The sequence below is a fragment of the Heteronotia binoei genome, chromosome 4 (genome assembly GCF_032191835.1).
Source record: "Heteronotia binoei isolate CCM8104 ecotype False Entrance Well chromosome 4, APGP_CSIRO_Hbin_v1, whole genome shotgun sequence".
Classification (NCBI taxonomy): Eukaryota; Metazoa; Chordata; class Lepidosauria; order Squamata; family Gekkonidae; genus Heteronotia; species Heteronotia binoei.
Window position 1 is genome coordinate 122,699,898 of NC_083226.1, and position 1,153,433 is coordinate 123,853,330.

Sequence of the window (1,153,433 nt, forward strand, 5' to 3'; positions counted from 1 at the left end):
TCAAGCTCTGAACAACTACCAAGCTCAAGCACAGTACCCCGCTGCAACTGATCCGTCTTAGAGTGATGGACAGTAATGACTGCCTTACCCCCAAACAGCCGCAAATCCCTCAACTGCAGAGCCCTACCAGAAACATCGTTCCTAGACTGAGCAACAAGCTCGCTCACCCTAAAGGCCCCAAAGAAGGCTAACAAGGACGCAGCGTGAAATACACATGCTTCAAATGACGAAGCACACCCCACACCCCCTTCAAACCCCACAGAATCGACGGAGAAACAGGTTTCCACGTATCCACCCTGGGACCAGCCTCTCTAGACCACCCCTTCAGCATCTTTCGAAGACGAAAGTCCGCTGTATCCTCCCTATAGCCCAGCGCCTTACTTGCAAAAGCCAATGCAGACAGGCGCCCCCTAATGGATCACACTGCCAACCCCTTACCTCGTAGCGAAACACAGTAATGGAGCAATTCCTCCACCGGGAGGGGCCAAACCCTGCGATACCCTACCTCAGCCCTAAAGTCTTCAAACTGCCACACAGCCCGTTCGTAAGACTTCCGAGTGCTAGGTGCAATGGCTAGGCCTATGGCTCTGCAGGCCTCGGCTCTCCAATCAGCCATAGCTCCTGGGGCATGGGCACCGGCTCTCTGTCTGCTTCCGGGGCCAGCTGACGAAACCTCTCCATCTGTTTACGAGATAGAGCGTCAGCCACCCCATTACTTACCCCAGGAACATGCTTGGCTAAAAACAAAATATTAAGCCGCAAACAGTGCAGAGTGAAGGCCCTCACCAATCTCATAACCCGCCCCAATTTGGATGAAAGGGAATTAATGACATGGACCACCGTCATATTATCACACCAAAAATGAACTGTGAGATTGGCCATATCCTTCCCCCACAGCCAAACCGCGACTAAAATGGGAAAGAACTCAAGAAACGTAAGATCTCGGTTCACTCCTACCTGTACCCAGGAGTCAGGCCAACTCTCCGCGCACCAATGTCCGCGGAAATGGACTCCAAAACCCAAAGATCCCGCAGCAAAAGACATGACCTGGAGCTCGGCCTCAAGCCTCAAGTCTTCCCTCCAAAAGGAGACTCCATTAAAAGACTCCAAAAATTCCTGCCAAATCCTCACATCATCTCTCTTGCTGCAGGTAACCCAAGTTCTATGCTGAGGCAAGCGCAACCCTGCCATAGCATCACACAACCTCCTAAGAAAAGCCCTTCCAGGGGCAACCACTTTGCAAGCAAAGTTGAGGTGCCCCATAAGCTGCTGCAACTCCAGCAAAGTAACCTTCTTCTTAAGAAGAAAGGTACAAATCCTAGCCCTCAAATCCATTATTTTCTGAAGGGGCACTCTAGACAACTGTGCAATAGTGTTGATCTCAATCCCCAAAAAGGTCAACCTTTGGGTCGGACCCTCCGTTTTTTCAGGCGCTAAAGGGACCCCAAGCTCAGCCGCCAGCTCGGCAAAACCAGCCAGCAGCTGCCCACAATGCCCCGTGCCCTCAGGACCCACAAACAGGTAGTCATCCAAATAATGAACGACATCCCGCAAACCCACTTTCTCACGCACAGCCCACTCTAAAAATGTGCTGAAACGCTCGAAAGCGGAACATGACACAGAGCAGCCCATTGGCAATGCTCTATCCATGTAAAACTGGCCCTCAAAAGAATATCCTAAGAGCTCAAAATCATCAGGGTGAACAGGCAAGAGGCGAAACGCAGACTTAATATCGCATTTTGCCAATTCTGCCCCCACCCCACAACGCCTCACCACGGCAATAGCCTGGTCGAAGCTGGTATACCTGACCGAGCATAAATGCTCCGGGATCCCATCGTTCACAGACCTGCCCTTAGGAAAAGACAAATGGTGAATAAAACGAAATTCACCAGGCGTCTTTTTACGCACCACACCCAAAGGTGAGACTCTAAGAGTACTCACTGGCGGATGTGAAAAAGGACCCAATATCCTTCCCTCAGCCAGCTCCTTGGCAATCTTATCCCTAACAACCTGTTCCAAACCCTGAACAGACTTAAGGTTACCTGACATAAACGGAACCCGAGGCCCCTGAAAAGGGATCCTAAAACCAAACCTAAAACCTTCTAACAAGTACACCCTATCAACCCTACTAGGATACCTTGCCAGCCACTGCTCAAGAGGTCTCACCCTTATTGGGCTGAGCCCCTTTCTTAGCTGGAAAAGCTCCTCCACTCCCCCTAGGCTTCTTCGGAGCCTTCCGCCCCCGAGCTCTGGGACAGTTGTCGAATGAGTGGGAACCCCCACACATGGGGCATTCATGCTTAAAGTGGCACCCCTTTCTATTGCACACCCCAAGGGATCCAAACTCCCAGCAGAGCAAGCGGGGTTGAACCGCCTGCCCTGCGGCGCCACAGGGAGAGCCTAAAGAAGAAGAAGCTGATGAGGAAGACCTATTAACCAAATGACTGCTATCGGAGCGATCGCCCAAATTAGGCCTAGCAGGGGACATAACCTGCAGCCAAAGCTGCTGATGGATCCTGTCCCACTGAAGAGACGGATACAGGGCAGCCCTCATCCGAAACTCTTCATCATACTGTAGCCATGCAGGGCCACTAAAAGCTGTGTAACCCTTATAGATGATGTCCAGATACTGAAAAAGGACCGCAGCCCGCCAAGGCTGCACCCGAGCAATCACTTCTGCATAAATGCAGAAACCTGGAAGCCAATTGGCCCAGGTTCTATCAACTCTCCGCATCTTTAACTTTTCCTTTTCCTTATCATCTAACTCGTCCTTATCTTTCTTTTCCAACTCCCTAAAGAGTAAGGAAAAAATATCAACATACTCCCCTTTTAATATTTTTTCCCAAGTTGCTGGGAGCAGATGATCACCTAATGGCAAGGCGACATCCCCAAAGGGCAATGATGTAAAAGGCACCATCCCATAAGGGGAAGGTGCGCCCATAAAGGGACCCGCCATACCCAGGTGCCCAGCACCCACACTAGCCCCACAAGGATCACCTTGCCCACTAGGCCAATGCCAAATAAACGGGGACCCAGACCCAAAAGATGTAGGCGCACCCGAGCTGGATGAGGGATAACCCTGTCCAGCCATCAAGGCATGACCACAAGGACCCCATGGCCACGCCTGCCCACCTCCAGATTGCAAATTGCTTCCCAGCTTACCTGACAATTCAGAGGGAACAACCGCCGTCCCCAATCCAAAGGCTCCAGCAGCCGAATTTGGCCCCACCTTCGCTCCGCTGGAACCAGAATCCCTGTCAACAGGCACACCACCAGACCTGCCCTCAAGGATAGAGAGTCTGATCAGAATGTTAGCATGGCTACCCCTTCTAGACCCTCCAACACCATCCGAACCTCCCAGGCAAGGCACACCCGCCGCCTGCTCAAGCGCTCTTAACCTAGTTAAAATATTTGCTTCCACCAACCTGTCCCCCTCCTCATCCGATGAAGATAGAGGAGGTGGAGGTCTCTTAGCCGGCGCCCTTGGTGCCTTGGGTGCAGGCTTCTTTCCCTTGGACTTCCCCGTCCCTTTGCCTCCTGCCATGAGGATATTAAACGCTCCTCAATAGAAACCTCCTAACTAGGTGAACTAAAATGGTCGTTCCTCTTCCCTACCAAAGGAGGCACAAGACGGCCGACAGCCTAGTTAACCAACTAGGCAGGACCTAAAATGGCCGCCCACCCAGTCCCAGACTAACTGCCCAGGCAAAGCCCCAAAGACCTTCTAACGTGCTGCACAAGTTTCTGCAATCAAAAGAAGGAGAGCAGACCTTAAGGCCAAGCCCAGGGACAGACTTGAAGGCAGCCCACCAGCCTCATACAAACCGCAGCGAAAGCAGCAAACCCTCAAAACCACAAGAGAAAAGGACCCCACAAGCAGTCCCCTGGCAAACTACCTCCAGGGAACACCAAGGCCACTCACCCCACTCCAAGGAGCCCGCGCTGCCAACGGCAACACAGCCAAAAACCCACCCGCAGCTCGAGGGGCACCCCAGTTAACCACCACCACCCAGCCCCGGGTGAACACAACCCCAAACTCAGCCATCAAAGCCTGGATCCCACGACATGTCTCAAGCCGCCGCCGAAACTGCCGCCACGCCACTGCCTGCTCCAACGCTCTGCTAAAGCAGCCCAGCCAATTGCTCACGAAGAAAGGCCTCCCAATCATCCTCCGGATGAGGAAAAAAACAGCTGATCATCTGACTGCTGCCACCGACTGAGGAGAGCGTGGCTCTGGCGGTTAGACGGTCAGACCACGCCTCCCAATCTGCGCGCCCAAACGGGCGCCCCCTGACTCTTCCCATCTAGGGAAGCAAACTCGTGCCTCTGCAGCCTAGCAGCAATGCTGCAGGCTGCAAGCACATGATTCTAAATGTTCCAGGACTGACTGATGATTTGTTCCAGGGCTTTTTTTGAGCAGGAATGCACAAGAAAACAGTTCCGACTGGCTTGCTGCCAGGGGGCATGGCCCAATATGCAAATGAGTTCTTGCTGGGCTTTCTCTATGAAAAGCCCTATGTGAAACAATGATGATGTCAGGGGGTGTGGTCTAATATGCAAATGAGTTCCTGCTGGGCTTTTCCTACAAATAAAGCCCTGATTTGTTCTAAAACTTTTCCAAGTATAGATGTCAAGCTGATGGGTCAGTAGTTACCCGAATCCTCTTTTTTCCCCTTCCTGAAGATGGGGACAACATTCACTCGCCTCCAATCTTCCGGCACCTCTCCCATTCTCCAAGAATTCTCAAAAATAATAACCAGAGGCTCAGAAATTATATCTGCAAGCTCTTTTAGAACTCTTTTACATCTGCAAGCTCTTTTACATCTGCAAACTCTTTTAGATTTGTGGGGGTATGACAAATTTCACTTTCATTTAGTGGAAGTGCAGCTTCCAGAGTAGACAAAAATAGAGGATGAGGAAATGAAGACTGTATTCAGGGGAACTGCACTGCTGTATTTTTATTTATTTAGAAATTGGGAAATTTTCCCCCAAAGTCCCCAGATGTTTCCTGAGTCAGACCAGGCAACCATATAAATATAACTGTGATACAGTTATGGGAGTCACCTGGATGGGCATGCAGACAATTATGAACAATGTGTTCTCCAAAGTTGCACCTAATCAATTCCAAACTGAGCTTGGGGGAGTTTACTCATCATCATTCCAAAGGGATCATATTTAATTGCTTGTATATGCTACTTTTCAGGTACTTCTATCGGCTGCAGAAACCTCAGTATGGCTGCAAATTTCATAGCACTTATTCCAGAGTACCTAGAGCACAGCTGAGCCTTCACAGATCTTGTTGAAACAGCACATACCTAAAATCCTGCACTGGCCTTTTCTTGGTATTTTCTCTAAACAGTCCAAAGATACAATTCTGTTTGTGTTGACAGCTAGTTTCATAATTAACACTGGAAGGGAGTATCATGGCCCACTCTACAAAAAGGGTTGGAAAATACGAGTCATGGAAAAAACTCACTGAACAGCTTAAACTGGTTGGAGAGCAATTTAAACCAGAGAAGTTCACTGAAACTTGTCACCCTTTCTTGAACTGCAGAGACAAATTCTATCAGTCCTCCAAGGCAACACTGGACTTTGATAAACCACTGATAATGTATACAAATTGTATATTAACCATGTATTGCTATTTATTTGACCATTTGAAGTTTTATTTCATTTTATTGATTTTTTTTCTTTTTGTATGTGCACATGATGCTAATGAAACTCATTTCAATTAACAGTTAGAAAATAAAGATGAAACACACCAGAAAGCCCAAATTATAGCAAGAGGCATTGCCTGACTTCTGGAAGCACCCCAATAACTAATGGGGTTCTCTTCCGCTGACCTGAACCAGAGATCTTGTAGAAACAGACCAAGTGAGAACACTCTGTGCTTGGGCCAAAGGCTAGTCAAGGTTTATGTCTAAGATTGCAAAACAGCATCCTCAAGGCTAATTCTAGTCTCTTGCCTCCCCCCACGCACCCACCCATCCTGCAATGGAATGTCTGAAGCAATGAGTTCTACCAGATAAGTATCTCCATTTCTAAAGGTGTCTGGTAAAATCTGCCTAATTCTTTTTTGCTTTCAATACTCCACCCTGGTACCTATAGTGTTATCATATGCTAATGTGCAAATTCATCTCAAAAGACCTCCTTTCTTCCTGACTCCAAGGAAAATTAATCTCAAACACTAAAACCATTATGGCTCTTCCTGACACACATCAGGAACCATTCTCAGCTTTTATCTCAAATTGGGATCCCATTCATGATACCCAGGAAAGCCCATCAATGAGGGAACACCTCTCCAAACAGTATAAAACATGGGAGCAAACCTGACTCCATTGTGCAATCTGTGGGCACATAGACAGGTTGTACCCCTGTTACTCTAAGTAATGGGACTCTTAGACATGGCACAATGGCTGTACACATCCCTATCTTTAATTTCTACTTGGACTTCTGCACATCCAGACAGGTAAAATCACCTCTGTAATTTTACCTCAAAATCTCTATTTTCCCCTCCTTGTTTTCCTAGTCTCTTGAGTGCATATTGATTGCTTTATGTGTGCTTGTATTCCTATATATATATTTAAAGTAAACATTTTAAATTATTTTAACTCTGGAGTCTTCTTTCTGATACTGGACCTCTGCATTATTGGTGAGAGAACTCCCTCTCCAAAGATTACCTCTTGCTAATTCCTCCATCCAAAAGAGGCGACCATAGCATTTCCAGTAACAAAAGCAAATATGATGGTCTGCTCTGGAACACACTGATACCACCATAGATTCTCATCAGAGAGATAACGATATAAAGACAAAGCCAGTGTTGTGTAGTAGTTAAGAGTGTTGGATTAGGATCTGAGAAATCCAGGACTGAAACCTCATTATGCTATGGAGGACCTTAGTCCACACTCACAGCCTAACTGATCTCACAAGATTGTTGTGAGGATAAAATGGAGGAGAGGAGAATGCTGTAAGTTGCTTTAGCTCCCCACACAGGAGAAAGGCAGGGTAGAAATGAATTAAATAATTTTTGTTCACAAATGACTAAATATGATGACAGAAAGAAGAAAGGTGAATTTATCTACAGTTTAAATGAATAGTCTTTTTCTTCTCTTTACATTATATACCTTGGCCTAATTACATTTTTCCTCACCTGCTTAAGGCCAGTGTAACCCCATCAGTTTCAATAGAAGAACATCATTTTATAATCACTAAGGATCTGGCCAAGTTATTGAAGGTCACATTATTCCTTGAAGAAAATATGAAAATGTCTACCAGTGATATGCCTGAGGGCTTTCTGAAAGACCCTTGTTAAAAATTCTGCCACCAAATTAAAGGGATGTTTGAGGTTATTCCTCCTTTTTATGCACTTCATCTCCCTCATGGATATTACCATTTCTCCTTAGTCAAAGATTATATATCACTGAAGCTCACAATTATATTTCTGAAGAAGTATGCTTCTTCTTATGTTCAGAATTTACCTACTTGCAGGCATTTTTTTCAGTAGTTAACCAAGAAAGATAACCTAAGATGATTTTTAAAAAGAAGAACAAGGACAAGGGACAAGGGACAAATTTCTACAGTTTGAAGTTCATATCAAGCTCTGAATTCCCAGAATTGGGCCTGAGGAAGTACCCTCATTGCTCATTTGTATGAGTAAGATCTAACAAAACATAGACTGAACCTCAGCCCAATGGAAAAATGACAGTCTTCCATCTTCCTCATCACCCATTATTCTGAGGGATTCTGTAATTTTGTCTCAATTGATTCTCCTCACTACTTTCTCATGTATGGCAGGGATTAATCCTCCTCTTTCTCCCATACTTATTCTTCTTACTCTAGATTTTCTTTCTAGATTCCCTCAGTTAGTCCTGTCCATGTTCACATAAATTCTCTGCTGCTGATGTTTCAACTTCTGTCCAAACGTTTATCACTATCCATCATCATTTCCTTTTGAATATGCATAACTTTTCCGTTTTCTCCAGAGATCCACATATAATCAGAGGTAAAGAAAATTAATAGTAGAGAAAGGGAGGGTTAGGGAGAAGCTGGCAGGAGGTCAGGCAAAATTGAAAGAAAGTGGAGTAAGTATAAAGAGATAAGAAGTATTGGAAGATAAGTAAAATCAAACACATAGCAAAGATTCTTGTTTTCCTTTTAATCAAGAGGACATGTTTTAAAACTTTGATGAAAAGCAGGATCCTCAACAAACATACCATGATGCAATCTGTTAGTTTTGTATATCAAACTTGGGCATAAACTTGAATATATGAACATATGAAGCTGCCTTATACTGAATCAGACCCTCAGTCCATCAGTCAGTATTGTCTACTCAGACTGGCAGAGGCTCTCCAGGGTTTCAAGCTGAGGTTTTTCATGCCTATTTGCCTGGACTCTTTTTAGTTGGAGATGCCGGGGATTGAGCCTGGGACCTGGCAGATGCTCTACCACTGAGCCACCGTCCCTCCCCAACTTTTTGTCACTAACAATTGTTAGGGCATACCTACACTACCTTATTAAGTTGTGTTGATAGTCTTCCCAATCACAGAACCAGGCAATTTAATTTATTTTGTTTTTAATTCAGGAGGAAGGTTCCAGACAGATAATTCGCATCATCTTATTATAGATGCCAGGATTCTTTTGGGGGAAGCTGTAACAGTTAAAATGGTGTTATAACAGTATAATTTTGTCATGTAGAAAGGGACTTGAAAAGTATCCATCAAGCAACAGCTTTGCCCTAGCATTCTTCATCCTTAAATTCCAAGCACTCATTAAATTGCCATTACTGTGAATAAAGGCAAGCCAGTAGCTTTTAAAAATACAGTATGTGAACAGCATGCCCTTCTGACTCATTTTATGAAAGGCCTTATCTAACACTTACTGTGGCTGTACTTGGTTGAATTCCTGGACAGGTTTCCTTTAACCACTCAGTGGGAGTGCAGCTGCATGTCTTACAGCTCCAGTCTGTATATCCAAGGAGTGCTGGCATGTTTCCAGCATCTCCAACATTTGTATAATACTTAACAGCAGACCTCTCTCTTTCATGTGCAGCTAAAGCACTTTCTTTCTGCTACCCTGCAAGATTATCTTCTGCTAGTGGTGACAGACCTTGAATCTGTCTTCCTTAGAGTAAAGTCTGTGAGAGGATTTGTTTTGAAATGTTATTGTTGATTCCGGTCTCTCTTCTGAAAGCAGAAAGGGTTTCTGAGCTAATCTAGGTAGCTCATTGATAACAGTACTTCTAAATGCCATAAAATAAAATAAAAAGGGGAGGGGGGAGCCCAAATTCAGGGGACTCATCTTCATTCAGAATGAAAATTAAAAATCCAGCAGGTTCTAGCCTATTTTTTCATAGAAAGTTCAACTGTTCTTGGATCCTTTCAAAGAAAGTTTAGCCTTCCAAGAATTCATTTTTAAATGGAAAATGTCTACTTTAAAAAAAGAGAGAGGAGGGACCTTTGTCCTTTAAAATGGTACAACAAAGTAGAAAGAGTCAGATTTTAAGGAGGGGTTGAAATTGTGTGGCTGGATAGAAACCAGTGCCTCCTTGATTGTCCCAGGAAAGTTGGGTTTGCCTCTGAATCCTGACCAAGTCCAAAGGAAGCATGACGACCTCTCCATCCTAACAAGCAAGTTTGAAATTACTACTGACATTGTAGGTTGCACAGAGTCTACTTTTAAAAAATGGAATGAGAGTGCCAGACTTAGAGCCAAAAGGGATTGTGAAGCTTCAATCTTCTACTTCTTTATGGATCACAAGGTGGTTCAGAGGACCAAACTGCAACTTCATAGGATATCTTGTATAATCCAGGTTTTGCAGAAGTATTTGTGGCTTTTGATTCCGTTCCCAATTTTTTCAGTAGAAACACGTCTGAGGCAATTATGTTGCTATTATAAAAGCGAATGGTGTGTACAAAAGGGGGGGACTCCTTCAGTTCCAGAGAACTGAAATAGCATAGAAAAATATTTTCAAATGACCTGTAAAAAAAAACCCTTGTTAAATATGGTAAGTGTTACATACACACACACCCCTTCTTTGAAACCATTATGCAGAAATCATTATGAAAATGTTGTGTAGGAATGTATTAATGCTACTTGGATCTAAACAGTCCATGCTGTTAAAACCTTTCAGGACAGTTAATTAAAATTCACCATTTTCAAAACTCAAAGGAATTTCAGTATTTTTCTGTCTCATGGGAAATATTAAGGGGTGGGAGTAACTGGAGAAAAATCATAGAATGCCACAATACTTAACATTCAGAAAATGAGTCATTTTGAAATAGTTTGCATGGGCAATGGGATAAATATTCCAAGGTACTTGAAACCCTTTGGGGGGAAATGTAACAGGGCTTAGACATGTGTGAAATTGCTATTGGAGTGGTGAATACCAATTATTTGTGATTTACTGTAATTTACTTGCAAACCCCAGGGCTTATCCTAAAGCAGTAGATATATGTATTAAATAAAGCATCAAGGGGTGGAGATGTGAAACATGCTGGAAGACAGCAAAACTGGAAAGAGAATCAAACGATATTCTCATTTATCCAGCTGTTACACAGAACCTAGCACTAACCATTTATTACAAAATGGCTAGAATGAAAAATAAGTTTGGAGAAAATGTCTATAGCATTTCTCTTTTATCTGGAGACTTTACTTTGGCAACAGTGCTTGCAAATGTAAATGATTTCAAAGAATTATAATGGCTGAAGCTGGAAAGGAAAAATTTGCCCAACTACACATGTTGAAGGCTATGATTCTTCTATGTACATTTAGGATAAGCCGCACTAAACCTACTTTCAAGGAAACGTGCACAGGATTGGGCTGCACTACTGACAACTGATGAGGATGACAATCCAAAAGTTAAGTACACTTAAATCATTTCTATCAATTGACTAAAAAACACACATATGTGAACTGTGTCTAAGACTCTGATGGTGTACACACCCTACCCACTAAATATGTGGTCAAGCATAGCCAGAGCTGACAGTAGTTTGTGATGTAATTCAGAGTTCCTCTCTTTTGAAAAGATTATCAAAACTTTTCCAAGTGCTGTTGCAAGCATGTTAAGACTTTTAAATCAGCTTAATATTTTATCTGCTGTTTGTAATCTAGGAGCTTAACTTGAACTGGAATGTAATATTCTCACATCTTCATTCCATGGTTTTCCAATGTGAAACCTGGACTAAGAATGAGGTCTGGTGACTACTACTCCAGTAGAGCAAAGCAAGTATTTAGGACAGGAGATATGTTGGTTTAAGAGATTTGTAAATTTCACCATTAAACATGTTGAAAGAGAAGTTGTGATTCCTTATGAGAATCAAACAGGGACTCTTTTCTGTGATGTTCCAGCACTTGTTGTCCTCTCATTTCTGCATGGACAGATTTGAAAATACAATACTGAGAACTCCTAATATAATTCTCTGCACCAAACAATTTCTCCATCACTGAGCTGAGAAAAAGATGTTAATACTTTGAAAATACGTCTAATAAACATAAGCATGCCAATTTTAGCAAAACTAAGCTGCCTCAAAGAAATACAAGCTATGGCGTGCCTGTAGCAATATGTTTATAATAATCAGGAACATAGGTCCTAGGCACCATAAGGCTAGTTACATATCAACAACAAAACACAGGGGTTGGATCCAGACTAAAATTTTCAGTGGCAGAACAGATCTTTCCTGTAAACCACCTCCCCCACATTGACTGATCTCCACAATATGCTGCTCCTGAGGGTTATGAGGACCAAGGGGGGTGCACCTGCAATGGGAAGGGAAAATTAATAGGAACTGCCAATTTAGTGTTCGTCTATCACATGCCCTTTGTTTTTTTCTGCTCATAAATTCTTTGTGGTCATGGGAAACTGTCATGACAAGACAAATGCATATTGCTCCAACTACAGGCAAATGTGCAGGACTTAAATTCTGCCTTGAAAAAAGAAGCCACATGAATACTTACAGATGGAACTTACAGATGGTGAAAAGTTTTTTTTTTCCCCCAGTAAGCCATTCTTCCTTACTTCTTTGAGAAATCATTTATTATCCTTCTTTAAAGACTGGTTCGTTGGCTAGCTACAAGTGCCAGTTTAGGGCATGTTCTTTCTAGTGCTTTTTTCCACAATGAGGTTGTGCAGTGGCTCCATGACAACAGCCGTCAATGCAGATCTTTAAGCAACAATGTTACATACTGCTTGTAGTCCATACCAGCAAGTCTCATTGAAGTTTCTGAAACATCTTTAAGGGCAATCCCATTAGAGAGAATTATTTATTTGCTTCATTTAAACCCTGCCTTTTTCTCCACCGGGGAACCAAAGAAGCTTATATCACTGTCCTTGCTTCCATTTTATCATCACAACTTACACTGTGAGGGAGGTTAAGTGGGTGAGATTGGCCCAAGTTCACAAAACAAGCCTCCATGGTAAAGCAGGGATTCAAACCTGGGTCTCCCAAATCCCTTTCCAACACTCTTAACCTTCTACATCATGCTGGTTATCCCACCTGGAGGTAACCAGATAAATATCATTATTGCCAGATCCTGCTTTTCAAAGAAAGGTTGCAGCTGGGGAATCAGCTAAAGTTTGTAGAAGGTGCTACAAGCTACATATTGAAGTTGTACTTCCAAATGGAGACATACAGTAGATCCAGTATCAACCCCTAGCTGCAAACCTGATCCTTCAAGGGAAATGCAACCACATCCAGAGTAGGCTGCCTCCCATTTCCATTATCAGCATCGGCAATAGCATATAGTTGAAGAAGGCTGCACCAAAGATGGAATAAATAACAACAAAACAACAGTGCAGTGAAGAAAATAATTGTTTTTTTCTGTTATCCTCCCCTTATGTTTCACCTATGCTTTTTCAAGAAGACCTGTATCAAGCAAGGTCCACATCAGCAGAAGCCATACCAGTTCAGAACATCAACAACCTCACCTGAGATTAGTGGAAAGGAGAAACAGTTGTGCATCATCTGCATATTGATGGTGTTTAACTCCAAATATATGGATTGCCGGGTAGTTCCATATAGATATTAAATAGTTTTGGGAAGAGATTTATTCCTTCATGACATAATTGCCACTGTAGTGAACAATATTCCCTCAGCTCCACTGAACCTGACAGTCAGATAAAAATGGACCTACCAAAACTCCCAGTTCCCACCCTAGCCAGATGATCCAGAAAGATACTATGGCCAAAGTGACTGAAATCCACCAAAAGAACCAGTAGAACTAGAGAAGACACATACCCAGTTATATTCTTGACAACAGGGTGACCAAAGCTGTTTCTACTATGAGATCAGGCCTGTTAGGGTTGCCAATCCATAACTAGGGCTAGGGGATCCACTGGTTTGGGGGCCCGCACCCTGCTTCAGGGTTATCAGAAACTGGTGGGGGGGATATCTGCTGAGCAATCCATAATACCCTATGGAGTCCAGTCCCCATAGGATATAACGGAGAATTGATCTTTGACTATCTGGGGCTCATGGGGGCTGTGTTTTGAGGCAGGGGCACCAAATCTTCAGCATAACATCTGGTGCATTTCCTCAAAAAACTCCCTAGGTTTCAAAAAGATTGGACCAGGGAGTCCAATTCTATGAGCCCCCCAAAAAATATGTCCCCATCCTCCATTATTTCTAATGGAAAGGAGTGTGAGCAAAAAGCCCCCTGCTTTTCATACACATGGACATCGTGATCACCAGTATGGTTGCCAGTCCGCCTGGAGATACAACTCACACACATCAGCCAAGAAATGTGGGTTTTTGTCTACCTGAATATAAGGGACTTATGTGAGCATTAATAACGTTGCAGCAAGCACTCAGCATCTCTGGAAGAGTGCTGACCAGGAAGCAAAGCAGGATGCTCACGTACACAATAGATGTCACCTGTGCATAAGACAATCAAACTCACCCCAGGAGGGGAATTTGCCAGACTGCCTCAGCCTTTGTTCATCGGAACCAAGACAAAAGATGGCACCAGCAGAGGAATAAAGAAGAGGAAGAACAGCATCATGCAGAGCCAAGCGTCTTTGTATAGATTGGGTGCCACCTTAGGTAGCAATTTGGCCATCTATTGACACCTTTTTGGTATGTTTAATAGCTTTCAGTTACCCCCACCCCAGGAATGTCACACATTCTTTCCTTTGATGGTCACCTTGGAGCCTCCCACCTTGGCCCTTTGTTGCCTGGAAGTCCAATCAGATAGCTAAGGCCAAGTCTGCTCATTGGTTAGCTATGAGCATCCAACCAGGGGTTGCCAAATAACTGGCTATTGGCTATTGCATAAGTCCAGCCCTTATGGTCACTGCAGAGCCGCCCCTTTTTTGAGGTCATGCACCAGCTGACCACCTGTCATCCGCCTCTGGACCTCCCACTCCCTTGGGGCTCAAGGGAAGCCTTATAACCTCTGACCCAACATTTTTACCTGTGTGCATCTAGCAGTACCCCAGTTCCGCTGTCTAGATCCATCCCCAATTCTGGCCACAGTTTTGGGTCCATTTCCTCTGTCCTCTTTTGTCGCCATTGGAGCCTTCCTTGAAGACTACGATAGGTAAATATTACCTTGTGTGTCTACTCTTATGTTCCCCTATCTATCTATCTATATTTCCTAGGACTGTATGTGTGAATTTATGAGTATTTTATCTGTATGGAAGTCTATACTTTTCCTAATAAATTGTAATTGGTTTTACTAAATTAGAGTCCCAAATATTTAAGCATTACTTTTCTGGACGTGTATTCTTGTATACATTGGTAAAAGATCCCTAATGAGCCAGGTGCCCACCTGATAATTCCCCAACCTCATTTTTAGGGCATTTCAGCTTACAGAAGGCTTTTAAAAGGAATGCAGTCCTTTTAAATATGATGGCCAGAACCCTTTTCTGAGTTCAGTCGTGCTTCTCAAAACCTTGCTCTTGGCTCCATCCCCATAGTCCCCAGATATTTCTTGCGTCGGACCTGGCAACCTGAGACCTAAATTCCAGTTGAAATTAGGCTTGGTACAGTGATCTTATCCACGATTGCCTGGAGCTGGTAACTACCTGTATGGGCAACCTGTCCCAAAAGGAGACTTAGCAAGTAATCTATAATCATTAAGACATTCCAGGTCTAAATGTTTCTTCATCAAAAGGTCAAACTACTGCCTCCTATAATGCAGATAGTATTCCTCCAAGGAGGCACTAACTCCCTCCTGGATCTTCCTCAACATGGTGTTGGCAGTCATGAAAAGCAAGAGTCAAGTGATGAGGTAGTATACTGTAACACTCCAAGTAGGATTACCAGCTCCAGGTTGGGAAAATTTTGGAGATTTCGGGGTGAAGCCTAGGAAGCTCCATAGTGATGTGATTCCATGGAGTTCACTCTCCAAAGCAGCTATTTTCTTCAAGCAAACTGATCTCTGTAGTCTGGAGACAGTTGTAATTCTGGGTAATCTTCAACCTCACCTGAACATAAGAACATAAGAGAAGCCATGTTAGATCAGGCCAATGGCCCATCCAGTCGAACATTCTGTGTCACACAGCGGCCAAAATATATATATATATATACACACACACTGTGGCTAATAGCCACTGATGGACCTCTGCTCCATATTTTTATCTAACCCCCTCTTGAAGGTGGCCATGCTTGTGGCCGCCACCACCTCCTGTGGCAGTGAATTCCACATGTTAATCACCCTTTGGGTGAAGAAGTACTTCCTTTTATCCGTTTTAACCTGTCTGCTCAGCAATTTCATCGAATGCCCACGAGTTTTTGTATTGTGACAAAGGGAGAAAAGTACTTCTTTCTCTACTTTCTCCATCCCATGCATTATCTTGTAAACCTCTATCATGTCACCCCTCAGTCGACGTTTCTCCAAGCTAAAGAGCCCTAAGCGTTTCAACCTTTCTTCATAGGGAAGGTGTTCCAGCCCTTTAATCATTCTAGTTGCCCTGGAGTTGACAACCCTTTTTTTCCAACAAGCCATAACCACATTGTGCTCTAAGAATTGTTTGCTGTTATGAAGGTGGGGCCAAGGATGGCATCTCACTTCCCATGCCTGCTAACCGCAACCATGATATCCCCCACTGGCAAGGAAAAAAGGGAAGGAGGAATGGGCCTGTTTCTGTGGTATAAATTGGGTGTAAATCTGTCTGCATATTTCATCTTCCATCTCTAGATTTAGAAGGCCTACAGCAGCCACATACACACACAGGGCTGCAGCCAGCACGGGGCACAGGGGGGGTGCCCCTATAGAATCTGTAGCACTCCCACCCAATCTTCCTCAATCTTTCCATTCCCTTTGCCCCTGTGCCCCTTCTGCTGGCTACAGACCTGCACACACATGGCACTGAGGGTCACCATGCTACCCAACAACACTGTTCCTGGCACTCACCAATTTTTTTTTTAGTAGGCAGAGTCAGGTGGAGTCTTCTCCCAGCAAGACTTCTGATTGGCTATGGAGATGTTTCAAAAGTTGTTCTTAACAGAATTTGAAAAGTTGCTGGTCAACAAAATTAGTTTAGTTCAGAGTCAGTAGTAAATAGCCCCCCATGCATTTTTAATGAAGGGGGCGTGGCCAGTGACATCACCGGAAGCTGTGTCAACCCTTGCATAATTAATGAAGGGGGCATGGCCAGTAACGTCACTTCCGCTAATGGCACCGGAAACTGCGTCATCAGGGTCATGACCCCAATAACGTCACCCAGGTCATGCCCCCACCCCCACGTGACCTAACCCCCGCCAATCACCATCTATGCCCCACCATGACGTAGCTACCCCGCATATTTAATTAATTAAGCACCGCCTCCAAAAAATGACCTTACTGATGCACACCATGTGGCGTAGCCAGGCCAATCAGCGTCTACATCCACCCCGCTGTGACCTAGCAATCCTGCATATTAATTAAGCACCTCCTCCAGGAAATGACCTTACTGACTCACACCACGTGCGGTAGCCAGGCCAATCAGTGTCTACGTCCACCCCGCTGTGACCTAGCAACCCCGCATATTTAATTAATTAAGCACCTCCTCCAGGAAATGACCTTACTGACGCACACCACGTGGCGTAGCCAGGCCAATCAGCGTCTACGTCCATCCAACTGTGACCTAGCAACCCTGCATATTAATTGAGCAGGCCGGAAATCACATGTGTAGCCCCCTCCCCTGCCCCCTTCTCCAGCGCCACCCATGGCAGCATCATTGAACTTCCGCCTGTGGCACCCCACCCCGGAAATTGGGGGCCGCCACTGAGAAGACCTGAGTAGGTCCATGTGACCCCTCTAACAACACGCCCAGTCACCCCTGGCCAATAACAATTGGGGCTGCAGCCCACCCCCACCCAACCCACCCTCACCAGGTTATTTTAGGAAAGAAGCCATTTATTCTTGAACACACGTGCGCAGGCTCTTGCTGAGAACATGGAAACTCCGTCCGGGTCCAAGGTATTCACCACACCACCGCCATTGGGGAGGTCTAGCTTCAACAACATTGGCGCTCCTGGCAGGCAGCTGGTAATTGACATCCCTTCTGCATCTACTATGTACTTTGGCGGCGTTGTCCCTATGCACTGTACTTACTGGGTCTCCAATGAGGCTGCGGAGATGCCAGAGCATTCCGCAACTCCAGAGGTAAATGGCAGAACAGAAAACACGATGATGCCTGCATGGGGAAGCCGGCATGATGTGTGGACAGCGCTTTCCAACTGCCCTGAAGATGAGATGGACTTGGGAATGCCCAACCCTCTGTGGTGTATTTACCGGGACCCTGCTGAGCAGTTTGAAGATGATGATGAAACTCCAGAGGAAGGGTGAAAATGAAGAGGTTTTAGACGAATCCACGGAACAAGAGAATGCGGTGTCAAATTCACAGGTAATCAGATAAAGCAGTGTTTGTGAATGGGTGTATAATGAAGGTGGGTGATGGGCTTTTTCACTGAGCTGTTCTTTTTATTTTATTTTGACAGCTTGATGAGAATTTTATCCAGGCTTTCAGTAATCTTCACATTGGTAACCCTGTTGACGTGCATGTCGAATTTTATCCAGGCTTTCAGTAATCTTCACATCGGCAACCCTATCTATCGTGCGTGTCGTGTTTCTGTACCAAAGTTACCCAGTCGACAAGAAAAAGAAGAAGAAGAAAATGAATGGAAGAGGAAGAGGTAGTTCTGATACAATAAAGGCATTTGTTTTATAACCTTGTGTGATCATTTCTGAGTTTTGCGGGGCGATGATGGGGGCAGTTGATGAAGAGGAGACCTTAAGACATGTATATTATACACCTGGAGAAGCAGGGAGCTTTGGCGGGGTGAGGCCTCTCTTCCAGGCAGCCAAAAAGCAGTGTAAAGTGCTCACTCAAAACCATGTTACTAACTGGCTTTCAGAGCAAGATGCTTACACATTGCATAAGCAAGCTCACGTCTGCTTTAAGAGACACAAGATCATGGTTTCTGGTCTTGATGCCCAGTGGCAGGCGGATTTAGTTGATATGCAGAAATTTTCCAAAAATAATGATGGCTACAAGTACGTTTTAACAGTTGTTGACATATTGTCTAAATATGCCTGGGCTTTGGCCTTAGAAGACAAGACGGGGGGAGGGTGTCAAAAGCCCTTAAGGAAATTTTCAAACAAGGTAGAGAATACCTGCCAAGCTTCAGACTGATGCAGGTAAAGAGTTTCTAAACCAGTCTGTAAGCAGCGTGGAGTCTACCACTTTTACACCCATAATGAAGTCAAAGCAGCTATTGTGGAGCGCTTCAATCGAACATTAAAAACAAAAATGTGGAGGTATTTTACTGCCAACAATACCTTCAGATACGTTGACGTGCTGCCGCTGCTTATTAAAAGTTACAACCACAGCTTTCACAGAACAATCGGAGTTCGTCCTACAGATGTAAACTACACCAGTGCTCTGACCGTGTGGAAAACGCTTTACGAAGACTGTGTTGGGGCAAATGTAAAGGAGAGGCCTTTCATTAGAAAAGGAGATCATGTGCGTGTGTCTAAAAGCAAAGGAGTTTTTGTAAAAGGATATGAACGGAGCTTCACAGATGAACTATTTATAGTAGAACAGGTCATCTGTAGAGGCAAGAGGCCTGTGTACTTGCTCAAAGATTGTGTTGGAGACCCCGTCTTGGCTCATTCTATCCTGAAGAGCTACAAAAAGTTAAGAGTAAAGCAGACAGAGTGTATCGAATTGAGAAAATCTTAGCCTCCAAAGGCAGGGGGAAGAGAAAACAGCATCTAATGAAGTGGCTAGGGTGGCCTGATAAATTTAACAGCTGGGTTCCTGCTTCTCAACTCTGTGATCCTAAATAGAAAGAAAAAAAAATGGCTGGCAGCAGCTTTTTTATCGTGCTCCCTAGCAACTCTTGCCCAAGTGTTTTTCCACAGAACACTACAGCGGCCCTTACCACACATCTAGCACGGTCACTGGACCTTCCAACGGCCTGGGAGGTTGGGCTTGTGGAAATACAGTATCCTCACAGCTGGAAGACACTCACCGAAGATTCCACCGTTGTAATCGCTACCAAGGAGAAACAGTGGAAATACAGATTCAGTAACGGCTATTATAAAAGTAGTAGTAGTTCTTTATTCACGGTCATCCGACCAGCTTAATACAAACAAAAACAAAATCATAAAAACAAACCCATCACCTCTTACACAAAATTCCTGACTCCTACTATTACACATATTGTTAAAACTCATAACCAAGATTAACATTCTCAATTTCCCTCCTTTCCAACTGAGCAGCATAACAGAAACGGGCAATCTTAGATGAAACATCAGAATGAGCGTCAGACAGGAGGAAGGCAATTTGCTCATCCTCCTGCCTGCCCACCAAGGACCCAAGAATCGGAGAGATTAATCTTGCCCTCAAGTCATTGTAATTTGGGCAGTGCAAAACGATGTGGAGAGTTGTTTCAACCTCATTGCAATTGCAGGGGCACAATCTTTCCAGATATGGGTACCCAGCGTAACGTCCCAAAAGCACCGAAGAGAAAAGTGCATTGAGTCGTGCTTTTGAGAAAGCTATCCGATATTTTGGGATAGTGATGTTGAAAAGATACCTGGCTGGGGACAGTACTTCGGCTTGCTTCCCTAAGAAAATGTGTGCAGAAAGACTAGCTGTAGCAGATCTCAGTTCAAGCTCCACCAACCTCAGGCGCAGAAGTTCTTTCGCATCCCTCAGTTCCATCATTACTAGGGACTCAGGGGAGAGATCACAGAGTCTAAAATGATCTAAACACCTTTTCTCCCAGGTTCCCACAAAAGAGTCGAAAAAAATCAGATGGGGAAGGCCAGCTGGCTTTGAGAGAACCTTCAAGAAGTAACAAAGGGTGTTTAACCACATAGACGTCTCGATGCTTGGGACGCCAGATTCCAACCTGATGGCAGTGTTTGGCACACAACTGGGAACAAACAGAAGCTTGCGCAGGAGTTTAGTTTGTACAATCTCCAACGGCTTGGTGGTTAAATAAGGGGCAATTTCAGTGCCATAGAGCAACTGGACCCTGGTCTTTGCAGTATGCAACCTTAATGCTGCAGGCAAGAATTTGGCCCCTTTGGAGGTATAAAAATGGTAGATGGCATCAGCTGTTCTTTGCGCAGATTGTGCAACATAGTTCTTATGTGCCAAACGCTTACCCTGATAATGAAAAATCACCCCCAGATATTTAATAATTTTTACTTGCTCAATGGGTTTACCATTTAGAAACCAGCAATGAGCCTTGAAACGTTTGGCGAAAACTAAAACCTTGGTTTTATCTAGATTAATTTCCAACTTTTCCTGCAGACTGGTCTGGGTTAGATGGCGAAGGGCCCTTCGCATACCAATCTGCGTCCTAGATAGTATAAGCACGTCGTCAGCATACGCCAGAACTGGAATATGCCGATCGGCGAGCTTGGGAGGATGTAAAGCCAAATCATTAAAGGAGGTTAGAAGTGAATTTATGTACAAATTGAAAAGCAAGGGGGTGAGCACACAACCCTGTCTGACACCCTTGTTCACTAAAATTGGTTGGGTTAAATGGCCTTGAGATGAGCATCTTATCCTGATGCCTGAGTTACTATAAAGGCTAACCATTAGCAACAACAGCCGTCTGTCAATAGACGAAGCTGCAAGCTTTTCCCATAACCTGGATCTGGGTATCAGATCAAAGGCAGCCTTAAAGTCGACAAAGGCTGCAAATAGTCTGGAGCCCTTTGTGGCCAAATATTTATCAACCAGAAATTGCAGCACCAAAGTCTGATCAAGGTGGGATCTTCCAGGGCAGAAGGCAGCCTGAACATCGGCAATAATGCCTTGAGAATCCATCCAGGCCATAAGTTTGTCCCTCAGATGTAAGGCATACAGTTTGCTAATAGCACTTAGCAAACTAATTGGCCTATAGTTTGAGGGGAGATCATGACCCCCTCTTTTGTAAATGGGCACAATAATCGCCCAGCCCCAATCGGCTGGCATGTTTGCTGTCTCATCGATATATGAGAAAAGGGAAGCCAACGTTGGAGCCCACCAATCCCGATGCTCTTTGAGTAGGTCAGACCTAATGTAATCCCCCCCAGGGGCTTTCCCGCTTTTCACCCTCCCTAAAAGGGAGTTCACTTCCTCGCAGGTAACAGGATCCCAGGATGGAATGTCCTCTGTTAGCAACTTCGCTCATAGGGTGGGGCAAGAGGGCTCTTCAGAGGCATATATCCTCTGAAAGTGTTCCACCCACTCTGCAGCAGTAATATGATTTGAAGCTCCTGAGGGGAAAACTTTCAATAGTGGGTTAATTGTATGCCAAAAAAGTGATGAATTGTTTGATTTTGCTGCATTAATCAGGGCCTCCCAGTTTCTCTTAATAAAAGTTTCTTTCTTATGTTGGGTAAGTTCCTTGAATTGTTTTTTTAGGACTTTTAACTGCGTATAGTGAGCCGTCAATTGAGATTCCCTTGCCAGAATCAAGCATTCATGACCTGGTGGTGAAACTGAACAACACCATACAGTCACATTTTTCCCCCCTGAACTGAGCATGGACTATGACCCGCAATGTAGGAAGATCGGTCTAAGAGCACTGTCTACTTATACCTTTTCAGCTTCTAAAGAATTGGCTCACCTTTTAGGGACACCCCCAGATAAGGCAATCCAAAATATAAACTTTACAGCAGACATCACAGGGGGGTTCAGCACTTTGTACATTTACACAGACATTGTGGATCACCAAATTGTGGGTGATGCATATGTTCCATTACTGCGTTGTATCACTGTGCAAGGGGAGACTGGCGACTGTATCAATAATATCTATGACAAGCCACACTATATTCCTGTGAATAAGCACCACATAGACACCATCACTATTGAAATAAAGACGGACCAGAACAAGAACGTGCCATTCCAGTTTGGTAAGGTGATCGTGAAGCTTCACTTTCGTCCGCGGAAAAGCCTGGTCTGTTAAGCACACAAAGATGGTCATCTTAAAAAGCTATGGGGATCCTGACCTCTATAGGAATTACTACAAGAACCAGGCTGGCGATGCTCTTCTTGGGTACCATGGTGCCCCAGTGATGTATGGGGCGGTGGTAGGTGGAATTTTTCGGAGCCTTTTCAGAAAAGTTGTCCCTCTTTTGAGAAGGGGGTTTGAACTCATGAAGCCCCATGTGAGAACCGCCGCCAGAAATATAGCCAAAGATGTAGTAGGTCACGTTTCTGGCGCTGTTCTAAATAAAGTGAGTCCCCCTATGCACAAGAGGGCTCAGGCCTCATGTACCTTAAAAGACAGCGCGGAGTTGGCTTCCGGTCTGAGATTCCAGCTGAGCTGACGTCTCCTGAATAAGGGGAAAACTTAATTCTTTGTTCAGGGTAGTAAGAAGCCTTTTTGGGGCTTTCTGCCTACATTTCTCAGATAGAGATTTGTCCAGGATTATGTACAGAAAACTTTGAGTTGGTTAACCTCGGCTGATGATAGATCTCGAAGGGGATCTTTCTGAGGCTTTGAGGATCGGTGGAAAAAAGTGGCATCGTTCAAGATCTACTAAGGATTAAAGAGCCATTTAATTGGCATAAGCCTGGCTGGATCTCATTCTCTTTTGGGACTGATAAACATCTGAGAAGTGACAAGACCAAAGTTTAAGAGGCATAGCCGTTAAAGGTACTTTGATTACAATCTCTCGCTCCGGGACTTTTCTAAGAACATAAGAACATAAGAGAAGCCATGTTAGATCAGGCCAATGGCCCATCCAGTCCAACACTCTGTGTCACACAGTGGCAAAAAAAAATTATATATACACACACACTGTGGCTAATAGCCACTGATGGACCTCTGCTCCATATTTTTATCTAAACCCCTCTCGAAGCTGGCTATGCTTGTGGCCGCCACCACCTCCTGTGGCAGTGAATTCCACATGTTAATCACCCTTTGGGTGAAGAAGTACTTCCTTTTATCCGTTTTAACCTGTCTGCTCAGCAATTTCATCGAATATCCACGAGTTCTTGTATTGTGAGAAAGGGAGAAAAGTACTTCTTTCTCTACTTTCTCCATACCATGCATTATCTTGTAAACCTCTATCATGTCACCCCGCAGTCGACGTTTCTCCAAGCTAAAGAGTCCCAAGCGTTTCAACCTTTCTTCATAGGTTCTTCTAAGCTAATCTAAATAACATTAAAAGGTGGGAAAAATCAAATAACAAAGAAAGAGAGGGGAGGAAGAGGAAACATGAAATTTGGACTCTGTTAAACTAAAGACTTTGATAGAATCTGCGAAAGAAGAGAGTTGTTTTGAATACCTGAGGTCACTGACGTATGCTTCGGTGTTATGGCTCTGCACTTGCAATCAACACAACAAGCATTCTAAAGACCGCTATATTTGTAGAACGTGAGCTGGGCTTAGTGAACCAGGAAGTAAAAGCTGAAGGTGAGAGGAGTAAGAAGAAGGCCTTTGCTAGGAATTTTAACCACAGAGAAATTACGATCACCATTTTGAAGAAGGGAAAATTGCCAAAAACTGTTAAAAATCAATATTTCAGCCCAGGAAGGTCAGAGAGGGGCGGAATTAGTCATATTTTAAAGAGCAAGTTCTAAGCTACTAGACTTGGTGTTGGATTTAGAATTGGAGTCTTTGGATTTTTGAAGGGGGTTTTTTTATGTCAGAAGAAAGACAAACTCATGCAAGAACCCACTCTTTGGATAAAATGCAAAGTCAGTTTGATACCATGGAAGCCAGGATCATGAAGGGAGTGGAGAAGATGTTAACAGCTTGTAAAAAAGAGCTTAAGAAGGATACTGGAGACCTTAAAGAAGAAGTTGAAGATTTTAAAAATGAATTGGGTATAATTACAAACAGAATCAAGGATGTTGAAGAGAAAGTTGATGTACATGCTTCCATCTTATTAAAGCTTCAAGAGAAGGTAACAGTACATGACTGCAGATTAATGGAAACTCAAGTGTGTCTGAGAGGAATACCTGAAGGGGAGGGAACTGATTTAATGGACTATATGGTGAAAATAATTGCTGACTATTTAGAGGAAGATCCTGAAAGGTCCAGAAACATATTTGACAGTATCTATAGAGTTAATTCATCATATGCAAAAGATAAAGGCTTACCAAGAGATATAGTTATAAAACTAAGGACAAAAGACATGGAAGGGAAAATTCTGAATAAAAATTTTCAAAAGGCTCTGATAGTGGAAGGGAGCAGAGTCAAAATAATGAAAGAGCTGCCAAGACAAGTGATAAACAACAGGAAGAAATACAAGAGGATAACAGAGAAGCTACGTGCAGAGGGAACGAGATATAGATGGATAATAGAAGAAGATATTGGATTTATATCCCGCCCTCCACTCCGAAGAGTCTCAGAGCGGCTCACAATCTCCTTTACCTTCCTCCCCCACAACAGACACCCTGTGAGGTGGGTGGGGCTGGAGAGGGCTCTCACAGCAGCTGCCCTTTCAAGGACAACCTCTGCCAGAGCTATGGCTGACCCAAGGCCATGCTAGCAGGTGCAAGTGGAGGAGTGGGGAATCAAACCCAGTTCTCCCAGATAAGAGTCCGCACACTTAACCACTACACCAAACCACTACACCAAACCAAAGGTTTGGGCTTTGAGCAACATGGAAGAAGGATTACAATAAGGAATGAGCAAGAGATGCATAGTTTTTTTTTGAAGAGAATAAAGACTTTGCATCATAATGGATTACAAGTTATTATCTTGGAATATAAATGGACTAAATTCACCACAAAAACAAAAAGCAACATTTCATTGGATTAAAAAACAAAAATGTAATATAATTTGTTTACAGGAAGTTCATATACAACAAAAGGTTTACAAATTTTTGTGGAACAAACAATTGGGGTTGAAATTTTTTTCATTAGCGGATCAAAAGAAAAGGGGTGTGGTCTTTTACATTAAAGAACAATTAGCACCAAAATTGATATTTAAAGATAAAGATGGACTATATGCATCAAATGGAGCAAAATATGTTTTTTTTTAAGACATTAATCGACAGTTGGATGAAGTGTCCTATGACCAGATCTTGATGATGGGTGATTTCAATGGAACAATACAAAACAATATAGATAGATCTGGCCAAAAGTGCAATAATAAAGAAGGGAGACTGCCAAAATCATTTTTTGAGTTGGTTAAACAAGAAAGTTTGGAGGATATTTGGAGAAAATTTAACCCTGAAATAAGAGACTATACTTTCTCTTCAGCAAGACATAATACTTTTTCTAGAATTGATATGCTATGGGGCTCTAAAAGTTTAGGCCTCATAACTAGAAAAGTAGAGATTCTACCAAAGATATGTGCAGATCATAATCCAATATTTTGGGCTACAACATTGCAAAAGAAAACAAGAAGATGGAGAATAAAAGAGGATTTGTTACAAGATAAAGATATTGTGACATTTCTAGAAAAAGAAACTATAGCTTTTTTTCCACATAAATGATACTGATGATATAGAATTCCAGACGGTTTGAGATACTTACAAAGCAGTAATGAGAGGACTATTGATTACATTGAATAATAAAGATAAAAGGGCAAAAGAAAAGCAGATGTTGGACATTCAAAATGAAATAAAGAAAAAAGAAGGAGAACTAAGAAAAAGACCAGGGAAAAAGAAATTAATAAGGGAAATTACTATATTACAAGCTCAAGTAAGACATTTGTTGAATAAAGAATTAGAATGGAATTTAAAAAGTTTGTAACAAAAATTGTTTGAAGGTGCGAATAAACCTGGGAAGTATTTAGCTTGGCAACTGAAGAAAAAGAAAAAAAATAAAATTATTAATAAAATCGTGGCTAGCGAAAAAGAGATAGTAGACCAAGAAGGAATTAAAAGAATTTTTAAAATATTATGCAAATTTATTCAAAGGTGTGAAAATAAAAAAAGAAAAAATGGAAGAGTATTTACGAAATATTAAAATAGCACCCTTGACTGAGTATATGAAAAAGATTTTGAATGATCCAATAGAAAAAATTGAAATTGAAGCAGCAATAAATATAATGAAAGTAGATAAGGCTCCTGGGCCGGATGGATATACAACTAAATTTTATAAAACTCTTAAAGATGAGATGGTACCAAAATTGCAAAAATTGATGAACACGATAAGAATAAAAGGGAAAATTCCAAATACTTGGAAAGAAGCTGTAATCTCGTTGATTCGCAAGGAAGATAGAGATGTCACAAATGTAAAGAACTAGAGACCCATTTCATTATTAAACAATGACTATAAGATATATACAAGAATCTTGGCAGAACGACTCAAGCAATATTTGATTAATTTTATAAAGGAAAATCAAGCGGGATTTCTCCCTAAAAGGCAAATAAGAGACAATGTAAGAACTGTTGTAAATATTGTAGAATATTACGAGAAACATCCAGAAAAAGAGGCGGTGTTATTTTTTGTAGATGCAGAAAAAGCCTTTGATAATCTGAATTGGGACTTTATGTTTGCAGTAATGGAAAAAATAAATCTGGGAGATCATTTTATAAGAATGACTAAAGCAATATATATGAATCAACACGCAAAATTGTGTATAAATGCAGACCTTACAAATGAAATGAAGGTGAGCAAAGGTACAAGACAAGGATGTCCGCTTTCACCATTGTTGTATATAATGACTCTTGAAATTCTGCTAATGCAAATACAAGACGACAAAGAGATAGAAGGATTGAAAATTAGAGGATTTTCTTATAAATATAGAGCATTTGTAGACGATATTGTGTTTGTAATTGAAAATCCGATACAAGTGGTACCTTTGTTGCTAAGATAAAAGAATATGGAGAAATGGCAGGACTCTATATAAATAAAGAGAAATCGAAATTTTTATATAAAAATATGCAACTAAATAAACATAAGGAATTGCAGAGTTTGACGGGATGTGAAGTCACTTCTAAAGTTAAATATTTAGCTCTAGAAATTACAATGAAGAATATTGATTTGTACAAAAACAACTATGAAAAGTTATGGCGTAAAATGGATGAAGATATAATGAAATGGAATAGACTTAATCTGTCTTTGTTGGGTAGGATTGCTGCAATTAAGATGAACATTTTGCCAAGAATAATGTATTTGTTCCAAACTATTCCGATTGTGAAAGATAGTAAACAATTTAATAAATGGCAAAGGAAGATCTCAGAATTTGTATGGGCTGGGGAAAAAACAAGGATTAAGATGAAAATTTTAACGGATGCTAAAGAGAGGGGAGGATTTCAGCTTCCAGATTTAAGATTATATCATGATGCAGTTTGTTTGACGTGGATAAAAGATTGGATGATGCTGTTAAATAAAAAGCTTTTATTGTTAGAAGCTCATGGAAATAAATTCGGCTGGCATGCTTATATGTACTATGGGAAAAATAAGATGGATGGTCTTTTTTCTCACCATTATATTAGAAACAACTTGTTAAATACATGGATAAAATACAAGAAATATGGTGATGAAAGAAAGCCGTTATGGATAGTGCCAGCAGAAGTAATAAAAATAACAGTTGAATCTGATGAAGAGAGAGGGTTGTCATATAATCAACTGCTAAAGATCCAAGGTGATAAAGTTGAATTAAAATCTGCTGAAGAGCTAAACAACAAGTATGATTGGTTTCAAATGCAACAAATAAAAAGTTTGATGGAGAATGATATTAAATCTGATGGAATTAGACGCGAGCAAACGGAATTGGAAAAGGTTCTGTTTGGAGATAATGAAAAATTAATATCGAAAATATATAAATTACTGTTGAAATGGTATATAGAAGAAGAAGTAGTAAAATCTCAAATGATTAAATGGGCAATTAATGTAAATAAGGAAATACAGATGGATACATGGGAGTATTTTTGGAAGAACTCTATGAGAATATCAACATGTCAGAGCATTAAAGAGAACTGTTTCAAGATGATGTAGAGGTGGTATATGACTCCGAAAAAAACTGGCAAAGATGAGTAAAAAGATGTCGGATAGATGTTGGAAATGTAAAAAACATGAAGGTTCTTTTTATCATATGTGGTGGACTTGTGGAAAAGTGAAAAAGTTTTGGCAGATGATACGACAAGAAATATCTAAAATTTTGGGATATGACTTTAAGAAAGTTGCAGAGACTTTTCTGTTGGGATTACAAATGGAAAATTTTCCAAAAGAAGATAGAACTCTAATTTGGTACTTGCTCTCAGCTGCTAGGACACTGTATGCGCAGTTGTAGAAGCAAGAAAAAATACCAGAGAAATGAGACTGGATCATAAAAGTTTTATCGTGGAGTGAGATGGACAAACTAACAAGAACTTTAAGAGACTATGATTTGGAAGTGTTTAAAAGGGAGTGGAAGAAATTTAGAGGATATATAGAGAAAGAGTGGAATGCAAAAAGACATTGGACAATTTTTTAATAATGAGTATGAGAAAAGGGAGAAATTGAACTTTGGTTAAGGGTACTTTTATAAGTGAACTCAAGTATATAACTTTGACGGGAGTCTAGTAACGGACAGAGGGGGGATTAGAAATTATCATATGGGTTAGGGATAGTAATGATATAAACAGACATTGTTACCATATGTTATTAATAAAATTGTTTAAACAAAAGAAGGAGTTAAAAGAAAGGCATTGCGAGCGCAACTAATTGGCCCCCCACGCCCCTTTAAAAGAAAAGCTGTGAAGCGCAAGGCCCCTCAGAAGCAGAAGGCCAAGAGAAGGGCAGGAAGACATCTCCCGAGCCCCCGAGATATATTTTAAGCAGCAATGGCTTTTATTCACAGCGGGTCAGAAGAATGCGCCAAATCTGAACTGGACCTATTCCAAATAGCCCCTATGCAAACCAGCATTGAGAGATGTCTTTATATTGAAGTTCCTCCCCTGGCTGCTTTGTCAGAATCAGCACCACTTGACTTTTTCATCGCTGCAAATGGAGCTGATTATATGGATTTAAATAATACCCTGCTTTACCTGTGCTGCAAAATCGTGAAAGAAGATGGGACAGACCTTGACAGAAATGCAAGGGTTAGTCTGGTGAATTACCCTATTGCGTCCATCTTTAGCCAGCTGGATGTGACTCTGGGAGACAGGCTCATCTTGCAGTCGCATAACGCATATCCGTACAGAAGGTTTATAGAAGCTGTGCTGAATTACAGCAATGATACTCTGTCCAAGCTCCCTGTCAGCTGTAACCATCTCCCTCCACTCAAGTTCCCATATGGACCTAACAGCATATCCCTGGCTTTTCAAGTAACTTTCTTTCCTCAGGGTTCTATAGTGTAAGTCGGCAAAGGATGAATCTGTCAGTGGGTTTCTATCACTGGGACTGTAGCATGTGGGACAACCATGCAAAAAGCACCCGTTAAATTCAAAGGCTGTTGGCCGCCCCCCAACCATCGCAACACCATCAAGAAAATAATTTCTACTTTTAGTTCACCACCTTTCAGGGCATGCTGTATCTGGAGGCCTTCCTTGTGCTCAATATACATTAGCCACTGTATGGCTGGGGTTGAAAAACGCTTTTCTTGCCTGTGGTAATGGTCATGTGGCAGGACGGCAATTGTACCAGGTTTCAAAAACATGTGCCTATACATTGCCATGCAAACCCCAGCGAGAGTTACGTGATTAAAGGGGTCAATTCCTGACATGGATATAATTTCCTCCCTATACAAGAGATAAGCTTTTCTCAGGATTTTAACATCCTGTTGACAATAGGCCAGATCTTTTTGTAGGTTAAATTCATTGCTTTTGTTCTCTGTGTACCAGGAAAGAAACTCTGCTTTCTCATCCTTCATCATGTTATCAATCCCGTAATCCACCATCTTAGGCATTGGCCCAACATACCCCCAATTAGCAGCTGTGTTAAAGTAATGGGGGAAGAACCCCTTACATCCCAAGAACCCCAAGGCCTGTGGCAATTTGGCTAGCTTCATTGGCAAGAAGTTTAAGCTATCCAGAAATCTGATGTTTAGCTTCTTAACCGTGACGCACATGAGCTTCCCCCCTTGCGTAATCAGGTCGACTTCCATCTTTTCTGCTAATAATTGCCTAATGATAAAGTAATCATACCCCTTCGCATTATGAGCTAGGAATCTATAATTCTTGAATTTCTTGTTGATAATAATAATAATAATAATAATAATAATAATAATAATAATAATAATAATAATAATAATAATAATAAGTTTTATTTGTATCCCGCCCTCCCCGCCTAGGCGGCTCAAGGCGGCTAACAACCTTTTATACATGTACAATAATAGATAAAAACTTTAAATTCAACAATAAAAGCATTTAAACATTATAAAAACCAGTTAATAATTAAAAATACATAATTTAAGTTAATTTAAATTGATTTAAATTAATTTAGGTTAATCTGGCAGCAGTGGTGGCATTCTGACGCTGGTCTTCCAGTTTAATAATCCCATGATACTGTAGGTCCTTGAAACAGGACCATGCTGGCAGGTCCTTAATTCACAATAATAATTCAGCAGCCGGTGTATGCTCGTTTAAAGAGGACAGTTTTGCAGGCCCTGCGGAACTGATCAAGCTTGAATTTTCTAATAAAGCTTGTCACACAGCCCTCTCCTTTGAATTCCCAGATATCACTTTCCTTTAGCCCCATTGCATAGATATAATTTGGAATATGTATGCCGGTCTCTTGCATACATTCGAAATCATAAAAAATATAATTGTTGCCAATTTCAACCTTTTTAAGTGGAGGCATGAAACAGCGGTGGCTATTTATATCCCCAACAGGCTCTTTGCATTGCTTACACCAGCGAACACGGTGCTTCTTTGGAGCATCTCTCTCTCTCTCTCTCTCTCTCTCTCTCTCGGCTTGACTTCGCAAACGAAGATTTAAGAAGGGTGCAGTAGTCCACGTCTGCTGAAGGCTTGCTGGTGGCTGAAAAGACCAATGCGAGACAGGCAGATCCGGCCACAGTGGCTGCAGGGAAAACTCTGATTTGGGGTTGGTGCTGTAGCAGTGCGATTCTTCCTCAATCTCCTTTTGTCCTCAAGACCAGCTATGTGTGCGTTCTCAAAGGAAGAGACAGCCTGGTGGATGGTGTGCCTCCATGCTTTGCGATCTGAGGCTAGGTCAGACAACTGGTGATGGTTGATGCGACAGGTGCCAAGGGATTTCTTCAAGGAGTCCTTGTACCTCTTCTTTGGTGCCCCTCTATTTCGATGGCCGGTGGAAAGTTCGCCATACAGAGCAATCTTGGGAAGGCGGTGGTTTTCCATCCTAGAAATATGCCCTGCCCAGCACAGCTGCGTCTTCAACAGCAGTGCCTCGATGCTTGTAACCTCCGCCCTCTTGAGGACTTCATGGTTGGTCACAAAGTCACTCCAGTGGATGCTGAGGATGGTGCGAAGGCAGCGCTGAAGAAAGTGCTCAAGGAGTCACAGGTGATGACGGTATAAAACCCACGATTCGGAGCCGTTGATGAGGGTTGTCATCACAACCGCTTTGTAAACATTGATCTTTGTGCCTTTTTTCAGATGCTTATTGCTCCACACTCTTTTGTGCAGTCGGCCAAATGCACGGTTTGCCTTTGCCAGCCTGTTGTCAATCTCCTTGTCGATCTTGGCATCTGAGGAGATGATGCACCCCAGGTAGCTGAACTGCTGGACTGTCTTCAGAACTGATTCACCCACAGTGATGCAGGGAGGGTGATAATCTTCCTGGGGTGCAGGCTGGTGGAGAACTTCTGTCTTCTTCAGACTAACTTCTAGGCCGAATAGCTTGGCAGCCTCTGCAAAGCAGGACGTCATATGCTGCAGAGCTGATACCGAGTGGGAGACGAGTGCAGCATCATCAGCAAATAGTAGCTCTCGGATAAGTTTTTCCATTGTCTTGGAGTGAGCCTTTAGTCGCCTCAGGTTGAACAGGCTGCCATCGGTGCGATAGCGTATGTAGACACCATCATCATCATCTAGATCTACTGCGGCTCTTTGAAGCATCATGCTAAAGAAGATCGTAAAGAGAGTCGGCGCGAGAACGCAGCCTTGCTTTACACCTGTGCCTATTGGGAAGGGCTCCGAGAGGTCGTTGCAGTGTCTGACTTGGCCTCGCTGGTCTTCATGTAGCTGGATGATCATGCTGAGGAACCTTGGGGGACATCCTAAACATTCCAAGATTTGCCACAGGCCTTTCCTGCTAATGGTATCGAAAGCTTTGGTAAGGTCGACAAAAGTCACATATAGACCCTTGTTCTGTTCCCTGCATTTCTCTTGGAGCTGCCTGAGAACAAATACCATGTCGGTGGTGCTCTTGTTAGCTCTGAAGCTGCACTGGCTCTCTGGGAGGAGTTCTTCTGCAATGGTGGGCATCAGTCTGTTCAGAAGTATTCTGGCAAGGATTTTGCCTGCGATGGAGAGCAGGGTTATCCCCCGGTAGTTGGAGCAGTCTGACTTTTCCCCTTTGTTCTTGTGTAGAGTGATGATGATTGCATCGCGAAAGTCCTGTGGTAGTTTGCCTTGCTCCCAGCAGGTGACAAATACTTTGTGAAGTGTGCTATGTAGTACTGTGCCCCCATGCTTCCAGATCTCTGGTGGGATTCCATCAACTCCTGCTGCCTTGCCACTTTTCAATTGCTTGATGGCTTTAACAGTCTCTTCTAGGGTGGGGATCTCATCCAACTCTGTTTTCACTGGTTGAAGTGGGGTGAGGTGGATTGCTGAAACTTGAACTATGCGGTTGGCACTGAAGAGAACCTGAAAATACTCCGACCACCGGTTCAGTATGGATGCCTTGTCTGTGAGGAGCACTTGGCCGTCTGCGCTACGCAAGGGACTCTGAGCCTGATATGATGGGCCATATACTGCCTTCAGGGCTTCGTAGAACCCTCTTAAATCACCAGTGTCTGCACACAGCTGGGTTCTCTCTGCAAGCTTGGTCCACCACTCGTTCTGAATGTCTCGAAGCTTGCGCTGGAGGTTGCTACGTGCAGCGCGAAAGATTGCTTTTTTCCCGGGACAGGAGGGCTGAGCAAGATGTGCTTGGTAGGCAGATCTCTTTTTCGCTAGTAATTCTTGGATCTCTTGATTGTTCTCGTCAAACCAGTCCTTGTTCTTCCTTGTGGAGAACCCGAGGACTTCTTCAGAGATCAACAGGATGGTAGTTTTTAGGTGTTCCCAGAGTGCTTCTGGAGAAGGGTCTGTGGGGCAACTGGGGTCCTCAATTCTTGACTGGAGTTTTGCCTGGAAGGCAGCTTTAACTTCGGCTGACTGAAGGCTGTCAACCTGAAGCTTCCTCCGAGGGATACCTCCTCTCCTGGGTGTGGGTTTAAAGTGAAGACGGAGATTGCAGCGTACAAGACGGTGATCCGTATGACATTCCGCACTGGGCATTACTCGGGTGTGTAAGACATCTCGAAGGTCTCTCTGGCGCACCAGAATGTAGTCGATAAGGTGCCAGTGCTTGGACCGTGGGTGCATCCAGGTTGTCTTCAGGCTGTTCTTCTGCTGAAAGATAGTGTTGGTGATGGTGAGCTAGTGCTCCCTGCAGAATTCTAGCAGGAGGCGCCCATTATCATTGCAGTTGCCAATGCCGTGTTTGCCAAGTACTCCTTTCTAGGCTTCCGAGTCTTTACCTACTCTGGCATTGAAGTCGCCAAGGATGATCACCTTGTCCTCTGTAGGGGTCTTCCGTACGAGGTTGCGTAGATCAGCATAGAACTTGTTCTTTTCTGCAGGATCTGCTTGAAGGCTTGGGGCATACACACTGAAGAGTGTTGCATGCTGCTTGTTTTGAAGTGGGAGGCACATGGACATGATGCGATCTGAGTGACCTGTTGGCAGGTTTTCGAGTTTGGAGGCAATGGAGTTCCTGATCATGAAGCCAACGTCAGAAAGGCGGCTCTCAGCCTTTGACTTACCCGACCAGTAGAGGGTATAGCCAGCACCGTGTTCTTGAAGACTACCTTCCTCAGGGAAACGGACCTCACTGAGAGCTGCTATGTCAATATTCAACCTGAGAAGTTCGTGGGCAACTAGAGCAGAGCGTCGTTCAGGGCAACCACTGTCTACTGTGTCAAGCATGGTTCTGATGTTCCAACATGCAAGCTTTAGTCTTTGCACACTTTGTGAGGCAGGTGCATACCTTTTCTTTGTTGTTATTTTTTGACCGCAAGTAAGGATGCCCGTTGACCGCGGCTAGCCAACTGGGGGGGGGGGGGAGACGAGCTTTGTTTAGGCCACCTTTTCTAGGCCCCTCTCCGTGTGGAGCAAGCAGTGCTGTCCCTAGATAAGGCTGCTTGGTCGTTCAGGGTGCTGCCGAAAAATGCTTTTGTCTCCGGGTCAGCATCAGGCGACCAATACCCTGAACCGCCTACATGCAGGATCGGGACTGCGGCTTCCAGTGGCATCTTCCACCTGCCGTTTCGCCCCTTGCCCATTGCTGCAGGACTTGGTGTGTTGTGGGTTGTTGATGTGCCCTTCAGGCCTGTGCAGAGGAATTTTTAGGTGAAGCACAGTGTGCGCGGTACTGGCTCCACCCTTTCACCTTGGGGTCATCTGCCATGGCCCAGTAAGCTGGGACACCGGCAGCGAGTCCTCCAGGTGGTAGGTGTTACATTAACGAGCTCTATCTACCTGGGTTTGATGTTAGAGTTTTCCTTCTCTTGGCTGACGAGGTTGGTGAGCCCAGCCTGCCCATCCGGTTATACTGCCGGACATTCGGTCGCACCATGGCGTGGCAAACTCTGTGAGAAACGGGGGGGACCAGCGGGAAGGTATTGCCAAGGATGCAGTAATGCTGGAGAGGGCATTGCAGTGACCATCTGCCAGGCATAGCCGGACAGTGACCACGCGGCGTTCACTACACCGGGAAAGGAGAGGCTATGTATTGCGCATACACTTTCCCTGGGGGGGCAGGATGCCCAAGAGGGAGCCCACTCCCCCTCCCCCGCTTTGCAGCATAGGATTGGCATGATTTACAATATATCTTTGTTTTACAGATATCTGGCAGATCCCTGTGTTTTTCAAGACAGAGCCGGGATGTACAATAAACTTTGCAGTTATTGCATTATATCTCCTGCTGAGGCCTACATTTGGGGTCCAAGCGCATGCGACAGCTGTATTTACACATATGTGAATGGCTATAAACATTACCACACACCTGACAATAATTTTTCTGCCCATAAAACCCTTTCAGATTAATTATTCCGTAATAATGATTCTCATGATTCAAAACAAAATGGGTTCTCTGGTATACAGGGGGCCCTGTTCTAAAAATTTCCCAACCTTTACCACCATTCAATACCACTCCTATATTTACCTTTAAATGTTTTTCAAAGGTGGCAACATCTGATAATAATATCTCCTGCTCATCTGAAAACCTAAGCTCTCTGTACAACAGCCACACTCTTTCTGTTAATTCGGAGATGGTTACCAACTTCTCTGACATGACACCAATGAGACTTATCCCAAAGCAAAGAATACGATTCCCATGATCAGGATTTAATAAATTCTGCTGCTTCTTTTTGATAACTTCGCTATAGAGGACGATACTGATGACCTTCTTACCCCTTCCTCCCCTGTCCTTATCACCATCATCATAATTAAGCACAGGGTTCCATGAAGATGAATTTCGGCATTACTCTGCATGAGGTTTGACATCTGATTTATAAATTCATCAGCAGGAAAGCCACCTGCTGGCCTCCTTACAGAATGCAGGGGATCGCTTAGTCCTGCCCCATCGATATGGAGCTGCACTAAATCACCATCCTGGACTCTGGCTCTCATATCGTTAAGAAGCCCCTGAATAGCTTCATGTATTGCCTCTTGTATGAGGACAGGGTGGCTTAACTGCTCTAAATTTACAAACCTGAAAGCCTCTGAATACTGATCCATTGGCAAGTTTGCAAGATGTCGTTCCCACTCTCCAACTTTTTCTAGGTAAACCTTTGGTGTGTCGGGGTTAGAGGACTGGTTTTGTAGGGGTGACGAGGGACCTTGTTCAGCAGCAGCATTGTTATTTGGCAAAATGGAGGTGGTAGCAGTCCCGGCGTATGGGCTGAGAGGGGCACCATGAACTGAATCACCATTTGTACACTCAGAGTCCGGGACTGCATTGTTATTTGGCAAAATGGAGGTGGCAGCAGGCTTTATGCTGAGAGGGGCACCGTGAACTGGATTATCATTTGTACACTCAGAGGCCCTGACTCTGCTAAATTAAGAGAGTCACTTCTTTTTTGTCTAGATTTAAACTTTTTTGCATTCTTGAGGCGCTTTTGAAGGATTCTTTGCCAGACCTTTCTCAGTTTCAAATGTTTGCTTTTCCTTTTGTGTGTGTGACGATGCCCCCTGACCTGCCCCGCGCCTATCTGCAGGGCTTCCCCATTTGGACATACAGTAGAACTTTGTAAAATTCGTTCACAGTCTTTCCAGAAACCAACAAAGCAGTCTTTTAAAGCAGTATTTAAGGGCTTGTAACAGCCAACTAGCCCCAAAGAATGAAAGCTTGTGGCTTGGTTGTTAAGTATTTGCACAGCAACTGTTGAAATGCCAAGCAATTTCAACACACGCCCACATATCTCGTTAAAAGGGGCATCTGTAGTGATATTAATGCAGGGCTGACAGCCTCTAGCCCTGCTTGCGCTCCTTTCCCTGCTTTTACATGCCGAATCAGTTTGTAAAATAATTTCAGAACCTTTCCAGAAAGTCATAAGGCTGCCTTTAAAAGCAGCAATGACGGTATCTACACCCAATGATTGCAAACTGCTTGCAAGGTCAGCAAATGCTTGCAAGTCAGTTGTAGTCGCCATCAGTTTTAGCATGCGCCCCCACATGTCCCTAAAAGATGCATCAATATTAGAATTGTCTATTTTCTGTTTCTTAGAAGTTGGCTCAAAAGCACAGTCTGTTTGGGGTGCATGTTTTCTTTTCACTTTACCACGTCCTTTTGGCTGGGGCAGGATGGATGATCCTTTCATGGAAGTCTGCACCTTGGCTTGCTGTGATAAGGCTTTGTGGCCGCGTCCAGACCTCAACGGGGTGGAGCTCCTTGTGCTCTGAGGAAATCTCTGGTTTGTGACATCTTTAGGAGAAAAAGATTGAATGAAGATAAAATGAAGATAAAATGCCAAATCTGCGTTTGCTGGTCTGGTCGGTTTTGCTTAGAGCCCACATGTGCTTCATCAGATTTGTTCCTTTTCTCATCTACAGGCACAAAGTTATGATTACATAGGCACAAAGTTAAAAGTCATTTCCCAACCATATAAAAATTAAACATTAAGCTTGCTTTTTAAAATTTACCAGACAGTGATTTCAGGCATCTCTTGGTTTCCAACAGGGATAAGGGAGGACAGAAATTTTCCTTAGAAGGCCCAACATCATCTTTGTCAGGGGCATGTTGGCCTAATGAAAAAAACATTAGCTTTTTCAAACTGGCTTTTTAAAAAGGAATAAAGCCCTTGAATTCATTCACCCTCCTCCACACACACAAAGGCAAATCAAACATTTACCACCTGGTATTTTTGAACGTATCATTTTCCACCACTCTTCACAGCCATGTGGTCTCTTCTGGCCTGCATATTAAAATGCCAAAAATATGAAATATAATGCAGCCAGCCCATTTTTAAATTATCACCCACCACACACCCCTCTTAAAAACAACAAACTTATTTTAAAACTAAGAGGAATGCAAAATATACCTTTGTTTTTTGAAGATTTATCTTCTGCCATTTTTTGTTCTTTTTAAAACCTAAGATTTACAAAGAATATTGAAAAGGACTGATCACAAATAAGACTTTTACAGCATTACATTATTATCCCCATTTTATGAAGCTTAAGACAAATACCTCAAGGTAAAAAAAAAGTCTCCCTTTAGTGCCTCTCTGAGCTAGAAAAGGATCTTCCTGGCCCCTTTTAAATACAGCAACCAGGAAAAACTGAAACAGGCCATACTATTCCCCCCCCCCCTTCTCATTAAGCATGCTTGGGGCAAACAAGCCATAAACTTTTGCTTTTATGGCAGTAAAAGGGGTTGAAACAGACAAAATTTAAAAGCAGTATTAATTTCTAATCACATAGAGAAATTGGAGCAATGTCTTACCTGCAGCCTTGAGGTAAAAGATGTCTTCTCCTCTGGCCAAAAAGGAAGTGACTCACCCCTAATCTAATCAAGACCACTATTTTGTGTGAAGGAGCGCTGTGATTGGTTCTCCTAGCCGTGTGACTTGCTGATCCAATAGAGATTGTCCATGACTTGCTTAGACCAGATTCCAGCCATGCGGCTGCAAAATCCCCCCCTCCTCCTTTCCCCTCCCACACATTCTCTGAGAAGCAGCAGCCATGGCTTTAGGAACCACATGGAAAAGAGGGTGAGCAGTTTTTTCAGAATACACTGCAATATATATAATAGTATATATATAAATAGTCTTTCCCTCCCCAGAATTCCTTTAAAAACAGTAGCCAGTAAAGGGGGGGAGTTAAAATGCTGCTAGATTTAATCAGAGTACAGCCCCCTTTCTCTCCCTTACAAACCCCCCCAACTTTTTTTTAAAAACAGTAGGCAATAAAGGGGGGGGGGTTAAAAAGCTGCTAGATTTAATCAGAGTACAGCCCTCTTTCTCTCCCTTGCAACCCCCCCCAACCTTTTTTTAAAAACAGCTGTCAGTAAATACGGAGGGGGGGTAACCATCCTAGGAATTTTAAAATGCTGCCAGATTAAATCAGTGTGCAGCACCCTCCCTCCCACCAAGCCTTCATTTCATGGGGGCATGACCTGTACATCTGATAACAATATGGGACAAGTCCAGACATGTAATGATAGCACTGATTTCTTTAAAAAGGTTCCTTTTTATTTTACAGACAGTGACAAATGGAGTCGCAGTCTATTTACCGGGTTTATTTCAAAAACAGACATTAAAAAGCAGCTGCAATATCTTTTATTTACATCACAGAAAAGCCATTTTATATTTTCTGGCACAGAAAAAATGAACGAAAATGCAAATCTTTGATATAACCTTCAACATATTTAACCATTGCACTGTCAGAGTTTTTCAAAATTGTTTCAAGCGTTTTACGTGAATTTGAAGAGTCTCTGACTCTATTCAATAAATCAAATACTTGGTCCATATTCTCTTGCGTGAAGATCAGACATTTCAATGAATACGCAACTGAGGTCACAACTTGCATTATCAAATGTATTGACATTTCATCTATAACAAATTTAACCTTGCAGTCTACCATTTGTTCAGACCACGAAAGACATGCGTGAGATGTCTGCCCGGGCGATTGAAGCTGGCATCGTTCACAAGAATCATATAAAAATTCATTGATACAATGCATTGTTATCGAATAGACAGCAGCACAAACTAATGCTGACATTGCTGATTTCTGTTTTCGGGGTGGCATACAGTCAGAATCTTCAAAAACTTCCATGTTTAAAAACTTTCTCATGGCAATAACTTGTTCCCTGGGCGTCATGCCAAATGGAATTTTTGGCTGTTCCTGTTAAAAAGACAGCATTTATTTTAGTTTTACAATCCTTGACAAGCCCCCACACCCACCACACAACACTAAACAACTGGGGATCCATACCTGCGTGGAGATTTTTGCCTCTGAAAGAATATTCTCCTCTGGGGCTTCAGCCAATTTTAAATCTGGAATTTGTGGCTCAATGCAGGCAGAATACTAGAAAATTAAAAGCAGATTTTTTCAGTTAAAAGCACTATGCAAAGCCTGTTTTTCCAATAACCTTTTCTATTCCCCACCCCACCCCCACCCCTTTCCTCCTTTCCCAAATTACCTGTGCCATAGAGTTCTCGCTTGGAATCAGCTCTTGGGAATCAGGAATATCTTGGAAAACTTGGGTGCTGTAGAGAATAAGTTCCTGAGTGTCTGGGAAATCTTCCAGGAGGCCTTGCAAAATTTGGGAAACGTCATTTTTAGCTAGCATGTCAGCTGTTGTCTCCCCACTGTCCATACTAACACGTGTCTGTTCGTCAAAAACAGGCCCCGGGAAATGCAGCTTTGTGGGAACAAATTCTTCATGCTCAGAACTGCTCACATATCTCCTTTTAAAACTTTGTCTCCCCAATGGCGGTGGTGTGGTGAATACCTTGGACCCGGCCGGAGTTTCTATGTTCTCAGCAAGAGCCTGCACACGTGTGTTCAAGCACAAATGGCTTCTTTCCTAAAATAACCTGGTGAGGGTGGGCTGGGTGGGGGTGGGCCGCAGCCCCTTTTGCTATTGGCCAGGGGTGACTGGGTGTGTTGTTAGAGGGGTCACACAGACCTACTCAGGCCTTCTCAGTGGCGACCCCCAATTTCCAGGGTGCGGTGCCACAGGCGGAAGTTCAATGATGCTGCAGTGGATGGCGCTGGAGAAGGGGGCAGGGGAGGGGGCTACACGTGATTTCCGGCCTGCTCAATTAATATGCAGGGTTGCTAGGTCACAGTGGGGTGGACGTAGACGCTGATTGGCCTGGCTACGCCACGTGGTGTGCGTCAGTAAGGTCATTTCCTGGAGGAGGTGCTTAATTAATTAAATATGCGGGGTTGCTAGGTCACAGCGGGGTGGACGTAGACGCTGATTGGCCTGACTACGCCACGTGGTGTGAGTCAGTAGGGTCATTTCCTGGAGGAGGTGCTTAATTAATTAAATATGCAAGGTTGCTAGGTCACAGCGGGGTGGACGTAGACGCTGGTTGGCCTGGCTATGCCACGTGATGTGCGTCAGTAAGGTCATTTCCTGGAGGAGGTGCTTAATTAATTAAATATGCGGGGTAGCTACATCATGGTGGGGCATAAATGGTGATTGGAGGGGGTTAGGTCACGTAGGGGTGGGGGCATGACCTAGGTGACATCATTGGGGTCATGACCCTGATGACGCCGTTTCCAGTGATGTCAGCGGAAGTGACATTACTGGCCATGCCCCCTTCATTAATTATGCAAGGGTTGACACAGCTTCTGGTGATGTCACCGGAAGTGATGTCACTGGCCACACCCCCTTCATTAAAAATGCAAGGGTTGACACAGCTTCCGGTGACGTCACCGGAAGTTACGTCACTGGCCACACACCCCATTAAAATGCATGGGGGGCTATTTACTACTAGAGTCTGGTCTCTACAATTTACAAAGTCTCTACAATTACAACCAGCTTCCCCATGGCTGTTAAAATATCAATTGCCCTGGCATGCAGACTTAAATAAAGAGCTCACAGCAAACCAGTGGAACCAAATCTGGGAAAACCCCAGAGCTCTGAACATCTGACTACAACGTTTCAAGGTCATTTTATGCTGGTACCTAACCCCTGCACAATTAGCATACTCAAATCCTATGATGCCTTCAACCTGCTGGAGACAATGTGAGGAACTGCGAACTTTTCCCCATGGCTAGTGGTCTTGTAAACTTTGGTAAATTTTGGACTCAAACCCAACACCAAATTCATATAACAGCTGGTCAATAGCTAGGTTTGGAATTAATTCTTCTCAACCTGTGGGAAACTTGCAATATTTCCAAAGCAAAACAAGAACTAATTATGATAATCTCTGCTAGAAGTCTTATTGCATCACATTGGAGGTCCACTTCAATTCCATCACTCCAAAAATGGCACAAAGTTATGGGACTTATTTATCCTAGATAAGATTATATGCAATTTGAATAAGTTTAATGACATCTCCAGCCAATCAAGTCTCCTAGAGAAAAGGCAACCTGTGATGTTCAAGTGTTGGTCTGAGCTCTCAGATGACTGCTATGTATTAAATAAAACCCAACTCTCTGCTCTGCTCACACTGACTGGATGATATTGATTCCTTAATCTAACACACTGATACACTGCTGGCATAAATCTCTCTTGTCCAAGTTACTTCTCAGATCTGCATTTGTATTTCTAGTTTACTGTGTGTAGATGTTCAGACTCAATTTTACTGATGGTTTGTAACCTTATGCTGTTCAGTGTTTCAGTTCTGTATACTTTGATAACTGTACTCATTTCTATTGAAAGATTGTACTATTATTTAATTAAATAAAATAAGCAGGGTTTGTGTTTGGAAGCATGCAAGTCTTACACACTTTGTGGATGTTTCATTAAAAGGCCTTTTAAGGCTTAAAGTTACTCTTGAAAAGGAAAAGAACATTGAAATTCCTTGGCATGAATATTTACAGCTCCAAAATTTAATGTGTGTTCAGAAGCAGTCATCCTATACGTACTAAACAGAATTTGAACATCTTTTATTTCTTGAGTCTAATTCAGTCAAGGGAATAATTTTGAAAATTTATTCCATTCTGCTTCAAAATATTAGTGTAAAGCTGATGCTGTACCAATAGCCTGGCATACCGATCTTAATGTGACCTTTGATAATATCACCTGGCAGTCTGTTTGGGACTCACTGCTTTTTACCACAAAATCTCTGAATATTTTTCTACAAAATTACAAAGTCTTGTTGCATTGGTATCTAACACCACTTCATCTTTCACACATGTTCTCTATCATCTCCCCCTTAGTGTTGGAAGGGCTGTGGTGAAAGGGGGTCCTTTTTCCATAATTTGTAGTCCTGCCCAGTTGTTCAAGTTTTGGGCCTCTATATTGTCTGAAATCAAAACTATAACTGGTATTGCATTACCCCTGGAGCCACATATTCTCCTTTTGAATATGTAGAAAGATTTTAAAATTCATAATTCATTAAAATAATTATGTTGATGTTGACAGCAGCAAAATGTACTATGACTATAGGGTGGCAGTTGAGCCACAAAGTGTGACAACTTGGCATACTAAACTTTGAGAGTACTTTGTTTTAGATAAATTGGCTGATACTATTGTAACTTTAAAAATCTGGACCGCATTCATTTTTAGATAAATGGTTGCCCTTTATGAATTATGCATTGGGCAAGGCGTTTGTGTCTGGGTGTGATGTACATTTAGATAGTACTATATTATCATTATTGATGTTTCATTGTCAATACTTGGTCGCTTATTTTTTCTGTACACTGTTCCATGTGTGTTAATTCTGTAACCATTTATTTGTTTTCAATAAAACTGTTGAACTGGAAAAAATAGTATTAAAAATAAAAAGTTGTTTCAGCTACAACAAATTCCTCAGCATAAGAATTTTCACTGTGTTACATGGGTATGCTCATTTTTAAAGATATCCTGTTGAACAGATAACGCCTGAAATGTTGAAGAGTTATTAACAGAGCTTCCCTCCCTGACATTTTGTGGCATCCACCTCCACTATAGCAGTTATTCTATAGTTGTCTCCACCTCCTGTGGCAGCCATTTTGTGATTGTGCCCACCACCCTTTGTCAGAATTTCAAAGGTGCCTGCAGGTTTGAAAGGGTTGTGGACCCCTAGCCTAGAGATTTGCCTTTTAGAAAATGAAAGCTGTTCATGGCCAAATTGGAGGTAATCAATGACCTTCTTTTTTCTGGTAGGCAGTGCTGTTTTGCTGTTCTACTGATAGGCATAGTACCATCAGGTTCATTGTTAAATGAATTTATTCTTATATCCCACAAATATTCAAGAGTAATGCAAGGCATTTTGGATATGGTATAATTTATACCCTTCTAAATCTGTCATTGATTTAATTATGTGTTGGGCAAATTTCATGTAATAAACTGTCCTTTAAAAAAAAAAACAGATCAATACAGATGGACAAAATGCAAATCAGCATATTTTTCCCTTTGAATTTGGTGCTTTTCTATCAATTTGTTAGTGATCAGTTCATGTGTATACTTGTTACTTTTTTGCACATGGCGCCAAACTAATTTTTATAAGTTTTTAGCTCCACTTTTACTTCTTCAGACCTTACTAAAAACTAAAACACTGCATGTAGACCCAAAATTTGCAGGGGCAGATTCTTACTGTATTTCCAAAACATAAACTCATTTTTGTGACACCGATTTGCTAATTTTGTTTTACAATAGAATTAGGCAAACACATTATGAAAGGGATAGCTAACAATGGTCTTATCTGAATTCAACCACTGGGTGGCACTCTATGCCAATTAATACAAAGAAATTATTTCCAAGGAATAGTAACTTTTCTTATCCGTTATTGTTTTTCTTAGATGACGCACAGGGAGAGGAAAACATTCCAGGTACACTTCATTTCACCTGTTGCCAAACTGATGTTGAAAAAAAGCACTACAGTTTTTAAAAACCTTTAATGACACTTCTGGCAAAGAAGACATTTGACAAGCCCTGGCTGCAAAGATTACATCATTGAATTGCCAGCAGCCATAAGCCACACAGAATGACTACCACAGGACAAGCCTCAGCTCAGTGGTGGTCTGTAACTATTTCAATCAAACAATAAAGCTGTGCAAAGAACTATATTAGCTTGCCCTTTTCTGATTGCATGGCTTCACTTTTCACTACACTTGCACATTTTTGTCAGCAAGATTAGTCTTTTGAGCAAAGGCCTGGGGGTCAGGGAAAGACAGTGGAAATGGGGAAATGATCTAAGAAATCTAGAGGCTGTAGAAAGCTTTCTAGTGATCTCACACACAGAAACAACAACAACGTAGCCAGGACCACTGGGCTCATGCACCAAACTACAGTGGCTCGTATTAAGGATACCAGCATTACTTCCTTTTTTTTTGTTTGTAAGGGGAAGGAAAAAAACAAAGCAGAGAAAGTTACAAATTCATTTATTGATTTTTAAAAATCAGAGTAGGTCTCATACTCTTGGCTGCATCTGAAAAGGATTAAGGTTACTGTGTTCCTCAATACTGTAACATGTTTTCAAGTTTTGGTTTGGAGTCAGGATAGCTGGACAAGACAACTTGACTCTTAAGCAGGACCAGGGAACATTCTTGTCCTATCCGCTAAAAATGATCAAAACACTCAGATTCCTTCAAAAGAAGAACTGCCTCCAGGATCCTCATTGTTTCAGTCCCAGGTGCTGAGGTCTGATGGTTTGATCTGGATTTTATTTCTGCCTATTGCAAATTAAGGTTAAAGAAAGAGACCACTGCTAAAGCTGACAGCTGGTAAAACTGCATGGCCCAAATATGTCATAAAGCACTGAAAAGGTAAGCACAGATGTTTGCTCCCATGGTATATCTTTCTACTCCTCATATTAAGGTCTCTCTGTACTGCTTTCATTTGCTAAACAAACAGCAAGGGCTGTGTTGTAATGCTTGGGCAGTCTCCTCTTTCAGTAATGCAGTTGATTTGTTCATATAGGAAGTTACACGATACTGTTCAGCAGTCTGCAGTAGCAGCAAAGGAATATTAGATGCATTGCATCACCACACTTCATATACACCACCACCAAGCAGTGCTGCAATATGTGGACAGAATTTGTATTAGTTGGTCCAATAAGCATTGCACTAAAATCATCAGCATTGCTCACTTGTGGTGCAGGTACTGTTGCCAATCTCTGGATGGGTAAAGGGAGAGAGGTCACTTGTAGGACAAAGGCAGCACAACCAAAGTTATAGTGACCGAATAACTAAGAATGTATTGAAACAAAATCATACAAATATGGTCAACAGAAGACTAAACAGCAATAACAATTCCCCAAAAGTTTCACAATTCTATCAAAGGAGTCCCAATGAACAGGAGGTCGACTTGATTATTCCTTCTTCGAATCCTCTTCTAGCATAGGGTGCTCCAACCACATGTCTCAACCAAAGGAAAAAGCTCAGAAAAAATATCAAAGTGTTTCTGATGCTTCAATAAATTTCAAAAAGCTGCAAAACCCACAAGATTCTTTTTCAGTGCATCCGAAGACTGCACTTAGAATTCCCAATGGACAAATGGGACAGAAAGTCTCCAGTAAGATTTCAAAATGGCTTAGTTTTCAGCTAAACATTAGGAAGAACTTCCTAACAAAGTGGTTCCTCAGTGGAACAGGATTCCTCAGGAGGTGGTGAGCTCCTTTTTTGGAGGGTTTTTTTTAACAGAAGCTGGATGGACATCTGACAGCAATGTTGATTCTGTGAACTTCGTATTTGTGAAGTTCCTGCATTGTACAGGGGGTTGTACTAGATGACTCTAGAGGTACCTTCCAACTCTGTCTTGTGGAATTCAGCAGACATAGTGATGGCCACGATATTTTAAAGGGTGATAAGAAAGATTCATAGAGGATAGGTCCACCAGTGGTTGCTAGCCACATTGACTAAAGAGAACTCCCACATTCAGTGGCAGTGAAACTTGGAATGCCAGTGTTAGGGGACAATAGGAGATTCTTGACATAATTTCACACAAGGGTTAGCTGATTATTAGCAGGCCTGCCCTGGCTCGCAGGTGTCCATGTTTTGGGCCTTCCTAGAGGCTGGATTAAAGATTGTGGTAATTAAGAACATAAGAGAAGCCATGTTGGATCAGGCCAATGGCCCATCCAACACTGTCACACAGTGGCCCAAAAAAAAAAAAAGGAAAATTGGTTAATTGTGAGAATCTGTGCTCAGTTATATAATTTTTTAAAAAATGAATAAGCTTTTATATATTTTACAAAGATCTGCCTTATTTGTGTGCATTTAACCTTGAGGCCCCACAGGGCTGGGTGCTGTTCAAGCTGTAAGGAATGATGACCCAAGGGAGGACCCAGGCTTGGGACTCTTGTAGAGAGGCTAAAGAACAATGAAGGAGCAAACTCATGGAATAGTTAATCACAGTAATAATCGAAGGTGAGGCAACTCTGAACTTGAGTGGTGTCCAGGACCTGCTGTGAGATATATGTTGCAGAACCAATCAGGAATGCTGTGACCCTGTTGCTATCAAATTCAACACATATGTAAATAAAAGTTGCCAAGCAAGTTCAACCTCATCCCAATTTATTTCAAAAGAGAAAACCTCTCTCTCTCTCTCAGAATCTATCTATCATCTATCTAGCTACAGTTAAAAGAAATGAAAAGGAGAAATATGATACTTGGAGATTTTTTTAAAACCATGGTGATAGATAAATTGGTAAAAATGTATACAGCAGCCAAATATGAAAGGTGTAAAGTCCATGAGGATGGCAGTATGGTTAAGGAGCAAACTCAAGGAAGCTACAGAAAAACAAAATGGCATCATTAGAAAGTAGAAGTCTTGCCCAAATGGGGAAAACAAAGATGAAAAACCCTGATTAAACTCAGACTGATTTTCCAACTCGCCGTGTCCCGGTCTCATTGCTTCTTTTCCCACGGTGCTTCTGCTAGATTTTGCTAAACTGCCCCTGGGTGGCAAGTTGCCCCGCCTCTTTTCAAGTTCCCTCCACGGCAGTGGAGAATTGGTCACAAGTCAAGTGAAGAAAGAACTTGAAGAACATACAGGAAAATAATTGTTTAAATATCACAGAAGTAGGAAATCAGTCATAAAGGCAATTACAACACAATTCTAAGGGCAGTCTGTAATCTGCTGAAGATACTATATCCTAGTAAGATATTAGGAGAGGGACGAGAAGGTTATCTATCTGTATAGTTATGCTTTAGTAAAAGGATGTGGTAGGCTCCTCAGAGCTCACAAACCTCCACTTTTTCAACCTAACTCTGACCCCACTGTATTTTGAACCTAACTCTGCCACTACTGTATTTGGAAGCAATATCCTGCCAGCACTATCATGACATAGACATAGCAATGGTGCAGCTCCACCAATATAGGGTCCAGAAATACTTAATAAAGAAAAGCAAGAGCTGAGAGCCAGCCTGGTATAGTGTTCAGAGTGTCAGATGAGGATCTGAGAGACCTAAGTCTGAATTTCCATTCTGTCATGGAATCTTGCTGGGTGACCTTACATGCCCTCAGCCTAACCTACTCTCACAGGGATGTTGTGAGGATAAAATGGAGAGGAGAGGGGAACAGCCTAAACAGCTTTGGGTCCCATTGGAGAGAAAGGCAGAGTATAACGAAGTAAATAAAATTAGTAGAAGTTTAAGACCAAAATACTACACACATTTACCTGGGAGCATGTTCTTTTGATCTCAGAGTAAGCCTTACTTCTGAGTAAGCCTCAGGACTGCATTGTAAGACATACAATTGTAACTTTGAAGGCACTTCCTAAGAGAAGCAAATGGCAGATTACTCATTTCCTCCTCTCCAGCCTGATATCACCAACCATCACACCTCACATGTGAGCAGATTAACATGGGGAATTATCTTGTGTGTTGGCTCGTGGAGCAGAAAACAAGATCTTTTATTCAGAGGCAACTATGAATAGTGTGTTGAACAGAAAAAGGACCACAAAGACCAGATTTGCAGGTTCAAAAAGAAATACAGACTTTATATAGTAGTTGGGTTTTAGTAGTCGGGGTTCTCAGACTTTGTCAAACAAAGGCTAGCTGCATAAGACTAGAATATTAATTTTAACACTGTTGTCACTTTCCTCCTGGTAACAAAAGATCCACCCCAATTTAGAGAGCACCTTAACCATGCTGAAAAACACTGAGCGTTTTCGCACTGACCTTACTCGGGAGCAACGTCCCTCTTCACCGCACAGCGTCTGCGCGGATTTCGCACTAATTGCTCCGCAGAACCCGGAAAAGCCGCAAAGTCCCGCGGCTTTTGCGTCGCAAATGTAAACTGGCCAAAAACCAGTTTGCATTTGCGACGCAAAAGCTGCGGGACTTTGCGGCTCTTCCGGGTTCTGCGGAGCAATTAGTGCAAAATCCGCGCAGACGCTGTGCGGTGAAGAGGGACATCGCTCCCGAGTAAGGTCAGTGCGAAGACGCCCACTGTGCCTTGAACAGCTGCACAGCAAGCAGAAATCCAAACTGGTGCAGTTTTGCCCTGCACTGGGATGCAATGCTGGTAAAAAGATGGTCATGGGAATGTGTTCTCATCATTCAGCTGCTAAAGAGTCCCTTTCAGAGGGAATTTGGTACAATTTATCCTAAGCAAATGCCAAATCAAAAGAATAGACAAATAGTACATCCCAATCCAAACAGAACAATATCACATTAACTAGAAATCAAGCAGAGCTACTCCAGTTTGGAGCAAGAGTTACTTTTAAATTAGAGGTATAAATGTGGGTAAATGGGAAATAGGAGTGGGTCTGTTGAAGCAGAGGTGCCCACTCTTCCAGGTATGAGGCCCTAACTAGCAGGAAAAAGCAAAATTCCAGCTCTCTGTAAAGTATAGTATGGGTTAGAAAATAGGGGGAGATAGATTAAGATGGGAGCTAAAACATACCATTCCTAGTCTGTGCAGGATGGAAGGAGGGGGATCCAGTGTGTAAGAATCCAAGTTGTGGCCAAGGTCAGATGCAGGTGTCTGGCACTGAAGCCAGACTCGTTATACAGCTTTTGGGGCCGGGGCCAGATCTACATATTTTTGAGGGGGGGTGGACAAAAGTAAAAAATGGCACCCATATATATATATATCTGTGTGTGTGTGTGCGTGCGTGCATATTACACCATTCCCAAAGATTCCGCCCCTCCTCCCCCGGCTATATTTAGAACAAAGCTTGAGTTCAATGACACCCTTAAGATCAACAAAATTCATTCAAAGTATGAGCATTCATTTGCATGTACACTTCCTGCAAACTGCATCCCAGCCACCTTCTGTGCCCTTCCCTGGCTAAGAAGCAAGGGCTACCAGGTCTTCCCTGGCTTCTGGTGAGGGATGGAGGGTAGGGGTGCCAGATAAACATTGGGAAAGTCCTGGATATTTTGGGGTGGAACCTGGGGAGAACAGGGACTTCAGTAGGCTACAATGCCATAAAGTATCCATTTCTCCAGGGGAACTGATATCTGTAGTATGATGAGCTGTAATTCTGGGGAATCCCCAGGTTCCACCTGGAGGTTTACATCCCTAGTTTCCAATAAACAATGCATTAGGACTACAATTACAGAACTGGAGAACAATGTAAACAAATGACTTGATAAGATACCTTGGCATAACAGAATCCTGCCAAAAGTGAAGCCCTTTTCTTTGATTTCAGCAGGAAAGATAAGCACTCACTGAAGTGATCCATTGAAATCAGTAGGATTCAATGTACTTATTTTGACTGAATAAGACCCTATGCATTATGGTGCTTGGGGTGCAGCAGAACATTAAAGGTTAAAAACCACTGCAAATTATTCACTCTCCTGATATTCAATTACAAAAAGCCAATCTGAATACAAAAATCGAAGGAAGATTCCAGGTCATGTTTGAGCTGAATAATAAAGTATCCTCAATTCCTAGACAATCCTAGGCAACTGCTACTTATTTTATTGTTGTTAGTCCCTGTTAAACTTACATTGAATATATTAATTCTACACAAGCCTATTTCCTGTTCCCAGGTGTTAGTGTGCTGTCATTTGCTGCTCACCTGCAGCTTTTTGTTGTTGTTCAGCCACACAATCGAGTCCGACTCTTTGCGACTCCATGGACAAAGTCACACCGGGACCTCCTGCCTTCCACCATCCTCCAAAGTCTGCTCAAATTCGTGTTTGTTACATCAGTAATGCTGTCCAGCCATCTCATCTTTTGCCATCCCCTTCTTCTTTTGCCTTCTCTCTTTCCCAGCATCAAGATCTTTTCCAGTGAGTGCTCCCTTCTCATTTGGTGGCCAAAGTATTTGAGCTTCAGTTTCAGCATCTGACCTTCCAGGGAACAGTCACAGTTGATTTCCCTTAGGACTGACTGATTTGATCTTCTTGCAGTCCAGAGGACTGCTGCTACCTTTATGCATTTGGACCCCAGTGGCAGCTTGACCAAAGGAGCTTGGAGGAGGGTTCCTCTGCCAAACAGGCGGCAGGGGTGCGGGAAGAAGAGGTGACATAAATGAGACCTTCTCTGGCTGGGCCATGTATGTCAAAAATGTAATGCCAGGCAGTGGAAATGTAAACTTGATAAAGGTCACAGACAAACACAATTAAATATATTATAGAATCATAGAGTTGGAAGGAACCTCCAGAGTCATCTACTGGGCATCAATACTCCCTCTAAGATGTGGAATCTTGTGAGCCAAAATTCCACTTCGTGAGCTACTGCAGAATTTAGCTTGCTCTGGGGTTCATTTTTCCTGAGCTAAAACAAAAATATGTGAGCTGGAGACTAAAAAACTGAGCTAGCTCACACTAACAGCTTAGAGGGAACACTGCTGCTAATAGGTGCTCTGCTATCATCAGCACAGTATCACGTTCTGAAAAGTGAGCTTTAGAAAGCAAAGGGGAGAAAAGAGAATGACTTTTTTGTGTGGGGGGGACTTATCAATATCTGAAGACTCAGCCATCAGACACAGCTGCATCGCCTAGTGTCAATCCCAAGTCCAAAGGAAGGGAGTTGAGCCAGGCAGCCCAAGGAGGAGGAAGGCGTTCTTAGGGTTGCCCTGTTATTATATAGATAAGTGGGACTTGAGAAATGTTGCAGATACACTTTATATTTTGTCATATGCAGTGCAATCCGGGGGGGGGGGGGAGGGTGCTGAAAGTGCTTTGGGAGCAAACTAACCACTTCACTGGCAGAAATGCGAGTTGCGCCACTCTAATTCCCTCCCCGTCGGCGCAATGGGACTTCCGCCTCAGCGCATGCCCATCCATGGCTGCTGGCAGAGCGGCACCATGCCTAGCTAGCAGCAGAACTGGGCACACACCGCTACTCCGGCATATGAGGGGGCGGCCCCAGGGGCGTGCCCACTGTTAGTCAGCTTCCTAACACCTTCCAGCCTGGGAACACCCCCATGAGAGTCACAAAGTTACATCAAGGCAAATCCTGGCATATCCCATAGAGACCCATGGATCCTGGAAACAAGGTTTGCTGCTACTCATGGCACAGCCTCGAAACCCCTTTGGGAGCCAACTAAACTGCACCAGGTGGGAATTCAACATAGAGGCTTCCGTATGTGACGCTCCCCCCCCCCAACTTGGTTAGCTGTTCCTGCTTGCTGCTCTGAGTGGAGCCCCGCCCACTGCAAGACTGTCCAAGTTGTACCTGGGATACCATCGCACTTGGTTCCAGCACAATAAAGTCTATAGAGCTGTGCCCTACTTTGTCTTGTGATGGGCTGGTCAAGACAAAATACCGCAGGGCAAAACTACCACCAGTCCCCTTACTACCCCAACAGCCAGAGATCAAGGAACTAAGCTCCTAGTCCTTCCAAGTCTAAGAACAAGAAGTCAAGTCTGCAAGGCAGGACACTCACAAGGTAAGTTCCAGAAACCAGTTATTTTGGTAACTGTAGCCAATAAGACTGGATTTAGATTGAAACACCCAAACCGAAGAACACTGCAGAGTATATTTAAAGTAATTGTGCAGGAATATACAATAACAGAGCAGTGAACAGTGAGGATAAAATAACACAGCTAAATAGTTAACCCAGGCAAATACAAGCATTGGTTTTAAATCCAGATGTTACCTGGCAAGACTGAGTCCAATAGAGTTTCAGTCTAAGTCCAAACAAATGCTCCAGCCAACCTGGCCTACTCAGAATCAAGAATCCCAAAGTTAGATGTAATCTGGACAAAAACTAAATAGAAACCTCTTTATGACCAACAACCCACATTGGCATGTTCTAGTTCATTAATCAAATGTATATCAATGTAACTTGATAAATCATTTATGTTCCTAACCAGGTAATTCAACCAATCAGGTGATTTGCCCTAATGAGACCATATATTCTGCTGCTGTATGGAGACCAATTAAGCAAGCATTCCCTTGCACCCCAGTCTATAAGTCTCTGCACTAACAAGCTGAAATGCCTCCTCCCAGATTCTTTGGCCTTGAAACTGGTAGGCAAAATGGTCTGCCTGGCACCTGTGACAACCTCCCTTCTTCTTATCTCATTCTTTGAAGCTACAGTCAACTTGACTGCAGTTCTCAGAGAAAAAGAAGCTTTCATGGTTTTTTGTTAGGCCTCAGCCTGAACCATTATTTGAATTGACAAGAGACGGCTAAAAAGGACTTGTCTCTTGACAGTAGGTATCTTTTCACATTTCCATCAAGCTGATATCAACAATAATTACCTCAGCTGCTTTCACTGGTGAGATCTGGGGCTGATGATATAACAACACTATATATGGACCTAGAAGGGTTAGGTAATTAGTGGGTTTTAAAATTTATAATATAAGTATGTCTCTAAATTTCTGTAACTTTGCAAAAGGTCATAAATCAGGGGATCCCAATTTCAATGAGAGGTGATATGGTATAGCCTGATTTCATCAGATCTCAGAAGCTCAATAGAGTTGACACTTGGAAGGGAGACTACCAAGGAAGGCTCTGCAGAAGAAGGCGATGACAAACCACCTCTCCTCACTTACCTTGAAAGCTCCTTGCTGTGGTCATCATAAATCAACTGCAATTTGGCAGGATTTTACACAGACACAATTGCCTTCATCCTTCTTTACACAGGTTCAGAGCTGTGATGGAGTTGGGTGGGCATCAGATACCACCTGGATTTTTAAAAAAATATAATTATTTGACATCAGTTGGTTGACGTCAGAAGATTATCAATTAGCTGCTTCCAAGTAATTTCATGCAAGCTATATCATGTTCATTGATATTGCTTGTAATTCCATTGATTCCCTCAACACAACAGGGAACTTGCGTTTGTAACATTTTACCAAAAAGAAAGATTAAACCTGAACAATGAAAAAACGCTAAGCAACTGTTCCCTAAGATAGATCCAGGTGGGCATCCGTGTTGGTCTGAAGCAGTAGAACAAAGTAGAAGTCAAGTAGCACCTTTAAGACCAACGAAGTTTTATTCAGAACGTAAGCTTTCATATGCATGCATATAAAAGCTTACATTCTGAATAAAACTTTGTTGATCTTAAATTTGCTACTTGACTCCTACTTTGTTCAACTGTTCCCTAAGTTTGCTTTCTTTTAGAAAATCTCAAAGTCTACTGTGATGGCAAAGCAATATCCCTAGACAATACCTGGACACGGCTTTTGGAAGTATTCCCTCCTTCTAAAAGAGTTCTAAAGTTATTTTTCTACCAAAGTGGGCTGAAGCTGCCCTTTCACTGTGTTTCATTGATTCTGGCCCTACCCCTAGAACTTTCTTTCTTCATTCATACTACTAAAATAAAAATAATACCTTTTAAACAGATCGACTTAAAGCATAGGAAGGCTGGGTTCTAATAGTTCTCCTATTATGAATTCACTGTATTTGGCAAATACCTGCAATGCAGCTTCAGTTTTCCATGGGAAAAAAAAATGAAATTGCACCACTTTATCCCACCTCCATTTACCAGGTAGCAATATCTATTGAGATCAATTGAGTTTGTTTCTAAGTATTTTTAGGATTGGAACTATAGTGATATACCTTATGAAGTTATGCAGGAAATTGGAAAGTATTGAGGAAACTTACACAGCATAGGTCAGACTATAAATTTAACATCTAATGCAGGGGCCCCCAACCACCGGGCCGTGGACCGGTACTGATCTGTGGCCTGCTAGCAACTGGGCTGCGGAGGGAGGCAGAGGTGCCACATTGCCTCTGCCTGCCCAGGACCCAGGCAGAAGAAAGAGGCAACGTAGTCTTGCTCTGAGGTAGGGAGGCAGCCTCAGAGCGAGGTAGAGCAGCCCCTCTGCCCCTTCTTCCCATCCAAGACCCCATCAGCTGATTAATGGGGGTCTTTAAATGGGAGGGGGAGGCAGATTGGCCTTCTGCTGCCTGGGCACTTAACAGGGAGATGGCAGAAAGAGCCCCAGTCTCCCTCTCCTCATTTAAAGACCCCCAGGTGAGGCAGGGATGGGGTGCAAGGGGAGCAACCTGGGGCGGCAAAAACACCACCACCACCACCACCCCACCGTTCTGTGGAAAAATTGTCTGCCGCAAAACCGGTCCCTGGTGCCAAAAAGGTTGGGAGTCACTGGTCTAATGCATATTTAAATATATCTATAATACTATATCTATATTTAAATATATCTATAATACTATTATTTCTCCCAATATAACACTAAATGGCAACATAAGCTAGAATTAACAGAATGTTTTAAAAGCAATATAAAGTCCTTTAAATCTTACTTAGAGGTCAACAGATTATCTTTTAATACAGAAGACACTGTCCTATTAATGTTTCCATGTATGTGTGCAATTTTATTAAAAATCTACAGCAATGATTCTTCCAATACAGACTAGAATGAAATTCTACGAACATTGAATTGAAGGAAAATATCATCCATTTACCACAAGGTGGCAGAGAAACATTAGAACAGAGTAGGCATAAGCATTCCAGATACATAGAGGGGTCAGTTATGAATGATGGCACTAAAAGAAGGCTATTATTGAAAAGAAATGAAGAAATAAATGTTTTAAAATAATGACACCTCTCATAGAAATTACATGTCAGATGGCTTGTTCCTGGGATCTTCTGAATTTTTATTTCTATCATACATTATCTGGAGAAAATGTTTAAAATTTCGCCAATATTTATTTAATTAACAAAAGTCATATCTCTCCTTTCTGCCTTTTAAAGAGCCACCAAGGCAGCTAACAAATTATAACATACATAATAAAAACACATTTTAAAACCACTTAAATCAACGAAAAGAACAACACAGCATTAAAACCAAAACTGAAATACATACAAAGACATAACAAAAAAATAACAAAACAACAGGCAGGAAGAGAACACCAATCAAAACAAAGAGTCTTCACCTGTAGGAGTAAGAGAGCAACAGAAGAGGACAGATGAATCTCTCTGAGGGGAGTTCCAGAGTTTTGGTGCCATGACCAAAAAGGCCCCCTCCTGGAATGCCAGCCAATGACTCTTAAAAGGCAAGGACACCCACAGCAGGACCTCTGATGATGACGGTAGTGATTGGGTAGGCTCATAAGAGAGTAGGTGAGTCCTTCAGGTATACTGGTCCCAAACCATAGAGGACCTTAAAGGTCAAAACCAGCACTTTGAATTGTGCCTGGAAACAAATTGGGAGACAGATTAGACGGGCCAAGGCTGGAGTGATATGATCCCTTCAACCCACATCAGTCAACATCATGACAGTAGCATTCTGCACCAATTGAGATATGATCCATCAACAGTTGAAATATGCTTACCAAACCTATGAAATTGAATGTTTAGCTCTGAACTCATGAAAGCTTACTCTGAAATAAATTTTGTTATTTAAAGTGCCTCTAGACACCTATTTCAGTTCACCCTCACTTCAGATTACAACGATGAGCTCTCGCTGAAGACAACAGAGATGCTCCTGCTATAAAGAAGGCAATTAACCTCGGAGCATTTGCTGTTGCACTGCCCAAGCTTTGAATGTTCTATGTACTGTAAAAAGCTTCAGTGTGTACTAGCTAACTGCTCCCTCCCTGCCAAATTTACAGGAAGGGAGACAAAAGACCACCATCCATCCATGAGTAAACACTTCTGCCACCTTGCAATTCTGTTCAGTAAAGGACAGACTTTAGGCTGCTTATGTGGAGGACACTGCTAAGAACACTAACTCTCAAAAAATCACACCCTGAAACTCTTGTGGATCATTAAAGGTGCTACTGGACTCAAATCTAACTGTTCTACTGCAGACCAACACAGCTACCCTCTGAAACATGCTGCCTTGACATTTGGCAGAGAAATGTTCCTGGAATCAGCATTTCTCAAAATCATTATTAGCCAATCATTCCCTTCCTTTACCTCGTACTATGGAAAGCAACAGAAAATGAAACAAGCACATGGGGGGGGAGCAGAGGGAGGGAACTTCTTACACCTGTTTCTGTCACTGCTTCTGGACTCTGCTAATATACTTTGCTTTGTTTTTCAAACGTTTGGTTTCTACCGTTTTGTTTAACCAACTGGTATTATCAAGGCCATAACACAAATACACACACGCAACACACACTGTAAAAGAGAACAGGTCAGGCATACGGAATCTGAGGACCCTGCTAAGCCTCCGTTTCTTTCTGCATTTATGCAGCTTGTGGTATGGTCTTCTTCTTTCATTTCCAACTTCTGGAGATGCCCACCCCCCCAGAGCATACTTAAAAAAAAAAAAAAGACAAAGCAAAAAGCATTGAAACATAAAATCAAGACATTCATAGCTTGTTCTTAGATGAAGTTCTTTTGGTTCTCAAAGGATTCAGGCATAAGCTAGGAGTAAGTGCATAGTCTGAGATCTGATCCATTAGGATCATCAATTTCTTAGATTAAAGAAATGGAGTTTATACTAGGATTCTCCTGCACAGTCTGCAAGTGTACCTGATCTTTTGCACAGAACTCTCCCATTTTAATGGCTATTATATGATTACACAAAATAAGGAACAGGGAGAAAGACAGTTTACTGCTGTTTACTCCATCTATATTAACCTTTACTAGATTCTAATCTGATGTTTTCCTGAACTGAAAAGAGGGTATTTGGTTAATTTAAAAAAAAACAGTCCATCATTGAGAGTAACCCTTTCTGCTGTTCACCACTTTCTAAAAAAAAAAAAACCCAACAAAATTAAAATATATGTTAAAAATAAAGCAAGGATTTTAAAAAGAGTTCTCAAAATGATGGGGAAAGATGAAGAGCTGTATCACTCATGTAGATGCTTAAGAGGTTTTGAAGATGGACTAAGCCATATTCTAAACACCAACCACAATAATAATGATGCTATTGGGAGAAACATATTACATTTTCTCAGGGTATAGAAATTGTACTAATTGCTCAGAAAATTAACAAGACTAATCCTGAACAGAGTTTCACCCCTCTAAATTCATTTACTTCAATGGACTCAAAAGGGTGTGCTTCTTTTTAGGACAACACTGAAATGTTTTCTGTGAAGAGACAAATATGTTTCCATATTGGGAACATATAAGGATCACGCTCAAAAAAGGGGGGGGGAAGCCAGCCAATCACACATACTCAGCATACAGCACAGGTTTTTTGTAGGGATAAGATAGAGAAAAAAACAATGGAAGTTGCTTTGGCTTCATAGACACTTTGCTGAACAGACAAACCGTGAATGAATTAAGCTTCTACTTTTCATGCTTGTGGTTTTCCATTTGAAGAGGAAAAGTGCTTATCCTCCTTGAGAAGAGTTGTTGGGGTGCTAGATATAGAAATGGCTTATGTATCTCTGCATGTGTCTTCCACACCTTTCTCTTTCAGACATTACATCAGAAGTACGACAAATGGATACTCATGAGTGAATCAAACATTCCCAACCAGCAAAGACACCAGAAACTACTTTCTTTAGGAAGAAAGGAAATACTTTGGAAATCATTATCTTACTTGATTTCCTTTTCAGATAATCCACAGAATATCAAACTCAGTGAATCAAAAGCCTTTGCGAGAATAACTCTTATACTTAATATTACGGGGTGTTCACCAGTAGTTAAGAACAAACTAAAATAACAACTGAAATAATATTTAACTTTGTATAAATTATTTGAAAATGTCTGAAATCCTCACCATGGAAAAATATAGCTGGGATCCTTTTTAGGATCTTAATACCACACCTGGGTGTGTGTGTGTAATGGTTAAAATATACTTCCCACACACACCACTCTTAAAAATTGGTGCCATCTGGCCTGGTAAAGAGTTTTGGGGAACTCACAAGCTTGTTTGGTGTTATGTGTCATTAGGTTGGTGTGTTTACACAGAAGTTCCACAACACTCCAAGTACAGCTGCCACCTTTGTATGGCAAAGTGATGCTTAACCTATTTATTTGAAACCGTAAAGTAGACCTTCTGGACACTTGTATACTTCTAAACACATGACAAAAACACTGGTACTTTTATTATGTGTGGAAATTCTACAAACTCCAGTGACACCAAGCTGTGTTTTTAACATAGTGGCCTATCCTCCACTCTTACCACAAGGTGGCATAGAAATACAAAAATTATCACATAAGAGTACTGGAATTTCCACCAGGTGTCAACCAAGAGAAAACAAGAATGACTTCATTGATCAAATAACTTGGAGATAGCTGTGAAAAAATTATGTGCACCCAAACTCTATTTCACAGCCCAACCCTAAACATGTTTACTCAGAAATAAGTCCCAAGGGATTCAATCCTTCCTGGTATATTTGCTTAGGATTGCAACTCTGCAGTATATTTACTCAGCTTCCTATGCTTGGGAATAAGTACCTCTGGGACTTTTTTCTAAGTATGTAGTGTGCAGTAGCTCTCAATGCAAATCCTCAGAGCTTAGAATAAAATGTTGGAAATGTACAGAATGGATGGTTTCATCCAGTCCCGATGAAGAGAAGGGGAAACCATTCGAGGACAAAACATGTCAGAGCTTAGTTAATGAGCAGCAAAGCATGCAAATTAAATACCGCTGTTTATACATATAGATCATTGGTTTGCATAGTACTTTTTAGGGGCGGTGACAGGCAAACAGTTGTGTGTTAATGAAAGAAATGGTCAATTGATCCTTTAACAGATTTTTAAAATGAAAGAGTAACCAAACCTACCAGTACAATTTCCCCCCCATTAAGATCGTAACAAATGTTTAACCAATCTAAACTGTCTCCAGTATATCAAGATCTGAGAAGGCTGCTGGGACACAGAAAACATGAGAGGAATGCAAATACTGGATGACCAGTATTCTTTCTGTAGGATAGGCATTTCCAGTGCAGCACTTACTTAGTATATTTGGAAATTCCGGATACCAGCAAAATCATCCTGTACCCTAGAAAAATGATTTCCAAATAAATAATACTAAAAACCAACAAAAGTTTGAACTAACCAGAAAGCAACACAGGAGTTCCAGCCTCCATCAGGTCACTACGTCTGCCTTTGAAGCGAAGTTCATTCCCCGCCCCGCTTCCCAAATAATGTTGTTTTTAATCCATGCAACTATTCGGGGTGGGAAAAAATATGCCTCATATTGTAATGCAACCCACTGTCCTAAATTACGCAGCATAACCGTGGGAAGACAGCTGCCCTTGCCTTCTCCAGACCCTTCTACTCTGCTCCAGCCCTACACAGGCGGCAATGCTTTGGGGCGTCTGTGATCAGCTGTTCCGAGCTCTGGCGGGCAGCCCGCTCTCAGTCACTTCTTATTTCCACACTTAGAGGAATGATTCTCTTTTTCAGAGCAGCTAGCTGTTGATTCTCGGCTTGTGAAACACCTTCCTCGAGGTTAAGGCAATTTTTATTCCATGCCAAGAGGCAGAAGAGAGGGGCCTAGAAGTCCCTCGCAAGCAATCACATCAGGAAAGAGCGCCGCTCTGTTACACCTACTGTGCAGAAAGGAAAGAGCCACGCATGCGCGTTGGGGTTGTTTTTCACAAAGCTCTTCTTAAAGTGAGCTGGCAGCGAGCAAGCGCTCGTCTTTGTACCGAGACCGTAGAGCTGGAGAGCAGCATCTAGCGTTGTTACTTTTTAAGCAATCCCAATGAAGCGCTTGTAGAGAACACACTGATCCTGCCTGCAATCTTTTTCGCAGGGCAGAGAAATTGATCAGTGTCAAGGAAAGATCACATTTTTATATGAGATCTTGACTTTTCTTCCCCCTTTTTTTCTTACAGTATATTTTTATAGACTTTGTTATTAAAAAAAAATACAACATGGTGCTGGGGAAGGTGAAGAGTTTGACAATAAGCTTTGACTGTCTTAATGACAGCAATGTCCCCGTCTATTCAAGCGGGGACACAGTCTCAGGAAGGGTGAATTTAGAAGTTACTGGGGAAATTAGAGTCAAATCGCTTAAAATCCATGCAAGAGGACATGCAAAAGTACGCTGGACTGAATCGAGAAATGCTGGATCCAATACTGCCTACACACAGAATTACACCGAAGAAGTAGAATATTTCAACCACAAGGATGTCTTGATTGGGCACGAAAGAGGTAAGGCTGAATCTGAATCAATTGCTCTAACATGATATTTGAACCGTTTTCGCTGTCAAATGGCATGTCTCTCACTTGATTACTGCAGTCTGGAAAATTATGCATCGCGATCCCAAGCACATTTCCTTAAAAGCAAGTCCTACAGGATGCAATGGGACTTAACTCCCTAGTAAGGGTGTTTAGGATCGCAGCCATAGATGTATAACTATGCATAATATGGAAGAGACTGGAACCGCTTGTGCACTTTAGCTGTGAAAATATGGGGCATCTGCAAAGTGTTTCCAGAGTAGACTTTCTCCCACTCTGAGACCTTTTCATGGACACATCGAGTTTACAAGGATTTAAAAATGAATTGGTTTTAGTGAAAGGCGTGCTTTTGCAACCTGCCTACAAAAAAAACCCCAACAACCTCAAGACAACAGCTAAGAAAAAATAGTTCGGAGGTTTATTTATGCCAGGCTGGACTCTCGAGCTAGTAAGTGATGGCTAGAGAATTGTTAGTAGATAAAGGGCTCCCTGCGGTTTATTTTGACACTTGCTTTCAGCACCCCACGTGCAGATCCGCATAGCCTTTTTCTCTTGAAAGCTCAGAAAAGTTGCTACGTTCACTATATTCTTTTCTAATCCTTCTGGTTAGTAAGAGCGATGCAGAGTTACTATGGGAGAGAGAGAAAACCCCAATTAGACGAATCTATTATTGAATCAAAGCATTTTTAAGTTGCGGAGTTCTGAAATCTCTGTGGTCTGCTGTGTCAGTATGGGAAATCTGCAAATGGAGAGTAAATTTTAGGTAGCAATTTCAGTTGCCGAGGGTCAAAACGATCTTTAGATTCTTAATCTGTTGTTTAAATGGTGCCAATGTGGAAGTATATGAGACTCTAAGGTTGTTTTTCTGAAGTTTCCACCCTTTGTTAGAAGCGGTTCAATCCTGTTTGGGACCGGTACTGACGAGAGGGAGGGGGTGCTCCTTCTCCTCACAGCAGATTGGTTACACGCGTCAGGTGGTGGCGATGACTTAATTCCTAGCACAAGAAAATGTTAAAACTGGTTATGTAATTTTAGCTTGCTTTTTCGCTTATATATTCTTGAAGATGCTGTAGATACTGCAGATATGGGAAGAATTAGCCATGAACGTCAAGGCTTCGGGGTTGTTATATTTCTAAATCAGCCAGAAAGTTACACAGTATGTTATCCTGCTTCCAACTCACTGGCTGCATTTTATGCTAGCATGCAGTGCAAGGATGGTATTAGAAAGGTGGAAAAATGCTTGCATACGTTCATCATAGCAATAAGTTATTTTAGTTCCTAGGGTTACCTAAATTTGCGTTCTAAATCTCTCGCCTCCGGAACGAATGTGCAAAGTCCATTCATTTTGTTTGATTCATTATTTGAGGAATGCAGGTGAAAGACTAAAATAAGCCAATATAATAAGCATTATTTGAGGAATGCAGGTGAAAGACTAAAATAAGCCAATATAATAAGCAGCCACCCTTTGGGGCAAACAGAATTGAGCTTGCACCTGAACTGTGGCTGCAGTCTTTTTTTTTTTTTTTGGGGGGGGGGGGAGGCGACTAAGCTCCGCAAGACTCGACTGCTTGAGATAAGACCATGCCGAACGATTTTTAGCACTAAAAAGATCTGGCCGAGTCTTTGCCTTCTCTGAGCGGGCTGAGCCTATTCACCTATACTGTAACCCGCAAGTCAAATAGGCAAAGGAGTTTCAATGATTTCGCTGGGAAGGCAGGCAGGCACTTCTCAGCCTAGCATGCTCACAAAAGCCACGCCCATCGCTCAGCAGTCATTGGCCTGGTGCCGTTTGTTAGCCTGTTGCTAAGGGCAATGCCAGCCCTTGATTGGAAGGAGGCGGGCGGTGGGTGAGCTCATAGGGTAAGGGGGAGATTAAGCAGCCAGTTCTAGTTCCTGAATCCCTCCAGTGCTCAGCGGGCAGCGTGCGTCTCTGTAGGGAGCGCATTTCATAATGCCGCCTTTTGGGGTCTTGACTTTCTCCGCCTTGTTCCTGCCTCATCTAGCGCCGGGTGGCAGCGCTTGCAGAGTAGTCTATTTCTAGACCGAATAAGCGTGACCTTCTTTGAGGTTCTGGCCACAATGTGCAAAAGACTCGTTTCCTGCAGCACCAGCTGTTGCATCCTCAACTAGACGTCAGTGTTTTACGCAGCCAGCGTCTACCAGCGCGAACTGGGTTGCAGCAGATCGCTCCCGCTTGGCATCAGAGAGATAACGAGGCTTGTGGGGGGCGGCGCCTTGGGGGTGTCGAACGCCCGCCGCAAGCACATCTACTTGCTTGCGGGTTTCCCATGCAGTTCAGTGGGTCGTGCTCTCGAACATGTAGAGGATTGCCGCATATTCCCGAGACCCGGGATAGAACATTACCCAGGGAGAGGGGCGAGTTGGTAACCACTATTAGCAGAGCCCAATTTTACCCAACTAGGAAGCAGTTATTGAGTGGGACTTGCTCCCAAGTAAGTGCAAAGGATTGTAGTCTACATCCGGTACCGCAGGTTTAGGGGGAATGATTCACATGTAGGTTCCACCGGCTTGATGGAAATCTAGATGTGCGCACCGTTACGTACAACGGAAAAGTCAGGTTGCGGCGGAGGGGGCGCTTTCCTCCCGAGCAGTTGTTGGGAAGTCCAGTGTAACCGCAGCGTGGCTAAAGGGAAGCTTGGCGCTTCCATATATGGAAAAAGTGGGACGTAATTGAAATAAGGAAAACGTAGCACTGTGCTGGAATTGCACTTTAAAAGCCTGACATACGGAGGCTGTGGAACTGGTTAGCCCTATGCCTGCAAACCGGCAAGACCGGCGCGCACCCTAAAAGATGCAGATGCTTTCAAACGCCTCGGTTTAGTTCCGTGTCCTTTGCAAGAGGGGTGGGGGGCAGACAATATTGGCAGCGTCTTTATAGTAGATCTTCGCATCAGCTGCCCAAAATAAAAGTTGATGTAAATCCTCTGGTGTGGGCTTGACTTCTCACCTCTTAACTGCTTTCTCCGGGTCCAGCAGTGGCTGGACCTTAGTGACTCTCGGAAGCACGGGGGTGGTTTGCAGGAGAGGTGCTTCCTCCATTCCTACCAAATATTTCTACTCCCTTTCCCCACCGCCGTGTTTTGGTGAAGTGTAGCAAATGGCCAGTGCCTTTTGTTGCATTTCGACTGGCCAGCCAAAAAAGCGATGGCCAAAGGATGCCTGCCACTCGGGAGACCGGAAGCCGAAGGCAAAGGAGCGGCTTTTCTGTTTTCCCCTCCCCTACTCCGCCCACGACCAGCATGTTCAGTTGAGCCGCTGAGCAAATACGCTGGCTGGGGCGAGAGATGTATACTGTATGCATATGAGCGGCTGGCTGGGGATCTGCTCGCGCCGGTTTAGGCCGGTCCTCTCCTGCTCGAGTCTAGTCTGTGATTGACAGCTCAGCACTTGTTTACCACAGCTTCGCTGCTGCTCCTATTGCTGGGGCTGAGGGGAAACTGCTGAGCTGGCAGAAAGAAAGGGAAGGGGAACGAGGCGCGGAGAAAAATTAAAAAAAGATTTAAAAAATAAAACAGAATAAAATCCCACTCTTCCTTTCTCCTTCCTTGCCAACTCCCCATACACATGATCGTGTTCCATTTCTTTTTAAAAAGACTATAAAAAGACTTGGCAGTGATGCAGTGGTTGCACACCTACTGGCACTCAGAAATCTACCTCGCAGATCAGGGTAGATAAGTGGGGAGAGGATTGCCAACAATGGGATTTTTTATGGGGGTGAAGTGAGCATACAAGCATCAAGCCCTCTTGTAATACAGTTATTGGGGTTTCACTTCTCAGATTTGACCCCTTCTGCCTGTTTAAATGCAAGGGCACACCATATCTATGGGGATAGCTAATCTGTATGTTCAAAATTCATTGTATTCATTATTACACTCTTTAGAATACATTGTTTAGCTCTGGAATTGTCTCCTTTGAGGATGTTGCTAATTGTATAGAATCAAGTAACTTGCCCCATCTTAATTGATAATTTTGAAATGCCCTTCACAGCACAAGGAAGTTTTATACTGAAGTAAAAAATCTTCATCCTAAGTAAACTGCATTGGTTTCAGTAGTATACATATTAAATAAAGTGCTGCAACTAAATAAAGAATATAATGAGATTGTTTAAAAATAAATCTAGTATGAAAACATATTGGGAATAGCAGTTAAAAGACATCCCCAAATAATAAACCCTTGTCCTTGACCATATAACCTAAATTGGGGGGGCGGGGAGACAACAAAGAAAAGGATGAAGGACAGAGACAAGGTTGACTGGGATGAATACTAGACACTGAATTTAGAAATCTAGAAAGAACTGTTACAGATTTGGATAAAATGATTAACCACAGTCCAGCATTAAGGTCACTGGAACAACACAAATGAGGATGTGGCATGCAGTTTGACCACCCCTTTATTAACCCTGTGTTGGTCCCATTTGCTGTGTAAAAATATGATGATATGTGTATAATATTTGCAGGTGGAATAGCATATTGGGTTTTTCCCTCCTAGATGATGACAATTCTGAAGAAGGTCTCCACATCATTCATTCAGGACGGCATGAATATGCATTCAGCTTTGAGCTTCCACAGACGTGAGTATATTCTTGGTGCTGTGTGACAGCATATTGACAGCAAATCCATAGATGGAAAGTTAATACATTAAGAAATGGAGGCAAGGAGAGAAAAAACCCTTTTCAATGGTCACAGAGATTGCACTAGAACATGCTACAGGGGGGCATCTTCCCATTAAACTGTTAAAAAGAGGTTTGCTTTTATTCAACTTATGGGACATTACAGTCAACTATTGCCCTCCTGTTAATCATGCCCTTTGAAAATCTGTTGCCCTGGTAGAATATTTCATTTGATCAGTTCTGTGACCTATTTTGCTCCTTACAAATGGAATGAATTGATCATTAGTCCTTTGAGTTGCTGGCATAGCTCGCTCTACTGAATGGAGGTTGCACAGAGCTATGTAGCTGATGCTTAAAGTTGAACATGTTGAAACATATCTGCCAGGAAGGAATAAATCAGAACAAAAATGGGATGGAACGAGTACTGAAGATAAAGCAAATGGCAATGGCTCAACATTTGTAAAACAGTGATTATATACAAAATCTGACAAAGAAGGAGATTGAATTAGGCAGATAGATGGGAGGAGACGAGCTGTATTAGGTCAGTGGAAAGTGAAGACAACCTTCACACTTATAAAAGCCATAATACAGATACATTCCAAAAACAGGACATAAAATGTGGAGCAGATTTGAAAGTATGATGAGGATTATTAACTCAAATAAAAAAAAGAGTCAGAAAACTGAAACTGATTAAATATACACAATGCTTTTAAGTATTATTATTATATATATGAGAGTAAATCAGGAGAAGCAGAATGTGAATAAAGGAGACTAAGGAAAACAGAATTTGGAAAGAGGGCAATTTTAAATAAAGTCACAATGGCTGAAGTACCTTGCTTGACTCCAGTGTGTCATCGCATATTTAAAGCACAGACACAGCCTTATTCTGAGTGTCTGTGGTTTTGGTGAACTTCACAAGTGCTCAGCTTCCTGTTTGATTGCTTCCCAAAGAGGCAATATGATTGATTTGCAGTTTATTTTGAAAGCTCTGTTTGTGGACTTTTATGTGTAACAGAATGAACCTAAATACTCCACAGACTAGCCTTTTAGAGGTTACTCACGGGAAGCAGAAAACTGTTAACTGATGAGCCTTGTGGGGGGGGGGGGAATCTAGAGGGTCTGCCTGAAACTAAAGTGGAATTTACAGATCAGTTTATAGAAATGTGACAGTCAAACCAAGAGAAGAAAAATTGGTAATCTTCATTGTCCTATGTTCTAGTAAGGGGATGGGATTAATGATAAAGTATCAATACCATCCACTGAAATTTTGATAGTTTTTTTTTAAATGAGTGTGTTTCTTAGAGACACAATTATGACAGCTGAATAACGTATGAAACCAGTAAGTCTGTATCATTTAAATTCTAGTCTACTAGGTGCATTCATAATGCCAAGGATCATAAAAGACATTTTTCTGGCTTAAACAGAGTTGTTTGCTTTCACTGAAAGTCCATGGTACAGAAAAGCTGCCTTTTTTGTCTAAAGATACTGAAGGGCAGCTTTATTTTCAAAAGCCCATGAGAATAAAAGGGTTAGATAAAAGAATTTTGTATGCCTAAACTCTTGTTCATGTCTATAACCTATTACTGTGAAGAAGTCAGATATCATAGGAACTGAAGGAGATCTCTCACAGGTGTTGGCTCTGACCTTCCAAAGCCCTCTAAAAAGGAATAGTCTTGCTGACATCAATATGTCCATATATAGAAACTGGGCCCTTCTGCAGGTCAACTATTTTAAAGCACTTGGTTGGCCTCATCTTGTTTTATACTTTGCTTGTTGGCTGTTTCCAGATTTTAAAAGTGACCTCTTCTAAGATGAATGGATCTCTTAGCCTTATTCTTGTCCTAATCAAGCTGGATCATTTGGATTTTAGCCTGTTTAGTTTCTCTCAGTGGGACTAAATGGTGTAAATCAAGCAGTTCAGCTTGACTGGGCTATGAGTTGGGTTAATGTATCCTTGTAGCATATCACAGTGCAAATCCAGAACAAATATGGTCATCTTCTGTAGATCTGCTGAGTGAATCATTTTTAACTACAGAGATATTTCTCCCAAACTAATTGAACATAAAAATCCTGCAAACAAATTATGCTTGATTATATATTATGATGCATTAACAGTACAGTACAATATTATTACTCAGACTGAGTGTATATTTACATTAAACGAAAAGGAGATAAAAGACTTATTCAGTTTTGACATTTGTGTCCTGCACAGACCACTTGCTACCTCATTTGAAGGCAGACATGGCAGTGTGCGTTATTGGGTGAAAGCAGAATTGCACAGGCCTTGGCTTCTACCAGTAAAATTAAAGAAGGAATTTACAGTCTTTGAACATATAGATATCAACACTCCTTCATTACTGGTAAGAATTGTCAGAATTACTCATTATTTGTTTTTGAAATAAAACAATAGCAAAACATGGTCCCTGAAATATCAAAACATGTGATAATAATTGTTAAGTACAATGAAATATTTAAAGTATAACAATATAATGACCTAGCAACCAGAAAGTGGTAGCATATTGTATAATTACTTAATCAAGTATTTTTGCGATGCTTGTTCTAACAAATAATGTATTATAACTGTTCTAGAAACATAACTTACTTCTATATAGAACAGTTCTATTTCTCTTGAAAAAAATTAAATTGAGAATTTCACAGCTTTACAAAGCAAAATGTAAGCAAATTGTACTGCAGTGCATTATTTATTATTATGATAATTTGTCTATCAAGTGGGGAGAAATGATCATAGTTCTGTATGCTATAATAAAATTTTATTTTGATAATTAAGCATTCAAGTTTTCATACAATTCTTTCAATCTGACCTAAAACTATTTTTTCACTCTTGGTTATTTATTTAAAAAACAGAACATGTTACAAAAAGTCCATTGAAACAGGGTTCTTCTATAAACACCTAGAAAGTCATGTTATTTGGGTAGTAGCATCTAAAATCTACCCAAATCCAATATAATATTTCTATATATTTTTTTGTGATAATGGCCCTAACTTTCATTTCATGTAGGACAAAAAGGATATCATTGGGAATGATTTTAACCCCCATTGATGTCAGCAGGGTGATCCCATTGATTTTGATGTGTGTAAAATTGCACATGTTAGTAGGGTCAGGAGCAGTCCTAAAAGAAGGAAGTATCAGTACACAAGCAAAAATGCCATATGAGAGGTCATTTTAGAAAACACATAAGTACTCAGTGGGACCTTACTAAGTGTTTTGGTGGTAATACACGGAAACTGTCCCATTGAAGTGAATAATATTTGTGTTTGGAATTGAGGTGTAAGGCTTCAATCCAGCTGTCTGATTTAACAGTTCAAAATAAATTCAGTAGGTATAAAGCTGCAATCCTAAACTTCACTCTTTGGAAGATAAATAGAAAAGATTTATTTCCACCTAACACTCTCATATTCTAAGAAGATAGATCAGGATTGATAGCCATATTAGTCTGTCTGTAGCAATTTGAAAGGACTAAGAACCCAGTAGCATCTTAAAGACTAACAAAAGTTGTGGTTGGTTATGAGCTTTTGTGAGTTTCTGCTCACTTCTTCATATATCAAAGTGAGCAGTGACTCACAAAAGCTTGTACACTATCACAAATTTTGTTAGTCTTTAAGGACTTTTGCTTTTCTCATATTTCACTAATTGCAGTGAAATTTATTCCCAAGTAACATTGGTCGCAATTCTACAAACACTGTCCTGGAACTGAGCCTTAATGAATAAAATGGGACTTTCTTCTGTACAGATGTGTTTAAGATTGCTCCCTACAGATAGGATTGCAACCATGGAGCCTGAAATCTCCCTGTATATAGCATCCCTGTATCCCTGTATACATAGGATTGCTGGTCCTGGAAGCAGGTCCGTTGGAGCTCTGTGGGATTTAATTCATACAAATGTGCATTGACTTGGACTATACATTTGTTTACAGTTTCCTAAATTTGTGTAAAACCAGGAACATCTATGTAATTAAGCTGTCAGATAATCCATTGCCATTCTTTCCTGTTCAGACAAATATTCTTGTTCTCATTGGAAGCAAATAAACATGGTTAGGATCAGTCTGTCTGTAGGACTCAGTTGTTAGTCCTATTAATTCAGTGGGATTAAGCCTAAATTAAAGTAATACTGATTTTATAAAAGTAATGCACAGATTATAGGGAAAGCTGTTAAATTGCCCTAGAAGATTGTTTCCTTCTTTTAGATTGATTTTGAAGAAGGATTAATGGAGAACTCATGCATTTCATTTGAACAAATTATTTGATCTCTGTAAAAGAAAGACAGTCTTGAATCTAGAGGTATCACTGTTCTGTGATATAAGGTCCGTTTCAGATATTGGCTGTCTTCTGTATTGTAGTTGTAAAGCAATTGCCAATTCTTGTTTCATTGTCGATTACTGATAGCCCAGCAACACAATCCTAAACAGAGTTACACCCTACTAAATCAATGGGCTTAGAAGGGTGTTGCTGCTTATGATTGCACTTTTCAAGTATACTAGTAGGATCAGCTGTGGGGGGCAACTAGTGGGGGGGGGACTTCAGCAACTATAGTTCCAACCTTTCATGACAACAGATATCTCTTTTACAAGATGCTTTCTGTTTTCATGCCTATGATGACCTTTGCTAAAGATGCTACAGTTGGAATGTATCTGTTGAAAAACTGTAGAGCAGTGTAATTTTGTACTGAACTAAAAATGTAATTGTAAGTATATCTGTCTTGTTTTTCTTTCAGTCACCCCAAGCAGGCACAAAAGAAAAGACTCTGTGTTGCTGGTTTTGTACCTCAGGCCCAATATCCTTAAGTGCCAAAATCGAAAGGAAGGGCTACACCCCAGGTATGTAATATAAGTTCTCATGGAAGAGTTTCTTGTTTAACAACGAAGCAGCATTGTGGGAGTTCTGAATTAAGCAAAACAGAAAGCCTGTGACTGCTAGTTAATCGCCACGTTACCATTACGTCTGAATAAGCTACATTTAGTTTATATATTAAGCCTCAGATATGGGATCATTCCTCTTCTTTGCAATTAGTGTGAGTTTTGCCACTGTGTAGCCTGCAATACAGTTACAACAAACCACCATAGTCTCGTTGATGCTGGTACTTTTACCATTGGGCCTACTAGATGTTCTTACCATTATCCAGTTTAGTAAGGGTAATGTAACTAAACAGTGGGGTGCCGCAGGGCTCGGTACTGGGTCCCATGCTCTTTAACTTGTTCATAAATGATTTAGAGTTGGGAGTGAGCAGTGAAGTGGCCAAGTTTGCGGATGACACTAAATTGTTCAGGGTGGTGAGAACCAGAGAGGATTGTGAGGAACTCCAAAGGGATCTGTTGAGGCTGGGTGAGTGGGCAGTCAACGTGGCAGATGCTGTTCAGTGTGGCCAAGTGCAAAGTAATGCACATTGGGGCCAAGAATCCCAGCTACAAATACAAGTTGATGGGGTGAGAACTGGCAGAGACTGACCAAGAGAAAGATCTTGGGGTCGTGGTAGATAACTCACTGAAAATGTCAAGCGTGAAAAAGTGAGCGTTTGCAATAAAAAAGGCCAGCGCCATGCTGGGAATTATTAGGAAGGGAATTGAAAACAAATCAGCCAGTATCATAATGCCTCTGTATAAATCGATGGTGCGGTCTCATTTGGAGTACTGTGTGCAGTTCTGGTCGCCGCACCTCAAAAAGGGTATTATAGCATTGGAGAAAGTTCAGAAAAGGGCAACTAGAATGATTAAAGGGCTAGAACACTTTCCCTATGAAGAAAGGTTGAAACGCTTGGGACTCTTTAGCTTGGAGAAACGTCGACTGCGGGGTGACATGATAGAGGTTTACAAGATAATGCATGGGATGGAGAAAGTAGAGAAAGAAGTACTTTTCTCCCTTTCTCACAATACAAGAACTTGTGGGCATTCGATGAAATTGCTGAGCAGCCAGGTTAAAACGGATAAAAGGAAGTACTTCTTCACCCAAAGGGTGATTAACATGTGGAATTCACTGCCACAGGAGGTGGTGGAGGCCACAAGCATGGGCACCTTCAAGAGGGGTTTAGATAAAAATATGGAGCAGAGGTCCATCAGTGGCTGTTAGCCACAGTGTGTGTGTGTGTGTGTGTGTGTGTGTGTGTGTGTGTATATATAAATTTTTTGGCCACTGTGTGACACAGAGTGTTGGACTGGATAGGCCATTGGCCTGATCCAACATGGCTTCTCTTATGTTCTTATAATATCTGAATTGTGGGATGTGTTCTCCTGTTTCCATCTAACATGTCTATTCTACTGCTTTATTCAAGGTGAATCAATTCAGATCTTTGCAGAAATTGAAAACTGCTCTTCCCGGATGGTGGTGCCAAAGGCTGCCATTTATCAAACACAGGCATTCTATGCCAAAGGAAAAATGAAGGAAGTAAAGCAACTTGTTGCCAACCTGCGAGGGGAGTCCCTGTCATCAGGGAAGACAGAAACCTGGAATGGCAAACAGCTGAAAATTCCACCTGTTTCCCCATCAATCCTTGATTGTAGTATAATCCGTGTGGAATATTCTCTAATGGTAAGAACTGTGTTTGTCTTTTTGATGTTGCATTCACAAGTACTAATTTTCTTAATGGGCTTAACAGCCTTTTTGATTTATATTTTAATCATTTGTTTTTAACTCCTAGGTATATGTGGATATTCCAGGTGCAATGGATTTGTTCCTTAACTTACCACTTGTCATTGGTACCATACCATTACACCCATTTGGCAGCAGAACATCAAGTGTGAGCAGCCAATGTAGCATGAATATGAATTGGCTTGGTCTGACCCTGCCTGAAAGACCTGAAGGTACTTTGACAATACGGTGTTATTTAGCGCCAGTGTGTTTCTGCAGGCTAGTTATTCTATTAGTATTTTATTCAAACCTAAATAATCCACTGGCAGTACTAGAGGAATTATCCACTGGGGCTTTCCATAGTGTCATTTATTCTGATAGGAAGAGCACTGGCTTGTTTTCTCTTGAAAAAAGAGTAAAATAAGCACCCCAAAATTTATCTGGTTATATAGATTTCTATTTGCGAACAACCCACTGATATTTGCACAGATTTTTCCTTGTACTATCATCTTGTAGTCCCAAAGGGTTGTTGGGGAGGGAGGGAGGGGGGAAATCATTTCTTGAATTATTTTGTTGCTTGTCATCAAAAGAAGGATGTGACATTCAGATGGATCCAGCCATCCTCCAAGTAGCTTTTCTCCAACTTAAGTAGCTCTTTGGCCAATGGAAGAGCTATGCAAGTCAAAAGAAGGCTCATTGGATTGCAGAAGGCCTTCATACTTTTCAAAAGCGAAAGTGGGGTATAAATATTTGAACAAAAAAAATTTTACTCAGTGGAGTGATAGGATAGAGGCACAAACAGACTCTTTCTTTGAAAACTGTAATCTTACCCCCAGAATAAAGTAGAGGAAGGAGGAAATGGAGCTCCTGGATGTAGGCAAACAGTTACCCTTGAAATGCTCCACTGAATGCTTCTAATTTCCTACCTAGAGAGCTGATAGAAAGTATGTGTGCAGGTAGATGTATCATGTCCAGGCATGGTGGTAAACTTTACATTCCAGTCATAAATGGTGCAAACTGTCCATTATATTTAAAAATTCTAGCTGGTTATCTTTTCTTATATTTGTAATGTTATGTATCTTACATTTGTCCTGTTATGTATCTTGACATGCATTGTTCAAACTGCATGTTATTTTGTCTTCAGCACCTCCTAGCTATGCAGAAGTGGTCACTGAGGAGCAAAGACAGTCCAGCCTAGCACCTGTAGCTGCTTGTGATGACTTTGAAAGAGCACTTCAAGGGCCACTGTTCGCCTACATCCAGGAGTTCCGTTTCCTGCCTCCTCCACTTTATTCTGAGGTAAGATTACATTTTTCAAAGAAAGAGCCTGTTTGGGATGACTTTTCTCCCATGATATATTCTAGAAAAGATTATGAACAGCTGATGGAAATGTGACAACATCCACGGGAGTATGGCAAATAAGGACACTCCTCTTCCACTTTCCCCCCTAGGATTGTGCGTTCAGTTTTTGCTGGTTTCAAGCTCTAATTTGTATTTAGTATTAGTATTGAGTGTGGTGCACATGTAACGCTAAACTTGGTTAGCTCTGAAAATAGGAGGTGGGGATGATGGGGGGAATAATATGCAAGCCATCCCGATTTGCGAAGAAAAATAGATGAGGCTGCATTATGTTTTGACTAGATTAAAGCTGTTTTGATTCCTTAGTTGCTTTTTTGCAAATGAGAGACAGTGGAGCAAGAGTCTAGATTTCTTTTTTTAGAAAGCCAGTTTGGTATAGTGGTTAAGTGTGCAGACTCTTATCTGGGAGAACCGGGGTTTGATTCCTTGCTCCTCCACTTGCAGCTGCTGGAAATGGCCTCGGGTCAGCCATAGCTCTTGCAGAGCTGTCCTTGAAAGGGCAACTTCTGGGAGGTCTCTCTCAGCCCCACCTACCTCATAGGGTGTCTCTGTTGTGGTGGGGGGGTAGGAAGGTAAAGGAGATTGTAAGCCACTCTGAAACTCTGAGATTCAGAGTGGAGGGCGGGATATAAATCCAATAACAACTTCTTACTTCCACTGCTTCCCCTTCCCTGTTTGTCTTTGATTTCTTCCTTTGGTCAGGTGCTTTTTTCTGTACCCATGACAAAACTGTATAGCGCATGACATTGGCTGCCTTTACTGCAGCAGTGTTCTTTAGACATTTTCCTTTTGAGTACCACTTCCACCAGTTTGAACTTCTGAAACTTTGCTTTCTGGAAAGCAATTTTGCTTTCAGGAATGGTTTAGCAGGAGCCCCCTTCCCGGTGACCATGTGTGATCATGAAGCCACTGTAGTGTCCTTCAAATAGTTTGGCCCTATCCTGTAAAAAAAATTAGTCTTCCATATATTAACTAATATTATTAAAGTTGCTCAGATTGTTTCATAACAGTTAACTAACTATATCTGGTACCTGTACTTATGGGAGAGGAAATCTTATTGAAATCAGTAAGACTTCAAAATAAACATAGTCAAGATGAGAGAATTTTGTTTTGTTTTTTACTTAGCAGAAGTCTGTTATGGTACTAGTAAATAATGCTTTAAATGCCTGTCAGCAATTTTTTCTAACTAGCTCAGTGTCTAGCCATACATTCGCCATTATATCATCTAAGACCTCATCACTATAGCATGCAGTTGCATTGCAATCCAAATGCTGTTAAAACCATTAAATGGAGCTCAGCTGTTTTAATTCAGTTGAAGTCAATGCAATGATGTCTTCTGATAAATTTTCACAATCAGCAGTCTTGCATACCTTAGTTCAGGGGTGGCCAGTGGTAGCTCTCCAGATGTTTTTTGCCTACAACTCCCATCAGCCCCAGCCAGCATGGCCAATGGCTGGGGCTGATGGGAGTTGTAGGCAAAAAACATCTGGAGAGCTACCATTGGCCACACCTGCCTTAGTTGGAGAATGACTTGTTTTTAAGAACATTATTTAGCGGGCAGCTCACCCTTAGATTAGATACATGTGGCTATAATAGTACACACATGTATCTGCTTATGTGGTTCTCTGGATTGTCACATACAAAGGATGCCAGCAAAACACCTTGTAAATAGACAGACATGTAAAATACTTAAATCGACCACTTGCATTTTAGATGTTTTCAGGCTCTTTTAATTTGAAACACATTGTAAATGAGCAAGTCCTCATTAACTAGGAATGCCATAAAATTTTTCTAAAAATGAGTTCTACCCAGACAAATGCAAGCATTAATGCAAACAGTTTTTCTCATTCATCTTCCATTTCCAGTGCTTGTTTCTTGCTCTTTATTTTTCAGAACAGTAGTAGTAAAAAATGTCTTGCTTTCTCTCATACAGATTGACCCAAACCCAGACCAGCCCTCAGATGACAGGCCATCCTGCCCTTCTCGTTGAAGGAATGCCTAATAAGAAGAACTGACTGGGGTCTGAATTGCATTTTGCCGTGTTGAGGATAAAGGCATCCTGTTGGAGACACATGTTGAAAGGAAGTTCTTGCCTAAAAGAAAAGGCGAAATAACAAAACAACCTGTGATTATGCTTTCAAAGCCTACGGCAACATCATAGGACTGCTCTTCATGCTTGAAGACCTGAGCTTTCCCTCCCTGTCCTATCTTGGCACATACTAAGAGCAGCCTTAATAGCCTACACTCATGTGTCAAAACACTCACCGTGTTGCAAGAGGGATGACTTCCTCTTTTGTTTTGAAAATTTGCACATGCTCGATGCTTATGTTGTGCGGTTCAGTGTCACTACAGCTTTTTCTCATTTACGTTGGGACTGTTGTTACCCCCTTCTAACTTGTTTGTGGTCCGCACAACAAGGAGCAAAAGAAAGCTTTGAAAACTTTATGTTGACAAATGCACTGACTTTTTTTATTTAGAAAACAAACAAACAATATAGCCTGGACTTTTCTTGCATATGCACATGCTCCAAACTGTCCCAGTAAGACTGATCCGCGTATCACCTCTTCAGCTTGGATACTATTGTGGATTGATTACAAACATCAAATGCCTTCAAGCCAATCCTTGCTGTATGTTTTGCAGCCTACTGTAGTAGATAAGCAACAGATATGGAGGGGGGAGGGAAATAACAGAAGGAAACTAATAGGAGTCTTCTTCAAGATTGTATACCTTCTTGATTCCTTTTAAGAATTTGTTGCCTTTCTACTATTACCACAAACAAGAATTTTGTTACAGACTGCCTAAAATCACTTAATCTCAGGTGAACTCATCACTTGCCAAAATGTTGAAATGCTATTTGTGTTTATTGTTTATGTTGCACTGTTAAGTATTTTTCCTTCTGTTTTGGTTTGGTTGGAAAGGGGGCTTGGAAAAGGGACATGCACAAAAGAATCCATCCTCATTTCTTATTATCTTTTTGGAACATGAGACACAATTAAGAAAAGTTTTGTTGTTACAATGTTCAAAAAAGCCACAGGATGTAGCAACCAACATAACAGTCAAGAATTACTGGAGAAAAGCTGTGCATGATTCATGTAGTGATTATCAGAAGGTTTCCCAGATAGGTGGGTGGAGAAATAAATTTATTTTTATACATAGTTATTCCACAACCACAGATTTTGTACTAAACAATTTGTAGTGAAATTTGAAGATATGTAAAGTTGGAATCTTCACTAAGAAGGACAGTATATTTTCAAAGAAAATAAGAAGGTTGTTTTTAGGAAAGGTCTCCTGGTGTTTCCTGCTCAGATTACTTTCTCTCCAAGACTGAAGAACTGTAGGGGGAAAATTAGTAAAGAAAACACCTACAAAGTAAAAAGGCTGCCCTGGATATAATAAAATCAGTTGCCAGAGATAGTAGGCAAAGGGCTGCTTTCCTTATGTAATTCAGATATATGAAAGCAAATTCACAAGATTTTCAGCTGATTGTTGACTGGGCATTGACTAACTTGCCTTAAGTACAAAGGATCAGCTGTGGAGTGATAGGTATGGAGGCACCTTTTGACACACTAATATGTCACCATCCATTTTTGCACAAGTATATTCTCAAGAAAGAAATGTGCAGCTGATTTTTTACCAGAAGCAGCCATCTTGATGGCTAAGTGCAGAATTACATTATAACTACTGGGTTGTTTAATTTCAAGCATTATAACCAATCTGGTTTATAGGTTGCTTTGCTGAGGTGGAAACTCAACAGATTTAAGTTCCATCTTGCAACTGAGGCTTCATAACAAATAGGATAGGCTTTTCCATAAGTGGCCTTCAAGAAAACATGGGCAACAAGTCATGTTTGAACAATAACAGGGTGAAAAATACAGTATAAAAAGAGTCACGTTTTAAGTGATTCAGTTAGAGAGTTTGGCCTTCAGCAAGCAAATTTAGTATACTGGATAATAAGGAAACTGAGTGATGACCTTTTTAAAAATCATACTAAATGTTTTTGTGGATGTCCCTCTTCTGTAGAGGATAAAAATATGCTGAAGGGATAGTGGCATAAAAGGGCATTTGGTGGTTTTATTCTTTTTTTTTCTTTGCTGTTTTTGTTTTAACCATTTAGGGAACAATTGCTGTTAAGCATAGCATTACATTCATCATGATACAATGGAAGTTTCCATATGAAGCAGGATTGACCAATATTGTCGTAATTGGCACTGAATCACATCGACTTGTGATCAGTTTTAAAGTTGTAGACACTATTAATTAAATTGTTCTTACAACCCCCCCCCCCTTCTTTTGTGGCATTACTGTTTATCTTGGATTTCATAAAATATTGGTCAATTTCTGAACGCTGTAAAATATGAGGTTCAGAGCTGTAGTCCAGTATTCAAAATAATCTCCTACTCTTATTTTGAATTTGGGAAAAATAAGTAAAATCCAAAATGTTAGAGAAACAAGTGCAATATTTAATGTTTGCTTTATAGATTATATTCAATGGCTGTTTGTATTATATTTTTCTTTTTTATTTCCTTTTTTTTAGTTTGGTGCTGAATTTGTCCTTGTAGACTCTGTTTCAAGAAAACGACACGTGGAAAACAATTTAATTTTTTCTATTGCTCTTCCTTGTTGATAATAAAATCTTTTTTTTTACAAAAAACGCAACCTATTATTTGAGGAATAGAGAAGTAAAAGGTAACAGACAGACTTCTAAGCAGTTTTCTAATGGATTTAGACTGGTATACCTCTTCTTAGGATAGTACTGTAGCTGTCTTAAAGTTGTATGGGCATTAGCTCTTCCCTCTGGATGAATTGCATGCATGTAGAGAGATTTCTATAAGGCAAATGTTTTCCCCAACCCTATGCTTGCGTTGATAGCATGCTAGGCTATTATGAGATGTGGGAGGTTTCTGTGTATGCAGTCATGTTGTTCCCCCCTGCCCCAGCCTTTCCCCTCTGTATGATTTAAGAAATATAGAATATTGCAGAGGAATTGGGGAGGGTGACTGTTATGTCCTGTAGCAGGCCTTCCACTGTGCATCTTCTACACTACATTAAAGTCCTAGTAGGAATGAGATGAGTTGAGTGACTTGTTTAATAGTGAAGTTTAATCAGAAATGCATCATTATTACATGTTTTGCAAGCTAGAGCAGGAAGCAGTTTTAGGACACTCAGAAATTTAATTCCAAATTTGTAAACTTTTTTTTTCAAATCTGTTGGAAGTTGTCACAAAATTTGAAATATTTGACAGGCTTCTAACAAATCAACACAGTTTCTATGATGTTTCTACTAAATGTACAAGGTGCTGAGCTAAAATACACCCATGAATTCTTGCTCAGGATCTGAAAATGTCACTCCCAAGGATTTTAATATAGTGAGATCTTTTCTACAACATCAGCCATGAGGGATAAATCTGTAATTTTCAGACTGAATGCTGAGATTATCAACTTTTTGTCAATTCCCAAGGGATTCAAAGAAGGATGTGAAACTGCCTCTAGGTTCCAGAACCTCTGTGCTCTTTGTCCAAAAACATTATTATTATTATTATTATTATTATTATTATTATTATTATTAATTAATTTATATCCCGCCCTTCCCAACAAGTGGCTCAGGGCGGCTCACAGCATAAATTTCCACATAATAACATTTAAACATAAAACAGTTAAAATTAATTAATACATTTAAAATTATAAAATTTTAAAATTATAAGACATTTAAAACATTTAAAACATTAGGGACAGCAACCTCTAATATAACTACACCTGGATTTCTTGTACCAGCTAGTCATAGGCCAGCCGGAAGAGGGTTGTCTTACAGGCTCTGCGGAACTGGGCAAGGTCCTGCAGGGCCCTCACCTCCTCCGGCAACTGGTTCCACCAGGAGGGGGCCGCCACAGAAAAGGCCCGGTCCCTGGTGGATTTTAAGTGGGCTTCTTTTGGCCCGGGGATAACTAGGAGATTTCGAGTTCCCGATCTCAGTACTCTCTGGGGCACATGTGGGGAGAGACGGTCGTTCAGGTAGGCAGGTCCTAGGCCATATAGGGCTTTAAAGGTAATAACCAGCACCTTGTACCGGATTCGGTAAGCTATTGGCAGCCAGTGCAGATCCCAGAGCCCTGGCCGGATGTGCTCCTTTCTTGGGAGTCCTAACAACAGCCGGGCCGCGGCATTCTGTACTAGCTGTAGCTTTCGGGTTCAGCACAAAGGCAGCCCCATGTAGAGAGCATTGCAGTAGTCCAACCTCGAGGTGACCGTAGCATGGATCACTGTTGCTAGATCGTCACGCTCCAGGAAGGGGGCCAACTGCCTTGCCCGCCTAAGATGAAAAAAAGCGGACTTGGCAGTGGCTGCTATCTGAGCCTCCATCGTTAAGGAGGACTCCAATAGTACCACCAGGCTTTTGAGCCTGTCCGCCGCCGTCAGCGGCGCACCCTCAAAAGCTGGAAGGGGGATTTCCCTCCCCGGACCCCAACGACCCAAGCAAAGGACCTCTGTCTTCGCTGGATTTAGCTTCAGCCCGCTCAGTCTGAGCCATCCAGCCACTTCCTGTAGTGCCCGGTCTAGATTTTCTGGAGTGGAGACCGGTCGGCCGTCCATAAGTAGATAGAGCTGGGTGTCATCAGCGTACTGGTGACAACCCAGCCCATACCTTCGGGCAATCTGGGCAAGGGGACGCATATAGATGTTAAATAACATCGGGGAGAGAACCACCCCCTGAGGCACTCCGCAATCAAGCGTGCGCCTCCGGGATAGTTCACCCCCAATCGCGACCCTTTGTCCCCGACCTTCGAGGAAAGAGGAAAGCCACTGTAAAGCTAACCCCTGAGTCCCCACGTCGGCGAGGCGGCGGGTCAGTAACTGATGGTCGACTGTGTCAAACGCAGCCGACGGATCCAACAACATCAGCACCGCCGAGCCGCCCCGATCCAGATGCCGTTGCAGGTCATCCACCAGGGGGACCAACACCGTCTCCGTCCCATGACCCGGGTGAAAGCCGGACTGGAGTGGGTCAAGGACAGAAGCATCCTCCAGGAAAGTCTGTAACTGCATCGCCACTGCCCTCTCGATAAGCTTGCCCAAAAAGGGCAAGTTTGAGACCGGCCGATAATGCGCCAATTGGGCCGGGTCTAAGGTTGATTTTTTCAAGAGGGGGCGGACCACTGCCTCTTTGAGCGGCGTTGGAAAATGCCTTTCCATCAGGGATCTATTTATGATATCCCGTACAGGATATCTAAGCTCCCTCTGGCAAGATTTAATAAGCCAGGAGGGGCAAGGGTCCAAATTGCAGGTTGTTGGGCGTGCAGATAAGAGAATCCTGTCAACTTCCTCCAGGCTGAGAGGACCAAAGCCATCCAGAACACAATCTGAAGACAGGCCCGGAGCCTCGGTTTCACTAACTGCCTCAAATATGGCGGGGGGGTCGGGGCAGAGTGACGCGATCTTATCCGCAAAAAATTTCGCTAGCTTTGGTAGCATATTCATGTATGTTATCTATCCATTGCACAACAGTTTCATTGCTCCCTCTAGCCACGATGCATTTCTTGTGGTTTAAATGCCAGAGAGCTCTTACTGTCATCCAACATTTAGTAACTGAAGGAGCAGAAGGTTATATCCATAATCACAATATTGGATGTCTGTCAGAAACTTGCTGATTACATGGGGGTAGAAATATTAATATACAAATAAACTTTAGTGAGATACCAGGAGCATGCTAGTTTTGTAAAACAGTGACTTTAAGATATCCATGTATTCTAAAAATATCACAAGCATTATATAAAGTTCAGTATACATCTGTCTTATAGCCAATTACAGGTCAAAGAAACAACAGGTTCTACTTCTACCAATGGCAGAAGGAGCTGCCTCCTCTTCATCTTGTAGGTAACTAGATACATGGCACAATGTATTTAAACCAACAGTCTCATAATGCATATTGTATCAGTTTCATTGCTGCTGCCTTTTGATGGGGGCTGCTTGATCTAACAATTTGCAGGGCAAACAAACTGGGTAAGGCAGGAGGAAAGAGGCATCACAGCAACAGAATGTCATGTGCCATAGCGTTGCATTTGGTGCAGCAAACATCCAGGAGTTCTGCACTGGGGGAGCATGATTCATTGTACCACAGAGGACTTTGCTCCAATGGAACACCTAAGGATGCTGCAGTGACATCATTTTGGGTGCACCTCTTATGCATGCATCCCTTTCCCCTTTGCACCACAAAGAGGTCACTTAAAACAACTACTAGGTGCTAAGTTCTATGGCTCTGTGAGAGCAACTGGCAAACAAAATGAAACTATGCTACACAGCAACCATATAGCAGCCTAACCTGATCTGACATTGCACTGGTCCTGTCTCATGCCCTGTACACTAGGAATTTAACATTTCTTTATGTGGGAGGATATTCTGGGAAGGTCTTATCAGATTAGAAGCTTTTTTTTTTAACCAACAGCATTGAATTGCATTGCTGTCTTAAAAAATAGCCCTTTGAAAGTGCGCAGCTTTGAATTAATTTCTATTTTTTTGTAACCACAACCTCAGTCATTGCCAATGTGGTGGGTGGTAGCAAGGAACAACCTGAAGCATGTTCCATTATAATAAGAGATGTGTGGATTATTTTTCCCATTTATTGTGCTGGCTCCTTGTTTTGTGTTTTACCCAAGTACAGAACTATATGCTGACGTTTTCATGGAAACCTACTTAGCTAGCAGAATTTTAGCAGCAGACTAGACCTGAATTTGACCTTGGACAATGAACACAGTTTATCATGGGAATGCGGAAAAATACCCCTAACCTAAGCTATTTGTTGCCAAAATACTACCTTGAGAACTTCAGTGTGTTATTTTTAGAGACAGACTCATATCTTCTGAGCCAGGGAGCAATGCAGACCATAGCTCACTACAAGCCAAATGCTACATAAGATTGTGTCTAGCTGTGTATTTCTGATGGGACATATTTCATAACACAAATAAGTGGGGCTGGTGTCAGGTGTCAAAAGCACTTTTGCACTGTGAAGACTGATGGAAACATTATGGGGTCTCCTGGGTTCTGGATGAAGAGGCAGCCAAGGTCAGAGCTCCAGCCATTAAATGCCTGTCCCTTTGTGCGCCCCCCCCCCACAGTCATCATCCCTTTTAATTACAATAGTCTGGTTTCTGCTGTAAACTGCCTTCTGCTATCTCACTGTCTGCACTCCTCTGCAATGGCCAGCAGCTCTAGGAATTGGGAGTTGGTCCCACCCTTTTCATTAATTATCACAAAATGCTGACTTCATATACACAAGTGAAAATCCAATGGGGAGGGTGGACAGGGAAGAGCACACCTCAAACAGAGAAGCTGCAAAGACAGCTTTTGTTTGGTGGTTTGGGGGCCAAATGGACTTGCATTTGGCTCAGAGGATGAACATAAAGTCATCTCAGTTTAAGGCTATCAGACTCCCACCTGTCAAACGGATGATGGAACTTGTTCCCCTGCAACTCCCCTTAAGCAACCAGCCAGTCCATGTGGTTGGCATCTGTGTCAGAGAATGCAACATTCACATGGCCTCAAAGATCTGGGTTCCTAGAAAACTCACATTCAGGGCTTTTTTTTAGCAGGAACGCATAGGAAAGCAGTTCTGGCTAGCTTGGCATCAGGGAGTGTGGCCCAATATGAAAATAAGTTCCTGATGGGCTTTTTCTCCAAAAAAAGCCCTGCTCACATTCAGATTGTTACAGCACAGTCATCACATGAAGATGCAGCAGTATAAATATTCCTTAGCAAACTACTGATATCTTGCCTTTTTTGAGAAATAGGCAAATAGGAGACTTTAATGTGCATTTATTTATCTCCCATTTTTCTACTGAATGGGGACCCAACATGGCAAACTATACCGGGGGTGGGGGGATGTAAACAGAAAAGGTGGGGAAGACTTCTGAGTGCCAAGCGAGCCTTCTCTCTTTGTTAGCCAATCTTCTGCCCAGCTCTAGACTAACTGACAAAGGACAAGAGCCTTGGATATGGAAGGAGCTACATTAATGTTTGTGGCAGAATTCAGTATCCTTTTTGTGTGTGGTTACTTTCCCCATCTTGGTAAAGATGCCATACATATTTCTACGCTATTCAATTTCACACTAGACCTTTAATCCTGGTTTAGCCCCATCCCCAAGTTGACATTCTGCACTAAAATCATAGAGTTACAGAGTTGGTTTCTCTGATTCTCTGGTTCTAGTGTAGAATGTCAGTTTAGGGACAGGGTTAAATCAGGATTAAAGGTCTAGTGCAAAACTGGTCACTTTTTTAAAAGGTAAAAACAAATCAATAAAGAGAAGCTCAGATTGCAGTGAGAACAAGGTGGGACCTCAAACTCAGCTCCCAGACTGCTCAGAGACTTACACAAGTCTGTGCAAAGATTCAGCATATCCCTCCTTTAATTTACTTTTCTGCAGTGGAGGGAAGATTTATTTCACACAGAAAGGAGCAAAGGTAACTTCATAATACCATTGCTTGTTATTTATTTTGTGTATTTTGATCCTGTTTTCCTCCAAGGAGCTAAGGGTGGCATACTTAGTTATTTTTATCCTTACATCAGCCCTGTGATGGAGGATAGGCTAAGAGAGAATGATTGACCCAAGGTTACACCACAAGGTTGACAGTAAGCAGGAATCAAAACCTGTGTCTTCTCATTCCAGCACTTTCACGATGACACCACATTGGCTGGCTGCCTGGGAATCTACAACAAGCTGCAAATTGTGAAAAACTAGGGTTTCCAATCTCCAGTTGAGGGCAGAGGATCCCCAGGTTTGGAGGCCCTCCCCCTGCTTCAGGGTTATCAGAAAGTGGGGAGGGAGGTTAAATGTCTGCTGGACACTCCATTATACCCTATGGAGACTGGTCTCCAAAGGCTATAATGGAGAATTTATCTGGGTATCTGGGGATTGGAGGGGTGTCTCTTTTTGAGGTAGAGGCACCAAATTTTCAGCATAGCATCTGGTGCCTCTCCTTAAAAAAAACCCCAAAATTCAAAAAGATTGGACCAGGGAGTCCAATTCTATAAGCCCCAAAAGAAGCCCCCCCTCCTCCATTATTTCAAATGAAGGGAAGGTATTTAAAAGGAGCATGGTCCCTTTAAATGTGATGGCCAGAACTCCCTTGGGAGTTCAATTGTGCTTGTCACAACCTTGCTCCATCCCCAAAGTCCCCAGATATTACTGGAGTTGTACCTGGCAACCTTATGAAAAATAGACCTTTTCCAACACACCTCTCTTTCAAAAAAGGGTTCTCTGGAACCTGATGAACCAACCCTCAGACTGTAATAATAATAATAATAATAATAATAATAATAATAATAATAATAATAATAATAATAATAATAATAAGAAGAAGAAGAAGAAGAAGAAGTTTATTTTTGTATCCCGCCCTCCCCCGCCAAAGGCAGGCTCAGAGCGGCTCACAGAGCATGGTGTATACCATGTTTACAGTAGAATACAATCATATAAAAACAGTTAAAATATAATTGACTTTCATATATAAATTAAGTTAAAAGTTAAATAACAGTTGTGCCAAATAAATTAATAATTAAGGTGCTACAATTCAGAAAACATACAAAATGGCTAGATGTCATTTAGCCGGGTTCCGTCTCAAAAGCAAGCTGAAAGAGGGCGGTTTTGCAAGCCCTGCGAAACTGATTCAGGTCTCGCAGGGCTCGCACCTCTTCTGGTAGTTGATTCCACCATCGGGGAGCCATTACTGAGAAGGCTTGCTCCCTCGTTGTTTTCAATCTAGCCTCTCTTGGTCCAGGGATTTTTAAAAGATTTTGGGAACTAGATCTCAGTGCTCTCTGAGGAACATATGGCGAGAGGCGGTCCCTAAGGTAGGCAGGTCCTCGGCCATATAGGGCTTTAAAGGTGATAACCAGCACCTTATAACGAACTCGATATACAATTGGCAGCCAGTGCAGCTCCCGCAGCCTAGGCCATACATGTTCCTACCGAGGTAGTCCCACCAACAGCCTGGCCGCCGCGTTCGGCACTAACTGCAGTTTTCGGGTTCGGTATAAGGGCAGCCCCATGTAGAGGGCATTACAGTAGTCCAGCCTCGAGGTGACGGTTGCGTGGATCACAGTTGCTAGGTCGCTGCGTTCCAAGAAGGGGGCCAGCTGCCTCGCCCTCCTAAGGTGGAAAAAGGCGGATTTAGCAGTGGCAGCTATCTGGGCTTCCATTGACAAAGAAGACTCCAGTAGTACTCCCAAACTCTTGACCCTGCGCACTGGTGTCAGCGGCGCACCGTCAAAGGTTGGTAGAGAGATCTCCCCTCCTGGCCCGCCGTGACCCACACAAAGGACCTCAGTCTTCGCTGGATTCAGCTTCAGTCCAGTCAGCCTGAGCCAGCCCGCCACAGCTTGCAACACCCGGTCCAGATTCATAGGGACATCACCAGTCCGGCTGTTCATCAATAGATAGAGCTGGGTATCCTCAGCGTACTGGTGGCAACCCAGCCCATAGTCCCAGGCAATCTGGGCAAGGGGGCGCATATGGATGTTAAACAACATCAGAGAGAGAACTGCCCCCTGAGGCACCCCACAGTTAAGTAGGTGTCTCTGGAACAGCTCCCCTCCAATTCCCACCCTTTGTCCCCGACCTTCAAGGAAGGAGGAGAGCCATTGTAAGGCAAGCCCCCTAATTCCTGTGTCAGCGAGGCGGTGGGTCAGCAGCCGATGATCGACCATATCGAATGCGGCCGATAGGTCTAGCAGCAGCAACACCGCCAAGCCGCCTCGATCCAGATGTCGCTGGAGGTCATCCATGAGGGCCGGACTGGCACGGATCTAAGGTGGAAGCATCATCCAGAAAATCCTGCAACTGCAACGCCACTGCCCTCTCTATAATTTTGCCCAAAAAGGGCAAATTTGAGACTGGCCGGTAGTGAGCCAATTCGGCCGGGTCTGATGTGGCCTTTTTCAGGAGAGGGCGGACCACTGCCTCTTTCAGGGGCATTGGAAAAGAGCCCTCTGAAAGGGATCTATTTATGATGTCCCGTATAGGACATCTTAGCTCCTCCTGGCAGGCCTTAATTAGCCAGGAGGGGCATGGGTCCAGATCGCAAGTTGTTGGGCGTGCAGTAACCAGGACTCTGTCGACCTCCTCCAAGCTGAGTGGGCTGAAGTAGTCCAGGGTCAAACCAGAAGACACACATTGGGCCTCGAGTTCACTTACTGTATCTAAATTGGCAGGGCAGTCGTGGCGGAGCGACTGGATCTTGTCTGCAAAAAATTTCACAAAAGCCTCGCAGCCTATCTCCAATTCCTTAACATTTGGATTGCCCTGTGGCAATGTGGTAAAATTCCAAATTATCCTAAACAATTGTGCCGGGCGCGAATTTGCAGACGCAATCTTAGCCGCAAAGTATGTTTTCTTTGCGGTCTTGACTGCCATCTCATAGGACTTCATAAGCTTCCTATAAGATGTTCTAGTCGCTTCGTCACGGGTACGCTGCCATTGCCTCTCTAGCCATCTGAGACCTTGTTTCAGCTGGCGTAACTCCGGGGTATACCACGGAGCCAGCCTAGTCCAAGGTCGTAGAGGGCGTCGGGGTGCGATCTCTTCAATGGCCCTAGAGAGCCGGCTATTCCAGGTCTCAACCAGGCCATTGAGAGAGTCGCCAGAGGGCCAGGGGCCCCGCAGAGCCATTTGGAACCATTCCGGGTCCATCTGGCTCCGCGGGCGAGCCATAATATGCTCGTCGCCTAAACAGGTTTGGGGTGGCATATCTACACGAGCCCTGAGGGCGAGGTAGTCCAACCATGGCACCGCTTCGGCGGTTATATCGTCCACCGTAACCCCAGCCGCAAAGATCAGGTCTAACATATGCCCGGCCTGGTGAGTGGGTGTTGTAACAAATTGAGAGAGTCCTAGCGTCGCCATGGAGGACACTAGGTCCGTCGCCTGACTGGAGGTCGGGTCATCAGCATGGACGTTGAAGTCGCCCAGGATTATCAACCTTGGGTGCTCCAGCGCCCAGCCTGTCGCCGCCTCGAGCAGGGATGGTAAGGCGCTAGCTGGTGCGTTAGGCGTACGGTACCCCAGCCAGATCGCCAACCCCTCTCCAGCCTCCCACACCAGATCGGCACATTCAATACCCTCAATCCTTGGGGCTGGGAGCGCCCTGAAGGAGTAAGCCTCCCATATAAATAATGCCACTCCTCCCCCCTGCCCGCTAGTCCGCTATTGATGGAAGACTGAATAGCCCGGGGGAGCTATTTGCGAGAGGGCTACTGTGTCTCCCTCTCGAATCCAGGTTTCAGTCACGCAAGCCAGGTCCATGTCCTGTTCGAGTAGGAACTCTCGAAGGACTGAGGTCTTATTATTAATGGACCTGGCATTGCATAACACCAATGACGAAGGCGAGTTATTCAGCCTGACCCTACTACCTGTCACCCTTGGGATGGGACACAGATTGGAGGAGGATCGAGCACTATCTTGTCTCAGTCTTCCTCCCTTATAACGTCTGTTCCCACCGCCATACCTCCCCCTCCCCAGGAGCACTGGAATCCCTGGGCCAGCTATTCCTCGTTGGTAGCAGCCGCTGTTTTAACCACTATCAAGCACTACTATCAGAGACACTCTCCAACCCGCTCCGCCCTACTAGGTCCCAGTATTCAAATTAACCCAATAAAACCCCAACCCTTGGTTTCCCTTGTATATTAATTGGTAAAAAATTTATGTCAGATAGCAAATTACTTATAATCCCACCGCGTTAACTGTCCTTAAATTAATCAGCTAAAAATATTTTAAACAATCCAAATCCAATACATACAATAAGTTAATCAAAATGAGTTAATTAGTAAAAAAAATATAAGCTAGTAGTGCACAAGTAAGTGGAGGTAGTGTATTGTTAGAGTGCGATATAAGTTCTTCTAATAAGGCAGGTAGAATCAAAGATTTCTTTAAAGTGGAAACACATAGCAGAAATCCCTCCATTTAAATTCCACCTGTAAGTACAAGCTACCTCTGGCTCCTGCAAATGCAATGAAAAACCCAGCACTGGATGAGCAATAGTTTCACTATATGATTCCAGTCTGTTAATGACACAAGACATAGCCCTTGCGAGTTCAGATGAGGATATTCCAGGCTCAGACACTATGCTGTGGTTTTTAACCTTATAAGCAGATATTTTGTTTCCCTGGCTCTTAGATCTTTCTAAATATGGTGGCATTTCTAATAAGGGGTATCAAAATATTATTATGGGATTGTTTGCAAATGCTGGAATTTTACTAAAACAAAGGAGAGCTTGGTTTTGTTTCCCAGCACTGATATAAAAGTGTTGACAATAGCAATGGCAAACATTCCTGGTCAGAGTGTTATATTTAAAGTTTAGAAGCTAAAGAAATAAAATCCTCTCAGCAGTCAATAGACAAGTGAAGATGTGAGAAGAGGGAAGAACAATTAATGGAGCAATCAGTTGGAAAGAAAAATAAAATGCAGGCAGATGCTTTAAGAGAAGTCTGGTTGTGCCCTGTAAGGAAATGACCCCGCAGAGAGAAGACCTGTTTACCATGCTGGCATTTCATATGCTGAAAAGCAACAGATGCTAGCTGTCTAGTTTCAATGACACTTAAGAAGGCCAAAGCATTTGCAAGGACAAGCCTTGGCTTCTAGGGCAACATATTCATAATAGTTGACTGAACTGATTCAGCTATGATCTTCAGTACAACACTGGAAGCATCCAAGTGTTTCCACGAGAGGTGCAATGTACATTTTTCTACAACAACACAGTCCAGAGCCAAGAGTTATCAGGATGATAGTTTGCTGTGATTTTCAGAATAGGCTAGTGACTGCCACATATCTGGAACAGAAAGAGGATGAATGTTTATCTTTGGACAAGACTGGCTTTCTTTTTGGAGTTGTTCTAAGAAAATCACATGCCTGCTTGTATATGATATATGTGGAAGGCGTTGATGATGGCAGTTTACAAGCTGTTGGAGGGGAAAACCTCATAGAGTCTCCATAGCCAGGATCATATATCTGCATGCTTACAGTGACTTTCGTACACTTGGACAGCCCAATTATATTCACAGCTGATGTTTCCCTATTCTAGGATCCTGTTCAAATGGCAAGAGTAACCGTGGAGAGAGGACTGAATGATTTCGGCACTCAGATAAATATCTTAGAAGCAAACAGCTATGGTAAAAAAACTGAAGAGTGGAACCTTCAAGGATCTTGTTTTTCTTTCTTACTCTCAGAATCCTGTGTTAAAAAGTTGTAGACTGCCATTTGTGTTCTTTTTGGTTTCTACAAAACCTTGAGCCAAGGAGAAAGTCAGGATACAAATATTTTAATCTATACATACATACATTCTAGGCTTGCCATTCTCCAAACGGCATCTGGAGATCTCCTGCTATTATGATCAAATCTCCAGGTGACTAAGATTAGTACCCCTGGAGAAAAAGGCTGCTTTGGAGGGTGGACAGTATGGGATTGTACCCTACTGAGGTCCTTCCCCTCCCCAAACCCCAGCCTCCCCAGGTTCCACTCCCAAAGTCTCCAGATATTTCACAACCCTGAGCTGGCAATCCTGATACATACATGCATACATGCTACATTAAGTCTCAAGTGCTGTAACATTATATGTGGCACCTTGTTCCCATAAATATAATTCAGAAATGACAGGCATTCTCAGAGGTACATTCATGGTAAAATGTTCTTCATTTGTTGCTGATAGTAGCACTATTTATATATTTAATGGTCTGACAGCAATTACCACACCTGATTGACACTGTGCTATTTTGCTAATCTCTCAAGGAAGAAAGATGTTCAGTCTCTCTAACTTCCGTGTTTCTGTTGGATGAATCCCAGAAAAAAGAGTAGACTGAAAAGGAGTGGAAGTAACTTGAAATAGGAACATGTTACAATATAAGTGGAAAAGGTGTGGGGGAGGGAAGCTATACATACATACCATTGGATTCAGCAGGTGTATTTGATTAATGGCAATGCTGTTTCCTAGCACAAAGAGACTTCCCTTGGTATAGGAGGCTCTTTCTCCAGAATCAGCAGAAGGTTCACTGGACTGGAATGAAGTATGACCATTGGTGGAAAGGGTATGCAAAATGCAAACCACAGACAACCCAAAATCATTAGTATACAGTCGAAGCAGAAAAGGCATGGGTTCAATGTAACACAGATTAGCACTATTACTAGCTGAACAAAGCAAGACCTTTGGCATGATCATTGGACATCCTGTTAGCTTGTACCATGCTCAGGGGTCGTTTTGTAGAGATTAATAGGTGGTGGAGCAGAGCTCATCTGATATCCAGAAGAACACCCCTGTACTGATTCCCAAGCCATGCACCCCTGGAATGTAATATCGCAATGTAACCCTAGAATATTAATATGACACAGCAATGCCCATTTGAATGGTCCTTCTTGCACATAAGGGAGACAAATCCAGTTCCTTCTAGGCCCTAAGCACCCTGGCATGATGCCAAGTCTGGTTCACAGACTGGGCAAACTTGGTGGCTGTGCTGAAAGGCTAAAGAGCATCATTCTTTCTGCTCCTAGAAAGGAACAATTCCAGGCCCAGAAAGGGACACGTAGTGGGCAGAGCTGTAAAAGTTCCTTCACTCCTTTCGGCAACCTTTTAAGTCCTGTTCTCAAAACATAAAAACAATATAAGAGTCACCAGAGCCCTGCAACACAAACAAATGGTTTGTATATATGTTCTGTTATTCTTCAGGAAAAGACAGCAGAAAAACACAAAGGCCAAGGGCCATCTTGTGTGAATGTGTGGTATACTACCTGCAGATTGATTGGGTCAATATGTGTTCAGGTTGAGAGAAAGAGATTGAGTTTCTAGATGCTCTCAATGACTGTGCTATGGAGCAGATGGTCACAGAACCTACCAGGGGTGGGGCGATCCTGGATTTGGTCCTAAGTAATGCCCAAGACTTGGTGAGAGATGTAAAAGTGATCGCACCACTTGGGAGCAGTGACCATAATGTTATTGATTTCACCATTTGTATAAATAGAGAGTTGCCCCAAAAGACCAGCACAACCACGTTTAACTTTAAAAGGGGTAAATTCTCTGAGATGAGGAGGCATGTGAAGAGGAAACTGAAAGGAAAGGTAAATACAGTCAAAACCCTTGGGGAAGCTTGGAGGCTATTTAAAACTACAATCCTAGAAGCTCAGATAAAATATATACCACAAGTTAGGAAAGGCACAAACAGGTATAAGAGAAGGCCTGCATGGTTAACAAACAAAGTAATGGAAGCTGTAAAAGGTAAGAAGGACTCCTTTAAGCGGTGGAAAGCTAGTCCAAGTGAGATTAATAAAAGGGAACACAGGCTGTGGCAAATCAAATGCAAGACTGTGATCAGGCAGGCAAAAAGGGACTATGAGGAGCATATTGCAAAAAACATAAAGACCAACAATAAAAATTTCTTCAAATATATTAGAAGCAGGAAACCAGCCAGGGAGGCAGTGGGGCCCTTGGATGACCAAGGGGTCAAATGATTACTGAAGAAGGATAGGGAAATGGCTGAGAAGCTGAATGCATTTTTTGCCTCCGTCTTCACTGTGGAAGATGAGAAGTGTTTGCCTGCTCCAGAAGCACTAATTTTGGAAGGGGTGTTGAAAGACCTGAGTCAGATTAAGGTGACAAGAGAGGAGGTCCTACAACTGATTGACGAATTAAAAACTAATAAGTCACCAGGTCCGGATGGCATACATCCAAGAGTTCTAAAAGAACTCAAAGTTGAACTTGTGGATCTCCTGACAAAAATATGTAATCTTTCATTGAAATCTGCCTCCATTCCTGAGGACTGGAAGGTAGCAAATGTCACCCCCATCTTTAAAAAGGGTTTCAGAGGCGATCCGGGAAATTACAGGTCAGTCAGTCTGACTTCAATACCAGGAAAGTTGGTAGAAACCATTATCAAGGACAGAATGAGTAGGCACATTGATGAGCACAAGTTATTGAGGAAGACTCAGCATGGGTTCTGTAAGGGAAGATCTTGCCTCTGTTACAGTTCTTTGAGGGGGTGAACAAGCATGTGGACAAAGCTGACCCAATAGATGTTGTTTACCTTGACTTTCAGAAAGCTTTTGATAAAGTTCCTCATCAAAGGCTCCTTAGTAAGCTCAAGAGTCATGGAGTAAAAGGACAGGTCCTCTTGTGGATCAAAAACTGGCTAATTAACAGGAAGCAGAGAGTGAGTATAAATGGGCAGTCTTCGCAGTGGAAGACGGTAAGCAGTGGGGTGCTGCAGGGCTCAGTACTGGGTCCCATGCTCTTTAACTTGTTCATTAATGAGCTGGAGTTGGGAGTAAACAGTGAAGTGTCCAAGTTTGCAGATGACACTAAATTGTTCATTTGAACTGAAATTTAATTAGTTCACAAGGAGCAGAAATTATGTCCTTAAATCTCCTTTTGAGGGGGAAACTGCTTGACAAATTCTTGTTAAAATTCCATTGCAGTTATAAACCAAGGTACTGTGTAGGGAGAGTTGTTAAAGTCTGGGCCTTGAGTGTGTTGTGATCTGTAGTCTCTGAACCTTGGGAAACAAAATAAGTGTTGCATACTCTAAAAGTATTTAGGCATCACATTTAGGGCACAAAGTTTTTAAAGTGTGTCTATGTAATCATCTGCCCTTTGAAATTTTATAGCAGGGCTTTTGAAGACTGATTATCTATCTTTAAAATAATTTTTTCATAATTTTCTCAGTAGACCACTTCAATTTTTTTTTAAGTTAGGAACTTTAAATAGCAATGTGTGAGACATAGTTTCCATCCACCATATTCTATGGTATATATATTATTAAGTGAAACCTCTGATAGTTTTGGAACTGAATTACACTTTATGGGAATGAATCATAAAACATACAAGCTGCAAAAGAAATGCATCATTTGCCAAGGAAAGCTACCTAAATGATTTCTCCATTGCAGCTTCTCAGTTCCTCTTAAGTAAAGAGAAACTGAGTGGTTAGTATAATCAGCGTCACGAGCATATGAATGTATCACTGACTTAGCAAAAATATGTCTGAAGAACATATTTTGATTGGTTCCTTTCAGTTTCAAAATGATTTATCACCCTAATCAAAGATTTTGTGGACACAAGATATCACCATTAGCTTCTTTACAGGAAAAAAGTGGACTTGTGGGAGGACATCTGCAAGGACTTGTGGGAGGCATCTCATTTCCCCTCCCCCACTTTTTCCTTTTTTCCTTTCATGAAAGCCTCCTTAGCCTGTGTCCTTTATCTGCTTCTTTAACTCCTTCTATGGATGCCAATCTGCAGGTGAGTCCTGGAATCAGAACAGATTTCCCAGCTACTGACAGCTGTGCCTCCCTTAGGGTTGCCAGCTACAGGTTGGGGGATTTCTGGAGATTGGGGGGGGGGGGGTAAAGCTTTGGTAGGGCTGGAATATCAACCAGTGAAATTAGAAGACAAGCCAGATTTTAAAAGATTGTTTGGAAGCCAAATCCTGGTTTCACAAATTAACAGTAAAATGAATTATGATTTTGTTATCATGTTTGAACCAAGCCATGACTACAGGCAACCAAGAGGGTGCCCCTGTTACACACAACTTCTCTGGTCTTCCATCCTTACATGAGAAGGTTCAGAGGTGCCTGAACTATAGAAAGAAAGTTCAGCAGTTCAATATGGTAGGTCAATTCTGCAACAAAAAAGTGTTACAGATAGTTCATTGTCATAGATGCTATGAAAGTAAGAATAAGATAAAAAGTAAAACTATACATTCCACTGATATATTACACAATGTGAAGAATACATAAATATTTACAAATGAGAGAAGCTATGGCTTTGTAAAGCATCATTAGCATATGCTGCCCCACCCACAGCCAAAAGCATCCCAATGCCAGAAAGGAGAGCCCCGGGGGAGTGAGGGCTGCTTGGGCTGGCTAGAGATCCAGCCAGCCCAAGCAGGCCTGGCTCACCTGGCGCTCTCCTGGACCGCCGCCCCCAGTCAAAAGACTAGCAAGCCACCCACCACCAAAAATTATGTAAGAAGTGGAAAAAGAGTGAGGCGGGCTTCTCCAGATGTTAATGAGGGCTGCTAGGGGTGTGGCAAAGTCCCTGGTGGCTGGCTGGCTGCCTGCTTTCCTAATTCAGGGATTGTTATGCAGCTGCACCTCTATTCAATGGACAAGGTATATGGGGAGGAAGAGGGGGAACCCTCAGAAACATTCAGGAACTGCGCTCCTGTGAGCTCCTGCTGAACCTGAGGCCTGTGCTTACCATGCAGGAGGTTCTGAGTTCAATCTCCAGCATCTCCTGTTATAAGAACCAGGAAGTAGGTGATGTTTAAGACCTCTGCCAAAGACCCTGGAAAGTTGCTGCCAGTCAGAGTAGGAAATAATGACCTTGATGTATCAGTGGTCAGATTCAGTATAAGGCAGTTTAATGTAATCAAGTTCAGCAATAGGAATTTATACCAACCCCAAAGGCTAGTTCACACATTCTAAGTATATAAATGTTGCATACATGCCTTGCACATGTCCTGCACATGAATCTACCAAAAACATATATATTATGGGCATAAAAAAGGAGGGGATGCAAGGACCACAGCAATCAAGCATATTGCACATGTAAATGCATGTGGATACTTTGGATGTGCATGTTATATTATTTGTACAGTCATAGAATCATAGAGTTGGAAGGGACCTCCAGGGTCATCTAGTCCAACCCCCTGCACAATGCAGGAAACCCACAAATACCTACCCCAATTCACAGGATCTTCATCCCTGTCAGATGGCCATCTAGCCTCTGTTTAAAAACCTCCAAGGAAGGAGAGCCAACCACCTCCCGAGGAAGTCTGTTCCACTGAGGAATCGCTCTAACGGTCAGGAAGTTCTTATTAATGTTGAGCCAGAAACTCTTTTGATTTAATTTCAACCCATTGGTTCTGGTCCTACCTTCTGGGGCCACAGAAAACAATTCCACACCATCCTCTATATGACAGCCCTTCAAGCCGCCTCCTCTCCAGGCTAAACATCCCCAGCTCCTTCAATCTTTCCTCATAGGACTTGGTCTCCAGACCCCTCACCATCTTCATCATTCTCCTCTGGACCCGTTCCAGCTTGTCTATATCCTTCTTAAAATGTCATGCCCAAAACTGAACACAATACTCCAGGTGAGGTCTTACCAGAGCAGAGTAAAGTGATACTATCACATCACGTGATCTAGACACTATACTTCTGTTGAAACAGCCCAAAATTGCATCTGCCTTTTTAGCCACTGCATCACACTGTTGACTCATGTTCAGCGTATGATCCACTAAGACCCCTAGATCCTTTTCGCACATACTACTGCTAAGACAAGTCTCCCCCATCCTATAACTATGCATGGGATTTTTCCTACCGAAATGCAGAACTTTACATTTATCCCTGTTAAAATTCATTTCATTGGTTTTAGCCCAGTTTTCCAGCCTGTCAAGGTCATCCTGTATCCTGTTTCTGTCTTCTACTGCATTTGCAACCCCTCCGAATCGGCAAATTTAATAAGCATTCCCTCAATTCCTTCATCCAAATCATTGATAAAGATGTTGAACAAAACAGGTCCCAGGACAGATCCTTGAGGCACTCCACTTGTCACTCCTCTCCAAGAGGATGAGGAACCATTCACAAGCACTCTTTGGATGCGATTTGCCAACCAGTTACAGATCCACCTAATGGTAACAGGATCCAAACCACATTTTACCAACTTGTCAACAAGGATAGTATGTGGAACCTTATCAATAGCCTTACTGAAATCAAGATAAACGATGTCTACAGCATTCCCCTGATCCAGCAAGGTAGTAACTTTCTCAAAAAAAGAGATCAGGTTAGTCTGACCCGGATCCTCTTTTTTCCCTTTCTTGAATATGGGGATAACATTCACCCTCCTCCAATCTTTCCAGCACCTTTCCTGTTCTCCAAGAATTCTCCAAAATAATAGCCAGAGGCTCAGGAATTATATCAGCAAGCTCTTTTAGAACCCTTGGATGCAGTTCATCTGGCCCTGAAGATTTAGTTTTATTTAAACAAACTAGGTGTTTATGTACTACCCCTATGCTGATCCTAGGTTGGAACTTCATACCCTCCTTATATGTTCTGTTTTTGCCATGTTGAGCACTGTTTCCCTCAGAAGAGAAGACTGAGGAAAAGTAGGAATTGAGCAGTTCTGCCCTCTCTTAATTACCCGTTGATGGACATACACTTAGTTCAAAGCCCAGCATGACAAGCCGTATTCCAGAGATGTGGCCTGGCCCCAAGTGCTCAAATTGGCTATTATTGAAGCCACTTCTGATGTTTTATTATTGAGTTATTCTAGACAGCCAGCCAGAACTGCAGCCGTATCAAAGGGGCTAAATTGGCTTTAATTCAGTTGTTTTGGCATCACTGAGTGCAAGCTTAAGCTGAACAAAGGATGCATAATAATGTGGCCATTGACAAAAGAAAAAAAAAAGATCCTTGCTGTCCCAGTCCTGCACATTACTTATTAAAGCTCCATACTGGCATTCAGGATACATTTTTCATCCTTGCCCTTTTCTGAAGACTACACCACCCTTTGGAAAACAAAGTACTGGACTCTATCTCTGAGGTTCTCTTCATAAATAAATAGGCAGTTGAAGTGTATAGATTGGAGACAGAAGGGGCAGAACCAGGTCTAGAGTCCTGGAGCACACTTCTCCCAAGCAGCTGCATGCACCTTCAAGATTTCCAATATAAAGCTATCCAGGCCCACATACCTGTAGTCTCTCCAAGGCCCTGTTTGTTCCTTGCAGCTAGCATGCCAAATAGGCTTGAAAAATTCCTTCGTTTATGAGTAGCAGCTACTTAATCATCTTGTTTGATTCCCATTAATCAGGAGGTTTCACCCTAGGGTTGCCAATCCCCAGGTAGGGGCAAGGAATCTCCTGGTTTGGAGGCCCTCCCCCCACTTCACGGTCATCAGAAAGTTGGGGGGGGGGGCTGGAAAATGTCTGCTGGGCATTCCATTATTTCCTATGGAGACTGATTCCCATAGGGTTTAATGGAAAATTGAGCCATGGGTATCTGGGGCTCTGTTTTTTATGGTAGATGCTCCAATTTTCAAATAGCATCTGGTGCCTTTCAAAAAGATTGGAGGGGGGGGTCCAATTCTATGAGCCACAAAAGAAGGTGCCCCTATCCATTTTTTTCAAATCGAGGGAAGGCATTTCAAAGGAGCATGGTCCCTTTAAATGTGATGGCCAGAACTCCCTTTGGAGTTCAATTGTGCTTGTCACACCATTGGTCCAGGCTCCACCCCCAAAGTCTCCTGGCTCCACCTCCAAAGTCCCCAAATATTTCTTGAGTTGGACCTTGCAACCCTAACCCTGATTGGCTAGAATTCCAGAGAAAGGTGGATCCTCCAATATTATTCATGAGTAGGAATAAGGCCCATCGCAAAAGAAAATGCAACAGGCTCTAGAAAGAAGCTCTGGGCAAGTGCCCCCCCCCCCCCAGCCTTGCTGTTTTCTCACCTACCCAATTGAAGGCATTCACTCCCTGCCTCAAGGGGAGCGGATCTCTGCCATTTGGAGAGCAGTTGTAATTCTGAGTGATCTCTAGCCCTCACCTGGAGATTGGCAACAGTGGTTCCCCAGGAGGAAATGGCTGGTTTGCCATGTGGAGTCTATGGCATTGCTCCAAGAAGAAGAAGAATGCAGATTTATACCATGTCCTTCTCTCTGAATCAGAGACTCAAAGCGACTTACAATCTCCTTTATCTTCTCCCCCCACAACAGACACCCTGTGGGTGAGGCTGAGAGGGCTCTCATAGCAGCTGCCCTTTCAAGGACAACTATGTAAGATGTTTTAAATTCAAAAATTATGTTAGATTTTTATGTGTTGTGAGCCGCCCTGAGCCACTTCAGTGGGAAGGGCGGGATATAAATTTAAATAAACTTGAAACTCCTGCGATAGCCATGCCTAACTCAAGGTCATTCCAGCAGCTGTAAGTGGAGGAGTGGGGAATCAAACCTGGTTCTCCCAGATAAGAGTCCGCACACTTAAATGTGCACATTTAAATCCACACACTTAACCACTACACCAAACTGAGGTCCAACCCACCCCTTAAAACCCCCCTCTATGTTCCACCCCTCAAATCTCCATAGAGGTGCGGGGAGGGGAGTGAATGCCTTCACAATGGGCCTTACTCCCTAGTTATATATATAAAGATGGTTCTAAGAGGTAATTACAGAATATATGGAATTCTGTTGATCTAGGATGAAATAGAGGGAATCCAAACAGACAAAAGTGGAGCAAAAGAAAAGCTTTAAGATTTGCCACATGAGAACAGGCTTGTGTGGTTTCTCCATTACCGCTGTGAACGTCAATACAGTGCACTGGCATTGTCGACAGAGTTTCCAAATGGTAGGTTTCCCCATAGTTCTCCTGTTCTAGCCCCCAGCAACAGCCATTATCCCTCCACCACCACCCTGCCGCCAGGGCCTTTTTCAGTTTTTTTTTAATCAGCCATTGAATATCAATATATCAATACAACATTAAAACAATATATACAACAGGTTCTCTGAATTCTCAGCTTTCATTTTTTTAAAAGTTAAACCTTGCTTTGCAAAAATATGCTTTTCCCTTTATATCTTTGCAAAGAAAGTTGCTAGATGTTTACTTATTTTTAAATGAAAGTTGGGGGTTCAGAGGACCTGTTACACGTATTGTTAAAATGTTACTGTGACAATGGTATTCACTTGCTGATTTAAAAAACCAAAAAGCACCCCCCCCCCCTCCAGGTGATCGGGGAAGAAATAACCAAAGTAGGAAAAATGGTTGCCATGTGGGCTGAACTGGAAAAATCCTAAACTTTACTATTCACACAGCAACTATCCAGGCTTTACTGCAGCCTTTCCCAAAACTTCCGAGCAAAGAAAATTTGGGAAAGAGCAGAGAAAAGCCATGGAAACCCCAGGGAAAATACAGAATCACATATAGATGGAGGTAGAGTGCTTGACTTTGTGGGTGAAAAGCCTTTCAGAGTCCCCTCACTTTTCCTGGTTTCTAATTCCTAATTTTAACTACTTCTCTTAGTCCCACAGAAACCAACAGAATAATAACATTGACCCAGGGCTTTTTTTGAGCAGAAATGCACAGGAATGCAGTTCCGGCTGGCTTGGTGTCAGGGTGTGTGACCTAATATGCAAATGAGTTCCTGCTGGGCTTTTTCTACAAAAAAGACCTGCATTGACCAAATAATCTCAGGTCCCTTTTGGCCCAGTCAGTCCGATTTGCACTCAACCTACGCCACTCTCATGTTCATCTTCTCAGTGCGGCATCCTTCCAATTTCCCAGCAAGGATCAGCATTTTTGCACAGCAAACAGAAACCGCTAAAAACCAGTTTCTGTTTGCTGCACGAAAATGCCGATCCTTGCTGCAGCCCCGAGGCAGATAGTGGGAAATCAGAAGGACACCGTGCTGAGAAGACGAACGTGAGAACGGCATTGGGTGAGTGCAAAATCGGTCTTAGTTTCATTGGGCCAGACAAGATACTTGAAATGATAGAAGACTGCTGTAGTGAAGCTGTTTCTTCTTAATGGGCTACTTGTGTGGATAAGCAGATCTGTTAATGTTCTTTATCATACTTTTAAAAATCCTTATGAAAAAACATTTAGACTACTCCAAGAATGGGTGGAGGAACAGCACGTACTTCTCATCAGAAGTGTCATGGGCCCTGCCTAGTAAGTGCCCACAAACAACTATGTGGTTGTCTATTGTGACAGAACTGGTTGTACTACTGAGGGCTAAGTCCAGTTTCTTCAGGTACATCTTGAGGTGGTACAGAAACCTGTAAAATTGATTTGCAGAGAAACATGAAAAGAACAGAAGGATGAACATATCTATTATGGGCAATGATAGCCCTAAGTATTTTTTCCAAGCTTCTGAAATATTTTAATTTGTACAAAACAAAGCCAAAGAGAATTTAAATGCTCTATTAACACGCTATGTAATGGTGTTTCACAACAGGTTACTGACAGGAGCCACGTCATGTTTACTTGAACCAGTTTCTGAGCCTCTCATGTTTTTTTCTGAGTCATCTTACTCCAAACATATCTGTCTACTGCAAGGGTAGCAGAAAACAGCTGGTTGGTGCAATCATCCAGATACCACTCAGGACAGGACTTCTCGCAGCTCCTTAGTAACACTGACAGGAAACAGAAGCAAAACACCAGCTTCCAAAGTGGGTGAAGTTTTTTGGATAATATGTTCCTCTTTAAGCATACCCTTAATATAGCTTGTGCATCCATCTTTTTCAGGAGTATATCAAGCCCCCTCAAAAACTGTGTTGTTATTCTGCCCACCACAACATGAAGTGTGCTGTTAAGGAAACCAAGCCTTTTAAAGCTGTCTTCCAGCAAATGGTTAGCAACATACCAGGCAAAGCTGGAATAACGCCATCTAAAAAAATCAAAAGAAGTATCCCCAGCTTCCGACTGAATTGTACTCCTCCTAAACACTGTGAATACAAACAAAGCAAGCTCAGAGTTAACATAAGCCCACATTTTGTCACTTCAGATAAAAACCTGGAACTGCCAAGTTGTTTAGTTTTATTTAAATCACTTGTGACCCAGCCTTCTGTCTCCACAAGGCAGCAAAAGAGGTTAACAGTGTTAAAATAAAGGCCTTACAAATATAACACAAAAGGTAAACATCACTACCCATGAAACAATAAAATTCAAAAGCCTTTTTCAGGCAAGCACTTGACAGATTGTTTGTGCTAAGGAATTTCCGGCAGCCTGCATCGCGGCTTGGCTGCTGGGAAATTTATTTGCCTCCCTGGAGGGAAGGGAGGACTTGTCGGCCTGTTGAGGCGCACTTTTGAGGGGGCGGGGCTTGGATGCTGTAATGGCCAGGCCTCCGCCCCCATCTTTCAGTCCCTCGTGGATAGCTTGGCCCTCCCGCCTGCTCTGTTTGTTATGTAGGCAAGTGCTGGTCGCCTCATAGTTGAGGGGCTGGGTAGGAATTTTTTACTCCCCAGCTGATTGGCTGTTGACTGGGGTGTATTTTTCGCCTACCCTGCATAGCATATCAGTGGATTGTGGATTTGGCCAGGGGGAGGTGCCTTTAAATAGGTCGGTCACTTTTGTTGGCAGGTTTTACTGGATTTATGGTGCTATGCGGCTAGGGGAGGACCAGAAAGCCTCCCCCTTTTGGGGAGTTAGGGGTCTTGCAGGATCTACCTTTGGGTGTTCATAACCCAGGGTGGGTGAATGCAGACCATCCTGGAGGCTCGACCAGAGGGTGCCTTCCACTGAGATGTGCGTCTGGTGGTTGGGCCCTCTGGGGCGTGCCTCCCTGCTGGGCTGCCCTGGCTGGGGGGCCGGGTCTCTCACCCGCTAATGGCAGGGGAGCGGTCTGTTGAGTCACACCTGGCCCTGACCAGGCCACAGTTTTAGTTGCCCTTGCCATTTTTGTTTATTCATATAATAAAATGGCCCTTAGTTTTACCAATACCTTGTGTCCGACTCTTCATTAAGAACATAAGAGGAGCCATGTTGGATCAGGCCAATGGCCCATCCAGTCCGACACTCTGTCACACAGTGACCAATTTTTTTTATATATATATACACACACACACACACACACACACACACATATATATATATATATATATATATATATATAAACACTGTGGCTAATAGCCACTGATGGACCTCTGCTCCATATTTTTATCTAACCCCCCCTTGAAGCTGTCTATGCTTGTAGCCGCCGCCACCTTCTGTGTCATTCCGACTTGGGGGGCAAATACTATTCTAAGGGCATGTTGTACATTATTATTGTCTGTTTGGGGCTTGAACTGCTTTCACACTACCATGAACCACCATGTTTGGCAAGAAAATTGGCATATAAGTATTTAAATAAACTAAAAGAGAAAGCCAATAACCAATAGGCTACAGCAGCCAGAACAGACAATGAGTGAAGAACAGAAAGCCACATCAAATTGTAACTTCTCTCTCCCTCAAAGTTCTTGCAAGTTGAATGGTCTATTTAAGCATCTATTTTCTGAAGAAGAGGCCAGGCAGACTTGCTCACGGATATCTTGGATATACTGTTTTTAGTGGCCACTTGCTAATCCTTCAATGAGAGCACCACATTTTTTATAACAGCTTTCCCACTGATGAAGGTCTTCAACTGAGGGCCTGTTCTGTGTGCTATCTCTTATCAAGGGTGAGATAGGTAAGCAGGGCACCAGAAACTGGGCCGCCTCTGTTGTGGCACTTAAAACATTGGAAATCTTTCTCCCCATAAACTTTCCTCATATCTGTTATTGTTTAGGTTCCAGGGACAACATTTTTTGTTATGTCAGGCTTGTAGATGACTCATTCCCCTTCTCCAATGTTTGATTTTACTCCTCTGACTTTTGGTGTGGTTTATCAAAATCCAGTATGTCATCTCCTATACCTCACTGTTCATCTTCTATCATATTTTTGTTAGGGATTTTGTTTCTTTATCTCAAGCAGTGCAATGGATCACTGGATCAAATAATCACTGAGAGGCATTTAACATGAAAAAGCAAAAACATATGTATTACTACAGGGAAAGGGTACTGGGAGGTGAAAATAACAAACACTATAGAACTACATCCTCACACTAGAAGATAATGTGCTTAATGGAGGCTACTTCCTCCTTTTTCTTGACCTCTCTGCCTGAACAAAGAAAGTCACCTGACTAACTGACCAAACAGACAAAACTTCTAGACCTTAATTGACAGTAGGGTTGCCAAGTCCAACTCAGCAAATATCTGGGGACTTTGGGGGTGGAGCCAGGAGACTTTGGGGGTGGAGCCAGGAGCAGGATGTGACATCACCTTTGTGATTTCATATCCTGTGATGTCACTTCCAGGTCAAAGATCAAGTGATGTCACTTCCACGCTCCACTTCTTTCGATGGTGTCACTTTCAGCACACTGCACTCAAATGCCTTCCCTTCTTGTGATGTCACTTCCTCCTTACAAATTTAAATTTATCTCTTTACATTGCTTTCTGCTACTCAAACATTTGTTGAGTAGCAGATCTCCAGCCACCACCTGGAGGTTGGCAATCTTAATTTATATCCTACCTTCCATGGGAACCCAAAGCTGCTTCCATCAGAGGTTGAGAGTATTCCATTGTTACCCAGCAAGTTTCCTTGGCAGAGTGGGGATTCAAATCCAGGTCTCCCAGACCCTAGTCTAGCACTCTAGGTTAGACTTTACCCTTTTAAGCTTAGGATCCCCAGGTAGTTCCCTTCTTTGGTTTCCTAATAGTTAGCAAAACTGATTTACTGTGTGTCTCCCCACTCACCCCTCTCCAAATGTGATGCTGAGGAGGACAGACCCAGCCTCCCTTCCCTACCTGCAACAAACTCTCAGTCTCTTTCTCTCACACAAACACACAAACAGGAAGGGGGGGACGTTTGTTGATGGTAAAGTGATGCTGGGTCAAACATGATACTGAGGAAAGGGGGCGGGGAAGCAGGCACAGTCTTCACCCCCAACACACAGAAAAACTCAAGGAGGGGGGGAAGCCTTCTTGATCTTAAAGGTGCAGTGCTGCTGGGGAAAACAATCACGAGGAGAGTGAGAAAGGATGGCATTTATAGCTCCCCTTCACCTCCAGCACGCACTCGCTTGCTCACTCATAGATGAAGAGAGGAAAAAAACTTTGTTGATCTTAAAAGTGCTCCTGCTGGGTCAAATGCGATGGTGAGGAGGACAGACCCAGCCTCCCTTCCCCCACTTGCAACGTCGTTGAGCGGACAGCTGCTCGCGCTCGTCCCGTTCTGTGGCTCACTTTTCCCCCTGCCTCCACCCTCCCCTTCTCTCATTTTACCTCAGAGGCAGAGCGGATGACGCTCCTGCGCTCCTGCCTCTTGTCCACTTCACACCGTAGCTGCTGCACCGAGATGGGCTTGGAGAAGGACTCGGACTCGCTGTTTCCCCCCTCTCCTCCCCCGCTTCCAGATTTTTGGAGAGCGGGGGAGGAGGCTGGGGGGGGGTTGGGAAGCCTAATTGACAGCAGTCAGTATCTTTTTCCTAGGTCATGCAGACAATAGGGAATCAGGCACAGTGTTAACCCTATAATGACTGGAACTTTAGAACATTGCAAAGGACATAGAGAACAGATATATTTTCAACAATTTTATCTTGCACTTCCCTCAAGGAGATCATGAATTCCCTTGCACTTCCCTCAAGGAGATAATGAATTTTGTTTCCACAACAACCATTTGAGGTAGGTTAGGCTGAGAGAGATTGGCCCATACTACAAACTTCATGGCAGAATGGTTCTTCAAAAATAATAATAATAATCTTGATCTCCCATATTCTAATCTGACACACTAACCACTGCACATGACCCTTTATTGGTTAGAAAAATTAGATTCTCGTTTAACAGAATCCGTCTTTTTGCACATTGATGTATTCTTAGAAGCTTCCTCCTGAGCTTTAAAAGCAGATTTCTTTAATAGCCAGTAAATCTTGTTAGGAAGCAAGCACCATAAGCTTCTCAGTTAGACATGATAAATGCTTTCTTGTAAAATAGTAATAAAGCTAACAAAAGCTTTCAGTGCTAATCGATACACATCATGTGCTAATCTCATTCAGAGGGAGGACTGCTAAGGTGCCTTTAGTTATACATAGGTTACGGTCCAGTCCCATAGATATGAAAATTTGTAACAGTGCACCCTGTGGTTTGTGGTTGATGGCCAATGATACCACCTTATGGCCAATGATACCATATTATGGCCAATGATACCACCTTACATTATGATAGCTATGAGTTGCAACCTTGTCATAATATGCCAGGCACGTCGATTTGTACCAATGTAGCTGGCTCTGATAAGCTTGTTCTCATCCTGAAGATGGTTCATAAGCCTCTCCCTCATCCATTTGGGAGGGCCATGTGCTACCACTGTGGTTGATCATGGCTGCTTCTGGCACTGCCAAGTTGATGGGTTTATTTGAAATATTTCTACCCTGCTTTTCTGTTGTACAGTTATAGCCCGTTAACTGTAGTGAAATATCCTGGGCTCATTCATAGCAATGCCATGAACGTTAAGACTTTATGGCACACCTTGTGCCTCTTCCTATATTTCAATAGCACCAGCATATAGGATTGAGCTATTTAAAATGCTAATGTTATGTGTCTAGTGTGGGATTAACAATTTGGAACTGAATTTCCAGACAAGATTAAAACAAATTCAAGCATATGTTGGATTTCCTTCCCAAGCTTCTCGTCTCCCCTCTTCAAGAAAGGATATTTAATCCTTCCTTGAAGAGGGGAGACAAGAAGCTTGGGAAGGAAATCCAACATATGCTTGAATTTGTTTTAATCTTGTCTTGTCTAACTTTACTACTCCCCCAGTTCTGTTAACAGCTCATTATGGTGCCTTGGCAGTAAAATACAAAACTGATGGTCCTGATCTTATTGCATCTTCTTTGTCTACTTAAATCCTTTAGTCATAAACTCCAGGTCCAGCTTTGAACCATTCCTTAGCCTCCTTAAGATGCAGAGTTGGCAGAAATCAATATTTTGATGTTTCCTTCAGCTGAGATCATCTTTAAAGGCCCTGCTCAATCTATCTCCACTCTGTGAGATTAGATCAGTATTCAAGAGAGACAGAGCCTTCTTGATTGTAGCACTAAGCTGTGGGGTGCTTTCTTCAAAACTATCTGCCTAGTGCTGAGTTTTACGAGCTTTTTCCCTGCCAGATTGGCTAGCCCAAACACTTTGTTGATTTGTAGTTGGTTTTAGTGTGTGATGTTTTTCACTGTTGTTTTATTAAAGCAACAGATTTGATGCTGTCCACTTTTATTATTGGTGATAGTGTTACAGTGCAATCCTCAAGACATTCTCCTGGGAGTAAGCCCCATTGAATAGACCACAGTAGAATTCTGAGTAGATTTGCTTAGGATTGCTTTCCGAATGCACCTATTTTAACACATCAATATTTTAAATATACCTACAACTATTTCTAAAAATAAATATTTTGTGATGCTCATTTTTATTGTTTATCTGTTTCTGTTCTTAATGCTTAGACTGTGCTAGGTTTTAGGATTTAGGATTCTGATGGGGCTTTAAAGTCACATAATTACATTTTATTGGTTTTAAAGTATTTGGATTTAGATCTCTCATAAGCAGTCATGAAAATGAATTTGACTGAAAGCTGTGGGAGAAAACTATTTCAAATAAATGAAATAAGCGTATTCACTTCCAGCTTTTCTTCACGTCTTCAAGCATCACCAATCCTTTTAAGCATAGTCTTACCAAAAGATCATCTTCCTTCTGGGTAGCTAGTGAATGTCAAACTTATTGTGTATAGGAGACACATTCCATTAACGGTGATGCTTTTTGTGGTTAATAATACTATTTGAAGGGATGGTCTGTGGATTATCAGAAATCATTCTGTCCTTTCATCATAAAACCACTTGTTCTTTATTGGAAAAAAAATTATCAGCCATCTTTTCAGAGAAAAGTCTGTCCCATCTGATGTGCAATAAAACCGTGGAAATGTTTGTTTGTAACAGAAAGAAAGGGGGGGGGGAGTATTCTGTTCCATTCTATCCTGCTGCTTAGAACAGAGTTGTCTAATTGGAAGACTGAATCCAGTCCTCAAAGCAATTCTATTTGGCTCTTGAGAACTCTATCAAATTTATCTAAGATATGGCAAAATGCAAATTACGGTAATTTATATTGAAAGAGATTCTTTTCAAAATATTATGAAAGATATTTCACATTTCAGTTGTACACTACTATTTGGAGTCATTATTTGATGCTCTTTATGTAAGCCAGTTTAGTGTAGTGCCAGGGTGGGCAAACTGTGGCTTAGGAGCCACATGTAGCTCATTCATGCATATTGTGTGGCTCTTGAAGCCCTCACTGCCCCATCAGCCAGCTTGGAGAAGGCATTTGTCTCCTTAAATCACTTCAAGTCAAGCCAGCAGGTGACTTGGAGAATGCATTTAAAGTTAAAGTTGCTTTCTTTTACCTCTCCCTCCCCGCACACCCCATCTATTTTCCTGCCTGCCTGCCTGTCTACTTTCAGACATCTGATATTCATTTCTTGTGACTCTCAAACATCTGACATTTACTCTATGACATTTACGTTAAGAAAGTTTGGCCACCCCTGGTGTAGTGGTTAAGTGTGCAGACTCTTATCTGGGAGAACTAGGTCTGATTCCCCACTCCTTCACATGCACCTGCTAATGTGACCTTGAGTCAGTCACATTTTCTCAGGGCTGTTCCTCTCAAGAGCAGTTTTTGTCAGAGCTCTCTCAGCTCCACCTACCTCACAGGGTGTCTGGTGTGAAGAGGGGAAGGTAAATGAGATTGTAAGCCACTCTGAGATTCCTTCGGGTAGTGAAGGGTGGGATATAAATCCAATCTCCTCCTCTTCCTCCACCTCTTCTTCTTCTTCTTTCCTCCACTACTGTAAAAACCATCACCACTTGGGGATTCTGATATTATTACAAAACCTGGATGCCTCGGAAGGAGTTGATTTGGGAGGCAAGATACAGTATCAGGCAACTTTCAGGAGAATTCAGAGGTTGACCATTCTTGACTTAGATTAACTCCACATTCTACAGTGCAAGGGTCATAATTACTTACTCAGAATATTACTGAATATTGTCAGGGCATGCTATTTTTCATCTATCCTGGAAGCATGTGAAAATCAATACAATCTCTGCCGGGACTGTCAGACCTCCAGATGTACATGCCCCCTCATTTTATGTTTCCGACAACTTTGTGATTAAAACTTAGCATTTATGAATTTATTCATTCTGATCTTGAAGATGAATGTTTTCCTTTCTTTCCTCCCTGGCAGCATATTAACCTAGTGAGCAGCATTAGTGTTCCCAAGTAAATACCACACTGCACATTTTATAAACTTTTATGAGATGATTTCCTTCAAGAAAAAAAGCTATATGGAAGCATTCTTTATAAAACTTGACATGAAATAATATAGCAAAAGTTCAGCAAATTAGCTTGTATCTGACATCTGATTTTCCCATGCTGTCGTAGAAAGCACCTAGAAAGACTGTTTATCAAATAGCAATCACAATCCATTGCCAAGTATAGTATGCTTAAAGCCGCATGATTTCCATCCACATTTGGCACATCAGCTGAGTTTGCTTATGGTCACACTAGTGTTTTCTACTATAAGTAGGTAGAGTGGGAAGGTGGAAAATATTAAGGGAGTGCTACTATTGAAGCCAGGGATCCCAGCAGCCAGACTCCAACACCTCACCTCCAATGTTCCCTCTAAGCTGCAGAGTCTTGTGAGCAAAGATTCTACTTTGTGAGCTACTGGCATTAAAATTGTGAGCTACTGCGTAAATTATTGTGCTCTGGGGTCATCCTTCCTGAGCTAAGACAAAAATGTGTGAGCTGGAGGCTAAAAATCTATGAGCTAGCTCCTGCTAACTCAGCTTAAAGGGAACACTGCTCACCTCCTACATAGTTGCTAGGTCCTTAGCAGGGCTTTTTTTTTCTGGTGGAATGTGGCAGGATGGAATTCCAGAACCTCTTTGTGGGAACAAAATTCTCAAAAAAAATGTTTTAAAGTTCATGATGGGCACCCGTGTGTTTCTCCTTCATTCTCTCTTGAGAGATCCGGCACCCCTTTTTTCCTGGAAAAAAGCCCTGGTCGTTAGGATTCCAAACCTTAGAGACTTATGGGGGAGGAGCTAGTGATGTTGTGGAGTGGGATCTAGTAATGTCAAATAGCACTGCTAATGGTAGCAGTGTTGCTTCATATAGAATTTCTGAATTCCAGACTCACAGGCCTTGAAGTGTTGTTTCTCAAAGATGCAGCATTTACTACAACATAAGCTACAAATAAGCTGTACATCAGCCAACCTCAAGGATGAAGCTCTATAAAGGCCAAAATCTGCAAAGGTTTTCAGTCTGAACTACCTGTCCTACAGTGAAATGATCTTACCGGGTTAATCTCCTCTCCTTTCCCCCCACGTTGCTGCCTTCATAATTGCCTCTTATGGAATATGCTACCCACCTTTGGTTTTGGTTGCCATTTTTAGAACTTGAACTTTGCCTCTCTGGGCAATGCCAGTCATGCCTAAACTCCTTCAAACTCAAAACAGGCACCTCTGCACACAGAAACAAAACAGCGTGGATCAGGCAGACAGAGTCAGTAGACAGTAACTAGGGAAATGAAGTCAAAGAGATCTTCTCGGAGAGTGCCTTGAAGTATGTGAGATGCACAGCTGCTCTTCTTACATCACTGAGCTAGAATGGGAAGTATGATTTCTGCTTAATGTGAAGCTGCTTTTAATATTCTAGGAAGAGCCTAAAGACCACTAAGAAGTATCTTGGGGGCAGTGTGCATTTTCATTCTGCAAACTATATGTCGCCCACTCAAATACTGGATTTCTCCCTTACACATATGCTTAGTGCCATATGTATCTGATGCAAAGGGTGGGAATTATAATCTAGTCATTTATTGCTTAGTCTCCCAGTTCCTTTAAGAGTACTGAAGAATCCACATGTGTGTGTGTGTGTTTTAAATCAGGATTTATTCTTAAGATTTTGTACCAGTAATTAGACTAAGTAAGTCATTGGCAATCAGATTGCTGGTAAACACTATTCCCAATGATGTAATTATATCATTAATTATCCTTATGTACAAACAACGAAGTAAACTAATCAGAGGTCTGTTCATTCAAATCCATTCCAAAAAAACAGGACAAGATTTGCCAAATAAAAGAAAATATTGGAGTAGGACTGCAACCAACAATTGTGTGTGTTGGGGAGGGGAACAAGAGTGAAATGTTTACCTGTATTTTTTGTTGGAGTGACTGACTCAGCATGCCTGAACATTGGAGAGGGAGTGCTACATAACTCTACATGTGTAGATGTGTTATCTCTTTGAATGGGATGCATCTCTTTCCTCCCCCACCAGCACAATCATCAGACTTGGCAACCCTACCTCTGACCCCTCTTCTCTCTCTGGCATTGTCCTCTCACTCTCTACCCACATGGTCTTTGATGGAGACACATATCTCTGCAGGTCCCTCCTGTAGATACAATGCCCTCATATTCCCACACACATGATGCTGGACAAGCTGGCAGTTTGTGAGAGGGGAAGTACTTTTTAGATTAGGCTTCTTTCTGTCTTTTTGACTGCAACCTGAATGTGAACTGGATCTACTTGAATAAAAGTCTGACTGATCTCTCACCGGCATTTGCTCTGCCCCTGCGCTTCTTCCTGTGCTGGCTCAAGCAATGGATTCCCCACTAGTTGCTCCGCAGGCACCTCTTCCATTGCAACTCCTTCCCATTTACAGTCGCAGCAACAGGATGCTGGTTCTGTGGAGTTCCGGTTGCTACTATGGGAATGGGAAAGAGCTTCAAAGCAAGAGGCTCCACAGAGTGACTGGTGGGGAATTGATGGCTTGAGCAAGCAGAAGCGTGGGGACGGAGCAAATGCTGGTGAGGAATCAGTCCCTACTTTTTATTTAATATACTTCTTGGGGAGATTTAGTTACTGCTCTCAGTATCACACTTCAGGCACGGGGGTGGGGATTGTAGAAAAACCCAGCAGGAACTCATTTGCATATTAGGCCACACTCTCTGCCACCAAGCAAGCCAGAACTGCGTTGCTGTTCAAAAAAAGTCCTGCACACTTCTATGACTGGACAAATTCTGCTGTATTAATCAGATATACCAATATTTTCATGCTGTATTTGTGAAATGGTTTGTTGTTCAGTCACACAGTCGAGTCCAACTCTTTGCAACCCCATGGACCAAGTCACACCAGGCCCTCCTGTCTTCCACCATCCTCCGAAGTCTGCTCAAATTTGTGTTTGTTACCTCAGTAACGCTGTCCAGCCATCTCGTCTTTTGCCGTCCCCTTCTTCTTTTGCCTTCTGTCTCTCCCAGCATCAGGATCTTCTCCAGTGAGTGCTCCCTTCTCATTTGGTGGCCAAAGTATTTGAGCTTCAGATTCAGCATCTGATTTTCCAGTCTGGGTTGATTTCCCTTAGGACTGATTTGATCTTCTTGCAGTCCAAGTGACTCTCACTTCTCCAGCACCACAGCTCAAAAGCATCTATTCTTCTGCGCTCGCCTTCCTTATGGTCCAGTTCTCACAGCCATACATTACTACTGGAAATACCATTGCTTTGACTATATGGACATTTGTTGGCAGGCTGATGTCTCTTACTTTTTGTTATATTGCCCAGATTCGCCATAGCTGTCCTCCCAAGGAGCAAACGTCTTTTAATTTCATGGCTACAGTCACCATCTGCAGTGATCTTGGATCCCAGAAATGTGAAGTCTGTCACTACTTCCATATCTCCCCCTTCTATTTGCCAAGGTGTGATGGAGCCAGATGCCATGATCTTAGTTTTTTTGATGTTGAATTTCAAGCCTACTTTTGTGCTCTCCTCTTTCACTCTCAACAAGAGATCCTTTAGGTTCTCCTCACTTTCTGCCATTAGAGTCATGTCATCTGCATATCTGAGGTTGTTGATGTTTTCCCCGGCAATCTTAATTCCGGCTTCTGCTTCATCTAGGCCAGCATTCCGCATGATGTACTCTGCATATAGATTAAATAAGCAGGGTGACAATATACATCCTTGTCGAACTCTTTTTCCTATTCTAAACCAATCAGTTGTTCCATATCCCATTCTGACAGTTGCTTCTTGACCCTTATACAGGTTTCTCAGGAGACATGTGAGGTGATGTGGTACTCCCATCTCTTTAAGGACTTGACACAGCTTGTTGTGATCCACACAATCAAAGGCTTTAGCGTAGTCAATGAAACAGAAACAGATATTTTTCTGATACTCCCGTGCTTTCTGCATAATCCAGCAAATGTTGGCAATTTGATCTCTAGTTTCTCTACCCCTCCGAAACCCAGCTTGAACTTTTGGTAGTTCCCGATCGACATACTGCTGAAGCCTAGCTTGTAGGATCTTTAACATGACCTTGCTGGCACATGAAATGAGTGCAATGGTATGATAGTTTGAACATTCCTTGGCATTATCCTTCTTTAGGACTGGAATATAAACTGATATTTTCCAATCCTGTGGCCACTGTTGCATTGTCCAGATCTGTTGACATAATGTGTGCATACCTTTAACAGCATCATCTTTTAGGACTTTGAAAAGCTCAATTGGGATACTGTCATCTCCGCTCGCTTTGCTGTTAGTAATGCTTTCTAAGGCCCATTTGACTTCACACTCCAGAATGTCTGGTTCAAGGTCAGCGATTTCACTGTCATGGTTGTCAAGTGCATTGAGATCCTTCTTGTATAATTCTTCTGTGTATTCTTGCCACCTCTTCCTGATCTCTTCTGCTTCTGTTAGGTCCCTACTGTTTTTGTCCTTTCTCATGGCCATCTTTGCACAAAACGTTCCCTTGATTTCTCCAATTTTCTTGAAGAGATCTCTTGTCCTTCCCATTCTATTATTTTCCTCTATTGCTTTGCATTGTTCCTTCAAGAAGGTCTCCTTATCTCTCCTTGCTGTTCTCTGGAAATCTGCATTCAGTTGGGTGAATCTTTCCTTTTCACCTTTGCCTTTCGCTTTCCTTCTTTCCTCAGCTATTTGTAAAGCCTCATCAGACAGCCACTTTGCAATCTTGTATTTCTTTTTCTTTGGGATGGTGCTGGTTGGTGCCTTCTGTACAATGTCATGAACCTCTGTCCATAGTTCTTCAGGCACTCTGTCTATCAACTCTAGTCCTTTAAATCTATTCTTCACCTCCACTGTATATGCATAAGGGATGTGATTAAGGTCCAACCTGAATGGCCTAATGGCTTCCCCAGTTTTCTTCAGTTTAAGCCTAAATTTTGCAATGAGTAGCTCATGAGTAGCTCGTCCCACCGTTGGAGGGACGGTGGCTCAGTGGTAGAGCATCTGCTTGGTAAGCAGAAGGTCCCAGGTTCAATCCCTGGCATCTCCCAAAAAGAGTCCAGGCAAATAGGTGTGAAAAACCTCAGCCTGAGACCCTGGAGAGCCGCTGCCAGTCTGAGTAGACAATACTGACTTTGATGGACCGAGGGTCTGATTCAGTATAAGGCAGCTTCATATGTTCATATGTTCATATGATCTGCGCCGCAGTCAACTCCAGGTGTCGTTTTTGCTGACTATAAGGAACTTCTCCATCTTTGACTGCAGAGTATATAATCAATCTGATTTCTGTGTTGCCCAACAGGTGATGTCCATGTGTAGAGTTGCCTTTTAGATTGTTGAAAGAGGGTGTTCACTATGACCAGCTTATTCTCTTGACAAAACTCTATTAGCCTTTGCCTGGCTTCATTTTGTTTTCCAAAGCCAAACTTGTCAGTTGTTCCGGTTACCTTTTGACTTCCTACTTTGGCATTCCAGTCCCCTTTGATGAGGAGGACATCTTTTTTGGATGTTAATTCTAGAAGGTGTTGTAGATCTTCATAGAACTGGTCCACTTTAGCCTCTTCTGCATCAGTGGTTGGGGCATAGACTTGGATTACTGTGATATTGAATGGTTTGCCTTGGATACGGACCAAGATCATTCTGTCATTTTTGAGATTGTATCCCATCACTGCCTTCCTTACTCTCTTGTTAACTATAAAGGCCACACCATTTCTTCTACGGGACTCTTGGCCACAATAATAGATGTAGTGATCCTCTGAGTTAAATTCCCCCATTCCCATCCACTTTAGTTCAGATTCCCAAGATGTCGATGTTCAGTCTTGCCATCTCTTGTTTGACCACATCTAGCTTACCTTGATTCATAGATCTTACATTCCACATTCCGATGCAGTATTATGCTCTTCAGCATTGGACTATTCTTTCACCATCAGACACATCCACAGCTGAGTGTCCTTTCGGCTTTAGCCCAGCCACTTCACTCTTTCTGTGGTTACTTGAACACTCTTCCCCAGTAGCATATTGGGCACCTTCTGACCTGAGAGGCTTATCTTCCAGCACCATATCTTTTAGCCTTTTGTTACTGTTCATGGGGTTTTCTTGGCAAGGATACTGGAGTGGTTTGCCATTTCCTTCTCCAGTGGATCACATTTAGTCTGAGTTCTCAGCTGTGACCTGTCCATCTTGGGTGGCCCTGCATGGCATAGCCCACAGCCTCATTGAACTGCACAAGCCCTCTCCCCACGATAAGTGGCTTAAAACCATAAGGGCTCTTCTAAAGCAGTTCAAGCAATGCTGGGTTAAAAGGAAGAAAAGTTATACTTTTCTTCCACCATCACTCATTCTTGGTTTAGGAGTTTTGAACAGCACTGGGGTCTCAGCTAGCTCTTGGTTAACATGGCAAGGATGAAATTTCCCTTTGGGATTGGTCTAGAAGATCCTAGATCTTTCACCAACCCTCTGGCAAACAGGAAATTGTTTTAGATAGAACTCCAGATGCTTAACTGTTCTGTCTTGTCAGCAGACACAAGCATATGTGAAGAAAGCAGAACGGGCACTTGTGACCCCTGCAAGAACCATGATGAAATTCTCTAAAGATTTCATACAAAAGCAGGATGAGAATTCAAGTCCATTAGCACCTTAAAGCCCAACAACATTTTCTGGGGCATAAGTTTTTGTGATACAAAGCTCAATGCATCAGATATGAATCTACTTAAGATAAATCTACAAATCGATTTAAGGTAAGGTACTGCCAAAGTGACATGACATGAAAGCTTATACCCCTAGAAAATTTTGCTGGTCTTTAAGATGCTTTTAAAAAAAAGGTAAAGGTAGTCCCCTGCGCAAGCACCAGTCGTTTCCAAATCTGGGGTGATGTTGCTTTCACAACGTTTTCACAGCAGACTTTTTACAGTGGAGTGGTTTGCCATTGCCTTCCCCAGTCATCTACACTTTCCCCCCAGCAAGCTGGGTACTCATTTTACCAACCTTGGGAGGATGGAAGCCTGAGCCAACCTTGAGCCAGCTACCTGAACCAAGCTTCTGCTGGGATCGATCAGGTCATGAGCTTCGACTGCATTACTGCAGCTTTACTACTCTGTGCCACAGGGCTACCCTCTTTAAGATGCTACTGCACTCAAAACTTGTCAGAGGAAAAATAATACAGCCAGCTGGCAGAGTTCTCTAGTGGATGTAATGCTCCTCCCAATAGATTCCCAATCAGAACAGCTACATGTTTGATACAGCAGCACTAGTGTCCCTGCCCTTATTTACTTTGGCATATATTTAGGTCAACCTAACAACCATAATAGAAACTCCAACCTGTTTAACCACAACCCTTTGGGTTTGTCACTTCCTCCTCTTTGTCCTGATCTCTACTGCAAGCACCAGCAAGTTTTCACGCATAATAGCTAAAATGTGTAATAACTAAAATGTCCTTTGAATATGAACAGATATGGGTATCAGTAATATATCTAGCTGCTATAATCCTGAAAGGGTTAGTCGGAAGGAAGGAAGGAAGGAAGGAAGGAAGGAAGGAAGGAAGGAAGGAAGGAAGGAAGGAAGGAAGGAAGGAAGGAAGGAAGGAAGATCTTAAAGACTAACAACATTATATTCCAATATAAACTTTCCTATTCTAGAGCCCATTTATTCAGATACTATGAGAGAGCTAGTGTCAAATAGTAGTTAAAGTGCCAGACTAGTCTCAGGGAGACCCAAGTTTAAGTCCCCACTCTGTCATGGAAGTTTGCTTGGTGACCCTGAGCCAGTCACACACTCTTATCCTAACTCACATCACAGGGCTGCTGAGAGATTAAAATGAAGGCATGAAGAATGATGTAAGCTGCTTTGGGGCTTCATTGGGGAGAAAGAAGGGGTATAAATGAAGTTAATTTTTAAAATGAGAATCAATCCTTGCTTGCACCCATTTATTGTAGTAGGGGGGGGGGTTGGAGGGGGGCAAATACCAGTATCAAGTGGTAATGAGGTGAAGTGCAGTTGTATAAAATTCAGATATGATCAGATAGAAATACAAAATTCATTCACTAAAATAGTTACAGTGACATAAAAGCATCCTAACTTCTAATTTACCCCAGAAGGGGAAGTTGTATGAAACCTATAGATAAATCCCAGTTCAGCGGCTTCATATTGGAGTTTCCTTTTCAAATTCTTTTGTTTAAGAATTCTGACTTTCACGTTATAGAGCATCCCAGTAGATTAAAATGCTCTTCCACTGGTTTCTAAATATTGTATTTTAATATCAGATTTGCGTCCATTCTTTTATATATGGACTGACTTCTTTGATCTATGTAGATAATAGAGGGGAATTGTTGACTAGAGTTGCCAGTCCTGGCAGCAGGCTCAAAAGGTGCAGACAGGTTGGAATGGTGTTGTGTGATGACAATGCCATTTCCATTTATAAAGCCAGAAGCCACATCACTGTGTCCTGCAACAGTTAGGACCCCGCCCCTCCTGAAGGCAAACTGTCAGTTCTTTTGTTGGCACATGATGGCATGTATCACACTTAAAAATGAAAATGAAGTAGATATACCCAGGGCTTGCATATTATGCCATACACCTCTGATGCAGCCAATCCTCCAAGAGCTTACAATAAGAGCCCTGTAAGATCTTGGAGAACTGGCTACATCAAGGGTGTGTGGCCTAATATGCAAATTAGTTCCTGCTACAAAAAAGCCCTGGATATACGCAAGATGGTATATTGAAGTTATTCGGTTGGTGATGTTTTGATTTCTTGCATGGCCAAGTTCCTGGTCTTGTGTCTTTGCTAAGAATCTGCAGTTGTCAGTAAGAAGCTATTTTAGGCTAGTGGGTATCTGAAAGCAAGGAAAGACCACCCACCCAAAATCTATGAGGAAGACTGGGCAGTTGATCACTGATGATGCACAAATAGGGTTGCCGGACTCCAGCCCCCGCCCCCCGGTGGAGGCTGGAGTCTCCAGCTGCTAGGCTCCACCTCCTTGCCACCAATCAACTGGCCAGTGGAAGGGAACTTACCCCCTCAAAGAGGTAGATGCAGTGACATGTCTACATCACTGCCCACATGACCCAGAAATGATGGCATTACATTCAAATCATCAGGGTGATGCTCTGGTATTTGGGCAAAAACTCTATGGTAGAAGCCAAATTTACCATAGTTTTTGCCCAAATGCCAGAGCATTGCTCTGACATTCAGAAGTGATGACATCACTTCTGGATCATGTGGGCAGTGATGTAGACATGTCACTGCATCTCCCTTTTGGGGAGGTAAATTCCCTTCCACTGGCCAGTTGATTGGTGGTGGGGAGGTGGGGCCTGCCTCCACCAGAGAGTCTGACAACCCAATTCATGCATCATCAATTGCTGCACATAAGATAAGGCTTCCCTGCTGTTCCCAGTAAGCCGCCGCCCCCTTGCTGGTTGTTATGCATGAAGAAGTAGACTCTAGTCCATGAAAGCTTAAGCAAAAATACACTTTTCTTAGTTTTCTAGATATCACAAGACTCCTGTTTACTCTAGCTGCCATACAGCCCTTACAAATTATTCATTATTTCCAAACAGTTTAGAAGTCTGGCAGCCATGATAAGGACATGGTTAGAATAGCAACACTATGATCCAGAGCACTTTACTGGACAAGCTCCATTCATGCTATTGGTTTGGAGCAAAAAGAGTAGTTGGATGGCCACACCTCTACTTTCTTAAAAAGCCTTTATATTGTTTTCAATTATCTAATACCCTGATATTTCACAAAAGAGGGAATCCTTTAAGCCTCAATAAAAGAGTAGAGCTGTCAAGCATCTAAAAGAAAACCCAAGTAGCTCTTCTTTAACTATGGAATAGCTGCTTCTGTCTGAACTACACAGTACTGGATGTGCACACTAATATAGTGATATGGTTATGTCAACAGCCTTTTAGGAATGGGGAGATTAATTCCTACAGAATGAAGATTTTAGGAGAAATGTACAATATACAGACATTTGGCTGGGAATGAAGTGAAGCCTTTTAAGAGTGTGAAAGAGGTTTTACTGAGTAATTTGTTTCAAGCTGCAACTGAGTCAACAATTCTTACTCACAGAAAAGGAAGAAAGTTTCAGCAAATCATGAATCACCAGCACTAGTTCCTGCTACATGATGCTTTTCTTCAGTATCTCCGTTGTGAAGCATGCCATAGTAATTTCAGTCAGTGCTAATCCAGATGCTGAAATCATTTAGTTAAGCTCACCCTGCGAAACTCCCACATGTGTGACTTCTTTGCCTATAATCAGGCTGAATTCAGAGGGCTGCTTTACACTTGAAATTGTATGTATTCACAACACTTTATACTATTTTATCCTGATGTCACAGCAGTTTACAGTTAAGTAAACATACAATTACAACCATAAAGGAACAGTTAAAACATAGAATTTCACAGTAAACTTTATTCTGTAACATTAAAACTCCTCAACCAAGGCCATTCGAAAGAGGAAAGCCTTACAATCTCTACAAAAATTTACAATCAATATAGCATTCTTTATCCCATCTGGCAAAGATTTCCAGAGGACTTGGACCAGAACTAAAATAAATTCTATCAGTGATACTCAGTGGCACAGGAGCCGCATGTGGTTTTTTAGGTTGCCAGCTGTGGCTCTTCTAAGCATTGTTCTCTAATGTGGCTCCTACCTAGAACTGCCAGTTCTCCTGCTTCAGTGGGAGACCTCCTGCTAGCAGCCATATGCATGTAGCCACCACTCACTGTGGGAGGAGGGAATAGGAAAATAGAGGGGCAATCATTATCATACCAGCACTCTGTCATCACTTCTGGTATGACTTGAAAATGGCATAATCACATTGGGTGACACTTTACCATCTGCCCCAAACTAGATAGATGATAGATAGATAGATAGATAGATAGATAGATAGATAGATAGATAGATAGATAGATAGATAGATAGATAGATAGATAGATAGATAGATAGATATCACATATTTCCGCAAACCTGGGCCTTTCTCAGGTTTGTAAAAAAAATCTGTACTAGATAACTAGAACTTTTTGTTTCCTGAATTTTTAAAGAATTCTCTAGCTCCCTCAATTGGAAACAAATAAGAGGGTGGGGTAGATGGTTAGAAAGAATTGCAGAGGTGGGGAGAAGGGAGGGGAGAGAGAGATAGACTAGCTTGCCTTGGAGAAGGGTTTAGAGAGACAAATGCCTTCTCCAAGCTGGCTGATGGGGCAGTGGGGGCTTCAAGAGCCACACAATATGTATGAAAGAGCCGCATGTGGCTCCTGAGCCACAGTTTGTCCGCCCCTGCCTTAGACAGTTTTTGTTTTCATTGTTTCCTAATTTTGTAATCCTAGCCCCATTACATTGTTTATTGGATGTTTTATGCTGTCTGATTGCATTGCTTTTTTTTTTTTTTTAAATTGAAATCTGCCTTGAATCTCAGCCTGAAAGGTGGGCTATAAATAAAATAAAATATGACTCTGTAACAATGTGAAGCATTTCAACTGGGATACTGATGGTGGCTCAGTGGTAGAGCATCTGCTTGGTAAGCAGAAGGTCCCAGGTTCAATCCCTGGCATCTCCAAAAAAGGGTCCAGGCAAATAGGTGTGAAAAACCTCAGCTTGAGACCCTGGAGAGCTGCTGCCAGTCTGAGTAGACAATGCTGACTTTGATGGACCGGAGGTCTGATTCTGTATAAGGCAGCTTCATATGTTCATATGTTTGGTACTGTATCATTTCCCATTGTTTCTTCTTCATCCTAGTGAAACATACTGTATACCCTTTGGCATGGTCTGTGGCCATTTGGTGGAACTGAGAATCTAATAATTGTTTCTGCAAACTAAGGCCATAATCCTATGCACATTTACTTGGGGCAAATCCTGTTGACACAAACGGGACATCTTTGAGTAAATATTCACAGGGTCACACTGTGCATAATCCACATGACTGTGGAAAGAACTGATAAGAAAACATATAAACTCTATATGGCAGGTGTGGCCAATGGTAGCTCTCCAGATGTTTTTTGCCTACAACTCCCATCAGCCCCAGCCATTGACCATGCTGGCTGGGGCTGATGGGAGTTGTAGGCAAAAAACATCTGGAGAACTACCGTTGGCCACCCCTGCTATATGGTAATACAAAGGCAGCTGGAAGAGCATTAGAAGTATTTTGTCACATAAGAGTTAACTTCTTTCCATTTCTCCCTTCTCTTTCTTAAATGTCAACTTTCTCACAGTTGTGACGTCTTCAGTTATTAGGAAATCTCTGAAGGCTGAGGGGACAGCCAGCAGTGAAGTAGTGCTTCAAATTTCATAATTTGTTTTTCACTGCTTTCTTTGAATTCAGAGGGGGGGAATCCAACATATTTCAACAGGCATATTAAATGAAGCTTAAGGTTCTGGGAACTGAATCATAATGTCTAAGAAAATATTCTCTGATGGGATAGGGTGGAGACTGTTGTTGATAAGCTTCTCATTGTTCTCAGTTTTCTTTTGTTAATATTTATTGGCATGGGCAGTCTGTTTTTCTTTTAACACACATCCAGCCATGCTGAGAACTCTCTGCCCTTAAGACTGGTTCTCATTAGGCAGCAGCCCTAATGTAAACGCCTGAAGAGGATGCAGGGACATTGTCGAACTTTCAATTAGAGGCCATGGTCACACAGAGATCCCATTTCTATGAACAGACTTCTCCACATAGAAGCTAGACATACATGGTTGCTATGACTTGCTTAAATAGGATAACCTTTAAAAAAGGCTGGCTATGATTAAATAAACAATGTGTATTTATTTAGGACTTTTAAAAAATTCCACTGTCTTCATGGACTTTAGGCAGTGTATACAGTTCTCCCCACTTCCATTTTATCTTCACAGCACCCCTGTGAGAAAAGTTAGAGTAAGAAAAAATGGCCTAAGGTTACTCAGTTTCATGTAGGGCTGCCAACTCTGGTGCAGGAAATTCCTGGATTTTGGGGGGGGGGGGGGGGTGGAGCCAGGGGGAAGCTGGGGATTAGTGAGGGGTGGGAGCTCAACTGGGTTTAATGCCAGAGAGTCCATCCTCCAAAGCAGCTATTTTCTCCAAGGGTAAACAATACAAAGAACCACGGTATTTGGGAGACTAGAATAGAGTGCTTGCAGCCTGCAGCGTAGCTGCTAGGCTGCAGAGGCACAGTTTGCCGCCCTGCAAGGGAAGAGGAGGACAGCCTGTTTGGGCGCACTTTTCTGGGGGCGGGGCTAGGCGTTGTAACGGCCAGCCCTCGCTCCCCGTTGCAGTGCTTCGTCAGATCGGAGCCTGGGCAGGAGCGTGCTTCTGCGCTCTGTGCTGTAGACCCTTTGCTGTGCGTCAAAAGGCATCGGGGGAGGCTGGGAGCATCGGCTCCTCGCTTTTTAGTTGAGCGGCTTCGGTGGAGCGTCCTGGGGCTCGGAGTTGTCGGCTCCTTGGGTGCACGGAGCTGGCGTATGGCCTTTGGAGAGCGTCCTAGTGCAGGCCTGTGGGCCGTGAGCTGCAGGCTCCTCGCGGGAGCAGCGTGGTCCGGTGGTACCTCGTGTGGGCGGCATTTTCAGCGGTGCAGAGGATTGGAGGCTGCTGCTTTTTCATTGAGGCTTGAGTATCTGGGGGGGGGGAGGTTTGCTTGCTTTGTTGTGGGGAGGGAATCTCCTGGTGTGAAGGAGTGGTCCCATCACTTGCTTCTGGGGGGAGGGGTCCTTTTGGCTCCCTGTAGATCTGGATTACTGAGCCTCCCCCCACCCTTTTTGGTTACCTTGCTTCTTGGCCTGTGGTGTGGGTGGCCATTTTATGATTCCCTTGGTTCTTCATTAGTGGGCAGCCATTTTATGACTCCCTTGGTTCTTTATTAGTGGGTGGCCATTTTGTATCTTTTTGTTGGTCATTTGGCTGGTGGTTAGTGTGGGTTGGCTGAGGTAGGTTCCCAGCGGGTGCGGCAACATATCGGGCAGGAAAGGGGCTGGAAAATCTAAGGGGAAGCAGCCGGCTCCAAAAGCCCCAAAAGCCCCTGCTAAGAGGCCTCCAGCCCAGATTCCCTCGTCAGAGGATGAATCGGATGAGCTGGTCAATCCTAGCATTGTTCAGAGGCTCAGGGCGTTAGAGGAAGCGTCGGGTATGCCTCCTGCTGAGGGGGTAGGCACGGGAAGGGCTACCAAACGGGAGGTCCAGACGAACCTTTTAACCAGGCTGTCTATTCTTGATGGCAGGTCTGGTGCACTCTTTACTGGCAGTACCCTGGGTCTTGGCGGTGCAGATGGTGGATCTGGGTCATCGGCTGGAGCGGCTGGAGCAAGGTCATCGATGGTGCTGGCTGGAGTGGTTGGTAAGGCTGGTGACATCTCTCAGGGGTGCACTGGGGCTCTGTGGCCTTGGGGATCTTGGAGCCAGGTTTCTCATACCGGGCAGGGCATCACAGCGGGGGGTTCAGGTCTTGGTCCACCCACAGTGTTGGTGCTTCGTCTAACTGGGCTTGGCCAAGTGGGCAGGTTGGCCTGTGCGGATTGTGGCCAGGCGCTGTGCAGCAGGGTATGGCAGGCCCCTTTTTGGGAGGATGGGGTGTCTATTCTCCTTATGGGGTGGTTCCGTTCACCACCTTCCCTTTCAGGGACGTGGCCTTGCCCCTGGGTGATCATTTGCTGCTGGCAACTAGGGAGAAAATTTTGAAGGGCGAATATGTTGACATCTTTTCCCTCCTTTTTCGGGAGTTAGAAAAGAAGGACAAGGAAGAATTGGATGAGAAGGAAAAGGAAAAGTTGAAAAAGCATAAAGTAGAACAGACCTGGGCCAATTGGCTCCCTGGGTTTCTCATTTAAGCTGGGGTGATTGCGCGGGCGCAGCCTTGGATATAATCTACAAGGGGTATACGACTTTTAGTGGCCCTGCATGGATACAGTACAATGAGGAATTTCAGATGAGGGCCGTCTTGTATCCTTCTTTGCAGTGGGACCGTATTCATCAGCAGCTCTGGCTGCAGGTTATGTCCCCAGCGTGGCCTAACTTGGGTGACCGCTCTGATAGTGGTCACTTGGTAAGTCATCTGCTAACTCCTCAGCGTCCTTAGGCTCTCCCCGCGGTTCAGCGGGGCAGGCGGTTCAATCCCGCTTGCTCTGTTGGGAATTCAGGTCTCAGGGAGTGTGCAGCAGGAAGGCTTGCCAGTTCAAGTACGAATGCCCCATGTGAAGTGGGTCCCACTCCTTTAATAACTGCCCTAGAGTGCGGGGACGTAAGAATTTGAAGAAGCCCGGCAGGGGTGGAGGATCACATCAAGCTGGAAAAGGGGCCCAGCCCGATAAGGGTGGGGCCTCTTGAGCATTGGCTGTCGAGGTACCCTCGAAGGGCAGACAGTTTTTATTTGTTGGAAGGTTTCAAAGTTGGTTTTAGGATCCCTTTTCAGGGGCCTCGAGTTCCATTTATGTCTGAGAACCTTAAGTCAGTTAAGGGCTTAGAGCAGGTTGTTAGAGTCAAGATTGCCAAGGAGTTGGCGGAGGGTAGGATCTTGGGTCCTTTTTTACAACCTCCAGTGGGTAATCTTAGGGTTTCGCCGTTGGGTGTGGTGCTGAAAGAGGCACCTGGTGAATTTCATTTAATTCACCATCTCTCCTTCCCCAGGGGGAAGTCTGTGAATGATGGGATTCCCGAGCACTTATGCTCAGTTAGGTATACCAGCTTTGACCAGGCGGTAGCTGTGGTGAGGCGCTGCGGGGTGGGCGCTGAGTTGGCAAAATGCAATATTAAATCTGCATTTCGCCTTCTACCAGTGCATCCCAATGATTTTGAGCTTTTGGGGTTTTCTCTTGAGGGCCAATTTTACATGGATAGAGCATTGCCAATGGGCTGCTCTGTATCATGTTCTGCTTTCGAGTGCTTCAGCACATTCTTGGAATGGGCTGTGCGGGAGAAAGTGGGTTTACAGGACGTTGTTCATTATTTGGATGATTATCTTTTTGTGGGTCCCAAGGGGACTGGGCGTTGTAGGCAGCTGCTGTCTGGCTTTATAGAGCTGGCGGCTGAGCTTGGGGTCCCTTTGGCTCCAGAGAAAATGGAAGGTCCGACCCAAAAGCTGACCTTTTTGGGGATTGAGATTGACACTGTGGTGCAGCTGTCCAGGGTACCTCTTCAAAAAATAGTTGAATTGAGGACTAGGATTTTTGCCTTTCTTCTTAAAAAGAAGGTTACCTTGCTGGAGCTGCAACAGCTAGTAGGGCACCTCAACTTTGCATGCAAAGTGGTTGCTCCGGGGAGGGCTTTTCTTAGAAGGTTTTGTGATGCTATGGCAGGGTTACGCTTGCCTCAGCATAGAACTCGGGTTACTTGCAGCATGAGGGATGATTTGAGGGTTTGGCAGGAATTTTTGGAGTCCTTCAATGGAGTCTCCTTCTGGAGAGAGGACATGAGGCTTGAAGCTGAGCTCCAGGTCATGTCTGATGCTGTTGGGTCTTTGGGTTTTGGAGTCTATTTCCGCAGACATTGGTGCGCTGAGAGTTGGCCGGACTTCTGGATACAGGTAGGTGTGAACCGAGATCTTATATTTCTCGAGTTCTTTCCCATTTTAGTCGCGGTTTGGCTGTGGGGGAAGGATATGGCCAATCACACTGTTCATTTTTGGTGTGATAATATGGCGGTAGTCCATGTCATTAATTCCCTTTCAACCAAATCACGGCGGATTATGAGGTTGGTGAGGGCCTTCACTCTGCGTTGTTTGCGGCTTAATATTTTGTTTTTAGCCAAGCATATTCCTGGGGTGAGTAACGGGGTGGCTGATGCTCTCTCTCATAAACAGACGGAGAGGTTTCATCAACAGATGCCGACAGAGAGGCGGTGCCAATGCTGCAGGAGCTATGGCTGATTGGAGAGCCGAGGTCTGCAGAGCGATAGGCCTAGCCATTGCGCCTAGCACTAGGAAGTCTTACGAACGGGCTGTGCGGCAGTTTGAAGACTTTTGGGCTGAGGTAGATTATTGCATTGTTTGGCCCCTCCTAGTGAAGCAGTTGCTCCATTACTGTGTTTTGCTTCGAGGTAAGGGATTGGCTGTGCAATCCATTGGGGGTGCCTGTCTACATTGGCTTTTGTCAGTAAGGTGCTGGGTTATAGGGAAGAAACAGCTGATTTTTGTATTCGGAAAATGCTGGAGGGGTGGGCCAGAGAGGCCAGATCCTATGTCTCTGTCAATTCTACGGGGTTTGAAGGGGATTTGGGACGTGGTGTGTGCTTCTTCTTTTGAAGCATGTTTGTTTCATTCTGCATCTTTAGTAGCCTTTTGGGGGGCCCTTAGAGTCAGCAAGCTGGTGGCACAGTCCAGAAACGATGTTTCAGGTATAGCTCTGCTGTTAAGGGACCTGAAGCTATCTGAGGGTAAGGCAGTGATTACTGTCCGTCGCTCTAAGACGGATCAGTTGCAAAAAGGTATCGTATTTGATTTGGGTAGTTGTTCAGAGCTTGAGCTGTGTCCAGTTACCGCGTTAGCTGCTTATTTGGCAGTCCGTGGGCCCAAGGATGGGTTTTTGTTTTGCCATTATGATGGTAGCCTGTTGACGAAGCATCAGTTTTGGGCGGTGATATCATGGGCTTTAGGTGATCTGGGGTTGACTGGGGTGTGGTTTGGGACTCACTCCATTAGAATTGGGGCAGCCTCAACAGCTGCCGCCATGGGGTATCCTTCCTCCTCCATTCAGCGCTTGGGCCGTTGGCGTTCATTGGCCTACAAGTCTTACGTTCGACCTTTCCTCAGGCCTTAAGTAATTTGTTTGTTGGACTGTTACTGGTTCTGTTCTCGTTTAACTGTTTTTTCTCTTTAGATGCTGTTGTTCCTGGCCAGAGGAGCCTTCTTGTCTGTGGCCATAGCAACGTGTTTTGGGCTGCTCATCAGGCGCGGAAAACTTTGGTCGGCTCTCAGCTGGACTCAGCCACCATATTTGTAATGAATGGCGGGTGCACCGGGGCCTTCAGTGGCCGGGCCTGCTGCCTTTGTTATTTCAAGATAGTGTGGGTCCTCCTCCTCAAGTTTTAATCGTTCACCTGGGAGGTAATGATCTGGGGCTTTTAAAGGGCAAGGCCTTAGTTTGGCAGGCCCGCGATGCTGCCCCGCCATGTTTGGCGCTGTGCTTGGGACCTTGTAGCTATTGAGAGGGCCCGGTATAAGGCTAATAAGGAGATTAGGAAGGTGTTGGAAAGGGGGTTGGGCCACTATCTGCCCAATCTGGATATTTCTACGAAATTTCCAGACCTCTACAGAGGGGATGGGGTTCATCTCTCAAAAAAGGGTAATATGCTTTTCTTGAGAGATCTCCAGCAAGGGCTGCGGGTGGCCTTGGGGCTCCCGGTGGAAACTAGGGCATAAGTAGAGACTTGGCCATAGTAGTGGCAGGTTTTCCCTGGGTTATGGAACTATGCGGCTAGGGGAGGACCATGAAGCATCCCCCTTTTGGGGAATTAGAAGTCTGGCATGATTAACCGTGGGGTGTGATGACCCAGGGTGAGGAGATTGCAGACCGTCCTGGAGGCTCGACAAGATGGTGCCTTTCACTGAGACGTGCGTCTGGGGTTTGGACCCTCTGGGGAGGGCCTCCCTGCTGGGCTGGCCTAGCAGGAGCTGTGTCACACAGCTTCAGCTGGGGGCTGGGACTCTCACCTGTGAATGGCAGAGGAGAGGTCTGTTGAGACCCCTAGCCCTGACCAGGCCGCAGTTGGGTGCCCTTGCCAGGTTGTTATGATTTATAATAAAGTGGCCCATAATTTATACCAATGTATTTGTGTCCGACTTTTTATTCCGTCTTGGGGGGCAAACACAAAGCATACTGTGCATACAAAATATACAAACTGTAATAAAGATTTTAATAAAATATACCCCTTGTGATTCATTATCTATAAAATTCTATGAAACACTCAATTTCCATTCCTATTTGAAACCATACTGTTTGATAACTACTGATAATATTTCAAACAGAAAAGCCACCTGTGCTTTCCAGTTGTGTGTATAGCACATCCTAATGCCTTCCTAACGCATGTGCTATGCACATGATTGGAAAGAACAGGAGCAGTTTAAGAGTTTTTCTTCATAAGGTAGAGAAGTCATTCATGAGAACCGGATTGCGAAGAACACAGGCTTTCCTGTTTGGAATAATATCAATTTATACAGCTTCTGAGGAAGCTTGGTTGGAAACGGAGCTACTGGATTATCTGTTAAGCCAAAAATAAAAGCCAGAAGTGAAACTAATAAGACAAAAGTGAAACGACCCTTGGCACTTTCCGTGAGGGGTCCTTCTCCTAAGAGGACAGGAGGACATCTTGGGTGTTTCCCACTGTCCAATCAGGGAGGCAGGAATCTTAAAAACTTCCTCTTCCTGTGGCTGTGGGAAGCACCCTTCCTTCAGTTCGGGTGACTCCGAGAAGCAGTAAGGAAAAAAAAAACGATCATACCTAACGCTCCTAATGTAACAAGAAAACTAACAGTCGGTCAGAAAAAACTATTCTGACCGATTAGAACAAACTCTTACAGAAGCTAACAGGAAAAAACAGACATCAGCCAGAAAAAGGGCCGCAGACGAAGGATACAAAAATTCAGATACAGAGAAATGCTGCCCAAGGTAGGGCGAAAGAAAGGGAGGGCAAGATGTCCTCCTGTCCTCTTAGGAGAAGGACCCCTCACGGTAAGTGCCAAGGGTCATTCTCCCTAAGAGGCGGAGGACATCTTGGGTGCTCCCATAGCAGTATGTTAGTCAGGGGGGGATCGCCCTACTCAGGCAGTACATGTTGCAGGATTCGTCTGCCAAAGGCTGCATCCGCCGACGCGTATGTGTTCAGTTTATAGTGGCGTATAAAGGTGGAAATAGACGACCATGTAGCTGCTTTACATACCTCCTCGATGGAGGCATTCTTATTGAAGGCTGCATTGGTGGCCGCACTCCTCGTAGAGTGTGCAGTGATCCCTGAGGGTATCTGAAGATGTAGTGCCTTATACGCCTTCACTATACACTGCTTGATGGCGTAGCTAATCGCCGACTTGAACATTTTCTGACCCAATCTGGGCGCTGCTATGTTAATGAACATTGAGTCTGACTTATGAATAGATTCAGTTCTAATACTACTCGGGACCGGGCCTTGACTACTCGGGACCAGGCCTTCTCCATTGCAGCTCCACTACTGAAGAATCAACTCCCGGAGGAGGTGCGGGTCCTGCGATGTCTAGACCAACTCCGCAGGGCCTGCAAGACCTACCTCTTTAAAATAGCCTTCACTTAATACCGAGCCAAGAAAGTTTCGCTGGATATGTTTTAGTCACTGAATTTTATAGAAGATCTGAGTCATAGCACCATAATGTTAATTTTAATTCAAGTTGACTTAATGATTTAATGATGGTTTTATATAATTGTAATTATCGTGTATGGTTTTATTGTACATTGTATTTATGTGTTGTGAGCCGCCCTGAGACTGCCTCGGCGGAGAGGGCGGGATATAAATAAAAAGTATTATTATTATTATAAGGTAGACTTTGACTGATCTACGCATGTCTAGAGTATGCCATGTGCGCTCCTTGGGATGCTTTGGATCCAGACAAAAAGGATGGTAAATTGATTTCTTGGCTCTGGTGAAACCTAGAAGAGATCTTCGGTTTAAAAGTAGGGTCTGGATAGAGAACTTCTTTGTCCTTGTGGAACATGCATAATTCTCTTTTAACCGACAAGGCTCCTACCTCTGATACTCTTCTGGCCGATGTTATTGCCACCAGGAAGATGGTCTTCATGCGCATCATCTTTAAAGGCACAGATATTAAGGGTTCAAATGGTGGACCTGTTAAGGCAGAAAGGACTAGATTCAATCTCCAGGTAGGAAAGCGATGCACTTGTGGTGGAGAACTCATAGCAGCCCCTCTAAGGAAACGACACATATGAGGGTGTGATGCGAGATTTATGCCGTCCACCTGCTGGAGTACCGAAGACAAGGCCGCAACCTGACGTTTGAGGGTAGCCGACTTCAGGCCAGAACGAAGACCATCCTGAAGGAACTGAAGAATCTTAGGGACAGAAGGATGTAGTGGGTCCACAGATTTTCTCTGACACCACCTGTGAAAGGCTTTCCATGACATATCGTAAATTCGCGTCGTGGAATCTTTTCTGGAAGCTAGGATGGTATTTGTCACGTCGCTTGTATAACCCAAGTCTAACAGGGATCTCCTCTCAACCTCCAAACGGTCAATCTCAGCCAGTCTGGATGAGGATGCCACACTGGTCCCTGCAACAGCATGTCCGGCCAAGTTGGTAGATGAAGTGGCTCCGCAATTGACATCTGTTGGATTGAAGACGTCGAGGCCACCAGGGAGCAACCAGGATGACCTCGGCCCTCAGTAGCTTGATCCTTCTGAGTAACTTCGGGATGACCGGGATCAGAGGGAAAGCATATAGAAGGTCCTGTGGCCATGGAGATGTTAATGCGTCTGTGGACTCCGCTTGACTGTGGTAGTATCGTGTGTAAAATTGAGGAAGCTGGTGGTTCTGAAGGGACGCAAATAGATCCAACACCGGTGGACCAAAGTGCTCCACTATCCTTAGGAAAAGCTTTTTGTTGAGAGACCACTCTCCTGATTGAATGCTCTCCCGACTGAGCCAGTCTGCCTTGACATTGCAAGTCCCTTTGATATGTTCTGCTCTTATTGATTTCAAATTAATCTCCGCCCATTCGAACAGCTTCCCGGACTCCTTGTGTAGAGAACTGGACCCCCCTTGATTGTTTAGATAAGCTTTGGCTGCTATATTGTCCGTTCGAACTAGGACATGCTTCCCGGCCACCTGGTCCTGAAAATGTAGTAGAGCCAAACGAATGGCACACAGCTCCAAAAGGTTGATGGGGAGACTCAACTCCTTGGTCGTCCACTGACCCTGTGTGGGGATCTTGTTGAGAGTCGCCCCCCATCCTGAGAGGCTGGAGTCCGAGAACAGCTGTATCTCCCTCTCTATGAAGTATGTTCTCCCCCGACACATGTTGGAGTCCTTAGTCCACCACAGGAGACTTTCTTTGACTGTCCTGGGAATGGTCAGTAACATGGGATGCCTCTCTAGATTTGAAATCAAAAGACCCATGAGCCTTGCCAAAGTCTGGAGAGATGACGATGGCTCTTGCACTACCTGACATATTAACATCTTGGTCTTCAGTATCTTGTCTTCTGGGAGAAAAATAGAGTTCAGGTTCGTGTCGATGACCATACCCAGGTGTTGCAGTCTCTGGGATGGGCATAAATGACTCTTGGATAAGTTGATTATGAACCCGTGTTGTTGGAAACAACTGATAGTGTGTTGAATGTCTTGCTCCGCATTCTGTCCCGACGAAGATCTTATCAACAGGTCGTCGAGATAAGGATGCACTTGTATCCCCCTCTGCCTGAGGAGTGCTATCAGGTTCACCAATACCTTGGTGAATACCCGCGGTGCCGTTGCAAGGCCAAATGGCAGAGCTCTGAACTGGTAGTGGGACCCGTTCACACAGAAGCGAAGGAATTTGCGGTGTGCAGGGAGGATTGGAATATGAAGATAGGCCTCTGTTAGGTCCAGAGATGACAGGTAGTCTTGATGGTGCATGGCTTCCGTTATTGACTTTATGGACTCCATTCTGAAGTGACGAAGCTTGATGTGTCTGTTCAGAAATTTTAAGTCCAGAATTGCCCTCCAGTTCCCGTTTTTTTGGGGTACTGTGAAAAAAATAGAATAAACACCTTGACATCTCTGCCATGGAGGAACTTGTTCTATTGCCGCGATTTCCAGCAGATGTTGAATTGCTTTGAAGGTGATGTCCCTTCGCCCCAGGTTTGAGCGAAGAGGAGATACAATGAAACGATCCTGATGTGTCCTTTTGAATTCTATCGGGTAGCCCCACGAAACAATTTCCAGAGTCCAAGAATCAACTTTCGAAGCTGCCCATGTTTGATGGAAATATAGTAGGCGGCCCCCTACTGGTATGGAGTCCCAGTCATGCTTTATTGGGCTTGGAGCCCTTCTTGAACTTGTCGGACCTATCGGGCTGATTTCTCTGGAATTGTGTATTGGAAAAGATTTTACAGAAGTTCTGTTTGGGCTGACCCCAGGCTGATCTCCTATATTCCTGTTTAGGCTTGGAGAGGCTGGCAGAGGCACAAAAGGAATTAGATCCAAAACCTCTTCTGTCGGTACGTCTCAGATACTTGGGCATGGCCTTCTTTTTATCCCGTGTTTCCACCAGGATCTTATCCAGGGTGTCTCCAAACAGCTTTTCTCCTTGAAAGGGATAGGCTGAAATGATCGACTTCGAGTGAATGTCTGCCGGCCAGGCCCAAAGCCATAGGCCCTTTCTTGTTACGGTGTTTGATGCCATTGCTCTAGCAGAGAACGTAAGAGCATCCAGAGAGGCGTCCGCTGAGAATTCGGATGCCCTAAGGAGTCTGTTGGTGCCTTCCAGGATCCTTTTATCTGTGTCTGGCAAAAGTTGAGTTAGTCGCCTTATCCAGACGATTGCTGCTCTAGGGACTATGGAGTTGGTCACAGCCGCCATAATGGCCAGGTCCGTAGCTTCATGGCTCCTCTTCAAGGCCAGGTCTATCTTTCTGTCCCAGTTGTCTCGAACCGAGCCATGGCCATCCTCAGCTAACAGGCCATGGGACTGCAGGGCTGCGATTGGTGCATCCACCAAAGGTACCTGTAGCATGTCATTAGCAAAGGAAGGTAACTCATAAAGCTTCTTGACGAAATTGGGCACTTGCCTGTTAGCACTGGGCTTGGCCCACTCAGACTTTAACTGGCGTTCAAAAAACTCCAGAAAAGAAAAAACCTTATCAGAAGGTCGGTATCTAGGAAAAAACTCTTGTGTTCCCCTTGGGTTGATTTTTGGGATTAGCCAGTGGGCTGGAAGACTCCTGTTCCTCAGGGGACACCTGGAGGTCTAGGGCAGACAGCACTTTGGCCAAGAGGGGTTGGAACTCTTCTGCCTTGAAGAAACGTGAAGATGGTTCTGGAACTGTAATGTTCTCAATCTCATCGGATAAGAATTCGCCCTCCTCCCAATCTCCCCCATAAGAATCCTCAGAGCGACCCTCACAAAAGGATCTTTCGCTCTCCATCGGATCACTGACCAAGGACTTTTTATGAGCCCTAGAGTGGGTGGTGCCATCCCTGGTTCTCTTGGGAGAAGGTGACCTGGAGGAACTGGGTCTGGAGGACCCCGGTCTCTTATGGGCAGTTGCCCTGACTGCCACCTCCACAGTCTGCCTTATAGACTATAAAAATTCACAAAGAAATGAAGGTCCCATTAAGGGTACGTTACCCAAGCCCCTCTGGGGCTGGTAGGTCTGCGCGGCTTCCAGAGCAGGCTGGGTATCTTCTGTATTGAAGTCTCCCGCCTGGAGGTTGGCACCGGAAAGCTCTTGTGGCTGGAGCCTGCAAGGCTGCTGGTCCTTCTCATTTCGCGCTTTTTTGCGCTCCCCGAAATGCCCGCTGGTGCTGGGAAAAAACCTTGAGGAGAAGCCTCCTCCACAGAGGAGAGGAGAAGACCAGCCAGAGAAGACCAGCACCGCTTGTGTCTGCTCTTCTCCGCCTTGCCCCTACAGGGCATGTTGCCGGTAGCCAAGGCAAGCCCAGCGGTCATGCCGGCTCCGGAGGGCGGGCTCTCGGCTCCGCGCCACACATCAGGAGCTGGGCCGTCGTCCATAAACGCGTCTCTCGCCCGACGCGCCATTCGCCTCCTCTTCTTGCCGCGGCTTGAGTTTTGTGCCGGGGCCGCTTTCGCGCCGCTCCTTGATAGAGTGGAGGAAAAAGCGGGGCGGGGTCAGGAGAAAGGAATGCAGAGGAGGCTGAAGAAATAGAATGGGAAAAGGAGACAGAAAAGCTGGAGAAGTTAGTTGTTAGAAGAAAATAGCCAAGGTAAGGAGGAAGAAGAAAATAATATTTTTTTATACAAATAACAATGAAAAATAAAGGGATAGGGACCTATCCTAAATGCTTGCTCTCCCTGTCAAGGCAGGAAATAAACTGAAGGAAGGGTGGTTCCCACAGCCACAGGAAGAGGAATTTTTTAAGATTCCTGCCTCCCTGATTGGACGATGGGAAACACCCAAGATGTCCTCCGCCTCTTAGGGAGACCTATTATAATTCAACAGAGAGAAGCCAAAGGATGAAGAGGACATTGTATTACCAGTATATAACCAATTAAGGAATACAGCAGGTTCCGAAGTGAAACATTCTGAAATCTCCATGTCAACTTATTGTTTAAGACTGGTACTTTTTAGTAGAATCAGAGTTAACCTACTTGATGCACTGCATTGGATTCTCCTGTTGAATTTTCACTTGTAAAACTGGAGTCAACTGACCTAATGTACAGCATTTGAGTCTCCTTTTGAACCTACCTTTTGAATTGTATGTGCTGTGACTTCAGTCATTCCTGTTGCTGTAGAAATTACTGAGGCCTAGTATACATAAGCATAAACTAGAGACTTTTTATGTGAGATGGAATATATTTTGAAGGGGAACCATATTATTTGATAATAGAAATTGAAATTAAGTGTTTCATAGAATAGAATTTTATAAACATTGAATCACGTGAAGATATAGTTTATTAAAAATTTTATTACGGTTTGTATATTTTGTATGCATGGTGCGCTTTGTATTTCTGTTTTCTCCAGGGAAACTGATCTCTGTCACCTGGAGGTCAGTTGGAATTCTAGGCCTGGAGGTTGGCAAGCCTAATTTCTTTATGAGTGAGTCTAGATCTCATCAATGCTGGCTGTCAACTCTCAGGAACAGATTCATAGAAATGATGCTTCCACGCATGTCTAGCACAGTCCAGGCCACCAGCCTGACAACATTACCACTCTAACCTTTCTCTGACTTTTTTCCTTGGTATCTTCTACAGTAAGATCTTAGCTTGTATCCTACCACTATGCTGAGTCTTCCTGCAGCCTAATGAGCCTTCCTCCAACAAAGGAAGAACCACTTCATTTGGACAAAGAATCCATGGGTTTAAAAAATGGGTTTCACACTTTGCTAAGTAGATACAAGCATAATTCAAAACATTTACATAGCAATTCAACCAATCTGCGGAAGAAGTACTCAGGTTTCCTTCTAATTTCAGTATTGTGTGTTTCAGTTAGGGCTAGGCTTCCCAAATCCCCCGCCTACCCAGGGGACCCCCAATTTGGAGCCTTCTCCCCCTGCTCGCCAAAAATCTGGAAAGTGGGGGGAGGAATGGTGGCCCTTCCCACCCAGCCCTGATCCCAGCAGCTTCTCCTTGCCCTTCCCTTCCCACCCAGCCCCGATCGCAGCAGCATTTCTTCAGTTTTCCCAGGCTGCTTCCCGCCCCCAATCAGCTGGCTGGCGGGGGGGGGAGAGGGAGCCCCGCCCACAAAGGACCATGTGCCTTTGCACCTCTGGAGGCTTGACTTGAAAGGCTTCAATTTAGGATGGTGTGTCTGTGTTTCTGTGAAGAAGCTGGCAGCAACTGGTGAGTAGAGAGGCCGATCTGCTGCTTCAGACTCGCCAGAAAGGGGGGGGGGGGAGGGAAACATCTTCATTATTCCCTATGTGATCGATTCTCATAGGGTATATGTAATGGGGAATTGTTCTGGAGGTTTCGGGGGCTCTGGGGGAGCTGTTTTTTGAGGTAGAGGCACCAAATTTTCAATATGGTATCTAGTGCCTCTCTCCAAAGTACCCCCCAAGTTTCAAAACGATTGGACCAGGGGGTCCAATTCTATGAGCCCCAAAAGAAGGTGCCCCTATCCTTCATTATTTCCTATGGAAGGAAGACTTTTTAAAAGGTGTTCTGTCCCTTTAAATGTGATGGCCAGAACTCTCTTGGAGTTCAATTATGCTTGTCACACCCTTGTTCCTGGCTCCTCCCCCAGTGTCTCCTGGCTCCACCCCCAAAGTCCCCAGATATTTCTTGAATTGGATTTGGCAACCCTAGTTAGGGCCATTCCACTAGCTTTTGCTGTTTCCTTCATGGTTTAATACAGGGGTGGCCAAACTGCAGCTCAGGAGCCACATGTGGCTCTTTCATACATATTGTATGGCTCTCGAAGCACCCAGTATTTCTCTCTTTAAATCACTTATCCAAGCCAGCCAGTGGCTTGGTGAATGCATTTAGAGTAAAGTTGCTTTCTTTTCCCTCCTCCCTCCCCCAATCTATCTTCCTTCCTTCCTTCCTTCCTTCCTTCCTTCCTTCCTTCCTTCCTTCCTTCCTTCCTTCCTTCCTTCCTTCCTTCCTTCCTTCCTACCTACCTACCTACCTACATCTGATGTTCATGTCTTGTAGCTCTCAAACATCTGACATTTATTCTGTGTTGCTCTTATGTTAAGCAAGTTTGGCCACCCCTGGTTTAATATATCTTAATTTGTAAGCAGTAATTTGTCATTTAACATGCACTGCTGTATCTCAGTACAACCAACTCTAGAGACCTATGGGCAGGTTAATACAAAAAGAGATGCTCCACACAAGGGCTTCAGCATGACAAAACTGACACCTCTTGTTTCTTTCATGTACATGTAGCTGGAGACTTTGATAAGGCAGACTCTGGACATTAATACATGTAGAAAATAGACACATGAACACTCACCACAGACGATGGTGCATGCTCATAGTGCAATTTCTTCTGTTAGTAATATACCTTTAGGAAATACAACTAAGTTGAAGCAATCTTAAATTCATCAGTAGATACAGGGGGTCTCCATGGTTTTGTAATCAAATCCCATTTTTCTCCCTCAAGGCAGCATAGCTTTTGATATACATATACAGGAATATCTCCTTATCTAGTGGCAGTTAATTTTCTGAGAGGACTACTGAGGTTTGGTCAAATGCTAATAAACTAGATGTCTGTAGACTATGGGATAAGCAAAACTTCAAAGACTTGAGTGGAGACTAGGCATTATGTTAATTTTCTAGTGTGTTGCATCAGAAAAGCAACTTTCCACACTAGATAAAAAACAGAAAAAAACGCAGTCTCTTCCACGAAACATGTACTGCTTAAATGTTTTTTTCTATTTTTTTTTAAATTAAACATAAATATACAGTAAATCTTATGAGCAGAAATACTGCAAGAAGATAATGTAGGAGGGGAATCAAAGAATGAGAATAGATTGTTGTCTGTATGGTCAGAGCCCCATCAACAAGATCTGACAAGTCAGAAGATAGAGATTGAGGAAGCCATTAAGCTGTAATTCTGTGATTATTTTTCCTAACAAAATCTAGCTTGGGTGCTGCAATGTAAAGGAGAAAGATGAAAACTGGCACAAGAGGAAGAGGGGCTATTAGATTATTTCCCTTTGCCCTTTCCTGCTGAAATCTGCTCTCATCAAGTACTCATGTGTGGGGGGGGGAGAATTTCCTTCGAAGAGATAAAAATCAAATGGAAAATGGAAAATTTGAGGAAGCAGACTGTGTGAGGGGAAAGGGTTAAATAGCCCCTCTCCTGCAATGTTGTTCACCCACTGTTAAAGCCCAAATGACTAAATTTTCTTAACAAAAATTATTGGGGGAAATTGAACTGCACATGACATGAGGTTCCACTTTAACAAGGCTCATTTGAACTCAAGGATGATAATGTTTTCAAGGACCTTCCCGTCAGAAAGGTAAAAGAGAAGAGAGGTCACAGAGGTCAATTGGGCATCATACTGGAGAGGTAAACTCAAGCACAGCGGTCAAGGTTCTAATTTTATATGATTCCAAGAGAGGTGCATAAGTAATTTTAGTTAAAGTTTGCTTAGTATTGGGTGTTGCCTCCAGTTGCTGGGCTGGTGCTTTGGTAATTCAGATTTTTAGTGCCATCCTAAACAGTTCCATTCAGAATCCTACTCAGGTCTATGGAGCTTACTCCCAGGAAAGTGTTATTGGGGTTGTACTGGTCCAAGTGGGTTCTTGGGGTTGTTCTGTTTCTCTCATCTTTTCCCTTCTCATCAAAATCAATCTATTTAAAGTTCAGTTTAAGAGCTATTAAAAAAAAACACTTCTCAATACTGAAATTTGATTGACTGGCCATCCTGGAACTTCCAAGGTGGCCTTTCTTTATCTGAAGAGGTTCACATTTGCTACAATGGAAATAAAATGCAGAACTATTTTCCTCAGCATGCTGGCTGTGCTCATTTCTATTTATCAACCAGTCTGCAAATTACCACATAATACTTTGGATCCAGACTAAATTTTCCGGTGGCAGAATAAAACTTTACTGCCTTCCCCCTTCTACTATAATCACTGATCTTCACAAAATGCAGCTCCTGGGGCACAGGGGTACCCTGCAGAATGTTATAAGGGGGAGGAGTCTGCAGAATGTTATAAGGGGGAGGAGTCTGCAGTGGGAAGGGGAAATACATGGAAATTGCCAGTTTAGTGTGGATTCAATACAATATTTAGGTTCCGTCTCTTCCCATATGTCCCCCAGAGAGTACTGCGATCTGGCTCTCAAAATCTGCTCGTAATCCCCGGGCCAAAGGAGGCCCGCTTGAAATCAACCAGGGACAGGGCCTTCTCAATCACAGCCCCTTGCTGGTGGAACCAGTTACTGGAAGAGGTCAGGGCCCTGCAGGATATTGGACAGTTCCGCAGGGCCTGTAAGACAGTCCTCTTCCGGTTGGCTTATAACTGACTGGCACCAAAATACTGAAGGAAGTCTATACATAGCACACTGTTGGATTTATGTATTGATATTGTTTTAATTATGTAAATTGCTATTGTATTTTTTTGTATTTTAATGCCATTGTATTTTAATTTTGAATTTTATTGTTAGAACTTTTATGCTGTGAGCCGCCCTGAGCCCGCTTCGGTGGGGTAGGGCGGGATATAAATCAAATTAAATAAATAAATATTTGAAGCCGAAGTGCAGTTTTATGAAAAGCTTCACACTTCAAAAAATTAATCCCCAAAATCGGGTAGGGATAAAAAAATGGAAAATGGAAGGAAATTCTCTCAAACGTTTTCACATCTCCTACAGAATGTCCACAAATATTGCAGTTAGTGTTCCAGCCTTATTAGGCAAAAAACATGATGTTAAACAATCTCCCTTTTCTACCTCAGTATAACATGATTCTATAAAACATTAAAAGTCCTTAATTCAACACTTCACACTTTTTGAGATCATGCCACTGATCAAAGAACCAAAGCGCCAAAGTTTTTAAGAGCTATGAAATGGTAATCCTACACTTCATGTACCCAATAAACTGCTTTTTACCAACCCTACACTGACCTCTGCCAACAACCATTTTCACTCTCTTTATTCCATGTTCCCTTCATATCAGCCATTTACACTACCATGGAAAGCTACTATTAAAAGAATCCAGTCCATCTGGGCCTCAAATTATCTCCCCCTCAGAAATGGCTCCTCTAATACAGAAATCATCCCTTCCTGGCACTGAAAATGTAAACTTCTATTGTTCATGCCAACATTTTACTCTCATGCTAACAACAAACTATCATTGACACACTTGCTGTTCAGTAGTTGAAGTCATTGCCAACATTCACTATCAGTGGTTTTTATTAGTAGTATTCATTCATATGAATCATTCAGTGTAATCCCTTTATAATATAAAAGCACAAATGTACTTGTCACTACTCATTGCATCAGTTATTGGCCCATCAACCACCACTCAAGTTCTGTTGTGTTCCATTGGTTGAGTCCACTCTTCTATCCTATCCACTGTCATCTACCTGCTCTCTCTGTGGTAATCAGAAGAGAAAGTAGGCGGCAGCAGCAGAGAGACAGCAAAGACACAGGGAACAAAGCTGGTAATGCGAGTAGGTGGCAAGGCCTGGCCCTGCCGGGAGCATTTCCTCAAAGACCACGGCAGCCACCTCTTTCGTGTCACTCCCCCCTCCTCCCCTCAGCCATGACCCAGGTCAGACAAGGATTGGGCCACTGGGAAAGCTGCTAGGCAGCAACTGTTGCTAGGCAAACAAGCTTAGTTTTGTCAGTAAAGGAAGAGGCCTCAGCTGAATATAATGCCATAAACTCTACCTCCAAAGCAGTTATTTTTTTTCTAGGGGGAGAGAGATCTGCTGTCTGGAGTTCAGTTGTGATACCAGGAAATCTTCAGGTTCCACCTGGAGGTTGGCTACAGTAGGCCTGGTTGCTTGCTACTGTTCAGCAGCAGCCCTGTGGCACAGGTTCTTGCTGTGGAAGTTGACTGAGTGATTTCAGACCAGACTTTCAGCCTAACCTACTGCACAGGTTGTTGTGCAGATCAAAAGGGGGAGAGGAGAATGATATAAGCTGCTTTGGGTCCTCACTGTGGAGAAAGACGTACTTTTTCTAGGTAGAGGCTGCAGGGAGAGGGCAGAAGATGGAAAGCTGAAGTCAGAGGTACAGATAAAGGTAGCTTGATGGTTTGCTGGGAAGGAGATAGGGTTACCAACTCCAGGTTGGGAAATTCTTGGCGATTTGAGGGGTGGAGCCTGGAGATGCTGGGGTTTGAGGAGGGGTCAGACCTCAAACAGGTACAATGTCATAGACTCCACCCTCCAAACCAGCCATTTCCTCTTGGGGAACCACTTTTGCCAATCTCCAGGTGAGGGCTGGAGATCGCACATAATTACAACTGCTCTCCAAATGGCAGAAGTCAGCTCCCCTGGAGACAATGGCTGCTTTGCAGGATGGACTGTGTTTCATTATACCCTGCCAAGGTTGCTTCCCTCCTGCTTTGGTCCCCACTGTGAAGAAAGACTGTACTTTTCCTAAGTAGAGGCTACAGGGAGGGGAGAAAAAAATGGAAAGCAGAAATCTGTCAATTCCCCTACAGAAAACAGCTGCCTTGAGGTGCATGCTCTGTGGTATACCATAATACAACCATGCCAGGCCAAAAAACCCAGATCATACAAGTTCATGCTGATGCTAAACAACGCAAAGCTGAATATAATAAGAAAAGGCAGCAACAATGCACTGCAAGCAAAAGGAATGCTGAGCTCCAGCATCTGTGTGACCGTCATCATGCCCCTCACACCTCCATAATTATTCTTTGTTATCTCCATTCTGGGCCTGTTTCAGAGCTTTGAGCCACCACAGACATGGGGACACACACACATGCAGGGGGGGAAGGTGGCATCTATTTCAACTGCAGGGTGGGTGGCAAGACAGCAAGGGTGGGGAGTGAGTGAATGTCACAGGTCTGGGAAGTAGTGGAGTGCCAAGGGTTCAGAGGTAGTTGAGACGAACAGGTGGTTGAGGGTGGGAGTTGGAGGATGGGGGTAGGGGAAGTTGGGAGTGCGTGGGAAGATAACAAGAGTGGGGGGGGGGACACTCGCCTAGAGACTCTTTCTAGAGCTCATTGTATTTTTCTTAACAGGCCTTATTCCTAGTATTATGTAAAGACATTAAGACAACCCAGACAAAAATAAAGCACTTTTATGTCTTCCTTGTCCAATGGGAGAGCACAATCTTCAAATGAAACAGATGGATATTTAAAGCGTTCCAGCATAGCTGGATCATAACTAGGGTTGCAACTTTGAAACTGTTCCCTCTTAGCTGAGCTGACCCTTTAACATCTGGTGCAAAATTATCTGGTGATGATGAACACATGAAGCTGCCTTATACCAAATAAATCCCTTGGTCTATCAAGATTAGTATTGTCTACTCAGCAGTGGTGTAGGGAGGGGGGGCGGGTCACCCCAGGTCTGGGGGGTCTGGGAGGCCCCTTGGCAATGCCAAGGGGCCCCTCAGAAGCCGGCTGCCTGGTGTCCCCGCCGCCGCCACTCACGTTGCTACCGAGATCCTGGAGCGCCACGTTCATGCTGGCGATCATAGGCGAGGAGAGGAGCTGGGCGCCGCCGCCTAGCGCCGGAGGCAGCCGGGGCCGAGGCGGACGGCTGCCGGGGCCATGCTGCGCCGCTCCAACAGGGGAGCTCTCTCCACCCGCCTGCGAGCCCAAGGGCCTCCCTGCCCTGCGCGCCACGAGGAGGCGCCGCCAGTTGCTAGGGCGAGCTGGTCCTTGCCTCCGGCGAGGCAGCCCGGGGAGCGCGCTGCTGCGCTCCACGCGGCGCCCAAGGGGCCTGCGCTGCTGCCGGCCGCCGAGGTCATAGAGCGGGAGCCGGGGCGGGGATGGCCGTGGCGCCGGTGCCTCCCGACCGCGGAGCTGGTCTCTCTGGCCCCACCGGCACAGCCAGCCGGTAGATCTGCCATTGCGCAAGTCTGCCGGGATTTTGGTCTGGAACCTTCATCGTTGCAGGTGTTTAAAACATATAAATGATATGTTGGCTCTTTCGCACACATTGCGTGGCTCTTAAAGCCCCCCCCCATCGGCCAGCTCGGAGAACACATTTAAAGTTGAAGTTGCTTTCTTTCCACCTCCACCTCACTTCCTGTTTCCAGCAGGGCTCCCTCGCAAGTGGTGGCCATCCTGCGGAAATGACATCACCAGAAGTGACATCATATCCTGTTTCTGGCGGCGTGCACACACATAGGGGGGCCCACATAAACCTTGGGCCCCAGGCCCCCAAAGCCCTAGCTACGCCCCTGCTACTCAGACTGGCAGCAGCTCTCCTGAGCCTCAGGCAGAGGTCCTTCACATCACCTACTGCCTGATCCTTGAAGCTGGAGATGCTGAGGTATTCTGCATGCCAAGCAAATACACTACCATTGAGCCACAGCCCTTCCCCTAACATACACTCACTTCTTAAAGGGACAGGGCATTTTTCTTGACCAGCTGGTAACTTTAATCATAATAATGGAGAGTAGGTTTTTATACCCTGCTTTTTTCTATCATAAGGAGACTCAAAGCAGCTTAGATCACTGTTCCCTTCTTCTCCCCATAACAGACACCTTGTGAAGTAGGGCTGTGTTTGGTATGTGAAGCTGAGACAGTTCTGAAAGAACTGTGAAGGATTTCTTTTATCCATTCCATCGCCTGACATCCTGGGATGGATGTTCTTTTTTGGGGGTGGGGGGGAGGTGGGTTGCAGATTATAATTTTATTTTCCCCTATTTTTAACTCTGCTGATTTGCTGTGTGTACTTGGTGTTATGATTTTGCTGCTCAACGCTTTTATTATGAGCTGTATTTACACTTTAGAAATGTTTTAGTGTTCATACTATTTATACTTTAGGGGGGGACTTGGGGGGGGGGTTCTCCATTGCTGGCTTTGCTGCTCTGGAAACTAGCTCCTGTTTGATGGGTCGGGTAGAAATGTTTAAAATACATAATTTTTTAACAGCTGGGTCACAAATGATATTACTTTGATATGATATTTCCAGATAGGGAAGAACTTATCTGGCTCTAATTTCATGAAAATCTCTTGCTGTGTTTACAGTTTTAGAAAAACAGCTCTGCTGTGTCTTTCAAAACGGACTTATCCTTTACCTTTCTTACATATAAGAAAATATTCATGCCTTGAGAATCCTAAGGACATACATTTTCACACGAATTTATTTCCAGGGGCTATGATTCAATTAAAAATAGCTGTTTCCTGTTTTGTACCATGATTTTTCAGAGGATGTGTGGTTTTGGAAGATATTCATGTTATGTAAGGGAGTCCACAGAAATCATTTCTGGGGGATGGGCAAGGTCACTTAGAGATCATGGACATATTTTAAAAAAACACTACCCTCACAACCCCATTCAGGTCTCTATCTACCTTCAAGTAAGTCCTATAAATTTCTCTTGAAATTATTTCCAGATGGTCTTAGAATCACAGCCAGAAAACTTTGCCAGTGCAGTCTTATTCAGTTACTTACTCCTTTCTAAGGCAACTGAAATCAATGTGCTTAGACTGGAGCAATTCTGCATGGGGTTGCACTGTAAGTGGCTCCCAAAGGAGAAGAACGTCACATAATTAAAAGTGCTGTCGAAAGGAGTCATAACCAAATGAGGGAAAACAAATAGCACTTTGACTATATCGCTGAGCTTTGCACTTTCAGGAAGTAGTTTAAGCAGGCCTACTCAGAAGTAAGTCCCATGGTATTCATGTGGCTTACTTTCAGGAAAATACTGTAGCGTCATTATTTGATAAGCGGCCAGACCTTCAGCTATGCTCCCAAGGTCTTCTACACCGTGTGCCTGTCTGTCTGCGATTCCGTTTTAGCTTATTAAGCCATTCTTCCTACTACTTGGTTTGGAAATGAGAAGGGTGTAGACATCAGAGCCTCCCTCCAGCAACCAAAAACACCAAAACAAAAAGATTCTTGTTGAAAAGATTATTATAGCATGCTCTGAACATCTGGCTATGGGGGACTCTGTTGATTTTCAGGCTTTGTGTCGCCATTTGTTCCATCGGCAAGTCCGCCTTCCAACCCGGAGAGTTTTGTGCGAGCTGGCAAATTCGAAGCCTTCTTTCAATGCTGCACGCAAACCAATTAACTGCTACCGTGTGCTTTCTCGCTGTCACGTAGGGGAAGGTGACTCAACGCTGACTCACTGGATTCTCTGCCAATGGAATTCCCAGCCGCTCAGCTGTTCTCAGTCAGCCTATCTTTGCAACCGAAAGGACACTCCTTGAAGCTGCAAACCACCTCTCTGAATCCACTTCAATCCAGTTTGCTCGGCAGCACGTCAGCAAGCCTTTCGCAGTGGCTAGTCGATATTTCACTCCAAAGAGCACGTGGATTAGCCTTCAAACACCAAAGTGAAAAGCCCGCCTTTATTTCCTCAACATTAAGATCTCTTTCCGCCTTTTTTCAATCAAGACCCTGTTCTGTTATCTTGAGAAATAGCTGAAATAATCTCTTTACCTATCGCCCCGTGCCAAGCAAAACCTCCTCCCTCTCTAGTCTATCTTGATTATCAGCCTGTTTTAAAATGTTATCTTTACTATACATCTGATAATTAACTCCGAGGACTAATCTACCTCCAGCAGTGACGCAAATCAAGTGTGATGTGACCTTACCTGTTCAAAACTGAAGAACTTTGGATAGGGGTGTTTGGTAAGTCTCCTTGGATTTTCATCAGGATTTGTGTATGCAATTAGCTTGTAGGGAGGTGTCTGTGCCACTCTATGATTCAAAGGAATGCAGCCATCTCTATATTGCTATTATGAGGCAACCCTTACTAGCAGCCAAACCATCAGGCCCGTAGCTATGAGGGGGCCTGTGGTGGCACAGCCCCCTGACTTCCTGGCGAGGCCCCCTGACTGGAGGCCCCAACCAGCCCCTGGGGCCTCTGCCATGGTTCTGGGGGCTGCCGCTGGCCCCGTGAGTGATTTGGCAGGCTGGGGGCAGAAGCAGTCCCAATCTTCCACTGGAATTAAAGGGCTCGCTGATCAGCTGTTTTGCAGGCCTTTTAACTCAAGGGGGAGATGGGAAGCTGCTTTTGCTGTTGGCTCCGCCAGCTGTTTTAGTGGCAGGGAAGGAAGGGAGGGTGGCGAGGAGAGGTTTGCTCTCGCCAGTGCCCTCCCTTCCCCACCATTAAAACAGCATGTGCCACGGGCTGGTAGAAGCAGTGCCGAGCTCCCCAGGCGACTTAAAGTGCCCGATGATCAGCTGTTTAGCGGGTGCTTTAACTTGTACAGGGGTTGCGGCTGTTTCTGCCTCTGGCCCCACGTGCTATTTTAATGGCGGGGAAGGGAGGGCAGCAGCAAAAGGGGCAGGCAGGGAAGCGCTTCCCTTCTCTCCTCTCCCTGCAGCTTTCCCCGCCAGCAGCCTGCCTTCCTTCCATGCCATTAAAATAGTGTGCAGGCAGAAGCAGCCCCAGCCCCTGTGCAAGTTAAAGGGCCTGCGAAACAGCTGATTGTCCAGCCCTTTAATTCTGACCATGTTTGAATGCATCTGTAAGCTCAGTTTTATTTTGATTTTATCTCCAATGTTTAAATTTTATATTCTGTGTATTTTTATCTGAATCTATTATGCCATTAAAGGTTTGGTATGGTATGGTCCAGCCCTTTAAGTCACCTGAGGAGCTGGGGGCTGCTTCTTCTGGGGCATGCAGCACACACTATTTTAATGGCGGGGAAGGAAGGGAGGGTGGTGGCGGGGAAAGCAGCAGGGAGAGGAGGGAAGGGAAGCACTTCCCTGCCTACCCCTCTTGCCGCTGCCCTCCCTTCCCCGCCATTAAAATAGCGTATACGGCGGGCCCTGGCAGAAGCAGCTCCCAGGGCAAGTTAAAGGGCCCGTTGATCAGCTATTTCGTGGGCGCTTTAACTCACTCTGGGCTGGGGTTACTTCTGCCGCTGGCCCACATGCTTTTTTAATGGTGAGGGAGGGAGAGTAGCGACGGGAAAGCAGCAGGGAGAGGAGAGGAGGGAAGGGAAGCTCTTCCCTGCCTGCCCCTCTCACCACCACCCTGCCTTCCGTGCCATTAAAACAGCACACGGGGCCCCCGCAGCAGAAGCAGTCCCAGCCCGATGTGAGTTAAAATGCCTGCGGAACAGCTGATCATTGGACTCTTTATGTCACCTGGGGGCTGCTTCTGCTAGGGCCCGCAGCATATGCTATTTTAATGGCAGGGAAGGGAGGGCAGCAGTGAGAGCGGCAGGGAGGGAAGAGAAGACTCTTATCTTCCCTCCCTATCATTCTTGTGGCTACCCTCGCTTTCTTCCCCGCTACTAAAACAGCCGGCGAAGCCGGCAGCAAAAGCAGCCCCCAGCTCCCCAGCTAGTTAAAGGGCATGTGAAACAGCTAATCCGCGGGCCCTTACCCGGACTGCTTCTGCCCCTGGCCTGAAGCAATCTGGGCGAAGAGGGCGTCAGAGAGGGAGAGCAAGTAGAGGCAAGGTCGTGAGGGCAAATGGGGGGGGGCATCAGCGCCCACCGAAAAGCGTAAATGCCCCCCCCCCTCCCCAGCCTTCCAAATCCTGGTTACTGCCCTGCAAACCACCAGCAATGGAACTTGGCAAAATACAATTTCCTTTAATGTACTACAGGTGCTGTTGATACAATAGGACAGCGTTTGGTCCAGGTGGGTAGCTGCATTCGTCTGGAGCAGCAGAACAAAGTTCAAGTCCAGTGGTTTTTTTTCAAATTGAGCTTTTGTGTACAAGCACACTTCTTCAGATACAATGAAATGGAAGATAACTGTTCAAACATAGAGGCTGAACAGAAAATTAGCATACAACAGGATGAAGATATTTTAAGATATGTGGAGACAACGCTGGAATAACAAGTTTATAGGGTCAACAATTGTTGGATTTAATTAAGGGGAAACAACAGTGAACCAAGACAATAAATATGTCAAAACAGGAGATCAATGTGTAAGAGAATCCTTTCTAATTGTGGGAAGTTAACTGAGACTCCATTGTGACACTCCATCTCCTTGTGTCTCTAGCTTGCATCTCCAACTGTGTTAAAAAGGGAATAAACTGACATTTTCTGGGGAGAAGGTGGGTTCCAGTTGCATATATGTTGCCATAGAATAATCACTATTGTTACATGGAGATTTACATGAGAGTAACTTTACATGAGAGGACTGTCTCTACTTGTATGTGCTTACTTAATATTTCATGTCAGAACAGCAAGGCTTGTTGATTATTCCATTAAATGTTGGTGACAAGGATTTGGGCTTTTTCTGTGGTAGCTCTTGTTTTATGAAACAAACTTCCTGAAAAGATTCCTGAAGAGGTTAGGAAAGCCACATCTTTTCAGAGGGGGAGTGAGTCTGGCCATTTTCTAATATTTCTATGGTATTTTCACTGGTTTGTAGAGATAATTATGATTGAATCTATTTTGATATTCCAATTAAAAGCTACCAATGCATATGTTTATTAAATAAATCATAACTCGTGTATATTTTAGGGTTTCTTTGTTTCAGTCACAAATGATCCCTTTTCTGTTTTAATTTTCCCTATATCTGCTACCCTTCCATTTTATATTATTTTAAGCATCAATATAAATATAAAATACAATTATGGGTCTATGAATTTGACTGCTGAAAGCTATTTAGAATAATAATATGAATCTTCAAAGGTTTGTTCTATTTCTTATTCTATTGTTTCATCCTGGCAGAATTAGGAATATGTTGTTCAATATTTTTTCTGCTCTGTATCTAGGATTTAAAGCATAAGAGACCCCTGGTCTCAGTTAATCATATTGAATACCATTTTCTCTCCTGTGAAATGGTATTTTTTAAAAAATTGCATGGAGAATACTCATGTGAAAGTAGACTATCGTAGTATAGCAAAGGGAGCATGCATGTCCCAGATTCAAATGTTCAGCCACACAATCTTCTAGGAAATTCCCATGCAAATCTTGGGGAAACAAGTTTCACAGTGTTTTTGTGAGAACTGAGGCCTCCACGACTACACATCAATGAAGTCTAAAGCCTGATTCACATTTTCTGGTTGGAGCATAGGAGCAAACAAGTCCCCATTCTACTTAATTTATCTGCATAGGAGAAACCAGACTGGGGCGTCACTTGCATGATCCAGCCATGTGGCTCTTCCATGCCATAAGTGGTATGGGAACAATCTACAGAGAATCAGGTTCCATGCTGTTACCAGTAATTACAATGTGGAATTCACAGAGGATGTAGTGATGGCCACAGGCATGGATGGATTAGACAAACTCATGGCAGACAGCTCTAGCATTAGCTATATCCATGGTGCCTGAAAAGAACCTCCATATTCAGAAGCAGCATACTTCTGGATACCACTGCCAAGAGACAACATCAGGAAAAGGCCTAAGCCTCTGTGCCTTGTTGTCAACCCTCCAGAGTAACTGGTTGGCCTCTGTATGAGACAGGACGGTGGACTAGATGGACCACTGGTGTAATCCAACAGGTCTCTTATGTTCTTAATCAAGAGATGTTGGATCTTAATAAGATCATCCTGCATGTGGATATAACTTCAAGAACCCTGCAAAGATGGCCTCCTAGAGAAGAAGAATATGGTAAAGTGAGTTAAGTGACGGAGAAGAACACTGAAAGGAAAGAAGTTGGATCTATTTATGCAAGTTAATAAGTGTGCTTATTTCTGCATGAAGGAGTGTGGATTTGTGAATAGGTTCTCAACAGGATATATTATTCTGTGAGCAAATTTGTTTAAATTTCCAATGTGGAATATATATCTGCAATTTTAATCCCTAGGAATACTACAAAGTACTGATTTACCATTTAAAAAAAATTCTATAAAATACTGATTGCAATCCGCATTATTTAGGTATGTGAGAAAATAATACATTGCAAAAAAACTCAACACTGATGAGTTTAAAAGGCATATTCCTCTTTGGCTATCAGCACTTCCACCAAGAAAAATGTTTTTGCTCATAGTTTCCTCTGATGAATTACAGACTTCCCAAACAAAAGTACACCATCTGATATCAAGGAGGTTCATTCTGGACTTTGAAATGATAAGAGAGAAAGTTAGGAACATAGAAAATGCAAAGACAAATGCAGCAGTTTTGATCTGGATATACAGATGTTTCATAGAATATGTGTTTCATTCTGACCCTTGCGTAGGTCTGCACAGATATTCTGTAGACTGCTTACAATCCCAAAAGCCACCTATATACACATACTTTAAAACTGCACAGCATCTCTGTACAAATATAAAGAATTGTGTGGGTGTTTTAATGAATAAAGGCATGTACAGTGTTCTCTTGCCATTGTATGCACTGCCTAATTTACAAACTGCATAGTTCCAGTTCTAGCAAGTTTGTTGCTCAAGCGTTCTGTATAGAACACCCTCAATGAAATCATTGTACAGGCTCTGAAATCCAGAAAAGACCAGTTGGATATTGTTTACCCACTCCCTGGGCACTCTGTACTAGACTGTGAGTCACCCTGTTTGCTCACATTATCTGTTTCAGGTTAGGCATTTAAAACTCAAATTGCCAGAAGGCATCAAATCTGGGAAACTGTGCTCTTGTTATATCTTGTACTTAATGCCCTTTACAGCACAATGGCACCTACATTTTGTTTTGAAAAAAGTTCATACCAGAGTGTGCAGCTGAAATCTTAAGGTTTGTTTACACCTTGGGATAAACAGCACTGTACTCCATTCATCCAATAGGATGAGGGAATCTGAATTTTCTCTCCACCTGACACAGAGTTGGCTGAGATAAAGCTGTTTTGTTGAAGTGCTGTAGGCAAACCAGTCTTAATGGCTAGAATCTGCTTCCGCCAATAAAACCTACAGAGCTTTTGCCTCTTTGGATCCCATCAATATTTATCCTATATCTTTTTCTGTAGTTTGCAGTGGCTGCTTGCACCCAGCCACTAGATTTTAGCATTGTCTATAACAAAACAAAGCAACTGGAAATGGGGGTTAGCAGCCACACCGAAGGGTGGTATATTACCTCAGAGCTTAACTGATTTTTTTAATAAGACTCAGACTACACAAACATGCATTGATTTGAACTGAGCAATAGTTGGGATAAATTGAACAATCCACAGAATGGCTTTCAGCTTTTGCCTCAGCAATAACACCTGCACCTCCCTGTCCTTATCCTTTTATACCATCTCTGCTTCCATGTAGCATATTGCTTTGAGATACTCCTTGGCAAAGCTTCGAAAACTGAGTTTATGACAGCACAGGACATATGGATAAGGCTGTGAGCTTGGCACACTGTGAAACATTCAACACAACACAAAGTCATGTCTAGGGTTACCATATTTTGAAAAACAAAAAACAGGACATATTTCCTGACTGACTAATCCAAACAAGTGATCACTATAACAAATCTCATTTTAAATACCCCTACTATTTAAAATGAGATAATTGCTACTAACTAGGAATATTCCTAACCTTCCAACCCAAAAAGAGGACATTGTCATCTTTTTTTTAAATAACCCAAAAAGGGGGACATGGCCTCCAAAAAGAGGACATCTGGTAACTCTTGTCATGTCAGATGCAAGTATGCCCCCACATACATATATGCACATATGCATACATGCATGCAATTCAAAAGCTAGTGGTTGTACAAATCACCCAGTCTGGAAAACAGAAAAGATCTGTTGGGAAAGATCCACAAGAGAACATTAGCCAAGCTATACTTACGAAATCTGAGATTTCTGGGAAAGGTGTTCATTTTTTTTTGCTTAAAACAATTTATTATAATGTAATATATTATAATAGCATATTATCACTTGTTGTTAAAAGCTGATACACATACATTACATTTTCTTCACCCCTCCCCCCTTTTGGTGACCCCCGACAGTGCCAACCCCCTTAACAAACCATTCCCTATTACTATGTTATTTATTGTTAAAAGGTAATAAACTATCTATTAAAGAATCTTTCTTCATAAAATAAAAATTTCAAAAAGGGGAAAGGTGTTCATGAGGTAGGGGCAGGGCTTTTTTTGAGCAGGAACGCACAGGAACACAGTTCTGGCTGGCTTGACATCAGGGGGTGTGGCCTAATATGTAAATGAGTTTCAGCTGGGGGTTTTCCACAAAAAAGTTGCATGAAACAATGGTGATGTCAGGGGTGTGGCCTAATATGCAAATGAGTTCCTGCTGGGCTTTTTCTGCAAATAAAACCCTGGGTAGGGGAGTTATGATATGGGAAAGATAAAATTTTCCATGCAGGGTATTTCTACTACCCCAACTATAGTATGCAAATTCAGATTTTAAAGGTGCAAGTACCCCCAAGCTGACCAACATTAATAGTTCTCATAGGTTTCTATGTGCATCAATCACAGTGTAAACACTGAAGGAAGTTATCTCCATGCTATGCTGCCTACCCTTGCTGTAGCATATGCTTACAGGGCTACTATTAATCTAAATTATTCTACAATGGGAAACACAATCCTTGTTTTCCAGTCATGAAACAACATAGTCCTTTTTTAGAATTCAAATCATTTTTAAGGAGTTCAGAATGAAGCACAGGATGAACTCTTCAGTACTGAGAAACAGCTAGGTAGGCTAAATTTATAGCCTCATGCATTTTGACTTACTATTGTGTAGTTTACTTAACATAATAATTAATCTGGATCTGGCAGTGAGAAGGAAATTAACAAAGTGCACCAAGCTAAAGAAGATGGGAAGAGTCTATAGAGTTGACAAGTGACTGCTAAAACAGCAAGATAATCCCTTTTTTCAAACAGTATATACTTTTGATCCACCAGTCTGGCACAATAAAGACAGTCACTTTGACCATTTGATCAAGTTTGGTTTGTGTGTATTTGAATAACAACATACAAAGAAAAGTTTGTATTTCTGAGTTACTACTACATTACCTCAGAGCCTGCCATTAGAATACTCTGTGTGAATGCTGAGGGATTTTAACCCTTTGCTGTTAACCTCTGTCTCTCAAAAGGGCAATCCAAAAGAATGCTTCCCTGGAAGGGAGCGCCATTTAATAAAAGGGCCAAGTAGGCTTGTCCCAGAGCCTTTGATTGCGGTTGGTTTACAGGTTTTTATGCTATAAAAGGATTAGCCACTTGACTTGGAACAGGATAGACAGAATTTTAAAATCTAATAATTTGGATTCCGAAGTCCATGAGCAAGCTATGTGAAATTGACACTTTTCTCCCACCTATGTTAGTAGACAGTAGCTCTTTCTAGAATTCCTTGCTGCTGCACTATAGTTCTCCATTCTCAGATCTTTTCACTAAAATCAGAGAGAGGGAAACACCACATGGCTATGAATGTGATACTAGTCTTATTTCATGGCCGAACATGTTATCTGGAACAAGTGAGCTGACAAATTGTTTGGCACAAGTAAGCTGTACCATTTTTGCACTTGTGGTGGCGAATCCTCTAGTAAGGATTGGCTGGATTTGGAAAGTTCCATTGCTGAGGCAACTAAACAGTTTCTAATCCAGCTTCTGCAAAACAAATGAATGTTGTCAACAAGCCTAGGGTTGAAATGTCACCCAAAGGACAAAATGAGGACCAAGAAGAGGCTCCACTATAGGAATGCTAAGGGACAGGGAAGATCAGAAGCAAGGAGACTGAAGGAAGAGTGCAGAGTACTCTGAGAAAAGTCCCTGAGAAGGCCTGCAACACATGTCATTAAGGTTGAATGGGGTGAAACATGTACTACAAGAAGTGGGACAAAGTTGGTAGTCATCTGAAAAGCAGAAACCACAGCAAACAATAGGTGGTGGTTGAAGAAAGGAGGAGCCAAGGAGTCATCAAGACTACAATAACATTGGAAAGGAAGCCTGGGTCTGTATGTGCCTGGCAGAAATGAGGAGGGGGGAATTGGCTGTTTTGAACAGGATTGACGGGTGCAGGTACCTCATGGCCACAGGTGGGGGATGGGGGATAGGGTTCCCAGATCTTGGCTAGGAAACTCCTGGTGATTTGGGGTTGGAGCCTGGGGAGGACAGAGACCACAGTGGGGTACAATGTAATAGAGTCCACCCTCCAAAGCATCTGTTTTCTCCAGGAGAATTGATCTCTGTAGTCCAGTGAACTGTAATTCCATGGGATCCCCAGCTCCCACCTGGAGGCTGGCTTCCGAGTTTTGAAGAGCTGAAGTCCAAGGGTCCCAGTGCTGCACCTATGGGCCCCAAGGCACCCACCAAATGTTTGTGGGTTTTTTTAGAAAGGTGGCAGGGCCAGGTGGAGATCTGATTGACTGGGCAGATTTTTTTTTTAAAGTTGCTACCTCAGCACAAGGATCTTCATTGCATAATTGTAGGTAAGCTCTGTGTACGCATGAAAATATTTTAAAACAATGTGTTTATTTTAAAAGGCCTCCTGTTAAGCTGAGCTGCTGCCTGAAATATTGAACAATTACCATTAGAGTTCTACATAATCTCATTCCCTGCCATTTTGTAGTTGACTCTGCCTCCTGCAGGAGCCATTTTGTAATTGTGCTCACCACTCTATGTCATAGGGTTGCCAATCCCCACGTGGGACTGGAGAACAAGTAGGAAGCACTGTGTGCACCAGGCTTCTGATGCAAATGTAGTATTTAAAGATGTACCATTCAGTAAAAAATTCGAATTCTCAAATGTCTCATGCCAAAATTCATTTAATACATATGACTTGTGGTGTAGAAATTCAGTCCATAAGTTGTATCTCAAATTCATCAAGGATAATTTCATATGGAAACACTCCAACACTCAACAGCACCATAGCAAATTGATTCTTGGAAGAGAAAGAGTGAAGTGTTGTATGAGAGTGTAGGAATTTAGTATTGAATGAACAAGCTATGGCTTAGACAAAGCTTACAGCGAAACAGGAAAGTAGACTGGTTTTGCCTGTTGCTTTGCTACAGTGTCGGTGCTGTTGATGCAAGTCACACGTATTAAATGAATTTAGGCATTTGAGAACTGGAATTTTTTATTGAATGGTACATCTTTAAATGCTACATTTGCTACATTTGCATCAGAAGCCTGGTGTACATGGTGGGGGGAGGGGATCCTCCAGTTTGGAGGCCCTCTACACCCTTCAGGATCATCAGAAAGAGGGGGGGAGGGAAATGTCTGCTTGGCACTCCATTATTTCCTATGAAGACCGATTCCCATAGGATATGTGGCCAAGTGCAAAGTAATGCACTTGCAGCCAAGTGCAAAGTAATGCACATTGGGGCCAAGAATCCCAGCTACAAATACAAGTTGATGGGGTGTGAACTGGCAGAGACTGACCAAGAGAGAGATCTTGGGGTCGTGGTAGATAACTCACTGAAAATGTCAAGACAGTGTGCGTTTGCAATAAAAAAGGCCAACGCCATGCTGGGAATTATTAGGAAGGGAATTGAAAACAAATCAGCCAGTATCATAATGCCCCTGTATAAATCGATGGTGCGGTCTCATTTGGAGTACTGTGTGCAGTTCTGGTCGCCGCACCTCAAAAAGGATATTATAGCATTGGAGAAAGTCCAGAAAAGGACAACTAGAATGATTAAAGGGCTGGAGCACTTTCCCTATGAAGAAAGGTCGAAACGCTTGGGACTCTTTAGCTTGGAGAAACGTCGACTGCGGGGTGACATGATAGAGGTTTACAAAATAATGCATGGGATGGAGAAAGTAGAGAAAGAAGTACTTTTCTCCCTTTCTCACAATACAAGAACTCGTGGGCATTCGATGAAATTGCTGAGTAGACAGGTTAAAACGGATAAAAGGAAGTACTTCTTCACCCAAAGGGTGATTAACATGTGGAATTCACTGCCACAGGAAGTGGTGGCGGCCACAAGTATAGCCACCTTCAAGAGGGGTTTAGATAAAAATATGGAGCACAGGTCCATCAGTGGCTATTAGCCACAGTGTGTGTGTATATATAAAATTTGTTGCCATTGTGTGACGCAGAGTGTTGGACTGGATGGGCCATTGGCCTGATCCAACATGGCTTCTCTTATGTTCTTATGATATAATGGAGAATTTATTTGGGGATATATGGGGCTCGGGGGGGGGGGCTATTTTTTGAGATGGAAGCACCAAATATTCAGCATAGCATCCGGTGCTTCTCCTCAAAACACCGTCCAATTTTCAAAAGAATTGGACTAGGGGGTCCAATTCTATGGGCCCCAAAAGAAGGTGCCCCTATCCTTCATTATTTCCAAAGGAAGGCATTTAAAAGGTGTGCTGTCCCTTTAAATGCAATGGCCAGAACTCCCGTTGAAGTTCAATTATGGTTGTCACAACCTTGCTCCTAGCTCCACCCCAATGTCTCCTGGCTCCACCCCCAAAATCCCCAGATATTTCTTGAATTGGACTTGGCATCCCTACTATGTCAGAATTTCAAAGGTGCTCTCGGGTCAAAAAAGACTGGGAACCCCTGATTTAGACCATGGAGATTTGGGATTGTTTGATGTGCAGTCTCAAAAGTGACAAGCGGGAACTCACAAGGACTTGTGGAAGGCAGCTCACTTTCCCCCTCTCCCAGTATTTCCTCTTTCCCTTTCATGAAAATCCCCATAGGCTCTCCCCTTTCCTGCTCCCTTCTCTCTTTCTAGGGTTGCCAACCTCTGGATGGAGGCTTTAGAACTCCTGGAATCACACAGCAGATCTCTCAGATGCAGAGATCAGTTCCCCTTTGGGTTGCCAGATCAAAGATAGGAAATCCCTGGAGATTTAGGGGTGGAGCCTTGGGAGGCCGAGGTTTAGGGAGGGAAGCAACCTCAGCAGAGTAAAATGCCATAAGAGTCCAGCCTCCAAAGCAGCCATTTTCTCCGGGGAATTGATCTATGTCATCTGGAAAGCAACTGTAATAGGGTTGCCAAGTCCAATCCCAGAAATATCTGGGGATGGAGCCAGGAGACTTTGGGGGTGGAGCCAGGAGACACTGGGGTGGAGCTAGGGGGAATGTGGCGAGCCGCCCCGTCTCGGAGCGAGCGACGCCGCTGAGCGGCTGCCGCCTCTTCTCCGCTCGCGGGTGGCTGCTCCTCCGAGATGGGCTCAGGCTGAGCCCATCTCGGAGGAGCAGCTGTGGGGGGGGGGGGGGCGGCAGTGGCGCGGCAGCCTCGCCCACTCCGCTCCGCCTCTGGGGTGGAATCGGAGGGGGGGGTGTAGGCAAGCCGGGGGCGTGGCGAGCCGCGAGTCCGGGTCCTAGAAGGGCCCAGATTCGCGGCTCGCCATGCTCCTGGCCTGCCTCCGCCCTCTTCTTCTCTGGTTTTGCCTTGCTGGTTTTGCCTGCACTGCTGCCGCCTCTTGGCTGCTCCTCCGAGATGGGCTCAGCCTGGGCCCATCTCGGAGGAGCAGCTGCAGTGGGAGGGGAGGGGGCGGCAGCGGCGCGGCGGCCTCGCCCGTTCCAGGATCGGGCGGCTCGCCATGCTCCCCGGCGCCGTTCCCCCCCCACACTTCCGTTTTTTTGGGGAGCGGGGGAAGAGGGTGGAAATCCTGGGGTCCCCAGGGGCCAGGGCGGGAGGGTTAGGAAGCCTAAGCTGTAATTCCAGGTGATCTCCAGTCTCCACCTGGAGGTTGGCAACCCTAGTTCTCTGGAGGAAATGGATGCTTTGGAGAGTGGAGTCTATGACATCAAACTCCTCTGTGGTACCTTCCCTCCTCAAATCCCACCTGCCCCCAGCTGCTTCCCCCACAAAATTATAGGAATTATGGTTTCTCCCTGCTTAATTCTCTTCTTTTCAGCTATCACCAACCAAACTTTTATCTGCCTCCCATCTTCAGCTATATTTATTCTTTATTTACTTCATTTATATTCCGTCTTTCTCCATAGTGGGGACCAAAGCAGTTTACATTATTTTCTTTTTTATCCACACATCAAACTTGTTAGGTAAGTTAGTCTGAAAGTATGTGACTTATCCAAAATCACCCAGTCAGTTTCCACAGTAAGATGGAGATGTGAACCTTTTAGACCCTAATCTGAAGTGCTAGCTGCTACCTCACACTAGCTTTCACATGGTGGCCATTTTGAACAGTAGCAAGCAGCTAGGCCTACTTGAGTAATGCAAGTCAGGTGGAATCAAGTTACCTAGAGGTTGCTGCCAGGCCTAGGGTTGCCAACCTCCAGGTGGAACCCAGAGATCACCCAGAATTACAACTGAACTCCAGACATCTGTCTCCCTGGACAAAGTGGCTGATTTGGAGGGTGGACTCTGTGACATTATACCATGCTGAGGCACTATTCAGAATACACAAAATTTCCAGAAATTCTCAACCTGGAGCTGGCAACACCGCTCAGACTTGGACCTGCCAGGTTTCTCCCTCAAATGCCAAAATAGGGGTAGAAAGGGCTTTGCCCCCTCTCCCTGCCTCCTACTGACAGAGCTGAGCTTGGAATGCTACAGTTGCCTAGCAACAGCAACTGAGAGACACTGAGAGACTCCATAACATAAAGCTAAAAGTGCTCCTGTTATCATTTTTGGATTTTTTAAAGATGCCGTGTTTGTTTGTTTTTTTGAGATTTTGCATTTTTCTGCAAACCTAGGACTCTTTTTGTGTCTTTAGAAAGAACTGTCTTGACCATTCACAGCTCCGGTCACTAGATTTAAGTATGCAAATATATCCTGCCTGACTTTGCTATTAGAATATAAGATTGGGGGGGGGGGGGGTTAATCCATCGTCTCTGCTCTCATGATTGCATTGTGGAAGCTCTAAGGAAGCAATGGTGACCAAGAAGCAGCGGGTGATGAATTTCACATATTGATTTGAAGTAATCAGCCAATTATTTGGAAAATATCAACAGGTTCCAATGTGAGTGAATAATAAAGTAAAAAAAACACCGGAATAACAATAACACTTTTACACAATATAGCGTATATGGAAGCTACATTTATCAAAATACATGCATAGCAATAGTCATCATCAGTAACTTATAAACCACTCCTGATACTAAATTCACAAACTCTCATAATACAAACGCAGCTGGAAAAAGAGTTCTTTTCACTCCCCCACACTGTCTGCTGTATGAAGATAATAAGGTACAGTTCCTCAGAGGCAATTGCCTACCTGCTGTTCTCCCTTATGTTCAGCAACTTGGGTGAAGTCCACAAATCTCCATTACAGCTTGTCTCCGAGAGAGTAAGGGACCACAGCCCGGGATTCTTCACGGTTTCAGACCTTCGTCAGCCTTCTTCTCTCAGTATTTTATCCTGGAGCCTCAGTACAACATTTAACAACTTGAATCAACGCATGTTAATTGCTCTTTCTGTTTCCGGTTCTCATTATAGATGCTCCAGCTGTGAGCCATGAGAAATGGCTCTGTCCAAGTATTCAGCAGGGCTAGGAAGAGGTGCCAATCCCCTGCCTAGGTGTGCCTAGGAAGAATGATGTTGGTTTTAGAAAACGAGGAAGAAACAGAAAAATGCTGCTGTGAGTTGGCTGAAGAACCTCTAGCTTGTAGGAGGTCTCTCCCTTTGGGGATCTGTTGTTGGCTAATGGATATCCTGCCCAGTAAGGAATACCTCTGTGCCTCCAGATATGCTCTATTTGTATAGTTGCAAATAAAACAAAAGCCACTAAAAAGCAAAAAGTTACTACCCTGTTGTCCAAAGAAGGCCAATCTGGCTAAATGCTTCCCCATATAATGACTCACTGCTTGGAGAAGTGGCAGTATGACACTACATTACTTACTCTGCACATAAAATGATAAGATACCCATGATCTTTTCCCATTATTTTATTCTTTGTAAAAATATAATTAATTATTTTAAAATATATTAAAGTATTCTATTTTACCCCCATTGCCTACCTCCTAAAAGATGTCATATTCCCACTTGCCCATTTATCTTTTCTGGGCGTTGGCTTCATGGATTTCCTGATATCTTTAAACACTGCTGAATCCTGAAACAAGATCTTCTCAGGAGCAAGTGGTTCCAGGGATGCAGTACATGTTGCATTATACAACTATTTGTTTGACATATAATTGGCAAGCTGTGACTTTTCTCCATGGAGGGGAATGCATAGTAAGCAGCCTCCTATCAGAGCCACAAGTAGGAATGTTTGATCGGTTCCACTGATAGCTGCAAAACAGATGTCTAATAATAACGTGACAGAATCCTTCTCTTTTGGGAACACTGGTTTCCCAGTCATTGGCTCTTGTTTACAGAAAGGTTGTTACACTGATCACGATAGGATGAGGACTGAACGGTTTGCTTGAAGGTGGAAGGGATATTTTAGCCTGTTATGTATAATGTGCAAGAGATATTTTAGCCTGTTATATTCATCCCACTGACCTCTGATAATATCACTTAGAACCCAATTTCAGTTTCAAAATAAACTTGGAAATGGCATGAGGCAAGAAGCTTCATTTAGTTGCCTTTAATTCTCTTAAGTCATGAAGCCAGTAGTTATTCTTAAAATTCTGGGAGGTGAAGCATTTTTTCTTCTCCTTATGGCCCTCTGCCAATGGAAAAAACTGACCTCTTCATCATCAGTATATCTTATTGGCCATGCAATGATGAAAATCTAATGCAGGTACATTTATTTTTCCTAGGAACTGTCACCACCATTTGATTTCATAGGTTTAAATTAATCTATAACCTATCTAGAGCACTAAGGGGAACAGATAATGCCTCTTTCTTTGCATAAGAATTGAGATGAAACTAGCAGGAATACCTGTTGTTCTGCTTTTGATAGGAGGGGTGGTTTTCTGCTTGCACACTAGTCTTTTCCATTAGACTGCTAGGGACATTTTTAGGTCAGTCACAGAAAAATTGAGAAGGGATGGGTATGAACGAGCTCAAGTCCACGACAAATTTTGGATGGTTCGTGCTTTGTGAAGTTAAGTTCGTGACCAATCACCTCAAACAAACTTTCCATGAACCCACTCCATCTTTACAAAGAATGAGCTAAAACCTTGTGAGGCAATGACAGGATTTTTGGGTTCCACTTAAAAGCCATCAGTCTTGATACAGGTAACGAAATTTTTGACACAGGCTAACAAGGACTGGCTTTATGTGGATGAACTTATTCTTTATCCTAACACGTCATTGAAGCAATAGTGGTCTGAGTGTGCATGACTGTGAAGTGGAATATTTGTTTGATAAGGTGTCTGTGTGCACTCTTGATGAAAGAATTCATTACAGACTGTTTTGGTTTATGAGTCACATGCAGACTTTTAACCTTTAAAAAGTACCTGTGCACACTCTAAAAGTGCCTGTGTGCACTCTGATTTATTCTATTGCTAGGGTGGCCAGACCGTCCCGGTCTCCCGGGACATTCCCGGATCTGGCCACCCAATCCCGGATCCCGGGCTGCCTATACCGGGACCATTAAAGGTCCCGGTTTAGGCAGCCCAGGAGCCGGTGGGCCGCTGGGCGCGGGCGGGGAAGGCGGGGAGTGAGGGAGGGAGCGCCCCTGCGCACGCGCAGGGACGCTCCCTCCCTCACTCCCCGCCTTCCCCGCCCGCGCGCGGGGCCGGCAGCGGTGGGGGAGGCCTCTCCGCGGCCTCCGCTGGTCGCTGGGGGCCTTCCAGAGTGTCTGGAAGGCCCCCAGCGACCAGCGGAGGCCGCGGGGAGGCCGCGGAGCACCCGGCGCTGGTCCGGGAAGGCCTTCCAGAGCCTCTGGAAGGCCTTCCCGGGCCAGCGCCGGCCAGCGAAGGCCTCCCCGCGGCCTCCGCTGGTCGCTGGGGGCCTTCCAGAGTGTCTGGAAGGCCCCCAGCGACCAGCGGAGGCCGCGGGGAGGCCGCGGAGCACCCGGCGCTGGTCCGGGAAGGCCTTCCAGAGCCTCTGGAAGGCCTTCCCGGGCCAGCGCCGGCCAGCGAAGGCCTCCCCGCGGCCTCCGCTGGTCGCTGGGGGCCTTCCAGAGTGTCTGGAAGGCCCCCAGCGACCAGCGGAGGCCGCGGGGAGGCCGCGGAGCACCCGGCGCTGGTCCGGGAAGGCCTTCCAGAGCCTCTGGAAGGCCTTCCCGGGCCAGCGCCGGCCAGCGAAGGCCTCCCCGCGGCCTCCGCTGGTCGCTGGGGGCCTTCCAGAGTGTCTGGAAGGCCCCCAGCGACCAGCGGAGGCCGCGGGGAGGCCGCGGAGCACCCGGCGCTGGTCCGGGAAGGCCTTCCAGAGCCTCTGGAAGGCCTTCCCGGGCCAGCGCCGGCCAGCGAAGGCCTCCCCGCGGCCTCCGCTGGTCGCTGGGGGCCTTCCAGAGTGTCTGGAAGGCCCCCAGCGACCAGCGGAGGCCGCGGGGAGGCCGCGGAGCACCCGGCGCTGGTCCGGGAAGGCCTTCCAGAGCCTCTGGAAGGCCTTCCCGGGCCAGCGCCGGCCAGCGAAGGCCTCCCCGCGGCCTCCGCTGGTCGCTGGGGGCCTTCCAGAGTGTCTGGAAGGCCCCCAGCGACCAGCGGAGGCCGCGGGGAGGCCGCGGAGCACCCGGCGCTGGTCCGGGAAGGCCTTCCAGAGCCTCTGGAAGGCCTTCCCGGGCCAGCGCCGGCCAGCGAAGGCCTCCCCCGCGGCCTCCGCTGGTCGCTGGGGGCCTTCCAGAGTGTCTGGAAGGCCCCCAGCGACCAGCGGAGGCCGCGGGGAGGCCGCGGAGCACCCGGCGCTGGTCCGGGAAGGCCTTCCAGAGCCTCTGGAAGGCCTTCCCGGGCCAGCGCCGGCCAGCGAAGGCCTCCCCGCGGCCTCCGCTGGTCGCTGGGGGCCTTCCAGAGTGTCTGGAAGGCCCCCAGCGACCAGCGGAGGCCGCGGGGAGGCCGCGGAGCACCCGGCGCTGGTCCGGGAAGGCCTTCCAGAGCCTCTGGAAGGCCTTCCCGGGCCAGCGCCGGCCAGCGAAGGCCTCCCCGCGGCCTCCGCTGGTCGCTGGGGGCCTTCCAGAGTGTCTGGAAGGCCCCCAGCGACCAGCGGAGGCCGCGGGGAGGCCGCGGAGCACCCGGCGCTGGTCCGGGAAGGCCTTCCAGAGCCTCTGGAAGGCCTTCCCGGGCCAGCGCCCGCCAGCGAAGGCCTCCCCGCGGCCTCCGCTGGTCGCTGGGGGCCTTCCAGAGTGTCTGGAAGGCCCCCAGCGACCAGCGGAGGCCGCGGGGAGGCCGCGGAGCACCCGGCGCTGGTCCGGGAAGGCCTTCCAGAGCCTCTGGAAGGCCTTCCCGGACCAGCGGAGGCCGCGGGGAGGCCGCGGAGCACCCGGCGCTGGTCCGGGAAGGCCTTCCAGAGCCTCTGGAAGGCCTTCCCGGGCCAGCACCGGCCAAGGAAGGCCTCTCCGACGCCTCCCTGGCCTCGCCGCCGCCCCCGCCGCTGGACTCGCCGCCGCCGCCCGACCCGCCGCCGCCGCCCGACCCGCCGCCGCCGCCCGACTCGCCGCCGACCGCCACCGCAGGTAAGGGGGCCGAAAGCGGGGGGGGGGGCGGCCTTCCTTTCTTCCCTCCCTCTTCCCTTCTTTCCTTTCTTCCTCCCTTCCTTCCCTCCCTTCCTTCCCTCCCTCCCTTCCCTTCCTTCCTTCCCTCCCTCCCTCCCCCCTTCCTTCCTTCCCTCCCTCCCTCCCCCCTTCCTTCCTTTCTTTCTTCCTTCCCTCCCTCCCTTCCTTCCTTCCTTCCTTCCTTCCTTCCTTCCTTCCTTCCTTCCTTCCTTCCTTCCTTCCTTCCTTCCTTCCTCCCTTCCCTTCCCTCCTCCCTTCCCTCCTCCCTTCCCTTCCCTTCCCTCCTCCCTTCCCTCCTCCCTTCCTTCCCTCCCTCCTCCCCTCCCTCCTCCCTCCCTTCCTTTCTTTCTTCCTTCCTTCCCTTCCTTCCTTCCTTCCTTCCTTCCTTCCTTCCTTCCTTCCTTCCTTCCTTCCTTCCTTCCTTCCTTCCTTCCTTCCTTCCTTCCTCCCTTCCTCCCTTCCCTTCCCTTCCCTTCCCTTCCCTTCCCTTCCCTTCCCTTCCATTCCCTCCTCCCTTCCCTCCTCCCTTCCTTCCCTCCTTATGTTCTTATGTGGCGCAGAGTGTTGGACTGGAGGGGCCACTGGCCTGATGCAACAGGGCTTCTCTTATGTGACACAGAGTGTTGGACTGGATGGGCCACTGGCCTGATCCAACAGGGCTTCTGTTATGTTCTTATGTGACGCAGAGTGTTGGACTGGATGGGCCACTGGCCTGATCCAACAGGGCTTCTGTTATGTTCTTATGTGACGCAGAGTGTTGGACTGGATGGGCCACTGGCCTGATCCAACAGGGCTTCTCTTATGTGACACAGAGTGTTGGACTGGATGGGCCACTGGCCTGATCCAACAGGGCTTCTGTTATGTTCTTATGTGACGCAGAGTGTTGGACTGGATGGGCCACTGGCCTGATCCAACAGGGCTTCTGTTATGTTCTTATGTGACGCAGAGTGTTGGACTGGATGGGCCACTGGCCTGATCCAACAGGGCTTCTCTTATGTTCTTATGTGACGCAGAGTGTTGGACTGGATGGGCCACTGGCCTGATCCAACAGGGCTTCTGTTATGTTCTTATGTGACAATACTGACTTTGGTGGACCCAAGCACTGATTCAGTGTAAGGGAGCTTTGTGTTTGTGACTGGAGTGGACAATACTGACTTTGGTGGACCCAAGCACTGATTCAGTGTAAGGGAGCTTTGTGTTTGTGTCTTCTGGTGCAATTTTGTTCTCAGATCCTGTATTTACTTCATCAGTATATGGGATAAGGCACTTTCTCAACTGTGCTGCATAATGCAGCCTATTTATTTTGTCCTGTTGGCTCTGTTGGCTCTATCTGCGCCACCTTCATCACTTTCGGGGTGTGGATCCCCCAGTGGGGTGGGCTCCCGACTCCCTCTGCCGGCTGTTTCTGATAGCCCTGCGCCCCCTCTTTCATTTGATATGTGTCCCGTGCGGGTGCCACCCTCCTGCCGGGAGATGCCGCAAAATGAGCCCCCTTGAGGCTTATGGCGGCAGGGCTCGGGGGAAGCAAGCTAGACTGCTGTTCTTTTGAGGGGTTATAGAGTGTTTCGAGCCCCTCCCTGTGGCATCGGTCCCATCGTTGTGGGACCCAGGGGGCCGGCGCAGCGGCCCGCTGAAGCAGCCTGTCAGTCACTTCCGCATCTCGACCTGTGTTATTAGTGACAGGCTGCTTCGGCAGGCTGCTGCGCCGGCCCCCTGGGTCCCACGACGATGGGACCAATGCCACAGGGAGGGGCTCGAAACACTCTATAACCCCTCAAAAGAACAGCAGTCTAGCTTGCTTCCCCCGAGCCCTGCCGCCATAAGCCTCAAGGGGGCTCATTTTGCGGCATCTCCCGGCAGGAGGGTGGCACCCGCACGGGACACATATCAAATGAAAGAGGGGGCGCAGGGCTATCAGAAACAGCCGGCGGAGGGAGTCGGGAGCCCACCCCACTGGGGGATCCACACCCCGAAAGTGATGAAGGTGGCGCAGATAGAGCCAACAGAGCCAACAGGACAAAATAAATAGGCTGCATTATGCAGCACAGTTGAGAAAGTGCCTTATCCCATATACTGATGAAGTATATACAGGATTTGAGAACAAAATTGTTTCCGGCGGTGATATTTGGGGGATTTTTGGGGACGTCACAGGAAGTGCTGTGAAGTCACTTCCTGTTTCCGGCAGTGGCATTTGGGGGAAATGATGCCATTTGGGGGAAATGATGTCACAGGAAGTGATGTCACTTCCTGCTTCCGGCAGGTGGCGCGGGGGAAATGATGTCACAGGAAGTGATGTCACTTCCCGTTTCCGGCAGGTGGCGCGGGGGAAATGATGTCACAGGAAGTGATGTCACTTCCTGTTCCCGGCGGTGGTATGACGTCGCCGGAAGTGACGTCGCCGGAAGTGACGTCACTTCCTGTTTCCGGCGGCGCACGCGCTTCGCGCGCGCGCACTCCTGCCTTCCCCCCCCCCAAGGTGTCCCTGGCTGGCCTTCAGACATTATGGCCACCCTATCTATTGCAGACTGTTTGGATTCATTTAAGTGCAGACTGTTTGGAAAAAGAGATTATGTTAAAGTGCCTGTGTGCACACTTGTGTATTTTATTGCAAGGTAGAGGCACACTTACATTTCTCATTATTGACTGTTTAGAAGTAGAGGCTACTTAGAAGTAGAGGCCACAGGATTTTCATATCACCCCATTATTTTCTTGTAACAAATGCTTATATTTTCACCCTGACATTTCTTCTATTATAGCTTTGCTTAAACTCAGGGAGCCCTTTTTTTTTCTACAGTGCTTGACTAGTTTGTGGCCTGATTTGCCAAGTAGGTGATTTTCAAAGGGGGAAATAGTAAAAAATATACTGGCAATAAAAAAAAAATTATAAACAAATAGTTCACAAGACAAGCACCCATCACAGTGGGTTAAGAGTCTAGCAACATTTTCCAACATGACATTTTGAGCCTCTGCTGTGCTTTCTGTGTGCATCTGTGACTCCCATGTGGAAGTGACTTCCTGCAGCATTTGAAGCTTTTGCTTTTGACCCCCCTCATTGGGATGGAAAGCAGAAGACATTTTCAGTGTTATCTTCATTAGAACATGTGCATTACAGATGTAGGAGGAAGTAATTTTTAAGTAATTTTTCATGAAGAATCCCTGGTTTGACAAACATTTTTTCCTATACCATCTTCCATGGCAACAGAGAACCATTAGAAGTACAGTTGATGGCTGTTTCTCCATTGGTATTAAGACTGTTTTGGGTTTTAGTTTTAATGAAATGTAGTTTTATTAAACAGGGTTGAATGTCTGAGTGTTCAGCTCATGATGAGATAGTCATTCATTCACAGTCATGGAACTCATCACTTGACAGGCCCAGCTCAGGTCATGTGCAAATCCAAGCCGGTCTGCCAGGTTGCTTTCCACTTCTTGGCATGTAGAGTCAGCAGCATCCTGTTTGGGGACTACCCATTCTTGTGCACTTTCACCTATTGTTTGGAGAAAATGTTACAATCATGTAGACACAAATACTGCCATTAAAGGCTTGTGTTACTATTCGGCATTCATCTGTCTGATATAGCTACATCCATGGCTCCAAACTGGTTGTATCTACAACAGTCCACCCATGCACACAGCCTTGGGGGTGGGGTAGGAATTTATTCGACTTATGTCATTTAAAACCCTTAATTTTTCTTCCATTGTAAATACATAGGATGCCTTGAGCTCAGAACACAAGCAGACAAGCAATACTGTAAAATCCCGCACATGTTCTGAATGGGGATATAATCCTGCTGCACAATCACAGCCTCATGGGAGTTCTCTGGGGAAGTGCTGACACTTCCTAGCAACCAGTTGCATCATGAGCAAGTGCTGCTGTCATTGGTTATATTCATGTGCTAAGTGTTCTGTTTGAAAAAAAAGCTGCCCATGATAATATTCAAGTGAACAACAAACATGGATCCTTATTTTGGTTACTGTGTGCCTGTCATACAGCTCATAGCGGTGGCTCGCTCCTCAGACAATTTATTTCTGATTATTGGTGGCTCTGATAGGGTAAAGTTTTCAAACATCCAGCTGATCAAAAATATTATTCTGCATGTTCTTAAAAAGCAAAGTTATTTTCTAAGCAATTTCCCATTCTTCCTGGATGAGAGAAAAATCCGGCATTTTTTTTATCCCTGCTTTTCCATGTTTTAATAATCTTCCTCTCAGCCTTCCTCTTGTGATTTTCATGTGCCAGCATTTTGCATCAGCACAATCCCAGAAAATACAACTTTTGTTATCAGCGGCTACCCAAAATTTTGAAATCAGTCAAATAGAGGCTTCTTCTCCTTTTAAGAGAAATCTTTTTACTTTACATTCCTGCTGCCTGACTGAATTGCTAGGCTAAGGCCAGATCATAATAGATAGCTCTCATGTGAGTGGATTGTTTTTCTTAGTCCTTGGGAACATGTCCCAAGGCCAGGTTCTTAGGTCTGGCTTCTATCTGACTTTATTCCTGTCATTTAAGATGCATTTTCTTGCCTTGGCCCAGCACTCAGCTTGCAGCACAGGAACTTTTCTTCCCATCAACCTCTGAAAGAGGTATTCAAAGAGACAAAGGGAAAAACATGAACTATCATCATAATTTCTATCTCTTGATGCCACACCAAATTCCTTTGATTAAGACCCTCATCTGCATATCAGGCTATTGAAGGACTAAATTCTAAGTTTCTACAAATATTTTCCTTTTAGTGGTATCTTTGTGCTCTGCAAATTGGAAGGAGGAGATAAACCGAGATGGACACAATATTATGTGGATTCTGTTAAGAGTCGGGGGCTTTTCTGGACCTGGCCTTGTGAGATGAAGAAGCAGGTCATTGTTATTGATAGTTATATCTAGTTTGAAAATTGCATCCTGTTGTATATGAGGACCAAAGTGAAGACTATGATGGGCATTCCTGCCTGGCTTATTGGAGCCACAAGGACTGAGCTTGGGGACTCAGGAACAATGGGCAGTAGGATCCAAATCCCTGCTGTCCTGCTCCAATCATGGGCCCCCTGCCCGCTTGAATGATCCAATAACATGCTTGGGTGGAAACCCTGAGTTCTATATAGTTGGCCCCGTTGGCCCAGTTCTTCAGTCTTTTAGTGCAACCCTATGCTATGCTCTTAATAAAGGGCTATGATCACTTCCATCCGCATTCTGGAATTAGGGTGGCCAGACCGTCCCGGTCTCCCGGGACTTTCCCGAATCTGGCCCCCAATTCCCGGCTCCCGGGCTGGGTATACCGGGACCATTAGAGGTCCCGGTTTAGCCAGCCAGAGAGCCGGGGGCCGCGCGCGCGGGCGGGGAAGGCAGGGAGTGAGGGAGGGAGCGACCCTGCGCGTGTGCAGATCGCCCTGCGCACGCGCAGGGACGCTCCCTCCCTCCCTCGCTGCCTTCCCCGCCCGCGCACGGGGCCCGGCGGTGGCGGCGGAGGCCCGGGAGGGCGTCGGAAAGGCCCGCGGGGGTCGCTGGAGGCCCTCCAGCGACCCCCGCGGGCCTTTCCGGCGCTCCCCGGGCTTCTACACCCCCACCCCCCCGCTGTCCTTCGCCCGGGAGGGCGTCGGAAAGGCCCGCGGGGGTCGCTGGAGGCCCTCCAGCGACCCCCGCGGGCCTTTCCGGCGCTCCCCGGGCTTCTACAGCCCCACCCCCCACTGTCCTTCGCCCGGGAGGGCGTCGGAAAGGCCCGCGGGGGTCGCTGGAGGCCCTCCAGCGACCCCCGCGGGCCTTTCCGGCGCTCCCCGGGCTTCTACACCCCCACCCCCCGCTGTCCTTCGCCCGGGAGGGCGTCGGAAAGGCCCGCGGGGGTCGCTGGAGGGCCTCCAGCGACCCCCGCGGGCCTTTCCGGCGCTCCCCGGGCTTCTACACCCCCACCCCCCGCTGTCCTCCGCCCGGGAGGGCGTCGGAAAGGCCCGCGGGGGTCGCTGGAGGCCCTCCAGCGACCCCCGCGGGCCTTTCCGGCGCTCCCCGGGCTTCTACACCCCCACCCCCCGCTGTCCTCCGCCCGGGAGGGCGTCGGAAAGGCCCGCGGGGGTCGCTGGAGGCCCTCCAGCGACCCCCGCGGGCCTTTCCGGCGCTCCCCGGGCTTCTACACCCCCACCCCCCGCTGTCCTCCGCCCGGGAGGGCGTCGGAAAGGCCCGCGGGGGTCGCTGGAGGCCCTCCAGCGACCCCCGCGGGCCTTTCCGGCGCTCCCCGGGCTTCTACACCCCCACCCCCCGCTGTCCTTCGCCCGGGAGGGCGTCGGAAAGGCCCGCGGGGGTCGCTGGAGGCCCTCCAGCGACCCCCGCGGGCCTTTCCGGCGCTCCCCGGGCTTCTACACCCCCACCCCCCGCTGTCCTTCGCCCGGGAGGGCGTCGGAAAGGCCCGCGGGGGTCGCTGGAGGCCCTCCAGCGACCCCCACGGGCCTTTCCGACCCTCCCCGGGCCTCTACAACCCCACCCCCCCGCTGTCCTTCGCCTGGGAGGGCGTCGGGAAGGCCTCTCCGCCGCCGCCGCCGGACTCGTCGCCGCCGGACTCGCCGCAGGTAAGGGGGCCGAAAGTGGGGGGGGGGCTGGCGGGAGGGGGTGGCCTTCCTTCCTTCCCTCCCTCCTTTCTTCCTTCCTTCCCTCCCTCCTTTCTTCCTTCCTTCCCTCCTTCCTTCCTCCCTTCCTTCCTTCCTTCCTCCCTTCCCTTCCTTCCCTTCCTTCCCTTCCTTCCCTTCCTTCCTTCCTTCCCTCCCTCCCTCCTTATGTTCTTATGTGACGCAGAGTGTTGGACTGGATGGGCCACTGGCCTGATCCAACAGGGCTTCTCTTATGTTCTTATGTGACCCAGAGTGTTGGACTGGATGGGCCACTGGCCTGATCCAACAGGGCTTCTCTTATGTTGTTATGTGACGCAGAGTGTTGGACTGGAGGGGCCACTGGCCTGATCCAACAGGGCTTCTCTTATGTTCTTATGTGACCCAGAGTGTTGGACTGGATGGGCCACTGGCCTGATCCAACAGGGCTTCTCTTATGTTGTTATGTGACGCAGAGTGTTGGACTGGATGGGCCACTGGCCTGATCCAACAGGGCTTCTCTTATGTTGTTATGTGACGCAGAGTGTTGGACTGGATGGGCCACTGGCCTGATCCAACAGGGCTTCTCTTATGTTGTTATGTGACGCAGAGTGTTGGACTGGATGGGCCACTGGCCTGATCCAACAGGGCTTCTCTTATGTTGTTATGTGACGCAGAGTGTTGGACTGGATGGGCCACTGGCCTGATCCAACAGGGCTTCTCTTATGTTGTTATGTGACGCAGAGTGTTGGACTGGATGGGCCACTGGCCTGATCCAACAGGGCTTCTCTTATGTTGTTATGTGACGCAGAGTGTTGGACTGGATGGGCCACTGGCCTGATCCAACAGGGCTTCTCTTATGTTGTTATGTGACGCAGAGTGTTGGACTGGATGGGCCACTGGCCTGATCCAACAGGGCTTCTCTTATGTTCTTATGTGACGCAGAGTGTTGGACTGGATGGGCCACTGGCCTGATCCAACAGGGCTTCTCTTATGTGACAATACTGACTTTGGTGGACCCAAGCACTGATTCAGTGTAAGGGAGCTTTGTGTTTGTGTCTTCTAGTGCAATTTTGTTCTCAGATCCTGTATTTACTTCATCAGTATATGGGATAAGGCACTTTCTCAACTGTGCTGCATAATGCAGCCTATTTATTTTGTCCTGTTGGCTCTGTTGGCTCTATCTGCGCCACCTTCATCACTTTCGGGGTGTGGATCCCCTAGTGGAGTGGTCTCCCGACTCCCTCCGCCGGCTGTTTCTGATAGCCCTGCGCCCCCTCTTTCATTTGATATGTGTCCCGTGCGGGTGCCACCCTCCCGCCGGGAGATGCCGCAAAATGAGCCCCCTTGAGGCTTATGGCGGCAGGGCTCGGGGGAAGCGACCTAGACTGCTGTTCTTTTGAGGGGTTATAGAGTGTTTCGAGCCCGTCCCTGTGGCATCGGTCCCATCATTGTGGGGCCCAGGGGGCCGGCGCAGCGGCACGCTGAAGCAGCCTGTCGGTCACTTCCAGGTTCCTGTCCTGCATCTCGACCGGTGTTATTAGTGACAGGCTGCTTCGGCGTGCCGCTGCGCCGGCCCCCTGGGTCCCACAACGATGGGACCGATGCCACAGGGACGGGCTCGAAACACTCTATAACCCCTCAAAAGAACAGCAGTCTAGCTCGCTTCCCCTGAGCCCTGCCGCCATAAGCCTCAAGGGGGCTCATTTTGCGGCATCTCCCGGCGGGAGGGTGGCACCCGCACGGGACACATATCAAATGAAAGAGGGGGCGCAGGGCTATCAGAAACAGTCAGCGGAGGGAGTCGGGAGACCACCCCACTGGGGGATCCACACCCCGAAAGTGATAAAGGTGGCGCAGATAGAGCCAACAGAACAAAATAAATAGGCTGCATTATGCAGCACAGTTGAGAAAGTGCCTTATCCCATATACTGATGAAGTATATACAGGATTTGAGAACAAAATTGTTTCCGGCGGTGATATTTGGGGGATTTTTGGGGACGTCACAGGAAGTGCTGTGAAGTCACTTCCTGTTTCCGGCAGTGGCATTTGGGGGAAATGATGTCATTTGGGGGAAATGATGTCACAGGAAGTGATGCCACTTCCTGTTTCCGGTGGTGGCATGACGTCACCGGAAGTGACGTCACCGGAAGTGACATCATTTCCTGTTTCCGGCGGGGCGCGCGCTTCGCGCGCGCACACCACCCCCCCCCCCCCCCCCAGTGTCCCTGGCTGGCCTTCAGACATTATGGTCACCCTATCTGGAATGGAATGGCAAACCATTTCTGCTTGTCTCTTGCCTGGAATGCCCTGTGTATGGGGTGGCCATCAGCTGCAACTTGATGGCATCTTCTTTTTCTTCTTCTAGGTGTGACCAATCTAACTAGGCTTATCCATGCTACTATAACCTCAAAGCTAGATTACTGTAATGTGTTGTACATGAACTACCTTTAAAGACAACTCAGAAACTTCAGTTAGTACAGAATACACAGTTCAGACTCCACAACTATATAATATATAAACTTTTAAACTATTTAACACGAGATAGCAGTAAGCAATATAAGCAATAGTAACAAACAAAAACCCCCACCTCTGTGATACTCCCCTTTCCTAAGCATGTACTTACTTTGCTTAATGGTTAATCCGGGACTGAGAATGCACATGTGTGTTGTCGCTGACATGGGCTAGGAAATTCAACCATACTACTGAGATGGTGAAATATTTGCATTAGCTGCTGGTGCGTTTCCAAATTAAATTCCAAGTGCTGGCTTGAATATTTAAAGCTGTGAACAGCCTTGGCCTGACATACTTGCTGGATTGCCTCTCTTGGTATGAGCCCTCAAGAGTGCTGTGATCATCACAATGGTGGCTGTTGACAGTTCCAAGACTGAGAAATGTCAGGGTGATTTCAGCTCATACTCAGGCCTTTTTAGTGGCAGCCACAGTCCTTTGGGACAGGCTCCCTCTAGAATTGCAAGAAGTGTTATCTTTGGCAGTCTTGGGGAGGGATAACATAAAGCTGAATTATTTAAAAACTGACGTTGATTGTTGAATCTATTGCCGATTTTAATGTTTGTAGTATTATCCATATAGCTGGAAAAGGGCTTGAATTAGGGTTGCCAAGTCCAATTTAAGAAATATCTGGGGACTTTGGGGGTAGAGCCAGGAGACATTGGGGTGGAGCCAAGATCAAGGCTGTGACAAGCATAATTGAACTCCAAAGGGAGTTCTGGCCATCACTTTTAAAGGGACAGCACACCTTCCATAGGAAGTAATGAAGGATAAGGGCACCTTTTTGGGGGGCTCATAGAATTGGACCCCCTTGTCCAATCGTTTTGAAACTTGGGGAATATTTTGGGGGGAGGCACTAGATGCTGTACTGAGGTGCATCTACCTCAAAAAACAGCCCCCCCAGAGCCCCAGATACCCGCGGATCAATTCTCCATTATTTTCTATGGGAATAAATCTCCCTAGGGAATAACAGAGTTCCCAGCAGACATTTCCCTCCCCTCCCCCCGCTTTCTGACAACCCTGAAGCGGGGGGAGGGCCTCCAAACCGGGGGATCCCCTGCCCCCACCTGGGGATTGGCAACCCTAGTTTGAATGCATGTTGGAAAAGCAACATATAAATATTTTAAATAAAGAAATACATTATGAGAAAACTTTACTTTAGAAAGAGACCATGAGGCAAAGTGGCAATAGCATTTACCTGATGTGCCCTAGGGGCCACCAAGACTGTCTAACAACCCAGTCATGTGACCAGGAATGTTGTCAATGAGGAATGATGTCAGGGTGTGTACAGCCTGGGAAGACTAGAAGAGATTAATGAGTCTTATTGTGCTAGCAAGGACAAGATAAGAGGAGAGGGCAACATTCAAAAGATGCTCAAGAAGGACAACATAGCTCAGCATTTTACAGGGAAGCAGAAGAAAAGGTCTCTAATCCCTACTAGGACTAGTTGGACAGACCCTTCCATAAAGGACACCATTCTTTTGGCTATTTCACCCATGCTAAATAATGCAGTTTAAATCTACTTCAGCAACCATTTGCAGCCATTCACATAGTAAAATTCAGTTGCAAAATACATTATTTAAGGTGTGTGAAAGTTCCCTTTGCTGAGGACAACAGAGGAATCTGAAGTAGGTGTCCTCCCAGTCCATTGGACTTGTGCATGAAGTTCCCTAAAACTAAGGTATATTCATCCAACCCTGAGCAGGGAGTTTGGGTACCCTTTTTGGTCATTTCTGAAGCTTGGTCGAGATATGAGGGATGCTTCAACCCACATTGGTCCCACTACATCTCTATGTAGCACAGGACAGGCAAAGGCTGTATAGCAAAAAGGAAACCTGTTTTTGTGAGATATCTCCCATACTTCAAGTTGAGCACTACAAAGCTTAGTCGGGAAAGCAGGAAGCTACTATCTGGATAAGCCACTAGTGTTACTTCAAGATTTTCCTTTTGGAAAGCCCTTCTGTATAGGAAAATGGGTGAAGGTTGTGTGTCAGATCATCATGTACAATAACCTTGCATAGGTGTTTTTTGTTGTGCACATTCATGCTGGGAATTCATAATAGGGGCACATTATATCGGAAGTGGCCTGATCATTTTCAGTGTTTAGCAAACTCAGAGCAAGCATTTATGATAAGAATCCTGAATCAAAAGGTTTGTGTGAGATTTACTGATGTAAGTACATTATCTGTAACAAATGCATTATTTTCCCTAAAAGTGTCAGCTAGAGGCGGGAAAGTCAGAGGGAGAAAGGCTGCAGAGGCTGTGGACTGTAGGAGATTTGAAACTTGTGAATAACTGAATCCCCTTGTTCTTTACCCCTTAAGTTAGAATAGATGGCAATTCCTCGTTAGGGGATGGGGATTTGGGGGTTGAGCCTGGGGAGGGCAGGGTATGGGAAGGAAAGAGAACTCAGCAGTTATGTGATGCCATGTCTAAAGCAGCTATTTTTGCCAGGGTAACTGATCTCTATAATGCAGAGATCTATTGTAATTCCAGGAGATCTCCAGGCTCCACCTTGAAGTTGGCAATCCTATGACCTGCTCATGGAGACAGTAGAGTGAGGGTGGGAGAACTTCAAATTACTCCTTCAAGAAGATCTATAGAACTGAGATTGTGGAGCAAATAAGACCCAGCATCTCCAACTAAAAAGGGTTCAGGTAAATAGGTGTGGAAAACCTCAGCTTGAGACCCTGGAGAGCCGCTGCCAGTCTGAGTAGACAATACTGACTTTGATGGACCGAGGGTCTGATTCAGTATAAGGCAGCTTCATATGTTCAAGACATAACACAGAAATGCATGTTACTAAGCTCTGACTGTTTTCAGTGGAAGGCATTCTGGGAAATGGTCATGAAGAAACAATTATGCAGCCCTCCCCTCCCTCTTCTTTTCCTCTGCTCAGAATTGCAGCCTCCTGACCTGCTTTTCACTGGGCAGGGGTGGGGGAGAACTGCATGCATTTGAATCTGAAATACAGATTTCCCCTTTGTGTCAACAGAAACGTTTTCCACCCGCATCCTTACACTGCAAAATATTATTATAAGGCCAGGACCTTTTGTAGAAAAAGCACAGCAGGAACTCATTTGCATATTAGGCCACACCCCTGACATCAAGCCAGGCAGAACTGCATTCCTGCTCAAAAAAAGCTCCAAGCAAGGTACAAATCAGCACTATAATAAATAAGAAAGGGAAACCCCAACCAGAGTTCCTTAGTTTGTAAAAGTAACAATTACTTATATAGAACTGCTGTGAATCATATTAAAATGACAAATTCCTTTGTGGATGTCTTACTAGGGGAATCTTATCCAGTCTAAACCCACTGAAATCAGTGCTTACACTGAAGTTGCTTTACGTAGGATTGCACTATTACACCAGAGTATGTGGTTTGCTTGTTCGACCTAATCCAATCAGGAAAGGGGAAGGGGGGGATGAAGAGAGGCTTTATGTCAGGGTGAAGTCAGGGCTCTGGCAGCCAGTCCCAAATCTGGATTTGGAGGGTGTGTTCTCTAGCTTCTGAGAAGCTTGAAACTGGAGAAGCTCAAGTCTGAAGTGAGCAAGCAGAAGGCATGTTTGTGCTGACAAGTGAAAGGCTGAAGGCCAGATGAGTATTTATACCAGGCCTGGCTAAATCCAGAGGTTTGTTACTGCCTGCCCTCTGCAAGGGCTGATAGTGCACATTCCTATCTCCTTCTTCACCTGAAGGCTTGATCTTATCCACAGAAACCCACTAGGCTAGGTTGATAAAAACCCTCACACCTTCAAGGGTCTGGTTTGAGCTGAAAAACACAATATTGCATTCATTTAGCAATGTCTTCCCCCATGACCATATTGAAAGGCAATACAATGTCTTACTTATGCATCATATGCAACCACTAAGGAATGTTTCTGGTGTTTTCTCTCCCTGTACATATTCTGAACACAACTGAAGATGTATATCTTCATACTGATGGTTCTATCTGACATAAATAAAGATGTGTTATCCTGCTGACTCTATTATTTGCTCTGATTTAACATAGCGACCACAGTCCTTACCTAGGCATTATAAATATATAAAATGTGTAATTTCTTCCTAGTAGCATTTTTTTATTTTATTATTTTTATTTTAGTATATTTCTATTCCACCCATTCCCTGTACGGCTCAAGGCGGAGTACAACATATGATAAAACAATAAAATACAATTAAGACATTTTAAAAACAGGCAACTCAACAGCACTCAGAGAAGTTTACCATATCATCACTTATTGCCCACCCTGGCCATCTCAATATTATATTATAAATGATATATTATTATATTATAAAAGATATTATAAATACCTTTACAAGCCTAAAATGACTTACCTCCAGGCCATTCACTTTCTTGCACACTGTCTTGTGTGGTCCCCCTTCTCCTTTTAAGACAAAATAACAGTGTGTGTGAAGAGGTTTTCAATCTTCATGGACAGGAACAGTTAAATATTCTGCTCTGCACCTTAGCCTGAGTCCAAATCATAGGCCTGGCAAAACTGCGAAGTTGCCAAAAGTAGTTTGGGAAATTCCTGGGATTTTGGAGGTGGAACCTAGAGAAGGTTTGGGGAGGGTATAATACCATAGAATCCACTCTGTACAGGAGCCATTTTCTCCAGGGAGCTTCTCTTTATCATCTGGAGATCAGTTGTAATTCTGGAAGATCTCCAGAACCTGCTTGCAGGGAGGGCAGGATATAAATCTAATAATAAACAAATAACTATTATTTCCCATTTAAAAAAAAATCACTGTGAAGTTTTGTTCACTGATCTCCCAAGACCACATTTAATTTAGACCTTAAAACAATCCTGGTTTATCCAAGAGACCTCCTGGTGAGAGTCTTCAGCAGAATCAGCTTCCTTGCTTGACCAAATCTTGCAAGCTTTCATATTAACAGGGTTGCCAGTCCCCTGGTTGAAGCAGGAGATCCCCCTGTTTATGGTGCTTCTCTCCACCATGGACCAGCTGGCCAGTGGAATCCCCACCCCCTAAACAGGGGCATCACGATATGATGATGTCACCTGGAAGTGGCACCATCATGTCAGGGGCATTGCATAGGGGGTCGCTCTGTTTTTTGGACAAAACTCTGGTTTGAGGGCAAATTTACCAGAGTTTCACCCAAAAACCAAGCACTGATGATGTGATTACATCACTTCCATGCAATGCCAGTGCCCCACCCATCCTCCAAATCTCCCTGCTGGAGCAATAAAAAGAATGGGCAACCAGAACTCAGTTTCACATCTGGAATAAGTCTTCCATGTTTGTATTACTTGCCTTAGATTTATAGGCAAATCACATTGTGTTAATTTTGCTGGTGAAGTTTTATTTTTAAAAATCAGCCAGTTCTTACTGCAATATATTAAGTAGCCTGTGTATGTATTCTTAAGGAGTTCACATGAACACATGAAGCTGCCTTATACTGAATCAGACTCTTGGTCCATCAGAGTCAGAATTGTCTACTGAGACCGATTCCCCACTAGCATTATGCCGCTCTCATGCTCCTCTTTTCCGTGGGGCTTCCATCGGATTTCACACTAGCTGCCCAGGGGCTGCAACTCACTTTGCCTCTTTTGCACAGCAAACAGAAACCAGTTTTTAGAGGATCTTGTTTGCTGTGTGAAAGAGGCAGAGCGAGTTGTGGCCCTGGAGCAGCTAGTGTGAAATCTGACAGAAGTCCCTGAAGGGGGACCCCTGAATAATTAATGAATACCCCTATAATAATGAATGAAAGCATGCTTCTGCCTTCAAAAAGAGTGATGCAATGTTTGTTAGAAGCACAGACAGCCTTCAGTGGGTGTGTGTTCACAGATGTGTATTAGGAAAAGACAAAGGGGCCTCATTGAGAAGCTTCTTGCTGGAGCTGATAAAGGAAGGCGACAAGAGGTGTAGAAAAATACTAGAAAGAGTTGCAAGGGAGTGGGAATATTGAATCAGATAAACTTGCTTTGTGCTTAAAAAGACGGTCTGAAGATCGGGGGGGAGGTTCAGTATTTTGGAGCTATGTTGCTCAACTGGAACCTGCTTTTGGTAAAAAAACCTCGCTTCATACCAGTAATGTGTGCTGCGCCGTTATTTTCCTGCTACATTCCCCAGAGAAGAGGAGGGTGAGAGCGGCATAAGGCTAATGAGGAATCGGTCTCAGACTGGCATTGGCTCTCCAGAGTCTTTTACATCACCTACCGTCTGATTCTTTTTAAACTGGAGGTGCCAGGGATTGAACCTGGGACCTCCTACATGCCAAATAGATGCTCTACCACTGAGCTATGCCCCCTCAGCTGCTATTAACTTTTACAGTCATCTTTGAAAAGGCTTAACTACAAAAAAAAATATCAGAGTTGCACATGGAATGTTGCAGAGTGTAACAGCAGAGCCACCAATTTTTCCTTGTAAAAGAGATGGGTAGCCTATTATTCCTACAATTTCATACTGTACTCCTTCACATCCCAAATCTGATCAGTGAGCTCAAGCACACTTTACTCTGCATAGCATCAAGCTGTCAAGCACTAAGATATAATAAGTATTTTACAGATAATTTCAAGTTAGAACTGGTAATAACTGGATTGTGAATTCCTTCTATTGGATTGTTCCTGGACATGATTACAGTGGGGCAGTCCCTTTTTGCCAATGAACAAAAATAAATTTCTTTTTATATCACATCTATTTCATTCTTTAAAGTAAAGGCTAGAGAAAATGGGTACTATTAAAGAAAATTATCTCAGCAGATTCTCCTGATGGGGGAGGGGTGTTCTTATGCCATTTTATAACCCATATCTTCCATTTTTGCCCCCCCCCCTTGCTAGTTACAGCAGCAAGACAGTAGTATCTAGCTGGTTAGGAATATGGAAACAAGTGTAAAAAGGGGAGTTTAAGAACAAATTTTAAAGTCTGGTAAGGTAATATTACCATTCCAGTACCCTAAAGATGATGGGAGACATCACTGCACTTTGGCTGTCTGGCTGGAGTTTTTCCATAGTTGGGATGTAACTGACATATTGGCTGCAAGAGAAGGGTTATGCTGCAGTCTTCCCAGCTGAAACGAGCCCATAGGGATACAGGCAAGCACCCAGCTGAATGTTAGACAAACATCTTGGTTCAAATAATCCCCTTCACCGCTGATTGAAAAACCTAAAGCTATGGAGACCCAAGAGACAGAGGCTACCTGCCTCTCAAATGAAGTCTTTGGACAAGCAGACAACAGCACCGCTGGCAACTGTAAAACATCCCAGGAATTTGTGTGAGGCAATAGGAAGCATCTTCCCCTTGAGCCTCTCCAATTCCTTCTTTCCAGTCCTGAAAACCATTTATAAGTGTCAGATGAGATCAATCGTAGAACATAAAGATGCCAAGCCGGTTGGATCTCTTTGCATGCTAGTGATGAGGGAAGTCTTTTATTGAATCCCGAAGAGGTTTAGGAAGCTTAGCAAGCAAGCATTTTGTCTATGACTGGGTAATATCCCACTGAGGATCCTGAAGCCACTCAATATATTCTTTCATGCAAGATCAACAGAATGCTGGAATTGTTACCTCCTCAACCAGCTTATTATTGGGGAATATTAATATTTCTTAGCTCACAATGGCAAGTCTAAGAGAGGTGAGATGGAGCGGGATCTCTGTCAATGTTTACCGAGATAGACCACTGAATATTCTTTGGTTAAATAATGGATTTTATTATAGGAAATGATTTTCAAATAGGTACATCCCAATCAAACAATGTTCAAGCATACAAGAGGGAATTACAGAAGTTAGCTGAATAGGTGTGGAGGGGGGGGGGCTATACAATACCTAGATCTTGCAGAGTAGGTCATGCATTCTACAAACCCTGTGACAGAAAATGTAGTGACTACAGACCTTTAGGAAGTGTGAACTCCTTTGGGTAGTAGATGCAGAGGGAAAGGTTAAGGCTTTAGTAGCAGCTACATTATGCCTAAGGGAAGAGAGACCCAATTTGATATAAAGCGTAGTAGAAAAAACCCCAAAATTAATACAATAATGTTCAGTCTTGAAGACCAGATCAAACTGATGTCATGTTTGAAGACCCCAAGAAAGAGTTTGCAACAAAGCTGAGAGAAAGTCTCTCTGCAGTCCTACAATTAACATCTTTGAGAAATGAAATGTTTATGATGGGCTTCAGCAAGATGAATTACTGTTGAGCATCTGCAAGATGAAACTGGAAGCTTTGCCCTCCTGCATCTTTAAAGAGTAAAAAGCAGATAAGCCACATTGCTCTAAGGCACAATGCAGCAGGCCATGTTCTTCTACATTGGCTAACAGCCTTGATTCAAGTGTGTTTATGACAGAGTCGTAAAGCTAAGAGCACACTTTCACCTGCATTTTCAAAAGGATAAATTTGTACACAGATTAACTTCACCAGTAAAGTACTTCACTCCTGTAGCATTCACAGTTCTACATCAGGTTAGATTAAACTATATGCTTTTCTTGTCTGCATTATTCTCCCAACTGACAAGAAAAGTTGTGTCTTTCCGCACATTCCCTTGCATTGAGTAGGGGTGATACTGCTTTTAAAAAAGAAACACTCTGCACAGGATAAGAAGCATTTGTATAGCACTCTCAAACCAGCAGAACCTGTTTCTTTTAAGCAGCAAAGGAGAAACAGCAGCAAGCTGTAAGATCTTCCAGCACTATTTTAACATCAGTACTGTAGACAGGGTTGTCACCTCCAGGTAGGCTTGTCAGTCCCCAGGTCCCAGTTGGGGATTCTCCAGTTTTGTAGGCTCCTTCTGGCCACCAGCCAGCTGGCCAACAGGGGAAAAGCAAGCCCCATCCTAACAGCTACCATGTGCCTTTAAATCTTCACAGGTTTAGAAGATGCTTGCAACTGTTTGTATTTCTGACTGTGTGTGTGCTTTTAAATCTCAGCAGAACTGGCTGCAAGGGTGGGACAAGCAGGCAGAGCCATGTGCGTGAAATCTGTGAGAAAGGCAAAGAAGTGAACACAGTCCCTCTCTTTGTTTTAGGCTTGCCAATCCTCAAGTCCTAGCTGAGGATCCCCTGGTTTTGCAGGCTCCTTCCTGTATTTTTATTTATTTAAATAGGGAATGTGAAAGTTGCCTGGCTCCATCCCCAAGGTCCCCAGATATTTCCTGAGTCAGAACTGGCAATCCTACCTCCAGGTTGAGAAAACTGTGGAGATTTGGGGGGTGAAGCCTGGGAAAGATGAGTTTGAGGAGCATGGGACCTCAGTGGGGTATAATGCCATAAAGTCCACTTGCCAAAACAGCCATTTTCTCCAGGCGAGCTGTTCTCTGTTGCCTAGAGATCAGTTCTAATTCTGGAAGATCTCCAGGCCCCACCTGGAGGCTGGCAACTCTAACTGCAGGTACAGTGTGGAGTATGTGGTGGTAGAAATCCAGCTATGGTTCCAGGAGTGAAACAAAGGTCAAATGACAGTGTGAAAGCTAATGATTCTACAGTTACATCCTGGTAGGAATTTATTTGTGGTAGCTTTGAAATAAGTAGATAAGCACAGAAATGCTAAATCATGGGATTCTGGCATTCCAGGCACAGCTGTGCCTTGCACTGACTGGTAGTTGGAACGCACAATATATTTACAGGGACACTCGCAACCCAGTACTATTTCCTATCTTAAGCCGACAATAGGACTTAATGTGGGGCAGGGGAGAAACATTACTTGCAACAGAGGAATGGCTACCAAAGGCGAACCAAGCCATTTTGATTAATATAACAGGCTTCTTATAAATACATATGAGAGGGAATCAATTGTGCTGGAGTTATACAGCTTGTTGAGTAGCTGCACTTTATTCTGTTCTGGCAAACCACTAGATGAAAAGAGCTAGTGTTTCGTCACAAGATTTGCCTTTTCTATTGTTTAATTCAGCAGCAGGTGAATTTGTATCAGCTTACTTTCTGGTAAACATTGTCAAATCTTCCTGTTTGCAAGTTAAATAGGGCACGTTTCATTCACTGTGTAAGTTCATTTTAATCTTTTCAGCACATATATATTCACTGTAAAATGAAGCCTCTAATGAATTTCAGATATCCTAAAATACACTAGAGGCTGACCAGCCTACATGTGTCTGGGATTAATGCCAGGGAGTTTCAGATCCAAGGCATGACTTCCAAGACAAGTTACACATTCAGCAGACTCATGTTATATATTTTGTTGCTGGACTATACCATCAAAGACTGTGACGGGTAGGGTTGTTGAGTGCACTGCACACTGTAACTAGGATATCAGGGAGACATCTAGCTTAAAATCCTTTTATAATCAAGAGAAAGTACAGCATGGTTTCATATGAAAATTTGGAGCTGCTCTAAAATCAGTTTGTTAGTACACATAATGCAGTTCTGTTCATTCTCAGGATCAGCTATCAAAAACTGACCAGTAGTTCTGTGGGAAACAGCACTGTCATTGGAAATAAGAGATCAAAGAATCATAAGATCATAGAGTTGGAAGAGACTCCAGGGTCATCTAGTCCAACCCCCTACACAATGCAGGAAACTCACAAATACTTCTCCCTAAAATCACAGGATCTTCATTGCAGTCAGATGGCCATCTAGCCTTTGTTTAAAAACCTCCAATGAAGGAGAGCCCATCACCCCCTGTGGAAGCATGTTCCACTGAGGAACCGCTCTAACAGTCAGGAAGTTCTTCCTAATGTTGAGCCAGAAACAATTTTGATTTAATTTCAACCCATTGGTTCTAACCCCACCTTCTGGGGCCACAGAAAACAATTCCACACCATCCTCTATATGACAGCCCTTCAAGTACTTGATGATGGTAATCATATCACCTCTCAGCTACCTCCTCTCCAGGTTAAACATGCCCAGCTCCTTCAACCTTTTTCATAGGATTTGATTTCCAGACCCCTCACCATCTTTGTTGCCCTCCTCTGGACTCGTTTCAGCTTGTCTATATCCTTCTTAAAATGTGGTGCCCAAAACTGAACACGATACTCCAAGAGAGGTCTTACCAGAGCAGACATGTGGGTTTGTCTTGCCAAGTGGAGATGTTTGAGAGACTTCTACAAGGTGGTGCAATCCTAAGTAGAGTTAGTACTTATTCAAGCCCACAGACTTCAGTGGATTTAGAAGGATGCAACTTTTCTTAGGACTGCATTGTAATGCCACTTTCTGGTATCTGTCAGCAATTATGACTTTACTAGTAATAAGGTCAGTTGTGGAGAAAAATAAAATGGGTGCTAGGAATTTGCTGTGGGTGAGTGTTGTGGCCTGCCAAGGGCTGGGGAGGGGAGGGAAAGATAGAAGGAGGCAAGGTATGTCAAGAAGGCAGCCATTGGGAAGGGAAATAGAAACAATGGGGAAGTATGGAGTAGATTATCAGAGAAGGGGTGTAGGTTGAGTAAGAAGGGATGGGGAGGGGCAAAAGAGATGGGGTAGATTGCTTTCCATCTCCTGCCCCCCTCCCTTCAGCCTTTATATAGGACAGTCTTTCTCCGCAGAGGAAACCAAAGCAGCTTACATCATTTTCCTCTCCCCCTTTTGATCCACACATCAACCCTGTGAGGTAGGTTAGGCTGAAATTATGTGAGTGGTCGAAAATCACCCAGTCAGCTTCCACAGAAGGAATGTGGGTCTGACAGACTCTGCTCTGAAGCACTGACTGCCATGTCACAGTGGCTGTCGTAAGAGGGCTGCTGCTGAACAGAAGCAAGCAGCCAGACCTAGTTAAGTCATGCCAGTCAAGTCACCCAGAGAGTGCTGCCAGGCCTAGGGTAGAAAACCTCCAGGTGGAGGCTGAAGATCTCCTGGTATCGTAACTGAAATCCAGACAATAGATCTCTTAACCCCCAGGAGAAAATAAGTGCTTTGGTGGGTGGACTCTTATCACATTATATTCACCTGGGGCCTTTCCCCTCTCCAAAGTCTGGCTTCTATAGACTTCACTATAAAATCTCCAGGAATTTCCCAATCTGCAGCTGACAACCTTAGTCAGGACTGGCCCCAATGGGCTCTCCCTCAAAGGCCAAAATAGGCTCCGAAAGAGCGTCTTCCCCCCACCTTTTGCTGACAGAACCAAGCTTGGTTGTAGGGTTGCCAGGTCCAACCCAGAAAATACCTGGGGACTTTGGGGTGGAGCTGGGAGGCTTTGGGGGCAGAGCCAGAAGACTTTCCTATTTTCCCCCAAATATATTTATATAAAAATAAAAATACAGCAGTGCAGTTCCCCTGAATAGTCTTCATTTCCCTGTACCCCAGAAGATGGCTACACTTCCACTTCAAACTGAACACACATGTGCACACACACACACTCACAAAGCAACCAAATGAAACACAGCACACACACACACTTTTGTGATATCACTGAGGCAACTAACTCACTGGAGCTGCTAAATGTAACCATTTGTAGTATTTCAACCAACTTCTTCAGACTAACAGGAAAACAAAAGCAGAGCAGTCTAGAAGAAGAAGAGATATTGGATTTTCATTCTGCCCTTCACTTTGAATCTCAGAGTCTTCACCTAAGTTTTCCTCCAAACAGAGAGACTACACACTCACCAAGAAAATCCAGGTGGCTCTGCTTACCTCTCCCACCCATTCATCTTTCCTCTTGGTTTCCCATCCAAGCTGGCTGCACTTCCACAAAATAAAACTGAACACACACACATGCACACACACACAAAGCAGCCAGATTAAACACAGCACACATATACTCTTGTGACTTCACTGAAGTGACATACTCAAATAAGGGATATCGGCTGTTTATCTCATTACATATACTAAACCCATCTTCCACTATATTTTAATGTATTCTTTTTTTCTAATGGCAAATTAGAATGATGTTTATATAGTGCATGTTACATGTTAAAAAGTAAATTAGGTGGACAGGAACATCTCTGGGAAAGACATGTTCTCAGTTTAACCCAGACATGCATGCAATAGAGCAATTAACAGACTGCATTTATTGTCTTATGATACTCTCACCATCATTCTCCCATTTTAACATGTTACTGTTTTATTGATTTCCCACACAAATGCTACCCAGACCAAATATTATTTCAATTTGTTAATTTCACTATTTTGCCATTGGATTCTAACGTTGTACTACTTTGCATTCTTAATCACTGCTCACCAGCTATATGCTGCTCTACTCACTGTACCCCATTCCATTGTCTGATGAAGTATACATGTATATGAAGGCTTACATTCTGAATAAAACAGCATTGGTCTTAAAGGTACTACTGGACTCCTACTTTGTTCTCTTGCTTCAGACCAACACGGATGCCCACCTGGATCTAGCTTTAAGTCCCTGTTTTCCAAAGGCTTATTCTGACACAGCACAGCCAAGGTGTTCCTTGCTCCTGGTTTGGAACAAGTTTGGCCTATTAGCAATGAATAAGTGCTGTTTCACTTATAGTTCCATTAATCTTTGAGGGGGCCTTTCTTTGGATTTTGGTATCCAATTATTCCCAAATAATGTCTCCCCTTTAAATTCACCCTTCAACAATGAATCATAATCTCTGCTTTCTTTTTTCGTTTCCTCTTATTTATCTTATTGATTAAACAGTTTATGCAAATAAATCTCATTCAGCAGGCTACACGTAAACTTGTTACATTTTATGGGCAACTCAATGGGATTTTTTTCCTGCACCCTGATTGGTTGGTTGAAATTGCCCAAACAATATTTTTAGGCTAGCTAAATAACTCAATAGGTTTTCAGCTCCCTGACTGAAACCAGCAAAACTGGAGAAGAATAATTATTAACCAGGAACAATACACTATGTTAAACGAAATTAATCAAACTTCTGAATTTTGCACACATTATATGGGAACAGCAGTTAATATAATACCACATTCAGCAACATTTTCAGTGAATTCTGTAACAGTAATGCCCTGTTGTGTTACCTGGCCAAATCTGTTGTGTTTTCCAGAGTTCTTTATTAACCACATGAAAAGAAGAGTCCAAAGAACAATTTGACTTCTAGGGCTACCTGCAAACATACATCAAAACAGCGGTCATTGAGAGTTTTCTTCTCCCAGTGAATAAGCCTAGCATCCTCCTGGGTTTAATATGCAAATAATAGCTGTAAATACCAGCAATTCCTCCAGTGATTAAAACATGCCCTTTCCCCCATGAATCAGATCGATGCCTCTGTTTTCAAAGCACAACAAGCCTGTTTAGTCAATTAAATGATTATTTGTGACCTTTGTTTTTTTAAAAAACCAAGAAGACAGCCTGCCTCTGGCTTTCAGCACTAAAGTTGTTCATATGACCAGCACATGGTAAATGCATTTCCAGCTGCTTTTAATACTCGGGAGGGGGTTTCCAAAGCCATGTGCAATGTGAAACAGAAGGGGTGGATTGCGGCCAGTCTTTGTATTTGTGTTGATGAAGTAAAATGAAAACATATCTTCTGTCTTTTGTCAAAGATGATACTGCTTTTTGTGTTCAATATATTCCGAGTCCTATTGCCTCAAGAATATCTTTCTTAATATACAGGAATAAACTGGGAGTCCATGAAATATCACTGAAGAGGAAAATAGTTTTGAAATATTCCCACTCCCCAAATCCCCTTTTCCATTATTTATATATTCTCAGGGGTTAGAACAAGACAATTTCTACTCCTCTCCATTTCCCCCCCTTTCTATCCGAGGCCTAGTCTACACATGCAGCAGAATGAGGTGGTAGGATCCTGTGGTAGTCAAAGTGCATCCATGAGGTAATGAATCCTTCAGAACAAAAGCAACTGCTCATGAATAACTAATAGTCTGGAACCATGCTGAGTGTTTGCCTCCACCACAGCAGTCTGTGCTAATCAGCAGAAACACTCTCCCTGCTATGGCAGCCAGCTGGGTCCAAGGAGGACAAGAAAGCCTTTTGCAGGACCTGGGAATGAGGAGGGGGATTTCATGGCTGCCAGGAGTAGGGTTGCCAGGCACAGGAGACCAGAATGTAGGTATGTAGGGTGGCCAACCAGCAACAGCATGATATCAGTTCCAGGAAAACCTGGGAGTGAGGTCAATACTCTCCAGGAAACACAAGAAACTCTGTTTTTTCCATAGGGTTTCACCCAATTCTTAGAGAAGTGTGATGTTGCAACTGACTTTTCCTTAGGGTTGCCAAGTCCAATTCAAGAAATATCTGGGAACTTTGGGGGTGGAGCTAGGAGACTTTAGGGGTGGGGCCAGGAGACAGGGGTGGAGCCAAGATCAAGGCCACGTGCCCCGTCCCGAACCGGTGTTAGAGCCCCCTTCCTCCCGCCTTCCCCACTTGAGGTTGTCGAGGGAGCGGACGTTGCGGGCAGCGCTGCCGTGCCCGCTGCCCCAGCTATGCGACTGCCTGAACATGCCGGTGGCTGCCTCGCCTCCACTCTCCAGCTACGGCCTGGCTCCCCTCATCAGCATCGCCTCTGCCGGCCCTGCACTGCCATTCGGCCGCCACACACAGCTGCCCAGCCGCGGAAGGAGCTGCGCGGGACACGCCGGGAAACGTAGTCCCCAAGGAGACGCTGCCCAGCAGCTGGAGAGGACGCAAGGACTACGAGACCCAGTGTGCACCTTGTGAAGGGAGGCCGGACTGGAGTGAATAGCAGGCCGGCGGTGGGCGGGTCTTTGTGACCCAGAGGACGGAGGAGCCTGAAGCCTGCGAGGGAGGCAGGCAGGGAAAGAGTGTCTCTGTTTGAGAGCGTGGCACCAAAATTGGTGCCGTTTCCCCCCCCCCCGCTTCTGGATTTTTGGAGAGCGGGGGAGGAGGCTCCTAATTCGGGGGGCCCTGCCAGGGCGGGGGGTTTGGGAAGCCTACTTTTCCTAGATGTGGTGCTGTGCTATCAAGTGTTATTTATTTTATTTCTTCTTGGTAGGAAACACTAGCTGGGGGTGGAGAATTCCCCATCAGGGGAGGTTGTTATCATCCCTAAGAGTTATATAAGCTTGCACAGGTGGAGGACAATTTTGGGCTGGCTCCTCTCTCTGAGGGAGGGAACAGAAAGATTACAGGAGAAGAAAGGAACAGCCCAAAGTGTGGGTGGGAGGGAGGCCTGGAGATACAAAACTTCCCTGATGTGGTGGCTGAAGCAAGCTACATCCCAGGCCCTTCCACACCATTACATACATTGCTGCTGCTGTTTAATTTTGCCCAGGCCTTTTTTTTTAGCAGGAATGAACAGGAACGCACCTTCGGCTGGCTTGGCATCAGGGGGTGTGGCCTACTATGCAAATGAGTTCCTGCTGGGCTTTTTCTACAGAAAAGCCCTTTGTGAAACAATGATGACATCAGGGGATGTGGCCTAATATGCAAATAAGTTCCTGCTGGGCTTTTTCTACCCAAAAAGCCCTGATTTTACCAAACACTAAAAAATATAGTCAGCAGGCACAGATTAACTGTTTAGGTGAGAACAGCCAATCAAAGGTTTTACGCTCTTATGTTGTATGATTATTTGCTGTCCTTTGTGGTATTTCTCAGAATGAATTGAAACAAAACTGGTTTAGAACCCTGAAGTTTCAGGTACCTTTGCAGGTTCAAATGGGAGAGGGGGCAAAGGCTGCGGGAACAAATGTCACTGGCTTGATTTTATGGCCTTGTGTTTGCATCCTAGATAGAATGCCGAAAGAGATCTGAATAAATAAAATGGTGCTGTGTGAAGCTGGTGTCAGGTTGCAATTTTAGTTTTCTAGGAAGAAAGAATGCCCTGCCTGGTATTTTCTACAGCATGGGTTTTTTTCAGCCAAGGGCTATATGGATATTTATAACATCATTCGCGGGCCATAAAACATTATCAACTTAAAAAACAGTGCTCCACCGAAGGAGAATGATTCAGGCCAGCAAAATTAATGCAAATAATTGTTTTTCTATTTGAAGTCATGTGGGGAGAGCATAATCTGGCATACACACCCACACACACCTGGCCCGCCGCCGTAGGCAAATGCATAGGTCCAGGGCTTTTTTGTAGAAAAAGCCCAGCAGGAACTCAATAGCACATCCCCTAATATTAGCATATTAGGCCATACCATCTGGGATAATCAAGTGTAAACTGAACTGTGACAGTAACTTTTCCAGGCCTTGCAGCAATTCTGGCTGGCCAGCCAAGCCCCAGGGAGGCTGCCGCACAGTACATTTGGGCCCTGTGATCTCTGCCTAGTCCTGGGGAGGCTGCTGCACAGCACAGCTGGGCCCCATGATCCTTGCTGGCCAGCCAGCCCCAGGGAGGCTGCCACATGGCTCGGTTCGGTGCCATCCAGCAATCCCCGAGGGCCACACCAAGTGACCTCGAGGGCCACACCAAGTGACCTCGAAAACCCTGTTCTACAGAATACTGACAAAGAGGCATTAAGATCAGAGTCTGAAACATCTTCACCAGCCTCCTTATTAGTCTTTTAGTATCCAGCCTGATGAAGAGTTCTGCAGAACTTGAAAGCTTAGACACTGTTTTGTGGTATTATGATTGTTCTTACTAAAACATATTACATGGCGTTTCTTTTCCAGAACTGCAGAAGACATGGCAAGAAGTCTTATTTTTCCTGGTCCTAGGGTTGCCAGCCTCCAGGTGGGGCCCAGAGATCTCCTGCTTTTACAATTGATCTCCAGCTGGCAGAGATCAGCTCCCTTGAAGAAAATGACTCCTTTGAAGGGTAGACTCTATGATGTTCCATGCTGAGGACCCTCCCCAAACCTGACCCTCTCCTGGATCCACCCCCAAAGTCTCCAGGTATTTTCCAACACAGACCTGGCAACCCTATTTCCCAACAAAATAGTACCAGCTACATATTCTCCTAATGTCACTGGATCAAGTTAGCAGCCATTGATATACACTGACTACCTGATGAAAAGTAAAATACAAAATACTTGGAAAGAATTCCCACTTGGAAAAAAAAAGATCAGAACTCAGCGGTTGCAGCTGGTGCAGAACGCAGCGGCTAGGCTGCTATTGGGGCCCCCAAGATGGGAGCACATGCAGCCGGGGCTGCGCGGACTGCACTGGCTGCCAGTGGTGTACCGAGTCCGTTACAAGGTGCTGGTCATTACCTTTAAAGCCCTATATGGCCAAGGACCTGCCTACCTGAGGGACCGTCTCTCCCCATATGAGCCCCAGAGAGCGCTGAGGTCAGCTGGAAAGAACCAGCTGAATATCCCTGGGCCAAGGGAGGCCAGATTGAAGACCACCCAGGATTGGGCCTTCTCCATTGCGGCTCCAGTGCTGTGGAATCAACTCCCGGAGGAGGTACGGGCCCTGCGATGTATAGACCAATTCCGCAGGGCCTGTAAGACCTACCTCTTCAAAATAGCCTTCGTCTAATACAGAGCTAAGAAAGTGCCGCTGGATATGTTTTTTCTGCCATTGAACTTATGAAAGACCTATTATAGCACCATAATGTTAATGTTAATTTTAATATAATCTGTAAATTGATTTATGATGATTTTATTGCTATGTATGGTTTTATTATATTACATTTGTATGTTGTGAGCCGCCCTGAGCCTGCTTGTGCGGGGAGGGCGGGATATAAATATAAATTATTATTATTATTATTATTATTATTATTATTATTATTATTATTATTATTATTATTATTATTATAGAGGAATAACATCTTTCCACTGCAGGGCTCTAAAAGGTCTCATGTTATTGCATGATGTAATGTTTAAATGTGCATTTTCCAAACAAATTAAATATAAACCCTTATTTCATGCCTAATCTTGCAAAGGTATTTGTCTCGCAGTAGCTAGTAAGAAGTATAGGCTGCCAAGAAATTGGTCCAAGTGAGAAAGGGGGTGAGAGAATGTTATAGAGTCAGAGAGCCTTACTCAGCTACAAATCTCTTCAGTATCACTTCAGTTCTAGAGGTGTAACATAACATCATTCCATAAGGCTTCTTGAAAAAATTGCTACCTGCTTACATCAATAGCCTACCTGGCTCAGTCTGGTAGCTCTACCTGGCTCAGTCTCCTGTTTCTAATGATGGCCAAACATAGCAACTAAAGAGCAGAAGAACTTCCAGTCTGGAAAGAAGCATAGCTGGAACTAAGTGAATGGACTCCAAGTGTTTTACTGGCCTTGCCTCCCAACAGCCCTCACAAAAATGAACAGGAAGTGATTGTTGGCAAGGCTAGACATCAGTTTTTCCCAAAGCAATATGAATGTGGCTCACAGGGATCTTCCTTGCTTACACTTGGACTTTATTTGTTGAGAAAGAAGACTCAGCTTCTCTTTTAAGCTTGCTTTATTTATTCGATTGATTTGTATCTTGTCCCCTCACAAGCAGGCAAGCATAATAAAATCCACATCATAGAAAACAAATTTACAATTAAAATCTGGCAAAAAATATAGCTAAAACCAACAATCATTTTAAAAGAATGGTGCCTCAACATATGTCAGCAGAATCAGTTGGCTCCCAGGTAGATAGATAGATAGATAAATTTATTGTCATTGTTCTCCACAAAAAGAGAGCAACGAAATGAGGTGCTCTTCCACAAACATACCAACACATCAAACACACATATTCATATTCATACATCTAAAACCATTTAAATACATCTAAAACAGATAAACATTCATAAAACCATTAAAACCATTTAAACCATTTAAATACATCTAAAACAGATAATCCTTCATAACCCTGCATTTAACCTAACCACAGCACTTGGATAGAAACTGTCCTTAAATCTGTTTGTCCTAGCCTTCAACACTCTATATCGTCTACCTGACGGTAAGATCTCAAATAGCAAATGGCCCAGATGTGAAGGGTCCCTTAGGATCATTTGTATCTTCCTTTTACATCTCATATTATACAGATCCACCAATGAGGGGAGAGAACATCCGCAAATCTTTTGTGCTCTTCTCGTCACTCTTTGGAGCACCCTTCTCTCTGCTTCCGTGCAGCTCCCAAACCACGCGCAGAGGCAATAAGATAAAATGCTCTCAATGGAACTACGATAAAAGGCAACCAGCAGACTCCCTGACAGTTGTAGTGATCTTAAGAGTCTTAAGTAGTATAGTCGTTGCTGGGCCTTTTTCTCTAGAGCTAAAGTATTTGCCCCCCATGTTAGATCTTGTTTCATGGTAATTCCCAGAAACTTCCATTCAGTTGGCTCCCAGTTGGCCATTCAGATCTGAATCAGTTGGCTCCCAGGTGGCCATTCAGATCTGAGGTCACCGGAGGAGAGACAGATTAACCAGTGGACGCCCACTGCCTCAACAAAATGCCAAGTGGAAGAGCTCCATCTTGCAGGCCCTGTGAAACTATAGTAAGTCCCATAGGGCCCTGATCTCCAATGGAAGCTCATTCCGTAGACTTCCCAATCCCCAGGTCCCAGTGGGAGATCCTCCGGTTTTACGGAAGCCCCTCTCCCACCGTCACCATGTACCTAAAGATCTCCGGCAGGTTTAGAAACCTGCAAACAGATCCGGTGTTAAAATGTATGTGTGTGCATTTAAAGTTAAGCAGGAAATACTTAATGGGGAAGGGTTAGCAGCAGACCTTGTCAGAGTGCAGCCCCTCCATTTATTTTGCTTTCTTTTCAGAGCAAGTAAGTGTCTGTGTAAAAGAGAGCAGCTAGCCTCTGTAGTTTTCAGACCTGGTTGTGAAGGCACGAGAGACAGTTAAGTAAATGTGTGTATGAGAGAGAGAGAGAGAGAGAGAGAGAGAAAGAAAGAAAGAAAGAAAGAAAGAAAGAAAGAAAGAAAGAAAGAAAGAAAGAAAGAAAGAAAGAAAGAAAGAAAGAAAGAAAGAAAGAAAGAGAGAGAGAAAGAAAGAGAGAGAGAGAGAAAGAAAGAAAGAAAGAAAGAAAGAAAGAAAGAAAGAAAGAAAGAAAGAAAGAAAGAAAGAAAGAAAGAAAGAAAGAAAGAAAGAAAGAAAGAAATCTTTGTAGATCCAGTAAGAGGGTGTGTGTCTCTGTGCTTGTTTTGCATTGTTTTCAGAGTCTTTATATAGGAACTGGTTTATGTAGGGTTGCCAATCCCCAGATGGGAACAAAATAAATCCAAACCACTCTGTGAAAAATATATTTACAACATGTGATTCATACAAGGAAAAAAGTGCCATTCAGCAACCTCATCATTTTACATACCGAATAGCTCTTTTTTTCTTGTATGAATCACATGTTGTAAATATATTTTTCACAGAGTGGTTTGGATTTATTTGGTTGCAACTTCATTTCTCTGTGTAGCCAGGTGGGGGCAGGGGATCCTCCGGTTTGGAGGCCCTCCACCCACTTCAGAATAATCAGAAAGCTGGGGGAGGAGAGGGAAATGGCTACTGGGAACTCTATTATTCCCTATGAAGACTTACTCCCATAGGAAATAATGGAAAATTGATTTGCAGGTATCTGGGGCTCTGGGGGGACTGTTTTTGAGATAGAGACACCAAATTTGCAAAATAGCATCCAGTGCTTCTCCTCAAAATACTCCCCAAGATTCAAAACGATTGGACCAGGGGGTCCAATTCTATGAGCCTCAAAAGAAGGTGCCCCTGTAGATGCCCCTCTGGGAGGGCTGTTTTTGAGCTAGAGGCACCAAATTTGCAGAATAGCATCCAGTGCCTCTCCTCAAAATACCCCCCAAGTTTCAAAACGATTGGACCAAGGGGTCCAATTCTATGAGCCCCAAACGAAGGTGCCCCTATTCTTCATTATTTCCTATGGAAGGAAGGCATTTAAAAAGGTGTGCAACCCCTTTAAATGTGATGGCAAGAACTCTGTTGGAGTTCAGTTATGCTTCACACCCTTGTTCCTGGCTCTGCCCCAGTGTCTCCTGGCTCCACCCCCAAAGTCTCCGGATATTTATTGAATTGGACTTGGCAACCCTATCATTCCACCAGGTAGGGGCCAGGGCCAAAAAACCCCTGGCTCTCGTTGAGACAAGTCAGACATCCCTGGGGACTACCTGGAGATGTTGACTGATAGATTGTAAGTTCCTGTGGGGCTCATATGGGGAGAGGTGGTCCCAATGATGTGCATGCCTCTGGCCTTGGAGGGCTTTGAAAGTAAGTACTAGCACTTTATACCTGACCGTCTAAATGTTGCCTATTAGGCTGGGTTGCCAACCTCCAGGTGGTAAAGACAAAACCAGCAGGCTGCCATAATATCCAGCCTCACACACCAATAATGCTCAATTAAATAATTAGAAATAATAAATGCCAATTTTAGAAATGCTAACAAAATAAATTCAAAATTGAAAGCATCAGAACATTTAAACCACCCAGAGAATCCCACAGTCTTTGTTATTATCACACAAGCTATTGCAGCATTTCTTAAAAGTAGAATATTTCTTCCACTGATGGTCACAAATTTGGAGAAATTTGAATTTGTTAGCGTTCTAGACTTATGATGTAAAATGTATTGGTGAAGCTCACAGAAGCCTTCAGTGAAACACGGATATCAAGTATGACCCTGTCACGCTAATTATTGTGCCAGCTGCACATTTGGAATAGCAGTCGAAGTGTTGGACTTCGTAGGATTGCCTTCTTATCATCACCTGGACTATTCTGCTTTTAAGAAATGCTGCGATTACTTGTGTGTTAATTAGGGGTCATTTTGTAGAATAATAGGTGGTGGAGCTCATCCAGGGATTGTTATGCAGCTGCACCTACTATTCAATGGACAAGGTAGGTAGTTGGGGAGGAGGAGTGGTTCAGAATGATTCAGGACCTGCGCTCCTGCAAGCTCCTACTGAATTCAAGGCCTGGTGTTAATAACAGACTGTGGGATTCTCTGGGTAGTTTAAACATTCTGATGCTTTTAATTTTGAATATACTCTGTTAACATTTATTTGCTGTTCTGTGCCGTAATTCTCTTTTTGGGTTGCTTAACCTCCAGGTGGTGGCTGGAGATGTCCAGCTATTACAATTGATCTCCAGGTGACAGAGATCAGTTTCTCTCGAGAAAATGGCTGCTTTGGAAGGTGGGCTTTGTGGCATTATGTCCTGTTGAGGTTCCTCCCCTTCCCACCCTCCTCAGAGCCAATGTTCCCTTTAAGCTGCAGAGTCCTGTGAGCAAAAATTATACTTTGTGAGCTACTGGCATTAAAGTTGTGAGCTATTGCATAAATTAGTGTGCTCTGAGGACATTTTTCCTGAGCTAGGACTGTGCGGGGGGCAAAGGAGGAGGAAACTGAGAGAGAAAAACGGGAGGATGAGACAGCGAGGCGGAGGCTGCGAGGCAGCACGAGGAGCAAAGGAGGGAGGAGGAAACGCCTTGGGGGGGCGGGGGGGCCCAAATTGGGTGCCCCCACCCTGCCGGCCCTGGGGGCAAAAAGGTTGGGGACCACTGCCTTAAAGGGTGGACTTTATGGCATATATCCCTGCTGAGCACCCTTTCCGCCCCAGATTTTACCCTCCCTAGGCTCTGCTCCCAAATCTCTAGGAATTTCCCAACCCAAACTTACCAACCTTGTGGCCCTTTCTGCATGCACAGTTTACAGCAGTCTACTGTAGAGAATCTGAAAAATACGGTAGTTTACCATAGAGAATCGAGCCGTTAAGCTTGACCGAAGTTCTTTGCCTGCCATCTGCATATCCCTCTACACACTGCCCCCCCCCCAGGGATTCATTCAGCAGTTACAACAGAAAAGTGCAATTTTTCTTAATGGTGTGAGAATGTCATTTGTGTTGTGACATCTAGGAGGGTGTCTCTGGGGAACGTGGGAATGGTAGTTTCCCTTCAAAAGAACAAGCCTGGGCTTGACTGAAGTTTGCTTTTCCCCTCCCTTCTAACAGCAGCCACCCTGCTGGCAACACAGGCAGTGCATCAAGTTTATAATCTGAAGGTTGTAAATTTGAGGGCAGAATTTTTTCCTCTCTCTGTAAAAACAGCCAAAAAAATCCCCATCCTCTGTGATGTTTGGAAAGATGGAACAAAACCTACATTTTCCAGGGCTTTTACATATCTCGGTATGTTGCAGCACACATCAATTCTCCCCCCCCCCTTTGATTTTGTTTGCATGTAGCACTGATATCCCTTTGGTTTTGCACTGGGGACACTGAGGCAGGAGAGTTTGCTGCTTTGCACTTCAAAGGGGGCTGAGCAGAGAGCACAAATGGAGCCATTTACGTCTTAGAAAGTGGAGAAAAAGCTGGCTTGTGGATCATTGGGAAAGCATGTGTGGAGGAAAAGTGGAATAAACCTCTGCAGCTCATTTTAAAGTTTAAAAGACCATACTGTAATTTTTTTAACCTCAGGAATGAGTTTAACAATGGGAGTTTATTGGTAAACTCAGATGGCCAAGGACACACACACCTCTCAGTATCGTATTGTTAAATTCATCTCACTTGTTTGTTTGTTTTTAAAAAATATTCCCCTGCTCAAGGAGGGGTGAACACAAACCTTGCTGTGCTGAAGAAAGAGAGGTGAAAGTGAGAAGGAAGGAGGAGGATGGGAGAAAAAACCCTCAGACCTGGGGAAGGTGTGACAAAAACAAGAAAGGGCAGAAACTGCAGCAGGAAATGGGTGGTGTTGCAAAGTCTAAGGAAATATGTCCGCTTCAGCATTACCTTTGACTTGGAAGTGGAACAAGTATAAAGTCCTTGGCAAAACCATTCTTGAAAAAGATGCTGTGATGGTGAACCGAAAGTGGTCTGAATGCCCAAAAATAGGTGCAGAAGACAAAAGAAAACCCGACTGACAGCTGAGGTCAAAGTGCAAGGAAATGCAGAAGGACATTTAAGAAGATGATGAAGAAGAAGATATTGGATTTATATCCTGCCCTCCACTCCGAAGAGTCTCAGAGCGGCTCACAATCTCCTTTTCCTTCCTCCCCCACAACAGACACCCTGTGAGGTGGGTGGGGCTGGAGAGGGCTCTCACAGCAGCTGCCCTTTCAAGGACAACCTCTGCCAGAGTTATGGCTGACCCAAGGCCATGCCAGCAGGCGCAAGTGGAGGAATGGGGAATCAAACCCAGTTCTCCCAGATAAGAGTCCGCACACTTAACCACTACACCAAACTGGCTGTATCTGTAAAAGATACAGAATGAGGGAAAAAGCAGGTGAAGAAAGGGTGATGTTAAAGACACAGGTGAATAGCAGGGGTGGAGGTGGGAGTTAATAATCTTAGAGTTGCACAAGTCCCAAATTACAATTTGGCCCAATTTTTGTTGCTTTCTCATATTGTGCAGAAATATTGGCCTCTTTAATTATTTCTCTGATGGTGCCAAATGACACAGTGACAGCATTTTACATTCATTTTGATCAACTGAAAATGAATATGCAAGGCCCAGCGGAAAATCAAATCAAATTGGAGATTTAAATAGCTATTGTTTTCACAGCTGAATGGCTCATTAATGATTTGCTAGATAAGGTAGAATGGGCATTTACTATGGACATTTCCATGCTATTTTTTTTTATTTTGGTTCTTTTTTAATAGCATTCTCTGCAAATTAGTTGCAATAAAAAGTGCTACAAAAGAAACAGTGTCTGCTCATGTTAAGAAATTTTTAAAGGCAGAATTATAATGAACAAAATTAAAAGGGGGATTGGTCAATATCATATATTTATAAAATCCTCTGAGACCACAAGTCACCTAAACAGGAAAACATCAAAGGAAATGAAGTGCAAAATAAGATCTGAAGAATGAAATACCAATCATAATAGGGCAATAGGGTTTAAACATATGTTAATTTCACTCATCCCTAAGTCCTTCAAGAATGCCCCCTCCTGTGAATGAATAGATTTATATAAATACATTTAAGAAAACATCACAGTGATCAAGATGAAAAGATTAAAAAAACTAAATAAAAAGCCATTGTTATGTTGATTTAAAAAAACAAAAAACAAAACTATGTTTGGTAACCTTCAGATCTGTCTGCATTTATGCCATATTAAAAGTGAGGCAGTTAGCAGATTTGTAACTGACAGCAAGCCTTACCCATTACTAGAGTTACCCAGATTGAAGAGAGTTATACTGAATGGTCTGTTTCCAAAGTGTGACTACTTTCACACACACTAAGTAATGCAGTTCTTCAGCGACCATTCGCAAGTGGCTGTTGCCATTTCACACAGTAAAATCCAGTTGCAAAGTGCATTGAAAATTGATTGAAAGTGTGTTATTTAGTATGTGTGAAAGTGCCCACTGTTTGTCTCAGTAGTGATGTGGGCTTGGTGAAATTCTGATTTTATATAAGTCTTGGCTCCTGTGTTCTCAACTGTTTTTTCTCCCCTGATGTTGCACCTGATAGGCACAGATGCAAATAATTGTAGGAGATGATTTCACACAGAGATCACTTGCTCTTGGGAAGTCTCTTCAACATGTGCATAACATGACCTTCAATAGCAAGATTCTGCACACCATTTTAGGGCAACAGATTGTTTAGCTGGAGGTGCTGCAAGAGATGATATTGGATTTGGATTTATATCCCACTCTATACTCTGAATCTCAGCATCTCAGAGCGATCACAATCTCCTTTATCTTCCCCGCACACACAACAGACACCCTGTGAGGTAGGTGGGGCTGAGAGGGCTCTCACAGAAGCTGCCCTTTCAAGGACAACTCTGAGATAACTATGGCTGACCCAAGGCCATTCCAGCAGGTGCAAGTGGAGGAGTGGGAATCAAACCTGGTTCTCCCAGATAAGAATCCGTGCACAACCACTACACCAAACTGGCTACACTAAGAATCCATGCACTTAACCACTACACCAAACTTGGCTACACCAAGAGACAGGCTAGGGATTAAAGAGCAGGCAAAGCCAAAGTCATGCTATGTTGACATTTGCCAATAGCTAGGATTACAATGATATACCATACCTGCAATCCAGATCAATTTGGGTTTTGTCATTGTATTGAGTAATAAATGAATTGCAACCTCCTGGGATTTCACATTGATCACCTCATTCATATTGTGAAGAAACAAAATCTCACTCTCTGATCCAAGAAGAGAGTCAATTAACTCAGGAGGCAGCCACAAAAGACACTGGATGTGTGATTGGTGTGGGAACAGACATGTGCAAAGCAAATATCTTCTAATAAAAGGAAATCAAATTTGTGATATATAAATGAAATCATTATTAAGAGAAGAATGCATTAAAGGTAAAGAGAAAGAGATAATTGCAGTCATAAACTCTAATGAACTTGGACAACAAAGATTCTGCTGTCTCCTAACTGCATTGGAAGTGAGTGGGGATATGAATGATGGATGCTATGATTTTTGGATGAAAGTGAAAGGGCTAGCAATTGTTAATTGTCTCCTGGTGAAACAAAAAGGCAAACCAATTCACAGCATTGACCTTCACAAGGCAAATGAAATGTGTTGATCTTATCATGGGATGCCACAAGGATCATTATGTAATGGGGGGAGAAGTCACATGAATGCAGTTGCTGTTATATAAAATATCAGCATCCATCAACACCTATAAATAATGTATGCAGACTTAGAGCCAAACAACATGTTAGGAGAGAACAATTGGTACCACAAACGTGCAACTTCCTCCATCTTTCTGATAATGTGTAATTTAGAAAAATGACAGCTGTGACGACCTTGCATTAGAATTTCCCCCTACACAAGTAATTGTCAGTGATTTGCAGTGAGTGCTGGGGAAACTACTGATGCTTAGATATCACATATTTTTTCCAACTGCCAATTTATTTATTTCATTTATTATCCATCTTTATCTCCAACTGTGACTCAAAGTGGCTAACATCATTCTCCTCTCTGCCATTTTCCCCTCACAACCACTCTGGGAGGTAAGTGAAGCTGAGAGTGTATGAATGGCACAAGGTCACCCAGTAGGCTTCCATGGCAGGGTGGGAATTTGAACCTGGGTTACCAGAGCCTAGTCTGAAACTGTAACAACTATACCACACTATCTCTGCATTAGTAAGAAGATGCCTGGAGGCTGATGCTCATCCATCCCCAAATGTCATGTTGTTGAGGCTTAGATTTTGTCCACAGACCACAAACAGTAAAACTCACTGAAATGAATAGGATCTCCACATGAATACAGAGAGCCAAGTATGGTGTTCTCGGATACAAGCATGCCTACAATCAGCAGGGCAAGGAGTCCAGCTTGTACTGCTGAGAATTCTAATTTAATGGGAAAAGGATATAGAAAAGATGGAAGGTGTCCAGAGAAAGGCAACAAAGATAGTGAGGGGTCCAAAGGCCCCTATGACGAAGGGCTGAAGTAGCTGGCTATGGTTAGCCTGGAGAGGAGATGACTGCGAGGTGATATGATAACCATCTTCAAGTACTTGAAGGGCTGCCATATAGAGAGTGGTGCAGAGTTGTTTTCTGTTGCCCCAAAAGGTTGAACCAGAACTAACAAGTTGAAATTAAATCAAAAGAGTTTTCAACTAAATATTAGGAAGAACTTTTTGACAGCTAGAGTGGTTCCTCAGTGGAACAGGCTTCCTCGGGAGGTGGTGGGCTCTCCTTCCTTGGAGGTTTTCTAACAGAGGCTAGATGGCCATCTGAAAGCAATGCTGATTCTGTGAATTAAGCAGATCATGAGAAGGAGAGCAGGAGGGCTGCACCAGTGCTTAGTTCTTGTGGCCCTTTCATATGCGTTTAGGGAAATGCTGTTACTACTTGAGGTCAGGCAGCAATTTCCCACTAGAGCAATTTTGCCAGGGATCCTGGAGGTCCCCCCCCCCAATCTTCTGGGTGAGGAGCAGGTGTTACTGGTGTGTGGAGGGGAGGTATTTGTGACTTTTCTGCATTGTGCAGGGGGTTGGACTAGATGACCCTGGGGGGTCTCCTCTAATTCTATGATTCTGAAACTCAGCAGCTTTTTAAAAACCTACTTATGGTGGCTGCACCATATAAATGCAATGTGAAAATTATCAGGTAAAGAGATTGGATTTATACCCCAGTCTCAGAGCAGTTTTCAATCTCCTTTCCTTTCCCTTCCCTACAACAGACACCCTGTGGAGCTGAGAGAGCTCTCCTAGAACTGCTCTTGAGCAGAAAAGCTATGTGAGAACTTGTGATTGACTCAAGGTCACATCAGCAGATGCATGTAGAGAAGTGGGGAATCAAACCCAGTTCTCCCAGATAAGAGTCTGCGCACTTAACTTCTACACCAAACTGGTTCAGTTACTGGAAGTAACTGAATGCCCTGTGTGTTATACTTTTATACTTAATTTGTATATAATCTAGTGATAGCATAATCCTAAACATGTTTACTTAGAAGAAGGACTTCATTACTGTTCAATAAGAGTTACTGTCAGTGTACAACATTGGATATTGGATGGCCTTTTATCTCATATACCTGTTATCAGCTAGAGAAAGTAGAGTCCTGAGGCTGCATACAGTAAAGCTGTCAAAAAGGGAAGATTGACATGCATAATTGAAGCCAGATCTTGCCATCATCACCACAAGCTGGGACAGATTGTCTCATTAACCAACTGTCCACAGGTTCAAATCATTGGCCTACCAGGTATTTACACAAATCCAGGTGTCTGGATCTCTTTGTATCATTTACTTTTGTTCTCTTATGTGTACTTTAAAAGCTTAACTGCACTGGGAAAGTGTTCAAAGGTCAAAACTTACTGATGAATGTACAATTGCACAACCCCAGCTCATTGTCATCATAAAGATTACTGTGAATTTGAGTACTATTCTGAAAGAAAAGTCCAAAGCTTAAATGAAGCACTCAAATAACCTCTGCTTATATTAAGATACGGTTTCAGAATTGTGTAGGTGTTTGATGCATTTTTTCCCCTGGGACGTCAGGCAGGATATTGGATAACTTCTGTATCAGACTGCTCAGCTGTTTGGTTAACAAAGGAAACGAAATATTTTCTCCCTTCGTTTCCCCTCTAGAATAAAGCTAGAAGAGAAGGTTTACATACCCTACTTTTGTCTACCTTAGCAGGCTTTTTGTTATTTAGGCTGTTTTCGCACTGACCTTAATCAGCAGCGACGCCCCTCTTCACCGCACAGGATCAGCGCAGATTTCGCACTAATTGCCGCGGAGCACCCGGAAGAGCCGGAAAGTCCCGCGGCTTTTGCGGCGCAAACGGAAACCGCCAAAAACCAGTTTCCATTTGCGCCGCAAAAGCTGCGGGACTTTCCGGCTCTTCCGGGTGCTCTGTGGCAATTAGTGCAAAATCCGCGCCGATCCTGCGCGGTGAAGAGGGGCGTCGCTGCTGATTAAGGTCAGTGCGAAAACAGCCAGGGTGATTTGCCACTGACTTCCTCAGTCAGTAACGACTCGGTACTTGCATAGGGGACTACCCTCCTCCCCCACCTTAAGGAGTCTCAAAGCAGCTTGCAATCACATTTACTTCCTCTCCCCACAACAGGCACCTTCTGAAGTAGGTGGGTCTGAGAGAGTTCTAAGAGAACTGTGGCTGGCCTAAGGCCACCCTCTGTCATGTGAAGAAGTCAGGAACCAAACCCAGTTCTCCAGAGTGAAGTCCACTGCTTTTAACCATTACACCATGCTGGCTGGTTTTATGTCAGGGATAGACAGCAAGGTCACTTAGGAGTGACTAGTCACTTTCCAAACAGAAGTAGCTCTCTGTCCACATGAACACATAAAACTGCCTTATACTGAATCAGATCATCAAAGTCAGTCTAAATGATTTGGATGAAGGAATAGGGGGAATGCTTATTAAATTTGCCAAAGATACTAAATTGTGAGGGGTCACAAACACCGTAGAAAACAGAGACAGGATACAGGATGATCTTGACAGGCTGGAAAGCTGGTCTAAAACAAATAATATAAATTTTAATGGGCATAAATGTAAAGTTCCGCATTTAGGTAGGAAAAATCAAATGCAGAATCATAGAATGAGAGAGACTTATCTTGGCAATAATATATGTGAAAAAGATCTAGGGGTCTTAGTGGGCCATAAACTGAACATGAGTAAGCAGTGTGATGTGGTGGCTTAAAAGGCAAAGGCAATTTTGGGCTGTATCAACAGAAGTATAGTGTCCAGATCATATGGAGAGATAGTATTGCTTTACTCTGCTCTGGTTAGACCTCACCTAGAGTATTATGTTCAGTTTTGGACACCACAGTTTAAGAAGGATATAGACAAGCTGGAAGGTGTCCAGAGGAGGGTAACAAAGATGGTGAGGGGTTATTCTCCCAGTGTATGTTGGATTCTATGAATTAAGCAGATCATGAGAAGGCAGGCAGGAAGGGTTGCATCAGTACTTAGTTCTTGTGGCCCTTTCTTACACAGAGAAATGCTGATTGCTACTTGAGGTCAGGCAGCAATTTTCCACTAGCCCAGTTTAGCAAGGGATTCTGGAGGTTTTTGCCATCTTCTGGGCATACAGCAGGGGTCACTGAGGATATGTGTGTGTGTGGGGGGGGATGTTTGGATATTTCCTGCATTGTGCAAGGGTTTGCTAAAAGGGGTTGTGCTTGCTAAAAGCAAATGCACTGAGCCACAGCCCTTCCCCTAAAGCTGTGCTTCATACATGAAACTTCCTTATTCTGAATCAAACTATCAGTCCCACAAAGTTCCTTTTAATTGGAGATAGCAGGGATTGAATCTGGGGCTGTCTGCATGCAGAGCAGATGCTCTTCCACTGAGCCATGCCCCCTTCCTTTTCTAGTGCTACTGTAATCACTTTCTTGTCCTTTTCTTTAAAGGTACCGTAGCAGCATCTCTCCTCTTACCTTTTTGTCTAAAGGAGGAGGCACACACATGCATGTATCTTTGCTCTAGATGGAAAACAACTGCATCAACACCCTTCTTTGCCCACTTATGGTGGGAGATCTCCTGCCACCATCTCCATGGCCCACAGCTGTGCTACTGGGTGGTGGAAGGAAACTGGCCATACAAACAGGGGGCGACATGATCATCATCCCCACAGAATGATGCTCCTTTCAGTGGGACCCAGAAATATATAATCATATTGGGGTACCACTCTAGCACTTGGTCCAAAGCTGTATGGTTTCCAACATGATGATATCACTTCCAGGTTGTGCTGAAAGTTGCATCATCACATGGGGATGACTCTCACTCCACCCCAGTAGGTTCTGCCTCCCCTCATCTCTTGCCAGTTGCCAGGCCATGCCTGGCAATCCTAACCTTTTTCCATCTCCATCTGCTCCTCCTTCAAGTGCGCGCACCCCCCCCCTTTTCTAGAAAGGAGTGTGCTATTGATGATTTCTCCCTGCATCAAAGCAACAGTTTGCATTTTCTAGGGAAAACACAGAAGTAACTGTATGTTTTCCTTCTGCAGGGCTAGTTATGACTTGGGATACTGAGGGTTCCTTGCTTTGGAAAAACAGCAGAGGAAAGGATTCCCCACCGAAGCAATGCCAACCTTCTTTGAAAAGCTATAATTTTTGTACAAAACTGCCATTTTGTGCCTGGCTTCACTCACTGAGCTGCCATTTTGTGACTGGTAGTCCACCAGGCTCTTGAAAAATAATAAATAGATCCCAGAAGCATACACTCTGCCCTCTTACATTTGGAAAATGTTGGGGAAAGGGTTTTGACACACACCTCGTATTGTTGAATAGTTACGGGTCATATTAATCTGCGCTCAGTGACTTTCAAGGAGGAAGCTGTAGAGATTCATGGCTGGAGTCTTTTTTTAATAGTCTGTCTTCCCTACTTTTCCTCTATGGTTTTCAGATTTAACAATGACAGATATTAATTATATACTTGGACAGAAGTAAATATTGTAGCTTTTTTGAAGTATCATGATACCTCTGAATATATGTATAATTGTGTGCAGGGCCGGATCTAGGGGGGGCAGAGGGGGGTGCTTGCCCCGGGCACCAATGGAAGGGACAAATTGGTATGGAGTCCATTGTATTCTATGGAACATAAAGATAGAATGGCCCATAAGAGGGCGCCATTTTTTAACTTTGCCCCACCTCAAAAAACATGTAGATCCGGTCCTGATTGTGTGTCATATTAGAGGAAAATTGGCTGAGGTACAGGTACATAAATCCTTGATGTTGATTTTAATGTGTAAAGTGTACCTTTTTTGGGGGGGGGGTTGTGTAAGAAAAATAGCTATTGGCTACTGCAGTAGTCCAGCCCTTATGGTCACTGCAGAGCCTCCCCTTTTCTGAGGTCATGTACCAGCTGACCACCTGTCATCCACCCCTGCGCCTCCCATCCCCTAAGGGCTCAAGGTAGTCTATATAACCTGTAACACAGCTCCCCACGTGTGAATCTAGCAGTACCCTATCTCCGCTGTCTAGATCCATCCCCGATTCTTGGCCAGTTGAGGGTCCCATTTTCCCCGTCCTCTATCGTCGCCATTGGAGCCTTCTTGAAGACTACGACCGGTAATTATCACCCTGTATGTCTACCCATGTGTTGTCTCTATATCTTTCTCTATTTTTCTTAGGACTGTATGAATGATTTTATGAGTATTTTATCTTGTATGTAAGCCTATATTTTTCTGGAATAAATTTAAATTGTTATACTTAATTAGAGTCCCTAATATTTTCAAGCATTAATTTCTGGACGTGGAATCCTGTATACACAGGTAAAAGATCCTGATTAAGCCAGGTGCCCACCTGACAATTCCCCAACCTCGTTTTGAGGGCATTTTGGGTTACAGTTGTTTGATGGAAATGGCATGCACATGTGTGCATGAGCAATACAGGTAACATTGTAAAATAAAGTAAGTTTATATGTGAAATGTTTATTAATAATTAACACGCAACAGTTTTTTAACCTGATATCCAGATGTTTACTTCTTTAAACAAAGAACCAGGAAATAGTAACAAAATGCTGCAGCAACACATGAAGGGACAGACTGAATGGATGTTTTCATTAGTCATTGGGGGTGGAGGAACAGCAACACAGAATGTGACAAAAATAGTCCCCCTCATCTGTATTATATCATTTTAGAACACTTTTAAGAAGTGGCAGATTTCCCCATATTTCCTGAATGGTGTATTGCTTGTCTGCATACTTTTTCCCCTTAAGAAAACATTATAACAAAAATAAAAGTGGAATTTTTTTCCTTTGTAAGACTAGAGGCATCACATAGACTGCATTACCTCCAGAAAAAAATAACAGTAATTAACAGTGGTTCCTATATCTAGCCTGGTACAGACAAAGTTCCCTAAGACTTTGCCAAATTTAAAAACTTGGGATGGCCTGCTTTGAAAATCAGGAAAAGGAAAGGAAAGGTTCCCTGTGCAAGCACCAGTCGTTTCCGACTCTGAGGTGACATTGCTTTCACAATGTTTTCACGGCAGACTTTTTACAGGGTGGTTTGCCATTGCCTTCCCCAGTCATCTACACTTTTCCCCCAGCAAGCTGGGTATTTATTTTACTAACCTCGAAATGATGGAAGGCTGAGTCAATCTGGAGCCGGCTACCTGAAAACCCAGCTTCCACCGGGGATCGAACTCAGGTCGTGAGCAGAGTTTAGGACTACAGTACTGCAGCTTTAACACTGCACCAAGGGGCAACATGTTTACAAAAAAAAAGGTTTCCTTCAGAAGTTTTAAAAGGACATGTACAACTTGTAACACATCAAGCTGAAGGCAGTCTAGTAGTTTGATACATCTTCTGTTTTGCATACTACCTAGGACTGCAAAACCGGGGTGGGTGGGGGAGGGAAAGTTAAGTCTCTGACAGGCCACAATATGTAACTGCTGGCAGTCTGCATCTGGTCACATATTCTGGATGCCTACTCTAGCACTTCTAGGAGTTGGGAGAGATCAGATTTGACAACACATCTGTCTTTTGCTTGAAAAATCACCAAGCACTCAATAGTGTCAGGCAGTTCTTCTCACCACTAGCAATGAACTACTTGAGTCCTGAAAAAAAAAATGGCACCTGTTAACCATGAGATACTAATTGCATAGAAAGTAGGGTTGCCAAGTTTGATTCAATAAATATCTGGGGACTTTGGGGGTGGAGCCAGGAGCAAGGGTGTGACAAACATGATTAAACTCTGAAGGGAGTTCTGGCAATCACATTTAAAGGGATTGGATGCCTTTTAAATGCCTTCCCTCCAGTTGGAAATAATGGATAGAGGCACCTTCTCTGGGGAACTCATAGAATTGGACCCCCTGGTACAATCTTTTTGAAACTTGGGGGGTGTTTTGAGGGGAGCCACCAGATGGTATGCTGAAAATTTTGTGCCTCTCTCTCGGCTTGGCTTCGTGAACGAAGATTTAAGAAGGGTGCAATAGTCCACGTTTGCTGCAGGCTCGCTGGTGGCTGACAAGACCAATGTGGGACAGGCAGGTCCGGCCACAGCGGCTGCAGGGAAAAGTCTGATTTAGGGTTGGTCCGGTAGCAGTGCGATTCTTCCTCAATCTCCTTTTGTCCTCAAGACCAGCTATGCGTGCGTTCTCAAAGGAAGAGACAGCCTGGTGGATGGTGTGCCTCCATGCTTTGCGATCTGAGGCTAGGTCAGACCACTGGTGATGGTTGATATGACAGGTGCTAAGGGATTTCTTCAAGGAGTCCTTGTACCTCTTCTTTGGTGCCCCTCTATTTCGATGACCGGTGGAGAGTTCGCCATACAGGGCAATCTTGGGAAGGCGGTGGATTTCCATCCTAGAAATATGCCCTGCCCAGCGCAGCTGCGTCTTCAACAGCAGTGCCTCAATGCTGGTAACCTCCGCCCGCTTGAGGACTTCAGTGTTGGTCACAAAGTCACTCCAGTGGATGTTGAGGATGGTGCGAAGGCAGCGCTGATGAAAGCGCTCAAGGAGTCGCAGGTGATGACGGTATAAAACCCACGATTCGGAGCCGTAGATGAGGGTTGTCATCACAACCGCTTTGTAAACATTGATCTTTGTGCCTTTTTTCAGATGCTTGTTGCTCCACACTCTTTTGTGCAGTCGGCCAAATGCACGGTTTGCCTTTGCCAGCCTGTTGTCAATCTCCTTGTCGATCTTGGCATCTGAGGAGATGATGCACCCCAGGTAGCTGAACTGCTGGACTGTCTTCAGAACTGATTCACCCACAGTGATGCAGGGGGGGTGATAATCTTCCTGGGGTGCAGGCTGGTGGAGAACTTCTGTCTTCTTCAGACTAACTTCTAGGCCGAATAGCTTGGCAGCCTCTGCAAAGCAGGACGTCATATGCTGCAGAGCTGATACCGAGTGGGAGACGAGTGCAGCATCATCAGCAAACAGTAGCTCTCGGATGAGTTTTTCCATTGTCTTGGAGTGTGCCTTTAGTTGCCTCAGGTTGAACAGGCTGCCATCGGTACGATAGCGGATGTATACACCATTGTCATCATTTAGATTCCCTCCAGAACCCCAGAAACCCACAGATCAGTTATCAGCTATCCATTATATCCAGGGCGGTGGAGCTCATTGTTTACTGTCTATTTTATGCTGTTAGCCGCCTTGAGTCTGTATGGAATGGGCGGGATATAAATATAATGTAAATCAATCAATCAATCCAGGGATTGTTATGCAGCTGCTCCTACTATTCAATGGACAAGGTGGGAAAGAGGAGGTGGAACTGTCAGAAAGGTTCATGAGCTGTGCTCCTATGAGCTCCTGCTGAATTGGTCTCTAGCAGACATTCCCCCCACACACACTTTCTGATGACCCTGAAGTGGGGGGAGGGCCTCCAAACCGGGGGATCCTTTTTCCCCAACTGGGGATTGGCAACCCTAATAGAAAGTGCAAACAGATCTCATTGCAAGCAAAAAATACCTTCACCTCCTCCCTTCTTGACACAAATTGCAGACACTTTGCTATCTTCTGCCTTCCTCTTTCCATAATTTTCTGAATAGCCCCAGAGGGCTTGCTTTCATCTGAGCTGGGATAAATAACCCGCAGGGGGTAATTTTTGTGCACCCGAATCCCATTGAAATCAAATAGAAAATAAATGCTTAATGGTATTCTTAAATCACATTGCTTTCAGTGGGATTTAGCAACTCTCAGCTGTCTGTGGATCATGCTCCTTAGACCCCAGAAGGGAGCTTTCACTGGCAGCATGCTACTTTTCAGCAACATGATGCTGATTTCCTGTTGTGCAGTCACTGCCACCATGAACACAGAATCAATGGAATTAGACCACTATACTATATTTGTAGATCATCATTAGACCATCACAGTCCCAAGAAAAAAGTGATTGGGCTCCATAGCAAGACTGGAAAGAAACTACAAGGGAGGAATTTAGCAGATGAATTACAGAAAGATCATTGAGAAGAACAGAAGTCCAAGCAAGCAGTCCAAATAATGTTCAGGTGTGTTTGCAGAACAATATACAGAGAAGCCCACAAATACCTGTACCCGGTCCCAATATCCTCACAATATTCACCCACTCTGAGCATGTTGAGTAAGGGATAAAGGTAGTGAAAGGACGTGCCTTTTAAATGCCTTTCCTCTATTTGGAAATAATGGATAGAAGCACCTTCTTTGGGGACTCAAAGAATTGGATCCCCTAGTCCAAATTTTTGGAAACTAAAGGGTGTTTTATGGAGAGGCACTTGATGCTATGCTGAAACTTTGGTGCCTCTACCTCAAAAAACAGCCCTCCCCAGAGTCCCAGATACCTACAGATCGATTTTCCATTATATCAGCAGACATTTTCCTCCCTTCACTTTCTGATAACTCTGAAGCAGAGGGAGGGCCCCCAAACTGGGAGATCCCCTGCTCCCAACTGGGGACTGATAAAGCCTAGAGTTCCACAATGAAGAATGAAATAACAGCAAAAAATGTGAAAAAATAACGAAAGAATCCTGAAAATACTTAACAATTCGACAATATATATCCAATGAAAATTCAGCACTGTTACAATACAATTCATTACACTTCTACAAAATTACATTCTCTTCTACAAAAATTCATATAACACTAATGCAATGTGCAAAGACAGAATTAAAGTTCATAAAAAGACTCTCCGCTTGTGTGTGTCACTTTCTTGACTTTAAAGCTCTCATAAACATTCACCCGACTCCGCGGGAAGTGCTAGTGTGGTCCGAATTTCGAACACAGACGATTTAAGTTCTAAAAATTCTTCCTTCAATCTTGCAGATGTTAAATTGAAACTTTCATCAATTGTGAAATTGTTGAAAATAGTGGGTCAAAATATGGAGGCAAGGCGCTCTAGTGACCTGAGGGTCTGCCTGACAATTTTCTGAAACCCTGGAGGGTGCCTGATCAATCCTAGGAAGAAGTTCTTGAAAGACTCTGACTGTAGGACTTTTGCCTGCAACTCAAAGGTTGAGAGACCAGCTTGGTGGTGGTATCTGGACTACATCTATTCAGTCACCACACAGGAATGTGGGAAGAGTCTCTAAGATAAAGGAATCTGAAACAGTATTACAGGTAGCTTTACTGTTGAGGCTTATTGTATTGTAACAGTGCTGAATTTTCATTGAATATATATTGTTGAATTGTTAAGTATTTTCAGGATTCTTTTGTTATTTTTCCACATTTTTTGCTGTTATTTCACCCAACTGGGGACTGGCAAGTCTAGGAGCAAGACAAGGCTGCAGGTGAGAGAGAAACCAAGTGTACAGAGTTCAAAGCCAAGCACAATGTTGATAAATCACAGAATCATAGAGTTGGAAGGGTCATCTAGTCTAGGGTCATCTAGTCCAACCCCTGCACAATGCAGAAAACTCACATACACCTCCCCCCTAAATTCACAGGATCTTCATTGCTGTCATATGGCCATCTAGCCTCTGTTTACAATGTAAAGACATTTGTAATAACTTTGGGTTTCCAAAAGATAAAAATATGAAACTAAAAATAATAACAGACAAGTTTGAAAAACAGTGCATAGTTAAGAAGAATGGAACAAGTTTTTTATAATGCTTGCAAAAAAGTAGATCAGACTGTGGATCAGGACATTGCAGAATGAAGAAGACTTGGTAAAAATCATTCGAAAGAGTTTATGATTAGGGGCAATATTTTCTGTGGTATCAGAGGTAATGTGCTCAAAGAATGTCTGTTAAGCAAAGGATATTTATTGCTAGACAGCTCTTCAGTGTTGCAGGAAATGTGAAGAACAATCATGCTTTTTAAAGTTTTCAGTGAACAGGTCATAGTTCTTGTACTTATGCTGTAATGCCACACCTAATGCAATCTTGTTGGCCTCTCTAGCTCAATGCCCACCATAGCTAATGTGCTTGCCAACACAGCTCTTACTTGTAGGATGTGCTAAAAATTAATCCTAATAGGGGTTGCTGGTTCACACATTACTAAAAGGTATCACATTGTGTGCCCTGTGGAGGGTCAGGTGGGCACCAATTAGTGTGGAAACCCAAAAAGTTTAAATTAAGCCCTCCATGGATAGAGTTGTAGTTTCCTGTTGGGGAAAAAGTGTGTTGCTGGGATCACAGAAATCACCACTAGAAAGCTGAAGGGAGGCTTATTTCATGTTTGCTGCTAACTCATGAGAATTTTCTTGGTTTGGTTTGCAAACTAACACTCTTGGTTTTGTCTTATGAAGAAGAAGAAGATATTGGGTTTATATCCCACCCTCCCCTTCGAATCTCAGAGTCTCAGAGCGGCTTACAATCTCCTTTATCTTCCTCCCCCACAACAGACATCCTGTGAGTGGGTGGGGCTGAGAGGACTCTCACAGCAGCTGCCCTTTCAAGGACAACCTCTGCCAGAGCTATGGCTAACCCAAGGCCATTCCAGCAGGTGCAAGTGGAGGAGTGAGGAATCAAACAATTTAACAAATTCAGATTCCCTCCCCACAAAAAAATTAATAATTTCTCCAGGAATATTATAAAATATAATCTAAATGTAAAATGAATGTTTAAAGTCTGGTATTGAAAGCTGCCATTTTTTGTTGCCACTAAGCAAGAACTATAAAATAACTTACTTCCAGGTGATGAGAAATCAAGTCTAACATATGTCCGTGTCCTACTTTTCTTCTCAGTGGGGACTCAAAGCAGCTGACAGAACCATCCTTCCCTCTCCTTCTCCATTTGTCCCTCACAACAACAATCCTATGAAGCAAATGAGACTGAGAGTGGGTAACTGACCCAAAGTCATTCAGAAAGCTTCTGTGGCAGAGGTAGGGCTGCCAAGCCCCCAGTCCGGGCAGGGAATCCCCCTCCCAGGAGGTTCCCAACCCACTGGCCTACACTGGGGCAGCAGGGGGAACCTCCCCCTACATTGCCAGTGCGGTGCCGCTCTAGGCGTTTTCAGGAAAACTCTTTGGTTTTCCGGGACGCTCTAGCCAGTTGGGGGGGGGAACTCTATGGTACAATAGGTACCATATTGTTTTTACCTCCCAAATGGCTACAGCATCTGGGAAAACCATAACGTTTTCCCAGAAGTGCCTAGAGCGGTCCCGCATGGGCGCCACCATTTTGATGACATCACTTCCGGGTGACATCATCGCACTGGTGGACGTGCTTTGCGCGTGCAAAAATCCCCTGCTCTGGGAAGCTGGGGACTTGGCAACTCTAGGCAGAGGGAATTTCAACCTGGGCTTCCCAGACCCTCAGCCAGCATTCTAGTCACTGTAGCACACAGTAATTCCATTAGTTAGTGCCATATATATTGGCCATTTAAGGCACCTGTAGGTACCCTTTTTGGACTACTGTCCAAGCTACAAAAAAATGCAGTCATAATCTTCACCTTCAGTGGGCCTTAGAAGGTAATTCTCAGTGCAACCCTATATAGAGTTACTATATATAAGTCCACTGAAGAGACTTGAACTCTGCATAGGATTGTACTGTTAGTTCACTAAAATGCGGTAGAATCTTTGCAGAGATTCATAAAGAGGCTGGGCTGGCGAACTGCTTCTTCTGTGGTGCAGTGTACGGGACAAAGAATTCTCATTCAAGTTATGACCTGCCAGTTCTGACAAAAAGGAAAAATAGAATGTTCCATAATAAACGAAGAAAGGATAAACAAAAAAAGTAATGATACAACAATAGATAATGTATTATGGCTTCAGACATATCCCATTTTCATTTCAAGAACTTCAGAGTGATTGGAACACATTATAATTTGCTTTTTGCTCTAATTGCCTTTCACAGTTCTAAACGCTTTAAACATCTGGTTACCTTTGTGGATGAGAATTACCTGGAAATTGCTTGGAGTTGGTGCATGCTTTCTCTATTCTTAAGCTATGAGCTCCTTGGGACTGTCTTGCATCCTCAGGATTCTGCTGCTTCAGGAATATATTGAACTTCTGTTCTATAGTTGGGAAGAATGTCTACTAACAGTATAGTCTTATGCAAAGTTACTAATTTCAGTAACTGTTCAAGATTGCAATGCAAGTCTATTGCTGCAGCTATTCTAATTCATGCAAAAGGAAAAACTGGAGGTCGCTTCCTGACCCTGGAGGTGCCTTCCAAATCTATGGTTCTATGAAAAGGAAACCAGGTAATCAGTGTTAGGTACTGTACATACTAGCGTAGGCATTGCTGATACACCCTGAGTTTTTACTATATGAAATGACAGATATGGACATTGACATCCACTAGTCCTTTTGGAATTTCTGGTACAGGGAATAAGGCAAAAAAAAAAAAAGCCATAGGGAATAATGGCAGGGCTGGGATCAAGTTAAAGGAGAAGTCACTGCATGAGCAGGTCAGGCAGGGATCATGACTATCTCTTGAAGTCTGTGAGACTAATCTCTGAGGGTTTGCCTAATTTTACAAACCTATATAAACAGTAAGAGTAATAAAAGGTTTCCTGTTCCTTTTTGGAAGTTATTTATAAGCAACATTCATATAATTCATTCGTAAGCATGTGATGACACATGGCAAGTTGTCATTACAGTTTTCTTCGAAGCAGGCAGAGTGTGAGCAATCCTCCCACATTCCAAAACTCTGAACGTGCCAAATATCTATATGAGTCCCCATAACTTAAGAGAAAGGAATCTATGTGTACAAGGGGGCATTTGTGTTTATCAGTGGAGACTGGGAGGAGCATGGAACTATGATCACCAACAATTAAAATCTGAAGCTAAGTGGCTCTGAACATGCATAAAGTTCTTATTTGATCAGACCTGGAGGCACAACTTTTTCTTTTTAAAGGATTTAGTAGCAGTCTGCCCCAGACCATGGGCAAAATGAATTTCCTGAGTCAAGGTGATGGCTTCAGTATTTTTCTGGGGCTCATATGTTGTCATGATTGCATAGTTTCTAGCATGTCTCTCCAAGCTTGGCTGCTTAGGCTGTGGCTTCAACATCACCCCTCACTTGTTGAGAGACAGCAGGCCAACTAAAGTCACTTCCAGATGTGCTTTGAATGCATGTGCTGTCCTCATGCCTGACCTCCATACATTCAATTGAAGACTAGAAGAGAGCCTATGTAGATACAGCTGAGCATCTGTGTGATCAGGAGCCCTGCACTTTTTAGGTTTCCTGTCACGTGCAGATAGTTCTATATATGTAAACTCTATTTCAACTTGCAAAGGCATGCAAGGGGCCTGCATTTATTGTATCCTGCTCATATCTAAACAGGGTTTCAAAGGGGGAGAGAGACAACTGGATTATCTCAATGGCAGCTGGAAGATCATAATACATGTGTCTAATACAGGTGTGGTTAGGGATGCCAGCTTCCAAATGGAATCTTGTGACCCCCTGGAATTACAGCTCATTTTCAGACTACAGAGATGGAGGAAATGGAGGGGGACTCTATGACATTGTACCCCAATGAGGACCCTGTTCTCTTCAGGCTCCATCCCCAAATTTCCAGGAGCTTTCCAACCTGGATCTGGCAACCCTGGCTGATTGAAGTGGAAATTGGGAGATCAGCATTTGAATCCCCACTTAGCCAAGGAAACTTCTCGGTGACCTTAGTTGTTGTTGTAAGCTGTTTTGGTCCCCATTGGGGAGTAAAGCAAGTATAAATAAATAAAGTAGTAAAATGTGTGCATTCTCAGCCAGAGCATCTGGCAACAGCCACCTCTATATTAAGTGGCAGGTTTCCATGTGACAGCATAATTCATGTGCATTTTTATGTACTACACTCCTAGTGCGAGCATGCAAACTACATCACAAATGAGTGATGTGAAGAAATGGTTATAGCAAGCAGCCTTTCCAGTCCATGTGGGAGAGAGTTACTGCGCCATCCTGGATCTCATGTTCAGCCTGTCTCCCCTTTCTCTCCTCTCCAATTTCTGCTTTTTCTGGGTCAATGCCACCCCAGACCATAAAAGTAACCAAGGCAATTCTGTTTTTGAGTGAGCTGGACTCATCCCTTGTTCCTGCCATGCAACTTTTCTGTAAGTAATGAGATAGAATACATTGGAGAAATATCCCAAGATGCAATTCCTGTCCTCTAGTTGTATTTGAAAGTGAAGCAATCCCAGAAAACTGTGCCCACATCATATTTTTGAATGTTTGGCTTGTCTCTAAATTTTTGTCTTTGTTTTTCATAACAGTATATATCCCTACTTAACAAAGCTCCTGTCAGTTGTTCATGAAGTGCTGTGTTTGACAGCTGTCAAGTGTAGTTTATTCTTAGCTGAGGTACAACACCACAGATTTATCAAAGGATTATGGATAGAGATGCTGTACTAAAAAAAATATGTCTTGCATTTCTTCTTCTTTTTGATGCTTATTCTATGGAAAATGTTCTGTCAGCTCTTCAAAACGCTTTTCCTAACTCATATCTGAATGGTCTCTTGTATTTGGTTTAAATAGCAAAATGGCTACACCCTATTACATTTTTTTCCAGCTTCATATGTTCAGTTTCTGTCTATCACTGTTTAATTTTGACCCATCTCCAGGGCTTGCTTTGTAGGAAGAGCCCAGCAAGAACTCATTTGCAAATTAGGCCACACCCCCTGACATCACCATTGTTTTAACCACAACTTTTTGTAGAAAAAGCCCAACACGGACTCATTTGCATTTTAGGCCACACACCCCTGATGCCAAGCCAACTGGAACTGCATTCCTGTGTGTTCCTGCCCTTCTCCAAGAAGCTCAAGACAACATAAAACAACATATAATTGTGTGTGGTTGGAAGGATTGTATACATTAGATACTTTGCAGTTTGGCTCAAATCCAAACTAAAATAGTATGATCATAAGAAGTTACCTGTTATGTATTGCACTTGTTAACTGTGCTTGAGACAGGCACTCAGTGCAAACCAGGATCCTGATGCCTACATTCTGATCGGCTGTTCTCTTGGAACCAGCCAACCAGGATGTGAGGCATTTCACAAGGAAATGTAAATAAAGGATTCTAGAGAGCAGAACAGGACTGGTGAGTGTCTGCCTGCAGGGCGTGGTTTCCCTTGCCCCAACTCTATATAGTTCATCGTTGTTGCCTATTTGTTGAGACTGTTTCTTCTGAATAAAGTGTTCTTGTTTGATAAACAGCTGACTGAACTCACTTCATGATACTACCTGAAGAGCAACCATACTCTTAGAAATGTGCTCCCAGAATCCACTGCTCCCTCCCCTCTTCTGATTGAGAATTATCCCAATATTTATTAAAAACTAGACTGGAAGGTCCTTCATAGACAACACGTGGCTTTCTTTCCCTAACAGGACAAGGTTCTTTCCTCAGTATTGCTCTTCTTCTAGTCAAAATGTATTTATTTGTTAATAGTATATTTACTTTTTTAAAGGATTAATTTAAATTTAAAAGAATAAAAATATTTTATTAAAATAAAACTTTAAAAGTATATTTTTAAAGTATGAAAATAATTTTAAAGTATATAAAAGTGTATGTGTGTGTGTAAAAGAATATCCTGCCTTTTTTCCCAAAACAGAATTTGAAGTGGTTTGCTCAAATCTTAAAAATAATGATATACTGATGGCGAAATAAAACAATGTATTAAAACAGCAGGAACAAATGACTTAAACCAGTTCAAAATTGAAATAAATTATTATGGACATTCAGGCTAAATATTACCCTGCCTTTAAATGTCTTTTACTTGTTGGATTTTATAAGAGGATATTGGAAACTGTGACTAAAAGAAATTATATAGTTGCTTCCCCTGATCCAGAGAAACCAAGATGGTTTTTTGTGTATAAAAAGACAGATATTTCTCTATAATGAATGCCTTTGTGTACACAGGAAAACTTTTAATAAGGAAGTGAAGTAGTTTCAGACTAAATTGCAAAATGACTCCATCACCTTCAGGCAAAAATTAGTCTCTTTTAATTCCCTAATATTTGAAATGATGAATGATGGTGGTCAGAGAGCTTCAATAGAGATAATTTCTTAAATGTATTTAGTACATGCATGATAAATGAACCATGAAATAACAAATATACACTCTCCAAATTCCCTGCTGTGAAACTAAATAAGCAGGGAAATGCACTAAGATTTGACTGTTGTCATGTGGGCAGTATGTATAAGCAATGCACAGGGTTAGATCCTGCTGTCAAAGTTAATATCATCTGACTTTCACAGAGTATTCCAGCACATATAATACTCTCTTGTTCATCAACAACAGCTGACAGAATGAATGTGGATTGTAGAATACAATCTTCAAGGGCATATGAAGCACAAACAGGCATTATTTACCAAAAGTAAGAGATATGAAATGTTTTGTTGGATCTGCCTGAGGCTCAGCTAGTCCAGCTTTACAATAAAAATGATGCAGGCCCTACACACAATTCAAGCATCTGGACTAGGGGGAGTCATGGCAGGAACCCTGCTCCCTTGATTTAGAAACATGAATTCCTTGTAGGGTATAAATGTCCTACATGGTTTGTCAAGATTCCAGGTCACAAGGAACACCATGAGACTGATAAACCTAGAAGGGATTAAGGTACTTTTAGGGCGTTTTCACACTGACCTTAATCGGCAGCAATGTCCCTCTTCACCTGTCTCTGCAAAGAAGATGCCAGGTAACAACCATATAAAGGGCACTTCTACAATTGAACCTCACACACTAAGGGCGTTTTCGCACTGACCTTAATCGGCAGCGACGTCCCACTTCACCGCGCAGGATCTGCGCGGATTTCGCACCAATTGCTGCGGAGCACCCGGAAGAGCCGGAAAGTCCCGCGGCTTTTGCGGCGCAAATGGAAACTGGGTTTTGGCGGTTTCCATTTGCGCCGCAAAAGCCACAGGACTTTGCAGCTCTTCCGGGTGCTCCGCAGCAATTGGTGCGAAATCCGCGCAGATCCTGCGCGGTGAAGTGGGACGTCGCTGCCGATTAAGGTCAGTGCGAAAACGCCCTTAGTGTGTGAGGTTCAATTGTAGAAGTGCCCTTTATATGGTTGTTACCTGGCATGTTCTTTGCAGAGACAGGACTGACATAGGCAAATAGCTACTTGGATTGGGTTGGAAATGATCACTGCCTCCTTTTTTGATAAATCTTGAAAAGGCTGGGTGAAGGAAGGGGGGCATTACATGACAATTAGCAGGATGTGATTCCCAAGGCACCTTTGTGGTAGGTGTGGGCATGCTGGAGTCACCAGAATACAAACAACATTTAAGTGCTCTTGAGCCTAAAAAATGGTAATTGCTGCAATGGCCATGAGTTGTGAACCTCAGGTGAATCAGAGCCCCCCATGCTGAATCATGAGCAGTATAGTGTTGCCATACTTTGCTGCCTTTTGGAAGGACCCACTCTATGGGAGAGCATGTCTCTTCTTGCCTTTCCTGCATGTAGGTTGTGAGGAAGAGCAGGTTGGAGAAGTGAGGTCACTTAGGAGGTCCATGGCTATGTCTCTTGGTTAACTCTTAACTCTGATATACTTCATGGTGCTTGGCTTGCTATTCCTGTTCACAACTTTTTTGGTCTGATGCCCAAGGTCTTGGCCTGGATGCTAGTGAGGACTTATCTCTGATCCACCTCTTCCTGTTACAAGAAACAGGAAGTCTTTTGAAGAATTAATCCAAAAATCTAATATATAAATTCACCTGAAATAAATGTACAGAAAGAATAAGAAAAAATATGCCACAGCCATGGTATAACTATTCATGAAAGAAATATAAAAAGGTTATGCTGCACTGCAAATTATGAAAATGTGCAACTATCATGGCTATTGACCATAACCTCCTTAGCAGGGTGGGGGCCTGGTTCAGTGCTGAAGCCTCCACTTTGCATGCGGAAGGTTGCAGGTTCAGTCTGCAGTTAGAAGGGCCAGGTTAGTAGGTGATGGAGACAGCATGACCTACATGGATTAGAGGTCTGACTACAGAAGGCAGCTGTGTATAAATCCAGCTATCAGTGATGAATAAGTTGTTTTTCCTAGCCTGGTAAAAATGGCAGCCCCATACAATCACTTAATGCACAAGGTGGGATTGAGAGCAGATGTGCCTCTGCATGATCACCTGGTTATCTGCAGTGTGTGATCATGCAGAGGAAGTGACTGTGCAAATGCCTACTCCCTGTGATCAGCAACATGGTTTTCCAAATGTCACTTATCATGGGGAGGGAGGCTTTGTTTGGCAATTTTCTCCACAAGGATGCAGCAGTCACACAGAGGTGGGGAGTGTGCTGTCCCTTTTCAAGTAGTCAGTGAATGCACGGTGGCTGACTTCTGTATCAGACTCCTGTTATTGGCATTCATATCCAGACCATTAATATATAGTGAAGTTGGATTTGTATTTTAAAGATATATCTGTCACTTTTCTAAAATGTATTCAAAGCAGTTCAGAACAATAGAGAGGGCGGAAAATAAAACTACAGTAATAAAAATCAACCCAAAACATTCAAGTTAAAACAAAATAATTATGTATCCACCAGTCAAAAAACATCAATATAAGAGGAAAACAGAGGGGAGACAAAAAAAAATGAGGGTTTCACAATCCTATTGGGAGGCAAGCTAAGAAATGCAAGGCATCAGTTTCAAAGGGAGACAGTCCCATAGTCATCTCAGGGCCATGGTTTAGTGTTGCCAATTCCTAGTTGGGGGCAGGGCGGGGGGGGGGAGGGAAATGTCTGCTGGGCACCCCATTATTCCCTATGGAGACAGATTCCTGTAGAGTACAATGGGGAATTGATCGGTGGGTATCGGGGGCTCTCAAGTGGCTGGGGTTTTTTTTAGGTAGAGGCACCAAATTTTCAGCATAGCATCCAGTGCCTCTCCTCAAAACACCCTTCTAGTTTTAAAAAGATTGGACTGGGGAGTCCAGTTCTAGGAGCCCCCAAAGAAGGTGATCCTATCCTTCATTATTTCCAATTGAGAAAAGGCATTTAAAAGTTGTGCAGTCCCTTTAAATGTGATGGTCAGAACTCTTCTTGGAGTTCAATCATGCTTGTCACAACCTTGCTCCTGGCTCCACCCCCCAAGTCTCCTGGCTACGCCCCCAAAGTCCCCAGATATTTCTTGAATTGGACCTGGCAACCCCACCATGGTTGTAAAGGTCCCACTTCTAGTGGCTAATATGCATATTGCATAGATAAATGGCAAGTGAAACAGGGCTTGGTACCGGTACTTCAGGGAGAGAGTTCCTAAGGAGTGTGGGTCCCTACCATGCAAGATTTCGTAAGTCAAAATAGTACTTTGATTTTGACATTGAGGCACACCACTCAGTATAAATTATTTTATCGTCTGAAATAATTTTAATGGATTCACTTGCTTTTCCACTATCTTATAGGAAAACAAATTTGGTGGTCCAACATTAAGGATTGCCCTATTCTGTGTTGCCTAAGCATTACTTAAAAGCTTCCTCTGGATGGTTTTAGAGGTTATAAACAGACAAGTTTCCTTTATATTTGGGTTAATTCCAATACCTTTTTCTTAAAATTACTTTATCATTGTAGATTTATGTCAGTAACTCTGGAGTCCGAATCTTGCTCAGTAACACTCTTAAAATGAGTTTTCAAAAAAGAATTCTGCTGGTGTTTTTGTAAATGTCAAACCATTATACTTGTTTGTGCTGCATTGCTACTATTTACGTCAGAATATTGGGCAGCACTGCAGGTTCATCAGTATATCAATAGTTTCTTCTGTTGAAAAGAATTCACAGAATTCAGGGTGGTGAGAACCAGAGAGGATTGTGAGGAACTCCAAAGGGATCTGTTGAGGCTGGGTGAGTGGGCGTCAACGTGGCAGATGCGGTTCAATGTGGCCAAGTGCAAAGTAATGCACATTGGGGCCAAGAATCCCAGCTACAAATACAAGTTGATGGGGTGTGAACTGGCAGAGACTGACCAAGAGAGAGATCTTGGGGTCGTGGTAGATAACTCACTGAAAATGTCAAGACAGTGTGCGTTTGCAATAAAAAAGGCCAACGCAATGCTGGGAATTATTAGGAAGGGAATTGAAAACAAATCAGCCAGTATCATAATGCCCCTGTATAAATCGATGGTGCGGTCTCATTTGGAGTACTGTGTGCAGTTCTGGTCGCCGCACCTCAAAAAGGATATTATAGCATTGGAGAAAGTCCAGAAAAGGGCAACTAGAATGATTAAAGGGCTGGAACACTTTCCCTATGAAGAAAGGTTGAAACGCTTGGGACTCTTTAGCTTGGAGAAACGTCGACTGCAGGGTGACATGATAGAGCTTTACAAGATAATGCATGGGATGGAGAAAGTAGAGAAAGAGGTACTTTTCTCCCTTTCTCACAATACAAGAACTCGTGGGCATTCTTGCGTCTTCCTTAGATCTCCCAGCCAACAGCTGGGATAGAAAGTCCAGCTCTGCTGTTTCCAGAATTTTTCCCACCAAATCCATTTTCATGGGAATTTCCTGAGATTTCCATCTCTGCGTCAAGAGAATTCTGGCTTCTGTGTTGAAATGTGCCAACAAATGTCTAATTTCTTTGGAATAGTCCACAGGAAATATATTCAGTATGGACCGATATCGAAGCCACCGATCCGGTGGTCGGGATCGGTTGGTCGGCTCGAGCATGACTCGTCGACGCTGACATTTTTCATGGGGAGAGTGCCTATTCTACGAGGGCTGTGGCAAGGTGGGCTGCTCTATTTTTCCTAGTTTGCTTGGAGAACTTTGCACAGTGAGTGCACGAGTTGGTCCTGTGTAGTTCTCTGAGACAAAGTAGGCAGAGTGCCTGACTGTCGGGTGGGGCGATTTTACTCCCACACTTGGTACACCGTCTAAAAAATCCCTAGTCTCTTTCCATACAAAATGGTAAGAGGGTGAGAGAAGGAGTCCCCCCCCCCTTCCCCCGGGAAGGGCTGGAGACGTTCCCAGGTAGATAGTGAAATTGGTTTACCATTCCTACAGGAAAAGAGGTCCAAAAAGGAGGAAGGCTAACAGAAGTCTAATAGAAGTTCACGGACCAGAGTGAAGAAGATCGACTGATCTGAGCGGCGGTCAGAAGAGAACTGGTGGGATGTCCACTGCCGCCTCGGTGAGCATGCGCAGTGGGGCTTCTGGGCATGGGCACTGAGGTGTGGGCGCGGAAATCTGCAGCTTTGAAGTTTACCGATTGAGATCGGCGCTGGCACCAAATCCCAACGGTGTGATGCACAGAGACTACAAAGAAGATTATGGTTAATCAGAACAGCCTCACAAAGGGAAAAGCTTGCAGCAGATCACGAAATTATAGTTCCTTTACATTTGGATGAAGTTTGCTCAGGTGAAAGATGAGAAGAGGATATACTGGTCGTTTTCGCACTCACCTTCCGCCGGCGTGACCCCCCTCTTCACCGCGCAGGATCTGCGCGGATTTCGCACTAAACGCTGCGGAGCAGCCAGAAAAGCTGGAAGTTCCCGGCGCAAAAGCCGCTCAAACTGAAACCGCCAAAAAGCAGTTTGGCGTTTGCGCGGCTTTTGCGACGGGCACTTCCGGCTTTTCTTGCTGCTCCGCAGCGTTTAGTGCGAAATCCGCGCAGATCCTGCGCGGTGAAGAGGGGGGTCGCGCCGGCGGAAGGTGAGTGCGAAAATGACCACTGAAAACAACGGAAGAAGTAAACAGGATTTTTTTGCCTGGGCTACCTGATAGAAGAGCTGCTATGTGCTCTTGTGTTAAGTAATTTTTTGTATGTAGCAGTTCTACTGAATATACAACACAAACAGTACCATCTAGACAGTCAATCTGGTGTAGTGATTAGAATGTCACACTAAGATCTGGGAGGCCCAGGTTCTAATTGCCACTTTGCCCTGAAGTTTGCTGGGTGACGTTAGTCCACACACATTCTTCAGTTTAACCTACCTCAAAGGTTGTTGTGAGGATAAAATGGTGAAGGGGAGAATGATGTACACAGCTTTGAGTGCCCACTAGGAAGAAACGTGGAATATTAGTAGAGTTGCCAACTCTAGGTTGGAAAATTCCTGGAGATTGAGGGTGGAGTTTGGGGACAGCAGGATTTGGGGAGGGGAGAGACCTCAGTAGAGTCCACCCTTCGGAGCAGCCATTTCCATCAGAGGAACTGATCTCTATAGTCTGGAGACAAACTATAATTCTGGGGGATCTCCAGGCCTCATGTGGAGGTTGGCAACCCAAGGTCTAAACAAATAAATAAGTAAACAAGATCCTCAGCACAGTTATATACTTCTGAGTCCACTGACTAGTAGGGTGCAACTCTTCTGAGGATGGCACTGGGAAAGCCTTACATTTCATGCTTACATTTGTGTAAAAGATCAGAAATGTTATCCTTTACTTATTCTGCTTTTTCAACTTTTACTCATTGGCTGATTTCGCACTGACCTTTTACTGGCGCGACCACCCTCCTGACGCCGGCGGATCTGCAGGGATTTCGCACCAGAAGCGCTGGCGCAGCCAAAAGAGCCGGCAACTTCCATCGCGAAACCCGCTCAAACGGAAACCGCCAAGAAGCAGGAAAACGTTTGAGCGGGTTTCGCGACGGAAGTAGCCGGCTCTTTTGGCTGCGCCGGCGCTTCTGGTGCGAAATCCCTGCAGATCCGCCGGCATCAGGAGGGTGGTCGCACCAGTCAGTGCGAAAACGGCCATTGCGTTGACAACTTGGCATGTGCTGCAAGATACAAGACAAAGTCATATTTTAACTTTTGGCAAATGGAGTATTGGGGCAGAAAATATTGAAAAGGACTTGAGGTGTTTAAATAACTAGTAGCTCTACAAACAGCATATCTTCAATTAAGAATGGGATTGGAAGTGAAAATGGCTCTGGACCAGCCACACTCACCAGTCTCTGCAGGAGCCACAGCTCACCAGTGCCAGCAATGGGCATTAGCTCATCCACTTACAGCTGACGCACAGCAGCACAGGAGATCGTTGGTGAGCCGATACCAGTTACGGTTGCCAGTGGTCTGCCCCTGAGGCACTGGCAGAGGTTGCTGGAGCTTGACTGTTCTTGCTCCTGGCTACCAACAGCCCACCAAGAAATTTCCCTGTAATCCTGGGGTACTAATTTCACAGTTCATGGAAAGCCACTACTATCATTTACTTCCACCCCTAGCGTGGGGCCTGGCCCCTGAGGAGGCTTGCAGTTTACCTGTTCCTCTGACAGCACGTGTTTCAAGGTGGGAACCACTTGCCAACTACAAGCCCCACTGGGCAAGGGCCTTGCTCATTGTCCTGGGACATGAGGCAAGTGCCACACTGAGTGAAAGTGTTCAGAAGAGCCACAAGTGGCATTTTAAAAGAGCCACATGCAGCTTCTGAGCCCCTGAGTATCACTGCTCTGGCCAGTTTGTCTTGTCTTCATTTCTCTGATCAGCTACAATAAATAAATAAACAAACAAACACTGAGACATCTCTGTCTATTAAATTGACTCTACCGTGTTTTATTAAACCAGCCTTATGCATACAGGTTAATTTTTTAAAAATTAGTATACAGCTGATGGAATATGTGCATCTAAGTTAGTGGGTTCAAATCTGAGTCAGCACCTCAGCCACTATAAGAAGTTGCATTTACAAAAAACAAACAAACAAAAAAAACCCCTTTCTTGTTAATTGTCCAGTTAGAATACACAGCATTCTACTATACAACTGTATATAGTGTTTTACTGCAAAAGAAAATACAAATATAAAAACAGGGTGGCTGAATTTTTTAAAAGTTGGAATTACTACAGATGAGTGTCTGCTATGGGTATTCTTCTAAGCTCTACGATCTGGGAGGTAACCATGCTGCTTCCATCCTGGCTGCCATGGCAGGAGTCCATATCGCTGACAGTGATTCCTGCACCTGAAAGACAGAAAGTAAGACGTCATTTGGGAAGGCTGCAACCAGAAAAAGCAGCAGATCCTCTGCAGAGCAAACCTATCCTCTTTGTTTGAGTTCAATATTCATTCTCTTGTTTCCATTACAAATGCAGCTTCCCACTCCTGACCCAGATTTCTGTATCGATAAACTGCTCTTAAAAATCAAAGATCTGTGGGCTTGCCTCTTTAATTCTGCAGTACTTCCTTTATGATGTTTAAAGCCTGAGCTGATTTTGCGATCATTCATGTTATATATAGTATGATGAGGAAAGAAGTGAAGTTACATTTAGAATTTCCAGGTTCTCTATTCCCAAATTTAAACCATTTTAAAATTGAATTAACTAGGCTGGCTTGCCCTAGACTACCCTGCAGGCTTCTTTATTAAGAGTCTAGCCCTTCACAGGGTTCATTGAATGAGGGGTTCAGCAATTAAGGAGACATGAAAATGATTTTTAAAATTGTTGTGTAAAATGCCCTAGTTCTTCCTTATTCCAGAATGTTAGTGCTCTAAAAATTCCACAGCTGAAACAGCACTTCTTCATTGACTGCATAAGAGTTTGCCTTTGATGAGGAAAATGTTCTTTTCCTGTTTAGCTCTTTGTGCAACATCTCACCCTCTTTCATGCAGAGTCTCCCCTGTTGTATCTTCTTGGGACCCTGAAGCCTTTAATGAGCAGTGCACAGAACAGCAATGCACACAAAACCTCCAGGATGTGAAAAGGAGATTATTACAGTTACTCCTTCTGATTCTTCCCAGACTTCTTTCTCTCTTTACCCTCTAGGAGATGTATGCCTGTAAGGAAAACTCCTGTGCAAAATACAAGACCTCAGTGTTTATACAATGCTAGTGGAAATGCCCTGATGGTAGTAAGGTTGACTTGAGGGAACTTGGTCAAAGTCTGCACCTTACACCAAGAAGAGGATTGGCTTGTAAAGGTAATGGCTCCCGGCATTTTCTCCACAGAGATGGTATGAGTAGAGCACCCTATGAGGATGATGGAATAAGCAGCTTTAATTTTTTATGAACAAAAAAGTAAGTACAACTGTGCCCTGCTCCTCTTCCCACTTCCAATTACTTCTGCAAGTGGCACAGCCATACAACTCTTGCTGGAGGTTTCTGTGTTCCGGTCTCAGGAAAAGTGATTCAAGCATAAAAATGCCAGCATTTCAAGACTTGTAGTTCCTATTTATTTAGAAGAGCAGGAAAGTGTAATTAAACATGCTAATGTCAAAGAGATTAATGCCAGATATTACTTTCCAGTAAAGCCAGTTACAAATGACCAAAGGCTAAAGTTGTTTGATGGACTTGGCAAAGCTATTCCTGTTGCCAATTCGTCAGCTTCAGGTCAGTTGTACCATCAATAAATCTGGCTCTCCAAGTTCTGAATATGTTGTGCTTGCAGGAGATTAATTGTTACCAATGTCTCACTTAGCAAATAATTTATGAAATGTTAATCAGTTGGAAATCTGGCACATTCAGTTTCATTCTACACACACCCATGGATGGCCTGACATCAATGGAGTTGTAACCATCTTTCCCCCCCTTTAAGTTTTAGGGCATGAGAGTCTTCTGTGGATCTCTAAAATATTTTGAGAGATGAGAAAGGAAATGCATGGCATACAGAAACAAAATGGCTCTGTGACAGTGAATGGTTGGTTTCCCAGAACAGAGATGCCTGGGAGTGATCCATTACCTAGAGACAGGCATGGGAAAGAGGCAGTCCTTCAAGCAAGCTAAATGACAACAAAGAATAATGGCAGCAGGATGGATTAACGATGTGGAGGAAGATATGCACCTAATTAAGTATGTTTCATAACCAGATGCCTATCTTTAAACAGTAGATCTAGAGAAAGGGGGGTTATGTCTCCTAAGGAGTAAATAGGAGAATCTGCTCACATGTCTTTCAGAAGACACAAGTGGCATGGAGCCCTAGATGTTACCTGTGTTAATGGTAAAGGGGCTAATTTGTAGTAAAGAGCAATCTACCTGACTTTAACAACTCCTGGATCTCCCCTGAAGAAGGTCAGCTATACTTCTGAGTTTATTTTTATCCAGCTGTACTTCCAGAAAGAAAGTTCTTGATATTGGTCAGGAACACCCTAGGACCCAGATACTGAAGCCACAGCACCTGGAAGGTTAGGCTAAGAATGAAAGACAAACATCTGAGATGTTCTCCAACCATCACCTCTCCGAACTGTAGTGTTTTGAAAGGTCCCAATAGATGATGTATTGTTGGTTAAATTGCATCTATTGTTTAACCTCCCTTCCACCCCACAACCCCCTTCCAAACTGTGCATGTCAGCAGTTTCTTTCATTTGACAATGTGATATGTTTTAATTTAAACCACTTTGACAGCCAATCTATCTGAAAAGCACTGTATATGTATACCAAATAAATAATTTGGTAAGGCATTTTGCTGAGTTTGAATGATTCACAGCTGAATCTGAGCAGTCTTTTAAGAAAGAATTTATATTTTTACATGGAGGCATGCAAATGAATTCCTGATTGAAGATGATTGCACAGTAACTTCCCTTAAGCAGGTTACTTCAGAATTGGTCACTGAATTAGATGGCATCAGCCAGCCTCAAGAAGCACAACAAATTACAGGAGCTCCTGTTGCAATTTTTTATACCTGATTGCACAGTAAGGTTATGGTGTGTTTAAATAACAAATTAAAGTAGATGGCTTTAGAAGGGTCAGAACCTTAAAACAGTCTCTGTTTATAGTAATCTCAGTTCAATTTCTGATGTCAGCAATGAAAGCAACTGTGTTTTTTTAAAATGTTGGAATACAAATTGGATATCAGATTCCATACAAAGCAGCCATGTAAAGCAGTCAGTGCACCAGACTGCTAAGGCTAAAAGTGTTTGCCACTATAGTTTGTTCTTGAACAAAGGTAATTTCCTTATAAGAAAAGACTACCATATATGAGAGTTTTCAGTTTAGAGAAAAGACAAATACAGGGGCCTTTTAGAATGTTTTGTCTCCTTGCATAATACCAGAACTCAGGGGCACCCAATTAATATGATGGACAGTAGATTCAGGACAGACAAAGGAAAGTCTGTGCCACAGGGTGCGTTTTAAGTTCTTCTTCCCTCATTTTCCCAACCTGAAATGAGGGCATTCTTTAATCCTTTGGACTAAATGTACAGATCTAAATCAGTGTCCCTGAATATTAAATGTTAGAATATGACTGTGAATGACAAATCACAGAACATAAGAGAAGCCATGTTGGATCAGGCCAATGGTCCATCAAGTCCAACATTCTGTGTCACACAATGGTCAAAAACCAGATGCTATCAGGGAGTCCACCAGTGGCACCAGATCTCCTGAAGCCCTCCCATTGTTCCCCCACAAGCACCAAGAATAGAGACCATCATTTGTCCCAGACAGAGACTGATTTTGCATTAGGGCTTATTCTGGGTGGAGAGCCCCTTTGCCCCCGGGGCTTCTTTCAGTTTTCGCACAAGCTGCCCGCAGCAAGCAGAAACCACTTGTAAGAGGATCTCACTTGCTGTGGAAAAGCGGTGCACCAACTCGCAGCTCCAGGGCAGCTTGTCCGAAAACCAAGAGAAGCACTGGGAGCAAAAGGGCTCTCCATCTGGAACAAGCCTAGCGCGAAATCAGTCAGAGAGTTCTATCTATACCTTGTGGCTAATAGCCACTGATGGACCTCTGCTCTATATGTTTTTCTAATCCTCTCTTGAAACTGTCTATGCTTGTAGCCACCACCACTTCCTGTGGCAGTTAATTCCACATGTTAATTACTCTTTGAGTGAAGAAGCACTTCCTTTTATCTCTTCTAAACCTACTGCTTATTAATTTAATTGAGTGCACTTGAGTTCTTGTATGGTGAGAAAGGAAAAAAAGTACTTTTTTCTCTACCTTCTCTGTCTCATGAATAATTTTGTAAACCTCTATTATGTCACCCCTCAGTTGTCATTTCTCCAAGCTAAAGAGCCCTAACCTCTTTAATCTTTCTTCATAGAACAAGTGTTCCACCCATTAATCATTTTAGTTGCCCTTTTCCCATGCTATAGTATCTTTTTAAAGGTGCAGTATTATGATACTTATTTGAGGTGAAGTATCAGCCTTCCATCCTTCCGAGATTGGTAAAATGAGTACCCAGCTTGCTGGGAGGAAAGTGTAGATGACTGGGGAAGGCAATGGCAAACCACCGTATAAAAAGTCTGCTGTGAAAATGTTGTGAAAGCAACGTCACCCCAGAGTCGAAAATGACTGGTGCTTGCACAAGGGACTACCTTTACCTTTTTATTATGACATTGGCTGATTTGTTTTCAGTTCCCTTCCTAATAACCTCTAGCACAGCATTTGCCTTTTTTATTGCTTTTGCACAGAGTCAACATTTTCAGTGAGTTATCTACCACAACTCCAAGATCTCTCTCCTGGTCAGTCTCCACCAGTTTGGACCCCATCAATGTTTATTTATTGTTAGGATTTTTGGTTCAAATGTGCATTACTTTGCACTTGCCCATGTTGTGTTGGAAGAGAAGGATCAGATGTTGTCTCTTAGCCTCCACCTTCTGAGGAAGGGTACAAGACAGTCAGACAGATAGGCAAACTGTGAGTTTCCTTTCTGTTTACTCTTCTGCCTCTGTCCCTTTGATACTCTCAAAGAATTGCTTCCATCCTTCTGTTCACTCTGAGTTTCTTGTACAAAAAAAGAAGCAGAATGTTTTGCTTTCCATTTTTGGCATCATGGATGTAATCTCCATCTGCATCAATCCAGGTAGTTAGAATAGATTCTGTTCCTCTCATCTATCCTATCTAGAATGGAGTTTGCTAAATAAAAAACTCTATTAGTTTGAAACTGGTAAGTGGATCTGTGTGAGTTTGCTAGCACATACAGAGCAAAGAAGCTGTGCCACCTGTGAAATAACTTAAAAATTTTTTCTCTGAAGTTAATCGGCTTAATAGCTTTGTAGTTCATTTTCCAGAAACGTGACCATGTTTCTAGATCTATATTTTTTGTTAAGTTTTTGGACCATTTCAGCATTACTTCCTTGACAGCTTCATCCTCTAATTTCATCTGCATCATATAATTATAAGTTTTTTAATTACTTTATCCACCTTATTTAATAAAATTTTATCAAAATCAAACTTGGAATTGGTGAACCCAATCAGTTTATCTTTATTAAATTTAGCCAGTACCAGGGTCATGGTCCACCAGTCTAATTTTATGCCTTTCGTCTCCAATTCCTCTTTCCTGCTCATTCTATCATTTCTATCTAAGATGTCTTGGTATCTAACTGTCTTTGAATAGTCCCTTAATTGTGGCTGGATTGAAGCCTCACTAGGCGATATCCATCTCGGGACTTTATTGTATATTTTCTTTTTAAGTTTCAGCCAAACATTATATATCTTATATAAATCTTTATACATATCTTATATAAATCTTATATAAATAAGATCAATCCGTCCACTCCCCCAAAATGTTGGAAATGCGGGATAATGATAGGTTCATTCTTCCACCTTTGGTGGACGTGCAAACTGGCAAAGAAATTTTGGGTCAAAATTTATGAGATGTTGAAGGTGATGTTAAATATAAATTGGCAGTTTAAACCCGAAGTCATGTTACTCTCTTTAGTGAGAAAGGAAGTCCCTCAGGAGGATGAACATCTGACAATATATGTCCTAACAGTGGCAAGAATTGTATACGCCAGCCACTGGAGACAAAAAGAGTGTCCAGAACTAGAGGAGGTTGTAGACAAAACACTACAAGCCGCGGAGATGGACATTTTGTTAAATATGTTAAAAGGGATACCCAAAGCTGAAGCAACAAAAAAATGGGAAAAGTTTTATAAATGGTTAAAAAAGGAATAAGGTAGATATGTTTATAGGTAAAAGGTACAAGGTAATGTTAGTGTTACTATAAATGTGGATAAAATGTTGATAAGATGAAGTGTTTGATAATGGTTTGATACTGCATTCAACCCCATTTGGAAGACCAGGGATAGGTCACAGCTCCGATGCTAGTTTTCCTTACTCTTTGTAAACCTATCTGTATGCGAATTGCTGTGGATATATTGTTTTGGAAATTACTATTGGTGTTGAAATAAACGTTTGTAAAACTAAAAAAAAAAAAATACAGAGCAAAAAAGCTACCGCTGTGTGTAGCCAGTAGTGCACTCTGCTAAATAAGACAGAGACTACTGATTTGCTATACCAGTGAATTTAACATGTTGAACCTAACCTGTCATGCTGACATCTACTTGCCCAGCCTCGATAGATCCTCTGGAGCACCCTGGTTCCTGGTTCTCACCACTTCCTGGTTCTCACCACTCTCAACAACTGAGTATTATCTGCAAACTTAGCCTCTTTACTGCTTACTCGCAACTCAAGATCACTAAATCAAAGAACTACCAACATAGTCTGCCAGACCCTCATTGGCCTGGATACAGTGATGGCCACTAGCTAGGGTTCCCAGGCCCCCCTGGAGATGGGGATCCCCTGCCACCAGGCCCTGCCCCCCAGCTGCTGTTCAGCTGGCCACAAAGTTTAGCAGTAGAAACAGGAAGGCCCAGGCCATGTTGTTGGCATCACATAGGAAGTGACATCATACACCAGCAGCTTCTGGGTGACACTTTGCTATTCAGGCAAAAACTCTAGGCAGAAGCCAGTTTTGCTATAGAGTTTTTGCCCAAAACACCCAAATGTCACCCAGAAGCTGCTGGTGTGATGGTGTCACTTCCTGTGTAATGCTGGTGACATGATCTGGGCCTTTCTCTTTCTCTTAGTAAGTTTCCCCCATCCCCCACCAGTGGGACCTGGCAACTCTACCACTAGCTAAAATAAATGCTTAGAAGGATCAGACAAACGCATTAAGTCTATTAGCTATGATGCCTAAATACATGCCCCCATGTTCAGAGGAAGAATTCATCTGAACACTAGTTGCTACAGGGCAAGAACAGGAAAGGTTTCCATGTCCCGTACATAGGCCTCCTATGGCAAGAGGGATATCTGATTGACCACTGAGGAAAACAGGATGATGTATTAGATTAAACAATGATGTGACTTTGTTGGCCTACAATTCCTGAGAGATTTCTGCATGAATATTTCTAAAAACAACTTATTTAAAAAAATCAATAATGTTATCCCATTTTATAACCTGTATTCCTCTCACAGTCATAAACAGGACACCTTAGGATCTAAAGCAGACATTAGTTGCACTGCTTTGAACTTGAGTTCTAACTAAATGTGCTTCGATGACTGTTTATTTTACAAAATGAGCAAGGTCCCTGAACTGAGATCTGTTGTCTGAATGGTTTAATAATATACTTAAGGTTATTTGTTATTAGATCTCACCTTGCTCTTCCCATACTTCTCTTGAAATTTTGTGCACATACATGTTAAGCAGCCTATGTAATGTTATTAGCACTGGTTTCTCTTGCAATCTACAGTGTATACTATACTACGTAAGTACAGATATATTCATTGGGAATCTCCAACAGTAATCATATTTACTTTTGGTTTCATTTCTGAAGGCCTAACAGACAGGACAAATGTGTATTTTCTATAGTACTCATTTCTGGAAAGGGAGGAGGGGGGAGGGGGTCGGAGACCCTGAGATAGGTATGAACCAGGAAGACTATTACTCATATGTGATAACTGAATTTTTAGCCATGAAGTCATCTCCCATTGAAATCAAACATGCATGCATTCTAGCATAGGCTCATTGCAGTTAAAAGCACTCTGGAAGAGCTAGTTTGCTGAGAAAATTTGCTATACCTGTAAAGTGAGCTTGAGATATCTTTTAGTCCAGGTTATACAGAGGATGAAAAGGGAGCATTTCTTAAGGGCACTCATAATTCATCCCTTAAATAGGATGGTTTTCCAAAGGAGACATTATACACTTAGGAACATGTGCCTTTCCCATGGTCAAAGTAGAAAATTATTTTGTTGCTACTTTATACCTTATTCAATGATATTTCTCTTATGCTGTCATATCTATCTAAACTCTTTTAAACAGAAGCAGTTGGTGGAAGGGAGCTGACAATACATAGCAGTGCTGCTGAGTTACCTGCATGTGAAGATTTACTTGGCCATGTTCAAGAGGAGGAACTAGTATGTGAGCCAGGGATATTTGCTAAAGGGATTACAATGATCATATGTAATGGATACTGTCTCTAATAGCAAACAACCTAAAGTTGGCTTTTCTAGACATGTTGCAAGATGCTTGCTCCCTTGACCACTGTACAACTTTCTGCTTGTGCACTGCTTAGGAATCTTTCTAGCAGTTACTGATAATAGTGTTCCCCCTGCTTCTTCCTCAGTTGTAACTCCACCTGCTCCCACCTCATTTCTGATCCCAGCCTCATTGCCTGGCTCTCCTGCTCCTGTAGTTGAACCTGTGGCTTAAACTGATTCCTCAGAAGTGATTTGTTTCTTGGCCCATTCCCCCATGGGGGCTCAGAGTGGAGTACATCAAATATATAATAATAAAACAAAACAGCAAAAATCATAATAAAATCAGTTACAGCATTACACTCAGAAACTAATCAGCACTTTACATAACATGTATTATGATGCCAGTAACAACAGTCCGAATAATGATGAAATAGCAATGTTATATTAATAGCATAATTTTTTCAGCACTGATGATGGTAGGACATGATGGTACAGCAGGGGAGGCCAACCGACCTAACAAATGGACACCCGCTGCCTCATTCAAAAGCCTGGCGGAACAGCTCCGTTTTACAGGCCCTATGAAAGGCTAACAAGCCAAGTAGGAACCGGATCTCCTTGGGGGCTGTTTCTACCAGGTCAGGGCCAGGACTGAAAAAGCCCTGGTAGAGGCAAGATGGGCATCTCTTGGGCCAGGGACAGTCAAAAGGTGACCTCCGGGGCATACATGGTGAGAGACGGTCCTGCAGGTATGTTGGTCCCAGGCTGTGCAAGGCTTTAAAAGTCAAAACTAAGACCTTGAAACAGAGCCGGTACCCTATAAGCAGCCAGTGCAGACCTTGCTATTGTCTTCCTTTGCAGAGTTTTCCTTAGTGGTCTCCTGTCCAAGAACCAACCCTGCACTGTTTCTGAGATTGGATGAGACTGGGCAATACCATACTGTCCTCTCTCCTGCATATTAACATTAGTACAGGGAATAAACACTTGTCCCTAATCAACACTTGTGCTTTAATTTGAACTGGAAGCCCAAATGCAATAACAAAAAAGTACACCTGGGCTGGTAACAGACGGGCATTTTGCGGTGGATGGGAGGCATCCCAAATCGGGACAGCTCAAAAAGAATTATCCTGAAGCCTCCACACACTCCCCCGCAAGCCGTCCCCATCCTGTCCATGGGGCGACATGGGCATGTTCAGACGGCTGTTGCACACCATTCCCGTCACTCAGCTTGGGTTTCTTAACTGTGTGTATGAACTACTGTACTAGCACCAATTGATATTCATGTTTTAATAATTGTTTTTATGTTTTATCACTGTTTTATCTTGTTCGGTCATTGTTTGACCCCAACCTGTGAGCCACCCTGAGCCTGCCTTCGGTGGGGAGGGCGGGATATAAATAAAATAAATTAAATAAATAAATAAATACATTTTCAATAGTCATGTGCACACTTGTGTTCTGAACAGTTTTGTTTTTAAAAAGCCAATGCGACTTGGTGGTTTCACACCGCCAAGGCGCCTTGCTTGCACCCTTCCACTTCCAGACACCAAGGAGGCGACTGGCGTGCAGCTCAGATATTTGCTACCACTTTGGAAATGGTAACTTTTTGTGTTGCATTGCAAGGGCTGGAGGATGGGGTGAGGATGGGATGAGGATGGGTGGTAGATGTTGCCGTCTGGAGAGGTTTTTTGGGTTGATTTCAGAGCCATCTCTGAGTCGGTCCAAAGTGCTGGTCTGTAATCACCCCTGATCTTTGTAAAAACCTGTTGAATTTCAAAGTATGGCATGTATGCTTCATATAGAAATCACACTGACCAGTTTTTAAAGCAAATATTAGATCATCAAATTCTTGTGATTCTTCATCAGCCACCAAGGAGCTGTTGCTGAACCCTCCAGGAGCTGTGAAAGCACTGCCATTCTGTGGGCTCTGCTTGAAGACAGCACTGGCCTGACTGGGTGGCCTCAGCGATGCTCTCTCCCAGTCAGCTGGTAACTGTAGGAAAAAAAATTAAGTAGATGACACTTATTTCCAAAGGTGTAAATTGCAACCATCTGCAAGGATTCCTTATGACCCCAGCTCCTAAGCATTTCTGTGATGGTACTGATTCCCTCATGTCTCCCTCAGCCAGGAATCCATCCTGATATTCTTCTTTTAATGAGCCACTTAATAGAAATACTTTGTCCTTGTTCACTTTACTGAGATGTCAAAGTCTGTTCCCCTCACAATACCCAGATCTCATGCAAACATCATATAAAAGCAAACCACATGATTTACCCAGCTTTGTGGGCTCCAAGAGTGATCAGCCCCATCCCAAATAATTTTTTGCTGCCTTGACTCCCCCTCTTGCAGTCCTGGACTATAAGAATAAATAAATCCCCAAACACGTATCCCTAGTTTCTCCAAATAATTTTCCTAAATACAAAAATGATCAAATCAACCGTAGCCTCAAAAAAAAAAATCTGTAGATGGGAGCATTTTCTTCTCTGATACCTCAAAAAGACCATAAATAAATATATTTATTTTTCAGCTACTAATCTTTGAATAGGTTATTTCCCCAATACCCTTCACTACTCCATTAGGGCTTATAGCTAGGCATGGACCAAGGCTAAGAACCATTCATTCAAAGGTGCCTTTCTATAAACCATTCAGTATACAACAAAGCAACTTGTCATGTCTCTAATGGCTATATCTACAAGAACCTGAAAAGGTAAAGTGAATAACTAATGTCAAACTGTGACCTGCTTTCCATGGACTCTATAATGAGTTAACGCCCAAAGAACTTGCAGCATGGCAACAGTGCACAAAGAATGGTAATTTTACAAAAATAAGCTTTTAAACAAGCTTGAATCATTGCACAAAATAATTTTGCTTGCCTGTGATTTGCAGGCACAAATTGTGAATTGAACTACTGCTGCTAAATAGCTAGCATGTTATGGTAGTTGGGTCTGGATATGGTTGAAATCCCTGCTCAGCTATGAAACTCACTAAGTAGTTTGAGCAGATCTCCATTTCTTAAGCCTGTGCAGATAATTAACTGGTGGGGACAATCTCCCCACAAAGAGGGAAGTGAGAGTGCTTCCTTGACCTTCACCCAACACTGACCAGCTCTTCCGCAGTATATGTGTAGGCTCTGTGCAGATGAGCCAGTCAGTGCATGGAGGCTGGGGCTGTGGGTGCAATCATGCTCCTCTTTTCACACATTTAATGATCCCCCATTCATAACTGTCAGGATAGGGCTTCAGTCTAACAGTCATCTGAAGGCTGGTTATGAGGATAAAAAATCTCTCAGAGGAAAGACCCAAATGCAATGAAGAACATTTACCATTTACATGACTCTTTGAGAGTGTTCTTGTATCTTGTATTGCCTATAGATGCCTTTGTGATGGCCACAGCCAGGACAGCACACTTCCAGTTTTGGCTGATTTGCCTGCGCACTTCTTTCAAGAAGCTAAGGATTGGCCACCATTTCGTATCCATTCATAATTTCATAATGTTTGCGATGTCTGAGGGTGTGTCTTTTCCCATGTGTCCCTCTTCCCACTTCGTAAGATCAAGCAAAGAGCCAAATGTACCAGTTGCCTTCAAGTCCAGCCTTCTGAGGGCTGTTGCTTGAGCAGCATTGACACTGGCATCGTGAAGTTCCCTTTCGTGAGCAACTCCATTGGAGGCTTTAAGTTACAGATGGAAAACTTTCTCGTTTTCCTAGGCTTTAATTAGTGTTTTGCTTGTTTTGTATGTTTTTGTTTTATTGAAAGCTGATTTGAGACTCTATTGATTCGTGCAAAGGTAGCCCACAAATCCAAACATTTGCAAATAAATAAGTGCTTTGCAGTCTTCACTACATTTACTCTCACTTTATATACAACCTTGTGATGTTTCAGTCATACCAATGGGGAGCTAAGAGCAAGGGTCAAATGACAAATTACATGGAACATCCCGTTTCCCACTGCCACTCCTTAAACAGAATCCCATCTCAAGTTGCTGTTAACTCCCATAGAGGAAAATAACAGATTCCTGTACTGTTAACCTGTTGCTCCATAGTCCTGATCCAAACCCCCCCCCCCAAAAAAAAAACAATGTTAAAATAAACTTCAGGAGATGTGACAGTGGTCTTCTGTTCAATCTGTAGTTTGACCCTGAGAAATTCTAAGTGGCTTGATGAGCCTGTAGCAGAGATAAGATTTTAAGCCATATGTGTTTGACTATTCATCGGATAACACTGGTTCTCATATCTGTATTTCAGAGTTCTTAATAAATGTATAAATACATCTGTTCTCTAAATGCTGAGGTGATGTCAGTACCTCTTCCATAGCACTGATAAGGTTCTGAGTAGATTTGCTGATCTCTCCTCCTGCTGGGGGCATGCCACTGCCATGGGTGAAAAATGCAGAGCCTGGACTTGTATGCCCATTCATTTCAACTGTGTAACTTGCTTTTACAGGGCAGCAAAGCTGGTTGTGTAGAATAAAATAGACCACAAAAACATAAAGACCCTGGAAAGAAGGAAGCGGGAGATGAAAAAGCATCAATCTATGGAACAAAGTGTCTTAGAAAATCTTTAAGAAACCTGAGTCATGCAGAGCAGCAGAACTTCTCCCACAATCTCAACCAAACAGCCATACTGATGACTGTAACGTACATTAAAAAAAAAGAACAACCAAGAGAAGATGTCAGAGTAAATTACTGCCTCGGAAGGTAACAGCAAGGTAATGCCCCAAGGCTTCTATTAAGATAAATGGATAATTTAAAATTGCAGTTTTAACCAACCCAGCTATGAAGCACAGAGAAAACCAGAGCACGACAAAGATTCGCCTTCATCACAACAGCAAGAAAATAGGCTGAAGAATGCCACACATTGGGTGCAGGCCAGCAGGGAGTTTATTCTCTCAAGCACTATCTTTTAAAATTGATTTCCCCCTTCTTCCCTATTTAATGTCATGCAAATATTGGCTGATGCCAAATTTCAGTTCAAAATTAAATTCTTCAAGCTGACCATATCTGAATCCTGGCTCGTCTTTACAAATACAGTGTGTCACAGAAGTGAGTACACCCCCTCACATTTTGTAAGTATTTAAGTATATCTTTTCATGTGACAACACTGAAGAAATGACACTTGGCTACAATGTAAAGTAATGAGTCTACAGCTTGTATAACAGTGTAAATGTGCTGTCCCCTCAAAATTACGCAACACACAGCCATTAAAGTCTAAATTGCTGGCAACAAAAGCGAGTACACCCCTAAGTGATAATGCCCAAATGGAGCCCAAAGTGTCAATATTTTGTGTGGCCACCATTATTTTCCAGCACTGCCTTAACAAGCAGCCGTAGCAAAGTCCGACGTGCCAAACACCGCGGCCCAAAAAGTCGCGGTGACTGGCAACAGGCCTCGTGCAGGAAAAGAGCACACAAGCTGCGCTCTGCCTTCCCTGAGCACGAGGCGAAGAATGAGAGGAGGGAGTGGAGCCCGCCTATAGGGTGTGCCTGCTCCGCCCCCACCTCTGATGATGTCCTGCCCACTCCTTCTCCTTGCGAGGAGGCAAACTGGCCCCCAGACGCAAGGCTGTGCAGCCTGCCTCTGGATGGGAGCCGCAAGGAGGTAAGTTGCAAAACTGCTTAAATAAGTGTGAACCAAATCAACAGCATGTTGGATGTTAATGAAGAAAGAACTTTAGAAGATCCATTGGAATTGTTTGCAGGAGTCATTATGACTAATCATGGGTCAGAGGTTGCATGGAATAAGCAAGTTCCTGGACTTGCTTATAGCCTTGTCAAGCTAAAAATGCTTTGGGAACCTGAAAGTGACAAATTGCACTCCAGTTTTAACTCTTATTAATTTAGTAAACTCTCAGGACAGTTATGCACAGCCTCTTCCTGCTTCATCTGCAGGCAAGTGTCTTTTCACTTTGGACCAACTTTTTATGTACTCTGGCTGGTAAAGCAACACACTTTAGCATGATGAGATTTAATGGCAAGCTGACTGATCAGCAGGGGACAAAGAGCCCACAAAGTCAGGATGGGAGATCTCTGGGCCCCAACCTTGTTCATGTTGCATTTGACAGATCCTTTATAAAGTCTCCTTCTCTTTTATATCTTTTAACACACTAAATAGTTCTGAGAGGATTCTAGAAAACTGCACAAAACCACCCAATGCAACACCTCACCAATGATGGTGGAAATTCACACCACAACATTGATATTTGAACATCAATCAAAACATATTTTACATACTCAATTCCATATTGACATTGATAAGGCTTATCTGCAGGTCATAATGAGGCCGAGGACCTGCCTACCTAAGGGACCGCCTCTCCCCATATATCCCCCAGAGAGCACTAAGATCCAGTTCTCAAAATCTGCTAACAATCCCTGGGCCAAGAGAGGCTAGACTGAAGACTACCAGGGAGCAAGCCTTCTCCGTAATGGCCCCTCGATGGTGGAACCATCTTCCAGAGATGATACGAGCCCTGCGGGACCTGAACCAATTCCGCAGGGCTTGCAAAACATTTCTTTTCCAGCTTGCCTTTGAAATAGAACCCGGCTAAACTGACGTGTAGTTACCTAGCCATCTTGTGGACATCATAACTTATAGTATTTATAGCACCTATTTTATCTATTTTATTTAATTATTTATGTAACTGATTATATTTAAATTGTTGTGTATATTGTTTTATTTGAATCATGGAATGCTATGTCTGTAAGCCGCCCTGAGCCCGCCTTTGGCGGGGGAGGGCGGGATATAAAAATAAATTTATTATTATTATTATTATTATTATTATAATGATCGAAGAAACAATGTAATGCCTCAGATGTAATGATAAAATATGATTTGCCATTATGTGAATAAGAGTCAAGGTCTCTTGGCCCATGTGTTCCTTCCCCATCCCCCTTTCTTCCTCCCCTTGCATTGTTTATTGGATGTCCCATCCTGTTGATTGTATTGACTGATACTGTATAATCTGCCTTGAGTCTCAGTGAGAAAGGTGGACTATAAATGATGTGAATGAATGAATGAATGAACCAAACAGGGGAGAAGGCTTGATCTCCAGGTATTCTTAATTCTATCATCTCTTACTTCAGAAATCAAGCACACTTTGAGCCATCAGGATTAATATGAACTGCTTTTAAACCTTACGTGTTTCCAGCAAGCAAGAGTTATAGTATCCTTATCAGTGAGCGTGTCAGAGATACCCAAGTGTCTTGAGAGAGATGCCACATTATACTTTAGCATTCAGGACATTATGCTTTAGCACAGAAAGAGCACAGGGAGGGGTAAAAATCAAGGTGGCTTTTAAGCTTGCCTTTTATGCATCTGTCACTAAAATTTTCCATGTCACTGTGGCAACAGCAAAGCAATAATTGTGAAGATTTAAACCAGTAATAAACTAATGGTACAAGCTGACTTGGAGCTCCCCCTTCACCTTTTAAATCCAGCTGACTTTTGTCAAGGCAAACAAGGAACACTTGACATTTTGTTCAAAAATAAATAAAACACAATGATCTTTCAATTGTGGTAAGCTCCAGCCTCATAGTTGCACAACTTTTTAAAAACACTTTTGTTGTTGTTGTTGTTGCAAACCCACATTTGGTGGGGGAACTGTTTCCCAACAACCTCTTGTTAAGTTGACCACTACAGAGTCTATATTTTGCTACAAGCAATTTCTTTTGTGTGTGTGTGTTATGGGGTCAAGCTATTCTTTAAAAGGCTCAGTAGCAACTACAGACATGCTCCACATCTTTAGTGCAACCATCTTCTCTGGTGAAACAAGTTAGTAGGGTTGGCAACAGTATGGATGGAAAAAATGTCCTGCCCCCTTATTAGACACTTAATGGAATGTTATTTACCTTGTGATGGTATTACCTCCACGCAGGGTTATTGCGAAGATATATTGGAGGAGAGGAGAATGATGTAAGCTGCTTTGGGTCACCATTGGGGAGGAAAATGGGTTATAAATGATGTCAGTAAATAATAAAGGAAACGGATGATGGTGGGCAGATACAAGGTAGGCTGATGCTTGTCTGAGAAGAGAAGGAGGAAGCAGAAAAGGACAAAGCTTTGGGGGTTGACAGGAGGAAGGAAAAAGGAAACAGTTTGGAGGTGATTGTCACACAGCAGGGCACCAGGTGCCACCACTCTGGTGCAGGTCTGTCTGGGAGGGCCAAGAGCACTCACCAAACCCCTGCATCTACCCTATTAGCAAGTACCTTCTAACTGTGACCAAAGAGATGTGAGGACCCAGCGAGTTTAACAGCAAGAAGTTTAATATAAGTGCTCTAGAATAATAAATGGTAAAGTGCTCTAGAACAATAAATAGTAAAACATATTGTGCAGCAGTGAAATAAGAAACAGTAAAGGTTGGTGTAAACAAATAAAAGCCCTGACACATCTAACTAGGTGTTCCTTTCCTAATACCAGACTCACCTCCTTGGGTGAGGGAACTCTCCAACTGCCTTCTCTCCAGAGAGAACCTGTCTCCATGCCGCCTTTCCAGAGAGTACATGTCCTGCCTGTGGCTTGGCCTTTTATGCTTTCCTCCCAGGTCCCACACCTCCTTAGCCAGTTTGCTCTCCAAAATTTCTGCCATCCAGTCACAGGGTCAAAAGGGATCCTGGGAGATGTAAGCCCACCAGCAACTCCAATGTAGGCTTCTCCACGCCTGTAGGCCACACTAGGCCTAGGATTAGGCTTACCAAGTTCCTGCTGGAGGTGGGGTTTCCCCAAATTCTGGGGCCTCCAACCTGCCACCCTATAATGGGCTGATGAAGAGAGTTCCATCCCCAAAGAGCTCCAGTGTGCTGCGACGTGCCTGGCATGATGTCACCCAGAACTGACATTATCACACCAGACACATTGCACGTGCAACACTTTAGCAGTCAGGTAAAAAACTCTATGGTGCGACAGAATTTTTACCTGACTGCTAGAGCATCACATATGTGACATGCCCAGCATGATAACATCACTTCTGGGTGATGTTATCGCACTTCACACACGTGAAGAAAATCCCCTGCCTGTTGCCTAGTAAGACTTGGCAACCCTACCTAAGATCATGACAGTGATACAGGGGAAAATGAGGTTCCCCTCACAAGTCCTTGCAGGTTCTCTCCTGTGCAACTGGCCCTGGTCTGGAGACTGGCATAATACAACTGGGCAATAGTTCTCCTAGGTGAACGCTGTCAGGGGGAGGGAAGGAATGAAAGCTGAAGAGGCAGGCCAGACAAAGGTAGGTTGGCTGGAAGGTGTAAAGGGGTCAAGGATGCATGAAAAGGCTAGAAGTTATGGGGCTTTCAGAGAAGGAAAAGATGAAATAGTTGTAGAGGAAAATGAGAAGGTTTCTGCTGACGCTTTCTGCAGCCCCGGGGCAGATAGTGTGAAATTGGAAGGAAGCCCTGCTGAGAAGATGAACTTGAGAGTGGTGTAAGGTGAGTGGGAAATCGGTCTAAGAGTTTTGGGTCACCTGTGTGGGACATCATTAGAACAAAGGATAGAGAGTGTTTGCAGAATGAAAGAAAATTATGTTTCCCTTTGTACCCTCCTTTCTAGAAGTCTACTGTAGTAGCCAATTTGTAGAGGTCTATACACCTTGACAAGTTATGTACACATGCATACATATAAATTTTAGTGAGTGTTGTTTAACACCACATTTCAGATCTTTTAATTGTATGAAGGTTATTGTATCCAATTGATCAAACTTATTTCATAACCTGATATTTACCTCCTGTTTTCTTTTTAAAATAAGACAGTAACAGCGCTGATGGATTAGACCAAGGGTTCATGTAATCAAGCATCCTACATTCAACTTCACCCTGCAAAATGCCTCTGGGAAGGTTATAAAACAGAGCGTAAAGGCAACAGTCTTACCCAGCATATGGCATACTACCTCTGAATATGGAGGTCTCATTTACTTTGTTGAATGGGTGAAAGTTCTTTTGTTGTGTTTCCACCAAAAACACCTTTGCTAAATAAAGTCTCCAAACTGTGTTTTAAACAATTTTATTGATAACATATTGTAACAATTTCCGTTAATAACTTTTTTTCATCTATCCCATATGCTTCTTTCTAATCACCCCTCCCCCCATTACTTGACCCCCACCAGCGTTATTTACTCAAAATACTAACATTAAAAGGTACCCTTAATTACTAAGAACTAAAATTAATATTCTTCTTTCTTCTAAAGTTTAATCATTATCAAAAATTGTCCAAAGTCCTTTTACTTTCCACTCGTCTTCTACATCTAAATTGTTTTCACTCCCTTTTAAAATCTTCTAAATCATAGTCTCTTAAAGTTCTTGTTAATTTGTCCATCTCACTCTATGTCATAACGTTTACAATCCAATCCCATTTTTCTGGTATTTTTTCTTGCTTCCATAACAGCGCATATAGTGTCCCAGCAGCTGAAAGCAAGTACCAATTTATAGTTCTATCTTCTTTTGGAAATTTTTCCATTTGTAATCCCAACAGAAAAATCTCTGCAGCTTTCTTGAATTCATATCCCAAGATCCTAGAAATTTCTTGTTGGATCATATGCCAATACTTTTTCGCTCTTTCACAAGTCCACCACATATGGTAGAAAGAACCTTCATGTTTTTTGCATTTCCAATATCTGTCTGGCATCTTGTTATTCATCTTTAGATGGTATATACCATCTATACATCATTTTTTTTTGTTAAAACAATTTTTATTGGTAACACATGGTAATAAATCTATATCTATATCTTACAACTTTAAAAAAATTATCTACCCCATATATTACTTTCCACCCACCCCTCCCCTGTTACTTGACCCCCACCAGTGTTATTTACTTAAAAAACCCCAAATATTAAAGGTACCCTTAACTATTAAAACAAAAATTTATATTCTTCTTTTTAAAACTTGGGGAACCAAAGATTTAGGTCTTATAACAAGGAAGATAGAGATTTTACCTAAAATTGGGGCTGATCATAACCCAATAATGTGGATTACAAAATTGTCCAAGAAATTGAGAAGATGGAGATTGAATGAAAATTTGCTACAGAATAAAGAAACAGTGACATACCTAGAAAATGAAACTAAAGCTTTTTTCCAAGTGAATGATAAAGAGGATATTGATTTTCAGACGGTCTGGGATGCTTATAAAGCAGTAATGAGAGGAGTGTTGAAGTCCTTGTTATACCATCTTGTTATACCATCTTTAGATGGTATATGACTCCTAAAAAATTGGCAAAGATGAATAACAAGTTGCAGCTAGTGCAGAATGCCGCCGCCTGGTTGCTATTAGGGCTCCCTAGATGGGAGCACATTCAGCCGGGGCTTCGGGGACTGCACTGGCTGCCAATAATATACCGAGTTCGGTACAAGGTGCTGGTTATTACCTTTAAAGCCCTATATGGCCTAGGACCTGCTTACCTTAGGGACCGTCTCTCTCCATATGTTCCCTGGAGAGTACTGAGATCGGGTTCTCAGAATCTCTGTACAATCCCCGGGCCAAAGGAGGCCCGTTTGAAGTCAACTAGGGACAGGGCTTTTTCAATCACAGCCCCCTGTTGGTGGAACCAGCTGCCGGAAGAGGTGAGGGCCCTGCGGAACCTTGGGCAGTTCCGCAGGGCCTGTAAGACAGTCCTCTTCCAGTTGGCATACAACTGACCGGCATCTGAATCTGAATTTTAAGGAAGACTGTAGGATAGTACACTGACGAATTGTGTTTATTTTTACTGTGTAAATTATTAATGTATTCTAATTCTTGATTTTATTGTAGAATTCTGTGTTGTGAGCCACCTTGAGCCCACTTCGGTGGGGTAGAGCAGGATATAAATCAAATCAAATAAATAAATAAATAAATATTTTTTTGAAGTTTTGGTACTAATTCTTCTTTAAAAATTTTTGCTATATATCCATCTGGCCCAGGTGCTTTCCCAATTTTTATTGCATTAATCTCTGCTTCAATTTCTGTTCTTTCAATTGGATTATTCAAATTGTTTTTCATATATTCAGTTAAGGGTGCTATTTTAATCTTTTGCAAATACGCTTCCATCCTTTCCTTCTTTACATTAAATAATTTAGCATAGTACTTGAAAAATTCTCTCTTTATTCCTTCTTGATCTACCATCTCTCTTCCATCAACCACAATTTTATTAATAATTTTACTTCCTCTCTTTTTCTTCAGTTGCCTGGCCAAATACTTTCCAGGTTTATTCGCTCCCTCAAAGGACTTCTGTTGTAATTTTTTTCAAATTCCATTCCAATTCCTTATTTAACAAATGTCTCATTTGTGCTTGTAGTATTGTAATCTCCCTTATAATTTTCTTTTTTCCTGGCCTTTTCCTCAGTTCCCCTTCTTTTTTCTTTATTTCATTTTGAATGTCCAACATCTTTTTCTTTTGCCCTTTTGTCCTTATTGTTTAATGTAATCAATATTCCTCTCATTACGGCTTTATAAGCATCCCACACCATCTGAAATTCTATATCATCTTTATCATTTATTTGGAAGAAAGCTTCAGTTTCATTTTCTAGAGATGTCACTAATTCTTTATTTTGTATGCAGCTCCTGTGTATTTGTAGTTGTAATCCTTCTTCCTTGTAGCTCAAAGCTCAAACCTTCAGGTATTATCCATCTATATCTCATTCCATTGTCACGTAGTTCTTCTGTTAATTTCTTATATGTTCTCCTGTCATTTGTCTTGGCAATTCTTTCATTATTCTTACTCTGCTTCCTCCCACTATCAATGTCTTCTCAAATTTTTTATTCAAGTTTTTCCCCACAACCACATCTCTTGGTAAGTTATTTTTCTTGGCATATGATGAATTCACTCTGTACATATAATCATACATATTTCTAATCCCTTCAGGATCTTCCTCCAAGAAATCAGCAATTATTTTTATTACATGTTCTTTTAAGTCTGTCCCTTCTTCTTCAGTTACTCCTCTCAGACATATTTGTGTCTTCATCAATTTACAGTCATGGATTGTTATTTTTTCTTGCATTTTTAATAAGGTGGGATCCTGGAGTTTAACTTTCCCTTCTACCTTCTGCACTTTTTTTTTGACACCACCACTGTTTCATTTCTAAGCTCTTCCATTTCTTTTTTAAAGTCCTCAATATCCTTTTTAAGTTCTTTTTTGCAAGCATTTATCATCTTTTCCACCCCTTTCATCATCTAGCTTCCATTGCTTCCAACTGATCTTGCATCTTCTCCAATGAGGCAGCCCTTGCACGGGTTATCTTTGACTCTGACATTAAAAAAACAGCGAAAAATTTGATATCACCAAATTAAATTTCAACTATCAGATTTGATAGATTAGAACTTGCCCTTTCAAATGAGCCTAATTTCGCCGTCCTCCGACCTTCCCAGGCTCAGATATTAATTTTTAAAAATTTAGTAATGGCTGCTGATGTTTTTCTATGGTAATACAATCCTAGAGTAGGTCCACTTCTTCAGTAGCTACTTCCCGCTTTGCTTGCCCCAAGTCACATTCTCATTGGTAACAAAGTCTCATGATACTTGACGTATTTCCTGTGTTGACTGTAGAAACTGCAGATCTCTGACGATGGTGCTTTCACTCCACGACCGCAGGTAGACAAAACAATAAATTCCTTTCCAATTTTTAACACTGTCCTTAATTTAGCAAAGTCCAGAATTCACCCCTTCGCCTCTTCTTTTTCCAAGCTTTCAAGCTTTCTCTTTCCCACCTTCTAATATTATTTTGTTTGCTTTGAAAGAGTCCCGGAATGGTACATAACAATCAGAACCTTTTTCTAAGGTTATCCAGATCAACACTGGTTTCATACAGCATCAGATGTTTAGCAGTCTCAAAGAAGATTAGGATCTTGTCAAGCTTATGTCAAATAAATGACTCTGTAAGCTTCTGCAGACGATGAATATGCAACTCTTCTCCGGGGATCCCTCAAAGCCTCAAGGACCCCCCCCCCCCCCGGGACTCCCTTTTAGCCAAGGTAAATCACCTCAAAGTTTCCTGTGCATATCTTGGACTAATCTCTCACTGAGAAAAGTAGGCAGAAGGCAAACATTTGCCCTTTACTACCACGAACAGAAGCTCAAGTCTGCCCCCCTTAGAGAGACAGGTCAGCTTAGCATTCTCCAAATCCTGGAAGTCCAATAAAGTCTGCAAACTGTGATACACCCAGGACAATCAGTTTTTGTGAAAATAAAACCTGTAACAAAACCTGTGCTTCCTAAACCTGGAAACCTTTTTTCTCTCTTAAGATGTACAGCTGGAAATTTGGGGTGGGGAAGATATTCCTCCTCCCAGACAAAGATGGATTTATAGTGTATTTAATGAAAGTTTTCTGAGTCAAAACATGGTAGAGTATTCTTTGGTCAACTGCATTCTTAAGGTACTAGTTTAAACTTGATGGAAAGTGAATGTTGGGAAAGTTTTGAGAATAAATACTTATTCATTCATTACACATGTTCAGCTCTTCCTTTGGGAATCTCAGAATGGCTTACATGACATTCTCATTAAGTTCCCCACCCAAGTAATGATAAGGTTAACATCTATTTAGTTTTAACAACAAAAACGTGAGACTTGCTAGATCAAATAATTTGGTCCAACATTGTTTGTAACAGTAGCCAACTAGATGCCTCCACAAAGCTTATAAACAAACAATGATGAATGCTCCCGCATTGTATGTTCTCAGCATGTGGAAATCAGGGCTACATGACTTTTGAGCATGAAGCTGCATTTAGATTTAGATCACAGATAACAATTACTGATATCTCTTCCATCACCTACCAATTGCCATCAATGAAGCCATGACTGGGTGGGCAGAAAGCAGCCATATATATTCTGTACCATGACCAAACTCAGCCAGTTGAGAATCTCCCTCTCTGAGGAACATTTTGTATTGAACTTTGTCATTTTGTATTAAATATTTATTGAAGTCTGGCAAGAAGCCGAGGATAGTAGGAATGATCAGTAAAGCAGAGGAAATGTGATCTGAAGTTGAACATACAGTGGGGGGCTTCAATTGCAAAGAGGCATATAGCACCAGTACAGGGAAATCACAAAACAGTATTAGTTCCCCTTATGTTCTGAACATTATTCTTACTTGTTGCTATTGCAGATTACAAAATGCTGCTATATTTGTTCAATTCCTTCTGCAGAAACAGTTATTGATAAGGTGAAATGCTGAAAGGAGACACTGGAGATTGGATGTTTGTGTCATCCCTAAATATTGCAATGTATAGTCTGCAGTTTGGGAAAAAAAGCTTTCCTGTGCCAAGCATAGTCCTCATGGTTCATTCTATCAGCTACTAATTATCAAGATGATGTATTTTCAGTACTGGGGTGGGGGGGAGATAGTCCCCTTTAAAAAATCAGTTCCCTTTTTGCAACAGAGTTTCTTCTTCACCAGCTGTGGCCAGAATCCCCTTTCCTGTCACACACTGGTGTTCCACTCCTTTGTTTCTAACCTGTTTCTCCTATGCTGCTCTGACCTATTTCTCCCTGAGGCATCAGTTTAGAGAATGAAGGGGTAACTCTCAGATCAGAAGCCTGAGTCTGTCATGCCTTCATTGACCTGGGACAGGAACCCCTGGGGGGTGCCACTATTGTTGACCCATAGACATCGCAGCTAAGAGGACTAGATGGGGTACACCTTCCCCAATAGCTAAAGAAAGCTTGTCAGGGAGGAGCATGAACTATACCCACATGATGGCCCAGGGCGCTGAACCCACAAGATCAGGGATCCACAAAACATGCTCTTCTGCATCCCACTGATCCCTGCTCTGCACTTACAGTATGTCACAGAAGTGAGTATATTCCCTCACATTTTGTAAATATTTAAGTATATCTTTTCATGTGACAACACTGAAGAAATGACACTTGGCTACAATGTAAAGTAGTGAGTCTACAGCTTGTATAACAGTGTAAATGTGCTGTCCCCTCAAAATTATGCAACACACAGCCATTAATGTCTAAACTGCTGGCAACAAAAGTGAGTACACCCCTAAGTGATAATGTCCAAATGGGGCCCAAGTAGCCATTTTCCCTCCCTGGTGTCATGTGACTCGTTAGTGGTACAAGGTATCAGGTGTGAAGGGGGAGCAGGTTATCGCTCTCACTCCCTCATACTGGTCACTGGAAGTTCCACATGGCACCTCTTGGCAATGAACTCTCTAAGGATCTGAAAAAATGAACTGTTGCTCTAGATAAAGATAGCCTAGGCTATAAGAAGATTGCCAAGACTCTGAAACTGAGCTGCAGCACGTTGGCCAAGACCATACGGTGGCTTAACAGGACAGGTTCCACTCAGAACAGGCCTCGCCATGGTCAACCAAAGAAGTTGAATGCCCGTGCTCAGCGTCATATCCAGAGGTTGGCTTTGGGAAATAGATGTATGAGTGCTGCCAGCATTGCTACATAGGTTGAAGGGGCGGGGGGTCAGCCTGTCAGTGCTTAGACCATACGCTGCAACAAACTGGTCTGCAGGGCTGTCATCCCAGAAGGAAGCCTCTTCTAAAGATGATGCACAAGAAAGCCGGCAAACAGTTTGCTGCAGACAAGCAGACTAAGGACATGGATTTCTGGAATCATGTCATGTGGTCTGATGAGACCAAGATAAACTTATTTGGTTCAGATGGTGTCAAGTGTGTGTGGCAGCAACCAGGTGAGGAGTACAAAGACAAGTGTGTCTTGCCTACAGTCAAGCATGGTGGTGGGAATGTCATGGTCTGGGGCTGCATGAGTGCTGCCGGCACTGGGGAGTTACAGTTCATTGAGGGAACTATGAATGCCAACATGTACTGTGACATACTGAAGCAGAGCATGATCCCCTCCCTTCGGAGACTGGGCCGCAGAGAGAGATGCGGAGGGGGAGAGGAAGGAAGGAAAAGAGAGATGAACATCCTCCCCTACCCCCTGAGGGACTGTGCCTGGCTGGACTGCTCAGGCTGCACAGCTTAGAAATAGAGCAAAGACCACTCCCACCAGAGCCACCTGGCTGTGGAGCCTGGTTGGCACCGAAGGAAGCCTCCCTTGGTCAGCCAAGCAAGTGGTGCCAAGGATCAGGCACTCTCTAGACACCTCCTCTCTCCCCCCCCCCCCCCAAAAAAAACCCTTCCAAGTCTGGCAAAGCCGCCAGGCCGTGCATCCTGCACTTGTTTAATGAGGGAAAGATCCCTCAATCACCCGGGCAAACAGCACAAGGCTTGGGAACTCCCTGGACGCCTCCTCCCTGCCATGAAAAACTCCAAGCCAGCAGAGCTCCTGGGTCACGCGGCCTGCCCTTGATAAACGACAGACAAACAAAGCAGGGCAAGGCTCGGGCTCTTTCCAGGCATCTCTTCTCACCCCCCCTCCAAACCTGCAGAGCTGCTGGCTAAAGGAGCGCCGGAGGCGGCGCAAGGCTTGGGCAACCTCCCGACGCCTCCTCTCACCCCCCACCCCAGAAAAACTCCAAGGCAGCCATCAGAGCTGACGGTCCACTTGGCCTACCCTTGCTGATTGAGGGAAAATTCCCTTGGTCAGTCAGCCAAGAGGCGCAAGGCTCGGGCTCTCTCCAGACACCTCCTCTCACACACACACACACACCGAAAAACTCCAGCAGAGCTGCCTGCTCCCGCAACCTGCCCTTGCGGAATGAGGAAAAATTCTCCCAGTCAGCTGTGCAAGCAGCGGAAGGCTCAGTTGGTCTCCAGGCGCTTCCCTACCCCCTTCCCCCCAAGACTTCCACCCACCCAGTAGCTCAGGAGCGACTGAGTTGCCACCGGATTCCACATTGCCCACGGAGCTGGAAGCCCATCTCCAGGACTCCACCGCTGCAACAAACTGGTCTGCAGGGCTGTCATCCCAAAAGGAAGCCTCTTCTAAAGATGATACACATGTGGACTCTGCCGCTGGCTCAGCCACTCTTAGCTGCACCCTCTGCCCACCAAGAAGACTCCACACACTCACCCAGTAGCCCGGGAGGCGCACAATTTACTGATCTGCTCTTTGTGGCAGTGGCAGTGGCGGTGGCATCAGCTCTACTCCCCTCAGCTGGTCTTGGCCCGAATGAGGGCTGCTGGGAGCTAGGGTCAGGGCTTAGCTGCCTTGAACTCTTTATGACCCGCCCACTTCTTTATAGAACTCAGTCCATAGAACTCCATCTCAACTTTCAAAGCAGGGACTTGAGGTGGCGTATGAGTGTAGGGGAGGGGGAAAACCCTCAAGAGCCACACGGGAAGAGGCAAAGAGTCACATGCAGCTCCCAAGCTGCAATTTGGCCACTGTTGGTCTACAGCAGATCAGTGCAGCAAGATCAGTAATGGCGGCGCTGCACTGACCTTGCTCACGGCCTGGTAATCAAAGGCCCGCAGACTAGTGGAGGGTCCCAACCCTGGTAATGGGAAACACCACACTAAAGGTTAAGATACATAGGATATGGATTTGTTTTTCTTATTGTTATGCTGTTCACAGGAACTGTCATTGCCAACAATCATACACTAGGGTCACCAACCTTCAGATGAGCCTAAACATCTTTCAGAGTTACGACCGAGTGCCAGAATACAAAGATCAATTCCCCTGGAGAATATGGCTGCTTTGAAGAGTGAAATTTATGGCACCATACTTCACTGAGGTTGTTCTCCTTCCAAACCGCACCCTCCCCAGAGTCCACCCTCAAATCTTCAGTAATTTCCCAAACTGGAGTTGGCAACCTTACATAACACATCATAACAGATGTGCTGTTTTTTTCTCATAAACCTAATCCGCATTAATTAACATCACAATACAATTAACCGACAATTAACTGAGCGTTGCTCTTTTATATTTGTAGATATCAAAAACTGATTGTCTCATACTTTTTGTTCTAAGTTAGCAGCATTAGGCATGCTGTAAACAGTTCAAGCACTTTGATTTTCAGTAAAGAGAAGAGACAAGGTACATACCTGCAGGCAGTTGAAAATGACAAAGAAGACCAACATCCACAGATGCCTGTAAGCCATGTGCAGTCCTCCCCAGAACCATGTAATGGAAATGAGGGCAAAGAGGTATAAAATCAGGGGGATCTCTAAAAACCATAATGACAATGATATTTGTGAGTAGATACAGTTGTAAAAACAGCGGCAAACTTTGTTCATTTATAAAATGTTTCACATTCACATACTGGATTATCTTATGCATAAATTTGAAGTCAGTGATAACTAAGTACATTCCTGAATCTGACTGGTCTGACACTTTTAAGAGAGGGAAACAGGGGATGGGGGGCAGGAGAGCTAGAGCACCACCTGCTGACCAATTCATCCAAAATGCTTGAGAGCAGATATGAAGACACATTTCGGCTAGCAAGTAATGGGAAGCAAAGAGATCCACTGATGACACTGTGCATTTGTTGGTATGTGTGTGTGTGTGAGAGTGCTTTAGCCTTTGCAAAAATAGTAAAGGGACCAAATATAAGACATGCTGAACCAGCAAATTCCAAAGAAGCTTTCCAGAGTAGCCAAGCGCTGATGACGGCATGGCAGGATTTCATCCAGAAAACAGAAATCCAAATAAAAGAAGTCACATTCAGATGAGCAACCTGAATTTCTTAAATAGAATTTTTTTTAAAATGAAGTGAAGTGATACCAGGCTGATCTTTGATATTGACACTGCTCACAATGAATTTCAAAGTCTGTATTTGCTCAGGTTTGTACATTACAAATGGTACAAGTGGTCTGCAAAACACTGACCTTTTGCCACCTTGAATTAACACTAGTTCAGCAAAATTGACAAACAGGCAAGGAAAACTGCAGTACAATTGTTAACAGGATTACATACTTCTATGGCCATTGACTTCTTGGGTGTAACTCTGTTCAGGATTGCACTGTAAGCATGAGGAAGTCAGAAGCTGATCCAGCCTTCCAAGCTTCTGTAACCATTCTTGACGCAAAAGATAAATCATGTGCATTGAGCTAATAGCATGGAGTGCTTCTAACAAGGCCAGCAATAGTTGCTTCAAGGGTTTCAGTATAATTACTTTCATCATCATCATGGCAATGATATTTGGAAAAAAAAATCAATGTTATTCTGTTCACAAATCAAGAACTGCTTGAAACAACAAATATAGACAAGCAGTACGTTCTACAGGTTCCTCCACCTGGGCTCTTATTGAGCACCATAAGGATTTCAAGACTGATTTTAATAAGTGTAAGATTAAATGGATGGTGTTGCATTGTGCCTCTCAAAAGAAGCCACAAGACAGCTATTCAGCTGTTCTTAACCAGGCTTATACTGCGGATTTAACAGCCTTATTGTGTAAACACGCATTATTTAGTGTAATATGAACACACTCTCAGTGGCAACCAAGATTCTTGAAAGCAATCCTAGTTAACATAATGTATGTCATGTGTTATGACCCTGTCTGTAAGTGGACTGTTATAGCAGAGCATGGCCGTAGCCAGGATATGGAAGGTTGGTGGGCATTTAAATTTGTTGGGGGCCACTCACACCTCCCGGCACCCCACACAACCTTTTCTCTCCTCCCTCCCCCCTCCTTGCTGCTCTCTGCCCTCCCTTCCACTAAAATAGTGCGAGGGGCTGGGGACAGAAGCAGCCCCCAGCCTCCCACACAGTTAAAGAGACTGCCGATCAGCTGATTAAAGCGACGGCTCTCTCCACCTGCATTTCTTCTCTGGCCAACACTAAAATAGCACGTGCTGGGTCGGGGGCAGAAGCCCCAGCGGGCCCTTTAACTGGTGCCAGCGGCTGGGGGCTGCTTCTGCCCTCGGCCCCGTGCGCTATTTTGGTGGTGGGAACGGAGGGCAGTGGTGAAAGCGATTCTCCCTGCCGTTCTTGCCACCATTGCCCTCCCTTCCCGCCACTAAAATAGTGTGTCAGGTGGGAGCAGAAGCAGCCTCCAGCTGATCTGACCCTTTAACTGGTGGGAGGGGCTGGGAGCTGCTTCTGCCCCCGGCCCAACTCACTGTTTTAGTGGCCAGAAGGAAGGACGGCGGCAGGGAGAGCTGCTCTCGTTACCAGCCTTCCTTCCCCACCACTAAAATAGCGCGCCGGCAGGGGCAGAAGCAGCTGACAAGTGGCGACCCCCTGCTCCAGTTAAAGGGGAGCCCCAACTGCTTCTGCTGTTGACCCCGCAAGCAACGTCTCTACCACACAAATCGCTCGTGGGGCTGGAGACAGCCCCCGTGGACATGGCAGAGGATCCAGGGGCTGCTTGGGGTCCCAGAATCAGGGGGCATTGGGCAGAAGTTGGGGGGGCTGTTCCCCCACAGGCCCCCTCGTAGCTATGGGCCTGTAGCAGAGTATAATGTACAGTTGCAATTTAAGAATACTGACAGAGAGCACAATACCCAAGTAGCAACACTCCATATCATGAATTCTCTGCTTCATTGCTGTAGGAGACATCCTTTCTGTCTGGCTACTCATCACCACAATTCATAGCAGGAGGCATGGAAACTGCCAGATGACACCAAGTGTCCTCCTGTGAACTTCAACCTTTGAAGGCTGTGATTCATGTGTGATTCGCACTTTTATGCTGACTCAAACCTTTGATCCATCTAGCCTGCTATGGTCTGCACTGACTGATAGCATATCTCCAAGGTTTTAGGCAGATGTTTGGTTCAGTTGCTGACAGAGATCTTCAATTGGACTTGGTCAGGTTTAAGTATGAAACTTAATTTAAACTATATTTTACTACCATCTGTGCTGAAAATGGCCTATACTTACAAGATTTCTAAAATCTCAGAATCTTAACCTGGCCAGGATGTTGGACTAGACCAACATCCAGCAGGGCTCTTCTTTTTATGACCCAAATCCCTATTTGTTAGCAACCTGTTTGCCAGTCTTCTCTATTTCCTTCATCTGAAGTCCATCACACAAGGGGAGCAAGTTGAGAATTTCAGATGGGCATTCCCACTTTGAAATGTTAATTCATGTCACTTCATAATGTATAATGCCTTCTTGGGAGGTGAATGGAGAATTTTTGCCAATAAGAGAGTATTTTTTGTAACAAGGCATCAAACAGAACCATCCTAAACTGGCCAATCATACTTAGAATTTTTCCACAATTAAGGATGCATCTGCTCATCAATCACTATGTTTTCCCTATAATTACCTCAAACAAATGGTAACCATATTAACTAAACTTATTACATCTGTATGATCCTTCATTATGTTGTATGCTAATTTGCTGCTCATCCTCTACTTATATGTATGGACTGGAAACTTCCATTTCGATGTATCTGAAGAAATGTGCTTGCACGCAAAAGCTTATATCTTGAATAAAACTTTGTTGATCTTTAAGGTGTCACTGAATTCAAACTTTGTTCTGCTGCTTCAAACCAATACAGCTAACCACTGGACTCTGTCTTTAGGTTTGCTCTGTTATTCTGGCAAGTTCATTTATCTTTCTGCCTATTGAGTCGCTCTTCCTGATGCCCAGGTAAATTATATGTTTACCTGGAGCAGCTGGAACACAGATAATATATGACTGACACAATTTTGAAATTTTTTAAAATAGCCTATATAGAAGAAACTCTTGCCATCCTGAAAATTTTGAGGACCCTATCTTATAACCAATTTGCTTATGGCATTTGCCCTAAGGTATTTTGTATTTTTCTTATTACTTTTATTATTTTTTAAAAAACTATGTTTATATATACTGTGAATTTTACTTTCCTTTAAAATGAAGCAAATTTATTTTTCAGTTACAATACCAACTGTGTACTGACCTTACCACTTTGTTGTGTTATGTTTTTGATATACAATACTGATTAACAGATAATGGGACAAATATTGTAAGGAGAATTCCTGGCAATCTTGTAACAACCAGAGTGATACCAGAACTATCCAGTTTATGAAGTTTTGCACTTTGGAGGGGGAAATGGTTAACATTCAAGTAAGAAGATTACAAGAAGAGAAGAACAGCTTCTATGATAACTGCCACTCCTATCTAATGCGCTAACGTAATCTTCAGTACAGGTGAAATATTAAGTTTTTTGAAATTTCCATCTTTGCTTGCCTTCCATTGCTTTATGGAAAATCTTTTTAGTGTATGAGTATTATTGTTAACAGTAGAATACTATTCATTTATTATAACCCACATACTCATCATACAAGTTCCCAAAGAGGCTACCACTCAGAGGGATTCTGTACTTGTGGTGGCAGCTTTCTTAACTTTTCCCTTCCAAGGCAATCTGCACTGAGTCCTGAAAACCTGATTCTGGGACTTCAGGGGATTTTCATGGGCAACATGGAGGGTGGCATTGAGGAGGGCTGGGTAAAGAAAAAGGTGAAAACCATCTGCCTTCACAAAGACAATTTGTACAATATCTGTGCCACAATGAAACCACATGTATGAGTGGCAACCTAATTGGAAAGAGGTTCTTGCAAGTGCAGGAGCATCATGGCTAGGCTCTTCCTTTGTGGCATAACCCACTGGGTCAGTCCTGCCCCACTGAAATGAATGGGTGTAATGCAAAATAAAGAGTATTTATATTTGCCTTGCTCCCTTTCACTTCAATGAGAACAAAGCCAGAGATATTTCCAAAGAATGTGTACTTTCCATCAAAGAACAGCTATTAGTGAATTATTTCATACTTTTAGTTAGCATGCAAACATTTTTCTTGCATTTTTGTCTTTAAATGTGACTGTTTTATCGTAACAATTATGCCTTTAATGAACTTAAGCTATTGTCCTGTGAAATAAGAAATTAATGCAACACATTGAAAGCAATTATGATGCACTAGTGTGTAAAAGCTTCTTTTTAAAATAATTGAACTTACAGAGCAAAACAATATTGAAAAATGTGATCTGTCTTTTCATAAAAGCTTTTTTGGGGGGTGGGGTATATAGAAATTATTAAACCTAGGCACAACGGGGAAAAAAGAAATAAGAAACTAAAATCTGACACAATTTTGAATTAAGGCATACTAGTTCAGTGGCTTACACAAGTCCTAGCATCACCAGTTAAACTCCTGGGGAGCAAAGTGGAGAAAGATCTGCGTATTTCAAGGCTTTGGTAATCTGATCATGAGCCGGATAGACTGATGGGTCAATTCAGTGTAAAGAATTCCTTATATGCTATGTGCTATAGATGTAACTGCTCTCAAGGCATTTTTCAATGAGACATTTTAGGGAAGCTGGATGCTCTCTTGGATAGGCATATTGGCAAACATGTTTGGCATGCAAACATTGTTTTGGATAGCACTGACCCTGATCTTGCCCTTCCTGTTCATTGTCTGACTTTAGCACCAAACAGAAGAAAATACCTCTAGGAGACCATGGTCATGTGGCAGAATTTATATTTGATTAGGGCACTTACTTTTTAAAATATCTTGTCTTTGTGTGTGCTCCACTTGCAAATAGTATTTATATTTTTAAAATATCCTTTATGAGGGGGAGTTTTTATGATGAAGGGTGGCAGTGGTGGAAAATTATGACTCCCATAGAAATGTGCAAAAATGTGCAAAAAGATATACCAAGTGGTGCAGATCTAGGCATATTGGCAGTCTTTAATACTGATCAGAAAGACACAAGTGAGCACTCAATGGGAGAAAAATATGCAATGTTCATTTTTAAATAATCTCCAAGTTTTGTTCATTTTTCATTAAACCATTAGTGACAGAGCAAGGTCAGGTGGTATTGAGCAGTGAAGGGCTGAATGTACACTATGCACAGAAGGTAACTTGGCAAACAGGCTTGAGCTGCTGCAAGCAACCAGAACTGCCCACTGCATGATAGACAACCATAAGCAACTAAATACATCTATCAGGATCTAATGCAGACAGGTGTGTAATAGTGTTCACATATTCCTTAAATTACTGGCAAATAGTTTATTTTTTAAAAATAAATTGTTGCATTGTACTAAAATGTTACATTTAGGTCTTGAGTGGTGAATGGTATAATTAAAAGATGCTGGAGGTGTGCAGAGCTTCCTGTGTTGGTCCATTCATTTGAAAGTATGGTCCCTGCTTTATTGTACTGCAGCTTTGTTATTAACAATAGCTTCAGTATAGAGTGCCTAACCTATGAATACCGTGCAGAAACTCAGCCAATTTTCATTGTTCAATAGTTGGCTGAGTACACCTCACTGACATTTGGTCCTGGCAATCCAGCATATTTTGAACAAACAAGAGCCTGAAAAAAAGAGCAAATAAAAATTTCCTGGGCAGTTGTGAGGTGTCTCGTGTGTGTGTAATGGCAGGTCAGATTATAATTTTATATTCTCAGTCTTGTACACTAAATAGGAATTATAGGATGATGTTAGATCAACTCATGTTTAACGGAAATATGTAACTTAAACCAGCCCAGTTTAAGTATAATTGTGTCAAATTGGTTGCAGTGGGAGAATTCAGCATATGAGCAAAATCCTATTTAAGCTAATGGTACTTCACAATGATTAACTTTGGCTGGATCATACAATGGATATTATAATTTAATATTAACTATCTGTATTAGCAGCCTGTGGCGCAGAGTGGTAAAGCTGCAATACTGCAGTCCTAAGCTCTGCTCACGACCTGAGTTCGATCCCAACAGAAGCTGGGTTCAGGTAGTCAGCTCAAGGTTGACTCAGCCTTCCATCCTTCTGGAGAAAGTGTAGATGACTTGGGGAAGGCAATGGCAGACCACCCTATAAAAAGTCTACTGTGAAGACGTCATGATGCGATGTCACACCAGAGTCAGAAATGACTGGTGCTTGCACAGGAGACTACCTTTACCCTTTTTTTTTTACTATCTATATTAGAAATATCATTTTTACACTGTTGCCTAAACCAATGTGGCTCTACAGGGGTCATTCTGTAAAAAAATAGTTGGTGCAGCTCATTAGCATAACTCATTAGCATATGCTGCCCCCGATACAAAAAGCAACCCGATGCAAGAAAGGAGAGCCCTGGGCAAGTGAGGCCTGCTTGGGCTGGCTAGAGATCCATCCCAGTCCAAGCAGGCCTTGCTCACCTGGGGCTTTCCTGGACTTCTCTAGGGATTAATGAGGGCTGTTTGGGCGTGTGGCGAAGCCCCTGGTGGGTGGCTGGCTGCCCACTCTCCTAATCCAGGGATTGTTATGCAGCTGCACCTACTATTCAAGGTAGGTGGGGAGGAAGAGGGGGAACCATCAAAAAGGTTCAGGACCTGCGCTCCCATAAGCTCCTGCTGAATCTGCAGCCTGTGGTTTTATTTTATTGGCACCACCACTCTCTAACATTCTGGTTGGCAGTTTGGTTTGACCACATTTGCCAGACGTTGAATACTCTTCAAGGTTTTATAGAAATCTTTAGGCAAGAATGAAGTTGGGATGAGGCATCTGAGGCAGGGTGTGTCACAACAATGGCTGGCTTATCAAGGAAGGAGCTACAGTAGTCAAACCTTTAAAATTGTTCTATAAATAAAATCCTACCCAGAACAGCCAGTTAGGGTTGCCAAGTCTCAGGCTCTTGCCAGGTGGGCATGGGAGGGAGCTTTCCAGGAGTGGGGAGACATCCCCAATGTGATGATGTCATGTGGAAGTGATGCCATCACACTGGGCACATTGCATGGCAATACCAGTGTATTGTTGTGCTATGTCCCCAGAATGATGAGGTCATTTCCACCTGATGTCATCACACTGGGGGTGTCACACTGGGTTGTGGCTTTTGGGGATGGGGCAGGAGCTCATAAAATTGGGGGATCCCCCACTCCCACCTGAGGTCTGGCAACCCTATAGCCAATGTATTATTATGGCTCTTACACTGTACAATCAGGGAGTCTACAAAGGCTTGTGGGGTCTTCTCATTTCCCCCTCTCCTACTATGTCTTCTTTCCCTGAATCCCTGAGTGCCCCATAGCTTCCCTCCCCTTTCCTGCTTCCTTCTCTCCTTCCCACCCATCAGCCATGCTACCTTTATCTGCCCCCATCTTCAGTTCTCTTGATTTCCTCCCCATATCAGCCTGGTGCCAGTCACTGGGTTGCGGGCTGCTGCATAATGCTGTGGAGTGCTAGCCATGCCATGCCCTGCCCAGTTTCACAGTGGTAAACTTGCAAGGCCCTTCAGGGGGCACACTGTTTCCTTTTTCTCTCCTCCTGGCAGCCTCATCAACTTTCCTTGCTTCCTTCTCTCCTATCCACCCACTGATCAACCTACCTTTTACCTGCCCCTCATCTTCAGCTATATTTCTGATTATTTACTTCATTTTCAGTTCTGTCCTTTTTTGCCTCTGTTTTGTCTTTACAACAACCTCATGAAGTAAGTTTGGCTGAGTATGTGTGATTGGCCTAAAGGCATCCAGTGATCTTTCATGGAAAAATGGGGATATGAACCTTAGTCTCCCAGATCATAATCTGAATCTCTAACCACTACACGAACTGGCTTTCATGGGGTAGCTAGTGCTGAATAGTAGCAAGCAGCTGGGCCTCGGCAAGTAATGCAAGTTGGATTGTTGCAAGCCACCTGATGGTTGCTGGTGGGCCTAGCTCTGATGATACCAAGGCAGCCCTGGAATGGGCCCTGGCCCTGACTTTTACTGATTTAAACTAAATCTCGAATTCTGGTGATACATTGTAAAACTAATCATTTCTTAAAGCTACAGCTGTTGTTTCTGTAATTTTTTTTTAAGATTTCAGATTTTTTCCCCTCCAAACCTGTAAAGATATCTTTTGTCTGTCCATAGTTCCAGTCTCTGGATTTAAGTAGCCACAGATGGGGCCATGTTGAGAATTAGATATACTGATATTCTGATACATTCAAGTGCTTAGAGCTATAATCTAGGCAAAGGACTGCCTTCACCACCTTCAAACAGGCCAATCAAATTATTTTATACTAACTGCCATTCAAACAAACCAATCAAGTCTGTTTCTCATCTTTAGTTCCTTCAATTCATCTGCTAATTCTGACTTCCTAGTAAGCCCACAAGTCAACTTCTTGTTTTCTATTGTGCACATTTCCTATAGCCAAGATCCCTTCTCCATGCCAGACATGCCTGCACTGTTGCTTGCTGCGTGCCCTGGTTTCTGAAAACAGATCACATGCTGATCACACCCATCCTCACCCTTTTGTATTTATTGCCTGGAATTACAATGGAACTTCTGCTTGGCATCCCCATCCCCTTCTGTATGAAGTGCTCTTCCTTGAACTTCAAGTATTTTAATGAAACTATTAAAGCAACAGAACATACCTGTGGGACCGTCTCTCCCCATACGAGCCCCAGAGGCCACTACAATTGGCCAACCAACATCTGGAGCTGTTCCACCAGGCTTTTGGCTGAGCCAGGCAGGCGTCCTCACACCATTTAATTGGCCTCCCTGCACTGACTACCATCCTGATAACCAGGGACCAGGCCAACACTGTTGATAATTGACATCCAAGACGCCTATGATTCCTGTCTCTCAATCTGTGAGTGATGTTTATACCACTGATGCTGCCTTATTTCATTTTTATTTAATGGCTTCAACTGTTTAATTTTAAGAATAAGAAGATGAAGATATTGGATTTATATCCCGCCCCCCACTCCGAATCTCAGAGCAGCTCGCAATCTCCTTTACCTTCCTCCCCCACAACAGACACCCTGTGAGGTGGGTGGGGCTGAGAGAACTCTCACAGCAGCTGCCCTTTCAAGGACAACCTCTGCCAGAGCTATGGCTGACCCAAGGCCATTCCAGCAGGTGCAAGTGGAGGAGTGGGGAATCAAACCCGGTTCTCCCAGATAAGAGTCCGCACACTTAATCACTACACCAAACTGTTTTATTGTGAGATTTTAACTGTTTTATTATATTGTAATCCGCCCTGAGCCCATCTTGGGAAAGGGTGGACTATAAATTCACAAAATAAATAAATAAAGTTTCTAAGAACCTGGCAGCCCTTATGAAACACACAGAAACATATATATATATTTAGTAATTATTTTTTAAATTAAAGTTTCCAGTAAGAATCAAACTGTATAAAACATACATGTATATACTGATAGCCAAAGGCTACCCTAAAATAAGAAAAGATAATTACAGTGAGAGAAGGATAAGGAAGTGGTGATGCATGCACTACCATCCTGATAACCAGGGACCAGGCCAACAACGGTTGCCAACTCTGGATTGGGAAGTATCTGGAGATTTGGGGGGGAGGTGCAGCCTGGGGAGGGGAGAGACCATGGTGGGGTCTAATGCCATCATGCCGACCCTCCAAAGCAGCCAGGTGAACTGATCTTGATTATCTGGAGATCAACTATAATATTGAGGAATCTCCAGGTGCCACCTGGAGGGTGGCAACCCTATGTGGGTGGGATGTGGCAGAGGATTCAGCCACTGAAACATTCCTGATTACCCCCACTGAAAGCAACTTTTTCTTCTTTTCCACAACATTTCTTGGACAACATTTACACACATTCTCAGTTAAAGATCAAGAGACACAGTGAATCAGCTGTGATCTGGAAGGACACCAGTTCAAATTTCACTTAAGTCATAAACCTATTAGGTGGCTGTAGGCAAGCCAGTCTCTCTCAGGACCCCCAGTGTGGGGATGATAATGTCCTAACCTTACACAGGCTATTGTAAGGATTAGGTTGCCAGGTCCGATTCAGGACATATCTGGGGACTTTGGGGGTGGAACCAGTAGACTTGGGAGTGGAGCTAGGTTGTGACAAGCATGACTGAACTCTGAAGGGAGTTCTGGCCATCACATTTACCTTGCACCTTTTAAATGCCTTCTCTCCATTGGAAATAAGGTCCAGGCTTTTTGAAACGTGGGGATTTTTTGGAGGGGAGGCACCAGATGCTGTGCTGAAAATTTGATGCCTCTACCTTAATAAAAACAGCTCCCCCAGAGCCCCAGATACCAAGAGATCAATTCTCCAAAATATGTTATGGGGACAAGTCTTCACAGGGTATAATTGAGTGCCCAGTAGATTTTCAACCCACCCACCCCCAGGGAAGGAAGGGCCTCCAAACAAGGGGATCCCCTGCTCCCAACTGAAATTGGATTACCCTGAAAAGAAAAACAAATCAAGAACCTAATGTACAGCCCCAGACATTTCCAATGTCAAATTTCTTCTTTCATACTGTGCCCACTTTCCTACTGCCTGTGGTATTTACATTTCACCCCCTTAAAAAGTCAATAGAGAGTAATTAAAAATTTGTTTTAATTTCTCTGTAATATTGTAAATATTGGCTTTGCTTCTTCCCTGATAGATTACATGACTCCCCCTCCCTTCTTCTGCATAGGATTAAAGATCTGTTGTAAAATATGGATAAAAGTTTTTGAAATACGCTATTTATAGCTAGGCTGGCAGGACAGAAATGGAACTGTACTGTGATTTTTATGAGACTACTTCTGATTTCAGTGGGAGAATTAATGGACCCTAAAAATGTTCAGCTCTGACTGGATCTTCTCCTACAAATATACATACTGATAAAACACACTGTTATCAAATGACTAGTGTAAAGGAGTTTGCTTTTTAAAAACAGTGCAAAGTAATGTTTCATTTAGCACTGCAGACTTCATCAAAATTCAGATTAGTAGCATTTAGCTGAGGTACCCAATGTGAAGACAACAAAGACTTAAGTGAAATGAGGGTTGCCAGGCTAGCAACTGGCAGGACCCAGGGGACTGTCATATGGGAGGGCACATGGCGCCGTAACAACACTTGTTGGAAAAACAGCCGTAAATGAAGGCAAGTAGTTCTAGAAACCACAGGAAATTATTTGGTTCTACCATATCATTTCTGGCAATTCGTAGAGCCACCCACTGTCCCTTCTGGGTTTCCCCTCAAAGTGACATTATGACACATGTACCACTGATGGGTTTCTTTTCTAACTGCCCCCTGAAGTGGTAGGGGGCCACATGCATTACCAGTGGGAGATAACCTTAAGTAAAACTCATTTTCTGTTAAAATAAATCTGACTTAAATGTCCAAACAAAATGGCTACATTCAGATGTTTCAACAAGCCTCTATTTGTCCATGACAGGCACAAATAACAGCTTGCCTAGCATGCATATGTGCACCCCCCTCATGTGCAGAGCACAATAGCTTCCTGTATTGAGAAAGCCTTCCTTCAAGCTCCAGTTTCCCATGATAACCTAATATGGTTGCCTGGATTGTTTCCTTTTCCCACATCAGGATTTTAAACTGAGATGGTTTAGAATCCTGGTTTATGGGGTGAAAACACAATCAAATTTCCCAATGTGCTTGCACTGGGACTTGACAGGAAACAAAAGGTTCCCAAGTACGGGAAGTTTTCAATCAAATGTTGCACAAAGGAATGGAAGACAGGGAAGCAAGAAGCTGCATGAAAGCAAACAATGTTTGTGCACTCTGAACGCAACCAATGGTTGAACAAACTCTGAAGAATGACACATTTTGATTGGCTGGCCAGGTATCCATGTTCTCAGACTATGTTTAGTTACCTAACAGATAATGAATCAAAACAAGAGACAAAAACAAATAATTATGTTCCCTAAGGGGGTTGACAATGCTTCAATCGCTTTAAAATGTGACTAGTATTATTATTTCCATAACAGTTCATGGGGAATTTTTTTGCCAACCTATGCTGTATCATGGGGTGGCCAACAGTAGCTCTCCAGATATTTTTTGCCTACAACTCCCATCAGCCCCAGCTGGCTGGGGTTGATGGGAGTTGTAGGCAAAAAACATCTGGAGAGCTACCATTGGCCACGCCTGCTGTATCACTTGACTGCCTGAACATGTTTAACATCTGTAGTACAGACCTCTGCTCTTTCTCTCATTCTTACTAATCACCCAAGAAGAGGTAAAGTGTGAGGTCCTAAGAGTACATTATGTTTGTTATAATTTCAGCTGAGATTTATTGCATGCATTATACAAAATAAGTTAGTCCGGCAGTCTGTACACTGCAAACAGCAGGCAGTGGCTGCCTTAATTTGAATTCTGCCCCATCTACAGATCTCCCCACATGTAGCAAACTATACTAAGCCTTTCTTCTTGAAAGATAACATTTGCTACATACAGGAAGAATACATTCCTAAAGAGGTATGGAACACAATTCTATTATAGTACTCTGTTTCTTTCACAGAATGTTTGTGTTATGAGATTTTTTTATTAAAAAAAAACAAACTTGTGCACCAACCAGTTAAAGTGGGACATTTTAATATCCAAGTGGGACAGACTTACATAATCATCATCCCATGGAAACTATTTAAGGTCTAATTTCAGCTGTTTCTTTTATGCATGTTTTGTTGACTTCCTAGTTAGAAGCTTGAATCTTCACAGCTGGCTAAGTTAAGAGGGGAAGATGCCTTGGAAGTCTGGTAAATCAATCTGGGAAGAAACAGCAAGACAATGAGATCCTTTGTGAAATTTTGACTTTTCTCACATGATGATGCAGTAGGGGCATAAAGGAAGGAAGCAGGATGTCAGACACAGGAAGAATGTTAGTCCAAAACCGCAGATACTTTCAGTATAGAGAGGCCAGCTAAGGACAATGGTCAAGTTGGTATTATAGAGATCCATGCATATGCAAAATTAGGCACCTCCAAAGAATTTCCATGCATGTTCTCTATCCTCAGCTGCCTCTGAGGCAGGAAGAGGCTGGTGTGCTCCTTGGGATGAATAAAGCTCCCAAGGAGAGTGACATGCAAGATTCTTCTCTGAGTTGACTACATGGATTTCCATTGCAGTTTCATTGTCAAATCAAGGAGTTCTCAGTACTTTGAGGCAGCTGAACATTTACATTTCCAGATTAACATGCTCACAACAATCACTGAGGTGCTGCCTCTGAATGTTTCAGTACATTTTCCATAATATAAAGCTTTGTTCTTGTGGGAAGTGTAGGATAGGATATTTAAATTTCTTCCCTTTAAAAAAAAAATCCAAATTTCTACAACAGCAAATGAAATTTGCAATGCAATATGAAACATGCATCTTGAAGATTGTGAAGCAGTCTGTTTTACTTTTTAAATGAAAAGAGGACAGCAAAGAATTGCTGCCTGCAGTACGCACATTCATCTCATTTTCTCAAGTAAACAGGTTTAGCTGTTTTTGCATTGTTTCAAAAACCTGTGGAACTTGTTTGACCTGAGGCAACAGTGGAATGAAAGACATATTTGTATACATGATGCAGAATTAACCCTCTCATACCCCTTTCACCTCACTGAAAAACTATTGTTTGTTCCCAGCCTAAGTCCATGGGTACAAGTTACAAGGGCACACATTCGACATGACATTTTTTCAGGTTTCCACAAATGATGGGCAAGGGGCTCTACAAGTAAAACCCACAGAGATCAGGGAAATTCCTGGAACATCTGGAAGTGATGTTGCTGTGTTGTACTATACCAGTCCCTCCCCAGGGAACCAAAAATGACTTGTGGGGGGGCATCTCCTTTCCCCCTCCCCCACTGTTTCCTCTTTCCCTTCCTAGAAAGCCCCCACAGCTTCTCTTCATTTTCTGCTTCTTTCTCTCCTTCCCATCCATCAGCCAACTTACTTTTATTTTTTCTCATGTCTTTGGCTTTCCTTCCTTCCGTCTCCATGGCAGCCTCTAACTGGAAAACTATGGACCAGGTGTGTGGTAGGCAACCCAAGACCTTGAGGGTGTCATCTCATTTTCCCATGGATCCACCTTCTCCATACTATTTCATTCCCCCCCTCCTCCTGACAGCCCCTTTCTCCGCTTCCTTCTTTCCTTTCCACCAACTAATCAAAGTATTTTATCTGCCCCCACCTTCCGTGATATTTATTATTTACTTTGCTTTTACCCCACCTTTTTCCACAATGGGGACTTGAAGCATCTTTTTTCTTATTCCCCACTCATCCATTTTTTCCTCACAATAACCCACTCAGTATGTTAGGCTAAGAATGCCCAAGGTCATCCAGTGAGATTCCACAACAGAATGAGGATTCCTTTCCTTTTCTCCAACAAAAGCTCTATGATACATTGATCTTGAACAATGAATAGCTGTTGTTAATCACTTATCACCCAATAGACAAAAGGAGATTTTTTCTGCAACTGTTAGAGTTCTTTTTGAATCCCTGTCAGAAAATAAAAAGGTAACTAGGTCATTGGAATATATGTCAGAATGAGCTTGCAGACACAGTGAAATATAACACCTCCTGAGATTAGCTTACAAAGGACACTCCAAAAGAACATGTACTTTCATCTCAATCTTAACTAAGGTACGGGGCAGATGCATAAGAAATGCAGGAACCTACCCCTCATACCTGCCAAGGAATGAGCATTTAGTTTATCCAGAATGAATGCCCTTAGCAGGCTTTGGGAATACAACAGATAGGTGTAGGAGGGAATAGATTTTTGAGGCAGAATACACACAAAAAAAAAAGGAATGAACAGGTGTGGCATGCTCTAAAAGCAGAGCTTTGGTGATCAATTGATTTTACACAATTTCTCACCAAAGTGCATTTGCTTTGGTGCCCTGGATAGTGTCCAGGTTAACGATAAGGGCCATCAGTTTCTCAAAAACAGTCTTAAACCACATTGACCTATAAGAGTCTTATTTCAATAGTGCCAGGTAGACTTTGATGCTCAAGTATGACTTGATGGACAGTATAAATGCTTGTAACTAAGCCTTTGTCTCAAGGGAAAGTTGGCCCAGTTCTGAATGGAGAGCTACACCAGCCACACAGTGAGGAATGTTTAATAATTTTCACAGAAAATACAGGAGATGCTTAATGTTTTCATTTACTGAGACAATCCTCATGGCTACTCCGTAAAGGATAACAGGAATGACTTTTAGGTTAAAAACTTGAACAGAACCACCTAGAACATAGTTTTCACCTACATTTCAGAAAAAAGTTTAATATGCACAAGCTTTTGATTTTCTCCTTATCATAACTAATGTGGTCTCCATTTCAGATTAGATGCAAAAACGATACCCAAATATGAAAACTTCTTCACTTGTTAGATTTCTTCCCCATTCAGGATCCGTCTGAACACTAAATGACCCCCTTTTTTGTAGAAAACTACTACTTTAATTTTCTGGTAATCTTTTTTCAGACCCGTAATACAATATTCAGATACATTTTTAATGATCTCTGCAAACCAGCTCTTCAGAATGAGGATTCAAATCTGGGTCTCCTAGATCCTAGTGCACTGGCTTTTGTGAAATGGTGTTGTTAAACAGTAGCAAGCAGCTAGGCCTGGGTGAATCATGCAAATCACATGGTATCAGGTCACCCAGGGTTGCTACTAGGCCTCGCCCTAATGAATCTTCCCTGGAAAGGGTCTTGCTCCCTCCCACAACAGGAACCAAGCCTAGCAGTCTGGCACTACTTTTGTGGTAGCTTAGCAACAGCTACTCTGGGCATTTGCTTCTTAAAGCTACAGACATAGTTTGTATTACGGGGGACAGTTTCCAGATTTTTCTGCAAACCTGAGTCTTTTTCAGGCTTATAAGAAAATCTCCCTTGTCTGTTCATGACTCTGGTCCCCACATTTAAATGTCCTTGAGTTCTATCAAATTCCCCCCCCCCCCCCATGTTTTCCTGCAAACCTGGGGCTTTTTTCAGGTTTGAAATCTGTCTTGTCTGTTACGACTTCCAATCTCTGGATTTAAGAATCTGCTGATTTGGCCATGGTGTGAATTAGATATATTGATGATTATGTGGTCATGTTTTGAGTACTATGTACTGAGTTGGTTAAGAAATCTGGATAACCAAAATGAATGAAGGGTTGGAGCATCTTCCATATGGACTTTGGGCTTTTTTTTGTTAAAAAGAAAGATAAGAGAATGATGAACATTTATAAAGTTATGTGGTAGGAAAAGAAGATACAGAATATTTTCTCTCTTTCTCATAGAGCTCATAGCCATCCAATAATGCTGAAAGGCAGGAACTCCTTTGCATTTTAGGCCACACCCCCAAAGTAGCCAATCCTCCAAGAGCCCTATAATAACAGCCCTATAAACTCTTGGAGGATTGGCTACATCAGGAATGTGTGGCCTAATATGCAAAGGAGTTCCTGCTACAAAAACAAGTCCTGGATTCAGGATATCACAAAGGAACAGTACGGCTGCAATCCTAACAACACTTTTCAGGAAATAAGCCCATTAAATAAAACTGAATTGAGCAGGTCTTTCTCCGATTGCTCTGTACTTTGTACACTAGTGAACGCCGCGTGGTCACTGTCCGGCTATGCCTGGCAGATGGTCACTGCAATGGCCTCTCCTGCATTACTGCAACCGTGGCAACACCTTCCCGCTGGTCCCCCCCGTTTCTCACAGAGTTTGCCATGTCATGGTGCGACCGAATGTCCAACGGTATAACCAGATGGGCAGGCTAGCCTCACCAACCTCGCCAGCCAAGAGAAGGAAAACTGTAACATCAAACCCGGGCAGATAGAGCTCATTAATGTAACACCTACCACCTGGAGGACTCGCTGCCGGCGTCCCGGCTTACTGGGCCATGGCAGATGACCCCAAGGTGAAAGGGTGGAGCCAGTACTGCGCACACTGTGCTTCACCTAAAAATTCCTCTGCGCAGGCCTGAAGGGCATATCCACATCCGCAAACCACAACACACCAAGTCCTGCAGTGATGGGCAAGGGGTGAAACGGCAGGTGGAAGATGCCACTGGAAGCCACAGTCCCGATCCTGCATGTAGGTGGTTCAGGGTATTGGTCGCCTGATGCTGACCCGGAGACGAAAGCATTTTTCGGCAGCACCCTGAACGACCAAGCAGCCTTATCTAGGGACAGCACTGCTTGCTCCACACGGAGAGGGGCCTAGAAAAGGTGGCCTAAACAAAGCTCGTCTCCTCCACCCCAGTTGGCTAGCCGCGGTCAACGGGCATCCTTACTTGCGGTCAAAAAATAACAACAAAGAAAAGGCATGCACCTGCCTCACAAAGTGTGCAAAGACTAAAGCTTGCGTGTTGGAACATCAGAACCATGCTTGACACAGTAGACAGTGGTCGCCCTGAACGACGCTCTGCTCTAGTTGCCCACGAACTTCTCAGGTTGAATATCGACATAGCAGCTCTCAGTGAGGTCCATTCCCCTGAGGAAGGTAGTCTTCAAGAACATGGTGCTGGCTATACCCTCTACTGGTTGGGTAAGTCAAAGGCTGAGAGCCGCCTTTCTGGCGTTGGCTTCATGGTCAGGAACTCCATTGCCTCCAAATTCGAAAACCTGCCAACAGGTCACTCAGATCGCATCATGTCCATGCGCCTCCCACTTCAAAACAAGCAGCATGCAACACTCTTCAGTGTGTATGCCCCAACCCTTCAAGCAGATCCTGCAGAAAAGAACAAGTTCTATGCTGATCTACGCAACTTCGTACGGAAGACCCCTACAGAGGACAAGATGATCATCCTTGGCGACTTCAATGCCAGGGTAGGTAAAGACTCAGAAACCTGGAAAGGAGTACTTGGCAAACACGGCATTGGCAACTGCAATGATAACGGGTGCCTCCTGCTAGAATTCTGCACGGAGCACCAGCTCACCATCACCAACACTATCTTTCAGCACAAGAACAGCCTGAAGACAACCTGGATGCACCCACGGTCCAAACACTGGCACGTTATCAACTACATTCTGGTGCGCCAGAGAGACCTTCGAGATGTCTTACACACCCGAGTAATGCCCAGTGCGGAATGTCATACGGATCATCGTCTTGTACGCTGCAATCTCCGTCTTCACTTTAAACCCACACCCAGGAGAGGAGGTATCCCTCGGAGGAAGCTTCAGGTTGGCAGCCTTCAGTCAGCCGAAGTTAAAGCTGCCTTCCAGGCAAAACTCCAGTCAAGAATTGAGGACCCCAGTTGCCCCACAGACCCTTCTCCAGAAGCACTCTGCGAACACCTAAAAACTACCATCCTGTTGATCTCTGAAGAAGTCCTTGGGTTCTCCACAAGGAAGAACAAGGACTGGTTTGACGAGAACAATCAAGAGACCCAAGAATTACTTTCGAAAAAGAGATCTGCCTACCAAGCACATCTTGCTCAGCCCCCCTATCCCGGGAAAAAAGCAACCTTTCGCGCTGCATGTAGCAACCTCCAGAGCAAGCTTCGAGACATTCAGAACGAGTGGTGGACCAAACTTGCAGAGAGGACCCAGCTGTGTGCAGACACTGGTGATTTAAGAGGGTTCTACGAAGCCCTGAAGGCAGTATATGGCCCATCATATCAGGCTCAGAGTCCCTTGCGTAGTGCAGATGGCCAAGTGCTCCTCACAGACAAGGTATCCATACTGAACCGGTGGTCAGAGTATTTTCAGGTTCTCTTCAGTGCCAACCGCGTAGTTCAAGATTCAGCAATCCACCTCACCCCACTTCAACCAGTGAAAACAGAGTTGGATGAGATCCCCACCTTAGAAGAGACTGTTAAAGCCATCAAGCAACTGAAAAGTGGCAAGGCAGCGGGAGTTGATGGAATCCCACCAGAGATCTGGAAGCATGGGGGCACAGTACTACATAGCACACTTCACAAAGTACTTGACACCTGCTGGGAACAAGGCAAACTACCACAGGACTTTCGTGATGCAATCATCACCACTCTACACAAAAACAAAGGGGAAAAGTCAGACTGCTCCAACTACCGGGGGATAACCCTGCTCTCCATCGCAGGCAAAATCCTTGCCAGAATACTCCTGAACAGACTGGTGCCCACCATTGCAGAAGAACTCCTCCCAGAGAGCCAGTGCGGCTTCAGAGCTAACAGGAGCACCACCGACATGGTATTTGTTCTCAGGCAGCTCCAAGAGAAATGCAGGGAACAGAACAAGGGTCTATATGTGACTTTTGTCGACCTTACCAAAGCTTTCGATACCGTTAGCAGGAAAGGCCTGTGGCAAATCTTGGAACGTTTAGGATATCCCCCAAGGTTCCTCAGCATGATCATCCAGCTACATGAAGACCAGCGAGGCCAAGTCAGACACTGCAACGACCTCTCGGAGCCCTTCCCAATAGGCACAGGTGTAAAGCAAGGCTGCGTTCTCGCGCCAACTCTCTTTACGATCTTCTTTAGCATGATGCTTCAAAGAGCCGCAGTAGATCTAGATGATGATGATGGTGTCTACATCCGCTATCGCACTGATGGCAGCCTGTTCAACCTGAGGCGACTAAAGGCTCACTCCAAGACAATGGAAAAACTTATCCGAGAGCTACTGTTTGCTGATGATGCTGCACTCGTCTCCCACTCGGTATCAGCTCTGCAGCATATGATGTCCTGCTCTGCAGAGGCTGCCAAGCTATTCGGCCTAGAACTTAGTCTGAAGAAGACAGAAGTTCTCCACCAGCCTGCACCCCAGGAAGATTATCACCCTCCCTGCATCACTGTGGGTGAATCAGTTCTGAAGACAGTCCAGCAGTTCAGCTACCTGGGGTGCATCATCTCCTCAGATGCCAAGATCGACAAGGAGATTGACAACAGGCTGGCAAAGGCAAACCGTGCATTTGGCCGACTGCACAAAAGAGTGTGGAGCAACAAGCATCTGAAAAAAGGCACAAAGATCAATGTTTACAAACAGCAACAACAACAAAATTTTATTTGTATCCCGCCCTCCCCGCCGGGGCAGGCTCAGGGCAGCTAACAGCAATTCAAACATTAATTATACAGAAATAAATAAAATTACATTTAAACAGTTTAGTTAAAATTCAAATTAAGTTTTAAAAATTAGTTAATAAAAATGCTAGTGCTATATTTGCTTTTATGATGGCAGTTTTTCTTAACAGTTTCGTTCTTCTTCAGCGAAAGCCAATCGGAAGAGGATGGTCTTGCAGGCCCTGCGGAACTGTTCAAGGTCCCGCAGAGCCCACATTTCCTCTGGAAGTTGATTCCATAGGCTCGGAGCTATAGAGGAGAAGGCCCGGTTATGGGTGCTTTGCAACTTCACCTCTCTCGGTCCGGGAATAGTCAACAAGTTTTTCCCGGCTGACCTCAGTGCTCTCTGGGGTTCATATGGGGAGAGATGGTCCCTAAGGTAGACAGGTCCTCGACCATATAGGGCTTTAAAGGTAATAACCAGCACTTTGTAACCAACCCGGTATACAACTGGCAGCCAGTGCAGCTCACGCAGCCCAGGCTGTATGTGCTCCCACTTGGGAAGCCCCAACAGCAATCTAGCCGCCGCATTCTGCACCAGCTGCAGCTTCTGGGTTCAGTACAAAGGGAGCCCCATGTAGAGAGCATTACAGTAATCCAGTCTCGAGGTGACCGTTGCATGAATCACCGTTGCCAGATCTTGGCGCTCTAGGAAGGGAGCCAACTGCTTTGCCCGTCTTAGATGGAAAGCGGTTGTGATGACAACCCTCATCTACGGCTCCGAATCGTGGGTTTTATACCGTCATCACCTGAGACTCCTTGAGCGCTTTCATCAGCGCTGCCTTTGCACCATCCTCAACATCCACTGGAGTGACTGTGACCAACACTGAAGTCCTCAAGAGGGCGGAGGTTACAAGCATCGAGGCACTGCTGTTGAAGACGCAGCTGCGCTGGGCAGGGCATATTTCTAGGATGGAAAACCACCGCCTTCCCAAGATTGCTCTGTATGGCGAACTTTCCACCGGCCATCGAAATAGAGGGGCACCAAAGAAGAGGTACAAGGACTCCTTGAAGAAATCCCTTGGCACCTGTCGCATCAACCATCACCAGTGGTCTGACCTAGCCTCAGATCGCAAAGCATGGAGGCACACCATCCACCAGGCTGTCTCTTCCTTTGAGAACGCACGCATAGCTGGTCTTGAGGACAAAAGGAGATTGAAGAAGAATCGCACTGCTACAGCACCAACCCCAAATCAGACTTTTCCCTGCAGCCACTGTGGCCGGATCTGCCTGTCCCACATTGGTCTTGTCAGCCACCAGCGAGCCTGCAGCAGACGTGGACTACTGCACCCTTCTTAAATATTCATTTGCGAAGTCAAGCCGAGAGAGAGTACTTTGTAACAGTAATTAATTGCCAGGTTAACTGCCAATGGACATAGCCATTAGTTTAGCTGACATTAGACAAAGTCAAACTGATGGAGTATAATATCCACCAATGGTTATCTGCCACGATGACTACATGGAACCCCCATGTTTAGAGGTCATTTCTCACTGACTGTTGGCATGGAACAGGGAGAGGTTTACATAAGAACATAAAAGAAGCCATGTTGGTTCAGGCCAATGGCCCATCCAGTCCAACACTCTGTGTCACAGAGTGGCCTATATACACACAAACACACACACACACACACACAGTGGCTAATAGCCACTGATGAACCTCTGCTCCATATTTTTATCCAATCCCCTCTTGAAGCTGGCTATGCTTGTAGCCGCCACCACCTCCTGTGGCAGTGAATTCCACATGTTAATCACCCTTTGGGTGAAGAAGTACTTCTTTTTATCCATTCTAACCTGACTGCTCAGCAATTTCACTGAATGCCCATGAGTTCTTGTATTGTGAGAAAGAGAGAAAAGGACTTCTTTCTCTATTTTCTCCATCCCATGCATAATCTTGTAAACCTCTATCATGTCACCCCACAGTCGAAGTTTCTCCAAGCTAAAGAGCCCCAAGCGTTTTAACCTTTCTTCATAGGGAAAGTATTCCAAACCTTTAATCATTCTAGTTGCCCTTTTCTGCACTTTTTCTAATGCTATAATATCCTTTTTGAGGTGCGGTGATCAGAATTGCACACAGTACTCCAAATGAGACTGCACCATCGATTTATACAGGGGCATTATGATACTGGCTGATTTGTTTTCAGTTCCCTTCCTAATAATTCCCAGCATGGCGTTGGCCTTTTTTATTGCAATCGCACACTGTCTTGACATTTTCGGTGAGTTATCTACCACGACCCCAAGATCTCTCTCTTGGTCACTCTCTGCCAGTTCATAACCCATCAACTTGCATTTGTAGCTGGGATTCTTGGCCCCATTGTGCATTACTTTGCACTTGGCCACACTGAACCTCATTTGCCACATTGACGCCCACTCACCCAGCCTCAACAGATCCCTTTGGAGTTTCTCACAATCCTCTCTAGTTCTCACCACCCTGAACAATTTAGTGTCATCTGCAAACTTGGCCACTTCACTGCTTACTCCCAACTCCAGATCATTAATGAATAAGTCAAAGACCATGGGACCCAGTAATGAGCCCTGCGGCACCTCACTGCTTACCGTCTTCCACTGTGAAGACTGCCCATTTATACTCACTCTCTGCTTCCTATTGGCTTCCATGCACTGTTTTTGGCTTCCATGCACTGCTTGTAACCTCCTGGGGGGCATCTAACCATATGGTGTGTGAAATAGGATGCTAGATGATATGAACTGCTCCATCACTGCTGGTCTTAGATTCTTATGTAGGGGAAGACAGCGATTGGGACTCATGTGAATTCTATCAAAACTAAATGTTTGCATCATTTCTTTAAATGGGCTAAAAACTTTTTATCAAGAAGTAGATTGCTAACAAGTGACACATCCCAGAAATTAGTGTGGAACTTCTCACACAAGCAGATCTTGCAAAAAACTGCTGGTCTGAACACACTCTTACTGCTAAATGGTTAGAATTTATAGCCTAGAATAGAATGTCTCTTTCACAAGACTGAGACTGAGAGAAATGGTAAGCTTATGAAGGCAAAACAAATTTACTGCAGGATGTTATTGCAAAATACAGGATACAATCCAATGGAAACTAGCAAACTTAAATGACATTAAGCTCAGCAGGACTGAAACGCTTGCAGTCCCACTGATTTAATGGGGGTACATGTCCATGCATCTCAGGCATGTCTTTTTTGGCCAAGACCCAAAGAAGGGATGCGCTCATACAGAATAATATTGTACAAGCCACTTAAAACAGGATTTCTGATTCTATTGCAGCAGTTCATACTCCTGAAATTACAAGTCAATGTGCACTTCCCAAAGTAGCTTAATGGCTTGACAGTGTGAACTGCTGCAGTACAATTTGAGAATGAAGTCCCAGCTGTGGCTGTTTGTGTGGTTTGAGGGAGAGGACATAATGCAAAGAAAAGATTGTCAGCAAACCAAATTTTGCATATAATTCCACATTAAACTGCATAAAATGATGTACACTTGTGATGACTTTTTAAATATCTCATAATTAATAGACCAAAATTAATGACATAGATTCAACAGTCAATCTTATTTTCCTTGCCTTTGGCAAAGGGTTTTTGACTTTGGCATGTACCCCAGTCCACAGGGCCATTTAATTGTTTGTAATGATAGTCATTTAGTATACAGAGCCAGTACTGTTCAGAAAACTACATGCTACTGAGGAACAGTCATACAGCTGCTATTCCGAAATGGATTCTTGATGCAATTTTCTCCCATGCTGATATATCCTTTAAAAAAAATCTGATCCCATTGGTCTATACTAGAGCTTATTGCTCCAGGCAGGAAGTCTTCTTGTCAACTAATCAATCGAAGGGGAGAGCAGTTGAGAGAGAGCAGGAAGACAAAAGATGTGGTTAAACCCTTCCACTCTCCGGCCTGAGGCCTGTTGAAGCCCCCATAAAGAGGCTCTGGAGGGTGTTTAACCCTCATTTCTTGACAGTGCAAGTGATGCTCACAACAGAGTTGAAATTTTATTTATTTATTTATTATGTCCTAAATGGATAGTATCAAACTTCTCAGTGAACCTTGGTTCAGCAGTTTCATGCTAGAGTTTCCATTTGAGTTCTTAATAATAGATAAACATTAAATAAATAAACAATGAGACATCTATGCTATCAAATTCATAGACTCTGATTTCTGCCCTCAAATTATTTTGTCTAGAATCTAATTCTTTAGTTACACATTCTTTCATATCTATTTGTGGCTCAACACATATTAACTTGAAGAGGCCTTTAATGAGATCCAGTGTGTTAAAAACAGAGGGCATTTTCCCACAGAGCTTACCTCGGAGCGACGTCCCTCTTCACCGCGCAGCGTCTGCGCGGATTTCCCACCAACTGCTCCGCATAACGCTTTTGCGTCGCTAATGTAAACTGGTTTTTAGCTGTTTACATCTGCGACACAAAAGGTCCGGCACTTCCTGATTATGCAGAGCAGTTGGTGGGAAATCCGTGGGGAGGGGAGGGACCTCTGTGGGATATAATGATACAGAGCAGAGGTGTCAAACTCATTTGTTATGAGGGCTGGATGTGTACCATGATTACAATTAATACAATAAAATACAGTTAAAACACAGTTAAATAAATTAAATTTAAACCACTATGAAGGTCTCAAGCTTGCTGTTGACATTCACCTGCTATTGCCATTTGACATCTGAAATCACCTTTATAAAGTTTGTATTTCCAATATCTCATGTTACATTTTATGGCATGCATGGTCCAGACCAACAGTGACACTTATGTCAGATTCATCCAGCCCTCATAACAAATGAGTTTGACACCTCTGCTCTGTATCATTATATCCCACAGAGGTCCCTCCCCTCCCCAAACCGTGCCCTCCCCCAGGCTTCACTCCTAAAATATCCAGGAATTTCCCAAGTCAGAGTTGGCAACCTGAGGGAGGGAGAAAGACAAGAGGACCACATTTTTGGCCCAGTTAAATTATTTTAAAGTCGTGTCATATCTAGTTTGGCCCTCTGTGTGATCAAAGGGGATCACTCCTATGTACATAGGACTGTAGTTTTAAAAAATTAAACAAAAAGAAAACAAGCAGAGTTACTTGTGAAGTTTACCATCAGCGATTACATATTTCTACTAAATAACTAAATATTTTTGCAAGTGCCACACAGTAATTTTGGTTTTTTAAAGAAAATGATTAGGATTTGGGGTTTTTTGTTTCTTTACAAGTAATCAGACAGCAGGGGGCAAATCTTTGCTCAAGCACTAAAGAAAGCTAGACTCAGGTGGAGGAATAAAAGGATGGGGACTGAGAGGAACTAGTACACTGCAGCAATAGATGATTATGAAGTTATTATAACAAAATAGCAATTACTGATTTTTTTAAAAAGCACTCCGGTGGTATGTGAGTGGGGGTGGTGGTAGCAACTGTAAGGAATGGAAAATGGCACCAATGTGGGTGGGACTTTCCGAAATACACACTTTCTTGTCCAGATGGCTTGGATGGAAAGATAATACCAAATCACATTTGAGACATAAGTAAAAAAGGGGAAAGGAGATTAGAAAGTGGACAATTGATTATCATGTTTGATTGTGGTTCTCCTCAATAAAAGGGTTGCAATCTGGCTGCGAAGTTAGAGGAAAAAACTATGTTTGGATGCAGCCAGTGTTTTGTAGACTGATTCTATATGGGGGAAGGAGAAGCTGCCCCCGCGGTGAAAGCAGCAGTAAGCAAAAGGCACATGGGTACTGCACCCACATGCCCTGTCTTTGTGATGCTCAGTGCTGGCACTGTGCCTCCTCATCCCCTTCTTCCTCACTGTGGTGGCATAAACACACTGAGCTAACACAAAAAGTGTGGCCCTCTCACAGCCTGGCAACTCACCTCTCTCCAACAACTGCCAGACCTGAGTGTCACCATTTAATAATAATATAATAATAAATTTTTATTTATACCCTGCCCTCCCCGCCTAGGCAGGCTCAGGGCGGCTTACAGAGCATGGCATAAGCCATGTTATAACATAAAAACAGGATAATATAGTTAAATACAATTCACAATTAAACATTAAATAATCTAAAAACAGTCTAAAACAGTATAATTTAGTGGTGCTTCTATCTCAATTGTGCTAAAGATGGCATGATGTTTATGCCAGGTTGCATCTTAGAAGGCTAGTTGGAAGAGGGCAGTTTTGCACACCCTACGGAATTGATTAAAATCCCGTAGGGCCTGCACCTCTTCCGGCAGTTGGTTCCACCATTGGGGTGCCTTTATAGAGAAGGCCTGTTCTCTAGTTGTTTTTAATTTGGCCTCCTTTGGCCCAGGTACTTCCAGAAGATTTTGTGAACTTTGTGAACTAGATTTAAAAAATTGTACTAAACTCTGCCTCTTCCAGACTAGCTTTCATTTGGAGACTCTGCCTGAAGCCGGTGTGCTACTTCCCCTTCTGGTTAAAGCAAAGGAGGTTTTTGTTTTTTGCTCCTGCCTAAAACAGAAAGCCTCAATCACGCTTGGAAAGAACATGGGCATTGTGTGAAAGCTCCTCAATAAAGCAGGAGAATGCTATGGTCCATCCAGGCAAAAAAAAAAAAATTATCTGTGCAGAAGCAGACAGGCAGACAGGATTTTATTACACTGATTTGTCTGTTCTTTTAAGCTACCCCCTAACAGAGCTCCTGGTTTAGATGCTAATTTGTTCATGCTGCCCCCATTATAGGGTTGCCAGGTCCTTCTGAGTCCCTGGCTGGAGACTTTGGAATTGGCAAGAACTGAGGGCCATGCACTGCCTCCCCACTTCTTGCAAAAAGCATTTAAAGGGCCCCTTTAAATGCTTTTGACAAGAAGTGGGGGAGGGTGCCAAAATGCCAAGTGGTGAATTTGCCGCTTGGAGTTCAGGTATGCAGCCAGCTGCTGCCCATCTTCTTCCCCTACTGAAAGATTTAAAGGGGTTCTTCAACTGATCAGCTGGAAGGCCCTTTATATCTCGCGGGGGGGGGGGTGGAGAGAGGGGTGGCTACTGTTGGGTGTGGGGTTCTCCCCACTGGCCAAGATCCACTGCCCCACCTAGTGACTCTGATCCCTACCCCACTATGCATATCACATGCATCCAAAATTTGTGGACTACTCTGAAGAGCGAAAAGCAAGGAGTGTCAGGGACCCTCCAAAGGAAGGGGTGTGTTTTCTGGGAAATGTTGCAAAATATGCTAGCTCTGTCTGCAGATGTAAGATCACTCCTAAGCTCACAATGTGCAGTTTTGCGATTTCAGCTGGCCCATGGGCTAAAGCTGCTAGCTGATTTGTTTTATTTTAGTTCCTATTCTATTTGGCTCCTTTAAAAATATTTTTAAAACTCTTGGCAAACAAAAAAAACCACAGCAACACTACACAATCTGGAAAACATATCTGAACCAGCTCAAACCTTCCAAATAATTAAGGCAATATGTTGTGTAAGCTTTGTTTATTATCACTGTTATACAAAACACTCTCTTTTTAGATTTTTTTAAAAATATAATCAGATAATGATTATGGCTGGGCTATGGTATGTCCATGACAGCAAACTCTTGGATTTTATATCTAGTTTGTAATTTCATGCTCCATATAGAATTTTGAGGAGTTCAACTTTAATTTCTGGAGGCAAATGTGTAGCTTCTCCAGAACTAAAGAAAAACATCAGAAATATTCCAGAGGGTCTTCAAGTGCCAAATGAGTTTCATGTGCTCCAGGTAACCTGTATAGTCCACAGATTTCACTCTGGGTAAGATGCATGAGCCCCATTTTAAAAATGTTTATGATGGCAGCACAGAAGCATGAGGAGTTCTTGTTTTTGCTGGCCATGTAATTAAAGGAACTAATGACCCTTTTGACTGTTTGATAAAACATACAAAGTTCTAGCCTTCCCTTTATAATTAGAACAATTTTATTGGTAACATATGGTAATAAATCTATTTCTTACATCTTTAAAAACTTCTTTTATCTACCCCATATATTACTTTCTACTCACCCCTCCCCCCGTTACTCGACCCCCGCCGGTGTTATTTACTTAAAGTGCAAATATTTAAAGGTACCCTTAACTATTAAAACAAAAATTTATATTCTTCTTCTTTTTAAAATTTAATCATTATCAAAAATTGTCCAATGTCCTTTTATTTTCCACTCTTTTTCTACGTATCTTCTAAACTTTTTCCACTCCGTCTTAAAAACTTCTAAATCATCGTCTCTTAATATTCTTGTTAATTTGTCCATTTCACTCCATGTCATAACTTTTATAATCCAATCCCATTTCTCTGGTATTTTTTCTTGCTTCCACAACTGCGCATATAATGTCCTAGCAGCTGAAAGCAAGTACCAAATTACAGTTCTATCTTCTTTTGGTAATTTTTCCATTTGTAATCCCAATAGAAAACTCTCTGCAACTTTCTTAAATTCATATCCCAAGATCCTAGAAATTTCTTACTGAATCATCTGTCAATACTTTTTCACTCTTTCACAAGTCCACCACATATGGTAGAAAGAACCTTCATGTTTTTTACATTTCCAACATCTGTCTGGCATCTTATTGTTCATCATTGCCAATTTTTTAGGAGTCATATACCATCTATGCACCATTTTAAAACAGTTCTCTTTAATACTATGACATGTCGAGAGCTTCATAGAAATCTTCCACAAGTATTCCCAAGTTTCCATCTGTATTTCTTTATTTACATTAATTGCCCATTTTAGATTTCATTACTTCATCCTCCGTAGACCATTTCAAAAGTAATTTATATATTTTTGAAATTTATTTTTCATTATCTCCAAGCAGAACTTTTTCTATTTCTGTTTGTTCTTTTCTTATTCCTTCAGTTTTGATATCATTATCCACCAAGCTCTTTATTTGTTGCATTTGGAACCAATCATATTTATTATTCAACTCTTCACCAGTTTTCAATTCTATTTTTTCACTTTGTATTTTTAATAATTGATTATATGACCACTTTTCTTCACCTATCTCAGCCATTATTTTTATTACTTCAGCTGGCACTATCCATAACGATCTTCTCTCATCTCCATATTTCTTATATTTCATCCATGTATTTAACAAATTATTTCTTATATAATGGTGAGAGAAAAAACTGCTTCCTGATATAATTTTAAATTCGGTAGTTGAAATCCACCTCTCTTGCATCTGTCAAAATTTTTATTTTAATCCTTGGTTTCTTCCCAGCCCACACAAATTCTGAAATTTTCCTTCGCCATTTATCAAATTGTTTACTATCTTTCACAATGGGAATAGTTTGAAACAAATGCATTATTCTTGGTAGAATATTCATTTTTATTGCAGCTATTCTACCCAGCAGTGACAAATTAAGTTTATTCCATTTTAACATATCTTCATCCATTTTACGCCATAGCTTCTCATAATTATTTTTAAACAACTCAATATAGCCTTCCCTTTATAGAGCACTCTTTGATTAGGTGCAATGTTCCCTCTAAGCTGTGGCGTCTTGTGAGCAAAAATTCTACTTTGTGAGCTGCGGGCATTAAAGTTGTGAGCTATTGCATAAATTAGTTTGCTCAAGGGCCATTTTTCCTGAGCTGATACAAAAATGTGTGAGCTGGAGGCTAAAAAATTGTGAGCTAGCTCATATTAACTCAGCCTAGAGGGAACACTGGTTCACGGTTGCCAATTCAAGAAATATCTGGGGACTTTGGGGGTGGAGCCAGGAGACTTTGGGGGTGGAGCCAAGATCAAGGCTGTGACAAGCATAATTGAACTCCAAAGGGAGTTCTGGCCCTCACATTTAAAGGGACGGCACACCTTTTCAATTCCTTCCTTCCATAGGAAATAATGAAGGATAGGGACACCTTCTTTTGAGGCTCATAGAATTGGACCCCCTGGTCCAATCTTTTTGAAACTTGGGGGGTATTTTGGGGAGCAGCACTAGATGCTATACTGAAAATTTGGTGCCTCTACCTCAAAAAACAGCCCCCCCCCCAGAGCCTCAGATACCCACAGATCAATTCCCCATGATTTTCTATGGGAATAAATCTCCATAGGGAATAACAGAGTTCCCAGCAGACATTTCCCTCCCCTCCCCCTGCTTTTTGATGACCCTGAAGCTGGGGGAGGGCCTCCAAACCGGGGGATCCCCTGCCCCCACCTGGGGATTGGCAACCCTACACTGGTTAGGTGGTAACTTCAAAGCTAAATTTTTACATTTCTTCTGAAACCACACTTTCTGTTTGATATGCTCTGCCTTGTTTATGTTGTTACTGAGTAACTATGGGATGAAAAATTATGTTTTAGGTGAGAAGTCCATATGATTCTGCAGCTCAAAAGGGCTCCAGGTTTCATTGTGTTATTGATTCCTCATCAGTTTGGGAATTTTTTTCTTCTAACTTATCAGGTTTGTCTTCAAATGTTCTAATTTTCCCTGAAACTTCTTGCATTCAATGGTCTGGTAATGCCTCCAATTCCCCCTTGTAAAGGATTCCAGTTTGCTAAAAGCTGTTAACTTTTACCAGCTACCTTTGATGATGTGCATCATATCACAGTTCTGCTTCAGTGGTAGCCATTTTAGGAGCTTGGCCATTTGTATTTCTTCTTGTGACTCTAAAAACAGTGTCATAATGGCGTGCTCCCGGTTCCACCCAGGATTAACAATCAGCAGGTTTGAGAACTTCAAGACTGCCTGGGCAAAGAGATCTTCTGAAATCACAAACTCTCTCACCTCAATCATGTTTAGGTGGGCAGGGGTGCTTTTTAAAAATTCTCTCTGTGTTGCCTGTGAACACCTGCCCAGAGAAGGCGTAAAATGGCAGTGATAAAAATGATATAATCAAGGCAGGGACCATCTCAGGAACTGCTCTACTATCAATTTCCTTCTGTGCTGTCTGCAAATACTGATAGGCTCCCTTCAGCCCAAATCAGAATTGGCTAGGTATTTGCAAATTTTCTCCGAAAAGGCTAACCTTTCTTTCATGAGTTTTCTTGAAAGAATGACTCATAATGTTGGCTGCAAGCCTTTTCAATATTGCTTTTTCAATCACCTCTCAAAAATTTCAGCTCTTTTTGTACAGGCCAGGACATTAAAGCTGCATGCTATTCATCAGACACATTCGTGTGTCTCAGATGCTGGCTGATGCTGTGCACATAGTCTGCTGGCACTCTAAAATCAACCTTTGGGGCTTTTAAACAGCTCTACCTAAAATGTGGTTAGGGCTGAAAGCCAGACCAAAAGTGCACTAAAACCAGAGGAACACTTTTGATTTTTGTACCACTTGTTTAGCTATTCAAAGAAAGATTATTAAACATACGTTGGATATGCATTCTACTTTTAAGCACACTGGCAGAATCTCAGTTTACATTCCAAACTGGAGAAGAACTTCTTGAAGTAACGACACTTGAGTCATTATACTTCCAAATTTTATGAACACTACAAAGTTTCATTCTAAAACACACACACACACACACACACGCACGCACACATAAGGAGATTGCAAATTTTGGAGACATCACTATCTACAACCAGAGATTTCCAGTACACAAGGGCATGAAGGAGCAGAGGATAGTGAGCCTGGCTGGGTAGAATAGATGCATTCTATTAATGGTGGCATCTTCCACTGGTGCAAGAAGTTCTTCAGTGGAAGAGCTTTTGTCCAGGGAAAGTTCCTTGTGCTGTGGGGAAAAGACACTTTTAGAAGAACAGATCTCTAGAATTTTTTTATTTAACAGTAGTTGTTTTCTCTGTGCTCTGCTGTGCTAACAGGGCAATCCAAAGCAGTTACATCCTTCTAAGTCTGTTGGTCAATTGGCTTAGAAGGGTGTAGCTCTTCTTAGGATTGCACTGTAAAGCAACAAATCATACCCATGATGAACCCCTAATACCTACCATGAAGCAGAATAAAATGAAAGACACTAACCCTCTAGAATCCAAGAATATATCCTGCCTTAAAATGTGGCTCCTACTTTTTCTTTTTATAAACATAGCAATTAGAATCCAAAATAATTGTGCTTTAGTACATTCATTTAAATAAATTATATTGAAATAAATGTGCTTGAGTCAACTTGTTCTCACTTTCTGCTGGACTGTGCCCAGCATGTGTCTTTCTCTGCAAATAATACTTCCCAAGGAGACAGCCAAGATATTTATACCATTCAGTATCAAAAGATTTGTCTTTTTTCTATCAGAAGACAAATATCTACTTAACACATCCATAGCAATACCATAGCTTCCTGGCTTCTTAGAATTCCTCTCCCACTAAAAAGTACTGGTCATGTTTCCAGTCACTGTAGGACTTTATCCACAGGCCTCAGCTCAACCTATTTAAAACCTTGGCATAGCATGTAAAAATATGGGAAGCAGGTGCACTTCAGGAAGTGCCTGCAGAGAAAACAGTCCCAACCTGCTCAGTTGTGTAGCATGCTACCATAATAAACAATATACATACATATAGGGGATCTATTTAATGCTGCTTGTATGTCCACATAAATCAGCGTAACTTTAGCACTGTACCATACCTTCATTGCACAGGAGAGACATGATTAATGACTAGGCCTGATCCAAAGTATTATGTAGTAGAACATTTAGGAAGAAATTGGGATGTTGTGAGGTTCAAGATGCCCCCTCAACCCAGAAATCTATTTTAATTTCAAGGTAGCCCTAGAAAGTTCATCCATTGCACAGATAGTGCTTTGCAGTCCCCCAGCACTCTGCTGCAGTTCAAGCATTAGTCGATAGAAGTGTCCAGTTGCCTGGAGTCAGGCAACTTTCCCATCGTCTAGTACTCAGCTGCAGGCCCGTAGCCAGAATTTCAAAGGTCAGGGGCATAAATAATAGTTGAGGGGCACTTAGTGGCTCCTCTCCCTGCTACTGCCATCCCCCCACCCCCCGCTGCCACCGGCAGAACTCAGGGTGTGCAACTCTGAGTACCTGTTACTTCTCTTCCCTCCTACTCCTTCCTTCCTTTAAATCATGTGGGGGGCTGGCAGCTACTCCTACTGCCTCTCCTGTGTGATTTAAACAGCCCTTCCTCTCCTCCACTGCCACCTCCTGAGGGGCCATGTGGGTGAAAGCTGAGAAGGTGGGAGCCATGGGGGAAAGAGGAAAGGCCGGGGGTCCTGAGTAGGGGCACCTCTACAGGAAGATGGGAACAGAGCCCCCACAGGTCCCCCAGAGCCTACATGCCTGCTCAGCTGCTGAACAGCAATGGGAGAAAGGGATCTGTTGCCCATGCAATGGGTGAATGGTTCAGTCCTCATAAAGCACCATCAAAAAGGGAGGGCAGTCCATCTGAGCAGCCTGTGAATAAGATTGTGAAGTTAACAGGTCATTTTCAGCTTAGCACTATCAGAGGCTCAACTATATTAGCAAAAGCATTAATATGTGTTCCTTTTAAATGACAGCCCAACTTTGATAACCTTAGCTCTCTCCCATGTTGACTGGACAATTAACTGCTGGACAATTAACTGTGATATTTTAAATACCCGTTCTCCAAGTGCAGTAGGACTCCCTCCTACGTAATCGTGGATTTGACTGTAGCCCTAGCAATATAGTTCTCTGTCCTAAAATTCACTGATACTTTTTGTCCACTTCAGTTCAGCACAAATTGAAGGAAACAAATGGCAAACTAAACTTTCCTTTCCGCTATGATTGTCTCAGAGATTTGAAAGTAAACAAGCTAGGCAGACTGGGGAAGTGAGCACTTCTTGTGATCATGTTGTGCGTCTTTTTCCGATGAGACAAAGGACAGGTCTCTAGGGTTTATGCCCAGCAGGAAATTCACCAACATGACATCTTTCTGCACACAGATATGAACTGCCAAGGGATCAAAATAAAACAGATAAAAATAATGCTAACACCATCAACTATAGTTTAGTCTAAGGGAAGTAATCCTAACCTTAAGATTTTGCATTAAAATGCAAATAAATGAACTGAAAATAAAAAGTATTCTACTGGTTTTGTCCTTATAAAATCCCCACCATTTAGACTTTGACAAACATCTCCATTTCATTACAAAGTTGGACATTTTTAACTCAAGGTCCATTGAGTTATCCATAGACGGGGCTGTGAGAAAGTGTCATAGCCATGGTGGGGCTAATGGCTGGACCACCACACCAGCTCATCATATGGAACTACAAGATATCTCCTGCATTTAAAAGAGAAAACTCAGAATTTCCAAAAAATAATAGGAAAAATGTCTGGACGCATAATACAAGAGGTAGAAGGGAAGAGGATTTGGAAGAAATTTCTTGTAAATCTGATATGAGTTGTATTGAGAGAACATTTTTATATAATGCAGTAACAGTGATATTTGACACTACTCAAATTAATACCAGGAGTACAAAAAAAAGGAGGGAGGCTACACCAATGAAGAGTCAAAGGCAAGATTTTTAAAAAATGACCACATGAATTAAGATATATATCTATTTGTCATCCTGCAACAGATATTAATTGGCAATGTCAGAATGCAATGCAGACCTTCTATTATACATCAGCAGGGCTTTGTTTGTAGAAAAAGCCCAGGAGGAACTCATTAAATACTAGGCCACACCCCCTGACACCCAGCCAGCCGGAACTGCGTTCCTGTTCAAAAAAAGCCCTGTATATCAGAACTGTCCCAAGATGAAGGTACTTGTTTGTTTTTTGCAGATGGTACAGGATCTAATTAAAGATATTATGAGAAATCTCTTTCCCTGGATACTAAGATTGTCTTACTTGGCTATTTAAGGGACAGGGTAGAGGAAACACACAAGGAATATAGTTTAAATTCAATTACTGCTGCCTACATGTGTACTACCTCCCACTGGAAGGAGGCCAACTGTTCCATCTTTAGCAGGGTGGTTTAATAGAATCAGGATATTCCTTAAATTCAAAATGAAACTATGGGGAATGAGTATTAATTCAGTCTAACAAACATTCTGAGAAACAGACTGTTTTGTTATGCATCTGAACACAAATTTCAAAACATTGCACAACGTAAAAGTATTTTTCCTATGTTATAATTGGTGGATTAGGCTAGAAGCATCTACATCTTAGTTTGGGTGCAATTTTAGCTCGATATACTATGCAAAAAGAAAAAAAAGTAAAGCTTCTGGGAAATTTTCTGCAGCTGGAGAAAGAAGATATGAAGGGGGAAACTGCTAGATTCCCAAGGTAGGACAACTTCTAGTACAGGTTACAGAATCCAGTCATGATTCCCAGGTGGTACATTCTCACTGACTTCCCCTTTCTCCCTAACATACGATATCGTTATAGTTAGATTTCTTCAACACCAGCAATACCACAGCAAACCAGAAATTCTACGCATTACATTTTTGTCCACCGACTTGTCCATCCAGTAACTGAACTTGCCTCTGAGAAGCTTGGAGTTAAAGAATGCAACCCACCGATGGCCATCCTCAGTTGCTAACAAAATCAAGGAGCAACCTAAGTCAAGTTTTTTAAGGTATTGTAGACAGAGAACTTATACAACAGCCCAAATTAAATCTTAGTTATGAAACTCATTGGGAAACCACATGCAAGTAAATATCCTTACCTACCCTCCTCACAGTCTTCTTACTAAAAGGGAGAAAAAAAAATACTGGGGCCTATCTTGTAGTGGGGAAGGGGAAAATCTCATCTAGATAAATAAGCCTAAAGTAACAGAGTACATTGCGCCTTCCTGTCCAACTCCATAAGTAGCATGAAAGTGCATGAATCACAATGCCAATTATAGACTGAGGAGCAGTGCCAATAAAAAAAGCTGACAACCTTAAAAAAGGAGTGACTTTGGACTTCAAATGGAAAAGCCATAGCTGACACATTTTCTAGCATATCAGCTATGTGCATATTAAGTGATATGAAGTGGTTACTGACTTATGTCAACCCAATGAATTAATGCCCTCCAAAACATCCTATCATTACAAGCCTTGCTCGGGTTTTGCAATTGAATTCATGTTGGTTCTTCCTCTTTTCCTGCTGTCTTCAACTTTTCCTCTCATTTTTTCCCCCAGTGACTTTTGTCTTCTCATAACATGACCAAAGTATGATAGTCTCAGTTTGGTCACTTTAGCTTATAGGGAGAATTCAAACATGATTTGATCTAGAACCCTTATTGGTCTTCTTGGCAGTTCATGGTATCCATAAAACTCTCCTCCAGCACTACATTTCAAATGAACCAACTTTCTTCCTGTCAGCTTTTTTCACTGTCCAGCTTTCACATCCATACATAATAATGGGGAATATTATAGTATGAATGATCTCTATCTTGGTCTACAGCAACCTTACACCTAAGGCTCTTGAAGGCACCTAAGCCTTCTGACTTCTTGGTTGCAGTCTCCCTTTCAGCTGATGATTGAGCCAAGACTCGGACATTTCAATTTCTTCATCATCAACTTTAATGTTGTGTACTTCCTTATTTGTCATTACTTTTGTCTTCTCAATGTTCAGCTGTAATTTTGCTTTGGGGCTTTCTGTTTTATCCATCATCAGTAGTCATTTCAAATCTTCACTATTTTCTGCCTGTAATGTAGTGTCATCTACACATCAGCCTTATTCATCCCCAATGGATGCCCCTAACCAAACTATGCCAAACCAAACCAAACCAAAAAATGGATGCAAATTGGGGATCCTGCCCATCAGCTGTTTTAAAAGAAGAAAAATTTGGAGGTGATCACATAGCTTTTTAATAATATCTGGTGATTTGACTTTTCCATCTGGGCCAGGATTCGTGACCAGAAAGCAAGCAGAAAACTTTTCAGATTTAGTTTTGGTCATGTGTTTCAAATAGTCTATTAACACTTTTGCTTTTTGGTTATGGGCCCAAGTACAGTTTCCAGCATGTCTAAATGAAGAATCATAGACAGCAGGGCTAGAAAAGACCATTGTTTGAGTAGCTACTGAGAGAGCCAGTTTGGAGTAGTGGTTAAGTGCGCAGACTCTTATCTGGGAGAACCGGGTTTGATTCCCCCTCGTCCACTTGCACCTGCTGGAATGGTCTTGGGTCATCCATAGCTCTTGTAGGAGTTATCCTTAAAAGGGCAGCTTCTGGGAGAACTCTCCCAGCCCCACCCACCTCATAGGTGTCTGTTGTGGGGAGGGGAAGGTAAAGGGCATTGTAGGCCACTCTGAGACTTTGTCCTTGAAAGGGCAGCTTCTGGGAGAGCTCTCTCAGCCCCACCTATCTCATAGGGTGTCTGTTGTGGGGGAGGAAGGTAAAGGAGATTTTAAGCCACTCGGAGATTCAGAGTGAAGGGCAGGATATAAATCCAATATTTTTAGTGGAAGGACAGTGGCTCAGTGGTAGAGCATCTGCTTGGTAAGCAGAGGGTCCCAGGTTCAATCCCTGGCATCTCCAACTAAAAAGGGTCCAGGCAAATAGGCATGAAAAACCTCAGCTTGAGACCCTGGAGAGTTGCTGCCAGTCTGAGTAGACAATACTGACTTTGATGGGCTGAGGTCTGATTCAGTATAAGGCAGCTTCATATGTTCATATGAGAGAAGACAAAGGTCAGATGGATCACTGGTCTGGCTCAAGGCCAAACCGCACACCATGTAAGACCATGAGTAGAATTATCATTTCCCCAACTCAGCTGGCTTTTCCTGAAGCTGTGCAGCAGCTTTGGGAACACACCCATATACTGCAGGGCCTGACATGAACTAAAAGTTGGGGAAAGAGGGGCTCCAGACTCCCCCCTCCCTTTTTTCCAAAGCCAAAATGGCTCTCAGGTGCATTATTTCCACTTAATACAGCATGTGCAACCCTGAAATGGGGCAAAAATATCCTGTAGCACATTTTAAGATTGGGAAAATGGTGTGTGTGTGTGTGTGTGTGTGTGTGTGTGTGTAGAAGACTGGAGGTCCTCCTTCCCAGCACCAGGGTCTTGATCTGAACTGGACCCAGTGGGGCTCAGGTAAGTTCCCCACAGCTCCTGTGCAGTTGTGGGGAGAGAGAGTTGGGTGCTTCTTGACACAAGGATGTTAAAGCACAAGAAGACATTCAGAAAAGCAGCAACCTATTTGGAAGGCAGTTTACTGAGGAAACATTGCTTGTTGGCTTGATTAGGATTGTTTTAGGTTTCATACCTGCTGCATTAGCTCTTCCTCTGAATACGTCATCATAAGCTTTCCACTGGGATGTCACCTGGTATGCATGGATGAACACCACAAATACCACTACCAAGCACATTAGTGGTACCAGTACAGCAGTGAAAAGAGCTGCATAAATATTTGGAATAAAGCACCTGGGGAGGAAAAGAGAAAAAAATGGTGTCATTTCTAAAGATAGGCATGTTGGATGGATATTAGGAACAAATTCCAGCATATCTGGCAAGCCACAAATTGGCTTAATTGTTTAAACAAATAAACTCACTTGAGAGCTTTTATTTATGTGACATTTAATTATCTGGTACAGCATACAATAAAAAGGAGAACATCTGATTTTTAGGATGTGGTTCTTTTTCTCATTCCAAATGAATACTACAAGGGATTAGGTCTACAGAATATAGTGAATTTTAAAAATGCTGTTAAGTGTATTATTTATTTAGTGTGGGTACTTGTAGTTACACTATTTAAAAAAACCTATTACGCTATTGTTCACATTTAGCAATGATAGTCACAGTGTTTCTTAGAAACACACACATATGTCTATATATAAACAAGGCTGGTCTACAGTGCAAAGGCAACCATTTCCATTTTAGACAGTGGAAACAGAATCCATTTGCAGATTGAAGCCATTTTTTCTTCCTTCCCTCCTCCCCCTGTCCTCCCCCACTTCCTGTGGCTTAGGTCACCATCTTTTACATGGTATTTTTACACTGTGGTAGGAAAACGGATGGAGCCATATCTGTGCTTTAAAGTTTAGACAGCAAAAGGTGAAGAAATTAGTTAATTCCTTCTAAAAGCCTCCTGGCTGGCTTAGCAGGGAAAGAGGGATGAGAATCACACACGTCAGGGATGGAAGGGGCTACTGGATATGGCATCAGATGACAGAATAGTGATAGAGTTGCCAATCCCCTGTTGGGTATGTCAAGATAGAGAATTCACAGGTATGAATAGGCAAATAAATACAGACCACTCTGTGAGGGTTTTTACTAATGCATGTAAAACCAAAACAATTTTTATACTAAACAATATTCAATAGTATTCCAAAAATTCTCTTTTACAAAAAATTGTACAATGTTCTCTCTTTGTTTGCAGAGCTACACAAAGTCCAATAAATTCAAAAATGGATATGACTGCTTCCCAAACAGGTGTGGCTGCAAATGGACTGCACTTCTGTCGTCTCTTTGTAGTTTCCTTCTTCAGGCAGCTCACCAAAAAGGTAAATTATTTCAATTGGCTGTGCTCTTGTCTCCAGTGGATCTGGCTCAATGCTCCTATTTGCCCTGGGCTTCTTTTGAAAGGGCCAGACCACTTCAGAATGATCAGAAAGCGGGGGAATGTCTGCTGTGTGCTCCATTATACCCTTGATTATGATTAATTCTCATAGGGTATAATGGAGAATTGATCTGAGGGTATTTGGGGCTCTGGGGAGGTTGCTTTTTTGAGGAAGAGGCACAAAATTTTCAGCAAAGCATCTGGTGCCTCTCATCAACAACTCCGGCCACAAGGTTTCAAAAAGATTGGACCAGGGGATCCAATTCTATGAGCCCCAAAAGAAGGTCCTCCCATCCTCCATTATTTCCAATAGAGAGAAAGCTTTTAAAAGGAGCACAGTCCCTCTAAATGTGATGGTCAGAATCCCCTTCAGAGTTCAGTTGTGCTTGTGACAGCCTTGTTGCTGCCTCTAACCCCAAAGTCCCCAGATATGTCCTGAGTCAGGCCTGGCAACTCTAGCTAGATAGCATGAAAAAATGTGTCATGCACCCCCTCTGATAAGGTTACCAATCTGCAGGTTGTACATGGAAATCTCCTGTTATTACAATTGATCTCCTGTTATTACGATTGATCAAGATCAGTTCCCTTGGGAAAAAAATGGCTACTTTGGAGGGTGCACTCTATGACATTATACCCATATGAAGTCCCTCCTTACTCCAAACCCTGCCCTCTCCAGGGTCCACCCCCCCCCCCCCCGCAAATCTCCAGGTATTTGGAGAGCCAGCAATTCTACCCTTTGAACACTTCATCAGACTACTTTGTGCAATCGGTTTTTATCCCAGACTGCCAGCACCATTACAACCTTCTATGTCCACTGAAACCGATGGGTTGAAGTACCGCTCTGCTTAAAATGAAACTATATGCTTGTGAAAAGGACATCAATTCTTGCTGATTCTCTTGCCAAGTCTTTGTACGTATTTGCATTTGTATTGGAAACTGCGCCCCTAATATGTCTCAACATCAATACTACTACCATTCTCTACTTTAGTATCAGACTGTTGTAATTGTTTTCAGTTTAGCCAGGAGGGATTAACACCAATGGAAGGAGTGGGATTATGGAGTGAGTATGTACACTGCTGGAGTTTGCCTCCATAATCCTGTTCCCTTATCCACAGACATTCATTCCATGTCCTTATAATGCATAGGCAACTTCCACACAAGGATTTTTCCCTGCATGGAAAGCAGACAGCCCCTACATTAAAGGGAAATAGCCACATGATGTTATGTCCATTGCCATTTGTGGCATTCCCGATGTCTTCCCTTGTACTCTGGGTTTTAAAATAAGCCTGCTTTTATCTGGTTCAAAAAGGAATCAACATAGACCTTTCCATCATTGCCACTGTGGAGGAGGAGGGTGGATATAAGCTCTGCTTTCAAAATGTAGTGGTGCTGCTCATTGCCACGTGCTATCCCCCTCCCCCAGCCCTTTAAAGGGTTTTTTTTCCCTATCCTGCCAAGACATGCTGTACCACCATAGCCCTGCTTGGTATGTAAAGTGAGGACAAGGAGGGCATTTCAGAGTCTGGTGTATGTGTGATTTTGTACAATCATTGTGCCTCCACCTCTGCAGAGGTATACTGAGGGGAGGACTGGAAGGCAACAGCAACAAGTGGTGCAGTAAAAGTCGATACCGCCTGTTGCTTCTGCCTTGGCAAAGGTGTGTTTTTACATGCCTGTACAGATTCAGCCTTGAAAAGTGCTTTTGTCAATGAAGCAAGTAAGACTGGCTTCCTAATACACATAGCAACAGTGAAAACTATATTATCTTTACCTGGAAAATTAGCACTCTGTAGGTATAAACATTTTCAAAAATTCCTGTCAACAGGATGTTCCTAATATTAACAACATCTTTATGGAAACACATAATTATCTGCTTTTAGAACCTTCATGAAGGCACAGAATAAAGACATATATATATATATTTTAAATCATCCTCACTATTTCTAATGAATATGAATGCAACCTGATTCTTTTTTTCTGTGGCACACAGTTCTATGTAGACTTTGCTCCTTTGTGCTTTCATTTCTGAATTGAGCTATTTCACAGAGAGCTTTATAACATAACATGAGGAAGCTTTCTTTGCCATTACCGTAAAAATAAATTTGCATGCTTTTCTCAAGGTGTAGCACAAAATTGACCTTTTTTTTAAAAAAAAAGATAGTAAGAATAGACTGAGAAAGTAAAAGCAAAACTAGAACTCTCTATTTCTGCTCCTAAATATAAATATATAATATTTATCAGTGAACTTATTCTGATTAATAAACTAAGGTCACATGTCATCCTTGTGCAGACACAGCCATTCATGCACAGATGGATTTGTACATGGTTCAAGAGAACCCTGCTCCTCCTGCACTGCTGGCACATATGCATAAATACATGTGCACCGGTTCATTAACTGGACATGGGATATGTGCATGGCCCTCCCATGCCCTGTAATACATAAGTCCTGATGGTATGTGTGTTCAGATGATATCTAAGGGAAGCTCATATTGATCCCTTCATGTGCAGCTAGGGATGGCTTTATGTCCTAAGCATATGGTTCGTTTTTTATCTGAAAATGAAAAGCAACCCTCCCCACACCCCCAGCAAAGCTCAAAAATTTCATTATAACCATGGTTCAGCTGTATATATGCAAAAAAGTTTCTCCATCAAGTTTGACAGAACATAAAATAGCTATTAACAGTGAGAAAAATGCTTAGCACATCCTAAATGAATAATGTCCTCTATTTTTTCCTGCATGCTATGCTTTATGTTAGATTCTGCACAACCCATCGTTGTTCTATGTATGAGTAGAATTGTTCACAAGTTCTGATTTTCTGCATGTCAAGGATACAGTGGTTTATTCCCAAGGTTGCAATCCTATCCATACTTTACCTGGGAGCAGTGTTCCCTCTAAGCTGCAGAGTGTTGTGAGCAAAAATTCTACTTTCTGAGCTACTGGAATTAAAGTTTTGAGCTACTGCTTTGGGGTCATCCTTCCTGAGCTAAGAGAAAAATGTGTGGGCTAAAGGCTAAAAATCTGTGAGCTAGCTCACGCTAACTTAGAGGGAACACTGCCTGGTAGTAAATATGTTCATGAAACAGTCAACATGTAAGTCATGGCCAAGATGATGAAAGCAGAATCAAAGAAAACATTTAATCCAGAATTGCTACTTCATTTTTGCCTCTACTCAGATGGCAATCAAAGCCGCAAAGAAAACATACTTTGCGACTAAGATTGCGTCCGCAACTTCGCGCCCGGCATAATTGTTTGATATAATTCGGAATCTTACGACGCTGCCACAAGGCAGACCACATTCTATTGAATTGGAGATTGGCTGTGAGGCTTTTGTGAAATTTTTTGCGGACAAGATCGCATCACTCCGCCTCGACCCCCCGGCCATATTTGAGGCAGCTAGTGAAACCGAGGCTCCGGGCCTGTCTTCGGATCGTGTTCTGGACGGCTTCGGTCCTCTCACCCTGGAGGAAGTTGACAGGATTCTTATCTGCACGCCCAACAACCTGTAATTTGGACCCTTGCCCCTCCTGGCTTATTAAATCTTGCCAGAGGGAGCTTAGATATCCTGTACGGGATATCATAAATAGATCCCTGATGGAAGGGCATTTTCCAACGCCGCTCAAAGAGGCAGTGGTCCACCCCTTCTTGAAAAAAACAACCCTAGACCCGGCCCAATTGGCACATTACCGGCCGGTCTCAAACTTGCCCTTTCCCCCCATTTTTGTCTGTACTCTCTCATTGAAAGCCTGAAGCATAGGGCCATTTTGTTTGCTGTTCTTGCTGCGAATGTTGTCTGTAGGAAGGAACATTAACATGTTGTTCTTTCAGTGCTTCACTTTTAAAATCTAAAACAACATCTTGATTAATGCTACGTGTTATACGCTCTCTCTTCTCCAGTTTCTAACATGAAGCATGTAAGAACTTATCAGAGCAATTAATTTAAACTTTTTGAAATATGCTATTGGCAGGAATTGCTGACTCAGTAAAACTGGTTTACTTCTTTACTTCCTTTCCCTAACCACCTGATTCCTTTGATATATACATTTATTTGAATATGTATTTACTGAGTTGTAATTAAAGGCACATGGCTTAATGTATGTCCTACTTTACACCAAAGTAGAAAGTCACCACCATATATCCTAAACAATCATAGCCCTAGCTTTAATGAATATATATTACAAAATCTCTAAATGGTATGCCAAACTTGCTTGGAAGATCATAAATGCCTAGTTCTATGCTGCACCAGACAGAAAACACTCACAGCAGTAAATTAAGTTTTATTCAAAGGTGTTTCTTGTTCAAATGCTGTCACATCTTTCTCTACTAAACTAAAAAACACAAGAGATATTTTGAACCGATGTCAAATGAAAGCATTTTGACTTGCTAATGTCTCTTAACCCGTGTACATGTGAAAAGATTGAGAAATGGAGAAGGCAAAATTCCTGCCTGCCACAGAAGGCCATGCATTAGCTTGCAGAAATACTTACACTAGACTTTGATTTAGGCATGCACATGGGCATATGGGGATGCTGAAATGGCCCAAGAGCAAGCAGAAATGAGCACCTTCTGCAACACTGCCTGTCCCACAGGGGTTGCTCAGCTTGTAGAGAGCCACTAGTGGCATGGAAGGAAGTGACCAACAAGGCTATGCCCACAGTTGTCAATGATTGTCAGGACTGAGACAAGTGGGCCTGACATGATCACAAGAACATATGAAACTGCCTTATACTGAATCAGACCCTTAGTCCATCAAAGTCAATGTTGGCTATTCAGACTGGCAGGGTCTCTGGCTGGGTCTCATGGTGCTTCTGGCACTCACTCCTGGCCTCCACTGCCCTCCAGGCCACTGGCCTACAAGGAACTTGCTTAGTAAATTTAAAGATCCCTTGGTCATGGAAAGAGATGTGGCCCCTCCCATGTGCAGTCTTCCACTAAGGGAGAATGTTGGTGATGCTGGTTGTGGAAGTCTGAAAGGTAGAAATTCACTATTAGAAATACAATTGGGATTCTTTGTTTCTATAGCTACAAAAAATCAGTATGGATATCCACTTGAATACTGGGAGAAGAATGACACCTCCTACTTACCTAACACACTTACTTTCTTCCTGGAATACTGACCCCTTGCTTTTTTAGTGTTAAATAGTGCTTTTTTAGTGTTAAATAGTCACATAGTGGATAGCCCAATCTAGCCCAGTCTCATCAGCTCTTGGAAGATAAGAACGGTTAGCATTTGGATGGGAGACCGCCAAGGAGTTCCAAGGTCTCTAAGCAAAGGAAAGCAATGGCAAAGCACCTCTATTAGTCTCTTGCCTTGAAAACGCAGGGGTGTTGAACTCATTTGTAATGAGGGCTGGATCTGACATAAATGAGGCCTTGTTGGGCCAATCAGACTATGTCTGTTATAAAATGCAATGCCAGGTAGCAGAGATATAAACTTTATAAAGGACACACACAAACACAAAGTTTAAAAAAATAAAATATGCTTAAAATATTAGCACTCTTGCAATATTGTGTTTATTTAACAGTTTCTGATAATTGACACCTCTTGCTCTGAATTATTGCATTAAAATCTGGAGCCAGTCTGTGCTTTAGCAACCTTGAGTATCCTCTTTAGATGTTGTTCAGTTGTGTGTAAGCTGTAACCCTACTTTTGATTTATTGACATTCTTTACAGAAATCTCATGGTCAATGCTTTAAGCCTAAGACCCTGAGGAAAACATGAATGGCTGGGCATTGTGAGCTTTTGTACATAAGTTGCTTCATGTGCTGGTCAGCCAATGGATAAAATAAAGATTGCTCTGTAGCTCCTGTGTGATTGAACAAGCTTGGCAAAGCAAGTTGTGATGCAGAAGAAAGCAAGAGAGAGAGAGAGAGAGAGAGAGAGAGAGAGAATGACAGTGAATTGCTCATGGGCCTGATAGGAGCCCTCCAGGGGCTTGATCCGACCTTCGGTCCACACGTTTGACACCCCTGCCCTACAGAGGTAAGTCGGCTGTGACTTCATGGCACTTTACCCACGCAAAGTTATACACAGTGACAGAGGGAACCAGGTGCCCTGGCAGCAGTGACTTCTTATGTTGTTGTGGCAGTCCCTTTTGGCTTTGTCATATGCCAACTCTCCTGTACAGAGATTCTGTCCTACTCACTCACTCTCCTCTCTCTGTATGCTAGTTCTTTGCCAGACCAGTGTAGTCATATCCCCACCAGTTCCTGTGTGGGTCCCTTCTTTCCGGTTTGCTGGGGTTGAGTGAATGACTCATCTCTCACATGGCATGTCAGCCCCGTGACCTTATTTTTCTGCCAATTTATAAGTCCTATCTGTTTTGTGTGAATGCAAATTTGCATGTGCACAAATTCTCTCCTTATGGCATCCAAAGTGTGACACAGGAAAGTATAACATCAATGAACTTGTCAGATTTCTGGTTCAGTCTTTAGCAGAGATACTACAAAATGTGTGTGTGTGTGTGTGGTTGTTTTTTTTAATGTTGACAAGTATTTATACACAGTGCCTTGGAGGATAAAAACAGCACTGCAGAGTGCATTACAATAGACACAGTACTTTTCTGTTCAAGTGAAAATAGTCTGAAATCTACATTTGAAAGACTGGAGCAGAGAACATGAACCCAAGTGGCTCTTATCAAAAGGGCTGCATCTGGCATTCCCAGATCATGAACAGGAAATTACTCTGAACTACATGTAAAGCAGCAGAACAAACCCTTCCTATTGGCTGTGTGTGCTGCACACTGTTGCTGAGCAAACATCCACACAAATGCCATTGGCTCTGATGTTAGCTTGTTTGTTCTCAGGAAGGAATGGGGAGGGGGAGGGTAAGAGACAGTTGCGGCTGCCTTACTCTAAAGCAGTCTCATCTACTTTCTGCCATACAAAGAAAACATGAATAAGGCTGGTATAAACATCTGCTGCCACACAATTCCCACAGAATAAAATAGAGAGCTGTCTTTGAATAGACCAACTTTGATAGGTGTTAAAGGTCATGTAATGCAGATTCATTACCCCCTTAAACAGTCTTGTTGCACTCACAATCAAGAGGCATTCTGGACACTTTTCGGGAGAACTGAGAAGACATCCTGCATCTGTGCAGATGATATTGTCCTGGCAAGATCTCCTCCCCCCCCCCCCCCCACTTTTCTGAATAAAAAGATTTCCCAGGAACAGAGGAGAGGTCTAATAATGGCTACTAGCCATGGTAACTAAAAGGAACCTTCACACCCAAAAGCAGTAAACCTCTGAATACCAGTTCTAGCAGGTAACATTACAGTCCTAATACAGTCATCACAGTTATTTAGGTAAAAAAACTGAACTGATTTTTATTCTTATTTTCCAGTGCAAAGGATTTCACCAAATAGAAAGACCAAACTTTGCCCATAGACAATAATAGCCTGCCTTGGCGAGAAGAGTGGGATATAAATCTCTCCAATAAAATAAATTAATAAATAAATAATAACCAACGCTAGTTTTCAACAGAATACAGAAATGTAACCTTTGTGTGCCATGGTTTGTTCATTCTTTTTATTAAAAAAAGAGAAAAGCATATTTTTATGAGCTTCTTCTGAAAGTTTTTCCAGGGTCCTTCCAACCCCTGTTCAATGGGCTGGTTAGAAGTGACTGTCTAACAAAGGACAAGACTGAGGCAGACCTGACATTGTAGGCCATATACAAACATTTAACCTAGCTTTTAAAGTGTAGTTGATGAGGTTCTCTCTGTATTATTTTGGATACCAGAGGACAGAGGCTTCTATGGGAATAATCAGCTGGTCATACATACTTGCCATGGGTCTTTCCACAGACATAATGGGTGCCTATGAGGAAGGATGGGTTGGCTTGGTTGGGCGGGGGCGGGCTCCACAAAATATGAAAATCAGAATGCTAAAACTTGACAACTTCTGTATCAGAATAATGGGAAAAATGGAACTCAGAACATAACACCTGCTGGTACTGACACTAGTATTATTAAAATAGTCAAATTTTCATCCTATGCAAGCATAAGCTGGTCTCAAAATGTCAGAACTTAAGAACTTCAAACGGATCCCATACTTGGTTACAAAGCTAGGATTTTATTAGAAAGAACTAAGCACTGGAAGAGGCAAGATAACAGTGATGGCGAGAGCCAGCACCAACTCAATTTTATACACGTAAAGCAAACATCTCACAAAGCCACAATTCACACCGTTACAGGCACATCTGTCTTCTCACCATCACTATCAGTAGAGAGGATGCCTCCCTACTCCGAAGGCCATGCTGTTCGGCTTCAAAGGGTCCCAGTGTGAGAATGTGCAGAGACATAACATAACTCATTCTACAGCCCCAAATATTTTGGATACCAGTGGGGCAAGGTTAATTACTATTCAAGCACCATGGGTTAAACAAGGGTTACAACATGGAGTCGGTTTGGTTCAGTAACAAAACCGTTCTGAATCACAGTGAGAGTACAATACAGCATTGGTTGCATTATAAGAAAGCAGCAGTAAAGATACAAGTTCTGACATACTGCCCCCCCTAAGCGCCCCCTCCCGCGGGGCCCGCCTTGGGCTTGTGCGGGTACAGTAGGTGAAATTTTTTCAGCAGTTGCGGAGCAGCTACGTTCTGAGATTCGACCCACTCGTCACAGCTCGGGGGGAAGTGTTTCCACCTGATCAAATAATGCAGTTTCCCCCGTTTGACTTTGGAGTCCAGGATCTCCTGGACTTCATGGTGACTCTGACCCCTCACTGTCGTCGGAGGGGGCGGTGGGGCCCTGGGATGGAAGGACGTAGCACCAGGGTCTTTCCGAAGCAAGCTGCAATGAAAAACAGGATGGATCTTACTTAGAGCTTTGGGCAGATCGAGCTCCACCGTTACTTTGTTTATGACCCTTTTGATTTTAAAAGGCCCCAAGAACTTCAGTGCAAGTTTACGGCAGGATTGGGGAAGGGGAAGGTTTTTTGTTGACAAGAAGACTGTATCCCCCACCCTTAGATCCCACTCTGGGGAGTGTTTTTTGTCAAACTGCTTTTTGTAGGCTTTTTTCGCTTCCTCCAGGTTTTCCTGAATACCCTTCCAGCCTTCACGAAGGCCCTCCCACCATTGCTGACACGATGTTGGTTCGGACGGGCTGGCAGGGAGAGAAAGTGTGGGAAACGGCTTGCCTTCGTAACCATTGATGATCTGAAAAGGAGAGGCTTTGGTCGAGCTATGGAGGCTATTGTTGTAACCATATTCCGCAAAAGGGAGGAGGTCCACCCAGTTGGACTGTTGGAAATTAATGAAACAGCGGAGGTATTGTTCTAAAAGACTATTAACCCTCTCCGTCTGTCCGTCCGACTGGGGGTGGTAGGCAGAGCTCAGTCCTTGCTCAATGCCGGCTAGTTTGCAGAACTCCCGCCAGAAGTTGGCAACGAACTGCGTTCCGCGGTCACTAATGACCTTGTCTGGGAATGAGTGTAGGCGTACAATATGGGTGAAAAAGAGCTGGGCGAGTTTTTTGGCCGTGGGTAGTTGTTTGCATGGGATGAAGTGGGCTTGCTTTGAAAATGTGTCCACTACGACCAAGATGACTGTCTTGCCCTGTGAAGGCGGGAGTTCGACAATGAAGTCCATGGAGACTACCGACCAGGGCCGGGCGGCTGTAGGGAGGGGGACCAGGTGGCCTGGGGGTTTACCGCCCCTCCGCTTTGCCATGAGGCAGGTGGGACATGAGAGAACAAATTCCGACACATCTTTTTTAAGTTTTGGCCACCAAAACTGGCGGGTGAGCAAGTTGAGAGTTTTGACATAGCCAAAGTGGCCGGCCAGGCGACTCGAATGGCAGCGTTCCAAGACTTCCTTTCTGAGGGGAGTGGGCACATAGATCTTTTCATTGTGCAGCCAGAGACCGTTTTCGGCTTTGACTAAATTGGGTGGGCGGTCAGTTTCCTGGCCATACGCTGAGAGGAATTTAGGCAGCAGGTCTGAATCTGGAGAGCCGGTCTGCTTGCCGGAGCGGGTAGTGACTCCCCCCGAAATGGCTGAGGGGGAAATTAGTGAATCCACCACCTCCTCCCGGAGACTGTCGTGTTGTGGCATGCGAGAGAGGGCATCCGCCAAAAAGTTCTTAGAGCCAGGGATGTGTTTCAGCACAAAGTCGAATTTAGCAAAGAAGCCTGCCCACCGGATTTGCTTTGCAGTCATTTTGCGGCGCCCAGTGAGGGCTTCGAGGTTTTTATGATCGGTCCAGATCTCGAAAGGGACTCTTGCTCCCTCTAGCCAGGAACGCCAGGTTTTAAGGGCAAACATGACTGCAAATGCCTCCTTGTCCCAGACTGACCAATTTCTTTGTTCATTGGAAAATTTCCTTGAGATATAGGCACACGGCCGGAGCACCCCATTCTCCCCTCTTTGCATTAATATGGCTCCCACTGCGGCGTCGGAAGCGTCGCATTGGACCACGAAGGGTTTTAGTTCGTCGGGATGAGCCAACACGGGTTCGGAGGTGAAGAGGCGCTTCAGTTCAGTGAAAGCTTTTTGGCACTCAGGCGTCCACGTTAGGCGCGTGCCTGGCTTTTTCGCCTCGTCACCCTTCCCCTTGGTTTTGAGGAGTTCTGTGAGGGGGAGCATGACTGTAGCGAACCCCTTAATGAAGTCGCGGTAAAAGTTGGCGAATCCGATAAAACTTTGTAATTGTTTGCGGGTTCGAGGGGGTTCCCAGTCCAGCACCGCTTGGACCTTCGCGGGGTCCATTGACAATCCCTCCCCCGACACTCGGAAACCCAAGTAGTCTAGTTCCGTTTTATGAAACTCGCATTTCGACAATTTGGCATACAATTTGTGTTTACAAAGGGTGCTTAACACTTTTCTAACCAGTGGCACATGAGATTTTAGATCTTGTGAATAGATAATGATGTCATCAAGGTACACCCCCCCCCCTTAAAGAGGAAGTCCCGTAACACTTCATTGATAAAGTTCATGAATACACCAGGGGCCCCTTGCAGCCCAAAGGGCATAACTAAGTATTCAAACTGTCCCAGAGGGGTGTTGAAGGCTGTCTTCCACTCGTCTCCCTCCTTGATGCGGACGCGGAAGTACGCGTCTCGGAGGTCAAGCTTGGTAAATACTTTTCCCTTTGCTACGGTGTTCAACAAGTCCTTTATCAACGGGATCGGGTAGGCGTTGGACATGGAAATCCCGTTTATAGCACGAAAATCTGTGCAAAGTCTAAGAGACCCGTCCTTTTTCTTTCGGAATAGGACGGGGGCGGCATGGGGGGCTGTGGCCGGTCGTATAAAGCCACGTTTGAGATTTTTGTCCAAGAACTTTCGGAGTTCTGCTTTCTCCGCCCAACCCATGGAGTATAGTTTTGCTTTGGGGAGCTGTTGCCCTGGGATCAGCTCAATGGCACAGTCCGTAGGGCGGTGGGGCGGTAGCTCGTCCGCTTCCTTCTCGCTAAATGCTAATCTTAGGTCCCGATACTCCTTGGGGATTGTGGCGACTTCCTCGAGTGTGAGGCAAGCCCGCATGTTTGGGGGGGGAGCGTGCGGCCCCCATTCGGGGCGCCAGTGGTGGTGCTCGCACCTCCAATCGGGGAACCGGACGATTTGTTCCTCCCACCTTATGTCTGGTTGGTGGCGGGCGAGCCAAGCCGAGCCTACCACCACGTCGAAAGAGCAAGAGGGGGCAATTACGAAAGTCTCAATCCCCCAATGTTCCTCGGTTCCTACCGGGACCGCCTGAGTCTCAAGCGTACAGGGCTCCCCCCTCATGGGTCCCCCGTCCATCTGCTGGAATTGCATCGGCTGTGGCAGGGGCGAGGTGGCTAACCCCAACGCCTCGACTAGGCGGGGGGTGATCAGGTCTCTGTTACACCCTGAGTCGATTAGCGCTCGGGCGTGCATGAATCTCTTTAGGTTGGGGTTAAGGAGGGTAACGGCCATAAATAGCAAACCCCCCGAGGCTCTCACCGTTAGGAGTGCCGGCTGTTGTTGGACCTGCTTTGCGGCACCCATTAAAGCAGGTCGCTGTCGTTTCCCGCCGACTCGGTGTCGTCCGACTCCTCGGTCAATTCTTCCACGGTCGCCAGATCGGTGGTAAAATCCTCGTCAGTCGCCAAGGAAGTGGCGACGGAGCCCTGACTGGGCTCCTTCGAGCGGCTACTCTTCTTCTTTTTCGGGCCCGGGGTGGTCGGCTTCGCCGTGGGTGGGGTGGTCCCCGCTTTCACTGGGCAGTTGGCGGCGAGATGATCCGGGTCTCCGCATTTGAAGCATTTGCGGGCAGGGGACGGAGTCGAGGTCGCCGGGGTCTTTCGCCCTTCGGTTTTAGTCAGGGTGTGTTTGGCCCCCTTCTTTGCCAGCTGCTGTCGCCGCATCCCTACGTGTTGGAGGTTGGTCTCCACTTCTCCAGCCAGTTGGATCCATCCGACCAGCGTGTCGGGTCTCCCTTGGCTGAAGCAGCGGTCGAGGATGTTCGGGTTCAAGCCATTGATGAACGCAGTGTATTTCATGACCTCGTTCCATCCCCTCGCTGCTGCGCAGTAACCCAGGAACTCGGTGGCGTACTCGCGAGTGGAGCGGTTGCCCTGTTCTATGCGCTGAAGGGCAGCGACAGCCTTCTCCTCCCGCAGAGGGTCGCCATACTGGCGGAGCATCGCGTGCAGGAACCCCGCCACGGTAGCTAGTTCGGGCTTTCTTCCCATGAAGAGCCCCACGTACCACTTGCGGGCCGGGCCTCTCAGTCGGGACGCGATGTGGTACACTCGGCTGGCCTCGGTCGGGTAATCGGCACCCCAGTGGGTGAAGAACGTGTCGCACTGTATTGTAAAGTACTCCACGTCCTCGGGATTCCCGTCGAAAGTAATCTTCAACTCTCTTCCTCGACCTTCGCCCCCCCCCCCGGGGCCCGAGGTGCCGCCGGCTGTGGCGCTGGGCCCGGTGGGGCCGGCAGGACCGGGGCGGGTGGCGCCGGCGGCGCCGGAGCGGCCGGAGCCGGGGCCGGCGGAGCTGGCGGGGCTGGGGCAGGCGGTGCCGGTGGCGCCGGGGCGGCCGGAGCCGGCGGAGCCGGGGCGGCCGGAGCCGGCGGGGCTGGGGCCGGTGGAGCCGGCGGGGCCGCGAGCGGTTGCCCCAGCGGCAGCCCTCCAACCGGGACCCCCAGGACCGCAGTTTGCAAGGTGCGGAGCTGGTCGTAAATTGCGCCCAGGTTCTGCTGCATCTCTTCGGCCATCGACACGCGGGACCGATGCACGTCGTCGTGGATCTCCCGCACCCAGTCGAATAAGTCGTTGCGGAGGGTCCGGAGCTGGTCGTCTCCCCCTCGGGGCTCCGGGCCCTCTGCCTGGTCGTCGTCGCCGCCTTCGGCTCCCCCTTCGCCCAACATGCTTCTGTACCGTTGCTCCGCGGCGTCGATCGCTGCCGTAGACTTCCGCGGGCTCCAGGTTCGCGGGGCGGGGAACGCGTCGACCGAGAAAGGTGCTGGGACCTTAATTTTGCGCCGAACCCCCGTCACTTTTGGGTCGAGCGGCGGGTCCTCCGTTGGGGTGGTGGGCTCTCCGTCGTCTGGCACTTTTGCCGCCATCGGGCCAAGCCTCCAGTACAGATAAGCCACGAAACAATGGGATCACTGTTATAATGTCAGAACTTAAGAACTTCAAACGGATCCCATACTTGGTTACAAAGCTAGGATTTTATTAGAAAGAACTAAGCACTGGAAGAGGCAAGATAACAGTGATGGCGAGAGCCAGCACCAACTCAATTTTATACACGTAAAGCAAACATCTCACAAAGCCACAATTCACACCGTTACAGGCACATCTGTCTTCTCACCATCACTATCAGTAGAGAGGATGCCTCCCTACTCCGAAGGCCATGCTGTTCGGCTTCAAAGGGTCCCAGTGTGAGAATGTGCAGAGACATAACATAACTCATTCTACAGCCCCAAATATTTTGGATACCAGTGGGGCAAGGTTAATTACTATTCAAGCACCATGGGTTAAACAAGGGTTACAACATGGAGTCGGTTTGGTTCAGTAACAAAACCGTTCTGAATCACAGTGAGAGTACAATACAGCATTGGTTGCATTATAAGAAAGCAGCAGTAAAGATACAAGTTCTGACACAAAATTATTTATTTGTTTATTTGTTTATTTGTATTTTAGTATATTTCTATTCCGCCCATTCCCCATAGGGCTCAGGCTTGAAATTTTTTTTCAAGAACAGTCAACAAATCAGTTGGAGGTGGGCACGGTTCAGATGTAAAAGATACATTTCCATTCAGAAGGTCCCAGATACAGTCCCTAAGCTGGATCAAGGTTGGGTTTGGCTGATATGAAAGACCTCTGCTGCCTGACTCCCTGGAAAGCTGCTGCCAGCCAGAATACTGATGGATCAATGCTTTGACTCAGTTGAAGGCAGCTTCATGTGAGTTGGGCAACTAACCTTCTGGATTCAAACTCTGCCCATTTTATAACACATACTTTCCCTGACCTCTAATTTGAGATCATGAACAAAATTCTTCCCACTGATTAGCAATACATACAATTTATTTACTTATTTAAAACATTTATTAGTCACCTTTCTGCCTTACAGAACCCAAGGCCACTTACAATGTAAATAAACAACAATTATAAAAACATTTAAATGATCACAATTTAAAAGCAGACCATTTAAATAACTAGAGCCAAGAATGGAATTCTACTTGCAGCACAGTTCAGGGACATGGCTGCCTGATCTCAGAAAACATTATTGCTAGTCCCATCTTGGACAAGTGTGGTCATGCTTTATGGATGGGGCAGAAAAAATGCCATGGCAGTGTCATTTGTATCAGCTGCTGACAATGCAGTACATTATGCTACAAGGATAAGAAAACAAAGATGACTGGCATGGGAAAGTAGACAGGCGGATCCTTAAGGGGGGGGGGAATCAAACACGCAGGTCTGGTTCAGACATCTTGTTTCTCAATCACCAAAGGAGTATTTTATGGCCTTGATTGTGAATTTCCTCCCCACAATGATCCACCTGCTTGCTGCTATCAAGCTTGTTGCATTTTAGATACCGGTCAAAATATTATTTTAATGTTAAGTCCAAAAAAATGTAGCAGGGATTTTTAATTATGTTGAAGTGTTTAAATTACACTGGCTTCTGCCACTAGGCAAACTAGGTGACTGCCTAGAGCTCTGGCTTTCTGGGGGCTACGAATTGGATGCCTTCCATGTGACTCAATGACATTATCAGTTTGGGGGAGGGGGGATAAATTAGCATTGCCTATGGTGTTAGACAGTCTAGGGTCAGCCCTGACTGCTCTAGCTTTATTTTTGATCTCTTATGCTAAATAAGCACGTTTAATTGCTTTTATGCCTGTTTCTTGGAAGCTGCCTCAGAGCAAAAGTTTAGAGAATGGGGTATAATTATTTGAAATAGCAGATGGTGCTCTTCTCTTTTTCCTTCTCATGAATGAATTCCTGCCTTTCTTTTTGCTCTAGGCACAGTTTTGCTTTGACATCTGAGTCCACTGAAGTACAGTTGGTACCTTTATGATCCATAATGGGTTTTTAAACAACACTCTGGAAGCAACTGCTAACTATAGTTTGTCTAGTTCAGTCATCATAGCAAACTATAGTTAGAGAAAAGAAGAAATCCACATGTGTGAGGAGAAAATAAGGGAACATCAGCCTTTTAGCCATTCCTCAACACAAAACCATGATCTATCAGGCAGCACAATAACTGGGTTTTGCTCATCTTAACACCAAACTACATATACACCTGCATGACACAAACATAACATTTGCTATTTCTTTAAATGCACAGTGCATCACAAATACAACTGTATGTGTGTATGTGTAAAATGCTGTCAAGTTGCAGCTGACTTATGGTGATTCCAGCAAAGGGCTTTCAAGATAACTTGGGAGAGATGGTTTGCCATTGCTTTCCTCTGCAGAGTTTTCCTTGGTGGCAGGGGCCGTTTTGTTGAAAAATAGGTGGTGGAGCTCATCAAGGGATTGTTAAGCAGCTGAACATACTACTCAATGGACAAGGAGGTGGAGCTCTCAAAAGGAGGAGGAGGAATTCTCAGAAAGTTTCAGGAGCTGTGCTCCTGTGAGCTCCCACTGAATCTGACGCCTGTTTGATGGTCTCCTTTCCAAGTACTGACCCTGCTTAGCTGCCAAGATCTGACAACAGAGGTCTCCAGCAAGCTGCTTTGCCTCCACTACAACAATCAGAGAAGTAACATTTGTGGAAATGTTGACACCATGGGTAAAAAATGACCCCCAAGGGGAAAAAATAGAAATTGGGAGGAAAGTTGAAGCATATGCAATTTTTATTCTATTTCATTTTATTCTATTCCATTTTAGCACTTTAAACAACATAAAATGCATACTTTATATTTCGACATATGATGGGGATGCACTATATCATGTACAGATGTGACAGACACATAATTGTTTGGTTCATAAGTAGTTAGTGATATGGAAACTTCACTTGTTGCATTTTTGCCAAGCAATTGATTACACTTGATGCTGTTGAAGAAGAGCAATATAGTTCTTATGAATGTGTCAGTCTGCAATTCTTTAGTTGAAAATCAAGTGACTGGAGAATCTGAAGTAGTTGACTTTCTGCCTGAATTCTGACTGAACTGGATAGCTCTTTGGGAAAACCCCTGACCTGTAAATATGTGCCAGGGAGAAACCCAACAGGTAAGTAAGTGTTTGGGGAAGCCACACTTGTAGATTTTCTGCCTAGATATTGATTATAGTTGGTTATAGAACAGGGGTGTCGAACTCATTTGTTATGAGGGCCGGATTTGACATAAATGAGACCTTGTCGGGCCAGGCCATGTGTATCATAAAATGTAATGCCAGGTAGCAGACATATAAACTTTATAAGGGGCACAGACACACAATTAAAGATTTTTTTAACTTAAAATAAAACATGCTTAAAATATTAGCATGCTTGTAATATTTTGTTTTACAGTCTCTGATAAATGTCACCTCTTGCTATGAATTATTGCATCAAAAACTGCAGAAAATGTCTGTGCTGTACTAATCTTGAATATGTACTGTTCAGGTGTACACATCTGTAACTTGCAAACCTACTTTTGATTCATTGACATTCATTACAGATTTCTCATGGTCAATGCTTTGAGGCTAAGATCCAGAGGAACATGGAGCAGCTGGACACTGTGAGCTTTTGTACAGAAGTTGCTTCACTTACTAGTCAAGAACATGAGAAGGCACCATGGCACAGACTGAGGGCTATGTGCTTGTCTACAAAACTATAATTTTCCCCAGAAAAATGATTACAACTAAAAAACCCCAACAACTTCGCCCAAAAAAACTACTACAAGAACAGAGAGACAGCCATGTACAGTGGTCAGTGTCAGCCTACTATCTGGGAAGTCTAAATTCAAGACCCCCAATCAAAGGAAAATGTGAAAGAAAAATTAAGGAAAATTTGCTGGGTAAACCTGGGGTGGAACACACTCTCAGCCTAATGCTGATATTTCTCTTCTAAATAGTTCACATGCTTTCCTATTGAGAAAGACTGGAGGGCATGAGTACAGTGAAAAAGAGGAGGGGAACCCAGTTACACCAATAACAAGCCCAACAAAGCTCTCTCTCTCTCTATAGCAAGGCAAAAAGCTCATACCTTCACTAAAACGTTGCTAGTCTTAAAAGAAAAACAGGTTGCTTACCTGTAACTGATGATCTTCAAGTGGTCATCTGTGCAGTCACACACATGGGTTTTCCGCCTGGAAACAAGCCCAACCTCGGAGAATTCAAAGCTAGCCTAGGCGTTTATTTTGGCGCGCATTCCCTCTTGGTCTGGGGAGCAGGCATCCACTGTGCATGCCTGGAGAGAGGGGAAGGCGCTCCACCCATCCAGTTTCTTCTAGCTGCTGCATATAGAAAAATGTTAATGGAGTAGAGCATAATCCAGCAGCAGGGAAGGCTGGGCGGGCATGTGTGACTGCACAGATGACCACTCGAAGATCATCAGTTACAGGTAAGCAACCTGTTTATCTTCATCGTGGTATCTGTGCAGTCCCACACATGGGTGACTGGTAAGCTGGAGTGCACAGAGGTGAGTGCTGGTTCTGTAATAGAAGAACACATGTTAATCATGCATATAGGAAATAAGAAGTATTGTACTTACAGGGCAAGAGACTGGAGGCGTCAGTCAAAAATGGAACGAAGTACAGCCTGCCTGAAGGATACGTCACACCGAGCACCAATGTCTAAGGCGTAGTGCGTGGCAAATGTAGATGGGGAAGACCAGACCGCAGCAGCACAGATGTCTTCCATTGGTACGCCTCTACAAAAGGCTGATGACGTGGAGATGGCTCGAGTAGAATGAGCTCGCAAGTGTTCAGGTACGGGCTGTTTAGCCAATTGGTAGCATAAGGTAATGGCAGCCACAATCCACTTTGAGAACCTCTGGGTTGAGATTTTGTGTCCCTGCTTATGAGTTTCATATGCCACAAACAGTCTAGGGTCCTTACGGAAGGGACGTGTCCTTTCAATGTAGAAGGCAAGGGCGCTATGTACGTCAAGATTGTGTAGGGTCTGTTGACTGGTGTCACTAGGTTTTTGAAAGAAGGAAGGCCGAGTGGTTGACTTCCCCAGGTGATACAGTGAGATGACTTTTGGCAGAAAAGCAGGGTCAGGGCATAAAATCACTCTATCATGGTGGAAGACAATGTATGGAAGATCTGTCCGAAAAGCACAAATGTCACTGAATCACCTGTCAGATGTGAGTGCCACCAGCAACGCCATCTTCCATGATAAGAGATGCAGTGGAATGGACACCATTGGCTCGAAGGGAGGTTTCATTATTTGGCTCAGCACAAGAGATAAGCTCCATGTGGGATGCAGCTGGCGAATTGGAGGTTGAAGATGTAAAATGCCCTTAGGAAGGCTTTTGTTGCGGAGTGGGAGAAGACAGTGCGCCCTTCAAAGTGTGGATGAAAGGCTGAGATAGCAGCCAAGCGAACCTTTAGAGAAGAGTAGGTCAGACCTGAGTTAGATAGAGACAAGATGTAGGTCAGAATCTGAGCTAGAGAAGAGAATTCAGGAAGAAAGTTGTGTAGAGCAGCGTATGCTGAGAAGTGCTTCCATTTTTGAGAGTAGGATTTTCTAGTGGAAGAGAAGAACATGTCTAACCTCTGAGGGAAATTTCAGAAACTGATTCTCCAGGCAGTCAGTCACAGAAGTCCCGGGTCGTGATGCAGGACTTTGCCGTCCTGTTGAGAGATCAGATCTTGAACTTGGGGAAAGCAATGAAACACACTGTTTGAGAGAAGGAGGAGGGTGGTGAACCATGGTTGACGGGGTCACCAAGGAGTGATAAGGATACAGTTGGTCCAATCCAGTCGGATTTTCTGCAGTGTTCTCGTTATCAGTGGGATAGGAGGGAACAGGTAGTGTAGTGGTCCTGACCACGAGTGGAGGAAGGCATCTCCCACGGATTGCGTGGATGGAGGGCCCGAGTGTAGAAACGTGGGCATTGAGCGTTGTCTGGAGAGGCAAAGACGTCTATGGCCAGAACCCCGAACGTCCTGAAGACTGCCCGAAGATAATGACTGTTGAGGGTCCATTCATGGTCGTTCACAAGGTGACGACTTAGTGTGTCTGCCTGAACATTTTGGATTCCCAGCAAATGTACGGCTGTTAGGAATATGTTGTGAGCAATGCTCCAATGCCATAGGGATAGGGCTCGCCTGCAGAGGCGGACAGAAGCAATGCTCCCCTGCGGGTTGATATAAAATACAGTTGCCATGTTGTCCAAGGTGACCTGGATGTGCTGACTATGAAGGGATGGTAGGAATGACTTGAGTGCTCTGTGGACTGCCAAGAGTTCCAGACAGTTGATATGCAGAGATTTCTCGTAGGCTGTCCACTGTCCTTGTACTGTTAGTGTCCTGAAGTGAGCTCCCCAACCCCATCTCAAGGCATCGGTCGTGACAACAGCTGAGGGGGGTGACCGTATGAACGGCATTCCAGTCAGAAGATGACGTTCCATCTTCCACCATTCCAGAGTTGGAAGAATGTGGTGTGGAACGGTGAGTAGGGTCATTTGATGTTGTCGATGCTGATGGAACGTCCGGACGAACCATAATTGGAGAGGATGCATGCGGAGTCTTGCAAAGCACATGACAGAGGTTGTGTCTGCCATAAGACCCAGCATACATTGGAAAATGAAGGCTGTTTGGTTAGGGTGCAGTATGATGGCAGTAGCCAGAGATTGAATGTGGTGGACCCTGTCTGCAGGGAGGTAGGCCTTGTGAGATAGAGTTCATAGGTGTGCACCTAAGAACTGAATGTCCTGTGTAGGGATCAGATTGGACTTTGTCAGATTGACCTGAAGACCCAGTGAAGACAGGAGAGATAGAGTGGTAGAGATGTCTTTTTGGAGTTGTTCTTTGGATTGGGCCACAACGAGCCAGTCATCTATGTAAGGGTATATGGAAATTTTTTGTTGATGGAGCGTCGCTGCCACCACTGCCATGCATTTTGTGAAGACTCTTGGTGCAATTGACAGATCGAAGGGAGGGAACAGAACTGGTAGTGTTGTCCCCGACGGCGAACCTCAAGAATCTTCTGTGGTTATGGTTGATGATAAGGTGGAAGTAGGCATCTTGAAGGCCTATCGAAGCCATCCAAGCATCTTTTGGGATCAGTGGTAGGATAGACTGCAGAATTATCATGTGGAATTTCTTGTACAGGATATGGCGATTGAGCTTGCGAAGATCCAGTATTGGGCATTGTCCCCCATCTCTCTTTGGAACCAGGAAGTATCGAGAATAGAACCCTGTGTGATGGAACTGCGGTGAAACTGGTTCTATGGCTGCCTTGTCCAGCAAGGTGGAGATCTCTTCCTGAAGAGGGAGGGAGGGGGGAGTACGTATAAATCGATGGAGCCTCAGGGGCGAATCGAACTCTATGATGTAGCCCCTGTGGATGATCGCCAGGACCCAAGAATCCGATGTTATGGATTCCCACATGGGGTAAAATGGACGCACTCTTGTGCTGTTGGTGGGGTGTTGTGGTTGAAGAGGAGATGGTATTAGGGAGTCAAAGAGGCTGTTTTGAAGCCGTAGCTGCCTTCTTTGTGGTCTGTGCACGAGGCCTTTGATGGAAAGGTTGTTTTACTGGTGGGGCTTTACGCTTCCAGAAGTCAGCCTGTCTAGGTGAGCGAGGGCTTTTATAATAGAATGGCTTCCAGACTCTCTGTCTATTAGGTTGAGATTGTTGTTGATTGACTCCCAATCTCCTAGCCCTTTTCCTACTGTCATCAACAGTGGTCAGGATGTCATCAGTTGTAGCATTGAAAAGGCCCTGACCGTCGAAGGGTAAGTCTTCAATTTGAAATTTGATGTCTGGTTGCAGTGAGGAGGAACGGAGCCAGGCATGATGGCGCAAGACGATGGATGTGGCCATGGTTCTGGATGAACAAGCAACAGCGTGACAAACCAAATTGATTTGCTGTTTGCTGACTCAGGAAAGCTCTTGAAGGATTTGTGATGCTTGTTTTTGTGCAGAGTCAGGCAGAGATGGGACCATTGTAATAAGTTGGGACATCAAATTAAAGGTGTAGGCCGAAAAGTATGCCAAATAATTATGAATTTTGGAAGTTGTAGTAGAAAGGGAGTAAATTTTTCTCCCTAAGGTGTCTAGTTTCTTTCCTTCCTTTTCAGGTGGGTCTGGATGACGTGTTTGCTTGGACTTAGACGAGGAATGTACGGTCATGGAGTTGGGTGCAGGGTGATTAAATAGAAATTTAGAATCTGGAGCATGGATCTTATATAAGGATTCGATCCTTTTTGATGTAGATGGAACTGATGTGGGCTTATCCCAAGCCTCCTTTAAGCCTTCTAGGGAACAGGGAGCACTGGGAGGAAGGAGCCTGCAGGCAGGTCCGCATGGACTAAATCATGGACTACATCTGATACTTTTGGCAGGTTAGTGGTGAGCTTTATGTTAAGAGTATTAGCCATGTTGGTAAGCAGGTGTAAGTAAGCCTTGGATCCTTCAGATGGTGAGAGATCGGCCGGTTTGGTAATGTCAGAAGCAGGTGATGATGGAGCGGACGCCATAGACTGAGAAGAGTCCGAGTGTTCGGCTTCAGAATCCTCCAGAACATCCATGGGAGTCGTGTATGTGGGCTTGGTCGGTAACAATATAGTCTTACTCGGAAGCATAGGTTGGTCAGGTTGAGTTATCTGCTGAGTAGGAAAACTCCTCATGGTACCGGGGTCGATAGGTGTCCTCATGGTATCGAGGCTCATGGTATCTGGGTTGGTAAACTGCATCACGATACCAAGGCAGGTAGGTTCTTCACGGTACCGGGGTTGATCGATTTCACAAGATGGTGATCTATAGTATTGTCGACATCTACATGGAGACGGAGACCTGGAGTGTGATGGGCTGTAGTAATAATAATGATCCCTACGTCTGCCTGGGGACCGTTCAGCATAGATTTGAGTGGCCAGATCCTTGGGCGCTGAAGGCTCTCGATGTAGTGGAGAGGTAGCTGGGTCCTTGAAGGTGCGAGGCATCGAGACTTCCCGGAACGAGTGTGCCCCAAGGAGATTAGCTCGCTGACCTCGAAGTCGTGAGGATTCCAAGGATTCGGTGTCAAGGATGTTTTCCGGTAGGGATTCGTGAACCGATGGAGATCTAGATTGGATGTGGACGACTTCGTCAGTTATGACATCGATGGGAGTCGAGAGCTCTGCCAGAACAGTCGGTGCCATCAACATCGAAGTCGAGGTGGATGCCACTGGATGCGAGGTCGAGGTCATGGTCTGGTCGGAGGGCCTCGAGTCCGAGGACTGACAATCAATCATCAGCTTCGATTTCGAGAGTGTTGAATCTGAGTGGTGTTTGCAGGACGATTCCAATCGATGTTTTTTTCTTGGAATTGTCGGACTTCTTGGAGTGCTTTCCGGACTTATGCTTACTGGGAGCCGAGGCCATGGAAGCTGCCTGTCGAGCCACGTCCCTTTGCAGAGTTAGGGAAGGTGGCAAAGTCTGGGATCCAGCAGCGTGGGACGTTACAGGCCGCAATGATGCTCTAAAAGATGGCTTTTAAGTCTGGCCGCACGATTTTTTCTGGCCTGTTTCCCAAACTGGCGACAATGAACTCAGGTATCAGTTCTGTGAGTTTCCCCCAGACACAATAGGCACAAAGAGTGTCCGTCGGTTGAGGGAATTTTGGTCCCACACTGGATACACTTTTTGAAAGTTGTTTTGGAGTCCTTCCCTTCCATACGCTCGGGGGGGGGGGGGGAGGAAATAGTAAAGAGGATAGTCTTTTTTTTTTTTAACGATACCAGTCGGCAAAGTAGTGGAAGAAGAAGAACAGTCGAAAAATGAAGATCGCAATGAAGTTGAGGAGATGCAACGAAATAGGTGTATCCCGAGCTGCAGTTAAGAAGAAACTGGGTGGGTGGAGCGCCTTCCCCTCGCTCCAGGCATGTCCAGTGGATGCCTGCTCTCCAGATCGAGAGGGAATGCGTGCCAAAATAAACGCCTAGGCTAGCTTTGAATTCTCCGAGGTCGGATTCGTTTCCAGGTGGAAAACCCATGTATGGGACTGCACAGAGACTACGATGAAGATCTCTTTGCAGCACTCCTGATGGTGGGGACAGGCAAAAGAAGCTCTGGCTCTTTCTTTCTTTCCCTGGGGCACAAGGAGGGAGAGGAGCCTCAGCCATTCATTAGAACGAAGAGAGACTTGTCTCAGTAGCTCTGCAGGGTGATTGAGCCTGGCAAACTTAATCATCCAGCAGAGCTATAGAGCCAAGCTCCCTCACTGGCTGCTCCTCCCTCTTCCTCCCTTTGGGGAAAGGGAGGGGGGAGAGGGAAAGGTTGCTTTGCTGCTCTGGCCTGTCCGGGGAGAAACACAAAATGGCAACCGAAAAAAGCAGGCAAGGGAAAATGAAGCAGACAACAGCCAGTTGATGGAGGGCCTGATTGGAGCCTTCTGAGAGCCTGATCCGGCCTGCAGGCCGTATGTTTGACACCCCTGGTCTAGACAGTGTACAGATCTTGTCTATTTTCTAAATAAGTGGTCATGCATTCTTGCTTCTGTTCTCCCCCTCCCGCAACCACATACAGATGATCATCCTCTACATATATCAGCTCCCCAGATATTCACTTCTTTGTCTCTCAGTCCTAGGAAAATGGATCCACACGCTCCTACATAGTCATACATTCACATCAGTCCCCTCTGAAATTCTCTTACTTTAAATTCTCATCTACCTGCAAACATGGAGATGCTTCCTTTACAGCATTCCCTCTCCCCTCATACAGCTTCTCTTTGTATCCCCAAGCATTTTCCCCGTTTGCCTGCTCTACAGACATACATGCATTCTCAATACACCTCTCATGCCAATACAGCAGGGCAACAGGCTCAAGGGCAGATGGGTTGGAATTCTCTGCCACTTTCCCCACTGAGTGGGCTGCCAGGATACCACAATGAAAGGCAGGATGCTAGAGACCACTCAGGCATGTTGGCAGCAGCTCTTGCTACCACAACCCGCCTTGCTCTTTGCTGCCCTGCAAGTCAGCCAAGAGGCCTGAAAGGTAGATCAGTCTTTGTGCCCACATCACTTACCGGGACTTGAGTACAAAATTATGATGGAAATGTTGCCATTTTGCAACTTATATTAATATAAATTCATATAGTGAGTTGTGGTATTATCACCACCCCTACAATAAAGGGATGATTGAGGAGCAGCATCAGCCCATATGAAAGATGACAGGATAACACAACCAGTTAAGGCTAGGGTTGCCAATCCCCAGGTGGGGGCAGGGGATCCACCGGTTTGGAGGCCCTCCCCCCACTTCAGGGTCGTCAGAAAGCGGGGGGAGGGGAGCGGAATGTCTGCTGGGGACTTTGTTATTCCCTATGGAGATTTAGTCCCATAGAAAATAATGGAGAATTGATCCACGGGTATCTGGGGCTCTGGGGGGGGGCTGTTTTTTGAGGTAGAGGCACCAAATTTTCAGTTCAGCATCTAGTGCCTCTCTCCAAAATATCCCCCAAGTTTCAAAAAGATTGGACCAGGGGGTCCAATTCTATGAGCCTCAAAAGAAGGTGCCCCTATCCTTCATTATTTCCTATGGAAAGAAGGCATTGAAAAGGTGTGCCGTCCCTTTAAATGTGATGGCCAGAACTTCCTTCGGAGTTCAATTATGCTTGTCACAGCCTTGATCTTGGCTCCACCCCTACTGTCTCCTGGCTCCACCCCAAAGTCTCCCATCTCCACCCCCAAAGTCCCCAGATATTTCGTAAATTGGACTTGGCAACCCTAGTTAAGGCAGTGAGACAAAGGCAGTAAAGCAGGGGCAGAAAGGTGCAAGTCTAGAGAGCAAAGTTGTAAAGGGCAGCATGGAAGCCAAGAAGAAAGGCAGTAAAAGAGAAAGAGGGAGGCAAAGCTGGAGAGAAGAGAGAAATTCAATGAAGCATGTTAGGAAGAGGATGAAAACCTTACAGTGGAGGTTGGGATACAGAACTCAAGTTCTAGTCAGCAGGAACAACCTGGGGATGGGGAGCAGGAAGTTTAGACGTAGAAGAAGCCAAGGCTGAAGAAGGAAGTTAGCTGTGACTAGCCGTGATAGGTCTGACTCAAGAAATATCTGGGGACTTTGAGGGTAGAGCCAGGAGACTTTGGGGGTGGAGGCAGGAGTAAGGGTGTTATAAGCACAACAGAACTCCAAAGGGAGTTCTGGCCATCACATTTAAAGGAACCAAGAACCTTTAAATGTCGGAGTCCAGCCTCCGATCCAGACTGAGTATTTGCGCTCTGGGGGGGCAATGATCTTGATTTTCATTGTACTGGGTGCCAGGGCTGTGATTTCCTTCTGCATTCTGTCAGCAATACCAGGGTACATTGTGGTACCACCGGATAGGACAGTGTTGGCATACAGGTCCTTGTAGAAGGTGTGGTGCCAGATCTTCTCCATGTCATCCCAGTTGGTGACAATGCCGTGTTCAATCGGGTACTTCAGAGTCAGGATACCTCTTTTGCTCTGTGCCTCATCACCGACATAGCTGTCCTTCTGGCCCATTCCGACCATCACACCCTGGTGCCTGGGGCGACCCACAATGGAGGGGAACACAGCACGGGGAGCGTCATCCCCAGCAAAACCAGCTTTGCACATTCCAGAGCCATTGTCAATGACAAGTGCGGCAATATCATCATCCATGGCGATAGTAATGTCCCCTTCTTCCAGGACTGTGGTGGAAACAGCTGCCGCAAAGGCGGCCGAGCGGTCCGGCTGTATGACGGGGGCTAAGGGAAACCCAGGGTCCTCAGTGTCCGTATCATGATCATTAGGTTGTTTGCGAGACGCAAAATGCCGCTCATCCGTTTTTAAAGATGGGGCATAAGGTGGCGCGGAGGCGGGCGGCAAAAGTCGCGGCAGTGAAGCCATAGGTGACGGGTGTGCCTCCATTTGCTGATTAAACAAAATATTGTTCGGTGTAAGCCCTTTCAAACATGCTCGGACCTTGGACCATGTAAACAGAACTCTGGCCGTCACCCGAGGGTGATCTTGGAAATGGCCGCCAATTTTCACCCAGTCCTTCAACTTAAGGGTTCCTCTTTCAGGGACCCATGGACATACATCATCAATAGCTTTTACTAAATCTTCAACCTCCTTCTTTGTAACAGAGTGTCCTTCTTTAGTGAGTAAAAAGAGGAGGTCTTGAGAAAAGGCTTGTTGTTCAACGGACAGTGAGGAACCCATAGTTGCTGATGTGTTCTATCTTGACCAGTCACACTCACCCGGGATCCGAAGATGTGTGGCGCGCCTGAAACCCTTGCCGGGCGTGGGTGGTGGACGAACAGAGTCTAAAAGATTGCTCTCTTGGAAGCCTCACACGAAGCACCACTTGTCGGAGTCCAGCCCCAACAATATAACGGTGTGAAGAAGAAAGGTAGACAGGAGACAGATTTAAAGATTGCAAAGCATGCTCGAGTACAGCTGCACAGGGAATGAATGATCCCTCAGCCTCTCCAGCACCTCCTTTTATTTCCTCATACACGTCATACCCCTTAACCAATAAGGCATCAAGTACAATCTGCTCAACAACAAGGAGCACATGCATTCTGTACTTCTAGTTACATAGTATCCAATTATACCAACTGTCAAACCTTACACATAACTTCCCACATTTAAATGCTCTGCCTCCATTTGAATATAATGGATAGGGGCACCTTCTTTTGGGGTTCATAGAATTGGATCCCCTGATCCAATCATTTTGAAACTTGGGGGGTGTTTTGAGGAGAGATACCGGATGCTATGCTGAAAATCTGGTGCCTCTACCTCAAAAAACAGCCCCTTGAGAGCCCCAGATATCAGCAGATCAATTCTCCAGTGTGGAGTGTGCAGTGGACATCCCCCCCTTGCTTTCTGATGACCCTGAAACAGGGAGATGGCCTCCAAACCGGGGGATCCCCTGCCCCCAACTGGGGATTCAGGCAAAGCCTCCGTGTGTAAAGTGAAAAAGGAAAAATTATAATTATTTGCCTGGATCCCCTCCCCTTCTTCTGTGTCCCTCACCCATGTTGCCATACCCAACTGGGGATTGGCAACCCTAAGCTGTGAACATTGAACTAAATAAGCATTTCACAATCAAGTGATGTGCAAGAGTCTGGCATAGAGAATGGCTTCAGTGTATGTCAAAACTGGAGATAACAAATTTCCATATAGCAACTTGTCAAAACCTAAATCACATTTATGGTCAGAAACTTCAAGAAAAATCCGTTTATTTAAAACCTGTCCAAGGGGAGAGGTGTGCAAAAAAACAACAAAAGATCACAGGGCCCTCTTCACCTTTTTTTCCCAGTACTGATTTTAGCACCTCCAAGTCTGTTGTGTTTGCATGTTCCAGCTCATTCTTTAAGATCTCTGTAGGTTGTATTACAAATTCAGATGGCAGAGATTGCCCTCCAGCTATTGCTATATAACTTTTCCTTAAAGAGGACCTTGTCTACTATTCCAAAGCAGTCTACAGAATGGCATTTAAAAAGAATTGATACAAGTTGCTTCATTTCTAAGCTGTTATCTTTTGGAGCCTGTTATATAAAAGCGTGTATGTGTACAGGGCTTTTTTTTGTAGCAGGAACTCCTTTGCATATTAGGCTGCACACTCCTGATGTAGCCAATCCTCCAAGACTCACAGTAGGCCTTGTACTAAGAGCCTTGTAAGCTCTTGGAGGACTGGCTACATCAGGGATGTGTGGCCAAATATGCAAAGAAGCTCCTGCTACACATATGGTAGAGCATCTGCTTGGTAAGCAGAAGGTCCCAGGTTCAACCCCCAGCATCTCCAACTAAAAAGGGTCCAGGCAAATAGGTGTGAAAAACCTCAGCCTGAGACCCTGGAGAGCCGCTGCCAGTCTGAGTAGATAATACTGACTTTGATGGACTGAGGGTCTGATTCATTATAAGGCAGCTTCGTATATCCATATGTTCATCCAGCACTATCAAAGTCCTGATTATATATATACACTAATCAGGACTTTGATAGTGCTGGGAGTTTAGCATCCAAACAGTCAACATGGAACTTAGAACTAGGTAGACAGGACGTTTGTTATTTTACTTCCAAATGTAAGCAGACAGATGGAATCAGAAAAGCAGTCCTAACAGCAGGGGTGGACTGGCCATTATAGGCACCAGGGAATTTTCCAGTAGACCAGAGGCCTGCCCCACCCCCTTGAGCCAGTCCAATCTAGGTTGGAAGAAACAAGCCTGGCCTTGAAAAGGCAGCTCCTGGCCTGCGGAAAACAGCTCATGGAAGCCATGGCCAATTTGGGGAAGGTGGCTCCTGACAGTATGAGCCTTGTCCAGCCTGGGAAAGTCTCCTTTTGGTCAGTGTGAGCCAGGGGCAGCCTGTAGATGTCTGTGCCTGAGGCCAGTAGTGCGTTCAGGGCTGCCTGGCTCCTTTCCCCTCTTCTTCTTCCCTCCCTCCTTTGTGACAAGGCTTGGGTGGGCCAGGTATAGGTGTACTCTTTTTGGAAAAAAAAAGGGGGGATGTTGTCTCATGCACACAAATGCAAAGATTCACATGCACAAGAGAAGTATCTTTGAACATCTGGCACATCTAACCTCCACTTACAAAACAAAACAAAAACAGGTCTGCAGCCTCCTGGAAAGGATACTGAAAATCATGTCTCATGACAATGTTGCTCTAACAAACCCAAGGCTGCATCACAAACTTTTCAGCAGTGCTTCAGTATTTAAAGGTTTTACAGTAATCTCCCCAAATTTCATATGAAACCTTTTAAAGTAAAGAGATCAAGTACTTTATTACTTAATGTTCCAAAGTTACAAATGTAGGATTGAAATGGTACTTTCTCCAATAAACTTTACAAAGCATTAAATGCATGCCTTCCACTTTCACATCTGACCTTCACCTGATGCTTTCTTATAGGCAGAGCCCCACTGTAGTCAGCTTAGCAACAGATGGGTGCAGGTGTTTGCCCACACAAACAACTATCCTGGGACTACTCATAGGAAGCTGATGTCATACTTGGAATAGCTGCATCATGCATGGGTAGTTCCAATCATCCAAAAATATCTCACGTTGTGAACGTTCTAAATTTACTCAATTGTCCTTATTTACAAAAATGACAGTTGCATCAACCAGTAAAAATACACTTCATTCCCCAAGTAGACTTCACCAACGTCTTGCCACAACAAACCAACAACTCTATTTTTAAACGCTCTCAAAGCAAATCCCATGGATTCATGCCTGTTATTTTGGTAAGGGGAGAGTCTTAATATTTGCCTCGCCTGCATTTTCAATATTTGCAAAGATATAAATAGTGTTTGAGTGGAACAGGACAGTTCTTTTTTCATCAAAGCCATACACCAAATAGTGACACCCCATTGTCCTAAAAGACCATGCTGAAGTTCCAAATTACCTTCTTGGTATATATGTTTTCCAGTCTATAACATCTGACTATGTTAAAAACCAAATATCACTTTCCTCCAAAAATCCTTCTCTTTCTCTTGAAAGTTTAAAACAAGTAATCTATGTATACATGATCAACATTCAGCAGATCAGGCATCAAACATCAGAAGCTCTGTAGACTCACACACGGAAGTTCTTTAATGTTAAGCCCCTTACTCTAAATGAAACTATTGTGCATTACTGTGTGTTATGTGAGCAGGCCACATGTCAAAGTAGTCATTTGTATGCAAGTATTGTGTGTGTTTATTGCCCCTCATAAGGATCTAAGATATTCTCTTATTTCCAAGTGCTATTTTGAAGAAGGTTTGGTTTCCCAGCACCTCTACTCCTAGCACCTGCAAGTGCAGGGCAGGTTAAACCAAACAACACTTCACAAAAAACAATAGATCAGTGCATACACACCATTTTTACACACTGGAAGAAACATTTCAGACAATTCACAAGATTTTCCTTCTAAATTCTTGCCAAGAGAGCTCATGATTGCCAAGACTTTACAAACACAGCTCCACTCAATTAGGATCACTAGGACCCCAGTTGCTAATGGCAGGAGAGTAGGGTTCCCAGCTCCAGTTTAGGAAACTCCTGGAGATTTGGAGGTGGAGACTGGGGAAAACAGGCTGAGTGGGATACAATGCCATAAAGTCCACCCTCCAAAGCATCTATTTTCTCCAGATATTGATCTTGTATTCTGTGTGAAATCCCCAGGTCCCACCAGGAGGCTGACATCTCTACACTCAACTCAGTTTGAAACCAGCCTAGAAACTTCCTCAGCGAGGATACAGAAAAAAGTTCATACAGGCTGATTCCGCATTTGGCGTTTGCCCTTCTTTCGCTCCGGGGTTGTTCCATGCGGGAGAGATTTCCCGATGCCGCAATAGAGGATTTCCCCTGGATTCAATTCCCAATCTGTTCCATGTTTTCTGATTCCGCATTACTGCTGCTCCTGGAGTTTCCCCCTCCCTCATACGTTTCCCTTTTTTTTTTACATGCATGCGTGTTTGCGTTACAACGCAACGTCTTTGTTTGTATTACAACGTAATGCCAGAGGCATAATACTGGCAAAGTCACGTGTTTTCCTTTCGCTCTGCTGTTGGCAGGTTAAGCCCCATGAAATCTGAGTCAACGAATGTTAAGCACAGGATTGATTTTTTTCGGAGGGGGAAGAAAGTAATCACAATGCAATAGCAATCCACATTATCAAATTCACGTGGAATATAGTAAAGAGCCTCCAAATGCTTTCGAAGGAGCGGGGAGAGAGACCCCTCGTGTCCTTCTCAAATAGTTTCTTTGCATGCGAACAAAGAAAAATTCCAGTCATAAAAGAGAGGTGGAAACGTGATGTTTGCAGGGGGGGGGCGCAGAAAAGGACCCAGCCGCCAGTTCGAAGTGCTCACCAACCCCCCCCACAAACCACTGAAAAAGAAGCGAAGGGGAGTTTAATTCCCCCCCCAACAACCCCCTACAATCGATGCTTCGAAAACTTATGTGCCGTTCTCTCGGCGACCTGGATTTCCACACACACACACGCCAGTCCCTCTTTGCAAGCAACTCCGAACTTCCCCAGCAGCCTGCGCCACGCGGAGACCCCCCCAGCCCCTCCATAAGTGATGCACGGAAAAACAAAATAGCGTTACATCGTTATATTGTTTTCGCGTTGTAACGTGAAATGAGTTGTTTTTTTAAAAAATTAATCCATTTCAGGAGTAATTTGCGGAAGTATGACGAAATAACTGGGCGGAATCATGGGCGTGGAGTTATGTGGGTGTGTTCTACTGATGCTAGAAGTTTGACAGCGCATTGGTGCAAGTTCTGCACATAAAATTCCGAGCCTCGGAACTGCAGCAAAAAAAAGATCTGGTATTTTGCCGATCTCCTTAATCCGGGGTGGCACCGCTTCGGAGGCGGGTCAAACTGCTGCCCTGGGTCAAAATGTGTGGAAACCAACATCTGCCCCGGGGGAAACACAGCGTCGGAGCCGGAGCAAAGGCTAATGTGGAATCACCCCTGTCTTGCACCTCAACCAATGTGCCTATTTCTTGAACCTGCATGACAATTAAGCAATCATGGTTTTTCACAATAAGTTTTATACAAGCAAATATTTAGCATTATAGAATATACTACAGCATGAAGCTGCATGAAGGCACAGAGTCTGCCCTGGGGCCAAATAATAGAGAATAGGTATCAACAATAGGATACAGATCACATCAATGATTCATAACAAATAATACCTATGCGGTATTTCTGGCACAGGAAATGGATAATAATTCAGTGTCTGATGTCATACTGGTGATTACAAGAAATCTGTTAATGAAAACTACTGGTTTCTTTCTAATATATTTGCAGCATTGGCATCACACTGACTTCAGCTGCAGACACTTGGGTATCATTTCATCCCCAGCTTTAACATTTGGTAACCTCTTCAGCAGGGTAAGTACCAGCTGCTCCATCAGCATTAGAGGAAAAAGAGAGAGTAAAGGAAACCAAGCAAGTCACTTGGGGCTTGGGCTTGAGCTTAAGCCTGTTCCTTAAAACTAAGACCCAGTGAAATTAGAGATAATTATCCCAATGGAAAACAAATAAAACATAAGCTTGAAAATAATGTTTCAAGCTGGAAATGCAATATTTAAGTATGTTCATTATTTGCACGACCCAATAAAGCTTCTGAAAAACTATGACAAGCCTATAGTAAGGTCTTCCCATTGCATTGCCTTGATATTGTCAGGTAAAATTTGCAGAAAGAGAAGAGGTAGTGAGGTGGGGGAAGGGCTCATAAGGATGTTGATATTTCACTTCTGGGTAAAACCCAGAAATGATTACAGGAATTGCCAGAAACTTTATTATACAACCATAGCATTTCCAGCAATTCCTAGAACTACCTTATGTCACTTCTGGGTTTTACCCGGAAATGACATAGCAACATTGATAGAATTGCTTTAAAAACACAAAACAAAACAAAACTTCCTATCACAGTTTGGAGCAGCAGCAAGCAATGAGGCTTGCCACTGAGACTTGTTACTTCAGACTAGGGATGGGCACAGACTGGAAAATCCTGAGGTTCATGAGCCACGTGGCTGCGGACCAAACCCCTCAGCCAAAACCTCACCTGAGCAGAAGCAGTTTAGGTCGCATCAGACCCTGCCCCCTGGTGTGTCCACATTACCTGGAAGCAATGCACACCCGCCACTTTTGTGTGGCATTAGGCCCTTGTCAAGAATGGTAAAATTCCAATGGTAATTAATTGTTTAATGGCCCTCCATAAAGCTGGTCTGTGAAATATCATGGAGGACCGAAGTAGTTTGGCTCTGTTATTCTTATCCCTCCCCCTTCTTGCTTTATTGCTGTGAAGTAGAGTAGAAAGAAATGAAACTAACAAGAGAAAGAGTAATCAACACCTTCCCATACATTCCTACTTGGGAGTGTGAGACATCTGGGGAAAGCAAGGACAAGACACTGATAACATTGTGAGAATGTAGACATTTATGATAGTTTATGTGTTAGAGAGCATTCCTAACCCCCACCTTTGGGAACCCTTTGAAGTATGCCTTAAAAGAATTGTATCAATGTATTTTCAGTATCACTCTCAAGAACCTGTACCAGGAGAGCATATCAGTATATCAATAAACGTAGTTTTGTATCCACTTGACTCATCATTGAAAACTGCATGCTTGACAGTGATGCAAGCATGTGATGTATTTGTACTTTCAGAAAATGCAGGCATGCCAGGAGCAGGGGCCCAACACCTCCTGGAAGTCCCAGGTGTATATCATGCTGGATGTGATCCCAAGCCCACCCGAAAAGCTCAGGATGAGTGTCCAGGGTAGTCACCTTTCCAGACCTCAGCTTGTAAACCCTGATTTGGGCAAAGTCTGGGTGGGACTTTGGCTTAATGTCTGACCCTGCCATGCTTCACTGAGAGCATAACTGAGCCAAAGTTCAGAGTGAGATTAAGTTTGAACAAGCTTCATTTGGCTGTAAGACAAATTAGCTCATTTGAGCTGAACCAATTCTGAGCCAAACCTGAGAGAGCTTGCCCACCTGCATTATTTATAATGCTCTGTTTAGTTTGCACAGGTGGCTATCAGGAAATCCTGCATCTCAGTGCCCTTACAATCAGAGTCTCGAGTATGGAGATGGGATTCAGATCCCTGGTAAATGCAGGATGTCATTTTACTGTTAGTGTTACATTTGTAAATCTCTACACAAATTGTTAAGAGGAAACGAAACATAGGACTTGAAAACAACAATAAGATCTATTCTATTTATCTTCTGTTGAGCTTGAAGATCATGAGATTGCAGATGCTTTCTTCAGTCATCCTGACTGTAAAGAAAATGGGCAGGTATAAAGAGACTGCTGAGTGGTAAAGCTGCAGTACTGCAGTCAAACTCTCTGCTCATGACCTGAGTTCAATCCCGGCAGAAGCTGGGTTCAGGTAGCCAGCTCAAGGTTGACTCAGCCTTCCACCCTTCCAAGGTTGGTAAATTGAGTACCCAGCTTTCTGGGGGGAAAGTGTAGACGACTGGGGAAGGCAATGGCAAACCACTCTGCCAGTTCAATCCCGGCAGAAGCTGGGTTCAGGTAGCCAGCTCAAGGTTGACTCAGCCTTCCACCCTTCCAAGGTTGGTAAATTGAGTACCCAGCTTTCTGGGGGGAAAGTGTAGACGACTGGGGAAGGCAATGGCAAACCACTCTGTAAAAAGTCTGCCACGACAATGTCATGATGTGGTCATCCCAGAGTTAGAAACGACGGGTCCTTGCACAGGGGACTACCTTTAACAATGTGGACATTTACAGACTTAGCTCACACAAATTTACCATCCTTTTGAAATGAAAACACTTCCTTTGTGGGTGGGAGAGCTCTTTATACATAGGAAAATAATGAGAGTCAAAGAGCAAACTATTTATGTGCATCACTTTCCTGTTGTATCCGCAAACTTGTAATTGAAAGTCTAAGATCTCTTCAATCAGAATAATATTGAAATTACTGTTGGTAAGGAATTTGCCTGATCAGGATGGTGGTGTTCAGTTGTATTTAGTGGGGTTACACTCCTAGCTTGGGGTGCTTTTAGTTCTAACTTTGCCTGCAGATATTCAAATGGCATCTGTGGCCAAAAGTGACTTTGACACCAGCTTTTGGTACCAGTATGCCCTCTTCTTGGATGTCAAGGAAGGACTATAACAATGCCTTACACACAGTGCAGCCCAAAAAGTATTGGGAACTTTCACAACTGATCCAGGATATAAAATCATAAAGTTGGAAGGAACCTCCAGGGTCATCTAATCCAACCCTCTGCACAATGCAGGGGGTCGGACAAGTAATGTTACCAAAAGGGACTACTGTACAAATAATATTTTGTTATTTTTAAAATATATGCTGGTTACCAGTATGTATCCAAGCAACAATTTAAATGAATAAAAAAAGTCATTTTTATTATATTATCATTGTTATTTTATCTAATAGCCTAGGGTGGTATCTCATGCAGATCAAAATAACTGCACAAGAAGCCAGTTACTCTTTCTACATTTTTTAAAAGTTAACAATGTTATCATAAAACTAAGATTTTGACTAAGATTTCAAGAGAAAGTTGTGTGATATCTTTGTCATCATTCTGAGTTACCAAGGTGCAAACACCTGCAAATGCCCCAGCCCACTCTATGCAAAGGAGTCCAGCAGCAGGGAGCAGAAGGGAAATGGCAGCGAGAGAAGGTATTGCTTTACTCTGCTCTGGTAAGACCTCACCTTGAGTATTGTGTTCAGTTTTGGGCATCACATTAGACAAGCTAGAACGAGTCCAGAGGAGGGCGACAAAGATGGTGAGGGGTCTGGAGACCAAGTCCTATAAGGAAAGGTTGAAGGAGCTGGGGATGTTTAGCCTGGAGAGAAGACGGCTGAGAGGTGATATGATCACCATCTTCAAGTACTTGAAGGGCTGTCATATGGAGGATGGTGTGGAATTATTTTCTGTGGCCGCGGAAGGTAGGACCAGAACCAATGGGTTGAAATTAAATCAAAAGAGTTTCCGGCTCAACATTAGGAAGAACTTCCTGACTGTTAGAGCGATTCCTCAGTGGAACAGGCTTCCTCGGGGCTCACCTTCCTTGGAGGTTTTTAAACAGAGGCTAGATGGCCATGTGACAGCAATGAAGATCCTGTGAATTTAGGGGGGAGGTGTTTGTGAGTTTCCTGCCCTGTGCAGGGGATTGGACTAGATGACCCTAGAGGTCCCTTCCAACTCTATGATTCTAAGGTGGGAGGAAGAAACCGAGTCAATAGGGGGAGTAAGATTTCTGAACCATTGTGTGTTCAAATGGGCCGGTAGAAAGAGTGAGCAGGAAGGGAGGGAAGCCCAGGCAGGTAAATAGACCAGGTTGGGTTAAATTAAAATACAGAAAGAGTAAAGACAGGCTCATGAAATCTCCCATTTGTTGAATCATTGTCAGAGATGCTGCTGTATGGATCCTGCCCAGGGCTTTTTTTGTAGCAGGAACTCCTTTGCATATTAGGCCACACACCCCTGCTATAGCCAATCCTGCTGGAGCTTACAGTAGGCCCTGTACTAAGAGCCCTGTAAGCTCTTGGAAGAGTGGCTACAGCAGGGGTGTGTGGCCTAATATGCAAATGAGTTCCTACTACACAAAACCCTGATCCTGCCTTTTGAGGTTAGATAGGTAGCAACTGGAGACAGGGACATTTCAGTGGAGGTCCCTGGTCTCTGGAATGCCCTCTCCAGAGAAGTTTGTCATAAGTTTTAATCTTTCAGGCATCTAGTAATTATTTTACTGCTGCTGTTGATTTATTATACTGTTCTGAGACTGTTCAATCTGTTATTGGTTTTTAATTTGTTCTATTAGACTTTTAAAAATTATGCAAGCTGCTTTCAACAATTAAGTGGAAAACCAGGCTATATATGCTGTAAAGAAATAAATGTTTCTCTTTTACTTTTGAAGTTAAGTTTGTATTCATAATCACCTTTTGGATCATGCAATGCAAGTATATAGGTTCTGCTGGCATAAACTGAACACACACAAAAATCTTAATGTAGCTTTGTAGGCATTATTTCAATTTATACATGTCCTTTATTTCTATCTTGGGGATGTGGAATTTGCAAAGAAATATATCTTGGAGGATACATTCTGGAGTTCTTTAGAATTTTAGATTTAAAACAGTTCCAAAACTCCTCATTTGGAAACCTTACAAAAATGGCAAATGGCTGGAGAATGTTTACCAACATCCTTTCCATGCCCTCAAGAAAGAAACTTGGAAAGCTGCTTTGCTCATCTGATATTCAGTCAGACTTACATTAAAGGAAGCTGGAGCTCTCTCAGACATGTAGGCTCCAAGGGAGCTGCAAATATCTTATCTTGTATTTCCCAAGGTGAAAAAAAAAACTATACTTCTGTCTAGAGGCACTTTGTAATGAGATCTTCTACATATTTTATGTTTTATTTGAGGTGTTATTTTTAATTGTAACTATTTTTTAAGTTGTGTTTGTGCCCAGCATGTAGACATATATGATGCATTTCTTTCCTGCCCCCTTTCCTTTTTCCTTTTTCCCCTATTTGCTTATACTGTAATTGGAGTAGCCAAAAGCTTAAAAAGATGTAATATGAAAGGTCATGGTGGCGAACTGTACCCATAACTTTTTCATGCATTCAATTCTTGATGCTTGCCTTTTTATATAGATAATTTCTTGTTTCAAGCCTCAGCTCATCAGGCTTCTTGTGCTTTTAAAACTCTACCTCTACCTCTTTTTTAACTCTACCTCTTGTGGTTTTGAAAATAAGAACTGTGGCTACTGGCAAAACAGGGCTGTAGCCAGGATTTGGAAGGTTGGGGGGCATTTATATTTTTCAAGGAGCACTGATGCCCCCCAGCACCCCACACGACCTTCCCTCTAGTGACAGGCAGGGCTGACCCTAGCCCTTCTGGCTAGGCAGCACAGCTCTGCCCTGCCTCAGTCACCGGATCTGCTGCCTACTCATGAGTAGCCCTCTGAGTAGGCGGCAGGCATGGGGCTACTCATGAGAACAGGCGGGGGAGAGGCAGGCAGCAGAGGCAAGGAAAAGCAGAGGCGATCAGGGCTGGGAGGGAGGGGAAAGGGCAGGAGAAGTGGTTGCGATCGAGGCTGGGAGGGGAAAGGGCGGGAGAAGTGGCTGCAATTGGGGCTGGGAGGGAGGGGAAGAAGTGAGAAGGGGCAGTGGTTAGAGCTGGGAGGGCGGGAACGGAGGTGGGGAGAAACGGTGGTGATCAGGGCTGGGTGGGAGGGGAAAGGGCAGGAGAAGTGGCTGCGATCAGGGCTGGGAGGGAAGGAAAGCATCAGGAGAAGTGGCTGCAATCAGGGCTGGGAGCCACAGCAAAAGCAACCCCCAGCTCCCCCCCTGGAGTTAAAGGGCCCGTGAAACAGCTGATCTGTTGGCCCTTTAACTCTAGGGGGAGGCTGAGACTGCTCTGCCCCTGGCCGGCCAAATTGCTGGTGGGGCCAGTGGCAGCCCCTAGAGCTATGGCAGAGGCCCCGGGGACTGGTTGGGGCATCCAGTCAGGGGGCCTCACCCAGAAGTCGGGGGGCTGTTCCCCCACAGCCCCCCTCGTAGCTATGGGCCTGTGGCAGAATAATCTGTCTAAAAATAAATGTGGACTAATCTATCTAAAAATAGGTAAACTATCTAAAAATAAATGTGGACTAATCATATTTTTACTCTTTTCAAAGTATAATTATATGTCTACCATGAAGGGTTCAGAGGTACCATAAAACCATTTCCCTTTGCTGCATAAAATTTCTACTACTGTGTTTTGCTACTGAATTTCTACTATTGTGCTCTGCTACTGAAATACAGAAAGCCTCAAGAAACTAGTGCCTGAAGCACTTGGAATCTCCATATTATAGCCGCCCTGAGCCCACCTCGGTGGGGTAGGGCGGGATATAAATCGAATAAAATAAATAAATAAATAAATAAAATATAGTTCCTATGTGCAGGGCACAGCCCAATAGCAGGGTCTGCAGTTTTGCAAATAACTGTGGTCAAAGACGCACCCAACACATTTGAAATAGTATATTCTTCAAGGATGAGATTATTCTAATTAATACCTTCACTAGTAGTCCTATTGCTATATGAGACTTCCCTGAAAAGCAAACATGTAAATATTTATTATGTTCAGGGAAACGTGTTAATGTAAGTGGGGTCTAAAGAACAATGTCCTGTACCCACACGAGGGTTTTTCAGATTCCGCTTTCTAAGGGTAGTCCCCACAAGTTAAAATGACCTTTGGAGCAGCACCACATGAGACAGAAGAGGTTGCTAGCAAAAGGAAGTATCATCTCCCATAGCTTTTGTACTTGAAGATTTATTATTTTACATTTCTATCCTGCCCTTCCCAAAACGGGCTCCAATAGTATTGAGAATGGTGAATCCAGCCATAGAATCCATCCTCTGTATAATTTAGACCTCTGTCATCTTAATTTTTTTTAAGGCAGATGTGCACACGGCCTAGATCACAAAAATGAAGGTTTTACTCACCATCATAATAAAGACACTGCTGCAACTAGCTGAGACAGCCCTAGTCCCTTAAAAAATGTCCAGAGCTTCTATGGCATGAAGGAGTGAGAGGAAAAGGAATTCCTTTTCTTATATCCCTCAAGCTATTTTTCTGCATTAATTTATTCCTTCATTATTTTTTTACCATTGCTAGGGAAAAGGTATGCCTAGGCCAAAACAGTGTAGATCGCAGAATGTCTTATTAAGTTGGATTCCCAGGAAGATTTTTTTTAAATATAGTTTGACCTTGAAATCATAACTTTTCTGTTTTAAATTGTTTGGTATTAAAAAGTAAAGCATTTGATTTCCAAACAGAAATGTAATTTGAACTGAACTAGATTGAAGGTAGTCCCCTATGCAAGCACCAGTCGTTTCTGACTCTGGGGTGACGTCACATCACAATGTTTTCACAGCAGACTTTTTAATGGAGTGGTTTGCCATTGCCTTCCCCAGTCATCCCCAGCAAGCTGGGTACTCATTTTACCGACCTTGGAAGAATGGAAGGCTGAATCAACCTTGAGCTGCCTACCTGAACCCAGCTTCTGCTGGGATCGAACTCAGGTCGTGAGCAGAGAACTTTGTTCTGCAGGACTGCAGCTTTACCACTCTGCACCATGGGGTTCCTAGATTACTAAGGTTAAATATCATTGTAATGCAATCCACATTTATTTTGTATCACAAGGAGATTTAATATGCAAAATCCTTTTAAAAGTACAATATCTGACACTTTTTAGTGTAACAAGCAGGAGTGTTAAAAGTAGTTGTGGAAAAAGTAGAATGCAGGCAAGAATCACTCCCTGCTCTACCTGACCCCCACTACAGTCCATCACAGAGTGTGTTAAGTGAAAAAGAAGAAAAAAATAGATGAATGATATGCTCAAAGGATTCATAAGTTATGCTATTGTCTAAACCAGTCTATTCAGCATCCTGCTCATGCCTGTTCAATGGGGCTTGCTCCCAGGAAGATATTCTTAGGATTGCACTATTAGAGATTTTAAGTTTTAACCAGTACACTCTGATAAACTTGCAGACAGTTTAAATATTCAAGGAAGACAGCTTAAGGACCATCTCTCCCAACATGAACCTGGGCAACAATGGCATTCATCTCAACACAGGTCATCTAGCAGTCTTCCTTGCTCTTCAGGACACTATCTGCTACAGCCTGCGTCCAGGGACTTTTCTGTCCTGGAAAGCGTCAATCTCCCCCTGGGATCTTCTGGCAAGGTAAAACAGTTATTTAAATAAGCTTATGAAGCATCTTGGAGGCTACTGAGATAGGCTCTGATATATCTCTTTTTTATTGTATTGTTTTTGTACTGCATTTATTGTTATTAAGGGCTTTTTTTGTAGCAGGAACTCCTTTGCATATTAGGCCACACATCTGCTATAGCCAATCCTCCTGGAGCTTACAGTAGGCCCTGTATTAAGAGCCCTGTGAGCTCTTGGAGGATTAGCTACATCAGGGGTGTATGGCCTAATATGCAAAGGAGTTCCTGCTACAAAAAAAGCCCTGCTTGGGTTACATTATGCCAAGAAAAAGGTATGACATTTACTGTATATCATATATATATATATATATATATATATATATATATATATATATATATATATATATATATATATATATATATATATATATATATATATATATAATTATTATTAATTTCATTTATATCCCGCCCTCCCCCACCTTGGCAGGCTCAGGGCTATATATATGCCCTACGGAATTGTCTCAATCTGGTTCTCTCATTGGCTATGGTTTGTGCTGTATCAGTGATTGGCCTGTCAAACATTACTCAAGTGCACTTGTGTGGCATTAGCTGACCCTACTCTCCCCCGCCCACTGCCTGCCCTAGGACAGATGAGGATTGGGCCACTGGGGAAGCTGCTAGGCAGTAGCTGTTGCCAGGCAACTAACCTAGGTTCTCTCAGTAAAAAGTAACCAAGATTGGTTTGTCCGTAGAAGGTGGGGGGGAGGCCCTTTCCAGGCCTTTTTGGCCTTTGAGGGAGAAGTCATTGGGCCCAGTCTTGATCAGGGCTGCCAATTCCAGGTTGGTGCGAAACTCCAGGAGATTTTGTGGTGGAATTTGTTTGAGGGGGGTAGGGTTTGGGGAGGGGAGAAGCCTCAGCTGAATATAATGCCATAGAGTCCACCCTCCAAAACCTTTATTTTCTCCAGGGGGAGAGAGATGTCTGGAGTTCAGATGTGATATCAGGAGATCTTCAGACTCCATCTGGTTGGCTACCCTAGGCCTGGCTACTTGCTACTGTTCAGCAACAGCCAACCAGCCATTTTCTCCTGAGGAACCATTGTTGCCAATCTCCAGGTGAGTGCTGGAGATCACTTAGAATTATAACTGTTCTCCAGATGGTAGAGATGGTATAACTGTTCTCCAGATGGAGAAAATGACTGCTTTGCAGGGTGGACTCTGTGTCATTATACCCTGTTGAGGTTACTTCGCTCCTGCTTTGATCCACAATGTGATTTCAGACCAATCACAGACTTTCAGCCTAGCCTACCTCACAAGATTGTTGTGCAGATCAAAAGGGGGAGAGGAGAATGATGTAAGCTGCTTGGTCCCCATTGTGGAGAAAGAATGTACTTTTCCTATGTAGAGGCTACAGGGAGAGGGGAGGAGATGGAAAGCTGAAGTCAGATCAATTCCCCTACAGAAAATGGCCACCTTGGATGGGTGGGAAGATAGCAAGGGTGGGCAGGGGGACTTGCCCAGAGTCTTTCTAGAACACGTTGCATTTTTCTTCACAATGGGCCTAATTCTTAGTAAATACATGAAAAAATAAAACAACCGAGTACAGCTTAACTACTCTATTTATGTATTACAAGGAAGAAGTTCAGAATTTCAAATACTCTATTTCCAAGGAGTTTGCAACCTACTATTGAAGGAGAGGACCAAGAAGCATTAGTGTTCTCAGTATCCATAATTAAAATACTAGTTTTGTAGAAGAAATGAAAAACACCAGCATTTGTTTTGTTTTAGACTGAAGAAATTCAGTAAAAATGAACAGCTATGACATAAAAATTGTTTACTAGAATGCTAATGGCTTGAAATCATATGATTAAAAGAAGAAAAATTGTTGCTGAGCTTAAAAAAAAAAGCAGAGGTAGTATTTTTGAAAGAAAAATCTGCAAAGATCATAGATGTGTGGTGTGTGTAGGCTGGAAATACGAACACAAATGAGCTGCTGTTTTAGCTGATGTATTAGGACTCCAAAGGTGAACTAGCAGATGATGGTAGGTATATGCTGGCTAAAACTGCTACCCAGCATCCCCTTCATTCTCATTAGCATTTATAGACGTAACTGTAGTTAGATTTTAACAGGTTTGACTTTTCAATGATAAAAAGGTATTTTGTCATTCAGAAAACTGGATTTTGCCTGATGATTTAAATGTTTATCCTTGCTTAAATACATCAATAAATTATAATGCAAAAATGGTATTCCTAGGATCTTTCAAAAATGTAAAAGAGAGGATATTTGGAGATTCACAAATCCTAGCGTATAAGACTATGTCTTAGATTAGCAGGTTTATCTGCTATCAATGTTCTTCCAAAATGAGAAGATCTATCAAAGAAATAAGCTCCAAAGGACATGAGGCATGAATGAAACAGTCTTGTTGTAAGGATCAAACAGTCTTGTAAGAAAAGAGGATTCAACACAGACCAAGCACAAATGTTGAAGGTAATGGGATAGGATACTACAATTTCTAGAGTTCTATTTTCATGAACTTTGATGACAATGCATAATATTACTACACTTTTTCTTAAACCTATATGAAAACTTAGGTTGGTGCATTCATTTTTAGCAAGGAGGAGAAGAGACAAATTCCCCACCCTGAGCTCTCAGTGACTGTTGCCTCTCCAAGTGATAGCTTGTGGGGGGGATCCCCCCACCAAAAAAAACCCAGCAGGTTTTTTTCCCCTTTAGACTAAAACAACAGCATGACAATGTCACTTCCAGAAGAAGCCAAGTTTCTTCTGGAAGTGATATCATACATCTCTGGGAATCCCTGGAAGCTGTATAGTAAAACCAGGGGTGGAATTCTAGCAGGAGCTCCTTTGCATATTAGGCCACACAATCCTGATGTAGCCAATCCTCCAAGATCTTACAGGGCTCTTTTTTATAAGCTCTTGGAGGTTTGGCTACATTGGGGTGTATGGCCTAATATGCAAAGGAGCTCCTGCTAAAATTCCATCCCTGAGTAAAATGATAAGAGTCTCTGGAGACTCCTAGAGCTACTTGCCATTGATGTAGTGGTTAAGTGTGCAGACTCTAATCTGGGAGAACTGGGTTTGATTCCCCACTCCTCCACTTGCAGCTGCTGCAATGGCCTTGAGTCAGCCATAGCTCTCATAGGAGTTGTCCTTGAAAAGGCAGCTGCTGTAAGAGCTCTCTCAGCCCCAACTACCTTACAGGGTGTCTCTTGTGGGCAGGGGGCGGGGAGGTAAAGGAGATTGTGGCCACTTTGAGACTCTGAGATTCAGAGTATAGGGTGGGATATAAATCCAATATCTTCTTCTTCTACCCCTTCACTATATTCCCCCCAACTCTTCCCCCGGTTGCCACTCTGAGCCGATTGCTAATGGGCTTTTAAAAGTTCCCTTTCAATTTTGCAAGAGAGATTCTGTAATACTGTATCTTTGTCTAGATTTCTGAAATGTATTTAAGTAAATGCTGAAATTCTCATGCCTGTGTCTGAGCTGAAGATAAATTTATAAATTTTGTAAGACTTGCTCTCTCATTCACATCTGTTGGCATTTATTGCTTCTCTCCAATTAAGGTATTTTGATAACTATTCTTTCAAATCAAATGTGTTCTGGCAATCCAGATTTCTGAGCAGAAGGAGGTCATACAACAGTCCTTAATTGAGCCATGAGCCATAGAAAGGATGAAAGACTGATGCATGGCTTTTAGCAACAGTGTGATATCACTTCCAGGTAAAACCCAGAAACAGATTCCTTTCTAGGAATCACTGGAACTCTATGGTAAAACCATAGGCTCGATAGCTGTTTAAAAAAAAAATTCCCAAATCCACACTGGGCAGTGTCAGAAAACAGGAGTTGGGGACTGGCAACCCTAGCCACAATACTTTATATAAAGTGAAACAATATAAAGTGAAACTTGATTAATATTTCTGCAATTTTGCTTTCTTTTAAAAGTTGAAACTATGGTTAAACTATGTTAGTATGTGGCCCTTTCCATTTATGGTTAGTATGGTCATCCAAATGTGGATCATTCCACTTACTATGGATAGTTAGTTCTGGAAAACCAGAATCCGAAGCCATTGTTTGAAGGTGGTTTTTTAACCACAATTAGTCTTCACAGTATGGTTTTGCATGCAGTATGAAAACACACACCCTGGCTTGATTTCCACAGCTAACCTTGTGCACTTCCCAGCTACAATACAGACACTTGGCCAGAATAAAAATAGTGAAATCAGCATGTGTTGAGGAAAACCAGGATTTGAGTGATTGCTTGAAATTCTGTTTTCAGAAACTGACCTTAATACAAATTTATAAAAACCAAACTATAGTTTGGTGTTAGGCCTTAAGTGATCTTCAAACAACATCTTAAATGCAAAGTTATCCATTATCACCATCACCCTAAACTTTCCCTCTTCCAGGTCTGAAGTATGAAATAAACTCACTGGTATTTACAGAGTAACTTTACACTTTGATAGCCCAAGGAGAATGAAAGGAAAGGGAAATGGATGCATTGCAGATATTAGTTCATATACAGCTTGCATATCAAGGACTATGAAAAATACATTTAATACATCAGGATACTGCCTTGGCATGGACTGTTAAAAATAAATAATCCCTTAGTTTTGCACAGATAAAGCAAGAAGAATATTGCATAAATATTCATTCCATCTATGTTATGGTTATTTTCATATATAGAGACTTACAGATCATTGTGGATGAGGCCATAAATCTGAGACATATTCTGATGATAGATTCCTCGAAGGATAATTAAAAGGAGAATCACAACCACAGCTGGAAGACCCCAACCCAGAAGGAAAAACATTAAATAGCGCCGTTCTGTGTGTTCATCATTCATCACCAGGACATACCAGAAATTAACAGCCTAGGAAATAATAAAAAATATGATCAATAAAGGTATATAGAACTCACTAACTATCCTGAAAAATAAAAATTTCAGAAAGCTATCTTTGTAAACATTCAGTAAAAAAAAACTTTGTAAAAAGTCTTAAATTCTGATAATAGTACTTAAGCAGATTTTTTGTTTGGGTTAAGTTTGCAATCACTTCTTGTTTTTTGAATCACTTACAGTTTTACTGGAAGTGGTTCAAAACATCAGTTGGGGTTAGATGTCCCTGCCCCCCCCCCCGAACACTCCCAAAGGCCCCCACCAGTAAGGTAGGGGGGGCGGTCTGGCAACCCTATCAATAATCACACACATCTCTCATTGAAAAGTAGAACTCATCAGCTTCCAAATAACAGAAATCACTTCATCGTTCATTAGCTCTAGACCTACAACCCAAACGTGTACATATCACTGCCAAAATGAAGAGGGGTCATCTACCATGAACAAAGGATTATGTGAATAGGTATGTATTCACACTAAAAAATTACACATGGTGGGAGAGGGAACATGAACTATGGGTTTGCTCCACTACCCTATGGTCTACACACTCTGTATGCCTGGACTGTGTTTAAACAGGTCCTAAGTAAAATAAAACAAATATATCAAGCAAACATAACCACCAGCCACCAACCTCAATCAATAACACATTCAAGATGTTTAGTCTACTCACATTTATTTATTTATTTATTTGATTTATATCCCGCCATCCCCGCCGAAGCAGGCTCAGGGCGGCTCACAACATAAAATCCCACAAACAATTAAATTAATGAGTATTAAAACTACACATTCAGTAATAAAATAGATATACAATGATTGAGTGTTTTAGAGCGCTATCCGGGGGGGGGGGAAGTCTTTTGGAAGCAGACGAGCTGGTACGTGGGCGCAGGAAGGGTTTGTGCCGACGTACGACTGGCGGTGCCACAGCAGAGGGGAGGTACGTGGGCGGGGGGCTACCCGAGAAACGCTCCGCCCAAGGGCAGCGCCCGAGCGTGGGCAGAAGTGAGGTGGAGCGCGGCGTTCAGGCGGAGGAGGGGGTTATGATTATTTTGATAACAGCTCCAGTTAAAACAGCATTGAGAGAAGACTGACGAAGGGTGAAATCAATGAAAACTTAGGAAATGCAGGAAATACGGTCTTTTGAACTCTTTGTGAAAGTTGTTAAGGATGATGCCCTTGTCTCCACCCAGATTCTGAACTGCAAGAAGCAGCTGAAGGCAGTGCCTCTGAGACGTGACTTTAAAAAACAGTCTGGGGGAGCATCGTGTGGGTGTTCGTTCTATTATTTCGCTGTATGGATTTATTATAAACTGTGCACTAAATGTTGGTTTACACACTTTTTGTGTGAGAGTGATAATTCAACCAGTGAGGTTTTGAAGGATATATTGTCCCCTGGAGAAAATGGCTGCTTTAAAGGGTGAGCTCTAGGGCATTGTACCATGCTGAGGCCCCTCCGCTCCCCAAATTCCACCGTCTCCTAGCTGCACCCTCGAATTCTCCAGGTATTTTCCAACACAGACCTGGCAGCCCTAAAGTAACTTCAGATCAAACACACCACAGGCAGAACTTTCATATTTACAATGCTTTTCAATGTATGTACACAGGGCTTTTTTTGAGCAGGATCGCACAGGAACACAGTTCCAGCTAGGTTGGTGTCAGGGGGTGTGGCCTAATAGTCAAATTATTTCCTGCTGGACTTTTTGTAGAAAAAGTCCCTTGTGAAACAACGGTGATGTCAGGGGTGTGTGGCCTAATATGCAAATGAGTTCCTGCTAGGCTTTTTCTACAAAAAAGCCCTGGATGTACATATGTAAAGAAGAGTGGGGCAAGCTTGTAGCAGAAACCCTTTGTAGAAGAGCCACTACAGGGAAAATTTTTCCATCATGGTTTCTCTGCTTTCAATCACTCCCTCTCAGAGTGGCCTTTCTAAAAATAAATATGATGTTAATGAGTTTAAGTTAGTCACTTATTGAGTGATACTTCATCGAACAGTGAGATACAAGTGAGATATGAACGTGTACATACAATCCTCAATATCAATGAGGGTTGTAGGAAGTTTTATAACCACATTATGCTGCTTAGAAGGCTCTTCAAATAGTGAGTAACCTCAAAGCAGATAACTATAGTTTCTGGGAGGGGCTTGAGCTCCTCCCAAGCACAAATAATGTGGAAGGAGAGATGGGCACATGTTTTATAAGTATATGGTACTGAATCTTATTTTACTGACCCATGTTCTACACTGGTATAATGGAATGCAAACTAACTTAGGTTGGAGGACATTCCTGAAGCCTACACAGACGTCCTCCAGTCTTCCACTGTAGGAAGCTGAAAGGGTTCTTAGGCTAGAGGAAAGCTTCAAACTTTGGTCAGTGAAGTGGTGAGATATATGGGTACAAAACTTTCCTTCCTCTAGTGGTGAAGTCTCCCTCCAGAACAAAGAACTTTTAATCTGTTTAAAATATATCTTCCACTAGAGGAATTAGGTTTCCCAATCCCCAGGTCCCAGCGAGGGATCCCCCGGTTTTACAGGTTTCCCCCCCGCCCCCAGCCAGCTGGCCGGCGGGGGAAGCCCCACCCCCACAGCCCCCATGCAGCTCTAGATCTTGGGCAGGCTTAGAAACCTGCAAACAGATCAGTTTCAAAATGTGTGTGTGTCTGTGCCTTTAAAGTTGAGCAGGAAGTACTTCATGAGAAGGGTCAGCAATACAGTCCCTCGGTTAGTTTTGCTTTCCTTTCAGAGCAACTAAGTGTGTGTGTGTGTATGTGTGTGTGAGGGAGGGAGGGAGGGAGCAGTGTAGCCCCTGTTCTTTTCAGATGTTGTTGTGGAGGAACCAGACCCGGTGTGTGTGTGTGTGTGAGAGAGAGAGGGTTGCCAATCCCCAGGTTTGGAGGCCCTCCCCCCACCCCACACTTTAGGGTCATCAGAAAGCAGCACGGGGGGGAGGGAAATATCTACTGGGCAATTATTCACTGCGGAGAACGATTCCTATAGGGAATGGGGAATTGATCGGCGAGTATCAAGGGCTCTGGGGGGCCCCTGTTTTTTGAGGTAGAGGCACCAAAATTTCAGTATAGCATCTAGTGCCTCTCCCCAAAATACCCACCAAGTTTCAAAATGATTGGACCAGGGGGTCCAATTCTTTGAGCCCCAAAGGTGCCCCTATCCTTCATTATTTCCTATGGAAGGAAGGCATTTTAAAAGGTGTGCTGTCCCTTTAAATGTGATGGCCAGAACTCCCTTGGAGTTCAATTATCTTGTCACACCCTTGCTCCTGGCTCCGCCCCAAAGTCTCCTGGCCCACCCCCAAAGTCTCCTGGTTCCACCCCCAAAATCCCCAGATATTTCTTGAATTGGACTTGGCAACCCTAAGAGGAATGCTCCTTGAAGCAATGGAAGAGCCCATTGTAAGTGGAACAAATATTATGGATCCAAACTTGTATGTTTTGGTTCAAGTAAGATAGAATTCGAGAACTTGTATAGTCCAAGAATGCTGCTTCTCAGTGAGAAACACCTGGTTATTTTGTTGTACCTTGGCAGGCTCTGCAAAAAAATCAGACTAGTAAATGGAACAGTAAGAAAATGATTTACTTGAGAATGATTTAATTTACTTGAGAAAGAAATGTGGTATAGTTAAAGAAAATTTCTTTGCATTCAAACATACAAATTTATAGATTTTCTTCATATTATTTGTTGAGTCATTTTAATACCCCCCCGTTCTGTTTTCTGCTACCATTTTATAATATGTGGGGCTATTTCCTTCTTGTGACATTAAAAGAACAAACAAGCTGTCTGGCAGAAAACAACCAGTTTCATGGCCTTGTAGACAAAACTAGGCCATGGTCCAGCTCTAGACAGATGCACCCTGGAATTTATTTATGCCATTCTGTTTAGTCAAGAAACTGTGATCCTATTAATTCTCCCTGTTAGAACATGTCTACTTATTCATGTGATTCATATTGTTTCTAAGAATGGGTACTATATGTCCTCAACCTTGTTTTCTCTATCAGTTTAACTATATTTACCTATCTACTTATCTCTTACCACATGAATGATGACTCAGACATTACTTGGGCCTGTTAAGTTTTATGTGAGTTTAGCCTGTTTGTAATTTCCAGTCCAGTGTTATTTTTATTTCATTTCATTTCATTCGATTTATATACCTCCCTCCCCATCGAGGCGGCTCAGGGCGGGATATAAATCTTGGTAACTATAGTCTTTTGATATTCCAAAATTAAATAGGTGAAATACAAACAGTGGATCTAAATTTAGCAAAACCTTTCCTGGGTGAGTGAGTGTCAATGTGACAGATGAGGTTCAATGTGGACAAGTGCAAAGTAATGCACATTGGGGCCAAAAATCCTAGCTATAAATACAAGTTGATGGGGTGTGAACTGGCAGAGACTGACCAAGACCTTGGGGTCGTGGTAGATAACTCACTCAAAATGTTGAGACAGTGTGTAACTGCAATAAAAAAGGCCAACGCTATGCTGGGAATTATTAGGAAGCGAACTGAAAACAAATCAGCCAGTATCATAATGCCCCTGTATAAATTGATGGTGCAGCCTCATTTGGAGTACTGTGTACAATTCTGGTCACTGCACCTCAAAAAAGATATTATAGAATTGGAAAAAGTACAGAAAAGGGCAACTAGAATGATTAAAGGGTTGGAACACTTTCTCTACTTGGGGCTTTTTAGCTTGGAGAAATGTCGACCGCAGGGTGACATGATAGAGGTTTACAAGATTATGCATGGGATAGAGAAGACGGAGAAAGAAGTACATACTTTTCTCCTTTTCTCACAATACAAGAACTCGTGAGCATTCAATGAAATCGCTGAGCAGTCAGGTTAGAACGGATAAAAGGAAGTACTTCTTCACCCAAAGGGTGATTAACATGTGGAATTCACTGCCACAGGAGGTGGTGGCGGCTACAAGCATAGCCAGCTTCAAGAGGGGAATGGATAAGCATATGGAGCAGAGATCCATCAGTGGCTATTAGCCACAGCTTATTGTTGGAACTCTCTGTCTGGGGCAGTGATGCTCTGTATTCTTGTGCTGGGGCAGGGGGAGCACAGTGGAAGGGCTTCTAGCCCCACTGGTGGACCTCTTGATGTCACTTGGGGGGTTTGGCCACTGTGTGACACAGTGTGATGGACTGGATGGGCCATTGGCCTGATCCAACATGGCTTCTCTTATGTTCTTATAGTTACAGCAGACAATATTGTACTTATTAAGAGACTGCCCCCCCTCCAAGTTTCATAGTTTCCTTTTTCGCTGCTTCCTCTGTCTCACTGTAACCCACTGATCTGCATGAAATCCTACTCTTGGGGGATATAAGACCCTGAGGAATGATATCACGGGATCTGTAGCAAGGAGGAGGAATCGATGGAAATTGCCAATTTAGTCTGGATCCAACCAAATATATTTTAAGAACAACTATTTCTTGCTTCTGGAGCCCAAGATGTGGACAAGACCACTTGGCCTTCCTGGCTAATAAAAGAGGCAGGCTGGCCAACTATCTAAGGGGTGTGATAAATGCCTCCTTGAGGGTAGAGGTTGTACCATCCATGCTCAAGGAAGCAGTGATTATACCTGTTTTGAAATGAGCCTCCTCAAGCCATATTATCCTGGAGAACTTCTGGTCATCTCCAGTCTTCCATTCTTAGGCAAAGTGCTTGAGCAGGTTGTTGCTTCTCAGCTCCAGGCCACACAAAGTGCTTGCGACTGATTTTCTGGAGCCACTTAAATCAGGCTTCAGGCCAGGGTTTGGAATTTACACTGTTCTGGTCACTTTGGTCGGTGGTTTCTTCCAAGTACTAGACAGGGAGAATGTGACCCTGCTAGTTCTGCTTGATCTCTCAGCAGCCTTCAGTACTACAGCCATAGTATCCTACTAAGCCACCTCTTGGAAGTGCGACTGGGGGGCTCTGTGTAAAGGTGGTTTGAGTCCTATCTGGGGACTGCTCTCAGAAGGTGGTGCTGGTGGATTCCCGTTCTGCCCCATGGTCATTGGCCTGTGGGATTCTACAGGGTACAGTCTTATCCCTCATGCTATTTAATATCTATGTGAAGCTATTTTTCACCTAATTCTGAGGATACTGTTGATTTTCTGAACTGATGCTTAGAATCAGTAATGGGCTGGATGAGGGTGAACAAGCTCTGAAACTTAATCCTGACAATAAAGAGATTCTTTGGGTTAGCAGAGAAGCTAGGGTTGCCATGCCTCCAGTGGGAGTGGGGGAATCTCAGCTTTCTCAGGTTTTAGTGAAACCCTATCCCCCAACTGATCTTTTCAGGTCCACTTCCAGTTTGGGGCCTAATGACATAAGAGAAGCCATGTTGGATCAGGCCAATGGCCCCTCCAGTCCAACACTCTGTGTCACACAGTGGCCAAAAAAACCAGTCACCATCAGGAGGTCCATCAGTGGGGCCAGGACACTAGAAGCCCTCCCACTGTGCCCTCCCAAGCACCAAGAATACAGAGCATCACTGCCTCAGACAGAGAGTTCCAACAATATGCTGTGGCTAATAGCCACTGATGGACCTCTGCTCCATACAAAGTAGCAGGCCTACTTCAGGCCTGCTTCCGGTTTCAGGCCTACTTCTGGTTTGGAGGGAGCACTCTGGGTTTTGGGCAAAATTCTACGATTTGAAGTACCCCCAAACTACAGTGTCACCTCCACTGGAAGTAGGTCCCAAAATGTCCAACATCACTTCTCGTTTCCCAGAAGAATACCGGGAGACCCCTTCTGGCCAGGTAAGAGAGACCAACCAGGGACTTCAGATCTCACTTATCTTGGATGGAATTATAACCACCTTGGAAAGGCTGGTTTGTAGTCTGAAAGTGCTACTTGACACAGCCATTTTAGAAAACCAGGTCACTATGGTAGTTTGGAGTGCTTCTGCCAAGATTTGGCTGGTATGTCAACTGTGTCCATTCCAGGTTTAGTTAGATCTAGCCACAATGATCCATGCCTTAATTCAGGGCTTTTTTTGAGCAGGAACACAGTTCTGGCTGGCATCAGGGGGTGTGGCCTAATATGCAAATGAGTTCGTGCTGGGCTTTTTCTACCAAAAAAAGCTCTGCCTTAATTACATCTAGACTGGCCTACTGCAATGCATTCTAGTTGAGGTTACTCTTGAAGAGTGTTCAGAGGCTGCAGCTAGTGCAGAACACTGCTGGTCAAGGCCAGATATTGGAAGCATGTGATCCTGATATTACAGCAATTGTACCGATCACTGATCATCTTCAAAGTGCAATTGGTTTTGACTTTTAAAGTCCTTGCGACCTGGGTATCAGAAGGATGGTCTTCTCCCATGTGGTCCTGTCAAGGAATTATGACCACAGGGAGAATCTCTCCTGTCTGTCCCATCAATCAAAGAAGTTTGTTTGGTGGGTACAAGAGAGAGATGACCTTTTCAGTGCTAGCCTCACAATTATGAAACAGTCTCCCCAGGGAGATGTGCCTGACCCCCTCAATTTCAATCTTCAGGAAGCAACTGAAGACAGCATTACTGGAACTGCACTAGGTAAAGTTTACTAAATTAAGTTTACTGAATTGTGATTTAAAATTTTGGTTTTTATGTCTTTATGTATTTTATCTATGTTGTTTAGGGTTGCCAAGTCTAATTCAAGAAATATCTGGGGACTTTGAGGGTGGAGCCAGGAGACTTTGGGGGTGGAGCCAGGAAACATTGGGGGTGGAGCCATACGCAAAGTTGTGACAAGCACAACTGAACTCCAAAGGGACTCCTGGCCATCACATTTAAAGGAACCGCACATCTTTTAAATGCCTTCCCTACATTAGAAATAAGGATAGGGGCACCTTCTTTTGGGGCTCATAGGACCCCCTGGTCCAATCTATTTGAAACTTGGAGAGCATTTTGAGGAGAGTCATTAGATGCTATGCTGAAAATTTGGTGCCTCTACATCAACAGCCCCTCCAGAGCCCCAGATACACCCAGATCAATTCTCCATTATTCCCTAAGGGAATCGATCTCCATAGGGAATAATGAAGTGCCCAGCAGACATTTCCCTCCCCGCCACCCCCGTTTCTGAAAACTCTGAAGCGGGGGAGGGCCTGCTCCCACCTGGGATTTGGCATCTCTACTCACAAGTTGCTGAACTTTCAACTTTTTCAAAGTTACACAGAGCAACTGACCTCTGAAAAGATTATGCGACCAATGAAGAGTCTGGGCTGCAAACAACCTCTGAAAAGATTGTGCAACCAAAGGAGGGTTTGGGCTGCTTTCACAGCCATGTTATTCTGCCTGCTCCCCCGCCCCCCTTCAGCCTTAAAGATGCAGGCGCACCATCCCAACTCCACTTTCCAGTGGAGTTTGAAGCCCCCGGAGGTGGAAAGGTACATGGGACTGTGAGGGCTTTGCCCCGCCGGCCAGCTGACTGGGAGCAGGAAGGAGCCTGGGAAAGCAGGAGAACCCGCACTGGGACCTGGGGATTGGCAAGCCTAATGTTGTTTGGTGCCTTGAGCTCTGTAAGGAAGGAAGACACTAATAAATGCTTAAAATAAATAAATAAATAAATACTTTGATTATAGAAAAGAGGTGTTTTCTGTATTGTGATAGTCTTATATAGTTTTCTCATCGGTATTATAGCTACTAACACGGCATAGAAGTAATATAGCTTCCATCTGCATTTCTTCAGCTCCCTGTATGTTATTTATTGGTCCTGTATGTTTCTCCATCATCCTTCTTGTATCTTATTGTACTTGTTCTTGCCTTGACTCTTCCTTAAACCCCTTCAGTACTATTTATTAAACAACAACATGCTTGCCATTTGGGTAGGAAAGATGGCTCTGTGGATTGCTGGAACTTGTCTCTGGGTTTGCATGTGCATGTCCAAGGCATCTTTGTGCATTCTACATACACAGTCACTTGAGAATATCAATATATACTTTAAGCACCAATATAAATCTTCCAAGAAACTACCCCAACACAGGGCAGAATCTTGTTTGTTCTCTCCTCAACAGCACCCCTGAAAGTAAAGCAATTATGCAGCTCAATCCCTTACAACCGGCCAATAAATTATACCGTCCTCATGAAATATAGCACCACAGGACTCCAAGCTTGTGTTAGGAGCATCCATCTCAGCAGTGTCCTCGAATGCAGTATTTAAAATAAATGTGGTACTATGTACCGCATGCCAGTAGAAAACAGTCCCCCCCACCAGAAGCATACTATGCATCTACAATACACATGTATATCAGGATTTGACATAGCTGATCTTAGAAGCATCCTGAGACATGTAGCTCTGTGGAGCATGTTGCAACATAAAGCAATATCAAAAAGACATATGACAAACAGTTGCTAATGAATTTCACTCTGAAAGAACAAAAACTCTGCTTGTTAGGCAACTCATCTAAACTTGTTGCTACATGGAAAACCAGTGGCAAGAGCAGGGCATCAGAGAGACTCCATGAGGTTCACTCCTGTAGACCACTATTAAATACTATTTGTAGGGGTAGAAACAAAGCCAGGCACAGAAAGCTGAAGGCCATTAAAAACAAACAAAAAACTAAGCATCAAGGTCACATAATAAGAAAGCTGGCTAAAAAGTCAGTTGTTAACACTCTAAATTGTATAGCTGCTTTATTTTGATTTATTGTTTCATGATATATTATATGAACTAATCAATTTAGCTATATAAACATAATTATTTTATGGCAATAGTTAATTTCCTCCTTTTTGGATTTCTGCAGTAATTCTATGACTCACTGGAACTGTGTAGTTATAATGAATAACAGAGTGTACGGCATTTTATTTCCATTCATTATGGATGACCATGCACCAGTTAGCAAAGACTTCACTTTTTTCTTTGTGAGCTAAGCAGCTAATCTGAAAATGAAATTAATACACATAATCTAACCATGATGATTGTATGTGTGTTAAATAACAGTATTTCCCAGACCTGAATTGTGACAATAATATGCATAGCTAGGACAACAGACACTTTAGTTGGGCAATAGGCTGTTCTTTGACATGTATTTCTCCCAGAATAGCATTATGCATCCATAGGCAGAAATATGAACCACAGACATGGGATTTAAGCACTCTGCATATCATCTGGGAACACAGAGAAATTTGTTGATGATTATTCTTTTCCTTTGGAACTATGTCATAAAGCAGACTTGGGCATTTATGGAACTGATGTAAAGATCTTTGATTTGAACTGATGTTTTGTAGCCAGGATTACATTTATTGGCACCTAAAAGTCATACCTCTTTAACAAGAGGATGTAATTTACCCACTTGTATAACCCACCCACTTTACTAGCCTCCCAAAGTTGTTCCATAGTTTGTGGACCCTTCGAACATCTATGTAACCCACGCAGCTTCCAAGCATGGTCAGATGCCAATGCTAATCATCTCAGTCACTAGGGCTATTTGGTCAAAATATTAGCTAATGCTAATCCAGTTGTCCATTCTGAAACTACAGTTTAATGTGAGTTTTAGATTCAGCATTAAGGAGCCCCCGGGTAAGTATTAAACAAGGTTAAAGTGGTGACAAACTTTTTATTAAGAGTGAGATAATTTCCTTTGAGAGCAGAAGAGAGTCCCTTGACCCTGAGCCTCGATGCTTGATTGGTTAACTGTTATGTACTGAACTTTGGGAGACTAGTAAAGTGGGTGAGTTATACAAGCGGGTAATTGACATCCTCTGGTTGGGAGTGAAACAAATATTCTATTAAAGAGGTATGACTTTTAGGTGCCAATAAATGTAATCCTGGCTACAAAACATCAGTTCAAATCAAAGATCTTTACATCGAACTCACTATTTAACATTAACCATTCAGCATTACATTTGCATCAGTCCAATATGAGTTAAGTTCTCTAAAATGAAAAATTCTGGATGTGTGCAAAATGAACAGGAGTAAAAGCACTATTTGTTAAAGCTGAGTATGAGAAACAAATGTAATTACTAACCTGAATAAGCATCCAGCTGAACTGGCAAAGATAAAGGTAGTGCGTGACTGCCCCCAAAGCTGAGCAGCTTTCCTCTGAGATTTGCTGGCTTGTGTAAGCTGAGGCCAGAAATGAGATCTGGAAACAAAAATTATATTGGCACAAATTAACAATGATATCCACAAGAATGTCAGGCCTTTTAGAGTTGCCAAATAAAATACAGAGTTATTGTTTTATCTGATATGGTTTTGAAATGGTTTATTATCAGTATGATTATTATGTTATGAACATCTTTGCCGTGAAGTGGACAGCCAAAACTAGCTTGATCTTGTCAGATCTCAGAAGTTAAGCAGGGTTAGTACTTGGATGGGAGATGAGACAACCAAAGAAGTCCAAAATTCCTATGCAGAGAAGATATTGGATTTATATACATCCAATATCTTCTCTGCATAGGAATTTTGAAGAAGATATTGGATTTATATCCCGCCCTCCACTCCGAAGAGTCTCAGAGCGGCTCACAATCTCCTTTACCTTCCTCCCCCACAACAGACACCCTGTGAGGTGGGTGGGGCTGGAGAGGGCTCTCACAGCAGCTGCCCTTTCAAGGACAACCTCTGCCAGAGCTATGGCTGACCCAAAGCCATTCCAGCAGCTGCAAGTGGAGGAGTGGGGAATCAAACCTGGCTCTCCTAGAAAAGAGTCCACACACTTAACCACTACACCAAACTGGCTCTATGCAGAGGCAGGCAATGACAAGCTACCTCTATCTGTTTCTTACGTGGAAAACCTTAGAGCTTTGCCAGAAGTTGGCTGTGATTTGTGGGAACTTTCCAAGAAATATCTGTTAAAAAGCAGTCCAAATGCCAGGCTTATCTTGCATCCTTTAGGCTCCTAATGCCTACAACCAAGAACTACAGGTATTCCACATTTCTAAATACTATTAGCTATTGCTGTGGTACCAGACTTGTTTTAAAATGAGCCATGGATGCTGAACTACTGCCAGCTAATGGGCTCAATTGATTAACTCCATTGATTAACACATGTGTTCTTCACTCAGGTCAAACATTGCTTGAGGAGCTTTCATATCACATATCACTTAATCTTAGCTCAAACAATTATTTTCAAATGAGGCATTGTTCATGCTTTCATCTGTGAGGCACCTATAGTGCCATCCTGAGCAGAGTTACACCCCTCTAAGCACACTGAGGGAGTCAGAAGGGTGTAACTCTACTTAGGATGGCATCTGAGAGTAACAGACATTAATACGTGAATCAGCTTTTTCTTCTTGTTCCTAAATTTCGCATTTGCATTGAAGTACGTACTTCTCAAAGGCTAAAAAAACATTTTATTTAGGATCAGGAACAGAATGCATATAATATGTGCATGTCTTGTCTGATAAAATGCCACAGGGCAGAGTTTGATTTAAAACGGATTTTTTTAACGGATCCTGGACTGCTTCGACCCACTCAGCTTGGAGGAAGTTGACAGAATCCTTGTCACTGCACGCCCAACTACGTGTGATCTGGATCCATTCCCCTCCTGGTTAATTAAGGCCTGCCGGGAGGAGCTAAGATGTCCTATACGGGACATCATAAATAATCTCTTTTGGAGGGCTTCTTTCCAACGCCCCTGAAAGAGGCAGTGGTCTGCCCCCTCCTGAAAAAGGTTACATCAGATCCGGCCGAATTGGCTCATTATCGGCTGGTCTCAAACTTGCCCTTTTTGGGCAAAATTATTGAGAGGGCTGTGGCGTTGCAGTTACAGGGCTTCTTGGATGACACTTCCACCTTGGATCCATACCAGTCCGGCTTCCGCCCGGGCCACGGGGTGGAGACGGTGTTGGTCGCCCTCACGGCGACATCTGGATTGAGGCAACTTGGCGGTACTGCTTTTGTTAGACCTATCGGCCACGTTCGATATGGTCGATCATCGGCTGCTGACCCGCCGCCTCGCCGACGCAGGAATTCGGGGGCTAGCCTTACAGTGGCTTTCTTCCTTCCTTGAAGGCTGGGAACAAAGGGTGGCAGTTGGAGGAGAGATGTCCCAGAGACACCTACTTAATTGTGGGGTGCCTCAAGGGGCAGTTCTCTCCCCGATGCTGTTTAATATCTTTATGCGCCCCCTTGCCCAGATCGCCCGGAGACATGGGCTGGGTTGCCATCAGTACACTGATGACACTCAGCTCTATCTATTGATGGGTGGCCGGACCGCCAACACCCCTATAAATTTGGACCGGGCGTTGCAAGCCGTGGCGGGCTGGATTAAGCTGAGTGGGCTGAAGCTGAACCCAGCGAAGACAGAGGTCCTTTGCGTGGGTCGTGGAGAGCTGGGAGGAGAGATCTCCCTACCGGTCTTTGACGGTGCGTCACTGATACCAGTGCACAGGGTCAAGAGCCTGAGAGTGCTACTGGAGCTCTCCTTGACAATGGAGGCACAGATAGCAGCCACTGCTAAATCCGCCTTCTTCCATCTTAGAAGGGCAAGGCATCTGGCCCCCCTCTTGGAACGTAGCGACCTAGCAACAGTGATCCATGCAACGGTCACCTCGAGATTAGACTACTGTAATGCCCTCTACCTGGGGCTGCCCCTGTGCCGAACTCGGAAACTGCAGCTAGTGCAGAATGCGGCAGCCAGGCTGCTAGTGGGACTACCTAGGTGGGAACACGTGCAGCCTGGACTGAGGGTATTTGTATTCCAAGTTCGCTACAAGGTGCTGGTTATTACCTTTATAGCCCTATATGGCCGAGGACCTGCCTACCTTAGGGACCGCCTCTCTCCATATGTTCCCCAGAGAGCACTGAGATCCAGCTCCCAAAGTCTCCTAAAAATCCCTGGACCAAAGGAGGCCAAACTGAAAGTAACAAGGGAGCAGGCCTTCTCAATAATGGCTCCCCACCTGTGGAATCAGCTACCGGAGGAAGTGCGAGCCCTGCGGGACTTTAACCAGTTCCGCAGGGCTTACAAAACTACCCTCTTTCAACAAGCCTATAAGGCTGAACCCTGAAAGTGACATCTAGCCATCTGGATATATATCTCACTGAAATGTAGCACCCCTAATTTATTGTAGTTTTTAAAAATTTTATGTAACTTTTAACTGTATTTATTAATTGCATTTTATCATATCAATTGTATTATAATCTTGGTACACACCATGTCTTGTCAGCCGCCCTGAGCCTGCTTCGGTGGGGAGGGTGGGATATAAATAAAACTTATTATTATTATTTAGGGGAGGGGGTTGTATCTGTGTAAACCAGGAAAAAAAATACAGGATTACAGTTTTATATGTCTTTCTAAATTCTCAAAGAACACTGCCATTTGATAATGAAACAGAACTAACAGCATGGAAGGCAGATGCTAGTTCAGATGTGTATTGCAGGAAGCAATATGTCAGTCAACAAAATAAATTTTAAAAGTAATTCAGCATCTTCTATCTTTTGTAGGGGGGCAAGGGAGAACTTCTGAAGCACAGCAAATACACCACCTATTGACAACACATAGAACAAAGAACACTTTGATGCTTAATTTCAGGGCAATTCTATCAATTTTAGAACATGCAATCATGTCTGCCATATGAAAAGACATGCCCACTTATTGTTTCCCACCTAGGGCATTGAGCCCTGATCTGAAACAGGTATAGCTAAATTCAACAAGAACTTCAAAGTTCAAACTGCCCACTGTGTCATTAATTTATGTAAGACATTCTGCATTCTCAGAGAGTTCTGAGAGAGAGCAGATAAGAAGTGCTATAAGGGTGAGGTTTGGCTTTCTAAACAGCTGGGGGAGTTGCTGAGAATTTATGAGTTTGTGTGACTGTGTGATTGCTGAAAATTCTGAGTTTGTGGCTGCTGGGGAACTGCTGTTTGTTTGGTTTGAGTGGGCTGAAGGTGATTGTTACTGATTGATTAGGAGTGGCTGTGTTCCTGGGGCAGACTGAGGCCCCACCCTCTTTCCATTATTAAACTGTGCCTTGCCAGAGGCGTGAGCCAAAGGGTGAGAGCTAAAGGGTTCTTGGCCTGGGGCTCTTGGCCTGGGGGCTGTGTAAAGACCAGGAATCCAGATCCATATTTTCCTTGTGTTCCCAATAAAGTAAGTAGACTCTCCAGAAGGAGAGCCACATAAACAAACAGGATTTAAAAGAAGACTGTATAGTTTAAAAAAGCTATCATGAAGGTAAAATGCGAGCAGGCGGGTGGGGGCTTTCCAGTGTTTTGCACTGAGTGTCACATGTATGACTATTTGCCCACAGGACAAAGTCTTGGGTGTGTGCTCGATGCAAGGAGCTCCTGGTACTCAGGGAACGAGTTCATACCCTTGAGGCCGAGGTGACTGACCTGGAGAAGCAGAGACAGTCTGTTAGGCACTCGGAGAGGACTCTCAGGGACGTATTAGATGAGCCCCACTCTAAACGTGGCAGCCCGGTTGCTGGCAGGGAGCATGAGGGTCGAGAGGGAACAGGGCACCGTGCTGAGAATAAGGGGAATGCGCCCTCAGTAGGGACCCCTTCTTCAGTTGGTGAGCAAGTATCCTTTCGCGCCAAGGAACCATCCCTGGGCAGGGAGAGAGGGGGGGGGGTCTTGGTAGTTGGTGATTCAATCCTTAGGCAAGTAGACAGCTGGGTGGCAAAACTGCGTACTGACCGTATGGTGACGTGCCTGCCTGGTGCGAAGGTAGCGGACATTATGTGTGTTGTAGATAGGCTGATAGACAGTGTTGGGGAGGAGCCAGTGGTCGTGGTGCATGTTGGCACCAATGATGTGGGGAAATGCAGTCGTGAGGTCCTGGAGGAAAAATTTAGGCTGCTAGGCAGGAGACTTAAGGCCAGGACCTCCAAGGTAGCCTTCTCAGAAGTGCTACCTGTTCCACGTGCAGGGCTGGAGAGACAGACACAAATTAGAAATCTCAATGTGTGGATGAGATGATGGTGTAGGGAGCAAGGGTTTAAGTTTGTTAGGCACTGGGATGCTTTCTGGAACAAGCGGGAGCTGTACAAAAGAGACGGTCTCCACTTGTCCCCAGATGGAACCAAGCTGCTGGAACTTAAAATCAAAAAGGTGACAGAGCAGTTTTTAAACTAAATCTTAGGGGAAAGCTGACAGGAGATGAAATGTCTCTGGTTCGGAAGGACTCATCTCAAAGAGATGAAGGGTTAGCTGTTACTTTTCTACCAGGTAATGGATCAGAGTTGTCCTCTGAGATGGTGACAAACAGTATGGAGTGTCTGCCAAAGTCTCGAGTCAGCAGGAGGAAGGCTGTGGACCTAACTTGCCTGGGAAATTACAGATGTTTGTATACAAATGCTAGAAGTGTTCAAAGTAAAATTGGTAAGTTGGAATATTTAGTGTTGGGGGTAAACATAGACATTCTGGGAATTTCAGAAACTTGGTGGAATGAAGAGAATCAGTGGGACACAGTGATTCCTGGATATAAGTTATATCGAAAGGATAGGAAGGGAAAGGTTGGAGGTGGGGTGGCTCTGTATGTCAGAGAGGGCATACAGTCCAGTAAGACTAAGGTCAAAGAATTGGATTCCCTTCTAGAAATGCTTTGGGTTGAAATAGAGGGCCCAAAAGGAAATTTAACTATGGGAGTTTGTTATCACCCAACAAATCAAAAGATAAGAGGATGATTATAATATGATGGAAGGATTAAAGATAGAAGGTAAACATAAAAACTGTGTCGTAAAAGGTGATTTTAACTACCCGCAGATTGACTGGATCAATTTGTGCTCAGATCGAGAGAAAGAGATTGAGTTTCTAGATGCTCTCAATGACTGCTATGGAGCAGATGGTCACAGAACCTCAAAGGGGTGGGGCGATCTTGGATTTGGTCCTAAGTAATGCCCAAGACTTGGTGAGAGATGTAAAAGTGATCGCACCGCTTGGGAGCAGTGACCATAACGTTATTGATTTCACCATTTGTATAAATATGGAGTTGCCCCAAAAGACCAGCACAACCACGTTTAACTTTAAAAGGGGTAAATTCTCTGAGATGAGGAGGCATGTGAAGAGGAAACTGAAAGGAAAGGTAAATACAGTCAAAACCCTTGGGGAAGCTTGGAGGCTATTTAAAACTATAATCCTAGAAGCTCAGATAAAATATATACCACGAGTTAGGAAAGGCACAAACAGGTATAAGAAAAGGCCTGCATGGTTAACAAACAAAATAATGGAAGCTGTAAAAGGTAAGAAGGACTCTTTTAAGAGGTGGAAAGCTAGTCCAAATGAGATTAATAAAAGGGAACACAGGCTGTGGCAAATCAAATGCAAGACTGTGATCAGGCAGGCAAAAAGGGACTATGAGGAGCATATTGCAAAAAACATAAAGACCAACAATAAAAATTTCTTCAAATATATTAGAATCAGGAAACCAGCCAGGGAGGCAGTGGACCCTTGGATGACCAAGGGGTAAAAGGATTACTGAAGGAGAATAGGGAAATGGCTGAGAAGCTGAATGCATTTTTTGCCTCCATCTTCACTGTGGAAGATGAGAAGTGTTTGCCTGCTCCAGAACCACTAATTTTGGAAGGGGTATTGAAAGTCCTGAGTCAAATTGAGGTGACAAGAGAGGAGGTCCTACAACTGATAGACGAATTAAAAACTAATAAGTCACCAGGTCCGGATGGCATACATCCAAGAGTTCTGAAAGAACTCAAAGTTGAACTTGTGGATCTCCTGACAAAAATATGTAATGAGCCTGCTTCGGCGGGGAGGGCGGGATACAAATAATAAAAAAAAGATGATCTTTCATTGAAATCTGCCTCCGTTCCTGAGACTGGAAGGTAGCAAATGTCACCCCCATCTTTAAAAAGGGTTCCAGAGAAGATCCGAGAAATTACAGGCCAGTCAGTCTGACTTCAATACCGGGAAAGTTGGTAGAAACCATTATCAAGGACAGAATGAGTAGGCACACTGATGAACAGGAGTCAGCATGGGTTCTGTAATGGAAGATCTTGCCTCACTAACCTGTTACAGTTCTTTGAGGGAGTGAACAAGCATGTGGACAAAGCAGACCCAATAGATGTTGTTTACCTTGACTTCCAGAAAGCTTTTGATAAAGTTCCTCATCAAAGGCTCCTTAGTAAGCTCGAGAGTCATCGAGTTAAAGGACAGGTCCTCTTGTGGATCAAAAACTGGCTACTTAACAGGAAGCAGAGAGTGAGTATAAATGGGCAGTCTTCACAGTGGAAGATGGTAAGCAGTGAGGTGCCGCAGGGCTCAGTACTGGGTCCCATGCTCTTTAACTTGTTCATTAATGATCTGGAGTTGGGAGTAAGCAGTGAAGTGGCCAAGTTTGCAGATGACACTAAATTGTTCAGGGTGGTGAGAACCAGAGAGGATTGTGAGGCACTCCAAAGGGATCTGTTGAGGCTGGGTGAGTGGGCGTCAACGTGGCAGATGAGGTTCAATGTGGCCAAGCAGAAACTAATGCAGATTGGGGTCAAGAATCCCAGCTACAAATACAAGTTGATGGTTTGCGAACTGGTAGAGACTGACCAAGAGAGAGATCTTGGGGTCGTGGTAGATAATTCACTGAAAATGTCAGTGTGCGATTGCAATAAAAAAGGCCAACGCCATGCTAGTAATTATTAGGAAGGGAACTGAAAACAAATCAGCCAGTATCATAATGCCCCTGTATAAATCGATGGTGCGGTCTCATTTGGAATACTGTCTCCAATTCTGATCACTGCACCTCAAAAAGGATATTATAGCATTGGGAAAAGTGCAGAAAAGGGCAACTAGAATGATTAAAGGTTTGGAACACTTTCCCTATGAAGAAAGGTTAAAACGCTTGGGGCTCTTTAGCTTGCAGAAACGTCGACTGCGGAGTGACATGATAGAGGTTTACAAGATTATGCATGGGATGGAGAAAGTAGAGAAAGAAGTCCTTTTCTCCCTTTCTCACAATACAAGAACTCATGGGCATTCAATGAAATCGCTGAGCAGTCAGGTTAAAACGGATAAAAGGAAGTACTTCTTCACCCAAATGATGATTTAACATGTGGAATTCACTGCCACGGGAGGTGGTGGTGTTTACAAGCATAGCCAGCTTTAAGAGGGGATTGGATAAAAATATGGAGCAGGGGTCCATCAGTGGCTATTAGCCTCAGTGTGTGTGTGTGTGTGTATATGTGTATGTGTGTATGTATGTATATGTGTGTGTGCGTGTGTATACACACACATATATTGGCCACTGTGTGACACAGAGTGTTGGACTGGATGGGCCATTGGCCTGATCCAACATGGCTTCTCTTACATTCTTAAGGTTCTCATGCACTATATTTTTAAAGTGGCTTCCCAATAAAAATGGAGAACAATATAAAACCATCAAAAATGCAATTCAATCAACCAGAAAACCAAGAATATCACAATCAGCAGCAATTAACCTCATAGTATTAAAACAACTAGCATAACATAATGAGTGCAGTATTTAGAGAAAAATATAACCAAGTATCTGAGGAGAGAGAGAAAAAGGAGGGAAGTTATGTAACCTCAAAAGAAAAGAAAGCCCTTTAAAAAAAATCAACAGAAAACATAGGAAAATAAGAATGCCTGGCACCTGAAGCTTAATAACCTCGGTGGCAGGTGAGTCCCAGTGGGAAGGAAATTTGATAATCCAGGTGAAGGCCCATTCCTCTGTGCTCATCCATCTATCTTCTATACAAGGGGCACAAAGAGCAGAGCCTCTGAAGCAGATTTTAATTGACAGGCGGGTTTATGGGTAGAATGAACATCTTGTGGGTAATACCATTATGCTACAAAAGGAGGGCTATCTGCAGTCCACTCTCAACACAGTAGTGCAATGGCTGACCATTGTGGAAGCAAATGTTGATCAACTGAAAATGAGACCTGTTGGCATTTTGAAGGGAAACAGAATTCTGTTTTAAACCCTCTCTGCATTTGAGGTAAAACCATCAATCACATCATAAACTGTATACAGTAGATTTATAAATATACATAATTTAAAACCTATAAAGCACAAATCACCCTTAAGTACACCCCACAGATTCAGTATTCTAGCCCCACTACTGTCAAGGTGGTTGGCTAACCTAAGTAGCAGCATAGTGTAGTAGACTGTGTGTCAGTCTTGATTTGGGGAGATGTGGTTAAGCCATGCTGGGCCATTGAGATAAGAGGGTGGCCTTGGGTTTGTTATGATCCCCCAGCCTTGTGTACAGCGCAGGATTCTTATGAGGATGTGGGAGAAGCAGGGATGCTGTGAATCTCACTGTGAACATGTTCAAAAGTTTAACTTACCATATTCAAAAGCGGCTATCAGATTAGAGCTGATCATGTTCAGTTCATGCTGAGCAGCTGGCTGCAAGCACCTGCTGAGCCAGTCTGCAACTGATCTTCCTAAAACTGTGCAGGTGCAAAGCCACTGCTGACTCAAGTTGATCGGTGACCATTAACATCACTAAAGACTGCTCAGGCAAATATCAAAGGGTAGAATTTTACTGAAACATAGCATTTATTGATAAATTGTTTATATGATTTGTGAATGATCTAATTCTTTATTTAAACAACTGCCTGCTGAGTGAAACAATTACATCACAAGGTGGGGAGGGGGAAATAGTAGAACTCATTAAAGTATTGTGAGAACAAGCAGGCACAAAAACCACCTGCACAGTTATAAAGAATATAGTGAAACAACCTGCCAAACACCCACAAACAGATCAACAAACCATTGAACTGATCATCAAAAAATCAGGTTTCTTTGCACAATTAGCAAACAGGATGTGTGCTGAGCCACTGGGTGTTAAAGCATCCCTAGGGAAAACTCCCATAAAAGTGACCTGGACTCTTTGCAGGGGTGGTCAACAGTAGCTCTCCAGATGTTTTTTGCCTACAACTCCCATCATCCCCAGCCATTGGCCATGCTGGCTGGGGCTGATGGGAGTTGTAGGCAAAAACATCTGGAGAGCTACTGATGGCCACCCCTGTTTTAGAGGAAGGGCAGGATATAAAATGAGGGAAACTATTCCATTATAGATATTCTTACTGATGCTGTCAGGGAGTAAAACACAGCAGCTTGTTCCGTTTCTATCATCCTGACTGATGAAACTAAGTCTTGAATGTAGTCTTGCATCCTTCTGCCCTTTTGACTTACAAAATCCTAGCAGCTGCAGACTCGGAGTGTTTTTGTAATAGTATGGAAAAGATCTACAAATTACTTCTTATATTATTGTTTTGCTCCTGCAGAACAAAAAGAAATTTGTACTAGAGTTAAGTTGTAATGCCATACCACCATGATAGTTGCATGAATGCAGTAAAGCCAGAGTTGCTCTAATGCTTTTTTGGATCCTGCACAAAGGGCCATTAAAGGATCTGTTTCTCTGCCTGCCCCAGCAGCACACAGTGACTGGCAGGAGATCTAATGGATATTCTGTTATGCCTGGTTCCTGTGTCAGTTCTCTGTTTTAGTATAAGAAAATGAGAAGTCCCTTCACATCAGCACTGAACCACTCAGTCCTATGAACACTTGCACCAGGGTCATGTGATTTGAATAATCATAAATAATTATGTATTAGATTATCAAACATGATAAAATATTACTGGAAAATAAATATTACACATCAATAGCAGTGTTATACTGCAGTCTTGATCCTATCAGGCAGGTTCAAAAGGTGGAGCTGGTGGTCTATTCTGCTCTATGGGAGTTTCCTAAAGGGTGCCAGATGGTTCTTTTCTGCCCTTTACACTTTTTAACATCTACAGAAACTATAAGTGGAATACATTAGGGAGTATGGAATACAGTGTCAGTATGTCTATGACATTCAATTATGTCTCTTCTCTTGAAATCCCACAAGGCAGTGGAACCCTTGAATTGTTGAATGGAGTATGTAACAACCTGAATGACTGCCAACAAACTGAAATGCAATCCAGATAAGACAGTCGGTTTGTCTGTGTACAAGATCAATATTGCTTTCTCTTATATAACTTCCTAAATAATTTTCGATTAAAAAAATGAAACAAAATTATAGAAAAAAAATAAATTAAAAAACAACAAATCCAAAAAACAGCCATAACATCCAAGAAAACAGCATAGTGGGGAAACAACACTTTAACACTTAGTGGTTGAAAGTCCAATGAGAAGAAATACTTTTCTTGCCTCTAAATAGATGACAGAGAAAGTGCTAAATGAGTATTTGATTAGGGAGATATTCCAAACTTCCAGGGTTATTAGTAGAAACTGTCCTTTTTGTGGAAGTAAACTGAGCTTCTATGCAAGATAGCACTTTCAACTAGGGAATCAGATGCAAGAAAGTGTTCTTGAGGTTATCTGAACCCAGGCAATTATAACCTTAGACTGAAAAGCTGGTGAAACACCTACTAGGCTAAACAGATTTACAGCCTTAGGATAAGGAGAGGGATCCAGATTTGCTTTGCTCTTTAGTCTCAGGTAGGGGCAGTAGCCAGAAGTATAAATTTTTAGCTTCACCTAGAGATTTTCCACTTAATGATCAGGACTTTGCCTCCATAATCCATGCTAAAAGTAGTCTGCATGGGGTTCATTTCAAAGAAATTCCATCTCATAAAAAACGTAGTGCCTACAATGTTAAATGGTGCAAGCTGTTGCAACTATAAAATGCTAGTCCTAAAAGATCTACAGTGATCATCACTTTATTTTTGCATTCTAGTCAAAGTGATAATTTTGGTATTAATAACTCTAAATAGTCTAGGTCAGGGATATCAAACATACATCCTGGGGGCCAGAACCGGCCTGCAGGCAGCTGGTGCAAGGGAGGGAAGGCAGGTGGCTGTTTGGGGTAGGGGGGAGTAGGCAAGGGAGCACATGTGGTGAGGTGTGTGTTTTGAAGCTATTATGAGGTTGAAGTAAAATAGTGTGGAGAGAATGGGAGTGAAGGCAGAGGGGGTGGAACCTAGGAGGAAAGCATAAATAGGCTTGGCTGGAAAGGGAAGTTTTTCTCTCTGGAGAAGCTGCAGACAGAGGAATGCTCTCTTGAAGAGCTGCAGCAAGAGGGTTCCCTCACCCTAAGGTGGTGAGCTTTTGGCCATAGATGAAGGGAACGTATAAACAGTCATGTTAGGGCTGTTTATTTTTGCCAATCTTTACTGTTTCTTATTTCACTGCTGCACTAGTGTTTTACTTCTCACTTGTTCTAGAGCACTTGCATTAAACTTCTTGTTGTTAAACTGCCTGGCTTCTCACCTCTCTTTGGTCACAGTTAAAAGGTATCTGTTAATAAGGAAGGCACAGGGGTTGGGTGGGTGCTCTGGGCCCTCCCAGACAGACCCTTATCAGAGTGGTGGCAGCCAGCAGAAGGCCCTTCCTGGTTCCCTGCCGTAGGACACCTGGCATTACATTTTATGGCACATACAGCCTGGCCTGACAAAGTAATATTTATCTCAGATCTGGCCCTCATAACAAATGAGTTTGACATCTTTGGTCTAGGTCATGCCTATTTGAAGGAATGTCTTCTCTCATATACCTGATATAATCCACCCTGAAATAACCCAAGAAGGCTCTTCTGTAAACAGATGAAGTATGACAGAATGAGGAGTGGGATTCAGATTAAATTTTCCAATGGCAGAATGGAACTTTTGTGCCTCTCCTCTCCAACGGCAGCCCATGGATCTTATCAAAATACTGCTTCTGTGGGATAAGGGACCTTGAGAAATGACATGAGGAGGAACTGCAGGGGGCGTGATTGGTGGAAATTGCCACTTTAGTCTACATAGATTCAGTTTTCTTGGTTGTGGTGACCCAGTTATGCAACTCCCTATGCATGGAAGTTCAATGTGCATTTTACCTCATGACTTTCAGATGACAAATGCCTTAATTATTATTTCAGGGTTTTTAACTGAGCAAAAATTTAAGCTTGAGCATTTACCTTTTACTTATTATGTACTTTTATACCATGCATGGTGAATTGTTGATGAACATATAAAGTTGCCTTGTATTGTCAGACCATCAGTCCATCCAGCATGGTGTTATCTGCTCTCACTCAGGCAGTCCCCAGATCTGCTGGCTAAGATCATCTAACTAGAAAGGACAGGCTTTGCTTCTTTTGTTTTTTACTATAAACTGCTAAAACAACTTTTATATGAAATGGTACAGAAACATAATAAATAAACCAAATGCCATCACTGGTCAGTTTGATGATAAAATATACAGATCTTTCTTCAGTTTCCTCCCACTGTGATTATTTCAAGTTAAAATGAATTCTTACTAGGCAAAGAAAAATAGCAGCATGTGCCTACTATGAATAATGTTGGTTTTGGAACTTTCTCCTCAAGATCACATTGTTTCCAAATGAGCTTCATGAACTTGCATTAAAGAAAATGTCTCCTTTTAATGCTTCTGTTTCAGTTAACTACAAATATAGCTGCAAGGTCATTAATGCGTTGTATTAACTCTAATAATAGAAAATATAGTCTTTCAAAACAGTTGGTATTAATCTTTTGCTATTTATTGAAGAAAGGCTTAAAACAAACCACTGAGATAATTTAAGAACCCTGATGAAGCCTCTTTTGTTACAGCACAGCATGACAACTGGTCTGTGCTATTTAAGAACACAAAACAACTGAAAGAAAAGAACAAAAACGCAGATCTAATTTATTTTCTTTCTTGATTTATAAGACTGGGTTCCAGCTGCAGTGCATGGATACTTAGTGGCCCTGTTCACACAGTGTGTTGAGTCCGTGTTAAATTGACCCGGTTCTGTTCTGAATATCTTTGTTCCGGATATTATCGATCAGACTGCCATACTGCAATTCGAATCACTCCGCGGTGAAACCATCTTTTGCTGTCCACACAACAGCACCATGCAGTTCATTTTTCCTCCACTTTTATGCCCATGCGTGCATGTGCATATGCGCGCATGCGCATAGGTTAAACATTATGTGGTTATGAAGTTATGCGCATATCGCTAAATAGTAAAAAAAAATGGCAACTGTAAACTGGATGTCTGAGGCTCTTTTTGCTCTGGGTCAGCTTTCAGACATCCGGAAGTTAGTCAAGAACTATCCAGACGGGGAAACTACGAGGTGAAACTGGAGAACTCAAAAAACACTGCAAAGGAGCAGGTAACAAAATACTCCGGTTCCGAGAAGGATTGGGGCGGGGGGCTACTATGAGTTAATACCGGGAGGCAGATGTTGCTGTCTGATCAGTCACTTTTAATCTGGTATAAAACAGCAGTGACAACTGATTATACTGTGCGTCTGAACAGCCCCTATATGTTGCTTTTAAGTTTTTCCCTTGCAGTGGCCTTCCCCCCACCAGCCTCCATTAGGGTTGCCAGGTTTGTGTTGGAAAATACCTGGAGACATTAGGGGTGGATCTGGGAGAGGGCGGGGTTTGAGGAGGGGAGGAGCCTCAGCATGGTACGATGCCATAGAGTCCACCCTTCAAAGGAGCCATTTTCTCCAGGGGAGCTGATCTCTGCCAGCTAGAGATCAGCTGTAAAAGCAGGAGATCTCCAGGCCCCACCTGGAGGCTGGCAACCCTAGCTTCCATACAAGGTCAGAGACACCCCTGGAAGTCTACTCTATGAACATGATGAAGAGTCAGAACAAAGAAACAGTATCCTTATCCTGTGTGTCAGCAGAACATTGCACTTGCATTCTGGAGAGGTTGGATCCCATCTCGTCTACATACATCAGACATTTATATAACAAGCGTGTTTGCTGCATGTACACCCGTGTTTGAAGTGCTAAAACAGTAAACTGTGCTGGGGAGATGCACTACTTGTAACTGTCAGGGAGATGTGAGTGACAGGTTCCAAGGTGGCATGGACCCATCTCAATGTGGTGTGTTTTTAGCATATGCAGGCCTGCGTCTGTACTAACTGCAAATGCCATAAATTGGAAAAGTGCACTTGCTATGCAAAGTAAAAAGCTTTTAAAGAAGATACAAAAATAGCTTGGGCTGTGGCTGTGGACTCTTGGGCCATGAGGAGGAAGAGGAGACTGGCAGGAGCTCCAAAGCCTTCAGAATACTATTTCTCCTAAGCAGTGCTGAAGGGGGGGGGGGCAGGGAAAGGTACTTGGGGGCTTGTAATATGGGTAGGCTATTTCTTTCTTTAGTATTAAAATAACTCAAGACACTACCAAGTGACAGTCTCTGAATCATGCTTTCTCTAGCTGTGCAAGGAGACAATGAAGGGTTTCTTGAGAGCCAGTTTGGTGTAGAGGTTAAGTGTGCAGACTCTTATCTGGGAGAACTGGGTTTGATTCCCCACTCCTCCATTTGCAGCTGCTGGAATGGCCTTGGGTCAGCTGTAGCTCTCACAGAAGTTGTCCTTAAAAGGGCAGCTGCTGTGAGAGCTCTCTCAGCCTCACCCACCTCACAGGGTGTCTGTTGTGGGGGAAGAAGATAAAGGAGATTGTAAACCACTCTGAGACTCTGATTCATAGAGAAGGGTGGAGTATAAATCTACGGCCTTCTTGTTGTTGTTTCTGTTCCTATACAAAAATCTAGGCCAAAAGTATGAACAGAATAAGATACATTGCACTAGGACGTGGCAGAATAATGTTCGTTATTCTGGAAATCTGGGCTGTTTCGCATTGTCTACTTTGAACTCATGATAAACTGTTGATAATCATGGCAAATACATAGATACAAGAAAAGGGAAATGGTTCATTACAAAAACTGATATAATAATATATATTCTTTCTCTTTGGTGGGATGGCGTTGGGGTGGATAGCCAGGGGATAATTTTTAACTCACCTAAAAACTTGAAGTGGTATAAAATTCTCTATTCAATAAAAATATATTTGGCAATTGACACAATTATCAAGGCCGAAGTCTGAATGACTTTTCACAAAGAAAGTGATTTGATCCAAATGCTTCATAGGTACAACAAAGTACTTCCAGTCACAAAAAGACATAAAGGATTCTTCCTTTCAAGTAAACCTCACCCAACAGGAAGAAGTAGTTATTGGATTTATATCCTGCCCTCCACTCCACTCTGAATCTCAGAGTCTCAGAGCGGCTCACAATCTCCTTTACTTTCCTCCCCCACAACAGACACCCTGTGAGGTGGGTGGGGCTGAGAGGATTCTCACAGCAGCTGCCCTTTCAAGGACAACCTCTGTCAGAGCTATGGCTGACCCAAGGCCATTCCAGCAGGTGCGAGTGGAGGAGTGAGGAATCAAACCCAGTTCTCCCAGATAAGAGTCCACGCACTTAACCACTATACCAAACTGGCTCTTGCATGCCTTCACACAGATTAGCTACGGTAACTCAGCCTGTCTGATTTACTTTAGTGGATTTTCTGTACTGCTAAATATATGTTTAGGATGACAACTGTGCCAGAATTAACTTCATAAGTCAAGACTCCACTACTGTAGATGTGCATGTCAGTTGCAGTGCAAAATCTGAATCTGATCTCCTCCAGTTTTATTCACAGTAAACCATAATCAACTACAGTAAAATTATGGACTCTTTTTCCTGACAGAGTCTTCTCTGCATTCCAGATTTCCTGTAAACTAATGCACAAATAAGTTAGTGAAACTATGAATTAGTAGGTTTCCTCCTTACTTAAGAAAGCAGTTGTTTACACAGTGCGTTTGCAGGGTGTGTCTCACCCTGTTCTCCTTTGGCAATGAATACGTTTTTACAATCAGGTGTGAAGAATGTTAAGGGCATTGTTTACCTAATCATACAATCCAGCAACTATGCTGTAAACAACAATTAAGACAAATAACCTGAAGCAAAGCCAGCAGTGGAAATCTGCTTTTCTTGTTAAAAACTGCTGACAAATATTAACTACTTAGTCAAGCATCTATGCAATATGTACTTTCTCACTTGAAGGTGTTTGAATCAAAGTACATTATTTCAGTACAAAGTTACAAATATCTATTGCCAAGGCCACTGTACCTAACCCTGTATTTAAAAGACACACACACACAAACACAGAGATGCTTGCACAAATTGTAACTCACCAAACCGAACACAGCTTACCACCTCTGTATGGAGGCCTACCAATTTCCTTTTTAGCTAGTATTGCATAAGTACTTGGCAGAATACCAGACACTGGCAGACAGTATTTCATTTAGGGAGTAACAAGTTGTACCTTCCTGGCAGAAAAAATGGGCTAAGTGACTAACCAAGCAATCCTAAATAGTTATACCCTTCTAATTTCACTGAAGTCAATGGCCTTAAAGGTATGGTTGCCTAGTCCCCTTGTGACGACAGTGGGGGTATCTGGGGGGTGTTCCGGGAGTCAGCGGGGACATCCCTGATGCGATGACATCTTGCAGAAGTGACATCATTGCATCAGTGACACTCTGTGGTAAAATTGGGCCCAACCAAACCATGTTTGATGTGGTATTTCCCCCACTGACTACCAGCAGGGAGAAGCCCCAAAAACTGGGGGATCCCCTGCCTGGACCTGGGGACTAGCAAGAGAAGCTACAGCCTCCATGTAAATAAGTCTCAACACCAAACTAAATATGACAGTAACAAAGTATTGTAATTTTTTTTTTCAAAATGCAACCATACATAGTAAATGTCGATCCAATAATCTTCTGGAATACATGGAACATGTGCAGTGTGGAAAAGGTAATCCAAACCTCCAAAGTCCAACAAGGAAGTCTTTATAATGTGAACCTTTTTCTTTGTGCATACAGGATATCTTCTGTTCCAAACACTGCAGATTAATACTCCACCTTGAGCAATAGTCCATGATTCCAAGAAACAGCTAACGAGAGTCCCTGGAATACTAATAACTCATTTCATTGTATGTTTTGTCTAAGCTTCACACTCAAGTGAAGAAATCTCACCAATCAGAAACATTCAACTCTGTATTCTTCCCAAAGGTTACAAGCTTCTCAGCTTGTTACCTTTGGGAAGAGTACAGAGATGAATGTACAGAGTTGAACGTACATTATTAGTTTGGTGTTGAACCTTATTTACAAGAAGGCTGTAGCTTCTCTTGTTGTCATCTCATCTGTGTTTCTCACTCCTGTTGTTGGACCTGGGGACTGGCACCCCTACTTAAAGGGTGTAATTCTGCACTCTGGGGCCTCTTCTGCCTGACCAAGTAGGGGCAGGAGCTTCCTTTTCCCACTGACGAGTTCTGGTGAATCTGATTTCTATCACACACCAGCTTATTTATCCTACCTCACCGCAAAGATTTACAGAGCTTACAGAGGACTAAAATGTTATATCATAAAGAGAGCAGATTTTAAAAACTGCATATACTATACATGCACAGAATGGAAGAGAATATTATCTTTTGGCCCCCTCTCAGTGCCTGCACTGTCTGCTGGTTCGCTGTGAGGCATATGTATGTAGAATCTTCCACATTATCTTGAAAGTTGCTGTGTTCTCAATAATGCAGAGTATCTATAATGCCTGCATAGGGCTATGATGCATTCAGTACAAGAACTGGTTATCATAAAAAATTAAGACCTCCATTAACAAAACACTGTGGGTGTCCAGAAGCTCTCAGAGGACCTGCTTAAAAGGGAAAGCTTTATAATATTTCCTAAAGGATTCCAGATTCAGGCTGATCTTGTCTTTTTTCCTATAGTGTGCTGGAGAAAGAACCACAAAGGGGAATGTTCTGATCTGTCAATTTGTTAAATAAGGTCATGAACTGATAAGAGTTTCAAGCTGGGCATTTCTGGCTGATCTTCATAAATATAAGATGCTGTACAAAGAGTGGCATGCCCTAAGATGCATTAACCTGGCACAACACAGCTGCCACAGTTGCTGGGGGACCACCTACTTCAGGGGTGTCAAATATGCGGCCCAGAGACCAAATCAGACCCCCAGAGTGCTCCTATTAGGCCCCTGAGCAACTGGCTGTCATTTGCTTCCTTCTCCCTCTCACTTCCATCTCCATCACAGCTTGCTTTGCCAGGTTTGCTCAGTCACACAGGAGCTACAAAGAAAGGGGGGGCAGAGGTTGCTTTGCCAGGATCTCTCAATCACACAGCAGACCTACTGAGCCAAGCCTCCCTTCCTTCTATTGGCTGAGGCTCCTCTCCCTCCTTGTCCCCTGGGGAATGAAGGAAAGAGCCAGAGCTTCCTTTGCCCAGTTCCCTGGATCCCATGGGAGAAATACAGAGAAAGTGCCTATAAGACCAATGTGTGCTAATGTTTTAAGCATGCCTTATTTTAAGGGCTTTAAAAAAATTAATTGTGTTTGTATCCTTTATAACGTTTATATCTCTGCTACCTAATCTTAAATAGGTACACACATGGCCCGGCCCAACAAGGTCTCATTTATGTCAGGGTCTGGCCCTCATAAGAAATGAGTTTGACACCCCTCATCCAGATCAGAAGGTGGAGTGTCTCATTCAGCCATATTTGCAAACTGTTTTCAGGGATAGCTGAAGGCAGAACACACTGCAGTGATAGATCTAAGATAGATCTTAGATAGGAAGCAAATGATAGCCAGATAGATCTTATAAAACCATGGGTGGCAATTGCCAGATTCCTATGCTCTGGGAAAGGATTAAGTTCCACAACACTGTGGGGGCCTCTATGGGATCCTTCTGTGTAATAACTATAGAATGATTCACAAGACTTTTATCCCATTGTCAGTTGACTTTTTGACACTCAGTTTGCGGTAGACATCCACAAAGATCTTTTTGTTGCACTTGAGTGTCAGACAACACTGTCTGATGCTGTGTGATGTTTGAACATGCTATTATAAAATAGCTGTTCATCATGACACAGAACTTCAGGTTCACTAAGAAATTAACATTTCTAACATTTCCTGTGTCTGCGATGCACTGAGCACTTACCTCAAAGTAATCACAAAGACTTTAATCAGACTTCTCTGGAGTAAGTGGGTTGTAGCTAAATTCTAAGTGCATTTAATTGTAAGTGCATTCAGCTAAAATCAGCAAGAAATCATTCTAAAATGTTGATAATTTTTGCTGGGTATACATTAAAAGCCATTTGATTTTTTTGTCTCCTCAGCTAAATACAAAACACATGTTAACAGTTGATATGATTCAAGCATAGTTTCTTATCTGTGTTAGCTAACTTACAAGACTACCCCACATTGAGAGCCAAGTTTGGTGTGGTGGTTAAGTGCGCAGACTCTTCTCTGGGAGAACCGGGTTTGATTCCCCACTCCTCCACTTGCAGCTGCTGGAATGGCCTTGGGTCAGCCATAGCTCTCACAGGAGTTGTCCTTGAAAGGGCAGCTGCTGTAAGAGCTCCCTCAGCCCCACCTACCTCACAGGGTGTTTGTTGTGGGGGAGAAAAATAAAGGAGATTGTGAGCCGCTCTGAGACTCTGAGATTCAGAGTATAGGGCGGGATATAAACCCAATATCATCATCATCATCATCATCATCATCATCATCATCATCATCATCATCACCATTGCAAAGATTCCTAAGCGAAGTGAAAATAGGTGCCTTAATCAAGGTAACACAAGGTACACTTACTTTATGTGATTTTATCAGCAGATCAGGATAGCTTATCAATTAGGGACATGCCTGCATTCAAGAAATGTTAACTACCTTTATCATTCAGGGAGCCAATGTGCACTGTGTTAAACATTATGTATTACTATGAAATTGTTTGCTTTAATAGACAAACTGGAGGGGGGAGTACAGTTATTCCTATTAAAAGTGTAATAGGAAGAGATCCCCTCCCCCAAATTTCCTATTGATTCCTGTTTGGACTTGTTCCATCTGAAGGCAAAAAGGAGACTCGGTGTGGTATAGTGTCTTATGCACTGCATTAATATGTAGGAGACACAAATTTGAATCCCCCACTGTTGTGAAAGCTTGGTGGATGACCTTCAGCCAGTCACACACTCTTACCCTAACCTTCTTCATAAGATTTTTGTGAGGGTAAGCTGAAAGAGAAGAGAATAATGGAAGCCACTTTGGATCCCCAGTGGGAGAAAGGCAGGGTATAAATGAAGTTAAATAAATAAATGAGATTTTTAAAAGGCAGAGCTGACAATTATAGATGGACATGTGCTGAACACAACCATTTGTAAACAAAGCCTTGGAACGCCTTCACTACCCCACTGAAGCACTGTACCAAGTAACTTTGTAGCTGCACAGTATAGAGTGGTGGGATTTCATTTCATTCTGTTTTGCTTTTGCACCTGCATGTTTCCCCCAGAGACAGGGCTGGGTTAACTAATTGAATTACATTTGTATGTAAAAACTGGGTGGGATCAGACAGGCAGGTTACAGTGGCAGCATCTCATGACTGGAAAAGCCATTTGTGTTTGTGCTGCTCTGCTATGATTAGACAAAGGGCACTCAGCTGGCATCAAAGCGGCACAGGCCCATGGTCGGCCATTCACACTACTAATGTGCCACAACCATGGACCCAAGGGAATGGGTTAAAAAAAACAACCCTGCTGTGCAAGCACACAAGTGGATGAGAGCATGAGTGCTCCTCAGAGTGAGATTGGAGGAAAAAAGAGGGTGCACCAGAAATGGAGTGATCACTCCATTCATACATTCCCATAGTGCACTGAGGAGAAAACTGCCATGGATGTGCTTCCCCTGTTTAATCCATCTGGGAATCGTGGTAGCACAAGGCAAAGAGGAGTGGGGCATGGGGGCCAGATGTGCACATGTGATTGCACCCATTTAATCCAGGGGGGAAGGGTGGCTGTGGCAGACCAAATTGCTCATATGATCACACCCTATGACTCCTCTGGGCCTGTGTGAAAATGTGCATGCACAATCTGCTTGGGATTCAAACAGACTGGCAGCCATTAATACTGATGGCAGCCGCTAATCATCTTTTCACCATCCCTTGCTCAAAGGACATCTGGCTTGCCTCGACCAGGGCTTTCTTGGCCCTGGACCCAACCTGCTGGAATCAGCTCCCCATGGAGATTCGGGCCCTACCAGACTTACTACCATTGCATAGGGCCTGCAAGAGGGAGCTATTCCACCAGGCTTTTGGTTGAGGCAAGCAGGCGTCCTTACTCCACTGCTTATACCACCTTTTTGCCCTCCCCAAGAATGACCTATAAATTTACCATCTTTGTGGTATTATTATAATTTGGGCTGATATATATGTTTTAATCTGCTAAATGTGCCCATACCACCTACGTTGTATTTTATCTTGCTGGGGGGGAGGGGGGGTTGTTTGTTTGTTTTGCTGGGTTTTAACTGTTATTTATTATGTCTGTAATCCGCCCTGAGCCTGCTATGGGAAAGGGCAGAATATAAATCTACTAAAACAAACAACAAATGAACAAACGAACAAATGAATGAATGTGAATCAAACAGCCCTAGATGAACACCAAATAGTATTTTTTGAAAGTACACAGTGTTTATATATGACTGTTTTTCTCCTTTCTTCTTTTAAACAACAGGTGAAAGAATGCAACAGCAAGCTCAAACTGTTTCTGAGTAACCAAAACGGCCCACTGACAATTGACTTCCTTCTTTTGGTGGGCATGCAGGGTAAGAGCTGAACCAGCGGGTGCTCAAACGTATCTGATTATAGAGTCTGCTTAAATGAAGAATGAAATCTAGAAGCCCTTTCAGCACTTCACATTCATATTTTGCAGTTTATCTTTCTCATTCAGCAAGATTTATTGTGCAGTTTGAAACAAAATGCTTTATTGAAAATGTCCTGCTGAGTTCAAGCAGTCTAGTAAATGTAGGGTGGCCATAATGTCTGAAGGCCAGCCAGGGACACCTTTGGGGGGGTAAGGTAGGGGTGCGCACGCGCGGAGCGCGTGTGCGCCGCCGGAAACAGGAAGTGATGTCACTTCCGGTGACGTCACTTCCTGTGATGTCGTGCCACCGCCGGAAACAGGAAGTGACGTCACTTCCGGTGACGTCACTTCCTGTGATGTCGTGCCACCGCCGGAAACAGGAAGTGATGTCACTTCCGGTGACGTCACTTCCTGTGATGTCGTGCCACCGCCGGAAACAGGAAGTGACGTCACTTCCGGTGACATCATTTCCCCACGCCACCTGTCGGGGGCAGGAAGTGACATCACTTCCTGTGACATCATTTCCCCCGCGCCACTAAAAATCCCCCCGGAAGCAGGAAGTGACGTCACTTCCTGTGACATCATTTCCCCCGCGCCACCTGCCGGAGACAGGAAGTGACTTCACAGCACTTCCTGTGACGTCCCCAAAAATCCCCCAAATGTCACCGCTGGAAACACCAAGATTATTTATAGAGAGGGAAAGGGGGAAATAAAGTTAAATAAAACTCTTTTTTTACTTTTTTCAAAGTGAGAAGACTAGAGAGAACGGGTTCCACGCTGAGAAGCCAGTCAGATTCCAGTGAGATTCCAGGGGAAGTTCTCCAAGAGAGTTATGCCTACACTATTAGTACAGTGTAGTGAAGCAGAATTACAGAAATCCTGACTGTCATTTGGAATAAAAAGAGAGCTGTTCCTCAAGGACAGAGTCAACCATGCTTTGCTGTTATGTATGAATGCAGCTAAGGGACCATTTGCAAAGGTGGTATTGATGTAAAAATTCCCCCATCTACTGACTATTCCATAAGATGTCCCTTAATCTTTAAACCTATATTAGAAGCATCTCTGCTTTAGATGGTGGGAAAGTGGTACACTGTAGGGAGGCACTAGAGCAGAGACACTGTACACATCTATTTTTTGACCTCTAAAATACCAATGAAGGCTAGATACTTGCCCATTTATAATGTGGGACCCAAAGTCTCCAGTCTCCTGCAAATGCTACTGTTATTTTAGAAACTAATGTATTAGGTTTCTTCTTGCTCACCATGAACTGGATCCAAAGATACCTTTCTATCAAGGGAGGAAATTTCCACTAGAGAAAAAACTCCTTCCACCAACAGAAGAGTCTTCTACATTAAACTACTTCATCAACAGCAAAAAGGAGATAAAAATTATTAGCAAACACCAATTGTCCTGCAGCATCTCTTCCAATCTAGTATGTCTATCTTCATGGCAAAGGGAGAGATAGTTAGATAAGAACATTACAGCACATCATAAAGACTTCATTCAGGCACCAAACACATTTCTCTTAGCTGGGTGTTATGTGCACCTGTCAATTTATTTATTTAGAGGACTTTTATACCATCTCTCCAGGGAACCTGCCTGAGTCAACTCCCTTTCTCATGCCCAGTTTGTGCGCCAGTCCCACTCCCACCTGCCCTACAGCTCTCCCTCTGGGCTTATGTACAACACTCATCACTCATTATTGAGAATTGTGTATTGAGAACACTCATTATTGAGAATTATGTTCTGTGGATTCCTCCTCATTGTAATAGAGGAGTGATTTTGGCTTCACTTGTGATCTACACATGTTCTATGTAATTACTGATCTTGTAACAAAGAGACACAACTGACATTTCTCGTGCATCTGCCAAAAACTTTTGACCTGCAACCTTTTGGAAGGAACCCTGAATAAGAAGAACTCTCTCTCTCTCACCAGCATGCCATTTTACTACAGTTGGGTGAGAACGTTTTTTTTCAAAAGGACTTCTTTCCCTCTCCTGTCTGGGGCACGCACTGTTTACAGTACATAAAAAGGCCAAGAAAATAGCCTGTTATGACTTTCTGCCTTGTTTCAAATAGATACAAACACAGTGAAAATAAAGTCAGGGGTACAGAGTCCTAAAGTAGACTATTCAAAACATTCTTAATGCAGAGTGTTCCATTATTTATTTACTTCATTTATCCCTCAACTTTTTCTCCTAGTGGGGACTAGTGGGCAGCTTCCATAAATTTCCTCTTCTCCATTGTGTCTTCACAATAGGAACAACCCTGTAAGGTAGGCTAGGCCATGATTATCATGCACAAAAGCATAAGATGGTAAAATGTCATCACACTACACCTTCACTTTGTGCAGCTGTCAGTGGCCATATAAGTAAAAAACGAAACCAGTCTAGAGTCATTTCTGGTGACTTCAAGGGAAGTGTAAATGGTGCTGACTCAAGTAGCACTGAGGTTGCAATAAACTATAAGCACAAGTTGTCCAAGTCCAATTTTCTTGGTGGAAAACGCAAGATAAAACTTTTTTTAAGAAACCTTCCATAAACCTCATGTTCCACAAACTGCAGAAACAGCCACTGCCTGTAAAGCAGTTTCAAACAGTCCAGATTTTCAGGGACCAAAGTCAGGCCTCTTAATTTGTCAGGACAGCTATTTGGTTTGGTGGTGGAAATACTACAGGAACGCATACTAGAGCATGGGGGGGGAGGGTTGTGGAGATAAGAAAATATCCACACTCTGCACTGTGAGAAACCTCAGCTACAACTTGGTTCCATCTCCCACCAGGCGGCATATCACATCCCCTTTGCACTTGATTTTATGTACTTTGTTCACATTGCAAATCACCTTGAGGTCAATAAGGAAGAGAGGACACTAATAAATGTTTTCTGTAAAATAAATAAATCACATATGATGCCATTTAAATGTAATAGAAATCCATGTGCCCTGATTCTGATGCTACCTGGGACTTCCAAGAGGAGCGTGTACACACCTTTCACAATACCTTGCAGGGGGGCAAAGTAAAATTTGCTGTTGATAAACATACAGGGCTTAATATTTCTCAGATCTTCCATCCCTCTCTCAAAACTAAGAATCCCTTTCTCATAAGAAAAGAGCTCTTATAAGGACAGGGAATAACCAGTGGCCTTCTACTTTACAGGCCTTTCCAGGACTCTGACTGCAGTCTGCTCACTCACACACACACACACACAAACACACCCCATCTCTTAGAACGGGATGGTGGCGCAAATGTAAAAAGGAGCTCCTTTGATGTATCACTACTGTATTTCTACATGCAAAACTGGTATGAACCTCTCTCAGGGTGCACACTACTTACATACAACTCTCTATCACAGATCTGTAGGAAAAACAGTATGCTAAGACACTGGGGTCAGGTTCCCTGCATAAGAACATAAGAGAAGCCACGTTGGATCAGGCCAGTGGCCCCTCCATTCCAACACTCTGTGTCACATAAAAACATAAGAGAAGCCACGTTGGATCAGGCCAGTGACCCATCCAGTCCAACACTCTGTGTCTCATAAGAACATAAGAGAAGCCATGTCGGATCAGGCCAGTGGCCCATCCAGTTCAACACTCTGTGTCACACAGTGGCCAAAAAAACCCAGGTGCCATCAGGAGGTCCATCAGTGGGGCCAGACACTAGAAGCTCTCCCACTGTGCCCCCCACACCAAGAATACAGAGCATCACTTGCCCCAGACAGAGTTCCAACAATACGCTGTGGCTAATAGCATCTAAGAAACTCACAAATTAAATATACACATATATTCACGTGCACTAGTAAAGCCATCCATTTTAAATCCACACTATAATTTAAACAACCTAAGTGTTACAAGTTAGTGCAGTGAATGACGTTAAAATAACAAGGAAAATGTTCATATTATTTCCACAAGCATATTTTAACTTAAATGGGTGAGGATTTTATTCTCTATATGATAAAGTATATGTAAAACAACAGAATGAACTTTGTTACAGAATTAATAAAAAGAAATAGAAAATAAAGGGAGGGAGTAGTAAACTTTCATAATTCATTAAAATATATATCCAAATCCCAAATTATCTAAAGACGCTGAATTACAGAAGACTGCTAAACTATATAAAATCTGCCTCAGAATACAAGCAATCATGTTGTTTAACACAGTGGATATAATAATGGGAGATTTCATAATAACTCTACATTTTAAAGGCTCATAAAATCTACGTTTTACTTGTAAATTGCTGGAGGACAAGAGAAACGACTGAGTGAAGCACCTTCCTCTCTGTGGAGAACAATTGGAATATCGTGCTTTATTTTTACAATGAGCTCTTTTGAAAAGTTTGATCTTCCTTGCAAAGCAGAACTTGCAGAATAAAAATCCACTTAAGCAGTTGCTGTGCACACAAATGCACTCCCAGAGGAGAGCAGATCCACAGACAACAACGCTGCAAATCTAATATTCTCAGTTGGATAGACCTGGTCAGATGAATATTAGATTTCTAATCAACTGCAAAACTAGCCACATTCCTTAATAAATAAATCAATCTAGCCCAATTACAGAGTCTGCGCCTTTATGTCCTCTTTCTTAAAAGCAAAAAAGTAGTGAGAATGAAAAAGCCATCATTGAGAAGAATGTTTCAAAAGGACTAAAGTGCTACAACGGGGAAAAAAGGATCAAGTCATGAACCATCCTGGACTCAAACATTTCTATCTTTGAGCTGAAATCATACCTTAAAGACGTCTTGGCCTTAAGCAGCAGAACAAAGCAGCAGGAGTCAAGGGGCCCTCTTAAGCCCACTTCCCCAGCCGAGGAATGCAGCCCAGTGAGGCCAGCTGCTTGCAAGAGGAGCAGCAGGCGCGGTCAGGGACGGAAGTCCTTTGTTGCAGTAGCAGGAGGCGGCGGCCGCGGCCGCACCGAGCAGAGCGCCCAGGGGCCCCTCCGCAGCCCTGGCACGGTAAATTGGGGACTCGCGGCTCGGAGGCGGCCTTGGCGAGGCCTCGGAGGGCAGCCTCCGTGGCCCAGCGGGGCAGAGGCCGGGGAGGGAGCGGGGGAGGGCGCCGGTGATGCCGCTGGCCTTGGCGAGGCCTTGGAGGCCTGCCTCCGGGGCGCAGCGGGGCAGAGGCCGGGGAGGGAGCGGGGGAGGGCGCCGGTGATGCCGCTGGCCTTGGCGAGGCCTTGGAGGCCTGCCTCCGGGGCGCAGCGGGGCAGAGGCCGGGGAGGGAGCGGGGGAGGGCGCCGGTGATGCCGCTGGCCTTGGCGAGGCCTTGGAGGCCTGCCTCCGGGGCGCAGCGGGGCAGAGGCCGGGGAGGGAGCGGGGGAGGGCGCCGGTGATGCCGCTGGCCTTGGCGAGGCCTTGGAGGCCTGCCTCCGGGGCGCAGCGGGGCAGAGGCCGGGGAGGGAGCGGGGGAGGGCGCCGGCGAGGCCGCTGGCCTTGGCGAGGCCTTGGAGGCCTGCCTCCGGGGCGCAGCGGGGCAGAGGCCGGGGAGGGAGCGGGCGGGGAGGGCGCCGGTGATGCCGCTGGCCTCGGAGGCCTGCCTCCGGGGCGCAGCGGGGCAGAGGCCGGGGAGGGAGCGGGGAGGGCGCCGGTGATGCCGCTGGCCTCGGAAGCCTGCCTCCGGGGCGCAGCGGGGCAGAGGCCGGGGAGGGAGCGGGCGGGGAGGGCGCCGGTGATGCCGCTGGCCTCGGAGGCCTGCCTCCGGGGCGCAGCGGGGCAGAGGCCGGGGAGGGAGCGGGCGGGGAGGGCGCCGGTGATGCCGCTGGCCTCGGAGGCCTGCCTCCGGGGCGCAGCGGGGCAGAGGCCGGGGAGGGAGCGGGCGGGGAGAGCGCCGGTGATGCCGCTGGCCTCGGAGGCCTGCCTCCGGGGCGCAGCGGGACAGAGGCCGGGGAGGGAGCGGGGAGGGCGCCGGTGATGCCGCTGGCCTCGGAGGCCTGCCTCCGGGGCGCAGCGGGGCAGAGGCCGGGGAGGGAGCGGGGAGGGCGCCGGTGATGCCGCTGGCCTCGGAAGCCTGCCTCCGGGGCGCAGCGGGGCAGAGGCCGGGGAGGGAGCGGGCGGGGAGGGCGCCGGTGATGCCGCTGGCCTCGGAGGCCTGCCTCCGGGGCGCAGCGGGACAGAGGCCGGGGAGGGAGCGGGGAGGGCGCCGGTGATGCCGCTGGCCTCGGAGGCCTGCCTCCGGGGCGCAGCGGGGCAGAGGCCGGGGAGGGAGCGGGGAGGGCGCCGGTGATGCCGCTGGCCTCGGAAGCCTGCCTCCGGGGCGCAGCGGGGCAGAGGCCGGGGAGGGAGCGGGCGGGGAGGGCGCCGGTGATGCCGCTGGCCTCGGAGGCCTGCCTCCGGGGCGCAGTGGGACAGAGGCCGGGGAGGGAGCGGGGAGGGCGCCGGTGATGCCGCTGGCCTCGGAGGCCTGCCTCCGGGGCGCAGCGGGGCAGAGGCCGGGGAGGGAGCGGGGAGGGCGCCGGCGAGGCCGCTGGCCTCGGAGGCCTGCCTCCGGGGCGCAGCGGGACAGAGGCCGGGGAGGGAGCGAAGAGGGCGCCAGCGAGGCCGCTGGCCTTGGCGAGGCCTGCCTCCGTGGCGCAGCAGGACACAGGCCGGGGAGGGAGCGGGGAGGGCGCCGGTGATGCCGCTGGCCTCGGAGGCCTGCCTCCGGGGCGGAGCGGGGCAGAGGCCGGGGAGGGAGCGGGGAGGGCGCCGGCGAGGCCGCTGGCCTCGGAGGCCTGCCTCCGGGGCGCAGCGGGGCAGAGGCCGGGGAGGGAGCGGGGAGGGCGCCGGCGAGGCCGCTGGCCTTGGCGAGGCCTGCCTCCGTGGCGCAGCAGGACACAGGCCGGGGAGGGAGCGGGGGAGGGCTCTCCGCATGCGCAGACCACCGCGCGCACGTGTAGGGACGAAGATCCTCTCAACAGGCGCTCGCTCGCTCTACTCGCCGGTCGCTGCCTTCCCCGCCTTCCTCTCGCTGGCTAAACCGGGACTTTCAATGGTCCCGGTATAGCCAGCCCGGGACCCGGGAATTTGAGTCCATATTCGGGACTTTCCCGGGCAACCGGGACGATCTGGCCACCCTAAGTAAATGTGTAATTATTGTGGCCTTTAGTTATTAGACTGGACACTTTATAAAGCAAGAATGGGAATGTGATGAAATAAGCACTTTTATGGTGGTCGGTGGTGATGATGGTGAAGCCACTGAAAAAAACAATGCCTGAGCTATTCTAATATCAAGAAAAATAGGGCAGGTACAAATATGAACTACTCAAATACTAGGGAAAGGCAAGCAAGCAATAGGATGAGTAAAGGAAAGAATACAATTTAGGGGCAGAAGCCAGAGACAAGAGAAGGCAGCAAGCCCAGAGAAAGAACCATGGAAACTTTGGAAATGAATGATGGAGCAGAAGGAATGGTTCAAAGGAAAGAGCCAAAGGAAGGAAAGAGAAGCAGGCTAGAGGCAAAAGTCTAGGAGGAGGAAGAATACTGGAACAGAAGATAATTGCATGCAGTTTGAGCTACGGAAGTAAAGAATAATTGACTTGTGGTGATGTCATCACATCAGGGACATTGCTTCCAGTTTTATCAGAAGTCACCTGAAAACACTGGTCAGGGGCGGGATTTCTCCCACTGGCCAGGTGGCTGGTGGTGGGCAAGAGCCCACCAAAGTGTGGGGGATCCCCTGGTCACCAAAGAGAGTGCAGCATGGTAATCTCTTTAACGTGGTGTAAGCAGCTCCAATATGATTACATGAAACAAGGTCCACTTTAATGGCAACTCTTCTATTTGGGTTAGATGTACTGTATTTGATCTTTTCAGATGTGCACCTTTATGGACATTATTTGAATACTGCATCTCAGCATCAATGTATATAATTAGAAGAAATGGTTCAAGCCTGCAGGTCTGCTATCAGAAGCAGGAGTCCTGATGATTTTTTAATGTTTCCTTTGTTCTGAAGCATTTTTGCTGTTTTGTAGTCCTCAAAAGAAAAATCCCATCTTTAGCATCAGTGAATACAAATTTAATGTCATGACCCAGAAAATCTTGTTGAAGGCCAGAATAATATCAGTGTGCCACACTTACTCAATGTCAAAATCTTTCTTTAAGTTAATTCTTTGTAAAACAGATTTAATCTATTTTGCAAACTATATATCTATACCTTTTGTTTAACATTACCCTCGTGATTTTTCAATTTGTTGTGATCTTTTTGTTGTTTGTATAGAACTACTATCCCTATGATGAGTGCGGTTAGTTTTTGTACCACTCTCTTGCAACGAGCACAATTTCTCACAATTTCTGACATCCTTCAACCATATCTGAAGATTTTTAGGTGTTACAGAATGCTAATATTTTCTCAATTCAGATTCCTCACCAATGGGACCCAAAGTAGCTTATACATCATTCTCCTCTCCTCCACTGTATCCTCACAACAACAACCCTGTAAGGTAGGTTAGGCTGAGAGTATGTGACTGGCACAAGGTCACCTAGCATGCTTCCATGGCAGAGCAGGGATTCAAACCTAGTTCTCCCAGACCCTAATATGACAGTTTTACCTACTGCACAATGCTGGCTAATATGACTATAGTTACCATATTAATATATGGGACATTACTGGTTCAGGTACTGAATACAGGAGTGCACACAACTTGTAGAGAACACAAGGGTTTTAATCTGAAAAGGAATACTATTTTTTATGTTTGCTATTTCTCAGTCATTAGGGAAACTGAAGTACCAGCATGGTGAAGTAATGATGTTTGACTAGGATTTGGGAAATCCAGGTTCAAATCTGCACTCTGCCACAGAAGCTTTCTTGGTGACCTTGGCCCATTCACTCACTCCCTGCCTAACCTACAGGGTTAGGCAGAGAGTGAGTGACATAGGGTTGTTGTGAGGATAACCTGGAGGAGTGGAGAAGGTTGTAAGCACTTTGGGGAGAAAGACAGGATATAAATTAAACAAATAAACAGGTGATAGTTCAATATATTATGAAAACACAGATTTAACTGATGTTTGACTGATTTTCACCTCTGTTCTTGGTTCTTTATGCTAAAAAGACTAAGCACATAAAATCACAGACCTCAAAGTTATTCCATCATCATCACAGAGCTAAAAATTGATATACCAAGCCAGAAACCAACAGAATTGTAAATGTTCAAGCTCTGCATTGCTTATAGGTACCTTCACTCTTCCACAGAAAATGATACCTAGCACATAATGCAAGCAGAAAATCTATTCTAAAATGCCTTTACTAGGGAAACATTCAGAAGCTAGTTGCTTCGGAACACAGATGCCTTTTTTCTTCCTGTGAGTGCCCTCCCTTCCCCCATCCCACCTCAACTCCGTCACCACTAAATGGTGCCGGCTCAAACTGGCTAGATCCAGCCTCAGCAGCATCTTCTCTTTCTCTCTTTCTTAGCTTTTGTTCTTCCTTTTTTTAGAATGCAGCACTACCAACGGATTCTAAGCTGCTCAAAGTAAGGAATCTGCTAAATGGCAAATACTGAAAAGTGTCATTAAAGAACAGGAGACAATGCTGGTAGATGAGAATAAAAATGCATCTTTTTAAGGCAGATACATTTCAACAACATATCCTTTTAACTGCAGCATTAGCTATGTTTGTGAAAGTATGCATCAGCTGTGAAACAGATTTAACCCATCAACCATTTATAGTTACTAAGTTACTATTCTTGTGATTATTGTGTGATCCACTTAAGTCTCATTTGAACAAAAGAAAAGCTTATTTCCAGTAATGAAAGCTGTCTAAGAGATATTTTCCCCTTAGCTTAGTGCAGAAGAGTTGAGGCATATTTTGAAATGCATTTTCTAGGAGAATACTTATATGGAATAATGTCTGAACCTGATTAAGACCAATTGTTCCATGAATTACACAAAACTTATGGAGACTGAAGAATAACCCTGTCATGACTTCAGGAAAATAGCTTGAGAGATGCAGCATCCTCTGATGCAAATAACAGTGACATTTATTTATCTCACCATCTATCAATGGGACAGGGCCAGCCACAGATATTCTGGCAGCACCATGCTAAGTAATGCAGCTGAGGAGACTGGGTCTCAGCCTTTGGAATGCACACAGAAGCATCACACTGTCCAACTACTGAGTCCCAGAACCCTTTGCATCGCTGAGAAGCATCTTGGAGGCACACCTCTCAGGTCATAATCGGATAGTTTTTTTTGTTTTGTTTTTAAAAGTCACTTCAAGCAACCACTGGGTTACTTGTGCAACCAGAATGGCCCTCGTGGCACTACCAATGTAAATACTGCAGCATATTTTGCTGAGGTATTTTGTATGGTATATGCCAACAGACACTTGGCCCAAATAAACCTAGGACTGCTGAGATGTCCAGAAAGTGATACAATGTCTGTGCAGTATTAGTACCCTCCTGCCCTCTTAATGCTTTCAATACCAGACAAATTTATGTCATTCACAGATAGGAGGTTCCTCAAAAGATAATATGTCACGTGCTTTGCATTTCTTATTGTCTGGAACCAGCACAACAACCAAAATCCATACATGCCACTCACAGTACTGTTACACAAACCATAGCTCTACAGATTGAGATGAAGAAAATGTCAAGTGCAGCTTGTTCAAAACAGCTTCTTATGCAGTGAAGGATGCTGAACTCTATTTACATTCCTTCCCTGAGGTGATTGCAGTTTCTCTGCAGTTCTGCACTCCAAAACTCTGGGAGCTATAAGGCCCTAGAAGATAACTATTTCTGCTGGGTTTGGAGCAAACAAGCAAGCAAATCTAAATATACATAAAAGCAGACCTAGTAATCAAAATCAACAAAACACTTGTTACAAATGCAAGACGGAATTGTGCACCTATGCGGTTGCAACAGTGTAAGCCAGGGAAGTTCCACCAAACTTATATCCCTAAAGGCAACAGAGCGGGAGACTGTACTGCAAGCAGCAGGGGCAGGGGGAATCCTTTTATAAAAAAACAAAAAACCTCTTTCTGGTTTCTTCATTGTTCCTAAACAGGTGTTACTTTAGTTCAGCTCAATGAATTCTTATGAAACAAATAACATAGTTTTATATTTTTGTAAAGCATTTAAATTATTAAAATGAAAAAAATCAATAATTGAAACTGAAACAATTTGGTTGAAAATTGGTTTGAATTAAACAAAGCAGTCTAAGGATACCCTAACCATTTTGTGCAGAATGTAACAGATGAAACACCCCCCCCTCCCCGATTCAGTTACCACAGTTTCTATGATTGCATACTAGCTGGGAGTGGGGAAGACGTCATATCTCAGTTGTAGAAATCATTGCATCCATAGACAGATTGGTACATATGTTACATTTTCAATGTGAACAATGGCATATGACTTCAGATGCACACATAGTGCCACTTCTGGCATGAATTTCCATAATATATTGTAAAAACAGAATCCATAGCCCCAAAACACTTAGGCCGTTTTCGCACTGACCTTACTCCGGAGCGACATCCCTCTTCACCGCGCAGCGTCTGCGCGGATTTCGCACCAATTGCTCCGCAGAACCCGGAAGAGCCGCAAAGTCCCGCGGCTTTTGCGTCGCAAATGTAAACCGCCAAAACCAGTTTACATTTGCGACGCAAAAGCCACGGGACTTTGTGGCTCTTCCGGGTTCTGCGGAGCAATTGGTGCGAAATCCGCGCAGATGCTGCGCGGTGAAGAGGGACATCGCTCGGGAGTAAGGTCAGTGCAAAAACGCCCATAAAAATTACATCAGCTCTGTTTTTAACGTATACCTGACTTATGCTGGTGATGAGCTTTGTATAGCAGTGGAGGCTAATCCCCTTGTCCTTCCTCCTGAAGAAGAAGAAGAGCCTCAGAGTGGCTTACAATCACCTTCCCTTCTTCTCCCCACAACAGACACCTTTGCAAAGTAGGTGGAGCTGAGAGAACTGTGGCTGACCCAAGGTCACCCAGCTGGCTTTATGTGGAGCAGTGGGAAATCTAACCTGGTTCTCCAGATTACAGTCTGTCGCTCTTAACTACACCAAACTGGCTCTCCTGGCACTGTGAGGATTGGCTTGAAGCCTGCTGGCTCAGTCCCAGGTGCCACCTCCCATCCCTGTCTTCTGTGCCTGCCCTGCCCTCAGCAGTTCTGGCCTGGCTGCAGGGAGCATTGGATGAGCTCCTTCCAGCTTCCATCTGTTTTATGCTTCTGGGATCTCCTCCTTTGCTGCTGCCATTGTCTTGTTCCTAGAGCTGGGCTCTACCTCGGCTTGCCATGGTGCTGCAGTCTACTGCCCACTCATTCTGTCTCCCAGATGTTACCACTGTGCAATGACACTCAGGCCCCACTGCTGCCCTGGGTGAATGCCTCCAGTGTTTCTGCTCCTAACCCAGCAGAGTTGGGCTCCTGGGAACTCTGGGGGCTGGGGCTGTCTGCAGCTCCACCTGTCTTCCTGGTCCCTTTCCCATCCTGGGGTTTGTCAGCATGGGTGAGTCCAGGCATGGGCCTGCCCTTTCTGGCTGTGGTGGCACCACTGCTCACACTGACACCGGAGAAGTATAATTACCCAAGTGTACTAATATTTATACAATTAAAATGAGTTGTGGTGATAGCCTTTTCAGGGTCAGGGGCACTAAGGAATTCCAGTTGGACAACACTGAGAAGTCCATTAGTCTACATACAATAGATATTGTTTTGGGTATATATGAAGGTACTGTGAGTTTACTGGGTCTAGGAGTTTTTGGTGGGTTTCCTGGCTGATACTGGAGAAACTTATATCTTCTATTCTCCTCCTCCTCCTGTCTTTTCTGATTTATCTCATACTTCATTTAATTACTCATCCCTGAGAATCCCTTTTCAAGTAAGAAAGTAGGCAAGCAAACAGGAATTAGGAAAATCACTGGTAGGTGCCCTGGTTCTTGGTGGGGCCACACCGTGAGTGTAGAATTAGCCTTTCAATTACAAGGTGGCAGAGCCTGACATTATGCCACTGTTATGTGATGTATTTGATGAGATGCCAGAAGCAGTCCTTTTGGACTCTGTGCCAAATTAACACCCACATCTTCTCAAATGTATCAGAGACATCAAAGAGTCAATGGACACTTATTAATGTAATTAAAAATGAATTCTAGTAACAACAACAACAACAAATTTTATTTGTATCCCGCCCTCCCCGCTAGAGCAAGCTCAGGGTGGCTCAGTACCAACTATTCCAACACATAATTGGTTTTGCAATCACAAGAGTTAAAGCAGCTACAAAAAAATCCACAGCTCTTTCCTGAATTAATATAACTTTATGCTTTGCTTGACAACATAGCAGAACATCTTCAGAGTACAACTTCATTAAATGTCTGTTCACTTTTTGTGCTCTTTAATTTGTACAAGACTGAATGCCTATGTAAGATGAGATTGAAATAGAAATAGGAACAATCCTGCCAAAATTAAACACTTTTAAATCCCATTGATTTCTATGAAAAATATGTGTTTATTAACTGTTCTGCCAAAATCAATGAGCTTTTTCAAGGTGGAAATGATCTTCGCCTTCCACTGAATTAACAACTCCAGTTGTAGTGTTAAGGTAGGGTGCATAATTCAGTAGCCAACTTTACCATTAGCTCTTGGTCAATATATGCATACTGCGTTGCAATACCTTTAAAGCAAGCCTCAAAGGTTTGGAGCCATCCAGTTATTCCACTGGTGAAAAGGGGAGGAGGGGACCCCAAAGACCATTTGGAATAGCTATGGGACCGACATGGACAAAAGACATAAGGGACAAGAGTTATAGCAGGTGGAGAATTGGGAAAGACTGAGTGAAAATGCTGGCTGGATCCAACCCAACATATGTTACTACGGAGGCCCATCAAAGGAATTTTATTTTTGAGATCAAGAAGTGCATGCTTGCAACTATTAGCAGCTCCCTGCTTTATCCACAAAGTTTCCATCATGTATTTCTACATCCTGTCCTAACATGATATTTGTTAAATGCTGGCTTAGAATTTCTTCAGTTCATCTCATGTTACCATAGGCATGTAATCACTTAAACCTCTCATGGTAAATTCTTCATGTCACAAGAACAGATTCATAACACTGAGGTTACAAAAGAGCAAATTCTCAGCCCTACTACAATGATTTACTGTTTTAAAATAATGGGTCATTTGAGACATATTCATGTAATTTTTTGTTCTGTCACAAGTAGTGTGTTTCACTGCATTTCTATGACATCAAGTAAAGAATGGCCCATTCAGGAACTTTGCAAAGAGTGCTCCAGAGCATCTTGTTCTGCACATACATTCAGTGTAAAGAATGGCCTTTGCAAAGCCACTAAGACAAAAAATATGAATGAAAGAGTAGAATATTCCCCTCTTTCCCATTTCTATTATGAGCATGGATAAAGAGTGCCTCTTAGTGGACAACTGGGTTCAGTGTAAAAACGAAAGTGACCATGTTAAATCTGACTTTTCAGAAAGTGAGAGTAGGGTTTCCAGCTCTGGGTTGAAAAATAACAATATTTGGGTGGTGGGGATTGGAGGAACCTCAGCATGGTACAATGCCACAGAATCTAGCTTCCAAAACAGTCATTTTCTTCAGGAGAAATGATCTTTATAGTCTGAAGAGCCACTGAAAAGCAGATCTCCAGGCCACATCTCCAAGTGAAAGTGATACTGGATAAGCTCTTATATGGGCTGGGTAAAACAACAGTAAAACATAGCCCCATGGCGTAAAGTGGTAATGCTGCAGTACTTCAGTCGGAACCCTCTGACTGCGGAAGACAATGGCAAACAACCTGTAAGAAGTGTGACGTGAAAACGTGAAAGCAACGTCACCCAAAGCAACGTCACCTCCTTAATTTTATCTTTGCTACCTAATTGACTATTGATCACCTATTAGAATTATTAATAATGAATTGATCTAAATTGGTTAGAAATTGGATTAGGAATTTTATATTCATTAGAAATTGGATTATCATTGCGTATTTTATGTATTTAAATGTATTTAAATGCATATAGGATTAATTAATTTAATTGATTATTTATTCATGTTAGCACTTTAAATTTTAAGAATTAGGTTTTAGTATTGTGCTAAGTAAGAATTATTTTTACTAATCAATTAGGAAAGATTTTGGTGATCTGGATAATTGGGATCCGAGGACGGGGGTGGGCTGGGGACTTGTGCTGTGCATGTAAACTAGTCAGTTGAACTAATATAACCATCAAGGAATAGGCTTGGGATGATTGGTCAGGGGATTCCAGTGCTCCTGGGGAGGGGAAGATATGACGGTGGGAATGGACGGAGATATGAGAGAAGGAGACAGAGACAAAACAGTGCTCGGCCCCCTTCTAGTCTACTTCCCATCCCAACGGTGACAAGTAGGGGGACCGAGAGAAATTGCCCGCGTCCGATACTGGTGTTATGCAACGCCAGGTCTATAAATAATAAGATCGAGACCATTAGGGACTTCCTGCTTCGGCAGGATGCAGACCTGGCTTGCGTGACCGAGACCTGGGTTCAAGAGGGAGAGACAACGGCACTCTCCCAGATGACTCCCCCAGGCTACTCGGTCTTCCACCAGTCGCGGATTAGCGGGCGGGGGGGCGGGGGGGGCGGTATTCATACGGGAGGCTTACTCCTTCCGGGCCCTCCCGGCCCCAAAGATCGACGGTGTTGAATGTGTCGGCCTTGTGTTGGATGTCGGGGAGAGGTTGGTGATCTGGCTGGTGTACCGTCCGCCTAACGCACCGGCCAGCGCCTTACCATCCCTGATGGAGGCGGTGTCCGGCTGGGCGTTGGAGTACCCAGGGCTTCTGGTCCTGGGTGACTTCAATGTCCATGCCGATGACGCGGCTTCCATGCAGGCGATGGACCTAGTGTCTTCCATGGCGACACTGGGACTCTCCCAATTTGTTACGACTCCCACGCATCAGGCTGGGCACACATTAGATCTGATCTTTGCGGCCGGGATTAAAGTGAACGAAATCGCAACGGAGGCGATACCATGGTCGGATCACTTAGCCCTCAAGGCTCGTATGGAGACGCTACCACAACCCTGTAAGGGCGGAGAGCCTATTTTGGCTCGCCCGTGGAGCCTGATGGACCCGGAACGGTTCCAAACGGCTCTTCGGGATCCTTGGCCCCCTTGCGATTCCCTTGATGCCCTGGTTGATACCTGGCAAGACCGGCTATCTGGGGCAATCAACGAGATCGCACCCCGACGTCCTCTGCGCCCTCGTTCAAGGCTGGCTCCCTGGTATACCCCGGAGCTACGCCGGCTGAAACAAGGACTCCGACGACTAGAGAGGCAGTGGCGGCGCACTCGTGGCGAAGTGGCGAGAACATCCTACAGAACGTTTATGAGGTCGTATGAGATGGCAGTCAAGGCCGCGAAGAAGAAGTACTTCGCGGCCAAGATTGCGTCTGCAAATTCGCGCCCGGCACAATTGTTTAAAATAATTGGACACTTAACTACACTGCCCCAGGGCAGACCAAACGTCAGAGAATTAGAAATAGGCTGTGAGGCTTTTGCGAAATTTTTTGCAGACAAAATCACGTCGCTCCGCCAGGACCTGCCCATCACCTTAGATACAGTACATGAGCCCGAGGCCCCATGCCTGTCTTCTGATTTAACTCTGGATCATTTCGACCCGCTCAACCTGGAGGAAGTCGACGGAATTCTCTCCTCTGCGCGCCCTACAACTTGCGATCTGGACCCATGCCCCTCCTGGCTAATTAAATCCTGCCAGAGGGAGCTTGAATGTCCTTTACGGGACATCATAAATAGATCCCTCTCGGAGGGGCGCTTTCCATCATCCCTGAAAGAGGCTTTGGTCCGACCCCTCTTGAAAAAAAGTACAGCAGACCCGGCCGAATTGGCAAACTACCGACCGGTCTCTAATTTACCGTTTTTAGGTAAAATAATAGAGAGGGCAGTGGCGTCGCAGTTGCAGAGCTTTCTGGATGAAGCTTCCATCCTAGACCCTTGCCAGTCCGGCTTTCGCCCGGGTTATGGGACGGAGACAGTACTGGTCGCCCTGGTAGATGATCTCCAACGGCATCTGGATCGGGGCGGTGTGGCGGTGCTGATGTTGTTAGATCTGTCGGCCGCGTTCGACACGGTCGACCATCGGCTACTGACCCGCCGCCTCGCCGATATAGGGGTGAGGGGGTCTGCCTTACAATGGCTCTCCTCCTTCCTCGAGGATCGGGGACAAAGGGTGGCAATTGGTGGTGAGCGGTCCCGGAGGCGCACACTGGATTGTGGAGTGCCTCAGGGGGCAGTTCTCTCACCAATGTTATTCAATATCTATATGCGCCCTCTTGCCCAGATTGCCAGGAGATATGGACTTGGGTGCCATCAATATGCAGATGACACCCAACTCTATCTGCTGATGGACGGCCGGCCTGACTGCGTCCCTGAGAATTTAGACCGGGCCCTGCAGGATATGGCAACATGGTTGAGGGAGAGTGGGCTGAAACTGAATCCAGCGAAGACAGAAGTCCTTTGTCTGGGTCGGGGCGCCCGGGAAGGGGAAATACCTCTTCCGGTCTTCGACGGGGCGCCGCTGAAAGCGGCGCACCGGGTTAGGAGTCTGGGAGTCTTACTGGAGCCTTCATTATCAATGGAGGCCCAGATTGTAGCCACTGCCAAGTCAGCCTTTTTCCACTTGAGGCGGGCAAGGCAGTTGGCTCCCTTCCTAGAGCGCCAAGATCTGGCAACGGTACTTCACGCAACGGTCACCTCGAGACTGGATTACTGTAATGCCCTCTACATGGGGCTGCCTCTGTACCGAACCCGGAAGCTGCAGCTGGTGCAGAACGCAGCGGCCAGACTGTTACTGGGGCTCCCTAAATGGGAGCATATACAGCCTGGGCTGCACGAGCTGCACTGGCTGCCAGTTACATACCGGGTTCGTTACAAAGTGCTGGTCATCACCTTTAAAGCCCTATATGGTCGAGGACCTGTCTACCTTAGGGACCGTCTTTCCCCATACGAACCCCAGAGAGCACTGAGGTCAGCTGGAAAAAACTTGCTGACCACCCCCGGACCAAGAGAGGTGAAGCTGCAATGCACCCGTAATCGGGCCTTCTCCTCTGTAGCCCCGAACCTATGGAACCAACTTCCAGAGGAAATGCGGGCCCTGCGGAACCTTGAACAATTCCGCAGGGCCTGCAAAACTTTCCTCTTTCGACTGGCTTTCGCTGATGAAGGAAGTGATTGCTGATGAAGGAAGTGACTGCTAAGGATTACCGCCATCATATAAAGAACAAACAGCACTAGCACTTTTATTACTAATTAATTAATCAATTTTAAACTTATTAGAATTTTAACGTTAAATGTAACTTTGTTGTTTTGTTGTTTTTGTATAATTGAATGATGTTGTCAGCCGCCCTGAGCCTGCTTCGGCGGGGAGGGCGGGATATAAATAAAATTACCTACCTACCTACCTACCTACCAAGAGTCGAAAATGATTGGTGCTTGCACAGGGGACTACCTTTACCTTTTTAAAACAAGTCCTATGTACTTTTTTCTAGCTTTCCCCCTCAAATAGTTCACAAACTGAAACTATTTAAAATGGGTAGAAGAAGAACCAGTTTAGTGTAGTGGTGAAGTGCACAGACTCTTATCTGGGAGAACCAGGTTTGATTTCCCAACTGTAAAAACGGGAGATCTCCAGGCCCCATCTGGAGGCTGGCAATCCTAACCAGGGTCTGTTGTGGGGAGGGGAAGGGAAAGGCAATTGTAAGTCACTCTGAGACTACTTTGGGTAGTAAATAGCAGGGCTTTTTTGCAGCAGGAACTCCTTTGCATATTAGGCCACACACCCCTAATGTAGCCAATCCTCCAAGAGTTTACAGAGCTCTTAGTACAGGGCCTAGGGGGGGGTGGGCTCCCTCTGGGTATCCTACCCCCCCAGGGAAAGTGTATGCGCAATACATAGCCTCTCCTCTCCCGGTGTAGTGAATGCCGCGTGGTCACTGTCTGGCTATGCCTGGCAGATGGTCACTGCAATGGCCTCTCCTGCATTACTGCATACGTAGCAACACCTTCTCGCTGGTCCCCCCCCCCCCCGTTTTTCACAGAGTTTGCTACGTCATGGTGCGACCGAATTGTCCGGCGGTATAACCGGATGGGCAGGCTGGGCCCACCAACCTTGCCAGCCTAAGAGAAGGAAAACTCTAACATCAAACCCGGGCAGATAGAGCTCGTTAATGTAACACCTACCACCTGGAGGACTCGCTGCCGGCGTCCCGGCTTACTGGGCCATGGCAGATGACCCCCAGGTGAAAGGGTGGAGCCAGTACCACGCACACTGGGCTTCACCTAAAAAATTCCTCTGCGCAGGCCTGAAGGGCATATCCACATACACAACCCACAACGCATCAAGTCCTGCTGCGATGGGCAAGGGGCGAAACGGCAGGTGGAAGGTGCCACTGGAAGCCGCAGTCCCGATCCTGCATGCAGGCGGTTCAGGGTATTGGTCGCCTGATGCTAACCCGGAGACGAAAGCATTTTTCGGCAGCACCCTGAACGACCAAGCAGCCTTATCTAGGGACAGCACTGCTTGCTCCACACGGAGAGGGGCCTAGAAAAGGTGGCCTAAACAAAGCTCGTCTCCTCCACCCCAGTTGGCTAGCCGCGGTCAACGGGCATCCTTACTTGCAGTCAAAAAATAACAACAAAGAAAAGGCATGCACCTGCCTCACAAAGTGTGCAAAGACTAAAGCTTGCGTGTTGGAACATCAGAACCATGCTTGACACAGTAGACAGTGGTCGCCCTGAACGACGCTCTGCTCTAGTTGCCCACGAACTTCTCAGGTTGAATATCGACATAGCAGTTCTCAGTGAGGTCCGTTTCCCTGAGGAAGGTAGTCTTCAAGAACGGAAGATTGGTATCACTTACCGTGAAGCTTCCTTCTCGGTGGACTGGCAGTGGGTCGGTCCGACTATTGGGTATAGGCTCCTCCTCCATGTCACAGGGTCGGGTGCTCCAAACGATCCGGAGGGGGAGTGGCCTATACCACCCTGAGCGCGCCAGTTGTATCCACGCTGCCTCCCCCTAATAAGAAAATTTACCACCTCCCCATTCACGTACAGAGACGAATAAATGAGAAGATTAGTTTATTACAGCTCAACAAACCACACAGAATGGCAGATTGAAAAAACAGTCATTGTCCAGAAAGCAAAGGCACTATCGTCCCCACAGGGAAGCACAAGTGCACCAGAATCCACATCCAAAACCCAGGAAGCCGCTCAACCTCAACGGGCGGGCCGGACCGACCCACTGCCAGTCCACCGAGAAGGAAGCTTCACGGTAAGTGATACCAATCTTCCGTTCTCCGGTGGTCTGGACAGTGGGTCGGTCCGACTACTGGGACGTAACCAAGCTGAACATCCCAGGGCGGGACCGGCTTCCCTATTTAGAGTGCATGCTGCAACACACGCCTCCCAAAGGCTGCTTCCGCCGAAGCCCACTTGTCTACCTTATAATGCCTGGTAAAGGTGTGAACCGACTTCCAAGTCGCTGCCTTACAAACAGCCTCTAAGGATGGAAAAGACCAATACACGGCTGAAGTTGCAGCACCCCTCAGAGAATGAGCCGTAATCCCATCTGGAGGGGTTTGACCTTGTGCCTTGTAGGCCAAAATAATACATTCCCGTAACCATCTGCTCAAAGAGGAAGTGGATACCTGCCGTCCCTGAGACTTTTTACTAAAGGAGACAAATAAGGCATCCGATCTCCTCCAGTCTTTTGTGCGCTCAATATAAAAACTGAGTGCCCTTCGAACATCTAGACAGTGCAACTCCCGTTCCTTGGGGGGACTGGGGGTTGGGACAAAAATTTGGCAGAACCAACTCCTGGGACCTATGAAAAACAGAATTAACTTTGGGAATAAAAGATGGGTCTGGCCGTAGAACCACCTTTTCATTATGAAAAACACAAAGCTCCTTGTCCACTGATAGGGCCCTCAATTCGGACACTCTCCGTGCCGTAGTGATACCCACCAGAAAAATTGTTTTAAGAGTCAGCTCCTTAAGCCCACAAGAAGCCATAGGCTCAAAGGGTCGCCCGCACAGAGCATTCAGAACCACATTCAACTTCCAGGAAGGGAACCTATGCACCTGTGGAGGCTTAAGAAGAGCGGTACCCTTCAAGAACCGCCTAATGTGTAGGTGTGCTGACAGGGATTTACGCCCTCGCACCCCCTGAATAGACGAAATGGCCGCTACCTGACGTCTAAGCGTGCTAGTGGAAAGCCCCTTGTCCGCCCCTTCCTGTAGGAAACCAAGGATCCCCTTAATTTTAACCTTCATAGGATCCCACCCTCTCTGGATAGACCATGCCGAAAAAACCTTCCAGGTGGTATTATAGATCCTATTGGTAGAACCTTTGCGGGACGCCAGCATAGTATCCACCACTCTAGTACCATATCCTAACTCCCTGAGGTGCAACCGCTCAACCTCCAAACTGTCAGCTGTAACATATCTGGTTGAGGATGAAAAATGTTGCCCTGGGATAGAAGGTCTTCCCTCCTCGGCAGCCGCCAAGGAGGTTGAATCGATAACCTCAGCAGCTCCTGGAACCATGACCGCCTTGGCCAAAATGGAGCCACCAACACCATTTCTGCCCTTAGAAGTATCACCCTCTGAATCACCCTGGGTAACAGAGGAAGGGGGGGAAATGCATACAATAGACCCGCTGGCCATGCGGCACTGAGGGCATCGGTGTCTTCTGCTCTTATGTCTCTGCTTTTGGCAAAAAACCTGTCCACTTGACAATTTTCCACTGTGGCAAACAAGTCCACGGCCACTGGGCCGTACCTGTCCACTATAAGACGGAATATGTCCCTGTGCAACATCCATTCCGTTTGGTCCAGCCAGTGTCTGCTGAGCCAATCCGCTAATAGATTGTCCTTCCCTGGAACATGCACCGCTTTGATCGACAGAAGATTGACTTCGGCCCACTCGAAGAGTACCTTTGCTTCGGCATGAAGGGATTTCACCCTGGTTCCCCCCTGCCGATTCACGTAGGCCTTGGCAGTTGAATTGTCCGTTTTCACCAACACATGGCAGCCCTTCAGAACCGTCTGCAACCGTTGCAATCCCAGCCGAATCGCTCTGAGTTCCAGAAAGTTGATACTGCGCTTCATCTCGTGGGGCTCCCATTGACCCTGGACCATCTGGTCCTGTGAATGAGCCCCCCAGCCCCATAGACTGGCATCCGTGGTCATGCAAACCCTCTGTGGCTCGCGGAGTGGATGACCTGGAATGAATAGGCCCGGGCTCACCCACCACTGTAATTGTAGAATCAACTCCTTCAATAATGTCACCAGTTTGGAAATCTTGTTCCCTATCATCTCCTGAAATGGACGGAGAAAAAACTGTAGGGGACGGGTATGAAATCTGGCCCAAGGCAGAAACTCCTGAAAGGATACCATCATCCCCAACAACTGAGCTAGGACCATAACCGACACCCTGCGTTGCTGCAGAACCCGTTGCAACAAAAGGTAAAATTTTTCCCGTCTCTCTGTAGTCAGGAAGAATCTGTCCAAGGTTGTATCTATCTCCACTCCCAGATGTATTAATCTCTGGGAGGGAAGAAGATTGCTTTTCGCTAGGTTTACCATAAACCCGTGAAAGCATAGCATGGCCACTGTCTGTTGCATGCCCTCCAGGCACTGCTGGTAGGACCCTGCCTTCACCAAAATGTCGTCCAGATAAGGAAAGATAGCCACGCCCTGAAGCCTTAGCTCCGCCACCAGGGTCACCAGAACCTTGGTGAATACTCTCGGTGAAGACTTCAGGCCGAACGGCAAGGCTCGGTATTGGAAATGTTTCTCTCCGTAAGAGAAACGAAGAAACCTTCTGTGCGATTCCCGAATGGGAACATGCAAGTAGGCCTCTGATAGATCCAAGGAAGCCAGGAAGTCCTGAGGCTGAATGGCTAGTAGTATTGAGCAAAGTGTTTCCATTTTGAAATGCTTTGTCAAAATGAACTTGTTGAGCCATTTCAGATCCAGGATGGTTCTGAATTCCCCGTTCTTTTTCGGGACCAAGAATATTACAGAATAAACCCCCACCCCCTGTTGGGTTACCGGGACAGTCTCTACCGCCCCTATATTCACCAGGTGGTGAATGGCTGACAACATAGCTCTGTGAGCAGATAACTCTTTTTTTCGGGGAACCCAACGAAAATGGTTGGGGGGCAGAGAGTGGAATTCCAAGGCGTAACCCTGTTCCACAACTTCTAGAACCCACTTGTCCTGAATCGACTGGTGCCAGACATCTGAGAAAAGGGATAAACGACCCCCTATTTTGCTTGTCAGTTGGGGCGGGGCATAGTCACTGGGATCCTCCTTTCTTGGAGGGGTTTTTGGGGCCCTGATTTGACTTCCCAGAATAGTAGGGCTTAGAATCACGCCCCTTCTGTTGCCACTTTCCTCGGAATGGGCGAAAGGAACCTGGCCTGGCTGGTTTCTTTGAACCTCGAAAGGAAAGGGCTTTCTCTGTTTCGTCTCCTTGCCTTTGGAAGGTAAAACCTTCTTTTTATCCTTGTTCTCTACTAGATATTTGTCTAAGCCCTCTCCGAACAACAATGTTCCTTTAAAAGGCACCGCTGCAACCCTGGCCTGGGCTGCAGTATCTACCTCCCAATTACGCAACCAAATATTGCGTCTGCCTGCTACCCCGCATGCCATGGCTCTGGCCGCCAATTGCATGGTGTCTAATGAGCTGTCTGCCACAAAGGCAGCTGACAAGGCAATCTTTTTGAGTTCATCTTTGAACTCCTTAGGGGCTCCGCTATCTGCTGCTGCTAAATTGTTAGACCACGTGCACATTGCTCTAGCAAACAATGAAGACGTGGTAGCTGCTTTGATGGCCCAAGAAGTCGCCTCAAACTCTTTGCGTAAAGCCTGCTCAATCCTCCTATCGCATGGATCCCTGGGTAAACCATCTGAATCCATGGGAAGGACCGAATTGGAAATCAGGCTGGTAACAGGGTCATCCACTGCTGGTAACTTTAATCTCTTAGTAGCCTGTGGAATAAGAGAGTAAAGTTTGGAGAGAATCTGTTGGTTGGCTTTAGGTTTGGACGGGCGTTCCCATTCCGCCTTGACCAAGGCAAAAAAGGCCGCAGGCAAAGGAACCCCTGTCTGAGCACTGCTCAACTTTGGCATCATCTCCCCTGAACCCGTGGGGAGGTCAGGATCCAACTCCTCATTTTCTTTAGGGGTAGCTACAAAGTTGAGGGTCCGCAATACTTTGGGGAGCAATTTTGAATAGTACTCAGAAGGGAATAGCCGAGATTGAACAGTGTCGTTCTGCTCCTCTTCATCTGACAGCTCGCCTTCTTCTTTGTCTGATTGAGGTTCAGATCCCTCTGATTCCTCAGCAGAACTCATGAGTGGGGATTCCAAACCCAAAGGAGGCTTGGACTTAGCACTCCCTTCCATAGGGTCACTGGGACTAGGATCTCTGTCTCTTTTCCTGCCATCCTTCCTTTTTGGTTGAAGGGGAGCAGGGAGGTCCAGCTGCCGGCGCAAGTCCTGTCCCAACTCCTTTAATAATTCCTTCTTAAGCCAATGGATTAAATTGGTCTTGGCATCCTCTCCAGTGAGGTCAAGATTCTGGGCCTCTTGCTGTGGAGATAGAGCCCCTGACAAAGGGGGTAGGTCGAACTCGCTGGGTGAGCTGTGGGAGCTAGCCGCCATTTTGTTGCCTCTAGTGTCCCTATAAGGGAAGGAATGCAATTGTACTAAATAAAGGGCGGGAAGACTCAAAATGGAGGGCAATATGCCTCCGTGGTGCCCTCTAACGGGCCTTGAGCTCCTTACACTATTAAGGGAATAACCCCTGCAAGGTCCCCTCTCCCCCTCCTTAGCCAAGCCTACACGGCAAGGCAAACCGAAGGGGAACATAAAAGCAGGCTGGGGACGATACCCTGCAGCCTCGCGCACAGCCCTAACGTCGCAGGGCGACTTACCGCGCTGCTGCTCCAATGGCCGCTTCTTTACTTCCCGCTTTGTTCCGAGCGCGTCTGCGCGGGAACGAAGCGCTGCGGGGCTCTGCCGTCCGCTCCGGGGACCCCTACGAAGCAAGGCAGCTTGCCCGCCGCCAGTCTGAAGGCCGCCTCTTTGCTTCCCGCTTCGTTCCGAGCGCGTCTGCGCGGGAACGAAGTGCTGCGGGGCTCTGCTGCTCGCTCCGTGACACAGAGGAGGCAAGGCAGCCTGCCCACCGCCGGCGTTGTGGGGAACGATCCCAACGCTTCCGGCTCTTTCTGCAAGCTCCCTCTTCTGCTTGCTGTGGAGTTAGATTTTCAAAAACCGGATCTTCTGCGCTTTAAAGAAGCGCTTGGAGAAAATACCGTCCTGCCTGTGCAGGGCTGGGAGAAAAACTGGCGCGCTCAGGGTGGTATAGGCCACTCCCCCTCCAGATCGTTTGGAGCACCCGACCCTGTGACATGGAGGAGGAGCCTATACACAGTAGTCGGACCGACCCACTGTCCAGACCACCGGAGAACACGGTGCTGGCTATACCCTCTACTGGTCAGGTAAGTCAAAGGCTGAAAGCCACCTTTCTGGCGTTGGCTTCATGGTCAGGAACTCCATTGCCTCCAAACTCGAAAACCTGCCAACAGGTCACTCAGATCGCATCATGTCCATGCGCCTCTCACTTCAAAACAAGCAGCATGCCACACTCTTCAGTGTGTATGCCCCAACCCTTCAAGCAGATCCTGCAGAAAAGAACAAGTTCTATGCTGATCTACACAACCTTGTACGGAAGACCCCTACAGAGGACAAGGTGATCATCCTTGGCAACTTCAATGCCAGAGTAGGTAAAGACTTGGAAGCCTGGATGTAAAGGTGTAAAGCAAGGCTGCGTTCTCGCGCCAACTCTCTTTACGATCTTCTTTAGCATGATGCTTCAAAGAGCCGCAGTAGATCTAGATGATGACGATAGTGTCTACATCCGCTATCGCACCGATGGCAGCCTGTTCAACCTGAGGCGACTAAAGGCCCACTCCAAGACAATGGAAAAACTCATCCGAGAGCTACTGTTTGCTGATGATGCTGCACTCGTCTCCCACTCGGTATCAGCTCTGCAGCACATGACGTCTTGCTTTGCAGAGGCTGCCAACCTATTCGGCCTAGAAGTTAGTCTGAAGAAGACAGAAGTTCTCCACCAGCCTGCACCCCAGGAAGATTATCACCCTCCCTGCATCACTGTGGGTGAATCAGTTCTGAAGACAGTCCAGCAGTTCAGCTACCTGGGGTGCATCATCTCCTCAGATGCTAAGATCGACAAGGAGATCGACAACAGGCTGGCAAAGGCAAACCGTGCCTTTGGCCGACTGCACAAAAGAGTGTGGAGCAACAAGCATCTGAAAAAAGGCACAAAGATCAGTGTTTACAAAGCGGTTGTGATGACAACCCTCATCTACGGCTCCGAATCGTGGGTTTTATACCGTCATCACCTGCGACTCCTTGAGCGCTTTCATCAGCACTGCCTTCACACCATCCTCAACATCCACTGGAGTGACTTTGTGACCAACACTGAAGTTCTCAAGCGGGCGGAGGTTACCAGCATCGAGGCACTGCTGTTGAAGACGCAGCTGCGCTGGGCACGGCATATTTCTAGGATGGAAAACCACCGCCTTCCCAAGATTGCCCTGTATGGCGAACTCTCCACCGGCCATCGAAATAGAGGGGCACCAAAGAAGAGGTACAAGGACTCCTTGAAGAAATCCCTTGGCACCTGTCACATCAACCATCACCAGTGGTCTGACCTAGCCTCAGATTGCAAAGCATGGAGGCACACCATCCACCAGGCTGTCTCTTCTTTTGAGAACGCACGCATAGCTGGTCTTGAGGACAAAAGGAGATTGAGGAAGAATCGCACTGCTACAGCACCAACCCTAAATCAGACTTTTCCCTGCAGCCACTGTGGCCGGACCTGCCCGTCCCGCATTGGTCTTGTCAGCCACCAGCGAGCCTGCAGTAGACGTGGACTATTGCACCCTTCTTAAATCTTCGTTCGCGAAGCCAAGCCGAGAGAGAGAGTACAGGGCCTACTGTAAACTCTTGGAAGATTGGCCACATCAGGGGTGTATGGTCTAATACGCAAAGGAGTTCCTGCTACAAAAGAAAAAGCCCTGAATATAAATCCAATCTTTTCCTCCTCCTCCTCTTCTTCCTGGCATGTGTCATGACTTACTTCCTCGAGCCATCTAGGTTTATTAGTTTTTCAACAACCATTTGCAGGGTGAGACACATTAGTCGTCTCTGCCTCCTAATTCTGACACTGTAGTAATGAATATAACCCCTGTGCTATATAGATTAGGGTTGCCAGTCTCAAGGTGGTGAAACCAGAGAGCTCATGGGTGTGAGTAAGGTATATGACTTAGAATCCATGAGAGCTTTAACTAATACATGTATTGAAAAACAAAGTTTTAAACCACAGTATTTTTCACATGTTAATTTAGAAATATTTTACAGTCCATCTTACAATGCACTATGTTCTTTCTTAGTTTGTAGGACTTCCTGAAGTCCAATGCAGGTGTGACTGCAATTCCCACACCTGCATTGGACTTTAGGAAGTCCTAAAACGAAGAAAGAACATTGTACATTGTAAGATGCACTGTAAAATATTTTGAAATTAACATGTTAAAAATACTGTGGTTTAAAACTTTGTTTTTCAATATATGTATTAGTTAAAGCTCTCACTGAGTGTTCTAAGTCATATACCAACCTCAAGGTGGTGGCTGGAGATCTTCTGTTATTATAACTTGATCTCCAGGCAACATAGAAGAGTTCATCTGGAGAAAATGGACACTTTATAAGGTGGGCTGCATGACATTATACTGCAATGAAGCCCCTTCCCAACCCTGCCCTTCTCAGCCTCCAACACCAAAATCTCCAGGTATTTCCCAACCCGGAGCTGGCAACATTAATATGGAATAACAGCCTGTGAGTCCCTAGAGAGATGCCATTTTTCACTGCTTTGTGCATAGAAAGAGAGCAAAATGGTGAGGTAAGATTATTCAATGATGGAGAAGATTCCTCCATGGCTCTAACCTTTGTGTCCTTCCTCACTGTGGTCCACTTCCTGTTTCTCTGCTTGTCTCTCAAATGCTTGGACTGCTGCTCACAGTCCTGGCCTTGACCCCATTGAGTGGATAAATCTGATTTCCCTCCAAAACACTGATATCAAAAGGCTTTTCCTATCACATGCTTTAGGTTCAACAGGTCATATGTTCAACAGGACCTGGATATAGAAATTCTGAATACCAATAAGTTAACAAAATGGGATATTTGACTTCGAAACATCAAATCTTTGTGAATTGATCTGGATTCTCTGCAAGCCATTCTGACAACACTGCAATTTTTATATGAAAACAATACAAACACAACTATATAAAGCCCAGCAATAAAAGTGGCAAATGAAACGAAAGAGCAGAAGCAGAAAAGGAGGCTGGATAGGCCCTGACACTTAACAACTTGTATAACTGAAGACGATTTTCTTACAAGACTTCGGCTGCCATGAAAATTCAATTAAAATGCACTTTGCTAATCCTGCCAAACAGCTCCCATAAACAATCGTTTCTTTTGGATTTTCAAATGATTGAAGGCAAAATTGAAAACTAGCATGTAAGTTACTGTCATTTGCCTTTACCACCACAATTTCACTCTCTAACACTACTTATGCCCTTAGCCAAATAAGAAAAAACAAAACCCAGTGAAACAAATGCAGCAGTGAGTGTGTTGTCAGGGCAATGGGTGTGTTCATTCACACACTAAATAATGTGTTCTGCAACTGGATTTTTACTGTGTAAGATAGCAAAATCCACTTGCAAACATGTTAAAGCACCCAATGCTTGACTCTCTAAAGATCATACCCAGTGCTGGATTAAACCCTGTAGAAGCCCCTAGGCAGTCAACATCTCAGGGGCCCCCTCACAAATTACCTCAGTTGGAGTGCCCACCCCACCTCCCATGGCCCCCGCTGCAGCCTGCAGGCACCTTCTCAAAAGCCCCTTTGACAAAGCTGTGGGGGAGAGGCAAACTTGGCGATGATGCCAGCAGCAGCTGCACCAGGCAAGCTGGGCAAAGAGTGACTCAGTTGCTGACTACTTGTGCGGGCTGAGAGGAGGAAATGGGGGGAGCCAGCCCAGGGCCCCTCAAGGCTTGGGGGTCCATAGGCCAGTGCCTACTTGGCCTAATTGTTAATCTGGTCCTGCTCATACCCTGAAGATCTTGTTGATCTCTAAGGTGCTATTGGACTCAAATCTAGCATATGGTACATTGCATACCACAGCTTCATGGTGCAGTCACATCTCCACAATGTAAGGAGCTAGAGAATTTTAAAAAATGAAAAAGTCCTAGTGGCATTGGGAGGGGAGAATGATCACTGCTAGGGGACTCTGGCAAGCAAAATGCATGGAATACCTGATAGCATACATCTGGCATGCAATGGATTCTAGAGGTGATTTGTTAATGATCCAAGATTCCTTTTCAGATGTGCTCTGTTAATAAATCAATTTATCTTTACAGCTATCACATGACAGAAGCTCTGGTCACATGATCTCCACCTTGGTGAGGTCTGCCTTCTGCTTTCATTATTCTTATTAAACTAATTGCTTAATATAGATTAGGATTTAAAATGGCCATTTCCCATATTACATGATCCTGTGGAAAACAAGATTTTGACAAGTTTAGAGACATGAAGCCAAGTTATATTCTTAATGTGTCTGAAAATGAATCCATACCTTTGTGGACCACATGAATCACACTGAATCAGGGTCCCTTTAACACAGACACTTACAGTATAATCCTTTTTACAGTTATACTCTTTTATGGACCTAGAAGGTGTAACATTGTAGGATTGCATGGTTACTCTTCGTACTGTTCATCCAACCCAATGGATTATGTCTTGATGCAAAAGTTTAGATTACTCTGTTTGTACAATTTGTCTGACCTATAATTCCATGTACCTTAAAGTAGAAACAACAACTAGCAGAAAACAGGGGAAAAGTCTAAACAGGTGTATTGAATATCATGCTGGCACAGCAGTAAACAAGGATGTTATATAAATGTTTAGGTGAAGGTCAAAATCTGATTGTCAACACATGTTGGGAAGAAAAATCATTAACTGAATACCACTTTTAGCCAAAAAAGAGGTTTCAGTAAGGACATGGTCTTCTTCCTTTGCTGTAGAAATGCTTATTCTGGCATTCCGTAAAGCAACAAAGATAAACTATGTGGGCTCCCAATAGAGCCATGTGGCTTTTTCTCAGACACGTCCTGACCAAAGGCCATGTAAGATTAACAAATAATGCCATTTACAGAGAGGGTTAATCAGGAGTCCAAGCTTCACAGCCAAAACATACAGTATTTTTCCTAGTATCTAAGATTACTCTAGATTAAATATTACTGCCTTCTAAACATTACTGCTGCAAAACTAGAAATGACCTCGTTACCTTGAAAATCACATCATTTGAAAATGTTTCTCTTGACATGTTAATGCAACATTGGGCTATGTCTACTCTATTTGTTATTAAGCATCAGTTCATTAACATTATGCAGAAAAAGAATATCTGCTTGGAATTCCTTGTATGCCACTAAGTCCTTCACAGTTATTTGGGAGCCCAATCAACAACCAGGCAGGCACCAGTGATATTACATAACTGTTTTGTTAAAATGTTGTTTTTATTCTGTTTTGTTTTGATCCCTACTACAGATGACAATGCATTTTGATTCCTACTACAGATGACATATTGGCTGCATTTAATTATTCCCTTTCAGCAAAGCTAGCTTCATGTTATTAGTTGGCTCAACAGATGGTCCAAGGCAGCTGATATATATTACTCATAACACTACAAATTTGGAAATTCTTTCCAATAGTGACTTTTATTATTATTATTCAGTTCCATATTCGGGAGTCCAGTAACGGGAAAGTTATCTGTGGACATAACAAACATTTCACAATATGGTAGCAGACATAACTACATAAATAGGCTGGCACAAAAATATGTCATCTTTGAAAATTGTATAAGAGACTAAAAATTCTTTGAAACACAACCTCCTAGGCTGTGTATAGAACTAGAAGAACAGCTCCAAAGGTTCTAAATCTGGGAAGAGTGTCTGAAATGCTACCACAACCATGTCAGGGACTGAGCTTTGTTCTATTCATCCTACTCTGCAGCATCTTATCAGATGAATTCTGTTGACAATAGGTACTTTTGCTGGACCAAACTCTGAAGTCATCATTGATACTACATCTGGGATCAAACTTTGTATTGTATGAAATTACTATACATTAGATTGTCGACCATTTGGAGACAGGATGTATTTGGAGAAACTGCTGAAAACCACGCTGAGACCCTGAAATGGTGAAGAAGCTAAATCAAATACACAGTGCAATCCTAATGTAATATACTGAGTGATGAGATGTGTTGAAGGCAACATACTTTATTGGCAAGTACATCACAAGGGGAGCACCCGCGGGCCGGGTCCCGATTACATACATACCCCAGAACAACCCTCCGTCTGGCCAGGTCCAATCCTGGCCAGTTAAACTTCCCACCACAGATCTTGATTGGCGGAGCGTATTAGCGAGCTACATCCAGGGACCAGTGGACTTCCATTGGTTGCCTCTGTAGTGTTCGCTGTGTTGTAACATCATGACTGAAATGCAAGACATAACACTCCTCCCCCCCCTAGTTCAGGACACAAAGTCTTTCAAGTAGGCTGGAGCCCTGCATTCCCTGGTCGACCTCCTCGAGGTTATCTGGGGAGTTGGAGCGGCCGCCGTGGCTGGAGGGGCGGCTGCTTCCTCGTGTTGGGGTGACGCCGAAAGAGGACTGTCTGCCGCTTGTTGCTCTTCCGGAATCCCCTCTCTGGGGGGGGTCACTCCCACCGCTGTAGTGCTCTTCTGCCCGTATAGTCGGTGCGGCCGGCATGGGCTGCGTAGCTTCCGGGGGTGTTGCTGTCAGTTCTCCCCCGCTCCCCCGATTGCTGCCGGTTCCTCTGGCAAAGTGCGGCGGCACAGCTGGTTGATATGCCTCCGTAGGATCTGGCCCCCCTCTGACGAGACCTCATAGGAGTGGGACCTAGTCACCTGCAGCACCCGGACGGCTAACCACTCCGGGCCGCTTGCAAAGTTCTTAGCGTACACCAGATCCTCTGGGAAGAACCCCCTAGCGGGTTCCCTGGTTTCGGGGGAACTGCGAAGGTCCGTGGCCCGGTCAGGATGCAAACTGTCTAGCCTCGTGATCAACTTCCTCCCCATTAGTAACTCGGCAGGGCTGAACCCGGTGACGGGGTTGGGGGCGATTCTGTTATCAAATAAGAAGGCTGCCAGGCAGTGGTCCCAATCTCCCTGTACAATGCACCCCAGGGCCTCTGCTTGGCTGTTGGTGGCTGGTCCCAATCTCCCTGTACAATGCACCATGCGCTCTGCTTGGCTGTTGGTGGCTGGATGGAAGGGGGCGGACCGAATGTGCTGTATGAGATATCTATTCAAGAACTCCCGGAATTCCCGGGAGGTGAAAGCGGTCCCATTGTCTGTGACGAGGGTATCGGGAATCCCATGCGTGCAAAAGGCCCTATGCAAGGCTCTGACCGCCGCCGCGGTGGAGGTTGAAGCTACGGGAATCACTTCCAACCACTTGGTGTATGCATCTACCAGAATAAAGAATAAAGGGGAGGGATGGTGGCTCAGTAGTAGAGCATCTGCTTGGGAAGCAGAAGGTCCCAGGTTCAATCCCTGGCATCTCCAAAAAAGGGTCCAGGCAAATAGGTGTGAAAAACCTCAGCTTGAGACCCTGGAGAGCCATTGCCAGTCTGAGAAGTCAATACTGACTTTGATGGACCAAAGGTTTGATTCAGCATAAGGCAGCTTCATATGTTCATATGTTCAGTATTTGGCCCTTGTATGGCCCTGCAAAATCTAGGTGTAACCGGGACCACAGCCTCCTACTGGACTCCCAGCGAGGGACAGGGACACTGGGTGAATCAGGCCAGGACTCTTGGCAGGGTTGGCACCTTCGAACCCACCTTCAATCTCTTCGTCCATTTTCGGCCACCATACATAGCTGCGTGCCAGGGCCTTCATCCGTGCTATTCCCGGATAAGTTTCGTGTAGGGCTTCCAGCACTTGTTTCCGCAATGCGGGGGGGGGGGGACCACCACCCTGCTTCCCCAGAGAAGGCACCCCTTGTGCATGGACACTTCTTCTCTGCGTGATGCGAATGCCCTGAATTCTGCGTCCTGTTCGCCCGCGGGCCATCCCCTCCCCACCCAGTCTAAAACACGGGTGAGGATGCGGTCTCTACCCATGGCCCTAGCTACCTCGGCGGCATGGAGGGGCCTCTCCAGTAGAGTCTCTATAAGGATCACATGGTGAGCCAAGTCCAGGTACATAGAGGGCAGCAGCAGGCGGCTGAGGGCATCAGCGTGTCCCATAGCTTTGCCCGGGCAGTGAACCAGGGCATATGTTTATGAATTGAGGAACTGATTCCACCGCAAGGTGCGCTGTGACAGAATTTGCAGCGTCTGGCAGTCTGGGGCGAGGAGGCCCAGCAGCGGCTTATGGTCCGTGGCGATTGTGAAACGCCTACCGTACAGGTAGTCGTTGAATTTATGCACACCCGCCACTATTGCCAGGGCCTTCTTGTCTATCTGGGCATAGTTGCACTCAGCGGGGGTCAGGGTCTTCGAATAATAGGCCACGGGAGCCTCCCTCCCGTCCGGGAGTTGGTGCCCCAGGACGGCGGCCACCCCGTACGGGGAAGCATCGCAAGCCAGAATCACTGGTAAGGATTCGTCAAAATGGTGGAGCACCTCATTGGAGACTAGTAGGTCCTTGACTGCCTGAAAAGCGGCGGCCTGCTTCTTTCCCCAGACCCACAGGGTGTTTTTTATCTAGGAGCCTATGAAGGGGTTCTGCGATGGCCGCTTTGTGGGGCAAAAACGAATGATAGAAATTTAATAATCCCAAGAAACATTGTAACTCCGTCTTGCATGTGGGGGCCGGGGCGTGGACAGTAGCCCTGGTCTTGTCGGCCATCAGGTGGATGCCCACGGCATCTACTCCAAACCCCAAGAACTCTACCCTCGACATCCCAAGAAAACACTTCTCCTGCTTTACTTTAAGTCCCACCGCCTGGAAACGGCAGAGTACCTCACGCAGACGGTTGCTGAACTCCTCAGTGTCCAGGGCGTCAAAAAACGGTTGCACCCCGGGGATCCCCTTGAGAAGAGAATCCATTATGCTCTGAAAAATCCCCGGAGCCACACTAACCCCAAATTGCAACCGCCGCACCCGTAAAGCTCCCCTGTGGGTCACAATGGTCTGGGCTTCTGCTGTCTCGGTGTCCACCAGGAGTTGCTGGTACGCCTGGGCCAAGTCTAGTTTCCCAAAAACCTTTGAGCCCACTAGTGCTGCCAGCACGTGGCTGACCACCAGGACGGGGTATGGATTGTCCTGAAGTGCCTTATTTATTGTGCACTTATAGTCTGTGCAGATGCACACATCTCCATTAGGCTTCACTGGAGTGACTATGGGTGTTTCCCATGCAGCATAGGAAACCAGTTCTAGCACTCCCTGGGCCGTGAGGCGGTCTAGCTCCGCTTCTATTTTTGGCTTAAGAGCGAACGGAACTCGCCTGGCCTTCAGCCTTATTGGTCTCACGTGGGGATCAAGGGGTAAGGTGATGGGAGGCCCTTTGTAGCACCCCAGGGACCCATCAAACACTTCCGGAAATTCCCGGCACACGTGCTCGAAATTTTGTGTTCACAGCTGCTGCACCCCCACTATCTGAATACCAAGCGGTCAAAACCAGGCCAGCCCCAGTAATGTGGTGAGCTGGCGTTTGACCAGGAGTATGTCCAGTTTGCCCCTAAAGTTCTTAAACTCCACCCTAACATTGGCCCAACCCAAAATCTGTACAGGGTTTTTTTGGAAGTCCCGCAGTATGAAATCAGCCGGTCACAGCCTGGGCCAGCCACGGGGGCAAAGTTTTCTTAGAGACTCCTCCAAAATTATGGAGATGGAGGAGCCCGAGTCCAGCTCCATTAGGCATGGAGCGCCCTCGATTCGGACCAACACCCGGACCTTATCGGGGGTGTTGAAGGGCAAGTTCATCACCTGCAGGCTAGTCGATGCGGTCGAGTAGTCATTGGTCGAGTCGTGGTTGGTGGACTGGCGTCTGCGGGTGGCCTTGGCCCGGCAAGCCCGCGCTATGTAGCCCACTCTTCCAGAGTTCCTGCAGTCTACGTTGCGATAGGGGCAGTCCTGTCGCTCGTGTGGATCCGCACAGCTGGCGCACTTAGTGTTGGCTGGTCTCTCGGTCGCTCGTGGCCGATTGGTCGCTCTTGGCCCCATTCCTGGTTGGCAACGGAGCTGGTGTGCCTCCTCTGAGTTGGCCGGCGCCATCTCCTCTTGGTGGACGGCTTCTGGTCGCGGGTTGTGGAAAGCTTTGGTGGCTCTCTCGAACGTGGTGGCTTCGTTGAAGGCCAGTTGGAGGGTGAGCTCCTCCTTTGCGAAGAGCTTTTGCTTCAGTCTTTCGTCTCGGAGGCCCCAGACAAATCGATCCCTCAGGGCTTCATCCAGCTTGTCGAAGCTGCAGTTCCCCACAAGTTGGCGTAGAGCGGCCAGGTAGACTGCGGCCTGCTCTCCCGCCCCTTGATCCCTCTTGTGGAAGAGAAATCGGCGGGCGATGATGGATGGCTGGGGCAAGAAGTGCCTGGTCAGGAGTCTGACGATCTCCTCGTACATTTTCTCCGTGATCTTTGCGGGGGCCGAGAGACCCTTTGCAATCTTGAAGGTGGCCTCCCCGCAGACACTCAGGAGCACATCTCTCTTACGGCTGTCGTCCGTGATCATGTTTGCTCGTAGGTAGCAGTCGACCCACTCCATGTAGGTCTCCCACCTATCGGGGTTGGCGGGGTCGAACTCTGCAAGGTGGCCCGTCGTCACACTCGGGTTAGCCATGGCGGCGGTGATGGCGGGTGCTTCAGTCCCCCTAGACTGCATGCCCTCCTTGTCTCCAGCCAGGTCAGCTAAGTCCCGCTTGGGGAGTTACCTAGCTAGGATCCCACCTTTGTCGCCACTGTAATGTACTGAGTGACGAGACGTGTTGAAGGCAACATACTTTATTGCAATAAAGTAAGTACATCACAAGGGGAGCACATGCGGGCCGGGTCCCAATTATATACATATCCTGGAACAACCCTCTGTCTGGCCAGGTCTAATCCTGGCCAGTTAAACTTCCCGCCACAGATCTTGATTGGCGGAGTGTATTAGCGAGCTACATCTGGGGACCAGTGGACTTCCATTGGTCACGTCTGTAGCGTTCGCTGTGTTGTAACATCACGACTGAAATGCAAGACATAACACCTAAGTAGGTCTGCTCAAACACCCAACAATTCTGCTCACATCATGTTCACCAGTTGCAAGCAGAGACCTGATTTTTCAGTTATCAGTTTGATGGTTTGTCAGTCGGTTCATCAGTGTTTGACAAGTTGCTTCACTATATTCTTGCTTAATCATGCAGTACAGAGCAAATGGCATATGTGCATTTTCATACAACCTGACCAAATTCTACTACACTCCCATCATTGCTATTTAATTGCTCCGTGCAACAGGCAAGTGTTTGCATGGACAATTAGATCACTCACAAATCACATAAGTCAGTCATAAATAAATATGGTATTTCAGTAAAATCCTGTCCTTTGGTGTTCATCCAAGTAGTCCTTAGTGACACTAATGGCCACCAATTAGTTTGAATCGGTGACGTCTTTGAACATGAACAGTTTTGGGAAAATCCGATGCAATCAAGTTTGGTAGCACAATCTGAAGTAGAGTGATCAGCTTGCACAAACAGTTTGACTGTCAAATAAGTTCATAGCAAATTTACAGTATTCCTAAACAGTGTCATTCTCTTCTAGAATCCATTCTAAACACATAGATATCAGCTGATTCAAAAGGATATACCCAGGCGTCATTTTGTAGAAAAATAGGTTGTGGAGCTCATCCAGGGATTGTTATGCAGCTGCACCTACTATTCAATGGAGAAGGTGGGAAGGAGGTGGAACTGCCAGAAAGGTTCAGGAGCTGTGCTCCTTTGAGCGCCAACTGAATCCAAGGCCTGGTTATACCTCTGTTTAGGATTACCCTACAAATAAGTCAACAACCTGTGCAATTCTATGTAGTTCTTAGACCCGTCATTTGAAATGGCAGGCATTAGTTAACTAATCTGTCTATCTCCTTACAGAATTAAGAACATAATCTACATTCTTGTCTCTTAAAAAGTAATTGGAAAAAACTGCCAGTCCTATGTACCAGACAAAATTGGAAAAAACTGCTGGTCCTTTGTGCTAGACAAAAGTACAGTTTCCCACAAACAGAGCAGCATTTAAATTAGGTATCTCTAAAATAACTGTCATACCCATTTCCCATATGCATCTATTCCAAAGTAAAACTGCAATTGATGAAAGGATAACCGGATTACAAAAGTTGGGGAGGGGGGAGCTCAATTGACCTGAACTACTTTGATATTCCTGGCTGCTAAGTAAATCACTGATTTAGAGTTCTTGGAAACACAACAGGAATGAATCATTCAAGTGAGAGCTTTGTGTGAACTTTAAAAAGGTACAAAGGTATGTGGCCATGTGCTCAGCAAATGGGTGAATGTCAATATTTGGATCTGTAAATTTTGGCACCCCCTGTGCCAAAATTTCACAGTACTTCTTTGGAGATGACCACAAAGCTTTCCAGGCATATTTCTACCATCTGTATTTAAATGATCTCTGTTTGGGACCCTGCAGATATATTAACAATTCCAACCCAGGAAAAGGCACGTTCCTATGTGTACACACTTCAGTCCTGAACATGTTTTTTGGTGGCTAGTTTCATTAACTGCAGTGCCACCAGCTTCAAATCAAATATACTTACAGGTTAAATTAGGAATGAATGAAACTGAGGTTTTCCAACTATGCATTTCCCTTGTAATGATAATCTGAAGACTGGAGGAATATTTGTAGAGAAAAATCAGAAGGTAAATGGAGTGTTTCTACCACATGGGAATTCTCCCTGCAACCCCGCACCCCCATTTATTTACTTATTTTCGAGCTGCTTGGTTCCAAAACTGGAATTAAGACTGGCTAGGGACAAACAGCCTTGAGGAATAGACTAGTTGCTGGAGATTATCTACTTCCGGGGTGACCAACGGTAGCTCTCCAGATGTTTTTGCCTACAACTTCCATCAGCCCCAGCCATTGGCCATGCTGGCTGGGGCTGATGGGAGTTGCAGGCAAAAAACATCTGGAGAGCTACCCTTGGCCACCCCTGATCTACTTTATCCTCCTCCCACCTTGTAAATGCAGTCCCTCTAATTTGGGCAAAGTGTGGTTGGGAACATGTATTTGTTCCCTGAGATAATCTACTGTGTCCCTTAAACCGCAACTAAGACATTTCAGGGGGCTATTTGTCTATTTGGAGAGGTATAACGAACAGGAGAACGGTACACTGAACGATTGTCACTAAACTGTACGCACTTCAGTCGTGAACGTATTTACTGGTGGCAAGTTTCATTAACTGATGGATACCTTGATGAGTAATATACATTTTGCTACTGGATTGTTATTGATGAATCTGATTGATAATCTGATGAAGATTATCAAAATGTTGGCAACACCTAGGAACCACATCTGACTCTTCTTTAGACTTGCCTCATCTTTAGATGTCTCTTAAAAGATTGTTCTCCTCCCAAGTGATTTTCTATAGTTATGGACTTTTGGCTGGACTCTTGACCCTTGGAGTGATATTTTACTACTGGGATTTATGACATTCACAACCACTATTTGAGAGTCACTTAGGTGACCTATGGAAATAGTTTTATTATCTTAATTAAACCTGTGCTATCAATATTGTACCTTTAACAACCTTGTGCATTTGATGGATTTGTATTTATATGTTGTTACATGTTTTCACTTTGTCTATAGAATTATAGACATACTTACAGGTTAAATTAGGAATGAATGAAACTGAGGTTATGTCTATAGAATCATAAATTATATTGTTGAGCTAGCATCTATAAAATAGATATTATCTTTTTTACCCTAGCACTAAGGCAGGACATTATTATCTGCAGATGTAGTCCATTAGAAATTATTTAAAAATTGCTTTTGTGTTTGCTTGTCTAATATGTTTTAATGAGATATTTTAATGATTTTATAGTGATTTTATTGCAATGATTTCATTTTATGAGCCATCAGGGGAGAGTGGGATATAAATATAATAAAATAAATAAATAAATAAAATAAAGTGCCTGAGGTGCTTCACAGAATAAGTTACAGTCTGACCAACAATGCATCTTATTTGCAATCTGGAACTGCAAGGGGGGGGGGGCTATAGATATTTGAAAGTGGTGGTGTTGTTGTTTTTAAAGGTAGGCAAATATGCAGTGGCTGGTGCTCATAAGATGTCCTCCAGAATCTGTTGCATAACTGTGAATCTGCTGAGAATATAAGCAACATAAAATTAACAAGAGCATGATACACAGAACTGTTTGGCTGCTCTCAGCACATTCTTTCATCCAGGTTTTATAATCCTTGGTTAACTAAATTCAACAAACAGGAGTTCACTGTACGGTTATGCTTTGTAAAATAACAATTTAGTGTTGATAGCATGGGTTAATTTTAGAAAGATACTTTTGTTTCATGAAGGCAGACAGAAAGAAACCATAAACATTTATAAAACTAGGAGTCAGCATAGCATTCAGCTAGAATATGAGAAACCTGGATTCAAATCCCCACTCTGCCATGAAGCTTACTTGGTGATACTGGGCCAGTCACTCTCTCCCCCTCAGCCTAACTTACCTCAAACAGATATTGTGAGGGTAAAATGGGGACAGGAGAACCATGCCTGATGTCCTAGTTCCTTGGAAGAACCAAAGGCAAACATGGGGATGAGGGGATAGGGAGGAATCAGCTTTTTTCCCCAGACGTGTTAGGAATTAACATTACTGGAAAGCTATGTACAGAGATATTGTGAAAACCTTCCATAGTTGTTTACTACCCAACATATCCACCTCACCTAACTCATACTAACCCATTAAGCCCTTGGGGAAGCTTGGAGGCTATTTAAAACTACAGTCCTAAAAGCTCAGATAAAATATATACCACGAGTTAGGAAAGGCACAAAAAGGTATAAGAAAAGGCCTGCATGGTTAACAAACAAAGTAATGGAAGCTGTAAAGGGTAAGAAGGACTCCTTTAAGCGGTGGAAAGCTAGTCCAAATGAGATTAATAAAAGGGAACACAGGATGTGGCAACTCAAATGCAGGACTGTGATCAGGAAGGCAAAAAGGGACTATGAGGAGCATATTGCAAAAAACATAAAGACCATCAATAAAAATTTCTTCAAATATATTAGAAGCAGGAAACTAGCCAGGGAGGCAGTAGGGCCCTTGGATGACCAAGGGGTCAAAGGATTACTGAAGGAGCATAGGTAAATGGCTGAGAAGCTCAATGCATTTTTTTGCCTCCATCTTCACTGTGGAAGATGAGAAATGTTTGCCTGATCCAGAACCACTTATATTGGAAGGGGTGTTGAAAGACCTGAGTAAGATTGAGGTGACAAGAGAGGAGGTACTACAACTGATAGATGAATTAAAAACTAATAAGTCACCAGATCTGGATGGCATACATCCCAGAGTTCTGAAAGAACTCAAAGTTGAACTTGTGGATCTTCTGACAAAAATATATAATCTTTCATTGAAATCTGCCCCCGTTCCTGAGGACTGGAAGGTAGCAAATGTCACCCCCATCTTTAAAAAGGGTTCCAGAGGAGATCCGGGAAATTACAGGTCAGTCAGTCTGACTTCAATACCGGGAAAGTTGGTAGAAACCATTATCAAGGTCAGAATGAGTAGGCACACTGATGAACACGAGTTATTGAGGAAGACTCAGCATGGGTTCTGTAAGGGAAGATCTTGCCTCACTAACCTGTTACATTTTTTTGAGGGGGTGAACAAACATGTGGACAAAGGAGACCCGATAGATATTGTTTACCTTGACTTCCAGAAAGCTTTTGATAAAGTTCCTCATCAAAGGCTCCTTAGTAAGCTCCAAAGTCATGGAGTAAAAGGACAGGTCCTCTTGTGGATCAAAAACTGGCTACTTAACAGGAAGCAGAGAGTTAGTATAAATGGGCAGTCTTCACAGTGGAGGATGGTAAGCAGTGGAGTTCCGCAGGGCTCAGTACTGGGTCCCATGCTCTTTAACTTGTTCATAAATGATTTGGAGTTGAGAGTAAGCAGTGAAGTGTCCAAGTTTGCAGATGACACTAAATTGTTCAGGGTGGTGAGAACCAGAGAGGATTGTGAGGAACTCCAAAGGGTCTGTTGAGGCTGGGTGAGTGGGCGTCAACGTGGCAGATGAGGTTCAATGTGGCCAAGTGCAAAGTAATGCACATTGGGGCCAAGAATCCCAGCTACAAATACAAGTTGATGGGGTGTGAACTGGCAGAGACTGACCAAGAGAGAGATCTTGGAGTCGTGGTAGATAACTCACTGAAAATGTCAAGACAGTGTGCGATTGCAATAAAAAAGGCCAACGCCATGTTGGGAATTATTAGGAAGGGAACTGAAAACAAATCAGCCAGTATCATAATGCCCCTGTATAATCGATGGTGCAGTCTCATTTGGAATACTGTGTGCAATTCTGGTCACCGCACCTCAAAAAGGATATTATAGCATTGGAATAAGTGCAGAAAAGGGCAACTAGAATGATTAAAGGTTTGGAACACTTTCCCTATGAAGAAAGGTTAAAATGCTTGGGGCTCTTTAGCCTGGAGAAACGTCGACTGCGGGGTGACATGATAGAGGTTTACAAGATTATGCATGAGATGGAGAAGGTAGAGAAAGAAGTACTTTTCTCCCTTTCTCACAATACAAGAAATCGTGGGCATTCGATGAAATTGCTGAGCAAGTCGGGTTAGAACGGATAAAAGGAAGTACTTCTTCACCCAAAGGGTGATTAACATGCGGAATTCACTGCCACAGGATGGGCCATTGGGCTGATCCAACATGGCTTCTCTTATGTTCCTTCTATAGGAAATAATCAAAGTTAGGGGCACCTTCTTTGGGGGGTCATAGAACTGGACTTCCTGGTACAAACTTTTTTAAACTTTGGGGGTATTTTGTGGAGAGGCATTGGATGCCATATGGAAAATTTGGTGACTCTACCTCAAAAAACAGCCTCCTCAGAGCCCCAGATACCCGCGGATCAATTCTCCATTATTTCCTATGGGAATAAGTCTCCATCGGGAATAATGGAGTTTCCAGAAGACATTTCCCTCCCCTCCCCCCGCTTTCTGATGACCCTGAAGTGGGGGAAGGGCTTCCAAACTGGGGGATCTCCTGCCTCCACCTGGGGATTGGCAGCCCTAGCCCCACCTGGAGGCTGCAACCTTACTGGGAGAAAGCTCAGTTGAGGAAAATTGAACTTCTTACGATTGCTTCCTCTGTGATCTATTCTTATAAACAATTCAATGGGTTTATGAAGGTTTATGTACCAAGGTTATAAATTCTTTGCTTTCCCCACATCCACAAAAAGGACTTATGATGATAACAGTGTTATAATTCATTTAAATTACACAAAATACTGCAAATGCTCTTAAAATATTGCTTTTGTTTAACCTTGACTTTCAAAACAGACATCTGGACCTTGCCTTATATAAAAATTCCTTTGTATAATACAACACAGATTTAAGCTGTGCTTCCCAGATGCATCTGGTTATTTATAGGAGAAGGCCTAGAAAATGAGTTAAAGGTGCCTGTTTTTCTTGCCTCTAAGATGTCGATGTTGGGGTGCAGGGGGCTGGCTGTTAGGGAGGACACGGGGGAGGTCTCACTCCCCCCCACCCGGGTCGCCTGAGCTGTTGAGGTCCATCAGGCCTCAGACAACAACAAAGCTGCATCTATATAAACTGTGACCGCACTTTATGAACATCTATGAGCACTGGCACTTTCAGAAGAGCACTTAATATCTAACTCCCTACTGGTAACTCTGACTTCTACTCCACTCTCCACTGAGATAAATGTTTTATATTGCTGGCCACTAAATGGATTAGAATTGTTATTAGTTATTTAATTAGATATATTGAACATATGAACATATGAAGCTGCCTTATACTGAATCAGACCCTTGGTCCATCAAAGTCAGTATTGTCTTCTCAGACTGGCAGCGGTTCTCCAGGGTCTCAAGCTGAGGTTTCTCACACCTATTTGCCTAGACCCTTTTTTGGAGATGCCGGGGATTGAACCAGGGGCCTTCTGCTTCCCAAGCAGATGCTCTACCACTGAGCCACATATTATTTAATTGCTCAGCATTGCAGATCTATATATATATTTAGCATATTAATTGTTGGGGATAGAAATTCGGGGGATATATTTACTAATATGTTATTGATAAAATTAAATATTTTTGGCTAATTAATTAGAGGGGAGTTTTAAGGTGGGTCTTTTAATTAAATTAACTATTGATTAAATTGGGGAGGGGGAGGGGTGGGCTCCCTCTTGGGTATCCTACCCCCCCAGGGAAAGTGTATGCGCAATTACATAGCCTCTCCTTTCCCGGTGTAGTGAACGCCGCGTGGTCACTGTCCGGATATGCCTGGCAGATGGTCACTGCAATGGTCTCTCCTGCATTACTGCATCCGTGGCAACACCTTCCCGCGGGTCCCCCCCCCATTTCTCACAGAGTTTGCCACGTCATGGTGCGACCGAATGTCCGGCGGTATAACCGGATGGGCAGGCTGGGCTCACCAACCGTGCCAGCCAAGAGAAGGAAAACTCTAACATCAAACCTGGGCAGATAGAGCTCGTTAATGTAACACCTACCACCTGGAGGACTCGCTGCCGGCGTCCCGGCTTACTGGGCCATGGCAGATGACCCCAAGGTGAAAGGGTGGAGCACAAACTGTGCTTCACCTAAAAATTCCTCTGCGCAGGCCTAAGGGGGATATCCACAACCCACAACACACCAAGTCCTGCAGCGATGGGCAAGGGGCGAAACGGCAGGTGGAAGATGCCACTGGAAGCCGCAGTCCCGATCCTGCATGTAGGCGGTTCAGGGTATTGGTTGCCTGATGCTGACCCGGAGACAAAAGCATTTTTCGGCAGCACCCTGAACGACCAAGCAGCCTTATCTAGGGACAGCACTGCTTGCTCCACACGGAGAGGGGCCTAGAAAAGATAGCCTAAACAAAGCTCGTCTCCCCCACCCCAGTTGGCTAGCCACGGTCAACGGGCATCCTTACTTGCGGTCAAAAAATAACAACAAAGAAAAGACTTGCACCTGCCTCACAAACTGTGCAAAGACTAAAGCTTGTGTGTTGGAACATCAGAACCATGCTTGACACAGTAGACAGTGGTCGCCCTGAACGACGCTCTGCTCTAGTTGCCCACGAACTTCTCAGGTTGAATATTGACAGAGCAGCTCTCAGTGAGGTCCGTTTCCCTGAGGAAGATAGTCTTCAAGAACATGGTGCTGGCTATACCCTCTACTGGTCGGGTAAGTCAAAGGCTGAGAGCCACCTTTCTGGCGTTGGCTTCATGGTCAGGAACTCCATTGCCTCCAAACTCGAAAACCTGCCAACAGGTCACTCAGATCGCATCATGTCCATGCGCCTCCCACTTCAAAACAAGCAGCACGCAACACTCTTCAGTGTGTATACCCCAACCCTTCAAGCAGATCCTGCAGAAAAGAACAAGTTCTATTCTGATCTACGCAACCTCGTACGGAAGATCCCTACAGAGGACAAGGTGATCATCCTTGGCGACTTCAATGCCAGAGTAGGTAAAGACTCGGAAGCCTGGAAAAGAGTACTTGGCAAACACGGCATTGGCAACTGCAATGATAACGGGCGCCTCCTGCTAGAATTCTGCATGGAGCACCAGCTCACCATCACCAACACTATCTTTCAGCAGAAGAACAGCCTGAAGACAACCTGGATGCACCCACGGTCCAAGCACTGGAACCTTATCGACTACATTCTGGTGCGCCAGAGAGATCTTCGAGATGTCTTACCCGAGTAATGCCCAGTGCGGAATGTCATACGGATCATCATCTTGTACGCTGCAATCTCCGTCTTCACTTTAAACCCACACCCAGGAGAGGAGGTATCCCTCGGAGGAAGCTTCAGGTTGGCAGCCTTCAGTCAGCTGAAGTTAAAGCTGCCTTCCAGGCAAAACTCCAGTCAAGAATTGAGGACCCCAGTTGCCCCACAGACCCTTCTCCAAAAGCACTCTGGGAACACCTAAAAAATACCATCCTGTTGATCTCTGAAGAAGTCCTCGGGTTCTCCACAAGGAATAACAAGGACTGGTTTGACGAGAACAATCTAGAGATCCAAGAATTACTAGCAAAAAAGAGATCTGCCTACCAAGCACATCTTGCTCAGCCCTCCTATCCCGGGAAAAAGCAACCTCCAGAGCAAGCTTTGAGACATTCAGAACGAGTGGTGGACCAAGCTTGCAGAGAGAACCCAGCTGTGTGCAGACACTGGTGATTTAAGAGGGTTCTACGAAGCCCTGAAGGCAGTATATGGCCCATCATATCAGGCTCAGAGTCCCTTGCGTAGTGCAGACGGCCAAGTGCTCCTCACAGACAAGGCATCCATACTGAACCGGTGGTCGGAGTATTTTCAGGTTCTCTTCAGTGCCAACCGCGTAGTTCAAGATTCAGCAATCCACCTCACCCCACTTCAACCAGTGAAAACAGAGTTGGATGCGATCCCCACCCTAGAAGAGACTGTTAAAGCCATCAAGCAACTGAAAAGTGGCAAGGCAGTGGGAGTTGATGGAATCCCACCAGAGATCTGGAAGCATGGGGGCACAGTACTACATAGCACACTTCACAAAGTACTTGTCACCTGCTGGGAACAAGGCAAACTACCACAGGACTTTCGCGATGCAATCATCATCACTCTACACAAGAACAAAGGGGAAAAGTCAGACTGCTCCAATTACCGGGGGATAAACCTGCTCTCCATCGCAGGCAAAATCCTTGCCAGAATACTCCTGAACAGACTGGTGCCCGCCATTGCAGAAGAACTCCTCCCAGAGAGCCAGTGTGGCTTCAGAGCTAACAGGAGCACCACCGACATGGTATTTGTTCTCAGGCAGCTCCAAGAGAAATGCAGGGAACAGAACAAGGGTCTATATGTGACTTTTGTTGACCTTACCAAAGCTTTCGATACCGTTAGCAGGAAAGGCCTGTGGCAAATCTTGGAACGTTTAGGATGTCCCCCAAGGTTCCTCAGCATGATCATCCAGCTACATGAAGACCAGCGATGCCAAGTCAGACACTGCAACGACCTCTCGGAGCCCTTCCCAATAGGCACAGGTGTAAAGCAAGGCTGCGTTCTCGCGCCAACTCTCTTTACGATCTTCTTTAGCATGATGCTTCAAAGAGCCGCAGTAGATCTAGATGATGACGATGGTGTCTACATCCGCTATCGCACCAATGGCAGCCTGTTCAACCTGAGGCGACTAAAGGCTCACTCCAAGACAATGGAAAAACTTATCCGAGAGCTACTGTCTCCCACTCGCTATCAGCTCTGCAGCATATGATGTCCTGCTTTGCAGAGGCTGCCAAGCTATTCGGCCTAGAAGTTAGTCTGAAGAAGACAGAAGTTCTCCACCAGCCTGCACCCCAGGAAGATTATCACCATCCCTGCATCACTGTGGGTGAATCAGTTCTGAAGACAGTCCAGCAGTTCAGCTACTTGGGGTGCATCATCTCCTCAGATGCCAAGATCGACAAGGAGATTGACAACAGGCTGGCAAAGGCAAACCGTGCATTTGGCCGACTGTACAAAAGAGTGTGGAGCAATAAGCATCTGAAAAAAGGCACAAAGATCAATGTTTACAAAGCGGTTGTGATGACAACCCTCATCTACGGCTCCGAATCGTGGGTTTTATACCGTCATCACCTGCGACTCCTTGAGCGCTTTCATCAGCGCTGCCTTCGCACCATCCTCAACATCCACTGGAGTGACTTTGTGACCAACGCTGAAGTCCTCAAGAGGGCGGAGGTTACCAGCATTGAGGCACTGCTGTTGAAGACGCAGCTGCGCTGGGCAGGGCATATTTCTAGGATGGAAAACCACCGCCTTCCCAAGATTGCTTTGTATGGCGAACTTTCCACCGGCCATCGAAATAGAGGGGCACCAAAGAAGAGGTACAAGGACTCCTTGAAGAAATCCCTTGGCACCTGTCGCATCAACCATCACCAGTGGTCTGACCTAGCCTCAGATCGCAAAGCATGGAGGCACACCATCCACCAGGCTGTCTCTTCCTTTGAGAACGCATGCATAGCTGGTCTTGAGGACAAAAGGAGATTGAGGAAGAATCGCACTGCTACAGCACCAACCCCAAATCAGACTTTTCCCTGCAGCCACTGTGGCCGGATCTGCCTGTCCCGCATTGGTCTTGTCAGCCACCAGCGAGCCTGCAGCAGACGTGGACTACTGCACCCTTCTTAAATCTTCGTTCGCGAAGTCAAGCCAAGAGAGGGCGAGAGATTGATTAAATTAGGAGTGTGCCGGATAATTTGGGTTTTGAAGTGGGGGGTGGGGTGGGGGTTAAGTTTTAAGATAATACAGGTGGGGGGTGAGGTCATCTTGGTATTAGCGAAGGCCACACCGGACTCAGGTGTGGATGCCCGACCTGGAGATTCCAGTGCTCCTGGGGAGGAGAAGGTACGATGGTGGGAGCAGACAGAATTATAAGGGAAGGAGACGGAGACAAAACCGTGCTCGGCCTCCTCCAGTCTGCGTCTCATCCCAACAGTGACAGGTAGTGGGGCCAAGAGGAATAGCCCGCCTCCATCGTTGGTGTTATGTAATGCCAGGTCCATAAATAATAAGACCACTAACCTTAGGGAGTTCCTGCTCAAGCAGGGCATGGAACTGGCTTGCGTGACTGAGACCTGGGTGCAAGATGGAGAGACAGTGGCTCTCTCCCAGATGACTCCCCCAGGTTTCTCGGTCTTTCACCAATCACGGACTAGCGGGTGAGGGGAGGGGTGGCGCTATTCATACGGGAGGATTACTCCTTCCGGGCTCTCCCGGCCCCAACGATCAATGGTATTGGATGTGCCGGACTGGCGTGGGACGTTGGGGAGGGGTTGGCGATCTGGCTGGTGTACCGTCCGCCTAAAGCACCGGCCAGCGCCTTACCATCCCTGATGGAGGCTGTGGCAGGCTGGGCGTTGGAATACCCACTGCTGATGGTCCTGGGTGATTTCAATGTCCATGCCGATAACACCGCCTCCAATCTGGCAATGGGCCTACTGTCCTCCATGGCGATACTGGGACTCTCCCAATTTGTTACAACTTCCACACACCAGGCTGGTCACATGTTAGATTGATCTTTGCGTCCAGGATTTTGGTGGATAATATTGCTGCAGAAGCGGTGCCATGGTCGGATCACTTTGCCCTCAAGGCCCGTATGAAGGTGCTGCCCCAACCCTGTATGGGCGGAGAGCCTATTTTGGCTTGCCCGCGGAGTCTGATAAACCCTGAGTGGTTCCAAATGGCCCTGCGGGATCCCTGGCGCCCTGGCGATTCCCTTGATGACCTGGTTGAGGCTTGGCATGGCCGGCAATCCAGGACCATCAATGAGATCGCACCCAGATGTCCTCTGCGCCCTCGTGTGAGGCTGGCTCCATGGTACACCTCGGAGCTATGACAGCTGAAGCAAGGGCTCAGACGACTAGAGAGGCAGTGGCGGCATACTTGTGACAAAGCGACGAGAACATCCTACAGAACATTTATGAGGTCTTATGAGATGGCAGTCAAGGCCGCAAAGAAGGACTACTTTGCGGCTAGGATTGCGTCTGCAAATTCGCGCCCGGCACAATTATTTAGTATAATTAGGAACCTTACAACACTGTCTCAAGGCAGACCAAATGTGAGAGAATTAGAGATAGGCTGTGAGGCTTTTGCAAAAATTTTTGCAGATAAAATCACGTCGCTCCGCCAGGACTTTCCCACCACATTGGATACAGTACAAGATCTTGAGGCTCCGTGCCTGTCTTCTGGTTCAGCTCTGGATCACTTTGACACACTTAGCCTGGGGGAAGTTGACGGAATTCTCTCTACTGTACGTCCAACAACTTGTGATTTGGATCCATGCCCCTCTTGGCTGATTAAATCTTGCCAGAGGGAGCTTACACGTCCTTTACGGGACATTGTAAATAGATCCCTCTCAGAGGGGCGATTTCCAACACCTCTGAAAGAGGCTATGGTCTGCCCTCTCTTGAAAAAGAGTACAGCAGACCCGGCCGAATTGGCAAATTACCGACTGGTCTCAAATTTACCATTTTTAGGTAAAATTATCGAGAGGACAGTAGTGCTACAGTTGCAGGGTTTTCTAGATGACGCTTCCATCTTAGATCCTTACCAGTCCGGCTTCCGCCCAGGTCATGGGATGGAGACAGTGCTGGTCACCTTGGTGGATGATCTCCAACGGCATCTGGATCGAGGCAGCATGGTGGTGCTGATGTTGTTAGACCTGTCGGCTGCGTTCGACACCGTCGACCATCGGTTACTGATCAGTCGGCTCGCCGACACAGGGATTAGGGGGTTGGCCTTACAGTGGCTTTCCTCCTTTCTTGATGGACGGGGACAAAGGGTGGCAATTGGGGGAGAGCTGTCCCAGAGGCACTCACTAGATTGTGGGGTGCCGCAGGGAGCAGTTCTCTCTCTGATGTTATTTAACATCTACATACGCCCCCTTGCCCAGATTGCCCGGAGGTATGGGCTGGGGTGCCATCAATATGTGAATGACACCAAGTTCTACGTACTAATGGACAGCCAGCCTGACTGTGTCCCAAAAAACCTGGACCTGGCGCTGCAAGCCATGGCAGGTTGGCTCAGGCTGAGTGGGTTGAAGCTGAATCCAATGAAGACAGAGGTCCTTTGCTTGGGTCGTGGCGCTCTGGGAAGAGAAATTCCTCTCCCAGTTTTTGACGGTGTGTCACTGAAAGCGCCAGGACCTAGCAACAGTGATCCATACAATGGTCACCTCAAGACTGGATTACTGTAATGCCCTCTACATGGGGCTGCCTTTGCGCCGAACTCGGAAGCTGCAGCTGGTGTAGAACGCGGCTAGGCTGTTGATAGGGCTCCTGAAGTGGGAGCACATACAGCCGGGGCTGCGCTGGCTGCCTGTTGCATACCGGGTTCAGTACAAAGTGCTGGTTATCACCTTTAAAGCCCTATATGGTCGAGGGCCTGCCTACCTGAGGGACCGTCTCTCCCCATATGAACCCCAGAGAGCACTGAGGTCAAAGGGAAAGAACCAGCTGAATATCCCTGGGCCGAGGGAGGCCAAATTGAAGAACACAAGGGAACAGGCCTTCTCTATCACAGCTCCACACCTGTGGAATCAACTTCTGAATGAAGTGTGGGCCCTGCGGAGTCTTGAGTGATTCTGCAGGGCCTGCAAGACTACTCTTTTTAAGATGGCCTTCGCTGAATGCTGAGCTAATAATAGATTCGCTGCTGTTGTATTCCGCCATCAATTTATTAAAAACCCGTAATTTAGCACCATAACTGTTAATTTTAATTGGAATGTTGATTTAAATGATGGTTTTATAATGTAGTATTTATTGAATTATATAATTTTATTGTATTGTATTGAACTAATATGTTGTGAGCCGCCCTGAGCCTGCTTCGGCAGGGAGGGTGGGATATAAATAAAAAGTATTATTACTATTATTATTATTATTATTATTATTAAGAAGCCAAGCAGGTCAGGGTCTGGCCTGAGTCTGGACAGAAGAAAGTGCAAGAACTCTGTGCGCACTGCTGAGATTCTTAGAGGAAGGGCAGCATAGCAATGGAATCTATAGTAATAATTCTCTTATTGCCATGGTCTAACCGTGGAAGGCCATTCGCTAATATTTTGAGAACAAACAATTGGCCCATTACATGTCAGTAGGGTTGCCAAGTCCAATTCAAGAAATACCTCGGGACTTTGGGGGCGGAGCCGGGAGACTTTGGGGGTGGAGCCAGGAACAAGGGTGTGACAAGCATAATTGAACTCCAAGGGAGTTCTGGCCATCATATTTAAAGGGACAGCACACCTTTTTAAATACCTTTCTTCCATAGGAAATAATTAAGGATAGGGGCAGCATCTTTTGGGGCTCATAGAATTGGACCCCCTAGTCCAATTGTTTTGAAACTTGGGGAGTATTTTGGGGAGAGGCACTAGATGCTATACTAAAAATTTGGTGCCTCTACCTCAAAACATAGCCCTCCCAGAGCCCCCAATACCTGCGGATAAATTCCCCATTATTCCCTATGGGAATCGTTCTCCATAGGGAATAACAGAGTGCCCAGTAGACATTCCCCTCCCCCTGCCATGCTTTCTAAAGCAGGGGGAGGGCCTCCAAACCAGGGAATCCCCGTCCCCTCCCTCTCTCACACACACAAATACTTACTGGGTCTTGTTCCTGCAGAACTTTACTTGATCTGAAAACGAAAGCAAAACAAAGGGAGGGGCCATTCTTCGAAGTCCTTCCTGTTTCCTGCTTCCTGCTCAGCCTTAAAGGCACATATTTTAAAAACGGACCTGCAGGAGCTCTAAACTACATGGTGATTGTGGGGGGGAGGGCTTCCTCCGCTTACCAGTTGGCTGGGGGAGGGGAGAAGCCTGTAAAACGGGGGATCCCCCACTGGGACCTGGGGATAGGGAAGCCTACATGTCAGGTAGTGTCTCTGGCATCCCATTTGGTTGTCTTCTCTGCCTCACCTACTCAGGCCCAGAAATGTTGAACAAACTGCCAGAAGCAGTCTTACCTCAGAGACAGCCACATCTCTTAGCTCTTCTCTGTCAACTGGCTTCAGAAAGGGCTGTAGAGCTCCTGTGGCCCTATCAACAACCCACACAGATGGCCTCCCAGCACACACAACCTTAGAAGGCCACTGCAATAGCCAGGGAGCCTGTCCGCCTCAGAGGGCATGGCTGTCCCACCTTTACTGTCTTTCACTCCCTCTCTCCCTCCTCCCCTCAGCCTCGCCCCAAAATGGTTGCCTGAGGAGATAGGGAAGCCTTCATAGGGTTGTTCAGATCAAAGGGGGGGAGAGAAATGAGGAGAATGATGTCAGCTGCTTTGTTCCCCCCCCACACACACATTGTGAAGAAAGACTGTCCTTTTCCTTAGATCTATGGGACCGCCTTTCTCCTCATGTTCCCCAGAGAGCACTGTGTTCAGGGACACAAAATCTACTGTCCATCCCTGGACCAAAGGAGGCCAGGCTATGCTCCACACAGGCTAGGGCCTTCTCGGTGGCAGCACCAGAAATGTGGAATGCTCTCCTGGAGGCCATAAGGATCTCTCTACTTTCCACTAGGCTTCCCAAACCTCCCGCCCTGGCGGGGGACCCCAGGATTTCCACCCTCTTCCCCCGCTCCACCAAAAAATGGAAGCAGGGGGAGAGGGGGGAAACGGCGCCGAGCCGCCTGATCCTGGAGCCGGCGAGGCCGCCGCGTCGCTGCCGCCCCCTTCCCGCCCACCGCAGTTTCTCCTCCGAGATGAGCCCAGGCTGAGCCCATCTCGGAGGAGCAGCCAAGAGATGGCAGCAGTGCAGGGGAGGGCGAGGCAGGACAGGAGCATGGCGAGCTGCGAATCCGGGCCCTTCTAGGACCCGGACTTGTGGCTCGCCACGCTTCCGGCCCGCCTCCAACCCCCCTCCGCTTCCACCCCAGAGGTGGCAGCGGCGGCCTCTTCTCTGCTCGCCGTGGCTGCTCTTCCAAGATGGGCTCAGGCTGAGCCCATCTCGGAGGAGCAGCACGGTGAGCGGAGAAGAGGCCGCTGCGCCGCTGCCGCCTCTGCTCCGCTCCATGGCTGCTCTTCCGAGATGGGCTCAGGCTGAGCCCATCTCGGAGGAGCAGCACGGCGAGCGGAGAAGAGGCCGCCGCGCCGCTGCCGCCTCTGTTCCACTCGCCGTGGCTGCTTTTCCAAGATGGGCTCAGCCTGAGCCCATCTCGGAGGAGCAGCATGGCGAGCGGAGAAGAGGCTGCGGGGCGCATTTCCGCCCCTCCCCCTAGCTCCACCCCAGTGTCTCCTGGCTCCACCCCCAAAGTCCCCAGATATTTCTGGGGTTCGATTTGGCAACCCTACTTTCCGCACAGCCTGCAAAACTGAACTGTTCCAGCAGGCTTTTAATATCTAACCAGGAGAGGACTGCCACCCTACAACATTATAGAGCTACGATACCATATGATCACCATCAGGAAAGAAGAACCCGCCTATATTAAAGTGGCACAGCACTTGTAACTGTATTTTATTGATTTTAAATTGTAAATATAAATGCCTGTTAGCCGCCCTGAGTCCACTTGCAGAGAGGGCGGGATAGAAATTTAAGGAAATAAAATAAATAAATTAGAGGCTGCAGGGTTGCCAACTCTATGTCAGGAAATTCTAGATAGCAGAGATCAGCTCCACTTGAGTTGCGGGGGGGAGTGAATGCCTTCACTTGGGTGGGTGGGTGGGAAGACAGCCAGGCTGGGGTGGGGGAGCACTCGCCCAGAGGCCTTTAGTGGTATCTTTCCCAGCTGGTGGGAAATTCCTAAGGGATCACTACCAGTGTTCCCTCTAAGCCGAGTTGGCTTGAGCCAGCTCAGAGATTTTTAGCCTCCAGCTCACAGTTTTGTCTTAGCTCAGGAAGGATGACCCCAGAGCACACTAACTGATGCAGTAGCTCACAACTTTAATGCCAGTAGCTCACACAGTAAAAGTTTTGCTCACAGGAGTCTGCAGCTTAGAAGGAACATTGATCACTACAGGCCTCTGAGGGAAAGGCCTTTCCTCCTGGGGGACCACAGTTGCCAATCTCCAGGAGAGGGCTGGAGATCACTCAGAATTACAACTGCTATCCAAATAGATGGCGGAGATCAGTTCCCCTTGAGGTTGGGGGGGGGGGTGAATGCCTTCACTTGGGTGGGTGGGAAGACAGTAAGGCTGGGAGGGGGCACTCGCCCAGAGGCCTTTAGTGGTTCCTTTCCAGGCTGGTGGGAAATTCCTGGAAATCCTGTGGTGGAATTGAGGATGACATATGAGTTAGGACTTCAGAGTGGGATCTGCCAGACCCAGGTTCTTGCTGTGGAAACTGACTGAGTGATTTTGAACCAGGCATAGACTTCCAGCCTAACCTGCCTCACAGGGTTGCTGTTCAGATCACATGGGAGGAGAGGAGAATGGTGTAAACTACTTAGTCCCACCCCCCAAGAAAGACCATCATTTTCCTATGTAGAAGCTTCAGGGAGGGGGAAGGCAATGGAAAGCTGAAGTTAGAGGACAGATAAAGGAAAGGAGATAGGGTTGCCAACTCTAGGTTAGGGATGGGGCCTGGAGAGAGTGGGGTTTGAGAAGGGATAGAACTTCAGACAGGTACAATGCCATTTCCTTCTGGGGAGGCACTGGAGATCATTCAGATTTACAGCTGTTCTCTAGATGGCAGACATTAGCTCCCCTTGAGGTGGGGGGGGGCATTGCCTTCACTTGGGTGAGTGAGAAGACAGCAAGGGTGGCAGGCACTCGCTCAGAGCCTTCTTCTAGAGCCTGTTGTATGTTTCTTCACAACGGGCCTTACTCCTAGTAAAGAATAATATGTTATCCCTGTCAGTTTGATTCAGGTTGAGCTGGATCCTTTTTGGCTTTGTGAAAGCAGAACTGAAATAATTAAAAAAGGAACCCCTTGGTAGATTTTAAAAAGAAAGACTGATTTCAACATGAGTGTACATTGCCTGCTGCTATGACAAGATCATACATAAAGTTCTTATGCACGTATTATTTATTTAGGAGGCAGCCACTCAATGGTTAATACTCTTAGTTGTTTGCTGGTGTGAAAAGCCCACAACAAAATTTTAACAAAAAATAAAACTCACGTGAGGTCTCCTAGAGCCTTTTTCATACTCCAAAAATTTTGGCTATGATGTGTTTTATTTCACATTCCCTAATATGCATCCATGCATATAATAACATGCATGGAAAACCAGTCTATTTATTACTATTTTTTCTTCTTTTGCCAGTGTACAACTCAAAGCTAGGGTTGCCAATCCCCAGTTGGGTGGCAAAAGAAAAACCCAAAAGGATTCCACAATGACCAGCCTCACAAAGAAAAAACGCTCTTCAAACTAACTTAGAAAACTTCAACATTCTATTATCACTCTCATACAAAATATTTGACAAGTCATACCCTGACAAACACCAATGTTAAGTGCAAAAGAAGGACGTAAATGAATATATAAACAATCCAATCCAAAGTTATTATTATTGTGGTTTTAATTAACTTATTTTAATGTCTTTTATTGTATTTTATTGTATAATGTATTTATTGTAATCATGGCACTTTCCATGTGAGCCGCCCTGAGCCTGCCTCGGCGGGGAGGGCGGGATATAAATAAAAGTTATTATTATTATTATCCTGGAAATATACAAGAAAAGTTCTTCCACTTAAAAGGAATCCCCAGTCCCAGTTGGGGGCAGGGGATCCCCTGGTTTGGAGGCCCTCCCCCACTTCAGGGTCATCAGAAAGTGGAGGGAGGGAATGTCTGCTGGGCACTCCATTATACCCTGTGGAAACCAATTCCCATGGGGAGTAAAGAAGAATCATTTTGCAGGTATCTGGGACTTTACGGGGGCTGTTCTTTGAGGTAGAGGCACAAAATTTTCAGCATAGTATCTGGTGGCTCTCCTCAAAGCACCCCCAAGTTTCAAAAAGACTAGACCAGAGCAGGGCTTTTTTTCAGAAAAAAGCACAGCAGGAACCCATCTGCATATTAAGCTACACATCCTGATGCCAAGCCAACCGGAATTGCATTCCTGTGCGTTCCTGCTCTAAAAAAGCCCTGGACCAGGGGGTCCAATTCTATGAGCCCCCCAAAAGGTGCCCCTATTCTTCATTATTTCCAAATGGAGGAAAGGCATTTAAAAGTTGTGTTGTCCCTTTAAATGTGATTGCCAAAACTCCCTTTGGAGTTCAATCATGATTGTCACACCTTGCTCCTGGCTCCACCCCAAAGTCTCCTGGCTCCACCCCCAAAACCCCCAGATATTTCTTAAGTTGGCAACCCTATTCAAAGCATTTCTAAAAGTAGCTAAAGTTTGGACATAGCTAAGTGGTATCCATTGCATACTAAATTCAGTTCAGGAAGCATGACCGACAAAGATTGCTGTAATCAATTTATTTATTTACTTCATTTATATCCTGTTTTTCTACTTAATAGGGGCTCAAAGCAGCTTACATTGTCTATTCTTCTCCCTTTTATTCTCAATACAGCCCTAAGAGGTAGGTTGGGCTGGGAGTGTGTGACTAAGTCAAGGTCAGTCAGCCAGCTTCCATGGCAGACTGGTACTCTCAGATACTAGTGTTATACTCCTGCCATTACACCATGCTGGGATTGCTGGGATTGTGCAGGATGAACCATGGTACAGATAGGACAGACAATCCAGTCTTTCACCTTTGTAAGTCTTGTGGTCCTCTTAAAAGCCTTTGAAATGTTTTGCCCATGTAAGTGTGTGTATGTGTGATACTGTGTTGATACCATAACAAAATTAACCCTGCTATTTATACACAACAGCTATCACTAAAAAATTGCCTGTGTCAAATACTTCAATTCAAGTCTATACAGAATACGTTGCTGTCTAAAAATGGATTCACTGCATTTCTATCATAGATCAAATTTCAGGGTGATGCACAGATCCATTCTGCTAGTGGTGGTGCTGGAGGGTGAAGCTGCAGGAGCGAACAATGTGGCAATGGGGTGTGAGGATGCTGTTCCTCCTCATACCTATGCCACTCGCTGCTGCTCTGTGAAAGTAACTTTTTAATGGGATCAAATTAGATGGTATTTTCTGTGTAAGTAACCAAAACATCTGTACACACACTAAGCTGCACGGCTAAAACATACTATACACACAGTGGGCTGTTCAAATGCTACTTTTAAATTGCAAACCTCCATGAGTGGGGAAGTGACTAGAAGTTGCTGTCGTATCTGGCAATTTCTTAAATATGTACCAGAAGTTTCCTATGTGAATAAAGATATTTTTAGCTTCTATAAATTAATGAGATTCCAGAAAATACTTTCCTGACTACACAACTGTAAATGATTAAACTAGTAATTTCTTTAAACCAAACATCTGCAGTTGAAATAATTTACAAGCTCCACTACGTGTATACCTACAAAATAGCGCCTGCAAGTTCAGTTAAGGACACCTGAAATGAAGACATATGCCCAATGCCTTTCAGAAGAAGCCTTTAACATTTCTAGTGCAGTGCCAATAAAGAACATAAAGCCAGTGTTAAAGGATTGGCATCAATGTTTGTTAGACACACACACACACACACACACTTTCTTAAAATGTATTAACTAGGAATTAAAATGTTTAAATTACTAAGTATCTGAATTGCTCCCTTAAAATTAATTACAGCAACATCAGACTTAGATATAAAACAATACAAAACTGCACACTTTAACACAAAATACAATATATTCTAATCCAAGTGGTGAAAATCATATGTAAAATCAATTATGTTGCCTCTTTATATTAGATTGCACAGATAGCCCCAAAGGCATTTACATCTCAAAACGGGGCAGTAGAGATAGAGGAGACAGAGATCAAGGTTTTGGCACTGGGAGAGGTGGCTTTAACACATTCTCCCATGCTGTTTTCCCTCCCCCCCTGCTGCTTGAGTGACCCTTTGCTCCATGCAGGGGTGTGTGTGTGTGAATCAGGTATCTTTATAGTACCTGTATGCTTTCCCCTGTAGGGGTAAATAGCTTAATATGTGTTGCTGTGTGATTTCTGTTGGGAAACCACATGGGGGAAAGCATTCACCCAAAGCTGCTTATAAGCCTAACAAAACCCTGTGGGAGACCTGTTCAGAAAATTCCTGGTTCCACATCTAGTCTGGCCCTTATTCTTTGATAGGTATGACTATGGTTTTATGCAAATCTGATAAGACTTGCTGCTGCCTCTCATTATAAAATGTGTAACACCTGAGTTCAGTATTTGCCCATTATACCAGAAGCATGAATTTAAAAGTGGATGCACACGACACTTGCACATCCTCTCAAAAGCAAACCATATTCAGCACTAAGCAGAACTGGTTGCTACAAGCCAAGCAATGATGATTGTTCCCACCCCGCCCCCTCGCCCCTTGCCAGCAATGGTCCTAAGAAGGACAAAACAAGAAAGACTTTACTGAGGAATTTCTACATTGTGGGAAGCAGCTTACTCAGAACTTTCAGGCTGTGCTTGGCAGGAGACTAACCAGTCAAGGCAGGCTTGCCAGCAATATTCCCTCTAAACAGTGGAGTCTTGTGAGCAAAAAATCAAGTTTGTGAGCTACTGAATCATAGAATCATACAGTTAAGAGAACATAAGAGAAACCATGTTGTATCAGGCCAATGGCCCATCCAGTCCAACACTCTGTGTCACACAGTGGTCAAAAAAACCAAGTGCCATCAGGAGGTCCACCATTGGGCCCAGGACACTAGAAGCCCCCCCACTGCCCCTCCCAAAGCACCAAGAATACAGAGCACCACTGCCTCGGACAGAGAGTTCCAACAATACACTGTGGATAATAACCACTGATGGATCTCTGCGCCATATGCTTATCTAATCCCCTCTTGAAGCTGTCTATGCTTGTAGCTGCTGCCACCTCCTGTGGCAATGAATTCATGTATTAGTCACCCTTTGGGTGAAGAAGTACTTCCTTTTATCAGGTCTAACCCAACTGCTCAGCAATTTCAGTTGGAAGGGACCTCCAGGGTCATCTAGCCCAACCACCTGCACAATGCAGGAAACTCACAAGTACTTGAAGATGGTGATTATATCACCTCTCAGCCACCTCCTCTCCGGGCTAAACATACCCAGCTCCTTCAACCTTTCTTCATAGGACTTGGTCTCCAGACTCCTTACCATCTTTGTCACCCTCCTCTGGACCTGTTCCAGCTTGTCTATATCCTTTTTAAAATGTGGTGCCCAAAACTGAACGCAAGACTCCAGGTGTGGTCTTACCAGAGCAGAGTAACGAGATACCATCACTTCACGTGATCTGCACACTATATTTCTGTTGTTACAGCCCAAATTGCCTTTTTAGCCACCACATCACACTGCTGACTCATGTTCAGCGTATGGTCCACTAAGACCCCTAGATCCTTTTTGCACATACTACTGCTAAGACAAGTCTCCCCCTTCCTATAACCATGCATTGGAATTTTCCTTCCTAAATGCAGAACTTTACATTTATCTCTGTTAAAATTCATTTTATTGGTTTTAGCCCAGTTTTCCAGCCTGTCAAGATCATCCTGGATCCTGTTTCTGTCTTCTACTATATTTTCAACCCCTCCCAATTTAGTATCATCGGTAAATTTAATAAATTTAATAAGCATTCCCTCTATTCCTTCATCTAAATCATTGATAAGGATGTTGAGCAAAACAGGTCCCAGGACAGATTCTTGAGGCATTCCACTTGTCACTCTTCTCCAAGAGGATGAGGAACCATTCACAAGCACTCATCGGGCATGATCTGTCAACCAGTTACAGATCCACCTAATGGTAACAAGATCCAAACCACATTTTACCAACTTGTCAACAAGGACAGTATGTGGAACCTTATCAAAAGCCTTATTGAAATCAAGATAAACTACAGTATGTCACAGAAGTGAATACACCCTCACACTAGTAAATATTTAAGTATATCTTTTCATGTGAACACTGAAGAAACGACACTTGGCTACAATGTAAAGTAGTGAGTCTACAGCTTGTATAACAGTGTAAATGTGCTGTCCCCTCAAAATTATGCAACACACAGCCATTAATGTCTAAACTGCTGGCAACAAAAGTGAGTACACCCCTAAGTGATAATGTCTAAATGGGGCCCAAAGGGTCAATACTTTGTGTGGCCACCATTATTTTCCAACACTGCCTTAACCCTCTTGGGCGTAGAGTTCACCAGAGCTTCACAGGTTGCCACTGAAGTCCTCTTCCACTCCTCCATGACAACGTTACGTAGCTGGTGGATGTTAGAGACCTTGTGCACCTCCACCTTCCGTTTCAGGATCCCCCACAGATGCTCAATAGGGTTTAGGTCTGGAGACATGCTTGGCCAGTCCATCACCTTTACCCTCAGCTTTAGCAAGGCAGCGGTCATTTTGGAGGTGTGTTTGGGGTCGTTATCATATTGGAATACTGCCCTGTGGCCCAGTCTGGAAGGGAGGGGATTATGCTCTGCTTCAGTATGTCACAGTACATGTTGGCATTCATGGTTCCCTCAATGAACTGTAGCTCCCCAGTGCCAGCAGCACTCATGCAGCCCCAGACCATGACATTGCTACAGAGGTTGAAGGGGTGAGGGGTCAGTCTGTCACTGCTCAGATCATACACCGCATCAAATTGGTCTGCAGGGTTGTCATCCCAGAAAGAAGCCTCTTCTAAAGATGATGAACAAGAAAGCCTGCAAATGGTTTGCTGCAGACAAGCAGACTAAGGACATGGATTTCTGGATTTTATGTCCTGTGGTCTGATGATACCAAGATAAACTTATTTGGTTCAGATGGTGTCAAGTGTGTATGGCGGCAACCAGGTGAGGAGTACAAAGACAAGTGTGTCTTGCCTACAGTCAAGCATGGTCGTCATGGAGGAATGGAAGAGGACTCCAGTGGCAAACTGTGAAGCTCTGGTGAACTCTACGCCCAAGAGGGTTAAGGCAGTGCTGGAAAATAATGGTGGCCACACAAAATATTGACCCTTTGGGCCCCATTTGGACCTTAACACTTAGGGGTGTATTCACTTTTGTTGCCAGCAGTTTAGACATTTATGGCTGTGTGTTGCGTAATTTTGAGGGGACAGCACATTTACACTGTTATATAAACTGTAGACTCACTACTTTACATTGTAGCCAAGTGTCATTTCTTCAGTGTGGTCACATGAAAAGATATACTTAAATATTTACAAAATGTGAGGGGGTGTACTCACTTCTGTGACATACTGTATGTCTACAGCATTCCCCTGATCCAGCAAGGTAGTCACTTTCTCAAAAAAATAAATCAAGTTAATCTAACATGACTTGTTCCTGAGAAACCCATGTTGGCTCTTAGCCGCCCTGAGCCTGCCTTGGCGGGGAGGGCGGGGTATAAATAAAAACTTATTAGTAGTAGTAGTAGTAATCACAGCCATCCTTTCTAAATGTTTCAGGACTGACTGATGATTTGTTCTAAAACTTTTCCAGGAATAGACGTCAAGCTGACAGGTCGGTAGTTATCCGGATCCTCCTTTCTCCACTTATTGAAGTTGGGGACAACAGTTGCCCGCCTCCAATCTTCTGGCACCTCACCTGTTCTCCAAGAATTGTGAGCTACTGCATGAATTGAATTCTTGTTGTTAGCCACCCTGAGCCTGCTTCAGCGGGGAGGGCGGGATGCAAATAAAAGGTGATTGATTGAATTAGCTTGCTTTGGGGGCATTTCCCCTGAGCTGAGAAAAAAATGTGTGAGCCAGAGGCTAAAAAACTGTGAGCTAGCTCACACTAACTCAGTTTAAAGGGAACGCTGCTTGCCAGTAACCCTGTTCCAGGCGGGGGATCCCCTGGTTTTGCAGGTTCCTTCCCACAGCCAGTCAGCTGGCTGCTGGGGAAGCCTGCCTCAACAGCTATGATGTGCCTTAAAATCTGGTCAGGTTTAGAAGAAGCTTGCAAACTGAGTTTGGGAATGTGTGCATGCCTTTAAATCTCAGCAGGAGGAAAGCTGCATGAGGGCAAGGGCAAGCAGGCACAGCCACATGGCTCTTCCCAGTGAGTGTGTGAAGCATGTGAGAAAGGAAAAGAGCAGAGTCCCTCTGTTTGTTTTGCATTAGTTTCAGAAGTTGTTTGAATACTAAAATGGATAATAAAGAGTTAACTAGAACCTGATCATGGGATGGAGGAAAACTCCACCCCCTAGACTGTTCTGTTCCTTACTTTGGTTTTCCTGTGTTAGTCTGAAGAAGCTAGTTAAAATACAGCACATTGTTACAGTCAGCAACCTCCATGAGTAAACTGCCCGAGTGAGATCAGAAAAATGGGCTTGCAAACTGTTTCTTTTGCTGCTTTGTGTGTGTGTGCCCCTTAATAAAGCCATGCTTGGAAATGCTATCAAAGCCTGGTAAGGAACTTGTGGGGGGTATGACTAATTTCACTTACATTTAGTGGAAATGCAGCTGCTGGGGAACTCCTTGAAGGCAAAAAAGAGGTCAAGGAAATGAAGACTGTATTCAGGAAAACTCCACTATAGTATTTTTATTTACAGTATTTGCTGGCGTATAAGACTACTTTTTTGCCCTAAAAAACATGCCTCCAAGTGGGGGGGTCGTCTTATACGCCGGGTGCACTTCAATTGGGATAGACATAGCTGCCCATAGTGGCCTTCCGATGCTCTCCCGGTGCCCATAGTGGCCTCCCGATCCCTGCGCACCTCATTCTACATATCGTCCACTATTGTGCGGTATCCAGCGCGGCTGCAGCGGGTCATCAGCATGGCTGCGGCGAGCATCAGCAGCGAGACAGGGTGCCAGCCTTTTCGGCATGACCGGCCTGTTCTGCTCGGTGGGAAGCAGCGGCGCTCCGGCCCGCCCCTTGTCTACGCAGAGCTCGCACATGCACACTTGCGCACTAGTGCCAGTCACAGGGAGATGCAGGGGCGGGCCGGATGTTCTTTTACCTTTTATTTGGTGTGTGGAAGGTGTGCGGAAGAGGGGGTAGTCTTATACGGCGAGTATATAACAAACTCTATATTTTGAGTGGAAATGTTGGGGGGGTCGTCTTATACGCCCAGTCGTCTTATACGCCGGCAAATACGGTATTTAGGTAATGGGAAAGTCTCCAGGCTACATTCCCAAATTCCCCAGGTATTTGCTGAGTTGAACCTGGGAACCCTAAGTCAAGGGATGGTGGGGGCTTACTTGTGACATAGTAATGCCACTGGTAACACAATGACATCATGTTGCACTAGATGCTGTTCCCCTCTTTTCTCCCACCCTTACACTCTTGTCCTAATAACTAAATAAAAGACTACTGGAACTTTACAGAACCTTAGTGTTTGAGAACAGAAACAGACAAATTATTTTGAAGTTTCCTCTTACTAGATCTATCTCCCTAATGAATGCTGAAAGCACTAACTTAAGGAACTAGAAGAAAACATGCTTGCTTAAAGGCCTACAGCCTTTAACAAAGATTCCACTTGTCTAGCAAGAAGGAAAACAAATGATATACTCAACATAGGCCCATACCACCTATGCTGTATTTTATCCTAATATATTTGCTTGATTGTTTTATTGCTGGGTTTTTAACTGTTTTGTTGTGTTTGTAATCCGCCCTGAGCCAATCATGGAAAAGGGCAGAATATAAATCTACTAAAATAAATAAAAATAAATAAATATTCTGGAGAATTTACCCTGCCAATTTAAGAGAACAACATGATTAACATTACTATTTAAACTGACAAACAGAACTAGAGAAACAGGTGAACCTGTCACCAAATTTGCAGAATTTAGTCTGCTCAAAGTTGCTGAGAGATTGAAATTAAAACATCTATGACATTTGTGTCAGACATTCTAAATTCTTAGGACAAAAGGAAAAGCACTGAATGGAAAAATACAAGATTTCAAACCTCCCATAGTAATTCTATAATGAAGGTTTCAAACTAACATGAACCTATTAAATAATGTCACATTTAATGAGTGCTTAAGTAATATCATTAATAATGAAGTAATTGGACCTATTTACAACAAGAACACGTATTGAACACGGTTTCATTTCCGGCAATACAGATTACTCAATGCTGTTTTTTCCTACTTATTATTTTTTTTTCAAAACTTAAATAAGCCAGATATAATGAGCAAATTTGACTCTTCCGGGAACTGCAGTCGAATCATTTAATCTCTTTTCTGCTAAAATATTGGTATCCATTTTTAATTATACCTGGTAGGGATACACAATTACAGAACATCAGTGTGTGTGTGTGTAGCATCTTGGAACCTTTTGAAGCTTCTCGGCACAACTGCTTAGGCAGGATCCAAACGGCAAGCAATTTCACAGCAATTAGCACCCAAGAACACAACCCGTAACAACCTTTAGCCTTATATGCATTCACTATCACAGATGCCTTCCATAGATAGGGAAAGAGGGTAGGAATAAGGTGGGGAATATTGTTAATCTAGTTTAGCAAATTTATTTCAGTGACTCCAAGAAAATGTTAAAAAAGTATAACTTGTGCAATATGAATTCATTATTCTTAAAGCATGGGCTTGCTTTGTAACACGAGATTTTTGACAATGGACCTTTGATCCATCTTACATCAGCAAGGAAAGCACACAAAAAAATAACCCATAAATCATTTCACTGATGTTCTATAATAATAAAAAAAGGACAGATTGGACACCAAATGATGGCAGACTACGGAATGAACATGATAATAGAGAAACTATTAATCTGAGTTTGCTTTCTGTGCTTTTCTAATCACTAATGAAGTCACCCTTGCCTCTGACATCATCTTTTCAGGCATAAACCTACATTTTGGGACATCGAATTCCATGCTGCACTGAAATAACCCTTCACAATAAAGGTAGATTAATTCTTAATTTTTTATGGGGTTGCCAATCCACAGTTGGGGACAGGGGAGCCCTTGGTTTGATGCCCTCCCTGTACTTGAGGGTTACCAGAAAGTGAGAGGGGATGTCCACTGAACACTCGATTATATAATTAAAACTCAATCCGTAAATATAATCTAAGATGGATATTTTTTTAGGTAGAGACACTTTAGGAAAGAAGTCTTTCACTATAAATGAATTCCATTCTAGATAGTAGGAAGGGTAGAATAAGTTTCTATCTATCTAAAACAGGACACAGAGAGATTACAGAGAGCACATCTTGTTCTCATGGCAGTTAAAAAAGAGAAGCAGGAAGGAGCTAGCTGGAAGGAAGGAACCATTATGAGTGGCATTCTGGGTAAACAGAGGGACAGCAGCAGAACACAGGAAGTGAACTATCTAGCTTTGCCAGCTCTAGTGCCCCCTCCGAAGCAAAGAAACATTGCACAGTCCTCCACTTCCAACAGTTTGGCTTTCATATGAATCTGAAGATTTGTCTGGTAGTCCACCCTGATTACTACTGTCATTCTTAATTAAAGGAAAAGGACACATGTAGGGTGACTTTCCTTGCTTGGAAAAAATGGCGCTATTAGCTATGGAAGAGTTGGTAGAATTTGAGAAGTGTCATAGAAATTTCTTTGCTATTTCAAGAACAAGTGTCCTTCTCTGTTGAACACTCTCTCCTTTGTTTTGTTTTTAATAGCAACTATATATTTCTTTGCCTTTTTTGACTTTTTGAGACTGCTCATACAGCATTTCTTCTTCTGCAGTTGTCTTTTCTTGGTGATAGTCAAACACTGGAAATCACAAATGACCACGCACAGGGCTTTTTTTCTAGAAAAAGAGGTGCCAGAACTCTCAAGAGGGAAATAAAAGAAAAAACACATGGGTGCCCCTCGTGAACTTTCAGGCTTTTTTAAAAAAGAATTTTGTTTCCTCAAAGAGGCTTCGGGACTCCATTCTACCACATTCCCTCAGGGAAAAAAGCCCTGACTATACAATTCTTTTCAAAGGTGAAAACCAGTTAAAACAGCAATGGTGCAGCCTATGTTGCTCCATGTGTCCTCAGAAAAAGTTCTCCACAATTAGTAACCAATCAAACTGATTCAAAGGTGAAAACCAGTTAATTCCTCAATGATGCAGCCTATGCTGCCCTTGTGTCCTTAGAAAAAGTTCTCCACAATTAGTAACCCATTAAACCGATTCCAACTCAACAGCCATGTTTTGTGGCCTGAAAGATGTTGGGCAATCTGCTATTTGTAAAGTACAGGCAGGCAGCCAAAGCAGCAAAAATAATGAAATCCAAAGCAGGCTGCCATATATGGCTGGAGGGCAGCATTCAGCTCAGTGAATCAAAGGACTTCCCGAGGTACTATTTATACTGGATATAACCTGTGTCTCTCTGGACCACTGAATTTGTAATATTCCCTCAATTTGTTGTTTGGATATCTGTGACTAGCCATCACAATGGGAGACAATTGCAACGTGGTGGATTTCAATGTAAGATTAGAACACAATTCTTATAAACATGGATTGGTAACAGTTGGCTTGATACAGATATTATTTGAGGAAGGGAGTTCTGATTCTTGAATCTTACACCTTGAACCTCCTGTTAGTCTCTAAAGGTGCTATCGGACTAAAATCTAACTGTTCCACCGCAGATCGACACAACTACCCTCTGAAACTATGTTTATGGAAAGGTTTCACAGCTTGAACGAAGGTAAACGAGATTTCAGATGTTCCTTAAAGCCTACTGTGTTACTGCTACTAATAGTTCCTGTTTCAGTAAACTTTTCCATTCATAAGTAGTCAAAGCTATTATTGGCATTGAATTATTGGTTAAAACTTGGCAGCCACCTGTAAACTGAACTGCAGCATAAATCAAACAGATCTCACTGATACCCAAGCTGGACAGCTTCCTTTCCCTCCTAGCTCCTCACAAAAGTGTTTAGATTCTGCTTCCTCTCTAACTCAGAATAGCAGCCTTTTCTGTCAGCAGACCCATTCCCTTTGTAATAGTAGTTACCAATCGCTATTACTGAAAGTCCTATTAATAACTCAGATTTAACGTGTAATGAACATGCTGAAGTTTAAACAAAAGGAGCATTTTCCCCAGAAGTAGTGTTCAGACCAGGAGTCCCCAACCTGCTTGTCTCAAAGTCTTTCTGTGCTGCCCTCCAACCTGCTTGTTTGCTGTTACCACCCTCAATGTATTTTCCCTCAGACTCACAGAGCCGGTTTGATGTAGTGGTTAAGTGTGTGGACTCTTATCTGGGAGAACCGGATTTGATTCCCCACTCCTCCACTTGCAGCTGCTGGGTTGGCCTTGGGTCAGCCTTACCTCTTGTAGGAGTTGTTCTTGAAAGGGCAGATGCTGTGAGAGCTCTCTCAGCCCCACCTACCTCACAGGGTGTCTTTTGTGGTGGGGGAAGGTAAAGGAGAGCGTGACCTCTCTGAGACCCTGAGATGCAGAGTATAGGGTGAGATATAAATCCAATATCATTATCATCATCATCTTCTTCTTCTTCCTCCTCCTCCTCCTTCTCTCTCAAGAGACACCATCAACTGCTGTTCTTTCTGTCTCTTTCTTGCATAAAACATAATAGCAACACTGTTTTTTCTGGTCTCCATGGCTCCTTCTGTCAACCCTCTCTTACTCTTATTCTCCATGCTAGCATTTTGGCCATTCTGGGTGCTTTGCTAGTAAGCAAAGCTCAGGTACCCATACCACTCAGCTTCTTCATTCCCACTTTCCATGCATTACCATGTTGAAGGCTATATATGGGCGTAAGGAAGATAAAGCTGCTGTGTGAATGGGCACAGATGTTTGGCCTGCTTTTGCAAAAAAAAGTGTGGGGAAAGGACAGTAAAAGGGCTGGTATTTTTGCAAAAAATGGATACAAACTCTTTTGCATATTTGATAAAGGACCCACACATCAAGGCTTCTCTAAATGGTTTCCAAGGTTACTGGTGAGGTAAGCTGCTGCAGGTAAAAGTGTTCTTCCTTCCTCAGCAAGAGTTGGTGCTCTGACATCTTGCAAAATAAATACAAAATGCTGTGCAAACTCAAAAAATTATGCTATATTGCCATATAAAAGTCTGTGATAGCAGGAGATGGTGAATGGCCCCTTGGGTTGAGAATAAATAAGTTTTTACTTAGCAGGGAAGCTTATGGGATTCCTCTTCCCACACCTTCCCCCATCCAAGTTCCCCTCCTGATGGCTGCCATTTTACTTCTCATGATTGAGGCTTGGCTGGCTGGCAGTGATGTGTATGTACATCCTGCAAAGGGTTGCCAGGTCCCTACCTTGTTCTGGCGAGGGGTGGGAGGTGAGTGGGAGGTGAAGTGATGTCTTGATGTAATTTCTGTGTGATGCCATCACAGATAAGATAATTGAGAGGGCAGTAGTGCTACAGTTACAGAACTTTCTGGAGGACCCCTCCATCCTAGATCCCCATCAGTATGGCTTCCGTCCAAGCCATGGGATGGTGTTACTGAGAGGCGCTGCCTGATAAAAATGGAGTACCCCAGTGCAAATAAAGAGAGAGGGTCTCCTATTTTTGTTAAACAAAATAGGAGTCTGACCAAAGACAGGCAAGAAAACACTCCATCTAAACAGGTGGAGTGGACCCAGTAGAGAGCTTGTTTTGATTGGCACCTGAAGTCTGTCTCTCAGCATAGTTTCACCCATTCCCCCCTCCAGCGCCTCCGCCCAAACGGGGTGCATAATAACATGGGAACTTCAGGTAAGTATTACTCTCACTCTGATCTTCTGCTACTTGCCAATTGTCTCTTCCTCCAGCCTATCACCTCTACCTTGCTAATTCCAATCTAATGCATAATTTGATTGATCTTACCCTTAAATGTCTTTGATCCCTTTCCGAATGTCAGCCAAAAACCCAGTAACAAATTATTCAATTGCTCCGAGCTTATCACCCTAGCAAAATGTGTGAAGTTTCCCAACATAGTGATTCAAGATAGCTATCAATGGAACATCAAAGCCCCTGGGTAACTAACAACCCCCATCCATCGAACCCCTATAGTGTGGGTCAAAAACCCACCTCGGTGTGCATTCTGTAGGGTGCCATTTGCAGTCTGTACCAGGGCGCGTTGCGCTGGTCGTTCGCGTTCCTCTCCGTGTACTTTCCCTTGAATGGACGTCTCCTCTTCTGGATCAGGTGAATATTACCCACTTCAACAAACCCTTGAATTCCTTTATTGATAACTTCTATTTTCTTAGTCTCTTGATTGCTTGTACAAAGATCTCTGTGTGTGTATGTAAATCCTCTTGCTACGTATCCTAAGTAAACACTATAAAAATACAATTGCTTGGACTATTCTTGGCTGAAACCCAAACTCCGTATTATTGAAAGCAAAGATCTTCGCTCCTAAATTCGCTCTACCTAGTCTCTTAGCTAATTTCCCCATCAAAATTAAGAGACTTAAAGCATTGTCTGTAACAATGGAGACAGTTCTGGTCGCCCTTGTGCATGATCTCCAGCAGCACCTGGATTGGGGCGGTTCAGCAGTGCTGATGTTGTTAGATCTGTCAGCTGCATTTGACACGGTCAACCATCAGCTACTGACTCACCACCTCACAGATGCAGGGATTCAGGGGTTGGTCTTACAATGGCTTTCCTATTTCCTCCAAGGTCATGGACAAAGGATGATGATTGGGGAACAGTCGTCCCAGAGACACCTCTTAACTGCGGTGTGCGGTGTGCAGTGTGCTTTCCCCGATGTTAACATCTACATGCACCCCCTTGCCCAGATTGCCTGGAGTTATGGGTTAGGGTGCCATCAGTATGCGGATGATACCCAGCTCTATCTATGGATGGACAGCCAGTATGACTGTGTCCCAGAAAACCTAGACCTGGTGTTGCAAGCCATTGTGAGATAGCTCAGGCTGAGCCAACAGAAGCTGAATTCAATGAAGACAGAGGTCCTTTGCTTGAGTAGCAGCAGTCCTGGGAGGAAAATCCTCCTACCGGCTTTTGATGGTGCACCATTTACAAAGGCACCCAGGGTCAGAAGCCTGGGGTGCTACTGGAGCCTTCGCTAACAATGGAGACCCAGATAGCAGCCACTGCCAAATCTGCCTTTTACCATCTTAGGCGAGTAAGGCAATTGGTTCCCTTCCTTGAGCTCAGCAACTTGGCAACTATGATCCATGCTACAGTCACTTCAAGATTAGACTACTGTAATGCCCTCAACATGGGGCTGCCCTTGTCCCGAATCCGGAAACTGCAGCTGGTGCAGAATGCGGCAGCCAGGCTGCTATTGGAGTTCTCCATGCAGAAGCATATACAACCTGGGCTGCAGACGCTGCACTGGCTGCCGGTGATATATGGGATTCATTACAAGATGCTGGTTAGTACCTTTAAAGCCCTATACGGCTGAGGACCTGCTTACGTTAGGGACCATCTCTCCCCATACGTTCCCCAGAGGGCACTTAGGTCAGGAACGCAAAACTTACTATCGCTCTCCGGACCAAGGGAGGCAAGACTGAAAACAACCTGAGAAAGAGCCTTCTCAATTGCCTCCCCTCATTGGTGGAACCAACTCCCTGGGGAGGTTAGAGCCTTGCGGGACCTTGCCCAGTTCTGCAAGGCCTGCAAGACAATGCTGTTTCAGCTAGCATTTAACTAAATAACAACTACTGCCAAGGTACTAGATCTTAATGGATGTTTAAGACTACTGAATGCCATCTGTAAATCGTATTGATATTAGAACCAAACTGTTTTAATTTAATGTTTTAATTCAAATGTTTTTATTGTTGTTCTACTATAAATTGTGAGCCGCCCTGAGCCTGCTTCGGTGGGGAGGGCGGGATATAAATCAGATAAACATAGACATCACATCAGGGGCATTGCCTGGAGTCTTGGCTGTTGGAGGTGGCGCTTCTCTCATTGGCCAGGTGGCCAGCAGTAGCAAGGATCCCAGAAAATTGAGGGAACGACCATTGGTACTTACCATGAGGGGTCATTCTCCTCTGAGTACAGGAGGACATCTTGGGTGCTTTCCACCATCTTGTCAGGGAGGCAGAAAACAGAATAATTCTTCCTCTCCTTTGACCCTGGAGCACCCAGATCTCCTCAGTTGGGATACTCCGAGAAGCAGTTTCTAAACTATCAACCTTACTCAAAAGAATTAAACAGTAATAACAGTAATGACAGTAATAACAGTCAGATAATATGCAACAAGCATAACAGAACTCTGAAGCAGCAAGAAAAAATGAAATAAATATAGATATGGCAAAACAGACCCTAGTATGAGAGATACAGTGTGGTGGGCAAGATGTCCTCCTGTACTCAGAGGAGAATGACCCCTCAAGGTAAGTACCAATGGTCGTTCTCCCTCTGAGTCGGAGGCCATCTTGGGTTCTCCTATAGCAGTAGATTAATGATTGGGTGGGATATCGCTCTCCTCTAGGAAAACATGTTGTAGTACTTTTCTGCCAAATGCTGCTTCTGCTGAACTGTAAGCATTTAATTTGTAGTGACGAACAAAAGTTGAAATAGAAGACCATGTTGCAGCCCTGCACACCTCGTCTACCGAAGCGTATTTGTTAAAGGCCACATTAGTTGCCGTGCTTCTGGCTGAATGTGCTGTAATCCCTCTGAGTACTTCTAATTTCATTGCCCTATATGCTTCAGTGATGCATTGCTTAATAGCATAGCTGATGGCTGGTGTTGACATCTTCTGTCCCAACCTAGGCTGTGTAATGTTGATAAACATGGCATCTGTCTTCCTAATTGGTTCAGTTCTGACTAGATACGCCTTCAGACAACGTCTAACATTTAAATTGTGCCACATTCGCTCCCTTGGATGTTTTGGATCTGGGCAGAATGATGGTAAATGCAGTTCCTGCGAATTGTGAAACTTAGATACAATCTTGGGCTGAAAGATAGGATCTGTACGGAGAACCACCTTGTCCTTGTGAAAAATACAGAGTTCTTTCTTTACCGATAAGGCATTAATTTCTGAGACCCTTCTTGCCGATGTGATCGCTATCAGAAATATGGTCTTCAAACGCAGCCATTTTAGAGAAATGTCCTGTAACGGTTCAAAAGGTGATTTTGTGAGCGCGCACAGGACAGTGTGTAACCGCCGTGTTGGAAATCTGTGAGTCTGTGGGAGGCATTTGAGTGTGGCTCCCTTCAAGAACCTCTGTACATGTGTGTATCTGGAAACATCAGTCCCAATACCGATGACAAAGGTGCTACTTGTCTACGTAATGTGGCTGGTTTCAATCCAGAATGAAGTCCCTCTTGTAAGAATTCCAAAATGTATTGAATTGATGGATTTAGTGGATCCCTTGTCTTTTTGCGGCATCACCTATGAAAGGTCTTCCAGGTAGTATCATAAATTCTGGTGGTGGACTCCTTCCTCGAGGCCAGTAGTGTGTTAGTAACCTCTGATGAGTATCCTAATTTTCAGAATGCAGACCATTCAATTTCCACATGGTCAATTGCAGCCATTCTGGGTGTGGATGCCAAATTGGACCCTGTGTCAGCATGTCTGGAGATATCTCCAACTGTAATGGCTGGGCGGTTGACAGTTTTTGAATAGATGAGAACCATGGGCGTCGTGGCCACCACGGAGCTACTAGGAAAACCCATGCCTTCTGGTGTTCTACCTGAAGAAGAAATCTTGATAACACCGGAATTGGAGGGAAGGCATATAATAGACCCTGGGGCCAAGTCACTGTCAGAGCATCCACTGCTGCTGCGGCGGGGTGAAAGAACCTGGTGTAAAATCTTGGTACTTGATAATTGTTGTGAGAAGCAAACAAGTCCACGACTGGTCGCCCAAACTGTTGAACTGCTGGAATACCGACAACTTCAGTCTCCATTCTCCTGGTTGTATGGTCGTTCGGCTGAGCCAATCTGCTTGGATGTTGACAATGCCCTTGATGTGTTCTGCTCTGATGGACAGGAGATGATGTTCTGCCCAGATGAATTACATCTTTGCTTCTCTGGCCAGAGCTGCAGATCTCGAACCCCCCTGATGATTCAAGTAAGATTTTGCCACCACATTGTCTGTTCGTACTAAAACGTGTTGCTTCTGTACTAGATTGGCAAAGAATAACAGAGCTAGACAGATCACCCGTAATTCTAACACATTGATCGGAAGTTGAGTCTCTGACGGTGACCAGCAACCCTGCGTTGGAATGTTGTCAAGTGTTGCTCCCCATCCTGACAGGCTGGCATCTGTGAACAGCTGTATCTCCTTGGGGAGGTAGTAGATTCTTCCTTATCGGAGGTTGACATCCCTGGACCACCATTTCAGAGAGTGTTTGACCGCTAAGGAGATCTTGATCTGCGGATTCTGTTTTTCCATGATCTGGTATTGGTGGGGACGGAGGAAACTTTGTAAGGTTCTAGTATGTAGTCTGCCTCACTGAACCGCATCCATATTCAAGATGAATAGCCCCATCAATTTGGCTAAAGTCAATAGTGGAGTGTGGATACTCCAGATAACAAGGTTCATAAGTTGTTTGGTTTTCAGGATCTTGTCGTTCGGCAGAAAAAGTGATTTTTTTCGTGTATCTATGATCATCCCCAGGTGCTCCAACCGTTGTGTTGGTTCTAGGACACTCTTGGGTAGGTTTATGAGAAATCCATGTTCCTGTAGACACCGGATAGTCGTGTGGACATCTGACAGGGCTTTCTGATGGGACGATGATCTGATCAAGAGGTCGTCTAGATATTGATGAATATGGACACCCTGCTGTCTGAGTAGAGCCACAACGTTCACCATCACCTTCGTGAAGACTCTGGGGGCTGTGGCTAAGCCGAAGGAAAGTGCCCTGAATTGGAAGTGTATGTGCCCCACACAGAACCGAAGGAAGCGCCGATGGGATAAAAGAATAGGAATGTGTAGGTAGGCTTCCGTGAGATCCAATGACATGAGGAACTCCCCTGCAGAGCCTCTGTGATTGACTTTAGGGTCTCCATGCAAAAATGTCAGAGATGGATAAACTTGTTGAGAAACTTTAGGTCAAGTATTGCTCTCCAGTCTCCGTTCTTCTTGGGTACAGTGAAGAATACTGAGTACACGCCTCAACCCCTCTGCTCTATGGGCACTTGTTCTATGGCACTGATTTTGAGAAGATGTGATATGGCTTTGTTCGTTATTAATCTCCTCGTAGAATCCTTTCGAATTGGGGATATCAGAAAGCTCTCCAGCGGGGTGCTTTTGAATTCTATTGCATAACCGCACAATACGATTTCTAATGTCCAACAGTCCATCTGAGAAGCCTCCCAGGCGTCTCGAAAATGATGTAGTCTTCCCCCTACCAGAATTGAAGTCCAGTCACGCCTTGTTGAACTTCGGTTCCCGATCCTGCTTGTCTCTGCGGTCTGCGTTCTGTTTGGAGAATCTAGGATTATTGAATCCTTTTCTGAAGGTCTGTCTTGGCTGATTCCAGGACGATCTTTTATTATCTGCGTAGGGTCTAGATCTGGCCAATGATTGTGAAGAACGAAAGGGCTGGGTGTAAAAACCTCTTTTATCAGTTCTCCTAATGTTCTTTAGCATTGCCTTCTTTTTTGTCTTTAGTTTCCACTAAAATTTTGTCTAAAGCACTGCCGAAGAGCTTTTCTCCTTGAAATGGGTAAGAGATCACAATTTGTTTGGAGTGATTGTCAGCCGGCCATGCTCTCAGCCATATACCTCTTCTGGCTACTGCCCCTGAAGCTAAACCTCTGGAGCAAAAGGTGAGCACTTCTAAAGATGCATCAGCCGTGAACTCTGCGGCTTTAAGAAGCCTAGTGGTTCCCTCAATTAATTTCTTGTTGTTTTCCAGCAGTAGTTGTGCGAGTCTCCTTGCCCAGACTATAGCTGCTCTAGAAACAATAGAGAATGCTGTACTTGCCTTTATTGCCATTGTCACCACTTCGTGTGACCTCTTTAATGCCAGATCTATTTTCTTGTCCCAGTTGTCCCTGATGGCACCATGACCGTCCTCTGAAACTAACCCTGAGTTTTGAAGTGCCGTCACTGGAGCATCCACTATTGGAACCTGTAACATTTCATTTGCAAAAACAGGTAAATCATATAACTTTTTCACCAACCCAGGAAATTGGCGATTGGAATTAGGTTTTTCCCATTCAGCTTTGAGTTGCCTCTCAAAGAATTGTGGAAATGGGAAAACCTTAGCAGTTGTGTGAGAGCCTGGGAAAAACTCCCTATTCCCAGTAGTTTTGTTCCTAGGATTAGTGTCAGTGCTGGTATTCTCCTCAGAGGATGGATCCTGGAGTGCCAGGGCTGCCATAACTCTGGTTAACAAATACTGATAATCATCCGCTTTAAAACAACAAACCGACTGAGGTGGAACACAGATATCCTCCGCCTCCTCATCTGAAATAAAATTTTCTTGATCTTTGGATTGAGACTCCGCCTCTGACTGTGTCTCCTCTGAATCGTCCTCTAGTAATCTAGAGTCAGACATCTGCTTTCTGGCCGCCTTAGTTGGCCAAATGTCCTGTCTGGGCAAACTCTGACCTGTGCGATGCGAACGAGGAGGACAAGGGGAAGGAGATCTGGATCCCCTGACCCCATGCTAATAGCCCCTGATTGACAGGCATTGAATAATTTGGCCCTAATAGTCTGCTGAATCATGGTCATGAAATCATTAGAAAAAAGCCCCTTGGGGTTGGGTACATTACCACCCTGGCACATCAGGTCTGGATCCATCACGGAGGCTTGATCCGATAGGGGCTGGCCTTCTGGGTAGTCTCCCGGCTGGAGATTGGCAACCATGCCCTGTAGTGCAGTAGATGGCTTATGGCACCGATCAGGCGAAATGCGCGCCAAAACAGCATCTTCAAAATGGCTGCCGTCAGTCGCTCGCTTCTGAGAAGCAGGAGCCTCAAGTGCACCTGATGATGAGCCTGCACACTTCTGCCCGCGGTGACCGGAGTCACTAGAGCGGGACACATTGCAAGAAATCGCAGCAAGCTGCAAAGACATGCCGGTCCCGGAGTCCCTTCCTGAGGCGTCAGAATGAGGGCCAAGGGAAGGTGCATCCTCCAAGAATTTGTCCCTGAAGCTTTCCATTGTTGCGGCTTGTGCTGCTCAGCGGAGAAGAAAGAAAAAAAAATCAGCCGCTTTGAAAATTATCTGCGGTATTGCTGCCTCCTCACAGATTGTGAGTGAAAGAGTTGGAATATAAGGTGAGAAGGAGGACAGGGCTAGAGAACTAAAGTTCAGAAAATAGTTAAAAGAAGTAAGGTTAAAGGAAGAAGAGTTAGGTAATAGAAAAAAAGGTAAGTTACTTCCTATCTTTTTGGAGCTAAACTAGCTAGTTGCTCTCCCTTTAGAGGCAGGAAAGAAACTGAGGAGATCTGGGTGCTCCAGGGTCAAAGGAGAGGAAGAAGAATTATTCTATTTCCTGCCTCCCTGACAAGATGGTGGAAAGCACCCAACTCAGAGGGAGGCTGTTGGAGGTGGGGCTTCTCTCATTGGCCAGGTGGCCAGCAGTAGCCAGGAGCCCAGAAAATTGAGGGAATCCCCTGCTCTCACCTGGGGACTGGCAACTTTAGTCCTGCATATAATCTGAAGCCAACTTAATGCGCTATCCTCTGCTCCAGGTGGAAGAGTCCCCTTTCATTTGCTCCTTCTCTCTACCTGCCCGTTTTTGAAGGTCCCTAATTTTTAAAGTATTAACATGTATAGATTTAAACCTCAAGGCAGTGTGTTTATTATGAAATATATCTCATAGTATTCAATATATTAGGACTGCAACTCTGCCATGTCATATGTCAGATTCATGATCCTTTTAAAAAAAAATTCTTCCTAGAAAAATCACACTGACTACGTAGGCATGTGTAGCTAAATAAAAGAATTCCATAGTAAAATATTGTTCCAAAATGGATTGCATTTATCAAAGATTTCAGGTTTTCACGGCTGGTAACATCATTAGGGTTTGTAGAATCTTTCGGGATCAAGTGCCGCATTCTATTGGAGAAAGTTTTCCTTCCAGATGTTTTGTTCTCAGCTGCGGAGAACATCCTCAGTGGCGTTGCAGCCGGAGCAGGCGCTCAGACCTTCTTGGCTGCTGTGCATTGCATTTAAGTTAACATTTCTTCATTGACCTCTGAATATTTACTTTTTGATCTAAATGTGTAGGTTAATAATTTTGTTATGTTTTGATTTAAGATGTGGCCCTCTTTAGGCATTGGGCACTCTAATACAGCCCCCACCTGCCAGAAGGTTGTGAACCTCTGGTTTAGACAAGGTAGTTCACCGCCTTCTGTGTTTCATACCACATGTGATCAAGTTGCAGGAGTTCCAATATCTGACTTGCAAACTAATTCCATATGCTGTGGCTGAATACTGGCCAGCACCCATTCAAATGAAGCCCCTGATGTTTACAATGCCAATAGGGCATTAGTTTTGCTTCTGCTGTTCTATATTCAACTGGAAAGATCGCTAAGACCCTAAAGGACCATGGTTTATCAGTCAATGAAATATCTTTCCATGTTTATTATAGTAAAGACTAGAGAAAATGTACTGTATATTACAAAATAGATAGGCAGGCAGACAGATACACTTCCATGAGTACAACAGCCCTCCTGCAAACAGAAGTGCTAAAAATAAACCTTCTAGGCTGCTTGTGTTAGGTTAAAATTATTGGATTTAAGCTTTCTTTTCTGCAAAATCTAACTAATAAATGTACAGAATGGCATAGAAGATATTTCATGACCAGGTCAGTACTGCAGTGAAGTGCCAATAGACCTTGCACTAACTTTTGCACCAGCATTATGCTTTCTGCTTCCAGTACACAGGATCTAATCCAAGTAATTTTAAAATATCTTTATGCTACCTGTTTCCAATGGTGACTCAGCATAATTCATCAACATATTTTAATAAAAACAATCCAGAAAATCCTTTGAGTATAGCTAAATTAAAAAAACAACTGATAAACCCCACTAGAAACAGAATTATTTTTTAAAAGATAGAACTTTTTTCTCTCTCAACAATACAGACAACATTAAAACTGCCAGACTCACAATATCTACAAAGGCCCTATTTGGGAAAAGCAGCTTTTCAATCCCTGTTCAAAGTAAGCAAGGCCACAGTTGTTACACAGCCTCAGACAGGCTATTCTAGAGACATCTTTCTGGTGAAGGATAGTTGAGCATACTGGAGGGAAGGAGCAGACAGTAAAAATGCTGGTCTAGTTGAAGTGTCATATATGTTCATAGCAGCAGAAGTGGCCCTTCAAATATATTAACCAGTTAATATTAGGAAGGTATGTAACATTATTACCTTGTGACTAAATTATGCAATTAAGTTTCCATCATTTACCAAGAGGCATAAGAACAAGATCAATAGAAGAATTTTTTTTTAAAAAGATGAGTCAAATATTAATGAACTATGCATTTTAACATTCAGAGCAGCAGCAGAAGCAGAAATGGGCAATGGCATCCAATGCCTAGCTCCTGAGTTGCAGTTAGGCTTCCCAACCCCCCTGCCCTGGCGGGGGACACCCGAATTTGTGGCCTCCTCCCCCGGTCTCCAAAAATCCGGAAGCGGGGCGGGGGGGCGGGGAGAACATGCGTGTAGGCATCATGTAGTTGTAGAGCTCCTGCAGGTTTAGAAACGTGTTCCTTTAAGGCTGCGCAGGAAACAGGAAACAGGAAAGGCTTCATTGGAAAGGGTCAGTAATAGTTTCCATGGAGAACGGCCCCTCCCTTTCTTTTGCTTTTGTTTTCACAGCAAGCAAAGTTCTGCAGGAACAAGATCTAGTAAGTATTTGTGTGTGAGAGAGAGGGAGGGGGCAGGGGATTCCCTGGTTTGGAGGCCCTCCCCCCCTTTAGAAAGCGTGGGGGGGAGGGAAATGTCTACTGGGCACTCTATTATTCCCTATGGAGAACAATTCCCATAGGGAATAATAGGAAATTGATCCGTGGGTATTGGGGGCTCTGGGAGGGCTATTTTTGAGGTAGAGGCACCAATTTTTTAGTATAGCATCTAGTGCCTCTCCCCAAAATAATCCCCAAGTTTCAAAACGATTGGACCAGAGGGTCCAATTCTATGAGCCCCAAAAGATGGTGCCCCTATCCTTAATTATTTCCTATGGAAGAAAGGCATTTAAAAGATGTGCTGTCCCTTTAAATATGATGGCCAGAACTCCCTTGGAGTTCAATTATGCTTGTCACACCCTTGTTCCTAGCTCCACCCCCAATGTCTCCTGGCTCCACCCCCAAAGTCCCCAGATTTTTCTTTAATTGGACTTGGCAACCATAGTTGCAGTTCCAAATGAGATCAGTGTGGTTTGTGAAGCCCAGGATTGTCCCATATGAGTTCCATCTGGCAGTAAAACTGTTCCTACATGCTACTGCAGTATCTGTCTCAAGGCAGGAGTCATCTGTCCCCATGCTATAGTAGAAGTAGGTGGCTATTATCACCTTGTTCTTCACTTACTTACAGCAAATTACCTCTAACCACAGTTTAGTGTTTATGTACTAACAAAGACCACAGCATAAGCTACATCAGCTTCATGACAAGCCAGTGTTTTTCCAGTTCACAGTGAGTTAATTTTCTTTTTAAAATGCTGCAACAAGTGTTGAACCATGCAATCCAAGGTATATGGGCACTTTCACATACACTAAATAACGCATATTCAATCCCCTTTTAATGCACTTTGCAACTAGTTTTTACTGTGTGAAATTGCAAAATCCACTTGCAAGTGGTCACTGAAATGGATTGAAACTGCATTATTTAGCATGTGTGAAAGCATGTTTGCACAGTATTTCCCACAAAACGTAATTTCTAAATGAACAGCTGAAAATCCAGCATTATTTTTGAAAACAGAACTTGGTTTTCAAACCTTTTCTGAACTTTTGAACATTTTGAGATTTCACTTAGTGCAGATCCCCGCCCCACCCCCACAATGGCTTAAAAGGCCAGCAATAGTTGAAAGAGTAATGAGAATTGCCATTATTCTGGGAGTAAAACAATAAAAGGGCAGCATGCCAGAAATAGTCTTAGTTGATGGACATTATGGAAACAAAGGAAGGATTCTGAGGAACAAGAACAGGACTGCAATTGACAATCAGATAAATAGTGCCAGATTTCTAATTTTGGCATTGGAATTTTATTTCCTGCACAGCACAGTCTGCCAGAGATTAATCCTTACCATCTACACTTCCCAAATCTAGAGACTAAAAAGATCAGTAATATTAAAAGTGGTATGTTCTGCAATCTGGCCTACACTAGGGTTGCCAATCTTCAGTTGAGGGCAGGGGGTCCCCTGACTTGGAGGCCCTCCCCCCGCTTCAGGGTTATCTGAAAGTGGGAGGGGGGAATGTTTGCTGAGCACTTCGTTATACACTATGGAGACTGGTCTCCATTAGATATAACGGAAAATTGATCCATGAGTATCTGGGACGCTGGGGGGGGGGGAGTTTTTTTGAGGTAGAGGCACCAGTTTTTCAGCATAGTATCTGGAGCTTCTCCTCATACCCCCTCCCTAAGTTTCAAAAAGATTGAACCGGGGGGTCAAATTCTATGAGCACTAAAAGAAGGTGCTCCCATCCTCCATTATTTCCAACAAAGGGAAGGCATTTAAAAGGAGCACAGTCCCTTTAAATGTGTTGGCCAAAACTCCTTTGGGAGTTCAATCGTGCTTGTCACAACCTTGCACCTAACTCCACCCCCAAAGTCCACAGTTGTTTCCTGAGCTGGTCCTAGCAACTCATCACAGCTTTAACAACACAAGGGGAAGTGACTATCAATACTCACAAAGAGGGTTGCCAGCCTCTCGGTCAGGGGTGTCAAACTCATTTGCTATGAGGGCCAGATCTCACATAAATGGGACTTTGTGGGGTCGAGCCATGCATGTCCTAAAATGTAAATGTCAGGTAGCAGAGATGCAGACTTTATAGAGGACACAGGTCAACACAATCAAAGATATCATTTTTTAACTTAAAATATAAACATGCTTAACGCTCTTGAAATATTTCATCTAGAGCAGAAAGGGGGATAGTGGGAGATAGTAGGATTTTGCAATGCAATTTTAAAAATAAAATATCAAAAAAAAGTACAAGGATCACAGCAGAAACTTTAAAAAAATAAATTGCTCTCAGCCTGGGAAAACATGAAATGGGAAGGCACTGCAAGCTGTCTCCCACCCCCGCCCGCCCTGGTCTACTCAGATTAGTAATGGCTCTCCACATGTTTGACACCCCTGCTATAGGTAGTGCAAGGAATTGGGACACTCAGCATAAGAAACTGACAGGCTACAATAATGCCAAACAATTAGTACTCCAAAGGTACAATATCATAAAATATTACTGAAGTCTATTTGACATTTCTTGTATGCAATGCCTTAATGTTTATAAAGTTCATTGAACCACATTAACAGAAATAACTAGTCACTTAGAAGTCACAAGAATGTGCTCACAGGCACTAGTTCAATTAAGAACATAAGAGAAGCCATGTGACACTCTGTGTCACACAGTGGCAAAAAAAACAAACAAACCCAAGTGCCAACAGGAGGTTCACAAGTGGGGCTAGAAGCCCTTCCTCTTTGCCCACCCCCAAGGACCAAGAATACAGAGCATCACTGCCCCAAACAGTTCCAACAAAATGCTGTGGCTAATAGCCACTGATGGACCTCTGCTCCATATATTTATCCAATCCCCTCTTGAAGCTGGCTATGCTTGGAGAAACGTCGACTGCAGGGTAACATGATAGAGATTTACAAGATTATGCACGGGATAGAGAAAGTAGAGAAAGAAGTACTTTTCTCCCTTTCTCACAATACAAGAACTCATGGGCATTCAATGAAATTGCTGAGCAGTCAGGTTAGAACAGATAAAATGAAATACTTCTTCACCCAAAGGGTGATTAACATGCCACTGGAGGATTTGTCCTTTTACTCCATGATTCTCGAACTTATCAAGGAGCCTTTGATGAGGAACTTTATCAAAAGCTTTCTGGAAGTCAAGGTAAACAACATCTATTGGGTCCCCTTTGTCCACATTTGTTCACTCCCTCAAAGAACTGTAACAGGTTAGTGAGGCAAGATCTTCCCTTACAGAACCCATGCTGAGTCTTCCTCAATAACTTGTGTTCATCAATGTCCCTTACCATTCTGTCTTTGATAATGGTTTCTACCAACTTTCCTGGTAATGAAGTCAGACTGACTGGCCTGTAATTTCCCAGATCTCCTCTGGAACACTTTTTAAAGATGGGGGTGACATTTGCTACCTTCCAGTCCTCAGGAATGCAGGCAGATTTCAATGAAAGATTACATATTTTTGTCAGGAGATAAACAGGTTGTTTACCTGTAACTTATGATCTTTGAGTGGGCATCTGTGCAGTCACACACATGGGTTGTGCGCCGAGCCATGACTCCTTCCTCGGAGAATTCAAAAGCTTGCCTCATGCGTTTTGGCATGCTCCTCCTCCTGCTCCGGGAAATGACATATGACATATGAAGCTGCCTTATACTGAATCAGACCTGTGGTCCATCAAAGTCAGTATTGTCTTCTCAGACTGGCAGCGGCTCTCCAGGTCTCAAGCTGAGGTTTTTCACACCTATTTGCCTGGACCCTTTTTTGGAGATGCCAGGGATTGAACCTGGGACGTTCTGCTTCCCAAGCAGATGCTCTACCACTGAGCCACCGTCCCTCCCTTGTGCATGCCCAAAGCAGGGGAGGAACAATGCACCCACTCAGTGTCTTCCAGCCGCTACTGACAAAATTTTTTGGAATTGCAGCATAGGTAATAAGAGAAACTGTCAGCAGCGAGGAAGGCTGGTTGGGCATGTGTGACTGTACAGATGACCACTCTAAGATCATAAGTTACAGGTAAGCAACCTGTTTATCTTCGTCGTGTTCTCTGTGCAATCCCACACATGGGTGACTAGCAAGCAATATACTACAGTGGGATGGAGGGTGCTGGCATGAGTAACATCAAATATACTGTACCTGCAAGGACCCACCTGGAGTTCTCAATGGAAGACTGAACGGAGAACAGCCTGGCCAAAGGAAGCATCTCGTCTTGCACGGACATCCAGTACATAGTGTGAGATGAACGTGGAAGAAGAGGACCACACAGCAGCTGCACATACGTCCTCTAAGGATGCACCGTGGTGAAGAGCTGACTATGTGGCCACAGCTCTCATGGAGTGAGCTCTTGGAGGTGCAGGTAAGGGCAGTTTGGCCAACTTGTAACACAATGAAATTGCAGATGAAACCCATTTTGAGAGTCTTTGTGTAGATATTTTGACGCCTTGTCTAGGCTTTCCGTAAGCAACAAAGAGGTTGGAAAGGACGAGCTCTATCCAAGTAAAAGGCCAACGCCCTTCTTACATTCAGATTATGAAGGGTTCTTTGGTCATCATCCTTTGGATTTTGGAAGAAGGAAGGGAGAACAGTGGAACCTGAGAGATGAAACGTGGAAACAACTTTCGGGAGGAAAGAGGGATCGGGACACAAGACAATTTTATCCTGGTGAAAAATCATAAAAGTTGGATCTGCTTGGAAAGCGCAGATATCACTAGCCCGTTTACCGGACATTAAGGCTACCAGAAGCGCCGTTTTCCATGACAGGAGTTGAAGGGAAATTGAGGCCATTGGTTCGAATGGAGGTTGCATGAGTTGTGATAGGACCAAAGACAAGCTCCAAGACGGCAAGAGAGTTCTTACAGGTAGATTCATGTGAGGTAGTCCCTTTAGGAAGGACTTAGTGATGGAGTGTGAAAACACTCTCCAATCATCAATTGGCAAATGATAAGCTGATATTGCTGAGAGATGGACCTTTAGTGAAGAGAAACTGAGGCCCAAATCAATGAGAGTTGAAATATACATCAGGGTATCAGAAACTGAAGCAGAAACGGGCGAAAAATGATGCTGAGTTGTGTAAATAGAAAAATGTTTCCATTTATAGTGTATGAACGGCGGGTAGACAGCTTTCTAGCATTAGTGATAACGTTTCTAACCGGTGAAGAGAGTGTTAGAAGTGGATCCTCCACACTGTCAGCTTAAATATGGCTGGGTCGTGGTGAAGTATTCCCCCCCCCATTGGGAGAGCAAGTCCTTCTGTAGGGGAAATCTAGAATAAGTGTTGTGTGACAGAAGCATCAGTCTGGTGAACCATGGTTGACAGGGCCACCATGGCATTATCAGAATGTGGTTGGTCTGGTCGAGAGCAATCTTTTGCAGTGTTCTGGTGATTAGAGGGATGGGAGGAAAAATGTAATGCAAGTGTCCACTCCATTTGTGGAAAAAGGCATCCCCTTGCTGTGGAAAATCTTGCAGTTTGCATTGGAAAGGGAAGCAAATACATCTACTTGGGGGGTCCCATACCTCTGAAATACTGGAAGAAGGAATTTGAGAGACAGAGACCACTCGTGATTGTTTGTGAGGGATCTGCTCAGGGCGTCTGCCCAAACATTTTCAACACCAGGTAGATGAACAGCAGTCAGGAAGATGTGCTCTATGCACCATGTCCAGAGAGACCTGGCTAGCTTGCACGGAGTGGCAGATGCTGTCCCTCCCTGCTTGTTGATGTAGAAGACCGTAGTAAGGTTGTCGGAAGTGACTCGAACATGTGCACTTCTGTCGGCCGCGTTTGACACGGTCGACCATTGGCTACTGGCCTGCCGGCTTGCCGACACAGGGATTAGGGGGTCCGCCTTACAGTGGCTTTCCTCCTTCCTTGAAGGACGGGGACAACGGGTGGCAATTGGGGGAGAGCTGTCCCAGAGGCACCCACTAGTGTGCGGGGTGCCACAAGGTGCAGTTCTCTCTCCGATGTTATTTAACATCTACATGCGCCCCCTTGCCCAGATTGCCCGGAGGTTTGGGCTTGGGTGCCACCAATATGCAGATGACACCCAGCTCTATCTACTAATGGATGGCCGGCCTGACTGCGTCCCGGAAAACCTGGACTTAGCATTGCAGGCCGTGGCAGGTTGGCTCAGGCTGAGTGGGTTGAAGTTGAATCCCAGAAGTTAAACGTGGTTGTGCTGGTCTTTTGGAGCAACTCCCTATTTATACAAATGGTGAAATCAATAACTTTATGGTCACTGCTCCCAAATGATGCAATCACTTTTACATCTCTCACCAGGTCTTGGGCATTACTTAAGACCAAATCCAGGATCACTCCACCCTTGGTAGGTTCTGTGACCATCTGCTCCATAGCAGTCCTTGAGAGCGTCTAGAAGCTCAATCTCTTTCTCCCAGCCAGAACACATATTGACCCAATCAATCTGCGGATAGTTAAAATCACCTATTACGACACAGTTTTTACGTTTAGCCACTGTCTTTAATCCTTCCATCATATTATAATCGTCCTCTATCTTTTGATTTGGGGGGCGATGATAAACGCCCGTTAAATTTCTTTTTGGGCCCACTATTTTGACCCAAAGCACTTCTAGGAGGGAATCTAATTCTCTGACCTCAATCTTACTGGACTGTATAACCTCTCTATCATACAGAGCCACCCCACCTCCAACCCTTCCCTCCCTATCCTTCCGATATCATTTATATCCAGCAATCACCGTATCCCACTGATTCTCCTCATTCCACCAAGTTTCTGAAATTCCCACAATGTCTATGCCCCCCCCCCCACAACTAAACATTTCAACTTCCCAATTTTACTTTGAACACTTCTAGCATTTGTATACAAACATCTATAATTTCCCAGGCAGGCCTGCAACCTTCCTCCTGATGCCTCGAGACTTTGGCAGACAATCCATACTGTTTGTCACCATCTCAGTGGACAACTCTGATCCATTACCCAGTAGTAACAACTAACCCTTCATTTCTTTGAGATGAGTCCTCCCGAACCAGAGCCATTTCATCTCCTATTGGCTTTCCCCAGCAACCACATCAACCACACAAACTCAGAATTCTCAGCAACTTTCCCAGCTGCTTAGAAAGCCAAACCTCACCTTTACAGTACTTCTTACCCGCTCTCTCACAGAGCTGTCTCAAATGTGCTCAGCCTCTGGCAAGGTGCAGCCTAATAATTGATACAGTCTTTTGTCGTTAGGTGAACAAAGGCACTTGGAAACAATTAAAACTCAAAGTATGCACCAACAATAACAATTTGTAGTGATTGCAAGTGTCATTTCTTATTTGAAATCCCCAGGACTTTTTTAGTAGAAAAAGACCAGCAGGAACTTATTTGCACATTAGGCCACACTCCCAGACATCACCATTATTTCACACAGGACTTTTTTTTATAGAAAAAGCCCTGCAGGAATTCATTTGCATATTAGGCCACACCCTCTGGTGGCAAGCCAGCCAGAATTGCATTCCTGTGCGTTCCTGCTAAAAAAAAAAAGCCCTGGCAATCCCTTTAAACATCCATTTAAGCATTTCTATCACCTCCATCCTATCCCATATGGTAGCCCAAACATGAGGTACAAGAAATTTATGACATCCATAAAACAACAATAACAACAATAAAAGTAAAACAACGTCAGCTGCATTGAACTGGTCAACAGCTGCATATAACAACCATTGTTACCCTCAGCCTAGACTCCAAAAGCCCCCCTAAAGACAGCAGTTTTTAGCAGATGCCAGGTAGACTTCCTTCAGCAGAACATTTCAAGTTGTGACATCACTACAGAATAGATCTCTGCCTTGTGACTGTTCATAGGTCTTCAGAAAGACATCAGAAGAGGATCTCAATGTCTGAGTATGTCTATATAGAAAGCAGGGCTTTTTTTGTAGAAAAAGCCCAGCAAGAACTCATTTGCATATTAGGCCATACTCCCTGACATCACCATGGTTTCATATAGGCTTTTTTGGTAGAAAAAGCCCAACAGGAACTCATTTGCATATTAGGCCACACCCCCTGACACCAAGCCAGCCGGAACCTGCTCAAAAAAAGACTTGATAGAAAGTAAACTTCTAATTAAGGTCTCACTTTTTCTGAGTCTTAATTGGTTCAGCACAAAAAGGCAATTTCATAATGTACTAAAGATTTACAGTGCAATGCTAAACACAGTTACACTATTCTAAGCCCACTGACTTCATCTGATTCAATCACCATGTGATACAATAATTCCACAAGTATTATAAAGCTCTTTTTTTTCTTTGATATGATATGATACATGGGCTTGACAAGCAAGGCAGCAGGTAAGATCACTTATATTTTGGAGGGTTAATGTTGTTCTCCATGCACACTAAAGCCAGGTCTTAGGCTTTGCTAACAGCAACACCCATATGTTTTGAGTTTTTGCTCAGCTGCAATGGTGATGCCATATCTTCTTCCAATATAATTTTAAAGGGGGGGGGGGAATAAATGCTTATTAGAACTCCAGTTCCTTTATGCAAAGAAGTAGGAAGTGAAATCAAGATAAAGCTACAATGACAGTAAACATATAAGAAACCTGCAGTAGTTTTCTTATAAGTTGTTTTAACCATTTATTTAAAGTCAAGAGATAGCCTATGGTACAGAGACAAAAAAGAACATTATGTTCCTCTGGAAAATGCTAGAAGCGTACATAACAGAAAAAGCCCCTTCCCTTGGGTGATTGTTTCTTACACTTCACACTCTTGCTCAACAAGACTTTGGTTCTAAATGCTTTCAAGTGTTGTGCCCTGTTGTAATAAAGTGTTCAGCTTTCTCCACAGCAAACAGTTCTCCCTTGTGTGTATATCTTTCTGTTCTATATATGGTTATCTTAATCTTGCTAGTATTTTGACACATATGTGTTTTAATCAAATATCAAAGTACATCCAATAAAATAGCCTACAGGGGTGGGGGACTTTTTTGTCTAGGAGCTAGGAAGTTCACTGTGCACATGCAAAACTGTTCCACAGGCATACATGTAGCAGCCATGTTCTCTTTTGAACAGCAGCCCCATATACTTTATAGGTTGCTGTTCTGTTTAAAACAATTTATTGTAATGTAATATATTGTAATAACGCGTCATCATTTGTCATTAAGTGTTAGTACACATATATAACATTTTCTCCACCCCACAACCCCACCTTTTGTGATCCCCAGCAGTGCATACCCCCTTAGCAAATGTCCCTGAATTACTATTCGATCTAGTTTGAAATATGGTAATAAACTCTATCTATTAAAGAATCTTTCTCCAAAAACCCCCCAAGGTTATAATTATAATCCATCTTCATAGTATTTCTTCTTAATCATTGGGGGGAAAAAAGAAAAAGTTATAATCCAACAATCATATTTTTAAAACTGTAATCCATATAGCGTTTCTTTAAAAATTAACCATTGTCAACGATCACCAAATGCCCTTTAACGTTCCATTGTTTTTCAATGTATTTTTGAAACTTTCCCCAATGGTTTTTAAATTTCTCTAAATCTTGTTCTTTTAAGATTCTTCTAAGTTTGTCCATTTCACTCCAATGCATGACTTTCAGAGTCCATTCCCATACTTCTGGTATTTTGTCTTATTACCACATTTGCGCATATAATGTCCATGCAGCTGAAAGCATATACCAAATTATTGTTCTATCTTGCTTTTGAAATTTTTCCATTTGTAATCCCAACAGGAAAGTATCTGATGCCTTCTTAATATTATATCCCAAAACTTTCGAGATCTCCTGCTGAATCATTTGCCAGAATTGTTTTGCCTTTTCGCAAGTCCACCACATATGTTAGAAAGATCCTTCATGAGATTTACAATTCCAACATCTATCTGACAACTGATTGTTCATTTTTGCCAATTTCTTAGGTGTTATGTACCACCTATATAGCATTTTAAAGCAATTTTCTTTAATGTTATAACATGTAGAAATTTTCATAGAGTTCTTCCATAGGTATTCCCATGACTCCATCTGTATTTCCTTATTAATATGTATTGCCCATTTTCTCATTTGTGATTTAACTACTTCATCTTCCATAGATCATTTCAATAATAGTTTATATGTCCTTGAGATCAGCTTTTCATTTTTTCCAAACAGCATTCTCTCCAATTCTGTTTGTTCTTGTCTTATTCCATCGTTCTTGATGTCCTGTTCAAGCAAGCTCTTCATTTGTTGCAGTTGAAACCAATTATATTTATATTGTATTTCTTCAGCTGTTTTTAATTCCACCTTTTTTCCTTGGAATTTTAAAAGTTGCTTATATGTTAACCACTTTTCTTCTTTAATAACTAAATACAATTTTATTACTTCTGTTGGTACGATCCAAAGTGGTTTCCTCTCATCACCATATCTTTTATATTTTGACCAGGTATTTAACAGATTGCTTCTGATATAGTGATGTGAGAAGAAACCATCCATCTTATTTTTCCCATAGAACATATAAGCATGCCATCCAAAGACATTCCCATGTTCTTCTAATGTCAGTAACTTTCTGTTTGATAATGTCATCCATTCCTTAATCCACACCAGGCAAACTGCATCATGATACAGCTTTAAGTTAGGCAGCTGGAATCCATCTCTTTCTTTCGCATCAGTCAGAATTTTCATTTTAATTCTTGGTTTTTTCCCAGCCCATACAAATTCTGAAAGTTTCCTTTGCCATCTATTAAATTGTTTATTGTCTTTCACTATTGGAATTGTTTGAAACAGGAACATAATTCTTGGTAGAACATTCATCTTAATTGCAGAGATTCTGCCCAGCATAGATAGTTTCAATTTGTTCCATTTAATCATATCTCCATCGATCTTGTGCCATAGTTTCTCATAATTGCTTTGCGGCTAGGATTGCATCTGCAAATTCGCGCCCAGCACAATTATTTAAGATAATTGAAAATTTGACCACTCTGCCCCAAGGCAGACCAAACATGAGAGAATTGGAAATAGGCTGTGAGGCATTTGCGAAATTTTTTGCAGATAAAATCTCGTCGCTCCGCCAGGACTTTCCTGCCACATTGAATGCAGTAGATGAACCCGGGGCTCCGTGCCTGTCTTCTGATGTTATCTTGGATCACTTTGACGCGCTTAGTCTTGGGGAAGTCGACGAAGTTCTCTCAACTGTACGCCCTACAACTTGCGACCTTGACCCATGCCCCTCCTGGCTAATCAAATCCTGCCAGAGGGAGCTTAGATATCCTATACGGGATATCATAAATAGATCCCTCTTGGAAGGGCAATTTCCAACATCTTTGAAAGAGGCCATGGTCCGCCCTCTCCTAAAAAAGAGTACAGCAGATCCGGCCGAATTGGCAAATTATCGACCGGTCTCGAACCTACCATTTTTAGGTAAGGTTATAGAGAGGGCAGTGGCGTTACAGTTGCAGAGTTTTTTGGATGACACTTCCGCCTTAGACCCTCACCAGTCCGGCTTCCGTCCGGGTTATGGGACGGAGACAGTGCTGGTCGCCTCGGTGGATGACCTCCAGCGGCATCTGGATCGAGGCGGCGTGGCAGTGCTGATATTGTTGGACCTGTCGGCCGCATTTGATACGGTCGATCATCAGCTACTGGCCCGCCGGCTCGCCGACGCGGGGATTGGGGGATTGCCCTTACAGTGGCTTTCCTCCTTCCTTGAAGGACGGGGACAAAGGGTGGCCATTGGGGGGGAGCGGTCCCGGAGGCACCCACTAGTATGTGGGGTGCCACAAGGGGCAGTTCTCTCCCCGATGCTGTTTAACATCTATATGCGCCCCCTTGCCCAGATTGCCCGGAGGTTTGGGCTTGGGTGCCATCAATACGCTGATGACACCCAGCTCTATCTACTAATGGACGGCCGGCCTAGCTCCGTCCCAGAAAGCCTGGACTTAGCATTGCAAGCCGTGGCAGGTTGGCTCAGACTGAGCGGGCTGAAGTTGAATCCAACGAAGAAAGAGGTACTTTGCTTGGGTCGCGGTGCCCTGGGAAGGGAAATCCCCTTGCTGGTCCTTGACGGTGTGCAGCTTAAAGCAGCACATAAGGTCAAGAGCCGGGGGGTTCTTCTGGAGCCTTCATTATCAATGGAGGCACAGATAGCGGCCGCTGCCAAGTCCACGTTCTTTCATCTTCGACGGGTGAAGCAGTTGGCCCCCTTCCTGGAGCACCGTGACCTAGCAATGGTGATCCATGCTACGGTCACATCGAGACAGGACTACTGCAACGCCCTCTACATGGGGCTGCCCTTGTGCCGAACTCGGCGGCTGCAGCTGGTGCAGAATGCGGCGGCTAGGCTGTTGTTGGGGCTCCCAAGGTGGGAGCACATACAGCCGGGGCTGCGTGGGCTGCACTGGCTGCCAGTGGCATACCGAGTTCGCTACAAAGTGCTGGTTATCACCTTTAAAGCCCTATATGGCCGAGGACCTACCTACCTGAGGGACCGTCTCTCCCCATATGAGCCCCAGAGGGCACTGAGGTCATCTGGGAAAAACCAGTTGAATGTCCCTGGGCCAAGGGAGGCCAGACTGAAGGCCACCCGGGATCGGGCCTTCTCTGTCACCGCTCCACTACTGTGGAATCAACTCCCTGAGGAGGTGAGGGCCCTAAGATGTTTAGATCGATTTCGTAGGGCCTGTAAGACCCACCTTTTCAAGATGGCCTTCAACTAGTGACAAAACTAGTGATAAAGCTAGGTATGCTGCTGGAAATGCTCTTATTTTCTGAATTCCACTAAAAATCTAATGTTTATAACGCCATATTGTCATGTTAATTTTAATAATTTATAACTGTTTTAACTATGTTTTTATAAGTATAATGGATGTAATGTGTATTTTATGCTGTGAGCCGCCCTGAGCCTGCTTCGGCGGGGAGGGCGGGATAGAAATAAAAAATTATTATTATTATTATTATTATTTATACAAATCAATATTTTTAATCGTTATTTCTACACCTAAGTATTTTACTTTTGAGGTAATTTCACACTCTGTTAATCTCTGTAGTTCTTCCTGCTTACTCTTTAACATATTTTTACACATAATTTTTTATTTTTCTTTGTTTATATAAAAACCTGCCAACTCTCCATATTCTTGTATCTTACGAAGCAGCAATGGTGTTACATGAGTGGGATTTTCATTTATAAACATCACGTCATCTGCAAATGCTCTGTATTTATAAGAAAAACCTTTCATTTTTAGCCCCTCTATCTCTTTATCATCTTGGATTTGAATTAACACAACCTCTAAAGTAATTATAAATATCAGTGGAGATAGAGGGCAACCTTGTCTTGTTCCTTTATTTATTATCATTTTTCTGTTAAGTCTGCATTAATGCAGAGCCTTGCTGATTGTTCAGAATATACCGCCTTTACCATTCTAATAAAGTCTTTTCCCAGTCTCAATTTCCCCATCGCTGCAAACATAAAGTCCCAATGCACATTATCAAATGCTTTCTCTGCATCTGCAAAAAATAATGCTACTTCTTTTTCAAGATGCTTCTCATAGTATTCAATAATATCTATAACTGTTCTTATGTTGTCTCTAATTTGTCTCTTGGGAAGAAATCCTGCTTGTTCTTCTTTAATAATCAGATTCTTTGGGGTTTAATTCCCTCTATATATCCTCTAAATTCTCGTTTTACCAATTCAAAGAATGATTTCAGCAGTTTCCCTTCATTATTTTTTTTCCCAGTTCTGTCCAGTGTTTTTCACTGTTCCACTAAAATCTCCCATTATCATAATTTGATCGTGCACCACTTGGTCTAATTGTTGCATTATATCTTTAAAAAAAGAGTCTTTTGCTCCATTTGGAGCATATACTCACAGTAACAAAGTTCTTTTGTAATTCAGTGTCACTTCTACCGCAATATATCTGCCATCATCATCTTTAAAAATTAATTTTTGGTCCAGTTCTTGTTTGATATAAAAAACTACCTTCCTTTTTTTCTCCTTAGCCAATGAAAAAAATTCCACATCAAGTTGTCTATTCCATAAAATTTGTAATCCATTTGTTTCATGTGTACTTCTTGTAGACAAATTATGTTACATTTTTGTTTCGCAATCCAGTGAAAAGTTGTCCTTTTTGTGGTGAGTTAAGTCCATTTATATTCCAAGATATTAATTTGTAATCCATAATGGTTTTTATTCTTGATCTGATTCCCCAAAGTCTTTACGCTCACTCAGAAAGTTTGTCATTTGCTGGATGGTTGTGGTGGTAAATCTCTGTCCTTTGAATTCAAAACTCAAACCCTCTGGAAGTTCGCATTTGTATCTTATTTCTTTTTCTCTCAGCTTTTCTGTCAACCTTTTGTAGAGTCTCCTGTCACCGATGACTTTCCGTGGCAGTTCTTTCATAATTCTTACTTTACTGCCATCCACCTCCAGTGGGCTCTTAAATTGTTTACTAAGAGTCCTTCCCACCATGTCTCTTGTCACAAATCTTACCACCACATCTCTTGGTAATTTATTTTTGGGGCGTATTCCGAATTTACCCTGTAAATATGATCATAGTAATGATCAGTTTCTTCTGGGTCTTCTAAAAATTCAGCAATAATTTTAATTATATATGTCCTTAGATCAGTAGTAGTAGACTCAGGCACCCTTCTTAGCCTTGGCGAGAGCGGTGAAAGCCTAGGTGCTAGGGCTCCCGCCAGCTAACAACCATAGCTACAGAACAACAGGCTATTAATAGCAAACTAAACATCATGCATCAACTGGAGCCTTAACTTACAAGACGATGAGGGCAGCGGTGGCGACCCCTGGCTCCCCTGAAAGAGGAATACTGCTGCCAACCAGGCCGACGCTGAGGTGGAAGCGGGGCACGGCTGCAGGCTGGCGTGCGGGAGGAGCCTGACCAGCACCGGAGAGAGGAGTATAGTACAGGCCGGTGCAGCGAGAACACGAATGGCGAGCAGGTTGTGTGGTGCAGCCGGTGGCTGCTGTGGACAGAGGCTGGGGGACTTATTGGGGTGTCGTGAGTGGACGGTGTGGTGGACTGGCCCCGGGGCGTTGGCCTTGGTGGGCATCCCAATCTTCGTCCCTCGCCCCCCTCATCTTCCCACCCTGCGGACGCCAACTAAGCACGGCTGGGCCAGCAGCTGGGAATTCTCCTGACTGGGAAGCCCTGTATGGGGCTCGTACATCGGGAGGCCCAGTGTGTGTGCGTGAGCCGCGGAACAGCCGGAGGTGGCGTCGACGGGGCTATAACTTTTCCTAGCCAAAGCTGCAGGGACTCAGCCGAACAGCTGGGAGGGAACGGGGGAGGCTTCACCCCCCCCCAGGCCACCTAAGCTGTGAGTATCAACAGGTCCCGAGAAATTCGTACCCACATGAACTGCACCCGCACTTTAAGAACATTTACGGACATCTGCAAGCACTGGCACTTTAATAACAGCACCTTAAGAACAATATTTATTATCTACCTCCCTAATTTAGTATCCTGGACTTCCATTCCGCTGGATAGAAGATTTTACTGACCAGTAATTGGAATTATTACTTAATTAATAAGATACTATTTAATTGTTTAGTAATTGGATTTATTATTATGTATTTATATATTTAAATACATATTTATTTATTAGCACAATAAATTGGGAGATAGGAATGGGGGGGATTTTTTATTAATATGCTAAGAAAGAAAGTAGTTAATTCTGACTAATCAATTAGAGGGAGATTAGGGTGGGTTTTTTATGTTAATTAAATTTGATCAAATTATAGTGAGTCAGAAAACCAGGGGACTGAAATGGAGGCTGGGCTGGGAATCTAAGCCATAAGTTAAGACAATCTAGCTGGGTGGGTGAGGCCATCCTACTATTAATTAGATCATACCGGGCATAGGTGTGGATGCTTGGCCAGGGGATTCCAGTGCTCCTGGGGAGGGGAAGGTATGACAGTGGGAATAGACAGAAGTGCAAGGGAAGGAGGTGGAGACAAAACAGTGCTCAGCCCTCTTCCAGTCTACTTCCCATCCCAACGGTGACAGGTAGTGGGGCCAAGAGGAATTGCCCATCTCCATCATTGCTGTTATGCAATGCCAGGTACGTAAATAATAAGACCTTGATCCCCAGGGAATTCCTGCTTCAGCAGGACATGGACCTGGCTTGCGTGACCGAGACCTGGGTGCGAGAGGGGGAGACGGTGGCTCTCTCCCAGATGACCCCCCCCGGGTTACTCAGTCTTTCACCAATCGCGGACTAGCGGGCGGGGGGGAGGGGTGGCGTTATTCATACGGGCGGGTTACTCCTTCCGGGCTCTCCCGGCCCCAACGATCGATGGTATTGAATGTGCCGGTCTGGCGTGGGATGTCGGAGAGGGGTTGGTGATCTGGCTGGTGTACCGTCCACCTAACGCACCAGCCAGCGCCTTACCATCCCTGATGGAGGCGGTGGCGGGCTGGGCGTTGGAGTACCCAGGGCTTATGGTCCTGGGTGACTTCAACGTCCATGTCGATGACGCGGCCTCCAATCAGGCGATGGGTCTAGTGTCTTCCATGGAGACACTGGGACTCTCTCAATTTGTTACGATCCCTACGCATCAGGCAGGACACGTTAGATTTGATCTTTGCGTCCAGGATTTTGGTGAATGATATCGCTAGGGTGGCCAGACCGTCCCGGTCACCCGGGAATGTCCCGCTTCTGGGTCCTAATTCCCGCCTCCCGGCCTGCCTATACCGGGACCATTACAAGTCCCGGTTTAGCCAGCGAGAGGAGCCGGGCATAGGCGAGGCCAGGAAGCGGGGGGAGGCTGCGCTGCTGCTGCCTCTTCTCCGTAGCTGCTCCTCCGAGGTGGGCTCAGCCTGAGCCCATCTCGGAGGAGCAGCTGCGGAGAAGCGTGGCAAGCCCCGAATCTGGGTCCTTCTAGGACCCTGAGCAGCAACGCTGGAGGAGCAGGAGGGGCCCTCCCCTCCACTCCCTGCAGGGGCAAAGGCGGCATGCGTGGGCCTGCTTCACTTCTCCGCCCCGGCCCCTCTGCTGTGCGGGCGGCAAGGGGCATGCTGGGCCGGCCTCGGAGGAGAAGGAGGCGGCCGGAGGAGGAGGAGGCGGCATGGCTGCGGCGGAGGCACGCTGGCCTTCCGAGCCAAGGACTTGGTAAGTCTGGGGGTGATGCGGAAGGTGGGAGGGGAGCTGTGCTGCGCTGGTAGCCGAGGGAGAGGCCCTCCTCGCCTTCCCTGCTGGCCCTAGGCTTCCCAACCCCCCCCCTTCATCCCCCGGTGGGTCTCCAGAAATCAGGAAGCGGGGTGGGGCTGGGGGCTGGAGGGGGGGAGAACATACCTGTAGGTGTAGCAGTTTGTAAAATGCCTGCCCCTTTAAGGCTGGCCTGGGCAGGAAGGAGGAAACAGGAAGGGCTTCGGAGAACGGCCCCTCCCTTTCTTTGCTTTCGTTTTCACAGCAGGCAGAGGGAAGAAGACCAAGTGCGGTAGGTGTTTGTGTGTGTGTGTGTGAGAGAGAGGGAGGGGGCCCGGGGCAGGGAGGGGTGATTCCTTGGTATGGAGGCCCTTCCCCCCCTTTAGAAAGCGTGTGTGTGGGGGGGGGGGAGGGAAATGTCTACTAGGCACTCTATTATTCCCTATGGAGAACAATTCCCATAGGGAATAATGGGGGATTGATCCGTGGGTATTGGGGGCTCTGGGGGGGCTATTTTTTGAGGTAGAGGCACCAAATTTTTAGTATAGCATCTAGTGCCTCTCCCCAAAATACCCCCCAAGTTTCAAAACGATTGGACCAGAGGGTCCAATTCTATGAGCCCCAAAAATGGTGCCCCTATCCTTAATTATTTCCTATGGAAGAAAGGCATTTTAAAAGGTGAGCTGTCCCTTTAAATGTGATGGCCAGAACTCCCTTGGAGTTCAATTATGCTTGTCACATCCTTGTTCTTGGCTCCACCCCCAATGTCTCCTGGTTCCACCCCCAAAGTCTCCTGGCTCCGCCCCCAAAGTCCCCAGATTTTTCTTCAATTGGACTTGGCAACCCTAGCTGGCCCGGCCTCCACAGGGTTTAAACTGGCACTGATATGAACTTTGGAACTGTACTCAGATCAGCTCTGATGCCTAGAAACTACCTCTGTGTGCTTGCTGTGTAATAGCACTCAGGATAGTCCTCTTCAAGCTTCAACATCCAAATTTCCAGGAATTTCCAACCCAGAGTTGGTAACCCTAGCTCTATCACAGATTTAGGAGGTCTTTGATTGCTGATTTAGGAGGTCTTTGATTGCTGGGGAGGGGGTCAGCAGTAGGAAGTACCCATACAGGGAGCACATACATTGAAGGTGGAGGTATTGTGACTCAATTCACACCCTACATTTTTTATAAACATGGCACTTAGGTATGCATTTTGCAGGGACAAATGTAGTCATATTCTAATATGTTAAATGTGCCTGTTTGCAGTGTTTGGTTTAGCATTCCTTGTTAACTGAACTTTCCAGCACTTATGGTAGATGCATTTCTCTGATGCATAAAATACATATATGTTAGACAATAATTTACATGGAATTTCCATCTCATTATAAAACATTGTGTGTAATTTTGCATAACTAAAGGTAATGGATTGGGCATGCAATAAAAATCCCAGTTTTATTTGATCATTACTTAAGTCCTTTCTTTCATATTTGCATAGTGGCATGATAAGAGTTATAATTTGCTTTGTTTTAATTTAGTGTCAATAAAATTGATTCAGACATCTGTTTCCAAAACAGAAAAAAGTGTTGTTTTTCCAACATGAATTTTTAAAGTAAAAGATTGCCTGCTTCTTTTAAATTTTGCCCCAGAGGTTTTACTTTAAGAGCATATTCCTACAGCTGCAAACCTGGTAGAAATTTGCAAAGTCCCATCCACTCCAATTATCTAATTAACATTGACCAGAGTTTTAATATTGCTGCTTGGTAATTCCATTGGCCATTCCATCTAAGAATTGTACACAAATTTTAAGTCAGCAGCCAATATGGTATTCCTGCAGCACAGATTAGTAAAGCTGCAGTACTACAGTCCAAGCCCTCTGTTCACGACCTGAGTTTGATCCTGGCGGAAGCTGGGTTCAAGTAGCCAGCTCAAGGTTGGCTCAGCCTTCCATCCTTCCGAGGTCGGTAAAATGAGTACTTTCTGGGGGGAAAGTGTAGATGACTGGGGAAGGCAGTGGCAAACCACCCCGTAAAAAGTCTGCCATGAAAAACATTGTGATGTGATGTCACCACAGAGTCAGAAATTACTGTTTTGGAGAATTTGTACCAGTATACCATTAACGTACTACAGTAGCAATTTCTGAAGGTGTGTAAAGCGGAACTAAATTTATTGTGCTTGGAGCATGAGTAGATGGAAAAATTCAGTTGAAAAAAGGAGGCAAATAACAAGGAACATGTTCAGATACTTGATAGCTCACTATAGGAGCAAGGGAAGACATGTACTGAAAGTATATATAATACTGAAATCTGTTGGTTATCTTACAGAATGCAACTAATGGACATGTAGTTTTACTACTTGTGATTGTGGCTTTGGAATTACTGTCTAGAAAGCTCCATTAAGTTCTGTATGGTCAGTAACAATAATAAAGTTAAGCACTTTAAAATTAAGCATTGATGCATGCCATTTAAGACCATGCTTAACTATTTAATTGAAGTTAATAGGACTGAAGTGTTTAGCTCTGGCTAGATTGTGCAAATATATCAGTGTCTTTGCAAATGTTAAAATGCTTCCCAGCTATGGATCTCTTGATTAAGGGTATGCAAACCCCCTCCCCCCATATTTCTTGGTTCAGGTCTATAGGATTAAAAAAAATCCAGTATTTCTGAAAAATCCCAGATCCCAGTATCGGTATGGTATTTGGATCCTGGATTCTTCAGAAATCCCAATTTTTTCTGGGTCCAATAGACCCAAGAAGAAAAATATCTGTAGTTTTAAAAAAACCCGCCCTGACTCTGGGGCTTCTCCTTGCAGCATGGTTTAAATTGTGCTTAAAGAAAAACTGGCCCCAGGATCTGCTTGTGGCAAGGAAGGAGATCACTCCTTGCTGCACACTGACTTGGCTGGGAGTGCTTCTCCTGGAGAAGCTATCCCCAGGATCCATCCATCCATCCTTCCTTCCTTCCTTCCTTCCTTCCTTCCTTCCTTCCTTCCTTCCTTCCTTCCTTCCTTCCTTCCTTCCTTCCTTCCGTCCGTGGCTCTCAAATATCCGATGTTCATGTCTTGCGGCTCTCAAACATCTGACCTTTATTCTGTGTTGCTCTTTTGTTAAGCAACTCTGGCCACCCCTGGAGTAGACAATACTGACTTTGGTGGACCCAAGCACTGATTCAGTGTAAGGGAGCTTTGTGTTTGTGTCTTCTGGTGCTTTCAGACATACCACCCAAATCCTTTCAGCAAAGGCCAGATAGGAGTTATGGGCAGTGTTTGCCTGCAGTGCAATTTTGTTCTCAAATCCTGTATTTACTTCATCAGTATATGGGATAAGGCACTTTCTCAACTGTGCTGCATAATGCAGCCTATTTATTTTGTCCTGTTTGCTCTGTTGGCTCTATCTGCGCCACCTTCATCACTTTCGGGGTGTGGATCCCGCAGTGGGGTGGTCTCCCGACTCCCTCCGCCAGCTGTTTCTGATAGCCCTGCGCCCCCTCTTTCATTTGATATGTGTCCCGTGCGGATGCCACCCTCCTGCCGGGAGATGCCGCAAAATGAGCCCCCTTGAGGCTTATGGCGGCAGGGCTTGGGGGAAGCGAGCTAGACTGCTGTTCTTTTGAGGGGTCATAGAGTGTTTCGAGCCCGTCCCTGTGGCATCGGTCCCATCGTTGTGGGGCCCAGGGGGCCGGCGCAGCGGCACGCTGAAGCAGCCTGTCGGTCACTTCCGGGTTCCTGTCCTGCATCTCGACCTGTGTTATTAGTGACAGGCTGCTTCGGCGTGCTGCTGGCCGGCCCCCTGGGTCCCACAACGATGGGACGATGCCACAGGGACGGGCTCGAAACACTCTATGACCCCTCAAAAGAACAGCAGTCTAGCTCGCTTCCCCCGAGCCCTGCCGCCATAAGCCTCAAGGGGGCTCATTTTGCGGCATCTCCCGGCGGGAGGGTGGCACCCGCACGGGACACATATCAAATGAAAGAGGGGCGCAGGGCTATCAGAAACAGCCGGCGGAGGGAGTCGGGAGCCCACCCCACTGGGGGATCCACACCCCGAAAGTGATGAAGGTGGCACAGATAGAGCCAACAGAGCAAACAGGACAAAATAAATAGGCTGTATTATGCAGCACAGTTGAGAAAGTGCCTTATCCCATATACTGATGAAGTATATACAGGATTTGAGAACAAAATTGTTTCCGGCGGTGATATTTGGGGGATTTTTGGGGATGTCACAGGAAGTGCTGTGAAGTCACTTCCTGTTTCCGGCAGTGGCATTTGGGGGAAATGATGTCATTTGGGGGAAGTGATGTCACAGGAAGTGATGTCACTTCCTGCTTCCGGCAGGTGGCGCGCGGGGGGGGAAATGATGTCACAGGAAGTGATGTCACTTCCTGTTTCCGGCAGGTGGTGCGGGGGGGATGATGTCACAGGAAGTGATGCCACTTCCTTTTCCCGGCGGTGGCATGACGTCACCGGAAGTGACGTCACTTCCTGTTTCCGGCGGCGCACGCGCTTCGTGCGCGCACCCCTACCTTCCCCCTCCCCAAGGTGTCCCTGGCTGGCCTTCAGACATTATGGCCACCCTAGATATCGCGGTGGAAGCGGTACCATGGTCGGATCACCTAGCCCTCAAGGCCCATATGGAGACGCTGCCTCAATTTATTTTATAAATAAAATGATGAAAATGATGATGACCTGGTTGAGGCCTGGCAAGATCGGCTATCCAGGGTGATCACTGAGATCGCACCCCGACGCCCTCTGCGCCCTTGTGTGAGGCTGGCTCCATGGTATACCTTGGAGCTATGTCAGCTGAAACAAGGGCTCAGACGGTTAGAGAGGCAGTGGCGGTGTACTCGTGATGAAGTGACAAGAATATCCTATAGAATGTTTATGAGGTCTTATGAGATGGCAGTCAAGGCCGCAAAGAAAGATTACTTTGCGGCCAGGATCGGGTCTGCAAATTCGCGCCCGGCACAATTGTTTAAAATAATTGGAAATTTAACTACACTGCCTCAAGGCAGACCAAATGTGAGAGAATTAGAAATAGGCTGTGAGGCTTTTGCGAAATTTTTTGCAGATAAGATCATGTCGCTCCGCCAGGACTTGCCTATCACATTGGAAACAGTACATGAACTGGAGGCTCCGTGCCTGTCTTCTGGTCTAGTTCTGGATCACTTCGACCCACTCAGCCTGGAGTAAGTTGATGGAATTCTCTCCTCTGCACGCCCAACAACTTGCAATCTGGACCAGTGCCCCTCTTGGCTAATTAAATCTTGCCTGAGGGAGCTTAGATGTCCTTTACAGGACATCATAAATAGATCCCTTCTGGAGGGGCGTTTTTCAACACCCTTGAAAGAGGCTATGGTCCGCCCCCTCCTGAAAAAAAAGTACAGCAGATCTGGCCGAATTGGCAAATTACCAACCGGTCTCTAATTTACCGTTTTTAGGTAAAATTATCGAGAGGGCAGCAGCGTTGCAGTTGCAGGGTTTTCTGGATGATGCTTCCATCCTAGACCCTTGCCAGTCCGGCTTTCGTCCAGGTCATGGGACGGAGACAGTACTGGTCGCCTTGGCAGATGACCTCCAGTGGCATCTGGATCGAGGTGGTGTGGTGGTGCTGAGGTTGTTAGATCTGTCGACTGCGTTCGACACAGTCGACCATCAGTTACTGACCCGCCGCCTCACCAACGTAGGGGTTAGGGGGTCGGCCTTACAATGGCTTTCCTCGAGGGACGGCGACAAAGGGTGGCAATCGGGGGTGAGCTGTCCCAGAGGCGCACACTAGATTGTGGAGTGCCCAAGGGAGCAGTTCTCTCTCCGATGCTATTTAATATCTATATACGCCCCCTTGCCCAGATTGCCCGGAGGTATGGGCTTGGGCGTCATCAATATGCAGATGACACCCAGCTGTATCTGCTAATGGATGGACGGCCTGACTGCGTCCCAGGGAATTTGGACCTGGCATTGCAGGCCGTGGCAACTTGGCTAAGGCTGAGTGGGTTGAAGCTGAATCTGACGAAGACAGAGGTCCTTTGCGTGGGTTGGGGTGCTTTGGGGAAGGAACTACCTCTCCCAGTTTTTGACGGGGTGCCGCACACCAGGTCAGGAGCTTGGGAGTTCTACTGGAGCCTTCACTATCAATGGAGGCCCAGATAGCAGCCACTGCCAAGTCGGCTTTCTTTCATCTAAGGCGGGCAAGGCAGTTGGCCCCCTTCCTAGAGCATCGGGACCTAGCAACAGTGATTCTTGCAACGGTCACCTCAATTGGATTACTGTAATGCCCTCTACATGGGGCTGCCTCTGTGCTGAACCCGGAAGCTGCAGTTGGTGCAGAACGCGGCGGCTAGGCTGCTACTGGGGCTCCCGAAGTGGGAGCACATACAGCTGGGGCTGCACGGACTGCACTGGTTGCCATTTACATACCGGATTCGTTACAAAGTGCTGGTTATTACCTTTAAAGCCCCATATGCCTACCTGAGGGACCGTCTTTCCCCATATGAACCTCAGAGAGCACTGAGGTAAGCAGGGAAGAACCAACTGACCATCCCCGGGCCGAAGGAGGCAAAACTGCAGAGTACTCGTATGCGGGCCTTCTCTATCGTAGCTCCACACCTATGGAACCAGCTCCCAGAAGAAGTGCGGGCCCTGCGGAACCTTGAACAGTTCCGCAGGGCCTGCAAGACCATCCTTTTTGGGATGGCCTTTACCAATTAAATGACAGAGGGACTCGCCTACGTGATTTTCGCCATCATGCTTATTGGAAATAGCACCAGAATCCTAATTTTAAAATTTTAAATTAGATTGTTTTAAATCTAGATACTGTTTTTAAATACTTATTGTATAATCTATTGTATTTGATGTTGTTAGCCGCTCTGAGCCTGCTTCGGCGGGGAGGGCAGGATATAAATAAAATGTTGATTGATTGATTAATTGGTTCTCCATTAATTTACAGTCAGCTAGTAATGCTTTCTCCTGCAATTTTTGCATAGTGGAATCTACATGGTCCATTCTCATATCTTTCACCTTTTCTTCTACTTTCTGCACTTTCTGCAGAGCTACTTGTGAATCTTTTCTGAGATCTTCAATATCTTTTTTCACTTCTTCTGCACTTGTCTAAATGTCTCTTTTTAACTTTGTTTTTGTTTCTCTAATTATATTTGCCAATCTTGCTTCCATAGCATTCATTGCTTCTTGCCATCCTGCTTTATCAGTCTTGTCTGTTTTAAATTTAACCATTCTCTCTTCTTCAAGTGATCCAGCCCTCATATGTTGTTGCTTTGCTGCTGATCTCAGCTCCATCATAGCTGCTTAGCTGTTGCTTTAAATAGGTTCAAAAGCTGACCTCTCAGATTCAAATTTTAAGCACACAGTCTTATAGATTAGATCATGCCCTGTTAAATGAGCCCAAAATTGCCATTCTCCGATACTAAGTCAAGATATTAATTTTTTTAAAAAAGGTTTGCATAAAATGGCTGCTGCAGTTTTTCTGTCAGTTTAAATAGTTTTTCCTTTTTTCTCCGAAACAGCACCAAAATTAGTTCTAAGTATACAGTCCAATAGATTTTACCTTTTAATGATGATATCTGCCGACTCTGCTATTTTTCAATGTCCAGATTTCTTTTTATTAACTTTTAAAATTTTGACCTTCTTGTAATGGCAACTGATACTTCTCTATGGTTTTGAGTCCTAAAGAGGGCTGGAGGACTTGTTATTTTTCCCTGCTCATAATGGCGCCGTCCTTTATCTTCCTTCCTTTCTTGACACGAAGTCTTGTTTTCTATGGTTGTGAAGTCTCACGTTGTTTCAGTGATGACACTTCCTGTATTATAATCACCAGCTCAGCAGATCCTCTAGGAAGGTTTTTCTATTCTAACCACAGGTATTCCAAACAATATCTATTTTTCTTCTTTTAAACTTGTTTCTCACAATTTTAAAGTCTCAATTTCAACCCCTCCTTTATATTCCTAGATATAATATTACATTTCTGGCTCCACGCCTTTGCTTTTAGTTTTATTTAGTCTTTTATTTGTCCTGGAGTGATAGATATAAATTTTTTACCTTCAGTTCTGATATCCTTCTTCACACTGCTCTCTTAGTTATCAGATGTTAATCAGTCTCATAGAAGCTTTGTATCTTGGTGGATTTAAGCCAATTTAATGGCCTCAGAGATCCTCTGTAGACGATGGAATGCAGTCCTTCTTGGAGGACTCTTCAAAGCCAAAAAGAAACTCCACTGGAGTTCCTCGTCAGCCAAAGAGGGACTCGCCTCTCAGAACTTCATATGCATTTCTTGGCCCCTCCCTACCTGGAAGGGGTAGGCAGCAGGTATTAAGGTCACCTTCTCTGCCCAGAACAGAGGTTCTGATCTGCCCGTCTGCTGAAGAGCAGCTCAATCCTCCATGACCAAAGCCCGGAAGTCCCTTTAGGTTGCTGTTCTGAGCCAAGGTTTTTACGGTATAAGGGAGGCTGCTACCAGAGAGAGAAAAGGAAAAAGCCCTCCTGTAGCACTTTGATCCAAAATCCTAACCACTGTAAACTTGCACACTATAATTCGAGACTAAAGACAAGACCGGATGCTGTTATTGCATTTGAGACTGGATGCTGGATGCTGTTCTTTAATTTGCTTGTGGATTCTCTTTAGAGAGAGATGCACGAGTTTTTCCCTAGTTTGCTTAATTTTCAAAGATAATATTGTTATTTTGTAATAGTGTTCATTACATGTTTACATTTACCACTATTTTTAATAGAAAATCATTTCCACCTGCAATCTTTTTGTTTTCCTTCCATTTGGATGTAACTTTCTGGGCCTAATACTTCTCACCAAGGAGATCCTCTCTGCCAAATTTCAAGCAGATATGAGAATGGGTCCCAGTTTTATATGCAACTGAACAGAAAACTCATCTATGACTGTACCATCTTTGTTTCTCATCCAAGTGGGACAACATCATATAAAAGATTATATCACTACCCAAAGGGATACTTCCTGCCAAATTCCAGGCAGATGGGGAAAGGGTCTAGATTTTATAGGCAAGTATTTTTTTTTAGAAATACAGAAATATATAAAATGGTTATCTTGATTAATATTTCCTATAAAACAGTAGGCTAATCAAGCAGTATCATAACAAGGCATATGTGTCCTCATGTGCACATAGCTCCTGCAGCCATAACCTTATCTATGCAGACTTTATTGAAATGAATTGATGTAGAGAACAAGATATCCCAGTGCCTCAAAAATGAAAATTCAAATCCTGCTTTTATTTTATCCCAACAAAATCAAAAGACTTTCAAAGTTTACATATGGACAGAACTTGTATTTGAGAGGAAAGAAGAACAACGACAGATGAACCTTCTCATCTCAGGTAATGTAAATTACTATGGAATTTAAGACAATATCCTATTGCAGGGATATCCAGCATTTCTGAACATATGACCACTTTTGGAATTCTGACACAAGGTGGTGGGTGCAACCAAAATGGCCACTGCTGGAGGTGGAGTCAACAAAAAATGGCTGCTACAGGGGGCAAAGAAAACTATAAAATATCAGAGGCAACACTGACAAGACCTCATACCTCTTTGAAATACATAATGTAACAAATAACCAGTTTTGGAATTCGGATTGGATTGGATTGTCAATTTATTCGGCCAATGACCAGCACAAATCAAAAGCAAAAACTATTCAGCAAAACATCCAAGAATAAAATTGATCTAAATATAACAGGAATATCTCTAGGATTTAACATTTAAAATTGATCTAAATATAATAGGAATATCTCTAAAATTTAACATTTAAAATCCATACATAAGAACTTAAAATCTGGACCTATTATATAGCTCTAAAATTTAGAATCTATACCTAAAATTCCACGTCGAATTCTACAAGCTGCTGAGAAAAATGTAGCACTAATTTTAACCAAAAGTTAATAGAGGCTAGACTTACCCTAGCTTCCACTTTAACCAACCCTGACTCAAGACATAGGGCATTTTCGCACTGACCTTAATCGGCAGCGACGTCCCTCTTCACCGCGCAGGATCTGCGCGGATTTCGCACCAATTGCTGAGGAGCACCCGGAAGAGCCGCCAAGTCCTGCGGCTTTTGCGGCGCAAATGGAAACTGCCAAAAACCAGTTTCCATTTGCGCCGCAAAAGCCGCGGGACTTTGCGGCTCTTCCGGGTGCTCCGCAGCAATTGGTGCGAAATCCGCGCAGATCCTGCGTGGTGAAGAGGGACGTCGCTGCCGATTAAGGTCAGTGCGAAAACACCCATAGACTGGCATTAGACACACATCTTGGAACCTAGAATAAAGCTCTCAAGAATCTTGACTGGACTTTTTCTAGAGGAGCAAAATGGGAAGAGGAAGGTCCAAGTATTGTCCCATACATTAATTGGGGCAATGTTTTTGCCAAAAATAACCGTAAAGCTGCTGGTATATACGTGCTTCCTTTGTTATGAGCAAATTTAAGAATGCCCTGTGCAGTTTTCTGGCCAACTGATGCAGCATAATCATGCTGGGCAGTTCTACTCTCAAAGGAATGAATCATCACCTCTAAATATTTAAAATAGGATACTTATTCTAGCCTATGGCCATTGATACACCAAGACCTTTCCCCCCTGCTTTTGCCGAATGATAGAATGTTAGTTTTATTATAAGTAAACTCTAGTAGGGTCTCTTCACAGTAGGAGCTGAATGCCTTGAGTGTTCTTTTCATACCCACCGGGGTTCTGGATAAAAGAACCGTATAATCAGAAAATAGCAAAGCTGGTATTTTCCTGTTTGCTAAAATAGGGAGGTGAGTGTTGACAGAACTTAGGCTGCTAATCAGATTATTAATATATAAATTAAACAACACTGATGCTAGAACACATTCTTGTTTTACTCCTCTAGCAGTGGCTACCACATTAGAAAGTTGTCCAGCTCTTACATCTAGCTCTAAGGGAGGGGTTGGAGTAAAGGGTGCATATAAGATATAATAGCCTCTGGTCTATATTAATAGCTTTCAGTTTTTCCCACAACAAGCCCCTGGATATAAGGTCAAAAGCTAACCTTAAATCAAGAAAAGCAGCGTACAATGAGGCTGACTTACTGGATGCAAATTTCTCTATTAGACGTTGCATCAATATACAATGTCCCAGTGTAGTTCCTCCCTCCCTAAAACCCGCCTGTTCCAAAAGAAGGATATCTTCTTGTTCAATCCAGCATTTTAGTTTATCCAGCAAATGGCTAGCATATAGTTTGCCTATAATGCTACGTAAACTGATAGGTCTATAATTGGTTGGATCATCTCTCCTCCCTTTCTTGTAGAATGGTATGATGATTGCCTGTCTCCAGTCCTCTGGAACACATCCTATTGGATCAATATAGGTGAAAAGTGTGGCTAAAGGTGGAGCCCACCATTCAATGTTATTTACTAGAAAATCAGATGGAATATTATCAATACCAGGGGCTTTTCCTTTCTTTAATTGTTTTATAAGAGCTGTGACTTCTTTAACAAATCCAATGTTGTTTGTTGATCAGTCTCCTGGAGACATTTTTCATACAACTTTTGGAAATAGGATTCCCAAACACTGGCTGTAATAACAGAATTTAATGGAGAAGATTTCATAAAGGAATGTTTAGAATTTCCAAATTTTTGTCTTTGGCCGCCTGAATCAGTATTTCCCATGTTTTCATTTTATCTGCTTTCCTTTTTTTAGCCACAATTGCTTTATAGGATGTCTTTGCATTCAAATAGGATTGAAAGAGGGCTGGACCTTCTGCATCAGAGGCGATTTTATAGGCCTGGAGTGCAGAAATACAAAATCTTTTGGCATCTCGACAATCTTGATCAAACCATTTCTTGGAAGGGCATCTCAGTTTCTTATTTTTTTATTCCATGTTTTGAAGGAATAGAGGCTGTCCTCCTAAACCTTGCACCATCAACAATAGACTTAATCAAACTTGAAAGACTTCCAGGACCTTTACGTTGTGAGCATTTTTGTTTACAGTTTTGCTCGAATAGAATACCATCAATTATATTCTCACATGCTGATGATTTATACAAGCATGGGATCCGTCTTCAAAGACATTTCAAGAATATTGCAGTTCAGAAAATTGATACACCAAAATCAAAAAGAGTGGACAAGACCCAGCCTTTGATAATGGACCAAGCTACATCTTTTAATTTGCCCAAACCAATGACAGCCTCCACTTCAACAAAACATCAACTTGCATCCAATGACAACTGTGTGCTGGTCAAGGTGACAGCTGACCCAAGCTGGCCTGAGAAAGAGATTGAAACAAACCTTTTGTCCTCCTTTGAAAATCTGCCTGATCAGGAACAAGACTCACTGATTACCAGACTAGAACATCTAGTGACCACCTTAAAGAGTTTAAAACACCCTCTACCCATGAAATCTCAACCAGAGTCTACACTCTGCCACTCTACATGCTGTGATGGAACCTTTCGAAAACCTATCTGAAAACCAACTACCTTTAGAACCAACAGTCATCATTAAAAAGAAAAAAATCTAATCTAATCTTATCATTCTCCCAAATGATCTTGTATTCTCTACAATAGTTGAAGAAATGCCAGCTTCAGAATTCATTCTGCATATAAACTGAACACAAAGAAAACCAAGATCTTATTAAATACAACCAATGAAGAATGAAGAAAAATGCAGAAATTAACTGAATGCTTTGTCACCAAAAAATCAATATTTGGGCATCAACATAACAGGACAAAATAAAAATCTATATGAAGATAATTACCAAAAAATGACAGCTATCATTGAAGATCTGCAAAAATGGGATAAACTGAAAATCTCATGGCTAGACAGAATCTCTACCCTCAAAATCCCAAAAAATCATCAAAAGCCTTACCAAAACTGACTTTTTTGTTTCAAATGCTGCCAATCAATAGAGAAGAAAAGTTTTTTTAAAAAAAAATGGTAGAGAACTACAAACAACTTCATATGGAATGGAAAAACAACCAAGAATAAGGTTTAAAATCATGCAAAATGAGAAAAAGACGAGATTCGGCAGTACCGAATATTAGGCTATATCATCAGGCAGCAGCACTAGTTTGGATATCAGAATGGATTATAAACCCAGATGAGAGGAATATTAAATCGGAAACAGCAGATACTACAGAAGGAATTCACAATTATTTATGGATCAGGAAGTCATTAAAAGCCATCCAAAAACAAGATGGTAGTCATACAGTGAGAGACTGAGTGCTGAGAATATGGTTTTAATGCAAAAACAGAATAAGCCCACCTACCTCACCATTAACATCTTCAATCAATGTCTACTGAGATGCAAGTACCAGGGAAAAACTGATCATCTAACCTATGATCCCATGATAAGTCATAGAAGAATAAAATCTTGGCAAGATATACAAGTGAAGGAAGAATATCCAATAGCTGACGTATCATCAAATGGCATCAAAATAAAGAATTAATAGCAAAAGAAGGAGACCATCTAAGACAGAAAATGGCTTATGAACAACTGATCAAGGCGGGACCGGCTTCCCTGTTTAGAGTGCATGCTGCAGCACACGCCTCCCAAAGGCTGCCTCTGCCGAAGCCCACTTATCTAACTTACAGTGCTTGGTAAAAGTATGCACCGACCTCCAAGTTGCTGCCTTACACACAGCTTCCAAGGAAGGAAAGGACCTATACACTGCTGATGTAGCAGCACCCCTCAAAGAGTGAGCCGTGATCCCATCCGGAGGGATTTGACCTTGGGCATTGTAAGCCAGTAAAATACATTCCCGCAACCATCTACTAAGAGAGGAAGTGGAAACCTGTCGCCCCTGTGACCCTTTACTGAAAGACACAAACAAGGAGTCAGACTTTCTCCAGTCTTTTGTACGTTCAGACGCCCTACGTGCCGTGGTGATTCCCACTAGAAAGAGTGATTTTAAAGTCAGTTCTTTAATCCCACATGATGCCATAGGCTCAAAGGGATGTCTACACAAGGCATTCAGCACTACATTCAAGTTCCATGAAGGGAACCTATGAACCTGTGGCAGTTTGAGAAGTGCAGTACCCCTCAAAAACCGCCTAATATGTGGATGCATGGACAAAGCCTTACGCCCCCGCACCCCTTGGATAGCAGCCACTTTTTTTTCTTTTGTTATATATTCCAACACCACTACACCTCTGTGAGAGTCCCAGGCCATAGATACATTATAATATTCCATATATTTATAATTATTAACATTTCATCCAAATACAACTCCATCCCTCTATTTAAACTTCTTATCCACTCATTTCCTTATTAACCAACCAATCGTCTTAAATTGTTTAAACTTTTCCAGATACCTCACCATCTTTCTAAACCAGCCCTCCTCTTGTTCCCTAACCTTTAATCCATTCATTCTTCGTATCTTCATCGTTAAATACTCCAATATTATTATATTATTCATTTTATCCCTCCAGTGATTGTCAGTTCCTCAGCTTCTTTCCAATTCCTTGCTATCACTTGTCTTGCTGCTACTAACATCAAATTAATCCATTTACTATCCTCTTTTGATCCTAATCCCACACCATCCAAATTTATAATTGCCATTGCTTTAGATATTCTTATTTTTCTTCCCATAATCTTTGTCATCTCTATGCCAACCTGAACCCAGAATTTTTTTCACTAAGGGACAATACCACCACATGTGACTGAAAGTTCCAATTTCTCCACATTTCCTCCAACAATTTTTACTCCCTGATTTAGAAATATAATACATCTTAATGGGTGTATAATACCATTTCTGTATCATCTTCAATCCCTGCTCCTGCATTAACCTAGATGTTGTAACAAAGGGAGGTAATCTAAAAATCCTCTCCCAATCTTCATCTAAAATTTTATCTTCAATATCTGTTCCCCAATATTCCTTCAAAAATTCTCTTGGGGATTTCCCTGTACCTAATAAAAATCTTATACAATTTTGAAACTATTTTTGACTTATCTTCTCCATACTCTTTCACCAATTTTTCAAAGGGAGTATTAATTCTTTTACCAATATTTTTAAGTTCTTCCTCCTTCAACAATGAGGAGATTTGACTTTTTAACAACCAATTAATATTATTCAAAATATTATACTCCTCTTTCTTCACCCCATCAGTACCCCAAACCTCTTTCAATTCTCGAATCATAATCCTCTTCAGTTTATCTCCTACTTCCTTTGACAGCGATCCCCTTAATGGAGCAAATTTATCATAATACCACATTTTAGTAATAGATGATATCTCCGGAGCGAGTTCTTTTTTCCACTTCTCCCATACCCTACTGGGCCCCATAAAGGTTGATAATTTATCACCTATCTTCTTCCTCCTTTTCGTTCTATCAAATAAACTTTCCTTTCCTCCTACTACCTCTAAATTTTCCTTTTCTATCCCATTCAGCTCTTCTCCTAACTCTCCCTCCAACCAAGTCATTGTGCCTTAATTGATATGCATCATAATAGTAAATTATATTGGGAATCCCCCATCTTCCATCTTTAATACCATAATATCTATACCTACTAGCTGTCCTTGGTTTCTTTGATGCAAAAACAAATCTATCTATATCTCCTTGCCACCTCTTCAGTACATGTTCTGGTAAATGTCAAGGCAATACATAAAATAAATAAGTCAACCTAGGAACTAAAAACATTTTAACCATAGCATTCCTAGTACTAATTGATTCTTTCCTCTTCCTCCAGTCTCTCATTTTAACTTGAATTCCACTCCAGATTCTTTTATAATTATACTCAAATATTTTTTTTAATATTCCTAGGAATATTTACCCCTAGATATTTCACCATTTTATTTGCTAAGGGAATACCCAAAATTTTTGAAGCTGCTAATTGTAACCCTGGTTTTACATTAACACACATCATCGAAGATTTTGAAAAATTCACTTTTAACCCTTCCTCAAATTCCTGTAATATCTTTTTTAAAGGTGCCACTGCGGGCTCCACATCCTTAATTGTCACCATCATGTCATCTGCATACATTGTTAAGAGATTTCCATCTATTTTCCCTTTACCTGGAACTTCAAAGCCTATCTTTTGTCCTTTTTTAATTTATTCACTAACGGTTCCAATGCTAAAATAAATAACATAGGAGATAAAGGGCATCCCTGCTTCGTAACACTCATTACCTGAGCATATCCCTCTACTGATCCACCAACTCCTATCAACACCTTGGATTTAGAATATATTGCCTCAATCATATTTTGAAATTTCTCCCCAAACCTATACTTTTGAAATATAATTTTCATGTACATCCAATCCACAGAATCAAAGGCCTTATAAATATCCAACGCCAAAAGCGTAAGCGGCAAATCCTGATTTTTAGCTAAATAAACCATACCCATCACCTTCCTGCCTCTACTAAATACTTTTGAGGCATAAACCCAAATTGATCTTTCCCTATCAATTGTGTTATACATTTTTTAAGTCTCATTGACATAACCTTGGCAAATATTCGATAATCCATATTGGTGATAGAAATTGGCCTATATGAATCCCTTAAAGTCTGATCTTTCCCAGGATTTGGAATTAACACCAATCTCGACTCCAATCATGTAGGCGCTGTAGGAGATCCATCCAAAATTCCTTGAAACAATTCAGTCACATGAGGCACCAATATATCCTTAAAATGCTTATAAAATAACGCATTAAAACCATCCAGTCCAGGTGCAGATTGCATATTCATAGATTGCATATTCATAGAATCTATAGCCATCTTAACTTCTTCTTCCGTTATATCCTTATCTAATTCTTTCCTACTATCTTCCCTTAATTCTAAAAATTCCAACCCCTCACAGAATTTTTCTATATCATCATTTTTAATCCCTTTATTTGCATACAATTTATTATAAAATTCTATAAAATTCTCCAGTATCATTTTAGGTTCAGTTTCCAAAAACCCTATATCATTCCTGATAGCCTTAATATTTTTTCTTACCTGAAAATTCTTAATTTTATTTGCTAAAATTCTTCCTCCTTTCCCTTCGAACTCATAATACTTCTGTCTATTATACCATAATTTTAACGTAGTCCTATTAACATCCAATACATTCAACTCTTCCCTTTTCCTAACTACTTGTTCTTTATCCTCCTCCTTCTTAGATTTCCTAAATTTCTCCTCCAATACTCTAACTTCTTCTTCTATATCTTTAATCTTCCTATCTTTACCTTTCTTCAATCTCACCAAATTCTGTATACACACACCTCTAATAGTGGCTTTCGTTGCCTCCCATATTATTGTTAAAGAAGTATCTGATTTCCTATTCTCCTCAAAATATCTTTCCATTGCATTTTTAATATTACACTTACTCACTTCATCGGCCAGTAACCATGGATTAAACTTCCAATTATAAGATCTATTACAATGACCTATTTGCAAAAAGGCTGAAACAGGGGCATGATTAGTAATCTTAATCATTCCAATCTCCATATCTTTTACCCAATTCCTCATTTCTTGAGAGACTAAGATTCCATCCAATCTTGAATAAGTTCCATGAACGGCAGAGTAAAAAGAATACACATCATCATTAGGAAACATTTCCATCCATAATTCTAGCAGACCAAATTTCCCGCACACTCTTTTAAATTTCTCTGCCTTTCTTTTTTTAACATTGCCTTTTCCTTGCAAGTTAATATTAAAATCCCCCCCCCCCCTATTATTTTATATAGGGCGAAAAATTTTCAAACTTCTGCAAATATCTGTACAATACAATACTGATGCACATTAGGGAGGTACAAAGAAGCTAAAGCCACCGGCTCTCCCTCCAAATGACCCTGTACAAAAATAAACCTTCCATCCTTATCGCTCATTACTTTATCTTCAACAAAATCTATTTTAGAATTAAATACTATTCCCACCCCTCTGCTCTTCGAGGAGCCTGGAGCAATAAATTTCTTACCTTTCCCAAATCCAGGAAAATTCATCTCTCTTTGCCCCCCATTATATACCTCCTGCAAAAACACCACATCTGCTTTTAATTCTTGAATATATCTCCCAACTCTTGCCCGTTACTCTCATGGAGTGAGCTCTTGGAGGTGCAGGTAAGGGCTGTTTGGCCAACTTGTAACACAATGAAATTGCAGATGAAACCCATTTTGAGAGTCTTTGTGTAGATATTTTGACGCCTTGTCTAGGCTTTCCGTAAGCAACAAAGAGGTTGGGGTCCCTATGGAAAGGACGTGTTCTATCCAAGTAAAAGGCCAACGCGTATACTTCCGTCTTTCTTTCTTACCACCACTATGGGTGAGACCCATTCTGATGAGTCCACCTCCTCAATAATATCCTTCTCCATTAATTTCTTAAGCTCTTCTGACACAGCAACTCTCACAGCAAATGGCAATCGTCGTAACTTCTGTTGCACAGGGATCACGTTAGACCTCACTTTTACTTTATGGACAAATCTCTTTGCACGCCCAATCTCCTGTACCAAGGTATCCCCACTTACAGAAGTATTCCCACTCTGTATAGACTCAGCCTCCAATTATGGGGCCACAGCCATCCACTACCATCAGCTTTAATGCAGCGAACAAGTCCCTGCCAAGAATAGGGGTGCCATTAGGTACAACATAAAATTCTGCAGGTGCACAACTTGCACCACAATTCACTTCAGCAGAAAGGCAATCACATAAAGGTATTTGGTTCTTTAAATAAAAAACCAGTTGTAATTTTGGTTCCACTAATGGTACATTCCCAAAATATTGCAAATACAACGCCTCAGATAGTATAGAGACTGCTGACCGAGTGTCTAACATCAACTCAATTTCATGACTCTCCCCCAAGGGACTAAGTTATCTTAGCAGTACACATAATTCTTTTTGCCTCAGAGATACTTCTATTCCCATTCACGTTCAAAACATTTACATCAGGTACTTGGATTGCATGCACCTGATGATTACCTGGATTTTGCAAAAAAGGTACCGGTGGATTCAGAGGCAAAAATGCCATCCCAACTTCGTCGCCAATTTGTTATGTAACCTCCACATAATAAAGCCTCCACATCAGTCTTCAAGTTTGTTTTATTATCTCCAAGTCAGTCAACACACACAACATAAAACCACATCCTACAGCTGCAAGGTTCACTCTCTACTTCCTATCTTAACTTATATATAACCCTCTTAAAGGGACATACACCACACTCATACAGAAAAGGATTGAAAGGAAGAAAAGAGAAGAGAGAGCTGGAAGGTTTGAAGGTTCAGAAGGAGGAGGAGGAAGAGGAGGAGGAGAGAGAGAGAGCTCTAAACTGCTCTTGAGAGGAACAGCTCTGTGAAGTCTTGTGATTGACTCAAGGTCACATTGGAACTCTCTGTCTGGGACAGTGATGCTCTGAATTGGGGGGGGCACAGTGGGAGGGTTTCCAGTGTCCTTGCCCCACTGATGGACCTCCTGATGGCACCTGGGTTTTTTAGCCACTGTGTGAAACGGACTGGATGGGCCATTGGCTTGATCCAACATGGCTTCTTTTATGTTCTTAGGTTCAACAGGTGCATGTGAAGGAGTGGGGAATCAAACTCGGTTCTCCCAGATAAGAGTCCACACACTTAACCACTACACCAAACTGGCTCTGAAGTGCAAAGATGCAGAAGAATCTTGGACCCAAAGGTTAGCAGCTCCACACGGGTCACCTGGTGAGTGTGCCAAATATGGAAACTGAGCAGTGTCAGGCAATAAATAGAAGATCTGTTCAGAGAACAGAATATGTGCAGCTAGATTGGGACTGGTAAGTGATCCAGACCCCTGGGTACACAGACATAATTCCAGAGTTAAACACAAACAAAGAATGAGAGCTGCTTTGAGAGTCTGGTAACAAATCAAAACCAGGTTGAGATTATGGTCACAAAATGGAAGCAAAATGGACATGGCAACAGTCTAGAATTAGATAGGCTTGCTCTTTCTTTGATTCTCAGCACATTTTCCCAATGTTTATAATTATATCATATGCTTTCATTGAGCTCTGGTCATCAGAAAATATCACTCAGGTACACAAATTTCAAACAGGTTTTCCTCAAGTCACAACCTTCCACTGGCATCAGTTCTAGATTCCTTACTAAAACAGATGGGGGGATTACAGTTTATGGACTGCACCATATGTCAGTGAAATGCAACAGTGGTATTTAGCTCAGAGAATTACTGTTGTCTTCAAAGAATTACCACTGCTATGCTGGTTCCTGGGAAGATGAAGGAGATAAAGTGATATATTTAAGTGGATGCCCTTCTGGTACAAAGTGCACCCGGGCTGGAACACAAAGAATGCAGACGGCATAAAATAGTTGCTGCTACGTAAGAGTTCATATATTATACTACAGGACAATGTTTTACTATAGGGTAAGCATTAACTAACCTCTGTGGTTCCACATGAACTCTCACATTCACCACGTCAACTTGCATTGCCTCGAGAAGAGCTCTGAATAAGCTATGAACTTGTGGAACAGAGTGACTGCTACACATTAGCTCTGCCTAAAAGCAGAGGATCAAACCAGATGGAATAAAAAAGTCTTCCTGGTGCTTTTAAAGATTAAACTGCAGCTTTGTGGGACCTTGATTCAGACTGGGGCAATGGTGCAGGAGAAGGAGTTGAGCCCTTTGCACACATTTTCACCAATCAAAAGTACACCTTTAAACTCTCTTCTCCCCATACCACTGCCCTGATTTGAACTGGGAGAGTGGCAGTGGATGCCAAAAAGACACTGAAAAGATCCAATCACAGAACTTCCGGTGCAACTTCTCCTTAGGCTTCAACTGATTTGATTAAAACACACTAACAGAACAAACTTTTTCAGCACTACAGAAAAGGTTTTACTGCCACCTGCAGGTTTTGGTAGTTTATAACTCTACAATTTAAAATGTCACAATCAGCATCTAGCTCAGTGGTCCCCAACCGTTTTGGCACCAGGGACCGGTTTTGTGGAAGACAATTTTTCCACGGACCGGGGGCGGGGGGGCACGATGGTTTCGGTATAATACAATTGTGCACTTTATTTCTATTAGTTTTGTGTGGTGGTTAAGTGTGCAGACTCTTATTTGGGAGAACCGGGTTTGATTTCCTCCTCCTCCACTTGCAGCTACTGGAATGGCCATGGGTCAGCCATAGCTGTTGCAGAGTTGTCCTTGAAAGGGGAGCTTCTGGGGAGAGCTCTCTCAACCCCACTCACCTCACAGGGTGTCTGTTGTGGGGGCGAGAAGGTAAAGGAGTTGTGACAACTCTGAGATTTGGAGTGGAGGGTGGGATATAAATCCGATGCCGTCTTATTATTATTACTACATTGTAATATATAATGAAATAATTATACAGCTCACAGACCGGTTGCTAACAGGCCATGGACCGGTACCAGTCCATGGCCTGGGGGTTGGGGACATCTGATCTAGCTCATTCATCCTCCATAAATTCAAGTATTATCTAATTATGAAAGCTTCAGTTTGTTCCCTTCTTTTAATCAGTATTCACATTTGGAAAGCATAGTAGTATTAGGAAAAAGTAAGTATTGTTTTGGGGGCAGAAAAAGATAAAAAAACCCATGAGAATATCTCATATGCAAGCACTGCAACAATGAAAGGGAATCACACATAAACAGGCTGACAAAGAGTTCTGAGACTTTGGACTATTTTTTTTTTTTTAAATCAAACTCACAGACTAAACATAGTTGTTAAAAAATAACTCCAGGGAGAGGAGGCACAGAAATTCTCAGCTGACTTCCAGCCAAGGGAATGATCAAGTCCATGCCAGTTTAGCATCAGCAATGCTGCAGATTTAGAAACTTCTGTACCACTCATTCCACTTTCATGCACAGGTTCAAGATATAACTGCTACTTAGCCAAGCTGTATGCATTTAAGCTTTTAATGTCTGTTCCAATAAGTTGACCTGCAAGGGGCCCCAACATACAGGCAAGCCATATGCTTGCCTACAGCAATGCAACTGAGTGGGAGGCAAAAGTTTTTCAGCTGCTCAAATAGCTGAGAAGCTCAGCTGGTTTCCGCCCTCTGTTCCTTCTGCTGTGTCCTCTGACAGTTTTCCCCCTTTCCTGCTTGCTGATAAAATCTGTGCACTCAAGATGGAACATAATGGTTATGGTACCAGAGGCACTAGAAAAGTCACCCACACACTTTGTGGAGTAATGCCTTGTTTTCATTGGAGTCTAACATTTTCATTGGAACCTTTTGCTGCTGACATCATACTCAACATTTATACCTTTCTTTTCCTCTGGACATCCTTTATAATGGCTTCTTTGCACATAAAACACTGTCAATGTGGTAGTGTCATTATAAACAAGCAACTTTAGAAGCAGCAGTATTACAAGTAGTAAGAATACCAACTACAGCACACCAGGGAGCAAGGTTGTAGCCTGTCATTTTGCTTTTGCTGGTAGTTTTTACACATATCATTAAAAAAAATGTGATCTATCTGCAAACTGAATGCTGCAGCCCATTCTACTAACCCAATATTCTACTTTATCAGAGTACTTTATCAATATTCTACTTTATCAGAGTACTTTATCAATATTCTACATTTCAGAGAGCTCTGAGAGAGAGCAGAGAAAAAGTGCTACAAGGGTGAGGTTTGGCTTTCTAAGCAGCTGGGGAAGTTGCTGAGAATTTCTGAGTTTGTGTGACTGTGTGATTGCTGAAAATTCTGAGTTTGTGGTTGCTGGGGAAAGACAGGTTGCTTACCTATAACTGTAGATCTTTGAGTGGTCATCTGTGCATTCACACTCATGGGATAGAGCTGATCCCCGAATCGGTACCTAAAAAGTCCGAGATTTTTTCACACTCGGCACCAGTGGGCATGTGCAAGCGTCCCACTACGCATGTTCACCGGAGCCAGTGTGAGGATCCCGCCAGTTCCTTCCTGACCACTGGAAGCCCCTACCATCGGGAGACCGTCAGCAGTGGGGAAGGAGGGCGGGTAGTCTGAATGCACAGATGACCACTTGAAGATCTACAGTTACAGGTAAGCAACCTGTCCATCTTCTTCGTGGTCTCTGTGCTTCACACTCATGGGAGATTAGCAAGCAAGACATACCTGGAGGCAGGAAGACGGTCAACCAGAAGGGACAGCTTGCAGCACCCCAGCTCCAAGACGAGTCCTCTGCTGAGCATGTACGTCCAAAGAGTAATGCCTCATGAAAGCATGTGGAGAGGACCAGATGGCAGCCTTGCACACGTCTGTAAAGGAAACACCCTTCAGGAACGCCACCGACGTTGTCATTGCTCTAGTAGAGTGTCCACGAATGGGTCCAGGCAATGGCTTCTTTGCCAGCAAGTAACACAGTTTAATCATCTCAGTAAGCCACTTCGAAAGCTGCTGAGATGAAATTTTTGAACCCAATCTAGGAGCATCATAGGAAACAAAAGGATGCTGGTCCTGACGAAAACTCTTAGAACGACTCAAGTAAAAAAGTAACGCACGCTTAACGTCCAAAGCGTGCCACCGATGTTCCTCGTCTGAGGAAGGCGTGGGATAAAACAAAGGTAACCAAACGTCCAACTTAAGGTGAAACTGGGAAACCACCTTGGGGAGAAATAAAACATCAGGAGCCAACAACACTCCAGACTCAAGAAAAACTAAGTATGGGTGGTCACAACGCATAGCCATGAGCTCCCCTACACGGCGTGCCGACGTGATTGCCACCAAAAATGCAGGATAGAAGCTGTAGGGAATAGATTGCCATTGGTTCAAATGGACACCTACTCAACCTATCCAATACTAACGGCTGTGGAGGTGATCTAGACGGAAGATGCAATCTGACCAGTCCTTTCATAAATTGCTTCAAATGAGGGTGGGCAAACACTGAATGCCCCTCAAAAGATTCATGGTACGATGATATTGCTGATAAATAAACTTTAATAGAAAAAAGGAAAGTCCAGCATCCACCAAGGAAAACAAAAAGTCAAAAATCACTGGTAGGCCCACCTGTTGGGGTGAGACTGTAGGGTCGGGGAAAAACCGAAGAAACTTCCCCCACTTCCTGTCATAGGAAGCACAGGTAGACAACTTTCTACTATTTAGAAAGACGTGCTGGACTCTGCTCGAGAATTTGCAGGGTTGATGAACCACGCCGTCAGCTTCAGGTGAGATACGTTGTGATGAAACGTGTCCTTCCTGGGCTGACAGAAGGTCCGATTCCATCGGGAACTGATAAAAAAAAACCCTCGCTAAATGAAGCAAAATCAGGAACCAGTTCTGCCGAGGCCACCATGGTGTGACTAGTATGCACATCGGTTTCTCTCTTGCTATTTTATTGACAACTTTTGTCAGCAGCAGAAGAGGCGGAAATAGATACAGGAACCAAACGTTTCACAGGAACATTAGGCCATCTCCCAAGGACTCTGGATCAGTTCCTCCCCTGATGCAGAACAGGGGACACTTCTGATTCCGGGCTGTAGCAAAAACATCCACCTGAGGATACCCCCAGAGCTGGAACACAGGTTGAAGGAAGCGCCACTGCATCTCCCATTCGTGTGGAGATGCTGCTCCTCTGCTCAACGAATCTGTCTGCAGATTGAGTACTCCTAGAAGGTGCACAACCTTCAGATAGATCCCGTGCTCCAGGCACTCCATCCACAGTTCTATTGCTAGCGCACAGAGCCGTCAAGAGACTGTGCGCCCTGCCTGTTGACATAACAAAGGGCTGTAGTATTGTCCGTCAACAGGGCCACAGCCTTCCCTGCCACCAGAGGACGGAAGGACGAAAAGACGAAATGAATTGCCAACAGTTCGAGTTAGTTTATATGGCAACGACTCAGCTGTAGAGGCCAAGGACCCCCCACACACAGAGAATTCATGTGAGCACCCCAGCCCCATAAGGACGCATATGTGGTGATCATAACTGTCGTTACAGGCAGATGGAAGGGAACTCCCTGACAGATGTCGTCTCTGGATGTCCACCATTCCAGGGCCCGAAGGATCGAGGGTGGAATCATGAACCTCTTTCGAGGTGAGTCCCATAAAGGCCGAAACTTTCTGAGGAACCAAAGTTGAAGCCCTCTCGTATGCAGTTTCGCAAACAGCAACACACTGGTAGTCACCGCCATCAGCCCCAGCATCCGCTGCAACTGTTGTGCTGTGCCCCATTTCTGGCTTTGAAAAAGATGGATGAGATTGAAAATGTCCATTGCTCTCTGCTGAGGCAGAAAAGCACGATGAAGGTTTGTGTCCAACAAAGCCCCGATAAACTGAACTGTCCTTGATGGTATGAGATGGGACTTTTCATGTTGACCTGCAGACCTAAGGTGTGAAGACGACGAAGAGTGGTTGCAATATGGCTGGATAGATGCTGTTCCAAATCCGCCACAAGGAGCCAGTCGTCGATATATGGAAAAACGACTATGCCCTGAAGCTGAAGATATGCGGCTACAACACTCATCATCTTGGTAAACGCCCGCAGTGCAGTGCAGAGGCCAAATGGAAGGGCTTTGAACTGGAAATGGTTGGAGCCTATCGCAAACCAGAGGAAATGCCTATAAGATGGATGGATGCTGACATGGAAGTAGGCATCCTTGAGATCCAACATTGCCATCCTGTCCCCTTGGTTGATAAGGGGAAGGATTGTTTGCAAAGTTGACATCCTGAATTTCTGCTACACGATAAACTTGTTCAGATTTCGAAGGTCCATGATTGGTCTCAATCCCCCATCCCATTTGGGAACCAGGAAATAACGAGAATAGAACCCCCCATTCTGGCCGCTATTGGGACCGGTTCTATGGCTTGTTTCTGCAAGAGGTTGCTCACCTCCTCTAGCAGAGGGGGGGGAGGAGATGTGGTAACAATCACTGACTGAGTCGGAACCTGAACGAAGTCTATCTTGCAACCTTCTGCTATGATGGAAAGAACCCATCTGTCTGTGGAGATAGACTCCCAAGCCGGTAGATGGTGATGGAGGCAGATGTGATAAGAAAGAGGGGTGATGGTGCATGCAGCAGAGAAGTCAAAGGCCCTGCTTCTGAGGGCGGGAGCCCTTAGATTTTTTGGTGGACATAGCAGTCGAGGCAAACTTGGACTTATTGTTTCCCCGAAAAGGAGATATACTCTCCGTCTGAGAAGAGCGAGGTCTCCATGATTGGTCAGGGGAAAATTTCTGATAAGGCCTCTTGGGCCAAGATTTGTGCAACTGCTTAGGCTTGCCAGCCCTAGTAGGTGCAGGGACGCACCTTGAGGTGAGGTCTTGATACTTTTGTCCATTTCTTGAAGGACACTATCAGTGGTGGAACTAAAAAGACCTTCACCCTCAAAAGGAAGGTCTTTGGCATAAGCCCTGGTGTCAGGTTGAAGAGCTGTAGACCGTAGCCAAGAGTGACGGCCCAGGGAAACGGAAGAAGTGAGTGTCTTGGCAGATACATCCAACGTGTGTTTTGACACAGCCAGCTGTTGTTTGGCCACAGCAAAACCCTCTCTTTGTAGCTTCTTAAACAAAGCCCACTTCTCCACACTCAAGGATGACATCAATAGTGTGAGCTACTCCCAAATCGAATACTGGGAGCGAGCCATACATGCAGCATAGTTTGAGATTTTTACTCCCAGAACTCCCACTGAGTAGAATCGTCTGCCAGCATTGTTGATTTTCTTGCCCTCTGTGAGGTGCGGAAGAATGGGTCTTACACGCCTTTGAAGATGACAAAACCACCACCGAATTAGGCTTGGGATGGGAAAACAGGAACTCAGCACCAGCCTCTTGAACACGGTACATTTGCTCCAGGCGACCCGTAGAGATTGGTGCGGATGCTGGCTTCGCCCAGAGCTCCTTCACTGCCTGCAGAATAACTTTAGTTACAGGAAGGGCCACAGCTGTCGATGTATCCCTCTGCATTATGTCGAACACAGTGTCATCAACAATTGGCTGTGGTTGGACTACTGGAAGGGAGAGAGACTGTGCCATCCGCTTCACCAGGTTCCCGTAAGACTTGAGATCTTCCGAGGGTGATATGGAAAGGTCCTCAGCAATATGAGAATCTGGAGAAGGTCCAGCTGCTCTGTCTGGATCATCGGTACTGACCACAGAGTCCAATGTCGAAGACTCTCTCCTCGCAGAGTGTTCAGATAACACCGGTGTTGAAGCACCTTCGGGCGAACGGAGTAATACCGACGGATGAGCTTGCCGATCCCCAAACCGCTCTGTGTCTCTCGGATAGAATCGACACCGATGCCAAAGGTGCACATCAAGTGGCCGATCAATGCGAAAATCTCAAGAGGATTCCAACTGATGATCCCGTTCCGGCACCTCCCGAGGAGGGTACCATGGGTATGGTGATGGATACGAGTATGGTCCATATGAGCCAGGCCACTGGCGTTGGTTCCACAATGGAGGAGGCAGCAAACGGCACATCACAGCACTCGGCTCGAGCTCTCTCCTTCCTATAATAGGCAGCAATGGTGCTAGCGGTTCGTTCAGCGCCGAAGCCTCGATTTCTGACGAACCACTGTCGCTCCGATGACACAACCCCGACCTAGACGAATGAGTCCATTGTATTAGGTCTATTTCCTGCTCCGATCCCGAACGATGGATTGGCTGTGAGTCATGGCTCCTCGATACCAATGGGCTTCGAGGACTGGGAGACGCCAGAATCCTCCGAGGTGGAGCAACTTGCATCGACCTCGACTCCATCAAGGCATCCAGAGAAGGAGTGTGGAAAAGCCTGTCCTTCTTCCGCTTCTCCTTTGATTTGGACTTCTTCGGGAGGTACGATCAGGTCCCCGAATCATCCTGATGGTTTTTATATGGTGTGGGTGCCACTAACCCCTCAGAGGGTCGTTTTGTGGGTCAGCCTCGCTCTGGTAACGATGGAATGACCAGTCGAAGCCAGAGCCTGAGTAGCATCCTCCATCGATGCCGACGGATCAACAGTCATATTAGGCGGGTGAAGAGCCAACTTGAATAAGGCTGCTGATAGCCTTGCTGCATGATTTTTTCGGGTTTGTTTCGAAAACCTCGAACAATGAGGACACGAGTCTACACGGTGTCCCTCATCCAGGCACAACAAGCAGAGGGAGTGACCGTCAGGGTGCAATTTTGCTACTGCACTTCAAGCAGTGTTTGAAGAACCCCAAAGCCTTTCCGTAGGACCGGAGCCCACAAGGGAAGGGGAAAATAAAGCCGAGGAGCAAAGTCCAACACAAAGTCTTTTCTTTAAACAACAACTATTAGCTATTAACTATTAACTAGAAAACAACAAACTGGCAATAAGATTACCAGGCACCAACCGGAGCGGACAAAAGTAGTTCCTTTCAACGTGGTGGTCAAGAAGGAACTGGCGGGATCCTCATGCTGGCTCCGATGAGCATGCGTATTGGGATGCCTGCACATGCCCACTGGTGCCGAGCACGAAAAAATCTCGGGCTTTTTAGGTACTAATTTGGGGATCGGCGCGAGCGCTCTATTCCATGAGTGTGAAGCACAGAGACCACGAAGAAGATCTGCTAGTTGTTTGGTTTGAGTGGGCTAAAGGTCATTCTGGCTGATTGATTAGACCGACCTTTGAACCAGGAAGGAATTGAGAGCAAGACCAAGAAAGGCCTCTCTGGATTTGAACTTTACCATAGAGAAAGAACGATTGCCATTTTAAAAGGGAGAAAAACTGTCAAATTTGTTAAAAACCAATATCTTTGCTTAGGAAGATAGGAGGAAAACGAAATTAGCCTCATTTGAGAGAACTTGTTTTAAGCTATTGGACTGGGTGCTAAATTTTAACTGGCGATTTTTTTTAAGGTTTGGTGACTTTTTATATGTCAGAAGGAACAACAACTCGTGCAAGAGCCCACTCATTTGACAAGATGCAATCCCAATTTGATGCTTTGGAGGCGAAAATGTTAAAAGCTATGGACAAATTGCAAATGGCAATGAAAAAAGACTTTAAAAAAGAAGTTGGAGAGCTTAGAAAAGAGATAGAGGGTTTCAAGGAAGAGACACAAAATAGAGTGAAGGAGGTAGAGGTGAAAGTGGATACACAGGCCTCTGCCTTGATAAAACTTCAAGAGAAGGTCACAATACATGACTGCAAGTTGATGGAAACACAAGTTCGTCTGAGAGGAGTACCTGAAAAGGAAGAGGCAGACTTAAAGGGCTATATGGTGAATATCATCACTGAATACTTAGAAGAAGACCCTGATAAATTTAAGAGTATGCTGGAGGGTGCCTACAGAGTCAACTCAGTATACGCGAAGAATAAAGGCCTGCCAAGAGACATTGTCATAAGACTAAGATCAAAAGAGGTGGCAGAGAGGATTTTGAGTAAAGGCTACCAAAAAGCTTGGACTATAGAAGGGAGCAAAGTTAAAATAATGAAAGAGCTACCAAGACAAGTGATCAGTGATAGGAAGAAATACAAGAAGTTAACTGACCAGCTGCGTGCAGAGGGCACAAGATATAGATGGATAATACCGGAAGGTCTTGGATTTGAAGAAAACGGAAAAAGGATTACAATAAGGAGTGAACAAGAGATGCATAGCTTTTTTGAAGAAAACAAAGAATCAACATCATAATGGAGTACAAACTATTATCTTGGAATATAAATGGACTAAATTCACCACAGAAAAGAAGGAGAACATTTCATTGGATTAAAAAACAAAAATGTAATATAATCTGTTTACGGGAAGTTCATATACAACGCAAAGACAGTAAATTTTTGTGGAATAGAAATTTGGGGTTGGAATTTTTTTCATTAGCAGAACAAAAGAAAAGAGGGGTGGTCTTCTACATCAAAGAACAACTTGAGCCAAAATTAATTTTTAAAGATAAAGAAGGAAGATATATTGCTGTCGAGGTGATGATAGAGGCAAAAAACACGTTATTATTAGGATTATATGCGCCCAACGGAGCGAAAGATAAATTTTTTAAAGACATAAATCGACAAATGGATGAAAAGACATACGATCAGGTATTGATGATGGGTGATTTTAATGGGACAATACAAAATAATCTTGACAGATCAAGCCAAAAGAAGAATGACAAAGAAGGGAAGCTATCCAAATCTTTCTTTGAGTTGATTAAACAGGAAAATTTAGAAGACATTTGGAGAAAGTTTAACCCTAAAGTAAGAGACTATACATTTTTCTCAGCAAGACATAACTCTTTCTCCAGAATAGACATGTTATGGGGTTCCCAAAGCTTGGGCCTCATAACAAAAAAAATTGAGATTCTACCAAAGGTCTGGGCGGACCATAACCCAATATGTTGGTCTACAAAATTGCAAAGGAAAACAAGAAGATGGAGAGTTAATGAGGATTTACTACAAGATAAAGACAATGTGTTATTCTTAGAAAAGGAGACTGCAGCATTCTTCCAAATAAATGAAACGGAGGATATGGAATTCCAAACAGTATGGGACACCTACAAAGCAGTAATGAGGGGACTATTAATTACATTGAATAATAAAGACAAAAGAGCAAAGGAAGAAAGGTTGTCAGCATTGCAAAACGAAATAAATAAAAAAGAGGGGGACTTGAAAAAAAGACCAGGCAAAAAGAAATTAATAAAAGAAATTATGATATTACAATCCCAAGTTAAGCACTTGATGAACAAAGAACTAGAATGGAATTTAAAAAATCTGAAACAGAAATCGTTTGAAAGTGCAAACAAACCTGGTAAATATTTGGCTTGGCAATTAAAAAAAAAAAGAAGGAAAATAAGACTATAAATAAAATCATGGTTAATGGGAAAGCAATAGTGGATCAAGAAGGAATTAAAAGAGAATTCTTTAAATATTATGCAAATTTATTTAAAGGTGTGAACATTAGCAAAGAAAAAGTGGAAGAGTATTTACGGAACATTCAGGTGGTGCCTTTGACGGATTACATGAAAAAGACATTAAATGACCCAATAGAGAAAATCGAAGTAGAAGCAGCAATAAAAGCAATGAAAGAGGGTAAAGCTCCAGGGCCAGATGGATTTACATCAAAATTTTACAAATCTCTTAAGGAGGAACTAACACCCAAACTGTTGAAGTTGTTAAATACGATAACAGAAGAAGGGAAAATTCCAAAGACCTGGAGGGAAGCTGTAATTTCTTTGATTCCTAAGGAAGACAAAGACATCACAAATGTAAAGAATTATAGACCAATCTCATTATTGAATATTGACTATAAGATCTACTCAAGAATTTTAGCAGAGCGATTGAAGCAATATTTGATCAACTTTATAAACAAAGACCAAGCCGGATTTCTTCCTAAAAGACAAATAAGAGACAATGTAAGAGCTGTTATCAATGTCGTGGAATACTATGAGAAGCATCCAGAAAAGGAAGCGGCCTTATTTTTTGTCAACGCAGAGAAAGCCTTTGATAACTTGAATTGGGACTTTATGTTTGCGGTAATGGAAAAAATTAATTTAGGGGAACAATTTATAAAAATGACAAGAGCAATATATATGGACCAGTATGCAAAACTGTGTATAAATGCAGATCTTACCAAAGAATTGAAAGTGAGTAAAGGAACAAGGCAAGGATGTCCGTTATCACCATTGTTGTTTATAATGACTCTTGAAATTCTGCTACAACAAATTCAAAAAGACGAAGAAATAGAAGGTTTAAAAATCAGGAGATTCTCTTATAAATATAAAGCTTTTGCAGATGATATAGTGTTTATACTGGAGAATCCGATTCAAGTGTCACCATTGTTGCTAGATAAGATAAAAGAGTATGGAGAATTAGCAGGATTATACATAAATAAAGAGAAATCGAAATTCTTATGTAAAAATATGCAACCAAATAAAATAAAAGAACTACAAAAGGTGACGGGTTGTGAAGTCACAACCAAAGTTAAATACCTTGGAATAGAGATAACAATGAAGAACATTGATTTATTCAAAAATAATTATGAAAAACTGTGGTATAAGATGGACAAAGATTTGATGAAATGGAATAGGCTTAACTTGTCCTTACTGGGCAGGATAGCTGCAATTAAGATGAATATTTTGCCAAGAATAATGTATTTGTTTCAAACCATCCCGAATGTAAAAGACGCCAAACAATTTAACAAATGGCAAAGGAAAATTTCTGACTTTATTTGGGCCGGAAAGAAACCAAGGATAAAGATGAAGATCTTAACGGATGCTAAAGAGAGAGGGGGTTTTCAACTCCCTGATTTAAGATTGTATCATGATGCAGTTTGTTTGACGTGGATCAAAGATTGGATAATGCTGTTAGATAAAAAACCTTTATGGTTAGAAGCCCACGGAAATAAATTCGGCTGGCACGCGTACATGTATTATGGGAAGAATAAAATGGACGGCTTTTTCTCTCACCACTATGTTAGAAATACTTTGCTAAGTACTTGGATAAAATACAAGAAATACGGAGACGAGAGAAAACCGCTGTGGATAGTGCCAGCAGAAGTAATAAAAATAACAGCTGAATCCGATGAAGAAAGAGAAATGTCATATAATCAACTGCTCAAGATTCAAGGAGACAAAATTGAATTAAAATTCTCGGAAGAGCTAAATAATAAGTATGATTGGTTTCAAATGCAACAAATCAAAAGCTTGATGGAAAATGATATCAAATCGGAGGGAATTAGACAAGAACAAACAGAACTGGAAAGGGTCCTGCTTGGTGATAATGAAAAACTGATATCAAAAGTATATAAGTTATTATTGAAATGGTCTACAGAAGAAGAAGTAGTAAAATCTCAAATGGTCAAATGGGCAATAAATGTGAATAGAGAAATACAAATGGATGCATGGGAACACCTTTGGAAGAACTCAATGAAGATATCAACTTGTCAGAGTATAAAAGAGAACTGTTTTAAGATGATGTATAGGTGGTATATGACTCCGAAAAAACTGGCTAAGATGAGCAAGAAAATATCAGATAGATGTTGGAAATGTAAAAAACATGAAGGCCTTTTCTTATACCTGTTTGTGCCTTTCCTAACTCGTGGTATATATTTTATCTGAGCGTCTAGGATTGTAGTTTTAAATAGCCTCCAAGCTTCCCCAAGAGTTTTGTCTGTATTTACCTTTCCTTTCAGTTTCCTCTTCACATGCCTCCTCATCTCAGAGAATTTACCCCTTTTAAAGTTAAACATGGTTGTGCTGGTCTTTTGGGGCAACTCCATATTTATACAAATGGTAAAATCAATAACGTTATGGTCACTGCTCCCAAGTGGTGCGATCACTTTTACATCTCTCACCAAGTCTTGGGCATTACTTAGGACCAAATCCAGGATCGCCCCACCCCTGGTAGGTTCTGTGACCATCTGCTCCATAGCACAGTCATTGAGAGCATCTAGAAACTCAATCTCTTTCTCTCCACCTGAAAGCATATTGACCCAATCAATCTGCGGGTAGTTAAAATCACCTATTACAACACAGTTTTTATGTTTAGCCGCTATCTTTAATCCTTCCATCATATTATAATCGTCCTCTCTCTTTTGAATTGGTGGGCGATAACAAACTCCCATAGTTAAATTTCCTTTTGGAAAATGTCCTTCTGCATGATGTCAAAGACTGTGCTGTCAATGACCAGATGAGGCTGGACCACAGGCAAAGACAAGGAATTCGCCATCCTTTTAATGAGTTCCCCATAGGACTTCAAATCTTCCGAAGGAGAAATTGGAAGGTCCTCGGCTATTCTGGATTCTGGGGACAATCCCTCCTGCTGATGGCCCGACTGCTCTTCCCCATTGTCATCAGAGGTCAATGGCGAAGAAGATACGCTCTCGGCCGATGGTAAACCTGGGGTGTCATTGGCAATCCTAGTCGAGGAGGTTTTCTTGACATTGGGACCACTGGAGCTTGCCGGCTTCCTGACCAACCTTGGGGTTGAAGTTGGCATCAATGACTCTTGGAGACCTGGTGGAGAGTGTGCCAAGACTCTAGAGTGGTACGAAGCCTCCGAGTGCTGATCCCAATCGGGGTTCTGAGGAGGGTACCAAGGGTATGGAGAATGATAGGGATAGCCCCCAAATGGGTAAGCTCACATTCGCGGGTACCAGTTGGACAGAGGATGAGGACATCTAAAAGGGTCCGAAGGCTCCCCAAATCTCTCAGGCTGAATCAAGGGCATCTTCGGTGTCGAGTGGTTCCTCGGCTGCAAAACCTCTACGTACGATGCCAAGCTAGGATCGCCGCCCTCCTTCGAGTCTGCTGACCATTCTATAGGGTCAACCTCCTGGTCAGAGCCGGAGAGAGAGGTCTGCGGAACATCCGTCAGACCCGAGGGGCTCTTCGGTCAAATCGGTGAAGCAAGGATTTTCTCTGGAGGCTCCCCGAAACAATCACCGGGTCCTTCAGTGGCAGAAAAGGGGTCTGACTGTCTTGGCGCCTCTTTTTCTCCTTGTGCTTCCTGGGCTCAGCAGAGCATGAGTCCCGGGCCTCTCTGGCCTTCTTGGCTGGGGTCGATGGTTCTAAATGGGATGTCGAGCCCGCATGCTTGTGGGGGCAGTCGGCTCCCTGGAATGGTTGGGTCGGTTGGCTCAACAACGAGACCGGAACCAATATCGATGCCGGGGCGGCCATAGAAGTGCTTGTCAACGCCGATGTCGACATCTGGGGTGCGAGAGCCAATTTTACCAGCGCCACCAAAAGTCTCGCTGCTCGGTTTTTCCTAGTCTGCTTGGAAAATTTTGAGCAGTGATGGCAGGATTCTACCCGATGACCTTCCCCAAGGCACAGCAGACAAAGAGAATGTCCGTCCGGAGGAGGGATCTTGCTCCCACACTTAAGGCACTACTTAAAAAACCACCAACGCTTTTCCATAGACCGGGATGGCAGGAGAAGGGCAAGGGGGGGGGAACCCCAAAGGGGTGAAACAACTAACTGTCTCTCATTTTTTAAATATATATATACACACACACACACACACACACACATAACAGTAACAGCGAAAAAACAAAGAGAAAACAAAGAGAAACCCGGAGAAGGAAAAAGGTAAATAACTACCGACCAGAGTGACAAAAAACAAGTCTATCCGACGCAGCGGTAAAGAAAGCCTCAGTGAGCATGCGCACTGAGGCTGTCGTGCATGCCTACCGGAGTCAGGCAGCAAAAAATCCCAAACTTTGATCGGCCCTGGCGCTTCATCCCATGAATGTGAAGCACAGAGACCACAAAGAAGATTATGAGGATAATAATACTGACCTTATCTTACAGGGTGTTGAAAGAATTATGGCAAGATAAAGGGTGACCTGCAAGCACCTGCAAATGGGGAAAATCACAGCTGCCTGTACCATGTGCATCCTGTTGTGGACCCCACCTTGTGGAATGGCCAGCCTGAGGAGGACAGGAAGGCTCTCGCACTTCTGTCATTCTGCAAACTATGTTAAACGGAATTGTTTAGAAGGGTTTTTTAAAATAAATGAAATAGAGCTATGGTATAATGGAATGGTTTGGGAAGGCCCTCTTATAAAAGAATAGGGACTGTAGTCTATGTCACTATGTATTCTCTGTTTACTATAGGCATTATTCTGTTCTTTCTGCAATGTTTCTACTTTTGTAATTCCACTGTCTGCACTGTTTGACTTATCATGAACACATGAATCTGCCTTTTACTGAATCACACTATTTGGTCTATCATTGTCAGGGCTGTCTACTCAGACAGGCAATGAATGGCTCTCCAGAGTCTCAAACAGTGGTCTTTCACACTTTAATGGGAGATGACGGGGGTAGAACCTGGAACCTTCTGCATGCAAAGCAGGTGCTGTGCCACTGAGCCGTGGGCCATGTTTGATACTTTTTTGCATTGTTTTTAATTTTTGTAATCTTAGTTCTGGTGTATTATTAGATGTCTCATGCTACTTGATCACATTATTTCATATTGCATAAAGCATCTTGAGACTCAATGAGAAAGACAATATATAAATGTAGTAAATACATAAATTTAAACATATAGGCTGGATTCAGACAGGCAATTTGGGGTGACAGAGCAGTCCCTACATCCAGATCAAAGTGGCACATTCGTACACGCACACCTGTGCCCCGCCTTGGACCTGCCCTTATCTTATTGTCCGCAACCTCTCTGCCACTTCAAAAAGTCACCAGATGCTAACTGGTGGCAAATCTCCAGAGCACTTCCCTGTTGCCTTTCCCAGCTGTCTGAACAGCTGGGGCACAACAGGGAAGCGCCTCCCAAGTGCACAAGCAGTGTGACTGGGGTGCATGCAGTCTGTTCCTCTCCTGACAGCTGGCCATGCACAGTCTGAATGCCCCATGGCACCTCAAACTGTGCCAGCCTTTTTCTGAGCTGGGAGGTTGCCACCCCAAGCTGCTACTCTAAATACAGCCATTGAGTACCTTTTCTTCACCACTAAGTAAGAGTAACTACATTCAGATTCTACATGTCTGGGTTTCTTGAGCAGGGATTCAGGATTAGAGAATGTGGCCTCCAGAGGTTTTGTTTCCCAACAGCTGTCTCTTATTTTTACATATTAAGCTCTGTATATATCAGTATTTTTTCCAATTTTCAATACTTTAAAATTACATAATTATGCAAACTTTACAATAAATTGTTAGGATAGTATTCTCATGTTGCTGCTAACAAAATCTACAACTCTTTGAGGGACAATTAGGAAGAAAGTAAAAAGAATTTAACATGTTTCTTACCTGAGTACCCAGGCAGGCAAACATCATATGAGTAAGAAGTTTAGCTGCAAACATTGAAGATCTGGTACAGAAGAGGTGTGCAAAAATAGCCAAGATTAAGCCTGTTAAAAAAGAAAGAAAATAGAAAGAAAGATCAAATGTTGTGTATGAAACAGTAGCTAGAGAACTATTACAAACCAGGGACCTTACTTCCAGAAAAAGTGCATATATTTAACATGGACTGTTTAAAAAGTCCTTTTTTAAACTTCTTGCCTCTGTCTTTTTTTCCTGTAAGACAAGTTACAATTTGGGGTGGGAGTTTGCTTTGAAAAAAAAGCTGAGGCAAAGTTTCCCCACTTGAGCACTGCAGAATTTTCCTGCAGTACAAGAATGTAATTTTTGTATAAGCCACTATCGGGCGACAGGAAGCTCCTAAGAATCTTGAAAATATAAAGTAGTGCTCAGAAACATAATGCACGCCATCCCCTACATCAAAGAATCTTGTTGTACAATGTGCTGCTGCTTTATGAAAAGAAACTATTCTGGATGAGCTTCCTTGACTAGAAATTATCTAAACTTTAAGCAGAAAATTCTATTTAGGGTTTCCAATCCCCAGTTGGGGGCAGAGGATCCCTTGGTTTGGAGGCCCTCCACCCACTTTGCGATTAGCAGAAAGAGAGAGGGGAGCTGAATGTCCACAGAGCATTCCATTATACCCAATGGAGGCCATTTCCCATAGGGTATAATGAAGAATCAATCTGTATCTGGAGCTTTGGGGGGTGGAATCTATTTTTTGATGTAGAGGCGCCAATTTTTCAGCATAGCATCTGGTGTCTCTCCTCAACCTCACCCCAGTTTTAAAAAGATTGGACTGGGGGTTCAATTCTATAAGCCCCAAAAGAAGGTGCCCCCATCCTCTATTATTTCCAATGAAGGAAAGGGATTTAAAAAAGAGTATGATCCCTTTAAATGTGATAGCAAAAACTCCCTTCAAAGATCAATTGTGCTTGTCATAACCTTGCTTCTGGTTCCACCCCCAAAGTCTCCTGGCTCCAGCCCCAATGCCCCCAGATATTTCCTGAATCAGATCTGGCAACCCTATGTATTATCAAATAAGTTGCTCTCTCACATGATTATGCGAAATGACTGTTATTCATCTTTTTGTTTACACTGCTTCCTGAAGCTGCTAGAACCCAGAGCATCTTGGCTTATCTACTGCTCCATTTACTTGCATTGACCCCCTACACAGCATCACTAAACCAATCAGTGGTGTTATCGTGTTACATTATGTGAGCAGCAATTCCAGATCTGTCACCAAGAATACTATTATATGGAGCAGCCACCAACTTCGTCTCTCTGAGTGAACTGATAATACAGGGTTCCAAACTCTTGTTGTTGTTGTTGTTCATTTATACCACTCATTTTTAATTATATCCTTAAAGTTATATCCTGCTTGTACACCAAAAAAAAAAGTATTAAGAGGGTCTAAGTCACCACCAGGTCTGTGAAGAAGAGAAAGGATTGATTTAGTTGGCACAACTGCAGAAATTATTAAAGTGGAATATACATTTGTAATAGCCCAGTTTTGCAGCGCTAAACTGGGCAAATACAAATCATCTGCAAATTTGTTTCCCAAATTACATGAAGAATAAATCTATTCTATTTTTATTGGTCTGTATGGCAATCAAAGTTTTATTAGTAATTTTATTAGTAATTACAATTATTTCTTCTTCTTCAGACATAGTCTGTTTGTTCTTTTTTGGCTAAGCTTCCCAGTCAGGGCAATTTCCTACATCAAGGTTAGTATACTATCCATGAGTATTAAAATAATAACAACCTAGCAACTGACCAGAAATGCAGATGAAACCAGATGAGAAAAAAGCGTCATTATAAGAGGACAAGGTGTCTGTCTGGGCATAGGCAGCATACAGAGACAGGTGTGAACAAGAGCATTCCACATAATATGAGGATTCTTCCATCACTTTACAGAACTGACTATCGGTCAACCAGCTGCAAAAGAAACAAAAAGGTTAACAATGTTCATTCACGTTCAGATCAGTGTTTAATAATCATAATTCAAAATATGGTCAACCATTAGTACAAGAAAAATACTGACAACTGAGCACACAATTGTTCCATCACAAGAACAACTCACAACAGAAACTCCACACATACGAGGGATGACATCTGTGTCACTCACTGTATTGGAAATACTGATTGAGGGAACAAGTGAGGGAAAATAAAGGGTATCAAGACAAGAAAAAAGAAATCATCTGACTAGGAATTATACCAAATCTAGGGAAAAACAGATTCTGGTGGCAAATTTTGCGGATATGGTCTGTACAGTTGGGAAGACTTGGAAGACCTGAGAAAGGGTTTGAAAATACCTTTCTCCCACTCCTCTAAGCTGGGATCAAGGCCTAGTGGTTTGACTTGGGTTTATGACATCATTTAGTTCAGCAAACCTTAACTAGGAGCTAGCAAGGTCCAGTATGCCATTGCAGCTGCTATAACAAGCCTCACTTATTTCAAGCCAGATACACAAAGTAAAACAATGTATTGGAAAATTATACCTTTCAGCAGCCTGATTCCAAAGCAGGCACAAAGATTTATGAGGAACTATTCGGCTGTCTGGAGAATGAATTCGATAGGTGACAAAACTGTTATCTTTCAGCAGAAGTGAACTCAAACCTTTTACACTCAAGGAAAGAATCTGAAAAAGGTAAAGTGGAATTTTTTTCTTTTAATTTGCATACAGTACATGGCATGGCCTGAATTAATTACTGGACTGCTAACTCAGTGTTATCTTAGGAGGATTTTAGGCTGATCCTCTGGAGGTACTGGGGATTAAATTGGGGTGAAAAGCATCATTTTGTCACTATGGACCTTTCCTGTTTTCAAAGGTAAAGGTCTCAATTTTCCCTCAACTAGGGGTACCAAGAGATTTAAATCCACAGTCCCATATCCTTAAATTTATACCTTCACAGGCAAGGCCAGGCAAAAACATCATGGTTAAGTCACTGAACCACAGTCATGAACATCTTTAACCAAACCTGTCCTCAAACTATGTACATATAAATTCCAAATGTTATTTGTATCCATTTGCATTCACAGAAGTTCTGCTGTAAACTAATCATATTAACTGCCATTATCACAATCTGCTTATAAGGGAAAGTTTGGAGATTACTCAGCTGATCTGCATTAACAAGGCACTATTAAAAGCCTTATGACATAACTACATTCCAGCAAAATTTAATTTTGCTCCAAGCGGCCTTAGCCCTGAGAAAAACAGGTTGCTTACCTGTAACTGATGATCTTCGAATGGTCATCTGTGCAGTCACACTGATGGGAAATAGGCGCCAACGCCGATCATGATCGCTAAACTTAAAAGCTGCGGATTTCTGCGCTGACATCCCAGTGCACATGCCCAGAAGCCCCACTGCGCATGCTCACTGAGACGGGAGTGGACATCCCACCAGTTCCTTCTGACCACTGCATAATCCCAAAGATGGACCGGCAGCAGAGGGGAAGGAGGGCGGGTAGTGTGACTGCACAGATGACCACTCAAAGATCATCAATTACAGGTAAGCAACCTGTTTATCTTCTTCGTGGTCTCTGTGCATCACACTGATGGGAGATTAGCAAGCCAAAATCCTACCTGGAGGCGGGTGCAACAGTCCACCAGCAGGAAAGAGACTGCAGAACAGCACGGCCCACCAACGTATACTGGCGTAGAAGTAGGTCCAGTGCATAGTGAGTCATGGACGTATGCGGGGAGGATCAGGTGGCAGCCTTGCAAATGTCCCGGAGTGGCACACCCTTCATGAAAGCCACTGAAGTCGCCATAGCTCTAGTGGAATGGGCTCGTATGGGCCCTGGCAGGGGCTTCTTGCTCAATAGATAACAAAGTTTTATGGTTTCAGCTATCCATTTAGAAAGCCTTTGGGACGATATCCGCTGCCCTAAGGATGCTGTGGCATAAGATACAAAAAGTCTGGAGTCCCTCCGAGAGGGATGCACACGATGGAGATAGAAAGATAGTGCTCGTTTCACATCCAAGGCATGCAGTCTCCATTCAGATTCAGTAGTCGGATTAGGAAAATATACTGGCAGGTAAATTTCAGTGTTCAAGTGAAAGGGAGAAATCACCTTGGAAAGAAAGGTGATATCTGGACGAAGTACTACACCTTCATTGGTGAAACACAAGTAGGGGGTGTCGCATCTGAGTGCTGCTAGCTCACCTACTCTCCTTGTGGACGTAATCGCCACCAGAAAGGCCGTTTTCCAAGCCAGTAATTAGAGAGAGCAAGTGGCCATCGGTTCAATGGGTTTCCCAGAGAAAGCATGTAGAACCAAAGATAGGTCCCAAGCCGGAGTAGGCTGTCTCACAGCAGGATACAGTCTAGAGAGACCCTTGAGGAACCTCTTAGTATCAGAATGCTTGAAAACCGAATGACCATCTGGGAATGATTTGCAGAGATGGCAGCCAAGTAAACATGTAGCGATAAGACTGCTAATCCCTTATCCAAAAGGGAAAGAAGAAAATCAAAAATTGTAGATAAGCCCGCAGCTGACAGGTCTAGGGAAAGATCAGAAGAAAACTGAACAAATTTCGACCATTTATAGGCATAAGATTTGCGTGTAGATGGTTTCCTGCTGTTCAATATGATGAATTGAGCTCTGTCTGACAACGGATTCACTGTAGACGCCATGCTGTTAATTTCAGATGAGGAACATCGTGGTGTACCACACGACTTTGGTGAGAGAGAAGATTTGAGGCCTGAGGAAAGTGGTGGAACATTCCCTTGGCTAGATGAAGAACCAGGGAAAACCAGTGCTGTCTGGGCCACCAGGGTGTCACGAGGTCTTTCCCTCAATATCTTCTGCACTACCCTGGTGATCAGGAGAATGGGAGGAAACAGGTACACATGATGTTGATGACATGGTACAATGAGACCGTCCCCCAAGGACAGGGGATCTGCCCCTCCCCTGCAGCAGAAGAATTTGCATTTCCTGTTGTTGCGTGAGGCAAAAACGTCTATCTCCAGAGTTCCCCAATTTAGGAAGACGGGTTGGAGAAATTCCCAGTTGAGCTCCCACTCATGGAGCGAAGCTCCCCCTAGACTGAGGAAATCTGCACACACATTCAAGTCCCCTGGAAGGTGTGTCGCCACCAATGACACGCCCATTGTTGTGCACATCTCCCATATGTTCAGAGCAAGTATACAGAGTCTGCGGGAGACCATGCCCCCATCTGTTTATGTAGGACATAGCCATCGTGTTGTCTGTCATAATGGCTACCGTTTTGCCCCTGAGAAGTGCCTGGAAAGAATGGATAGCATGGAAGATTGCCAACAGTTCCAGAAAATTTATATGGTGATGCGTGTGGTGACTGGGCCACCTGTCCCTGACGCAGAGGCCGTTCATATGTGCTCCCCAACCCCACAGGGATACATCCGATGTTATTGTGATCGATGGGGATGGTTTGTGGAAGGGTGCTCCCTCCATCAGATGATGCCGCTGTTGCCACCAGGTGAGGGAGGACAGGACTTCTGGAGGGATGGTCAGCAGCCGAGATGGAGAATCGAGATTGCATTTGAAATGTTTGAGGAACCACAGTTGCAGAATCCTCATATGAAGTCTGGCGAAGACCAGAACAGAAGTGGTGGCAGCCAAGAGGCCCAGAAGACGCTGCACCTGGCGAGCTGTGACCGTGGGACTGCGCTGAAAGGTCCGAACAAGCTTGACGATCGTCTGCTCGAATTGGTGGCAGGAAGGCCTTGCAGGCAAGGGTGTCTATTATGGCCCCTATAAACTGCACCCTCTGGGAGGGTTGTAGGTGCGACTTCTTTTGGTTGATCTGTAATCCTAGCTCCTGAAGAAGGGAGAGAGTGATGGTGATGTGCTGCAAAAATTGGCTTTGGATTCTGCCATAAAGAGCCTATCATCTATGTACGGAAACAGAGTTATACCCTGCAATCTCAGATGGGCTGCAATAACCACCATAGTCTTGGTGAAAACCCTGGGGGCTGTAGAAAGACCGAAAGGCAAAGACCAGTACTGGATGTGGGCTGCTCCTATGGTGAATCTTAGGTACTTCCTGTGAGAGGGGTGAATAGAAATATGGAAGTATGCATCCTGTAAATCGAGCATGGCCATCCAATCTCCTAGATTGAGAAGGGGAAAGATGTTGGGTAGCAAGGTCATTCTGAATTTGTGGTAGGCGATGAACAAATTCAAGGCTCGAAGGTCCATGAGCGGCCGAAGACCTCCATCTCGTTTTGGGTCCGTGAAGTGGCGTGAGTAAAAGCCGAGTCCCCTTTGGTTTAAGGGAACTTGTTTGATGGCTTGTTTGAGAAGAAGTGACTGAACCACCTCTCGTAAGGTGTTTGAAGGGCTGGTGGAGACGAAGGTCGAGGTGGGAGGATTCTGATGGAATTTGATCACATAACCCAGCCGGATTATGGACAGGACCCACTGGTCTGAGGTTATTTTGGACCATCCCTGAAGAAAGGGAAAAAGACGGGTATGGCCCGAAGAGGATGGGTGGGAAGGGAGGGAGAACAAAAGGCAGTCGAAGTCCCTGTTTGGGCTGATTAGGGCCCTTCTGGCACGAGGATTGAGAAGACGAGGGAGAGTATTTAGATTTGGCAGTATAAGACGGCTTAGTGAATGGTGGTGTAGATTTTGGACGCCAAGATTGATCTGTGGGAGATTTCGAATAAAGTTTCTTATTCCACGGTTTTGGCCATGGCCTTTTGTTTTGGGAACATGATGTGGAGACCCCCAGATTTCTGGAGGTTCGGATACTCTTATTCATCTCCTGCAAAACGGAATCGGTATTCGAGTTGAAGAGACCATTGCCATCAAAGGGTAAATCTTCGATGTAAGCCTGCGTGTCCGGTTGTAAGGCCGTAGAACACAACCAGGAATGGCGTCTCAGAGTAATAGCCATTGTCAGAGTCTTGGCACAGGTGTCACCCGAATGCTTAGCCGAGTTAAGTTGCTGCTTGGCTAGAGTCATTCTCTCTTTTTGTGTCTTCTTGAGAGTATTCCTGCTCTGTTCCGGAAGACTAGGCAAGATGTTGGAAACTTGCTCCCAGAGGGCGTATTGATAACGACCCATACAAGCTGTATAGTTGGCAATTTTTACACCCAAGGAACCAGCAGAATATAACCACCTTCCTAGGTTGTCTAATTTCTTCCCCTCTTTGTCAGGCGAAGCAGAGTGTGTCTTCTTCGCCTTAGAAGATGAGGACACCACGGAATTGGGTTTGGGGTGGGTGCAGAGGAAGTCTGCACTGGATTCTTGTATGCGATACATGTGGTCCAGCCTACGCAATGAAATGGGAGTGGACGCTGGTTTCTCCCAGGAAGATTTTGCAGTATGCAATATGACGGTGGTTAGTGGTAGAGCTACTGCACTAGGAGTGTCCATTTGAACAATGTCAAAGACGGTGTCGGTAATCACTGGTTGAGGTTGTACTGTAGGGAGGGACAGAGACTGAGCCATACATTTAATGAGGTCCCCATAAGACTTTAAGTTCTCAGAAGGTGAAATGGGTTGTTCCTCTGCTATCTTCTGCGGTGGAGAGGGTTCCCTGGGTGATGAGGTTGTTTCTTGTTCCTCCAGGGTCGACCCATCAATGGACCTGGGTGACGCATCAGGAGAGTCAGAGCGCTCCGATAAGTGTGGAGTCAGAGATGAGACAGGGTCCATTGTTACGGTCTTCGTTCGCTCCGAAGAGCTCTGTCGAGCGAGTTCCCCGATGATGTCGAGTCAGTTCGGCATTGGGCGGCTTCGATATCGACGTGGATGGTGCTTGTCTGGGTGGTCTTTAAGAGGTTTGGGATCGGTAGGAGGCTTCGGAGTACTGATCCCAGTCCATCTGGCGAGGAGGGAGCCAAGGAAACGATGGTTGCATGGGATACGCCCCGTATAAATATTGCCATTGACGCTGATCCCATGGGATCTGTGAAGGCAGGTGGTGAGGAGAAGAGTGATCCCTTCGCGAGTCTTGTGGTCAACCTCAAGGAAACGGGCTTCAGGATCGAGGGGTCTCAGCTACCGTTCGGGGCCAATTGGGTGGGCTTCCATCAGTACCGGAGCATTGTGCTAGCTCTATCTCGCTATCAGAATTGGAAGATATGACAAGCTCAGTCGACATCGAAGCGAGGATCGGAGGGCTTAGCTGACGACCTGGTGAAGCGAAGAGCTTCAATGGTGGAACAATAGGTGCCGTCGGGTCAGATGGCGAAGTCGGAGAAGCTTAAGAGACGGTTTTGCTATGCTTCGGCTTATCCGATCTCTTAGCCTTCTTCTTCTTCTCTGGGTGAGAATCCTTATCCTCCTTATGCCTTTTTGCAGGCATAGAGGAATCCAACATAGCAGCCGAGCCCGAGCGTTTGTTAGGGCGATCGGCATCGGAAAGGGGACGATTGGTCTCAAGCAACTTCGAGGTCGATGGTTCGGCTGGTGCGGTGGGTTGATCGACCCGTTCCAATGAAGACAGCGCAGACATTTTCTGAAGGGAGAGCGCCTGTTCAATAAGGGCTGCAGCAAGGTGGGCAGCTCTGTTTTTCTTGGCTTAGAAAATTTTGCACAGTGCATACAAAAGTCCGTTCTATGGAGCTCCCAAAGGGACAACAGGCACAATGAATGTCCGTCCAGTGGGGCGATTTTACTCCCACACTTGGAGCACCTTCTGAAAAATCCCCAACGTCTTTCCATACGAAAGTTGGAAGGGAGGACGGGGGGGAGGGTGTGGAAAGAGTGGGAAATAGTTCTTCGAACCCCGTACTCCCCCAAATTGCAAACAACTATAACTAACTAAATAACTAAGAACTATAACTATCTAATATTAAATATTTTTTTTAAAACCTAAGAGTAAAGAAGTTCACCAACTGTAGCGACGAAAGATCGACTGATCAGCGCGGCGGTCAGAAGAAAACTGGCGGGATGTCTGCTCTCATCTCAGTGAGCATGCGCAGTGGGGCTTCGGCGCAGAAATCCGCAGCTTTTAAATTTACCGATCATGATCACCGTTGGTGCCTATTTCCCATCAGTGTGATGCACAGAGACCACGAAGAAGATTCAATAAACTGTCCTGTGTCCATAAACTTTCAGCTGTCTGGCCCAAGGCCTGCATGATTCTTTGTGACAAAACAAAAGCTGGGATATCTAAACAGTGAAGCCAGTTCAAACAAGATAGTTCATGGTCCCCTAGGATTGTCAATCTCCAGCTGGCGGCTGGAAATCTCCTGGGATTACACCTGGCCTCCAGATTATAGAGATTGGTTCCCCTGGAGAAAATGGCTGCTTTAGAAGGTGGGTCTATGGAATTATAACCCACTAAGGTCCCTGCAGACCTTGCCCTCCCCTGGCTCCAACCATAAATCTCTGGGAATTTCCCAACACAGACCTGGGACTCCTATTCTTGATGCCCACACCAGGCCCTTTGATGTTAGTGTGTACCTTGCAAACCAGGCAGCTGACTCATTTGCAAGAATCATATAGAACAGTCATGACATCACTAGGTTAGTCGATGACATTGAGAGAAAACACAAGCAGGGGTACATGGGTGGAGGAGCAGAAAGGAGAAGTAAGGAAAGGGGATGCATAATCTAGGCTCTTAGTGAGCAGTCTACTAACCAAGTTTATTTGGAAATCATAAGTAAACAGTTAAATTTGCATGGATGCAGCGAGCTGTTGCCTATCTCACTGAAACAATCTCAAAGGCACAAGAATAGGCTGTGAGTTTATCCTTCTGTTGACCAATACAACTACACTTCTGGATCATAAGTATTTTAAGCATTAAAAAAATAACACTTTCTGCTTAATCTTAAAAGAAAGAAGCACAAAATCTATAGCAATGACAGATAAAACTAAGGAGGTATGGATGTGCTTAGTGCTTGGATGGGAAATTATTGGCAGCCTCACATAAGCAGCTCAGAATTTTCTAGAGGAAACAAAAAAAACCCACCAGTCCAATCAATAACAACAAATAAGTCATACCTTGTTTTTTAGGGCAGTTCCTTTATCACCAGTGATAAACCATTGCTGGCTGGTATACTCAGTGAACTGAACAAACCAACAGGTTACATCCTTCAAGTGAGATGAATCAGAAATCTCTAATAAGCGTTCAGGTATTCTGATAAAATCACCATCTTTCCCATAAAATATGTGCCCATTGATTTGCTGTGGATACCAGGAATGGGCCATGATAACAATGTAAGGGCAGTGGTCAAGGATAGTTTTGCCTCTGCTCAAACAATAGAGAAAAACTGCTTACAACCGTGAAAGAAAACATGTGAAGCAGGTATTTACCTTTATTGGGTGGTTTGCTTATTATTAGTAATATCAATAAAGTATTAGTGGTAATTACAAGCAAGGGAAACTGTCATCAAGGATATTTCACACGTACACTTGCCTGCCCTGATCTCCCCATACATGGTACTATAACCTCTCAGAGGCCTGAGTAGATCGACCTCTCATATGCTTTAAGCAATATTGCACATTTGATATTTTTGCTCGGAAATAGTCAATAACATTGAGGTAGCTACAAATATAGCGTATAAATCCAGTGTGGTCCTGATTGATGTACAGATGAATAATTTTGTTCAATGTAAAGGTAAATAAAGAAGTGAACAATTCTGTATGCTGATTTAAATAAAATACGGGATGGCTGAACTCAGTCATGGTTTTCTTTCCACAGAGCCACTATTCTTGCCTTCTTCCATGTATGTGGCATAGCACCTTCTTGGAGAACTATATTGAAGAGTCTTGCCAAAGGCTCTGCCAATTTTTTTTTTAGTTTCTAAGTTCTTATTTAGCTCAGAGGACAGTCTGTCCCTGTCTGAGGTGTTACTATTTTAAGGGTTTCTTAAAATTGTCTGTGTCCTCTTTTGATGGTTATTGATTCTTCCAAGTACACAAGTTTTTACATCTGACAGAACACCCCCTCCCAAGCAAGCCTAAAATATATTTCAGTAATCTTCATGTCTACCTAGTCTTCTCAAATACTGACAATTATTATAATTCTATAGAATGTCAGATTTTTAAAGAGTTCACAATGCAAAGTTTTGCCCAACCAAGATCTTTATTGATCCATGGAATTATGAGATATATCCAAAACCATGGTGCTTCATAGTTCACTTCAACTTCAGGGAATATTTCTGGCATATTCTGTATGTGAAAAATCTTACCTTTCACCCAGTGATCCACACATTTCTCCAATAGGGAGAGAAAAGGCAAACTTCTCAGTAATGTCAGCAAGGAAGCTATAGCCCCGAGTATCCTTGCGCTTAGGATTTATAAGTGCACAAAGGATCTCATACAAAAGACTTCGGTTTGTTTCAGTGAGTGGATGCTTCTCCACTTCAGATAATACCTTAAAGAGAAAATGTTGGTGAGAGAATAAAATTATTCAGTGGAACACAAGTGACAATCATGCAATTTTTTTCACAAATTATTTGAAGAGAACAAAGATTTTCCACAATTAAATTAACATTCTATGCCTAAATGTGTTTCCTAGTAAGGATGTACATTTTATATGTAGATTCAGAGCCCTTTTTCCTTTTTAAAAATGCTATTTAGATTCTTTAATATCACTATTAAGGCTATTAATATTACTTTATAAATTCAGTCTTCATTTCCATTGGCTTGAATAGGAAACTGTATTTCTGAATTTACTTCTCTCCCCCGCACCCCAATTCAATTTTGGAATCGTACTCTTCAACCCAAATTACAGACTGATATGTAAATCTGTCTTTGTTTTGCAATCAATAAAAAATCTCCTTTGCTGTACAGACTCAGTGAGGTATTTGACCTCAAGTAGGGCAATATGAAGGATCTTTTTAAAATAAAAATGGAATATGTGGGTGACAGGAATTGAACTTTGATTCCAAAAGCACACTTATCTTCATTTCTAGGGGGGATCTGCCTCTTTCCTCCCCCATTCCCAAGTCTGAACAAACATGTCTGCTTTCCTACTTCATACCTGCCTAAAAGGTAAAAAAAGTAAAGGTAGTACCCTGTGCAAGCACCAAGGCATTACCGACTTATGGGGTTACATCACATCATGATGTTTTCTCAGCAGAGTTTTACAGGGTAGTTTTCCATTGCCTTCCCCAGTCATCTACACTTTACCCCCAGTAAGCTGGGTACTCATTTTACCAACCTCAGAAGAATGGAAGGCTGAGTCAACCTTGAGCCAGCTATCTAGAAGTTACAGTCCCAGAAAATACAATAGCTTAAGCAAACAGGATTCATAATGCCTTTACAAAGTCACTGGCATGCTGCAATAATTGGCAGGAAGTGGAAACACTGTACACAAAAATGGCAGTCTGAATAATCCAGTTCAATGGAAATGCTGGCAAAATTTTCTAGTTGGACAATGTCCTTGTAACACACATACTTGCTACTGGACTTCTTTCTCAACATTTCATACTGGCTAGGAAACTGAACAACAGACTTAAAGAAAGGCAGTAGAACAACAGTCATATTGAAACTGTGTCAGAAATTATTTGAGATTACATATTTTAACAAGATCAAAGAATGGGTGAGATTCTGAACAGATTTTAATTATTATTCAAATGCCTATCTCCATTTTCTGATGGTGAAGCCAGGTGCTTTTATTCAAGCCACTGTACAGAAAGAGAACTACAATATTCTCCACTATATGTAAATTTGAACTATTTCCTTTACATTTTAATACTTGATAAAACAACCAGGCAATTATCTTGATAACAGGTTCTGTTTCCTAAAGGTTCAATTAGTCTTTAGAATTAATGCAATATTTTTTGTCACACAATATAACCTGAAACTTAACATTTTGATGTTTCATATCCCCCAAAGCGTTACTGCATCCTCATCTAAGTCCAAGCCCAGCATTAATCAGTACAGAAGGAGCATCTTGATATGTACCTTGTCAATTATGTACATCACAGCAGCAAGCTGCTCTTCCGTACTTTCTAAGACTACTTTGACATTTAACAACTGGAGGACTCTAGTCAAAATTGTGTCATCAATTGGTTGGTAAAGCTGATCAGCCAGTCCCCAGACTGCTTGGGAGTTTGAATCAGATACAATGGTGATGTTGGCAATACCATAGATGTCATCAACTCTGGCACCTCCAGTAGGATTGAAAAGCACAACTTGGAAGCATTTAGGAAATGGATTTAAGGATCCAGTCTCTGGAGTGAGCATTATATCAAGAATGGTAGTTCTCTGTCCAGGTTCAAAGAACAGTGTTCCCTCAGATCTGGTAAAATCTTGCCCAGAAATGGCTGGTGATACAGTTATGTGACCAACAGCTTCAGGTCTGGAAAGCTCCTTGAAATCAAACAATAAATTCAAGTTAAGAATTCAACAATCCTGCACAAAAACAGATTTGTTTCCAATTATTACATTTTTTAAAAAGTACATTTATAAAGGTAAAAGTCACCCGTCTCACTTAGACAAACAGACAGACAATCTATGCACTTATGAACTTCTAGTTGGGTAATTTCTAAATATGAACATAGAGAATTCATCAGTCAGACTAATCTATGGAAGTGTGAGAAATGTGTGTTTGTCTGTGAAGCTGGTCTCTGAACATACCTCTCTGGGTTGTGTGTCCATTATGTGATGCTTGAATGACAGGCAGAGATGGCATCAAAGCATACATTGAATAGGTATTTGTGAGAGCAGAGAGTATCACTTAGGGCAAGCCATCAGCATGCCACCTGATTTGGGAAGTAATTGCTCCCACTGTTCTTTGTACTAATTATAAATATGTTCATGGCATAACTAGTATACTTTAGAAACAGCTGATAGGAAGCCTGTCTAAGCTAGTTTCCTGTTGCTTGGTAAATGAACCAGTATGATTACTTACATGAATTAACATGTTGGAGAATAGTCACTGCCTTTGTCAGTTACTGGAAAAAATAATTGTTCACTTCCCAGTGGCTCAGCAGAACCAATAAAAAAGAAATAGATGGGGAATTTTTAAAAACAAAAAAACCTAACCTAAAAATATTCAGGAAAAGGAAATATGTACACTCTGGGAATAGGATAAGGATCTCAAACGGAATTCTTTATTCCTCCTGCCTCCTCCTTGACTTCCTTTTCCTAAGTTCCTTCATGCTTTGACACTCTGCCATGAATCCTTAAAATTACAGAGGTTCGTGGACAAAGTATATGAACCAAATCAGCCAAGTGATTACTTACCTGCAGTCCCTATGCTTCTATGTTTATGTAACAACTTCATGATTGTGACAGTTCTCTTTTCTCAAATAAGAATGCAGAAACCTACTGCTGCAATGTCTGATAAAGCCATGCACAAAATAATGTCTCCAGAAAATAGATACACAAGATCCAAATGCCTTGGCCACCTTTGGTCTTGTAATGTATCAGGAGAGGAAAATGAGAAAAAAAACTTTAAAAGATCCTGGCTGAATCAGATCAGTGGTTCATGTTGACCACTGGAGGTGCTGAAGTAAGGAAAGTGCAGGAATGACTGCAGTATGGATGCTATGTTGCCACTGCAAATGCCTCTGTGTTTGCAGCAGTAGCAAGAATTACAAACAAAATCATCTCACCGTGGAAGCTGCTATAGTATCCTCCAATCCTATTCCAGCAAGATAATTGAGAAACGTACCAAAATATCTGAGAGAAGTCCAGTCAAAGCAGCACAGTTGCACCCATTCACTGCTGTAGATGAGCTGTCACTACATGCTGAAGTACCATCCCCAAGTATGACACACTTGAGTCTGGATGTTATTTATTTCTCAACGAAATTCACATACAATTTCTTTAACAAGGGTCTCATAGCAGCCCAGTGTCATTATGACAATACCTTCTCCACACTGAGATATTAATAACTTCCATCACTATGAGCCAATCCTGTCTGGCCATTCTAATAAGCCAGGGAGACTATATGTCAAGTACTGATGTAGTAGACTACTAAGAATCCTGTCTCCATCCTCATGTTGCACATACTGTAAGATATCCCCACAGACACACCACTGAATGAAACCAAAGACACATCCAGAACTCTGTCCCTCACATTTATGTGGTGTGGCAGCAAATACAGACAACTGTATCTGAAAAGTGAACTAGACACAGCGTGCCATTGAGAGTTCCTCACATTCTTCCAGGGGTGAAAATGTAAAAGACTTCTCACAACCATCATAGCTCCAAGGAGATCCAATGGTGATGGGAAAGTGTGATGACTGTGCCAAGTCACCACCTCAGAATAGGCTCCAAAACAAGCTCTAGCCTATAGCTGAAATGGATTTGTCATCTCACTAGAACTTCCTAAGATAAGTTAGGCTAATAATTAGTCACTGACCCAAGGCCAGTTAAGCATCCCTGATGAATGGAAATCTGAATCTAGGTCTCCTTAAGTTTACCAGCCACACACCTAACTCTCAAAAGGACAGCTATTGTTGTTACAAATATAACCCATGAGCCTGTAACTCATCCATTCCACCTGTATCAGTTTCAGTAATTTCTTAAATGAATTCTGATTATCTCTATGGATGAAAAGAGGGACAAGCTGGCATTTAGACAAAGTCTGACGGTCAGCTAGTACTGTCTAAGATTACATTTTAATAACTGTAGAGGACAGAGGACAGTTCCATGACAGCAAGTCTCATTCTATTACATATCACTATTATAACATACTGTCAGGCCTGGCATGTGGGAGTCAGCAAACTAGGCAATTGCCTAAGGCGCCTGCTCCCGGCTGGGGCGGGCGCCCCCTCCCCGCTCATGCCGTCTGTGAGCTTTGCCGCTCTTTCGGCTCTGAGGGATCTGATCCCTCAGAGCCGAAAGTGGTATTTCCCTTCCCCCGTGCCCTCCGAGGCACCAAGAGAAGGGAAGGGCCGACTTTCCTTTCAGCTCTGAGGGATTGGAGAAGCTTCCCCCGATCCCTGAGAGCTGAAAGTGGCGTTTCCTTTCCCCCATGTCCTTTAAGGGCACTGGGGAAAAGAAGCACTGAGTGCCCATCGTGATGACATCACTGTGATGTCATCACACCGTGCACGCACTATGCACATGAGCGAAACCTTTTATGGGGGGCACATGTTGGGGTTCTGCCTTAGGCGCCAGAACCCCATGCACCAGGCCTGCATACTGTTATCAGGATAAAAGTAAACATCTTCTAACTTATTCCTTTGTTAGAGAAGAACAAAAGACATGATTGTATATGCATTTATGAAGCAGTCGTACCTGAGTCCTGTAGTCAAAGGAGATAGAAAGAGCTGTGCTAGAATCTCTAACCACTTGGAGACTAATTAAAGTGGTTTTCTTATGGGCCACAGCCAGACGAGACCCCACAGCAAAGTATATCAGCCCCCGAGGAGAGTCACTTTCTGGAACAAATATGTAGGCAAATCGGGAACTATTGTTTAATGCTGCTCCTGCACTCACATCATAAAGCTCCACAAAGAACGAGGTCTCAGATTCAGGTACCTGATAATCAGAAAAATATTCAAAGCTTTGTACCCATTATAGCAAAAGGACTATGTTAATAAAAGAGCACTGTTAATAGTGTTTCTTTCTCTAAGAGTTATTTTTGCACAATCTCATATCAAGGGATCAGTTCCACAAGGATTCTTGTAACGGAAGAGTCTTGAAAACACAATGAGGAAATGTCAGATATCCTGGGTATAGCAGCTCTCTGGAATCTCCACTGCTGCTCCAAGGATCACCGGGTCTTCCCCTTATCTAAGGCATTCAGGTTAACACATTAAGCATCATCACAGCTGTCATCCTAAGGCAGGAATAGCATGCCATTAAATTATCTTAGTCTGAAAAAATCACAACAGACTCTACTTTTTATGTTCTTTCATCCTTTGCTTCAAAGGGAAATAAGAAAACAAACTAGAATGCTCATTTTTAATCATCAAACAATTCCCAGGCTACTATTTTCAAACTATTTTGCCATTACTATACCATAGACACCTTTTATAAATCCAGAAGCAATCCTAGGGAGCATGGATGGATGAATTGACAGACATAATTGCTCAAACTGTAACATGGATTCAACTCCATTTTACATACTAAGGAGAATGAGGGAATCCATTTTGACTCTGGATAGTAGCTCTGAGCATATGGTACTTAGGAAGCTAGGGAAGGCCCTCCCCCTCCCAACCCCAAATACTGAAACCAAGGTAATAAATTATTTCTAAACACTTGCAACTTAAAGAATTAAGCAGCTGTCTCTTATTACCTTCCATAGGGATATGTAAGAGCCAGGACTATTTGCATTTTATTTATACTTTTATCCTTGCTCAGTCTGTTAAATCTGTTATGTTTACAGATATAGTGTGTGCTATTTATTTTCCTATTAAACCTCTTCATTTTGAATATGGTCAGTCTGATCTTTGTGACCTATGTCAAGCCCCTGTTCAGCCCACATGAATCAGGAGCAGAAAGGGGAGGGACAGTACTTAACCACTACTCTTGTAGAGTGCTCAACTCAGCTTGTTGGTTCCTTTGGAAGTGAGTGCAAAATATGAGACCCAAACATTGTACTAAGGCTTTAAGCGGCATGCAGCAGAGAGATATCAACCCACTAAAAATTGCTCTGAAGGTGGTGGGGTGACAGAGAGAGAGAGAGAGAGCGCTGGGATTGCTGAATAACTTCTGCACTGAGTGCTTGCAAGATTCAGTAACATTAAAGCTTACCCTGATATTTGGTACTTAAGTGAGAAGGCTGATGCTGCTTCAGAGCCAATGAAATGACCGAGGTATAGTTATGCCAGAACAGAATCAACTATTCTTCTATAATCCTTCTCCCCCTGTCAGAACTTGTATCTTTACTGCTGGTCCCCTATAATGTGACCAATGCTGCAATGTATTTTTACTATGACTTAGAACTGCTTTGTTACTGAACCAAACTGACTCCATGTTGTAACCCTTGCTTGACCCTAAATGCTTGAATAGTAATTAACCTTGCCCCACTGGTATCCAAAATATTTGGGGTTGTAGAATGAGTTATGTTATGTCTCTGCACATTCTCACACTGGGACCCTTTGAAGCCGAGCAGCATGGCCTTCGAAGTAGGGAGGCATCCTCTCTACTGATAGTGATGGTGAGAAGACAGATGTGCCTGTAACGGGGTGAATTGTGGCTTTGTGAGATGTTTGTTTTACGTGTATAAAATTGTGCTGGTGCTGGCTCTCGCCATCACTGTTATCTTGCCTCTTCCAGTGCTTAGTTCTTTTCAATAAAATCCTAACTTTGTAACCAAGTATGGGATCCGCTTGAAGTTCTTAAGTTCTGACATTATAACAGTGATGGTCCCGGCGCCTTTCTCGGTCGACGCCGCGTTCCCAGCCCCGCGAACCTGGAGCCCACGGAAGTCCACGGCAGCAATCGACGCCGCGGAGCAGCGGTACCGAAGCATGCTGGGCGAAGGGGGAGCCGGAGACGGCGGCCAAGAGGAGGGTCCGGAGCCCCGAGGGGGAGACGACCAGATCCGGACCCTCCGCAACGACTTATTCGACTGGGTTCGGGAGATACACGACGACGTGCACCGATCCCGCGTGACGATGGCCGAGGAGTTGCAGCAGAACCTGGGCGCGATCTACGACCAGCTCCGCACCTTACAAACTGCGGTCCTGGGAGTCCCGATTGGAGGGCTACCGCTGGGGCAACTGCCCGTAGCCCCGCCGGCTCCGCCGGCCCCAGCTCCGCAAGCTCCGGCCGCCCCGGCCCCGCCGGCTCCGCCGGCCCCAGCGCCGCAAGCTCCGGCCGCCCCGGCCCCGCCGGCTCCGGGCGTCCCGGCCCCGCCGGCTCCGCTGGCCCCGGCTGCCCCGGCGCTGCCGGCCCTGCCCGCTCCAGGGGCCCCAGCGCCCCCCGCCCCGATCCTGCCGGCTCTACCGGGCCCCGCGCCACCGCCGGGGGCGCCGCGAGCCCCAGGGGGGGCCGAGGGTCGAGGAAGAGAATTGAAGATTACTTTCGATGGGAATCCGGAGGACGTGGAGTATTTTACCATACAGTGCGACACGTTCTTCACCCACTGGGGTGCGGATTACCCGACCGAAGCCAGCCGAGTGTACCACATCGCATCCCGACTGAGAAGCGCGGCCCGCAAGTGGTACGTCGGGCTTTTTATGGGAAGAAAACCCGAGCTAGCCACGGTGGCGGGGTTCCTGCACGCGATGCTCCGCCAGTATGGCGATCCCCTGCGGGAGGAGAAGGCCGTCGCCGCCCTTCAGCGCATAGAGCAAGGCAACCGCTCCACCCGCGAGTATGCCACCGAGTTCCTGGGGTACTGCGCGGCGGCGAGGGGTTGGAACGAGGTCATGAAATATACCGCGTTCATCAATGGTTTGAACCCGTCAATCCTCGACCGCTGCTACAGTCAAGGGAGACCCGACACGTTAGTCGGATGGATCCAGCTGGCCGGAGAGGTGGAGACCAATCTTCAACATGTGGGGATGCGACGGCAGCAGCTGGCGAAGAAGGCGGCGAAGCTCACGCCGACTAAATCCGAAGGGAGAAAGGCACCGGCGGCCTCCACCCCGTCTCCCGCTCGCAAGTGCTTCAAATGCGGAGACCCAAATCATCTCGCTGCCAACTGCCCAGTAAAAGTGGGTGCCACCCCACCCACGGCGAAAACAACTACCCCAGGGCCGAAGAAGAAAAAGAGCGGCCGCTCGAGGGAGCCCAGCCGGGGCTCCGTCGCCACTTCCTTGGCGACTGACGAGGATTTTACCACCGACTTGGCTACAGTGGAAGAATCGACCGAAGAGTCGGACGACACCGAGTCGGCGGGAAACGACAGCGACCTGCTTTAATGGGTGCCGCAAAGCAGGTCCAGCAACAGCCGGCACTCCTCACGGTGAGAGCAACAGGGGGTTTACTATTTATGGCTGTCACCCTCCTCAACCCTACCCTAAAGAGATTCATGCACGCCCGAGCGCTGATCGACTCCGGGTGTAACAGGGAACTGATCACCCCCCGCCTAGTTGAGGCGTTGGGATTAGCCACCTCCCCCCTACCACAGCCGATGCAGTTCCAGCAGATGGACGGGGGGCCCATGAGGGGGGAACCATGTGCGTTAGAGACTCAGGCAGTCCCGGTGGGAACCGAGGAGCATTGGGGGATTGAAACTTTCGTAATTGCCCCCTCTTGCTCTTTCGACGTGGTGATGGGCTCGTCTTGGCTCGCCCGCCACCAACCAGACATAAGGTGGGAGGAACAAATCGTCCGGTTCCCGGATTGGAGGTGTGAGCATCACCACTGGCGCCCCGAATGGGGACCGCACGCTCCCCCCCAAAACATGCGGGCTTGCCTCACTCTCGAGGAAGTCGCCTCAATCCCCAAGGAATACCAGGATCTAAGATTAGCGTTTAGCGAGAAGGAAGCGGACGAGCTACCGCCCCACCGCCCTACGGACTGTGCCATCGAGCTGATCCCAGGGCAACAGCTTCCCAAGGCGAAACTGTACTCCATGGGTTGGGCGGAAAAAGCTGAACTCCGAAAGTTTTTGGACAAGAACCTTAAGCGCGGCTTCATACGGCCGGCCACTGCCCCCCATGCCGCCCCCGTCCTCTTCCGAAAGAAGAAGGACGGGTCTCTTAGGCTCTGCACAGATTTTCGTGCTATAAACGGGATTTCCATGTCCAACGCCTACCCGATCCCGTTGATAAAGGATTTGTTGAACACCGTAGCAAAGGGCAAAGTATTTACAAAGCTTGATCTCCGAGACGCGTACTTCCGCGTCCGCATCAAAGAGGGGGACGAGTGGAAGACAGCATTCAACACCCCCCTGGGACAATTTGAGTACCTAGTAATGCCCTTCGGACTGCAGGGAGCCCCTGGTGTTTTCATGAACTTTATCAATGAAGTGCTACGGGAATTCCTGTTTAAGGGGGTGGTGGTGTACCTTGATGACATCATTATCTATTCACAAGATCTAAAGTCTCATGTACCCCTGGTCCGAAAAGTGTTACGCACCCTTTGCAAACACAAACTGTACGCTAAATTGTCAAAATGCAAGTTCCACAAAACCGAATTGGACTATTTGGGTTTCCGGGTGTCGGGGGAGGGATTGGCCATGGACCCCGCAAAGGTCCAAGCGGTACTAGACTGGGAACCTCCTCGAACCCGCAAACAGTTACAAAGTTTTATCGGGTTCGCTAACTTTTACCGCGATTTCATTAGGGGGTTTGCCACCGTCATGCTCCCCCTCACGGAACTTCTCAAAACCAAAGGGAAGGGTGAAGAGGCGAAAAAGCCGGGCGCACGCCTAACGTGGACGCCTGAATGCCAAAAAGCTTTCAATGAACTAAAACGCCTCTTCACCTCCGAACCCGTGTTGGCTCATCCTGACGAGCGGAAACCCTTCGTGGTCCAATGCGACGCCTCCGACGCCGCAGTGGGAGCCATACTGAAGCAGAGGGGGGAAAATGGGGTGCTCCGTCCATGTGCCTATATCTCAAGGAAATTTTCCAACGAACAGAGAAATTGGTCAGTCTGGGACAAGGAGGCGTTTGCAGTCATGTTTGCCCTGAAAACTTGGCGCTCCTGGCTCGAAGGAGCGAGAGTGCCCTTTGAAATCTGGACCGATCATAAAAACCTTGAAGCCCTCACCGGGCGCCGCAAAATGACTGCAAAACAAATCCGGTGGGCAGGTTTCTTTGCTAAATTTGACTTTGTGCTGAAACACATCCCAGGCTCAAAGAACTTTTTAGCAGACGCCCTCTCTCGCATGCCACAACACGACAGTCTCCGGGAGGAGGTAGTGGACTCATTAATTTCCCCCTCAGCCATCTCGGGGGGGGTCACTACCCGCTCAGGCAGGCAGATCAGCCCTCCGGATTCAGATCTGCTGCCTCGATTCCTCTCAGAATACAACCAGGAGACCGACCGCCCACCCAACTTGGTCAAAGCCGAAAACGGGCTCTGGCTGCACAACGAAAAAATCTATGTGCCCGACCCCCTCAGAAAAGAGGTCTTGGAGCGCTGTCACTCAAGTCGCCTGGCCGGCCACTTTGGCTATGTCAAAACCCTCAACTTACTCACCCGCCAGTTCTGGTGGCCGAAAATTAAGAAAGATGTCTCTGAATTTGTTCTTTCCTGCCCCACCTGCCTCATGGCAAAAAGAAGGGGGGGTAAACCCCCAGGCCACCTGGTTCCACTCCCTACAGCCACCAGACCTTGGTCGGTAGTCTCCATGGATTTCATTGTCGAACTCCCACCCTCACAGGGCAAAACAGTCATCCTGGTCGTAGTCGACACATTTTCTAAGCAAGCCCATTTCATCCCATGCAAAAAACTACCCACGGCCAAAAAACTCGCCCAGCTCTTTTTCACCCACATTGTACGCCTACACTCATTCCCGGACAAGGTCATTAGTGACCGCGGGACGCAGTTCGTTGCCAACTTCTGGCGGGAGTTCTGCAAACTGGCTGGCATCGAGCAGGGGCTAAGCTCTGCCTACCACCCCCAGTCGGACGGACAGACGGAGAGGGTTAATGGTCTTCTGGAACAGTACCTCCGCTGCTTCATTAACTTCCAACAGTCCAACTGGGTGGACCTCCTCCCTTTTGCAGAATATGGCTACAACAACAGCCTCCATAGCTCAACCAAAACCTCCCCTTTTCAAATTATCAATGGTTACGAGGGCAAACCGTTTCCCACTCTCGCCCTCCCCGCCAGCCCGGCCGAACCCACTTCCTGTCAGCAATGGTGGGAGGGCCTCCGTGAAGGCTGGAAGGGTATTCAGGAAAACCTGGAGGAAGCGAAAAAAGCCTACAAAAAGCAGTTTGACAAAAAGCACTCCCAAGAGTGGGACTTGAAGGTGGGGGATACAGTTTTTCTGTCCACAAAAAACCTTCCCCTTCCCCAGCCCTGTCGCAAACTCGCACTGAAGTTCCTGGGCCCATTTAAAATAAAAAGGGTAATAAACAAAGTGACCGTGGAACTCGAACTGCCCAAATCTCTAAGTAAGATCCATCCTGTTTTTCATTGCAGCTTGCTTCGGAAAGACCCTGGTGCTACGTCCTTCCATCCCAGGGCCCCTCCGCCCCCTCCGACGACAGTGAGGGGTCAGAGTCACCATGAGGTCCAGGAGATCCTGGACTCCAGAGTCAAACGGGGGAAACTGTATTATTTGATCAGGTGGAAACACTTCCCCCCGAGCTGTGACGAGTGGGTCGAATCTCAGAACGTAGCCGCTCCGCAACTGCTGAAAAAGTTTCACCTACTGTACCCGCACAAGCCCAAGGCGGGCCCCGCGGGAGGGGGCGCTTAGGGGGGGCAGTATGTCAGAACTTGTATCTTTACTGCTGGTCCCCTATAATGTGACCAATGCTGCAATGTATTTTTACCATGACTTAGAACTGCTTTGTTACTGAACCAAACTGACTCCATGTTGTAACCCTTGCTTGACCCTAAATGCTTGAATAATAATTAACCTTGCCCCACTGGTATCCAAAATATTTGGGGTTGTAGAATGAGTTATGTTATGTCTCTGCACATTCTCACACTGGGACCCTTTGAAGCCGAGCAGCATGGCCTTCGAAGTAGGGAGGCATCCTCTCTACTGATAGTGATGGTGAGAAGACAGATGTGCCTGTAACGGGGTGAATTGTGGCTTTGTGAGATGTTTGTTTTACGTGTATAAAATTGTGCTGGTGCTGGCTCTCGCCATCACTGTTATCTTGCCTCTTCCAGTGCTTAGTTCTTTTCAATAAAATCCTAACTTTGTAACCAAGTATAGGATCCGCTTGAAGTTCTTAAGTTCTGACACCCCCACCATATCCCCCAGATTCTTTGTATGTTCTGTCCTTAATCACATATTCCTTCACATCTAGAACAAAGAGGCAGTAACAAACAAGGGAGGTGCAAGGGCCAATGACTCATGGATGAACAGATCCTCTGGCAGTTTCTTCTTCTTTACAGCAGCTAATAAGAGTGTCTGATGTGGATCCATGCAACAGTACAAGAGGTTATCAGTATCCACTTCTCATCATATATGTATCCCCACATGAGCTGCTTTTTGCCTGGCAGGAGGAAACTGCAGGTCCCAGGGGCAATTTGTATCAGGAAACTAGTATGGGATGGAAAGGGTTAACCATCCAGTCCCAATTCAAATTAAGGGTCCAGCATTCATATTAATACATCAAAAAGCTGGAGGAAATTATACATAGATCTCCTGCTGTCAGTTTATCCCTTAGGAGATAAAAACTTATTGGATTTTTTGAGAGGCCATCTAAGTGAGTAATTCATTATAACAAATACTTACATTATCAGGCTTTATCTCAATTGAGATGGTACATTTTGTTTGACTGGCATTACACACAGTAACTCCTAAGACAGCCACCAGTTCATTTGCAAGATTCACACCATCCTTCTGCAGGATGACTGATGTTTCATTAAAAGTAACACGCCAAAAGATTTTCACATCTTCAAAAGCCCTATCAACAAAGCAAACCAGAATAGATGTATTGAGAGAGGTAAACATTATTTTAGGAATCCCTAAACCTTCTCACATTTTTTCCTCCTACATTTCAAAATGGCATTTTATTGCAAAACAATGCAATAAATACAAAGAAAGAAAGATATTTTCGTAGCATATTTCCTAATACTGCTCTGATGTGCTATATAGACAAACTAATAAATTCAGGGACAAAATACAAATGTCAGAGGCCACCATTTTAAATGCATTTAAAAATTGCTGTTAGGCCCTGATCCTGATCAGGTACATGGCATGGTGGCCTCGGAAGCTCTTGTCCCCCTGCCAATGCCTCTTCAATTATAAAAACAACCACTGGGGCGGGGTTCTTCTGCATTTCAAAAGGTGCAGGAGGAGGAAACCAGAGTTCCTGGGGCTACCACACCATGTGTGTAATGTGGAGTGAGACCTCCTAGCAATTTTTCAATAACTACAAATGCTTTTAAAATTATGTTGGTGGCCACGGGATGGACTCATGACCTCTGTCATTTGTATTTTGGCCTTCAGTTTGCAGGCTTAAATTCAGACTTTCAGTGCATGTCCATGTTCGGTTTCAGGTCTACAAGGGTATTCCAACTGTTTCCATGTCAAGATAAAAATACTTTGAACTTCCACATAGTAGAGTAAAGATTAGATGTCTGCATTCATGGTCATTTGAGGTCTGGACACAGTAAAATGGCATACAGCTGAACCAGGCAGGTACAAGGTGATCCACAAGGCATGGTGCTTTATGCTAGCAAAAGTCCCATGAAAATACAGTGAGTATAACACAATGGCCAACAGTGTCAGTCACTGTAACAAATGGAAGTGCATACAGTCCACCCACCTCCTCCTTGAAAAATACAGAAAAATGAAAGAAAAACATGCCAAATTTAGAGTGTAATATCTGGCATATTGAAACCTAAGGACTTAAACCTTAAGCATGTTTTTAACAAAAGGCTGCTTAATTTACTTTAATTTAAAAATTTAATTTTTAGATTTATATCCCACCCTTTCCTGCAAGCGGGCTCAGGGCAGCTTACAACAGAAATTTAACACACTTAAAAATTAAAATATAGAAACATAATAAAAGCATACAGCATAAAAGTCTGAGCACAGTACAACATATCAACAACCAGGCATAGGAAGGCATGTCCACACAGCAGCGTATAGGCTAATATCTGGAAACATAGCAGGGTCACAGTGATGATAAAATACTGGAGATGCCAGCTGGTAACAAGAGGATGCCCAGTGGATCAGTTAAAAGTCTGACAGAAGAGCTCCATCTTACAGGCCCTGCAAAACTTTGATAAGTCTCGCAGGGCCTGGATCTCTAGGAGGAGCTCATTCCACCAGGTAAGGGGCTGGATCAAGAAGACCCTGGACATCCTTATGACCAGGAACCACAAAAAGATGTTGCACAGCAGATCTCAGAACCTGGGGGGGGGAGCTCATATGGGGAGAGGCGGTCACGAAGATATACTGACCCCTGGCCATATAGGGCCTTAAAGGTGAGGACTAGCACCTTGAAATGGATCCAGCACTCATTAAAACAGGTTTCCTACCTGTAACTGATGATCTTCGAGTGGTCATCTGTGCAGTCACACTGATGGGAGTAAGGCGCCTGCGCCGATCTCGATCGGTAAACTTAAAAGCTGCGGATTTCCGCGCCGACGTCCCAGTGCGCATGCCCAGGAGTCCCCACCGCGCATGCTCACTGAGACGGGCACGGACATCCCGCCAGTTCCTTCTGACCGCCACGTCAGCCCAGTGATGGACCGGTCGCAGCGGGGAGGGCGGGGAGTGTGACTGCACAGATGACCACTCGAAGATCATCAGTTACAGGTAGGAAACCTGTTTATCTTCTTCGTGGTCTCTGTGCATCACACTGATGGGAGACTAGCAAACCAAGACCATACCTGGAGGCGGGTGCCACGGTCCATCAACAGGAAGCAGACTCTAACACCGCTCGGCCCAGCACCGCTTCGCGACGGCTTCGTAGGTCCAACGCGTAGTGGCGTACGAAGGTATGTCCAGAGGACCAGGTTGCAGCCCTGCAAATGTCCTGTAGTGGGACGCCTCGCATGAAGGCCGCTGAAGTCGCCATCGCTCGGGTGGAATGGGCCCTGATGGGCCCAGGCAAGGGTCTCTTGCGCAGCAGATAACAGAGCTTAATAGTCTCCGTTATCCATTTGGACAGCCTCTGGGCCGATATTTTATGCCCCAGGGAAGGCTGGACGTAGGACACGAAGAGCCTGGGGTCTTTCCGGAAAGGCCTGACGCGATGCAGGTAGAAGGCTAGTGCCCTCTTTACATCCAGGGCGTGCAGTCTATGCTCGTCCTCATTTGACGGGTTGGGAAAAAAGACTGGAAGGCACGTCTCCAGGTCCAGGTGAAAGGCCGACACTACCTTTGGGAGGAAGGTGATATCAGGTCTTAGACGAACTCCCTCCTCCGAGAAACATAAGTAGGGGGGATCGCAGCGCAAGGCTGCCAGCTCCCCTACCCGCCGAGCCGAGGTTATGGCTACCAGAAATGCCGTTTTCCAGGCTAGCAGTTGAAGGGAACACGTAGCCATGGGCTCGAAAGGCCTCCCTGAGAGGGCTTGTAGAACCAGAGACAGGTCCCAGGCGTGCGCCAGATGTTTAACAGCCGGATACAGTCTGATAGCCCCTCTGAGGAAGCGCTTAGTGTCCAGATGGGCAAATACAGTACGCCCATCCACTTGTGAGTGGTAAGCAGAAATGGCCGCAAGGTACACGCGAACAGAGGAGACCGAGAGCCCCTTGTCCAGTAAGGACAGTAGGAAGTCGAAGACGATCGGCAGGCCCGCCGTCATTGGGTCACCCGTACGGGAGGAGGAGAACTGGATGAACACTCCCCATTTATAAGAGTACGCTCTACGAGTGGAGGGTTTCCTGCTATTCAGCATCACAAACTGGGCCCTTTCCGACAATGACCTCACTGGAGGCGCCAAGCCGTCAACTTCAGTTGCGGTATGTCGTGGTGTACCACCTGCCCTCCGTGCAGTAGCAGCAAGTCCGGGGCCTGAGGGAAGTGGTGATACATCCCGCCGGTCAGGCGAAGGAGCAGGGGGAACCAGTGCTGTCTGGGCCACCAGGGAGTCACAAGAATGCCCTTCGGCTGCTCCCTGATGACTTTCTGGATCACCCTGGTGATCCAGGGCAGCGGGGGAAAGAGATAAACCTTGTGCCTCGTCCAGGGCACAAGGAGGCCATCTCCGAGGGACAGCGGGTCCACCCCGCCCCTGCAACAGAAGAGAGGGCACCTCCTGTTCGCCCTTGTGGCAAACACGTCGAGCTCCGGGGTCCCCCATGCCAGGAAGACAGGGCGCAGAAAGGTCCAATTGAGCTCCCACTCGTGCCCGGCGGCGCCCCCCCGACTGAGGAAGTCCACTTGGGTGTTCAGGTTCCCGGGAAGGTGGGTGGCGACCAGTGAGGCCCCTAGGGCGATGCACATGTCCCACAGAGCTACGGCTAGGCCACAGAGTCGGCGGGAAACCGTGCCGCCCTGTCGGTTGACGTACACCATGGCCGTCGTATTGTCCGTAAGAACTGCCACCGTTTTGTTCCGCAGGAACTTGTGAAAGGACCTCACCGCATGAAAGATCGCTAAAAGCTCCAGGAAATTGATGTGGTTGCCTGCCTGGGATAGGGCCCATCGGTCCCCCACACAGAGTCCTCTCATATGTGCCCCCCAGCCCCACAGGGAGGCGTCTGTGGTAATGGTGAGGGTCGGAGGTTCCTTGTGGAAAGGAGCCCCTTCTAGTAGATGGGCCTTCCGCGTCCACCAGTTGAGGGAATGCAGGATCTCTGGGGGAAGCGTCAGGCGGCACTCTGGCGAGTCCCTCCCGGTTTTGAAATGAGCCAGGAACCACAGTTGAAGAGGCCTCATGCGAAGCCTCGCGAAGACCAACACCGCTGTGGTGGCGGCCATAAGGCCTAGTAGCCGCTGCAGCTGGCGAGCGGTGGTGACAGGGCACTCCTGGAGAGTCCTCACCGCTCGGATGATGTCCTCCGCCCGGTCCGGTGGCAGAAATGCCCTGCAGACCCTGGAGTCCAGAACGGCACCGATAAACTGGACCCTCTGTGAGGGTTGGAGACGGGATTTCTTGTGGTTCACCTGCAGGCCCAGGTTCTGCAGCAACGTGAGGGTAGCGGTGATGTGACACAGCAAAGTCTCTCGAGACGGTGCGACTAGCAGCCAGTCGTCGATATACGGAAACAGGGTGATGCCCTGAAGCCGTAGGAACGCTGCAATCACGACCATAGTCTTTGTAAAGACCCTGGGGGCCGTAGAGAAGCCAAACGGGAGGGCCCGATACTGGAAGTGGTCCGAGCCGATAGAAAAACGAAGGAATTTCCGGTGGAAAGGGTGAATAGACACATGAAAGTCCTTCAGATCCAGTGTGGCCATCCAATCCCCTTGGTTTAGGAGGGGGAGGATATTCGGCAAAGATGTCATCCGGAACTTGAGATAGCTTATGAACAAATTTAGGGCCCGGAGGTCCATGATGGGCCGCAGGCCACCATTCCGTTTGGGCACTATAAAGTACCGGGAGTAGAAGCCTAGGCGGTTCTGGTCTGAAGGTACGCGCTCGATCGCATCCTTCTGAAGGAGGGATGCGACCTCCTCTCTCAACGTGTCCGTAGGGTTGGTGGAGATGAACGTCGGTGTGGTAGGGTGCTGACAAAACTCGATGACATAGCCTCTTTGAACGATGCCGAGGACCCATTTGTCTGTTGTAATGGTCTCCCAAGCCTTCAAATATGGGAAGAGGCGGGTACGGTACAAGGAGGGGGAAGGGAGGAGGGCCGGGAGGCAGTCAAAGGCCCTGCTTGGGTTGCTTGGAACCCTTCTGTCTAGAGGACTGTCCAGCCGGAGGAGAGTACTTTGGCTTGGGCGTGTATTGCTGTTTAGAGTATGGGGAGGCAGACTTGGGGCGCCATGGTTGGTCAGGCGACTTGGGAAACGGTTTTCGGTTCCAAGGCTTTGGTGCTTGTCGCTTGGACTGAGGTCGTGCAGCGGAGACTCCCAGGTTCCTCGATGTTTTGATGCTTTTGTCTATTTCTTGCAACACCGAGTCGGTGGTTGCACTAAACAAACCAGAGCCATCGAACGGCAAGTCCTCTATATAGGCCTGGGTATCATGTTGGAGGGCCGTGGACCTAAGCCAGGAGTGGCGACGTAGGGCAATAGCAGTTGTAAGTGTTTTCGCGCAAGTGTCGCCCGAGTGTTTAGAGGAGTTCAGTTGTTGCTTTGCTAGCAACATACCCTCTTTCTGCAATCTACGGAGGGCAGTCTTGGTCTGTTCCGGAAGGCTGGGAAGAAGTGTAGACACCTGGTCCCAGAGACCATATTGGTAACGGCCCATACAGGCCGCGTAGTTGGCGATTTTGAAGCCCAGCGATCCCGTAGAATACAGCCTCCTGCCTATGGAGTCCAATTTCTTCCCCTCCTTATCGGGAGGAGTGGAATGTGTCTTCTTGGCGCGTGAGGACGAGGAAACAACAATGGACGAGGGTGGTTGTGCAAGAACTCCGCACCAGCTTCCTGGATTCGGTACATATGGTCCAGGCGTCTAGACGACACAGGCGTCGATATGGGTTTGTCCCATGAGGTCTTGGCAGTATGCATCATTACATTGGTCAAAGGCAGCGCCACCGCGGTGGAGGTGTCCCTCTGGACGATATCGAAAACCGTGTTGGTAATGATCGGTTCGGGTTGCACAGTGGTGAGTGACAGTGACTGCGCCATGCGCTTCACCAAGTCCCCGTATGATTTTAAGTCCTCCGAGGGGGAGATTGGCTGCTCCTCGAAGGTCTTCGGTGAAGGGGAGGGTTGTCTCGGCGAGGAGGTATCTTGTTCGTCAGCCGATGAATCATGCGACCTAGATGATCTCGCTGGTGACTCCGAACGATCCGACAGATGCGGGTCGGGCGGCGACACCGGGGTTTTTGGTTTCGGCTTTTCTGCTGGGGCTCGATGCCGAACCGATGGTCTGGTGTCCTCGACGTCGGGAGCCTTCGACACCGATGCGGAGGGTGGGCGACGTGGAGGACGGTACGACGTCCGAGACCGGTAGGAAGCGTCGGAAGATTGGTCCCAATCAGGTTGACGAGGAGGGAGCCATGGGAAAGAAGGTTTCATGGGGTAGGCCCCATATAAATATTGCCACTGCCTCTGGTCCCATGGGACCTGGGCAGGGTCTCGGCTTCAAGGCGAGCGGCTCCTAGGCGAACGGTCCTTAAGGTCTCTCTCTCGGTCCCGAGGGGGTGGACTACGGGGAGTTTGAAGGCGAGGCCGAAACGGCAGTTCGATGTCGGGATGCTGGCCGGGCTCAATCTCCTGGTCGGAGTCGGAGGAAATGACGAGCTCCGTCGACATCGAGGTGATTAGTCGAATCGGTGAGGCGAGCAGCTTCAGCGGCGGTATGATCGGAGCCGTCGGGTCCTGCGGAGAGGCGGGAGCGATGAGGGACGAAGATTTCGGCTTCGGCTTATCCAGCCTTTTTGCCTTTTTCTTCTTCTCGCTCTCCAAGCCCTTATCCTCTTTAGGCCGCTTAGCTGGCATAGAGGAGTCCGACAAGGGGGCCGAGGCAGTGCGTTTCACGTGCCGTTCGGCGTCGGAAAGTGGGCGTTCGGCATCGACCACCGATGATGGCGATGTCGATGGCGGGTCGGTAACGACAGGCCGGTCTGCCTTCTCTGCCGATGAACAAACCGGAGACAGAGTTTGTTCCATGAGGGCCGCCGCAAGTCTCGCTGCTCGGTTCTTCCGGGTTTGTTTAGAAAATTTTGCACAATGTGTGCAAGAGTCGGGCGATGCCGTTCTCCCAGGCACAGGAGGCAGAGTGAGTGCCCGTCAAATGGGGCTATCTTGCTCCCGCACTTGGAGCACCGCCGAAAAAATCCCCACCGCCTTTCCATGCGCCAGAAAGGCGGGAAGACGGGGGAGGGGGGGGAAGGAAGCAAAATAAAGCGTTCCGCCCGTACGCCCCCAAAATATAGCAACTAACACTAACTAAGAGCTAAACTAACAACTATAAAAACTAAACTACAGCTAACTATACTAATTCCAAAGAAAGGGAAAAGTTCACCGACCGAAGCAGGTAGATCGACTGATCAGCGCGGCGGTCAGAAGAGAACTGGCGGGATGTCCGTGCCCGTCTCAGTGAGCATGCGCGGTGGGGACTCCTGGGCATGCGCACTGGGATGTAGGCGCGGAAATCCGCAGCTTTTAAGTTTACCGATCGAGATCGGCGCAGGCGCCTTACTCCCATCAGTGTGATGCACAGAGACCACGAAGAAGATCTATGCTATTCTAAGAAGATGAACAAAGCGGGAGTCAAGTTGCACCTTTAAGACCAACCAAGTTGTATTCAGAACGTAAGCTTTCGTGTGCTCTCTAAGCACACTTCATCAGACGACTAACTTCACTGGATTTAGAAGGGTGTAATTCTGCTGAGGAGGGTACTGTTAATCCCTTAAATAATATCTAGTTATCATGCCTTTGTGGCTTTCCCAACATATAAGATGAGGTACCCACTTACAAATGCACATAGGGAAGGCTGGTATTAAGAATATGTGAATTCTGAACATAACATCTCCAGCCTTAACCAGCTGACCACTGCACCTCAGTAGAGTAAGCAATAAATCACACATGTGCAAATAGCAAAGAAATTAATTTCACATCTCAGCTATTATGTATATGAGTTAGGCTGATAGAGTGTTTAATTCTTTCATTTTTGTTCAGTTCTGGTAGACTGGCTGATTCGCTTAAATCACACTATAAATTTACGAGGCAAGTTTGCACTGAGCTATTAGAGCATCTGAAAGTCAAAGATTTATTATAAAATTCCATGATAACCTTTCCTGCTAACAGTAGCATCCTTGATTTCTACACAGCACATTACAGGAAGCGAAGACAGCACTTTTTTTTAGCCGCTCTAGTTTGCACCTGTTTGGTTGCCTGGAGACAATGAGCTGCACCTCCCCCTTCTCAGAATCTTCATCAAGCACAAGGCCACTTTGTACCTCTCCAGTGAATCCCAGAATGCCATTCTGAAGATCATTTCCTGGATGAGAAGCAGATCACACAAAATTATTAGGAAGACTGTCAACCGTTTGATGAATTTTACTACATATGAACTGTATAACAATTTTGTATGGTGGTGGAGGGGGCCACCAAGTTGCATCCAATTTACAGCAACCTCATAGGATTTTCAAGGCAAGAGATGATTGCCTCCCTCTGCACAGTGACCCTGGATCTCCTTAGTGGTTTCACATTCAGTTATTAACCAGAGCCATTTCTGGTTAGGTTCCAAGATTGGACAAGATTGGGCTAATTTAGGTCATCCACATCAGGGCAAATTATACTTTTGTATAATTATACAACAAATTATGTTTTCCTATTAATGTCCTGTTATACCAGGGGGTCCAATTTCTATGAGCCCCAAAAGAAGGTGCCTCCATCCTCCATTATTTCCAATGGAGGGAAGGCGTTTAAAAGGAGTGCAATCCCTTTAAATATGATGGCCAGAACACCCTTCAATCTTGCTTGTCATGACCTTGTTCCTGGTCCACCCCCAAAGTCTCCTGGCTCCACCCCCAAGATATTTCTTGTGTTGGACTTGGCAACCCTATCCCCTTCCTTTTGGGGGGGGGGGGGCTTCAACAAGCTGAGATATGAAAGCAATGGGGCAGTTGCCATATACAAATACAATCTCCTTTATTTGTTTTAGAGGGTAGCCACATTGGTCTGCAGTAGAGTGATTAGATTAAAGTCCACTAGAGACCAACAAGATTTTCAAGATATAAACTTTTGAGACTGAAAGCTCCCTTTGTATCTGGACTCAACTCCAGTCTCTTTCCTGAAAAAGTCCTGTTGTGATCCTTACCTCTTGATCTAAGAAACACTGTAGAAAACAGGAAATAAGGTAATAAATCACATGGGCCTCCTCTCTACAGACATTTCATATGTATTGCATAGCAATAGCACCATAAACCTCTTTCTCTATTATTATAAACAATATCCATCATGCAAGCACACTGATGTGTACCTACTTTAAAGAAACATGGCCAAAAGAAAGTGGACTGGGGGTATTCCCATACATATTTATGACAACTCTCTGAGAAAAGAGTATTAAATATTTCCTATGATAAAGAAGTAGATCAGGCTTTAAATAATGGGAAAGTAGTAGGAAACTCTTCCCAATCCGCTCTGTCGTTCCTCAGCAGTGTCACATATTACATTGCAAAAGTGCCTCCGCCTCTCTTGTTTTTGGAGGCAGGGGTAAGAGACTCTTCTTTTTTATGCTTCACTGTAGAGTCCAATACTAGGACCACCATCTCCATAACCAAATTTCTAAGAGGTTCCCTCCAATGCTGGAAAGATGGGTAGACCTGAAAAGCTAAGAAGTCAAAGAGACCATGAAAGGGAATAGACTAAAAGTGGAAAGCGTCTATGTCACAACACTGGGGCATATGCAGGAGTGAAGACAAAGCCACGGAGCAACAGGAAGTTTGCTAATTATGGTTAGAACTGGCCAGAGTTTATAAGTGCATTATTTGGTGCTTTCTTCGTATAAATTCTGGAAATGTGGGAACTATTTATTAATTCTTTAATCTATTAGCTGCTGGCTAAGTGGGTTGCAAAGAAGGACCCAACATGAGCTAAGAAATTTCCCTGGAGGTAACTAGAACTGTCAAATAGATAAATGGTAGTTACCTCTCTGCCGGTGTCTCTCCCCATCTATGAGCAACAGGGTGTTGTCAATTACCTTAACAGAGTGTTGCCAATTACCTCTGATGTAATATTGAAGCTAACAGAGAAATGTTTTTATATAGAATTGAGGATTAGCCATTAGTACTCAGAGAGGTTAGAAGCTCGAATGTTCAGAGAGTAAATCATCCCCAAACTCAGATGCATATTTAACTCTGTTGTTTTAAATGTTGCAGGATCTAGAACTAGGTGTTGTGCTGAAGTGCTACTTCACTCCAGATATCTATTTAAAAGCTTGCCATTTTACAAAGCTAATGTTGAATTAGTACTCTGTGAATGCTCAGAGATTAAACAACCAGTACCATTACAGGTATGGAAAGGGCTCAAAAACTAGTTTTTCCTTTTAAATTTCAGACTACAAAAGCAGCTGGATGCTAATTAATTAATGATGGAGATATTTGAGGAAGGGGAGAAGGGCTTATGGAAGCACCACATTTTCAGTGAAGATGGCAAGAATCTTCTGCAATCTAGCTGATAATTTTCTATTAGGTAGCAAGGAGGGAGTCTTTTAGCCTGTCCATTCGTGAGGGATCAGAGAACATGATAATATAAGAAGAAAGGTTTGGGAATTCTTTTGGAGGGTTGAGATTAATCAGACCTCAAGGTAGGAAGCCTGCAACTGGCAGAGAAAGGCAGATACATGAACAGCAGCTGAACCTGAAAACCTGAAGATTATTCTGCCTACCTCCTAATTAACCATCAAAGGGAAGTAAGTTTTAGACCTAGGGTAAGAAGATGTGTCATTTTTCCTCCATTTGTTCATAGGATGTTAGACTAGTACTGCTTAACTATATCCTCTTTTCTTTGTGTAACTAATGACTGGTTATATACGTTACATAGTTGGAGTTTTGGGTGTGTGAAACTGGTATTATGATTGGTTTCTGCAACCAAACAAAAGCTCTACTTGGTTCATACCAGCTCACTAAGAGAATATAGAGAGATACTTGCCTGAATCAATTAGACAAACGAGTTAGTTTTTCAAGGTTTTTCCCTACATTCATGATGGTTTGGAATACCAAGAATCTCTTCATCCTGCTCCTTTCAGTCTGAACTGTATGCCAGAGACAAGCCTTGCAGCCCAAAAGTCTGCATACCCCACCCATTCTGTGATGGATTAACCTCTGCTTGAGAGTTGACTGGCTGATAACCAGTGCAGGGCCCAAATGCCCCAAATCATCTTTGCTCCTCCACTTTCACACATACACAAATGCCCCTTCTTCAGGCCATGATTGGGATCCTGTCTTCTTAATTCAAAGAAAAGTCTCTTAAGATACAAAAATAACCACAGGTGTAACCATAGGTGCATGCTTCCTCCAGGCATTGCTCCCTGCCATTCAAGTTGAACAACTGGCCACTTACCAGACTTCCAGACATATTCCGTGAAACATTTGGGGTGAAGTAATATAATGTATTTGTATGCACTTCACTTGATAGTTATTATTACTGTGAAATTATGCTATTCTACTTGATACATCAGTTTGATCTATAAATCTAACCCAGCAGTATACATGGCTGTCTTTCATCCACTGGAATAATAATAATAATGATGATGATGACGATGATGATGAAGCATCTGGCACCCTGCAATTTACTGTAGGAGTGGATTTAGAATCATAGAATTGGAAGGTACCTCCAGGGTCATCTAGTTCAACTCCCTGCACAATGCAGGAAACTCACAAATACCTCCCCCTAAATTCACAGGATTTCAGTGTAACAATAATACTATGCACAATGACAGTGCTGTTAAACAAACAACACCTTACCTGACAGTATTTAATTATTTACTGAATTAATGAAAACAATATTACCTTTGATAACTATGATTGCAAAACCTGCAAACCCATATTCATCACTGCCTTCCATAATCACAGCTCCACCTTCAGGGTCAGAGAGGACAACATAAAAGAATTCCTGTCCTTCAGGCTCATCATCGTCAAGAATTCTGACAGACACTTGGCTTTCTTCTTCCCCATCCAGCAACATCACAGACAAAGCCAGTTCTTCAAAATCCACCGCTTCAGTTGCCCAGGTCAAATTGGAAACCCAAGAAACAGTTTCAAAAGGGGATGTACCTATCCCACTTTGAGCAATTATCCCACCAAATGTTTTAATGGCTACTGAGACATTGCCAACAAACCCCTGAGTTCTTTTGATGTGAATTAGAACTGAGTTTGGTACAATGTTATTGGAATCTTCTTCAGTGTAAATAACAGCTGGCCCAATGCTCAAGATTCCATGATGGATATCGTTGTCCAACAGGATAACTGATGCAACACTAAATTCTGGATTCAGACGTGGATTCCATGTCAAGTCAAGTTCCTGAGTAGCTAAAACTTCCACAGACGTTAAGTTCACAAAAAACATTTCATCTTCTTCTGATATGATATCATCAATTATCAAGATTTCAAACACAGCCTCAGTTTGAAAGAGTCCAAAAACAAGTTCTCCGTTATGAACAGATTCAAAGTCTCCTAGTGGTTTGGCACTTCCTGCAGTTGTTTGATATAACACTTTAGTGAAATTGCTTTGGTAGCCAAGTAATCTTTGTACATGTAATCTGACTACTTGAACATCTTCTTGCACTGATATATGCCTTGAGTTAGGAGCAAATTGAAAGATTCCCATTGGCTCAATTTCAGCAATGGTGAAGCCTAATCTGCAATGAGAAACAAACACATGCAAGTTGAATGGGGGGCAGCATCTGTGAGGGGTGGAGGGGGAATGACCAGAGACAAAATAAAGGATGGGTACAACACAAGCAAAGACAGTTTTACCTATCACTCATTTTACTTGTCTGCAAACCATCTTCCACCAGCCATGATATAGCAGAGCTTTGTCTTTTGCAACAGCTGAAGCCAAATCAAGTCTGGTGTGCAAAACTGAAAAATCTACACCTTGAATTAATCAATTCATTTTTGTTTTCTTTCAAGTTAAACATGTCTAAGGCATAGATATGGGTATGGATCCCAACCAGGCACAAGAACATCTAATAATGGAGCACAATTTGACCCCTCTTGTGGTAGCCTGAAATGCCCTAAGAAATCCTGACCCTGGAGGTCCCTTGTCGCTCCCAACAGCATTTCAGGTGGCATTCTGACTTCTGTGGGACAGAGGCAACAGGAAACTGATATTCCATCATTGTCCTTTTGCATGCTTCTTTGTGAGTCTAAGCCTGCAAAAAAATCTAATTGGGATCCAACTCACAGCACAATGTCTATCCCTATGTCTATCTAGATCAATACTGTCACCAAAGCTTGCAATTTCTTGCACTGGTATACAAACCTAGGCAACCCAAAACCTAGGCAAACCTTCAGTTTGATTTCCTTGAGTTCCCTGGCTGATGCATTACTGCTTTGACAGTGATGGCAGAAAAACAGTGATAGTTTTCTCTCTCTCCACACCCCTTCCCGTGTGGCTTGCAATGCTGCTAACTCAACATCCCAATAGCCTGGAGTTGTAGGATATTTCCTTTTCCAAAGGCACCTGAAATCCAGGAAAGGTATCATGCAGCTACTCATAATATACAGTTCTATCTCTAAGCAAGCCTGACTAAGCAAGTTGCATGTTCTGGAGCCCACCTGGCAATCACAAGCATACACTACTCGGAGCTCCTGAGATGAAGATGGGGTACAAGCAGGGGTAGAATTCTAGCAAGAGCTCCTTTGCATATTAGGACACGCCCCTTGATGTAGTCAATTCTCCAAGAGCTTACAAGGCTCTTTTTTGTAAGCTCTTGGAGAATTGGCTACATCAGTGGTATGTGGCCTAATATGCAAAGGAGCTCCTGCTAGAATTCCACCCCAGGTACAAGTATGATTAAATAACTGAAAGAGATCAGGAGTTTCTTTTTATTGCCTGCATACAGCTGCTGCTGAATAACACACAACTGACCAGTGGTTTTCTTACCTCAGCTGAACCCCACCAGATACATTGCTATGCACTTCTGACAGATGCACAGCAAATGCTTCTGGACTACTTGGGTTTGGAGTAACATGAAATACAATTGCTCTGCTTGGTTCACCATGAGAAAAGGTAACAGTGCCTGGGAAAAGAAAGAAGGAAAAAGGAGAATTTCACATTATCCCTATTTAACAATCAATTTTACAGACTTCTTTCCAGCACTGACAGTAGGAATGTTCTCTCTTTATGCCAGTGCTAAAAGAACCTTCTTCTTCCAACACAATAACAAAATGAGGAGGCTGACTTACTTTCAAGAAGACTTTTGGAATTTGGGCAAGACAAAGGGACAATAGTTATCTGACCCTTGAAGTTTAAAGCTTCCAGGAGAAATGAGGAGCAAATGTACATGTCCCATATAAAAGGTTCTTGAGTATCACCCTGGCATCTCTGGTTAGTGATCTTCAGTAGTAATGCCAGGATAAACATAAGCCTGAAACTATGGTGCTGGGAAGAAAAATGAATAATAAACTAGACAGACCATGGTTTGACTCTAAAGTAGCTTCTCAAAAAACCTGATTTTTCTAGATTAAGGGAAAATACACTTCATTATATCCACCTGGATTTTCACTTGTGTTTAATTTAGACAGCTCAACTATGACTCCCCTGTGTGTATCTATCTAGGAGAAAGTTCTTTCCTACTTCCCCAACAAAAGCTATATCCTGTGGTGTCAGACTGTCTCTCTTTTGGAAGGGGCAAATTAAAAGTTCTCACCAGATGCTGGTGTAATGTTGCCTGGACGAAGGAACTCTGGAATAGTGCCAAGAGGATATCCAGAAGTCCAGATTACTGTGATTGAGCCATATACTCCTTCCCGAGTTATCAGAGCTTGAGTTACTCCTGTTGTGATATTTCTAACTCGTAACAGAAGAGAATCAAAGGCAACCTACCAAAAGAGGAAAAAATAACTTTGCTTTAAAAATGTGCCATTTGACATGTTTATGAGTGTTATTCTGCTGGCAACAGCCATGTGATATCTAAAATAAATTTATATCTGTGCATATCAAATTATCTTATACAGAATATTGTTACCAGCTGAGTGCCAAATATTACTTTTTAAAACAAATATAAATCTCCAAATTCCAATTTTTTTGGCTAGAAATATTTTGTCTTCTCATTACAAGGTATTCTTCCATACAGAGCATGAGTCCTTTATTAATGCAAAATTATGCACCCATGGAGCTGAATGTGGAGGAAGAAAATAAAATATTATGGATTTTTTCTCCTCTTACATAATCTAATGATATCTAATGAGAAACTCACTGAGGTAGTTGACAGATTTGGAAGTGTGTAATAAAAAGACATCATCTTATATTTTCTAAAAGTAAGGGGGAAATACCCTACCAGAATTCTGCTTTTGAAAATAGAAAATAATGGAATACATTCCATGACAAATTATGCAGTTCTGGTTTTCCTGTATGGCATATCCTGAATGCACAGCAGACAAATATTAAACAAGTATTTCTCTCCAATTTTATGAGTGGGTATAATTATAACATTAATATGTTTCAGGACCTGACAATCATAGCATGGATAGTCATCACATTCATTTTAATATCACCTATATATCTGTATTACTGGTTTTGCTCTGCCCTCCATTGCTATAACTATTTACAATAAGACTCATACCTGAGAATTGGCAGCTTCCTTGGGAACTGGAAGAGAGACTGAAATTGCTGTCTCTAGTATTTTAGGCACAATATTGGCACGTCCATTAAATAGGCTTACGTTGTTCAATTTCAAAGTGAAATTCAAACCCAGGAAGAGAAATACCTTGAAAAGAAAATCACTTATATAAGACCTCAATACTTATGAATAAGGCATTCAAATCAGCATATCTGCAAAATTCTCATTCAATAAGGCCAGTTTTAGAATGCAGTTTTACAAAGTTTTTCAAACAGCTTCCTCAGATAAGATTATTCAGATTATGAAACTAGAAAAGAGTGTTGATTAAGGTACAGAAAGTAGTCCAAAGGCTTCCTGAAATGTTAATTTTTTACTCTCTTTCCCCCCCTTACTTACAAAAAGGGTTTTTTCATAGGAAAAAGTCCAGCAGGAACTCATTTGCATTTTAGGTAACACCCCCTGATATCACCAGAAGTGACATCACCCATTCAGTAGGTTACTTTCCCATATTGACACAGAACAGTACAGTGCCATCAGCTGCATTTCATGGATGTGTGTTCTCACACAGCCCAATGAGAGACCTTGTTTCAACTCCCCAACACTACCGGAAAGAGAGAATCACGTGTGGCAGACTGGGCAGCAGCGGGTCCAGCTTCTCCCAGGAGGGGGCACTTGTGGGCAGCTTTGCATCTCTCGCTCTTTTAGCGAGCCTGTTGGAGGCTGGAGGTGGCAGAGAGGACAGAGCACGTGGTCTGGGAGCGTGTGGCTGCCTAATGCCAGAGCCCTGGCCAAGCCAGCAGGAACTACATTCCTGCTCAAAAAAAAGCCCTGCTTACACAGCTCTTCTCCTGATTTACTTTATCATATTTTTAAAAACTTTGTGTGTTCTTCCAAGAATATTTTAATTTTTTAAAAAGCTGTTAGCTGTCTTCAGGCTTTAAAAGAATACAAGAGGCTGTGATTTTACAGAATCAATCCAGGAAAAAGACAGGTTGCTTACCTGTAACTGTAGATCTTCGAGTGGTCATCTGTGCATTCACACCCAAGGGATAGAGCGCCTGCGCCGATCCCCGAATCGGTATCTGAAAAGCCCGGGATTTTTCTGCGCTCGGCGCCAATGGGCATGCGCAGGCATCCCAGTACGCATGCTCACCGGCGCCAGTGCGGGGATCCCGCCAGTTCCTTCCTGACCGCTGGAAGCCCCTACTGGAGGGAGACCGTCAGCAGTGGGGAAGGAGGGCGGGTAGTGTGAATGCACAGATGACCACTCGAAGATCTACAGTTACAGGTAAGCCTGTCTATCTTCTTCGTGGTCTCTGTGCTTCACACCCATGGGAGACTAGCAAGCAAAGCATACCTGGAGGCGGGAAGACGGTCAACCGGAAGAGACAGCTTGCAGCACCGCAGTTCCCAACCGAGTCCTCTGCTGAGCATGCACGTCCAGCATGTAGTGCTTCATGAAGGCATGCGGAGAAGACCAGGTGGCAGCCTTGCAGACATCAGAAAGGGACACGCCTCTCAGGAACGCCACAGACGTGGCCATCACTCTTGTGGAATGTCCACGAACAGGCCCAGGTAGCGGCTTCTTCGCCAACAAATAACAGAGTTTAATCGTCTCAGTGAGCCATTTTGAGAGCCTTTGAGACGAAATCCTGGAACCTATCTTGGGAGCAGCATACGAAACAAAAAGCTGCTTGTCCTTACGAAAAACCTTTGAACATTTCAAATAAAACAGTAAAGCACGCTTAACGTCCAGAGCATGCAACCTACGTTCCTCATCCGAGGAAGGGCTAGGGTAAAAAGTGGGCAACCAAACTTCTAAATTGAGGTGGAACTGAGAGACCACCTTCGGAAGAAAACTAATGTCCAGAGCCAGGGAAACCCCAGCCTCTCTAAAAACAAGATAAGGGTAATCACACCACATCGCCGTGAGCTCCCCAACATGACGTGCTGATGTGATGGCAACCAAAAATTCAGTCTTCCATGACAAGAGCTGCAAAGAGCATGTGGCCATCGGCTCAAAGGGGCGACGGGTTAGTTTTTCCAGCACTAAAGTCAAGTCCCACAACTGTGGGGATGATCTTGATGGTGGATGCAGCCTAAACAATCCCTTCAAAAATTTCTTGGACTGAGGGTGCGCAAAAATGGAGTACCCCTCCACCGGATCATGGAAGGCAGATATTGCCGCCAAATAAACTTTGACAAAGGAGAAAACCAGGCCCGCATCCACTAGGGACAGCAAAAAATAAAAAATTGCCGCCAATTCCACCCTGCTAGGTGGGACCGAAGGGTCAACTAAAAACTTGGTAAATCTCCACCACTTCCTGTCATAGGAAGCGCGGGTGGACGGTTTTCTGCTATTCATAAGAACTTGCTGGACCCTGTCAGAGAACCCTACTGGTAGGTGAACCACGCTGTCAGCTTCAGATGGGACACGTTGTGATGAAATACACGCCCGCCCTGAGCTGACAGAAGGTCCGGTTCTGCTGGGAACTGGTAGAAGACCCCCCTCGAGAGTTGGAGCAGGATCAAGAACCAGTTCTGGAGAGCCCACCAGGGAGTCACCAGGATGCAGCGTGGTCTCTCCCTTGCTATTTTGTTGACAACCTTCGTCAACAATGGCAGAGGCGGGAACATGTAGAGGAACCGGCCCTCCCAAGGAAGCAGGAGCCCATCTCCCAGAGATGCTGGATCCGCTTCTCCTCTGGAGCAGAACCTGGGGCATTTCTTGTTCTCAGCCTTGGCGAAGACATCCAGCTGCGGGTACCCCCAAAGCTGGAATACAGGCTTCAGAAAATGCCACTGCAGTTCCCACTCATGTGGGGAAGCCCCACCCCTGCTGAGGGAGTCTGCCTGAATGTTGAGGACCCCCAGAAGATGTGCCGCCTTCACGCAGATATCATACTGGAGACAATCGAACCAGAGATCCATCGCCAATGCGCAGAGCCAACAAGACACTGTCCCTCCCTGCCTGTTGATGTAGCACAGGGCAGTGGTATTGTCCATAAGCAGCGCTACAGTCCTCCCCGCCACTAAGGGGCGGAAAGAACGTAGGGCAAAGTGGACCGCCAGCAGCTCTAGATAGTTTATGTGGAACTGAGTCAGTTTTGGCGGCCACCGGCCCCCCACACACAGGCCTTCCATGTGGGCCCCCCAACCCCACAAGGAAGCATCTGTGGTGATAGTCATAGTAGGAGTCAGAAGATGGAAGGGAGCTCCCTGGCAGATGTTGCTCTCTGACTCCCACCACTGTAGCAACTGCAGAGTCCCGGCTGGGATGGTGAACCTCTTTCGAGGTGAGTCTCTGAGTGGGCCAAACTGGCGAAGAAACCACAACTGTAGGCCTCTCATTCTCAGTCTCGCGAAACGTAGCACGCTTGTCGTCACCGCCATCAGCCCCAGCATTCACTGAAGCTGCTGTGCTGTGCCCCACTTTCGCCTCTGAAGCAGTTGTACCAGACCGACAGTGTCCTTTGCCCTCTACGAAAGCAGGTAAGCATGATGCTGGTTCGTATCCAGCAAAGCCCCTCTGAACTGCACTGTCCTTGACGAAGTAAGGTGAGATTTCTCCAAATTGACCTGCAATCCCAAGGTGTCGAGAAGACGTAGAGTGATGGCAATGTGCGTTGACAAACTTTCCCTTGACTTCGCCACAAGAAGCCAGTCGTCGATGTATGGAAAAACAACAACTCCCTGGAGATGGGCAGCCACAACGCTCATCATCTTCGTAAACACCCGAGGTGCAGTGGACAGGCCGAACGGAAGGGCTTTGAACTGGAAGTGCTGGGAACCCACTGCAAACCTGAGGAAACGCCTGAACTCCGGATGGATGCTGACATGGAAGTAGGCATCCTTGAGGTCCAGTTGCCATCCAGTCCCCTTGATTGATGAGGGGTAGGATTGTTTGCAGCGTGGCCATTCTGAACTTCTGGTACAGAATAAATTTGTTCAGATTCCGAAGATCCATAAGATCTTAAGACCAGAAGATTGGTCTTAAGCCCCCATCCCTCTTGGGGACCAGGAAGTAGCGAGAGTAAAAACCGCCCGTCCTGGCCTCTGTCGGAACTCTCTCTATGGCTTGTTTCTGTAGGAGGTTGTTCACCTCCACCAGCAGAGGTGGGGAAGGGGGAGTGGTGATCACCACGGATTGGTTCGGAATCTGCACAAACTCCATCTTGTAGCCCTCTTCTATGATGGACAGAGCCCACCTGTCTGTAGAGATCAACTCCAAGGCAGATAGGAAAGGGCGAAGGCGGATAGATGTTGAAGTGGGGGCGATGACACGTGCCACAAGAAAGTCAAAGGCCCTGCTTCTGAGGGCGAGCACCCTTAGACTTGCCAGTAGCCTGAGAACCATAGCGGTTCCTGTTGTTGCCTGAGTACGATGGTCTGTCAGGCTGGGTGGAGCGAGGTCGCCATTGCTGTTCCGGCAAAAATTTTTGGAAAGGCTTCTTGGCCCACGGTTTGTGCCACTGCTTTGCCTTAGGAGCCCTTGAGGTGGCCTGCACGCCCAGATTCCTAGAGGTTTTCAGGCTCTTGTCGATTTCCTGCAGGGCACTGTCTGTGGTGGTGCTGAAGAGGCCGTCTCCCTCAAAGGGCAAGTCCTCGACAAAAGCCCTAGTGTCCTGCTGCAGGGCTGTTGATCTCAACCAGGAGTGCCGACGAATGCACACAGCGGACGTGATTGCCTTTGCCGACACGTCCACCATGTGCTTTGCTGCAGCCAATTGCTGCTTGGCTACAGCAAAGCCTTCTTTCTGCAGCTTCCTGGCAGCCTCCTTTTTGTCCTCACTCAGGGAAGAGAGAATAGGGGTGAGTTGTTCCCATACGGAGTACTGGTATCTAGCCATGCAAGCCGCATAATTAGATACCTTTACTCCCAGGGCCCCTGCAGAATAAACCTTTCTTCCCATATTGTCCAGCTTCTTTCCCTCCTTGTCAGGTAGGGATGAGTGGACCTTTCGTGCCTTGGATGAAGAAGAGACGATTACTGAGTTCAGTTTCGGATGGGTGAAAAGGAACTCAGCCCCCATCTCCTGGACCCTGTACATGTGGTCCAGCCTTCTGAATGACACTGGAGTTGAAGATGGTTTCTTCCAGGGCTCCTTCACTGCCTGTAGAATCACTTTGGTGACCAGCAAAGCAATTGCTGTGGATGTGTCCCTCTGCATAATGTCAAAGACATTATCATCCACGACGAGTTGTGGTTGCGTCACAGGCAGGGAGAGGGAGGTTGCCATCCTCTTCACTAGGTCGCCATAGGACTTCAGATCCTCCGATGGCGAAATCGGCAGATCTTCGGTCGTCTGCGAAGGCTCCAAAGCACCCTCCTGGGTGTCGGCACCGCTCTCAGAGTCCGATGAAGAAGACTCCCGGTGTTCAGAAAGGATCGGCGTCGATTCCCGGATCAGCGAGCGGATCGACGTCGATGGTCGCCGATGAGTCTCAGCCACTGATGTAGTGCACCTCTTCAGAGGGATCGATGCCAATGGTCTTTGGGAATGGTGCGACAGCCTCGACATACAGGATGCCTCGGACTGTTGATCCCATTCCGCAAACTCCCTTGGTGGATACCACTGATAAGGAGGGTACGGATACGGATAGGAGGGCGGCCATTGACGCTGCTTCCACGATGGTAGTGGTGGGAAACGGCGTGGTGCCATGGAGGGCTCTAGCTCCCGTCTGCCTCTGGATTCCATCGAGGGGGATGGCTCCATCGGTGCCAAAGCCTCCACTTCTGAGATCGACCCGCTCCTGCTGTGACGTCGCGACCCGGATGACGAGGATCGCTGGGTGAGGTCGATCTCCTGCTCGGACATCGAGAGACGGTGTTGTTGGGTACTGCCTCTCGATGCTGAAGGGCTATGGCACGGGGACGCCAAAATCTTCCTCGGCGGGGCAGTCGGTGCCGAAACGTCGTGCGATGGAGTGCGGGGCCTCTTCTGCTTCTCCTTGGGCTTCTTCAGGGCGGATGCTCGGGTCCCCGAGTCATCCCGACGCTTCTTAGCGGGCGTTTCCACTGATCCATCATGGGATCGTTTAGTGGAGGAGCCTTGCTCAGTCGGCATTTCGGTCACGACCGGGGTCACATCGGCCAATGTGACCGTCGGGGCCGGGGTGTCTACCATGGTCGATGCTGATGGGCCCATGCCGATCTTTGCGGGCGGAGTGCCGATTCGGTTAGAGCCGCCAAAAGCCGTGCCGCCCAGTTCTTCCTCGTTTGCTTGGAGAAGCAAAGGCAATGTGGGCAGGACTCCACACGGTGCACTTCACCCAAGCAGAGAAGACACAGAGAATGGCCGTCTGGGGGGGCAATCTTCTTCCCGCAGGAACGGCAACGTTTGAAAAACCCCCAGCAACTTTCCATAGACTCTAGTCGCTAAAAACCTGCTCAAAGTCCTCTGAGGGGAAAAAACTTTTGGGGAAAACAAACGAGGGAAAAGGCCCCGGAGGGCAGTCCGACAGACACACACATAAACTTTTTTTTTTAACTATCTAACTATCTACTCTAAGAAAACAACAAATGGGCTATATACAACGAGGAAAGGCAAAAACCAATATCTCACCGCCCGGGGACATGAAAGGTGAACCTCTCCGCGCAGCAGTCAGAAAGGAACTGGCGGGATCCCCGCGCTGGCACCGGTGAGCATGCGTACTGGGATGCCTGCGCATGCCCATTGGCGCCAAGCATGGAAAAATCCCGGGCTTTTCAGATACCGATTCGGGGATCGGCGCAGGCACTCTATCACATGGGTGTGAAGCACAGAGACCACGAAGAAGATTATCTAGTTACAGGTAAAGAACTTAATATTGCCAGTTTCCTTCAAAAAGAGCTGTTTGCTCATCAGAAACAAATACAGAAAAAGTTGCTTCTCAAGTCACTGCAAGCTAAATGACTTAACTGGATGCAAGAAATTGTTATGTTCTCTCTGAGAGGGAAATTCTGGCATATGTACACAGTACACCCATCCCCATCTTGCACATGTATACGTTTCCCTTCTTCCAGAAAAACTCTATTTCTAAAAATTATATCAGCGCAAACAATGTTCTTACAAACTGAAAGAAGTTACAGACCTGGGGATGTATTGGCACAGTCTTCACTCCATAACTGGAACCTTCTTTAACTAGCAAATGCCCTACTGCATTGGCAGGGGTGATTAACTGTTCTTGACTGTAAGATGAGATCTGATACTCTACAATCACATCTGCAAAGGTCCCAGCACACCGTGTTACATTAATCTGGATATGTCGGCTCAAGTCTTCCTCTACCAAAATTGACTGCTTTTCAGAATACAAGGCAAATACTCCATGGGGTTCATCATTTGCAAAAACAGTAAATTTAGATGTACTTTTCTCCCAGTCCACATCAGCTCCTCCTTCCACTGAAGTAAGCTGTATCATATAATTCTCATCTATTTCAGGAACATCATCAGGCAATAAGGGAATAACAATTTCAGATGTCCTCTGCTGATCAAGAATGATGACAGAGCCACTGGTTATGAGGAAATCATCTGTAGTATCAGAATCACTACTCAGTTCCCAGTGAACCTAGATTAAGTAAAGACTGTAAGCCAATATATTCAAAACCATATAAGACATTCACATTTATTTTATATATAATGCAGAGTCCATTTTAAAATAAAATTAATTATCCATAAAAATATGTATTTATTTACATTATCTAAACTCAGGTATTTTTGTAGCAGGAACTCATTTGCATATTAGGCCACACCCCTCTTATATAGCCAATCCTCCAAGAGCTTACAGGGCACTTATTATAGGAGTGTGTGGCCTAATATGCAAAGGAGTTCCTGCTACAAAAAAAGCCCTGTCTGTAGTGAAGTTTCTCACCGAAGGTGGATCACACAAAATAAATGAACACAATCAATAGGATGAGGCATTTAATAAAAAGTGTAATAGGACTATGATTACAGAAATCTGAAAGCATCAAGTATTCAATATAGTATATTAAAGAATGCAGAAAATGGTATTACATGAGTAGAAAGCAATGCAGTAAGAGCAGGGTAATATAGAGAAGAGATAAAAATAGATACACAGATATACAATACATAGATACTAAAACATCTCTCTCAAAGGTTGCTGGGGCCTCAGGATTCCTCCCCACCAGCAAGTCATTGTATGGTGCAAGTCATATACTGTACCAGAAGGCATTTTTCAAACATGCCCCTAGTATGGTACCTATTTCCTCAGCAACCAACAACAAAGTTGGGTAATCTGGTGAAGGAAAAACTCCTTTCATCAGGGGGGAATTTTCATTTAAGGGCGTACTTCCAACACCAAGTCACAATAACTTGTGCTATCAAACTGAGATTCAACAGGTCATCTAACTTCCAGATCTAGCAGGACCAACATTGCCTTATGATATTGGAAGGCCGGAGACAGCAAGCAACATGATTAGCTAGTAGAGAAAGATTTATCTACTGTTGCCTGGTGGGAATCACTAGAAGGTTGTATACCTTCTACTGCTGTCTCCATAACTAGACTCAAAAGATGATAAGAGAGTCATAGTTACTCCTTTATCTATAATCTTTTCCCCTGTCATTCTTCAAAACCATAAATCATCAATTTATCCTGGGAAATAAAAAGACCAGGAGTTTCCAGTTAGCAATAAATCTAGATAATGCTTTCCCCCCATCCCAGCAAGTTCCATCTTTACCAGCCATTCTTCTATTGTAGGTAATATTGAAGATTTCAATTTCTGAACATGTAATAATCTTGCCACCATTGGCATATACAAAAATAAACTTCCATGTGTTTTTTCTGTCTGTCCAATAATCCCAACATAAAAGCCTCTGGTTTTAGCTTTATATGAATCTTTAAAATCTTCTGAATTGCTGTGTGTATTTGTATCCATTTTTAAGCTTTTGTACACATCCACCACAAATGATAAAATGTCCCTTCTTGCTGTTCATATTTCCAACATTTGTTCAAAATATTTTTATACATTTTAACTAATTTCTCTGGAGACATATTACATCGATACATAATTTTGTAAAAATTCTCTTTTAAACTAATAATGTAAATTTAAGACCCTTTAGCCACATATTTTGCCAGTGTTCTAGTTGTAGAAGCTTGGAAGCTTTCCTGACCTCCTCAGGGAGGCCATTCCACAAAATGGAGGCCACTACAGTTGTTGGTCTTGCACATTTACAGGGTGACATCTGCAGAAGGCCTGATCAGATGAACAAAGTCATAGGAGAACAGGAAGTCCTGCAGATATGAGGAACCAAGGCCATGCAGGGCTTTGTATATGATAGCAAGTATCCTGAATTGTACCCAGTAACGGATGGGCAGCCAATGCAGAATAGCTGTAATATGCATGCTCCTGTCTCCTGATAATAACCAAACCATGGCAATCTGTACCAACTGAAGTCTTCAAGCTGACCAAGGGGAGACCCATATAGAGTACATTACAATAGTTAGTCTTCATATGCTGTGGCACTGATCCAGGGGGCCAGAACTACCAAGTCAAAGTAGGGGACTATCTTCCAGATTACACTAAGAATGCTTTATTTTGGTAGTTGTTTTAACCTCCTTCTCCAGTAGTGCTACTGAGTACTTTATAACCATTACAACTCTTAAACGAGCCAGCAAGGGTCAGCAAACAAACATATTTTTCCGAAGGACAAGTCAATTTATATGCCTTCTATTCTATATTGACAGCTCTGACTTTCAAAGAATTGAGATTGCCATGTTGTGAGCAACTAAGGACCAAGGAAAAATTACCGTGATGTTCCCTGTGGTACCTTGAATTCGCATTACAAAAAGCACAATGTTCAGTGGTCCTTCTGATTCTGATGGTTCTTTGTAGTATTTTGGGGATAATGATTCTGGAGTGAACTGCACAATCCCATTGGGATCACCAAATTTTTGAATCTAAAAAGAAACAAAACATGCAAAACCATAAAATAGCACATGGACCATGCCTAGTTTCCCTTCCTTGTGGGACAAAGAAAATTCAAACAATTCAAGTTGAAACTTGTGATATATTAATTTTGCTTTCACCACAAAACTAAGAATCATGGCACTAATTCTGCCAAGGGAACAATGAGCTTTTGTTTGCCTCCCCCATGCCACGTGGAAAAATTACATGTGAAAGTAAAAGGGAGCTTCAATAGCATTTTGTGGTATTACAAGTAGGGATGGGTATGAACTGAACCATGAAGCCATCCCAAATTTTACCCTGAACTTTTATGCCCTTTAAAGAAGTCTGTGGCAATTCATGGATGGAGTGGAAAGACATGGAAACAGCTGAGTGGTGGGGAGACACTCCCTACTGCTCAGCTGTTTCAGGCTGTCTTGTGTGGTCCTGTACTGTAAGACGAGCCCACCAGCCATTAGGTACAGCTGAGCCCCAATTAAAGCTGAATTTTTTGGCTTTTATTCAGGTGCCTTTTTATCAGTAGCCAAATCAGATTCTCTAATCTGCATTCAGCTCGGTTTATATTGCATTCACACTCCTACCCCCAGAACAGCCTCCCAGACCATGCGGCGCTTAGTGACCTTTGGGTGGGCAAGAGGTAGGGATTTTGTTTTGTTTCTTTGTGGCAGGAACTCCTTTGCATGTTAGACTACACTCCTCTGATGTAGCCAGTCCTCTGAAATGGTTCATGCATTGTGATCAAGCCCTTCTTATGGCCAAGAACAAGCTATTGGTTTTAACTCGTTTCCATTATCAAAAAGGCAATCAATTTGTCCCAGCCGCTTTGTGAATCTTTCGCACCACACTACTCCCTCAGCAACTTTATGGGATCCCTGTGTGGTTCCAATGTTTCAGCAAAAACGCTGAAAAACCACAGCTTCTTTTTTACAATGCATCCTGGGCATTACCAACTCAGTGTGTTATTTTACCCTGTGTGCCGAATTGGGTCTCCACACAGTAGAGTCTAGAATCTGGATTACCACAATCAAATACTGGCTCCACTTCCGCCCTGTAAGAAGAGCCCTGTAAGCTCTTAGAGGATTGGCTACATCGCGGGGGGGGGGGTGTAGCTTAATATGCAAAGGAGTTCCTGCTACAAAAAAAAAAAAAACCTGGCAAGAGGGAAAGATCCCGGAGTCATGTATTTTGGATCCAGCCCAATGTCTAATGTAAACCTAAGCAATGATCATGAGAACTGAATCAAGTACAAGTTTCTCAATATACTGAAAGGAGTTTATTTGTTTAAGGATATGCCTCCTTTTCAGTCATATGGATCCTCAAAGTTACCCATATATTTGAATTTAATTACATTTTTTAAAAAAAAACCTCCAGCAATTACAGTACTTTTTGCAGAGCAGGAAAGTGCTAGAAACCAAACAAAAATGAGATGCTTTACAATTAGTGCAATGCTGGCAGCCTTGGGATCTAGTTCTGTTTCTCCCTTTACAACGTTCAGCCTAATAATATAGGTCTCCTGAACTTCAACATCTTCAGGAGGATAAATTTCCAAGTTGATGCTTCTCAGACCTTCTTCTCCTTCTTCAAAATAGAAAGATCCATTCACTGGAGCACCAATGTCACTGTTTAGCGCAGGTAAAACTACCTCTGAGTTTGGTCCTAAAATGTTCCAATTAACCTGTCAATGACATAACATAAATGTAGCACTTGTTAGTATCATTATTTATTCATTTTATTAGATTTGTATTCCACCCTTCCTGCAAATGGGGTCTGGGCAGGTTCTATCAAATTAAAATGTAACAGTACAAATGAAATGTTATAAGTGGTACATATCCTCACAAGTGCTAACTGGATGAGGACTAAGGAAATCTGCAGTTGCATCTCTTGAATATTGGCAGATATATTTGAACTGAAGCCCTTCCATATACCAATCCATATTGAACTAGAAGAATTCTTCCTAAATCTTATTGGCTACACTGGACAAGAAATATATATATAAACTCTATATAAACACACAATCTGGTATGAAGGCTTCAATTAGGAAGGGATAACTTAATCACAAGTATATACACTGCTATCAAAGGAGTCCACAGCTACAAAAATAAATTGCAGAAGAAGGGGCATACCTGAGTATCTCCTATCAATCCTCCAGTTCTTTCCAGTATCAAGGACAGCGTCAATGACACATTAGGATTGGGAATAATTATTTGGCTTTGGTTGAGGAATCGGATAGTCCCATGTGGAGAGTCACTCTTAGCAATAATTATTTGGCTCACTAGATGGAGTCCAAGGACTGCTCCTCCACTGGCTCCTATCAGTTGGATTTCAAATTGCTCATCGTATTCCCTGTTCCAGAGACAGGAGAGAACACTGTGTTTTGCTGACAAACTTGACCTGTCCATTGAAGTATCATTATCACTGAAATCTAAAGGACCAGTAATTTGCTGCATAACATATTCAAGACTAATGCTGTAGACTAAAGCTAATGGAGTTAAAAGACAGTGCATAGTCCAAAATAACTGTAATTCCATATTTCCATATATATATATATATATATATATATATATGGAACAACCCTGTGATGTAGACTAGGAGATGACAGATAGATAGATAGATAGATAGATAGATAGATAGATAGATAGATAGATAGATAGATAGATAGATAGATAGATAGATAGATAGATAGATAGATAGATAGATAGATAGATAGATAGATAGATACTGGGTATGTTTCCTCAAGATCACTGGAAGATGTGCAGGATAAAAACAGAAATGTAAGGAATTATATTAATGGATACATGGACACAACATTTGGTTTCTTCAGGTGAGAAATTTACAAGAAAAAATTCTGAAAGCAAATAGGCAGACTTCAATAATAGTAATTTTCTATTTTGCACTCAGTTATTCCTACGCAGTTGAAACACAGATTACTTTTTTGAACAAAAGTAATGGGTATTCTCATACTTTGTGAATGCCTTACCCATTTTGTATAATCATAAATTCCAGTCAGTACTGCATTAAAAGCCTGAAGCAGAACCTTTGAATTATTATTGATTAGCAAATGCATAATTCAGTTAGTATTAATATAATCACCTTTCATCATCATCGATGATTAAAACTTTGATAAAACTCTGATTTTGGCCATGGTGAAAAGTTATTGAGTTATTTATAATACTAAAGTCAACACCATCAGGAAGAGCTGAAACACTTCTAGATATGAAATCTGCAGTCACATAACCATAATTCCCACGTCTTCGCACTATTGGAATCATTATCAACCCAACATCCTCTTCCACTAAAAAAAAAAAAGAAAAGAAAATATGTTACCACGGGTTTCCATACTATGCAGTTGTACATAATCACCTTATTAGCTACTTGAGTTTACATAGGAGATTTTCAGACAATTATCTATAAATGCATCACCAACACAAAATCATAATTTTGATGATATTACTGCATACATCTTGAAACTTAGTATTTGCTAGGGATATTCATACTATCCTATCAGAATAGATTTTGTAAATCAAATGTTGCTTCCCAACCATCAGACTGCTCTTTGGATTGAAACCTACTGATGAACAGTCTGAAGGCAGACTCACAACTTTTTGTGTGTTTTTAATTTTCCCCATTTCCTCCCAGAGTTCATGTTGACTGTGGGAGCTACAGAAAAGATTGCTTAAATGACTCAGAAAAGCACACAACTGTATGTAACAAAAACATTCAGAACATCCAGAAGAGCATATCTGGGTGTTGTAAAAAAGAAACAGAAAGATAGAGAAAAAAACAATTCAAAACTAAGTGCTCATCTTGATGCAGTCTGTTGTATTTCTGTGATTCTGAAGTGCACAGGAGCATTCTTCCATATCATAAGAAACACATTAGAAGAAACAAACTCCTAAACAATTAGCCTTGTGTGAGTCTAAACCCACTTTTAAAGTTTCAGATTTTGGCACAAAAAGAGCTTATTTTGAAGAGTTTCAAATTTTTGTTGTTTTTATGATACTAAAGGGCATTCTTGTTTGTACCATAAAAAAACAACACATAGAAATCCATTCAAAACTAATTTCTTGCATGCTGAAACTCAATGCTTTAGTACTACATTTTTAAGCAAAAAAAGTAGCTTTTGAAAGGGCTTTTATTATCTCACTGATGTTATTTCATGTGGCAATACCAAGGTACATTTTGCAGATGGGAGAAACAAGAACAAGCATTCTCTCTTTAATCCTTGTGTTCTACTCCCTGAGGTTCTGTGACGTTCAGTGGAAATTCAGTGAAGCAAAATATGTGTTAAAGATTGATCAAATCATAATCAATGTGGAAATGGAGTAATCTATTCATCCCTGCTGATCAGGTGGATTAGAAAAAAAATTACAGGAATTCACATATTTTTCTGTTTAATCTTCAATGTAAAAGCTGTTTTCCATTTATAATTTGATAGATCCAATAAAGACCTGGGTACACTCTGCCACTAACAGCACAAAAGGAAGAGAAGACAGTCAAATAATGCAAGTTGTCTAAGATCTAGAATCACTGTGACTATCAGTTAAAAGAAAGTGAGAAAGGCATAGGAAAACAATAGCACTTAACTGTAACTGTTGTTCATCTATGTCTTCTGCGCAGACACCCATTGGGACTTTGTGCAGGTTGTCCATGGATAGATTTCTACCCTAGGTAAAAAGCCCTCCAAGGGCACCCCTTCCTCCTCCAGGAAGACAGGTTGCTTACCTGTAACTGTAGATCTTCGAGTGGTCATCTGTGCATTCACACTCATTGGATAGAGCACCTGCGCCGATCCCCGAATCAGTATCTGAAAAGCCCGGGATTTTTTCCGCGCTCGGCGCCAATGGGCATGTGCAGGCGTCCCAGTACGCATGCTCACCGGCGCCAGTGCGGGGATCCCGCCAGTCCCTTCCTGACTGCTGGAAGCCCCTACTGGAGGGAGACCGTCAGCAGTGGGGAAGGAGGGCGGGTAGTGTGAATGCACAGATGACCACTCGAAGATCTACAGTTACAGGTAAGCAACCCGTCTATCTTCTTCGTGGTCTCTGTGCTTCACACTCATGGGAGATTAGCAAGCAAGACATACCTGGAGGCGGGAAGACGGTCAACCGGAAGAAACAGCTTGCAACACCGCAGTTCCCAACCGGGTCCTCTGCTGAGCATGCACGTCCAGCGCGTAATGCTTCATAAAGACATGCGGAGAAGACCAGGTGGCAGCCTTGCAAACGTCAGTCAGGGACACGCCTTTCAGGAACGCCATTGACGTCGCCATTGCCCTCGTAGAGTGTCCGCGAATAGGCCCAGGTAACGGCTTCTTTGCCAACAAATAACAGAGTTTAATAGTCTCAGTGAGCCATTTTGAGAGCCTCTGAGACGAAATCCTGGAACCTAACTTGGGGGCAGCGTATGAAACAAAAAGCTGCTTGTCCTTACAAAAACTCTTTGAACGGTTCAAATAAGACAATAAAGCACGCTTTATGTCCAAAGCATGCAACCTACGTTCCTCATCCGAGGAAGGCGTAGGGTAAAAAGTGGACAACCAAACTTCTAAGTTGAGGTGGAACTGAGAGACCACCTTAGGAAGAAAAGTAATGTCAGGAGCTAGGGAAACTCCAGCCTCTCGAAAAACAAGGTAGGGATAATCACAACGCATCGCCGTGAGCTCCCCTACATGACGTGCTGATGTGACAGCAACCAAAAATGCAGTTTTCCATGATAGGAGCTGCAAAGAGCACGTGGCCATCGGCTCAAAAGAGTGACGAGTTAGTTTGTCCAGCACCAAAGTTAAGTCCCACAACTGCGGGAGTGATCTTGATGGTGGATGCAGCCTAAACAAACCCCTCAAAAACTTCTTAGAGTGAGGGTGCACAAAAACAGAATATCCCTCCACCGGATTGTGAAAAGCAGATATTGCTGCCAAATACACCTTAATGGAGGAGACAACAAGGCCAGCATCCATGAGGGATAACAGAAAATCAAAAATCATCGACAATCCCACCCTGCTGGGTGAAACTGAAGGGTTAACTAAGAACTGAATGAACTTCCGCCACTTCCTGTCATAGGAAGCGCGGGTGGAGGGTTTCCTACTGTTCATGAGGACTTGCTGTACTCTGTCAGAGAGCCCCAAGGGTCGATGAGCCACGCTGTCAGCTTCAGGTGGGGCACATTGTGATGGAGTACGTGACCACCCTGGGCTGACAGGTCAGAAGCTGGTAGAAGACAGGAAACTGTTAGAAGACCCCCCTTGACAGTTGGAGCAGGATCGAGAACCAGTTCTGGTGAGGCTACCAGGGAGTCACCAGGATGCAACATGGTCTCTCTCTTGCTATCTTGTTGACCACCTTCGTCAACAATGGCAGAGGTGGAAACATGTAGAGGAACTGACCTTCCCAAGGAAACAGAAGGCCGTCTCCCAGTGACACTGGATCCGCTCCCCCTCTGGAACAGAACAGAGGACACTTCTTGTTCTCGGCTGTGGCGAAGACATCCAGCTGTGGGTACCCCCAAAGCTGGAATACAGGCTGGAGAAAGCGCCACTGCAGTTCCCACTCGTATGGAGAAGCCGCACCCCTGCTGAGGGAGTCTGCCTGCATACTGAAGACCCCAGGAAGATGCACAGCCTTCACAAAGATGTCGTATTGTAGACACTCTGACCAGAGGTCCATCGCCAATGCGCAGAGCCGACGAGAGACTGTCCCTCCCTGCCTATTGATGTAGCACAGGGCAGTGGTATTGTCAGTTAGTAGTGCTAAGATCTTCCCTGCCACCAACGGGTGGAAAGAGCGCAGGGCAAAATGAACTGCCAGCAGTTCTAGGTAATTTATGTGGCATTGAGTCAGTTTTGGCGGCCAAGGGCCCCCCACACACAGACCTTCCATGTGGGCCCCCCAACCCCACAAAGAAGCATCTGTTGTGATAGTCACAGTGGGAGTCGGGAGATGAAAGGGAGCTCCCTGACAGATGTTGTTCTCTGACTCCCACCATTGTAGCGTCTGAAGAGTCACGGATGGGATGACGAACTTCTTTTGAGGTGAGTCTCTGAGTGCTCAAAACTGGCGAAGAAACCACAGTTGTAGGCCTCTCATCCTCAGTTTCACAAAAAGTAGCACACTTGTCGTCGCCGCCATCAGCCCCAGCATCCACTGCAGCTGCTGCGCTGTGCCCCACTTTCGCCTCTGTAGAAGTTGCACCAGACTGATAATGTCCCTCGCTCTTTGCGGAGGCAGGTATGCGCGATGTAGGTTCGTATCCAGCAAGGCCCCTATGAACTGCACTGCCCGTGACGGAGTAAGGTGAGATATCTCCAAATTGACCTGCAACCCCAAGGTGTCGAGAAGACGTAGAGTGATGGCAATGTGTGTTGACAAACTTTCCTTCGACTCCTCCACAAGGAGCCAGTCGTCTATATATGGAAAAACAACAACTCCCTGGAGACGGAGATGGGCAGCCAAAATGCTCATCATTTTCGTAAGCACCCGAGGTGCAGGGGACAGGCCGAACGGAAGAGCCTTGAACTGGAAGTGTTGAGAACCCACTGCAAACTGAAGGAAACATCTGAATGCCGGATGGATGCTGACATGGAAGTAGGTATCCTTGAGGTCCAGGGTCGCCATCCAGTCCCCTTGGTTGATGAGCGGCAGGATAGTTTGCAGAGTGGACATTCTGAACTTCTGGTACAGAATAAATTTCTTCAGATTCCGAAGATCAATGATTGGCCTTAAACCCCTGTCCCGCTTGGGGACCAGAAAGTAACGAGAGTAAAAACCTCCCGTCCTGGCCTCCATCGGAACTCTCTCTATGGCTTGTTTCTGTGGGAGGTTGTTCACCTCCGCCAGCAGAGTTGGGGAAGGGGGAGTGGTGATTACCATGGATTGGTTCAGAATCTGAACAAACTCTATTTTGTAGCCCTCCTCTATGATGGACAGCACCCACCTGTCTGTAGAGATCAACTCCCAGGCAAGAAGGAAAGGGCGGAGGCGGATAGACGTAGAACCAGTGGGGACGATGACGCGTGCCACGAGAAAGTCAAAGGCCCCGCTTTTGAGGACGAGTGCCCTTGGATTTGCCAGTGGCCTGGGAGCCAGAACGGTTCCTGTTATTCCCTGAATATGGGGGCCTGCTATCAGATTGGGCAGAGCGAAGCCTCCATTGTTGTTCGGGTGAGAACTTCTGATAGGTCTTTTTGGCCCAAGGTTTATGCCACTGTTTTGCCTTGGGAGCTCTGGAGGTGGCCTGAACGCCCAAGTTCCTCGAGGTCTTCAGGCTTTTATCTATCTGTGGTGGTGCTGAAGAGGCCGTCTCCCTCAAAGGGCAAGTCCTCCACAAAGGCCCTAGTGTCTTGCTGAAGGGCTGTTGATCTTAGCCATGAGTGTCAACGGAGGCACACAGCTGACGTGGTCTTAGCGGATACATCCACCATGTGCTTTGCTGCAGCCATTTGTTGCTTGGCCACAGCAAAGCCTTCTTTCTGCAGCTTCCTGGCAGTAGCATTTTTATCTTCACTCAGGGAAGAGAGGAGAGGGGTAAGTTGTTCCCATACCGAGTATTAGTATCTAGCCATGCATGCAGCATAGTTAGATACCTTTACTCCAAGGGCCCCAGCCGAGTAGAATTTTCTCCCAACGGTGTCCAGCTTCTTTCCCCCCTTATCTGATGGAGAAGAGTGGGTTTTTTGGGCCTTCAATTAGGAGGAAACGACCACCGAATTAGGCTTCAGATGGGTGAAGAGAAACTCCACTCCTGACTCTTGGACCCGGTACATATGGTCCAGCCTCCTCGATGACACCGGTGTCAACGCTGGCTTCGCCCAAGGCTCCTTCGCGGCTTGAAAAATGACCTTCGTCACCGGCAGGGCAACCACTGTAGACGTGTCCCATTGCATAATGTCAAACACAGTGTCGTCTATAACGGGTTGCGGTTGGGTCACCGGAAGCAAAAGGGAGAGTGCCATCCTCTTCACCAGGTCCCCGTACGACTTCAGATCCTCCGAAGGTGAGATAGGAAGATCCTCAGCCGTATGAGACACAGGCGAAGGCTCCAAGGCCCGATCCGGCTCGTCGGTACCGCCCTCAGAGCCCGATGATGAAGACTCTCTGCGCAGGGAGTGTTCCGAGAGCACCGGCATTGACTCTCTCACAGGCGACCAAATCGATACCTACGACCAAGGTTGGACTTCTTCCACCACCACTCCGTGTCTGTCGGGCGGAACGGAGATCGATGCCGAAGGACGCCGTCTGGAACGCTGAGAGAGCTGGAACATACGGGATGCCTCGGACTGCTGGTCCCAGTCTGCAAACTCCCGTGGAGGATATTATTGGTACGGTGGATGGGGATAGGCATATGGAGGCCATTGACACTGTTCCCATGGTGGAGGCGACGGGAAGCGACAAGCTACCGCAGTCGGCTCCAACTCTCTCCGACCCCTCGCCTGATCCATTGGTGCCAAAAAATCCATCGACATCGACACCTCCACCTCCGAGACTGAGTCGCTCTCACTGCGATGCCTGGATCCCGAAGAATGGGAGCACTGAGTGAGGACGATATCTTGCTCCAATGCCGATAGGCGCAGCTGCAAAGCACTGCCTCTCGACACCGAAGGGCTACAACACGGAGAAGCCAAGATCTTCCTTGGAGGAGTGGTCGATGTCACATGAAGGCAAAGAGGTGCGGGATGATCTCTTCTTCCGCTTCTCCTTCGATTTCAGCTTCTTCAGCGCAGATGATTGGGTCCCCGAGTCATCCTGACGCTTCTTAGCTGGGGTGTCCACAGACCCTTCAGAGGGCTGTTTAGTGGAACGCCCGCGCTCGACCGGCATCTCGGTCCTGATCGGCGAAACCTCAGCCGATGTGACTGCCGGAGCCTCGGCCTCTCCCATCGGTACTGATGGGCCCGATGCCATTTTCTCAGGATGAAGTGCCGACTCAACGGGCGCCCCCGAAAGCCTCGCCGCTCGATTCTTCCGAGTTTGCTTGGAGAAACTCAGGCAATGGGTGCAAGAATCAACGTGATGTCCCTCGCACAAAAGAGAAGACAGAGGGAATGGCTGTCGAGGGGGGGCAATCTTCTTCCCACTGGAGCGGCACCTCTTAAAAAAACCCCAGCGTCTTCCCATAGATGCCCAGGAAAAAAACCACGGAGGGAAGTCTCTGATGGGGAAAGCAGGGGGGAAAACTAAGCCCCAAAGGGCAAGTCCAACAAACTTTTTTTTTAAACAACAACACTAACTATCTTAACTACTAGCTAACTAAGTACACTAAGAAAATAACAAACGGGCTATATACAATAGGCAAAAGCAATCCAAAATTACTTTAACAACCGGGGACATGAAAGGAGATTCTCTCAGCGCAGCGGTCAGAAAGGAACTGGCGGGATCCTCGCTCTGGCGCTGGTGAGCATGTGCATTGGGACACCTGCGTATGCCCGCTGGCGCCAAGCGCGAAAAAATCCTGGGATTTTTAGGTACCGATTTGGGGATCGGCGCAGGCGCTCTATCCCATGAGTGTGAAGCAGAGAGACCACGAAGAAGATGAATAGGTTTTATACCACACTTTTCTCTACCCTGAGGAGTCCCAAAGCAGCTTACAATTGCCTTTCCCTTCCTCTCCCTACAACAGACACCATGTGAGGTGGGTGGGCCTGAGAGAGTTCTGAGAGAACTGAAACTGGCCTGAGATCACTCAGGAGGCTTCATGTGGAGGAGGAGTGGGGAATCAAAACCCAGCTCTCCAGATTAGAGTCCACAGCTCTTAACAACTACACCACACATTGAGATTATTTATAAATTTGGCTTTTGATTTTATTTGCTGATACTAATATACAGTTTTGGATCCTCTTTCTGTTACATGTGGGGCAGCTAGTATACTTCTGTACTCTCCTTTGTTCACAGGAAAAAACAAATATCTCAATCAAGTACAGAATTATGAACTGATAGCATTATTTCTGTGTTAACACTGGTTATTTTAATTCTGCTTGTGGCATGCAGTATGAAGTGAAATATTAACCTACCTTGCACGTTTGTGTAGAGTGGATCAAATTCAATGACTCCTTCTGCATTGTCACTTTTTGATATAATGATTCTCACTACTGATGAATTTCCTATCTCAGGAGGCTGATCAACCTGCAGTCCGTGTTCTTTTATCGTAAAATCAAATCCACTTGCAAGAGTATGTGAAGGGAAATACAAAGAAATAAGGTGATCTGCTCAGTTTCTTCATGTCTATTTTTGTTCTCTTACTGATGGGTTTTCTACCTTTTTTACCATAGTCTTGTGGTATGAGTTAGGGACTTCAACCATCTTCCTGCAACCTGTACACTTAAAAGCAAGTAACTTCCACTGATCTCTTAATCTCTTAATCTCTTTATTTTATTTATTAGATTTATAACCCACCCTCCCCTGGACAGCAGGACTCAGGGCAAGTAGAAACAGCTGTAAAAATAATATAAATAGTGATGATAGCAATGATTATAAATTAGCTATTAAAAACAATTTCCTGCATATTGTTAATATTGAGCAGATGGCATCTAGAGCACCACTGATAACCTTGTGTCTAAGGGACAACTATCCCGCGTGTGTGAGAGCAGATGATAAGCTGGTGTTAAAGATAGAGTAGGGGGTGCAAGATAAGGCAGAGGGAGGCCAGTCCAAGTATAACTGTCATAGCCTCAGGGATTTATACTGAAAACTTTAGAAAAAGATGGCAAACTAAATTTCACAGGGCCATAAATTTCCAATATAAAAAAGCAGTATCAACGCAGGCTACTTCCAGACATGTTGTCCTGATTCATGAAGCATTTTTGTATGTAACCTTTCCGGGACAGGTAGGCACATGTGCACAGATATGCAGCTGCAAGAAGTCTCCCAATCATTTTATTCCTCCCCCACAATTGCTTGCTTTCTAACAGTATTACTATAAAATGAAATAATTTTCTGTTACCCGTTTTAAATGCCCTTTTAGAATATGTTTCAAGTACCTATTTATTTGATATAACTAAATCTGCTGGTCAGTTTCAAGGTTTCACAGTGGTTACCATAGGGATTTATAGCATCATCTGTTTTGTATTTTTTTATATTTCCATAGTAAGCTGCCTTGAGAACCAAATATTTGCTGAAAGTGTGGGACAGAAAGGACTACAAGGCAAACAAATCAAAGCTCTATGCCCAGAGATATCTCTGATCAGCTATTAAGGATGGGATACAGAAACAATGGGTTAATTTCCCCCATCTTCTCTTCCAATTGAGCAGTCAAGGCTCTGCACCTGTGCAGCTGGACTATGAACAGCATGCTCAGGACCTAAGATATAAAACAATTGAAATTTAGTCTGTCCCTATAACCATGAAGGTGTAGGGCCTGAATTTTTCCAGCCAGTGCTTAAACAGCTAAATATAGACAGCTGCAGCACTTTTCATTAAAACCCTTAAACTGAAACACCTTCCAGAACTATGCATTACCTTTATTACCCAGTGCTGATTGTATTCTTGGTTTTTTTTCTAGAACACAATAACTTGTTAAAAAATGTTTTATTGCTATTCAGTTACATAGGTTTAGGTTTACTAACATACTATTGGTGGCGGGGGGGGAGGGAGGGAATCAGTATATCCATTCTTTTAGTCCTGATCACACATCTGTATCTTGTGTTCTGTTTCTGAATCCAGAACATCAAATAAGACAAGCAGCTTTGTTGTAATATCTAGTATCGTCCCTTACACTGAAAAGTTAGTTTTACCTTTCCAGTAGTTCCACTTGGGTAATTTCTACTGAAAAGTCTTCAGGGCCTTCAGGAATGTCATCATCATGAATTTCAATAAAAAGAGTTTTCATAGTTTCATTGGGTTCAAATGTAAGCTCTCCCAACATGACAGCAAAATCCAAGCCTTCCACAGCAGTTCCATTCAACACCTGATACCAGAGACAAACCTGCCCATAATGTCCATGTGAACGGATAACTGTGATGTTAGCCTGTGGAAAACAAACATACCTTATGGCTTCCACTGTTCTTCCAAGCATTTAATGGTTTAATTCTGAGGCTGGAATTCATACATTTAATTGTGACAGACAGTGGAAACTATGTACTAGATCCAAAGGAAAACCTCAGAGGAACTAGTGATCTTTTCCCTGCCTTCCCCCAGCATGCCATTGTGTGTTAAAAAAAAATCCTCTCTGAAGTTTAGCAGATCCTCTTGACAGACCACAATATGGGGATAGGGCACTAAACACTGAAGGAAGAGAGAGAGATATAGGGCAAAATCACTGGAAGAAGGCAGCCTTAGGTATTGTAGTAAATTTTGTTCATAAGAGTTCTTCCAACCTTCAGCAAGAGTTTTCATACAGCACACTGCTCAGGAAAGAGGAAAGTGGAAAAACCAATTCCTTTCATGAGCTCTTCCAAATTACAACAGAAAAACTCCAATGTAGTTGCAACATACATTCTGGAGGCTATTGATCCTAAATGTGTTGCTGGATGATGTAAGCATCAATTGCCCTAGGACATCAGACAAGACTAAGTGTGTATGCTCACACCTTCTTTCAGAGACCTCTCCTGCTAACATTATACTCACACCTGTTGTGTCATCTGTTCTCCCTAAACACACCTGTTGTGTCACCTGTAATGGATTCTAAATAAGAACTGATATTTATTGCTTCATTTATTGGGAACTCAATATCTGTTTATTAGATAGTGGTCCCAAAACTGGCGTGCCATTTTGAATGGTAGCTGGGGCCTGCTTGGTATTGTATAGCATTCTTCAATTGATATCCTAACTGCCTGCTGGTGGAAAGTTCCATCAAGTCCCAGCTGACATGGTGACCCCCATAGAGTTTTCAAGGCAAGAGACAAACAGGTGGTTTGCCACTACCTGCCTCTGCATTGCAATCCTGGACTTCCTTGGTGGTCCCCCACCCAAGCACTAACCTGCTTAGCCTCCACGGCCTGACATTCTGGGCCATCCAGATCAGGGTCCAAACTACCTGGACATATGAAATTCCTTTCTGGTTAATACCAGGACAGTAGAGAGGAAAGGATCCCCTGGCAGTAAAGAAAGCTTCACCACAAGTTCTCAGATTCTATTCTTTTCTCCTTTCTGAGTGGGACACATGGCAATTGCTCACCTCATCTAATATGTCAGTGAGGAGGAGGAAAGGGAGGAACAGATAGCCACTTTAAATCCATCTGAATAGACATCAAGCTTTATAACTGAATGCAAAGAAAATGCTACCTGCTTTTAAAAAAAACTGAGAGAGTCTCCTCTCTGATTGGGGATGAAGGTCTATTTGGCTCTGTTTCATGAACTAGAAGAGGAATTAATCCTTTCCTGTTTGCTGTCCTGGAACTGAACAAGGAGGACAGAATCTGCCACCAGTATAGGGTTCCATTAGTAATCTATGCATAAATAATCACCCTTAGACCTAACACAGAGATCTACTGATTACAGAATACAACATTATTCACCTTAACTAGATGACAAATAAATGATCATTACATTAAAATATAAAAGCAAAACAGTTGTATCTTGCTGCATTTTCAACCGTTGTTTTGTGACAGCTTTGAAGCCATTTGCACCACTGTGATTCAGTCCTGTCTATCTCACTGTGGGGCTCCACATGTGGTGCTACCAAATGGGGCAAACAGGGCCCCTCATGCTGTTTCAGTTTAGATAAAATGATACAGAAGGAAAACTGAAGCCCCTCCTCCCCCCATGCCACATGCATGAGCCAATACCAGTCCAGTAGCACTTGAGAACATTAATTTCTCAGCGAAGTTTGACATGAGTCAGGTTGGGGGATCTCCAACCTGACTCTTGTCATGTATCCTCTACTTTAATTATTTAAAACATTTCTATGCCACCTTTCCACCCAATTCACGGTACTCAAGGGATGAACATTAAAACAGTAAAACATTTCAAACATTAAAAAGAATTTAAAATACAAATGTGTGTGAAATATTTAAAACAACATAAAATACATAAACACATATATAAAAACACAAATACAAGGAGGAGGGCTAATAACAATTAGTGAGGGAACACCAAAAAGAACCCAAAGTCTTTACCCACCGGCAGAATAAAACAACAGAAGGAGACAAACAAATCTCCCTGGGGAAGGAGTTCCAGATCATGACCAAGAAGTTTCAGGATCAAGACCCTTTCTTGGGTTGCCACCTGTCTAACCTCAGATGGCAGGGATACCTGAAAGAGGGTCTCGGAAGATGGCCAAAGTGGTTGAGCAGGTTCATATGGTAGTAAGCAGGCCTCCAGGCATGCTGCCTCTAAACTCTATAGAGCTTTAAAAATCAATACCAGCCCCTTGAATTGGGCCTGGAAACAAACTGGGAGAACATACACTGCCTCCAGTTCAGGCTACTATTCAATGAGGGTCTCTGAAGGAGCTAAGCACTAAATCAAGATAGATAGTCCTGTCTTTCCTTATACTTACTGTATTTTGCATGTATTTTGTAGAAAAATCATTTTCATTAATAAACATTTTAAAGTTCAGCTCAGTGTCTAGTATCATCCCTTTTTTTTACAACACAATGGAACATTTCCTTCTGACATAATATCTGAATTTTTTGAAAGCTCAGCCTATATTACCATCTTTAAAGCCCTTTATGGCCTGGGACCTGCCTACCTTAGGGACCGACTCTCCCCACATGTTCCCCAGAGAGTGCTGAGATCGGGGTCTCAGAACCTCCTTATAATCCCTGGGCCAAAGGAGGCCCGTCTGAAAGCGACCAGAGACAGGACCTTTTCGATTGCAGCTCCCTGTTGGTGGAATCAGCTCCCGGAGGAGGTGAGGGCCCTGCGGAACCTCGAACAGTTCCACAGGGCCTGCAAAACAGCCCTCTTCCGGTTGGCATATAATTAATTGTTATCGGAATGCCTGAATATTCAAATTTCGAACATCAGATTATTGAATACTGGAATATTGAAGAATTGATTTAAGGAAAGGTAGCATAGTACATATTGAAGTGAGTTTTATGTGTTTTTATGTATTTTATTGTATAATTATTAATGTATTTTAAACTGATTTTTGTTAGCTTTTTATGTTGTAAGCCGCCCTGAGCCCGCCTCGGTGGGGTAGGGAGGGATATAAATTGAATAAAATAAAAAATAAAAAATCTTTCTGAGAAATTTATTTGTAGCAAAATATGCAAAATTTAGACCTCAAATAAGGAAAAGCCATTTCATACCCATTTTTCCTCTTCTGTTATCTGCAATAGTTCCTGGGAAAATGCAAAGCACCCATGGGGCAAGTCACTAGCAGCCATTGTGATATCTGCTGTGCTGGCAGACTCATTTATGATTCCTTCATCACTGATACCAGTGAGATGAAACCGGTATTGATGCTTCTCCTCAGGGAGGCTATCATCTAAAGCCTAAAACAGAAAACAAACCAAAGTGAATTTCTCATGAAAGGAAGAGGGCTGATTCTGCTATTATATTTGAACCAAGATCTTCTATCTAGCCAACATGGGATACTGCAACAACTAATTCTGTAGTTCATACCTGTATTACTACAACAGCAGCAGACTGCCTGTCTCTCATAGTCAATGTTCCTGATATCTCAGAAAATTCTTTCCGATGAGGGGGAGTTATATTCCAAGAGACTGTGACCTCTCCAAAAATCCCTGGCCCACGTACTAAGCTGCAGACAACAATAGGCACACAGCAATGCTTAAAATATGGTATCATGGTTGTGGTACTGTCCTCAAATACTTTCAAGCAAAAATGCCGCAACCTTCGGGACCGCCTCTCCCTGTATGAGCCCCATAGGTTTTTGCAATCAGCAACCCAACAACGTTTGGTAATACCCGGCCCCAGAGATGTCCACCTGACCTCAACGAGGGCCAGGGCCTTTTCAGCCCTGGCCCCTGCCTGGTGGAATAAGCTCCCCCTGGAGATCCGGGCCCTGCAGAATCTGCTCCAATTCCGCAGGGCCTGTAAAACAGAGCTCTTTCGCCAAGTTTTCAGCTGAGGCACTTGTTACCAGCCTCCCCCCTTCATTCCATTCCAGTGCTATAAGATCTGCTGGACCTGGACAATAGGCCATATCTGTGAGGCAGAACCTGCCATTTTAGTCTTTATTGTCACTCTGTAGTTCTAGATTTTATATATTTTAAATTGGGCATTTTATTGTTTTTTATTGTTGATTGTTTGTATGATGTAACCTGCCCTGAGCCTGTTCTATGGAAAGGGCAGGCTAAAAATCAATCAAATCAATCAATAAATAAATATCCTAAGTTGAATTCTTTCCCCACACAAAGATATTACAACAAAATTACAAGAGAACATGCAAATTATATGCCCTAGAATGATTACCTCTTGAACCCCTGAACTTGTGTGAATTGTGGTGGCATAACAGCACTTTGTTTCAGTCTTAAAATTGATTCATGCTTAACATAACTGAATGGGATCTGTAGCTTATGATGACAGCCAGTGTGGTGAACAAATCAAACTAAGACTGGGGAGACCAAGCTCAAATTCCCATTTGGTTATGAAGCTCAATGGCCAATCACTCTCTGCTTAATGTGCCTCATAAGGTTGAGGTCAGAATAAAACATAACAGCATCATGTAGCTGCATTGAGCTCTGCAGAGGAATGGTACAATGAAATGCTTGACTTGCTGCAGCAGAGTCAAAACTTCTGGACATTCTCAGAATGCTTTTAGATGTCTAGTTGAACAATAGTAGCCACAAATCCAGGACCAAATCTGAAAGTACCATCTCGGGAATTTGCAATTATTCAAATAAAAATTACTATTTCCCCTATGCTGATTTTATATGTTGATTCCATCTAACTCAATGTCAACCTTGTGGGTGGCCAGCATACCAAACATGATCCTGTACTCAAAAGGAAAAGCCAACACATAGGAGAAATCTAAAAATTCATAGGTTAATTGAAATTAGAAACCAATGCTCATCTTGTAATTAATAGAAAAATAAGGTCTTCCCTTTCCCACGCGTTGTGGGGAATCTTATTTGAATATATTCTTTACAGAATAATTAATATTTTGAAGACAGAAGGTCTTCCTTTAAAAAAAATGTCATTTCAGAAGCAGTGACCCTGTCATTCAGTGAGAACCATGGGAACTTTGTTAATGATTCAGTATGAGACATCACAGAGAATACTGAAAATTTGAGAATCAGAACAGGGCATTTAAAAATTACAAATGTACATAGTTATGAATATTTTAAATAAAGATTGAGGGTGTCCTATTAATATATAAAACATACATATTTACAAATCACAATTTTTTGAAACAACGAGGAGAAGGTCAGTGAATCACCTACCCAATAAAAGCAGTTCCATTATACCTTCCTATTGGTTCTCCAATTAGGATATGAGTAGATGATGAAGCAATCCCAACAATTCCAGAAGCTCCCTGATCTCCTAATACAGTAATAGTTGCTATACCTAGGAATACAAAGAACTTGATGAAAAAATATGTTATATATTTACTTATCCCAGTAATTGACTTTTATCTCATCTTTCTCTACAATAAACTCAAGAAGGCTCATAAATAAGGAAATTAATATACATTTTTGCAAGCCTGTCTTGACATAGGTGATTTCTAATTGCCTAATATTACTGCAGCCACCTTTTAAAGAATGTAAACATGCAACTTGTCTCAATTGAATAGCAACGTTTAACACAATACTTTTTGCCACCTTATACAAGCTGAGCAAATTGAGGCATTTGGTTGAGCTGGAACACTCAATTTGTGTGTTTGTTAGCTCGTTAGCAAATTGATAGCTCCACTGAACACTGTGATAGGGGGATAATATTGGTTACACATAGTGAAAGCATAAATCCATGTTTCAAGTGTGAACAGCAGCTCAATTCCCACACTTCATTTTTGGGAGGAGGCAGGGGGAAAAAACAGGTTGCTTACCTGTTACCGATGATCTTTGAGTGGTCATCTGTGCATTCAGACGTATGGGAATTGGGTGCCTGTGCCTGATCCAGCTGGTAAACTCAGCAACGTTCAGCGAGACTTTTTCCTGTCCTCTGCCTCTGAGGCATGCCCACTGGGGTGGGGCCCAGGTATCCTGCCAGTTCCTTCTGACCACTGAAACAACCCCCAGATTAAAGAGAGCCTGACAGCAGATGGGAAGGTTGGATGGATGGTGTACAGAAGTAGAGGGCTTGGATTTTGATGCCAAACTAACCCTTTTCTATGTTGAGTGGTTGGTATCAGCAGGGGTCTGATTCAACATGATCAGAGTTGAGCTTGAAGAAGGAGGGTGTGTCATCGGTGCTGAGGTCAGCTCAGAGTGTCCCTGGTGTAAGGAAGAGGTGGATACCATTGGGGTAGGAGAGAGGACAGATTCAATGAGGGCTGCCCAAAGTCTTGCTGCTCTATTCTTCCTTGTCTGTTTAGTGAACTTTGGGCAGTGGACACAGATGTCCATTCAAGGGTTCTCACCCAAGCACAGGAGGCAAGGAAAATGTCTGTCCTGGGGGAAAAGTTTATTCCCACAGCCGCTTCAAACTTGAAAAATCCCCAACGTTTTCCCATACATAGTAGGAGTGGGGAAGAAAGGGGGTGGGGGAGGGAGTGGACTAGGAAGAACGACCCTTGGCACTTACCGTGAGGGGTCCTTCTCCTAAGAGGACAGGAGGACATCTTGGGTGTTTCCCACCGTCCAATCAGGGAGGCAGGAATCTTAAAAAACTTCCCCTTCCTGTGGATGTGGGAACCACCCTCCTTCCAGTTCGGGTGACTCCGAGAAGCAGTAAAGAACTCTTGCAACCATCGCTGCTATGAAAAAAGGTGAGCTAACTGGTGGTCGGTACAAAAACTTGGCATGAGCCTCCCAAACCGACTGAAATAAACTCGTATAGAAACTGAGAAAAAACATGTAAACTACAGGTAGCCTGTGTTAAAGAGTAATCAACAGCTGTAGGTGAGACTACAGGAGAAGAAGTTAGATCCAGATACATAGATGCTGCCCAGGGTAGGACGATAGAAGAAGGGGAGGGCAAGATGTCCTCCTGTCCTCTTAGGAGAAGGACCCCTCACGGTAAGTGCCAAGGGTCGTTCTCCCTAAGAGGCGGAGGACATCTTGGGTGCTCCCATAGCAGTGTGTCATACAGGATGGGATCGTCCTACTCAGGCAGCACGTGTTGCAGGATTCGTCTGCCAAAGTTGCGTCCGCCGACACATATGCGTTCAACTTATAGTGTCGGATGAAAGTGGAGATAGATGCCCACGTAGCTGCCTTGCACACCTCCTCTATGGAGGCATTCCTGTTGAAGGCAGCATTGGTGGCCGCACTCCTGGTTGAGTGTGCAGTGATCCCTGGTGGTACTTGAAGGTTTAACGCCTTATACGCCTCCGATATACACTGCTTGATGGCGTAGCTAATTGCTGATTTGGACATCTTCTGTCCCAGTCTAGGAGCCGCTATATTAATGAACATGAAGTCTAATTTTCGGATAGATTCAGTTTTGTAAGATAGACCTTAATTGCTCTTCGCACGTCTAAGGTATGCCATGTGCGCTCCTTGGGATGCTTGGGATCCGGACAGAAGGATGGTAGGTTGATCTCTTGACTCTGATGGAATCTAGAAGAGACCTTCGGTTGGAAGGTAGGGTCCGGATAGAGGACCACCTTGTCCTTGTGGAACACACACACAGTTCCCTCTTAACCGATAAGGCCCCGATCTCTGAAACTCTTCTGGCTGATGTTATTGCCACCAGAAAGATGGTCTTCATACGCGTGAACTTTAGGAATACAGAACTTAAGGGCTCGAAAGGAGGACCTGTTAGGGCCGAGAGTACCAGGTTCAATCTCCAGGTAGGAAACCGATGTACTTGTGGTGGAGAACTCATGGAGGCTCCTCTAAGGAAGCGTCGAATATGGGGGTGAGATGAGAGGTCCACGCCGTCCACCTGCTGGAGAACTGAGGATAAGGTTGCCACCTGACGTTTGAGGGTAGCTGGCTTCAATCCAGAATGGAGACCGTCCTGAAGGAACTGTAGGATCTTGGGGACAGAAGGATGCAACGGGTCCACGGCTTTTCTCCGACACCATCTGTGGAAGGCTTTCCAGGACATGTCGTAGATCCGCGTTGTGGAGCTTTTTCTGGATGCTAGGATGGTGATTGTCACGTCACATGCATAACCAAGATCTAGGAGAGAGCGCCGTTCAACCTCCAAGCGGTCAACCTCAGCCAGTCTGTATGAGGATGCCACACCGGGCCCTGTAACAGCATGTCTGGACAGATTGGTAAGTGAAGCGGCTCCGCTACTGACATCTGTTGGATTGATGAGAACCAGTGACGTCGCGGCCACCAGGAAGCAACCAGAATGATGTCGGCCCTTAGCAGCCTGATCCTTCTGAGCAACCTCGGAATGATCGGGATTGGGGGAAAGGCGTATAGAAGGCCTTGCGGCCAGGGAGAAGTTAATGCGTCCGTGGCCTCCGCTTGGTAGTGGTAGTACCTCGTGTAGAATTGAGGAAGCTGGTGGTTCTGAGAAGACGCAAAGAGGTCCAACACCGGCGGGCCGAAGCGTTAAGAAAAGCTTCTTGTTGGGAGACCACTCTCCCGATTGAATGCTCTCCCGGCTGAGCCAGTCCGCCTTGATATTGCAAGTCCCCTTGATATGCTCCGCCCTTATGGACTTTAGATGTCTCTCCGCCCATTCGAACAGTTTCACGGCCTCCTTGCGAAGGGAAGTCGACCTGGACCCCCCTTGATTGTTTAAATAGGCCTTGGCAGCGATATTGTCCGTTCGCACGGAGTTCCAGAAGGTTGATGGGAAGATTCGCCTCCTCGGGTGTCCACTGGCCCTGGGTAGGTATCTCGTTGAGGGTCGCCCCCCAACCTGAAAGTCTGGCGTCCGAAAGGAGCTGTATTTCCTTCTCTACGAGGAACGTTCTCCCCTGACGCAGGTTGTGGTCCTTCGTCCACCACAGGAGACTCTCCTTGACCTTCTTGGGAACAGACAACGACATAGGGCGCTTCTCCATGATCTGGATCTGATAAGGGCGCAAAAACATCTGAAGTTGTCTGGTGTGAAAAGCGACCCCATTGAAGCGCCTCCAGATTTGAGACTAGAAGACCCATAAGTCGTGCCAGGGTCTGGAGAGATGACAATGGTTCCCGCACTAACTGGAGCACCAATGCCTTGGTCCTCAGTATCTTGTCTTCTGGGAGGAAAACAGAATTCATCCTTGTGTCGATGACCATACCCAGATGTTGTAGCCTCTGGGACGGTTGTAAATGACTCTTGGGAATGTTGATTATGAACCCGTGTTGTTGAAGACAGGATATGGTGTGTATAACGTCCTGCTCCGCACTCTCCCTCAACGAGGATCTTATCAGCAGGTCGTCGAGGAAGGGGTGCACATGTATCCCTCTCTGTCTGAGGATTGCAATCAGGTTCACCAACACCTTGGTGAACACCCGTGGTGCCGTCGCCAGGCCGAAGGGTAAGGCTCTGAATTGGTAGCGAGTCCCATTTACGCAAAAAACGAAGAAACTTGCGATGTGCTGGGAGGATTGGAATGTGCAGATATGCCTCTGTTAGGCCCAGAGAAGACATGTAGTCCTGATGGTGCAGGGACTCCGTTATAGATTTGATGGACTCCATCCTGAAGTGACGGAGGTTGATATGTCTGTTTAAAAAATTTCAGGTCTAGAATCGCTCTCCAGCCCCCGTTTTTCTTGGGCACCGTGAAGAAGATGGAATAGACGCCTTGACCTCTCTGCAATGGAGGAACAGGTTCTATCATTGCAATTTGCAGCAAATGTTGAGTTGCTTTGAGGGTGATGCTTTTTTGTTCTGGGTTTGAGCGAAGAGGAGACACCAAGTAACGAACAGGAGGTGCCCTTTTGAATTCTATGGGGTAACCCCATGAAACAATTTCCAACGTCCAAGCATCGACCCTCGAGGCCGCCCACGCCTGCTGGAAGTGTAGTAGACGGCCCCCCACTGGAATAGAATTCCAGTCATGCTTTGTTGGGCTTGGGGCCCTTCTCAAATTTGTCGGACCTATCGGGCTGATTCCTCTGGAATCGTGAATTGGAGAAGCCCTTTTGGAAACTGTTTGGACTGTCCCCAGGTTGTTCTTCTGAAGTCCTGTTTTGGTTTGGAGAAGCTGGAGGAGGCACGAAAGGAACCAGACCCGAAGCTTCTCTTATCGGAGCGTCGCAGATACTTGGGCATGGCCTTTTTCTTATCCCGTGTTTCCACCAGGATCTTATCCAGGGTGTCTCCAAATAGCTTTTCTCCCTGGAATGGGTATGCTGACACGATGGACTTTGAGTGCACGTCTGCCGGCCAAGCCCGGAGCCATAACCCCCGCCTTGCTACAGTGCTTGATGCCATTGCTCTAGCGGAGAAAGCGAGGGCATCTAATGAGGCATCCGCTGAAAATTCGGAGGCCCTAAGGAGTCTGCTGGTACCTTCCAGGACCCGTTTATCCACGTCCGGCAGTAGCTGAGTAAGCCGTCTTATCCAGACGATCGCTGCTCTGGAAACTATAGAGGTGGCCGCAGCTGCCTTGATGGCCAGAGCCGTAGCTTCGTGGCTCCTCTTCAAGGCCAAGTCTATCTTTTTGTCCCAGTTGTCTCGCACCGAGCCATGGCCATCCTCAGCTAACAGACTGTAAGGCTGTTAGGCTAACAGACTGTAAGGCTGCGATTGGTGCATCCACCAATGGTACTTGCAGCATATCGTTAGCAAAGGCAGGTTTCATAGAGCTTCTTGATAGAATTGGGTACCTGTCTGTTGGTACTAGGTTTGGCCCACTCAGATTTCAACTGACGCTCAAAGAACTCAGGGAAGGGAAAAACCTTTTCAGAGGATCTGAATCTGGGGAAAAACTCCGTATTTCCCTTGGGTTTGTTTCTAGGGTTGGCTAGTGGGTGGGGAGACTCCTGCTCCTCGGGTGATGCTTTTAAGTCTAGAGCAGACAGCACCTTGGCTAAAAGAGGTTGGAACTCTTCTGCCTTGAAAAAACCGTGATGAGGGTTCCGGAACTGCAACGTCCTCTATCTCCTCATCAGATAAGAATTCGCCCTCCTCCCGATCTCCCCCATAGGAATCATGAGAGTGGGTCTCAGAAATGGATCTTTCGCTCTCCATCTGGTCACAGAGCAGAGGTTTCTTTGAAGCCCTATGGTGGCTGGAGCTACCTCTGGACCTCTTTGGAGAAGGTGATCTGGAGGGGGAACTGGACCTGGGGGACCTGGGTCTCCTATGGCCAGATGCCCTGACTGCTGCCCCCACCGTCTGCTTTATTGATTCCAGAAACTCAGTAAAAAAGGAGGGCCCCATAAAGGGTACGTTACCCAAGCCCGACTGGGGCTGGCAGGTCTGCGTGGCTTCCAGCGCAGGTTGGATCACATCTGCAACTGAGTCTCCCGCCAGGAGGTTGGCATCGGGACGTTCCTGCGTCTGGAAGCTGCATGGCTGAGGTCTGTCCCCGTTTCGCGCCTTTTTGCGCTCCCCAAGATGGCCGCTGCCAGTGGGGAAGAGCCCTGACGAGGAAGCCTCCTCCGTGGCTGGGGAAGACCAGCGCCGCCTGCGTTCGCCTTTGGGTTTTCTCGCCCCTACAGGGCACGTTGCCGGTAGCCGAGGCAAGCTTAGAAGACATGCCGGCTCCGGAGGCGGGCCTCTCGGTTCCGCGCCAGGCGTCAGGAACCAGGTCGTCGTCCATGAACGCGTCTCTTGACCGACGCGTCATTTTCCCTCTCCTCTGCGGCTTGAATGCTGTGCGCTCGGCCGCGGCTTGAGTTTAAACAGCCGCGCCGCTTCTGAAGCACTGAAGAAAGTGGGGGGGGGGGAAAGGAGGCAGAGAAGCTGAGAGGGACTGAAGGACGGATTGAGAAGGCAGAAAAAAAATCTGAGGTAGAGTATCAGGAGATGAACAGCAAGGTAGGAACTGAGGGGAAAGAAAAAGTATCTTTTTTTTTTTTTTTTAAGAGATAGGCAAGTAATGAGAAAGGGTAGGAACCTAGCCTAAACGCTGCTACTCCCTGTCGAGGCAGGAAATAAACTGGGAAGGAGGGTGGTTCCCACATCCACAGGAAGGGGAAGTTTTTTAAGATTCCTGCCTCCCTGATTGGACGGTGGGAAACACCCAAGATGTCCTCCGCCTCTTAGGGAGAAAGGAAAGGTTCACTCTCCTGATTCTTTTTTTAAAAGAAAAAGGTAAAGGGAGCAAAAGGGCTGAGCCAAAGGCAAAAACAGTCTCTGAAAATTCACAGAAAGGCCGAAACTCACCAACCAAACTGAAGACTGACAGATAAGCACAGTGGTCAGAAAAGAATTGGCAGGACACCTGAGCCCCACCCTGGTAGGTATGCTTGGTGGAGCTCCTGGGCAGAACATGGGGAAAAGTCGTGCTGAGCTTGCTAAGCAGCTGGATCAGGTGTAGACACCCAATTCCCATAAGGTGTGATGCATAGAAACTACAACAAAGATTATGTGAAACATAACAAAAATGCAGTATCTCCCTTGAAGACCATACTTTGAGACTGAAAATTTGCTTCTACTTCCAGGACATTTTAAGTTTCAATGGTAAAATCTGAATGATGGAAGATTAATAAAATAGCTAGCCCCAAGCAATCTTTCATAATATTTGGACGATGACTCAAAGATTTTAAAAGTTGTATACATACCATTGATAGGTGATATCTCTGTGCTATCAATAGATAAAAGCTGAATATTATAATTTTCATCAGCTTCCAGTAGACCATCTTGTATTGCTTGCAAATGTATGGTTTTCTCTAATTCCATCTGCATTAGAGTAAGATGGACAGAATATTATTTATCTTAAAATGTGACTCACTGGTAGGGCAAACTTATCTTCATTTCTAAATAAAAACAATTTTTTCACCAGATAAATAAGAACACTTTCTTAAATTCTGATTTTTTTGTAGGAAAGGCTTACAGTGACATCCCAACAAAGTTTGAATTCAGCGGCATCTTTAAGACCAACAATGCTTTATTCAAGCTATAAATATTCGTGTGCAAGCACACTTCTTCAGAAAGCTTATACCTTGAATAAAACTTTGTTGGTCTTAAAGGTGCCACTAAATTCAAACTTTGTTCTACTGCATCAGACCAACACAGCTGCCCACCTGGATCTAGTGGCAGCGTAAGTACAGTTACACTCTTCTAAATCCCTTGAAGTTAAAGGGCTTAGAAGGTTATAATACTATGATTAAGCTGGCAGCACCACAGACAGTTCTATCAAGCAGAATGCACTTAATAGTGAGTAAAGTCAGAACTAGTTAGAGCCAAAGTATTTCACTCCCTGCTGCCAACTGTATGTGGCCAATAGAAATTGTATGTATATGAAAGTTTGCAAATCGGCTAGGCACCTTGTTCCACAAAGCCCATATGAAATATATGTGTCTCATTGTGATCAGGATATCCTCAAGATTAACTTCACATCTATAGACTGAAAGACCCATCAAACTTTGACTATTCATCACACCTTTCCAAAGGATCTCTATTGCAGAAGCAAGACAAATCTCATTTAACATGGCATTCTTAAGTGCAATGTATGTCATTGTGGATATCTGCTTCATATACCCATGGAACTATCAAGTTGGAGCAACTAGACACTCCGTCTAATTCAGTCTACTGATTGATATGATGAAGTACGAGGGTTACACAAAGGGAATATTCTGTCCCAGAGACGTAACGCACTAGCAGTGCAGGAAGGACCAAATTCATGCAATAGATGACAGGCTTTGTGAGAACAGTTATCCAGGTTTTGCATCACAATTTTCAATGCTGCAATATGAAGCTGGTAGATGGAAATCAAATACTTTTTCATTGAATTCCTCATTACAATTATAATTAAAAAACCCCCACAGGATCCTGAAGAACAGTTTTAAGTGACTTTGGCTCAAAAAAAGCATCTGAAAGAGATGATGATAGCTCTTTTCTGGGGTGAAAGAGAGAGAGAGAGAGAGAAATCAGCCAGTAGACGTACCTCAGCAAAAAGAAGAGTTCCATTGAGAGGAGTAAGATCATATTTGGCTGCCTCTTCAAGAATCCAAATAAGCTGAACTTCTCCCTGTCCCCCTGGACTCCGACTTATGGTAAGAAATGCATTTGCAGCAGGATCACCAGTTGACTGGGGCTCCTTCACTGTTACCTAAAAAAAATTGAAAAGGTAAAACAAAAGAAGCAGAAACTTCCATCTGGGCATTCATTCTTACTAGACAAGGTCTCTTCTCTCTATATTCAAAATGTTGATTGTTCTATCATGCTCCCCACTTCTATTAAATATTTCAAGTGGGAAATAGAAAAACAATTTACTACAGAGCAAATACATAACAAAAAGCACCAATAGCAATATTACACACTTGGCAAAAAAAGCTCTCAGAATCAGAGATTCTGACAGCAGTTGTAAAACAATTAAATTGGTTGATTACATTTCTCAAAGGTCGTTTTCGCACTCACCTTCCGCCGGCGCGACCCCCCTCTTCACCGCGCAGGATCTGCGTGGATTTCGCACTAAACGCTGTGGAACAGCCCGAAAAGCCGGAAGCTCCCGGCGCAAAAGCCTCTCAAACTGAAACCGCCAAAAAGCAGTTTGGCGTTTGCGTGGCTTTTGCGACGGGAGCTTCTGGCTTTTCTGGCTGCTCCGCAGCGTTTAGTGTGAAATCCACGCAGATCCTGCGCGGTGAAGAGGGGGGTCGCGCCGGCGGAAGGTGAGTGCGAAAACGACCAAAGAGTTACAGCTCAGCTCAGCATGTACTAGTGGCTGAGTCATGAGGGTACAACCAAGTGTCCTTCCTATGCAAGCAGTCTCTTAGCAACAAAGGACCTGAGAATCTAAGTATCATCTTAATATCCTGCCTATAAATAAAATCTTACCTTCATTTAAAGCCAGCTATTATGAGCCTCTCTAATAACAAAGCTATCTGTACAAAACTACTCTGACAAGGAATGAAGAAAATCCAACTGATTAATCCAATGCTTGGAGCAGGACAATGGAAAATATACCAGGTTTTCTGTAAATATAAGGTCAAGTAAACAATTTTGAAATCCAATTAAAAACTTGGAAAATATGAAAAATTACTATTGGTATGGGAGGAATGTGAAAAGAGCCTTTTTGTTCTAGCAGCAGTTGATGAACATCTCACTGACTTTGTTTCCCTTCCTGTTCACACAGGGACTTAAGCCTGGCATGCCCAGAGGCAAAAGCCTTTGGGCATGAGCTGAAAGGCAAGAACCAAAGGCCTCTTGTCCTTTGGCTCTTAATCTAGAGCTAGAAGGAAAATCTCCTATCTAAGAAAGGAAGGTCTGCTCTATACTCAGAAGCCTCTCCAACTTTGTCTTATTTATTTCTGTTGCATTTTCTTTTTTATACTATAAACTGCTTTGGGTCCCAGCTGGAGAAAGAAGAGGAATGCATAAATAAATGTGAGAGTTAACATCATTTTACTTTGTGATGCACAGTCTCTCTAAGGAAACTGAAAGCTACTCCAGTGAAAATAAAACTGGCAACTTTGCCAGTGGTACTTCTAGTTATCTTTGGCTATTAATTAAGCAAGAGTGGACAAATATACTCTGTAAAACTGGAATTACAGATTATGAGATATGCGGAGCCACCACTGATACTTACAGCCCCATGTTAAACTCTCCTCTGTCATAATATACTAAAACTTCCTCTATGTGCTGCTATCCATTTAAGAACATATGAACGTAAGAGAAGCCATGTTGGATCAGGCCAATGGCCCATCCAGCCGCACATACAGAGCCACCCTACCTCCAACCCTTCTCCTAACCTTCCGATATGACTTATGTCCAGAAATCACCATGTTCCACTGATTTTCCTCATCCCACCAAGTTTCTGAAGTGCCTATAACGTCTATGTTTTCCCCCAACACTAAGCATTCCAATTCCCCGATTTTACCTTGCACACTTCTAACATTTGTATATAAACATCTATAATTTCCCAGGCATGTTAGGCCTGCAACCTTCCTCCAGCTGCTTTGAGACCTTGCCAGGCAGTCCATATTGTTTGTTACCATCTCAGTGGACAACTCTAATCCATTGCCCTGTAGGAAAGTAACAGCCAACCCTTTATCTCTTTGAGCTGAGCCATCCCAAACCAGAGACATTTCATCTCCTGTGGGCTTTCCTCCAAGATTCAGTTTGTCTCTGTCACCTTTTTAATTTTAAGCACCAGAAGCCTGGTTTCTTCTTGGGACAAGAGAAGACTGTCTCTTTTGTACAGCTCCCACTGGTTCCAAAAGGCATCTCAGTGCCTAACAAACTTGAATCCTTCCTCCCTATAACATCGTCTCATCCACGCACTGAGACTCCTAATTTATGCCTGTCTCTCCGGCCCTGAGTGTGGAACAGGTAGCACTTCTGAGAAAGCTACCTTGTCTGTTTTCCAGCTACTCATCCATATTATCCAACATGATGCTATTAGGGCATGGGTAAATTGTACTATCCAATATGAAGGAAGAGGAAAGGGAAATCTCATTGTGGGACTGTCATTTGCAATGTTACTCAGAAGGTTTATCTTCAGGATTGAGGCAAAGTTCACAGTCCTTACAGAAAGGGCCTTGATGGGAGCAAACAAAAAAGGTTTAAAAACAGAAGACTTTCATGTTGCCCCAAGCCCATGAACAAAACATAGCAAAGGGCAGAGGAGGGCACATGGACAACATGTCACATTGATTAAACCAAGGTGATGTAACGCAGTGGCTATGACTGAGCTTTGAGCTAGGAACTCCCTTGTTAAAACCTGACATTTGCCATAATCTTGCCTTTCCCCAAGATCATAAAATGGCATTGGACAAGCCACTCTTTTTCTCAGCTCCCCTCCTCTACACTTTAGGAATAACAATGACTTACCTGAGAAGATGAAGTAGTAAAATCTCAAATGATTAAATGGGCAATTAATGTAAATAAAGAAATACAGATGGAAATTTGGGAATATTTGTGGAAGAACTCTATGAAACTTTCAACATGCCAGAATATCAAAGAAAATTGTTTTAAGATGATGTACAGGTGGTATATAACTCCTAAAAAATTGGCAAAGATGAATACCAGGATGCCAGACAGATTGTGGAAATGCAAAAAGCATGAAGGTTCTTTCTACCATATGTGGTGGACTTATGATAGAGCTAAAATGTTTTGGCAGATGATTCAGCAAGAGATTTCTAAGATCTTGGGATATGAATTTAACAAAGTTGCAGAAACTTTTCTATTAGGATTACAAATGGAAAAATTTCCAAAAGAAGACAGAACTTTAATCTGGTACTTGCTCTCAGCTGCTAGGACATTGTATGCACAGTTGTGGAAGCAAGAAAAAATACCAGAGAAATGAGATTGGATTGTTAAAGTTATGACATGGAGTGAAATGGATAAGTTAACAAGAACTTTAAGAGACTATGATTTAGAAATATTTAAGATGGAGTGGAAGAAGTTCAGAAGATATGTAGAAAAATGGAAAATAAACGGACATTGGACCATCTTTGGTAATGATTAAGTATAACTGGGGGGAAGATATGAACTTTGGTTCTTATTAATTAGGGGTACCATTTAAAATGATGTTTTGAATTTAGTACACCGGCGGGGGGTCAAGTAAAGGGGGGAGGGGGAGGTAGAAAGTAATATATGGGATTAAAAAAAGTAGTTATTAATGATATAAGAAATTGAATATATTGCCATATGTTACTAATAAAAATTGTTTGAAAGCAACAATGACTTACCTGACAGGACTACAACAAGATAAAACTCTGAGCACTTAAAGGGCTATACTAATTATCATCAATATTGACAGGAAACATTATTCAGCCCATCTTCCAGCTTACTTAAAGTACATGCAAAAGAAGGGGTCCTCTTCACTCGTCTCCATATCCATCTCACAGAGGCCTGTCTTTCACTCCAGGATGCTTAGTTTTGCTCATTAGCATTAATATTCCATATTCCACAGTGTTAATATTCCATACAATACATATTTTTTAAAGTTTATAAAATATGTGCACTTGTTCTGGATCAATGCTAATTAAAAGTCTTCAGGATTACATTTTTGAAGTACTAATTGATTCATTAAATACACAATCAGTGATTCAGTTCAGATACAGCAAAAAAAAACATGGTTTAATTAAGCTAACAATGGTCAGTGTGGTCATCTGGCTGCAGGCCAGTCCACTGACTATGATCACTCACAGGGTTCATCAAATCAGGAACTAAATAATGATCTGAACTTGGCATATTAAACACAATTAGTCTTAACTATTCTTTTGTGTGATATAGAACCATGGGCATCCTATCTTGTTCCCTTGTGATATCAATGAATAATCCCCAATTACATAACAACCTGGCTAGAGAAAAGGCAATGAAACCAGTATTTGCTAAGGCAAACTAGGATTTTGGTGGTCATTTGTGAGCTGATTCCTGGTTTTTCAAACTAACCATAGTTAAAATAAACCATGATTTTCCATTATGTCTAAACTGAGGCAGTATCATACAATTATTCCCAAATGAACCACACTGCTCATACTTACAAACTTTTCTTTAAACCCAAATACTCCAACTGGAGAGTCATTGGGTGGAATAGTGACAGCCACCAACACGTCATCGCCAAGTCTAGCACCACCTGTCACTCCAAGTAAGGTGACACTGAACATTTCTATAAATTCAACAATGTCATCATCTATTATGGTGATCTCTATTATTCCTGTCTCCTAGGTGGGGGAGGAAGCACAATGAAATACATTAAATGTATCATTATGATTAGCATGGTAAAACTCAGCATATGTCAATAATGCATGCTATGAAATGAAGCACACTAATTTGTTTGCTGAGGACCTGGACTGGTTTATAATTTTAAAAAATAAGTTTTTTTCCCCCAGCAAACAGGATAACTTTATCTTTGGAAAGGAAGCACATTCTCCCATAGTATTGTTATTGTTAAGCATTTGCTGCAATAGGCTTTTACACAATGCAGTCCTGATTCCAAGAGACCACCTTTATCATTAAGTACAATGCAGAAAGGCAGCAGGTTTTGTACATGCGCAGCAAGTATTTGCTGTTAACCGAAGGAGCTGTTTAGTGGAAGTAATTGTGTGAGGCAGGGACAAGAAGGGTGATAACAGATGGGCAGTTTGGGGCAAATGGTAGGCCTCCCAAATCAGGCCAGCTGGAAAAGAGTTGGCCCAAAGCCTCCACACGCTCCCCACGAAGCACCTGCATCCCATCTGCGAGGTGGCTGGGCGCTTCCACACGTGGAGGCACTTCAGAAGCTGGACTGCTAGACTTCCGAGATCCGTCATATTGGCTTCAGAGTTGCTTGCAGATCGTTTTTCTGCGGCAACTGAGTCTGGCCTTTGGAGGGGTGTCACAGAAGTGATGCCCCCATAGAGAAAGCCCGAAGAGGCTTTTTCTTCAGTATGGGACCTTCACAGTGGGGGGGGGGGGTTCAGCAGTGGCTGCCCCCTGTGCTCTCTGTACGTCCTGAAGCTCCGCGGCCATGAAAGCTGGCAATCAGCAGAAAAAGAACGCCTGACCACTTCTTTTCTTTCACTTTCTCCAGTATGCCTTTGAAGCATTTTTCTACTTCTAAAGCAATGACTCTACTTAACAAGTAGGTGTTTTTCTAATTCTACTCCCTGATGGGTCACTCTGCATAACAACTAAAGACCAGCTCAAAAGATTTAGAAGAGGCCTCGAAATGCTGTGAGCAATCTTAATTATTTAAACTGAATTGAATATAATCACTAAAATTGACCCGGACTATAATTGGACGTACATATATCAAAGAGATTACTAAGAAGTTGCAATACAATCTGAACACAAAGAAGATATACTGTAGAGAGTTCTGTCTCTATCGCCTGACTGTGTTTGAAAGAATGGTTTTTAAAACTTTAGTTCGAGCTGTTATGGAACAGGGACTAGCAGGAGCTTGAAGTGAATTTACAATCTGATTTAAGAGACTGAGTCTTGATATCAGATGGCACTGCTTAACAAAATGTTATATGGAAAAGATATCTGTTCAAATCTCATTTCTCTGAGAAAAGACCTTATCTCATTTATGCAGCTCCTTAAAGACCAAATGAATTGTTTTATGCTGACAGCTAATGAAACTGTAAATCTAAAGGGGTCGACTGTTAAAGAGAGTGTATTGACCGCTGTGAAATTGGAAGGGGAAAATGATACTCTTCAAAATAAACAAAGGAAAAGTAAGATGGTCTCTTGTGATGCACTTTCAAAACTAGACCGGAAATCAAGATGCAATGAAATTAGGCTGAGAGGGAAAAATGGCAATGAATTCTTCCCCCTGTGGTTGAGGGGGCAGACCATGTTGAGAAGAGAAAAACTGCACTTCAATCAACAAATCAGGATTTGGAAAGCCTTTCAGAAAAAGGATTTTGAATTTTTTTTTTCTGCGTTGGTGAATGGCTGGACAAAGAACTCTGACTAAGAAGTGAAATGTGATATCAAAAGACAAACTGTGATTAAATGGGTTGCCTCGGATGCAATATGGGTGCAGAAATCAAAGGAACTTAAAAGTTTTTAATCTTTGGGAAGAAGGACTCTGGAATCTGCGTTCCTTTTTTTTCTTTCCTTGTGAATAAATAAACATGTAACTATTAATAATGAATAGAGTTTAGATTCTAAAAGAATAAGGGAGATTTTGAAGAAGTAATGTTAATGAGTGCAGATAACATATTTCTCTATATAGTAGATGTATTTACAGTATGCCTATTTAGTGAGATTGTTTATAATGATATAAGAGTAGGATCAAAGGTTGAAAAGGCAGATAGCATAATTGCTATGGGATATAATATAATAATAATTTTTTATTTCTATCCCGCCCTCCCCACCTCGGCAGGCTCAGGGCGGCTAACAACATTTTATAAAAACATACAGTGGTTAAAAAGCCTTTAAATTTAACAATATAAAACAGTAAACACTAACTTAACAGCATTAAAACAATCTAGTAAGTACAATTATTCAGCGGTATAGGTCTTCAAACCGCATTGGCGGATCCTTAATTGCTGATCTTCTTAGCAGTCCAGGTGTGCAAGCTTAAAAAGGGCGGTCTTGCAGGCCCTGCAGAACTGATCAAGGTTCCGCAGGGCCCGCACCTCCTCGGGAAGTCGGTTCCATAGGGTAGGGGCCGCGATTGAGAATGCCCGTACCCTAGTATTCTGATATTTAGTCTCCTTCAGCCCAGGGATGGTCATTAAATTTTTCCCAACTGACCTCAGTGCTCTCTGGGGTTCATACGGGGAAAGACGGTCCCTCAGGTAGGCAGGTCCTCGGCCATATAAGGCTTTAAAGGTAATGACCAACACTTTGTACTGGACCCGGTATATGATCGGCAGCCAGTGCAGTTCACGTAGCCTCGGCTGCATATGTTCCCGTTTTGGGAGTCCCAACAACAGCCTGGCTGCCGCATTCTGCACTAGCTGCAGTCTCCGAGTCCGGCACAAAGGTAGCCCCAAGTAGAAGGTATTACAGTAGTCCAATCTTGAGGTGACCGTTGCGTGGATCACTATTGCGAGGTCCCGGCGCTCAAGGAAAGGGGCCAACTGCCTTGCCCGCTTCAGATGGAAGAATGCTGACTTGGCAGTGGCTGCTATCTGGGCCTCCATCGATAATGAAGGCTCCAGTAAAACACCCAGGCTCTTTACCTGGTGCACTGCTTTCAATGGCGCACCATTGAAGACCGGGAGAGCTATTTCCCTTCCCAGAGCGCCGCGACCCACGCAAAGGACCTCTGTCTTCGCTGGGTTCAGCTTCAGCCCACTCAGCCTGAGCCATGTCGCAACAGCCTGTAAGGCCCGGTCGAGATTCCCTGGTGCGGGGTCGGGCCAGCCGTCCATTAGTAGATAGAGCTGGGTGTCATCTGCATATTGATGGCAACCCAGCCCAAACCGCCGGGCAATCTGGGCGAGGGGGCGCATATAGATGTTGAACAACATCGGGGAGAGCACTGCTCCCTGGGGCACCCCACAATCCAGTGTGCGCCTCCGGGACCATTCACTCCCGATAGCCACCCTCTGTCCCCGACCCAGGAGAAAGGAGGAAAGCCATTGCAAGGCCGACCCCTCAACCCCAATGTCGGCGAGGCGGCGCGTCAGTAGCCGATGGTCGACTGTATCAAATGCAGCCGACAGATCTAACAGCATCAGCACCGCAACGCCGCCTCGATCCAGTTGCCGTTGGAGGTCATCTACCAAGGCGACCAACACCGTCTCCGTTCCATGGCCCGGCCGGAAGCCAGACTGACATGGGTCTAGGACAGAAGCGTCATCCAGAAACCTCTGAAGCTGCGGCGCCACGGCCCTCTCAATAATTTTACCTAAAAACGGTAAGTTAGACACCGGCCGGTAGTTCGCCAATTCAGCCGGGTCTGCTGTAGCTTTTTTCAAGAGAGGGCGGACCAAGGCCTCTTTCAGAGGTGTTGGAAACTGCCCCTCTGAGAGGGACCTGTTTATGATGTCCCGTAAAGGACAACTAAGCTCCCCCTGGCAAGATTTAATCAGCCAAGAGGGGCAAGGGTCCAGATCGCATGTTGTCAGGCGAGCAGCAGAAAGGATTCTGTCAACTTCCTCCAGGCTGAGCGGGTCGAAGTGGTCCAGCACTAAACCCGAAGACAGGCATGGTGCCTCAATTTCACTCACTGTATCCAAAGTGGTAGGCAGGTTTTGGCGGAGCAACGAGATTTTATCTGCAAAATATTTCGCAAATGCCTCACAACCTATTTCTGATTCTCTAACGTTTGGTTTGCCTTGTGGCAGCGTTATAAGATCCCCAATTACTCTAAATAATTGTGCTGGGCGCGAGTTTGCAGATGCAATCTTGGTTGCAAAGTAATCTTTCTTTGCAGCCTTGACTGCCATCTCATAAGACTTCATAAACGTTCTGTAGGATGTTCTCGTTGCTTCGTCCCGAGTATGCCTCCACTGCCTCTCTAGTCGTCTGAGCCCTTGTTTCAGCCGGCACAACTCCAAGGTATACCATGGAGCCAGCTTCATACGAGGGCGTAGAGGATGCCGAGGTGCAATTTCGTCGATAGCCCTGGACAACTGGCCCTGCCAGATCTCCACCAGGTCATCGAGGGAATTTCCAGTGGGCCAGGGATCCCTCAGGGCCGTTTGGAACCGTTCCGGGTCCATCAAGCCCCAAGGGCGAGCCAAAATAGGCTCTCCGCCCATACAGGGTTGGGGCAGCGTCCCCATACGGGCCTTAAGGGCCAGGTGATCCAACCATGGTACCGCTTCTACGGCGATATCGTTCACCAAAATCCCGGATGCAAAGATCAGGTCTAATGTGTGCCCGGCCTGGTGTGTGGGAGTCGTGACAAATTGAGAGAGTCCCAGTGTCGCCATGGACGACACTAGGTCCATCGCCTGAGTGGAGGCCGTGTCGTCGGCATGGACATTGAAGTCGCCCAAGACCATAAGCCTCGGGTACTCCAACGCCCAGCCCGCCACTGCCTCCAATAGTGATGGTAAGGCGTTAGCTGGTGCGTTAGGTGGACGGTACACCAGCCAAACTGCCAACCCCTCTCCAACATCCCACATCAGACCGGCGCATTCAATCCCATCAATCTTTGGGTCCGGGAGAGCCCGAAAGGAGTAATCCTCCCGTATGAGTAACACTACGCTTCCCCCCCGCCCGCTGATCCGTGATTGGTGAAAGACCGAGTATCCCGGGGGGGACATCTGGGAGAGAGCTACTGTCTCCCCGTCCCTCACCCAGGTCTCGGTCACGCAAGCCAGGTCCATATTCTGCCGTAGCAGAAACTCCCTAAGAGTCGCGGTCTTATTATTTATGGACCTGGCGTTACATAACACCAATGACGGAGGCGAGCATTTCCTCTTGGTCCCACTACCTGCCACCATTGGGATGGGAAGTAGACTGGAAGGTGGCCGAGCACTGTTTTGTCTCGGTCTCCATCCATTATATTTCTGTCTATTCCCACCGTCATATCTTTCCCTCCCCAGGAGCACTGGAATCCCCTGGCCGAGCATCTGCAGCAGCCCAAGATAAAGTCACCAGCGTCACTCCCCCGATTTGTCTCCACCTGCAGTTTCAATTACCCTCCTCACCAGCCCCTCCGATTCCCGGCTAATAACCCACTACTTGTATCTTGAATTAATTAATTTAGTTAGCCCTCCCAATCCACCTTACAGTCAATTAGTTTAAATTTCTATAAATTCATTGGTTCCTAAACTTATTAATAAATAATCCCTCCCACCCCGTCCTAATTAATAAGTTAAGAATTTTTTTCCCTAGATATTAATTTAGTCACTAATTGATTGATAAAATAATCAGTAATTAATTAACAATAATAATAGTTAGTTCTATTAGTGAGCTAGCCTTCGTTCATCTGTGGGGTGTGAGTCCAGATAGTCTGTTGGGTAATTATTGCACACTGCCCATAGATGTTCTTCATTGGTAACATTTGCGAAGTTAGTCCCGGTGATGGTCTCGGTGGTGTTAAAGTGCAGATATGGTAGATCTGGTAATTTGGCAGACTTGTTTTCAATGTTATTAGGAGAAATGGGTTAGACTGAGATAGACAAATTATTCAATTGTATTTTATGTAATTTGCTACGGACAAAGAAATGATTTTTATGTGCTTCTTTTAATAAGGATTTTGCTAAATCAACAATCTAATCTGTGCTTATAATAGGCTTAAGTTAAATTAGATAAAATTGGCGGTGAGACAGTTTTGAAAGAAAAATCTTTTTTTTTTTTTACTAAATTTGTGTTTAAGAAGTGTTTAGATTTACATTGCTTTATTAGTTTACTAAAAGAACTCATTCCTTTTTGTTTTTATTCTGGTGGAGGAAGAAAGGAAGGTAATATTTAAGGAGATTTTTATACTTGTAGGTAGAATGATTTGAGCATTTTATTGGGAGGTGGAATTATAACTGATACATTTGTACTGATTTCTGTTTCTGTTTTCCCTATTCTGTCAAGGCCTTTTCCCCCTCTTTTTAATGTATTTTCTGCAATGCTTCTTTCCTTTGTAGATTAAATCAATAAAACTTTTAAAAAGAAAAAAAAAAGCTGGACCGCTCTCCCCCCACCCCAAATAAGTTAAGCGCTCAAGCACTCATGCGCTCAAGTGCTCTCGACAGCTTTTAAGGGGGGCGGAGCCAAAAGCAGCTTGAGGTGGTATGTTGTCGGTGGCTTGGGGTGGCTTGGCAGTTTCACATGCCAAGGTGCCTTGCTTGCACCTTTCCACTTCCAGATGCCAACCGGTGACTGGCTGTCGGCTCAGAAATTTGCTACCTCTTCAGAAGTGGTAGCTTTCTGAGGCGGCCTGCAGAGGCCAGAAGACAGGATGAGTGCAGGACGGGGATGGACAGCAGATATTTATATATGGAAGGATTTTTTGGGTCGATTTCAGAACCATCTCTGAGTCAGTCCAAAGTCTCGGTCTGTAATCACCTGAAGTGTATCTAACATCCTTCCATTCAAACACATTTACAGTTCCCATGTGAGTATTATCTAATTGTTTGCCTGCCAAAAACAGTAAGTTGGCTATACAGGTGTTTTGAAATTAAAAACAACAGTTGGTTCTGAAAACTCCTTCATGTTACCATTCATAAGTCAATAATGGAAGCTTTCCTCCTGTTGACAGATACTTGCTTGGATGTGTTGTGTTCTGAATTATTTTTGAAATGTTAGCATGGAGAAAGGGAACATATAAGGATTTCCAAATGACCGCACCATCTAATGAGTAACTGCAATTACCATGTAAGGAACATGGCTACAAAATATAGCTTAACAGCTTCTGGAAACTGATGAGTACCTGATTATCCAAAGCATGTATGCATCAACATTGTTTTATTTAATTTAAAACATTTATGTCCTATTCTCTGTGGAAAGCAAAAGATGGCTATACTTAAAGTTTCCCCAGCAAGGAAAATATTTGCTCTTTGGGGCTGCTTCAGATATGGAAAACAGCACAGGGGGAAGCTTAGACACTGAAGTCCCAATCAGAATTGGGATCCCATGTGCCTGCATTTCTCAGCAAAGAACACCAGGCACACATCTACTGACAGTCCACACAGATGAGCCAAACAGCCTTTCAAATGTGTGAACAGCCTTCAATCATATAATAAAACAGAGCAGGGGAATAAAGGCTAAAAACCTACCAATGCATTCACACACCAACAGTAGAACTCAAGCATAAAGAAAATAAAATTATGGTTGGATCCCATGAACCCTTCCACTGAGGAAGACATGTACTGGATCCAACTTGGATGAAGAGAAGAGAAACAAACTTAAACAAATGCATAAAATGCCTACATACTTGTCCATCTGCAAATGTAAGGCTCCCAAATGATGGCATAAAGTCATCCAGGCTAGCAGTGGCAGGTGTAGCTTCCCAGTGCAATTGTATGGACCCAGACTTCCCTGCCTTTCGAACAACTGGTAACTTAAGAACATTCTCTGGTGGAGGGACCTCATAACCAGTCACTGTTCCACTTACATCCTGGGAAGAAAAATAAAATGTGCAGAATAACACCACAGGCACAGAAAAAGAACAACTGCTCACTTTGACAGGGACTGGGAGCCATCAAATGCAACAATGTAGTCAAAAATAGTTTATCTCAGTCCTTTATTTATTTGTACAAAGAGAATTAAAAAACAAAATATCTGGCATCATTTAATATGTGACTTAAAACACAAGACAATCGCATTGGCTCAGTTCAGACATAACATGAAGCCAAGGTTTAACTTAAACTAAACAACAGAACAAAGTTGGAGTCATTCTGAATACATTCTGAACATTCTGAATAAAACTTTGTTGGTCTTAAAGGTGATACTAGACTCCAACTTTGTTCTGTTGCTTCAGACCAACACAGATGCCCACCTAGATGAAAGTAAACAAGTTACTGTTATTGAATGAATGCACACTATTGCACTAAATGTAATGTAATACATGGCATCTATTAAACAGGATCTGAAAGCATGGTTTAAAGCAATTATTCCTTCTTCCCAGGGCCAGTTCACCCACTAGGCAAACTAGGCGGTTTCCTAGGGCGCCGGGAGGGTAGGGGTGCCGAATTGGTTTCCCCCCCTCTTGGTGCCCCAGGCAAGCGTCTAGTTTGCCTGCCTCCTCCACCATGTGCCCGCCCACTACTGCCACCGACCACCACTCCTTTCCCTTCCCTTCACCTTCCATGTGATCCCTTCCCTTTGTGTCACAGCGTGCTGTGCCTGGGCCCTGCTGACCGCAGCACGACATGTATCTTATCTTCCAAAGGACTGCTGGAGAAGGCTTGGCTCCCCTGGAAACTGACGAGTACCAAGCCTTCTCCAGTGGTCCTTCAGAAGATAAGATCCGCACCGCAACCGGCAGGGCCCAGGCATGGTGCTCTGCTCGCGCAGAGGGGGAGGGGATGGGAAGGAGGGGATGCCCCCAAGGGGGTTGCAGCACTATGGGGGGGGGTGAAAGGGGCAGAGGGGCGCCTATCTGAGGCACCACACACCCTTGGGCCACCGCTGTTTATTCCAGAGCTGCAGCTGCTTTAGAGGCAAGGCAACCGTGCATAAAGAATTGTCCCTTCCATTTGCTGCTAAAATACAGCTATTAACCACACCAACGTTGTTTGGTGAGGTTAACAGTTAGCTAGCACAACTTGTCTCGGGTCCCTCAAGAACAAAACCTACATTCTGTCTCCAAATGAAGTCAGTTTAAGATGTTGTGGACAAAGTGTAACCACTATACAGGGCAGTAGCATTTTCCAGGTTGCACTCACCTTGGTAGCATTGAAATAAAATATTCCTCTGGGATCATCATTCTCTTCAATCATTATCTCAGCTATTTCTAAGCCAATTCTCTTCACATTTGGCTGTCCTCCAGTGAGCAAAGAGTCCAACAACTGCACATTGCTAATATTGATTACAAATCCTTCCTGAAATTCTGGAATTGTATCCTATGGGGGGGGGATATGCTTTTTAAAAAGGTTTTGCAAATTCAGATTATGATTTTAGGTAGTTTATAAAGACCAATTGAGCATTGCTTAAATATGAATCAACTATGCATGTATTCCTGAAGACACTTTCCAAGGAGCAAGCCCGAATGGGAAAAAATTGACTTGTTTCTGAGTAGACCTGATTAGGACTGCTCCCTAAAACACTAAATACAGTATATTAACCAATCAGGTTTATGAATGTATTCTTCCCATCTCTATCTAGGACAAGTTACCTAAAATATAATAAGGGTACTTTTGACCAATGAGGACCCTCCCGTGCTTCAAACTATGATCAAGCAATATTGGTAGGCTAATGTACATTATGAAATATGATGAATCTGGCATACAAACAAATGAAATTACTTTTAGTTTCCTACTTAAATGCAAATGGCCTGACCCTATGATCTAATAGTGTAATAAGTATGAGATTACTGCATATTAAACTTCTTCGGTTATTCAGTTTATATGTTACCTCTGCCAAAGCTCCCAAAGCTGTACAGGACAGAATTACCTTATTACTAGCTAGATCAACAGCTAGATCAACAATAGCCAGTAAATGCAACATTTACAAAACTCCATCTTTAAAAACCTGGTATAATAAACTCTGGAATTTATATATCCTAGCAAAACTTAATGACAAATCGAAACCATTAAGGGACTCTGACTACTATTCTGATATAGTGACTGTCTGGTTTCCAATTTTAGAATTCCTACAAGAAAAATCTGAGATACCTACTGTTATAGAAGCTCTTCGTTTATGGTAAATGTATGCAGTTATTTACTTGTAAAAATAAGTCTGACACCAGTGACATGGAAAAGTATGTATTTGTTAATGCTGTTAAATAACATATGTTTGTATTGCTACCTAACAAAACGACCAAAAAAAATTATTGGAAAAAAATGTTACTTCTGAACTGTTGCTTTGCCAATAAGAATAGACTAATTCCTCCTTGAAAAACACCTCCCTTACCATCCTTTACAGTAGGCTTTCCATGAGGGAAACATACTGAATTGTAATAATCTCCATTCTACCCCTATAACATGAGGGAAACATACTGAATTGTAATAATCTCCATTCTACCCCTATAACACTTGGACATCATGATAAGATTACTCTAATGTCCCTTTTTTCCCTTTACCCTTTTACATTGTCCTTGGATCCTGTTCGTATTTTGTGCTGAGCTGGCTTCATGCCATGAACTCAGGAGACTCCTTCTGTATATTTTTCTTAATCCATCAGTCTATTACATTTCTACCTGACCCTTCCCCCAAGGAACTCAGAACAATGTACATGTTTGTCCCTGCCTTGATTTTCCACAACCCCATGAGGTCAGTCTGAAAGTGAGAGGAGAGTGACTGGGCCCAAGGTCACTCAGTGAACTTCATGACAGAGTGCTTCTCTGATTCTCCCCAGTCTTAGCTTGGCATTCTTTTTACTGGCTTAATGCACCAAAATAGCTGCATGATTGCTATACCTAAACCTACCATGTGATCTTAGGCCATATCCAACCAAGACGTTTAAAAAAATTCTTCCCACCTTCTGACAAAAAGATTGCGAGGCAAATTACAATAAAACAAATGCCATTAAGACATCAAAATAAAATCAATTAAACATCCATTAATGACAATACAAAAATAGTTATCAAACCAGCACCAAAAATTAAAGCAAACTAAAGTAAATAAAAGGTGGAGTAGAGGAACACATAAAGCCCACTCAAAAACACAGACAGAAACACCTAAGAAAGAAAAATCAACCCAAACCAGAGATGAAAATCTTATGCTTGCAGACTGCAGCATAGCTGCTAGGCTGCATGAGTAGAGCTTGCTTCCCTGGATGGGAAGAGTCAGGGGGCGCCCGTTTCGGCGCACAGAGAAAAAGGCGGGATCTGACAGATCTGCACTCCTCGTCGGCTCCTTCGTCTTGGCAGACGATCGGCTGAGGCTTTTCTTTTGTTTTTGGTTGGACATCGGGGTTTGTTGGGGCAGTTGACCGGGCAGCGGCGGGTGAAGCGTCGGCTGGAGCATCGGCGTCGGCTGCAGTGCTGCGGGCTGGCAGCGGCATCGGAGGCAGTGGAGGATGTGGCATTGTCCTTCTTGTTGGCTGAGTCTGCCTAGGGTTTGGGGTCTGCTGGGGCAGGGGTTGTGGAGCCCAGGGGTTGGTCTTTCCCCTTTTAATTTTTGAGGGTGTGGGCCTGTGGGGCAACCTGGGTTTTTTATTATTGCCCTTGAGGTTGGCAGGTGACCATTCTGGAGAGCCTTTCCCTCCCCCCCATTTTTCTCCTACTGGAGACATTGGTGTTCAGTAGAGACTTTTGTGGCCATTTTGAGTTCCCTTTCTTCTTCCAGGGGGAAGCCATTTTAGAGTGCAGCTGCAGGAGGCCATTTTGTGGTCTTGTGCTGGAAAAGGGTCGGGCAAGCCCAAAGGAAAAAAGCCAGAGCCTAAGGCGCCCAAGGCTCCTGCGAAAAGGCCACCACCGCCTTCTGATGAGGAGGGTGATATGGTGGTTGATTCCAATATTGCTTGTAGATTGAGAGCATTGGAACAGGCAGCGGGCATCCTTTCTCCAGGTGGGGAGGATGGTGTGAGGCAATCTAAGAAGGGTAACCAGGTGAGTATTCTCACCAGGCTATCTATTCTTGAGGGCAGGTCTGGTGGAGTTGTGCCTGGCAGGGACACTGGCCTTTGCGATCCGGATGTGGGTTTGATGGCGGCTGGAGCATCAGGGGTCGGTTTGCCATTGGTTCCTGCTGGATTCGGAGGTAGGTCGGGTGATAATTTACAGGCTGGGCCTGGGCAGGTTTGGCCATGGGGAGCATGGGGGCCTGCTTCGGCGGCCGGGCAGGGCGCTTCCATGTCAAGCGTGGGGGCGCCTGCCTCCTCGGCGTTGGGCGCGTTTCAGAATTGGGCTTGGCCATGTGGGCAAGGCGTTCCTAGTGTGTACCCAGGCGCGGGGCATCCTGGCATGGCTGGTTCCTTTATGGGGGCACCGTCAACATATGGGATGGTGCCTTTTGCTGCTTTGCCGTTTGAGGAGGTTGCCTTGCCGTTGGGAGACCACTTGCTTCTCGCTACTAGGGAAAAAATATTAAAAGGGGAGTACGTGGATATTTTTTCTCTTCTCTTTCAAGAGGTTGAGAAAAAAGACAAGGAAGAATTGGATGAGAAAGAGAAGGAAAAATTGAAAAAACAGAAGGTGGACAGGACCTGGGCTAATTGGCTTCCTGGGTTCTGTATTAATGCCGGGGTGATTGCGAGGTTGCAGCCATGGCGGGCAGCATCCCTGTTCCAGTATTTGGACATAATTTATAAAGGCTATACGGCCTTTAGTGGACCAGCCTGGTTACAATATGACCAGGAATTAAGGATGAGGGCTGCCCTGTATCCGTCCCTTCAGTGGGATCGGCTCCATCAGCAGCTTTGGCTGCAGGTTATGTCCCCGGCTAGGCCTAATCTGGGTGATTGCTCTGATAGTGGTCACTTGGTGAGTAGGTCATCCACATCCGCTGCTGGTTCATCGGGCTCTCCCCGCGGTGCAGCAGGGCAGGCGGTTCAACCCCGCATACTTTGCTGGGAATTTGGATCCCTTGGGGTATGTAATAGGAAGGCGTGCCAGTTCAAGCACGAGTGCCCCATGTGTGGTGGTTCCCACTCATTTGACAACTGCCCTAGAGCCCATGGGCGTAAAAATACAAAGAAGCCTGGCGGGAGCGGAGGTGCCTTTCCAGCTAAGAAAGGGGCCAGCCCGATAAGGGTAGGACTTCTTGAGCAGTGGCTGTTGAGGTACCCTCGAAGGGTTGATAGTTTGTATTTGTTAGAAGGTTTTAAAGTTGGGTTTAGGATCCCTTTTCAGGGTCCTCGAGTTCCGTTTATGTCAGGAAACCGTAAGTCAGTTCAGGGCTTGGAGCAGGTCGTTAGGGACAAGATTGCAAAAGAGCTGGCTGAGGGAAGGATACTGGGTCCTTTTTCACATCCTCCAGTGAGTACTCTTAGAGTCTCACCTTTGGATGTGGTGCCTAAAAAGGCACCTGGTGAATTTTGTTTGATTCACCATTTGTCTTTTCCTATGGGGAAGTCCGTGAATGATGGGATCCCAGAGCACTTATGCTCTGTTAGGTACACCAGCTTTGACCAGGCTATTGCCGTGGTGAGGCATTGCGGGGTGGGAGCAGAATTGGCAAAATGCAACATTAAGTCTGCGTTTTGCCTTTTACCTGTACATCCCGATGATTTTGAACTTCTAGGGTTTTCTTTTGAGGGTCAATTTTACATGGATAGAGCATTGCCAATGGGCTGCTCTGTGTCATGTTCGGCTTTCGAGCGTTTCAGCACATTTTTGGAATGGGCTGTGCGGAAGAAAGTGGGTTTGCAGGATGTTGTTCATTATTTGGATGACTATTCTTTTGTGGGTCCTGAGGGGACTGGGCGTTGTGGGCAGTTGCTGTCTGGCTTTGTTGAGCTGGCAGCGGAGCTTGGGTTTCCTTTAGCACCTGAGAAAACTGAAGGTTCGACCCAGAAGTTGACCTTTTTTGGGATTGAGATTGACACTATTGCGCATTTGTCTAGGGTGCCTTTTCAGAAAATAGTAGCGTTCAGGGCTACCTTTCTACCTTTCTTCTTAAAAGGAAGGTTACTTTGTTGGAGTTGCAGCAGCTAGTTGGGCACCTCAACTTTGCTTGCAGAGTGGTTGCTCCTGGGAGGGCTTTTTTTAAAAGGCTGTGCGATGCTATGGCAGGGTTACGCTTGCCTCAGCAAAGAACTAGGGTCACCTGCAGCATGAGGGATGATTTGAGGGTTTGGCAGGAATTTTTGGAGTCCTTTAATGGAGTCTCTTTTTGGAGGGATGACATGAGGCTCGAAGTTGAGCTTCAGGTCATGTCTTATGCTGCTGGTTCCTTGGCCTTAGTAGTAGCAGATTTTTGGGGTTTAGGGCACTATGTGGCTGTGGACTGTGACAGGAGAGGACTGTGAAGCATCCCCCTTTTGGGCAGTTTGGGGTCTGGCATGATCAGCATTCGGGTTTGAAGACCCAGGTTTTGAGAATGCAGACTGTCCAGGAGGCTCGGCTAGAGGGTGCCTTTCTGGCAAGACGTGCGTCTGGGTTTGGCCCCTCTGGTGCGTGCCTCCCTGCTGGGCCTGCCTGGAGGGAGCTGAGTAACACTCAGCTCCGGCTGAGGGGCTGGGTCTCTCGCCCGTTAATGGCAGGGGAGCGGTCACGGTGACCCCTAGCCCTGGCCAGGCCGCTGGTGGGGTACCCTTGCTGTTTATTAGAATATTAAATAAAGTGGCCCAATTTTATACCAATACTCTGTGTCTGACTCTTTATTCCGTCCTTGGGGAGCAAATGATGTTTTAATTAGAGATTCCATGAATTTCTCAGAGTTTCTGTTTGGCAGTCACACTTACCCTGTTCAACACTGTCAGGCAATCAGGGACATGTTCAGACTGCATCAAGCAATTTGAACAGGTATCAGAAAAGTTTGCAGCTGGCTGTTAGTCAGAAGCCAACTTTCAGCTGGTTGTGGCACCAGTTGGGAATCTGACCCAACCCCCACTTAGCAAAACAGCCATACCATGAAGATGCAAAAAGGAGAGGAGAAAGGGTTTGGATCTTTTCTCCCAAATTGCTCAGGGACAGAAAAATGCTTTTCTCTTCACTGCAAATAAATATTTTCTACTAAGAGGAATGACTGCTTGTCTGAAGACCATTCTGGACTTACTGGTTCTGGACAGGGCTTTTGGTACTGGTCTGAATTCTAGTGTTTGGAAAGCACTGCCACATTAGGCTAAACATATTTTGATAACATTTGTAACTAAGAAGAGCTTTCCCATTTTTTACACAGTCATTCACACTAACTAGATTCTGTATTGTTCATAAGCCAGTCAATTATAGGGTTGCTAGGAACTTTAATATATTATATCAAATACTCACCGGCAGAATGGTTACAGTGACAGAAGCTATAGTCATGTTCTCCATCATAATAATATTTTTACTATCTAACCTATAGTCCTCATTTTCCAAGGCTTGATTGACAAAAGGGAGTGAAAAAATAGGTTTGGGTATCAACTGCACACTGATATCACCAACAAATCCTTGTTCTCGGAGAATATGTAAAGTGACCATCGTTGGTTTCCCTGAAAGATTGAAGAATACATTTGTAATAAACCTATCCAATATATGGTTTCTTGATTTAGTTTCTTTTTCAGTGTACTCTGTCATGTTATCGAATTCCTGGAACAATCAGAGTTCTCTTCGGCTACAATGTGAGGCTAAATGCATTTTAGAATACTTCAAAGCTATATGAATCTCTTAAGAATTTGAAAGAGCTTGAGGATTATTTAGTAAGGTGCAAGATTATTTAGTAATCTAAAGCACATACTTTTAAACAAATGTTGCATTCTTTCTTTTTGATTTACAGTGATCATCCATCTTCCCTGCCACCCCTTACCATATTTCAGGTGAATTCCTAAGCAATTCTACATGTAAGTAAATCGATTTTATTTAGTAAGCTTATCATCAGGAAAGTGTCTTTAAGACTGCAACCTTCATTCACTTTTCAAGGTCTGCTTCAGATGCCCCTTGCTTTCTGAATTAGGCAGGAGGCAATCCAGGAGCGAACATTTTCTGTCATGGCAGTAAAACTCCATAACTCTCTCCACAGGGAAATTCGTCTGTCTCTTTCTGCTGCCATGTTCCACCAAAGGATGGAGACTTTTGTTTCATTTGTTCTCTCTGCAATTCCACTTTTCTGCCTTGTGTTTTTATTGTTGTTTTTATGCTTTTGTGATGTATTTTAATTTTGTTTTTAATTGTTTTAATAATATATGTTTGTTTTCATTGATTATAATAGTATTTATTATATACATGTTTAATATGTTAATTGCTTTGGCGGCCCTATTGAGAGCAAAAAGACAGGATATAAATAATGCAAATAAATAACTCAAAAATCACTGTTAAAACTATATAAGAAACATCCTCCAATACATTTGATTATTTAACATACTATTTTTTGATTCTTCAAACACTTTGTGCACACACACACACATTATCTCAACAACCTCAAAGCAGCAGACCAAGACTATGTTTTCCACATTGTAGATGAACATAGAGATTGAAAAAATAATAGTTTGTCTAAGGCCTCTAGTGAGTTCATATCCTGAGGAAGATTTTAATCAGGGATCACTGTACAGGTAACCCAGGTGCTAGCAATATTTCATATAAGAGAATAAAAAAGTTTGAAACCCTCATGCATAAACAATTGGAAATCACAATATATTTGTATTCGTATAACTAAAGTGGAAATAGAAGTAAGAGTCCAGTGGCACCTTAGAGACTAACAAAATCTTATGCTTTTCTACTGCTACACACAAACACAGCTACCCACCTTGATCTAAGATGGAAGTGCATCAGAGCCAAATTTAAAGAATGAGCAAAGTGCATCAAGCTAAAATTAAAATTCAATGAACAGATTTATTTATTTATTTCATTTGCACCTCAGTTTTCTCCCCAGTGGGGACCCAAAGTGGTTTACACCATCCTCTTCTCCATTTCATCCTCATAATAACCCTGTGATGTAGGTTAGATAGAGAGAGTGTGACTGGCTTAAGGTCACTCAGCGAGCTTCTTTGGCACAAGTAGGGATTCAAATCCAAATCTCCCAGATACTAGTTCAACACTCTTAACCACCATACTACTGCTCTCAGATGGCTCATGCATACAGCTAAACTGTGCCCCATGAAATATTTAGTGAGGCACTTCTTCGGTGCCCAAGTACAAAATGCATGCATACTGTAGTAGTTTGGGGGGGAGAGATGAGGGAATCCTGAAATGTCATATTTATCTTGCCATCTTTTAATTATTTAATTATTTTATTTGTTTTAATATTTATGTACTAATGGGTTTTTAATGTCTAAGAAACTTGATGTTACCTGCCCTGAGCCAGCTTAGGGAAGGGTGGGATATAAATTTAATAAATAAATAAAGCAATAAAGGGTGAACACATATTCTAAAATTTCTCTTTATACGGAATCCACCGACATTGCACAACATCTCAGAGTATTTTATTTAAATTACATTAAGGTCCACAAAAAGAGACCTGGAAGTATCTGCATGAATATATTTTCCATTTCACAAGGCAACAGAATTTACTCACCTTCAGGCTCTGCTACTTTTACAGACAGAGAGTCCATGTGCCATCCTACTATGCCATAAGGTGAGTCATTAGGCAAAATTGTAAGTACAGCTTTTGCTCTTTTTGGGTCAATGATAGCTCCTCTTTTGGGATCTTGAACACCCACAGTGCTGACCTGGGTGAGAGTAATAATCACCCTCTCTGCAACTTCAGGAATTACATCAGAAAGGACTGTTAGGGTAATTGTGGATAAAGCTTGGCCTTCTGAAAATGTAATCTAAATATTGGAAAGAAAATACCAATACAAAACAGAATACAATTCAAGCAAGCGGCAGGGCAGCACAACATTTTTAAGAGTTAACAGTGCACAGCAAAGCAATCCAATCAAGTTTACGTACGTAAAATTCCACTGATTTCAAAGAGGAAGATTTGAGCACGAGTTTGACCTTTCCCATAGGAGAAAGTGCTTAAAGTTGGCTCAGTGGCATAACTAATTTCATTTCAGAAACCTCACAAATTCATGCATCACGAATGAACTGTGTATATTTAAATTATTTTTTGTGCAATTAAGAAAACATATAACTAAGTAAACAAAGCAACCCTACAGTCAGGAAATAAGACTGGCTTCCCACACAATGATAATATAGTTTAACAACACTAAAAGTAACATCAATAGGCAATAATGGAAATGAGACGTGCATTTTAAGTATCACATATAGTTTGATTGGGGGGGCAACAATGGGAGGGCTTCTAGTGTCCTGGCCCCACTGGTTGGACCTCCTGATGGCACCTGTTTTTCTGGCCACTGTGTGAAAGAGTGTTGGACTGGATGGGCCATCGGCCTGATCCAACATGGCATCTCTTACGTTCTTATGTAAACGTGTTCAATGTGGCCCACTTTAAGAATGAAACAGTCTTCATCATTAATTCAGATAGTCTACCGTTTTAAAAAATGTAAGCTTTTGTTGTAACATGTGGATAACCATATTAGCAACCTTTAACCTGATTATTTAACTCTAGTTAACCTTCTTGCTTTTCAGTGCAACAAATAAGTTCTACTAGCTCTGGAATTATAAGCTTATACTGCAATTAAATTTCATAGAAGGGAAAAGTTGATTATTTGGTAGTGCAAGCCTGTGCAGAATTACTCCAGAGTTGCACTGGGAGTAAAATAGATGGTTTCATAACATCCATGCTATAAAAATTCCATAGAATACAATTTGTATAAATTAGCCCATTGTTAGTAAATCTGTTTTTCAGCACTTGTCTCCACAATCCAGCAATAAATTTATTCCCTGATACACTAAAAATTAGGACATAACACTAGTTATATATTAAAACATTCTGCAATGAACATTTTTTTAAAACACATACCACTCCTGAAGATGGAAATATATCACTAATGCTCCCATTGGCTACCCACTGCACTGTAACACGTCCGTAGGTACCTATTAAGCGTTCAATATTCAGTGTGATCAAAGTGTCTTGCTCCATTTCTTCAAATTGCTTAAATAAAGAATTCTAAAAAAAAAAATGCAATATTATTATAGCATTGGAGAAAGTTCAGAAATATTATAGCATTGGAGAAAGAGAAAGTTCAGAAAAGGGCAACTAAAATGATTAAAGGGCTGGAACACCTTCCCTATGAAGAAAGGTTGAAATGCTTAGGGCTCTTTAGCTTGGAGAAACGTCGACTGAGGGGTGACATGATAGAAGTTTACAAGATAATGCATGGGATGGAGAAAGTAGAGAAAGAAGTACTTTTCTCCCTTTCTCACAATACAAGAACTCGTGGGCATTCGATGAAATTGCTGAGCAGACAGGTTAAAACGGATAAAAGGAAGTACTTCTTCACCCAAAGGGTGATTAACATGTGGAATTCACTGCCACAGGAGGTGGTGGCGTCCACAAGCATAGCCACCTTCAAGAAGGGGTTAGATAAAAATATGGAGCAGAGGTCCATCAGTGGCTATTAGCCACAGTGTGTGTGTGTGTGTGTGTATATATATATATATATATATATATATATATATATATATATATATATATTTGGCCGCTGTGTGACACAGAATGTTGGACTGGATGGGCCATTGGCCTGATCTAACATGGCTTCTCTTATGTTCTTATGTTCTTAATATTAACGTGTTCAATTTAATAGGTATTTTAAAAGATGTAAAAACATTTTATCAGCATGAAGAAAATGGTTTTGATGGATTGAATCCTAATGGATCTGGCCTGGATATTTCTAACCTTCTTCTTCCTTGTGCAGCTCCCTGCAACCCCTCCCCTCCAGCCCAACTACTTGGAAAGGTCATGTGACTTTCAGGAAAGAGTGCTGGAAGTAGCACAGGAAGATCCAGATCATTCTCAGAAGTCACAGTAACAACCTTGCACAAGCAAAGCGCTATCTACACTATGAATGAGATGGTTTAGATACAACCCCCATATATTTGAGTTTCCAAATCATATGTAAAGAATTGCTCTTACTTTCAAGATTCCAAACTCTCACAGCTTCTCTGAGGCCAATGTGGAACACCAGCTAGAGTGCTGTGTTTAGGCAGGAGAGACCTAGACCGATTCTGCAGTCACTGCTGCTCCACCTCCAGGCTTCTGCAATCAATTCTCCTCCAGTTGCTACATGGGCACATTTTGACCTGCAGCTCCCTTCAATTCTCCCCGTACCCTCCCAATCTCTAAAAGGTGCATCGAAAAGATTGGGAAGGTACAGGGAGAATTAGAGGGAGCTGCGTGTCAAAATGTGCCTGTGCAGCAACTGGTGGGGAATTGATCGCTTGATCCAATGAAAGCAGAAGCCCAGGGACGGAGCAACAGCGACTGCAGGATTAATACTAGCCTGAAATTCCCACTCAGTCCATGGACTAATCACTTTCCCTCAGTTATCAACTCACATTCATCCAGTGCAGATAAATTGGGAAGGAGATAAAATAGAGTGCCCAAGTTCTTAGTGGCATACAAATGTGAGAAACAAATTGACAAATGTTGCCTTCACAGATAAATGTAATTTCTACCTCAAATATTTCACCTCGTATTCATAACAAATTATGATGAAGAATGACAGCTAGATTTCAATCTAGTAGCACCCTAGAGACTGACAAGATTTTCAGGGCAGAAGCTTTCAAGAGTCAGAACTCCCTTCACCAGGGCAGAATGAATGAATTCTATGAAGGAAATTTCAGTTTCTAGTGAATGATCTTATTTATTTATTTTATTTATTTAGAATTTATATCCCGCCCTTCCCACAAGTGGCTCAGGGCGGCTTCCAACATTAGATCCAACATAAATTAAACAATATTTAAACATGTAAGGGAATAACTTTAAAACAGATAAAACAGATAAAACCATAAAAATTAATAAATATTCCAATATATACAGAGATCTGGCAGGTTGCATTAAAATTCTCAAGCTAGGTGTAGGCTAACCGGAAGAGGGTTGTTTTACAGGTCCTGCGGAACTGAACAAGGTCCCAAGGATCCAAAGGAGATTGCTGGTAAACGGAGGAATATTGTTGCTGGGAGCTGATACTTCTGCATTATTTGTAAAGCTTTATACTCAATGACATAAAATGACCATAAGCAGATTCAGATTCAGAGCTGACCATTTTTAACAAACAACCTTTGTATTCTCATCTACTTCAAACACATTTCAACATAACTCAACATTACCTGGGCAAATGAAACAATGCCATGAGCATTATCATTAGATGGAATAATTATGGTAACATAACCATTGGCACCAATTTCTGCACCACCTTTCGGGTTTTTCAGCCATACTTGAAAAGATTCTTCTTCCTCCGGGACTGTATCATCAAAGATATTGATAGCCAGCACAACTTCCTTGTCTCCAGGTTCAAACATCAGTTCACCTGAACTAGCATTAAAACACAGATAGACAACATAATTATGACTAGACTTGTTTTTCAAGACAAGTAAAGAAAGCAAAGATTTTGGCAAAGCACAAACAACATTGGCTCTCCAGTTATCTCACAGAGGTGAAACATGGCAAATAAGATTTCAGGGGGTACTAAAAAGGTCCAGAGGGCAACCTGATAATAGCCACACCCAATGCCAGCTAGAGTCAGCAGGATGCAGACAAGGCCTTAAGAAGAACTGCCTGAAAGATCTTTCTTTACCCCCACCCCATTCATCCCTTTATTATCATCCAGACTGATTAAGAGTTCTGGAGAGTTCAAAAGGTTGTGCTGTTTATTTCAGCTGATTTTAATAAAAGGTATTGCACTGTTTTTGTTTTTGATTTTTTCTATGGACCAACATGGCTAAATATCCCCTCAGCTGTCATTCTGGTGTTAGCTTTACAAGGAACATCTTACTCATATATATTTTGACCAATATTACACTGGATTTCTCCCATCTGCCAATGATTTTAGGGGACATTGATGCTGGAGCAGAAGAGAAAAGATAAATAGGTTTGTTTCAATAACTGTTCCATCTTTTGCCTTAGTTAGGTTCTACCCTTCTGATTTGTGCATTTTACAGTTCCTTCACTAGAGATTCAAAGGATAAGAAACTAAGAACAGAAGGGATTTCATTAATGTTCCATAATACCATAGCAAAGAAACAAGCACGGAGAGCCCATGAAGGAACTTCACAAATTATAACTAATTGAAACATGAGGACAGGAGGAATGGTTTATTTTATTCAAAGAATAAAATCACAAACTTACCTAGGTATAAAATCTGATTGGTTGGAGAGAGCAGTCAGATCATAAATATAGGAGTAGAAATCTCTAGACAGAACAATTAAACTTTTGTTGAAATTAAGTGATCCTACATTGACAGTGGTGAAATGATTGGCAGAAGGAGCTTCTAGTACTTGAGAAAACTGATTTGTTTCTGAATTCCAGGAGTAGAGAGCTGATTTATCCTTGCAAGCAAACAGCACATGAACTGCATCAAGAAACATATGAAAGAGAGAACTTTAGAATGACAAACTGTAAACACTTCAACTGAGAGAAAAGATGAGCTCTAAAAATTGCTTAAGACCTAATTTAACTTTATATTTATTCCAAAATAGGTTGTAGCTGTAATCAAAATAAGGTGTAGCTATAATGGCACAGCTTAATCTGCACAGAAAGCTACAAAAACTATTGACTTTAGGTTTGTTCAACAAACTTATTATATTTTGAAGTTCAATACTGGAATGTCAGTCACGTAATAAAAGAGTGATGTTCTTTCAGACTATACTTGGGATTGGTACAAACCGGGAAAAATGTAGGTTCATCCCGGTTCATGGTTTATGGGATCTCATGAACCGTGAACCTTCATGAACCTTTTGTTTAATGAACTGGTTGATGATTCATGAGGTTTGTGACATGATAGAACAGCCCCCCTCCCCCACCACAGACTAGAGATGCCATACTCCTCTGCCTGCCCACCAAGTTTGGTGAAGGCTGAATTTCAAGGGACCAAGTTACAGAACCCCAAAGCAGATGCCCCCAGGAAAATGTTCTCTGGGGAAATCACAGCCACACATTCAGGAGAGTGTCGAATGGACCCCCGAGAGCTAGATGCATCAAAATTGCAGAGGACCTCCCCAAGCTGCCCCTCATCCTTCCCTCCAAGTTTGGTAAGGATTGGTTATGTAGTGCTGAGTAGCGGCCTTCCAAAACAGGTGCCCCCAGGAAAGTGCTCTCTAGGGGAATTACAGCCAACCCTTGTTTTCAGGCCCAAGAGGTGGTCATCAGCCTGCCTTCTCCTGGTGACTGGGTTTTGAATGATGCCACACTACCCCTTGTGCCCCGGAGAAGTTCACCTCATTGTGAAGAATTCTGGAAGTAACCAACCCTTTCCCTCTGGCCTAGGAGGCAATCACCTGCCCATAGTTGCTGTAGATGGGGTGCAATCAAACAAGCTTGCTTGTATGGGTGGATGACAAAGTAGAGATTTTCATAAATGGAGATCAGTCTACAAAGAAGGTGTTGTGCTTGGAGGCTGATCTTGGTTTTTGAGACGGGTATTGCACTATGAGGTAGACCTTAGTTTTTGATTCTTGATGGGAGACAAGTTGTAAGGAGGCAGACATGGACGAGGGAAGCTAAAGTGCTCATTCTTGTGGGTGCAGAAATCATGAGGAGGCAAACGTGGATTAGGGGAAGCTGGAAGTGACTATTCCTGGGGGAAGAGATGCAAATGCTAAGGAGCAGGTGTTTGCAAATCCCAGTCGGGGGGTGGGGGATGGAGCAGCCCTCAAGCATGACAGAGAAAAGTCTTTTAATGTGGAAACTAGCCCTGGGTGAGAGTGGCCACAGCCAGAATCTATCTCCCCAATGAGGTGGTTGAGGGGAGGCTGGAAATGAGAAAAGCATTTTAACAATAGCCCTGGATGAAAGCAGCTGGCTACAACCAGAATCCATCTCCCCAATGGGATGGACAAGAGGAAGCTTGAAGCACCAATTCTAGATGGGACATGGGAGGAGGAGGAGGAGAAGGCAGATGTGGATGGGGTGAGGTTGGACATGCCGATTCTTGGTGGGACAGATATAGTGAAGAGATGTATGTGGACAGGGGGAGGCTGGAAGTGACAATTCTGAGGGGAACAAAAGCTTAGGAGGACGTGTGTATTGACATTGGAGGCTGAAAGCAACAGTTCTTGGGGGATGCAAAGGCATAGGAAGAGGCATGCATTGACAGGGGGAAGTTGGAACACTGATACTTGAGAGGACAGAAATTGTGAAGAGGCATATGTGGGAGGGAGGCTGGAAGTGCAAATTCTGATGGGGACATAAATACTTAGGAGAAGGTTTCAAAAATCCCAGCCAGGAACAGATGTTGAAAACTCCCACTGAGAGATACTGTGTGGGTCCTCAGCTGAGGAACCCACTGGCTGAAACCCAGCTGTAGCAGAGGGACAAGTGCCCCAGAGAGCCCTGAAGCACCAACATTTCACAGTACTCCTTCCCTCTCTGCCTTCAAAAGTTAACTCCCTCTCCACCTAACTGCCTGCTGCCAAGTAAAAAGAGCTGTGTGTGAGTTGGGGGTATAATAATAATAATAATAATAATAATAATAATAATAATAATAATAATAATAATTTTTAATTTGTATCCCGCCCTCCCCGCCGAAGCAGGCTCAGGGCGGCTTACATAATATAAATACAATAGTTCCAGTAATCAAATTATAAAGAAACAAATTACCCCAATTAAAACATAAAAACAGAACATCAATAAAACAAATTTAAAACACAGATCAGTTTGGTGCTACACATATGACATAGCTTGCATAAAGATGGAATACTACTTCCACATTAAAAAGCCAGCTGGAAGAGGACGGTCTTACAGGTCCAACAGAACTGGTTAATGTCCCGCAAGGCCCGCACCTCCTCTGGCAGCTGGTTCCACCAACAGGGTGCTGTAACCGAGAAGGCCCTATCTCCTGTTGTTTTTAATTTGACCTCCTTCGGCCCAGGGATTGTCAGTAGATTTTGGGAGCTAGATTGAAGCACTCTCTGGGGAACATATGGGGAGAGATGGTCCCTAAGGTAGGCAGGTCCTCGGCCATATAGGGCTTTAAAGGTAGTAACCAGCACCTTGTACTGGATCCGGTACACAATTGGCAGCCAATGAAGTTCCCGCAGCCCAGGCCATATGTGCTCCCACTTAGGGAGCCCCATTAACAGTCTGGCTGCTGAGTTTTGCACTAGCTGCAGTTCCAGGTCCGACACAGGGGCAGCCCCATGCATTACAGGGCATTACAGTAGTCTAATCTCGAGGTGACCGTTGCATGGATCACTGTTGCACTCCAGGAAGGGAGCCAACTGCCTCGCCCGTCTCAGATGAAAAAAGGTGGATTTAGCAGTGGCCGCTATCTGGGCCTCCATGACAAGGAAGGCTCCAGTAGCACCCCCAGGCTCTTGACCCTGCGCACTGTTTTCAGTGGTGCACCGTCAAAGACCGGTAGGGGAATTTCCCTTCCTAGACCACCACGGCCCAGGCACAGGATCTCTGTCTTCGTTGGATTCAACTTCAACCCACTCAGCCTGAGCCAGCCTGCCACAGCTTGCAGAGCCTGGTCCAGATTTTTTGGGACATCAGCAGGCCAGTCATCCATCAGTAGACAGAGCTGGGTGTCATCAGCATACTGATGACAACCCAGCCCATATCTCTGGGCAATCTGGGCAAAGGGGCTCATGTAGATGTTAAACAACATCGGGGAGAGCACTGCCCCCTGAGGCACCCCACAATTAAGTGGGTATCTCTGGGATAGCTCTCCTCCAATCGCCACTCTTTGTCCCGACCATCCAGGAAAGAGGAAAGCCATTGTAAGGCCAGCCCCTGAATCCCTGCGTCAGCAAGGCGGCAGGTCAGTAACCGGTGGTCGACCGTATCGAACGCAGCTGATAGGTCTAACAACAGCAGCACTGCCGAACCGCCTCAATCCAGATGCCACTGGAGATCATCCATAAGGGTGACAAGCACTGTCTCTGTTCCATGGCCTGGACAGACGCCGGACTAGTATGGATCTAAGACGGAAGTGTCATTCAGGAAACTCTGCAGCTGTAACACCACTGCCCTCTCAATGATTTTACCCAAAAAGGGTAAATTTGAGACCGGCCAGTAACGTGCCAATTCTCGTTGAGCAGAATGGGAGCTCTCTTGTTGGCAGCCAGAGTTACCTGTCAAGCTTTCGAGGACCACAATAAATGCTTCCAGAGCTGCAGAAGTCCACCCTCCCCCCAGTTGCTTTGACAATTAATCCTCCAGCACCAGCGTGTGTGGTTCATGAACTGGCATCACAAACCTCTGTGAAAAACAGGGCAGTTCATGGGTGGTTCCTGGCAGACACATTCTCACAAACAGAGGCTCATGAACCACCCATGTTAGTGATGAAATTAGATTTGTGGCAAGGTTCACACACATCCCTAGTTTACACTATTACATCATTTGCTTCTTCCAAAACCGACATATTCATCATTATAATGTGTATTCCATTTTGGTAGTCACTGAACTCCACAAGACACTAAAAAGCTAGGATTCCATATAGATTGCAAGAAAAGGAGTAGCAGTAACAAACACAAGTTAATTATTCTTTTGAACACAGGAATTCACATTGCTTTTAATTGCCAAAGTAAATTAGAACATCCCTGTTGGCTCAACTAACAGTCCATCTAATCCTGTTTTTCACAATGGCTGCACAGATTTTCTGAAAGCTCTACCCACCACATGTAACTGAAAAACATACTTGCATTCTTCACACACAATGGCATACTTGCATTCTTCACACACAATTGCATACATTTTCTTCCAAACATAAAATGAGAGAGGCACATCATAAGGGCAGATGGGTTCTGTCATCTTACCTAACCCTGAGGGTGGGAGAAAAGTATGGATTTCATTTACAGCGTTGATGGAAAGAGACTGAAAATGCCTGAAGGAAGACTGCCCTGATCCCCAGACAAATATTTCACATGTGTTGCTAGTCCCTGAGAAGAACAACAAAAGGAAGACTATAGAAAATACCTTGCACATCTCAAGAAGAATATATTTTCCTATTACAGATCTTAAAAAATCAGGATATACATGAAGTGGCTAAACAACAGATGGGACAGATTACTGTCATTATACTTAGTCTATTACAAGTTTTCTCTTTTTAACGCAAAGTGTCAGGGCGAAAAAATCTTTTAAAAGCAATTAACACCCAAGAAATCAATACAAACAGTTGTTAAATTACTAGCTACACATATGTGTCTCAAAAAAAGTGCATGCTATACATTCACTATTGCATTTATGCTGTACATTGTCAAAGACATACTTGTTAAAAACTGACCTTGAAAGATTTTCTTTAAAAGAGGAAAGCAATTTCCATTCTCATTTCATGATTCTATTTCCATAGTAACAGCTGAATCTTAATATACTTCTATCAGACAGATTTTGTATAAATGAATACCTTTTGCAAAAATTAAGTAGATGTCAGATTCAGAAGTCAAGGCTTTCACTTGTGTTATTTCACTGACTGGCACTTCGTGAAACTTTCTAAATTTGTTGTCTGACCATTCATATAAAAGAGGGGTTCGGCTGGAATCAGATGGAACAACTACAAGATAAAGAGTGCCTCCCCTGGGAAACAGAGCCACATCTAGAGCACCATTCATGAAAAGTTCATGATGAAATACAAAGATACCATTATTCCAGAAGAAGATCTGTATAAAATAAAAGAAATTTAGCTACAATTAAGACACTGAAAAAAGTGGGATGTCACATTAAAACACCATTCCCCTCCATATAAAAGACAAACTAGCTGTTTGCTTAGAATATGAAAAACAAGATATGTCTCTTGAATAAAATGCTTGAGTGACTAAGTAAATAAATCACTTGTGGAAGTATCACCATTACTACACTATTTCCATAATACACCAAAATTTAAGATTTAGCAGACTCAAGTTGTATGCAAATGTTGCTTTCCACTGATGGAAAGGCACTTTTGCTGATGGATGAGGTGACAAATTTTGGCAATTCCCCCCTCCCATTACAGAATTCTGCATCATGCATAGCACTGATCCTGGTAATCTCCTGAATCCTAGGGGTAGTGGTTAGGAGGGTGCTATAAGAGGCAAAAAAGCATCTTTTAACAGAGCTCTGTTCATAGCTTGTTAAATACAACCCATTATTCAAAGAGAAATCTGAAAATGTAGCATATTATCTATTTCAAACTGTATGATGTGAACTCTATCTCAGAATAGCAGCCTTTCCAGCAAGCCACTTTATGACACCTCTGTCATAATGCAGGATTTCTGCCTTCACACACTATAGTGCTTTTTGGGTTGGAAGAGTTTTTCCTTTGCACCATCTAATAGGCACAGAAAAAGAACTTTCAAAGGAAGCTAGAAACACACCTATATTTAAATGTTATTTGCCAACAACAGTCGCATACTAGTTTTAGTATGCCACATATTGCTCCCATTTCATCCAGTGGAATGTATCATATTATTCAGAACACCACATATAGTGTGGGATGGAGAAAGTTGAGAAAGAAATACTATTCTCCCTTTCTCACAATACAAGAACTCGTGGGCATTCAATGAAGTTGCTGAGCAGTCGGGTTAGAAGAATGGATAAAAGGAAGTACTTCTTCACTCTAAAGAGTGATTAACATGTGGAACTCATTGCCACAAGAGGTGGTGGCGGCTGCAAGTATAGCCAGCTTCAAGAGGGAATTGGATAAAAATATGGAACAGAGGTCCATCAGTGGCTATTAGCCACAGCATATTATTGGAACTGTCTGGGGCAGTGATGCTCTGTATTCTTGGTGCTTGGGGGGGGGGCAAAGTGGAAGAGCTTCTAGCCCCCATCGTGAACCTCCTGATGGCACCTGGGGTTTGGTTTTTTTGGCCACTATGTGACACAGAGTGTTGGACTGGATAGGCCATTGGCCTGATCCAACATGGCTTCTCTTATGTTCTTATGTTCTTAAGGTACACCTATCACAAATTATAAGCACACTTTACACAGTAAGAATAATAAAAACCATCCAACCTGGAGAGATTTAGTCACAAAACTGGCAATTATCAAGTAGTGATTTTGGCCCAAACTGAAGTACTCTATATCACTGCTATCTGGAACAAAGATGTCCTGAATCTGCAAGAAACGAAAAGCAAGTAAAGAAAGTAGCCATTTTTCTCACGCTTTTACCAGGTCCAGTTCAAGGTATTGCTTATTACCTACAGCTTATGACTTACTATGGCCTAGGACTCACATATCTGCAAGATCGCCACACCCAGTATGCCCTACTACAACAGCTTTGTTTCTCAGAGCAAACACACATGAAACTGCCTTCTATGAACTCAACCCACTAGTCTACTGGGGTCAGCAATGCATACTCTGATGACAGCAGTCCTCCATCATCTCAGCAATAGGTCATTCACATTAGATCCATAGCTGAACGCTACTGTTTGTAGTTCCTACCTGACGGAAAAGCCTGCCTTATGAGGTCAGAAACGTTCTATGGCTCAGTAGTAGAGTATCTCCTTGGCATGCAGAAGGTCCCAGCTTCGATCCTCAGTATCTTCAGTTAAAATATCTGTTAGTACATGATGTGAAAGACCTCTTCCTGACACCTTGGAGAGCCACTGACAGTCTGAGTAGACAATACTGACTCTGGTGGACCAAGAGTCTGATTCGGTATAAGGCAGTTTCACGTGTTCATGACAATTTGATCTTTCCAGAGGGCTTTTTCACATGGGTTTTCCATCAGTTCTGGCCCCATACTGCTTTGGCTTATCATCTGATTCCCATATGCATTTCTGATGCCTTTAGTTCCCCTCCTCCCGGGGTTTCTTTCCAGTTCTTTTGAGACTACTTTTACCTCAATTTTTTTTCTGGAAGCTGATGTTGAGAGTTTTTCCTTGTAATATTTCTGTTGCTTTTCTTTCTCCTGCCCACTCCCACCCACCTCCAGCAGTGGTCAAACCACTCCCTACCCCACAAATGCGCACCCTCAAAACAAGTGGTTTATTTTTTTAATTCTTAAAACAGCACGAAAATACCAATATATTTCTAGAGCATTGTAACAAAAGACTTAGCAAGTTCTCTGAATTCCCAGCTTTTCAGCTTTATTTTGAAAAAGTCTTTAGCTCAGGGGTGTCAAACTCATTTGTTATGAGGGCTGAATCTGACATAAATGACACCTTGTCAGGCCGGGCCATGAGCCCATGTTGGGCTGGGCTTTTTAAGATTAGGTAGCAGAGATATAAACTTTATAAAGGACACAGAAAAACACAATTAAAGATTTTTTCAAAAAAAAACATGCTTAAAACAATAGCACTCACTGGTCTTAAATGTGCTTTCTTTGTATTTCTCCCATGGGATCCAGGAAACTGGGCAAAGGAAGCTCTGGCTCTTTCCTTCCCCAGGGGATGTGAAAGGGGAGAAGCCTCAACCAATAGAAGGAAGAGAGGCTTGACTCAGTAGCTCTGCTGCGCAACTGAGAGAGCCTGGCAAAGCAAGCTATTCCTCCCCCCTTTCTCCACAAGGGAGGAACCTCATCTAATTAAGAAAATAGAGGCTTCGCTCTATAGCTCCTGTGCAATTGAGCAAGCCTTGCAAAGCAAACTGTTATGAAGAAGGAAGCAAGAGAGGTAGAAAAGGAAGCAGATGACAGCCAGTTGCTCAGGAGCCTGATTGAAGCCCTCCAGGGGCCTCATTCAGCCTCCGGGCTACATTTTTGAAACCCTTGCTTTAGCTTCTTCCTTTGCAAAGATATGCCTTTTTTCTTATACCTCTGCAAGGAAAAGGCTAGAGACTTTAAAAAATGATAGCTGGGAATTCAGAGAACCTGCTAAACCTATTGTTACAACAGCTGAGCAGTATATTGATATTTCAGTGCCTTTAAAAAGAAAAAAAAGAGGCACTGTGGCACCACCGATGAGAACAGTGTCCTCCTTTTAAAATTCTTATTATTGAAAGTATGTGTGGAAGAAAATAAACTGACTCCACATCCGTGAAAATGCAGACAGAAGGCAGACATGTGGAAGAACCATGCCCAAACCAATTCCAATGCTTGTGGATCGACAGCCAAGAAAATCAGGAGGAATACAAGTGTGTAGAAAATCCTAGAATGTGTAAAAGAAGATTACTTTTTAAAATAAAGGGAATAGAGTCACAGTTAATGTCTTTAAAACTTTATGAAGGTTTCATTTCTTTGTTCATTGTACATACTTTGCACTGCTTCTCTGTTTGTCTTACATACTGTACTGCTCTGTGCATTTTTTTAAATTGTCCAATTCACATGGAGTCTCAGTGAGAATGAAGGACTATAAATGAAGTAAGTAAATACATGCATCTAGCTTCTTCAGTGGTATAATACTATTGATGTAAGAACTGTTTAAATGTGCAAAAATTCTTCAGTGAGTATTAATGGAATTGCACTATGCCACACTACAGCTGTTTTGTTCAGTGTCATTTGTTTACTTTTGTTTGATCTGCAATTGTGAGGCCACTTATTATCTTTGAAGAGGCTAATTAGACATATACAAGAACTATATTGATCAAAACAGAATTAGAGAATGCCAAAGTACATAAAGTGGGACCTGCATCTTCACTTGCCGTACAAATCAGGATCTAATGGAAATAGTGCTCTTGCATTTTGTGGAAAGCCTTGTTGGCAGTGTGGTAAGTACTGAGAACCAGTTCAGCTTCCCTTTTATATTATAGACATTTGGGAAACCCTTAAAAAAGAACTGAAGGGCCAGGTATGGACCTTATTGTACTAGTTGCTCACACCCAATTTATTTATTTATTTGAGGGGGGAGGGGGATGATGCCTTTCAGGAATCTTTTGAATCTTCTGCAATTAAGTGTGTCACAGGTATGAGGGAGACATGTGAAACAGCATACCAGGATAGAAATTTTGATCTTAATGTGCATCATGCATATGACACTTCTGTGAGACAATCATGCACAGGATTTGGAGAAAAGCACACTGAATGTGTGCATTCTTGCCAAATTGTACAAATTGTACAAAAGTGTGGTTTGAAAAGAAACAAAATAGATAATGCAAAAAAATTACCTGTAGTAACTGAATTTCAGTAGTGAAAGAATATACAGTGTTGTTAGAAGGTCTGTTTTGTTTTGGTTCACCATGAGTAATCACTATGTAGGAGGAGCCATCAATCTGAAATGCCATGCAGCGCTGAGGATTTTGAATATTAAAATCCTGAGAAGAGAACCATTAATTTGATGACCTAAAAGTGTCTTTGCCTGCCCATTTAACACTATGCATGAACAAATATTTAGACAAAAATGCCAGCTTGAAGCTCCCTTTTCTGTAAAAAGAAGTACACATCCACTGCACCAAACATTTTCTACTCCCACTGCAGACCCTCATGCCATTTCCCTCGCCATTCCTGATGGTTCCTCCAGTCCTCAAGACTGGCTTTTTTGGGCAAAAAATGGTGCAAAAGATACTTTTTAAAAAGACATTATCAGACAGTTGGATGAAGTGACTTATGACCAGATCTTGATGAAGGGAGATTTTAATGGAACAATACAGAATAAAATAGATAGATCTGGCCAAAAAAGTAATAATAAGGAAGGAAAATTGCCAAAATCGTTGTTTGAACTGGTTAAACAAGAAAATTTGGAAGATATTTGGAGAAAATTTAACCCTGAAGTAAGAGACTATACTTTTTTTTTCAGCAAGACATAATACTTCTTCCAGAATTGACATGTTATGGGGTACTAAGGATTTGGGCCTCATAACTAAAAAAGTAGAGATTCTTCCAAAGATAAGTGCGGATCATAATCCAATATTATGGGCTACAAAACTGCAAAGAAAAACAAGATGATGAAGAATAAATGAAGATTTGCTACAAGATAAAGAAATTGTAACATTTTTAGAAAATGAAACTAAAGCTTTTTTCCAAATAAATGACAAAGATGATATAGAGTTTCAGATGGTATGGGACGCTTACAAAGCTGTAATGAGAGGAATATTGATTACATTAAACAATAAGGATAAAAGAGCGAAAGAAAAACAGAGATTGGACATTCAAAATGAGATAAAGAAAAAAGAAGGGGAACTGAGAAAAAGACCAGGGAAAAAGAAAATTATAAGAGAGATTACTATATTACAAACCCAAATGAGACATTTGTTGAATAAAGAAGTAGAATTGAATTTGAAAAAACTGCAACAGAAATCTTTTGAGGGTGCGAATAAACCTGGAAAATATTTAGCCTGGCAATTGAAGAAAAAGAGAGAAAGTAAAATTATTGATAAAATTGTGGCTGATGGAAGAGAGATAGTAGATCAAGAAAGAATAAAAAGACAATTTTAAGTATTATGCTAATTTATTTAAGGGTGTGAAGATAAAAAAAGAAAAGATTGAAGCATATTTGTAAAATATTAAAATAGCACCCTTAACTGAATATATGAAGAAAAATTTGAATGATCCAATTGAAAAAAATGAATTTGAAGCAACAATTAATGCAATGAAAATGGGAAAGGCACCTGGGCCAGATGGATATACGGCTAAATTTTTCAAAACCTTTAAAGAAGAATTAGTACCAAAACTGCAAAAATTGATGAATATGATAAGAGTAAAAGGAAAAATATCAAACACTTGGAAAGAAGCTGTAATTTCGTTGATCCCCAAGGAAGATAAAGATGTTACGAACATACAGAACTACAGACCAATTTCATTATTAAATAATGATTATAAGATATACACAAGAATCTTGGCAGAACGACTTAAACAATATTTGATTAATTTCATAAAGGGAAATCAAGCAGGATTTCTCCCTAAAAGGCAAATAAGAGACAATATAAGAACAGTTGTAAATATTGTAGAATATTATAAAAACGTCAAGAAAAAGTCGCATTATTTTTTGCGGATGCAGAGAAAGCCTTTGTTAATTTGAACTGGGACTTTATGTTTGCAGTAATGAAAAAGATAGAACTTGGAGAACACTTCATAAGAATGATAAAAGCAATATATATGGAACAACGAGCAAAGTTGTGTATAAATGCAGACCTCACAGAGGATATGATGATCAGTAAAGGTACAAGACAAGGTTGTCCACTTTCACCATTGTTGTTTATAATGACTCTTGAAATTTTGCTGATGCAAATATTAGATGATAAAAAAATAGAAGGGCTGAAAATGAGAGGATTTACTTATAAATATAGAGCGTTTGCTGATGATATAATGTTTATAGCTGAAAATCCTATACAAGTAATACCTTTGCTGTTAGCCGAGATACAAGAATATGGAGAGTTGGCGGGGCTTTATGTTAATAAAGAAAAATTGAAAATTTTATGTAAAAACATGCAAGTAAATAAGCAAAAGGAATTGCAGAGACTGACGGGATGTGAAGTTACTTCTAAAGTAAAGTATTTGGGCTTGGAGATAACAATGAGGAATATTGATTTGTTCAAAAATAACTATGAAAAGCTATGGCATAAAATGGATGAAGATATGGTGAAATGGAATAAACTTAATCTGTCATTGCTGGGCAGAATAGCTGCAAATAAGATGAATATTCTGCCAAGAATAATGTATTTGTTTCAAACCATTCCGATTGTGAAAGATAGCAAACAATTTAATAAATGGCAAAGGAAGATTTCATAATTTGTATGGGCTGGGAAGAAACCAAGGATTAAAATGAAAATTTTAACAGATGCTAAAGAGAGAGGAGGATTCCAGCTACCAGATTTAAGACTATATCATCATGCAGTTTGCTTAGTATGGATAAAAGACTGGATGACGCTGTTGAATAAAAAACTTTTAATGTTGGAAGCTCATGGAAATAAATTCGGCTGGCATGCTTATATGCACTATGGGAAGAAAAAAATGGATGGATTTTTTTCTCACCATTATATCAGAAATAATTTGTTAAATACATGGATGAAGTACAAGAAATATGGTGATGAGAGAAAGCCATTATGGATAGTGCTAGCAGAAGTAATAAAAATAACAGCTGAAACCAGTGAAGAGAGAGGGTTGTCATACAATCAATTACTAAAAATACAAAGTGGCAAAACAGAATTGAAAACTGCTGAGGAGTTGAATAAAAAAATATGATTGGTTTCAAATGCAACAAATAAAAAGCCTGGTGGAGAATGATATCAAAACTGAAGGAATAAGACGTGAGCAAACAGAAATGGAAAAAGTTCTGCTTGGAGATAATGAAAAATTAATTTCAAAAATATATGTTACTGTTAAAATGGTCTACGGAAGATGAGGTAGTAAAATCTCAAATGATTAAGTGGGCAATCAATGTAACTAAAGAAATACAGATGGATACATGGGAGTATCTTTGGAAGAACTCTATGAAATTATCAACATGTCAGAGTATAAAAGAAAATTGTTTTAAGATGATGTATAGGTGGTATATGACTCCTAAAAAATTGGCAAAGATCAATAAAAAGATGCCAGACAGATGTTGGAAATGCAGAAGACATGAAGGTTCTTTTTACCATATGTGGTGGACTTGTGAAAGAGCAAAAAAGTATTGGCAGATGATTCAACAAGAAATTTCAAAGATCTTGGGATATGAATTCAAGAAAGTAGCAGAGACTTTTTTATTGGGATTACAAATGGAAAAATTTCCAAAAGATAGAACTTTGATCTGGTACTTGCTTTCAGCGGCTAGGACATTGTACGCGCAGTTATTGAAGCAAGAAAAAATACCAGAAAAATGGGATCGGATTATAAAAGTTATAACATGGAGTGAGATGGACAAACTAACAAGAATCTTAAGAGACTATGATTTGAAAGTGTATGAAAAGGAGTGGAAAAAGTTTAGATGTTATGTAGAAGAAGAATGGAATATAAAAGGATATTGGACAATTTTTTAATAATGATCAAGTACTAGAAAAAAGTAGAATATGAATATAGGTTCTTATGGTTTAAGGATACCTTTAAATGTTAGTATTTTAAGTATATAACTTCGGCGGGAGTCAAGTAACAGGGGGAGGGGGGACTAGAAAATAGCATATGGGATAGATAAAAAGAAGGTATTAATGGATATGGTTACCATGTGTTATCAATAAAATTGTGTTTACATCAAGACTGGCTTTTGGGGGGAAGGTGTCAGGGTTGCAGTAGGAAGGAGAAGGTGGGACATATCTGATCCAGGAACAGCCTCCACTTTTGGTTCTTTGGATGCAACATATAATTTAATATTCTACTAAGATGAGATGAGAAAAGGATCCCCAATGGAGGTTCTCTAAAATTAGATTTATTGGAGTAAGAGGTATAGTATAACATCTATATATACAGTCAACAGGCATTTCAGTAATACAGTCAATAAAACAAAATACAGAGCAGATGACTCAAAAATCTCTTTCCCTCTCAGTTCCCTCAGTATAACTACACTTAGTTACATTGAACTTCACTGCCGCATTGTGGCCCACTCATTCAGTTTAGAGATATCTTCCTGGAGCATTTCAGTTAGCCTTAGTTCCTAACATCCTGAAATCATTCTGTGTCATCAACAAACCTGGGCACTACACAGCTCGCCCCCAAGTTCAGATCATTTATGAACACATTAAATAGTACCAGCCCAAATACTGATCCTTGTGAGACCCTACTGCTAACTTCCTACCATTGAGAGAACTGTTATTACTCTCTGCTTTCTGTCATTTAACCAATTTTTAACCCAAAGGACGGCTTACTTTCTTATCCTGATTGGTAAGCTTACATAGCAGTCTTTCATTAGAAAACACACCCCTTCAAATGACTGGTATAGGAGTCATAGAGACTGTATTCCATGTGTTAATGTTTTGTAATTATTATGAAGTAGTTACAGATTATGTAATTGCACCAGTCTTGGCTACAGTATCAGGCCAGGCCATTCAGTAGAAAACAGGGCTACACTTAACTGTAACTTGCTCATCAAGTGGTCTTCTGGGTAGGCACACATTGGAAAGACAGGTTGCTTACCTGTAACTGTAGATCTTCGAGTGGTCATCTGTGCATTCACACTCATGGGATAGAGCGCCTGCGCCGATCCCCGAATTTCGTGCTTGGCACCAGCGGGCATGCACAGGCGTCCCACTATGCATGCTCGCCTGGAGCCAGCGCGAGGATCCCGCCAGTTCCTTCCTGACTGCTGGAAGCCCCTACTGGAGGGAGACCGTCAGCAGTGGGGAAGGAGGGCGGGTAGTCTGAATGCACAGATGACCACTCGAAGATCTACAGTTACAGGTAAGCAACCTGTCTATCTTCTTCGTGGTCTCTGTGCTTCACACTCATGGGAGATTAGCAAGCAAAACATACCTGGAGGCAGGAAGACGGTCAACCAGAAGAAACAGCTTGCAGCACCGCAGCTCCCAGACGAGTCCTCTGCTGAGCATGCACATCCAGAGTGTAGTGCTTCATGAAAGCATGCGGAGAGGACCAGGTGGCAGCCTTGCACACGTCTGTCAGGGAAATGCCTTTCAGGAATGCCACCGACGTCGCCATCGCTCTTGTAGAGTGTCCATGAATGGGCCCAGGCAATGGCTTCTTTGCCAAGAAGTAGCAGTTTAATAGTCTTAGTGAGCCACTTTGAAAGCCACTGAGACGAAATTCTGGAACCCAACTTAGGAGCAGCATAAGAAAAAACAGGTTGCTTACCTGTAACTGATGATCTTCAAGTGGTGATTCTGGTCCTTACAAAAACTCTTGAAGCGACTCAAATAAAACAATAAGGCATGCTTAACGTCCAAAGCATGCCACCTACGTTCCTCGTCCAAGGAAGGTGTAGGATAAAATGTGGGCAACCAAACTTCTAACTTAAGGTGAAACTGGGAAACCACCTTGGGAAGAAAAGAAATATCAGGAGCTAACAACACTCCAGACTCCTGAAAAACTAGATATGGGTAGTCACAATGCATAGCCATGAGCTCCCCTGCACAGCGTGCCGATGTGATTGCTACCAAAAAAGCAGTCTTCCAAGACAGAAGCTGTAAAGAACATGTGGCCATTGGGACGCTGAGTTAACCTGTCCAAAACTAAAGTCAAGTCCCAAAGCTGTGGGGGTGACCTTGATGGAGGATGCAACCTGAGCAGACCCTTCAAAAACCTCTTAGACTGATGGTGTGCAAAAACTGAATGCCCCTCAACTGACTCATGGAACGCAGATATTGCTGCCAAATAAACTTTAACCAACAAAAAGGCAAAGCCAGCATCCACCAGAGATAACAAAAATTCAAAAATCACCGATAGTCCCAGCCGTTGGGGTGAGACTGCAGGATCCACTAAAAACCAAAGAAACTTCCGCCATTTCCTGTCATAGGAAGCACGAGTAGACAACTTCCTGCTGTTTAGGAAGACGTGTTGGACTCTGCAGGAGAACTCACAGGGTCTATGAACCATGCTGTCAGCTTCAGGTGAGGCACGTTGTGATGGAATACATGACCATCCTGAGCCAACAGAAGGTCTGGTTCCGCCGGAAACTGGTAGAAAACCCCCCTCACTAGTTGAAGCAAGATCGGGAAGCAGTTCTGCCAAGGCCACCATGGTGTCACTAGGATGCAGCATGGCCTCTCTCTTGCAATTTTGTTGACAACTCTTGTCAGCAGTGGCAGAGGTAGAAACAGATATAGGAACCGACCTTCCCACGAGAACAACAGACCGTCTCCCAACGACTCTGGATCCATGTCCCTCTGGAACAAAACAGAGGACACTTCCGGTTCCTGGCTGTGGCAAACACATCCACCTGAGGGTACCCCCAGAGCTGAAATACAGGTTGAAGGAAGCACCACTGTATCTCCCACTCGTGCGGGGATGCTGCACCCCTGCTCAACGAGTCCGCCTGCAGATTGAGCACCCCTGGGAGGTGCGCAGCCTTCATGTAGATGTCATGCTCCAGGAACTCTGACCACAGTTCCAGTGCTAGCGCACAGAGCCATCGAGAAACTGTCCCACCCTGCCTGTTGATATAACACAGGGCAGTAGTATTGTCAACAGGGTAACAACCTTCCCCGCCATCATGGGGCGGAAAGACCGAAGGGCAAAATGAACTGCCAGCAGCTCCAGGTAATTTATATGACAGTGAGTCAATTGAGAAGGCCAAGGGCCCTCCACACACAGAGAGTCCATGTGAGCACCCCATCCCCACAAAGACGCATCTGTGGTGATCATCACTGTTGTCACAGGTAGGTGGAAGGGAGCTCCCTGACAAATTTTGTTCCTGGATTTCCACCACTTCAGGGTCCTGGGAGTCAAAGGTGGGATTATGAACCTCTTGCGAGGTGAGTCCCGTAAAGGATGAAATTGCCTGAGAAACCACAATTGAAGGCCTCTCATCCTCAATTTCACAAACAACAGCACACTTGTAGTTGCCACCATCCGCCCCAGCATCTGCTGCAGCTGTTGTGCCGTGCCCCATTTCCGACTGTAAAAGATTGACAAGATTGATGATGTCTGTCGCTCTCTGCTGAGGCAGAAAGGCGCGGTGAATATTTGTGTCCAGCAAACTGAAAAAATACAGAAAAATTCTGAGGGGAAAAATGGGGCCCCGAAGAGCAAAGTCCAACCATTTTTTTTAAACAACACTATCTTAACAACTAACTATCTAACTACACTAAGAAAACAACAAACAGGCTATATACAACGAAGAGAAATAATCCAAAGATTACTTTACCGACCGGGGACAAGAAAGGAGATCCTCTCAGCGCAGCGGTCAGAAAGGAACTGGCGGGATCCTCGCGCTGGCTCCAGGCAAGCATGAGTACTGGGACGCCTGCGAATGCCCACTGGTGCTAAGCACGAAAAAATCCCAGGCTTTTTAGGTACCGATTTGGGGATCGGCGCAGGCACTCTATCCCATGAGTGTGAAGCATAGAGACCACGAAGAAGATCTGGATAGGTGCACGCCAGCCATGGAAAAGATTTCAAAAGCTTTTAGGTAGACTAGGAGCGCCCCTCTTTCTTCTGGTGCTTTCTTCCAAAATCATCACATGACCACGAAAAGGGAAAATACCCCTTTAGTTCTCTCCATGCCACCACCCTGACCCCAAGAAACAACGGTTCGAGTTCACAGTGGAGCAGGAGGGAGGGATGTGTGTCTGCACAGAAGACCACTAAATGAACAACAAGCAGAGGTAAGTGCAACCCCATTTTCATCATCCTGGCTTCTGTGAAGTCCCACATTGGGTAATTAGCAAGCTCACTGAGTAAAGGAGCTGGGTGTGAAGTTCTCAAAGGAAAAGACCATCAAAGAATGCCTTCCCAACAGTTGTTTAGTGTCCCATATTGACCTTCACACAGAACTGTCTTATAAGGGAGCTCTCTATAAGTATCCCAATTGAAATACATGCAGAAATATGGCAAAGAAAAACAGCATTCTTCTGGAGAAAGCTATGAAATGTAAAGTGGCAATGAACAGCCATGCACTCAAGACAGAATGTGATAGCCTCTTCCAACCTACAAGGATGGGTTGTGTGAGGATGCTGACGGATCCTTCTTTGAGGCTGAGAGACAAATACAAAGTAGTGCCAGGTCCCTGGCAGTAAAACCAATAAAAGTCAAATTTAAGGAATGTAAGGAGTACATAGATGTTTGGCATCAGAAACAAGCATAAGGGTAGCATGGTGCAACATGAAGACAGAGAGACAATTCATGGTAGTGGATTCTGACTGAATGCCAGCCTGAATAAAGGCAACTTTCCTCACTCTTCACTTGGAGTCTTAGAGCGGCTTACAATGGCCTTTCCCTTCCCCTCCCCACAACAGACACCCTGTGAGGTAGGTGGGGCTGAGAGAGTTCTCCACTAACTGCTCTTGAGCAGAACAGCTCAGAGAGAGTTATGATTGACCCATGGAAACTCCAGCAGTTGGAGTAACCATGGCCCCTCTGCCTCAAGAAGGAGGTGAGGAAAAAACACAAAACAGCAATGGAGATCTTCTCTCCACAGCAGCAAAGAAGAGAATTGAGGGAATACTGTCCCTCCTCCTGGTCATCTGATCATTTTGGCAGGAAAGAGCCAGAGGGAGAGGGGCACCCCTAGTCTACAAGAAAACTTTGGAAATATTTTCTACGGCTGGCCTGTGCACAGTATGTGTGCCTACATAGAAGCCATGCTGATGAACAGACAGTTAACCTTTTTGTAGCTGGAGAGAATATACATACCTCTAGAAAAGTGGATTCTCTTTCTTTACATTTTAAAATGATTTTTTAGAATGACTTTTTGAAAATGACTTTTAAATTGACTCTCTAGAATGACTTTTTGAAAGAGTGTTACCTCAACAGGAACAAAAACACCCCTCCAGTGATATATTGAAGAATGTACAGCTGGATGTGTTCTCAGCAGTATTCCATATACAGATTCTCCTGATGTAAAAAAACACCAGCTAGATATTGGTTCTTCCACAAAACTTTGCAAGATGGATAGCACACTTATTCCACCCTCTGCAACATGGAGAAAATACAGCAATTACAGGTTCAACTGAGACACTATCACAGCTAACGTAGTGGCATTAGCTCAGAACATATAATAAATTAGTCAACAAGTAAACCCTGGAATAAAGCATGCAAAAAAGAGCACTGAGAATACAGCCAAAGATACCAGTCCAGTCAGGCCATTTCAGTGCATCCACGTGTGGCAGTTGGCTGCCTCCCTATCATGGGGACAGTATGCTGTACTGTGATTGGTGGTTGTGGGAAGGTTACTATGGACTCCAGTTCAAGGCTCTCTGTGCCTTGGTAAAAAGTGTTTCTTTTACACCCTGCAGAGCAATTGAAGGATCCAATGGCTAGCACTTATGCTATATGCCAGCGTTAGCATCATAGAACGGGGCTCTTAAAAGCAGACTCATAAATTGACTTACTTATCCCAAATGCAGTATCTGATAGCGTTTCCCATTCCACACTCACTGATGTGTTGAGCCCATTGCTGCGGGATACCTCCAGGTAGACTGTAGCATTTGCTTCTTCAATTATGACATAATTTGTCCTAAAAGCCATGAAGACCGTTACTAAAGTTAAGAAATGTTTGTCCGTCATAAGACTAGGGCCTGCAGGGACAATGGCCAAGATAGAAATATAAATTACAGAGAAAACTTGAGTATTCTGGTCTATTTAAAAAAACCAACTCTTGCTGCCTGGGTATACAAGATGTTTCTAATGAATATCTATCCTTGTACTTATTGATTGACAACTAACAGAATTCATACAATTGTACTATTAAGGAGTTGATTATCAAAGTACGGCAAATAGGACAACTAATTAAACTAAGAGATATTACTAAAGTGATAGTGATATTTTCAGTGCGTTTTTTACCAAGAATTGGCATCCAAATATTGATCAGAAGAGAATTTATGGTATTATTAACATTTATATTCATTAGTATTTTGATTTTTTTCCAGTTCTACGTTTATAGATATCTGCATTTTAGATAAGTCACAGTACAAACCAAAGAAATATATCATTCAGGTCAATATTCTGGCAGCTCTTAGCACATCCTATCTACAGACAAGAACATAGGGACACATGAAGCTGTCTTTTACTGCATCATATCATTGGTCCACCAAAGTCAGTATTGGCTCTCCAAGGTCTCAGGTAGAGGTCTTTCATATCAGCTACTACTTGATCCTTTTAACTGGGAATCTTGGGAACTGAACCTGGCACATTCTACATGTCTAGCAGGTGCTCTATCACTGAACCATGGCCCCCTACCCAAAGGAAAAAAAATGCATATATGAAGACCATGATACAATATACCTATTTGAAATGGGGTAGATACTGAAAAGTCCCAATGGAGCCTGGTTTTGTAACACTGTGATAAAAGTTTCTAGTCTGGTGCCTAGCCTTGCTCCTCCAGTTGGACTGAACAGAGTAACAATGAAATACTCATCCATTTCTGGTTCAGCATCTAATATGGCAGAAATATGCAGAGTCTATAAGAGAAAAAAAAAGAAAATTCACTGAAACTGGATGACACAAAGAATTTAAATTAGTGAGCATTAACTGTCATAAATATAATGAGCATCAGTATTCTAATTCCAAAGCAAATGAACATATCCTTTATTATTTTGTGGGCTATACTACCACAAATAGGATTTTGTTACCTGTTTGCTGTGTATTATCTAGTTCTCACTGCACTACTTTCTACTTATGTAATACCATATTCTGCATTGTTTAACATATCATGAATAATGCTTATACTTTGTTGCAAATTTCTGTAATTCCATTCCTATTACATGGTTTAACAGATATCACTCCCTATTAACAGCATTGATTTACACTGTGTAAGCCATTTTGAGTCTCAGTGAGAACCACAGACTATAAATAAGAGAAAGAAAAAGTCTGCATTAGAGCTGTATACATACTTGGAATATTAAATGGTAAACTAAAGAAAAGAAAATTTGGATTCTACCATCTCACACAGTGTACGTGATATTCTCCCTAAGAGGCGGAGAACATCTTGGGTGTTTCCCACCGTCCAATCAGGGAGGCAGGAATCTTAAAAATGTCTTCTTCCTGTGGCTGTGGGAACCACCCTTCCTTCAGTTTATTTCCTGCCTCGACAGGGAGAGAAAGCATTTAGGATAGGTCCCTATCCCTTTATCTTTCATTGCTATTTGTAAAAAAAAAATATATATATATATATATATATATATATATATATATATATATATATATATATATATATATATATATATATATATATATTCTTCCTCCTCCTTACCTTGGCTATTTTCTTCTAGCAACTAACTTCTCCAGCTTTTCTGTCTCCTTTTCCCAATCTATTTCTTCAGACTACTCTGCATTCCCTCCCCCCCACTTTTCCTACACTCTATTAGGAGCGGTGCGGCGGTGGCCCCGGAACGAAACTCAAGCCACGGCAAGAAGAGGAGGCGAATGGCACGTCGGGCAAGAGACGCGTTTATGGACAACAGCCCGGCTCCTGACGTGTGGCGCTGAGCCGAGAGCCCACCCTCCGGAGCCAGCATGACCGCTGGGCTTGCCTCGGCTACCGGCAACGTGCCCTGTAGGGGCAAGGCGAAGAAATGCGGACGCAAGTGGCGCTGGTCTTCTCCGGCTGCGGAGGAGGCTTCCTCCAAAAGGTTTTCCCCCGGCACCGGAGGCCATTTCGGGGAGCGCAAAAAGGCACGAAATGAGATGGACCAGCAGCCTTGCAGGCTCCAGCCACAGGAGCTTTCCGGTGCCAACCTCCAGGCAGGAGACTTCAACACAGAAGATACCCAGCCTGCTCTGTAAGCCACGCAGACCTTCCAGCCCCAGAGGGGCATGGATAACGTACCCTTAATGGGACCTTCGTTTCTTTGCGAATTTTTAGAGTCTATAAGGTAGACTGTGGGGGCAGCAGTCAGGGCAACTGCCCATAAGAGACCGGGGTCCTCCAGATCCAGTTCCTCAAGGTCACCTTCTCCCAAGAGATCCAGGGATGGCACCACCCACTCTAGGGCTCATAAAAAGTCCTTGGTCAGTGATCAGATGGAGAGCGAAAGATCCTTTTGTGAGGGTCGCTCTGAGGATTCTTATGGGGGAGATCGGGAAGAGGGCGAATTCTTATCTGATGAGGAGATTGAGAACATTACAGTTCCGGAACCCTCTTCACGTTTCTTCAAGGCAGAAGAGTTCCAACCCCTCTTGGACAAAGCGCTATCTGCCCGAGACCTCCAGGTGTCCCCTGAGGAACAGGAGTCTTCCAGCCCACTGACTAATCCCAAAAATAAACCCAAGGGGAACACTGAGTTCTTTCCTAGATACCGATCTTCTGATAAGGTTTTTCCTTTTCCAGAGTTTTTTGAACGCCAGTCAAAGTCTGAGTGGGCCAAGCCCAGTGCTAACAGACAAATCCCGAATTTCGTCAAGAAGCTTTATGAGTTACCTTCCTTTGCTAATGACATGCTACAGGTACCTTTGGTGGATGCACCAATCGCCGCCTTGCAGTCCCATGGCCTGTTAGCTGAGGACGGCCATGGCTCGGTTCGAGACAACTGGGACAGAAAGATAGACTTGCCTTGAAGAGGAGCCATGAAGCTATGGCCCTGGCCATTAAGGCGGCTGCGACCAACTCCATAGTCTCTAGAGCAGCAATCATCTGGATAAGGCGACTAACTCAACTTCTCCCAGACGCAGATAAGAGGATCCTGGAAGGCACCAACAGAATCATTAGAGCATCTGAATTCTCAGCGGATGCCTCTCTGGATGCTCTTACGTTCTCTGCTAGAGCAATGGCATGAAAAAACGTAGCGAGAAGGGGCCTATGGCTCCGGGCCTGGCCGGCAGACATTCACTCGAAGTCGATAGTTTCAGCCTATCCCTTTCAAGGAGAAAAGCTGTTTGGAGACACCCTGGATAAGATCCTGGTGGAAACACGGGATAAGAAGAAGGCCATGTCCAAGTATTTGAGACGTACCGACAGAAGAGGGTTCGGATCTAATTCCTTTCGTGCCTCCACAACCTCTCCAAGCCTAAACAGGAATATAGGAGATCAGCCTGGGGTCAGCCCAAACAGAACTTCCGTAAAAGCTTTTCCAATACATGATTCCAGAGAAATCAGCCCGATAGGTCCGACAAGTTTGAGAAGGGCTCCAAGCCCAATAAAGCATGACTGGGACTCCATACCAGTAGGGGGCCACCTACTACACTTCCAACAAACATGGGCGGCTTCAAAGGTCGATTCTTGGACTCTGGAAATTGTTTCATGGGGCTACCCGACAGAATTCAGAAGGAAACCTCAGGATAGTTTCATTGTATCCCCTCTTTGCTCAAATCCGGGGTGGTCACCTTCAAAGCAATTCAACATCTGCTGGAAATCGCGGCAATAGAACAAGTCCCTCCATGGCAGAGATGTCAAGGCGTTATTCTATTTTTTTCACAGTACCCAAGAAAAACAGACACATCAAGCTCCGTCACTTCAGAATGGAGTCCATAAAGTCAATAACAGAAGCCCTGCACCATCAAGACTACCTGTCATCTCTGGACCTAACAGAGGCCTATCTCCATATTCCAATCCTCCCTGCACACCGCAAATTCCTTCGCTTCTGTGTGAACGGGTCCCACTACCAGTTCAGAGCTCTGCCATTTGGCCTCGCAATGGCACCGCAGGTATTCACCAAGGTATTGGTGAACCTGATAGCACTCCTCAGGCAGAGGGGGATACACGTGCATCCTTATCTCGACAACCTGTTGATAAGATCTTCGTCGAGACAGAATGCGGAGCAAGACATTCAACACATTATCAATTGTCTCCAGCAACACGGGTTCATAATCAACTTATCCAAGAGTCATTTATGCCCATCCCAGAGACTGCAACACCTGGATATGGTCATTGACACGAATCTGAACTCTATTTTTCTCCCAGAAGACAAGATTCTAAAGACCAAGACGTTAATACATCAGGTAGTTCAGGAGCCATCGTCATCTCTCCAGACTTTGGCAAGGCTCATGGGTCTTTGGATTTCAAATCTAGAGGCGCTGCAGTGGGGACGCTTTCACACCAGGCAGTTGCAGTTGTTTCTACGCCCATACCAAATCCAGATCATGGAGAGGCATCCCATGTTACTGACCGTTCCCAGGGCAGTCAAGGAAAGTCTCCTGTGGTGGACCAAGGACTCCAACATGTGTCAGGGGAGAACATACTTCATAGAAAGGGAGATACAGCTGTTCTCGGACACCAGCCTCTCAGGATGGGGGGCGACCCTCAACGAGATCCCCACACAGGGTCAGTGGACGACCAAGGAGTCGAGTCTCCCGATCAACTTCCTGGAACTGCGGGCCATTCGTTTGGCTCTACTACATTTTCAGGACCAGGTGGCCGGGAAGCATGTCCTAATTCGAACGGACAATATAGCAGCCAAAGCTTATCTAAACAATAAAGGGGGGTCCAGGTCTCTACACAAGGAGGCCGGGAAGCTGTTCGAATGGGCGGAGATTCATTTGAAATCAATAAGAGCAGAACATATCAAAGGCACTTGCAATGTCAAGGCAGACTGGCTCAGTCGGGAGAGCATTCAATCGGGAGAGTGGTCTCTCAACAAGAAGCTTTTCCTAAGAATAGTGGAGCACTTTGGTCCACCGGTGTTGGATCTATTTGCGTCCCTTCAGAACCACCAGCTTCCTTGATTTTACACACGATACTACCATAGTCAAGCAGAGTCCACAGACGCATTAACATCTCCATGGCCACAGGACCTTCTATATGCCTTCCCTCTGATCCCGGTCATTCCGAAGTTACTCAGAAGGATCAAGCTACTGAGGGCCGAGGTCATCCTGGTTGCTCCTTGGTGGCCTCGACGTCACTGGTTCTCTTCAATCCAACAGATGTCAATTGCTGAGCCACTTCATCTACCAACTTGGCCGGACATGCTGTTGCAGGGACCAGTGTGGCATCCTCATCCAGACTGGCTGAGATTGACCGTTTGGAGGTTGAGAAGAGATTCCCGTTAGACTTGGGTTATACAAGCGACGTGACAAATACCATCCTAGCTTCCAGGAAAGATTCCACGATGCGGATTTACGATATGTCATGGAAAGCCTTTCACAGGTGATGTTGGAGAAAATCTGTGGACCCGCTACATCCTACTGTCCCTAAGATTCTTCAGTTCCTTCAGGATGGTCTTCGTTCTGGCCTGAAGCCGGCTACCCTCAAACGTCAAGTTGCGGCCTTGTCTTCAGTACTCCAGCAGTTGGACAGCGTAAATCTCGCATCACACCCTCATATCCGTCGTTTCCTTAGAGGGGCTGCTATGAGTTCTCCACCACAAGTGCATCGCTTTCCTACCTGGAGATTGAATCTAGTCCTTTCTGCCTTAACAGGTCCACCATTTCAACCCTTAATATCTGTGCCATTAAAGATGATGCACATGAAGACCATCTTCCTGGTGGCAATAACATCGGCCAGAAGAGTATCAGAGATCGGAGCCTTGTCGGTTAAACGAGAATTATGCGTGTTCCACAAGGACAAAGTAGTTCTCTATCCAGACCCTGCTTTTAAACCAAAGATCTCTTCTAGGTTTTACCAGAGCCAAGAAATCAATTTACCATCCTTTTTGTCTGGATCCAAAGCATCCCAAGGAGCGCACATGGCATACTCTAGATGTGCGTCGAGCAGTCAAAGTCTACCTTATTAGAACTGAACCTATTCGTAAGTCAGACTCAATGTTCATTAACATAGCAGCGCCCAGATTGGGTCAGAAAATGTCCAAGTCGGCGATTAGCTATGCCCACCCTTTCTTTCGCCCTACCTTGGGCAGCATTTCTCTGTATCTGAATTTTTGTATCCTTTGTCTGCGGCCCTCTTTTCCAGCTGATGTCTGTTTTTTCCTGTTATCTTCTGTCAGAGTTTGTTCTAATCGGTCTGGTAGGCTATTGCCACGTTTTTTCTGACCGGCTGTTAGTTTTATGTTACATTAGGAGCGTTAGGTATGATAGTTTTTTCCTTACTACTTCTCGGAGTCACCCAAACTGAAGGAAGTGTGGTTCCACAGCCACAGGAAGAGGAAGTTTTTAAGATTACTGCCTCCCTGATTGGACGGTGGGAAACACCCAAGATGTCCTCCTGTCCTCTTAGGAGAAGGACCCCTCATGGTAAGTGCCAAGGGTCATTTTGAATGATCAACTTATATGCAGGGAGTGAGGGTTTTTTTATGTGGCACAGCACTGAGATTTTTTTTAAAAATATAGCACACTGATTGAATGAGTGCAGGCAGGAAAACTTCAACCTTTCCTGGATGAAAGAAATTGTTGGATCACTTCCAATCTGTATTTCGGCCTCGTTATGGGATGGAAAGAGCCTTGATTTCCCTGATGGATAACCTATGCTGAAATATGAAATCAGCCACTTAGGATGGTGGTGAGCTCCACATCACTAGCAGTTTTTAAACAGTACTGTGACACCCAGCTGCGCCCTCCTCCTCTGGAAGTGCCTCCGCTGTTGCACAGAGGGAAGCGGGGAGGGAATGCTTTGGCTTCAGAAATGGAGGTTCACAGAGTTGACAGCACTCTGTAGACACCACCATGGAGTAGGGTAATCTTTCGCACACACTCTCTCTGTTTCTTTCCCTCTCCACCTTCTTTCCCGGCCATCAGTTTTTCCACTTTTATTGCCTCATACCTCCATCCCTTCTGCCTTCCCGCTTCCCCATTCACCCATCTGCTTCACCCCACCCTAAGACCAGCTGCTGGAGGCATCAAGGTTGCCACTGTTCCAGCTGCTCAGGCCCAGGCATCTCCCACCCCCACCCCCATTACCGGGGCCAACTGGACGGACCGTTGCTCCTCCAGCGGTGTTGCCATCGGGTGCTGCCGAGCTCAGCCGGGGAAGCAGCACCGGAAGGCTGTGTTGGGCAGAACTATCCCCACAGCCTCTTGCCGCAGGCCCCCTGCCAGGGCTAGTGGCCTCAACTGGTTTTTTGTTTGGGGGGGGGGGGTGAGGGGAATGCTGCCACGGTGCCCAGATAGGCTGGACCTTGGTGACCCAGACAAATATTTGTCAGGGATGCTTTCGGCTGATCCAGCATTGAACAGAGGACTGGATGACCTGTATAACCCCTTCCAACTATGATTCTGTGGAGAGAAGGAATACAACTCCCTCAACTGCTAGGTGAGGTTATTCAGAGATCTGGCCTGGGTCATCACCAATATGGGGATGGCATTCAGCTCTATCTTGCAGTCAGTCCCAGGGAAGATATATAATCCCTGAACCAGTGCCTGGAAGCAGGGCTAATAAACTGAAACCTTAATTCCAACAAGATGGAAGTGCTATTGCTTAGTGGAAGGTCTGACCTGGAATTTAAGGTGTTCCTGTTCTGGATGAGGTTGCACTCCCCTTGAAGGAACATGCCTATAGTCTGGGAGTGCTCTTGAATTGTGGATAAGCAGCTGGCAACTGTAGCCAAGAGTGCTTTTACCAGCTTCAACTGGTTAGCCAGCTGTGGACTTTCCTGGACAGAAAAGATCTGGCCACTGTGGTACACACCATGAATTCATCTAGATTAGATTACTGCAATACCCTGTACATGGCGCTGCCCTTGAAAAATGTTCAGAAACTTCAACTGGTACAGGCAGGATTTGACTGGAGTGGGTTGTAGGGACTATATCACTACAGTCTTAGCTTATCTATACTTGCTCCCAGACTGTTTCCAACACAATTCAACGTGCTGGTGTTGACCTTTAAGTCCCAATATGGCTTGGGATCAACATATCTCCAGGGCTAATTCCTATTTTATGAATTTACCCAACCACAGAAGTCATCTTCCAAGGCCCTGTTTCAGCTCCACTCCCACCCCCCAAAATAAGGCAAGTGGCCACCAAGGGGAGGTCCTTCTTGGTCATGGCACTAAAACTCTGAAACTGTCTACCGCGTACTGACCATATGATGACTTGCCTGCCTGGTGCGAAGGTAGCGGACATTACGCGTATAGTAGATAGGCTGATAGACAGTGCTGGGGAGGAGCCTGTGGTTGTGGTGCATGTTGGCACCAACGATGTGGGGAAATGCAGTCGTGAGGTCCTGGAGGAAAAATTTAGGCTGCTAGGCGGGAGACTTAAGGCCAAGACCTCCAAGGTAGCCTTCTCAGAAGTGCTACCTGTTCCACGTGCAGGGCAGGAGAGACAGGCGCAAATTAGAAGTCTCAATGTGTGGATGAGACGATGGTGTAAGGAGGAAGGGTTTAAGTTTGTTAGTTACTGGGATGCTTTCTGGAACAAGCGGGAGCTGTACAAAAGAGACGGTCTCCACTTGTCCCCGGATGGAACCAGGCTGCTGGCACTTAAAATCAAAAAGGTGGCAGAGCAGTTTTTAAACTAAATCTTGGGGGAAAGCCGACAGGAGATGAAAAGTCTCTGGTTCGGGAGGACTCGTCTCAAAGAGATGAAGGGTTGGCTGCTATTTTTCTACCGGGTAACAGACCAGTGTTGTCCACTTTGATGGTGACAAACAGCATGGACTGTCTGCCAGAGTCTCGAGGCGGCAGCAGGAAGGTGGCGGGCCTAGCTTGCCTGGGAAATTATAGATGTTTGTATGCAAATGCTAGATGTGTTCGAAGTAAAATTGGTGATTGGAATGTTTAGTGTTGGGAGAAAACATAGACATTGTGGGAATTTCAGAAACTTGGTGGAATGAGGAGAATCAGTGGGACACGGTGATTCCTGGATATAAGTTATATCGGAAGGATAGGGAGGGAAGGGTTGGAGGTGGGGTGGCTCTGTATGTCAGAGAGGATATACAGTCCAGTAAGACTGAGGTCAGAGAATTAGATTCACTTTTAGAAATGCTTTGGGTTGAAATAGAGGGCCCAAAAGGAAATTTAACTATGGGAGTTTGTTATTGCCCACAAAATCAAAAAAGAGAGGACGATCATAATATGATGGAAGGCTTAAAGATAGTGGCTAAACGTAAAAACTGTGTCGTAATAGGAGATTTTACCCGCAGATTGATTGGGTCAATATGTGTTTTGGTCGAGAGAAAGAGACTGAGTTTCTAGATGCTCTCAATGACTGTGCTATGGAGCAGATGGTCTCAGAACATACCAGGGGTGGGGCGATCCTGGATTTGGTCCTAAGTAATGCCCAAGACTTGGTGAGAGATGTAAAAGTGATTGCGCCGCTTGGGAGCAGTGACCATAATGTTATTGATTTCACCGTTTGTATAAATAGGGAGTTGCCCAAAAAGACTGCCACAACCACGTTTAACTTTAAAAGGGGTAAATTCTCTGAGATGAGGAGGCATGTGAGGAGGAAACTGAAAGGAAAGGTAAATACGGTCAAAACCCTTGGGGAAGCTTGGGGACTATTTAAAACTATAATCCTAGAAGCTCAGATAAAATATATACCACAACTTAGGAAAGGCACAAACAGGCATAAGAAAAGGCCTGCATGGTTAACAAACAAAGTAATGGAAGCTGTAAAAGGTAAGAAGGACTCCTTTAAGCAGTGGAAAACCAGTCCAAGTGAGATTAGTAAAAGGGAACACAGGCTGTGGCAAATCAAATGCAAGACTGTGATCAGGCAGGCAAGTGTATATAAAAATTTGCCACTGTGTGACACAGAGTGTTGGACTGGATGGGCCATTGGTCTGATCTAACATGGCTTCTCATGTTCTTATGTCTCCCTACCAGTGAGTGAAGAATTTTTGGTTTCATCTGAGGTTCCCTTAGCAATCCTTCCTTCCTGCTCAATGTTTTATTGTCCAATTTACCATTTTTAGGTAAAATTATCGAGAGGGCAGTGGCGTTACAGCTACAGAGATTTCTAGATGACGCTTCTGTCTTAGACCCGTGCCAGTCTGGCTTCCGACCGGGCCACGGGACGGAGACGGTCCTGGTCGCCTTGGTGGACGACCTCCAGCGGCAACTGGATCGAGGCGGTGCGGCAATACTGATGTTATTAGATCTGTCGGCTGCGTTTGATACAGTCGACCATCGGTTGCTGATCCACCGCCTCGCCGACATAGGGGTTGAGGGGCTAGCCTTACAATGGCTTTCCTCCTTCCTCATGGGTCGGGGACAGAGGGTGGCGATTGGGGGTGAGCGATCCCAGAGGCGCACACTAGACTGTGGGGTGCCCCAGGGAGCAGTTCTCTCCCCGATGTTATTCAACATCTATATGCGCCCCCTCGCCCAGATTGCCCGGAGATTTGGGCTGGGTTGCCATCAATACGCAGATGACACCCAGCTCTATCTACTAATGGACGGCCGGCCCGCCTCCGCCCCGGGGAACCTGGATCGGGCTTTGCGGGCTGTTGCAACGTGGCTTAGACTGAGTGGGCTGAAGTTAAATCCAGCGAAGACAGAGGTTCTCCATGTGGGTCGTGGCACTCTGGGGAAGGAAATATCTCTCCCGGCCTTTGACGAGGCGCCGCTGAAGACGGCGCAGCGGGTAAAGAGCCTGGGCGTCTTACTGGAGCCTTCATTATCAATGGAGGCCCAGATAACAGCCACTGCCAAATCAGCCTTCTTCCACCTGAGGCGGGCGAGGCAGCTGGCCCCTTTCCTAGAGCGTCAGGACCTAGCAATGGTGATCCACGCGACGGTCACCTCAAGATTGGACTACTGTAACGCTCTCTACATGGGGCTGCCTCTGTACCGGACCCGGGAGCTGCAGCTAGTGCAGAACGCGGCGGCCAGGCTGCTACTTGGTCTCCCAAGATGGGAGCATATACGGCCAGGGCTGCGCGGACTGCACTGGCTGCCAATCGTATACCGGATCCAGTACAAAGTGCTGGTCATAACCTTTAAAGCCCTATATGGCCAAGGACCGACCTACCTGAGGGACCGTCTCTCCCCATATGAGCCCCAGAGAGCACTGAGGTCAGTGGGGAAAAGCAGACTGAATATCCCTGGGCCAAAAGAAGTTAAACTTCAAAGCACCCGCACCCGGGCCTTTTCCGTTGCGGCCCCACAACTCTGGAACCAACTCCCAGAGGAGGTGCGGGCCCTGCGAAACTTAGACCAGTTCCGCAGGGCCTGCAAGACCGCCCTCTTCAAACAGGCGTTCACCAATAACTGAATTAATGTTTACCGCCAGATTAGTAACGTTTACCGCCAATGTTGACTTAGGAATGTTTTAATTAATTATTGATTATTGACTGATTTTAATGTGAATTTTAATGTGAATTTAATGTTTTTATTACTATTGTTTACCTGAAATGCTGTTAGCCGCCCTGAGCCTGCTTCGGCGGGGAGGGCGGGATATAAATAAAATTTTACATTACATTACATTACATTACATTTATATTTTTGCAATGTATTTCAACTCTTGTTTTAATTGCTTTAATGATATGTTTTTCATTTTTAATGTTTTTAAGGTGTCATTTTATTATGTATGCTTCTAATTTGTTAGCTGCCCAAGTGGTCCTTATGAGGGTAGAGAGGCAGGGTATAAACAGTGTAAGTAAATAAATAAATACCTTCTTCACACGTGCAGTCTGAAGCAGTAATGCAGTCCAGAATTCTACTACTTTAACTACTACCTGATTCTGCCCAATAAGTAGACTGACTCTTAAAACTGTTTTTAAAAGCTAGGTAATCCCCTGTGCAAGCACCAGTCATTTCCAACTCTGGGGTGACATTGCATCATGACGTTTTACAGGGTGGGTTGCCATTGCCTTCCCCAGTCATCTACACTTTCCCCATAGCAAGCTGGGTATTCATTTTAATGACCTCGGAAGGATAGAAGGCTGAATCAACCTTGAGCCAGCTACCTGAACCCAGCTTCCGTGAGCAGAGAGCTCGAACTGCAGTACTGCAGCTTTACCACCCTGCACCACAGGGCTCCTGCCCACTTAAAACCATACTGTGGAATAATTTCACCTTTCTCATTTAAAAAAAAAGACGTACAAATACATTTTCATACAGAACCAAAATATTTCTTCCATTTTTTAATAAGTACCTGAATATTACCTTGAATCTAACTCCCTCTTCTAGGACAATATAGCCTTGAGATGGAGTCAAATCTACAGATGCTTCGGAAGAGTTTCTCTCGTGCACAAGATACTGCACAGTTACAGTTCCAAATATTCCCTGAGGAGGTTCCCTGATAATGGTTAGCACTGCAACACTTTCCATCATTTGGAGTGCTGTCTGCTCCCTTAGAAAGAAATTCTCACTATTGTTGAAAGACAAAACTCCATGGCCATCATCATTCATAAGAATAGTAACTGTGGCTTTTAACAGAAAACAAAGAGAGTAATTACAATGCATCTAATACAATTTAATCTATAGCAGACAAAAATAATAATGCATTTTGTAGAATAACTTCCAATCAATTTTAGATCTTATTTTACCTATTGTCAAATAGGAATTTTCTTCTTTAAACATTTAACAATATGATTAGAGCTGACTATGTGGTCAGGCCAGGCTGTGGATCCTCAAATACTGAAGGGGTGGACCAGATTGAAAACTCTGGCTTTCAAGTCGGTGCATGGAAGCCCCGCCCCTCCCAGCACCCTATTGGCTTCCCAAAGGTTGGTCGAGTCTGGTCACCTCAGATCACTGCACCAAATAACTGGAGAAATTCTTCCCCTTCACTTGCTCTTCAGCCTTAGAGCCACAAAAGCAGCCCCAGGAACAACCCAGAAGGTGTTGCTACTAATTTATTTATTTTGTTCGATTTAAATGCCACCCTCCCAGTCAGAGCAGGCTCAGGGTGGCTGAGGGCATAATAATAACTATGGGAAATTAAGTCCAATTGATTTCAACAAACTTTGAAAAATAATTAACATCAGCAAGTTTGTAATGATTCACAAACTTAGTACACTGTCACGTTCCCAGCACTTTCCTGAGAATATTCCTGAGAATTAAAGGGATTTGAGTAGGATTCTGAGTAGTCCTGCTTTGGACTGCTCTATATTAGTGTTGCATTTGGCTCTGTGTTTACTGACCACATGTCATGTGACTACACAAATTTGACCGGCTTCCAAAATGACCTTATTCTATTAAAACACAAATTTGACCTTAAATCAGTGAAAACTAGCTGATTGATGGGAATCTTAGAACTCTGAATTTAAGAAATGGTGTGGTGTTAAACACTGTGTGAAGCAGAACAAAATAAGAGTTGATTGCACTTAGTTTGTGTGTGTGAAGTATTCAACTCTACAGCACTTAAGCCTAGTTATGCATAATATATTACTCAGTGTAAACAGCACAACTGGAGGACAAGATGGTATATACTACTATACTTTCCATGTGATACACAAAGAATAAAGATAGGTTGCTTACCTGTAACTATGGATCTTCGAGTGGTCATCTATAAATTCACACTCATGGGATAGAGCGCCGCACCGATCCCTGAATCGGTACCTAAAAAGCCCGGGATTTTTTCATGCTCGGCACCAGTGGGCATGCGCAGGTGTCCCACTACGCATGCTCACTGGCGCTACCGCAAGGATCCCACCAGTTCCTTCCTGATCACTGGAAGCCCCTACCATAGGGAGACTGTCAGCAGTGGGGAAGGAGGGTGGGTAGTGTGAATGCACAGATGACCACTCGAAGATCCACAGTTCCAGGTAAGCAACCTGTTTATCTTCTTCATGGTCTCTGTGCTTCACACTCATGGGAGATTAGCAAGAAAGACATACCTGGAGGCGGAAAGACAGTCAACCAGAAGAGACAGCTTGCAGCACCACAGCTCCTAGACGAGTCCTCTGCTGAGCATGCATGTCCAGAGCGTAGTGCTTCATGAAAGCATGCGGAGAGAACTAGGCGGCGGCTTTGCACACATCCATCAAGGAAACACCCTTCAGGAATGCCACCGACGTCGCCAACGCTCTAGTAGAGTGTCCATGAATGGGTCCAGGCAACAGCTTCTTGGCCAGCAAGTAGCACAGTTTAATAGTCTCAGCAAGCCACTTTGAAAGCTGCTGAGATGAAATTTTTGAACCCAATCTAGGAGCAGCATAGGAAACAAAAAGATGCTGGTCCTGACGAAAACTCTTAGAACGACTCAAGTAAAAAAGTAACACAAGCTTAACATCTAAAGCGTGCCACTGATGTTTCTTGTCCAAGGAAGGCGTAGGATAAAACGTGGGTAGCCAAACTTCCAACCTAAGGTGAAACTGGGAAACCACCTTAGGGAGAAATGAAACATCAGGAGCCAACGGACTCATGAAAAACTCATGAAAAACTAAATATTGGTGGTCACAACGCATAGCCATGAGCTCCCCTACACAGCGTGCTGACGTGATTGCCACCAAAAATGCAGTCTTCCAGGACAGAAGCTGTAGGGAACAGGTTGCCATTGGTTCAAAGGGATGCCTAGTCAACCAATCCAACACTAACGGCAAATCCCACAACTGTGGAGGTGATCTAGATGAAGGATGCAACCTGACCAGTCCTTTCATAAACTGTTTCGAATGAGGATGAGCAAAAACGGAATGCCCCTCGACAGATTCATGGTACGATGATATTGCTGATAAACTTTAATAAAAGAAAAGGAAAATCCAGCATCCACCAAGGACAACAAAAATTCGAAAATCACCGGTAGGCCCACCCGTTGGGGTGAGACAGTAGGGTCGGTCAAAAACCGAAGAAACTTCCCCCACTTCTATCATAGGAAGCACGGGTAGACAACTTTCAACTATTTAGAAAAACGTGCTGGACTCTGCTCGAGAATTCGTGGGGTCGATGAACCACACCGTCAGCTTCAGGTGAAGTACGTTGTGATGAAACACTTGTCCTTCCTGGGCTGACAGAAGGTCCGGTTCCGCCGGGAACTGATAAAAAACTGATAAACGAAGCAAGATCGGGAACCAGTTCTGCCGAGGCCACCACGGTGTGACTAGAATGCACCTCGGTTTCTCTCTCGCTATTTTATTGACAACTTTCCTCAGCAGCGGAAGAGGCAGGAACACATACAGGAACCAATTGTTCCACGGGAACATCAGGCAATCTCCCAAAGACTCTGGGTCTGATCCTCCCCTGATGCAGAACAGGGGACACTTCTGATTCCGGGCTATGGCAAAAACTTCCACCTGAGGATACCCCCAGAGCTGGAATACAGGTTGAAGGAAGCACCACTGCATCTCCCATTCATTTGGAGATGCTGCTCCTCTGCTCAACAAATCTGCCTGCAGATTGAGAACTCCTGGAAAGAGCGCAGCCTTCACATAGATGCCATGCTCTAGGCACTCCATCCACAGTTCTATTGCTAGCGAACAGAGCCGTCGAGAGACTATTCCTCCCTGCCTGTTGACATAACAAAGGGCTGTAGTGTTGTCCGTCAACAGGGCCACAGCCTTCCCCGCCACCAGAGGATGGAAGGACCGAACAGCGAAATGAATTGCCAACAGTTCTAGATAGTTTATGTGACAGAGCCAGTTGTGGAGGCCAAGGTCCTCCCACACAGAAAGTCCATGTGAGCACCCCAACCTCATAAAGACGCATCTGTGGCTATCGTAACTGTTGTCACAGGAAAATGGAAGGGAGCTCCCTGACAGATGTTGTCTCTGGATGCCCACCATTCCATGGCCCGAAGGATCAATGATGGAATTATGAACCTCTTTCAAGGTGAGTCCCGTAAAGGCCGAAACTTTCTGAGGATCCAAAGTTGAAGCCCTCTCATGTGCAATTTTGCAAACAACAGCACACTGGTAGTCACCGCCATCAGCCCCAGCATCTGCTGCAGCTGTTGTGCTGTGCCCCATTTCCAGCTTTGAAAAAGATGGACGAGATTGAAAATGTCCATCACTCTCTGCTGAGGCAGAAAAGCATGATGAAGGTTTGTGTCCAGCAGAACCCCGATAAACTGAACTGTCCTTGATGGTATGAGATGGGACTTTTTCATGTTGACCTGCAGACCTAAGGTGTGAAGAAGACGAGGAGTGATTGCAATATGGCCGGAGAGACACTCTTCCGAATCCACCACAAGGAGCCAGTTGTCGATATATGGAAAAACGACTATGCCTTGGAGCAAAAGATGTGCGGCTACAACACTCATCATCTTGGTAAACACCCGTGGTGCAGTGCACAGGCCGAATGGAAGGGCTTTGAACTGGAAATGGTTGGAGCCTATCGCAAACCGGAGGAAGTGCCTGTAAGATGGATGGATGCTAATATGGAAGTAGGCATCCTTGAGATCCAACGTTGCCATCCAATCCCCTTGGTTGATGAGGGGAAGGATTGTTTGCAGAGTGGACATCCTGAACTTCTGGTACACGATAAACTTGTTCAGATTTCGAAGATCCATGATTGGTCTCAATCCCCCATCGCGTTTCAGGACCAGGAAATAACGAGAATAGAACCTCCCTATTCTGGCTGTTACCAGAACTGGTTCTATGGCTTGTTTCTGCAAGAGGTTACTGACTTCCTCTAGCAGAGGGAGAGAAGGAGGTGTTGTAACAATCACTGACTGAGTCGGAACCTGAACAAAATCTATCTTGTAGCCTTCTGCAATGATGGAGAGAACCCATCTGTCTGTGGAGATGGACTCCCAAGCCGATAGATGGTGAAAAGAAAGAGGGGCGGCGATGTGTGCGGCTGAAAAGTCAAAGACCCTGCTTCTGCTGGCGAGAGCCCTTAGATTTGCTGGTGTTTGCAGAACCTGAAGCAAACCTCGACTTGTTGTTTCCTCTATAAGATCTACTCTCCGGCTGTGAAGAGCAGGGTCTCCATGGTTGGTCAGGGGAAAATTTCTGATAAAGCCTCTTGGGCCAAGATTTGTGCCACTGCTTAGGCTTGCCGGCCCTAGTAGATGAAGGGACACCAAGATTCTTTGAGGTCTTTATACTTTTGTCTATCTCTTGAAGGACACTGTCAGTGGTGAAACTAAAAAGACCTTCACCCTCAAAGGAAAGATCTTCAACATAGGCCCTGGTGTCAGGCTGGAGAGCTGTAGATGGTGGCCAAGAGTGACGGCGCAGGGAGACGGCAGAAGTGGGGGTCTTTGCAGAGACATCCACCATGTGCTTCGACACAGCCAGCTGTTGTTTGGCCACAGCAAATCCTTCCTTTTGCAGCTTCTTTAGCGAAGCCCGCTTTCTCCTCACTCAGGGATGACATCAACGGTGTGAGCTGCTCCCAAACCGCATACTGGTAGCGAGCCATACAAGCAGCGTAGTTTGAGATTTTCACTCCCAAAGCTTCCTCTGAGTAGAATTGTCTGCCAGCATTGTCAATTTTCTTTCCCTCTTTATCAGGTGGAGAAGAATGGGTCTTATGCGCCTTTAAATGAAAGGTTTGTGTCCAAACCTTGGTTTAAATAAAACCACCACCGAGATGGGTTTGGGGTGGGAAAACAAAAACTCAGCACCAGCCTCCTGAACACAGTACATGTGGTCCAGGTGATGTGTCGAGATCGGTGTGGATGCCGGCTTTGTCCAAGGCTCCTTCACAGCCTGTAGAATAACTTTCGTCACTGGAAAGGCCACAGCCATTGATGTATTCCTCCACATTATGTCAAAGATGGTATCATCGACGATTGGCTGTGGTTGGACTACTGGCAGGGACGGAGACTGTGCCACTTGCTTCACCAGGTCCCCATAAGACTTGAGATCATCCGATGGTGATATGGGAAGGTCCTCAGCAATATGAGAATATGGAGAAGGTTCCACTGCTCTGTCCGGATCATCAGTACCAACCTCAGAGTCCGATGTTGAAGACTCTCTCCTAGCAGAGTGCTCAGATAAAACCGGGGTCGAATCACGTTCGGGTGAATGGAGCGATACTAACGGATGAACTTGCTGGTCCCCAGACAGCTCTCTGCGTCTCTCGGGAGGAATTGACACCGATGCCAAGGGAGCACACCACATAGCCAATTGATGCGAAAGTTTCGATATCTACAATTGATGTGAAAGCTTTCAACCGCTGATCCCATTCCAGGAACTCATGGGGAGGGTACCATGGGTATGGCGATGGATACAAGTAGAGTCCATATGAGCAAGGCCACTGGCGTTAGTCCCACAATGGAGGAGGAGGGAAGCGACACATCACAGTACCCGGTTCTAGCTCTCTCTGTCCTGTAATAGGTGGCAATGATGCTAGAGGTTTGTTCGGTGCGAAACTTCCAATACCGAACCACTGTCGCTCCGACGACGCGACCCCAACCTGGATGAGTGGGTCCGCTGCATTAGATCTATCTCCTGCTCCGATCCCGAAAGATGGAGTGGCTGCGAGCCGTGGCTCCTCGGTACTGATTTCGCAGGCTAGGAGACGCCAAAATTTTTCGAAGTGGAGCAACTTACGATGACACCGACTCCATCGAGACATCCCGAGAAGGAGAAGGAGTGCGAGAAAGTCTGTCCTTATTCCTCTTCTCCTTCGATTTGCACTTCTTTGGTACTTCCCAAGCCGAACCGACGTTTCTTTGATGATGTGGGCACCACTAACTCTTCAGAGGGTTGTTTTGTGGGTCGGCCCCACTCTGGTGATGATGGATCGAACGACGTCGAAGCCAGAGCCTGAGTAGCATCCCCCGTCAATGCCGATGGATCCGCAGCCATTTTAGGCAGGCGGAGAGCCGACTCAACTAAGGCTGCCAATAGCCTTGCCGCACGATTTTTTTGGGTTTGATTTTTTTTTTAATTTTAAATAAATTTATTAATATTAATATAACAATAACAATCCAACACATACAACTATTACAATATCTATAACTTTAGCCATCCCATTATGCTTACAATATTATGTAGAGAGACTTAATAGAATACAAAGTCAAACCTCGAACAATGCGGGCACAAGTCTACATGGTGTCCCTTGCCCAGGCACAACAAGCAGAGGGAGTGACCGTCAGGGGGTGCAATTTTACTACCGCACTTCAAGTTTCAAGTTTTCAAGTTTATTTAAATTTATATCCCACCCTTCCCACCAAAGTGGCTCAGGGCGGCTCACAACACATAAAAATCTAACATAATTTTTGAATTTAAAACATCTATGTAATGTAATGTAATGTAATGTAAAATTTTATTTATATCCCGCCCTCCCCGCCGAAGCAGGCTCAGGGCGGCTAACAGCATTTCAGGTAAACAATAGTAATAAAAACATTAAATTCACATTAAAATTCACATTAAAATCAGTCAATAATCAATAATTAATTAAAACATTCCTAAGTCAACATTGGCGGTAAACGTTACTAATCTGGCGGTAAACATTAATTCAGTTATTGGTGAACGCCTGTTTGAAGAGGGCGGTCTTGCAGGCCCTGCGGAACTGGTCTAAGTTCCGCAGGGCCCGCACCTCCTCTGGGAGTTGGTTCCAGAGTTGTGGGGCCGCAACAGAAAAGGCCCGGGTGCGGGTGCTTTGAAGTTTAACTTCTTTTGGCCCAGGGATATTCAGTCTGCTTTTCCCCACTGACCTCAGTGCTCTCTGGGGCTCATATGGGGAGAGACGGTCCCTCAGGTAGGTCGGTCCTTGGCCATATAGGGCTTTAAAGGTTATGACCAGCACTTTGTACTGGATCCGGTATACGATTGGCAGCCAGTGCAGTCCGCGCAGCCCTGGCCGTATATGCTCCCATCTTGGGAGACCAAGTAGCAGCCTGGCCGCCGCGTTCTGCACTAGCTGCAGCTCCCGGGTCCGGTACAGAGGCAGCCCCATGTAGAGAGCGTTACAGTAGTCCAATCTTGAGGTGACCGTCGCGTGGATCACCATTGCTAGGTCCTGACGCTCTAGGAAAGGGGCCAGCTGCCTCGCCCGCCTCAGGTGGAAGAAGGCTGATTTGGCAGTGGCTGTTATCTGGGCCTCCATTGATAATGAAGGCTCCAGTAAGACGCCCAGGCTCTTTACCCGCTGCGCCGTCTTCAGCGGCGCCTCGTCAAAGGCCGGGAGAGATATTTCCTTCCCCAGAGTGCCACGACCCACATGGAGAACCTCTGTCTTCGCTGGATTTAACTTCAGCCCACTCAGTCTAAGCCACGTTGCAACAGCCCGCAAAGCCCGATCCAGGTTCCCCGGGGCGGAGGCGGGCCGGCCGTCCATTAGTAGTTAAAACAGTAAAACAGTAAAACATATAACGGCGGTCTATCAAAACTACACTCAGCTTCTGGCAGTTGGTTCCACCAGAAAGGAGCCGTTACAGAGAAGCCGTTACAAGCAGCATTTGAAGAACCCCCAACACCTTTCCATAGGACCGGAGCCCACAAGGGAAAGGGGAAATAAAGCCCCAAGGGACAAAGTCCAACACAAAGTCTTTTTTTTTTTAAACAACAACTATTAACTAAGAGGAAAACAATAAATGGGCTAAGAAGAGGAAATCCAACAGATTACCAGGCACCGACCGGAGCAGTCAAAAGCAGATCCTTTCAACGCAGCGGTCAAGAAGGAACTGGCGGGATCCTTGCACTGGTGCCAGTGAGCAAGCGTACTGGGATTCCTGCGTATGCCCACTGGTGCCGAGCGTGAAAAAATCCCGGGCTTTTTAGGTACCGATTCGGGGGTCGGGGCAAGCGCTCTATCCCATGAGTGTGAAGCACAGAGACCACGAAGAAGATCATAGCTATTACTGAGGAATTATTAAAGCACTTAGAATATGATATATGGAATGTTACTATCTATATCAATAATTATCTTATTGAAACGAAATACAATTAATTGCTTAGTAATGTGTTTTTCCAAAGTTATTATACTATGACTAGATTGTGCTTTTGTAGGGATTTTGGGATCCTGAACAAAAACATGCATTTATTGATATCTACAATAAAATTTTATGCAAAATAGAGCTTCAAGAATAATTTGTATTACCGGTTGTGTTTTCTCCTAACTCCAATCCAAGAGATGGGTTTGTTAAAATTAGCTGGAATCTCTCATCCCCTTCAGGGATCTCATCATCAAATATCATAACATCAACATATTTATACCTTTCTCCATCAGCAAAGGAAAGAGTCTAGTAACAAAACATATGGACATGGTAATTCAGAAATACAAAACATAATATAAAATACATTTTCTGATTCATTTTTTTAAATCTTAGGCTACTCATACGATCCAATCATGTGACAGTAATTAAAGGCATCTGAGAGGCAATAGATTTTGATCTTGTAAAACAAAAACAAAACTGAATGGAATCTTTCATTGTTCTATAGAAACTGCTGCCTTCTACTTCTTCCCCCACATCCTATTATTTAAGAATTCCTCTAATTAAGCATATTAGATGATTTCTCTTTGAATCTTTATGTAAACCAGTACCTGACTGCTGTTATGGTGAGTGGTTTTGTATTATCAATTGTCCTTACCCTTGAGGCAATGTTAAAATCCAGTCCCAGCTGTGCTTCCAGATTTTGAGCATACAGGAACAATGATACATTCCCATAAGATCCTCTATCTCGAAATGCCACCAATGTCAAACTTTTATTTAGTTCATTTATTTCAAAACTGTAAAAAAAAGTAGAAATGACTCCCATTACACAATTTACAGGTATCAAATGCTGAAACTATTCAGACTTTTAAAAAACAAAACTGTTATGTTTCTATAAACTTTGTAGAGATCTTCTCTAGCTACTAATTAGAAAAAGGACATAAAATACTGGATGAAAACTACGACACTAGATAGACTGCACTGTGATGTATCCAAAACAGTATTGTAGGCCCAGGGCCTAATAGAGAGAGAACATGAAGACGATAAAAAATGTAAGAAATTGCCACAGCTTTATTGATTACAGATCAAGGAACATTGGCACAGCATGGGGATGGATCCCTGCATCATATGACCCACCTGCCACCTGATGAGACCAAACTCCCCAGCTTGTCTGCTGCAGTGGAGTGACAAGAATTGTGGTTATCAAATGAGCAGGTATAACTGAGTGGTTCCCCTTACCACCTGGTGGTGAGCCCACAAACAACCCCCAAGCTGGGCATGCCACATAGTGGCTCAATGCTCCAAGTCCCCTTAAGGAGTTCCCAAACAGGGGAAGATGGCATGCAGGCCTATCTTCCCCCCATAAAGGATCCATGATAATGCACAAACTGCCCAAGCTGTGGCGCGATACAACTTTTAAAAGTGCAAATAAACAATAAACTGAAAAGGAAGGGGGGAGCCAAGAAAACACCACTCTGAGTGCTCCCGGTGATGTTGTTTAACTCTGCTGCAAGGCTCTGATGTAGCCCTCTGCATCAGAGCCCACCTCGAGTTCTGCACTTAGTAGACCTGCCCATCTGCTGATGTAGGTGGCCAGCTATTGGCTGCCGGAAACCACCTTCTAGTCACTTGGCCATGTGGCCAGACACAGCCATTGCCTCCTTCTGCCCAGGCAGCAATTGTGTTTGGCCTATGGTAAGTCATGGCCAGTATTTGTATACATAACTTTCCTGTTGTTGCTATCATTTCACAACCAATGTGATAGACAGTCAAACTTCCTGTGTTTGAAAGCACTTAACAGACATGACCAGTGGCCAGGACTGGCTGCAGTCCCAGATTCAGTTGCAGCAAGTCAACCTCCACTGGCCCCACCTGACCTTGGTTGGAGGACATGTGAGGCAAAAGATGTATGATAAGACATCCTCAGGAACCAAGACACCACTGACAATGACTGGCTGACCCCACCCAGGTGATCAGAAAGAGGAGGCAAGGGGCAGCTCTCACAACTGGGAAGAGAAAGTGCAGTGATGATTGAAGTAACATTGGTGAGGGAGTTGAGGAGCAGAGAGTCAATGCAGGAACCAGCCCACTGCTCATCAGGATAGGCAAGACTGCAAATGAGGGGAAACCTCAGTTTGGTCACTATCAGGTGGGTCAGGGAAAGGAATGAGTGCAAGGCAGACTTGCCCCACATGGAAGGATGTTGGAAGGGATGGAAAGAGGCCTGGGAACTGGCTCAATAAAAAGGGTGGTTTTCCAAAGGCTAGGGTGGGGAAAATGGACACACATGGTCTACTCTGGGAAACGATGAGAAAAAACTGTCTGACCATCAACAGGAACATGGAACAATGAGATGGCGGACAAATGAACCTTCAGTGAAGAGTAACTAAGTCCTGAAGCTTGCAATGACAATAAGTACTGTAGAATAAAGGGAATAGGAGCGATGTTTGGATTAATGTCATGAAATTTTACATATGCGGAGAAGCGCTTCCATTTGAAAAAGCAGGAACGTCTAGTGGATGGTTTCCTAGCGTTGAGGATAACGTGTTGCACTTCTGGGGGCAGTGTTATGGTCGGATCCTCCACGCTGTGAGACGTAGAATCTGAGGATTGTGGTGCCAGGCCTGACCTTAATGTTGAGTGAGGAGGTCAGGTACCATAGGGAGGAGACAACAGCAGTGGCGGGATAGCTGAAGAAGCCTTGCGAACCATGATTGTCTCGGCCACCACAGAGTGATGAGAATGCAGTCTGTCTGGTCTTGAGTAATCTTGAGGATCGAGCATGTGATGAGTGGAAATGGAGGGAACAAGTAATGGAGGTATCCCGTCCAAACGTGGAGGAATGCATCGTTGCCCCCCCCCTTGTATAGAAGTGACGGCATTTGGTGTTGAGTTGTGTGGCAAAGACATCTACACTGGGGTTCCCAAAGCAACGAAAGACACATTGAAGGTGTGCAGGGTTGAGTGACTATCCGTGGTCGTCCAATTGAACCCAGCTGAGAGAGTCTGCTAGAATATTCTCTACTTCGGGTAGATGGATTGCAGTGATGTAAATGTTGTGCTTGATACACCATTTCCAAAGGGTAATGGAAAGATGGCAGAGTCAAAGAGACCTCGTTCCTCCGTCTGTTTATGTAGAAGACGGTTGCCATGTTGTCTGATGTGATTTGAACATGACGACCCACCAGAGAAGGAAGGAAGGATTGAAGGGATCTGTGGACCGCTATAAGTTCCAAGCAGCTGATGTGGAATTTTCTCTCTGCAGGAGACCACAGACCCCTGACAGTCTTGTCCTCCAAGTGGGCTCCCCAACCCCATTTCGAGACATCTGTGTTGCCATTTGCAGTAGGGGAAGGCAGGATGAAGGGCATCCCCTGAAGCAAGTTGTGCTGCAGGGTCCACCAGTGAAGAGAGAGGACAAGCTCCTTGAGTGCAGTGAGAATCATGGTTTGGGGCTGCCTATGAGGGTGGAAGGCGCGGACAAACAAAAGTTGCAGAGGCCTCATCCGAAGTCTGGCAAATTTGATGATGGATGTAGTTGCTGCCATGTATCCCAGAAGACATTGAAACATAACAGCAGGTTGAGTTGGAGACTGAAGAATAGCAGTGGCAGTCGCTATGAGTTGTAGACTGCATGGAAGAGAAAGGAAAACCATATGAAGATGTGTGCAGAAGCGAACACCTATGAATTGTAGGTCCTGGGTAGGGGTGAGTTGTGACTTGGCAAGGTTCACACACAGACCTAAGGATGCTAGGAGTGACAGCGTGACCTGAATGTCCCGTTCGAGCTGTTGAGGTGATTGAGCAGTCAGAAGCCAGTCATCCAGATACTGGAAGATGGTGATATCTCGAAGACGCAGAGCTGCAGCCACCACTGCCATACACTTTGTGAAAATGCGAGGGGCCTTGGATAGCCCAAATGGGAGGGCCCGATATTGGAAGTGGTGGTGACCCATGGCAAATCTCAGGTATTTCCGGTGTTGTCTGATTGATATGTGGAAGTAGGCATCCTGAAGGTCCAGGAATGCCATCCAGGTGTTCTGCGAAATCAATGGAAGAATTGACTGAACAGAAATAATTCTGAATTTTTTGTAAGTTATCTGTTTGTTGAGTTTCTTGAGATCTAGAACTGGACGTCTGCCTCCATCTCCTTTTGGGACTAAAAAGTATTTGGAGTAGAACCACGTCTTCAGAAGATGGAGGGGGACGGGTTCTATAGCTTTCTTGCGAAGGAGATCTAGGATTTCCTCGTGAAGAAACGGGGACGGATGGTGAAGGGGCGAAATGAACTCTATGTAGTAGCCTATTCGAATTATGGTGAGTACCGGACTTCCGGAATTGGATCATGGAGAGTTGAGCCATTTATCAAAAGGGGAGCGGACCAGAGCCTTTGTTCTGAGTAGAGAAGGCGAATCCAACGCCTGCTGCCCACTTTTCTCAGCGAGGGAAAAGGCCAAGACATGCAAGGAATACTCTTGAGGGGATTTACTTTTCCTGAAAAGGAGTCCCAGCAGGGTTCCTTTGAGGCTTTGAAGAGTCCCCATCGAGGAATTGCATTCCAGCATCTACAGAGGGTCTCCGTGGTCATTAAATTGACTTACATGCATCAAGATTCAAGCTTTCTTTGGACTATCTAAATTTCTAAATATTAATCCTTGAAGAGGATGGTGTTAAAAAGGTTAAATTTGGCTGCAAGGTAAGACGATCTTTACCTTTCATTCCAGGACTAAAACCAACTTTATTTGAGATAAAGATTGAAATCTGGACTTAGCTACAATATTCTAAAGTTATTACCAAGAGAAGGGGGAAATTTTGAGACTTTTGGGAGACTTATAAGCAAAATTAAAGGCAAAAAAAAACTTATGTTTGGAATACTTGCGGATTCTGTAAAAAAACCCCATCGTCACTGAGTTGCTGAGCTGGAAGACTGCACAGGAAGTGACGTACAGATTGTATAGCAAGATCTTTCAATCATCGAGAACGGGACTTTGTGGCAAGAAAAGCAGGAGGAGGCAATTGAAAGAAGGGAATTTAAAGACCTCCTGGCCTTCTCTAGGACTTGACAATCATAGAAAAATTGCGGCGGCCATTAAAAGAAGGTCAAAATAATTTAAAACTCTAAAGAAAGAAAAACGAGACTTTAATTAAAATGGGACTATTGGAGCTGGCAGGTTTCACTACTACAGAGTGAAACATATTGGAATATATCAGAGGTATCAATTTTGGTGGCCTTTGGGAGAAAAAGAAAATTTTAAAAGGGCTAAAAGAATCGCAGCCGCCATTTTGTCTATTTTAAAAACTTTAAAAATTAATATCTCGGTCTAGGAAGCCCTGAGGACGGCGATTTTGGGTGCACTGAAAAGGGCATCTCCTAATCTTTAAGATCCAGTGGTTTATTTTTAATTTGGAGAGATCAACCCCAAATTTTATTTTGGCAGTGAGGGGAGTGGAATGTCAGAACAGAAGGTGCCAAAACTGACACACACAAGGACTGCTTCACTTGAGGAAGGAAAGATGCCAAAGATACAAGAACAATTAGATGCCATGGAGGCAAGACTGATCAAAGTGATGAAGGACCCTAATAGAAAAAAAAGCAAGCAGTTAAAGAACTAGAGGTGGTGAAGTCAGAAATAAAGAAAGAGATTAAAGATCTTAGAAAGGATTTACAAACAACGTTAAACAAAGTACATGTGGTTGAAAATAAGGTGAAAGATCAAGATTCCATGATTAATAAACTGCAGGAGAAAGCAGCACTGCAAGATTGCAAGTTAATGGAAAACCAGATTCGTTTGAGAGGAGTACCTGAAGAGGAAGGTTCTGATTTAAGGATATATATAATAAGAATCATTGCTGAGTTTTTAGAAATAGACTCTGATGAATCCAGTTATTTGTATGACTATATATATAGGGTTAATTACCAGTATGTGAAGAAAAACAAATTACTAAGAGATGTGGTAGTCAAATTTATTAAAAGATAATTGGTGGGAAAGATCTTGAAAAAGCAATTTGAAAAAACACTTGAAATTGAGGGAAGCAGAGTAAGAATTATGAAAGAGTTGCCAAGAAAAGTTATAAATGACAGAAGATTATATAAAAAGCTAACAGATAAGTTGCGGGATATGGACTTGAGATACAGATGGATACTGCCAGAAGGTCTAAGTTTTGAACATGGAGGAAAAAGGATTACAATTACAAATGTACTGGAACTGCGGAAGTTTTTTGAAGAAAACAGGGGATTTGGGGATACAGAATAAAAAGAAGAAACATTATGGATTACAAATTACTATCTTGGAATGTAAATGGACTAAATTCACTGCAAAAAAGAAGGGCTACATTTCAATGGATAAAAAAACAAAAATGTAATATAATTTGTCTACAAGTAGTACATATTAAACAATTAGATTACAAATTTTTATGGAATAAACAATTGGAAAAATAATTTTTTTCCTTGGCTAAGGAGAAAAAAAGGGGGTGTGATTTTTATATTAAACAAGAATTAGATCCAAAATTGATTTTTAAGGACAGTGAAGGCAGATATCTAGCTGTGGAAGTGACGATGAATGATAAAAAGACGTTGTTGTTGGGATTGTATGCCCCAAATGAGGCAAAAGACTCTTTTTTCAAAGATATCACGCAAAAATTAGACCAAGTGACTTATGATCAAATAATGATAATGGGAGACTTCAATGGAACAATTATAAATGACTTGGACAGATCAGGAAGAAGAAGTAAGGAGGGGAAATTACCAAAGTCATTTTTTGATTTAGTGAAGCAAGAAAATCTGGAAGATACATGGAGGAAATTTAATCCCAAGGTGTGTGACTATACTTTTTTTTCAGCAAGGCATAACTTTCTCAAGAATTGATATGTTATGGACTACAGAAGATCTTGGATTTATGACAAAAAAAACAGAGATTCTTCCTAAAGTTGGGGCTGATCACAATCCACTGATGTGGTCGGCAAAAAGTGTGAAAAAGACTAGGAGATGGAGAATAAATGAAGATTTCCTACAGAAAACAGATAGTGGTATCTCTAGAAAAAGAAACTAAAGCTTTCTTTCAAATAAATGAAAATGAGGAAATTCATTTCCAAATTGTGTGGGAGGAGTATAAAGCTGTAATTAGAGGTCTTTTAATCACAATGAATAATAAAGATTAAAGAGATAAAGAGAAACAATTGTTGGATATCCAAAAAGAGATTGGAAAAAAAGAAAAGGAACTTAAAAAAAGACCGGGAAAAGGGAAAATAATAAGGGAAATTACAATTCTGCAGAGTCAATTGAGACATTTGTTAAATAAAGAGGTAGAATGTAACCTTAAGAGATTGCAACAGAAATCCTTTGAAGGAGCAAATAAACCTGGAAAATACCTGGCTTGGCAAATGAAAAAGGGAAAGTAAATTTGTTACTAACGTTGTATCGGAAGGTAAAGAAATAGTTGACCAAGCAGGAATTAAAAGGGATTTTTTTAAATACTATGCTAAGCTATTTCAAGGTCAAAAGGTGGATAAAAATAAAATAGACGCATATTTACAGAAAATTCAGGTAAGCCCCTTAACAGAAAATATGGAAAAGGTCTTAAATGAACCAACTGAAAAAATTGAAGTTGAAGCAGCAATAAACTCAATGAAATTGGAAAAGGTACCAGGTCCAGATGGTTTCACAGCAAAATTTTATAAAGTCCTCGCAGAAGTGTTACTACCAAAACTTCAAAAATTGATGAATAAGGATTGATGGGAAAATACCAAATACATGGAAGGAAGCAATAATTTTGTTGATACCAAAAGAAGATAGAGAAACCACAAATGTAAAAAACTATAGACCAATTTCATTACTTAACAATGATTACAAAATATATGCTAGGATACTAGCAGAACGACTCAAACAGCATTTGAACAATTTTGTTAAAGAGGAACAAGCAGGATTTCTTTCCAGAAGACAAATTAGAGATAATATTAGAACAGAAATAGACATTGTTGAATATTATGAGAAAAAGAAGTGGCATTATTCTTTGCAGATGCAGAAAAGGCCTTTGATAATGTGAATTGGGACTTTATGTTTGCAGTGATGGAGAAATTAGGACTTGGAGAAGCTTTTGTAAGAATGGTTAAGGCGATATATACTGAGCAACTAGCAAGACTCTGTATAAATGCAGATTTGACGGAGAAAATGATAATCCGCAAAGGTACAAGGCAAGGTTGCCCTCTATCTCCATTGATATTCATAATGATGTTAGAGATATTGCTTATGCAAATGCAAGAAGATAAAGGAATAGAGGGGCTGAGACTGAAGGGTTTTTCTTATAAATACAGAGCGTTTGCTGATGATGTAATGTTTATTAATGAAAATCCTCTATCTGTGACACCATTGCTGCATCATAAAATTCAAGACTATGGAAAATTGGCAGGCTTCTATATAAATAAAGAAAAATCAAAAATTTTGTGCAAAAATATGACAGAGTCAACAGGAAGAACCACAAAGAGTAACAGAGTGTGAAGCTGCCTCAAAAGTAAGATATTTAGGTGTGGAAATTACTATGAAAAATATAGATTTGTATAAAAATAATTATGAAAAGCTTTGGCGGAAAATTGATGAAGACTTGATAAAATGGAATAAATTGAACTTGTCTATGCTGGGCAGAATTGCTGCAATTAAAATGAATGTTCTACCAAGCATTATGTTTCTATTTCAAACAATTCCAATTGTGAAGGACAATAAACAATTCAGTAAACGGCAACGAAAAGTCTCAGAATTTGTATGGGCAGGTAAGAAACCAAGAATTAAAATGAAAATTTTAACTGATGCAAAAGAAAGAGGAGGTTTCTAACTGCCGTTTTTAAAATTGTATCATGATGTAGTATGTTTGGTATGGATTAAAGATTGGATGATGTTATTAAACAAGAAGCTGCTGGCGTTAGAAGGTCATGGAAATATTTTTGGTTGGCATGCATATATGATTTATGGGAAAAATAAGATGGATGGTTTTTTCTCACACCATTACATAAGAAGAAACTTGCTAAGTACTTGGGTAAAATATAAAAAATATGATGATGAGAGAAAGCCGTTATGGATTGTGCCAACGGAAGTATTAAAATTATCTTCAGAAACTGATGCAGGGATGTGTTTAACGTACAATCAACTATTAAAAATACATGGAGGAAAAATGGAACTAAAATCAGCTGATGAATTACAATACAAATATAATTGGTTTCAACTACAACAAATTAAGAGCTTGGTGGAACAGGACATTAAAAATGAAGGCATAAGACAGGAGCAAACAGAATTGGAAAGAATGCTGTTGGGTGATAATGAAAAGTTGATTTCAAGGATTTATAAATTGCTATTAAAGTGGTCAACAGAAGAGGAAGTAGTTAAATCTCAAATGATAAAATGGGCAATTAATTTTAATAAAGAAATTCAAATGGAATCTTGGGAGTAAAGTAAAGTAAAGTAAAGTAAAATTTTATTTGTATCCCGCCCTCCCCTGCCAAGCAGGCTCAGGGCGGCTATTTATGGAAGTATTTATGGAAGAATTCTATGAAGATTTCAACATGTTATAACATTAAAGAAAACTTATAAAATGCTGTATAGATGGTACATGACACCTAAGAAACTGGCAAAAATGGGAGAAATTTCAAAACTATGTTGAAAAGCAATGGAAAGTAAGGGGACACTTAGTGATTTTTGATAAAAGCTGAAGGAGGTAGAATGATGGACTAGAATTTATAAAGGGAACTTATAGAGTTAACTTTTCTTATTTTATATTTTTATTTCTTCCATATTGTTATAAGGTTCTAAAATGAGGATTCTTGCTTTGTTAAGTTACCTTGTTTCTTTTTTCTTTAATTTTAAAACACCAGCAGGGGTCAAGAAAAAGGGAGGAAGGAGAAGGGAGAAAAAGTGATGTATTGTTTTTATTTTGTATTATTTTAAAATTTCTTATAGATTTCTATAACAATGTAGGTCCTCAATCTTCTGCTTGATGTCAGTCTGCAGGTTGGTTGAGCAAAGCGATGCGTGGTGCCGAAGTGCTACTGATGATGCAAAGACCCTGGAGGAGCAGGACACTGCATCCCGAACGGTGTTTATTTGTTGTTTACTGACTCTGGAGAGTTTTGAAACCAGTTGATGAGCCAGCTTTTGAGAAGCGTCTGGTAAAGTTGTAATCAGAGGTGTGAATTGGTTGGCAAGGTTGAAAACATAAGCTGAAAGATAAGCTAAATAATTATTGATCTTAGAGTTGGTGGTAGCCAGGCCGTATATCTTTCGAGCTAGGGTGTCGAGTTTACGCCCTTCCCGGTCGGGTGGAGCAGGATGTCATGAGGGTTTTGCCTTTGAAGCCGAGTGGACAATGATAGAATTGGGAGCAGGGTGAGAGGAAAGAAACTTCGAATCCAGGGCATGGACTCGATAAAGAGAGTCAAACCCCCTAGGAATTGGTGTGATGGAGGCTGGCTTGTCCCAGGCTTCCTTAAGTCCCTCCAGATGCACAGGGAGCATTGGCAGTAAAGATCCAGCAGGCAGGTCGGATTACACTAAGTCATGCACCACATCAGTGACCGTCGGGGAGTCAGATGGTAAAGTGACATTGAGAGCCTCCGCCATGGTGGAAATTAGGTTGAGATAGGCCTTAGAGCCATTGGATGGTGAAAGGCGGTCAGGGCAAGGCTTGTCGGAGCCGGGGGAGGCTGGTGAATTAGGCTGATCGAAGCCGGAGGACCTAGAACTCATGGATTCTGAGTCGGAATCATCTGGATGTAGCAGAGGCTGGTTTGAAGATGGCCGCTTGCTGGGGTCTGTCGGTTGTACTATAGGAGCTGAGAGAGCAGTGAGGGGCTTAGATCGAAGCCGAGGAAGTTGTGGCAATCGGTGAACAAGGAGCTCAGATCGGAGACCTAGGAGGCTGGGCCGAGGTGGAGGCTTGCCGTCGAGGTGCATATATGGGTGAAGCATGTTGACTCCTAGAGTGCCTGTGCTGAAGTCTTTCATGTGAGGGAGATCTGGAGAAAAACCTGTAGGCTCTACGGTACGGAGGCAAAGGCGATCTAGAGGCCGAGGAATAGTCGTAACAGTAGCAGTAGTCATGGCGAAGGTCTGTACGGATGGGTGAGTGAGAACAGTGGGAAAGTTCTCTGTCGAGAGGTGCCATGTAGTCCTGAGTGGAGAATTGGGTCAATGTCTCTCTGTAAAGTTGGGTTGAGACTTGGGTGGATGACTCATGAAGCTCTCTACACAGGGGAGAAACCTCGACGTCTCAATACATGCTCGGCTCTCTATACAGGGGAGAAATCCCAATGTCCTTTAATGTGCTCGGATCCAAAAGATGCCTAGGGTCCTGTTCCAGGATATCCAGAAGCAGGGAGCCATGGAGTGATGGAGATCTGGATGGGATTGAAATCACATCTGCGGATAGAGTGAGTTGGGGCATCTCATTGATGACATCACTGGGAGCCGTGAGTTCTCCAGGCAACAATGTTGGGATTGGACGCTGCATCGAAGTCGAGGCCATCGGAGTCGAGGTGGTTGAAGTCGAAGCTGTTGAAGCCATCGAAGCCAAAGGTGCAGACTTTGGAGAAGGCTTGCTGGTCCTGGCTGTACAGACTTCCGGTGTTTCTTAGACGTCGAAGCAGATGGATCCAAGTGGCAGCTCAACTTCTTGGACTTGTGACTGGACTCAGAATGGTGGGAAGCAGATTTTTCGGACTTATGCTTTCGTAGCAATGCTACAGCGGCCGACGCAGCTGAATCTCCCTCTCTAGATGGGGAAGACGGCGAATTGCAGGAAGTGGGCATAGTCCGAAGAGACTTCTCAAGGAGAAAGCTCTGAAGTCTGGCGGCCCTGTTCATTCGTGCCTGTTTGCCGAAACTAGCACAATGGGTGAAGGAGTCGACTCTGTGGGCTTCCCCAAGTGGGAAAAGTAAAAGACAGTGGGAATGACTGTCGGTGGACGGGATTTTAGCTCCGCATCAGCAGCACTTTTTAAAGGTAGTTTTCCCTTCCATACACTCCGGACAAGGGAGGGGGGAAGGGGGAAAGTAAAGAAAAGAAAAGCACAGAATAAGGGACTTTTTAAAAAAAAATAGGGACAAAATATAAAGAGAAAGAAGAATATGATACCACAGGAACACGAAGTAGAAGACGAAGAGAAGAACGAGCTAGGAGAGGAACGCAACGAGGTAGGTGTTGTCCGAGCAGCAGTTAGGAAGGAACTGGATGGGAGGGGCGCCTTCCGCTCGCTCCTGACATGTGCAGTCGGTGCCTGCTCCCCAGGGCAAGCCGGAAAGCGCGCCAAAAATAACGCTCAAGCGAGCTTTTGGAGTCTCCAACTTAAGATCCATTGCTGAGGGCAAGACCCATGTGTGGGACTGCACAGAGACCACGATGAATATGGATACACTGTAGGCTCTTTTGAATGTATCTTTCATCTAGACTATATGTGAACTGTCATTTTTAATGGGTTTTTTAAATGAGATTTTTAATGAGGAAGTGGTTAAACTCCCAAGCAAGTGGAACAGTAGGATACGCTAATGGAAGATTAAACTTACTTTGTTGTAGGATACTCTAATGGAAGATTAAACTTACTTTGTTGTTTGCCAGCCAATTACTCCTCTTGCGCCATCATTAGCATCAATAATAATCTGCGCTGTCAAGCCAGCTATATCTAAAACAGGATTGCAAATTGTGTTATTTTATTGTAAGTATTTTTCTAGAATCAGCTATCAATTCACTTAGAAATATCAGTCTCATTCACGTGTTCCAGCAAAACATGTACATCCCACATGTATATGTGTACCCCTGTTTGTAAGAGAGAGCCAGTGTGCATTCGCTTTACAAATGAAGCAGGACCAATACCTGGATAAACATGGGATTTGAATAAGAATTTTAGCTGTGTGTGCATTTCATTCACTCATTCATTCAATTTCTGCATTGAACGTAACATGATAAGTATTAAATGCATATATAAACAATAATCAAGTTTACATTGTAAACAGACTCTGAGTTCATTTTGTCTTGTGAACAGGGCTACTGTGTACAGACAGTGGATTGGACCCACTGTTTTCTGCTGATGGAAAACACTGCAACCAGTGGAATGAAACGCTTCTCCCTCTCCTCTCCGAATACAGCCAGTGAGCTGTCCAAATGCTGATCCTGTGGATCCTCAGGAACTGTACAAGGAAGTTGAGGGAGCTTGCAGCAAGGAAGGAGGCTCACTGAAAATCACCTCCTTTCACAGGTAGAAAGGCAAATTTAGATTCAACCCAGTATCTCTAGAATTCTGAGTACAGGAAGTGTTGTTGTTATTGCAGGGAAACTTGCACAAGTGGCCATTCCATTCCTGCTCCCCTTCCCCTGCCTTTGCATCCTGCCCTTTCCCCCCTCCACTTCCCTCCACTTCCCTCATTGTCTCTCTCTTAGATTCAGGTGGGTAGCCATCTTGGTCTGAAGCAACAAAACAAAGTTTGAGCCCAGTGGCACCTTTAAGACCAACAAAAGGTATGGTCTTAAAGGTATAAGTTTAAATCTAGGTATAAGCGAGACCTGAATGACTTAGCTCATGAAGTGAAATGAGAAGCCAACAATGTTTTCTTATCTCACTACACGTGCGAAGTCACTCAGTTCTCACTTAACCCAGAATTAAACTTTGTTGGTCTTAAAGGCACCACTGGACTCAAACTTAGTTCTCACATCTATTGTTAATTCTTTTAGTATCTGTATGCTAATTTGCTGCTATCTATAGGTCTTACCAACTGTGTTAATCCAATCTTACTTATTGCTGTTACTTATGCATCTTGATTCTAATTAGCCCATCCTGGCAACTAACCTCCCCACCCATATGTAAAACTTGAGGAAAACTGTTTTAATGTATCTGAAGAAGTGTGCATCTACACAAGCTAAGTCACTCAGTTCTTGCTTGTACCTGGAATTAAACTTTGTTGGTCTTAAAGGTGTCACTAGACTCAAACTTTGTTCTGGTATCTGTTCATTAACTCTTTTCTTTGTATGCTAATTTGCTGCTATTAATTCAATCTTAGCTACACTTATCACCCAGTTACTTATGCATTTGATTCAACCAACCATTCTTGGCAACTAACTCCCCCCCTCTACCTATATGTAAGGTTTGAGAAAATCTGTTTCAATGTATCCGATGCAGTGTGCATGCACACAAAAGCTTATACTCAGAATTAAACTTTGTTAGTCTTAAAGGTGCCACTGGACTCAAACTTTGGTCTGCCTCTCCCTTAGTGTTTCATTTTTTTTTCTCTTTCGCTGTCCCCCATCATGCTTTCTCTCTCTTTCTCCCATCCCCAACACCTACTGTCAATCTCTTTCTTTTGCCCCCCCCAAAGTGTCAGTCTTTCATTTTCTAACCCCAACCTCTGATGTAATTTTCTCTCTCCCTCTGCCAATGCCTACTGTCACACAATTTACACACAATCTTTCTCTGTCCCTCACCCTATCACTCCTTCTCTCTCCAACTGCCTACTGTACCTCTCTCACCCTCACCAAAAAAACTGCTATCACCCTTTCTCAGAATGTACATTTACAGACTTCTTCTCAAAGCCATCTCTCTCTCTCTCTCTCTCTCTCTCTCTCTCTCGGCTTGGCTTCGCGAACGAAGATTTCTAACTATTACAAACCAGTTAGAAAGCTGATATGCCCAGATCCAAAGTGGGTGCCAGAACATGAACTGGGGTAGAATGAATATTATTTTCCAATTAGTACTTAGGAAAGGGGGAAACAAACAAAACAGATAGGAACTAGCTACAAACATATATATGGACTGCCAGAAAGCACACATTAACACATTCATAGGCACTTAGGAAAAGCAGAATGGAGAAGAAGGAAACAAAATGACCAGGTTAAAAACATGCTAATGGGGAAAAAAAGAAGTCATTAATCGAAGAACTGAGGAGTACAGTTGAAATTGACAATTAAACCTATGCTCCTCCCCATTTTAAAATTTTTTAATAAAAAGTCTGCCGTGAAAATGTTGTGAAAGCAACGTCACCCCAGAGTCGGAAACGACTGGTGCTTGCACAGGGGACCTTTCCTTTTCCTTCCTCCCCATTTTAGGAGGAGCAGCCAAACTCACGCTTATCTCTGTATCTATACAAAGGTCACTGAGGAAGTACAGAAGGGAGGTGGCATACCCACCCCAGTTTCTTTTGGCTTAAAAAGTCAGGTATTTGCATAGCCCACCAGCTCATGAGGGCACTTCTTTCAGTGGTCTGAGCCAAACAGGCCACACACCCACATTCTCTCTGCCTTTCTGTGAATCAACCCCCGGCGAGGAAGAAATTCCCATCAATTTGCTGGGCATCTCACAACTGCTCTCCTCTTACCCACCAAAAGTCTTATGGGAGGCTCTCTCAGCCTCCCAGTCTGCCTTCCCACCCCTTCCCCCAGGTGAGCAACAGGAGCTCCCCTTCCTCACCTTCCTGCCTCCAGCACAGAAGTAGCAGCTCCTGAGCTCCTTTGCCCACCCATTTGAAGTGTGAAGGGGGAGCAGCAGTTCCTACTCCTCCACACTCACCCACAGCATCATTCCCTCTTTGGTAGGGGGAACAGCTCCCATTCCTCCTCCCCATCCGCTGGCCAGCCTCCAGAGCACAAGCATGGGTGGGCTGCATCAAGGCACTGACTGACTGACTCCTCTTGTCCTTGTGAAGGCTATTGAGTCAACGTATGTGCCTGTACAGATCATGTTTCTCTGTTCTGAAGTTTTGTATCCCCCCTTTCCTTTTTAAAAACATTTCATTTTTTTCCTGCAAATCTGGAAGACCCCCAGGTTTGATGCAAACTCTCCCTTCTGCCACTGTAGCCCCAGTTTAAGAATCTGCATGGGGCCAAAGTTGACTATTAGACTATATGTGATTTATATCACCATTCTGCCCAAAAAACATCCAAGGTGAAATAAAACTTTAATCCATAAAATATATAGGGTGACTGATTTTGAATGCAGCAAAGACAGTGTCCCCAGTGAACACTGAAAAGGAAGCTAGTGAAATCTAACTATATAGTGAACATAAACATTACTTCTATTTCTAGAATATATATCTCAGACTGGGCACATTGACATCAATGTTCCCTCTAAGCTGCAGAGTCTTGTGAGCAAAAATTCTACGTTGTGAGCTACTGCATAAATTATTGTGCTCTGGGGTCACCCTTCCTGAGCCAAGACAAAAATGTGTGAGCTGGAGGCTAAAAATCTGTGAGCTAGCTCAAGCTAACTCAGCTTAGGGGGAACACTGATTGACATTGTGGTTTGGTTTTACCTTTAAACCTGTAATAAATTAACCCAGGCTTATCTATAAGAATGCAAGAAAAGGAGGTGGAAAAGAAAATATTAATAGCATATATAGTACATTTCCTGAACACATCATGTTGATAGGAATTTTATCCAGCAGACATTCCACTTTTTTCCTGCAAATCTGGAAGATATGACAATTGCCCTTGCAATGGGGACTTCTGTCTCTCACCATGTTATTTACCTGTTCTGTACATCAGTTTCCCTATATATTTTTTCTCATAAAGTTTTATTTCTCATAAAGATCTTCTTGAAAGCTTGCACATGGAAACCAAGAGAAACACCTATGTTTGTTGAAGTTTGTCCAAAAAAAAGATATCCCATAATACATTTTGTATGTTATTATATGTAAAGTATCAGTGTTCTGATGTGGAGTTTATACCAAGTCTGGGAGGAACAGATGTCAAAGGATTTATGATGAGTTCCACAGATGTTAAATTAACCAGAAAGAATTCTTGCATCTCCGGCACATCATCCTGCAAAAGAGAAAGATAACAACATTTTCTTTTATTATTATGATTTCTGCATGCACTATAGGCCTTGCACAAGACAAAAGCCACCCTGAGCCTGCTTTGGTGGGGTAGGGTGGGATATAAATCAAATAAAATGAAATGAAATGAATGAAAATAAAATACAGCATTTCTACTTATACAACACTGTGCAAGTAATTGCAGGTACTGCAGAGTATCCAGCACTACTACTTGAGCAAGCAAAGCTATATTAAGTGAACTTGCTTTTCCAATTACATGTCACTTAATCCACCACTTCATCTATTAGCAAGAAGTTTGGATTTATTAAAAAAGACTCACAACATTTGTTGACTTTTATATTATTTTGATTTTATTTTAGTTACCTTACTAGAAGATGGCTTCAAATAAATCTTGATGCAATGAATGTATTTGTTATTGCTTTTTGCTGTCAAATTACAGCTGATTTACAGCAGCCCCATAGGGGTCTCAAGGCAAGAGATATTCAGAGGTGGTTTACCATTGCCTGCCTCCACATCACAACCCTGGTATTCCTTGGTGGTTGCCTATACAAATATTAGGCCTAATCCTGGTTAGCTTTCAAGATCTTACAGGATCAGGCTAGCCTGGGCTATCGAGGCGAGGGCAATTGTCATATATTAAAAATAACAGGACAGTTTCGCAGGGCCTATAAAACAACCCTCTTCCGGTTAGCCTACACATAGCTTGAGAATTTTAATGCAACATGCTAGATCTCTGTATATATTGGAATATTTATTAATTTTTATGGTTTTATCTGTTTTAAAGTTATTCCCTTACATGTTTAAATATTGTTTAATTTATGTTGGATCTAATGCCGGAAGCCGCCCTGAGCCACTTGTGGGAAGGGCGGGATATAAATTCTAAATAAATAAATAAAAAGACAGTGACAAAACACATTTCCAACACTGAAGATTTACTGTACAGACTAGTACTGAAGTTAAGAAGTAAAAATTATAAAAAAAATAGGTAGCAATCCATTTTAATTTTGAACTTGTGAAATTCACTACAATTACAGGAAACAACCTAATGAAATAGGTTGTTCCCACATGACTGATTTCTTAATTAACCACAAAGAGAAGCTACTCCTCTAGGCTTCTTGAGGTTATCTTTACAACAAAAATTGTTATATAATTATCTCCATGCATCAATTAAAATAGAGAAAAAATGAAACATTTCACAATTATGACCTAAAACCTGCAACCATCAAAATAAAAAATTACTTTTCCCCCATATTGAATGGAATTAAAACTTACCTCTAGAATAGTAACATATATGGCAGCTGATGTTTCACCTTCTCCTAAAAACAGTGATCCCACCACTGCTATGTAGTCAGCTCCAGGTTCAGCCAACATCATTTCTGTCTGATTTCTTAAACCAAGCAACCCTGGGACTGTTGCATAGGTGACATTGATAATACCTGGTAAGTGTGCAATAAATTTGGTTTTAAAATTTAAAGTCCTGATTATAATTAAGACACATGAAATGTGAGAGGAGGCTCTAGACCAAAAGACAGAAACCAAAGACATATAAAAAGATTTACTGATCCAGGTGGATAGTCGTGTTGGTCTGAAGCAACATAATAAAGTTAGAATCCACTAGCAACTTTGAGACCAATAAAGATTTATTCAAGGTATAAGCTTTCAAGTGTACACACACACTTCTTCAGATACCTTAAATAAAACTCTGTTGGTCTTAAAGGTGTGACTGGACTCTAACTTTATTCTAAAAAAGATTTTTTTAATCATAGTTCTATGAAAGAATTGTTAATCTGAATCTCTTTGGTCCCAATCAAAGTGTTCCAAGATTATTACTCATAAGTGCCTTAATTTATATTAGAAGTACAGATTATCACAAAATCTGATCTAACTATTTCTTCAAATTAAGTTTAGTCTTCTCAATTTGGTCCTGATCTATGACATTTCCAGTCAACAGATCAAAGGATTTGTCACTGTATTTTCTAAATTAAGACCATGAGAGGTCTCTAAGCCTTGAAAAGGAAACTGACCAAGGCTTTATTAGCCACTGAGAATCTCAAGTCAATTTCATTTTTAATACACTGGAAGAACACTGGTGTATTCCTTTGCACAGCAGTGTTTTCCCAAGCAAGTAATATGAATTACAAGTCTTTGAGCTGTATACCTTCAAGGGAAAAATGCTAAGAAAAAAAAGTTCCTGGCTACAGGGAGCAAGAGAAGAGTAAAATTAGCCTAAACCACATACTCTCCCTCACATACAAACCTAATGATCCAAACTCTCTGTTAATGAAAAGCTGAACAGTTTTATTTTCTTCTTGGACCAAAACAACTCTAGATGAAGAAGCAAAATTCAGAACTCCATGTGGTTCATCACTAGCTTCTACTGTCAGAATGGCTTCATAACCTTGGTTGTCCAACACAGCACCTCCAGCAGAACTAACCCCTGAAAAGGAAATCAATGGGTCTTGTTAAAACAGAATGGTCACCTGCAGAACTGCATTGTTTTAAATTGGCACAACAACATGTAGAATGCTTTCCTGGAGTTCATCATTTAATCAGGACAATGAATAAGAAAGGATGATATTCAGTTTTCCTATCTTTACATTTTTCAAGTATCCCGTAATGAATATGGCACAGCATAAGGCACAATGTACCCTTGTTCTGCCTTCAAGGTAACATATGGCTTTGTTTTCACCAGTCTACTGGCAATGATGGGGGGGGGGGAGGATGCAGAATAAACAAAGCGAAGACAGTATGTTTCAGCCTTGCCAACTCTTGACTGCAAACACTGCTTCCGTATGATATGTATGTAACCTCAGTAGTCATACATGTCTTAAAATAAAATACTTTACTTACTTTACTTTACTTTATTCGATTTATATCCCGCCCTACCCCACCGAGGTGGGCTCAGGGCGGCTTACAACAATAAAAGCTAACAAAGGTCGATTTAAATACAATTAAAATTATACAATAAAATACATAAAAGCCTAAAAATACATAAAACTCACATCGATATACACTATGCTACTATTCCTTAAATCAGTCCTTCAAATTTCCAATATTCAGTAATCTGATGTTTAAGATTTAATATTCAGGCATTCTGCTCACAGTTAATTATATGCCAACCGGAAGAGGGTTGTTTTACAGGCCCTGCGGAACTGTTCAAGGTTCCGCAGGGCCCTCACCTCCTCCGGGAGCTGATTCCACCAACAGGGAGCTGCAATCGAGAAGGCCCTGTCCCTGGTCGCTTTCAGACGGGCCTCCTTTGGCCCAGGGATTATAAGGAGGTTCTGAGACCCCGACCTCAGCACTCTCTGGGGGACATGTGGGGAGAGACGGTCCCTAAGGTAGGCAGGTCCCAGACCATAAAGGGCTTTAAAGGTCATAACCAGCACCTTGTACCGAACTCGGTATGTTATCGGCAGCCAGTGCAGTCCCCGAAGCCCCGGCTGGATGTGCTCCCGTCTAGGGAGCCCTAACAACAGCCGGGCAGCGGCATTCTGCACTAGCTGCAACTTCCGGGTTTGGCACAAGGGCAGCCCCATGTAGAGGGCATTGCAGTAATCCAGCCTCGAGGTGACCGTTGCATGGATCACTGTTGCCAGGTCGTCGCCCTCCAGGAAAGGGGCCAACTGCCTTGCCCGCCTAAGATGAAAAAATGCGGACTTGGCAGTGGCTGCTATCTGGGCCTCCATAGTTAGGGTAGGCTCCAGTAGCACCCCCAGGCTCCTAACCCTGTGCGCCGCTGACAGAGGCACACCATCGAGGGCCGGTAAGGGAATCTCCCTCCCTGGACCACGGCGACCCAGGCAAAGGACCTCTGTCTTCATCGGATTTAGCTTCAGCCCGCTCAGCCTGAGCCATCTAGACACGGCCTGCAATGCCAGGTCCAGGTTTTCTGGGACACAGGCAGGCCGGCCGTCCATAAGTAGATAGAGCTGGGTGTCATCAGCGTACTGGTGGCAACCCAGCCCATATCTCCGGGCAATCTGGGTAAGAGGGCGCATATAGATGTTATATATATAATTTAACATCAGAAACAGTGATGAGCCATTCTGCCTCCCCAATTTACAACAGAATAGGCTTGAAATAAAACTGATTTATTTTCAAAATAACTGGGTTTTTTTCCTGACAGTATTTGTGCCCCACTGAACTCCAAAGGAGCACAACAGGGTCTGAGTACTTCTCTCAAACTCCCACATCCTCTTCCAGTTCCTCACAGGAATCTAACAGTAGTAGTATTATCTTGGTCTTACAACTGAACTTCCATTCAACCCTAGACTATAGCCATGATGATAACATTCCAGATGTCAAGATGCCCCTGGTAAAGGTTCCAGGGATCCATATCTTCCTGTGATTCCTAGCCATACAGAGTACTGCAAGCATTCTTGAATCTAATGGAGGACCAGTCAGGATCCTGCCTCATCACTGCTGCTGCTGTCAAGATAAATTTGGGTAAGAAAGGAAAAGGACATTGATGGTAGCAGTGTGAAGGACCAGTGATGTGAGCTCATTCTCAGCCGCATCAGAGGAATTTTCCCATGATTCAGAATAGGCTAGGCTGGAGAGAAGGGTCCATTAAAAAAAAACTTATTTAGATACCACCTGAACTTTGCTGACATTGTTAATAAGGATAAAAATTAAAGTTTTTCTATTTTTCAGCATAATAATAATTGAAGATTTCTTATGTGATCCCAAAACTTCACTTTATAGATGTTTTCTTTTTAAAATGTATGCAGTGTACATACGTTATAATTTAACAAATCTTAAGACACTGATATAGGATCTCTCTATATGACTGGGGAATCCATGAAGCAAACTGTGCTGCATGATACAGCAAGAAAGTGGAAAGTTATCATGTGGACACATCCACATCACACACTGGATGGTGAGCATCTAGTATCTAAATGCAATTTATCTAAACACAATTTAATGTAAATCCAGCACAACTGACAGCTTTCATTTTGCTTCACATCATCTCAAACACAATACTTTTCAATTGTTTGACACACTTAGCAGCAACCTAGCTGTTGTTCAGTAACTGAGTAATAGCATGCATATGTGCCCCAGACAGAGTAGCCCAAATCTGAGTTTCTCCAATAAGACTAGGGAAATACCTTGAGTTCTAACGTTATGCAGGATTACTCGATATTCTTCCTTTTCTTCTGGGATATGGTCATCTAGCAGATGAACATAAAATGTTGCATTCAGTGATCCCTGTTATTTAAAGCGAGGAACTGGTGAGTTGACACTCAACAAAGTAATGTAAACTATGTAAACATAGTTAGTTTTGTTACAATGATAGCATGTTTCCATCCTCTGTTGTAGCCCATCCTGTGCAGCATCCTATGCAACAAAAGTGGGAGCACAACTAGAGAACTGCGCATAGAATGGGAAATTCCATTATCATGATAGGGCAGCATCCACTTTGTTCCCTTCCTGACTTGAAGGAATTCTTTGCTTGGTGCTCTTAGTAAATAAATAAATCAGATAAGGAAGTAAATGCTGCTCCCAGCTCAACGGCAGCTATTAATATCCCCTCTTTATCTTAATATTAATGAGAAATAGATGGCTTTAGTTACCTCCAAAAAAAAGATCACACCAGAAACATTTTCGAAGTTTTGTTCTGCATAGTGCCCAACAATTTTCCAATCTGCAGTGCAATTTCCAGCTCCTGGAGCAGTCCTTAGGACATGAAACTGCAACAGTTCTCCTAGGAATTAAAGAAAGCACAATACCATACTAACTATGAAGAAATATAACATTTTTGCACATAATACCTAAGCATATACTTCTCCTGTGCAGCCTCTACTGCAACCAATGGAATTTGTTCAAAGACATCTACATGTTCTCAACTAAGTTTAAGTCATTTCAGTAGTACATGCACCTTACCTATCATGGTAATATTCTTCAAAAGCAAAACTATAGTGTGCATTTATTTAAAAAAAAAAAGCTTTGTTTTAGAGATCCTAGTAAGTGGGTTATTTCAGTGTAAGTGTACAGAGTTGTCCAAATGGAAAATCTTTTTAAATACAGCTAAATACAGTAGTGAACAGATGTAAAAAAAAAAAATCCATGCTGAGAATTGGAAGCAAATCAGATTATCTCCAAAGCATGCAGAAAGGCAAAGAAAGACATCCCCCCTTCAGTTTTGCAGACTAGAAAAAATAGTAAATGCTGTATGTACTAGTTGTCTCATGTTAATTCCTAAAGCAGTTCAATAGCAAGAAATAGGCATATTGTGTAACATTGCAAAGTTGCAGAATGCTACACCATGCATACAGAAAAATGCCTGAAATTACCTGAGGATTCCATTTATTTCAGTTAAAACTTACATGGCATCACCAATGTTACTTTTTTAAAAATTCCAAGGAAAAAATTCAGAAGAGGTTAGTTAATTATATGGGTGCACATATTTGTTAATGTACAAGATAGATAGATAGATAGATGAATTTATTGTCATTGTTCTCAACAAAAAGAGAGCAACGAAATGAGGTGCTCTTCCACAAACATACCAACACATCAAACACACATATTCATAAACCATTTAAATACATCTGAAACCATTAAACCATTTAAACCATTAAAACCATTTAAATACATCTAAAACGGATAAACATTCATAAAACCATTAAAACCATTTAAACCCTTAAATAAACATTCAACATACCATAAACCCTTAAATAAACATACCATAAACCCTTAAATAAACATTCAACATACCATAAGCTTATTCTTATTTTAGTATGAGAATATAGTTATATGTGTAATATAAACATATCATGACATAAAATATTACTCAGGAACATGAATTTTCTGGATAATAATAATTTTTATTAAAGGAGTGCTATTTTGCTTTTAGGACAGTATAAATAACTGTACCACACAAGAAACTGACTTTTCTTCTAATCAAGTAGAAAACATGAATAAATTAAGCAAGCTTAAGGGATTGGTTTGATTAAATAAACACTTGAATAGATTTTGGAGCTTTTCCACAAACAGGAAATATGCAGAATTTACCTTTCTAAATTAAAAAAGGGATATTTTTCTTGCTGAAAACTCATCTTCCTGGAATAATTATGCCTTTAGCATTTTTCAAGTGCACAATGTTTTGATTCGCCAGTACATACAGTATTGCATGGATAAAAGGAAAGGAGATGTATATAGCATAGAATCTTTTACTGTATAAAATTAACACATAAATATTTCATAAAATATTTCATAAAATAGTATCATTACACAAAGGCCATTCATTATTGAAAAAGTTTTTTTAAAAAAAAATATTGGATCACTTCTAAAACTCTGAAACTGTGAGTCCCTGAAGAAGCAGATGAATAAACCTTCAAATTTTTTAAAGTTTGGCAGTTGTCACCATCACAAAACTGGAATCCCCAGTTTTCCTTCTCTCCCTTGTTTTCTCTCTCTAATTTAAATGCAAGTTTCTAACCCCAAAGAAAGGTCTGGATTACTATATATTGCTTAGTGAAGTTTCAGAAACCATAGTTTAGCTACATTGCCAGTGGCTGAGGACAGGCCTTCACTGTCCCTTTCTGTGAATAATGCAGAAACAGTATGAAAGTGTGTCATGAAATGTGTGTTTATCACATTTTCATGTATCTACACTGGCTACATTCACCATCATCTGGCATTGTAATGCTTCTTTTAATGTTTTTATTGGATTTCACAATTTCCACAGCCCAGATATAGCTGTAGAAATGTGTGTTCTTGTTGTTGTTCTTTTTAAATATATTCTAGGAGGGCTGGAATAAAAGCAACAATTTGATAATTTCCTGGTGTAATGTCCTTTCTTTTAACATAGGCAAAAGATATGATGAACCCTCCAGTAAATTCTCAAATGAACAATATTGGATTATGTATGTTTACATAATACAACCATATATTATACATGCAAAAATAAATGCATTTTTAAATTTTAAATAATCAACTAACAGCAAAGATCAGCCTATTTAAGAAGAGTTCTGTGTTTTGTTTATTACAATACTAAAATTAAAACGATTGCTCCAATATTTAGATATTTATAGGAAGTGTCATTTGTATAAATATTTTTGTATTGTATCATAAGAGCCATTTGTATACTTTGGTACAAAAATAAAATTAAATCACAATTCAGTAAAAAATTGCTACAGTTTTACTTTTCTTCCATTAATAAGTCCATACACTTCTGGAGACAACACAAAATTAAAAACCAGTAGAGCAGGTTTTACATGTTTTCCCCAACACCATATTGTTTAATACTGTACTGAAATACATTATATCCTATTTGAGAATTTTGCAGAAGTTTCAAAAGATAACTCAAAATAGTATACAATATCAGTTGTCTTTTACCACAACAGCAAAATGCACAAATAAGACACAGCATATTTTGACACATCATTATATGAGCCACTGATTCTTTTATATTATTATTTTATTTTATATTTATTTATATATTATTTATATTATACTTTCTTTTATATTAATTATTTTATATTATTTACAATAAAATGTATGTAATTGAGTACTAAGTAAGTACTGAACTATGACAGAAACCAAGTCTCATATTCACATATGCCACCTCAGAAATTACATGCATGAACTGCTGCAGTCATTTTCTAGCAATTAATACATGGGTTTTCCAAACAGTAGGCTTCCCAACCCTCCCACCCTGGCGGGGGACCCCAGGATTTCCACCCTCTTCCCCCGCTCCCCAAAAAAACGGAAGCGGGGGAGGGGGGAAATGGCACCGGGGAGCATGGCGAGCCACCCCATCCCGGAGCGGGCGAGGCCGCCGTGCTGCTGCTGCCCCCTCCCCGCCCACCGCAGCTGCTCCTCCGAGATGGGCCCAGGCTGAGCCCATCTCGGAGGAGCAGCCAAGACGCGGCAGCAGCGCAGGCAAAACCAAAGAAGGGAAGGGCGGAGGCAGGCCAGGAGCATGGCGAGCCGCGAATCCGGGCCCTTCTAGGACCCGGACTCGCAGCTCACCACACCCCCGGCCCGCCTCCACCCCCCCTCCGATTCCACCCCAGAGGCGGAGCAGAGCGGGCGAGGCCGCCGCGCCGCTGCCGCCTCTTCTCCACTCGCCGTGGCTGCTCCTCCGAGATGGGCTCAGGCTGAGCCCCCCCTCCCCCCTAGCTCCACCCCAGTGTCTCCTGGCTGCACCCCCAAAGTCCCCAGATATTTCTGGGGTTGGACTTGGCAACCCTACCATACAGGATTATGAAAATGTCATGTCAGAATCAGTCCTTCAATGTGCCTCCACAGAGATTCACATTTTGGAAATGAATAAAATATAACTTCTCCCAAAGTACTCAAACAATTTTGCATTCACTTAATAATATAGCTGGGGAAAAGTTGCAATCGTTCTAAGGAGAATGGCCTTGTTTGATACTTATATTACAATAATTTGGGAAGCTGATGATTTTTACACTATTTACATAGTAAATAGTAAAACCTATGGAAATACAAAGCTATAACTGTGTTTGGTATTACACTCTTAGAACAATATTGTATCATACAACTAATAAGAACAATTATAAGCATAGCCAGTTGCAAGGTTTTGCACTCAGGGTTATCATTAGCACCTCCACTGCCCTTCTGCTAACTAATCAATGACAATTTCCTTCCCAAATGCAGCTCTTTTACACCTTTACCCCACAATTACAGTCAGCAGAAGGAATAGAATATAACGGTATTGAACTTCTCCTGCTACACTTGTTGCCCATAAGGACTACAACTTTAAACACAACAAGAGTCACTGTAACATTGCAGGCCCTCTAGGCCAATTAGAAGAAGAGAAGATACTGGATTTATACCTCACCCTTTACTCAGAGTCTCAGAGCAGCTTTCAATCTCTTTTCCCTTCTCCTCACACCCTGTGAGGTATCTGGGGCTGAGACAGCTCTTTCAAGAACTGCTCTTGAGAGAACAGCTCTAAGAGAACTGTGTCTGACCCAAGATGACACCAGCAGCTACATGTGGAGGAGTGGGAATCAAACCTTGTTCTCCCAGATTACAGTCTGTGCACTTAACCACTACACCAAACTGGATCTAGGAGGGGACCCACAAGAAGGTGACAGTATGCAATTTTCTTGTGCTGTTTCCTCTGTGGCATCTAGACACTTGTCCCATTAACAAACAGAAGATTGACTCAGCATCTCCAGTTAAGGATAACACCTCAATCAGTCTGGGAGTCTTTGATAGGTGGCCAACCATGTCAGCCCATGACACCAACCCTGTTTGCAGGAAAGGGTAAAACACAGGTACTAAAGAATTATTATAAAAGTTTTCCTGAAAAGTGAGAACACAGAGTGCTCAAATTATGTTTAGATTGGGGACAGGGTCTTAATGGGTAGTACTTCCTAAGGGTCCATTTTGTGCACATACCACTAAAAGACAAAACTTTTTACCAAAAGAAACATTTAGACTATGCACTCCTGGGGAATGCCATGTTGCTTTTTTTTTTTTTTAAAGAAAATGAAGGCTCAAGTGTTCCCAATATCTAAATTCTATAATGGAGTTCTTAAGTTATCTAGTATTTCTGCATGCACAAATGCAATGCTGCCAATGGCTATATATTTGGTCACAAAGTAGAATCCTTTGCCCCCCCCCCCCAGTTGGAATAATGAGGTGTACACATGAATTTGGGTAGCAAACAGGGTCACTTTATTAACATATTTTAACCGGCATTTAAACCAACAGGACAAGTCATGGGTAAACCCAGACCCTTCCTTGTCTTGTATAGGGTGAGCCACCCTGCCCCCAGCATGAGCCAGCCATGATGGCTAATGGCAGGCCAGCCGGGCCTGAGTTGCTCTCCCCCACCCAGAAGGAGCCATCTTAAGGGAGGGCAGCCTATGGCCAGCACCCTCAGCAGAGATCCATACAGCCCAGCCGCCGATACAGCTCCCAAACAGGGATGAACCATGGGTGCTCACCTGTAATATTAACAGCCCTCAACTCACTCCTGCCAATTGACCAACAATTAACAACACCATCCTAAAAGAACTCCAATCCTCAGACATGCAGTACAAGGTAGGCGAAAAACACCTCAATCAAGGCCAATCAATTGAGGATGAAAAAATTCCTACCTGGCCCCATAAACCAGGTGACCATCAAAGCCTGTACTACTGCTGACTGGGTGGGTGGACCAAGAGCTCAATGAAACTTCGGGGCTCGGGGCGGGGCTGGTGCCTCATATAGCCCCAGCGCTCCAACCCCTTCAAATCCCTGGATGGCTGGGAAGGCTAATCAGGCTCCCATCCTTCCAGGAAGGCAAATGTGGCTCCCACCCTTAGCCACTGTGGCATGGCTGGGAAGAGGCCGAAAAATGTTCTAAATTGGAAATAAATCACATTGATTTTATACATTAAGATAGTTAGGAGATGACCGGTAACACAAGACATGATTTTGCGGGGTAAGGCAGAATAAAAATCAACTAACAATAAAACAAATAAAAAATAGTTTTAAATTGTTGTACATATGCAGAGCACACAAATGCTCCCCCATGCGCCGTGATAGTTATAGCTATTGCTGTAATGATGATAAAGTGATCGCATAACTATTTTAAGAAAAAAGATCACATATACACAGTACTGGACATAATGAAATGAAACAGCTGGTAACTGCCTGTTACTGACAGTTTAAACAGAAATACCTGACTTCTGAATCCCTTCTACCAAGAAAACACTAAAAGGCTCCAGATAGAGTCTACATAAATGTTTAAATATTCATTTATTTAGGGAATTTATATACCATCTTTCCAGAGACCTGCTTCAGGAATCTTACAAGTAATAACAATACCATTAAAAAAAACATAAATTATCAATGTAAAAACTAGACACAGGCCTAAAAAGCATAGAACAGCCTGTTGAGATGGAAAGAATTCTTGCTTGTAGCAAGGGAATAAGCATCAGCTTATTACCATAGTGGCAAACATTTAGGCTGCACATAAATGATTCTGAGCCCACAAGAGCCAGAAATCTGTCCTAAACCCTTAAATGTCTCATATAAATGACAGTGATCACAATCTAAAGGTATTGATAAATAAAGCATTATCAACTCTGGTCAAAATTTAAGGTGGAAAGATGCAATACTTTATCTTGACATACATTAAACCAATATAGCTAATTTTCAATGTGGCCCCTTCAGGGGATATTTAAATTCAGAGACTGGGGTCATAGAAAAGACAGATCTTTCTACAAATGTAGAAACAGTCCCACGTTTACAGAAAAATCTGAAATCTTACACACACACTGGGGGGACCCCCAAATGATAAAAACAGTGACTGTGGTTGAGGCTTATCATTCCCCAGGTCCAGGCAGGGGATACCCTGTTTTCCTACGCTCATTCCTCACCATGGACCAGCTGCTGGCAGGAGGAAATTCCTACCCACCCACCCTGTGATGTCAGTGCATCGGTGATGTTGGGGGTGACACTCTGCTTTTGGGGCAGAATTTTATGGTAAAAACACCCTCAAACCAGAGTTTTGCTCAAAAAGCAGAGTGTCTCCCCCTGGCATCACTGATGCAGGCCCTTTTCACACTTACCAGTGGAAGCCAGAAGGGAGTCGGTATTGTGCTGCCTTGCAGTAATCCGAGACAGGGATGGGAGTTTTCAGACACACGTTTTTTTTTCTGTGATCGAAGCAAGCCATTTCACACTGTTCCGCTTTTATCTTGCTTCCACCAGCGCCAGCCGTTTTCGCCTGCCGGCGCACGATCTCCGGCTTTTTTTGGGGGGGGAGAACGTCGGGCAAAGATCGCTATAGCGCTATAGCGTCGTATCACAACAGCACCACCATAGAGATGGCTAGGCTCTATTGAGATAAGTTACCAAGTTTCAGTGGCGGCGATCTATGGTGATGCTGTTGTGATATGTCACTATAGCGCTATAGCGATTTTAGCCAACGTTCCAAAAAAAAAAAGCCGGAGATCGCGCGCCGGCGGGCGAAAAAGGGCGCGAAAACTGCTCCCGGGTTAGATACTGGACATTTCACACAGCACCCCATAGCGATTTCAACCCGGAAGGAGGGGTTGAAAAGTGGAAGAAGCTGCTCTTTGTTAGTAACGACTCAGGCATGCCTCACTACCGGGACAGCTGCGGGACTGTGTGAAAAGGTGAGAGTATTCCGGTAGCAGCCAGTTACTGAAGCGGGTCTGTCTGAAATGCCAACAGAAACCCGTTATTGTTCAGTAACTGACCAGCTGCCATACCGGAATACTTAGGCTGTGTGAAAAAGATCGCACTGACATCACTTCTGTGTGATGTCAGTGCATTGCATGACATCATGCAACATCCCTGCCCACTCCATGAATACCCCCCCAAACACCCCCACTGGTGTGAAGGAATGACCTGGCAACCCTACTGTGGTTTTAAAAACAGGTGTTCTCTGTGGCTACTGAATGGTCAGCAACCAACCACAGTAGTGATCAAGCTTTGATTTCTTTCAGAAAAAGGAGGGCACTGGGCCCTTTTCAGGGCTTTTTTGGCCTTTGAGAGAGAACTCATTGAGGCCAGGCCTGACACCAACCACTGAGTGATTTCCTGTTACATGACTTTCACCCATGCTTGTCTGCTTGCCACTATTCAATAGCAGCCACCTCATGAAAGCCAGCTAGCATAGCGGTTAGTTTCAGTCCAGGATCTGACAGGATCTTCCAGTGGATTTTTTTTTGAGGGGGAGGGAGGTCAACCCTTGGCACTTACCGTGAGGGGTCCTTCTCCTAAGAGGACAGGAGGACATCTTGGGTGTTTCCCACCGTCCAATCAGGGAGGCAGGAATCTTAAAAAAAACTTCCCCTTCCTGTGGATGTGGGAACCACCCTCCTTCCAGTTCGGGTGACTCCGAGAAGCAGTAAAAAACTCTTGCAACCATCGCTGCTATGACAAAAAAAAAAAAAAAGGGTGAGCTAACTGGTGGTCGGTACAAAAACTCGGCATGAGCCTCCCAAACCGACTGAAATAAACTCGTATAGAAACTGAGAAAAAACAGGTAAACTACAGGTAGCCTGTGTTAAAGAGTAATCAACAGCTGTAGGTGAGACTACAGGAGAAGAAGTTAGATCCAGACACATAAAAGATAGATGCTGCCCGAGGTAGGACGATAGAAGAAGGGGAGGGCAAGATGTCCTCCTGTCCTCTTAGGAGAAGGACCCCTCACGGTAAGTGCCAAGGGTCGTTCTCCCTAAGAGGCGGAGGACATCTTGGGTGCTCCCATAGCAATGTGTCATACAGGGTGGGATCGTCCTACTCAGGCAGCACGTGTTGCAGGATTCGTCTGCCAAAGGCTGCGTCCGCCGATGCATATGCGTTCAACTTATAGTGTTGGATGAAAGTGGAGACAGATGACCACGTAGCTGCCTTGCGCACCTCCTCTATGGAGGCATTCCTGTTGAAGGCAGCATTGGTGGCCGCACTCCTGGTTGAGTGTGCAGTGATCCCTGGTGGTACGTGAAGGTTTAACGCCTTATATGCCTCCGATATACACTGCTTGGTGGAGTAGCTAATTGCTGATTTGGACATCTTCTGTCCCAGTCTAGGAGCCGCTATATTAATGAACATGAAGTCTGATTTTTTGATAGATTCAGTTCTTGTAAGATAGACCTTAATTGCTCTTCGCACGTCTAAGGTATGCCATGTGCACTCCTTGGGATGCTTGGGATCCGGACAGAAGGATGGTAAGTTGATCTCTTGACTCTGATGGAATCTAGAAGAGACCTTCGGTTGGAAGGTAGGGTCCGGATAGAGGATCACCTTGTCCTTGTGGAACACACACAGTTCCCTCTTAACCGATAAGGCCCCGATCTCTGAGACTCTTCTGGCCGATGTTATTGCCACCAGAAAGATGGTCTTCATACGCATGAACTTTAGGGATACAGAACTTAAGGGCTCGAAAGGAGGACCTGTTAGGGCCGAGAGTACCAGGTTCAATCTCCAGGTAGGAAACCGATGTACTTGTGGTGGAGAACTCATGGAGGCTCCTCTAAGGAAGCGTCGAATATGGGGGTGAGATGAGAGGTTCACGCCATCCACCTGCTGGAGAACTGAGGATAAGGCTGCCACCTGACGTTTGAGGGTAGCTGGCTTCAATCCAGAATGGAGACCATCCTGAAGGAACTGCAGGATCTTGGGGACAGAAGGATGCAACGGGTCCACGGCTTTTCTCCGACACCATTTGTGGAAGGCTTTCCAGGACATGTCGTAGATCCGCGTTGTGGAGCTTTTTCTGGATGCTAGGATGGTGTTCGTCACGTCACTTGCATAACCAAGATCTAGGAGAGAGCGCCGTTCAACCTCCAAGCGGTCAACCTCAGCCAGTCTGGATGAGGATGCCACACCGGGCCTGTAACAGCATGTCTGGACAGATTGGTAAGTGAAGCGGTTCCGCTACTGACATCTGTTGGATTGATGAGAACCAGTGACGTCGCGGCCACCAGGGAGCAACCAGAATGACGTCGGCCCTTAGCAGCCTGATCCTTCTGAGCAACCTCGGAATGATCGGGATTGGGGGAAAGGTGTAAAGAAGGCCTTGCGGCCAGGGAGAAGTTAATGCGTCCATGGCCTCTACTTGGTAGTGGTAGTACCTCGTGTAGAATCGAGGAAGCTGGTGGTTCTGAGAAGACGCAAAGAGGTCCAACACCGGCAGGCCGAAGCGTGTCACTATCGTTAAGAAAAGCTTCTTGTTGAGAGACCACTCTCCCGATTGAATGCTCTCCCGGCTGAGCCAGTCCGCCTTGATATTGCAAGTCCCCTTGATATGCTCCGCCCTTATGGACTTTAGATGACTCTCCGCCCATTCGAACAGTTTCACGGCCTCCTTGTGAAGGGAAGTCGACCTGGACCCCCCTTGATTGTTTAAATAAGCCTTGGCAGCGATATTGTCCGTTCGAACCAGGACATGCCTCCCGGTCACCTGGTTCTGAAAGTACAGGAGAGCCAGTCGAATGGCACGGAGTTCCAGAAGGTTGATGGGAAGACTCGCCTCCTCGGTTGTCCACTGGCCCTGGGTAGGTATCTCGTTGAGGATCGCCCCCCAACCTGAAAGGCTGGCATCCGAAAAAAGCTGTATTTCCTTCTCTACGAGGAACGTTCTCCCCTGACGCAGGTTGTGGTCCTTCGTCCACCACAGGAGACTCTCCTTGACCTTCTTGGGAACAGTCAACGGCATAGGGCGCTTCTCCATGATCTGGATCTGATAAGGGCGCAAAAAACATCTGAAGTTGTCTGGTGTGAAAGCGGCCCCATTGAAGCGCCTCTAGATTTGAGACTAGAAGACCCATAAGTCGTGCCAGGGTCTGGAGAGATGACAATGGTTCCTGCACTATCTGGAGCACCAAAGCCTTGGTCCTCAGTATCTTTTCTTCTGGGAGGAAAACAGAGTTCATCCTTGTGTCGATGACCATACCCAGATGTTGTAGCCTCTGGGACGGCTGTAAATGACTCTTGGGAATGTTGATTATGAACCCGTGTTGTTGAAGACAGGATATGGTGTGTATAACGTCCTGCTCCGCACTCTCCCTCGACGAGGATCTTATCAGCGGGTCGTCGAGGTAAGGGTGCACATGCATCCCTCTCTGTCTGAGGATTGCTATCAGGTTCACCAACACCTTGGTGAACACCCGTGGTGCCGTCGCCAGGCCGAAAGGTAAGGCTCTGAATTGGTAGTGAGTCCCATTTACGCAAAAAACGAAGAAACTTGCGATGTGCTGGGAGGATTGGAATGTGCAGATATGCCTCTGTTAGGTCCAGAGAAGACATGTAGTCCTGATGGTGCAGGGACTCCGTTATAGATTTGATGGACTCCATCCTGAAGTGACGGAGGTTGATATATCTGTTTAAAAATTTCAGGTCTAGAATCGCTCTCCAGACCCCGTTTTTCTTGGGCATCATGAAGAAGATGGAATAGACGCCTTGACATCTCTGCAATGGAGGAACAGGTTCTATCGCTGCAATTTCCAGCAAATGTTGAATTGCTTTGAGGGTGATGCTTTTTCGTTCTGGGTTTGAGCGAAGAGGAGACACCAAGTAACGATCCCAAGGTGCCCTTTTGAATTCTATGGGGTAACCCCATGAAACGATTTCCAACGTCCAAGCATCGACCCTCAAGGCCGCCCACGCCTGCTGGAAGTGTAGTAGACGGCCCCCCACTGGAATAGAATTCCAGTCATGCTTTGTTGGGCTTGGGGCCCTTCTCGAATTTGTCGGACCTATCGGGCTGATTCCTCTGGAACCGGGAATTGGAGAAGCCCTTTCGGAAACGCTGTTTGGACTGTCCCCAGGTTGTTCTTCTGAAGTCCTGTTTTGGTTTGGAGAAGCTGGAGGAGGCACGAAAGGAACCAGACCCGAAGCTTCTCTTATCGGAGCGGCGCAGATACTTGGGCATGGCCTTTTTCTTATCCCGTGTTTCCACCAGGATCTTATCCAGGGCGTCTCCAAATAGCTTTTCTCCCTGGAATGGGTATGCTGACACAATGGACTTCGAGTGCACGTCTGCCGGCCAAGCCCGGAGCCATAGCCCCCGCCTTGCTACGGTGCTTGATGCCATTCCTCCAGCGGAGAAAGTGAGGGCATCCAATGAAGCATCCGCTGAAAATTCGGAGGCCCTAAGGAGTCTGCTGGTACCTTCCAGGACCCGTTTATCCAGGTCTGGCAGTAGCTGGGTAAGCCGTCTTATCCAGACGATCGCTGCTCTGGAAACTATAGAGGTGGCCGCAGCTGCCTTGATGGCCAGAGCCATAGCTTCGTGGCTCCTCTTCAAGGCCAAGTCTATCTTTTTGTCCCAGTTGTCTCGCACCGAGCCATGGCCATCCTCAGCTAACAGACCGTGTGACTGTAAGGCTGCGATTGGTGCATCCACCAATGGTACTTGCAGCATATCGTTAGCAAAGGCAGGTAATTCATAGAGCTTCTTGATAGAATTGGGTACCTGTCTGTTGGTACTAGGTTTGGCCCACTCAGATTTCAACTGACACTCAAAGAACGCAGGGAAGGGAAAAACCTTTTCAGAGGATCTGAATCTGGGGAAAAAACTCCGTATTTCCCTTGGGTTTGTTTTTGGGGTTGGCTAGTGGGTGGGGAGACTCCTGCTCCTCGGGTAATGTTTGTAAGTCTAGAGCAGAAGTCACCTTGGCTAAAAGAGGTTGGAACTCTTCTGCCTTGAAAAACCGTGATGAGGGTTCCGGAACTGCAACATCCTCTATCTCCTCATCAGATAAGAATTCACCCTCCTCCCGATCTCCCCCATAGGAATCATGAGAGTGGGTCTCAGAAATGGATCTTTCGCTCTCCATCTGGTCACAGAGCAGAGGTTTCTTTGAAGCCCTATGGTGGCTGGAGCTACCTCTGGACCTCTTTGGAGAAGGTGATCTGGAGGAGGAACTGGACCTGGGGGACCTGGGTCTCCTATGGCCAGATGCCCTGACTGCTGCCCCCACCATCTGCTTTATTGATTCAAGAAACTCAGTAAAAAAAGGAGGGTCCCATAAAGGGTACGTTACCCAAGCCCGACTGGGGCTGGCAGGTCTGCGTGGCTTCCAGCGCAGGTTGGATCACATCTGCGACTGAGTCTCCCGCCAGGATGTTGGCATCGGGACGTTCCTGCGTCTGGAAGCTGCATGGCTGAGGTCTGTCCCCGTTTCGCGCCTTTTTGCGCTCCCCAAGATGGCCGCCGCCAGTGGGGAAGAGCCCTGACGAGGAAGCCTCCTCCGCAGCTGGGGAAGACCAGCGCCGCCTGCGTTCGCCTTTGGGTTTCTCGCCCCTACAGGGCACGTTGCCGGTAGCCGAGGCAAGCTTAGAAGTCATGCCGGCTCCGGAGGCGGGCCTCTCGGTTCCGCGCCAGGCATCAGGAACCAGGTCGTCGTCCATGAACGCGTCTCTTGACCGACGCGTCATTTTACCTCTCCTCTGCGGCTTGAATGCTGTGCGCTCGGCCGCTGCTTGAGTTTAAACAGCCGCGCCGTTTCTGAAGCGCTGAAGAAAGTGGGGGCGGGGGGAAGGAGGCAGAGAAGCTGAGAGGGACTGAAGGACGGATTGAAAGGCAGAAAAAAAGATCTGAGGTAGAATATCAGGAGATGAACAACAAGGTAGGAACTGAGGGGAAAGAAAAAGTATCTTTTTTTTTTTTTTAAGAGATAGGCAAGTAATGAGAAAGGGTAGGAACCTAGCCTAAACGCTGCTACTCCCTGTCGAGGCAGGAAATAAACTGGAAGGAGGGTGGTTCCCACATCCACAGGAAGGGGAAGTTTTTTTAAGATTCCTGCCTCCCTGATTGGACGGTGGGAAACACCCAAGATGTCCTCCGCCTCTTAGGGAGAATTTATTATTTTATTCAGTTCTGATCCATGTTTAAAAAGTGGCCACAGATCCTTCCAGTGTTTCTCTTATCACTTTCAACCTATATGGTAACTGAAACAAACTCTCACTGAGAGAAAACATAAATAAAGGGACTGGTCACGCATAGAGTAAGGGAAGCAAATATAGAGAGGAACCCACCTTCATGTCCAATAACAGATCTTGAGGCTATATGAAAGCTAAGAACTCCTGCCACATTGTCATTGGCCAGAATAACTACCATGACAGTGTCAAAGCTAGGGAGAATACGACTACCACCTTCAGTATAGGTAAGACTGATTATAATGCTTTCATCATCTTCTGGTTCAGAATCATCTAAAATGGTGAGTGTTATCTCCTTCTTTGTTTCACCTGTCAAGAGAAATGGGAGACAACTGAATATAGCAGTGCCACTACATGTTATTCTAGCAGTGGCTCAATCAGATTATTTGGTAGAAAAGGCACTGGAATTAAATAAGGAACTGTGAGTTTCCTGGGGGCAAACACTTATGAAAAGGAACACAGTTCATAATACTCATATAAATTTCCCTTTATTTTATTTTGCTGACTGGAAAGATACCATTATATTTGGATACTGTACAATCATGGGCTACAAACCCATTATTTATGTACTATAACCTTCAAGTAAATGATTATGACATCTCTAGCCCCTCATTCTGAGGCTGTTCCACAGGATGGTTACATGTTCTTTATGCTGTCTCGTAATCTCCCAAATTCCTTACCTTCAGCAAAAACCAAGATCTCCCCTTCACCTATGAAATCCAGATTTGGGCTAGCTGTGCCACCAGTTATGCTCCATTCCACTAAAACTTGTCCCAAGCTACCATCTGTTCTATGTATCATCATCTGCACAGTGTTCAGAGGCCATTCTTGAACTTCTACATAAAGACTATTCTCGGTTGTATTAGGACTGATACCGTAGATCACGAAGACACCAAAGGCATCTCCATTCATTAGTATGACAACTGTAGAGATATTTGGCTGTACTATGGTTGGCTGATTTTCAGCACTAGCAGAGATGTTCATCAGTTCAACTTTTAACAGAGACACAATAAATTTCTCATCAAGTTCAGGAAAATCATCAGGAAGTATGTTAACTGTGAGATTCACAAACTCTGCATGTTCTGCCATTATTATCCACTGCTTCGTAACAGATTCATAGTCACTGTTAGCAACCGCTTGCGTACTGAAGAGTGTGGATACAGAGGTAAGATTTTTCCTGTAGGTCCAGAATCCTGAATTGTTGGTTACTGGACTGCTCAACACTGCTGCCCAAAAGCATGATCCAAAGGCACTGGAAAAGATAAAGACTGAACATGCATGTTCTTTCAGGCACAGAGTTGCACATGTGTATAGCGAATCCCCTGTTAAGGAAACATTCACTTTAATCAGCTGTGTTGGGTCAGGAGTTCCTTGCACAGGTGCTTCATAATAGGACAGTACATCCAAGCCTTGTTCTACTGCGAGAGTCACAACATCAGTTTCAGAAGTGCTGTAGAAAATCTGTAGTTGACCGAATCTTCCACCACTAGAAATTATGATAAGCAAGAAAAACAGTGTTAATTATAAATTTAGAATCTGTGTATATGGAAAAGGAAATATTGCAAAAACAGTTAACGACTAGGGGTGTGCATTCAGTTCGGTCGAATCACCCCTGATTCGGAAGTATACGGCACCGTATACTTCCGAATCTATTTTGAGCCCATTATACAGGAGCTGTTACAGAAGTCCATGGAAAAAGCGGGAAAGGAGCTTCTGCAGCCTCAGGGGAGCTGCTTGCCTCCTTTCCCGCCTTTGGAAGCCTTTTCCCGCCTCTCCCATAGCCTCCCTGGGATCAGGGAGGGAGGCGAATAGGAGCCCCAGCAGCCAATCCAAAGCAAGCATTTGCAAAATGCATTGAAAATGCATGCTTTGCAGGGCTGTTGTGTAGCTGATGGCTGTGCTAATCCCCCAGCCATCAGCAACATTGTTGTTCTTTTGTTTACTTGGGGATTCAAGTAAACAGTGTTCTCTGGCCAATCACAGAGAAGTGCTATTTTTTGAAACTGCTCTGTGTAGGGCCAGAGAACCTTTTTAAGGAGTCTGCCTGGCTGGATTTCATTCCATTGCTGCTGTGTTGGTGTGAGAGAGAGAATGTACTGCGCTGGCCCTTGGCCTCAGCTGCTGCTGCTCTCTCTCAGCCTTGCCTAACTTGCCTGGAGTAGAGAAGACGCCTAAGGTTAGAGTCTTGGGGTTCTTGTTTTTATTTTAGTTAGTAAAAGGACTTTTTAAGACTCAGAGTCCCTTTACTTATCCAGATTTGGGTGGGTGAGTACTGGGTAGCTTATTTGGGGTTAGGGTTGGGGGGTTCTGCTGGGGGTGGAGGCCTGGGGTGGGGGGTTGTCAATTTGCCCATATCTTACTTTAGTGAGAGGACTTTTAAAAGTGCTGTGTCCTTTTACTTTTCCTGATTTGGGTGGCTTTGGGTTAGGGTGAAGGGTTTTTGGAGGGGGGGTTGGTTGGTAAAGTTCCTGCATTGTTAAAAGTCAAGTTTTTTACTGTTTTAAAAGGATTCTGTGTTTGATTTGTTGCTGCTGTGTTGTGCTGCTGTTGTTCCTTTTCTCTTCTGGTTCTTTGGGGAGGGGGGGGGGCTCTTTGGCCTAATATTCATTGTTGTTGCTGCATGTTTTGCATCCTCCTGTCCTATTGTCCCTTTTCCTGGTTCTGGTTTTTTTTTTTTTGGGGGGGGGGGGGTTGCTGACTGATTTGGCCTGAGGTTTTTGTTGAAAAGGTCACTTTTTTAACAGTTGAGTTTGTTGGCCTTTTCTCAGTGATCTGTTTGGATCTATTCACTGTTGCTGTGGGTTTTGCATCCTCCTGTCCTATTGTCCCTTTTCCTGGTTCTGGTTTTTTGGGGGGGTTGGGTTAAAAATTAAGTTTCTTTCTGTCATGTTTTGGGGGTTTTTTAATTACCTCTGGTTGGTGTGGGGGTTGCTGTGTGAGCTGAGTGGGGTGAGTCACTTTCATGTTTTTATAGAGTTATTTTTGGAGTCTGAGTGTGCTTTTGGTTTGGCTAGGGTCACTAAATAGGCTGCCCCACTAATAAGGGTGTTTTTAGGGACTGTGTTTTTTGAAATTTAAAAAAAAATAATCCAGTTTAGGACTTTATTTTCTTTCAAAATTCAACTAAGCCAGATAGGAGTGATTCAAAAAGATTTTAGGTTTCTCATAAAAGGCAGCGTGACTTTTAGTCAGGGCACCTGTTGGTTCAGGGTACAGTGTAGTGAGTTAGGTTTGTAAAAAAAACCCACTCTCAGTTCAGGTTGTGTGAGACTGGCCAAGAGTGACATGAGTGACAGGCAGCAGAAGAAGGGCACTGGGGGCAAGGCCAAGGAGAAGATTAGAGGGGTGGAGGGGAGGGGGAGGACCCAGGTCTCCCCCCAACCTGTGCGTAGGGCCACTCCACAGCCGCCTTCCAGCACTCCGACCTCTGGCCGGAGTGTGATGAAGAAGAAGGCCCGCCTTGGGCCCTTCATCGAGGCTGCTGCTGGGCGCCCCCAGCAGAGGTGCCATTAGGTGCTGGCACTGAGCAGGGGTCTGCTGCTCGGGCAGTCTCTCCTCCAGCTGATGTCGCTCGGCCTCAGCAACCAGAGGAGGGGCAGCAAGAGCAGCCCTCCTTGGAGGGGGGCTTTGGGGACAGTTTTCTGTCAAAAACGAGGAGGGTGCACCCAAGGAGGGTGCAGAGTGTCATGCAGGAGCTGGAGGAGAAGTTGGTTGAGGAGGACCAGCCCCCTTCTTCATTTCCTTCAGGCACCAGCAGTCCTTCAGGGGTTGGCCAGAAGGGGAGGCCGCATGGGGTGGAGGGGGAAGAGATGGAGAAACACGAGGTGCCTCCATCTCCACCCACTTCCCCCCCCCCCGGTGGCTGGCCCCTCCTGCCACCCCGAGACACGATATGTCTGCCCCAAGCACCTCAGAGGAGGTGGCTCTGGACACCCAAGCCGCCAGTCAGTTTGGGCTTCTGTACACCTCCAAAGTCTGGAAGCATTTCTGACTTACAGAGGATCCACGCTATGCGCAGTGCCAGCTGTGCAGGGCCCAGATCAGTCGTGGGTGGGACCCTGCCCACCTGACTCCAGGAGGGATGCGGAACCACCTGCAGAAGCACCACCCGGCGGTGCTTCTTAAGCGGAAGAAGCAGGCTGGTGCTGGGGTGTCCAAGCAGCCAACACCACCCAGCCAGGAGGTCTGTCCCATCGCAACTAGCTCCAGAGCTCTCCAGGAGAGTTCCGTGGCAGTGCAGGGATGCCAGCCATCTCTGCCTGAGATGTTTGGTGGGGGTGACACCTGTGTGCCAAGAGGGGGGATCAGGTACGGCAGGAAGGTGATCACCTGGAACCTTGCCAGGTCGATCGCCCATGGGCTTCCATTTTCAGTGGTCAAGAATCCTGGGGTGCTAGGGTTGCTTGAGTACCTGGCGCCCTGGTACAAGGTTCCTGCTAGAACCACCATTAGGAGGACCATTGTGCCAGCTGTTTTCAGGGCGACCAGATCTGTGGTGAAGGCACATTTGTCCCGTGCTGCCCGTATTCATTTCACCTCAGATATCTGGAGCTCCCAACATGCGTTCGAGGGGTATCTCTCCCTGACTGCGCATTGGTGGCAACCCTGAAAGCTGCAGGGTGGGGGTGGCACTGGCAGTAGTGGCAGGCAGAATCAGGGCCACTAGGCCGGCTATTGCTGGGCCTTGGTGCACGCCGAAGCAGTCGACGCGCCGCACACGGCGGACACTCTCAGAGCCATCCTCTCACGACAGTTAGAGGGCTGGATAGGCAGCGGGGACGTAGCCACGGGCTTCGTGGTGCCTGATGGTGCCCCTAGAATGAGACCCACTGGCCCAATCTTTTTGGGACTTGGGGGTTTGTAGGGGAGAGTCTCCTGCAGGTCCCCTGCAAATGTGGGGGCTCTCCCTCAAACCCCCTCCCCTCCAGGTGGCTTCCAATATACCCTATTTTGCCTTTGATTTCAATGACCATAGGGTATAATGGGGCTGTATATTTGGAAATAGCCGCACATCTACCGTATATGCAGCTATTCCGAGTACCCGTATTTGGAAATATACAGTATTCTGAATTTTTTGGCCCCGTATATTTCCGAATCCGATTAATTCCGAATTTATTTTTTTTTACACTCCCCTATTAAATGACTTCTACAAATATTCAAACACTTCTGGATATTTTAAGCAGTTCAATTTCTACTGCAACATCAAACCAGAAAATTCTGAGGAAACTGAAGAGGCAAAAAGTGACAGGAAAGGGAAAATGATAGGCCAGTATACAGTGGAACAAATGTAGTAAGATTTCTTTAGGCCAGTCATTATCTCCTACCCCAACTGGCTTCAAAGGATGGGTGAGGAATCATATTCTGCCAGAAGCTCATTGGAGAAAATATTTAATGACAAATAATAAAGGGGAAATTGATGGAGATAGTGGAAGAGAAGAATTAGCATCATAACCAGACAAATGATTCATTCTAACTCCATAGGTATACTGATGCTATAAAACTACAGAGTTAATCAGAAGAAGAAGAAGAAGAAGATATTGGATTTATATCCCGCCCTCCACTCCGAAGAGTCTCAGAGCGGCTCACAATCTCCTTTATCTTCCTCCCCCACAACAGACACCCTGTGAGGTGGGTGGGGCTGGAGAGGGCTCTCACAGCAGTTGCCCTTTCAAGGACAACCTCTGCAAGAGCTATGGCTGACCCAAGGCCATGCCAGCAGGTGCAAGTGGAGGAGTGGGGAATCAAACCCGGTTCTCCCAGATAAGAGTCCGCACACTTAACCACTACACCAAACTGGCTCTCCAGTTTGGTGAAATTTATGAAAACTTTGCTTGATACAATGTAGTAACAAGAGGCTGCTTTATAGCAGGATCAAACAGTCCCGTTCATCTAAGAGTAGAATACTGTCCAACAAAGGAACAACTGCCTCTAATAAAAATCCTTAAATTTATGAGTAAAAATCATTGGATCCATCCCCATTTAATAACCAAAGACAAAGAGCATACCATAAGCAATACAGTTTACAGTTTGCAATTAAGATTTGAAAAACACACCTTCTCATCACTGTTATGTTTGCAACTGAGCTTCTATCCAGTGGTTCTTGAACTTGATACATGGAATGATAAAAGCAGACTGTGCCGTATGGTTTGTCATTGGCAGGAATGATAACATTTGCCACTCTATCTGGTCCAATACTACCTCCATTGGAGGCCTGAGTTAATTCCACTCTGATAATCTGAAAATATGTCAGGTAGTTAACCACATAATTTTGTTATGAAAAGAACAACTGAAACCAGGTAATTAATAATTATTGGCAAACACTTCCTAATGCTTATTTTAGATTATTGGCTTGCTCAGAACAAACAGTGTTCAAAATGAAAGCAAGGGACTCAATTCAGCCTTATTTATTTATTTATTCTATGACTTATATCCCACCCTTCCCATAAAAATGGCTCAGGGCGGCTCACAACAAGCAATAAAACAGAGTTTAAATTATTATTACATATATAAACATTTTAAAAAGTCAGAACATTTAAAACCTAAAAACCTTAAAATCTTAACATCAAATCTATACAATATGATTCGCAGAAGTCTAATAAGCTACATTTATTTCCCAGTCAGGTGTAGGCTAGCCGGAAGAGGGTTGTCTTGCAGGCCCTGCGGAACTGAGCAAGGTCCCGCAGGGCCCTCACCTCTTCCGGCAGCTGGTTCCACCATGTAGGGGCCATTATGGAAAAGGCCCTGTCTCTGGTTGTCTTAAGATGGACTTTCTTAAGCCCGGGGATGGTGAGAAGGTTTTGAGTCCCCGACCTCAGTACTCTCTGGGGGACATGTGGGGAGAGACGGTCCTTCAGGTAGGCAGGTCCCAGGCCATATAGGGCTTTAAAGGTAATAACCAGCACCTTATACCGGACTCGGTATGTTATTGGGAGCCAGTGCAGAGCCCGAAGACCCGGCCGAATGTGCCCCCATCTTGGGAGGCGCAATAACAGCCGGGCCGCGGCATTCTGCACCAGCTGCAATTTCCGAGTCCGGCACAGGGGCAGCCCCATGTAGAGGGCATTGCAGTAGTCCAACCTCGAGGTGACCGTAGCATGGATCACTGTTGCTAGGTCGTCGCGATCCAGGAAGGGAGCCAACTGCCTTGCCCGCCTAAGATGAAAGAATGCGGACTTGGCAGTGGTTGCTATCTGAGCCTCCATCTTTAGGGAAGGCTCCAATAGCACCCCCAGGCTCTTGACCTTATCCGCCGCCTTTACAGACAAACACACATGATATATCAAGATAGCTATTAGACAGCTTGGCTACATCCTCATAGTTTTGTGTATCCAAATTTAGACAATCCATATTGATTTTACCTAATCTCTACTGTTACTAGAAGTAAGAAATATGGGAAAGGACCAGCAGAAATAAGAATATAATAATTAGACATAGCACATAGTAGGATTCAAGTTGCATCTTTAATACCAACAAAGTTTTATTCAGAATGTAAGCTTTTGTGTGCTCTAAGTCACTTCATCAGACAAGGAATCAGGTACAGTGAAGTCATACTTTGACATGTTACTGTTTTATTGGTTTATCATGCTCATGTTACCCAGATCAATGGTTTGCTCAGTTTGTTAATTTTACTATGCAGTTAATTTTACTATTCTGTCATGGAATTTTAAATTTGTACCATTTTGCATTCTAAACCACTGCCTACCAGCTATATGTAGCTCTGCTCACTGTATCTGATTCCTCATCTGATGAAGTGTGCTTAGAGCACACAAAAGCTTACATTCTGAATAAAACTTTGTTAGTCTTAAATATGCACTTGACTCCTACTTTGTTCTACTGCTTCAGACCAACACGGCTGCCCACTTGGATCTAAGCAGATACATGTTTTTTGTCGTGCTGTTAGTTCTCAGTCTAGGTCCCATATTGAATTTTGCTTTTTGTCTTATTGGATTATTTACTGAAATTACAGCATTTTATAGTTTTTACCATCATTTTGATAATAGAAGATTTCCAGGCACTATCACCACCAAGAGTCTGCCAATATGTCATCATGTTGGGAACATTATGTGCTAACACTCTGGTTTGAGGGCAAAACTCTGTTATTTGAAGCTGGTTTCACCATAGAGTTTTGCTTATAGAGAGTCCCGTGGCATAGAGTGGTAAAGCTGCAGTACTGCAGGGGGAGCCCTCTGCTCATGACCTGAGTTCAATTCCAGCGGAAGCTGGTTCAGCTAGCCAGCTTGAGTAAAATGAGTACCCAGCTTGCTGGGGGGAAAGTGTAATGACCGGGGAAGGCAATAGCAAACCACCCCGTAAAAAGGTCTGCCATGAAAATGTTGTGAAAGCAGAGTCACCCCAGAGTTGGAAATGACTTGTGCTTGCACAGGGGACCTTTCCTTTCCTTTGCCCAAAACCCAGAGTGTTACCACAAAAACAGAGTGTTACCATGCAATGTCCCCAACGTGATGACATTACTTCTGGGTGACATTGGAGACATCCTGGAATGCCCCCCAAATCCCCTGGCTAACTCAACAAAAGGACCTGGCAACCCTAAGTACACACAAAAAGTACACTGATTCATCAATATTGTCAGACATATATCTAAATACTAAGGACTTCAGGATATTTCAACTGACAACACAACAAAAGGTTATTAGATACATCACTTACTACAGTATGTTAAGGGAATAGAATATGTCTGCTTTGCTTTTTATACCTAAGAGTGCTCTCATGCCAAATTTACCTCCAAAATTCCCATACCAAAGCTGAATTATTTCTGAAAATCATGGTATGAAATCTGGGGAGGAGAACACCTAGGCAGAAAGGCCCCTACTTGAGCCACTTGGAATCAGAGTAGACAATACTGACCTTGATGGACCGACAGTCTGATTCAACACACAGCAGCTCATGTGTGTTCATATTCAGTGTCAACAGCTTCAAATCCATAGTGTATGAGGCAATACTTTTGCAAACTGCTATTATTACTACCTAGCATGTATTTTCATGTGCAACGTTTCATTAATTATTATCTGTACTAATGTGTGCTTATTATAAAATAACACATACTTATTTTCAGATGCTGCAGAACTCACCTCTTGAATTTCTGGAATATCATCAGCCAGGATCTTTAATGTCAACTTCTGCATAGTTTCCCCAGGCAAAAAATGAACATTATCCGATGAGACCTGCAAATCACTGGTAGCACGCTGCCCATTAATGGTAGCAACCCATTCAACCATCACATCGCCAAGTGTTCCAGCACTGCGAATTATTGGCAGTTCTATCATCACAGTGTTAGACTCAGGCTCTTCAACAGTAACTTCAGTCACCTGGAAGACTAGAAAAGTGGTTTCCCTGTTGGTATCTTACAGAAAGCCTTTGCAGTATTAAGTGTGTTTAACAGATGTTTTAATTATAATTAGTTTTTATTAAAACAGAATTATTGAGCAGTAGGAACAAACCAGAATTTAGGGTCACAATGAACTGTTTTCCACACAAGAGTCATCATTTTGAACATTTTTTTGCCATGGCCTCTGGAAGAGGGAGAATACGGAAAAAAAAAACTATGGGCGTTTTCGCACTGACCTTACTTGGGAGCAATGTCCCTCTTCACCGTGCAGCGTCTGCGCGGATTTCGCACTAATTGCTCCGCAGAACCCGGAAGAGCCTCAAAGTCCCGCGGCTTTTGCGTCACAAATGTAAACTGGCCAAAAACCAGTTTACATTTGCGACGCAAAAGCCGTGGGACTTTGCGGCTCTTCCAGGTTCTGCGGAGCATTTAGTGTGAAATCCGCACAGACGCTGCACGGTGAAGAGGGGCATCGCTCCCGAGTAAGGTCAGTGCGAAAACGCGCTATGCTTCTCTACATCCCACATCTTTTGCATTGTGTTGAAGAGGCAAAAATGAGCTCATGGAACTGTGATTCAGATCCTCGTTCTGTCATGAAGCTTAGAGGAAGGGTAGGACACTGATAACAAACATACCAAAGTGTCTAAACTGTACAACTGTCATATGAGCAAGGCAATGTTGCATGCTTCCCCACTGTTACTGCTGTTCATCTAGTTATTACCCATATATGCTAAATTAAGTTTAAAACTAGCTAAGGGCCCATCAGTATAAGGTACATCTGTTAACATCAAATTTCTCTGTTGGTGCACCTGCTGCTCCCTTTCCCTTTAGCGCTGCCAAGCTCCCACTGGGGGTCAGAGTTCCCCTGGTTTGGGGGCCCCAACCCGTCAGCATGGCATGGAATGGGCTGCTAGAGGGATCCCCGCCCCCAAGAGCTCCATCATCAAGTGATGTGCCCAGTGTGATGACATCATCCAGAAGAAGAAGATATTGGATTTATATCCCGCCCTCCACTCCGAATCTCAGAGTGGCTCATAATCTCCTTTATCTTCCTCTCCTATAACAGACACCCTGCGAGGTGGGTGGGGCTGAGAGGACTCTCACAGCAGCTGCCCTTTCAAGGACAACCTCTGCCAGAACTATGGCTGACCCAAGGCCATTCCAGCAGCTGCAAGTGTAGAAGTGGGGAATCAAACCAGGTTCTCCCAGATAAGAGTCTGCACACTTAACCACTACACCAAACTGGCTCTCTATGATGTCATCTCACCAGGCATGTGATGCATTCGGGTATCATTCGGGTAAATGCTAGAGCATTCCTAGTACAATGTGTCCAGTATGATAACATCACTTCCAGGTGACATCATCATGCCGCACATGCAAGAACACTTCCCCCCCCACTGAGGCCAAAGTAAGACTTGGCAACCCTATTTCCCTTTTTGCTTTCTATTCAGCTTTCTCAATGCTATTGGCTAGTCCCCTTTGATGTCACAGAGATCTCTGCTGTAATGGAATAAAATGAGATCATTTTAACCCTTGGAATCTGAATTCCTAAGTTCATGAGAATCCAGTATGAAACTACATTCAATAGTCTATGGAAGTATACCATAGGGTTGCCAGGTCCCCCTGGCAGTTCAGTGAGGGAATTTAGGAGTGTTCCAGAGGTGATGTTATAGCATGAGGGACATTCTGGTTTTTGGCAAATTCTATGGTTAACTTGTGCTTAAACCATAGAGTTTGCCCCAAAACTAGAGCATCCCCCACACAAGATCCCTAATGCAATGACACCACTTCTTGGTGATGTCATTGCATTAAGGATGTTGCATGCTGACGTCCCTGTTTAGGGGAGAGGTTTCCCCCACCAGCCAGCTGGTCCATGGAGAGACGAAGCCCCCCAAAATGGGGGGATCCTCCCTTGGTACCTGGGGGCTGGCAACCCTAGTACATCATAGGCTTTCAGTACACTGTGGCTTCTGACTGGGACGGAAAGACAACACTTTGTGCTGAAAAAAATCTATGCCTTGTCACAGGAAGTTAGATAACAACTTAAGTCAGTAAATGGACACTCTGACATTTATGAACCAGAAAAAAAGTTTAGAAGTCCCAGCTTACCAAAAGATCCATATGGATCATCAGAGGCCTCAATGGTTATAACTGCCTGAGTTAGGCCTCCAATTGATGCTCCTCCTGTTGTCTGATTGAGCAGCTGCACAAGGAAGGACTCTTCAACCTCAGGGTTGATATCATTTATGATATAAATTGGCACAGCTTTACTGGTCTCTCCTTCTAGTAAGAGAACATCTGATGAGGCTACACTGTAGTCTTCACCTGTGAGTATAAATATTAAAAGGCTGCTTAAGTAGTATTACCCATTTGACCTATTATTCAAAGACAAAATGATATCAATATTTCTATAGCTTCCCAAGTGATTGCATGGAACTTTGGGTGCAGTGATGATCAACTTAGGAGGCTGTGATGGACTTGAAAACAGTCTGTGCAGCCAAGCTTGGAGTGAGTTAAACAGCAAGTTCACTGGGATTGGCTGGACTGCCTCCTAGCAACCAAAGTGACTTAAACAGGGGGCAGGATAAGGGCTTCTTCAAAGAGGCATATTAGGGAGCATGTTTATTTATTTATTTATTTATTTGATTTATATCCCGCCCTACCCCACCGAAGCGGGCTCAGGGAGGTTTACAATACAGAGATTCTAACATAGAATTCAAATTTTAAATATAATAGCAATTTACATAGTTAAAGAAATTAAAACATTAAAAACAGTGCATCAGTCCAACAACGTACAATCTATACACTTCCTTCGGTATTTTGGTAGTTTGGTGCCGGTCAGTTATAGGCCAACCGGAAGAGGACTGTCTTACAGGCCCTGCGGAATTGTCCAATATCCCGCAGGGCCCTGACCTCTTCCTGTAACTGGTTCCACCAGCAAGGGGCTGTTATTGAGAAGGCCCTGTCCTTGGTTGACTTCAACCGGGCCTCCTTTGGCCCAGGGATTACGAGCAGATTTTGGGAGCCAGATCGCAGTACTCTCTGGGGAACATATGGGAAGAGACGGTCCCTAAGATAGGCAGGTCCTAGACCATATAGGGCTTTAAAGGTAATAACCAGCACCTTGTACCGGACGGAAACCGGACTGATGGGGTTCGAGAACAGAAGCATCCTCCAGAAAACTCTGCAACTGCAACGCCACTGCCCTCTCAATGAGTTTACCCAAAAAGGGTAAATTCGAAACCGGCCGATAGTGTGTCAATTCAGCCGGGTCTAAAGTTGGTTTCTTCAGTAGAGGGCGGACCACAGCCTCTTTCAGAGGCGCTGGAAAATGCCCTTCCATCAGGGATTTGTTTATGATATCCCGTACAGGATATCTGAGCTCCCTCTGGCAAGCTTTAATAAGCCAGGAGGGGCAAGGGTCCAGATTGCAAGTTGTAGGGCGAGCAGATGTGAGAATCCTGTCAACTTCCTCCAGACTGAGAGGGCTGAAACCATCCAGGACACACTCTGAAGACAGGCACGGAGCCTCAGGTTCCCGTACTGTCTCCAATATGGTGGGAAAGTCGTGGCAGAGCGATGCGACCTTACCTGCAAAAAAGTTCGCAAAAGCCTCACAGCCAATCTCCAATTCTTTAGAATTTGGTCTGCCTTGTGGCAGAGTTGTAAGGGTCCGAATTGTATTGAACAGTTGAGCCGGGCACGATGTTGCAGATGCAATCTTAGCCGCAAAGTATGTTTTCTTTGTGGCCTTGACTGCCATTTCATAGGACTTCATCACTTCTCTATAAGATGTTCTAATCGCTTCATCTCGAGTATGCCGCCATTGCCTCTCTAGCCGTCTGAGTCCATGCTTTAATTGCCACAACTCCTGGTTATACCAGGGTGCCGACTTTTGGCGGGGGCGCAGAGGACGTCTAGGTGTGATCTCATCGATGGCCTGGCCCTGGAGAGCCTATCATTCCAAGACTCTACCAAGTCATCTAAGGGATCGCCAGGGATCCCGTAGAGCCATCAGAAACCGTTCCGGGTCCATCTGACTCCGCGGGCAAGCTAAAATACACTCGCCGCCTAAACGGGCTTGGGGTGGGACATCCACACGAGCCTTGAGGGCATAGTGGTCCGACCATGGCACTGCTTCAGCAGTAACATCGTCCACTAAAACTCCCGCCGCGAAGATCAAGTCTAACATGTGCCCCGCCTGGTGAGTGGGCGTTGTAACAATTTGGGAGAGTCCTAGTGTCGCCTCGTGTTTAAGAGGGTGGCAAATATTTGGCCTATAGCCAATCACAAAGTTTAAAAGATTTAAGGGCTAAGTTTTCTTAAGAGGAGGCAACAATTTTTGTCACATACATCAAAATGAAACATTGGAACTTACCTGAAGGTTTCTTCTCTTCAGTGGGGCAAAGTCATCCAAACTTGGTTAGGTTACACCTCTGTCAACTCCTATTGCCAGGTCCATCAATAATAAGACCGCTATCCTTTGGGAATTCCTGCTGGAGCAGGACATGGACATGGCATACATGACCAAGACCTGGGTGCACAATGGGGAGACTGTAGCTTTCTCCCAAATGGCCCCCTCAGGATACTCGGTCTTTCACCAGTCATGGACTAGCGGGCGGGAGGGAGGAGTGGCACTATTCATACAAGAGGCTTACTCCTTTCGGGCTCTCCCGGCCCCGGAGATCAAGGGCATTGAATGTGCCGGTCTGATGTGGGACGTTGGGGAGGGGTTGGCGATCTGGCTGGTGTACCGCCTGCCTAATGCACCAGCTGGCGCCTTATCATCCCTGATGGAGGCCGCGGCAGGCTGGGCATTGGAGTACCCAAGGCTGTTGATCTTGGGTGACTTCAATGTTCATGCCGATGACGCAGCCTCCAACCGGGTGATGGACCTGGTGTCATCCATGGCGACATTGGGACTCTCCCAAATTGTTACAACGCCCACCCATCAGGCGGGGCACATGTTAGACTTGGTCTTCGCGGCGGGAGTTTTAGTGAACGATATTACTGCTAAAGCAGTGCCATGGTCGGATCACTATGCCCTCAAGGCACGAGTGGATGTGCCACCCCAAGCCTGTTTAGGCAGAGAGCGTATTTTAGCTCGCCCATGGAGCCTGATGGACCCGGAACGGTTCCTGACGGCCCTGCGGGATCCCTGGCCCCCTGGCGATTCCTTAGATGATCTGGTGGAGTCTTGGAATGATAGGCTCTCCAGAGCCATCGATGAGATTGCACCTAGGCGTCCCCTGCGCCCTCATTTAAAGTCGACACCTTGGTACAACCAAGAGTCACGGCAATTAAAACGGGGACTCAGACGACTAGAGAGGCAATGGCGGCGTACTCGAGACGAAGCGACTCGAACATCTTATAGAGAGATTATGAAGTCCTATGAGATGGCAGTCAAAACCGCAAAGAAAACATACCTTGCGGCTAAGATTGAGTCCGCAATTTCGCACCCGGCACAACTGTTCAATATAATTCGGAGTCTTACAACGTTGCCACAAGGCAGACCAAATTCTAATGAATTGGAGATTGGCTGTGAGGCCTTTGCAAATTTTTTTGCGGATAAGATCGCGTCGATCCGCCACGACCTCCCTGCCATATTAGAGACAGTTAGCGAACCTGAGGCACCGTGCCTGTCTTCGGATCGTGTTCTGGATGGTTTCAGTGCTCTCAGCCTGGAGGAAGTTGACAGGATCCTCTTATCTGCACACCCAACAACTTGCAAATTGGACCCATGCCCCTCCTGGCTTATTAAATCCTGCCAGAGGGAGCTTAGATATCCTGTGTGGGATATCATAAATAGATCCCTGACAGAAGGGCATTTCCCAACACCGCTTAAAGAGGCAGTGGTCCGTTCCCTCTTGAAAAAAAGTTAGACCCGGTCGAATTGGCACACTACCGGCCGGTCTCGAATTTGCCCTTTTTGGGCAAACTCATTGAGAGGGCAGTGGCGATGCAGCTACAGAGCTTCCTGGAGGATGCTTCCGTCCTTGATCCCCTTCAGTCTGGCTTTCACCCAGGCCACGGGACGGAGACGGTGTTGGTTGCCCTGGTAGATGACCTTCAACGGCATCTGGATCGGGGCGGCTCGGCGGTGCTGATGTTGTTGGACCTATCGGCAGCGTTCGATACGGTTAATCATCGGTTACTGACCTGCCGCCTCGCCGATGCAGGGATCCAGCGGTTGGCCTTACAATGGTTTTCCTCTTTCCTTGAGGGTCGGGACAAAGGGTAGCGATTGGGGGTGAACTGTCCCGGAGACACACGCTTGATTGCGGAGTGCCTCAAGGGGCAGTCCTCTCCCCAATGTTATTTAACATCTATATGCGCCCCCTTGCCCAGATTGCCCGAAGGCATGGGCTGGGTTGTCACCAGTATGCTGATGACACCCAGTTCTATCTGCTTATGGACGGCCTGCGCCCCAGAAAATTTGAACCGGGCATTACAGGCCGTGGCTGGGTGGCTCAGGCTGAGCGGGCTGAGGCTAAATCCGGCAAAGACAGAGGTCCTTTGCTTGGGTCGTCGGGGTCTGGGAGGGGAAATCCCTCTGCCAGTTTTTGACGGTGTGCCGTTGACAGCGACACACAAGGTCAAGAGCCTGGGAATACTATTGGAGCCTTCCTTAACGATGGAAGCTCAGATAGCAGCCACTGCTAAGTCCGCATTCTTTCATCTTACGCGGGCGAGGCAGTTGGCCCCTTTCCTGGAGCGTGACGATCTAGCAACGGTGATCCATGCAATGGTCACCTCAAGGTTGGACTGCTGCAATGCCCTCTACATGGGGCTGCCCTTGTGCCGAACCCAGAAGTTGCAGTTAGTTGCAGCACCCGGCAGTCTGGAAGGCCGGAGGGTGCCTTACGAGCACCCAGGGAGCTGTGAGCGGGACGTGTGAGCATTCCAGATGCTCCCCTCCCACCCAAGGCCCACCCCTTCTTCCAGCACCGTCCGGAAGCTCTGGGGCACTCTTCTTCTGGCTGGCTTTCTTTGGGGCGGCTGCAAGCCACCCCAAACCAGCCATCTGGTTTCAGCCCATGATTCTATATTCTATGATAAACTTACTTAAGTAAAAGTAAACCTATCCAAATGTCAGTTTTTGTTATCTGGTAGTATTTAATCTATATGTTTGTAGTTTTTACCATCATGATCTTTGCCACTGTTTTTCCCTTACCAGCAGTTGCAGTTATTGGCACCACTTTAAATTTCACGGAAACATCAGAAAAAAGTCCCCCAGTTCTTGTGACATTGATGATTGGTCCAATGTAATTTTCAGCAACTCGGACAAGTGGTGCTGAGAGCTGCAGTGTTCCAAAAGCATCATCGTTGGGATTGATAATCACATGAGCAATTGTGTTACTTTTTGGTCCCAGGTGAGGAGAATCTGAAACTGGAGGGGAAAAAAGCCTTTGTGAGATAGTTTGAGATTCCTGTTTTATCATTATAGAAACCTCTAGAGTTTCATGAAGATTCTAATGGCACTTTACCTATAGACTGCAAATGCAGTCTTAACTTACTAGTCAGTAAAAAGCATAATACATGAGATTTCTGAGAAAGCCACAAAATTTATGTATGTTATGTAAAGTTATAACAAAACTAGGAGATACCCACTCTCGTCACAGCCTTCAACATATATGGCAGGAAAATGCCAAACCCTGTATCTAATATTAAAGTGACTGGCCCTTGCATCAGTCATGAAAACAGCAAAACCAGACTACCCATAAACAAGGCACTTGCCAAGTAGGATGAAAAATATGACTTTGTTAATTACCTAAAATGGGGGGGGTGGGATTCAAAGAGAACTGGACATGCTCCAAGAGATACAAAATGTCGAGAACAGTTGAGAGACAGTTACAAGTTAAAAGGAGGGGAATTATCTTAAGGGCTTGTGAGCTTCTAGAATTCTGGAAGGGATTGTGTATGTTTGTAAATGTGTGCATACATATGTGTGTGAGTGTGAATGAGAGAGAGAGAATTCCAAAGCACACCCCTCCCCCAATTAATTTTGAGGCCCCAATTAAAAGTAGCATTACTTATAAAAGTACACATATAAGGTCAAAGACAGGTTACCTCTTGTTACAGACACAGGACATATGTAACCCAAGAAGGATTTTTAATACATATGTTTTTTAAAAATCATGGATGTAACCATGGCCTGATATAGCAGTGCTCTTTATTCATTTATTCAAAGCTTAATAGAAAGAGCATTGCACATTAGAGTATTATTTCTGGGTTTCTTATGATAAAATATACAGTTTTCTTACAGAGCTTTGTATCTCAAACATCTCAGCTTATCAAGAACTAAAAGGAGAGGTAATTAGACAGTTGGGAAAACCCTGAAGTGTAAATTAGTATATAATCTTCCAAAGATTGAGAATTAACTTCCCTATTCATAGACACACATCACTAGATGATATACTGTGCTTTATATGAGAAGCAAACACACAAAAGGTTATAATATGATAAAGTTATGCAACCCTCAAAGTGCAATATAATTTTTAATCATGTATTGGACAAAAATTAGAGAGTACCATGTTCAGTACAAGATAAACTCCTATGATGGTGGAGGAGAGGGAGAAAAAGCCATGTATTTTGCCTGATTTTCATGCTGGATATAGGATGGGGGGAAATGTTTGTTAAAGTGTGAAACAGTAATGCTTCTTTATTGACTAATTCCAACACGAACAGACAATTTTACAAATGGGCAGAAAGAAAATTAAAATCGCCATGCATGTATGTGACCTGGATTTTTTTTAAACTGCTATTTGTTTGGATTCTATGGACACTGGTGCTAAGGACAGTGTGCTGGCATTGCAGCACAAATGGTTCTTACAGGGTTTGCTCCTTATCTGCACCTATACACCTGTACACTCGCTCTAAGAACAGCTGGAGCAATGGCACTGTGGAGAATGGGTTAGAGGTGGACTGCTACTGGGGCACCTGCAGGGCTATCTGCTGACTGAACAGCAATTACCCCTTTTCAAACAAATCAGAGAACAACCAGGGGGGAAAGTGCAATCAGACAGTGTTTCCATGGCAACCCAATAGAGTAAGTGTGCAAAAAACATACTTTGACAGCTCACCAAATTCTACACACTGATGTAGGCATGATGTGACAGACTGAGGTGCTAATATCACAGTCTAAATCAGAAGGAAAACAGCAACAGAGGCAGCACACACAATTTGGTGAGCAGTACTAGCAAGACCATCAAGTACCAACGCACAAGCCAGTCAAGCATCCTGACAGCAAGAATATCAGCTCTTTTTAAAAAATATATTGAAATATTGCCTTTTTCTTACTTGGTGTATCAATTCTGCTGCAGAAAGGTGACAATTAAGGAAATGATCTACTAGGTATTTACATATTTGACAACTTAGCTCATGAGAGTTGTGTTTTTTCCTGCTGTGCTCATGGCAAATTAATCATCTGACTCATTAACCAGGAGCAGAACTTGCAAATACATTTGCCATGGGCAAACAGAATTAAAATAGTGGTTACATACACTGCCCTTTACTGTAATTTTGTACGGGGGGGGGGGGGGGAAGCCCAACCAATTGGGTTAGTAAAGTTAGTAACATCTTAACATCATTTGAAATTTTATTGCAAAACATCTGGTAAAATCTGAAAATATACATTCTTACTTGGCCGATACTGGGCTCCTTCTACCAAAGTAATATCAAGCAGCTCCACAAACACAGACTCTGATCTTTCTGGTTCACTGTCATCTAGAATAGGAAGTTCTATGGTGGCCTCGCTTTCATCGGCTGCAAAAATTACGGATCCAGAAATGGGTATGTAATCTTGTTCCCAGGTTGCTCTGACAATATTTGATGGCAGATAACCTGACATATCCTCATCACCGATAGTTCTGTATGTAACCATGACTACTCCCAAGAGGCCTTTTAACCTCACTATAGAAAGGGTGATGTTCTTGGTTTCTTCCTCAACTTTGATTGGCCTGTTTTTCTCAGAGAAAATCAAAAGCCCATAGGGATCATCATTAGCAAGAATTGTCAGCGTAGCATTAGTGTAAACTCCAAGACGTCCACAGGTAACATTAATGATCCAAACTGAGAATGTCTTGTCTAGCTCTGGAATGTCATCAGGTAAGACATGCACTACTAAATTTGCAATTCTTTGCTCTATATTGAAAGTTATGTTGCCAGAGGTAGCAACTAGATCCACGGTATCTTCAGGCAATATGAGCCACTGCAAAGTCACTTGGGACAATGCACCGTGATTTCTGATAACCTGAAAAGCAAAACAGGATGTTAATATTGCATCATGAAGGACCAGCAGCCTCATCTACAGAGCTGGCTAACCCAAGGTGTCCTGTGCATTACACAAGGGACTAAGGAATGGTACAACAAACCAGATGAATTTATTTATATACACCTTGCTTTTTTTCCTGGTGAGAACATAAGCAACACACAACACTGATCTTCCTTTCGTCATTTTAACTTAACAACAACCCTATGAGTTAGTTTAGGCTAAAAGGAGTTATTGGCCCAAGGTCGATCGAGGACCGAGGGTTCAAACCTGGATCTCTAAATCGTAGTCTGATGCTGTAATTACACCATGAAACAAGGAGTTATAAAGAGGGTAAGAATTACCATAATAACATCTATTCTCATTATATTCTCATTTATATTTTTACAAAACTGCAGAAATATAGACTGCTGCTATTAACCCACATTCTTGCCAACTGAACTGCAAGAGCTCTAGAGAAAGTAATGTCAAATGTGGTGCCATCATTGTTGACCTTAAGTGTAATTGTTCCATCTCCATCTTCAGGTTCAGTTCCATTGACTGAGAGAGATTCAGCACTGAACTCAAACATGCCATGAGCATCATCAGAGGCTTCAATTGTTACTATGATGTGAGAAGCTATTCCCAAGCTGGCTGTAGAGACCAAGTTCCAAGGAAGGGAAAAAAAGGGAAATGCATTATTTGTAGCAGCACTAATAAAAATTTGAAACAGATAGCAAATGCTTGAAAAGTTCTGCAATTTAACATATGGTAGGCAGTATCCTACCATGCCTATCCCTCCACTGCTATAGATTTTCATGATCCCTGAAAGGTTCAGTCCCAGGGTTGCAAGACCCATGACGGTGAAGAGCCACACAGATTGAGGGGCTAGAGTAAGAAGATACAAGGAGTTGAAATCATGCCTCCTTCCTGTTCTGTATGCACAGGTCTACTGAGAAGAGGGGACAATTCCATCCCCTTGTCCTCTTTTCTACTGCCCACCAACCCTCATGGCTGTTTCTCTGAGACTCACAGAGTGGTCTTTCAAATGGTTGCAAGGAGCTGTAGGGATGGAAGCAGGGATTTTTTTCAGCAGGAACGCAGTTCCAGCTGGCTTGGCATCAGGGGTGTAGTCTAATATGCACATGAGTTCCTGCTGAGCTTTTTCTACAAAAAAGTCCTATGCAAAACAATGGTGATGCCAGGGGATGTGGCCTAATATGAAAATGAGCTCCTTCTGGGCTTTTCCTAGGAAAAAAGCCCTGTATTGAAGTGAAGATGGGAAAACTCTGTGAACTTCCCACATGCTGATGGGAGAATACTGTCCAGTGTCCCCAATGAAAAGTCTATGCTAATATTATTTCTGTATGCTAATTAAGGGACAGAATGGAAACTTGTTGGATATCATCTCATCTTCTCCTCACTCCTGCACTTCAGAACACTCCACCTACTCTCCCTTCCTACTACCGCCCTCACACTACATCCCAGAGTTCCCAAGTGTCCCCTGATCTTTGGAAATACTTCATGTGGGACACAAGGTGCTGGGGAGGGATAAGGCAACTCATTGAAGATCTTGCCTGCAAATGCTTCTGCGTTTGCTCACGTACAGATCCATCCATTACTTGCAAGTGAATTAGAAGATACATTTTCCCATTTTTATTATTAAAAATATATTTCGCTTGCTTCAGTTTCTTGGATGATTAGGAAGAAATTTAATTCTGAGCCTGAACAGAATTACAGTACAAACGGCCCCTCTGCAACTAAGTACTTCACTCACATTTTAGCGGTGAAAGCCTTTATTGGTCAGATTATATTGTGAAGGGAAAGTCAATTGCAGATGGAGCTTCAAATAATTTCAGCCCCCAAGTGTCCAGCCATCTGACTTAACAGATAAAATTCAGAAAGTGTATTGAGAGTTGACCAGTAGGAAACAGAGGGGTCGGGAATATATGGATGAGCAAACTGTTATGCTTTGATTCAATTTTTAGCCCCAAGTTCCGGAACACTGCGGAACTCCAAAATTTCCTCTAGCTTTTTCCTGTGCATAGTTCACCATCTTACCAGTCCTAATGTATATATACATACACCATTTCAAAATGGAGTGCAAAATCTGATGAAGGCACATCTTTCCTAACAGTAGCCTTAAAATCCCTCCTAATATGCACTAGCCATGTCCTTCAAACTAGGGCTGAGAACTGCCTGGAAAAAACATTTCCTGTAGTTTTAATGGAGACTTAATGGGATGCTATTTACCCAGTGTGATTGTTTACCTCCATGTCAGCTGCCTTTTCCACACATTTAAGTCTCTATTAAAGGAACAGGAATTTTTTCTTCAAGTCTGTTCGCAAACATACCTTGAACATGAATCAGAGCTTTCAATTTTATTTGCAGCCAAATTAAAGGCCCACTATAGCAGAATACGAGGATGCAGTTTTTAAAATTCACTGTAATTCCCAAATGCCCTTTGTGCATGTCCTACGTCACTCTTGTAAAACAGAGTTATAAAACTGATACAATTAGACCCAAAAATATTTTCATAAAGCCATTGCTAAACATGGTTACTTAATAACATTATGTTTTTATTGGTTTAAGGAAATGACTTCACTCTGGAACACCAGCCACTCATTCAGATTGAAATGGTGCTATTAATAAAGGAAGTTTCAGCTGTAAAGAACAATATGAAAGTAGCAAGACTTTGTGCATTTTTGAGAAGCTAAACATCCAGATAAGGAGAGCCAAGTCTGGGGAAATGCAAGGTTGGGTCCAGTCACCTTTTCCACATTTCCCTTTGACCACCAAAAAAAGTTATGCTGGGGATCATGAGACATAAATCGCTAAAATTACACTGTAATGTGACTTTAAATGATAAATAAATATTCAAAATAAAAAGTTACAAATTTGTTGTGTCATTATTGTAAATCTTATCACATCCAAGGATCCAATATTAAAGAATCTATACAATATAAAGCCAAAATTAATACAAAAAAGTCTACAAAAATTATGAAAATATCCTAAGTGCATAGAAATTCAATATCTGAAGAAACAGTCCATAAGATTATGAGACAAGCCATGTGGGACAAGTGTGTAATAAGGAGGAGGCTGGGGGACATTGACTGGAGACACTGGCTGGATACAATCCACAGACTATGTGCTGTCATGAAAAGAGAGAGAAAAGTGAAATATCATTGGAGATAAAAGAGGGAAAATGAAACCAGTGCCTTGGTTCTGGTGCTACTGAGGATTTTTTTTTTGTTCTCTATATTAAGAAACATTAAAGGAAATACAAGAGGAATTGACAGTATTTTTCTGAAAATGCATTTCTTGAGAACCTGTTCCCCAAAGATTACAAACAAGGACAGAACTGGGTCTGTTATTGTGTTACATCTGCATCTTGACAGAACTCTGAATGGATGAAAGTTTAAACCAGGAAGACTCTGTGATCAAAGCACTTTAGAATATATGTGATGTCACAGAATACTTTAAAAATAAACAATACTCAAAGTGAGAGATAACAAAGCAAACAAGCAAATTCAGACAATTTTTGTAGCAGGCTAGATATTACAACAAAGCTATTTTATTCCTTCCAGAGTAAATTTTACTTTGAAATATGGTAGTTATTCAAAAGTAGACCATTAAAAAAGAGCTTATAAAAGAACAGATGCTGTCTACACTATTTAAGATGCAACTTTATATTTGCTTACCTGGAAGTAAGATTCACTGAATACAGTGGGACACTTTCTGAGTATAAATGTATAGAACTGGATTAGGTATCCTCAACCTTTTTAAGGCTGCCAGCATCTTTGAAATTTTAATAGGGACTGGTGAGTGCAACCCTAAAATGGCTTCCATGGGAATTGGAGTCAACCCCAAAATGGCTGCCTCAAGAGGGGAAGCCAAACAGAAAACCACCCACTCTCTGGGAACAAAGAAATTCTGAAAGGGGAATAGACCCATATACTACATAAAGCTCAGCTACTTACCAGTCCTCCTCATCCTACAGTGGAAAATGTTTTCGTTTGAATGAGGGAAGCCAATAACAAGCCCTGCCTTACAATAGCCCTATCCACTTTCTGAAAAGCTAAATGGGCACCCAAGGAAGTCCTAGTGAGTGCCATGGTGGCCACAGACACCACATTAGGGAACCCGGGTTATCTGCTTAGTAGAGAGTAAATAATTTGCTACAGTGAATCAATGTATCTAATAATAAAGTGGCTGGACCCCATTGCATGGTAAATTAACCCCATTATGCACGGCGTAATGGCTTTCACAAGCTCAATTTCTGTGCATATGGGAGAGAAACAACTATTCAGTCTTCCTGGATACCTGATCAGTCTGGTTCTTTCTAGATCTCTGTTCATCCTTTTTGTGCTCTCTGGATCATTACCACCTTCTAGTGTTAAAGAGTATCTGCTGCTAAAAGGCTACCATTTTAGCATTCTTTTCCTGCATTATCATTAAGGCTCTATCATGGGTTGGTAATGACTTGCTGCTTGCACAGGGGACTACCTTTACCTTTTTTAGGCTATGTTAACTGCATATCCAAAAGAGCTGAACAACTCTTTTACTGGGAGATGATTCATCCCCCCACACTTTTTCCTTCAAGACCTGTTAGTCACAAACAAAGACACTTAGTAAGTTCTGAGCATGAGCAGAGAACCGATCCATTTCTAGTTAATATTTATGGCTATTCTGGGGTTCAGGACAATTCCTCACAAACCCAATGAAACAGACCTCAAAATGGTCTAATTGAGGACTGAAAATATTTCAGAAATGACAAAATCTTGGGAAGAGCTACAATAGTTAAAGAGGGGAAAGGAAAAGGACTAGCCATCCTGTGGAGAGGGAGGATTTTGAGAAGGAGGGATTTCCATATTGATCCCTCCCCCAAGATTACAAGCAGACTACAGTTTGCTAAATAAATGAAATAGTAAACCTGTTCGTCATCAACAAACAAGGTAAGTCTCATTCAGTAGAGTCATGCAGGAGGCAGCGAGAGAGTTCAAGCTCCTGACAACTCACAGAATGCTTCAGGAGATGTTGGGGGGCAGATTTCTGCCCTGCAGCTATTCTTCATGGGTCCCCAGCTTTTGTATTGCAAAATAAATGGTCTGTAAGATGTATCATTCAAGGCATATTGTGATGCACATAGTGCAAACATTAACTTATGGAAATCACAATTGCAGCTATTATGTCAGTTATGACAAACATTTGGGCTAATTCAGCAATCAGATAAGAGAAAAATACAGCTTACCATGTTGATGGACAGCAGGAAGGAAGAACTCCAAGTTCCCATCACCACTACCACTGCCATCACTAAAGAGTTCATCAACTTCAAGAAGACACACACAGATACACACATATAACGTAGATGACAGAAAGCACTTAAAACACTTCCAGAGTAAAAAGATATTCCTGCAATAATTTGGAATCTCACAGAACATTGATAAAGGGGGTGGGGGGAGAGCAAACAAATTGTATAATTTTATGGCATCCAGCTGGAGATATTAAAGCATCGCACAAGGGATTTCAGTTAATTATTACTTTGCTTTATATTGGATCTTTAAAGGTGAAAATGCAAGAAGTTGGAAGAGACAGAGCCTATATGATAAGGACCACTGCAAAATGAGATTAACATGTACTGAAAATGCAAAATAAAACACAAAGGCAACAAAAAAGCTTTAACTGAAGACTGGCTTGCTAAAAGTAGTTTCCCCTTCCCCCCATATTTTAAGCATACCTGTACATATTTTGGCCCCAAATCTCTTTGTGTTAAGAACCAAGTACACACAGAAATAGCACGTTCTGCAGATTTACCTAAGAACAGGTTCTTGATATTTCCTCATCTTACACAAGAAAAACAGCAGTGCTATGCGGAACCTGATTTGACTCAACTCCCTGTCTGAGTTGACATTAAAACTACCAGGGTAGCTAGTAACTGGAATAGGCTATGGGGCATGACAGAGCACATGCTTTACATGCAGAAGACCCCAGGTTTCTCCCTGGTCTCTCCGGTTAAAGAATCTGTTAGGAAGGCTGGAAAATCACTGTCATTCAGAGTAGATAATACAAAGGTAGGTAGACCAACTGCATATTCGTATGTTCATATGTTCAAGAATAATCTAAATGGAGTTTCTCCTAACTGAAAATGACAGAATCTCAACAGTACAAATCTCATTTACAAGACATTTGTAGCTATTCATTATGATTCAGGGGACTGCAAGTGCAGGTTGCAAAGTCACTGCTGAATCAACAGCTCCCCCAAACACGCAGCCTTCCCAAACATCTAGGACTACCTGACAACCTTAACATCTACTTTCTTTGGAATACGTCTGTCTTTAGAAAAAACAGAAATATCCAAAGAATATCTTAATATCTTGAAAAGAGAATTAGAAAGCTAATAATGTCTTTTGGTTTTGGTTGTTGTTTTTTTGAGGGGGGGGGGGGAGAATTTAACTCCAGGTTTGGAAGAACAACTTTCCCAGAATGGTCTAAAGTGCTCACATGTGCAAAAAAAGAGAAAAAAAGTGTGAGTTTTTACCTTTTCCATTTGGATTCAGCAACTCTACTTTAAAAACTTTTTCCAATTCAGGGATAGAATTATCTGTAATGTTAACGATAATGTACTTGTATCTTTCTCCTGGCAGAAATTCCAAGGTGTCTGCAATACCCTGCAGTAAAAAGACCATTTACACTTTTGTTCAAAAAATTTCAATGTACCTGTGTAAAATGCACTGAAGAAAATCAATAAAAATAAAGTATCCATTGTACATCTAGAACATGCATTTTTGTATAAATTTGTTGTTGGTAGGCCAGATTTGAAGGTCCTGTTCTAGGACATTTGAAGTACTTTTTCAGGAAGCCTACATGAATTTACAACAATTCTAGTTGACTCCAATAGTCCTCCCCCCTCCACCAGCCCTCACAAAATAATGAGTAAATTATGACTATTCATTTTGCAGATTGTATTTTAATTAAACTGTTAATCAGTTAGACTTGTGATATGATTCAGAGTTCAGAAGATTAAACCAAACCCAATGACTTCATTACTGGAATTATTTCCCCTGCTATAATTTCATTCAAATTTTGGATGGTGATTCAGTGACTGCCCACCATGATGAGGTCTTACAATGGAGCATTCATGCATAAACATTACACACACAACTACAGATCTGAAATGAGTTAATCATAGGGTTCCCAAATCCCCCGCTAGGCCTGGAGACCCCCGATTTGGAGCCTCCTCCCCCCGCTGGCCATAAAAGGGAAAGCGGGGGGAGGGGAGGGGGAGAACGGCAGCCCTTCCCACCCAGCCCCGATCTCAGCAGCCAGAGCTCTTCCTTTTCTCAGGCTGCTTCCCGCCCCCAGTCAGCTGGCTGGTGAAGGGAGGGGAGCCCAGCCACGAGCCTCGTCACCCCCCCAGTTGGAAGCCCACCACCGAGTGGCCAGGCGGGAGGAGGAGGAGGACGGGAGGCACTGGTGAAGCTGGGATCTGCAGCGGGGGGGGGGGGCGGGCTCTACCTACCCCGACGCAAGAGGAGAGGAGAAGAGAAGCGGGGACATATGAAGCTGCCTTAGAGTACTGAAGTACTCTAAAAATGCAGGAAGGAGAAGCACACGCGCCTTTTCCTCTCTGAATGTTTTTGAAAGATTAGTTCAAAAGTGGAGCAATCTAGGTAATTTCTAATTTGGATGGGTTTACAAATAACAGAAACAAATAGACCCTCTGATTTAATCCTTTACCCCCCTCCCCCGCTCCCCCTAAATCTGCAAACAGATCACTGAGCGCTTGAAGTCCACTACGGACTACATTTCCCAAAATGCTTAGCGAGCGGGCGGTGGAGCGAGCTCGAGTCGTTGCCCGCTATTGGCGGTTGTCTTTGTGCGGAAGAGGCTGCCTGCGTTCCAGAGAGGGGGTGAGTGGCTGCTGACCCTGGAAGGCTTCTAGGATAGGGGCACCGGGGAAAGTGGGGTGCTGCGGATGCAGATTCCTAGATGCATGTGTCTGTTGGAGACCGCTGCTGAGAGCCCTTTTTCCTTCTGTAGGGTCTGATTGTGCTGGGAATGCATGCTCAGCTGTACTTCTGCTGGTTTGTCTCTTCACAAGTTATAGATATGAATAGGGTTGCCAATCCCCAGGTGGAGGCAGGGGATCCCCTGGTTTGGAGGCCCTCCCCCCACTTCAGGATCATCAGAAAGCGGGGGGAGGGGAGGGAAATATCTGCTGGGAACTTTATTATTCCCTATGGAGAGCTATTCCCATAGGAAATAATGGAGAATGGATCCACAAGTATCTGGGGCTCTGCAGGTGCTGTTTTTTGAGGTAGAGGCCCCAAATTTGCAGCGCAGCATCTGGTGCCTCTCCTTAAAATACCCTCCAAGTTTCAAAAAGATTGGACCAGGGGGTCCAATTCTATATGCCCCAAAAGAAGGTGCCCCTATCCTTCATTATTTCCTATGGAAGGAAGGCATTTAAAAGGTGTTCAGTCCCTTGAAATGTGATGGCCAGAACTCCCTTTGGAGTTCAATTGTGCTTGTCACAACTTGCTCCTGGCTCCACCCCCAACGTCTCCTGGCTCCACCCCCAAAGTCTCCTGGCTCCACCCCCAAAGTCCCCAGATATTTCTTGAATTGGACTTGGCAACCCTAGTTAATCATTCGGAGCTTCATTGTGATGTCTTTTCTTATTTATTTATATTGCATATTTTTGCACTAATATGTGCAATATGTGTTTCTACCTTCCTTGGTTCTTCTTTTTTGCCTTTGTATTACCCAAAGCTTAGGAGCACCTGAGAATCAGGACTTACATCTCACTGGATTCTGAGCTGCATTTTTGCTCTTGTCAAAAAACAATATACAATTATTACCCTAAAAGCTCTGATTATGGGGTGTAAACGTATTATTAAAGTTGCTTAATCTCTGCCATTTTCAATTTGCAGCTCATACCTGATAATCTTGAGGACTGAATGCTGTTAGTGAGACTGTTCTGTATTGTACCAGAACTGTTCCAAGCAGGCCTTGTGCACGAACAACAAGCAAGCTGACACGCCCTATTTCTTCCTTCACAGTGATGTGGGGTGCTGTGGTGGCTGGAAGAATAATTTTGTCACTGTCTGGTGGAAGCTGCTCCACAGAGAACTGAAGCAAGCCTGAGAGAAGCAAGATAAAGATATGAGCAATCCTGCCCTTCAGTGAAAATAAGTATTTGTTAATCAAATTTAACCATCCCCAGAAGAGAAGACACACACACATACATGTGCTACCATTCAAGTGTAGTAATAACACTTGGGTAAGTAAAATTAACTCCAGATTAGCATTGTCCTTTCCTTTTAACTCTAAATTGTATCATGTGGTTTGGATTTAAGTTATGTAAATTTTCCAATTTAAAATTTGTTTAAAATGTTTTTGAAAACCATTTCTCCCCCCCAAAAATGGGACCAAAGGCATTTAACAACAATATCATAATAAAATACTATAAATAGCCATTGAAGGAGTCAACTACAATTTTTTAAAAAAATATTTCAAGTTAGAATTGTCTCCACTCCAGTTGCCTTAGGTTGTAATGCCTTCCTAGCTTTCATTCATTCTGTAGCTTTCATTAATCTCCGAACAGAGGTGTTTATGTAATGTCTGTCACAGTTACCATAAGGGTGGTCACTGGCTTTGATGGTGATGTAGGTTGTTTCTTTCTCAGGATCTATGCTTGCTCCACTAGTTGGGGTTGAGCCTATTTTTCCATCTCCAGGAAAAGCAGACACTAACGTCACCTGAAAATATTCATTCAGCTCAGGGATATCATCATCAAGAACAATCAAATTCAAAACCTGGAGAGAAAGAAAGTAGATTTAATCAAAATTATTGACTTAAGACAGAAAAAGTCACCTGAGAATCATCTCACACTAAGAACGTGGCATTTCAGTTTCTGCACTAAATTATTTTTGAAGGTTAAGTACCGGAGATGGGTACAAACTGAATTACAAACCAAAATTCGTCACCAACTGGGCCTGCTTCATGGCTTGCTATCTTAATTTCATGCCATCCCACCCCCACAAACCTCAGGAGAGGCTGAGCACCATAATGGTCAGTAGATTTTACTAAATATTTACTTGTATATAAGTTTCCAGAATTGTTGTTCATTACATCTATGCTTGCAAAGTCTTTTCATCAAAAGATGTGCAGTACAAATTCCCTCCTCTTTACAACTGATCAAGCAAATTTGCTTCATGACTATGTAGGGATTATTATAGTCCCCTGACTGGCTATATTAATACATTCAAAAAACCTACAATGCACAACTTTCCTAATTTCCATGGTGTGGGAAGTTTTTGCAGAACTTCCAGCCTAAACTGGAACTTCCAGCCTAAACTGTGTGCTGATCAGTTTACATTGAGTAAATATAAATATGGATAAGTAATTCTAGGTTGTACATATAGCAATACAGGTTCTAAGGTGAAGACAAATGAAACAAAAATCCATCACAGTTTAAAATGGGTTGTCATGTTAGTCTGAAGCAGCAGAAAAAGTTTGAGTTCAGTGGCACCTCTAAGACCAATAAATCTAACATATAAGCTTTTGTGTGCATGCACACTTCTTCAGGCAAAATGAAATGAAAATTACATGTAGGTAGAGAGTGAACAGTAAATGAGCATACAGCATAACAAAGATGTTTAACAGATTCAAGGACCAAACAGGAATAACAAGTACCGTATTTTTCAGACTATAAGACACACTTTCCCCCCCAAAAAAAGTGGGGGGGGAAGTGTGTGCGTCTTATGGTCCGAAGGTACGTACCTTGCGGGGGGGCGATCTGCTGCCTCTTCCTCCGATCCGGCGCTTCCCCCCGCGCCTGCCTGGCTCCATCTTTGCATCGGCCTTGAATCGCTCCCAGGCCTCCCGTCGCCTCTGGGAGATTCGCGAGCGGCGCTTTGGTGCTCGTTAAGGTCCCCGTGCTGTACTGCTTTTGTTGATGGGGGTGGGCTAAGTCATCCTCCCTCTGCTCCACCCCCGTTTGCTCTGTTGGCTCTATCTGCGCCACCTTCATCACTTTCGGGGTGTGGATCCCCCAGTGGGGTGGGCTCCTGACTCCCTCCGCCGGCTGTTTCTGATAGCCCTGCGCCCCCTCTTTCATTTGATATGTGTCCCGTGTGGGTGCCACCCTCCCGCCGGGAGATGCCGCAAAATGAGCCCCCTTGAGGCTTATGGTGGCAGGGCTCCGGGGAAGCGAGCTAGACTGCTGTTCTTTTGAGGGGTCATAGAGTGTTTCGAGCCCGTCCCTGTGGCATCGGTCCCATCGTTGTGGGACCCAGGGGGCCAGCGCGGCGGCCCGCTGAAGCAGCCTGTCGGTCACTTCCGGGTTCCTGTCCTGCATCTCGACCTGTGTTATTAGTGACAGGCTGCTTCGGCGGGCCGCCGCGCCGGGGGATCCACACCCCGAAAGTGATGAAGGTGGCGCAGATAGAGCCAACAGAGCAAACGGGGGTGGAGCAGAGGGAGGATGACTTAGCCCACCCCCATCAACAAACGCAGTACAGCACGGGGATCTTAACGAGCACCAAAGCGCCGCTCGCGAATCTCCCAGAGGCGACGGGAGGCCCGGGAGCGATTCAAGGCCAATGCAAAGATGGAGCCAGGCAGGCGCGGGGGAAGTGCTGGATCGGAGGAAGAGGCAGCGGATCGCCCCCCCAGGAGGAAGGTGCGTCCTATCCTCCAGAGCGCCTTATAGTCCGAAAAATACGGTATTTTGGTATTTTAAATGCTGGTATTTAAACCCATTTATTTGGGTTTAATATGACAAAACGGAAGATTCATGGGCAGATGTATCCTTAATTGTGGAACACTGAGAGTAATTAATAGGGATGGGCATGAATCTTTTCAGTTAACAATCTGGCTCAAAGTTCATAGTTTGTGATGCAGTGCAGCTTGCAAAAGCCATTTAAACAACTTTTGCCAAGGTACACTGTAAGCTCCTGGAGGATTGGCTATATCAGGGGTGTGTAGCCTAATATACAAAGGAGTTCCCGCTACAAAAAAAGTCCTAGAAGACACCAAGTCTGAGGGGAGTGAATGCCTCTACTTGGGTGAGTGGGTGGGAAGACAGCAAGGGGGGGCACTCACTCAAATCCTTTTTCTAGACCCCACTATTTCTCACAATGGGCCTTATTCCTAGTTCATAATATAAAATTACACATACATTTTACATACAATATCTGAATCTTTATTGAGGTTTCTGAAAGATTGCTATAATTAGATATTGGACATATTTTACTCACAGTGTATCTTTCTAGTTGTTGGTTTCTACCACTGTAATTTTTTTTGTCTGTTACAATCTGGTTGAGGACAGGCAGACACTCTTTGAACCAGGGATCACTCTCTGCACAGGTTGCTTCCTGCTAGTTGCAGGCCTGACTGGGATGGCTTATACTGCATCAGGTTAAACTAAGATGCAAAAGGAGACAACCAGCCTTTTGGTATAGCTGAATATATACCTGAAGAAAAGTGGGGGGGATTCTGTTTTATTCAGATTTAGCTATACTGGGTAGCTGATCAGATTCTCTGATCTATGCAGCTAAAATAATACCCACAAAACACTGGTAAGGTATTGTTTTAGGGTTGGGGGGAGGTTTGGCCTGCTTTATGCTGAAAATACACCCCTATTCCACATTGTGGAATACACATTGTGACACACATTGTGACACACCAAGCCTCAGTAAAGTATAGAGAAAAGAAGGCTTCTGAATGTTGAAGGAAGTAGCAGGTTATTCAATTTAAAGCTAGCATTTACCTCCGATCTTTCCATAGGATGGAAAATAATTATTCCACTGCTGTTTGCAAAATCAGCAACAAAGAAATTAACTCCCTCAGAATCTATCTGAGAGATACTGTAATGCACAAAAACATAATCCAGAGCTCCTCTGGTCCGTTCAACCACACAGGATACAATAGAACCCTCCTCGGATACCTAAAAGTAAATACCATAAAGTTAACATTTCAATAAAACTGGAAGAATTTTGTTTTGAGATATGAGTAATTTTAGTGTCAATACATACTTACCTTTCTTCCCACCATTAAACCAGGGTTAGAGTCCTGGTTTCTGGCCATGGTGAACTAATCCTGGTTAATCTGGACACCTCCTCTGGTATGGTCCACGTAAGGAGGAGGCAAGAATGAAGCACATGCGAGAACACGGTAGCAAATCAAGTTTGTTTGGTTTGTCACCTTAATGTAATATCTGGACATAGCTATATTACATCAGGTCTCTGGCATTGTTACAATTTTGTTACATTTCTTACCTCAGGAATACATGCTCCTGTGAAACCAAACAGACCATTGGCATTATCACTTTTCTGTATTCTTAATACTACAGTTGTGTTCTCATTTGAAATTCGTGCGCCTCCATGGACAGAAATGAGCTTAAGAATGAACACCTCCTCTCCTTCTTCCTCTTTGTCATCTCTGGCAGAAACAATGAATGACTTATTTGTTTCTCCTTGTCGATATTCTAAGTACCCAGAGATGGGGTGCAAATCAGCCCTTGCTGGTGTGGTATGTAGCTCATAGATTTCTCCCTTGGCCAATTTGCGTTCATAAAATCTCATGTCTTGGATCAGTCCTTTGTACCTGCTACCACCGCCTATGCCAGCACCAACTCTTGTTATTCCTGGTCCTGAAAAGGAAGCATCTTTGTAACCCACTTGCAAAACAATTTTTTTAAAAAGAACTAAATTACCTGTCACCCGGGTACTCCCCTTAGTTTATTAGATCTTAATCATTTATGCTGTATTTTACCACCTAAAATGGAAGATTATTTATTTAGTATCCCACCTTCCCCCAAAAGTGGGCTCAGGGAAGGTCACAACACACATGAAAGCTCATACACTGCCACAAATTTTGTTTGTCTTTATGGTACTACTGAACTCTTGCTCTTTTCTGCTGCTACAGACAGACTAACATGTCTACCCATCTTGTTTAAGAATGCATTATCAAATTATAAACAAATTATAGCACATTAATTGTTGCCTAAACTATTTACATTTTTGTAAATATATCTTGAAAATACTGTATTCATACAATTTTTTAGTGTTCAACTTTCCTAATTTTTCAATTAGAAAAACTGAAAAAGTTCTCAGACTTTTGCATATTATGCCTTTTGAACGTTGCCTTAATTACTCATTTTAAAAGAAAAAATATTTCATAGGAGTTTCTTTTTAGTGTTCCCCTAAATTTTTCAATTTTTGCATTGGGAAAACTGGGGGGAAAGCCTCAACAGGGGGGGAGCAATTTTCTTTCCCATTTTTCCCAGAACCTCACATCTCTATGCTCATATGTGTGTTTTTCTTTTCATTTGCAGAAAATAGAAATTCAACAACTTGCAGGGCTTTCTTTCTGCAGGAGCCCATAGGAGCAGAGCTCCACCTGGGCTGGCCAGGTCTCCAGCTGGCCCAACGCACCCTGCAGCAGGCATGTGCTCCCAGGCCAGGCAGTATGGTCTAATATGCAAATGAACTCCTACTGGGCTTTTTCTACCAAAAAAAGCATTGACAACATGCATTTATATATGATACACACAAAAAAAGCCCTTATCAACACCCCAACTTGTTGACTTTTATGTTGCTAAAAAAAGTTGGGGCCTGTCAAAATTCCTAAAGACAGAGAAAGGTCTCTAAATGGTACACAGCTTACCATCAGCAATTGCTTCTCCTTTGAGGCTCTTAATGCTTCCAGGTACTGGATTTCCATCAATGAAAAATTCAATTATGCCGTCATCCAGTGTAAGGAGAAGGTGCAGCCAAGTATTTTCATCCAAATTTTTTGTTACTGTGATCTTGGCCACAAATGTTACATTAGACTGCAGTGGCGTATAATGAAGTTTTAAAGAAATGTGGGATTCATTTGTGTAGATTTGCACTCCAAAATACATGGTTCCATTTCCATTTTCCTTTGAGATTATAAATCCATCACTCTTGGCACTAGGAATCACCCAGACTGAAAATGTAAAGTTGGCAAGTGTTCTGTTCTTACTGATGTGGAACTCAGGCTCAATGACCCCAAATGAATCCTCTTCACCACTAAAGTACAAAGCATCTGTTCCAGTGTGACGACGACGCATGTGAGGCTGTGACTGCACTGAACTTGAAAACTTTCCCAGCAACAAACAATCGATCATCAGAGGAAGCCCTTCCCTGAATATTCCAGACAGTATTTCCCAGCCAACTTGGACATCTCCAAAAGTTCCCTGCTGCCTCCATATCGTAAAGTTGGTAACATTGGACATATCATCTTCAGAGAAAACATCTTCAGAAATCTCCCTCTCCTGGCTTTCAGGATCTAGGATGAAGACTCCGAAGGGGTCATCATTAAATGGGATAATTACTGTCACTGTAAGGTTGGTTTCAGATAAGTGGCCACCAGGACCTGGAGACCCACCTAAAATATATATAAAAACAAAGGTTAGCTCATGTACCACTCTCTTAAATGACACTGGTATCATCAGCCAGAAGCATACATAGAGCAATATTTAAAAATAGGACAAAGATTTCTGTGGCAACTAAATAACCAAGGATTAATTTGCACAATCAAATCAAGCTATGAAGCTTTTGGAATATTTTATTTAATGTGGCAGATTTTAATGCCTCACCTCTCCTTGCAAACCCTATACCTTTCTACACATAAATTAAAAGGCTAAGCTGAACTCTTAACACCAACATGACATTTCTTCATACACATGGAGGTTAATTTATAGGGAAGCATTAAAAACCCAAAATTACCTTACCACTAGCAATAGTATGCTCCAGAAAAAGCTTTTATCTCTTGAGTCTGCTGATTCAGTAAACTGAATCTTTGTAATTTATTTTGACAAATGCTTTCTCAAGCAACAGACTTCTTTTTAAAAAGCAGTGCACAGTGACTATTTTTAAAAGTGGATTTTAAGCAACATTTCTTCAATAAAACCCACTACTGTAAAACAGACTACTGTATCCGCCCCATGGCGCACAGTGGTAAAGCTGCAGTACTGCAGTCGGAGCCCTCTGCTCATGACTTGAGTTTGATCCCAGCGGAAGATGGTTCAGGTAGCCAGCCTTCCATCCTTCTGAGGTTGGTAAAATGAGTACTCAGCTTGCTGGGGGGGAAGTGTAAATGACTGGGGAAGGCAATGGCAAACCACCCCGTAAAAAGTCTGCCGTGAAAATGTTGTGAAAGCAACGTCACCTCAGAGTCGAAAATAACTGGTGCTTGCACAGGGGACTACCTTTACCCTTTTAATACTACTGTACATAAATAGATCAAGGTGTTTCCCGCTTTCTATAGAACTCTTTTAGATTCAAGAAAGGGAAAGCCCACTATACCTGTAGCATTCACTAGCTTAAGTATATAAAATTCATTGAATTCTGGAATTTTATCTGATATAGCGTGAAGAGTGATGGTCTTTGATCCTTCACCATCTCTGAACCATACAATTCCAGAGACCTCATAGAATTCTTCTCCTGGGTCCAAAGCAGAACCATTCTCAAACAGCTGCCAGGTCAAGGAAACATTCCCAAAGTAACCTCTATGCCTCAGAATCCTGTACAAGAGATCAGACATAGTGAGTACTTTTATTCAACAGTTGTAAAAAGAAAACAATACCAACACAGGTCATAATTACTCACATAATCGTGTAATACATCTATGATACCTTTTAGAAAGGAAGAAAATAAGAATATAAGAACCCTGCTGGATCAGACCAGTGGCCCATCTAATCCAGACCAGTGGCCCATCTAATTCTTACATTCTGGCCCACCAGTTACTCTGGAGGGCCTACAACTAGGCACAGAGGCTGAGGCCTTCTTCTGATGTTGCCTCCTGCAGCTGGTATTCAGAGGTTTACTGCCTCTGGATGTGAAAGTTACCTTAGTGATCATAGCTAGTAGCTACTGACAGTGTCTAAGCCTGATTCACATTTGCAGCCCAGGTTCTTTTTCCTATTTCCACACAGGATCATGGTGTTCTCATGCACTCTTCTCCCCCAACCTTCCTGAAATCTTTGCAAAACCTGCTTTACAATGATCTTTTTGGAAAAGTTGCACCAAAGCCAACATGGCTACCATGTGAGTGGCTAAGTTTGGCTCTTACCCTATTCCATGTATATTAGTGTCATGTTCACTGTCCCAAAGACTAGGCTTGGCAAAGGGGGGGGGGGTACTCTCCAACTCATACTAGAAAGGTTCACAGGTTAGTTAAAGGAAGATTAGACAGGAACTGGAATGGCTACTTTGCTACAGTATTTGGTCTTTCAGGAAGAAGCTGTACAACAGAGCTCATTATGCCCCTTTTTATTGTATGTCTGCATTCAAGAAAGGTTTGTGGAGTGCTCTGTTTTGATCATTCCAGTATAATAATACATAAATTCTACAAGGATCTCTCATATCAGCTAAGCCATTCAAAGAGCATCAGTCACATTCTAAAAGCAAAACAAAATGGGAGGGGAATCCAGAAGCAACAATTATGAAACACACACACATGTAGGGTTGCCAAGTCCAATTCAAGAAATATCTGGGGACTTTGGGGGTAGAGCCAAGAGACATTGGGGGTGAAGCCAGGAGCAAGGTTGTGACAAGCATAATTGAACTGGGAGTTCTGGCCATAATATTTAAAGGGACTGCACACCTTTTAAATGCCTTCCTTCCATAGGAAATAATGAAGGATAGGGACACCTTCTTTTGGGGCACATAGAATTGGACCCCCTGGAGCAACTCCTATGAAACTTGGAGGGTATTTTGGGGAGGGGCACCAGATGCTACGCTGCAAATTTGGGACCTCTACCTCAAAATATAGCCTCCACAGAGCCCCAGATACCTCCGAATCCATTCTCCATTATTTCCTCTGGGAATACACCTCCATAGGGAATAATAAAGTTCCCAGAAGATATTTTCCTCCCCTCCCCCCGCTTTCTGATGACCCTGAAGTGGGGGAAGGGCCTCCAAACCGGGGGATCCCCTGCCCCCACCTGGGGATTTAGCAACACAACAGAGAAACACGGATATGTGGAGCAGGGTAAAGGTACAAAAACCTCTGCGAAAACCGGGGGATCCCCTGCCCCCACCTGGGGATTTAGCAACACAACAGAGAAACACGGATATGTGGAGCAGGGTAAAGGTACAAAAACCTCTGCGAAAACCAGCTTCAACAATGAAGAAATTTAAGTGTAATTTACAAAACACTTATAACACAACTAAACATATCAAAAGTGAAGTAAATCACAATTTAAAGTGACAGAACACTGACCACACCCATATCCATAGTACTTAAGGCTTTAAGCATGAAATGTCTTGAACTGAAGATCCCGGCTGTGGTGAAAAAAGGTCGATATTCAAACGGAGTGCAACGCTCCAATCTTTTTGTTGAACAGATGAGCAGAATGATGTAATGCAGCAAGGCATCAGAACGCGACAAGAGTTGCGCTATTTTCTCTGTTTCACATAGTGCTTCAATGAGCTTCAAGAGTACATTACTAAAATTCTTTCCTAGGAGAGCAATGCTTCAATATTCAATATTCTTAAAGAGAATCTCTAAGAATTTCCTGGATGAGGCAAATTGTTTAGACCCCTTTCATTTTGGCTTTAGGCCTAGCTATGGGAATAAAACAGCCTTGGTTGACCTGGTGGGTGACTTGTGCCAGAAGATGGACAGAGGGAGTGCAACTCTGTTGATTCTCCTGGACCTATCAGTGGTTTTCAATACCACTGATCATGGTATCCTTCTGGACCACCTATCTGGACTGGGCGGCACTGCTCTGCAGTGGTTCCAGTTCTACCTAGGGGATACATTTCAGAAGATGATGCTAGGGGACTGCAGCTTAGCCAACTGGTGTCTGGCCTGTGGGGTCCCACAAGGTTTCATCTTGTCCCCTGTTATGCTACAATAAAATCTGTTTAAAAGTGCTACTGGACTCATTGCTATTTTGCAGCAACAGACTAATACAGCTAACTTCTCTGGATCTTGTCTCCTATGCTCTAACATCTACATGAAACTACTGGGTGAGGTCATCTAGAGATTTGGTTGCATTGTCACCAATATGAAGATAATGCTCAGTTCTGTCTCACACTGCCCGCTGATCCTGGGAGGCTGTAGGAATCCTGAACTGGTGCCTGGAGGCAATGAGTAGATGAAAGCTAATAAACAGTAGCTTAATCCCAACAAGACCAAAGTGCTACTGGTGAGCAGAAGGTCTGACCTAGGATTTAATGTGTCACCCATTCTGGATGGGGTTGCACTCCCCTTGAAGGAACAGGTCTGATACCTGGGGTTTTTCCTAGAGTCAGGCAATTGTGGCCAACAGTGGCTTTTACCAACTTCAACTGGTTAGCCAGCAGTGGTCTTTCCTGGACAGAAAAGATCTTGCCACTGTGGTGCATGCCATGATTACATTATTAGGTCACTACAGTGTGTTGTACATTGGGCTGCCCTTTAAAAGTATTTAGAAACTTCAGTTGGTACAGAATGCTGCTTCTAGGATGTTGGCTGGAGTGGGTTGTAGGGACTATATCACTCCAGTCTTGGCTTATCTACACTAGCTTCCAGTTTGTTTACAGACAAAATTCAAGGTGTAAGTCTTGACCTTCAAAAGCCTATGCTTTGGGATCAACATAACGAAAAACTGCCTAATCCCTTACAAAACCACCCAACCATTAATGGTCATGTTTGGAGTTTGTGCTTTGAGTGCCCCTGCCCTCTAAGAACAGATGGGTGGCAACCTGGGAAAGGACCTTCTTAGTAATGGCACCAAACCTCTGGATCTCTCACCAGGGAGATTTGTTGGTCCCCTTCTGCTGCTGTCTTCTACCAGCAGATGAAGACTTGTTTCTTTTGGCATTCCCTCCATGATCCTTCCTTTCTAACCAGTGTTTTTATGTCTTGTACATATTTTAACTGTTTTGTATGCATTTTAACTCTGCCTTTTAAAAATTATTTTAAAGACTTATGTTTAGGAGGGGGATTTGATTTGAACAGTTTTATAATGCAATTTTGTCTTGTAGCTGCCTTGGTGGCCCTCTTGAAAGGGCAGAAAAGCAGGATATAAATAATATTTATGGATTATGACAACTGTGTCTAAAACTATAAAATGAGAGGGAGCTCTAAACACCCACTTCCAATGAAGGCTCTCAAGAAATCAACACCACATACCAAAACCTTTTTCAAAAGATGCAAATGTTTAAAAACTTTCCAGGGTATCAATTTTGAGATAGAACTGACTTGCAGGAAAAAGTTTTCTCCCCAGATACTTATGAGAAAAGACAAAGAGTATTTTGTTGAATACTACTCACAAAAAATTATTGGTTTTTCCTTCTTCCACGACTTTGACTGTAGATTCCAATGAAAAAATGCCATTTGGGTCATCATTAGCTTCAATAATTACTGCTGCCATGCCAGATCCATAGACTACCGTGTCTCCTAAACAACAGGGGTTTTGTTTAAATATAATGCTAAAATCAGATTTATATATGAAAATAAATCTACTTCTTATATTCATATTTTTCCAAATTTAAGACTTTAAATAGCTAGGATCTGGTTTAAATGATCTCCTTGTGGAACAAAAACACACCTCGCCACCACCACCCAGCACGCCTGTCCTATCTCCAGCCCCTACAGAGTACATAAGCACAATGATTGCTTAAGGCTTATGCATCAAATTCTATAAGCAGAGGCCAGAGTCACAGAGCTGAATCACAGTATCAGGTTTTTGTACTCTTTTTTAACCCAGCAGATTCAAAAGTGGCTAACAAATGTATTAAAATAATCAAATTGTAAGCTATACCAATAAAAAAAAATCTAAACAATTGATTAAGAATAATTGGACACAATCAGACAAAAATGAGCATCAACAATTCAGATCCACCCAACATTATTTTTAAACCCACCAAACCAGAGCACACTTTGGGCCTAAAACATTAAAATTCTATCTGTGTTGATTGTACATAAACATTATACTTGTGCATAGACTACAATAGGCCACAAGGAGTGACAGGAAAATCTGGTGGGCGAGACAGGAAGGCACAATCTTGCTCTTCCATCACCCAGAATGAGAAGATTTTTCAAACTAGCCTTAAAAGTTAGGGAAGCTGAGATAGCCTATGAAAATAGAAAACATATAAGGTCACAATCAACAATGGGTTTTATGCTTCATTTTTGGACTTGCTCTTATTATCCACTACAAAACAGGGGAAACTATCCTCATAAGGGGCACAAGAATTTTTACTTTTTTTATAGCCAACCAATGTGAATCTTTGGGTAATAGCCTTCAGAGTTCACAAATCTGAGTGAACAGCATTAATACAAGGTACAATAAACATGCCACTATATGGAAGCCATGAAGGTATGAACATAAGAACATAAGAGAAGCCATGTTGGATCAGGCCAATGGCCCATCCAGTCCAACACTGTGTCACACAGTGGCCAATATGTGTGTGTGTGTGTGTGTATACATATACACACACACATATATATATACTGTGGCTAATAGCCACTGATGGACCTCTGCTCCGTATTTTTATCCAATCCCCTCTTGAAGCTGGCTATGCTTGTAGCCGCCGCCACCTCCTGTGGCAGTGAATTTCACATGTTAATCACCCTTTGGCTGAAGAAGTACTTCCTTTTATCCGTTTTAACCTGACTGCTCAGCAATTTCATTGAATGCCCACAACTTCTTGTATTGTGAGAAAAGGAGAAAAGTACTTCTTTCTCCACTTTCTCCATCCCATGCATAATCTTGTAAACCTCTATCATGTCACCCCGCAGTCGACGTTTCTCCAAGCTAAAGAGCCCCAAGTGTTTTAACATTTCTTCATAGGGAAAGTATTCCAAACCTTTAATCATTCTAGCTGCCCTTTTCTGAGCCAGTTTGGTGTAGTGGTTAAGTGAGCAGACTCTTATCTGGGAGAACCGGGTTCGATTCCCCACTCCTCCACTTGCACCTGCTGGAATGGCCTTGGGTCAGCCATAGCTCTGGCAGAGGTTGTCCTTGAAAGGGCAGCTGCTGTAGAGCCCTCTCAGCCCTACCCACCTCACAGGGTGTCTGTTGTGGGGGAGGAAGGTAAAGGAGATTGTGAGCCGCTCTGAGACTCTGAGTGGAGGGTGGGATATAAATCCAATATCATCTTCTATCTTCTTCTACTTTTTCCAATACTATAATATCCTTTTTGAGATGCGGTGACCCGAATTGTACACAATATTCCAAATGAGACCGCACCATCGATTTATACAGGGGCATTATGATACTGGCTGATTTGTTTTCAATTCCCTTCCTAATAATTCCCAGCATGGCGTTGGCCTTTTTTATTGCAATCGCACATTGTCTTGACATCTTCAGTGAGTTATCTACAACGGCCCCAAGATCTCTCTCTTGGTCAGTCTCTGCCAGTTCACACCCCATCAACTTGTATTTGTAGCTGGGATTCTTGGCCCCAATGTGCATTACTTTGCACTTGAACTTTGCACATGAACCTCATCTGCCACATGAACCTCATCTGCCACACTCACCCATTACGCTAAAAGAATAATGCCAAATAATACATTGCACAATGCAATCACAATGCTAAGGACTGCATTTAATCTCTTGTAAATTCACCCCTCTGTTTATGCTTATCATTTTATCTCTTCTGCTCCATGTACTTCAATTCGAGAGAGGATTATTAATAAATTTTACATTTGGATATGTTTGTTTCACCTTTCTAATAATCTAACATAAGTAATGAAAGCTGAACCAGTTCTGTACAAGGACAGCCAGAAAACAAGTCAGCTGTCATTTCTCATGTGTTTCTAATAAAGCAGTATTACAATTAGGCATAAATTCTTTTATGTGAGGTTAATGGCAACAGGAGTACTCTAATGATCATTCCTTTCCAAAAACAATATCACAAAAGCAACAGCTGCTTAGTTTACAGAGATCAAATAAATCATTTCGACCTGTAGAGTTGAAGAGAATGATATAAAAAGTCTCATCCGACTCAGGGACATCATCATCATTGATAAACAGGGTTATATTCTGTTCTCTTATCCCAACATCAAATAAAAGCACTCCACTCTGTTCACTAAAAATGAAGTCTTCCTCTTCAGCACTGGCTCCTCCATTAACAGTGGCATATAAAACTGAAGCAACAGGAGCATCAGAGCCATTCCTTAGTACTACAAAATTAGCAATGCTGCCTTCTTGGACCTTCACAATAACAGGATCTGAAACATAAAAATATGGACAAATAAAGCCACCAGAACCTTAAGCCTTCTATATAGATTTGTCCCTAGGATAAAGAAGGAAAATCTAATACCATTGCAAAAAAAAAAAAAAGAGGGAGAGTATGTGTGATAAAGCCAGTAAATGTGCTATTCATATTTATCCTGTTCTAAAGAAGGTGGTTATTCCCTTAAGAGTGGACATTTTAAATGAAAGCTACAGAAAACATCTCTTACCATCAAAATAAATTGGATCATCATTTTGGGTAATTTGTAGGACTGCACTAGTTCTATTCCCCATTCTTGCACCCCCTGTAGCATTGAAAAGATTAATGGTGAATACTTCCATTTCTTCAGGTAACTGAGGGGGGGAAACAAAGCAAATTTATGTTATTTCTAAAGATAATGGAATGGAAGAACTGTAATGCACTGATGTTTATAAATAATGGTGCGTTCGCCCCACATCATGAGGCTTTTAAGACAACCATAGAACTCTATTGCATAAAGTATGGGACACCTTTACCTTCAGCTTTTTAACCTGGACTGGAGTTTTCCCACTTTCATTATTTCCCTGTAATTCTAAATATTTTGTTTCTTTTCATAATGAAAGATGAGAACCTCACAGAGTATGAAGAATTCTTAAAAATGTCAGTAATAGACACACGGCTGCTCCATACCTGATGTTCAAAATCTCCCTAGATAGGAGTATATATTTCTAATTTTAATTTTACATTTATGTTGGTACAAGCAGACATGTTTCACAAATTACTATAATTTGATATATGTAAAATTCAGTTTGCTCACCTTTATTTTAAGTCTGCAAAATAACTGGTTAGCAACCAGAGAGAACATAAAAATCCTGAAGTCTCATATCCTGCTTCAGAGTTTGCGAGTTGGTTTATCACTGGCCATTCACTGTAACAGTACTACATTCTAACTCATGCCTTTATGCACCCGCATCAGTATGATTCTCTGAGCTTTGCTTTCAACTGAAAGCTAATGCCCATTCTTTGTCCAGTTGTTCCATGCAGTATATCTCACTCATATATAGCTGATTTGAGCATACATATGCCTTCAGTTGTTTACTCAGTCAGGAGTGTGCGCTTGGTATATACCAAGCTGAATAAATACCCCCAAAATACTTTATCGGTATCTTTTGGGTATTTATTCAGCCAATTTATTTATTTACTTATTTGATTTCTAAACCTCCTTCCCCTTTAACTGGGCTCAGGGCAGTTTACAACTTTCTAATACAGTACTAAAATACCATAATTAAATTTACATAATTTAACTTAGCTACAAATAATTCAATCAATTAAGACAAAAAACATTAAAATAGTGCAGTCTGCTCTACAGATGACATTAAATAGTATATATTCCTTTCCTCCAGGAGTGGGGCAGATAATGGGGACAGATATGGAGGTAACTACTGCTGTCCTCAGCCATTAGCCTGGGGGAACATCTTTGTCTTGCATGCCCTGAGGAACTGTATTAGGTCCCACAGGGCAAGGATGTCACCAGGCAGAGAGTTCACATAAATGCCTTCAGTTTGCTTGCTGAGTCAGGCTGGCAATACTGGTATTCAGCAATATTTGGGAATACTAATATTTTCCAGATCCAACAGATCTGAATCAGTAAAAAACTTGTTTTTTGCACACCTCTATACTCAACCCTTGATGATTTTTTGCACACCTCTATACTCAACCCTTGATGATTTTTTGCACACCTCTATACTCAACCCTTGATGATTCACAACTGAATGAGTGAACTGACTTCACAGGGAAAAACACATTTAAATACGACAGTTCAGTTGCTTGAACTCTGATAACTCTCTCATTTATGCATGTGAACACTTGGTGCTACTTTCAAAGAGCTTTGACCAGTGAATTATTTTTCTCAAATTCCAAATTATTCAGATCATCCAACTGGAGACATAAAGAAAACTTTCAGAATTAAAATTAAGAGGACTTCCTGAAAGATGCCACATCTTCAGAAGAATTCACTGTGATATCCAACAACTCTTCTCTTTGGTTATAAACAGAAGCCCCACCAACCCACCCACCTCAGAAACCATTTGTCTAAAAAATATTTACCTCATCAGGAAATGAATACACAGTGATATTTTTTGAAAATTCCTCATTTCCAAATAAAACTGTTCCTTGCTCTGGAAAGATGTCATTTGTAGAAACTGGATGAATTACCCAGGACACAGTAACATTACCAAAGCTTCCTTGGTTTCGTATAATACTGAACACAGCTTTGAAACACAAGCATATGTTCTGTCAAGATACAGCTTAATGACAACAATAATCAGACAAATAAGAGGGGGGGAGGTTTAACAGACGTCGCAAATTAACTATGCTTCCTCTTTGCCTAAATGACATAGTATTTCAAATAACTTCTTATTAGTGCAGACTGTTTTTTGGAACCAACTCAAGAAAATGACTTTTTGAACATGTTGATGATTGTTAATGTCGCTGTTTCTTAGCAACTTTAAAATCTACTGAAAACTCAATTAGAATCACATCTAATTTTATTTTGGAGAGACAGAAATAACTTTTTTCTCCTTCTTCCATAATATGAGAACTTGGAGCACCCAATGGAGTTGATGGAAAACAGATTCAAGTAGGGTTGCCAAGTCCAAGAAATATCTGGGGACTTTAGGGGTGGAGCCAAGAGACATTGCGGGTTGAGCCATAAGCAAAGTTGTGACAAGCACAATTGAACTCCAAAGGGAGTTCTGACCATGACATTTAAAGGAACCGCACACTTTTTAAATGCCTTCCCTACATTAGAAATCATGAAGACTAGGGGCACCTTCTTTCGGGGCTCATAAAATTGGACCCCCAATCTTTTTGAAACTTGGGAGAGCATTTTGAGGAGAGTCATCAGATACTATGCTGAAAATTTGGTGCCTCTACCTCAAAAAACAGCCCTTCCAAAGCCCCAGATACCCCCCAGATCAATTCTCCATTATACCTTATGAGAATCGATCTCCATAGGTAATAATAAAGTGCCCAGCAGACATTTCCCTCCCCCCCTCCCCTGTTTCTGACAACTCTGAAGTGGGGGAGGGCCTGAACTTCCAACTTCTTTAAAGTAACACAGAACAAACAAAGGTTCAAGTTTGCTTTTCCTATGCAAACGACCTTTGAAAAGATTGTGCAACCAACGGAGGGTCTGGACTGCTTTCACAGCCACAGGGAGCAGCCATGTTGTTCTCCCTGCTCCCCCCGCCCCCATTCAGACTTAAAAGACACAGACACACCATCGCAAGAGGAAGCCTTTCCAGGTGGAGTCTGAAGCCTCTGGAGGTGGAAAGACACATGGTGGCTGTGGGGGCGGGGCTTTCCCCCACCGGCCAGCTGACTGGGAGCGGGAAGGAGCCTGGGAAAGTGGGAGAACCTCTGCTGGGACCTGGCAAGCCTAGATTCAAGATAGACAAAAATTTGTTTTTACTCAACGAGTACTTAAATTATAGAATTCACCACCAGGATGATGACGTCTTTAAAAGGGAACTGGACAGATTATTAAAGAATAGGTCTATCAATGGCTACTAGCTATGGTAACCAAAAGTAACCTCCATTTTCAGAGGTAGTAAAGCCTCTGAATATTAGTGGCTAGAAGACTGCATCAGGGAAAGACCTTGGCCTTTATGCCCTGTTTGCTGGCATACTTTGCCACTTCTGAAGCAGGAGCTAGCATGCTCTGCCTGGAGCAAGAGGAAGTGTGACCTAACCACCTTGGATTACTTCCCCCACTGAAGGAGAATCAGGGGCCCCTTATAATGTTGTCTTTGTGGCATGGAAGCCACTGAAGCCTAGTTCTTTCTATGCCTTTAAAGTCAGAAACCAGAAGCCTTCTAGGAAGATGAACACACTCAGCTCTTCACCATGCCTGTAGCAGCCCTCCTGAAAACCTGAACAGTGGTATGGGGAAGAGCCCATGGTTGGGTTCTCTGACAGGACCCAATGCATCTGATTTAACAGAATAGGAATAAATTGTGCTGCAGCAGCTGTTGTGTCATGAAAGAAACATGAGAAGGGCTCTGAGATTCAACATGACTCAACTAAAAATAAGTGTTAATTTGACTAAATCTTCAAGGAAAATAAGGAATTACCAGCACAGATGTCTCCCGCTTTACTTTCATTTATAGTTACTGTCAGTCCTTCCTCAACAAACTCAATTATTCCATGTGGATCATCATTCTTCAGAATAGTTATGTTGACTCTTGTGGCATTTCCCAGCTTGCTTGGCAGTTCACCATGGCTACTAAGTACCACCAAGTAAAATTCATCCAGCTAGAAGAAATTAAATCAGAATAACAATATGTACGTACAACACTCACAGCAATAAATAGATTGTACTGCCAAATCAACCCAAATCAAAATTACTAATATTCCATTCATAAAGTATTTTTTTCGCACTACAAGTGACACGTTTCCATTAAAATATCTTGTGGAAATGCTGCAAGGAAAGAAAGTACAGACTAACAATCCCAAAGTTGAATAAAAATAAATGTGCTGAATAAACTGCACCATCATAACCATTCTTATTATTTTACGTGTGATAATTTAATAACTACTCATCAATATCTTTCACTTTGTATTACCAACAGGGCTGGAGAATAATGTTCTGTCCCCTTGATAGAGGTTTAATTTTTGGAAGTGGGCAGCTGAAGCTTTTTGTGACATGGAAGTAAACAGTATCACCTGGTAAACAACATCCCATTAAGGTTCTGTTAAGGTGACTTTTTTCTCCAGGTAGTTGCCAACTCTGCTTCCTCTATATTAACTTAGGTCACAGTACTACTCATGAGTAGAAAAAAGCATCTGAATCTCTGAGACTAGGATTTATTTATTTTTTCGAGAGCTCCTAGCTACCACAAGTCATTTGCTGGAGCAAGGAGGTCTACAATTCTAATTCAAAAGCAGAGAATACAGGAAGGAAAAACAGCCGGTGGTGGAAAGTGTTGTCAAGTAAAAGCCAACTTATGATGATCCTATAGGGTTTTCAAGGCAACAGACAAACAGAGGTGGTTTGCCACTGCATTTAAGACTCTGTATTTCTTCAGTGGTCTCCCATCCAAATACTAACCAGAGACCACCCTACTTAGCTTTCAAGATCTGAAGGGACTGGGCTGCCCTGATCCACCCAGTTCAGGAGAAAGTATATATTTTAATGTAAAACCAGGAACCTCATCAAACTACTTTGCATTACCTCCAGTGTGGGAGATTTGGGATACCAAGTATCAAATGTGCAACTTTTATATATTCCGAATCAGAAGGGTTTTTTAAAAATCTGTCTGTTTACCTCAGGAATGCCATCCATCCTTGTTAACAAAGTAAGTTTAATTTCCTTTTCCCCTGGTTTAAACTCTAGGATTCCTGTACTCCCATAGAACTCGTTGCCATCTCTTGGCTCCACAGTGTAGCGTAGAAACTGCTTGATAAGATTTCCCCTGGAGCGGACAATATGGAGTTCAACAGACTCTCCTTCCTTTAAAACAAAACAAAGATACAGAAATTCACTATTTTTGTATAGTGTTGCTCTACTATGGGTAGAATTAATTTGGGAACACTTACTTTTATTCTGTAGGGTCCTCTAGAGGAAGATGCAAACTCAAACACTCCCCCAGGATCATCATTTTCTAGAATGATCAATTCACGGCTAGTAAATCCAGATTTCAAGATCTGATTTTTGACACTAACTCTGGGAAAAGAAACACAATGCCATTTTGCCAGTCTGCTAGTGAACATGAAAGTAATCTGGGCTTTTTTTGTAGCAGGATTTCCTTTGCATATTAGGCCACACACCCCTGATGTAGCCAATCCTCCAAGAGCTTACAGGGCTCTTAGTACAGGACCTACTATAGGCTCCAGGAGGACTGGCTACATCAGGGATGTGTGACCTAATATGCACAGGAGTTCCTGCTATAAAAAAAAGCCCTGAAAGTAATTAAACGCATCATCCCCCATGGGAAACGTATAAAGAATCTGGGCTGTTTCTTTTTATTTTTCCTTCAATATCACATAGTAACAAAATGTAAAGTTTTAAAAAAATATTTGATAAACATTTTAACCACAAACCACAAAAAAAAAAATGATGAGTTTGTCAGTAAAGTTGTATTCAGTAATATTTAGACTGGCTGCATTTAAAAAAAACAATTAAACATGCACACATCACACAGAAAAAGCAAATAAAAAACAGTTGCATAATTGAAACTGAAGGGCAAACTTCAAATGCAAAAACGCAGTTGAACAGGGGAGTGCAAACCTTAGTATTAAACCTTTTTTTAAAAAAAATATAACATCTCAGTACTGTCCGTACTTTACACAAAACTTCAGTTTTTTCAGATGTTTTGTTTCTGGTTTCACCCTGGACAGGATTTGAAACTTGATGTTCCAAATCTAATAATTTCTGTTCTACAGATCTGCACAGTAAGCAAAGATCAGGTCAAGACTACAAAAAAACCTTTAAAACATCTTCACTGCCACTAAAACACACCAAGCCAAAATTAAACCTGAATGTAGATAAAGTCAGTTTGTTGCTGGGTTCACATACTTCCTACTTTCTTGTCATACAGTGCATGATGAAAGAATTCTGATTGAACAGTAACTTCAGTTACCTATGGCGTACAAATGCAAGTACATTGCTTAATCAGTTAGGTTTCATGAAAAAAGCCTAAATTCTTAATCAAGGTTTGGAACCCTAGTATGTTTTCAGGGTAGGGGATAGGAACAACCAGCTAAGCCACATGCCTAGTGTCCAGGGCCAGGGCCAAAGCTGGAGACTTCCTCAATGATGCAGGAGCAGCACCTCCCTCGTATGACAGGCAACTACCACTAACTCCCAGGATGGGACCAGGGTAGGAGGTAGCCACAGAAATTGGACATGAGCCTCACAACCTTCCTCCTGGGCCCCAGAGCTTCAAGCATTGGCTGATGATGTCACCTCCTGGTCCTAGGACAACAAGGATGATGCCAGGGGAAAAAACAGACTCAAAAGCCTTCAGGTCAGCTGGCAAGCATAGAAGCAGCTAGCAGAAGCTCAACTGTGACAGCCTGGCAGAGCACAGGAAGAGCACAGCCATGCAAGAATCAGGGAGGGCCAAAGATCTCCCAGGAACTAATAATTGAAAGAAATGGGGAGGGCCACAAAGGATGAAGTAGAAGACTGGGTTACGGTGTTGCCAGGTCCCCCCTGGCCTTGATGGGGAGTAGGGTTGCCAGATCCAGGTGGGGAAACTCCTGGAGATTCGAGGATGGAGGCAGGGGAGAACAGAGACTTCAGTGGGGTACAATGCCATTGAGTCCACCCTCCAAAGTATCCCTTTCCTCTAGGAGAACTGATCTCTGCATTCTGGAGATGAGCTGTAATTCCAGGGGATCCCCAGGCCCCACCTGGAGGCTGGCATCCCTAGCTGGGTGAGTAGTGCTCTAGCCCTTGGCCCAGTTAATGGCTCAGGCCTTGGGGACAGATCTAGAGTGATGGTGCTGGGATTGGGGCTGATTGGCTGGGAGGAAGTGTAAATGGTAGCTGCACAACCAGGCCAGAAATGAGTGAGGGAGCACTGTACAAAGGCAACATTTCATGAAAGAGAAGATGGACTTTGGTGACACAACACTTATTCCCCCACCTTTCTATTTTGGGGGCTGATAGACTCCAGGGAGACCCCAGGGAGTGAAAGTAGTCCACAAGTGAGGGAGGGACCTCACACCTACATTCATACTTCATAGATAACCATTCTAAAACTACAATCCTTCAATGTGCCCTAGGTGATAACAGAGAGGAGAGAAGGAAAGAGTAAAAGGCACATGTGCAAGACTGGCATCAGTGTTGGGCACATTCAGGCTTATTGTTATCTTGCTGCGATATCTAAATGAAACCTAACTCAACCAAACATAAAGTTTTTGAAGGGATGGTCAACAGTTGTGTTGGAGAATGTCTTTGATCAAAGAGCATGGAAAACAGTATAAAATTGAAAAATTTAGCTTATATCTAACACACTGCAGTGAAAGTCCACAAAACATTTTTTCTCACCCTCGTTATATAGCTCAATTATACCATATTTGTGTGGCCAGATTTTCCAGTGGTAAACCAGAACAACCAATCTACTGTTCTATCTTAAAACATCAAACACTGAGCCATGCAGTTATAACTTTTTAAAAATTATCATTCAGAGGCCTTACATAAAGGAGCATTTTCAGTCTGCTACCCCATGCTCCCAAATAAAATAGCAACAGGAAGCATGCATTGCCCAAGGAGGTCCATAAGGCACAGTGCTTCAGAAGGAAAGGAATACTAAAGGAGACAGAGTCTTGTCCAGACCAACCACTTCCAAAACAAAGCGCTAATTCACTGAAGACAAAGACACAGTTTGCTGCACTTACCCAAAGTACACGACAAACCTTTCTGTTTCTACCCTGTCAATACAGAGAAAAAGAAAGGAGGGAGGGGGTAGAAATAAAACTACTGTTTGCCAGATTCTTTGTAAGACAGGAATTCTTTGGAGAGGAAGAAAAAAAAAGAGGGATAAAAACCCAGCACCTTTCTAGCAGCTAATGTTCACTTTCTGGGAATCCTACTTACTTGGCACTTTCTTGTTTGACTAATGTGAGCAAGAGGTTCGGCAATTCCCAGTCATGGGAGATGACCCCATGACCAATTGGAATGTCAAGGACCATTCAAGACCTTCGTTACCAGCTCTGTTTTAAGAGCTAGTTGCTGACTGCCAAACACTGTGGCAAGCCACAGCAGCTGAGTAAATTTTATTCAGCACCATTTGTAATTACTCAGTGCTTTTAATTAGACAAAAGAACCCCGTTTTATTCATAGATGTACATGCCTCCAGGATCTATCATTGCACTAAGCTGTTCAAAGAATTGTCCCAGCTGATAAAGGAAGGGCAGGGGTTGCCATTGTCCAAATTTTGTAATGGGCACATATTTGAATGCCCTTATTTAAACAGGAATTAAAACAGCATGAAGCGTTATTTGTGACTGTTTTTTCTGTAAATCAAATGGAAAGAATGTTGTAAACAAGGAAAGCATTTTCTAAGCCCCAAATTGCTTCAGCTCTAAACAAATGCTTCTAATGGAAGAATGACACACACATTGTCAGATGATTAAAGCAGAAATACAATCTTCAGCAGTGGTTTTGTTTCACTATAAATTAATTTTTCACAGCTTGCTGTGCATCTTAGGGAGCCATCCTAAGCAGGTCAGCCAAGATGTAAGTTCCTCTATATTCAAGGGGTTTATACCCAAGTAAATGCTGTTAAGAATGCTGCCTGTGATGCAGATAGGATACAAGGTTCCCACTGATATTAAGGAGAGTTGCCCAGGAAAACATTTCTGCAGAGAATACTTGGGGAGGAGGAGGAGATTGGATTTATACCCCGCCCTTCACTTGGAGTCTCAGAGTGGCTTGCAATCTCCTTTCCCTTTCTCTCTCCACAACAGATGCTCTGTGAGGTAGGTGGGACTGAGAGAGCTCTTTCAAGAACTGCTTGAGAGGGCAGCTTTTTCAAGAACTGTGACTGACCCAAAGTCACTCAGCAGGTGCATGTGGAAAGAAGATTAGAGTCTGCACACTTAACCACTACATCAAACTGGCTCTCAAGGTGGCTTTCAGCAATTTGCAGAAGGTAATAAACCAGAAAAAAAAAAACACTGAAAAGGCACATTTGTAACTATGGCTTAACGATTAATATTTTAATGAAAAACTAACGGTGTGTCAGGTGCAAGCTCTCTGCTAATATTGTGATCCCTTCCAATAGGTCTCACAGTTATAAAATGAAAAGAAAAAAGGTGAATAATGTGACTTGATTAAAGTGCAAATGAAGAGTAACTGTTGGCATTAGATTGACACACAGATATATCCAACTGTGCCACCTTCCATAATTTATTTACAACTTGCCTATAGCTTACTGTATTGTTTTACATTATCCTGATTTTTAATTGTATATTTTAAATTGTCGTTTTATTATGATGTTATCCGCCCCGAGCCCGTTCCTGGGAAAGGGTGGAATACAAATTGACTAAATAAATAAAAATAAATGAGAAAGACCTCAGCCTGAAAATTTGGCAGACATGCTCTTAGTAAAATTCACTGGACTAGGTTGACCAGCAATCTGATTCAATATAAGCATGTTCTTATGATGGTTCAGGAAAAGCTTTAGAAAATAATTGGCTTTGAGACAGCATTTGAAGCAGCCAGAGATTATTTACAGCACAATCCTGAGGGGAGGTGCCAAAAGCAGTCAGGGAACTGACCAGCTGCTCCTCCATTGGAGATACACTGATGTAGCACTGCATTGGTGGTGCACTGTGACTGGCCACTGGCATGGCAATACTGTGGATCCCTGCTGGGAGCACTGCTAGCATAACTCTCTATACTGGAAGGAAAAAAAGTAAGCCCAGTTAGTTGCTCCCTAAGCCACCGCAGCCTGGGAACATGCCCTCCAAAACTGGTACAAAGTTACACCATCAGAAACTGCACCATATCCCATAGCCCATGCAAAAGCAAAATGCTCACCCCCTTGGGCACAGTTAGGCACAGTCCCACCCACAAGTCCTGCCATAGCACAGGATGCCAACTACAGAGATAGCCAATCATGCCCCTCTCCAGTGGCAGCCAAATTCCTCCCCCATGCTCACTCATAGCACGCACACACACACACAGAGAACTGAGTAAGGCATGCTACAGTTCAGAAGACAGGACAGGCAGCATAGGACTCTGTCTTTGAAGTCTCTGACCTGACCACTTACTCTGGTTGTGAGAAATGTATAGAAAGGACAGTTAGTGCCACAGAGGGGGCACTTAATATCTACACTAATGGGCAGAGCAAACCTCCTTGCTGGGTGAATATCATGTATCATTTTTGAGCACCTACAGGTATCCCATCGCTGGAGATGCACACAGAAGGAGCAACCACTTACTGACAGGTGAGCAGCAGCAGGGATCCCACAGGCTTAGTACACCTCTTCAGATAGCTGCAACAGAGTGACTTGGCCATCCCCCTGCAGTCCCATACCCACTTCCCACTCATTCATTCTGCTGGATGCTGTATACAGTTTGCACAGAGAGGGAGCTGGTGAATGGTCTGAGGAGAGATATGACTGCTCTAGTGCAAGGAGAAGCAGGTGTCTGTCTCAAAGCCCTGCTGGCATCTGATAAGCCATGCAAGTGGGCAGTGACTGTGTGGGAGGCTCAGGATGGCTAGCTCAGAGGGATTGTGGAGGGGTGTTTCACCTAAATTGATCAGAGTCTCAGAGCTGCCCATTAGCAGGCCCATCCTCTAGTCTTCACCCTTTTGTGGTTTGCAGGAGCAAACCATCAGCTCTAAAACTTTTGCCTGCCTCTGGCCTCTTCCCATTTGAGGCTCAAACCAGGAGCCAGGTTGTTTCCTCTAAGCTGAGCCTCTCTTTGCACTTTTCTGTGCCCAGCCCTGTATGACTGCTGGTGGCATTAAGGTTGGAGTAGATGGCATGCCTCCTTTGCATTTTCCTTCTTGACACATTGCTTCAGACCAACACAGCTACCCACCTGGATCCTTTTTGGCTCAGTGATCAGGATGCTACTCTTTGGTGTGAGGGCTATGGATCCAAGCCTGGTCTCTGTCTTATTGGGTTTTTTTTTAATTATTCAGAGAAGAAAATGTGTGGCTTAGAACAGGTATGTCAGACCGTTGCCAGGAGCACAGGACCCTTGTCACATGCGTACCCTTCTCCTGTGGGCTACAGGAAGGACACTCAGGCCAAGTGGCCATGCTGAGGTTGTGCTGTCACTAGGCACTCCCTTCCTTCGTCTGGCACTTTGTAGGAGGGGGAGTGGCAGTGGCCACATTGGCTGTGCCTGTGTGTGCCACTCAAAGGAACACCATTAGGAATAGTTGCTTTATTGGTGAGTGTTGTCAGGGTTGCTATGAAGTCCAGCACACTTGCTTTCCAGTCTGCACCTAACAGAGGAGTGTGTAAGCTTGCCTAGTGGAGTTGAAGGTCCCCTACCATCATGCCCCAACTCCAAACAGCTGGCTGGTGGTGGGCCCTTACCCCCCAAAAGAGGGAGACCCAACCAAAGTGCAGTAACATGTCCACATCACTGCCCATGTGACCTGGAAGGAATGTCATCACATCAGGGACATTGGGGTGACACCGGTATTTGGGCAAAATCTGTATGGTAGAAGCCAAATTTATCATAGGCTGATTCCCCACTAGCCTTGCTGCAGTCCCGCACTCCTTTTTCCCAAAGAGCCTAACTTCTGTGTAGAATTATGAGGGATACGTCCTGTAAAATGCAATGCCCATCGAGGCAAGGGGGGGAATACTGAAATATCACTAAAGAAAATCAAGCTCCTCTTTTTTCTAAGACCCCGAGGGGAAAAACTGTTACACCTGCGTATGAATTCTGAATACTGTGGCATAGTAAGATCCAAATAGACAGCCGTGTTGATCTGAAGTAGTAGAACAAAATAGGAGTTGTTAGCATCTTTAAGACCAACTTAGTTTTATTCAGAACATAAGCTTTCGTGTGCATGCACACTTCTTCAGACGAGGAATGAGGTACAGTAAGCAGAGCTACATATAGCTGGTAGGATTTGGAATGCTAAGTGGTACAAAGTTAAAAACCAATAGCAGAATAGTAAAATTAACAAATTAAGAAAACCTTTGATCTGGGTTGCCTTAGCATGGCAAACCATAAAACAGCAACATGTCAGAATGTGAGAATGCCTGTTAATTATTCTATTGCTAATAAACCTGGGTCAAAAAGAAGGCATTTTGACCCAGGTTTATTAGCAATAGAATAACGTTCTGAATTAAACTAAGTTGGTCTTAAAGGTGCTATTGACTCCTATTTTGTGTTATAGTAAGAAACAGACTTTACAGGCCACTCAACAGAAATATATCATTACATGACCCTGAAATAGAAATCCAGTATGATTAAGTCATAAGGCAATGCTATATGTTTAGGGATGCCAGGTCCCTTCTGGCAACCAGTGGGGAATGGTGGAACTTACTGGGAGTAGCAGGGAGGCCCATCCAACATGCAGCAATGTGTCTGTGTCACTGACCATGTGACACAGAAGTGCCATCATCACGTTGGGGATGTAGGGACAATACTCTGGTATTTGGGCAAAAGTTCTACAGTAAATTTGGCTTCTACCATATAGGTTTTGCCAAATAACAGAGCAGCCCCCAATGAACCAGATGTGATTATGTCACTTCTGGGTCTCATGGGCAGTGACATCTAGGACATGTCGCTGCACATCAAATGGATCTCCCTCTTTTTTGGGGGGGGGGGGTAAGTCCCCCCCCTCACCAGCCAGCTGATTGGTGGTGAGGCAGCAGGGCCTGGCAATCTTATGTCTGTTTTAGGAAATATAGAAACAAGTTTCAGCATTGTACAATTGTTCATTTTCATAGAAGGGAAAAGACAGTAAGAAATTTATCTTTGAATCAAAGATATTACTAAGCCGTTTATGAACATGCTGTAGTAAGTGGCTCTCTTTGATACTGCTAAATCAGAAAGGTTATCTTCCTTTGCATCCTACAAATTATTAAAGAATAATACCTGTCCAGTGATAACATCAGAGTCTCATTCATTTCAGGGCTATCATCAGCTTTGACGGTGATGTTGATTTCTGTGTCACTTTGTCCAGACAAGAACACAACAAAACCAGAGAAAGGGCTTATATCATCCATAGTTACTGCTTTTGCATTGAGTCCAGAAGGTTTCAGGCTCCAGAACACAGTGGCTTGTCCATCTGTTCCATCTCGATGCAAGGCAATAGAGACCTAGAATGCATACTGAGTTTTGTATTTTTTGTACACATGTGCAGCTCTGGTTATTGTCACACTTCAGTTAATTCAAAATTTTGTTTGGCATATTTTCAAAATTAAATATGTATTTTTAGAAACACCTCCCCAGCACCCTGTACGTATGCAAAACTTTGGAAAATTGTGCAGTATTTTTTAAAATGTCACCTTGTGAGTAGGGTTACAATCAACAAACCATGCTGGGAGGCCAGTGCCTGCTGAGGTGTCTGGCAACTCCATCTGACAAGAAGCACAACTGGAAGCAAGTAGACCAACATCAGCCAGAGAGCAGAAGCAATGTTCATACTTCCATCCAGGAATCTCCTAAAGCTCCCTGACAGGCAGAGCTAAGAGGCAATGCCAGAAGTAGCAGCTTGAGCAGCCAGCTGAACACAAGGAGGCATACTCAAGCCTAAAATATTCTGTTAACTGCACAAAACAGCTTGGAAAGGAATGAGCTTGGAACCACCCATTCCAGACATAACCCATTCAACTGACTAAGGCTAGGGTAACCTATGGGGGGGAAATATGACCATTGATGGGTTAACCTCCTCTGCTAGATGACTATGGAAGCTAGTATGGTGGCTGTGATCTCTGAGACCACTGCTATATTTCTCTATCCATGGGTCCTTTTACACATACATTCTACAGGGGGAAAAGTTAAGATAAAATTGGCTAATCTACAGCTGGCATATATATTGCTTGATTTTATTTGAAAATGGAAGGGCATAACTTTCATTACATCTATATGACTAACTATTACCTTTGAGTAACTTTTTCCATATATGATACAAAGCTCAGATGTCATTTCAGTTTAAATGTGAATCATGCTCATTAAGATTATTTTGTTTTAGAGAACCAAGACATGGCATATTTTAATTCAGTACATCTTGCGTTTCTGTGCAAATATCTGCACTATATGAAGGCAGGCTCTGCCTTCTGGAAATAAATATTCCATAAGGATAACATAAGAAAATATTTACTTACTACTGTAGTAATAGAATCCTCTGGCTCATGTAAAATTATTGGAAGATTGCTGATAAAACCAATTTCTCCATTTGCAATCTCAGGGGTAATTCTTAAGGAGATGTTTTTGTTATCACCTAGTCTTGGACTTACAGATGGAACTAGAGGGATAATATTCAGCAGTTCAACTTTTTCAAGCTGCAGGTAGGAAAAAAACCCAAGGTCTTTATATTCTCAGCTATTCATACACATTCCACAATTTACACACATGTGCAGTACGCTCCTAGCTATTCCTTATTGATCATGCAGAGTTTCCATTGTAAAAGAGGCCTTCTTCCAGTTCTTTAGTTGTCCTTGGGACACCTTGAGGGAACAGGTATAAGAGACGGTATACTGGAATGTTTAAGTTAACATGGGGAGAAAGAAGACAACCACACATATTAGAATAACTACATGTGTAAGAATCTCTGTTCTGCATAAATTCAGAAGGGTAGCTGTGTTGGTCTGAACAAAGTTTGAGTCTAGTGGCACCTTTAAGACCAATTAAGTTTAATTCAAGGTATAAGTTTTTGTGTCCAAGCGCACTTCAGATACAGTGAAACAGAATTTCCTCAACCACTACAAATTGGGGGGGGGGGGTAGTTGCCAAGAAGGGCCAATTAGAGTTAAGACAGAGACAGAAACAAAATTAGAAATTACCAGTCCATACATTAGGTAGAAGGTGAAAAATTATCATACGGTATAATAAAGATGTTTAACAGATTCAAGGATCAAATAGGAATAGTGAGTTTAGTATATATGGAAACCATTTGTTTGGGTTCAATTTTGGGGCAAAAACAGTGAAGGAAATAAATATGTCAAAATTAGAGACTAATGCATCCTTGCATCATTCTAATGCATGTAGAATGCTGAGAGTAATTAATTGAGACCCTGCAATCCATCTTCTTTCAAGCATGGAGGCAACTTTACAGCATTTTCTTTTTTGAAGTGGGGCAACTAGCTATGCAGATTTATCTCTGTCACCAGATATAGCTGCAAACCCACCCACCCACCCCCAGTTTCAAACTGTTTGCACCACGGAATCCAATTCTAAGGGTCCCAGAAGAAGGTACTTCATCCTCCATTGATTCCAATGGAGGGGGGAAAGGTATTTAAAGGGAAGTGGTCCCTCTAAATGCCTTCTCCAAGCTGTGGCATCATTCTGCATCATGGCAAGGTAACTCCAAAGGCATTTAAAGGGACTGCAGTCATTTAAATGCCTGACAGTTCACTCCAAAGGCATTTAATTAGACTGCGGCTATCTGTCAACTCCCAACAAATCCCAAATATTTTTGGGGCAGCCATTTTCAGATCACTGAATCACCAGCTCTCTCAGTGATCAGCTGAGAAAATACCCTTTAAATACTGATAAGGTATTTCTTGGGAATTATTTCAGCTCAAGCGCACACCCCTTCTTGTTAACAATTGTTGTTTGGAGCACAAAGTTATATTTGATCTGCCCCAAATCCTTTGTAACACTGTTGTGAATGATCCATTCAGATGCAGACAGATGATGCGGCAGATGAGTTCAGCTGGTCCTTACAGGCTCAAGCTGCTCACTCACACATATGCAAATTGATGGGTTTGGGAGTACACAGAATGTGCCTCCAAAACCCACAAAAGGCTCAAGCAGATTTGTTTTCACTATCATGGTTATTACTGCTTCCTAAAGTTCCTAAAAGAAGGAAACCCTGAGGGGCAATGCAAAACTATCAAAAATTCATCACACATGGTAAACAAACAAGTATCTTAAATCATCAGGGATTTTCTCACTTAATGCTGTAAGAGTGTAAGTATTGTCTTGAACATAAGGCTGCCAGCCTCCAGGTGAGGCCTGGAGATCTCCTGCTTTTACAACTGATCTCCAGCTGGCAGAGATCAGCTCCCCTGGAGAAAATGGCTGCTTTGAAAGGTGGACTCTATGGCATTGTACCATGCCAAGGCCTCTCCTCTTCTAAAACCCCACCGTCTCCTGGTCCTACCCCCCAAAGTCTCCAGGTATTTTCCAACCCAGACCTGGCAACCCTAAACTTTTATGTCAAAATATTTTGGAATCTTTGAATTTGGATAAACATATGGAGCAGAGGTCCATCAGTGGCTATCAGCCACAAGGTACAGATGGAACTCTCTGTCTGGGACAAGTGATGCTCTGTATTCTTGGTGCTTGGAGAGGGGCAGCAGTGAGAGAGCTTCTAGTGTCCTGGCTCCATTGGTGGACCTCCTGATGGCACATGGTTTTTTGGCCACTATATAGGCTTGCCAATCCCCAGGTTCCAGTGGGGGTTTTCCTGCTTTCCCAGGCTCCTTCTCACTCCTGGTCGGCTGGCTGGCGGGGGGAAGCCCCGCCCCTACAGCCACCATGCGCCTTTTCACCTCTGGAGGCTTCAGACTCCACTTGGAAAGGCTTCCTCTTGCAATGGTGTGTCTGTGTCTTTAAGTTTGAATGGGGGAGGGGGAGCAGGCTGCTCCCAGTGGCTGTGAAAGCAGCCCAGACCCTCTGTTGGTTGCACAATCTTTTCAGAGGTCATTTGCATAGGAAAGGTAAACTTGAACCTTTGGTTGCTCTGTGTTACTTTGAAGAAGTTGGAAGTTCAGCAACTTGTGAGTAGAGATGCCAATCCCCCACTTCAGAGTCGTCAGAAACGGGGGAGGGGAGATATCTGCTGGGCACTTCATTATTCTCTATGGAGATAGATTCTCATAGGATATAATGGAGAATTGATCTGGGAGTATCTGGGGTTCTGGATGAGCTGTTTTTTGAGGTAGAGGCATAGCATAGCATCTGATGACTCTCCTCAAAATGCTCTCCAAGTTTCAAAAAGATTGGACCAGGGAGTCCAATTCTATGAGCCCCCCCAAAAGGCGCCCCTATCCTTCATTATTTCTAATGTAGGGAAGGCATTTAAAAGGTGTATGGTTCCTTTAAATGTGATGGCCAGAACTCCCGCTGGAGTTCAATTGCGCTTCTCATAACTTTGCTTATGACTCCACCCCCAATATCTCCTGGCTCCACCCCCAAAGTCCCCAGATATTTCTTGAACTGGACTTTGCAACCCTAGCACTATGTGACAGAGTGTTGGACTACATGGGCCAACATGGCTTCTCTTATGTTCTCTCTCTCTTCATTGCAAATGATAGTGTGCAATTCAGCTGGGTGTACCCTTGAAGAACATTAGTTTGTTCTCTGAGTGTTTTATTTAAAACAATTCCATTGTTAATGGTTACATCTTCACCAACCTAAAGCATTATCAACACTAACCACATCTCTACTTCACCACTTCAAACATCCTTCAAACTCCAGTTATGAGAAGGAAAAGGCTAAAAGAAGGGGAAATTATTTTTCATGATTCATCTCCAGTTTCTTTACCATGGTTAATGACTGAAAATGTTACAGCTACATTAAATCTTAGTGATAGTACTGATACCTCTGTACAAAATAATATTTTCACAAACAAAACAATTTGCCATAAAACAGCACATTACAGTAAGTCATTATTACTTCACACCATACAAATAAATTCACCTACCAGTACTAGGAAATGGGCACCATTTTGAAGAAATGCATCATTTCTTATTGGTACTTTTACAGTGTCTTCAGTTTTTCTTTCAGGTAAATGAAGGATGCTTCTTCCAGAAATGTTTAGGATACCTTCTTTAGTTCGCTCAGGATCCACAGGCCCAGCCGGAATATACATTACAGTGTAAGATAGCTTCACATCTCCCACTGTTCCCTTTTGCCTTGCAAAGCTAAGGGACAAATATCGTCCATCTGGGCTGCTTTCTATCCTCTGGTTCTCCAAAGGGTAGAACTTTATGACACCATAAACATCATCACTGTCCTGGATATAGAATAAAAGCTACAAGATCAACAAAACAACAACAAAAAAGAAGTATAAGTTACCACAGCAATCTGTACCATATGCTCCCGCTAATGCTTGTGGTTTCTCATTGCAAAGCATAGGGCCACAGAACTCCAATCCCCCATATGGTTTTTTTAGTTGTGGTAATCACTTGTTCATACTGATGGTGAGATGCTGCTAAAACCAATGGAAGAGACTTTGCAAGGTTCAGTGACAAAGAATCAACACATCTCTGCAACAGATCAGAACTGAAATGCTTACAGCAACTACATAAGAATGAGTGGGCAGTAATCATGCTTGAGGGTCATGTAAAATGAGCCTTAAGGGATCATTTTACCCTTCAAGTCATTCTACTCTCTGCTGCTTTATCATGGCATTTATAATATATATCCATATATCAGGAACAACTCCTTGGTGGAACAGGCAAAAACTGCCCATGAAACTGTATCCTACAGAGATCCTCCAAAAGTGTGGGGAACCACTAAATGAGATGAACGCCAACATATAACAAGAAATAAGGTTGCCAACTCTTACCTTGCTCCAGATGGGGGGATTATTTTAGCGCACATGGTGCAATGAAATCACTCGGAAGTGATGTTATTGCACCGGGCATGTTGCATGCATTACATTCTAGCCATCAGGTAAAAACTCTATGGCACCACAGAGTTTTTACCTAATTGCTAAAGTGTCATGCCCAGCACAATAACGCCACTTCCAGGTGATGTCATCACACAAGGCATGCTGCGGCATGCCAGAGCTCTTCAGAGGCAGGGCACCCACCGCTAGCCCATTATGGGGTGGCAGGTTGGAGGCTCCAGAATTGGGGGAACCGCTGTCTCCAGTGAGAACTTGGGAAGCCTAACAGGGAAAGCAATTGTTTATTTTAACATAAAATTTTCAGTAACACTGGCCGGAAACATACTTTGGTCTCCATGTTTGGGGGGCAGGGAGAAGAAACCTATTTTAATTAAGAGTTGAGCTGTAACCAAATATAGATATCAGGAACATTTAAAATGGGAAAATGTCTGCCTACTTGTTTTCAATGCCCCCTCTGGCCGTCTCTCTCAATTACCGGTAGTTTTGTTTTTCACAGACACAGTTAGATAGCAGAATTAACTGGCACCCAAGTACAGATACCATTCCATTCACTGATCCCTGGCTATGATCACCCATGAGACTGGTCCAAGTTTTTGTAGGAATTTGCAAGTTCTCTGCCTGAAGCCATGAAAGAATTAACTGTTTGTTTATACATCCTGATGTCCTAGCTAGTATTTGGTGTAGAGACTGTAGCCTAGATAATATCAATGGATTTACTTTTTAATTTGAATCTTCCCAAGCCCTTTGCAGGCACTCTAAGGGGAAGAATGAATCTGTGGGGGGGGGGGGGAGCATGCATGACAAGATTTCAGTTGCAAGTTTCATTCATAACCTAGGTACATTGATTAGAACATATTATAGAGTTTGGTTCCAGCAGAAGACTTCATTGAAGGAGTTTGTAGAGCAGATCTGCCCATGTTTAACACAAGTTGCAAGCAGAATAAGTGATTTTATTTGATTCCCTCTCACTGTTGCAGCACTTCAGCCTGTGGCACACTTTGCTTGTGAGGTTCTTTCAGAGAGGAGTTTCAGGACAAACAGCAGGCTGCTTGGGGAAAGTGGAGAAAGATTCACTCCACCAACTCTTTCTCTGAGCTCCTCTGCTGGATTCAACTCTATGCACACATACTTGTGTGCACAAATACAAAACACTTGGCTGTAATGTTACTTCCACATATATTGTACAAGACGCATCTGGACTAAGAGCTCTTGGAAATGAAATTTAATGCTCTAACTATTGCATCAAAATGAAAAGATAACCAGTATTGGTTAGAGTAGTAGGCTAGGATCTTGGAGACCCAGGTTTGAATTCTGACTTTGCCATGGAAGTTTACCGGGTGACCTTGGGCAAGTTACACAATCTTCAGTCTAACCTACTTCAAAGGAGGAGAGGAGAAGGATGTAAGCCACCTTGGGTCCCCAGTGAAAAGGCAAGGAATAAATGAAGTAAATAAACACGTAAGTGGGACTTTACTTTTATTCTAGCATAATCATTTTATTTATTTAGAATTTCTTGCCTAAATTTCCTCAGAAGAAAGTAAACAAAGACTTACCTCAGCTGGTTCACTCACTTCTGCTCCCCCTTGAATTGTGTGAGCCAGAATTCTAAGCAAATAGGGTTCTGCTTCTTCAGGAATATCATCATTAATTATACTCAGAGAAAGGGTTGCTAACATCTGCCCTTGTTCAAAATGTAACATTCCTGAGTCTGGAGTTATATCTGTAGTCACAGGTGAAGGATCACTGTTGTTGCGTGTTATAATCCAGGTTACTGAAATATTTCCATGTGTTCCACCATTCCTTACAATACTGATACCTTCATACCTATAAGTTGAAAACAACATTTCACATTTCTGTTTTAGACACTGGTTTCTTGCCAAGATGGGGAATTCTTTCCTGTTCTGTATAATTGTGTTTGTAATTTTCTTGGCTGGCATTTTGCCCCCTTCATGGTTTCATGCCAGTTTAAAATATGTTGACTTGTTTAGGACACAACACAAAATATGCAACTTTCTTGCTATTAGAAGAAAAAAAGTACAGATATTCATGATATCCCTGTCTGTGTTAGATAGCCTGTGTGCATAAACATGCACACACAGTGAGAGTATTTGCACACATCTGGTAGAGAGGATATGTACTCCTTGATGTTCCAGTAGTCAGGTCACTGATCCCACTGGCAGAACTAATTAAAAGAAATCACAAGTGGAAAGCTCTTACTATACACTAATTTCACTGACTACTGATTTATATTTAGAGCAAGGTACTCTTAGATGTTCTTCCAGCCACCTGGAAGACATTTATCCATAAGCAGTTTTGATACAAGTGAATGTTTAAACGCCAATCCATGTGGCAAGAGCAGATTGTGTGGTCTTTTCCAATGAACTGGACTGGCACATCTCTGGGAAGGGTGTTGATTTTGTGGGACTCTGATTAACAGCTGACCACATAAAAACAGGTTGCTTACCTGTAACTGATGATCTTCGAGTGGTCATCTGTGCAGTCACACACATGGGTCTTGCCGCAGGCAACGGATCCATACCTCGGAGCTCCAATAGCTCGCCTATAGCGTCTTTTGGCGCGCTTTCCTCCCGCCCTGGGGAGCAGGCAGCGACTGCGCATGCCTGGAGCGGGGGGAGAGCGCCCATTCCACTCAGTTTCTTCCAGCCGCCGTTGGCACTGACACTATACAAGGTTAAGCAACAATTACAAGAGGCCAGCAGCGGGGAAGGCTGGGTGGGCATGTGTGACTGCACAGATGACCACTCGAAGATCATCAGTTACAGGTAAGCAACCTGTTTATCTTCTTCGTGGTCTCTGTGCAGTCCCACACATGGGTGACTAGCCAGCTAAATGTCCTGGAGGAGGGTGCTGGTAAAAGAAGAAAGTTAGTCACGTAACCCAATCACATCATATGCAATCACATCATATTATGCAACGTAGAGATGGAAGCGGATGCACTCACCCCTGACATCAGTGGAAGATGGATCTGAGGACCGCTTGACCGAAGGAGGCGTCACGTCTCGCACGAACGTCTAAAGCATAATGGGAGACGAACGTGGAAGGTGAGGACCACGATGCAGCCGTACAAATGTCCTCTAGGGAGACGCCTTGCAGGAAAGCCGAAGACATCGAGACCGCTCTAGTAGAGTGAGCCTTAAGACCTTCGGGCAGAGGCTGTTTAGCCAGTTCGTAACACAACCTGATGGCACTAACTACCCATTTAGATAGTCTCTGGGTAGAGATTTTGTGTCCTCTGTGAGGCTTTCCGTAGGCCACAAATAGATTAGGGTCCTTACGGAAAGGTTGTGTACGATCAAGGTAGAAAGATAAAGCCCTTCTAACGTCCAGAGAGTGCAGGGCTCGTTGACCCTGGTCGGATGGGTTGGAGAAAAACGTTGGTAGAGAAGTTGAAGTCGATAAGTGGAACTGGGAGACAACCTTAGGAAGGAACGCAGGGTCCGGTCGCAGAACAACTTTGTCCTTGTGGAAAATGGTGTAGGGAGGATTGTGGCGGAAGGCGCATAAGTCACTTGCCCGTTTGCCTGAGGTAAGGGCTACCAGCAATGCTGTCTTCCAGGAAAGAAGGTTAAGGTCTATGGTAGCCATAGGTTCAAAGGGAACTTTCATCAAGCAGGAAAGGACTAGTGACAAACTCCAGGTCGGGACGAAGGGCTTAACAGGTGGATTGAGGTGTAACATGCCCTTAAGAAAGGACTTAGACAAGGGATGGGAGAACACAGTTTTGCCATCAACAGGGTTATGGAACGCAGAAACCGCAGATAAGTGAACTTTCAAGGAGGAATCGCAGAGTCCTGATTTCTGTAGAGAAAGTAGATAATCAAGGATCAGGTTAAGGGGTGCTGATTCTGGCTGCAGATGATTAGATGTCGCGAATGAGCAGAAGCGCTTCCATTTGCGTTGGTACGAAAGTCTAGTGGAAGGCTTCCTTGCGTTGAGGATGATGTGGCTACCTCTGTGGAGAGGCAGGCGGATGTATTCTCCAGGCTGCCAAGGCCAGAACCCGAGGGTTGTGATGTAGAACCTGACCACTGGCCTGGGATAAAAGGTCGCCCACAGGAGGAAGACGGCGGTAAGTGTGGCGGGACATTTGAAGAAGCCTCGTGAACCACGGTTGCCGAGGCCACCATGGAGCAATGAGGATGCAGTCCGTGCCATCTCGTGCTATCTTTACCAACACCCGTGTCAGAAGGGGGGTTGGTGGGAAGAAGTAGTGAAGAGGACCTGTCCAGCTGTGTAGGAAGGCGTCGTTGCCCCTCCTGGAATAAAATCGAGGACATTTGGCATTGTCCCTGGAAGCAAAGACGTCCACCTTGGGTGTTCCGAAGCATCGGAAGATACGACGAAGGTAGGTCGGATTGATGGACCATTCGTGGTCGTCTATGCGAACCCTGCTGAGGGAGTCGGCCAGAATGTTCTCCACACCCGGGAGGTGAATGGCAGTCATGTAGATGTTGTGGTTGACACACCATTCCCAGAGTAGTACGGCTATACGGCACAGACGGAGGGATCTGGTGCCTCCCTGCTTGTTTATGTAGTAAACTGTTGCCATATTGTCCGTGGAGATCTGAACGTGCCGACCCCTTATCAGTGGGAGGAACGATTGAAGGGCCCTGTGCACAGCAATCAGTTCTAAGCAGTTTATGTGCATGGCCCTCTCGGAGGGAGTCCAAAGCCCCCTGACGGTCTTGTCCTCTAAGTGGGCTCCCCATCCCCACTTGGAGGCGTCTGTTGTCACGATGGCCGTCGGAGGAGTCGGTAGAAACGGCTTGCCTGCGAGGAGATTGTTGGGTACAGTCCACCACGTGAGAGATAGAAGTGCTCTCTGCGGAACAGTAAGCAAAACGCTCTGCGGTTGTGCCTGGGGGTGGTAGGCTCGTACAAACCAGAGCTATAGTTGTCGCATCCGTAGCCTGGCAAAGTAAAGGACAGATGTTGTGGCGGCCATGAGGCCCAGCAGGCGTTGGATTGTGAATGCAGACTGACGAGGCTGTTGTTGAACTGACTTGGCCAAGGCAATGATAGTTAGTGCCCGATCCTCGGGGAGGAAAACACGATGGAGAGAAGTGCGTAGAAGGGCCCCTATGAACTTTAGGTCCTGGGTAGGTGTGAGGTGTGATTTTGACGCATTCACGCGAAGGCCCAGGGATCTCAGAAGGGTGAGAGCTGTGTTGAGGTTGTGCTGCAGTTGTTGTTGAGTCGGAGCTATGAAAAGCCAGTCGTCGATGTATGGGAAGACTGGGATGTTCCGAATGCGAAGCGCAGCTGCCACCACTGCCATGCACTTGGTGAAAACGCGGGGTGCAGTGGAGAGGCCGAATGGTAGGGACACATATTGGAAGTGGTCCTGGCCCATGGCGAACCGCAGATACCTCCGATGTTGAGGTCGGATGGTCACATGGAAGTAAGCGTCCTGAAGATCTAGAGAAGCCATCCAGGAATTTCTGGGGATAAGGGGCAAGATGGACTGCAGGGAGATCATTCTGAACTTCCTGTATTCGATGTGCTTGTTGAGCTTCCTCAGATCTAGAATGGGACGCTTGCCTCCATCCCTCTTGGGGACCAGAAAGTATCTCGAATAGAAGCCTGTCCCTCGAAGTAGAGGAGGGACGGGTTCTATGGCGTTTTTCTGGAGCAAGTCCAGGATTTCCTGATGGAGGAGTGAAGACGGGGGGGTAGCAATGAAGTAGTGGTGACGAGGTGGAGAAATGAACTCGATTGCGTAACCTAGGCGCACGATGGTCAGCACCCAGGAGTCGGTTGTGATCGAGTTCCAAGTGGGAAGGAATGGGGAGAGACGTGTGCGGTAAGCAGGTGGGGTTTGAAGAGAGTCAAAGAGACTGTTTGGGAGGGAGGGAGGACTTCTTGAGTTGTTGTGACCGAGGTCTTTGTTGAAACTGAGGCTTCTGCTGCACACTCTTCCTCTTCCAGAAGTCGTTTCGCTTGGGTGACCGTTGGCGCTTCTGGAATGATGGTCTCCAGGGTTTTGTACGGTTGAACTGTTGGGAGAACGGTTGGGAAACTCCCAAGCGTTTAGCACGCTTGCGTCCATCATCCACTGAGGTGAGAACCTCGTCGGTAGAAGCATGGAAGAGGCCCAGACCATCAAAAGGGAGGTCTTCAATCTTCTGCTTAATGTCCGGCTGTAAGTTGGTGGACCGTAGCCAGGCGTGGTGACGCAGGGCAACAGATGACGCAAAGACCCTGGATGAGCAGGAAACAGCGTGGCGTATGGTGTTTATCTGTTGTTTCGACACTCTAGACAGTTCGGATACCAGACTAGAGGCCGTTCTCTGGGAAGGTTCGGGAAGGGAAGGGATGAGAGGCATAAATTGGTTAGCCAAGTTGAAGATGTAAGCCAAAAAGTAGGCTAGATAGTTATTTAGTTTGGAATTTGTGGAAGCGAGGTTGAACATTTTCCTGGCCAAAGTGTCCAACTTCCTGCCCTCTCGGTCTGGAGGTGTCGGATGTCTGGAGGGCTTAGCCTTAGTGGCTGAATGCACAATGATAGAATTAGGTGCTGGATGGGAAGCAAGGAATTTAGCCTCGGGGGTGTGAACGCTGTAGAGAGATTCAAAACGTTTAGAGGTGGGTGGGACTGAAGCAGGCTTGTCCCAGGTCTCACGGAGGCCTTCGAGATGCACAGGTAGCATTGGAAGTAGTGAACCCGGTGGGAAGTCTGCTTGCACCAAGTCATGCACAATGTCAGACACCTTTGGTGAGTCCGACGGAAGAGTAATCTTTAAGGCCTCGGCCATAGTGGTGATCAGATGGAGATAGGCCTTGGACGCGTCCGATGGGGAAAGGCGGGGCTGTGGCGCCGAGTCGGAGACTACCGAGTCCGGATGATCTTCAGAGTCTGATGATGCTGACGAGTCACCTTCGGAGTGGAAGTCCTCACCCGAAGGAGGATGTGGAGGCGGGATCGGGTCCGAAGTGCCAGTCTTAGGCTTTGCGATCTGATCACGCTGGTCCGTAGGAGCGGAGACCGGGGGAGCAATCGAAGCCGAGGCTGATGGAGTGCGCGGCCTAGCAACATCACGATGATGATAATGGTCCCGGACTCGAAGCGGCTCCGCATGGGAGTGGTATTCGTGCTCTCGAATCCGACGGTGGTCACGAAGTCGAGGAGAATCACGAGAATAATCAAGTTTTCGGGTCCGATCCTGATCACGGGGTCGTGGAGAATCTCGATCACGGGGTCGTGGAGAATCTCGAAGCCGATCGCGATCACGGGGTCGTGGAGAATCTCGAAGCCGATCGCGTCCACGGGGTCCAGGGGAGTCCTCGTACCGGATCCGAGGTGTGAGAACCTCACGGCCGAAGAATTGTGCTGAGTACGGGGAGTAACGCGATCCCTCTACAGATGGAGAGCGAGAGGAGTGGTGGTAAGACCGGCGTCTGGGCGAAGGAGACCGAGAGTAAAGGCGGTCGAACCTTCCAGGGGCATAGTAGTCTTGATAGTAACTCGAAGAGCCGGAATCGCGGCGCCTACGTGGAGATCTGGAGCGACCTCGGAATGTCGGCGACCGGGATCGGATTCGATGTGTAGGAGGATAAGCAGGCGAACGAGAACGAGCTAGATTAGCGAGAGCCTGAGTCGCAGAGTCCTTGTACAGGGGAGAAATCCCGATATCTCGGAAGGATCCGATCCGAAGAGGTGGTTTAAGGTATGCTTGAGTCGAGTCGGTAGTCGGATCGGGCTCTAGAAACTCCGAAGGAACCACGCTATGCACCGAAGGTGAACGGGATTGAATTGGTATCACCTCCACTGCTGTGGATGAGTGAGGCGTCAGTTGCGGCATGTCGGTGATGACGTCCGACGGGGCCGACAGTTCGGGCGGAAGTGACGGCTGTGCTGGAGGCGTGGGATCCATGAATGTCGAAGTCGAGGTAGGTGCCCGAGGCTTCTTGGGAACCAAATGTGACTCGTGGAGTTTCCTCGAAGCCGAATCAGCCGATTCGGAATGACGAGCTTTTTTGGGCGCCGAATCCGTGGATTCAAAATGGCGCGATTTCTTCGAAGTCTTATGGCCGGTATCGGCGTGCTTCGAGGGTTTCTTTTTGGACTTGTGCTTCTGTTTTGAGAGAACCACGTCCGTAGAGGCCGAATCTCCCGCTCGTTGTTGGGGAGGCGGCGAGTCCGACGTGGGCATAGCCCTCAGGGACAATTCAATCAGGAAACTCCGGAGCCTGGCTGCACAGTTCTTACGGGCCTGCTTGCCGAAGTTAGCACAGTGAGGACAGGAGTCAACTCGATGGGCTTCCCCCAGGCAGAATAGGCAGTGGCTGTGGCCATCCGAGGTGGGGATTTTGGTCCCACAGCGCGTGCACTTTTTAAAGGTAACTTTCCCTTCCATGCGCTCCGGACAGGGGAGGGAGGGGAGGGAGAAGAGGGGAAAGATAGCGCAGAGACGGGCCTTTTTTTTTTTTTTAATTTTCCGGGACGAAAAAGGAAATATAAGAAGGAGAGGAATACAATACCAAGATGAGAAGAAAGAGAAACGCAAAGGATGAGGTAACTGACGAGCTAAGTAGGAACGCAGCGAGGAGGGTGTTGTCCGGGCGGCGGTAGGGAAGAAACTGAGTGGAATGGGCGCTCTCCCCCCGCTCCAGGCATGCGCAGTCGCTGCCTGCTCTCCAGGGCGGGAGGAAAGCGCGCCAAAAGACGCTATAGGCGAGCTATTGGAGCTCCGAGGTATGGATCCGTTGCCTGCGGCAAGACCCATGTGTGGGACTGCACAGAGACCACGAAGAAGATTTAGGTTATTTAAAGACTTCCAGAGTCATGAAGGAGCTGCTCATGGATAAATGGCTCACACACTAGGAAGAACACTTAAAAGGCACCTATATGAAGCAGAACTAGTCATATTAGCTCAAAACCGTGGTGTTGATTTAACTATGATCTCAACTCCTGAACAATTCATGAAAAGCAATGCAAATCATTTCTCATTCACAAGGATCATGCCGAATCTTCCCTCAGTTGCAGCGGTAGACGCGTTGTTGTTTGCGATCTTGAAGTTTGGGGCTGAAGTGAGGATTCTAGGAGTAGACTTTTAAGCCTTGCAGCCTGATTCCTTCTTGTTTGCATGGTGAATTTTGAACAATGTCTTGAATGAATGAATTTTGAAAAGTGCCAACTCCTTATGAGTCTCCCCAAGGCAGAGTAGGCAAAGCTTGTCCCCGTCTGTGGACGAGAGTCTGACATTACAGGACTTACACTTCTTAAAGTAAACTGCCCCTTCCATAAGCCGCGGAAATCCAGAGAGGGAAGGGGAGGTTAAGTGGAAGGAGGAGGAGGGAGGCTGAAGACAATAGAGATAAAAATAGAAAACCTTTTAAAAATTATTATTCAAGACAGTGAGAAAGAAGAAAGAGGAAACAGAAGTAAAAGGAAGAGTTTTTCAAAACAGTCGGACAAGGAGTGATGACAAAGAGATGTGGTTGGCGTGGCAGTCAGAAAGGAACAGGGCAGTTGGCACTTTCTCCTCAGTTCCAGGAATGTGCAGAGCAAGCCTGCTCCTGGGGAGAAGGGGAGAGTGCACCAAAAAGACACATTTGAGAAAGCTCTCAATTCTGAGATTGGGCTCAGTGCAGGCATAGAGCCAAGGACTGCACCGAGACTACAAAGAAGATCTTCTGTTACAATCTATAGTATACAATCTTAACTATGGATAGAAGAAACATATTCCAGCATACCAGCCCAAATCCAGAGAAAACAACTGCAAATAAATTACACTGAAATCAGTGGAATAGAATGGTTAGATAACAATTCCTGTTAATTTAATTGTGGCTTCAAGTGAAATAAGTTTCTCTGGATTGAGGCCACTGTATATAATTTGCACTTGTAATTACAGAAGTAATTAAACAAAAGTCTCTATGTCACTATAGGCTAGTTTCAATAATCCTTTATGAATGAAACGTCTCAGAATTCTTCTCATAGGGCTTCCATGAGGCTCTATAAGAACTGTAACCCCAGTTGATATTTACATAATCCTGATCCTGACTCAGTGTCTCAAGAGTGTATTATAACAAAAAACACTTCAAGGTTAAATTCCAAATAACATCACACACAGAAAAGTGCCTTCAAAGAAATATGAAACCCCATCCCCCCAACATGTCAAGGATTTGTTGTCTTAAATTAGATTTGTGAGACGTGATAATTTACTTATTCATAGAAGGAAGAGATGCAGTACCTTAACATTTGATCTTCATCAATAATAACTGTTCGTGTAAACAAAATACTGTTGATGGATAGTACTCCGTAAGGTTTATCATTGGGTTTAATGGTTACTTGAACAACAGAAGGATTTGTTAAAACAGCATCTCCCTGCAAAGTGTCCTTAAGTAGCACAATATGAAATGTCTCAGCTATTTCTGGTATGGCATCATCAAGGATTTTGAATTTTATAGAAGTTTCATGTACTAGAGGAGGAAAAACAACAGTTGTATTTGGCTGTAGATCTAGAAAGTCTAAATTAATCTGTGCATGTGCTGTTGAATTTCCAGTTACAATGATGTAGCGGATGGAGACCTCATATTCATCAGGCCCAATTATGTTTCCACCATCTTCTTTACCCCGAACAATTGGAATAGTTATTATACCATCTTCTTCATGTATCATATAAACACCTTGGGTAAATCGCACAGGGCTATCATTTTTCTTAACATTAATTTCGACAGATTTTTTTGATGCGTTGATTTCTGCTCCTCCTTCTACACTTTTCAGATGAATAATAAATCTCTCATCATTTTCTGGTATCTAGAAAAGTAATAAGAACAACTCATATCAAAAGTATACAGTGGCAAATTAGCAACAAAAAAAACAGGGCTTCTCAAATGACTTTCCACAAAATTTTTCCAAAAGAAAAAAATGAGAAATTTGGGAAGCACTGTGAGGCAAAACCCTCCAATTAAAGTTCTCTCTTCTGGAAAGTGTAAAATGCTTTTTAAGACTCAAAATATGCAGTATGAACATTTTTATGCAGAACAATCTACAGCTTTTAATGATACTAATTCCTATGCATAATGGAGACATGTAGAATTTTCAATTAGTATATTGTTTAAATGTGAATAATTCTGGAGCAATTATGTCATAATTTGTTTATGGTAATACAATACTAAAGAGTCCAGTTTCTAGGTTATAAAGCTTGGCTTGATATCCAAACACGAACTTGTATAATCTAACTCCTAAAGCATCTTAAATATTTGAACATCAACCAAAAAAAACTTATATTAACTTTTGGTTATGGCTCAGAGGTCATTTTTATGCATGATTTAATCGGAATTGTACTCTAATGCCTCCAAATATTCACTGGATCATAACAATCTTTAAGAATTCCCTAAAAACAAGACAGATCTTGCTTGTTAACCTTCCCTTGTGAAGGAATTCTACAGTGTGGGCAACACAATTAGGAAGACCTTGTTCACTGTCCAGTATAATAAAATATTATTTACATTTCTTGTTCAATGCCATAGCTATAGAATCTTAATAGAACTCAATTCTCACCCCAAAGCAAATTGCTTTGAAAAACTCATGCACCTGTTCCCTGACTCTGAAATTCAACAACACCATTCATTTCTAAAAGAAAACTTAGTAAACTCAGTACTTCAGAGACTGCCTGGTTGTAAATGGCCAGTTAGTGTGTAACATCTTTTCTAAGCAAATCTATTGTCTCAAGCTTCCAAGTAAGAGTCCAAGTTCCCTACTCCCTACCATTTCCCTCTCTTTCATATTCATTTATTGGCCACCCTCAAATGCTTTTCTAAAGATGGTATTCAAGAGTGGGTATTCAAGCTGTCTTTGAAGCCAAGGCCAGCATTCATTCCTTATTTAGTTTGTGGCATTTGTACTTTCAAAATAGGTTTTGACTTGTATTCCCCAACCAGTTTTAGCCCATACACGATCTCTCACAAATCTTCATTTTAGTACTATATATTTTATCTCTGTAGTCTGCTATACAAAGTTTATAATTTGCAGTAATAATTTATGTAATTATATGAATTCACATGGATGGTGATTTACTATTTAAAATAAATGGATCTTAGTTCATAGTGATATCTATTTTAAACATACAGACAATAAAGCTTCTGCAGTCCTTGAATTAAAACTGAGCTGTTCCACACAAATGCAAAAACTAAGCACTGGCATACTAATTGTACTGTACTGCTTGGCAGGCAATACTTTGATCTAATGACAGTAGCATGTCTTGATGTCTATGGGGTCTGCTCCCCAACAGTGGCTTCTAGGGATTACAACAAACAGCAAAGAAACAAAGGAGAATGGGGAAATTCTGGCTGATGACAAGGAGTAGGACCATGAATCAGGAGGTATGTATATGATACAGCTTTAAGCAAAGAGACCTGGCAAGCCGCCCATTGACTGCAAATGAAGCAGAGAAATAATGAGGTCCACACAGAATTACTGGTCTGAAGCGAGGTTTACTTTATGGCACCATAAGCAGAACCCAGTCGGGCATGGGCCCCCAAAATGACTGAGTTAAAATCATTCTACATACAGCCAGTTTTATTCACACCGAAAACAAGCAGGCAGGCACCCAGGCTTATCTGATTCAACATTCCCCACCCCCTTGCAACTCTTTCTAGTCTCCTTCCTTTATCAGCTCCAGCAAGAGGCTTCTCAATGAGGTCCCTTTGTCTTATCCTAATACACATCTGTGAACACACACCCACTGAAGGCTGACTGTGCTTCTAATGGCAGTTTTACAACAGACTCCTCTGTTTGACGACAAAGCATATTTTTACTCAATATGACAAATATTATTATTGGGGTATTAATTAATTATTCAGGAGCTCTCCTTCACAAATCAGTTCATACATTATTTCTCCCAACCTCTCTTGTACATTTAAGTGCTCACATGAGTAACTTATTAGTGTGATGTTAAAAAGGGGACTACAGAAGTTTACAAATCATACGGCAGTGGACAGTCAATCTGTTTATCTCTTTTAGAGTACAATGAAAACAGTCTAAGTTTCTTCCTATAACATTAAACTATTAATGTAAGTGTGCCACAAAAATGAACTCTTAAATACATAAGAGCATGGGAATGTAATGTATGTACAATTACACAATCTACTGTCCAAGAGCTCAGCCAGGCATTATTTTATTAATAGATGAAGAAGATAACATTTTCCCAGTTCCTACAGAGGTTGCATTATAAATATTAGGTTGTTTCCAATGATAAAAGATGGCATGATATTGATTCTAAAGATCTACCAGTCTAAGATAAACAGTAGCTAAGGATATAGTCAGGCATGCACAGAAATTGGGAAACCCCAGTTCAGTTCACAAACCTAACCAGGACATGTCACAAACCAGTTTGTGAACCCAAACAGTTTGAGAATTTTGGAATGTGGGACTGGCAACCCAGGGCTCTAAAGGCTCCAGAATCACAGATCATCTCCAGTTGATTCTCCTCTACCTGCCCACCAAGTCTAGTGAGGATTGGACTTGGGGGTCTGACTTATGATACCCCAAACAAGGAGCTCTCAAGAAAGTGTTTTTTGGGGAGATGTCAAGCACGGCTTCAGGAGTGTATAGACTAGACCACACTCTTTCTAACTGAAAATGTGATCACTGGGCAGGACCAGCCCTCCCACCCTGATTGGGGCTACCCATATGCTTGTGGGTGGCTGCTCTCCTCAGGCCCATGCTTCCTCCCTCCCTCTGTGGATTGTCAAAGTGATTACTGTGCAGGAATAATCCTCCCACTCCACCCGGGAACAACTCACACAGTTGCAGGTGGCTTGATCTCACCAGGCCCACCCTCCCAACATGGTCAAGGTGATAGCTGGCCAGGGCCAACCCTCCTGCCCTGCCTGGGGTCCAGGAACCACCCACACAGTTGCAGAAGGCTGAGTCTCCCTGGGCCCACACTCCCACTGCTGGCAACATGATAACTGAAGAAGCATAATCCTCTCACCCTGCCAGGGCCCAGGAGCCACCCACATATTTGCAGGTAGCTGTGTCTCCGTGGGCCGACTATCTGTACACACAGATGCCACCTCAAGGACAATGGGTCACTTTTGGGGCTTTGGAAAGTGAGAGCTGGTAGGCAAGGTCACCCCAGTAAGTCTTTGGACACACAGATACCACCCCAAAGACAAACAGTTGTAGAGGGGGAGGTGAAATGGAGAGCTGAGATTAAAGTGAAGCCACCCCAATAACTCTGGACACACAGATGACCCACCAAGGAGAAGCAGGTGGGTGGGGGAGGTTTGAAATGGAGATCTGAGACTAAAAGGATAAGGAAAGTCATCCCAGTAACTCTGGAACAAGTCCTCCAAGGCAGGCTGGGTACAAGGAAGCAAGCTGATAAACATGGATCACCCAGAAGGGAGAAGCAGTAAAGTCAGTGGACAGCAAAGACAAATGAAATCACCCCAAACAAAAAGCAATTCGGGGGGGGGGGGGGATAAAATGACAGAAACTAATTTGAAGAGCCCCTCAAAAAGCAATCTGAAAACAAAAACATTCCAAAAGAAATCTCTCCACTGCAACCCAAAGGTGGTGGTGAAATATCATGAAAAGAAAAGGGAGGGAGGGAAACTAGCAAGGAAGCAGACAGCACACAAGATAATTCCACCAAATAAAAATGCTATAATGTGAGTTTTTCCACATTATTGTGGAAAAAACCAAATCACAACAAAGAGGAACCCAGAGCAAAGCAAAACCTCTTGGCTAGCTAATCTATCCCCCCTCCAAGTCCAGCAGCAAAGGTCTTTTATGGTAAGCACACCCTCTCTACCCCAAACCCTAGTGGAAACAAAGAAAATATTTGCGTACTCTAATCTTATATAGATCATCCCCTCCCACTGCAACAAATGGGAAGGGAACTGTTATTGGCAGACAGCAGTGCATGTCAGCCTTTGAGGGTCCACATTTGTGTTTCTAAGGCTGGAAAAAGTCACCACCCCCACCATTAATAGCTCTGGATGAATTTAATTTTCTGAGCCGCTCCAAGCCTTGCCCAAAAGTTTGAAGATTTTTTTCAAAGAACACACAACTGCCGAATCAAAGCTCGGATTTTGGCTCATCAAGCAGTTTGTGCCCATCCCTAGTTATTGAATAATTTCTTAATATTTTTATGATTAGATCATATCTTCAAAAGTGAATGCAGTGTTCTCTCACCTGATCATCAAGAACAAACAAGTTATAAATCAGCCCAGATGTGCCAGGAGGAAAGGTAATATTCCCTCTTACTGGGCTCAAGTCTTCTTCAGGAGTATCTGGAGCACCTTCTACCTAAAAAGAAACAATTGCTTATGTTCAGTAAACTTAAAGAAGGCTTTCAATGCTCAACAACATCCAGAAAGCAAAAACCTTCCATTAATGCAATGTCAGTCAAAAGTATTAATATTCAAGATGAAAATGAGATGCTTATTGAAACCAGGATCAATTCAACTACCAATTATTTAAGTAATAATAGGATTTTGTCCTAACACAATCTGATGATCTTGTCACACTGTTGGTTTACAAAGGAGACAGTTTCATTTCAAAGGTATTTGTTAAAGAAGGTGGGAATCTGGAACTTTCAGAACAATCCCAATAAGAATGGGGATACATGCATAAAGCAGATGCCTATGCTCCTATGCTGTATTATTATACTACAGCTCCCTATACTGTAGTATTTCTGGTTTCCATTAATATAGTTTCTGATCTCTCCAGAATATGAAAAGCAGGAAACATCTATAAATCCAGCACAAATCCTACATTTGTAACTGTCAGGCACCAGCATGGGACTTAGACTGGGATTCTTCCAAGGCCAGACCCAGCACCTTACAACCTGTGCCCCAGGGACAGCTACTAAAACAGCCTATAACACAGCATCTCTCAGGATGTAGTTCCTTTCTTAGTCTAGGACCATCTGAATTGGTCCCAGCTCATGAGAAGACAGGTTCATGGAGGATAGATCCATCAATGGCTACTAGCCATGCTGAATAAAAGGAACCTTCATATTCAGAGGCAGAAAATGTCTGAATATCATTTCTGGGGGAAAGAATTGGGAGAAGGCCTTGGCCTTTATGGCGTTTGTTGGCTGCTGTGTGAAACTGCTGGGCTACTACATGGACCACTGTTCTGATACAACAGGACTCTTATGTTTTTCTGGAATAGGCCACAGTCCTGAGAATGACATGAGCCGCATGAGACCCAGCAAAATTTATTTAGTGTGTGTGATTTCAGAACTGCTGTGTAACCCCAGACACCGGTAATTAAATATATTTCCTCCTCAAATAGTATTTATTGAGAATTATGATTTAATATAATTCTGTATTTAGTGTCACTTATTTATTTGATTATTTATATCCTTTTTTATTATTCTAGCCCTTTATATGGTTACAACATCAAAAGCCCATTAATAAATCCTGTATCCATAATATTAATTGCACATAATATGGATTTAACATACTGTGAAAGTTTAAAGAAGCCCAGCAGCTTAGTGAAACAATAGTCTATAGTTTCATCCTAAATACTAACAGTGAAATTGTCATATCAGCTTCCCTTAGTAGGATGCTGCAAATTTTGGTGGCTGTCACTGAAAAGCTTTGTCACATACTGTCTGGCAGCCGAGGAAGATGAAGCAAAGCCTCTGAAGGTAAACTAAAATTCATATCGTAGGAGACATTCCTTAAAGCACTCCAGGCCCAGACCATTTATGAATTAATGGTCAAAAACAGCACTTTCAATTGAATCTAGAAACCAATTGAGAGTAAATGGAACAGTTGCAAAATGGAACAGTATGCTACAGAAGAATTATTCCTGATACCACCCTAGCAGGCATATTTTAAATCTGCTGTAGTTTCCAAATACTTTTGAAAGACAACGCCACACAGAATGCATTGTAATAAGCCAATCTGGAGATTACCCATATATATATATATATATATATATATATATATATATATATATATATATATATATATATATATATATATATATATATATATATATATAATCCCCACCAATGACAGCATCTGAACATCACGTGCAGCTTGAGATCAGACCATGAACATTTTCAGGAAGAATGAATGTCATTTTTAACTGTCAAAACACCTAATCCATAATCATTCGTAACCCTGACTAACACTATCTCTACCTTGACAGGTTAAGCTATATTCACAAGCTCTCTCTAAGCACTGGCACAGAGTTTTAGCCACTTCTCTAGATTCAGATGTAAATGGGAGACAGAGCTTATTACCATCTGTATATTGATGGCATCTCACTACATATCTCTGAACAAACTCACCCAACTGCTTCATATAGTGGTCAAATGGCAAGGGACCAATGTTCCCTCTAAACTGTGGAGTCTTGTGAGCAAAAATTCTACTTTGTGAGCTACTGGCATTAAAGTTGTGAGCTACTGCATAAATTAGTTTGCTCTAGGGCCATTTTTCCTATGCAGAGACAAAAATGTGTGAACTGGAGGCTAAAAAATTGTGAGCTAGCTCACACTAACGCAGCTTAGAGGGAACACTGCAAAGGACACAACATGGTGTCTTCTGGCACCTCATAATACACAGGTCAAAGGGTAGAATAGTAGTCCAATCACATAAACTTCTAGAACCTGTCCTCTAGGAAGGATCAGAACCATAACAAAACAATGCCACATAAACCCGTATTGGCAAGACAATCCAGAAGGATACCATGACTAATGCTATCAAAAGCTGCTGAGAAGCCCAAAAGAACCAACTCAGGTACTGTTCCCTGTCCACCACAGCACAAGTCTGACTAAAGCAATCAGAAAAGTGTCTGATCTGAAACCAGATAAAGCCAGACTGAAAAAGATCCATCTAGACATATGTTTGTGAGAGGAAGTAGTTGAACAGACTTACCTCATAAATCACAGTCACAGTTCCATAAGTTCCCTTCTCCCTAATCAGAGCAAGAGGTACAGATTCATTCCCATGCCTGGGTTCATTCATTGTGACTGAGGCAGGCTAAAAGGGGGAAAGAAATAAAAAGTAGTAACAGGAGCCAATGAGATATCCTGTGCAAAAACTCTTATTGTAGCAATAATAAACTCCCTAAGAATTAATCACATCTGTGAATGGGCCTGGTGATAGTATTCTATTTACCAGTAACAAATTTGTTTTGCTAATTAAAACACTGAAATACATAATATTATATATATATTTATACATATATATATACACATATATATATACATACATATATATATATATATATATATATACACATATATATATACATACATATATATATATACACATACATATATATATATATATATATATATATATATATATTGAATTTTCCCCTCTCTAACAATTATGACCACTATAAACAAGGTAAAAAAATTGTGCCACTAAACATTCATACAGCTTCTTAAACCTATCAAACCAGATGTTTTGCTCATCAAATCATGTCATGAACACTTACTGCAAAATTAAAAAGAAATTCATTTTAAGTGTGTTTGATAAGGAGGAAGTGAGAACAACAATAATAACTTGAAATTACTTGAAATCATTAGTATTCTAGTTATATTCCAGAAATTGTACGCTTTCTTTTAAAATCTAATAGTAATACCACATACAAACACACATATAACAATCAATTGTTATGAAATGCCCTGAGCAAAATACAATACAACACAATTACTTTTTAACTTAGTGTTTTACATTAATATACAAATACTGATTTTGCTTCCTGTGTGAACAGACAAAGTAGTTATTTAGCTAATTTAATTTTTAATAAAGCTAAAGACCCTGTAAGTTTCTCAACCCTAAAGCCTTTGGAAGCTACATCATATGATCTAGCATCAGTTGTTGGTATTTTCCTGGACACCAAGACCTGATTGGGAAGGGAGTGGGCTGGTTATATAAGGCGGGGAGTCAGCAGGTAGCCCTCCTGCTGCTTTTTATGGAGCCAGACATCTCGGTGTGGCAAAATCTAGTGCTCTCTGTAATACTGATACAGCTTTCTTTAAAAAAAAATACAAATCATTTTACTTATATTATGATAATGTTTATATTGTCTAGTAATCAGTACAAAACTGATCTTCGCCATCTTTTAAATCTTATATCCAAAGTCAGTGAAAAATTGATCAGCTGTTTCAACTAACTTGGGAACCTTTAAAAAGACCCTCCAATGAGCTGCCAAGTATCACACCCTCTGGTTGTCTTTGATTGAACTGCTTTGATGCTCCAATCCAAATGAGTCCAAGAAAATCTGTTGAGCCACAACAGGCTACTTTGTGGCAATAGGAAAACTTTTCATTTTACATCCCAAGGTCCACTTTTTTTCTAAATTGAAGAGCAGCAGCATGGGCTTTCCTAAGGCACCTTGCTGCTGTTGAGTAGACTCAAGGCCTATTACTGGAAAGGGACAGACTTTTTCTAATATTAGGCAGGATGTAAGGGGGAGCGGTTCTGGGATGAAACTGACATACCTAAAGTCATCCATGCTATTTACCTCTCAATTTAACTGGGGTCTTCCCTCTCATTCTTTCAAACACAATGCTATGGCTGCTTTGTTTTCCATTTACTGTTAAATTACTACTCAGAGGTGTCTCCCTGTTATTCCATTTCAAAGAATAAAGATACAGAAAACAAAAATCATACCATATTGAAAGAAATAATTCCAAAAGCATTGTCATTTGACAAAATTGTTACTGTTACAGCTCTGGGCGATCCAAGCTTTACTCCTGGAAATGGCTTCTGAAATAGACCAAGCACATGGTATGTAAAATTGGAAGGCTGTACTGTAAATGAAATGGTCTATACAAGCAGAAAAAATGCATTCATGTTTTCAGTATGGGCTTGTGTTCAGTAACATGGCTATTTTCAGCGTAAAGGAATCTCTCTTAATGACACATTCCAATGAAATGGTATTCTGAGTCAACTCACTGCTCCAAAGCACTCTTACTTTTTTCATGCTGATGCTGCACAAATTCTATAGACTTAGTCTGGTTAAACAACAAAGTGTTTGACTCAAATCTTGGAGATCATTAATCATAGCTTGACATTATTGATACCATAGCAATATGAAGCTAGATAAGAAGCATGCATTCTCCCCCACTCCTAACAAGAACTGAAGATCTTTTCACATTATATTCAGTACTGAAAATTCTGAGAAGAACTTTTGCATGTCCCATAATGATCATCTATATGATCACAATGAAGAAACAGACATCACTGTCAGTCTAAAAAAAAGATAACTGGTATACAACAATGGCAAGAATAAAAGGAAAACAGGGAAGAAATGAAAAAAATACTGAAGACTACTTCCAAGTTTGCAACATAGCAATAAGTTATCTATATATTCAGTGACTTGTGTATACTGGGAAACAGTGAGGGGTCCCCCATCAGTAGAACTGCCGCTGCTCCTGTGAAACAACAGAGGAAGGAGAAGACCTGCCACCCTAACCTCAAAGTTTTGGGAGGTGGCTTTGGAAGCAGAAGGTGTCACAGAACATGTAAGTATTTTACTGCTTAGCAACTCTTGATATGAGTGTGGGCCCTTGAACCAGCAAGAACTGATAACCAGCAACACTATACTTGCACAGCACTGGCTGTAACTCCAGCTGTCTTCACTACCACTTTTTGGCGACTTAAGTTGAGGGTGGGTATTTCTGCTCCATCACCTCACAAGAGCAGCTAGAAATTCCATGTGACAAACTGTTTTGTTGGTCACTTCGGGTATATAGTTAAGAGGCAGTTCATAATAATAAAAATGCCAACAAAAAAGAGGAAAAGGTGAGAAACAGGAAGAACAAATGCCATTTTAATTACAAAGTTTCTGCATCATAGTCAAAGAGAGAAGGCATGCTGAATAGCATATTTGGTATTCATTCCATTATTGTGGAGCTCCCCAAAGCATAGGCCATTTTCCAGAAACAATATAAGATGCTTTAATATTTTAATCCACAGCTGAATAGTAGCTCATTAGTTCAAATCAACATGTGAAATTAAGTTGCCAAATTCAACTCAGGAAATATTTGAAGACTTTGGGGGTGGAGCCAGGAGCAAGGTTGTGACAAGAACAATTGAACTCCAAAGGGAGTTTTGGCCATCACATTTAAAAGGATCATGCTCCTTTTAAATGCCTTCCCTTCATTGGAAATAATGAAAGAAGGGGACACCTTCTTTTGGAGCTCATAGAATTGGACCCTTTGGTCCAATCTTTTTGAAATTGGGAGGAGGGGGGGTTGAGGAGAGGCACCAGATGCTATGCTGAAAATCTGGTACCTCCATCTCAAAAAAAACCCCCCACAAAGCCCCAGATACCCACAGATTGATTCTCTATTATACCCTATGGACCAGTCTCTATACGGTATAATGGAGTGCCCAGTGGACATTCAATCACCCCTCCCCTGCTTTCTGATAACCCTGAAGTGGGGTGAGGGCCTCCAGATCAGGGGATCCCTTGCCCCCAGCTGGGGATTTGCAACCAACAAAGACCAACGCGGTTAATGGAGCAGGATAAGCAGGTTAAGAAACCTCCACGCAATCCAGCCTCAGAAATTATACAAGCTTCAATTTACTAAATACCATATAAAATTAATATTCCATATTGAACAATATCATTTCATATAAAAAGTGCATAAGGAACATCAACCTCACCCAAAGTCACTTCAAAGACAAATAATGCCCAAATTTTTTTAGAAGATGGGTGCAGGTAGCAATTCCACAGGTAAAGTTTTCCACGGAGATCAATGCCCCTGGTGATCTTTTCTGTACAGCAAGGCGCAAGAGATGAAACGCAATGCGGCTGTACTTGTTCCACGTTTTGCGATTGCTTCTACGAGCTTCCAAAATTATTCAATACATTTCAAATGCAGATGCTTACAGTCATTTCCATTCAGTATGGTCAATATCCAAAAGGAAATTTTTTGAAAATTGTCCATACTGAATGGAAATGACTGTAAGCGTTTACATTTGAAATGTATTGAATAATTTTGGAAGCTTGTAGAAGCAATCGCGAAACGTGGAACAAGTACAGCCACATCACATTTAATCTCTTGTGCCTTCCTGTACAGAAGAGATCACCAGGGGCATTGGTCTCTGTTGAAAACTTTACCTGTGGAATTACTACCTGCACCCATCTTCTAAAAAATGTTGGCTATTATTTGCCTTTGAAGTGACTTTGGGCAAGAGGTTGATGTTTCTTATGAACTTTTTCTATGAAATGATATTGTTCAATATGGAATATTAATTTTATATGGTATTTAGTAAATCGGAGCTTGTATAATTTCTGAGGCTGGTTTGTACAGAGGTTTCTTAACCTGCTTGTCCTGCCCCAACTGGGGATTGGCAACTCTAAGTGAAATTCGGCCCAGTGCTTCTCTAAAAACACCCTGATACTGTGATTTTTTTCTTGTAATGAAATAAGCTGAAGAAGAAATTTCACTTTTTCAGTTGTTTCCTTCACCAATTTTCCTTGGACTCCTGTTTCTCAGTACAGTTCTTATTACATCCACTGCCTGTGGTCTTCTTGACCCTCAGCTTCCTTACAGCCTGTAACTTCTTCACACTTGCCCTCAGCTGCTTCTAGAGCCTCTGTAAAATGTCAATACCAGTCAAAGTGTCAACTTTCTGTGGCTCAGCAATGTATACATTCCGCTCCTGACAACTTATGCCATAGCTCTCATAGGAGTTGTCCTTGAAAGGGCAGTTTCTGGGAGAGCTCCCTCAGCCCCACCCACCTCACAGGGTGTCTGTTGTGGGGGAAGGAGATAAAGGAGATTGTAAGACTCTCTGAGACTCTAATTCAGAGAGAAGGGTGGGGTATAAATCTGTGGTCTTCTTCTTCTTATCCAATCTCCTATTGAAGCTGTCTATGCTTGTAGCTGCCACTACTTTCTGAAGTAGTGAATTTCATGTATCAATTACTTGGTGGGTGAAGAAATACTTCCTTTTATTTGTTCTAAGCCTACTACTTATTAATTTTATTGAGTGCTCATTAATTCTTGTACAGTGACAAAGGGAGAAAAAATTTTCTTTCTCTACGTTCTTTATCCCATGCATGGTTTTGTAAACCTCTATCATGTCTCCTTTCAATCATTGTTTCTCCAAGCTAACCTCTTTAACTTTTCTAGGGAAGCTGTTCCATCCCCTTAATCATTTTAGTTGCCTTTTTCTGTTCCTTTTCTAATGCTACAATATTTTTTTTGAGGCGCGGTGACCAAAACTGTACACAGTACTCCAAATAAGGTTGCACCACAGATTTATAATAAGGGCATTATGATACGGGCTGATTTGTTTTCAATCCCCTTCCTAATAATCCCCAGCATATCATTTGCCTTTTTTATTGCAGTCACACATTCAGTTGACATCTTCAGTGAATAATCTACCATGACTCCAAAATCTCTCTACTTTTGAGTTACCACTAGTTTAGACCCCATCTGTGTATATTTATAGTTAGGATTTTTTACTCCAATGTGCCTTAGTTTGCACTTGCCCATGCTGAACCTTGGTTGCCACAATGACACCCGCTTTGCCCAGTCTTAAAAGATCCCTCTGGAGTGCCTCCCAATCCCTGGTTCTCACTGCCCTGAACAATTTAAGTGTCATCCACAAATTAAGCCACTTCACTGCTTACTCCCAAAACTCCAAATCATAAATGAACAAGTTAAAAAAACACCAGACCCAGAACTGAGTCCTGTGGTACTCCACTGCTTACCATCTTCCACTGTGAAAACTGCCCATTTATACCCATTCTTTGTTTCCTATTAATTAATTAATTTTTAATCCACAAGAGGACTTGTCCTCTTATCCTATGACTGCTAAGATTATTTAGGAGTTTGATGAACTTTATCAAAAGTTTTCTGGAAGTCTAAATAAATAACATCTACTGGATCACAAGAGGACTTGTCCTCTTATCCTATGACTGCTAAGATTATTTAGGAGTTTGATGAACTTTATCAAAAGTTTTCTGGAAGTCTAAATAAATAACATCTACTGGATCACCCTTGTCTACATTTTGTTCACTTCCTCAAAGAACTCTAAAAGTTTAGTGGATGGTCCAGTTTAGCACTAGCATGCTGTCTTGAATAAAACCAAGGCTCAAAAGCTTAAAGCAAAATTAAAATGCTGAAATATTTGTTTAGATATGAGAACAGGTGGAAGACCATGTGTCCAAAAATCAGGCACACAATTCAATATAATTATATTTGCTTGACTATATGAAGCTGTCTTTAACTATCTAGTACTAGGTAATCTGACTGTCAGTGGCTCTCCAAACTTTCAGGCAGAGAAGAAGTATTTCCCAACAGCTGTAAACTAATGTCCCTTCTCTAGAACAAATTTTGAGTCTAGTGGCACCTTTAAGACCAACAAAAGTTTATTCAAGGTATGAACTTTCGTGTGCAGGCACACGTCTCTAGAAATTCCAGGAACTGAATCAAAGGCTTTCAGTAGGCAAAATATGTGCCACTAAGGCACTATCCTCCCCTCTGTGAAAAATCAGTACCTACCTGTAATGTCAAATAAAATGTGAAAGTCTCATCAGCCTCTGGAAGATCATCATCACACACAGATATATACACTGTTCGATTTGTTTCTGTTTCAGTTATGTACGCTGCCGCATATGTATCAAAAAAGTCTCCTGTATTTTCACCATGAACCTAAAATACACACATAAGTATTCATTAAACCAGAATCCTTATGGAAAACTTCAAATAATATTTCCATTAATATGTATGTCCAATACCATTATTTTTTAAAGAAGAATCTTTTGTCATTACATTGTGATGATTTTTTGCTGGTCTTCCTATAGAAAACTCCTTTTGGTTTCAGTATGCCAGGAAAACATGAATGTGTATGCTCCTTCCTCCCCAAAAAAACTTTTATTTGATCAGTTCTGGTTTAAAAGGGCTTTACATATAAAAATGCCTTATACTGAATTAAACCAGCAGTCTATTAAGGTCAGCAGTGCCTACTCAGACTGGCAGTGGCTCTCCAGGGTCTCCAGTACAAGTCTTTGATTGAACCTGAGACCTTCTGCATGCCAAGCAGATCTCTACTGCATGCCAGGGTCCCTCCCCTTCATTCCACCATCCGTGCAGAAAAGAAGCCTCTCTTACCGATACAATTGCTGTGATGTTCACTGGTTCTCCTGTTCTTTCTATAACAAGCCGTATAACTGTTGTGCTTGTTTCATTAACCACAAATTCAGTTTGTCCAATAAACTTTACTTCTGTTTCTCCAGAAGTAAAACTAACGGATAATGCTAAAAAAAGTGTAACTAATGAATAGGCAGAGGGCATCCCTAGAAGGAAAAAGAAAACAGGAAATACAAATATGAACAGAAAATACTAGATGTGGTGCCCTTTAAATAGAGTCTATATTTATATGAACAATAATAACTACTTCCTGAGAATCTTAGTTTTCCAGGTAGAACTAGCTATATGTTCTGCAATACCTGAATGTATATTTTTCATTTACACAATGCCATGTCCTGGCAACATTAGTTTTAGAGACTCTACTTAAGCCATAGGCCAGGTATTTCTTAGCATCCTCAGGCCTGTCACGGTAATGAGATTTCTCAACTAATCTCTTATATTGAGATGATATGCCATTTGGGATGTGCCATTCCGGATGCAGTTCTCCTAAAAACAGGACAATAAAAAGGAACTTCGCAAAATCCATCAGTAAAAAAGCACTATACATTCACAACAATAAACGTTTTCATATAATATGTTTCAAGGAGGGAATGTTGCATATGATCCACCACAATGGGCCAGTCACAAGCAATTAGGAAACACACTGAAATAGAAGAGACCTCATCAGTATCTTAAAACATGGCTGGAAAAATGAGGCTGGAATTTTATGGACTTTCCTTCACGGAACTGCCTGTAGGAAGATCCAGGATCAGCAATGGACTTGCACATGTGTCTAAGAGAGGGAAGCAAGAAATAGTCTTCGTCTTTCTATAGCAGCAGATATTAAATAGTACAATGGGCAGCTCTATTATTTGATAAGGCCAAACCACACAACATTAGGCAGTCTCTGACAATACAGATCAGCTAAAGGTTAAATACTAATGGAGAGATCCCATAAGTGCCCAAGTTTCTTTCAGAAGTGCCTTCTTTCTTAGTGAAATGAAGTCTTTGAACCCTAACCAAGCATGCAGCACCCTTAAAAAGTGAAATAAAAACCCACAATCCATGTTGACCTGTTAACTGAAATTAAAGATTCTCAAACATGTAACATTATTACATAAATGTATTTTATTGCTCACGCCAAGTGGTTTCTACTAGTGTCCATTGGTTGCTTCCCTAGCACACAAATGTTATCTTGAGTATTCAGCAGCAACTTGAATGTGAACCATGCAACCTTTGTAAACTCTGAGGCAATTACTGTGTCTACAAATTCAGCCATAATCTATAATGAACTAAGGGTGTCATTGACCTTTTAGCTTCAGCTGTTACCTCGTCATAGACTAAGCAAGTCTCTTCCCACGGTATGTGCCTCAAGTAAATAATCCTGAAAATTTGATCCTTACAGAGCAAGGTTAAGGCGTTTAGAATTACTTGAATTCTATTATCTTTGTTAAAGAGCATTCTAAACTGATAAAGTTACTCTTGTGGAACTAGAGAAGTCTCATAATCATATCATCAATTATTCAATTACCAAGAATTCTTCCTCATTACATTTATTTCTACAATGATTTGTTTTATTTAGCAAAATATGCAAAAAATATTAAACCAACTTTTAAAATAATTACCTAATACATTTATGTTTGGAACTGATAATATTTTAAAATTAAAATCTAGACAAACAAAAAAATTGCGTCATGAGTGTCACATGATATCACAAAATGGTTTAGCATGTAAATTATTTCCCTTACCCTACAGGCCAAATATGGTGTGGGGCTTTTTCCAATTAAAATAATAATTCTCTCTCTTTTTGGAATGCCTTCAAGTGATCTGAGAACAGATATTAAGATATAAATTATGTTGCTACCACAATTTTCATGGATGATATAAAATGATGCTTCTAATTTTGTAGCTGAGTCCCTTGGTGGGACTTTCTTCAAGACTAGAAAATAAAACATTTCTTAGGCTATTTTATGTCTCCTTTGACAGAAAATAGGCATACCATCTCATTAGGACTGGGTTTTTCTTTCAGCATGTCACAGAGTCAAGAGCTAAACTATGTCACCAAAAATAGGTTAACCAGATTAAAACTTAATTTAGACATAATAGCAGGTTATATATACAGATTTTCAGTTTTATTTTAACAGAATATTTCCTACTCTATTATCAGAAACAATGAAATGTCAGTTTTTATTTCATGATCATTCTAACAGGTTTTTTTTCTTTTCTCAAATATGATCACTGAAGCTGCTTTTAGGAGGTACAGAAGAGCAATGAAGATAGGCAGAAGCAAGGTTGTTTAACCTCCCTCTACAATTTTCTGGATGACCTTCAGCGGCGTCTGGGGGGTTGGCCTTGCAATGGCTTTCCTCCTTCCTCTCCGATCGGGGACAAAGGGTGGCTATTGGGGGTGAGCGATCCCAGAGGCACACACTTGATTGTGGGGTGCCTCAGGGAGCAGTTCTCTCCCCAATGCTGTTTAACATTTATATGCGCCCCCTTGCCCAGATTGTCCGGAGGTTTGGGCTGGGTTGCCATCAATACGCAGATGACACCCAGCTCTATCTACTAATGGATGGCCGGCCTGGCTCCGCCCCAGGGAACCTAGATCGGGCTTTGCAGGCTATAGCGACGTGGCTCAGATTGAGTGGGCTGAAGTTGAATCCAGCGAAGACAGAGGTCCTTTGTGTGGGCCGCGGCGCCCGGGGAGGGGAAATAGCTCTCCCAACTTTCGACGGCGCACCATTGAAACCAGCGCACCAGGTAAAGAGTTTGGGTGTTTTACTGGAGCCTTCATTATCAATGGAGGCCCAGATAGCAGCCACTGCCAAGTCAGCATTCTTCCATCTGAAGCGGGCAAGGCAGTTGGCCCCCTTCCTGGAACGTTTGAAAGTTACAAGAGACCGGGCCTTCTCCGTAATGGCTCCATCTTGGTGGAACCAGCTGCCGGAAGAGGTAAGGGCCCTGCGGGATCTTACTCAATTCCGCAGGGCCTGTAAGACATCCCTCTTCCGGCTGGCCCACAACTAATCAGCACTGAGTACTGAATATCGAAGACTGAACATCAAATACTGAACTTGTAACCGATGAGTGTAGCTGTAGGACCGCCGTCTGAGTTTAATGTATATGTATATAACAATTATTTAGATTTTTAACTGTAAATTATGAAATGTTAATTTTAATGTTTAATTTTAGATTCCATGTTAGTTTTATATGTTGTAAGCCGCCCTGAGCCACCTAGTGGGAAGGGCGGGATATAAATCTTAGATAAATAAAATAAATAAATAAACGTCGCGACCTCGCAACAGTGATCCATGCAACGGTCACCTCAAGATTGGACTACTGTAATGCCCTCTACTTGGGGCTACCTCTGTGCCGGACCCGGAGGTTGCAGCTGGTGCAGAACGCGTCGGCCAGGCTACTATTGGGGCTCTCGAAATGGGAGCACATACGGCCGGGGCTGCGCGGACTGCACTGGCTGCCAATTACCTACCGAGTCCAGTACAAAGTGTTGGTTATTATCTTTAAAGCCTTATATGGCCGAGGACCAGCCTACCTAAGGGACCGTCTCTCCCCATATGAACCCCAGAGGGCACTGAGGTCAGTAGGTAAAAATAAAATGACCATCCCTGGGCCGAGAGAGGTCAAACTCCAAAACACCAGAGCACGGGCTTTTTCAGTTGCGGCTCCTGCACTGTGGAACCAGCTCCCGGAGGAAGTGCGGGCCCTGCGGAGCCTTGACCAGTTCCGCAGGGCCTGCAAGACCGCCCTTTTTAGACAAGCTTATAACGATATCGACTGCTGAGCTGCTAGGAACAAAGAACCACCATCTATAATATTATCTAAACTGGCAGAACCAGTGCCAGAACAGTTTTATTGCTGCCAGATATATATAATGTAACTTAAACTATGTATTTTAACTTAACTAATTGGTTTTTATATGTTTAACTTTAATTGTTAAATTCAATGTTTTATCTATTTATGTTAATGTTGAATTGTTGTTAGCCGCCCTGAGCCGCCTAGGCGGGGAGGGCGGGATATAAATAAAAATTATTATTATTATTATTATTATTATTATTATTATTATTATTATTATTATTATTATTATTATTATTATTATTATTATTATTATTATTATTATTTCTTCAAAAGCTGCTTTTATCTCAAATGGAAAATATTTAAAGGTATTTTTGTTCCCCCATTCCTTGAAGAGGTATTAGGAAATGACCATTGGATACTTACTGTGAAGGGTCATTCTCCTCTAAAGAAAGGAGGACATCAAGATGTCCTCCGCCTCAGAGGGCAAACATGTGAGTTTTCACTGAAAAATGGCATAAGAAAAAAGAGTTTAAAAGCTCTTCCACACCCACTATTCTCCCTTCCAGAAAGTGTCTCCAGCACCTGCATTGGGTGGGGAGGGAGTCTTTTTAAAATATCATGGAATCCAGGAATACTTTTCTAAACTGAAGAAATGTTAGATTAAGGTAGATTTTAGATAGACTCATAATATTCAGACTGGGTTGTACTTAGTAATAACAATCCTTGCAGCTTTTTCACTTGTTCTTGCCCAATTCCCTTCCTCACTGTAGCTCCCATGCTGTGTAGCATATTTCATATATCTCACATTTCTTCTCTGGTGGCTTCTATTGGATTGTCCTGTTGATTTTATCCTTACAGTAACCCTGTGAGGTAGATTTGGTTAAGCATATGTGACTGGCCCAAAGTTACCCAGTATTCCACGGTAGAAGGAGATTAGAACCTAGATCTTCCAGATCCTAGTCTGACACTGTAACCACAACATCACACAAGTCTCAGGACCCCTGGCATAACCTTTTTGGTGGTCAAAACTGGCCATCTCCATTTTTTAAAATCAGATGAAAAATCAGCAGAATCCAACCCTAACACAGTAATAAATAATTAAAGCTATGGCCTGGATCGTACCACTCCTCTCAGAAATGTCTGCAGTTTTCTTCCAGACCAAGGCGCTTTCCTCCAGCAGAAACTAATCTTCTTCCAGCATCATAGGAAGGATTCAAATTTTACTTAAAGTACAGGTAGAATACAACTCTGTGTCTGCCACTGTAGATTAAAGCAACAACAGTGCTCGTTTGGCACAATTCCAATCTGTGTAATAAACACTATGCAAGCACCACATCTGTTTATGTACATAAAACCCAGTTCCAAACATTCAGTCACTTTTTAGCATGACCATCAAACAAAACCCAGGACATGGAATAAACAGGATCAAATTTAATTCTACATGGTTAGACACGATGAAGGCAAGACACAGAACGATTTCCCACTCACCTTATGCCACTCTCACGTTCCTCTTCCAATTTCACACTATCTGCTCCAGGGTTGCAAGTAACATCTACTTTTTCTCATCGCAAACAGGAACTGGTTTAGTTGTTTCTGTTCGCAGTGCGAAAAAGCCGACATTAGCTGCAGTCCCGGGGCAGATAGTGTGAAATCAGAAGGAAGCCCCACTGAGAAGAGGAACCCAAGAGCAGCGTAAGGTGAGTGGGAAATTGGCCACAATGAAGGCAAGGCAATGTAGGCAAAGTGCCTCAACCACACAGCTTTATCTTCCCCTTTCTAAATGGATGACTACAATTCCTTTATATGAGGCAAAGTATGGTCTTTTGGAAAACTGCGGTGGTAGCAAAGCTTCTATAAAACTGATAGAATCATCACAGGCAGGAGAAGCATTTCTCATTCCCTTCCTGAAGAAATGAAAAACATTTATATAGATTCTTCCTCCTCTTGAAACAAACAAATAAACAAAGCTAGAGATATGTTTTGGATGGGGAGTACAAAACTCTCCACTATTGGGTAAGGGGGTACATATAGATGTTAAACAACATTGGATTGCACACTGAGGAACACAACATACTAAAGGGTGCCTAGCTGACACCCTCTCTCCCAGTGCCACCCTCTTTTCCTGACCTTGGAGTCACTTCAAGACTATCCCATGAACTTCTACTTTGGTGAGGCAGCAGGTCAGAAGATTATGATTGACAATGTTGAACACTGCTGTAAGATCAAGCAGTAACAGCAGCAACCTGCCTCAATTCAACTGTTTACAGAGATTGTCTGTGAGGGTGACTAATGTTGTCTCTGTCCCATGGTCGGGGCAGAAGCCAGACTGGAATGGGCCAGTGCCAATGTGTCATCCAGAAAACATGCCTATTATTTAGTGGAATCTGATGGGACCATATCTGATCCATGAAAGCCACCAGAGTTTCAATCTATGCTGGTCCCCCAACCATTCCCACAGCCGACAGAAATAACTAACATGAGCTGTGCAGACTGTAGACTGCCCACAGATCCACAGCGTAGATGAGGAAACTACCTGACTTTTTCAGGATACCTCCTGTTCAATGAGTTTTCTGTTGTACTGCAAGAACTGGTTTGGGCTCTTAGACTGACAAAAGGAATAATGTTATCCTGTATGATAGTTCTTTCAAAAGGAATAAATGTGGATAATCCACACTGCATGTTAATGTATTTCCAAAACGTTAAAATAAATTTTTCAGCTGTGCCTGACAACATACAATTATACTTTAATTGCTAACTACTGTACTACACAGTTTCAGGGTTATTCTAAATTACAGATGTGTATTAAAATCCTAGTAACTGATTCAATTACACCTCATTTTGAAAAATCTAGAAAGGTTGTTTTCCATGCTGATTTTCCTTCTTAGAACACACACTCTCCAAAGGCAAAAAACCCACATTTTCATTCTTTTGATAAAAAGTAGTTAACCTCATCTCCAATTCACTACACCAATTATCTTTCATATTTATCCAGACTGCTTCTGAATAAGAAGGATGCAGCACATTGCCTTCTTGTTGCTGAGAGGAAACACAGTGTTGAAAAACTGTCTGATTTTAAAGACATGTAATTTATCTTTCCCTGAATTGCAAACTTCTAAAAAAGCTTTTCTAAACCTTGTAACCTGCGCTATAATTTATTAGCGACTATTTAATAATTATAATCATTTCCTTATTAGTTGAGTACTTTGCTTTCCCTACTCTATTGCACCCCTGGAGTTCAAGACAAGGGAGCCTCTTTGTTGATTAGTTATTTAAGACCAGCAACAATAACTAGGCTGGAAAAAAGGTACTTTGAGAGGATTACACAAGGGTTATTTCTCAACAGCATCAAGCAGAAGGAAGCAAATTACAAATCCAAGTACTCTACTACATATAACCAAATTGGCTGGTTGAAATGCTAATTGCCTTTCAGGAACACTAAAAGCAGACAGTGGGGCTTGAGCTTCATGGGAATAACATGACCCCCCCCACTTCTGCATCGTCTTGCTAAGAATTATTCAAAAACTATTCATAAAGGTAGCTCTTTCTCTAACATTAGAGAAATTTCTAAAGCTCTGCCCAGTGCTTCAGATAACTTTGGCCTGCTAAATCTATAACAGATGGCTGAATTAAGGCCATGTTAAATCCCCAAGAAATCTTGGAACAGTGTAAAGTCCAAGTATCGCCAAGACCAGCCTAGAAGTAAGAATGGAGGGTGGGAAAGAGACATGTTTCTGATACCAAATAAGACACCAGTCACAAGTTGTTTTTTAAAATGTGAACGTACTTATAAAGCATAACCATCAATACAGTAACATAAAAAGATTGATTACAGCACTTTAGAGGAGGCTATTCCTAAATTCAAAACCCACTCCATCAAATCTGTCATTATCATCTTATCTTGCATTGCCATATGAAATTACAACTCTGTTGCTTACATTTTTATTGGGATTACAATGAAATTATAATCAGGTTTACAGTAACCTCACCACAATTTTGCATTGCTACATTAAATACTAATATATCAGAATGTACATTTACTCTACTGTTTGAAGAAACAGCGTTTTAAATATTATATATTCCAGCCTAGTTATTGTTGCTGGTCTTAAATAACTAATCAAAAATTCTTATAAGAATATATACCAAATAATATATACCAAATAAGAATATATGAGCCCTCTGCCATTTCAGTTCTCTTAACTTGAAACCTCCCCCCACCTCAGCAGCACCAAACAGATTTTCACACTACTAAATTTTTTGAGAAAGTATTTCCAAGGATGGGACTATTTAATTGTTTACCTAACATAATAATGTCACCCTTTGGATCAGGGAGGATCAGTGACCTCCTAGTTATCGGATTTGATAGTTCTGCTTTACAGAAGTGACATTTATCCTTCAATACATAGTCATCCATCTCTATTTTGCTCAAAATTGATTTCAGTTAAACATTTTTTATCCTGGGCATAATCTGAACTTCATATTTGGAATTTTTCTTTGTATATCTACCCATTACTCTCAGTAAAGGCACTTTGGATAGAGAAAATCCTGTGTCCCAATCTGATCCTAAACTAAAGACACAAAAATTTAAATCAATTCAAAAATGGCAATGGACTCACTTAAATAATAGAAAATGCTCAGAGACATAACTTACTAATACATTCAGTGTTTTGAAGTATAAGTTACTTGTAGAACAATCTTAAGAATGTATCCTAAGAAGTAACTCCCACTGCGTTCAGTATGCTTACGAATTTCCTATGTGTGTACATTTTGATTTAAAGTGAGATTTGCCCAGCAGAACCAGTGTTAATCTAACAAAGAAGAATTTTCTAGAAATAGTATATTCTGCATCTACTAACAATATGCAGTTTTGACATGAGAAAATATCAAAGCAGACCGGACAACTGTCAAAGATCCTTCTTTGCTGAAGTCAGGAATACAGAAATAGTGAATATTTTCAAAATTTTCCAGCTAAAAACAGTGGGCCTTCAAAGACTTAGTTCTGGCTGGATTGTGCCCATTTGTTCCCTGCTTGATGAAAAATTGCACAAAAATCTAACCAAAGCTTAGATTTTATTAAATTCATTCTAACTCCAAGCTTCCAAAGGTTTTAAATGCATTTCCACTATATTGCAAATATGAGCAAATCTATCGTTTCAGAACAAGGAAGTTTGCTAGCATGGTTAAAAATTCTTTTGCCAGCATTTATTCCCTCCCCCCCCCCTTCAATGGCAGCTTTAATACTGTGTTTGAGTAAGATTCAACCAGTTATCATCCTGGGATGAGAGCCATCCGATATCTTATTCAAACCTAAAACCACTATATGATAGGTTTGTTTCACCTCCAAAAGTACTTGTCTAGAAAAGAACACCAATATAAATTATGGTAACATCTGACAACACATTTAAACCTAATCTCATGCTCTACGCCTACATCAAGTTTTGATGATGTAGATCAATCCTATGAATGATTAACTCACAAGTCAGCCCCATTTGTTCACTAGGGTTTACAATCAAGTAAGCACCGTACGGATTCATTGTTTTAGAATATCTGTTAACCGAAGGTAAGGTCTTCTCTGTCTCATTAATTTGCAGAGAAAGTACTAATCACAAACATAATTCTTCATTGAAATCACTAGGATCTACAGATTTAGTCTGAATCATGTCCTTAATATCTTTGAGTTGTATTTAGCATTTTCAGTTATACAATAACTGAAGCTTCAGGTGGAGGGAGAAAAATCATATGTGCAATGGACTGATTCTGTTCTACTCACTTTTCAGATGTATACAATTCTTGTCAGGTTTTGCTTCAGCTCTGTTTTTAGATTTCTGGATGGTTCTACACCCCTAGTCCTATTACATTGTTAGTTTAATATCCCATCCTACTGACTGTATTGATTCACTCTGTGTAATCTGCCTTGAATACTATGGAGAAAGGAGTACTATAAATTGCTTAAATAAAAATTCAAAAATAAATATGTTTATTACAGTATAACCTGAAAAGAATACCTGCGTGGTGGAAGATACTGCAACAGGAGTGCAGCTTAATTAGTAAATTACTATTAATAATATATAAATAAGCAACGCTAATTGTCTACTGCTGAGGCAGGGCTATCACTTTTCAAATGCAGATTAGCCAATCTTCGAAATAACTTTTGACAGGAAAATTTTCTAGTCACGAACGTTAAAGAACTCCTTCAAGCGGCAGAGTTACGAATCAAGTATATGGCAGCAACCTGAAATGTGGTTCCACTTTATTTCAGAGACAGCAAAATATGGTGAATGGTGGCGCGGAAGGGGACTGTTCCGCTGTTTTACTCTTGTTTTTTCACTTAAAAGAAGCACAAGGCAAAGGCTGACTGCATAAGCTTAGCAAAAGCACACGCTCGCTGCCCCAACAGCCCCCACAGGACCCTCTCTGGGAAGACGAAGCGCGCCACACACCTAAGCGGAGAAAGGAGCCCTTCGGCAGCCTAAGGCGGGAAGCTCTCCAGCAGGAGCTCTGGAGGAAGGCTGCTAGACTCGCCTGGCGGCAACAGGTGCTCTGGCAAACAAAAAGACCTCCCCCCCCCGCGACAGATGCATCGCCCCCCCGCGCCAATAAAGTCCCCTTCGAGGAACCTACCTAGACCCGGGGATGTGGACATCCAAGTCCCGTGGACTCGCCAGCCCGCCAGCTCAGTCCCCGTCGCTCACGCCCATATTATGCATTCCCCCAGGACCAGCCCTCCTCCGGCAGCCGCATCCCGGACTCTCCTCCTCCTTAGCTCTTCTCGTTGCCGCCTTCTCGCTGGCTGGGAGGGAGGGAGGGAGGAGACGAATGGGCCACCCAGCCTGCCATGGGCTCAAGGGAACTGCTAAGGGAGGCTGCCTTCCCAAGGGGTGAAATACAAAGGTGCGGGTGCTGAGACCTCCCTGGAAAACCCAGCACCCTCCTTCAGCTGTACCGGTGGGGGAGAGGGGGGACCTGGCTTGGCATAAGACAGGACTTTGGCAGTTTTCCTAAAATTTCAGTGCTGCTTCCTAGAATATCAACGTGGTTGCCTAAATGCAAGCAAATCTCATGTAGGTCTTTTCAGGCTATGATAGCTTTTTGCACAACACATAGGATACTCATTTATTGGAGAGGTGCAAGATATGAACATATGAAGCTGCCTTATACTGAATCAGACCCTTGGTCCATCAAAGTCAGTATGGTCTTCTCAGACTGGCAGCGGCTCTCCAGGGTCTCAAGCTGAGGTTTTTCACACCTATTTGCCTGGACCCTTTTTTGGAGATGCCGGGGATTGAACCTGGGACCTTCTGCTTCTCAAGCAGATGCTCTACCACTGAGCCACCGTCCCTCCCCCAATTCCCAAGATGTAATTCCCCAAGCCTGAATTTTTGTTGCAGGCATAGCACATTTTTCTAGTGCTATTTTTCATCTGCTATGTTTTGTTTCTCAGGCAAATGTTAAGGTATGTCAATATCAACATGGTATATCAATAGGGATTGCCTTTTCTCCAAGGCTGTCCCCCTCCCCTTTCAGTGTGTGTTGGCTCCCCACCCGCCACCCACATTGCCCTTTTACTACTGTAGCAGTTGCCTTTAGCACAATTCAAAATTTATTTTGTACCCAGCACTAACTAATGTAGGATCCACAAGTCACTTGGTATTGCACTGTTATAATACTTCCGGTTCTGGATGATGGGGAATCAATGAGCAACTCACTGAAGAAGAAGAAGTGAGCTGTAGTTCACAAAAGCTTTTGCTGGGATAAAAATCTGTTAGTCATTAAAGGCACTGCTTCACTCCTAATTTCAAGAGACAGCTACTCAGGAAAACCCAGAGATGAATGACCAAATAATGAGGATGTAGCCAAAATCTGCAGTCCTACCTCTACTTCATTCTTCAGGTTTTCCCCTTATGTCCTGAGATGTATTTTCTCAACCCCCTTTGTTCTAAACATTCAGCCTGACATTTCAAATTATTCTAGATTTGTGAACTCTTAATAGCCTTGTAGAGTGAAAAGGCTTTCCAGGCTGCCTTCAGATTTTTAGCCCGACCTTGATTTGTAACGGAAAGGAAATCTTGTTATCATCATTCAGTGTGTGTTTAGCATTGCAACTGGTCTAGCAAGGAAAAAGGAAATAAGGTTGTTGTCATTATGTCCAACCTTCCATTCTCCAACAATATTCAAAGATGCTTGAAAAAATACAGGTACATCCAGCTCTGCACTGGCAAAATTTAATTTTCCCTGCTGCAGAATGAGGACTGTTGTTTGAAAAGTCCCCCCCCCCCTTTTTCTACTCTGACAAAATCTGGGCCCCACCAGTAGGAGCCTGTAATTACCCTCCCACACAGTCACCTGTTAGTCACTTGTTAGGTTATTGCTGCCTGGGGCAAGGTGCTCCAAGCCCATGACCTTCCTATAAGTCTAAACATCTGCAAATGTAAGGCTGCTAATTATATGATATAGCATAAAATAATGCATCCTCTTCAGCTTTGATAATCTCTTTTCACAAATCAGTACTGTATAAGATATAGCAAGACTATGCCTTAATCATGCACTTGGATTTTCTTTTTACTAAACTGTCCACTTTGAAAGAATGCTTCAGCCAAAAAAACCACAGCAGTAGGGGCAGCCTTCAGTTTGTTTGCTTGCTTATTTGTCTTTAAGTCTTGCCTTTTCCCCCTTTTGTTGTCATTGAATGAATGAAGACAAGGAAGACTTGAAAGAGTTGTGTGGGTGGAGGAAAAAAGTTTATAGAAGGAGGGAGTGACTAACCAATTGATCCTAACAGGTTTTGTACTAGCAAAAGAGACCAAAGGGTTGCATGTAGCTATTGCTGTCCTAGGACAGTTTGCAAACTGCATTGTTTTATTTGAAAGGCTGTGCAAAATCCAAGAGGGTAGAGATGTCATTGCGCTGTAAGGAAGTCCAAGAATAAATTACTATCATCACAGTGCTGTTACCTGTGAAGATGACTGTACAGGCAAGATCATACAGTGCTGCTCAAGAAACATAGGCAAATGGAAGCAATTGAGAAAAGTATCAGAAATTCACACACAACTCAGTCAAGATGTGATGAGCCCAAAAAAGCACTGGTGAAATAGAATACAAAGTATAATACAAAGGTCTTATTATGTTTGTAAAGTGAGTGAATGATGAATATTAAAGGGAAAGTTATTTTGTAGGAATTTTGTGGATGTGAAAGGATGTTTTCCATCATATAGAATAAAGGGTTTTGGACTACTCATATGCTAGAACAGTGGTTTTCAAAATTTTGAAATGGTACCCACTTTCAAAAGTTGCTGTACTTTTTCGGAACCACTTGCAAACTAACTTCACACTACTTTCACCCTCCCCAACATAAAATATAGCAATCTCGTGCCAGTTAACCCTGAAGACGTTTATACCGTAGCTTTTATATATATGACATTGCTGAACAACAAACTTTGCCTTATGGCCATTTTGCACATTATACAGAGGCAAACCCAACTTTGCTATAAAACCTAGAGCGTTCCTTCTTAGCTAATTCTCTTCCTTCTCGACAAATTCAAATGTTGCTGCATACAATTAAAAATGAAGTAATGACATTGTGAGGGGCCAGGAGACACTCGAACTGGGAGCAACCTTGGGTGGGAGAAGGATCACTTCTTGTTGAGTCACTGTCCATACTACAACTGATCAGCAGCCTCTCCTGGTGGGGTTTGGAAGTGCAGGGCTCATAGTGGAGAATTTTATGCCCTTCTGCAGTTTGTTGGTTTCTCAAAAATATCTGGTTGGCCACTATATAAAATGGAATGCTGATGGGTGTCAAGGTCATAGTTTCTCTGGGGTGCCCCAAAACCTTGGGTGAGACGTGAATGAATCACCATAACTGGTAAATATAGATGTGTGTCACCATACCAAAGAGGGTGGGAACTGCTGGCTTACAGTACAATTTTTCTAGGGCACTTTCCTGGGAATAAACTTCACTGAACAAACTGAAGGATTCTGAGTAGACCTGCAGGGGGTGGATCTTAGGGTATCAATGAGGAATGCCCAGTCTGCACAGTCTTGAAGAAGTATATGTGTTGTTTTTGCAGATTTAATTGCATTATATATACTATATATAGTCACTCTGAGCCAGCTTGCAGGGAGGGCTGGATACAAATATAAGGAAATACCTACATACATACAGACATACATACTGGGAGCAAAATTGATTTCAGGAAGTGTTTTCATAGCAAAATTTGGAAAACACAGGTCCCTTGTAAGGCAAAGAGCACAAGAAAATCATGGTAGTTCCTTTACTTAAAAGGAAGGAAAGGTCCCCTGTGCAAGCACCAGTCGACTCTGGGGTGACGTTGCTTTCACATCATTTTCACGGCAGACTTTTTATGGGGTGGTTTGCCATTGCCTTCCCCAGTCATCTACACTTCCCCCGCAGCAAGCTGGGTACTCATTTCACCTTAAAAAGCCGAAGATTAATTTTGATATACCAGTGCATCATTTAGTTCCTAATCTGTTTCGCATAGCTGATTGTATAAAAAGTAAATCACAAGGGGAAGCCGGTGGAGACAGCATGTTGGATACAATGACAAAGAAAGACTCTTTTGTTTCTCAAATAGTCCTTGGCTCTCAACACTCCGTCTCTTTTATATTAAAGGATAGAAAGGTAGGCCCCAGCAAGCCTAAAAGGGAAGAGCATTCCACAGATGGAACACCACCACTGAAAAAGCCCTGAATTATCAGGAATATAGAAGACAATCAGTGTTCCTTCTAAGCTGAGTGAGCATGAGCTAGCTCAGAGATTTTTAACCTCCAGCTCATACCTTTTTGTCTTAGCTCAGGAAAAATGGTCCCAAAGCACAATAATTTATGCAGTAGCTTACAACTTTAATGCCAGTAGCTCACAAAGTAGAATTTTTTCTCTGTACCTTAGAGGGAACATTGATGACAATTCTTACCAATCAAATGTCTTTTCTGAATTGAAAACAAAAATGACTGGATCATTATTTTCTTTTAAAAATACAGCTTTTCAAACATCCTCCTATCACCTTCCTAAAATTAATTATACCTGATATTCATTAGCATATTTAGTTATATTCTCATTTATCCTTGTCAAAATAATTTAAATTAAAATCCTGATCAAGCAAGGATATTAGATAATAAAATAATATTCATCAAACATTTCGTACCTTTTTACAATTATTAAGGTGGCCGGTCAAATATCTGTTCATAAATTAATGCTGTGTTTTGGGGTGGGGGTCAAGATGGTTGAAATTAGTAAACATCTCACAGTTTCTTAGATGTCAATGATATTTTAGAAACAATTGAAAAAAACCTGTTTCAATAGTAACATTTTCTTCAAAATGTTCACAAGCTAACCCTTTAAAATGCTCTCATCAGATTCTTCTCAGCCTTTTCTAGATTCCACATAAGATTGCTTACTTATTTTCTTTAGATTTCTATCCTACCCTCTCCAAAAGTGGACTCTGGGTGTTTAACAATAAAGCTGAAGATATTGGATTTATATCCTGCCCTATACGCTGAATCTCAGAGCTGTGACAATCTCCTTTACCTTACCCTCCCCCACAACAGACACACTGTAAGGTAGGTGGGGCTGAGAGAGCTCTTACAGCAGCTGCCCTTTCGAGGCCAACTCCTGCAAGAGCTATAGCTGACCCAAGCCATTCCAGTAGCTGCAAGGACAGAGCAGAGGACAGAGAGAAAGCAGAAACACCTAATGCCTATTTTGCCTCATTTTTTTCCCTGAAGAAGAGAAGGCTTGTCTAAAGATGGTAGCAGGCAGGGCACATCATCCAGGCTGCTGGTTGACATGGACAGAGAGGTAGCTGAAAAGCACCTGGCTGCACTTGATAAGTACAAATCTCCTGGGCCAGATTGTATGCACCCAAGAGTGTTCAAAGAGCTTTCTAGAGAGCTTGCAGACCCTTTGTCCATCATCTTCCAGACCTCTTGGAGAATAGGAGACATACCACAAGACTGGAGGATGGCAGATGTTATCCCAGTTTTCATTAAAGGGAGGAGGAATGACCCAGGAAACTACAGGCTAGTCAGTCTGACCTCTGTCCCAGGGAAGATACTGGAACAGATTTTAAACGGATCAATCTGCAAGCACCTAAACAACAACTTGCTGATCTATGGAAGTCAGCATGGATTTGTACCCAACAAGTCCCACCAGGGGTGGGGAACAGTGGCTCTCCAGATGTCTTTTGCCTACAACTCCCATCAGCCCCAGCCATTGGCCATGCTGGCTGGGGCTGATGGGAGTTGTAGGTAAAAAAACATCTGGAGAGCCACCGTTTCCCACCCCTAGACCAACCTCATTTCCTTCTTTGATTGAGCGATGGGCTTACTGGATTGAGGGAATGCTGTTGATGCTGTTTACCTGGATTTCAGTAAAGCTTCTGACAGGGTTCCCCTTCCCCAAAATGTTCTGATGGGTAAACTAGAGAACTGTGGGCTGAACTTTAGGATAGTTAGGTGGATAGGGAACTGGTTGGAGAACTGCACTCAAGCAATTGTTGTCAATAACATTTCATTTGAATGGAGGAAGAGGGAGTTGTCCAGTGTAGTGCTACCGGGCTTCGTTCTGGACCCAGGACTTTTCAATATTTTTATAAATGATCTGGATGAGAGTGTGGAGCAGCTACTCATTAAATTGGCAGATGACACGAAATTGGGAGGAGTGGCGAACACACCAGAAGAAAGAGATTGGATTCAGCAAGATCTGAACACACTGAAAATGTGGGTGGATGTGAACAAGATGCAACTTAACAAGGATAAGTGCCAAGTTCTACATCTGAGTAACAAAAATGAGGAACACACATACTGAATGGGGGATACACTTCTGGGCATCATGTGTGTGAACAAGATCTTGGGGTACAGGTGGGCAGTAAGTTAAATATGAGCAGCCAGTGTGATGCAACAACAACAAAAAGCTAATGTGTATCAACAGAGGCATAACATCCAAATCGCAAGATGACACAGTCCTGCTATACACTGCATTGGTCAGGCCACACCTGGAGTGTTGTTTGCAGTTCTGGAGTGGGTGCTGAGGAGAGCAACAAAGATGATCAGAAGCCTGGAGACCAAACCCTATGATGAAAGACTGAGGGACTTTGGGATGTTCAGTCTGGAGAAGAAGACATTGAGGGGGCACATGATTGCTCTTTTTAAGTATTTGAAGGGCTGCCAGAGGAGGGCAAGGAGCTGTTCCTGTTGGTAGCAGAGGAGAGGACCTATAATAATGGGTTTAAATTAAGAGTGGGAAGGTATCGACTGGATATTTGGAAAAACTTTTTTTACTGTAAGAGTTGTTCAACACTGGAATCGGCTACCCAGGGAGGTGGCAAGCTCCTTCTCACTGGCAGTCTTTAGGCAGTGGCTGGACAAGCACTTGTCAGGGGTGCTCTAGGCTGATCCTACATTGAGCAGGGGGCTGGACTGTATGGCCTTTATGTCCCTTTCCAACTCTGTGATTCTATGAAAGCATCTGCAGTGGCTCACAATAATTTCCAGCCCCATTCAAAGTGTCGTTCATGACCATCTCCCATACAAACCTACCTGAACTGTAAGATTGTTCTCAAAGCAGGTTAATAAACTAAAGCTTAAACCTATCAAAACAGAAATGCTAATGGTGGATGGTAGGTGTGACCTGGGACTTAAGGTTTCACTCATTATGGATGGCACCAATCGGCCTGACCACATGGATGGTCATGGTTCTGGGGCCCTAGACAAAAGTCCAGCATAGAGCCCCAGGATCACTGTTCTCTCCCCCAATGAGAAGCAGCCTCCTCAGCTACAGTAAGTGAGGTATGAACTGCCATTGCTAGTGGGCAACCTGAGCCCAGAACATGGTAGCCATGAGCAGCCCCTGGTGTAGTAATCTGGAGAGCAAGTGGATAAGAGCCCCTGCAACAGCGAGGCAATACCACCCTTACTCACCCCTTCCATTATTCACCCAGTCCTTTTTGACCCAATAGGGTCAGTTCCTTTTTTTATCAAACAATTTTTATTAGTAACATATGGCAATATATTCAATTTCTTATATCATTAATAACTACTTTTTTTTAATCCCACATATTACTTTCTACATACCCCTCCCCCCTTTACTTGACCCCTGCCAGTATAGTAAATTCAAAACATCATTTTAAAAGGTACCCCTAATTAATAAGAACCAAAGTTCATATCTTCCCCCCACTTATACTTAATCATTATCAAATATTGTCCAATGTCCTTTTATTTTCCATTCTTTTTCTACGTATCTTCTGAACTTCTTCCACTCCATCTTAAATACTTCTAAATCATAGTCAAAGTTCTTGTTAACTTATCCATTTCACTCCATGTCATAACTTTAACAATCCAATCCCATTTCTCTGGTATTTTTTCTTGCTTCCACAACTGTGCATACAATGTCCTAGCAGCTGAGAGCAAGTACCAGATTAAAGTTCTGTCTTCTTTTGGAAATTTTTCCATTTGTAATCCTAACAGAAAAGTCTCTGCAACTTTGTTAAATTCATATTCAAGTCCTTAGAAATCTCTTGCTGAATCATCTGCCAAAACATTTTAGCTCTTTCACAAGTCCACCACATATGGTAGAAAGAAGCTTCATGCTTTTTACATTTCCAACATCTGTCTGGCATCTTGTTATTCATCTTTGCCAATTTTTAGGAGTTATATACCATCTGTACATCTTAAAACAATTTTCTTTGATATTCTGGCATATTGAGAGTTTCATAGAGTTCTTCCACAAATATTCCCAAGTTTCCCTGTATTTCTTTATTTACATTAATTGCCCATTTAATCATTTGAAATTTTACTACTTCATCTTCTGAAGACCATTGTAAAAGTAATTTATATACTTTTGAAATTAATTTATCATTGTCTCCAAGCAGAACTTTTTCCATTTCTGTTTGCTCCTTCCTTATTCCTTCAGTTTTAATATTATTCTCCACCAAGCTCTTTATTTGTTGCATTTGAAACCAATCATATTTATTATTCAACTCTTCAGCAGTTTTCAGTTTTATTTTGCCACTTCGTATTTTTAATAGTTGACTATATGACAACCACTTTTCTTCCCCTATCTCAGCTGTTATTTTTATTACTTCCGCCGGTACTATCCATAACAGTCTTCTCTCATCTCCATACTTCTTATATTTCATCCATGTACTTAACAAATTATTTCTTATATAATGGTGAGAGAAAAAACTGTCCATCTTCTTTTTTCCATAATACAAATATGCGTGCCAGCCAAATTTATTTCTATGACCTTCCAACTCTAAAAGTTTTCTGTTTAACAGCGTTATCCATTCTTTTATCCACACTAAGCAAACTGCTTCTTGATATAATCTTAAATTCGGTAGTTGAAATCCACCTCTCTCTTTTGTATCTGTCAAAATTTTAATTTTAATCCTTGGTTTCTTCCCGGCCCACACAAATTCTGAAATTTTTCTTTGCCATTTATCAAATTGTTTACTATCCTTCACAATAGGAATACTTTGAAACAAATACATTATTCTTGGTAGAATATTTTAATTGCAGCTATTCTACCCAACAATGACAAATTAAGCTTGTTCCCTTTTAACATGTCTTCATCCATTTTACGCCATAACTTCTCATAATTATTTTTGAACAGATCAATATTCTTCATTGTTATCTCCACCCCCAGATATTTTACCTTGGAGGTGACTTCGCAGCCCGTTAGTTTCTGCAATTCTTGTTGTTTATTTATCTGCATATTTTTACACAGAATTTTTGATTTTTCTCTATTAATACAAAGTCCCGCCAACTCTCCATATTCTTGTATTTTAGCTAACAACAAAGGTGTATGGGGTTTTCATTTATAAACATTATATCATCAGCAAAAGCTCTGTATTTATAAGTAAATCCTTTTATTCTTAATCCTTCTATATCTTTTTCTTCTTTTATCTGCATCAATAATATTTCAAGAGTCATTATAAACAACAATGGTGAAAGGGGCCAACCTTGTTTACTCCCTTTGCTAATTTTCATATCTTCTGTAAGATCTGCATCTGTAAGACCTTGTGCTTTGTTCAGAATATATTGCTTTTATCATTCTTATAAAGCTTTCTCCAAGCTCCATTTTTTCCATTACTGCAAACATAAAGTCCCAGTTTAAATTGTCAAAGGCTTTCTCTGCATCTGCAAAGAATAATGCTACTTCTTTTTCTGGATGTCTTTCATAATATTTTTCATAATCTTTCATAATATTCTACAATATTTATAACAGTTCTAATATTGTCTCTTATTTGCCTTTTGGGAAGAAAACCTGCTTGATCTTCCTTTATAAAATTTATCAAATGCTGTTTAAGCCGTTCTGCCAGGATTCTTGTATAAATTTTATAGTCATTAATTTTTTACATTTGTGACATCTTTGTCTTCCTTAGGTATCATCAAAATAACAGCTTCCTTCCATGTGTTTGGTATTTTCCCTTTCATTCTTATCGTAGTCATCAACTTCTGCAACTTTGGTATTAATTCCTCTTTGAAGATTTTCTATTTTTTCAATTGGATCATTCAAAACTTTTGGCATATTTTCAGTTAAGGGCTCTATTTTTACCTTTTGCAAATATTCATCTATTTTCTCCTTCTTTATTTTAACACCTTTAAATAATTTGGCATAATACTTAAAAAATTCTCTTTTTATTCCCTCTTGGGTAACCACTTCTCTTCCATCTACCACAATTTTATTAATAATTTTACTTTCCCTCTTTTTTTTCAATTGCCAAGCCAAATACTTTCCCAGTTTATTTGCTCCCTCAAAGGTTTTCTGCTGCAATCTTTTCAAACTTCATTCCACTTCTTTATTTAACAAATGTCTCATTTGAGTTTGTAATATTGTAATTCCCTTATAATTTTCTTTTTCCCTGGCCTTTTTCTCAACTCCCCTTCTTTTTTCTCATTTTGAATGTCCAACATCTGTTTCTCTTTTACTCTTTTGTCATTATTCAAAGTAATCAACATTCCTCTCATTACTGCTTTGTAAACATCCCAGACCGTCTGGAAATCTATGTCCTCTTTGTCATTCATTTGGAAAAAGGCTTTAGTTTCATTTTCTAGGTGTGTCACTGTTTCTTTATTCTGTAGCAAATCTTCATTCAATCTCCATCTTCTCAATTTCTTGGACAATTTTGTAATCCACATTATTGGGTTATGGTCAGCCCCAATCTTAGGTAAAATCTCTATTTTCCTTGTTATAACACCTAAATCTTCCCCGCAACATGTCAATTCTAGAAAAAGTTTTATGTCTTGCTGAAAAAAAAGTATAGTCCTGAACTTCAGGGTTAAATTTCCTCCATATATCTTCTATATTTTCTTGTTTAACCAATCAAAAAAAGACTTTGGCAGTTTTCCTTCTTTACTGTGGTTTTTTTTTCCCTCCAGACCTGTCCAATGAGTTCTTAACTGTTCCATTAAAATCTCCCATTATCAAAACTTGATCATAGGTCAGTTCATCAAGCTGTTGTATAATGTCTTTTTAAAAAGCATGGTCACGCTGGTCATTCGCGTTCCTCTCTGTGTACTTCCTATTGAATGGACGTCTCCACTACTGGATCAGGTGAATATTACCCGCTTCAACAACCCTTGAATTCCTCTATCGATAAGCTCTATGTTCTTAGTCTCTTGATTGCTTGTACAAACATCTCTGTGTGTAAATCCTTTTGCTATATATATCCTAAGTAAACACTATAAAATATAACTGCTTGGACTATTCTTGGCTGAAAACCCAAACTCCGTATTATTGAAAGCAAAGATCATCACTCCTAATTCGCTCTACCAAGTCTCTTATCTAATTTCCCCATTAAAAATAAGAGACTTAAAAGCATTGCCTTTAACAGTTCTATGTGATCATTTTATTATCAATTACATTTTATTATTTTATTATTTATTATTTTCTTACCATTTTTCATGGACCAAGTTATATTTTATAATTTATAAAATTATCTTTTATGTTGTGTAAAATTATCTTTTATAATTTTCTCCTTGTTGGCCATTTTCTATGAGACCTTAAAAGCCCTGAAGGATCAGACCAAAGGATCTAGTATCCCATGTCTGAAGTGGCCAGTCAGATATTTATGGGCAGACCACATTAGCCTGCCCCACTTGTTTGCCACCCACCATGGTATTTAGAACCATACTGTTCTGAAGCTGGAGGTTCCATTACAACAAAAACATTAATGACCAATAAACAATAACAGTCCTCTATAATGCTGTCTGATTACATTTTAAAGCCATGCAAATCAATGATGGTCACCAATAGTTATTATTAAAGCCTCCCATGCAGTATTTTCCTAAAAGGAAGCCTAGGCTTTTCTCCAGATGTGCTGTCAAGAAAAAGAGGCAGTCTTCTTAATTAACATACAAGTTTTATGAATGCATGCTTTTTAGAGGAAACAAAAAAGGGAAAAATGCCAGATGATAGTTAATTGATTTATTATCATACAAAGTCCCCACAAGTTTTGCCATGCAGGCTTCATCATGGGGAATCAGAGCATTCAACAAAGTGCTGGAACTGTCCACAGCAATTAAGTCTTCCTATTTATGTAAATTTGGTTATTTGCAATTAACCAGTTATATTCTTTCTTAGTCTTCAACAATTCTCTAATTGATTATGCCAATTAATTATTCTGTTAAATGATTTAAAAGATAGAGGAGCCCCATAGTACAGAGTGGTAAGCTGAGTATTGCAGTTCAAGCTCTGCTCATGACCTGAGTTTGATCCGGCGGAAGCTGGATTCAGATAGCTGGCTCAAGGTTGACTCAGCCTTCCATCCTTCTGACGTCATTAAAATAAGTACCCAGCTTGCTGGAGGTAACATGTAGATGACTGAGGAAGGCAATGGTAAACCACCCCATTAAAAAGTCTGCCATGAAAACATTGTGATGTGACATCACCCCAGAGTTGGAAACAACTGGTGCTTGCACAGGGGGACTACCTTTACCTTTTAAAAATGATTTAACAGTTCCTCCAAAGTTCATTAATGATTTCCAGATTATAATAATTTGAATAATTCAGTAATCAATTATAAATTCATATATGCAATCCAAATCAGATATAAATCCACTCAGCACTGAATTCTTAAATCCAAGTCGATTAGTACTAAAATGTGAGTAAAATAATGTATTCATTTCTCAATTGATCACTACAATATAATTAACTAATCAGTTTCTTGATTAAATCATAACAAGCTGAAGAGGGCATTACCAAACAAAATGTAGCAACCCTGGGCTCATGTGTTCGCAAGCAAAAATCCTTCTAATTTAAATATTTATTTCTTTATATGATAAACATATCAAATGATATCTGATGTCTTTTTTTGCAACTTGCTACTTTCCCAAAGTATCTCTTATTCAATACAAAGATCCGAGCCCGGCTTTCCTCCATTTCACCCACCTGGAAACAGCTGCCTTCATTATGGGAGGTTGCTTGGCTTTGGGCCTGCTTCTGCTGAACTTCTGAACTTTTTATGATTATATTGACTCCTCATGGCAGTCGCTTCGTCTTGTGACAGTCATTCTTCCTCAGTCCAAAATTACATCATTGTGGTCCTGGGATCACATCATCTGTATATGCCACCCTGAGATGAGAATTGGGATATAAATGAATGAAAGAAAATGGAGACTCATGCTCTGTTTCACATGGCTTCCATCCATGGCTACTGTTTTGAAGTCAAGGCTCAGATATAAGTTTCAGAGTAGCTCACACAGGATTCTGCTAGCTTCTTGGTCAACAACTGGAAAAATAAAAATAGTTTTAGTAGCTGCAGCTATCTTGATGTATTGGTGAGGAGCAATCAATCTTCCATCTCTCTCAGTGTTGCAGCTATAGTGGCTATTTTAAACTTAGACCTGAAGACAAGTCTCACATGGGGTTCTACTGTCATTGTTCAGTCGCACAGTCGAGTCCAACTCTTGGCGACCCCATGGACAAAATCACGCCAGGACCTCCTGTCTTCCACCATCCTCCAAAGTCTGCTCAAATTTATATTTGTTACATCAGTAACGCTGTCCGGCCATTTCATCTTTTGCCATCCCCTTCTTCTTTTGTCTTCGGTCTTTCCTAGCATCAGGATCTTCTCCAGTGAGTGCTCCCTTCTCATTTGGTGGTCAAAGTATTTGAGCTTCAGCTTCAGCATCTGACCTGCCAGGGAACAGTCTGGGTTGATTTCCCTTAGGACTGACTGATTTGATCTTCTTGCAGTCCAAGGGACTCTCAAGATTTTTCTCCAGCACCACATCTCAAAAGCATCTATTCTTCTGCACTCGGCCTTCCTTATGATCCAGCTCTCACAGCCATACATTACTACTGGGAATACCATCGCTTTGACTATATGGATTTTTGTTGGCAGGGTGATGTCTCTACTTTTTATGATACTGCTTAGGTTTGCCATAGCTGTCCTCTCAAGGAAGAAACGTCTTTTAATTTCATGGCTACAGTCACCATCTGCAGTGATCTTGGATCCCAGAAAAGTGAAGTCTGTCACTACTTCCATGTCTTCCCCTTCTATTTGCCAAGGTTTGATAGATCCAGATGCCATGACCTTAGTTTTTTTTTATGTTGACTTTCAAGCCTACTTTTGTGCTCTCCTCTTTCACCCTCAACAAGAGGTTCTTTAGGACCTCCTCACTTTCTGCCATTAGAGTTTTGTCATCTTCATATCTGAGGTTGTTGATGTTTTTCCAGCAATCTTAATTCTGACTTCTGCTTCATCCAGGCCGGCATTCCGCATGATGTACTCTGCATATAAATTAAATAAGCAGGGTGACAATATACATCCTTGTCAAACTCTTTTTCCTATTCTAAACCAATCAGTTGTTCCATATCCCATTCTGACAGTTGCTTCTTGACCCTTATACAGGTTTCTCAGGAGACATATGAGGTGGTCTGGTACTCCCATCTCTTTAAGGACTTGCCACAGTTTGTTGTGATCCACACAATCAAAGGCTTTAGCGTAGTCAATGAAACAGAAATAGACATTTTTCTGATACTCCCGTGCTTTCTCCATAGGTCCAGCGAATGTTGACGATTTGATCTCTAGTTCCTCTACTTCTCCAAAACCCAGCTTGAACTTCTGATAGTTCCCAATCTACATACTGCTGAAGCCTAGCTTGTAGGATCTTTAACATGATCTTGCTGGCATGTGAAATGAGTGCAATGGTGTGATAGTTTGAACATTCTTTGGCATTATCCTTCTTTGGAATTGGAATATAAACTGATCTTTTCCAATCCTGTGGCCACAGTTGCATTTTCCAAATTTGTTGACATAATGTGTGCATCACTTTAACAGCATCATCTTTTAGGACTTTGAATAGCTCAATTGGGATACCATCATCTCCCCTCGCTTTGTTGTTAGTAATGCTTTCTAAGGCCCATTTGACTTCACACTCCAGAATTTCTGGCTCAAGGTCAGCGATTTCACTGTCATGGTTGTCCAGGACACTGAGATCCTTCTTGTATAATTATTCTGTGTATTCTTGCCACCTCTTCCTGATCTCTTCTGCTTCTGTTAGGTCCCTACCGTTTTTGTCCTTTATCATGGCCATATTTGCACGAAACGTTCCCTTGATTTCTCCGATTTTCTTGAAGAGATCTCTTCCCATTCTGTTATTTTCCACTATTGGTTTGCATTGTTCCTTCAGGGAGGCCTCCTTCTACTAGCTTTCCATTAAAACATGGAAGATGGGAAGAATCTTGGTGGCTGCAGTTCTCAGCTCACAGCATAAAAAAGGAGCATCTATTCTTCCTGGCAGCAGGACATTCCTTCTTGCTGCCTTGCTCCAGTTGCTTAAAAAAAAAATCACAGAAAGATGAGCTTGAAAGTAGAGCTCACTCTATGGGGTAACTGGTGGTTTTTCTAAAATGCTTCATATCATCACACATATTAGCTAACAATGTGTCATGTTCACTTTGTGAATCTGCTTGCTTCAGTGATCTTGCACATATACAGGGTCTTCCCATATGTTTTCCCCTCGTGACTCTCAGCAAATGTGGATGCCTTGTACTACACAATCAACACATATTATTCCACCACCCAACATAACAGTATTTTATAGTTACTGAGATCATAGCATATTATGAATGCATGTATTGAATTCCAACCCAATCGAGATTTTTTTTAACATTATCTAATCATTTCAAATTAACATTGTTAATTAATCAATATCACCTAATAGAGAAGCAAAAATATGAATCAAGGACCAATGTTTCAAAAGTGCTTCTGGTTCAGAAAAAATCATTATGCTTCAAGTGGACATCGGTAAAACGTTTTAGACAAAATAGGACTGATCAGTTCATCTTCAAGAGACAGATAAGACAAATGATTAAAACTTCCATTTGGCCAAGAACAACATATGTCTCAGTGTTCTTTCTTTGTGTGCACTAAGTAAAATCAGGAGAAACTGCACTTTCTGAAATCTGTGTAAGTCTGTCTAGATCTTGATCTTTTAAGTTGCTTCCTCTTTATGTGCACCATGTGTGGCGCTTCCCTGTGGTTTGTTATTTTTCTTCAATAGCAGAGGGAGGAAACGAACAATGCTTGGCAACTACACTGCATAGCACATGGTAACCATGGAAGCATTTGTGCATTTGTTAGGGCCCCTCCAAAACTATCCAGACATTCATTTCATTGAATCAATATTGAAGCTTTTAAGAGTCATCATTTGGAAACTGAAACAAAACTAATGAAACAAATTCCTGTTTTTTTTCCCTATTAAATCCATTTCTCACGTTAAGCATAACAATGCCTTGTATAAACACTTAGTGTTTTGAGATAAGCTACATTTCTGCTTCTCCCTTAGAATGTAATTAGCATGCCAGTGAAAGAGAATATAAGGATTTCTGAAGCATTCTGCCTTTCTTGTATAGAGATGAATCCAATTCAAAGACAAAGGCTGCAGAAGAATGGAGGAGGTACAAATCTCTTTTAAATGCCTGAAGAAAGCTCTTTAAAATTTTGTATTTATATTGGAAGCCCACTCTATATACAGTATAGTACAGCCCTTGAAAGCTTTTATAAAAACCCTACAGATTTAAGAAAGTCATTTTTATGGTTACAGATATCTCTCAAAGTCATCAACTAAACTTAAAATGATGTTATAACAGAGCATTACCCAAATGTAAATGTAAAAGAAACTTATGCTATATTAAAATTATAAAAAATATGTAACAATATTTTACTAACATTCTGGTTTTAACTGAACAAATTTTAGTTATGATAAGTTATCAGTAAATACAAAGAAAATATACAAGTGTTTTGATCAAGTAACTAGCAATGATAACCAGGTACTTCCCATTCAATGTCAAACTCTTAATGGAGAGAAGATACTGGTGAAGCAAGTACCCACATGATCAATCTTTCACCAATCCATCATGATGCCAGTCCTGTGGGGTGGTGATACATGTACTAATTACTTTTCCACAAAAGTAGCTTATGAATCCAGCCTATGAACAGCAAAGGGAAGATATTATGCTGACTTTTTCTGAAGATATTTACAACTTAAAATTCTCAGAAGCTAATATTTAACTTCTAGAATGTACCAACAATTAATAATACAGACTAATACAATTCATAGAGAACACATTTAATATATATATACTAGTTTTCACATCTGTTTGAAAATGGCCAAGATAGAAAACAAAGAAACAAAGATACATTTCATTCTAGATCTTAATTTACATGTTAGCGCAATGTTATCATTTCTAGATGAAAACTATATCAGAAGGACAGTACATTTTCCAAAGTTTCCTAGTGGCTTTTCATCATACACACAACAAATCCACACAGATAGGAGGACTTAAACACTCTCTGATTTCACCGAGGTCTAAGCACTGAATTATAGCCACTCACTTGAAAGTAATTTAAGTGGACTTTACTTCCAAGTAACCCAAAATAATGTTTTAGGCTGCATCTTAACACCACATTCTTTCTTGAATTTATCTTTTGCATTTTCCCCTAACCAATTTGATTTTAGATGTTTAAGTAGGCTTCCCAACCCCCCCCCACCCTGCCGGGGGACCCCTGGATTAGCAGCCTCCTCCCCCGCTCTCCAAAAATCTGGAAGCGGGGGTGGGGGTGGGGAAACGGTGCCATGTCTCTTTCCCTGCCTGCCTCTCTCCCTTGCAGGCTTCAGGCTTCTCCCTTCCTCCGGGTCACAAAGACCCACCCACCACGGGCCTGCTATTCGCTCCAGTCCGGCCTCCCTTCGCGAGGTGCATGCTGGGACTCATAGTCCTTGCATCCTCTCCGGCTGCCACAGGCGTCTCCTTGGGGAGTCTGGCTGGCAGAACGGGGGGGAGCTCCACCCCCAAAGGACCATGTGCGTTTCTACCTCCAGAGGCTTCAGTCGCTGATTGAAAGGCTTCCTCTTGGGATGGGGTGTCTGTGTTACTTTGAAGAAGTTGGCAGCAACTTGTGAGTAGAGAGGCCAATCCCCCTTCAGTGTTGCCAGAAATGGGAGGGGGGGAGTCTGCTGAGCACTTCATTATTTTCTATGTGGAGATCGATTCTCATAGGGTATAATGGGGAATTGATCTGGAGGTTTCGGGGGCTCTAGGGGTGCTGTTTTTTGAGGTAGAGGCACCAAATTTTCAGTATAGTATCTAGTGACTCTCCCCAAAGTATCCCCCAAGTTTCAAAACGATTGGACCATGAGGTCCAATTCTATGAGCCCCAAAAGAAGGTGCCCCTATCCTTCTTTATTTCCTATGGAAGGACGACATTTAAAAAGGTGTGCGATCCCTTTAAATGTGATGGCCAGAACACCCTTGGAGTTCAATTATGCTTGTCACACCCTTGTTCCTGGCTCTGCCCCGATGTCTCCTGGCTCCAGTCAAGTCGGCAAATTCAATAACGAGTCTTCGTTAAAACAAAGTAACTAGTGTATTGATATCATGGTTCTCGACTACAGTAATTATTATTATTATTAATTTTATTTATATCCCGCCCTCCCCGCCTAGGCAGGCTCAGGGCGGCTAACAAACATTCAATAAAACATGTTATAAATACAGTAATTAAAATACATTAAGTGCATTAAACATATAGACACATTAAAATTATAAAACAGCATAAAATTTTTAAAACAACACTAATCCAGCATCTATAATCTATAATATATCTATTCTATAGTTTAACAGCAGCAGAGGTGTTCCGGGCGCTGTTACATATTTAAATAGTGGCAAGAGTCATTGAAGAATCTCTTTATTGGATCCTCCGTTCAGTCATCCTCTATCAGCATTCTAAAAAAGCCTGCCTGAAGAGGATGGTCTTGCAGGCCCTGCGGAACTGGTCTAAGCTCCGCAGGGCCTGCACCTCCTCCGGGAGTTGATTCCACAGGCTGGGGGCTGCCACGGAGAAAGCCCGTGCCCGTGTGGTCTGTAATTTTGCCTCCCTTGGCCCAGGGACAGTCAGCTTGCTCTTCCCTGCTGACCTCAGTGCTCTTTGGGGCTCGTATGGGGAGAGACGGTCCTTCAGGTAGGCAGGTCCTCAACCATATAGGGCTTTAAAGGTAATGACCAGCACTTTGTAGCGAACCCAGTATGCAACTGGCAGCCAGTGCAGTTGACGCAGCCCCGGCTGTATATGCTCCCATTTCGGGAGTCCTAATAGCAGCCTGGCCGTTGCGTTCTGCACTAGCTGCAGCTTCCGGGTTCGATACAAAGGCAGCCCCATGTAGAGGGCATTACAGTAGTCCAATCTTGAGGTGACTGTCGCATGGATCACTGTTGCTAGGTCCCGGCGCTCTAGGAAAGGAGCCAACTGCCTTGCCCGCTTCAGATGAAAAAATGCTGACTTGGCAGTGGCAGCTACCTGGGCCTCCATCGATAATGAAGGCTCCAGTAAAACTCCCAGGCTCTTGACCTGGCGCGCCGCTTTCAACGGCGCGCCATCAAAAACCGGGAGTGGTATTTCCCCTCCCAGAGCACCGCGACCCACGCAAAGGACCTCTGTATTCGTCGGATTCAGATTCAGCCCACTCTGCCTAAGCCAAGTTGCCACAGCCTGCAATGCCCGGTCCAAGTTCCCTGGGACGCAGTCAGGTCGGCCATCCATCAGCAGATAGAGCTGGGTGTCATCTGCATACTGATGACAACCCAGCCCAAACCTCCGGACAATCTGGGCAAGGGGGCGCATATAGACGTTAAATAGCATCGGGGAGAGAACCGCTCCCTGGGGCACCCCACAATCTAGTGTGCGCCTCCGGGAGAGCTCGCCCCCAATTGCCACCCTTTGTCCCCGTCCTTTGAGGAAGGAGGAGAGCCATTGTAAGGCCAACCCCCTAACCCCTATGTCGGCGAGTCGGCGGGTCAGTAGCCGATGGTCGACTGTGTCAAACGCAGCCGACAGGTCTAGCAACATCAGCACCGCCACGCCACCTCGATCCAGTTGCCGTTGGAGGTCATCTGCTAAGGCGACCAGCACTGTCTCCGTCCCATGGCCCGGGCGAAAGCCGGACTGGCAAGGGTCTAGGACAGAAGCGTCATCCAGAAACCTCTGCAGTTGCAACGCCACTGCCCTCTCAATAATTTTACCTAAGAACGGTAAATTGGAGACCGGCCGGTAGTTTGCCAATTCGGCCAGGTCTGCTGTACATTTTTTCAAGAGGGGGCGGACCAAAGCCTCTTTCAGAGGTGATGGAAAACGCCCCTCTGAGAGGGAACTATTTATTATGTCCCGTAGAGGACATCTAAGCTCCCTCTGGCAAGATTTAATCAGCCAAGAGGGGCAAGGGTCCAAATCACATGTTGTTGGTCGTGCAACAGAGAGGATTCCGTCGACTTCGATTGAGAGACTAAAGATCATACAGTAGAATGCAATCATATAAGGTACACTTCAAAGGGATTCTTGAGGGAGGGGTACTATGCATGGCACATTCACACATTGATGTTACAACTTCGTTCTCAGGCCCGGTTTGGCCTTGAGCATCTCTGGCTCCAACCTCCCCCGGTGCCAAGCCTGAGAAGGCGCAGATAAACTGTTCACATATTCCCATTTCAAAGCAAGGCTACATAACAAAGAAAAGGAGGGGGGTAAGGAGAGTCTAAGCTAGCAGCAATGTAATACAGTTTGGCTTTACCCAGGATGCTCTTCTCCTGAGCCAATGTTATGTGCAGGCCTGACCAGAGTTATGAGCAGACTTGACATCCACCCCCAAAGTCCCCAGATATTTCTTGAATTGGACTTGGCAACCCTATGTTTAAGTGAGCAATCCCAAGAATATCTCCCTGAGAGTAAGCTTCATTGAATAAAATTCACTGGAATAAGGACATTTTCTCCTGGGGGAATGTGATGGAATGGAGTTCTCAAAAATGTTTAAAAGTTCTTGAGGAGCACCTATGTGTTTCTTCTTCATTTCCCTCTTTGAGGGTTCTGGCCCCTTTTTTTCCAGAAAAAAAAAATCTTGACTGGAATGTTGAGTACATCTGCTGAGTCTTGCTCTCTAACACTGCAATCCTAAACATAAGTACACCCTTCCTAAACCCCTTGACTTCACTGGATTTATACTTTTTAAAGAAGTGCACTGTTAATCCATCCAACCAGTTAGAACAGTTGGACTTTCACTTTAAAAGCAAAGCTGTTCCCCATACAACCGTTTTACCACAGTCTTGGCAGTTTATGTCTTGTGATTTGCTACCCATGTCTAAGCTGTACATCCCCCTAAAACAGCTTTTCAGAGGCAACAGTTCCCCTTTGTCACTATTGATCTAATGCCTTTTTCGCTTGAAGATACTACTAGCATTGTCTAATGTGTTTCTTATTTGTAACTTCTGCTTTCCAGCTGAGGCAGACAGATAACTAAGGCAAGCGAGCTGAGTTCCTACAGTTGCACATACAGGTGTCATGTAGTAATTAATACTGATCCTGTTAACTCACTTAATATGCACTATTAGGATAAGTGAAATAATTTACATGGGGAAAGAGAAAGGCTGTATTCCTATTAGTATTCATGAGTTGTGCAGCTACTGTCCTGTTCATCAAGATGGAAATATACCCTTTTGTATGTTGATGGGAAAATGTCACTAGGTACAGATGGAGTTAGAAGGGTCACAGGAAAGCTCCCACACTTTGTTTCCTCTAAGGAAGTGTGCTGCTCTAGGAATGCTTGTTTAACCCGATATGGTGTAGCATCTGTCTAGAGAGAAGAATCAATTAAATCCCAATATTCCCTCTTGCTACATATTATCTAAAAATAAATTCTGCTAACAATATGCCTATAATAATCCAACTTTGTAACAGGAATTGCTGAAGATAGACTATAGACTTCTGTCAGTTTGCACCAACAGCTTTGACCAATATAATAGAACTATCTTGCAGGAAGGATGAATGAGGGCTGAGTCATCAGTTTTTTAGCTAGTAACAGTTTAGCACTATTTATCACTGCGGCTCTCTTCTTTAAAATGTATTCAAAATTTGTCTTGCCAAGAGCTTCAGTGATATTCCCAGATAAAAAAAATTTTTCAGTTATTCAGGGTCTCTACCCTCTGCAGGCACTATAAGAAAAATAAGCTGAACAATTAGAAGGTATAATTTCACCTCCTTGTATGCATATCAGCCAATTTTCCCCTCTGTATGTTTTTAATTCTGAAGCATATTGCTATTATATTATTAATCATTGTACAAACATCTATTAACCAACCACATTCAACTTACCAATATTATTGTTGTACTATTATTATCATCTAATGTAAGAACATAAGCACATTAGATAAGCCATGTTGGATCAGGCCACTGGCCCATCCAGTCCAACTCTCTGTGTCACACAGTGGCCAAAAAAGAAAGGAGGTTCACAAGTGGGGCTAGAAGCCCTTCCACTTTGCTCGTCCTCCAAGCACCAAGAATACAGAGCATCACTGCCCCAGACAGTTCCAATAATATGCTGTGGCTAATAGCCACTAATGGACCCCTGCTCCATATTTTTATCCAAATCCCTCTTGAAGCTGGCTATGCTTGTAGTTGCCACTACCTCCTGTGGCAGTGAATTCCACATGTTAATCACCCTTTAGGTGAAGAAGTACTTCCTTTTATTCATTTTAACCCTACTGCTCAGAAATTTCATTGAATGTCCACGAGTTCTTGTATTGTGAGAAAGGGAGAAAAGTACTTTCTCCATCCCATGCATAATCTTGTAAATCTCTATCATGTCACCCCACAGTTGACGTTTCTCCAAGCTAAAGAGCCCCAAGCGTTTTAATCTTTCTTCATAGGGAAAGTGTTCCAAACCTTTAATCATTCCAGTTGCCCTTTTCTGCACTTATTCCAATGCTATAATATCCTTTTTGAGGTGCAGTGACCAGAATTGTACACAGTATTCCAAATGAGACCACACCATCAATTTATATAGGGTCATTATGATATTGGCTGATTTGTTTTCAGTTCCCTTCCTAATAATTCCCAGCATGGCGCTGGCCTTTTTTATTGCAATCGCACACTGTCTTGACATTTTCAGTGAGTTATCTACAATGACCCCAAGATCTCTCTCTTGATCAGTCTCTGCCAGTTCACAACTCATCAACTTGTATTTGTAGCTGGGATCTTTGGCCCCAATGTGCATTACTTTGCACTTGGCCACATTGAACCTCATCTGCCACTTTAACGCCCAATCACCCAGCCTCAACAGATCCCTTTGGAGTGCCTCACAATCCTCTCTGGTTCTCACCACCCTGAACAATTTAGTGTCATCTGCAAACTTAGCCACTTCACTGCTTAGCCGCCCTGAGCCCGCCTCGGCGGGGAGGGCGGGATATAAATAAAATTTTATTATTATTACTCTCAACACCAAATCATTTATGAACAAGTTAAAGAGTATGGGACCCAGTACTGAACCCTGCAGCACCCCACTGCTTACCGTCTTCCACTGCGAAGATTGCCCATTTATACTCACTCTGTTTCCTATTAATTAGCCAGTTTTTGATCCACAAGAGGACTTGTCCTTTTACTCCATGACTCTTGAGCTGACTAAGGAGCCTCTGATGAGGAACTTTATCAAAAGCTTTCTGGAAGTCAAGGTAAACAGCATCTATTGGGTTCCCTTTGTCCACATGTTTGTTCATCCCCTCAAAGAACTGTAACAGGTTAGTGAGGCAAGATCTTCTCTTACAGAACCCATTCTAAGACTTCCTCAATAACTTGTATTCATCAATGTGCCTACTCATTCTGTCCTTGATAATGGTTTCTACCAACTTTCCTGGTATTGAAGTCAGACTGACTGCCCTGTAATTTCCCGGATCTCCTCTGGAACCCTTTTTAAAGATGGGGGTGACATTTGCTACCTTCCAGTCCTCGGGAAGGGAGGCAGATTTCAATGAAAGATTACATATTTTTGTCAGGAGATCCACAAGTTCACCTTTGAGTTCTTTCAGAATTCTTGGATGCATGCCATCCAGACCTGGTGACTTACTAGTTTTTAATTCATCTATCAGTTGTAGGACCTCATCTCTTGTCACCTCAATCTAACTCAGGTCTTTCAACACCCCTTCCAAAATTAGCAGTTCTGGAGTGGGCAAACACTTCTCATCCTTCACAGTGAAGATGGAGGCATTTCCCTATCTTTTTTCAGTAATCCTTTTACCCCTTTGTCATCCAAGGGCCCCACTGCCTCCCTGGCTGGTTTCCTGTTTATAATATATTTGAAGAAATTTTTATTGTTGGTCTTTATATTTTTTGCAATATGCTCCTCATGGTCCCTTTTGCCTGCCTGATCTAATGTGATGCAATTAGCTTGGTAAAGCTTAACAAAATTGCATAAGCAAGAAGACAGATCTCTGCCTAGAGATGCTTATAGTATAAATCTCAACAGTGAGAAGATGACAGGAATAGAAATGAGGGAGGAAATAAAATAGAGGCCATGCAAACAGAAGTTGACATATGCTGTTGAAACGAGTTTTGTTTCAGTTGGAGACAAGGATAATCACACAGGAATATACATAAATCCAGATGGCTTTCAAATAGGATACAAAAGCCTGGGTAAGGAACTGGGTTTATATAAAGCCTTAATTCTATATCCTTGTTCAAGCAAGTTCATACCATTCAGCTTCAGCATAACATACCCAGGAAAACTGGACTCAAAAGTGTTGCAGTTTTTAAAAAACAACCCCTAACCACCACCCCTTAAATTGCTAGTCACCACTTTATGTTGTAGACCTGTGGTCCCCAACCTTTTTGGCACCAGGGACCAGTTTTGTGGAAGACAATTTTTCCACCGGGGTGGTGGTGATTTTGGGATGATGCATCATTATACCCTGCTGAGATCCCTCCCCTAGCCCCAAACCTTGCCCTTCATCAGGCACCACCCCCAAAATCTCCTGGTATTTCCCAACCCAATGCTGGCAATCCTAATTCAGTATAAATTTTCCTGGATCACAGCTGGATTCATTAGATGCAGCTGTCACTCACAAAAGTTTACACTAAATTAAAGTCCGTTAGTCTTTAATGTGACACTTCTGTTTTATTTTGGTGCAGCCAACTTATCAGGGACGGCTATTCCTTGGCTCAGATCTGGGTTCCAGCCTCTTTCATGCAGACACTGAGTCGCAAACTCAATAAGTGTTGACTCGACTCTGCAGCCTCGCCTCTCAAACCATTTAGCGTATGACGCAGAGCTCTGTTTTTCCCCCTGCTGAAGTTCGGTGCAGTACATGAGGGATCTTCTGATATTAACCCTGTCGTGGAGTGTGAGCGTCAGAAATAACTTCCATTGAATGGAACAAAGCAGTAGACAAGTGCACCTTTAAGACCAACTAAATTTTATTCAGAATGCAAGCTTTCGTATGCTCTTAAGCAGACTTCATCAGATGTGTGATGAAGTCTGCTTAGAAGCATACGAAAGCTTACATTCTGAACAAAACTTAGTTGGACTTAAAGGTGAAGTCTACTGCTTTGTTCTATTGCTTCAGACCAACACGGCTGCCTACTGGGATCTATTTCCATTGAATGGGTTTACTCTCAGGTTACAGGATTGCAGCCTACCTTCCCTTACAGCGGTTTATAGGAGTTTTATTTTGCGTCTATGCTTCCCCTTTGGAAATGATCAATTTCAAATCTTCTTTCACACAGAGAAAAAACAGCACGAGTAGACTTTTTCTACTAGTTCAACCTTAAGAGTTCGGAAAGGAACACCAATGGACCACAGCAGACATGTGCGATTAAAAACAAAAACAAAACACGCACTCCTAAGCCTGCTAAAATCTCTGCGAGCGCCGATCAGCTGCCGCCTCCAGGAGCCTAGTAGAACCGTTCTGAGCTTGCGCAGAATATCTGAAACGCTCGTTGGCCCTTTAAGGTCTGGGGAAGGGGTGGATCTAATTTGCAGACGTAGCGCCGTCGGCACTCAGTCGTAGGGATCCGGGCCTGGCCTGTCACTTTGGAGCCTGGCGAAGAGGTTACATGGAGGCAGCCGTCATCATGGCGCTTACCGGGAGAAGGCCGAGTACCGGTAAGGCAGGCTCAGCGGTCGGAGTCGGGTCCGGAGGGAAGCCTCTTAGAGTGGGAGTCTAGCCCTTCCCTTGTGCCTGTTTAAGTCAGTGCGAAATGTGGGACGCAGTGGGAGCTGCGGTGGCTGCCCGAGCGCGGGGAGGGCTTTATTGATTGCCAGGGGGTCTTCTTGGGGTGTCTGAACGGCCCCGTGTCCGTGAAGTAGCCTCGGGGTCGGGGAAGGGAGTAAGTCACTCTTGAAGGCAAGACCCAGGACCAGGTTCTGTTGCCAGCTCTTTATTATGCTCGTCATCTTCTCAGCTACCGGTAGGACTTTTTTTTTTTTTTTTTCCAGAAAAGCAGCCAACCAGAAAGTTGACGACTGTAACTCGTCACCATGGCCCTTCCCTTCCTTGGTGAGGGACAGAGGTTGAATTATAGCAATGATATTATGTCTGTGGTGGAGGTAGGACTTTAACCCAGACCCAAGCTCGAGCCTCTAAGTCAGTGTTGTTGGAGTGTTGTTGGATCTTGTTGCAGTTAAGGTTATGAGTCTGAGATCTTTATGGACATTGTTTGTGTCTTCTGGGGATTATTGGTAGTGGTGTACTGGGCTAAAGGGGTTTGTTAAGTAAGGAATACTTGAAGGAAGCCCAGTCTTGTGGCTGGGAGCTGCAAGAGACAATGAAGGGTGAAGTGGCTTAATCAGATATCTGATGGCTTGCAGGTTTCCCCTCTTCAGAAGTCTGTTTTCTTACTGAAGCCTCTCACTGAGATTGAGTTTCAAGCTGTATATTGTTGATGACAGACAAACTTCTAGAAAAATTATTTTGCTTTCTTCTCCAAGCAGATGATCTTTAATTTTTCCCCACGCATTATTGTTCCCAGTGGCTGCCAGGTTTTGTGTGTGTATACAGGTACTGCAGCGTGACTCTTGACGAAGGGAGTTTTGACTCTCAAAGGCTTATGCCCTAAGGGTCCCTAGGGTGCTGCTGGACTTGAATCTAGCTGCAGCTTGGATGTGTCATATAAAAACGTTATATGAATTGTTTACTTTCCAGGTCATTAGGAGAATGTGAATAGAGGAGGAACAGAGCATTGAAAGACTGTCTTCATTTATGTTTGTTCTTGACAGGGGCATTGTATGTAAATTAGCTGAAGTAATGTGTGTTTGTGACTAATTGGCCTATTTTTCTTTCCCTTATATTGTTAGAAGTCTCCTGACAAAATGACGGGAAAAAGACAGAATTTCCAACTTCCAACTGTAATGCAGCCTGCAGTAGATAGCCATGGACATTCATTTGGGAATGGTATCAGTTCCGACAGCGATGTGTTAGAAGATGAAACAGAGGTGTATGAACTGCGGCCCAGGGGAAAGGAGAAAGTCCGTCAAAGTACATCAAGAGAGAGAATTGATGATGTTATATTTATAACCAAGGATATACAGGAAGGAGACACTTTAAATGCAGTAGCTCTTCAGTATTGTTGTTCAGTAAGTCTGTATGCAACTATACACATTAAATTTCATTTGGAGGGAAATATACACATGGAAAGCTTTAAAATGCTTATTTATTATACACTACTTGATGGCTTGTGCCACAGGAGCAGTTCAGAGGTTGCTTCACACAACATGGGGCATGTTGCACACAGTGGTTTAATGCAGCTAGACCTAATTTGAGAATGCCTTGAAGCAACTGCAAAAAGACTGCCAGATTTTTTCATCTCTCCCCCGGCCTCTTCATAGTGGTATTGTTGTGCTTTCACAAGAGGTACTAAAGCTTATTTGGTGGTGACAAAGCAAAGAGTCCCAGTATTTGTATACAATGAAGTGATTGCTTGGCACAAATATACTGTATGAAGGCATTTATTCTGCCTGGGATAAGTTCTAGGAACTTGCAGACAACCAGATTGTTACAGACTTCAATAAGTACAATAATTCTATCAAATGACTTATTGTTAATTTCTGTTCTCAATAAGTTTCCTGTTGAGTACAAATTATTTGGCAAGTGCAAATGCTTTTAACAGTAAATCAGCTGGACCTTTTATATATGAAATAAGAAAAAGCTTTCAATGTGGAAACCAGAGGAGGGGGAGGGGAATGCCAATCTTTTCCTACTAAACTCTTCTTGACAGCTGTTCCTTGCAGCTTCCATAGTTTGACAGAGACTGTAAGAGGCAACTAGGAGCAGTGAAAGGACTGAATACCCCATCTCTACCACAGCAGAAAGAGATCTTTCCACATTTATAGGCTTGCACAGGCTAAGCTAGGTACCTTTTCTGTGTAATATAATTTAAGCCTTAGTTTGACAGCTGACTTACATTTCTGAATAAAGGCCCCTGTTCTCCCTTAAATATGGCTGTATTTGAAGGGGAAGAGAATTTTAAAAACCGTGTATAATATAGCACATGAGGGGTGGAGGAGTGTCTTTTCTTTCTAAGAACATCCTTGGGTACATCTTAAATTATCTTAGGTGATGGTATCACTTTATTCTGCTCTGGTAAGACCTCACCTGGACTATTGTGTTCAGTTTTGGGCACCACATTTTAAGAAGGATATAGACAAGCTGGAACTTGGCCAGAGGAGGGTGACTAAGATGGTGAGGGGTCTGGAGACCAAGTCCTATTAGGAAAGGTTGAAGGAGCTGGGCTTGATATAGGAATGCTTGTATATCTTGCAGTGTTTATTTGAAGAAGAGTAGTTGTAAATCTTCCCTAATCCTCTATTCCCTCCCCAGTGAATACTGAAAGGTGACAAGTCCTTCCTTAAGCTGTTTCTGTTTCTTTGATATGGAGGCTCTTTCTCTTTCCTGTGAGGACAAGAATCAGGGAATCAGTGCTAGAGGTTACTTCATCTTTTTAGGGAAACTTCTGGAAGTCTGAACAGCTGCTTTGCACATGAGCTTGAAGTTTATAACTGGGCTGCTCTTGCTAAAATGTATTCTGTTGTATGACATTTCCTCTCCACAATGGGTTTTACATCACTGGGAATACCACAGTTGATTAAAAACATACAATTTGTTTTAATTAATGACTTCAAACTTTATTTACAAGTTGAGTCCAATTATAACATAGGAGTACTAGTCACTCAAGGGGTAACTTTTTTTTAAAGTGGCAATTCATTTGATTACCAATTTCTTAAACAATTGTATTTCAGGTAGCAGATATCAAAAGGCTGAATAATCTTATCACAGATCAGGACTTCTTTGCACTAAGATCCATTAAAATTCCAGTGAAGAAGTTCAGCGTATTGACTGAGACACACTGCTTTCCAAAAAGCAGGCAAGTTTCAAGATCTGCCTCTACTTCACACTCTGCAGATTTCCTGGATGCAACCCAAGTTCTTGAGAACACCACTGAGACTGTTGGTAACTTCTTGAAAGTAGTGGATCGTGATATAGAACAAATTGTGAAGTGTAATGCTACAAAGAGAGAGAATCTTAATGAGGTTGTTTCTGCCTTATCAGCCCAACAGTCAAGCTTTGAAGCAGAAGGTAAACCTGTCAAACGGAAAGATCCTTACTATGGAGCAGACTGGGGAATAGGATGGTGGACAGCAGTAGTGATAATGGTAGTGGTGGGCATAGTAACACCTGTTTTTTATCTTTTATACTATGAAGTTTTAGTTAAGGTGGATGTCAGTCACCATTCCACAGTAGAATATTCCCAAGTAATGGCACCACCTTAATGAAAACCACTGGAAAATGAAGTAAATCGTCAAGCTTCATGAAGACGGTTTTTGATTATTTTTTTTTGCTTTGCATTCTAAATCCTTGGGCATCTATTCAACATGTTCTACAAAAGAGAAAAGAAACAGCAGATGCCACGTGAACTTGGAAAGTAGCTTTATTTGTAGTGGTATTTAATAAGGAGGTAATTTATTACCTTGTTTAATATATGATAGAAGTTACCTTTTCCAGAGCCAGTGTACTGTAGTAGTTAGAGTGTAAATCTAGGAGCAGGGAGATCTGGGTTCAAATCCATATTCTTTCATGAAACTTGCTGGATGGCCTTGGGCCAGTTACACTTTCAGCCTCATCTACCTCACAGGGGTGTTGTGTGAATAAAATGGGGAGGGAGAACTGTGTATACTGCTTTGTGATCCTTGGAGGAAGGAATGAATGAAAATGCACTAAGTAAGAAGTCAAAGTTCAGTGTGAGATTGCTGGCAAAAACACAGCTTCCTGAACAGAAATGCTTGGTCATGCCAAAATTCTTGGATTTAAGCTGATGCATTCCCACTGAAATTAATGGGATCAGATCTATTTTACATTAAAGTACTTGAGTTACAGGTAATATAACTTTTGGAAAGCCTTTTAGTCATGTATGCTGAAAACAGTTCTGCTTTGGAAATTTTAGCATTATGTAAACTTCCTATTTTTTAAAAAAAAATGTAAGAGTATGCCAAAGGTAATAAAAGCAAGGATTAAAATATTTAAGTGTAAGCCTTGCTTCAGAAATGCTGTGCCCTGCATTAATATTCTTTGTAGTATACATTGACCAGGCTATTACCATATCATGAAAAGAAACAGATGGTTCATAGGTGCTGACTGCACATTGCATATAGGCTTGTTCTTTCACGCTGTCTTGTTGGGTGTTTGAAAAATAAAAGGGAGGGAGGGGAAGAGTCCCAGTTTGTTTGAAATTGTCCCTTGCTGAAGGGTTCTAATCATGCTTGTGGAGGTAACCTAGAGAAGGAATGGGATGAAAGGGTGGAAAGTGATAAGCTGTCCCTCTCCCCCACATTTGCTTTTCACTTAAAAAAATGGAAATCACATTCAAATGTGTATAACTTGTAGGTAGTCCTTCAACTAGTCCACAATATAAACTTGGATATTGTTTGAAAGAAGCAGATTTCACTGTACATAAAAACTGACCTGCTTTCAAAGTAGATTTTGTGATTCTAAAACTGATCTGTGGGACTATAATTTAAAAAAAAAATCATATGAACCCAGTTTTGGTTGGATGTTCTCAGCTCAGGCATCCCAGTTATTACCCTGGTCACTTTGTTTATAGGTGAGCCTCCCTACTATAGGTATGCTTGCATTAGCTGCAACTCCTATTCTACTGCCACCCAGATATCTAAACTTATCAGTTTACCCTTGGTATATTGCTGTGCTGGAGACATGCTAACAGACTTTGTGTAAATGTTTCTTTCTGTTAGGGTCAAAGAAACAATGAAAGATTTTGGGAGTAAAGGTCTTCATGAAAATGATATATAGCAGTATGTATCACTATATCCTACTTCAGGTTAAGTGTAACTACAATACAGGGTGGTTTTTCATTTTTTAAAAAGATTTCTGTATTTTTAATTTTTTTAAAAAATAAAATCTTGTATTTACTGTTATTCCACAAATCTCTCAAACTGCCTAAAGTTGGTATACTCTAATGTTTATACTGGTGATTTGCCAAACTTCAACTGGCTTTCATGATGTGGTTGCATATAGTTCCCTGAAAAGAGTCTAATTAAAATTTTGGCAACCAACTAACCATTCCTTTAAAATGTCTTTAAACTACCTTTATCTATCTAGTCACAAGGAATACTCATGCTGTTCTTAAGTGCTTACTGAACTATTAGATGGGGAAAGTGTCTTCTTGTGGCTTATTAACTTGCAGCGCAAAAATGTGTACAGTAAAAGCTTTGCTATCTAGAGGGCTGTGTTAACTGGACTCTGTAATAGATGGCAAAGCAAATCCTCCAGCTAACCAGAAATACTGATAGCCATCTGGCAGCTATTTCAGGCACTTGGCAGTAGTCAAGCTTGTTTGAGGTGGGGAAAGCCCCACCATCTGGTTGGCTCATGACCAGTGATCCATATCCCTCACTTGGCACTAGAACTCCTGCTTATGGCAAGGGTAGCCAAAAACCCAGTGACCTTTAGGCTGCTGTGGAGTGCAGTAGGGCTGGCCAGGCAGCAGCTGAGCTGCCCCAAGATGAGCTGTGAGTAGAGCTTGCTGGGCAAGCTAGTCTTACCCACTCTAGAAGTCTCTTAGGGGCTCATGTGATGTTGGGGTGTAAAGTATGATAAAGGTAGTCTTGTTACAGGGTCTTACATGCATTTTAAAAAGGGCAGATATACTGGTTTAATGTTTTGTCTAATTTTTGTATATAAAGAAAAGCCATGCAATTATTGGGGTAAAGATTGATTAGCCAGTGCATTTGATCAACTAGCAACATTCAATCTCCAAGGCTGCCAGATAACAAAAGCTTTTACTGTAGTAGTAATTGCCATAAAAGCCTGAGAAATACAGGAAATACAAGAAATTGAAAATAAAATTATCTTTTTCTTAACTTGTGCTTTATTTTGTAAAAATACTTAATCTACTGCTAGGTTAAATGTTTCATAATGGCCAGATGCAAAGATGCCTTGATTAAATCTCCTATTTTAATGTGAAATCAAGGCTACTTGGAAGTCTTGTAAATCTTCAGTCCTAGTCTAGAGTTCTCTGTGTATGCATACTCATAGATGCATTTGTTTTCCTTGACAGAATGCTCCCTTTCTGTGCTGCTATCAAGCTTTATTTTCTAAATGCTTTCTAATATGTGCTGTTTCTGGCTTAGTGCTCAGGTTGACATTTCTGGATCATATATATGACCATGCAGAATGGACAGCAGATGAGTGAAAGTATTACTGTTTTCACACACAGCGTACTACGCGGTCACGTTCCTGTTTTCTCTGCAGCGTCCGTCGGATTTCCCACTATCTGCGCCGGAGTTACAGGAAGTGCCGCGGCTTTTGCGTAGCAAACGTTAACTGGGTTTTAGCGGTTTACGTTTGCTACGCAAAAGCTGCGGCACTTCCTGTAACTTCGGCGCAGATAGTGGGAAATCCAGTGGATGTGGCGGAGAGAACAGGAATGTGACCATGTGGTAAGCTGTATGCGAAAACAGCTTATGTATGAAGTACACTGACATTCTTGCTCAGCTAAAAGCATCCACATTCAAATTTTTAGTTGCATAAACAGCGGTCATTTCCTTTAAAGTAAAGTAGTACTTTGAGGTCACTTAAAATAGATGTGTAAGACTTTTCCTCTGTGTTTGGCATAAAGGATTTATACTAGCTTTCAAATTAGTCATGCTATTTACATCTAGGGATGCCTCATTACATAAATTCCTGGATTAGGAAACAGTAGTATGGATGTGCATCTAGAGTGAATGGCTGTTTGCACAGCATTACTTTCATTGGAATGCATACCTGCATTCACATTCTGGCATACCACACAAATACCACTTTCATAAGGCAACCACTGCTGGATCAGAATGCATATGCACTGCTGGGGTGCAGCAATAGTTGTACATGAGCAAGATAGGAGAACTAGCAAACTGTGTAGATACTGGCCCCTTTTTACACTTCTGCTTTCCGCCTGTGGATAGCAGTATATTATACCTAATCTGGCTAGTGTTAGTAACAGGGGTCTTGAAAAGAAACATTTCTGTTGCATTTCCCACTAGACTTTCATTTTTCTCTGCTAGTTACTTTAAAAAGACATATGCTAACTCCTGGAAGCATTTTGAATATGTATTCCACCACATATTTTTAAAAAACTGACCAGTCTTTAGATGCACATGATTACTAGTATTCATGATAACTAACCTTTATAGAAGAAATTCAGCCAAAGGCTAGAAGGAATGAAAAGCTGTAGAAAGAGCAACATTGTGTATTGTATACTATTTTTGAACAAATTCTCTTCAAACAGCCTTTAAATTGGAAGAAGCAGAACACTTGACAAAAGCCAGTTGGCAGGAAAAACTTCGTTAGCAGCAGAAGAATATTACACTTTTTATCATTGCTGTCCTAAACAGAGTTATACACTTCTAAGCCCTTTAATTTTGGACTTAGAGTGTAACTGCTAGGGATAGCATTGTAAACCACCAGTTCCAGAGTTTTCTTTGAAGCAGCAGGGCTGATGTGCTTGATTTATCACACCTATAAATATCTTTGGCTTTTGTTTTGTCATAGTTTAAGGCATTCAATAAAGAAATTGTACAATGACAGCAAAGTAAACATGGTATCAGTGTTAGTTCAAGATAGTTCCACGTATCAAAAAAGTTTTCTTTATCATGGCTCCAGAGTCTGTGCCTTACTTCTACAATTTAAATCCATTATATTTTGGGAAAAGATGGCATGGAAAAGGTATCTTCTGAATTACTATTATCTTACAGTGTGTTTTTAGAAGACACTGGATTGGACACTAAGAATGGATATTTCTTGCCTCCTTTTTCCTGCAGTACTTTCCTGCAGATCCCCCCAAAAAGTAAAGAATGGTATGCTAGTTGTAATTCTTTACCATTACATTAAAGCCCTTCATGCCTTGGGAACTACATATTCAAAGGACCATCTCTCATTGCATGTTCCCATGCAACGGCTTTGTCCTTCCCAGCAGGCCTACTATTAGTACCCCACCCGTTTGTCCAACACATTTATGGCAACAGTTTGAGCTCAAGCCTTTTCAGTGGCCACTGCATGTTTCTTGCACAGCCTCCTAGAAGAGGGCAGGGACTTCAACCCCTTCTAGCTTTCTACCAAGTCTGCCCACCGGAACTGTTCCAGAGAGCTTTTGAGGCAGTCTGGGCTTGGACAGAAGGGATATACCTGCTGCTGGTGGGGAATAAGGTGTTTTTAGACTAGTTTTAATGTTTTTGTATCTGTTTTAAATGTTTATTTTATAAAATTGGTTTTATACTGTATTTGCAGTGACATGCTACAGTCAACTTAATGCTAGCTGCATTTGTTTTCCTTTCATATGGGCCATTGCTATGCATGTTGCTCTTTTTCTAAAATATTCTCTGGCAAACTAGGAGACAATAATTGTGTCTGATTTAAAAAAATCATTTGGCAAGGATACAAAAGATAACCTCACTACGTATCTCCTCAGTAGTCTGACTTGGCTATGAATGATTTTGAAATAAAATGTTTGCTTACAGAAAAACCTGGGATTGTTAAAACTCCTTCAATATTCTGGTAAAATGCTCATGAAGCTCCACTGAAACAAATAGAAAAGTATTTAGGATATGATTGCTAGATGCAACACATGATTTATCAGAAAGTCAGCTATTTATACACATGGAAATGGATGTGGAATAAGTAAATATTTAAATTGATTATTCTAAGGACTGCTGCTGCAAGTGATCTGTGCATAATTAAATCTTTTTTAAAAAGTCAACATTTGTAAAATGCTTATGGAAATGGTATCTTTTAAAATGATAAATCTCAGAACAGTACACATTGCAATAAAGTATTTTTTCAAATATTCAGTGCTTAGAGTGATTTAACTAAAGTTTGTACACCTTGCATTTATTTCATATTTTTCCCAAATAGAGGTTTATACTTTGTTGGGTAATTTCCCTTTATAATTTATTGTTTTCATAAAGAAGCCAACTCAGAATTTTTCTGCGACACACTGAAAGAGTTACTTCAAGCACATATCCAGCTGGATAGTTCTGCAGTCCCCCCCCTCCCCCCTTTAAATGGCAGAACTACCATCAAAGTTCACAAACTTTATATTATATGCAAGTGTAATCAAGAAACAGAACTAGGAGGAGACAATGTTCAGTTGTTGGGGGGGATCATCAAACACAGGATCTTGCAACACACAAGTCCTCCAGCCACAAGTACCCACATGTCTTAGATGGGAAGAGGGGAGGGATCATCTTGTTGTAAAGCAAATCCCATCTGCTGAAGTGTTCTGAGTGTTTAGCTTCAAATAAAACATGAATAGAATGGGAAAGAACAGTTCAGTGTAACTATTAAGAATCTAATTTCCATAACTAGCTTTTTTCTAATTGCACAACTCCAGAACCATTTAGACCAAAAGGTTAGTGCCACAGTATAAAACTGCCTTATTTCTGAACTCTTGTTATTGAAATTGTTCACATAGCACAAAGCATGGACTCTGTTCTATATAGAATAAAAGACAGTATGGTATTTTTCCTTGTGAGCGTGTAGTTCAGCAGTCTGTTCTACCGCCAGTTCTGTTTCAGTGAAGAAGCCAAGTTATGTTTCACGTCCACATTTATTTGAGCTGCAAGTTATCTTGTTACCAATAAGAGGAAAAAGTAGTGGCTAATATCCAACAAAATGCTGATACCATTACATATTTTTAAAATGATGGATTATTATTGGGAGTCTCAGTTTCAACATTAGTTTACCTTGCTCCTGGGGAAAATAGCAATAATGCTCATTTGAGACTACATTTGGGCAGGGCTTTTTTTGTTGAAAAAGCCCAGCAGGACTCATTTGCATATTAGGCCATACCCCTGATGCCAAGCCAGAACCTGTTATTAATCAGTTTCACTGGACTATCAGAATTTATGGAAGAATAAAAGTTTCTGTCCATTTCCTCTGCACTATGCATAATTTTATAGATCTCCATCATATCACCTCCTAATCAACTTTTTCTCTAAATGAAAAAAGCCCCTCATAAGGTAAGTGTTCCAAGCCCGTGATAAATTTCAGTTGCCTTTTTCTGCATTTTTGCTAGGTTTGCAAAATCTAGATGCAGCAACCAAAACTGTATACAGTATACAAAATGAGATAAACTAGGGTCTTGTATAGGATGCCACTACACTGGCAGTTTTATTCTCAGCTTTTCCTAATGATCCATAGCATGGAATTTTCCTTTATCAGGGGACACTGAGTCAACATTTTTCAGTTATCCACTGCAAACATTTTTCTTGGTCCATCATGAAATTGTTCTTTGTTTTTTGCTTCAATGGCCATCATTTTGCACTTAACATTGATTTTCACATGCCATTTTAGGGAAGGTGCTCTGACTCTGTGGTAGAGTACCTGTTTGGCAGAAGTTCCAGGTTAAATCCCTGGCATCTCCAGTTAAAAATGACCTGGTAGTAGGTGATGCAAAAATATCCTACTTAAGATACAGAAGAGCCGCTGCCAGTCAGAGTGGACAATACTGACCTTGATGGACTAATTATCTGGTTCAGTATAAGTAGGGTTGCCAAGTCCAATTAAAGAAAAATCTGGGAACTTTGGGGGCGGAGCCAGGAGACTTTGGAGGTGGAGCCAGGAGACATTGGGGGTGGAGCCAGGAACAAGGGTGTGACAAGCATAATTGAACTCCAAGGGAGTTCTGGCCATCACATTTAAAGGGACAGCACACCTTTTTAAATGCCTTTCTTCCATAGGAAATAATTAAGGATAGGGGCACCATCTTTTGGGGCTCATAGAATTGGACCCAATTGTTTTGAAACTTGGGAGGTATTTTGGGGAGAGGCACTAGATGCTATACTAAAAATTTAGTGCCTCTACCTCAAAAAATAGCCCCCCCAGAGCCCCCAATACCCCCGGATCAATTCCCTATTATTCCCTATGGGAATCGTTCTCCATAGGGAATAATAGAGTGCCCAGTAGACATTTCCCTCCCCCACCACGCTTTCTAAAGGGGGGAGGGCCTCCAAACCAGGGAATCCCCTGCCCCCTCCCTCTCTCACACACACAAATACTTACTAGATCTTCTTCCTGCAGAACTCTACTTGCTGTGAAAATGAAAGCAAAAGAAAGGGAGGGGCCGTTCTCCATGGAAACTATTACTGACCCTTTCCAATGAAGCCCTTCCTGTTTCCTGTGCAGCCTTAAACGCACACATTTTACAAACGGATCAGGAGCTCTACAACTACATTATGCCTACATGCATGTTCTCCCCCCCTTCCGGATTTTTGGGGAGCGGGGAGGAGGCTGCAAATTTGGGGGTCCCTCGCCAGGGCGGGGTGGGTGGGAAGTCTAAGTATAAGACAGTTAATATGTTCATTTCATTGCCTGTATACCCATGTCATGATTCTAGGCCTAGTGTGGCCTACAGGCCTGGAGAAGGCTACATTGGAGTTGCTGGTGGGCCTAGATCTTCCAGGATTCCTTCTGTCCCTCTGACTGGGTGAAGAGGTTTTGGAGGGAAAACTAGACCAATAGGGGTGGGACCTGGGAGGAAAGCATAAATAGGCTTGCCTGGATGAGGAAGTTCTCTCTGGAAAAGGCTGCAGGAGAGAAGGCAGCAGGAGAGATCCATTACCCAAGGGGTAAGTCTTTGTAGTTATATCAAGGTGAAAATTTAGCAAGTCATGTTAGGGCTTTTCTTTTTTGTTTACACCAACCTTTATTGTAGATATATTTCACTGTTGCGCTAAAAGTTTTTATTACCCACCTATTGTTTGAGCACTGTAAATAAATTGTTATTGTTTAACTGCCTGAGTCCTCATCTCTCCTTGGTCATGGTTAAAAGGTTTTACTAAAAGGAAGATACGGGGGTTTTGAGTGCTCTGGGTCCTCCCATGCACTTATCAGAGTGGTAGCAGCCAGTAGCAGGCCCTTTCTGGTCCCCTGCTGTGTGACAACCCACTTCAGAGAAGTCCTGCTGGAGTGCATCCTGAGTCACAACCTTTCCCCCCCCCAACCATCCTGAATAATTACTTCACTACCATATTGGTCGACCCTAGTTCCAGGTCATTTATGAATAAGCTAAGTAAAACTGATCACAGTATATTTATAGATCCCACTATGCTTTTTCTTCTGGAATAAAAAGGTGACCTACTAAAGCAAAGTAGTATGTTCAAGTGCCCTGACTTTAAAAAGTGATATAGTATTTGCATATTTGATGTACAAGTCAGACGCCTCACATCCATGCCAACTAGATTAATCGTCTCAATTTTCTCTTTACACTGCAATCTTTAAGTGTGAGGAACAGACCCCTAAATTTCAGAACATGTGTGTTTCAGAGTATGTTAGCTTAGTGGCTCCAACTTTTCTAGATAGGAGGTATACCCCGATTGATACTTAGCTCTCAGCGGGAACATCGCCTGTCAAAACCAGCTGTGGACTTTGTTATTCAAGACCTTGTCTCCATTCGGTGACGTAAGTCTTGAAGGGGGAGAATTGTGAGGAAAAGACCCCTACATTTCAGAACATCGTAGTCACCCATTTGGTTGCCAGGGTGCCTGGGGAATCAACTCACACACATCTGCCAGGAGAACGTGGGATTTGTCTACCAGACTGTAAGGGACTTATGTGAGTACTAACAGCCATAATGTTGCAGCAGCACTCTGTGTCTCCGGAAGAGTGCTAACCAGGAGAACAGATGGGTTTCCAGTCGCTCCGTGCGATCACCATCTTGGCCGTTGCAGCGGAAGAAGTTGCGCCACCAGGAACTGTCCAGGTAAGCGGTTTCCAGTGTTGACCATAGAATCCATATGGGAAGGATAACATCACCAGGAGCTATCTTCCTGCAGTGCCAGACTCCATTACAATGAAGCGGGAGGCTCACGTACTCAACAGATGTCACCTATGCATAAGGCAATCAAGCTTATCTTAGACGTGGATCCTCTCAGACTGCCTAAACCTTTGTCCAACTGAACCCAAGACAAAGGATGGTGCCAGTAAAGGAATGAAGAAGAGGAAGAACATCTTCACCCAGAGCCAAGTTTCTTTGTATAGATCAGATGTTACCTAAGGTAGCAATTTGGCCATCTATTGTCACCTTTTAGATAAGTCTTGATAGCCTTAATCACCTCCACCCCATTAATTTCTCCCGTTCTTTCCCTTAATAGTCATCCTGGAGCCTCCCCCTTTGGCCCATTACCTGGAAGTCCAATTTTATTTATTTATACTTAGCTCTCAGTGGGAACATTGCCTGTCAAGACCAACTGTGGACTTTGTTATTCAAGACCTTGTCTCCATTCGGTGACGTAAATCTTATTTACATTAAACTTTTATCCTGCCCTCTCCGCAAGCGGACTCAGGGCGGCTCACAACATTCGTTTACACGATTTAAAACAATAAGTCAATAAAATCTATAAAATATCAATACGATTAAAATCGAAAAACTATTTCACAGTGCTACACCACCACCATGCTGGCGGCTCTGCTTTTCAGACGGTTGGCCTCCGGAAACTTCAGCTGATGTCCGGTGGCAGCTCTCTCTCAGTTCAAGCACCGAAGGCCTGTAGAAACAATTCGGTCTTACAGGCCCTGCGGAATGTAGGAAGGTCCTGCAATCAGGTAACCAGGGCCAGGTCTGCTCATTGGCCAGGTATGAGCATCCAATCAGGTACCCCCAATAAACTGGCTATTGGCTACCACATAAGCCCTTATGGTCACTGCAGAGCCTCCCCTTTTTCTGAGGTCATGTACCAGCTGACCACCTGTCATCTGCCCCTGTACCTCCCATCCCCTAAGGGCTCAAGGTAGTCCTTATTACCTGTGACCCAGCACTTATGGTCATTGCGGAGCCTCCCCTTTTTCTGAGGTCATGTACCCGCTGAGAGCTAAGTATCAATCGGGGTATATCATGTCCATGGACAGAGTTTGCACCAGAGAAATCATGGATCCACGGCTTCGTGGCAGCACCCTGGATCAAAAACTTGGTTTTGAACCACGGATCCTTATGGATCCTCAAGATTTTTGCTTTGGATCCCCCAAAGCTCACCATCTATTCTTATATCATGTCCATGGGCAGAGTTTGCACCTCAGAAATCGTGGATCCATGGCTTCATGGCAGCACCATGGACCAAAAACTTGGTTTTGAACCACGGATCCTTATGGATCCTCAAGATTTTTGCTTTGGATCCCCCAAAGCTCACCATCTATTCTTATATCATGTCCATGGGCAGAGTTTGCACCACAGAAATCGTGGATCCACTGCTTCGTGGCAGCACCATAGACCAAAAACTTGGTTTTGAACCACGGATCCTTATGGATCCTCATGATTTTTGCTTTGGATCCCCCCAAGCCCTCCATCCAGTCACATATCATGTCCATGGGCAGAGTTTGCACCACAGAAATCATGGATCCACGGCTTCGTGGCAGCGCCAAAGACCAAAAACTTGGTTTTGGACCACGGATCCTCATGGATTCACATGATTTTTGCCTTGGATCCCCCCAAGATCACCATGCAGTCACATATCATGTCCATGGGCAGAGTTTGCACCCCAGAAATTGTGGAACCATGGCTTCGTGTCAGCACCGTGGAACAAAAACTTTGGTTTGGACCACAGATGCTCATGAATCCTCATGATTTTCACTTTGGGCCACCCCAAGCTCACCATCCAATCAAGGTGGAGGGAACAGTTGAACCGCCCTGGGAGCCCCCCCCCCCAGCAGGAGGAAGAGGAGGAGGAGCCCCATGGCTTGGGGCTGGTGACCGGGTCCGCTGAGTCTGCAGCACTTAGACTATGTGTTCCTCACATAGTATTCACAAGTATTGGTGCCTTTTTCCCAGCCCCGTTTGTGCCAATGGAAGGAAGTCTTCAAGGGGCGTGGCCTAGGAGGGGTGGAAGTCTTCACGCGGTGATGGCGGCCAGTGCTCCCGAGGCGTCTTTTTCAGTTACAGTATGTAAATAAACATTAAATTTGCCCGAGATGATTTTTTTTTTGGGAAGCAACAGTGGAAGGGCTTCTGGAGTTTTGGCCCTGCTGGTGGACATCCTGATAGCACCTGGGTTTTGGCCACTGTGTGACACAGTGATGGACTGGATGAACCCTTCCCTCAGAGCAGCAGCAAAAGATAATGGTGATATCGGATTTATATCCCACCCCATACTCTGAATCTCAGAAGGGCTCACAGTCTCCTTTATCTTCCTCCCCAACAACAGACACCCTGTGAGGTAGGCGAGGCTGAGAGAGCTCTCCCAGAAGCCGCCCTTCCGAGGACAACGCCTACGATAGTGATGGCTGACCCAAGGCCATTTTATTACACTATTTGGTTCAGAATATTTTTTTCCTGTTTTCCTCCTCTAAAAACTAGGTGCGTCTTTTGGTCAGGTGCGTCTTATGGAGCGAAAAATACAGCATCACCCTGTTTGTCCATCCTTATGTTACCTCTATGCATTTCTCTCTGTTTTTATTAGGATTGAATGTGTGTTGTACGTATCCATTACCTTGTATGTGTGTTCTATATTTTTCTGTATTAAATTTTTAATTGTTTTACTTAATTAGTGTCCTTGGCAAATTTAAGCAATAATTTCTGGAAGTGGAATCCTGTATACATAGATTCTAGATCCTTTTTAAGCCATAGGTGCCCACCTGTCAATTCCCCAACCTCTTTTGAGGACATTTTGGCTTACATAAGTTACACCCTTGTAAGCTTATTTACTTTGATGGATTCAGTAGGGTGTACATCTGTTTAGAATTGCATTGTTAGTCTCTTAAATTGTTCCTGGGACAGCAGAAGCACATTCAAAAAGTGATGTATGACGGCTCCATACACGTTTTCAGGTAGACTTTAAGGTGCTGATATGAAGTTGAAAATGCCTTTGGCCTTATACATTGCATGTTTACTGGGATCTTGTTTGCAGTCCAGTGTTGCCACTGCCTTCAGAGGATCACTGACAGATTTTTTGTGCTGTGGACTATACAGTTTATACTAGGGTTGCCAAGTCCAATTCAAGAAATATCTGGGGACTTTGGGGGTGAAGCCAGGAGACTTTGGGGGTGGAGCCAAGATCAAGGCTGTGACAAGCATAATTGAACTCCAAAGGGAGTTCTGGCCATCACATTTAAAGGGACAGCACACCTTTTCAATGCCTTCCTTTCATAGGAAATAATGAAGGATAGGGGCACCTTCTTTTGGGGCTCATAGAATTGGACCCCCTGAAACTTGGGGGGTATTTTGGGGAGAGGCACTATATGCTATACTGAAAATTTGGTGCCTCTACCCGAAAAAACAGCCCCCCCAGAGCCCCAGATACCCATGGATCAATTCTCCAGGATTTTCTATGGGAATAAATCTCTATAGGGAATAACAGAGTTCCCGGCAGACATTTCCCTCCCCTCCCCCTGCTTTCTGACGACCCTGAAGCGGGGGGAGGGCCTCCAAACCGGGGGATCCCCTGCCCCCACCTGGGGATTGGCAACCCTAGTTTATACAGAAAAGGCCACATAAGAGCAGATAGAGCGACTGCTCCACAACTGCTGAACATTTCATTTCTCTGGAGATTTGCCCAGTAGTGAGCTGCAGTGTTTCCTGGAAGCACTGTTAAGATTTGCAGGCTTGGCCAGCTTTACTGGCCAGGATTAAATCAGCTTGGACTATTTGTGGTTCCATGTCCAGTAACAAAACTGGATAGTGATTCATTGTCCAGTAGCTAAGCATTTAGTAAGTATTCTGTTTAATTTATTGGGCTTTGTTTCAAGTAGCGTCCCAAGCGTTGTTTCAAGTGGTGTTCCAAGCATTTTAAATGGGCCAAGATTATAAAAATATGAACAACCAAACAAACTCAATGGAATACAGATTTTCTTTTTTAAAAAAATAGAAAATAATGGCAATTCTATTTAATAATAACATATTCTTAAGTCAAAGTGCAAAATTCTCTCTCCCCATCTCACCATTTTCCATAATGGTATGGCCAGCGGTCATTTTGTAGAAAAATAGGTGGTGGAGGTCTTCCAGGGATTTTTATGCAGCTGCACATACTATTCAATTGAAAAGGAGGTGGAACTCTCAGAAGGAGGAGGTGGAACTCTCAGAAAGGTTCAGGAGCTCCCACTGAATCTGAGGCCTGGGTATGGCAGTGCACAAAATAAAACTCTATTCTGCGCAGGGCAGAACAGTGTTAGTTTAATGTAACATTTCCATATATTAGTTCAGAGCCTTGTACATAATGCTAAATTGACTACCTCCATTCTCTGTTAGTGCATTTTTATTTTCCCTTTCAACTGTAGCCATGCATACTGGGAGCTTGGGATACTGAGCTATTACACTCACGTATTGCACAACACAACCTAAGAGATAATGCAGTCTTCTGAGGTTACATATTTTGCCATAACTTTTTAAAGTAGAATTATAAGCAATAATCACAGTAAAATTAGTAAGTTGCTTCATCCATGTTGTCATCACAGCCAGCTCTGCAGTCATCTCCATCTTCAAAATATGAAGAAATGTAGAACAAAATAGGAGTCAAGTTGCACTTTTAAGACAAACTTAGTTTTATTCAGAAGATATAAATACCTTCCTTTTGACCCAGGCTTAATACAATATAGTTATTAACAGACACTCTTACATTTTGACATATTACTGTTTTATTGTTTTTGCATGCTCATGCTACTCAGATCAAAGGTTTGCGCAATTTGTTAATTTTAGTATTCTGTCATTGAATCTTAATTTTCTTTTTTACCATTTTGCATTCTAAACCACTCCCTACCAGATAATATTACTATACTGTCACTGGTTCTTAAATTTGTATCAGTTTGCATTCTGAGACACTGACTACCAGCTACGTGTGGCTTTGCTCACTGTACCGGATTCCTCGTCTGATGAAGTGTGCTTAGAGAGTACATGAAAGCTTACATTCTGAATAAAACTAAGTTGGTCTTAAAGGTGCAACTTGACTCCTATTTTGTTCTACTACTTCAGACCAACACGGCTGACTACTTGGATCTATGAAGAAATGTAGTCGTTTTCCTAAAATAGAGAAGTTGTTATAGATCACTACTGGGGTGAAAAAAACCAAACAATCCAACCTCCATGAAAGGAAACTGGAAGAACTCATATTGATTGTAGATCACTATCACTGGGGAACATATGGGGAGAGACGGCCCCTAAGGTAGACAGGTCCTCGGCCATAAAGGACTTTAAAGGTAGTAACCAGCACCTTGTAACAAATCCGGTACACAATTGGCAGCCAGTGCAGTTCCCGCAGCCCAGGCTGTATGTGCTCCCACTTAGGGAGTCCCATTAACAGTCTGGCTGCTGAGTTCTGCACTAGCTGCAGTTTCCGGGTTCGGCACAGGGGCAGCCCCATGTAGAGGGCATCACAGTAGTCTAATCTCGAGGTGACTGTTGCATGAATCACTGTTGCCAGGTCATCGCGCTCCAGGAAGGGAGCCAACTGCCTCGCCCGTCTCAGATGAAAAAAGACATTAAGTCAAACTGGAACTCCTTGAAGATTTGGAAATGGGCCTGCATAAGCCTAAGGACTGCTAGCATGAGGTTGGCAACTAGCAGGAGGTTCATGGCAGTGCCCTGGTGATATTATTATTGTGCCAGTGACACTCAAGCATGTTTCCACTATAGGGTTTTGAAAGCATGCTATAGCATTGCTGGTAACAGGCTGACATCACTTCCCGTTGCATCAGAAGTTATGTCCACATGTCAGTATACTAGTGATCACCTCCCCATTGCCTTGTTTTTCTCTTGCCACCCTGATGAGTGGTAGCTGGGGAAGAGCCTGCTGGAGACAAGAACCCCCACCCCCAGCAGAAACTTGATATTTCTCAGAATGTCGTCCTCTTTTTTGTCTTAAGAATTTTATACAGACTAATCTAGTTTTGACATCTCTGTTCAAAGCGAAGACATACTCTCCACAAAGACAATGGAGGCTAAATAAACTTTTTCAGTACACGAGCATTATTTGTGCAAATATCTGTATTTGTGTTTTTCAGTAAAATCTTTTTATCAACATACTCTCCAGAATTCATACAATATAGTTTGCTTGCAATGCCAGTGTAATACCTCTTCATTTTGAAACATGGAAAACTGAAAGACATTGGTATAGAAAGAGTCAAACCATTTTGGGAAATCCTAGGCCTAGTATCTGTATCTGGACAGAGTTTGCTGAGAGGCACCAGGCTGCATTGGATGACTACAAATCCCCCAAACACCCAAGAGCTCTAAAAAACTTTCTAGAAAGCTTGCAATGCTCTTGTCTATCATCTTCAAGACCTCTTGTTGCACGCAACCTTGTGCTCATGTTTCCTCTCCCAATCTATGAGGAAACAATGTGGGTCACAGAGTCTCTGAGCCCAGAACTTCAGGAAAGAAATCAAGTATGCTACAGTAGATCATATATGTTTCTGATTGTGTGGTGCTGTGTGGTGCCATTAATGATATTTGGTTAATTAAACATGACTTCATGACCTTGTCCCTTCCTTATTGGGTGATATTCTCCGAGATATATGAGCTGGGACCAAAAAAGTGTTGTTTTAACAACTTTTCCAAAGTTGCACTCTAAGCCAATTGCAGTTTATTTATTTATTACTTTAGTTTTCTATTCCGCCCTCTCCGCAAGCGGACTCAGGGTGCCTAACAGTCAATCAAAGCACAATTTAAAATTACAATTTAAAACAATTAAATTAACAATTAAAATACATTTCATGGTGCTACTCAAAGTTCAATACAAGTGGGATCATAACTAACTTTCTTCTGACAGTGATCTTGTGGTGGATATAATGTCTCATAAATGATGTCGTTCAGCAGTGTAGAGTGGCAGTCCTCTCCCATTAGATATTAAAGGCCTGTCAAAATAATTCTGTTTTACAGGCCCTGCGGAATTGGGAGAGATCCTGCAGGGCACCTCTGGCCTCTGGGAGGGCATTCCACATTGTTGGTGCTGCCACTGAGAAGGCCCTAGCAGGCCCTGAGCCTGCTTCAGCGGAGAGGGTGGATATAAATCCAATAAAATAAATGTGGAACACAGTCTGGCCTCCCTTGGTCCAGGGATAGATAACAGATTTTGTGTTCCTGAGCACAGTGCTCTTTGGGGAACATATGGAACAAGGCGGTCCCATAGATAGGCAGGTCCTCAATCATATAGGGTTTTAAAGGTCAATACCAGCACCTTGAAATGGACTCAGAACACAATAGGTAGCCAGTGCCGCTCTTTCAGCACTGCTTGAATGTGCTCCCATTGAGGAAGCCCCATTAACAACCATGCTGCAGAGTTCTGCACTAGCTGTAGTTTCCGAGTCATGATCAAGAGTAGCCCCATGTAGAGAGTATTACAGTGGTCTATTCTCTATGTGACCGTAGCATGGATCACCATTGCTAAGTCTCTATGCTCCAGAAAGGGGGCCAGCTGCTGTACCCGCCAGAGATGAAAAAAGGTGGATTTGGTAGTGGCTTCAGGAGCACTCCCTTGACCTTAGGAGCTAGTATCGGTGGCACCCCGTCAAAAGCTGGCAAAGGGATCTCCCTTCCCAGGCCACCGTGACTCAGATAGAGAACCTCCGTCTTTGTCGGATTCAGCTTCAGTCGACTCAGTTTGAGTCAAGATGCTACAGCTTGTAATGCTAGGTCCAGATTGTCCGAGGTGCAGTTGGACTGGCCACCCATCAATAGATAGAGCTGAGTGCCATTTGCATATTGATGGCATCCCAGCCCATACTTCCTGACAATCTGGGCAAGGGGGTGCATATAGATGTTAAATAACATTGGGGACAGAGCTGCCCATGATGATTCTTTCACTATCAGCACCCTTTGTCCTCAACTTTGGAGAAAAGAGGCCAGCCATTGCAAGGCAGACCCCTGGATCCCCACGTCAATGAGGTGGCTAGACAGTAACTGATGGTCAACCGTATCAAATGCAGCTGACAGATCTACCAATAACAGCACTGCTGAGCCACCCCGATCCAGATGTTGCAGGTCATCCATGAGGGTGACCAGAACCGTCTCTGTCCTGTGACCTGGCCGAAAGCCAGACTGGAATGGATTCAGTGCAGAAGTGTCATCCATGAATTCCTGTAGCTGAGTCGCCACTACCCGCTCTATAACCTTACCCCAAAAGGGTAGGTTTGACAATAGTGTGCCAATTCAGCCGGGTCTGGAGATGGTGTTTTAAAAGAGGGAACAAACCACAGCCTCTTTATGAGGTGTGGAAAAGATCCCTTCTAAGAGGGATCTGTTGACAATAGCCTGCAGCGGTTCATGTAGGCGTACAGCAAAAAGGATCCAGTCGACTTCCTCCAGGCTGAGTTCTTGCTAGCGGCTATTCTCAAGGCCAAAAATAAATTTGCTTTCAGATCCAGAGGCTCATAGCCATGGGGATGGGAAGTCTTATTATGGGATGGTTCTTCCCCTTTCTCAAAGTGGTGTTGTCTCAACCCATCTCTGCTTTTGGAATGTGGAAATTTCTAGGAAGTGCTTGCCTTGCATCTTATCTTGGGAGGGACGGTGGCTCAGTGGTAGAGCATCTGCTTGGGAAGCAGAAGGTCCCTGGTTCAATCCCTGGCATCTCCAAAAAAGGGTCCAGGCAAATAGGTGTGAAAAATCTCAGCTTGAGACCCTGGAGAGCTGCTGCCAGTCTGAGAAGACAATACTGACTTTGATGGACCAAAGGTCTGATTCAGTATAAGGCAGCTTCATATGTTCATATGAGATAAAGGCTCTATTGTTTTGAGAACACTTGGAGGTCTCTTAATATGACTGTATTTCTTAATACAAAGTAAAGCATTTTAGTATAAAATATGCTTTGAGCCTTAATGAATATATATGTTTCCATATTCAAGTATGATTCTCTGAATAGCTATGTATGGCTCTTGTTTGGTCTCTGCAGCAATAACTGCAAGCTTCAAGTTCACACTGTATAAGCTTCAGGTTCACACAGACTGATTCATCCATCACTTTTGGAATATAGGATATGTGCCACATGACTGGAGTAGTAAAGTAATAAAGTAAAGTAAAGTATATGTAAAGTATATGTTATCCCAGCCTTTAAAAAGTAAAGTAAAGTAAAGTATATGTTATCCCAGCCTTTAAAAAGGGGAGGAAGGATAAACCAGAAAAGTACAGGCCAGTCAGCTTGATCTCTGTCAGAGGGTAACAAAAATGAGAAGCACACATGGTGGACACACTTCTGGGTAGATGTTCTGTTCAGGTGGATGGTGGACACACTTCTCGGTAGTAGTGTATGCAAACAACGTCTTCGGGTATGAGTGGATTGTAAACTAAATATGATCAGTTAGTGTGATGCAAAGGCAAAAAAGGCTAATGAGGACTTGGTGTCACTTTAAATATTGGAAAAGCTTTCACTTAGAGGAGGGCAGGAAGCAGTTCCAGTTGGCAGCAGAAGACTGGACTTGTAATAATGAGTTTAAATTATGGGTGGAAAGGTACTGGCCAGATAGTAGGGATTTATTTTTTTTATGGTAAGAGGAGCTCAGCAGTGGAATTGGCTGCCCATGGAGGTGGCTCTCCCTCACTGGCAGTCTTCAGTGCATGCACACAAAAGCTTATATCCAGAATTAAACTTTGTTGGTCTTAAATGTGCCACTGGAGTCAAACTTTGTTCTCTTGCTTCAGACCAAATAGCTGCCCACCTGAACAGTATTAGAAATACCAGGCAAGTGTTGGTAGGATTGTGGCTTGTTTGCAGCTACAGTGGTGCAATCAAGCTAATGCCACTTCTCTCACATTATATAATTTTAACTGTGGTTCTCATCATCTTGATTCTTCATGGATTAAAGTCAATCTTCCTTTCAATTCCTTCTTTACTCAATCTTGACTTTCAAATCAGTTACAATATACGTTTAACTCAACAGATGCACGCCTGTCCTTTGCCCTATAGTTTCATAGGCAAGAAAAAAATTACCTCATTGCTACCTGAATTCAAATATTTAAGCTCAAACAAGTTAGAAACCTTTTAAAAAATTCTTAAGCAGCCAACTACTTATCCCCAAAACACCTTTTGAAAATCTAGCTAAGATCCTTCATAGGAATTGCTTCCAAATCATGTATTTCGGTGTCTGTCACATCTATTAGTCAATAGGAGAACGCTGCTGTGTTCAGGGAATATTTATAGAGCAGACCAAGAATCCCCACTATTAGCAGTTAATCTTTATTGGAGATTGGTACTCAAAAGACATCTGGGAGATTCACACTCAGACACAGAAGTAAATCCCATTGATGTACATGACTGCAGCACTCACAGTCAAATTAAAATAAAACATCTCTCTGGAGGTGTAATGTTAGCAGTATTAACAGGTTAGTAACTCCATAGTTGGAAATGACTGGTGCTTGCACAGGGGACTACCTTTACCTGTTTAAGTGGCCCCTAAGCTACAGGGTGTCCCCCAAGCTTTTTAGCTCCCATGACCCTGAAACCAGTGAGAACCACCCTTGGCACTTACCGTGAGGGGTCCTTCTCCTAAGAGGATAGGAGGACATCTTGGGTGTTTCCTACCGTCCAATCAGGGAGGCAGGAATCTAAAGTCTTCCTCTTCGTGTGGCTGTGGGAACCACCCTCTTGCTCAGTTCGGGTGACTCCGAGAAGCAGTAAAGTAACTTGACCTATATAACAATCAGTAAACTTATAACTTAGAAAAAATTCTGCTATGAACATTAATGCATGGAAAAAACAGGTAATGGCACCTGAAATATTAAATATTGGAAACAGATGTCAGAAAAAGGAGAAAAAAGGAGAAAAAGACTCCTAAACAGATAGGGCGATAGAAGGGAGGGCAAAATGTCCTCCTATCCTCTTAGGAGAAGGACCCATCACGGTAAGTGCCAAGGGTCGTTCTCCCTAAGAGGTGGAGGACATCTTGGGTGCTCCCAGAGCAGTATGTTAGTCAGGGAGAGATCGCCCTATTCCGACAGCACGTGCTGCAAGATCCGTCTGCCAAACGCTGCATCCACAGAGGCATATGCATTCAACTTGTAATGGCGAACAAACGTGGAGATAGAAGACCACGTAGCTACTTTACACACTTCTTCAACAGAGGCGTTCTTATCAAAGGCTGCATTAGTCGCCGCACTTCTAGTCGAATCAGCAGTAATCCCAGTGGGTACTTTGAGATGCATTGCCTTGTATGCCGCCTCTGCTATGCACTGTTTAATGGCATAACTTACTGCTGACTTGGACATCTTCTGGCCCAACCTGGGCGTTGCTGTTGATAAACATAGAATCAGACTTGTGAATTGGTTCTGTTCTGATCAAGTAAATCTTGATTGCTCTACGTTCATCAAGCGTATGCCATGTGCGCTCTTTGTGATGTTTGGGATTTGGACAAAAAGATGGTAAATTAATTTCCTGACATCTATGAAATTTGGAAGAAACCTTTGGTTGAAAAGTAGGGTCCGGGTAGAGAACCACTTTGTCTTTGTGGGATACACACAGCTCCCACTTAACAGATAGAGCCCTGAGCTCAGAAACCCTTCTAGTCGATGTTACTGCCACCAGAAAAATGACCTTCATACGTAGCATTTTCAACAGAACCGACACTAGAGGTTTGAATGGTGGGTTAGTTAATGCTGAGAACACTGGATTAAGTCACTATGTAGGAAAACGATGAACTTGTGGAGGAGAGCTTAGCGAAGCCTCTCTAAGAAAACGTCGAATATGAGGATGAGATGATAACTTGACCTCATCCACCTGTTGAAGCACGGACGGTAGGGCTGCCAACTGACAATGAAGTGTAGCCGGTTTAAGACCGGAATGAAGACCGTCCTGGAGGAATTGGATGATCTTTGGAATAGTAGGCTGTAAGGGGTCCACGCCCTTTCTTCGACACCACCTGTGAAACGCTTTCCAAGAAGCATTATAGATCCGTGTAGTGGAGTCCTTTCTGGAGGCTAAAATAGTCTTTGTTACCTCCTTTGTATACCCCAAATCTAGCAACGATCTCCTCTCAACCACCACACGGTCAGTTGCAGCCAGTTGAGATGTGGATGCCTGTTAGCCGAAATGCCCTCAAAACGAGGTTGGGGAATTAGTTTGATGGACACCCGGCTTTAATAGGAATCTTTTTACCAAATGTATACCAGGCTCAACCATCCAGATAGTAAATGCTCAATAAAATGGACTCTAATTTAATAAAAACCAATTGTAATTTATTTAGAATAATAGTTCTTTCATACAAGATAAAAATACAAAACAATCACACATTCACACAGGTCTAAGGAAATACAGATAGATTGATAGGGGAACATATATGGGTAGACAAACAGGGTGATATTTACCATCGTAGTCTTCCAGGAAGGTTTCCAATGGCGACATAAGAGGACAGGGGAAATGGACCCAAAACTGTGGCCAGAATTGGGGATGGATCTAGACAGCGGACCTGGGATACTGTTAGATGCACACATGAGTGGAGTTGGGTCAGAGGTTAAATAGACTCTCTTAGACCCCTCAGGGGCTGGGAGGTCTTGGGGAGGAGCAGGGGGAAGGCTCTGTGATGACCAAGGAGGCTGGACATTAGCAGAGCCAATGGTGAGTTCCTTGCTGACACCTAATTGGATGCCAGTTTGGGCCAATGAACTTCACCTTAGTCCGGTGAACCTGGAAATTTCCAAGCTGCAATGCTGCCTGGGGCGGCTCCAAGGAATTAGACTGGGGTGAGAATGGGAATGGCTGGATACTTAAGGTTAAATGGGATTATCTGGGAAGGTGACAATAGGGAATCAAATACTGGCCTAGGTATCACCCGGGTAAGACAAAAGACTTGATGAAGACAGGAGATGTTCTTCCTCTTATCTCATCTTCTGCTGGGCAAGAGCTATTGTTCTGGTATTGCTGAGCAATTAGGATCAACAGTGGAGCTGCTAATCCATTCATGGGGCAAATGGGTTGCTTGCAGGCTCAGGGTGTGTACGTGTGACTTTCCCACTAAGAAGGAATGAGTCCAGCCTGGCAGGGTATGCTTGGATCAGGAAAGCAAGATGGATTCTGCTGTTGTAAGCCTTAGGTTCATGGAGACAGGCTGGAAACATGGTGGCCTGGCTTCTTCCACTGCAGCGGCCAAGACTGGGCACACAAGGAGCAGCTGGAGCATGTCTGTAGTTCTGGCTAACACCCTTCAGAGATGTAGAATGCAAAGCTGCCACATAAGCCTTAGAAGCTGTAAGCAAAGTCCACTTCTTAGAGCAGATGTGTGAGAGCCAAATCTCCAGGCACCCTGGCAACCACACTGGCGATCACGATGTCCACATGTATGAAAAGTAGGGGGCTTTTCCTCACAATGCCAAACCAGCCCCTGTAATAGCATGTCCGGCCAAATTGGTAGATGAAGTGGTTCCATTATTGACATCCGATGGATTGATGAAAACCAAAGACTTCGAGGCCACCAGGGAGCAACCAGTAGGACCTCGGCTCTCAATAGATTGATTCTTCTGAGCAGCTTTGGAATGACTGGAATCGGAGGAAAAGCGTAAAGAAGACCTTGTGGCCACGGAGATGTCAGAGCATCTGTGGACTCTGCCTGCCAGTGGAAGACTCTCGTGAAGAACCTTGGAAGCTGGTGATTTTGACACGATGCAAACAGGTCCAGAGTTGGTAGACCGAAATGTTCCACGATCTTCTGAAACAATGATTTGTTGAGTGACCACTCCCCGGATTGAATATTCTCTCGGCTGAGCCAGTCTGCCTTGATGTTGCAGATCCCTCTATCTATCAAGAAACGTGCCCTGAAGGGGCAAACCGCAAGCAAGCGGCAGAAAGCAGCGCTGGTCTTCCTCGGCTACGGAAGAGGCGCGAACTTCGCTCATCCCTCCCGGGCCCGACGGGCATTTTGAGGTGTGAAATTTAGCGCGAAGCAGGGCCGATCAGTGGCAGACCTTCCCTGAGCGGCAAGAGCTCCCAGAGGCCAACCTCCAGCTGGGAGACTTCGGGCAGGGCATCTTTCAGCCCGGAAAAGAGAACGCACAACCTATCCACCAAGAAAGACAGGAAGGATAATTAGTGTCAAGCTCAGGGGCTGAAAGAACAAAGCCTCCATCTTCCAAAGACTGCGGTCTGTTCACCCCAGTGTCTGCCAGGCTTGCAATGAGATAACAGATACCAAAAAGCAGAACAGAACAAAACAAAAACTCAGCTAAATGGCAGGAGTTTCACCAGCAAAAGATAAAGAAACAGTCCAATGGTGTCATAATAATGCCGCCAGTGTGGGGTTTTTTTGCCTTTCTGGTTTCCAGCTAAACTTTGAAGTATTTTTCATGTAAACTGCTTTAGCAGTGATTGTTGCTCCTGCAGCTATTGACAAGTAATTAACAACTGACACTGAAATGTAAGAGACCTTTTTAATTCAAACCTAATCTCTCTCTGCCATCGAGCAGTGCTCAAAACCTCTGACAGTTTTTTTAAAAAAACCTGGATGGGTAATACAGTCAAAGTCATTTCAATTCTATTTATGTTTATTTGGCAGAAAACCTCAGCATGCGTAACAGAGCTTACTCCAAAATAGCCGTGGAGTATGTTTAATATGTTCATATTAAACATTTTTCCAGATGGGAAGTCATGTTAGCTTGTTGCAGCAAAATTAAACAGGAGTCCAGTGGCATCAGCATAAACAGCCATGATTCAGAGTGAACTTCATCTCATGCATCTGATGAATTGAGTTCTGACTCCTAAAAATGTATGTTGGAATAGATTCTGTACCATTGGATTGCTATTCTGTTAAACCTATGAGCTTATGCCCACTGGGGGAGGGATATTTTATGGAATCCAACATATTTCATTTCTGAATTGAAATAAATAAATAAATCCCTAAGATCTGACTTCCCAATTAGTATGCTCTTTGGACTGCAGCTCTTATTGTCCCCACTTCCACTGGTGGCAGGAAAGTCCAGCACAGTGCAGAACACTGGACAACTAAGACATTTTTGCAACCTTTCTTTTATTTGACATGAGAGGAACACTCCCACAAGGCAGCTAGCTAATTCCACTACCATGTATCATATCGCCTAAGAAATCCTGTACCCCAAAATGATTCACCTTCAGCCAACGCTTGCGTGCCTGCCTCCGTATATATTCCGAGTTTTCATTTTAGGGCCACTTTGCTCCAATGTTTAAATTCCCCTCCCCTCCCTAAATCTGCCAATGATGAAAAGCATGCATTTGAAAAAGAAGGCTCTACTCCACAAGTTTATGCCAAAATAAATCTTTAAGGTACGATAAGACTCCCTTATGACAATGATCAGCAATGCCTCTGGAACTTGTCTCTGCCTTGCAGTCTTCACACACGCAGGCGACCTGACAACGCAGGAAACATCCACAGCCTTGACAATTAAAAACTTTTCTTTTCCAAGTTCAACTCCCCGCCCCCCAAAAAACTGATTTTTTTTTCTACATAAGCCCATTCAAAGAGAGCAGATTCATCGCCCCGAAGAGAAGCCACTGTCAGCCAGGGACTTTCTTGCTTGCCGCTCTGCCTAATATCGCTTTGGGTCTGGGAAGAAGAATCTCCCGGTGCCTTAACTGTTTCCCCGGCGAGCCTCTTCCTCCTCACGCCACCTTGCTGGCTCCTCCGCCCAAGCCCAGCCTCCACGTGCACCCGCGCTCGAGCGAAGCCCACCACGCCCGCCTGCTCCCGGCCACGCTCCCCTGTGACGCGCTACCGCAGTGGGCAGGGACGGGGCGGGGACGTCTCGCTAGGTTGGCTCAAGCATGGCCAGTTCCAGCGCCGCCTCTTTCGGCTCCTCCTAGTCGCGACTCACGTCTTGGCTGGCTTGTACGGGCGGACGAGCTGTCTGCGCAGAAGCGTCTGCGCCGTCGTTGCCCACGTCCAGCCGTCCCAAGTGGCAAGCAGGTTGCCAGCCCAGCCCGCCGGTCGCGTCGCTTGTGTTCCTAGCCGGTGGCGATGTCAGCGCTGGAGTGGTTCGCCCACAAGTCCTTGGGCGGCGGCATCTACTGGATCCAGGAGCGCTTCTATGAGTCGGGCAACCGGGCCAACATTTGGCTAGTACGCGGCTCGCAGCGGGACGTGGTGATCGACACTGGGCTGGGACTGCGCAGCCTTCCCGACTACCTTTACTTGGCGGGGCTTCTGAGTCCCGAGGCGGCAGGCGACGAGGGGCAGCGCCCGGGGGAAGAAGAGAAGGAGCCTCCGGGGAGCTGCGGCCGGCGGAGGCCGTTGCTGGCCGTGGCCACCCATGTGCACTTCGACCACTCGGGCGGGCTGCATCAATTCGAGGAGGTGGCCGTGCACAGCGCCGAGGCCCCGGCCCTGCGCCGCGGAGACAACTACGAGACGGTTACTTGGCTCTCGGACAACGAGGTGGTGCGGCAGCCCAGTCCCGGCTGGAGCGCCAGGCAGTTCCGAGTGCGGCCGGTCCAGCCTACGCACATCCTGCAGGAGGGTAAGAGCGCCAAGGGGGGTGGGCTCAGCTGGCTTGTCCAGAGACTTTGATTACATCGTGTGCAAATTGGTAGTGAAGAGAACCTAGTTTGCCCATGCTCGGTGCTCAGTGTACTCCAGTCTGAAGCCACCAGTGGGTTCCGTGTGGAGTAACTTTGCACGAGTTTGCATTGTAAAGAGCTCGTCTCACATGCATCTAGCCTGGGAAGATTCAGACTTCTAAGGCAAAAGGTGTGGCGTACCGTGCAGGCAGCTTTGAATACCTGCAGCATTGCTTATTTAACGAATTATTCTTTCTAGATAGCTCCGGCTTGTATAATTACAGAGAGTCGATTGCGAGAGACTTTAATCTAATATAAATTTACCAATCATTTGCAGTAAATGCTACTTGGGGGCAGAGGCGTGGCCGGGATTTTTTCTTTTCTTTTCTGGGGAAGGCGGCACCCCCTGACACACACAGCAGGTTTTCCAGAGAGGGTAAAAGATGCTGCGGGGGACTGAGGCTGGGAACTTCTGCATGCCAAGCAGATGCATGACTAGTGGAACCAGGCACACACACACACCCTGTCTCCGTATGGAGACGTCAGGAACTGGTTTTAGTCGTCTGGGGCGGGGGGGGGGGGAAAGCACCACTGTAGCTATGGACCTATATTTGGATTACTTTTAATATATTATTAACGTTCATCTCAGAGCAGAAAGTGAATATAGTCTTTCAATTGTTAGTATGGTTCACTAATATTGTATTTAGTGTCATTGTTCAGCATAATTGTTATCGTTAATAATTTTTTTATTATTACATTTATGATGGGGTGTGTGGGCCCTTTGGGGCATCCAGCTGCAAGATTCTAAATCCACTGCTGAATGTGTGTGTGTGTGGGGGGGGGTAAGGGTGCCTTTCTTGCTGCAGTATACAAGTGATTGTAGACAGGTGTGTGTGAGGGAATTTTGAAAGCTCTAGATCTGCATGTACAGAGACTACTATAATGAAGAAAGATGAGCTAATTCTTGAAGAACTGAGGTCAGGTTGTAGCATATTGAAGTGAGTGGTTCTTCTCTTCCCATAAGCCTTTGAGACAGTTCAGTAAATGTAAAAGTGGGAATGGGAGGTGTACATTGAGGGATGGGGTGGAGAACATGTTTTTAAAAACATGATCCCTGTATACAGGCATAGTAAAGCAAGATGTGTTAGCTTTTTCAACAGGTTCTTGGTGCCTAGAAAATGACAACTATGGGTCCTGTGGGTATAATATGTTAAAGGGCAGAAAAAAAACTTTTGGTATCCCATTCTCTTGTGTGTGTTTGTATGTATACATGAAGCAAGATTGTTTCCTGTAGGGCTTGCTGTAGGAATTCTGTTTGAAAATCCATATGAAAGGGGATTGAGGGTAGGATATCTTGCAAATTCCACATATGCTGCATCTTCATAGAATATGAATGCTGTATCTCTTAAAGACAGGCGGTCAGAAAATGCACTGTGTCTGTGAATGAGAAATTATGGGTGGGGATATCTCTGGCTGCTTCTGTAGAATGGCTTGCAAGAGGTGGGCTCTTAGACTGGTTGGTGTGTGTAAATATAATATAGACATAGATAGCTTCATATAGAATTGTATTTCTACAAGGCACCTCTATTGTGGAGGAATAACATAAATGGTAAAATCATCATCCAGAAAACCTCTTGGAAATGAATTGGCTTAATGGTGCAGTCCTAAGCTGAGTTACACCCATTAATTTCAGTGTACTCAGAAGAGAGTACCTCTGCTCAGGATTGCATTGTAAGAGGTCCTGTTGTTATATATGAGACTTGTAAAATAAATCTCGACTAAAGAACTGCAAACAAGGAAATACAATAGTATTTGTAATGATGATCATACACAGGGAAGCTTTATGTGTGATGCTGTTTGCATGACAAGCCAGTTCAGTCTTCAGCTATACGGTATGTTTGATCTCAGCAGATATATAGCAGTTTTTTTTACAGCTCTTAGCAGTCTAAGCAATCACACCCTTCTAAGGCCATTGAAGTCTCAGAAAGGTATAACTGTGTTTAGGATGGTGTTTATATTTTTGCTTTTGCTTTAGATCTTTTTGAAATGTTACAGTAACTTTTGCTTTGTTTACTACAGATGCAAGCTTAATTATGGGGGTCACTTCAGAATGCCTTTCAGTCTGACCATTTATAATCCCTCCTCCCCTCCTCAATGCACCCATTAGTGTAGACCCACCTAGCTTGTGGTCTTGGCCCAGTTTCTGTTGGGCATATAGGAAAGAATGTGCACTGTTGTTGTTTTTTTCTTTTCTTTTCTGAGGGAAGTGACTGGAGACCAGACAGGGATTTTGGTTGAGTTAATATAGCTGGCTGGTACCCACTTTTTGATTGAGCAACTTTGTGGACTAGTTTCAAAATATATCCCACTGTAGGTTATATACCCATCACTTTCTTCCTTCAGATTTATATTTTATTCTTTTTAATTTGTGCTTTTGGTATGTGTTTGAATTCAGAAGGGTTGAGTCTGCAGGATAGAATTTTAAAATAAATAATTTTCTGACAAAAGTATTAACAAATACCTGTACCTTGACTTTTTGGTAGTGTATCCATAAAGTTCAGACATACCAATTAGTCCATGTCTAGTTCTGTTTGGGACATTAAGCCATATGCAGTACCACTTTAGTAGATTTATTAACTGTGCTTGTTAATTGAACATTAAACTCAAGGAGGACCAGGTTAGGAGGGCTAGTAAATTGGGCTATTTGTTACTAATTAAATAGTTTCCATTCAGTGCTCCTGAAACTGACTAGACAAAACCAATAGTATTCTTTTCTGCTCTAGGTAGCTGAAATTGTACATATGTTATTCTGGGGCATTCCCAGGAGTAAGAAGCCTGCCAGGAATGGCATCAGTTGCCATTTTGCTTACAGGAAAAACACAGCAAAGGTCCAACAAGAGCATTTGTTCTCAATTTCCAAATGAAATACTAGATCATAAGCTCATGTACTCATGTTCCCAGATGGATTTCACAGCTTCTGCTTAATGTAAGGCTATGGAAAATTTCCTATGCCATTTAGCTCTCTTGAGGGCATGTATGATAAGAGGTGCAGATATTTGAACTAAATAGTGTCATTTGAGGAGGAGGGAGGTTCTCCTTTCCAATTTAAATTTTATTGAATTTTTAAAACTTAACTGACATAACATTAGAGGTTTCATTCCAAGCATTACAAACAATCAGTGTGTGAGATCAACATATGTATCCACAAACCAACATTCAGACAAAGTTACAAAGGAAGTTACATATTAGTATATTGATGATTCCATCTTTATCAAATTTATATTTTAGGTTTCCTGAATAGTTAATGAAAAGCTAATGATCCTTAGTCTAATATCAGTGTTTAAAATACTGACAAGGGATAAAATAAACACATTTATATAATACTGATAAGGAACAGAATAAACACATTTAGGTAAGCGACCATATAATCTGATCGATTTGGTAGAACATTGTTGGATTTAAGATAAACAATAACTGGATCCCAATAGTACTGCATATAGTTAGTTGTCAATAATAAAGAGTCTCTTAAAAAGAATACATTTTGAGTAATTTGAGTCATAATGAAAGTTTCCCAAATTCTATCATACCATGTGTCAAGTGTAAGTTTAGGTGAATCTTTCCAGCAGGAGGCAAATATAAGTATGATGTATTGTTTTATGATATTGCCAATAAATTTGCCCAGTGGAACAAACTACATCTATCATGGGCAGATAGACTGGCAATTTTAAAAACATTTGTCCTTCCTAATTTTTTTTACCTTATCCAGACAATATGTATGGAAATTACAGATTCTATATTGGCAAAATGGCAAAAATCTTTTGATAATTTCTTCTGGGAAGGGAAAAATTTGAGGATACACTTCCATACCTTATGTAGACTCGTAAAAAAGGGAGGTCTTTATATGCCAAACTTAAAATTTTTTGGGCTGCTCAAATCGCCCAATTGACAAAACTCTTGCAACCTTATCCAGATGATAAATGAGTGGCTATAGAATCTGTCTATGCTTCACCTTTTTCAATGCCAGGAACAATATGGTCAAAACCAAATTTTAGATCTCATACAGTCACTGCAAACCCAATTTTGAGTAATACTCTTAAAATCTGGAAACTTACACTTAGACTGCTTTTGAGACCATTATAAATAATTATGGTTCAAAAACAAGCGCTCTCCTTTCTTGCATGTATAAAACTGTTTTGGACACTTATCTGTCATCTCCTTCATCATATGTAAGTAAGTGGGCAAAAATCCTCCCAACAGAATTGTCTTAAGATGACTGGGATGTGATATGGCATTTTCCGTCTAACTTATCTTCAATCTTTAGTATCAAAACCCAATTTTTTAAACTTATAGCAAATTGGTATACGACGCCCAGCCGACATCATCGGATCGATACAAACCATTCCCCTTATTGTTGGAAAAAATGTAATTTCATTTGTGGTGGGAGCATCTGGAGGTGGCATCTTTTTGGTCAAAAGTCAGGATTTGAATTGTAGAGTGGGCATGGGTGAACATCCCTTTCAGTCATGAATTCTTGCTTTTGGATCACTTGCTATATATCTTGATGCTAAAATCCAATAGAGATTTTATTTCCCAGTTACTAGCAGCTGCCAGGGAGGGGGTTCTCCTGAGCACACCAGATCATTTATTCAAGACTGAATCTACAGTCCTAAGCAGTGCTTACTTTGAAAATAAATCCATTATCTTTAAGGATTCTTGCTTCTGAGTTTAATATGCATGCTTAGAATCAGACTGCATTCCAGTTCAAAGTGATTTACTCTTCCTTAGCGCTTGCATCTAGGACTCCATCTAATGATCTGATTAGATAAGACATTAAATTATTGGGGGCAGGCTGTGAATTAGTTGTAGGGTATCTGTTTGGCATGCAGGAAGTCCCAGGTTCAATCCCTGGCATCTCAAAAAGATCAGGTAGTAGGTGATGTGAAAGATATTTGTCATCAAATATATGGATTGTTGTTGATCACAGTAGCTTGCAGTACAGGGAAGGCAGCAAAGTAAAATAAATAATTAAAAAATTAAAATGAGGCTCATAATTTCATATGAGTTCTAAAGAATAGTTTAGCTTGCCTTTAGGCTGCCTTCTGAAAGAAGAGGATGTAGCTTTGCAGATCTGGGGAAAAAGATGTAATCTGAAATAGCTGCTATAAATGATCTGGAATTATGATTAAGCAGCTAATAATGTTCAAATGGTTATAGTTCATGGCGAGTTTAAACATTTTACAAAAGTGAGTATTTTGTTTCTTGAAGATGACAGATTTCCTGGCAGTAATTAATTTGTCAATATTTGTAACATTAAACCAATTTGAAGTCTAATTGGATTTGTGAGAAATGGCACTTGATCCTGTTTCATGCTCTTTATCTTTTATCTTTCTGTCATTCATGCAATATCACTTATTTCTGATACTATGAAAAGAGAAGCATATAAAGAGTTCTAACTTAGATGAACCTATAAAACTCCATCCAGTGGTGCCAGGTGGTCCAAATTAGTTACAGTGATGAATATTTCAGAATAACTGGATATCTCTTTAAAACATATGCTGTTCTACTTTAAAATATTAAATAAATGGTATAATCCATGTTATACCAAAAATTTAGCCATCTGAATAGGCATAAACTATGAGATTTGGGGAAAATGGGGAGGAGGGAACAACTGAATTTGAGACAATGGTCGTTTTCGCACTTAGCGTTTGCTCCCCTTATTCCGCGGCGCAATTATGTCCGGATCATTTTTCTCATTTTCCCACTAGTGACTCTTTGCGGAGTCGCCTTCCCTGAAGCCCCGGCTCAAATCGTTTTCCCACTGGCATCGACTTGAGTTCGATGCCCTGTCAATCATTTTTTTTTTAAGCGCAAGTCTGGTTGCGTTATGACGTACTAACGTACTAACGTAACATCGAGCTGTTCCCTCCCCTTCTTTTCGTGGACAAACCGCATCACGTGTGCTGCTGCTGCTTATGGATTGGCTGCAGCTGTAGAATCCTCCACAGCTCTTTATGTATTAACAGAAGCATTCACAGTGGAGAATCCTAGCACTAGATTCCCCCCCCAAATTCTGAAGCACTAGATTCCCCCCCCCCCCCAAATTTCCTCCGCTCTCTTTCCCCTCCCCGGCTGGCGCTTGCAACGGGGACCTGACTGATTCCTGCTGCCAGAGCTCCCCCCCCGCCCCATTCTCTCCTTCCCCTTCTGTGGCGCGTGTGAAGAGCGAGCTCGCGTCTATTTTCTAACCGAGCGGAATGTAGCTAGGGAGAAGAATGCAGGACTCCAACTTCCCATTTTATACATGGCGATTTTGTGCAGGTCCAGAAATCCTGGTGGCACAGCTGAGGGAGGCATTCCCTTTTTAAAACACACACACATGAACGCTTTGGCCCGCACCGGCACTAGATTCCCCCCCCCAACAATGGTCGTTTTCGCATTATCGAGATAACGCAACAGCGAAATAACGCAACTAAAGTCAATAATAATAATAAAAAATTCTAACGAAACCAATTGAAGTGGCAATTGAGGCTATTCCAGGAGGGTTTTTTTTTCTATTTGTTAATTTCGAAATATTGCTATTACGCAAAACCGTGAAGTTTAAAAAAAAAATGGCCGTGCCGGCACTTTGGGGAAGCGCCGCGAAAGGCTGATGATTGGCCAAGGGGGTGGATGGGGTGGGAGGACGGAAAGGAAGAGGGTGCCGCCCACACAGCAGTCGATCCGGCGTGGATGGATTTCCCACAGAAAACTCCGCGGAGTGGATCCGGAGGTTTTCAAAAACTCCGGAAGGAGGTGGATCTAGATACTCCGGCGTGAAACCCCTGCAGCGCCGGAGCAAACCGCAGCGCCGGAGCAACAGGTGGGAAAACCAGGAAAAGATCCGGAGGTAAATGGGGTGCTACGCCGGAGTAAACGCTAGTGCGAAAACGGCCAATAACTTGAGTACTCATTGTGCTTGCAAGATCTGTCTGTTGGGAGAGACTGGATAGTATGAACATCCAATGGCACGAATACATAACATTTCATTTTTACCATAGCTAGTTATTTAACTTAATTTCATGTCAGCTAACAAATTATGAGCTTCTATTGAAATCTGATATGTCTCATGGGAAGAGTCAGGCAGCCCAATCCAGACATAGCTGCTGCGCCGCTAATAGACTTCCTGAGGACTTCGGCACGCTGGAGTGTGGGGAGGGGAGAGGCATAGCTTGCCGAGGGAGACGGTTGCCATGGCAACACTGCTGACATAGGCACAAGGGAGGCGGGGCAGCCGGAGGGGAGGGCCAGCTTCACGTTGGCCAGTCCTGGCGCATGCGCCGTGGCTCATGACTGTCAGGGATGGGAAGAGGCGGCCCCAGAGAGGCTGACAGCCATCCCCAACCTGCCCCCAAACAGAGAACAGAGCCAATGATGGGCAGACCATCACAGGCAAAGGAGAGATGTCCCACCAGCACGGGGAGGAAACAGGAGTGAGGCTGGGCATGCACGCATGAAAAGCCTGGCTTGATGGTGAGGGGTGGGGGCGAGACAGGCCCATACGGGACCACAGAGAAGCCATCAATCCCCTCACATCCTCCCATTGTCAGAGACTTTGCCAATGGCAGGCAGACAAGCAGAAAGTACCAAGTGCAGGAGTTCACTGTCATAGACAGCGGCTGGAAAGTGTGTCTGAGATTGAGCAGCCCAGGAGCAGACACCCCCCCACCCAGAGACCCCCTATGTTGCCCTGACGCCCCCTGCCATGTGCACGGAACACCTTCCCTGGGGCCCCGGAACTCAGAGTGAGAGTCCACTTCATCAGCCCTCCTTAGTGCCCTGCGCACAATAGCCCTGTGGGGTCGGGTAGGCGGTCAGCCTGGGCAGGCTGAGGGGCAGCAATTCCCTCCCTTGTCCAGCCATACGGGGGGCAGCGTGGCAGCTCATAGACCGTTCCCCCCCCAAAAAACCCCAAGTCTGCCCACACCCCAGGCATTCCTTTGGTGAGGCCACTGACGGGGGGTTGCCCATGGAACGTGATGCAGATGCCAAGCAGGACAACAGAGGGCACAGCTCAGACTTTATTTTTCCAAAACAGAGTGCAACAGTCTCCCTGGCACGCGCTGGGCAGTCTCGCCATGGGCAGGGCTCCAGTCTGAGTGGCAGGCAAAAACAGCTGAGGGAGTGGGGGGGCAGTGGAGCGACTCTGTGTTGCGGAAGCCTCTGTGTTGGAGTCCCACCTGCAAAATGGAGATAGAGATCAAAAGCACCTGCAGGGGCGGTGGCTGGAAGAGAGGCTGCGTTTCAGCCGGGCGCTCTCTTAAAAGGACAGTCTCTGACCCATCTCCTCGCAACGGGGCAGCTACCACACACGTACACCCCGTGCTTGCCAGTGGTTGGGAACGTGGCAGAGGGCAGACCAAGGGAAGGGAGCAGGTGGTAGCACAGGGGAGCGGGGTCAGCAAATGCCCCCTGCCGGAGCCCACTGCCTGGTTCAAGTGCCAGAGTTGTTCGCACACCAAGCGGTCAAGAGCAAGGGGAGGGGGAGGCTGGGGGGGGACAGTGGAACTTACCCAGCCATGGGTGACACTCCTCGCATGCAGAGCCTCTGGGAACCTGGAACCTGTGGAGACCTGGAAACAAGACCAGTTAGCCCTCACAAGTCAAAGATAGTGTCAAAGCAAACGCGTGGCGCAAAACTGTCACCAACGTGCCTGCCTGTCCCTCACTCTAAGTCTGTATGGCCGGGAGCTCACCGGCAGAACTTCCCGCCGCACGCTCCTCTCCCTAACAACTGAGTTGTGTGAGGCCAGAGCGGAAGTATTTCTAGGAGGGGGGGAGACCGCGATCAGGTGCTGGGGAGGGGGCTCACCAGACCAAGGTGTGAGGGGATTAGCAAGTCAATCACGTTGCTCCCTAAGGGGTTTGCGAGCTTCTGCAGTTTTGGAGGTGACCTTTGTTTTTGGTTTCAACGAGTGCCTATGGGACACGCTGTTTTTGCAGGTGTAAAGTTGCGCCTCTCGGGGGGGGGGGCGTGTCATGGGCCAAACTGCTCAGGAAGCTGCCTAAACCTGGCCGCGCTCCCAACTCCACCCCCTCCTCTGCCTGAACGCCGCGCTCCGCCTCACTTCCGCCTTTGGGCGGAGCGGTGCTTGGGTGGCTCCCCACCCACATAACTCCCCCCCCTGCTGTGGTGGCACCAGTCGTATGTCGGTGCAAACCCTTCCTGCACCCACGTAGCGACTCGTCTGCTCCCAAAAGACTTTCCGCCCTCCCTCTCTGGATTGTGCTGTAAATTTCTAAAAGTACAACATGCTGTGTGATCTACTGAGTTCATCAGGTGCCATTGGGGAAAGTTGGGAAGCAGACTTAAGGATGCCCATTGAAAAAACACAATGGGAATATTGCTTTTTTAGTGGGCCAAGTGAAATCTGTAAGTGTTTAACTAAAGGCATCAGCATGTAAGACCCCTAGGAATCCCTTCCCCCAGTTTTCAAGATTCAGCCAAGTAAATGTTAGACTGCCAAGAAATCAGTGATGTGATGTGATGTGCTCATAACGTGTAATAGGTCAAGTTTTAGCATGCCACATTTTTAGACATAAGCAAAATTATCAAGTTCTTAAACACTCAATACTAGTAATTTTAGACGTCTTTCCAGTAGAACTACAGGATCTCTTGCACAAAGACCTGATAATATTTATACTTGTAGAGCAAGCTCTGCATCGCCATTGGGCTCATTTATTATTCTAGAATATACTAGTGATGAAGAAACTCATGTGCCATTTCAAACTAACCAAGGACCAGGGTGTGTTAAAACCAAGAGTGTCTTTGCAACCTGGTGCCCATTCTTAATGTCACTCTTCATCTACTAAGGCACCATCCCATTACTGGTTGTGTTGCCATACTGTGGTAAATCACTTCTGATTTACAGTGATCCTTAGAATTTATGACTTCCCAAATGCCCTACTGTCAAGAGTCTTGCTCAGATATTGCAAACTGAGGTCTGTGTCTTCTGTGATAGAGTCAATCCATCTTATGTTGGGTCTTCCTCTTTTTTCCTCATGCCTTCTATTATTGTCTTTTTTCAGTGAGTCTTCTCATAATATGACTAAAGTACAATAGCCTCAGTTTGGTCATTTTAGCTTCTAGGGAGAGGCCAAGTTTGATTTTATCTAGAACCTACTTATTTGTCTTTTTGGTGTTCCATGGTATCCATAAAACTCTCCTCTAACACCACATTTTAAATGAGACAACTTTCTTTCCATCAGCTTTCTTCATTGTCCAAGTTTCACACCCATACATAGTATTGGGGAATAGTATAGTATGAATTATCTTGATCTTGGTCACTAGTGACATATCCTTATACTTTCTAGTTCCCTCATGGGTGCCATTCCGAGTCTCAGTCTTCTTCTGATTTCTTGGTTGCCGTCTCCCTTTTGGTTGACGATGGAGCCAAAGAATAGAAAATATTTAATTATTTCAGTTTATTTATTGTCAGCCTTAAAGTTGTGTAATTCCCCTGTGGTCATTACTTTTGTCTTCTTGATGTTCAGCTATAATCCTGTTTGGCATTTTCTGCTTTAATCTTCATCAGTAGTCAATTAAATTCTTCACTATTTTTTCCTAGTAGTGTGGTGTCATCTGCATATTTCAAATGGTTAATGTTCCACCAATTTTTACTCCACCTTCATCTGAATCTAATCCAATTATTCTTACGATTCTCTGCATATAGATTGAAGAGATAGGGAGATAAAATACATCAAAATGTCTGAAACTTTTGCCAATTGGAAACCATTCTGGTTTTCCATGTTCTGGCCTAACAGTAGCCCCATGTCCAGAGCATAGGCTGTGCATCAGAACAATCAGATATTATATCGCACCCATTTATTTCAAAACCAACCTTAGCTTCTCATGATCCACACAGTCAAAAGTTTTGTTGCAATCTGTGAAACCCAAGCAGATTTTCTTCTGAAATCCTCTTGCAGTATTATCTCTAGTGCTTCCTCCTCTTCTGTAGTTTAACAATTTATTAAGGTTTTAGAATAAGAGAAATTTAAAAAAACGAAACAACATAGAGAAAGAAAAGGAGAAAACAAAAACACATTTCTCCATATGTTAGCTAGATTTCCCTTTACATTTTTCCAGCTCCCAAATCCTGAGTCTTTGCACTATTCATCTTGCATCAACTACATTACATTATTGTTGTGCTTTTCAGCCAATAAAATACATTTAAAAACATCTTGTGGTGCTATACAACTTTGATATGGCGGGATCTTTCTTTTTTCTGTTAGTGATCCCATGATATTCGTAGCTGCTCAGCGGTGAAAAGTGATGGTTCTCTCCCGGTTCAGGTGTTGAAGGCCTGTCGAAACAGTTCAGTTTTACAGGCCCTGCGGAATTGTGAAAGATCTCACAGGGCCCATACAGCCTCTGGGAGGGCATTCCACCTTTCTGATGCCGCCACCAAAAAAGCCCTAGCTCGTGTGGAGCATAGCCTGGCTTCGTTTGGTCTGGGGATGGACAATAGATTTTGTGTCCCTGAACACAGTGCTCTCTGGGGAACATGCAGAGAAAGGCGGTCCTGTAGATAGGCAGGCCTCTGACCATAAAGGGCTTTAAAGGTCATCACCAACACTTTGAAACGAACTCGGAACACAATAGGTAGCCAGTGCAGCTCTTTCAGCACTGGCCGAATGTACTCCCATCTAGGGAGCCCAATCAACAGCTGTGCTGCAGTGTTCTGCATTAGTTGTAATCTCTGGGTTAGGGTCAAGGGCAGCCCCGTGTAGAGAGCGTTGCAGTGATCTATTCTCGAGGTGACCGTAGCATAGATCACCATAGCTAAGTTGTCATGCTCCAGAAAAGGGGCCAACTGCTGTACCTGCCGAAGATGAAAAAAGGTGGATTTGGTAGTGGTTGCTACCTGGGCCTCCATTGTCAGAGAGGACTTCAGGAGCACTCCCAAGCTCTTGACCTTAGGCGCTGGTATTAGTGGCACCCCATCAAGAGCAGGCAAAGGGATCACCTTTTCCGGGCCACCCCAACTCAGATAGAGGACCTCTGTCTCCGTTGAATTCAGCTTCAACCTGAGCCAAGATGCTATGACTTGAAGAGCCAGGTCTAGATTTTCCAGAGTACAGTCAGAATGGCCACCCATTAGATAAGAGCTGGGTGTCATCTGCATAATGGTGACATCCCAGCCCATACCTCCTGACAGTCTGGGCAAGGGGGCACATGTAGTTGTTGAATAACTTGAATTCTATGATCTGCTTCTATCAGAGAATTTGCTTGCAGTTCTTGTACTGATATAATTTTTCTTTTTTCCCTTTGTTCTTTTTGCTTTGTCTTAATTTCTTGAATATCTTGTTTATTTTCTTAGATTTTTTTTTGCTTATGTTTTGGAATCCAGATGATATCACAGTCTTTAACTTTTGTATACCTTCCTTTATTCCAAAGGTTCCTATGCTTTTTTATGTTTGCTGTAATTGAGTTAGGAGCTTTTTATTTTCTTGTCTTATTTTGTCTATAATGTCCTGAGTCTTTTTATCACTTTGTTGCAGTTCAGTTAGGACATTTTTACTTTCTTATTTTAACTCTGTTGAGAGAGATTTGATTTGTCGTGAAAAAGATGACTTCATCTTGTCAGTTATTGTTTATATATTGTCTTCAGAGCTGAGTTCCTTTTTTGCAACTCTAGTACCTATCACCATTCTTCTTAAATGTTGTAACCTTCCCCTTTGTTTAAATACTTCATATGGTTTTTCCATATAACCATGTCATCATAAAGCCGTATAACCTTAAACAATATAATATAGCCATACAAGTTAACATTCTGTATAGATTTTACCTGAATTTTCTAAATAGAGTAACTGCAAATTAATAAATGTTAATCTTTGCTATAAATGTTACTATTTATTGTTATTGAATGTTATTGTAAGACCTCCAAACCACTGAAATACATTTAATATTTTAATTAACAGTTACATTACATTAACAAATTTGCAAATAATAAAAAGGAAATTAATGTAGAATACAATAATGATGGAAGACAATGGGTGGCAGCAAAGATTTCCTTAACCCAGTCTTGGACTCATTCAAATCAAAAGACAGTGGGTGGCAGCAGAGATTTACTTATTGCAATCATTAGACTCATTAAAGTTTATTCAGAGGAAGAAAATAGTGTCTCTCTTTTATTTATTGTAAGAATGCCTCGCAGTTAAGAAAGTGTATGATGCAAATGCAAGCTCCTGTCCCAGCTTAATTTTTCTGTCTTCTTAATTGACAGTAATCACAGTATGTACAGTAACAAAGAGATATCTGAGTCTTAAAAACTTGATTCACTTTGTCCAGTTTTAGAGTCTTGCCATAGTCAAGCCTCATGTATGCAAATTAATATTGTATATTTTTAATAATCTGAATTGATGAGATATTTGTAATCCAGTGTGGTTTTACTCTCTTTAATAGTATTGTGAAGTCGCCTTTCACCCTCAGATAATGCTATATTCATTTTTGAAATCCAGTCTCTGAGTCCAAGTCACCAAAATATTCTGGGATTCTCTGTAATCCAGTGTGGTTTTACTCTCTTTAATAGTATTGTGATGTATACAAAATTGGCTTCATTACTGTTCACCACTCCATGTCATCGATGAATAAGACATTGGCTTTGATATAGATCTGTGGGGACCCTGCTGATTACAGTGGGTTGGATCCAAATGTTTCATTCTGCTAACATGAGTTGATCTTCTACAAGGAGCTTTTCTCTGATGGAAAAGATGTGTTCTGCCAGCAGATCATTTCTTGCCCTGGAGTAAGGGGGTTCCCATTAGAAGAATGGAACCTTTGAATCCAACCCATATTCTTCAGTGTAAGAACTGCTTCCTATCTTCAGGTGAGTTGTTAGTCCATAAGTGAATCTATATTATTATCTAATACTGATAGATAGGTTTAGTTAGTAGCATTGGTAAGAAATTGCCAAAAGATTTTTTGAGAGTCTGTGAGGTCAGAGCTTTGCAAAAAACCCCCAAACTAATTAATTTTTTATTTGACAAGACTTGTGTATTATATAGTTTACAGTTTTAGCCATCATAAAAGCTCTCTGCCACCTTACATAGCACAGAATTCAATCTGAACACTGGGACTGTGTGAAGCCAATGTAAGGAGGGTTGTACATGCATTAAATATTCTTCTAATCTGAAGTTTGTCATAGGACTTCTGCCGTCAACTGTGATGTATTCTTTTGGCATTCTGGAGATCATGCTTTACAATTCAGCTTTCTGTGTATTTTGTTTTTTGCTCATAGGCGACGTGATCAGCCTGGGTGACAGACAGCTTACCGTCATGCATATGCCTGGCCATTCAAGAGGAAGCATTTGTTTGCATGACAGGGAACGGAAGATACTGTTCAGTGGGGATGTTGTGTATGACGGTTCCATGATTGACTGGCTTCCCTACAGCAGGATAAGTGACTACGTTGGAACCTGCCAGCGATTGATAGAATTAGTGAATAGAGGTCTTGTGGAGAAAGTCTTTCCTGGGCATTTCAACACTTTTGGAGCTGAGCGGCTTTATCGTTTAGCTTCCAACTACATTTCTAATGCTGGGATATGTCACAAAGTTTCTACATGTGCAATGAGATCTCTTGCAAGTCTAGCACTTCGCGCAACAAATTCTAGAACCACTTCATAGTATAGTATATATGACAAGTATTACCTTAAAAACCCAGTGGCTTATGTAGGTTTTATTTTGCCAGCACAAAGATAACCTTTCAGTGGAAAATCAGGCTGATAAGCCATTAAAGATACTTATTTTTACCTACTTCCTTCCTATTTGAAGGTATAAGCTAGTAGCTGTGCCAAAGCTACTGATTTTTCCTTCTATTTTTTCAAGGCAGGTTTGCACATGAGCTGAATGCTATTTGACAGATGTTCTACATGTTTTGTATTGTACAGCATTTTGAATCATACGTGTGCTAAAAGAAGTTTTACATTCATGTCCAACTTTTTGATGTTTTTAGTTAGGAATTTATGTTTAAAGTATATTTATAATGGCTGAAGTTTCTTATATGCAGTATACTGGGGTGGGAGAAGTTGTAACATTCCACTGTCTCATTGAATGCGTAGTTAAGCACCCAAGATTTTACTTTTCATTGTACGTATTGAATGTAACACAGTGATTACCAAATGTTGTTATAAAGCACTAATCTAAGAGTATATTGCATTTGATTGTTTCTAAAACAGTATGTCCGTGAATATTTGGAATATATTGCTTGCTTTTTAAATGTGACTTTTAAAAAAGAAACTAAAGGTATGAGTGCATAATTGTTAAAAGTTAATTCTAACAGTTTTATATATGATATAATAACTCATGTTTGAAAGTCCTTTTGTTACTATGGTTTAACAGCTGCAAAACCACTTTAGTATTTGTGGGTTATAAATTATTTTCTGGACCACTGTAGTACTATAGTGGGTCTCAGGAGACAGAGAGCACATTTTGCAGAAAAGGCTGCACATTTTGCAGAAAAAACTGTAGTCAATTTTACAAGACGGGATTTGGAATTTCAGGTAAATGGTTTTGAACCCCATTCTTGCTTCACTGAAGGATAATGTTTTTCCTCTTCCTGTTCCACTTGCCTTCTTCCACTTTGCCAATATTTTCATTTTAAGCATCTTAACAAAAACATCTCTGTGTTTTTCCCCAGTGGAAAATCCTGTATAATCTCTTTGGAGCTTTACCAGTGTCTTGTGTGAAGATAGGATTCGTGTCTTGAATTTGAAACGTAAACCATCTGTTCAGAACTAGATTCTAGGTTCTCTGTTCATATTCCTTTCTTGTGAGAACAGTGAATGGCTTTAGGATTGTGGCTGCTGCCAAAACTTATTTTTCACCCTTTAATCACTTGATTATATAATCTCTTAGCATATACAGATTTTGACTGCTGTGTATTCAGCACTTTAGCCCTGAGGAGTCTCGAGGGTAGATGGATGGATGTATTCAGTTCATTAAATGTTATCTGTGCCTAGTTCCTGTTTTATACTGGAGCAAAACAGTATAAGCAAGGAGATCAGACTTATGAGTGAGTAGCCATTCAAAGATGAAATTAGTAGTTTTATTTAGCTCTAAACTTTTATGAAATGTACACCAAACTAATGAAGAAATACCTAACATTGATTGCTTGTTATAACTTGGGAAGGAATGTTGTAATGAGAACCACTAAAATAGGACCCTTTAATGTTTGGGAAGAAGTTACTAGCCACCAGCCACTGAAAAGAATTGTAATATGAAAGCAGAAAGTTCAGCTAATTCTGAGGGCCAGTGTAAGCATAAAAGAAGGAATGCTTATAACTAGAGGTGGCTGTGGTATCACATGCTTCTATCTCCCCCTCTCCTGGAGTGAATTACTACTTCTTTCCTTAACTGTATGTAGTTAGCTATTAAGAGCATCATGAATATTTATTTGGAAGTGGCTTTCTGTGAAATGTTAGTGTCTTGTTTCTCTTCTTAGACTGAAGCATTAGAGTGACTTTGCTGTTCTGGAACACTGCTGAGGTACTCATGATGATTTTGTCCCTGAAGTTAAAGCAAGCTGCCTTTTCTGAGTTCCCATGGCCAGTGTGCTGAAAATCCTTTCTTGAATACCTTCCCATTAGTAACTCTAAATAGGTTGCAAGAAGCAGCTATGGACTAGTGTGACTGCCAAAGATCAGTATTGATTGTAAAAACAGAGTTGAATTGCTGCTTTAGGACAGTTCTTTTGATTTCTGGAGCCAGAAGCTACCAACAAAAGATGCAAACTCTGTAGCTTACATCCTGTGATTTTTTCCCCCTGTGGCCAGAATTATTTCTTTTGCAGAGTACAACTTTCTCACCTCCCCCCACATCTTGTTCCTGGGGGCTCCAGGTCTGACAAAGTTGTGCTCTATGAGTGAAAATCCTTGAGCCAATAGAAAGTTCCCAAGGGAATCTAGGTCTATGATTTTAAACTAGCGACGTACTCTGTTTAACTGAATTCATGTTAGATTCAGATTATCTACTGAAAGAAATTTTTATTGATGAGTCATATTTCATTTTTAGATTAGTGTTAGTAAAGTACAATCCCAGAGTTCCAGGATATAATTTTGTCTTAATTATTTTTATATTAAAGCAAGTATTCTCTTTCTGAAGGATTATTAAAATTTTGAATTTAATCACTATTTATTGTGTTTGGTTTTTGAAGCATATATGTTCACTTGAAATATTACAGAGTGTGAGGCATTTATTATTGCTTTATTTGTAAAAGGTCTGGAAGCCTCCTATGTATTCAGTGTTCAGGTTGCTTTTAATATCTGAAAATAACCCCATAACCCAGTTGAAATAATGTAATCTAAATTAATCTTGCTATTGATACAAAGGTTTGTTTGACTGGGTTGTGGGCAATGGTGTTAAATCAGGTTTAAAGACCTTTTTTAAAAACGTAAAGCATCATACTGTCCAAAATTTACTAATGGTGTATGCCACTATTTTAAGGAAAACTGTATTATTTTATCATGGATATTGATAATAAAAGGAATTATAACAGAGAATGGACTTGTAGTAATTGCTTCCATGTTATATTTGACCCATCAGTTCAGTTTATTTTGATACATGATCAGCTAATAAAATATTAAAACAATAACAGACTTGTATGCCATTATATTTCACAGTAGAGGAGATCAGTTATGTGTAGACAGAACTGCTATCAAATTGTGCATGCCATATTGTGCAAGAGGGCAGCCGTGTTGGTCTGAAGCAGTTGAACAAAGCAGGAGTCAAGTTGCATCTTTAAGACCAACCAAGTTTTATTGAGAACGTAAGCTTTCATGTGCTCTCTAAGCCCACAATCCTCTCATCTGATGAAGTGTGCTTAGAAGTTAATAAAAGTGTGCTTAGAAGTTAATAAAAGTTGGTTGGTCTTAAAGGGGAACTTGACTCCTGCTTTGTTCATTTTGCTACATTATGAGTAATTTCTTTAGTGGAGTCTGAAAGGAGGAAGGAAGTGTAGAATTGCTTTGATCTTATGAGAGAATTTATCAAGATCGATGTAATATATTGGGAAATATATCATAGTAGGGACAGTGTAATAATATGGGATCAACTGTCTCACCTTTCCCATTTGACCAGGGCAAACCTGTTGGGAATAATGAACGTGAGGTCCAATTCAGTGTTTGTGCATTTTGATAAGGGCTGGGGGGATACTACTGGTTTATCATTATCACAGGAACAGATTTTGTACATTTTGAAAGAGGGAATAGCTTTGATAGAATGGTGACATTTATTGAGATAATCTTGGAGTGTACTCCCATGTAATCTCATTCCTTGTTCTCGGGCTCATAGAATGTGTACTTGGTTACTTTTTTTGCCTGTGTGGCTCAGTTCATTATTGGAAAGTGTGCCAGACATTAAAAGTGTTTCCCATGGTTTTTTTTCTCCTTTACTATAGAATTTCACATTGACCCATGCAATAGGCCACTGAACCATGCAATGGTAGATTGAGAGGCAATGGCTTGCCAAGTGCTTTCTTGTCTGCATGAAGCCATGACTGAATTGAGTTGGGGCTTGTCTAAGCTTTTTGTTCCTTCATTATAAACATCTCTTTCCAAAGGCTGGCTGGATGCTTTCCAGTTCTCTTCAGTTGGTTTTTGCGGTTTGCACATTTTTGTTTCAACAAATATTGACAATGCCTCCTTGTGTTCAAAAGAAGCAGAAAAGTCTATGCCAAGGATAAAATGTTGAGGATTTTTGGAAGCCATGATGATATCTATGATACAGAAAGATACACAAGTTCATACTTTTCACTTTAAGTCCCACAAACACTCAAAATAATTTTTTTTTGGGGGGGGGTATTTTTGTAAGATAAATAAGTTAACACTTACCTGATCTACTTGGATTTTTGCAGTAATTAACCACTGCTTCTCTAATGAAAATTGCTATTTTTGCTCCTTTGCTTTCGTATAGGTGAAACCTGCAGATCTCTTTGAATTAGACTTCATCTTCAGAGTGACAGCAGAGATCAGTTCCTCTGGAGAAAATGGCTGTTTTATACCCTGTTGAGGTCCCTCCCTTTCACAGGCTCTACCTCCACATCCCCAGGAATTTCCCAACCAAGAGTTGGTTGCCAGGTCTGGGTCAGGAAAATACCTGGAAATTTTGGAGGTGAGACCTGGGGAGAGTAAGGAGCTCAGCACAGTATAATAGAATCAACCCTCCAAAGCAGTCATTTTCTCCAAAGGAACTGATCTTGGCCATCTGGAGATCACTTGCAATAGTGAGAGAGCTCCAGGCCCTACGTAGAGCTTGACAATCCTGCTTCAGTGCTGTTTGAAACCTCAGAATGTTTAATTTAGTTATGTGCAAGGCCTGTAAAACAGCTCTATTTCGACTTGCCTTTAGTTGAATTACAGTACAATGTCCAATATTGCTGAATTTAATGGAATCAACACTAGCACCAAAATTGTTTTAAATCATTTTAAATTGTTTTAAAATTATTTAATCGGTACTAATTGTTAAAAATTTGAAATTGTTGCTTACTGTCTTATTGTATTAGTTGAATGTTGTTAGCCGCCCTGAGCCTGCTTCGGCAGGGAGGGCGGGATATAAATTTGAGAAATAATACTAATAACAACACATTCGGTATAAACTAAAGGCCTTTTTTTCTTTCTTCCCCCTCCTCATGTTTTCTGATATCCAGACTGATGAGTTCTCAAGAACTTGAAAGCTTGCACAAGGTTCTGTAATTGATGATCCTAATAAAAAAATATTCACAATTTTTGTGTTCAGATTTTTCTGTGCACCAACAGTTACCGACAACATCTGTTTGGTGGCTTATGTAACACTGATCCTTTCCTGTAGAAATATTAGGGCCTGAAGCTAAGCATGAAAATAGTTTTCCAGTTCCATACAAAAAAAAACCCTTTACAAAAAATGTTTGAGTATTAATGTTTTTGTCACTTCCACATCTCCGCAACTTTGATGCCATCTGCTGGTTTACTTTTGTATATTCAGTTTTTAAGCCACCCATCTTGCTTTGTTTTCCTGTAATAAATGTTCAGGTCTTGCCATGCTGAACTATATGAACTGATACAGATAAGACAACAGGATAATGTGTAGATATTACAAATTCTTTTTCTATTTCTGTTTGAGGATTTTTTCCTAGTAGGCAATTTAATAGTGTAAAAATGGGACATACTAAAACTTGGAACAGCACCTGCCCATAGACTATACACGGGAATAATGGAGACCACACTTGTCCATAGGGAAAAGGGGAAATTAGGCTTGTCCTAAGGACAGCACTTGCTCATAGACTATATACACCTGCCAATAGAGAAAGCACACCTACCCATAGGGAATAATGGAGACCACACTTGCCCATATGGAAGAAGGGAGATTAGGCTTCACCTAAATGCAGCACTTACTCATAAACGCCTGCCAATGAGGAAGCACACCTGCCCATAGGAAATAATGGAAACCACATTTGCTCATAGGGAAAAGGGGAAATTAGGCTTCAGTGAAGGACAGCGCCTGCCCATAGACTACACATGCCTGCCAATAAAGAAAGCACACCTGCCCATAAGGAGTAATGGAGACCACACTTGCCCATAGGGAAAAGGGGAAATTAGGCTTGTCCTAAGGACAGAGCTTGCCTATAGACAATACATGCCTGCCAATAGAGAAAGCACACCTGCCCATAGGAAATAATGGAGACCACACCTGATCATAGGAAACAAGGGAAATTAGGCTTCACCTAAGGAAAAGCACTTGCCCATAGATTATACACGCCTGCCAATAGAGAACGCACACCTGCCCATAGGGAATAATGGAGACCACATATGCCCACAGGGAAAAAGGGAAATTAGGCTTCATCTAAGGACAGCACTTGCACATAGACTATATACACCTGCCCATAGGGAATAATGGAAACCACATTTGCCCATAGGGAAAAGGGGAAATTAGGCTTCAGCGAAGGACAGCGCCTGCCCATAGACTATACATGCCTGCCAATAAAGCACACCTGCCCATAAGGAGTAATGGAGACCACACTTGCACATAGGGAAAAAGGGAAATTAGGCTTCACGTAAGTACAGCGCCTGCCCATAGGCTGCCAATAGAGAAAGAATACCTGCCCTTAGGGAGCGGAAATCAGCAGCCTCTTATGACGAGGCGGTATGCGTAAAACAGCCCTGAACCAGCTTCCTATCATTGCAAGAGTGGGGCATTTGTCTACAGAAAGGGTTATTTTAATGCATCGTAGTAGGGCGGTACATTCCCGGGGTTCAACCAACGAGAGTTGGCGGTGACGGGGCGCGTGTTTCCCAATGTTATCTACCAGCACAGCATCCTTAATTCTTCCACATTAATTCATATTCCCTCAGCGCTTCATTGTGACGTTAGACTCACTGCCTTCTGGGTAACGTTTGCTCGTAGCCAACCGGTGTTTTTTTTAATGGGTTAAGGGGGAAGAACGTCATCAGTTTGATTGATAGGTAGCTCAGCCTGTTACAGGAGCATTAAACATAGAGAGGTGGGAGGAACTTTAGCCATATCCAATGGTAGCTGAATTCTGAGGAAGGAGGGGACGACGTTGTTGTCTGACAGAACGGGTTACGGCTCGTTTGCGAGGTTGTTGGGGCTCTAATTCCGGGTCCCGGGGGGTCACAGCAGTAGAGGCACGCTGCCGCCCAAGTCGGAGTCTGGCTGAAGGGTTGGGCCAGGACAATGAGTTTGGTTTCGAGGTTGGTATAAACGGGGATGGGGAGGGGAAGCAGCAAAAGGCTTTTGCTTCTTGTTGCTATGGTAACTCAATGCTTAGTTCTCCCGAGTCGCTTGCCGCGGTATTAGCATGGCGCTCGCTGGTTTCGCTTGTGGGGAAACTGCGCTCTGTTGGGAAAGTTAAGGGAAGGGTGGCGAAGGGTTTGCCTTCCTGCATTATTTTTGCGATTCAAAAAATGTTTGGATGGGCACTCTGCACTCAGGGAGGGCAGAGGACGTGAATTCTGAATGGAATTAATTTAGCTCAGCAGAAAGCGTTGCTGAGTTTTTTGTGTGGACAATGTTTTAGACTTTTATCCAGAGCAACTGAAGAAGTGAGCAGTGGCTTACGAAAGCTCATACCCTGCCACAAATTTTGTTAGTCTTTAAGGTGCTGCTGGATTCTTGCTCTTGAATACTGTGTTCCTCACGGTTATTTAGCAGCCCCGTGGCGCAGAGTGGTAAAGCAGCAGTACTGCAGTACTGTGGTCTGAACTCTCTGTGACCTGAGTTCGATTCTGGTGGAAGCTGGATTCAGGTAGCCAGCCCAAGGTTGATTCAGCCTTCCATCCTTACGAGGTTGGTAAAATGAGTACCCAGCTTGCTGGGGGAAAAGTGTAAAAGACTGGGAAAGCAATGGCAAACCATCCCGTAAAAAGTCTGCTGTGAAAACGTTGTGAAAGCAACGTCACCCCAGAGTCGGAAATGACTGGTGCTTGCACAGGGGACCTTTCCTTTCCACGGTTATTTAGACGGTAATCATACACAACAACTCTGAGAATCCTAGTTGGGCCTATTTAGTTGGGCTTGCTGCCAGGAAGTGTTGTTTGGATTGCATTTTTTTGCCCCCCAGCACCTGACAATAGGATAAAAGTCAGCCAATTAAAATAAAGTATTAATTAAAATAAAGTGCACGAATCAACTGCAAATGATAGGAATTGGGGGGGGGGAATGCTCATTGAAGTTGCAGATGTTCAACCCCCTTGATTTGTTCAAAAGTTGTCCCTTTCATATTTGCGGAGAGCTTCCTACAGGGGTGTGGGAGGGCAAGTAAAGGACATATTCACACTCTGCCTTTCACTGTTTAGCCAGTTAGCAATTACTGTTTGGGAATGTGTTGCTAATTATTGTAAGAATCTTGACAAACTTAATGTCTGAAGTTGCCATCTGTAGGTTGGGTAATACCAGGAGCTTTTGGGCATGAAGCCTGGGGAATGCAGGATTTGGGGAAGAGAGTGACCTCAGTGGGGTGTAATGCCATAGAACCCCCCCCCCCCCTCAAAAGCAGCCATTTGTCCAGGGGAATATCAGTCATAATTCCAGGAGATTTCCAGATGTCACTTGGAGGCTTGCAATTCCATTAATGCAACTGATGTTTTGTCCCTATTCTTTCACTGCACCACTCACATTGGAGAGGGGAGCTCTTTGATACAGGTTTGTTTTCATTTGTGATAGGCACCAATATGAGTGGTATTAGGCCTGTTGAGATTAATGTAGGCATTGCAGTAGGTTTTGAAAAAGCCACAACCTCTTTAACGTTATCTTTTCCCTTTTTTTGCTGAATGCTGAGATAGAAAGATCAAAGTAAATCAAAACATCAGTAAATATGACTGGTAATCTTCTAATTTTTGTAGCAGGAACTCTTTTGCATATTAGGCTACACTCCCCTGATACAGCCAGTCCTCCAAGAGCTTACAGGGCTCTTCTTTCAGGGTCTACTGTAAGCTCCATCAGGGGTGTGTGCCCTAATATGCAAAGGAATTCCTGCTACAAAAAAAGCCCTGCTAATTATCCACCCCCCCCCCATTATAAAATATTCACCCACTTCTGTAAGATGTATTCTAGAACTTGTAAAGGTTTGTAGTTTTAAGGGAAAAACCTGGTGCTTTATGTGACTGATTTGTGTGTCTTTTTTGTATTCTAGGGCGGAGCTTGCTGCTGAAAAATTTAAGAGAAAGAAGAGAAGAGAATTAACTGAAGAACAGAAACAAGAGATAAAAGATGCTTTTGAGTTATTTGACACAGATAAAGATAAAGCTATAGATTATCATGAGCTAAAGGCAATATTTTTCTCTTAATCTGATATTTTGTTTGATAGTGGTTTCTAAATGCTTTCGCTCCTAGTAGGGTAGGTGTTCATCTATGGTCAGCTATGAATACTTGTTCTCTGAGAAAATAACTGTAGGACAAGAATGCAGGGGAGGTTAAAAATAAGGTAAAGGTAGTCCCCTGTGCAAGCACCATCGTTTTCGACTCTGGGGTGACGTTGCTTTCACAACGTTTTCATGGCAGCCTTTTTACAGAGTGGTTTGCCATTGCCTTCCCCAGTCATCTACACTTTCCCCCCAGCAAGTTGGGTACTCATTTTACTTGGAAGGATGGAAGGATGAGTCAACCTGAAGCCAGCTATCTAAACCAGCTTCCACTGGGATTGAACTCAGGTTGTGAGCAGAGGGCTCTGACCGCAGTACTGCAGCTTTACCATTCTGTGCCACGTGGCTCCGCAGGGGAGGTAGCTGCACTTTAACATCAGCAAGTTTGGCCAGGGCACAGTGTATAGGAGCAGTGCTAGGGTCTAAGGGTGACATTTTATGCAACTGCAAAATGTATACTGGTTAAAAGTTTAAAAGTTTAATATGTACTCTCTTTTGCCTTCCAAGATATGAGGCAGTTGTGTATGGTGATGTGTGTTTCTGTGATATACATACAATGAATAAAGGCAAGTTGCTGACTAATGAGATAAAAACCAAGTGTGGTGTAATAGTATTTGGGTAGGACTTCAGTTTTGAGTATTTTGCTATTTTGCATAGATTATCTGTGGAATCCATGCAACAACCCTATAGGGTAGACCAGTATTACCTCCATATTGTAGTTGAGGCAGACGAGAGAAAGTGGCTTTCATATGTAGTGAATTCATATATGAAATAACATTTGAATTGAGTCAGAGCTCATAGACTTAATTATTATGCTGTAACAGCTCTTGAAATTGAATTTTTAATATTTGCTCCTTTCTGCTGTGATGTATGAAGCATCCTAAAGGCAGAGGCACTTAAAGCTAGGAGGAAAGATTCAAGGTGTATATCTGTGTATGAAATATATGTATGTGTGCCAGAGAGAGACTTCAGATCTGAAAGGAAAATACTACTGTTTCTGTTCAAACTTAATGGGTAACAAACAAAGTGGCAACAAAATAGTGGAGATTTGAGAATGATGATTTATGAGCTTGTGCCTTTTGTGAATGCAAGAAGTCTTAGTTTTGATGTCAAAAGATTGAATTTGCAGGTATGCTTAATTATACATGCTGTATTTTGCATTTTGTATGTCTGTATTTTATTAGGTTAATATAGGCCAACTTTGTAGGGGATTGGATTTTCCACAGCAATTAGAAGGACTATGAATTTATCCTCTAAATGAAAGTTTCAATAAGGAACTTCCCTGTAAAAATTGTATGGAACATTGGTGAAAGAATTGGTTAGAAATTTGTGTTGTGGGATCCACCCCCTTTGGAAATTTTTGTAATGTGTATAAAGTATCTTTGGAAAATAAGAAGAGACTTTTCAAATTTCGATTTATAAATTCTTTATTGTTTGTATACACAGTTGTGTTGATTTTGGTCTGTTCAAACTTAAGCAGTAACCCACTTCACAGTCCACTGGAGTCAGCAGGTTCGAATGGTGTAACCCTGCTTACATTGTACACTCTTGCTATCATATTATAGGTATCTATCATATATTTGTTAGAGTTAGCATTTGTATGGTATTGTTACTTAAATAGTCTAAATATCTTCTCTTCATACAAACAACACTCTAATTCTTAAGACATAGTGATGCCATTTCTTCAACTGCCTCTTGGACAAGCTAGAGCCAAAAAGATACTTAACTGGCTAATGTTGGAACCTGGATGTAAACTCCAGGTTTTTTTTTCCAGAGTTCTCTCCCTCTTTTTGCTCTTTTCTCAAATCTCCACAGTTTACAGACTTTAAGTCAGTTAGAAATGGTTGGCAATGAACAATTTGGGAGCAGTAGGTTCAAAATCAGTGAGTTCAAAGAATATTTTGAAATATTTTAATATTTTAAAATGTTTCCAAAGATAGACTTTCCAGTACCATATTTTTGGTAACAATATGACATTGTGGATACCCTTTTAGTACAATGAGTTTTTTCCATGGGTTGTTTCATATGTTAAACTTGTGTTGTAGTATTAGCAGAAAACACTGATGTATGTACAGCAGAGGGTGGCCAGCTGTGGGTCCATGGGCAGATTTTTTTTTTTTTGGCAGCAGGGGAGGATGAAAGTTATGTTGCTTGGACTGGATGTTGTTGCTTCCTTTAGCACTTTGCTTGAGGGAAGTGCTTGCAGGGCCAACAGGAGCAAGAAATAATCTGTTTTGGTTCCCCTCATTGTTGTCCTTACCAGAAAATGAGAAATCATCCAGTGGCTCTCAAATTACTGCAGAAGCCTTTGGGACAGTGTCCCGTTTCCTGTTTGGAAGGGTGTCAGCTGAGAATCGGTGCCTTATCCAATACTTCTGGGCCAGCTAGTCTACTCTTTGACATAGAGGAAGTTGCAGAAGAAGTCCTGCTTCTCAGTTGGGCAGTGGATGCTCCTGTGATTGGAGTGTGATTAATTCACAGGTCTCTGCAACAATGTTTAATAATTTGAGATCTTGTCATTCCAAGCATTTGACCTGTATTCTCTTTGATATCGTCTAGGAAGACTATTGGTGCCTGCAATTGGTTATTGCTGCACTGGTAAAAAGGTCACCTGACCTAGTACAAATGTTTGGTCATTGAAATATGATCATGAAATTGTCATGAGTTAAATGGCAAAGTCCAAATATAAGCCAACTTTGCAAAAAGATTATACTGTACACAATCTTATTTTCTGGTGGATCCCCCTCCCAATATGCACACACATAACCCCTGTAGATCTTTACTTCAGTTTATTGTGAAAAATAAGTAGAGTTCCCTTTCAGTATTAAACCTGAAGCATTGGTGCATTTCTGTTTTTTTCCCAAAAGGTGGCAATGAGAGCCTTAGGTTTTGATGTTAAAAAGGCAGATGTGTTGAAGATACTTAAAGATTATGATCGGGCAGGAACTGGGAAAATCACCTTTGAAGATTTTAATGAAGTTGGTAGGTACTGGATATATGTATTGACGTGAAAAAACTGGCAATAAGCAGCCACTAGAAGTTTAGGTAACCTGTTTCTTGATATAAAAGTATGCCAGGGATAACAGTGTTAAGCCTTTGCTTAATGAAATGCTTAAAAGGTTTTTCCTGCCTTTCCATTTTTTACAGTACCTATTTTTAGAAATATTTTCTATTCTATCTTTTTAATATAAATTTTAATATAAATTGAAAAGCAGTTGTACCTCAGTTTTGATGTAGTATTTATAGGTTTAACAAGTGCAGCATTGTTTAATGAATTTCTGTTTGCCATAGAATCAAAGTGTGAGAGTGTCCTAACGTGAACATTGCCATTTTAGTGTTTTGTGCAGTTTGTGATGAAAACATCCACCTTTTGTGCAGAATGCCAGAGGAGTAGTTTTGGCAATCTGTTGCATCAAAAACCCGAAGAAGTAGGCTTATGGTGGAACAGAGCTCCTGTTTATTTTGGTAGAATACATTAGCCATGTACTTAAGGCTCTCAGTCTCCTTTCAGATAGAAGGTGAAGAGGAGGGACCTCTTATTATTTGTGTTAGAGAGCCTAGGGCCTAGGATGATAAATTTTGCTAATAAAAATGGTTTTTGGAAGCCTCAATACCTTGTTTTCTTGTTTTAGTGACAGACTGGATACTTGACAGAGATCCACATGAAGAGATACTTAAAGCGTTTAAATTGTTTGATGATGATGATTCAGGTAAAATAAGCTTGAGAAACTTACGTCGAGTAGCTAGAGAGCTTGGGGAAAACATGACTGATGAAGAACTTCGGGCTATGATTGAAGAATTTGATAAAGACGGTGATGGAGAAAGTAAGTACTGAATATAACATTTTTATACCTTGAATCTGAGAAGAACAAAACAAAAGCACATTGAATTCACTTGCTTTGAGATAATTTGATGATGAGACCTCAGATTTGCCATTTAGGAACCTGCTGCCTGCGAACTCTCCATTGACCTGTAAATGAAATTATATTCCTTCCTATTCTAATGTTAAATTTTTGACATATGAATTTGTGTCTGATTGTTGCAGTGGCCACTTTTCTGATTTTATAGTTAACAGTTAACATTTTAAAATGGAAATGAATTGTTGCTTCACTACCGTGTTGAATCTCTACAGTATAAATCATTGTAACATAAATATGGAATCCACAAACTAAGAACTACCATTTGTTATCTAGATATATATAGTACTACAGAATCTGTAATTTCAGAAGGCCTGATAAGGGATTGTGGTGATCCATTCTTGGAGCAATACTTGACAAATCATGATGGCTCATTTTTACTTAAAAATACTTAGATTTTTAGTGCTCTTATATGTAAAAGTACTTCAGTACAAATTGAGCTGCTTAAGTAAGAGCAGGCTATCTTAATTTCCTTTGAATTCTTCTTGGCTTTATGCTTGCATACCAAGCTATTCTGTTCAAAGAGTGCTGAGTGGAGTTTCTGATTTACCTCAGGGTTTTTTTAGAGGGGATTTCTTACATTGCCAAAAAAGAACTGTTTTGATTTAATATACAAACTCTTAAATATACTGTACATTTATCATTGTTGTCTTTTTTACAGTCAACCAGGAGGAGTTTATTGCCATCATGACTGGAGATGTTTAACATTGTAAGGAAAGAAATGAACTTAGCACAAAAAGAAAGGATTATCGGGTTTCAGCATTGAAGCTGCCGCCTTTTCATTTCAGTAAATTTCGGTACCAGGAGCCATGCAAAAAATAATTTTTCTCAAAGGACCAAAAGAAACACAAAATATATGTATTAAAATTAATATTTTCTATCATTAAATTTTAGAATAAGCAGTGTTACATTTGAGTAATCATTTGCAAAATAGCTTTGTGCAAGAAATTTAAATCATAGTATAAAACCTTTGAAAGTTGACATTATTTTAGCATTAGCTGTGGCCTTAGTTTTTATATAAGAGTAACAGACATCCATTTTAATAAAGTCTTTTTATATTTTATAAACCTTGTTGGAGTCTTTAATTCAAATGATAATTCTCATTATAAACCTGCTTAAATGCCATTTTGAACCATTTAAATGGTGTTTCTATTGTGTGCTTGTAGTAATCTGAGTTTCCTTTCAGTGGGAAAGTGATGATTAAGCTGAATTTAATGAAAAGAATACAAATATTAGTATTCCTAAATATTTTGTGGGTGTTGGTAACAATATCATATCGTGTACAAAGTATAAATGGTGTTCTCTAAAACATACAGAATTAGTCTTTATGAAATATGCATATAGTCTAAGCATTCAGTTTTTAATTTCTGTAGTATAGTTTTTATTTCACCGTACTTACATAAGCCAGAATGGTCATATTACATGTCTTTAGTGTCTAAACTGGAAATGAGATGACAGCTAATGCTACACACTTTAGAATAAAACTCATTTATCTTGATGGGATTAGCATCTGAATAAAGCTGCTGGCAATGTTTGTGGATCACAGAAAAAAACTCCTGCTTAAAAGTATACAGCATAAACAAAAATACATGTAACGAACATAATTAAATTCTTGTTTACACAAGCTTAAGACTGATAATGGAGAAATTGTGAAAGATTTCCTGTTCCTTGGCTCCATAATCAACCTAAAGGGAGATTGCAACCAAGAAATCAGAAGGAGATTGAGACTGGGGAAGGGCAGCCATGAAGGAGCTAGAAAAGATCCTTAAGTATAAGGGTGTGTTTCTAGCAACCAAGATCAAGAAAATTCATACGAAAGCATTCCCCATTGCTATGTATGGGTGTGAAAGTTGAACAATGAAGAAAGGTGATTCATTTGAAATGTGTTGGAGGAGAGTTCGTCAGAAACCATGAACTACTAAAGACAAATCAGTGGGTTCTAGATCAAAGCAATACCAAACTCTCCCTAGAACAGGGGTGTCAAACATGCAGTTTGGGGGCTGAATCAGGCCCCCGAGCAACTGACCGTCAGCTTCCTTCTCCCTATATCTTGCTTTGCAAGGCTTGCTGAATTGCACAGGAACTACAGGGCAAAACCTCTATTTTCTCCATTGACTGGGGCTCTTGCCTTGTGGAGGAAGGGGGGAGGAATAGCTTGCTTTGCCAGGCTCTCTCAATTGTACAACAGAGCAGCTGAGCCAAGCCTATCTTCCTTCTATTGGCTGAGGCTTCCCCCCCCAGTCCCCTGGGGAAGGAAGGAAAGAGCTAGAGCTTCTTTTGCCCAGTTCCCTGGATCCCATGGGAGAAATACAAAGAAAGCATCTTTCAATGAGTGCTAATGTTTTAAGCATATTTTAAGTTTTTAAAAATATATATTTGTGTTTGTTTTCTTTATATCTCTGCTACCTATTCTTAAATAGGTATGCACATGGCCCGGCCCGACATTGTCCATCCCAGCAAGGTCTCATTTATGACAGATCCGGCCCTCATAACAAATGAGTTCGGCCCCCCTGCCCTAGAAGCTATAATGAGTAAGCTGAGGCTATTGCATTTTGGTCACATTATGAGAAGGCAAGGGTCACTGGAAATGACAATAATGCTGGGAAATGTTGAATGCAGTAGGAAAAAGAGGAAGACCCAACATGAGATGGATTGATACAGTTAAGGAGCCATGCCATTAGTTTGCAAGATCTGAGCAATGCTGTTAATGATAGGACTTTGGGAGATCATTAATTCATGGGGTCACCATAAGTTAGAAGTAACTCGATGGCACTTAACATATGTGCACACTGCTCCACTTTTATACAGTGTATTATGTTGGTTTCCATATCTGGATGTGGTGACTGTGTTTTGTTCTATGTAAAATACATTCTCGGTATAATTTTATGGTATCTAATCTCAGGAATCTGCCAGTTTCATGCATTGCATACACCATTTCCATGAGGATCATCCAGTGTTCTAGATCTGTCATTGCTGTCAGAAGCATCTGGGCAATATTCCCTTTTTGTATCACAAATAGTACATGAGGACTTTTGGATGACATCTGTTTTAGATCAGTACTTGCTTTGATGCTTTTGTTTTGTACTTGCATTTCATTTCAGAACAAAAGTTAATCTTGTTGCATTTATATATTATGCTAACAGCTGTGTACAAAGCCCTACCACCATCAGCCCTAGAAACTGGAGAAACTGCTTTGTGGGGTCAAATCAAATGAAGAAGCAAGTGATTTTTACTTACTCTTCTTACATCCAGTGTGGTGGGGATGGGAAAGCACATCTTCTAGTATGGGGACAGCTGTGGCTAACTTCACATCAGTACAACTGAGATAGAAAAGTAGCTTCAGCAGGGTGTTATTCAGAGAAACAAGAGAAAGGGGGAGTTAACCTCCTCCTGTCCCCCAAGATTGCATCCTTTCCCCTCAAATGTGTATAAAGCCTCCTAGAGGGTGATCTGGAGCAGGGGAGAGGATTAAATGACTACTTTCTTCCTGCTTCTCTCAATCGCACCCATTTGAAGCTCCATTTCTGAAGACTCAAGAGGTGTGATGGGAGGCCTTCCAATATTTAAGATATTTGCATATAACATTCTCTTGCAAGTGGGAGACAGATGCGTGGGGTGAAAGAAGGACAGATAATATACTCCCTACATCTGATGAGCTTGTGCCTTTTGTGAATGCAAGAAGTCTTAGTTTTGACATCAAAAGACTGAATTTGCAGAATGGCTCTGTGATCAAGCATCTCTGCAAAACGTGATCACAGAGTCATTTGCAAATTCAATCTTTTGACATCAAAACTAAGAGTTCTTGCATTCACAAAAGATGCTTAAGGTAATCTTTCCAAAGAGCATTGCCCATGCCATCAGTTCTTAGTTTTTATCTAATGAGACTATTGTCCAGATTTCACACATATAAGTTGTGGCCATAACCATAAAACTCCTTATGGTTATTAATTTATACATTGTATTTAATATGCATTTACTAAAGGTGTTAGTGTCTTACTGAACATGAGAAGACATGTTGGATCAGGCCAATGGCCCATTCAGTCCAACACTCTGTGTCACACAGTGGCCAATATATGTGTGTGTATACACACACATATACTGTGGCTAATAGCCACTGATGGACCTCTGCTCCATATTTTTATCCAATCCCCTCTTAAAGCTGGCTATGCTTGTAGCTGCCACCACCTCCTGTTGCAGTGAATTCCACATGTTAATCACCCTTTGGGTGAAGAAGTACTTCCTTTTATCTGTTTTAACCTGACTGCTCAGTGATTTCATTGAATGCCCACGACTTCTTGTATTGTGAGAAAGGGAGAAAAGTACTTCTTTCTCTACTTTCTCCATCCCATGCATAGTCTTGTAAACCTCTATCATGTCACCCCGCAGTCAACGTTTCTCCAAGCTAAAGAGCCCCAAGCATTTTAACCTTTCTTCATAGGGAAAGTGTTCCAAACCTTTAATCATTCTAGTTGCGCTTTTCTGCACTTTTTCCAATGCTATATTATCCTTTTTGAGGTGTGGTGACCAGAATTCTACACACTGAAATTCTGCAAGATCTTTTTTTCCAATTGATGTTTACAATTTGAGGTTAAAGCATCTGATGGCAAGAGCAGAGGGAAGTGTTCTTGGCTTCCTCCCCCAGCTCCTCCCAATCATCAAATAACGCAGATGGCAGAATACTATAGTGAGGGAAGAGGATTTTTGAACATATTGCTATGTAGGTAACACTTCTGAGAGGGTTTCTTTGAACCAGAAGTTTGTGGACTTACAAACTAAATTGTTCTCTTTGTGTTTAAAACATGCCCAGTCAAAATGGTAGATAAGTATTATGCTCATAATGACATCTGATCTGCATTAATGAAAGGGTTGGTACTGCTGCCACGGTCTCTTCATGTCTTAAATACGATGTTTTGAAATGTGTAGCCAGGATGCTTAAAGAAAGAGGGGCAAAACCAAGCTCTGTGAGAGAGTACTGCTCTGTCAAAATTCCTGTGTGCAATTCTTGTGAGCAGTTCCTGTTGTGATGTTCTTCCTTGTTTAAAGAGAGGCTTCATTTGATGTTTACACTCTTGGCAGCACTCTCATGATGTTGAAAAGATGTACAACTTTAGAGGGCAATTACTGCCCTTGATTATAAATTATAAGAAATTTATTGCTTTCATTAACTGTGTGGGATATTGCTGGATTTCCTTAATCCTTAAATAAGGCAGAGACCAGTGTAGAAGTGAATAGAATTTATCTTGTACCACAATTAGCTAGTTCAGAAGCCAGTGCTAGCTTTTCTTTCTACTTTTTTTCATTAGGTCAAGAGTTTCATCAAATAGTGGCTGTTGTCAACAAAACTTTCCAGACATCATTTCTGTTACCAGTCTTGTTGGGAGATAATTGCCACTGAATTCAGTCTGTGGGGACATTCAGAAGGTTTTCATCATTGGATAACAAAAGGAAAATGGCCTCTCAGAGAAAAAAGAGAGGTCAGTGTTTCAAGATCTTCCTTCATCCTAACACTATATCAAGGGGAAAGCTGAACAAATCCAATTGGGTAGTTTCACTACAGTATCAAAGATGAACAGAAGGTCAAGAGAAGCCTCGATAATCCATGTGGAGGACAGAATGGCTTTTCAGTCCATTTGTTAATCTAGTGAGCAAATTTGGCTACAAAACTGCTTACATATGTTATCTATTGTAACTTAGTAGGATACATCAAGTAAATGAGATGGGCATATTTGGAATGCAGCATGTAACTGAAAAAATATATTAAATATATTCTGTTACAGGCATACCACAATTACAGATTATAATTAGATATTTGTGTATTGTATAATCCTGCTATAATACACTGTGTTATTTATAACAAAATCAAAGATGGGGAAAGCATATTGTATCCTGGAGGCACTGACAATATATTATTAATCAAATATATTTGTCTAGGATGCCACTTCTGCTACTGTTTATTTTTCATCAATATACCCCACACATATTTTAAGGCATAAGTATCTAGTCAGAAAACTGTGTGTGTGTGTGTGGGGGGGGAACTCTCGGTGTGGCTGAGTTGAGCTTACTGCTGACTCTTCCAGTAGACCCCGCAAGAAGACACACACACACTCCAACTTGTATCAAAGCAGTGTGTATTATACAGTTATCTACAACAGTGACTATATACAGATACTGGAACAAACTAACAAAGTGCTTCGCCATACATCCAATAATCCTCAAGGGAAAAGAACGCACTTACCTACATTTATACAACAGCCAGCCAATGGGAGCAATGTACAAATTGCTGAGTCACTGTACATCTGACTCCAGCTCACATGATGCAGCTGTCACTGGTTGTCAGACTCAGATCTAAGCATGCTTCTTCACTCCTTATGCAGACTCTTTGTCAACAGAAACCACTTATTTCTGCTGACTTCTAGAAAATTATAAGTATTTTTCTTTGGGGAGAATTGCAGTAGTAAATATTAGAAACAACAGGAGCCTTGTTGAAGAGACCAGTGGTCCATCTAATCCATCTGGTTTTGGTGTCCAACCAGGTACACTGGAAGGCCAATAAACACTGTCTCAACATTTTCAGCGAGTTATCTACCATGACTCCAAGATGTCATGACTCTTGGTCAGTCTCTGCCAGTTCAGAGCGCATCAATGTGTATTTATAGTTAGGATTTTTGGCCCCAGTGTGCCTTACTTTGCATTTGGCCATGTTGAACCTCATTTGCCATGTTCATGCCCACTCACCCAGTCTCGACAGATCCCTTTGGAATGCCTCACAATCCTCCCTGGTCCTCACCACCCAGAACAATTTAGAGTCATCCGCAAACTTAGCCCCTTTACTGCTTTCTCCTGACTCCAAATCAATAATGAACAAGTTTAAAAGCGTTGTATCCAGTACTGAGCTCTTTGGTATCCTACTGTTTACCACCCTCCACTGTGAGAATTGCCCATTTATACTTACTCTCTATTTAATTAGCCAGTTTTTGATCCATGAGAGGACTTGTCCTTTTGCCCCATGACTATTGAGCTTACTTGATGAGAATCTTTATCAAAAGCTTTCTGGAAGTGAAAAACAATATCTATTGAATCCCTCTTGTCCACATGTTTGTTCACCCCCTCAAAGCAGGGGTGTAGACCAGTGGTGGCCAACAGTAGGTCTCCAGATGTTTTTTGCCTACAATTCCCATCAGCCCCAGCCAGCATGGCCAATGGCTGGGGTTGATGGGAGTTGTAGACAAAAAACATCTGGAGAGCTACCGTTGGCCACCCCTGGCATAGACCTTTCAATTTCCCGGGGGGGGGGGGCTGGGGCCCAGCCAGAGACATTTGATCCAGTGACATCATAGGGAGGAGCCAGTGACATCACAGGGAGGGGCCTCCATTATCACTACCTATTAATTTATTGAGAAACTCCCTCCCCATAAAGTTAGAGAACCCCCCCCCCCCAACAATGCCCATGGACCGGGCCAAACCCAAGAAAAGGTGGGAGTTGGTCAGTGGAATAACACATTGGGTAAGATGTGTAAATCACAGTAAACTGGTATACAGATAACAAATGTGAGAACTGAGCTGGAGCCCAGTGGCACCTTTAATGCCAACAAAGTGGTGTCTATAGCCCCTTCACAGTGCTTTCTTACCTTTTGATATTTTTTTAGACACTAGTATTTCTGGGGTTACACACACACACAAATATTTCTCTGACATGAGGCATGGATTTTTTTTGCTAGGGGGTAGGATGGGATATAAATTGAGATGAGGAGGAAGAAGGAAGATGAGGATATTATTATTGGATTTATATCCTGCCTTATACTTTGAATCTCAGAATGGTCACAATCTCCTTTACTCCCCCCCCCCACACACACACAATAGAGGTAGGCAATGTTCCCTCTAAGCTGCAGTCTTGTGAGCAAAAATTCTACTTCGTGAGTTACAGGTATTAAAGCTGTGAGCTATTGGCATTAAAGTTGTGAGCTACTGCATAAATTATTGTGCTCTGGGGGCGTTTTTCTTGAGCTAAGACAAAAATGTGTGAGCTGAAAGCTTAAAATCTGTGAGCTAGCTCACACTAACTCAGTTTAGAGGGAACACTGGAGGTAGGTGGGGATAAGAGAGCTCTTATAGCAGCTGCTCTTTCAAGGACAACTCCCTCTATCTAATTAATTTGTGTCTGTTTTAGCTCACTTAGCATTTCTAAGAAGCTGAGGTTGTAAAGTCATTACACCACTGACTTTGCAGGTCAGAGGGAAAATCACACATAGACTTTATCACCCCAGTCATGCCTTTGAAGCCCCAAGTCCTGTGTTGGTTGCTTGGTGGATGCTCAGCCCCTGCTGGGAAAATCTGGGTGGGGGGGGGATCGAGCCCCTAAGCCTCCGCCTATGTAGTTTACGTCTATGCCTCAAAGAACACTAACAGGTTAGTGAAACAAGATCTTCCCTTACAGAACCCATGCTGAGCCTTCCTCAATGTGCCTACTAATTCTCTCTTTAATAATGGTTTCCACCAACTTACCCAATATTGACGTCAGACTGACTGGCCTGTAATTCCCCAGATCTCTTCTGGAACCCTTTTTAAAGATGGGGTAACAGTAGCTACTTTCCAGTCCTCAGAAATGGAGCCAGATTTTAATGAAAGATTACATATCTTTGTCAGGAGATCCACACGTTCATATTTGAGTTCTGTCAGAACTCTTGGATATATGCCATTTGGGCCTGGTGATTTATCAGTTTTTAAATGGTCCATCAGTCATAGGACCTCCTCTGTTATCACCTCAATCTGACTCAGGTCTTTCAACACCCCTCCTGAAATAAGTGGTTCTGGAGTTGGCAAGCACTAGTAGCTTCATAGCTAGTAGCCACTGATGGATCTGTCATACATGAATCTTATCCCACTGAAAATCTGTGGTAGTGTCCATCACTATGCCTATGTTTAGTCTTTGCCTGCATTATAGGATATCCGATTTCAGAAGTTGCACATTCCCATTTCATGTGTGTGTGTAAGGTGGCTACACTATTTCTTTGCAGCCTTATTAGATGAAGAGAACGATAGGGTCACCTTCAGCTTTATTCTGTGGTAGCTCTATGGACAACTCATGCCCCAAAGTCAATCTTTCTCCTGTTTAAGTTGCATGTCAAGGAGTTCTTTAATTGGAACTTCAGCCACGTCATTTGGTCTCCCAAAAGCAGTGGAGGTTTAAGTCCCACCCCCATCAAGATTAAAAGCAACCTGGGAGGAACTGTTTTGACTGGGAAAACATGAGGACTGCTTTTTAGACTCACACAACTATGCAGAGGCTCCAGTTATGGCACTCCAGCATCACATGTAGGTTGGCCAAAAGTCTGAGGTGGTGTGGCCTGAAAACAGGACGTTTTGGTGGTCACCATCTGCTTAGAAGTAATTGTAATTTGGGCTAAAATGGATAGCCTTTCTGCGGATGGGCAGGATGCAATGTTTCTTTTCCATTTTATTGTCACATTGAAAGTAATATTTTTTTAAAAAAAAATTAATACTTGTTGCACATGGTTTACACCATAGTGGTAAAATTGTAACTCACATTTAAACGGAGGCTGAGTTGCTTTTCACGTGTGTACTGTACTTCCTGTTGGATTTTTTTTTGGGGGGAAGGGGGGTAATGTATATTCTGATACTGTTCTGTCTGTATTGATGTTTATTTTGGGATTGGACTCCCCAAATTTTAGTTTAGTTGAGCTTTTGACGGTTCCTGAGAGCTAGTTTGAAAGGGCATAGGAAGAATTACTGAGTTTGGGATGTGGAGGGATTATTCTTGTTTCTTTGTTAGTATTCTAAAAAGAATTTTGCTGCCACTCAAGGCCAAAACTGTGTTATAAAGAATAGTAATCTAAGAACATGGATAGCCAAAATTGAACAAGAAACAGTAAAATCACCTCTGTAACTACGTAATTCCCATTTTCTCTCAAGGAGTTCTAGTCACATAGATATTTCTTCTCTCCTCCATTTTAGTTTCACACCAACCATGTGAAGGTTAGGCTGACAGACAGTGACTGGCTCAGGCTACCCAATGAGTTTCATGGCTGACTAGAGATTTGATCCCAGCTAGTTCCAGTCCTCATCTGCCTTCCTAACCACTCTACCACGGTGTTTCCCATTACGAGGGTCGCGACCCTCCGCCGGTCCGTGGGCCTTTGATTACCAGGCCGTGAGGAAGGTTAGTGCAGCGCCGCCATTACTGGTCTTGCTGCACTGACCTGCTGTACAGCAGCGGTGGCCAAATTGCAGCTTAGGCGCTGCATGTGACTCTGTCTCTTCCCGTGTGGCTCCTGAGGGGTTTCCCCCTCCCCTACACCCGTACGCTGCCTCAAGTCCCTGCTTTGAAAGCTGAGACCGAGTGCTATGGACTGAGTTCTATAAAGAGGTGGGCGGGTCACAAAGAGTTCAAGGCAGCTGAGCCTGACCCTAGCTCCCAGCAGCCCTCATTCGGGCCAAGACCAGCTGAGGGGAATAGAGCTGCTGCTGCCGCCGCTGCCCCCGCCACCAAGAGCAGACCAGTAAATTGTGTGGCTCCCGGGCTACTGGGTGAGTGGGTGGAGTCGTCTTGGTGAGCAGAGGGTGCAGCTAAGAGTGGCTGAGCCAGCGGTGGAGCCCACATGGTCCTGGAGATGGACTTCCACCTCCGTGGGCCATGTGGAATCTGCTGGCAACTCAGTCGCTACTGGGTGGGTGGAAATCTTGGGGGGTGGGTAGGGAAGGACCTGGAGACCACCTGAGCCTTGCGCCGCTTGCACAGCTGACTGGGAGAATTTTTGCTCGTTCAGCAAAGGCAGGCCGCAGGACCAGGCAGCTCTGCTGGTTTTTCAGGGTGTGTCTGTGTGTGAGAGGAGGCGTCCGGAGAGAGCCCGAGCCTTCTGCCTCTTGCCTGGCTGACCAGGGGAATTTCCCCTCAATCAGCAAGGGCAGGTCACGTGGACCGCCAGCTCTGATGGCAGCCTTGGAATTTTTCAGGGGTGGGGGGTGAGAGGAGGGGTCGGGAGGTCGCCCAAGCCTTGCGCCGCCTCGGGCGCTCCTTCAGCCCGCAGCTCTGCTGGTTTGGAGTTTTTTGGGGGGGGGGCGGGAAGTGAGAGGAGGCGTCGGGAAAGAGCCCAAGTCTTGCCCCGCTTTGTTCATCTGTCGTTCGTCAAGGGCAGGCCGCGTGACTCAGGAGCTCTGCTCGTGGCGGGGAGGAGGCGTCCAGGGAGTTCCCAAGCCGGGTGATTGAAGGATCTTTCCTTAATTGAACAAGTGCAGGATGCATGGCCTGGCGGCTTTGCCAGACTTGGAGGGGTTTTGGGGGGGGGGGGGGGAAGAGAAGGCGTCCAGAGAGCGCCTGATCCTCGGCACCACTTGCTGGGCTGACCAAGGGAGCCTTCCTTCGGTGCCAACCAGGCTGCGCAGCCAGGTGGCTCTGGTAGGAGTGGTCTTTGGCCGGTTTGCCCCATTCCTAAGCTGCTCAGCCCGAGCAGTCCAGCCAGGCACAGAGTCTTTCAGGAGGTAGGGAAGGATGTTCATCTCTCTTTTCCTTCTTTCCTCTCCTCCGCATATTTCTCTCTCTCTCTCTCCTTCCTTCTTCACCTAGGCTGCTTTCCTTTCGTTTTCTTCTGGAGAAGGTGGTTGAAATACAGCAGATAGTGACATTCACCAGCTCCCATGATTAGATTGTCCCACTCAGATTACAAAAGTTGTGCTTGCAAACTATTTATTTTGGTTGCTTGGAGTGTGTATGTGTGTGTTCACCTCCCCTCCCTCATGTCATTTCTCCTAACCTTCAGTTCCAGGGTTCTCGGCCTTCCCTCATGTCATTTCTCCTTCCCTTAAACCCCCTCCCTTAATTCCAGGGTTCACTGCCTGAAAAGCAGCCAGAGCCTGACCAGTGTAGAAGTTGACTTCCATTCCTCAGGGACTGTCTTTCCAAGCAGGATCCTGGTTCAGTAAGCTCAGGGACAGAACCAGTGTTTGAAATAATAAAGTATCCAGGAGCAAGCAGTTGATGATGAGATGAGCCACATGGCAATGAATGAAGGGCGTACTAAATGTGACATATTTTGAGGCAGAGCGGCTGCCAGGGCCCAGTGTGGGTGGTACACAGTGCTGGCATTCAATGGCAACAGCACCCCCAACTACATACACTTGCTAGTGCTGTTGAGGAAGAGGTGTGTAGGTGGTGCAGGCAATTGAACATGGGCATTAGGAGTGCTTGCAAGCTGGAGAAGGGCACACAAGCAGGTGCATGCAGGCGTGGGGGTGGAAAGAGAGGACCCTGGGAGAGTATGGAAAAGTTGCAGACTGCCCACTTTCCACCCCCATTTTGGCTCAGCATGAGTTTCAGAGAGATTTTTCTGAAAACAAAGTTACTTCAGAAGAAGAGGCAGGTTTGAAGGAGTGCCTGGAAGTGACATCACAGGAAGAGCGGGGTTTTAGTTCAATGTGCCCCGGAAGTGACATCACTTGACCTGGAAGTGACATCACAGGAAATGACATCATTTCCTGTTTCCCAGCTCCACCCTCAAAGTCTCCTGGCTCCACCCCCGAATTTCAGTGGGTCACAAAGGAGAAGTGTAAAAATAACCGGGCCACGGGGGCGGGGGGAAGTTTGGGAAATCCTGCTCTACCATATTGATTCTCACTTTAGCTTCTGGTTTATTTACAGACTCATGGTCCAAATCTGCAACTGAAGAGTTGAAGAAATTCAGTAAACCAAGGGACTGTTTACTGCTTCTCTCTTTCATTCCAGGGTATACCTTGTTTTATCTATGAAGTAGGTAGACACTTAAAACCCAAAAGTACTAGTGAGGATTATGATTTGAATATGATGAAATTCTTTGTATGGTTGGTCAGGGGCTGCTGATTCTGAGCAAAAGTTAAAATCAGCTTTTCAAATAATTTTAGGTCCTCTGATATAAAGAAGCCATAGGAGATATCCTACCATTCAGGCAGCAGTTGCTGAGTTCTGTTGTATTAGTTGCTTTGTAATCTGGGCCTAGGTTTAGTATTTTTGTCATAAACAAATATTTACTGTGTTCATTTGCATATGCACAGTAATGTAAATTGATATGATTTAGTATTGCCCAATACTGAAGCAGGGGTTTAAGGCCCCAAAATTATCTTAATATGAGGCAAGGTTTTACAAGTCACTAGCTTGGATCCAGCAATGTTCAAGCGGAAACATAAACAGATTTGGCACAATTCTGCTTCTGCAAGATCCTAGCACTTTCATCTCTCTATATGAAGAAGAAGAAGAAGATATTGGATTTATATCCCGCCCTCCACTCCGAAGAGTCTCAGAGCGGCTCACAATCTCCTTTACCTTCCTCCCCCACAACAGACACCCTGTGAGGTGGGTGGGGCTGAGAGGGCTCTCACAGCAGCTGCCCTTTCAAGGACAACCTCTGCCAGAGCTATGGCTGACCCAAGGCCATTTCAGCAGGTGCAAGTGGAGGAGTGGGGAATCAAACCCGGTTCTCCCAGATAAGAGTCCACACACTTAACCACTACACCAAACTGGCTCTCCAGAAACTGGTTGCACAAAATCTTGTGTAAGTGGGAACATAACAATAAGTTTGACTTTATGCAAGTGGCTACTTGAATCTTTCTCTTGCATTTCTGCGTGAGCAAAAGCTGTAACACAAGAGGAAATTTTACACTGAATTCAAGAAGCTGGCTTCTCAGCCTCCTAGACAGAAATACTCTCAATATTAAGAGCTAAGTTTTAGTTCAATATGTATGTATAAACTTTCTATTATGCCCATACAAATATATGTGTAGTCATTTCCTTGTGTTTGTTTTGCACAAGTGTTACCTGTTCAAGAAATATAATACAAACCATAATGAAAACCATTGTGATTTTGTTGTTAATGTGATGAAGTATTTAGCAGGTAGATTTTCATTTCTGTATTTCTGTCTGGATTGGTGGGACTTCTGACATGATTGCTTAATGAGGCAATTCAGTATTAAAGAAATAGAACATCATGCATTACATTATCAATGTGGTGTGCAAAGCTTAATTAAATCTTTTCAAGCATTCATTTTTACGAGTGGGAGAGAACTTTGAATATAACAATCAAGGTTGCTAGTAGATTGGCAAAGATAAATTTAGAACTAGGACCTTTTAGTTTTTATCCACTAGGGGGACCTATTGTTATAAAATAATATCTGAAGAAGTAAAATCTATAAAAATTGATGATTTCTAGCATGGCCTTTTACTCTATCAGTTCATTGACACTTTAAAAAGGTGTAGACTTTTTCCAGAGTAACCTTAGTTTCATGTCTGATTCAGCAGATATCTGAAGGGAGCTTTTAAAACATGCTTATACATGATCTTTCTTTTGCCTTTGTTATATCATAAAGTAGCTTCCTGATAGGAATGGAAACAGATCAATTGTGTTTAGGTTATTTTTACTAAGAGCTTAAATTGTTCCATCTCCTCCTCCAGCTGTATGTAAAATGATGGGAAGGTATAGAGTGGATGGCCATCCGCTCACTAGTGTGTCTGTTAATATGTAAGGCCTGTGAGTCAGTCTGCAAGTGGGTATACCATGGTTGGTGGAAGGGGTGGATTTAGGATATATTCCTATGCCATCAGAATTGCAAATGATACTGGTTCCCTTCTTATCATTCTCAACATGGACAGATCTGTGGATATTTAATTCCAGAGACTAGAGCCATGAACAAACAACAGATCATTCTACAAACCTGAAAAAGCCCCAGGTTTGCAGAAAAATCTGAAATATTAAAAAAAAAGGATGGTGGGTTAAAACCCTCCAAAATAAAATAAGCAGCACCTGTATCTTTAAAACCAGAGATCTCAGTGGCCACTGTGGTGGTTGCTAGGCAACCACAATAGTATAGCCCATCTTAGATTTTGTCAGTAAAATAACAGAGAAAGGCAGGGCTCTTTCAATTTTTGACCTTTGTCAGCAGTCAATATAACTTACTACCACATAATTTGCATGTCTCACCCAGGCATGGCTGCTTGCTACTGTTCAGCAGCAGGCCCCCCTCCCCATAAAATGGTGAATTGATTAGAATTTCAGACTAGGATCTAAGAGACTCAGGCACAAATCTCCATTCTGCTATGGAAGCTGGTTGGGTGACCTTGGGCCAGTCATTCCCAGCCTATTCTACTTCACAAGGTTTTTATGAGATAAAATGGAGAGGAGAATGATATGAACTGCCTTGGGCAGGGCTGGTGCATAGGAATAGATGAGGTATACAGCCACCTAGGGCACCACCTCGCCGCTGGGGTGGGCACCACCTCCCCGCTTGTGCCAACCCTCATACTCTGTGTTGTTCTTTCTTCACTTTGATTGCTTGTAGCAAAGAAAGAAGAAAGCAGCCCCTGCTAGGCTTGCCAATCCCCAGGTCCCAGTGGGGGTTCTTCCGCATTCCCAGCTGCTTCCCACCCCCAGAGGACCATGTGCCTTTCCACCTCCGGAGGCTTCCGATTGAAAGGCTTCCTCTTGGGATGGGGTGTCTGTGTTACTTTGAAGAAGTTGGCAGCAACTCGTGAGTAGAGAGGCCAATCCCCCTTCAGAGTTGCCAGAAACAGAGGGGGGCGGGAGGGAAACATCTGCTGAGCACTTCATTATTTCCTATGTGGCGATAGATTCTCATAAGGTATAATGGGGAATTGATCTGGAGGTTTTGGGAGATCTGGGGGAGCTGTTTTTTGAGGTAGAGGCACCAAATTTTCAGTATAGTATCTAGTGCCTCTCCCCAAAGTATCCCCCAAATTTCAAAACAATTGGACCAGGGGGTCCAATTCTATGAGCCTCAAAAGAAGGTGCCCCTATCCTTCATTATTTCCTATGGAAGGAAGACATTTAAAAAGGTGTGCTGTCCCTTTAAATGTGATGGCCAGAACTCCATTGGAGTTCAATTATGCTTGTCACACCCTTGTTTCTGGCTCCGCCCCAATGTCTCCTGGCTCCACCCCCAAAGTCCCCAGATATTTCTTGAAATGGACTTGGCAACCCTCTGAAGTGGGAGAGACTGAGCAGGGGGCAGGCCACATTGTTTCTTTGCTCCGATTGCTCAGGGTGAAGAAAGAAGGACATGGCCCCTGCTTGGCTTCCTCTGAAGCAGGAGAAGGCTAGGCAAGGGGGCGGCTGAGTGTTCTTTCTTGGCTCTGAGTGATGAGAGACAAGAAAGAACATTTGTGCAAATCGTGCTGTTGTGATGATGTCACCTCCAGATGATGTCATCATGCCGCGCCCACAGAGCAAACACAATTGGGTCCTCATTGTGAAGAAAAGCAAGGTATAAATTAAATAAATAATAAATGTAGCAGATGATTGGAGGAGATAAAAGGCAGAATAAATAAATAAGACCTTGTAGGTTTCCTGGCATACAACTTAGCCTACCCAGCCAGCACCAAACAATCGGGCCATGGGTTTCCTGGGCTGAGGTGGTCAGGGGAGGAAAGAATAATAGAATTAAAAAATTGGAAGGTGACTAAAAACCAGTCCAATCCCTTGCACCATGCAGGATGATCTAAAGTATCTTTGACAACTAATTATCCAGTCTCTACTTAAACACCTCCAAGGAGGGAGAACTCACAACATCTCTGGGCAATCAGTTCCACTACTGAACTACCCTTATTCTTAGAAAAAAAATGTCTAATATCCCATTGATATCCCCACCCATAATTTAAATCCATTAGTCCTGTCATCCACTACCAACTGAAAGAGTGTCCTACCGTTTTCTAAATGACAGACTTTCAAATACTTAAAGAGAGTAATCTTATCCCCCCTCACCTTCCTGTTCTCCAGGATGAGCATTTCCAATTCCAACAGCATTTCTTCATAAAGGAGGGAAAACTGAAGATGGGAGGACAGGTAAAGGTAGGCTAGCTGATAAGTGAGAAGGCATCAGGAAAGGGGGGAGGCTATGGGGGTTTTCAGGAAAGGAAAAGAGGGAATAGTGGAGGAGGAGAAAATGAAGGGCCCTCCCCCAAAGTCCTTGCAGGTCCCCCACTTGTATTTTACTATTTCCGAGCGCTGAAAAAGTCTGGAAATAGATATTAAGTTGTTGCCGGTAAACCAAGCAGGCTGCTATCTTATTTCTTTCTGGGCTAAAGTCCAAGTTGCACAGCAGTTGCAAAGAAAAAGCAAATGCTAAATTCGGTGAGAAATATTTTAACAGTATATAATCTCTGTCAAGATAAAATTGCTTTGTGATTTACATTACAATAAATCCTGACCTTGAAGTGCTACAGACCAAGCTAAACGGTAGTATACTTTATTGCAGCACTGAATTGGCATGTGAAGTTGAAATGTGATGACTGTATTAGTCCAACCATTGTATTATTGGAGTGTTTTAAAGGGAGAGTGCATTGTGCATAACTGAAGTATATAAAATTGTTTTTCTATGGTAGGTTAGTAAATAAGTTTCCCCCATTAACAGACAATAGGAATTTAAATTAAATACAGAGCCTGAATTTTAGCATAAGCATTTGGAAAACACCAGTTTAAATTAAAAATTTGTGGTCTGAGTCACATAACTATTTCCATGTTTATAGGTAAAATTGTTTTGGGATAATATAATCTCAAAGAAGTGATATCCAGGAAAATGGTAGAAAGAACATCACAAGACATGGCAATGTTAGAGAATAAGGCTGCTTCAGAAAACTACAGAGAGTTATCTTGTGGTAACTCACAACAAAAAGGATTGTGTGCTCAGACCTAATTCTTCCCACTGAATCTCTAGTTTTGCACGTGTCCCTTCTCTCCAATACCTTTCCTTTTTTCTTTGTTTCTGTTCAGACTTTCAGCTTTAGAGCGGTTTCCTTTTATTCATGGCTAGCAACAAATATTTTACGTGTCTTTACAACTAATACATGACAACAGGTGAATATTTTTCATCATCACTTTGGGTTTTCTTGCACTGACCTGTTTAAATCTGACAGAGCTTTATCTAAGGAAAACATTTCAAATTTGATGTTTTTAATAACTTTTTTTGCTTATTGAACTTGTAAAAACAAATCAAATGTCATTGAATCATATATGAATTAGTTCATTATGTATTTGCCAAATTGATCTGCAGATATCATGTTCTTCTGATGCTAAGTAGGAATGTAATCATATTGCTGTTAGAACAGAGGTTTCTTGACGCTGTAGTATGTTAAAATGCTGATAGGATGTATTGTGTCAATGTCTGGGTTGAATGTGTTTTTAGATATGTATTTACGGTATATATGTACTCAAAGGCACTCTCATGATTGCAAAATACTTAAGAACATTCAGCCAGTCATGCTGCCCCAGACTGGCTGAATAGTCTAAACTCTGTAATTTTTATAAAGGGTGTTTCATGCTGTGAAACTAACTGTTCCGAGGTGCTTTTAGTGTTACGATTACACCATATTACTCCGAATTGCACTCAAAATACTAGACCTATCTTAAGTAGAAGAAAATGGTCCACCTTGTTAGATGTCTTCAGGCTTTTGTTACATTGGAGTTTAATTGTGGATCTCAAATGTATGTATGTGGTGTTCTGAGGAAGTTCACATTTGCATTATTTGCCATTTTTATGAGCTCCGTTGAGATTATAATGCAACTTCACTTACACAGTACATGCTTTCTTTGGACATATGTTCACACCAGACAAAATCTGGTAACCGTTTGTCACAGATGGCAGTGACTAATGCTTTTGCTTATTTCACCCACCAAAATCACCCATATAGCACTCACAGAAAACAAGTTCCCAGTAACTCATCTGGTGCAAAAAATAAAGAAAGAAATGATTTTATTTATCTTTGCTTCTGCAGTCACTTTTACTAGCAGGAAAGCTAAAATGACAATAAAATGACAAAGACATTGGAGCAGGATGCAGTTACCTATGTTTGTTTTTGAACCCAGTGTTTGGCAGTAAACCGTATACATTTCCTGATGTTCATATGAAATGCCTCAATCACAGCAATATGTTGTCCATGTTTTCAAATGGATTGTTTCTGTGGCTTTTAGGCAGCATAGATGTAGTATTCAGTCACATTCACTTCATCCTTTTCTTACATCACTTGACAGCATTCTGTTGTCACTACAGTTGGAGCAGAAAGATTGTTGTTACTGTGTAGAGACTGTAATGGGGCTGTTTTAAGTGCCTTGCACAGACATGGACCCACAGCTAGCCACCTTATCTAATTTTATTTACATCCTGTTCTTTTCCATGGGTGCAAAGCATCTTAGAGCAGTTTTTCCAAATGTAAACATTTGTATCACTCAAGGGCTACAGTTCTAAAACATTCAATATTTTATGGGGTAAAATATGCCTCCAGATTTTTAAATGGCGTTTTAGAGATGTGAAAACTTATCTCTTCCTGTAAAATAAATTAATATCATTCTGTTGCTTGAGACATAACTGTAACAAGATCATGGATATTTCCAAATGGTTGGATTTTTTGCTGAGTTCCACTTAGGAAGTGATGATGCATTTGGTATGATAAGCAGTGTTAGGGTGGGGTCAACTGTGAAGCCAACTCATTAAGCACAGAGCTGTCTTCTGTGTCTGCCCTTGTCTATTTAATGCTGATGGCAGTTGCCTTATAGACATCAGCTGTGGGGTTTTATAATCCAAAATTTCTCTGACAGGTTGAAGGAGTGCCAGTAGATCAAAGAATGGAAACTGGACTAAGACAGAATACCCTACAGGGGCATTTGCCTCAAATAAGATTAAATGTCTTTGTCCATCTATGTTAAAATAAACATAGCTTTGTCATTTAAAAGGACTTGGGATGAAAACTGTGAAAGGACTTTGGGGTTTTTCTTTGCTCATGTCACTTTGGGGATCACTTTGCGTTTTTTCTTTGCTCATGATGGTAACTGCTGAGGAAACAGACTAAGAAAGTAATACAAATACACAATATGTGTACAAGCACAATGCACTTAAGATACACTAAAGCACAAATGAGACTATTTCACATATAATCTGGAAATGTGTGCTCATGTGTCTCTTTATCACAGTTCAGACTTGGTTTTAGAAATGAAGCAGAGTATACAGTTTCTTTGCTTCAGCCACTTGCCCATCTTCACTTTTTTTTACTGAATTATATTAGGAAAGTACATACAAAAACTTATTTTTATTTGTGAGCTTTTTCTATCCCTTGGCACCATGTTCTGTTGGCAACTAACAGAGGGCAAAGTAAGTACTGACATTATAGAATGTGGTTTTCCATCTTGACTTCCTGAATGGTACCACAGTTGAATCTTTAAATTGGTTTCTGTGGTCATCAGCTACAAAGAGTAGAAGAAATTGCAGTCATGTTTTTGGCTGGTTGGTATTTTTAGATGCTTTGTGGGATGCATATCAATTACTTGATAGCATAGAGTTAGTGAAAAATGCACCAGATACATTTAGTATCCTTTGAGTGTATTTTAAGAGCATTTGGTTCTGACGCTTAATGTATAATTTACTGGATTGCAAGTTACATCATTATAATGCTACATGTTGGGAAAGCTACCGAACTAGAAGTCTTTGAAGTGTTAACTGGAATGAAGGATACACTCTAAAAAAATGATTAAAAGTATTTGGAGGGGGTGGGGGGAGAAAAGACTCTTTGCTTCCTGCCAAAGGCCAATGTTTCTAAACTTAGAAGGGGGAAAAAATATACCCTCTGTATTTTTATCCTTGATACACACGTCATACTAGTGACAATTATATGTACAAAATCTTCCAAAAACCCCTCTAAAAGATGGGACAAAATTTTTCTCTTCCAAAAAAATGAAACAAAGGCAGTAATTCCATGTTGTGATTTGGAGGACATATTGCCTTCGTATGAGAATTACTCTTTTTTGTTTGTGTATCTGAAACCAATACTTTCTTCACCTTTTGGATTGAGAGCCTGAGACGAAGCGTGGTGTAATGTAAAGGTAAAGGTAGTCTCCTGTGTAAGCACTAGTCGTTTTCGACTCTGGGGTGACATCTTCACATTTTCACAGCAGACTTTTTACGGGGTGGTTTGCAGTTGCGTTCCCCAGTCATCTACACTTTCCCCCCAGCAAGCTGGGTACTCATTTTGCAATCTCAGAAGGATGGAAGGCTGAGTCAACCTGGAGCCAGCTACCTGAACCAGCTTTCGCTGGGATCTAACTCATGTCGTGAGCAGAGGGCTCCAACTGCAGTACTGCAGCGTTACCACTCTGCTCCACAGGGCAACCACACTCCAAAAGGCATCATCCCTTATGTTCATAATATGAAGTCCAGATATATCAGGAAAGGTACCGGCATGATTTCATTTCATTTTATTTGATTTATATCCCGCCCTACCCCACCGAGGCGGGCTCAGGGCAGCTTACAACATAGAAGTTCTAACAATAGAATTTAAGAATTAAAACAACTAAAATATCAATATAGGTCAATGTCAGTGTGCTATCTTACAATCTTCCTTCAGAATATTTCAATGCCGGTCAGTTATAAGCCAACCGGAAGAGGACTGTCTTACAGGCCCCGTGGAACTGTCCAAAGTCCCACAGGGCCCTGACCTCTTCCGGTAACTGGTTCCACCAGCAAGGGGCTGAGATTGAGAAGGCCCTATCCCTAGTTGACTTCAGCTGGGCCTCCTTTGGCCCGGGGATTACAAGCAGATTTTGAGAGCCGGATCGCAGCACTCTCTGGGGAGCATATGGGAAGAGTGTATGTAAGTTTGTAACTATATAACTTGGGGAGCAAGAATTCCTTTTATAGCCATAAGGTCACAGATTGTACTGATTCTTGAAAGCTTATTACAAGTTGTTGGGGTGGGGGTTAGGGGACTGGTTGCATTCATGCCATGCAGGGCCGACTCTACCACTAGGCAAACTAGGCAACCACCTAGGGCGCTGGCCTTCAGGGGGCACTAAATTGTGTGCCCCCCACATGACTCTGAAGGAGGTCTCCCATCCAAATACTTGCAAGAGTTGGTCCTGCTCAGCTTCTAAGATGTGACAAGATCAGGCCCAAGTCAGGGAGAAACTTCAAGTTTTGTGTTTTTCATTTTTCTCACAATTCATCTCTTTGAAATTGGTTATCATTGTGAGGGGTAGAGCGCCAGAAGTTAGCCTTCCCTAGGGCACCAGATAGTCTAGGGCCAGCCCTGATGCCATGCTTCTGGGCTTCCAACAGGCTGGTTGGTTAGACATGGTGGAAAACAGGGGAATGCTAGATTAGATGGGACCTATGCTCTGAATTAAATAGCTTTATGTTTTTAGTGATGCAGTAGACTTCAAGTGAAGCTAACCCTGATCCAGAAAACAGACAAAGAAAAAGTATTTCTACAACAGAGAAAATAAAAAGAAAACTGCATGGTTGTTTTGGGAGTGGAAATTCATTAAAACCTAGGTTTGGTTCCATGATCAATAGTTTGTCCCAATTTTTGAAGAGTAAAATGACAGCAAACTTGGATATAATAGAAAGGTTGTGGGGTAAATGAGAAGAAAATGATGGAACCAGAACTGAAAATGAAATGTGTGCAAGTGTACTCAAATCTGGACAGCAGGGCACATGGTCTTAAATATGTGTAAGTGCCTTCCAATTCCACGTATTTCCCCAAAATTAGTGTTATGCCTCTATACTTGATAATTTTCTGTAGAACATTTCATAGAACTGGTTTTTCTGCAACTGCCAACTGACTGAAGAAATAGCTGCATCTGAGCATATACGGTAGTTAAAGCTAGTCCCTCTATGAACTTTTAACTGTCTGTTTAGCAAGTTATTACCTTTAAAGCCCTATATGGTCTAGGACCTGCCTACCTAAGGGACCGTCTCTCCCCGCATGTTCCCCAGAGAGCACTGCGATCGGGATCTCAAAATCTGGTCGTCCCCGGGCCAAAGGAGGCCCGCTTGAAGATCACAAGGGACTGGGCCTTCTCTGTAATGGCTCCATTTTGGTGGAACCAGTTGCCGGAGGAGGTAAGGGCCCTGCGGGATCTTACTCAATTCCGCAGGGCCTGTAAGACAACCCTCTTCCGGCTGGCCCACAACTAACCGGCCTTGTATCCTTGTATACCTGTATACCGACTACTGAATATCGAATATGGAACATCGAAATGTTGAAGACGGTATACCGAATCAGTATTTGAATTTGAATAGAGTGTAGCTTTATGACCGCTGTCTGATTTTAACGACATGTACATTTATAACAAAAGTTGGATTTTAATTATTTAATGAAATGTTAATTTTATAGTGTAACTTATTTTTATGTTAGTTTTACATATGTTGTAAGCCGCCCTGAGCCACTCGATGGGAAGGGCGGGATATAAATCCCAGATAAATAAATAAAAAATAAATAAAAAAAAAAGTCCTTCCTCAAGCCTGAAAAGGAAACACTTGGTGTAGTATATGGAAGCTGTGTCTTTAAGAAACAGACTTGGACCCCAAGTGGAACTCAGTCTCTGCATGAATGAACATATCATCTGTAATGTACTGGTTAGAACTGGGTTGTTGGTAGTTAGGACTCCAGCTGTTATTGTCTATGTTAACACCAACAGTGAGGAGTCTAGGAGTGATTCTGGATGCCTCGTCAATGGAGGCTCAGATCATCACTGTTGCCAGATTGGCCTTTTACCATCTTTGGCTGATCAGGCAAATGTTTCCCTATTTCTCCTAGTGTGATTTGGCTACAGTAATCCATGCAATGGTCATCTCCAGGCTGGTCTGCTGTAACTCACTCAATATGGGGCTGCCCTTGAACTTGACCCAGAAATTACAGCTGGTGCAAAATGCAATTGTGCATCTGCTGATTGGGACATTTTTGTGGGTGCACATTCATTCAGTGCTATGCTAGCTGCATTGGCTTCCAGTTGAGTACCAGATCAAGTACAAGGTTACAGTGTGCAAGGCCTGGTACAGTTGGGGACCAGCATACCTGCGGGACCATATTTCCCAGTATGTCCCCTGGAGAGGTTTATGCTCCTCAGAACATTTGGTAGTCTCTGGCCCAAAACACATCCATCAAGCCTCTACCAGAAGCTCTGGCTCTGGCCTGGTGGAAGATGCTCCCAAGTGAGACCAAGATCCCGTGGGACTTAGTGCAATTCTGCAGGGCTACAAAATTGAACTGTTCCCCTAGGTCTTTGGTTGAGGCAACAGATACCTGACTATATTGGCCTCCCCTGCTCTAAGCCACCTATGCTGTAGATGGCACCAACTATTATAGTGAAGTCTTGTGCCACCTACTGATGTGCAGGCTTTTAGTTCACATTTGCAGTACACCCATGGGACTTTGTTGACTCTGCTGGTTTTTAGGTCACCATCTTTGTTAATTAGCTCGTTTCTAGATTTTAAATTCTGATTTTATGTAAAATTGTTTTTATCCGTCTTATTGATTATTGTAACCCACCCTGAGCTGACTTGCGGGAGAGGGTGGGATAGAAATCTTAAATACTACTACTGCTACTAATAACAATAACAACAACAACCTTCCTGCACAGGGTAGAACTTCTTATATGTTCTGGGCAAAAAATGAATAATTTAGATTTATTGATCTTGTTAAAAATGGAATAATATGCAGTAAATTGCAATTAGAATCCAAAATCCAGGAGAAAATCCCCTGGATGGAATATTTCCAATTACAGCATTTATGCAATGCACCAGAGATTAAAAAAAAAAACTTGTTAAAACCTGCTATCCCCTTGGAAAATTTGCTTAGTACTCCCTTGACCTCCTCAAGAGGTTTGATCTCAAAAGTTTGTAATATCTTAATTAGGTATGGAAGGTCTGCTTTGTAATCATTTCCCAAATGTGATTGTGAGAATTCTTTAACAGATCAAACTTGGGAAAGCATTTGGTCCTCTTGTTCGCTACATTCTAGCTCTTTAAATACTGTGTACCAGTCATAAATTTATCACCTGATGGTATTCCACACCTATTAACATAGTGCATATTAACTCAAGATACAGTTCTCATTGTCAGCAGGGATGTGGAGAAGGAACTTAACATTCACTGTTGGGTTTGTCCAATTGTTTCTAAGTTATGGAAAGATATTGTGCAACAAAAAACTTATATTACTGGACACATAATTCCAGTTTGGTGTAGTGGTTAAGTGTGTGGACTCTTATCTGGGAGAACCGGGTTTGATTCCCCACTCCTCCACTTGCACCTGCTAGCATGGCCTTGGGTCAGCCATAGCTCTGGCAGAGGTTGTCCTTGAAAGGGCAGCTGCTGTGAGAACCCTCTCCAGCCCCACCCACCTCACAGGGTGTCTGTTGTGGGGGAGGGAGATAAAGGAGATTGTGAGCCGCTCTGAGACTCTTCGGAGTGGAGGGCGGGATATAAATCCAATATCTTCTTCTTCTTCTTCTTCTTTTACAATACAATCAATATTGTTGAATGTTTGGCTTGATTTAGACATCCCCAACGTATTAAAAAAATAATTGAAACATTATTATTGGTAGGCAAAAAAGTAATTGCTTCTCACTGGAAGACCTCTCCATTGCTTGATGTAAAAGTGTGGTACATGTGCCTGTGGGACTATACAGTTTTTGATAAAATAGTGAAGGTTAAATGAATTTCCTTTGTCTGAGTCAAATTTCTTGAATAAGTGGTACCTGATTTTGGATAAACTTTTAAATAATGTAGATTCCCCATATTATTTGAGTAATCACTGTTGTTGTTGTTGTTATAGTAGTAGTAGTAGTAGTAATGCTAATAATAATTTGTCCCCAGCTCTGCTGTTCTGAACGTTACAGAAGGTTTTGAAGACATCCTGCTGCTGCATCTCTCTGACCTTAGGGCAGACCATTTAACCACTCTACAGCGACACTTTACAAAGCAGCCAAACACCACACTTGAGTCATAGGTTTTTAGGCTGATCTGAATCTGGCTCCTTTCACATTACAAATAAAGTCACTGAAGTAATATAATCATCATCTATGAGTATTAAAAGAGCAAAACATTTAAACAAATTTATTAAATGATGTCAATAAGATTGGAGAAGTTATTGGAGAGAGATAATTCTAAACTTTTTTTTTTTGCAATAGGAATAGCTTCCTAAATATAGAAGTCTATCACATAGCAAATAATTTGCTTGGGATAAATATGGGGTCACCTTTGTAAGTTTTAAAGAAAGGATGAATAAGATAATCTATGAAATAGTAGAAGGTACTGCTTTTGGCAAGTGTGTTGGTCTAGATTAGGGATGGGCACAAACTGGAAAAATGGAGGTTCATTTTCGTGAAACATGGACTTTCCTGTTTACTGAACTGCTTCATTTTTTAAGGCTCATGATATGGTAGAACAGCCCCCCCCCCCGGCCTAGAGATGCCAAACTCTCAGTGCGTCTCCAGTTAACTCTCCTCTAATACTCTCTTCTTCTTCCCATCCTTTTCCTTCTGATCCTGCAACCCTTGACTTCTGGGCCTCCTGGTGTCCCCCTTTTTGGGCGGTTCTCATCTGCTGTTTTCTCTCTGAGTGCCCCACAGACCATTTTTTGGAACTCTTGCTGCTTCTATTAAAAGAAGATGGCCCTATTTTCCTTCTGATCTTGTGATCCTTGACTTCTGGGCCTCCAAGTGTCCCCCATTTTGGCCTGGCCTCATCTGCTGGCTGGCTTCCTTTTGGCTGCCCCATGGACCAGTTTCCCGTAACTCCCACCACTTCTATCAAAAGTAGATTGCTTCCCTTTTTTCATTACAACCCTCAACTTCATCCTCAACTTTCAGGTCTCTTGAGGTCCCCCTTTTTGGCCTGGCCTCATCTGCTGGCCTCTCTGACTTCCCCATGAGCCAGTTTCCCAAAGTTCCCATCGCTTCTGTGAAAAAGAGATCACCTTCCCTTTTCTCCCCCAAGCTTGGATCTTCACATCCTCTCTCTCCTGTGCCACTGCCAATGCATGACCCTCTTCTGCTTCTCCCTCATTTCCTTCCACCCCTGACCTGGACTCTTTCACATTTTCCTCCACACCCTGGGTCCTACATGGGCCATTTTTGTTTGGTGTTTGGTAGGCCACTATTGGTGTTTCCAGGGCTGAAGAAATCCATCCCCTTTGCTTGGGTGATTAATTGATCAGTGCCAGCGTGTCTGCTATATGAAACACCAACATGAATTACACAAACCTCCATAAAAACCTGGGAGGTTTGTTGCAGGCATAATCACATGGCCCCCACTCACAAACTGGGTGATTTTCATGATAAATTTCGGCTCCTGATGAGGTTTGTGCCCAACCCCAGTCTAGATTGTCATCTAGATCCATCACATTACTGTGATTCTATATTTTTTTTTCACACAGAACAATAAAAGTCAGTGTCAGTGTCAGTTGTCAAGTCCTCGGGTCATTCAGTTACCAAACTCCTGTCATTTTGTGTAAATGGCTTTTATTGATATACTGGCATTCACAAGGCAAGATGGCCCTTGCAAAAACTGATGATGAGCCACACGTCCTCAGTTTTATACCTTTCCCCAATAGTCATTACTTGTTTGAATACAAAGGCATGAAGCAAGCATCCCCTCCTGCCAAAACTCGTTACCAGGCCCCCTTGCAGGTACACACATAATCACCAGTAGACAAGCCCTTTACCTTAACTGTCTCTGAGATAAGGCAGAAATACGCTTTAACAGTTACAGAGAGATAATTGCTAAGCACAAGCAGAAGGCAAGAAGAAATGAAACAAAAAACAATAGTTCTTCCGAGTTCATGTCAGGAGGCACTCATGACATCACTATTTACTTAAGGGGGCATATCTTCTGACATGAATCTGTATATACCAATTGAATGCTTCCCAACAGTTCCTCCTGTCTGTTCCTACTCCAAAGGCTATTTGATCTTCTTCAACCCCGAAGGGTCAGTGCTAGGGGTTCTGATGCCCTAGGCAGGCTGCCACCCAGTCCTGCTGCCTGTGTGGCTTGTCCTCCCCCCCCTCGCCAAGGCTTCACCCCAGCATGTGCCTGAGCGGGCGGGGGGGTGCGCTGGAGATAGTGAGGCTACTGTGCAGGGTCGGCACGGCAGTGGATGCACTTGGAGCCTGGCTCTGAGCACGCCCACTGCTGCCCCGCCAACCCTGTTGTGCCTTCCTGTGTCCTTGGAAGGCTGAGCGGGGTTGGCACACACCAGTGGGTGCACTGGGAGCCTGACTCCAAGCATACCCGCTGCTGCCCTGCTGACCCTCTACCTTCTTGGGTCCCGGGAAGGCTGAGCAGGGAAGGGGCAGTGGGGCACACATGCAAAGGGGGAGGGGTGGCTAGCTGCTGCTGAGGCCAGGTAGTGCCCTAGGTAGCTGCCTACCTGGTCTACTGGGGCACACCAGCCCTGATCATGGGTATTGTTAGTAGTGGCACTGGCCACTTTGGAATAGTCTGCAATAATATATTAGATGCACTCCTTACTCTGGCAAACTTTAGGAAACCCAGTAAAGTGATATAGCTTAGAATGTCATTTGAGGAAGTGTACCTAGAGATTCTCCCCACCCCCCGTGTTTTCTAATTGCACCTTGCAATTTCTTAATCAACATTCTATTGTCATGATTTAATTGTTTCTTTGCTTTTATGTGTTTGTTCATGTGTGTGTGTGTAAATAAACTGTTTCCAAGCTTCTTCAAGTCTCCTTTGCTGGAGAAAAGGTAGGATGTAGGGATAATAAATAAGTATCAGAAACCTTTGCAAGATAACCTCATTCTGTGCAAGGATCAGTTGTTTGTTTTCACAGTTTTCTATCTGAACCTTCCCTTGCATGCGGTGGTTCTGGTGGTCATGGTGTAACACAATAAATAGCAATGCGGTCCTTTTTGTACTGGCAATCACAGAAAGTTTAATTTCGCCCATGCCTTCAGTCTTCATGTAAGAGTCTATTGTTAGTGCAAGGAACCTGAAGATTAGTAGGTTTATGCTGTTTCTGTACTTTTGGAGCAGGTGATTAACTAAAAGAAGCATGTACAGTGTAAGAGCAAAGACCCATATGGGTAGCTACTATCAGAGTTACTAGGCAGATTTAAATGTAAAGTCCTCTGCCAAAATTGTCAAAATACAGTACATGGTTTTGTTCTGTAGATATTTAGATAAAAAAATTGGTGGTCAGTGCAGTACAATTTGAGATACACTCATCTGGATCTTGTTTTGATTCTGTTTCATAGGTAATGTGTCATGTTATAAAATCCAGCATTTTCTTAATTTTAGGCTTCCCCAGGTTTGAAATGGAAGGAAGGAAAAATGCATTCAGGTGGGTTGCCAATTATGTTATTAAATAACCTAAAATATTTGTGCTGTTGATCAAAAGATGAAGGTGCTTGTAAAATCAATATATTTACATTTGTTACTTACATTGTTGGAATACTTTATTACCTGGAGTAAAAATTATGCCATATTTATATGCATTTTTACATACAATTAAATTACCAAATGCTATTTCACTTTTAATATAATTACTTGATTTATCTATTGCTTCTAATGTGTTTTTAATTAAAATAATTGTGCTTTATGTCTCAGTTTAATGAACATCTTTTTTAAGCAAAAAGGCATAATCATAAACAACATTTTTCTAAAACAAAAATAATACAATACATTCTCAAAGCTGTTGTCCTTACATTTCAGAAAATCACAGTGCTGCTCTTCTATAGTATTATTTCAATTAAAAATATCACTTCACTTTATTAGTTAGCATATCCGGGCACTAAACATTTCTAAAACATTAAATAGCAGTTTTCTCGTTGGACCTGTTTAGATCTATAATGTCATTTCAAACTCACCATTGTTCTGCTAAACACATGAAGCTCCCATTGAAGTGAAAATTACTTGACCAATATGAGGCAAATTATACATGTGGAGATAGCCATGACATTAAGATGAATAAAGAAAGCCCTGTTGACGTGGGTACTCCAGAAGGGCAACAACCTCTATATGGGGCACAGCTTTCAATTACCTGGCTTCTCATGCTGATCTCATTCCTAAAATCTTTGCAAGTTGTTGTTGTTATTTATTAATATTGTTGTTTAGGTATACTGTATTTTCTTAAGGATTGGGAGTTCTTGCCTTCTGAACTGTTCTTCACAACATGCAGTGAGAGAAAACATAAGGACTAGACCTATTTTTAAATTCTGAGATTGAATGGAAGGGTATTTTATGATTGTACCAGTCTTGCAATTTTTTTTAACCAGTCTTGTAATTTTCTGTTTTCCTTTCTTCTTATTGTCAAGTCTGCTTCAACTCTAGTCAAGTCTGTATTCCATCTTTGGTTCAGGGGGAAGCATTCTGGGTAAAAGCCATACTGTATACCAATGCTGCTAGCTTGAGCTCTCCTTTCCCCCCTCCCTTCCTTTGTTATGTAGTTTTGCTTTGAAATGGGAATATGTGAAAGAGATTATGCTGCCTTCTCAGGCTGGGCACCGGGGGAGGTTTCTCGCCCAAGGCCAACAGGCCTGAGAACGAAACTGTAACATCAATGTGTGAATGTGCCCTGCATAGTACCCCCTCCCTAACGAATCCCTTTGAAGTATACCTTATATGATTACACTTTACTGTATGGTCTCCAGTCTTTCAATCTCTCTGAGTAGTCGAGAACAATGATATCAATAAACTAGAAACTTTTTATCAAGAAGGTCTCGTTATTGAATCAGCCGACTTGACACTTATGCTGGTATCATTTGGCCCATGTTATCTATAATGCCTATAAAGGCTGATGTCAGGTGCTGCACCATTCCCATCAATGACGACCTCCATGATGAAATCAAATTAGGTTTTATTCATTAAATGAAGACGTTACAGGTCCAAGACTTTGTATTGGTGAGACTGGGGCACTCAGGCTGAAAATTGCAATTTTACCCTCGGGTCCAGACCATTACATGTTTGAAGCACTAGCCGCCTTTTTCTCTACCATTGAAGTATCCCCCTTTACCCCCCCTTTGCTGTTATCAAGTCCAACTTAAGCAGGTTGCCTCTAAAGCGAAAGTCTCCAAGCCATGTCCTTCAACACAAAGCTGTACCACGAACTCAGGGTGAGAAAGTTACTTGTGTAGCGTTACAGACATAACACAGTAGATAAACTAGCAAGCATGTTAAACGTAGCAATTCCCTTCTGCAGCAGTTCCCACTACCTCATTTGTCTGGACTCCAAAATGGATGAATTCATGGCAATAAGCATACTTGACAGTTGAGCTACCGAGGCTGGCTGAAATAAGAATGAGCATGTGGGAAAGGCTGGAAACAGTCTTTGCATAATGACAGTTTTATACTGTTGTTATAATGTGCAACATTTGTCATCATGAGATTCTTCCGTCTGATAGGGTTTCAACACAAGCAATGCCCATTTTTGTTGGATACAAGCAAGCCTCTTATGGGTATCTTCAATCACTTTCCTTATCATGGTTTACCTTCTCCCTTTTTACAGATCGTTGCATTGGCAGCAAAATAGTTGTGGAAAGACATAGATTTTGTGCTGCTGGATAAGATGTATGTGGCAAGTAGTGATAAGAGTTTGAACATAAGAAGAAAAGGAAAAGCCCCCTATGCAAGCAAGCACCAGTCGTTTCCGACTCTGGGGTGATGTGGCTTTCACAACATTTTCATGGCAGACTTTTTACGAGGTGGTTTGCCATTGCCTTCTCCAGTCATCTACACTTCCCCCCCAGCAAGCTGGGTACTCATTTTACCGACCTCGGAAGAATGGAAGGCTGAGTCAACCTTGGGCCAGCTACCTGAATCCAGCTTCTGCCAGAAATGAACTCAGGTCGTGAGCAGAGAGTTCAGAACATAAGAGGTGCCATGTTGGATCACGCCAATGGCCCATCCAGTCCAATACTCTGTGTCACATAGTGGCCAAACCGCCCCCCCCCCCCAAGTGCCATCAGGAGGGTCACAATTGGGGCTTTCACTTTGCCCCCCCCAAAAAAGCACCAGGAATACAGAGCATCACTGCCCCAAACAGTTCCAACAACACGCTGTGGCTAATAGCCACTGATGGGTCTCTGCTCCATATTTTTATCCAATCCCCTCTCAAAGCTGGCTATGCTTGTAGCTGCCACCACCTCCTGCAGCAGTGAGTTCCACATGTTAATCACTCTTTGGGTGAAGAAGTACTTCCTTTTATCCATTCTAACCTGACTGCTCAGCAATTTTATTGGATGCCCATGAGTTCTTGTATTGTGAGAAAGGGAGAAAAGTACTTCTTTCTCTACTTTAAATTGGTTCCCTTGGCCCAGCATCCTCATGGGAGAAAGACTTATCTGAGGGAGAGGAATTCCATCCTGGCTCCCACTAACCTGAAGATCTAACTACCACCTCAAGATCTAACTAACCACCTCAAGATCTCCAAAGGGAAGCCCCAAACCCACCACATCTGAGAATCAATACATGTAGGGATATCAAGAGGGAGATCTCATGTTTGCTGTACAACAGCAGGCTTCAGTTAGAGATCCAGTGAAGAAGGTCAGTTAGGAGTAACCCTGTCTTCCTTGTCCTTGGAATCCCAGGAGCAAAGAAGGTGGAAGGTCTGAGCAGGATAATGAAGCATCCAACAAACTGGTCTCATTCGGGAGGAAAGCATGATACTCAATGTCTCAGCAGGATCAGGGCTCCTACTCTGGAAGCAGCAAGATGGAGCTAGCAGCTCCATATAAGTCCTCAGTTGAGAGATAAGGCCTGCAAAGTCAACACATCATCAAATTAGCATGTGCAGCAAACTGGATAGCTCTCAACTAGGACATTTTCAGCTATCCAGGTCCTTGCCTGCCAGTTGGTAGATCTCTGCAGTCTCTATTTCTAAATCTGCAGGCCATTCCAGTTCCATTCTAACTTGGCTGATGGCTTGTCAAACAGTGACCCTCATGCAGCCATACTCAGCTGGACAGGTAAACAATGAGGCATTGGCATGGGTGAACTGTGAATCATGAATGGTTGCACTGCCTGCTGGAAATTACAATGGGCAATTTATAGAGAATATGCTTCAGACTGAGTTGGATACCATCTCAAACTGGTTGTAGATGCAGTATAGGGAACTTACACGTGTAGCTTACTATCAATGAAATAACATTGATTGTGTGGATGATATATGCATAAATTACATTAATTCATTAGTTCATACATTAGTTCATAAATTACTTCAGACATTATTTTTTTAAATGCTAGGGGATTATATTCCAAGCAAAAAAAAAACCCCAAACGCTGATGTGTGTATGTAAGACAATAAATGCAAAAGAGTCATAACAATGTTTTAAAAATAGTTTTATAGCAATGGCACATCATATTACTTTGCAAAATGTCAGTCCAAAATATTGTAAAGTGACAAGAAGCTGAGAACAGAAATTTGAGTGGCCTTGTGTTTTTCAGATACTGAATCAACTTCTGCCAATCAGCTAAACTGAATGATTATTTCAGGCATTTAATGCATGCATATTCCATATACTTATATTCCTCCATGCCAGCGTCTTCAGCCATGACTAATACATCCTTTACGCTGAGAAAAGCTTTGCTAAGTATTGGCCTGGGTAGCCAAGTATTCCTGGAGTGAAGACATTTGAAAGACATTTTATGTGGTGGCACCATGCAGAGGGCATTAATCTTGCTTGTGATTTCCTCTAACTGTAACAATGAAAAAGCTTTAAATGTCGAAATCTTGTTAGATCAATCATTCTTTGGAATTCAGATGCACAGTGTGATAAAGGCAACAACTTTCAATCCCTAGAGGCAATTTTGCCATATGTTTTGTACACTGGAATGTTTTGGGAATGAGGATATGAAGTGAATTTTTGGTACTATTTTAAATGCAGTTGCTGAAACTGCATTTATTAAATAATTTGTTAGGAAAGACAATAAAGTCCTTTTTAAAAAACCCTGTCAATTGTCATGTACTGTATTAAAATTACATTTAGGACATAGCATCATTGTTTAGCAAAGCTGACTATGCTTGTAGCCGCCACCACCACATTTAGGACATAGCATCATTGTTTAGCAAAGGCAACTGGCTGAAGTAGTGACTACTTAGCAAAAAAATTAAGACAAAATAATACTGCAATCAATAAATGCAGACTGAAGGCTGCGGAAGCTTCCTTAAGTATATACATTCATGTATTATGCTGAGAAGTTCTCTGTTTGAAAAAGCCAATGATAATGTCATTTTGCATCTCAAAGAAATGGCTGACCATCACTAATCCTCAGGCATTTGTCAAGCCTAAATTTCCCATGGGAGACTTAAAAAAAAAAAGTACCAGAGAGCAAACTAGGACACTAACAGTGCAGTTCTGACCAGAGTCCCACCCTTCTAAATCCATGGAAGTCAACGGGATTAGAAGGATGTAACTCTGCTTGGGCTGGCACTATCAGTTTCTTTCCACATGGATAACAGCTTTACATGACATCTAAGTAAACTTACTTTATCTATTAATTGACAGCTTAGATCCACATGACCCCAAGGGAAACTGACAACTGTGTGAAGATTGGGGTAAAGTTAGAGGACACACCATGAAATGTCACTGGGTTATGTTTCACAAGAAACAATATGAAGTTTAGCTTTTTAACATGATATTCTGGTTTTTGAGACATCTTAAACATTTCTCATGAAGTCAAATGCCAGAAACATTGTCAGCAGAAGCAATTGTTTTTTGCCTTTGAAGGGGAAACATTTAATAGGAAATGGTGGATCAGCCATAAAAGGCTTGTTAAATGTACCTCATTAGATGATGCTCTTTGGAATTTTGATGTTGCTAGCTATCAGTATGTAATAAGGGAGAGGTAAGGAGACAATGAAATTACCTGCATTAGTGGGTGCTGTTTGATGCCATCGTTCTCCAGGCAGAATTACAAAAATTGGGCTGCAAAATCCATTTCCCTTTGTAAGACTTGCTTCCAAGAAATGTGCATAGTAGTGGGCTTTGCTTTTTTGATTATTACATTTTCACAGGAAGCTTAGGACTGTGTGGATTGCCTCTCATTTGTTACATTTAGTTGATCCACTTTTGCATTGTTAGTTGAAGCTGGTGCCAATGTGGTTCCAGTGCCAACTCTATGCCAGTAATAAATAAACCTCCCAATCCTTTCTTTCAGACAAGCATTTATTTATTTATTTATTGCCCACCTTTCTGAAACTAAGGCAGATAATGTGTAAAACAATGCAATCAAATAGCATAAGACATCTAGTAATGCAATAGGACTAAGATTACAAATAATGCAAAGCAATATCAGGCATGAGATGTCAAAATCAATGTGAAAATGGAATTCTAAAAGTAGGAAGAGCGACATAATAATACAATAAGCAGAGGAATAAACTACAATCCTTTTCTCATTATTAAAGCATCTTCTTAAACCATTCCATTATTCTATAGCCCTGTTTCCTTTGTAAAAATGCCCTCCTGCACAATTCTGTTCTATATAGTTTGTGCAATGTCAGAAGTGTGGGAGCCTTCCTGACATCCTCAGATAGGCTATTCCACAAGGAAGGAGACATAACAGGATGCATGGGCAGCTGCTCATTTTACTAATTTGCAAGGGCGCATCTTCAGTAGGCTTTGCTCAGATGATTTAGTCTTAATTGGCTGTGGCTCCCCAGAAAGAGACCTTGAGATCATAGTAGAAAGTTTATAAAAGGATCAATTCACTTCACTTCAAATAATATTTTTGAAGTGCTTTAAGTATGTAGAGAAAGCATATAAATGTTAAGGGATTAATTCAGTGTGTTCATACTCACAGATGGAGAAATCTTTCATCAAGCTGGTTTCTTCTTTATCCTTTCTTTGTGTACACAAATGGAGTCTCAGCATATCAGGCTGCTGTAGAGAATGGAAAGTTCATGATACTTCTCATATCCCTGGCCAGTTCCCCGTCTTGCTCCACTTAGTCAAGGAACGGAAAGTTTGAGTGTGTGGAGGAAACACGTCTGTTGAATTTTATTGCAGTTCCTCCACACATGGTTGCCTCACAATGTCTGTGATATGATTGGATTGGGTAGTGTTTTAATGCAAACAGCATCAAGGCATTAATTTCAATGAACAAGGCTGATATGACCAGATCTGCTGCAGTTCGAGGTATCACTGTGCTGTGTTCCAGTTGACATGCAGGTTCCCCACAGCCACATAGCAGCTGAGGGGAATGGACATTTAAAAAATCAAGAAGAGCCTGTTTGGGCTCAGAATGCCAGTGCAGGGAAGCCATTAGGGCTCTTCCCCTTCCAGCTGTTTTCCTGTACAGAAACAGCACCGGGGGGGGGGGGAATTATTTGCTGCTCCAAATAAAGTATTTTGTGCACATGGAGAAGCAAAAAATGGCAGCATAGAAACACTATTTTAAACCCCTTACTATTTAAAATCTGTACATCTAGGTTGTAAATAGGGATGGACCCAGATCTGAACCCAAGCCAAAGCTTCTGCTTGGTTTGGTTTAGGTGTTCAGTCCACCCCCATGTGGGCACCACTTCTGGGTGATGTTGGGCTGCACCCCTGGCATGACTGTGTCATCCAGAAGTGACACAAGTATATGATATATGCGTACTTTGCCGACTCCCACGCGGCGGCTCTGAATATATCAACATGCTTGTGTTACTTTACATTACTGAACCAGTTCAGTTCAGGCAGGCTTTGCTTGGGGGTTTGGTTTGGGACCACCTGGTTTGTGAACCCTGAACCAAACTGGGCTTTCCTAGTCTGTGCTTATTCCAAGTTGTAAAAGAGTTTTGTTCTGGTCACAGGTAGCAATGTGAAGAGAGATTAAATTCTTATGGGGCAATGTACCTTATGGGATCAAGTGATGGTAAAGGTCAAGCATCAGCCAAAACTTGGGTTGACAGGGACTGTAGGGCTTCAAACAGCCCTTACACTCTGATCTGCCTTGCTAACTCTTCCATACTTTGTCCCCTCTTTGAGGATGAGAGATCTTTGAGGGTATTCTCCTTACCTAGAGCTTTATACTCCATTACTATTGTGCCTCCCCCCCAAATATAGGTTCATTGAGAGGGAGCTGAAAATAGCAATGCCTTGTGAAACTCATGGTAGTTTCTTGAGAAGGAGAAGTTTCAAGTGTGTGAATCCCTGTATCCCACAAACAAGGTGCCTGCAAGATATGCAGTGTCCAGATGGGTATCTACTTTAAGGTCCATGTGCTCAACTTCTCTACAGCCCAAGCAGCAAGACAATAGGGCCTCTCTTGAGCTCTGTGATGGTACATCTTCTGAAATAGAATCCTGTTTACTACTCAAGGCCAGGATCATGACAGTGTGTTTTAGTAATATATATGTACATAAGTACTGTTAAGCTTCAACCGACTTGGTACTTTCAAGGCAAGTGAGAAGCAGAGTTGATTTGCCATTGTCTTCTTCTGCAGAGCCTTCCTTGGTGGTCTCCCATCCAAATACCAACTTTGCTTAGCTTCCAATATGTGATGAGATCAGCCTATACTAGGTGTGTTGAACACATTTGTTATGAGGGCTGGATCTGATGTAAATGAGACCTTGGGTGTTTTTACCTTCTGTTTGATCCAGAGTTTTAGAGTCTTCAAATCGCCTGCCACCGTTCCGCTTTAATTATTTGTCTTTCACATTGGTGGATTTGCTCTGCTCATTTTGCATAGCCAAACGTCTATATTTTCTGCTGAAAGTGTTTCAGTTGGGATGGGCAGATGATCAGAGGGCAGATGGAATATCAGTGCTTAGTTAAATGTATATGATTGCTTGGAAATCATGTCAACACTGCAAAAACAATACAAATTTAAATTACAAGATGAGGCAAGCAATGATATGTAAAAATTTCAAGTGTTGTCAGTTCTCATGCAAATTACTGCACCTTGTGGCTTTTGGAGTAGTCTTTTAAAATGCATGAAAACTTCTACAATACAAGTTTGAAATGCCTGTAGAGAAATGACTGGATCAAAACTAGTTTTGAGAAAAATGCTGCAGCAGCAGCACCAGAACTCATCTCACCAAAACAAATGTAGATGCTTCGAGCAGCAAGGATGCAAAACAGTTGTGAGAACATTAGGTAATGTAAAAGGTGAGTTTCCAATGTAATGACAGAGAGTCACAAACTGTCAGTATAAAAACACCCCTTGTCAGGATGGGCCATGTATATCATAAAATGTAATGCAGGTAGCAGAGATATAAACTTTATAAAGACAAAAAAAGATTTTTTTAAACTTAAAACATGATTAAAACATTAGCACTCACTGGTCTTAAAGGTGCTTTCTTTGTATCTCTCCCATGGGATCCCTGGACAAAGGAAACTAGCTCTTTCTTTCCTTCCCCAGGTGACAAGAAAGGGGAGGAGTCTCGACCAATAGAAGGAGGAGAGGCTTGGCTCAGTAGCTCTGCTATGTGATTGAGAGAGCCTGGCAAAGCAAGCTATTCCCCCCCCTTGCTCCCTAAGGGAGGAGCCTCAGCAAATAGAGAAAATAGAGGCTTTGCTCTGTAGCTCTTGTGCAGTTGAGCAAGCCTGGCAAAGCAAGCTGTGATGCAGAAGGAAACAAGAGAGAGGGAGAAGGAAGCAGATGATAGCCAGTTGCTCAGGGGGCCTGATTCACCCCCCAGGCCACATATTTGACACCCCTGGGCTATACCATCCTGTCTTCCCTTTCTTGGTAACTGCAGCCAAGAATAAAATATGGCAGGAGAAACTATGCTAGATCTGTAAGATTGTACTATGTTGAGCAATGCTCCTTCCTGTGTGACTTCCATTTGCGGCTGGGTAAACACCAGCCCACCAGCACCAGGAAGTGCATGGAAACATTCCTGCACTGCTTGATGTTGTCATTGCTACTGCTCTCCCTTACCTTTCACTTATTTAACTCATAATCCTACTTTTCTCCTGCAATAATCACACCACCCTTAACATGTCTATGAAACATCCTTTACCAAGCTACATTCTAATTACAGCACAATTTGGCAAGAAATGGAGAAAAGCACCTAAAAGGGCTAAAGGTGGGGTGGTGGTTGTGCATAGCAGTGAGCTGCCCCATGTCATTGTGCAAGCAGAGCTTAGCTCTGCCCCTTCCCTGTAGCACTGACTGAGGGAGAATCCATGTGGACACTGCTCCACAGCTACTTTAGATTAATTTTTAAAACCAGAGGGAAAACAGGGGAAAGGAGAAAACCCTGGGAATACTATGCAACATGCCTTGAAATAGAATGATGTCATGTGGATGTTCCATTTTAATCCAAGGGTTTCCTGCTTCCCATACAAGAACAAATCCCAATGTAGAAGCAATCCTGTTAATTATAAATTTGTCTTGAACATACTTTATTGTCTATGGAAACTTATATTCAAAAATTTCTTACCCACTTGCTGGCTCACTAATTATGTCTGTACTCCCCCCCCCCTTTTTTGGTTTAAAACATAGCAGCATTTACAAACTGTAATAGACATTAAAATAACAAGCAGAAGATAATGAACACAGTTATTAGACAAGAATTAATCAAGGCAAACAATACATGACTTGTCTGTTATTTAGTTTAGAGAAACTATTATTGTCATTAAATAACCAAAACATATCACCAGTATGGAGATATGTGTGATAGTTCCTTTGATGACTCTACCTAGACAAAAAGGACTGATTTGTATGATTGTAAAGAAAGTGAGATATCAGTTGCCAGGCAGTAAATAGGTAGGTCACAGTTTGGGCAGAACTAATAAATAATTTCTCATTTCAGAAATCCATGTTTGGAAATTGTCTAAAGGAACACTCAAGAAGATGTAATGGCAATTTATTACCCCCTAAACTCTTTGAACTCCCCTAAACACCCTGTCATTAGCATAATCAAGATTCGTAAAGATATGTTAAAGAGTAGGCTTTTACATCCTTTCAGTGTATGCTTACAGGTGAAGTGGGGCTCTAATCTGTGATAGTGCAGGCTGTGGTATTTCTTTCCCATTAATTGGCATAAAGTTTAAGGTTGTGGTTTTGTGTACATGGAATAATTGGTGTTTAAAGTAAGTTTTTTGAATTATTTTATCCATTGGTTTCTTTTTTTAAAAAACCCCTTTCTTATTTATCTGTTCAAATTTAATTCTAGTGGTAGAGAATGAGGAATGGCAGTTTTTTAAACTTAGTTTTCTAAATGTCATCTAGTTTTTTAAATTTTATGACAAAGCAGGCTCAAGACCTATGCTATAATAAGTTGCTCCTTAAGGTGCCATAGGACTTTTTTTTTTAATGCAACAGTTTAACATACTTACCATATTCCCCTTAGAATAAACTTTCAACAAAAACTATTGCCTCAGACCCTCAGAAATCATGACATATGAGCTTGGGTTTAACAAGGCCATATTTTTTTCAAAAAATTGCAGTGTCACCCAGGAAGCTCTTGGGACATTACAGCATTATGGAGGGAGAAGAGGTTAGAGATTGCCTTCTTCAGGCTTTCAGAACAAGCTGTCATAACTTGATAAGAAAGCAACTGAAAGGAGCTGCCTGAACAATAGGCCCCTTGACCAATACATAGTGAAAGATGGGACTGGTGAATGTGAGGCACACCTCCTGATCATCTGCCATTGTTAGTGTGCCTGTAGTCCCCAGGGATCTTGGACTGACTGCTCCATGGAAACCACACACCCCAGCACATGCCCCTCCAAAGGAGCTAAAACAATGCCTTCCCTTGTTTAGGAGATGGGAGAACACTTGCCATAAACCTACTCTAAAGGCCCATTTCCATACCAACTATGGCACATAGTTATGCATGCTGAATCTTGTAAGGTAGATTGTACACTCAGCAGACAACTGTTTTTTGTCAAGTAATGTCCAAAATACATCCACTTCATATCTAAGACAGGCACTGGCTGTTCAAACACAATAGTCTCTAGAAGTAGATCCAGGTGGGCAGCCATGTTGGTCTGAAGCAGTCGAACAAAGCAAGAGTCAAGTTGCAACAAGACCAACATGACCAAGACCAACAAAGCTTTATTCAGAATATAAGCTTTCGTGTGCTAGAAGCACACTTCAGCAGACAAAAGTATGGAATGGCAAGCAGTCCTAAATATAGCGAAAGTGGGCAGTGAGTTAGTATGCAGAGTCATGGAAATTTTTTTTAGCAGATTAAAAGAGTCACAAGTTGGGGTCTGGTGTTTGTTAGTTTATGTTAACTGGGCTGAAACAACAACAATTAAGTTGGAATAGCAGATTGATGTCCATGTACTAAACCCTAATGGTTTAGGGTTTAGCAGACATCAATCTGCTATTCCCTAATGGTTTAGGGTTTAGCAGACATCAGTGGTAGAATGGACTTCAGAAAGGGGTGCCAAATCCATGCTGGGAAATTCCTGGAGAGTTGGAACAAGGGCGAGGCTTGGGGAAGGCATGGTTTTAAGTTTGCCAGCCCTCAGGTCCCAGCAGGGATCCCCTGATTATGCAGACTCCTTCCTGTCACCAGCCAGCTTGCTGGCGGGGGAAAGCCCCACCCCAACAGCCACCCCAGCAGGCTTAGAACACATTTGCAACTGTTTGTGTTTTTGAGCGTATGTGTGCTTTTAAATCTCAGCAGCAGGAAAGCAGGGGGCAGGGCAAACAGGCAGAGCCTTGAGTGTATGAAGCTATGAGAAAGGCAGAGAGCAGAGTCCCTCTGTTTTGCATTTGCTTCAGAAGTCATTTCTATAGTAAAGTGTATAGGAAAGAATTAGCTAGAACCTGATTATGAGATGGAGGAAAACTCACCCCCAAGACTGCTCTCCTTTCCTGTTCCTGCCTGAAGAAGCTGGTTGAAAGGCAACAGATTGTTACATTCAGCGATTCCCATGAGTAAATTGCCCCAGTGAGATCACAAAAGTGTGGGCTTACAAACTCTGTTTATTTTGGCTGCCTTGTGAGTATGTGTGTGCATCCCTTAATAAGGCCATGCTTGGAAATGCTTCCAAAGCCTGACAAGGGGACTTGTGGATAGGCTTCCCAACCCCCCCGCCCTGGCGGGAGACCCCCAAATTAGCAGCCTCCTCCCCCGCTCTCCAAAAATCCGGAAGCGGGGGGGGGGCAGCGCCAATTTTGGTGCCACTCTCTCAAACAGAGACACTCTTTCCCTGCCTGCCTCCCTCGCAGGCTTCAGGCTCTTCCCTTCCTCTGGGTCACAAAGACCCGCCCACCGCAGGCCTGCTATTCACTCCAGTCTGGCTCCCTTTGCGAGGTGCACACTGGGACTTGTAGTCCTTGCGTCCTCTCCAGCTGCCGGGCGGCATCTCCTCGGGGACTACGTTTCCCGACGTGTCCCGTGCGGCTCCCTCCACGGCTGGGCAGCTGTGTGTGGCGGCCGAATGGCAGTGCAGGGCTGGCAGAGGTGATGCCGATGAGGGGAGCCAGACCATAGCTGGAGAGCGGAGGCGAGGCAGCTGCCGGCATGTTCGGGCGGTTGTGCAGCTGGGGCGGCGGGCACGGCAGCGCTGCCCGCAACGTCCGCTCCCTTGACAACCTCAAGTGAGTCTCCCGGGTGGGGGAGGCGGGAGGAAGGGGGCTCTAACATGGGTTCAGAATGGGGCATGTGGCCTTGATCTTGGCTCCACCCCTAATGTCTTCTGGCCTCACCCTCAAAGTCTCCTGGCTCCACCCCCAAAGTCCCCAGATATTTCTTGAATTGGACTTGGCAACCCAACTTGTGGAGGTATGACAAATTTCACTTTCATTTAGTGGAAGTGCAGCTGCCATGGCAGGCAAAAAGAAGAGGATGAGGAAATGAAAACTGTATTCAGGGGACCTGCACTGCTGTATTGTTATTTATTTATTTAGGGAATGGGAAAGTCTCCTGGCTCTACCCCTAAAGTTCCCAGATATTTCCTAAGTCTGACCTGGCAACCCAACATAGTTTGGTGAGGGGAGTGACCTCAGCAGAGTTGTAGAGTCCATAGTGTGGACTCAGCCATAGGGTCTACCATCCTAAACAGCCATTTTCACAGATCTCTGTACCTTGAAAATCAGTTATAATTCTGGGAGATCCTAAAAACTGGCAACCTTAAGTTCTAACCACAGGAGAGGCATTATTTTCAACATTCCTCTATGTGGCTAACTCCACATAAGTGGAAAATTTCAAAGCATGCAGGGGGTTATGTTAGAACCTCCCTCCCCTATGTAGCGCTTAATTATTATTATTTTATTTCCAGAGGAGTTTGAAATGGAATATTAAAAATGTAACTCTTCCCGTCTACTGTCTGAAGTGGTTCCGTCCATTCTACCATCTCAGAATTCTATTAATATTTTTGTTCCACACATAGGCCAGAACTCTCTCCATGTGTGTGTGAGAGAAAGATGAAAGAGTGTTCAGTGAGGTTTTTAGCTCTATTCATCTCTTTTTTCAGACAAATAATTCATGAATCATATTAGACAATGTGATTTCCAGTAAATATTTAACTGAATTGTATCACCTGTGTTCAGGCTACTATAGTATTTACTTTAATCAACTTATATGTAACATGAAAAAGATACCTTTAAATGATTAACAGCCCTAATTTCTTCCAGTTAGAGTAATATACAAATACACTAAATAAATATCTCTTTCTGCCAAAATGCACTGACATTGACCTCTTCTTGTCTAAATTTCAGCTTATATTTATCTTGGAAAAGCTGGTAATTTTGTTACTGTACAAATGGCATTTGCTGGGTTGGAGTGTATCTTCTGTAAAACCCAGCTGACTCAAGGGCAAAATGATGGATTTTTCAGGATCTGAGAAAGTACAAGCTGTAAACACCAGGTAATAAAAATGCCTTCTGTGCTATTTCCCATTGGCTGACTGCCAAGCTGTTCCCTTCCCACACTTGCATTATGCATTTTTCCTTAAGTCAATGGACCTGTGACATTGCATGCTCTAGTCTGAATAGTCCCTTAACAGAAACAGCACAAATGAGGAAAAACAGGATTCAGTACTAACAAGAGAACAAGGTGTCGCTACCCAGTATAACATACAAGCACTAGGTTACAGGGCTGTGACCTCATGCCTGATAGTAAATCAGCTATCTGATGGTTACCAGAATTACAAGAATATATTTTCCTGGTGATGTATTTAGGAGGAATCATTTTTTAAAAAAAAAAAAAAATCACAGAACCAACAATTTTTGTTGCCCTTTAAATCATATCTTTTCATCAAGCTAACCTCCCAGGCAGCACATATAAACTAAATAGATGACAGCAAGTAGTGAGTATTGACTTTCCCATTTACAGTTTTCCCAATGGAATAACTGGTGGAAGATTTGTATTTATTGTCTGCCATGGTATTTCAACAGGTGAAATTTTAAAAAGGCCAAGGATTTCAGATTTTCCAAATTCCCGTCAAAAAAAACTAGGGTAGTGATTTTTAAACTTTAAGGGAAGCCTTTCTGAGAAGCCTTTCCACATCTATCTGTCAGCCAAGGAACCTCAATATATTATTGAGGCTTCTAGATTTGCACAATTCATATAGGGCTCTGGCAAATTTGTCAGGCTTCTCTGTCTCTCTGTGCAATCTCTTTGGCAACTGGAGGGAGGGTTGTGGGGGGCAATGTCCCAGGAGAAAAATGAAACAGAAAAATAAGGTGTTGTCTACTTACAGGAAGTTCTTATTATACAAGTCCTGGTGATTCCTAGAACTACTTGGAAGTGACAAACGGTAGCTCTAGGAATCACTGGAAACTCTACAGTAAAACTGAAATTTTTACCATAAAGTTTCCAGAGACTTCTAGAGCTACCCTTTGCCACTTCTGGGTTGCTCTAGGAATCACCAGGAATTTCATGGTAAGAACATTCTGTAAATAGACAAGAAGTTATTTTTCTTTTTACATTTTTTTCCCACCACAGTAGTGGGCAGTGGGACCTGGGGCAGCAGATGCTCTGCCCCTACTGGAGGCTTGAGGACCCTAGGAACTTCTGATATTTTATTTATTTATTTATTTATTTATTTATTTATTTATTTATTTATTTATTTATTTATTTTAGTAAATTTCTATTCTGCCCATTCCCCATAGGGCTCAGGGCAGAGTACAACAAATAATAAAACAATAAAATACAATAAAAACATTTTAAAACAGACTACTCAACAGCACTCAGATTACCATGACATCACATATTGCCCAGCCTAGCCATCTCACATCATGATATATCATAGGAATGGCAGTTTTTATTCCAGTTCCTAGCACAGATGACAATGCTGGCCGGGGAGGACAACCAGATCAAGAATAGATGCCCGCAGCCTCAGCTAAAAGCCTGGCAGAACAGCTCCATTTTACAGGCCCTACGGAAGGCTAATAAGCCAGGTAGGGCCCGGATCTCAATAGGGAGCTGATTCCACCAGGCTGGGGCCAGGACTGAAAAAGCCCTGGCCCTAGTTGAGGTGAGGCGGGCGTCTCTTGGGCCGGGGACGGCCAACAGATGTTGGGAGGCCGAACATAATGACCTCCTGGGTATATATGGAAGGAGACAGTCCCACAGGTATGTTGGTCCCAGGCCGCATAAGGCTTTAAATGTTAGCACTAGAACCTTGAAGTGGATCTGCAGCCAGTGCAGACTGCGGAGCGCTGGTTGAATGCCCACCCGTAAAGGTGGTGCAGTTAGCAGGCGAGCCACCGCATTCTGCACCCGCTGCAGTTGTTCAAATCATAAATGTCTGAAGTCTGTCCAGTCAAAACTTGTCACAGAAATGTTAGGTAGGATCATCTTGTTTTCATAGTGGGTTCTTGCTAGAGTAGGTCTTTTCAAACCAAGGAGCTCTAAGCATGCCCAGGTGGGTACTAATGGCACAACTGGATTGGGCCAGGAACTAGAGGTTTTATATAATCTGGCATGAAAGGAGACCTGACAAATTTTTGCAAGTCCCACATTGTTCTGGCCAGAATCTATCCGGCCTTCTGAATCTCAAGGAATAACCCCCACCCCACCCCACAAGCCAACAGTGACTTATGGGGTTCCTTTCAGCTGAATTAGTCACTAATGCAGCTGCTGTGTGCTCACCCTTCTATGGTTGTAGAACTATTGCATACAATTTTCTGGTTTTTACTCTAGAGCCTCTATTTTCAAAACAAATGACCCCAGAGTGGAGACAGTACTTTAGTTTGCTTTATGCATTCAATCTAGTTTTATTATTGCACTCAAAAATTTAGCTGACCTATGTAAGTTTTTCTTGATTAGCACAAAGGAGAAATCCACAACCTTCCAAATTCTCCTGCATTATTTTGAGTGAGAAGAACAGCTTGGCGCCCTGCCTTGTTGTGACCCATTGGGAGATAACATAGCTTGTTTCCATCTCTCCTAGAGGCTGCTTGTACCTCCTTAGTATGCACAACATGGCTCTTGAATATTCAACATTTCCATGTGCTTTCATTTGATTTGGATAGTGAATGGAAAGGAATGGTTCTAGCACAACCCATTGAGAAGCTGATATTTATTTCCTACTGGAGAGTGGAGGGAGCAACAAGGCATCAAATTTCCCACACCTTTTTTAAAATGGAAACTGAAGACAGCAGCTTTATTTTACAAACGACGCTTAAACATCTTAGCACTGAATTATTCATACCAATATACTAAATCTATAACCCTGAATTAATTGCCCTTCATGGTGAGTGGAACTTATAATTTGCTATTTGAAATACAAACATATCCTGCACTGGGAAAATATTAACATAATTCACGTCATAGGCTTGCAAACACTGTCACCTCTTTTGCATCTATGTTGAGCCAGATTTTTCTCATGTGGTTTTGATGTTACTTTGAGAGTAGAATGTGTTGTAGAAGTTGCAGTTTGCTTAGAGCAATAATAGAGTCAGTCAAGTCATAAATCACTATAAATTACCTTTCTTCTTTTGGTTGTTCAAATCATTAATTTCCTACCCCCAAGGTGTAATCCTTCAGTAGGTGTGGGTGACAATGGAACCAATTTTCATTCAATTCTGTGGTTTCTGTTTCTGAGTAAGAACTGGAGGTAACTTGGCCACCTATTTTCTTGAGGAGTAATATGGCAACTACAATTCAACTGGTTCAACGTTTACTAATATGGAGAGACACATTTAAATGGTGCCCCTGGAAGTCATAACTAGCAGTGCAATCCTAAATAGACTTTCCAGGAGTAAGACACATTGGACAGACTTGAGTAGGTTTCTGAGTAGACCTTCTTAGAATGCCACTGTAAGTCACTCTTGTCCAGCTTCATCTTTCCTATCATCAAGTGGGGGCCATTAAAGACTTGCCTAAAGTGGTTGTGAAGTTTTATGGCCTCTATTGAAGAAAGGCTACAGAATTTAGCCAAGTGGACTTGAACGGTTTAATGCACTGGGTACATGGTTGCTAGGCAGTGTCTGGCAATTGACAGAAGGGCTGTGTGTGTGTGTGGAGGGGGGAGAAAAACCCAATTCTGTATTACACTATAGTTTGCCAGCAGTTTTGGTAACCCCAGGTAGCTACTATGCTCTGAGTACCGTTAAAAGCCATCAAATGTAATATAATCTACCTGAAAACATTGTGTTAACATTTAGAAAGTTATATGTTGACTGGGGAAGGCAATGGCAAACCACCCTGTAAAAAAGTTTGCCATGCAAATGTCGTTATGCGACGTTATTCCAGAGTCGAAAATGACTGGTGCTTGCACAGGGGACTAGCTTTACCTTTTTTCCTTTTTTTTAAATTTAATGTTGACCACATTTATCAGCCTGGAGTTGAAAAATAGCAAATATAGCAAAGTATCTGTGTAGTTGGAAGATACTGTGGATTTGTGTTACTCCTTGATTGTAAACCACAAAGGTAATTTGCTGGGGTTTTTTTTTACATTTGTACATTACATTCCACTTTGTAGTTTTAAGAATGGATACTCAAAATAATTTATTAATAGCTAGACAAGAGAAACAGGGATGCCAACATAGTGAAAGTACAGCAAATGTACAAATCAAAGGGTTAGTGAACTCTGGCAGCATCAGCAAGATAGTAAAGGCCACAGAAAAATATACCGATTTCTCCCACATAATATACCAGACTGGTTCATCCTTTGAACAAAGGAGATATATTCTAGGCACAATCATTTGTTCCTCTAGAACAGTGACATTCAAACCATGAGCTCAGACTCATGAAATGGTTTGTGGAGTCCTGTTGGCTCATAGACCTCCATAGAGCCACATTTTTTGCTGCAGCTGAGTATGTGCCAAAAACAAGAGTGCTGCACCTTTTTGCATACTTGTCTTTGTGCACATGTTGAGAAGAGTAGAAAGATAGTCTCTTAGTGATATAAAGAATTCCTCTGTGGCTCTGGCCCTTGGTTTCTTCCCAGCTATGGTATATCTCTGATATCTACTTGTGCTTCCTGGGGGGGAGGGGTGGGCTCCCTCTTGGGTATCCTGCCCCCCCAGGGAAAGTGTATGCGCAAAACATAGCCTCTCCTCTCCTGGTGTAGTGAATGCCGCGTGGTCACTGTCTGGCTATGCCTGGCAGATGGTCACTGCAATGGCCTCTCCTGCATTACTGCATCCGTGGCAACACCTTCCTGCTGGTCCCCCCTGTTTCTCACAGAGTTTGCCACGTCATGGTGCGACCGAATGTCCGGCGGTATAACCGGATGGGCAGGCTGGGCTCACCAACCTCGCCAGCCAAGAGAAGGAAAACTCTAACATCAAACCCGGGCAGATAGAGCTCGTTAATGTAACACCTACCACCTGGAGGACTCACTGCCGGCGTCCCGGCTTACTGGGCCATGGCAGATGACCCCAAGGTGAAAGGATGGAGCCAGTACTGCACACACTGTGCTTCACCTAAAAATTCCTCTGCGCAGGCCTGAAGGGCATATCCACATCCACAACCCACAACACACCAAGTCCTGCAGCGATGGGCAAGGGGCGAAACGGCAGGTGGAAGATGCCACTGGAAGCCGCAGTCCCGATCCTGCATGTAGGCGGTTCAGGGTATTGGTCGCCTGATGCTGACCCGGAGACGAAAGCATTTTTTGGCAGCACCCTGAATGACCAAGCAGCCTTATCTAGGGACAGCACTGCTTGCTCCACACGGAGAGGGGCCTAGAAAAGATAGCCTAAACAAAGCTCGTCTCCCCCACCCCAGTTGGCTAGCCGCAGTCAACGGGCATCCTTACTTGCGGTCGAAAAATAACAACAAAGAAAAGGCATGCACCTGCCTCACGAAGTGTGCAAAGACTAAAGCTTGTGTGTTGGAACATCAGAACCATGCTTGACACAGTAGACAGTGGTCGCCCTGAACGACGCTCTGCTCTAGTTGCCCACGAACTTCTCAGGTTGAATATTGACATAGCAGCTCTCAGTGAGGTCCGTTTCCCTGAGGAAGGTAGGCTTCAAGGACATGGTGCTGGCTATACCCTCTACTGGTCGGGTAAGTCAAAGGCTGAGAGCCGCCTTTCTGGCGTTGGCTTCATGGTCAGGAACTCCATTGCCTCCAAACTTGAAAACCTGCCAACAGGTCACTCAGATCGCATCATGTCCATGCGCCTCCCACTTCAAAACAAGCAACATGCAACACTCTTCAGTGTGTATGCCCCAACCCTTCAAGCAGATCCTGCAAAAAAGAACAAGTTCTATGCTGATCTACGCAACCTTGTACGGAAGACCCCTACAGAGGACAAGGTGATCATCCTTGGCGACTTCAATGCCAGAGTAGGTAAAGACTCGGAAGCCTGGAAAGGAGTACTTGGCAAACACGGCATTGGCAACTGCAATGATAACGGGCGCCTCCTGCTAGAATTCTGCACGGAGCATCAGCTCACCATCACCAACACTATCTTTCAGCAGAAGAACAGCCTGAAAACAACCTGGATGCACCCACGGTCCAAGCACTGGCACCTTATCGACTACATTCTGGTGCGCCAGAGAGACCTTCGAGATGTCTTACACACCCGAGTAATGCCCAGTGCGGAATGTCATACGGATCATCGTCTTGTACGCTGCAATCTCCGTCTTCACTTTAAACCCACACCCAGGAGAGGAGGTATCCCTCGGAGGAAGCTTCAGGTTGGCAGCCTTCAGTCAGCCGAAGTTAAAGCTGCCTTCCAGGCAAAACTCCAGTCAAGAATTGAGGACCCCAGTTGGCTTACAGACCCTTCTCCAGAAGCACTCTGGGAACACCTAAAAACTACCATCCTGTCGATCTCTGAAGAAGTCCTCGGGTTCTCCACAAGGAAGAACAAGGACTGGTTTGACGAGAACAATCAAGAGATCCAAGAATTACTAGCGAAAAAGAGATCTGCCTACCAAGCACATCTTTGCTCAGCCCTCCTGCCCTGGGAAAAAAAGCAATCTTTCGCGCTGCATGTAGCAACCTCCAGCGCAAGCTTCGAGACATTCAGAACGAGTGGTGGACCAAGCTTGCAGAGAGAACCCAGCTGTGTGCAGACACTGGTGATTTAAGAGGGTTCTACGAAGCCCTGAAGGCAGTATATGGCCCAACATATCAGGCTCAGAGTCCCTTGCGTAGTGCAGATGGCCAAGTGCTCCTCACAGACAAGGCATCCATACTGAACTGGTGGTCGGAGTATTTTCAGGTTCTCTTCAGTGCCAACCGTGTAGTTCAAGATTCAGCAATCCACCTCACCCCAATTCAACCAGTGAAAACAGAGTTGAATGAGATCCCCACCCTAGAAGAGACTGTTAAAACCATCAAGCAACTGAAAAGTGGCAAGGCAGCGGGAGTTGATGGAATCCCACCAGAGATCTGGAAGCATGGGGGCACAGTACTACATAGCACACTTCACAAAGTACTTGTCACCTGCTGGGAACAAGGCAAACTACCACAGGACTTTCGCGATGCAATCATCATCACTCTACACAAGAACAAAGGGGAAAAGTCAGACTGCTCCAACTACCGGGGGATAACCCTGCTCTCCATCGCAGGCAAAATCCTTGCCAGAATACTCCTGAACAGACTGGTGCCCACCATTGCAGAAGAACTCCTCCCAGAGAGCCAGTGCGGCTTCAGAGCTAACAGGAGCACCACTGACATGGTATTTGTTCTCAAGCAGCTCCAAGAGAAATGCAGGGAACAGAACAAGGGTCTATATGTGACTTTTGTCGACCTTACCAAAGCTTTCGATACCGTTAGCAGGAAAGGCCTGTGGCAAATCTTGGAACGTTTAGGATGTCCCCCAAGGTTCCTCAGCATGATCATCCAGCTACATGAAGACCAGCGAGGCCAAGTCAGACACTGCAACGACCTCTCGGAGCCCTTCCCAATAGGAACAGGTGTAAAGCAAGGCTGCGTTCTCGCGCCAACTCTCTTTACGATCTTCTTTAGCATGATGCTTCAAAGAGCCACTGTAGATCTAGATGATGACGATGGTGTCTACATCCGCTATCGCACCGATGGCAGCCTGTTCAACCTGAGGTGACTAAAGGCTCACTCCAAGACAATGGAAAAACTTATCCGCGAGCTACTGTTTGCTGATGATGCTGCACTCGTCTCCCACTCGGTATCAGCTCTGCAGCATATGATGTCCTGCTTTGCAGAGGCTGCCAAGCTATTCGGCCTGGAAGTTAGTCTGAAGAAGACAGAAGTTCTCCACCAGCCTGCACCCCAGGAAGATTATCACCCTCCATCACTGTGGGTGAATCAGTTCTGAAGACAGTCCAGCAGTTCAGCTACCTGGGGTGCATCATCTCCTCAGATGCCAAGATCGACAAGGAGATTGACAACAGGCTGGCAAAGGCAAACCGTGTATTTGGCCGACTGCACAAAAGAGTGTGGAGCAACAAGCATCTGAAAAAAGGCACAAAGATCAATGTTTACAAAGCGGTTGTGATGACAACCCTCATCTACGGCTCCGAATCGTGGGTTTTATACCGTCATCACCTGCGACTCCTTGAGCGCTTTCATCAGCGCTGCCTTCGCACCATCCTCAACATCCACTGGAGTGACTTTGTGACCAACACTGAAGTCCTCAGGAGGGCAGAGGTTACAAGCATCGAGGCACTGCTGTTGAAGACGCAGCTGCGCTGGGCAGGGCATATTTCTAGGATGGAAAACCACCGCCTTCCCAAGATTGCCCTGTATGGCGAACTATCCACCGGCCATCGAAACAGAGGGGCACCAAAGAAGAGGTACAAGGACTCCTTGAAGAAATCCCTTGGCACCTGTCGCATCAACCATCGCCAGTGGTCTGACCTAGCCTCAGATCGCAAAGCATGGAGCCACACCATCCACCAGGCTGTCTCTTCCTTTGAGAACGCACGCATAGCTGGTCTTGAGGACAAAAGGAGATTGAGGAAGAATCGCACTGCTACAGCACCAACCCCAAATCAGACTTTTCCCTGCAGCCACTGTGGCCGGATCTGCCTGTCCCGCATTGGTCTTGTCAGCCACCAGCGAGCCTTCTTAAATCTTCGTTCGCGAAGTCAAGCCGAGAGACTTGTGCTTCCTGCCTTGGATATCTCAGTCTGCTTCCTACAGCCCTAGCCTTAACACCAGTGAGATAATCAATATGACTTTCCTTCTTCCTGTCATATGATTCCAATGTCACATGACTTTTCATCATATGCTTGTAATTCAGTAGGTCCAGGGTATGGAAAGTCTATAGACCACTGCTCTAGAATAATTCATATTAATTTATGTTTAAATCGCATCTTAGAGTTGTCTGCTCTGTCACAATTTTAGAATCAGAGCATGATGGGTCAGGTATTCTAATTTAAACTTCTTGTTCTCATTTTTATAAGTAAACAAAGCAATTGCTTACACAAGGTACTCATAATTAAAGTTTTTTTATATCGTTCTCTTGAGCTATATAAATGTTTCCTATGTCTTGGATGAATACAGCATTCCAGAGGAAGTTCTCAGACTCTCTATAATCATGCTTTGTGTGCTTTTTTTTTTAAATTGGCTTTTGCTGACTGTAATCACTATGCAGCACTCTTGCACCTAAGACCACATTTAAGATGCCTGGTTTTCTTCTGAATCTGAGTGGCAACATGATTCATCCAGAAGGGGGTGCTGTCAGCTTGCTTGTAGTGAAGGAAACGGCCAATCTCTTCTCCCTTCTAAAGGGTTTACATTTGTCTGACAGGCAATGATTAGTAAAAATCCTGAGTTCTGCCGCTGAAGCTTTCTGGACTTCAGCTGCTAAAAAAAGATGTGCAGATACAGTTATGTCACTCCATAATTTAATAAACTGCTAAAAAAGAAAATACATGTTTCCCCTCCAGTAACTCAGAAGTCCTGTATACCCCAGCTCACAAAGAAATTTAAATATTTCACTAATGTGTCATGAATACTATGCCCATTGCAGATTAATGAGTCTCTGAATAGCTGGGTGCATTTGTCATCTGAATTTATGCTAATCACTGGGGTCTCCTGATTATTCCGATAGTCCTACAAGCAGCTGCTCAGACTAAAAGTCTATGAAGACATATTCTTTCTTTCTACTTCCAAATTCTCTCCCCCCCCTCATTTTCTGGGCTGTCATTTGGGCAACAGTCCTGCCGCTGGTTATTGATAGGGCTGCTAATTATCTTTGACTTTACACCACAGGTCTGACCCCTAATGCTGAGCAGCAGTAATGGATCAGTGTTGAGAGAATTATGTACATCACACACTGACAGTCTCAGACCAGGAGGTCAGAAGAAGTTCACTGGGAAATAGTGGTATTTACTGAGCATGTTGGCACAGTAACGGATAACATTTTTTCCTAGTTAGCTTGTACAGAGTACAATTTATATTAATAAGTTGGTCTGAGACCATAACTGTGTACATATGAATTAAGTGTTCAAAATGATGGTAAAAAGCATTATAAAATGAGAGGAGAGGGAGTGAGTAATGTTCTCCTATTAATAGCATGTGGCTGGACATAGATGGAAGACCTACTTTCAAACCCCAGATTTTCAGTTGACTCAGATGATCTTGGGCAAGTCACCCTCTTATTCAGGGTAGCATTGAATGAGAACAATATTCTGCCTCCTGCATTCTCACATACTACTGATGCCCAAGTGGGAACTCCATCATGAAAAAATGCATGTGCTATACCCACATCCTAAAAATATGCAACACCTTGCTTTGAAACTTAATTACATGTGTGAATACAGGAAAAAATACTTCCTGTATTTTACTTGTGCATATCACTAGTATCTAAAGATGCTTTGTTTCTCATGTGTGAAAATGTCTACAACATCAGTTTTCCTTACTGTATTCTTGTGAGGGTCTAGGGCTGCCCACCCCCCAATCTGGGCGGGGAATCTCCCGCCCAGGAGGCTCTCTGGGCCGGTGGGGGGAACCTCCCTCTGCGTCGCTGTCACAATGACATCACCCGGAAGTGATGTCATCAAAATAGCGGTGCCCATGCGGAGCTGCTCTAGGCGTTTCCAGGAAAACTCTATGGTTTTCCCGGAAGCTCTAGCCATTTGGGAGGTAAAACTCTATGGTGCAATAGCTGCCATAAAGTTTTAACCTCCCAAATGGCTAGAGCATCCGGGAAAACCATAGAGTTTTCCTGGAAACGCCGAGAGCAGCCCTACATGGGTGCTGCCATTTCTGATGACATCACTTCCGGGCGACGTCATTTCGTTGCGTGGTGCACAGCGCGCACATGACTGTCCCCCATTGGAAGAGGACTTGGCAACCCTATGAGTGACATAATTATCTCAAGCAGTTTACAAACAAAAAGGCCTTTTCATTTAATAGAAACCAGTTCCTGAGAACAAATGCACTTACAAATGCAGCACTTTTACAAATTGCATCCTCTGCTTGCGAAATGTACATGCATCCAAAAAGGATTGGATCCCAGGGATTATTTTGCTAACAGAACTGTGATTTATACATGTGGCCGTACAAATAATGACGGGTACAAAGTGACTTAATTAGGGTTACCAAGTCCAATTCAAGAAATATCTGGGAACTTTGGGGGTGGAGCCAGGAGCAAGGTTGTGACAAACATAATTGAACTCCAAAGGGAGTTCTGCCAATCACATTTAAAGGGACAACACACCTTTAAAATGTCTTCCCTTCATTGGAAAAAAAGGATAGAGGCACCTTCTTTGGGGGATCATACAATTGAACCCCCTGGTCCAATCTTTTTGAAACTTGGAGGTTATTTTGAGGAGAGGCACCAGATGTTATGCTGAAAATCTGGTGCCTCTACCTCAAAAAACAGCCTCCTGAGAGCCCCAGCTACACACTGATCAGTTCTCCATTATACCCTATGGGAATCGGTCTCCATAGTGCCCAGCAGACATTTCCCTCCCTCCCCACTTTCTCTTTTAAGACCAACCAAGTTTTATTGAGAAGGTAAGCTTTCGTGTGTGCTGAGCGAGCACATGAAAGCTTACGTTCTCTTTAGTTTTAAAACAATTTATTAATAACATATGGTAACAATATCTAATTATATCATTACTATCCCTAACCCATATGGTATTTTTCTAATCCCCCCTCCCTCCTTTACTAGACTTCCGCCGATGTTATATACTTAAGTTCACTTATAAAGGTACCCTTAACCCATCAAGGTTCAGTTTCTCCCTTTTCTTAAATTCATTGTTAAAAAATTGCCCAATGTCCTTTCAAATTCCACTCTTTTTCTATATATCCTCTAAATTTCTTCCATTCCCTTTTAAACACTTCCAAATCATAGTCTCTTAAAGTTCTTGTTAGTTTATCCATCTCACTCCATGATAAAACTTTCATAATCCAATCCCATTTCTCTGGTATATTTTCTTGTTTCCATAACTGCGCATATAATGTCCTAGCAGCTGAGAGCAAGTACCAAATTAGTGTTCTATCTTCTTTTGGAAATTTTTCCATTTGTAATCCCAACAGAAAAGTCTCTGCTACTTTCTTAAAATAATATCCCAAAATTTGAGATATTTCTTGTTGTATCATCTGCCAAAACTTTTTCACTTTTCCACAAGTCCACCACATATGGTAAAAAGAACCTTCATGTTTCTTACATTTCCAACATCTATCCGACATCTTTTTACTCATCTTTGCCAGTTTTTTTGGAGTCATATACCACCTATACATCATCTTGAAACAGTTCTCTTTAATACTCTGACATGTTGATATTTTCATCGAGTTCTTCCAAAGATATTCCCATGTATCCATTTGTATTTCCTTGTTTACATTAATTGCCCATTTAATCAATTGAGATTTTACTACTTATTCTTCTGTAGACCATTTCAACAATAATTTATATATTTTCGATATTAATTTTTCATTATCTCCAAGCAGAACCTTTTCCAATTCCGTTTGCTCACATCTAATTCCAACAGTTTTAATATCATTTTCCATCAAGCTTTTTATTTGTTGCATTTGAAACCAGTCATACTTGTTATTTAACCTTCTGCAGATTTTAATTCAACTTTATCACCTTGAATCTTTAGCAGTTGGTTATATGACATCCCTCTGTCTTCATCAGATTCAGCTGTTATTTTTATTACTTCTGCTGGCACTATACATAACGGCTTTCTTTCATCACCATATTTCTTATATTTTATTCATGTATTTAGTAAGTTATTTCTGATATAATGGTGAGAAAAAAGACCATCCATCTTATTTTTCCCATAGTACATATAAGCATGCAAGCCGAATTTGTTCCCATGAGCTTCTAACAATAAAAGTTTTTTTATTTAACAGCATCATCCAATCCTTTATCCATGTCAAACAAACTGCATCATGGTACAGTCTTAAATCTGGAAGTTGCGAACCTCCCCTCTCCTTAGCATCTGTTAAAATTTTCATCTTAATCCTCGGTTTCTTCCCAGCCCATACAAATTCAGAAATCTTCCTTTGCCATTTGTTAAATTGTTTGCTATCTTTCACAATCGGAATAGTTTGGAACAAATACATTATTCTTGGCAGAATGTTCATCTTAATTGCAGCAAACAAGGACAAATTGAGTCTATTCCATTTCATTATCCGTCTTACACCTTAACTTTTCATAATTGTTTTTATACAAATCAATATTCTTCATAGTTATTTCTAGACCTAAATATTTAACTTTAGAAGTAACCTGGCATCCTATCAAACTCTGCAATTCTTTCTGTCTATTTAGTTGCATATTTTTACATAAAAATTTCGACTTCTCTTTATTTATATATAGTTCTGCCATTTCTCCGTATTCTTTTATCTTAGCTATCAAAAAAGGTACCATTTGTATCGGATTCTCAGTTATGAACAAAATATCATCTGCAAATGCTTTATATTTATAAGAAAATCCTCTAGTTTTCAATCCTTCTATCTCTTTGTCGTCTTGTATTTGCATTAACAGAATTTCAAGAGTCATTATAAACAACAATTGTGAAAGCGGACATCCTTGTCTTGTACCTTTGCTCACCTTCATTTCTTTTGTAAGGTCTGCATTTATACACAATTTTGCGTATTGATCCGTATATATTGCTTTCGTCATTCTTATAAAATATTCTCCCAGATTTATTTTTTCCATTACTGCAAACATAAAGTCCCAGTTCAAATTGTCAAAGGCTTTTTCTGCATCTACAAAAAATAATGCCACCTCTTTTTCTGGATGCTTCTCATAATATTCTACAATATTTACAACAGTTCATTATCTCTTATTTGCCTTTTAGGGAGAAATCCCGCTTGATCTTCCTTTAAAAAATTGATCAAATATTGCTTAAGTCGTTCTGCCAAGATTCTTGTATATATCATAATCATTGTTTAATAATGAAATTGGTCTATAGTTCTTTACATTTGTGACATCTCTATTTTCCTTGGGAATCAACGAAATTACAGCTTCTTTCCAAGTATTTGGAATTTCCCCTTTTATTCTTATCGTATTCATCAGTTTTTGCAATTTTGGTACTATCTCATCTTGAAGAATTTTATAAAATTTAGTTGTATATCCATCCGGCCTGGGAGCCTTACCTACTTTCATTACATTTATTGCTGCTTCAATTTCAATTTTTTTTATTGGATCATTCAAAATCTTTTTCATATACTCAGTCAGGGGTGCTATTTTAATATTTCGTAAATACTCTTCCATTTTTTCTTTTTTGATTTTCACACCTTTAAATAAATATGCATAATATTTAAATAATTCTCTTTTAATTCCTTCTTGATCCACTTTCTCTTTTCTGTTTGCCACAGTTTTGTTGATAATTTTGTTTTCTTTCTTTTTCTTCAGTTGCCAAGCTAAATACTTCCCAAGTTAATTTGCACCTTCAAACTATTTCTGTTGCAAACTTTTAAAGTTCCATTCTAGTTCTTTATTCAACAAATGTCTTACTTGGGATTGTAATATTGTAATTTCCCTTATTAATTTCTTTTTCCCTGGTCTTTTTCTTAGTTCCCCTTCTTTTTTCTTTATTTCATTTTGTATGTTTAACATCTGCTTTTCTTTAGCTCTCTTAGATTTATTATTCAAAGTAATTAATAGTCCTCTCATTACTGCTTTATAAGTATTCCAAACCGTCTGGAATTCTATATCATCAGTGTCATTTATTTGAAAGAACGCTGTAGTTTCCTTTTCTAGAAAAGTCACAATATCTTTATCTTGTAGCAAGTCCTCATTTATTCTCCATCTTCTTGTTTTCTTTTGCAATTTTGTAATCCAACATATTGGGTTATGATCTGCACAAACCTTTGGTATAATCTCCACTTTTCTAGTTAAGAGGCCTAAGCTTTTAGAGCCCATAACATATCTATTCTGGAAAAAGTATTATGTCTTGCTGAAAAGAAAGTATAGTCTCTTACTACAGGATTAAATTTTCTCCAAATATCTTCCAAGCTTTCTTGTTTAGCCAACTCAAAAAATGATTTTGGCAGTCTTTCTTCTTTATTATTCCTCTTTTGGCCAGATCTATCTATATTATTTTGTATTGTTCCATTAAAATCACCCATCATCAGGATCTGGTCATAGGACACTTCATCCAACTGTCGATTAATGTCTTTTAAAAAAACATCTTTTGCTCCATTGGGCGCATATAATTCTAATAACAATGTTTTCTTTGCATCCGTCATCACTTCCACTGCTATGTATCTTCTATCTTTATCTTTAAATATCAGTTTTGGTTCTGATTGTTCTTTGATGTAAAAGACCACACCCCTTTTCTTTTGATCTGCCAATGAAAAAAATTCCAATCCCAATTGTTTATTCCACAAAAATTTGAAATCCTTTTGTTGTATATGAACTTCCTGTAAACAAATTATATTACATTTTTGCTTTTTAATCCAATGAAATGTTGCTTTTCGTTTTTGTGGTGAATTTAGTCCATTTATATTCCAAGATAGTAACTTGTACTCCATTATGATGCAGAATCTTTATTCTCTTCAAAAAAACTGTACATCTCTTGCTCATTTCTTATTGTAATCCTTCTTCCACGTTGTTCAAAGCCCAAACCCTTGGGTAGTATCCATCTGTATCTTGTTCCCTCTGCACGCAGCTTCTTTGTTAATCTCTTGTATTTCTTCCTGTCGTTTATCACTTGTTTTGGCAGCTCTTTAATTATTTTAATTCTACTCCCTTCCACTGTCAGAGCTTTTTGGAAACTTATATTTAGAATTTTCCCTGCCACATCCTTTGACCTTAGTCTTATAACTATATCTCTTGGTAGGCCTTTGTCTTTTGCATATGATGAATTAACTCTATAGACACTGTCCAACATGTTTCTGATTTTTTCAGGATCTTTCTCTAAATAGTTAGCAATTGTTTTCACCATGTAATCCATTAAGTCAATTCCCTCCCCTTCAGGTATTCCTCTCAGACGCACTTGAGTTTCCATTAATCTGCAGTCATGAATTGTTACCTTCTCTTGAAGTTTTAATAAGGTGGAAGCATGCACATCAACTTTCTCTTCAACCTCCTTGACCCTGTTTTTAACTATACCCAGTTCATCTTTAAAATCTTCAACTTCTTTTTTAAGGTCTCCAATATCCTTCTTAAGCTCTTTTTTGCTAGCTGTTATCATCTTCTCCACACCCTTCATAATCCTGGCTTTCATGGTATCAAACTGGCTTTGCATTTTGTCCAAAGTATGAGATCTTGCACGAGTTAATCTTTCTTCTGACATAACCCCCCCCCAAAACTCAAAAGGCTCCAATTCTAAATCCAGCACCAAGTCCAGTAGCTTTGAACTTGCTGTTTAAAATAAGACTAATTTTGTCCTTCTCCTACCTTCCTGGGCTGAGATATTGATTTTTAACAGTTTTTGGCAATTTTCCCTCTTTCAAAATGGCGATCGTAATTTCTCCATGGTTAAAAATCCCTAGCAAAGACCTTCTTCTTGCTCCTCTGACCTTCAGCTTTTACTTCCTGGTTCACTAAGCCCAGATCACGTTCTCCAACTATCGTGGTCTTTACTTACGTTGATTGCCAGTACACCTTCAGCTTTTACTTCCTGGTTCACTGAGCTCAGCTCTCGTTCTCCAAATATCGCAGTCTTTAAATACTTGTTATGTTGATTGCAAGTACAGAGCCATAACACAGAAGCCTATGTCATTGACCACAGGTATTCAAAACAATTTTCTTCTTTCCCAAATTCTATCAATGCCTTTAATTTATCAGAGTCCAAGTTTCAAAATTTCTTCTCCCCTCGCTTTCTTTCTTATTCGAGCTTTCCCACCTTCCACTGTTATTTAGATTAGCTTAGAAACGTCCCGGAGTGAGAGATAATGATCAAAGTACCTTAGCAGCTACGCTTTTTAAACTTCTGTCTTCTTAGTCTTTCAGATGTTTATTAGTCCCAAAAGAGAGTGAGATCCAGACAGGCTTAAGCCAATTGAATGGCTCTTAATCCTTTGTAGATGCTGAATGACGCTCCTTTTCCACGCCGGATCTTCAAAGCTTAAGAAAAATCCCCTTCGGAATCAATCATCAGCTGAGATCAACGGCTCAAAGTATTTGCACGTAATCCTGGGCAAATCTCTAACTGAGAAATGCAGGCAGAGAGTCCGTTAAGGCTCCATACTACCCTGAACAAAGGATTAAGTTTTCCCCTTATCCAGGAGACAACAGCTCTGTTGGAAACTCACACCGGAAGGCCCCCCCCCACTTTCTCATGACCCTGAAGTGGGGGGGAGGGCCTCCAAACTGGAGGATCTCCTGCCCCCACCTGGGGATTGGCAACCCTAGACTTAATGTAAATGCTGTTTGATCTCAGTATATTTTAGTTCACAAATACTGAATACACAGCAATTCAGATAGGTTTAGGTGAGTAGTTGTTTTGGTTTGAAGTAGAAGAACAAAGTTTGAGTCCAGTGGCACCTTTAAGACCAGCAAAACTTTATTCAACCTCAGTCATAACAGTCTTTTATTTTCTTTTTTAAAAAATAACTTATGTTTTATTGAAAAATTCTTCTACACGAAAGAAAAATTCATAAACATCATAAACAAGACATCATTATGTAACAGTCACCTTCATTTGGAAAGAGGCAATGATACTACACAAAAAGTCTATGTGCACCAAATAAGCCCTTGCCTACCTGTCCACAAGAGTCCACTTACCTATAATACAATATACTTTTTAAAAATAAATCTATTATTACACCAAATAAACAACTTTATATATCTTTACCTTTTTCATGATACATTTGTTTTTATCAGTATAAACAATAAAGGGCACCCATACTTCCCTTTTCAGCCCCTGGCTACATTACTTGGTCTGTGAATTTGCACATAACAACCATATCCCAGCAGCTAGTAGTGAGTCAGTGATTCAGGTAAGACCTGCTCAAAAACAGCCTATCTTCCCTTTTTTTACCAACCCAAAACTGGTAGCAAAAAATCTTCTGTGAGATAGATGAGGCTGAAATACTCACTGGCCTAAGGTAACCCAGTCAGCCACATGACTGAATGAGACTTTGGACTTAGGTCTTGGTTAACACTTCATTGTACTCAAAATGTGCAAATGATTGTAGGTTGCTCACTATGACAGGGATTTCTTCATAGTACAGTAGCTTTCAGTATACTACTACAATTTTTTTCTGGTGAGAGTCAATTGGAGAATCACCCCAATCTCCATGATGGGTTGATGCACATAAAAGGCTTTTTTCATGAAGGCATCCTCCAGGTAGTAATACTGAAGCATGCATTGGCTTTTAGTTCTGCCCACACCTATGTTTCTTTCTCATTGGTGTTCCATGATGTGAACTCTGCTGCACCAGCACCTAGTATTATACAATCTTAAGTTCTTGGAAATTGGAGGCATTTCTCCATGGATCCTGAAGGAGTTGGCGATGTCAATATTAAATTGGAAGAAGTGTCCCACTGTCTCTTAAATCCTAGCACAGAAAAAAAAATAGGACCAGTTTATCTCAAATATTATGCAATGAGCTTGTGAACAATAGAATATATAAAAGGAAACGAGAGCTGACTGTCGCTACAGTCTCAAAGCTGTTCCAGGCAGAGTCCCAGGAGGGCTTCATGAATATATATATACATACTGTAGAATATATATATTCTAGCCCCATTTTCAGGGTTAAAGGCTCCCTTTAGAGGAACAGCCTTTGCTTAGAAGCAGCAAATAGCTCCTTTGCTACAGCTCCGCAGCTTTCTTATCAAGGAGGGAGAGACATTTCCCCCTGTTCTCGGCAAACTTTGAAATGTAAACTTGTTCGATTGATGGCTCCTTCTGGTCCTGGCAGTCTTTTTGATAGCTGGTGTTCTTTTCTATAATACTTGTTAAAATGCTTCTTTAGCAAAGATTTTTTTTAATATCAGAATGTATGCGAGTGGAGCCAAAGTGGCAGGTGAACACCTACTCTTGTTATTCTGGTTCACAGTAATAACATGGCAAGATTAAATCCTTCAAAGAGCTTGTTTTCTATACAATTCAATGCACTTTGAATTTACTCCCTTCTTGGGAGGTGTTTGCTCAGAGATCCTGGCCCTAACTTGCTACAAACCTTTCTGTACATGCTGAGGTCCACAGCACGCCAGGTTTCCTCCTCAAATAAGGCAAGAGTGAAGCATATTACTGAAACTGTCTTCTCTTGGCTCTCTCCAAAGTGTGATTTCCAAATTAATCACTGGCTTTTGCTGATCTAATAACTGCTATGTTTTGCTTAATCCATACTCAGTCTTCCAGAATCCAAGAGACCAAACAGGCACTGCGGTCAGGCAGGTCTTAATTCTTGGCTGCAGTATTGCAAAAAGGACAGTTTTTCCTCCCCATTTGGGGACTGTTTATCCCTGGAGGAACTTTCTGAATAGTCCCACCAAGGCTCATGTGTAAAATAATTTGAAGTGTTTGTACAACAATCTTCTTTATCCTGAATGGCAGCAAACAGTTGCCAGCTCAACAAGGCAGCAAACAAGGTAATGCTTTCCCACCTTTTTTTGCTGTGAAACTTCTGGAAGAGGTATCTGTGGACAAAATGCTTGCCTGCAGTGTTTTAAATACCAGCCTTTTCAAAGGAGATATTGCTCTCTGTTTCATGATTGCTAAATGTTCATGATTCTGAACTATACATACAGTTAAACAATTTCACGAAAGAAAAAGAACCAATTCTGCTACAACTGTTATCTCAGTTCTGCAATGGGGACATACTAAATTTGTGCCATCCTTAGATTGCTGAATAATTGTGAGGCATTTCTTTGGAGAATTAAATGTATTGACATGTTGGACAAGCAAAGCGGGATGAGAAATAAGAAGTAATTATGTGGCTATATTACACACAAATGTATACCAGTGCAGTCCTAAGCACATCGAGTTGCCAGTCCCCAGGTGGGAGTGGGGGATCCCCTGATTTTGCAGGTTCCTGCCTGCCACAGGCCAGTGGAGGAAAGTCTCACCCGAAAAGTCAGCACCTGGTGTGACATCCCCAGCATGATTACATAATACAGAAGTGACATAATCATGCGGAGTGTGATGATGGCACTTTTGTGTGAGGCCATCACACTGGGGATGCCATGCCCCACCTCCACTCCTGGAAGGCTCCTTCCCACCCTCTGCCAGCTAGAAGGGGAGAGCAGGCACCCCTATAAGCACAGTTGCACCCTTCTAAGCCCATTGATTTCAGTGGATTTAGGCAGATGTGACTCTGCTTAGGATTGTACTGTACAGAGTGTTAGAGATAACCTGATATGTAACCTGAGTGTTAGAGATAAGGCTTAGGGCCTCCTTTCTTAAAGCCCCCTTCCCACTTACACACCTTGGCTTAAGTAAAGTAACTATTTATTATAACAGAAAAAATACAGTTTTGCACACCAGCTATGGTAGTCCCTATCCCCAAACTTCTTTTCCTTTCCAAACCAATGATGCAGTAGTCAGTGTCCCAGAAACTGAACCTGGTCCAGCCACAGTACCTCAGAAGCAGGTCTCCAGTGTGAAGGAAAGTTCTGAGGGACTCCCTCCTCACCATTGGAGAGAAGAAATCAGCTTCAGTTCAAAGATAGATGGTCTGGGGGCTAACCTCTTCCAGAAGTGATTTCCATAAAGGGAGGGCCTGCCCCTGGGGGGGGGGGAAACCTTCAGCTGTGGCCTTTCAGCAATCCAGTCCTTGGAGAGCTAATGAAGGGATCCCAAACCTCCGGGCCATGGACCAGTAGTGGTCCCTGGCCTGTTAATAACTGGACTGTGGAGTGAGGCAGAGGTGCTGCACTGCCCCTTTTCAGGGAAGGCAGCCTCGGAATGGGACTGGCTGGGACCCTTTCTTCCTGGCTGGGACCCAGGCAGATGAAAGAGGCCTTGCTCTGAAGCACTTCCTCTTTCATCTGCCTGGGTCCTAGGTGAGACAAAGGGGCAGTGGGGCAGTGTCTTTCACATACCCCTCATTTAAAGACCCCCATGGGGGGCATGGATGGAGTGGGGGGCAGCAAAAACCCCAGCACCACCACCAGTCTGTGGAAAAATAGTCTTCCATGAAACTGGTCCCTGGTGCCAAAAAGGTTCGGAACCACTGAGCTAATGGACTAGGCCTCATGCTCCACACCCTATCCAGTTTTTTTTCTTCCAGTCACTCCTACAAACACTCCTCCTAATATGCAAATTGAGTAAACAGGGTTGCCAGCCTCTAGGTGGGACCTGGAGATCTCCCGCTTTTACAACTGATCTCCAACTGGCAGAGATCAGCTCCCCTGGAGAAAATGGCTGCTTTAAAGGGTGGACTCCATGGCATTCTACCCTTCTGTTGCTCCTCCCCTCTCCAAAGCCCACCATATCCCAGATTCACCCCCAAAGTCTCCAGCTATTTTCCAACACAGACCTGGCAACACTAGCTGAATAGTTTAATTGCTCTACCCAACAGTCCTGTATTCCCAAAGCTCGACAGCCATAGGGAAAGGTAGAAGCTTAAAGAATTACTGATCTCTGGAAACCATATAAACTCCTCTGGGCATAGCTAACAAAACCCCAAAGTGACTGGGTCTTAAAGCAAATAAGTTTGCCCTAGGGCTACCAATTCTGAAGAGGCAAAATTTGGAATGTAGCATGGCCAAATTATGGATCTGTCTAGTCAGGATGCCCTGCTATTGTGTCTTATTTTCTATCAAGTATGACTTCCATACTGGACATGCCCCCTTAACATCTAAATAGTGTTAAAAGGGACAGTGTTATTTTTAAAGCAACACTGCTACCTGCAGTAAGGCCATCTCCTCTATAACAAGGCTATACATCTGCACCCACTGCTCATGTGGTTGAGGTTATTGTGTTATTGCAGTCAAAAAGGGGATGTGGGGGTATTAAGCTGGATCTAAAAGATAGTTGGAGCATGTGAAAGGCCCTGAAGTATCTAGCATAGCCTCCCTCCCACTGGGCCTGTACATAGGGTTGCCATATCTAGCTGGGACCTCGTCGGAACACCCCACCCCAACTCCATGCTGCGTTGCCCAGAAAGTAACTGGAAGGCAGTTGGGTGACTGTTAATTTGTTTAACTGAGGCGCGCACCGCGGCTGCTCCCCCGCGATGTTCTAAAGGGGGTCTCGCGCCTCCTCTCAAACTGCCTGAAGAGTGCGCGCCGCTGCCGCCACTGCAGCCACAGCTCCCGCCGCCGCCACTGCTGCTGCTACTTCAAATGCCGGTTTCAAAGTGGGAGGTGTGGAGGTCCCTGGCCAGAATATGGAACCTCACAACCGCCTCCATCATCTCCCTCCACCTCCCCTGCCTGTGGGCCTTTAAATCAAAGACAAGCAGATGTTCAACAGGTGAAACTGCAGATGCCACACCAGCTGAATTCAAGGAGGAGAAGGTTGACAAAGAAAATGGAAAGCTTGTAACCAGTGTTCCCTCTAAGCTGTGTTGGCATGAGCTGGCTAACAGATTTTTAGCCTCCGGCTCACACATTTTGGTCTTAGCTCAGGAAGGATGACCCCCAGAGCACACTAACTGTTGCAGCAGCTCACAACTTTAATGCCAGTAGTTTACAAAGTAGAATTTTTGCTCACAAGACTCTGCAGCTTAGAGGGAACATTGCCTCATGTGCCCATATTGTCAAATACTGCTGTGGCAGCCCAGAGTGCCAGCAGCGCATCTTGTCCTGTGGCCATTGGCTAGCAACAGCAGGCATTGCCACGCAGGATGGCTGATTGTACCCCTGCCACAAGTTTTGTTAGTCCTTAAGATGCGGCAGTGTCCTTACTCGTTTCTACTCCTGCAGACAGGGACTGACAGGGCTTGGGGGGCGGGAGAAGAGGGGAGAGAGCAGGTAGGTAAGTTCCCCCCCCAGAGGCCCCTCTACTTACTGCTGTCACTTGCCCACTCCGGAGCACCGCCAGTCCCACCAGGAGGAGAGCTAACCTGCAAAAAGGGAGTGAGGAGAAGAGAGAGGTTGGCGATGGAGGCGCCCAGGTGGGCTTCCGACAAGGGCACCAAGGCGCACAGGAGGTGGGAAAAGAGCCTCCCCTGGGCCGGGCCAGGCCAGGCTGTCAGTCAGTCTCCTACTTACCGCTGGAGGGAGGGGGGGTGCCTCATCTTCGCCTGGCTGATCAGGAGGGGGCTCCTGGAGGGAAGAAACCAGATGGAGACTGGTCAGTGCGCCCACCCGGGAGGCTGCTGAGGGGAGAGGGGGCACGGCGGGCCCTCCAGAGGCAAGGCGAGGCACTTTCTTCTTCCTCTCTCCTCTGCGGCCAGAGGCTCGCAAGCACTGTTCTCTCTAAGCTGAGTGAGTGTGAGCCAGCTCACAGATTTTTAGCCTCCAGCTCACCCATTGTTGTCTTAGCTCAGGAAGACGGACCCCAGAGCACACCCATTGACGCAGCAGCCAAGAGGGCACAGTGCTCACAAGGCGCCCACCCCAAGGGGGGGGAGGGCTGCAGCCTCGCGGGAGAGCCGCCGCCCACCAGAAGCTGCTGTGCTGCTGCCCCCCTCTGCGGCCAGCCAGTCCCCCCCACAGCTGCCCGCCTTCCCTCCCTCCTCAGTGGCATTCACCGGCCACGCAGCGCTCGAGTGGAGCGTGCCTCGCCGGGGAAGGGAGGCTGCCTTCAGCTTAGGGGCTCGCCAGCCGGCCAGTGGCCCAGCCCAGGCCGGCTCGGCAGCGTCCTCCTGCCAAGGGGCGGGAAAGGGAGGAGCCGCAGCTGCCCACCTGCAGGGGCTGGGAGGCACGCTTGGCTGGTCGGCTCTAGAGGCGCCCAAGGCGAGCGGCGGGAGAGACGCATGGTGGGATGGGGATCGGGGCCACCAGCTGGGCGAACTACCATGGGTGGCTGCAGCATTGGCGGGCGGTGTTGGCGAGGCACAGCGCTCCTGCTGGCTGCGCTCCTGCTCAGCCCGGCGGCAGAGAATGTGGTAAATTGCAGCCTCGGTGTCAAGTATTAAATCTAAATACGATTCTCCTTAATTCTCATTAACTGAATTGGTGTAGCACCACAGATAGTATTGGAGGATTGTGACCCATGATCGTCAATTACTATCTGATGAAGTGTGCATGCACAGGAAAGCTTATACTGGGAGTAAAACTTCGTTGGTCTTAAAGGTGCCACTGAAGTTCATATCAGGACAAAATTGGGTCTTGTCGGGATGTTGGGACAAGAAGGTCCATAACGGTGACGGTCCCGATATATCGGGACGGATGGCAACCCTACCTGTACACCACTGCACACTCATGTAAAGGTAGTTCTATTTAAAAGCTTTATAGGCAGTTATTTTTCTAGAATGTCAGGGCTGGAATGAAAGTTTCAAGTGGTTACATGTAAATAAGATGTTCTTTATCTAAACTGCTAACAAATAGGCTTATGTAATTAAAAAAAAAACAGGAAGGAAGTGGGCTCATCATCCAGAGGTGTGTGTAGGACAATAAGTTCAGTCAGTAAAATAAACCAAACAAGCTGAAGCAAATAAGTTTTGCCTCATGTTGAAAGGGAAGATTTATTTTTTAAACCCTCCTTGCTCATCTGCTAATAAGACGGAAACGGATAGTCCTAATGTGACACTGGGATCTTTAGTGTCACTTGCTAAAACTACAGAGATGGATCTGTGTCTTTAAATGCAAACCTGTCACAGTCATGAACAGTGTTGGTATGTGTGAGTTTAAAAGCAAAAGAAATGTGCTAGTGGGGAGTTCTAGAACTAAGGCTCCCATGTTCCCACCAGGGGCGGAGGATCCCCCAGTTTGACAGGTCCCAACCCACTGGCAGGGAGAAAGCTGCCGGGGGATCCCTGCCCCCCCAAAAGCCCGTCACCACACGGTGCGATGACATCACCCAGAAGTGACGTATCGCACCGGGCATGATGCACAGGATGCTCTAGGAATTTACTGGAGGCTCTATGGTTTCATGTGGGGATGCTCTAGCAAATTGGGAGAAACTTTATGGTACCATAAAGTTCTCCCCCAAATCACTAGAATGTCCCTGGGCGAAAGCATAGAGTTTCCAGATAATTCCTAGAGCGTCCCGTGCATCGTGCCCAGTGCAATACGTCACTTCTGGGTGACGTCATCATGCTGTGCATGCTGTGCACAAAACAGAGAGAAAGTCCTCCACTGGCAGCCACAAGGGACTTGGCAATCCTAGCTAGGACCTCTCTTGCATATGGTTTATCTTCTTGTAATCACTTCCCCAATGTCTGTCTTCTTAGACATATTGTGCATTTGCATTTTCTGTCACTTCCAGTATCCATTAACTTTGAGTAAGGGGGTTGTTTCTGCATTTCCCCCCCATCCTCTAATGCTTGCTTCACTTTCAGTCCGCTTTTTCCTTGTATTTTCTGAGAGCGCTATTGTGGTGACTTGGAAATCAATTCCAAGTTGAAGTGATTTTTAGAGCAGAATGATTTAATTGGATTCCCCCCTCCTGGTTGCTCCCCTTGATGCCTACTTCATTGTCCACATCAAAGTCATTCCACCCACTCATCCAACTTCTGTCATCCCCCCTCCTTCATTGCTGTACTACCACCATTTTTACTTGGCCACACAGGACTAGTGTTTGAACACTAAATCAAGAATTTAAATCTCCAGTAGCAATTTGTTTTGCCATGAAAATTTAGGGATAGGATGCCAGTGCAATAGTCATCTCTCATCTGTTCCCATCCCCCCAGCAGGTGAGCCCAACACTGTCTGCACCTCCTGGCTGACTGCCCCCCCCCCCCCGCTGCTGGCAAAAAACCTTCACAAGGAACCTTCCTCAGAAAAGTTGAGTCAGATGAGGAGCTTTTGGGGCCAGGGCTGATGATTCATTTAAAAAATGTTTACCCCCCACTGCTGCTTGGATTGCACTTTGAGAGGTGTGCATTTTTTTTTTTTTTTTAGAAAGGAAGGGCCCAGGCTCCTCAGGACTGTTATTTCTGTTCCTTTCATCTCTTCTTCTCTCCCAGCAGCAAGTTGTAGCCCAGAGAAATTGGCTTCAGCTGCCCTCCTTCTCCACTTCCTCCAGGCTCACTCAGTGACCAGTAGCAAATGGCAACATTCAGAATCCTCCCCCTTCTCCTGCACACTTAATCATCAACCAAGGAAACTTCTTTTCCCCTCTTTCCCAGCTGGGCATCATCATCAACAACAAAAATCATGTTTCCTGCTCCAAAGCAGAGACTTCTTTTTTTAACCTTTAGAAATAAATCACCGGTTGGTGTCAATTGCTCTGCCAGAAATAATATCTGTGTGATAGTATTTTTTAAAAATACTGTATTGTGCATTCTGGCTGCAAAGTTTTGTGGGTGTGTGGGGAGAATGCCTGCCTCGTTTAGGACATGCACTGGTGACACTTTAGAAGCAGGAAAACAACCCCTCCGGCCAATCCCTCCAGCCCCATGGCTTTTAAAAAGGCTTTACTGCTGCCTTGTCCATTACAAACTCTGGTTAATTTCAAGAGGGTCCCCCCACCCCCGCTTTGTCCTGGTTCCTTTGTGTTCCCTTTCCACTTTCTCCAACAGAGCGTGCGAACCCTCCCCCCTGCTTGGGATTGTTGTAACTGAGCTTTATGAAATTTTGTGACTCTTTCCCAATAACACAGCAGAGAATCCCCTAATTCTTGGCAATGAGAAAAATGAGGCTTCACAGCTTCACCTGTTAATTTCAAAATAGTCTGGTTAGTTTCAAGAGGTTTTTTTTCCATGTTGGTGTTTCCTTTCATCTAATTAACACTAAAAGGCATTTGCAGCTCTGAAGCAGGGGCATTTATACTCTTCGGCGAAGAGTATAAAATTTCAGCCTATGCGGATGATATGGCGCTAATTCTCCAAAATCCCTTAGAATCGGTAGAAGAACTCCTAAAAGATTTAACAGAATATGGAGAGGTGGCTGGACTAAAAGTGAATAAACAGAAATAAAAAATCCTAACCAAAAACATGACATCAAAGGAAATCACCGAATTAGAAAAGAAAACCGGTTTCAAGATGGAAAAAAAACCTAAAATATTTAGGAATAGTAATAACAAATAAATGCAGCACTATATATGAAAACAACTTCTTACCTTTGGTATATCGGAAAGTCTCAAAAATATTTCAGAAATCACTTAATATGAAAGTCTCTCTACGAGGTCTGGATAAAAATTAAGAGGATGATATATGATAAAACACCTAGGTGGCTTTCGCCAGTAGAAGCCTCGGTTAAGCCGCAGTTATGGAATACTAAAAGGCTGATCAGATACACGGATCTATTAGATGAAAATGGGAAACTGAGAAAGAAGGAAGATTTAGAAGCTATGGGGCTTAATATTGACTGGTGGGCTATGACACAAATTGTTTCAAAATATAATAAAGATAAAATATTAGGCTTTACTAAAGTCAATTTTGATTTTGATAGAATACTAATTACTGGACAAGAAAAAGTAATCAAAAAGGTTTATAACTATATGATGCAAATTAAACTAGAGGATGAAACAGTTAAGGAACCTATGGTAAAATGGGCAAAAAATCTGAAGAAAAACATAACTTTAGAGCAATGGGAAATTTTATGGAAAAATAACTACAAGATTATAAAACCTGTTAATTTTAGAGAAAATGTGTTCAAGCTTTTTCACAGATGGTATATCACCCCAGTCCATCTAAATAAAATTGATCAATCGGTATCTCCTAAGTGCTGGAAATGTGAAACAATGTTAGGTTCTTTTTATCATTTATGGTGGACCTGCAAGCTAGCGAAAAGATTTTGGCTAGATATTCATAGAATGTTAAAAGACATACTTAAGCTAAATATACTATTCAAACCAGAAATGATGTTACTTTTCTCTGTTAGAAATGAAATACCGCGTGAGGATGAATATATTATAGTTCATATTTTGACAGCGGCTAGAATACTCTTCGCCAAATTTTGGAGACAAAAATCTATCCCACAAAGAGACGAGGTAGTTCAGAAAATATTACAAGTAGCAGAAATGGACATCTTATCCAATCTAGTTAAAGGGATGCCAAAGACCGATGCTGTTAAAAAATGGGAAAAATTTTATAATTGGTTGGAAAAAAAGTGATTTCTCTTTTACATCACTGTCTTATATTTTTGATATAATTATTTAAGTTAAATAAGAAGAAGGTTTTAAAATTTAGTTTTGCAACCACAATTCGTCTCTATTTGTATAAAAATAAGTTTATATTTAGATGTATAGGATGTTGTTAATCCTTTATGGGTTTTTTTTTCTCCCGTTGTTGTGAATGTGTAAGAATATGACTGAAAGAGCAATAAAATCAAAATAAAAAAAAATGAAGCAGGGGCATTTAAATGGAAGGCTACTGTGCAGCTGTACTACTGTGATAGGGCAAATGAGTACATTTAAACAAACTTTGGGCACCTTCTCCCCCACAACACAAGTGATGTTCCTGTGTAGGTATTTTTGTTGTAGCTGCAGAATAATACACCAGAGAAAGAATAATAATAATAATAATAATAATAATAATAATAATAATAATAATAATAATAATAATAATAATAATAACTTCTTATTTATATCCCGCCCTCCCCGCCGAGGCAAGCTCAGGGCGGCTCACAACACATAAATACAATACACAGTAAAACCATAATACACAATAATTACAATTAGATAAAACCATAATTTAAATCAACTTATATTAAATTAACATTATGGTGCTATAACTCAGATCTTCTATAAAATTCAGTGGCTAAAAACATCTTCAGCGAATCTATCTTGGCTCAGCATTAAGTGGAGGCCGTTTTAAAGAGAAACGTCTTGCAGGCCCTGCAGAATTGGTACAAACACCGGAGGGCCCGCACTTCCTCCGGGAGCTGGTTCCACAGTAGTGGAGCTGCAATAGAGAAGGCCTGTTCCCGTGTAGTCTTCAGTTTGGCCTCCCTTGGCCCGGGATATTCAGCTGGTTCTTTCCAGCTGACCTCAGCGCTCTCTGGGGTTCATATGGGGAGAGACGGTCCCTCAAGTAGGCAGGTCCTCCGCCATATAGGGCTTTAAAGATAATAACCAGCACTTTGTAACGAACTTGGTACACCACTGGCAGCCAGCGCAGCCCCGGCTGTATGTGCTCCCACCTCGGGAGCCTCAACAACAGCCTAGCCACCGCGTTCTGCACCAGCTGCAGCCACCGGGTTCGGCACAAGGGCAGCCCCATGTAGAGGGCATTACAGTAATCCAGTCTCAAGGTGACCATTGCATGGATCACCATTGCTAGGTCCTGGCGCCCAAGGAAGGGGGCCAACTGCTTCGCCCGTCAAAGATGAAAAAACGCGAACTTGGCAGTGGCCGCTATCTGTGCCTCCATTGACAGTGAAGGCTCCAGAAGAACCTCCAAGCTCTTGACCCTGTGGGCCGCTTTTAGCGGCACACCATCAAGAACTGGAAGAAGGACCTCTGTCTTCGTTGGATTCACCTTCAACTCACTCAGCCTGAGCCAACCTGCCATGGCCTGCAATGCTAGGTCCAGATTTTCTGGGACGCAGTCAGGCCGACCATCCATTTGTAGATAGAGCTGGGTGTCATCTGCGTATTGGTGGCACCCAAGCCCAAACCTCCAGGCAATCTGGGCAAAAGGGCACATGTAGATGTTAAATAACATCAGAGAGAGAACTGCCCCCTGTGGCACCCCACACACTAGCGAGTGCCTCTGGGACAGCTCTCCCCCAATTACCACCCTTTGTCCCCATCCATCAAGGAAGGAGGAAAGCCACTGCAAGGCCGACCCCCTAATCCCTGCGTCGGTGAGCTGGCGGGTCAGTAACCGATGGTCGACTGTGTTGAACGCAGCTGACAGATCTAACAACATCGGCACCACCATGCTGCCTCGATCCAGATGCCGCTGGAGGTCATCCACCAAGGTGACCAGCACTGTCTCCGTCCCATGACCCGGGCGAAAGCCGGATTGGTGGGAATCTAGACGCGAGTCTCAGCGAAAGGCACCCATCCAATTGAGTCTTCAGGACATTCACACACCTCGGGCCACACCCAAAGGTTGATCCTGCCAGACCCCTAACTCCCCAAAAGGGGGAGGCTAATCGGTCCTCCCCAAGCCGCATGGTGCCATAAATCCCGTAAAACCAGCCACAACTAAGGCCAAGTCTCTACTTAGGGCTTAGCACCCACCGAAAGGCCCAAAGCCAACACAAGCCCTTGCCGCAGATCCCTCAGGAAAAGCATATTAGCCTTTTCCGAGAGATGCACTCCATCCCCTCTGTAGAGGTCGGGACATTCCTTAGAAATATCCGGATGGGGCAAATAGTGGCCCAAACAACCCTCCAAAACCTTGCAAATCTCCTTATTCGCTCGGTAACGAGCCCTCTCTATCCCAGCTGGATTCCAAGCACTGCGCCACACCAAGCGCGGAATCATGGCCGACCAAACTACAATGGTACCAGGCCATCTCTTCCTTATGTACTTGAAATCATCCCGGGCTTGCAAGATCAAAGACTTGCCTTTAATCAACCCAAGATCATTCCCTCCCAGGTGAACAATTAATACCTGTGGAGGAGGGCCCACACACCCATGAAACAAAAGGGGGAGCAAGCTGGGCCATTGAAGACCCCAGCGCCCCCGCCATTCGACCGTAACATATTTGCTGAGCCCCAGCTGAGAGCCAACAGGAGTTCTCTGAGCTTGATGTGCCGCCCAAAACACATAACTGTGCCCGCAGATGAGAACTCTGCTCCTCCGGCCAGGAACAACAGCATCTAAAAAGAAAAACAGACAAGTTATAAAACCCAAACCTTAAACTACCCCCGCTCCCAATCCCAAACTTTTAGTGGAGCAAAGGGCGAATATAAGCTTTATAAACCTGAGACCGCCAACGGCCAAGGCGCTGGATAGATGAAGTAGGATAACCCAAGGCAGCAGCCATGGAGGCCGTGCCAATTCTAAAGGAATGGGTACCAGACCTCACTCCAGACAACCCCAACAAGGCTAAAGCCCTGGATGTCACGGCCCAAAATTGATGTTTTGTCAGAGGGCTGCCTCTGAAGTGGTAAAACAACAACCCTTCACAGCCCCCTCGCACTGCCAAATAATCGACCAATGCGGAAACTGGGCACAGCTCCACTTCAGAACATGGGCACAGCTCCAACACAGTCCCCATGCTTTCTTGATCCATCTTGGATCGTCGGATGGTAAGAACCGCCTTACCCCCCCGATAACTTAATATCCCTCAGGGACAACGCCCTACCTGAAACATCACTCTTGGAGCTTGCCACTAACTCACTAATCCTAAGAGCCCCAAAGAATGCCACCAAAGAGGCTGTGTGAAACAAAATAGCCTCAAAATGAGATGCACAAACTGCTCTCCATACGCATTTCAAACCTCTAAGGATCTCAGGAGACATAGGGTTCCTGGAATCAGGCTTAGGCCCAACCTCTCTGGACCACCCTTCTAGCATCTTTCGAATACGAAAATCTGCTCTCTCCTCCTTATAACCTAAAGCCTTACTAGCAAAGGCCAGCACAGACAAGCGCCCCCTAATTGATCGCATGGCCAATCCCTTACCTTTCAAGGAAACAGAATAGTGGAGCAACTGCTCCACCGGGAGGGGCCAAGCAATGCGATACCCTACCTCAGCCCTAAAGTCTTCAAACTGCCTCACAGCACGTTCATAAGACTTCCTGGTGCTAGGCGCAATGGCTAGGCCTATCGCTCTGCAGGCCTCGGCTCTCCAATCAGCCATAGCATTGGTGCAGCCTCCTGATCGGCATCCGGGGCCAGCTGACGAAACCTCTCCATCTGTTTACGAGAGAGAGCGTCAGCCACCCCGTTATTTGTCAATATCCTATAGCTTTAAGGCATATTGGAACTGCCAAAGGATTGTGTAACCCTTGCATACAGGTGTTTAAGTTTTAGCATGTGATAGCATGTGAATGTCATTAACCAATGAAGAATGTGATTGGTTAAGGGGAATACAAAAACCGCAACATCACCGAACCTACGAAGAAAAGCCCTACCTGGAGCAACCACTTTGCAAGCAAAGTTAAGGTGCCCCACTAACTGCTGAAGCTCAAGAAGCGTAACCTTCTTTTTGAGCAAGAAAATGCTAATCCTATCCCTCAAATCAGCCAGTTTCTGGCCAGGGATTCTGGACAATTGCGCTACAGTGTCCAGCTCAATCCCCCAAAACACGAGGCTTTGAGCCAGACCCTCCGTTTTTTCTTCAGCCAATGGCACACCCAGCTCAGAAGCAAGCTCAATAAAGCCTGACAACAACTGAGCACAACGTCCAGAACCAGCAGGGCCCACAAACAGGTAGTCGTCCAAATTATGAACAACATCCTTTAAACCCACTTTCTCGCACACGGCCCATTCAAGGAATGTGCTGAAACACTCGAAAGCAGTGCATGATACAGAGCAGCCCATCAGCAAAGCCCTGTCCATGTAAAATTGCCCCACAAAAGAAAAGCCCAAAAGCTCGAAATCATCTGGATGGACAGGGAGAAGGCGAAATGCCGATTTGATATCACATTTAGCTAGCTCAGCCCCCTGCCCACAGCGTCGAACGACGCCCACGGCCTGATCAAAGGTAGTATACCTAACTGAGCAAAGTTCCTCAGGAATCCCCTCATTAACGGAGGAGCCCCTAGGGTAAGAAAGGTGGTGAATCAAATGAAATTCACCAGGCGCCTTCTTTGGTACCACCCCCAATGGGGAAACCCTAAGATTGGCCACTGGGGGACAAGAAAATGGACCCAAAATCCTGCCCTCCGCCAACTCCTTGCCGATCTTAGCCTTCACTACATGTTCTAAACCTTTAACCAAACTAAGATTCCGAGACCATGTTGGCACCCGAGAACCCTGAAAAGGAATCCTAAAACCTAACCTAAAATCATTCAACAAATACAAGCTGGCAGCCCTGCGTGGGTACCTACAAAGCCACCGCTCAAGCGGTCCCACCTTTATCGGGCTGAGGCCCTTTTCCAGCTTTGGAGAGGGAGCCGCCCCTGCCCTGTCTCTTCTGGCCCTTACACGGCCGAACTCTTGGACAGTCATTAAACGAGTGTGGGCCAGCACACAAGGGGCACTCGTGCTTGAACTGGCAAGCTTTCCGACTGCACGCCCCCTGTGACCCAAACTCCCAGCAAAGCAAGCGGGGTTGAACCGCCTGCCCCGCAGAACTGCGGGAAGATGAAGAAGCAGAGGAAGAAGAGGAACCCCTGGAAACTAAGTGACCGCTGTCAGAGCGGTCCCCCGGATTCGGTCGCGCAGGCGACATCACCTGCACCCACAGCTGCTGGTGAATCCGGTCCCAGGGAAGGGAAGGGTACAAAGCAGCCCTCATCCTAAATTCCTGGTCGTATTGAATCCAGGCAGGACCGCTGAACATCGTATACCCCTTGTATATGATGTCCATGTACTGAATCAGCGCCGCTGCCCGCCAGGGTTGAGTGCGCGCTATCACTCCCGCATATATAAAGAACCCTGGAAGCCAATTGGCCCAGGTCCTATCAACCTTCCTCTTCCTAAGCTTCTCCTTTTCTTTATCATCCAGCTCCTCCTTATCCTTTTTTTCCAATTCCCGAAACAAAAGAATTTTTTTCCCTTGTGGCGGGCAGCAAGTGGTCGCCCAAAGGTAAGGCAACCTCACCGAAGGGCATAGCACCAAAAAGAACCGCCCCATAAGGAGATGGGAAACCCTAACCGCTAGCTAACGGAGCAGCTGCCCCCTGCTGTCCTACCCCAGGCCAGTTGCCTACAAAGCCAAACTGACCATGTGGCCACATCCCACTACTCAGCTGTCCCACACCTGAAGCCAAAGGTGTCCCGGCAACCCCAGAAGCAGCACCGGCTCCATTGGGTGCAGCAGATCCCCAAGGCCCCCAGGGCCACACAGGCCCACAATAAGGTAAAAAACCATCCCCTGACTTACCAGGAGGAACAGCAGGCACCAATGCTGCTCCCGCACCAACCATACCGGATGACGGGCCAGATCCAGCATCTGAGCCGACGAGCCCCACCACTCCTCCATTAGCAGTCGCAGCTAACCTGCCCTCCAAAATTGACAAACGGGTCAATATATCAGCCTGCAAAGCCCGCTTAGGAACCCGCCCAACTCCTGGCATCTGAGAAGGTGGAAGTCCAGATGCCCGCTCCAAGGCCTGCAGCCTCTGAAAAATGACCGCGTTAACCTCATCCTCACCCTCCTCATCCAAAGACAAGGGGGGCGGAGGACGCTTCTTGGGCGGTTTAGGAACCTTGGGTGCCAGCTGCTTCCCCTTTGATTTTCCACCACCTTTTCGCCCCGACATAATCACAACCCTATGGGATTAAGGTGCCCAAAGACAATAAAGAACTGCTTGAACTGCAGTAAAGCAGCTTTAGCCCTCCGCCAAAGGCAGGATTTTATGCACCTAAAATGGCTGAATCCCACAAAATGGCTGCCGCCTCAGGGAAGGTTAAAATGGCGCCAAGCACAACTGACGAAGAAGCACACCTTCAAAATGGCCGACTCTAACTCTCCCACTGGCCCCTGTCTTAAAAACCTCACTTAAAATGGCCGCCAAGCCCATGAGGTCAAGCAAGGAGAGCTTATACCCTTTAAAATTGGGGGGAGAAGGGGAGGGGAGACACCCAATCAAACCTGTAACAAGGCAGCCCCCCACCGCCCTTTCAAAATGCCCCTTTAATTCACCCCCAAGAACCAGGACAACTAAACAGAAAAAATTCAGCCCATGTTCTTAGGGCACCAACTAAGGGCTGCAACACAGTCCGTGAAGGGAGAAGCCTGGGTCCCACGATGCGATCTCCGACGACATGACGAGCGTCCTCCCTCAGCCACGCAGAAGGCCTATTCCACCCCCTGCTGCCAGCGACAAGCATCGCAAGAACGCTCCCTCAAGCTGAGAAACTCCGGAGGACTGTGAGGAGGGAAGCGGAGGCTTCTGAAGGCTCGCAGAAGCCCCGCCCCCTACAAACGTGCCAAAAGCGCGTTAGCTCACCCGCTCTCTCCTCCGGAGGGGGCAAAAACTCCCCGGCAGCCATGCCGCGATGTGGCAGGCCGCCGGAGGCTCCAATGTTGCATAACACAGATAGAGACTCCAAAGTCAAGTTTAAGAACTTGACTACTTGGAAAATCTTCAGTAAGTTTTTTTTTAATGTGTCATAGGCCTTAGACAAATTCTGATAATTGGAAGAAAAATTCTTGGAGGAAGGGTACAGGAACATAAAGGTGTAAGGAGGGTTCAGTACACCTTACCTGTATTCCCCCTTTGCACTTAATATCATCCCCTCATCTGCTACTTTGTATGTTATTCAAGAACACACTGCATTAAAAGAGATGGGTCTCCTGCCATTAGGGTTGCCAATCCCCAGGTGGGGGCAGGGGATCCCCCGGTTTGGAGGCCCTCCCCCCGCTTCAAGGTAATCAGAAAACGGGGGGAGGGGAGGGAAATGTCTGCTGGGAACTCTATTATTCCCTGTGGAGATTTATTCCCATAGAAAATCATGGAGAATTGATCTGCGGGTATCTGGGGTGCTGGGGGGGCTGTTTTTTGGGGTAGAGGCACCAAATTTTCAGTATAGCATCTAGTGCCTCTCCCCAAAATACCCCCCAAGTTTCAAAAAGATTGGACCAGGGGGTCCAATTCTATGAGCCCCAAAAGAAGATGCCCTTATCCTTCATTATTTCCTATGGAAGGAAGGAATTGAAAAGGTGTGCCGTCCTTTTAAATGTGATGGCCAGAACTCCCTTAGAGTTCAATTATGCTTGTCACAGCCTTGATATTGGCTCCACCCCCGAAGTCTCCTGGCTCCACCCCCAAAGTCCCCAGATATTTCTTGAATTGGACTTGGCAACCCTACCTGCCATCAGACCCAATTTGGCTTTCATGAGACAAGCTACAGACTTTCATTTTCTCCCCCCTCCCTGCCCATGGCTATTTCATCACAGAAAGGGAAAAAAATCCCTTCCAGTTTGAGGAGAAGAAATGTTTGGTTAAGACCAAATAGGCCTACAACTGATGAGGTAGTTATGTACTCGTGTGTTCGTTTATGGCCCTCACTGAAAATTATTTTAGTGAACTCTTCCTGTACTGTCATGAATATAGACTGGAAAAACCCATAGTTGTAGTTTTGTTTCATTTGAACACATCTTCTAAAGATGGGCAAAACTTCTCCACATACAAGTGTGGGCTGCCTCTATTTTTTGTAAACATAAAGCCTTTCGAAATAGGAGCAGATAGGGGTTTCTAATTGTCATTTACAAAGAAAGTCATGTAAGAAGAAGGTGGCAGGTGGATTTTAAAACAGCCAGCAATTGGTTATGACTTTTTTTTGTTTTTTTTAACCATGTTTTCAATAAGGATTCTGTTTACATTTAATTTATTTGTGAGAACTTTCTAGCTAAGACACACTACTGCAAGAGTGTAATATTTACAGTCAGCATAAAACACAAGCTTTATAAACTGGTTCAAGGATTGATTGCCAGTCATGGCTTAGTTATCTCAGTTTTCTAGTGCCAAATCGCATGATCAGTAAGACATGCCACCCAAAGCAAAAATGAATTTAAGTATTCTGGTGACTGCCATGTGCAGTCCCTTCTAAATGATTTCAATGTGGTATATAAAAAAATATACCCATATTTTTCGCACCATAAGGCGCTCCGGACGATAGGACGCACCTTCCTCCTGGGGGGCAATCTGCTGCTTCCGATCCCGGCGCTTCCTCCGTGCCTGCCTGCCTGCCTGGCTCCAGCTCTGATGCTTACAGCAAGCGCCAGGATTGCTCCCTCTGCCCTCCGATCCCGGCGCTTGCTGTAAGCATCAGAGCTGAAGCCAGGCAGGCAGGCATGGAGGAAGCACCCGCCTCCGCCGCAAACCCAGCGCTTTGCGAGCACCGGCTGTGGAGGGGGCAGCGTGTTTCCTCCGTGCCTTTCTGCCTGGCTTCAGCTCTAATGCTTACAGCAAGCACCAGGATCAGAGGGCAGAGGGAGCGATCCTGGCGCATGCTGTAAGCGTCAGAGCTGAAGCCAGCCAGGCAGGCATGGAGAAAGCACCCGCCCCCTCCGCAAACCCAGCGCTTTGCGAGCGCCGGCTGTGGAGAGGGCAGCGTGCTTCTTCCCTGTCGGCCTGCCTGGCTTCAGCTCTGACGCTTACAGCAAGCGCCAGGATCGCTCCCTCTGCCCTCCGATCCCGGCGCTTGCTGTAAGCATCAGAGCTGAAGCCAGGCAGAAAGGCACAGAGGAAGCACACTGCCCCCTCCACAGCCGGCGCTCGCAAAGCGCTGGGTTTGCGGAGGGGGCGGGTGCTTCCTCCATGCCTGCCTGCCTGGCTTCAGCTCTGATGCTTACAGCAAGCGCCGGGATCGGAGGGCAGAGGGAGCGATCCTGGCGCTTGCTGTAAGCGTCAGAGCTGAAGCCAGGCAGGCAGGCACGGAGAAAGCGCCAGGATTGGAGGCAGCGGATCCCCCCCCCCGGAAGGTAGGTACCGGTACCTTCGCTCCATAAGATGCACACACTTTCCCCCCCACTTTTTTGGGGGGAAAAGTGCGTCTTATGGTGCGAAAAATACGGTAGTTTTAAAATGTATGTAAATCACAATACACGAAAAGCTTTTATGTTGTTATATTAAATTAATCATACCCATTTAAAAATCCTTTTTGTCCTTACATCTCCTGTTTTGCAATAATGGGTTGGTTGCAGAAAGAGATTCTGCTCTTTCAACTAGGTATGCTATAAACGTCAACATTCACTTGATCCCCAGATGAACCAACCTTATCCAAATCCCTAAGTTTACTTGCAAAGTGAATTTCTGATTGGAGCACCTTGATGTTCCCTGGTGAAGTTCATCTTGAAAACAGCACTTTGTCAAGAAACAAAGAAAATGGGGAGCATTTCACAGAATTTTTTTTAATTTTTTTTTTAAATTATTGTCAGTCACTGTAAAATTATTTGAAAAAACTAGATGCAGCCTAGATTTTTTTAAAAAAATCTCATGGTGGCTGCATTGTCCTGCAGGACTGCTGCCATTTTTCCCAGAGGAAACAGCAGAGAGACTACACCAAGGGGCACCTACTTCAAATTCCAAAGTATTATTGTCCTACCCCCAAATCAGAAATAACTGTAAAGGTGTCCTCCCCAAATCCAAAATTATAACTTTTCTTGGAGCAGACTCCTAATCTCATTGACTCATGATTATGATGCAAAGTCCTGTGTTCAGCAATGCACATGCACAGTCCTTGGATAAAAATTATTTTCTATGTGTGGGTTGGATGTTATCAGTAAGGAAATTCTGAACTGGAGAGAGACAGTAGGACATGGAAAGGACCTGGATAATCTCCACTGACTTTGTATAATCATCATCATCCACATCAGCCATCATCATCATCTATAGCCTTTTTCATTGAGTCTCAGGACAAATTACAAAATATGAAGACAAATTCAATCAAACAGTGCAGATCTGTAAAAAACAAAACAAAGCAGTGGGCTAGGACTGAAGAGTTGGAAAACAATGCAGACAAATAATAAAAACACCGTTCAAGGCAACAAAAAAGTCAGTAAAAGCAAAAAACCCCTAACTAATTCAACAATACTGTCTACTGAAAAAGAAAGGAAGAAGACATTGATCTTGAACTACAATAAAAGGTGAGAGATGATAACATAATAAATATTGCAATATACTAGAGTACTGCCTCCTATAGAAGCAGCCTCCTGGGCTGTTCAACAACACTATAGTTTTGAAACCCTTCTGAACATTTCTGTTTTGCACATTTTGACTGGTTTAATCTTTTTAATTGGGTCTCAGCTTTCATGGGGACATCTTAATAATCTTAACAGAGATACAATTCTTCCCAAACAAATTTGTAATTAATATTTCTTTGATTCTTATATAAAGACACTTTGGTCACCTGAACTGAAATTGTATGGATGGGTTAAAGATAGACATGAATGGAATAAAACAGCCCCTGTTTCTAGTTTTTCCAACTTTGAGTATATCTCCACTCTAAATTAAAATGTTTTCTTAAAAGCCATTTGTTTGATTTTCTATATGCAGTTTGCACAGATGCTATGTGTATGTTGGAAAGCTGTTTAACATACCAACTAAGATGAGTTCTTAGCTTGAAAGAAGGTGGGAGGGAAGATATCTCTCATTTACTTGAAACACATTTTTCGATCCACTGAACATCTCAGTACATGCCTCCTCTTAGCAGAATTCAATAGCAGCAGCCAGAAATGGCATTGAAAGCATTTCTCTCATACAATGGTGCTAACACTCAACAATAATAGGCATGAGAGATCAGCAAATAAGATGTTTTGCTGCTATCCTGGGATCTGTCATCTCTCTCACCCTCTCATCTCCTGCACAGAACTAGTCCTAAGCATAATTTCAGCTTTGGATCCCAACCCTCTTGAACACAAATGTATCCATGCAATGGAACCTAGATCAGTATTCACAGAATATTATATTGATGGAAGTTTGCATTTAATATCCGAACTCTTTTATTCAGATGTTATTCACAGCCTGCATTTTTATGCAAAGGAAGGGTGGGCTTATTTAATGGATATCCTAGGGTCTTCAGACTACAATCATAGGCTTCTCCTTGATCCAGATAGAATAATATAGCCCAGTCTAACTGTCTAAACCAATACATTCAAAAATGGACTGAATATTTTACTACTCTAGTATGTTTTGATAAATATTGTTGCCAAAGTCCAATGACTACAGTGCATGTGTGACCAAGTCCATGATGTCCATTTTTTTGAAGCTTCATTTATGAAGCATCACCAGATATAAACAAGAATGGAACAACTTCTGAGCACATGGAACAATGTATTTGTGTATTGGTGGTCCAAGGAGTTTTTGGATCCTAATCAATGAGTGCTGTACAGAAGATTTAGGTGCACATACAAACAAGATGTACTCACAGTTTTCTGATTCAAATGAGGTTTAACTTTAATCTAGATTACACATGATGTTTCTGCTCTGTATGTGACTGCTGAACCTGCAGTTTCCAGAATAATGCAACATATAAACAGAGGTTGCCATCATATTCTAAATTGTTTAGTGTTCTGAAGCATTACAGAAGGTTTTGACTCCACAGTTACTAAAACATTGCATATGGCACTGGATGTATGCTTAGAATATGTATGTCATGTTAAGAGAATCATATCAAGGGTCACTTCTAAGAACAAAAAGATACTTTTTGTCCCCCTGCCCCATGACCCTCACAGGTTGTGGAAATGATGCATAGTTGAGAGAAACTCATGATCGAACATGAGGGGGGAAATGTTATGCCATACTTTGTAGTAAGCTCTCTTATCCTTTTCAACTTGCCAACAAGAAAATATCTTGTCCTGGCAGTGGAACAATCTTTTAAAGTACTAACAAGTGTTCTGTGATTTCCAAAGGACTCCTTTTTCTCTTTTATATCTCCAGGGTTACCTCCCCAGTAGGTGTGGAAGATCTTTATTCACTGTGTTATGAGACACCTTTTTTTTAAAAAACCATGTAGCTCAATTCAATGAAAAACAGATATGTCATAAGTCAAATGATTTCCCGTTTCTTCTGAAAAATCCTAGGATACCATGGCTTTTAATGTTCTAATGCAGGAGTCCTTTATTGATAGCCACCTACTTTTTCTGATCTATGTTCTGACAATACCATGACCTCTTAAAATGTCTCTGCTTGGAGTATGCTTGTAAAGGTTAAGAAACATAGCTGGGAAATATAACTTGATAGTAGAAAATTGCTTTTAGTCAGGTTTGCTCCATTTTTGCACCAATGCCTTCTGACTGGGCCATGGCACTGAAGGATCTTGTTCACAGTTGTGTATATTACAAACACTGAGGCTGAACTTTAAAAAAAAAATCAAGGGAACTTTGGAGATTTGACTCAGCTTCCCCCAGGCCAATCTGCTAAACTGTTTCTATCATAAGAGCAATTAGGACTAGAAGCTAGCAGCCAAGGGATTGGCTAGTTGATTTATATATTATTAGATTTCTATCCTGTCCTTCTATGGGGTATTAAAGGTGATGGACAGCATTAAAATAAAAAAATTAAGTACTCAAACAATAAATATATAGAAGTAATAAACCTGCCATCATAATAATTAAAAACATACAACAAAAACAATAATAGGCATACATTAATACACATACAAAACAGCAAGAAAGCAGTAAAGACAATCCAGTACTAACAACAAGAACACAACAACAGCCAGAAACCTAAATACAACATTAACAACAGTAATTCCCACAACACATAAAATACCAGAAGCAATAAAACCAAGATACCAATAAACTAACTAAGGCTTATTTACACTGGCTGGATACTCTCATTTTGACTCCCATGCCAGAAACTCCCGTGTCCACTCCTGATTCTTGCTCTGTTATAGCCCTCATATCACAGTTCTGTTTTGTATTTCCCATTTTTAAACATGGCCTGTCCCTACCAAACTGCTCTGTTTCCGCTGGTCTGTAATTTACATTGCAAGAGAGCATCCTGAATTTCAAGCTCTCTCTGTAGCATTATTCTCAAGCAACACATGGTGGTGCTGTGAGCTGTGTCTTGCTCGTCTGCTCTCCATTCTATGATGGGCTGCAGCTGTGTTCCCACCTCCAAACTCTTCCACCAGCTCCATCATGATGTGTCCTTTTTTACCCTTGCTGCTTTACAAGCATTCCTAGTTCTTGTTTAAATTTAGAAACAGATTTGTGGAATGTATATGTGGAATACATGGGTCGTTTGGTGTTTTGGTTTGATATCCTGGCTGGGAGACCTAAGCTGGGGATTGTAAATCCATCCCAAGTAATCAGCTGAGAAAGTCCCAGGCAGACCATAGCATATGGTGGTGGTGGTGGGGGAATCCTCCCAGGAAATGGGAAAGGTTGCACTTTTTTTGTGTGAGGGCTGAGTTAGATGGGGGTCAGTGGGTGGAGAATGCAAATTTTACACTGACATTTTCATGCTGACTGTCTTCCCAGTTTTCCTTTAGCCCTGCACTGGTGAACTGCATCAATGAAAGCTGTTTCTTCTCCAGTGGATTTGTTGAAATTTATCAGTATAAACTGCCATTGTAAATCTCAATATGCAGCCCTCTCTCCCCTTCTTGGACTATGCTACTTTGCAGTCCCACAAAAGTTCCTGCCATCTACTCTTTAACAAGGGATAGCAAGGGAGGGGGCACTACTGGGCTCCACATTTGTTCACTGCTTCAGACCAACATAGCTGCCCACCAGGATCTAGCTCTACTTGGCACCACCAGGGCTGGCTCTGCCACTAGGCAAATTAGGTGATTGTCTAGGGCACCAGCCTTCTGGGGGCACTGAATTAGGTGCTCCCCATGTGACTCAGTGTCATTATCAGTGCGGGGGGGGTGCCTATTTGGCAGGGAATGACCAACAACTTTTAAATGTGCCAATGAGAGTGTAGTCCCCAGCAAAGGCACTCTCTTTAAAAATGGGAGAGGAAGGCACTGGTCTGCAGCTCTTCTGTTGCTGTTGGGCTCAATGCACAGAAGAGCCAATTTATGAAGAAATGAAACATGTGCTGCAGGTGGGGACTGTAGAAGAGCCCATTCTCGAAGAACCAGGGCTAGGCTGTACCCCAAAACAATCTTTGGACCACCCCAAATGACACATCCCCATGCTCAGGAGACTGTCCCCTGAAAGAAGGTGCCAGCTGCTCCAAAGTCAAATTCTTAGGTGAAACACACACATCTCAGAATTTCTGTACCCCCTGTGCAAAGTTTCTTTTCATTCTGCTTCTCACCTCTGTTTCTTGTATTTCTCACCCTTGCTGTTTCAACCCCAGATCCCCCCTTTCTGTTTCATCTGTGCAAAAGGAAGTTATGATTCGTATTTTCTATCTCCTTCTGTCAAACGTTTAGTTGTAAAACGGGTAAGATTATTTGCAACCCAGTAAATCAATCATAAAATTGTGCACACATTATATGCCTCAATGAAATCTGCTGGGATAATTATAAGAACCTGCCTGAGATTTCTCCATTCAACCCCTTTCAAGTCTGCAGGCTCAAAGCTCAAAGCAGACTTACTTGGGAATTGTCTCAGGCAAAAAAATAAAAATAAAAAATGAGACAACTTTTCAAGGACCCCAGAGCTTGACCAATGCAACTGGCAATCTCTTCTTCACACTCCAAATGGGGTGAGGGAAGGGGAGGTGGGTAGAAGAGGATTGTGATTTATGGCTGAACATTTACAAATTTTAAACAAGGCTTTTGTTTTTTTTTTAATTTTTGGAAGGCTCATTGCCTTCCAGGTGCCCTAGCAGAGTTGTAATCCCCATAGTTGTAAGCTCCCATCTCCAATGCTTTCAACACTGTTGTGTATGAGGACCAAAGAGAAGACTTATATGGGTGTTCCTGCCAGGCTCATTGGAGCCAGAAGGACTGAGCTTGAGGACTCGGGAACAATGGGCAGCAGGATCCAAATCCCTGCTGCCCTGCTCCAATCACAGGCCCCCCTGCTGGTTTGAATGATCCGATAACGTGCTTGCACAGGAACCTGGAGCTGCATATAGTTGGCCCTGTGGGCTCAGTTAGCCAGTCTTAGAGTGTAGCTCTATACTATGCTGTACCTAATAAAGAGCTATGATCACTACAACCTCGCCTCTTCATTGCATTTAACCCACTATATTATAACACCTTGCACTTTCTTGATGAAATCTCAACCACCCCTACAACTGGACACTAGAAAAAGGGATGAAGCTGATGCCATTAATCTGGCAGTCCAACCCACCCTCTGTTCCCTACCCCCACACTCTGGCCCGCATATGTTGTCAGGATAAAGAAAAATAGACTGCTCACAGTTGGATTGTGTGAATTGGACATGTTTTATTTGGAACCATGTTTTACTGAACCACTTCAACCAACCCCACCTCTGCCAGACTTTGCACCCTCCCCTCCCCACCAAGAGCTTCTGCCCAGTCCATCCGGGGTGGGAGGAAGGGATAGTCATCAGCACTCACAGCAGGTAGTGTACTAAAAGGAATGACAGGATTGCCCATTGGAAACAATGTGAGGGCCTTGAAGGCCCATTGGAAATAATGGGAGCCAAGAATGCCAAATTGACTTGCATGGGCTCCACTGAAATACATTACAGCACAAGAAGAGTTGCAAAGAAAATACGGAATGGATTTTCCATTATGTTTTCTGGGCCCATCGTTGAGTGGGCCAGATTCACCATCCACAAGAAGCTGGGGAGGGTTGATTGGGTGACAGCAGCAGTTGCAGCCTCAGTGAGACACAGCCAGAGAGAGAACAGTCAGCCCAACAGGAGTGGATGCTCTGATCTGTCATTAAGGAAGGGAAATAGGCATTCTCTGTCTCCATTTGAGGGCTGTCACCTGTTTTAAAATTGACAGGGAAGAAAGGGGGGGGGGAAAGGACATGACAGAACAGAAAAGGGGAAATATTTGTTTATATTTTAAATTAAACATTGGTGCAGCTCTTTCCAGGCAGTGCTGCCGGATTCCACCCTGCAAGAGGTTGGAGCCTGCAGCACCCACTTTTCTCCCCAGTCCCCCAAATCCTCCCCCCACTGGGGAAGAAATTAAAGGAGCATGCTTGAAATTCTGGTGCTTTGCTCTGGGGACTTGCAAGGGGAGGGAACTGGTGGGAGAAAAAAAAGGGCAGTGTCACCTCACCATCATGCAGAGCTGTTGTGACCAACCAACTACAAAGTGTGGCTTTAAACTCACATCTCCCACACCCCCTTTCTCCAAGCAGGCAACAGAAGGGAAATTTGGTGCCAGGCTCTGGATGGAGCATCCTGGGACCCCACCTGGCAGGCATTCTGGGAAATTTCTAAGAGTCACCTGGAGATTCCTAACACAAAATACCTTAATTCCTTTGTAAGCCCAGGCATTTGCATAACTATGGCTGGCAACTGAATTAGCTTCCTGTTCTTCCAGAGAGAATGTGGCAGCAAGGGTCCTTACTGGGAGACAAGAAGAGAAAAAGAACAAAACGTAGGAAAAGCGGATTCCCCAACCCCCCCCCCCCCCACACACACACTCTGGAGAGTATAGAGCACTGCCTTGTCAGGCTTAATTTTGTCCCTTTTTTTTTAAAAGCCCCTTTCCCCCTCTGTACGGTAGTGAGAAAAAGAGCATGCTTGCAAGCCTGGCTGCTACGCTGCAGTGACTTGCAAAGGGGAGGGAATTGTCTTGGGTTGGGAGGGTGGTGGCAAAGGGGCAACAGGTGATTTTTGTGGAGAAGGGCTGCTCATATCTGTGGGGGCTGCATAAACTGCATTCACACAAGCACAACACAAAGGCACTGTCAGTTAAATCCCCTCCGCAACCATTCCAAGAACACTCAGCATTGGACTTACCCTCGAATTGAAATGCTATGAATGAAGCAAGGGCCCAAACCACTCAAGGGCTTGCAGAAACTGCAGCCACATGTGGAGATAAGCTATCGGATTGAGAACAAGGAAGGGGTGTGAGGGTGGAGATTTATAGGCACTCAAAACATGAGAAACTCACTCGTTCATGCACTGACCAGCATTGAATAATCAGAAATGCAGGATGACTGACTGGAGGAAGAGGAACAACCCTCCCCCCCCACAGACTCACATTAAATTTAACCCAGATCACACCAAAGGGTGGCAACTAACTCCTGTTAAATTGGGATCCAGATGCTCCAGGGAAAAGGAGGTGTGATGCACGATCCAACACAGGTTAGTTCAAAGGCAGATTTTGTCCCCAGATAAAAACAGGGGCAAGCGCAGGTTCAGTATAAAATCAAATTCTGGGAACAGGACTGAAATCAGAATATCCCACCAGTGTAAATACAGCCAAAAGCTACAGAATAAACACTCTCCAGAGGAGAATGGGCTTTACTGACTTCTCAAGTGCTGTCAAGCTTGTGGGGCAGGGAATTCCAGAGCTAATTTTTATGTGAAATTTGTTTCCCCCAACTATTTCTTGACCCTCATCTTCCTGTTATGATTCTAAGGTCCCAATGCTGAAGTGATTTTTATTTAATGATTAAAATAGTTATATCCTGTCTTTCCTCAAGATGGCTTACAAGTCACAATTAAAAAATATAAAAATTTAAGACCGACAAAATAAAAGCCTAGATAAACTCCTTCTACTCCCCAAATACCTGCTGATTGTACTTCATTAAAAGTCCTGGCAAATGTAATGGCCTTGAAGTACCTCCTGAAAATTTCAGATGGCAGTGCTTTCCTCATGTCCTCTGAGAGCCAGTTCCATGAGGTGGGAGCTTTCAATGGAAAGGCTCTGGTTGATACCAGGAAGGCTACCTTAAATGGGAAAGTGCCTTTCAGGGAGATGGCAGGCACAGTTTCAGAAGCGTACATAATGGCCTCTGTGCGAGCTAGAGCCATCCAGATTGTGGCACAGCTCCCTGGGATACCTCTCTACATGACCTAAAACAGGGGTGTCAAACTGTTTTGCTATGGGGGCCAGATTTGACATAAATGAGACCTTGTCGGGCTGGGCCATGTGTATCATAAAATGTAATGCCAGGTAGTGGACAGACACACAATTAAAGTTTTTTTAAAACTTAAAATAAAACAAGTTTAAAATATTAGCACGCTTGCAATATTTTGTTTTACAGTCTCTGATAAATGTCACCTCTTGCTATGAATTAATGCATCAAAAACTGCAGACAATGTCTGTGCTGCACCAGTCTTGAATATGTACTGTTCAGGTGTGCACATCTGTAAGTTGCAAACCTACTTTTGATTCATTGACATTCATTACAGACATCTCCTGGTCAATGCTTTGAGCCTAAGTCAGAGGAACATAAAGCAGCTGGGCATTGTGAGCTTTTGTACAGAATTGCTTCACATACTAGTCAAGAACATGTGAAGGCACCATGGCACAGACTGAGGGCTATGTGCTTGTCAATAAAACTATAATTTCCCCCAGAAAAATGACTACAACTAAAAAAAATACAACTTCCCCCCAAAAAACAGCTACAAGAACAGAGAGACAGCCATGTACAGTGGTCAGTGTCAGCCTACTATCTGGGAAGTCTAAATTCAAGACCCCCAATCAAAGGAAAATGTGAAAGAAAAATTAAGGAAAATTTGCTGGGTAAACCTGGAGTGGAACACACTCTCAGCCTAATGCTGATATTTCTCTTCCAGATAGTTCACATGCTTTCCTATTGAGAAAGACTGGAGGGCATGAGTACACTGAAAAAGAGGAGGGGAACCCAGTTACACCTATAACAAGCCCAACAAAACTCTCTCTCTCTCTCTCTCTGTAGCAAGGCAAAAAGCTCATATCTTCATTAAAACATTGCTAGTCTTAAAAGCACTCTTTGTAGCTCTCCTGATGGTGAGGACTATGCAAAGGAAGCTCTGGCTCTTTCTTTCCTTCCTCAGGGCACGAGGAGGGAGAGGAGCCTCAGCTATTAATTAGAAGGAAGAGAGGCTTGTCTCAGTAGCTTTGCAAGGTGATTAATTGAGTCTGGCAAACTTAAATCACCCAGCAGAGCTATGGAGCTAAGCTCCCTCATTGACTGAGGCTGCTCCTCCCTCCTCCTCCCCTTGGGAAAAGGGAGGGGGGAGAGGGAAAGGCTGCTTTGCTGCTTGGCTTGTCTGGGGAGAAACACAAAATGGTGACCGAAAAAAGCAGGCAAGGGAAAATGAAGCAGATGACAGCCAGTTGCTGGAGGGCCTGATTGGAGTCATCTGCGGGCCTGATTTGGCCCATGGGCCTTGTGTTTGACACACCTGCCCTAAAAGTTATATGTAGTTCAGTTTTCAGAGCTGCACCCAAAAGCATGGAGAATTTTTCAATGAACATGGGATTATCGAACTTCAGTTTCTGAGCTATGAACTAGGCAATGTTTAGCTTGGATTTTGGCTCATCACATGGTTTGTGCCCATCTCTAGCCAGTCACCCTGCCACAAACATTGCTTCATGAACCACATGTTACCAGAAATGCTAGAGGTCTCCTCTTTTTATGAGAGAATATGTATAGACAGACCTAGGTAGAGCTATTGAGCAAGATCACACCAAGTGTATACCAGTACTAGTTCAGAGAGATATATTTTGAAATGACCAAGCCAATTTATAAATAGGAAAGGAATTTTATTAAAATGGAAAATAATATAATAAAAATACTGAATTAAACTAACACACATGCAGGGCCGGCTCGCCCACTAGGCAAACTAGGCAACTGCCTAGGGCACCGGCAGGACAGGGGCGCTAAATTCGCCCTCCCCCCTACCTCGCCCCCTAGGCAAATGCCTATTTGCTTCCCCAGCCTCCTCCTCCCTCTCTATTTTAATGCCTGGAACCGCGGTAAAGTGCCATGTTTCGGGGCTCTTGAAAGGCCTCTTGCCCCCTGCCAATCAGCTGTGGTTCCTATGCTGACCCTCCGGCGCACTCATGATCAGCGCGGGGGCATTAGCAGTGGGAAGGACGAGTGAGCCGCTACTGATTGGTGTGGGGGAGAGAGAGACCTTTCAAGAGCCCCAGAATGCGCCGCTTTACAGTGGTTCCAGGCATTAAAACAGAGAGGAAGGGAGGGAGGAGGAGGCAGTGCTGCAGGGGGGCTGCGGGGGTGGCACGGTGCCGCTGGGGGGTGGGGGCGACGGGCAGCAAGGCTGCCTGGGGCGCTACGCCCACATAGAGCCGGCCCTGCACGCATACACGAGCACCAGAAAAATAGGTTTTAGTGGACCTAATAAGGGATAAGATTTTTCGGGGGGGGGGGCGGGCACCTGGAATATTCAGAGCTACCTTTCTGAAGAGCAGAAGTGCATCCTGAGTGTGTGGTCAGATCTAGGAACACACAACACGGAGCATGTCCAAAGTGCTTCCTTAAGTAGGCAAAAACTTATCCCTAGGCATAGGGGGTCAGGATGTTCCTTATAACAATGCAAGATGGGATTATGAAGTTGTGCAGCAATATATGAGGAGCAAGTGGATGGGTTTTGCTGAGACAGACAAAGGGTCTCAGAAAGCTGGGTGATGGGTTTCAGGTGTGCTTAATAGGTATTGATAGTCCATTGTTGAAAAGGTAGGACAAGAAGAATTGAAACTAGGTAGGGTGATTAGATTATTTGAATAGGAGCAGGAAAACAATTAATTTCTGAGATGGAGCAGGAGGGTCAAGAGTAGGAGACAGGGTGTTGCCAGGAAATATAGATATAGATACACCCAGAGGTGTTATTGACAGATGACAAAGGCTGGAGGACAGGAAAAGAATTCATAAGAAAAGGAACTTTTTCCAAGTTGATGCATTCTGTATAAATTGGAACGATGTTGGGATTAGCCAGGTATTGGTTTGCTCCAAGGCCACTCTAGCCAGAGACACATTTAGACATATTAACCCTTGCTTGCTAAATACTTGTATGTGCTGAGCCTAGCGGTCACAGTGTGTCTGAGAATTGGACCAGCTTGACCAAAGTGCTGCCAGACTCCATTTTAAGCCTGACACAGGGTTTCCAGAGTGTTCCAATAACACAAGTACCCAATGTTATTGAGGGTTGCTCACAGTGCAGTGTAGCCTGGCTATGCCCTCCACAAAGCACAGGTATGAATGGGACATATAAGTGGGACTACCCATGAACCACCCAAAATTCATGATAATCTTTAGTTCATGAGCTGGTTTGTGCCCATCCCTACTCAGGGTCAGCTCGCCCACGAGGCAAACTCGGTGGTTGCCTAGGGCACTGGCAGGGTGGGGGTGCTGAATTTGGCCTCTCCCTCCACCCTAGGCAAATGCCTAGTTTGCCCTCCCCACACCTCCTCCTCCCTCCCTTCCCCACCCCAGGTCCATTTAAATGCCTGGAAGGGCGATCAAGTGCCTCCTGGGCTGTCTAAAGGTGGCTCCCCCCTGCTGATCAGCTGATTGGTGAGCAGGCCAGAGGCAGCACAAATGGACTGCGTTCTGAAAGGGCACCGCCGCTGCTTCCTCCTCTCCATTTCCTGAATGGGAAGGAAGTGGGGAGACGAGAGCAGCTGCAGCGCCCTTTCAGGACATTGTTCATTCGTGCTGCCACTGGCCTGTGTGCTGAGTGAGCATGCAGCACGGTTTTACCCATTGATCAGCTGATTGGCAGGAGAGGGAGCTGCATTTAGACAGCCCGGGAGATGCTCGATGGCCCTTCTGGGCATTGAAATAGACCTGGGGTGGGGAAGGGAGGGAGGAGGTGGAACAGGGGGGGCATGGCTCCAAGGGGGAGGTGGGGGTGCTGTGGGGGGGGAGCAGGCCACCAGTCTGCCTGGGGCACCATGTGCCCTCGGGCTGGTGCTGTCCCTACTCCAGAGTTTGAAAGGGCCATTTAGTTCAATGCCTTGCTCAGTGCAGAAAACCTGCACAGCCAAAACCCCTCTTACCTTTACCTGTAACTATCTTCACACAAGTTCTGTAGCAGTCAGCACAGAAGTGTAAGTCGTTGCACTGAAATATGAATTATGCATATTTATGCCGAATCTATAATCTACATTACTGAGTTTATAGCCATAATTGTGATATTTTAACGTAACTGTTTGTTTACCATCTCTAAAATAATTTGCATCAGTCTTCATAAAAGAAGAACAATCAATTAGCAATATAGATAGCCCATGTAACACACCGCTCCTCATTAGAAGGAAAGAAGTCAGTCGATTACTAGAACAAGCATCCAGATATAGTAAGAGGTTGCCATTTATAACATCCATCATTGCTAGCAATTAAATCTTGTGCCTTTAAAATCTCACTTTAGCTCACTTTTCTGCCTATGGAACATGTTTGATCCAAAACCATCAGCTTGAAATACTGAATGCCTTTGTTCAGGACATCCATCTTATATGCAAAACTCTCCTCCCCCCAATACGCAGTTATTTGTGCGTTGTTTTCTTCACTGCTGAATGAGGAATCTATTTGACACATCAGCACATCTGGAGAACTAATAGTTTACTGGTGGTTCATTTGAAATGTGGAACTATCAAATTTGATGTCTACATTATAGGAGGAGAATGCAAAATGATGCCTTGTTGGCAAATAATGAATGGATGCAAGTCAAAAGTGAGGAAAGGGGAAAGAGGAAAAAAAAGAAAATCTGCCACAGGGTTCTTATCTTGTTTTATCTGGGAAAAGACCTCTAAGGTTATTAAAGTCTGCTTGTTTCTTTTCAACAATTGCCTCCTGAATTTCTTTGTTGCTTCTTGAAGTCTGCTGTCTTACCCAGCAGTTGTTGTTGTTTTTTTTTTAAAAAAAACCAAAGCGAAACAAAAAACCTTAGCCCCCAAGATAAAACAAATGCTTTGGTCTACTGGCCGGCATATACCAGCTATAGGCATATTCACATGAGAAAATGCCCTGACAAATATTTTGACTATCAGAGATATTTTCTTGCTGAGTTCCTGCCCTGTTCTGTTCCCACCACATTCCCAGCATTGCACAGTAGAAAAGGAGAGACATGTAACTTTCATAACCATTCCAGGGACAGCAGATTTTCAACATCAGGAATATTTTTTTCTTTAGGTGTTTTTATGCTTGCACTCTTTATGCTTGCACTCAATAAAGGAAATAAACTTCATTTGAGTTTATTTCTCCTTATACATCTCTTTTAGTAAATAGCAAACTGAGGAAGGATTTATTGTATTTCCTGACTACTGTACAGATTTCATAGTCTACTACAAGACACACTTTCTTGGTTATTGACAAATTACACAGAGCAAAAGAAGTAATAGCTTTGTTGCCATTAAATTGGGCTTCCAACAAATATGACACTTTGAGAGTGGGAGGTAGGAACATGTTTACTGAAAAACACATGACTGCTGTAACTTCTTCAATAGTGAAACAGCAATATTTGTATTTCACTTACCTATTTTAAAGCTACAAATTCAAGAAATATAATGTCTTGTGATAACATGCTGGCAGTCTGTTATCAGTCACACTGTGCAGCTCTGATTTTCATGCAAGATAGCAGTGCCTGCTTTTAAGACTCGTATCACAAAGGAACTAATGGTACAAACTTGCCCACTCACTTAGGTCTTTGTTATAGGGTCTTCTCTGAGTACCACCACCATCTGAAGTGGTGTTGTTAGTATTCAGGGACAGAGTCTTCTCTGTGGCGGTGATACGGTTTTGAAATTCTGTCTGCATCTATCCTTCACTTTTGGCATTCAGATTCCAAGCAAAGATTTTTAATTCCCAACATTATATTTGTTAATTCTTTGATTTTTATAGCCCCAGCCCAGCTTTGTTGTGCTGTTTGTCACTTCTGCTAGTTTGTTTTATTAGTTTCCAATTTAAATTGACCTGATTTTATTTTTATATAAACCACTTTGTACCAGGGCTTTTTTTGTAGCAGGAACTCCTTTGTATATTAGGCTACACACCCCTGATGAAGCCAATCCTCCTGGAGCTTACAGTAGGCCCTGTACTAAGAGTCCTGTAAACTCTTAGATTATTAGCTACATCAGGGGTGTGTGGCTTAATATGCAAAGGAGTTCCTGCTACAAAAAAAGCCCTGCTTTGTATATTCAGGGAAATTAAAAATGTATGCATTTTTATAAATAATTAAGGACACATATGAGATGGAATTGTTAAGCTTCATAGTTCATCCTCACAGAGCTTTACAAACATCAACTCTTTATAAAACCTTGATGACATACCAATATATTGTTTAGGCCTGATCATTCAGTTGGAGGAGACAGAGAAGTTCTACTTAGATATCATTCAAACATTACAGACACCATGAAGAATATAACAACAGCTACTTCTACATAGCAGTGGTTCCATGAGAGACTGTAATGTGTTAATGCTTGTATAAGGATCCCCTGCTCCAACTTGCATGGAGTATTTTCAGATCAGTCAGTCAACTGCAACCAGGCATGTGAGGCATGGAGGCTGTTCACAAAATCAGAGGAACTGCACGAACTGCATGATTGCCTTACGCAAGAGCTACACTGTGGATTCCTGCCCTTAGGAATGGCTTCCATCACTCTGTGTGCTGACTATTGTTTGCATTGTGTCATGAAAAGTGGGAACCTAATCAACAGTTCGTTCTTAGTTCTAAAATATGACATCCTGAAGCTCATTTCTGTCATGGATGATGGTTGTGGAATATTCTTTGGTAAAGGAAACGTGGTCTATATACACTCAGAGAAGCAGCTTAATTTCTTCTGAGTGTTGTGACTCTGTTATAGGGCTAAGCCCTGGAATGAGTTGGCTCACAATGAGCTTTGCATTTCCCATCTTCAGTGATCAGAAACATGTTATTATTTTGCATGCCTTTGCATTGAGGCATTAAGGAGTTCTGGGGCTGAATGCTGTCTTGATCTGAGCCCTGACAACAGCAAAAGGGAGTGCCTTGTCGCAATGAAGTTTATTCAAATTAATATATTTGACATGGGACAGATATTTCTGATATTAATGGCAGGGAGGTTGAAAGAGTTGTGGCTCAGTGATCAAGCATCTGCGTTGCATGCAGAAGGTCCTAGTTTCAATCCCTGGCATCTCCAATTAAAAAGATAAGGCGGTATGGGGTCTGCCACCTATATCTCTAGAGTCAAATGTGACTTTATATAGAACCAAATACAGCTATTTTAGAAAGAAAATGAAGTCTTTAAATATATTGGAAGAGTAAGTGGGATGCCAGAATAACCACCACATGAATAGCAGGTAAAATATTCACAGGATGAAAGGGATTTTTTGGAGATGCTTTCCAGAAAAGAAATTATAGAGATGCACAGTTGCCTTTCATACAAGTGTGAACCACATACAGATATATGCTAGTTTCTAATGCCATCATGCTGGTGCATATTTCTTACTCAGGGCTTTTTTTGAGCAGAAATGCAAAGGAATGCAGGTCCAGTTGGCTTGGCTTCAGGGGGTGTGGCCTAATATCCAAGTGAGTCCCTGCTGAGCTTTTTCTGCAAAAAAAGCCCTGTCCTTACTCATTGGGAGACTTTGTGCTACTTAATAGAAATGTTATGAACTTTATAATTATCAGCAGTGTTAAATTTTATACAGACTTTCTTATACTGGTTCTGTGTTGATCTCTTGCTCTGAATTTTGATATAGTTTCACTTATGGGGATCTTGGAGAAGCTGCAAGAGAGTAGACAGTATTGACCTTGATATATCAGTGATTTCTGACTCAGTAGAAGGCAGGTTCATGTATTCATATGAATACTCTTCATACATGAGAGGTTGTTAGTTTGTTTTAGGCTGCATTCACATTTAACAAATTTTTTTGTCAAGATGCTTGAAGGAGCATCACCCATATATAACTTCATGTTTTTTGAGATCTTAACAATTGTAGTTTTCTGTTTGTTTATTTAAATATTTGACTGCTTTTTCTGATAGCTGGGCTCAGGGCGGTTCACAGCATAAACATTTCAGAAACAGATAAAACCAATTTAAATAACAGGAAAAAAATATTTCAATGCCCCTATGACAAGATGGCATCAAAAATAAGTGGTGCTGCTATCTCGTGGGGGAGTGAGAGTGGAAGTGGAAGGGCCAGATGTAAATTGTACCTGTCCTTAACCAAATACTGATGAACTATCTCTGCCTTGCAGGCCCTGAAATTCCCACAGGGCCCAGATGGTAGAGAGTTCTATCAGGTTGGAGCCAGGGTGGAGAAAGCCCTGGTCTAAGTCAAGGACAGCTGAATCTCTCTTGGGCTGGGGACCACCAGTGGATGTTGATCACTAGAGTGCAAGGCCCTCTTGGGGGTATACCAAAGGTATGTGGGCCCCTGGTTTTTAAGGACCATTCTCTGTGTTAAGTTGCTTTCTCTATGTGGCAATCAGGGGGTTTTTGAGCAGGAATGCACAGGAACCCAGTTCTGGCTGGCTTGGCATCAGGGGTGTGGCCTAATATGCACATGAGTTCCCGTTGGGCTTTTTCTACAAAAAAAGCCCTGTGTGAAACACTGGTGGTATCAGCGGGTGTGACCTAATGAGTACCTGCTGGGCTTTTTCTACAAAAAAAAAAGAAGCCCTGGTGGCCACCATGTAATGGGCTTTCCTGGTGATAGACTGCTTCTCGAGATTGTCCAGATTCAGGACTTTGGCCCTGTTACAGGGGCTGGTTATTTAAACTGCCTTTAATTGCTAACATATCTGTTGGTTTTATTGGTTGCTCTATTAGCCCCTCCCTATCATTTCCTTCAGGTAACTTTATTGATTATTTTTCAGATATAATTGTTATATTATTATTCAGATATTATTATTCAGATGATTATGTCTGTTCTGCACATTAGCTGATGTATTAAAAGTCAAAGGTACTTTATTCCCAAACAAAGAAAGCAGGCACTGATTAAGTTAGCTAATTCAAACCAAAGAAAGCCCAAGATGCAAACTTCACAACCTCCCAAGCCTACAGCTGATTCCCCCCATCACCACCCCCACTTTTAAAAGTCACAGAGAGAGCAGCAAATAAATGACATATCTTGGCTCTGCCTGAAACATCGACCTGTGGGCAGCATTAACAGACAGTCTTGAGAGCAGCATGCTTGAACGACAATTCATTGAACAGGAATATAAATGATAAATTCAAGTGCTGAGTTTCTGCAGACCTTTTAATCTTTGCTGGCACCCCAAGTTCATGCAGAAACAGCTTGGGTTTTTTTCCCTCAGGCTGCTGAAGTAAAATGAGTGTAGCAAAAACATAGTCATAGGTTTTGCCTGTCTCTCCTGACTTAACCAAAGCAATCAAGTAACAGAAATAATAACCATAGGCATCTACCAAGCCAGAAAGGAAGAGAACAGAGATTCTTTTATAACCTCTTTCCTGGAACAGAACTTGCAAGGCAAATGAAAGTTTAGCAAGATTCTTAAACTCAAAACCCCTTCAGCATACATGCAACAAAGACATGTGTAGTTAAAACAAAAACAAGAGGAAACTTGCAATGTACATAGTCTCTATAAATTCAGTTGGAAATAAGTGTTTAAAACAACTTGGTCAGCCAAGTCCAACTCCTCTAGTCCAACATTCTTCTCACAGCTGCCTCTTGCACACAAAAAAGAAGAGTGGACATCACAGAATTCAGGCTATGTCTTCAACTTGATAACTACACCTCTAAAAAAACAATGTGATTATGACAATAATACCAGACATATTAAATTCACTTTCCCCTTCCCATTAGCATGTAACATATATGCAATCAATTACCATATACAGAGCAATAAGACCCCAGCATTTTATACAGCGACCAAGCTCTCCCTCTGCTACTGCCTTCCATTCATTAACTCTACCCTTACTGGGCTAAACTGATTTATTCTGGGGGCCTCACACTTTCATTTGTATCTTTGGGTTGTTGATTCCATATATAGGGAGTAGATCTGCTGAGACATGTATGTAGCAATTTAGACCAGGGTAGGACTTCTTTTTTGTAGAAAAACCCAGCAGGAAATCATTTGTATATTAGGCCACACCCCTGACACTAAGCCAGCTGGAACTTCATTCCTGTGCATTCCTGCTCAAAAAAAGTCCTAGGCCAGAGTAAGGTCTTGGAAAAAGTTTTCCTTTAACCCCTCCCACCACATTTTCCCAGTCAAGCCACCAACATCCAAGGCCATAATTGGCTTCCATAAGGAAAGAATTCAGGCACTTGCTTGTCTTTTCTCCTTATTGCTAGTAATTGCAGCTCAAGGAGGAGGGAAAAAGTTTCAGCTGGGAGAATGGTCTGTGGACCAATAAATTATTTACATTATCCATCGTACTTTCTTCTTAGGGTTGCCAGCCCCCTCCCCCTTGAGGCCCCACTGCCAATCAACTGGCTGCTGGTGGGGGACTTAACAGGAAAATGAGCGAGGTTCAGTCGACATTGCCAAATTTACCATAGAGTTTTTGCCCAAATACCACAGCATCACCCTTATGTTGCTGTGTGATGATGTAACTTCTGGCTTACATTAGAAATGAAGTGGACAAGTTGCTGGGTTTCTCTTCTACTCCTGGTAAATCCTCCCCATCCCCTGCCTGTTGCCAGAAGGGACCTGGCAACACTGGGACTGAAGACAGATCACACTCCCTTTGCCCAGTGCTGTGACTCTAGATTTGGGCCTTCCTGTTTCTGGTTCTTTTTTAGAATCAGAATGTGCATTGGGAGATCAGGTCACAGATCTCCAGCACAATGTGTAGTTTAGAACTTAAAATACACATTATGTTATTTGGGTGGATGAGTGGGGCAGGGTGCTCCCTGTGGTGGGAGAAGAGGTGGTACTGTGAAGACAACTGCGGGAAAACCTTTAAAAAAAACTTAGAAGAAAGGCACCATAGGAGGTACAGGCAGGACTGTTACAAACATCTGCCTAATTTTTCCCTCTTGTGTAAGGATTTAGGCCTTACTAGCACACATGCCAAAATGACAGAATGCCAGACCATTTTGCTTGGCACAATAGCTCGCTTGCTCCACCCCAAAACATGGGAGAGCTAGAGACAGGCTGGGCCAGTCCAAGTCCTGCTCACCTATAGTGATGATACACTTCAATTGTAGCTTCTTCCAGCCTTGCTCCTAGTAAATGCAGGGTGACCTTGGGCCAATCACACTTCTCTCAGAACTCTCTCAGCCTCACCTACCTCACAAGGTGACTGTTGTGGGGAAAAGAAGGGAATGAGATTGCAAGCTGCTTTGGGACTCTTTAAGGTAGAAGAAAAGCAGGGCATAAAAGCCTACTCTTCTTCTAAATACCTTAAGAACTTATTCACAGGTAAGTGTGTTGCATTCAGTGTTTGGGCTAAAAAAGAAAGCCTGCTCCTGGTTTAGATTCACACCCTATCTGTAGCATTTTTTGACACATTCATGGTTATTTCAGACTCCCTACCTCAAGATCTTCTAAGGAGGAGAACTGTATTCAGTCCCAGGGTGATGTTCTTGTTTTCTCCCCAATAGGCGAGCATTCATCATCCCTCTGGGTATCTCTTGGTATATTTTATTTGTCTGCTTGCTTGTTGTAAGCTAGGCAGTATTCTGAGATGTACATTGCCAGGTTGTATAAGGGATGCTGATCTTCTACATGGTCTGGTTGTAATCAGGATTTCAGATTAGCTGGGGGAAAGCACAGATACTTTAAATAAAGAAATTATAACAAAAATGGGTGCAAGGATCTATTTGCATTGCATCTCTTCCCCTCTGCATCCATGTATGAAAGTGCTGTTGCTGAGTTGGGATATTTCCCCTGGCCCAAGGAGGGGCTTTATGCCATTCTTTGCATACACCTTGACAATCTTGCCAAGGTACTGATTTTTTCTTTAAATACCTGACTGAAGCTAAGAGGAGTGCTCAGAAAAAGTGACATGACCTCCCATGTAGGAAGAGAGTAATTTTGCACAGCAAGTTGTCAGCCCCAAACTGTCCTCCAAACAATAGCAGTCTTTCCTAATGAGATTGTCAGGAGGTTATGGGCTCCTGTTCCTTTCACTAGTCTATAATTATGCATGGAGCAATAGTACAGGCAAGAGGTTAACATCTTGGGTATTCTTATTAACACACCTGTTCTTGCATCTCGCTTCTGTAAAGAATTACATTTCTTTTCTTTATATTTTTATGATGAAATGCTGTTTTCTTAACCTGTTAAAATTCAGGTAGCAGATCACCAGATTTCCAGGATAAGCCTTATATAAGGACCATTTTCTAATGCTGAGATAGATGGAAAAATAAACTACTATATCATGACAGGTTTCATTTGTACTCTGTGCTGCAATATTAAACACTGAAGCAACTAACTCTTTTGAAATCGGGTTACCACAGAATGCACAGGTGTAGAAACTGTGTCAATCAAAATTCCTAATCTAAAAACTTAACTTTATCAATACTTTGAATGCTTGTCTGGTCCATAATACCCTAAGAGGCCTTTGAGAATGGGGTGTATAACCAGCGAGGCCAAGTCAGACACTGCAACGACCTCTCGGAGCCCTTCCCAATAGGCACAGGTGTAAAGCAAAGCTGCGTTCTCGCGCCAACTCTCTTTACGATCTTCTTTAGCATGATGCTTCAAAGAGCCGCAGTAGATCTAGATGATGACGATGGTGTATACATCCGCTATCGCACCGATGGCAGCCTGTTCAACCTGAGGCGACTAAAGGCACACTCCAAGACAATGGAAAAACTCATCCGAGAGCTACTGTTTGCTGATGATGCTGCACTCGTCTCCCACTCGGTATCAGCTCTGCAGCATATGACGTCCTGCTTTGCAGAGGCTGCCAAGCTATTCGGCCTAGAAGTTAGTCTGAAGAAGACAGAAGTTCTCCACCAGCCTGCACCCCAGGAAGATTATCACCCCCCCTGCATCAGTGTGGGTGAATCAGTTCTGAAGACAGTCCAGCAGTTCAGCTACCTGGGGTGCATCATCTCCTCAGATGCCAAGATCGACAAGGAGATTGACAACAGGCTGGCAAAGGCAAACCGTGCATTTGGCCGACTGCACAAAAGAGTGTGGAGCAACAAGCATCTGAAAAAAGGCACAAAGATCAATGTTTACAAAGCGGTTGTGATGACAACCCTCATCTACGGCTCCGAATCGTGGGTTTTATACCGTCACCACCTGCGACTCCTTGAGCGCTTTCATCAGCGCTGCCTTCGCACCATCCTCAACATCCACTGGAGTGACTTTGTGACCAACACTGAAGTCCTCAAGCGGGCGGAGGTTACCAGCATTGAGGCACTGCTGTTGAAGACGCAGCTGCGCTGGGCAGGGCATATTTCTAGGATGGAAAACCACCGCCTTCCCAAGATTGCCCTGTATGGCGAACTCTCCACCGGCCATCGAAATAGAGGGGCACCAAAGAAGAGGTACAAGGACTCCTTGAAGAAATCCCTTAGCACCTGTCACATCAACCATCACCAGTGGTCTGACCTAGCCTCAGATCGCAAAGCATGGAGGCACACCATCCACCAGGCTGTCTCTTCCTTTGAGAACGCACGCATAGCTGGTCTTGAGGACAAAAGGAGATTGAGGAAGAATCGCACTGCTACAGGACCAACCCTAAATCAGACTTTTCCCTGCAGCCGTTGTGGCCGGACCTGCCTGTCCCACATTGGTCTTGTCAGCCACCAGCGAGCCTGCAGCAAACGTGGACTATTGCACCCTTCTTAAATCTTCGTTCGCGAAGCCAAGCCGAGAGAGTATAATCTTAAAGTCAAACCATATGTGCACTGGGAGTTTTAAAAGATGGTGTAATAATCAGAGCTCTCAGAGATGTTAAATTAAATTCTTAGGCAAAACAGAACCAAATCTGAATTGGGACTATGGTACAAGGGGTGTGTGGGGTGCGAGGAGGTGTTCTATGTCTGCCCCTATTCTTTTTCCTGATATAACCTGGCTTGGTGAAATGCTATGTGGCCTGTTGTGGTAAACTTAAGTGTAGGCTAAACACTGGAACTCTGATCAAATTACATAAATGAGACAATGGTTGCACAAATTGTATGTGAGTATGTATGTTTGTGTATCTGGGGAGTTCCTTATTGTAAAGAAGCTGTCTCATGACATAATTTTTATAAAGCCTAGCCCTGTAGATTTCTTTGTGGCATGGACTCCATGTCTAGTTTCTGCAGAATATAATAAAGCACTTGATGGTAAGTGGTTGTTTGCAGTTTCCTTCTCACCTCAGAACTGTTTTATGAATATCATGTTAGGCTAAAAGTTTTGCCCTCCCAGACGGAAGGAAGAGTCGGACACAAGGGTTTGGGTAACTAAAGGGCCACTTTCTTTATTTATTACATTAACACAAGGGTTATAACATAACAGGCAGCATGGCAGGGCCAGGGGATGAAATACCCCTCCCCTGCCGCATGATGGGCGAGCCACCCTGCCCCTAGGTTTGGCCAAAATACGCAGCTCATACCCAGGTGGCCTAGCAAAGGTTATGTCCTGGAGTTCCAACCCCCAGTCGCACAGCTAACATGCGAATCAATCCATGCAAACCCAAGGCAGTCTGCTTCATCATTCAACCGTCCTGCATAGTCCAGGAATGATTTCGCAAGACCCCATACCCCAAAACTGGGGTGCTACAGGTGCTCACCGAGCTGCATAATGGAAGTTTAGGCCAAAACCCAGCCAACCTAAAAGTGACCAACCTATTTAACCAGCCACACCCCAGCCAATTCCACGATCAGGAGTAGATGTGCATCTAGGGCCAGCTGGCGAAATCTCTGCATCTGTTTGTGAAAGAGAACGTCATCCTCCCCATTAGCCACCCCAGGCACATGCCTGGCAAAAAATAAAATATTAAGCCTCAGGCAACGGAAAGTGAAGGCCTGCACCAGCCTTATCACCCTGTGGGATTTGGAAGTGAGGAAATTGATAACACGCACCACAGCTAAGTTGTCAAAAGTGGACTGTGTGGTTTGCCAACTCGTTCCCCCACAACCAAACAGCTACCAAGATCGGGAAGATCTCCAAGAAAATCAAATCTCTGTCCAACCCCCCATATACCTAACCCTAACCCTAGGCCATACCTCTGCCCACCAGTGTCCACTAAAGAAAATGCCAAACCCAAGGGACCCAGCTGTGTCTGATGCTATTTGCGACTCAGCCTCCATCTGTAACTCAGCCCTCCAAAAGGAGACACCATTAAAGGAGGTTAAAAAACTCCCTCCATAGTACAAGGTCCTCCCACATGCTACGTCAAAAGTTGTGTACCGCACAGTACACAAATTCTGGTATGGCGTCATTCACTGATTCCCCATGGGGATAAGATAAATGGTGAATCAATCTGAACTCTCCTGGAGCTTTCTTAGGCACAATGCCCAATGTGGAAACCCTCAAGGTACTCCCAAGGGGTGTGGAAAATGGGCCAATCACCCTACCCTCGGCTAATTCCTTCCCAATCTTCTGACGAACTATGTGCTCCATCCCTATAACTGACTTCAAGTTATTGGCCATAAAAAGCTTTCTGGGGCCCTGAAAAGGATTTCCAAACCCGAACCTAAAACCATTTAACAAATAAAGCCGATCTTCATCCTTTGGATAATCATGGAGCCATGCATCAAGCACTGTCGCCCTTATTGGGCTGGGACCCTTTACCAAATGGCTTATCTGCGCTGCCCGGGCCCTGCTTGTGCTTTCCCCACCTGAATCTACCCCTGGAACAATTCATGAAGGAATGAGACCCCCTGCAAAGAGGACACTCATGTTTGTATGGGCAGTTCTTTTTACCACACAACCCCTGGGACCCAAACTCCCAACAAAGCAGGTGAGGTTGAACCACCTGCCCTGCACTGCTGCGGTCGCCAGAAGCAGTGACTGTGCGGTGCACAACATGCCCACTGTCTGAACTATCACCCAGGTTAGGTTGTGCTGGAGACATAACCTGCAACCACAGCTGCAGCTGACTCTGATCCCACTGAAGGGATGGGTTCAAAGCCGCCCTCATTCTGAACACCTTGTCATATTGAAGCCAGGCTGGGCTGGTAAAGCTGGTGTAGCTTTTGTAAATGATGTCAAAATACTGAAAAAGGGAAGTAGCCCTCCATGGCTATGACTGGACAATAATTCCAGCGTAAATAATGAACCCGGGCACCCAGTTCACCCATGTCCTATCCACTTTATGCCTCTTGATTTTCTCCTTTTCCTGGTCATCCAAATCCTCTTTTTCTTTTTCTCCAGCTCCCTAAAGAGCAGAGAAAATAGGTCCATGAATTCCCCTTTCAATATCTTATTCTTGGTAGCCGGCAACAAGTGATCACCAAGAGGTAAGGCCAGATCACCAAAAGGTAAAGCCTTAGCAGGCACGGCAGAATATGATGGACCCCAAGGATAAGAAGCCACCCAGCCACCACATGGTGCCCCGAACGCTCCCGGAAACTGGCTGAGCAGGCCTCCCCAAGGACCCCAAGGGTTAGCCAGGTTAAGACCCCAAGGCCAAGGCTGGGGATTATTAAAAGCTGCAGGCTGGCTATTGGCAACCGGCCCAAAGGTGGCCGACTGCCCTGCAGCGGGCACCTCCGCTGGAAGAGGTGACACCCCCTCCATTTTGTCCACGGAAGACCTGCTTTTAAGGGAAGACAAGCGATTAAGGATTTTCTCCTGGAAGCGCTTCTTGACAGCCCACTTATCTGCCTTAGAAGCCTGACCACCCAATACAACTGTCTGCCTCCTACACGAATTCTCCAAGGCAGCTATTCTGTCTAAAACAGACTGCTCAAAAGAGCCATCCTCCTCGTCAGATGATGAAGGCAAAGGTGCTGAGCGCTTAGGAACAGGCTGCTGTGGTCTCGGCGCAGGGCCTTTGCCCTTGGATTTGCCCTGTCCTTTAGGCATGGCTACTCAAAAATGCTGTAATCTTCATCCAATGACAAGGGCTGCGGTGCAGGGTGCTTAGGAGGTGCAGGCCACCTGGGCTGTTTAGGAGCAGGGGCCTTGCCCTTTGGCTTTCCTTGCCCTTTAGGCATGTCTAAGAATACACGAATAAAAGCCCTTAAAATGGCCACCTACAGTAAAATTACAAAAATGGCTGATTTCCTGCCCTAGCAACAGTGAGCGGAAGAGCTAACAAGCACAGAAATAGCCTTCAAAATGGCTGCCTGCAAGAAAACTACAAAAATGGCTGATTTCCTGCCCTTGCAACAGTGGGTGGAAGAGCTAACAAGCACAGAAATAGCCTTCAAAATGGCTTCCTGCAAGCTCCACAAAATAGCCACTGATCATCTCCAGCAACAGCAGGCAGAAAGACAGATAGCCCAGAGCAGATACACCCTAGGGGCAAGGAGGGGGGGTGGAGGGGAGAGAGTGGGAAAGATGGTAACCCTCAACAAAACCTAAAGCAGCAGCCCCCTAAAAAAGCCCCCTCCATGCCAAGTAATAAGATGTGTGGAGGGAAGGGGAAGGGGGTCCCAAGGAGCACTTTCAATCTGCACCACAAAGCGCAGTGCCACCTTTACCTAAACCCTTCCACAAAAAAGGGGGGAGGAAAACACTGGCCACGCAAAACTGCAGAGGCTGGCTGCAAACCACTGCGTCTCAGTGACTCTCTTCCGTCCACGCCGAGGTCCCCTGATGCTCCACACGCTGCTACACATCCACAGCTCCCATGCCACTATGACTGCAAGTGAGGAACAAGGGCAGGTGATCCACAGCCTCTAGCTGGAGAGAAGCTGCAATGAGCTCCTTCCAACCCGAGCACGAGGTGAAGACTGAGAGGAGGGAGCGGAGCCCACCTCTAGGCATGCCTGCTCCGCCCCCACCTCTGATGCTGTCCTGTCCACTCCTCTTCCTTGCGAGGAGGCAAAACGGCCCCCAGAAGCAAGGTTGTGCAGCCTGCTTCTGGATGGGAGCAGCATTATAGCTGGCTTTTATGGCATGTTAAAATGTATACTATTTTTATGATTTTCTTAAGAACATGAGAAGCCATGTTGGATCAGGCAGGTTTCTGGATAGGCGACATATACATTTTCTAAATGAACAAAGAAACCTAATATTTCAGTTCTGCATTTATGAACTTTCAGTATCAATCTACAGATGCTAATGACATCAGGGCTGATCTTAAATTGTTAGATCGGGATCATGTGCTGGGATATCTCTTTATTATAATGGATTTGTTATATCTTTGCACTGTTAATTTTTATTATTTTATATTGCAATTGTAATTTTTTATCAACAAGACTGAACAAAAATAAAGTTATAAAGGTTCTGGTTAGGTTTTTTTGTTCTTCTAGGACCATAGCCAATGCTTAGCTCAATAGGATGCATACAGTTGCTGGAACATTAGAATAGCATCACCCTCAGAAACTCTGCAGGGCAGTATTAGTAACCAGAAGTGCAAAGGGTCACTTGTGCACAAGGACTTCTTTCATTGGTCTAGACGTTCAACTGCAGGGCAGTACATAGTATTGCTGGCTTCCTCCCCCCCCTCCCAAAAAAAGCCAATATGTATTCCTTAAGCTGCAGACTCTTGGCAGGATACTACCATAGCTGGAATTAAAAAGCAGACAAAGAGCAAAACTGATTGGTAGCAGAAGAATGTGATATATGGAGGAAAAACAAATATAAACAAGATAAAACTGCCCCTTTTGGGTTTTAGACTATGTTTCACCATTTAGTTTTTGTTGACAGTGACTTGAGCAGTCTTTCTCTTTTGGTTCTGAAGTGCTATTTTTTCTTTTTAAATTCTCCCGATTGGGCATGTCTTCCTAGACTGCCAACACATCTCTTCCATTGCCATGTTGTTGAAGCAAAGTTGAAGCAAGCAATCCTGAAAGTCACAAGGCTGCCCAGAATTAGTGGATGACTAGGACCCAGCATGATTTGTAAACTATCTTCTCTACTGCTATTCTTGTGATCAAGAGACCATACGAAGGCTGGATTCAAGACTGCAAGAGAAGCAAGTTGTGCATTCTTGTTGGGGAGGAAAGATCTACTTGCTGTTGTGTTACATATTGTAGTCCATCCTTCCTGGAACTCAACATAGAGTTTCCATTGAGTCCTAGAGTGATGTGCTGCCATTTCTAGGTTATTCTTGGAAGTGGTGTAACATCATCATCCAATGCCAATTTTTTTTTCTTCAGCTGGAGTCCCGGCAGGCAACAGGAGCTGAGGGGAAAGAGATATCCTGCACTTTTTCTCCCGATGTGGCATGCTTATTTATGGATAACTTGGAGAAAAGATTTTTTTGTAATAGAGAGGCCAACCACTTCTGGTCTTCTATCATGTGGTTCCACAGATATATTGATGATGTAATGGCAGTCCTGGCTGATGCCACGCTGTTACAACCTCTAGTAGAATGGATGAACCAGGTTCACCCGTCTATTGAATTCAGCTTTAAGGCAGCTACCCAGATGATAACTTTTCTGGATACTGGATGTTTAAAATGACTGCTAACACTGTGGCAGTTAAGCCCTATGAAAAACCTATGGATAAGGGTGTTCCACTGAATTTTAATTCAAGCCATCTGGCTCATCTTAAGAATAGTTTGCCATACAGTCAACTGGTTAGAGCCAAACGTAATTCTACTAGACTTTCTGATTTTAACAAAGAAAAGGACCATATCTGTGGCCAGTTCCAGGGATATCCTTCAGCCACAATACAGAAAGCCTGTAATTGTGTTAGGAAAGTTCCAAGGTCCTCTATGTTTGACAGGTCCTTTCATCGGCCCGTGGATAGGACCGGAGTTTCAGGAAGCTTGACGTGCACCTTCCAATACCATACTTTATCTTATCCCATTCAAAACATAGTAAAAAAATTTTGGGTTTTGGTTCAAGATTTACCAGGATGCCAGAGGTTCCCTAAAATAGGTTACAGAAGAACTAATAATTTGGGTGACATCCTGGTTAGGTTGGATTTTTCCAGATATAATGTAGCAGACAACAAAAGTGGAGGTCACTTTAAATGCGGGGTATGTTCTGCGTGTTCCTTGTCCTTAGAATTGAGGGAATTTGTGCATCCAGAAATAGGTTTTAAGATATTTCTTCGAGATACAGCTTCCTATTCAACCAAACAATGTATTTATATTTTGTTGTGTCCGTGTTCCAAAATCTACCTGGGAAGCATGACACGTGTAATCCAGACACGTGTTCTTGAACACAAATCTAGAATAAAGAATTTCGTGACATATGCTCCCCTTGTGGACCACTTTAGGGACCTCCAACACGACCCTAATTCCCTTAGATTTTTTGTGATTGAAAAATTTCCCCTGAAACTACAGGATAAGGTCGATGTTACCAAGTGGTTGTTGAGACACAAAATGAGGTGGATATTTTTATTACAAACTCTAACATCTAAGGGTTTGAATAACGACTGGTATCTTTCTTGTTTTCTGTAACTTAACTGTTTTTTGTAATTCGATGGTCATGTATGGAGGTTTCTAAAAAACAATAATTGATCTTGGGAAGTAACACTGTTGAATTTAATGCTATTTCTTTAAGGAATCTTAGATTGCATGCACCTGACTTTCAAAAGAAAATGCCTCACCTAGAGGACTAGGAAATTAATCATACCTAATGGATGCTGGTGTAAGCGACAGCATTGAAATTGGATTCAATAATTCTTTTTGAAAGGTATGGATTATTCTGCTTCTGAGGCAGCCTAATGGTGCTTTGCTAAGTATATCATGTATGGTTTGTATATTTCTATTTTATGTACAGCTTGTAGAAGCAATAGCGAAACGTGGACTGAGTACTACCACGTCGCATTTTACTTCCTATGGCTTGCTGTACAGAAGATATAATTTGTGGAGCGTGGATCTCTGTGGAAGACTTTGTGAAGTATGACTTGAACTTTTTAGGAGCAGTGCTCCATGTGAAAGACTTTACCATTTGAATCTTCACCTGCACCCAGCTGTTGATATAATTTAAACATTAATTTGTTTCTAGATGACTGTGGTTGTGGGCATATGTTCCTTATCATTCTCTTACAATTTTTGGGTTGATCCACTGTAAATTTGTAGATTTACTAAGTGTTTTGAGTAGTGTTTGAATTGCATTAATTTTGAGGCTGGTTCTTGCGGAGGTTTGTGGTAACCTTTATTTTCTGCACCAGGAGGTATATGGCAGGCCAACTGTATAATAACAATGATTTCAAAGTCATTGTAGGCAATGCAACAATTTCTCACTCAAGAACAGCCACCAAAGAACAGTTTTATCATATCTTTGTAACTGAGTGTTCCTGAATATGTCCTGGATTAGGACAATTTTTTAAATGGCCAGTAGGACCAACATCCCATTGAGTCTTGTATGAGCTGTACTTTTCCAAGGAGTTTTAATGAGCATTCCAGTATGGACAGAGTTTTATTGCCAACAGCAATGATTCTGCAGAAAGTATTTTACTTCTTTATGCACTACTTTTTCCAGGCCCACTTCATTGTACTGAGCTTGACCTTTATGGTCTAGAATCAGGATCTCAGGAACACCCCTCATCTGTACAAACCTGTGCAGACACTTGTTTGCTGGTGTGAGGAATGGTCAGGGTCAGCATTGGGAGAGGGACCACTTTGAAATTTTTGTCACCTTCACCCAGTACCTCAGGAACACAGAATAAAATCTTGTCAGAAAAAGAACAAAGCACCAAGGCGTTTTATAATTCAAAAACCAAAATATTGTTTTTATTGAATACAGAAGGCAAGGCAGGGCGTAAATAATAAATATTGACTGGTTATTAAATCAGTTGGCAGGCAGGAGTAAAAATAATAAATGATCTCGTAACACTAGAGATGTAGGCATGTTGAGGTAATATAAAGTACAAAAAACAACAAGCAGGCACTGTTTCCTTAACCCTAGAAAACACTCTTGTCAGAGAAAGATATAAAACCATTCTCGAGCTTCTTAATATAAAAAAACCATGCATTCTTTCACTCAGAGGACTGTCAGAATTTTTGACAGAAATATCCCCACTCTCCACTAGCATACAGGTATAGTCCAGATGTTGAGTAATACTTAGGATTAACACCTTTGAGTGCTATCACACCAGACCCTCAATTCAGTCCCACACAGCTAGTCTCCCTGTCTGACTTCTGGGATTTTTATATAGCCACAAGATCTCTAGCCTGTCTCCCAGTGTGTTGATGTGTTCTGTATTTGAACCAGGATTCTACCCTGTAGCACTGACAGAACTCCTCAGCAGAGCCTTTAAGTTTACTCTGCTATAGTGACACAGTGTGCCACACCTCAAAAAGTTTTTCGCCTCAGAAAAAGCCTGGTTTTGCCCCTTCCCGCAACTAAAACTTACTTTCAGACAGAAACTAAAATTCACCAGTTCTGTCTCAAGAAACTGAGCTGACAGGCTGCTCTTTGTTCCTTCCTCAGTTGATCTCCCAACTGAACTCCAGAACTCAACCAGAACTAAACTGTGAGGTGATTTCCCCCACTGCTAGCCTCGTTCCAATTAATACATTCCGTATCCATGGAAGCAGCTCAGCCAATCAAGAGTGAGTTGTTACATGTTCATCCAGGCTAACTGCTTTAGTCCATCACAGCAGGAATGGCCAGTTAGCTCAGTTTGTTAAGATGCAGTGCTATTGACTGAAAGGTTTTTCGTTTGATTCCATTTGGGGCAATTTTGTATCTGAGGGGAAAAAAAAGGTTTCTTTTTAAATTCTTTCTGACCACAAACATTTCAAACATGAGGCTAATGCTGCAGGACCTACTTTGGGACAGCAGCAGCCTGGTTTAAAAAAAAAAAAGTCTGATCCATATAAATATTTTGTCTTCCCTGTCTTATTCCTAAATAACAATATGGGGAACTCAGGCTTGAAAGCATTGATGTCTCCACCTCCACTCTCATGAACCGCCTCCTCTCCAGTCAAGTGGTTGGCATCGCTTCCCACTAAACTTTTAAAGCAGTGCCTGCCAGTGAATTTTTTTCCTCCAGCCATCCCAGATTAGTGTTAAAGTCCTTGACTACTGATAGGGTGTGGAGGGGGGGAGGGAAGAACACTAATGGCAACCCCACAGTAAATTCAGCTGGAAGAATCTCCTATTTTAAAAGACACATCGGATGCAAAACTAACCAATCAGGAGAAATCAACCCCACGACACTACCTGGGTTTTTTCATTGGCATGCAGAATATATGCACCACAATTCTCAATAGAAATCAGAGAGAGATAAAAAGATGCAGAATGCAGGCACAGCATTCAAAGTAAACCCCAATCAACTCGACTTCATGGAAAATCAGAAGTAAGCTGTGTATGCAGAAAGGGCCTTAGTCCCTTCACACAAAAATGCAGGTGATGCCTCAGTAACACACGATTAAAGATAGAAGAATCAAGTCCAAGCGGTAAAGGTGGGGTAGAAATTCAGTTAATCTATCAAGATAGCAGATCCCCTTGTTTCCCTCTCCACTTTCTCGAAAATGAAGTTCTAAGCAATACAAGTCAGGAATTTATTTGACCTTATATTTTTAGCAGAGTTGGGCTTCCAACAGATATCCAGGTAGTTGAAGTCTCCCATGACCACTGTGTTCTGTCTCTTTGAAAACTTTGCAATCTGTTCCAGGAGTGTCTCACCCAAGTCCTCTGCCTGGTTTTGGAATCTGTAGCATACTCCCACCATCATATAACTATTATTTATTACTCCTTTTATTTTTACCCAGAGATTCTCAACTGAACTTCCATGCTCAGATTCATGTAGTTCCTCACAAGTATATACCTCCTTTACATACAATGCAAGTGTGACTCCTCCGCCCTTTCTTATTTGTCTGTCCCTTTTAAATAAGTCATGCCCCACAATATTAATATTCCAATTGTGGGTGTCATCTCACCAAGTTTCAGTAATGTGTTTCAGTTTCTCCTTCTTGTTTCCCATACTCTGCGCATAAGCATAGAGACATTGGAATCCATGTTTTATGAACCCTGAGGATTTTGTTCTGTTCTTACCTGTGAATTAATGTTACCTGCATATTTGCTACTCCCCACAAAATTTTAGCATTCTTTTCTCCAATTATTGGCATTGTACTAGGCTTTGAATTTTTGTCTCACTGCCCCATAGGGTTTAGTTTAAAGCCCACCTTATTAGACTTGCAAGGATCTTACCAAACACATTTTATCCTACACTTGTGAGGTGTAAACCATCTCCCAATAGAAGAGCTTCATCTTGAAAGTGTAAGCTATGGTCCAAAAATTCAAACCTTTCTTGATGATGCCATTTACGTAGCCAGTCATTTTTTTTTGCAGTATTCTTCTTTTCCATCTTAAGCCATGGCTTTCAACAGGAAGAACTGATGAAAACAAAACCTGTGCTCTCAGGTCCTTCCCCTTCTTACCCAGAACCACATAGTCTCTTTTAATACATTCTCAGCTGTGCCAGGCAGTATCATTTATTCCCACATGGATCAGCAAGAAAGGATAATAATCCATGGACTTGATGGGTCTTCCTACCCTTTCTGTATGTGTGCAAACCTCTTGAGACAACAAGTCTGGTTGGCACAATTTAGCCTCTACCTTCTCAGTAGGGAATCCCTAATCACCAACACATACCTTCTCCTATATTGGGGAAGCAGAAGCTTGAGCCCCCTCATTCACAGGGGCCTGAGAAATTTTCTTCAAGTTTCATGATGGCTGAGGGAGTAGTCCTTGCTTTAGTGGTTTAGAATCAATATCTATCGGAAGATCCTAGAACTGATTGCTTAGCAACAGAGACTCAGAATGTCTCCTGATTTTCCTGCTTCTGCAGATTACATTCTTCCATGAGCTCTCCTCCTGTGTTGGTGCTCCTCCATTTACTGAGATGCCTTTCTCTCCTCCTCCTGTTGCCTTCTCAAGAGCGCTTCATGTGTTCTGTCCAAGAAATCTTCACCTTCTCTTATAAACTGGAGTGTGGGCAAGCATGCCTCACATGCCCTGTATCATCATCATCATCATCATCATCATCATCATCATCATCATCATCATCATCATCATCATCATCATCATCATCATCATCTTCTTCTTCTTCTTCTTCTTCTTCTTCTTCTTCTTCTTCTTCTTCTTCTTCTTCTTCTTCTTCTTCTTCTTCTTCTTCTTCTTCTTCTTCTTCTTCTTCTTCTTCTTCTTCTTCTTCTTCAGAAAAGCTATCAATTTACACTTGCTGCAAGTGTAATTGCTATTACCTTCAGGTAAGAATGCAAACATCCTACAGACTTTGCACATCACTGCCTTAGCTCCCTTACCAGTCATGCTGCTGCAATCCATTTCAAAAAGTTAGTTAAGTTTTTTTTTGCACTTCCCCTGCCAAACTGCCTCCCAAGATTACTTCTGAAAGGTTTGAAGAAACATAACAGCTCACACATACAGGATGTAAGAGCTATGTACCTTCCTACAGGGTCCCCAAGGCCTTTCAGCTCATACCTCTGATGAGGAGGAGCCTTGCACAATTGAAGCCTCACCCATCAGAGGGTGGGTCCAGCAGTCAGCCCTAGGCAAAACTGCTAAAAGCTACTATCAGTTACATCTAGGCAAAAGAGACAAACAGAAACCACTCTTACTCAAACAGGCAGCACTCTCCAACAGGCTATACACACCCTCAGACACCCTCCTCCCACTCCGGTAATTCTCCTCAGCAGTTAAGGAAAAGCAAATAAAAACACTCACCACTCCAGCAGCTCTCTATCCTGCTCGTCTCAGAGCCCAGATGACTTTAGTCTTATGTTGATGGCACTTAACTTGAGATTTCTGGATAAACCCACCCAGAGATTTTGTGTAGATATTTTGAGTGACAATTTATAGTTGCAGACTAGTAGAGTGATTTCAGAACATTCTAAGGAAGAGACAAATAGCACTTATTGTTTTTGTGGTAAAACCCACAGGTATTTTGTAAAAATAACAAACTTGCAAGATAAATGTTTAAATTACTTATTGTTAATGCTTAGAGATTAACCTAATCTCAGCTTCACAGAGTGATAAAATTTGTAGAACAATCTTTTCTAGCTAGTTTTAATCTGCCTACTTATAGGCATTGGCCTTTATATGTTAAGGAGTGATAACCAACAGATCAAAAGAGTTATGAGCAATTAGCATAAATTTGCTGGACAAGAGACCAATAATTTTAATAGATATAATAAGAAGGATTTGAAGGTGCTTAAAGGGGGAATTTTGTCTTTTGTTGTCCATGCATGGGTACAGACTTAATTTTGGAATGGAAAAGCTCTATAGAAGAGAGTTTTGAATGGAATTGTTAGGAATAGCTGAGAAAAAGAGGCACCAAGATATGGTCAGGGTGAAATGAAATGGCTTCATGAAAAGGTCCAGGTTAAAACAGAAATATGGTAATCTTAATCTAAAAAGGTATTTTAATACGCAAAAGAGATGATTTAGTTTTAAAACTATACTGTCATCTCTCTTCATAAGGCCATAAGGGCCCTGTGGGATCTGTCTGCGTTCCGCAGGGTCTGTAAGACCGAATTGTTTAAGCAGGCCTTCAATGCTTAACTGAAAGAGGGCTGCCACCGGACATCATATAGAATGCTGGTGATCGCTGTTCGAAAACTCAATGCCGCCTATATTGTACTGATGCAGCACCACAGAACTGGTTTTAAAAATCGAAAATGTAAATAATGGTTTTATATTTTTTATTGGTTTAATTGTATTGACATGATGTTGTGAGCCGCCCTGAGTCCGCTTGCGGAGAGGGCGGGATATAAGTAGAACGTAATAATAAATAAATAAATAAATAAATAAATAAATAAATCTTCAAACCTGTGAAAGTATTTGTAAAAAGGGATAGAGAGTCTTATTTCTGTTGGGGTATGATGGCATAAGGCTGCTGAATACTTGGTTCCAGTAGTTTATGGCCTGGGCCAGCATGTTAAATTCCACATTCCCCTTGGCAGAATGAGATGTCTGAGGGGGATGTTCTGCCACACTTAAATTATATAGAACACTTAAAATAACATTGTAAGAATTGCTAACTTGTTTACTTCTCAAAACAAGTGAAGATCATCTTTGGAAACTCAAAATGCTTATGTTTTATTAATGACATCCTAAGGCAGTTTTTGAAAGTAAACAGAATCATTTTCCAAAGTGATTTTCTAAAAGGGCATCTGTAGAGGTAAAAATGCCATAGTTGTTAAGCAATAATATATAAGCAATAGAAACAGCTTTTATGTGGGATATAGTCTCACACTGAAGTTGATCATATCTCTCAGCAATGGGGTTCTGAATAATATTTTTCTTTCCATTACATTCCCCCCTCCAGATTAAAAAAAATGTATTTACCCATTGTTAATGCCATTTCTCACCATAAATCTGAACCTCAATATTCAAGTGCAGATTGGCTAACTGTTATCTGGGCTGTTTACTATTTTCCAGTTAGACCATTTTAATGACATCTTTATTGCAATGACTAAATTTATGGATTTTTTTGACTGATGGAGTTCTTATTAGTCTATTTCATTGCTTGTATGAACATTTTTGATGGACATTTCAACATCTGAAAACCAGATATTTTATCCTTAGGTGGGGAAACAGCTGAGGGAGGAATAATTTCGAGCAGACAAATGGCTGAAAGAAAAAGGGTTAAGCAGCCATTTCTCTCTGCTTTTCTTGCTCTCATCTGTAGCCTCCAAGTTTACTTAGAATTTGGGTGTGTGTATAAGAGAGAAATCACACAACTGAACAGACATTCTTAACTCTGAACATAAATACTAGAAAATATTGCAAGCAATTTGCATGAAAGTTCGCAAGGTGACCATTGATTGTTGGGAACGGATTAAAATGGGGTCATAAAGACAGGCTATGGTGATTGCCAGCCGAACTTGATTTGCATTACCTTTATTTCCCTTGCTTTTTGTTCTTTCCTTTCTATGAATTTGGACCCAAGGCTTTATTCCTGTTTTCCTATGTCATATGGGAAAACAAAGCTCTGTTTCCAGATTTTAGCTATACTAGCTGTTGTCCACCTCTTTATACTCTCTTTCTGTCGCATATCTATCCCACCTTCCTCCAAGGAGCTCAGAGCAGCATACATGCCTCTTTCCTCCCACACCAAACCTAAGGGGAAGGTTGATTTGAGAGAAAGTGACTACCCCACGGTCACCTACTGAGCTTCATAAATGAATCAGAATTTGAACACAAATATCCTCAGCCCTCTTCAACACTCTGACCACTCTACTACACTTTTTACCATCAAGTCACAGCCAATTTATGGTTACCATGAAGGGTGTTCAAGACAAGAAATATTCAGAGGTGGTTTGCCATTGTCTGACTATGCACAGCAACCATGGACTTCCTTGGAGATGTCCCATCCAAGTACTAACCAGGGCTGACCTTACTTAACGTCTGTGATCTGACGAGATTGGGTTAGTCTGGGCTATCTAGGTCAGGGCATACTACACTAGCTTTCATTATTTACTCTTTGCTTCTAGGCTTGTTAAGCATAGTTGCCCCTTTCCTGAGTGGCAGGTGTGGAAGTTGCTAAGCATGCAAACAGGTATGAGATCAAGGTGGTGATTAGTACAGTGATTGCACAAAAGCAGTAATGGCTCAGGAGAAAGCAGTTAACAGGAGAAGGGTTTTTTCCTAGGCAAAAAGTTGATCATTCTCAAAACACAGTTATTTTCTCATGCTTCTCTCTTTTAGATGTTACTTTTTATATCAGCAAAGTGATTAAAGGCTGACAAATAAGAAGCATTATTTTGGAACATTACTCTAGGAGCAAACATGGACCTAATGTGACACAAAAGTGACTCAGTTCCTGTTAAAGCAAACATTTCTAAATAATGAAACAAATCAGTGAAGATTCTATACATGGAGTAAATGCTGTAAATGTACAACAGAAATGAAGGGATGGATTTGCAGTCTGTCAGAAAAAAAGCTGCAAGACAAATTAACTGTGATTTGATGTACACATGAATATTCAGTTGTGCCTCTCAGGAGCACTAGGAAACAAACTTAATGGAAAGAAAAATGTTTTTCAGAAACCTATTGCTGATAATTAGTAAATTGTTACTAACGTCAATAAAGTATGATTATGATCATGCAAATCCCTCACATCCTGTGTGAGCTACTGCTAACTATTAAACTCCAAGTTTTTACTTTGAGATAAATGGGAGAAGACCTCACCAAGGGCATTTAGGTAGCTCAATATATTCACTTTGCTGGCCTGGATGAAGAGAAGCCCTGTTCTAGTTTCAACTGTGCAGTTTTATTACCAGCACAAGTAGAAGTGGTATATCTCTTGGGCTTGGATGGGAGAAACCCAGGTACAAACTACTGCTCACTTAGGAATTTCTGGGTGAAAATAGTGTTCTTAAAATACTGATGGAGAGTGGTTAGTTCTTTCCCCTCCCATGAATTTTTTAAAAATTGAAACCAACAACCCAGTCCATGCAGGTTTTAATAGCATGCAAAGGAAAGAAGATTGGTATCCTGCCTTTTATTTTCAGAAATATTAATGATCTGATCAGCAAATGCGACCAATATGGGTAACAAATTGAATATACATCTAAATTACAGAAAGTTTAAAACATAAAACTATTAAAACATCAAACAGAAACCTTATAAATAATATTATTTATAATAGGTCTGAGAGGAGCAGAACAGAGCAGAGCAGCTCTGATAGCTGAGACAGCTGGAGAAGTTGCTGAGAATTTCTGAGTTTTGAAAGACTTCATTCTGAGGTTTGTGGGGCTGCATAAAATTCTGAGTTGTGATAGCTGGGGAACTGCTCTTTGTTTGGTCTTTGTTTGGTTGAGTGGGCTAAAGGTGAAAGAGATTGAGAGTGATTGCTGCTGATTGCTTAGGAGTGCCTCTGCTCCACCCTCTTTGCATTTTAAGCTGCGCCTTGCCAGAGAGCTAAAGGGCTCTTGGCCTGTGGCTCTTCACCTAGGGGCTCCCTAAGGACCAGGAACCCAGATCCCTGATTTCCTCATTCTCCCAATAAGGTAAGTTGACCCTCCAGAAGGGGAGCCACTTAAACAGCATTTAAAGAGGACTGTATATTTTAATATATATATATATATATATATATATATATATATATATATATATATATATATATATATATATATAGAGAGAGAGAGAGAGAGAGAGAGAGAGAGAGAGAAGATAGAATGCCAGCAGGGGGTTGGGGGCTTTCCAGTGTTTTCCACTGAGTGTCACATGTACGACTATCTGCCCACAGGACAGAAGTCTTGGGTGTGTGCTCGATGCAAGGAGCTCCTGGTCCTCAGGGAACGAGTTCGTACCCTTGAGGCTGAGGTGACTGCCCTGGAGAAGCAGAGACGGTCAGTTAGGCACTTGGGGAAGACTCTCGGGGCTGTATTAGATGAGCCCCACTCTGAACGTAGCAGCACTGTTGCTGCCAGAGAGCGTGAGGGTCGAGAGGGAACAGGGCACCGTGCTGAGGATAAGGGGAATGCACCCTCAGAAGGGACCTCTTCTTTGGTTGGTGAGCGGGAATCCTTTCGCACCAAGGAACCATCCCTGGGCAGGGGGAGAGGGGGTTTTGGTAGTTGGTGATTCGATCCTTAGGCAAGTAGACAGCTGGGTGGCGAAATCGTGTACTGACCGTATGGTGACTTGCCTGCCTGGTGTGAAGGTAGCGGACATTACGCATGTAGTAGATAGGCTGATAGTGCTGGGGAGGAGCCTGTTGTCGTGGTGCATGTTGGCACCAACGATGTGGGGAAATGTAGTTGTGAGGTCCTGGAGGAAAAATTTAGGCTGCTAGGCGGGAGACTTAAGGCCAGGACCTCCAAGGTAGCCTTCTCAAAAGGGCTACCTGTTCCACGTGCAGGGCAGGAGAGACAGGCACAAATTAGAAGTCTCAATGTCTGGATGAGACGATAGTGTAAGGAGGAAGGGTTTAAGTTTGTTAGGCACTGGGATGCTTTCTGGAACAAGCGGGAGCTGTACAAAAGAGACTGTCTCCACTTGTCCCTGGATGGAACCAGGCTGCTGGCGCTTAAAATCAAAAAGGTGGCAGAGCAGTTTTTAAACTAAATCTTGGGGGAAAGCCGACAGGAGATGAAATGTCTCTGGTTCGGGAGGACTCGTCTCAAAGAGATGAAGGGTTGGCTGCTATTTTTCTACCGGGTAACGGATCAGAGTTGTCCACTGTGATGGTGACAAACAGTATGGACTGTCTGCCAGAGTCTCGAGGCGGCAGGAGGAAGGTGGTGGGCCTAGCTTGCCTGGGAAATTATAGATGTTTGTATGCAAATGCTAGAAGTGTTCGAAGTAAAATTGGTGAATTGGAATGTTTAGTGTTGGGAGAAAACATAGACATTGTGGGAATTTCAGAAACTTGGTGGAATGAGGAGAATCAGTAGGACATGGTGATTTCTGGATATAAGTTATATCGAAAGGATAGGGAGGGAAGGGTTGGAGTTGGGGTGGCTCTGTATGTCAGAGAGGATATACGGTCCAGTAAGACTGAGGTCAGAGAATTAGATTCACTTTTAGAAATGCTTTGGGTTGAAATAGAGGGCCCAAAAGGAAATTTAACTACGGGAGTTTGTTATTGCCCACCAAATCAAAAGAGAGAGGACGATTATAATATGATGGAAGGCTTAAAGATAGCGGCTAAACGTAAAAACTGTGTCGTAATAGGTGATTTTAACTACCCACAGATTGATTGGGTCAATATGTGTTCTGGTCGAGAGAAAGAGATTGAGTTTCTTGATGCTCTCAATGACTGTGCTATAGAGCAGATGGTCTCAGAACCTACCAGCGGTGGGGCGATCCTGGATTTGGTCTTAAGTAATTCCCAAGACTTGGTGAGAGATGTAAAAGTGATTGCGTCGCCTGGGGGCAGTGACCATAATGTTATTGATTTCACCATTTGTATAAATAGGGAGTTGCCCAAAAAGACTGCCACAACCACGTTTAACTTTAAAAGGGGTAAATTCACTGAGATGAGGAGGCATGTGAGGAGGAAACTGAAAGGAAAGGTAAATACAGTCAAAACCCCTGGGGAAGCTTGGGGACTATTTAAAACTATAATCCTAGAAGCTCAGATAAAATACATATCACAAGTTAGGAAAGGCACAAACAGGCATAAGAAAAGGCCTGCATGGTTAACAAACAAAGTAATGAAAGCTGTAAAAGGTAAGAAGGACTCCTTTAAGCGGTGGAAAACCAGTCCAAGTGAGATTAGTAAAAGGGAACATAGGCTGTGGCAAATCAAATGCAAGACTGTGATCAGGCAGGCAAAAAGGGACTATGAGGAGCATATTGCAAAAAACATAAAGACCAACAATAAAAATTTCTTGAAATATATTAGAAATAGGAAACCAGCCAGGGAGGCAGTGGGGCCCTTGGATGACCATGGGGTAAAAGGATTACTGAAGGAGGATAGGGAAATGGTTGAGAAGCTGAATGAATTTTTTGCCTCTGTCTTCACTGTGGAAGATGAGAACTTTTTGCCTGCCCAGAACCACTAATTTTGGAAGGGGTGTTGAAAGACCTGAGTCAGATTGAGGTGACAAAAGAGGAGGTCCTACAACTGATAGACAAATTAAAAACTAATAAGTCACCAGGTCCGGATGGCATATATCCGAGAGTTCTGAAAGAACTCAAAGTTGAACTTATGGATCGTCTAACAAAAATCTGTAATCTTTCATTGAAATCTGCCTCCGTTCCTGAGGCCTGGAAGGTAGCAAATGTCACCCCCATCTTTAAAAAGGGTTCCAGCGGAGATCTGGGAAATTACAGGCCAGTCAGTCTGACTTCAATACCGGGAAAGTTGGTAGAAAGCATTATCAAGGACAGAATGAGTAGGCACATTGATGAACACGGGTTATTGAGGAAGACTCAGCATGGGTTCTGTAAGGGAAGATCTTGCCTCACTAACCTGTTACATTTCTTTGAGGGGGTGAACAAACATGTGGACTAAGGAGACTCGATAGATGTTGTTTACCTTGACTTCCAGAAAGCTTTTGATAAAGTTCCTCATCAAAGGCTCCTTAGAAAGCTTGAGAGTCATGGAGTAAAAGGACAGGTCCTCTTGTGGATCAAAAACTGGCTGAGTAATAGGAAGCAGAGAGTCAGTATAAATGGGCAGTCTTCGCAGTGGAGGACGGTAAGCAGTGGGGTGCTGCAGGGCTCGGTACTGGGTCTCATGCTCTTTAACTTGTTCATAAATGATTTAGAGTTGGGAGTGAGCAGTGAAGTGGCCAAGTTTGCGGATGACACTAAATTGTTCAGGGTGGTGAGAACCAGAGAGGATTGTGAGGAACTCCAAAGGGATCTGTTGAGGCTGGGTGAGTGGGCGTCAACGTGGCAGATGCGGTTCAATGTGGCCAAGTGCAAAGTAATGCACATTGGGGCCAAGAAACCCAGCTACAAATACAAGTTGATGGGGTGTGAACTGGCAGAGACTGACCAAGAGAGAGATCTTGGGGTCGTGGTAGATAACTCACTGAAAATGTCAAGACAGTGTGCGTTTGCAATAAAATTCATGGGATGCGTTTGCAATAATGCATGGGATGGAGAAAGAGAAAGAAGTACTTTTCTCCAATTCTCACAATACAAGAACTCGTGGGCATTCGATGAAATTGCTGAGCAGACAGGTTAAAACGGATAAAAGGAAGTACTTCTTCACCCAAAGGGTGATTAACATGTGGAATTCACTGCCACAGGAGGTGGCGGCAGCCACAAGCATAGCCACCTTCAAGAGGGGTTTAGATAAAAATAGTAGAGGTCCATCAGTGGCTATTAGCCACAGTGCGTGTGTATATATATATATATATAATTTTTTTTTGCCACTGTGTGACATAGAGTGTTGGACTGGATGGGCCATTGGCCTGATCTAACGTGGCTTCTCTTATGTTCTTATTAATATGCCTGCCGCTAAGAACCAACAGGCTACAGAAGCCAATAAGATATGTTTTTTTTTTCATTTTATATAGACCTCATGAAATTGCAAGAGAGATGGAGGCCTTCTTAATTTCTTCTGGGGGACTGTTCCACAGGGTTGGAGTGGCTACAGAGAGAGTTCATGAGTGAGCAGCGGTAGAATGCATCCTCACAGTATTTGCTGTGCTGACAGAAGTGGTTCCATATGTGCATAATGGAAAAAAAAATAGTCCTTCAAGGTCACGGGATGATGGGGCCATGGATGGGTTGGTTTCTTTTAACAATGTGGTTGGAGCATCAGGCACCTGGAACTGGAAATGAAATGGGATGAGATACCCCTTATGCTAAAGGGCAAAGTATATTTTCTTAGGTAGACTCAATGCATGAGATCCCCTTTCAGAAAACATCTGAATGAAAGCCCTGTCTGAGGAAACTTTTTTTAAAAATCAATTTGATTTCTCCATGCTGTTTATGTGGATCCTTCTGGCACTGCTTTTTACTGAAGGCATTTATACCTCTATATTACCAAGCCTGATGGGTCAGAGTGGATCCATATAACAGATGCTCTTGATCACCATGACAATCAACTTCAAGCAGTCAACATGCTCTTTGTGATCAGTGCTGTGGCCATGTCTCTTGCCACACATACTTCCTTTTTAGGGCCTTTGCAACCATTCTTTTGGCAGAAAGAAGAAAATGTGCAAATGTAGCATGTCAGAGATTCTTCTAATATGACCCACATTCCTTGCAAACTGGCTAGCGCTCAACCAAGCATGTAGCTGCCTTGCACAATGGCCCCTTCTTTTAAGACCTTGTGCCTAATCAAGGATCTCAGAATTTGTGAACATCTTTTCCTTCTCCACAAGCGTATATTTCAGAAGTCTCACTCTCTCCACAATATTGTTTATAATTAGCTGGCAGGGCTAATATCCTTAACTACTCAGTACTACGTTACTCATAGTCTGGGTAGTGGTGTACATTCTTGTGGTCTACTGAACACAATACTCTTCTGCTTTCCACACACTAAACATCACCAGTGTGTGGCATTCTTTTTTCTTCCAGATAAGTGCCAAAATACAGCCAGCCAATTTAAATATAAAATTAGACTTGATTAGGGCGGCTTAAATATATAGATCATTCCTGCCAGCTTGTAAGTATACATATCCTGGGATTCATTAATATTACCTTTCTTTTTGTGATCCTACTAATTTCCCCAAATTTTAGCCCCTCTTTTGGCTGCTAAAAGTGTCACAAGCCTTTTTTATAATTGGAAGGAACACCAGAAAAAAAATCCTTCTATTTTTGTATTAAAAGCCTTGGGAACAATCTGTGACCATGAAGGCAAAGCAACAAGGTTTGTGCAGTAGGCTGCACATTAAACTTCAAAAGTGTATCAGCAGGTGCCACTTTGACAACACTTACATTGACTCCTCCCCAAAACCCATGGAAAAAGGTCACTTTCCAGTAGAAAAGAACCTCCTCTGAGAAGTGTCTCAGCTGCAGTAGGAGAAGGTGCTTGGATCTAGAACAGAGCTGCTGGTAAGGTGAGTGAGACTTGATTTGCTTTTTTAAAACTACTGGGGAGCATTACCTAGGGTTGCTGTGGGAGGTAACTGTGTGTGTGCTTGGTGCCTGCTGGAGGGAGGTTTCTGATTGCCTTTGGGTGAGGTCAGACGTTCAGAAAATCCCGCTACGGGCATGAGTGGAGTCCAGAAGCATGTCGGATTTTAAGCGGTTGTCCAAATGTCAGCATCTGCGAATGGTGGTTAGCTCGTTCGAGTCCCACGTTGAGACTACTGGGGTGCGGACTAATTTGATACTGCTTTAAATCTGGAACAAAATTCTTCTGATGGTTCCTGGGCGGAATTTCTCTGTTTGAACGCTCCATCATTGGCGACTCATCGGAAGCACACCACCTCTTCCCTCCCAAAGCCCCCTGCAAGTGGTATCACTGCACCAGTGAATGCTGGCACGATAAATCGTTTACCCGCCCCTATGTCTGGAAACCAAACTCACTTTTGAAACTAGATGTGAACTGATTTGAATTCCTGGGTTTTTTTCTGCACGCATAGTGCTCATGCTGGAAAAGTAGTGCCAACGGACTAGCAAAAATGTTAGTGATCTGACCCATTTAAAAGCGACACGCATCCCCGCCCTCGAGAACGAGGTCATGGTGGGTGTGCGAGGTCTCTTGTGGAGAAGGGAGGAGACGCTGGATCTGCTCGATAGTGCAGATAGCAAGCATCACTGCGTCTGCGCTAATGCAGATTGACGTCTCATGAAACGAGGTCCGGTAGAGCACTCTGATCGACCAGCGACGGGACCCACATGGGATAGAATGGGAGCCTGGCTGTTGTCTGATTGGAAAATTGATTGTGCGGATTATAATAGAGGCGTGTTGCAGATGGATTTAATGGTGAGTGTGACCGCACTCTTTGTGTGTCTTTTGTGTAGCTGTTGCTAAGTGAGGAGAGCTTGTTTGCCTGGGGGTAATTGCTGGCCCCACCCTCTGCTGTTGCTCTGGCTGTTTTGTTAGAGGTGGGTGAAGGCTTGAACCTTTAATTTGCAAGGCTCATAAGTTCCAGGATCTCCCCACAGTAACTGATTTTGAACCACTGGAACAAGGCCTACCTCCCCAGCCTCCACGAAACTTGAACAAAGTTTTTCAGGATCCTGTGAATAATAAACCTGTAGCTTCTGCTCCCCAATATAGGAAGAGGAAGGTGGTGGTGATTGAAGACTCCTTGCTCAGAGGGGTGGAGCCCAAAGTTTGCCAACTGGACTTGTCATCCCGAGAGGTCTGCTGTCTGCTGGGAGCACGTATCCAGCATGTGACAGAAAGGATTGGAAGACTTATCAAGCCCACGGATCCTTTATTAGGCTAGCAAGGCTGTTACCAAACACAATTTCCTCGACCGCCATAAGGTGCAAACCATCTCCCGATAGAAAGCCACCATCTCGAAAGCGTAAGCCATGGTCCAGAAATCCACTATCCTTTCTTGCTAATCCACATGGGAATGAATGATACTGCCCGTCATAGCCCTGAACGTATTTGAAAAGACTATGTGGCTCTGGGTCAGAAGGTGAAGGAGCTGGGCGTACAGGTTGTGTTCTCATCAGTGCTTCCTGTTGAAGGCCGTGGCTTAGGATGAGAAAGAAGAATACTTCAAATAAACGCAATGTTGATGGTGTCGTCAGGAAAGATTCAGATTTCTGGACCATGGCTTACGCTTTCGAGATGGTGGTCTTCTGTCGGGAGATGGTTTGCAGCTTATGGCGGTAGAGAAAACGGTGTTTGGTAACAGCCTTGCTAGCCTAATAAGGAGGGCTTTAAACTAAATTGTATGGGGGAGCGAGACAATAATTCAAAGCCTCATATTATGCCAGAAACTGGGGATAAGAACATTAAAGATTTGCAGAGAGTGGCACATACACTAGGTAATGTTAACTTTCAGGCTTGTATGGAAACCAAACCCTCTGGATGTATAAAACGTGGATTCCAATGTCTCTACACTAATGCCCAGAGTATGGGAAACAAACAGGAGGAACTGGAAGTCCTAATAAAGGAAGGAGACTGTGACATAATAGGCCTTACTGAAACGTGGTGGAATGACACTCACAACTGGAATATTAGGATTCAGGGGTACAACTTATTTAAAAGGGACAGGCAAATAAGAAAGGGCGGAGGTGTAGCAGTATATGTGAAGGAGGTATATACTTGTGAGGAAATATGTGAATTGGAGCATGGCAGCTCAGCTGAGAGTCTCTAGGTAAAAATAAAAGGAGTAAGAAACAACAGTGATATTATTGTGGGGGTCTGCTATATACCACCAAGTCAGGCAGAGGACTTGGATAAGATACTTCTAAAGCAGATTGCAAAGTTCTCCAAGAGAAGGGATACAGTGATCATGGGAGATTTCAATTACCCGGACATCTGTTGGAAGTCCAACTCTGCTAAAAATGAAAAGTCAAATAGATTGCAGACTTGTCTTGCTGACAACTTCCTTTTCCAGAAAGTGAAGAAGGAAGCAAGTGAATTTGCTATCTTGGATTTAATTCTCACAAGGAAGAATTGATTGAAGAAGTGGAAATAGTAGGTACCCTGGGCAGTAGTGACCTTGTGATTTTGGAATTTACAGTCTTAGGGAAGAGAAAAGCTATACGTAGTCAGACTTATAGGCTGGACTTCAGAAAGGCAAACTTTGATAAACTTAGAACTATGCTGGGTAAAATCCCATGGTCAGAAATACTTAGGAGGAAAGGGGTTCAGGAGGGGTGGGGGTTTTTTAAAAGCAAAATACTGAAAGTGCAATCACAGACGATTGCTATGAGAAGAAAAAATGAAAAAAGCCTAAAGGAGCCAAAGTGGCTCCATAAACAGCTCTCTAAAGTCTTGAGAAATAAAAAAAGACTCCTTTAGGAATTGGAAGGAGGGCCTTATAACCAAGAATGAATAGAAACAAATTACCAGTGCTTGTAGAGAAAAAGTTAGGAAAGCTAAAGCTCAGTATGAGCTTAGGCTGGCCAAAGATGCTAAAAACAACAAAAAGGGTTCTTTTCTTATGTTCAGAGTAAGCAAAAGAGCATGGTAGGCCCATTGCGAGGGCAAGAAACCGAAACTGTAACAGGTCATGAAGAGAGGGTGGAACTGCTCAATTCCTACTTTTCCTCAGTCTTCTCTTCTGTGGGGAATGGTGCTCAACATGGCAAAAACAGAACATATAAGGAGGGTATGACGTTCCAACCTAGGATAAGCATGGGGGTAGTACATAAACACCTAGTTTCTTTAAATGAAACTAAGTCCTCAGGGCCAGATGAATTGCATCCAGGGGTTCTAAAAGAGCTTGCGGATGTAATTTCTGAGCCTCTGGCTATTATTTTTGAAAATTCATGGAGAACAGGAGAAGTGCCGAAAGATTGGAGGCGGGCGAATGTTGTCCCCATCTTCAAGAAGGGGAAAAAAGAGGATCCAGGTAACTACTGACCCATCAGCTTGACGTCTATACCTGAAAAAGTTTTAGAACAAATAATCAAACAGACACTCCTGGAACATTTAAAAAGAATGGATGCGATTACTAAGAGCCAGTATGGGTTTCTCAAGAACAAGTCATGTCAGACTAACCTGATCTCTTTTTTTGAGAAAGTGACTACCTTGCTGGATCAGGGGAATGCTGTAGACATCGTTTATCTTGATTTCAGTAAGGCTTTTGATAAGGTTCCACATACTATCTTTGTTGACAATTTTGTAAAATGTGGTTTGGATCCTGTTACCATTAGATGGATCTGTAACTGGTTGACAGATCGCACCCAAAGAGTGCTTGTGAATGGTTCCTCATCTTCTTGGAGAGGAGTGACAAGTGGAGTGCCTCAAGGATCTGTCCTGGGACCTGTTTTGTTCAACATCTTTATCAATGATTTGGATGAAGGAATAGAGGGAATGCTTATTAAATTTGCAGATGATACTAAATTGGGAGGGGTTGCAAACACAGAAAAAGACAGAAACAGGATATAGGATGATCTTTTTTTTTTTTTAAGTGTTATGATTTTATTTCATCAACACAAATCAATCATAGTTCAAACATGCACTTTGCAAAAGGCAAGAAAAAAAATACAATAAGTTAAGTATACAGGAGGAGTGTGGATGTGGTCAGCCCTAAAAGAAAAAATTCATAAACTTTACAATATTTGGGGATCGAGATCACAATAGAGAGAAAGTCAAGTTTCACCATCTAACCTAATCCCTGTCTCCTCCCCCCTTTAAAGTATTCTTTATCCATACGTAAAATTTTTCCCATTTTTTAAGCGCATCAGAGTTCGACATCCCTTTCATCTGGTTGGATAAAACATCCATCTCTGCCGCATATAAAATTCTTTCAACAATCTCCTCCTGCGGAGGGCCAAATTTCTGTCTCCAGTATTTAGCAAAGGCAATACGAGCCACCGTAAGAATATAAATGGTTAGATATTCATCTTCCTTTGGAATCTCATTCTTTACCAGCGAGAGTAACATTAATTCCGGTTTTAAAGGTATATTTACATTTAAAATTTCTTTTAACATTTCATGTGTTTTAACCCAAAACTTTGTTGCTACTTTACATGTCCAGATGTGATAATAGGATCCTATCTTCTCACCGCATTTCCAACATAAGGGTGAGATCTTAGAATTAATTTTGGATAGCTGTATGGGAGTAACATGCCATCGGTGAAATAGTTTGAAGACGTTTTCCCTATAGTTGACTGGTTTCAAAACTTTATAATTTAATTTCCAAAATAAAGACCACTGCTCTAAGGTGACATTCTTTTTTAAATTTTTGGCCCATCTTATCATCGTATCTTTCACAATTTCGTCTTCTAGATCTAATTGGATCAAATAATTATATACCTTCTTAATCACGTTGTTTGTTTCCGTATACAAAATTTTATCAAAGTCAAAATTGTCTTTAGTGAAACCTCTTACTTTATCCTTGTTATATTTGGTAATAATTTGGTTCATCTCCCACCAATGAATTTTAAACCCTGCCGCCTCCAGTTCCTCCTTCCCTTTCAATTTATCATTGTCATCTAATAAATCCTTGTACCTAACCACCTTGTTATACTTCCATAATTGCGGGTGAATCGATGCTTCCTCAGGTGAGATCCATCTAGGTGTTTTGTTATATAGTTTCCCCTTTAGCTTTAACCAAACACCCATTATCGTTTTACGTATCAGATGGTGTGTAAAATAATTTTGAGTCTTAGCCACATACCATAAATCGGCATGCCATCCTGCCTGTAGGTCAGAGCCCTCCAAAGCCAATATTCTTTTGTTTTCCAAAATAGGATATAGGATGATCTTGACAAGCTGGGATACTGGGCTAAAACCAATAAATAATAATAATAATAATAATAATAATAATAATAATAATAAATTTTATTTATATCCCGCCCTCCCCACCTCGGCAGGCTCAGGGCGGCTAACAACATTTTATAAAAAACATACAATAGTAGATAAAAGCCTTTAGATTTAACAATATAAAACATTAAAACATTAAACTTAATAACATTAAAACCAATCCAATAAGTACAGTTATTCAGCGGTATAGATCTTCAACCCGCATTGGCGGATCCTTAATTACCGATCTTCTTAAATGTTAAATGAATTCATTGTTAAATGAATTTTAACAAGGATAAATGTAAAGTTCTGCATTAGGTAGGAAAATCCAATGCATAGTTATAGAATGGGGGAGACTTGTCTTAGCAGTAGTATGTGTGAAAAGGATCTAGGGGTCTTAGTGGATCATATGCTGAACATGAGTCAACAGTGTGATGCGGTGGCTAAAAAGGCAAATGCAGTTTTGGGCTGTATCAACAGAAGTATAGTGCCCAGATCACGTGACGTGATGTGATGGTATAAATAAATAAATATGATCACCATCTTCAAGTACTTGAAGGGCTGTCATATAGAGGATGGTGTGGAATTGTTTTCTGTGGCCCCGGAAGGTAGGACCAGAACCTAGGACCAGGGTTGAAATGAAATCAAAAGAGTTTCCGGCTCAACATTAGGAAGAACTTTCTGACTGTTAGAACGATTCCTCAGTGGAACAGGCTTTCTCGGGAGGTAGTGGGCTCTCCTTCCTTGGAGGTTTTTAAACAGAGGCTAGATGGCCATCTGACAGCAATGAAGATCCTGTGAATTTAGAGTGAGATGTTTGTGAGTTTCCTGCGTTGTGCAGAGTTGGACTAGATGACCCTAGAAGTCACTTCCAACTCTATGATTTTATGAGTTCAACGTACCTTTTCTTTGAAGTAATGGTAAAATACTACTTCTACCATGGAGTTCAGCAAGTCTCTTGTCCTCTCAGTGACTCTTTTGGATAAATTCAGGTGGGCAGCCATGTTGGTCTGAAGCAGCAGAACAAAGCTTCAGTCCAGTGCACCTTTAAGACCAATGGAGTTTTATTCAAGGTATGAACTTTCATATGCATGCACACATCTGCAGATACAGTGAAACAAAACTTAATTACATATAAATAGAGAGTTACAAAAGTTAACAAACTCAGTTCTGTTTAGATAGATCCAAGTGGGCAGCCGTGATATTTCGGCCCCTTCCCAGCCGGGCAGTCCATGGACTGCTGAGGCTGGGGGCCGCCCATTGCCTCCCCGCGCGGATGAGAGGCAATGGGATATTCTGGATGGGAGGGGGTGAGGAGCAGCCTTAAAAGGCTGCTCCCGCCCCCTCAAACGCAGTGGAAAATAGCTCTCGGCCCGGGCAGGCACTTACATGGCTGTTTTTCGTCGCGGGCCTTGTGAGAGCGTTGCGGCCGGAGTGGAGGCCGAGTCGGTGCGGCTGGAGCGTCTGCGTGACGCAGCCGTTCGTCGAGGCGTCGTTGCGGCCGGGTTCGGGTGCTTTCGGCGGCGTGAGGCTGCGAGCGGCGCGTTCGTTCGGGGGTTTCACCCCTCCCTCCCCTCCCGCGCCGCTGTTAGGCCTTGTGAGGCCGGGTGCCGTCCGCCGGGCCGTGGGCTTTGGCGGCGGCCGCGTCGGGTTCTACTTGGTTGGGGCGAAGGGCGTTAGCGGCGACAGCGTTCCTTTTTGCCCAGCCCTTTGAGGATTTGGGGGTGCGCGGGCGGAGCCGCGGGTGGCCTAGTTAATCTCCCTCCACCCTGGTTTGTTTGGGGCGTTTGCGCCCCCCCCCTCTCCTCTCTCATTCTGTTTGCCACAGAAGGGGCTTGTGGGCCAGTGGTCTTTGTGGTGGGTGGTTTGTGTCTGAGGCCTTAGTTGATCTCTTGCTGGCAGCTCTGCCAGTGCGTTTGGTCCAGGTTCCTTCCCTGACCATAATTTTCTGGAGGCCTGGTGCCATTGGACGGGCTTGGCCAGTGGGCTTCTGTGTGGGAAAGCTATAACTTAAGTAGAAGAGTTTCATAACTATGGCCCCTAGGAAGGGACAGGGCAATAAAAAGGGCAAACAGCCCGCCAAGCGACCGGCCAAGAGGCCCACCCCCGAGGCGCCCCCGCTGGAAGAGGGTGAGGAGGCGCAAACAAGGCAAGCCATCATGTCCCAGCTAGCAGCCTTGGAGGAAGCAAGGGGCGTGGCGGGCCCTTCTCGTAGGGTCTCAGGATTATTAGGATCCGGTAGAGCGGCCACCATCTCCTTTCAGAAGGAGGTGCTGGCTCGCCTTTCTGTGTTGCAGGAAGCCGAAGGAACCAGTGGCGTGTCCAAGGAGGGAGTCCTGCACGAAGAGGAGCAGAGCGAGGAGCCTGACGCTGTGGTGGTGATGCCTCCTGTTGGGGAAGGTAAGTTTCCCATGCCACAGCAGGGAACGGCATGGCCGTGGGGCCCGTCGGGTACCAATGTAGCTTCAGTTTCCAGGCCATTGGGAGGAGCCCAAGGTGCAGCGGCTACTTATTTGGGGGCTGTGCCACCGGTTGGGGGTCAATTGGTTCCCAGCTCACTGCCTCAGGTGGGTGCTGCTTCAGCAGTGCCCACGCCTGTTAGTTCAGGCCTTATATGGGGGGCGGCGCCAGGAAGTGAAGGTTTTGGAGGCAGTCTTGGCTTAGGCGGCCATGGGCCGGCAGCATGTGTGCCACCTTGGGGATGGCAACAAGCCCAGTCCACGTCTTTACCGTGGCCCGGGCAACAGGGCGCCATTTGGGGGTTTCCTCCTCACCCTCCTATCCCTTACGGTTCGCTGGATTTTCATGCTGTGCCTTTTGGTGACCCGGCTATGCCTTTGGGTGACCACCTCACCGCTGCGACCAGGGAAAAAATCTTGAAAGGCGAATACGTAGATGTATTCAGCCTGTTGTACAGAGAACTTGAGAAAAAATCGAAGGATGAGCTTGACGAGAAGGATAAAGAGAAGCTCAAGCGTCGTAAGGTTGACAGAACGTGGGCAAATTGGTTGCCCGGTTTTCTTATTTATGCGGGCGTCATTGCTAGGGCCCAGCCTTGGAGAGCAGCCCCTTTGTTTCAGTATTGCGATATTATATATCGTGCTTATAACGACTTTGCTGGCGGGGCGTGGCTCCAGTATGATGAGCAGTTCCGCATGCGCGCGGCTGTTAATCCTTTCCTTCAATGGAATCAAATTAATCAGCAGCTTTGGCTGCAACTCATGGCGCCTGCTAAACCAAACGTGGGTGAGCGATCCGACAGTGGTCATTTGGTGCAGAAGTCGTCAGTAACATCCTTTTCTGGTGCCCGCGCAACCGCGGGGCAGTCGGTTCAACCACGGCTGCTTTGCTGGGAGTTCACCTCCCAAGGTTCGTGCTCCAGAAAAGCCTGTAAATACAAACATGAGTGCCCGGTTTGTGCGGGCCCTCACGCCTTCACGGCTTGCACCAGATCTAAGCAGCGCTGGCCCATCAAGCGGACAGGCGGCGGGGCCGGGCAACACCCTCCAAAAGGGCCCCAGCCCCATTCGTCTGAGGGCTCTTAGGCAGTTGTTGGAATGTTACCCTCGTAGGGAGGACGCACGTTACCTTGCTGAGGGGTTCTCGGTGGGATTTAGAATCCCATACGAGGGCCCTCGTACTCCAGTTTTTTCCTCCAATTTGCGTTCAGTTAAGGGTTTGGAGAGTATTGTCCGGAAAAAGATTAGTAAGGAATGTGCAGAGGGCCGCGTGTTAGGCCCGTTTAAGTCCCCTCCCTTGCCGAATTTGCGCGTGTCCCCCCTGGGAGTTGTACCCAAGAAAGCAGCAGGTGAATACCGGTTGATTCACCATCTTTCTTACCCCAGGGGGCGATCTGTGAATGATGCCATCCCACCGGAATTGTGCTCTGTTAAATATACTTCATTTGACCGGGCGGTTCAGATAGTACGGCGGTGTGGGCCCGGTGCGGAACTGGCTAAGTGTGATATAAAATCGGCCTTTCGCCTCCTCCCAGTTCACCCTGGCGACTTTGATTTACTGGGCTTTGCCTTTGAAGGAAGTTATTATGTTGATAGGGCCCTTCCCATGGGGTGTTCAGTTTCTTGTTCGGCGTTTGAGTGTTTTAGTTCCTTTTTGGAATGGGCCTTACAGTTTAGGACTGGAATCCGGGATACCGTTCATTATTTGGACGATTTTCTTTTTGTGGGCCCCGCGGGGGCGGGCCAATGTTTGTTCTTGTTAGCGGCTTTTGAGGATTTGGCCAAGGAGCTAGGGGTACCGTTGGCTCCTGAGAAGACTGAGGGTCCGGCCACGGTTTTGACTTTCCTGGGCATCGAGCTTGACACGGTGTGCCAGTTCTCCAGGCTGCCCGAGGATAAGCGCCTTAGTCTCTTAGTCCGGATTCGAGCCGTCTTGGTCAAGCGCAAGGTCACCTTATTGGAGTTACAGCAGCTTGTTGGCCACTTGAATTTTGCCTGTAAAGTGGTGGCTCCAGGCAGGGCCTTCTTACGGCACTTTTGTGACGGTATGGTTGAGCTGCGCTTGCCCCATCATTTTACCCGAGTCACTAGAGAGATGCGTGAGGACCTGGTAGTATGGGAGACATTCTTGCAGGATTTTAATGGCATTTCCTTTTGGCGCAGGGACATGCAGCTCGAAGCTGAGTTGCAGATAGTTTCTGACGCTGCCGGTTCCATTGGCTTTGGAGTTTATTTTAGGGGGCACTGGTGTGCCGAGCATTGGCCACAGGACTGGTTGGGCACCGAGTTGTGTCGGAACCTTACCTTCCTGGAGTTTTTTCCTATTGTTGTTGCCGTGTTTCTTTGGGGCGACACCCTGGCCAATTGCACGGTTCACTTCTGGTGTGACAACATGGCCGTTGTCCATGTTGTCAATAGATTAACCTCTAAGTCTCCGGCGGTGATGCGCCTTGTTAGAGTATTTACCTTGCGTTGTTTAAAGTTAAATATACTGTTTTTGGCTAAGCACGTTCCTGGCATTTGTAACGGGGTGGCGGACGCTCTGTCTCGCCAACAGATGGACCGTTTCCGTCAATTAGCCCCGGAGGCCGACCTTTTGCCCGAGCGCATCCCGGCAGAGTTATGGCAGATTGGAGGAAAGAAGTGAGCCGGGCGATACAGCTGGCCATAGCGCCCAGCACTAAAAGGTCGTATGACCGGGCGGCTAGCCAGTTTTTGTCGTTTAGAAGGGGGGCAGGATTACAGGAAGTGTGGCCGATTCCTGTCGACCAGCTGTTGCAATTCTGTGTGCATCAGAAACAATGAGGTTTGTCAGTTAGGTCCATTCGAGGCCAGATGGCAGCCCTTGCTTTTATCAGTAAGGCCAGGGGGCACCGCGATGTCACCAAGGACTTTCGCATCCAGAAGGTGTTTGAAGGTTGGTCCCGGGAAGCCGGCCCTAGGGCTGATGGGAGGCAGCCCATTTCGCCATCCATCCTGCGGGGGCTTCGTGCTTCCTGGGCTCTGGTTTGCGGGTCTGCTTACGAGGAGGCACTCTTTCATGGCGCCTCATTGACTGCCTTTTTCGGGGCCTTCAGGGTATCCGAGTTGGTCACCCTTTCACGTAACGATGGTTCTGCAAGGGCCCTGCAGTTCAGGGATGTTTCGTTATCCAGTGACCGGGTGGAGTTTAGAGTCCGCCGTTCCAAGACTGACCAGAAGCAGCATGGCTGCACGGTTAAGATTGGGTCTTGTTCGGAAGGGGAGTTATGCCCGGTCGCGGCAATGAAGCTTTACCTTGAGTTGCGCGGCAGATCGGATGGCCCTCTTTTTCGCCATGCCGACGGGGCTCCCTTGACCAAGTACCAATTTTGGGCCGTCACCAGCCGTGCATTGCAACGTCTGGGCCTTGGTGGCCAAAAATTTGGTACCCATTCTTTTAGAATCGGTGCGGCTTCTACAGCCGCAGCGCTGGGATACGGGGGGGACGATATCCGTCGGGTCGGGCGGTGGAAGTCAGGAGCCTATCGAACTTATGTCAGGCCTTTGAGGCCATAGGGCCGGTTTTCTTTGGCTTCCCCCTCAATATTGTTTAACTTGGGCTGAGAAATGTTAAGGGTTGTTTGGTTTTCAGTTCTAATAGTTTTTCTCTTCTAGGGGCTGTGGCTGGCGATGAGAGGAGGAGGATCCTTATATGCGGCCACAGCATTGTCTTTTGGGCGGCACACCAGGCCCGTCGGACGTCGATCGGCTCACAGCTGGGCCTTAGTGACAGAGCGGTAATCACCTGGCTTGGCCGCCGGGGAATGAGGTGGCCTGGGCTCCTGCCTCTGCTATTCAAGGAGCGGGTTGGCCCTCCTCCGCAAATTATTGTAATCCATCTGGGGGAGAACGACTTGGGTCTGATTAAGGGCAAGGCCCTTTCCATTCAGGCCCAGGCGGATTTGGCATTGATAAGGAGGCGGTGGCCGGGCGTTCTGCTCTTGTGGTCTGCCATGTTGCCGCGCCGCGTTTGGCGGACGGCGTGGGACCCGGAAGGTTTGGAGCGCGCCAGAATAAAAGCCAACCGGGCGGTGCGCAAGGCCCTGCTCGGCGGGCTTGGGGAGTATGTACCCCATCCTTTGATTCTATCCAGTCTGCCAGAACTATATCGGAGTGACGGGGTACACTTGTCAGAAAAGGGCAATGAGTTGTTCTTGTCTGACTTACGGCAAGGGCTGCTGCGTGTTTTATAGTGTGGGGTTCAGCGGCCTAAGCAGAGGCTTGGCGCTGTCCTTGGCAGTTTGTGGTTGGCATTATGTTTTGGGGATTGGTGAGCTCCCGTAGCATCGCGCCATTTGGCGCTGACTGTCCTGGGGAACCGCAAGCTGTACGGCCCAAGGTTGGCTCCAGGGAGTCCGATGATCCCGGCACGTGTGAGCGTCCGCATCCCAGGCTGCTGTCTGTGGGGATGGCGGAGCTCAGGTGAGCGGTGATCAAGGTGCCGGGCCGGCCGGGTCTGAGCCGTTGAGTTGGCTCACACCCGGGGCTTTGGGGGCTCGCCCAGTTTCAGGTCATGGAGGTGGTCCGGTTGACCCCTGGCTTGACCTGTCCCCATGTTTTGCCCTTGCCGTTGAGTTAATAAAGTGGCCCTTTAACCCAACCTTGTGTCTGCCTCGTTATTCCGCCTGGGGGGGCAATTCGGCCCCTTCCCAGCCGGGCAGTCCATGGACTGCTGAGGCTGGGGGCCGCCCATTGCCTCCCCGCGCGGATGAGAGGCAATGGGATATTCTGGATGGGAGGGGGTGAGGAGCAGCCTTAAAAGGCTGCTCCCGCCCCCTCAAACGCAGTGGAAAATAGCTCTCGGCCCGCCCGCCCGCCCTTTATGCAGTACAGGCAGAGGCTGGTCGCCTAATTTTGGGGCCGGGTAGGAATTTTTCGCCCTCGGAGGATTGGCCATTTCCGGGGGTGTTTTTGCCTACCCTGTACTGCTGATATGTGGTGTTGGCAATTGGTTAGGCGGTGCCGTTATTTAGGTTGGTCACTGGCAGTTTGTGGTTGGCATTATGTTTTGGGGATTGGTGAGCTCCCGTAGCATCGCGCCATTTGGCGCTGACTGTCCTGGGGAACCGCAAGCTGTACGGCCCAAGGTTGGCTCCAGGGAGTCCGATGATCCCGGCACGTGTGAGCGTCCGCATCCCAGGCTGCTGTCTGTGGGGATGGCGGAGCTCAGGTGAGCGGTGATCAAGGTGCCGGGCCGGCCGGGTCTGAGCCGTTGAGTTGGCTCACACCCGGGGCTTTGGGGGCTCGCCCAGTTTCAGGTCATGGAGGTGGTCCGGTTGACCCCTGGCTTGACCTGTCCCCATGTTTTGCCCTTGCCGTTGAGTTAATAAAGTGGCCCTTTAACCCAACCTTGTGTCTGCCTCGTTATTCCGCCTGGGGGGGCAATGGCTGTTTATCTTATTACATATGTTAACCCATCTTCCACTATATTCTAATGTATTCTTTTCTTCTAATGGCAAACTATAATGTTGTTACAACTTCTTGAGATACTAATGCCCTCCATTTAAACCCACAACTAAGAAGCCAGAATGATACCCAGATTTATGGCACTTCAGACCTATGACATGTCTGCTTTTTATCACCCTCCACTGCTGTTACAGCCCAGTTAACAATACTAAAAAAACAAACACAGACCCCAATTGTGATTCTTTTAATCTGCTAAAAACACCCCCCATGACTACATACCAACTCACTGCCCATTTTTTCTGTATTTAAAGATGGCTTGCCATTCCATTTTGTCTGATGAAGTCTGCTTAAGTCTGCATACAAAAGCTTACATTCTGAATAAAATTTAGTTGGTCTTAATGGTGCACTTGTCTACTGCTTTGTTCAGTTTTGTTTGTTAACTCTTGTATTTATATGCTAATTTACTGCTATTCACAAATCTTATCAACTGCCTCAATCCAATCTCAGCTATAATCATGCAGTTACTTATGCATCTTGACTTTAACTAGCTCTTCCTGGCAGCTAACCCCCCCATCTGTATGTAATGGCTGAAGAAGTCTCCTGAACAAATTGGCTTCTCCAAAGGCAAATCTGCTATGGACCATTGCTGCACTCTGGCCTTCCTTGCTGAAAAATATATGCATACCGAGACAAAAAAATTATATGCTGCCTTCATCGACTTGAAAGGTGCATTTGATTCAATAGATAGAGCCCAACTATGGATTAAGCTAGGTTACCTGGGAATGGACCCTTGTCTGCTGTTTCTCTTGAGGAAACGTCATTCTAATACTTTTTGCTAAGTGAAATTTTGTTCTAGTGGTGACTTGACTAATAATAATAATAATAATAAATTTTTATTTATACCCCGCCCTCCCCGCCTAGGCAGGCTCAGGGCGGCTAGCAAAATCCCAGTGTTAAAGGGGGTTAAACAAGGTTGTGTGCTGGCCCCGCATCTTTTAAATTTATTTTTAACTGACCTGGTACAATTTTTGAACCCTATTAATGGTCATCCGCCTAAACTAGCAGGGTGAGCGGTCCCCTTATTACTTTATGCCGATGATACTACCATCCTCTCTTGCATAAGCATGGGCCTGCAAAGGTATTTGAATGCCTTCTATGACTACTGTAATTGTAATTCACTCTCTATCAATTATGCCGAATCTAAAGTAGTTGTCTTTTCAAATTGCTGGTGCCCACAGAGATGATTTATTTGCAACTCAACAACTGAGCAAACACATTTTTTTAAATACTTGGGGATCACTTTTAATCACAAGTTAAGCTGGGTTTCACATCATAACAACACCGTCAACTCGGCTAAATGTTCGGCTGCTCAAATTAAACAAACAGTTTTTCTTTGTAAGGGGCAACCAATTAGTTCCAGCAGCAATTAAGATGTTCAAAGCTAAAACGCTAGCCCAAATTCTCTATGGTATCCCTATATGGATCTCAGCATTTATCAGGAAAATGGAGGGCTTTCAAGCCTCATTCTTTAGACAAATTCTTGGTATGCCAAAATGTGTGCCCTACTTTGCTCTCTGCTCTGAAGTGGGTCAGTCTTTGGTGGAGATAAAAGCCTGGATAGCAGTGTTTAAATTCTGGCTCAAAATTCACTTTAGAACAGATCCTAACAGCCTGCTTGATTGTATGAAAAGAGACCCATATATTTCGTCCTGGACAGCAGTGCTTATGTCCAAACTTAACCAGTTGGGGATAGAGGTTGATGATTTTTTTACTTCTGATGATGAGTCATATATCTTCAGATGTATTAAGTTGAGACTGTGGGAGTTGGAGGAAACGAAACTACAGCCAACAGAGCCTTATATTTGCTCCCCAGCTTCCTTAGGTCTTTATGCTTTCTGTGGCAAAACGGCCCATTATCTATCAGACTTAACCATTCCAAGTCATTGCAGGGAATTTACGTTGGCTAGACTAAATGTGTTTCCCTCCAAAGTTTTACAAGGCAGATATCATCGAGTCCCTTTAGGCGATAGACTCTGTTTTGTGGAGCGAATATTCCCAACTCAATTCAGCATATATTGCTTGATTGTTCCTTTTATCATAATCTCCATAAAGATTTATTTTGCAAGCTTTCTTTCTCCCCAGATTTGTCTATTCTGCCACCCTATTATTACTTATTGAACGATACTGAGGGGGAGGTTAGTGAGGCTGTGGCAAAATTTTTGGCTGACATCCTTAAATTTAAATCTGACCATGTATGAATGCATCTGTAAGCTCGGTTTCATTTTGATTTTATCTCCAATGTTTAAATTTTTATATTCTGTGTATTTTTATTTGCAACTGTTATGCCATTAAAGGTTTGGTATGGTATGGTATGGTTGAAGAAGTTTTGTTTCACTGTATTTGAAGAAGTGTGTGTGCACACAAAAGCTTGAATAACACTTTGCTGGTCTTAAAGGTGCCATTGGACTCAAACTTTGTTCTTTCATCTACAAGTTAGGCTGAGAGCACAAACTGGTCTTCAGTCTCCTAATACATATAATGGCTGAACAGGGATTCAATCTTGATCCAAGACCAACCTTCTACCTACTACATCATGATAGTCTTTAAAAATCCAACAAATGAAAAAGATGGGTGTCAGTTTTATATCTACATAACATACATTTTCTTCCATATTTGAGAATGCTGCAAACCAGGTTTTCCATCAGTGCCTTTAGAAACCTGGACAGACCTTAATGCTTGTATCTAGTATTGCTCCAGTGTTCATAATGTACCTTCTAACTCAAAATAAGCCTCAGCTTTCGGTTTTGCAACAATGAGGGCCTATTATGAGATTCCATGAACATAGAAATCTATTTTAACATTTGGAGGGGGTGGGGGATGTTAGTGGAAGGGAGGCCTGTTTGAGTCTGTAGTTTAACTCTTTGCAATGAGTACTTAATATTGTAAGCATGTTTAATATAATGGGGTATGTTTTCACAGTCTGATGTGTGGGCAGCAACAAATTATTTCCTCTTGGTAACCCTTCTCACCTTGCTGCCTGTATGCTCATCAGCTAGCGGAAGCAGCAGGCATTACAATGTATTTTTGCTCAGCTCAATTAATGGTACATAAAAGTAAAGAAAAAAGAGAACATAAGGAAACCATTAATTGTTTAACAGGCAGGACTTACACGCGTTACAAAGACATTGGATCAGATGTTTAAGCAAGAAACCAAATGCTGCAAGAATATAGGAAAGGAAACCTATTTGCTTTACTAGATTGGGGCAGATCCCATGCCCCTTTTTTCTCATATTGTACTAATCAGTCTGTGCAGCCAACTTGAGAAACATCAAGACAGAAAAGTAAAAGCCCATAAAAATGTCTTTCCCTTGCCAAGCAAAGCAGAAGTCTTTCCAGTTTGGACTGTACAGTTTATATAAATATCTGCTTTAAAAAACTTTGCATCAATGGTGTGGCATATGAGAGGAAAGATGGCAACTGAGAAATGGATAAAGTGCTAGCTGTCTGTTTTGATACCTGTCCATTATAGCTAATGATAATGAAAACCTCCTTTGTGTTTTCAGTTAAGATGGGAAGCTGTTACAGCATAGGTCTGCAGAGTAACCAGAATCACAGGGCTTGAATGGAAATCTCCTGATTTTTTCTATAGATTTGCTCAGCTGTGATCATTTTAAAATATCCTTTAGGACAAGCAGTAAGTTGCTGCTGTTGTAGAATCTCTGTGCTTGCTGAATGGTAGCAGAATGAAATGTATTGTAATTTGACAGGGGTTCAGGGCAGAGGAACGTCAGTAAATAAATCTGATTATATACCTGGGGTGCAGTCACACCTACCATTAAAAGCGGGTGTATAGTGCTCAAATCTGAACTGCTGAATATTGAATCGGTGCAGGGCAGTTCAGACGAGCATCCAAGAATGCGATTCATTCTGTTGTGCGCGATCAGACATCCAATACTATCACACTCCTTTCTTGGAGCATGCGTAATCAGATGGTGATTTCTGGGAGGGGAGGGGGTCCATTGAATATGCGCCCAACTGTTTGGAGCTGGGAAATCAAAACTTTCTTCAGAGGCAGGGGGGAAGGGCAAAAGTTTCCAGAATTAACATTGCCGATCCAAACCACAGAACTGCCAGGAATTATTTTCCTAGAAATTGGCAGTGACAATGATATCTTGAAATCCTCCACATTGAAAAAAAAGAATTTTTTCCTGTTCTGAATAGTGGGATAACGTTTCCCCCCCTTCCGATCCTGTGTTGATTGGAGAAGCAGAAGAGTCACCTCAGATTCCCGGATGATCTGGCAATGCGCATGTCTGCTGGGGCTTTCTTTAAAAAAAATGGTGAGAGGTAGTATCGCACGTGAGCTGTCCAAACAACAGAAAGCCGATCGTGTGCCGCTGTTTTGAAAAAGGGCCGGACTTTATGTACTGTCAAATTAATGCGCCATTCATGCGTAGCAAGCCTGGATGAGCCTGGATGACAATCGATTGCCAGTTGTGGCTGTCTGAACGAACGCATTTAATCCGTCAGCCAGACGGAGCTGTGTCGTCACTAATGGTACGTGTGACCGCGCCCCTGGATCATTTTATTTTCAGTGATGTTTTGTGGGTTCTTAAAGAGAGCCAAATGGATGGATAGTGCAAATAATGTTACACAAACTCAGCCTTTTCTGTTTTCTCTTCACTGTTCATGAACTCTGCCATGTTTTAACAAACATTCAGTTCCTGTATTATATAACTAGGTAGTAAGGTGAGAAGAAAGTATCATTTTTTATTTCTTGCAAAGTTCTGATGCAGAAATATTCTCTGACTGACCCTATTCTCTATTGTTCAGCTACAGAGATGCAAAGACTGAGCACAACAGTCTAAAACAACAGGAAATGAAACTCTTCTCCCCCAGCTTTAATTATTGAATTCCCTAAATTATAGGGTTGCCAGGTCTGATCATCACACTGGTGATGGGGGGATTGAGGGGCACACTGGGAATGGGTAGGGATGTCGTGCAACTTGCATAAGTCACCTGGAAGTGACATAGGCATGCTGGTGATGTTGGGGGTGATGCTCTGATTTTTGGGTAACATTCTAAGGTAAAATTGCCCTCAAACCATGGAGTTTTGCCCCAGAACCAGAATATCAACCCCCCCCCCTCCAATCACGGACGCATCTATGTTACTTCCAGGTAGGGATGGGCACAGACCAGAAAATGCTGGTTTGGTTCATGAACAGAACTGGACCAGTTCCCAGACCAGTTTGCAAACCAAACCACAGCTCCAGTTTTTAAAAAGCCCCACATAGGGCTTCGAGGATCCAAAATGGCAGGTTGTCTCCAGATCACTCTCTTCAATGTACCCACATTGGACTTCAGGGGACTGAGTTATAGACCCCTAAAAAAGGTCATTCAATGCAATGCTTTTCAAAGGGATGTCACCTCTGCTGGTTCAGGAGTGACAAAAACTGACCTGGATGAGCTGGAGGCCTTCAACACACACAATTCCTCCCTTGGGTGACCCTCCACATGGCCCACATGTTACATGCATGTCAGATTTGGGGGGGATCCAAGTAGCAGATCACCAAGCAAGGTGTTTCCAGGAAACTGTTTTTGGGAGAGTTGTCCTGCACCATTTTGAGACACTACAGTGTGGACCTGGTTAAGCTACAGGCATCAGACTCCCAGAGTACCTCCCCAAGGACCACCCACATGGCTGCAGGTGGCTGTGTCTTCCTGGGACCAGCCACCCAACCCTGGTGACATGATCACTGATTGGGGCCAAGCTTTCCATCCTACCTGGGAAGGTTACAGGGACAACTAAGCCTGGCAACTGGGACTCACTGCACAGCTGTGGGAGGGAGCACTGGTGGACTAGCTAAGGGAATGTGTGGGAATATGTGGCAGAGGAGAAAGGATGCTTTTTTGGAGAAACAGAAAGGATACCCCAGAGCCAGGGAAGAGAGCAGTTAGCCAAGCCCCCCAGAAATCTGTAGTTAGTTTGGGTGCCTGAATGGGAGAGAATATCCCCCAGGCAGAGACTCAAGCAATGCAGGAAGAAATGGGGTGCTTTTTGGAGGAGCAGAAAGGGCAGCATGCAGAGAAAACCAGCATGCAGAGAAAGGGCAGTTTTCAGAACCCTCAAAAGTGAACAGTCCACCCCCAAATCAAATCAAAAACATGTTTTAAAAGAAAAAAATTATCCATGTTTCCCACTCCTAACAACAAAGAAAAAGGTGGGGAGGGAGGAGAAATATAGCTCTGAATGCAAGGAAAGGAGAAAAAAGAGAGAGGTGATGCTTTTACTCTGACAGTTTGTATAGAGGCCAGGAGATTCAAAAGGTTTCTCCACCCACCCCAGTAATTGTCCCCCCCCCTCAGTCCACCAAAAGATATTCTTTCACGTGCAATGAGAACAAGACTCGCAAAAACCAGATGAAAACAGAGGACAGGACTGCGCCTCCAATGATTATATACATCCCGCCCCCCATCCTGAGGAAGTCAGATCGATGCCTGACATTGGAAATCAGACTTGCCTGTCAGCTTCAGACTGTCACTATTGGTCCCTCGATGGCTGGAAATATCCCACCCATACCCACTTTTCAGCGTGAAACTCCATGGGTGGAGTTTCTGTGCCAAGAGTGCTCAAGAGGTTCCGAACTGGGCAGAAAGTTCAGAGACTTCTTGGTTTGAACATGTGACTTTTGAACCGAACTGTCCAAACCTCGAACAAGGTAAAGTCCGGGCCAGATTTTGTTTGGTGTTCAGGTCTGTGTCCATCCCTACTTCCAGGTGTACATCAGCATGTTGCACACAACTTTACTGTTTGTGAGGGTGGGGGGAACAAAATCTACACCTGAAGGAAGTGATTGATGTATTATATGTGGGTGAGTCAATGGGAGCTCTGCTGAAAAAAAGTCTATAGTTTATCTTCTGATTGGCTCCAGTGCACTATCAACCTACTTCAAGGGAAAAGAAAACAGTTTACCCCGTTTGTGGGCTCCCAGTTGGTGAGTTCTCCTTGTGTTGCTGTTGCGGCTGTTTTATTCCCAGTTCAGTGACAATAGTCTTCAGGGCAGGGAACAAGGCCTGACTGTTGAGCACATATCTCGGTCATGGTCAGGCATATATGAAGAAACCTCTAGCCCTTTTCAGGCATTATGTTTGACATACAGGGATAATGCCGTACATGCAACTCCCTCAATATGCACAGTTGACATTTGGTGTGAAAGGAGCAGTAGGCATATTTCCAGACTTGATACTTGGTTCCAAAATTGGAATACATATGTGTTGCTTTTTTCACACAAAATGGCAGCTATGGATAGCGTGTTCCTCCTTATGAGCATTCATATGAAGCTCGAAATTGGCTACTTCCACAAACAAATGTCACCAATTAGTAATATAGGTAAGTTGTGGGTGGCATGCAGAACTCTTGATTTTATACATGGTGGCTGTATGTGTAAAATTTTATACATGGCCAAGAAATTTCCAAGCATTCTTCACAAGTGCTTTATTTGGTTCTCACGCTAAAATGGAGTGCTTTTCAATGTCACACTCCCTTTCATGAACTGAGGTGAAATATTCTAGCTTCAGAACTGTATTCTTTTTCTTTGTTGTTGTTGTTGTTGAAATGGCACTGTATTCTGAGGGAATCATAAAAGCAATCCCACAATGAAAGTAATACAGTGTTTTTCTCCTGACTCTTTAGTTTAAGCTTTTAATTATTTTCCCCCTCCTTGTGCTCCATTCAACTTTTTTCTGACCAAAGGTTTCCTGTTACAAGAGGAGACCTTTAATCCTCCTGCCCCTTTGCTGCAATTGTCAATTATCTTGAAAAGGCCACTGTTTAATTATATGAACTCTCATACTGAAGAGGTAAAAATCCTCCAACTATCAAGTCATCTGCAAGAGGTTTTATTGGTAGCATTAATGCTTGTCATTTTCAAGATAAATACATTTCTGTGTTGAACAGATGGATTTACTGGTGTGTAAAATTTGTAACTTTCAGTATTTAAAGTCATGTTGTATCTTAGTGACCCAATTCTTTCTTAATAAACACTCCCGGCCCTGTGCAGGTACAAATGTTTTAACAGGATCTGTTTTGTCCACACTGAGAGAAGTTATAGTGAAAAAATCCTGAAATTCTGAAGTTATGGGGAGTCCTTTGAGTGCTGCACACAGGATATTAAAAACTTCTGTAAAAGCTAAAATGTCTCTATAATATTGTGAATCTAAAAACTTGGACTTTCCATAATCAGCCTCCATAATTCAAGGGGGGGGGAGAATACTTGAACCTCCCCAACGTCCTTTGCTGCTTTCTTTCCATCAGTAGCCAAGTAAATATCACATAGAGTTCTGTGTTGCTTTTCTGTTCCCCACCCCTTAAAATGAAAGGCAATTTCAGCAGGCTGCCACCTGAGTGGAGGAAGGACAGATGGAGAGAGTCTGCTAAATGTTTTCCTCTATGGTCATATTTTAAAAACTTAAAAGCCCTCTTTCCCAGAAACTTGGTAAAATATGGACCATTGTATCTTTATCCTGTGAATACAAAAGCAGCTGGGAGAGCAGAGCATTGGCCAAAGGAGCAACTCTGCCTGCTCATCCACCATTTGGACTTGCAGCTTGTTACCTTGGATTTTTTTAAACGTGTGGGAAAGTAAACATGCCAGAGGTATGTAATGTCATAGCTAGGAATGTGGGTTTCTTGCTCCTTCTCTGAGTACAACCCATCAGAGAATACTGCTACCAATCTCTACAAATGTAGCATGTAAAGCAGGATATCATTAGCAGGATCAACCACATGCTCATGTGTGCAGAAGTGGTCCCTCAAGTTTCTTTATTCTAAGACATTTAGGACTTCAGCTCAAAAGCAACACTTGAAGCTGAGCCTGCTAACAAACAGTAGCCACTGCTTGACTAATATGTTTGCTATAGCAAATCCTTGTTAGAATTGACAAACCCAATTTGCCAGGGGAGAATTTGTGGCCCAGGCTGGGAGATAAGCTAGGAGGGTGCTCCTCTGGCTGCCACATGGCCACCTGTAAAGTGGCCCTGGCTTCATGCCCACTGGTAGTGGGCTGGCTGACCAGTACCATCTGCAGCAGCCAGTTTATGCGGAAAGGGCATTCCCGGTGGAGGAGCACTGACATACAGGCCTTGTCTGTCCTCCCCTCAGCTCTTTAAACTGCTGCCACCAATCTGGCTCCTCCTGATTTTTTTTTGGCTTTCTCCCACCCACCCTCTGTCAAGTTATGTTAGGCTGGTTTTATGCTCTATATTTGTCATAGCTTCAGTGGATTGGGCATTGGAATGGATCTGTTCCAATATGGGCTGGGGGGATGGGTTAATCAGGTAACATGCGAGTTATCTGATCCTGAATCTGCCCCTGCATTGTGCCAATGCTCGTTGGTTTGTTGCTAATAAAGTTGTGGCCATTTTTCTCCAGAATGTCTGTCTGTGTTTCTGTTTCCACATGCCCTCTCCCTAATAGGTCATGGGTCCGCAGTCCTTTTAGTCAAATTTTGAACTCATTTTCAGAACATTTGCAAATATATCCCTATGCAGAATTTTTTTTAAAAAAATATTCAAGTATTTATATCCTACTTTTTTGAAAAAATGATCCAACTAGCTAGGAAAACAATGCACAGCAAACAAACAAAGCAAGTGTATCTCAGGAAGGTTCTGGACTCATTGGCAGGCTTGTTTGAAGACAGGCTGACAGCCAAATGGCCTAAGGGCTCATCCCTTTGGACATGGCTACAGTTTTCAACTCTGGGCTGGGAATCCCTGGAGATTTGAGAACAGAGCATGAAGGATTGGCATTTGGGGAAGCGGGGGGTTGTGAGGGATGTGATGCCATACAGTCCACCCACTGAAGCTGCCATTTTTTTCTTATTTTCTCTAGTCTGGAGATCAATTATAATTCCAGAACTCCAGGCCTTGCCTGGAGATTGGCAGCTGTAGATTTTGCTCATGCTTCATAAAGTACCTTTGACAGGAAAAGGGAAAGAAATGATCAACAAATGTTTATTGTCTTAAATCCTTCTCTGCTTTTCGTCATAATAATATGTCACATATTCCAATCTGGATACTACCAGGATGTGAATGGCATCTGTTAATTAGCAAAAGGATGCTGCTGAAATACTACAGAATTCCTTGACTTTGCCATTCCACAGTAACAATCCTGCAGGAACATTCTTGGGTACAGAAACAAGCCCCATGTATCATGTGTGACCTTCCTTTAAATAGTGGCAGAGAGGTTAATTCAAGAAATAACAGAGAACAGTAAAGCAAAGCAGACACATCCCCCATCCCTGTCTTAGAAGTGATCCATGGCCAGGAATATAGGCTGTTTCTGTTAGGCTATTAGTACATGCCTATCCAAAATAATGTTAAAGTACCATTTTAGACTCTCTTTGACATTTGCAGAAGTTCCTGGCACTAGATTGTCAATGGTCGTATAATGGAACGGTAAATCTGAAATAGTCACTGGATCTAAAATGTTGGAAAATGCTTGAGGAAGGTGTTGCTGAGAGACCTGATGTGGCCGGCATGAAATACCAATTCATGTTTCTTTGCAGGCATGCTCAACTGAACTGATTTCAAACAGGAAGTCTGTGTTAAAATATGTGTAAAACCATTATACTGAAGCCAATCCTTCAGGCTTTTCTAATTAGGTAATTTGGAAGGGGGGGGGGAAATGATGACCTTTTTGTTTCCATGTGGCTTTTCTTTGGGTCATGTGTTTCTAATTATCATTTGAATTTTAGTAAAGCTGTTGACAAGCTAAGACTCTATGTCTGTGTGCATGTATGTATGTGAAAGAAAAAAAGGAAAATGGTTAGAATGCAGACTTTTATCAGATTCATAACGCAGCCTTCTTCAACAATCAACAGAGAAGTGTATAAAAATAATGAACATGAAAGCCATTAAGAGCAAGTTTAAAAGGTCTAGTAATCATTGTACAAGTAACTGCTTATGTGAGCAGCTTAGTCATACTGGATTGTCTGGTAGGGATATTCACTGTCGTCCCAAGGGCACCTTGAGAACCAGTGAATTGTAATATAACTATTAGTGTTGGTTAGGATTGTCAACCTCCAGATAGTAGCTGGAGATCTCCTAGGATTACAACTCATCTCTAGGTGGCTGAAATCAGTTCACCTGGAGAAAATGGCAGCTTTAGAAGGTGGACTCTATGGCATTATATCCTATTATATACCCTCCCCTCCCCAAACCCCACTCTCCTTAGTTTCCACCCCCAAAATCTCCAGGTATTTCCCATCCTAGAACTGGCAACCCTAGTTTCTGTCTAGGACTGGGGAGACCCAGGTTCAAATCCCTTTTTGTGCATGATATCAGTTCTCAGCCAACCCCTCTCCCCTCAGTTTATCCTACCTCATAGGATTGTCTCCCTTTATCATTTTGTTCCATCAGTGAGTGAAGACTTCTTTGTCTTCAGCTTAGAATGGTAATGTGAAAGGACCATTCTCTTCCCTGGAAGTGTGGTTAGTGTCAAGCATGGGATTTCTTTCTTAGTAAAACTGTATTTTTCCACTGTTATTCTAGTGTATTGCACATCAAAGCCATGTAACCTATTCTGTAGTTCTCACTAGTAGCAAATGCAGGAATGTCCGCTTTGAAAATAAGGTCTCCTGGTATACTTCCCCAGGGTTAAACCTGGACCCAGGATGTTGCTAAACCGCAAGAATAGATAAAGTAGCGAGAGTGTTAGTTTCACACGCCTGTGTTAGAATTCCTAAGATACCTTTGATGTGCCCCCTTAAAGTTAGTATTTTTTAGTTACACTATATCACTTCCAATCTGGTGCCAACCCGAGCACAATGGATTATCAATAAACCAATACTTTGTTTCAAAATCCACGACTGGTTATTTTGAGATCTAATGCTTGACATTTTGGAAATGATCCTCTTTAAAGTTCAACTGACCTGGTAACTTCCAAGCTGAATGGCTGAAGGAGCTCCAGATAACAGTGAACCGACCAAACCGCTGGAGAGGATAGAGGTGTGGACACTCCCTTGGCACATCATTGACACAAGGCGAGTCGCGGGGCGCGGGTCCCCTCTGCACGTCCAACAGTTGTTCATCACTCCACGAAAGTGGGAGCCACGAACTTCCACTACCCTGATGGACGAAGCCCCAGTCTGCCGGGAGGCCATCCTAGCTAGACCGGCTCGAGGGGTGGCGGAGCCCCAGGAGGAGACTGGGAAGGGTGCCCTCTCAGGGATGGAGATGGATGGAAAGAACTCCAGCCCGACAATGGCTGTGGAGAACCGTTGGGTTCCGACTCCAAAGGGGAGGATGGAGGTAAAGGTCCGGGCGAGCCAGACATCCTGGAAACGGTGAGAGGGGAGATGATAACCATGGCAAGAGGGCTGAGGGACGAGATCCAAGCCAACGCTGCGTTTATGTCCAAGAGATGCGGAGGCAAATCGACTGTCTACTACATCCAGACCCGAGGGGGATACCAGGGATCCCGGGAGGAGCACCACCAGTAGCACTACCAGCTCCACTGGTGGGGCAGCCAGTACCACTCCAAGCCCTGAGAGCCCCAGCACCTCCTGCTCTGGCGCCGCAGCCAGTGTGCGGGGGAGGGAGTTGGATTCCACATTCGATGGCGGCCCCGAAGAAGTGGAGTACTTCTCGATTCAAGCCAATAGTTACATGCACTATTGGGGGAACACGTTCCCAGACGTGTTTAGTAAAGTGGACTACTTGGGGTCCAAGCTGAAAGGAGCGGCCAAGCGATGGTATGTAAGCCTGTATGAGACGAGGGGTCCTAAGCTGGACACCGCGGCTGGCTTCCTGCCCTCGGACTTAAGCGAACCCCACTGCCCTACGCCTTCCAATTCGAACAGATGGATGGCATGGTAATGAAGGGAGAGCCGTGCGTGGAACAGACTCAAATAGTACCAGTGGGCATAGAGGAACACTAGGACACTGAAATGTTTGTAATTGCCCCGTCTGCATCCTTCGATGTAGTCTTAGGAGTGGGCTGGTTAGCCAAGCATGAGCCGGACATTAGGTGGGAGGATCAGACTAGATTTCACGGACAGTAAGTGCAAGCACCACCAGTGGGCCAAAGCATGGGGACTGGAACCCCTCCCCCAGGAATGAGCAAATGTGTGTGGCTGTGGAAGAAGTCCGGGCCATCCCCAGGGAATACTGAGACTTGAAAAAAGTGTTCAGTGAGAAGGAAGACAATGAACTCCCCCCTCATAGAAGCACAGATTGTGCTATTAAACTCATCCCCGGGCAAGAACTACCCAAGGCAAAACTGTACTCTATGGGGTGGGCGGAAAAGGCAGAGCTGAGAAAGTTCATAGAGAAAAATCTCAAGAGAGGCTTCATCCACCCTGCAACTCCCCCACACACCGCGCTTGTACTGTTCAGAAAAAAAAGGATGGGAGCCTTAGACTTTGCACAGATTTTAGAGGAATCAATGGGATTTCGACCTCTAATGCCTATCCAATCCCCCTGATCCGAGACTTATTAAGTATGGTCTCTGAAGGGAAAATCTTTACCAAGCTAGATTTGAGAGATGCGTACTTTAGGGTGCGAATTATAGAAGGGGATGAGTGGAAAACAGCCTTTAACACGCCGATGGGCCAATTCGAGTATTTGGTGATGCCTTTTGGATTACAAGGAGCTCCTGGAATGTTCATGAACTTTATCAATGAAATCCTGAGAGAGTATTTATACCGGGGGGTGGTAGTGTACCTGGATGATAGAATTATTTATTCAAATGATATGGAATCTTACATGAGTCTTGTGAGTAAAGTGCTTTCCACCTTGTAAAACACGTTGTATGCCAAACTGTCTAAGTGTGAGTTTCATAAGAGGGAGTTGGATTACTTAGGATTCAGAGTGTCCGGGAAGGGTTTAGCCATGGATCCGGCTAAGATCCAGGCAGTACTGGACTGGGAACCCCCGAGGACACATAGACAGTTACAATCACTTATCAGATTTGCGAATTTTTATCGGACCTTCATTCAGGGGTTCGCTCGGGTCATAATCTCTTAAAGACCAAGGGGAAAGGTCCAGAGGCAAAAAATCCGGGAGCCAAATTAAAATGGACGCCAGCGTGTCAGCAGGCGTTCGATAATTTAAAAAGACTGTTTACCAGTGAGCCGGTATTAAGCCACCCTGATGAGCTCCGACCCTTCGTGGTGCAATGTGACGCTTCTGACATGGCCGTAGGAGCAATACTTTTGCAAGTGGACATGGGGGGAGAGTGCGCCCTTGCGCCTACATTTCTAAAAAATTCTCTCAAGAGCAGCGCAATTGGTCTGTGTGGGATAAAGAGGCGTTTGTGGTGACTTTTGCTTTAAAGACATGGCGGTCCTGACTAGAGGGGGCGAGAGTGCCTTTTGAAATTTAGACTGATCACAAAAATTTGGAAGTGCTAACAGGGCGCCGAAAACTTACTGAGAAGCAAATTTGGTGGGCAGGGTTCTTCATCAAATTTGACTTCACTCTCAAACATATTCCAGGCTCGAAGAACTTTCTAGCAGATGCCCTATCCAGGTTGCCCCAACATGACAGCCAGAAGGAGGAGGTGATAGACTCTATAATAAACCCCAGCCATGTGATGGGAGTGGTTACCACCTATTCTGGGAGAAAGAGAAAATTGGTGGAACCATGGGGGGGCATCATAGATTGATACAGGCAGTTGAGGCAGAAGGAGTTGAGAGACCAGAAGGAATACATAAAGCGCAAGGTGGATTCTGGTACCATGAGGGTAAGAGCCTCAGGAGAGAGGTGCTGCAAGACTGTCACAATAGCAAACTTTCAGGCCACTTTGGATATGTGAAGACCCTGCTGTGACGGAAAGCTAGGGGTTAACCAGAAACTGAAGACACACTGGGCCTGCGTCAGGTGACCTGAGGGTGGGGGCCGAGTGCTCGGAGCTCTCAGGGAGGGAAAGTGGTTGAGTGACAGAAACTGCTGAGGCAGTCATTCAGTCAGTTGGTGTCTGACAGAGTTGGTGCCTGTCAGAAGTCTGTCGGAGTTGGAGCCTGACAGAGACTGAGTGGGTCAGTTCGTGCCTGACCGAGGCTGAGAGGGCAGCTGATTCCGTGAAGGAGCTTGAGACAGTGGTGGGAAAGTCTTCCAGAGACTACAAGCTCGACAAAACAAGCCAAGAGGGCTGTGTGTGTGTGAGGAACCAGTGTGAGTCAGTCAAGACCAAATGGTCACAGACACCTTTAGACACCTCTGAAGATCTAGTGAGGTGGTTGAGGGAGCGGATGTGGGTCTGAGACACCAGAAGAGCTAGGAGCAGAGGCTCTAGTCGAGGGGTGAGACTTGGCGCATCATTCCCAAGAGGCCAGACCTTTGCTAGAGGTGGAGAGTGTGTTATATAGGAACTGTGAACTGGAACCTGAGAGACTCAAGAAGGAAAAAGTTTTTGTAAAGCCTGAAACAACTGAGCAACGTGTTAGCCTGTGTAAATATCTCCCATATCCCCAAGTTAAAGACTTTGTGTTATAATAAATCTGTGGTTTGAGTTAAAGTTCTTGAGAGCCTATATTTTTGGGAAAAACAAACAAAGCTGCTGTGGTCCCCTATGAAGTGAATTATATTTTCATCAGATAATAAAGTAAAATACCCCGAAGAGACTGATAGTAAGAGATCCAGTGAGGCCGTGAGGTGGGCGCTGCTATACCTGCACTTGGTCAATAGGCAATTTTGGTGGCCACAAATGAAAAAAGACATTTCTGAGTATGTTTCCACGTGGCCGGTATGCATCATGGCCAAGAGACGGGGGCGGGGGAGCCTCCCGGACTATTACAACCAACCGAGACCGCGGGGAGACCTTGGTCTATTGTCTCTATAAACTTTATTGTAGAGCTGCCACTATCCCAAGGGAAAACAGTGATCCTGGTGATTGTAGACACCTTTTCAAAACAGGCTCATTTTATCCCTTGCACAAAATTACCAAACGCCAAGAAATTAGCGTACCTGTTTTTCCAACACGTGGTCAAAGTACACTCATTCCCCAATAAGGTCATTAGTGACAGGGGCCTGCAATTCGTTGCCAACTTCTGGCGGGAGTTCTGTAAACTGACTGGCATGGAGCAGGGTCTGAGCTCCGCATACCATCCCCAAACTGACGGTCAGACGGAGAGGATTAATGCACTTCTAGTACAATATTTACGGTGCTACGTAAATCACCAGCAGTCGAACTGGGTAGAACTGCTGCCCTTTGCTGAATATGGATACAATAATAGCATTCACACTCTATTAAAACTTCCCCCTTCAAAGTAGTGAATAGGTATGAGGGGAAGCCATTCCCCCTCCTACTGGGTGGCACTAACAACCCAGCCCCTTCTTCATTTGAACAATGGTGGGGTACTTTGGGTAAGAATTGGAAAACAATTCAAGAGAATTTAGAAGCTGCCAAGGACATGTATAAGAAACAATATGATAAAAAACACGTGCTGGAATGGGATTTTAAAGTTGGAGAGACTGTGTTTTTGTCAACCAATAATTTGCCGTTGCCACAAACCTTGAGGAAGCTGGCGTACAAGTATTTGGGACCATTTAAAATAAAAAGGGTAATAAAGTGACTGTAGAAATGGAATTACCCAAACTGTTTAGTAAAATACACCCCGTTTTCCATTGCAGCCTTCTCCAGCGAGGTCTAAAGACTATGAGCTGGCATCCCCGCCCGCCTGCGCCCATTCCGATTCAAGTGGACGGTCAGAGTCACCACAAGGTGCAGGAGATATTGGATGCTAAAGTGAAAAGGGGGTTACTCTATTTTCTAATACGGTGGAAGTACTTTCCCCTGAGTTGTGATGAGTGGGTGGAAGCATCCAATGTCCGAGCCCCGAAATTGGTGAAGAAGTTTTACCTACTGCACCCAGACAAACCCCGAGCGAAGGCTTAGGGGGGGCAGTATGTCAAGCATGGGATTTCTTTCTTAGTAAAACTGTATTTTTCCACTGTTATTCTAGTGTATTGCACATCAAAGTCATGTAACCGATTCTGTAGTTCTCACTAGTAGCAAATGCAGGAATGTCCGCTTTGCAAATAAGGTCTCCTGGTATACTTCCCCAGGGTTAAACCTGGACCCAGGATGTTGCTAAACCGCAAGAATAGATAAAGTAGCGAGAGTGTTAGTTTCACACGCCTGTGTTAGAATTCCTAAGATACCTTTGATGTGCCCCCTTAAAGTTAGTATTTTTTAGTTACACGGTATCATTTCCAATCTGGTGCCAACCCGAGCACAATGGATTATCAATAAACCAATACTTTGTTTCAAAATCCACGACTGGTTATTTTGATATCTAATGCTTGACAGTTAGGACTGAGGATTTAATACCTCAGTTAATTGGGAACCTTAGCAGTTATAGTGCTGTGGTTTGAAGCTTAAAGGACCAATATAAGCAGAAGAATTTTATGTCTCATAACAGATCACATACATCCAGTCAAGCCTTTCATTAGTTCATAGGGTGACCATAATGTCTGAAGGCCAGCCAGGGACACGTTGGGGGGGGGGGGGGGGAAGGTAAGGGTGCGCGCGCGCGAAGTGCGTGCGCCGGCGGAAACAGGAAGTGACGTCACTTCCGGTGACGTCATGCCACCACAGGAAACAGGAAGTGACATCACTTCCTGTGACATCAATTCCCCGCGCCACCTGCCGGAAATGGGAAGTGACATCACTTCCTGTGACATCATTTCCCCCAAATGACATCATTTCCCCCAAATGCCACTGCCGGAAACAGGAAGTGACTTCACAGCACTTCCTGTGACATCCCCAAAAATCCCCCAAATATCACCGCCGGAAACAATTTTGTTCTGAAATCCTGTATATACTTCATCAGTATATGGGATAAGGCACTTTCTCAACTGTGGCTCTGGAAGGCCTTCCGGGACCAGCGCCGACCAGCGAAGGCCTCCTCGCGGCCTCCGCTGGTCCCTGGAGGCCCTACAGAGTCTCTGGAGGGCCTCCAGGGACCAGCGGAGGCCGCGGGGACGCCGCGGAGCACCCGGCGCTGGTCCCGGAAGGCCTTCCAGAGCCTCTGGAAGGCCTTCCGGACCAGCGCCGACCAGCGAAGGCCTCCCCGCGGCCTCCGCTGGTCCCTGGAGGCCCTCCAGAGTCTCTGGAGGGCCTCCAGGGACCAGCGGAGGCCGCAGGGACGCCGCGGAGCACCCGGCGCTGGTCCCGGAAGGCCTTCCAGAGCCTCAGGAAGGCCTTCCGGGACCAGCGCCGACCAGCGAAGGCCTCCCCGCGGCCTCCGCTGGTCCCTGGAGGCCCTCCAGAGTCTCTGGAGGGCCTCCAGGGACCAGTGGAGGCTGCGGGGAGGCCGCGGAGCACCCGGCGCTGGTCCCGGAAGGCCTTCCAGAGCCTCTGGAAGGCCTTCCGGGACCAGCGCCGACCAGCAAAGGCCTCCCCGCGGCCTCCGCTGGTCCCTGGAGGCCCTCCAGAGTCTCTGGAGGGCCTCCAGGGACCAGCGGAGGCCGCGGGGACGTTGCGGAGCACCCGGCGCTGGTCCCGGAAGGCCTTCCAGAGCCTCTGGAAGGCCTTCCGGGACCAGCGCCGACCAGCGAAGGCCTCCCCGCGGCCTCCGCTGGTCCCTGGAGGCCCTCCAGAGTCTCTGGAGGGCCTCCAGGGACCAGCGGAGGCCACGGAGCACCCGGCGCTGGTCCCGGAAGGCCTTCCAGAGCCTCTGGAAGGCCTTCCGGGACCAGCGCCGACCAGCGAAGGCCTCCCCGCGGCCTCCGCTGGTCCCTGGAGGCCCTCCAGAGTCTCTGGAGGGCCTCCAGGGACCAGCGGAGGCCGCGGAGAGGCCGCAGAGCAGCCGGCGCTGGTCCCTGGAGGCCTCCAGAGGCCAGCGCCGGTAGCGGAGAGGCCCGGCGCTGGTCCCTGGAGGCCTCCAGAGGCCAGCGCCGGCAGCTCCCTCCCTCCCTCGCCGCGAGGCCGCCGCCGCAGGACTCGCCGAGTCGCCGCCGCTGGACTCTCCGCCACCCTGGAAGCAGGTAAGGGGGCCGAAAGCGGGGGGGGGGGCGGGGGGCGGCCTTCCTTTCTTTCCTCCCTCCTCCCTTCCTTCCTTCCTTCCTTCCTTCCTTCCTTCCTTCCTTCCTTCCTTCCTTCCTTCCTTCCTTCCTTCCTTCCTTCCTTCTTTCCTTCCTTCCTTCCCTCACTCCCTTCCCTTCCTTCCTTCCCTCCCTCCTCCGTTCCTTCCTTTCTTCCTTCCTTCCTTCCTTCCCTCCCTCCCTTCCTTCCTTCCTTCCCTCACTCCCTTCCCTTCCTTCCTTCCCTCCCTCCTCCCTTCCTCCCTTCCTTCCCTCCCTCCCTCCCCCCTTCCTTCCTTCCTTCCCTCCCTCCTTCCCCCCTTCTTTCCCTCCCTCCCTCCCTCCCTCCCTCCCCCTTCCTTCCTTCCTTCCTTCCTTCCTTCCTTCCTTCCTTCCTTCCTTCCTTCCTTCCTTCCTTCCTTCCTTCCTTCCTTCCTTCCTTCCTTCCTTCCTTCCTTCCTCCCTCCCTCCCTTCCCTTCCCTTCCCTTCCCTTCCCTTCCCTCCCTCCTCCCTTCCTTCCCTCCTTATGTTCTTATGTGACACAGAGTGTTGGACTGGAGGGGCCACTGGCCTGATCCAACAGGGCTTCTCTTATGTTCTTATGCGACACAGAGTGTTGGACTGGAGGGGCCACTGGCCTGATGCAACAGGGCTTCTCTTATATTTTTATGTGACACAGAGTGTTGGACTGGAGGGGCCACTGGCCTGATCCAACAGCGCTTCTCTTATGTTCTTATGTGACACAGAGTGTTGGACTGGAGGGGCCACTGGCCTGATCTAACAGGGCTTCTCTTATGTTCTTATGTGACCAGAGTGGTGGAGTGGATGAGCCATTGGTCTGATGCAACAGGGCTTCTCTTATATTTTTATGTGGCACAGAGTGTTGGACAGGAGGGGCCATTGGTCTGATGCAACAGGGCTTCTCTTATATTTTTATGTGGCACAGAGTGTTGGACTGGAGGGGCCACTGGCCTGATGCAACAGGGCTTCTCTTATATTCTTATGTTACACAGAGTGTTGGACTGGAGGGGCCACTGGCCTGATGCAACAGGGCTTCTCTTATGTTCTTATGTGACGCAGAGTGTTGGACTGGATGGGCCACTGGCCTGATCCAACAGGGCTTCTCTTATGTTCTTATGTGACAATACTGACTTTGGTGGACCCAAGCACTGATTCAGTGTAAGGGAGCTTTGTGTTTGTGACTGGAGTAGATAATACTGACTTTGGTGGACCCAAGCACTGATTCAGTGTAAGGGAGCTTTGTGTTTGTGTCTTCTGGTGCAATTTTGTTCTCAGATCCTGTATTTACTTCATCAGTATATGGGATAAGGCACTTTCTCAACTGTGCTGCATAATGCAGCCAATTTATTTTGTCCTGTTGGCTCTGTTGGCTCTGTCTGCGCCACCTTCATCACTTTCGGGGTGTGGATCCCCCAGTGGGGTGGTCTCGTGACTCCCTCCGCCGGCTGTTTCTGATAGCCCTGCGCCCCCTCTTTCATTTGATATGTGTCCCGTGCGGGTGCCACCCTCCCCCCGGGAGATGCCGCAAAACGAGCCCCCTTGAGGCTTATGGCGGCAGGGCTCGGGGGAAGCGAGCTAGACTGCTGTTCTTTTGAGGGGTTATAGAGTGTTTCGAGCCCGTCCCTGTGGCATCGGTCCCATCGTTGTGGGGCCCAGGGGGCCGGCGCAGCGGCACGCCGAAGCAGCCTGTCACTAATAACACAGGTCGAGATGCAGGACAGGAACCCGGAAGTGACCGACAGGGAGGAGGGAGGGAAGGAAGGAAGGGAAGGGAGTGAGGGAAGGAAGGGAGGGTGGGAAGGAAGGAAGAAAGGAAGGAAGGGAGGAGGGAAGAAAGGAAGGAAGGAAGGAAGAAAGGAAGGGAGGGAGGGAGGAGGGAGGGAAGAAAGGAAGGCCGCCCCCCGCCCCCCCCGCTTTCGGCCCCCTTACCTGCTTCCAGGGCGGCGGAGAGTCCAGCGGCGGCGGCGACTCGGCGAGTCCTGCGGCGGCGGCCTCGCGGCGAGGGAGGGAGGGAGCTGCCGGCGCTGGCCTCTGGAGGCCTCCAGGGACCAGCGCCGGCTGCTCTGCGGCTTCTCCGCGGCCTCCGCTGGTCCCTGGAGGCCCTCCAGAGACTCTGGAGGGCCTCCAGGGACCAGCGGAGGCCGCGGGGAGGCCTTCGCTGGTCGGCGCTGGTCCCGGAAGGCCTTCCAGAGGCTCTGGAAGGCCTTCCGGGACCAGCGCCGGGTGCTCCGCAGCCTCCCCGCGGCCTCCGCTGGTCCCTGGAGGGCCTCCAGGGACCAGCGGAGGCCGCGGGGAGGCCTTCGCTGGTCGGCGCTGGTCCCGGAAGGCCTTCCGGGACCAGCGCCGGGTGCTCCGCAACGTCCCCGCGGCCTCCGCTGGTCCCTGGAGGCCCTCCAGAGACTCTGGAAGGCCTCCAGGGACCAGCGGAGGCCACGGGGAGGCCTTCGCTGGTCGGCGCTGGTCCCGGAAGGCCTTCCAGAGGCTCTGGAAGGCCTTCCGGGACCAGCGCCGGGTGCTCCGCGGCGTCCCCGCGGCCTCCGCTGGTCGGCGCTGGTCCCGGAAGGCCTTCCAGAGGCTCTGGAAGGCCTTCCGGGTCCAGCGCCGGGTGCTCCGCGGCGTCCCCGCGGCCTCCGCTGGTCCCTGGAGGCCCTCCAGAGACTCTGGAGGGCCTCCAGGGACCAGCGGAGGCCGTGGGGAGGCCTTCGCTGGTCGGTGCTGGTCCCGGAAGGCCCTCCAGAGTCTCTGGAAGGCCTTCCGGGACCAGCGCCGGCTGCTCCGCGGCCTCTCCGCGGCCTCCGCTGGTCCCTGGAGGCCCTCCAGAGACCAGCGGAGGCCGCGGAGAGGCCTCCGCCACCGCTGCCGGCCCCGCGCGGGGGCGGGGAAGGCGGCGAGTGAGGGAGGGAGCGTCCCTGCGCGTGCGCAGGGGCCCTGCGCAGGCGCAGGGACGCTCCCTCCCTCACTTGCCGCCTTCCCCGCCGGCGCCCGCGGCCCACCGCCTCCAGGGCTGGCTAAACCGGGACCTTTAATGGTCCCGGTATAGGCAGCCCGGGAGCCGGGATTGGGTGGCCAGAACCGGGAATGTCCCGGGAGACCGGGACGGTCTGGCCACCCTATTAGTTCATCTCAAAGTTCCCCTCTTCATTATAAAACTTGTAATGAACTAACCTGCAATTAATTAAATTAGTTCAGGTAGTTTAGAATACTGGCTAGAATCAGAGGTTGGATCTATTATAAACACTACATAAGAATGAGCCAATTTTACACTAAGGATAAAAGTAACCACACTGCTTGGTCATCTTGCAGTTATAATCAGTCTCCAGCATTAAGCAGCAGAGCAAATAGAATAGTACCAATGGACATGTTCAAATTAAGCAAGCCAGCAAACTGTACCTATTAAAATGCAAGTGTTTCTTATTAGTTACATTTCTTGAATCTCAAATCTGGTTCATAAAATTTAATCTGGTTCATTTGCAAAAATCATTGTTTTAGCACCCAGAAGAGCAGTAAGTGTTTTACAAACAATAGTAACAATAATATATACAAGTAGACTAGTAATATGCAAGCATAGTAATATGTGACTTGTGCCAGCCCCTGTGGTAGCTTTTGTGAGTGAAGATTTCATTACTCTGTGAATATGGTCATTCTCTGACTTCTCAGCTTTCATTAAACGAAATAAGAATCTGGCCTCTTTCCTTGCAGAAATATAATGAATAAGGCATATCTCTGCAACAGAACACGTTAAAAAACCCTGGGAGTTCATGGAACCTGCTACATTTATTGTTATAACAGTATTCTGATGCAGGGGGTGGGGTGTGGGTGGGCTCCCTCCTGGGTGTCCTGCCCCCCAGGGAAAGTGCATGCGCAATACATTGCCTCTCCTTTCCCGGTGTAGTGAACACTGCGTGGTCACTGTCTGGCTATGCCTGGCAGATGGTCACTGCAATGGCCTCTCCTACATTACTGCATCCGTGGCAACACCTTCTCACTGATCCCCCCCATTTTCACAGAGTTTGCCATGTCATGGTGCGACTGAATGTCCGGCGGTATAACCGGATGGGCAGGCTGGGCTCACCAACTTCGCCAGCCAAGAGAAGGAAAACTCTAACATCAAGACCGGGCAGACAGAGGTCGTTAATGTAACATCTACCACCTGGAGGACTCGCTACCGGCGTCCTGGCTTACTGGGCCATGGCAGATGACCCCATGGTGAAAGGGTGGAGCCAGTACTGCGCACACTGCGCTTCACCTAAAAATTCCTCTGCACAGGCCTGAAAGGTATCCACATCCACAACCCACAACATACCAAGTCCTGTAGCGATGGGCAAGGGGCGAAACGGCAGGTGGAAGATGCCACTGGAAGCCGCAGTCCCGATCCTGCATGTAGGCGGTTCAGGGTATTGGTCGCCTGATGCTGACCCGGAGACGAAAGCATTTTTCGGCAACACCCTGAACGACCAAGCAGCCTTATTTAGGGACACACTGCTTGCTCCGTATGGACAGGGGCCTAGAAAAGGTGGCCTAAACAAAGCTTGTCTCCTCCCCCCCCAGTTGGCTAGCCGCGGTCAACGGGCATCCTTACTTGCGGTCGAAAAATAACAACAAAGAAAAGGCATGCACCTGCCTCACGAAGTGTGCAAAGACTAAAGCTTGCGTGTTGGAACATCAGAACCATGCTTGACACAGTAAACAGTGGTCGCCCTGAACGACACTCTGCTCTAGTTGCCCACGAACTTCTCAGGTTGAATAGCGACATAGCAGCTCTCAGTGAGGTCCGTTTCCCTGAGGAAGGTAGTCTTCAAGAACACGGTGCTGGCTATACTCTTTACTGGTTGGGTAAGTCAAAGGCTGAGAGCCGCCTTTCTGGCATTGGCTTCATGGTCAGGAATTCCATTGCCTCTAAACTAGAAAACCTGCCAACAGGTCACTCAGATCGCATCATGTCTGTGCGCCTCCCTCTTCAAAACAAGCAGCATGCAACACTCTTCAATGTGTATGCCCCAACCCTTCAAGCAGATTCTGCAGAAAAGAATAAGTTCTATGCTGATCTACGCAACCTCGTACGGAAGACCCCTACGGAGGACAAGGTGATCATCCTTGGCGACTTCAATGCCATAGTAGGTAAAGACTCAGAAGCCTGGAAAGGAGTACTTGGCAAACTTGGCATTGGCAACTGCAATGATAACGGGCATCTCCTGCTAGAATTCTGCACGGAGCATCAGCTCACCATTACCAACACTATCTTCCAGCAGCAGAACAGTCTGAAGACAACCTGGATGCACCCACGGTCCAAGCATTGGCACCTTATTGACTACATTCTGGTGCGCCAGAGAGACCTTCGAGATGTCTTACACACCCGAGTAATGTCCAGTGCAGAATGTCATACGGATCGTCGTCTTGTATGCTGCAATCTCCGTCTTCACTTTAAATCTACACCCAGAAGAGGCAGTATCCCCCGGAGGAAGTTTCAGGTTGGCAGCCTTCAGTCAGCCGAAGTTAGAGCTGCCTTCCAGGCAAAACTCCAGACAAGAATTGAGGGCCCCAGTTGCCTCACAGATCCTTCTCCAGAAGCACTCTGGGAACACCTAAAAACTACCATCCTGTTGACCTCTGAAGAAGTCCTCGGGTTCTCCACAAGGAAGAACAAGGACTGGTTTGATGAGAACAATCAAGAGATCCAAGAATTACTGGCGAAAAAGAGATCTGCCTACCAAGCACATCTTGCTCAGCCCTCCTGTCCCGGGAAAAAAGCAACCTTTCACGCTGTATGTAGCAACCTCCAGCGCAAGCTTTGAGACATTCAGAACGAGTGGTGGACCAAGCTTGCAGAGAGAACCCAGCTGTGTGCAGACACTGGTGATTTAAGAGGGTTCTACGAAGCCCTGAAGGCAGTATATGGCCCATCATATCAGGCTCAGAGTCCCTTGCGTAGTGCAGACGGCCAAGTCTCCTCACAGACAAGGCATCCCTACTGAACCGGTGGTCGGAGTATTTTCAGGTTCTCTTTAGTGCCAATCGCGTAGTTCAAGATTCAGCAATCCACCTCACCCCACTTCAACCAGTGAAAACAGAGTTGGATGAGATCCCCACCCTAGAAGAGACTGTTAAAGCCATCAAGCAACTGAAAAGTGGCAAGGCATCGGAAGTTGATGGAATCCCACCAGAGATCTGGAAGCATGGGGACATAGTACTACATAGCACACTTCACAAAGTACTTGTCACCTGCTGGGAACAAGGCAAACTACCACAGGACTTTCGCGATGCAATCATCATTACTCTACATAAGAACAAAGGGGAAAAATCAGATTGCTCCAACTACCGGGGGATAACCCTGCTCTCCATCGTAGACAAAATCCTTGCTAGAATACTCCTGAACAGACTGGTGCCCACCATTGCAGAAGGACTCCTCCCAGAGAGCCAGTGTGGCTTCAGAGCTAACAGGAGCACCACCGACATGGTATTTGTTCTCAGGCAGCTCCAAGAGAAATGCAGGGAACAGAACAAGGGTCTATATGTGACTTTTGTCGACCTTACCAAAGCTTTTGATACCGTTAGCAGGAACGGCCTGTGGCAAATCTTGGAACGTTTAGGATGTCCCCCAAGGTTCCTCAGTATGGTCATCCAGCTACATGAAGACCAGCGAGGCCAAGTTAGACACTGCAACGATCTCTCAGAGCCCTTCGCAATAGGCAGAGGTGTAAAGCAAGGCTGTGTTCTCGCGCCAACTCTCTTTACGATCTTCTTTAGCATGATGCTTCAAAGAGCCGCAGTAGATTTAGATGATGACGATGGTGTCTACATCCGCTATCGCACCGATGGCAGCCTGTTCAACCTGAGGCGACTAAAGGCCCACTCCAAGACAATGAAAAAACTTATCCAAGAGCTACTGTTTGCTGATGATGCTGCACTCGTCTCCCACTCGGTATCAGCTCTGCAGCATATGACGTCCTGCTTTGCAGGGGCTGCCAAGCTATTCGGCCTAGAAGTTAGTCTGAAGAAGACAGAAGTTCTCCACCAGCCTGCACCCCAGGAAGATTATCACCCTCCTTGCATCACTGTGGGTGAATTAGTTTTGAAGACAGTCCAGCAGTTCAGCTACCTGGGGTGCATCATCTCCTCAGACGCCAAGATCGACAACGAGATTGACAATAGACTGGCAAAGGCAAACCGTGCATTTGGCCGACTGCATAAAAGAGTGTGGAGCAACAAGCATCTGAAAAAGGGCACAAAGATCAATGTTTACAAAGTGGTTGTGATAACAACCCTCATCTACGGCTCCGAATCTTGGGTATTATACCGTGATCATCTGCGACTCCTTGAGTGCTTTCATCAGCGCTGCCTTCGCACCATCCTCAACATCCACTGGAGTGACTTTGTACCAACACTGAAGTCCTCAAGCGGGCGGAGGTTACAAGCATCGAGTCATTGCTGTTGAAGACGCAGCTGCGCTGGGCAGGGCACATCTCCAGGATGGAAAACCACCACCTTCCCAAGATTGCCCTGTATGGCGAACTTTCCACCCGCCATCGAAAAAGAGGGGCACCAAAGAAGAGGTTCAAGGACTCCTTGAAGAAATCCCTTGGTACCTGTTGCATTAATCATCACCAGTGGTCTGACCTAGCCTCAGATCGCAAAGCATGGAGGCACACCATCCACCAGGCTGTCTCTTCCTTTGAGAACACACGCATAGCTGGTCTTGAGGACAAAAGGAGATTGAGGAAGAATCGTACTGCTACAGCACCAACCCCAAATCAGACTTTTCCCTGCAGCCACTGTGGCTGGACCTGCCTGTCCCGCATTGGTCTTGTCAGCCACCAGCGAGCCTGCAGCAGACGTGGACTACTGCACCTTTCTTAAATCTTCGTTCGCGAAGTCAAGCCGAGAGAGAGATTCTGATGCAAAACTATTCCAGTGCTGATTTTTTAAAAAATGACAAAAGCTCCAGTGGCCCAGGGAAGAGGGGATGAACCACTGTTGGGGGATGGAACAGGGAGACTTCATAGAAACCTGCCATGTGGAAGCCACCTTGTGGCTGTACTTTATCTAAAGTTGTTAGGGTTATCAAGTCCAATTCAATAAATATCTGGGGACTTTGGGGGCAGAGACAGGAGACTTTGGGAGTGGAGCCAGGAGACATTGGGGTGGAGCCAGGAGCTAGGTTGTGACAAGCACAATTGAACTTCAAAGGGAGTTCTGGCCATCACATTTAAAGGGACAGAACATCTTAAATGCCTTCCCTCTATTGGAAATAATGAAGGATAAGGGCACTTTCTTTCGGTGCTCATAGAATTGGATCCCCTGGTCCAACCCTTTTGAAACTTGGAGGGTGTTTTGATGAGAGGCACAGGATGCTATGTGGCATATCTGGTGCCTTTACCTCAAAAACAGCCTCTCCCCAAACTCCAGATACCCACAGTTCAATTCTCCATTATTCCCTATGGGAATCGGTCTCCATAGGGAATAATGGCGTGCCCAGCAGACATTTCCCTCTTCCCCTGCTTTCTGAGAACCCTAAAGCGGGAGGAGGGCCTCCAAACCGGGGGATCCCTTGTTCCTACCTGGGAATTGGCAACCCTAAAAGTTGTACCAGCAAAGGGGAAATCACACAAGCCTCTCCCTGTGTAGAAACCATCCTCGACAAAACAGCAGCCATTTCAGTGGATCCCCACACCAATGCACCTGGGTCCTTTCATCTCCCGGGATAGTCACTGCAGTGGATCATCTACATCCATAGAATTTCAGAGTTCTTGTAATTCTAGGTAGAAAAGGCTGTTTGTGTTATGTTATTGAGAGCCATTTTGAATAACAGAAGAAAGATTCAAGTATTCTAAACCGTAGATGTGGGGAAATGCTTCTGGTTGGTACATTTTTGGTCCTTTTTGTTGCACACTATTTCTCCCTTTTACTTGAAATGAAATGCAGCATTGTTTGTGTTTTAAACATTGTGTCGCAACCTTTACATAACTGTGCCCATTTTTTCGTTATTTCAGGTAGTGTTTGCAATATACATAAAACATTAATTGTATTTGCCAGCAGATAATTTTTCTCTCTTTAGGATATATTACTTCTTTTTCTTAGTTTGTCTTGCATTTTTGGAAGAAAAATCTTTCTTTAAAACCTGTTAACATTTAAAAATCTAAAAACAGTAAGCCTGCAGGGATTGGAGTCCCCCGCCCTTTGCAATAGTTCTATTGTGTTTATTTTTGCTATTTTCTTCCCTTTAACACTTTCTGTCATACTTTTCATGTTCCTGTTGAGTTCTTCTAATATGCCTCTTCCATCTTTTTTGGATTTCAAGCAGAATAATCTCCAGATCTAGATCATGACTTTTAATAGTCAACATCTTCAATTTTGTGCCTTTCCTACATCGTCTTAAGAAAGCTTTTCCTTCCCTGCACTTCTTCATCCATCTGACTGCCAGGATTGCTAGGTACCTCATCTTTTTATTTATCAAGGAAAGATTATACAATCAATATACATGTTTTGAATTTTTATTGTCTGTGATCCCTTCCCATAATATTCTAATAAGATTTTTGCATACTCCACCCAGAAAATTTCAGGGACATTGAGGAAAATGTTTCCCCTTCCCCCTTTTTGGAATGTCCCATCTATCATTAAGGCTTTCTTTCAGCTCCATTAGGCTTGCCAATCCCCAGGTCCCAGCGAGGGTTCTTCTGCTTTCCCAGACTCCTTCCTGCCCCCAGTCAGCTGGCCGGTGGGGGGAAGCCCCACCCCCAGAGGACCATGTGCCTTTGCACCTCCGGAGGCTTCAGTCTCCAACTGAAAGGCTTCCTCTTGGGATGGTGTGTCTGTGTTGCTGTGAAGAAGTTGGCAGCAACTCGTAAGTAGAGAGGCAAATCCCCCTTCAGAGTTGCCAGAAATGAGGTGGGGGGGAGGGAAAGGGGAGGGAAATGTCTGCTGAGCACTTCATTATTCCCTATGTGGAGATCGATTCTCATAGGGTATAATGGGGAATTGATATGGAGGTTTTGGGGCTCTGGGGGAGCTGTTTTTTGAGGTAGAGGCACCAAATTTTCAGTATAGTATCTAATGCCTCTCCCCAAAGTACTCCCCAAGTTTCAAAACGATTGGACCAGGAGGTCCAATTCTATGAGTCTTAAAAGAAAGTGCCCCTATCCATTATTTCCTATGGAAGGAAGACATTTTAAAAGGTGTGCTGTCCCTTTAAATGTGATGACCAGAACTCTCTTTGAGTTCAATTATGCTTGTCACACCCTTGTTCCTGGCTCCGCCCCCAATGTCTCCTGGCTCCAACCCCAAAATCTCCTGCATCCACCCCCAAAGTCTCCAGATATTTCTTGAATTGGACTTGGCAACCCTAAGCTCCATCAGTATTAAATCATGGATGTTTCTTCTTTTAAATGTTTTTGTGCTTAATTCCCATGCTTAGATACTCAATTTATTCACATTATTTTATTTTTTATTCTTAAATTGGTTTGTACCTAAATTTTTCATTATCCATGAGATTTTGATGTTATTTTTCATTTTACCCTTTAAAAATATTTTTTCTAAAATGAAAATGGAAGCCCATTTTCAGTCATTCCCTCTATGCAATATTTGTTTACTGTTACTCTGCTGATTTAAAAGCACCAGGAGGGTGATTGTTCTTTGATTAAAGGACAATTGTCCTGAAATCCACAGTTTTGACAACTGCAGCATGGGAAATGTCAGGTTGTGTATTGTATGGTGCCTTAATGTTTATGAGCATGCATTGAAGTGTATGTGCATTAAGAAGAAGCATCTACTGTCCATGCAAAGCCTTAACTTCCAGGGATCCCAGGAAGGGAGCTGAACTAGCATTTTACAACATTTTACAAAGACAACCCCAAAGGCAAAAATATGGACGAAATAAAAACAGTCATTTAACAGGGACCAGAAAAAAGGGACTGCTCTTGATAAACAGGGATATATGAAGGATAGAGACTAGCGGCACAGAAAGTATTTTGGAAACAGAACCCTGGAAATATTTTGCTGTTTGCTTGTGTGAGTGCAGAGACCATTCTGCATGTGTTATTTGTTTAAAAGTGAATTAACTAAGATCATAGCCACCCTACAAATTTAATCCTAGGTTGCTTAAAATGTGACCAACTCTGTTAATGCAGTATAAAATTATAATATTAAAAAAACAACCACACCCACAGAGCTTGCAAGGAAAACAGTGTAAAACTGACTGACTGCCAGAAAATTAGCTACTTCAAATTCAACTTTTTAAAAAAAGTTACCCCCATGGAAAAATAATGATCTTATAGGCTATTCTGCTGGTGCTATTTGGGCTGCTTCTAGTAATGCATTTCTAAAATACAAGGGCAGGGAGTGAAAAATCCTGGAAATGGACATAGGCAGGAAGTGCCACAGAAGCAGAGGGGGATGAGAAGAAAGATTTTGGTGTCAGTAATTTCTTGGGTGTGCTAATATGGAGAGAAACAACACATATTTGCTTTAAATCATGGTAAGACAGACTGTTGCAAACTAAACAAATACAACAACAAGAAGCAGCACCATCTTCTTTGTCACATTGGACTGGTATGCACAATATTCCCTGTTTTGTGAATAGAGGTTTCACAAATGCACAAGAGTGTTCCTGTTTTCATCCATGCCATGAACGTTATGTTTTTCCATACTTACTGAGGATTTGGCACTTTTTTTTTAAAAGCCATTTATAACCTGCATTGTAACATGGACTGTAGTAGTTAGCAAAACCTGACAGTGCAGCGCTGCTCTACTAATTGAGAAGAGTTTGGCTCTGAACAGCAGCACATTTGTGTTCATGTACAATTTATTCTCACATGTTTTTGTATTTACTGCAGTCACACCATGGAAAACAGAATCTTTGAGGTCTTACATGAGGCAGTATCTGCTGCTTCAGAAATGAGGTTCATTTTTTTATTTCTTACCAAGAAAGAAAGAAAATAAAAGCTGTTTGCAGGGAAGATTAAAGGGAAAAAAAGTTCCCATCTGTGTGTCTTGCTTTATTATAATTACATCAAAGTCTTTAGTGAAAAAAAATTTCCTATTTCAGTTTTCAGCTTTGGGGCTATTATATATTTCTACTTGTAGTAGATGATGAAACCCATGCAGAAGGCATGTTTTAAAGAACTGATGAGGCCAAGATGGAAAACCAACAGCACTATTTAAAAAAACCCCTCTTTTTTTCAGCATGTCATTTAAGTGTCTGCCTTAAAAGAAAACCATTTGTAAAGCTGGGATTTCCAAGACAAGCTCTCATTTAAAAATGTATATGACTTTATCACATTTTTTCTAAATTATAACAAAGACAAATCTATACAGAAACTAACATCATATTCTTGGCACAAAAAAGCTGCACTTGTCTTAATAATAAAATTTATTATTATTAGCATCAATGATAATGTTATAGTTTGTTTTAATTAATGTTCTACTGGTTTTTAAGGTTAAGTTAATGCTTAATTTAATGTTCTTAATGTAATGGTTTTAATTAATGCACCATTGGTTACTATGTTGTTTATTAATGTTTTATTTATTAATGTACCATTGGTCACTGTGTTGTTAGCCGCCCTGAGCCTGCTTCGGCGGGGGAGGGCGGGGTACAAATAAAATTTATTATTATTATTATTAAGATCAATTCATTTCATGCACCTTGAAACAAGAAAACTAGAAGGGGAAAAAACTCAATCAGAGCTAACTACATTCTGTTAAATAAGTACATATTTATTCACAGATGTTAAAATTTACTTTATTCTCCCAGTAATTCTTCCAATAGCTAAGAAAAGTGGACCACTGCTTTGGAATGTTTAGCACTGCAATACTATTTTTTCAAATATGATCACCTCTGTTACTTAGTACTTATATATCCTGGCGTGACGGAGTATGCCTATGGCAGCTTGGTGGAGAAGGGCGAGTGGGAGTAAATGAGGTATCCCTTCTTTCCCTTTCAGAGAGTGGAAGTGTACACATAGCTTAGTTTCTGCATACACCTCTATATAGCTGGGAATATGCATGTGGTAGTCTTCGTCTGCATAAACAGTGCATCCAGCTGGATTGGGGTAATGGACTCTTGTTTTTAAATAACTGTTGTATGATTGAGTTTTTCCAATATTGTGCAACTGAAGTTTCTGCAGAAGTAAACATTCTGTATCAGATCCTAGTATGATTTCACAAAGCTCTATTTGTGAAGTGAGATCATTCATGGCCCACAGATGCAGTATTTTACCTCTTAAAGTGAAACTGAAATATGACATATTTCTGTTTTGTCTTGTTACTTGTTGTATAGCAGAGAGAAACAAATATCATGATGCAATGTCCTGTGGAGTCGGGAATGGCCTGAAGTTACTAGAACAGAGATGAAGTAATTATTTTACATTTACTTTCCAGCTCTAGTCCCTTGTGCTCTCATGCCAGATTATGGTATGTGAATATTACAGTTACCAGGATGGGGCAAATCATGGTGGTCCTCCCCATTCTATTTGCACTGGATATCCTTCTGATGCAAAATGATTTTGGTCCCTGGTTTCTAAAGCAGGTTATAGAAAGCCTTATCAATAAAATGAAACTAGAGAAGGCTCCTGGTCCTGGCTTTCTACCTTCAGCTCTTTTTCATAATAGGATTAACTGCTGTGCCCCTATATTAGCGTAAGTTTTTACTAAGATAAATGAATCCGACATATCCTTCTCTGGTGCCGGCCGACTACACAAAAGCCCTTGTCATGTAAAAATGGTTGTGTGGAGTCCTCCCTGAGTCTTCGTACTCTCTAGTGTTCCCATGAAAGAACAACATGGATGTGCATCCAAAGAACCACTTGCAGAATTGTGCTTGTGTTGTCAGGTTTCCCACTTTTTTCCCACTGCAGATCCTTGAACTTAGAAGCACTCAGGCATCCCATGACATAACTGCTGAAAAGATGATCTTGTGGGATGGGAGATTCTCCTCCTGCAAACCCCACCCCCCCAAAAGGCTTGTGATATGGAGCAGGAGGTTGCAGATGCAGGGCTCGTTTTGTAGCAGGAGCTCCTTTGCATATTAGGCCAACACCCCCTGATGTAGCCAATCCTTTAAGAGCTTACAGGGCCTTTTTTATTCTTATTACAGGGCCTACTGTAAGCTCTTGAAAGATTGTCTACATCAGGGGTGTGTGGCCTAATATGCAAAGGAGTTCCTGCTACAAAATGAGCCCTTAAAAGAGTATAGCAAAACTATAGGTTCTTAGCGTACAGCTGTGTAAATAAAAAAACCGCTAAGAGACACCATAAATTTTAAACAAGACAGTGTAATGTAAAAGTCAGTGGTGTTCTGACAAAGTTTGCACATAGAACTTCAAATAGAAAAGAGCATGCAGCAAAAAAGCATTAATAGAAGACAGTTCAAAAGCAGTCTTTACAATCACAAAGAAGTGACAATATTCCAGTATTTAGTTCATGGAACTAAAAGAAGCCCTTCCAAAGATGTCTGTTCTGGATATCAAGACGTTTCATCCATCTTTCTTCAGTTTGGAGGCTTATTTATCACTGGAACCCAATCTTTACAATACATTCATAGGAGACCAACAAGGTTCAGAACATGCCTGTAAGTTTAAGTTTTCAGGCTCTATTTTTGTCCTTGTCAGTTCAACATTTGTTTGAATAAACACATATTTCTGGTTTAGTTTAAAATATCCATACTGGAATAATAAGCTAATAGTACTATTCCAATTTAAAACTTCAGATTTTCTCATGGAAAATAAAGGCACCAGGCAGCCAAAGCATCTGCTTCTTTTATTATTTTTGAGACAAGCAGCAAACTGTGGCGCTAATCAGGCGATGCCGACTGTTTGATCAGGGTTGGCGCAGCTGTTCTCTGGGCTAAAGATGCACTCCTTAGATTCTGTGTGGCTCTGCAGACTGCAGAAAGGTTTGGCGACAGAAAAATACTTGGGATGTCAAAATCACATGCAGGTATTTTGACTTCAATAGCACAGATTCTATCCTTCAAAGTGTTGCACTACAGCATTTTTGTTCACTCCTTTCAAAAAAGCTTGATACTGCCTAAAAGCCATGCCAGCTGCTTGAGGGTGGGAAGCAGGGCTTTTTTTGAGCAGAGCGATAAGTATTGCTATTGCTCCTAGCACTAGGAAATCATACACAAGGGCAGTGAGCCAGTTTGAGAAGTTTAGGAGCACCGTAGGTTACGGCATGGAATGGCCTCTTCCAGTGGAGCATTTACTCCACTATTGCGTATCATTGCAGTGCAGGGGCCTTACTGGATTCCAAATTAAGAGCAGGTATGGGTCTCCCAGATTGGCAATTGTACTACAAAACATCTGTATTGGTGTGGATAAGAGATTGGATGTTGTTGTAACAATTGTCTCTTATCTTTCAACAACCTTAACAAATTTACAGAAGAACAACAAAAAATTTTGAATGAACCTATAAAATAAGGGAGGTTGGAGAGGCATTAACTGCCCAAAAGAATGGCAAGTCACCAGGACCAGATAGACTACCAGCTGAGATTTATAAAGCCTATGAAGAATCCTTATTTATCGCTCTGCTGGCCTCAACCCACCCATCGTCCAGATCTCCAGGGGCATCCTTGTAGGAAGATCTGCGTCTGGAGCGAGCTGACGAAACCTCTGCATCACCCTGCCCTTAGCCAATTCTTTCCTTATTTTTTGTCGAACTATATGCTCCATACCTGTAACTGACTTCAGGTTATTGGCCATAAACAGCCTTCTGGGTCCCTGACAAGGAATTCTGAAACCGAACTTAAAACTGTTGAACAAGTAAACTCTATCCTCGGCCTTAGGATAATTATGGAGCCAGGCCTCAAGCACTGTCACTCTTATTGGGCTGGGGCCCTTTTCCACCAGAGCCATGCCTGCGCAGCCCCCTACTGGGTTTATCCTGGGAACAATTCGTAAAGGAGTGAGACTTTCCACACAGAGGGCACAGAGGGCAGTTTTTCCTTCCACACACCCCCTGTGACCCAAACTCCCAGCAGAGCAAGCGGGGTTGAACCGCCTGCCCTGCATTACCACGGAAACCAGAAGCAGCGGCTGTGCGCTGCACATCATGGCCACTGTCTGACTTATCTCCGAGATTAGGTCTCGCTGGAGACATAATCTGCAGCCACAACTGTGGCTGAATTTGATTCCATTAAAGGGATGGTTTCAAGGTGGCCCTCATCCTGAATTCCTCGTTGTATTGAAGCCAGGCAGGGTCATTAAAGCTGGTGTAGCTCTTCTATATGATATCAAAATACTGGAAACGGGAAATGGCCCTCCAGCGATGAGACCTGGAAATTATTCCAGCATAAATAATAAGACCGGGCACCCAATTTGCCCAGGTCCTATCAACTTTACGCCGTTTGATTTTCTCCTTTTCCTTGTCATCAAGGTCCTACTTATCCTTTTTCTCCAGCTCCCTGTAGAGCAGAGAAAAAAGGTCCACAAATTCACCCTTTAATATTTTATCCTTGGTGGCTGGCAACAAGTGATCCCCAAAGGAAAGAGCCAGATCACCAAAACGAAGGCCTTAGCAGGCACCGAAGACTGTGATGGACCCCAGGGATAAGGGAAACCCCAGCCACCGCAAGGGGCTGAGGATAGTCCAAGAAACTGGCCAGGCAGGCCACCCCAAGACACTAGAGGGTTAGCCAAATTAAAACCCAAAGCCCAAGGCTGAGGATTAGTAAATGCTGCAGACTGGCTATTAGCCACAGGCCCAAATGTATCTGACTGCCCCCAATGGCCCCCAGGGGCCAAGCTACATTGGTGCGTTGTACAGACTCGCCCCTACCAAACTGCACACCTTGCTGGGCTTCCACATCAGGAACTTCCACCAGAAGAGGGGACACTCCATCTGTCTCAACAGAGCCGGACCAGCTCTCAAGAGAAGACAAGTGGTTAAGAATCTCTTCTTGCAACCATTTCCTATCAGCAGCCTTGACAGCTTTGGATGAAATGCCCTTCTTACCCCCAACATCCACAATAGGGGGCTTGCCACTAGACCCTCCAAAGCAGCCAACCTAGCTAATACAGACTGCTCAAAGGAGTCATCCTCGTCATCAGACAACATAGGCTGAGACGCCGGGCATTTATAAGAAACTGGCCGGCGAGGCTGGGATTTTGGTTCAGGACACTTGTCCTATTGATTTTCCTATGCCCCTTAGGCATGGCTAGTGAGCCCCATATCTAGTCTGTAAAACGGAGGGGGGGCCTTTCTGCAGAGACTACTAAAAAATGGTTGCAGAGAAAGATGTCCGCCACCCTGCCCAGCAACAGGAAGGGTGAAGAGTAGAGAAAAAATGGCCACCGCCCTGCCCAGCAACAGGGGAGTAATAAGCAGAGAAAATGGCCGCTGCCCTGCCCAGCAACAGGGAAGTAATAAGCAGAGAAACAGCCCTTAAAATGACCACCCAAAGACAGCCACAAAATGACCTATGCCCCACCCCAGCAACAAGGGGGGGGGAGGCAAAAAGCCTCCTTTAAAATGGCCACCCAAAACAGCCGTGTAATGGCTGACCTAAGAGCATTGCAGACTTCCCCCTCAACCAAGGACAGAGACGGGGGGAATGAAGAGAACCGAAGCTAGACCCCCGATAAAAGCCAGGACAGCTGCACTACAAAGGAAAATATTGGTGGGGAGTGAGGGGTTGCAGAACCCAGGTTGGCCTTAAAGCAAAAAAGCGCCGCAAGAACTGGTGAACTGCCAAGCCCAGTGCCAACATCCAACGGCAGGTCCGCCTCCACTATTCCCCAGGGAGAGAGGGGGGATATGTAAACAAAACACTGGCTGCACTAAAAGCCCAGCGAGCAGCAAACTGCTGCGCCAAAAGGCGCTCCCGCTCTGTCCCTCGACGCTCTGGAGTGCCACGGCTCTCTTAAAAGCGACCGCGGCCGCCAGGAAACTGACCCCTTCATTTTTGGCACTGTAACTTCCATCATCTTTCTGGGGTCAGTGGCCAGTTTTCGAATATGTGGCCAGTTCTCTGGGTTATGCCTGCTGCAGAGACCCTTAGCTTCAGTTGCAAATACCGTGGTGTGATGGTAGTTTGTCTCACCTGGGCTAGGATTTTCCCATGCCTTTCAATTCTGCTGTGGAACTCTCAGAGTCATCCTGAAGAAGCTGGCCAATTTTGAGTCTCATAGCTTTATTCTCTGATGAGTTATGCTTGCAAGTGCATTGTAGAGGTTAACGTTTGTACTAGGATGTGAGGAATCCAAGTTCAAATCCTCACTTTGTGACGGAAGCTTGCTGGATGACTTTGGGCTAGTCATGCACTCTTACCCTAACCTACCTCACAGGGTTTCAGTTTCAGTTTGCTTTATTACGGTCCATGACCAAATACACAGCACATCCAGGCCAGCAACAACCACATAAAATTGTAAAAATCAAGATGGACCTAAATAGGTGAAACGTAATATATTTAAAAAATAAATCTGAAAATAAAATATAGGATATTAGTATGAATAATGAGATATGACAAATAATACAGTAGTGGTCAAACATCTTCTAGCTTAATAAATATAGTTCATATAATAAAAAATTTAAAAATTATACAGCTCCAGAAAAATATTAACTAGAATACACTGGTTAAAATTACAATCTGTTACCTCGACATTAGCTTGTAAGAACCATAAAATACAATTTGATTGCATGGGAACAAAATTTGGCAACTTTATGCATGGTCTCTGTATTTATATCAGTTTCAGTAGCATTTGTGATGGTATACAGAGTACTCAGGCATTTAAGAAAAGATAAAATACAAGCTTGGAAATATTAAAAAAACCAGTCAGTTCAAGAACCCTTCTTTACTTAAACCTCACGAATTCTCCTAGCTGCCGCCATAAATTTGGCACAATTAATTGTGAATTGGGGGTTAAAATCTGATAACAGTGGATTTCTGATTTTGAAATCAGAAAACCCGAGACATCCCTCCAACAAAAAATAAATGTACCTGGCTTGTATGCCAGGGTATAGGCCACACCCAAACAAAACATGGTCAATCGTTTCAACTTTATCTGCACCACAAGGACAAACCCGCTCAGCCATAGGCACCTTTCTAAAGCGGCCCTCAACGACTGCTGAAGGAAAGATATTGCAACAGGCCATAGAAAAGCCCCTTCTGTGGGATAGTATTGTTAGAGTTGAGAGATAGGGGGCTGGAGCTAACACATATCTCCTTTGAGAGGGAGCTAGATAATCCGGGACCTTGGCAATATCATTCTGTCTCTCAATGTCTTGTAGTCTCTGTTTGGCTATGGCCCTGGCTTGATCCAGGGCCATTATCTGGAGAGATTCAGGTGAAAAGCCAAGCGTAGACAATTTCTGATGGATGGCTCTAACTCAAGAGGAACAAAAACTATCCTTTAAAATCAACGATGTGATATTCGTGGGGCAATGGCTGAGATTAAGCCAAGTGGTGATTGAAAGTAGGCTCACCCTAGCCTCTATCCTTAGCAAGCCAGTTTCCAAGCGTAGTACTGCATTGGAAACGCAGGTTGGAAAGTGGAAAATGGCTCTCAAGAATTTGGACTTAATTTTCTCAAGGGGATCAAAGCTTGATAAGGATGGACCCATCATAGTTCCATAAGTGAGTTGGGGTATTGTTTTGGCCAAGTAGAGTTTTAATGCAACTGGTATAAAATGCCCCCCTTTTGTGAGAAAAAACCTAATGGTGTTGTTGTAAGGATAAAAGGGAGGAGAGGAGAATGATGTGAACAACTTTGTGTCCCCACTGAAGAGAAGGATGGGATATAAATAAAGTAAATAAATAAAGCAACAAACATGGACAAATAGGTAAATTCTTTTATTACTATAGCTTCATGGTAACAGCAAGCCAAGTGATTTGTTCATTTTGCTATGATATTTGATTTTGATCAGAGTCATATGGGTGGCAGATGGAATCTTCGTCTGGAGGCCCCTGGGGGCTCTTGGCAGCCCTGCTCCTTAACTGACACTGAAAGGTATGCTAGCCACTGGCAGGGGTTATTTTGTAGAAAAATAGGTGGTGGAGCTCATCCAGGGATTGTTATGCAGCTGTACATATTAATTAATTTATATTAATTTATATATTGTATTTATGCCATTGTTTACTGATTTTATTATGGACAAGGAGGTGGAACGCCTTGTCCATAATGGACAAGGAGGTGGAGCTCTCAGGAGGAGGAGGAGAAAGGTTCAGGACCTTGAGCTCCCACTGAATCCGAGGCCTGGCCACTGGTGAGATAATGATTCGCTTCCTGCCAATATTCTCTGGAATCCTCTCCATATAGTACAAAATGTTCCTTCTTGATTTCCGCTGTTGTTTCTCCCTTTTGGATTGTTGTTTTCTTGCTTGGATCCTCTTTTCTTCTTGAACTTTTCTTCAGTCAAGCAATCTGTTACTACCATATTTTTGATTAGGTGAATTCAAGGGGTTATGGTTTATGTTAGGGTTCTGTCATCTCACCCAGAATTTTAAAAGTCTTGTGCCATGAAAATGAGCATATAAATGGTAAAGGAGAAAATAGACTTGGGCTTGAATCTAAGGAATCATATGCAAAATTGTTCTTAAGTTATGGGGAGCTGTGAGCTGTGTAGTACATTACATTTCAGTATCCCAAAAGGTGTCAGGATAACCTATGAAGGCTGAAAACTTTAATTGGATTAGACTATAGCTGCTGGGCTTTAATAGAAGGAACACATCTCATCAGTACTTAAATAGTTTCATTGTTTCCAGGCACAATCTAGAGTGTGCAGCCTGCAGCATAGCTGCTAGGCTGCTTTCGCTCCGTTTGCCTCCCTGGGAGGAGAAGGAGGAGTTCGCCCGTTTGGGCGTGCAATTCAGGGGGCGGAGCATAGCCGTGTTAACGGCTGGCTCTGCGCTCCCTTCCTGGCACTTCGACGTCGATCGGAGTGTTGCTGGCCGGCTCGCTTGGGCTTCTTTTGAAGGCTCTGTGAAGGCTCGGGTGATCAGCGGCGCGGCGGTTGCAGCTGGCTGGCTCTGCGGGGCTTTCTTTTTTGAAGGCTTTGCTGTGTCAAGGGAGCGGCAGTGCGTTGGCTTCGGCGTGATGGGGGCTTCGGCGGTGGATGTGAGAGCGTCGTGGGACATTGCTCGTTACTAGGAGCCGGCTGAGTGTTTGGGGCTTGGGAAGTGGGCTAATTAGGCTTGTGCTTCAGGGTTTCTGAGTGGGGCTTGGGTGGTCAAGGGGCAGCTGGGGCGGGTGAGTTTGACCCTTCCCAGGGAGGTGGACGTCGGCAGGGTGGCAGCAGGGCTTAGTGAACTGTCAGAGCCTGCTGGGAGCATCTCGGTCATTGAGATTTAGCCCCTGCAAATCCCATCTTGAGGCTCTTGTGAGAGACTTCAGCTTGAGCCCCTGCAAATCCCATTTTGATTCCCCCCCCCCTCAGCTAGCTGCTGACAAGGGGCCAATGCTGGTTCTTTTTTACTGCTGTCTCTGGGGAGAATAACTGGTGGTGGCCATTTTAAGCCCCTGCGTTGTGCCTGGATAGGCATCGTTAGCATTGGTGGCCATCTTGGGACTTGTTGCTGGGAAAAAGATCAGGTGGCCATTTTATCGCATTGGTGGCCATTTTGGGGCTTGTTTCTGGGCAGAAGACCAGGTGGCCATTTTATCCCTCTATTGGAGGGGGGCAGGGCATTCAGAGATATTGGCAGCCATTTTGAGCCTATCTTCAGTGGTTGGTAGGGGAGCCATTTTGTCTCCTTAAGTTCGACAGTTGGGTGGCCATTTTAAGTCGCCTCTTTGGTGGGGCGTGTGACAGCCATCTTAGGGTTACTGAGGTAATCGTTGTTCATATTTCTGTGGCATTATGGTTGGGGGTAAGGGCTCAGGTAAATCCAAAGGCAAGAAGCCTGCGCCTAGGCCATCTAAGTTACCTCCTAAGAGGCCACCTCCCCCATCATCTTCCTCGGATGAGGAGGGTGATGCAGCGGTGGACGCTAATATTTTACACAGGATAAGGGCACTGGAGCAAGTAGCGGGTGTCCCTCCTCTAAGTGGGGGGGGGGGTAGGTGGAAAGCAATCCAAGCAGGCGAGGCAGGCTAATATTCTCACCAGGCTGTCTATGCTTGAGGGCAGGTCTGGTGGTGTCGTTCCTGGCTGGGATGTCGGTCCATGTGTTCCGGATGCGGGTTTGGCGGTGGCGGCTGGAACGTCTGGCGGCGGCTTGCCACTGGTGCCTGCTGGTTTTGGAGGTAGGTTTGGTGATAATTGGCAAATTGGGTCTGGACAGGCTTGGCCTTGGGGGCCGGCTGCAGCGGCCGGGCAGGGTACTTCAGGGGTGCCTGCATCTCCTGGAGCAGGAATACCGATAAATTGGGCGTGGCCAGGTGGGCAGGGTATGCCTTGGATGTGTCCAGCTACAGGGCAGATGACTTTGGCGGGTTCTGTTATGGGGGCACCTTCTCCGTATGGGATGGTGCCTTTTGCAGCCTTGCCCTTTGGGGAGGTTGCTTTGCCGCTAGGGGACCATCTGCTACCGGCCACCAGGGAGAAGATTTTAAAAGGGGAATATGTAGACATATTTTCCCTCCTGTATCGTGAGCTAGAAAAAAAGGATAAAGAAGATTTAGATGATAAGGAGAAGGAGAAGTTGAAGAAGAGGAAGGTGGACAGGACTTGGGCAAATTGGCTTCCTGGGTTCTGCATTTATGCCGGGGTGATTGCCAGGGCACAGCCGTGGCGAGCGGCATCATTGTTCCAGTACCTGGATATTATCTATAAAGGTTATACTGCCTTTAGTGGTCCAGCCTGGCTGCAATATGACCAGGAATTCCGGATGAGGGCCGCCCTGTATCCGTCTCTTCAATGGGATCGGATCCATCAGCAGCTTTGGCTGCAGGTGATGTCCCCAGCTAGGCCCAATTTGGGGGAGCGATCTGATAGTGGTCACTTAGTAAATAAGTTGTCCAGCTCTGCTTCTGCTTCATCAAATTCTCCCTGCGGTACAGTGGGGCAGGCGGTTCAACCCCGCTCGCTCTGTTGGGAATTCGGAGCCCGCGGCGTATGTAATCGGGCAGCATGCCAGTTTAGGCATGAGTGCCCCATGTGTAGGGGAGCCCACTCCTTTGATGACTGCCCTAAAGCCCAGGGACGTAGGAATGCGAAGAAGCCTGGAGGGAGCTTTCCGTCCAAGAAAGGGGCCCAGCCCGATAAAGGTGGGACCTCTTGAGCGGTGGCTGGCAAGGTATTTCCGGAGGGCTGATAGTTTGTACTTGTTAGAGGGTTTTAAGTTTGGTTTTAGGATCCCTTTTCAGGGGTCTCGAGTTCAGTTTATGGCTGGAAACCTTAAGTCAGTTCAAGGTTTGGAGCAGGTCGTTAGGGACAAAATTGCTAAGGAGCTGGCTGAGGGGAGGATTTTGGGCCCCTTTTTACATCCTCCAGTGAGTACTCTTAGAGTATCTCCTTTGGGTGTGGTGCCTAAAAAGACACCTGGTGAATTTCGTTTGATTCACCATTTGTCTTTTCCCAGGGGCAGGTCGGTGAATGATGGAATTCCAGAGCACTTTGTGGGTCCCCAGGGAACAGGGCGTTGTGGACAGCTGCTGGCTGTTTTGCCGAGCTGGCAGATGAGCTTGGGGTTCCCTTAGCTCCTGAGAAGACTGAAGGTCCAGCCCAGTGGCTGTCCTTCTTGGGCATAGAGATCGATACTGTAGCACAATTGTCTAGGGTGCCACATCAGAAGATAGAGGAGTTGAGGGTTAGGATTTGTACCTTCCTTCTTAAGAAGAAGGTTACTCTGCTGGAATTGCAGCAGTTAGTAGGGCACCTCAACTTTGCTTGCAAAGTTGTCGCTCCTGGTAGGGCTTTTCTTATAAGACTGTGTGATGCTATGGCAGGGCTGCGCCTGCCTCAGCATAGAACTGGAGTTACCTGCAGCATGAGGGACGATTTGAGAGTTTGGCAGGAATTTCTGAAGTCTTTTAATGGATTCTCCTTTTGGAGGGAGGATTTGAGGCTCGAGGCTGAGCTCCAAGTCATGTCTGATGCTGCTGGTTCCTTGGGCTTTGGTGTTTATTTCCGTGGACATTGGTGTGCAGACAGCTGGCCTGATTCCTGGGTAAGGGTTGGGGTGAACCGGGATCTCACGTTTCTCGAGTTCTTTCCCATCTTAGTTGCGGTTTGGCTGTGGGGGAAGGATATGGCCAATCACACCGTTCATTTTTGGTGTGATAATATGGCAGTGGTCCATGTCATTAATTCCCTCTCATCCAAATCTGGGCGGGTTATGAGATTGCTGAGGGCCTTCACTCCGTGTTGTTTGCAGCTTAATATTTTGTTTTTAGCCAAGCATGTTCCTGGGGTAAGTAATGGGGTGGCTGACGCTCTATCTCGTAAACAGATGGAGAGATTTCATCAGCTGGCCCCTGAGGCAGATGGAGTGCCGGTGCCAATGCCCCAGGAGCTATGGCTGATTGGAGAGCCGAAGCCTGCAGAGCGATAGGTTTAGCCATCGGAAGTCTTATGAACGGGCCGTGTGGCAGTTTGAAGACTTTAGGGTGTATACTGCTACTTCTTTTCAGAGGCTGGGTCGGTGGCATTCATTGGCCTACAAGGCCTATGTACGTCCTTTTATTGGGCCGTAACTTTGGTAAGAACGCTATTGGTTCTGCTTGTGTCTAACTGTTTTTTCTCTTTAGATGCTGCTGTTCCTGGCCAGAAGAGCCGAAGCTGAGTTCTCATCTGCGACCATAGTCACGTGTTTTGGGCTGCTCATCAAGCACGGAGAACTGCGGTCGGCTCTCAGCTGGGACTCAGCCAGCATGCCGGTATAGAATGGCAGGGGCGCCGGGGCCTTCAGTGGCCGGGCTTGCTGCCTTTATTGTTTAGTGATAGAGCGGGTCCTCCTCCTCAGATCTTAATTGTTCACCTGAGAGGCAATGACCTGGGGCTGTTGAAGGGCAAGGCCTTAGTGTGGCAAGCCCGTGACGATTTCCAGCACATTCGGGAGCGATGGCCGGGGACTACCTTAGTGTGGTCAGCCATGCTGCCCCGCCTGGTGTGGCGTTGTGCTTTGGACCCTGCAGCTATAGAGAGGGCTAGATATAAGGCCAACAAGGAAATTAAAAAGCTTCTGGAAAGGGGTTTGGGCCACTATTTGCCCCATCCGGGTATTTTAAGATGTCCTGGCCTCTACAGAGGGGATGGGGTCCATCTCTCGGAAAAGGGTAATATGCTTTTCCTGAGAGATTTGCAGCGAGAGTTGGGGGTGCTAAGCCCTAAGTAGAGACTTGGCCTTAGTTGTGGCAGGTTTTTGGGGTTTAGGACACTATGCGGCTAGGGGAGGACTGTGAAGCATCCCCCTTTTGGGGAATTTGGGGTCTGGCATGATCAACTTTGGGTTTGGAGACCTGGGTTTGGAGAATGCAGACTGTCCAGGAGGCTCGGCTAGAGGTTGCCTTTCCGGCGAGACGTGCGTCTGGGTTTGGGCCCTCTGGTGCGGGTCTCCCTGGGCCCTCTGGTGCGGGTCTCCCGGAGTTGCTCAGCTCCGGCCGGGGGGCTGGGTCTCTCACCCATTAATGGCAGGGGAGCGGTCGCGGTGACCCCTAGCCCTGGCCAGGCCGCTGGTGGGGTGCCCTTGCTGTTTACACTGTTAAGTTAATAAAGTGGCCCAATTTTATTCCAATGTATTGTGTCCGACTCTTTATTCTGACCTTGGGGGGCAATCCAAAGAGCTGGTTTTGTTCATGAAGCCCTAAAAAATCTGAGACCAGGTAAGTGGAAGAACCACCTGCCTGATTGTTTTGTGAAGGCCAAACACCAGATGCTTCCATCTTCACTTGTAAAATGGGAGGGTTCTGAGTGCAGGGCCTTCTCAGTGGCAGCATCTCACTTATGGAGTTCTTTTCCCACATCCATTTGTTTTGAACCTAGGGGATACAAATGTTTTTTAAAATAAAAATTGAGGTTCTCAAGTCACAATTTTTGTTCTAGATATCATATTGTAGGCCTAAATATTTATGGAATGATACAGCCTAAGTGTATGATGACTGGGATGGTGTGAGGAAAAGCCCCCTAATTCCCCTCAAGGGTTAATGTGAGTATAAGCAGGCCTGCTCTGGCTCACAGTTGTCCATGGTTTGGGTCTTCCTACAGCTACTATTCTTATATCTTTCAAAGCCAGACTCAAGAATGTGGCAATTAGTTAATTGTGAGAACCTGTGATCAGCTGTGTAACCAAATGGGAAGGGGGCATTAGGATAGGATGTTAACATCTTCTGGAAAGTTCCATCAAGGGAGACTCCTGATTTGGTCTGTGAAACCACCTGATGCTATTTTAAGCCAAAATGCCCTCAAAACGAGATTGGGGAATTGACAGGTGGGCACCTGGCTTAAAAAGGATCTAGAATCTATGTATACAGGATACACGTCCAGAAATTATTGCTTAAATTTACCAGGGACACTAATTAAGTAGAACAATTAAAATTTATTGTAGAAAAATATAGACACACATACAAGGTAATAAACTCATAAAACATACATACAAACAAAATACATACATACAAAAATAGAGAGAAATTCAGAGATAACACAAGGATGGACAAACAGGGTGATAATTACCGATCGTAGTCTTCAAGGAAGGCTCCAATGGCGACGAATGAGGACTAGGGGGAGGGGATTCTTAACTGGCCAAGAATCAGGGATGTATCTAGACAGTGGAACTGGGGTACTGCTAGATGCACACCTGGGGGAGCTGGGTCACAGTTTATAAGGACTACCTTGAGCCCTCAGGTAATGGGAGGTACAGGGTGGATGACAGGTGGTCAGCTGGTACATGACCTCAGAAAAGGGGAGGCTCTGCAATGACCATAAAGGCTGGACTTATGCAGTAGCCAATAGCCAGTTAATTGGCGGTCCCTAATTGGATGCTCATAGCTAGCCAATGAGTAGACTTGGCCTTAGTTACCTGATTGGACTTCCAGGTAACAATGGGCCAAGGGGGAGGCTCCAGGATGACCATTGAGGGAAAGAATGGAAAACATTATTAAGGTGGGGGATACTTAAGTCTATCAAGCTATCTTGGACAAACAGAGATTGTAGCACCATTGTATTGTTTTTAGATTGTACTGTTTTTAGATTAATTTTAATATTAATTTATATATTGTATTTATGCCATTGTTTACTGATTTTATTATCTGTTTATTGTTATATCATGATATTATATCATGCTTGTAAGCCGCCCTGAGCCTGCCTCAGTGGGGAGGGCGGGATATAAATAAAAACTTATTATTATTATTAAACTTATCTAAAAAGGTGACAATAGATGGCCAAATTGCTATCTACGTAACACCCGGTCTATACAAAGAAACTTGGCTCTGGGTGAAGATGTTCTTCCTCCTCTTCGATCTTCTATTGGCACCAGTCTTTGTCTTGCGTTCTGTTGGACAAAGGCTTAGGCGGTCTGACAGGATCCACGCCTAAGATAAGCTTGATGGCTTTATGCATAGGTGACAGCTGTTGAGTATGTGAGCCTCCCGCTTCGTTGTTATGGAGTCTGGCACTGCAGGAAGATAGCTGCTGGTGGTGTTAGCCTTCCAAGATGGATTCTATGGTCAAGGCTGGAAACCGCTTGCCTGGACAGTTCCTGGTAATGCAACTTCTTCCACTACAGTGGCCGAGATGGGCATTGCATGGAGCGACTGGAAACCATCTGTTCTCCTGGTTAGCACTCCTCCAGAGGCACGGAGTGCTGCTGCAACATTGTGGCTGTTAGTAAGAACATAAGAACATAAGAACATAAGAACATAAGAGAAGCCATGTTAGATCAGGCCAATGTATATATATATATGTATATATATATATACACACACACACACACACACATACACACTGTGGCTAATAGCCACTGATGGACCTCTGCTCCATATTTTTATCTAACCCCCTCTTGAAGGTGGCCATGCTTGTGGCCGCCACCACCTCCTGTGGCAGTGAATTCCACATGTTAATCACCCTTTGGGTGAAGAAGTACTTCCTTTTATCCCTTTTTAACCTGTCTGCTCAGCAATTTCATCGAATGCCCACGAGTTCTCGTATTGTGAGAAAGGGAGAAAAGTACTTCTTTCTCTACTTTCTCCATCCCATGCATTATCTTGTAAACCTCTATCATGTCACCCCTCAGTCGACGTTTCTCCAAGCTAAAGAGCCCTAAGCGTTTCAACCTTTCTTCATAGGGAAGGTGTTCCAGCCCTTTAATCATTCTAGTTGCCCTTTTCTGAACTTTCTCCAATGCTATAATATCCTTTTTGAGGTGCGGCGACCAGAACTGCACACAGTACTCCAAATGAGACCGCACCATCGATTTATACAGGGGCATTATGATACTGGCTGATTTGTTTTCAATTCCCTTCCTAATAATTCCCAGCATGGCATTGGCCTTTTTTATTGCAAACGCACACTGTCTTGACATACTCATAAGTCCCTTCCAGTCTGGTAGACAAAACCCACGTTCTCCTGGCAGATGTGTGTGAGGAGTCTCCAGGCACACTGGCAACCAAACAGGTGACTATGATGTTCTGGAAATAGGGGTATTTTTCTCACACTATAGGCCAAAGGGAAGCCATGCTAAACCTTTATGCTTGTGCCATGCTAGTAGGCTTTGATATGTTATGCTCCATCATGATAAACTGTAACATACAGAACACTTTAGGCTTCAGCCTGGAATCAATCTTATGCTGCAAGGAATCAATCTTATGCTGCAAGGAGGTGTACCATCTAATACCAGGCACTAAATATATTAGATAGAATATATTAGATATTAGAAATATATTAGATAGAAAGCTAGCTTTTTTATTTCTCTGTTGCTGAGCTTAAAAAACTTCAATAAACCTGTTTGGGGGTAGCATCCACACTCCCAAATTTACCATTGGAGAGGGATACTGGAAAGTGGCAGGGGGAGAATACAGGCAGTGAGACTCTGGGGTCTGGTTGTCAACTCAGGGGGGTGTGTGTGTGTGCCTGCACTGTTGGGGCATTCCACACCCAAAGTGCTGTTGTGAGGCAGGCACACCCAGTCTTCCTCATGGGGAGGAAGTGGTAGGCAGGAGCATCAGCAGCTTCTGACACACCTACATGGAAATGAGGTTGGAAGATGGGCCAGCAACCCTACTCCATACTGGTCTTGTCATTGCTGAAGGTAAGGAAGGGGGGTGGAGATCAGAGAGGTGGCGCCTCACTGGGCACAGGGGAAGCCCATCATATGAGCCCCACCCAGAGATGGGGGGGATTGGAGAGGCCAGTGGTGCCCTTCCCCAGAGAGGGAGAATTTAAGTAGCAGGGACATGGCAGGCTGGAGAGGAAGAGTGGGAGAGAGACCCAGAGATGCTAGGAAAGCGACTGGGCTACTGCAGACAGGGGAGAGGGAAAAGGGTGCGTACAACTCTCTTCCCCATTTGCTATCTGAGGCCAGAACTGAGGCAGCTAGCTGAAAGTCATACCCTGAAGGGCTCTACCTCACCCAACTCAGATCCAGAACCCCGAGGACCTAACAAAACTTTTATATCTGTTTACAAAGGTCTGCGTTATTTGTGTATATTCAGCCTCAAGGACCCACAGGGCTGGGTGCTGCTCATGTAAAAGGAGGAGCGACCCAGGGGGACCCAGAGTCCTCCCTCATTTGTAATACTAAACATTGCATTGATGCCATTAGAAGAAATAGGAACATTTATAATTGAAGCTACTGAATGAACTTGCTGTTAGATACTTCCTGCAGCAAGGAATGGGCAAAAAACCTCAACTCAAGAAAAATGAATGGTTAAACTGACCTACATTCTAATACTTCTGCTGACTAGATTATTAAAAAAGTATAAAGGGCTAAATATGTCATACCCATATATTAGTCAAATAATTAGTCATATATATATGTGTGTGTGTGTGTGTGTGTGAAATAATCCTGATAATAAATGCTTCATTAAGTCTTGACAGATTCTAGACTGCATTCCTACTTCCGTAATATGTATCTTACTGGTGTTCATTTTATACTAGATGTATGGAGAGAGAAAAAAAAAGATAGAATGAGGGCAGAAGGATGAGGTGAAAGGCAAATCAGAAATGCCTGCTCCTTGCTGAGATCAGTGTTCTTTCACTGGAGCAACAAGTATTGGAAATAAAACCACACTTAACCTGTTAGGTATTTGAATCCCATGAGCAATTAGACTACTGTACAGATATGCAGAATTCAACAGAATTTGGGTTTTCTGAAGGGCTACATAAGGAAAAATATAGATCACACTGTAGTCAGTGAAATAATACCAGTTAAAACATTTTTTCACATAGCATTATATACATGCCAGGAATGAAACTATGCCAACTGTGCCACATTAGAACAAGGAGGTTGCTTGTAGCTTTGAAAATGTACTCTGTTCAGAAATCTCTTCAGCTGCGACTCAGCTCCCATTACCCTACAACAGCCTCTTCATTTTTCCTATAAAATCCCTTGAGTCACACTTGTGCATTCTGCAGGAATCTGAAGATGTAGGCCAGCTGCTTAAAAATCCCTTCTTTCAGATTCAAGGTTTGCTTCTGATGTTACAATTTCTGTATCATGAGACTGAACCTACAAGTCATCTCATCATGTAAAATAATGCATCAGGTTGTTCCAACCACATTTAGCCAGGTCATAGGCATAAATACTGTTGAGAATTTTTGGGTGCCTGACTCATGACTATAATGCCACAGAGTTCACCTTCCAAAGAAGCCATTTTGAACTGATCTCTGTCTCCTGGAGATCAGTTGTAATCCCAGAATATCTCCAGTCACCACCTAGAGATTGGCAAACCTCCATATGAGTCCTAATGAAGAATTATGGTGAGCTCAAAAGCTTGCACAATGCTGTGGTATTACATGGATTTTGTTCTTGTTTTTGCTTTGATTGCCTACAATGGCTCTTCCAGCTGTAGGATTCTACAATACTACAATACTTAGGAATTGTTTTTGTACTTTGAGAAAATCAGTTCTTTTCATTATCAGTCATGCTCTACATCCTGTATAATTCTGTAAAACTATTATCACATCTTCCCCCTTATTCTCATTGTCATCCTCATTGCCAGCACAACTGGATTTAGTGATCCTTACCTATTGTACTTGGCCCTTTTTTAGAATCAAGCCTCTGGGACACAAATAAACAACAGTCTGAAAAAGTAACACTGTTATTCTAGCATAAGCTTTCGTGAACTAGAGGCTGCTTCTTTGGGTGCAGTGAGTGAATCTTCACTAGGCAGTCACTTTTTGTAGGGGTATGGAAATATACAAACAGCAGGGTCAAGGAAGCATAAAATACAAAGAAGTACAGGGTGAAATGTAATTATGTCAAAATTTAATCTAGTCAAGAAATCTACAGAGGCCATTCACTAGTTATGCTAGCAGTTAAACTAAATAACACTGGTAATGGGTGGGTTTTGGAAAGATAGTTAATGTAAAGGAGGCTGGATTGTTGAGGTGTTTCTGTAGTAGGCTTCCCAACCCCCCGCCCTGCCGGGGGACCCCTGGATTAGCAGCCTAATCCCCTGCTCTCTAAAAATCTGATAGCGGGGGTGGGGGGTGGGGGGGTGGAACGGCGCAGTGTCTCTTTCCCTGCCTGGCTTCAGGCTTCTCCCTTCCTCAGAGTCACAAAGACCTGCCCACCGCCGGCCTGCTATTTGCTCCAGTCCGGCCTCCCTTCGCGAGGTGCATGCTGGGACTTGTAGTCCTTGCATCCTCTCCGGCTGCCGGGTGGCGTCTCCTCGGGGAGTCTGGACCATGTACGTTTCTACCTCCGGAGGCTTCAGTTGCTGATTGAAAGGCTTCCTTTTGGGATGGTGTGTCTGTGTTACTTTGAAGAAGTTGGCAGCAACTCATGAGTAGAAAGGCCCATCCCCTTCAGAATCGCCAGAAATGGGGGGGAAACGTCTGCTGAGCATTATTCTCTATGTGGAGATTGATTCTCATAGGGTATAATGGGGAATTGACCTGGAGGTTTCGGGGGCTCTGGGGGAGCTGTTTTTTGAGGTAGAGGCACCAAATTTTCAGTATAGTATCTAGTGACTCTCCCCAAAGTATCTCCCAAGTTTCAAATCGATTGGACCAGGGGGTCCCATTCTATGAGCCCCAAAAGAAGGTGCCCCTATCCTTCATTATTTCCTATGGAAGGAAGACATTTAAAACGGTGTGCGGTCCCTTTAAATGTGATGGCCAGAACTCCCTTGGAGTTCAATTATGCTTGTCAACCCTTGTTCCTGGCTCTGCCCCGATGTCTCCTGGCTCCACCCCCAATAGTTTCCAGATATTTCTTGAATTGGACTTGGCAACCCTATGCTGTAGTGCTGCATTCCTTTAAAAAAGGTTTAAAGCATCACCCCCAATATCTTTGTACCCTATCCTTTTTGGTACTACTGCCATGATTGGGGGAGTCTTTAACTTCTTATGCTATTGATAGAATACCCCAGAATAATACAAGGTACTTGCTACCCAATATACAGGTGCACGAATGCACAGGTGTGCTGACCAAGAAGTTCTTCTTGCTAATCCTTATTTCATGGATTCCATAGGAAGGAGGGGTTTGACCTTTGACCAGTCAGAAAGGTAGTGGCTTCTACAAACATTGTCTCCAAATTCAGAGCAACAAACATTTTTCCTCAGGGATGTGGAGCACTTTGAGGGTTGTGTGCAGAACTAGGAGTAGAGTGCAAAAAGTAGCAGGTGGGTTGTGAAGGGTGTTTGGCCCAGATTCACCAGACATGTCATGGGGGGGCATGGAAATAACTCTGAAATGCGCCATCAAATGTAGATGGGCTTTCTATTGTCTTCTCTTGATGAGGCAATTGTCAGGCTATTGGTAACTATCTAGTGTCAACTTCTGGAGGCTTATGTGTAACCTGGTATTTTGGTTAGCTTAGATCCTTACAATATTAGCCTTTTTTACAACTAGATAGCAAAAGGGCATCTGATCATTCCAGTTAACACCTGTAAAGAGTACGAAAGCCCAAGTATTTGTTCAGCCTGGGTTGGAATCCCAGATAAGATATTTTATGCAAGGCCATGAAAGAGTTCTGCTTGATCTAATGTATGGAAGCAAGGATTTATTGGTGATCAGTGACAATGAATTGATCAGTACTCCCCTGAGAATCAAACAAATGATGTAATCATATATTTTAAGCAATTAAACTGTTAACATTTTTCTTATTAAGACAATTTTCTAATCATTCTTATAAGGTTTTAATGAGTGACACACTGACACTAAATACAAATTTATGATTTCCCAAAATAACAATTTGATTGGCTTGAGTGATATCTTGTATCAAGTAATCATGCTTAATTTTTGCCTTCTGAAGAGATTTGACTTTGCCAGTCTATCATGTCAGTGGGCTTCATCGGCTGTATTTCAATAGTTCCCCTTCAGGAAATCCTGTGAAAGTATTCTACGTGGTATTGTTATGCAAGTTTTGCTACAAACTCAAGCTTGTTGTTTCAGCTCACACACACACATGCACACATCTGCCCCTCCCTTTATTAGACTGTTTAACAGAGCCATAAGGGGACTCTTTCTTAACAGTTAGCAGCACCCATTGAAGAAACATCAGCTAAACATTCGGAGTCATTAACAGGAATAGTCAGCTAGTTGGCGCAGTGGTATTTTTGGTCATGTGTTCAGAACAGATGTAAGATGTATTGGTATCACAGGTTAAATCATGGATAGCAGATGATTGTGTGTGTGTATATATATATATGGAAAGGGTAGTATGTTTATGTGTCAGAATTAGGCATTTATGAAAAACTCAGTTTTTGGTTTCCTTTCAAGCAGGTGCTTGGCATTTGGTTAATACACTCATTATGCTTCTTTGTGATTCTGAGATGTCATTTTATCATAAAATCTAGACTTGATGAAGGTAGCTTCCATAAGGATGCTGAACTCCATCTTGCTCTTGCCACTCAAGCAGCCAGAGCACTAAATACCCCTGTATTTCCAGAGCACTAAACACCAATACAGATTAGTGGTGTGCCTCTAATAGGCTTTGAGGCAAGGGCTAAAGGTGCTTCAAGGCTGGCACTTCTATTATTAACCTTTGTGGATTTCAACAACTGCAGTGACATGCAGTTAATAGCAATAAGAACTTTAATGAGGGAAGTCAATGGCGAAGATTCAACTGAGAAGGTGTGGGAAGTAATAACTGGGTTCTAAAGGGTGAGTCTTTGGCTGATTCCGCATTTGGCGTTTGCCTCCCTTTTGCTCCGAGGTTGTTCCATGCGGATGTGATTTCCCGATTCCGCACTAGAGGATCTCTCCCGGATTCAATTCCCTATCTGTTCTGATTCCACATTACTGCTGCTCCCGGAGTTTCCCCCACAATCGTAGCAATTTCCCCCTCCCTCGTACGTTTCCCTTTTTTTTTAACACGCATGCGTGTTCGCGTTACAATGCAATCGTCTTTGTTTGCGTTACAGCGTAATGCCAGAGGCATAATACTGGCAAAGTCACGTGTTTTCCTTTCACCCTGCCATTCATTGGCAGGTTATCTAAGCTCCAGGAAATCTGAGTCAGCAATCCACCATTTTTATCCATGCATGCTGAATGTTAAGCACAGTTTTCCATTAAAAGCTATAACAAATTACAAACAGATGCATGAAGGTGTGTGTGTGTGGGAAAATTTATGCAGAGGGGTTAAGGGAGAAAGTTACCACAACCTATCAAAAATATAAACCTATAAACATAATCACATTCCTGTTCCCGTTTGAGGCCATACGGTGGTGGGGGGGATCGATAAAGGTGGCAATCACACATCTTTAAAGTAGTTCATGTAACATCGCTGTTTATTTAGTTGTGTTGTAACAATTTTATTTGAAAAAAAAATTATAATAGGAGTGATTTTTATCAGAGGGGGGAAGAAAGTAATCACAATGCAATGACACATTATCAAAATCACGTGGAATACCATAAAGAATGGGGGTGGGTGGAAGCAAGGGATGTATTCAGGAAAAGAAAATCGCGTTACATCGTTATATATTTTTTGCGTTGTAACGTGAAACATGAGTTGTTTAAAAAATTACTCTATTTCAGGAAAATATTGGATAATTTTTAAATGGAGTAAAATTAAGGAAGTATGATGAAATAGCTGGGCGGAATCATGGGCGTGGAGTTATGTGGGTGTGTTCTACTGATGCGAGAAGTTTGACAGTGCATTGGCATGAGTTCTGCACATAAATTTCGAGCCCTGGAACTGCATCAAAAATAAACTTCTCGCATTTTGCCTATATCCTAAATTCGGGGCGACACCGCTTTGGAGGTGAGTCAAACTGCCGCCCCAGGTCAAGATATGCAGAAACCAACATCTGCCCTGGGGGAAACACAGTGCCAGAGCAAATGATAATGTGGAATCAGCCTTTAACTGGCCTTTTGTGCTTGCTGGTAAGAAGTAAGAATGCACTGGTCACAGACTCTTCTTCTCAGGTAAGGCTGCTAATCTAGTTGGGGATGGAAATCTCCTTGAATTAGACTGCTCTTCAGTCTAAATAGATTCGTTTTCCTGGAGAAGGCTGGTTTGGAGGGTGCTTTGGAGGGTGAACTCTATGGCATTGAATCTGGTAGAGGTTCCCTCTCCTCCTCAAACCAGGGCCTACCACAAATCTCCACAAATTTCCCAATCTGGAAATGCCAATCCTATTCCTAGAGCTCTCCCAACACAGTTAATAAACAAATTCTCTACTTTCAGCTTTAGTCTGGTAGCAGAGCGCCAAGAAGTTATTTCTCCAACTTCAGTTTCTTCTGCTGTCCTTGGACTACTCACAGGCCTGCTCCTGGCTGTAGTTATCCTATGGATCTCTGGTTTCATTTCCCTCTCCCTCCCCTCTTACACTGAGGAAAATGCAATTGTTGCTGTATAAATTTCAAGTTGTTGGGAGATGTAGTCCAGTATAACAGGAATTGGAATTTGTGCTTGTTATGAGATATACATTAAATGGCTTGTGAATCAGTACCAATTATTATTTTAAGGATAGAAAGCATAAGCAAAGGGTGAAAAGTATAAGAATACATGCAAATACAACGCAGAACCCGAAGGAGATTAGAGAAGCCTTCCTGGATTTTTATAAAACTTTATATGCAAAAAAAGATATAGTTGAATTTGTGGAGCAAGTTGGAACAAATTTAAAAGATCAGGATAAAGAAAGCTTAGAGAAGGAAATAACTATCCAAGAAATAGATGAGGTAATAAAAGGGTTAAAAACTGGAAAATCTCCGGGATTAGATGGCTTTACAGCAGAATTCTATAAGGAGATGAAAGGAATATTGACCCCGGAACTGCAAATAGTGTTTCATACTATTTTAAAGGGAGGAAGGGTTCCTAATAATTGGAGGAGAGCGAAATAACTTTAATAGTGAAGCCTCAGAAGGACCCTCAAGAAGTGGGCTCATACAGACCAATAAGTTTATTAAATCAAGATTATAATTTTTTTGCTAAAATAATGGCAAACAGATTGCGAAATGTAATACCTCATATACTAAAAGAAGATCAGTATCAGTTTGTGAAAGGTAGAAGTATAGCTCACCCCATAAGAAATATATTAAATGTAATTTGCCATAACCAGGGGAAGAAACTAGGATTACTTAAATTAGATGTATACAAAGCATTTGATACACTGTCCCATGAATTTTTGTGGTCCATAATGTCAAAATATGGAATAGGCCAGCCATTTATAAATACAATTTAGGAAATTTACAGAGAAGGTACAGCAGTTGTAAGAGTGAACAGCGAACATACGGAACAATTTCCAATCTTAAGGGGAGTAAGGCAAGGCTGTCCACTTTCACCAGCCTTATTTATAATGGTGATGGAACAATTGGCTGAAAGAATTTGGAATTCAGGTAGGATAGAATGATGCAGGATGGGCAAGGAGGAGATGAAAATTAATTTATTTGCAGATGATATAATTATGCTTATAACAAATCCCCAAGAGGGACTTAAAGAAACGAAAATCATACTAGATGATTTTGAAGCGATATCAGGATTAAAAATATGGGGAATTCAGAAATAATATATTATAATGTGAACTCAAAGGAAAGGAAGGAAATGAATAGGTTAACCAAAAGAGGACTGGGAGTCAAGAAATTTAAATATTTGGGAATAGAAATTTATAAAAACTAATAAGATAGTGAAAAAAAATTATAAAAAGGTATGGGAAAAGATAACAAGAGATATGAAGGGATGGAGGAGGAAGACCATGAGTATAACTGCTAAAGTAAATAGTGTGAAAATGTTTTGGATACCAAAATCATTATATTTACTTCAAACAATACCATTAGAAATGGACAAACAAAAAATGAGTATCTGGAACACAAAAATATGAGAATGGATTTTTGGTACTAAGAAATTTAGAATTGCAAAAAAGGTAGTATATAATCATAACTCCGAACTAGGATGGGGAGTACTGGATATAATAAATTATTATGAAGCTTTTCAACTTAAAGCATTATTAGAAATAGAAAGAGAAAGGAATCAGAAATGGGTTAGGTTTGAAAATGAGGCTAACAAAGGGATAGGGAAATTTGGTATTTTCACAAATAAATGGGCTAGAGAGCTTAAATTGGATACAGGACCAAGGAAAAGTATATTAATGATCTGGAAAAAGTGGCAGCCAAAATGGTTCAAACGAATATCCAGATGGTCACCTTTGGAAACCTTGGAAGAGGAAGGTATAGACTATAGTTGGGGGGAACTACTTAAACAAAGAAGCCTCCTGAAGCCCGCTGCATCGCAGCCTGGCTGAAGGGGAAGTTTTGCCCCCCCTTGGAGGGAGAGCGGAATCTTCAGCGCGCTTTTGAGCGCGTCCTGAGGGGGCGGGGCTTCAACGCTGTTGCTGAAGCCCCGCTCGGCGCCGCGGCAGTCTTCCCGGCGTTTTCGGAGGGCTTGCAGCATGTTTGCAAGCTCTTGACGCGTCGGGGCTGTCTGGGCCGTGGAGCCTGTGGAGCGTCTTGTGGAGCGGCTGAGAGGAGCGGAGCGCGTCGCGGGAGCATTTTTCTTGAACAGTTTGATTGCCGGGGCTTGCTGTGTGCCCTGGAGCATTTTTGTCTTGGGGGCTGTTATAGGGTGTTCTTTTGGGTTGTTCTTTTGCAGGGGCTCTAGGAACGTCGCCTTTTGGGGTAAAGAGTAGTCCATTTGGATCCCCCCCCTTTTCCTTGCTTGCTACTGGACTGCCCAGTCTTGGAAGCTAAGCAGGGACGGCCCTGTTTAGCTCTTGGATGGGAAGAAAGGAGAGGTCCCCTGTGCAAGCGCCAGTCGTTTCTGACTCTGCCGGGACGTTGCTTTCACATTTTCATGGCAGAGTTTTTGTGGGGTGGTTTCCCATTGCCTTCCCCAGTCAGCTGCACTTTCCCCTTAGCAAACTGGGGACTAGTTTGGCCGACCTCGAAAGGATGGAGGGTTGAGTCGACCTTGGGCCGGCTGCCTGGGCCCAGCTTCCGCCGGGATCGGGTCGTGGGCGGAGGGCTCAGACTGCAGTGCTGCGGCTCTGCCGCTCTGTGCCACGGGACTGCTGCTTTAGCATAGGAAAGGAAAGGTCCCCTGTGCCAGCACCAGTCGTTTCTGACTCTGCGGGGACGTTGCTTTCACATTTTCATGGCAGAGTTTTTTATGGGGTGGTTTCCCATTGCCTTCCCCAGTCATCTGCACCTTCCCCTTAGCAAGCTGGGGACTGGTTTGGCCGACCTCAAAAGGATGGAGGGTTGAGTCGACCTTGAGCCGGCTGCCTGGGCCCAGCTTCCGCCGGGATCGGGTCGCGGGCAGAGGGCTCAGACTGCAGTGCTGCGGCTCTGCCGCTCTGTGCCACGGGGCTGCTGCTTTAGCATAGGAAAGGAAAGGTCCCCTGTGCAAGCACCAGTCGTTTCCGCCTCTGGGGTGACGTTGCTGTCACAGCGTTTTCATAGCAGACTTTTTTAGGTGCCTTATTCAGGACTGTGGTGCTGTCAGGGGATTGGGTAGCCATTTGACCAGGACTGTGGGGAACGGCAGGGCTGGGCGGCTGTTTTGAGAGGCTGAAATTCGGGGGTGCTGGTAAGAGTACTTCTCCCTGAGGCTGGGTGGCCATTTTTAGCCTTTCTTCTTCTCCCTCACACCTTGTGCTTGGGGCGGCCATTTTGAGGTGCTGTACTTCTCCCTGGTGCTTGGCAGCCATTTTGGCCTTGCTTCTTCTTCATCACACCCTTGCTCTTGGGGCGGCCATTTTACGAGGTGTTTAGGCAGCGGCCATTTTAGAGTCACTGGGGTGGTGGCCATTTTGAGGGCTGTTTTCCTCCTTTTATTCCTTTGCTGGCCTCAGGCTTGGCTAAGCTAGTTAAAGAAAGTCTGCTGTTTGCTGTGCTCTTTGGCAAACATGTCGGGTCGCAAAGGCAGTGGAAAATCAAAAGGGAAACAGCCTGCCCCTAAGGCTCCTAAGCCTCCTTTTAAGCCCCCCCCCCTTCGTCTTCGGACACTGAAGGGGACGATGAAGTTAATGCAGCCATTTTTCAGAGGCTGCGGGCACTTGAGCAGGCATCGGGGTTTCCACCTTCTCAGTTGCCCAAGATGGGTCGGTTGTCCAAGCGTGCTTTGCAGGCAGATGTATTGACCCGCTTATCTCTTTTGGAGGGCAGATCTGCTGTAGTTGCTGCTGGAGGAGCTGTGGGGCCTGCTTGCTCTGATGTTGGTGCGGGCACGTCGTCCGGTGCGGGAGGTACTGGATCAGCTTTGGTGCCTGCTTTATCAGCTGGTAAGTCGGGGGAAGGCTCTTTGCCTCATCCTGGGCCTGTGTGGCCTTGGGGGGCTTGGGGGTCTGCTGGTCCTGGTGGGGTGGGTGCTCCATTGGGCAGTGCTGGGGGCTCCTTCTACTCCGGGCTTAGAGCAGCAGAGCAACCGAATGTAACCACAGGGTCAGTTGGTCCTTTGGGTAATTGGCCCGTGGTTGGTCAGCAGGGATCGGCAGCGACTTGGCCTGGAGGTTGGGGTTTCCCATCTCCATACGGGGCGGTCCCCTTTAGTGCTATGCCTTTTGGGGAGGTGGCTCTGCCGCTGGGTGATCACCTGCTGCCTGCCACAAGACAGAAAATCTTATAATGGGAATATGTGGTCGTATTCCCCCTTTTAATTAGGGAAGTGGAGAAGGGGGACAAGGAGGAGTTGGACGATAAAGAGAAGAAGAAGCTCTGGAAGAGGAAGGTTTATCTGACCTTGGCCAATTGGCTTCCAGGGTTTTTCATATATGCGGGAGTGATAGCTCGTGCGCAGCCCTGGCGGGCCGCCGCGTTGATTCAATATATGGACATCATATATAAGGGGTATACGATGTTCAGCGGCCTGGCCTGGATCCAATATGACCAGGAGTTCAGGATGAGGGCCGCTTTGTACCCTTCACTCCCTTGGGATCGGATTCACCAACAGTGTGGCTGCAGGTGATGTCACCTCAGCTGGCCACAGACGCTGATCTGGAAGCGGCGCCAATGCCCCAGGAGCTATGGCTGATTGGAGAGCCGAGGCCTGCAGAGTGTATAGGCTTAGCCATTGTACCTAGCACCAGGAAGTCTTATGAGCGTGCTGTGTGGCAGTTTGAGGACTTTAGGGCTGAGGTAGGGTATCGCATTGTTGGCCCCTCCCAGTGGAGCAGTTGCTCCATTATTGTCTTTCCTTGAGAGGTAAGGGATTGGCCATGCAATCAATTCGGGGACGCATGTCTGCGCTGGCCTTCGCTAGCAAGGCCTTGGGGTTTAAGAGGAATCAGCAGATTTTCGTATTCGAAAGATGCTGGAAGGGTGGTCCTAGGGAGGCTAGGCCTATGCCTGATACTAGGGTCCCTTTGTCTCCTGATATTCTTCGGGGTTTGAAAGGGGGTTTGGAGCGCAGTGTGTGCGTCTCATTTCGAGGCAGTTTTGTTCCATGCAGCCTCTTTGGTACCCCTTTGGGGCTCTGAGGGTTAGTGAACTGGTGGCAAGCTCCAAGAATGATGTTTCGGGTAGGGCGTTGTTATTGAAGGATATTACGTTGCCCAAGAGGGCACGGGGACTGTGCTAGAGTTAGGTCCGTGTTCGGAGGCGGAGCTTTGCCCAGTTTCCGCATTAGCTGACTATTTGGCTTTGCGGGAGGGCTGCGAAGGATCGCTGTATTGTCACGCTGGGGGCAGTCCGTTGGCAAAGCATCAATTTTGGACTGTGATATCAAAGGCTTTAGCCCTGTTGGGTTTGTCTGGATTGAGGTTTGGTACCCATTCCTTCAGAATCGGTGCAGCCTCGACGGCTGCTGCCCTGGGTTATCCTACTTCGTCCGTTCACGCCCTGGGTTATCCTACTTCGTCCATTCAGCGCCTGGGCCGTTGGCGTTCTCCAGCTTACAAAGGTTATATTCGCCCTTTGCTCCGCTAATAAGTTTTGGTTAGGAGCTGGGGGTATTTTGAGGTTTGGGTTGTATAACTTGTCTGTTTCTTCCTTTTAGATGCTGTTGTTCCTGGCCGGAGGAGCAGAGTTCTCATCTGCGGGCGCAGTTATGTGTTTTGGGAGGCACATCAAGCTCGGAGAACTGCTGTTGGCTCTCAGCTGGGGCTCAGCAAACATGTCACGATAGAATGGAGGGGGCGCCTGGGTCTTCAGTGGCCTGGCTTGCTTCCCCTTTTGTTTCATGGGTCTGGGGGCCCTCCTCCGCAGGTATTGATTTTTCACCTGGGAGGGAATGATCTCGGGCTGATTAAGGGCAAGGCATTGATCTTGCAGGCTCGAGACGATTTCAGGTACATAAGGAACAGATGGCCTGGTACCATTATAGTTTGGTCGGCCATGATTCCGCGCTTGGTGTGGCGCTGTGCCTGGGGGTTTATGGCACCATGCGGCCTGGGGAGGACCGGTTAGCCTCCCCCTTTTGGGGAGTTAGGGGTCTGTCAGGATCAACCTTGGGTGTGGCTCGAGGTTTGTGAATGCAGACTGTCCTGGAGACTCGATTGGATGGGTGCCTTTCGCTGAGACTCGCGTCTGGTGTTTGGGCCCTCCGGTGCGAGCCTCCCTGCTGGGCCTGCCTAACGGGAGCTGTGGCTCACAGCTCCGGCTGGGGGGCCGGGTCTCTCGCCCGCTGAAAAAGGCAGGGGAGCGGTCTGATGAGACCCCTGGCCCTGACCTGGCCGCAGTTCTGTTGCCCACCGAGCGAATAAGGAAATTTGCAAGTTTATGGAGGGTGGTTTGGGCCACTATTTGCCCCATCCGGATATTTCTAAAGACCTCTACAGAGGGGATGGTGTGCATCTCTCGGAAAAGGGTAATGTGCTTTTTCTGAGTGATTTGCGGCAAGGGCTTTTGTTGGGTTTTGGGTCTTTTTGTGGGTGCTAAGCCCTAAGTAGAGACTTGGCCTTAGTTGTGGCAGGTTCTACGGGGTTATGGCACCATGCGGCCTGGGGAGGACCGGTTAGCCTCCCCCTTTTGGGGAGTTAGGGGTCTGTCAGGATCAACCTTGGGTGTGGCTCGAGGTTTGTGAATGCAGACTGTCCTGGAGACTCGATTGGATGGGTGCCTTTCGCTGAGACTCGCGTCTGGTGTTTGGGCCCTCCGGTGCGAGCCTCCCTGCTGGGCCTGCCTAACGGGAGCTGTGGCTCACAGCTCCGGCTGGGGGGCCGGGTCTCTCGCCCGCTGAAAAAGGCAGGGGAGCGGTCTGAGGAGACCCCTGGCCCTGACCTGGCCGCAGTTCGGTTGCCCTTGCCGTTGCTAGTTATTTTAATAAAAGTGGCCCATATTTTCACCAATTTAATTGTGTCCGTCTCTTTATTCCGACTTGGGGGGCAAAGAAGCCTCCTGAAGCCCGCTGCATCGCAGCCTGGCTGAAGGGGAAGTTTTGCCCCCCCTTGGAGGGAGAGCGGAATCTTCAGCGCGCTTTTGAGCGCGTCCTGAGGGGGCGGGGCTTCAACGCTGTTGCTGAAGCCCCGCTCGGCGCCGCGGCAGTCTTCCCGGCGTTTTCGGCCCACCCGCCCGCCCTGTTTGTTATGCAGGCAATTGCTGGTCGCTTCCGTTTGGAGGGGCCGGGTAGGAATTTTTTCACTCCCCGGCGTTTTGGCATGTGACTGGGGGGTGTTTTTTGCCTACCTTGCATAACATTTCAGTGGATTGAGGAATTGGCTTAGGGTTGGTGCCTTGGTAGAGTTTGGTCACTTTTTAGGGCAGGTTCTACGGGGTTATGGCACCATGCGGCCTGGGGAGGACCGGTTAGCCTCCCCCTTTTGGGGAGTTAGGGGTCTGTCAGGATCAACCTTGGGTGTGGCTTGAGGTTTGTGAATGCAGACTGTCCTGGAGACTCGATTGGATGGGTGCCTTTCGCTGAGACTCGCGTCTGGTGTTTGGGCCCTCCGGTGCGAGCCTCCCTGCTGGGCCTGCCTAACGGGAGCTGTGGCTCACAGCTCCGGCTGGGGGGCCGGGTCTCTCGCCCGCTGAAAAAGGCAGGGGAGCGGTCTGAGGAGACCCCTGGCCCTGACCTGGCCGCAGTTCGGTTGCCCTTGCCGTTGCTAGTTATTTTAATAAAAGTGGCCCATATTTTCACCAATTTAATTGTGTCCGTCTCTTTATTCCGACTTGGGGGGCAAAAAGGATATAGTAGAGTACAGGACTTGCTATCTGCAAATATTTTAAAACCATTTCAAGCTCTTGGGGAGGCAGTAGGTGCAAAATACTGGTTAAAAGCTGCAGGCTTATACACAAAAATTTTTTAAAAATTGAAAATAGCAACATAAATATAGAAGAACCAATAGAAGAGATTTGTAAATTAATGGAAAAAACTAAAAAAAGGATTGGTAGGGGTAATTTATAAGAAAATGACCTCAGATGAAGAAGGAATAATAGCCCACCTTCAGAGAAAATAGAGTACAGAATTTCAAATAACAGAGCAAAAAAGCTAAAAAATTAATGGAAGGAATTAAGGGAATAAAAATACACAAGTTTAGGGAAATGGAGCTAAAATTTTATACCAAATGGTACAGAACCCCTGCCACCTTAGCTAATATGTTTCCAGGACTAAGCCCAAACTGTTGGCATTGTAGAAAAGTGAAAGGATGGTACTCCCACATGTGGTGGGAGTGTCATGAAGTTTAAAAAGTATGGGAAAATATAGTAAGAACAATAAATAACCTTTTTCATGTTAAGCTAAATATAGATTTTGAGTTGATGTTGATGAGCCCTTTAGGCAATGTAATAGTAGGGGAACAAAATCAGATCTATTAAAAGCAATGATATTAGCAGGTAAAGCAGTAATAGCAATAGGGTGGAAAGATAAAAATAAATGGACAGAAAGAACTTGGCATAATTATCTGTTTGAATTTGTTCAATCAGAGATAATGGACATAATAAACCGAGATTTGCCATGGGAAGATAAAACATCAAGGATCAAAGAAAAATGGTCGCTTTACCTAAACTGGATGAAAGAGGAATGGAAGGAAGACGTTCAGTGGAAGCTTCAAGCCCTATGCCCCTGGACGAAAGAAGAAGTTTAGACTGAGGGGGGAGGGATGGGGAAGAAAAACGTATAATGGAACAATGAGACAATGAAAAATTGTATATTTTAATTAATAAACAATAAAAAATATGGGAAAAAATGTAGCTCTGCACTGCAGCCATTAGGGGTTCAAGGAAGGCAGAGCACAGTAAATGGGAGCTGTTCTGACTCTGCTGGCTGGGCCTTTCTGCAACATTTACTAGGAGACTGAAGAAACACTTGCTTCTCAGATCCTGCTAAACCCATCAGCCAAGTCAACACTAGAGCAAGGCAAGACCAGCCAGGACAAGCCAGGGTCATTGCCAGGATGAAGCCTTCTAATAAGATTGTTATCTCCAACAGTCTATTTAATCTCCTCTACCCTTTATCTGATTTTTCCCTTCCCCCTTATTTTAGTCTCTACTCCTTCTCATCCATCCTGGTTGGCAATTTAGAACACACTCCCAACTTTGCGGGGGCTGCCGGAGCCTCCGCAAAGCGCTTTCTCACCACCGCACGACTTTGCGAAGGTTGCCCGCGTCTTGAGAAGCCTCCGCAAAGTGTTCCCCCCTGCCTGACTTTGTGAAGGCTGCCTGAGTTTCGGGAAGCCTCCGCAAAGTCCCAAAGGCAGCAGGCGCACTTAGAGCACCGGCGCTGCCCCCGTTCCTGACTTTCACATACATGATAATAGAATGATAGAATGTTAATCTGCTTTAGTGGAAATAAATGAGGAACAGAAATTAGAATTAGCTTTCATTGGAAATAGAATGGGGTGTGTGTCTGGAGATAATCTGGGCCAAGATATTCTGATTCCTTTCTGTCCACGCCCCCCCCCCCCCCCGTAACTCCCATGATCACCCTGTGGAGGAGCTTGAAGATGGTTGCCAGTTCCTTATTCACCCCTTATTCATTACTTAATAGGGTTGTCAGCCTCCAGGTCTCAGAAGGGATTCCCCTGCTTTTGGGGGCTTCAATTCACTGCCGGCCATCTGAACAGTGGGGGAAACCCCACCCTCAAACAGGGATGTTAATGTGCAATGTCCCCAATGTGATATCACTTTTGAATGATGTCACTGTGCTGAGGACTCTCTGGTATTTGGGCAAACTATGATATCAAAGGCAAAGAACCCCATAGAGTTTTGCCCAAATACCAGAGCATCTCTGAACAATGCTTCTAGTGATGACATCACTTTCAGGTGATGTCATCATGTTGGGGACATCATGCATCATCTTCGCACAACCTCGGAATACCCCCCTCCCCCAGTTCCCCTGCTCTATGGGTGAGGAGACCTGGCAATCCTACTTATTTATGAATCCAACCACAAATATTGAGGATAGTTACAGCTCTGAATGCCAAAATAAGGTTTGAATCACCACAAATCACCCACCCCAACATTCAGGGGACTCTGTCCTTCAAGTAGGCATATGCTGTTTCCTAGTCCAAAGCCCCCTTCTTTTATGTTGTTTTTGTGTACTTGCAACTTGTTGCATTATTAGCTGCTATGAATCTAAAGACTGAAGGTAAAAGAAGAAGGAGACAGCAAAGGATGAGATGGTTAGACAGTGTTATTGATGCAATGAACATGAATTTGAGTGAACTTAGGAGGGCGGTGGAAGACAGAGGGGTCTGGCATGATGTGGTCTTTGGGGTCACAAAGAGTCAGACTTGACTGTGTGACTGAAGAACAACAACAATAAAAATGAATCCAAGGAGATTTAACTATTTACCAGTAATAATGACCGTTGTGGGGAAATACAATGGGTACTAGAAATTTGCTGTGTATGAGTGTCAGGGCCTGGGGGCGCTGGGCAGGGAAGGGAAAGATAGAGGGAGACAAGGTATATTGAGAAGGTAGTTGTTGGGAAGGGAAATAGAGAAATTGGGGAAATGTGGATGATTAGATTATCAGAGAAGGGTGTAGATTGAGAAAGAAGGATTGGAGGGCAACAGAGATGGGGGTAGATTTCTTTCCATTTGCTTCCCTCTCCCTGCAGCCTCTACCTAGGAAAAGTACAGTGTTTCTCCAAAGTGGGCACCAAAACAGTTTACATCAGTCTCCTCTTCTCCTTTTGATCTGCACAAAAACCCTGTGAGGCAGGTTAGGTTAAATGTGTGTGACTGGTCCAAAATCAACCAGTCAGCTTCCACAGCAAGAAACTGAGTCTGGCAGACCCTGCTCTGAAGTGCAAGTTGCCGTGTTATACTGGCTGTCATAGGGAGTGACCTCATCAGGGTATAATGACTCAGAGTGTACCATTTTCTCCAGGGGAACTAATATCTGCTCATCTGGAGAGCAGTAGTAATTTTAATCCAGGCCTCATGTGGAGATTGGCAACAATGGCTCTCCAGGAGGAAATGGCTAGTTTGGAGGGTGGAGTCTGTGGCATTGTATTGTCTGAGTTCCCACTCTTTCTCAAACCTCATCCTCTCCAGACTCCACCCTTCAGTTCTCGAGGAACCTTTGCCAACCTAGAGTTGGCAACCCTCTCCTCTTCCTTCTCCCTCCCCTGCAGCCTCTCCCTAGGAAAAGCACAGTCTTTCTGCACACTGGAGACCAAAACAGCTTACATCATTTTCCTCTCCCCCTTTTGATCTGCATAACAACCCTGTGAGGTAGATTAGGCTGAAAGTATGTGGCTTGTCCAAAATCACCCAGTCAGCTTCCATAGAAATCTGGGTCTGGCAAACCCTGCTCTGAAGCACTGACTGTCATTGGGGGTGGGGTGGGGGCTGCTGTTGAACAGAATCAAGCAGCCAGGCCTAGTTACGTCATGCCAGTCAGATGGCATGAAGTCACCCAGAGGGCTTAGCGTAGGAAATCTCCAGGTGGAGGTTAAAGATCTCCTGTTATCACAACTGAATTCCAGGCAACAGATCTCTCTTTCCTATCCTGGAGAAAATAACTGCTTTGGAAGGTGGGTTCCCAGCTGGGTTCTTTCCAAAGTGTGACTTCTGTACACTACAAAATCGCCAGGTATTTTCCGATCTGGAACTGGCAGCCATAGTCAAGAGTGGCTGCAATGGGTTCTCCCTCAAAGGCCAAAATAGGCCTTGAAAGGGCCTCTTCTCCCCACCTTTTACTGACAGAACCAAGTTGGTTGGCTAGTAACAGGCACTGAGGGGATAGCAAAGGCAGCTCCCCCAGTGTTATGACCCAGTGTTAAACTCAGGATGTCATAGTTTCTTACTTTTTCTCTTTCTTTCCCTCTATTTCTTTGTATCTAGAATAAAACATCATTGCTCTGCTGTGAAGGGATGCCATTTTTTTTGTCTATGACTTTCTGGCTGTTTGGTTCCCCAGAGAAGGAGGGGGAGGAGCCCTCAGTCAACTGATGGAAGGTTTTCTGTGGCTATTTCCTTCCTCCTCCCTCCTTTAGCCAATCAAGGGTAGGCTTTCTTTACCTCCTCTGTGAAGCAGTGCCAATTGAAAGAGGGCTTTCTGTGGCAGTTTCCCTCCTCCCTTTGTCAGCCAATTGTAGGAGGGCTTTCTTTCTCTCTTCTGCAAAGCAGTGCCTCAGTCCTCAACCAATGGAACACAACAGACCTTGAGTGGTGGTTGATGGGCCAGTGGTTGATGCACACTCCTCAGCCAATGGGAGAATTGCATTTGGCCACTCCACACAGCCAATGGGAGAACTGCATTTGGCTACTTCGCAGGGCTTTTATTATAGAGACTTCTAGCTCACCCTTCCCTGCACAGCAGGGCTCAGGGTGGGTTACATAATAATAAATAGTTAAAAGCTTAGCAATATTGAAATAATAATTTCATCAACAGTGGTGCTTAATAAACCAATTCCTTGCAGATAGTAACAGTCGAAGAGGTAGAAGAGAGGAAACAGAAAGGGGTGTCCCAATGGTGGGGAAATCAGTCACTTTTCCCACTGTGATTACACTGGGAAAAGTGACTCTGGGGAGCTGAGGGTTTGAGGTAGAGACCCCAGAGTTGCAGGGCAGCTGCAAGGGCCTCTTCCCCACAGAACCCCCAAGGCCCAAAAAGATTGCAGCAGGGTTTCCCACTCTAGGGACACCCCAAAATGCCCATTTCCCTCAGTGATGGGGAAAAAACAGTCACTTTCCTCATTGTGATTACAGTGGGGAGCACAAGATTTGAGAGAGAGGCCCCAAACCTCTCCCCCACAAGCTGTGCCATGTCCCTGAGTAGAACCAGTGCCACCATGCTACTGCCATTGGCACAAACACTACCTTGGATCAAACCAAAGAATCTCTCTCATTCAAAAATTGGGGTAGTGGCTCTCTGCAAGGACTGCTGCACAGAATCAGTGCATTAAGTGCACTACTGCCATGCAGCAGAGATGAGGCATGGACTTCCCATGCGTGAAGCATCTGTCCACTGAAGCACAGCCCCACAGAAGAAATCCCTGTGTGGTATTTTGTTGTTTGTCCCTGAAGGAAAATCCTGGGTTTTAAAAGAAGCTGATGAAAAATCAAGGCTCCTCAAGGGGAACCTTGAATGACATGCCAACTGGTATGCAAATAACTGTTCTTCTTTTAAAAGCAAATTTCCTGGCAACCTTTCACTACAACGTACTTATCCTACAAATTCCCAAAGAGAAGCATTCTTTTTCTATCACAACAAAGCCAAGAGACCAGTCATCTAACAACAAGGACAGGGGTGTCAAACCCTAGGACAGGGGCGTCAAACTCATTTGTTATGAGGGCCGGATCTGACATAAATGAGATCTTGTTCAGGCTGGGCCATGTTGGGCCGCACCATACATGTACTTGTTTAAGATTACATAGCGGAGATATAAACTTTATAAAGGACACAGACAAACACAATTTAAGATTTTTTTTTTTTAAAAAAACCCCATAAACATGCTTAGAACATTAGCACTCATTGGTCCTAAAGGTGCTTTCTTTGTATTTCTCCCATGAGATCCAGGGAACTTGGCAAAGGAAGCTCTGGCTCTTTCATTCCTTCTCCAGGGGAGAGGAGCCTCAGCCAATTGAAGGAAGAGAGACTTGGCTCAATTGCTCTGCTCTGGCAACTCATTCCTGGCAAAGCTAACTCTGCCTCCCCCACTTCCTTACCAATGGAGGAGCCCCAGCCAATTTAGAAATAGAGGTTTTGCTCTGTAGCTCCTGTGCAATTAAGCAAGAGAGAGGGAAGCATGAGAGAGGGAGAAGGAAGGAGATGGCAGCCAGTTGCTCAGGGGCCTGATAGGAGCCCTCCAGGGGCCTGATTCAGCTCTTGACACCCCTGCCCTAGGACATAAAGAGTACATTGGCTTCTATAAGAATTAAGGACTAAGTTGCTTGGTTCTCAACTTTTCACAGAAACCAAACTATGTAGGCCTTAAGGATGCCACTGCAGTCAAACATAGTGGTCAGGCATGTTATTAACCCTGCAGCTTTTTTTGGTGCAGAGTGGTATAAGCTGCAGTACTGCAGTCCAACCTCTGTTCACAACCTGAGTTCAATCTCGGTGGGTTCAGGTAGCCAGTTCAAGATTGACTCAGCCTTCTATCCTTCCGAGGTTGGCAAAATGAGTACTTACCTTGCTGCAGGTAAAGTGTAGATGACTGGGGAAGGCAATAGCAAACCACCCTGTAAAAAGTCTGCCAAGAAAATGTCATGATGTGACATCACCCCATGGTTCGGTAACGACTTGGTGCTTGCACAAGAGACTACCTTTACCTTTTTAATATGCTTACCTACTACTATCTGCAGTTACCACTCTGTCATCTTGGCATCTAGACTCTAATGGTGCTTCATGGCAACTGATTCCACCCATCCACATGTAATATGTTGAGGATTTTGGGAGGGGTGTTGAAAGACCTGAGTCAGATTGAGGTGACAAGAGAGGAGGTCTACAACTGATAGACAATTTAAAAACTGATAAGTCACCAGGCTCAGATGGCATACATCCAAGAGTTCTGAAAGAACTCAAATATAAACTTGTGAATCTCCTGACAAAAATATGTAATCTTTCATTAAAATTTGCCTCCTTTCCTGAGGACTAAAAGGTAGCTAATATCACTCCCATCTTTAAAAAGGGTTCCAGAGGAGATCCAGGAAATTACAGGCCAGTCAGTCTGACGTCAGTACCAGGGAAGTTGGTGGAAACTGTGATTAAAGAGAGGCACATTGATGAACAAAGCTATTGAGGAAGACTCAGCACGGGTTGTGTAAGGGAAGATCTTGTCTTCCTAGTGCCTATGCCTACAGACACCTCTGCTGGGGTCACCCCAACATCAGCTTTGATTAAGAGTCCAAGGCAGGGCTTCTTCATCACACTACTATGGCCAGAGTTCGAAGTGGTGAAAGGTGGCTGTGAAGCAGATCTGTGCACAGGTGGTGGTGGTGGGGGGAACCACAGTCCTCCCCCTCCTCTCAAGCTCCCTAGTCTTTTCCCTCACCTTGCCCCCAGGGCCCTTCTGCATCTGCTTCCTGTCACTCATATCACCCTAAGGCTAAACTCTACCTTGTCTCAAAGTTGGGTTTTAACACACCTAACTCACTATGCTGAACCCTGAATAAAAGAGAGCCTAACTTCTTTTTAGAAACCCTACCACCAAAAATCTTGTCTTTATAGGTCCCTAACCTTTCAATTTTTGGGGAGGGGGAAGTTTGAATGGTCTGGTTAAAGAAACTAAATGATCCTGACTCTTCCAGGCTACAGTTTTAAAAGGCTACCTTTAGATGAAGGCAAACTTTTTTTTAGAAACACTGGTGTGCTCTTTGTTAAACCTCTCCTGACTAGAGTCTGGGACAAACCAGATTTCCTTGCAAACTAGAAATCAGGTGTCCCCTATGACTAGAGAAAAGCTGTAATTCACCCTATGGAGTGTTGAAGTGCACTGTCCTTTAATGGCTGAAAGTCAAATGCACAAACACCCTGGTCTCTTTTAAATGGAACCTGTGCTGACCTAAGTACACTGCTTTTTAGAAAAACCTACACTCTTTTGAAAGTGTTCCCTATCTGGCCTAGTTAGTTGGGAAGAAACTGAAACCTTAAACTGGATTACTTAGACTTGTTCAAAAGAACACAATTCCTAAAAACAACCATTAGTGGAGCGGCCTATTTACTGGTCCTAGTCAAACCAAAAACACCCTCAGATGCTACAAAAACTCTAATGAAACACAGTAAAAGAGAACCAAGCTAACACAGGGGCAGAAGAAGACCACTGACCTTTACCTAATGAGCCACACAATCAATTCGCACTAACCCAGAACACTGCCACAGTCCTCCTCTTGCACCCCAGTCAACAAGCCAAAGTGAATCCATGGGAAAAATTAACCAGACAAAGGTACAACAGCTCTAAACAACTGAGGAACAGATTATAGCAGCAACTCAGACCAGCAGCAGCACTGCCACCAACGCTCCCCCCCCAACAAACAAAAAATCCCTCCAAAATCAACTAAACCTGAACTTGATCCAAAAATGCAACAAACTCAGTTCAGGCAACCAAATGAAGCCCAATATAACACCACAAGACTGTAACAGCCCCCCCCCCCCGGAAAAGAGGGCAGAACAAAAACTGCACAATCAGAACAACACAGTGAAAAGCAACCCACCCCACATCCACCACCAACTCCCCCCCAAGCAAGCAACCAGAAGGAAGAAAGGGACTTTAAAAAATCAAACCTAGGTCCATGACCAACAACTCACACTGAAACAGAAAAATAACGAGGTCTGCACAGACTTACTGGTTTGAAGCGAGGTTTACTTTTTGGTACCATAAGCAGAACCCAGTCGGACATGGGCCTCCAAAATGACTGAGTTAAAATCATTCTTCATACAGACCGTTTTATTCAACCAGAAAACAAGCAGGCAGGCACCCAGGCTTATCTGATTTCAAAGGTCCTGCCTTCACAGAACTCCTTCTAGTAAATTTCCATGACGAAGTTTCCTTACTTATCTATATACAGCAAGTCGCCTGTAGGAGGCTGTTCCCTTATCTAATCTTACAGCTGGAGCTCACACCCACTGGGCAGTAATGTCAGTTTCTAATGGCAGTTTTACAACAGACCCCTTTGTTTGAAGACAAAGCATATTTTTACTCAATATGACAAATATTATTATTATTGGGGGTATTAATTAATTATTCAGGGCTCTCCTTCAACACAGCATAGAAAAAACCCCCCAATAGCAAGCACTATTAACAACACAGTAGCTGCCCCCCCCTGCAACCAGTGGAGTTCTTAAAAATATATATCACAAACAATCTAATGTGCAATGCAACAGCGCAACAGTGAACAAAACACCCAGCCCCCTTCCCAGCACAAAAGGGATAATTCACAACACAGTATCTTAAATGCTACTATTAAAACACTTAAAAAGAAACTTTTAAAACTTGCACCAGATATTTGGCTGACTCCCACACCCCAACAGAACACTAACCCACCCCAAAGAAACCACCCACTCAAAACAAGAAAAGTAAAGAGCCACTTTATTTTGAAAAGTCCTTTCACTTGTCTTAAATCCTGTTTTCTCAAAAAAGATAATCGCCCCAAAACTTATCTTTAGAGGCCTTCTACAGTCACTCTCTGGAGTCTAGTCCATCAGGAACACAAAGAGAGCAGCAGCAGCTGAAGCCAGGGGCCAGTGCAGCACAGGTCTCTCTCACAGCCAGAAAGTCAGCCAGCAATGAAGTCCAGACTCCTTAAGAGTTCTCTGGCCATGCACAGAGCAGTTTTAATAAAGAACACTGCCCTGCGATTGGACAGAGAACATTGTTTACTTGCATTCAATTGGCAAAATGTAAATGAACCATGTTGCTTCTTGGATGGGCTGGTTTAGCCCAGCCAGCAGCAACAACAGCCTTGCAAAGCTGCATGCATTTTTCAGTTTGCAAATGCATGGCTTTGATTGGCTGCTGGGGTTCCCTCTCCCCCTCCCTCCCTGATCCCAGGGAAGCTTTGGGAGAGGCGGGAAAAGGCAGGAAATGGTGGGAAAGAAGGTGAGTAGTTTCTCTATAAAGTTAAACCTCCTTTCCCACCTGTATTCGGGATTTCCGAATACCACTGAATACTAATTCAGTGGTATTTGGGGCAGTTATATTCAGATCCTGAATAACAGCAGGCAATCTGATTTGGCTGTATTTGGAGCTGAATGGCTATTCGGGTGTTTATTTGGTTTGGCCAAAATGAATGGACACCTCTTCTACACATGTGGTCCTCATTCAACAGTTTGAAGCTGGTACTGTATCAAAGGATCTAGCTGTGGAAATAATAAACTAGGTGAGGAGCCAACCGTAGAAAATAGCTTCCCTGCAGGGGTTCTATCTATTGGATTGGAACCAAAAAGCCACAAAGCCCTTTGACTGCTACAGAATTCCCAGTTTCCATTAACAGAGCTTCCTATTGTTCAGATCTGTTAATAGTTTTGCAGCTGTTAAAAGGGCAGACAAATGACTTTGCTTGAATCAAATAAATATAACCAGGGCAATTTAAGGTAATGATGAGTGTCAAAACCTTCCAAATGGTAGCTTTTAGTGTGCAGATTTGTATGCAGTCATGATATTAATTTGTATTCTTTGTCAATATTCAGAAGGTTTAGGTTGCCCAGCAGAATGTTGACAACATGCTTGCCTGTAAGCATTAGTAATTTGAGGACAGTAAATCCATGCACAGCTATTTCGGGTAAGCTCAAGGAAAAATAGCAGCCTGTATAGGAGAACATTTGGGACTCTGCCAAGGCCATGATGTAAAGCTTTTCAAGAGAAACACTCTGGCTGAATCAAACATATCTGAGTCAGGTTATGCTGCAAGATTACTTCTATTGAAACTAATTTTCACATCTTACATGGAAGAGAGGTAGCATTTCAAGCCATTAATTGCTTTTCAAGCAGGGGCAAACAGTATAAATTTTACACAGAGCCGGCTCATCCACTAGGCAAACTAGGCAGTTGCCTAGGGCACTGTGAGGGGGGGGGTGATGAATTGGGCTCCCCTCAGTGCCCAAGACAACTGCCTAGTTTGTCTCTCCTCCACTGTCACCGCTGTTGCTGCCACTGTCAGCCCCCTCCCTTCCCTTCAGCCGCGCTCTCCCCCAAAGCTTGCCACAATGAGGCTGGGCCCTACCAGCTTTGAGGCAGCTGGCATCTGCCAGTTCCAGAAAGGCGAGGGGAGAAGCCTTCTCCAGTGCTCACTTAAAAAAATGTGCGGCTGCTGGCTGCCTTGAAGCCGGTAGGGCTCAGCCTCATTGCAGTGAGCTTCAGGGAGGGGGTGTGACAGAGTGTGGCACAGCAGATAGAGGATGGGAGGTAGAGGTGGCAGGGGGCTGCTGGGGGGCGCCCGGTAGGGAGCCTGCCTGGGGCGCCATGCGCCCTAGGGCCGGCACTGGTTGTACAGTACTTTTAATTTAAAGTCAAATAGTAAAGTATTAATTTGGCTGCTACAAGCAAAGCTTGATAAAACTAAAGAAACCAGAAATTCCCCATGCAGAAAACGTGAAAATCACTAGTATCTATATTCCTTGATCATTTTATAAACTTTTCATGGCATGGAGGTAAGTAACATCACCTGCTGGATAATATCCCATTAAACCTCTGTTAAAAGGAAATTTTTTCCAGGACAGCTGGAAAACCTAAAAGTTTCTAGGAATACAGGTCTGCCTTTCCTTTCCTTTCCTTTCCTTTCCTTTCCTTTCCTTTCCTTTCCTTTCCTTTCCTTTCCTTTCCTTTCCTTTCCTTTCCTTTCCTTTCCTTTCCTTTCCATCCCCTCCCCTCCCTTCCCTTGTATCAAGAGCCACCGCAGTCAGGAGGTAGCATGACTATGGAACCTTTTTCTCATACTTCTCACTAGAGAATTATATAAGCTGAATCAGCTGAGTTGTACCAGAGGAACATTTGGGCTGGTGCCTAATAGTAGTCTCCCAGATATTTCAGTAATTTGAATATCGTTTACCATCCAGACTGATATTAATAGCTAGTTTGATATGCCATATTCTTGTTAATATAGTTCTGTGGAGCTGGGTACTTTTAGTTATTATTTATAAAATGTACGTTCTACCTTTATGCCCTAACAAGAGCTGCCAAAGCTGATAACAATTTAAAACATACATATTAAAATACACAAAAACCCATTAAAATAAACCGCTTTCCCAAACATGCCTCATACCTCCTAAACATACCTTTTACTAGTACCTGATGGTATTTTCTATGTTTAATCCTGTAAGTGAATTCTGAAATTTTCTTCCCATCACTTTTGTAGGTGAGAAGATTCTGGCCTAAGGTTCCATTTGTTATGCCATTATTACTTCCAAGAAAGTATTGAAAACCATTCTGTTGGTTTGCTAAAGATAGTGGAACTGTGTCCATGGCTGATTCCACACAAAGGATTTTCACCGTATTACCCAAACAACTTGTGCTTATTCCTTCCCATTTCCACATGAGAGCCTCTACTCAGGGTTTTTTTTGTACGCTTATTTGCATATTAGGCCACACCCCTGACAGCAAGTCAGCTGGAACTGTGTTCCTGTGCATTCTTGCTCCCCCCCCCCACCAAAAAAGAGAGAGAGACCTGCCTCAACTCATGAACAAGACATCATTTCATCTGAAAACTTCACTTTATTTTATACTCAATTTTTTCTCCTGATATCTTTTTGGCACTATGTTTCTTGGGAAGGAATGGCTTGTGTTTAGATAAAAAGAAATGCCCACTCCGCTTTCTTCCTCTGAATTTTGAACTGTTTGGTGTCCTTGCTGGCAGCTCAATGAAACTTTTCTTTTAGAAAAAAAATCTTTGGTTTTGGACAGTGTGATAACACTGTTTAAGCAGTGCAACAGTACAATGCCTTCTGTTCCCACCCTCTACAGCAGGGGTGGCCAATGGTAGCTCTCCAGATGTTTTCTGCCTACAACTCCCATCAGCCCCAGCCAGCATGGCCAATGGCCAGGGCTGATGGGAGTTGTAGGCAAAAAACATCTGGGGAGCTACCATTGGCCACCCCTGCTCTACAGGACTCTGGGCTGTGGGATTGGTCCCTAGGATGAGCAGAGAGGTAAGAACCACACTCTTTTCTTTGGGCTCCTGTTGCTATTTGGTTGGTTGCTGCAGTGGTGAAGGAGCCAACGAAGCCACTGTTGAGAACTACTGTTGTTGCTTCTGCTGGAGACTGAGGTGAGCAACCCAAGTGGACAAGCCCCCCAGCCGCAAGAATAGCAACAGGTGGCAGCTCAGCCACATTAACATGTTGCCACTCATCTCCAGGCTAGCAGGGGCCAGAAGCAGCTGTAGGAAGACAAAGAGTGGTGGTGCTGTGATGAGTGGAAGGTACTCCTATGGTGGAGGTGATCTCAGGATCAGCAGCCAGTCAGAACAGTTCCTGTGCTGCCTCAAGGAAACTCTGAGTTCTACAAGGTAGCAGGTCCTGCTCCAGTGATGAAGTGTCCCAGTGTCCCTGTTGCAGCAACAAAATGTTTGGAGCTAGGGAACATTCAGGCAAGTTTAGCAAACGTGAGTAGAGGGTAAGTGGCATATATATATACTCATATATATGGTAAGTGGCATACACACACACACACACACCTACTCAGATGTAAATACTTTTAGTTTTAATTTTAGCTCTGTTCTAGTTCCAATTTTAGTTTGGTAGTAGCTACTCAAACTACTCTGGCATAGCTAATTTTAGTTCTAAACAGACTCAGAGATTCTTGGCTAATTTTGCTGCCGTATGGGAAGGGTTAAAACAGGGGTGTCAAATATGCAGTCTGCAGGCCTGATCTGTCCCCCACAGGGCTTCTGTCAGTCCCCAAAGCCTATGATCTGCTTCCTTCTCCCTCTCTTCTGCTTCTGTTGCTGCCATTTTTGGTTTTCTCTGTGGATTGAGGCAGCTGAGCAAAGCAGCCTCTTCTCACTCATTCCCTCTTCCCCCTCCCTCTTCCCTAAGCAAGGGGGATGGTGGAGGAGCTTGGCTGCCTGACAAGGTCTAAAGGCCACAGGAGGAAGGTTGTCGACCTAACCTGTCTGGGAAATTATAGATGTTTATATACAAATGCTAGAAATGTTCAACGTAAAATGTGGGAGCTGGAATGCTTATCATCAGAGGAGAATATACACATTCCAGAAACTTGGTGGGATGAAAATAGTGGGATACAGCGTTTCCTGGATAGAATGTATATCAGAAGGATAGGAAGGGTCAGAGGTGGAGTGTCTATGTCAGAGAGGGTATATAGTCCAATAAAATTGAGAATGTAAGAGAAATAGATTTCCTTACAGAAATGCAGGTGGAAATAGTGCACCCAAAAAGAAGCTTAACTCAGGGAATTTATTATCATCCACCAGATCAAAGGTTAGAGGATGATTTTCAAAAAGCAAAATACTTAAGGAAAGCGGCTAGATGAAATAACTGTGTCATAATAGGTGATTTTAACTACCTGTACATTGATTAGGACAATACGTGTTCAAATCAGGAGAAAGAAATTGGGTTCCTAAATACTCTCAATGCCTGTGCCACAGAGCAGATCAGAGCTTTTTTGGAGCAGGAATGCACAGGAACACAGTTCTGGCTGGCTTGGCATCAGGGTGTGTGTCATAATATGCAAATGAGTGCCCGCTGGGCTTTTTCTGGAGCAGATGATCATAGAACCTACCAGAAGGAGGTGATCCTGGACTTGGTGCTAAGTAATGCTCAAGACCTGATGAGAGATGTAAACGTTATAGCACCAGTTGGCAACAGTGACCATAATGCTACTAAGTTTAGCATTTATGTAACTAGGAAGTTACCCCCCTCGAAAAACCCCCAAATTTGACTTTAGAAGGGGTAGCTTCTCTCAAATGAGGGGGCTTGTGAAGAAGAAACTGAAATGAAAGGTAGGCAGGTAAAATCCCTTCAGGAAACTTGGCGACAATTTAAAACTACAAATACTGGACACTCTGATAAAATGTATATGGCAGGTTAGGAATGGTTTGTTGTTGTTCAGTTGCACAGTCGAGTCTGACTCTTTGCGACCACATGGACAAAATTATGCCAGGCCCTGCTGTCTTCCACCATCCTCTGAAGTCTGCTCAAATTCATTTTAGTTACATCAGTAACGCTGTCCAGCCATCTCATCTTTTGCCGTCCCCTTCTTCTTTTGCCTTCTGTCTTTCCCAGCATCAGGATCTTCTCCAGTGAGTGCTCCCTTCTCATTTGGTGGCCAAAGTATTTGAGCTTCAGCTTCAGCATCTGACCTTCCAGGGAACAGTCAGGGTTGATTTCCCTTAGGACTGACTGATTTGATCTTTTTGCAGTCCAAGGGACTCTCAAGATTCTTCTCCAGCACCACAGCACGACAAAGCATCTGTTCTTCTGTGCTCGGCCTTCCTTATGGTCCAGCTCTCACAGCCATACATTACTACTGGGAATACCATCGCCTTGACTATACGAACTTTTGTTGGCAAGGTGATGTCTCTACTTTTTATTATACTGCTTAGGTTCGCCATAGCTGTCCTCCCAAGGAGCAAATGCCTTAATTTAATGGCTACAGACACCATCTGCAGTGACCTTGGATCCCAGAAATGTGAAGTCTGTCATGACTTCCATGTCTTCCCCTTCTATTTGCCAAAGTGTGATGGAGTGGGCCGGATGCTGATGCTGAGTTTCAAGCCTACTTTTTTGCTCTCCTCTTTCTCTTTTAGTAGCAGAAAACCAGCCAGGGAGCAGTGAGGCCTTTGGATGACCAAAAGGTAAAACTATTACTATAGAATGATAGGGAAATGGCAGAGAAACTGAATGCATTTTTTGCCTCTGTCTTCCTTGTGAAAGATGGTAGGTGCATGCCTACTCCAGAACAGCCAATTTCAGCAGGGGTGTTGAAAGACCTGAATCAGATTGAGGTGATGAGAGAGGAGGTCCTACAACTGCTCCAGTTTTGCAGGGCCTCTAAAATGGATATGTTCTGGCAGGTCTTTGGTTGAGGCAACAGGTGTCCCATCATTCTGGCTTCCCCTGCCTCACTCTGCCCCCAGACCTAGTTTATTCAATCATTATGGGGGATGTTCATCCACTGCCCTTTTTAAATCTTCAGCATTTTATAGATCTTCAATCCATCTTGTTATCTTGTTAATTTAGTGTACTGTACAATGTTTTACTGTTTTATTCTGTTTATTGTGTTTTAAATCAATTGTGAGCTGCCCTGAGCCCTGTGTGCAGGGAAGGGTGGGATAAGAATCTAAACAATAAATAAAAATAAATATAATGAAGAACAAATTAAATACTGACAAATCACCAGACCCAGATGGCATACATCCAAGTGTTCTGAAATAATTCAAATGTGAACTTGTGAGTCACAAAAACCTGTGGGAACAAAATCTTCCTTTGTTCCCAAGGACTGGAAGGTAACTAATGTAACCCCCATCTTTAAAAAGGGTTCCAGAGGAGATCTGAGAAGTTATAGGCTGGTCAGTTTAAGGTTAATACCAGGCAAGTTGGTGAGATCTGTTATTAAAGCTAGAATTAGCAGGAATATTGATGAACAAAAGTTATTGAGAAAGAATCAGCATGGATTCTGTAAGGAAGATCTTGTCTCACTAACGTTTTAGAGTTTTTTGAGGGGGTGAACAAACATGTCGACAAGGGTGACCCAGTAGATGTTATTCCAGAAAGCTTTTGATAAAGTTCCTCATGAAATGCTCCCAAGTAAACTCAGCAGTCATGGGAGAAAAGGACAAGTCATCTTGTGGATTAAAAATTGGTTAATTAACAGGAAACAGAGAGTGAGTATAAATTGGCAGTTTTCACAGTGGAAGGTTGTAAGTAGAGGGTACTGTAGGGCTTGGTACTAGGTCCAGTGCTTTTTAACTTGTTCATTAATTATTTGGAGTTGGGAGTAAGCAGTGAAGTGGTTAAATTTTCAGAGAACCCCCAGAGGGATCTATCGAGGCTGGGTGAGTGGGCGCCAATGTGACAAATGAGATTCAACATGGGTAAGCGCAAAGTAAGGCACACCGGAGCCAAAAATCCTAACTATAAATGGGGTGCAAATTGGTGGTAACTGAAAAGGAGCAAGATTTTGGAGTAGTGGTAGATAAGTCACTGAAAATATCGATTCCATGTGCAACTGCAATAAAAAAGGCAAATGCATGCTGAGGATTATTAGGAAGGGGACTGAAAACAAATCAGCCAGTATAATAATGCCCCTGTATAAATCTACCATGAGACCTCATTTGTAATATTGTGTATAATTCTAGTCATGACACCTCAAAAAGATATTACTGGGAAAACGTTTAGAAAAGGGCAACTAAAATAATTAAGGGGATGGAACACCATCCCTATAAAGAAAGGTTAAAGAGGTTAGGGCTCTTTAGCCTGGAGAAATGCTGACTGAGGGGCAACATGATAGAGGTTTACAAACTTATGCATGGGGTAGTGAAGGAGCTCTGTGACACAGAGTGGTAAGCTGAAGTAGTACAGTTCAAACTCTGCTCACGACCTGAGTTCAATCCTGGTGGAAGCTGGGTTCAGGCTCAAGGTTGACTCAGCCTTCCATCCTTCTGAGGTTGGTAAAATGAATACCCATCTTGCTGGGGGTAAAGTTTAGATGACCGGGGGTTAAGTGTAGATGACTGGGGGTAAAATGTAGATGACTGGGGAAGGCAATGGCAAACCACCACGTAAAAAGTTTGCCATGAAAACGTTGTGATGCAACGTCACTCCAGAGTTGGAAATGACTGGTACCTTTACCTTTAGTGAAGGTAGAGAAAGAAGTACTTTTCTCTGTTTCTCATAATGCAAGAACTCATGGGCACTCAAATGAAATTAATGAACAGAACAGTTTACTGTTCATTAATTTCATATCCTGTAAAAAAAATACCAAGAAAACTTCATGATGTGACATCAACCCATAGGTAGGTAACAGCTCTGTGCTTGCACAGGGGACTACCTTTACCTTTTTACCCTTTAAAACTTAGAACAGATAAAAGGAAGCATTTCTTCAACCAATGAATAATTAACACATGGAATTTACTGCTGCAAGTAGTGGTAGCTACAGGCATAGACAGGTTCAAGAGGGGATTGAATATGAGCAGAGATCCATCTGTGATTGTTAGCCACAAGGTATAGATGGAACACTATGTCTGGGGCACTGATGCTCTGCATTCTTGATGCTTGGGGACAACAGTGGAAGGATTTCTGGAGTTCTGTTCCTGCTGATGGACCTTCTGGTGACACCTGAGTTTTGGCCACTGTGTGATGCAGAGTGTTGCACTGGATGGGCCATTGGCCTAATCCAACATGGCCTCTGCTATGTTCTTATGTTCTTTATTTCTGGGCAGCCATAACATAATCCTCCTGTGGGGTCTGAGCAGGCTCACTGACAAGCTCGCTTTCTTGCCTTGCTCAAAAAAAGTGGCACAATACAGTGGAGGGAGAAGGACTGCAGTTTTGTTCTATTCCTACCCAGTGTTATGCATGCATTCCTCAGTTTAAAAGGATGATTGGTGAATCCAGATTGTGAATTGCACTAGTAACAACCCTACCATGTAGGGTTGTCAGGTCTCCCCTAGCCACTGATGGGGGATGAGTAGTTGGGTTGCCAGATCCAGGTTGGGACACCACTGGAGATTTGGGGATGGAGCCTGGTATAGATATGGACCTCAGTGGAGTACAATGCTATAGTGTCCTCCCTCCAAAGCATTCATTTCTTCTAGGGAAAATGATCTGTGTAGTCTGGAGATGAACTGTAATTCTGTGGGATCCCAAGTCCCACCTGGAATCCGGCATCCCTGCTTACATCTACAGTTTCTCTGGTTTCCTTTATCCCTTCTTATCCATTTATTTGGGAGACATTCACATTCTAGTTGCACAACCATTTGCAATGTCAAAAGGATTCTTTCTATCCATAGCTTAACTATTTTCATCTCTTGTACATTATTTCCCCTGATTGGCTTCCCACTTGCAGTTGCCTTCCTTTCTTACTAAAGCAGCCGTTGCTATATTTTTCTCAGCTTGTTGAATACCTGCAAAAGCAGAAATGCCTTGCCCTTTTGATCAGTGGTTAGTGTTTTTCACGATTAACTATAGACACACTGGCTGGTTCACATAGGCATGTACAATGAGGCAGTGGTTGCTAAATGAGTTACATAGTCTCCTAAGCTATTATTATTTAATATGGCAACAGAACATCTGGTCTGGGCCCTCTGTCTGCTTTCTGCATGGTCACACTGCATGTTTTGTTTGCTTTTTTGTATGCTCACCACTGTGTCTTTTAATTTTTACTCCACCATTTTCTGCAATTTAGCCCAATACACTTTTGCTTTCTTGTTGCATTTACAAGGTGTCTTGGGATCCAGTGTATTTGAAAGATGATATTTGAAATACAGATGTATTACAATGAATTACTACTTCCCATGACAATAATTTAAGCCCCTTGGAAGTCTTTCTGCTTCTTTTCATGTACATGCTGTTTAAATCTTTGGGGATCTTTTTGTTTTTAAAGAAATGTTTTTGTAAGCACATGGCTCTTGGTTTCTCATCTCCCTGCCTCTTTTGCTCTAAGATCTACATTTTTTGGCCCAAGGTGCTCTTTTAATCTGTTATCCCTTGGATATCCTTTTATGGCTTTCCACTGGGAGTCTGGTGCTGACACATATTTCCTTCCAGCAGCATCCTGTTCAATTAGCGTTCTATGGCAGTTGCGGTCCCTATTTGGGAGCAGCTAGGGAGCAGGAAAACAAGTCTAATTTTTGTTTGTCCGCTCTGCAGAGGCTTCTCAACCCAAGTCTGACTCTCTGGTGAACAGCTAAGTGAATCTCATTCTGTACTAATTTGCATCTTATACCCAGCATCTTACTTTGTATTCATTTATATTGATGATGCATCCTATTATAAGGGCAACTCCTTCCAGAGCAATTTTCTAGATGTCATTAGCCTCCAAGAGACTGTGCTAAGCAGGCAAACAGCTGAGCAGGAACTGTAACAAGAAATACAGAGCTGAATATCCAACAGAAGCTGGCACATGGAGTCCACTGAAGCTGAGTCCCGAGGGAAAAAAAACAATCTCAGCTGCTGATACCATATAGAGACTTTGTTTTCTTTCTTTTTTGTTACGAATCATTAGAGGCAATGAAGGAATACATACAAGCTCAATACAAGCCACATAGTGCTTTATGCTGCAGGCCCCAGGGATGGTTCCGGGGCACATGGTTCTGGGCCATCTTTCTGATGCTAAGTAGGGCTTGCTGATGTTTGGGTAGGAGACCTCCTGGGAGCATCATGCTAACTGACTAATTGGAAGAAAGACAGCAAATGAATGCAATAAATGATACAGGTGATAACAAATCTGCTTCTTTCTAGCTTAATTTTTGGCTTCATTTGTGTGTTTAGACCTGAATATGCCCGAACGCTTTAATGTTTAAGTATGGGTAGATGAATACAGCCATTTTACCTCATGTGTTGCCATACTTTTTACATCATATGTACCCCCGGTATGGAGTAAAATTCTCCTTACAACTTGCTAAGAAGATACAGCTTATGAAAGGACTTTGGGGTGAGAAACCTGGGGAGGAACAAGGGAGCACCACATATGTGTATAGAGTTTCTCATTTTCAGATTCATGTCCCTGGATGCCACTGCGAAAACCCCTCCCCTAAAATGATGCTTCTTCAGTTTTGTGAAGCATTCTGTTCTTCTCTGTGCCTTGGTTTTCCAAGTGCTCTTGTCAGGCAGACTTCGTATCCTGGACTTGCTGTAGAGAGGTGGAAATGTTCATTTTTCAGACTACTAATTGGGATGTGGCAGACTGCACAGAATCCCATGTTAGATTTCTATCTGTTGTGGAAGTACCACAATAGTTTTGATATTCCTATCAGTCAGTATCTTTTTGTCACATTCACTCTGTATTGGAATTGATTTATTTTTTCTGCCTAAGCCTTGCCAATTAAAGGTTGGCAGTAATAAGTACATACTGATTTGCTTCACAAAGAAAAACAAAATCACATTGGGTGAACACCTGCAAATGGATATAGCAAGCAGTATTCTTCTAAAGGAATCAGTAGTATATTATACACACCCCAGAAATGATTTTCCATTCAGATAACTTGAATTTCTATAAAAAATACAATTTACTGCTGACATGATCCTAGAAACTTATAATTCCGCTTGCTGGCTAATTTCTTTCTTTCTTTTTTTAAAATTCTAATATTTTTCTCCAAGTCCATTCTTCAACTATCTGAGCCAACATTTAGCTGGAAATGATGTACCAATACTGAAATCTGCTATGCAAACATGTGGGCAGTTTGTCCAGAAGAAAAAGATCCCCCCAGAATTATGGGAAACTGATTAAACCCCCCTCCCCCAATATTTTGGCAACATAGTGATGCATACTATTCTGTGCTTCTGAATTTGCATATATAAGCTTATTGGCAAAAGTGTGTGTCAAGTGAGGAAAAAAAAATAGAGAGCTAAAATAACATTGACATTGTTTCCTGTCAAACTGAAAGCTAATGAGGATGATGGAGAGAAATTATTGTATGTGTTCCACCTGAGTTCATTTTTAATTTAACCAGAATCTGTGTGCTCCGAACAGAAGTTATTGTCATCTAGGGAAATAACTGCCTTTCTCTTCCAGTTCATGTACAATAAGAGAAAAAATGTTATCATGGAGAGAGTTCTGGACAAATTGATTTTTTTTTAAATGTGACATTTGTCCTCTCTGAGACTTTTGATTATATACTTTGTTTTCTATAAATGACCAGTTCTTTTTTTATTTAAATAGTTTTTATGTTAGTTTAAGCTATTTAAAGGTAGTTAGTTTAAACCTCGGTAGTTATGCTGTATCATATGCAGAAGACTGCTCAGCTGATAATTGCACTGGACTTTTGCTCTTTCGCTCTTCATGCAGAATTCAGCAAGGCAGGAGTTAGTTCTTTGATTTTTTCACACTCTGGAGACGTAGTAGTGATGATTAAGTTGAGAATCCCAACCCTGATAATTAGCTTAGAGATTCTGGATGTGTGCTGTGAAGAAATGCTTTTTGGAGCAGTTAGCCCTGGGGGTTGCTTAACCAGCTGTCTCAGATTTGGGAGCTGTCAACATCTGGCTAGTCAAAATAGGTGTGCAGGATGAAGGTGGGTGGGGAAGATGGTTTCATTCCAATTTCTCTGGGTGTTCTTATTCTAATTTCCTGTTAGAGATCATGGAAGAAAAGTATTTTTAAGGTAAAAAAATACATAGAAAAGGGGGAATAACTAAAAGGCAAATAATTACATAGCAGGAAAATGCAGACATTGGAATAATATAGGTTTCTAGGCTGGCTGCTTACTGGGGCTCAGCTTCAGAGTTTATTTTTCATTCCAGGGCTCTGCTCTTAGCTATGTGAAGAATCTAGGACCTCTGAACATGTGCAAAATACTTTCCCTTCATTTTGATCTTATGCTATTCATGATAAACTCTCCAATGTGATGTATATGAACTGAAGGTACTTGCATGAGTTCATGCATGTAGCCATTCTGCTGCCACTGGCTAAACTGTGTTTCCTCCCTCCATTGCTAGCAAAAGAATCTTGCCCTCCTTCATCCAACAGGTTTAGGAAATTATAGATCAGTTTCTAATTACCTTTGCAGGAGGGGGGTAGTTCTTGTGCATGTGGCGGACTTAGACTTCTGAAAACTTATGCTGGAATCAATTTTTAAGGTTCCACCAGACTCTTGTTTTATTTTGGAGTAAACTGGTTATTGGACTCAGTTTCTATCTGGTTTTGGGACACGGTCACTATGTATGATAAGGGCAAAGCTGGCCCCAAATTAGGGGTACTGTTCGTTCAGCTTGTGTTCTGTAAGGAAGGAGCCAATCAATTGTCTTGCCATTTGGATGCATCTGAACAATTTTTAATATGTTAATTTTCATGGTTGTGTCCGTTTGTTGTAGCTGCCTTCTCTGCCACCATCTGTGCACTTCCGCAGTCTCTAATTGTTAAAGGACAGATAGTTAAAGAATAAACAGTTTTGTTAAAGATTTTCAAGTTGCATCTTACTACTTAGATGGTTCTGTGTACTTTTGGTGTCTGCCCTAGCTTGAGACTAGTTCTTGCAAACTCTTCATGAATAGATGCTTCTGACTGCACAGGCACATAATCAGACAATTTATTCAATGCTGGTTTTAAAAATATGCGTTCAATTGTGCAGGTGAAAGAGGGCAAGAAGTACAAGTGTGCATTTATACACACTAAATAATGTGGTTTGCACCTGGATTTTTACTGTGTAAGAACAGCAAAATCCACTTGCAAATAGTTGCCATGTGAAAGCTCTCTATAATTGACAAGTTAGGTTCATTTATTGACCATGACCCCTAGGATATATTGCCTCATTTCTGGTATTCAAGAAGACTTACCTTGAGGGCAGTGCAAATACAAAAAAAGGCTGGAATCAACAACACAAAATTGTTATTTATTACCAAGGCACAAACTGGCTTGTGTGGTACAACTTACTACTCCACAGGTGTAAAGCTACACAGTACAGTGTTAATTGTTGTTACTCTCAACATTGTGAAGCTCTGTGCTTTGGATACTTCTTCTGCCTGTTCCTACTTAACATTTTAAGGATATTACAGAAGTGTATTGTTGGATACAACTAAGATCAACAGCAAGAGGTAACTGCACCTCCATGGTCTGTGGACAGAGGAAATGCATCTACAGTATTCAGAGTATACCACTGATGTTTTCTTTTGAAATGGTAAAGATTTTACAGTCTCCTCCTTTGCTGAAAGGAATGAAGGATCTCTTGAGTTAAATATTTCTGATGCCACCAGTGTTCCTGGTAAGAGCTCCTTCAGAGCTATTGAAGATCAATGGCTTTAAAATCGGAGAGATCATTACAGTCTCTTCTTGCTCTTGGGCTTTGAGCCTAGCATAAAGGACCCACAACTGCTATCTTCAAATACATTTCCCCTCCCCCAACCTCTTCATTCTTTCTTTGAGAAAATTCTAGGTTCTAACAGAAAAGCCTGGTTTGGAAATTCTTAAAACTGTTCTTTTTCATGGTTTATGATTTCATGTTACATTTTTTTAAAAAAATCTGTAATTGTAATAAACTCTGATAAAGCAGAGCATCATCCCAGAGCAGGCAGCCTGTTTCTTTGACAGTTGCTGAGTTCTGGGATCAGATGGCAATACAGACAAAGGTCAGTTAGCTAGTCCTGTCAGATATTCACAGGACTAAAAGAATCCAGATTCCTTAGAGGTAGACATGCAGTCTGTTTGTCAAATTTGCCCAAAGGGAAAGGGGAGGGGGGAAATTGTTTTGATTCTCCCGTTTTACCAAGGACAATTGACAGTTCTTATAATCTGAAGCATAAAATGTGGTCTGTGAGAATTCTCAAAGAGCTTAAGAAGTGCATCCCGCTTCCTCAAAAAAAGTGTTGCATGAACTAGAGCAGGGGTGGCCAACGATAGCTCTCCAGATGTTTTTTTGCCTACAACTCTCATCAGCCCCAGCCAGCATGGCCAATGGCTGGGGCTGATGGGAATTGTAGGCAAAAAAAATCTGGAGAGCTACTGTTGGCCACCTCTGCTCTAGAGCAAGCATTCTCTTCCTTGGAAGACTATCACAAAGATTTCTCTGGCTTAAGTAAGGTGTTATGTGCACATTTCTTCTCTGCCTCATTCCTTGTGCAGACTCTTCCAGAGTTAGGTCACACATAAATGAAAACAGACAACATGGCAGCTGATTACTACATAAACAAATAGTGGTTGCAGTGGTAATGTCAGCATGGGTATTTTCAAACATGAGATATCTGGCATGGTACTTCCGGAAGTAGGTCACTCTAAAAAGCATACGTTCCATGCACTGTAGGAATAACAAGAGCGAGTCATTACTCAAAACCTTGAAAGGAATTCAAGAGGCTCCTGAACTCTGTGGAAAAGAAAGCTTTTTTTTTTGCGAGAACCATGTGGTTTTTGCAATTAAAAGAGACTAAACTCTGTTCTGTGGACCACAGCCATAAGGCAAAATCATCTTCCCCTCTCCTAAGCTGCTATTTCTTCCATAAAGGGAAAAAAAATAAGATTAGGGACATTTCTGTACAAGTTTATTCCAGCTTGGCTTCTTAAACACGTTAATTTCCCCTCCATACTACACACAAGATCATGTGATTGTTGTTGCTGTGTCATTTTCAAGCCAGATTTTCTCCATGTTTTCTCAGACCCCCTTTGAGTCAATGCTAAAAAGCAAAATGCACCCAGATTTCAGTAGTTTGCTTTGCTCCCTAAAGTCCTTCCTACATTTGGGAGGGATGGTGGCTCAGTGGTAGAGCATCTGCTTGATAAGCAGAAGGTCCCAGGTTCAATCCCCGGCATCTCCACTAAAAAAGGGTCCAGGCAAATAGGTGTGAAAAACCTCAGCTTGAGACCCTGGAGAGCCACTGCCAGTCTGAGTAGACAATACTGACTTTGATGGACCAAGGGTCTGATTCAGTGTAAGGCAGCTTCATAGTACCATCCCCTTTACTGGTTATTTTCCCTTCACATTGTCTCCTGATCAGTCTCCATTGTCTCCCCATTTTTTAGAATTGGCACTAATGTTTACATATACATCTTCTGCCTTCCACCATTATCGTTACAAATTTGAAAGATGCTGTCTGAAGTTGCAATTATTAAAACTGACATTTGTATTTGCAAAGGGATATGTATTTGTATTTGCAAAGGGACATTTGTATTTGCAAAGGGAATTTCTGCGTTTTGAAAGTCTTCATTCTGAGAATTTCTGCGTTTTGAAAGTCTTCATTCTGAGAATTTCTGCGTTTTGAAAGTCTTCATTCTGAGGCTTGGGTGACTGCTGAAAAGGCTGAGTTGTGATAGCTGGGGAACTGCTGTACATTTGGGTGAGTGGGCTAAAGGTGAAAGTGATTGATTGATTGATTGAGAGAAATTGTTGATGATTGCTTAGGAGTGGTCTGCTCCACCCTCTTTGCATTTTAAGCTGCGCCTTGCCAAAGGCGCGAGCCTTTGGCGCGAGCCGAAGGGCGAGAGCTAAAGGGCTCTTGGCCTGTGGCTCTTTGCCTGGGGGCTTCCTAAGGACCAGGAACCCAGATCCCTGATTTCCTTGTTCTCCCAATAAGGTAAGTTGACCTTCCAGAAAGGGAGCCACGTAAACAACAGCATTTAAAGAGGACTGTATATTTAATATATATATCATGAAGGTAGAATGCCAGCAGGGGGGTGGGGGCTTTCCAGTGTTTTGCACTGAGTGTCACATGTATGACTATCTGCCCACAGGACAGAAGTCTTGGGTGTGTGCTCGATGCAAGGAGCTCCTGGTCCTCAGGGAACGAGTTCGTACCCTTGAGGCCGAGGTGACTGCCCTAGAGAAGCAGAGACGGTCAGTTAGGCAATTGGGGAAGACTCTTGGGGGCGTATTAGATGAGCCCCACTCTGAATGTGGCAGCCCCGTTGCTGCCAGAGAGCGTGAGGGTCTAGAGGGAACAGGGCACCTTGCTGAGGATAAGGGGAATGCGCCCTCAGAAGGGACCTCTTCTTTGGTTGGTGAGCGGGTATCCTTTCGCGCCAAGGAACCATCCCTGGGCAGGGGGAGAGGGGGGGTCTTGGTAGTTGGTGATTCGATCCTTAGGCAAGTAGACAGCTGGGTGGCGAAACCGCGTATTGACCGTATGGTGACTTGCCTGCCTGGTGCGAAGGTAGCGGACATTACGCGTGTAGTAGATAGGCTGATAGACAGTGCTGGGGAGGAGCCTGTGGTCATGGTGCATGTTGGCACCAACGATGTGGGGAAATGCAGTCGTGAGGTCCTGGAGGAGAAATTTAGGCTGCTAGGTGGGAGACTTAAGGCCAGGACCTCCAAGGTGGCCTTCTCGGAAGTGCTACCTGTTCCACGTGCAGGGCAGGAGAGACAGGCGCAAATTAGAAGTCTCAATGTGTGGATGAGACGATGGTGTAAGGAGGAAGGGTTTAAGTTTGTTAGGCACTGGGATGCTTTCTGGAACAAGCCGGAGCTGTACAAAAGAGACGGTCTCCACTTGTCTCCGGATGGAACCAGGCTGCTGGCGCTTAAAATCAAAAAGGTGGCAGAGCAGTTTTTAAACTAAATCTTGGGGGAAAGCCGACAGGAGATGGAATGTCTCTGGTTCGGGAGGACTCGTCTCAAAGAGATGAAGGGTTGGCTTCTATTTTTCTACCGAGTAACGGATCAGAGTTGTCCACTGTGATGGTGACAAACAGTATGGACTGTCTGCTAGAGTCTCGAGGCGGCAGGAGAGAGGTGGCGGGCCTAGCTTGCTTGGGAAATTATAAATGTTTGTATGCAAATGCTAGAAGTGTCCGAAGTAAAATTGGTGAACTGGAATGTTTAGTGTTGGGAGAAAACATAGACATTGTGGGAATTTCAGAAACTTGGTGGAATGAGGAGAATCAGTGGGACACGGTGATTCCTGGATATAAGTTATATCGGAAGGATAGGGAGGGAAGGGTTGGAGGTGGGGTGGCTCTGTATGTCAGAGAGGACATACGGTCCAGTAAGACTGAGGTCAGAGAATTAGATTCCCTTTTAGAAATGCTTTGGGTTGAAATAGAGGGCCCAAAAGGAAATTTAACTATGGGAGTTTGTTATCGCCCACCAAATCAAAAGAGAGAGGACGATTATAATATGATGGAGGGATTAAAGATAGCGGCTAAACGTAAAAACTGTGTCGTAATAGGTGATTTTAACTACCCGCAGATTGATTGGGTCAATATGTGTTCTGGTCGAGAGAAAGAGATTGAGTTTCTTGATGCTCTCAATGACTGTGCTATGGAGCAGATGGTCTCAGAACCTACCAGGGGTGGGGCGATCCTGGATCTGGTCCTAAGTAATGCCCAAGACTTGGTGAGAGACGTAAAAGTGATTGCGCCGCTTGGGAACAGTGACCATAATGTTATTGATTTCACCGTTTGTATAAATAGGGAGTTGCCCAAAAAGACCGCCACAACCACATTTAACTTTAAAAGGGGTAAATTCTCTGAGATGAGGAGGCATGTGAGGAGGAAACTGAAAGGAAAGGTAAATACGGTCAAAACCCTTGGGGAAGCTTGGAGACTATTTAAAACTATAATCCTAGAAGCTCAGATAAAATACATACCACAAGTTAGGAAAGGCACAAACAGGTATAAGAAGAGGCCAGCATGGTTAACAAACAAAGTAATGGAAGCTGTAAAAGGTAAGAAGGACTCCTTTAAGCGGTGGAAAACCAGTCCAAGTGAGATTAATAAAAGGGAACACAGGCAGTGGCAAATCAAATGCAAGACTGTGATCAGGCAGGCAAAAAGGGACTATGAGGAGTATATTGCAAAAAACATAAAGACCAACAATAAAAATTTCTTCAAATATATTAGAAGTAGGAAACCAGCCAGGGAAGCAGTGGGGCCCTTGGATGGCCATGGGGTAAAAGGATTACTGAAGGAGGATGGGGAAATGGCTGAGAAGCTGAACGCATTTTTTGCCTCCGTCTTCACCGTGGAAGATGAGAAGTGTTTGCCCGCCCCAGAACCACTAATATTGGAAGGGGTGTTGAAAGACCTGAGTCAGATTGAGGTGACAAAAGAGGAGGTCCTACAACTGATAGACAAATTAAAAACTAATAAGTCACCGGGTCCGGATGGCATACATCCGAGAGTTCTGAAAGAACTCAAAGTTGAACTTGTGGATCTTCTAACAAAAATCTGTAATCTTTCATTGAAATCTGCCTCCGTTCCTGAGGCCTGGAAGGTAGCAAATGTCACCCCCATCTTTAAAAAGGGTTCCAGAGGAGATCCGGGAAATTACAGGCCAGTCAGTCTGACTTCAATACCGGGAAAGTTGGTAGAAACCATTATCAAGGACAGAATGAGTAGGCACATTGATGAACACGGGTTATTGAGGAAGACTCAGCATGGGTTCTGCAAGGGAAGATCTTGCCTCACTAACCTGTTACATTTCTTTGAGGGGGTGAACAAACATGTGGACAAAGGAGACCCGATAGATGTTGTTTACCTTGACTTCCAGAAAGCTTTTGATAAAGTTCCTCATCAAAGGCTCCTTAGAAAGCTTGAGAGTCATGGAGTAAAAGGACAGGTCCTCTTGTGGATCAAAAACTGGCTGAGTAATAGGAAGCAGAGAGTGAGTATAAATGGGCAGTCTTCGCAGTGGAGGACGGTAAGCAGTGGGGTGCCGCAGGGCTCGGTACTGGGTCCCATCCTCTTTAACTTGTTCATAAATGATTTAGAGTTGGGAGTGAGCAGTGAAGTGGCCAAATTTGCGGATGACACTAAATTGTTCAGGGTGGTGAGAACCAGAGAGGATTGTGAGGAACTCCAAAGGGATCTGTTGAGGCTGGGTGAGTGGGCGTCAATGTGGCAGATGCGGTTCAATGTGGCCAAGTGCAAAGTAATGCACATTGGGGCCAAGAATCCCAGCTACAAATACAAGTTGATGGGGTGTGAACTGGCAGAGACAGACCAAGAGAGAGATCTTGGGGTCATGGTAGATAACTCACTGAAAATGTCAAGACAGTGTGCGTTTGCAATAAAAAAGGCCAACGCCATGCTGGGAATTATTAGGAAGGGAATTGAAAACAAATCAGCCAGTATCATAATGCCTCTGTATAAATCGATGGTGCGGTCTCATTTGGAGTACTGTGTGCAGTTCTGGTCGCCGCACCTCAAAAAGGATATTATAGCATTGGAGAAAGTTCAGAAAAGGGCAACTAAAATGATTAAAGGGCTGGAACACCTTCCCTATGAAGAAAGGTTGAAACGCTTAGGGCTCTTTAGCTTGGAGAAACGTCGACTGAGGGGTGACATGATAGAAGTTTACAAGATAATGCATGGGATGGAGAAAGTAGAGAAAGAAGTACTTTTCTCCCTTTCTCACAATACAAGAACTCGTGGGCATTCGATGAAATTGCTGAGCAGACAGGTTAAAACGGATAAAAGGAAGTACTTCTTCACCCGAAGGGTGATTAACATGTGGAATTCACTGCCACAGGAGGTGGTGGCGTCCACAAGCATAGCCACCTTCAAGAAGGGGTTAGATAAAAATATGGAGCAGAGGTCCATCAGTGGCTATTAGCCACAGTGTGTGTGTGTGTGTATATATATATATATATATATATATATATATATATATATATATATATATATATATATATATATATATATATATATATTTGGCCGCTGTGTGACACAGAATGTTGGACTGGATGGGCCATTGGCCTGATCTAACATGGCTTCTCTTATGTTCTTATGTCTGATTTTTACATCCCTCCCCTTAAATCTGGCAGCTTGGAAGGAAGAACACTATCATCCCTGATAGTGAGATGGGGAAGAGGGTCACCAGCATCCCCACTTCAAGTTGTAAAATATAGACAGGTAAGGATGCTGAGAAGAGGAGGCAGGGAAGTGTATGGGGAGAAGAGAGAGAGAGTTATGGGAGGTTAGTTTTCCAAATTCACCAATGAAAAGGAGCCTTTTACTCCTGGATGCAGCATGTCCTCTCAAAATGATTAGACATCCCAAATCTGAATCCCTACACTGCCATGGAAGCTCTGGGTGACTTCATGCCAATCACATACTCTCATCCTAACTTACCTCACAGTATTGTTGTGAGGATAAAATGGAAGGGGGGGGGAGAATGATATAAGCCACTTTGGGTGCTCCTTGGGGAGAAAGGCAAGGTATAAATGAAGTAAAGGAAGTAAATACATATCTGTCCTTTTCACTGCAGTTCACACCATTTCTTTATTGTTTATTTGTAGGATACATGTGGCATGAATTTATTCCCAGGGTTTCCTCTGAGCTTGGTCAAATCAAGATGGTTTGGGAAATGGGAAAATACCTTAATCATAATCATCTGCCACTTTCCTAACTCGTCTAACCAGCACACATGGAAACCATTGTTGACGAAGCTGGAATATGAAATATAGGATACATGGTCCCACAGGATCTCTTCTGCCCTATGCTTCCTTAGGTATTTTTATTGTACCATCATTACACTTTGCAAGATTTCTGTTTGTCTGTAGTCTCCAAAGCAGACAAAAGCTGAACATTACTGAGATGTCAAGAGATCTGTTGTGCAATGCCTTCATCTCATTTTCACATAAGATGATACAGGCCATGATATAAAAGCCAACCCGCACCCCCCGCAACAATGCCTAAGGTTGCCATCTTAGGAACCCCTTGTGAAAGCTAGCACTTTGGGTTTTTCACATGGGAGTTATTTCTCATCACTTGTGTGAAAATGTGGCAAAACAGTAGCTGCATGCTGTCTTCGTTAAACAATTTTTGGAATTGGATAAAAGAGTGAAGGATAATTTGTAACTGTGGCATAATTCATAGTACCATCAAGCTGGAAGTGACCAAAAGGCCATCCTTTCAGTCTGGTATTCTTTCTCAGTTTATCACTGGGGACAGTCCCCTCCTGGTGGAATCAATTGCTGGAAGAGGTTAGGGCCTTGTGGGACCTCACTCAGTTCTGCAAGGCCTGTAAAACCGCTCTCTTCCAGCTAGTCTTCAGTCGACTGTAGGAGAATTCTGGAACAACTGAGAATACGAGTAACACCTGATTTGTTAGCACCAACTGTAGATTGTTTTAACTTGTACGGTTTAATAGCTACTATGCTATTGATGATAGCATAGTATGATAGCTACTATGATTTGTTGTAAGCCGCCCTGAGCCTGCCTCAGCAGGGAGGGTGGGATATAAATCGAATTAAACATAAACATAAACATCCATGTTCCAGATGCTCTATGCAACTGAACTCTTAAGGTACCAGAAAGAGAAAAGCAATTTTTCTTTATTATTGTTTTGTCTGGGTTCTTAAAAGATGCTCTTCCTGTTCCAATCCCTCCAAAATCTACAGAAAATTTTTAAAGGTGTTGAAAACTCCAATATATTTTTGATGTTAGAATTGTATCTATTTATACTGCTTCTCCTATGCAAAAGGACATTATTGGCAGATGATGACGTATTGGATACTGAGCAAAGGAATGAGCTGATGATGATAGGGTTGACATTATTTAGTCAATTAATTAGGCTTATTCCCCACTAGCCTTGCTGCGGTCTCGCACTCCTTTTTCCTGCAGTGCTTCTGCCCAATTTTGAACATGCTGCTGTGAAGCTCTGACTTGCCCTGCCTCTTTCCCAAGTTCTTTCCGTGGCTTCAAAATCTGGTTTCCAGAGAATCCTACAGCCACAGAGAGAACTTGGGAAAGAGGCGGGGAAGTAGCAGCTTCGCAGCAGCATGTGCAAAATTGGACAGAAGCACCGCGGGAAAAAGTAGTGTGAGACTGCAGTAAGGCTAGTGGGGAATCGGCCTTACTCTCAGCATTCCACAATTAAGGATACATCTGCCCATTTATCTCCAATTTTAATAGATTTATTTGCTTTATTATGCCTCCCCCTCAAAAAATTAAATCCAAACAAATGGAAACCATATAAACTAAGCTTGTCATTTCTGTTTGGTCATTGAATCTGTTAAACATCGTTATGTTGTATGCTAAGTTACTGCTCACCCTGTATGTATGGACTGGTAATTTCCATTTCATTGTATTATACCTTGAATAAAACTTTGTTGGCCTTAAAGGTGCAATTGGACTCAAAGTGTTAGTCCTGTAGAGTATGGAATCAGCATAGGGGTTTGTAGCCAGACCTAGTAGCTGGACCTGCGTCTCTGTTTGGCCTAGGTCTCGGTCAGCATGCCTATCTTCCTTTATCAATAGCCTATGACATGGAAGAGCTATTCATTAGTAACAATATACCATGTGATAGCGAACTCTCTGAGAGGAGGAGGACCATTTATCTTTACATCATCCAACTTGCTATATGGTGCCATTTCACATTGGCAGGGTTGGGACCCAGGCCCAGGCCATGGACCTCTGGATACTGGGTCAAGGCAGCTAAGGCAGCTTCTGAGCTCCCCTATCCATTTAAACACCTGATGGAGTGTTCAAATGCAGGGGAAGGCAAATCGCCAGCCTTTGCAGCCTCCCCGCAAGGCGGGAAGATGGCAATTTAAACACCCACTGAGGTGTTAAAATGCGGGGGGGGGGGGAAGAGCTGATCTGCCTCCTCCCATTTAAGCACCAGGGTGTTTAAACACCAGGGTGTTTAAAGGAGGAGGAGGCAGATCGCCTGTCTTTGCCCTCTCCCTGGCAGGCAAGAAGAAGGCAAAGGGAACTCCCGGGCTCCCCCCCCTTTAAGCACCCCGGCGGGGTGTTTAAAAGGGGGCTGGAGGCAGATCGTCTTCCTTTGTCCTCTCCCTGCCAGCTGGTGAGACATCATTTCCTGTCTCCTGGTTCCACCCCCAAAGTCTCCTGGCTCCACCCCCAAATATTAGTGGGCTAGGAAGGAGCAGTGTAAAGATAACCAGGCCACAGAGGAGAAAGTTTGGGAAACCCTGCTATATGGCATCACCTGCCAAGTATGCCTGTTCACAAAGGATGAGAAAGGGAACCCCTACACATAAGGACAGGGACAGACTGAAATAAGAGACTAGAATGATTAGCATGGTACCCTTTGACCATAGAGGAACCTTGAATTCAGGATTAATATTTAGACTGAAGTAGCTTATTGCCTGCTTCTCTGTTTGTTGCACGCAGTTCTCCCTAGGGTAATTACTTCTGTTAGTTTTGATAGCCAAAATATTATAAGATAAAATAAATGAAAAGGAGAAAAGGGCTGAACTAAGGAAAAGAAGGTGAATTTATGGAGTTAGGTCTTGAGAATCTGTTCAACATTTCCATGTATTGGGTTTACTTGTCTGTGTATAGAAATTGTATTAGTTTTATACAGGGAAGATTGGGGAATTGGGGAAAGAGTAGGGGATAGGGTACAGAAAATAAAAGTAGATTACAATTGGTTGTACTTTAAAAGAAAAGGAAAAATATATAGTTCGTTATAACTGCAAGTATTCAGAATTATTTTGCATTACCTTTAGATTCTACAAACATTTTATGACTTATTGATATTATTATAAAATCCTACTGTTTTACAAAGTAGTTAATAGCTAATTTCAAATACTTATCTATCATATCTATCATTTTACAAAGCCAAATCCATATATCCTTAATCTATTAAAGGACAAAAAACAAAAAGAATGAAGGAAAGAAAGAAAGGGGGAAAAGCAAATTCTGGTCTTCAAAACAAGTTTATTAACTACCAAAAATTTTCAATATAGAACACCAGCTGTATTCCTTTATCTAGGTTACCAGCAAGGGAATTTCAAGGCTAAAAATATAAGACAGATTTCTTATTAAGCTGAAAAGTTTAGTTGTAGTACGCATGCTCTATGAACTAACATAGATAACTTTGAACACCCTACTTGTCCATGTCTTCTCTCTTTAGCATAAGCAAATTCTTCTCCATAGGGGGCTGGCAATCCAGCCAAGTGTCTCATGAGATTGCTTGAAGTGGCACAATAAGAAAGGCAATTGTGGGCCATAGAAGCTCAGCTTGCTCTTGGCTATTAATACTGTGGTAAGCAAGGATGCCCTGAACTGGATGGCCAAGACTAGCCCAGTCTTATCAGATCCCTGAAGTGAAGCAGGTTTGATCCTGGTTAGTACTTCGATGGGAGACCACCAAGAAAGTCCAGGGCTGTGGTACTCAGAGGAAGACAATGTCCAGTCTTTGCCTTGAAAGCCTATGAGCTGCTATAAGTCACTAGCCACTTGATGTCACTTTCTACCACCACCAAGCAAAGTCATTGACTCTTAGAGCTGCTGCAGTAACGTGGAAGGAAGCAATGGGTGTACTTTGCCTGGGATTACACAATAATGTGAGCAACGTATGACTACATACCTGATGATTTTATCACATTTTATGTGAATTATTATCAAAGTGCTCAAGAAGAAAGGGAAGGGGGAATTCATCCAGTTGTAAGTGCTATCTTATATTGCAGTGTTTCAACCTTTCGTCCTCTTGTAGCTGTCCTTAACACAGTTTAAAACTGAAAAACAAAACTGGAAATGTGTTATTTTCACTATATTATAAATTAATATAAATGATTTGAAGCAGACTGAAAATATGGTTACATATTGGGTAGAAGAAGATAATTATTAAAAAGGGAAAAAGACTAATTAACAAAAAATAATTAGCAATAAGTGTACATTTTTTAAAGGCAGGAAAGGTGTTTATAACAGAAGTCCATACTTTTTTATCTTATCCTTCTGTTGTGAACTATTTTTCATACGCTCCATAATTATGCAAACAGTTTCTGCTGGAAAAGAAAGAAAGTGTTGCCTGTATTTGTTTAAGTACATAAAAATGTAAGGAAGCTTAATGCTCAAAGGTCTGAATGTTTTCTGTAAAACATATTTCAATTAAAATCTTATTTTCTACCCAAGCCTTTCATGCTGTTCAAAGGACCAAAAAAGGACTGCGGATGGCAAGTTGGAGATGATGAAGCTGAGAAGAGCTCCAACTGCAGCCTCATTTGTTTACAGTTAGACAAATCTCTACTGTTCAATCTTGGTTCCTCACCCCCAAACAGGATCACCACTAGGGTCACTAAGTGGTGCCAAACTGGGCCAAATACATACCATCTCCAGAATTTTACAGCCTTGAAAACAGGATACTGCAATGTGTATCAGAGATGCCTAATTTCTATTAGAAGACAAAGCATAACAGAACATGGCATGAGGTGGAACCAGTCACCAGTGTTAGCTGTATGCATTCATGGTGTGGGTGGGTTGTGGGAAATCATACAATTGCCCTGTGCATCCATAGCCAAAGTGGGGTTTGACAAAAACTCTTGGGTAGGTTCTCACCTGAAAGAGTTACAAGCTACTGTAAAACTCATCATAGGCTGTAATCCTGCACCCACATACATGGTTGCAAGTTCTACTGATTTTCCTAAGACTCCTGCTGCATAAGTGGCAGTAGACACAATCACAAGAGGGTCTTACTCCCTTTTTGCTTTGCTAGATTGTATGGGAAGCTGGGCCCGCTTCATTTTGCTAGCAACCTTCGACATGTGCTCTGTGTGTGGATTACAAATTCTGATGCATCAGAAAGGTCATCACTCAGGTCTGGAAGCTGTTAGAAACCTGAGTAAGGAAATATATTTCTCTGTGTAAGCAAGACTGACAAATCAATAGCTGGTACTCTATGCTTGAGGTGGGGTGGGGGGAGAGAAGAAGAAAGCAAACCTCAAAACAGCTCTGTTGCATCATGGTATCTTTTGGCAATTTTGCTGGATATATATAACCCAAGCCAGACTTGAAGTAAAAAGAGATGGATGGGTGAGAGGAAAGGGAATTGGGCTCTGAAGTATTAGCCGTGCATTTGAGTGAAGGTCAGCTTAAGTGAAAGAAGTTCTTTGCCCTGTTACAACACCTTGAATTTTCCTGATGCATCTTGGCTCCTTTTCCCCACCCCCTCAAGTCTTGGAAGCGATGCTTTCTGACAGACAAAAGATAATCTTACACTTGACTTCCAATATCAAGGCATTTTAAGTGGCACACTTTATATTGAATAATTCATGGGTATTCAAGCTTTACTTCACTCCACAAAGAAAGTGCTTTCTCTTAGCAGCGACAGTAGATATGAGCAGCTAATTCATTATTTAAAGAGATTAAGTATTAGCAACTGGTATGGGCTCTTCAGAGCTCTCTTTATTCCCTTTGCTCATGTTATCCCCCTGCCACTTGCCTGCCTAGTACAGAGTTTAGATTGATTTTGTCATATTAAAATCATCTTTGAAAGAGATCACCTGCTGCTTTCAGAATGGCATTGCTTTGTTTTGAAGTAATAACCAACTGGAACTGGAGGCTAGCAGTTTTTCATGTTTTGGATCAGTGGCCCCAAACAAAGCTTTGCAGTTTGGCAGCTCTGAAGAGTGCCAAAAATATATATATTGTGTTGGGATGAAGAGGATGCCCACAGAACCACATGGTAAGTTATGTCTCTTGGAGATGCAGAATAAAAACAGACTGGCATTCTCCTGCATAGTCTTTCACAAACAGCAAGTGATTCAATGGAAGGGATCAATGTTTAATCTAATTTTAACTATTCATTATTTTCCCCTTATAAATTTATTTACACAGATAAAAAGAATCTGCATGTCTTTTAAAAAACTACTTTAACAGCGTTATAAGCTACACTGGCAACAAGGAGAGCCAGTTTGGTGTAGCGGTTAAGTGTGAAGACTCTTATCTGGGAGAACCGGGTTTGATTCCCCACTCCTCCACTTGCACCTGCTAGAATGGTCTTGGGTCAGCCATAGCTCTGGCAGAGGTTGTCCTTGAAAGGGCAGCTGCTGTGAGAGCCCTCTCCAGCCCCACCCACCTCACAGGGTGTCTGTTGTGGGGGAGGAAGATAAAGGAGATTGTGAGCCACTCTTTGGAGTGGAGGGCGGGATATAAATCCAATATCATCATCATCATCTTCTTCTTCTTCTTCTGTTTTGTGTTGTGTTGTAACAAAAGGTACAGGAAGGCTTTTTACCTTTCTGTAAAACTCTATTATGTCTTGTTTTTCCAGTCTCTATATATTCATGGCCATCTTTGGAAGAACATCTGAAGTAATGCATTCACCTGTATTGTGCACCCCCACTACTGTATGGGTTATGTGCCCAATGGCCAACTAATATTTATTGATCTAGGCAGCTTATTACCCCATTTTTCATCTCAAGGAGGATACAATATGACTTACCAGCTTTTTTTTTTTTTGCTGCCATTTACCTATGTGTAATTTAAATAAACAAACTAAACAAATAAAACACAGTTCAGATGAAGAAAAGGTTAAAAAAGCACAAACCACATCCTAGGCAGGTTCTAGATTCAGTGGGTGATTCATTCAGTGGCCTGCAAACCATAATCATAACCATAAACCAAGGGCTCATATATCTGGCCACACCCAGGCTTTATACCTGCAGACAAATACGGAAAGAAAAACTTAGCTTTATATAGATGTCAGCTTTGTTCCCTGATTCCCATCCACTATAAATATTAACCAGACACCAGCTGATGGATAAGAAAGACTGAATAAATTGGAAACAGAATGGGAAAACTGATAACTGCACTAAGAATGTATAGTGGCTGAAGTGCTATGGAACGCTATCTTTCACAGGTATAGCATGATGAAATCTGGAAAAACTTTATAAAGTAAAACTATGTATGGACTGTATGTACTTTAGAGAATCAAAGGCTAGGGGACCTGCATTTTCTCTTCCCCCATTATTTCCTATTTCTCTTCCCTGAAAGCCCCCATAGGCGCTCCTGTTTCCTTGCTTCCTTCTTCCTTGCTCACCCACCAACCAATCTATTTTTTCTGGACTACTGTCTCCAGAGTTTCCTCCTTCCTCTCTCTTGGCACCTCTGCCATGGAAAACTTTAGTCCAGTTGTGTGGTGCAGCCTGATGTTGTGTGGTGGGGAATTATACAGAGTTGTGGGGCAACTCATTTTCTCCTGTATCCACCTCCCCACACTATTTCCTGTTTTTCTCCTCCTGGCATCCCCCATATCCTCAGTTTTTCCTGTTTATGTCTCTCCTTTCTTTCCACTAGCCAATTTAACTTTATCTGCCTCCCTGTCTTCAGTTTTCCCTCCCTCCCTCCCCCTGGCAGTCTCTACTAGAGACAAATATGACTCAGTTACACAGTGCTGGTCACTAGGCCAGGCCAGTTGTGTACCTTTGTTTCTGATTTACACATGGACACACACTTTGAATAGAGCAATGGCCAAGGGCAGCATGGTTGTATAGAGGTATCAACTTTGATGAGCATGGGCTCCTTTATGTGTGCAAGGCTGATTGACATCAACACTTTATTATTTGGAGCTACACTATTTAGTAGAAACACACACAACCTGCCTGGTCTGGAACAGATATTTTATACTTACATTTCTAGTGTGTGTTGTCATTATTTAGCTCACTGAAGGAGGCACTCTGGTCTGAAATGCATTTGATCTAGTAGTTATTTTGTGTAATCAAAGTTTTGGTCTTCGTTACTGTACATGCAATTTATATGTGTGCTGTATGCTTTGTGGATGTAATGTGATACCCACTAGCTCGTGGTTTTTATCTTTGTTTTTCATTTATATTCACTGTGCACTTTGCAAAAAACAAGATGTATCTTATTCTTTTGTTTAGCTGCTCAACTTCTAGGTTCCTGACTTGTTTCTCAAGTTGCCCCCCCCCCCCTTTTGCTGTTTCCACGACCAAGAACAAGGAAGTTTGACAGGTGCAGACACTGTTTCTTTTATTTCCCCCTTTTTGTAGATTTCAGATTTTTCTGCAAACCTGATGTTTTTCCAGGTTTGAAGAAAGGTCTGTCTTGTATTTTTGTGGTTCCAATGTCTGGATTTAAGCATCCACGGATATCACCATGTTGATGCTGCTGCTTCGAAAGCTCAAAAGCTTGGAGGTGACTTTAGCTAGTAGAAGCAAGAATATTAAGTATTCTTGGCATCCTTGACTGCAGTTGCACACAGGCTGCTTAATGTGCATTTATTTTAGTGATATTTTGGCAGTCATCATGCCCTGCAGCTTTCTTTGAGTCTCATTGATTTTTTGTGTCACAGGCTTTCTTAGGCAAAAGTGTACATCGATGTTTATCAAAATTCCTGCCTTCAAGAAGTCCTTTCTGCATTGATTATGTCTGTTATAGAACTCTTGGGAAGAACAGAACAAGGTACACTCTTATTTTGCATAAGCAGGACTGCTGGATCTTGCTATTGCTTTATATGAAATGGGAATGCTTCTATAACACACTGCAGACACCCTTCTAAATCCATTCGGTATTCTCGTTGTAATTCCTGATCTTCTCATTGGAGAATTCTGATAAGCTTCCAAGGAATGCTGGAATTCCCCAGAAATGCTAGTTAAAATTCACAGGTCTGTATCATCCCACTCCATGAAGCAGTCCTCAGATATTTGGTTAGTTTCTTTGGTCTCCCCAACCTTTGTTTTGAAGTAGTTTTTTGTAGAGGTCACACCTCCATTTCCTTTCTTTTGGTATGCGTAAGGGACATTTGGCAGAAATTTGGCTTCCTAGCCTCACAAATAATGTAGACCAAGCTGGACTTTGTGGTTTCATTTCTCCATGAAACTGAGAAGGCCTGGAGATGTCTCCAGCTGGCTTAATACAGACCTGCTTTGCTGAATTTCAGAATTTTTATTAACAATTGCTACAGGATGTCCAAATACCACCCATCAGCTTTCTGTGGTCACTCTCATCTTCACTCTAGAAGGGCTATTTACAGAAGCTGCCAGCCTCTATGGACAACTTTTCTGTCTTGCAGACTGGGACAGATGCAGTCTATTCTCCTTGATGGAAAACAGGTGCTGTTTATGGTGAGCTGCCAGATATAAGGACCTGAGTGATCAAGACATAAGACACCAATAGTTTCCATACCATTGGTACATCCAGTTGTCTTTCATGTTGTATTTACTTTCATTGCACAAAGGGCAATGGATAGAATCTGCTGGGAACTACTCCTGTGCACATGCCTTAATCATTTCAGTGGGGCCTGTGTAGAAGATATTTGCGGTAGACTGAGCCCACTGAAATCAGAAAGAGGGCAAAAAAAAGTGTCATTCAAAACAGAATATAGTTATTATATCCATCATGTCCTCCCTCTCTTTCTAGTCCCCCTCCCCCAGCTCATAGCCTTCTACCCACAAGACAAGGAGTTGTGTCCTACTGCTCTCTTCTGCTAAGGGTGGTTGTGATAGGCCTTTTCTTGACATCAGGGGGACTCACAATGCCTCTCTGCTGAACATGGGCAACCCGCTTGGTTTCATGATGCTTATTTATATGTTAGATTTATGGATCACCCAATCCCTGAGTATGCAGGGCTCTGGGCAATGTACAACAGAAGTTAAAAACATCAAACATAACAATGATTAAAATTAATAAACAAGTCATTAATTACATTCTTAAAATTATCTCCAGATGACATCACTAATTTGAACTTAAGTCTGGTCAGAGCTGTGTTGCTGCCTTGTGAGCAGCAAAAGGATGATGCAGAAACAAAAGATGGAAGAAAAAAGGAAATAACTGGAGACTTCGGCAGTGGAGCCAGGAGCAAGGGTGTGACAAGCACAATTGAACTCTGAAGGGAGTTCTGGCAATCACATTGAAAGGGGCCACACACCCTTTAAATGCCTTCCCTTCACTGGAAATAATGGAGGATCAGGACACCTTCTTTTGGAGCTCATAGAATTGGATCCCCTGGTCCAATCTTTTTGAAATTTGGGAGGTGTTTTGGGGAGAGCCACCATGCTGCAAATTTGGTGCCTCTGCCTAAAAAACAGCCCCAGATACCCACAATCAATTCTCCATTATAGCCTATGGGAATTGGTCTCTCTAGGAAATAATGGAGTGCCCAGCAGATATTTCCACCCCACTCCCCCACTTCCTGATGACCCTGAAGTGGGGGGAGGGCCTCCAAACCGGAAGATCCCCTGCCCCCAACTGAGGATTGAACAACACAGATAGCTGGTGAAAAAGTCTTAAAGACCATTTAAATCCTTTGCAAACTAAATTCTATTATATTCATAGTACACATCAAAAGAGCATATTATACTTCTCATATATTACATACATTATTCATGTCATTGCATTTAGAACATAAACCCTTATCAAAGTTCTTAAAGTTACAGTCCCATGCACTTGCAATTAGTGTGTCCTGCAGTCATCACTCCACAATTTAAATATCTAGCACAAAATCCTGTTGCCAACTTTTCTTCTCTGTTGGTGATGTTGTCAGGTAGATTGCAAAGTAGCTGTATTTCTAGAAATGCTCTAATTGATCAAATGCTTCTTGGTCCAGGAATCACCAGTAGTTCTTTATCAAGTGAACATAATACTTTTTTTGGGGGGGGGGGTATACCAAGAGAGGTGGTCCCAAAGGTATGTTAATCCCAGACCGTGTAGGGCTTTAATTCCCCTATTTTCTATAGATACTCTCCCTCAGGCAACCTAAAACTCCCCTCCTGAAGATGATTGGTTGCTGAAGCTGTATTCTCATAGGCTCAGATGTGAAAACAGCTGAGTGGGGCTATTTGACCTCTCAGGGGCTGGACAGCCTCCTCTCCATCATGAGGAGCTGAGCAGTAGTATACAGACAATAACCTAAAAAAAAGAAGTACTAAAACTTAGTAAGATTTACAGCACACTCCTAAACCCAGTTACATACTTCTAGAACTGTTGAAGTTTATGGGCTTAGAAGGGTATAGCTCTGTTCAGGATCACAATACTAGAATCTCTCTCATACTACTGCCCTGCTTATATATGTCCTGCACAGCTATCGTATACCCTTGACCGAAGAACGGTACACTCCTTCTATTTGGGATGGTCATCCTCTTCCACCAAGCACACAGCTTTGGGAGGGACGCAGATGGAGTGGTGAGGAAGGTAGGGGACACCTGCCTAGAGAACCAGATCAGTCAAATCAACCCTGGCGATCAATGGGGTGACAGATGTTGCAGCCAGATCGCCCTCACATCCTGCATTTTTCATATCTGCATGCTTTCAAACTAAGGAAAGCCCTTCTCCAAATTAAAATGTATACTGAATAAACATTAGTTTTATTCAAACTGTCACTGAAACTAGCAAAACAATGAACAAACTTGAGACTTCACAAAGCAAACAAGTCATTGCTCCTGATTCAGACACACGCTGTTTGTGTTAAACTTCAATCAGTGACTAAAACATTTTTTTTCATTAATATAAAAAGGATATTTTGTCTCATTCTTTCCTTTTCTCTATCCTTAGGTGGATTCAGTATGGCCCCTGCTTAAGCCAAACTTGGTGTGCTAAATCTGTTGCTGCCTGAATCGAAGCATTGTTTCTGAAGAAAGTGCAGAAAAGAAACATTCATCTGAGTTTATGCAAAGTGCAGAAAGGAAACATTCATCTGAGCTTATGCAAAGTCAAAATGTTGGCAGTTCAGTGAGCTTTCCCAATGTAGTTTAAGTCAGGTGGGAAAGAATAAAAAAGGGAAACGTGGCAACTTAAAGACATGGACTGAATACCCATGTTATTGGATAATCATTTGCCATACCATAATCATTTGCCACTACCATAATCATTTGCCTCTAGGATTTTTTTGCTCTGGGCAGGAAAACCCAGAAGGTAAACAATGACAATATTGCAATTGTACTATTGGTGTCCATAGATTAATTGAGGAATGGCTTAAAGCACCCTTTAACACAAACAACTAAAATACCATGTACAGGAGATTCTAGGCCTTGCTCTAGACAAGCCAAGGTCATGTGAGTCTAAGGCAAGTCCAAAAATTACTAATTCCATACCACTATTAAGTGTAAATGGAATGTCACTGTACAGCACATTCTTTCATAGCAGCCATATTAAGTGGTACCTTGCTGGCATTTATTGTTGCCTGCATTTTTATCATGTTTCTTTTTAGAGAGAGCAATATTATTTTGGAGTGTGGAGAAACGCCATGTATTTAAAAGGTTTAAACTGGGGCCAGACCACTCCCGAAAGCAGTTCAGGGGTTTAGCTCCACAAGAATGTAAATCCTATTCTGAATTTGGGGTAATGGAGGAACAGACAGTTCCAGTGTTATTGGGCCGGGATTTGTTGGTTGGCCAGTACTCTATCAATGCTGTAACCCGCAGCCAAACCCTCAGAGGAAAGTGGGAGGAGGAAGGCAACGTTAGGGAAGCCACCTCACCACCAACCAGGGAGGGGGAAATAGCCCAGGTTACTGAGGACGAAGAGAGGGCAGTCACCCAGGAGGGGGAGGACCAGCCTGTCTCAAGCCCTGGAGTAGGGTGTTCCCAAGGGGAAGAGGGGTGTAGCTTTCCCCAAGTGCAGCAAGAGGCTGTAGATGTTCCTAGCGAGGAAAGGGACCTGTCTAGCATAAAGGATGTGCATGCTGAAGAGACCGAGGTGGAGAGTGGAGATTTCACAGGAGGTTCTGAGAGCAGCAAGGCTAATGTGGGCTCAGAGGAGCACATAGCTGAAGGCTTGGGGGAACAGGAGTGGTTCCAGAAGGGGGTCCCGAGTGACCTTAGGTTGGAACCGGTTCACCAAGTAGCTGTGGATCAGGAAGTGGGATCGTCCGAGACGCTCTCAAAACAGGTTGTCTTGAAGCAGGGCAGACAGGAGTCCTGGGAAGCTGTGGGACCTTCCAGGCAGGAAGGGGGTCAGTTGGGTAGTGCTGAAAAACCAACCGAGGGGACTGAGAACCCAAGCCAAACCCTCAGGGGAAGGTGGGGGGAGGAAGGCAACTTTAGGGAAGCCACCTCACCACCAACCAGGGAGGGGGAGGGCCAGCCTGTCTCAAGCCCTGCAGGAGGGTGTGCCCAATGGGAAGAGGGGTGCCAATTTCCGCAAGGGCAGCAGAATGCTGTGGAGCCTTCCAGGCAGGAAGGAGCTCAGTTGGCTGACACTGAAAAACCAACTGAGGGGGCAGAGAACCCAGATCAAACTTTGGCTGAGTGTTCTGGAAACAGTGGGACTAGGGGTGGCTTGAAGGAACAGATGATAGGAAGTCTGGGGGAGCCAGAAATGTTCCTGTCTGAGGTTCAAAGTGACCCTAGGCTGGAACCACTGTGTGAGGTGGCAAGGGACCAGAAAGTGGAGTTCGCAGAAGCTGAGACAGGGGATAGGGTGATGGATTTCCTGCCACTTCATACTGGTGAACGGAAAGTGGAATGGGAGGGACCCCATATGATTGTGGATGACCTGGACGATGCTACTTATGTGTGGGCTATGGAGGAAATGGGAAAGGCAGTTCAAGTGGTGCAGGTGAATATACCACAGCCATTCTCTGCGAGGTCCATGGTGTTGCATATAGGTAGGAAGGAAGGAGACAAAAAGAAGCTGGGACAGCAATTGTTTGGAGCCCCAGAGGTGGTTTTCTGGGAGGTCAGAGTGGACAGAGGGAATATTCCACCAATGAGGGATAAAGAAGAAGCAACTGTGTGGGAACTGGGCAGTTTCCAACCTCATATGTGGGGCCAGGGATTTCCTCCTTTGATGGACCACTCATCCCAGCAACAGCAGCAACGGAGGGAGAGCACCAAACTCCAGAGGTGGTCCTGGGAGATGGAGGAGTACATCTTAAAGACTGGACATTCCTTCTGAATGCAGCAATGCGACTGTTTGTCCAGAAAGGACATGGACACCTAGGTTGTGGGACTTTGTGTATTATTGGAGAAATACCTGAATGTTTGTGTAATATTTTGGTTAATGGGTTTCTCTTTGGTTGGTTGGATTCTGCTACGGGGTCACCTCTGTAGGAGGCAACCCCTCCGGCTCAGAATTTAAGGAGGGGGACGTGTGGAGAAACGCCATTTTAGTCAGTGGTGGTGCTTCAATGGCAGGGATCAGTAAACTCCTCAGCAGGCTTTGTAGCCTCCCTCCAACCCCCCCTCCCTTCCAGAGCCAAACCAACAACTCTAGGGGGAGAGTCTCCTAGAGAGGCAGGAAGTGCTTTTGTTCTTTGCATGTGAGTTAAGCAGGAAGAGTTTAGTTCTCAGCTGCAGCTCGAAGGAAGAGGTTGCCAGTGGGAGAGCTCCTGCCTGTGCATGCGGCCTATTCAAAAGAGAATGAGGCCTCCAGGCAGTAAGACAAAGTAAGTCATCCAAAAGGGCAGGGCATGTTTAGATCAGGGCCAGCAGGATGCGTTTATAATCAACTTTTCTTTGTTATGCTGTGTGCTGTGCGGGTGCTGTGCTGTGCTAACTTTTTAAAGGCAACTGTTTTTGTTTTGTTCTTCTTTTCTTTTCTTTTTCTCTTTTAAATAAATATATTTTTACTGTTTGAATGCTGGCAGTCAATCTCTGTACCACCTAGATCCCCAACCGCTCTAGACCACGCTGTGTTGAGAAGGGGCCCCGGGGAAGGGGGAAGGCATGCAGTTGGATAAGGTGCCAATCCTCCAGGGGTGCCCCAAAGAAGCGCTGAGGTCTCTGTGAAACCCAAGTGCAGGGTGGCAGAGGACCTTGAGGCCTGGCCTCATAGCTGGAGAGGGGGATTGGGAGTCCTGTTCCTCTCAATCTGAACCCCTAGACTGAGCAGGTGGTGGCAGAGAGCCCAAGGGGCAGGAGGAGAAATAGCTCCCTCCAGGAGTTGGCGACTCAATAGGGAGCTGACGGGACCGGGTCTGAAGGCAGAATCGGGCCGGTTCTGTCACATGGAGGAAGCTGCTTTTTGTTGCTTGCAGCTTCTTAGTCAGACTTCCTGTATCCTGTAAAACCAGGCACTGCCTGACTGTCCAGCTAAACTGCTTATTGTGGTATTCAAAGATAAGTTAAAATGGTGGAAAGGCTGAGGCAGTTTAAAAATGAGACCATCAAAATGTCTAACTATCTCATCCATACATTTACTGTCAGGCAGGCTGAAGCAACTTGCTGAAGCAAGAGCTTCCAATAGCATGATATGAGGAGTGGATTTTATTTATCTGGATTTTTTTTAACAAGCAGTATTACTGTCCAGTGTGTTTTATTACATCATAAAAATATACATCAGTAAATAATAACAAAAAGTCCCGACTCTATAGTCAGAGTACACAGTCTTCTAAACAAAATGTATTCGGCCACATAATACATACCTGCCCCCCTGGGTGTTGAAAACAGTTGCCTGCTGCTACCACTAGGTCAATTGTTGGCTGCTGGCTACCTGTCGTCATCACTGGCACCTCCCTCTTTCTTCCTCCTGCCCCTGAAAAAAAAAAACCCACTGGGTTATCCTGGCTGGGCCTGTGGGTGCTGTCAGTTACAGTCAGGGGCTGAAATGGCCCTTTCAGTATTATTAGGCATGTGTGGATGGGGACTGGGGAAATTTGGATTGCTTTGCAGAGTTTAAACCAGCATTCACTTTGGGTTTGGGGATGGATGAGGGGTGGGGGGGGGTGCACTGCCAATCAATTTGTGAGTGAGTTTTTGGGTTGTGTTTGGACTCTAGTCTATGTTTAGTGGGAGAGCGTTTTACAACCACCTTCCAAGCGCAGGCCAAGAGAGAATGCAGGCACAAGTAGGTGCTCACTTCATTTACTCTCAAAGTCTACATTCAGGGAGCCAAATAGAGGCAAGTTCAGGAAGAACCCTGCTCAACTGTCCAGGGTTGCAGGCGATTGTGATGTGGGCAGACAATGTCGCCCATATGAGAAAAGACGCGCTCGCTCTGCACTCTCGTCAGTGGGCATGAGAGGAACGCCTTGGCCACGGAGGAGAGAGCTGGCCAGACCCACTCCTTCATAACCCAGTAGTCCAAAGGAGATGTTTCCTGCGACTCGTTGGGTTCCGAAAGATAGTCCCTCACCATTGCAGCACCTATCTCCGCTCTCAGGGGCCTACAGCTCCCAGAGGGGCCAATGAGCTGCCTGATGAGTGTCATTTCTGCACTCTTCTTGGCATGAGTCTGGTTGGAAACATTGCCTAGCTGGGGAGGTTGGGGATGAACAGCAGTGGAAGTGGCAGATGAGCTGCTTCCCTCCTCCTCAGCTACCAGCACTGAGCTGACCCTGACTCTGCAATGCTCGAGCTTCTGGGAGAGCTCGCCTCGCCAGCGATCGAGCTTGTTGGCCCGCTCGGCAATCATGCCCTTAAGGCGTGGGTCTAACATGGTCACCATCATGTAGACCTTATCCTGGGTGAAAGTCTAATAGCAGGCCTCAAGCCCTTCCTGCAGCCTAAGAACCAGGGCGTGCACTGCTGGAAGAACGTCTGTACGGCCTTGAGCTGGCACTAGAAATGAGGCCTAGTCCTCTTGGGCCATGTGGACCATGGGGACGACCAGTACGATGCTCACTGTGTCAGATGAGAGCATTTCTGTGTGGGTCTTCTGGTTTAAAACAATTTATTATACTGTAATATATTGTAATAGCACATTATCATTTTTTATTTAAAATTAATACATATACATTACATTTTCTCCATCCCTCCCCTTTTTTGGTGACCCCCGGCAGTGTATTTTATTTAATTTGTTAAAAATGTAAAACTTTATCTACTAAAGAATTTTACTTCATAGAAAAAACATCAAAAAGAAAGGGAAAAAAACCCAGATTATAATTATAATCCATCTTCATAGTAGTCCTTAAATCATTAACAAAAAAACAAAAAAGATATATTCCAATAATCTCGCTTTTTTACTATAATCCATATAAAGTTTCTTTAGAGATTAACCATTGTAAAAAATCACCAAATATCCTTTAACATTCTATTGTTTTTCAACATAGTTTTGGAACTTTCTCCACTCATTTTTAAACTTCTCTAAATCTTGTTCTTTTAAGATTCTTGTAAACTTGTCCATTTCACTCCAATGCATAACTTTCAAAATCCACTCCCACATTTCTGGTATTTTGTCTTGTTTCCACATCTGTGCGTATATAATGTCTGTGCAGCTGAAAGCATATACCAAATTATCATTCTATCTTGTTTTAAAAATGTTTCCATTTGTAATCCCAACAAAAAAAATCTGGTGCCTTCTTAATATTATACCCCAAAATTTTTGAAATCTCTTGCTGAATCATTTGCCAAAATTGTTTTGCCTTTTCACAAGTCCACCACATATGGTAGAAAGATTATTCTTGTTTTTTACATTTCCAACATCTGACACCTGATTGTTCATTTTTGCCAGGTCATATACCACCTATATAACATTTTAAAGCAATTTTCCTTAATTTTATAACATGTAGATATTTTCATAGAGTTCTTCCATAAATGTTCCCATGACTCCATCTGTATTTCTTTATTTATATTTATCACCCATTTTATCACTTATGATTTAACTACTTCATCTTTCGTAGACCATTTCAGTAATAGTTTATATGTCTTTGAAATCAGCTTTTCATTCTCCCCAAACAGCATTCTCTCCAGTTGTTTGTTCTTGTCTTATTCCATAAGTAGTAGATAGGGGGCCCCTATCATCATCAAAGTGACAGCTGCCGCGCCCACACATTCGCACGCACACACAAAAAACGAATGCCTTATATTTCCTTATGGGGGAGTGATGCAACAGTCCCCGATGGGAGGCTAGGGATCCGCCCACCCCAAGGAATTCCGGATGTTTCCTAAGAGGGAAAGGAGGGTCAGCCACAGGTGTAGCAGGCTTCATATTGTTTGGGGAAAGCGTGTTTTGCAACACAGACGTTATTTAGAGAATTGTGGAGATGCAACGGTTCTAAGCGGACATAGTTTGGAGAGGAGACATACCCAACGGATAAAATGATGGCTTTAAAACTGAACACGGCTAACCTTATATGTGTAACACATCCCTTTAACATCAGGTTGCATCAGGTTGCATGTCGATTCAACTCATGCTCTTTAACTTGTTCATTAATGACCCGGAGTCGGGAGTAAGCAGCAAAGTGGCCAAGTTTGCAGTTGACACTAAATTGTTCAGGATGGTGTGAAACAGAGAGGATTGCAAGGCACTCCAAAGGGGTCTGTTGAGGCTGGGTGAGTGGGCGACAATGTGGCAGATGAAGTTCAATGTGGCCAAGTGCAAAGTAATGCACATCGGGGCCAAGAATCCCGGCTACAAATACAAGTTGATGGGGTATGAACCGGTAGAGACTGACCAAGAGAGAGATCTTGGGGTCGTGGTAGATAACTCACTGAAAAAATGTCAAGACAGTGTGCAATTGCAATAAAAAAGGCCAACGCCATGCTGGGAATTATTAGGAAGGGAATTGAAAACAAAGCAGCCGGTATCATAATGCCCCCCTGTATAAATCAATGGTGTGGACTCATTTGGAATACTGTGTACAGTTCTGGTCACCACACCTCAAAAAAGGGTATTATAGCATTGGAAAAAAGTGTAGAAAAGGGCAACTAGAATGATTAAGGGTTTGGAACACTTTCCGTATAAAGAAAGGTTAAAACACTTGGGGCTCTTTAGCTCAGAGAAATGTTGACTGCGGGGTGACACGATAGAGGTTTACAATATTATGCATGGGATGGAGAAAGCAGAGAAAGAAGTACTTTTCTCCCTTTCTCACAATATAAGAACTTGTGGGCATTCAATGAAATTGCTGATCAGTCAGGTTAAAACAAATAAAAGGAAGTACTTCACTCAAAGGGTGATTAACATGTGGAATTCACCGCCACAAAAGGTGGTGGAGGCTACAAGCATAGCAGGCTTCAAGGGGGGGGGGGATGAGATGAAAATATGGAGCAGAGGCTATTAGCCACAATGTGTGTGTGTGTGTATATATATATATATATATTGGCCACTGTGTGACACAGAGTGTTGGCCTGATCCAAAATGGCTTCTCTTACGTTCTTATCATGATCTGCAATTTGTGTTTCACAACTTGGTGCATGCTTAAAGTCACTGTTACTTACTTGAGCCCTTGTTAAGATTGGCAATGTGTGGTGATTAACATGTGGAATTCACCGCCACAAGAGTGTTGATGAACCTGTGTTTAGTGAGAGTGGTCTTTAGTGACGCAAAGAATGAAGGCTTGCACACAGCAGTGATAAAACCTCTATATACAATTTATTTACACCTCCACTCTCCAAACTGACAGAATGCTCCGCTGCAACTCCACCATACATAACCCACACATAGTAAAGTGTCTTTGTACATTTATACACTCCATCCACCCAGGTAACCAATCAGCTTGCTGCTGAGTCATGCTGACATTGTCCAGACTGATGCAATCTGGCAACCAGCCACCTTCTGTCACTTAGATGCTCTACCTGGCAGATCAGTTACTTTCACTTTCCCAGCATGTGCTTAGAAACTGCTTGGCTTCCATAATATTGACAAGGAGGTGGTGGAGGCTACAAGCATAGCCACAGCATTTTATTGGAACAGTCTGGGGCAGTGATGCTCTGTATTCTTGGTGCTTGGGGGGGCAAAGTGGAAGGGCTTCTAGCACCACTTGTGAACCTTCTGATGGAACATGGGTTTTGTTTTGGGTTTTTTGCCACTGTATGACACAGAGTGTTGGATTGGATGGGTCATAGGCCTGATCCAACACGACTTCTCTTATGTTCTTATCGTGATCTGCAACTTGTGTTTCACAATTTGGTGCATGCTTAAAGTTACTGTTACTTACTTGAGCCCTTTTTAAGATTGGCAATGTGTGGTGATTAACATGTGGAATTCACCGCCGCAGGAGGTGGTGGAGGCTACAAGCATAGCCAGCTTCAAGAGGGGATTGGATAAAAATATGGAGCAGAGGTCCAACAGTGGCTATTAGCCACAGTTTATATATGTATGTGTGTACACACACACACATATATTGGGCACTGTGTGACACAGAGTGTTGGATTGGATGGGCCATGGGCCTGATCCATTACGGCTTCTCTTACGTTCTTATGTTCTCAGTGTGTTTCACGGGAGGAAACTGTTGCAAAGACATTCATGACTAGTTCTGCAACCCATTCTAATAACACTGCCCCGTTAATTATTAATTGCAAACACCTACAGTTTCTTATTAACATTAAAACCTATCTTTCTAGCAGCTTCAGCAACCTGTTCTCAGACGATCATGAAAACTGTCTCTCGTCCTCTGCAAGCACAGGGAGGTTACCAGTCTCCAGGCTGGAGAATCTAGCTCTGGCTGTCAAAACAAGAGTTCTCACAGAACCGTGTCTGGGAAACTGGTCTCTCCCAAGGTATCGTTTCCCACATTCTAATTTGATCGATCTTATACATTGCTAATTGTGAGACAAAAGTATTTAACCCCTCAAACTGTCCTAAAAGGTCAACTGCTCAAGGCCAGTGATTTTATGGTGAGAAGTGCAGAAATGTATACCTCTCACACGTAGGAGAGTACACACCTGCGGTTCAACAAGAATGTTGACAAAATACGGATATTATTAAAGCTGACACAGCTTAGACCGAACAAGATAAACAGAGAGAAGTGAGGAAATTAGGTTCTCACGCAATATATTTTCAGAGTCAAGCTGCCATATATTTTCTGAGTCCCCCATCCAAATAGATATAAACAGAAGCCAAAGCTAGAAGCAGCTCAACAATGCACCCAAAAGAATCTTGGCAAATTACAAAAAGATTTCTGCACATTGCCCTAAACAGGAAAGCCTTATAATTCTTATTAAGGATCTCCAAATATATCCAGCTCAGAGAAATCCACTGGCAGAATTTCTAGAGTCAGCATGTCATAGCGGTTAAAGGGTTAGACTGGAATCTGGGAGACCCAAATTTGAAACCCCCACTCTGCTAAGAAACCCTGCTAGGTGGTAATTTTGTTTTTATTTATTAACTTACTTTGGCTTTATATCCCACCTTCTTCGCAAATGGACTCAGGGCGTAACCTGGGGCTAATCATGCTTCTTTCATCCTAACCTTACAGGGTTGTTATGAGGGGAAAATAGAGGAGGGAAAGTTTTTATAAGCGCTTTTGGCAGTCCCGGTTTGTATTGGCTGTGTCTGTTTGTTATATGTTTTAAAGTAATTAGTTTCCCTCACACTTCAAAGCAATGGACATTTTTTAAAAAATTTAGTCCTGTGGTTTGAGAGGGCCTGCCACAATATGAATCACACAATAAAGAAATTTTATTTTTTACACAATGTATAGTACTTATTAAGCAGTTAGGCATTCACAACACTACCTTAGTAATATTTGCTTATAACATTGCAAATTATTGTGACTATCTGCATATCATAAATGGTATTACAGCTTCAATTTTTAATTTTGTAGTAATGTTGGCTTCTCCCCCTTTAAATGAAAAATGTACAGTGTATCTGGTCACAACTATACAGCTATAAAGTCCCAATGCACATCATCAAATGTTTTCTCTGCGTCTGCAAAGAATAATGCTACTCTTTTTTCAGAATGTTTCTCATAATATTCAATAACGTCTATAACTGTTCTGATATTATCTCTAATTTGTCTTCTAGGAAGAAATCCTGCTTGTTCTTCTTTAATAAAACTGCTCAAATGCTGTTTAAGGTGTTCTGCCAGAATTCTTGCATATATTTTATAGTCATTGTTAAGTAATGAAATTGGTCTATAGTTTTTTACATTTGTAGCGTCTCTGTCTTCTTTAGGTATCAACGAAATTACTGCTTCTTTCCATGTATTGGGAATTTTCCCATCTGTTCTTATATTGTTCATCAGTTTCTGAAGTTTTGGTAATAACGCCTCTGCGAGAACTTTATAAAATTTTGCCATAAAGCAATCTGGAACGGGTGCTTTTCCTAACTTCATTGAGTTAATCACCTCCTCTATTTCCCCTCTTTCAATTGGTTTATTCAACACCTTCTCCATGTTTTCTGTTAAGGGATTTACCTTAATTTTCTGTAGATACGTATCAATTTTTTTTTCATCCACGCTTTGACTTTTAAAAAGATTGGCGTAGTATTTATAAAATTCCCTTTTAATTCCTTTATGATCAACAATATCCTTTCTTCCTGACACGATTTTGTTAATTACTTTATTCTCCCTTCTTTTTTTCATTTGCCAAGCCAGATATTTTCCAGGTTTATTCGCTTCTTCAAAAGATTTCTGTTGGAGTCTTTTTAAATTCCATTCCACCTCTTTATTCAACAAATGTCTCAATTGGCTTTGTAATATTGAAATTTCTCTTATAATTTTCTTTTTCCCACGTCACTTTTTAAGCTCCTTTTCCTTTTTTTCAATTTCTTTCTAAATGTCCATCATTTGCTTATTTTTGGCTCTTTTATCTTTATTATTCAATGTAATTAAAATGTTCCTCATTACCACTTTGTAGGCATCCCACACAATTTGAAATTGAGTGTCCTCATTTTCATTTATTTGGAAGAAGCATTTAGTTTCTTTTTCCAGAGACACCACTATCTCCTGTTTCTGTAGCAAATCCGCCATCTTGGAGTCTTTTTCGCTGATTTTGCAGACCACATTATTGGATTGTGGTCTGCCCCTATTTTAGCAAGTATCTCTATTTTCTTCGTTAATAGTCCAAGATCTTTTGTAGTCCATATCATATTAATTCTCGAAAAAGAATTATGCCTTACTGAAAAATAAGTATAGTCCCATTCTTTGGGGTTTAGTTCCCTCCAAATGTCTTCTAGACGCTATTGTTTTACCAGCTCAAAAAATGACTTTGGTAATTTTCCTTCATTATTTATTTTTTCCAGACCTATCCAAACTATTTTTAACTGTCTCGTTAAAATCTCCCATTATCATAATTAGTTCATACATCACTTGGTCTAATTGTTGCATACTTCCACCGCAATATATCTACCATTATCGTCTTTAAAAATTAATTTTGGGTCTAATTCTTGTTTAATATAAAAAAACAACCCCCCTTTTTTCTCCTTGGCCAATGAACAAAATTCCATAAGTTGTTTATTCCACAAAAATTTATAATCCGTTTGTTTGATATGTACTTTTTGCAGGCAAATTATGTTACCTTTTTGTTTCCCAATCCAATGAAAAGTTGCCCTTCTTTTTGTGGTGAATTTATTCCATTTATATTCCAAGATACTAATTTGTAATCCATAATGGTTTTTATTCTTGATCTGTCCCCCAAATTCCTTATGATCCCCCCAAAACTTTGTAATTTCCTGGGTATTTGTGATGGTAAATCTCTGCTTTGTATTCAAAACTTAAACCTTCTGGAGTATCCATCTGTATCTCATTTCATTTTCTCTCAGCTTTTCTGTCAACTTTTTATAGAGTCTCCTGTCGCTGATGACTTTCCTTGGCAATTCTTTCATAATTCTTACACTACTGCCATCTACCTCCAATGTGCTCTCAAATTGTTTACTCAGAATCTTTCCCACCATATCTCTTGTCACAAATCTTACTACCACATCGCTTGGTAGTTTGTTTCTTCTGGCATATTCCGAATTTACTCTGTAGATGTAGTCATAGAGATGATTAGTTTCATCTGGGTCTTCATCTAAAAATTCAGCAATGATTTTTATTACATATGTCCTTAAATCAGTCTCAATAGATTCAGGTAACCCTCTTAACCGTATCTGATTTTCCATTAGTTTACAATCAAGTAGTAGTGCTTTCTCCTGCATTTTTTGAATAGTGGAATCCACTGTGTCTATTCTTGTACCTTGGTCTTTTAACTTTTCTTCCACCTCTTGAACTTTCTTTATCGCTGCTTGAGAATCTTTTCTAAGATCTTCAATTTCTTTTTTAATTTCCTTTTAAACCTCTTCTGCATTGGACTCAATGTCTTTCTTTTATTTCTTTATTTATTTCTATTTTTGACTCCTTTATTATCTTTACCAATCTTGCTTCCATAGCATCCATTGCCTCATGCCATTTGGCCATTTTTGCTTCTTCAAGTGACCCAGCCCTCATTCGAATCTGCTTTGTAGCTGATTTTTGCACAGACATCCCTATTTGCCTATTGCTTAAATAGGCTCCAAAAGTCGACCTCTCAAATTCAATTTTCAAATACACAGTCTTATAGATTGGGCGAAAGCCCTGCTCAGTTACTCTAGGGTAGTTGGTTAATCACTCAGCTAGATAGGTTACACCCCGACTGGGCCCCGGAGCTCCGTAGCTACCCTGAGACCAGGGAGGCCACAAGGGGGTTCTTTCCGGGGGATCTAGTCTATGCCAAGAACTTTGTGAGCAGGCCAGAGTGGATACCAGCTTGGGTGCTGTGGCTCACTGGGTCCTGCTCTTATGAGGTCTTGTTGGAAGGGGAGCAGCTCCTCTGCAGACACCTAGACCAACTCCGGTGCCACGCCCTGCCAGAGGAACCGGCAGGGCCAGGGGGAGTGGAGAACGGGGAGAACATGGGGCCACTGCAAGAAGTAACCCTGTTGAGCTCGCCGGGGTCGCTGGCGGAGGAGCCATACAGGGCGGGGGAGATACCTCTACAGGACTGAGACATTGCTCTGCCAACCGCAGCCCAAAGCAAGGAACCAACGGTTGCAGAACCCCAGGCAGCAGCCCCAGCTCCCCAGATCGAACCTCGGCGGCATCTCAGAGAGCAGCAACCACCCACTCATTTGAAAGACTATGTATCTTGAACTAGGGGGGGGGGGGGAGGAGTGTTATGTCTGGTATTCGTCCCGGGAAGTACAGCACAGTGCACCTGTGGGTGGTGCCTGGAAGGGATGAACGCAGTCCGCCTATGACTATCAGTGGTGGGAAGTTTAACTGGCCAGGATTGGACCTGACCAGGAAGAAGGTTGTTCCGGGAAATGTATATAACAGGGGACCCGGCCCGTCATGTTGTCTTTGTGATGTACTCGCTAATAAAGCATGTTGCCATCTGAACGTCTCCAATATCAGTACATTACATATACAATGGCATTATCATTAAAATGAGATTTGTATTACATCTGTAACTCTTTACAGATTTTCTTTACAACTTTACAACTTTCCTCTTTACAACTGATTGTGAAAATAATGAAAAATAAAAGGAATTGTAGATAGCTCACAACTAGCTCATCTATTTTTATCATTCAGTACTAGAATGACTAAAAAGTCAAATTCTTTGGTCAGTGATTCTAAACATGCCTCATCTTTAGGTAATTGTCTCATGCAGCTTTCTAGGTAGGTGGTCTAAAACTTCATCTAAGAACACAGATTTAGAGGATTTTATTTAAGTTTGTAGCTGCTAGGAAAAGTAGTCTGGATTTATTCTGTGCAGGTGTGTACAATTTAAATGCACTGAAATACAGCAATCCTAAGCCCTTTTTCTGCACAGCTGGGATGCTGACTAAATGCTGGCAAAGTGCCAAGATGTGCTGGTGTTGCACTTGGTATGGAAGCATAGATAATGAGTTAAAGGAGAAGCAGGGCTTAGTTAGTATCCTAAGTTTTAAAATCTTTTCCCCCACACTGGTCTGGAGAGGAAACCTTGGCATAACTGGAAAAAATCCCTTGGAAATCATGAAGAGTAAAAAAGATACATGGAGGGAATATAGTGTTGGGAAGTCAAGAGCCAAAAAAGAGAAGGAACATTTTTCTAGCAGCTGACTTTCCTCTACCAGCTCTCCAAGTTTGGTGAGGATTGTTGGAATTCTCCGTCCGGGGCAGAGATGCTCTGCATTCTTGGTGCTTGGGGAAGGGCACAGTGGGAGGGCTTCTAGCCCCACTGGTTGACCTCCTGATGGCACTTGGCTTTTTTATGGCAACTGTGTGACACAAAGTGTTGGACTGGATGGGCCATTGTCCTGATCCAACATGGCTTCTCTTATGTTCTTATGACCTCTTGGAGGGTGGCCTGCCTTGATGTTTCACCTAGAGCACCCCAAATGTGGGGTGTTTTCCTTGAAGGGGCCTTCTTCTCCCCCTCTTCTTCTCCCTGCTGAGAGGTAATGGGCCTCTTCTTCCTCCCTCTGGCTGCCATTCTTTCCTCTGGCAGCAATATAGTTGGGTGCACCCTTTGCAGGTGCATGCAGAAAACAGAGGAGTACAAGTGGCATACTGGCACTCTGCCACACACGGGCCATTGGGGAGAGTGTAGGCTGGATGTGGCCCTCCAGGATTGCTGCTTTCTGGTGCTGGGCTTGGAGGGGCCATGGAGGGGTGCACCTGAAGTAGAAACAGCAACAAGCAGTTGGGATGTGGAGGGAGAAGATGCTTCTCGCCCACCCTCTGAATCACTGCTGTCAGAGTCCTCCTCTCCAAAGAATGTTAGCAACTGTTGGTGTCTGGGTAATGCTAACAACTCTTTAGTCTTTGTGGAGAACCTCAGGAACAGATCAAGGGAAGGAGGCTGAGAGCCCTTTGATGCCCTGCTAGGGCTAGGCTCCATTGGGCTAGCAGGATGGGTTTGGTGCCTGAGGACAAATGCCTGTGGCACACAGGGGGTGGAGGACTTCTTTCTTCCAATCTTGCACCCAATTTCTGGGGCAATGACATGTGCACCTTTTGCACCCATTTACACCTTCAAGGCACTCAGGGGTGTTCACAGTTGGGAGGGGGTGGGAGGTTATAAATGTGGGTCTTCAAATGAGGCACTCAGTAGCTTAATCCCTCTGCTTGGTGTGAATAGAGAGATGGGGTGGCTCAGAGCCTTGAGTCCACCTAAAACCCAAACCCCACCTGGGGAGAGGAGTTCATAATCAGGAAGGGTGGGAGGGTATAAAATATGATTCCCTAGCCAATTCACCCAGTAGTTAAGCCCCTCTGCTTGGTATGAGCAAAAAGATGATGTGGCTCAAAGCCCTGAGTCCACCTAACATCCAAACCCCACCAGGGGAGAGGAGCTCACAATCAGGAGGGGTGGGGAGGACATAAAATGTCCTCTACCTATGTACCCAATCCCTTCTGCTCCGTGTGAGCAGAGAGACAGGGTGACTCAGAGCTCTGAAACCACACAATACTAAAACCCCATCAGGAGAGAGGTGTTTACAATCAGGAATAAATGAATGTACTCTACTTTTAACAAGTTCCCTGCCTCTCTCTAACTGCCAACCCCCACCAGAGGAGAGGGTGTGGATCTGAGCTGAGGGTATATATAGCATTCTGATCTCATAGAGTAAAATGGGAACTCTGTTATTGGCAGCCAGCAGTGCCTTTTAAGGGTCTATATTGGTGTTTCCAAGAATGGAGAATTCTGCCCACCCCCTTTGATTGAAGCCTGATAATCTGCAGACAGTGTCTGGAAATGAATCCATTCACGAACCACCACAAACTGCTTGAAAGTTCGTGGAAAGTTTGTGCCAGTTGACCTTCCACAAACTGCAGTTTACAAATGGTCCAAAATTTGTCATGAAATTTAGTTTGTAAGCTGGTTCTTGCCCATCCCTATACATGAACACAACAAGATATAATTACAGAGGTTTATTAAATAATGTGCTAGAATATCCAATGTAAGAGCAGTGAACCATGAGGATAAAATAATAAAGTTAAATACCCAACCTAAACACATTTATAAGCATTGGTTCTAAATTATAAGCATTGGTTCTAAATCTAGATATTACCTGGCATGTGAGTCCAACAGAGTTTCCAAAGTAAGTGCTCTGGCCAACCTGGCCCACCCAGACCTTTTTCCACATTCAAATCAGGCACCTACACAAGAGTAATGGAGAACCTAAATTCATGTTTTACTATTACACTCAGGACAGTTACACTCAGACCCACTCTGTGTCTTGTGAAATGTGTGAAGAAACCAATCCATGCCCAGATGATCCCTGCTGTAGCTGGAAACCCTTTTCCACAGCAGATCTCATGCCCAGCAAAAAGAGAGATCAATGTGGGCACCTTTGTGGTCCACATTTCAAGGGGTAAGTTGGGAGTTCTTTTCTGAACCAATCAGAAAGTTGGGTGCCATTCAAACTTTCACCTAAACAAGAACTTAACCAATAAGCATTTCTCTAACATCCTAGGGCAGGGGTGTCAAACATGCAGTCTGGGGACCAAATCAGGCCTCCGGAGGGCTCCTATCAGACTCCTGAGCAACTGGCTGTCATCTACTTCCTTCTCTATCTCTTGCTTACTTCTGCATAACAGCTTGCTTTTCAAGGCTTACTCAATCACACAAGAGCTAAAGAGCAATGTTTTTTCCATTGGCTGAGGCTCCTCCCTTGGGGAGGAAAGGGGAAAGGCAGAGCTTGTTTTCCCAGGCTCTCTCAATCACATAGCAGAGCTACTGAGCCAAGCCTCTCTTCCTTCTATTGGCTGAGGCTATTCCCCTTCCTGGTCCCCTGGGGAAGGAAGGAAAGAGCTAGAGCAGGGGTGTCGAACATACAGTTTGGGGGCCGAATCAGGTCCCCGGAGGGCTCCTATCAGGCCCCCAAGCAATTGGCTATCATCTGCTTCCTTTTCCCTCTCTCTTGCTTCCTTCTGCATAACAGCTTGCTTCGCAAAGCTTGCTGAATTGCACAGTTGCTACAGAGCAAAACCTCTATTTTCTCCATTGGGGAGGAAGGGGGGAGAAATAGCTTGCTTTGCCAGGCTTTCTCAATTGCACAACAGAGCTACTGAGCCAAGCCCCTTTTCCTTCTAGTGGCTGAGGCTTCCTCCCCCCACCCAGTTCCCTGAGGAAGGAAGGAAAGCCAGAGCTTCCTTTGCCCAGTTTCCTAGATCCCATGGGAGAAATACAAAGAAAACATCTTTAAAACCAGTGAGTGCTAATGTTTTAAGCATGTTTTAAGTTTTTAAAAATATATATTAGGGGTTGTCTGTGTTCTTTACAAAATTTATATCTCTGCTACCTAATCTTAAATAGGTACACACATGGCCTGGCCTGGCCTGACTCGGTCCAACCCAACATGGCCTCATTTATGTCAGATCTGGACCTCATAACAAATGAGTTTGACACCCTCGAGCTAGAGCTTCCTTTGCCCAGTTCCCTGGATCCCATGGAAGGAATATAAAGAAAGCACCTTTAAGACTGAGTGCTAATGTTTTAAACCTGCTTTAAATCTTTTTTTAAAAAAATACTTCATTGTGTTTGTGTCCTTTATAAAGTTTATATCTCTGCTACCTAATCTTAAATAGGTATACACATGGCCTGGCTCAACATGGCCCATTTATGTCCAATCCGACCCTCATAACAAATGAGTTCAACACCCCTGCTAGGGTATTTTGTACACATCCCATTTTCACTGCCAGTCTTTCACTGGTAGAAGAAAACTGCAGATTTATATCCCATCCTTCTCTCTGAATCAGAGACTCTGAGCATCTTACAACTTCCTATATTGGCATTTCCCAAAGGCAGGGTCACGACCTGGCACCGGGCCGCGGAGCCCTCAAAGTCCCCTGGCTGCCCCTTCCCCCAGCCTTCCCCCGCACTGTGCCTCCCTCCCCCGAGTTGTGCTACGCAGGTCAGTTTCATGCTGTGCAAAGCCCTTCCCCCACAAAGCCCTTCCCTGGATTAGAAGGAAGTGCTGGGAAGGGAGGAGCCACGTGCCCTTTTTGGCTGTAGTCTGCTCGACCCGCAGCTGGCTTGGCCCAGTGCGGAATGAGCTCAGTGCCAATTTCCCACCGATTGGGTGATCGGTGCCCCCCCTGCACCTCTCCCCCCACAGTGTAGCGCCCCTGCCTCCTCCTCCCACCCTTCCCCACCGCTGATAAATTTCTAGGTTTGTAAAGCTCCCCCCTACCATCTCCTTGGTGAGGAAAATGAAGCTGAGATAATTCAGTGCTGAGGCATGTCGCCAGCATTTTGAAGGGACCACGCCTGGAAAGGGTGCGTGGCTGATCCCTCCCCCACACTTCAGTGGGAAAGGGATCAGCCACACACCCTTTCCAGGCGGGGTCCCTTCAAAATGCCAGCAGTATGCCTCAGCGCTGAATTATCTCAGCTTCGTTTTCCTCGCCGAGGAGATGGTTGGTGGGGTGGGGAGGGAGGAGCTTTACAAACCCAGAAGTTTACCAGTGATGGGGAAGGGAGGGAGGAGGAGGCGCTTGCGCAGTGAGAGTTGCTCCCATCCCATTTTTTCCTATTTTTCTTTTCTTTTCTTTTTTCCTTTTGTCCCTCGTTTCTTTCACTCTTTCTTTCTTTCTTTCTTTCTTTCTTTCTTTCTTTCTTTCTTTCTTTCTTTCTTTCTTTCTTTCTTTCTTTCTTTCTTTCTTTCTTTCTTTCTTTCTTTCTTTCTTTCTTTCTTTCTTTCTTTCTTTCTTTCTTTCTTTTCTCCTTCCTTCCTTCCTTCCTTCCTTCCTTCCTTCCTTCCTTCCTTCCTTCCTTCCTTCCTTCCTTCCTTCCTTCCTTCCTTCCTTCCTTCCTTCCTTCCTTCCTTCCTTCCTTCCCATTGCTTATCTGTGTAGACCTGGGGGGGGGGGGAGAAGCTTGAAATGCCCTGCTATTTCATGTTTTCCCAGGATGAGAGCATTTTATATTTTTAGTTTTCTGCTGTGTGATCCTTGTGCTTCTTCTAGATTTTTTATTTTTAAAATTGCATTGCAAAATTCCACCATCCCCTACTTTTCCTAAAATATATATATTGCAAGAATTTTAGGCTTGTTTGTACATTATTTCCTGTCTCCTGGCTCCACCCCAAAGACTCCTGGCTCCACCCCCAAATTTTAGTGGGCCACAAAGGAGAAGTATAAAAATAACCAAGCCACAGGGGGGAAAGTTTGGGAAACCCTGTCCTATATCTTCTCCCTCCACAACAGACACCCTGAGGTGGGTGGAGCTGAGAGGGTTCTCACAGCAGCTGCCCTTTCAAGGACAACTCCTATGAGGACTTCTGGCTTGGTGTCATGGAGGATTGATGTGCTTCTCAATAGAGGAGCAGACCAGAACCTCTGTTTTGGGCAAAGAAGGTGATCTAAATGCCTGCTGCCTACATCTTCTAGGCAAGGAGAAGGCCAAGACATGCTTATAAAATTCTGAGGGGATTTACTTTGGCTGACGAGGGATCCCAGTGGGGTTCCTTTTTGGCTTTGAAGAATCCTCGGAGAAGAATTGCATTCCAACGTCTAGAGAGGATTTCTGGGGTCGTTAAATCGACTTAAATTCACCATGATTCAAGGCTTCTTGGGGACTAATTAATTTCTATTTAGGAAAAGAACAGTGCTTGAAAGGATCATGATCTTTAAAGGTAAAGATCTTTATCTATCACTCCGGGACGAAAATAAGATTTATTTGGAGAAAAAAATAAAGGTCTGGATTTATCTATATTATCTTAACGTAAAGAAGAAGGAGGGCGTAAATTTGGGACTAAGAAAATTAGAGAACAAGGTTAAAAAAGAAAAAATCAATATTGTTTTGCGTACCTGCGGCTGGGCAGCCCCCTCCGAAACAGAAAAGAACTGCAGATCAACAGGATGTCACAGGAAGTGGCATCATTGAAGTAACGCGAGACTTCTCAACTATAGAAAACGAGACTTCGTGGAAGAAGGAAGGAAGCAGCCATTAAGAGAAGGGAAAATTGCTAGCCTCCTAGCCCTCTCTAGGAATATAATCATAGAGAAACATCAGTGGCCATCGAAAGAAGGTCAAAAGTTTAAAAATTTTAAAAAAGACAACGGGACTTTAAAAATCAGTAGAGCTGGCAAATATCATCATTAGAAGCCTAAACTTACTGGACTATATGATTTGAACTAATTTTGGAACCTCTTAGAAGAAAAAGGATTTTTTTTTTTAAAAAAAAGGGCAGAAAAGTCGCTGACGCCATATTGGAGAGAATAAAATTTTAAAAAATTAATATCTCAACCTAGGAGCATCAAGGAAAGGCCATTTTGGGCTCATTGGAAAGGGCAGGCTCCAAGCTATAAGACTATATAATTAAAAATTGATTTGGTGAGGTCAACTTTAAAGGCTATTCTTACAATGGGAAGGCAGTGATGTCTATCCACAAACCAGGAGAAAAGCAGATCCATACAAGGGCTAGGACACTGGAGGAAGTGCAAAGGTCTAAAATGCAAGACCAAATGGATGCCATTGAGGCAAGATTGGTTAAAATGATTAAAGAGTCGATAACTGAATGCAAGAAGGAATTTAAAAAATATAGAAGTGCTCAGAAAAGACTCTCAAGCAGTGTTAAAGAAAATGCAGGAGGCTGAAGAAAAAGTGAAAGACCATGATGTAAGAATCAATACAGTGGACTCCACTATTAAAAAAATGCAGGAGAAAGCCGTACTACAAGACTGCAAGCTAATGGAAAACCAGATACGTCTGAGAGGGGTGCCTGAATCTGAGGGGGTTGATTTAAGGACATATATAATAAAAATCATTGCTGAATTTTTGGAAATGACCCTGATGAAACTAGTTATTTTTATGATTATATTTACATGGTTAATTCAGACTATGCAAGGAGAAACAAACTACCAAGGGATGTGGTAGTGAGAGTTGTGACAAGAGATTTGGTGGGCACGATTCTAAGCAAACAATTTGAGAAAAAACTGGAGGAGGACGGCAGTAGAGTCAGAATTATGAAAGAATTGCCAAGAAAAGTTATAAGTGACAGAAGATTGTACAAAAAACTGACTGACAAGCTGAGAGAAAGTGAAATGAGATACAGATGGATACTTTCAGAGGGTTTGGGTTTTGAATACAAAGGGAAGAGATTTACCAGCACAAGCACGCAAGACATGACGGAGTTTTTGGAGGAACATAAAGAATTTGGGGGTACAGATTAAAATCAGAAAACTATGATGGATTACAAATTAATATCTTGGAATGTAAACAGACTTAATTCACCACAAAAAAGAAGGGCAATTTTTCATTGGATTGGGAAGCAAAAATGGCAAAACAATTTTAGCAAATGATTCAGCAAGAGATTTCAAAGATTATGGGTTATAACATAAAGAAGGCACCAGAAATCTTTTTGTTGGGATTACAAATGGAAAGTTTTCCAAAACAAGATAGAACGATACTTTGGTACATGCTTTCAGCTGCACGGACATTATATGCGCAGATGTGGAAGCAAGACAAAATACCAGAAAAATGGGACTGGATTATGAAAATTATGCATTGGAGTGAAATGGACAAGTTTATAATAATCTTAAAAGAACATGATATAGAAAAGTTAAAAAATGAGTGGGGAAAATTTCAGAAGCGTGTTGAGAAAACATGGAAGATGAAAGGACATTTGGTGATTTTTGACAATAGTTAAATGCTAGGGGAAACATAAATGGACTATAGTTAAAAATGTGATTATGGGATTATACCCTTTCTTTTTTCCCCCCAACCTATTTTGATAAGGATTATAGTTAAAGGGAGACTATGGAAATATTCTTCAACCTTATTTTTATGAAAAGGACTGAGGACTAAAGGATTATAACGAAGATGGATAATAATCAAAGTTAATGGTTTTTTCCTTATCTTTATTTTAATATAGTTATAAGGTTTTTTAATGAAGATTCTTAAATTGTTAAAACTACCTTTTATTTCCTTTTAATATTTTAAGTAAATGCACCGTGGAGATCATTAAAAGGGGGGGGGGGAGGGAGGTGGAAAATGTGATACAATGTATTGGTATTAAATTTTTAATAATAGTTGAATATTAATGTAATATTTAATAATAGTTGAATATTAATGTAATATGTTGCAGAATAATAAAATGGTTTTACAAAAAAAAAGGACAACTCCTATGAGAGCTATTGCTAACCCAAGGCCATTCCAGCAGGTGCAAGTGGAGGAGTGGGGTATCAAACCCCGTTTTCCCAGATAAGAGTCTGCACACTTAACCACTACACCAAACTGGCTCTCACTGGTAGACTGGCAGGAAGATGGTGTGGTGATGTGATACTGATGAAAATGGTGTCACTCAATAAAGTGACATCACTTTTGGGTGAAGACTAAGAAGCAATGTCATTTAGTTACATGATGCTCTAGGAATTTTCCTGACTTCTATGGCAAACACCATAGAGATTGGGGAGATTCTCAGAGTGTCACTCAAAGCATTGATATCACTTCCAAGTCTCACCCTGTAAAGAATTGTGGTGGAGGATGGAGGAGTGCTGGCAGAGGTCTGCCCATCAATTGCCAGCAAATGGCATTTCTACTTTCTGATGTGAGGTACAGAGCAGAAGCAATGGATGTCAGGCTATGGAAATCCTGCATTGATCCAACTGGGTTTGGACAGTTGGTCTAGGATGGCCAGACCGTCCCGGTCACCCGGGAAAGTCCCGGTTCTGGCCCCCAATTCCCGCCTCCCGGGCTGGCTATACCGGGACCATTAGAGGTCCCGGTTTAGCCAGCCAGAGAGCCGGTGGGCCGCGGGCGGGGAAGGCAGCGAGTGAGGGAGGGAGCGTCCCCGCGCTGTGCGCAGGGCGATTGGCGGCGGTGTGGCGGGCTCTTCGCATGCGTGGGGACACTCCCTCCCTCACTCGCCGCATTCCCCGCCCGCGCGTGGGGCCCGGCGGCGGTGGCGGAGGCCGGGGAGGCGGTGGAGAGGCCGGCGCTGGTCGCTGGAGGCCCTCCAGTGACCAGTGCCGGCCTCTCCACCGCCTCCCCGGCCTCCGCCACCGCCGCCGGGCTCCGCGCGCGGGCCTCCACTGCAGGCGGAGGCCGGGGAGGCGGCGGAGAGGCCGGCGCTGGTCGCTGGTCGCTGGAGGCCCTCCAGTGACCAGCGCCGGCCTCTCCGCCGCCTTCCCGGCCTCCGCCACCGCCGCTGGGCCCCGCGCGCAGGCCTCCACTGGAGGCGGTGGAGAGGCCTTCGCTGAAGCAGCCTGTCACTAATAACACAGGTTGAGATGCAGGACAGGAACCCGGAAGTGACCGACAGGCTGCTTCAGTGGGCCGCCGCGCCGGCCCCCTGGGTCCCACAACGATGGGACCAATGCCACAGGGACGGGCTCGAAACACTCTATAACCCCTCAAAAGAACAGCAGTCTAGCTCGCTTCCCCCGAGCCCTGCCGCCATAAGCCTCAAGGGGGCTCATTTTGCGGCATCTCCCGGCGAGAGGGTGGCACCCACACGGGACACATATCAAATGAAAGAGGGGGCGCAGGGCTATCAGAAACAGCCGGCGGAGGGAGTCGGGAGCCCACCCCACTGGGGGATCCACACCCCAAAAGTGATGAAGGTGGCGCAAAAACACAATGGCCCAAAAACTAGGGGCTATCAGGAGGTCCAGTAGTGGGGCCAGTTTTATTTAACTTTATTTCCCCCTTTCCCTCTCTATAAATAATCTTGGTGTTTCCGGCGGTGATATTTGGGGGATTTTTGGGGACGTCACAGGAAGTGCTGCGAAGTCACTTCCTGTTTCCGGCAGTGGCATTTGGGGGAAATGATGCCACAGGAAGTGATGTCACTTCCTGCTTCCGGCAGGTGGCGCGGGGGAAAATGATGTCACAGGAAGTGATGTCACTTCCTGTTTCTGGCGGTGGTGTGACGTCACCGGAAGTGACGTCACTTCCTGTTTCCGGCGGCACGCACAGTGCGCGTGCACGCACACACATCATTCCCCCCCTCGAGGTGTCCCTGGCTGGCCTGCAGATATTATGGCCACCCTAAGTTGGTCAGTTTTCCCACAGTTGTCCTTGTGACAGCTGTCCAGGTATGACATTTATATGTTTATCCCTCCTCCCAAATTAGGGTTGCCAGCCTCCACTTGAGGTCTGGAGATCTTCCACTTTTACAGCTGATCTTCAGCTGACAGAGATCAGCTCCCCTGGAGAAAATGGCTGCCTTGAAGGGTAGACTCTATGGTATTGTACCATGCTGAGGCCCCTCCCCTCCAAAACCCCACCCTCTCCTGGATTCACCCCCAAAGTCGCCAGGGATTTTCCAACATGGACCTGGCAACCCTACCCCAAATCTGGAATGCTTATAGGCTTTTCTCATATCCGTGTAATGCAGATTTGGGGACTGTCAAGGCAGGACAGTCTGTTTCTTTTATTTTCACAACATATCCTATTACTTCACTCTTTAGGATTGCCAGTCTCCAGTTGGGGCTTGGAGTTCTTCCAGAATTGCAACTGACCTCCAGACCTCAGTCCCCTTAGATACAATGGCAGCTTCAGAGGGTGGACTGTATACCATCAAATCCCTGAACCTCGAACTCCACTCTTCCCAAGTTCTACTCTCAAATACCCAGGAATTTCCCAAACCAGAGTTGGCAACACTGACACTCAGCAAAGTTGGAATGACTCATTTAAATTGGAGAAAGACCTTAGAGGGGTGGTAGGCTTCCGACTTTGCTGAGTGGAATGACACAGAAGCAAGCCTATACTTTCATTTTGGTTTTTCCTGCAAGGAGTTCAGAACTGTTTTATTCTGCATCAGATGACTGATCTATCTAATATTGTTGATTCAGGTATCACAACACTTCCCTAAGGAGAGTTCTTGAAATGTTGTTGAACTGTATAAAACCATGGATTTCTGATCTTTGCCTGTTTTCCCATTTCTTGTTGGAAGCTACAGTTCAGTTAATCATCCTGGACATAAGAGATCTGATGTTTTGTATATGAACCTTGCTGTAATATTCTTGTCACTTATGTCTCTCAGCCAGTTATTCCTGGATCACCCTAGATCAGGGGTATCAAATGTGTGGCCCACGGGCCTGATCCAACCCCCACAGGGCTCCAATTTGGCCCACCACCTACTGACCATTGTCTACTTCCTTCTTCCTCTCCTGCTTTCCTTGGTTACCATTTTTGTTTTATTTCTTTGGTGCAATTCAGTCAAGCAAAAAACCTCTTGTTCCTTCCCTCTTCCCCCTTCCTTTTCCACAAAGGAGGAGGTGGGAGGAGGAGCCTCAGTCAATAGAGGAGCTTGACTCTGTAGCTCTGCTGTGCGACTGAGATAGCCTGGCACAGCTATAGCTCTTTCAATCAAAGCTAGAGTTGTGCCAGGCTATCTTAATTGAACAGCAGAGCTACAGAGCCAAGCCCCTCCATTGGCTGAGGTTCCTTCTCTTTTGGGAAAAGGAAGGTAAAAAAAGGAAAGAGCAGAGACTGCTTTGCTGAGCTGCCTCAATCCCACAGAAGAAGTACAAAAATCAACTCTAAGAAAGTTTTATTTAAGGTATGAGCTTTTTGCCTTGCTCCCCCTTTCTCTCTCTCTCTCTCTCTCTCGTTAGCTCATTTTGTCAGGGCTCTCCTGGTGCAACTGGGCTCCTTCCAGCCTTTCACTGTATTCATGCCTTCCTGAGCCAGTCTTTCTCAATAGGAAAGCAATGGGAACTATTTACCTGAGGAATAACCACAAGCCACCAGTGAAGTGGATTAGGCTGAGAGTGTGTGTTAAGTACATTTCCTGTGTAGACTGGGGATTTTGAATCTAGGTTTCCCAGATGGTAGGCTGATACTGACCATTATACATGGCTGTCTATCTATTCTTGCACTGCCTTATAGGAGTTGCAGTTATTTTTCTGGGGAAGAAACATATAGCCCTCAGTCTGTGTCATGGTGCCTTCATATGTTCTTGACTAGCACACAAAGCAACTTATGTATAAAATCTCACAATGCCCAGTCATTTCATGTTTCCCCCTGGGTTCTAGGGCACAGAGTATTGACCATGAGATTTCTGTAATGAATGTCAGTAAATCAAAAGTAGACTTGTAACTTACTGATACACACCTGAACAGCATACTCAAGATTGCTACAGCACAAACATTGTCTCCAGATTTTGATACAATAATTCAGAACAATAGGTGTCAATCATCAGAAACTGTTAAACAATATTGCAAACATGCTAATGTTTTAAGCATGTTTTATTTTAAGTAGGGCTTTTTTGGTAGAAAAAAAATCAGCAGGAACTCATTAACATATTAGACCACACCCCCTAACATTAGCATATTATACCACACCACCTGGTGTGCAAGTGCATGTGGAACTGGTGATAGCTGGCTGCCGCCCCCCACCTGCCACCTCTTCCTCCCTCCATGCAGAAGCTGCAGCTGCTCTCACCAGACCTTTAAAGACACCCACATACTCCAGCAGCAGTCCTTCAGAAGACAATGCCCACCACTCAGGAAAGGAAGGAAGGGAGGGCGAGAGGGAGGGAAATAGATGGGGAGGGAGAAGGAAGGGAGAAATGGAAAGAAAGCAACTAACTTTAAATGCATTCTCCAAGCTGTCGGCTGGCTTTGCTTGGAGAAGTGATTGAAAGAGAAAAATACCTTCTCCAAGCCAGCCAATGGGGTGGTGATGGCTTTGAGAGCCGCATGATATATGTGAAGTAGCCACATACAACTCCCAAGTCACAGTTTGGCCACCTCTGGTCTAAAAGGTGCCACTCAAAATTCATATTAGGCTAACTTCCACATATGTCTTTTCACCTACTAACATAACCTCCATCTTATTTAGACTGAGTTTCACCTTATTGGCCCTTGTGTAACCAGTTACAGAATCAGATACTTGTTCAGAATATCCATAGCCACATCCTAATTTAGATGCAAAGGAAAAACATCTGGGTCTCGTCAGCATACAAATGATACATCATTTCAGGGGTGTCAAGCTCATATATTAGAAGAGTCAGATCTGACATAAATGGGTCTTTGTGGGGCTGAGTCATGTGTGTCCTAAAATGTAATGCTATATACTTTATAAAGGCAAACACAATTAACGATATTATTTTTTAACTTAAAATACAAACATGCTTAAAAAACCTCCTGCAATATTTTGTTCGATCCCCTTCAGTCTGGCTTCCGCCAGGGCCATGGGACGGAGACGGTGTTGGTTGCCCTGGTAGATGACCTGCAATGGCATCTGGATCGGGGCGGCTTGGCGGTGCTGATGCTGTTGGACCTATTGGCAGCGTTCGATACGGTCGACCATCGGCTACTGGCCCGCCGCCTCGCTGACGCGGGGAGCCAGGGATTGGCCTTGCAATGGCTTTCCTCTTTCCTGAAGGTCAGGGACAGAGGGTCGCTATTGGGGACGAGCTGTCCCGGAGGCACACGCTCGACTGCGGAGTGCCTCAGGGTGCGGTTCTTTCCCCGATGCTATTTAACATCTATATGCGTCCCCTCGCCCAGATTGCCTGAAGGTATGGGCTGGGTTGTCACCAGTATGCTGATGACACCCAGCTCTATCTGCTTATGGACGACCGGCCGGTCTGCGCCCCAGAAAATCTAGACCGGGCATTACAGGCCGTGGCTGGGTGGCTCAGGCTGAGTGGGCTGAGGCTAAATCCGGCAAAGACAGAGGTCCTTTGCTTGGGTCGTCGGGGTCCGGGAAGGGAAATCCCACTACCAGTTTTTGACGGTGCGCCTCTGATTGCGACACATAGGGTCAAGAGCTTGGGGGTACTACTGGAGCCTTCATTAACGATGGAGGCCCAGATAGCAGCCACTGCCAAGTCCGCATTTTTCCATCTTAGGCGGGCAAGGCAGCTGGCTCCCTTCCTGGAGCGTGACGATCTAGCAATGGTGATCTATGCAATGGTCACCTCGAGGTTGGACTACTGCAATGCCCTCTACATGGGGCTGCCCCTGTGCCCCTGTGCCGAACCCAGAAATTGCAGTTGGTGCAGAACGCCGCCGCCCGGTTGTTACTGGGGCTCCCAAGATGGGAGCCGGGACTTCGGGTTCTGCACTGGCTGCCAATACTTTATCGAGTTCGGTACAAGGTGCTGGTCATTACCTTTAAAGCCCTATATGGCCTAGGACCTGCCTACCTGAGGGACCATCTCTCCCCACATGTTCCCCAGAGAGTACTGAGATCGGGAACTCAAAATCTCCTTGTTGTCCCCGGGCCAAAGGAAGCCCATTTGAAATCTACTAGGGATAGGGCCTTCTCCGTAATGGCCCCTTCCTGGTGGAACCAGCTGCCGGAAGAGGTAAGGGCCCTGCTGTATCTTGCTGAATTCCGCAGGGCCTGTAAGACAGTCCTCTTCCGGCTGGCTTACAACTAACCGGCACTTGAAACTTAAAACTGAGTATAGTTTTTATAAGACTGCTGTATGTTTTTAATGTTTTAACTATGTAAACTGTGTGAAATGTTTAAATTTTAACTATGTAAATTGTGTGAAATGTTTAAATTTTTATATTCTTATGTTAGATTTTATATGCTGTAAGCCGCCCTGAGCCACCTGGTGGGAAGGGCGGGATACAAATTACAAATAAACTAAACTAAAAAACTAAATTAAGAAAGGTAGGAAAATATTGGGATTTTGCAATGGTATTTTAAAAATAAAACATCAAGAAAAAGCACAAGGATCATACAGCAGAAAATGAAAAATATAAAATGCTCTCAGCCTGGGAAAACATGAAATGGCAGGGCATTTCAAGCTTCTCCACCATCCCTGGGTTTACTTAGATTAGCAATGGCTCCCCGGTGTAGTATCCCCCTTTGTGGGGTCCCAAGTTAGAATACTCAGTAGGCAGTAGTCCTCATGTCCATTAAGAGACAAAGCTGACTCAGAGCATCAATGCTCGATTTGCAAGGACACAATTCCAGGAAGTTTCAGACAGAGAGAGTGTGAGTGAGTGACAGAGAGAGAGAGAGAGAGAGAGAGAGAGAGAGAAGAGAAAGCAAATAGAAAGGGGAAAAGAGAGAGAGAGACAAATAAAGCAAATAGACAGGGAAAGAGAGAGAGAGTGGGGGAGTGGGAAATAAAGCAAATAGGGAAAAAGAAAGACAGAGAAAAAGCTAGAGAGAAAGACAGAAAAAGAAAAAAGAAAGAAAGAATGGAAATAGGAAGGAAAAGGGAGGAAAGCAGTGGAAGAATGGAGGGAAAAAAGGAAAAAAAGAAAGGAAAGAAATGGAAAGAAAGAGGATGGGATCAACTCACCTTTAAAACCGCTGACTCTAAAACTGCTGACTCTGCGCAGTGCAACTTGGCCCCCTGAGCCCTGCCAGCCAGCAATACACTAGGAGGCCCCCGTGGAAGCACAGCTGACCCCCCTGAGCTCCACTGGCCAGTAGGACATTGGGAGGCCCCCATGCAAATGCAGCTGGGCCCCCTGAATTCCACCTGCCAGCCGGGGAGCAGTCTGGGCTGAGCTAGAATGCTGGCTTAGGCAGCCAGAACGCTGCCCAGGCCAGCTGGAATGCTGTTCCAGTGTGTTCCAGGTAAAAAAAAAAGCCCTGATTTTAAGTCAAAAATCTTTAATTGTGCTTGTCTGTGTCCTATGCAGGTTATATCTCTGCTAGCTGGCATTACATTTTATGACATACACGGTCCGGTCCAACATTTATGTCAGATCTGGCCCTCGTAACAAATGAGTTCGACAACCTCCGCTCTATATTATGAGGATTATGTATTATTTCTATAACAAGGCAGCCAAGGCCTCTTGGTGGATGCCTTTATCCTTCATGGCTTTTCACTAAGGTTTAATTTATAGAAAGAGATGTCTTGTAGCTCATTTCCTATGTCCTGGAAACCTTTTGCCTCATCCCATGGCTGTGAAAATGGGCTGTGATTGTTTGGCTAATGGCTAGTGGCTACAATAGGAAGCTATTTTCCTAATATACTCTATTAAAATACTTATTCTGCATGTTTGAGGATTGAGCCTTAATATTGCAAAGAAGTTCCAAGTCTTCGGTGATCTCCAGATTTCTCCCTCCCCTGTCAATGGTATGAGCTTGACTGTTTTTTAGGTTATAGTTTTATTTCCATCAAAAGCCGCTGAGAAGCCAGGAACAGCATGCAAATACCATGCCAACTGTTCCAGGAGCGGAACAATATTTTCAGAGCTGATTCTGAAACTACCACTCAGTATTGTGTGAAGAAAGATCTGGGTGTTGACAAAGTATAGACATGATTTGAATGTCAAGCTTATTATTATTTTTTGTCACACAATTTGAGATGGAAAAAACGTAAACATGGTGAGCGGAACTTGCCTTTTGTTACTCCTTATCTCTTGCATGCAAACACAGCTAAGTGACATACACCAAAGTCAGGCTCTTTCTGAACATACAAAGCAGAAGTGATGATTACACAACTGCAAACCGAAGCCTGATTAGGCTAATACTAAAGGCATTGGTAATTGCTAACCATGACACGCTCAAGCAGAACTGATTACCTATGGAAAAGAACACAGTGATGAAAAGAATATCTTTCTTTTATGCCAGTGGAAGGAAATGCTGTGTGTTACATTAAACAGCCCACCAACAAGCTCCTGATAAAGAGATAAAACGTTTTAAAAGAATAAATGTATTGTATCCAGATACTGATAAAGCTGTGAAAGTTACAAATCTCAAATGTAAATGGTTGGTGTATGCCTTATTAATGCAATTATTCCATACAAATAACTACCTTTTTGTTCTATGAAACAGGCTTTGAACTGACTATTAAAAAACCTGTGTAAATATTTGGGTTCCAGGAGAATCAGATAGAGAACTTGCTCTGTGAACGGAAAGACAAAGCAGGCAAACTCTCTTTTCATTTCAGAGTTCTATATGTGTAAAGTGTCATCAAGTCGCAGCTGACTTATGGATGTGTTTTACCATTGTATGTCTCTGCATTGCAACCCTGAACTTCCTTGATGGTCTCCCATCCAAATACCAACAGGGCTTACCCTGCTTAGCTTCTGAGATCTGATGAGACTGGGCTAGGGGTGGCCAAACTATGGCTCGTTCACACATATTGTGTGGCTCTTGAAGCCCTCACTTCCCCATCGGCTGACTTGGAAAAGGAATTTCTTTCTTTAAATCACTTAAGTTAAATTATTTAAAGTTAAAGTTTCTTTCTTTCCACCTCCCCTCCTTCCCCCCTGTATTTTCCTCCCTCCCTCCCTCCCAGCTCTCAAACATCTGCCGTTTATTCTATCTGGCTCTTAAGCAAGCTTGGCCACCCCTGGACTGGGCTAACCTAGGCTATCCAGGTCAGGGCTAGTTTCAGAGCTAGTCTACCTTTAAAAAAACCAAAGATGAGTAAAAAAAACAACCAGGGATGGATTTTGAAACCCTTTGAGTAAAGTCCCCTTTGGGTAAGGTCCCAGTCACTTCTGTATTTTGGTACTCACTAAAGCAATATCCCACCATTCCCAATTAATGGCTCATGATGTGCTCTCATGCATCACGAATCATTGGCATGCATCATCTGAGGAGACTTGGGACAGGAGAAAAACCTTTGAGATTTGGGTACTCCCTGTAGGTCCCACTTTGCCAGTGCTTGCCATTAATGGTTGTCCATTAGGTAGGGTTGCCAGCTTCCAGCTGGGAACTAGAATTCTTCCATAGTAGCAGCTGATCTTCAGACAACAGAGATCAGTTTCCCTAGAGAAAATGGCAGCTTCAGAGGCAGCTTTACATTCATTTGTGGCATTATATCCATGCTGCCTCTGATACCCAGATTATTACATTCATCATGCACTGCCCCCAAAGCTTCAGAAATTTCCCAGTGCAGAGACATACAATGCATTTCTTTTTTTTAATTTACTTCATCTATAGTCTGCTTTTCTCACTTAGACTCAAAGTAGATTACACAACAGATGGAAACTCTCTCTTTTTCTCCTCTCTTTTTCTCTGTTGTTTTGCTTTCTCTGTCAATTTCCACTCAGCAGACAGGTTGTCACATCTTCCAGACTCTGATGGGCCTCTGTCCTAACATATGAGATGTTCTAGTGATTAGGACAGTAGTTAGCTAAATACTGTCAAGTCCTACTTATGGTGACCCAATGAATTAATGACTTCCAAAAAGTCTTATTGTTAACAGCCTTGCTCAGATCTTTCAAACTGAGGACTGTGGCTTCATTTTTGAATCAATTCATCTCATGCTGGATCTTCCTCTTTTCCTGTTGTTTTCAACTTTTCCAAGCATGATAGACATTTCAATTACTTTTGACCTCTCATAATGTGACCAAAGTACAATAGCCTCAGTTTAGTTATTTTAGCTTCTGGGGAGAGTTGCTAGATTTTTTTCTAGAACTCAGTTATTTGTCTCTGTGTTAGTACACAATATCTGCAAAACTCTTCTCCAACACCACATTTCAAATGAATCAACTTTTTCCCTGTCTGCTTTCTTCATTATCCAACTTCACACTCATACATAATAATGTAGAATACTATGATATAAATTAGAATCACAGAATCATAGAGTTGGAAGGGATCTCCAGAGTCATCTAATACAACCTCCTGCACAATGTGGGAAACTTACAAATACCCTGCCCCCAAGTTCATAGCTCTCACCTAAGTTTTGCCTAAGTTCACAGAATCGGCATTGCTGTCAGACAGCCATCTAGCCTCTGTTGAAAACCCTCCAAAGAAGGAGAGCCCACCACCTTCCAAGGAAGCCTGTTCCACTGAGGAACCACTCTGTCAGTTGAAAAACTCTTCTGATTTAATTTCAACCTGTTGGTTCTGGTTCAACCTTCTGGGGCTATAGAAAACAACTCTGCACCATGACAACTTTCCATGTACTTGAAGATGGTGATCATATCTCCTCTCAGTTGTCTCCTCTCCAGGTTAAACATACCCAGTTCCTTCAGCCTTTCCTCAAAGGCCTTGGTCTCCAGACCCTTCACCACCTTTGTTCCCTTCCTCTGGTAACGTTCTAGCTTGTCTATATCCTTCTTCAATTGTGGTACCCAAAACTGAACACAATATGCTATATAATCACTTTGCATGATTTGGACACTATACTTCTGTTGAAACAGGCCAAAGTTGCATTTGCCTTTTTAGCTACGCATCACAATGTTGACTCATGTTCGGCATATGGTCCAATAAAACACCTACATCCTTTTCACACATACTACTGCCAAGACAAGTCTCCTCCATTGGATTTTTTCTACCTAAGTTTATATTTATCCCCTTTAAAATTCATTTTGTTTTAGATTAGTTTTTCAGTCTGTCAAGATCATCCTGTATCCCGACTCTGTCTTCTACTGTATTTGCTACTCCTCCCAATTTAGTATCATCTGCAAATTTAATAAGCATTCCTTCTATTCCTTCATCCAAATCATTTATGAAGACTTTAAACAAAACAGGTCAAAAATGGGGCCCAGAACAGATCATTGAGGCACTCTACTTGTTACTCCTCTCTAAGAGGACGAGGAACCATTAACAAGCACTCTTTGGGTGCTATCTGTCAACCAGTTACAGATCCACCTAAAAGTAATAGGATCCAAACCATATTTTATCAATTTTTGTCAACAAGAATATTATGTGGAACCTTAGCAAAGCCTTACTGAAATCAAGAAAAATGATGTCTACATCATTCCCCTGATTCAACACGGTAATAACTTTCTTGAAAGATGATATAAGTTTAGTCTGATGTGACTCGTTTTTGAGAAACCCATGCTGGCTCTAAGTGATCACAGCTGTCCTTTCTAAATGTTCCAGGACTGACTGATTATTTGTTCTAAAACTTTTCCAGGTATAGACATCAAGCAGATGAGTCAGTAGTTACCTGGATCCTCCTTTTCCCCCTTCTTGGAGTTGGGGACAATATTTATCCACCTCTAATCTTCTGGCACCTCTCCTGTTCTCCAAGGATGCTCAAAAATAATGGACAGAGGCTTAGGAATTACACTCATAAATTGTTTTAGGCTGCAGTTCATCTGGCCTCAAGGACTTGGTTTTATTTAAAGAAACTAGGTGTTCATGTACTACTCCTATGCCGATCCAAGGCTGCAACTTCCTTCCCTCATCATGTTTCTGGTTCTGGTTTTGCCATTTTATCTTGAATCTAATCACCACTGACACATCTTCACATTTAAGAATCTTTTCCAGCTCCTTCACAGCTGTCCTTCCCAGTTTCAATCTTCAGATTTCTTGGTTGCAGTTTCCCTTTAACAATGTCAATCTCTTCCTCGTCAACCTACATTTTTGTAATTCCCCCGTAGTTTTTTGTTGTTATTTTCTTGATCTTCACCTATAATTCTGCTTTGGTACTTAACAGCTTCAACCTAGTCCTTCACTATTTTTCTGCTAGTAATGTGGTGTCATCTGCATATCTCAAATTGTTAATTTTCTTTCCATCAATTTTCACTTCGCATTCCTCTAAACCTGTTATGTATTGTACATAGTTCTGTAACAAAGCATGTTTCTACCCTCTAGGATCCTAATGCCTATGCTCCGATTGGCCATTCCTTGTGAGCCAGCCAATTGGGGCTCCGGGCATGTGTCTTCATTATGCAAATAACAGGATCCTGGAGAGACAAATAGGGCAGTTTCCTGCCAACTCAATGAGTGTGGTTTGGTGTTTTCTGAGTGTATATATTTCCTGTTGTCTGTGTGTCTGTGTGTTATCCCAGTCCCAGTCCGAAATAAAATTGAGTTGCATCTTACCCACAGCTGAACTCACTATTTTACAATGGTGACAAGGATGGGATTTGCCTGGGTATGCAACCCCAGAAATGGAGCTGAACACTAAGTTTTTTTTAAGATGGTGGAGGAACTTACCTTAGTTGATGTTTGGCGTACACTCAATCCGTTTAGAAGAGATTATACTTTCTTTTCAAACAGGCACAGCTCCTGGTCAAGGATCGCTATGGTTTGGATTTCAATAGGTTTAATGAAATTAGTCAAAGAGGCAGAAATTTTACCTTCTACTATGGCTGACCACTCTCCCGTTATGTTATCAATGAGAACCATTAGGAGGAAAACAGGTTGAATGAATTTAAGTTTGATGAAGGATAAGAAATTTATTCGATACATAGGGGAAGAGATGAAGTTTTTTTTTCAAACAAATGTACAGAAGGACATCTCTTCTCTAACGATCTGGGAAACTAGTAAAGCTTTCTTCAGGGGTTTAGCTATAAATTTTAGTGCAAATAAGCGACGAGAAGAGAGTAGCATTTTGATGAATTGGACGGATTTAATTAAAAGAAAAGAAAAACAATTAAAGACAAACCCGTCACAACGGGAACTCAGGATCGAAATCAGAAATCTCCAACATAAGATCCATTTACTTTTTTAGAGGAGATGGAAAGAAAGATATTATACACCAGACAGCAATTTTTTGAGAATGCAAATAAACCTGGAAAATGGTTAGCATATAAAGTCAGGAAGGAAAGAGAAAAGAAACTAATAAAATTATTGAAAGATAAAGAAGGAAAACATACATCTGCTTTAGAAGAAATGAAAACAATAGTTCAAGATTTTTTCATGAATTTGTATAGTAAGAGTGAGAGAAATAAGGGAAAACAGGAAGAGTATCTGCTAAATAAAGTGGGGACAAAGTTAACGGAAGAACAGAAGATTGTATTAAATGGCCCGATAACTATGTGTAAATTAGAAGAAGTATGGAGCAAATTAAAAAGAAATAAGGCAGCAGGTCCCGATGGTATCTCTTCGGAGTATTATATAACTTTTAAAGAAAATGTTATAAATCATTTTAAAAACTTAATGGATGAGGTATGGTTCTCTGCTAAAATTCCAGAATCCTGGAGACACAGTAATGTTGCTCTTATTCCCAAATCAGAAAAAGAAATGGATGATATTAGGAACTACCGTCCAATATCTTTACTTAATGCAGACTATAAGTTATTTACATCGGTATTGGCTAATAGATTAAAGAAGATTTTGAAGGTAGTTATTCATCCCGACCAAACTGGTTTTTTACCAGGAAGGTATATGAGAACAAATATCCAGATGTTGTTAAATGTTTTGGAATATTTTGAGTTGAATAGGGACAAACAATTAGCGCTCCTATTTCTCGATGCAGAAAAAGCATTTGATAATCTGGATTGGAATTTCCTGTTCGAACTTTTAAAGAAAATGAATTTTGGAGAGATCTTTATAAAAAATATACAAGCAATCTATGATAAACAATTGGCTAAAATAATAATTTATGGAGACCTGACTGAGGAGATAATTCTTTCCAAAGGCACAAGGCAAGGTTGCCCCTTGTCCTCGCTACTATTTATTTTACCTCTGGAAGTTTTAAATGATGTAATAAGGAATGACACCAAAATTAAAGGACTAAAAGTAAAAGGTGAAGAGTACAAATTGCTGGCTTATGCTGATCATATGGTTCTCACTCTTCAAAACCCCTTGGAATCGGCTGAGGAGGTTTTAAAAGATTTAAGCGAATATGGAGAGGTTGCGGGCTTAAGAGTAAACAAAAATAAATCAAAAATTCTGACCAAAAATATGACATCGCAGTAAGTTGGTGATCTTAAAAGGAAAACAGGTTTTAAAATGGATAAAAAACTAAAATATTTAGGAATAACAGTCTCAAATAAATGCAGCACTATATATGAGGACAATTACATACCTTTACTAAAAGAGATAGAGTTATTATTTAAAAAATGGAGTGATTTAAGACTCTCTTTTATGGGTAGAGCTGCACTACTTAAAATGAGTATACTTCCAAAAGTTTTATTTTTATTCCAAATGGCGAACTTTGCAGTTAGGAAAACTTTTTTTACTAAGTTAAACCAAATGACGAGAGCTTTTATATGGCAAGGAAAGAAACCTAGGGTCAGATGGAAGATTCTAACAGATAAGAAAGAGAACGGGGGTTTGGGGCTCCCCGATTATGAAACTTATCATATAGCATGTGCAACCCTGTGGTTAAAAGATTGGGTAACTTTGGATGATAATCGTCTATTAGCCTTAGAAGGATTTGATTTACAGGCAGGATGGCATGCAAATTTATGGTACATCGAAAACCCACAAAAGTATTTCAGAAATCATTTAGTACGAAAATCTCTTTATGAAGTCTGGACAAAAGTTAAAAAAAAATATATGACAAAACGCCTAGGTGGCTTTCACCAGAGGAGGCTTCAACTATGCCGCAGCTATGGCACTCTAGGAGGGTGATTAGATACATAGATTTATTGGATGAAAAGAATAAAATCAGAAAGAAGGAGGATTTGGAAGTCTTGGGAATAAAAATTGATTGGTGGGTAATGACACAAATAGTATCAAAATACAACAAAGATAAAGTATTAGGTTTTACTAAGGAGAATTTTGACTTCGATATAATAATAGCCACAAGACAAGAAAAAGTCATTAAGAAGGTCTATAACTATATGATGCAAATAAAGCTTGAGGAGGAAATAGTAAAAGAAACCATGATAAAGTGGTCCAAAAATTTGAAGAAAAATATAACTTTGAACCAATGGGAGATATTATGGAAAAACAATTATAAGATTATAAAACCGGTAAACTTTAGAGAAAATTTCTTTAAAATCTTTCATAGATGGTATATTACCCCGGTCCAATTAAATAAGATCAAGCATTCTATATTCCCTAAATGTTGGAAGTGCGGAATAATGATAGGATCCTTATACCACTTATGGTGGACGTGTAACTCAGCAAAGAGATATTGGGTAGATATTCATAAAATGTTGAAAGAAATACTTAAGATAAATATTTGTTTAAGCCAGAAATGATGCTACTTTCGTTAGTTAGAGAGGAAGTCCCTCGTGAAGACGAATATATTACTGTCTATATTTTGACAGCGGCAAGAATTTTATTTGCCAAGTGTTGGAGGCAAAAGGTAGTCCCACAAAAGGAAGAGGTAATTCAGAAAATACTCCAAGTTGCTGAAATGGACATTTTATCCAATTTGGTAAAAGGGATGCCGAAGAGTGAAGCAGTAAAGATATGGGAAAAAGTCTACAGGTGGTTAGAAAAAAATTGATTTTTATATATTATGATTTACTGTTTTTGTTATAATTAACTAATATAAATAGGAAGATGGTTAAAAATTTAAATCTTTACTTTGGGTTTTAAACCACAACTCATCTCTTTAAGTATGCAATTAACTGTATAGGATGATGTTAATCCTTTTTCTGATTTTCTTTTCTGTATGTTTTTGGAGTAAGATTGGAATGATAATTAAAAATGTAAAAAAATAAAATAAAATAAGGCTCTCCAAATTAAGTCTTGTTGTATTATGCTCAAAAAACAAACAAACAAACAAAAAAACAAAACACTAAGCCAGTCGCTTGGGTAGGCAACCCTGAGGTCCTCACTAGCTGAAATCACTTCTGGAATCACAGAGCTGAAACTCTGCTGGCAAGGAACTGTTGCCTCTGCCATCTGGCACAACTGCAGCTATCACTGTTCTGGAGTGAGATGCAGCATGACCACGAAGGTCCAGTTTGATCTGTTCAAAGCATCCAATGATGACTGGGACTCCTATATAGCACATTTTCAGTACTACCTGACTGCCAATGAATCACCAATGCAGCAAAGGTGAAAGCTATGTTCCTGAGTGTTTGTGGCCACTCCACATTTGACACAGCAAGGGGTCTCGTTGCGTCAGTTGCGCTCGACACTGCATCATTCGATACCATCAAAACCAAACTATGCAACCATTTTGCACCACAGTAGTTGATAATAGCATGCCGCCACGCTTTCTACAAATGCGACCAGGCGCCTTCTGAAAGGATCGCCGACTACATCACCATTTTTTTTAAACTTAATTTTTTTTATTTTATAAGGAGCAATAAACATCATACACCACACAAACACAAAACACTATCATAAAAATAATTCCTTATGTATACATCTTGAGCAAAGGTCAAATAAGAGCAACAAAGAAAAAAAAAACAAACCACACACATGTAAGTAGTTGCACACCCATTTACGACTGCCCATAGCCCATTCAAATATCCTTCATTATAAAATAAAATTCAGGTACTTTATTGGCATTTTACTTTTCTTTGACGACTTATTATTTACAAAGTCCAGAAAAGGAAACCATTTCTCTACAAAATTTTCTCCTATCCTAGGATTGTCCCCAAGAATAAGTTGGGAGGCAATTTTGTCTTGGATTATGATATCCCAAACCTTTTGGAACCATAGAGTTAGTGATGGTATTTTTGCGGTTTTCCAGTGTTTTGCCAGAAGTAGTTTACCTGCCAAAAGCAATAAAGAAATAAGTTCTGACTTTAATTTGTAAAAACTGCTCTTTGACCAAAAATTAAGAAGGACAAATTCAGGGGTGCAAGGAATGGTTTCTTTTACAATTGCTTCAATTTTTGTTATTAAGATGTTCCAAAATATTTGTATTTTTTGGCACGACTACCAACAATGAATAAAGGAATCAGAGGCTCCACATCCTTTCCAACAGATGGAGCTAGTGTTTTTGTGTGCATGACTTGTGATGTGTGCATGTGAGGAGTTAAGTACCATTTTGAGATTAATTTATATTGTTGCAGTTTAAAGTTTGTACATTTGGATTTACATATAGACGATGTCCAAATTGTGTTCCATTGTTCTTCTGACAATTGAGATGTACAATCTTTGCCCCACGCATTTTGTTGAGATGTAGGTTGTGACCAGCTTTTTTGATTTAATAAAAAATACAACTTTGTAATTATACCTCTCATACTCGTGCTTTCCTCGTGGATTAATTTCTCAAAGGCATTTAACTGACTAATGGGTTGCATCACAGGGATCACTTTGCTTAGAACGTCATGCAACTGATGATATTCATACCAAGGAATTTCAACTTTGAACTTAGTCTCAAGTTGGGTACGTGTATATAATTTCCCTTTTGAACTAATATCCGAAATTCTAATAATTTTTCCCGTCTCTAAGTCCTGAAATTTTCCTTAGGTATTCCTGGAGGGAACCAGGGCTGCCCCAGAAAGGCCATTACTGGAGTTGAGGGTTGAACCACTAAAGATCTATACTTGTCCCAAATCTCCAATGTATAGTGTAGATAAGGGTTGGCTAATATAGTTTTTTTTCCTATCTGTCTCACTAATCCAAACAAATTCATTGAGACATATAGGCAAAATATTTGCTAACTCAATTTGAAGCCAGGGCAAAGAACAACTCTTCCTAGTATACAACAAAACATTTCAAACATGGGCCGCTAAGTGGTATTTCTCTAAAATTGGTGCACCTAGGCCCCCTTTGGTATTTGGTTTGGCAAGCAATTGGTACGAAATCCTTGGCTTTTTGTTCTGCCATAAGAATGAGGATATGCTTTTTTGCCACATTTTCATGTTAATTCTCGGGATATGTATAGGGAGGTTTTGAAATAAAAAAAGAAATTTGGGCAAAACAAAGGTTTTTAACAGGTCAATTTTCTCCAGTAAGTTAAGCTGGAGTTTTGACCAAGTAATTAGGTTTGTTTTAATTGTTTTAAACAGCTGCTTAAAATTTGCTTCAAATAGATTAGATATCTCTATAGGAACTTGTATTCCTAGATGGCACCATGATTTACTGACCCATTTAAAAAGGAAAGTAAGCATAATTTCTTGATATACATCTGGAGGCACATTGATCGGGGAAATTTCCGATTTTAGACATTTTTATTGTGAAATCAGAATATTTCCCAAAAGTTATTACCTTCATTAATTTAGTTAACGATTTAAGCGGGTTACTTAAATAAACAACTGTGTCATCTGCAAATAAACTAATCTTATGAGATTTATCATCCACCTCTATTCCTTCAATTTCAGGATCCGTGCGCATTAAATGAGCTAGAGGTTCGAGTGATAAAGCAAATAAGATTGGGAATAGGGGACATCCCTGACGCGTGCCCCTAGATAAAGTAATTATATCAGACCTGAAATTATTAATACTTATTTGTGTTTTTGGGGAGTTGTAAATGGCTGTTATCGAATTCAAAAAGTTTTGGCCAAAACCCATCTATTCTAAAACCGCTTTTAAATAAGTAATTTCTAACCTATTGAACCCTTTTCCCCCATCTAACGAAAGGATAAGGGAGGTTGCTTGAGTCATTTTACCGAAATTAATTAAGTTAAGCGTTCTCCTGATATTTTCTGAGATAGTCCAACCAGGGATGAAGCCTGCCTGATCCAAATGAACATATAAACTAATAACTTTATTCAGTCTATGGGCCAATACCGTTGAGAAAATTTTAAAATCATGGTTTAAAAGTGAGATTGGTCTATAAGATTTAGGGTCCTGTTTGTCCTTACCTTCTTTGTGAATTACTATCATTTTGGAATCTTTCCAAGTTTCGGGAATTACACCTTCTTCCATTGCTAAATTATAAGTTCTGGTTAAGGGAGACAATAAGCTGGAACTAAATTTTTTATAGAATTCAATTGGAAAGCCATCATTTCCAACTGCTTTGTTGTTTTTAATTGAGGATAGCGTCTCCAAAATTTCTAGTTCTGAAATAGGTCTGTCCATGAACTCAACATCATTTTTGACAGCTTTTTATGAAATTTTATATCTCTCAGATACTTTTTAAAATCCAAGTCCCTGTCTGTAGACGATTTATATAAAGAAGAGTAAAAGTCCTGAAAGACCTTAATAATTTCTTGTGGCGTAATGTGTACAGCGCCTTGGGATGATCTAATAGAATGAATCATTGAGTTAGCCCTGTTTTGTTGGAGTCTAAATTTTAATAGTCTTAAAGATTTTGTAGTTTTAGTGATATATTGCTGTTTTAGATATAACAATTTTTTTGAATATCTGAAGTTTCAATCAATTCCAATTTATTTCTTTCCATTGAGAGTTTTTTTAATGTTTTTTTCCCTCCAAATTTCATGTGCCTTTTCTCCAACTCAGCAATTTTAGATTTAAGTTCCAGAATAGCTTTGTCTCTGTTTTTATGGCAAGCTGCCGCTAATGAAATAAGATTACCTCTGAGTACTGCCTTGAAGGCATCCCAGACTACATGTTGGGAAACACCACAATTATTATTGTGTTGAAAGTACTCTTGCATCTGCTTATTTACTCTATCACATATGCTATCTTTAGTCAAAAGAAGTTTATTTAAGGACCGGGTTTGGCCTTTGTTGTCCAATTCTTGCGTAGTTAATTCTGCCGATACCCATGAGTGATCAAAAATAGTTCTGGAACCAATTGTAACATTGTGAGCACAAGCAAGGAGAGTTGGGGAGGTTAAAACATAATAAATTCTGGAGTAGGAATTATGTACATGTGAAAAATAAGTGCATTTTCTGATTCAATGACCTCCAGATGTCTATTAAATTAAAAGAATATAATAGATTGTTTAAACCTGTTTTTTTAGTGTGACGAGGTTTACCCATTTTACTACCTGACCTATCAAGACCCGGATCCACAATGTAGTTAAGGTCGCCTCCAATGATGATATCTCTGTGTTTGAAATCCATTTGATCAGAGAGAGTTTCCTTCAAGAAAAGCAATTGGCCACTGTTAGGTGTATAAACAGAAGCAATTGTTATAGGTTTACCATTTAAAATACCCTTAACAAAAATATATCGACCTTTGGGGTCCAATTTTATGCCTTGCAAGCTGAAAGCAGTAGCTTTGGAAATTAAGATTGCCACCCTTCTTGCTTTTGATGACCCTGGCGCATGGAAAAACTTGGTTGAACCATTTAGAGCGTAAGCCAAAAGGAGATTTTTTTTAACATGGGTTTCTTGTAGGCAAACCACATGTGGATGTTCTTTTGCCAAGAAATTAGAGATACGTGTACGTTTTATTGGGTTTTTAAAACCCCTGCAGTTCCACGTCAGAAATTCTAAGCTTTTAGACATTGCAAACACCGAAGTTAGAATTTAGAACATAAGAACATAAGAGAAGCCATGTTGGATCAGGCCAACGGCCCATCCAATCCAACACTCTGTGTCACACAGTGGCAAAAAAATTTATATATATACACACACTGTGGCTAATGGCCACTGATGGACCTCTGCTCCATATTTTTATCTAAACCCCGCCATGCTTGTGGCCGCCACCACCTCCTGTGGCAGTGAATTCCACATGTTAATCACCCTTTGGGTGAAGAAGTACTTCCTTTTATCCATTTTAACCTGTCTGCTCAGCAATTTCATCGAATGCCCACGAGTTCTTGTATTGTGAGAAAGGGAGAAAAGTACTTCTTTCTCTACTTTCTCCATCCCATGCGTTATTTTGTAAACCTCTATCATGTCACCCCGCAGTCGACGTTTCTCCAAGCTAAAGAGTCCCAAGCGTTTCAGCCTTTCTTCATAGGGAAAGTGCTCCAGCCCTTTAATCATTCTAGTTGCCCTTTTCTGGACTTTCTCCAATGCTATAATATCCTTTTTGAGGTGCGGCGACCAGAACTGCACACAGTACTCCAAATGAGACCGCACCATCGATTTATACAGGGGCATTATGATACTGGCTGATTTGTTTTCAATTCCCTTCCTAATAATTCCCAGCATGGCGTTGGCCTTTTTTATTGCAAACGCACACTGTCTTGACATTTTCAGTGAGTTATCTACCACGACCCCAAGATCTCTCTCTTGGTCAGTCTCTGCCAGTTTACACCCCATCAACTTGTATTTGTAGCTGGGATTCTTGGTAGTATTTAAAGTACCTAACCAAACCCTTTGAGAATGCAAGCTAGGCTAAGCAAAATACTATATGCTTTTCCACACTGCAACACTTACCAACTAAAGAGAATCTAAATAACTAAAAGGAATAAGAATCCGAATTTGGCACCAACACTCGCGCCAAAAAAGATAAAAAGAAAACACTTCTACCAACTACCCAATCTTGGGCAAAGTTTCACAGCTTCCTATTAACTAGGAAACTAGGGAAAAAATCTTAGGTTCCTCTTTTCAGAAACTTCTATATCTCTCCTAGGAGGGCAAAAGCTTCAGCCAGATCAAGTAAACTCTAATACCTCCTCCTTCCCCATTGTGATTTAACAATGAAAACTCCAACATAAAGTCACTTATAAGTAATAAAACTGGAGCTTTAGATGTAGTAACTCTTAGCTTTGTATAAGTGCGTCACATGCACTTTCCCCACAAGTTTTTAAGATAGCCTTCTTTCCCTACAAAAATTGGATACAGGAGACATTTAAGATTATGACCCTTATAAAACAGTAAATTCCCATTAATAACAATTGTTGCATTTAAAGAAATACCAATAATAACTTTTCTTTGAAATTAATTATCAATTTGCTCTCCATTAATTAAAAACCAACTCTTTTGAAGCATAACCATCAACTTATTCAATTTGTACTTAAGAAATATATTAAAACTTGCAACCATGAAATTTCATTAATTCTATAGTTCATCCAACAATTTAACCTTACTGCTAGGTAAACTCTGATATCTATGTAATCATGGGAAGGATTGAATAATTACAATTAACCATGCATTACCAGTAGTAACAATTCTTGCAGTTCAAAAATACCCATATTCACTTTCCTCTTGAAATTAATTATCAATTAGCTCCCCATTAATTAAAATCCAACTTTTATGAAACATACCCCTCAACTTAATCTATTAGAACTCAAGAATTATATTAAGACTTGCAAAAGAGAAAGTTCATTAATTCAAGTAAGCTCTAATATCTATATAAACATGTAATTGGTAGAATAAGTATAATAAATTACCTAGATTTCAATAATATTAGTTCTTTGGGATTTTGCATGTAGACCTTTAAAAAGAATAAGTTCATAAAAAACCATAAATTATACTGATTTCATTGAAAAATGAGAATTATAAATATTGCCTGTAGATTTTAAGAAAGATAAGTTCATAAATACAGTAAATACCAAGATTTCATTAAATTGGGTATTTTAAGTACTACAGATAAACCTGAGAAAAAATAAATAAATACATAAATCCATTTTCCTTACAACTACAACTGTTGCTGGATTTATATTAATGAGTGTTTAACAGCAAATAAGACCTATAACGCCAAGTTTATAGTTCAAGCCAACGGGACAATAAATGATTGAAATTCAGAAGTCATAAACAATTCTTATGTACATCCTTTTCTTGTCAAGCCACTTCATCAGCCGACATCTTGTCTTCAGAAGCCTTAAAATTTCTCCGCAGTTCTTCTTCCTCTTTCGTCGTATACTTTAAAGAGAGAGCATTCATTAGTGTTATTCCCAACTGCGCATCATGGATTCTGTAGAAAGCGCCATTTTTGAATAGCAGGAGGTCTGAGGTCGGACTCCATCTAAACCTTAGATTGCTTGCGTGGAGCTTGCTTGTGATGATCTTTAATTTTCTCCTTTTTTCTAGCATTTCTAGTGAAAGGTCTAAGAGAATTAAGATCCTCTTCCCATTATGCGTAACCCCATCTCCTTGTCTTGCTTTTTGTAGAATGAGATCTTTAATTCTAGCATTTGAAAACTGAACTAATATATCTCTGGCGAAATTGCTACGCTGTGATGACATGGAGCCTAGTCGCTGCACTTTAATTATATTAACTGCCATATTGTCGGGTAACAAAAATTTCGCTTGAAGCCAATCTGCAATAAAAAGCAACAAGTCTTTTTTCTCCTCAGCTCCCTCCTCAAAGCCTCGAAGTTTTACATTTAAAGCCCGCCATTTGTTTTTTAAGAGAATCAGCCTATTCTGCAACTTATTTTCATTCTCTCTCATGACGGTTATTTCTCCTTTAAGAGATAAGCCCAGTTCTGCTGAGCGTTCAGCTATGCTCGCCGTTGTATTGAGATCTTTTCCTTTAAGGGCTTAATGTGCTCTATAATAGCTTCGTTAAAGTACCGTATTTTTCGCACCATAAGGCGCTCCGGAGGATAGGACGCACTTTCCTCCTGGGGGGCGATCCGCTGCCTCTTCCTCCGATCCGGCGCTTTCCCCGCGCCTGCCTGCCTGGCTTCATCTTCTTCAGGCAAGCGCTGGGATCTCTCCACGTGGCCCCAGCGCTTCGCAAGCGCCGGCTGTGGAGGGGGCAGCGTGCTTCCTCCTTGCCTGTGTGCCTGGCTTCAGCTGTGATGTTTAAAGTAAGTGCTGGGATCGCTTCCTCCCCCCTCCGATCCCAGCGCTTGCTTTAAACATCACAGCTGAAGCCAGGCACACAGGCAAGGAGGAAGCACGCTGCCCCCTCCGCAGCCGGCGCTTGCGAAGCGCTGGGGCCACGTGGAGTGATCCCAGCGCTTGCCTGAAGAAGATGGAGCCAGTCAGGCAGGTGCGGGGGAAGCGCCGGATCGGAGGAAGAGGCAGTAGATCACCCCCCCCCGAAGGTACGTACCTTCAGACCATAAGATGCACACACTCCCCCCCACTTTTTTTGGGGGGGGGGAAGTGAGTCTTATAGTCCGAAAAATATGGTACTTGTGGCTATCTAACTGTAGAAGCTCCAAGTCTTTTTTATTAATTGGTCTCTCCTCCTCGTGATCGGAGTTAGCAGCGTCATTAGACTGTGGAATAATTGGGCTGGGCGCCATGTTCGGGATATTTGGAGAGCGCGAAGATGGGCCACCCACCTTTGTTGTGTTTTCTGGTGAGAAGAACTCTAAGACCAGATTTTTGCTTTTGGGATCTTGCTTCTTCTTCACACAGCTTTTCCTTTGTTTTTTGTTGACATCGGAGTTTGTTTAGTTAGTTGACGATTGATCTCGGGAAGGAGGCGGTCGGAGCTAACTTATTTTGCATCCGCCATTAAACCGCAACGCTCTGCCCCCCCACCATTTTTTTAATATTTAAATTTTTATTAATTTTTTCTGAAAATATCCACAAATATTAAACAAAAAATACATGTAATATACATAAAACAATAGTAATAAGAGCACTCTTACAGTCTTCTATTGATTCATAGTTTTGCATTTACAATCAATAGTTCAGATATATTATCCATTACTATACAATATTATATATAAAACAGCTTCAATAATACGAGAAGTTTATGTATTTTTTTGGAATACACTTTTCAAATTCTTCTTCTAGGTTGATATAATTAAAAAAAGGGAGCCATTTTTCAATAAAATGGTTTTCCTTCTGTGGTAAGTCATTTACCCTTATCTGTATGGCTAACTTATCTAATACTGCTATTTCCCATATTTTAGACATCCATTGTTGCTTTGTAGGAGACACATCTCATTTCCATTGTCAAGCTATCAGAAGTTTAGCCGCCATGA

At 43.7% G+C, this 1,153,433-nt stretch overlaps 5 protein-coding genes across 9 annotated transcripts; 4 read left to right on the forward strand and 1 right to left on the reverse strand.

Annotated features, from left to right (window-relative positions):
* The first annotated feature begins 60,420 nt into the window (after nt 1-60,420).
* ARRDC3 (arrestin domain containing 3) lies at nt 60,421-77,858 on the forward strand. Of its 2 annotated transcripts, XM_060235695.1 has the most exons (8): nt 60,421-60,989; nt 65,526-65,607; nt 67,859-68,006; nt 70,379-70,481; nt 71,930-72,186; nt 72,296-72,458; nt 73,370-73,524; nt 75,518-77,858. In XM_060235695.1, exons 1-8 carry the CDS (start codon nt 60,710-60,712, stop codon nt 75,572-75,574), a joined length of 1,245 nt encoding a protein of 414 aa, XP_060091678.1. In that variant the 5' UTR covers nt 60,421-60,709; the 3' UTR covers nt 75,575-77,858. The 2 variants fall into 2 exon arrangements, with proteins under 2 accessions (XP_060091678.1, XP_060091679.1); XM_060235696.1 differs by lacking the exons at nt 60,421-60,989; nt 67,859-68,006 and having other exon boundaries at nt 65,587-65,607.
* A 145,414-nt stretch (nt 77,859-223,272) lies between these two features.
* Nucleotides 223,273-779,599, reverse strand: ADGRV1 (adhesion G protein-coupled receptor V1). Of its 3 annotated transcripts, XM_060235700.1 has the most exons (91): nt 779,499-779,599; nt 769,047-769,231; nt 768,438-768,587; nt 763,585-763,680; nt 761,836-761,940; nt 759,134-759,247; nt 754,179-754,744; nt 745,518-745,788; nt 743,035-743,364; nt 739,490-739,666; nt 738,258-738,481; nt 730,268-730,394; nt 729,996-730,181; nt 728,803-728,983; nt 726,776-726,939; nt 724,920-725,043; nt 724,419-724,685; nt 721,781-721,907; nt 717,824-718,041; nt 716,160-716,903; nt 714,770-715,143; nt 714,262-714,438; nt 711,124-711,304; nt 710,427-710,629; nt 708,025-708,154; nt 706,738-706,815; nt 702,001-702,140; nt 700,880-701,489; nt 698,412-698,627; nt 693,347-693,562; nt 690,981-691,225; nt 687,945-688,126; nt 682,572-683,377; nt 681,991-682,200; nt 668,085-668,215; nt 667,620-667,719; nt 664,766-664,945; nt 663,781-663,944; nt 662,401-662,494; nt 661,987-662,019; nt 658,292-658,370; nt 646,369-646,507; nt 645,878-646,019; nt 637,109-637,371; nt 625,458-625,633; nt 624,566-624,690; nt 623,980-624,146; nt 614,819-614,965; nt 611,789-611,890; nt 610,203-610,455; nt 609,616-609,738; nt 604,985-605,207; nt 603,967-604,171; nt 601,658-601,804; nt 600,305-600,560; nt 598,084-598,286; nt 591,938-592,114; nt 590,485-590,667; nt 582,710-582,889; nt 578,167-578,331; nt 576,842-576,959; nt 569,498-569,621; nt 567,714-567,852; nt 567,398-567,583; nt 563,939-564,171; nt 562,220-562,368; nt 554,308-554,509; nt 553,341-553,560; nt 552,653-552,892; nt 551,061-551,210; nt 548,388-548,861; nt 541,317-541,460; nt 540,402-540,573; nt 539,636-539,771; nt 537,538-538,385; nt 533,906-534,023; nt 525,737-525,908; nt 517,705-517,947; nt 514,417-514,824; nt 512,697-512,881; nt 511,507-511,753; nt 504,065-504,204; nt 503,341-503,501; nt 501,513-501,613; nt 347,103-347,219; nt 335,963-336,141; nt 289,266-289,423; nt 250,722-250,843; nt 236,163-236,354; nt 233,676-233,853; nt 223,273-223,700 (listed from the first exon to the last, which is right to left on the reverse strand). In XM_060235700.1, the coding sequence occupies exons 1-91, from the start codon at nt 779,518-779,520 to the stop codon at nt 223,582-223,584; spliced, it is 18,678 nt and encodes a 6,225-aa protein (XP_060091683.1). In that variant the 5' UTR covers nt 779,521-779,599; the 3' UTR covers nt 223,273-223,581. The 3 variants fall into 3 exon arrangements, with proteins under 3 accessions (XP_060091683.1, XP_060091684.1, XP_060091685.1); XM_060235701.1 differs by lacking the exon at nt 661,987-662,019; XM_060235702.1 differs by lacking the exon at nt 552,653-552,892.
* Nucleotides 779,600-805,165: 25,566 nt separating this feature from the next.
* LYSMD3 (LysM domain containing 3) lies at nt 805,166-809,022 on the forward strand. Of its 2 annotated transcripts, none has more exons than XM_060235703.1 (3): nt 805,166-805,316; nt 806,508-806,786; nt 808,449-809,022. In XM_060235703.1, the coding sequence occupies exons 2-3, from the start codon at nt 806,523-806,525 to the stop codon at nt 808,977-808,979; spliced, it is 795 nt and encodes a 264-aa protein (XP_060091686.1). In that variant the 5' UTR covers nt 805,166-805,316; nt 806,508-806,522; the 3' UTR covers nt 808,980-809,022. The 2 variants fall into 2 exon arrangements, with proteins under 2 accessions (XP_060091686.1, XP_060091687.1); XM_060235704.1 differs by having other exon boundaries at nt 805,201-805,310.
* A 25,447-nt stretch (nt 809,023-834,469) lies between these two features.
* On the forward strand, nt 834,470-850,398 carry MBLAC2 (metallo-beta-lactamase domain containing 2). The gene is made up of 2 exons (XM_060235698.1): nt 834,470-835,084; nt 849,401-850,398. Exons 1-2 carry the CDS (start codon nt 834,586-834,588, stop codon nt 849,784-849,786), a joined length of 885 nt encoding a protein of 294 aa, XP_060091681.1. The 5' UTR covers nt 834,470-834,585; the 3' UTR covers nt 849,787-850,398.
* Nucleotides 850,399-856,625: 6,227 nt separating this feature from the next.
* On the forward strand, nt 856,626-863,997 carry CETN3 (centrin 3). Its single transcript, XM_060235699.1, has 5 exons — nt 856,626-856,844; nt 858,785-858,920; nt 861,881-861,995; nt 862,646-862,837; nt 863,592-863,997. The coding sequence occupies exons 1-5, from the start codon at nt 856,828-856,830 to the stop codon at nt 863,633-863,635; spliced, it is 504 nt and encodes a 167-aa protein (XP_060091682.1). The 5' UTR covers nt 856,626-856,827; the 3' UTR covers nt 863,636-863,997.
* Nucleotides 863,998-1,153,433: the final 289,436 nt, after the last annotated feature.

What these genes read in the sequence shown, in the direction of transcription:
- LYSMD3 (XM_060235703.1), top strand. Translation starts at nt 806,523, where the DNA reads ATGACGGGAAAAAGACAGAATTTCCAACTTCCAACTGTAATGCAGCCT. An exon ending in CTCTTCAGTATTGTTGTTCA is followed by an intron (nt 806,787 to 808,448) that starts GTAAGTCTGTAT and finishes ATTGTATTTCAG; the next exon opens with GTAGCAGATATCAAAAGGCT.
- ADGRV1 (XM_060235700.1), bottom strand. Translation starts at nt 779,520, where the DNA reads ATGTCCACATCCCCGGGTCTAG. An exon ending in GCTGAATCCAAATGGAAAAG is followed by an intron (nt 706,816 to 708,024) that starts GTAAAAACTCAC and finishes GTCTTCTTGAAG; the next exon opens with TTGATGAACTCTTTAGTGAT. An exon ending in GTGTGATCTTTTTTTTGGAG is followed by an intron (nt 667,720 to 668,084) that starts GTAACTAAAGCC and finishes TTTAAATAACAG; the next exon opens with GGATCACTGAATGCAACATT.
- MBLAC2 (XM_060235698.1), top strand. Translation starts at nt 834,586, where the DNA reads ATGTCAGCGCTGGAGTGGTTCGCCCACAAGTCCTTGGGCGGCGGCATC. An exon ending in TACGCACATCCTGCAGGAGG is followed by an intron (nt 835,085 to 849,400) that starts GTAAGAGCGCCA and finishes TTTTGCTCATAG; the next exon opens with GCGACGTGATCAGCCTGGGT.
- ARRDC3 (XM_060235695.1), top strand. Translation starts at nt 60,710, where the DNA reads ATGGTGCTGGGGAAGGTGAAGAGTTTGACAATAAGCTTTGACTGTCTT. An exon ending in AAGGAAGGGCTACACCCCAG is followed by an intron (nt 70,482 to 71,929) that starts GTATGTAATATA and finishes GCTTTATTCAAG; the next exon opens with GTGAATCAATTCAGATCTTT. An exon ending in CCTGCCTGAAAGACCTGAAG is followed by an intron (nt 72,459 to 73,369) that starts GTACTTTGACAA and finishes TTTTGTCTTCAG; the next exon opens with CACCTCCTAGCTATGCAGAA.
- CETN3 (XM_060235699.1), top strand. An exon ending in TAGATTATCATGAGCTAAAG is followed by an intron (nt 858,921 to 861,880) that starts GCAATATTTTTC and finishes TTTTCCCAAAAG; the next exon opens with GTGGCAATGAGAGCCTTAGG. An exon ending in TGAAGATTTTAATGAAGTTG is followed by an intron (nt 861,996 to 862,645) that starts GTAGGTACTGGA and finishes TTCTTGTTTTAG; the next exon opens with TGACAGACTGGATACTTGAC.